Raw genomic sequence first — 978,193 nt, forward strand, 5'->3', positions numbered from 1 at the left:
ATTTACACACCACCTTCAATATGCTACTAATTGCACACCTCTGTATACAGTCTTGTCACCTCACTTGCCGCACTACATTCACTATAACTCACCACCCTACCATGCAGTCTTCTCTGAAATTATTTAATTTCAGATGTCATAAGTGTTGTTATCAATGCTATAATTTCAGATGCTATAAATCATGTAATATGGAAGTGTATAACGGATGAATGGGAATTTTTTATTTATTTATTTATTATGTTTTGGCTCTCGAGAGGGCCACATAAGCATATACAAACAAAACAACACAATCTACAACAATACAAAAATATAAGGCATGGTATTCATATCGTAATAGGTACACTGCAAACCCATAGTCCCACATAGCCAGGCCGGCACAATGTTCCAGAAAATTTAATAAATATCTAAAAATCCTTTAAAAAAGTTAAAAACATAGGCACAAAACATTTCATTTGGTGGGCAATAAAGTGCATGAAGAAAATCTTGTAAAGTGACAATGCTAAGGCGAAGACAAATTACTTTAAGCCATCTCTTGCGCAGGCTTCGTAACATAGGACAAATCAAAAGTACATGTATACAGTCCTGATTATTTAATTTACATAGGTTGCACAACGGTGAAGTGCCGTACCATTTAGACAACAACACATTAAGAGGGATTAAGTCATAACGTAATAAAAACCAAAACCTACGAATCCCATGTGGCAGATTCCACTGGGCATACGGTTGGGGCTGTTTCAACCTATAGGAGGAGACCAGCAGCTCCACATTCCTTTTATCTCCAACTGTTTTTTTATCGGATTGAAAACAATACTCCCACGAGGCCTCCCTAAGGACCTGTTTTAACTGCGTGGGAGAGTAGGAGAAAAGCACGCTTTCATCCAATCTAAGGATATTCACAGCCAGGATGAATGGGAAATTGGGGGAGAAAACTGAAAAGTAATTGATACAAATAGGATAAAAATGGCTATTTAAACTGTTTCACTACTCACCGGGCACTTCGACTTCTTTGTAGTCATACTGGACCCAAGGGTAAATGAAGAATATTTCTACAGAAAATGAGTATATAGATTTTTTGGGAGGACTCTTGAAAAATGCTCAATTGACAATTAACATTTCAAGCTGTCACTAGCCTTCAGTTTCAGTCTGTAATGGAGCGAGTCCAATTAGCATCAACGAAGACCCACAAACCAGAATCAGGCAATTACTTTAACTAGAAAGTTGACAACCCGCACTGAAAATAATAAAACCTCAATCTCAGTATTTGATGGAGTGGATGCTGTTTACGCCTTGTTCCTTGGCTTGGATCCTGGTAATTAATTGTGGATTTCTGACTATAGGTAATCTGGCACAGCAGCAAGAAAAGCATTACAGCAATCAACTTTGGGAATAAAGCAACATTAAGAAGTACTTTGCAATCATTTAGAAAGGGTTCAGTGTCACAGCCCCGTTCACATAAATACAATCTCATCTTATAAACAATGATTCAGAAACTCCAAACATGGCAGGAGTGTGCATTCCACCTAAGGTAAAACAAGGTACGTCCTTTTCACAGCTGGGTGAAGTGAAAAGAGTTAGATGGAAATAAAAGTAGAAGATGGAAACCAGATATGGCCTATGTAATTAATACATAGGAAATAGCATCCTGTGTTCCACAGATTCATACATGGGGTCTCACTGGAAAAAACGTAATCCAAATCAGCAGGATATTTAACGCTTGATATAGCACCTTCATCGAGGGCCAAAAGAAATTTAAAGAAAGACTTGACAAGGTAAGTTTAAAAGCCCTGGATCAATGTGCATTTGTTTGCTCTGCCAGGGCCCAGTCACGGCAGTCCCTGGTCCACTTGAAGCACTGCTTGAGTTCACAGAAGGTAACAGGGTAATAAGAGTTATGCCACAATTTCCAGCGGAATATGTTGGGCATTTCAGAATATCAAGGATCAGCAGAGGACAAAAAGCAGGCCTGATTTTATAAAAAGCAGTGTATTTACGTTTCCCTACTTAGTCAAGTTAATCGCTGAATATGCTTGCTAACTATCTATCATAGCCCATCATTGGGTCAGTATAAGGCTTATTGAAGGTAAGAAAACACCGTAAGTTTGAAGTACCACAGTTCTTCTCTCACACAGGAACTTTTGTTTAGGGCATTATACTTTAATATCAAAGTTTAACGGTCGTCCTCAATGTATATAGCCACTCCACAATATTGATTACTAAATATATTGTGAAGGCAAACAGATGTGGAGTCAAGAATAGTCAGTAAATACAGCCCTATGTGTACGTATGTTGATGATATCTTGCAGAGTCAAATATAACATAAAAGTTTTCAGTACAATAAAATAAAATACAATATAATTTTATATAAAATACAGACAGTTAAAAAAGAACAGAAAGCTCAGGTAGAAGCAGGACATATGTTACAAACATAAGTTATGTCATAATTACTCACATGTAAAGAAGAATTGGTTCAAATTCAGACAAATAGATAAAAAGCCATGTTCTAAATATTCATAGCAATAAAATCACAGTCATTTGAAGGCAGGACTTCTTTTCGCCCACATCCGACCCTATAATTTTGCGACCACACAGGCATACAATGTATAAGAGTCAGTTCTCTTGCAGCCAACACTGTGGGGTCGATACATATGCAGGTCAATATTCCTGACACAGATATTTTGAAAAACAACCAGTGTTCAGGGATTAAGAATGTTTTTGAGCAATGAACGTTGGTGTGTCATCCCAATTTCTATTTCTCTTGGATAAAAGTTCAGGTAGGAAATTGGTATTCATGGGTATTAGAGACGTATAGAGGTAAGAGTTAAAAAAAAAAAGAAAAATTAACTTCTTATATTGGTATAAGTGAAAACCCGTCGACACAAAGTCTACTTTTGAATAATAGTCAGAGAATGAACAGTATCCATCTGACAATCAATTACTATCGCTGCTTCTGTCACACTCACACAAGAGCCCCTTGCAAAATATATTGAACTAAAGGGGGCGAGTAGTGGACATCAGGTTTACCTTTGCGATTCGGTATGCAGAGTATCTATCAATGCTCTATGACCACAATTGTGTATGCACTATTAATCTGTTACCGACAGGCGAAGGGGATGGTGCAGCGTTCACAAAGTGGGATTGTCTCTAAGGAATAGCTTCCACCTTCTGAATGGTGATAGCCAGCAATAGGGGGACACTCCCTCAAGTGGACAGCTGCATTCTTCTCCATTGCATTTAATTGAAAGCCAATTTTTATTTTTTAATGCAAGACCCGGGTTCCTTTGAACAAATGTCAGTGTTCAGCTAAGGTCAATGTAGGGATGGAAGGCTACTGTCCCTTGCAGGCCTCCATCCTTACTTTTGTAGCCATTGGAAGGGAGCTGCAAAAGCATTCCAGTCCAAAAATATTAAAGAAGCATGGGACTTTTGTCATTCCCTGCAAATTGATGCAACGTTGGAAAGCAAGTTTACCTTTTTTACCCCACTGAACTTACCCCTCCACCTCCTCCCAGAAGACCACAGGGAGACGACATCCAATCTCTTGGAGCACTGCCCAGCTACATGAAGGTGGGGATGCAAAGCAGTCATGTGCAAACAATCACTGACTGCTTAGCTAATCTAATTTTTTACATCTGGGTTGGTGTCATGAACAGTTGCTTTGGCTCAAAGCAAGCCTGAGCGCCATTTTTATGTCGAGGTTAGCACAGCACGCATGCGCTGCTCTGCGAGGCTTCTTGAAACTACTCTGTGTGGATCTGACTTCCCCCACGCATTGGGTTGGCTTTTGCATGTGTCAATCGTAGCCTGCAAATGACTAAAGGTGAGTGCATGTCCCACCTCTTCTGAAAAGGTTCGCTCCCATGGCATTTTGCCTCGGGAGCGAGCAGCGGCGCGCAGGGTGGTAGCTGCAGTGCCTCCTTGTCTCCCCTGCACCACTCCCCTTTGTCTCCGTGTGCCCGCCCCACCACTCCTCATGAGCTGCTTGCTTGTTTAAATAAAGTCTGCATGCTCCCTCCCCTCCCTGCATCACAGCCGGCCGCGCTTCATGCTCCGTGTAGCAGGCGCCGTGTTGTTAAAAGAAATCTTCATTTTCTCTGCTCCTTCCTCCGAGGTGCCATTATCCCCCATCTCCCCAACCTATGCCTTCCGTGTTGCTTGTTTTTCGTTATTGGGAGGGAGCAGCATTTGTTAGCATGCATGTGTGAAAAGGCAGCACCGTAACATGCACCTAGACAGTGCTTGTTTTTATTGCGTGCGATTCATAGCACCTATTAAGAGTTTAGGGGCTCATGCATCAACCATTTTTGCGAGCGCAAACGGTGCGATTCGCAAAAATCGGACGTTTGCGCCCGCAAAAAGGGCATTTGCGATGCATGAAGGGTCAAGGCAGTCGCAATTTGAGAATTCGCAATTAATTGCGAGTTCTCAAATTGCGATTGCATTTAAGGAATCGCAAATTGAGATTCCTTAAATGCAATGCATTAAAGTAAAATAATTAGCAATTTTGCTGATAGGGGGCGCAAATTACCATGAAGTTGAACTTCATGGTAATTTACAAAAACTTTGAAAAATGCACTAAAGTGCATTTTTCAAAGTTCCATTTTAGGAATGAATGGGGAGGTATTCCTTAATTGCGAGTAGCAATTTGCGAGTCGCATTTAAGGAATGTTTAGAAATCGCTATTTTTTAAGCAATTTCTACATGCATAGCCTTTTGCTATTCCTTATTAGCGAATCAGTGATGTCATTTGAGATGTCATCAGTGATGTCATCAGTGATGTCACTGACCATGTCATGAGTGATGTAATATGTGACGTCATCAGCAGTGGATTGCGGGCACGCGAGTTATAGTTAGCTGAACTAACTATAACGGGGGGAATTTCATTGGTTTTTTACGAGTGAAATATCCAGCTAACTATAACATGTGTGAAACCTATGGTTTTTTCAGTGAATATATATATATATATACATATAAAAGCATATTATCTAGTTATAGTTAGAACCTTGTTTCCATAGGAAAATAATTTTTTTATTTGCTTATAACTTTGGCATCGGTTGACGAATCTTTTTAGGTCAGCTCTTATCCTGAAAGTTTGGGTGTGATTCGTGAAGGGGGGGCTGAGAAAAAAGGGGGGTCCCAAAACGTGTTTTCTCCATGCAATTTCCATAGGAAACTTTAGATAAGGCTACAGGTCAAACTGCTGAACGGAATAACGCCAAATTTGGCAGGGAGAAAGGTCTTGGTCCAGAAAGCGCGCTTTTGTTTAAATGGGGTAAGTCCGTTCAGTAGTTTCAGAGAAATATCAAAATTTACAGATAAGGATATTTGAGAATTCTGACCTCTGATTGGCTGTGGCATTACGAACATGAGCGTACGGCTCATTAGCTGCAGACTGTTAAAATTAGAAAGTGTTGGCAGCCATTTTGTGACTGAGTTGAAAGGTGTAGGGCGGAAAAAAAGAGAATAATTGTATACGAGGGTATAGTAGGAACACTGTGGTCTTAGTTTAAGCAGTCTGTACGGTGCAGAGGCAGGGAGTTTGAATATTGCGTAGGCTGTGGAAATTACGTCCGCAGAACAACAGTTCGCGGTATTGCGGCAAGGTTGCGTAGGCTCTGGAAATCCCATCGGGAAAACAATGCGCTGTATTGCGGCAAGCAATGCGAAGGGTTCACACACAGGTAGTGTGAATGTGCAGTATTGTGGCAATGTTCAGTAGGCTGTGTAAATCATATTGGGAAAAAACAATGCGCCGTATTGCAGCTTTCCTTTAATATAATGGCAGTAATGTTTATTTATAGTGCGGTGTTCACTTTCATCATGGACAGTGTCACTTTCTTAGACTAAATTTAATATTATGTGGGAGGGCGTGGACTGTTCCTGTGCCCAGAACAAAATTAACGTTTAATTGGCTAAGGTATTTCAACAACGCGCTCAATGTTCATTGGGTGCGAACCATTGAAAGTAGAAGTGTTGCCAGCCATTTCCTCCCCATTCGCGGAGTAGCAGGGACATCTGACTGGCTGACGTGTTCCAAGCCCAAGCTTAACCTTCATTGGCTGTGAACCATTGAAAGTAGAAGTGTTGCCAGCCATTTCCTCCCCTTCTGCAGATTAGCAGGGACATCCGATTGGCTGATGTGTTCTAAGCAGGACCTTCCCAAGCTTAATGTTCATTGGCTGCGAACCATTGAAAGTAGAAGTGTTGCCAGCCATTTCCTCACCATCGGCGGAGTAGCAGGGACATCTGATTGGCTGACGTGTTCCAAGCAGGACCTTCCCAAGCTTAATATTCATTGGCTGCGAACCATTGAAAGTAGAAGTGTTGCCAGCCATTTCCTCCCCCTCCGCGGAGCATCAGGGTCATCTGATTGGGTAACGTGTTCCAAGCAGGACCTTCCCAAGCTTAATGTTCATTGGCTTTAAACCATTGAAAGTAGAAGTGTTGGCAGCGATTCCCTTCCCCTCTATGGAACACCATGGACATTTTATTGGCTACAGTGTTCTGAGTACAAGTTTGTTCATTATTGGCTGGGAACGGTTCACTGTAGTGAACCATTTTCTGACGCACTTCAATGGAGTACGGGAAAACAAAGCAGTAGCGAGGATGGTAGGAACACTATTAACTCGATATATTTTAAGGGCCATTTATATAAGTGGCGTGGGGTGTACAAATCACAGCGGCAAAATAACAGAGTGTGTTGCGGTCTTCTTTTTATTGAGTTTGCAGGTGGGATACTTCCCAGGAGCACTATTTACATATAATGTGGTGTTTACTTTTCTGACGGGGAGCTGTGGTTGCGCAGCAAAAATTTCAGTCTAGGTTTTAAACAGTTTTTATTAAGCAATTACAAATATAATTTCTTCAGAAACTGAAGCTGTATATATCAAAGGGATGACAAATAAAAAAGGAGTTCATAAAATATCCCTTAAGCGTGGCCACACCCTCCCTTTTTTTCTGTTATAGTTTGTAAAAGTGTTGCCCCATATTCTTGATAATATAAGAGGGCATCAGTTACTTTTAGATAAAGTAGAAAAGAAGTGCTACAAGAAACACTCCCGCACTACATCATCTCAGGTCAGAAAAACAATAAAAAGTAAAAACAGTTAAACACAAATGACTTTATATTACATACAAATGTACGCTTTATCATTTTTAAAAATTTCTATTCAGTAGAATTCGGGAAAGTTCTGTCGTAGTGCTTAGAGGTCACAAACTGCTCCGCTAACAAATCATGTACTCCATTAAGAACATATAGGATAGTAGTATGATAATATACACTACTGGTCTTATATATTCTATAGGGAGAAGGTGAATAGCAACCGCAACAGAGAAAAATAGAAATACCAAATAAAATGTTGGGTTTATCAAAGATATTCACTAAGAAAGTATGCAAACTAACTTTTTTTAATCTGTTAATTCGAAAAATATTCACACTGTGAAAATATCTGATCAAGTAAGTTATAAAGGTTAGCAAGCTGTATTTCAGATGGGTTACTCCTGGCGGCAATAAATCTCCACTTCCTGTTGTGTGGAAATATGACACTCTATTACAATATACAGAGTGTCACTGATGTCACACAAAAAGGAAAAGGAGCATAAACTCCTGAATACAAAAGAAGATCAATGACTAAATACTTTTCAGCGATGAATATGTTCAGAGCTTCTTTTCTCTGGGACTTCGAAATCTTTCATCTTCGCGCCAACAGGTCATAAACTCCTCTGAGATCACAATGACTGTTAATATTATATTATACATATTCACAGTATATGATCCCAAGGGGGAAACAGAGTTTGAACCAGAAGGTGCTGACATTCCATATAAATATTTAGTCTTCGCACTGACAGGTCATAAACTCCTCTGAGATCATAATGTGTGGTTATTATAATATATAATACATACTCACACTATATGATGCCAAGGGGGAAACAGAATAAGACCAAGAGGCTGCTAACGTTATATATAAATCTTTAGTCTTCGCATCGACGGGTCATAAACTCCTCTAAGATCATAATGACTGTGAATATTATAATATACATATTCACAGTATATGATCCCAAGGGGGAAACAAAGGAAGAAACAGAAGCTGCTGACGTTACATATAAATCTTTAGTCTTTGCGCCGACGGGTCACCAACACCTCTGACATCAAGTTCAGTGTCAATATTATAATATACAAAGTCACACTATATGAGCTCAAAGGAGCTAAAAAAGGAACAATGCTTGCTGTATTCTGTCTGTTTCTGAAAACAAGCTGCTGACGTTACATATAAATGGCAAAAACAATCAATAACACTATTTTCTAAATACAAGTGTTTAAATATTGACAAATACCTACGTCTTATAAATATCTACTGTGCCATAATCAAACAACTTACAACTCTGGATTATGTTTTGTGGCCGCAAAAGAAGAATCCGACTCTAGAAAAGAGCACCTGCATCACTGAATGGACACGCATAAATAACTCGCAAAAACAAAACTAATCAATCAACGGGTGTGGTTTATATACTTTTTGGTTATGTAGTAGTCTATGGAAGGAAGATGCAGCTCCGCCTATTTAGATCTCACATTTTACAGTTGACACGTGCTCACGTTTTAACTGTTTAACTTGTGCACGTGTTGGGAAAAGTTACAAAATGTGAAGCGGAAAAGGTTTCAATTTCGATCCTAACACGTATAAGGTCCTTAATATGTACATACGTTGGAGAGCTTAAAAACCGATACCCGGCAAACCGTGTCATTTCCATTCTCATGACTAAATACATCTATTCATTGCCGTAATTCTAAATAGAAGACATAAAAAAATATATCTTTCAAAATAGAAGAAATAAAAAGTGCTACCATTTCTCATCATTATTTTTTTTAATTAAAAAAATGTGAGCGTTTGTAAAGCATACAGCTACCCCTGGAAATCTGTGCCGGCACTCGGGGTCATTGGAAAGATTAAGCAAGGTGTTGCCCACAGTGACATAGGTGGTGGGCTAATGTGCTGCTGGCCGGGAATCGAACTGTGAACGCTGTTGTTCGAAGTCATGTATCATAGCTGCTGCGTCACACTTTTTTCACACTTATATGTTAATTACTGCTAATTACGTTTCAAGCATTGTTAAATTATAACTTATAACAGACTACTGTTACAGTTAGTTTTTCACTACAAAAAGTATGCACGTCTTTTTAAAATTTACTTAAAAACAATATAGGTTTCAGGGACATTGTAGTTAGAAATTAGCATTTATAAAACCTTTGAAATTCACTGAAAAAAACATAGGTTTTACAGACGTTAAAGTTTGAAATTGGCATTAAAAAATCATTGAAATTCACTGAAAAAAATTAATTTTTCAGGGGCGTTATAGTTAGCTGGACATTTCACATGTACAAAACCATAGAAATTCCACCGTTATAGTTAGTTCAGCTAACTATAACACGCTCCCCCGCAATGCACTGCTCATGACGTCACATATTACATCATTCATGACATGGTCGGTGACATCACTGATGACATCACTGATGACATCCTAAATTACATCACTGATGACATCACTGATGACATCATCCGCATAAAAATCTGATGCACCTCCTTACAGTCTAATATAACCCTTGATACACCCACTGTAAAATACAGACTACCATTTTCGAAACCATCGAGACACCCATACCAGTTACTACATACGCACTCACTGATTCCTAGGTCTACACACACATCCACTCATTCAACCATACAATCACTTATACATGGAGTCACTCATCAATACAACACTATCATATGCAGTCTTATACATATTCAGACACTCACACACTGCCACTCATCCATAGAGTTACTCACACACCTAGTCAGTCATGCAAAGAATCAATCACACTCCCATTTACTCACCTATACAGTTATACACACACCACCTCACTAATTCAGACAGATACTAACGCATACTTACTCTCTTATATAATCACTGATACAAGTACACACTCATCCATGCAGCCCCTCTCACAATCACTCAATCTCACGTATAGTTTATATACACCATCACTCACATATACTGCCTTTTACATATGTAGTTACTCACATGTACCATTGAGACATCCATTCACTCACCAACACACCCATACACATACACACCCACCCATGCAGCTGCTTCCACATGCAATCTTGAACCCATACACCCAGTGAATGAACCACTCACACATCTATGCAGAGTCATACACCTCAAACCCACCCCCACACACACACTCAGTCTCCCATACAAATACTCAGGCAAACAATCAATAACCCATATATACACTCATGTAGCTAATGACCAACCCATGTAGCAGCTTACACAACAACAGACAGACTGATACAGAAATTTACACAAAATTTAGTCACTAACCTATGCATTCACAAAGACATGTGTAATCACTCACTTATACAATCAGTCACACACCTGCTAAATCCCCCATCCAGACACTTATACAACCACTCATTCTTTGATACAGTTTGGCATATATATAAAAAAACAAATTTAAACTTTACAGAAACACACAGTCACTGGATGATGTCATCAGTGATGTAATTTGAGATGTCATCAGTGATGTCATCAGTGATGTCACTGACCATAAATGAGGTAATATGTAACGTCATGAGCAGTGCATTGAGGGGGCGCGAGTTATAGTTAGCTGAACTAACTATAACGGTGGAATTTCTATGGTTTTGTACGCGTGAAATGTCTAGCTAACTATAACGCCCCTGAAACCTACGCTTTTCAGTGAACATATACATATAGGGATATAGATATATATATATATATATTCATGCGTGGTCCAAATTTCATAAACCAAAGCTGTGCCCAATTCCTTTTGGAGTGAATGCTTTTATATTAGGAAAACAGCGAAAAATGCCCTACGCGTTTTGGAGAAGTCACTCTTTGTTCACGGGTAAAAGTACATTTGTTATCACCATTTACATATAGTGCACAATAGTGAACATGAAGGTAGGACTACTATGAGCTCATCACTTCACAACAGAAATGGCATCCATTTTGTAATGGTTTTTACAATGTTAGAATACTCTGTGGTGCATTATTATCATGGGCTACATCAGTATTTTTATGAAAATTCATTACCATATTCCTAACCAGATTATGCATAGGAAAAACGTACTTTGGCCATAGTAATACTTGCGATCCAAATTCAAGCTATAATCAAATGTCCTTCAGTGCTGCCCCAGTGGGCTGTCTTGCAATTCCGCCCCTGTGGGCTGTTGCTTCATTGATGTCCATGCGTCAAATCAATTCTTTCCCAGTGGGCTTAAATACCAACTGCAAAGAGGCAGGAGACTCGCGAAAAATATTTGGTTTATTTTCTAAAAAGATTTCCTGCCCACCACAGCACAGCATGTGATTAAAGTTGGATTTGTGAAGGGACCAAGAAGATCCAACGAGTTCGAGCGATCGGCGGGATTGGGGGCTTAGCGCGTGAACCGGATCGGCAAGAATTCCCTTTTTTCCATTGATATCCTGACGTGCAAGTTTGGCTAGCAGAACCAGCGTAACTGAACAAGTTCAGCCACAGCCGAGAACGGAGTGACAGGCTCGCGGACGCGAGTGTAGAGAATTTTGAATCAAATTTGCTCTTCATAGCAGCAACATGACAGCGAATAGAGAAGCAAAGAGACGTCAAGCAGCGGAGCTGCTATTTATACCCATTTCAGAGGAAAATATTGAAAGTGACAAGGCAAGTGGTAATGCTGCAGATGAATTACAAACAAAGCAGCAGTTATGGGACAAACTATGGAAGGCAGCAAGGTCAGAACAAGCGAAATGGTGGGAGGCTACGGCGCTCCAGGAATATGTGAACCATGAGAGAGTCCCGAGGGGTTTAAGAATTTTTATTACCCCGACATTTAACGACCCGGATCCTGACTTAATTGATGAGTGGGCAGCTAACAACCACAGTTGTTCAACTATTATGTTGAAACTGTTCATTAAATATGCCATTAGGGACACACAAAATTAGAGATTGAGGCTTTGACAAACATGTTGAAAGAAAAATGCACAAATGAAGAATTTGCTTTGGAAATGAATAAACTGAACATAAGATTGGACAAGGCTGAGGAAGTAATTAAGTTAAAAAAACAATGCAAGTTCCGTAGAGATCAAATTGACTATGAAAAAGGACAGATTTTCACATTTGGATGAAAATTTGACCACCTAAGAGACACACACCAGGAAAGAACAGAGACACATCAACTAGTGGAGAGTAACAAGGAAACCACAAGTTGTTCTGAGACGTTGTGGAAGTAAACAAAGATTCAGATGAACAGTTGGAAGGTGGAGCAAGTGGAATGGACACCTCAGCACAACCAAGACAATCTGGAGTAAAAGCTAGAATTTTAAAATAATTCTGTCTGATGGTGAAGGGGAGAAAAGGATTAGGAAATGGAGGATCCCACCACAGAGGTCGAGGACGAGGCGCCAGAGGAGGCAACAAGTGAGGTGCAAAAAAGCAAGGAAATTTAGATGGATATATGGGCATGACAACAAGAGGCAAAGTAGTGACAAAATGAACAACGCAATTATTGTGGTAAATTTATCAGACACTAGACTTTCTGATTGTCAGATTGATGTTTTCTCTTTGGGTTTGTCATTTTGTCCCACTAACAGATTCAGTTATACTGACTTGACTTCACTTCACTTCACTAGGAAACTTAAGTTAAAGAAATGGTATGTAAGTAAAACAAAAGGAGTACCATTATCAAGTGATAAGGATTCTAATCTCACAATAGAGGATATAGACCTTTTACATACCATGAGATCATTGGAGGGGAGTGAAGGGTTGAGTGAAAATCCTATTTTAAATCTGATTGATGAAGATCTAGAAATTGATCAAGCGACTAGTAGTGGGTTTAGGCCTAAATCCATATTTGTACCTCAAATCCATAATGACGCCATTGAAGTATTTGAAAAAGGTGTCAAAAATGAATTTAAGAGACTAGGTAAAAATACTAGTTTGTCACACAATAATTTAACGCTTGAACAACAAAAGGCAATAAAGGAACTTCGAGAAAACAAATCACTAATGATTCAGAAATCAGATAAAGGAGGAAACGAGGTGGTGTGGCCCCTAGATATGTACTTAAAGGAAGGTGCAAGACAGCTAGATGATTTGAAAAGTTATGAGAAAACTGACAAAGCAACCTATGAGAAAAGCAATCAAGTGTATTGGGCTAAACTGACAGAATGGAAGAATAGAGGTCTAATATCTGATTAATATACGTTTTTGATGTGTGAATATCCAAAATTGGCAGCTAAGCATATGCTGCCTAAAATACAGAAGAAAAAAGAAATTCCACCAGGGAGGCCCATAGTTTCATCTATAGGCAGTATTTATGAAAACATGTCCAAATATATTGATTATTTTTTGAGACCCTTTGTGCAACAACTCCCGTCCTATGTCAAACATACAGGTGATTTTTTAAGACTCATAAAGGATGTTGTATGGGAAAATAATTTTATATTGATGGCATTGGATGTCAATAGTTTGCATACCACATGATTCAGGAATGGAAGCCTGTCGCCATTTCCTAAAAGCACGATCAATGTCATATCTGTTGCATACCAACATGTTATTGGACATGATGTATACATGTTTGACTAACAATTTTTTCCTTTTCAATCATACGATGTACCGGCAGACCCAAAGAACGGCAATGGGAACCTGCTTCGCCCCCAGTTATGCGGGGTTATACCTGGGCTGGTGGGAGGAGCTGGTGGCCAGTAAGATCGGGTCTTTTCAACAGCATGTCGTCCTCTGGGCACGGTGCATCGATGATGTGTTCTGTATTTGTAAAGGAACTGAAAGTGAGGCAAATGATTTTGTTGAGATGCTTAATAGGAATGATCTCAATTTGAGATTCACAAGTGTGGTCCATATAAATGAAATAGAGTTTCTGGACGTCAAAATAAAAGTTGTAAACAACAAACTGGAAAGCTCACTATTCCGCAAAACAAACTGCAGGTAATAGCTTATTGCATGCTGATAGTTGCCACCCTAAGAATCTTATCAACAGCATACGGTTTGGAGAATTACTGAGGGCCCGGAGAAATTGAAGCTCTGATGATACTTTTGAGGATGAAATAGTGGTAATGAGCGAGACATTCAGAGAAAGAAGTTATCCCCAAAGAACTATAAATCAAGCCATGAAGAAAGTTAAAACAGTGAAGAGAGAGGACTTACTCAGGATAAAGACTAAAGAAGAGGTAGGGGAGGAACCAATTCGATGTATCACTTCCTTTATTAATCAAGCATGGGAGGTAAAAAAGTTGATTAAATATTTCTGGTAGGTATTAGGAACAGATGATACACTGCGTAAATACATTGGTGAGAATCCTAAAATCACCTTTAGGAAATGTATATCTCTGAACGATATGCTAAGCCCAAGTACCATACAGATCTCTGAGAAAAAGAATCAAAGAAAGGGCTTTTATGTTTGTGGGGCATGAAAGGCATGCAAATATAGTAAAAACTGTAAACAAGTTGAACTTTCGAAACAGCAAAAACCATGGGTTATTGACAAACATCTTAACTGCAATTCTGACTTTTGTGTTCATGCTCTAATCTGCCCATGTTCCCTAGCATACATAGGAAGCACAATCCACGGGGTTAAGAAAAGAATAGTTGAGCATATGCGAGCCATTACAAAAGAGGACAAACAGTATCACGCTGCAAGGCATTTCAAGGAATATCAAAACAAAGATGCAAGACTGCTGAAATATTGTGCCATAGATAGGATCTTGACCTCAAAAAGGGGAGGCAATAGGGTTCGAGAATTACCACGCCTGGAATCTAAAATTACAATAAGATATGAAACTATACATTTGATTGGCCTTAATAAGGATGAGGAATTATCCTTTCATTTAGGCTGAGAAATTATGTTTAATCAGTGGTTTTTTTATCATATCGGTTTCTTTGCTTTGTAATGTACATTTAGTAATGATTTTAAATGGTAGTAGGGGACATATTTAATAATGCACATGTTTTTATCTTGTAGGAGACTGGGATATCATCACATATGAGAATAATGGAATGCAAAACAGTTGCAAATATCTGGATTGGGTGTGAAAATGAAAGAATGGGCGGTTAAGGTCGGAATGACATGTCGGTATTTAAGCACACCTGGGGCAGAACTGATTTGACACATGGACATTAATGAAGCAACAGCCCAGAGGGGCGGAATTGCAAGACAGCCCACTGGGGCAGAATAGAAGGACATTTTATTAAGTTCAAATTTGGATCGCAAGTATTACTGTGGCCAAATTATGTTTTTCCTACATATAATCTGGTTAGGAATATGGTAATGAATTGTAATTAAAATACTGATGTAGCCCATGATAATAATGTGCCACAGAGTATCCTAACATTGTAAAAACCATTACGAATTGGAAGCCATTTCGGTTGTGAAGACATGACCACATAGTAGTCCCACCTTCATATTCACTTTTGTGCACTATATGTAATTGTTGGTAAAAATATGTACTTTGACCCGTAAACAAGGAGCGGCTGCTCCAAAACGCGTCAGGCGTTTTTCGCTGTTTACTTAATAAAAAAAGCATTCACTCAGAAAGGAATCAGCTTTGGTTTATGAAATATGAACCACGTAGGAATACTTGGAGGTACGTGACCTCACTGTGAGCTTGCCGCTGCAAAGAGGCAGGAGACTCGTGAAAAATATTTTTTTAATATATATATATGTACCTCATGACCTCTTCATAATTTGGAACAGAGAGAAAAGTGATTTTATGGAACACTTCAATAGTCTAAATGCTAACTCTATAGGTCTCAAATTTACATGTACCACAAGTAGAACCAAGATTGACTTTTTGGACACTACAATATACATAGACCAAGGTGAGATACATTCAACCCTATACAGGAAAAGGACCTCCTCAAACAGCATCCTGCATGGCACCAGTTTCAATCCGAAACCATTACTACGGAGCATTCTGTATGGTGAATTCATACGAATGAGGCATAATTGCTCCAAGGACGCTGATGCACAAGATAAAATAACAGAAAGTGCGGCAAGATTAAAAAGCAGAGGATACAAAACCAGGGACCTAAGAGAAGGATTGCATAAGATTGAGAAAATAACAAGAAAAGAGACCTTGATAACACAAAAAGAGAAAGCGGAGAAGGACACAGAAACCAACAAACAAGAAATGCCAAGACTCATTCTAACATACAGTAAAGAAGTTATAAAATCACTAAAACAATACAACGGTTTTGGAATCTAATAGCACAAGATCCCAACATTGGAGATGTTCTAGGAAAACGACCTTTAGTAACATACAGGGAAACCAAATCACTTCAAGACCAATTAGTACAAAGCTACTTCACAGACAACACCAAAAAAAACTGGCTTGAAGACCAACAATTGGGTTATAAAAAATGCAACAAACGCAAACCTTGCAAAATAGCAACAAATTCCAAGGAAATCTTCGACACAGAAGCAAAGAAAATCAAGATCAACAACATCATGACGTGTACTACCCAATTTGTGGTATATGTGATCCGCTGTGTATGTGGCCTACAATACGTAGGAAGTACTATATATATGCTAAAAAAGCGCATCCTAGAACACATAAAGCAGTCAAATCAAATCAAATCAAATCAAACTTTATTCGGTTGAAGACAAACAACCATAAAAGTACAAAGCAATTCAATCTATAGATAAAAATGAAGAAAATAAAACAATATAGCAGAGCATATTGAATACAGCCATAGAATGAACATAGAGAAAGCTAGCCACAATTCAAAAGCAAAACTAATTGGCAATTCCTTTATCCAAAGAATTTTTATTTATTTTTTATTTTTTTTAAAAAAATTATTAATCATTAACAGGAATTCCAGTTGATGAGAAATAAAGGATAAGTGGAATCTACAAACTCTGTCTATGCCTCAGGACTAATTTCAAAAAAGTGACTACCAAATTGGCAGATAACTCAGTGTCCAAGAATTGGAGAGCCAAAAAGGCAGGACGACATCTGCGGAGGCCCCAGATCTTTAGAAGCGGGCCAAGCCAACGTTTCCGCAGGTCGTGATAAAATTTACAGAACAATACCGTATGAATCGTGGATTGAGAGGAAATCTCATCACAAGGGCAAGGTTGAAGTGAATTTTCCCAGATATTAGACTTTGGGAAAGTGACCAAGTGATGGAAAATGTTAAGTCTAAATTTTGTTAGAAGGAGTCTCTCAAAATCCGTGCAGTTGTAAGTTAAGTAGGGCTGGATGGACAGGGTTGTTTGGACCAACAACGAGTGTTGTACAGTTGGTTTGACGAACTCATTAGTCATTCTCAGGGATTCTAAGTGAGCCATACACATCTTTTTAAGTTGTTTCCTCGGTAATTCGGCCAGTGTCAGGGGAGAATGGAAAAAGCGTGCCATGCCCAAATCATCGAGGAATCTCTTTATGTAAGAGATCCAACCACATAAAGCAGTCAAAAACAGGGATCTAATCTGTGCGGTGGCAAGACACATGGCACAGTGTCAAAATAATGACTGGAAGAAAATTGAGTTCTTTGGACTGGATACTGTCCCACTGAATGAGAGAGGAGGCGATAGGAAACTCAAATTAAGACATCTTGAGTCACGTTACATCATTAGACTCCGTACCAAGACTCCAAAAGGCCTGAATAATGACGAGGAACTTTACATTCATCTATGAAACTACTGTTAGCAGCTGGACAATGGGTTCATGGCAACAGCCTGGGAATATGCCAGACACTATTCTAAGGGTACTAACCCAGAATGTATAAGACACATTGTGAGGCAAAGGCCACTGGTACAAGGGACACAAGAGTGCACAATACACATTTATTAGTCACTTAAGATACTGTTACCATAAGAATGCCAAGCGTAATTAATGACAATTAATAATGTGTGGCGTATCATGTACATAAAAATGAAATCAGGGTACCATCTACCACAATACTGTGAGAGATACATTCTGTGATTAGAACAAAGAAAATAGTGTACTAGTCACAAGATTGCAATACACAGAATGTATGTAATATGTGCTACATATGCTTAATATATAAGTAATACAAGATATGTAACAATGCCCTCAAACCCTGAAGTAGCAACTCACCAATAGTGACCATGAATGACAAAGATATCCCAAAATGTTACCTGAGTGGTAAGAAATTACCAAAAGCTGTTGTCATGAAATGTGTGTATTCCTGCATATGCTTTATGAAATATGTACATAATAAGGTTAACTGCCACCTTTTGAAAGCGACATAAATGCAATTTTATTTGTAACACTACAACTACCAGAAGGCCAATCTGATTGCAATGGTAGAGGTATATAAACTCTTCTTAGCCATGTTGTCAATTAACCTTGAGCACGGCTGAGAGGCTGAAACGCATTGGTGGAGGCAGACTGGCTCTGCATATGAAATAAAACAAACATCTAAGATTCCTGAGTGCGGTGTAATTTGTAAAAAAACAAGATAAGGCCAGGCCATTGGTTCAGCCCTACACGAGCACTCGCTGCTGAGTGCGCCGATTTGGGACCACATTGTTTGAGGATATATATATATATCCACACAATCCTCCCAGCTAGGAAGACAATTGCGTCACATTCCCGTAGTTATTTTGTAGTTTTTTTATTTATTTTCTTACTTCCTCAATTTCAGGGATAAAGGCAAAGACAGCGATCTTTATATATATAAAGATATATGTTTCGCCAAAATTCCCACGACTGCTGCTCGTCGACAAGCGGGACACGGACACCAGGTAAGTGAAAATTTTCCTCTTTATTGGCAAATGTTCAGCACGGCAGATCACGCGTTTCGCCCATCCAGTGGGTGTGTGTGTGTGTTTATATATATATATAGAGAGAGAGATTGACAAAGACTCCTGCGGAGTCGAAATGCGTCTCTCGTTATCCTGGGTAGAGGGTGACCTGATTCATTAAAAGAAGCCTTTTTACCTACTCTCTTGGGTGTGTGCCTACCTCGTTGGATTTTTGACTGATGAAGTTGGATTGTTGTTGTGTTCATATGTATATATATGTGTGTATATATATGAAACCAGAATCCCAGTGAACGACCGCAGCGGGCCAAACAAGGGTACAGACTCCAGTTGAAGATACAATGAATCCGTTTATTGCTTTAGCATGTCAGGATGAAGCATTTCGACCACAAGCCTGTGGTCTTGATCACATAGCGTGCTTTGAAAATGAAGATTGTTTTTATAGTATCTATTAGTGACTTTTCTATGTTTATTGTGACATGGTAAAAACGTGGCAATTTTGCAGCATGCAGTAAAAACATCTTGCCATCAGCGGATGACTAGGCGCAAAAATGACAAGCAAATTTCAATGACAGACATAGGCAAAAGACTAGTGCTATATATATCAATGCAGATGGCCCAGCATTCTGTAACTCCATTGTTGCGCGGTGTGTTAATAGGTAAGCAAGTGTGGGCAAAGATATAGGCATTATCAACGTGTGGAAAACGGTGTTATGATAGTCTCCCAAGACGTATCAGTGATAGAAACTAATTCTAGAATTGGATAACACAAGTATATGTTCCTGAAAAACCACTGTGGACCCATGTGGCACGGGTAAAATGCAGGGAACCAGGTATGACATCATCACTGACTGGGGAACATTCGATGAAGCGCATCTAATGCAGCCTTTACGTGTTAGTGCCCATGCTGTTAACTATTTTGTGCGAGCGCATTTGAAGTCATGTTGCTATGTACGCTAAGTGCGGGTACTCAAGTGGGCCTAAATGTTATAAGAGCCATATGTAGCATGTCGAAGTCTGTGTGTGATGTGTGTTGTTCACTAAATGGCCATAACATTTTAGTACGTTAATGTACTAAACAAAGGGGTCACCAATGAATAATATTGGAAATAAGTGAAGTAGGACAGGGGGAAAGTGTTGAGGTGCCGTGACGTGCGAGTACTAAACCCTAAAATTGCTCCCAGAACTGGCAAGCCTGATGCGGTGTGTTAAAACAATGTTCTTAATCGTGAGAACAAGAAATACAGTGGGTTAAAAACTGGACAACCAACTAAAAGTCAACCGACTTTTAGAAGTCAAATGGGTGAAAGCTTGTAAACGCAACTGAGGTAACTTCCTTTTACATGAAGTTGTAAAGGTCGTCACTGAGATTCAGTCCTGTCGGTGCCTTGGTGTTGAGTTCAATTATGTATTTGGACTCCAGTTGTCTTAACAATTTCTCTCTGATTCCCCCACGTCTGAGTGGGAGGATGCAGTCAACTACACAGTATTTAAGGTGGTCCAAGTTGTTGTGATGTGTTTCTTTAAAGTGCCTGGCAACAGGATATGCCGGGTCACTGTTGACAATTGCTCTAATGTGTTGCAAGATACGTAGGTGCACCTGGAGCTTAGTGCTCCCTACATACCTGAGCCCGCAGCTGCAGGTAAGAATGTAAACTGCGAATTCCGTTCTGCAAGTGAGTTTTTGTTGGATCACTATGGGTTTGTTCCTGAACTCCGCTGTGATGTGTATATATATATTTATATATATTCACTGAAAAAACCATAGGTTTCAGAGTAAGGGTGGGCGTAGTGGGCGTAGTGGGGCTACGTGAAGCAGCACGTAGTGTGCCCAAATCTACGCACACTACGCGCTTCGCGTAGCCCCACTACGTGCCACCCACCTCCCGCCCGCCCTTCTTTTAAATAATATCAGCAATATAAAATAAATTAAAGTAAAGCGACTTACCGTAAGCGCGGCGTCTCCGGGGCTCCCTCTTCTTCGTTTCTAATTTCTTCTGACAAATGCGCATGTGCGGACGCCCGCGCATGCGCATTTCTCGCGAGAAATGCGCATGCGCGGGTGTCCGCGCATGCGCATTTGCCAGAAGAAATTAGAAACAGAAAGAGGGAGCCCCGGAGACGCCGCGCTTACGGTAAGTCGACTTACTTTAATTTATTTTTCATTGCTTATATTATTAAAAGGAGGGCAGGCGGGAGGTGGGTGGCGGGTGGCAAGCAGCTACGCTTCGCCCTCGGCGTGTGCGTAGCGCTGCCCTGCTTCGCCTACTTCGGAAAGTGCGAAGCAGGCAGCGCTACGTACACTACGTGGGCGAAGCGTAGTGCTACGCCCGGGGTTATTTCAGAGACGCTATAGTTAGTTGGACATTTGACTCATATAAAACCAGAGAAATTTGCCTGTTATAGTTAGTTGAGCTAACTAAAACTTGCGCGCTCGCAATGCACTGCTGATGACGTCACATATTACATCACTCATGACATGGTCAGTGACATCACTCATAGAACTTGGCATAGATATATATTTACAGTTTATATAAGAACACATTCACTGGATGATGTCATCAGTGATGTCATTTGAGATGTCATCAGTGATGTCATGAGTGATGTAATATGTGACGTGATCAGCAGTGCATTGCTAACGTGCGAGTTATAGTTAGCTCAACTGACTATAACAGGCAAATTTCTCTGGTTTTATATGAGTCAAATGTCCAAGTAACTATAACGTCTCTGAAACCTATGGTTTTTCTAAGTGAATTTCTAAGGTTTTTTAAATGTTAATTTCCAACTATAACGTCCCTGAAACCTATGGTTTTTCCAGTGAATTTCTAAGGTTTTTTAAATGCAAATTTCTAACTATAACGTCTGTAAAACCTATGTTTTTTTAGTGAATTTCAAAGGTTTTTTAAATATTGAACTACTATTGTGCTATTTGTCATTACTATTGTTTTTTCTAACTTTTCAACTACATAAAATAAACTGCAAAACTACTATGTAATGTAAGAGCTTAGTTTCTCCTGAGGCGGAAGCCGGGAGAAGTGTTTTTTAATGTGTTGCACTACCGTTATCTTTCGCACTGCTGCACTTCCTTTTAGGAATTTAACTTGGTTTTAATTATCGTGCCATACTTGATTAGGCTGTTTACTTATATCCCCCTAACTCACCGTATCAAGCCAAGTGAGGCACGGTGCGGTGAAGGTGAAGGTGCACAACGGAGGCAGCCGAGGGAAGGAGCAGCCATCTTGCTGGTAAAAGAAGGGTGGCGGACTAGTTGAGGGGAATACTCCGGCATAAAGGAGCATGTTCAGTGCGCACGCGTCAGCTTAGTTTCTCCTTAGGCGGAAGCCGGGAGAAGTGTTTTTTAATGTGTTGCACTACCGTTATCTTTCACACTGCTGCACTTCCTTTTAGGAATTTCACTTGGTTTTAATTATCATGCCATACTTGATTAGGCTGTTTACTTATCTCCCCCTGACTCACCGTATCCAGCCAAGTGAGGCGCGGTGCGGTGAAGGTGCCGGTGCACATCGGAGGCAGCCGGGGGAAGGAGCAGCCATCTTGCTGGTAAAAGAAGGGTGGCAGGCTAGTTAAGGGGAATAATCCAGCATAAAGGAGCGTGTTCAGTGCGCACGCATCAGCTTAGTTTCTCCTGAGGTGGAAGCCGGGAGAAGTGTTTTTTAATGTGTTGCACTACCATTATTTTTCGCACTGCTGCACTTCCTTTTAGGAATTTAACTTGGTTTTAATTATCGTGCCATACTTGATTCGGCTATTTACTTATCGGGGAAGGAGCGCCCATCTTGCTGGTAAAAGAAGGGTGGCGTGCTAGTTGAGGGGAATACTCTGGCATAAATGAGCACGTCTAAGGCAAGCCCGTCTGTGCCCTAGTCTGCGCCTGGCCGAGCCCAGAGGCCACCCACCCTGCCCAAATTAAGGTAAAGTGTCCCCCTCCCTCTCGTATCTCCTATTCAGGTGATGATCTACGGAAACTCAGGGGATGGGAGTCAGCTAAGTTCCACAATTATCTCTGTTGCCAGCAGAAATTCCCAGGCTGTTTAGAGGGCCCTGTGGCTTGTAGGCACTGCCAATTTCAAGGGTCCCAGTTAATAAGGGACCCTGGGATTGGAAACAACTCTATGGAGCAAAAGACTAGTGGGCTAAAGTGTATACTATGCAACGTGAGATCACTCGCGAAGCACCCCTTCGAAATCTGGGATATCATTGCTTCACACTCCCCAGATATATGTTTTCTCACGGAAACATGGTTAAACCCCACTAATTATTCACTGATAGTAATGGCCATACCAGAGATGTATACCCTGTTGCATCTGGACAGAGAGGGAAAGATAGGTGGTGGGATTGCTATAGCATATAAAAAGCACCTCAAAATAAATTGGATATCTACACTTAGAAATGACAACATGGAAGAAGGAATTTTTAAAATTGTCACCTCCCCCACGGATAGTTGGAATGGAGCCCTATTATATCGTCCACCGGGCTCGAAGACTGGGTTTGCAGACAAATTGATCGAACTAATTGCTATGCATGTGCTCGCTGCAAACAAGTTCCTCCTATTGGGAGATTTTAACTTCCATGGGAAAGACCTTACGAGTCCGGAGGTGAACCACCTCATGTCTGCCCTTGATTTGCTTGGCCTGACCCAAAGAGTGACTGATCCGACTCACAATGCTGGTCACATGTTAGATCTTATTTTTGCTAACATAAACAACCTAGCCTGTAGCCCTCCAGAGCCGCTTACATGGTCAGACCATGCAATGGTTAGTTTTGCTGTCGAGTTGTGCTGCCCTAAGCATACTGCCCCTAGCCTGGCAAAGAAACAAATAATGCTTAGACCTTGGCATAATCTCACAGTTGAACGCTTTGAGGAGGCCTTTCACCTAGAGAAAGGAAAAATGGAGATGGGAACTGAGCTAACGTTAGAGGATTTCAACAAAGCGTTCTCTACTGCCTTGGATGCAGTCATTCCCAAAAAGAACATGACTCTGCAGTCAAACCGCCCGTCAGCCCCCTGGTACACCACTGAGCTCAGGACGGAAAAGTTTAAGTGTAAAAGATTAGAAAGAGTCTGGCGTGTTAGCAAAGAAATCCAAGATAGAAGGCTGTATAAACTTTCCTTGACCTCTTATCATCTCAACCTAAAACGGGCAAGACGCCAATTTATCTTCAATCAAATTGAAGGTGCGGGAAATACCCCTAAGGCGCTCTTTGGTATAGTTAAGGAATTTCTATCTCCTCAGGCCAGCAGTCAATCCCCTGTGGTAACACAGGATTTTTGTAACCAGTTAGCCAGTTATTTTCAAGACATGATTGCCAGAATCTATGCAAATTTTCCATCTAAAAACGTGCCACCCCCTGATGTTCTTGGTTGTAGGGAGCTGGAAAAAAGGACAGGCAGTACTTTGGAGTGTTTCACTCCAATTACTCTTGAGGAAGTCACCAAAGCACTCGCCTCAGCTAAATCTGGCTCACCAACTGATCTCTGCCCTCCCAAAACGATGGCTCTGTTAGCAGCCAGTTGTGTGCCAGTTATTCTCCAACTATATAACCTATCTTTTCAATCTGGGAATATTCCAAGAACATGGAAGGAGGCATATGTGCGTCCCATCCTGAAGAAACCTACGGCAGACCCGCAAGAACTTGGTAATTACCGCCCGATCTCTCTTTTACCTTTTTTGGGGAAAGCATTGGAAGACATGGTAAATAAACAAGTAAGCCAATATTTAGAACTAAACGAAATATTGGACCCATCACAATCTGGGTTCCGACCGGGCTACAGCACCGAGACTGCAATTTTGGCAGTCACGGATTTGCTTAGGCTACAAATGGATGTAGGGGCTCGGCAATATTGACTCTGCTGGACCTCTCCGCAGCCTTGGATACCATCTCCCATGAAGTGCTAGCGGAGAGATTGGAATCCTGTGGTATCCAGGGTAGAGCCTTAAATTGGCTACGTAACTTTATGACTGGAAGATCTCAGACAATCATGCTCGGGCCACACTTGTCAGATTCAATCCCTCTAGATAAAGGCGTAACCCAGGGCTCGTGCCTAAGTCCGACCCTATTTAATATCTAAAAGTCCCCGTTAGCCGGGATAGCGAAAAATAGGGCTTTAAAATCATCGCTTATGCTGATGATACTCAGCTCATCTTCCCGGTTGGCTTGGACCCAGTAGCAGAGAAAGCTCGATTTGCCGGAGGAATGCTTGAAATCTCAAATTGGAACTGCCTCCAGTTAAACCCCGGCAAAACCGAGCTAATGCTGATAGGTAAAGCAACTGTCAGCTGGTCAAATGACTGGTGGCCGGCCCAATTGGGAGTCGCCCCTACTCCGACTCTATGTGTTAAAAATCTGGGGCTAAAACTAGATCAGTCTCTATCTATGATGGACCATATAGCTGTGACAACGAGCTCTTGCTATTACAGCCTGCGTCTGTTGCGTAAAATTCTTCCCTTTCTGCCCACTATCCATCGTAAAACCTTGGTTCAGGCAATGGTCATCAGTCGCCTGGACTATGGCAATGCCCTACTGGACGGGGTAGGAGAGACCTTGTTGAGTAAACTCCAGGTCATCCAAAATACAGCAGCTAGGATGGTAATGTACCTCCCAGCAGGTTCCGCATCGGTCCCCTTGTTGCAAGAACTCCACTGGTTATCAGTGAGGAATAGATCGAGTTCTTAAGATCTGCTGTCTCACGTACTCGGCACTCAGCGGTAGAGGCCCCAGATATCTCCAAAAGAGACTTGTTAAGTATGCTCCTATCAGAAATCTGCGGTCCGGTGCGGGGGCTCTTCTAAAAAGTGCCACGTATCAGGCTATGCCGTTCTGGAGGAAAATCCTTTTCATATTTGGCACCCAGATACTGGAATGAGCTTCCAGACTCTCTTCGCAGAATTACAGTGTATAACACTTTTAGGAAACATCTAAAAGCCTTCTTTTTCTAGACAAAAAATGCCCTGTTCCTTCCAGTTTTGGGATAACTTTAGCAAAGCGCCGAGATGTCCCCGGGTGAGTCGTGCGCTATAGAAGTTCATCTAACATAACATAACAATATACAAATTACTGTGAGTTTTTAAAGAATACAAAATTATTTAACATTCAGAAAACAATTTTTCTCCCTTTTTTTGCTGTCATCAGCTACTACTTAACTTCACTATTCACAGTGATGTCAGAGTAGGTTCATCATAAACAGCAGGAAAAAAAACAATCGACTAGATTGTTAAAAAAAACCAAATCCCTAATTCTCAAAAATATAATACTAAATCAACACAAATAACACATCCAATACTATTTCCAATCTTCAAATCTTACCTTTACTTCGTAGTTTCTGTGAACATTTTCTCAATACACCAAATAATGTATCAAAAATTTTGCTTTGAAAGCATACAGTAGGAATTCCTTAACATATCTTTACACCTTCCCACAAAGCCGAATGGTGTACCTAAAATATTTGTTTCAGAAATATGAAGTATGAGTTGGGTAATTCATAAGGCAATCTCGGTTTCATTTCCAAGTGTGTATCGTTGCAGTGACTCCAACCATTATTACACTTTAAATAAACTGTATAATGTCCACTTGTGGTAGTACTTCCAGCATGAAAACAATAGCAACTGTTGCAAAAGTTCTTCCAGAAATAGATACTTGACTAGCAACAATAATGTAGATAGCATTGTTGATTTACAACGAGAACAGATCATCTCGTGATCTGCTTCTTTTAGTAATTTGGAAAATTGTACAGATTTGCAGTCAGGTATTGTCAAATATAGAAATCGTTCTCTGTCAACTAAAGTGCTCGAAGTTAACAAACACTGTTCACATTTATGTTCCCATTTGTAACTGAGTCCAAATAAACTCTCAATCTGAATTCCTTCATCTTCTAGTACTCCAAGCATAACCATCAGAAATTCTTGTGCATCTTGTTGTTATTAGCATTGAACGTTAAAGATCCAGTACATGTATCCAACAGTTGGCGAATACAGAAGCAGAATGGATCTTACTTCTATCATTTCTCAATTCTTGAAATAAAGAATAAAGTACCGAACATAATCTTTTTTCCTGACTTTCCATAATTTCACCATAAACATCTTCAAGATAAAATATAACGTTTAGAATAACATTACCATAGCAGTTGACAACAGAAGCATTTTCTAATTGGAATCTGACAACATCATCACTTGTTTGTATTTTCTGCTTCTTTACATCTTTTCTTTTCTCTTGATTTTGTTTCTTCTTTCCAACCATAGTTGATTCTTCACCATGTTTGCATTTTGATTTTTGAACACACAACACGTTTCTCATAAATGGGATATTCACCTAAACTTGGAGCATAAAGCCTTCTCAAACGATTATATTCTCTTACACAATTAACATCAGCACTAACCTTGTTCTCATCAAAATCAATTAAATACAAACCAGACAACATTCTAACTCGAGATAATGCACCATATACCATTCCCTCTTTAAACACAGTTCTTCCTACATTTATCAAAGCATTATCTACACTTAAACCTTGAGATTTATGAATAGTTATTGCATATGCTAAACAGAAGGGAAACTGTTTTCTACAAACATACAAGTCTTTTACTAGCAAAAAACATACAGCACAACGTGCAATCTGTTTTACCTCTATAATCTGATCAAATTTAACTTTCGAAAATTCAATTCCATTTCTATTTGGTTATTTCACAAAATCAACAACTTTCCCCATTGCTCCATTCACTTAACCTTCTTCTACATTCAGATTACGCCTCAAAATGACCCAACAGTTTAAACATACATCTAAAAAAATGAATAAGCCAGCAGTTTTTGATACAGACTTTTCCAAAGAATCTAATTTAGTCTGTAGTTTTTCTGAAGGAAGAATTGTTATTCCTTGATGCTCGGTTTTATCAATTGCTTCAATGTGAACTATTTCTTCATTTTCCAATTTCATAAGCTCTCTATTAAATGTATAACACTCTTCCACTGAAGGCATTAAGCAAACTATAGACTTTTTTTCTTTCCTTTTCTTGTAAATTACTTCTGCTGGTGTGTTTTAATTCGTAAACAAGTGAGTTCTTTATATTCAAAATGTAACCACAGATTCACATTTCCAACACTTCCCAGAGATTTCTTTGTGTCTTCATGAAGAAGAGTTTTAAACACTGGTTCTCCTTGTAGCAGATCTCCAACTACAATTAAATGTTTTCCTCCAAAGAGAATGTCATACTCTGTTTTTAATTCCTGCTGCAATCTTAAGTGTACAAAAGCAAGCATTAAGTTTGAGACCATGCTCACCTCATCAATAATTAATAGTTTCATTTTCTTCAGCACTCTTGACACTTCATGAGAAGCTTCTCCAGACAACTTCTGATATTGTAATTTACTATCATGCTCAACTGGTAACATCAGTAATCTATGAAAAGTAACTCCTTGAAGATTGTGTGCAGCTAATCCAGTTGGAGCTGTTACCACAGAACATAAATGTGAACCAATAGTTTTTTGAAGATAACTGGTCAAAACTTTAATTAAAAAACTTTTACCTGTCCCAGCGTGACCACTGATGTACATCTGAAGAGGTTTAAAAGATGAACACACGCTTTCTTTTTTTTCATGCAACAAACCATGTTCTATCTGTTCTCTCACTTGTACATATATTTCTTTCTGTTCAACATTTAGTAGTTCTTCTAACTTTGCCAATGTAATATTCTCCTTGTGTGCTTGTTGCATTGCAATTTCGACTTCATGCCTAGCAATCGCTGCTTCATCTTCCAGTATTTGTTGTCCAAGAGGATCTTGACTACATTGACCACTACTTTGACTATCTTGAGAACTTTCATTAGCTATTTCAGCTGTAATAGTTTTTCCTGTTCAACTTCATCGTTCAACATTTTTAAATATGTAGGGAAAATTGTACATACAATGCTATCTTTACATGCATTAAAAGAATCTTCATAGCAGTCAAAGTCTACAAGTAATTCACCTTCGCTATGCCATGGTTTAAAGAGTTGGAGAAGTGCTAAATAGTAAAATTCTCGCTTATCTGGAGTTTCACACTTGAGTTTCTTGTGGTTTATAAGATTAGCCTTTGCATGTTTTACTAAACAACCATGACATCCAACTACTGCATATTTTCCTTCTTTTAAATTCTGTTTAACATTTCTTTTTAAGCTGTAATGTTGAAGTACTTCATACAGACATAGCTGTTCCAGATGTTGACTCCTTTTCGGATAGTATGTGTCCAACATATTAGTTTTAAGAATGTCTGTACTGTCTGGTTCATTTGCTGCTAAGTATTCAATTTCTTCTAATGATTTCAACACTCTATTCCATGAGCAGGCAAGACCTAAACTTACCCAAATGATTCCTCAAGACTTTGAATATAAACTTGAAGAGCACCAGCGGTCTGAACATTCATAGGATCCAATTTCTCGGTGGGAAAGCATTTTCAAAGTAAAGCTGTACAATTTTTTGCTGACGCTTTTTTCTTGGGCACTTTCTTCCCACATGTGTTTCATCTCTGTTTTTTCTCATTTTGTTATGTACGATGTCACATAACACGCATCAGCAATTGAGTTATCTGCAACATACTAAAATGTCCATGTTCGCATTCCCCATTTTTAAAATGACTGGATTGTAGTCATTGATATACTTTGACATTTCTGTTCTTTTTAAGTTGTAGGTATTCTTTGGAGATTTCCGAGTTAATGTGTGCATTACAGAAGAAAAAAAAGAATTTACTCTTCCTTTACAAATGACTGGATGTGAAAAACCAAACCGACATTTGGTGTAAAAGTTTCCTTTAGACTTGTATTTTCTTCTGCAGTACTTTCCACAACGGTGACTTTGGAAACGTAGAACTTGCTGTCTCAAGCTTCTACTTCCTTCTTCTCTCGGAATCTCACATGTCACATAGTGTTCGATGAAAGTCAATACTGTTTCATCAGAATCAGTTCCAAATTTAGGTGCATCCTTGACCCATAGTAGCATATGTATATGAGGTGCACCTTTTGCTTGGTACTCCTTTCTCCAAAAGAAATCGGTAACTTCTCCAAGAGGTGGATTATTTTTATTGCAGATAAAAGACATCATAGCTTGAAACCTATGATTAAAATATCTGCACACATTTACAGGATCCAATGAACACAGTTCACCAGAAGTCTTTATTTCAACATTTTTAATATTGGAATTCACTTCTTTTAGAAACTCAAGCAAATCTTCCCATGCATACTCTGCACAGTTAAGTGTGACAAACCATGTTCGTGTACCTAAGCTCCGTAACATACACTTGAGTTCTCCATGACGACGATACCAATACTCATTTGTTCCACGTTGACATGCCATCAAATTGATTAACTGTGCTTCTAAATTTTCATCTGTTTTTTCAACTTTCTCCACAAATTCTTTCGCAGCAAGAAGTGATTGATGAACTCCAGTTTTAAGTATGTGGTTCACTGCATACGACAGAGGAGATATATCACTTTCAAACAAAAGGTGAAATATGTATGGAATGCACTGTCGAAATCTAGGATCTTCAGAATATAATCTTGTTGACTGATATTCTGAAGCTGGAATACGTACAGGTCGGTCATCATATCGTCCACCTTCTCCAGTAGGAAACAGCTGTGGAAAACAACGAGCTTCAAAGCTCTTCACCCATACACTCATTGGAGTTCCCTGTGCTTTTTTCATTTGAAATAACTCAATGCTGCTTCCTATTACTTCTTTTGAATGCAAAGGACATATTGTGTAATGTTCATAAATCTCTTCAGTCCTTGACTTGTCCACTTTCTCGATTTGACCACTTGAAATTTCACATTCACCTTCTAAACTAATTACCTGTTCATCCACATTTACAGTTTTGTAATAAATATTGTTCTCTATAAGATATAAGGTAGTCTTTTCAACTTTATTAACATTCACAAATTCTTGCCATATTTTCCGACTCTTTGTTGGTACACCATTTACTAGAATGAATACTGCCTCATTTTCCTCTTTCTCTCCAGCAATAGTTTCAATATTTTTCTTAAACTCCAAAGGTAAGTACACCACTCTTCCTTTCAGCCCTCTTTGCAAGTCTGTTGGTGGCAGTTTACCTGTTTTAGGCTCCATCCGAATTATAGTTTGAAAAGGATGAACAGATTGAATTAGAACCGACTCATATGTATTCAATTCTGCCAGTTCCTCCGGAATAGCTACTAATTCTAAGTTATTAAGTACTGCTCTAGCAGGCATTTTGTTCTCTTCTAATTTGTTGTAACAATATTTACATATACGTTGATCACTACCTAACTCAAATCGACCTTCCACCAACAAGTAAGTTGCAAATTCTTCCCACTTACTATTGTTCTCCTTTTCACTTTTCAAATACAAATCAACATTCCTAGTTTGACTTTTATAATGACTATGTCGACAACAAACACAAACATAGTTTGGTATTTCAGACCACACTACATTAAACCTTCCAATTTCTTCTTCAAACTGATCAGTGCTAATCACTTTCCCATCTCCTTCAACATCTGTAATTGTTAAATTTTCACTTCCTATTGACTGCTCTTCTGAACCAAAATATCGCATTTCAATATCATCACACTTTTTTTGAACATCTGATAAAGAACCATATAAAAGAGCTGTATTCAGTTCACTTAAACATAATGCAGGACTTTTTACATAGCACAGTTTCCTTACAAACTTCCGCATTTCTGAATGGTGTACTGCTAACATCCTCAAGTGATGAAAAACACTTTTACACACTTTTCTTGAAAGACAAGCCAGAGAATGCCCATGTTTCTCAGTATATTTTCTTACATTACATGGATCTAGTCCTTGCAACAACTTAATCTTCTGTTTAATACATTTCTGTGTATATTCTCGTAGCAAATTTTGCATTATATCAATAGGTTCCTGTCGAATACTACAAATACTGCTAAAACCTCACTTATACACAGGAGCTTGTGTACGTTTCCCTTGCACTTCTTCAACTATTAACTCTTCTGCACTTTTACCAACCAATCCCTCTTTTGGGAAGGGGACAACCATCCTGAACTTCGTAGCAATGACCTCCAGTATCAACTGCAAATGGTAAACTATTTTTCTCATTAAAAAAATGCTCACTATTAGAAGTATGTTTCCAATGTCCACTAAAGATTTTGCGAAAGTTAGTTCTGTTCACAAGCCTTTTTCTTCTACTTTTCTCTATGAACCCTTTGATTACGTTATCTAATACTTTGATCCTCTTCAAAATCACAATGAATAACTTCTGTTTTAAAGTAAAAGCAGTATCCACTATACTTTCGATATGCTACTTCTGTTTGAATTGCAGCACTTTCTTTTTATATTTGCTTCATGTTCTCATTCAATTCTGAATCACTCTAGTCCCAAAAAGTCTCTGACGAATCTCTTGAAATTGTTTTTGTCTCCGGGTAACAGATACTGTTTCTTTATCATGTTTTCTTTTCCTTGTATTTGAAATTGAAGTCTCCTTCTCCTTACTTGAAAAATTCTTCTTTTTCCTTTGTGTGATTTTATTTTCATTAAATGTTTATAATATTTTTATCAGAAATTGTCTAGTGTTTTTACCAGAAGAAACTGTTTGTGTAGTGCTCTCATTTTTTTGTAATTCCAAATCTTTTCTTTTCTGCAAATATAAATGCTTCTTTTCTTGTCTTTTTTTCTCAGTTCTTCTAGGTATTTTCAAATTTTTATCCAAACGAAATAATCTTCTGAAAAAAAAAATAGATTCAATAATTTTTTTCATCAGTTCAATATATTACAATAATAATATACAATTACATAAATTCTACTGACGGCTTCCAGAGGCAGTGCTGCAACGTGATGGAGCACAGCATGGGAGCAGTAGGATGACGGGTAGTGCCATAGAACATACAGCAAGTATTTATTTAATTATTTAAATCCACCTTTACAATTTACATGTAACTGCACTACCTCGTACTTTTCACCTCTCCACCGCACCCCACCACCCCACACACTCCCTCTGCAACCCACCGCAGACCACTTTATAGATAATATTTTTAAAAATTGTAATCTATATACTTAGGATGATATTACCAACGAAACGGCACACAGAAAAATTACCATTATTAGCCTAACAATTGTATCTACAACTTCGCAAACATGGCACTGCACCCAAAGCTTTAATTGGAGGGGAGGGAGTCTGAGCACCGGCAGTTTATTTTTGGGGCCTCGAAACGGATCTCTATGGGGCTCTATTTTCAGGCCTCGCAAAGGTAGTACGTTGTTTTTTTTTTATTGGACTGCAGTGAGACAGTGAGACCATGCACATTGCTCACTACTGAAAAGTGGAGACATCATGCCAGGTGAGTCACGTTGTAGGAGAAAAGAAATCCTTTAAAGAGAGCCATTTTCTCTCACGATTTCCCTTCTCTTTTTGCAGCGCAGGAGCAACATCATTGTGGCGTGATTAGCAGAGAGACCACCAGGCGCACAACGCCCATTGTCCCAGACTCCCTGAGACAGCTTTCCAATAGCAAACACAGAGCCGCACCCGAGTACTTCACAGGTCTTCAAAAGACCATTTGATTGTAAATGATGCTCTGTTTTTTTCCACCCCTTTTTAGATCCCCTATATCCCCACTCTGCCTAGTGCTGAAAGAACTAGCCTCCCCTGAAATTTTGCTCTGGTTGCACCTTTGGAGACGACCACACGCAGCCAACTCCAACACAACCCTGCTCTCACCTTTCACAGGGTGTTGTTGTAGAGCTACAAAAACACACGCTTTGCCTGGCTCACTTAGAGGCATATTATCAAGAACGGCGTTAAAATTATCGCCGCTTTAGCGGCAGACAACTACCGCTAAAGTGGCGATAATGAGCTTGATAATATGCCCTTGTGAATTCCCATAGAAGCCCAGCTTCACACCACAACCTGGCCGGCTATGGGAATTGAAAAGGGCATATTATCAAGCCCATTATCGCTGCTTTAGCGGCAGTTTACTGCCGCTAAAGCGGTAATAATTTTAACGCCGTTCTTGATAATATGCCCTGTTATCTTTCTAAATTAACGTCTTACATTGAATAGCTGCTTTTCATTTCTTTACCTACATCAACTTTTGTTTAAAACACCACCAGAGAAGGGTGGTGATCTCTGGTCCACAAAGAGCAACTCAAAGCTTTCTTGTTCTTTATCAGAAAATTCATCTGCCTCTCAATGATTATCACCAGCCTTTTTGGCCCCTTAAGAGGCTGGGTTGATGAGTATAATATGCAGTATTTAGGATTGGCGGCGGAGAGTGCACGAAAATAAGGACGGTTAGTTGAATAAAGGGCGACTGGATGGATGGCCAGATGGATGAATGGATAGCTAGATGGATTGATGGATGGATATATGGATGAATTGAAGGATAAATGGATGCATGGACCAGTATTTAGGATACACAGGTGGGCTGATAGATGCATAGGATTGGTTCTGGGACAGATGTATGTATGAATATATGGGCGTATAACTGGATGGATGGCACAGTGCTTACCATAGGCGAGTGGGCTGATAGATTCTTAGAATAACTGCAGGGGCAGATGTATGTATGTATGTAGGTAGGAATGTCTGAATGAATTGAAAGATGGTTCGATGGCGCAGTGCTTAGGATGACTGGATGCAGGGCTTTAAGTGGGCCGGCTCTGAGCACCGGCAGTTATTTTCAGAAAAACTCGAAACGGGTCTCTATCGGGCTCTATTTTCGGCCCTCGCAAAGGTAGTCAAGTTTTCTTTTTTTTTATTGCACTACAGTCAGAGCATGCACATCGATGTGCGCATGCTCATTTTGCTCACTACTGAGAAGTGGAGACATTATGCTACGTGAGCCACGTTGTAGGAGGAAGAAAAATCCTTTCAAGAGCGTGTTTCCCGAACGTAGGATAATCTGAGGGGATTTTCCTTAGCACACAATGCTAGTTATCTTCATGTAGACCACGCCCCTACTAGGATAGCCCACACCCCTTTAACAGGTTTGCCCCGCCCCTTTTAGAGCACCCCCAGTTCTTTTCCCACTTAAAGCCCTCACTGCACCATAGTAACAAAGAAATGATCCAAGTTTCCATTTAAATGTACAATGGCACCAAGTTTCATAATTTGCCATCAATGCTGGCAGCCTTCTACCACGGTGCAAGAGTGTCTATCAGCACGAAGATTTGTTAAACACAGAAATGTTGTGTGATTTGCATAGCTGTCTGCTGGAACATTCATCACCAAAAGGTATTAAAACATGCAAATTTGTGAGAAGAACGTACCATACCATAAACCGCTTCACAAATAGGCCCAGTGCTACTACACCACCCTCATCCCCATTCTTGCTTAACCTTACGAAATCAAAGAAAGACCCTAGAAAACCTGGTAGAGCCACTATAGCAATACAGGGACTTAATTTGAACAAGTCTCTGCCGGAACGCCCAGCAACAAAAGGTATTAAAACATACACATTTCCGGATAAAACATGTACCATGCCATAGAGCGCTTTATAAATTGACCCAGTGGCACTACATCACCTTTACTAACTACACATATGCACGTTACAAATGTCCGTGTTATAATCAGCAACATACCCACCTCTCCCACCCCCACCCCTTCCCTTCCTTAACCTTACGAAATCAAAACAACAAGCCCTAGCACTCCCGTTAGCGCCACTATAGCCATACATACCCTTAATTTAAACAGGTGTCTGCCGGAACGCTCATCAGCAAAAGGTATTGAAACCTGCAACTTTCCAAGTAAAACATACACCATACCATAAGGTGGTTTATAAGTAGTCCCAGTACCACTACACCACCTCCACACCCGCCCTTGCTTAACTTTACGCAATAAAACAAAGAGCCCCAGCAAACCTGGAAGCGCCACTAGAGCCATACAGAGGCTTAATTTCAACAGATATCCCCCAAAACACTCATCAGCAAAACTTATTAAAACATGCAAATTTGCGGTCGCCAGTAGGTAGTTATAGTTAGAACCTAGTTTCCATAGGAAAAGCATTTTTTGATTTGCTAATAACTTTGGCATCGTTTGACGAATCTTTGTGAAATTCTCCAAGAAAAAGTCTATCCAGGTCAGCTCCTATCCTGAAAGTTTGGGGGTGATTCGTGAAGCGTGGACTGAGAAAAAAGGGGGTCCCAAAATGCGTTTTCCCCATGTTAATTTCCATAGGAAATCTTGTGAGGAGCTACAGCCCGAACTGCTGAACGGAATTACCCCAAATTTGGCAGAAAGGTAGAGCTTGGTTCAGAAAGCAACCTTTTTTCAAATGGTGTAAATCCGTTCAGTAGTTTTTGAGAAATTCAAAAAATCATTTTCCCATAGGAAACTTTGTGCAAGGCTACAGCAGAAACTACTGAATGGAATTACCCCAAATTTGACACAAAGGTAGTGTGTGGGTCAGAAAGAGATTTTTTTTAAATGGTGTAAATCCATTCATTAGTTGCAGAGAAATTAGAAAAATAAAAGTTTTGATATCTGGGCGGAGCCTAAGTGCCGTGCACGAGCTTCACTGTGATTGGCTGCGAACACTCCACGCTACCTCTCCCCAAATCAGCATGTAACGCACCCTCTTCCCACATTACTAACATACCCCCAACAACCTTCTTGGGCCCGGAAGTGTCCCTGTGTGGTTGGACTAACAAGAATCTTAGTCATGTATAGATTTACATATAAACATTTTATTTAAACAAAACAACAACAAATAAAACTATGTACAGCCGTGGCGTGTCATCGTTGGTCGCTGGTGGAGAAAGAGTGAGAGAGAGAAAGAGTAAGATACAAGGAAGAGAGGAAGAGAAACAGTGTGAGAGAGAGGAACACGGAGAGAGAAAGAGTGAAAGAGAAGAAGAGAGAAAGAGTGAACTACAAGGAAGAGAGAAACAGTGTGAGAGAGGAAAATAGAGAAAGAGAGAAAGAATGAGATATGAGGAAGAGAGAATCAGTGTGAGAGAGAGGAAGAGAGAGAGAAAGAGAGAGAGGAAGAGAGTGAGAGAGGAAGCCAGCCAAAGAGAGAAAGAGTGAGACAGAGAGGAAGACAACGGGAGAATCAGTGTGAGAGAGAGGAAGAGAGAGAGATAAAGATTGAGAGAGAGGAGGAGAGAAAGAAAGAATGAGACAGAGAAAAAGAAAGTGTGAGAGAGAGAAAGGAACAGATGGAGAGGAAGTGTTGAGACTGGAAAAATCTTTGCAGCTCACCTTTGTGCCACCGGTGTGTCTCCAACCATGTGCTGGGAGATAGTGCAGCCCTCAAGTTTAGTGATCTGAAAGATAGTATAGAATTAGTAATTGCAGAGTACATACAACTGCACACGCGTAATTCTATTTTTCGGTAATGCGCAATAAGGGTGGTGCACCTCATCCACTCCCATTGCTTGGAGGTGTCTGTGCGCTCTTGTGCGCACAGACTGCTGCACACTATCCACTCCCACTTCCCAGAGGTGACTGCCCACTGCTGCGAAAAGAAGTCTCTCTGCTCACCTTCCGCCACCGGTGTGAGGGTCCACCATATGCCGAAGCAACCTCCTCAGCCGTTGCGTACACACGGTCCAGCTCAACTCACAATTCAGATTGGGTGTTGATTATCAGGATGGCCACGCATCATTGCAGATTTTTTGCGCGTTCAGCTCTGGTTGTGTTGGGGGGTGAACGTTGATTCGTGAACAGCCTGTTAGATAAAAAGCAAGATAAGATTGTGGGTCATGCATCCATGAAAGGAGAGAGGAAGAGAGAGAGAAAGAGAAAAATAGTGAGAGGAGGAGAGAGAGAAAAGAAAGAAAGTGAGAGGAACACAGAGAAAGAGTTAGAAAGACGAAGAGAGAGAGAGAAACAGTGAGAGAGAAATAGTGAGAGAGAGAGGAAGAGAGAGAGAGAAAGAGGGAAACAGTGTGAGAAAGAGGAACAGAGAAAGAGAGGAAGAGTGAGAGAGAGAAACAGAGAGAGAGGAAGAGAGAAAGAGACAAGGGGAGATCCAAAAAAAAGGAAACCCATTCCGTTCAGTAGTTTTGGCTGTAGCCTTGCAAAAAGTTTCCTATGGGAAAATGATTTTTTGACTCTTATTTTTTTAATTTCTCAAAAACTACTGAACGGATTTACACCATTTTTAAAAAAAAGGTCACTTTCTGAACCAAGCTCTACGTTTCTGCCTATGGAAATTAACATGGGGAAAATGCCTTTTTGGACCCCCCCCCCCTTTTTTCTCAGCCCCTGCATCACGAATCACTCCCAAACTTTCAGGATAGGAGCTGACCTCGATAGACTTTTTTGGGGAGAATTTTGCAAAGATTCGTCAAACGACGCCAAAGTTATTAGCAAATTAAAAAATGCTTTTCCCATGAAAACTAGGTTGTAACTATAACTATAGTCTCTTACACAATTTGCATCGGTACTAATCTTGAATTGTGAGCCCTGCTGACCGCAGTGTAGGCCGGAGGCAGTGGTCAGGAAGGGCCCATAGCCACGTGGTGTTGAGTTGAGGTGCACAGTTAGTGGCACCAGAAGCATTGAGGGTGTATGAGCCTGTGATGATGCGCGGTGCGGACGGGGCACACTTGAGCAATGTCTCTTGTCTACTGGACTGCGTCATCTGTAATCGCGACTCTATCTGAATTACGAGCCCTGCTGATCACAGTGTAGGCCAGAGGAAGCGGTGAGCAAATGCCCGCAACCACTTGCATAGGTTGGTGGCCCCACCGGCCTGTGTAGTTTAGGTTCAGTGGCACCACATGTCGCCGGCATTCCATATGTAAATACACATCACTAATCGAAGGGAGTCTGGTGCTGTGGTCGCTACCACAAAGTTGGGGTCACTGCCATTTAGGGCTCAGGACACAGTTCCACATGTGGGATCAGCTTGTGTTGAACAGGGTTAGTGGCACCACGTGTTGTGCCTTCTGTTGTACAGGGTTAGTGGCACCACGTGTCGCCGGCCTTGCATATGGGAATATGCCTAACTGATCAAAGGGAGTCTGGTGCTGTGGTCGCTGCCACGGACTTGGGGTCACTGCCATTCAGGACTCAGGACACAGTTCCACATGTGGGATCAGCTTGTGTTAAACAGGGTTAGTGGCACCACGTGTCGCCGGCTTGTGTTGAACAGGGTTAGTGGCACCATGTGTTGGGGCTTGCGTTGAATTCTGCCTCAATGAGGCCACGTGGCGATGACTTGTGGTGCAGAGAGTTAGAAGTACCTTTGGCGCTGAGCGTGTACGTACCCTGCGATGATGCGTGGTCCGGGGGGGCGCACTCGGACCAATGTCTTTTGTCTATTGAATTATGCCTCAATAAGGGCACGTGGCAATGACTTGTGCTGCACTGAGTTAGTGGCACCTGAAGCACTCAGCGTGTGTGCACCCTGCGATGATGCGTGGTCCGAGAGGGCCACACTGGGAGCAATGTATCTTGCGTACTGGACTGCGTCATCTGCAATCGCTACTCTTTGTGAATTGTGATGCCTGCTGTCCGCAGTGTAGATCGAAGGCAGTAGTCTGTACAGACATAAGTCTGCAGTGCTGTGCTGCTGGTTTCGCAGGGGGCCTGTGTCGAGGGGACCCGCAGTCATGGCGGCAGCATAGTGGCAGGGTGAGGGCCGCCGCTCTGGCACAGTCGTTGGTCTTCACAGTTCACAAGTGAACCACACCCAGAGCCCCGGCTTATTTATTCACACTCCTACGCTGAAGTGGCCTACGTTGGACGAGCCCACTCCGGTTACGCTTATGCTTACTGGGGGGACGATACAGCTACATGACTGAGATCTTCCCAAGTGTTTGATGTAACATGGTTGGGTCCACTGTCCACAACACTACAAGCACAAGTAGTATTTGTGCACATGGAGAGGTGTGTGTTCTGCATACTGAGATGTGTCCAGCACATCACTGCTACACTTTGCATTGTGTGCACTGTTTTTCATGGGTGAATTGCTTCCTTCACATATAGTTTGTTCACACCTGTCCCAATATTCAGCTATTGTTTGGCTGAGGGGCCAGGCCATTTTCGGAAAATTCGCTGTCTTGTTCTGCGCCGCTTGGGTGTTAGATGGGGGGTTCCTGGGGGTGGTGGTGGGTGTTGTGGTTCTTGGGTGTCAGAGCTGCTTGATCAGTAGGTCTATGACATGTGTTGGTATTCAGATGTGGCTCTAGGCTGGGCTCCCTTTCATACTGTATGTAGTTGTTTAGTATTTAAAAAACAAGAAGACATCATATAGTTTAAATAACAAAGAAAAAAAAAACTATTTTTAGAATATTAAAGTTACAAAATATCAATTTGTTTTCTCCAAATTTACTGAGAAAAACATAGGTTTTATGAACAATATAATTAGAAATTAGTATTTAAATAACCTTTGAAATTCACAAAAAAACATAGGTCTCAGGAACATTAAAGTTAGAAATTAGTATTTTAAAAAAACATTCAAATTTACTGAAAAAACGATTGCCACATTTCCCAACATTGAGCTATTATATGGCTGAGGGACCATGCCATTTTTGGAGGGCTCGCTGTCCTGTTCTGCACAGCCTTGGTGGTAGTAGGGAGAGGGGTGGTACGGGGGGGGGGAGGTCCTGAGGGTTGTGGCAGTGGGTGCTGTGTCCTTCTTGGGTGTCGGAAAAAACTATAGGTTAAATGAACATTATAATTAGAAGATAGCATTAAAATACATTGAAATTCACTGAAAAAAACATAGGTTTCAGGCACGTTATAGATAGAAATTAGCATTTAAAAAACCTTTGAAATTCACTGAAAAAACCATAGGTTTCAGGCACATTATAGTTAGAAATTAGCATTTAAAAAACCTTTGAAATTCACTGAAGAAACCATGGGTTTCAGGGATGTTTTAGTTAGAAATTAGCATTGAAAAAACCTTAGAAATTAATTGAAAAAAACATAGGTTTCAGACATTTTATAGTTAGTTGGACATTTCACTCGTACAAAACCATAGAAATTCCCCTGTTATAGTTAGTTCAGTTAACCATAACTTGCGCCCCTGCAATGCACTGCTGATGAAGTCACATATTACATCATTCATGACATGGTCAGTTACACCCTTAAGCATCCTGACACTTCTGTGATGTGTTTAAAATATTTTTCCAACATTCAGTTGGAAAGCTGCTGGTGCATTCCATACCCTAAAAGGCAGCACTAAATACTCAATGTGATCCTATCTGGCATTGAACCCCTTGTCAAGTACATAATAAATTGTATAACCATTAACTATTACTCTTTGAAAAGATTTTCCTTGACTTGAACTAATCCAAAGGAACAATATTAAGGGTTTGCTACTACAGTTCTCTGTAGCCTGTACAAATTTGAAATTCACACCCCATGCCCAGTTTGGGGATTCAAAGAATTGGAGCCCCAGCTCGTAAAATCGAATGGTAAGGGAATACCTTCTGTAGGTTTTTGGTTATGTACTCTTGGAAAATGTTATCTTCTTGCTTTGTTTGTGGATTATTCTCCCATGGGGAACTTGGCTCCGGGAATCAAGTCTGTGGGACAGCCATATGGACAATGAGGTGGAAATTGATCAGCTCCTTTTCTAATGAATATTTGTGTTTGTTCCATTTTCTTCTGCGCTGCACTGCATCTCAAAGATAAAATCCTTTCCAACCCCTTTCTTGGAAAGCAGTGCTGGTGGCAACTTTGTAATGAGAAGGTAATGGTCTAATTTTGCCAGTCAATAAAGGGATTTCGGGGCAGATTTACAAGCCCCGTGTGCCACATTTGCGCTGCCGTTGCGTCACTTCTGTGACGCAGCGGCGGCATAAACTATGCGCCACATTGCACCCTATTTACAACGTGACGCATCTAGGGAGTTGTGTCACGTTGTAAAGCCCTGCGCCACATGAAACCTGCATCAGGTTTCATGTGGGTGTTCCGGAGCAGGAGAGGGGTGTTCCGGAGCAGGAACGCCTCGGAAAACTGCCTGAGTGAAATCTACAAGATTTCACTCAGGCACTTTTCTGACGCCGCTGTGTCAAAACCTTGCACCTGCTTGAAGCAGGCGTAAGGCGTAACGCACCATGTTGATGATAGGCCAGGTTGGAATAGTGCTGGAGTTGCGTCGCGCCCGCGACACAACTCCAGCACTGCGCCAACCTTACGCCGGCAGATGCCACACGCATCTGTTTATCCTTGCGCCATGATGTACCACATTGTAAATGCGGCACATCTGTGGTGGCGCAAGGGTAAACTTGTGTCACGCATCTTTCCAGGCACGTCCCTGTTGATTTACAGGGATGCGCCAGGAAACGCAAATCTTCCCCTGTGTCTTTTTAACCAAGGCATATCCATTATAATATTGAAGGCGGGATTCGCGATGAGACCAAACTGAATGCTCTTAAAGTGGCTATTCCCAAGAAGGGAGTTACCCAACATACATCTCCAGAAATTAAGGGTTTCCAATCAGTCCTTATGATAGGTTCAGGAACTTCTTTGTTTTGTTCAGTTAAGCTGTGTTTTAATGCAATCATTGATACAATGAGCATGCAAAAAGTAATGGGAAGAATGCTTGCAATAAGTCTAACCCCCAGTAATCTCTTGGGGTAGCATTTTAACCCATCGTTTTTTTTGCCCACCATGCCACTTCACTTTGGACCCACCCATATGGAAATCAGTCTTGCCCCTGCTCAAATTGGCCCTATGGTGGAAGTGTGAGCCTAAACGTCTGCGGCAACCATGTAAAAACCATCAATAGATGTGTCTATTTTTGTCCGGATGATGACCATTTTGTAAATTATATATTTGTGGGTGTTGAAACGTCACCAGCTATAATAGCAGACTGTTTTTAATTGATCTTCGGATAATAATACTCTCATACAGAGTATCATCTAACACCAAATGTATCCATATCAGTCACTTGTATATATGCTTTCTGTATAGCACTTGCACACTACAAATTCACCCTTTTCTCTGTGCCTTATTATTTCTGGGAGCCACTTCTTTCAAATGTAATTGTTACATGCAAGAAAAGATATCTTTCTATTTAGATTTTTTTAACATGAATTAAATAAACTGGTCTCCTCCTGTTTTTGGAAAATACTCAGGGGGAACTGGTGGGAGCTAAGAGGCTGCTTAGTTGTATGGAGGGCTTGGCAGGCCTGAAGGTGAATTGGTCCAAATCGTGTCTTTTCCCACCTCCAAGATAGTGGAGGGCCCCCGGACTACGGAGGGGGTACGGTGGGAATATACCTGTATAACATATTTGGGGACTCGAATATATCATGATCGCAGAGATTTGGTGGAGGGCAATATCGGTAGGGCTGTGCGAGGTATTCGGGGCAGTATGGACTTCTGGCAATCATTGCTACTCTCTTTGATGGGGAGAGTGGCGCTTCTCAAGATGGTGGCCCTCCCCAGGTTGTTGTATTACTTTAGGACTCTTCCGGTCTGGATTCCTGCGTCGACGTTTAAGAGGCTTCAACAGATGCTGACGGGGTTTCTCTGGAATGCTGGTCGCCGTCGGGTGGCTTTGCATACACTGATTAGACTGCGGGGAGAGGGAGGGTTAGCAGTTCCAGATCTGGAGTCCTATTATTTAGCCGCTCAGCTGCAGTGGTTGACTCAGGCGGTGGCTCGAGAGTGTCGAGGAGTAGGAGTCGGCGTGGGTGGGCGAATCCCTGCCTGCCTACTGGCCAGGATTATTCTGCAACAACCGCTCCGCATAGGGGATCTCTCAGCCGAAGTGCAGACCTTCCGGTTGTGTTGGAATAGAAGTCACCAAAGGGCGCGGATCCCCTGTCCTTATGCGCCGGAGATCCCATTATTGATGTGTCAGCAGCTGCCGCATGGGGGCAACTGGTCGGCACTGGCGGGGTGGTGTGACGCTGGATTGATGGTAGTGGGGGATTTATACGAAGACAATGTTCTGCTCCCTTATGAATCCATCTCTGAGCGTTTCGGCCTTCCTCGCGGGGACTATTTGCTTCATGCGGCCTTGGTGTTGGCTGTTCAGCGGCGGTGGAAGGGAGGGCTGTAGGAGCCGCGGACATCCATGGTCTGCCAATATGTTGTGCTGGCGGCGGGCACCATTAAAGCGGTCACATGTTTGTATCGCCGACTGACCTGCGAAAGGCTGGCTCCTCTCGCCAGGCTGAAGCAGTGCTGGGAGGAGGATATAGAAAGGGACATCCCTGATAAAGTATGGGGGGAATTGCTTGAACGTCCCTGGAAATGCTCCAGAAATGCTCATTTTCAACAGATCCAATTTTTTATTTTGCACAGAGCCTATCTTACTCCAGTCAAAATCCAACGCTACTTTCATACGCTCACGGCATCCTGCCCCCGATGTCGAGTGGAGGGAGCTGACTTCCACCATATGCTGTGGAGCTGCCCTCGGATTAGGGACTACTGGTGGGAGGTGTGGTCATTGCTCTGCACTGTCACAGACAGGGAGATCGAATTTGGTGTGAGTCCCTGCTTGTTACACTGGTTCCCTCACACTTCAAAGACTAAAATAACCAGTAAATGTATAGATCTAGGGCTGGTACTGGCCAAGCGGGAAATTACTGCTAATTGGAAGGCGCAGCGTGGGCCGAGGTTACAGAAGTGGAGGGCGGAGTTTACCCGGTGGGCAGACTGTGAAATGGTTATTCGATTGCAGTCGGCCACCCGTGCTCATAGTGACAGGGCATTGGAGGCAGACCATGCCTGGGGGACACTAGCAGTACTATTGAAAACTGCAGACTCTAGTGGGGATGAGGACTTGGAGAATGGGGAGGTATAGAGTCAATCCCCTACTGTATAGGGTTAGAGGGGTGCCGGGGGGATTGGGCGCTGCCTCACTTGGGTTCTCCGTGGTCCTGTGCTAGGGTAGAATACGGGGTACACTACAAGGAACTGAGTGCCTTGCCATATATTCAGCCTAACGAGTCATGCCGGAAGAGTTGTGGGAAGGGGGTGGAGGGAGGGGGGAGGGGATGTATCAGAGTATAGCTGATTGATTTAGGATTAGTTATATTGATTATGCACTGGACCTGTTGAGTGAGGGCTCTACTATTCATATGCCTGTAATATGACCTCGCATGACGATTTGATGGTGGACTTACTAGAGACTATATTGCAAGGTTTATAGGGGGAGCGATAATTTAGAGAGTATGTCAATGGGTACCAGCGGGCATGGTTGTACTAGGACCGTTGTTCATTTGGGTTTTTAAGGCAGTGTTGATTGCTGACTGTACTGTGCTTGCATGATCTTAAATGTTAATAAACATACTTCACAAAAAAAAAAAAATGAATTAAATAAACTGGTTTTTGATCTCTAGTCTATTCATGTTTTTTACATGGTTGCCAGTTGAGGCTCACCCTTCCCCCATAGGAACCTTTGTTTTCTTTATATATTGTCTTGCCCTGGTCCCAGGGTTATTGGGCTCCCCCTGTTTTTTTCACCTGCTCAAATAGGAACAGCCCCACCTGAACTGCTAGGTCATGTCCTCCCTGAACCATAAAACAGGCATCCCAAGACCAATTTTACACTAACTGAGGCTCATCTATTAGATGCAGTTTGGTCCAGGGACACGGTGAGCACAGGACCCACGTCTGGGCATACTCTTTCACTTAGGGCAGTACATCAAATAAACAAAAGATGATAGGAAGAACACTTTCAATACATCTAACTACTGGCAATGGCTTGGGTAGTATTCTAACTCATCATTCTTTTGCCTACCATGCCTCTTCACTTTGGATCCAGCAATATGCAAATCAGTTGCGACCCTGCTCCAATAGAAACAGTTTAGCCCAAACTGCCAGGACCAGTCCTCCCTAAATTGGCAAACAAGCAACCCAAGACCAGGTTCACCTGACTGGGTCTTATTTGTTGGGCATAGTTTGGTTCCAGTGGCACATTGAGCACATAACTCTTGTCTGGGCATCCCTTCACCATCAAGCAGACAAAAGGTGATGGGAAGAATGTTTGCATTAAGTCTAAACTTTAGCAATTGCTCACGGTAGCATTTTAACTCGTCTTCATTTTACCTACCATGCCAGCTAAATTTGGACCCAGCCAGATTCAAATCAGTCATGACCCTACTCCAATAGCAACAGTCTGAGCCCACACTGCAGGCCAGGTTCTCACTGAACAGGAACACAAGCAACCCAAAACTAGTTTTACTTTCAATGGGGCTCATCAGTTTAGTGTAGCTTGGTTCCAGTGGCACAGTGAGCTGGGGGGCTCATATCTGGGCACATCAAACACACAAAAGGTGACAAGAATATTGCTTACAATAAGTCTGACCACTTGCAATCGTTCGGGGGAGCATTCTAAGCAATTGTTCTTTTGCCCACCATGTCCTTTCAGTTTGGATCCAGTCATGTGCAAATCAGTCTTGGCCCTGACTCAATAGAAAGACTCCAGTCCAAACTACCAGGCCCTCCTGAAACTGAACCATTCCCATGAGGAGCAGGGTCGGTAATGATTTGCATATGGTGGGTCCTTGTCTAGATTGGCATGGTGAGAGAAACTGATTGCCAGCGACTGAGATTAATTCAAGTATTTTGTTTATAACCTTGTTGTTATCTTTGATCCATGAAGCACTCCAAAGCACCACAATCAATGAGAGCTAAAGTAGTAAGGGGGTAATCCTTAGTGTCAATCTGAGAATCGGTACCGGGATGTCAAAATGTTCCCTGCCACACTCTCTTGTGGAGGTGAACCTCAGAATTGAACAAGTATGTGAGTTGGCTTCTTCCTTCACAGTCAGGTCCTTCAGTTTCCCACCAGGCTGGGGCATTCTTTTACAAAATGCCCCTGCTTTTAACAGTAACGACAAAAGCCTTCTTTCCTTCAGTGCTGCCTTTCCTAATAGTTAGTTTCTTAAGAGTTAGTTCTTAGTAGTTAGTGCCTTATGGAAATTTCAAGTTGCATGGCTTCCTCCATAAAACCGAGGCTTTCCTTGGGTGTCTCTGTAGAAATGGGAATGACCACCTTTGGGGGAATCCATTGTCTGTCTTTACCTTTTTGTGCTACCTGGGCATTCATCTGCAATGTGAGAATTTTAAGTGCTGTGGTGGTGATGAGTCAATTCACAACTCAAGAAAGGACCTATTTCAGTCATAGTCCTTGATAGAATGCTGCTGCCATTGATTTATCTGCCTAGCCAGCCTCCGTCATTCGCTTCTGAAACTGGATAATATATGATAGCAAGTCCTCCTTCCCTTGTCGGAGGAAAAGTACCTCTGAATGTGCAGTGGCTCAAGTTTGTCTTCTAATGGACATAGCTGTAAAGTGCTACAAAAATTTATTAATATTGCGCTTTTCTTTAGAACTAAAAGTCTCCATTCAAATGTCTTTTTAACAGCGTGGTTTATCAGATGGCTCCACCCCAAAGAGACAGAAGTGGTCTATAGAGGTGGCTAACAGTGACAGCCTTCCTACTGGGCAGAGGCTCTGGTAGCTAGCGGAGGAGAGAAAGCCTGATTGCCACAAGAGCCGACCAAAGAAAGGTCTATCTCAGAGGAGTGCTGGGTGAGCTCCGAGAGTAGTGAAAGCCACATTCCGCTAATGCTGGCAAGGGCAGATTGTGGACCAAATGACTGGGGAGTCATTTTGGGCTGTGCAACAAGCACGGCCTCTAGTAAATGCATTGAAGTTAGAAGAAATTTGTTTTTGGAGTCACACACATTAACAGGGGGACAACGGGACTGAGCGCAGGTCTGAAACCACAATGCAGAAGAGTAACTACACCCATGGAGGAAGGAGAATGATAGAGGGAAAGACAAACTTCCTCAGGGGTACCCGCTGAGACAAAACAGTGGAGAGCACCTCCTCCCTGACAAGATGACCATTTAGCAGTAAGGAGTATACTCTGACCTTTCCTTCAGCCCCCAGCACAAGGGCCCCCACAACGGATCCCCTCGAAGAAATAGCCGGGACACCTGCACGTGGGGACCTCAGAGTGCGGGGAGAAATCATGCGATCTGGAGACCCAATGGTCTAGGACAAAAGGGGAAAAGTGCCCAGCAGAGCAAGATGGGCAAATATTTGGTGGTGAATGCACCACCACCTACGGTGCGGGAAGGAACGAAGAGGTTGATACTAGTATATCAACAAATGCCTGACCTTTCACCAAGCTACTAGACACCATTGACCAGCTTCCCTCTCCCTCGCAGACACCTCACAGATCCATCAAGTCAACAGCGAAGGATGCACCTGGCAGGCAAGTCTTGGAACAACCCCCCCCGGCACCTCAGGACAGCACTGTTGCTCCAGCAATTCAGAAGAGAACTAAAGACCTGTATGTTTGAATGATCAAACCTTCACACAGCAGCAAACAGCTCCATCGCCTCAATGACATCACTGGTGACTTGTCACGCACAATAAATGTTTGATTGATTAATTGACGGTATTGATAGTGAACCCATGCTCAAGGAGATCATGGTAACTATATTGGGGGTCAAGAACTCATTGGAACTGAAAACTGATTCGGTGACAACAGAAGTAAACTTGCTCAGGGCTGACCTCCGGAAAACCAGCGAAAAGACCCAACAAGTGGACAGATACATAACTCACCTGAAGAATAACATTAAAGCCCCGAAGGACAAGATTGGATGTCTGGAAAAAGACAATGACTTGGTACAAGCAAAACTAGATACCTACAAAGGGCGCTCTCACAGAAACAATCTGAGATTAGTGAGACTACCAGAAATAGTGGAAGGGCCTAGTGTTGAGTTGTTCTTGGAAGATTTTATTCTCAATACTTTAAAACTGAATGGCCTCTTAAAGGTCTTCACCATAGAATGAGCCGCTAAAACCCCTGTCCCCTAGCCACAACCAGGAGCACCGCCACAAATGATCATTGCACGTATTTTGAATCACAGAGATAGAGATGCCATTCTACAGGCCATCAGACTCAGAGACCATCTACAATACCAAAATGCGACTATTAGACTATATCCTGACTTCACACTAAGGGCCTGATTACGATGTAAATCAAAAAACCTCCGATGACAGGTCGGAGTCTTTCCGACTTACATTGTTGGTTTCAAATCTGACAGCCTTATTATGATGAAGGCTGTTGGATTTGAAACTCGCCGGTCGGACCAACTGGCTTATGACGGGCTCTAGGAGTCCATTGGCAAGTCGGAGGCTGCTCATAATCCCCTATGTAAGGCGTTTAGGCTATGGGGATTATAATGTCAGTTTCCGACAGGATTTTCATGCTGGGCATTCCGACATGAAAAGCCTGTCGGAAAGCGACTTTGAGGGCCCCAAGCAGGGCCCCCTTGCCACAACGGCCTCCGGTTGGATGTCTGGGGGGGCACCTAAGGTGCCCCGGATTAATCCCTGCACCGAGTCGGTGCCTGCCACCCGGTGCAGGGATTAACAAAAACACCCATTTCTCAATTTTGCAACAGTGTCCGACATCATAATGAGGGCCTAAGGCATAGCTTTGAGGAGGTAAAGACATGCCTACGAGAAAGAGAACTTAAATATATGATTCTATTTCCAGCCAAACTGTGAGTAGTTGTGGAAGGGAAAACATGGCATTTAAACTTGTCAGATAAGGTGTGGGAGTAAATGAAGACTGGTTAGATCAAGACATAGTGAGAATAAGAGGAACTGGAGGCGTGGACATTGAGAGAATTGAACAGAGAGAAGTTCAACTCAAAGACAAAGTAGACAGAATTAAAGAAACCCAAAGAATTACCCCACCTGAGGGTGAGAAAGGTGATGGATCCCCATGAATGCCTGGGACACCAACCACAGATGGTGATATACTAGAAGCCCGAAAGGAACTGTCCCCTTAAACACCAAGATGTAAGCCGTAGACCCAAAAACGAAACTGACTATGACTTGGTGCTACCTGACTCGGCCCTTGGGGATTGGGTCATACATGAGTAAGGACACTTTAGATCCACATGGTGACTCTTGTCAAATGGTGAGATAACGATAAACTCAGTGATAAAGGGACTGATGAGCAGCAGAGGAGGGGACCACTTGGTGTACCTCTGAGTTTCACTGTTTACTGGGGTCAAGAGGCACTCTGCAAGCTGAAGATGGGTCAACGGGGAGAGGGAAGTAGTGATGGGGTGAAGTTCTTGTTTATGTTTATTGGGATCAAAGCCACTTGAAGGGACACTGGGGGCAGGCAGACAATTTGAGATGACAGGCACAGAGTATAGCGATGTGTACCATGTAATATGGGTGGGGGCTACACACTCCGACCATAATCAATAATTCATAACACACATATGAAGATACTCTCCTGGAAAGTGAATGGACTGAGGAGTGAAATAAAGAGGAGGATTGTTACCTAATATTTAAAAAGACAGGGATCAGATGTGGTCTTATTGCAAGAAACACACCTAAAATGCAACACTTGTACAGCATTCGAGAGAGAGGTATATTATATAGCCCTGGTTCATTCAGGGTACGCAACTGACTCCAGAGGGGTTGAGATCATGGTCTTCACAAGCAAAAGAAGGGCATAAACTGTTTCTTATTATTGGGTGCAGGAGCATGTGTGATAGCCTCCACTAAACCAGGCTTGGGAAAAATGTCTTTATCAGAGATTACATGTTCAGTGTTTTCAACATGATTCTTTCTAAATACACACATCCTTCATATAACTTAAACCTTTTTTCCCTCATTTTCCCTGATTGCCCTCCGGTGCTTTCAACAACACCTCATCAAGCTCTCTCTCATCATGAGCATACATCAAGATGTCATCCAGAATGCCTTTATCCATTTAACCTTGCCAAATAGATTTGCATAAGCCATTGGAATATGGACACCACTGAGGCCAGTCCAATCGACATCTGTTTGAAATGGATGGCCTCTTCAGGGGTTATGAAGACTGTTAGATAAAAAAACGTCCTTACTAACATAATCTAGTGATAGGCACTCTTTAGATCCAAGGTACTAAAAATCCTAGCACAGTGTAACGAGACCAGCTTACTGATTTTGGGAAGAGGGTAGCAGTCCACTACTAAAGTCCTGTTTGCAGCACAGAAATCATCACATCGTCTTGCTTATCCAATTGTCTTCCTTATCGCCACCACAGGCAAAAGCCACAAGGATGACTCAATTGGCTCTATAACCCCCTCCAAACACTACTTCTTTAAAATACTCACATAGCTTGTCCCTCAACAGGACAGTATTTGCCTTCAACTTTATGATGTGGTGAAAAACATTTTCTTTGCCCATGCCACCTTCCCACATGTCTTTGAATTTTTAAATTATTAGTTTTGAGGAGCTAGAGATCTCAACAACAGAAATTTGTGGTTTAAAAATGGGTCAAACTTCACACTCAATGCCCTCAACAGCTGTCTTCCATCAATGTTGTTCCTAACCTCTGCCACACATACTTTACCCTATGAGCTCCTTTTCTTTAAACATATTCTGACCCAGACAAATCCTTTCAAAATGGGTCAATTTTTCCGATAGGCACTTGATCTAATATCACTCAAATTCAGTTAAATTTCCTGCCATTCCTTCCAGGGCATATCTCAGTCAATGATAGTAATTGAGGATTCTGAGTCCACCATATATTTAACACAGCTATTCTCAGTGATAAGCTAACAAATTCCTTTATCATCTCCTCCTTGCTCGACCAAAGTACTAAATTGTCCAAATTCTCTTGCATATCCTCATCCTCATTCACAGAACATATTTTCTGCCCCGGTCTGTTTCTACATAGCCAACCAAAATGGGCTTTGTTACCACAGGCATTACTTTTTTCACCCCATGTTGAATTCTGCTTTGTTTGCAGCTTCTGTTGATCATATCCACATTTAGAGCACACATATTTAGCTTTACAATCCCAAATTTTCCTTTCACCAAACTTCACACTAGTTCCTTTATAATCAGTCATAATGTTTTTCTCCTTAGTAAGCATGTTACTAACTGCTGGTGCACGAGCTGCCTCATTTTGACTAAGCGTTCTTGATGATTGCATGGATTGTTCAATGCCCTGTGTAATAGAAATAATTTGTGCCAGAATTGGTTCTCTACATGCCAAAAGAGTCTCTATTGCACCTTATTTGTACATCAGTGACACACTTTCTGATTTCTGGACATTTGGCCAACTAGGATCTATACTTACAATTTGCTACCAGGATTCATATGACAGCAACATAGTGTTCAATTGTCGTGCGGGCTTGTTGAGACTGCATAATAAATTGCCTTTGCTCCACCTCCACACTTGGTTGTGTCAGAAAAAGGTTCTCCAATCACATACCTGCCTCCTCAGAAATATCAAGAACCACAGTCTAAACTGTAGGAGAGTAGGATCTGCTTCTTATAGTTACCCCCACTTTTTGCTGATGTTTCACTGTTTTCCGACTTTTAGTCTGGCTGGGGCCCTGCTAACCAGGACCCCAGCCTAACTGCTTCCTCTCTAAATTGATTACCAGTACTTCAGGTACACTCCAGATTGGATTCTGGGGTGCCCTTATAAGTTCCTAGTATATGGTATATCATGTACCAAGGGCATAGGTACCCCAGACGCCTACCAGGGGCGGCAGCATGTATTATGCCACCCCTGGGAAGCCTTCCAAAATTACACCACAGGTCTGCTACTGCAGCCTGGGTAAGGTGGTGCATGCACCCCTTACTGAGATATAGGTTCACTATATCTCTCCATATCATTGCACATGTAAACCTATCAGTCACCCCTATGGCAGGCCTTAACAATCCTGAAGGCAGGGAGCTGTGTTTCATGTGAGAGGGTGCCCATGCATGAGCAGAGCCCCTCTGCAGCTTTCGGAACCTTTATTCAGGGGCTGTTTGTGATGCAGCCAGACCATACGCTCTTAAGTGCATTGTAACCAAACGGTAAATGCTAACTGTGGAATGGCTGCATGGAAACATGTTGTGTTTGGTATCAAACACCTTTGAATCATACCTCCACACCAGTAACTGCTGTGGGAGTATGCTCTCACCCTTCTAGAGGGAGAGACATGACAGCACCGGTATACCTGGTACCAGCTACCAGAGGCCTGGCATCACAAAATGGATGCTGCCAGCCACAGACACAAGTCTGCCCTCCTGCTGCTGGACGAAACTCTGGTAGGGGGGCCTGGACAATAGGTTTCCTGTCACAGGGAGGTGTTGTAGGAAAGGGGTTCTATATATACTGTTCCCAAATAGGTACAGTGTGTATAGAGTCCACAGTCCCCAGAGGTTTGGCAAAGGCTAAAGTTAGATATAACCTTACTCTCTAAAGTGGTAGCTTGGTCGAGCAGGAAGGCAGTATCAGTGTAAAGCATTTGTTGTACACACTCAGTCAGCAAATGGTCTCACACACTCAAGAACTGAACTCTAGGCCAATGGTCTGTATAAAAAATATATGGTTGTTTTATTTTAGAACCAACAATAGATATCAAAAATATATTTTCTCAGAATGAGATGCTTTTGTTATAGACTTTGCAAAAGACAATTGACTTGGAATGCAATAGTTACAGTTTGTTGCAATAGGCAACACAATTTCAAACACAATAATACATTGAGCTCAATGGGAATTTTAAGTTATATGCAATTGATTACTCTCAGGATTACTTTTCTAACTCCAGGACTGGATCCTAGATTCAGTCCTGGGACAGTTCTAGGAAACAAGTGAATAAATACTTTTTAGTTACTGTTGTGATTTGTAAGCAACATTTTGCTATTTCAAAAGTTGACACAGAAACTTTTTCTAATCAAATTACCAATGTTATCCTATGGAAGGAAATTCACTTAGCAGTTAAGTGGGGTTATGGTTACTTTTTCTAGGTCAGTGTTGGATCCTAGATCCAGCACTAGTGTACCATCTGTAAGCAGTTGAGAAACTGTTTAAGTTACACAGGCGATTTTTAAGGAATATTTATAAGTTTGCAAAATCGACACTTAGAAGAAATTTCACAGAAAAACAGTCAATGGTTTCCTATGGGAGAAAATTCAAGTTACGGGTAAAGTATGTTCTCGTTAATTTTGTAATCCAGTGCTGGGCTCCTAGGCTCAGTACTGGGGTATCTATCTAAAACAGGTAAGTAATTCCGTACGTTTTCACAGTTGGTACGATTTGTAAAGAATATTTGTAGTTTGCAAAAGTCGAAACTTAGAAGAAATTTCACAGAAAAACAGTCAATGGTTTCCTATGGGAGAAAATTGAGTTAGTGTATCTTTTTACTGTATCTCTGTGCTAAACATCATTTACTTTTTATGTACATACAACGATTTAAATGATTGTTTTATGAGAGGTTTTAAGACTATTGGTTATATATGTTGATTCTTTTTAAATGTGATGTCTGCACTTTTATGGCAATTTTGCCGAAATAAAGTTTTCTGACTGACTGACTGACTGACTGAGTTAGTGGTAAGTACAGTCGTAAGTACTTTTCAGGGTCAGTGCTGGGCACCAAGATCCAGCACTGGGATCTCTCCTAATAGCAGGTGAGTATTTCCGTTTTCGTTACTCGGTTGATTTTAGGTGAATATTTAAAAGTTTAGAAAATCCACACTTAGAAGAAATTTCAAGAGAAACCAGTCAATGTTACCCTATGGGAGAAAAGAGAGTTATCGGCTTTTGGGTAAGTACTCGACTGGCAGAGTTAAGGTTCTGGGCATAGACTCAAGGGTCTCCCAGGGTCAGGTAAGTATAGTTGTTACACCCTCAGCGGCACTGGGGCAACCGGGTGCAGAGTGAGTTAGGCCCAATGTTATCCTGTGGGAGGCAGGGGGCCCTTGGTTGGCAGCTGCTGACTAGCAGGCCACGTGGCTGTGGGAGCTAGGCTCCTGGTCACTTGCTCAGGGCAAATGGGGAAGTAGGTAGGAGTAGAAGTTACACTGCAAGGGCGGCTCGGGCGGCTGGGCGCACGGTGCTTTTGAGCCTTCGGGCGCTCAATGGATTGCTATGGAAAAGCTCAAGGACAAACGAAGGCTGCAAGCTCGGGGACGAAGATTCTTCAGGTGCCTCCACCACTTCGAGAGATAAGTTGGGTAGTTGGAGGATAGGTAGGTACCCAGGAGTCGGGCACAGGGGCGGCAGGGAGCCGGGTGCAGGGGTGCCTTTTGGTGTCGGGAAATCTTACCCTCTGTTGATCGCGGTTTGGGGGGTCCCTGGTTCTGAGGCTGCTGGCGTTGTCAGGAGCGTCGAGGTGGGTCCTTGGGTGCTGGATTCGGGGTCACAGTCGCCGGGGATTGTCCTCAGGGTCTTTGTCCACTCCGGCACAGGCCAGGCTTGGCGGGTGCAGAGTGTGAAGGGTTTGCGGTTCTGGGCTGATGCCAGGGGTTAGATACTTGCTTTTGGCAGAGCCACTGCTCGTGGGAGTCCCAGGTGCTCAGAGTCACAAGGTAGCCAGGTCCTCAAGGGTTTGTGAGGTTGCTGGCCACAGGAGGTGCCGGGATTTAGAAGGAGCATATTCGAGGGTCGACAGGCTGGTAGGGCTGGGGCCAAAGCAGTTGGTGTCTTCCTCTTCTTAGCAGCTGCACGGCAGGTCTTCTTTCTTCTTGATCTTCTTTACTGTTTTAGGATCTGGAATCTGAGGAAGGAAGGTTCAGGGTGCCCCTAAATACTAAATTTAGGGGTGTTACAGGTAGGTAAAGGGCAGGGACCACTGGGTCCCTGTCCTGGGGTGGGTACACCCCCTATCCTGCCACTCTCCTGTGGGAGGGGAGCAGTGGCCTAGTACTGATTGACCTAGCACCTCGCCCAGGATGTGCATTGTTGTAGGCCCAGGAGAGCGGGGGCTCTCCACCCAGGGGTCCAGCAACATGTCTGCTGTGTGGCAGCCTAGGCAGTCTCTCAGACAAGATGTGCATTGTAGGTTAGGTTTTAGGGGGCATCTCTAAGATGCCCTCTGTAGTGCTTTGTACATTAAATCCCACACTGGCATCAGTGCGGGTTTAATGTGCTGAGATGTTTGATACCAAACTTCTCAGTCTTCAGTGTTGCCATTATGACGCTGTGGAGTTCGTGTTTGACGAGCTCCCAGCACCATATACTCTTAAATGGCAGCACAACACTTACAGTGCCCAGGAATTGACCTGGGTACTGTAGGGGCACAGGGCTCATGCTCCTGTGCCCACACCACTGGCATAGGGCACCCAGCTAGAGGGGTGGCTGATGTATGCCAGGGCACAATAGGTTGTGGGCATGGGACACAGGGAGGTGTGCCATGTCGACTCTTTGTTTTGTCTTGTACCCAGACACTCAGCCTGCAAGGGCAGTGTGTTTGTGTTGGGGTACATGGCCTCTAAGGGTGGCACAATAAGTGATGCAGCCCTTAGAGGCCTTCCCTGGTCACAAGGCCGTGGGTACCTAGGGTACCATTTACCAGGGGCTGACATGTGGCCAGGGTTTGCCAATTTGGGGTTTAGGTTTTAGGGAAGGAACATAGGCCCTGGGCACCTGATTGACAGGAGTCCAGGGCACACTCAGACAAAGTACATTCAGCAATTCAGCAAAAAGTGGGGGCATACCATGCAATGGCACTTTCTCATAGGTTTCACCATCTCTCAGACAGGCTTTAGTGTATTGGGGCTGGATGGGTGCACTCTAAGTTTGCTTTGAAGTCTGCACTGGGGGCACATTTGGTGTCCCTGTCCAATTTCCAGCTCAAACCAGTTGCAGGGGTTACCAGCCCCTGCTCTGGCACGAAACTGGGCGAAGGAAATGGGTGTAGGCACTCCTCTTTCCTGACCCTCCCATAGGTGGGTCCCTAGAGTTTGTCCCACCCCTTCCTTGGGTATAAGATAGGAACCCCTGGCTACAGGACTTTAGATTACACCTGGACAAAAATCTGATACAGAATCCTGGAACTTCGACAATCTACAAGGCGCTAGATGACTGAAGAATCTCCCTTGGAGTAAAGGAGTTACTCCAGTGCAAGGCAGGCACCTAAGACGCATCTGACCAGTTTGCATCTCCGAAGCTCCCGCCGGACTCCGTTAGAATTTGCAACACAGGAGGTGGGTTCCCAGACTTCCCAGAGGCTGACCCGAGCTTCCAGCAAAGCTGAGACCCGTAGCTCTCATGGGGACCGTGGAACCGGAACCCCTGGACACCATGCATATTTGCAAGTGCATATGCTTCTCATCAATCCTTGAGGCTGTGCTTTAGGCTACTTATAGTCCACACCCCGAGCAGTGTCTCCACCGTAGATTACTGGCCTACACTCACAGAGTGTCCCATGGGCTGGTCTTGTGTGATTCCTCTCGAGGTCCCTTTGAGATCCCTGGTCCGTCGACTGGTGGCACCCTATGAAGGCTACTCTAACTTTAATTGGACTTACCTGGTTGCTCCAGATGTACCCTGACTCTCCATTGCTTGGGGAGTCCCCAGGACCTTGCTGGTCCGCACCGAAGCAACTTTTCTCTTCCTGCGTGGGTTGCTGTTGCCAAGGCTTGTTGGGTTCAATCCGAGCACTGACACCCCAGCACTCGACATCTTTCGTGGGACAGCTCAAATCCAGCTCCTGGTTGTCGTCGACGCCTCCTGGTCCTCGTGGCTGCAGAGTCGAGCTTCACCTCTTCGCACCTGAAACACCCGACATCAGTGAGCATTCGTCTATCGTGCCCCTGGTCACTGGCAAGTGACCCAGACTCTGTCCCCTCTGCTTTCAGGTTCTTCTGATCTTTGATCCAGGCTTGGATCACACCGGACACTTTTCTTCTTCCCGGCAGCAGCACTTTGCAGCAGATCGCCATTGAAATCAACGACGATTCCCGACACCATTTGACATCTATGCACCCGGCTTCCCTGGGTGAGGTAACTCGAGTACTTTAGTGCTCCCATGGGTGCTGGCTCTAGAACCCCCTAAGTCTAAAGGGGTTTGCTCAAAGTCCTCTCCTAAGTGTCCTTAACTTCTAAAATTCCATCCATGACTTTCCCATAGAATAGTACGGGGCTCGCGCCTGTGTTCTCACACTTCACACGTCCACCTGTGGATCTCCTGTGTCACTACCTTGGGTGGTTCTTAGGGGTCCCAGCGATTCCACGTGCTCTAGGCACTGTGTCTAGTCAAGTCGTGGTTCTTATACCACTTTCTCAATATATGGTTTGGTCCGCCCCAGGGCCCATTGTATGTTGTGCTATTTACTGACGTTTTAGAACTGTATTATTGTGTATCCTGGACTCTAATCTCATAAATTGATTAATAGTGAGTGTTTAGAAATAAATACATATATTTTATATATACCTTGTGTGGTTCTCCTTTCATTTAGTGATTCAAGAGGTAATAATCTGGTAAACAAAGCTGCTTTGAACTCCTTCACGACTTAGCCTGAAGGCTGCTCTCCATAGCTACCACTAGGATAGCTTTCAATAAAGGTTGTCTTTAAACCTATTCATCAATAAAGGTTGTTTGGAGTGCTGCAAGGTGCCCACTATAACTAGTGGACAGCATATACCAGGCCAACTTCTCACATAATCCTCCCATGTAACAGGGAAATGGTAAATCAAATTTGGCCCTTCACTCCTCAAACAACGAAATAACATGGAAAATGTCGTCTTTGGAGAAAAGTTTCCCACCTATTGCGGTTATATAATTATCAAACACCCTAATCCACCTCTCCCAGTTATTCTTAGGTTCACCCAGCCATTCAAGAAAGTAATGGTGAACTGTTAAACCTTGTGCATTCTCCATATATAACTTGCAGTCTAAAGCCTTAGACAGAGGGAGATGACATCAGTGAGGAAAAATGTAAAAGGATAAGGAACAGCGTAACTATCCTAAGCAGCTAAGTACTCAGGGGCATATTATCAAGCACAGCGTTAAAATAATTGCCGCTTTAGCGGCAGAAAACTGACGCTACAGCGGCGATAATGGGCTTGATAATAGGCCCGTGAGAATTCCAATAGAAGCCCATGTTGACACCAGAACATGGGCTTCTATTGGAATTCTCTGCGGCATATTATCAAGCCCATTATCGCCGCTTTAGCGACAGTTTTCTGCCGCTAAAGCGGCGATAATTCTAACGCCGTTTCTTGATAATATGCCCCTCAATTTGATAGCAGATGCAAATACATCAAACCTGCCTCATCATTTTTCAAATGTGTAGAATTATACAGATATGCCTCAAAAGTCAAAATACATTTTTCTTAAAGACACTACAAACTAGATTACATCACAATTTGCATGTTTAAACAGGTATGCTCATCACATTTAGAAAACATATCAAAACAATAAATATGCTTGTGCATTGCCGATATGGTTGGAAAAGCGCAAGATTCCACTAATTCAGTACACTGACATTTGGGTAATGCCAGAATGTTCCAAACATCCACTTCTTCTCCATCAAGGGCATGCCATGGCCTCGGTATTAAATTGGTTCATTTGCTTGTATGGGAGGACCCTGCAGTACATTAGTCCTAGTATTTGTTACAGTTATCAAGAATCTTTACTATGTATTAAAGCAAGTGGAAATATTACTCAGATTTCACGAGTGCCGGTAACATTCGGTATGGAAATTTGGACAGAACGACCGGCAGACATTTTTATATTTCAGTGCGCATTTCACATTTGCACTCGCAGCACAGCAATCTATGGGGCATATCATCAAGGACCGGCGATAATTATCGCTAAGCGCACTTAGCGCTAGGATAATTATCGCCGGGTAACGTGGAATTTTATCGCTGAGATAGCGTGCTATTACCAACGCTTATCTCATAAGCGATAAAATTCCAAGCGCTAACTGCCAAATGTGAGATTATCGCTGGAAATCCAGCGATAATCTCACAAAGTTTGGCGATAGCTTGATGATAGGGCAAGGCATACTTAGCCATTGATATCCACCTTACATAGGATATCATGGCTAAGTCAGTCTTGAAGCAGGCGTAAGGAAAGAAGCGATAACAGAGGTTATCGCTACTTTGCTTGTCGCTCTGCAGGTTAGCGTGCCCACTGATAATTAGAGAAACTCCAGTTATGTCAGGGCAGGAAAGGCCACTTTGCATCTCATTAGAGATGCAAAGCTGGGCGTTCAGAATACAGGCGCTAATGCAAGGTTTCACGCGATAGCGTGACCTTGCTGATTAGGCGATATAATTATCACCACTTTTCGCCCGAAAACGGACGCAAAAGCGGTGATAAGTTTTTTATCGCCTTGTTGATGATATGCCCCGATGTTGTAAACTCTGAAATATTCATTCATGAAACTGCAGCATTGCAACCTACTTAATCAGACCGCTGATGTCGGGGCCCAATTATTGAGAAACCAAAGGCAGCCTTGGCAAAAAAGCTCAGATCGTCCTCCTACGTTCAGTCTCTCACTCATTCTCTCCTCTCTGTATTCCCCAGTTTGATCCCTTTCTCTCCACCTTTCTTTCTCCTTCACTCTCTTTATTTCTCTCCTGCAGCCCATATGTGCTTCCTTCAATTTACCTTGGGAAGTTGGGGAAAGTGACAGAGGCATCAGCAGCGGCTCTTTGCTTTTAAAACCGGTTCCAATGTCCCCATCCTCCGGGGAAATGCCCGTGGAGTGAAATGACAGTCCGGCCCAGCCTGTTGTGTTGTGAAACGTAATAGCCTCGCGGGGCGCATGCTATGTAGTAAGTCTCAACAACCTCTACACAAATATTTTAGATAACTGTGAGAACCGCTATACATGTTCAGTATGTCTAATGCGCCGCGTGCGAGACAGCAGCACGCTCTCCGTTTGTCTCACTGTGGTTCATTCAACTAATGTTATCCGAGGCGTAGAGCAATTATATTTTACCTTGCAGAGCTCAGTCTACCAACAAACGAATCAGATACGCCTGCAAAAAAAGCCAACCACCCGAAAGATATTTTTATTAACATGAACATTTAGGTACACTCTTTCATCTGATATGGTCATTATCTGCAATTACTAGTAGACATTTTCATTTGTACGGTAGCAAATTGAGACATTTCCTTTTGCGAAAAGCTTGGTTGTGTTAAACATTGCTCTTAGACTGCCACCTTCTGGAATTCCTGTTGTTTTCAAGCCGCAAGCAACGCGTTTGGTATAAGGTACTCACGTGTTTTTTCCCGAGGTTTACTCGGGGGCTTAGTTTGGGGTGGGGGGTGTTACAACGTCCTAAAAATGTGTTCTGTAGTAAATAGTTGGGTGCACATGCTTCAGTCGAGTACGGTGATGTGTATGTCGATTTCACCTGGGATTTTTACATACACACAAACAAAAATACACACACCTTTTCTTTCGTCTTTGAATTGGTTTGTTCGAAAAGTATTGTTTTAATACGTACTCGTAACAAAATATCCTCCGACCCTCAAGCCCTACTTTACATTTACTGTAAAGATATGCCAGTGTGAGCGATTGTTGGGAAATCCAAAGTTTACACATCCTCCCAACCCCTAGTCTTACGGACCTAGCTATGCCTCTAGGTTCACTAAAAGGATTTTCTGCAGATAAAAATTGCATGTATGTTTCAATATTTTCTTCATTAAAGTAAACAGTCCGCTGCAGAGCTGGCCTGTAAACAATGTCCCCGAGATACATATCGAAGTAATTTGGGGCAGATTTACAAGTCCCTTGCACCACTTTTGCGTCACTTTTCCCATGTTAAAAGTGACGCAAGAGTGGCACAAGGGGCTTGTAAATCTGCCCCTTTCTATCTACAATCTGCCGTAGAAAAAACAGTACCTGGCGGCGGGTAATTTTGTCATGTGCGTGACTCAGCTAATGTTGTATCGTACAGCCTAGATTGTACATGTCGGGAATCAGGAAGCTGAGGAAATTTCAATTGTACTAAACTTACTTGGTAATTGTGAGATATAAAATGAATTTGTTGCTTGAAACAAATGATGAATGTGCTACATTAATTCATATGGGAAGGAGCTTAATCACCGAGCAAGATAATCGCTTGCCTGTGAAGCTCTGAGGCACCTTCTGGCACAATCTCATTTTTATCACTGAACATAGGGTGGAGAAGCAGGTCAGTGAGGGACCTGTGGTGGACACTGCCCTCTGCACCCTAGGGTGTGCTGATGCTGAATAATGAGTGTGACCAACTGTCATGGGTGCAAATTCAGGACGGTAAGTGTAAAAATTCAGGACAAAGGGTCAAAATTCAGGACAGAAGGTCAAAATTCAGGCTAAACCTTCGGGACAAAAGGTACGTTTTACAGACACCTCAGAGGAAGTTGCGCAACAGTATAACAATAAGCAAATAGATAACCACTTAAGTACAAGTCAAAATAAGTTTATATTAGGTTGAGGCAATCGTGCACTTCACTTTTTTTCGGTATGCGTGCAGCTTTGAGCAAATGTGCAGGTCTTTTTGTGGTATTTTATACGGTAATAATCTATTTATATGGTTACTGCACTGGCTTGTCCTGTCTGATATTTTGTTTACAACTCATGGTCCTGAGCAGGCATGTTTGGTGAGAGAAGTGGTCAGGAAGATCTGCTCAGATAAACTTTACTACTTTCATCTTATATCTGAGTGCCATTGTGAGATGTAAAGCGGCACGCATAGGTGAACTAAAGGGAGGATTGCTGTGATGAACCCACTGTAGGGAATGCATTATGGTTGTTTCAGCAAGTGGAACTTAAAATATGGACTCTGACTTTGCTTATGGGTGCTTCGCAGAGAGTTGCAAAAGCTGACGGAAGTCACAAAGGTGCTTTTCCCTGCAGCTTTCTTAAAGAAGGCACTGTCGATACACTATTACATAGTTTATTTTTGACAACTTTCCTATTTGCTACAAACACAGTATACATCTCGAGCACATCTCATGGCACTATGAGGCTCTCCCTAAAACCTTACACCTAAAACAAAACATGCAAACATTTACAATTACTAGTGTAACATTCAAGTAGCAGTTGGGTGTCACTCACCATGTCATATGCATGATGTATAGATCCCACACATAAGCACACAGCCATTACAGAATAGTAACACAGAGGCAAGGGAGTAGCCAGAAACTTTAACTACCTCCCACTTTATACTAAAGCTCTTATGGCACCAAGAAAGCTAAGTAAGTCATCACACCCCTCCCCAGAAGAGTTTTCTTGTCCATGGATGTAGCCATTTATCCTTCCATCAAATCCCTGATATCTACCATTTCAAATTTACATTATGTCATCTAATAATTCTTTCATCCATCATTCAGTCTTTCACCATTCATCTGTGTGCCCATCCATATCCAAACCTATTCAACCATTTGCAAACCTATCCATCATCTATCCTTCCATCCATTGTTTCACTCATCCATCCCTCCTTCCATCCTTTCACTCATCCATCCATCATCCATCCATCCACCCTTTCACCCAATCCATCCTTTCACTCATCCATCCAATCTTCCACCCATCCGTCCATTTACTCATCCAACCATATACTCTTTCACCCACTAAGCCATCCTTTCAGTTAATCATCCATCCACCCAGTCACTCATCCGTCCACCCATTCACCCTTCCACTCATCCATCCAACCTTTCTTCCAGCTCTCCCCCTCCCTTTCACTCATGTATGCACTCTTTCACACATCCATCTTTACATTCTTTTTTTCACTCATCCATGCACCCATTCGCCCATCCATTCTGCCAATCATTCATCCATGTTTTCATCCATCCATCCTCCCTTTCTCCCTCCATTCATCTTTCACTTAGCCACCCAGCCTTCCATCTACCCTTCACTCATCCATCCACCCATCCATGTACTCATCCACTCATGAATCCATCCACTGGCCCTATCACTCATCTACCCTTTCACTCATCAATCCATCCATCCTTTCTCTCATCCATCTACCCTTTCACTCATCTATCCATCCTTTTTTCCATCTAGCCTCACTTTCACTCACTCATCCGTCCTTACATCCACTCTTTCACTCATCCATCCATCCATTCATTCACTCTTTCACTTATCAATTCATCAATCCATCCATCATTTCTCTCATTCATACACCCATTTATTCGCCAATCATCCACCCTTTCACTCATCCACCCATCCTTTCACTGATCCCTCCACCCGTTTACCCATCCATCTACCCTTCCGCTCATCCATCCATTTACCCTCATCCATCCTTCCAGTCACTCATCCATCCATCATTTCTCTCATTATCCATCCATGCACCCTTTCGCTCATCCGTTCATCCTTTCACTAATCCATCCATCCATTTACCCATTCCTTCACTTACTCACTCACCCACCTTTTCACATTAAATATGATCTGAGCCTTTGTCTACTGAGTTGCAGACAGAAGAGGCCCATCAAGAATTTCACCCTTGCTGTAGTTCCTAAAGCAAGGGGTGGGGTGGGGTGCCTGGGCGTGAGGTGACTGTGACATGGTGTTTTTGGGGCTTTAAGTGGGATGAAAAAACTGGGGGTCTCTCCAAGGGGCATTTCTGATGTAATTAAGGCCATGGCTTAAAACACCTAAGCAAAAATATGTGCTGAGCATAACGTGCAGCCCGACTGGTATTTTGCCGTTCTATCATTGCATCCAGTAACATTAGAACAACAAGCCATGACTATTGGCTTTGTCAATGGATGTTAGTTGCATAAAATAAATAAAAAAGCATCAGCTATGGCTTCATTGTATATAATATTAAAAATGCTTCAACTCTGAATTGATGAGACTGTAAAAACTATAAAATCTTCTTTGGAACTTCTTTCACAGGCTTTTTTTCATGAACTGGCACGTAGCATCATGGGCATTTTGTACATTTGTTTTGTACATTTCTTCCATATAACCCTTACAGAATGCCCTGCCCTAGACTGCTGCAGGAGGAGGCTCACCACATGCTGTAACAGCCCAAACTGACCCATTGTCATTCTGTATGTTGCAATCAGCTGGCAGACAGAATGACAATGGGCAGGGTGGGGCTGCTCTTGTGCTCCGAGGAGTGCGAGGTGGCCCCATCAGGGAGCTGAGGCCTCTTGCAGGGGAACAGCTCTTCTCCCTGCAACGCCCAATATTACAGACAAAAGGCGTAAGTGAAAGGGATCGTCATGGACAGCCGACGTGAGGTCCAAATTACGGACGATCCGTGAAATTTACGGACAGTTGGTCAGCCTGTGAACAATGATCTCCCGCGTTGATGGAGGACATCAACAGCCCCCCGCCAACCCCCTTCCCCCACACACACACTGCCTAAAGGTTATGACGTAACTGTTACGTGACCCAGTGGGCTGGAGAGGAGCTGTTGGGTGAGGATGAGAGGGAGCTTGCTAGCAGGCATGAACCAGAGACTGCTCACCTGCCACTAGAGCTAGGGGGAAGGTGGAGGAACGCATTAATGCCTGTAACGCTGTGGGGCTAGGCCCCATGCTAAGCATCAGACGAGGCAGACACATGCGTATGGTGGTTACCACTGGCCCAGGGCACGTGCGCCCGCTCCTTTTATTAGCAGGGTCACCTGACTGGTGAAGCATGAGTTGGATGAGTGAGCGGTGGGTGTTAGCACAGCCCCTAGCGAGGGACTGCATCATTACATGTCCAGCTGGTCTCTACAGTGCCTTTGTTCACTCCTGCCTGATTGCTGCCCAGAGCGGCAATGGAGGCCACACTGCCCATCCTATCTCAACCGCATTTACATCTCGAATGCTTCTCACTCAACCGGCGGACACTGAACATCAACAGGAAAGTGCCCGTCTGAGCTCAGTGTGTAGGGGAGGGGAGGAGTGATCCTCCACGGGGTGATTCTGTGATGCTGATCCCCATTCTATACCTTTCACCATTGAACACGGGTATTGTTCCTTGATCAGCTAGCGAAATGGATAGGGAGGCTGATAATCTAACCAGTATACTTTGTATCACACCCTACCAGGCTAGGGGACACACCCACGTATCTGATTTCTTCGCTACTATTGGGAAGGGGCTCAAAGTCTGGGGATGCTAGCAGTGGTGGCTCCGTTGCTAAGGTGAAGGAGCATCGCCACTGCTTTTTTGCAGTGAAACATAGAGAAAATAAAATGATTATAACTTGTGTTATTATCATTTTATTTTCTCCTACTTCTGCCCACAGCTTTGCATGAGGGGGCAGGGGCTGCTTGGACGGCCATCTCGGGCCGCCGAAAACAGTCTTGCGCACTTCGCATGTTCTCCATGCAGGCTGCATCACAGCCTAGGTGGATAACATGCCCAGGCCTCCAGTCAGTGCCTGAGGGACAAAGCACGGCACTCAGACCATTCACAATCCTGCTAAATCAGCATTGTGATTGGCTGACTGGGAGCCTGGGTGTGCTTCCTGTGGCAGAGCAAGGGAAGACTACAGAGGCGAGACGCAACGAGAAGGTAAGTTTAAAATTTGTCATTTCATTTTTTTAGAGCTGCTTCCCCCATGTCCTCCCCCCTCCTATGACCTACCCCCATTCCTCACGCGTCCTCCCCCCCTCCCGCCCCTCTACCTTTGATCCGTGCCTGTTGACACTAGATGCTTGTGGCCAGTGGAGTGAGGCAACTAACCTCCACTCACAGCAACAAGGTAATTTTGGGATGAGTGCAGAGTGGGTGGCACAGTGCTCTACAGACACAACCTGGTCCTTTAAACAGTGTAATCTGTGGTGTGGGATTTTCCCAACAAGCACTACCTGATGCACTTAACCCTTTAATGGTAGTCTTGGTACTGTCTCTTAGCCCTATATAACTTGGACAAAGATCACTGGCATATTATCTACTGGACACATGGCCCAATGTAGTGTATCACCAGAACTGTCAGGCAACAGGAAGAGGTAAGTGAAGGACCACAAAGGAGGAACAGGACACACCTAGATCAACACGCCTATCCTAACAGAGCCTGCAGCCCTGCAACCCAAACTGCCTCACAAACAACCCTGCCTACATCTCCTGATAATTTGCTAGATGCCATGATGAGGGAAATATCAGCTATAAGAGCAAGGCTATGCTCGCTTCGTCCCTGGTACTGCAGAATTTACAGCAAAAGTTAGATCTATTAGATCTTATATTGCATCCTTCCATGCCAGGTAGGATGGAAAGGAGCAACAGATGGCAAACCTGGAAGACAGCATGAACAAATACACAAACTGGGAGCCGGATACCTGGCCTCTTTGACAAAACGTGATGGAATTAGAAGACAGGGCTAGACGAGACAATGTCTGTTTTTACAGAGTCCCAAAGCAACAGGAGGGTAGATATGTGAAGGCGTTCCTAAGAAACACACTTCCCACCATGTAATATTATTTTCATGCCGACCCTGCAGCGTGAAAGGGCCCACCGGATCCACTTCCAGGACTCATCTAACCATGATCATTCCAGACCCAGGCCTAGCATAGCCTGTTTCCTCAGACACAAGAAAGCTAGACAAGTGATACAAGCAGCCATACAACACAGTCCGTTTACTTAGAAGGAAACAGAACCCAGATTTACCAGATTTTTCTAAGAAAAACAAAACATTATGTAAAGTATGCTAACTGCTATGGCCAAGGCTCCAAAAATAGGACATTAAGTACATCTTGTGGGAACCTGCCAAGATGTGAATTATCATTGACGGAACATCAATAGACTATACAGAACTGGAGGACCGCAAACATTTATGGACAGTCTGAAGTCCAACTCAATGAATGTAAAACAATGCCAAGATGTCTCAGCGGAGGTCACACAATCCTCATCAACTATGCCACCTGGATTATGCCTGGGAAGAGTGCAGGACTGCACCTTCCTCAAATAGATTGAAAACTGCAAACTGCATAAAGTTCCTGAAAATATGACAATGGAGAAAAATAAGAACAAATCCAGATCATCGTCGAAACTGACAGGAGAGACTTCATGAATGTGCCATGCCAATCTTCCCAGTCTGGGGTTGCTTTTGGATGATGAATGACTGATCATCTATATGAATCAATGAATATGAATAAGAGTATCCTTCTATGGGCAAATTTCGAACTCATTTTGCTGCAGATTAAGGCTTGTTGTTTCTAGTCAACCCAGAGGGAGATATTACAGAGAACAGGATTCCATGCAGGAGCGTTTGGCTATATCTCTCTCTTATGCGGTCTAATATGATCCCCAGATTAGGAAATAGGACTATTGCGATGGTCAATGCTTAGATGGCCCGAGCACAAGGTGGCACACAAAGTAGCTAGCACTCCAACATAAGCAGCTCAAAGGTAAAATAGAGATTTTGCCGGATACCTGTGATAGAAACTAACACATTTTCTTGTTCATTGTTTATATAGAGCTTAATTATCCTTCCCTGGCAGACCTAGGGAATTTTTTTATTATGCCGATACACCTTTGACCCTCATCCGCTACCCATACACACCTGGTAACAATAGCACTAGGACATATCCTCATCCAATCACTACCTTTTATAGGTATAACACACTGATACTGCAACCTGTGACTCGACCACAGTGACTCCCTAAAGAAGAGAGCGTTGCCTGGGATTGCTCTAGTAGAACTAGAGTCCTGTCCAATTGCCAAGAACAGAGAGTTCTTACTGGATGGAGATCAGGTACTCGCACTATGACAGCACTCCCTCTCTCAATCGCATCGTTGAAGGTCAATGGTGTGACCAACTATGTGAAACTGCAAAAAATCCTATACTATCCTTTCTAGTCTTCAAACGCTCATACATTGTGTTATTGTAGGAAACGTACCTGTCAAGTCCAGAATCTGAAAAACTAAAGAGAGGATGGGGAAGTTGGGGGAAGCAGTTGTGGCCAGCACAGATCGGGAGTAGTGGTGTGGGGGGTAAGGGGAGGTATGGGGATATTTAAAAAAAAGAGAAAAACTTACCTTACGGCCGCATCTTTCTGCTGTCTCTCCTTGCGTCGGGAATGGAACAGGAAGCAGCCAGGCTCCCCTGACCAATCACAACACTGCAGTGAAAAATATCTCCCTACATTTTGAGCTGCCTTTCCTGCACTTCATGATGAAGCTTTTTGAAATGTTAACTTTCAGGCCCAAATTTTCCATGAATGCGTCAGCACCCTTTGGAGCCCTGGTTGCGTAGGGCCATCAGAACTGCGTCATCAGCATATAAAAGGGTTGGTATAGATCTTTAGTTTCAATTCAATTCAAATAGCTTTATTTCGATATACAAATATCATAAAAGCAGGATTATCATAAAAACAGTAAAAATAAAACAATTATATACAATAGATCCAAGAAGAGTTTGAAAGGATGTAATTGTTTTGTTAGTAAAATAACAATTTTATGCTAATACCCAGAAAAATACCATCTGTATACTTAATAATTTTTAGCAGACTGTAATAAATAAATTTGTTTAAAAAGAGAATAAAAAAGACATACTTCGTATACAGCTATTTGATGTCGTTTAATAGAATAAGAATATGAGAAGAACCAACATAGGGGGCACAATCACATTTCCAATTTCATTTTACACCTCCCTGCGCAAGAGTTTGGATCTAATAAACCAAATACAACCAAGATACTTCGCCACGCCGCATACAAAAAGAGCTCTAGGGTCTGATTTGAAGATCCGCAGGGCAGTAGTGTGAGCTGTAGTGCCCAGTTGTCTACAAATTGGTTTGAGCCACTTTAATCTAGCCCTTGAGTATGCTGGACACACAAACATGAGGTGAGCCACACTCTCTTTTGGTGCCTCGCAGCGAGGGCAGTCCGCAATTGTCTGGCGCGGGGGGCTCCATTTTGCAGTAAGCTCACGTACCAGAAGAGAGCCCACTCTAAACTGTATGTAGAGTGCCCTATCTCTTGGGATTTGGATAAAATCAAGGTACGGCTCTGGAAAAATATGTTGTTTAAACTGGTAAAATTCATCTGCCATCCTCCCCAGATTTGGATTGCTAAGTTCTTGCCTATCAACCCAAAGCCAGTATGCTTTTTTAAGCTCATCCTTATTGGGCGGGTTCTGGCCTTCCCAACAACTTCTACGACACAAAGTGAGCACGAGTTTCTTGATGTTATTGAGCCAGCTAACCCTATGGTTACAATCCAGACCAATTACCTCCTTAAGTGCGGTGGTATAGCTAGCAAGTTCAGGGGTTCGTAACAAACGGGCCCAAAAAAGCAATGGCCTTAGTCTAGCGATGTCTTTAAAAGAACGTCTTTCCATGTTACTCATCAGAGGCTTGAGCGGGACGTTACAGGGGAGGCTCACAAGCTCTCTCAAGAACTTATGTTCCGAAGTGCTGATCTCTTGCATATTGTTAAACCCCCAAAGTTCTGCACCATACAGGGCGGAACTTACTGCTCTTGCTGCATAGATCGTGAGCGCTGGGGCAACAGGTCTGCTACATGAGCGACGATGTTCCCTGCCTATTGCCCCAGTCACACGCCTGTGATTCAAAAGCATCTTATTAATATGGGGTTTCCATTGCATTGTATCGGAAAGGCGAATACCCAAATAGTCAAAAGTGCTAACTCTTTCTAGAGATGTTCCACCCAAGGAAAAGATGTGCCTAAAGGGCTTATAGGGGTTGAATGTCATTAGTTTGGTCTTTGTGATGTTAATAGTCAACCCTCTTAATGAACAGAAAAGATGATACCTATCTAAGAGCTTCTGCAACCCGACCGGGGTCTTAGAGATCAACAAGGTATCGTCAGCGAAGAAGAGTATAGGTATCCTATCTCCTGCCAGGACCTGGGCATCAGATGGAATTTCCTGAAGAAAACTAACCACCCCATTCACATATAAAGAGAACAGGGTGGGGGCCATAACACAGCCCTGGCGTACTCCTCTATTCACTGAGATTCTTTCAGTTTTCTGTTCTTGTGACCCCCATCTCACTTGGGCATAATTGTCCTTGTGCAGTCGGACAAGCAGATTCAAAATAAACACAGGCATACCCATCTCAGCCAAAACTTCCCATAGTTGGTCCCGAGGGACCAAATCAAAGGCTGTCTTTAGATCGATGAAGGCAAGATGGAGACTGCCTCCACCTATCACGACTACCTTCCAGTAAATAAACAGGAGCCTGAACACCTGGTCCATTGTTCCAGTTTTGGACCTAAAACCCGCCTGATATTGGGAAAGAATGATCTCATCCTCGGCCCAAGAGTGAATCCTCTGGAGTAATACCCTGCCAACTACTTTTTGGATGGCATCTATCAGGCTAATTAGTCGATAGTTGGCGGGGTCCTCCCTAGCCCCCTTCTTAAAAATAGGCACCACTTCAGCTCCCTTCCATGACTCTGGTATGGGGCAGCCATTACCAATAGAGTTGATTAGGAGCATGATATACTTCGCCCAGTTACTGAGACTTGCGCGGAATAAGTCCCCTGGGAGACCATCCGGTCCCGGGGCTTTTGAAGGTGTTATTTTATTAATTGCTGCTGTCACTTCATTTAAATTAAAATAATCTGTGATACTAGGGGTTGGGCAAGTAATTGACTTGACACAGGCTCCTCCCTTGTGTGTTGTAACTGTCCCAGTGTATAAATTCCTAAAGTGATCAAACCGGACTTGGCTGGATATATGGTTGGGAATTACATCTGGATCATTCCTATTAGCCCCCCTAACAAGGTTCCAGAAAGAGTAGGCATTGTTTTCCAGACTCGCATCTTTTAGATTCTGCCAATGCGATTCGTCCCAATCTAATTTTGCACGTCGCAGAGTCGCCTTATACTCCTTCCTAGCACATTGGACGCGGGAGATATTTTTACTTTTAATAGCTATGACTAAAGCCTTTCTTTTCTGTCTGCAAATTTTTGAGAACCAGGCATGACTGCTTTGTGAGGAAGCTTTTACAGATCTGTGGTTAGCAGTAGTCATGAACAGGGATCCCAGCTGTTCTACCATTCTTGTGTAGACTTCTAGCAATTTCTGTGGGGCATCAAGGTTAAGAGATGCTTCTTGCAAGTCTATTAGGTTATCGACCAGTAGGCGATTAATTTCAGCCATCTTGACTTCATTAACGACTACTTTAGACCACTTGAGATGTCTCCTACTATTTGAGGGAACTATTTCCTTGGCCGTTAGGTTATTAAATTCCTCAGAGACTGGGCCAGGAGAGGACCAAAGGAGTTTAGTACTCAGACAAAGAGGATTGTGGTCGCTGTCGATAGATGGGACAACTGCCATATCAATTATATTTCTCCACAGTCGTATATCTATTAAAATATAGTCAATGCGTGATGGGCAACTAATTCTATTGTACGTGCAAGTCCCACCAGGATCTGATGTTGTTCTGCTGTTTGCAGCCCTTAGTCCATATTCCAAGACAAGTGCATTCAGCTGTATTGCAACCCATGACCATTTTTTGATGGGGGGAATACTTAGGGGGGAAAACCCCACCTAGTATCATCCTCCTCCAGCCCCATCATGTCTCCCGAACTAAGGGTTAGTTTATTTGAGGCAGGTCATGGCACCGCTCCACCAGGGCCTGACCAAGACCATTGGTGTAGAGAGTAAATAAGAGCGGCGCCAGGACACAGCCCTGTCAAACCCCCCTCTCCACGCTGAACGACGCAGTACATTCACCCTTGGCCCCATAGTGGACCCTGGCTTTTGGTTTACTGTAAAGTTGTCTCAAGAAATGTATTAGTGGGGTTTCCAAACCCAATTCAGCTAGTATGTTCCATAATTTGACATGGATTGCACTGTCAAAGGCTGCATTAAGATCTACAAAAGTTAGGAATAATTTTCCCTGTTTATCCCCTGTGTACTTCCCCATTAAAATATTAAGATTTAACCCTTTGCATGACCGTGCCGAGACAAAATCCAAACTGTAATTCTGAAAGTAAGTTATTTTCTTCAGCCCAGTCCTGGAGTGGGTTCAGCACTACACGCCCTGCTACCTTCACCTAGGAGTCTGCCAACGATATTGGTCAGTAACAGGCAGGATTGTTACGATCGCCTTTTTTAAATACAGGGACCAGTATAGATTCCGACCAAGTCCTTATAAACTCTGTGGAGCAGCAGGCTGCTAAAACCTGTGTTAATAAGGGTCCCCATAATGATTGATCTGATTTAAAGAGATCTATTGGGATGCCATCCGGACCGGGTGCTTTCCCCACCTTGCTTGCCTTTATTACACAATTGACCTCGTCTAATGTAAGACAGAGGTCAATAGGATATTTCAGGGGTGGGGTTGTCCCGTGTAGCAAGGAGAGGGTATTCGAGGGGCTCATTTCTGCTACCTGTTTGTACACTTTCAAAAAATAGCCCACCCATTGACTTTCGTCTATAGCTAGCTCAATTGCAGGTGTATCTTGGGCTTTAAGAAATGGAGCTTTTACAGCTTGCCAGAAAGCTGTATTATCTCTGGTCCGGGTTGCTTCATGTAGATTAGCCCATGCCTGCTCCTTCAATTCATCTTCACGGGCCTTCAGCACCTGATCTTAGGCTCTTCGACTGTTTTTTTTTTCCTGGCTATTTTTTGGAGTTTTATGTAAAGCATGTTTGAGATCTGTGTAAGCCTTTGTACACCTTGAGTTAAACCACCCTTGCTTGTTGTTCTGGGTCTTATTGTTCTCCACCCTTATTGCATTCTTTATTTTGCATGTGATTTGGGCAAATGGGAACTAAGATCACATTATGGCAAGATGTCTCATCTAAACAAGTTAAAAAACATTTCCTGACACAGATTCAAAACTTTCGTAATAAGCTCAATTGGTTCTATCTTTGACCAGCGCAGAGAATACCCCTTGGTTTTGTCGAACGCTATATGCTGTGCCATTGGTTGGGAATTACCCTTGGAATTTAGGGCACCTTTTTGTAGAGATAAAGTCACACGCAGCGGAAAATGATCGCTCAAGGCATTTTATTATCTCTAAGCCTCGAAGCATGTCTGGTAGATAAGATAATAAATCAATCATTGAGTGCATACCTCTCCCATTGAATGTCTGACCAAAAGCAACAGGTGGAGTGCAAAGACTATTAGCGAATCCCAAGTCATATGAAAATAGTATCTCATTTAAGCAATCCCCATAGTCAGTATGGGGAAAATGTGGATAGGTACCATCATCAGCCAGTATTAGTCTACAGTTTTTCCCTTCAATCAGTGGGCATAAGACGGTATTAAAATCCCCGCCCCATACCACCAATACATCTTTTGCAGTGCCATTTTGTAGTTTGTTAAGATCATTACTTAATCATTTCATTGTTATACATTATACTTGTCTTTCTTAAATGATCACCGGTTGAGACATTGTTGCCTTGCATAACGTATTTACCTAGTCTCAACTCGACTAATGGGTTTTCTCCTGTATATTTTTATTAAAGTATTTATGTAGCACACAAAAAGTAATAAAGTGAAAACACAACACAAGAAAAATACCACACCAATTTGGAAAAGCAGGGAATTTAATTAAATTGTTTGACACCAAAACAACAGAAATCCAATCAGTTTTAATTTTTTGGGTGAAAACTAGCACCTACAAGATTAAAGCATCAACCACGCACATCTAGTCGTGCATGACCGGGTCAAAGTAGAAAAATATAGCTGATCGCGATGGAGTGTGGTTCAGATGCATGTAGTGTACTGGGCCCGGTCAGCTATTACCTTCGGACTTAAAAGAATTTCTGGGAAAAATGCTCTGAGAAGATACACTTCAGTGGAAAAAGACTATAGCAGGTGTCTGAGGAGTGATTGTTGTCGTCGGATAGCCTTGGATCGAAGCAGCAATGAAGTTTTCTATGTTCGGACTTTGTCTCTGAAATCGAAGTCAAAAATCTCCAACAGAATAAGGCAGAGGGTTGTAGCCGAAGACAATTCCACAAGGCCAGATACTCCTTTGACGAAGGACCACTGAAAAGATAATGCTGCTGTAGAGAAAAACATAGCAGGAGAAGCTGCGACGTCAATCCAGCCAGCGATGCACCTTGGGTGGATAGTCAAGCAGGTTGGTCCTAGTCTTCTACAGGTTCTTAGAGCAGTTGTTGGCCAAAAATGTTTAAGTCCCCAGTTTTAGGATTTTGGCTATCTGGGCACCATTGGCACCACAACCAAGGGTCCAGGACTGTTGGAACCCCTCTTGGGGGTTTAAAAATCATTCAGGCTGGGTCCAGGCGTGGGTTTAAGATAGTGAGAGGCTTTTGTGCCCCTATGGCTCCGAACAGGAGGCCAGCAAGCTAGCCTTTGAAGAGACTCTGGTAGTCCTGAGGTTCAGGTGAAGATGCAGGACTCACCTGCAGGTCTGACCTCTGAGGGTGAGTTGAATGCAGGATCCAGACAACAAAGCAGTCCTTCTAGGTGCATCAGCAGTCTTTCAGAGTGTGCAGCAGGTCACAACAACAGGCAGTCCTCTGAGAATCCTTCCGCAGGTCCAGGAGTGAACTGAAAAGTGGGTCTGAAGGTCCTATATTTATACCCTGATGCCCTTCCTCTGGAAGGTGGGAGAAGTTTCTAGAAATGTTCTTTGAAGTGTATGGAGTTTCCTGACTTCCTTGCCCTGGCTCCAAGCTCGCTGTGACAATGTGGGGTTGTTAGGTCCTTTGTGTCAAGGCAGAGCACACCCTATTTAGTTGCAAGTGGGCCTGGGCTCAGCTCTACCCCACCTCCCCTCCCCATCCTGCCATCAGATAGCCCTTTAAGGCAAACCTAGAACCTATATGTGTGGCTGTCTGGGAGGAATGCATGTAGTCTAACTGTCAGCTATACCCAGTCATGCAACCCAAGATCGGATGCGGGCATGACGGGCAGGGAAATGCCAACTTTCCATATCTGGTATATTCAAGATTGCAATGAAACATCTGATTTTACTATTAAAGAGGTTTTCTTACCACACTTTCATAGATTTCAAACATGACATAACTACCTGTTCCCAATTGGAAATAACAACATAGTAAATGTAATAAGGAATCTCCAATGTTATTATATGAGACGGGCAGACCTCACAGTAGTGAAAAAAGATTTATTTGCATTTTTTTATCACCAAGACATGTAAAACGTAAAAGTACATGTCCAACCTTTTAATGAAAATGCACCCTGCCTTATGGACTACCTAGGGCCTACCTTAAGGGTGACATATATGTAATAAAAGGAAAGTTTATGGCTTGGCAACAGGGTTTTAATCCCACTCAACACAGCAGGGTGGCACAAAAAGTTCTGCAGTCCCACTGGTAACATTTAATTGACAGGCCCTGGGTATATGGTATACCACTCTACAAGGGACTTACTGGTTAATTAGATATGGCAATCAGGTGTAGGACAATTAAACCGATTTAGGGGAGTGAGTACAAGGCCCTTAGCACAGGTGAGCAGTAGTAAAGTGCACAGAGTCCAATGTGGGGCAGAGTTCACGGCATTAAAATGGTGGTGGCACCCCTTTTAACTAGATAATTGGAATGCTGCCATTAGTGATAATGACTAACCTCTTAAGAACAATAAACAAAAATATTCAAGCATTTATATAGAAAAACATGATACCAAGACTAATATCCCATACATTTGTGTCAAATAGACAGGTGGGGGGGATTGGCCGATTGAGCACAGAATGATATCACATGGCATTGCATTTAGTCCAATTGATTAGCACGCTTCTAACAGTTGAGGAAGTGTCATTAGAGTGACATTTCAATGTGAACACGAAAGGGCTCTCTGTTTTATACTCATCAATGGAACCCTCAACAGAGACTGATAGCCTGATAATACGAGCACAATGAGAATGTAGACGTTGTGACATAAACTATTAAATTTGTATGCTTGACATGCATCTCTTTGGCACAATACTTCTGTACAAATAGTAGGTAGGACTGTGCAATTGTCAACATGGGAGGCAGTAGGGCAACATTGCATAGACTACTTCATTTCAATCAACAGGTCAAAATATTTCAAACAGCTGAGGAAGACATCAGGCTCCCCATGCTCCAGAAATGAAAATATCAACATGGAGAGATGTCTACACAGCACACTGGGCCATCACCGTTGAACCTCCTAGACACGTCGATAGTGCAATATGTGAACTGAAAAAGTTGAACTTGACCAGAGATCTCAAATGCTGGTAACGCCAACAGCCTAACTGTAGCCTAATGCATGTATAATGGTCTTGCCCCAACATACAAGCTCATTGGTTATCAATTTGGAACACTCTGGGTACCTATATGGATTGTCCACTTGAACAATTCAATATGTTAGAACTGCTCCATGACATGATTGACTTCATGGGCATCTCCACACACACCAGACATTGGTTATCAACTGCGCTAGATAATGTAAAGGTCTGTATATTTCAACAATGTCACTCCCCTACAATAACGGCTTTGAAATAATGGATGATCAATATGCATAAGACAGCTTCTTATGAATAGATCATATACAAATTACAAGATAAGAATTCACTATTTCTAGTTGTATGGTCACCATTCCTCAGACTAGATGAGACCACTAACCTGTCATAGCCGGAATTCCTCAGTAGAAAGCTGTTCAGAGACTACTATTAGAGGTAGTCTGAACAAGTGCTGTATGAGCAGATATTCCCTATTTATACTCTTGTTAGTGGCTGAGGGATTGGTGGTATGATGTTATTTGCAACCCTGATGAACATGATCCTTGCTGCCAGATGGGTGATGTACAATACATACAGTAATAATATTATCTGCTATGGAGATAAGGTAACTCCTTAAACTGGCAACCTCAGGTACATTTCAGAGATCTAAGACCGCACCTCACTTATTATGAATAACCACTCAATATATTCATATCATTTCGATATACAATATTTGGGATTGATTTTAATGTTTGGTGTCTGCCAAACCAACCTTCTGGGAGCCGAAAAAAGAGAAGAGAAAAGGAGGGGAAGGGGTTGTGGGGGTAAGAGAGGAATAAAAATGTCTGGCGACTAGGCAATTTGCGACCTGGAATAAGTGTTTGGTTTAGAGGTACTGTGAGCTGTTCCCTCTCCAAATGTACTATTCCCACTCCAAAATATGCCATTTTAGACAGTTTTGTAAGGTGTTAGGTGTTTTGTAATGAAGGACCAGAGACAGGAGGGTCAAGACCACAGAGATCAGATCAAGGAGGACCAAGGGGCCAGAAGCTAATGGACCAGTTCCTGGATAACAACAACCAGAAATGACCAGACCTAGCAGGACCTGGAGACCCTAGATTAAAATGACCAAGGGGGATATAAAGCACCAGGAAGTCTAAGCCTGGGTCAGAGTCAGGGTTTTTGCGGAGCTCACAGAGTTCTACTCCTCACAATTCCACAGAATTTTCTAAAAACTCTGTTAAAATCTGCAAAGTTCAGTGTGCTGCAGAATGCCGCCTGATCCTACTTAAAAAACTAGACCTCCAACTGTAGTGGGTGGTACTTACTACTTACAGCAAATATGTTGATACTGCTGTATATGATATGTGACAGAATGTTCTATATTTGGCATCGGCAATAAGGCATACGCTCTGGGACCCATCTAGCTTACATCAGCCTGCTCTACTTACTCCCTCATTCATTACTCACCAGGAGAAGATTTCCCTTCCAGTTCCCATCCTCTGCAGTACAGTGAAAAATGTTCTTTTGGACGGGTCAATCTCATGCCGCAAAAGACCACTCCCTCGCTTTTGTGCTTCCCATTTCCAAGTTCAACATTGGCGTTAAAAAGAATCCTAGGGCAGAGGTGGGCACCTGGAGCTGTTGGAATTGGCTCATACAACCTGCCTCTTACAGCATTTCTCACAGTCCGATGATGGGCTTGCAGCAGCAGCACCCAGGTGCTCAGGTCTATGTGGTGGCGGTGAACACCCTAAATATCGAAACCAAAATATCGACTGCCCAGAATATCGAAGTTAAAATATAGAGCGGGCAGAATATCGAATTATCAAAATATAGATAGGTCAGAATATCGAAATTGGGGTACAAAATATCGATTTCCATAATATAGAATTAAAAAATATAGAATTCCATAATATCGATTTTTAAAATATAGATTACCATAATATCGATTTTAAAAATATAGATATCTATAATATCGATTTTTTTAAGTGTTATGTATGGTAGTATATGTGTTAAAATTATGTATTATTTTTGTAATGTATGTTTAATTTATTTAAACTAATGAATGTTATGTAATTTAATTTTTGCATAATTTAATTCCGTAGCGGGTTGTGGGTTTTTAGGGGAATAGGGTGGGAAGTAATTTAATTATGGTTAATTAAATATTAATTATATTTATATGTTTTGATAATTAATTGATTGATAATTAATGATTAATTGGTAATTAATATATATTAATTGGTAATTAATTTATATTAATTGATTAATTGATAATTATGTTAATTGTATTTTTATTATTAGGAGCGGGTTGTGGGTTTGTAGGGGAATTGGCTGGGAAGTAATTTAATTGTAATAAAGTAAATACATATTTTTTTATATATGTGTATTGATAATTAATTGATAATTAATTATTAATTGGTCATTAATTTGTATTAATGGGTAAATAATTTGTATGAATTGCTAATTAATTTTTATTAATTGCAAAATTATTTTATTAATTGATTAATTGATAATAATGTTAATTGTATTTTTTAATATTGGGAGTGGGTTGTGGGTTATAGGGGAATTGGGTGGGAAGTAAATTACTTGTAATAAAGTAAATATTATTATTTTTATTTATGTGTATTGATAATTGATAATTAATTATTAATTGGTAATTAATTTGTATTAATTGTGAATAGTATTTTTTACCCTCCGCTATCCAACTCTTTCCCTACTGTTGCACTCACTGGAGTGGGAATAGTAATTTTTACCCTCCTGCTATCCAACGCTTTCCCTACTGTTACCCTCTTTGGAGTGGGAATAGTAATTTGTACCCCTACACTATCCAGCGTTTTCCCTACTGTTGCATTCACTGGAGTGGGAATAGTAATTTGTACCCCTACGCTATCCAATGTTTTCCCTACTGTTGCACTCACTGGAGTGTGAATAGTAATTTTTCTCTTCCTGCTATCCAATGCTTTCTGTACTGTTGCACTCTCTGGAGTGGGAATAGTAATTTTTACCCCTACGCTATCCAACGTTTTCCCTACTGTTGCACTCACTGGAGTGGGAATAGTAATTTTTACCCCTACGCTATCCAACGCTTTCCCTACTGTTGCACTCATTGGAGTGTGAATAGTAATTTTTCTCTTCCTGCTATCCAATGCTTTCTGTACTGTTGCACTCTCTGGAGTGGGAATAGTAATTTTTACCCCTACGCTATCCAATGCTTTCCCTACTGTTGGAGTCACTGGAGTGGGAATAGTAATTTTTCCCTTCCCGCTATCCAACGATTTCCCTACTGTTGCACTCTCTGGAGTGGGAATAGTATTTTTAACTCTCCCGCTATCCAACGTTTTCCCTACTGTTGCACTCACTGGAGTGGGAATAGTAATTTTTACCCCTACGCTATCCAACGCTTTCCCTACTGTTGCACTCACTGGAGTGGGAATAGTAATTTTTTCATTCCCGCTATCCAACCCTTTCCCTACTGTTGCACTCTCTGGAGTGGGAATAGTAATTTTTACCCTCCCGCTATCCAACGCTTTCCCTAATGTTGCACTCTCTGGAGTGGGAATAGTAATTTTTACCCCTACGCTATCCAACGCTTTCCCTAATGTTGCACTCACTGGAGTGGGAATAGTAATTTTTACCCCTATGCTATCCAACGTTTTCCCTACTGTTGCACTCACTGGAGTGGGAATAGTAATTTTTACGCTCTCACTATCCAACAAAAGCTCTACTTTTTTCACATTACTTTTATTATGTTAACATTTTAAGCTTTTTTATATTATATTATGTATGTTTTATTTAATAGTTTTTAATATTTAATTACTTTTATATTATTTTTAATACATTTAAAAAATGCGATATTTTAGCTAACTATATTTTAACATTCTATATTTTGGAATCGATATTTTAGTACTTACCTGTTTGTAGATAGGGAGTCGATATTCTGTCCTTCTATATTTTGGCGTCGATATTTTGGGCATTCTATATTATGTCCCTCGATATTTAGTCACTGAACCGTGGTGGCATATGCTGCTAGGCATCTTAAAATATCACCCAGGGCAGAACTTCAGTCTTTACTGTGAATGCAGAAATACGGTCAATTTCACAACGATGCGCATCTTTCTTTTGTTTCTTTATTCAGACATACCTAAGAAGCCAGCAAACCTAACACATGCTCAGACCAAAGCTAATGATCCATAACTACAATACACCTGCGTGGATGTACACGCCTTCGACAAAGCTAGCAAAAATGTTCATCTGCCTTGATTATATAATCTATACTTGTTCTCTCAAAAGTGTAACATTTGAATACTGTATAAATAAAAAACACATAACTTCGACAAATTTCTAAAGGAGCACAATGCTGCTTTAGTACTCCATATATTCTAAATAAAAATATGCTAATTATGATATATCCTGTTTAAAATGAATACCAATTAGTTAAAAAAAAACACCTGTACCACTAAGCACTCGTCATCTCAATACCAGCATAGCAGCGATTTGCTACTTTGGTATGTCAGCCACTGTGGTTCAGAACATAGATGCCACGAAGCAAGGGTGTAGTGGCTAGCGAACCTGTGATATCTCACGGACAGTACAACACACATGATTGGAACATGGTTGTATCCAAAGGTAAGATGCTCACATAATGATATTTAAAAATTAACTGAAATAATGGAAAAAAAGAACAACTGTATTTATTTGATGTACTTTCTCTTGCAATAAGGACTCTGGAGATAACATTTGCGAGAAAATGTGTATATGTCATAGAAGCATAAGCCACAACTCTAACAAGTTAAATATTATGCTGGAGCCTCATGTCCGGAAATGCAACTGACAGTGGCCCAACCCTTTATGCACGCTCACATACTAGTGCACTAAGCTTCGCCCTGTATTGTTAATAGGTGAAAGGTGACAATAGGTTGGCCATCATGTTTAATGTACGCATATATGGTCCATTATGTTGCCCAATGCTTAGACAGGCTGTGTTTTTCTACTTATAAAATGCACATCTGTGCATTCAGCTTTACAGCAGAGCAGGTTTGCAGCCAGTATATGCACCCCAAGCCCTAAACCAGGGTGGCAAGGACTATATGAACCACTCTGACCTGCAACATGGGAACTAGGAGGACCAGTTTCAGGAGAATGAGGATAGCTAGACCTAGGATGACTATTTCTAGGAGGACCATGCTAGAGGGGACCATGGCAAGATGGTCAGGAACAAGGTTGAACAGACAAACCAAGAGGACTATTAGGACTAGGATGGGGCAGGAGGATTGGGGGACTAGGAAAACCAAGTCCAGTGGGACCAGCACCAGAAGACCCAGGAAGGAGGACCAGACAAGACAAAGGAGTATCAAAACTGAGACCAGGACTACATATGTTGTGTTGTGATTTAGATGCCCGTACATAGGTTTCCCTGAATCATGTCCTTATTTAGGCATAGAATTCCAGTCCTTATTTAGGCATTAGCCATGGTAACAAAATACAGGCATGGTCACCTACATCCGTCCATCCCACGTCACAACGAGTTCTTAGAAACCGGACACTTAAGCCATCGGGACTTTCCCTAGCTAGGATTATTGATTTCTCCAAGAACTCATCTATTATGCATGAACTGCTGTTCCTCGGGGGTTCCTTCATGATGTCTTCCTCTGCCCGACTTTACGTCAATGCTAGCATTCCTAAGTACCTTCCAGGTATAAATATACTTTCCCTTACCATGACAAACGATGGCACGGCTCGGCACGACTTGACTGCATGGTTCGCCACGGCAAGTCCGGAAGAGATCATATCCTGGCCTGACGCACTTACCAGATGCTGTTATCCCTGCTCGCAGAGAATTCAGCTTCCAGTGTTCTGACTCCCTTCGCGGGGTGTTAGAGTTTGAGACCCAGAAAGAGATTCCCACCTCTCTCATTCTAAGATATGGAGTTGACAAGAACCTAGAGGGACTCTTGGCATAAAAACTTAGTATATACCATACTATAGAAAACAGCACCTACTTCTTACCTCGTACTACACTTAGGTTAGGTACACTCGAGTAGAACTATTTAGAAGCATCAGACGAGTATTCACTTTTTAGCCTGTGTTATTTATGTATGTATATATGAATACATGTCATAGCTAAGAGATAATGCTATTGCAGTATTATTTCTTCTTACTGCTTACTCTGTGCGTATTATATCTTGCTTACTGTCTAATGATTGTAACAGCTCATATCTCTTACACGAGAAACAAGGCTGTTCAATAAATCCCTTTTATTGAAACGCCTGTCTATCTATTTCTGTGTAGCTCTGAAGAAACTAAGCATGCACGATTGACTGAGTGAAACTGTTATCTATTGTTTCCCCGATTCTGAGACGCGTTCTGATTCTAAGGGAAACAAAGTTGTTATGTTTATGCGGTTGTCAGAAACTAATCCCTTCTTGTTTATTCGAGATGTTTCTAGTGACCGCTGAGTTAGCTGGCACACGCAAGTAATTAAGTTTAATGTACTCGATAGGAGCATACTGACCTTAGTCCTATGCAAAACTATAGTGTATATTATTCCAATGCGCAGAGCCTATAAGGGAAATAGGAACTACACTACACATAGACCAGGAGGAACAGGAGCAGAAGGATCAAAAACAGGCAAAACAAAGGACTATATAAACAAGGGGAGCAGGACCAGGACCAGGAGGACTGATGGTTTAGAATTATGGTGAGAGGGGTTAATATGTCCAGGACCAGCAGCCTGTGAAACTGGAGATCCAGGATCCAAAAAACTAGGTGGAGGAGTACATGGGAATGATAAGCAGACAGACCGGGAAGAGCAGGAAAGAAATTTGTAAGGTTGTACTTGATTTGGAATGGTGCACCAGTAATCTTCTTATCCAAAATGAAGCAAACAATTGTAATGATGGGTATTCCTTTTTATTTTATCTCTGATCTATTAATTCCATACATAAAACATCCAGCCAACGCGTTTCGTTCAAATAGATAACTTGAACGTCATCAGGGCTTCTAATATTGAAATTCAAGTATGAAGTTCCAGTGTTCGATTCTTTCCGTTATCTCCGTCAAATCATTTAAAGTAACATTTATCAACTTATCTCGGCTGAAGTTAGAGGAAATAGATCATGGCAACAGCTGAGATAAGATAATAAATGTCACTTGAAATTATTTGGTGGAGATAACAGAAAGAATCGAACACTGGAACTTCATACTTGAATTTAAAAACAATAAATAAAAAGGAACACCTATCATTACGATTGTTTGCTCCGTTTTGGATAAGAAGATTACTGGTGCACCATTCCAAATCAAGTACAATTTTCCATTCTGCGAAGCAGTTGTACCGAACGACAACAGGTACAGGAATTGTTGTGCACAGACGAGTTGATCAAGAGGAAGCAGAGAGTGAAGTGCAGCATCTATAGTCCGCTGTTGTGGTTGCTTAGTTTTTGGTTTGAAGACAGTTGTAAGGCTAGCATGAACCAGAGACCAAGTGACATAAGAACTAGCAAAGGCTAGATGATCTGTGGTGGGCCAAGACAAGTTATTGCAGAATTATTAAGTTAAGGAGCAGGAGGACTGGGGCCAGGAGGATCATCAGGACCAGATTGAAGAGGACTACGAAGATAATGACCTGGAGGACAATAGCCAGTAGTGCTAGAGAACTAGGATAAGCAACAGATGGATTAGGAAGACCAAGTGGACCAGTTCCAGGGGTACCCAGAGGAACAGAGCAAGGAGGACTAGGTGAAATAAAAGGATCATACCAGGAGGACACATACCAAGGCTAATTGGGCCATGAAGGTCTGGATCTATGGAACCGTGCTCAGATTATCAAATGGGGCAGAGCAATCGTTGCAGCTAATTGGACTAAAATGAGGAGGATCAGACGTAAGAAGGCCAACCAGAATCTGTATGTCCAAGTGAACTGGATCCTGGTGGCCAGGAGAACCAGGAGCAAAATTTCCAGTTTTAGGAGAACCCAGAGCAAGAGGGCCAGGATCAACTCAACAGTACCAGTAGGACTAAGAAGACGTGGGACAGATCCAGGAGGACCAGGACAAACCAAAGCAGGAGGGAAAATACTAAGTGGGAAGGGACATGAGAGGCCAGATGGACCAGGACCTGTGGTACCATGGCTAGGAGATGTAGGGTAAGGAGAACTAAGACAAAGCGACCAGGACCAGTAGGCTCAGAAAGGAACAGAGTCAGGTGGGCCAAGACTTGGGGAATGAAGAAGGGCCAGTTAACCAAAAGGCAAGGTTCATGATAACAAGTACAATAGGACAAGAAGGACCAGGAAAACAAGGAACAAGGAGACCACGGCTATGATGGTTGGTGAACCAGGTAAATGAGAATTAGACCCAGGAGAAACCAAACTGTAAGGACCTGGGCCAAGAACCTCATGCCAAATGAGCACAATCTAGAGAAGGATAAGGACTATATAAAATAAGAATAGCATAACCAAAGCCAGGCGTGCTAGAGAGGTGAGACCTGGGAAACAGGCAAACAGAGCTAGAAATAAAAGATCTAAGAGGACCAGGAAATAAAGGACTACGGGCACCAGGGCAAAGATGGTCTGGACCTTGAGAAGCAGGACCATCAGGCAGGACCAGGGTGAGGAGGAAAAGAGGGATCGGGATGCAAGCATCTGGACTGGGAAGACTACACCCTGAGGTCCAGGCCACAGTGCTGGGAACAAGATGGCCAGGAAGGTGACTAACCAGAAGGCCAGGCCCAGGACAACCAGTGCAAGGTGGACCATGATTAGTTGGTGTACAAGCATGAGGACAAAGTGCAAGAGGATCAGGACCTGATACTGGACGAATGGGACGATTAGGAGCATGAGGATTGTTGCCAATGGGACCAGGGGACCAGAATTAGCAAAGTAGATGGGGGGCAGTACCAATGATACCAGGCGGACCAGAGTCAGGAAGACCAGAAGCAGAGTAAAAAGGATTAGAAGGATCAGCACTGAGAGAACCAGGAATAAGCATGGGGTAGAATGACCATGGGACCAAGGCCCAGAGTACCACATGGAACAGAAACACCAGGACTTACGAGTAGCAGGGCCATGGTGAGTAAGATCAGGAGGACCAAAACAGCCAGAGTTAGGAAGACTAAAGGGACTGGACCTTGATATCCAGAAGGACCAGGACCAACATGACAAGTCTCAGAAGAACTGAAGACAAAGAGAACCAGGACCAAAATGGCCCTTTCCACTGGGTGTAGTGCCAGAAAGAGCATGAAGATAAAGCACATGACCAGGAGGACCAGGATCATCTAATCAGGAAAACAAGGGCTAAGAAGGCAAGATGTAAAAGGACCAGCTAACAGGAAGCCAGGTTAACCGAGGGGACCAGCAGGACCAGGAGCTAATGTACTATGAATCGGATGAGCAGGGTGAGAAGGTTCAGAAAGCCCAGATCAAGGGGACAAGGGTCAGAAGGATCAGGAAGGAAGAGGTAGAAGAAGGTGGCCTGGAAAGAAGAGGATGGCCATGAGGACTAGAAATATTGGGATTAGGCATACTAAAACCCACACAAGGAGAACTAGAAACAAAAGGATCAAGTCTATTGGGCACAAAACCAGTAAGTGAACACAGACTGTGTGCACCAGGAATATGAAAAGTAGTGCTAGGCAAACCAGATGAGAATGAGAAAGATAGAAAAACAGGACCTAGAAAACTCAAAGGAGATGGCCATGAAACCACAACCAGCAAAACAAACATGGTAAGGACGAGGAAGAGTGGAGAGGACTAGGGCAAGAAGGGACAGTGGGGCCACAACCAAGGGGAAAAGGAAGATCAGGTTACAGAGGCCCAGGAGTATCATGACCTGGCATACCATGGCAAGGGGGACCAGGACAAGGGGGAGAAGGAAGGCCAGGACAAAGGGAGCAATGATGAATGGAGCCAGGATGACCAGGCCTGGAGCCTAAGAACAGGATGACCTGAACAAGTATGATCAGGACCAAATGGACGAGTTAGTGCAGACTTTGGATGACAAGGAGCAGGACTACTAAGGCCAAGAGTATAATGGCAATTTGAAGGCAGACCACAAGAACTAGTTAGGGCAGGTGCAGGTGGGCTAGTGGGCTAAGGACAGTAAGACCCTGTACCAGATTGAGGAGGATTAGGTGAACTAGAAGGATCAAAATAAGCAGGACCAAGAAAAGGGCTAGGAGGATCAAAACTGCAAATATGTATGACTAAACACCCGTAACAGCTACTAACAACGTAACTGTCCGAGTTAAAGGATCCACTAACAAGCCCAAAAACATGTATGCCTCATAGAGTACAATGCCTCATAGAGTACAATGCATACACTTCTGGAAAAAACAATGTTGGCAAGACTAAACAATATTTAATATGGTGCATGGGCACCGTTTAACAATACAGAATCCTGAAACCATAACTACAGTGGCCTCCTGTTTCTACAATGAGGCACCATTTCATAGATTTATCAATACTGATAATCCATGGCAATTTCCAAAGAATACTGGAATGACCTACCTGTGCGTTGAAAATAATTGCAACTTTAAACTCAAGAAATATTGACCTTCAATTGCACTGTTTTCTCATGCTCTGCTATGCCCACACATATATAGGGCAGGCAAATGTGGTTTCTCTTAGGGGTGGGCGGTACTCACTGAGTTTTACTATGCAGAGTTCCGCACAGTTACCCAAAAACTCAACAAGACTCTCCGGAGTTCTACGAGTGGCAGGTTTGTGACATGTCGTGATGCTCGTGCACCAGGAACATGTCCCTCGTTATACAATCAGTGTGGAAAGCAATGTGTGGAGCGTCAGAGGGTGCTGCTTCTTTCTGCCGCTCGAGTATATTTTCTACTCAAGAGGCAGCTTTCTCACCACCAGTGGCAGCTTTCTTAATGCGATCGGTTGCAACCTGATGCGATGGCTCATGCTGAGAAATCTCACTGGGAGGGTGGTCTAGCGCTTGATTTTCTCGCTCACACTCACCAACTTAAACATTGGCGCACTGCGCGCGAGAAAAAACTCTTCCACGCTGTGGAGTTTTTCCGAAACTCTGCACTCCAAACTGAGCACAGAGTGGGCAAAACTCAGCAAACTCCAATGGAGGAGCGGAGTTTACTGCCCAACCCTAGTTTCTATAAAATATCTAAAAAATTAGGCAACATTTAACACAATATCATTGTTGGTATCTCGCATGAAAATTTATTGCAAGAGCATACTGACAGGCAGACTTACAAACACTTTGCACGAGGTTTGTATCACAAATGTGATGCATATTGATGCAATATATGGAATTGGGATTTACTTTCCAGTCCTGGAAAATAGCAGTAAGGTGAAGCAAAGTAGCACTGTGCACTGCTTTTCATTGCTTAGTGTCAAGTTAGTGGCATATCATTGGTGGTACATGGGTGTTCCTATACCACCACCTATAGTTTCTGACCTGAAATCCTATTTTTACATCAATGAATAATGCCTCTTTGACGCAGTGTTAATTTGGAGAAATTATTTTATTTCATCAAACCTTTCAAACTGTGCATTTGTGCTGCACTGTACAGCACACATACAAAGTGGGAAAAGTATTGAAGCATAGTTTTTGTACTGGAATATATTTGCTTTATTTTCCTTGGTTCATCAATGATTGACCATCTCTTTATGTTCCCATACCCTCTTTTTATCTCCACCCTCATTGATTAAGCTCTGTTTGTTGGTAGAGGATGCATTAGCCACTTTTGACATGGGCAACACAGCCATTTAAAATGTTACCTACAATATGGCTTGCAAAAGCCACAGAGCTCTCCAAATGCCTCAAATTAATCTTATGAGCTCATTTAATTATTGTTTGGTCTGTAGATTCTGGTACCAGGTAGTTCTGGTATTTAAAGGTGTTGGCAAATGCAGGGAAATGAACAGGACAGGATCAACTTCTCAGATCTGAAATTGAGCTGACTGTATGGCTGAATGAAGCATTAGTACTCTATTTACTGTACATTCCTTATGTGTATGTTTGTGTGCTTGCCGAGAATCTTCCACCACTGATATCTGTACTGTAACTGTTTTGTGATTAAAACAACCAACCATGTTATGGTGCCTGCACTGCTGCCTGTGCTGTAACTGTGTGTTCCCCTTTTGTGGTTTTTATGTGGAAAGAATTAACTGATGTTGATAATTCAAATATTGGTCTCTTTCCTGCGATTGTTAAAAGTGATCAGTTTTGAACTACAAGGAGTACAGCAAGCCTCCTCGAATGCTTTGATACTGAAGAATTAAAGAATACCAGTCATGCTTGGAAGCTTAGGCACTGTATCCTGTATAGCATGTCATCTCTGCTAAGAAGTTCTAATACAGTGAGTTTAAAACCATAGAAGGAAACAGGCCCTGGCCCACAATTTTGTTTTTCTGGAGTTTTATATAGGGCAAATTTGACCTGAAGGTATCAGAGCACTTTACATGAGCACCAGTTGCATTACATAAGAACACAACCATTTTTGTTAGGCATGAGGAGATCAAGCGATTTGCCCAGAATCACAGGATGTCGTGCATCGTTGCCGAGACTCGAAGACGGTTCCCCAGATTTGAGGTCGACAGCCCTAGTCATTAGGCCACATCCTCTCCACATTTGTAGCCTATATCAGTAGGAACATGGCAGTACTGTCACAATTAACTTATAGAAGCAATTCTGTGGGGTGCTGGTAATTCCCCACTAAAATTACAGCAGTACAGCTTAGATTTCAGAAAATGTGCGATAAAATCTCAAAGATCCTGCTCTGAAAAGGTGGAAATGTTCCACTAAGGGCCATATTCACAAGGAGCTATCGCCAAATTAACGGCACTTTATCGCAGCCTAAGTCGTGATAAATTTACCTCCCCATTCACAAGCTGGTGCTAACAGCCCACAGCACCAGTTTACCCACGATAGCAGCCGCAAAAAACATCACCACAGAGGATCCCCGCACCTATCGCAACATTTTAAACGACCAGCCCGATAGGCGATAAGAACACAAAACCGGCGATAAGGCGTGTTAGCACCAGGAAATCTACACCTGCTCTGACCTGGTGTTAAGTCAGATGGCAGCCAGCACCACAAAAGGGAGACCAGCCCAGGGCCACATCGGAAGGGCAACAGATGCCATGGAGCCACACATCATGCAGCACGGACACCCAAGAGGCCCACAACACCCACCGACACCCTCCAACAAAGACATGCCACATCAGCTACACAAAATCATGTACAAAATATTCAGCATGATGTCACACAATCACAACAGTTGAAATGCATGTGTCGTCACAGAAATGAGCATCACACATTCCCTTTCGAAGCAACAAATAAAACTTTATTGAAAACAACACCGAAATTAAATGAAGACACATGGCGGCTCCCCACGGGACAGTCCGTAGGTTACAGCCTGCAAGACAAAAAACATGATGAGAAGGTGTGTCCTGCGCACATCAAAGGACAGAGAGAGAGCAAAGGAGAGAGAGAGAAGAAGAGAGAGAGCAAGAGAGAGAAGAAGAGAGGGAGCGAGAGAGAGAGAGAAGAAGAGAGGGAGAGAGAGAGAGAGAAAGAGAAGAGACGCCCCTGCACATCCAAGCTACACTGCCCACCTGCTGCCACCGGTGTGTCTCCAACAACGTGCCGTGTAGCAGTACACCAGAACACTCATCTGATTCAGAGCTGTCATCTGAAACAGAGTCCAGATACATGACTGACACAGAACATACACTTGCACAAGATAACATCGCCTACCCACCCATGCACACCCAGGAAGAGGCATCACAAAGGCACCCACCACCCACGGAGCATGCCCGCCCATGCACACCCAGGTCTCACTGCTCCCCTTCCGCCACTGGCGTGTAGACTGGATGTCCCACCATGTGCAGCTGCAAGCCACAAGCCCGGGGCCCGCGGACATGGCACCCTCCACACCATACAGCCACGCTCCGCAGGCCAACAGGTCTCACGTTTTGTGCTGGGTCTTGAATATGCCATGGCAGAGGACATACCAGTGCACCCAGCAACATCGCAGGCTGCACCCCCACTCAGTTTTGATTTGTTCAGCATTACGTACATCAATTGTGTGTCTTTTGCACACCCGATCAACCCAATGGGTGCCACTAAGTCTGTGACCCGAAGCGAGGCCACTTGGCAGTAGGCCCGCGCTGCCCACAGGCTCTGGCCTACACTGCGGTCCAGCAGGGCACAGGAAACCTGAGTTGCCCGGACCACCGGGACGGGGCATCATGGCAGGGTGCCCACATGCTCAGCAGCTTAAGGTGCCACTGACTCAGTGCACCCAAAGTCACCGTCCCGTGGCGGGGTGCTTGTGCGTGCCGAAATGCACTGGGTGCAACTAACCCTGTGCAACCCCAGTCAGTGCCACGTGGTGGTCGGTCCATGCCATATGCAGGCCTGGGTTCCCACTAAAGCTGTGCGCAACAAAACTCTTGTGCCCTTCATGATTGGGAACCGTGGCGTCCGTCATCCAGTCACCACGAGCAGAGGAGTATGTGACGTTGTCGGCCCCTTATGTTGGCAGAGTCACATGGCCTGTGACGCCTGTGCCGGATGGGTGTGGTGTGCGGGCAAACCTGCCCTCAGGGAGTGGCTGTGACATGCTGACAACTAAACCAGTGACCTGCACACCACCAGCGAGTTCACCTGCAACGGGAAGCAATGAGGGCCCCCCCCTCTGAGGGTAAGTGGAGTGGTTGGGCCTGCCGTACTCCAGACCAGCCCAGGGCTTGCCACAATGACACGTGGGCTCTGGGCGTGGTTCAGTCCATGCCCGGACAAGGAAGTGAGTGATGTGTGTGTCCCTGTTGTAGTGTCCAGGGGTCCCGGTACACAAAATGCAATGTAGCACCCTCTGACTGGCATCCCACAGGATGAGCATCATTGACGCAAGGGAAATCACTGCCCCTACATTCAGCCACACATGCATACATGACTGATGAAAGACATGATAGCAGTGTGTCAATGGATGTTTTTTGCTCATCCAGTGCAGTTATGCAGCTGGAGTGGTTCAGGGCAATGCACACTACACAATATGGGCCCGTGGAGGGCCAGCCAGAGTCTATCCGGGGATGACAAGTCCTCCTGAAGGGACGGGTACAATGGCATTGGTCATCAATCCAGAAGTAGCAGTCCATGTCGCTGTCCAAGGTGAGTGCATCGGAGTGTATCGTGGGTCAGTGGAAGGTCATGAGGCCATGTGCGGGACTAAGCAGAAACAGGCCTGGTGGCAGTAATGAATGCTAGTGCCTGGTCCTCATCCCCGGGTGTCTGCCCTGCCCCACCTGTGGGTGTTGCAGAACCGGCTGCCACACTGTGTGCCACTGACACATCAGGGGCCTGAGTAGAACCGGCTGCCACACTGTGTGCCACTGACACATCAGGGGCCTGAGTGGATCCGGCTGCCGCACTGGGTGGCACTGACACGCCAGGCAGCAGGTATGTGGATGGTGTGGGGGCAGCAGCATTCATCAGCGCCTTGTGGTGGCAATGCCATGGTGGAGGTCTGTAGGGCATGATAGATCCCAGCTACATTTCGATGATGTGCAGCGGTGGCTGCCATCCTTTCCACCTCCATCCACACCATGTCCTCCATGAGCCTCTGTATGTGTGCCAGATCATGGCTGGCATCGCCAGAGCCACTCTGAGCGGACAGCTGTTCTTGTCTCCGTGTCATAACTCCAGCGATGTCAGTCAGGGCTCATTGGAGACCATGGGGCGGACATAGACAACCAAGGATGGCGTCCAGTTTGGCAGCCATGATGCCGAAGCCCACCCACACCCGGTCAGCCGTCTCAATCTGGCACTCCAGCACATGGCGTTGGAAGGCCATGTGTAGTTCCTGGAGGTCTTGGGAGGGTGCCGAGGCTGTGGGTGCCTCCTGCTGGGTGGTTTGGGTGGTGGGTTGGGTCTCATCGATGTAGCTGGGCTGCCCTGAGCCTGGAGGTGAATGGTGGATGAGGTCAATGATGTCTTGGATGGTTTGGGTGTCAATGCTGGCGTTTTCCTCCTCGTCATCCGTGAAAAGTGACTGGGACTGCTCTGCAGGAGGTGTTGACGATGCCTCTGCGATGTGAAGGGGAGATGGTGTATTACAATGTGTCCACATGTTTGTAGACGCATTGTACAGGTTGACATTCAGACAGCATGGCATTGTACATTGTGACAGTCTGTAGATCTGGGCGATGACCCAGAGTCATTGTGGGTGTGCACTGTGCTCTGCTTGATTGTGCATGTGTGCCATTGTGCCCATCTTCACCCGTCCCCCCATTACCTGGTGGTCACTCACCCTGTTGCAGTTGTGTTGCGTCCTGTCGAGCAGTGTCCGGTCCCCCGACTCCTGGTCAAAGTCTCCACACTGATGACTGTCGACACCAGCTCCTCCATGTCATCAAGCTCCAGATGTGGCACTGAGCCCCCACCTCCAGTCTGCATTGCTGCCTTCTGGTTGTCAGAGAGTTTCTCCTTGGTCTTCCGCTTGATGTCATTCCAACGCCTCTTGACCTCATCCGTTGTCCGCTTGTGCTCTCCGATGACATTCACCTTCTCGACGATGTCCCGCCATATTGCAGTTATGGTGCCCAGTGACACGTTGGAGGTGACGAAGAGTTGTTGATGGTGTTCCATCACCTCCGTGACTATGATCCTGTTCGTCTGCGGACTGAACTTCGTCTTCCTCGTCTTATTGTCCTTGCCCTTCCCAGTCCCCGAGGTCCCAGGCTGGTCGTCCGGGGAGCTTGTGGGGTTGCGCTTGTCCTCTTCGCCTGCTCCGGCTGCCTACATGGTGCTTCGGTGTAGGTCAGTTTGGGTGTGGGTGTTTTTTCTGCTTTTATGGAGATTTTTCCCACATGCCAGGTGTGTGTTGCAGGCCTGGCACTGCTTATCGCTGATTTCCTCATCGCGCTTTGGCCCATCGCAGGTTTTTTGGTGTTGTGGTTTGTGTCTTTATCTCCATCGAGGTGGTTTTATCGCAGACATTGTCTGCGGTTTCGGCAGACTATCGCATGCTACCACCTTGTTGTGAATCCCACGTTGTCACAGGGTTATTTTCCCGCGATGGGCTGCGATATTGAAAGTTGCATTACACTACTCTTGCGGTGGTTATCACACGTTCTTGTGAATATACCCCTAAGAGTATAGCAGTGCTGCTGTGAGGTGAATGCACTGCCTTGTGGAATGCATTGCAGCCCTCCTACTCACACAGTGCTACTTAAAGTAGGTCAGGCGGCCAAACTCTCCAAATTATAGTGCCACAGATTTAATTAGCTTCTCAGATAAATCTCTGATAGCTCTGATGAGAAGTATTTGTTTTGTTCTAAAAATGGCAGCCCTGTGAATAAGTCTGCTTTCGCTGTTGAAATTACCAGTAAGTATTCTTTTTAGATAAGCAACCTTTTAAACGTAACAGAGGAAGCATCCTCCTGCTGATGGCATCAAAGATTTTCATTGTAAAATGCCAGGGCTTCAAGCTTTGCCAATGTTTATTATGGAATGGTAATGCTTACGCAAGTCATTTAATACACGTGTTGAAACTTTAATTAAGAAATTAAAGGGCCATTAAGCAGGAAGGGGACTATCTGGGTCTCTCATTGACTTAGTCCAAAACTGTTATTAAAACCTGTGCAAGACAAGATTCTAAAGTTAATAACCTCATGCGTTTGTTAAAAAAAGTATCAATAGAAAAAGCATAATGATGAATTAATAAATTAAACAAATTAGCATAAATATAAGAATCTAAATAAATCTGCAAAATAGACTGAAATAGAATCTGTCTTCCAAGAAACCTCAAAAGATCTCTACAAAACAACTGACTCTTCTATAATCTTTTAAGGGCAGAAGGCACACACTTTTCCTAACATGACAATACCTAGAAGGTTTTGATTAAACATGTTTCATTCGTGACAATCACTAAATCTGTTTTGTGGGACACCCCTATTAACTCCTACTTCATAAGCACCTTATTGGTTAAAGCTTTGCATATTTAATTAAGGAGATTAAATCAGACGTCATGAAACACAGAAAACAATAGCTTGTTCGACTACCAGCAGAGCTTGGCTAAGTGACCTGGAACCTGTTACAGAAACATCTTTCCCTCCAAAGAGAACAAATTATTATAATTTTGTATTAAGACAAACTATGTTTGTGGCCGTATATTTGTTCATTTTGTTAACTAAAGAAGACACATGCATGTAGAATGTTTGTACATCTAAAATTAACATTCCGTTTCTGCATTTTTTCATGAGTGAGCATCACTGTGGCCTGGTGTGGCCTAGTTATGCTAACTAAAGCTTGCCTAAATTAATCATTATTTTCTAATTAACTAAAACTCTCTTACAATTGTATTGGTTTAGATAAACCAGTGCATTTACAAAATATAGGAAACAGTGTGCACAAGGAGAAAACATAACCAGGACTATATTTTAAGAGAGTTGTATACTTTATAACCATCAGATTAATCTCAAACTGCCTTTTGGTTGCGTATAGACATATTTTCATGAGTTGTCAAGGAAAGGGTGGAGCTTAAGAGGAGTGGGGCTTAGTTCACAATGGTTGCAGTTGGACCTAAAGCCATTAGTTTGGAACTTTTATTTTTTAAACAAGAATATAAATTGTAATTATTTAAACTAACTCTCACTATCTATTTAGATATTTGCTTACAATATCTATATTGCCTTACTTAGCAAAGCCAGGCGGTCAAAAAATTTAGAATTTTATTTACGATGTAAAACTGGACAGTCGCAACCCATTTATGAAATGCAAACATTTCTGCTAAATTTGTGTTGGACAACATGATAGTAGCAAACATCTGGAATGAATTTAAAATAAACGAATTAACCCGCGATCTTATTACAGGCATATTCTTCTGTGCTTTGATAAGTTTAGTTTAATTAGAGTGGGGGGAAATAATAAATTCAGAGCATTCTTTTGAACGAAAAAGCAACGCTGATAAAGCTGTCTTGCCTAGTTCCCAAAAATGTGTGTAGTTTTAAGCGTGCCCGTTGCTGAAGGCATAACTGTTGCATTAAACTGTAAAACGTTTATGTCTTTGCCTCCTTGCTAAGTATCATTAACTTTTATTTGATTTTTAAAGCAAACTTCTAAAATATGCTCATTTTTGTTCAATTCAGGGACATTTGCATTTGACAGCAGACACAAGCTACAGATATGGTGGTAGGCAAGGAAAAAGAAATTATATTTCATCCTTATACTAAATATTGTAAATATATGTGGCTCTAGTTACACATAGAAGAAGACATCTCTGTGGGCAACAGTAGGACATAAACCAATACTCTTGCATCTGAAGAGGCATGCATTATAAGACATAGGTCTCTCGATTCGAACAAAAATAAATATAAACCTATTTTAGGAGTTTATGGGTATTCTTTGTGTATGCCCACAATTCGGAAAAGGTATAAAACAAGATTTTCATTATTTGCTTTGTGACTGATGCTGCGTCGCCAGAAGCAAATCAATTGAAATATGTCAGCTGCTTACAAACCTCAATGTCTTTTTGATAGCAATTTAAAGTGCAAACTGCTCTCTAGTAAAAATGTTGAATGGCAACCAAATGAAACAAGCATTGGCATAGCCAATAGGTCTCGCCTTTGGGACCTTATAAGTGTTTAGTTATCCATCACAATATCCTTGGTGCAACAACATCAACTGTTGCATGGCTAAACACTTATAAGGTCCCAAAGGCGAGAACTATTGGCTATGCCAATGCTTGTTTTTATGTTGGTGCCCAATAAACACTATAGCAGCACTTAGCAGCTGTGAGGTCATTGAAGAAAAAGAAATTGCATTTACAAGCAACTACGCTGGTAGTCCTCTGTTAAACCAAAACCTGTTTTGTCAATGCTGTAACATCAATTTCCCAGGTTTGCAGATCAGAAAAAAAAATTCCGTCCTTATATACAAATGTAAATGTCTGCAGATGCACAATTACAATTGTTTTCTTGATTTTATTTGCCTTAAGATCTATAAATTAGTGCAAACTCACCTGTAGTGAACATGAAACTACTGTTACACTCGAAAATAGCATCTATTTTTAAATCTGAATTAAGCGTGAAGGGGAAAATAGCTTTCAGAATCAGCCCCTTCCGCCACCATAGTTCATTAGTGAGAGAGAATTTTTAGGTACAAAATTGGCGTACATTCTTCTGCAAAACAGAACCATGCAGAACACCAGTTGAGAATAAGCCTGGGCAAAGCGCTACGCTCGCGTAGTTTGCGAAGTTTGCGCTACTTCGCACTACGCGAATTGCACGTAGCACAGTGCAAACATGCGCAGCGGTCATTTTTTGCTTGCTCGCGGTCCTCAATGGCCAAGTTGGTGACCGCGAGCAAGCAAAATGACATCCCGACGAGACTTTTTCCTCGTTCGCGATCAGCAACATCAAGTTACCGATCGCGAGCGTGGAAAATAAACCTCCCGGCGAGATTCTCAACGTGGGGAGCTCAGGTTTCTCATTGTGAGTGGTCGCATATGCTAGCGACCGCTCGCGGTGAGAAACTACCAGTCTGGGTTGAGAAAGCTGCCGCTCAAGTAAAAATCTACTAGAGCGGCAGAAAACTACAGCTCGCACTGTGCAAGATGCTGTTTTCAATTATTGCAGTGTCAGATGCTTGTCCACACTGTGCAATCATTGAAAACGGCATCTTGCACAGTGCGAACAGGGTACTACGCAGTTCGCGAAGTGCTACGCGTAGCTCGCGAAGTGCACTTTGCGTAGCTACGCGTAGCGCTACTTCACGAACTACGCCCAGGGTTAGTTGAGAACCACAGAGTGGTTTGCTGCAAAATAAGTTGGAAATGTAATTTTGAAATTCACTTGCACTGGAAAGGGATGTTTATGAACAACATAAAATAAATATATAGGAAAACCCCCCGCTTAAGTAATACACTAATCAGTCCCTTGGAGGGGATAATGCGGTGAAGATTTAGTCTGCCTGGTGTATATGCAGGGACTGCCGATTTGTTTTGAAAGTGAAAGTGAATGGAAATGGGGAGATAAAACTGGTTAGTCACTGCCATCCTGTGGCAGCAATTCAAACACGGTGAAAATTAAGTCAACCTTTGCCTATCTACTTTCAAAACAAGTATTTTCAAAGCCGAAATACCTAGATTTAATTGTGGTAATGTAAGCCAACAGTGCAAAGTCCACTATTGTGCCTCGCATGTCAGTGGCTATGTTTTTTTTCTCAGGCTCGTGGTGCTCCATGGTACCAATGATAAAGCCATTGGGAACAATGAAATAGTAGCACCGCACACGTGGGGAATAAAAAACAAAAAAAACATAAGAGACACTGAAAGAAACTGGTCGCACCGCACAGAGAGGCAGAATAATTAGTCTGACAGCAGTTTTGCATCCCTAAGGTCAGGCCTATTGCTTTTGCCCATGCTTGAGGTCTGTAGATTTTACCATTTGGCTCCGTTTTAGCATGAAGAAGGTTCAGTGTATAATAGACTGTTGTCTGATAGGAAGCCTTTGAAGAAACATAAACGGGTGTCTTATCTTTTCCGAAGTGGATGCTGAAATCTCAGAGGAAGATATAATCACAAGAGATAAATTGGCCAGTGCTAAAATTACAGAAATCGATTAAACTCTGTTAGCTGTCAACCGGGTGGCATGAGATGCTCCGCATCAGTAATTTAGGTGTCCCATTTGCAAACTTAACAGTGAGGTGAGAAGTTAAGTTAATCAGTTTATATATAAAGGGCTCTGTGTGGACAAAAGCAACCCCTGGCAGTTTTTTTTCCTGTTGCCTTATGATGAATCATAGTGCACATTCGGGATATGGTAAAAGCAAATAGGAACAAGCGTTTGCCGCGCACGAGCGGCCGTGAGACATGATATGTGATGGGGGACGGAGAGAAGCAGGATTTGGGATCGCGAGCGCAAAGAAAACAAGCATTCAAAGCGTGCGTCATCGCGATCGCTCTGAAAGCGAAAGTGATCGCGATGACGCACGAGTTTTCAAAGTGCTGCTGAAGGCTAGCGGTTCGTGCGTGCGCGTGAACGCAAGCGCTAGGCCAGTCAGCAGCACTTTGAAAACTCACATACAAAATGTCTCTCCGAGCCAGCGCATGCGCTGGGCTCAGCGAGACCTAAAAAAATAGGGAAAATTATATAAACAAAGGCACAAAATCAGTGGTGGAAACACATGAGCAATCTCACAAGACCCTGAAATGACCCAGTGGAGACTTAGACAATGGAATGTGCACGAAGCTCATCATTCCATAATACATAATGGGCAATAGCATGCCTACACATGCAGAAGTGCACTTCTGGAAATGGACATTTCTACTTCTGCGACCTATGTGAAGAAAGCTAACTGTCTGTGATCATAAAGATAAACAGAGAGCGGAAACGTATGAGTTTATTTCCAATGGGTGCCTCACAAAAAATGGAGAATCAGGCCCTACATATCATGGCAATAGGATATATCTAGGAGGCCTAGGCAGAGAGGCATCAATCACAGAGAGCAATTAACACAAGTAGTGGCAAATTGGATTACCACCTCGTCCATCTTCCTCGTCCAGTTCATGGATGTGAATGAGTAAGTTTTCTAGACTTACAGACATTGTTACCTAGCCCAACCAAAATTCCTACCTCCAAGATGGCCAAAAAACTCCAAGGAATACAATAAAAAACACAAATCCCCTCCAGTCCAGTTAAACTGATTAATGACAACTTCTCTATGATATGCATGGTTGAAAACTGATGTGTTTCAACATACAACATATACCTAGCACAGCATGCAATAATAATGTGATGCCAGCGTTACTGTTAGCCAGCAATGGACACATGATTCAGCTCCACAAACATACTATCACCCAATGGAGTTCAACAGGGGCATGTTGTGTCATCATTGTCTGTAGTTAGTGTAGGCATGTTTAGAAAGGTTCACACTATACATATTCACAGATGTGTCTGAGCTATTGCGTTCACATCCCAGCAGATGCCACTTTATGAGGACCAACAATCACAGCCACACTACTGTATAAACATTTTAAAGCCCCCCCCCAGGCAAAATGGTTAACAAAGCCCACAGGAACAATGGAATTCTGAAGATCATTGTCAATCTAGGTGCATTGCATAAAAGAACCATCTGAGGCTGTTCTTGCATTAGAAGTGTAAACAAGGAAAAGTTACCAGCAAACTATTCTACTTAACATAATGAGGGAGATCAAGGGCAGAGTCTGCAATGTTTCACCCTGATGCAATCCAGTACTTGCAATCTTCCAGGTGCTCTACTGTGAAACACCAGTGACAGCTGCAAGGGTGAGATAGGCCTTCTGTCCTTGCTTCCTCCTATATCTACAAGTCCAAAAGGTTTCCTGATGATGCAAAAGTCACTCCTGAGGGTCTCTCCTACAGCTCTCACATTGGCAGTGCATGCTTCCAGGTACCATGTCTCTCTCTAGCCAGGCTTCTACCAGGGGATGGTGCCAAGAGGCGAGCTGGGCCTTCAATGGAGCAAAGAACATGAATGCCTTTTGTGTCCCTGTTATAGCACCAGGAAGCCAATCACCTATGGAGAACCGTGGTCCAGGCTTTAGTAGTCTCAAGCCTGGATTATGGCAACTCCCTATATCTGGGTTCCCCAAAATATGTTTTAAACAGATTGCAGGTAGATCAAAATGCAGCAGCTAGGCTACTTCTAAAAATACCTAGATAGGATTCAGTGAAAGCTTCTCTGAAACAGCTTCACTAGCTGTCCATCCAATCCAGCATCAAATTTAAATCCCACTGTCTGGCTCACAAAGCCATGAATGACAGGGGCCCAGACTTGCTTATAACACTCATCTCCCCATATGTGCATGAGAATAAAAAGGCCAAGATGGGGAGGAAGATCATTCTCATACCTGGTTCCTAAGCTTTGGAATTTAATGTCCAAGGAACTGAGACTGCTGAAAGATGAACGCAGCTTCAGAAAAAAACTTAAGACATGGCTGTTCCCATGATGATTCTCTAAGTCTTCTCACTACAACCACTTCTCCCCAGCTCTGAGAAACCCTTGGGCAGCCACGCGCTCTATAAATCCGCCAAACATAAACATAAATATAAACAGTCCCTGGTTGACATAGGAGTCAGGAGTCCTTCAGTCTTCTTCTGCCAGAATTCTGGCAAAAACGTCTTTCCTTCCAGATGTTTCTTCCGAAGGTCCAGGAATTTTATATGGATGAGGAGGTGGTGGTAAGGCACAGGCTCATCCTTTACACTAGCTGGTGACCCGAAAATTCCAAACTACCAATACTGAGTATTTTCTCAACCTATTCCAACTTTCCTTTTTAGGATTTGCTTACTTGGGTACTGAAAATCATCCAAGAACTCTAAAACAGGATGACTTAAGCCATTCTCCACTTGGAGTCATTCCCTTAGTAATTTCCCTATGGAGATGAGGTATCACACCCTCTGCCATGACCAGAACAAGTTTTCCCTCCTCTGAGGATTGTGGCAGATTTCCTCTGAGGGCCCTTGGAACATATGGAAGCAGTTCCTGACAGTCAACCGCTCCTGCTCTTCCCCTAGACAGCTAACACTTGCTAAGTGTGTCATGGATTTAGTTAGTGCGGAATTTACATGTCCACTGGAAGCTGTTGTTTTCTCAGTCCTGTAGGTAGCCCCAGTATGACTGTAGCCAGGACCATCTATTGTGAACTATTGGACAAGCTGGAAGTTCAAAGGAGGAGATAGTGGCTAAACCAATACCAATGAGAAAGTATCCCCCCCAACTCAATAAAGGAAACATCCTGAGTGTGGCACAGAAGAATAGATAGTAGTTCTGGGAACCAGCATGGTCCAGGTGTCTGTGGAGGAGTAAAAGGAACAAAAGATGGCAGAGGAATCTTCCTCTGTCTGATTCACACTGCTGGAATGGGAAAGTATTATAATAGAATATGAAGGTACTACATTTTTCGGAGAGATAATTAACTTGAAAAGGGACCTGCATTGCCCATCAATCACTGCACTCATGCTCACCCATCTACCACATAAACATTAAAAAGGGCCAAATAAACTTAAAAAAAGGGAGAGCAAAATATAAACAGACTACTTACATAAATACCAAAATCCATAAAAACCAAAACTATGAAACATTCTCCTGTCAATCTCCATGTCTATGGAATACAATACCTGAAGATATCAGTCTCAAATCTTGACGTAGTTCCTTCTGGAAAGATCAGGATCACACTGTTACAACAGAAAGTTTATTGCATGGTTCTAGAGCACTCTGCCGCCCTGCCACTTATCATTTCTCTGTAGGTTATGTAATTTCCCCCTGGTGAACCAACTAATCATACATATTCACTGAGGGTTCTCCCTATTTACTGAGGTTGAGGGAGCATCCAAAGTACTCCACTCATTTGCAGAATTTGTACTGCACTCTCTGCCTGGCCTTTGTGAAACTAGTGGTAGTAGAGGTGTGATTTATAGGAAAAGGGCAGACTTTTTTTTTATCTGTGCGCTTCTAGGAGAGATGCCTACTGCAATTCTGCATGTAACATGTCTGCCCAGTTTCCCTTACTTAGGGACCTTTCCCTCCATATATTAATGGATCGGTGTGGAGGGTGGATGTGCATGCTTGTGTATGTTTGAGGCACAGCATGAGATCTCAGAATTGGACATCTTCATGTTCATGTTCCTTTACTTCCTACCCATAGAGCAGTTGTTCCTGTGCATTGTCAGGCAAGAAGCCCATTTGTAGTTACACTGTTATGTCTTATATAGATGCCCTAATATAGGCATGACTCTAGATGTCCTAATATATGCATGATTCTACGTGCCCTTATATAGGAATGATCTTTCACCTACATTAGTTCCAGTTATCTAGATTCAGTTCTGGGTGCAGAAGGAGGGTTTTTCCCTGAACAAAGGCCTCCTATAACATCTCTGATGGGCTTATACATTGTGTATGAGCATTCATGAGGGTTCTTGGAAACGGAGCAGAAACTACATCACCTGCATAATATCTATGTACAAGGTTCATCCCTTACGTCTTCCTCAGTCTGACAATGACCCATACAAAACATACTTTTGGGTATAAATACAACACATCTTGCCAAGATAAGGCAGAGGGAACAGAGACTTCCAGGCTGACACTCTGACCAGAGACACTGAGGCTCCTGCATGCAGACGCTCCAGCTGACAGTGGTCTGAACATCCCTTGCGAGGTGTCCAACTCGAGACCAAGAAGGGCTCAGACATTCTCACACTTCAGGTAATGGGGTTTGACTAAATCCTAGAGGTATTTTTGGATTTACACCTACTCACATGCTAGGTACACTTAGGTACATCTATATAGGCATTGTAGGAGTATGTGCACATTTATCATGCATTTTATATTCATGTATTTATTCATGCTTATTGCAAAATGGTAGAACTGTACTAGCCTTTTATATTCATAGTACTGCTAATCATATATCTCTGCTACTGTCTACTGGTTGTTGCAGCTCATACATTTTACACAAGAATGACAACTGTTCAATAAATCCTTATTGAAACGCCCAGACTGGTTATTCTGTGTACCTCTGAGATAAACTAAACGAGCATGAGTGACTGAGCGAAAAGTAGTACATTGTTTCCACGATCTTGAGGGATCAGGGTTGTCATGTTCTGAGGATGCCAGAAACGAATCTCTCCCTGATAAGAGGAGACAGTAGTGGCATGGTGAGCTGGCTAATGCAAAAACCGGCTAACATAAGCGCTGGGGATGCTCAGAGTTAGTCTGCCACCAATCCTACAGTTTATGTTATCCAAATACGCAGGTCCTGCATGGGTACTTTAGGAACTACACAACAACACCAGTGTATCAGTCAAATAGCTTCAAGCTCCTTCCCCTCTTGCTGCATTCATCTACACATCCATAGATGTGTCCTATTGTCTGGGGGCAATAGAATTATATTTGGAACAGTTATAAACTCATCAGGAGAAGCTACTGTTGTCTATTACCACTGCATGCACTGATGGTGGAGTGTCCATGCCCCCATGATCAGCAAGGGCCTCTACAGAAAGCAACAAAAGAGTTGATTGAGCAGATCTTACCATAATTACTGGCTGTTGTGACAAATACAGTGTTTCAGGATCTCTCCACATTTAAGGCTTAACTACACGCAAGTGTAACTAAGAAGACTGGGAGCCTTAGGTAGCACACTTTTTGAAGCTATCTTTCTTCTAGGATGGTGATAAACTTGGGCTGAATGGTCAAGGAAAGCACTGATGTACCCATTCAGTAAGAGAAGAGTCTGCTAACTTAGGAGAAGACGCTCGACTGTGCTTTTCAGAAAAAGTCACCACTTGACAGAGCCCAGATGAACCAAAGAGCCTTGTAGGATCCATGAAGGAACTGTGCCAACTCAGCCCATGAGTTCTTCTACAGCAGCTGCTAGAGTTCTATTATGCTTTGAATGCAAGGAACCAAGGAAGATAAAGACTGACCACCTGCCTCAATGTAGTCTTTGAAACACAGTTTTCCACATAAATAGAGAAAAGTAATGAACCAACCATAAAAAAACTGATGTTCTGACAAAATATTGTCAAGAAAATATAGTAAAGGACAAATATAATGAAGTACTAATTGTGATGTCAAACATAATGCTGTTCAGAATATCACAGATAAGATTATCGTTTCTTAAAATATTTTTATTATTGATTATTGACCCCACTGCTAGGCTAGCCTACATAAAATCCCAAAACAACTTCTACAAACTGAAGCGCAGCACCATGAGGGACTACTCTACCCACAAGATTAAATGACCCAATGTTTTCCTATTGGATAGCTAGTCTTGTCACAGTGAAACATTGCTTTGGATGTCTTTCACTGTCAGGACACCTTTTAATGCCATGCACCCTGCCCTATGAGCATTCGGGGGATACCTTGGGTGTCTTATAGAATTAAAAAGGATTTTTTATTTTGCCAGGTCAAAATGCTAGTTTAAAACCATGCACACAGGCTGCAGGGCAGGCCTTGAGACATGGTTTACTATGCTACTACAGTGGCTGGCACAGTAAGTGCTGCAGCCCACCTGTAGCATTTCATTTACAGGCCCTAGGCACATCTAATACTATACACTAGGGACCTATAGGTAAATTAATTATGCTAAATATGTGTTTGCCTATTTACCTTTGTTTAGAAGGGGGAGCAGAAGCACTTTACCTCTGTTTGGCAGGGGTGTAATGCACAAAGTCACTAGGAAGGGAAGGCAAATATCTGAGGGAAGACCACGCAAAAGATGGTCCTCTTCAACAACATTGCACTGTTTTTCGGTCACCCTTTGTCACAATGCAACAACTTTACTTGCTGTGCTGAGTTGCAACAAAACGTAGTAAATCTGCACTATGATATCAAGAGAGGTTGCTAAACCTTATGAAAAGTCTAGTACCAGTCACCAAAACTACATCACGGCTGTGCAAACAGAAAGGTTCCTTTGACCTTGGAAGTGTAGCAAGGTGAACCGTTTCCCTTTTGGAGAGGAGGTTTACAAGACTGAGATTTTGCAGATATTGTTTCCCCAATCCTTTCACAGACTGTGCTCCAAGACCAAGGACTGATCTTTGTGAACCCGTCTATTAAATAACAATGTCCATAAACTCCAACGTTAAAGATCTTTATAAGGCTTAGCGTATAAGAGCTGTAACAGTCTTTGGGGTCGCATCTCTGGCCAGGAAGGAACTACAGGCTTTAGTTAATAATCATTTCAAGTGCATAAGGTTGTCTTCCATGCATTATATTACTGTTAGTGTTCATAAGATAAAGTAGTGACTGAAATATCAGTTATTAAGAAGCATTAGTGGGTGTTATTGTATTCTGAGCGCCTGAGCCTCGTCATCTCCTTGGGTTGCTCTGCCTCATTACCACTGAGAGTTAAGCATATGGAGGGTTGCTCGGTCATTTCAGTTTGGGGCCCTATAGCACTATTGTCCCAGGACACTTTTGAGTAACCTCTGAATGCCCAGGAACCAAGTCTTAAACTCAGCTCTTCGGGACCAAGACAGATTCCTTACCTACCTTGTAATCTAACCTTTTCCTGTCCCCTACTGTTTAATTTCCTTTATCATTTTGTGGCTAGGGCTGTACCAAATCCATTCTTTTCAGAAATGTATAAAATATATATGCATTACACAACAGTATGACTTTTCCGTTACAACCAATGGGAAATAGTGGCTTCTCAACCTAATTAAGGGGTAATTCACACAGGCATCTACGCAATTAATGTACATTTACGAATGAAACCCCCCTTCATTTACGCCTGCTAGGAATTCACAAAAGTGATCTTGACAGGTGTAAGTAGGCTTAAACTGATTATTTCACCACCATGACTGCAGAGAAATATGCAGTAGTAAGTCCCTGGCACAGGAGAGAAGGTGGGTGGAACAAGGCTTGTTTAGCCTGTAGGTTTGTGATCAGCCACAAATTTGTGAGGATTTTTAGACTCCAACCCGAACCATTTCCACCCTGGAAACGATTGGAGATTTCTTCTAGCAAATAGCTTAAGTAACTGCACTATAGGAAGGGGACAGAGTACCTCCAAGCTTGGATAGGAGGTAGGTGAAGGGTTTTGCCGCAGGGAGTTTCCATGTGGATAAAAAACTGAAAAAAGTGCATTTAGGGACCATCTCCTAAGTGCCGAAGTCAAGGCGACCATTGGTAGAAGTACTGTTACAGCTACAGATGTACCTGTTTTTGTGTCTAGATGCCTCTGACTACAATAGGCATTGAGCAGAAAGCGAAAATGGTCCCTTCACATGAAAAATACACGCAAGGCCTCTTTGTTCTCTGGCCCCCTGTAGTTCATTCCATGCTTATGATACTGCACTGCCAATTCCACTACAGTTTTTTACTGAACTGTGTTTATGGCGCATTTAATTCCCCATTTTGTAGTCTGTCCGTCTAATCCCGGAAGGACCCTTATTTCGATGTTCATAGCCTCAGTCTGCAGCACTGAAGGTGACTTATGGGGTGCACTGGACCGTGTGAGTTTTTCATTGTCTGCATGACAGCTGAACATTCAGCAAGGCTCGCTCAGATTTAGGACAGAGATGTCACAGACTCGCCTGAATAATAAAAATGGATTGTTACATTTGTTATTCCACTTTTAATGGCCTTTTAAAAACACGCAGGTTATTAAACAGATTGATGAATGCTCATGCTGTATCTGTATCCCAGACTGGGAAATCTGGAACCACACGATGCCCAGCCCATGCAATCAGTTCATCATTTGTAAAAAAATGAAGTGCCAGGGCCCTCTTGGAAGCCACTGCAGCCTGCACCACGCATGCCCCTGCCAGTGCTGCCAAAGACAGTATCGCACTCCTACAAGTGTGACAATTCAGACTATTTCAGGCCACACAAAGCATGAAGATTGGCGTGAGAGGCCGCTAATATTCATTTTCAATGTGATTTACCTTAATAAACAAGGATGCTGCGCTCATCTCAAAATTAAACAGAAACCACCACCATGTTGTGGGCTGTCACTAGAGCCGAGCACCAGAAACCATCAGCTCAAATTAAGCACTGCATGCCATGGAGACACCTCAGTCTAACAAGCATTTGCAATGCAATCGGTCTCGCCTTTGTGACCTTATATGCATTTAGCTATGCAGCACATTAGCCTGGGTGCTGGGGGGGGAAAGTAAGCACCACACTGAGTGACACGCCAGGTATGGGAACACATGGAGAGAAATATTGCCTTTCAGCGGGAAATGGTATAGTCCAAAGCTCCGTTTTTAATATAAAATCAAGGCTTTCGGTGGTCATTTCACTGAAAATACAAGATTTGAAAAAAATGTTATTGTCTACGGGTGCTCGTGGAAGACAATTTCTATGGACTGGAATCTAGAGAATGCTGAAGTGATTCTGGTATTTTACTGACTTCTGCTGGTCGTTTTCTATCAAGAAAGTTAAATAGAGGCAGTTGCCAAAAAAATTTAAAAAAGAAAGTCCCTCAGCAGAAAGCAATTCTGGTAAATTACTGACCTCTGCTGGTCGTTGTCTATCAAGACAGCTAAATAAAGGCAGTTGAACAGAAAAAAAATTGCCCAAGCGGAAGCAGACAAGTCCCAGGGCTGATCTCCAGAGCCCACAAAGCACATACACATAAGTATTGAGGGCCTCATGTAGGTAGCGAAATACCGGTCGGTAACGGCCGATTTTCGGTAAATATGCCGTTACCGACCGGTATTCAGACAAGTGAGATGTAGGAGTCCAAAAATCACTTTTCGGTAAATATGAGGCGGTAAATACCGATTCATAGTTACCGAATTCTAAAATACCGATTCATATTTACCGAATACATAATTAACGAATCGGTAAATATGAAGTGGTAAATATGAAGTGGTAAAAATTTAAAATGACATGTAGGAGCAGTCGGTAATTAAGAAATCCAGGAAAATCGGTAAATAAGAGTCGGTAATTAACACGGATTGAAAGCAGGTGGTAACCATCAACAGTGCAGCTAAGCAATCCCAAAATGCAACAGCGTGGACACCCTGGCAGCTATGTACGTCATTGCAAGGCGCCTACGTCTACAGGCAGCAGGACTGAGGGTTTGGCGACGGAAGGAACGCATCCACAGACAGCGCATCACACTATTCCAGCTGACTGATGCAGAGATACATGAGAGGTACAGGCTACACCCCGAAACCATCATGGACTCAATCAGGGACCCGCACCCACTCCTGGACCAGCCAAGAAGAAGGGCGCACGCCATACCCCCACATGTGCAGGTGCTCTGCAGCCCACATCTGCTGGCAACCGGCATTTCTCAGGTGGTGACAGCTGCGGTGGGTGGTGTATCCCAGAGTTGCCTGTCCCGTTCCTTCAGGAATTTCTTCCACCATTATATTGGCTGCATTGATGGGACACACATCCCACTCTGTCCATCAGCTGACACAGAGCACATCTACAGGATCAGGAAGTCCACCCACTCCATCAATGTGCATACCGAATGGAATGATGTTGTGAATGGTCCCGTGGGTGGCAGAACCAAAAGGTGCGCGTATGCTATTTACAACGAGGTCTGCAAGTTGTCGCACAGTGAGGCGGCTTCCAGACTGAGAGCTATTGACCAAGCAAACATGGAGAAGGCCTAAGCCGTTATAGATATTAGCTCTAGCACTCTCACTTCTAGGATTCATACATGAGACAATAGGCACATGCAAGTACACGGCGCATGCAATGTACAAGCCCCGATTTTGGCGTGCGTCCTACGAGGTATCCCAGTGCCTGTGATTACACCTTCGTTCACTGTGCTTGCAAACGGTATTCATTTAATTATGATTAATGAAGTTTGCTGCGGGATGTGAGTGGTAATCCCGTACATAACTGTCTCGCATGAAGTTGTCTGCTGCAATACTGTTCTTTTTCCACCCCCGCATGGGCGGCGGGATGTTTCCATCTGGCCTTCGATTCCAACCTTGAAAGCAGAGTCCAACAAGTTGAGCAGAATAGAGCGCCATTGTCCCACAAAGAGGTGCCTTTGACTTCCTCTCGTGAAATATTTGTCCTTCACGTTGCTACTACGCGCACTGAGGAACAGGCGCCTCTGAATACTGACCTCCCCCTGCATTTCGGCTCTTTGATCCAAAGTATTATCAATGCCTCGTCCACGACCGGCCTGGCTCAATTTTTTTAACATGTGGGGCTCGGGTCTCGTGACCTCTTTCCAAACTATTTTTGGTGTAATTCCGGCATTTGTTCATTCACTGTTCTCGAGCATCTTTGGAGGTGTTCCGCTGCATCTGGCGCTGGTGGCAGGTATGCTGCTTTTACTTTTCATACTACGGAATGGCTGCTCCTTCTGTGCCACACGAGCACCTGTCCCGTCTGCATCTTCTTCGTGATAGGATGCTTGACTTCTATGGTACTTTGCCATTGGCGACTTTGAGCCTGGCTTATGGATTATCCTTCAGGTATTCCTACTTCACCTGCGTACAACCTGTATTACACTGCCTGGATTGTCCCTTTGAATGGCCTCTGGATTTGTGCTTGACCAACATGGTGTCTCCGGTGCCGGATTTCGATCGACTGATGCGGCCCTTAGTGTCTCACGAGTTGTCCTGTTCTGGTGTCCGGATCATGGCGTGTGGAGCGGCGCATGGTATCCTGGGTAATTGGGACATCTCAGCGACTTCTTGTCCATGAGCTATTTGGAGGAACATTCCGGGTGCCCTCTGATTGTGCTAGAGGCTCCGTTGGTTGGAGAACACGTATGTTCCTTTTCTTTACTCAATTGGATGGCTGAGACTTTTAGTGGCCCTGGAAACGATTGCTTGTTGGAAGCCGTGGCCACATATGCTGCCTATACATTCATGGATTAACTGGATTGTCGTCCATTGCGCCTGTGCTACTGGACAGCACCCTGGCGCAACATTTATTTCTTTTATTTCTCGTTTTTATCTTCCTGATGGTCTGCTTGAGTTATTTACTATACTTGCATTGTGTTTTTTGGAATTGTATGCTGCAATTAATTGGACTGTAGGACTTTGGCGCTGCATTGGTTACGCCCTGTTCTGCTCTGACGACACTGAACTCTGCGTTCTCTCTTTTCTTGCCTATTACATATTGCTTCGCTCAAGGGGGCGTATAGTGAGTTCTCCCTGAATACGTACATGCATTGTTCAGTTGGCATAACCACGTTGAATGTTATGTAGCCATATTTGTGTCTTTGCACACGACACTGCGTTTACATGTTCTTTCTTGAATAAACTGCTGACTCGAGACTTCCTTCAGACGAGTGCATTCTGTTGTTCCCATCCCAAGCTCTGCGCAGCGACCTTGGTCTGTACATGCTGTGACACACAGTCTGGAATTTTACACAATGCATGTTTTCCACTCTAGGTTGTTCGACCCACGATTTAGCCATGGCACACGCGCAGCTGCACATACCTGACAGTTGGTGCTTTTCATATCTCAGACATCATGTTTATTATTCAGACCGAAGACGAGCCTTCCTGCGAGGAGACTCCTGATGCTCCTGTGATGTGATTTCACTGAGCTGATCTTTGAGGTATGGGGTCCCCTATTCACGCCTGAGAGACCTTCTATAATGACATGATTATGATATTGGCTACTTAGTTAAGGGAAGGTGGTAGTATCCTCGGTATTTTCCGATTCGCTAAATGCCACCTCGGTATTTACCGATTCGGTGGATACCACCTCGGTATTTACCGATTCGGTGAATTCCGAATCGTATTTACCGAATGTTACCGAATCGGTAACTGTTACCGAATTTTTACCTACATATAACTTACCGGTTCTAATTTACCGATTCGGTACGGCTCGGTATTTATGAACCGGTAAAATGTATTTACCTACTTGAGGCCCATAATAAGTATGTACTAAAGTATATAAAAGAGGACTTGAATGGTCGACCTAAAAATGGCTCAACAGCGGTTCCAAATACTGACAGGGTTCTTTCCAATGTGTTTCAGCCCCTCACTGAGGCATGTAGAAGAACGGTATTGGTAAGCATCCCCAAGGCTCAAGAAAACTGTGTGGAAGAAAAAAGCTGAATTTGGGGCCAGATTTATAAAGGTGTCTGTGGTTGCAAACCGTCTGGTTCGGTAAAATAAAGCATTTGCACCTGCAAAAACCCTTTTACATATGTACTAACCCGATTTTATGATTTGATTTTTTTTTCAAATTTGCTAAATGGGATTTGAAACAATTCCTGAATTGCAGCTTGGCAGAGGCATTTTTAGGCGTGTTGTGATTTGGAGTAATTCCGGTCACAAACCATTGATCAATTATCAACTCTTAAATTGAGGATTTAGCTGATTAGCAACGGGGTAGAGATCATTTTTAGACCCTGTTCCTTTTGAGTATCAAAGTGGTGGCTTCAATGGGAGCAGGCTGTGGTCCAAGGAGACTTTTTACCCAAAACAAACCAGCCTGGTTCCTTTAAGGAATTCTGGCTGTCTTTAAAATATATATATATTTTATTTTAGAATACAATCACATGGTGGTCTGTTGTCCCTTACAGGTCACCAATCCTGTGTTTGTTTCCAATCACATAGGGTTGCAAATTATTGCCTGCCTAATTAATATTAATCAAGTAGATTGTCCTGCAATCCCCTCCGATTTGTTATTTTGTGAACTGATCTATTAGTACATAGGTCAAATCACAAATAAGATATTGTTTGCAAAAAGTAGGTACACAAAAATTATGTCTGCTTTCTGCAATCACTTTCTAGTATATGTGGTCCATAATTTGATTTAAAAAGTTGGTATTCAAAAAACGTCTACATTTATAAAGTACAAGCATCCACTAGTTCTTAGATTGATTCTACTCAAATTGAAATATAAATCAAAAATTTGCTTTCTTAAATGCACGTTTGGGAAATGTTTTGCTAAAGAAATTTGAGCATTAAACTGAAACCATCACAGCTCAATAAATATAAAGGCAGTAGGTGCAGGTCAATCAGACAATCTGTTGCTTCTTACTTTGCGGTATTGCATGCTTGTACATCTCTGGACCCAGGGTTTTATTGAAGGGAAATTGAATGTCAAGGTGGAAGGTTCACTGTGAAAGGCAGGAGAAGCTGCAAGGAAGATTGGAGTGTACCTAGTTAGGGGCCAAAAAAAACCCCTCTTAAATCAACACCTCTATGTGGGTGCCTCTCAACAGTGGCGAAGAATTTCAGGCCCACACCAGAATCACAATCCTTTTGCCCACCATGCAATCTCAGTTTGGACCCAGCCATAGGCAATTAAATCTTGACCCTGCCCTAGCAAGAACAGTCCAGGCCGAACTGCCAAGACAGGTCCTCCCTCACCTAGAACACAAGCAACCCAAGAAAGATTTGGCCCTGATTGGGGCACTTCATTTGGGTGCAACTTGACTACAGTGGCACAGTGAGAACAGGGCCCGCATCTGGGCATACACTTAGCTTCTTAGGGCTGAACATGAAACACACAAAAGGTGAAGGGAGGATGCTTGTAATAATTCTAACCAGTGGCAATTGCTCGGTGTAGCATTCCACCCCATTGTTCTTTTGGCCACCATGCCACTTCAGTTTGAACCCAGTCATATGCATATCAGTCCTGGCCCGGAACACGATCTTGGAATACTTGTGTTCCAGTTCAGAGGGGACCTGGCTTGCCAATTGTGGTAGAAAAGAATACATGATAGCCACAACGAAAAGCTACATGAGGCTGGATGAGCATACATGTATGATCCAACCCCACAGTCTGCCTGCAGACACTAAAGATACTGAAGGCCAATCAGAAAGACAGAGCAAACTGATGGCCATTTTTTCACGTGCTCATTTTCTACTCAGTTTATGGAGATATGTAGAGCTCGTGGGGTTCTGAAAAACTGCAATTGTGCCCAATGAAACACACACTAGGAATAATACCGAGAAAACCTTGGAAAATGCTATGCAATTATGATTTAAAAAATGTATGTATCTACCTATTCACAGGTATAAGCAAATGACCAAGACGCCGGTGCCTATTAGAATAAATGTTGCTGTATAAGAAAAAAAAGAAATACTGTCCATTACTCGTCGAATTTAAAACGATTTGAATACAGACAGAATATAAAATATTGCTTAGTCATGAAACGTAAATATGCAGTAATCACCTTCAAATGAACAAAACGAGATTTAATAATAAGAAGAGGATCTAAATAATCTGAATAAAAAGCGTCTTGCGTCTTTGGCTCTAAAGCATTGAACGCAGGGACCATACCATGCCAAACCTCAAGCGCCCATGAGTTCGGTGAAATACACAAATGCAGAAGCAAAGGGTTCCGTGAAACACACAACTATAGAAGCACACTAACAACTGCATGGACTTCTCCAAACATGCGATATTCACAAAAATCAGATTTACAAGAACATGCAGGGACAGAGGGTCTTGCCCCCTTGAAACTAAGCAGTGGCGGTGCGTCCATTGGGGGTGTTGGGGCGTTGCCCCCCCGCCCGCGCCCCGCGCCCGCAGCTTCCTCGGCGTCTCTGAAAGTAAGTAAGCTCTCAGTTTACTTAAGTTCAGAGACGCTGAGGGAGAACTGTCAGTCAGTATGACGTTGGACCGCCCACCCCCTTCAGAGTCTGAAGGGGGTGGGTGGTCTGGCGTCATGTTGACTGACAGGCATTGTCCGGGGCAACAGGCAGCAGCACACAAGTGCGCATGAGTGGGCACGGAGGGCGATTTTTGCACCGTGCCCAGTCATGCGCACTAGTGTTTCCAAAGGCTGGCGCATGCCCATTAGGAGAGCGAGGGTTGAGCCATGGCTCAAACCTCGGTCTCCTAATGGGTAGGCGGGCGGAGCGTAAGCCTGCTCTAAGCCAATCCTGGTGCTGCTCCAGCACCAGGATTGGCTGAGAGGGGTCTTGCCAGCTGTGATGGGCTGTTCCAGTGAGTGTTGGCGCCAGAACGGTCCCGAGGCGGCGCGGACCCGGACCTGCTCAGGTAGGATTTTATTTTAAAAACCCCACCCCCGCGCGACACCCCCCCACACAACACGAGTCGCGACTGAATACATCTGTGTATTAAATTGGTTAGTTTTAAAGTAAGATGGGGGTGCTCTGTGCTCACATTAGAATCATCCATTTGTGAGATGTAAAACCAAGCAGATTACACATGTAAGCCTGAGGTTTTGAGATGGCTCCAAAGTTATCCTTCTACAAGTCATTTTAACCTAAAACTTCAGTTCAATTTATTCAACTGACATGAACAAGCTCTGTAACTTCCAGAATGCAATATATATTTGTAAATCAGGATAATGTTGCGTAGGGAGGAGTTCCATTTGCTTGTAACAAGCTGGTCAACCAAATTTTCTCTGGGGAAATAGAAAGCGTTTGTCGAAGAAGAGAACTCTGTTTAATGTCTGTCTAAAATGCTCAGGCTGTGTATGAACACAGGTCGGGGCTTGGCAAGTGGCTCTTGGCTGAGAAGCACCGTTGCACAAGGGGCGTGTGTGGACCAGTGTGACTGTGTTTGCTCTAGGATTAGGCTACCGCAGACGTCATCAGGACGACCGACTCCCTCACCACTAGACCATAATTGTCTATTCCTGAGCAGATCACGTCTTTTGCATATGCCTCATTACAGGGCAGGGCACTACCTAATTCTGTCAGGTATTTGGCAAAACGTTCTTCTTAAATTTCACTTTTCACAGTAGATGCAGTGGCGGAAGGAAAACAGCCCGAGAGAGATGAAAATACAAGCTTTATTGGCAGTTACATTTACTGAGGGTTGTCTGTATTTACTTACCATCGTTATTAGTCCCATAGATTTACAGGGCACACAAAGCTGTCTGCAGCCCGTGCCTTAGCCCCATAAGATATTTAAAATACAGCCTTACAACGAATTAAAACCAAACAGATGTTCTGTCAAGTCCTTGTTGCCAATTTATTTCTGGCAGAGCTTTTAAAAAATAATTATATAATAGGACTATGGAGATGATTTTCATTACTCCGCCCCTTGTGACCCCACCCCCTTTTTGTTGTACAACTTTGACCCCCATTTGAATTTAGGGGCTTCCCCTGTCTCTCCGGGGTGGGCTTTAGCGTATCTTACACTAAGCTCTTTCTGCACCGGCATAGAGTACGGGAGCTCCATTATTCTCTTCGGGGTGGGTAAAAAGTTTGGCGACCATGATTCTAAGGCTATGGCCAGAACTGGTGTGACTTGCACGAAGCAATAGATTTCACATTCACCCGGCAGGCTTCCACTTTCTTCTCCTTTCTGGACAAAGGCATTAGAGTCATGGGAGCTAAGACGCAACACCATCAATTCTGACAGGAAAGAGGCTGCCAGTTAATTGGCGCCCATTTTCTTTCCTCCTCATTTTCTGATTATTATCTGATTTCCACACTGGGGAGGCTCTAGCATTTTTTAGGCCATTATACGACCCAAGCTAAATTCCATCTTTCTCTGAGACAAGAATATGGAGCGCATCTATATGTCATATAAACAACGCAACAAAATCATTTCTGAGGCTTGTGTCTGCCCGGATTTCCTAGAGTTTTGTGCATGAGTTAAGCCTTGGTGGCACATTTGGTCCGGAAATAATTACAGAGCCATAGCATGTACCAGCTGTGGCGCAGCGTTTTCAGTTTTTGCCTAATTGCCTGGCACACAAACGTGACAGGAAACTGTCGGTTGATCTATATTTGACTTCTGAAATTGAATTGCAATTGTTTATAGAGGCAAGAGAGTAGCACGGCCAGCTCCTGGATATTCAACAAGCACTTGTGCGTTTGGTTCGTTTTGGGGTACACAATGTTGACTGTGCTATTAATTAGGATGAGGGTGCACTTTGGAGCTGGGAACCCGGGTTCGAGCCCCGGCGTGGGCTCAGCATTCTGTGATTCTAGGCAAATCACTCAATCTCCCCGCGACTACCAAATAATGAATGTTTCCTTGTGTAACGTAACTGGAGCTCATGTAAAGCGCTCCAGTACCTTCGGGTCGAGTTCGTGCTATATAAATGGGTTTTACTCAGTGCTATTCTATAAAAAATGTTCTCAGCTAATATTGCCAATTGTGCGTGCTCCTCTGTTTTTTATGTATATTTTTGGTGCCTTTTTGGAGTCTAGTTTCGATTTACCATATCAAAATATAGCACATATAGGTTAATGGTGGTAGTTATTAAAGCTGCGCGGTCTCCAAAATAACATAGATCACATCATATTCCTTCCATCTCCATCTTGGTGAGCAGTTGCTATTGTGCACCATTTAATTTATGAATATATATGTGCATATGATTAGAATTAAGCACACATATGCTTGTATGCAGATAGTTCGCTTCGGAAGCTGTCCACTCAGGAATGATTAGTGACAATATGGAGGAATGTGTAAAACTTCGAAAACCGAGATGTCACACTTTTATTTTAAGATGGCTTCCTTGTTGACAGGCCGTGAACAGAGTTTAGTACTGTGTTATGTGTTTTCTTTTAATTCCTTTATGCCCCCTGCTCAATGCCTAAGATGTACATTGTTTTAGTTGATAACAACTGAAACGAGCATTTGCAATGCAATGAGATGCTAGTTATGCCCATGGCAGCTTCACCCAACCTGTGCCTACCAACAGCAAACACACGATAAACGCGCCGTGCACAGACCTGCAAACAAATGCACAAGCCAAACCCAATGCACACAGGATGCATAGAGCTAAGACTATATACATTGCCACTACACCCCAGCACACAAACACCTCACGCTCTCTGCATACCACCAGACACAATTCTACACGCATAACCTACAATCTAACCCCCCATATAGGTCTACAATCTGCTAAAAACTACCAACAGAAAGTCAAATGATGTCTGCTCACTGCCCATGAAATCCAAGCGGTTTACTTGCAGTTAAATGAAATAAGGCATTTGTTTATTGAAAGGCTGTTTGTGCATTGCTGATCGGATATAATGGATTGCTGCTTCCAAAGTGACAGAAAAGTCATATAACTTTTGGTGCCGGATTGAATGCATTGTAACAATGAGTGAAGACATTTTCACTCGGAACTGGGCAATTTGTCAACAGTGCTAATGGATCATGATTGTTAATGTCAAATTAAGAGAAGGTCGTCCCAGATAAACATCTTTGTTTTTTGCTGTGTGTAAGGATGAGCGCTCCACAGTACTGTGTTGTTGTTGCTTAGCTGGGTGGTCAGTTGTCCATTTCCGGCCCTTGCAGGTACCTTCCCGACGGCATCTCTTGCCGAGTCTCTCTAGCAGTGATACAGTATTGTGCCACAAAGTGGGTGACATCATGTTCGAGCTGCCTGTTTAAGTTGGTTTGGTCAAGGACACTTACTGTTTGTTGAGCTTGCAGTGCTTTGCCTGCTCTCTGGCTCTGGTGCCTTGTCTGTCATCAGACCTCAAAGTGGTTGACACCTTCCTGCTTTCTCAAATTTGCTTGAAAATGCACCATTTGCCCAATATTTTTTCAAAGTTTTCACGGGGGAATCCCCCTCCCCCCGACCCCTCCGTAAGTGGTTCAGGCTCGCTCGCTACTCTCGCTGGCCGCAATAAAGTACAACAATTGTTTTACGCCTCACCACTTTCAAATGTCACCAGCCACCACTGAAACTAAGTAATTCAGAGACAGTGTGCATCTTAAACTATAAGTGTAACACTACCTTAGTGGATTGTTTCTGTCACTGCGAGGAGGAACATTATGCCTCCCTGAGTATAAGTGTGAAAGGGGAGGAACAGTAAACCACTCACACCCATCTGCAAGCCCAGAAGCCAGGCGTCATCAATAATCTGAAACTCATAACTGCATCCAGTATCCAGGGCCCTATAAGTACCTCTCTTGTGCCATGCGTCGTCTTCGAGCCACAGTTCTGCGACAGCAAGCAGGACACGGGCCATTCCCCTCAAGAGGAAGAGGGACTGTTGTAAGAAGGAGGTTGAGGAGGTGTCTCCACACAACCTCAGGGGGACTGTGCTGGCTGTGGAACTACGCATGATGGGGACCTGATAACATATGTTCAAACGCGAGGAGCAATGGGAATGAAAGGTTTGCCAAGGTGCAGGTGGGAGGTTTGGAAGCCCAGATCCTCTCTCTCATTCCAAAGGAAAACACAATACCCGACACTGAACCAGCACAAGTGGCATGGATGTCTGTTCTGGAAAACAATGTCAGCAGAACGGGTGACATGTAGGCATGAGTACTGGCAGCATGAGATGTGCGTTTCAGTAAATCACCCCATTCCTGCAGACGACATACATGCTAGCCACGTACACAACGACATACATGCTAACCACGCACACAACGACATACATGCTGACCACGCACGTAACGACATAAATGCTAACCACACACACAACGACATACATGCTAACCACGCACACAGCAACATACATGCTAACCACACACACAACGACATACATGTTAACCACGCACACAGTGCCTAATCAAACATATAGAACAGAACAGACACCCACATAAAAAAGTTGTAAGACGCCGTACTGTTAGCCACTTTTTCACAAAGAAGTGTAGCAAATGCCAACGTTGACAACCGTTTCCTTTATTCTTCCCAAAATACTGTTGCAACGAGTAGCAGCACCAGCAACTACTGGTGGGGCAGGTGCCAATCAGAATTGGCTCAATAGCCCATCCTCAAACCACATGTCACAAATCCTCTACTTGCACCATATGAGAGCAACTGACATAAAGTGGTCTGTTTGCACACCAATTACTCATGGCACCAACAGGTAAGCCGTGCTACTGTTTAGAGACACTGAGTCCCTTATAAGCTCATAAAACCACAGCTCAGATGTAAGTTGGCATTTACCACTATCTCATGTGCACTACCCAAATAGCACCATGGCACATAAGGCAATATGACTTTGTTCCCTACATCCCACCGTCGAACTAAACCAGACAAACAAGTACTGATTCAGGGTCCAAGTTGTGAATCTCATTTTTGTGAGATGATACATCTCGAAAGCTACAGCTGCTCATATCTCTTTTGGCCACTATTGCCTATTTTCCTAGACAGCAGCTAGTCTGATGCCTAGAGACACACAGTATGTGCTATCATCATCATTATCATCACACATTTGTCAGATGTTCCTGGATGCCTGTCACAGTTGTATCTCCCCCATACAGTGTCACTTTATGGCCAATACCTTCCATGACTAGAGTCAAGCTGCCATAGCTTAGCTCTCTAGACATGTGATTTACGTTAGATAACATCCATAGGTTGGTTTGACATTCATCTGTAGCTTTTATGGCATCTTCCTAGAGCTATTATCACTGCCTGATTAAGGCAAAACTTAGTTTGCAGGGGAATCAGGAGGTGAAAGTGGGTGGGAAACGTGTGAGTGAACCCACATCTACCTAATACCCACATTGTACAGGTTTTTCAATAAAATAGCTATAAATCAGTGCGTATTGGCGACCAAGTGGTATATCTGTAATGGAGTAGTAGTGAGAAATAACAATGTCAATGTGGATGTTCTATTAATAAATGGCGAATTGAAAGAATGTTGCTCAATGCTATGGGGTGAGCAGGAAAATATTGTGACTGCTAATTTGGAGAAATAATTTGAATAGTGCTTTGGCGGAATTTAATGCTACTGTCAGGTTCTATCCAAAGCATTCATTTTGTACATTGTCAGGGCTTTCTGAAGACGCACCAGTGTCCTACTCAGGCCTCACATAAGTTAGGCCGGACAGAGTACAGCATCCCATTGTGGAGGGACTGTTGGTGAAGAAGGTTTATCTAAGAAAAAGAGGCGACGTGTACCTAGGGCCATTACCTGACTAGACTTAGCCCTTATTACGGTTGTTCATGAAGGGCTCTGATCAGGATTTTGTATAGGATGACCCTGTGTTTTTACCAATTGTGTTAGGATTGTTGTGGAGCTATTGGAGTGGTCTAGGTTATTGCTTCCTTGGAATCTAGGTTCAACCATTTTAATACAGTGTTAGAGGGAAAGGTGGAGATTGATTTTGAGAAGATGTTTGTTTTGATAGGTTACAAGCAATTGGTTTGGTGGTTATTTGTTTGTGAGCTGGGTACTCAATAAAATGGAGAAGTAGTTTCTTTTGAGGACAATCCTATCCTGGACTGTAATTGTGGCATTTCTTTAGAAGCCTTTGCTGAATTTGCTTTCAATGTCTCTCTCTGCATTGTTGATGAGATGTTGAAGGTCAAAGGGGAGGAAGTAGGAGACAGAAATCCTCTTGGACTTAGCCTATTCTTCAAATTATTCTGTGAGGGTAGCAATGTGTTCTGAAGATAGGCAGCATTAAGTGAGGAAAACGAAGGTCAGCTTTTTGTCATGGATGAGACCAAGGATTACGAGGAGGCATTGATTTTTAATCTAATTTTGAGGCCTGCTCTGTAGAGTATGAAGTGTAAGGTTTCCAGAGTATTCTCTAATATTATGCAATTTTCTATAGAATGGTGTGTCAGGTGATATATTGTAGTGAAGCTTGTAGGTTGTCGTCACATTGTTGTCGCTCTGCGTGGTGGAACTGGTAAGTTTGTTGGTGAACAACTAGGATGAACAGGGGAACAAGAGAAATGGATTTGTGGTATATAAATGCAAGAAGGAGATGACATTCTGAAAATCATATGGGTAATGTAATATGCTTGATCTGTGTAGAAGAATTTAATAAAAATTGGACTGGAGAAGTAAATAGAAATTCCTTCTAATTTCTAGGCAAAGGAGTCAGATGTGGTCAAAGTAATGCTAAACAGATCTGATGGCATCTCCTTTTGCTGAAAGATGCCTATATGATGTAAGTTACATTTACCAAGTCCTCACATTTAAGCTAATTGATGTTTTTTTCTTCTGAGACTTACTATTTACACTCTTCCATTTTAACTGAGGTCTTAAACATCTAAGCATGAAATGTACATTTGGCTAAAAAGCAAGTACTTCTCGAAGATATGAAAAAGGACCTGTGGGCACTTGGAAGTTATAAATAAGACTACATAGGCAAGAGAATTAAACCGGTAAATAACCATGCTGAACGATTCTGAATAGAAGCATATTATGCTGGGTGATATAACTAATGTAGGTCAATGCTGGTGCTCAGTATTAAATTTATGCTAGGTAAACTCTGTGTCTGGTAAAAGAAAACTAGCATTGTCAGTGGGGAGACACTCCCAACATACTGCTAGGTGAAAACATACAGCAACGTTATTTATACTTTTGCTAAATGTGTATTATGGATACATGAGTATACCATGCTTGAGTACAGTGAGGCCTGAGATATTTAACCTATTAGTCACTCATCTGGTAGGGCTGAGCTTACTGTGACTGATACTAGCCGAAGGGTGATGCAATGAGAGACACCTGGAGCTTTGATGTTTTGGTGCTGGATGGTCCAAGCGCTGGGAGATTGATAGTCATTTTATGTATCTGCACTTTATGGCTATTATATCATTTTTAGAGGTCTTTGTAAGCTGTGAGTTTAGGTCTTTACAAGTGAAGCTAAGCACATTGGGTTCGCTGGTTAGTGATAACTTGCTGGAGGTGAATACCATGAGGAATTCATTAGAATCAACTTTCTCCAGGACACACTCTCTGAAGAACATTTCCACCAGCAGTATTTACTGTTTTAGTGGAGGGGACACGTGACAAGTTTAGTACTTAAAATTACATAAGTAATGGCGTTTGTAAGGTAAGAGTAAGAGAAAATGAATGTGAAGTTAATTCATAAAACTGCAGGAAAAAAGCATGAATGATTTACTTTTAGGGAAAATGTCCAAATTTTAGATATTCTGAACACATTTTAAGAGTAATCCTGGACAGCTCCACAAGTCGAACATGTCCATGAGTGCTCAAATATGTAAGTATTTAAACATTTAGGAATATTTTAGCTATGTGTTTCTGTATGTGGAAAGTTAACGCCAATATGCATATGCACTAATTGTTTTTTGTAAATGTAAATGTCAAGGTACTTATAGAGCGCACTGTCACCAGACGGCCACCTTGCGGTGTCGCCTTTGCGGTTTCCTGGCACTGATACTCATACCGCTGTGGAACCCCTCCTGGCTTTCCCTGTGAAGTGTCCACTCCTGGGCACCCCCAGGGTGAAGCCAGGCATCCTTAGCACTGTTGGGGCCGGTGTGGAGGCTAAGCAAGGTATTGCCCAGAGTTGCAGCGTGGGGCCCGTGATTAGAATAGGCACCGAGGCGAGAATAGACAGGTCCGAGGAAATTGAGCCCGAGCCCCGCCGAGGCAGGAATCGAACCCTGGTCCCTGGCCAGAACTCTGCTTCAGGGTCTGCCGCTCTAACCATTGAGCCACACTCCTCCTCCTTTTTACCTGTGATATTCATTTTCCCCCTTAAATGCACTAATCCCCCACTACTATAAAGAATTAAGGGGGTTCTCTTGCCATGAGTAAGCAATCAAGCATTTCCAAAGATGGTGAGTACCTTTAGATCATTGGTGAATGCCTGCTTTCTTATGTGTTTTTTGGTGTTCACCAACATGAACCCATATAGGAATGAATAATCACAAACCTTCACCTGCTACTAGGTTGGCAAATAGTGAAATGTCATCTATCCTGCAGAATATCCATATGTGATAATTCCATTTGTTAAGGCTCACCATTTATGACTCTGGGGTCCTGCCACCTTCCCCTAGCCCAGACTAGAGATCCATTTTCCCGCGGCTTTACCTGGCATCCTGCCACAGGCAGATCTCCCTTTGATAATCACTAGTCCATTCCACTAATCTACAAGTTTCAAGAAAACTCAAGAATGCATTTTTGATATATCATGATATGAATTTCATGAATTTCATGAATATGTATGGCACGGTCTACTAACGTTCCAGTTATTGAGGGACTTCCCTTCTAAATCAGTGATTGATTTTGCGATTATCAGACTGACCACTTAACAAGAGATACATTTAGTCATCTGCCACGTATCCGTGACTAGTCTGGATATTACATGCAAAATGGTCACTTTTGATATGACGTGAGGTTTTCACTAAACAGAATGACAGTCCATAAAGAACTCAGAGGTCACCTTTGAATTTTACAGTGAACTATAGAGAAAACATGATGCCTATTTCGCTCATCTGGCTATATGGTATGCGGCACAGTCATCCAGCCATTTGAAGAATTACAACAGAGGACGTAGAACCTCAGCGATGTTACGTGTCATGCTTGTTATACCATTGACAGCCCTCTATAGGGGTCAAGATTCTTCTTTATTAACATGGACGCTCCTGAAGTCTTTTAATACAGCATTTTCTGGGCCCACTTGCTTACCATTGGTCCTCCGATGGACCTTGTTTTGTCTGGCTGAGAGGGAATGGTAATTAACAGAGACATCAATCACATTCAATTAGCAATGTAACCCATTTGGCTACCTAATGAGGCACTGGATTCGGAAGCTAGGGTTAAGAAGGTTTATCACAAACTCAAAATCAAGTTAATATACACAACCCTTAACATCATGGTATAAAGATACAAAATAACAACTGGGAAACCCAACCTCCTAAAGAAGTTTAGGCGTATTAGTATTAAACAAACAAGGAACTCAGTAGGAGTAATAGCAAAGATTAGTAGAAGTATCTGATGCTCAGAGAAGAGTCTCAGGTTTTGTTGTCTTTACATAGATAAATGTAGAGTCACTTAAATTAAGGTCAAGGCTAAGAGGATGGTTCTGTTAAGCTAAAAAATCGCAAAACTCTGGAAATTCCATAAAGGAAATTAGAACCAAGTCAGGGAAAAATAAGGTGGGAAAGTGTCAGCATTTCAGAAGCTCGGTCAAGAGTCTTCTATGGGACAGAGAATAAGTGTTAGCCTAAGCCACACTCAGTAAAGAATCAAGGAAAACATAGAGGTATAACCCTTAAAATCCAAAGGAAAACTGTGGTCAGCGATACAGAAGGGATCAGGAAACCATCTGCAAAGTCTAAAGAGCATCTGCCTAGATTGAAAGGGGCATCTGAAAGGAATCTGGAAACCATCTGAATCCGGTGTGAACACTAAATTATAACTCACAGTCTTCTAGGTAACACCCCTTTGTACACGTCATCAGGAGTCCATTGTTCTCATTCATTTCTCATGTTGTAGACCGTAACATCGGGGCAAAGTCTCACACTGGACAGTGGGAACGACATCTCTTTATCCAATATGTTATGTTGAAACTTTTGCTGAATAGGCACTTCAGTTAACGCTCTAGTTCCTCGTGTTCATCTTCTCAGGCTGTCTCCTCTATCACTAGTACTGTAATGTGCCTATTCTACAACTAACAATGCATGTAAATACCTGCAAGAAATTTCATGTTAGCAGAAATGGAAAATAGCATTTATGCAGCATTGTAAAATACAGGCCTACTGAAGACAACTTGAAGCATTAACTCATTGGTGCACATTTAACATGCATGGGCACATTTAAGCACAAATGAATATACATTTCTAGTGCGTTAGATTCACATTACATGTAACATTCAGTAAGTCTTTAAAATAATAATGTGTAAGTATGGCTAAGAACTACATTGAAATCAAATATGTGAAGTAATAAGGCACACTTTACATAAAATGTATCATTTTTGGAGAAATCACTTTCTGCATTTGTGAGGATGGTTTCTATTGAGTTATCCAAACAGTAAGTGTTATCTAATGTATTAACGTTACAACAAGGAAAGACATGGCTTGGCAGTTCGGGCTGGACTGTTCCCATGAGGCACAGGGTCAAGACTGATTTGCATATGGCCATGTCTGAACTGGGGTGGCGTAGTGGGCAAAAGAACGATGGATTTAACCCAGATCTCTTGACTGGGGGAGAATGTCTGCATTGTCAGCATTCCGTCCATCATTTGTTTGTTGTAACGCTTTTCGCCCTAAGTGGGATGGGTATGCCCAGACGTGGGTCCCGTGCTCACTACGCCACTGGAGTCAAGCTATCCTGGCTGATGACGGCTGATAGCCAGAAACCGGTCCTAGGATGCTTGATTCCGGTCCAGGGAAGACATGGCTTGGCAGTTCGGGCTGGACTGTTCCCATGAGGCACAGGGTCAAGACTGATTTGCATATGGCCATGTCTGAACTGGGGTGGCGTAGTGGGCAAAAGAACAATGGATTTAACCCAGATCTCTTGACTGGGGGAGAATGTCTGCATTGTCAGCATTCCGTCCATCATTTGTTTGTTGTAACGCTTTTCGCCCTAAGTGGGATGGGTATGCCCAGACGTGAGTCCCGTGCTCACTACGCCACTGGAGTCAAGCTATCCTGGCTGATGACGGCTGATAGCCAGAAACCGGTCCTAGGATGCTTGATTCCGGTCCAGGGAAGACATGGCTTGGCAGTTCGGGCTGGACTGTTCCCATGAGGCACAGGGTCAAGACTGATTTGCATATGGCCATGTCTGAACTGGGGTGGCGTAGTGGGCAAAAGAACGATGGATTTAACCCAGATCTCTTGACTGGGGGAGAATGTCTGCATTGTCAGCATTCCGTCCATCATTTGTTTGTTGTAACGTCTAATGTATTAAGGCACACATTATGAACGTCGAATTTCATCTTTCTAGTGAGTTCAACATCCACTAAACGAGGATTGTTTAATTCATTAAGATTTCAATTAATAAATCAATCAATTATGATGACGACATAATGTGAGTAACTTCTCTAGTCTTACAGTGAATGCACTCTTTAATAATAAGGTCAAGTCCAACACTTACAATAATTTGTTAAACCACACAAGAAATGTACAAAGTTAACGTTCATGTCATGTATCTGTTAAGTATCTGTGACATATTAGTGATGAATGTATGATGTTACAATGCATACATTTACAACGCATGCCTTTACAATGCAGTTTTTACATCGCAACATCCTTTGTAATGCATTCCATTACATCGCATTTAAGGTAAGAGTTGGATAGTATAGATGTAATAATTACTATTCTAACTCCAGTGAGTGCTACATTAGGTTAAGTGTTGGATAGTGTAGGGGTAAAAATTACTATTCTAACTCCAGTGAGTGCAACAGTAGGGTAAGTGTTGGATAGTGTATGGGTAAAAATAACTATTCTAACTCCAGTGAGTGCAACCGTAGGGTAAGTGTTGGATAGTGTAAGGGTACTATGCGTTGTAATGGTATGCATTTTAATGACTTGGGATGTAATGCCTGCGTTGCAGTGACATGCATTGTAATGACATGCGTTGTAGTGACATGCGATGTAATGGCTGCGTTGTAATGACATGCGATGTAAAGGATGTTGCGATGTAAGGACTGCATTGTAATGGTAGTGCTATGTAATGACTGTGTTGTAAATGTTGTTTCCCATTTATGAAGTGTAAAGGGTGAGCAATTTTTGCACCGCACTACTGTCTACCATCAGAGACGTGGGAAGCCAGGGACGAGGATGTGATAAGGAAGGTGATGCGTCCCAGCAGTTTTAGCTGCAAAATTTGGAACCGGGGACCCAGCTTTCAATCCTAGCCTTGGCTCTATACCCAACATTATATGAATATGCACTGGTGGCTCCTTGTAATGACATCCAGGATGTAAGCCCTCGCAGCTCCTTTTAGGCCTTGCATTCCCCAACTTGCCTCTCTGAGTCCCAGCAATGCACATCATTTAATTTATCAGTGTTCATTAAACCACTTTTGTGTTTTCATGAACACTTACAGTGTGCAAATCAGACCTCCCAGCTGCATCTCCATGGTCGAGATGACAGAAGGAGGAGGAGGGGTTGATAGGGCTGAGGCACGATCCAGCTACAGAGTGTTCTTATAACACAACACTCTGTATGTGGATGTCTGGATTGCACATATCTAAGAGGCATAGTTTACCTAAGGTCCCCACACACGGACATACTCCACTTTATTTAGAAGACATACTGAGCACACCTTAGACAGCACAGTATATCTGCTAATATATGGCTGTCAGGGAGCACATCAGTGTATTCCTGAGGCCAATGAGAAGCCACACAGGACGGCAGGGGCAGGGTCCCTGGTCCTTTCCAAGCTTCTTATGGGGCTGTGCTTCCAGTCCTAACAAGAAGCTGCGAAAAGGATTGAGGTGGGTCTTTCCCATTTCAAACCTTCTTTTGATGCTCTGTTTGACTGCTCATTGGAAATTATGGCTTGCTGGTTCTAATGTTCAGCACCAGATTCCGGCTGTGCTGCTGCCATAGGCCTCCAAGTTGCCAGCAAAGGAAGCAAAACCTAAGTGAGATTTATCAAGCCACACAAGGCTATCTTACTTGGCACTGCATGGCTTAATAAATCTAGAGTAATTCAAAGCAGTGCAAATTGCTGCCATGTGTTACTCTGAGGTAGGGAGGTGTTCCCACACATCCACTTGACTATTTTGGTGCATTCCAAGATTTACCATTAGTGGTAGACCTGGCAATGGATACAAATATGACGCCTCCTCAGGTGACGCGTAATGAGAAAAATATATTTATTTCTCCTCATTTTTTCCTCTCAGGATCGTTTTTGTGCAGGTAGGTGTACCTTCCTGCAGAAAAAAATCCTGCCTACAACCCAGGCACCCTTGCAACATAATTAACATGGGTGGCACTATGCAGTCAAAAGTGCGCTAAAAAAGATCAGGAATGTGCTGTATAATTTTAAATATAGTGCATTTCTCCCCTTTCTCTTTCACAAATGATAAATCTGCCCCTCAGTGTTTCTCTACTCATGTATGTGTTTGTGAGTGTGTTGTGAGAGAGTGGAAGTGAATGGGGTTTAGCGAAAGTGAAGGTGATTGAGAGAAAGTGTGTTTGTGTGTGTGTGTGTTTGAGAGTGTCAATGAGAGTGGAAGTGAGTTACAATGTGAGTTTGAGAGTGTGTATGAATATGTGAAAGTGAGTATGAGGGAGGGAGTGAAGGAGTGTGAATGCATTAGAAGGAGTATGTGTGATTGGAAATTGTGAAAGGGAGTGGAAGTGTCAGTGAGTTATGTGTGTGGCTATTGGCGCAGCAGATGCTGTTGAACTAGCAGCCAGAGTCAGTGAGTCTGAGGGGTGACTGTGAGTAAGGCAGTCGCTGCCAATACGACTTGCGGGTGGGGGGTCGAAGGTCACACGGGGAGGTGGGGTCACACAGGGAGGGGGTTAATTTAATTTTTAAAAATAAAGATAATTAAACTTACCTGGCCAGGTCCTGTGTCTTCTCTGCTCCCCTGCTGTCCAGGAACAGGAAGCAGAAGCAAGCAGCCAGGCTCCCTCCCTCCCAAAAGTTAATCACAAGGCTGTTCAAGCAGCGTTGTGATCGGTCTAGAGGACAACCAGCCAGGGGCTAATGGGGAGGTCATTTTCTCCATGTAGGCTGCATGCAGCCTACATGGAGAAAAGGCAGAGTGTGCATGACTGGTTAGTCTTTGCACACACAGGATTGGGAAGGCACACAGCTCCCCCTCCCCTGCTCTAAGAGCAGCCCCGCCCACCCACCTGCTGGCAACCAACAGAAAGTTATTACCATTTTATGTTTCCGCTTCTCGCAGTGGGGCTATGCTCCTTCGCCCCAGTGGAGGAGCCGCCCCTGGTGTAAGTGTGTTTATCAATGAGAATGAGAACCAGTGAGTATGACTACATATGTGTGTGAGTGGGAGTCAGTATGAGTGAGAATGAGTAAGTGGGAGTATATGAGTAAGAGTGGGCGAGGGGGAAGAGAGTGCATGTGAGAGGGAGTGCGTATCTGTGATCCAAATTTGGTAAAAATGGGGTGAACTACTGGCAGGTATTCAAAGATCACCAGTGGCCACTGTGTTTCAGGACAATTTTCTTAATCTCCCTGTGCCTAAATGTGTGTAAAATGTATTTGTGTAACCCCCTCTTGATCTACACAATCTACAGTCATTGCCCAGCCCTTCATGTAATGTACAGCCCTCTGCTGCTTCACAGCTAGGTTCACACTATGTAAGTACCAATACATTATTAGAGGGTAAACAGCAGTCCTAGGTGAAAGATGGATAACTGTAGCTTGATGGAGGAAGTAGAGAAATCAGTCTAGCTGAAAAAGATATGTCACCATAAATGTTGAAAATATACTCAGGAATATATTATGAGAATTCATCTTGACTTCAAGCTTACCTGTAACTCAGCCCAGGTCTGAAAAGCATAAATGTTCTTGGTGGGCTATTCTTTCAAAATAAGAGTATTCTACCTTGTTTGGATCGTAATGCGCATTACATCATGTTACTCGCCATTTTATTTATTGTAGGATGGCGTTCTGCAAAGCTCTAATCCTTCTCCCCGCCCCTCTCCCCCACCCTTACAGTTGTCATGTAATCCTGGCACAATCTCCACCGATCTTTGTGAGCATCCTCCCCACAACTTTCCTCAAACCTAACAATCATTACAGAGGGTCCTGCCACTCACCCCACCCACCCTTGCCAACATTCCCCTCACCCTTTCCCCAAAACTACAAAAACATCACGACCTGGCATTCACCTCCCCCTGCTTCCTTCTCCTGGCAGTGCCTCCACCTCCCACCTGAAGCCACACTTTCCGCTCTCACAAGGAGGGCCTGGAGCGTGCGCCACGCGGACACCAGCTCTATGATAGACTTATCAGCTCTATCTCCATTCTCTGCCACCAGGGTCTGCGCTGACCCACGGCTGACCAGAGAACGGGCAGTGGGTGCCACTAGAGTACCACTTGCCTTCCACCACCTGCAGTGGCGTAGCTAAGCCACCACAGCACCCGCGGAGCTCCAAGGGCCCGCTCAGCAAAAGTGGTAGGTGGTGGGCGGTGGGGGGAGGTGCTCCATGTACTTCGCAGGGGGCCCCCTCAAGTTTCGTTACTCCACTGACCATCCTCCTGTGTGCTCTGGAGCCAGACGATCATCGCTGGTCCGAGCTGGGGCTTCGGAGCTCAGTTTCTTTCTGCTCTGATGGCAGAGCAGTCAATAAACAGACTTTGTAACGCATGTTCACAATGATTGAAGTAAGGCACAACGCTACTGTACAGTCCGCCTTTTTGCTAACACTATGGCATCAAAGTCATTACTTCTATTTGTTTAAGAGAAGCAGGCAGCCGTAGACCTCCTGAATCCTCGGTTCTGCGAGCTGCTGGAGAAGAAAATACATTTTCCATCGCGATGCAATCCTCTATTTAGCTTCTGGATCAATATGAGGCTTGGTTTTTCTCCATTGCAAGAAAACCCATTATAGAGCGCTGTAAGTAAGAAAATGGATGGGGTTCACTATAATAGAGTGACAGGAGAACATTTTCGGTTTAAGACATCAATCCTGTAAATTACACTTGTGCACATTACCAAAATATATATGATGCTCTGTATCAATTGCCTCTGCAAGACAGAGTTGTTTAATTTTTCTCGGATTGTTCACAGACCATCAAAAAGGCTGCGTAGCATCCTAAGCATGTAATATCTGAGGGATATAGAAGATGGCACGAATATTACTACTGATATCGTTCAATTCCAAACATGCCCTGAGTCAGGAAAACTGAATGAAACTAGGAACAAGCATTGGCATAGCCAATAGGTCTCGCCTTTGGGACCTTATAAGTGTTTAGGCAGAGCTAATGGCTTTGCGAATGTTTTTAAGCTATGTTGTAGAGCAGTGTGGCTACTGTGCAGTATGTTGAAAATATATAATTTAAAAGTGTTTATATTCATTTTTGTTACCTTAAATATAACCAAGAAGTCATTATGTACAACTGAACGACCCTATTAAAGGAGGAATATAAAAATGTCCTCTAGTTTTTTGTCCTTGCAGTGCTTGCGGCTTCTTGCCTATTCCAATACTCGTTATAGTTTTTTTTAAATATGGGAGGGGGGTTGGAGGTTGGGAAATAGTACCTGCCCCAAACCTTCAACAGCGTTTGCTGAATCAAGTGGTGCTCAGGGCTCGCTGCTGCCCAGAGGCTATCGGAGACCTTGTCCTTACAAACAAACAAAACAAAGTGGGCTGCTGCAACTTCAACAAAAGGACATACCATTTTAGGTCTCGCCTGACCCAGCGCATGCGCTGGTCTGGCGAGACTCATTGAGAGGGCGCCAAAAAGTGCTACCAGGCCAGCCTAAAGCTACAGTGCATGTGCGCGCCGCGCTTTACCGCGTTTACTTCTCGGCCGCGCGGCCGTTTTGATGTTATTCGTGATCGAGATCACTTTCACGGCTGCACGGCCGCTTTGTATAGCCAATAGGTCTCGATTTTGGGACCTTATAAGTATTTAGTTATGCAACTGTTGCATGGCTTAACACTAATAAGGTCCCAAAGGCGAGACCTATTGGCTATGCCAATGCTTGTTTTTAATGGAACGAAGGTAGCAATGCACTGCCCTTGGACTCGGCGGTGCACAAATGGAATGGAGCCCATCAGGGCTTTAAGTGGGCCGGGTCTTACCAGCAGTTCTAAAAAGCCGGTGCTGAGAGGGGTAGCTATCGGACTCTCCATTTCTGGCCCCACCCTCAGGGTGAAAATAAAAATCTAAACTCTGGAGCAGTGCCACCATTCCCTGCCTTTGATGCAACTTCAAAGAAAATCTTTATAGTTCTTTCAAAGTCTCATCATTTCCAAACTGAAGCATTTTCAATATTATATACAACTAAGCCGTAGTTGTTCCTTAATCATTTTATGCAGCTAACAACACTGACAATGCCAATAGCCCTGGCTTGTAGGTATGATGTTGCTTGCTGTATTATATATCTGGATGCAATGACTAGAACAGCAAAATACCAGGTGGGTGGCACACACTGCCAAGCACAGTTTTTTTTAGCTTAGGTGTTTTTAAGCCAGACCCTAAATTATACAGGCCACACCCCTTTGAGAGACTCCCCACTTTTGTCATCTCACTTGGAGCTGATGCACCAGATAACAGTAATATGTCGTGAGAGAAAAAAAAATAAGTAACACAGCATCCTAGATAAGCAAACGCTTACAGCGTATGCAGGTTTAATTAAAGGATGTGATATGTAAGTAGGGCCGATATGGTATGCTTTAACGCTTTTTACCTCTATTTTTCAGAAATAGATCAGTGCCTTTTGCATGAAGAGTTAAGGACATGAATACAGGGCCCAAAAGAGACCCTTTTCAATGTCCATTTTAAAATACTACCGGGTCTAAGCCCGGAGCGACCCGGCCCACCTAAAGTCCTGTGGTGCATCATTCCAACGGAGTGGCCCCCATGTGTTTACAACAAGGATCTACTGAGTTCTGGCTGTTCTGGCAAAAAGATGCTCAGAACACGTGCTCATCCAATCCTTGGCCTCTTTAGAAAGCGCACAGAGCAATGGTCACGTATACCCGTTGCAGTTGCGATTTTATGCAAATGTGTGAGTACGGTGGCACTCTAAGCAAATTTTAGTGTATATGGTTAAGCCACGCCCTTAATTATATAGGCCCTGCCCATTTCAAAGACACCCACCCCCCTACTTTCTGCATCCCACTTAAACCCCAGGCGACCTGGATTGCCCATGATTGCAGTAGTGCAATGTGTTTGTGACCCAGTGGGGCTCTTTAAGAAGGACAGGGCAGGAAAAGCATGGACTCTGGGCAGGAGGCTCGAGTGCACAGAAGGGACACATATTTACTCTGCGGCACACTCACTTCACGGCTCGACGTGTTCTCCTGAGCAACGATATGATGGTGAGAGTGGGTCACACGGGGAGCAGCCGTTTACCGCCTCTAGCCCAGAACAGACCAGCCCCCCGAACTCTTCCCAAACACACACATACAGTGGGGAGGGGATTGCTTCATATGTAGGGGGAGCAGGGGCGTAGCTCCCATTAGTGCAGCAGGTTCAATGGCACCCGGGTCTACAGCCCAAATAATTTTGCAACACTAGTGAAAGGAACCACCTTCCTTGCATGCACCAGGGCTCTCAGCACATGGGAACACACACAAGCATGCACCAGGGCTCTCAGCACATTGGAACACACACACACACGCATGCACGCACCCCAACCCACCCAGCCCTCGTACACTTCCAGGGTACTGAGGAAAACCCAGTCCTGGCCGGTTACAAAGATGTATACAGAAAGAGCACTTAGGCAGTCCTCCCGCTGGGGTGCAAGGACATTAAAATGTGTACCTCACAACTGTTGATGGGCAGCAACACACCACCAGTTGTGTCATGGCCTGGTCATGGGTCTGAAGTTTCCTGTGATAAAAAGGCACCACCATCTTTATACTCCAATTTTCAACCCAGACTTAGAAAAATATTTCCAGTCACGTGGATATAATGCCTGTCAGGGGGTAATTCGCGCTACAAATGCACGCAGCTTGGATTGCCGGGGCGAGACTTGAAAGCTCTGCGCGGCACATGTTTCTCCTCTACCGGAACGGGGAGGAGGGGCATATTTTGTCTACAATAAAACCTCTAACCGGGCCTCCTGCAAGCTTGTCCAATCAATCGAGCTAGGAGCCTGACCCCCAGCCACCGCTTTCACTTTCAGAACTGTGACCTCTTTCCAAAGAAAAGGAGGGAGACTTTAAACAAGCATTAGCAATGCAATAGGACTCGCATTTACGCTAGACACATTGCAAATAGGCGGGTGGGAGCAGGGGTGCACGAAGGGCACAAACAACAGGAGTGCTGGGAGGGGCGAGAAGGCACATACTGCTGGGAGTGGAGGAGAAGGCATGGGGAGAAAATAGCATTCGAAGTAAAGGGGCCAGTAGCCATGTAAGGATACAAATGACGACATGGCCATTATAGGGAGGGACTAACAGGCCTATAAACCAATAGAAGGCAGCATTTAGTAAAGGACAAAGACACAAGCCAATGAAAAAGATGAGCGGGGGAGTGGGCGTGACTTCTCTCCCGTACTCAACTACCCCATATCAGCCCCAGAGCAGTGCTTGCGAGCTGGCTCAGGGCTCGACCTAAAAATGTGTCAGACAGCAGCATCGTTAAAAGAAGAATGATTTTCAGTGGTAGGCCTTCATGCACATCACTACTTTGAGAATTAGTATTCATTCCTTGCGATTTTTTGCACAACTGTTAGAACACCTGCCCTAGACAGAACTGTAATACCACAGGATACATGCATGGTAGAAGCACAATTCACATATTCTGACAACTGAACACTATTCCATACCGCAAAGTACAAACCACATGTGGGTTGCCAGCACCATACAGCACAGCGACACTGCCCCACGGCACATCACACAGACCAGTGGCATATACAAATACTATTCGAATTTAATGAAGGCTTGGTTTACCAATATTCAGTAAGAGGAATAAATACAATGTACTATGAACGGTGTTTAATAAACTATTTATTAGCCCATAACTGAAACCTTATATGTTCTGTGATCCAGTGACATCTGCTCCTACTGCGCCCATGCTCTATTAAGTATGCAGTGTAAAAGTGTTGGTGTTCTTTCCACATCCCCAACACAGACCCTTTCACATTCCCTGTCACTTTTCTGTCTTTATATTTTGCCTGCACTGGGGCACTGAAGCCCGAGGCTTTTCATCCAAAGTAATGGGATAGGGGAACCCTAATCCTAAACTAAACACCTTCTGGGCAGCCGGATGTCCTGATGTCCTCTAATGAAGATGTCTGCAAATTCAGTTGAAGTAATTCAGTGCAGAATGTAATATCTACTTAAGAGAAATTGGAACAACGTATATACTATTACAGTTTCTTTTTAAAAAAAAATGCAAGTGTTTAGATGATAACTACAAAAGCTTTGAAACAGCCCGGCACCCTCCAGTGGATTATTTCTCACGGGGTATCACCACAGCATCCGATCCTGTCCTACCAGCCTTGAATCTGTTCACTTCTAAGGAGAAGAAAGATGGGTTTAAAGATCTGCTGTCCACCAAGAGGACTTGATCTTTTTCGGTCTGTAGGCCATTGTTGAATAGACACTCTGATAACCGAAGCGACATACAATTGCAATTACCTGTACTGCCTTGTCTCTCCTCATCCTACTTGTTGTACCGTATACCCCTCTCTCTCCTATACTAAGGTCCAGGGGACAGGATGCAGGTGGGTGATGGGCGGAAACTGTAAGGTAAAGCAAAGAACATACTGAAAAATACAAGCAAATTAATTCTGTGTAAAGAGGTCAGAAGGTGTGTATTAACTTTTTAGATAAAAATGAATTAAAAAAAGGTTTGCAGCAAAAAAATAGAGGCGAGGAAAAATGTACTTTTTAAGACTTCATTGAAACTGGTGACATCATGGATTGTTCCTGTGACCTTTATGTATAAGTTAAATGCCACTGCCGCCTGTGCCATAAACAGTAATGCAAGCTGTAATTCTATCATGACCAAGACATACTGATAATGGGTGACAATCTCCCCCCATGGCACACTGTTCCTTTCTCGAGTGCTCCCTTGCAGCTATGGCCCATTATGTTAAGGGCACAGTCTCGATCTCTTGGTAGCAGCAGGCTGGACATCTAAATGTGGTCTCATCTTCTACCCGCACTCTTTCACATTTATGTTCCAGTCTGGGGACCCTCGAGCAACCTGGAGGGGGCACCTTGCGTGTTTGCAGTAGTAATGTCATTATTCACTGAGCTCTCACTGAAGGTGATGTGCCAACAAGGAGGTCGTTTGGTAAGATATAAACATAATTTTGGATCGTATGTCCCAGAAAGGTGACATACTATCCAGATTATTTTTTTTTGTATTTGAAAACGACCCCCTTGTTGGCACATTACCTTCCGTTAGGTCGATATCCCGCCTCCCAGGGGGTTAGTGGGTCGCCCTCCTTGTGACTTATTCACTGAGATCATCTGGTAACAGAAAATGTGTGCTCTGCTTTTCAACAGTGCTGCCGGTGGCTTGGCATTCACCTACACTTGGTTATATGCATGTTTTTGTCTTTGTGCATTTCAGCACATGGTCAGTGACTGGCTACCACCCTCCCCCTATGACCACACCACCCCCGGACACAGCACATAGACGTGGTATCTTTGGAAGGCGGGAGGTCGCGAGACCCCCCGGCCGTATTTATTAAGTACAAAAACAATAAATTTTATAATTTGCATGATAAACAGTTATACAAAAATCAGCAGGACATTAGATACATTATTGTCAACAGGTGTGAGTGACTATCCTTAACAAAGACTCTAATACAGATTGTTTCCTAACCGAGTCTAACATCCTCCTCTGCATTTTTGTATACTAACATTTCTGGGCCATATGGCAAGGTCGCTAACCGGTGTCAGGTCCTACTAGCTGCGCCTCCTCTACAGGTGTGCGCATGCGCAGCCGGGCCCGGTAATTACCCGGTCCACGCCGTGAACTTCATTTACCCACTAAAGGAGGGCCCTTACTCTGCGCCATCCGGTGACGTCATGAGTATGCGCGCGCGGGGTGGCTACCAGCCTAAGGAAAGCGTGACTCCCCAACCCGCGCCCCTTTGAAGCACCAGTTACCTTGCCCCTGAAGTTCTAGGAGGGGCCAATGGCCCCTCCCCCTGGGCGGGCACCTCCGTAGGATGATGCCCGCCCCCTCAGACCTTCAAATAGTTGCTCACCGGTCATGACCTTACCGCATGCCCCATACCTAATAAATACGACGACCTATGGGAGAAAATTCTAAAGGACAACTACACTGACTAAAATCACACGTCATGTATAACACCATAAAGCTACAAGGGAAAGAAAAGGCCTAAACACGACTGCACCAGTTACACATAATACAGAATCATTCACTACCTTGGGAGAAAAAGGCCTACGAGAAAGCATAGTCAAGAACATAACTGCACAATACAATATTGATCACTACAATGGGAGAAAAAGTCCTAAAAGAAAACCTCATCAGAAACTAACATTTCATAACAGTTTACCGCGCCCAATGTCCGCTAGTCGGACTAGCAACGCTCAACCACGTACTCCAGGGATGGTGGGTGGGGAAAATTTAACGCCCTGAATGCCGGGGCACGTCCGTTGTGGGGGAGCGTCCAGGCAACAAGGGGGTCACCTGGGCGCTCCCCGCCTCTTTATCCCCCCAGTGGCCCGCCCCCCTCCCCTCCGACCCGGACGTCGATTAACGACATCCGGGTCACGTAGGCAGCCAATCGGTGGTAGGGCGCGCCCCAGTGGACACGCCCCACCACCGAGAAGTCCGGGGGAGGTCGCCGCACTGCCATGCAGGCGGGGGGGCCAAGAGCCCCCCCTTTCCACATGGTCAGTGACTGGCTACCGCCCTCCCCCTATGACCACACCACCCCCGGACACAGCACATAGACGTGGTATCTTTGGAAGGCGGGAGGTCGCGAGACCCCGCGGCCGTATTTATTAAGTACAAAAACAATAAATTTTATAATTTGCATGATAAACAGTTATACAAAAATCAGCAGGACATTAGATACATTATTGTCAACAGGTGTGAGTGACTATCCTTAACAAAGACTCTAATACAGATTGTTTCCTAACCGAGTCTAACATCCTCCTCTGCATTTTTGTATACTAACATTTCTGGGCCATATGGCAAGGTCGCTAACCGGTGTCAGGTCCTACTAGCTGCGCCTCCCCTACAGGTGTGCGCATGCGCAGCCGGGCCCGGTAATTATCCGGTCCACGCCGTGAACTTCATTTACCCACTAAAGGAGGGCCCTTACTCTGCGCCATCCGGTGACGTCATGAGTATGCGCGCGCGGGGTGGCTACCAGCCTAAGGAAAGCGTGACTCCCCAACCCGCGCCCCTTTGAAGCACCAGTTACCTTGCCCCTGAAGTTCTAGGAGGGGCCAATGGCCCCTCCCCCTGGGCGGACACCTCCGTAGGATGATGCCCGCCCCCTCAGACCTTCAAATAGTTGCTCACCGGTCATGACCTTACCGCCACAGGCCAGCATTGTTAACCGACGATCTGGCCTCCCCCTTTACCTAGACCTAAACCAGGAGCGCGCTTATTTTGCAAATCCCTCCAACCAGGCCCAGACATTATTAGACCACAAGACGTTCGCTGCCTCCGTCAAGTGCACCCCGTCCCTCAAATAAAAATGCTCGCCCCAGATACACCCATGTGGAATCGTCTGCAACTGGGGGGGTCCGAAATAATTTGTCCAACTGTGTGTTGACCCTCCGTACCGAGTGATTCAACGCCCTGACCGAGACCCCCCCTCGCCACTGCCACCGAGGGATAAGTTGAGACCAAACTACTGTGGAACCCGGGCAAGCCCTGGCCACCCACCCCGCAGTGGAAATGATCTCCTCAATAAGCACGCGCCTCCCCAATTTTGCCAAATCATTCTCCCCCAGGTGAAGTATCACCACTGACGGGGGGGGCCGCTGCTGAGCTAAGAGTCCCTGGAAAAAATTCCAAAACTGGCTGAGGCATAAACCCCCCCTCCCGAAAAATGATATATCAAACCCCTTTTGCGCTGCACTCGTCCTACGGTCTCCTGAAAGAAAAACATGTTCCGCACGCCTAACATAAGAGTGGCCCACAATCCAAGTCAACAATTCCTTGTGTCCTCCGTGCTGTGCCGATGTCGGTCGTTGGCGCCCGGTGACGAGTTCCTCCCCTGCGTGACAGGTTTGAGAAACTGCAAAAAACCAGAAACATACCGGGCGTGAGCACCATCCTGTCACAACATGTCAATTCATACATAACTCTTGTAACGTTCAGACGACCATCTCCCCAGTGTCTTCACATTCTCCACTGAGAGACCCCTCGCCACTGCCTCAGTTGCTGCCCCAATCCTAAATGAGTGGGTGCCGAATTCCCTTGGATCGAACCCTGCCAGACTGACCGTTAGCTCCAAGACTCGCCTAAACTGGTACCTAGTCAATGGTGTACCATCGGCGTGACACAGCAGTGTGTCCCCCGCCGTGCACTCCCGCTGCCTGCAGAAAGCCTCCACGTGAGAAACCGGGCAGCAGGGGTTGGCCCGCGCCCGGTGGAGCACTATGGTGTGACCCCGAGAGTCCTGATCAGTTTTCGATCTCTGAATTGTTATTCTCATAACGTCCTCCCTGATGTCCACACCGGCCCACCGTAGTCCGCCCACTCTATCAGCTTTTGACCCAGCAACTAACTCCCCAACCCTCAAAGCCCCATAGAAGGCCAGGGAAAATGCCGCCTTGAACAAGATAACCTCCCACTGGGAGCTACAAACACTGTGCAGCGCCCCCAATAAGGCCGTCAGCCGTGCCAGTCCAATGGGCCTTCTCCTATCGCCCCGGTAACCCTGCAAACGGCGCCAACCCCTCAAGGCCTTGCGCACCAGAAAGGTGTTAGTGGGATCTCGCATACCCTTACCCTGCGCAAAGAAGGAGACCGCCGCCCTATGTCTGTTCGCAGTCGCCACTGAGCGCCCTTCCCTGTGCATCGATTTTAGGTAAGCTGCAAAGCTGTCCTCCTGGGCCCACCTAGCCTCCCATTCCTGCCCCAAAAACGCCCGGTAAGACAAAAACGCCCCTTCGTAAGCTGTCTTGGGGGCTAAGCTAGCAACCACGAGGTCCTGTAATCTGGGGCACCAATCTGCCAAAGTACTGCCGGGAATTGCGCCGGCTGGGGATCTGCTGCAGGAAGATGTTCCCTGAAAACCTGCATTTTAAAGCGAGAAAGGGAGTCAGCTGCATTATTGAGGACGCCAGGGACATGCTTGGCTCTGAAAACCACATTCCATTTTAAGCATTGCAACACAATCTCCTTCAGTAAACGGAGTATGAATGGACAGCGTGCCCCCTGCTGGTTTATGCATTCCACAACCGTCATGTTATCCGACCAGAACACCACGGATTGGTTGCATAAGTGTTCCGGCCAGACCATCAATGCTACCCATATCGGGAAGAGCTCCAGAAAGCCAATATTGGTGGTCAGTCCCTGTGTCCTCCATTCTGCTGGCCACCGCTGGGCGACCCACCTGGTACCCAGAATGGCGCCAAAGCCGGTACTCCCAGCAGCGTCCGTCCATAAGCCCAATTCCGCCGATGTGGAGGGAGGACCTGGCCACACTACTCTGCCATTAAAATCCTCCAGGAATGCCATCCAAATAAGCATATCCTGGCGAACCTCAGATGACAACCTCGTGTGGTGATGTTTCTCCCGTAGCCCTTTCATAGCTTGGGCAATAGAGCGTGAAAAAGGGCGTGCCATTGGGATGACCCGAAGCGCAAAATTCAATTGCCCCACCACCTCCTGTAGCTGTTGCAATGTAACCTTGTCTTTGCGTAGGCATTGACGTAGGGCTGCTCTAAAGCTAGATACCTTAGCCATGGGTAACCTGAAGCATCCTTCCACTGAATCAATTTCGATACCAAGGAATTCCAAACAGGTGGATGGGCCCACCGTCTTCCCCGGCGCTAGCGGGACCCCAAAAGCCCGCATGAGCACGCAAAATTCCTGCAACGCCCAAGCACACTCCTGAGATCCCTCCGCACCTAAGAAAAGGAAATCGTCCAGGATAATGCATAACCTGCCGGTGGCCCGTCACCTCTCTCATGACCCATTCCAAAAATGAGCTAAACGCCTCAAAGTAAGCACATGAGATAGAACAGCCCATGGGCATACATTTATCCATATAGAACTTGCCATCGAAAGTGAAACCTAAGAGATGGTGGTCCAGAGGATGGACTGGGAGGAGGCGAAAGGCAGATTCTATGTCTGATTTTGCCATCAATGCCCCTGGCCCCAGCGCCCGCAATAAATCAACTGCCTGGTCAAATGAGGCATACTTTACACTACAAATCCCCTCATCAATCGCATCATTCAGTGACGCACCTCTCGGTGCCGACAGGTTGTGGATCAATCTGAACTCCCCTTTCTCTTTTTTGGGTACTACCCCTAGTGGAGAACACACAAAATCGGGGACAGGCACCTTCTGGAAAGGGCCAGCTATCCTACCCAGGGACAGTTCCTTGCTAATCTTAGCAGCCACCACTGCGGGGTTATGTTGCACCGACAGTTGATTCCTGCAATGTGCGCTACCTGTGTAGCCCCCTGCCGGGATCCTAAAACCTTGAGAAAAACCTTCCTGCAGTAGAGTGGCCGCTGTGTGATTCGGGTACCTATTCAACCAAGGGATCATTGCCAAAACATCTATAGGGGTTGGGATACCCAGAATATCTGAACTACACTGGCTTCCCCCTCCCCCTCTGACTGTGGTTGCCCTGCTTGGACCTGCAAGATGACTCGGGGTGGGAGGGATGACCGCAGACTGAACATGCATGTCTGAATTTACAGGTGCCAGGGGCCCTCGTACAGGTGCGCTTATTAAAATCCCAACACACCCCTTTCCTCTCATACCCCCCCCCTACCCCTACCCGGGACCTCGCTCCCCTGAGCCGCCCGAAAGGGGTGTTGAGGTCTGGTGGAGTACCCCCTGACCGCACTGGTGGACTGCAGTGGGGCAGAGCTCCCTGAGAACTGCCTATGCCATGACACAGAGTCAACCTTGTCCCATGTCAATGATGCGTCAAATTCCTTAGCTTTCCTGAAATTGACATCATACTCCTTCCAGGCATCCCCCGGGTACTGCTCGCTCCACCCCACAATCCTACTCTGGTAGCAAGCCAATGGCGCCTGCACATTAGGAGGCCGTTCGGCCATGATGGTCGTGAATACTGCGAAAGCCCTAACCCAATTGAGCAAAGTTTCCTCTACCCTAAATCTAGCACACTGTGCCCTCCATTCACTTGGATACATCCACTCCTTTAGTGTCTTTGCCTGTTCCATCTCCCTGTGATCCAGTAGCAATGAAAAAATGTAAATATATTTTTCCGCCCAAATCAATTCTTTCGTTGCCTGGGACACATGTTGTGCCAAATTCTCACTCCTAGAGGGCAATGACCCATCACCCAAGAGAGGCAGGGCCACCTCCTTACCATTTTCCTGCGCCACGGCCGGTTGACCACCATCTGCCTTCGGTTGGGCGGGGCTGGAACCTGCAAGTGAAGAAGAGGGGGGAACCGCAGCTCTATCCGCTGCCGCTGCTGATTTAATCTTTTCTACCAACTGTGCTGCTTCTGCTGCATGATCTGACGATGCTGGTAATACGCCCCCCTTTTGTAGCCAAGGCAATAAAGCCGCTATTTGGGATACCAATTCAGGCGGGACCGAGTCAGGGTTATCTGCTGGGACTACGGGCGCCCCAGGGGGCATGGCCGGTGGCACTGGTGTGGCAGGCAACGGAGTGACCGGCGGCGCCAGGCCCGGTACTGGGATCGGTACCACGGGCGGGGAAGCAGGCCCCACAGGAGGTAGCGCCGGCGGCATGGCAGGAGCCGGTGTAACGGGCGCCGGGACTACCGGCACAGGTATAAGGGCTACCGGAACCGCGGGTGCGGGTGGAATCGAAACCGATACTACTGGGGCTGGGGCACTGCACCTGCGCTTCTTGGCCTTAGACGTCTTGGGCGGGCTAGCAAAATCCCCTCTTGGCAAGGGTGCCTTCCGCTGCCGCGCGGGCCTGCCTGAAGGGACTGGGGGATCATCAAACCTTTCTTTCATGCGGGCCTCCAATTCATCCACTTTCTGCAATCTCCTATTAATGCTGTTCATCTCCTGCATCATGGCCTGCATCATAGCCTCCATCCTGGACCCTCCTGTACTATCCTCCGACCCTGACATGACTGCGTACCCCTATACTCCTAATATTCCACACAGGCTCAAGTGCGCTTCTTACCGTCACCAGATGGAGGATGTACAGGGGGCTGTAAGCACCACGCAACCGCAACCGCAACGCCCCGGCTTATCCGGTTTGTCAGGGGTGAGTGAACTCTAACGTAGACCCACCCGGCGGCTACCAGAAGCAATGCAATGCGAGCCCCCTGCTCTCCTCTTACCGTTCAAATCCTGCGTACTCCCAGCCGGAAATAGACCTGCGTCCAACACCGCCGTCCACCACGCAGCTTACCTCAGGAAAAAACAGCAATGCAGTAATAACCCACCTAAAATAGAACATATATTAATTCCTGGGAGTGGTAAATCACCCAGATGTGAAAGCAGACTGTATAAAGGTAAACACGTATGTACAAGCGCTAACTTTCTGTGACTGCCCCGTCCACTGTCCTTGTACACACTCCTGTCGCGAGAATCACATAATCAATACTGCTCGCTAATTACAGCCTTTAATGCCCTTTGCGCACGCTAACTTTCTGTGACTGCCCCGTCCACTGCCCTTGTACACACTCTAATTACAGCCTAATCACACTCTAATTACAGCCTTTGATGCCCTTTGCGCGCGCTTCTTTCTCCCAGCACCCCCACTTACAATAAAAATAATAACCTCCTAACCGGCTCCAGTTGTTGTAACTGACGCTTCCCTCCACACGGAGCTCGTGCGAGAACCAGGGAGGGGGGGTGGGCGAAGGTCTTTGTCTGGCTGGCTGCGACTCGAAGGACCTCGGTCCGAAGGCAGCAGCTCTCAAGGTCACGCCACAGCCTCTGCCAGAAACTCACCCCAGCACCCCTGAGAATGGGCGGGAAACCGCTCTGCCGGCGTTTTTTGCCGCACCCCACCCGCTGCCTCGCAATACCTCTTTTGTGCACCGGACCTCTACAAAAACGCACAGCTTCCCCGCAACAGTCCCCGCTGGGCTCACGAAGGCTCCTGCACGCCACCAACACGAAAACCTCTTTCCGGTACCGGACCAGCTTCCCCGCAACGATCCTCCGCGCTATCCGCTGGGTAACGACGAAACCTGCAAAAGGGAAACAAAAATGTAACGCCCTGAACGCCGGGGCACGTCCGTTGTGGGGGAGTGTCCAGGCAACAAGGGGGTCACCTGGGCGCTCCCCGCCTCTTTATCCCCCCAGTGGCCCGCCCCCCCTCCCCTCCAACCCGGACGTCGATTAACGACATCCGGGTCACGTAGGCAGCCAATCGGTGGTAGGGCGCGCCCCAGTGGACACGCCCCACCACCGAGAAGTCCGGGGGAGGTCGCCGCACTGCCATGCAGGCGGGGGGGCCAAGAGCCCCCCCTTTCCATTTTATGTGCTCTAGTATCTGGTGTTTTTATGGCTGCGTACCAGTGCGTATCCACCTTCATGGATGTGTGCATGTGTGACCGCATACGTACGCCATATGTTTTCTCGGTTGGTCCGTTCTGTTGCCTTTGTTAATTCACTCATATTACAATTCTTTTTTTTAGTTAATGGGCTGTTGGAAACAAAGCATTTTCCACACTTAAATGACGCTGTATATTCAGTGCTGATCTCTTTCTTCTTCTCTTTGCCTCTGCAGCATTCCCAGGCTGTTAGTCAGTTGGGGATGATTTTCTCATTGCTGGCACAAGTCAGCTTTCTGTTCACTCTCCACCCACGATTGTTATTTTGGTTGCTTAATGCAATTTCTACTATTTCAAGAGATTTTTTTTTTCTTATTTCGGAGGCTCAGTTTCCTCATAGCAATTGCCACCTCTGCCCTCCGTTTCACCTTCTCCAGGGTAGATTTGTTATGGGAGGTTCTCTTCAGGTCGGGGGGTGGGGGGGCAAAAATAAAGTGTCAAGATGAGTGTCTACATTTTCGAATTATTCTGTCATATATAATGGTATGATTTGTAAGTGTCTCTTTGTCTTTTTGTTTCCTCTGCGACCCTTTTTTTGATGGAATATGGTCTCAGCCAGTTTGGCCATGTGTCATTGGCTGGCTCTCAGATCTCAAGTAGGACAGGCAGTTGCACCCTTTATGAGGGTGTCTTCTCTCCTGGTTCTGGATGCCTCTTGGAGCACCCTTGTGTCCCTACAGTTGTCAGTTCAAGCCTTTTTTTCTCTGGCAGCTTTTGGCCTATTAACAACGCTGCACTATGAGTGTGGACGGTTGCATGATCTCAGTGTGCCAAAACTCTAAACACATTGCCTCATTTCTTTATTGGAGAGTCACTTTCCTTGAAATGTGGCATTTTGGTCCCTGTTCCCTCTAGGGCTCTTGTGCTGTGCATAATCTCTGGCAGTGGTGACTGGTAAAGTTGGAGAGTGGTGAGGCTGGGCTTGGCTTTGGGGGAGAGGAGGCACGTTAGGGGTGCAGCACTCAAATAGAGTTACCATAGTCCAGGCGTGATACAGTAAGTGCTTAGACAACAGATCTCTAGCAGGTAGACAGAAGCAAATACAAAATTTTATTAAGACGGATATGAAAGAAGCAACTAGATTTCTCTCTTTGGATTTAAAAAGGAAAAAAGGGCCTTGTAAGTCAGGCAAAATGCTCTAGCTTGATAAAGAAGTGACGATGTACTTGTTCTTTTGTTCCAACGGTTGTCTTGGAATTAAATGCTCTTGTTCCATCCTTCTCAGTTCACCTGAAATAGAGTGATGGAGCGAGAGATGTGTGTTTATAGAGCAGCATGTAAAATGTAGAGGCCAGCCTTCTGCATTAGTGTCTGTTCCTTTGGGTCCCGAGATTTACAGCAGGAGTTCAGCCATCCATCCCTTCCTATAAACAGATCTCCATAAGTCTGACAGCCCTTCATAAATTGACACAGAAACCCCTTTGTTTAAACAGGAGCTCACCCGCAGGCTACCGAAATAAGGAATTTGTGCAAGAACATCATCACAGTGGATTAGACGCAGAGGTATGTTGTTGGACATGGAGGCAGTTATCAACACAACTGGAGCGTCAGCGGGAGATAAAAGTCAGGCAGCCCTCCACTCAACAACCTATAAAGAACAATAGGCCTGACTTGACTCAAACACCTACTTCTAAATGCTAGACACCAGAGGGGTTTCCAATATTTTTCTATACTCCCTCACAAGAGTGATCCTTATAACTAATCAAAGTGTCATAGTATTTTATTTATAACAAAAATGTCAGTACAACTTAGGACCATCCGACCCAAACGTGAAAAAAGTGTGAGGCATGGAGGCAGGCCTGTGGTTAGGGTTTGTGAAATGATCTCATTCATATCGATTTGAGCTGGTGCTACGAGCCCTGATGTGAGGCTTATCAGACCAGGGCAGGCCCTGATGTAAAGGGCAGAAGTTCCAGGGGATGGCGCTGGTGCATACAACCTTTCCTTGCTCTTTTTTTTCACATTGATCTCTGGGAGGCTGAAATCTACACACATTTCCTTTTTCCCACTCCCACACAATTGGTGATCTAAAATGTTTCTTTTTTAGGGACAGATGCAAGCGTAAACACGCTAGGCAGATTGGGCTTGACTAAGACTAAGACTGACTTGCATGTGCCCAACCTCCTTCCCCTGCTGTAATACCACGCGAGCTAAGATATACTGATGCTGTGAAATATGTCGTCTCCTGCTTTGTGCCCAGGCCCCTCTCTCACTGACCCTTCATCTCCTCCCTGTTTTCCCTCCCTTGAATACATTAATCACGCTCTCCCTCCCCTCCATCAGATTCAATTAAGAGGGCTGGTGTCTGATTTCTCTGATGGCTCAGCTCCCCAGTACGACTCTCTCACAGACGTCAATTATGTGCTCTAAGGGCCTACCATAATCCGAAGTAGGGAGGGGTCTCCTGTTCTACTGGTGATGGCCATACCATAAGGAGGCCTCAACTGATCTTTGGCTGTCTGGAATGGCTCTCTTCTTGGAGGAGCAGCCAGGGAAATCTGACCTTGTGGTCATTTAAAGCCCATGGAACCAGAAGATACTGGTCCAAATTACAGTTACCCCTTTGATCAAAACATACTGTCTGCCTCACATTATATCCCCTGCCCATACGAACATTTTCCAATATAATATACCTAGGGGCCGATTCCGATCCTGGAGAAACCGGGTACGAATCGTCGGACAGAGCGTTTTCTCCGTCCGACTCGTACCCGGTAAAAACACAATACAAACATGCAAGTACGATTCGTATGGAAACACCATTTCCGTCCGAATCGTACAAAACACCGACCGACACAAAAATACATCCGACTGTGATCCGGGACAGCGCATACGCGACATGCGGACGGAGTTAGGCAGCCTTTTACGTACCAGCAAGTACGATTCGTACCGACAGCACTCCGGACGGCAATATTATTACGGCACCCAAAAAGTGCTGGAAAAGCCAAGTACGCCGCGAAGCGTGAGGAAAAGGGGGCCCGGTACGCACCGAACACCACCTATGGCCCCCCGTATGTACACGCCGGACCCCCAGCCCCCTGCGGACGGACGCGCTGGACACCCAGCCCCCCGCGGATGTACGTGCCGGACCCCCAGCCCCCCTGCGGATGGACGCGCCAGACCCCCACCCCCGTATGTACGGTGCGGAGCCCCACCCCCGTATGTATGGCACGGACCCCCACCCCCGTATGTACGGCGCGGACCCCCACCCGCGTATGTACAGTGCGGACCCCCACCCCGTATGTACGGTGCGCACCCCCACCCCCGTATGTACGGTGCTACGCGCTGGGGGTCTACACCGTACATACGGGGGTGGGGGTCCGGCGCGTACATACGGGGGTGGGGGTCCGCGCCGTACATATGGGGGTGGGGGTCCACACCGTACATACGGGGGTGGGGGTCTGCACCGTACATACGGGGGTGGGGGTCCGGCGCTTCTGTCTGCGGGGGGGCTTGGGGTCCGGCACGTACATCCGCAGGGGGGCTGGGGGTCCGGCGCGTCCATCCGCGAGGGGGCTGGGGGGGTGTTCGGCGCGTATGCGGGCACATGTTTGGACGTCTACATGGTTGCTATAGAGGTTCGCTCCGTACGGTGTTTTTACCATACGGTTGTGCATTCGGACGGACGGGACTGATCGTACTTGCGCGTTCGGACTTCGGTTTCCCGATTCATAGGTAAAACTGTCCGGGGACGTGTCGGACACTTTTTCCGACCCGGGGACGTGTCGGGGAATTATCCCAATGCGATCCATATGGAATTTTTTACATACAAATCGTACTTGCCAGTTTGAACGGGACTTGTACGATTCGTACGTAAACAAATCTGGATACGATTCGTACGGGGAATATTTTACACGGATCGGAATCGGCCCCCTAGTGTCCATGACGAAATGTGAAAATTTGAGTTGCTTAACTCATGGTCTGCCAGTAGTGGCGTGTTCTATATGTTGAACAATTAAGTCACGCAGAAGTCAGGGTTTGTGTACCCGGAAACAGTGTTTAGCTGACTCTCCTAGGTCTGTGGATGACATTATTATTTACTGCATGTGAATAGTGTAGTGCAATGTTTCCACTCATGTAAAGTGGCCTGAGTGCAGCACAAGCTTAAGTTATCAACAAATCAGTGTGCTTTTCTGTCACTATTACCCAACAATTGTACCATCAGCCCTGCTCAAGATAAGCTATTTGTCCTCGTGCCCTGGAACTTGGCCTCTTTGCCTGGATGTACAAGAATACAGCCAGCCACTGCAGTGTATTCCAGTGATTCCATGTATGCTGCCGATAACCACATTACAGACGGACGACAAACCTAGCCAGTCGATGCATGGACATGGCTATCTTTGTAGCTTTTTTAAACATACTACTTTTAAGGGCGATTGAGCCACATAGCTGTGCAGGCTAGAGGGGTGTCAGTGAGGGGACAGAACTTTTAAACCAAATGAAACGTTTTACGCATTTGTTATGTAAAAACCTTTCACTTGGTGGTCCACAGGGTTGGGGGCTGCTGGGATCCACACCATCACAAAGTCCATGAGTCAACTCCTGGCAGCCAGACAATGAGTGAAGCATGCACACAAGATGCACCGGAGCTAATGGAGTCCATGACAAACTGAAGCGTGGGTAGCAGACACCTCGAGTCCATGCATTGTGTGTTCATAAGACCAGCTGACAAACTGAGCAGGCTCAATTTCTCACCTTCCCGCCTGCAGACTCTACCCCTCCCTTTCCCAACTCATCACAGGGTGGGGAGTTGCCCCATGAGAAAGGGTAGGGTAACAGTGCTCTCTACTCCCTGATTGACGAGAAGCCCCAACACTACAGGGCTTCAGTCTGAAGTGCCAGGGGCTAACTTTATCCCGTCATCAGGGGATGGAGACTGGTCCTCTTGGCTATGTCTTTGCCGCGCTGATGACCTCACAGGCCCAAGGGCTGTGAGATCATCATTCCGGCAAACAGCATGTACTCTGGGGCAGCAAGTTTTAAGTGTCACTCAGCATCTGAAATGTCATCACAGAGCATGGTGAATGGCAGAGTGCAGCAGCCCTGGCCTCATCAAGAAGAAATAATTCTTGTGTGTACTTGCTGCATTTATTTAAAAACATAACAAGCAATTTTATTTTATTTTCGGAATTTTGCTAATTGGGGCCCTTGACGAGAAACCGCTGCTGATTTCATTTTTCTACAGCTCCAGTAATTGTTTGTTGAATTTGGAGTCCTCTTGAAGTGTAGGCATTAAACAGACTATGGATTTCTGTTCGTCAATGAAATTGTACATTAGTGTTGCTGCTGTGCTGTCAGATGAAAATAGTTTCTTGGTAAGTGGATTATCCAAAGCAAGTTTTCCCTCCTAGTCTAATGCCCTTCAGGATATCACCATATTTCACATCAGATGCTTGTCGTGTATTCTTCACTAGTTCCTTGTATTCAAAGTTTAACCAATTATTTACATTGCCAATACTTCCCAAATAATTTCTAGTTTCGTTCTGGAGAAGTGTGTTGAGAACAGGCTGTTCTTTCACAGGGGTAAGTTGCAGAAGGTTTATCTGATTATCACGTGCACAATTCGCCATTGTTAAGATGTAATACTGTGTTTATAAAGGCATAATAAAATAAATAAATAAATAAAAATTGCAGAAGATCACCAAAGACAATTAAATGCTTTCCTCCAAACAGCACATCATACTCTGTATTTAAAATCTGTTGCATTCTTGAGTGTATGAAGGCAAGCATTACGTTTGAAATCATGCTCACTTCATCGAGGATTAAAAGCTTCAGTTTCTTCAATACTCTTGACACTTCCTGACAAACCTCAGCAGATAACTTCTGGTATTCCAGTTTATTGTCATGTTCAAGAGGTAGCATTAATAGTCGGTGCAAAGTGATTCCTTTAATGTTGTGTGCAGCTAATCCAGTTGGTGCTGTTACTACATATGATACATTTGATTCTGTAGTCCTCTGCAGTGAGAACTTTAATTAGAAAGCTTTTCCCAGTGCCAGAATTCATATTCTTTCTTCACGTGCAGAAATCCATCCTCTATTTTATCTTGACTTCAGTATACATTTCTTTCAGTTGACCATTCAGTTGTGCTACTAAGTGTTCGAAATTACACTTCCCTCTCTGACTTGCTGATTTGCAGTCTCCACCTAATTCATAGCTATAGCCACCTCATTTTGAATAACTAGTTATCTAAGGGGATCTTGACTCAGTGGTCAAGAACTTTGTCCACTTTGTAAGCTCTCCTTAGCTGTCTCAGCAGCAATCATTTCCTTCTGCTGAATCTCATCATTTAACATTTGCAAATAGTTTACGAAGACTGAACATTGAATGCTGCCTTTCACAGCGTTGACATTTTGTTTGTAGCAGTCATAGTCTCAAAGTAATTCTATAAGTACATGTATGGTTCTCTGAGTGGATTTGAGATTGTCTTGTAGTGGTTGGGATGAATGAGTTGATGCATGAGTGTTTGAGTAGGTCTGTGAGTGGGTGCATGAGTCTCTTAGTGGGTCTGTAAGTAGGTGTGTTAGTGTCTGAGTGGGTCTGTGAGTGGGTGCATGAGTGTCTGAATGGGTCTATGAGTAGGTACATGAGCTTCTGAGTAGGTGAGAGAGTAGGTGCATGATTGTCTGAGTGGGTGTGTTAGTGGGTGCATAAGTCTCCGAGTAGGTCTGTGAGTGGTTCTGTAAATCATGTAGCAGGTGAGTGAGTAGAGGCATGGGTGCCTGAGTGGGTCTATGAGTGGGTGGGTGCATGAGTCTCTGAGTGGGTTTGTGGGTGTCTGAGTGGGTCTGTGATTGGGTGTGTAAGCCTCTGAGTGGGTCTGTGAGTGGGTGCATGAGTTTCTGAGTGGGTCTATAAGTGGGTACATGAGCCTCTGAGTAGTTGAGAGAGTGGGAGCAGGGGTGTCTGAGTGGATCTGCGAGTGAGTTCATTAATCTCTCAGTGGGTCTGTGAGTGGGTGCTTGAGTGTCTTAGTGTGTCTGTGTATGGGTGCATGAGCCTCTGAGTGGGTGCATGAGTGGGACTGTGGGGGTTATGTAAGTGTCTGAGCGGGTCTCTGAATGGGTGCAAGAGTGTCTGAGTGGGTATTGGAGTGGGTGGATGAGTATTTGAGTTGTTCTGTGAATGGGTCTGTGAGTGTCTGAGTGGGTATATGAGTGGGTACATGAGCCTCTGAATGGGTCCCTGAGTGTCTGAGTGGAGTTTTGAGTGCATGCATTAGTGTGCGAATGAGTGTGTGAATGTGTATTTTTTTTTTTTCAGCAAGGCTTGCAACTACATCGCAACTCTACATGGGCAGCAGCCCTGAGCATCATGATGGGTCTGCAACTCTAACCACATGGGGAAAAAACAGTTTGGGGCATTTCAAAACTCATAACGGGTCCCTCAGAGACCCCGTCTACACTTTCTAACCATTTTGTCATCCAGGACCGTGTCCCACTTTATAGACTGGCAGTCCAACTGCTGAATGGAATTACACCAAATTTGACAGAAAACTAGATGGTGGTCCAGAAAGCGTGCTTTTTGTGATTTGGTGTAAATCCATTCAGTAGTATTAGAGACATTAAAGGTAAAAAAATATAGATATCTAGGGACGCGGATCCTCCACAGATCCAACAGACCCCTTCCTGACATCTGATTGTCTGCCAACAACTCACCCAGGAAGTGTAAGGAGCCATCTTATGATTCAGCTGGAAGCCGAGTCCCAAAAAAACATATAAATTCAAGAAAGGTGGGCACAGTAGGAATTCACTGACCTTCTATTTGTGGTCCCACACTGTCTCCACTGGGGGTTAAAAGCAATTTTTAGATTTCAATTTTGCCACAGATTCACAACTGTCCCCGTGTACCTGTGGCAAAATTGAAAAAAAAGCAGGCTCTTGTGCTTCTTTTAAAGGAAACCCTGGGTGGGCCAAGTCCCTGAGGCATATCAAAAATATATGAGGGGGCACATGGGCTCCCCTCCTAGGGTTTATGAAACCCCAGGGACCACCACCTCCCCAGAGAATTTGTTATAAATTATGCGGAAGTGCCCGCCCACACCTCCATGCCCCAGGGACGCCACCTGCGATGGGCTTTGTAAAAGCTGAATCGGCTAAGCAGACCCCTCAGCCCTGGGGACCACCAAATCCGCAAGAGGTGGAGACCAGCTGGGACTGTGGGGGCATTCAGGATCCCCCGCGGTCCCCAACGGAGAAGCTGGGCCCCAGGGAATGGGGTCCCTGGGGCCAAATTCAGCCCGGAGGGGGGCCATGCAGTCCCCCTGCCACTTCAAGAATTTTGTTTTTAAATGCTGCCCCCACTCCTAAATTAAAAAAAAAGCTAAATTCCCAGGCCCTGGGGGAATGGGGTGCCCGGGGCTGAAATATGCCCAGCCACACAGCCCCCCATTTCCTAATAAAACCAATAAATAAGAAAAAAAGTTGCAGGAGGCCCAGCCCCCTTTCACCATCACTCTGCAAACGTGCCTACTGGTGCTCTACTGTTTGTGGGATGAAGTCCCCTTGTTTCCTAAGTGTCCTTGTGGGCCAACAACCCCTCCTCCTACCTGCAGCAAGTCCCACACAGCAGGATTGCTAAGAGGTCATCAGAGGCCCGCCCCCTTTCTCCACCACTCTGCAAATCCACCTCCCGGTGCACTACTGGTTGGGGGATGAAGTCCCCTTGGATGTTGAGGGTCATTGGTGGCCAAGAATCCCTCCTATCACCGCCAGTAAGTCCCACACAGTGTGACTACTGAGACCTGGTTGGAAGCTATCCCCCTTTCTCCACCACTCTGCAAATGCACCTCCTGGCACACAACTGGTTGAGGGATGAAGTCCTCTTGGATTCTGAGGGTCCTTGGGGGCCAAGAAGCCATCCTGTTACCTCTAGTAAGTCTGACACAGCAGGATTCCTGAGAGTCTTCTTTATCCACCACTCTGCAAATGTGACTACTAGTTAAAAAAAACAATAGAAATTCACTGAGAAAAACAAAGGTTACAGGGATGTTATAGTTAGTGAAAATAATTTTTTTTTAAACTTAAAAAATTCACTTAAAAACAAAGTTTACAGGGACATTATAGTTAGGCTCAGATTTTACTCGTACAAAACAATATAAATTCAGCAGTTATAGTTCCCTGAGCTAACTATAACTTAGGCCCCCGCAATGCACTGCTCATGACCTCACATATTACATCACTCATGACATCATTGATGATATCACAAATGACACCACTGATGACATCATCCACAGAACCACTCCATCCCCATGCAACATCTCATACAACCAATCCCACAATCACAGAACCAGTCACATGCTCATTTACAGACTTATGCAAGTACTAATAGAAGCACTCACTCATATGGTCAGTGACAAAACCACTCACTCACCCAGTGTTCATACAATCAGTCACTCATCCATACAGTCACTCATACAACCACACACTCACCCATACTTCTACTCACACACCTACTTATTCACCTATACAGCCACCCACATACTCACACACCCACACAACCACTAACATATCCATTCCTACATCCATATAAGCACTCACACATCCGCTCAAGCACCCATACAGCCATCTACACAGACACTCACTCTCTAATACAAACATCCACTCCCTCGCCCATACAGCCATTTACACATCCAGTCACTCACTCATACAGCCAGTCACATACCCAGCACTCACCCATACAGTCACTCACCCACCCATACAGCCACTCAAACAGCCGCTCACATACCACATAGCTACTAACACACCCACTTATACACCCATACAGCCACTCACACAACCACTCACACATCCATACAGCCACTCACACATGGATACACAAAGTCACACAGCCACTCACAAAATATATGTTAGAAATAGTATCACTCATTAGTAGTACAGAAAGTATACTATTTTAACTTTGTAGTATCTTTGTATATATGCTTAACACTCAAACTTAAAAAAAACACTCACACTCATTGGATGATGTCATGAGTGATATCACTGACCATGTCATGAGTGATATCACTGACCATGTCATGAGTGATGTAATATGTGAAGTCATAAGCAGTGCATTGCAGAGACGTAAGTTATAGTTAGCTCAGGTAATTATAACTGCTGAATATCTATGGTTTTGTGTTTTGTATGAGTGGAATCTGAGCCTAACTATAAAGTCTCTATATTATCTGTGTTTTTTCAGTCAATTTCTAAGGCTTTTTAAAAAATTCTGTTTCCTAACTATAACGTCCCTGTAACCTCTGTTTATTTAGTATATATATATATATATATATATATATATATATATATATATATATATATATATATATATATATATATATATATATTCACTGAAAGAACCATAGGTTTTAGGGGCGTTATAGTTAGCTGGACATTTCCCTCGTACAAAACCATTGAAATTCCCCTGTTATAGTTAGTTCAGCTAACTATAACTCGCGCCCCCGCAATGCACTGCTGATGACGCCACATATTACATCACTCATGACATGGTCAGTGACAAGTATGATGAAGCACCTCAGGACTCTCCACCCCATCAACCTGGCAAGGGAAGAGTGCAGAAGAATGCATCACAACCCTCCGCCAGCAGTGGCAAGTACATCTGCGGCATCGCCATCTGTCGGTCACCCAGACATACGTCCCAAATTCGGAGAACTTAAAATTAGTTGCATTAAATGCAACAAACTGCTCTGCTATGGAGAGCAGTCCATAGACCTTATCTGCAGAGCGCAGAGAAACCACCAGTGTTAAACTTTTGTTTATTTTTTTTCCCTAAAGTTCACTATTTTGTTCATCATGTTCCCTTTTTTGTTTTAAAAAAAAATAATCACAAAATCGTTGAAAAAAGAACAAAAAAAATATAAAACAAAAATGAAGAAAAAAAAAGTTCTTGTCAGAACTAACTTCTCTGTTTAAAAAAGAGCTATATTTGTATGATAGTGTGTGAAAGCTTAGATGAATGTATGTGTAGTGCATAATTGACTGAACTAATGCATTAGTAGTGTATGGTGAATGAATAAGTGCAGAACTATGAGGAAGTGCTGCAGCATCACACAGTAAGCTCTTTAACTGCAGTATGCTGTGGTACTTCTGAAGCACAGGGATGCAACATATGTACATAAATAAGTTGCAAGTCTATGCTTCTCTCTGAACGGCTGCTGAAACTGCAGCCATGTGGTGACACAGGCACCCTTGCACCATGGTGCAAGGATATCTTTGTCATGTGGAGTTTGTTTTTGTGCAGGAAGACACACCTTCTTGCACAAGAACAATCAGTAAAGGCATTTTTCTCCTTCATTGTATGCTGGACATTGTAGCATATATTGAAAGATAAAAAATAAGGAGAAATGAAAACAATTCTCGTTGTTGTGTCTTGCTACACCAATTGGAGGATGGTGCAGCATTCACACACATGTCCAGATTTATGATTTTTGATAAATCTGGAGATGTGTCTTGTTCTATGAGTATTCTGTGCAGTCACGCACAGCAACACTTATAGAACGCCCTTTCAATACAAAGTGGTGTGTATGATGAGGTCGTATTTACATGGAGAAGAAAAGGTACACAGAGTGTCTTTTCCTCTCTTTGTAAATATGAAGAAGTGTCTTGCGCCATAACTATGTTACAAAAAGTGACATATTTCTGTTTGGAAAATTGCTTGCGAATGATAGGAGGTAAGCACAGAGTTTTGTCTGCAAAGATGCTCAAAGAAGAATGATTGAAATCACTGCGATCCTTCAATAGGTGCAATGGGAAATATTATGAACCACATAGGTATAAACAGGGTGTTTTGAAAAACGTATTCAAACTGTGTAGCTTCTTGCAGATCTGCCCATTGTGCATATTAATACTTAATTAAACTTACCTTCACAGTAATAGAAATAAAAAATGGTGCACATTTTTTTCAGATGTTTTTTGTTATGTAAATTGTGTTAAATTGCTTATTTTAGAATTGTGATCTGTGAAATAAAAGAAAAAATAGTTATAACATGTAATAATACATTTTTAACAACACAGCATGATTTAAACAAAGTAATTTGTTTGCCTCTTTTGCTGTTCTCAGAATATATTGAATTTCACTAGAAATAGTGATTTCAATCGTACTCATCACATAACAGCGGGCAAAAAAAAACAATCAAAAAGATTGTTTAAAAAAGAACAACATTCTATTCTCAGTAAAATGCCAGAAAATACAAATCACACATATATAAAATGTTTACTGCAAAATGTTATAACTTCAATTTATAAAAACTGTAAATGTTGTCACTTTAAAATATTCACAGAGTCAATGAGTAAGAAAAAGTCCATAATTCAAACATATACCTTTCCTTGAGGCCAAATGGTATTTTTGCACTGTTTTTTATGTAAATTGTCCAATGGTAATCCTAATAAATTATAATAATACATTTCTCAGAGACTGAATTATCTTCCTAAAACTTTGGCTTTAAAAATATTAGGTAGGAATTTGGTAATTCACTAGGCAAACGTTAGAAAACCAACTGGGCATCATTACAAAGTGTCCAGCCTTTGTCACATTTTAGATAGGCAGTGTAATGTCCAGATGTTGTGGAAGGACCATCATGGAAAATTATTGCAATTGCTACAAAAGTCCTTCTTGATATTGATAGTTGTGTTGCTACAAATTGCTTTATTAAAGGGTCCAATTTTCTCTTCGACAAACAAATTAAGAACGGAGATACCGTGGCTCGCTCTCTAGTCATTGTCAGACTGTCACTGACTCTCTAGTATTTATCTTGTGTATATTTAATTTAGAGCATCGTAACACTGCTGAGCCTGTTGTTACAGCTCAGTCTACTATCCTCTTCCTCAGGCTACGATGGACGGTGCCGTGGTGGTGGCCTGGCTGGGCTGCAGCAGTAGTGAGACAGCACTTCAGCACGGTGCTGTTGTCTCAGTACTCCTTTCTCTGTTTTCACAGTTGTGGCTCTAGGTGATGTGAAGCTGGAAGAGCTGTTTCCCTTGTGACAGCCCCTGGTTACTGTTATGTTGCCACCGATCCTGCATGCTCACCTAGGAGGATAGCCTGTATCAGCTGTGAGACCCTCTCCAGAGCTTCAGCAGCAGCCCAGGCAGACTCGTCAAGGCGAGCAGAGGCAGTAAGGACTGCAGTGCACTACAGGCAGCAACAGATGGTCTCCAAGAGCGCTGTCACCTCGTCAGGCACAACAATTCCACCTACATCCCGCCTGCGCTCATGCCCTGGTAAGCGAGAGGCCTCGACTTATAGCCGCCATATAGACTAGCCAGGGACAGTCAGCTCTCCAAAGGGTTGGACAATGCCTTGCAGAAATGTAAACACATGCCGACCCCTGATGTTATCAGGCTGTGACTATTGTAGTGGCTACAGCTCTGCTTATCTTCATGCTGTCTCTCGACTGACCAGATTCCCATGGCTGCTTAAGAGGCTGGAGTACTTCGGTACAAATCGAGCTCTGAGAATCGGATGACTGAATGATCGCTTACTGACTTGCTGGACCTGGCTGCAGCTGATAGTTCTAAGCCTGGAAAACTCACTACGCATCCAAGTGCATTTATCTCGACGAACGGAGGGAGCACAGGCACTTTTGGGCCGGTACTACCATGTCAGGCGTCACATTGATTTGTGTCTCGCACAAAGCCTTTAGTTTTCATTTTGCATGTTCAGTGGCACAGACCATTGTTTTCACCATGGCACTCCAACCTTCACAAATATTCAAATTAAGCTCCCTAATAAACGAACTTGGACGATGTTGAGGAAACAGTCCTGCGCATTCACACCCATCTAATACAGTTTTAGTGTTTTCTCTGAAGATCCGTTTTTTTTGATAGTCTGGGCAACGCTTGCTCTGCTCTGAGAGGCATGCCTTATTCGAGTATGGAGTTGAAGCTCCACCCATATCTTTAATTGGCTTGTTTCTTGTCCTCTTGAGGTGCCCTTTCGAAATTCACAGCCATTGAGAAAGCTCATTTCTGAAATTTACAACATTTGAGCAAACAGACAAGCGCTTCCTGTGATTACAGAAGATCAAACCAGACTCCAAGCTGCGTTTATGGCCTCCACACCCCGCTCGGGCAGGAAGGGCAGCCTGCCATAAAACTGCAGTCAGCCTTCATCTCTGGGGTGGGGGTGAAGGGAATGCGAAGCTATCAGCTGCTCCATGTGACTGTAACTAGAAACAAGGGCAGAAGTCAACATAAGAAGATGGCTTACTGATAGCACTCGGAATCCTGCCTGTCGCTTTTTCAAAATAACCGTCATGTAGCTTCTTCCAAGAGCTGGCCGCATAGATCATACTACCTATGTATTTAGATTGTACTAACTTCGAGGGATTTATGTTATGGCCCCCTCAAAGCGACCCCCTCTCAGGGCTGTGATTTATAACTGCGTTCCACTTAATGGTTTTCTACTTGTTAAAGCATTGCACGCCGAGCTTGTAATGCTTGAGCCTGAGCCCTCCATATGACGTGCAGATTTTCAATCCTCCGATGCGGCTGCCCACCGAATACAAGCATTTTCAATGCAGTAGGTCTAGCATTTGCGAGAGTTTGAGCTAATGGCATTGTTAATGACAATGCCTTTTATTTAACCGATAAATAAAAGGCATTGTCATTTGCAATACCAGTGACTTAAACTCTCGCAAATGCGAGACCTTTTGCATAGCAAATGCTTGTTCTTTTTGCTTGCAATCACAACATTATCTTGTCCTTTTCCCTTCTCTACACCTTCAGTACAGATATTCTCATACCTTCTTTTTCGACCAACCACACGCTTTTCAAATACAGGATATTGACCTAAATTGGGAGCATACGCCCTTCTTAACCTATTATAATCTTTTACACAGTTTGCATCTGCAGTAACATTTGTGTCATCAAAATCAATCAAAAACAAAACAGATAATTTTCTTACTCGCGACAAAGCAACATATGCCATACCATCTTTAAACATGGTAGATCCGATGCTCACCAATACACTGTCTACACTTAATCCTTGAGATTTATGAATAGTCACTGCATATGCCAGAGAAAATGGAAATTGTTTCCTACGGACATATAAATCTTTAACAAGCAAAAAACAAACTGAACAACAACCAGTTTCTTTAACTTCTTCAATCTGATTAAATTTAATTTTTAAAAATTCAATTCCATCTTTTTTCTGATAATTAACAAAATCCACCACTTTACCCATTGCTCCAATAAATAAACCTTTTTCTACATCCAAATTACGCCTTAAAATTACCCGACAGTTTATACATGCATATAGAGTCTTTTCTAAACCAGCCGTTTTAGATATCTTTTTTTCTAAAGAATCCAGTATTGTTTTCAATTTTCCCATATTTATAATTTCTTCATTTCCAGTTTCAATAGTTCTTCGTTGAATATAGAATACTCGCGCAGTGTTGGCATTAAGCAGATCACTGATTTATTTTCTGCAATTTTCATGTATATTTTCTCAGGAACTACATTTTCATTTGGAAACAAATTGGAAAGTAATAGACTCTGCAAAGCTTGTTTGCCATGTTCTGTCAGAAGTCCAATTCTTATATCTTGAAGAATACTTTCATATTCAGCATCATTTGCCTGTCGCATATTTTTCGTCAGTTCTTTGTATTCAAAATATGTCCAAATATTCACGTTTCCAACACTACCCAGAGACTTTCTGGTATCTTCATGCGCAAGTGTTTTAAATACTGGTTGTCCTTTTACAGGAGTCAGTTGCAGTAGATCTCCAAAAACTATGACGTGTTTTCCTCCAAATAAGTGAAGTGAAGTGAAGTGAAGTGAAGGTTCGGATAGGTTGAAATCATGTACATGAGCACTCTTTCTTTTCAGGAAGTAATCCATGGTCAATCTGTTCTTTCACTTGCTGATATATTTGTTTCTGTTCAACATTTAGTTGTTCTTCTAACTTTCCTAACTGCATTACATCTTCTTTAGCTTGATGCATTGCTGTTTCCACCTCATTCATGGCAATTGCGGGTTCATTTTCAACAATTGGTTGTCCTAGTGAATCTTGACACAGTGCAGCAGAACTTTGACTGTCTTGAGAACTGTCTCTAGCAATCTCAGCTGCAATTGTAGCTTCTTGATCAATTTCATCATTCAACATTTTCACATAATTTGCAAAAGCACTACATTGTATGCTATCTTTACAAGCATTAAATGAAGCTTCATAGCTCTGAAAATCTCCAAGTAATTCTAGTTCTGAACGCCATGGTTTGAACATTTACAAAAGGGCTAAATAGTAAAATTCCCTTTTATCAGCAGTGTCGCAACTCAGTTTCCTGTGATTAATTAACTTTCCTTTCCTTTGTTTCACCAAACATCCTTCGAAACCAATCACTGCATATTTTCCATCATTGATGTTCTCTGTAGTATTCCGTTTAAAAGTGTAGTTTTGCAGCACTTCATAGAGACACATGTTCTCAAGATGATGACTTCTGTTTGGGTAATATGTGTCCAACATATTCATTTTCAAAATAACTGTACTTTCTGGTTCTTTTTCTGCTAAATATTCAATTTCTTGAACATATTTCAGTACTCGATTTCGCATTGCTGCAAGACCTAGACTCACCCAAATGATTCTTCTATTTTTGGAGTATAGACTTGCAGATGATAACCGATCTGAGCATTCATATGCTCCAATTTCTCGATGCGATAACATCTTCAAACTGAAACTGTATAATTTCTTACTTAGAGTCTTCTCGTGAGAAATCTCTTCCCACATTTCTTTCAATTCCGTCTTTTCTGATTAAGTAATGTAGGATGTTACATATCGAGCAACAGCAATGGAATTGTCCGCAACATACTGAATATCCATGTTAGCGTTCCACATGGATAAAATAACTGGATTGTAGTCATTAATGTATTTTGACTCTTCGCTTCTTCTTAAGTTGTAGGTATTTTTCGGAGACTTTCTTGTACTGGTATGTCGCATAGCTGACATAAAACTGTTCACTCTTCCTTTGGATAATACAGGACGTGGAAATGCAAAACGACATTTGGTATAGAACTTATCCTTAGACTTGTACTTTCGTCGACAGTATTTTCCACATCTATGGCTTTGGAATCGTAAGACTTGTTGTTTTAAGTGTTTATCTTCTCTGCTATTGGGTACAGCACATGTGGCATATCCTTCAATGAAAGACAAAACAGTATCATCTGAATCTGTTCCAAATTTGGGGGCGTCCTTGAGCCATAACAACATATGTATATAAGGAGCACCTCTTGCTTGATACTCCTTTCTCCAAAAGAAATCCACAACTTCTCCAAGAGGAGGATTCTTTTTATTGCAGATGAAAGACATCATAGCTTCAAATCTATGATTGAAATATCTGCATACATTAACAGGATCCAAAGAGCACAATTCTCCAGGTGTCTTGTGTTCAATATTTTTAATATTTGAATTTGCCTCTCAAAAAAATTAAAGTAAATCATCCCAAGCATACTCAGCACAGCTTAGTGTAACGAACCATGTAGGAGTTCCTAAGTTCCGTAGCATACATTTCAGTTCTCCATGACGACTGTACCAATATACATTAGTCCCACGCTGACCATCAGATTAATCAACTGAGATTCTAAATGATCATCTCTCTGATGCACTTTATCCATAAAATCCTTTGCAGTTACATTTTGCAGAACCATTCCAGTTTTTAAAATGTGATTTACTGCATATGAAAGTCCAGACAAGTCACTTTCAAACAGAAGATGAAACATATAAGGGATACATTGTCGAAATCTTGGATCTTCTGCATATAATCTTGTGGTCCGATATTCAGATGCAGGAATCTGCACAGGATTTTCATCATATCGTGCACCTTTTCCTGTTGGAAACAACTGCGGGAAACAACGAGCTTCCAAGCTCTCTTACCATACACTCATGGGACTTCTTTTTGCTTTTTTCATTTGGAACAACTCAATCGTATTCCCCATCACTTCTTTGGAATGAAGTGGATGTACACTGTAATGTTCATAGATTTCTTCACATCTGGACATGTCCACTTTTTCAATTTGTCCACTTAATGTTTCAGTATCTTCTGTTCAATCTATTTCTTCTTCTCCTACAAACACATTTCTATAGTACTCATTATTTTTTATCAGATACAATGTTGCCTTTTGCACTTTTCTAACATCCACTAACTCTTGCCAGATTTTCTTATTCTTAGTAGGAACACCATTAACTAGAATAACTAGTGGTTCATTTTCTGCACGGTCTACACCAATAGTTTCAATGTTTTTCTTTAAATCTAACGGTAAATACACAACTCTTCCTTTCAATCCTCTTTGTAAGTCTGATGGAGGCAATTTACCTGTTTTAGCCTCCATACGAACAATAGCCTGAAACGGGTGCACACATTGAATGAGAATAGACTCATAGGTATTTAAATCTATCAGCTCTGGAGGAATAGCAACCAACTCTAGATTATTATGAACAGCTCTAGCAGGCATTTTATTCTCATCTAATTTGTTATAACAATATTTACAAATACGCTGCTTAGATCCCAAATCAAAACAATCCTCTACCAACAAATAAGTTGCAAATTCCTTCCACTTATCATTATCTTCTGTTTCACTTTTAAAATACAGATTGACACTTCTAGTCTGATTTTTATAGTGAGTTCGCCGACAACAAATACAAGAAACATTTGGTCTTTCACCTGAAATCACCTTAAACTTTGTGATTTTATCTTCGAAATCTTTTGTAATCATGGGTTCTGCATTGTCTTCATCATTTTTTTCTATTAATGTGTCAGTTTCTGCACTCTCTTGCTGAGGACCAAAGTAACAAAACTCAATATCATCACAAACCTTCTTCACATCTGATACTGACCCACACAAAAGAGCACTGTTCAAATCATTTAACTTTAGTGCTGGACTTTTTGCATAATACAATCTTCTCACTAACTTCCGCATTTGAGTATGATGTACTGCCAACATCCTGAAATGGTGAAAAACACTTTGACAAACTTTCCTAGAAAGACAAGCCAGAGAATGACCTTGCAAACCAGTATTTTTTCTCACTCTGCAAGGGTCTAGTCCTTGCAACACCTTAATCTTTTGTTTAACACTTTTTTACTATATGCTTGTAAGAAACTGCATAATTTATCAATAGATTCTTGTCGTACACTGCAATCCCAAGTGTACACAGGGTCTTTAGGACGTCTCCCTAGAACTTCATCAGCTATCACTTCTTCAGCATTTCTTTGAACCATTTTCTCTTTGTCAATTGGACAACCATTTCTAACCTCATAACCTCGACCACTGGTGTCAACTGCATGCAATACATTATTGCTCTGTAAATAACTCTCTTCATTAAAGAAAGGCTCAGGACTTGAACTGTGTTTCCATTCACCCCAAAAAAATTACAAAAATGTGTTCTGTTAATTACTCTTTCCCTCTTACTTTTGGCCTTCATTAAATGGATTGGTTTATCTAGTGATCGAATTCTTTTAATACTAAAATGAATAGTTTCCTTTTTACTTCAAAAGCCTTTTCAACAATGGTTTCAATATGCTTCTTCTTTTTATAAAATAAAGCTCTCTTTTTATATTTCTTCACATCCTTCAGCAAATGATGTACTACTCTCTTGTAAAATAATTTTTTGCGTATTTCTTTATACTGATTTTGTCTTCTTTTACCATAATTCGTCTCCTTTGACTGTCCATTTGCTTTTTTACTTTTCCTATTATTTTGAATATTTTTTCTAGTTGAAACATTCTCAGAGGTTTCAGCATTCTGTACATTCTGTCTGGTCCTAATAACATTTTTAATAAATTGCTTTGTGATCTTACCAGAAGATTTTTTCTTTTTAGCCACACTATGTTGTTCATGCAATACTTGTGGTTGATTTTTCTTCAAGTAACTGTCCTTTTTCTGTTCTTTTCTTTTTCTTACTTTATCCGGCATGATTTCTCTATTTTAATGGTAATAAACAGTATCTGTAAAAACAAATCACAAAAAAATGTATATTAATATCTTTATATGTTATTCTTTTCTATTACTATACAAACACATTTTATATAAATACTGACTAAGAAATTATAGGCCTGAAGCACAAGTGTGAAGGTGGTTACACCACTACATGCATAGTGCATACTACTTTGAAGCAGTTCATGCCCTAGAGCCTGCCTCACTGAAAGACTACATGCTTACTGACTGAATGATTACAGTACTATAAGGAGAGACACTGAGTGAATTCACAGTTGTTTGAGATTTACTTTACTGAATAGATTACTACATGGTACTGAAAGACTCACTATGGGTTTGCAACAGCAGCCACAGTATGCTTGCTGGAGTGTATGCATAGTGACTGTGGAAATGTAGGCCTGAAGCACAAGTGTGAAACTGGTTAGACCACTACATGCATAATGGATAGTTGTTTTAAGCAGTCCTTGTGAAAAGGCATGCTTCACTGCATGAGTACCTGGGTACTGACTGAAGCATTAGAGTAATGCAAGGAGAATACCTGAATGAATCTATTAAAGGTTCGGGTTTTTGCACAGTGAATAGATTAGTACATGGTGCCACATGAGTCACTAGAGGTGTGCAAGGGGAGTGACAGGGTGTTAATTGGAGTTTATAGATACTGACTGGTCAATTGAAGGTGTGAAAGACAATTTTGTAGCTGGTTAGAGGCCTACATGCATAGTGAATAGACATTTGAAGAACTCCATGTGCTAAGGCCGGGTTCACTGCATAAGTACCTGGGTACTGACTGAATCATTAGAGTATTACAAGGAGAGTGTCTCGCTGAATTTATAAGTGGTTGGCTTTTGGAGTAGTCAATGGATTAGTACATGATGTTGAATGGGTCACTGGAGGAGTGTAAGGGGACTGACAGGGTGTTTGGGGGAACTGTATGAATACTGACTGGGGTATTGAAGGTCTGAAAGACAAGTGTATAGGTGGTTAGAGGCCTGCATACATAGTGCATAGACGTTTGAATCAGTCCATGTGCTAAGGCCTGCCTCACTTCATTAGTACTTGGATAGTAACTGAATGTTTAGAGTATTGCAAGGAGAGTGCCTGGGTGAATTTATAAGTGTTTGGGTTTTGGCGCAGTAAATGGATTACCACATGGTGCTGAATGAGTCACTGAAGGAGTGTAAGGGAAGTGACAGGGTGTTTGAAGGAACTGTATGAATACTGACTGGGGTATTGAAGGTGTGAAAGACAAGTGTGTAGGTGGTTAGAAGCCTGCATGCATAGTGGATAGACGTTTGAAACAGTCCATGGGTTAAGGCCTGCCTCACTCCATTAGTAATTGGGTACTAACTGAATCATTAGAGTACTGTAAGGAGAGTGCCTGGGTGAATCTTTTTAAGTTTTTGAGTTTTGGCGCAGTGAATAGATTAGTACATGGTGCCACATGAGTCACTAGAGGTGTGCAAGGGGAGTGACAGGGTGTTAATTGGAGTTTATAGATACTGACTGGTCAATTGAAGGTGTGAAAGACAATTTTGTAGCTGGTTAGAGGCCTACATGCATAGTGAATAGATGTTTGAAGTACTCCATGTGCTAAGGCCAGGTTCACTACATAAGTACCTGTGTACTGACTGACTCATTAGAGTACTACAAGGAGAGTGTCTCGCTGAATTTATAAGTGGTTGGGTTTTGGTGCACTCAATGGATTAGTTCATGATGTTGAATGGGTCACTGGAGGAGTGTAAGGGGACTGACAGGGTGTTTGCGGGAACTGTATGAATACTGACTGGCATATTGAAGGTCTGAAAGACAAGTGTGTAGGTGGCTAGAGACCTGCATCCACAGTGCGTAGACGTTTGATGCAGTGCATGTACTAAAGCTGGGTTCAATACATAAGTACCTCAATACTGACTCAATCATTAGAGTACTTCAAGGAGAGTGCCTTGGTAAATTTAATACTGGTTGAGTTTTGGCGCAGTGAATGGATTAGTACATTGTGCTGAAGAGGTCACTTGAGAAGTGTAAGGGGAGTGACAAGGTGTTTGCGGGAACTGTATGAATACTGACTGGGGTATTGAAGGTGTGAAAGACAAGTGTGTAGGTGAGTAGAGGCCTTGATGCATAGTGGATAGACGTTTGAAACAGTCCATGGGCTAAGTCCTGGGTCACTGCATGATTACCTGGGTACTGACTGAATCATTAGAGTACTGCAAAGAGAGTACCTGGGTTAATCTTTTTAAGGTTTTGGCACAGTAAATAGATTAGTACATAGTGCCAGATGAGTCCCTAGAGGTGTGCAAGTGGAGTGAAAGAGTGTTTATTGGAGTTTATAGATACTGACTGGGAAATTGAAGGTCTGAAAGACAATTGTGTAGGTGGTTAGAGGCCTCCATGCATAGTGGATAGGCGTTTCAATCAATCCATGTGCTAAGGCCTGCCTCACTCCATTAGTACTTGGATATTAACTGAATGTTTACAGTATTGCAAGAAGAGTGCCTGGGTGAATTTATAAGTGTTTGGGTTTTGGCACAGTAAATGGATTACTACATGGTGCTGAATAAGTCACTGGAGGAGTGCAAGGGGAGTGACAGGGTGTTTGCTGGAAGTGTATGGATACTGACTGGGGAATTCAAGGTGTTAAAGACAAGTGTATAGTAGGTTATAGGCCTGCATGCATAGTGGATAGACATTTGAAGCAGTCCATGTGGTAATGCATGGTTCACTGCATGAGTACCTAGGTACTGACTGAATCATTAGACTACTGCTAGGAGAGTGCCTGGGTGAAACTTTTAAGTTTTTCGGTTTTGGCGCAGTGAATAGATTAGTACATGGTACTGGATGAGCTACTGGAGGTATGCAAGGTGAGTGACAGGGTGTTTTTTGAAGTATATAGATACTGACTGGGCAATTGAAGGTGTGAAAGACAATTGTGTAGGTGGTTAGAGGCCTGCATGCATAGTGGATAGGCGTTTGAATCAATCCATGTGCTAAGGCCTGGCTCACTGCATGAGTACTTGGGTACTGACTGAATGATTAGAGTTTTTTAACCAGTTATGTGTATGCAAAGACATGAAGTACCCAAAACCTTCTCTCAGAATGGTCGGTAAATGCATACAGACTCTCTTCGTCAGCTGTTGTGCAGCGAGTGCAGATCCTTCTTTTCCATTCCTCTGTTGCTGAGACCTACGCCTCGCGGCCCCCGCTCCGCGGGTGCCGCTCGCAGACCAGGTCAATTTGCAGTCTTGTGTAGCTGGACCAACACCATAGTGCCTGGAAGCACCAACGCGGCTAAGTCGAGCCAGCATCTCATCAGAGGACGTGAGGCGGGACTGCGAGGACCAGCAGGCAGCGCGGCGCTGATCGGCCGCAGCTGGTCCTCTTCCCGCCCCTCCACCGGTCAAATACACCTTGCCGAGTGAGCTGCCTGGGACTCTCTTCGTCAGCTGTTGTGCAGCGAGTGCAGATCCTTCTTTTCCATTCCTCTGTTGCTGAGACCTACGCCTCGCGGCCCCCGCTCCGCGGGTGCCGCTCGCAGACCAGGTCAATTTGCAGTCTTGTGTAGCTGGACCAACACCATAGTGCCTGGAAGCACCAACGCGGCTAAGTCGAGCCAGCATCTCATCAGAGGACGTGAGGCGGGACTGCGAGGACCAGCAGGCAGCGCGGCGCTGATCGGCCGCAGCTGGTCCTCTTCCCGCCCCTCCACCGGTCAAATACACCTTGCCGAGTGAGCTGCCTGGGACTCTCTTCGTCAGCTGTTGTGCAGCGAGTGCAGATCCTTCTTTTCCATTCCTCTGTTGCTGAGACCTACGCCTCACGACCCCCGCTCCGCGGGTGCCGCTCGCAGACCAGGTCAATTTGCAGTCTTGTGTAGCTGGACCAACACCATAGTGCCTGGAAGCACCAACGCGGCTAAGTCGAACCAGCATCTCATCAGAGGACGTGAGGCGGGACTGCGAGGACCAGCAGGCAGCGCGGCGCTGATCGGCCGCAGCTGGTCCTCTTCCCGCCCCTCCACCGGTCAAATACACCTTGCCGAGTGAGCTGCCTGGGACTCTCTTCGTCAGCTGTTGTGCAGCGAGTGCAGATCCTTCTTTTCCATTCCTCTGTTGCTGAGACCTACGCCTCGCGGCCCCCGCTCCGCGGGTGCCGCTCGCAGACCAGGTCAATTTGCAGTCTTGTGTAGCTGGACCAACACCATAGTGCCTGGAAGCACCAACGCGGCTAAGTCGAGCCAGCATCTCATCAGAGGACGTGAGGCGGGACTGCGAGGACCAGCAGGCAGCGCGGCGCTGATCGGCCGCAGCTGGTCCTCTTCCCGCCCCTCCACCGGTCAAATACACCTTGCCGAGTGAGCTGCCTGGGACTCTCTTCGTCAGCTGTTGTGCAGCGAGTGCAGATCCTTCTTTTCCATTCCTCTGTTGCTGAGACCTACGCCTCGCGGCTCCCGCTCCGCGGGTGCCGCTCGCAGACCAGGTCAATTTGCAGTCTTGTGTAGCTGGACCAACACCATAGTGCCTGGAAGCACCAACGCGGCTAAGTCGAGCCAGCATCTCATCAGAGGACGTGAGGCGGGACTGCGAGGACCAGCAGGCAGCGCGGCGCTGATCGGCCGCAGCTGGTCCTCTTCCCGCCCCTTCACTTGCCCTTCTATATATTTTTTGCTGTAACAACGCGCACGCGGGACGCGCGCGGGGCGACTACCGGGGCGAAGACCGGGCAAAGAGCGGGCCGTTTAAGGCCGTTCAAGGACGGCAGAGGACGGCCCTGGCCCAGAACTTTTGTGACTTCACCCCTGAAAACCAATACCCAAGATGTCGACCATACGCAACAGAACACGAAGTTGCGCGAAAAAAGCTACGGCGGTAGCTCAGGTGACTGGTCCTATTGATCTCTTTATTTCACGCGTACATGAGACTATTGACCAAAGTATTGTTTTATTGGAAAAAAGAGTCTCTATGGACCTTGATAACGCTAGGCGTTCATCCCTGGGCCCTTTGGCAAAGGCTAAATCTCCTGTTCCGCAGAATGTGAATAATTGTTCATTATCTATAACCCTGCCCACTAATCATGTCTCGACTGTACCGAATACTGTAGATCTATCGGTTGCCCCACCATACTCGGATCTGTCTTTTGAAGACCTGGAGGTCACACCAGATCTCGAAATCTGTCAGTCACCTGACAAAGTGGAGCCGAGTCTGAGTGGGCATAAGGATGCGGAAACAGTTTCTGTACCTATTGCTCCACGGGGAAGGGCTTCTAACCCCCATAAGGCCATATTGAAGGGCAAAAGTAAAGTAAAAGCCCCAGCTAGGAATCATAATTTGATCTCCCCTACCCCACAATTGACATCAGGTATCCCGTGCTGGGTGCAAAATATGGTAATAGACTTACAACAAGACCTAGAAGCCACTTTAGCAGCTCAAATTAAGCCTTTAATTTCTAAAGTGGATAGGCTTACTTCTCTAATACACTCCAAATGGCCACAAAAAAAGCAGGTACATGTGCCTGTCCAGTCACAAGGGACCATAGAATCAACCCCTGAATGTCCAACGAGCACTCAGGCCCCCAAAGGTGTATTAAATAAGGCTCAAGGTACTACAGTCCATGGGAACCCAGTTATACTCCCTAAGCCGCAAACAGGGAATATTCCCGCTCAACCAATATCTGCTCAGATTACAAAGGGGAATACTCCTGTCCAGGCGATTCAACATCCTGTTGTTGTTGCTAATATTGCTACCCCCACTATCCAAGCTAAAGAAGTAGCAGGGAAACCTAACTCAACTTCTGCACCTCCCATTATAAACAAACCTGATGGGCCCAAACTAAAGCAGACACGTTTTAGGTCCATAAACCTACCACCAGAGGTTTCCCCTTTTGTAGTCGTGCTGACGGCGGTTCCCCCATTGAAGGAGGGAGTAAAAGAATCGTTTACCGAGCTTAGGAACAAATGTGCTCAATGGCTCCATTTACATAAACCCCTACCTAACAACATGAACGGTGAAATTCTTACCGTGCGTAGAGGGGATTGGGTGGGCAGAAGTAAGAAATCAATAGCAGGGGACGTAATAACTGTTAATTTTAGGGATGTAGGGGCAGCAAGTTACGTGTGTAATGCACCCAACAGCGGTCCTGCGACCCAAATTAACTCACTTCCCCTGTCTTATTTTCTATCAAAGCCTGTACGACCTAACACTCCCTGCCCCACTTTTCAAAGCAACAGTGGACCTGGATATTTTCCACAGCAACCTGCTAAATCTTGGTTGCAACCACCTTATCCGCCCCCTTTTTTCCCACATCATGTTAATTTACAGCAGCAGCCCCCAAATGCCCCACCTTTTCCTATGCATCAAGCAAAAGCCCATTGGCAACACCCTTTTCATTTTCCGCCACCTTTACCCCAGCCAGTTTACCAATGGCCGCAATCTTTTCAGCCACCCCAATTGGATAAATATTCTTGGCAACAAATGTGGCAGGACCCGCCCCACTCTCAAGACCTCATGTCCTCGCAATTCGCCCACCCAAATAGATATGCCGTGCTAGATGAGGTAGATTGACTCAGCTCACTAGAAGCATTGGATCTAAACAACCCTAATTTTGAGATGGAGTATTCTTCTTTTTCCCTGGCCAAGCCCCCAGTTGTACCCCACGAATCTATTGCATTGTCATTATTAAGACCTTCCCAGCACATAGGCAATCAGGGTAGCCTGGATATCTGTACAACTACTGCAAGCCCTAGCCTAAGTTCGGTTACCATCCTTCGGGAAGAGGGTCCTGCTTTATTATCACCAGTAAACCAGCAGGAGTTATCTGTTGCTGGTAATGCTGGGAAACCAGCAGGAATCTCTCTTATTTCCTGGAATATTGCTGGTCTTACTAGTAAATTGGGTACACCCTTTTGGACCAGCTTTTTGGGCGAGGGTTTTGATTTAATTTTATTACAGGAAACTTGGTGTCCAGACCCTATTAATATTGAAGGGTATGTATCTTTTTGTCTCAGAGCAACCAAATCTAATTCGGGTAGGGCTAAGGGAGGCCTTTTATTGTTAGTGTCAACTAAGCTGCGTGACTGTACGGTCAAATATAGTACAACCGTGGGGACGCACAGCCAAGTTATAAGGGTGGAATGCAGAATGAACATTGATTTAGTTATTGTTAACTTCTATAACAACATTTTTGACGCAACCAGGGGGGATATTTTACTGCCTTTAGAAAAGGAAATCATTAAAGCTCTAGATATCTCGAAAAGAAAGGCTGAGGTGGTATGGGCTGGGGATTTTAATTTGCAGCCTTGCCATCTATCTAACGGGAATATCTGTGGCTTTGATGTAGCATTAAATAGCCATTGGAGAGATCAGGGGGGGAAGGAGGATTCCCCCCATTTCCAACACTGCAGTTACGGTTCTACCCTAAATAATATGCTAGCTATGCTAGATATGACCCTGTTAAACTGCAATGTTAACAACCGGGCAATAACATGCCCTACATTCACGGGCAGAGATGCAGGTTCATTTATTGATCATATCTTGTTGTCTAGCAGTGGAGACTACACTGATTTATATGTGAATGAAGAAAGTCTCAGTGACCATAATAGCCTACGTGTTACCCTCTTGGGGCATGGCACCTCAACAGTTTCAGGTGGTAAATGTACAACCGATATAGTGCCTACTAGACCAAAGGGCCTTAGGGTTAAATGGACCGGTGTAAATTCCAAAGTTAAGCAGAAGGAGGTTGTCACCCAATGCAAGAATCAAATTAGTTATTGTCTGGATGATGACAGTGATTCTGGCTGTTTAATAGAATGTTTTGTATCTTTGAACATTATTATTGAGGGTATCTTCACTAAGACCCCGGCAGCCAATAGTGGTCAAAAACAGGGGTGGTTTGATAAGACATGTATCGTCGCCCTCCGCAACCTAAAGAATGCGCTAGGCACCAAACCTCGTGTTAAGAATGTGATACAACACCTCAGGGCTAGTTATAAATTAGCCATTATTAAAAGGAAAAGGGTATTACAGTCTGAGGCGTGGGACAAGCTGAGGGAGGCTGCTGAAACTAAAAACAGTAAACTCTATTGGGAAACGATTAATAGTTCGTTTCTCAGTAGAGAAAATGTTCCAGAACTGACCTCATACGTGGCTTGTAGCGACTGGGTTAATCATTTTTCCAAAATATTTAACCCTGGAGGATCAACTTCTGAGTTACCTCCACCAGATATAAACCCATGGTTGCCCCTTTCGTTGGCTATAACATTGGAAGAATGTCAGGAAGCAATTTCTTTGAGTAAAGGAGGCAAGGCACCTGGCCCGATGGGGTCCCGCTGGATTTATATAAAGATGAAACAGCGTTATGGGCTCCCATTTTGACAAGGATTTTTAATTGTGCGGCTGAAAATGAATTCCCTTCTACCTGGGGTCAATCGATCATCATTCCTTTACATAAGAAGGGCGATAAGTCAGAGGCCTCTAATTATCGCCCAATTTCATTACTGGATGCTTCTGTAAAGGTGATGAGCAGGATTTTGCTGAAGAGGCTAGAAGACTGGGCAACTGATTTTAACATCTTAACTAAAGTCCAATACGGTTTCCGCAAAGGTCTGGGTACACTGGACCAATGCGTAAATCTAGACCTTTTAATCAGTAAATATACTGTGGCCAAAAGTGGCAACCTCTTTTTATGTTTTGCTGATTTGAGCAGCGCTTTTGATTTGGTTAACCATAGTATTCTTTGGGAGGTTCTGCTTGATGCAGGGGCACCAAGGGAAATAGTGTATTTTTTAGCCAGATTATACGAAAAACTTTCATGTAAAGTCCGCTATGGCACCCTTGGCGAATGTACCCCGTTCTTTAAAGTGTCTCGGGGCATTCGTCAGGGTTGTGTTTTAGCCCCGCTTTTATTTTCCCTTTTTATTAATGGTGTAGACCGATCCTTGACCAACATTTTAGCAGATGCCCCCCTGATTGGTGGTAAACCTGTTCCGCTGTTACTTTATGCGGATGACGCTGTTCTTTTATCTCGAACACAGTTGGGCCTACAGCGCCTTATTGATAATTTCACGCAGTTTATACAAGCTAGGCAGCTTCGTGTGAATAAAACTAAGACATACGTAATGTCATGTGGTCAGGCAGCCAAGCAGGTAAAACATACTTTCTTTCTAGATAAGGAAAAACTGACCTCTGTTAAATCTTTTTGTTATCTGGGAATAACATACAGTAATAGTGGGTCCTGGAATGCGGAATTTGATGCCGTAAAAATAAAAATGTTACGGTCCACTAGTAGTATTTTTCGTTTTGCCTCTAAACTTGGCTCACGAAGCATCTATGATATGATGAACATATATAACGTATGTTGTGCTTCCTCTGCTCTGTATGGGGCAGGGGTATGGGGTCACTGTGAGGGTATTTCCCTGCAGAAGGAGGAAAACAAGTTCTTAAGGAGGTTATTATGTGTTCCCCCTTCCGCCTCCATACAGTTGATCCATGACGAAGTTGGGATCGAGTACATCTCTGACTTAGCAGCAGTTCGGCCACTTTTATTGTGGCGATCTATTTGGGCTAAACCGGAGACCCGATTCACTCAGGATATTATCCTTGACTGTATAGGTTTGGATCATTCCTCACGGGTATTATGGTTAAGATACATCCATCATTGGTATCTACTTTTGTTCAACATTAATGTGTTCCGTGAGCCGGAAAAGGTTGTATCCATTTCAAAAAAAGAAATTAAGATAACGTTCCTTAATTTTCGTAAGGCTGAGCGAGACAAAGCTGTTGGAAATCTTGCTACTTTGAAATTTTACAAAGATTTAAATTTAGCTTCTGGACTACAATCCTATCTTGTATTTGTGACCCGCCCTTCCCACCAGTATGTATTAACACGGGTCAGATTGGGTATAGTACACCACTTGGTTGCTTTTCCAATCACAAAGACTAGTTCAAACACACCTTGTCCGTGTGACGGTACTTCTCGTCAGAGTAGTTGCCATTTTTTACTTTTTTGTAAATTTTATCAGTATTTTAGGCTTAAATACCTTAAACCAATTTTTATTAAATACAACATTTGTACCACACAAACAGCATTGATATTTTTATCTTTACTAGTGAACGAGGAGATTTGTTTCTTCTTGGCTACTTTTATTTTAAAATGTACAGCTGCCAGGAAAAGTATTGTACTGTAATGTTGTTTACTGACCAGTCTGTACTTGTGTTATACAGCTGCCAGGGTTTATTCATGATGAAATTAATGTTATTATCCCTGTCTGTATACATATGTTTTATTTCTCTTTGAATTTCATACCAATGTCTGTATTAAGGTATTTATGCAGTGCCCCACAGTATAGAATGATTATTTAATAATTTTAATATACAGTTCCCAGTAAAGGCCTAGTAAGTAATTTCTACTGACTCCCAGTTAGTCTATGTAAGAACGTCGTACATTTTATAAAAACATGTTGATCTATAGAGGCATGATTACTTTTCACTTGCTGCACTTTAGCTTTTTCCATTTTTTAGGAAAGATTATTTGGTGATTTTAATGTTTCAATTGTGTTTTTGCTTGTATGATTTGTATGTACAAATCGAATAAAAAGCTTTTGAACGAACGAGCATACAGACTCTCAGTGTGATTCTAGACAACAAACACTATCCCTTGCATATTACCAAAACACATTTTCTTGTCTGGAATGGGTAAACGAAGTACACACAATCCATATATTTTACTACTGCACAATATTGTAGAACCCTGACTCATTTTACAAATACATAAGCAATGACTGGTTTGGTTTCTTATTCTACCAAAGTATGAGAATAGGATAGGTTTTTAACCAGTTATATGTCTGCAAACACATGAAATACCCAAATCCTTCTCTTAGTACAGTTTCTAAATGCACACAGTCTCACAGTGTGATTCTAGACAAGCAACACTCTTCCTTGTACTTTACCAAGACACACTCACTAGTCTAGAAGGGGTAAGGTGACTGCACACATTCTACATATTTCAATACTGCACACTACTGTGAAAGCCTGACTCATTTTGCAATTGCATAAGCAATGACTGCCCTCTAATGCTACTCAAACTTGACAACAAAACAGATTTTAAAGCAGTTATCTGCCAGCAAATACATGATGTTACCAAATGCTTTTCACACAATTGTTGCCCAAATACACACAGACTCACAGTGTGATTGTACACAACCAACTATCCCTTGTACAAAATACATTTACTAGTCTACAAGATGTAAGTTGACTGCACACATTGCAGAAAATGTTCTACTACACATTAGTACCAAAATGTTTCTCTCAAAATGATTCCTAAATGCACACAGACTCACTGTGTGATTCTAGACAAACAAAACTATCCCTTGCATTGTACCAAAACACATTTCTTAATCTAGAAAGAGTACTACATTTTAGTGTAGAAACGTGACTCATTTTGCAAATACATAAACAATGACTGGTTTCTAATTCTACCAAAACATGAAAACAGCTCAGTTATCTGTCTGCAAACACATGAAAAACACAAATGCTTATCACAGAATGGTTTCTACATGCACACACACTGACAATAAGATTGTAGACAAAAAAAGTACTCCCTGCACTTTAGCAGGAGAAATACATTAGTCTGATTAAAATCAAAATAGACCACATACATCCCCTCACAATTAAATAACTCACCTTTGAAGTTGTTTTGTAGATTAAGAAGTATGTCAGTCACACACCATATTTTCTTATACAGAATCTCTGCACTGTGCACCTGTCAGCAAAACCAAAGAATGGCAAAGTTTCCCTCTCATTTTGCACACAAATACATGTAAACACCAAATCACATTCCTTACCACATTAATTCAAAAGCTAACACACATTCCTATTGGTTAAACAATTCAACCCTTTCCAAATGACATACATTTTAACCCTACCCCCAATCTGCCTTCTGCCTGTTACCATAGAAACAGTTCATAGAACACTTAACTGAGCACACAGGTCACATGTTCAGCACACAATGTTGCTAATCAAAACAGCAAGTGTGCTTGACTTTTCAACATATCAGCTTATCATATATAATGTTCCTTTCAATCAGTTTTCGTTAACCAATAAGAATCATGCGTTTAAAAAACAGAAACATGCACCCTAGTTTTCAGTGTAGAAGGTTATCAAACAACCAATCATTTCTTTTCTTTTTTCAAAACTGCATGTTATTCACCATTTTAGAAAAATCTTACTTTTCAAACTGCCATTTCATTTACAGAGACCATCTGAGTGCATCCAGACCTCCCTTCAAGATGCTTAGAGTGTGGATTGTGGGACACAGCTATATTTTCTGGAGCCAAAGGTATGCAGAAAACAAAGGCATTCACAAAGACCTAGGTTTGCCAAATGTAGACATTAAATGGATTGGACAGAGAGGGTTAAAGTTGCACCAATTGATGCCATTGGTAAAATCCTTTATGCATCTCCAACACCCTGACCTCATAATTGTGCACTGTGGTAGCAATGACCTAGGCACTTTGACTGGGGTAGGTCTGGAAATGCTTATCAAGGACACCTTTGCAGATTTGATTTCACTTTTTCCCCAAACTGCCTTTGTCTATTCTAACATATGCCAAAGTCAGAAATGGAACTGGTCCAATCATTTTTGTCCACAGATTGAGAAAGCTAGGAAACATGTGAATAAATCTGTTTCTGCTTTTCTCTGAGACTATAGAATGGGGCCCATTTACAATAACAATCTGCTTTTTCATATGCAAGAGATGTATAGGAGAGATGGTGTACACTTTACTGATAAAGGAAACAGAGTCTTCCTCAACAACTTTAGACTCTGAATAGGTGCTTACTTATAATTAGCAAAAACTCTCAATGAACGGCTCTTTTTAGAGCCACTCAAGAACGAAACACATAAACTGGACCAGTTCCACTTCTGCCTTTGGCATATGTTAGAATACACAAAGGCAGTTTTGGGAAAAAGTGAAAACAATTCTGCAAAGGTGTCCTTCATAAGCATTCCCAGGCCTACCCCAGCCAAAGTGCCTAGGTCATTGCCACCACAGTGCACTATTAAGAGGTCAGGGTGTTGGATATGCATAAAGGTTTTTACCAATGGCATCAATTGGTGCCACTTTAACCCTCTCTGTCCAATCCATTTAATGTCTACATTTGGCAAACCTAGGTCTTTGTGAATGCCTTTGTTTTCTGCATACCTTTGGCTCCAGAAAATATAGCTGTGTCCCACAATCCACACTCTAAGCATCTTGAAGGGAGGTCTGGATGCACTCAGATGGTTTCTGTAAATGAAATGGCAGTTTGAAAGGTAAGATTTTTCTAAAATGGTGGCTAAGATGCAGTTTTGAAAAAAGACAAGAAATCATTGGTTGTTTGACAACCTTCTACACTGAAAGGTAGAGTGCATGTTTCTGTTTTTTAAACGCATGATTCTTATTGGTTAACAAAAAGTGTGTGAAAGGAACATTACATATGATAAGCTGATATGTTGAAAAGTCAAGCACACTTGCTGTTTTGATTAGCAACATTGTGTGCTGAACTTGTGACCTGTGTGCCCAGTTCAGTGTTCCATGACCTGTTGCTATGGTAACAGGCAGAAGGCAGAATGGGGGTAGGGTTCAAATGTATGTCTTTTGGAAAGGGTTGAAATGTTTAACCAATAGAAATGTGTGTTTGCTTTTGAATTTATGTGGGAAGGAATGTGATTTGATGTTTACATGTATATGTGTGGAAAATGAGAGGGAAACTTTGCCATTCTTTGGTTTTGCTGACAGGTGCACAGTGCAGAGATTCTGTATAAGAAAATATGGTGTGGGACTGATATCTGGTGTGTGACTGATATACTTCTTAATCTACAAAACAACTTGAAAGGTGAGTTATTTAATTGTGAGGGGATGTATGTAGACTATTTTGATTTTAATCAGACTAATGTATTTCTCCTTCAAAAGTGTAGGGAGTACTTATTTTTGTCTACAATCTTATTGACAGTGTGTGTGCATGTAGAAACCATTCTGTGATAAGCATTTGTGTTTTTCATGTGTTGTTTTTATATTTTGGTACAATTAGAAATCAGTCATTGTTTATAAGTTTGCAAAATGAGTCATGTTTGAACACTAAAATGTAGTACTCGTAGATTAAGAAATGTGTTTCAGTAAACTCCTAGGGATAGTGTTGTTTGTCTAGAATCACACTGTGAGTCTGTGTGCATTTGGGATCCACTGTGAGAGAAGCATTTAGTAACATCATGTATTTTCTGACAGATAACTGTGTAATGTAGATTGTGTACAGTACTCTTACGCCTTCTACACTACTGAATGAGTTTTGGTAAACTCCTATGATAGTGTTGCTTGCCTAAAATCACACTGTGAGTCTGTGTGCATTTGGGTAAGGATTGTGAGACAAGGATTTGTTAATATTGTGTATTTGCTGACAGATAACTGTTTTAAAACCTGTCATGTTGTCAAGTTTTAGTAGCATTAGAAGCCAGTCTTTGCTTATGCTTTGATTAAATGAGTCAGGCATTGACACTAAAGTGGAGTCCTGAAATATGTAGATTTTGTGCAGTCCCCTTACCCCTTCCATAGTAGTGAATGAGTTTTGGTAAACTCCTAGGGATAGTGTTGCTTGTATAGAATCACACTGTGAGTCTGTGTGCATTTGGGAACTACTGTGAGAGAAGCATTTGGGAACATCATGTATTTGCTGACAGATAACTGTTTTAAAACCTGCCATGTTGTCAAGTTTTAGTAGCATTAGAAGCCAGTCTTTGCTTATGCTTTGATAAAATGAGTTAGGCTTTGACACTAAACTGGAGTCGTGAAATATGTAGATTGTGTGCAGTCCCTTTACTCTTTGCACAGTAGTGAATGAGTTTTGGTAAACTCCTAGGGATAGTGTTGCTTGTCTAGAATCACACTGTGAGTCTGTGTGCATTTGGGAACCACTGTGAGAGAAGCATTTGGGAACATCATGTATTTGCTGACAGATAACTGTTTTAAAACCTGTCATGTTGTCAAGTTTTAGTAGCATTAGAAGCCAGTCATTGCTTATGCATTGATTAAATGAGACAGGCATTGACAGTAAAGTGTAGTACTGAAATATGTAGGTTGTGTACAGTACCCTTACCCCTTACACAGTAGTGAATGAGTTTTGGTAAACTCCTAGAGATAGTGTTGCTCGTCTAGAATCACACTGTGAGTCTGTGTGCATTTGGGAACCACTGTGAGAGAGGCATTTGGGTACTTCATATGTTTGAATATGCATAACTGCTTTAAAACTTTCCTGTTCTCAAGTTTTGTTAGAATTAGAAGGCAGTTATTGCTTATGTAATCACCCAGGAAGTGTCCTTGCAATACTGTAAACATTCAGTTAATATTCAAGTAGTTACTAAGTGAGGCAGGCCTTAGCACATGCATTGATTCAAATGCTTATCCACTATGCATGCAGTCCTCTAACCATCTACACAGTTCTCTTTCACACCTTTAATTCCACAGTCAGTATTCATAAACTTCAAGCAAACACTCTGTTACTCCCCATGTACTCCTCTAGTGACCCATTCAGTAGCATATACTAAACCATTCACTTTGCCAAAACCCAAACACTTATAAATTCACTCAGGCACTCTCTTTTTAGTACTCTTATCATTCAGTCAGTATCGAAGTGCTCATGCAGCGAGCCAGGCCTTACAACATGGACTGCTTGAAACCCCTATGCAGTATGCATACAGGCCTCTAGTCACCTACACATTTGTCTTTCACTTCTTTAATTAACTAGTCAGTTTCTATATACTTCAATAAACATCTTGTCACTCATCTTGCACTCATCCAGTGACTGATCCAGTACCATGTACTAATCTTTTTACTGTGCCAAAACTGAAAAACTTAACAGTTTTAGCCAGGCACTCTTCTAGGAGTTGTCTAATGATTCAGTCAGTTTCCAGGTACTCATGTAGTGAACCATGCATTACCACATAGAGGGCTACAAATGTCTATGCAGTATGCATGCAGTCTTTTAACATACTATACACTTGTCCTTAACAGCTTCAATTCCCCAGTCAGTATCCATGTACTTTCAGCAAATATCCTGTCACTCCCCTTGCAGTGTTCCAGTGACTTATTCAGCACCATGTAGTAATGCATTCACTGCGCCAAAACTGAAACACTTGTAAATTCACCCAGGTACGCTTCTTGTCTAATCATTCAGTCTGTACCTAAGTACTAATGGAGTGAGGTAGGCCTTAGCACATGGATTGATTCAAATGTGTTTCCAGTATGCATGGAGGCCTGTAAGTACCAACACAATTGCCTTTGAGACGTTCAATTTCTCTGTCATTATCTATAAACTGCAATAAACCCTCTGTCACTTTAATTGCACACCTCCACTGACTCATTTGGCAGTAAGTACTAACCTATTCACTGCACTAGAATCCAAAATCTTAAAAAGATTCACCGAGTCACTTTTTTTTGTAGTACTCTAATGATTCAGTAAGTAGTCAGGTAGTTTTGCAGTGATCCAAGTGTTACTCTATGGACTGTTTCAAACGTCTATCCATTATGAATGTAGGTCTCTAGCCACCTACATACTTGTCTTTCACACCTTCAATATCCCAGACAGTATTCATACAGTTCCTGCAAATACTCTCTCACTCTCCTTATACTACTCCAGTGACCCATTCAGCACCATGTACTAATCCATTCACTTCACTGAAAGGCAACCACTTATAAATTCACCCAGGTAGTCTCCTTGCAGTCAGTATCCAAGTACTCATGCAGTGAGCCCGCCCTTAGCACATGAATTGCTTAAAACGTCTATCCAGTATGCATGCAGTCTTCTAAACACCTACACACTTGTCTTTCACATCTTTAATTCCCCACTCAGTATACATATAGTGCAGCAAACATCCAATCACTCCCCTTGTACTCCTCCAGTGACCCATTCAGCACCATGTACTAATCCATTCAGTGCGCCAAAACCCAAAGACTTATAAATTCACCCAGGCACTCTCTTTGCAGTACTATAATCATTCAGTCAGTACCCAAGTACTCATGCAGTGAGACAGGCCTTAGTACATGAATTGCTTCAAATGCCTATCCACTATGCATGCAGTCCTCTAACCGCCTACATACTTGTGTTTTACACCTTCAATTCCCTAGTCAGTATTCATACACTTCTAGCAATTACTCTGTCACTCCTCTTGGAGTCCTCTAGTGACCCATTCAGCACCATGGAGTAATCCATTCACTGTGCCAAAACCCGAACACTTATAAACTCACCCAGGCATTCTTCTTGCAGTACTCCAATCATTTAATCAGTATCCAAATAGTATTGGAGTGAGACAGGCCTTAACATAGGAATGGATTGAAACATGTGTCCAGTATGCATGTAGGTCTCTAATCACCTTCACACTTGTCTTTCACACCATCAATAATCATGTCATTATTCATATACTTCTAAGAAATACCCTGTCACACACCTAGTTTGTTTCCTAATAGTATTGTAATCATTCAGTCAGTTAGCATGTACTCTTTTAGTGAGGTAGGCTTTAGGGCATAAACTGTTTCAAAGTAGTTTGCACTATGCTGGTAGTGTTTTAACCATCGTCACACTTGTGCTTCATGGCTATAGTTTCTTAGTCAGTTTTTATATAAAATGTGTTTTTACAGTAATAGAATAGTATGAATTTGAAAGTTATTAATATACTTTTATTTGTGGTTCTTTTTTACAGATACTGTTTTTATGTTAAAATAGAGAAATCATGCCTGAAAAAAAAAGAAAAACAAAAGAACAGAGACGGGAGAATTACTTGAAGAAAAGTCAACCACAAGTATTGAATGTACAAGATAATGTGGCTAAAAAGAAAAAATCTTCTGGAAAGATCACAAAGCAATTTATTAAAAATGTTTGTAGGAGGAAACAGAATGTACAGAACGCTGAATCCACTGTGAATGTTTCAACTAGAAAAAAAAATCAAAATAAGAGGAAAAGCAAAAAAACTAATATTCAGTCAAAGGAGGCAAACTGTGCTAAAAGAAGGCAAAATCAGTATAAGGAATTACGAAAAAAATATTTTACGAGAGAGTAGTACATAATTTGCTGAAAGATGTGAAGAAATATAAAAAGAGAGCTCTGTTTTATAAGAAGAAGAGGCATACTGAAAACATTGTTGAAAAGGCTTTAGAAGTAAAAAGGAAACTATTCATTTTAGTATTAAACAAGAATTCGATCACTAGATAAACCAATCAATTTAATGAAGGCCAAAAGTAGGAGGAAAAGAGTAATTAATAGAAAAAAAGTTTGTGATATTTTTTTGGGAGAATGGAAGCACAGTTCCAGTTCAGAGCCTTTCTTTAATGAAGAGAGGTATTTACAGAGCAAAAAATTACTGTTTGCAGTTGACACCAGTGGTAGAGGTTACGAAATTAGAGATGGTTGTCCAATTGAGAAAGAGAAATTGGTTGAAAGAAATGCAGAAGAAGTGTTAGCTGATGAAGTTCTAGGGAGACGTCCTAAACACTCTGTGTATACATGGGATTGCAGTAGTATTTGTAGTGTACGACAGGAATCTATTGATAAATTATGTAGTTTTTTACGAGCTTATACTAAAAAAAGTGTTAAACAAAAGATTAAGGTGTTTCAAGGACTAGACGCTTGCAGAGTGAGAAAAAATACTGGTTTGCAAGGTCATTCTCTGGCTTGTCTTTCTAGGAAAGTTTGTGAAAGTGTTTTTCACCATTTCAGGATGCTGGCAGTACATCATACTCAAATGCGGAACTTAGTGAGAAGATTGTATTATGCGAAAAGTCCAGCACTAAAGTTAAATGAGTTGAACAGTGCTCTTTTACGTGGCTCAGTATCAGATGTGAAGACAGTTTGTGAGGATATTGAGTTTTGTTACTTTGGTCCTCAGCAAGAGAGTGGAGAAACTGTGACATTAGTAGAAGAAAATGTTGAAGACAATGTAGAACCTGTGATTACAAAAAGTTTTGAGGATGAAATCACAAAGTGTAAGGTAATTTTAGGTGAAAGACCAAATGTTTCTTGTATTTGTTGTCGGCGAACTCACTAAAAAAATCAGACTAGGGGTGTCAATCTGTATTTAAAAGGTGAAATAGAAGAAAATGATAAGTGGATGGAATTTGCAACTTATTTGCATTGTTTTGATTTGGGATCTGAGCAGCGTATTTGCAAATATTGTTATAACAGATTGTATAAGAATAAAATGCCTGCTAGAGCAGTTCATAATATTCTAGAGTTGGTTGCTATTCCTCCAGAGCTGATGGATTTAAATAAGTATGAGTCTATTCTCATTCAATGTGTTCACTTGTTTCAGGCTATTTTTCGTATGGAGCCTAAAACAGGTAAATTACCTCCATCATAGTTGCAAGGAGGATTGAAAGGAAGAGTTGTGTATTTACCGTTAGACTTAAGGAAAAATATTGAAACTATTGGTGTAGACCATGCAGAAAATTAGCCACTAGTCATTCTAGTTAATGGTGTTCCTACTAAGAATAAGAAAATCTGGCAAGAGTTAGTGGATGTTAGAAAAGTGCAAAAGGCATCATTGTATCTGTTAAAAAATAATGAGTACTATAGAAATGGGCTTGTGGGAGAAGAAGAAATAGATTTAGCAGAAGATACTGAAACATTAAGTGGACAAATTGAACAACTGGACATGTCCAGATGTGAAGAAATCTATGAACATTACAGTGTACATCCACTTCATTATAAAGAGGTGATTGGGAATACGATTGAGTTGTTCCAAATGAAAAAAGCAACAGGAAGTCCCATGAGTGTATGGGAAGAGAGTTTGGAAGCTCGTTGTTTCGCGCAGTTGTTTCCAACAGGAAAAGGTGGACGATATGATGAACGTCCTGTGCAGATTCCTGCATCTGAATATCGGACCACAAGATTATATGCAGAAGATCCAAAATTTCGACAATGTATCCCTTATATGTTTCATCTTCTGTTTGAAAGTGACTTGTCTGGACTTTCATATGCAGTAAATCACATTTTAAAAACTGGTATGCATCTGCAAAATGTAACTGCTAAAGATTTTATGAAAGTGCATCAGAGAGATGATCATTTAGAATCTCAGTTGATTAATCTGATGGCATGTCAGCGAGGGACTAATGAATATTGGTACCGTCGTCATGGAGAACTGAAATGTATGCTACGTAACTTGGGAACTCCTACATAGTTTGTTACACTAAGCTGTGCTGAGTATGCTTGGGATGATTTACTTGAATTTCGAGGCAAATTGCAATATAAAAAATATTGAATACAAGACACCTGGAGAATTGTGCTCATTGGATCCTGTTAATGTATGCAGATATTTCAATCATAGATTTGAAGCTATGATGTCTTTCATCTGCAATAAAAAGAATCCTCCTCTTGGAGAAGTTGTGGATTTCTTTTGGAGAAAGGAGTATCAAGCAAGAGGTGCTCCTCATATACATATGTTGTTATGGATCAAGGACGCCCACAAATTTGAAACAGATTCAGATGAAACTGTTTTGTCTTTCATTGAAGATTATGCCACATGTGCTGTACCCAATAGCAAAGAATATAAAAACTTAAAACAACAAGTCTTACGATTCCAAAGCCATCATTGTGGAATATACTGTCGACGAAAGTACAAGTCAAAGGATAAGTTCTATACCAAATGTCGCTTTGGATTTCCACGTCCTGTATTATCCAAAGGAAGAGTGAACAGTTTTATGTCAGCTGTGCGATATACTATCACAAGAAAGTCTCTGAAAAATACCTACAACTTAAAAAGAAGTGAAGAATCAAAATACATAAATGACTACAATCCAGTTATTTTATCCATGTGGAATGCTAACATGGATATTCAGTATGTTGCGGACAATTCCATTGCTGTCGCTCGGTATGTAACGTCCTACATTACTAAATCAGAAAAGACGGAATTGAAAGAAGTGTGGGAAGAGATTTCTCACGAAAAGACTCTAAGTAAGAAATTATACAGTTTCAGTTTGAAGATGTTATCGCATCGAGAAATTGGAGCATATGAATGCTCAGATCGGTTATCATCTGCAAGTCTATACTCCAAAAATAGAAGAATCATTTGGGTGAGTCTAGGTCTTGCGGGAATGCGAAATCGGGTACTGAAATCTGTTCAAGAAATTGAATATTTAGCAGAAAAAGAACCAGAAAGTACAGATATTTTGAAAACGAATATGTTGGACACATATTACCTGAACAGAAGTCATCATATTGAGAGAATGTGTCTCTATGAAGTGCTGCAAAACTACACTTTTAAACAGAATACTACAGAGAACATCAATGATGGAAAATATGCAGTTATTGGTTCTGAAGGATGTCTGGTGAAACAGAGGAAAGGACATTTAATTAATCACAGGAAACTGAGTTACGAGACTGCTGATAAAAGGGAATTTTACTATTTAGCCCTTTTGCAAATGTTCAAACTATGGCGTTCAGAACTGGAATCACTTGGAGAATTTCAGAGCTATGAAGCTTCATTTAATGCTTGTAAAGATAGCATACAATGCAGTGCTTTTGCAAATTATGTGAAAATGTTGAATGATGAAATTGATCAAGAAGCTACAATTGCTGCTGAGATTGCTAGAGACAGTTCTCAAGACAGTCAAAGTTCTGCTGCACTGAGTCAAGCTCAAGAAGATGTAGTACAGTTAGGAAACTTGGAAGAACAACTAAATGTTGAACAGAAACAAATATATCAACAAGTGAAAGAGCAGATTGACCATGGATTACTTCATGAAAAGAAATGGTGCTCATGTACATCATTTCAACCTATCCGAATGTATGTGAGTGGTCAAGCTGGAACAGGAAAAAGTTTCTTAATTAAAGTAATTACAAGTTATCTGCAAAAAACAACTGAGTCGCATTTGTCTTGTGTTGTCACTGCTCCAACTGGGTTGGCAGCACATAACATTAAAGGAATTACTTTACATCGTTTACTAATGCTACCAGTAGAGTATGAGAACAAATTGGAATACCACAAGCTATCTGGAGAAGCTTGTTGTGAAGTTTCAAGAGTTTCGAAGAAAATGAAACTTCTGATTATTGATGAGGGGAGCATGGTCTCTAACTTGGTGCTTACCTTTGTGCATTTAAGAATGTAACAAATTCTTAAAACAGAGTATGACGTGTTATTTGGAGGAAAACACGTCATAGTTTTTGGAGATCTATTGCAACTTACTCCGGTAAAAGGACAACCTGTATTTAAAACACTTCCACATGAACATATCAGAAAGTTTCTTGGTAGTGTTGGTAATGTGAAAATTTGGACTAATTTTGAATACAAAGAACTGACAACAAATATGCGACAGGCAAATGATGCTGAATATGGAAGTATTCTTCAAGATATAATAATTGGAATTCTTACAAAACATGGCAAACAAGCTTTGGAAAGTCGATTACTTTGCAATGTCTTTCCAAATGAAAATGTACTTCCTGCAAAAGTGTACATGAAAATTGCTGAAAATAAATCAGCGATCTGTTTAATGCCAACACTGCGAGAGTGTTCCATATTCAACAAAGAACTATTGAAACTGGAAAACTACGAAATTATAAAAATGGAAGCAATCGATAAAATAGAGCATGAAGGAATTACTATTATTTTGACGGGAAAGTTGATAATAAAACTGGATTCTTTAGAAAAAAAAATATCTAAAACAGCTGGTTTAGAAAAGATACTGTATGCGTGTGTAAACTGTCGGGTAGTTTTAAGGCGAAATTTGGATGTAGAAAAAGGGTTAGTTAATGGCGCAATGGGTAAAGTGGTAGATTTTGTTAATTATCAGAACAAAGAAGGAATTGAATTTTTAAAAATTAAATTTGATCAGATTGAAGAAGTTAAAGATATTGGTCGTTGTTCAGTTCGTTTTTTGCTTGTTAAAGATTTATATGTCCGTAGGAAACAATTTCCATTTTCTCTGGCATATGCAGTGACTATTCATAAATCTCAAGGATTAAGTGTAGACAGTGCATTGGTGAACATTGGATCTACTGTATTTAAAGAGGGTACGGCATATGTTGCTTTGTCGCGAGTCAGAACATTATCTGGTTTGTTTTTGATTGATTTTGATGAGACAAAGGTTACTGCAGATGCAAACTGTGTGAAAGAGTATAATAGGTTAAGAAGAGTATATGCTCCAAATTTAGGTCAATATCCTGTATTTGAAAAGCGTGTGGTTGGTCGAAAAAGAAGGTTTGACAGTATCTGTTCTGAAGGTGTTGAGAAGGGAATAGCACAAGATAATGTTGTGATTGCAATTAAAAAGAAATTGGACACTGTTGAAGAGGTTGTTGGTTATCAGTATGAAAATAGTTCAGGTGTCAACTGCTATGCTAATGTAGTGGTCAATGTTGTTTTTTATCTTGAAGGTTTGCAAGAACAAATTATGCAGAATCGGCAACAAAGATTTTGTTCTCTGTTGCATTCTGTTTTTGAAAAATTGACAAAAGACACAAGTAAAATACAATCTGTTTCAGATGTTCTTAATCTTTTGGATATGTGTTCTGGTTCTACACAATTTTCACAAAATATCCAACAAGATGCTCAGGAATTTTTAATGTATATGCTTACCATTTTTGAAAATGAAGGTGTAGAAATAGAAAATATTTTTGGCCTTTCTTACAAATGGGAACATTATTGTGAAAATTGCATGTATACATGTAGCTCCAATGTAGACACTGAGAGATTTCTCTATTTAACATTACCAGACTGTAAATCAGTGTCTTTCAATAAATTGGTTAAAGGTGCAAATCAAAACATGGAGTGTAGCCAATGTAAATCAGAAATGTTATCCACATTATTTTTAACAAAATATTGCAAATACATAATTTTAATGATGCAACGTTGTACAGCTGACGGAAGAAAATTGGATACTTTAATTAAGCAATTTGTAGCAGCACAATTATCAATATCAGGAAGGACTTTTGTAGCAATTGCTATAATTTTCCATGATGGTCCTTCCACCAAATCTGGACATTACACTGCCTATCTAAAATGTGACAAAGGCTGGACACTTTTTAATGATGCCCAGTTGGTTTTCAAACAACGTTTTCCTAGTGAATTACCAAATTACTACCTAATATTTTTAAAGCCAAAGTTTTAGGAAGATAATTCACTCTCTGAGAAATTTATTATGATAATTTAATAGGATTACCATTGGACAATTTAGATTAAAAAGGAGTGCAAAAATACCATTTGGCCTCAAGGAACGGTATAAGTTTGAATTATGGACTTTTTGGTGGTCATTGATTCGGTGAATATTTTAAAGCGGCAACATTTACAGTTTTTATAATTTAAACTTATATAATTTTGTTAGCCGTAAGCATTTCATATATGTGTGATTTGTATTTTCTGGCATTTTACTGAAAATAGCATGTTGGGTTTTTTTTAACAATCTTTCTGCTTGTTTTTTTTTTGCCCGCTGTTAAGTGATGAGTACGATTGAAATCACTATTTCAAGTGAAATTCAATATATTCTGAGAACAGCAAAAAAGGCAAACAAATGACTTTGTGGAAATTATACTGTGTTGTAAAAAATGCATTATTACATGTTATAACTATTTTTTTTTTCTTTCACAGAACCTAATTTTAAAATAAGTAATTTACATCAATTAGATTGCAAAGAAAATCTGAAAAAAATGTATACCATTTTTTATTTCTATTACTGTGAAGGTAAGTTTAACTAAGTATTAATATGCAGACTGGAGAGATCTGCAAGAAGCTACAAAGTTTAAACACGTTTTTAAAAACACTCTGTTTATACCTATGTAGTTTTGAAATCTGACCGTAATCAGATATCATGTGACCTGCAAAAAAAGAGATTTGAGGGGTTCATAATATTTCCCATTGTACCTATTGAAGGACCGCAATCATTTCAATCATTCTTCTTTGAACATCTTTGCAGACAAAACTCTGTGCTTACATTCTATCATTCGCAAGCAATTTTAAAAACAGAAATATGTCACTTTTTGTAACATAGTTATTGCGCAAGACACTCTTCCATATTTACAAAGAGAGGAAAAGGCACTCTGTGCACTTTTTATACTCCATGTAAATACAACCTCATCATACACACCACTTTGCGTTGAAAGGGTGTTCTATAAGTGTTGTTGTGCATGATTGCTCTGAATACTCATAGAACAAGACACATCTCTAGATTTATCAGAAATCATAAATCTCGATATGTGTGTGAATGCTGCACCATTCTAAAATTGGTATAGGAAAGCACAACAAGGAGAAATGTTTTCATTTCTCCACATTTTTATATCTTCAATGCATGCTAAAATGTTCAGCATACATTGAAGGAGAAAAATGTGTTTTCTCATTGTTTTTGTGCAGGAAGGTGTGTCTTCCTGCACAAAAACAAACAGCACATGACACAGATATCCTTGCACTATGGTGCAAGGGTGCCTGTGTCACCACATGGCTGCAGTTTAAGCAGCCGTGCAGAGAGAAGCATAGATTTGCAACATATTTATGTACATATGTTGCATCCCTGTGCTTCGGAAGTACTACAACACACTGCAGTTAAAGAGGTTACTGTGTGATGCTGCAGCACTTCCTCATAGTTCTGCACTTATACATTCACCATATGCTACTAATGCATTCATTCAGTCAATTACGTACTACACATACATTCATCTAAACTTTCACACACTAACAAAGAAATATAGCTCTTTTTTTAAACCAGGAAAGTTAGTTCTTACAAGAACTTTTTTTTTTCTTCTTTCTTCTTTTATATTTTTTTGGGGAGTTTTCTGAACAATTTTTAAATTGTTTTGGTTTTTCTGGAAAAAAAAGGAAAAAACAGAACAGGAGGAAAAAAACAATGAACTTCAGGGAAAAAAAAAAAAACTAGCAATGGTGACTTTCTTGCCTACGGCAGATCAGATCGATAGACTGCTCTCCGTAGCGTAATGTCGCATTGCATTTAGTGCAGAGCACTTTCAAAAATTGGAATTGTGGACGGATGTCCAAATATTGTGCTGAAGGATGCACTCTTGAAGTGCTCGGCTGCGATGAGTCGGAAGGAGCAGGAGCGACTCTCATCCTTCAGCATTCCTCCCGAGCAAGATTTACCAGATGAAGGGTCCTCAGGTGCATCATCATACTCGCCGTTCCGCAAGAATACTTCTTGATTGGATCCTCATGAGACAGCACTTTCTGGCAGATCTTGCAAGTGACCAAGGTGGCATTTGTCTTTGTTTGCCCCTCTGGATAAGTAAAAAATTTCCACACCACAGATGAAAAACGTGGTGTGCGTGCTGGCTCTTCCACAAAATCATCCTCAGATGTATGAGGAGATGCAGAGATGCCTGCTGCCCTGAAGCCATTGTATGTTCTGAAAAAAAGTTTGAGCTAAGTAAAAACTTATTCAAAAAAAGCTTCTTCTCTGTAGAGATGCTCTTCCAAAGAAGGTCAAAGAAGAATGATTGAAATGGGTGGGGTCTTTCAATAGTTAGAACAGGAAGTGTAATGAACCAATCAAATGGGATCCGCGCACCCTGCGCTTACGCAGCACGCACCCAGCGCGCATCCACGAAATTGAATTTAAAAGGAATATAGGATTAGATGTATAAATATATTACTTTTAACAGTAGTTTAGAGTTTCTCTTCAATTAATATTCACATGAAATATATATATATATGTTTTTTTAAATGTTCAATATTTCGCAGGATCCGCGCACCCACCGTGTCATACACGCATGTGATGCATCGCAGAAGCGTGGAAGCGTCGCGTTATGTAATCGTACGTGTCGCGTATAGGCTTGGAGTCGTGTACTGGTCGCATTGGAATCGCGCATCAAACATATACCCAACGCATACCGTGCGCGGATGCTATCGCGTAGGGATCGAGAACGGTGCGCATAGGGTGCGCGGATCCCAAAAAAGTGAAAAAATACAAATAAAGAATCAAGTTTTGAAAATATAGTTTAAAAAATATTTGTAAAAATATAAAAAAATATTTTTAAAAACCCAATAAAAACAAATAATATGTTTTAATTTTTAAAAGAATTCATTGAAAAAATAAGTTGAAAAAATGGTGATAAAAAGTATTTAAAAAAAAGATAACTAATGAAATTGCCACACTGAAATTGAAAAATATAGAAATCAAATGAAAATCATTAAACGTGATATCTTTAGAGATAAGTTATAGATAGGAATTAGCATTTACAAAACCTTTGAAATTCACTGAAAAAACTATAGGTTTCATGCACTTTATAGTTAGGAATTGGCATTTAAAAAACCTTTGAAATTCACTGAGAAAAACATAGGTTTCAGGGGCGTTATAGTTGGGAATTGGCATTTTAAAAACCTTAGAAATTCACTGAAAAAACCATAGGTTTCAGGGGCGTTATAGTTAGCTGGACATTTCCCTCATACAAAACCCTAGAAATTCCCCCGTTATAGTTAGTTCAGCTAACTATAACTCGCGCCCCCGCAATGCACTGCTGATGACGTCACATATTGCATCACTCATGACATGGTCAGTGACATCACTGATGACATCACTGATGACATCTCAAATGACATCACTGATGACGTTATCCAGTGACTGTGTGTTTTTGTAAAGTTTAAATATGTTTAATATATATAGGAAAAGGCCTATGGAAGAATGAGTGGGTGTATAAGTGTGTGAATGGTTGATTTAGTAGGTGCGTGACTGACTCTATAAGTGAGTCATTAAACGTATGTTACTGCAGACTAGTGACTAAACTGTGTGAATGTCTGTATCTGTCTGTCTGTTGCTGTGTAAGCGGCTGTATGGTCTTCTGAATAGTTACATGAGTGTCTATATGGGTAATTGATTGGTTGTCTGAGTATCTGTATGGGTGTCTGAGTGTTTGTGTGGGTGGTCTGTTTGTGACTCTGTGCATTGATGTGTGAGTGGGTGATTCTATGGGTGCATGGCTTTAAGAGTGCATCTGTGATAGACTGTATGGTTAGGTGAGTGTATGTGTGGGTGTGTTAGTGATTGACTGTATATCTCAGTGTTACACGTGTGAGTAACTACATCTGTGACAGCCAGTATATATGTGTGTAAGAGTATATAAGTGTGTATATGTGAGAGTGTGTGATTGTGAGAGTGGCTGTATGGATGAGTGTGTGCTTGTATCAGTGATTGTATAAGAGCGTAAGAATGTGGTAGTATTTTTATGAGTAAGTGAACTTGTGTGAGTATAACTGGATAGATGAGTAAATGGGAGTGTGATTAATTATTTGCATGACTGAATAGGTGTGTGAGTACCTCTATGGATGATTGGTGGTGTGTGAGTGTCTATATAGGTGTATAAATGCATATGATAGTCCTGTACTGAGTGACTGTAAGTATGAGTGACTGTACAGGTGAGTGACTGGATGCGTGTGTAGACCTAAGAGTCAATGAGTGGGTATGTAGTTATTGTTATTGGAGTATCTTTGGTTTTGAGAATGTACGTCTGAAATTTTCATTGGGTATATCAAAGGGTGTGAGAAGATGCACTAATTTATCACATGGATGACGTCATCAGTGATGTCATCAGTGATGTCATTTGAGATGTCATCAGTGATGTCATCAGTGATGTCACTGACCAAGTCATGAGTGATGTAATATGGGACGTCATCAGCAGTGCATTACGGGGGCGCGAGTTATAGTTAGCTGAACTAACTATAACGGGGGAATTTCTAGGGTTTTGTACGAGGGAAATGTCCAGCTAACTATAACGCCCCTGAAACCTATGTTTTTTTCAGTGAATATATATATATATATATATATTACCTATTGGCAGTCGCCAGTAGGAAGTTATAGTAAGGATCTAGTTTGCACAGAAGAGCGTTTATTCATTTGCCAACAACCTTGGTGTTGTTTGCCCAATCCTCACGAAAGTTTGAAAACTAAAACACAAGTCTCTTCAACTGCTGTCTTTAAAGTTTTGGGGTGATCGGTCAAGCGGGGCCGGAGAAATGGGGGTCCTAAAATGCTTTTTCTCCATGTTAATTTCCATAGGAATCTTTAGATACAGCTACAGCCCGAACTGCTGAACGGAATTACACCAAATTCGGCAAAAATGTAGCTCTTGGTCCAGAAAGCACTCTTTTTGTTAAATGTTCTAAATCTGTTCGGTAGTTGCTGAGAAATTTAAAGATTTCTGAGATATGCAACTGTGGCGTGGTGAATCGGCAACCTCTCTTGATCTCATGCCTGAGATCTGATTGGCTGCCAACATTTCAAACCAGGAAGTGTTGGCAGCCATCTTATGACTCGGTTTAGCCGAGTCACAAGAAAAGGGATTTAAAAAAAAGATAATGGGCAAAGTAGAAATACCCTGCCTCTTATGCCTCTTGGGGTGGGTCCTAAAGGGACCCCAGGGCCAAAAAAATATATATTTTTAAACTTTTCGGCGTGAGTAGCATTGGATTTGCAATTCTGGTCAAAAATGAAAAAAAAACTAAGCACGGGGTTTCTCGATTCATTTGATTTAGGCTCCTGGGTGGGACAGGCCCCAAAGGCACTTAAAAATATTGATGGGGGCCCAGAGCCCGGGTACCGCCACATCCCTGGGGCTAAAGACAAAGGAAATATGGGGTTTGCCATGCAATCCCCCTGCAGCCCCAGGGACCACCACCTCCCTGGGTCTATATTCAAAAATAATAAGTGAGGGGGCTCCAGCCCTATCAGGCAGCCCAGGGACTGCCACCTCCCTGGGGCTAACTCACCCAAATGCAGGGGGGGCTCGCAGCCCCCCTGCTGCCCCAGGGACTGCCACCTCCCCTGGGCTATATTAAAAAATAATGTGTGGGGGGCTCTGGTCCCCCCACGCAGCCCCGGGGACCACCACCTCCCCAAGGCAACCCTATGTTTTACATACAGGGGCTGCATGGCTCCCACAGCCACAGGGCCACCACCTCCTCAAGGTTTAATAATGTTGGATGGGGCCACACAGCCCCCTTCATGGAGCTGTAGATGGCCCTGGGGATCGCCACGCCCGAGGGCTGGCTCCAGCAATGTCTTGGGGAGCCCATCCCCGGGAAATAGCAGCATGATATGGCTTGGAGGGAGCAGTGCTCCCGCCAAGCCATAACAAAGACTGCTCTGCTTCATGGACGCAAGAGGATTAAAAAGGTTCTTGTTTCCATGAAGTGGAGCAGAATTGCAGAACTGTCAGCAGCTTCCTCTATCCAAAAGCAAAGCCGGCTCCCGCAGGAGGTGGGTAGCTGGCGGGGACCGCGGGGGACTTCAGGTTCCCCCGTGGTCCCCAACAATGTGTCCTTGCCCCAGGGGTTGGGGTCCTCGGGGCAATATCGAAAAAGATGAAGGCCTGGCCATGGAGGATGTATCCCCTGGTCTGAAATAGGCCTTAGGACTGGGCCGCTTGTTACCTCCAGTAGGTCCCAAAGAGCGGGAGTGTTGAGAGGACTTATAGGCCACGCCCCCTTTCTCCACCACTCTGCAAACACACCTCCTGGTGTGCTTCTGGTTGGGGAATGAATTCTACTATACTCCTGAGGGCCTCAGGACTAAAGTGGATTACTTCCCCCAACCAGTTGTGCATCAAGACAAGAGGCACATTTGCAGAGTGTTGGAGAAAGGGGGCATGGCCTCTGACAACCTCTCAGCAATCCAGCTGTATGGGTGTTGCTTGAGGTGGTAGGAGGGGGAGTTGGCCCCATGGACCCTCAAGAGCCAAGGGGACTTCATCCTCCAGCTAGTAGTGCGCCAGGAGGTGCGTTTGCAGAGTGGTGGAGAAAGGGGTCATGGCGTCCGACAACCTCTATGCAATCCTGCAGTGTGGGACTTACTGGAGGTAACAGGAGGGTGAGTTGGCTCCAAGGTAGTCTTTGAGGGCCAACTACCCCTCCTGTTACCTCCAGTAAGTTCCACACAGCAGGATTGCTAAAGGTCTTTGGAGGCCATGTGTTACAAATGAATGAAAGCTAGGTAGTCCAAGGATGTGGTTCAAGATCTCAGCTTTATTCTTTAAGCAGGATCCACAACAAGTTCATGCTATGCCTCAATCAATGTCTAGCAATGCCCCACCAGGAGCAGCCTCCCTGCTGCTCAGCCCATCTCACCAACTGATCTTTGCTTCCACTCAAACACACTCAACATTCCGATGACATCACACAGACTGAGCAGCAAGGCAAGGACAGCAACAGAGAGGATGCATCATTTACTTCCTAGATTATAACACATCCCCCCCCTCATCAAATTTGTGAAAATAGGAACATGCAAGAACAATGTACTTTCATGCAATTCGTGAAGATAGGAAAATGCAAGAACAATGTACTTTCATGCAATTCGTGAAGATAGGAAAATGCAAGAACATGTACTTACATGCAATTTGTGAAAATAGGAACATGCAAGAACAATGTACTTTCTTGCAACAAGACTAAATAAATAGATTGTGCGATGATAGAAAGACACACAAACCCAAAAACCAATGAGCTTCAAGTATAACACGAAGCTTCAGAATATAACCCTGGGAGGGGTAATCTTGCAACCCCTGACAGGAAAATCAAGATGATAAAAAGATAATAAGTTTCCACACGTGCGCATCCGTTACCCACAGACCGAACACTTAACACAAGGTAACCCATTCAAGGGTACCACCAGACATATAAGTCTGAGAAGCCTCCAAATAAGGATCTTCTTGCGTGCGCACCCATAACGCACAGACTGACACCTCACACAAGGTAACCACCAACTCATGGGTAAAACCAGACAGGTAAGTCTAAGAAGCCTCAAAACAAAGAGCCTTCTTGCGTGCGCACCCATAACGCACAGACCAACACCTCACACGAGGTAACCACCACTCAATGGTAAACCAGACAAGTAAGTCTGAGAAGCCTCAAAATAAAGAGCCTTCTAACGAGCGTACTCGTAACACACAGACCAACACCTCACACGAGGTAACCACTAACTCAATGGTAAACCAGACAAGTAAGTCTGAGAAGCCTCAAAATAAAGAGCCTTCTAACGTGCGTACTCGTGACACACAGACCAACACCTCACACGAGGTAACCACCAACACAATGATAACACCAGACAGGTAAGTCTGAGAAGCCTCAAATTAAAGAGCCTTCTAACGTGCGTGCACTTGACACACAGACCAACACCTCACACGAGGTAACCACCAACACGATGATAACACCAGACAGGTAAGTCTGAGAAGCCTCAAATTAAAGAGCCTTCTAACGTGCGTACACTTGACACACAGACCAACACCTCACACGAGGTAACCACCAACACAATGATAACACCAGATAGGTAAGTCTGAGAAGCCTCAAATTAAAGAGCCTTCTAACGTGCGTACACTTGACACACAGGCCAACACCTCACACGAGGTAAAGTTTAATTAAGCACACACTATACTCTCTTTCTCCCTCTTATCCATACAAACACACAAAACGGACAACCCTCATAACCACCAGCTCACAGGACCGGGAACACCAAAACACCTCCCCTACAACACCCATATACGCACTACAGTGCAGTAACACTTGGACTTAAAAGGTAACACAAACACCCTCCTCTTCTGCAAAAACCCAGGACTTAGAACATACGTAATCCTTAACTTGAACACACCTAACACCATATACTGGTGATGACATACACCAGAGAACCTTCACTCATCACACCAAATATTCTTAAAAGAACATAGTAAAATCTCATAAGCGTGGAAAACCAAAACGAAAGTATATGTATGGCGTAAAACATCAAGCAAGACATAGACTTTACATATGAGAAATTTAACCAAACAGTCAACGTGACCGGTGAGCGAACTCTCACCCGAGGCTCACAGGTGCAAAGGGAACCTTCCATCCGACTTTGCCTCTCTCTTGGTAACCGTGGAACAAACACCCGAGGCACACAGGTGCCTTCAGACAGCAAATCCAAAGGAACTCCTCCAAGTGACTTCTGCGTTCCCTTTGGAACTTGTGGAAAATCGCTGCAAGTCAAAACAAAAGGAAATCTTCCATGCCACTCCGCGTCTTGCACAATCGCCGCTCCTTGAAAGTGAATCTTGTATGCGACTCTGCGTTGCCCCTAGTAACCACAGAAAAATCTCCGCTCCTCCAATAGAGCCCTGAATGTAAAATGGTGGCACGTACATGACAGCGCGTCGGGTGGCTCCCGGCACGTTGTCGCATGCAGGCTATGGAACAGGCATCAACAGCGCTCGTCGAAGAGGATCCATGGCAACCCCAGCGCTCACTAAGAAACAGGTACTACTGCGCGCGCTGTTTAGGGCACGAGCGTCGTTTTCAAATTTAATGCCACAGCCAACAGACGCTTTAAATTAAGATTAAGATATTGTAGAAATACCTCCTCTCTTCAGTCACGATCCAAGTACACTAGTAAATCCAACCCTCCTTCGTTCAGACACACGCCGGTTCGTTGTATAAATACAACATTGCTCCGTTCAGTCACACGCCGAACACTAGTAATTCAAGATTCCTCCAATTCGACACACCCCAGTTGTCCTGGTACTCTGTAGGACAGCAACTTGAACAGCTCTCCAAACCTTGATGTGACATGAACACCGAGACTTGCATCCATTAGTTCCGAATGTGCTTCGAGGCATCTCATGTCAGCAAGTAGCAGAAAGCCGAGAATTCGTCATCCTCTGCATCATAATTTGGTATCACATTAGGTAGAAGAGTCCGTTTTGCACCTCACAGCAGACCAATTTAGACAGGCAAACAGAAACTGGCACAATCACGTCGTGGGCGACCGTTGACAGGGTCACTGGTGGGGCATTAGGGATGCCAGGTTTCTCCAAATCCAGATGATTCACTTACAGAAATTGATTTCTTCACTTTTAAAAGTCCAATGAGCACGCAGGTTCTTATAACTCGTCGCCAGTGTTACAAATGAATGAAAGCTAGGTAGTCCAAGGATGTGGTTCAAGATCTCAGCTTTATTCTTTAAACAGGATCCACAACAAGTTCATGCTAGGCCTCAATCAATGTCCAGCAATGCCCCACCAGGAGCAGCCTCCCTGCTGCTCAGCCCATCTCACCAACTGATCTTTGCTTCCACTCAAACACACTCAACATTCCGATGACATCACACAGACTGAGCAGCAAGGCAAGGACAGCAACAGAGAGGATGCATCATTTACTTCCTAGATTATAACACCATGCCTCCTTCCTCCACCTCTCTGCAAATGCCGCTCTGCTTGCGGTGGACTACTGGTTGGGGAATGAAGTCCACTTTACTCCTGAGGGACCTTAGGGGCCCAGAAGCCTTCCTGCTACCTCCTGTAAGTCCTACACAGTGGGATTCCTGATAGCTGGTCGGAGGCCCAGCCCCCTTTCTCCACCACTCTGCAAACATGATTACAAGTTAAAAAGCCATAGGAATTCACTGAAAATCAATAGGTTAGAGGGATGTTTTAGTTAGGAATTAGCTTTAAAAAACCTTAAAAATTCACTGAAAAAAACAATGTTACAGGGACGTTATAATTAGCAAATAGAATTAAACCTTAGAAATTTACTGAAAAAAACAAAGGTTACAGGGATGTTACAATTAGAGAATAGAATTTAAACAAAACCTTAGAAATTCATTGAAAAAAAACAAAGGTTACATTGACATTATAGTTAGTCTCATGTTTCACTTGTGCAAAACCAGAGAAATTCAGCAGGTATAGTTAGCTGAGCGAACTATAACTTGTGCCCCCGCAATGCACTGCTTATGAGCTCACAAATTAAATCACTCATGACATGGTCAGTGATATCACTGATGAGATCACTGATGACATCTCAAATGACATCACTGATGACATCACCCACAGAATCTCTGATGCACCCACTCACACCCCAATATAACCTTTCATACACCCTCTCCAATTTCTACACTTTCAGTCTCAAAACCATTACACACCAATACCAGTACTAACACTCACTCACTAATTCATAGGTCTACAAACACATCCACTCAGTTACCCATTTACCAGCTCACTTACTAATACAGCCACTGGTATATCCACTCATACAGCCATACAGCCACTCACACAGTCAGTCACTCATAGAGCTACTCACACACCTACTCACTCACCATAGCCATTTACTCACCTATACATTCTCACACACACCCACTCATTTATTCATACCGATAATAACATATGCTCACTCACTTATTCAGTTACTGACACAAGCACACACTCTCGCAATCACTCAGTCACAGATACACTCAATCATATACTCCAACACTCACCTATACTGTCTCGCACATATGCAATTACTCACCCATAATACCACTGCCACATCCATTCACTCACTGGCACAGCTATACACACACACACTCTCCTAAGCAGCCAATGACACACACACTCACTAACTCATCAAGCCACTGACTCACCCACGCACTCATCCATACAGGCAGTTACATACCCCCAACCCTACCCATACAGACATTGAGACAGCCATACATGTACTCAGGCCACCAATCACTCACACATACTGAAACTCACACACTTATACAACCACTTAGACACCAACTGACAGACAGATATAGACATTCACACACAAAGTCACTCACCCATACATTCACTGAGACATTTAATTAGTCACTTATACAGTTACTCATGCACCCCCTGAATAATCCATTCAGGTACTCCAACACCCACTGATTCACCAATACACCTTGGTATGTATAATTAGCACTCATAAACTTTTTTTTTAAACTCACAGTGACTGAATGATGTCATCAGTGATGTCATTTGAGATGTCATCAGTGATGTCACTGAAAAAGCAAAGGTTATAGGGACATTATACTTAGGCTCAGGTTTCACTTGTACAAAACCAGTGAAATTCAGCAGTTATAGTTAGCTGAACTAAATATAACTAGCACCCCGCAATGCACTACTTATGACCTCGCAAATTAATCACTCATGACATGGACAGTAACATTACTGATGACATCACTGAAGACGTCTCAAATGGCACTATTGAGGGTCCTTGGGAGCCAACTCCCCCTCCTCTTACCTCCAGCAAGTCCCACACATTGAGTTCGCTGAGAGGTTTTGGGTGGCCACGCCCCCTTTTTCCACCACTCTTCAAACGTGCCGTCTGGTGCACTACTTGTTGGGGGACGAAGTTCTCTTGGTTCTTGAGGGTCCGTGGGGTCAACTAGAAATCCTGTTACTTCCAGTAAGACCCACACAGCTGGATTGCTGAGAGGTTCTCAATGGCCATGCCACCTTTCTCCACCACTCTGGAAACGTGCCTGCTGGTGTACTGCTGCTTGAGAGAAAACATCCACTTTATTCCTGAGGCCCTTGGGATGCAACGGGACCTCATCCCCCCACCAGCAGTGCACCGAGAGGCATGTTTGCAGTGGGTTGGAGAAAGGGGGTGTGGTCTCTGACCACCTCTCGGCAATACTACTGCGTGGGGCTTACTGGAGATAACAAGAGATCTTTTTGGGCCTGTTAGACCTGTCAGCCCTAGGGTGGTCTTACCCTGCTTTTTCCCTTTGCGCCTCATTTTTTGCCACCATATTTTTGTTGGACCTAGGCCTCTGGGCGCCTTACCACTGCCAAACAGTGCTGAGGTGCAGGTGCTCTCTCCTAATAACATGGCTGCCACAGGCCCCTGCTACTGCGGAGTGGCCATTGAACACACACGCACCAGTAGTTAGGAGCAGGCTGGGACATACTGCTACTGTATCTTTGTCGTCCCGCCTTTTTGTCCCATAGACAGACATGTAGAAGCTCCTGGAACCTTCCAGCCCAGGGAGGAGTTATGCTTTGCCGCCCTTCAGGAGGGTCACCTGACCTAGGGGTATAAGAGGAAAGGAGGGAAACCTGACTAGTTAGTTGGGGCACCACTGAACCTGGGGGAACCTCTGCCGGAGTATAGGCGATTGGGCCTAGGGGGAAACCTACACTACTGAGACTGACTGAGCTTAGGCCCTGCTGTACCCAAGATAGCTGAGGGGCTCTGCCAGCCTGCTGACCTTGCCCAGTGAGGGGAAAACCCAGGAGACCAACTCCAGTGTGCTGCAGGGAACCATCCTGCTTTTTACGCCTGCCAACTCAACCCCCATCTTTCCCCCAAGAATCTGCAATGAAGACCTGCTAACAACTAGCACTGGGACTGAAGCGCTGGGGACCCTGTGAGCGCTGCTGCTGGGGGATCACCAGGTAAAGCGCTGTGCCAACCAAGCGCTATATTGACAGAACTGTGCCCCCCCTGCACGCTGTGACTCACTAAGCGCTGTGGTAGCGCGTTGTTAATGCCCCCGGTACCTGCCATCTCTCCTGAAGGAGTCTACACGTCCACCCTGAGTAAGCGCTGCTGCTGGGGGATCACCAGGTAAAACGCTGTGCCATCCAAGCGCTATATTGACAGAACTGTGCCCTCTCCTGCGCGCTGTGACTCTCTAAGCGCTGTGGTAGCGTGTTGTTAATGCCCCCGGTACCTGCCATCCCGCGCTGTGTTCAAAGGAATGCGCCTTGGGCCCAGAAATCACCGCTGCAGCCCAGGCACCGTGAAGAGCCCAAAGCGCTGCCTGCGCCTCGAGTCTGTGTGGGCCTGCAACTGGGGCGCTGCCGCCGAACGCGCTTCGGGCCCATAAATCACCGCCGCGGCCCCGGGCCGCCACAGGAGAAGAGCGGGCAGTCCTTCGCACCGCCGCGGTCCCCGAAGCAAAGGGAGGGCCGCCGCGGGTGCTGGTTAGGCCGTGCCAGGCCTTGGGAGCGGCCGAGGAGTGTTGCGGGGCAACCGGGGCGCCGGCAGCATTATAGGTCGCGCCCCGCTGCTATTGGTTGAGGCTGCCATGCCCCTAAAGCCCGCGCCCTGTTCTGTTCTCGGGCCGGGGGAGGCGCGGGAAGGCCTGAAGCCCGTCCAGGTTCCGCGCTGGGGCTCCGAGGAGAGCGGGAGCCCCCCCTACCTCCCCAGGCCGGGTCTGAAGTAATGTGAAGGCCCGGAAGGGGGGGGGGCGTGGGAGCAACCGGTGCCTGGCCGAGCCTGCGCGGGCCTAAGAGCGAATGAAGCCTCCAGGTAACACCCCGGGAGGGCGGCAATTCCAGTGTTAATAGTGGGGCTGCCGAGGAGCCCAATTAGTTCAGAATGGCAGCCCCGTGACCGCCCCTCACTCCGGGAGATTTAAAATGAGCAGCGAAGGCCCTGGTTAAACCCCCTCTTGGAGCTGATGTGAACTGGGCCTAGAGTAAGTGCAGAACTGCCCTGATTAATGCTGAACTGGGCCTAAAGGAGTCTACACGTCAGAGTAAGAGCCTGGTGTGTTGGAAGTGTTGCCCAGTTGTGTTCACATTGCCTCCGAAGTAGGCCCTGAATTACCCTGTGCATAGGGACTGTTATTCCTAGAAGACACCTGCATAGGACACGTTGACTTTTGTGAATATGAATCTAGGAAATGTTGTGCCTGTTGCCTATATGATCCCCATGCCTAAGAAATGTTACTTGGATGACCCACATGCATAGGAAATGTTATTGATGTTGCATTCCTACCCACGAAGTGTTGCATTCTATGACCATGCATTTAAGAAATGTTACCTGAATTGAATTTATGCCCAGGAAGTGTACTTGCATTTATTTATGGTTATGAGAACGGGTTACCCTGTTTTAGGTGAGAGCCCAGCGCTACCTACCTGAACCAAAAGTAGATAAAGAGTCTTGTTTTATAAAACAGCCTGGTGTGGAGTCTCTTCATTATGTGCGCATTACTGGGTCAGTGTAAGTGTGTGCTGCACAACTGCTTTACACATTGCCTTCGGGTGCCTTCCTGCCTCGCGCCAAGCTACTGTGTCGGAATCGGTGACCCCGGTTTTAACAGGGCACTATAGACCCTCAGCATCCAAGGGGACTTCATCCCCCAACCATTTGCATGTCAGAAGGTGCTTGTTCAGAGTAATGGAGAAAGGGGGCGGGCCTTCAGCTAATTGCTGGGCTTTTTTATGGGTTTTTGTTTTCAAAGGGAAGGGGTGCTACATGGCCCCCTGCCCCGGGCCAATTTTGGCCCCGAGGACCCCATCCCCCTTGGTTAGACATTTTTTTATTTTTTTTAAATAATGGTGCCACGTGAACCCCATTCCCTGAGCTAATTTTGGCCCCAGGGAACCCATCCCCTGGAGCCTGCCCTTTATTTTATTTATTTAATTATTTATTTATTTTTCATGGGCAGGAGGCTGTGCGGGCCAAGCCTTTTTCACATTTTTAAAAAGGGGAGGGGGGCCTGCACGACTTTCCTCCCCGGGCCACCCCTGAGACCCCATTCCCGGAACCTGGGCTTTATTCCAATGTATATAAAAATGAGGAGGGGTGGCCCCCCTTCCCAGGCCAATTTCAGCCCCAGGGATCCTATCCCCCAGGCAAGGTCTTTATATATTTTTTTTAACAGGGGAGGAGAACCTGCGCATCCCCTACATGGTCCGAAATCGGCCCCTGGGACACCAGCCCTCGGGGCCTAGCCTTTATTCCAATATATATATATATAAAAATGGGGAGGGGTGGTACATGGCCCCCATTCCCAGGTCAATTTCAGTCCCAGGAACCTATGACCCGGGCCAGGCCTGTGTGTCCCCCCTACATGGGCCGATACTAGCCCCAGGGACCCAATTCCCCGGCCTGGCCACTTTGTTAGGGACTGCGGGGGAGCCTGAAGGCCCCCGCGGTCCCTGCTGGCTCCCCACCTCCTGCAAGAGTCGGCATTTCTTTGAGACCCAGTGAGCTGCTAACATGCAGCTCCCTGGATCTCAAAGCAATGTGTCTGTTTTCCTGCTCATTTGACAGCGGGCAGGGAAACAGACATGCTTTGCTTTCAGCAAGCAAGAGCATTTTCTGCTCTCAATTGCTGAAAGCGGAGCACTGTTTGCTATGGCTTTACGGGAGCAGTGCATAGCAAACTGCAATGTCCCGGGGGGTTGGCACCTTGGTACATTACTGGAGTTTATAATTACGATTTACACCTCATAATATATATTTCAGACACATTACACCTACATCTGTTCAAACACTTTCATGCTACATTTATTTCAATTACCGCACTCCACTCTACCCCACTCCACTCTATGCCACTCCACTCTATGCCACTCCACTCTACACCACTACACTCTATGCTATTACACTCCACCCCACTGCACTCTACATTTCTCCACTATGTGTCACTCCACTCTGCTCTAATCCACTATTCACCACTCCACCCTATTCTAGTCCATTCTACACCACTTCACTATACACCACTCCACTGTATGCTATTACACTCTACACCACTCCGTTCTATGGCACTCCAGTCTGCACCACTCCACTGCACACACCCCTCCACTCGATGCTATTCCACAGTATGATATTTCACTGTATGCAACTGCAATCTACAACATTAAATTCTATGCCATTGCACTCTATGCCACTTCACTGTACTCCACTTAAGTGTACATCACTGTACTAACTTTTATGCCGTTGCACTCAATGCTATTCCATTGTACACCACTACACTGTACCTCACTCCACTCTATGCCACTCCACTCTATGCTAGAACACTGTTCACCAGTCTATTCTATCACGCTCCACTGTACACCACTGCAGTGTACACCACACCAGTGTACACTATTCCACTATATGCCGCACCACTGTACAACAATCCAGTCTATGGCACTGCACTGTATGCCAATCCACTGTACACTATTCCACTGTACCCAACTCAACTGTATGACACTCCACTCTATGCTACCCCACTCTATACCACTCCACTGTTTGCCTCTCCAGTCTACGCCACTCCACTGTACTCTATTCCACTCTCGCCACACCACACTACGCTGCTCCACTCTATGCCACTCCAATCTATGCCACTCCACTTTATGCCAGTCCACTGTATGCCACTTCACTATACGCTATTCAACTCCACTCTACTCTACAACACTCCGCTCTATGCTTTTCCACTCTACGCCACTCCACTATACACTACTCCACTCTTTGCTACTCCATTCTTCAACACTCTACCCTACTGTATGCCACCATAATGTACCACTTCCACTGTACAACTCTGCACTCTACACCACTACACTCTATGCTACTCCACTGTACACTATTACACTCTACCACACTCCATTCTATGCCACTCCAATCTACGCCACTCCACACTTTGCTATTCTACTGTACACCACTTCACTCTAGGCCACTACACTCTGCAAAAATCCACTATATGCTATTCCACTCTAAACCACTCCACTATACTGCACTCCAACTGCACTCCAATCAATGCCACTCCACTGCACCCAACTCCACTCTAATCCAATCCAGAATACACTATTCCACTGTTTGCAACTACAGTCTATGCCTCTAAACACTACACTATTTAACTCTATGACACTCCACTCTACCGCACTACACTATACACCACTCCACTGTATGCCATTCCACTGTGTGGTACTCCACCGTACCCCGCTCCACTGTGCACCACAACACTCTGTGCCAATACACTGTACGCTATTCTAATCTTTGCACTCTGGTGTACGCCACTACAGTGTAAGCTACTCTAGTGTATGCCACTCTACTCTACACTACTCCACTGTGTGCTATTTTACTGTGTTCTACTACTACTGTATGCTGTTGTATCATATGCTACTCCATGCTACTCCACCCCACTGTACTCCACTCCGCTATACGCTATTCCACTCTGCACCAATCCACTCTATGCTATTCTACTAAATGCCACTACACTGTACTTTCCACTGTATGACGCTCCACTCTATGCCACTGCATTCTGAGCTACTCCACTGTGTGCTATTATGCTCTACCACACCCCATTCTGCGCCACTCGACTCTTCGCTACACCACTGTACACTATTCTACTGTACGCTACTCCACTGTATGCCACTCCACTTACAAAACTCCACTGTACGCTATTCCACTCTATGCCACTCCACTCTACCCCACTATATAGTATTCCACTGTATGAATCTACATTCTATGCCACTCAGCTCTATGCAATTTGACTCTATGCCTCTCGACTCTTCCTCACTCTACTGTATGCCACTCCACTGTGTGCTACTCCACTATATCTCACTTCACTCTACATCACTCCACTGTACAGCACTGCACTGTATGCCACTCTATTCAAATCTATGCCACTCTAGTGCACACCACTCCAGTGTACACACTCCACTTTATGTCACTAATTGTACGCTACTCCACCTAATGCTATTTCAGTGCATGGCAGTGTACTGTATGCTATTCTGCTGCATGCCACTCCACTCTATGCCACTCCCCTGTATGCGACTCCGATGTATGCTATTCCACTATATGCATCTCCACTCTGCACACTCTAGTGTACACCACTCCACTCTATACTACTACACTCTATGCCGGTTTTTATATCTTTTAATTCACTATTGTGTGTTTGTTCTTGCTAATACCTGGGAGTCACTTTATTCAGAAGTTTACCTAAAAACCTACAAACTTGCTGCATCAGTCATTGCTGATGCTCAAGTGCGCATTCTGATTGGCCAGGAGACTCCAATTAGTTGAAAAAAGGAGTTACTTTATTGTTGTATTGTGGATTATAGCAAGGCTTTTGACCATGTCAATCGTCAGCTGCTCTGGTCCAAACTCAAACCCTGGTATATCCCAGAAGCACCACTACATGGTATTCAATTATTTTACTCCAACACTTTGCCAGAGTAAACTGCTAAACAACACAACAGTCTCTGAAAAGATAAGAATTGTGCAAGGCGCTAAACAATGGTGTGTCTTAGCTCCGGCCCTTTTTAATCTGTTTTTGTGCGATCTGGTACCCATGCTGGATTCAATAATCAGCGTTGCACCAAAATTGCCTAACCCCCCAATAACGTCACTGCTATATGCAGAATTACGTAGTCCTTTCAAATCGACCGGCTATGAGAATACAAAGGCTAATGTATGTGTTATACACGCGTAGCAGCTTAACCAGAATGACGGTACATATTTAAAAAAAAAAAAACACTGTGATATTCGGCGGAAAAAGGAAAAGAAATGGGTGCCTGGTTCCTGAACAACAGCCACCTGATTACATCGAATAAGAATGAATACCTGGGATCAGTGCTTTAAATGGGCCGGTACTCACAGGTACTGAGTACCGGCACTTCTATTTTTTATCACTCTGAGTACCGGCACTTCTCTACTGCCGTGGAGAGTACCGGTACTCATGAAGGGTAGGCGCATTGGCCGCTAGTGGTGGTTGCCTGTCTCTTTGACAGCCAATGCACTTGGGTAGCCCTGAGCTGAGCCCCCGCTGAACTACTCAGTGTGGGCACATTTGCATGAAATCCGGGTGTTCGCCGTCATGCTGTGTAAGGAATCGAGGCAGCCCAGTGACAGCACAATGAGGAAATCCATGGGGGTAAGGAGGTTAAAGGGGCTTTAATCCCACCTGATTCTTTTGTGTGCGAGCCTGCCTATGTTTGTCTGTTTGCCTGCTTGCGTGTGCGTGTTTTTGTGTGAGAGAAAAAGGAGAAAAATATTACTACACAAGGAAATGTTAAATTATCACTGTGTTTAACTTTCGTTTTGTATAACAAATTCACCTGTTTTGTTTATAGAAACACATTTCTCGTGTTTTGGTATGTGCTGCAACTAGTATATAAGTCAGTAAGCTTCCCATGTCTTGCCTTTAGCCCCGCCCCTAGCCCCGCCCACTCACCACATTTAAATGAGTACCTGCACTATTTATTTTATTCCCATTTAAAGCACTGCCTGGGATGTTGACTGGATGACAAAGGAGCCATTCAATTCATCTAAACTCATTAAAACTAAAATCTGCTTTGTTACAACTTGCTTTTCAAGCCATCCTCAAGTGCACAAAACAGCCTACTTTCGAACCTCTGCTGAAGATAGTAAAGGTCAAACTCATCCCCACACTGGGGTACGGGACAGAAGCCTTCCCAGGGAAACTTGACACCTTTTTGAATAACGCTTAGAGCGCCACCTTCAGATCATTGTTTAAGATTCCCCACTAAACCTCTTCGCCCGGTTCGGGCTAGAGTTCATGCTGAGCGATCAACTCCCCGGACAGAGAGACAAACTTTTGAAATATAAGCACTCAGCATGTGATTCAAAAGAAGGCACACTGAAGAACTTAAGTTGACTGGAAGTGCTTTCCGCAAATTGTCCGGCTCCCCAAGACCCTTGGTATAAAAGCTTCCTTAAAGCCTTGGAACTTAAAGGTGCAGTAGCTCTCTGTAATTTGAACTTGTCTCACTAGCAATTCAAAACAGCTTTAAACAATGAGGTTCATAAAACATCTGTTACAATCTCTGTCTTGGTTTCTCCCTCTGGCATTCCCCGCCCCCTCTCCCACTCTTCCTCTTGGTCTCTCCCTTAGAATTTTGAGTGGGAGGCAATTTAGAATGTTAGAACTGTTCCCTCAGTGAGGCGCTTGTACACTGACTTGAGGAGGCGTTATTATGAACAACTTAATAAAGATTTGGACTTACCTCCATGCGTCCGTCTTTACTACAGTATTTTGCGATGATTCATGGGATGCTGTGACAGGGACTGCGAGACGCCTCCACCCTGTTGATATTCATCTTCACAGTTAGTGGGTGCAAGATTTTACTGGATGTCTCTTCTGTCATCCTTCATGTTTCCGGGAGGAGTTGGCTACTGTTTTGTAGTCCTGCGATGGCTTGCTCTACTCCCCATGTGTTTTCTTGCACCAAGTCCAGGAGTCATTATTGCCAGCGCCACAGCGTGTCACTTACCTGAACTGTGTGCTCTTCCTCTACCTTAGCCTCGCTAGCTAACGTTTGGGGCATTTCTCATAGTCTGTGAGGTCTGACTCTTGCCAGATAATGAATTGTTGAGGCAACATTGTTGCTGTATTTGTGCCTACTGTGTTTCAGAATTGGGGTCTGGAAGGCGCATGGGACTTTAAGCAATCACGGTCCCATCTCAGCGACGCATCACTTTCCTTCAGACTCCCTCCGAACCACGCTGCCTGCCCCCTCCTTTCACTTTCCCTGCGCGTCTGGAGTTACCCCTGGTGGAGTCGATTGTGGGGTAGTGCTCCGTGTTTCTTCCGTAGTGGGGTGGAGGCCTTCTGGTATCACGATTCAATTGACACTCCAGCTCCCGTTTTAGCATCAGCTTAGGGAGGCTTTGATCTTCGGTCTCCTCAGCAGGAAGCGGCTCTGCAACTGTGTTTCCTCTGCAGACTATCCTTTTCCCAGCCCTCATTTCTGCAAGTGTTTTCCCGCATACACTTAGTGATTTCACCTCGTATATCTCACTAAGGGGCATATTATCAAGACAGGCGATAACATTATTGCCGCTTTAGCGGCAGAAAACTGCCGCTAAAACAGCGATAATGGGCTTGATAATATGCTCTATGGAATTCCAATTGAAGCCCATGTTAGATGTGAAGGACATTTAACCTGAGCTTCAATTGGAATTCCACAGAGCATATTATCAAGCCCATTATCGCCGTTTTAGCGGCAGTTTTCTAACGCTAAAGCGGCGATAACTTGATAATATGCCCCATAGGGGCATATCAACAAGGGCTTTATCTCTGCTTTTTTGGCTTTAAAAGCCAAAAAAGCAGAGATAAAACTAGCACCCTATCAACAACAGGGTGCTAACACGTAAATTTGCATGTTAGCACCCTTTTACTCTTCCCATCTCTAATGAGATGCAAAGGGGGCGTTCCAGAGTAAAATAATAGGAGAAATGTCGCTAAGCGACATTTCTCCTATTATCAAGAATGTCGCTAACCCTGTTAGAGACAAAAAAAGCAGCGCTAACCGCGGTTAACGCTGCTTTTTTACGTCTGCTAATTTTCAGACTTGGCCATGATATCCTATGGAAGGCGGATATCATGGCTAAGTTTGCCTGTCCCTATCAACAAGGTAACGTGTGATTATCGCTGGGTTTCCAGCGATAATCTCACGTTAGCCTGTTAGCGTGTAGATTTTTATCGCTATTGAGATAAGCGTTGCTAATAGCACGCTATCTCAGCGATAAAAATTCACGCTAGCCAGCGATAATTATCCTCACGCTAAGAGCGCTGAGCGATAATTATCGCCGGTTGTTGTTGATATGCCCCAGTGTTGGTTAATCTAGAGCTGAACACAGAACCTAATCTGCTGACAGGTGGGAGTTTCCTGTGATCCTTCCTGTCCCATCGGACTCCACCTCCACATGTTTTCATTTGCATCGGCTTCATTTTTATCGGCGTCTTTTCCCTCAGCGCATCAAAGGCCACGTTATCGCCTCAGCGCGTCAAGCAGGCATTCTGAGGATTCCCTTTTGGATTTAGTTCTTCTCTTCACAGCTCGGGTGCCACTTTTCCTTCTGTGCACATTCAAATAACTGCCCTTGCTCGGTTCCTCTGGATCAACGTTATAGGAAATTCTCTTTGGGGGAGTGACTGACGTCCCATTACAGTGTTATAGAAAGAGGACTTCGCATAGCTGTTCATATTGGTTAATATTACAGGTTTTCTGTGATTGCCTTCTAATGGCAGGACTTCGTGTTTAGTTCATTTTGGCTTACAACCATAAGCTTTCTCTTCAAGCGTTGTATCTCCTGTATTATGTTATAGTACCAGAGTGCAATTTTCAAACGAATCTGTTTTTCTTTCAGGTGCAGTGCTTGTTGTATTGTTTTTCATTGCTCTTGGTCTGTTTGCAGTAACTTTGGGAACCTTTGGTTACATCCTCATTAGGCTTTTGCTCCCTCACTATGGCTGCAGCAAGCATGAGTTAACCACCGGCTTTTCTGAACAACTTAGGTGAGCCAGACATACCATGGCTTAGGTGGCTTGGGATTTTTAAATCATTTCTGATAGCTATAGAGGGTGTGAATTTTCCATCGCTTAGGAAGCAGCATATTCTGCTTCACAACTTGGGTATTCAAGGGTGGAAGGTGTATGAAGACATTACAGGAAGAGATGTGAATGAAGAGTTGGAGGGGGAAGAAGCAGGTGTAGATGTGTATGATTACACTTTAAGAAAACTAGAGGCACACTTTAAAGAGAAAATTAATGTAGTTTTGGAGAGGCACAAATTCTTTAAAAGGGAACAAAGGTAGGATGAGAGAGTATCAGCATATGTGGCTGTTTTAAGAGGAATGTCAGCTGCTTGCGAATTTGGTACACTTACGATTCCCTAATTAGGGACCAAATTGTCAGGTGCACTAATGATCAGAAAATACAGGAGGAGCTCCTCACTAGAAACCATGATTTGACTGAAGATATCAGTATTGCCAAGGGAATAGAACACTCTGCATTATGCATCAGGGAAATGAAAAAGGTGTCCGGAGTTATCAAGGAGCGAGAAGAAGTTAAAACTCTAGTAAGTGAAGATGCAGTTTGTAAGATTAGTGAGAAAAATAAAGATACTCCCCGTAATAAGTTGGGAAATGTTTGTTGCTATAGGTGTGGTAACTACAACCATTTAGCGAACAATTTGAAATACCCAGCGATAAATGTGGTTTGCAGAAAATGTAACAAAATGGGCCTTTTTGTCAAAGTGTGTAATGGGAGAAGTGAAAAAGTACACCTTACAAATGAGCCTGAGCATAAATGTGATGAGAGCAAAGATTACATTTTTCAGATTAAACAAAATGAAGTAGAGGAATCTGTACAATATCCAACATGCAACATAACTCTTGATGGTGTCAGTATTTCTGTGTTCGCTGATTCATGCTCTCCGTACACATTAGTAGAGAAGAAATTGTATGAGGAGAAGTTTAGTACTCATAATCTAGTTGTAGAAACTGCTGACATCCAATCGGGAGGGTACAACAAGGAACCCATCCTGTTAGTAGGCATGGCAAGAATATGTATATCCTTCAAGGGAAGACACACAGTAGGAAAAGTGCACACTAAGAAAGGCTCCAGCAGGAACTGGGCATCACACTCGATCCAAACAAAATAGATCAAGTGTTGCTAGTAGAACCTACAGAGGTAAGCTGTGATGTCAGCAAGGAATTCCCAAAGGTGTTTTCGGATCAGTTGGGCAGATAAAAAAAATACATGCACAAAGAAGGTGCCAACCCTGTAGTGCACAAGACCAGGTCGATACCACTCCTCATGAGGGAACCGTTAAAGGAGGAGTTGCAAAAGCTGGTAAGGCAAGGTGTAATAGAAAGAAATTGAAAGCTCAGAGTGGTTGGCGCCCATTGTTCTTACCACCATGGACAATGGGAAGAACATTCGGTTATGTGTGGACTTGAGGGACCTCAACGACAACATCTGGGTGGACAGGCACCCTCTACCCAGGATATATGAGATGCTGAGCACTGTTCTCGACGCCAAGTACTTCAGTGTTCTAGACTTATCTTCGGCATATCATCAAGTCACCCTACATCCAGACTCACAAATGTTGATTTCTTTCACCATGCCGTTTGGCAATTATACATTTCTGAGAATGCCTTTCGGACTCGCATCTGCAGCTGCAGCATTCCAGAGAATTATGCAGCACATATTTAGAGAATGTGTTAAGATCTTGTGCTTTCAAGACGACATACTAATTTATGGGTCCAGTGAAAGTGAACACAATCTCAATCTTAGAAAGGTTCCATGCAAGTTGAAGGAAGCAGGGTTCACCACCAAGAGAAGCAAGTGAAAGCTGGGAGTCACTTCAGTGGACTATTTGGGGCACACCATTTCAGTGGAAGGAATAAAGCCCAAAACAGACTTTGTAGAATCATTAGTCAAAGCCCCCAGACCCACATCCAAAGAATAAATAAAGTCATTTCTAGGTTTGGCAGAGTACATGGCCAAATATGTAAAAAAAAAAAACTTCTCAGTTCTTACCCAACCCATCAGGAACTTACTAAAGAAGGATATAACATTCAGTTGGAATGGTGAACATGATGCTGCATTTGAGGAAATAAAAAGATCTATTGTGTGTGCACCCCACATTGGAATTTTCAATGCGCAGAGGGAGACCATCCTTACCACCAATGCCAGCAATAAGGGCATAGGAGCTACGCTCTCCCAGATCATAAACAACCAAGAAAAAATTGTTGCATATGCCTCCAGGACTCTTACTGGGGCTGAGGTAAATTACTTCACATTAGAGAAGGAGGCCCTTGCTTGTTACTGGACCATCACCCACTTTAAATTGTATTTGTGGGGCCTACCATTTGAGCTGCGAACTGATCACAAACCCCTACTTTCACTTTTTGCAAAAAAGGAAATGGAGAACACCACTCCTTGTATAGCTAAGTGAGTTTTGGGACTCCAAACTTTCAATTACGGAATAACATATGTGCCTGGTGCTAAGAACAGTGCTGCAGATTACTTGTCTAGAGCACCTGTGGCTAAGGAGGAGGAGGGTTGTGAGCTCATTGAGGATGCCATTTTGGAGATCAGAGTACCCGCAGTTTTACAAGATCAGTGGGAGTCCAGTACAGAGCAAGATCAAGAGCTCAAGGCAGTCAGGGACTGGCCCAACCGATGTAGGGACCTATCAGAGGAACTACAGTGCTTCTGGAATGTAAGGGAGGAACTATCCTTGGAGGGAGATATCATATTGAAATCAGGAAAGATTGTACCACCTGAAGGCTTACGGGAGCAAATATTAAATTTAGCTCATGAAGGGCATTTGGGGAGGAGTCTGAGTAAGGCCAAGCTAAGACCCGATTACTGGTTTCCCTATATGGATCACATTATGGAAGAGAAGGTCAGGGATTGTCAGCCCTGCAGCCTGAGTGACAAAACTAAAAGCCTTAGACGTTCCCCCCCTATTTCCTGTTGAGGTGCCCACTATTCCTTGGAACAAATTGGGTCTTGACATAGCAGGACCTATACAGGCCATAGGTCCACAGGGAAGGTACTTAATAGTTCTCATTGACTATTTCCCACATTGGATCTCCCATACATTTGTCAGCACGGTCAACACAAAGTCCCTTAGGTGTTTCTTAACGGAGGTATTCTCCTGGGAGGATATTCCTGAAACCCTCATTACGGACAATGAGGTGTAATTCACGTCTGAAGAAATGAGAGAATTTCTTAAGGATCTGTCTATCTCTCATGCTTGCACGCCTCTATATTGCCCCAAGGCCAATGGCAAAGTAGAAAGAGCAAACAGAATGTTGAAAGAGTCCATTCAATTAGCTGTGGCTTCAGGGAAACCTATAGAGAGTACGGTGAGGGACATGTTATGGTCTTACCACACTACTCGTAATTCCACAACAGGACTGTCCCCGTTCGAGATGCTGAGAGCGAGAAAAGCGGGATCTAAACTTTCTCCCAGTTGACTGTTCAAGAACAAGGATGTCACTATTAACCCAGAGGAGGTAGGAAGCAGAGGGGTTAGGCAACAAAAGATGTACAAAGACAGATTTGACAGGAGGTGGGACACAAGAAGCAAGGACTGGAAAATTGGACAGTGGGTCCTTGTAAAGAAGCCCCAGGGGGCGAGCAACCAAGGTGACAAATTCTACAATCCAGAAACAATAAAGCAAGTCAAAAACAATGTGGTGGTGCTAGAAAATGGTAAAATGTGGAGCATGGATAGAATTGCCAGGTGTCCCTCAAATTTGATTCCCTCTGAGGTAGAGGTGGAGGAACACGAAGTACCTCAGGGCTGCACAGAATAAGAAGATAGAATGAGCAGATCTGTTCGCCCACCTACATGGAAAAAAGATTTTGTAATGTCGTAGTTTTCTGTGTCACTGCTGCATTATGGTTTCCAGTTTTGGGAATTGTATTTTCTATAAACCACTCTGGTCATCTTTCACTCTCCTCTCCTTTTCTCACTCTTTCCTCTCTTTTTCTTCTTCATCTTCTTTCTCTTCTTCTTCTTCTTCCCTTTGGGAAGGAGATGTGTTATAATCTCTGTCTTGGTTTCTCCCTCTGGCTTTTCTCCCACTCTTCCTCTTGCTCTCCCCCTTAGAATCTTGAGTGGGAGGCAATTTAGAATGTTAGAACTGTTCCCTCGGTAAGGTGCTTGTACACTGACTTGAGGAGGCATTATTCTGAACAACATAATTAAGATTTGGACTTCCCTCCATGCGTCCGTCTTTACTACAATAAGATCCATTGCATCTGATCGCCAGACCCTTATGAGAACAAAAAAAAAAGCACGTAGACTTGGTCATCAGGATCTACGTCCAAAGAGGGGTTCAAAAATACATCTGAATCATTCTCATTTCTTCAAAGCTTCTGGATTAAACAAGGGACACAGACAATACAGGCTGCTGTCAACTTCCTCCTGCTGCCTATCCACAAGTAATTGCCAGCATGATAAAATATATGGACAGAGCGGACAAATTACTAAGGAATCCAGCCACACCCCAACCCCCTTAGGCCCCTAGGGACATAACCCTGGAGTGCGCCCAAAGTCACGATAATGTTTAACACTGCACTTTATGATGTAGCACTTTCGATAGTTTTCTTGGTTCCTGAACATTTCTTCTTTTCAGAATGTACGAACAGCAATGAAATATTACTATGTTTAGCTCTATGAAATGTTAAATCAGTAACCTTTGCCCCACAAACATTGATGGCTACATGGGTCCGTTAACATCTTTTGTTTACCTTCTGTTGAATTTTGTCCAGACTGCCATCCCAGAAATTTACTGCCAGTTTCTGATGTTGGAAAAATGTTTAGGACAGCTGCTTGCTAACTCTTTGCACTCCTAACCCTTTTCCCTTTGAAGTCTTTGTTTCAAAAGGCTCTCTGCTTAGTGAAAACCAGTCCAACTTCACTACAGGAGGTGGAAATAGCATTGTGAAAGGCAGCCACAGTCCATTCAGGTGATACTGGGAACTCCTCCCACCACTCTAGTTGCAGAAAGATCTATTCAAATTAGATCACAGTCACCGAGGAAAGGGAGAACACACCTCCACAACCTCCACCACCTTTGTGTGATTGTCTAGAGTGGATGCACACCCCCAGCCCCTGTCAGTCTAAAACCAGACGGTGACTTCACAAAGAGGCAGAGGCACACAGGATAGTTAAACAATAAAACACCCACTTTCTAAAAGTGGCATTTTCAAACACACAATTTGAAAACCACCTTTACTAAATGTTGTGTTATTCAATTCTGAGTTCAGAGAGCCTAAACGCCAAACCTTTAGCTGTTCCCAATTGAAGGTTACACTTGCAAAATGTTACAAGGCAGCTCCAATGATAGCCTAAGGGAGAACAATAGTGAAAAACGAAATTGCCAGTATTTCAGTATCAGGGCATGGAAAACACACCAGTGCATGTCCTACCTTTCATATACACTACAAACTACCTATGGTGGTACCTTGGGCCTACCTTAGGGGTGGCTTACATGCAAGAAAAGGGAAGGTTAGGCCTGGCAACTTGCTACGTTGACATGGCAGTTTAACCCTAGATGTGCAGACACTGCAGTGGCAGGTCTGAGATACATTTGAAAGGCTACTTGTGTGGGTGGTACAATCAGTGCTGCAGGCCAACTAGTAGCATTTTATTTACCGGCCCTAGACACACACACAGTGTACTTTACTAGGCACTTGCCAAAAAATAAAATATGCCAATTATGGATAACCAATCAGAATCAGAATTTACACACAGAGCATATGCACTTTAGCACTGATCAGCAGTGATAAAATGCACAGAGTACTAAAGCCAACAAAAACCGATAAACAAATAGAAGAAAGGCTACCCCTGCAAAAAGGGCCAGGTCCAACAAACCCAAGGTCAGAAATACGTGGTCAGGCAGGTCCTGAGACCCACACTTACGCCTATCGAATACCAGGTCACAGATGGGGTCTCTCTTAACCCAAAATCAAACACGGGCCCGGGAAAAACCCTGATCGATCCCACAGATAGATAGTTGCACCACAAACAGGTCTGAGGCAAATGGCCCCAATAAAACAAGTTTGACCAAAAGCTCTCACTCCCCAAAAATACCGCAAATCTAGATACCACATTTAAATCGAAACACACAGAACACGACATACACACCACACGTAATGATCATGCGCTACTCATGCCGCATATCTGGACACATACACACTGGTCCACACTAGCTTTTCCCGAGGTCAAGAGCCATCTGTGTCCTTACCTGATGGCCAAGCTTGTTCATTTAAGACTGAGATGCTTTTCAGGAATGCAGAAATTGTTTTATTGTAGCTCACAAAATGTATATAATTCCACTCAAAAATTGTACACTTAGATACTTTCATCAGACACATTCGGTTGAGACTCTCCCGGTTGCTGTGTTTAATTAAAACAACTTGTTCCTGTTTTGCCAAACGCCTCTTGTTTTTTTATTTCTTTAAGGTAAATTAAAATCCGAACAACACCAGTGTGGATATTGGTGCGAGAAGAATGTGTACAGAGGTGAGTGACATATAGTCAATAGATGAAGAGAAGTGCGGTACCTGTGTGGAACTGCTAGGGCACAAAAAGGTGTCATGAAGGGCGTAGCTTCCATTGGTTCAGCAGGTGCGGTGGTACCAGGGCCTAGAGGCCCGAGGGTCCCACTGAACCAGGATAATTGTTTTATTTTATCATTTAAACAGCATGCAGAGAGTCCACTTCCTTCCCTGCACTAGGGCCCATAACACACTGGCTATGCTGTTTGGTGTCACCTTTCTTGGGACATGTTAGGGCCTGGAAAGGACCAAGGGCCAGAATCCCAGCACCTCACAGACCAAACTTAAAAGCAGCGCTTAAACTTTAGCACACGTGGCCGATCTCATCACCACACATGACTTGAATATCATTTCATTACAAAAACTTGATTCTAACCAACAACTACCCAGAATCAGAGTCATACAGGCCTTTAGGGAAATCAGGCAGTGCCCAATGGGCTGGTTTGATAGGTCAGTGTTTGAGTCTATTGTTTTTTACCGTTTGTGAGCCTCTTTTATGGTCTGCTATGCTGGTTTTTAATGTTTATTTCCCTGACATTAACACAAACATTGTCTGCAGCAATCTCAAATCCATGCAGTCCTCTATACCTTGCAAAATACATACAGAGTGTCTTTACAAGCTCAAAACTGTCCTAATTTGAAAACCTGTGCCAATTTGTTTTCCTTACTAATTCAATAATGGGCGCCACTTTAGAGGCAAAGCTAAACATAAAAGGGATTCAAGTGTGCCACCTGATTTGAACTCGAGGATAACCCCGTCTCTGCGCTCATACTTTAAAGTCGTACCACAGGTGCTTCGTTTGACGGATGCTCAGGGCATGTCTTCCTTCTCGACGGCAATGGATAGTGGCGCTAAAGGTATGCCCGCCTCGAGTACCCTAGGTGTTATGGGAGTTCCAGCTATCAACTGTCTTTCTGCCTCTGGTGCCCCTTCTGGCGGAGACTCTGGCCCTAAGCTCACTTCTGAATGTGTTTTGTCTGAGGTGGACTTGATTCAGCCAGATTTAGAGACCAGTGACTCAGTTGAGACTCTCAAACCTCAGTTTCCGGAGGGGGGATGCCAGGGTAACGCAAGTGAAGTAGGGGGGGCAGGAGATTCTGCTAGTCCCGACCCGATATCCCCAGTGGATTCAGATACAGGGGGTGTAATCTCTGCGGCTTCTATTCTGGCAATGTTCTCAACCCTGTCCCGTGATATTAAGAAGGGGTTTGAAGAGTCTTCTGCTAATCAGGCGGACATTCGGAGCTACTGTGAGTCCTTAGACAAAAAGATCGATGGGTTAACATCTAGGACAGGGGAGCTAGAAGATAAGGTTGCTGCAATGTCTATCTATTTGGACAAAGCTAAGGAAGACATCGTCAATCTGCGAAAAGAGGATCAGGCTCTACTTGATAGGATGGAATTATTGGAAAACAATGCCAGGAGAGCCAATATACGCATACTTAATGTGCCTGAAGGCTCCGAGGGTTCCGATGTTAAAAACTTTGTGGCGCAACTTTTAAAGGAGTCATTATGTCTCGATAATTCTCTAGAGGAACTGACCATCGACATTCAGAGGGTCCATAGAGATCCGTTCAGGAGAAACCCACAAAGACCTAAACCTCGTAAAATCTTGGTTAATTTCCATACCTATGCACTCAAAGAACAGATCCTCAACTTAGCCCTAAAACAAAAATCCCTCCTTGGAAAAGGATTTACTTTTCTCATTAGATCTGACCTTTCTAGGGTCACGTTAGAGAAGCAGTGGGAGTTTGGAAGGCGGCTTGAGGCTTTTCGAAAATTGGGGGCAACGGCTCAGCTAGTGTTCCCTGCAGCCCTGAAGGTGATGTTCAACAATAAGATGTTTAACATTAGGTCAGTGCAAGCCGCTGACGAGCTCCTTTTGGAGTTGGGCAATAAAGCAGCTGGTTGATATGTACCTTGTGTAAAAATACAGATCAAATGATAAATGGGCCCCTGAGTGTTAAAACATATTAGTAGTTTGTAGATATTGAATTTAGTTTTTTTTTTTTTCCACATTTTTTCATATTTGTTGAGGTAGTATATGCTACAACACAACTACCACGGGGGAGAGAGAGGGGGAATGGGGGAGATTGGGAATGGAAAAAAAAGAGGAATGGTGGAAGGAAAAAAAAAAAAAAAAAATTATATATATATCTTTGGTGAAGGACAGGAAATTTTATTCGGTTTTCTCTTCTCCTCTCCTTTCTCCTGTTCTTGCTCTATCCTTGCTGTATTTACAAACTCCCAGGTACATATACCGCATTCACACATTTCACACATTTTGTTAGAACATGTGAGTAATTAGATTACTTTTTGAAGGGGGATTGGTTTTTAGCGTCTAGGGTGGGTCACGGGAGCCTGAGATGGGGGTGCTATCTACTGGATCTGTTCCGGTTGGATACACCAAGGGTTCTCCATGGGTGGGAGGGGGGGTGGGGGGGGATAGGGGTCACGGGGTAAAATGTCTTATAAAATTCCTCATGTGCCAACCTTGTGCATTTTTGTATTCCACTGGGTGTAGGATAATTTCAGATATGCATCTATGCATCTATCAGACAGTAGCTTAGGTCATACAGGTGATGTCCCAAGTCTCTGGGGGGAGTTGAGAGGCATTGAAGGCAAATGGCTAATTTAAAAATAATATCCTGGAACGTAAATGGCCTCCGTGGGGAACAACCTTTACAACGCAACTTTTACAACGCACTACCATTACAACGCATGTTTTTACAACGCATAATCCATTACAACGCATGACATTACAACGCATGACACTACAACGCATTTTTAAAAACTACCTTTACAACGCATTCCATTACAACGCATACTACCATTACAACGCATACCATTACAACGCATAATATTACACTATACTATCCAACACTTACCCTACTGATGCACCCCCTGGAGTTAGAATAGTAATTTTTACCCCTACACTATCCAACACTTACCCTACTGTTGCACCCCCTGGAGTTAGAATAGTAATTTTTACCCCTACACTATCCAACACTTACCCTACTGTTGCACCCCCTGGAGTTAGAATAGTAATTTTTACCCCTACACTATCCAACACTTACCCTACTGATGCACCCCCTGGAGTTAGAATAGTAATTTTTACCCCTATACTATCCAACACTTACCCTACTGATGCACCCCCTGGAGTTAGAATAGTAATTTTTACCCCTATACTATCCAACACTTACCCTACTGATGCACCCCCTGGAGTTAGAATAGTAATTTTTACCCCTACACTATCCAACACTTACCCTACTGTTGCACCCCCTGGAGTTAGAATAGTAATTTTTACCCCTACACTATCCAACACTTACCCTACTGTTGCACCCCCTGGAGTTAGAATAGTAATTTTTACCCCTACACTATCCAACACTTACCCTACTGTTGCACCCCCTGGAGTTAGAATAGTAATTTTTACCCCTATACTATCTAATACTTACCTTAAATGTAATTTAATATTATGCGTTGTAATGGTATGCGTTGTAAAGGTAGTATGCGTTGTAATGGTAATGCGTTGTAAAAGTATTTTTTAAAAATGCGTTGTAGTGTCCTGCGTTGTAATGTCATGCGTTGTAATGGATTATGCGTTGTAAAAAATGCGTTGTAAGTGCATGCGTTGTAAAAGTGTGCGTTGTAACGTCATACATCCGCCTCCGTACTAAATCTAGGGCAAGGAAGATACTTCAATATCTTCGGGATTCTGAGGCACAGCTGATCATCCTGCAAGAGACGCATCTGGTCCAAGACGAAATGGATGCGTTAGTTAAGGAGAATAAGTGGATCGACTTTTCACCCCCTGGAGTTAGAATAGTAATTTTTACCCCTACACTATCCAACACTTACCCTACTGTTGCACCCCCTGGAGTTAGAATAGTAATTTTTACCCCTATACTATCCAACACTTACCCTACTGATGCACCCCCTGGAGTTAGAATAGTAATTTTTACCCCTATACTATCCAACACTTACCCTACTGATGCACCCCCTGGAGTTAGAATAGTAATTTTTACCCCTATACTATCCAACACTTACCCTACTGATGCACCCCCTGGAGTTAGAATAGTAATTTTTACCCCTATACTATCCAACACTTACCCTACTGATGCACCCCCTGGAGTTAGAATAGTAATTTGTACCCCTATACTATCCAACACTTACCCTACTGATGCACCCCCTGGAGTTAGAATAGTAATTTTTACCCCTATACTATCCAACACTTACCCTACTGATGCACCCCCTGGAGTTAGAATAGTAATTTTTACCCCTACACTATCCAACACTTACCCTACTGTTGCACCCCCTGGAGTTAGAATAGTAATTTTTACCCCTACACTATCCAACACTTACCCTATTGTTGCACCCCCTGGAGTTAGAATAGTAATTTTTACCCCTACACTATCCAACACTTACCCTACTGTTGCACCCCCTGGAGTTAGAATAGTAATTTTTACCCCTATACTATCTAATACTTACCTTAAATGTAATTTAATATTATGCGTTGTAATGGTATGCGTTGTAAAGGTAGTATGCGTTGTAATGGTAATGCGTTGTAAAGGTATTTTTTAAAAATGCGTTGTAGTGTCCTGCGTTGTAATGTCATGCGTTGTAATGGATTATGCGTTGTAAAAAATGCGTTGTAAGTGCATGCGTTGTAAAAGTGTGCGTTGTAACGTCATACATCCGCCTCCGTACTAAATCTAGGGCAAGGAAGATACTTCAATATCTTCGGGATTCTGAGGCACAGCTGATCATCCTGCAAGAGACGCATCTGGTCCAAGACGAAATGGATGCGTTAGTTAAGGAGAATAAGTGGATCGACTTTTCAATTTCTACTTCTCAGTCCTTGACTTGTAGAGGAGTATCAATTATCTTCAAAAAACAACTCAGGGCTAAAGTGTTAGATTTTAAGGTTGACCCAGCGGGTAGATGGGTGATTGCCTACATGGCTATTTTGGGTAATCAGTTTACTATTGTGGGGTATTATGGTCCTAATCAGGACGATCCGTCATCTTTGGAGGCAATTTTTTCTCACCTTATGTCCCTCCCAGAGCCTGTAATTTTTGCAGGCGATTTTAATATCGTCTTAGACCCCACTCTTGATAAATCACGTAATAGTCGATCTCGAATCCCATCAAAATCCAGATCCTTTTTGCTTAGTGAAATGAAGCAGTACGGTTATGTGGATATTTGGAGGTTGAGGGCAGGTGAACAGTTGGGTTTCTCTTTTAGAAACCAAAAATACCGCCACCAATCCAGAATAGACTTTGTATTAGTGAGCCATACCTTAGTAGATTCTGTTAAAGATGTTAAATACCTCCCGTCACATTTATCAGACCACTCGGCAGTAACTATGGAGCTTATTTCGATGCAAAATTTGCCAGCTAGAAGTTGGTCCTTTGATCGCTCCTTACTTTCTCACCCGGATGATGTTCTTTTTTTTAAGTCTGAGGTGAGTCACTTTTTAACAACAAATGTAGGATCGACAAGCATCGGAGTGGTGTGGGATTCTCTTAAAGCTTTTGTTAGAGGTCTTATCACAAACAAAATGGTTTATAGGAGGAGGCAATACAAAGAAGCAGTGACATCGGTGGAAGCAGACATAGCTAAGACTCAGTTAGAACTAGACGCTGATTCCACTACAGCAGAAGATCGCTCTCTTTTGTCTGGAAGGTTAATTTCTTTAAAAGGCCACCTCGCTTCCGTCTTAAATCAGCGAATACAAGAGAGATGGGAGGCCAGTAAGCTTGCTCATTTTCAGTATGGAGAGGGAGCAGGGAAGCTATTGGCATGGAAATCCAAAACAGACCAAGTTTGTAACAACATCGAGGTGATTAATGTCAATGGCTTCCCTTTCTCCCGGGATGAAGATATTAGATCCGCCTTCAGAGATTTTTTTCAAAATATCTACTGTGAGGATAAGAACATCAGCTCGGTCAGAATTAAAGACTGGCTTAGTAAGATCACACTTCCAGCGCTCTCTGAGGAGCAAAGTGAGAGGTTGGATAGTGTAATCTCGGAGGAGGAAGTCATCAAGGCCATACATAATGCCAAAAAAGGGAAGGCGTCAGGTACTGACGGCCTACCGGCTGAAATCTATAAAGCCCTGGAGCAGGAACTTGTCTCCTTCTTGGTACTACTGTTTAATGACATTCTACTGGATGGGGGTCGGCCCCCGACATCTTGGGACAGTGCGTCTATCACTGTAATCTTAAAACCAGGGAAATTGCCTACTGCATGTGGTTCCTATAGGCCAATCTCCATACTGAATGTTGATTATAAAATTTTTGCCTCAATTCTGGCCAATAGACTAGCTTCGGTTGCCCCCAATATCTTACACCCGGATCAGAAAGGGTTTGTTAGGGGGAGACAGCTACATGAACTAACTTTTGATTTAATAGGCGCTATCGACTTGGCAGTTTTGGAGTCCCTCCCCCTGGCGGTTCTTACCTTGGATGCCACCAAGGCCTTCGACAGAGTTAATTGGTCGTATCTGTCGGAGGCCCTGGCAAAGTTCAATGTGGGAGCCGGGTTTCGCCGGGCAATTAGTTTATTGTATCAGAATCCAAGTGCCTGTGTACTGATTAATGGCAATTTTTTCTGACCCCTTCAACATCTCGAGGGGTACGCGACAGGGCTGCCCACTTTCCCCACTTCTTTTCGATCTTTACGTGGAACCATTCGCTCAAAACTTAAGAAACAATGTTGACATCAAGGCGTTCACGTACAGGGGTTGGGAAAGGAAAGTGGCCCTGTACGTTGATGATATCCTTATTTTCACCTCTGATGCCCGTACGGCTCTCCCGAAAATAGTTAAGCTAGCCTCCGAATTTGGTGTCGTGTCCGGGTATGAGATCAACGCCTCTAAAACCGAGATGATGACATGGGGTATGGACAAGAACTTCTGTATCTCGGGTATTCAGCCGGGGAATAAATTGAGATACCTGGGCCTCGATATTGTGGAAAATGTAGATCAAATTGCAGATATCAATTTTTCCAAAGTAGCTAAGGACTGCCGTAAGTTGCTTCAGTCCTGGTTCCATCTTCCTCTGTCTTTATTAGGAAGGGCTAATTTGGTTAAGATGGCTATTTTGCCAAAGATTTCCTTTCTTTTCAATACTATCCCCCTTTACTTCGATCCAAACCACATTAAAACTTTTCAGGCCGAGATTAATACCTTTATCTGGAATAAACATCTTCCAAGAATTTCGTGGAAAAAGTTAAGGAGGCGCAGGGAAAAGGGGGGGCTGGCCGCACCCGATATCCAGGTCTATGCCTGGGCGTTCCAGTTGTCTCATGCTAGGGTGCTGCTAAAAAAACCATTGGAATGTGGCGTGGGATCCCTATACACTACTCTGCTTAGGGGAGAGGGGGTCAGTCAGTCTGGGTTCCTATTGAAATTCGGTGATCCCAAGTTCTTTAAAAAAATTAAATTGAAAATTCTATTGGGAATGGCAAAGACTTGGGCCCAGGTTTCCAAATCTATCAAAATAGGGTACTATAGTAGTAGAACTCCCCTATGGGATCTCCCTGATAATCCATCTTGGTTGGGAGACTCACTTGCAACACCCATTAGAGAGGCAGGTGTGGAGGTCTGGGGTGATCTATTTGTTGAAGGGGAATTGCTCTCCTGGGAGTGTTTGAGTAGAAAGATTGGCCCTGGCCTTGCTAAGCTAAAATATCTGCAGATGGCTAGCTGGTTTCGTTCCTATTCTGCACAGCCCTCTCGTAAAAATAAATTCCCAGTGGGGGGTTATAGTACTCTTATTACTCTGCTAATTGATAGACCCCCTGCTAAGAAGGAGATCTCGTCCTGGTACAATCTGATTTTGGATGAGATGGACGGATTATTTAATCTTCCACAGGAACTCTGGGGGGCTGACATATTAAGTAATACGGATTTGCATGAGGTCTGGAGAACATCTTGTAGACTGCTGTGGGATGTGGTGAAACCGGCGTGGTTGCGTAGGAACCACATCTTTACTATCCACAGAGCATATTATTCCCCCCTTCGACTTTCTAAATTTACTCAGGGGAATATGGTGGGGTGCGCTAGATGTGGTCTCCTAGCAGCCTCTGACATCCACATGTTTTATGATTGCCCCCTTCTGTCTCAGTTTTGGGAAGCCATCTGTAAGATCCTGTCGTCCTCAATAGACTCCAGAATAACTGTACATCCTCAGTTGGTGATCTTCGGAGTCTTAGAGGGGGTCTCCAGCTCAGCAAAGAAGCTAGTATTTTACGCTATACTACTGGCTAGAAGGGAGATATGCAGAAAGTGGAAGGATCCTTTACCTCCCTCTATCAATGATTGGTACGCCTCTACCCTGCAGGTTTCTAAGTTGGATTTGGCTAGAGCTGGGAATCCAGCCAAAAGATCATTTTGGCATCTTCTTAAATGGGATCAGTGAGACTCTGGGGTTTTTTTTTTTTTTTTTTTTTTTTTTTTCCCCCAGGTCCAATGATTAAGCCATATTTACAACTGCTTGGCATAAGCGGTACTTTGATTCCCTTCTTTCAGCACTTGGGTGGCACCCCAGCTGAACTTCTGAGGTTATGGTATGGCGGTCCCTGGTATGTCAAGCTTTTCTGCTGTGGGATGAGGTCCCGGCTCCATGACTATCCCTCCCAGTTGGTTCGAACTGTGTCAGCATATTGCTTGTAATCCGATTGATTGCGCATCTATAACCTCGGTGGCATATGAGGACAAAAAAAAAAAAATAATGGGCGCCACTTTTATTTTGGTGCCCGGGCATATTTTCTGTCCTAGTCCGACCCTGCCCATCACTGCAACACCCTATTATCTAGAGACTACAGCATCCAACACTAGAACATCCAATTAAGTGAGGAGAAGGCATTACTGACCCACAAACTCTCATGGCTATGGGGGTAACCCCATTAGAATTATCCAACTCAGATGTCAAAGTGGGCGGATCTGAGAAGTATAACATGCCCATACATTTTTAATTTAAGAAAACAGTTCCTCTACTTTTTGTGAAAAGAGAACTGTCCAGGGATGGTTAAATCCAAGAGTTGAAATGCTTAAGCTGAAATGTAATGCAGGTATCTCCTGTGCTGTGAAACCGAGGGAGGGGCAGACAGCTAAACAAGCCCTTTTGCCAGTGTGCCTCCTTATCTGAAAGAAATGTAAATCTGTGCAACTGGTTAACCTGCAAATGTAAATTGAGCCTGGATGCAGATTTTGGCTTTTATTGATGGAATCACTTGAAGAATCCTGATGACACAGATTTATTCTTTTTGAGTGGTATTTCCAGGAAATTACCAGCTGAGTGAGCTGTGAAGTCTGTGATTTTAATGTACAGTTATAAATAAATTGCACCATGTACAGCCTGTGGATTACTAAATCTATATTTTGGAAGCACTTTATCTTAAACCTTTTTGAGCATTTTGTAGCAGCCTATCTTATACTGTGCATAGTGCAAGTTTACAAAGATGACTTGCATATTCACCGTACTTTCTGTCATAAACTGGGACATTGTAGCACCATGCAAACACAGGTCACTATTATCCACTGCATAAACCAGGATTCAAATATGTGGCTCTCTTGTTTTAGACAAAGACCTCTGCAGTGCAGGGATATCTTAAGGATTTTGGGGACCACCTGAAAGACTGTGGCCCTAAGCCATAGCCACGATTTGCATTACTTCCAGGCCTCGCGCATGCAATGTCGTGATTGAGACAATCAACACCAACATCCTGCAGGCTGTGTAAACTTGACGAAGAGAACATCATTTATTTAATTTGCATATGCCCGGATTGGATCTAAGGCACAGGTTGCTAAGGATACAGTTTAACCAGCGGACCATTCGTTCATGCAGACAAGCGGTGATAGCCCTAGCAATGAATGTTTTCTTATTTAATATTATATAGAAATATAAAAGGAAATCATCTTTTCTTGGATCCTTATAAATGTAAAAATGTAATAATTCTTTTTAACAATGTTAGTGATTTTATAATTATGGTTAAATTGATTTCTCTCATCCTGTTTTATTTTTCTAACATTGCAAGATTTTAATTAATCAATATTTTATTCTATTTTATATTCTAAAAATTCTATTCCAGAGCCCACTTTGCCATGCCTTAAAACATTTCCACTGCAGTGCACTAACTAATAAAGGTTTTATAACCTACAATAGTGCATTTCCGCCTGATTAACTTAACTTGGATTTTATTTTTCGTTTGAATTGTGCATTCATTTAAATGTAGTCACCTGAAGGTGAAAGACTGGAAAAAGTTAGGCAATAATTTGTTTTTTTAGCTACGCCTTTGAGCCCTCCCTCCCGCTCACTCACCCCTCCCCTTTGCACACAGCGTCACAGTTCTGTTCCTTAGTTTTTAGGTCGAGCCTGAGCCAGCGCGCAAGCGCTGCTCTGCGAAGATCTGTAGTAGTTCAGTACGGAGAGAAGCTTCGCCCACTCCCCTGCTCCTATTTTTCATTGGCTTGTGTGTTTGTCCTTTTTAAATGCTGTCTTCTGATACATTATGAGGCTTGTTAGTCCCTCCTTAGTACAGCCATGTCGTCATTTGTATCCTCTCATGGCTACTGGCCCCTTTACTTGGTTGTTACATGGGGCGTGTACTATTTCCTTTATTAAGTTTCTGCATTAGGCGGGACGACGTGCTTCGCTTCCATTGAGACAGCTGGGATAAAGGCGGCCATTTGCTTGATTGACGGGTGGCTGCTGTTCTCTACCCTTCAGCGGAGCCTGTGCCCGGCTGCAGCAGGGGCAGCCTGTGTGCGGAATGCCAGTGGTGGACCGCTTCCTCTCCTCGGCCGAGCTGGGATGGAGTTGGGGGGCTGCTGAAGAGGAGCCACCACTTTATCCAGTGGGCAGCCTGGCCGCCTGGTCCTGGGAGCTGCCGGAGATCGTCCGGGTGGTGTGGCTCCTCTGGAAGTACAAGGGTGTGCTGCAGGGCCCAAGGCCCAGGTAGCAGGTAGCAGCTGGAGCCGGAGCCCGCCACAGGAGATGGACCAGGTAAATGTGGAGTGTGTAGAGGGGCACACGTAGCGTCACGCAGCTTGTCCAACAGCATGGGGGATGTGGGGTCTAGAAACACGCAACACAACATGTTTTTTATTTTGTTAAAGCGCTAACTGTTCCCAGGGTACCGATGCGCTGTACAAACAGGTTGACCAGATCGTTGCTTGCACCGAACCCTCTCGCTTAACAAACCATGATCTCCAGGCGCTTTCGTTCAAGTGGCGGAATTGATGCATTGTAAAGCTATTGCATTGCAAATGCTTTTTCTTTTGGCTGTTAGTGACTTTGGCGTCAGGTAGAAGACAATGTGTCTGTGTGCCCCTTACAGCAGGAAGAAATCATCTTCAAAGAAGCCAAGGTAAGAGTGCTTAACCTGTCAGGGTCTGCTTTTGACAAGCATTCCCCTGCAGTAGCACACAAAAACATTGGCTTATTGATCGCATTAGCATATCTATAGGTAGTGGGAAGACGCCCCATCCCCCATCGCCCTACCCTTTTTTTCCAGCTTTTGTTCGAGAGAAAGGCATTACGCACTGAAAGGGCCTCCGCCCTCGGTGTTCACCATTCTCACCTGGCCCCAGCACGGAGAGTCCTGGCATTTGTGAATTCAGCATGAAATATCAGACAGTGAGCCACCAACACGAGGTGATGCTGTTTGAAACAAGCATTTCCAATGCAATAGGTCTCGCATTTGCGAGAGTTTAAGCTATTAGTATTGTAATTGACAATGCGTTTTATTTAGGTTTTAAAACCCAAAACATAAATAAAAGGGATTTAATTTACAGTGCTAATTGCTTAAACTCGCGTGAATGCGACACCTATTGTATTGCAAATGCTTGTTTATTATACTTTGACAACTGATGTAACTCCTTTTCTGCCGCTTAGAAGTTGAATGTTAACCATGATCAAAGTATTTTTATAATGTATCTAAAACTGTGGTGCAGCATGTATCGAAGAGACAGAGTGATACATCTAAAAGTTGTTTCGTGCGACCAGTTAATTTCATAAATGTAACTTTATATGCTTTTACTTTTTGCAAAGCACGTTTTTTCTAAGTCCTAGCTCCGTTGCAATTGTTGTGTGAGCTCGCCATCTGGTGTGCATCGAAGTGCATTACATCAAAATTCACATTCTATCATGAAAACCGAATTTGCTGTAATGCATGCCTCCTCAGTTTGAATGTGCGTATGTTATTAGAGCGGCACCAACGAGTCTGGTGCTCTCGACGAGGCCTTTTCATCAGATCGTTTTACTTTTGCTGGAAAGAATGTTTGACAGTGATGGGGATGGATCTCTCCTGGCTACATTAAGAGACAATCTGAAAACAGTCAATACAATGAATCTTTCATCTGACCGATGCTGCATGTCCCTTGTTGTGAAACAGCCCAGAGCACTTAAAATATGTAACATGAGAAATGCTTGCAACGATCACCAGTTAGTGTCGGACTATATTTAAATGACAAATAATCTCTAATAAAATCTTTAGCCAGGCATAAATTCAAACAATGTATTCAGACCATGCCCTAGCAGCCACCCTTTTTTCTAGTACCAAAAGTATCTGCTACACCATCTTTAACACCCAAAAGATAAAAAAAGAACATTCTTTCCTTCTGAATCCCTATTACATTATCAATAAATGAGTCCAGCTGGGAAGATATGGCAAAACTTCTTATGAAACATTTAGTGATATCCCTGCAAAGTCTATGGAATGTAACTATTCATATACGTACTCCTCAGCATGATTCAGAACACTTCCTCAGGACTGAGCTCCTAAGAGAGTGACTCCTGTATTAATAGAAACAATTATGAGTAAAGGGTTTGAATACATACTGAAGTAGAATGTAGGTCACGAAACAATTGCATATTTAAAATTAAAATTAGATTTATAACTTGGATTAGTTGTAACATACTGTTTTTCATAATAATTCGACTTGCCTGTGCAGTGTTTATACATGCCACAAAGAGAAATGAATTTATGTGATTGCACCCGCCCCCCGTATGTTCACTTGTCTCAGATGTCAGTCAGTGAGGCACCGTCGTATGCTCACCTTACATACCTTTAATTAAAAACAAATTCATTGCATTGGTTCTGAAATACATGTGGAAACAAATCGTCTGTCAGTTGGTGCAACAAAGTATTGTTTGGTTACAAGTAAAAATCACATTTCAAAAGCATAAGGAAGTATAAGGCCCTTCATTGCACTAAAGAGCGCTGATTCGTTTTTGAGCCAGCAACACGCTGGGACATCTTTATGAGAGCTTTGCATCGTCCTTGCATCATGCAACATGGTACATGCATGACACAAAGCTCTAAGTCATATTTATGAAGCCATGTAAAACACTTTGCGTGGCTTTGAGTGGCATCAAAAATAATATATGGAGTAATGCAACGCAGCGCAAATCGCTGTGTTGCAATATACTGCGCAAGGGATGCCTTCCATGGGCGTTGTGTGCTCCCACACAAATCCCATGGTTTTTGATGCATTGCCAGATTTACCAAACCTGGAACATTTGGGAATGCGTTAAAAAGGTACACCTCTCCAGGTGGGTTGTAACGAGGAGAAATATCTTTATTTCTCCTCGTTTTTTCCTCTGTCTATCAGTGATCCATTCTGCAGCACACACAGAAAGAGGGAAACACCTCTATGGATTGTTTTTGTGCAGGAAGGTGCCCCTTCCTGCACAAAAAAATCCTGCCTACAACACATGAACCCTTGCGCCAAGGTGCAAGGATGCCTGCGTTGTAGCTAGGCTGCCGAAATGACACTAGCGCAGGGGAAAAGTGCAGGAATATGCCGTATTGGATTAATACAGCACATTCGTGCCCTTTCCCTGTGATGCAGGGCAGTGCAGCAAGGTAACTTTCTGCACTGCCCCTCGCCACAATTATTGTCAATATGCCCCAAAGTTTTTTGGGTATTTTTGATTTCTTCATTTGTGGAACTTTGATTCCTGCGGTGGTCCTGAATAGTTACACGCTCACTTCTGAAGAAGCCAGAGCGCCATTGCTGATATGGCAGCGAAGACATTGCAGTGGCGTAACACAAAATGATGTGCCTCCCCTGCAGAATGTGAAGAGGGATCTCCTAGTTCTCCATATCTGACAGAAATCCATGAATGGGGCCCCCATAAAGGTTTGCACATCTCTTGATAACTCAGTGGTGTAACACAAAATGATGAGTCTGCCTTGCAGAATGTGATAAGGGGCTCTCAAGTCTTCAATATCTCACAGATAATTATAGGCAGCAAACTCAATGGGGCCCCTGGAACAGTTGGGTGTGCCCTGAATGGTTGGGGCCCCCTGCACCACAGGGTCTTCAGGGGCCTGCGTTACTCCCCTGTTTATTAGTGTGGCATGGACAATGGCTTCTGTGCTCAAATGCTGAGGCCATTTTTCCCTTTGAGTTCTTGGGGCAGATTAACTAACATTTGAGACAACGCAGATCAACAAGGCAACTTGCTGCACTGCATTGTGTGAAATGAAGACATCAGAAATGTGCCATGTTTACATAGATATGGTGCATTTCACATGCTGCCTTGCACCGGCACACGGTATGCTGCCTAGCACCAATGCAGGCACCCTTGAATGATGGTGCAAGATTGCCTACGTTATGAGTAATATTGTTTTTATGCAGGATGAGACACCTTCCTGCACAGAAACAATCCTTAAAGGCATTTTCTTTTTTATATGTGTGATGAAGAATGCACCACACATAGAAAAAGCATTTGCAATGCAATTGATCTCGCCTTTGGGGCCTTAAATGTATTTAGCTATGCAGCACATTACCCTGGGTGCTGAAACATCTACTGTTCTTTAACATGGAGGGAAAGTAAGCACCAAACTGCGTGACATGCCAGGTATGGGAGCACATGGAGAGAAAAATTGCCTTTCAGCTGGAAATGGTATGGTCCAAAGCTCTGTTTTTAAAATAAAAGCAGGGCCTTCAGTGGTCATATCACTGAAATAACAAGATTTGAAAAAAATATTATTGTCTACGGGTGCTCGTGGAGGACAATGTCTATGGACTGGAATCTAGAGAATGCTAAAGTGATTCTGGTATTGTGCTGACCTCTGCTGGTCGTTTTCTATTAAGACAGTTAAATAGAGGCAGTTGAACAGAAAAAAGTCCTTAACTGGAACCAGACAAGTCCTAGGGCTGATCTCCAGAGCCCACAAAGTACATACACATATAGGTATATACTAAAGTATATATACTAAAGTATATATTAAAGTGTATACAAGAGGTCTCGAATTCTGGATCTAAAAAGAAGTAGCAAGGAGAAATAAAGATGTTTCCCCTCATTATGCCTGGGCCTGGAGGTGTGCTATGTTTACAACTCGTTATAAATCTGGGAATGCACCAAAATCCATGGGTGGATGTGCAGGAATACCTGCACCCCACCCATGGAACGCCTCCCTGTCACATCTTAGCTCAAGGCAGCAAAATGCACCGCCTAACATTACCTTGGATTTACTAACCCATGCAGATCCATGCAAGGTGGCTTTGTGTGACTTAGTAAATCCCAGTTAATGGGCTTGTGTTGCCTTGCTTGGCCTTGGGTGATGCATGGGCAACGCAAGCCCCTTCTAAATCTGGATAGCAAAGTACGGATATATTTTGTGACGCCACACTCCAAGTGGTTCCCAGGTACATTTGCTCTAATCCTTGGGTCAACCGTTTAACAATTTAGGAAAACCCAGCATCATACACTTGATATATACAAATATAGGAGAAGCACTCTGTAAACAGTGAGAGTATTCTGTATTTATCAAGGGCCCTCTTTTGACACACGACCATGACACCGTAAAGTGTCTGCAGATGGAAATCTCAAGGGACTGCTGAGATTATTTGACTCTTTTAGACATTATTTATAAAAATGAATGAGAATTGTATACAAACATCGTTTTTGAATTATAACAATTAGCCCTGAAGTCTGTGTTCATCACTACCTCTACAAGGAGAAATAAAGAATAACATTTTGACTACATACAAATATCTGCGCATATTATTGAATGCCCAACTGCTTGGAATACATATCAATGTTAATTTTCTCTTGATAAATGTTGTATACTCTCACTGTTTAGAGAGTGTAACTCCTATATGTGAATATGCCCTACTAAATATGGCGCTTGGTTTGTTGTTTTATGAGTTAGAGGGGATGCTGCTTGACTGTGGGGCACAGCTGGGCCACTTTTGGGAGCACGAACCATCGCCGCATCACACCCTGGTGGGATCTTAATCCCAGGGTGCTACAGCTTTCCTCTTCTTCCTCCCTCGCAGGCCCGCTCCACACCCTGGTGGGACTGCAAGTCCCAGGGTGCAACGAGCGCTTCTCTGACCGCCACAGCTGAGGGGGAGGTGCTTCCATCGTGCTACAAAGTGCTGCCTCTCCCCCCACGGCACGGGACGCTGCTCGACTGTGGAGCACTGCTGGGCCACTTTTGGGGGCTAGAACCATCGCCGCATCACACCCTGGTGGGATCTTAATCCCAGGGTGCTACAGCTTTCCTCTTCTTCCTCCCTCGCAGGCCCGCTCCACACCCTGGTGGGACTGCAAGTCCCAGGGTGCAATGCGCGCTTCTCCAACTGCCGCAGCCGAGGGGGATGTGCTTCCATCGCACTACTAAGCGCTGCCTCTCCCCCCGAGGCGCGGGATGCACGCGAGCCACGCCCGGGCAAAGCCCGGACCAAGGGCGGGCCCGTCCTTGCCCGTCAGAGCCCGGAGGAGGCTGGGCGGGGCTACCCCTCTGAAATCTCCTATTTAGAAAGCGTAATGACCACGGACGGATTTCTTCTGCGGTACTGTGACTATTCTCTTTTCCTCCAAAAGCAAAGTTTGGTTCCCTGGTTCCCTTAGTAGTAACTAGTCCTTCTGTTTTGTTCCCTCCAGCTGCATCTAGTTCAAATATGGGAAAACGGAAAGTAATTGAGGGAGGTTCGGGAGGAGCTCTGAGGAAAAAGACCAAAAAACGACCACAGAATCTCTGCCCGGGGTATGAGAGGGAAGGGGAGCGTGGGGAGAATGTGATAGATTGAATCGAGACTCTACCTTCTGATTGTGAGGGATTGCTCATGCCACCTGCACCACCAAACATCACACTTGCTCCCTCACATAAGGCCCCCCAACCATTCCCCTCCCCTTTTACTGTAGCCGCCAATAACGGCCCAGGTACTATACCAAGCCTATTTAAAAAAGCAGCGAGTAAGAAATGGATCACAAAAGCCCCTGATGAAATGGAAGAGCCCTCTGCCTGGGAAACCCAGGGTAGGATTCTATCTGATCTACTTTTGAGCAATGGATTTGCACCCCTTGCAGATGTCACAGTTATGCCTGACATACACTTACACAAGGAGGGCATGGGCCCCTGTACCACAGAAGCTTGTGGGAGCAATATAATTATTGACCAAGGGAGCAGCGGGACTCAGGTTACTGATATAATACCAACCAATGCTGACCTAGAGAGGGAAATCCTGGCACTTAAAGAAACAATAGGGACCTTATCCACACTTATTTCAAAATTAAACTCATCATAGAAGATCATAATACATCCAAGATATCATCTTCCATTAGCTCCTCGAGCACACCTATGATAGCTAAATCGCATCACCCTATCACCCATAACACAAAAGTAATACCTAACACTCTAATCACCACTCCTGTACTCCCAGTTGATAACCGAGGTGGCTGTAAGGTGGGCCACCATTGCAATACACCTAATCACAACATATCTCGAGGAGGCCACAAAGAACATCGTATGGTTCTGACCGGGCCCTACACTGCTAAGGCGAATAAGCCACTCCCTCGACCCGAAGGTTGTAGTGAGCCCCCCCCTATTTCTAAGGCCACGCTCAATCCCCAAAATCGTTCCTCAGTTTAACATCTACATGATTAATGTACCAAAGCTCGACTGTAACAACAAATCTGAATATGGCGAAGCCCTAAAAAACAAAGTTATTCATTGGATTAGGCAGGTAAGGGGCTGTCGATCCATGATACGGGATGACATCTTGAGGGCTAGGAGATGTGTCTTGAAAAATTGTCCAGTTGATGCAGTAGAACTAACTTTGACAAATTAAAATCTAGTGCATGATTTAGTTGCCCTGGAAGCAAGATCCTGCCCTCCACTTAGCACCAATATCCAATTGAAGCTCAATATCCCCTCACCGGAAGCCAATTGCAAGAATGTAGCGGTCCCCCAAAGGGATTCACCCTCTTCCACCTTGTCACAGATTGATTGACTATTTTCAGATCCCCTTCAGAATCATGCAGTAATAACAGTATTGCTTCTGATTTCATTCTCACATCGACGGACAAAGGTCCAGAGGGTGGTTCCCTGGAGCACGAGGCAGTGGTTTTAAGGTCCCACCCCATTTCACCCACTGTACCTCCTCTCCAACTAGGAGTTAATGACCAGGATGGGGATGACACCACACATACCTACTTGAACTCCGATATGGTTGATTCAGCTCCAGTATTGCCGCCCTCCAGCCCAATGCACCTGGTAGAGACAACAGAACTTAAAATAGCTTCATGGAATTTGGAAGGAATAAGGGGGAAACTTGGTCTCCCCCTTTGGCATGGAATAATAAACCAGCACAATATCTGTATCCTGCAAGATACCTCTGACACCTGTTTTCATTCAGGGGTTTGCCACGTTCTATAAACCGGCAATTCCTTCTAAAAACGCTCGTCCTTCCGGAGTGTTACTCATTCTGATCCAAATTGCATTAAATTATGAAACAGAAGAGCTTCACACCAACAATAGTGATCTTCTCTGGGTCAGACTTAAAGTCACCCAAGTAAAGTCTTTAGATATAGTAAATGTCCATGCAAGGAGTTCTAGACTAGGCAGGTCACCCACTCTGCAGTTACTGGATGCAAGACAAATTGAACTTCCCCTAGTTGTGGCAAGCGATTTCAACGTAACATTTGAGCCCCTCAACCAGGAAGATATTCTTGAGATCAACAAGAAGGATAATTTTTGGTAAGTTCCCTCATTGGACTTGCCTCCAATAAATAAATGGTCCCAAGCAGCATTCCAGTTAAATTCCCTTACCCTTAAACATAGGTTACGAGCTGCCAATGGAAGGGCCTCGTCAGACAAAGAAGGGAGAATGACTTTTGTAGGGCCTAAAGGGTCGAGCCGAATTGATTATATTCTTGTTGACCTCTGGCTATGGCTACTTGTGGTCGACATGTCTATCATTCAGACATGCGAAAGCGACCACAATCCTCTGAGCCTTTTAATTGAGCAGCAGTGGGCCGAGAAGGCCAGGGCAGCCCAGGACCTCCTCTCCACAAGGGAGGTGACCGCCGCCAATGATAATCGCTGCAAAAATGGTCCACAATTTTGGCGGACAAATCCATGCTTGACACCCTAAAACGCAATCTCAAGAACCATCTGGAATTCCTGTCACCCCTGCAAAGAGACTTTCCCACACGAGCTAGCTGCAGCGATTCACACTCTAAATTTTTTGACCAGCTGGCCAAAAACTTTATTGTCCACCAACACAAACTTAGGCTGAGCAAAGTAAAAACCAAGAAAATGTCCTCCTGGTTCTCTAAAGAGTGCAGATACCTAAAAAGACAGCTGTCCCGTGCCCTACGGCAAGGGGATATTTTGAAAATTCAGGAACTGAGGAGGCAGTATAAATTGGCCCAAGTGAAGGCCAAAAGGGACTGGGACGAAAGGAGGTGGGCAGAACTTGGCGAGTCCATTTCAAGCCCAGATGCCCGACTGTTCTGGTCACTCGTGGGCAAGGGCAATGACGAAAGGTCCCCACCTCTAGCTAACAACATCCCGGCCCACCTGTGGCAGGAACACTTTGGCTCTCTTTATTCATCCCTCACAAGTTATGCCATGGAAGCTGCAGTGCCTGATCTAATGCAATTATCACATGATCTAATATTTACTCGAGAGGAAATATTGGCCTCACTGATTGCAATTACACCTGCTAAGGCATCTGGCCCTGACGGCATCCCAGGGGATCTCTTCAGATCTGACAGGGAAAACTGGGCTACATACATACTAACCCTTACCAATGATATTGCGGGAGGAGGGAGCATCCCAGAATTTTGGAAAGGGGCTGAAGTGATCCCCATTTTCAAAAAGGGAAACAGGTCTATACCTGCAAACTACTGACCGATTAGCCTGATCGACTGTGTCCAGAAAGTTGTCTGTCGCACACTATTAGGTAAAATCACGGAATGGATGGAAGAAAATGACATTCTTTCTTCCCTCCAAGCGGGCTTCCAGCGAAAAACTGGCACAGTCAATCAGGTCTTTCAACTGTTTATGTTGTACTGGAAGGTGGTTTTGCTGGGCAAAGGGAGCCTGTATATTGCACTTATTGATTCAAAAACTGCATTTGATCTCGTTCCCAGTGATAATATGTGGCTGGTCCTCAGGGAGATGGGCATGCCACTGGGCATCCTTGCATTTCTAATTAGGCTCCATGATGAGAATTTCGCCAGGGACAGGTGGGGTAGCCAAGGACAGGTCACCAATCCTATCAAGGTCCAGCGGGGAGTCCACCAAGGATGTGTCCTGGCCCCAACTCCATTCTCATTGTACATCAACCACATTGCCGAGGTATTATCTGCCATCCCAGCGGATACCCCATCCTTAGCAAAGCTAAGAATACCTACCATCCTATTCGTAGACGACACTCTTCTTGTCTCGAAGACCCCGGAGGGCTTGCAAAACTTGTTAGATCATTTCAAGCTCTTTTGCAATAGGAGGGGGCTTGAAATTAATACATCAAAAACCAAGCTTATGCTTTTAAATCCCCACAAGTCCTTCAAGGGCAAATTGCTCCTAGACAATGTTCCATTAGAGAGAGTCAGTTCCTTCGATTACCTGGGAATACAACAGGACATGGCCTGGAAGCACCACCTAACAAGGCCTTCCTCAAGTTCTCCCAGATAACCGGGGCCCTACGCAAAGAACATTGTCTCTCCCACACTAAGCCTGTTGCACCGGCATTGAAACTGTATAGTTGCAAGGCCGTGAGCAGTGCACTCTATGGAGCTGAGTTGAGGCATGGCAAGAACAAATGACCTAACATCTCTGGAGAACAGGTTCCTCAAAAATTTGGTCTCCTTGCCACAGAGTACCCCCACTCGCCCAATACTGCTCGATACGGGCATCAAACCCATAAGCGACCTAGCTAAGCTCCGTCACTTACTGTTTTGGCAGCGGATGGTTTCCACCCTGGAACTGTAGCTTTATGCTGCTGCTTTCCAGGAGATTTGTGCCCTAGATACCATGCATAAAATTGGTTGGACCAAGCATGTCAAAAGTCTTTTATCACACATAGGTCTTTCAGGACACAACATTGGTTGCCCAATACCCTTTGCTAGAAAACAGATCAAATCTCTCTATTGGGAAGGAGATGAGGTCATTGCCTATTTAGCTGGCAACCAGGGGAGACTGAATGAGAAATTCAGTGATTTTAAGCATAGCTGTACCCTCAAAAGTTACCTCGACATCATTAAAGTGACGGCCAATAGGATGCTATACATCCAGTTCAGGCTTGGCAGCCTGCCCATCAATGCATTCACAAATTCTTGGCTGCCCTTGTTGACCCTGCCCACAAGAATCTACTGCCCACTTCTTCTTTACTTTTACAGCATACACCAAACCTAGGAGCAGATGGCTTTCGCCAGTCTGCAATGAACTGGGTACCCAAGACTTTAGAGCGGCTCTGCGCATATAAAAATTGGATGCAAGACCCCTGTTTGTGTGTGCAACTGCAAAATATTTGGTACATGCATGGGCAATTAGAAGGAGGGCATTGACTTCCTCTCGGCCCAGACCTGTGAGCAGCGTACATGTTCAAATTCCTTAGTATATATAATTTCTACACAGAACAGCAAACTTAAAAATTGGGAGTAATATTTTTTTTTGTCTTTTTATGTGTTAGTATGAAATGTGTTTTTAATGTTTTTATTATATTGACATGTGACTGAATCCTCCAGCACTTGCCTCTTTAATGTGGGCTCTTTGCCAGTTTTTGCACACTTATGTTCCATGTGGACACGAACCTGCGATGGAAAGTGACTTGCACATTTTTGCTGCTGGCCTTAGGATTCTGCGTAGCTTACCACTGCTAACCAGTGCTAAAGTGCTTGTGCTCTTTCCCTAAGACATGGTAAAATTGGCTTATCTTCAATTGGTATATTAATTTACTTAAAAGTCCCTAGTAATGTGCACTACCAGTGCCCAGGGCCTGCAAACAAATTGCTACTAGTGGGCCTGCAGCACTGAGTGCACCCCCCACTAAAGTATCCCTTTAAACATGTTTCAGGCCTGTCACTGCAGAGCCTGTTTGAGCAGCTTTAAACTGCCATGGCGACCTGGAAAGTAAAACCTCTTGCCAGGCCCAAACCTTGCTTTTTTATGCATGTAGGTCACCCCTAGGCTAGGTCATAAACAGCCCAGAGGGCAGGCTGCAATGTATTTAAAAAGCAGGGCATGCATTTTTATGTTTTACATGTCCTGGTAGTAAAAAGTATTTACATTTGTTTTTCACTACTGTAAGGCCTGTCTCTTCCATAGGATAACATTGAAGTTGCCTTACTACATGTTATAAGAGTACTTTCCAAATGGGAAGAGATGACCGCCTTTAAGTTTGGTGTCTCTGGGATCACAACTGAAAATTCTAGCTTATGGTGAAGTCGGACTTTACATTGCAATTCTGAAAATGGCACTTTTGGAAAGTTGGCTTTGTCTTGCCCTACCCATTTGATGCCTGGTGCCTGTCGCTGATCACATGTCTGAAGTGGTTGACAGTTGGCCTTTGTGCATTCCCACTAGACAGCCACACACAATGGGAGCTAAGGTGTGACTTGATGGGCCATTCTTGCAGGATGGGAGGGAGGAGCCATACCTAGCCTCACTTACGCCTGAATAGGCTGTGTCCTGTCCACACACAAAAGGCTGCATCCCCCCTCTGTAGTGAGCCTGGAGCCAGGGCAGTTAGGACAGGACATCTGTGCACTTCAAATGTATCTCTTTGAAGTTTCCCCACTTCAAAGGCACCCCTGGGTAAAATAACTGGACCCTAGACACCACGATTTCAGTACACTTCTGGACCTGTGGATACTTTGCCAGGAAAAAGGAATGCTGTGCTGCTGAAAGTACTAGCACTCCGGTGGACTGCTACTCTGCTGGACTCCTGCTTTGCTGTGCTGATCTGTTGCCTGCTGCTCTCTCGCCTAAGGTGAGAAGGATTGGGCCTGCATCACTTGAACCCAGAACCCAGAGTGACTCCAAGGACTAGTTGGCTGGCCTCCTGATCTGAAGTCTCAGGGACATTAAAGACTATCTCCCAGCCTGTTTCTTTATCTGGATCCTGCTATCTGTGAGTCTGTCCTGCCAAGTGGTGCTACCTCAGTCCTGGAAGTGAGTCTAAGGTGTTTGTTCCAGAAGAACCAACACATCCTCTGTCGATCCGACACATCACTGCTGCTGCACAGACCAGATCGACGCATTGTCTATGGTGCAAGGATCAGAACATGTGTATCACCTCTGCTGCATGGAATAGCACCGATGCATCACAGCTGCTGCATGGATCGAACCCAATGCACCACCACTGTGCAACCTCCTGGTACTAGGTCCTTGCATCCCTGTTGATGACAGCCTTGACAACGGCTACAAACCTACGCATAGCAGCTCCCTGTACATCAGAGCCGATGCATCACCGTTGCTGCACGGATCAGGACCCGCACATAGCCGCCACTACATGGACCGGCCGACGCAGCACCTCAACTACACCATGCATCCTCGAAGTCGAAGCATCCAGGATTAAGGTACTTTTGTTAAGCGGGCCATCTCTGGGTTCACTGTATCCGGTCCATGCACCATTGTGGTCGGTCTAAACTTTTGACTTTGTTACAGTCCAGCACGGCCAGATATCCCAATTAGCACTTTTTTGCTTCTAGGCGCTATTGTCACTTAAAAACCTGAAATTCAATATCTCAAGTTCTGCTTATTTGATTTTTGTCTTTTTGGTCGTCTTATTCAATAAAATATACTATAGTTTTCTAAACTGGTGTGGGATCTTTTTGTGTGTTGTTTTCACAGTTTTTAATGTTTGAAGGACTGCGCAAGTTCTTTACACATTGCCTTCCTGTGTGCCAAGAGGGTGAGCACAGGTTAATTTAGGGTTTACTTGTGCCTTGCCTTGACTAAGATTAAGTTTGCTGCTTGACCAGGGCTCACACCCAGTCCACAAACAACCCAATTTCTAACAGATGGCAATATAGAAAGTTAGAATGACAAACTCAGACCTTAGTGAGGCAACATCTTAGGTAGCAGTTTGTCCTGAAGGCCAGCAGGTGACCGACAGATGGCCTCCCATATTATCAGTGGCCCTTTTCTAGATCAGTCTCCCCCTTGTTGGTCATTTGATGGGAGAGGCTTACCACTCATCCGGTCAGTGCTTCTAACAGAGGCACATAGGCCTTGGAAGTTGGTCTTGAGGAGGGTGTATAATTTGGAGATATTGAAGAGGGGGTAAGAACAAAAACTCCTCTTCTGCAAGAAGCTGGGAAGCAAAGTAGGAAGGATTTTGATGTACACAGATTTAAAGAATAGAGCTTGATCTTTATGGAAAGAAAACGTGTGGCAGTAATAACAAAGATAGATTCATTAACCATAGGCAGAGTCAGCCCAAGCATCTGTTTAAAGAGGCCAGTAGGCTGTAGATGCAGCCATATTCATTTCATGTTCACATTTCTTAAGAGTTAGTGGGTTTAGAAGGCCAAGCTGACCACATTAAAGTACAGCTGGAGTTATCCAGTGAGTAATGGAAAGGCATCATACATCTAGTACTTGTTCCAATACCGGCCCTCGGATCGCACCACTGTGTGGAATCTTATTTTAAAAAGTCTATTTATTGCATAATCTGTGGACAGTAAAGATAGCTGAGGTCAAGTTGCATTTCTAAGGCAACAGCCTATCTGATATGAAATAATGGACATGTTAAGCAAAGTGGGCAGCATAATTATTCCTTTGTCTACAAAGAACCCCCAACACCTTTGCTTTTGGTGCATCTAGATTTGTACACTATGGGCTCAATTCACAAAAGTAATCTGAGACAAAATCCTAACTATACGACTTTCGGTATTCACATAAGGCATTTTGGAGTACTAAAGTTAGGATTTTGTCTCAGTTAATCTTAAATTTTGGTCTTAAATTAAGCTTAAGACAAACTTGAGTTTAACTGAGACAAAATCCTAACTTTACGACTAGGATTTTGTCTCAGTTAAACTTAAGTTTGTCTTAAGTTTAAATTAAGACCAAAACTTAAGTTTAACTGAGACAGAATCCTAACTTTAGTACTCCTAAAGGCCTTCTGTGAATACCGAAAGTCGTAAAGTTAAGATTTTGTCTCAGATTACTTTTGTGAATCGGGCCGTGGGAGAGCAGAGACAAGGCAAACCACAAAACACAACATTCTATCAATTATTTGAAAAAAAGGCACAGCATCTCAAAATACACCATTTGGTCCCTTCCTCTCATTCAAATCCTGCAGCCGGTGGGGGTAAACACAAATCCCAATAGCAGCAGCAGAAGCTGGAGAAAAACACCTGCTCCCATCGTGAAAAACTTCGTACTTGTGGAAGCTCAACTACCCAAGTTGTTAAAACAAGGACCACACATGAAGCTAGCTGACAGGGAAAAAAAGAGAAGACTCGGATACTCAGACACATATTCTAGCTCATGGGTACTCGCAAACATTTTCCTAGGGCCCAAAAAGTATGGCCTGTGGTGTTCACAAGGGCCGCATTGATGCCACCAGGATGGGAGTGAGGCTTTGGGCGGGGGATTGTAAAGTGGGTATACAGGAAGCACAGCATGTACATGGTGTGGACAGTGAGTCATGAAGTCATTCTGAAGGTTACATCCATACCACACTCTATATTAAGCCCCTTATCACTAAAAGAGTCATAGATTTGACAATGCTGTTTTATGCTGTATCTGAATTGTCATCCCTCTATGGCACCTTGAAGTAAGCCTGCTTGCTAACGCTACCTTGGGGTTGTCAAGTGTAAAAATAAAGTAACTTGTTTTTTAAATTAGAATGAAGTTGATGTGCACTGTTATCCTTGAAAACCTGTGATCAATCCTCACTTCTCCACTTGATCAAATTGTGTGATCCTAGGCAATTGTTTTATTTTACTTTGCCTCCTCTTTCTTCATTAGCAAATATAAGAGCACCTTGAAATACATTAGTGCAGGATGTGCGCTGTTCATAACCTTCACTTGTGTTTGGTTTCATAAATCAAAATGTTGTCCATGTATAACAACCCAGGCCACCCAGAGAGGTCCAAGTGACAACTGACTCTTGCCTCTTAGTTCACTATTGGCAATGTTGACAGTGTGGGAGGAGGCATGAGCGTTTATACTTTCATTTTTTTTAAACTATCACTTTTATAAAATACTTATCAATGCAATGTTATTATTTGATGTACTAAGGAGAAAAGCTTCTGTGTGTTAATGAAATTCATAGTTTTAATTTTGAAGAAATGTTAACACACTTTTTACTTGTTTGTTGTAAGAAGCCTTTAAAAAGGGATGTGTTCCTAAAGTTAAGTGGTACAGGACACCATATCTTTTACTTCAGTTAGTGTGTAAAAAATTGCTTGCCCATTTATTCAACAGATTTATAAATGTTAAGGCTTTCTCAAGTAAACAGCAGGTTGGAATACTTGAATTAATCTCAGCCACTGGCAATCGTTCGGGCTGCATCCCAATCCATGGTCTTTTTCGCCCACCATATCACCTCAGTTCGGATCCAGCCATACACAAATCAGCACAAGCCTCCAGGCTAGGTCTTCCCTGAACCAGAACATAATAAGCAACCCAGGACAGGTTTTGCCCTTGATATGGGCTCTTCAGCAGGGTATGGCTTGGTTCAAGTGGTACAGTGAGCCCATGACCCACGCCTGGGCATCCACAGTGCACATAGGGCATCAAATGCAAAAAAACTAAGGTGATGGTTGGAATACTTGAATTTATCTCAGCCACTGGCAGTCACTCGGGCCACATCCCAGTCCATCATTTTTCACCCACCATGACTCCTCAGTTTGGGCCCAGCCACATGCAAATCAATCTTGACCCTGCTCCTCATGGGAACAGTCCACCCCTAGCTGCCAGGCCAGTTCCTCTCTGAAGTGGAACACAAGCAACCCAGGATCAGTTTCAACCGTGTTATGGGTTCTTAAGCCAGGTATAGCTTGGTTCCAGTGGCACAGTGAGCCTGGTACCCATGTCTGGGCATACCCAGCTCATTTAGGGCATCAAATGCAAAAACACAAGGTAATAGATGGAATGCTTGAATTAATCTCAGCCACTGGCATTCACTGCGGGCTGCAACCCAAGTCATCTTTTTCATCCACCTTGCCACTTCAGTTTGGACCCAGCCACATCCAAATTAGTCTTGTCCCTGCTCCTCATGCTCGCGTTCGCTAAATGTGCTCTTGGGGTAAGACTTTTTCCCAACTCACTCCCGGCATTTAGCTCTATTTTCATAGAGTGAAAAGCACCCTGGTGTTCAAAATAGATTTGAGGATTACATACTGCCCAAGAAACAGTGCAAAATGCAGCAGAACATGATTAGCAAGCGCTAGCGGCTGCTCGCACTCTCTAAGTGTGCTCTCGAGTTTTTCCCCAAAATTACACAAGCAAAAGTATTCACTAAATTATTGATAATTCTGCTTCAAAGAGTAATGCAGAATGACTGGAATTACTCCCGTTACTGTGGCATAGTTGAAATTCCACCCAGGCCTAATTGAATAATTTTTAGGTCTCGCCTGACCCAGCGCATGCGCTGGTCTGGCGAGACCTTTTGAGAGGGCTCCAAAAAGTGCTACCAGGCCAGCCTATGCTACAGTGCATGTGCGCGGGCGCGCGCGCCGCGCTTGACCGCGATTACTTTCACGGCAGCTTTGATGTTTGATCGCGATTCCGATCACTTTCACTTTCGTGGCCGCACGGCCGCTTGGCATAGCCAATAGGTCTCGCTTTTGGGACCTTATAAGTATTTAGTTATACAACTGTTGCATGGCTAAACACGTATAAGGTCCCAGAGGCGAGACCTATTAGCTATGCCAATGCTTGTTTAGTTTGTCCCAAATCCAAGATAGCATAATTAATATTTTAACCTGTACTCTAGGAGTTAGCGCTACCGCAGCCTCATTTTTGTGAAGCAGCAGCAGCGCAATCAATGCTCCACACTGTTCCATATTTACAAACTGACACATTGGGCCAAATGCTTCAGTTTGTAGAGGCCTGCATCACATTATACTTGTGCCAGATGTAATGTATGCAGGGTAGGCTATCTCATGTTAAAAGCAACGTAGAACTGATGCAGTGAAATTTACTACATTTCACTGCATCACTCTACGACTTGACTGTGTCAAAATTCCTAAGCATTCTCAAACCAGACGTAAGGATTGACCCGGCGTTTTTAACATGGGACTCGCCTCTGTGTTCTGACGCATTAGTGGCGTTGCGTCAGTCTTAAGAACAACTCCAGCAATGGGTAACTTTAGCTCCAAAAGATGCATCAGAATTTCGGACTCATCAATGAATCCTTGCACCATGGAGCACTGTATTGTAAATACAGCATATCCATGGTGTCATTAGGGCATTTGGGGTAGGTGCAAGAAATCTGACACATCAATGCCAATGAGTCAGCTCTTGTAAATTTGCCTCTAGATTTCTCAAAGGACAGCCAGAGCCTTTCTGAGTGAAAACATTGCTTTTTGGGCCTTGTCACTGTAGAGACATGGTAACATTACATTTCCATATGTTTCACTTTCTAAATACCAAGCACCCTACCTTGCGGGCTACACCTCCTACACTGGGGGCGGTGGGGGGGGGGGGGTTCCTTAATAATATTTAGAAGCAAGGTTTTCCCTGTCAAAAATGTGTATTTTGAAAGGTCCAACTGCATGTCTAAACTGTAGCAGCCAGGCGATAATTGCAGACCTGAAGTCATGGTTTCCTTGCCACACTAGTGGATAGTGCAATAAGTCCTGTAGTCCACGTGTGACATTTAGCTTTTGCTGCCATGGGTGCATTTCTGCACTTGTGGCCTTAAAAGAATGTTAAGAATATAGGCCAAAGGGACTAGCCAATTTTTACATGCTTTAGGGTCAGAGCGCAAACACTGGTTACCACACTGTGCAGAGTAAATCAACTACTGTAATAATATTCTGCAAAAAAATAGGGTGACCAAGCAACAACTTTGGTAGAATTAGGCAACTTTTGCAGCATGTTAATAGTTTTGCTTGAAGATGTGGTTGTGATATTTTTGACTGGTTCAGAACATAGTTTCCTGGGTAGAGTCGTAGGCTCCCGACCAGCCCAGTATCGGGAATAAGCAAAGCATCAAGACTTTTACTGTCACTAGGGTATTGCTAGAGTAGTTCACATGCCTATTAAATAGTTCTGAAAGTTACCTGTGTCTAGGGGCCTCTCATTTTTATAATTGCTTACTGTTGTTGTAAGCTGAAAATATCCTGGTCGGACGATCTGTGTGAAATGTCAACTGCAAAATACATTCTTCGAGTTCACCTTTTTGTAGAAGGGCAGTGTTTTATCCACAATGATAGAGATTACATGCTTTACTATTATTTATACTTTATTATTTATTTGATGTTGCATTATTGATAACCTAATGAAATTGCAAAGTGTTGGCAGCTGAATAGCTGCACTGCAGCAGTACAGGCTGTCACTTCTGGAGTAGCATAATTTTGCTCCACTCTTTTATCTTGATGAGGCCACATATATGTGTGTACTTTTGGCTTCATGTATTCGCATAATGTAATTCTAATCAGTATACGTAGTGCACCAGTATAGAAAGTGCAGTAATGGAGTGTGCTAAATGAGTATGTGCATTAACTATTTTTCTTTCAGGAACAGGCTAAGATTGTACTGGGTTTGCACTAAAATGCATTTGATGCAGTGCACTCTCCATAGGTTAGAAAACAATGAATCATGAGAGTGTTGGTGTTGTGCCTATAATGTGAAAAGAACAATTGATGGACAGAATGCAGAACAATGTCATACATTCACCCCAGTACAGTGATCTGGGACTAAATCCATCATTTTTTATCTCACAATGCTATCCAGTTTGGACCCAGCCATATGCAAATCAGTCTTGACCCTGCGCCCACTGGTAACAGTCCAGCCCCAACTACCAGGCCAGGTCCTCCCTGGACTGGAAACAAGCATTCTAGGACCGGTTTCAGGCTTTCAGCCCTCATAAGCCAGGATAGCTTGACTCCAGTGGCATGGCACTCCCACAAGGAACAGGGCCATGACTGATTTGCTTATGGCTGGGTCCAAACTGGGGTGGTGTGGTGAGCAAAAGAATGATGGATTAAACCCAGATCCTTGTGACTAGGTGTGAATGTTTAGATTGTCCAGCATTTCGTCCATCAATTGTTTTGTTTGCATATATCGCCCTAAGTGGGAAGGGTATGCCCAGATGTGGGTCCAGTGCTCACACCACTGGATTCAAGCTAGCCTGGCTGATGAAGGGTGATGCCCTGAAAAAGGTCCCAGGATGTTTTTTACGGTCCAGGGAGAACCTGGCTTGGGATTTCGGGCTGGACTGTTCCCACAAGGAACAGGATCAAGACTGATTTGCATATAACTGGGTCCAAACTGGGGTGGTGTGATGAGCAAAAGAATGATGGATTAAACTCAGATTCTTGTGACTGGGGGTGAATGTTTGCATTGTCCAGCATTCCGAGCATCAATTGTTTCTTTTGCATGTGCCTATAATGTGGTCATTTGTTGTTCTAAAAAATAAAACGGTATTCATGAGCAAAAGTGCGATATAGATGATTAACCTTATATGTATTAATGTATTTACAGGATTGTATGTGGGTTGCACAATTATATGCTTTTGAAAGGAACTTGCTAAGTTAGAGTGACTGTGGGCCTTAAGCTTACAGTTGGGACATTTAACACTGAACATGAAAGTTGTTTGTGAAATATAATTCCCTTCTGCAGGTGCCGACCAAAGCATTCTTAGTTAGTGAGAGAACATTGTATTTTACGATAGTGAGGCAAGGATGAACTAGCAAGGTCAATTAAATTAAATGAGAAGAACAAGAGAGTGCTACCAGTTGGTGATATCTGTCAAAGGGAGGAATTCCAGGATGCCTCAGAAGGGAAGACTGGGAAATGGTAGTATTACACCAGGAGCTGGATCTCTTCCTGGGAAATGGAAATAAGGAGGTTGAATAATGTGAAGAGGTGTCGCAAACTTTCTGTGTGTTTTTTATTAGTGAACTGACCTTGTAGTCAGAGAGATATATTTTAGACTTCGAGAGGTACAGATCTCTTCTGACTTCTGTTTGCGTGGCTTTATGCTATACATGATATTTTGCTTGCAGAGCTTCTACAGAAGTTCTTATGCTGAATCCTTTTCTTTCTTCTGGATTAATAGGGTTTCCTTAACTCTTAGGGGCAAATGTACAATGAAAAGTTGGGAGCCTGGAATTGTGCCAAATTTGGCTGCACCACACTCTGACATTTCCAAAATGCAGGGATGCACCATTTTATGTGTCAGAAAGGGACAGCTTCCTGCACATGAACAATCATTAATGACATTTTGCTCTTTCTACGAGTACTGCATTCTGCAGCGCACATATAAAAATCAAAACAAGGAGAATTAAAAGTATTTCTCCTTGTTGTGCCATTCTAGCCCTGCTATTGCATGGCATTCGTTTTTGGCGCTGCCTCAGATTTACAGATGCTTGTAAATCTGGGGCAGTGTCAAAAAGCAATGGGTGTTGCGGTGGAACGCCCATAGCAACATCCACTGCACGACCCTTTCATGCAGATACCTGCGTGAAAGGGTACCATATTTACAAAGCAGCATAAAGCCACAAAAAGTGGCTAAACTCTACTTTGTAAATATAGTGCAGGACATTGTGCCACCGGAACGTCGGTACAAGTGATGTTCAGGTGGTGCAGTCCCCTTGTAAATATGCCCTTTGTTCTTAATCTTTTGTGTTGCAATTACCAAAATCTTGCATTGTACTTTGCTGTTGAGGACCAATATGGAACATCGATTTGGTCATCTTTTAATAATTCTGTATATTTACAGTATGTTTTGAGTCTAATTTATATTTCCCTGGCTTTGAGTTTATAATAAATCTTTTTTCAACTTTAAGAGGGGGACTCTGACTCCTAATGTGTGGTCACATTTGGGCACACAGTTTATGAATCTAAACTTGTCAGTAATTCTTTCTCTTCTCAGGCTACAACAAAGGTCAATTGACTTAAGAAAATTGAAAGATTGGCCCAGAGCTTCATCACGTCTGAAAACAGAGTGTCTGCTCTGGCACAAGTCCACGGTGGTTACACTCTGCTGTCAATGCATTTCTCTAGGTGAGGGACGAAAGTGGGGTTGGTCACTGAATTTTATATATATATATATATATATGGCATCTAATATGTAGAGCATCTGAGGGGTGTCTTTTCTATAGGTGCTAAGACTGGGCCACTTCAGCAGAAACCTCAGACATATTCACAGCATGTCCCTGAGGCTCGCTCAATAAGGTATTTGTCAAGGAGCTCCCGTTTCATTTGCCATCTACTGTTTCTGTGATTTCTAGTTGTGTTTACTCCTTGCACCACAAATAACAGGCACACCTTGGGGCAGATTTACAAGCCCCTTGCATCACTTTTGAGTGGTTGTTGCGTCACTTTTGTGACACAGCTGTGGCGTAACAGTTGCGGCCCATTTACAACGTGACGCATCTAGGGAGATGCGTCACGTTGTAAGGCCCTACGTGACATTATACCTGCATCAGGTATAAAGTATGTAGGGTAGGCGTTCCCACGCAGGAAAGCCTCGTAAAAGTGATGCAGTGAAATCTACAAGATTTCACTGCGTGACTTTTAGGACGCCACTGCTACAGGCGTAAGGAGTGACACTGTGTATTGGGAATAGGCTGCAACACGCATTGCTGGAGTTTCATTGTGCTTGTGACAGGACTCCAGCAATGCATGACTTTTCCGTCAACAGATGCGTCAGAATTTCTGACGCATCTGTCAATCTTTGCGCCATGGTGCGCTGTATTGTAAATACCGCACATCCATGGTGACGCAAGGGTTTTGCATGGTGACGCAGGGAAAGTGACGCATCTCTAGAGATGTGTTACTTTCTTGTAAATCTGCCCCCAGAGGGTTATTTATTAGCATTTTGTGTGAGTGTTCACAACTCACAAAGTATTGTTTGTCATAAATACTGCTTCCTTAATAACGTCAACAAAAATGTCGTGCCATTGTTGTTAATACTGGAAAATCTACATGAAATGGAACGATATTTTTGCAAAAGATTTTTTAAAAACCTATATTTCATGTCAGACGATATATCTGTATATGATATCCTGACATACAAATTAATTCACTTATCATTAAAAAGGTAAGCAGGCACATCACTAATTTACGAAAGGCCACTTATGCGCACCCACAACCCGAAGTAAAACTTGTGTGAATGAAAACAACAAATTGCAACAAATTGAAATTGCAGGAGCTTGTGTCCTTCAAAATACCTGCCCATATTCAAACTGGGGAAATGATATGTTAGAAATTAAATCGAAAACATGAAAATTCCTCTTTAGCGGCACTTATTTTGTTTGCCAGAGTACACAACTAATGAACGCTTCTAAGCAGAAGAACAGATACGAATGGAAGACACGATATCAACTTTGCATTACAGTGACTCGGAGGGCTTGACTGCCATGCACCTAGCATCTAAACAGTGCAATTCTTCCACGTGAGACATACACGGAAACCTCTTGCCAAAAATGTAAGGCGAGAGTATCCTTGGAAGCCTTCAGTTGCTGACAGGGTGGGATCAGTCATATTTTCATTCCTATTTAACACATAGTCACGTGTACAATTTAAAAAAAATTGAGTTTTTTTCTTGAAAAATGTCCTAAAACTTTGAGAGTGATTAAAGGAGAAGGACAGTGTCCTCCCTTTCTTTGCCAGTTTGCAAAGATCTCATCAATAAGCGTACAGCTGTTGGTAACGAGGATGCAGTACGCTGTATTGTCACTAGATGTCACTCTCCTTCAGGAAAGACAAGCAGACGATGTTGTGTAACACTATTCTATCTATAACCTCATGCCGAAATTGGAAAAAAAATGTCCAATTCCTTATAGAAGTGCAAGGTGCGTGCTACTGGAGTGGCCCTTGTAAATGCTACCCCACCCTATGAAAAAAGAAGTGAGGTGAAGTCAGCCATGGACGTAAAGGCAACAATCTAAGCAGGACCTGAGCAAAAAAACATATCCATAGCCACATCCGTTTACACAATCATAAGCACTAAGATGTTCATTCAAACTTGTTGTTAGATATTATTATGTTACTTTGCATTCTTTATATAAATATAGGGTTTGTTATTACTGCGGTGTTGGAAATACGTCTGTCTTAAGTGTTTTATTGTACGTGTGCACTGGATCAGGGGTGCAACCAGACCCGAACTTCTGAGGTGGTGGGGGGAGGGGGGGAGGGGGAATGGAATTGATTTAAAGTAGCTTAAACTGAAGTTATTCTCTAATCATATAACCACTGATAAACGAATATGCAGTACCGACTCCTTTCATGCCGCACATCTCACCCACAGATGATCCGAATGTGCTTGTAAAATACATACAAATGTTGGGGATTCCGCTGTGTTTATGATACTGTGTGTGCCAGGGCCTTCCAGATATGAGCCCTGGCAAAGCAAAAAACAGAATGGACCTCAAACCATGGACCTGTGGAGCCCTCTAGTTCTATTTCACGGTCTGAAGAAAAGAAACTGACCTAGCTTGCCCATCACACTCCCAAACTACATTACCCATGAATCCATTTATGACATGGAGAAACTTGTTTACCTTTGTATTCCCAGGTCCTATGATACCCTTGAAGCGTTACATCACTTGTGGCCCAGGATTATGTGGTTATATCTTGCTCACTCGTGATTTTAGTTATTCTTTGTCGAGTAAGTCTCCATTTATTAATTTCTCAAGCACTGATATATATGGCTCTATTTCACATGTATAGGTCACACCCTTTGTTACTTACTTAAGGATACTTGTGGAAGTTTCTTAAAAATACTTCCTGGCCAACACCCCTTTTAGACTCTTTGCACTGAGTTTGCACCAGGATTTGTTTTGGAAAGTATCCCAAACTACTGCAAAGTTGTGCTACTCTCCACTTTGTGATACTGTGCATAACGTAGGCATTTTATAGGAGGCACATGGATATTCCCATGCAACCACCCGTGGCTTGTTTTGGTGCAAATCCCTATGTCCCAACATTCGTAGACAGGGATTTGCAATAAACTTTACACCTGTTCAAGGCAGGCATAACGAGGAGAAATGTTTTAATTTCTCCTTATTCTTTCAACTTTGCTATGTGTGCTGTATTGTGCTACACACCTACAAAGTGGAAAAGCAATAAAAAAAAGTGTTTCTGTACTAGAAGAGTCCCCTTCCAGTACGAAACCTACGCTTCAGGGAAAGCACACATCCTTGCATTTTAGCGCAATGATTTGTGTGTTGGAGCATGGAAGCCAAAAGCAAGCCAATGCTGGGGGAGAGAAAAAAGGTGCCATTAAACGTAGACATTTTGCATTTTTTCTCACTCCTTTCACACAAGGCAGTACAGCAACTGTGGTTGCAGCGCTGCTTTGCGTCAAATATTAGTACATTTGAGCTATGAGCACTAATGCATGCAAGCAATCCCACGCCAAGGTCATAAAGACAAATTATACCCCCTCTGCAGAATGCGACAAGGGGCCACAGTGAGTCCCATATCCACAGATGTCTATGAACTTTAGACTGAATGGAGGGCCCCCGAAGGGTGTTGGCCCCCTGGATTGCAGATACTGGTGGGTTCTGTGTTACATCTCTGCCCGCACCTTCATTCCCCCCAGGTTTGATAGTACATGACAGCAGTTGCGGCCGGCATGACCCGTGGGTGGGGGATGGGCAGGGGTCAAGCGGGGAGGGTCTTGCACAGGGAGGGCGGGGGTGTAATTAAAAAAAAAAAGTAAAACCTACCTTCACCTCCTGTCCCACGTCGCGTCTCCTTCTCTCTTTGCTCCGAGTCCCGGGAAGCAGGCAGCCTCCCTCTCCTCCCCTAAGCCAATCACTACGCTGCAATGACAGCATTGTGATTGGCTGGGACACCGACCACACAGGCGACTATGGGGAGGCTGTTTTCTCCATGCAGGCTGCATGCAGCCTACGTGGAGAAAACAGGAGAGTGCGTATGGCTGGTTTGGTCGGCCCTGGGGCCGGTCAAACAGTCAGCATCCACAACAGTGGACTAGCCACTCCTCCCCTGCCCTGCAGCAGGACCGCCCACCCGCCGGCCCCCAACCAAACCCTTCTGCTTTCTTGCAGTGCGAGAAGCAGAAACATAAAATGATATTCATAATACCATTTAATGTTTCTGCTTCTCGCACTGCAAGAAAGCAGTGGGGCGACGCACACCCGTCCACATGGAGGAGCCGCCCCTCCATGACAGGCATAATTGAAATGCAATAAGTTCCATATCTCCTAAGACTCAATCCCAATATACCTAATGAAAACTCATAATGAGATCTATTGGCAGTTCTTTCTTTTCAGACTCAATAAATAGCATAACACTGACATACACATCGGAGGTCACAGTCCTATTAGTCTAAGTGCCATATGTAAAAAGAAGAGGAATTGCGATTTCCAAATAGCTATTTCATCCTAATCGCTATTTGTAAACCACTATTCCTTATGTTTAAAACTTTTTGTTTCATACTTGTGATTCCTAGTGGGTCGCAAAGCAACCTTCCTCATGAATATTAATGAGGTAGGTCGCTTTGCGAGCCACCAGGAATCGCAGCCTTGACAGGGATGGTGGCCAGCTGAGGTAAGCAGACCACCATGTCTGTGATTGCCTTTGGACAAAGATTTTTATTTTTGTTGAAATGCACACCATCTTCCTTAAATAAAAACGGGATGCATTTCAATAATAAAAAAAATAATGTTTTGTTTTTATTTTTGTAAGAGCAGGCAGCGGTCCGTGGAACCACTGCCTGCTCTTAAAAAATGTTTTCCCAACATTCACAAAGGTGAAGGGGTCCAATGAGGACCCATTCCAATTTGCGAATACATTACCACCAATTTTTTGTTGGTAGTAAAGTGTGAATGTTTTGCGGCCTCATTTTGATCACAAAACATTTGTACATACTAATGCGATTCAGTGTTTGGAAGGGATGCCCTAAACATGCCCCTTCCAAATACCGTATTCCAAAACCAAAGTGTGATTCGGTAGCAAGTTATCGAATCACAATTTCGGCTTTGTACATTCCAAAAAGCATTTTTCCAGTCGCAAATGGGCCTATTCTGTGAATCAGCCTGTTTGCGACTGGAAAAATGCTTTGTACATGTGGCCCTAAGAACCGTCTCATCAATTTTGAAGGCATTGTCAGACTTCCCCAAAACTTGTGGCCAGGTTGCCAAGGACCCAGGAAGAAAGCTAGAATTGTGACTTTGGAAATTCAAGCATGAACACTGATTTACGATGCACTTGCTAGGAGTCTAGGATAGAAGTGACACAAAAATTCTGATATACATACACAGCGTTATTTACAGGGCGAACACTGGACACACCAATAAATCACATTTGAAAATTCTCCTACAAATCCAGAGGTATAATGACATAAGTATGCAAAGAAGGTTCGTTTTCACAGCTGGGACTTCAGAATGGAGAATAACCTCCTAGAACTCAGACTTGAACAAGCACCTATGTGTTCCAGAAGACCGTGAAAGCACATATGTTCAAGCTACTTCAATACGTTTTTTGCTCTGCATATAGTTAATGGGATTCTACAATATGTAGGACCAGAATGCTACTAATTTACACTACTACCAGTGCTTAATTTGTTTGAAAAATAAGTCCAGATCCCAACGTTTTTTATGCACCTTATGCCAGTACTATGGATGGCAAGGATTACAGAGTAACAGAGCTGCCTAGTCTTGATTCAACCTAATGCCTCTTTCTTACACCACCCTACACTTCCTGCATCTTTATCCCACTATTGCAGGCTCTTTTTTCATTACTGCTTTCTTCCTTTGTCATGGTTTTCCTTTTTGCTCTTCCTCCTTGCTGGTCCATATTCTATCTTTCTCTCTCTTGTGCTTAGTCAAAAGATGATGATGAAAAGTTTGTCTTGGTCCTCAAAAATATATGCTGTTTCCCCCAAATGAGTGCTTATGCCAACTGTTAGACTTGGGGGTCTCTAGTTGGCACAGGTATGCACTTGTGACAAATAGGGACCCTTTCCTCTAGTCAGGGTAAGGGGGTACGCTCCTAAAATAACCCCTGCTCACCCCCTTGGTAGCTTGGCACGAGCAGACAGGCTTATCTCAGAGGCAGTGTGTAAAGCATTTGTGAACACATACAGTAATCAAGTGACAACACTACAGATGGACACCACATAGGTTTTATATAAAAAATAAGTATTCTTTATATAGATTTAACACAAGACCATTAAACGACAAAAACACACAACACTGTTACTTTAGATGGTAGAATTTTGCTTAGTTCTCTTAAGTTCTTAAATGTGACACTTTAAGTCAATGTACTTTTTAGATGCGACACGCAGGGCAACGAAAGTGTTGCAACGATGTTGATGCGATGAAGTTTTTGGTGCAAAGAAATAAAGCTGTGAAGATCTTCCAGATGCGGCACGCTTCTCCGATGTTGCGAGAAGACTCGACTCGATGCTTCAGCTGCAGCGGCGACACACTTTACGCGATGCGACGACAGCGGCCTTAGCAGCGACACTCTTCTCCGACGTTTGCGAGATGCTTCCGCTCGATGCGATGTTGCAGCGGCGACATACCTTTACGCGATGCGACGACAGAAGCTCCGACGGTGGCATGCTTCTCCGTGGATGCGTGGTGCTTTTGCTTGATGCGGTGCAATGCAACAACTACGATGGCTGCGATGGCGACACGCTTCTTCCTCGATGCGAGACTCTTCTCTTGATGCGGTGCAATGCGTGAGCTACGATGGCTGCGATGGCGACACGCTTCTTCGGCATTGTGAGACACTTCCTGGATGATGCGAGACGCTTCCGCTCGATGCGATGCTGCAGCGGCGACATACTTTACGCGATGTGACGACAACAGCTCTGACGGCGGCACGCTTCTCCTTCTTGAGTCGCACTTCCAGCTCCTGCGACACGCAGTCCCTCAGAAGGCCCATCAACAGCAGCAGGCACTTCCAAAGAACTCTGGGGAGCTGGGGGGTGAAGTCTGTTGTTCCTGAGACTTCAGCAGGAGGCAAGCTCTTTTCCAAGCCCTTGGAGATCCTTCACAGGTTGAGCAAAAGTACACACAAAGTTCATTTCTCCTCTCTTTGGCAGTAGACAACCCCTGCAGGCCAATCCCCCAGTTTCAGGGATAGTCTCTCCTCAGCTTCTTCTTGGTTCCTGTCCTCAGCAGAGTTTCTTCTTGTTTCCCAAAGTGATCTAAATTCTTGGGATCAGGGTCCCAATACTTATACCCCAAAATCCGTTGTCCTCTGAGGGCAGAGGGGCCTTTGCCTTGTTCAAACCATTTCTTGTCAGTCCTGGAGCACTTTGTTTACCTGACTCCTTCTTTCCTTTCAGAGTGCAGGGCAGAAACATCAGACGCACCACAGGAGGTGGAGCCAGCATTGTGGAGGGAAGGCACAGCCCTGTTCAGGTCCCAGGTGCAACTCCTCCCACCCATCTTGATGCAGATCTCTCTATTCACCACTGGGACACCTCACCCTGTCTCCTGGAATTCCCCAGCCCTGTCACTCAAAACTCCAGACAGGGAATACACAGCCTAGCAGAGGCAGGTTTGAATGGTTAGACAAGAAAATACCTACTTTCTAAAAGTGGCATTTTCAAACACAGAATGTTAAAACCAACTTCACTAAAAGATGTATTTTATCATTCTGAGTTCAGGCATACTAAATTCGAATTTCTACCATGTTCCCTGACTGCCCATTCTGGCCTATGGAGAACAGGTAGCCTTGCAATAGTGAAACACGAAAATGGCATTAATTCACTATGAAAACATGCCACACACACCAGGGCATGTCCTACCTTATCCTTACAATGCACCCTGCCCTTGGACCTACCATATGGGTGTCTGCTATGAAGAAAAGGGAATGTTTAGGGACTGGCAAGTGGGTGCATGACAGTACCAGACTCCACACAGGCTCTGCAAGGGCAGACCGTAGACACATTTTACAAGCTGCTTCTGTGGGTGGCACAACCAATGCTGCAAGCCCACCAGCAGCATTTGGATTTACAAGCCCTGGGCACTCCTGGTGCACTGTACTAGGGTCTGACAGGTAAACCAAATCAACCAATCATGGAATCACAAATCATACATTAATTTACCATAGGGAGAGCATATGCACTTTAGCACTGATCAGCAGTGGTAAAGTGCCCAGAGTCATAAAACAGCCAACAACAGGTCAGAAAAAATATAGGAGGAAGGCAAAAAGTTCAGGAATGACCCTGCAAAAAGGGACAAGTCCAACACCAACCTTGCAATAGATTTTTTTTGTTTGCTAATAACTTGGCGTTGTTTGACAAATCGTCATGAAACTTTCCAAAAAAAAGTTAATCCACCTCAGCTCCTTCCTAAAATGGTTTGGGCTGATCTAGGCAAAAAAAAGGTGGTCCCAGAATGTAAGTTCCCCATGCATTTTTACATAGCGATACCACAAAAATGGCTGAATGGAATTACACCAAATTTGGCAGAAAACTAGATCTTAGTCCAAAAAGAGTGTTTTTGTGATTTTATGTAAATCTGTTGAGTATTTTTCAGAAATTGAGGTTTAAAAACTTCTTTCACTGATAGCCAATTCAGCCAGGCCACAACATGAAAATAAATATTGTAGCAGCCATTACAGGATGTGACCTATAAGAAAACAATTATAAAACGGGCCAGGGTAGGGATACCCTGTCCCTCTAGCCCTTGTCCGGAAGTCCCAGAGGTCCCTCTCCAGGGCTAAAAATAAAATAAATGTTTTTTTGCTGCAATCCCATGATTCTCCTGCAGGATTGTGGTCAAAGAAAACAAAATAATGGCTGCAATTTCTTTTGTTATAAAATGCTCCCCCAGGGAGGGCCTGGACTCAGGCGTCAAACAATATTCATTTATTTTAACTACAGGGAAGGGGCATGTGGGGTGCTCTTCTCCACAAGCTGATTTTGGCCCCAGCGATACCATCCCCCAAGGGCTCGGCAATGATGCCCGCGGTCAAAGACTGTGCATGGCATGGCATTGACAATAAAATATTACTTTACGTTTGAAAAAATACCTAGAAATTCACTGAAAAAAAACAAAGGTTAAAGTAATGTTATAGTTAGGTATGGCAATTATATCTTACTTTATATTTAAAAATCTTTTAAGTTGATTGAAAAAAATGAAAGTTAAAGGGAGGTTCTAGTTAAGTGAAAATGTCAGTTCAAATATACGGTTTTAAACAAAAAAAACCATTGGAATTTACAAGTTATAGTTATCTCAAGTAACTATAATTTGTGGCCTAACCTTGCACTGCTTTTGACCTCACATATTACATCATTCATGACATGTTCCATGCCATCATTGAAAAAATCACTGTAATATCTGAAATGGCATAATTGAAGACAACATGCATGGTGAGGGGAGAGTTAAAGTTACTTTAGGGCACGAGTTATAGTTATTTGAGATAGGTAGTGGTTGTGTTCCTTTAAAATGGAATGTTTTAACTGACATTTTCAGATAACAATAACATCCCTTTAACCTTCTTTTTTTTCAGTAAATATAAATATATATATATTACCCAATATATGTTATCCAGTAGTGGCCGCCACTGGGTAGTTATAGTTAGGTTTGCTTTTCCAAAGACAAGGCATTATTTGGTTTTCTTATAACACCGCTATTTGATGAATCTTATTATTATCATCATTAAAAAGTCTTATATAGCACGTAGCTACCCACATAGGGTTTCCCAGCTCTATAGCAACAGGTAGGGCAGTGTAGACGGGGACAGGTTAAAACAACTAAGTTTTTAAGATCTTACAAAAGACGGTTAGTGACTCTGGGAGGGTATTCCATAGCTTGGGACCCAGAAAGGAGAAGGGGGACCCCCCATCCAAACACTTTTGACTCTCGGGTCTGTGTAGAGAGATCGATTACTTGAGCGCAGCGCGTGGGAGGGCTGGTAAGGAGCCACCAGCTCTTGCAGGTACTGTGCATCAGTGCATGAGTTGGCTTTATGCATGAAGCATTGTGCTTTAAACTTGATGCGCGTGTTTATTGCAAGCCAATGAAGGTTGCGAAGGAGACCAGACACAGAGGCATGTTTTGGAAGCCGGAACATAAGCCTGGCGGCAGAGTTCTGGACCACTTGAAGGCATCTTATGGTGGCCTTCTCTGCCCCCAGATACGGAATGTTGCCATAGTTCAGCCTTGGCAGGTTCAAGGTCTGAATAACTGTCCTTTGGGCCCAAAAAAGGAGTATCCACATGATCTGTTTTAGCCATTTCATGATGACAAAGCATGTTGAGGATACTTTGGCCACCTGTAGTTTCATTGACAGATTGAAGTCCAGCCAGAGACCTAGGTTCTTTTCCTTGTGGACTGGTCGCAGGACTGTGCTGAGGTCCCGCAGAGCAGGAGACTCTTGCCCAACACCAATACCTCGATCTTATCACCATTTAGTTTTAGTGAGTTGGTTTTCATTCAGGTGGAGACAAAACCAAGAGTTCGGATCCCCAGAGTTGCAATTCTGGTTATACAACAGGGAAAGGATAATTTGAGTTTTTTCTGCGTAGGAGAACAGGGTGAGGCCGCAACTTTCCAACAGGTCCACTACATGGTGGACATAAATGTTAAATAACATAGGACTGAGAGCAAATCCTCGTGGGACAAAGCATGTGGGCTGGATACCGCATTACCTGAGAAGTACTGAGAGGTGTTTCCTGCCAGAAAGGAGGCCAACCTCGCAAGAACCATCACTTGGAACTAGCTGAGGCAGTCTTTCTAAGAGGATGGCATATGACACAGTATCAAATGCTGCGCTGAGGTCTAGTAAAATCAGCGCAGTCATAACGCCCATTTCCAGGAGCCGCATCAGATGTTCCATGACTCCTAGAAAGGTGGATTCAATACTATCTCCTGCTCTGAAGCCTGACTGTGAGGGATGTAGTGCATCTTGTAAAGCTTCTTGGAATCTTCACAAAAGCAAATTCACTTCAGCTCCTTCCTCGAAAGTTTCAGGGTGATCCGTCAAACAGGCGCCAAGAAAAAAGGTTGTCCCAAACCGCAAAATCCTCATGCATTTTCCTTAGACTTCTTTAGGAAGCGCTACAGCAAAAACTGCTCAACAGAATCCCACCGAATTTGTCAGGAGGCTAGAACTTGGTCTCTTAGATTGTGCTTTTTGTGATTTGGTGTAAATCCATTTAGTAGGTTTTGAAAAATTAAGGTGCAAACATTTCTTTACCTGGATGGTTTGGTCCTTAAGAGGCTCACACGAGTCTTGTAGAAGTGCCAATTTAAAAACAGAGCATTCTCATTGGCCCAGGGAGCTATTCTTTCCCTTGGGACATCTCGCTCCTGCAAGAGTCTGACTCTGGCAGGAGCGAGTTATCTAATTGGCTGCCAGCAACATGAGAAAAATGTTGGTGGCCGTTACAGGACCCCGAGACTTAGTACCCTTTCCTGAAGTTAAAAAGAAAATGATATAAGTGGGTAGGGTAGGGATACCATGCTCCTCTAGTCCCAATGGGGGGGGGACCCAGAGGGACCACTGGGACCAAATACAAAACAAATTGGTGGTTTTTGCCATGATCCTGCCACCATTTTAAAATATACATATATATTTGGGGAGGGGGTTAATAGGGCCCCTCTCCCAAGCCCCCTTCGGGCCCCATGGACCGCCCAGTTTACAGCCGTAATGCTTGCTCCCATAGTGAAATATAGGAATGCGACTGAACAGTGTTCGGTTGCATCCTAATGGGGCAGTCGGAAGCTTCAACCAGGTGTAGGTCAGTCCCATGACCGGGTCGGTGTTTGGCAGAAGTGATTCCGCCCGCCATCATAATGATCCCCTTAGTATCTTTCACTTGTTTTTCAAATTTGCCTTCAGTACATCATTTTTATTTTAATCTCTGGAATTGCCCATAAGGGTTACTCCATTTTACATTTCTCTGGTGGAAACTATCCTCATGCAAAATACTATTCATAGCTATGGGTTTGAATTAAAAGTGAGAATGTTTCTCCTCAAGCCAGCGGGTGACAACTGGAACGGGCTGCAAGGTGACAGTTAAGGATATTACTTCACTGACCTCTGAGGAGGTGAGGACTGGTGGGAATCAGAAATAAAGCGTATCATTTTATCTTTCTCACTTCATATTGTGGTTACGCTAGATTTCCATATGCAAAACCTGGTGATGAATTCAAAACTATATATGCATCAGTACTCAATGTGGTCAATTGTTCCAAAACTCCTCGGATCAATTCCAGCTGCCTACAGCTTCCCTCAGAACCTCAAAACATGGTTACATCTGATCCCTGGAGCAGTGGGAACCAAGAGCCAGCACACACTGAACAGCTGAAAGGAAGAAAGAACTCTCCCGCGGCAGCATGATATCAGCCTTACCCAGTGCCAAGAAAGATTGCCAGAAAACAACTCCATCAGGTGGTACTGCCAGCCTGAGTAAAGTGACACTGGTGGGCTCATCAGGAAGGCCCAACTCCCTGCAGTGTGTTGATTGCAGAGACCCTGCCATGCAGCACCCATCTGCCCCACTTGCACCAACAGCGAAGACCTCTCTGGCTAACAAAACTTGGATCACCATGCCACATTCCCAACAATGGACAAGAACAGGCTGAAGACGGATTTCATTTGAAAACAAAGCTGTAATCATCATCGCTGTGAGTGACAGCAAAGGCAGAACTTTGAGGTAATTTTCAGAGAATGTGAAGTTCAGAAACCAGTGGAAAATGAATAGTAGGTTTTACAGGATGTTCCCTATAAGTACGATGGATAAGGAGTTCCATTGCTAATCAGAGTTGGTAGTGTGGGGTGGATAAGACAAAATGTGTAGAAGCATCCACATGAGGTTATTGCCTGTGGGGGTGCTAGAGGGCGCGCGGAGATGATGGCTGCTTAACCGTAGGGCTCCCTCAGCCCCGTGCCATCATCCTCCAACTTCTCCTACCCGCGCTGTGAGACGGCGGCTCCGAGGAGAGTTTCGGGGCCCGGGAGGGCCCGCTGCCGGAGATTTCAGCCCTGACACCTGGCCGGGAGTGAAGCGCGATCCGCGCTGGATGAGGCGGCCGGCCGGGCGAGCTACGCGAGGCTGCGGCTCACCAGGAGGCAGCAGGGCCGCGTGGCCACCATGCTGCGGCGTGGGGGGCAGCAAGCTGCTGGTGACCTGTGACAGTGTCGTCGCCCCCCCCGCAGGACCAGTGACGAGGGAGCTGTGGCCGCGCTCGTGACCTGCCTGTCCGCGGCGCCCTGCTGATTTGCTCGGACTGACGAGCGGAACGCGCTGGAGGAGGCGGTCGGCTCAGTGAGGTGCCTGGGGCCAACGACCGGGCCGCACAGACATCGCGCTGCAACGCGAGGGGACAGCAAGCTGCCAGCAGCCTGAGACGGCATTGTCGCACCCTCCCCGCAGGAGCACAGAGCAGGGACACGCGACCACTTTCACGGCCTGATGGGCAGCGGCGCCCCGATCATGGCCCGGATTGAAGTGTGGAGCGCGCAGGAGGAGGTGACCGGCTAGGTGAGGCGCCTGGGGGCCGCGGCTCGCCGTGCGGCGGCAAGGTCGTGCAGAGCACGCGCTGTGACACCGGGAGACGGCGGATTGCTGTTGGACCGCGACGGCAGTGGGTGATGAAGTGCGGAGACAGCGGGGCCTGCAGGTGTGGTCGCCGTCCATGTCGGAAACGGTGTTGGTGCGGGAGAGCAGGCCTGCGGCGATCGCGGTGAGGAGCGGTGGGATGCCCTGATTGGACCTGCCTCTGCCTGGTGAGGCCTCGCTGATTGCCAGACACTGCAGCCCAGGTACGAAGTTCGGAGTTGGCGCCCAGAGTGACTGCATCTTGCAGGGCTGTGGAGGGGAGGCCCTGAACTAGCGGAGAGCCCTCTGTGTGTGGTGCTGGGGGGCCGAGCCTGGTGGGCCTTGCGGGGCAAGCTTGGTCGGCGGTGGGGCGTCCTGGCCCCATGGACACTGAGACTGGCCCCTAGCTGCTGGATGCGGGGCCCAACGGCTGGACGCTGCCCTTGTGTCTGGAGGCTTTGAGTGAGTGGGGAGCTCCTGGCATTCTCTGGTGGAGGAAAGACGATGATCGCCTATGCTGAGGCCATGGTCCCTCCCTGACTGGCGTCGATAGGCAGCGCCTAATAGCCTGAGAGTCGGCGGTTCGGGAGCTGGCAACTGCAACGCATGGGGAACTCTGTACTGAGCAGCGGCCCTGACCGAGGCTGAGAGACAGGCAGCTCGTGGAAGGGGGGCGACCAAAGGGCTGCAGGGCACAATCTGACAGCGTCACTGCGTGCATGAAGCGGTGTGAATAGGAGGGTCCAGGGCGACTTCTTTGCGATGCGTCCGGCGCGGGGAGATCTTGGAGGCCCTGAGCAACAGAGACCGCTAGCTCGAGGACATCGGCCGGGTGAGGACACCGGCCGCGGTTGGGGGCGCGCCGCGACCCCTCTCCCCTGTGCGGTGCTGGTTGCGATCAGGGGAGGTTGACCTTCTGGTTCCCCGGCGCGGGGTGCCTGGACCGGACTCTCCTTGCCGCACGACCCGGGAAACGTCAATGCCGTCAGCGCAGCAGTTGGCTATGGGACGATTGCGGAACAAGCAGCATGAAGGCGGGCCGAGAAATGGAGGCCCTGGTCCGCCGCTGGGGCGCTCGGACGGAGGTGTGGAGCAGCTGACCTCGACCCTGGAAGCCAAGATGGATGCCGTGCTGGCGGCGGTGAACCAACTGAGTAACACCCTGGAGCAGACTAGAACCTCCCTGGAATCCGGCATCGACAAAGTAACGTCGGATTTCACTTTACTCTATGCTGACCATCGTAAATTGGCAGACACTGTTGCTCACCAGGGTCAGACACTTCAAGAAGTTCAGCCGGTGATGCGCAGCCACACTGCAACTCTGCAGGATCTGCTTGACCGGGTTAACACGCTGGAGGATCGCGCTGAGGATGCGGAGGGCCGCTCCCGGCGCCAGAATGTCCTTGTGGTGGGTCTGCCAGAGGGAGCGGAGGGGCGGCATCCCGAACAGTTTGTTGAGGGGTGACTGCGGGACGTTCTTCCTCCGGGGGTGCTCTCCCCTCAGTTTGTCGTGGAGTGGGCACACAGAGTCCCGGCGCGCCGGCCTGTCCCCGGGGCCAGGCCGCGTCCCTTTCTACTCAGGCTCCTCAACTACCGCGACCGGGAGGTGATACTCCGAGAAACTAGGAAGCTGGACACCCTTGAGGTGGGAGGCAGCTGGGTGATGCTGTTCCCCGATTACACGGCGGCGGTCCAGAAGCGGAGGAGCAACTATCTAATGGTGAAGCGTCGGCTGCGTGATCTGCAGCTCCCATACTCCCTGTTGTTCCCATCACACCTCCGAGTGGTCACAAGCGGAGGGACTCGGTTCTTTGATACGCCGTCAGATGCCTGGGACTGGCTGGAGGAGGCGGGGTTGCATAGTGGTCAGAGGCCCGCTGATTCGAGCAATGACAGGCAACGGGAGGGACGACCACGGCGTCGGCGACGGGGGGAGCCCAGGAGGGAGCAGAAGCCGGGCCCTGTTGGGGCGCCTAGCCTGGAGAAGATGCGGTCGGAACGCCAGGAGGCCCTTGAAGCGGTGGCAACCTTGGGATCAGTGAGCAATCAAGGGAACGCAGCAGCTCGTGACCATAGCGACCCAGAGACTAGCAGATCTTCCTCCCCGGTCGCTGTGTTTTCGGATGACCAAGAGCTACCGGTGGTGACACCTCAGACAGCTGACACTATTGTATGAACTTTGCCATGCTGGGACAGCGCAACACACAGGTGCAGGGGAATGGAGTGAGTGCAGCTGGATCTGGGGGGCGGGGGGCAGTGACTCCTGCTGTCGCTCGGTTGATGCGCTGTGGCTCTAGGTGCTGGTCTGTGCGGACAGGCTGGGGTACTCCTGACGGATGGGGTGGGGGTTATCGGGGATTTCCCTACCCGGGGAGGGGAATGGGGGGGCGATGCATGCCATGACCTGTGGGTGGCGGGTGGCGGTGGCAGGCGAATAGCACTGCATGCGCATGTTTGACACCATCAGCGGTTCAGACGGCACAGGAGGCATGGGCAGGGGTGGCGCAGGGCCTCAGTACCTCGCGGTCTACACATTCACCTTTAGCGCCCATCAGCTACCACCTGGCGTAGTCTACATAGTCACTTGAGTTGTGAGTTCGGACGAATGCCCATGTTGGGGTTTGCCCTGGCGGTTACGCAGTTTTTGACTTTACTTGGGTGTGTCCAGCGACACACTATTGTTTTTATATTTGTTATGTTGTTGCAGCAGGTCAGCGTGGTATCCACAACTGTAGTCTCTCTTCCCTGCTCGGCCCACCAGACCCTGGCCTCGGTTCCTACACAGTCCCCATCTATATTTGATGGCTGACACCGCGGTGATTACTTGGAATATACGAGGGATGCATACGCCGGCCCGTCGTTATTCTGTGTTCGCATACTTGCAGCGGCACCGGGCGGCCATTGCCCTTCTCCAGGAGACCCATATGACGCAATTGGAGCTGGACAGGCTGCGGTTCCGCTGGAGGGGACAACTCGTTGGGACCACGTACTCTGCACACGCTCGTGGTACATTGTTCTGGGTACGGGTGGGCACGCCGTTCACATGTATAGAAACGGTGGTTGACCCTGTCGTGCGGTACACCTTGGTCAGTGGGAAGCTGAACGGACAGCGTCTGTTATTGGGTTCCGTTTACGCTCCGAATGTCGACCAACTGTCATTCTTGGATCAGCTGTCTGGGGCGCTGGCGCCATATGCGGGCCTTCCCTGGCTGATCGGGCGGGATTTTAACGCAGTTCTTGACACACATTTGGATAGGTCCTATCCACCCCTCCGTAGCACGCAGGCCATTTCGAACGCGAAGAACCTCGCTGATTGGTTGTCGCGTTGGGCCTTACGAGACGTATGGCGTGGTCTGCATCCCGGCGATCGCATTTACTCGTATTATTCCGCGGTGCACGGACTTCATGTCCAGCTTGATCGGGTGGTGGGATCTCCCTCCCTGATTCCCCTGATTGATCAGGCAGACTACTTGGGCCGGACCCATTCGGACCATAATCCTCTCCGGCTGGTCTTGCGCTGGGGTCCCGCAAGGCTTTCCGTTCCAACATGGCGATTGCAGCCGGCAGCCCTGGGAGATGTTGAATTCCGGGCCTCTCTCGGCACGGCGGTGGAGCAGTACTTTGACTTGAACGAGGGTACGACGGGCAGCGAACTGACGGAGTGGGATGCCCACAAATCCACAATCCGGGGACACTGCCTGTGGATGACGTGGAACATCCGCCGGCGGCTGTCGTTGTCGCTCGCTGCGCTGGAGTCCCGCCTTCTGTCGTACGAGCGTCTCGGCGAGGGGGGTGGGCTGGACTCGACCCGGCTGGCGCGTCTTCGGGCGCGTCATGCGGAACTGCTTGAGCGCTTGCGGTGCCACAATTATGCGGCTCACTTGGCTCGGGTCCACGCTGGAGCTGACAGGACGGGGAGGCTGCTGGCCTGGTTGCTCCGACAGGAGACGGCGCATGCCCCAATAGAATCACTCTGTGGGCCGGATGGGACGTTGGTGTATACACAGTGGGAGATACACCAGACCCTGACCGCGCATTATGCGACCCTTTACACCTCCGCAGGACGTCGGCGAGCACAGGATGTGGATCAGTTTTTGGACGCTGCCCAACTGTCCTCCGTCCCGGATGAGCATCAGGACTCCTTAGAGGGCCCCCTCACGGTAGAAGAGATAGGGGACGCGGTGGCCTCGTTGGCCACTGGAAAGGCACCTGGACCGGACGGGCTTCCGGCTGAATATTGCAAGGCCTACCGGGAATCTCTGGTGCCCAAGCTGCATTCGCTGTATCTGGCGGCCCTTGAGAAGGCCATGTTACCGCCATCCATGAGGGAGGCCTACTTGATCTCTTTGCCCAAGCCTGGGCGCGACCCTACCAACCTGGGGTCATATCGCCCCCTTGCCCTCTTCAATACGGACTACAAAATTTTAGCCAAGGTGTTGGCGGAGTGACTGGCCCCAACGGTTTCGGCATTGGTTCATCGGGACCAAAACGGTTTTGTGCCGAAGCGCAGCACCTCGCTTAACTTGCGGCGGATCTTCCGGCTGGCGGTGGAGGGCACGCAGCATTGGCCCAGAGCGGGCTGCTTGGTCTTAGACCTTGAAAAGGCCTTTGATTGCCTTGAGTGGGGGTACCTGGTGGCGACGTTGTCACACTACGGTTTGGGCTTGGGGTTCCTCCAGATGGCGGGGCTTCTCTACAAAAACCCTGTGGTTCGGGTGTGAACTGGTCCCTACATCTCTGACGCGATCCCGATTGGCCATGGCACGAGGCAGGGATGCCCTCTTTTGCCCCTCCTTTTTGCGCTTGCAATAGAGCCTCTAGCTGCTATGCTGCGCAGAGTACTGGCAGACGGCATCCCCCTGGGAGACACGACCCATCAGGTCTCCCTATATGCGGACGACCTCATGGTGTTCATCAGGGATGTGGCATGCATTCCGGAGGAGCTGGAGCGAGTTTTGTCCGATTTTGCCGCTATATCCGGGCTGCGGGTGAACGCCGCTAAGTCGTGTCTTTATGCGTTCCGCGCTGAGACCGGGGACCCGCAATACAATCTTGGAGGTGTGCGGGTCAAATGGCAGCCGGACACCTTCCGTTATTTGGGTATCCAAATATATCGGCAACCGGCTGATTTGGTGGAAGGCAACCTGGGTAAAGCGGTGGCGGCGATCAGAGCCCAGATGCGGTTTTGGGGCACCCTTCCTCTCTCGGTCACGGGGCGGATTGCCCTGACCAAAATGGTGATCCTGCCCAGGCTCCTCTATTATTTTGCTAATTTGCCTATCTACATACCGGCGGCTTACTTCGCAAACTTGGAGCGATCGCTTCGCGACTTTGTGTGGGGTAGCTCACGCCATAGAGTCTCGCTACCCAAACTGTACCTCCCCTCGGGGCAGGGGGGCCTTGCGATGCCATGCTTCGCACATTATTATTTAGCGGCGCAGCTGCAGTGGGTGGCCAGATGGCTGGCAGACAGAGAGCGAGACGACACGGCGACCGTAGAGGCCCTCATCTCCCTGGCGGATCTCACCGCACGGTTCCACCCGAACGCCAAGGCGTTCAGGCCAGGGCCCCTTCTCGTTAAGGTGGCTTACAAATGTTATCGCCGCGCTCTTTATTTAACCCGGAGTAGCACACCATACGCTCCAGCCATACCGATAGAAGGCTCTCCTAGTGGGAGGGGCGTGCTGCATTTAATTGAACTCGGGGACTGGCACGCGGCGGATAGCCACACGCTGAGAGACCTCTACCGAGACAGTGTTCTCCTTTCCTTCGCCGTATTGACAGAGGAGACAGGGTTGCCGCCCGGTCAATTTCTTCGTCACCGCTCGCTGATAGCGTCACTGACGAGTCGGTGGGGCGACGTCAGAGAGGAGCCTGGGCAGCACCTCACTATGCAATACCTCCATGTTCTGGGGCGAGGGCAGTATTTGATCCGGTGGTTCGCGGCTTCATTGCGCACGCACACGGCGGTCGACTTGACTCCGCTGCGTCAGAAATGGGAAGCGGACTTGGCCCGTCCCATGATTGACAGGGAATGGGGCAGGGCGTTGCAGGACCCAACGAGGATCCCAAGGAACGCGCGGTTCCGCCAAATCCAATATTTTATTCTGCAGAGGGCATATCTCACACCTGCCTCTATCAACCGGTATTTCCATCGCGCGGACGTGGGTTGTCCCCGTTGCGGGGAGCTGGACGCTCGGCTGGTCCACATGTTGTGGAGCTGCGCCGCGCTGACTTCATACTGGCGGGCAATTCATGGAGCGCTGAGTACATGTACAAGTCGCCAGGTCCCATTTGAATGGTCAGCCTGCTTATTGCACCTTTTTCGTAGAACTCCAGCTACGAAGGTCACGTCGCGGTTTATCGACTTGGGATTTGTGGTGGCGAAGCGATTACTTACTAAACGCTGGAAGGCGGCGGATCCTCCTCATACACGAGCGTGGCGGAGTTCGCTGCTGGTGTGGGCGAGGGCAGAGAGCACGGCCCTCCTGAGGGAGGAAACATTAGGCCTCAGGCAAACGCCAATAGCGGCCGAATGGGACGCAATTTTACAGGCTCTGACGCGCCTGGATGAGGACACTCTGGGACGTGATGGGGGTCGCGGCGGAGATGCCCTTGCAGAGGGGAGGGGAGATGGCTAGCTGGCGGACTGGGCTCGGCGGGTGGCGTTTAGGGATTAGCCGACTAGGAGAGGTTCAGGGTGTCAGAGATGATGTTGTATGAGCGACCTGAATGGAGGGGTACCGGGATGGCGGGGGACAGGGAGGGGGGATGGCACAGAGGACAATGTGAGGGGATGCTGACGTACGTCCAGAATTTGCTGCTGTTGTTTTGGTTTAATTGGGGCGCTTGTTGTTTTGCCTCATTTTCTTATGGCTAATGAAATAGCAGTGATCGTTAGGCGGGGATAATTGGGTGCAACACTAACAGTCCCCGTGGGGGAAGCACCTGAACACAAGACGGTGAAGGGAACATTTTCAAGATGGTACTGACGCAGGGGGCCGTAATCTTATTCCCTTCTGGTCGATGGGCGTTAAACCAGATTCCATTTGTTACTGTGTACAAGACAAGTGATGTGTTACTGATTTTATTGCAATTATTAGCCATTTGGACTCTACATTGTACTATGTAATTTGTTCACAACTAAAATGCCAATAAACAGATTTCATAATAATGAGGTTATTGCCTGTGGATATATTATGTGTGACCATCTGCTGATTACATCATCAGCTGAGGTTCAGACTTTTGACTTTGTTCATGGTCTGATTTTTTTTCAACACGCTTTTTATCAATTTTAATCATAGTATCATGGTTAATCACATCAAGGTCTCAATGAATCCCTGCTTTGTTTCCTCTTCACTCTATTTCTCAAAATGGCCCTGTGGTGGAAATGTTCTCCACTCTACCATTAAATCATTGATCCAGAGTGTCCAGAGGAAGCTGTTGGGATCTTGTGGGAGAAATGTTGATATGTGACATGTGGTCGACTCCTATTTGTATCAGTTGAAGACTTTGCACTGAACAAAATGTCTTTATGCTGTAGGGATTGTGATGAGGAAGAGAGATACAGGTTCAAATGTACTATCATTCATGCAGCAGTGTAGTGCGAAAAATAACTGAGCCACTTTGCTTGAACAATAGAAAACAGAGCAGCCTCGTAGTTACAGAGTTCTCATGCTGCTGATGTCCTCAGCAGCGCTCACGCTATCAATGAGTACACAACATGTGGCCTAGCATCATGGTGCAAAAAGTGAGTCTGCACTGTCTAGCACAGGCTTGAACCAGAGATATACCCCCACTATGAATTTCCGCGCTTAGACAACTGTCAAAGTGTCAAACATGTAGGAAGCGCTCTTTGCTTCAGGAACACATGCAACGTGTTTCTGGCACAAATGACCTATTTAACCAACATCTAATGCTTTTTTGTTCAGTTTTCACACAAAGTCTTGTCATGCTATCTTATTTGATCGGACTTTCAATTGAAGCCTGTAGGTTTTTACAATTATCTGCCTGAAAAATGTCTAATTTGCAAATATATTGTCATATTCTACCAGGAGGTTAGCACTTCACGGCGGCAAATCGGTTTCACTCGAAGGTCATTGTTTTCTCACTAAAATCCTTTAGTGCTAGAAAGTTGCTCAAGGCTGCTGTCTGTGCTGCTGTGTGTCCTGGATCCCTTTCCTCCTTTCTTCTATGTGGGCAGTGCGCCACCCTGAATGTTGATTCAACCATATCAATGAGGCAGAATATTGAAAATAAAATATATATATTTTTTTTAAACTTTATTTATCTTTTATAATCAAATCAACAATAAAATCACATCAGTAGTTACATTAGTCTTTGGTGTGCAATATACATTCCGACGACAACACATCTGCCTCTATCTTCAATATACACTCCTAGCTCTGCGCTAATAGCACCCTTGTCCTTGCAGCCTTCTTCGGACCTGTCGCACCTTTCCAATGTCACTAGGGTAGCCCAGTCTCCTAACAGGTTTTTCCCGAGAGCCATCTCTACATACATACTCTTATGCTATTGGATTACGACATTACCCGCCATCTGTACCTGTCCAGGGGAGAGCCTGATGATACCTCCCCTAACACATTGCCCGCCCGGCTAAACAGTGTTCCTGCCTCCTGAGCTAACCAACCCCTGTGGGCACAATCCCGGAGCCGGAATGAGAGGAAGTGGAAGTGGGCAGAGTTGCTATATACGTTCTGTAGGGACCCCAGATATCGTTAGGGCGCGCTACGCTGGGCAGTAGGCTAGAATAAATCTCGCTGTTTATACTGCAGAAGGCCAAATCAGTGAGCCATGCCTGGGTCAGGTGAGTGTAGATTTTCTTTATCTATTTCCACATATATGTACCTACCCAGTACATATATCTTCAAGGCATGTGGATGTGGAATTAAGAATATTAATTCTATACTATAGCCTTATAGCCCGCCGTAGCGGGCTATACCGGCTGTTAAAGGCCCGCTGCAGCGTTAAAGGCCCGAGCCGAAGGCGAGGGACTTTAACAACAGCAGCGGGACTTTAAAAGCCGGTATAGCCCTGCTACGAAGGGCTATAAGGCTATTAGAACATTCTACCACTAGAGGGCAGAATGTTCTAACAAATAAAACGAAGCCTTCAGGGAGCGCGAGGGGATTCAAATCCCCTCTGGCTCCCTGAAGTCTTTGTTCACAGCCAGAGCTGTGAACAAAGACACATTGGAATGTTGGCGCTCCGGGCTTATACCAGCCATTATAAGCCCGGAGCACTCCATTGTTTTCAATCGAGCTCCCAACATTCCAATGTTCTAATTCCCTATATATACACTTACCTTTCGATAATTTGTCCCTCGATATTCCATCCTCTATATTAGTAGACCACAAGATTGTTGGTGTCATATTCAGTAGTAAAATTTCTTTGGGCTATGTCTTTATCTGACATAGCACCCTTCGGGTATCAAAAGCAGGCATTTCTTTGTGAGTGGTCAGAGATAATGTAAGGGGGAGGAGCTAAAGTGTTACATTAAATGTAAAGGGATGTAGCTCTTCTTCATGGAGCATTTACTGTGACATCAAAAAAATATAAATAGGCGTTATCAAACATTCCCAAACACTACTTTTCCCATGTAAAACTGCAGTCACTTCAACCTAGCCGAAAGGCAGCAAAGCTTAGTAGAGGGTCAAATGCAAAGGTAGAATCAACCAAGGGATAGTGTTCCACCTGCTAAACCAGCTTAAGCAGGAGGGCTCCTGGAGCCAATTGAAGGGTTTCTTAATTTTCATTTCTGACTCGCAGGTCATCGCAAATAAGAAGGGAAACATAATAAATTCCACAAAATTAAACTACAATACCACAGCTGTAGGGCAAGGGCCAAATATAACCTAAAATGGCCGTGAACGTCGACAAAAAGAAAGAAAAAGTGTTAAAAAAACAAAGATAAAATAAATTTGGGGCAAATGAAGTGAGACAACGCAAATGAAAGAACCTAAAATGCAAAAAATGAAACAAGAAAGGACAAAGGAAGCATGAAGAGATGGGTACAAAATAACACAGAAAATAAGAAAAATGTAAAAGAAGGAATGGTGAGGAAGACAAGAAAGAATGATTGATGTAAAGAAGAAAAGGGAGGAACAAATAAATATAAAAGAAAAATTGAAAGAGAGAAACAAGGAAAGCAGAAAAATATATTGAAATAACAAAGAACAAATGTGAGATAAAAAGATGGGTGAGTAAAGGGAAACTGATGAGAAAGAAAGAATTAACAGAAGGAATTAAAATAGAATATATGCAAAGAAGGTTTGAAGCAATGACAGGAGCATGATACGAATAGAGGAATATAACAAGCATTTGCAATGCAATAGGTCTCGTATTGGCGAGAGTTTGAGCTATTAGCATTGTAAATGACAGTGCCTTTTATTTATGTTTTTAAAAAACCAAACTTAAAGAAAAAGCATTGTCATTTACAATGCCAATAGCTCAAACTCGTATAAATGCGCGACCTATTGCATTGCAAATGCTTGTTCACTTGTGCATCGTGTGTTCAATATGGAGCACAAACAGGTTTTGTACGGATTTGTCTTGATGTTATCATTGCTGAGACTGTAGATGTCATTATATGTACTATGTATATCATTTAATGTTGTTAGGCTTCAGGGAAGGCGAACCTGCTGAAAATCCTCTACGATTCCTTAACCTATAAGCAGCATTATGGCCAATACAACAATGCCAACGGAAAGAGCGAGGGACAACAGGGAAAAGAGAACAGGAATAAGGGTGACAGAAAATGAGTACTGACTTCTTCAGGGTAGAAGTGTCTCGGTAACATAAGCAAGATCTCTTTTTCAGCATTCCTCGTGTGGCAAGAGTAATAGGAAACCAACTAAAGGGAAGAGGAAAGCAGCAAACAGGAAGGAGTAACAACTGTGAAACACGTTGTATACAGCTGTGAGTAGTGGCAGAAATGGTAAACAATTTAGTGTAATTGCAAGCCTTTTACCGACCAGGTTCCAGGGAAAGATTATTGGACTCCAGAATAAACTATGGTAACAGCTGAGCAAAAAGCACAATTAGAGGCACGATAAAAAGAGGGCAAGGAACATAAGAACCATGGGCCGAAATGACAAGAGGCCTAAATCAAGGGAGCCGGGAAGAAAAGAAAACACAGAATGGAGAAAGAATATGGGTGCAAACTCAGTCAAAAGCAGAAGACCCACACAACAAAGTAAAATGTGGCTAGATACTTGCTTTCTGTAGAAATGGATTCAAATATTAGTACTACCGCCCGTAACCCAGAGGTTCTCACCATAAGCAGGTAGTGGGGCACCATGAAGTATGTAGTTTCCACGTCCCCATCCTCTATACTTTCTACCCTCTTCCCAACCTACAGTTCACTTGCTGTCTGTAGATCTTACTAATCCTGACAGTACCCCCTTAAAAAAAAGAACTCCCTGGATATATATGGAAAGCATTTGTGGAGCTGTTTTACCAGTCTAGGTACATGGACGTGGTCTGAGGCTCCCCAAGTTCTATAAGATGAAATTAAATTAAATGTAATGAAATGAACGCATGTAATATAGCGCACAGCTACTCGAACTAGAGTGTCCTGGCGCAAGCAAGCAGAAAAGTGTCGGAACGCTGCGGAAGGGCTAGATTTGAAAAAACAACAGGTATGGTGGAACGGAGAGCCCCTCCAAGCTGGCTGGAGAACGTATCCGATGACAAAAAATGTTCTTAGCTGCTTTAGCTCAATAGCAATCAGTTCATACACTTTTGGTGCTGTTGTTCGAAATTATTTTTAAGGACATGGTGTTACATCAGTGGTTCATTAGTAACCAAATCATGCTCAGTTGAAAACCACATTCATATATCCCAATGCATTTCGGGTCTGAACATGACCCTTCATCAGGGGTCACTTCAAAAGATTCTGAAAAATGAAATGAAATAGATGACTTTTGAAGAACAGTCCACTAGTTACTACTAACTAACCAGCATTAATACCGTCATCCTAACTAGTGACAATCGTTGAAACTCAGCAAAAAGTTGCAGCACCAAATACCTGGCTGAAAACGAGAAAAGCATGCTCGCCAAGATTAAATAAATGTGCTACAAAACATGCAGAGCCAACCAAAACAGTGTTCAAAATCCATGAAGACGTCTTTAACGGAAGACAGAGTGTGTGCAAACAAAATATACTATGCGTACTAGTGCTCATATGTGAAAGAAGGTCTAAATCTGCCAGGGTGATCAAATGATACCGCTGCTTTAAATTGTGACAGCATAATGCGCGCGATTACACATCACTCATTTCGTGATCTCGTTCAACAGGCGAAACACTCGAAATCAAAAATTGCAAAGCTTAAAACGTGACCGCGTTATATGCATATCGCGCAATAAGACAGACCACACCAAATTTTGACTTAGCAAAAAAGGTCACTTTATTAGGACAGGTAACTAAGAACCACTTATTGATACAATGTAAATATTATCAAATTGCTTCCCAAACATTTTTGCCACAAACAATTCCAAAAATACCCCAACCAAAATTTACCATAAATTACCCCATGTACTGCCCCAATGGCATCATTTCCTTTTTGACCATTTTGGTTTACCTGTCCAGCTTTTCCTCCACCCTCCCCCCGCCCCAGAGGGAAGGATAAGCCCGCTCCAGACTATCCAAACCCTCAAAAAACCGCATGAAAGAAAAACACATGAACAGAAACAAAATGTCACCTGTCCTAAACGTGACTTAAGATCAAAAAATTCATCAATATATATTATATATATATATATATTTTTTTTTTTTTTTTGATTATTTTTTTTTTTTTCTTATATACATATTTTTTTTTTTTTTTTTTTTTTTTTATTTATACAGAAAAAAGAGGGTGGGAGGGAGGGTCACAAAAAACGACCGTCTCCCTGCCTCAGCGATCGTTTCCCGCCTAAAACCTTCCCAACGGTGAAAAACCTAAGCCCCACCCCCTACCTAACACGTGATTCGCTGCGTGGTCTGTACCATCGCGCGAACCTTCCCAGGGGGACACCCGGCTCGCGCCGCGGTCCCCCCGGGTCCCATCGCGCAATAAGACAGACCACACCAAATTTTGACTTAGCAAAAAAGGTCACTTTATTAGGACAGGTAACTAAGAACCACTTATTGATACAATGTAAATATTATCAAATTGCTTCCCAAACATTTTTGCCACAAACAATTCCAAAAATACCCCAACCAAAATTTACCATAAATTACCCCATGTACTGCCCCAATGGCATCATTTCCTTTTTGACCATTTTGGTTTACCTGTCCAGCTTTTCCTCCACCCTCCCCCCGCCCCAGAGGGAAGGATAAGCCCGCTCCAGACTATCCAAACCCTCAAAAAACCGCCACCCAGGAAAACCCAAAGAGTTTTCCTGGCCCACCCCCAAAACAAATATGCTCAAAAAAAAAAACAACATACTCTACTTTAAAAGATGATCACACCAAAGATTCTCATTCCAAAAACCCGCCAGCAAGTCCCGTAATTCCATCATATAGTAGGCTTGACCTAACTGGGATAAATGAACCCCATCCTCCTGAAAAAGATGATACTCGACACTGGTAATGTTATCATGAGACAAAACCTGAATACCCATTGCATTGCAAAAAATCTTCATCGCACGGTTTAATTTTTTGCGAGCCTTTTCCATGGCTGAATGATTGCGGGCCCCCCTCCACTGTTGTCTATAAATAAATTCGGTCCACACCAGAGACGTACCCACCCAATTGTTCTTGATGACTGCTAGATCCAATTGCATTTGTTTCAAGAGCGATAACCCAGATAAAGGTACAAGATCATTCTCACCTAAATGTATGATTAACAAGTCTGGAAAACCTCTATCAGTTGATAATTCAGATAGCGTAGAAAACAACTTGCTCCACCTCATCCCACCGTTACCCTTCCATAGAACTTCGTGGCCTTTGCTAGGAAGTCCGAGCGACCTGCCGTAGATCTGACGTTCTGCAAAAACAGCAGACCACTTGATGAAGGAATGACCTATGATCCAAGTACGCATTTTTGAGGAAAAAGAATTGATGGCACGACCTAGGTAGAAAAGTAAAAATTAGCCTGTATCAAAGCAAACGGATAAGCCATCATAGTCTGACATAACGAGAACAACATGCAGACTTCCACCTACCAATCCTCTTAATGTCCTCCCAGTCCCAGCCCAATTTAGCCGCTTCCGTAGCTGCCCCGATCCTAAATGAGTGAGTCCCAAAAAGTAAGGGGTCCCTCCCAATCTTCTTCAAGGATTTGCGTAAAACAGCCAATAAATGAGCATCAGTAATTTTTGACCCATCTTGATGCAAAAATATGGGCCCATGTATGAACTCAGGGGAACCTGCAAATGAATCCCATTCCCCAATCGGACAACATCCTTGAACCCCACTCCCACTCAACTTAACCCAAACACCTTTACCCAACTGGTCAGTTTTAGACTTTTTCAAAAATAACTTGATTGACACCCCACGTTGAAAATCAATTTCACTGGACCGAATCCCCATTTGTCCTCGCAGCCCCAATAATTCTGAAACCCGAAAGGCACCAAAAAACAACCAAATCATACATAGACGAAAGCGCGACACTTCCCAATGGTCATAACAACAAAAAGGCAATTGAACTAGTAACTGCTGTAACAATCCAAAAGTAATAGGTTCTCGTAAAGGCCCGGACTGTGTCCGCTCCCTGCTCAAACCTTTGAGCATCCTCCGCAACAAAACATCCCCAACTAAATCTTGACCCCACCATAGCTGACCATAAAAAGAAATCCCAGCCAATTTGCCAGAAATGGTTGTGTGTGATAAACCTTTATTGACTAAAGATAAAACAAACTGTAACATACAAAACTTGGAATCCAATAAAGGACCTTCAAAACAGTGTGATCTCATAAAAGTTAAAAATTCAGACCAAGCCTGCAGATAAGTGCGTCTAGTAGCAGGGGCTATCGATTTCTCGACCAAATCGATGATTCTCATTCCCCCAGCACCCAGATGTCTTGCGGGATTGGAGTTTTGTAGGTGTCTGCACCAGGCGCCAAGTTGCGGAATTTCTGCCAATTAGAACGAGACAAGGCGTCTGCAATTGAATTATTGACACCTGGAATGTGCTTTGCACGAAAAACAATATTGCATTTTAAGCTGAGCAACATGAAAAAACGCAAAAGCCGCAACACCCTTAGATCTTTGGCCTTCTGATTATTTATGAGCTGAACCACAGCCATGTTATCAATGTGGAACATTACACATCTGTTACTGAATTCCACACCCCAAACCATCAGGGCCACAATTAATGGAAACAACTCAAGGAAAGCAATACTGCGCCCTTGCGATAACCAATGGCGTGGCCATGCCTCCGCACACCAACGACCCTCCCAAAAAAGACCAAAACCGTGTGCTCCAGAGGCATCCGAAAAAATCTGTATCTGCCAAATAGTATTGTCACCAAGAAAATATAAAGAAACTCCATTGAAATCTGACAAAAAGGTTAACCACACCCGAAGATCTTCCTTGATGGCTTTGGTAAGACGAATTCTGTGGTGAGGAAGGTAGGCTCCGGACATCGCAAAACCCAACCTTCTGCAAAAAGTCCTGCCTGCCCTAACAACTCGACAAGCAAAATTCAGATAGCCCAACAGCCGTTGGACTTGCCGAAGCTCAATCTTATCCTTACCCAGCACCTCCAAAAGAAAAGACCTGATCTCTTCTACCTTTGCAGTTGGCAAACTAGCCATCATAGCTACTGTGTCTATCTCTATGCCCAAAAATACGAGCTTAGTGCAAGGACCTTCCGTTTTTTCAGGAGCCAGCGGAACACCAAACTCCTCAGCCAAGTCCTGAAAGAATTCGAGACCTTTAAGACATTGTTTTAGTTGTGCATCGCCAATGAACATAAAATCGTCCAAGTAATGACAGACATGTGTGTGGCCACTCCTCACCGAAAAACACCATTGTAGGAACGTGCTAAACGTTTCAAACAAGGCACAAGACACTGAGCACCCCATAGGAAGTACCTTGTCAACGTAAAAAGCTCCATTAAAAAACATACCTAGCAATTCAAAATCCGATGGATGGATAGGAAGTAAACGGAAAGCCGATTGAATATCACATTTTGCTAATTCTGCACCAACCCCTACCTCCCGTACCAATCTCAAAGCGTCATCCACGGACGCATAAGAGACATTGGAATCCTCAGGGGAAATGAAATCGTTAATAGATTGGCCTTCCGGCCATGACAGGTGTAAAATCATTCTGAACTCCCCAACCCGTTTTTTAGGGACTACCCCCAACGGAGATATTATCAAATTCTCCAAGGGGCATTGAATAAAAGGCCCAGCTACACGACCAGCTTGAATTTCAGCCTCCAATTTCCGTTGCACCACTTGAGGCAGTTCCTTAGCAGATTTTAGATTGTCAGCCCAACGGTGATCACGAGGCCCTTGGTAGCCAATGCGAAAACCTTCTTTAAAACCCCAAAACAGTTTGGACGCAGCTTCATAATCAGGATAAGCTTCCAACCAAGGCAGCAAACGCATCAGATTAATTGGGGTATGAGCCCTTTGACATAAGTTGAGGGAATCCCCCTCCACCCCTTGGAAAACTCCCTGAACCCCCTTGAGGCTGTTTAGCGAAGCATTGGGTGATGGCATGTCTACCGCCACATTGGGAGCACTCGTGTTTGAACCTACAGAATTGCCTAGTGCATGAGCCCCGGTTAAAATTCCAGCAGGCCCCTGGCAACGGCAAGTGACCCCTTCCTGTAACCCCCGCCCCGACTGGAGCGGGGCGAGGCAGAAAGGGCCGATATATAATCGGCAGACCACTTGCAGTGTGCGTTGACGCAACCGGCTGAGCAGAGGACATCCACTGCAGCCAAAGCTCTTGATCTACTTCACCCCACGGTTTATCTTTAAACATACTGATCCTCGCTCTAAATTCTTCATCATAATTAAGCCATGCATAGCCCCCAAACTGCAAATGTGCCTTACGAATGGTGTCCATGTATTTAAACAATGAAATAGCCCTGTCCGGATACCTCTCACAATACACGCTAGCATATATCAAAAAAGCTGCAGTCCAATTTTCTATAGACTTTGGGACCCTGGGCCGCCTAGAAAGTTCCCACTCCTCCTCCTTGGACCCCTCTCTGGCTTGAATATCCCTATGAAGGAGTTTAAAAATATCGACAAATTCATGAAGCCAAATCTTATTCTTGGTGTTAACTGACAGATGTATGCCTAATGGCATGGCAAGACCCATATAAGGAAGCTTCTGCCGAGTCCCAGCAGTAGCCTTCACCTGACTTGAACCAGCAGGACCAACCTCAGCAACCCCACTACCCAACGAAGACCTTTTGCTGGATCTATCCGCATTACCTGAAATAGATGTTCGAAAAGCCTTGTCCCTTGTATCCCCACCAAAACCAACCCCCAACACCTTAGATGTATTTGACTCGTCCACCCCCACTGAGCCCGGCAAAATTTTGCCTACCCAAGGTTGAGACCAAGCAGCCCACCAATGAGGCTTACCTGACGTTAGTTGTGCAGCACGCTTCTGAAATTCCCGAGGATCATCACGACGCTGATAATCGCGATGCCGCTCTTGGTCCGCCGTGAAATCCGCACTTGACTTCTGTAAGACACTAGCAGAATTGGTTGCCCCCGCACCCGTTGAAGGCACGAAAGGAACATGTTCGGAACAACAATCATTACCCCCACGATCCTTTTCTGAAAAAACATCTTCAGTACCATCAAAATAACCCAGACCTTGAATACCCTGCACCTCTGAAGCTTCACAAACATCCTTGCTTGTACTTGGCATTTCGCCATCTCCCACCCCACCATCGTAAAACTCCCAATTGGTCACAGGCCTCCGAATAGAGAGCCCGGCCGCTATATTAAGATCCGCTTGACGAAAATGGCACGTTACCAAAAGGCGAAACCTGTTTCTGAATTGCTTTTCGAGGAAAAACTTGAGCTGTCTGCTGGACTGAATAACCTACCGCCTCCTCGCCGCTCGTGCCAGAATGCGATAACTTACCATGACCAGAGACATGATTATAAGCATCCGCCTCCGAAGAGTCAGGAACAGCATGCTCAACCCAAATCCATTGACCACGTTGAGGACCAAAAGGAGAATCAAAATCCACCTGCGGGTGACAAGGAGGGGGGCGAGAAGCCGGGAAAATGGAGACAATGTCTGAAGAATTAATAACAGTATCTTCCTGTAAAGGCCCAGCATCTTCCGATGACCTCTGTATCCCCGTAGCCACATTCTCTGACACATCTTCACCCAAAGGGAGACAAGAAGGAGTAACTTGCTCCAAGCCAACTGCTGATGTGAGAGCATACACACCTTTGGACCCAGGGGGGCTCCTAGGTAAAGGGGACACCCCAGAAACTGAAAAACGCTTACCGCAATAAGTTCCCTTCTCTAGGCGTCCCCCACAAGCCTCAGAAGGGATAGAAAAAGATGACCTGTCTAGACAAACCTCCTCCTCCCCACCACTATCGCTAGGATAGTCCACCAAAGCTGCAGAGCGTCCCAATGACAAAACAGGAGGAGCAATGTCCATATTATGCCCAGAAAAGTAACCGGGTCTGTTCAAAAAATACTCTGCGCCCCTCAAAGACGCCCGTTTTGCAGGAGAAGGGGACTCAATAAACATAATGTCAGCACCCTCACTAGACATTCCCCTCCCCTTCCCACCTGTACCTCTACGTGATGATGCAGGCAGGCTTCTAGAAACCGCGCCTCCCCTGGCGCTGACTCGACGACGGGCTCGTCCCACCCGAGTCACAGAGACCTCCCCAGACTCCCTCACCGTGACTGCTGGTGCAGAGGCGCAGCGCGCTGTCAGGAGCCGGGAATGGGAGCTCAAACGAGCAGGCCTGCCGCGTGGATCCTTAGCTGAAAAAGGGGCGAGTTCACCTCTGGTGGCCATCTCCTGCACACGTCCTTTGGCAGGAAGACAAGCTGCCACTGCGTCGCTCACACCTTTCGCCGCCAATCTCTTCGGGCGCCTCGCCGCTGAAGACATTAAGTCAGGAACACCAGGGGCCAGTAAGTCCACCCGGCCTGCCTCATACAGAACACGGAGCGCATTCTGAACAGCTGGGTCGTCAGCCATGACCAGCTATTTTAGTTAAATACCAATTAAATAAATAATGAGGCAAAAAACGGCACAAAAAACGACCGTCTCCCTGCCTCAGCGATCGTTTCCCGCCTAAAACCTTCCCAACGGTGAAAAACCTAAGCCCCGCCCCCTACCTAACACGTGATTCGCTGCGTGGTCTGTACCATCGCGCGAACCTTCCCAGGGGGACACCCGGCTCGCGCCGCGGTCCCCCCGGGTCCCATTTAGGCATTCACTCCTTTCGTAATCTCGTTCAACAAGTAAATACAGGATGTGACTAAAAGCCTTAAAACTCGAAATCAAAAGGTGCAGAGCATACCGGGACAGTGGAAGAATCCTGAATACATCGCCAGGGATGTTGGTGACTCGACGTGAGTCGGGTTAAAGGCTAAATAGACGTCACGCTCAAAAGCGACTTAAAGAAAAAGTGCTTACTATTAGACAGGATGCCATGAGTAATAAAGTTAATTGAAAAGCGAACACAGTATGATGGTGCAAGCTATAGTGAATGAAGATTAGTGCTACTTAAACCCAAACATAAACACATGATTTTCAGGCTGAATCAATGACAATCCCAACAAGGATACAGCCATTAAACATCCTTAAAAACTTACTGGCTGTTGGTCCGCTCCGGTCATTGGCTTCTGTAAAAACTGTGTCCGCTCCGGTCATTGGCTTCTGTAAAAACTGTAAACACCAGTGATTTTGAAACCAGGAAGGAATCCCAGACCTCAACGATCAGCAGCTAGAGCGGTTTTTCTGCTAACCACACTACATAAATGTATTCATTCAAGTCACCAGTTTGTGTAATTTGATGGCACTCATTTACAAAACGCCAGGCATTGCACAGGTAAACGAGCGTTCTTTCCGCTACGGTGGAACTGTATTTTAATTCTACAGAACCACTGTGGATGATACAAAACGATACTAAAGGAAAAATACATAAAGGCCACCAACAAAGCATAAACACACAGATAGATTACCTGCAGTTTACATGTATGCCAGATCTATGAACAGGATTAACAAGCCTTCGGCCGCGAGGCCGTAAAAGTAACGGCCGCGCGGCCGTGAAAATGAAAGTAATAGCGATCGCGATCACAGCGAAAGTGATCGCGATCGCTTGGAGGGGAGCGCTGCGTGTGGCAACTGCAAGCACGTGAGTGGTGCGCGCGCAGCAGTGATTGGCGGCTGCGCGCGTGCACGCTCACGTGCACTCAAGCTTTAGGCCACAGGCAGCACGTAAAAAATTCCAAATACAAAATGCTCTCCGAGCCAGCGCATGCGCTGGCCTCAGCAAGACCTAAAAAAGGACAGAAAGCTAAAAAAAAAAGGATTGATGTGATGAACGAAGATCTGACAGAAGTGTAGAAAGATGGGAGAAAGAATGTGCCCATAAAAAAAAAAATAAAGATTATGGAAAGAAGGAAGCCAAGTAGCAAAAAAAGGAAAGAAAGTAGACGGAGAGGAGGAATGAGAGAAATAAATCAATACTGGTCAATGTGTAATTTTCAGGCAAATTATTTTAAAATCAAGCTATAATAGTCATCATTGTGCACCGTTTTCTGCCAATTGTCACTAGGGGTATAATTCTCGTGGCTCTTCATAGGAAGGGTTGGTATTAATCAGTTTACTCGCATATTTATTGCTATATATGGGTCAAAGTGGGGGAGGGGCATTTTATTTTTCCGGCTACTCCCTTGCAATCAACAGTTAAATAGAGGAGTGGCTGGGTCTGAGATCTAATGTGGACTGTTAGTGTGCCCTGCTATAAAGTTCTTCAAAAAGGTAGGACCTCAGTTCGATCCTGAATTAGATCCATTTTATTTATCTTGTACTGATTCAGGTACATTTTGGTGAGGGTTTAATTTCGACAAAATCTACATCCACTCCCGAGGGTATCAATGAATGATCTACAAAGATGCATTCCTTCAATATGATATTCATGTGATACGTAGCTGAGGATTCTTTGATCAAATGGTAAAAAAGCTGAAAGTAAATTACATGGCTAAGAGAAGATGCACATATTAGCAATATTTGGGGGCAGATTTACAAGCCCTTTGCGCCACGTTTGCGTCATGTTTAACATGGGAAAAGTGACGCAAAAGTGGCGCAAGGGGCTTGTAAATAAGCCCCTTGGTATTTAGATGTTGCGGTGTGTTGTGCCACTATTATGTGCCTTTGATTTCCATGTATGTTGCTCCCACAGTAAACATAATTTTATTCTCAAACAGACTAATGAGCTAATGGATTCGAAAATCGTTAATGTTTCACTCCCAGCAATGCCTCTTCATTGGTGGATGTTTGTTTATCTGGCGTCCCATCCACTAATGCTGAGGAAATAGAGGTTTAATAGCTTCGGCCTAAAATGTCATTCGGCTTTCAGCTGGCCTCTGCCGGGAAATGGGTCAATGCATTTCACAAACAATCCTGACACTTCCCTACAAATGATGAGAAATGGATGTATGTGTTCGCCCTGAAGGAAAACGCATCTTCTTGCTCTAAGAAACGAGCATGCAGATGTGCTGTGAATGTGCATTTGTTCTTAGAAAACCAGACGAGAGTGGACTGACCCCATTCTGCGCACACGCCACGAGGAAGGGAGAGGAGTTTTTTCTCCAAAATGGACCCCGCATACCGTTTGTTTTTCAAATTAAACAATAAAGGAAATTCAAATGGAAACCCGTATTAGGTCCTAAGTGTCAGGGTGCTCAAAGGCTGTAGATGCAGATCTCGGTTAGCAGCTGCTGTGATTGCACTACAATAGAGCATAGACAAAGCCCTGTGACTTTTGCGCCCCTCCCCCACCGCCATAATGGAACAGGCCCAACATATGGATTTACGAGATTAGTCCGTGTAACCCAAAGAGGCCCATTTCGCAGTTTGAAAAGAGCCTTTATTTGATGGCGTGTATCACTGCTGAGGCACTATAACAAGGTATGACATAAATTCTTTCATGGCAATTTGTTGCATATAATAAGGGGCACTGGAATTACAAGAGAATGGAGTACCACATTATGAAGAGGGGTGGACTAAAATGTGAAGCAGGAAAAGGTAACTTGATGCGGTGTATGCGACATTCTGTGGCAGAATCATTTCACAATTTTTATATTTTAACATGCATTAATAGTGTTTGAGCGAAACTTTCAACTCATTAATATCAGTTTAATAACTGAGTGCAGTAACCAGAAATTAAAAGGTGACCTGTTAACTTTTGCAAATGGTGTGCCGCTTCGCAGCTCTACGTGTGGCACTTTTGCTAGTAATTGTTGATCCATTTGAGCTAGAAACTATTTTAATTGTGCACCAGATGGTGGAGTATGTGGTAAGTGTGGTAACTCCATAATTATGTGGAAAACGCCAAATACACAGATTCACAGAGGATAAGAAGAAGGTCCAGAGGTCCTGGGTCTGGATATTGAATCCTGTTGTAGTAGAGAAACTATGCTCAAGGCTCTGGACCTTTCCAGCCTCAAAATGATCAGTGAAAATGAAAGAATGAGCATGTGTTTCTTCTTCCCTCGCAGTCAAGTTCAATAAAAAATTATTAATTCCAATTTGACAACACAAAGAGTGATCATTGACGATTTGGATTGAAGAGGGAGTATTTTATTGGCAACAGTCACTTTATCATTTCATATATGCAAAAGAATCCCTTTTTATGGGAGAGATAGAGCAGCCGACACGTGTTTCGCCCTCCGTGGTGACATATGCCAGGGCTTTCTCAAGGCTAATTATCGTATTCTGTAATCAAACAGTCAGCGATTTCATGTACACATTAACATCAGCAGGTATTAAAATCCAAATCTTAAAAGAAGTCCAGAGATAATCCCTTGTAATGACGATCCAGCGACACTGCAGTTAACATAAGGGAAGGGATTAGGGCTGACTGGCTCTGTGAATTGGGAACGGTTGATTGGTGTGGTATTCACTTGTCATGCCTCCGTAAGGGTGATAAGCCTTCACATTCAAAAGCGATGCCCATTGCTTTTATTGGTCTCAAGCAAGCAAGGATCGAAACAAAAGGCAGTTCATACCGAAAGCATTTTGAGCCAGATATCTGTTATGACAGCAAAATATCAGTGCCAGCTAATGACATCCACTTTTCAAGCAGGTGTTTATCTGTTACAGCCGTCGCCCCACAATGATTTATTGCATCAAGGAATTGTCATCAAGGAAAAAGAATCAGCAAATACTGTTACCTGAGGCATTATAGGGATCACATTTCATTGAATGGCAGCAGGAATGCAACTATAAGACATTACTGACACCAAATGTATGCTTAGCATATTAGAATAATTCAAAAGACTGGCTACAGCATTGCAAGGGCTGTCTTTTTTCATCCTCCTGCCAAACGCCAGGACACATTTACTCCATCAGAATTTAAAGGCAAGGACATGAAAATAAGCAAACATGCTGCTAACGTGCTTCTCGGGTGCCAGGCGCCGTGCCCTTGGTACCCTTCTTAGAATTAACAAATCGGTGCATTTTAGAATTGTGGTCTTCCTTTGCTCCAACTGAGCCAATGCACCTGATCACAATAGTTCTAAGGCGAGTTTTAAGTCCTGGATACAGTGTTAATGGGGCATATGGAATTATGATCACAAATAGTGTGTCATATCATATGCTAATGAAATTAAGAGAATATGTTGCACTGCTGCCTTAATGTGATCATACCAAAGAGGCCACAAATGGAATGGGCAAGTAGAGATCCCTGCATTGGTATTTATAGGTGAATATCTTAAAGAGAGAAAGGTTTGAATGGGCATGGAGTCTAAACTACTCAAGCAACAAGTAAAAGTGATTCTCCACAAAACGGCCATGGATTAAAAAGGTGTGCACCCTGCCGGTTCCTCCTCTTCACATTTGATTTTGTCTGCACAAGGTTTCACGATTCAGTGGACATGAAGCCCTGCATCAATTTGTCAAGCCTTCAGCTTTTTATTTGACCATCCCTTTCTCCATTTATTTTGCGTGCCCCTCTACATGTAGCTGTTTGTGTGTTGGCTGTCTGTATCTGTGTTGATCTAAGTATGCCTATATGTTTGTTGTTTCAGCTTTGTGTGTTAGTGTGAAATATGCTTTGTATGCAGCTCTATATCTACCCTGCCATCTCTCCGACAGTCTACCATGATTTCTGACGATTTTCTAATGATTTTTAGAAAATGGTTAAGTTTACAGTGGTCTTTTCTCATTACCTCTTGTTCCCCTCCTTTGTCTTTCTCAAGTGAACCTCTACTGCACTGTGGGCCATTAGCAGCAGCACAAAGCAATATGTAGGAAACAGCATAGTATAGCACTCCTGTTAGTCTGCGTGCATAGGTGAGTGCATGTCGGGGTGTCTTTTGCAAGGGTGGCATTAGTCTGTGTATGTAAGTGAATGCATGGCGCGGTGCTAGTTTGCATGGGTACCTGTAGGTGTTCCGTGTGTGTTTGTATGTGTGTTGACCACTGCATGCTTGGATATCTGCAATTGTGTTGCATAATGCATGATCTGTTTCAATGTGTGTGTGAATGCTGTGTGTATGCATGTACAAGTGTGCATGCACAGTACACACAAGAATAATCGGTTGAGTGCTTATTATATCTCCCCGTAGGAAACTCACACAGAGGAAATGTATTTCCAAGAAAGACTGCAGCTTCGAGGAGCCTGTTTGGCTTTTTATTAGTTTTCTTCATCGCATCTTTCCGAGTGGTAGGTAGTGTGTTGCATCATTGTATGCATCCGTGAACTGAACTCCATATCTAGTGCGCCAGCCTTGCTGGAGTCAAGCATGTAGGCTGATCGCAGTGTGGCGGCCATTTTGTGAGTGTTTTATGTGTGTAATCTGAGCAGGGCTAGCACCGGAGGGAATTGATACCAACCCCCACCAATACATGGCTACTGCTAGTATAACACCAAGATCTCTCTGCTCTACCCTGGTAGTATCCTTTAATCAGGGCGGGATGAGGTTGCCTTGGACGAAGCATGACACACAAATGTGGGTGAGGCTTTCTCATCCACTATATATACTGTATTTTTTAGGTGATCAGGCTGGCTGTAAATTGTTGAGTAACCCTATGCACCATCACATCTTTCTGTGTTTTCAAACTTAATCAGAAGCTGCACAACTGTTTCCATTGTTGCCTTTCTTAACCTTAAATATCATAGGGTGGGGATTCTCTCTGTTAGGCAACCTTTAGCTATCCAGTGGCGTAACAAGGTCAGGTGGTACCCGATGCAGAACATTTCTTGTCACCCCCAACAAAAATATGTACTTAAAACAAATATTTTTGCATTTTGTCACTCCCCCTCAGTGATGACACTTGTCACCCACGGCTTGACAAAATGGCAAAAATATGTGTTTAAAACACATTTTTTGCCATTTTGTAACCCCGCTCAGTGATGACACTCGGGGCGGCCCGCACCCACCGCACCCCCCTTCCTACGCCACTGTAGCTATCTCTGTTTTAGTTGATGATATCCAGAAAGAAGGGGGCAAAACATTGTGCCATGTGAAGAAAGGCTGTGCTGGATATGCCCATACAGCAGTTTTTCAGTCCTAAAGCTCTAAAATAGGGCTGCCGAGCTACTCCCAGCCTCATCAGCCTCATAGAACAAACCATTTTAATTTTGCTTGAAAAATCATTTTACGTAGTCCTGCCCAAGCCCTCTTACAGTCTTTCCACTGCTTCGTTAGGGGTCTTTAAAAGGAAGCACGATAAGAATGCTGACAGACCCCCTCGTATTACTCACCTTTTTGCTCTCCCTCTCTTCCAGACTTCTTTATCATCCCTCTGCTAGGATATTCTTTGTCCTCCAACTCTCTTCTTGCTCTCTGTTTCCTACATTTTCCTCTTTTTTTACTGGCATGACCAGAAATCTAGCTACAAGGTTAAGTTGGAAAATTCAGCATTTTTGTGGTCCGCTCCCAGGGCATGATAACATTTGGAAAAAAAACTCAAAATCCACTATAGAGGCTGGCAAGAACAAAGGCCATATTCCATGCCTGTACAGAAGACACCACGTGTGTTTTAGCTATGCGCGCTTCCCTTGCGCAAAAAGCACGGTCCAGACAGGCACAGCAATTCTGGTACATAGTATGACCAATCAGATTGCCACCTTTTCAACGAATCAGAATAGGGCTCAGGTTGGACCACAAGTGTGCTCCGACGTTTCCTGGATTCCCTTTGGTTGCATAATCGGGAGCGTGTTGATTGCGGTTGTTCTATTTAGTAAATAGATGTTATGACTGATGTCAGTGACAGACTAGCAGTACTGCAGAAGATGATACACAACACACAAGCGTGGGTGTTGTGGAAAACGGTGCAACCGCAAATGCTAGTTCGTCACATGTATGTGTAGGTGTTGTCGATATGGTTTTCTGTAGCGAAACTTAGAGATATACAATAGCTCTTCTGATTGGTACACGCAGAGATGTAGGCCAGGGATATCCCCAGTGGACTCTGGTATTTCCTGTAGCAACATGCTTGGAGCCCCTGTGCCATTTTACCACTCATCTTGAGCTTTGTAGAACCATTTGGCGTGAAACAGTCTTATATGTCTTAAGTCATGGTTTAGGGAACAGTCATGTTTTTATGGTTTTCCTTAACTGCGGGTGGTCGCTGATCGTCTTTATTTTCTTGGGTAGTGTGTTCCACAGTTTGCAGATTTGTACTGAGAAAGATCTTAAAACTATATTTTTTGTTCTAATGAGGGATGATTAGTAACTGTGCTGTTCTCGATCTAAAGTCCATCATTTGGATGTATAGAGTGAATTTTGATAGGAAAAAGATCAGTCCAGAGCAGTGGGCTGCCTTGTGGGTGATGCAGAGGGCTTTGAGGGATATTCGTCCTGCAAAAGGTAAACTGTGCATGAACTTCAGTGCAAGTGTGATGTTATTGCTTCTGTTCAGGCTAAGTACTTGTCCAGTGGAAGTATTCTGGATTGACTGAAGTTTACCAAGTAGCTATTTTGTGAATTCGATGGAGTGTGTTGGAGTAGCCTAAGCATGATAAAATTAAGCAGCTTATTTGGCCACGGTGATGGCAGCTCCTCTGAGGGCACAGAGATCTCTGCCGGCAGGTAGAGAACTCTAAAGAGGAGCATATGCCTCCTCTGCCCTGGCAGAATGGACTACATGCTGCCCCACCCTAAATGAGAGCCTAAGGCTATTGAAGCTTGGACCCTATGAATGCTACCTGTTAGACCTGGCGCCTTTTGCAGGTTTATCCCTAAACTTTTTGCCTTTTGCCTCCTATTTTTCTGAACCTGTTTTTGTTGGCTGTAGGATTCTGGCCACTTTACCGCTGCTGATCAGTGCTAAAGTTCATATGCCCCCTGTGTAAATTGTGATTCTGATTGGTTATCCATGATTGGCATATTTGATTTACTGGTAAGTCCCTAGTAAAGTGCACGGTGTGTGCCAGGGCCTGTAAATCAAATGCTACTAATGGGTTTGCAAAAGACACACAGATGATGGACGGAATGCAGAGCAAATCAAACACTAACCCCCAGTCAAGAGATCTGGGCTGAATCCATAATTCTTTTGCTCATCAAGCCACCCCAATTTAGACTCAGCCATATGCAAATCAGTCTTGACCATGTGCCTCATGGCAACAGTCCAGCCCGAACTGCCAAGCCAGGTCCTCCCTGGACTGGAAACAAGCATCCTGGGACCGGTTTCGGGCATCACCCCTCATCAGCCAGGCTACTTTGAATCCAGTGGCGCAGTGAGCCCGGGACCTACGTCTGGACATACCCGGCGCACTTAGGGGGAGAAAGCAAAAGATACACAGATGATGGATGGAATGCAGAGTAAATCAAACATTCATCCCCAGTCAAGAGATCTGGGTTAAATCCATTGTTCTTTTGCTCACCATGCCACCACAGTTTAGACCCAGCCATATCCAAATCAGTCTTGACCCTGTGCCTCATGGGAACAGTCCAGCCCTAACTGCCAATCCAGCTCCTCCTTGGACTGGAAACAAGTATCCTGGGACCGGTTTCGGGGGATCACCCCTCATCAGCCAGGCTAGCTTGAATTCAGTGGCACAGTGACCCAAGGACCCACATCTGGGCATACCCGGCGCACTTAGGGTGAGAAAGCAAAATACACACAGATGATGGACGGAATGCAGAGCAAATCAAACATTCACCCCAAATCAAGAGATCTGGGTCAAATCTATCATTCTTTTGCTCACCATGCCACCCCAGTTTAGATCCAGCCATATGCAAATCAGTCTTGACCCTGTGCCTCATGGGAACAGTCCAGCCCGAACTGCCAAGCCAGGTCCTCCCTGGACTGGAAACAAACATCCTGTTACCGGTTTCAGGGTATCACCCCTCATCAGCCAGGCTAGCATGAATCTGGTGGCACAGTGACCCTAAGGCTATTGAATCTTGGACCCTATGGATACTATTCGTTAGACCTGGCACTTTTTGCAGGTTTATCCCCAAACCTTTTGCCTCCTATTTTTTTTATTTACCCTGTTTTTATTGGTTGAAGGATTCTGGGTTGTTTACCACTGCTGATCAGTGCTAACATGCTTATGATTGCTGTGTAAATTAGGATTCTGATTGGTTCTCCACGATTGGCATGTTTGATTTACTGGTAAGTCCCTAGTAAAGTGCACAGTGTGTGCCAGGGCCTGCAAATCAAATGCTACTAGTGGGTTTGCAGCACTATTTTCACCACCCACATGAGTAACCCTGTAAATGTGTCTCAGACCTACCACTGTATTGTCTGTGCACGCAGTTTTAAACTGCAATGTTGACCTGGTAAGTGCACAAACTTGTCAAGCCCAAACCTTTCCTTTCCTTACATGTAAGGCACCCCGTAAAGAGGTCCAAGGTGCTCCCATGGGCAGAGTGCAGTGTATGTAAATTGTGGGACATTTGATGGTGTGTTTTGCATGTCCTGATAGTGAAATACTATGTATCAGGTTTTTTTCACTATTGAAAGGCTATCTGTTCCATAGTTTAACTTTGGAGCTGTACTGTAATATTTTACATGTGTAACTTTCAATTGGGACAAGATGGAGAAATAGAGTTTAGGCTCTCTAAACTCAGAATTTAATAACACACCTTTTAGTAAAGGTGGTTTTTAAATTGGGTGCTTGAAAATGCCACTTTTAGAGATTGGGCATTTTATTGCTTTACCATCCTGTGTGCCTCTGCCTGTTGCGTATTTACATTCTAGTTTTGGAGTGACAGGAGCTGGGGATGTGAATTCACTCTAGACCACGGGTACTCATAGTACGGCCCGCGGGCCGCCAGCGGCCCGGCAACCCTTCCTTGGCGGCCAGCGGACCTTACCGACATCGTACCTGTTTCTTAGAAAATGTTTGAAAGGGTGTCAGCAAACACCGCCGGTTGCAGCAGTGCGACTCCAAGAGCCTCTGCTCCATGGACAGCGATATTCAGAGTAGAGAAGCAGGGGCGTGAAGAGGAGGTGAAATACAACAAAGCCTCATTAGCATATAAATGGTCTTTTAAAGACCTTTGAAGTACTCGGGTGCGGCTGTGTACTCGCCCGGAAGCTGTCTCAGCCGCGCTGACACACTCGAGAGGGGAGGTGGGGAGGGTGCGAAGCCCTTTGAACTTAATGGGCGATGCGTTCCTGTATGTGGCACACATATTTCCCGCAGGGCTTTGGCCTGGCACGCAGGTTTATGGTGGTCACATACATAAACTTGCTTGTCCCTGGCTGACGGCAGGGCTGTCCTTCACAACCTACTCTTAAGGGTCCAAAGCTTCACTTTACACCCAGCGCATGGCTGGAGCCGGGCCTTGGGAAGCATCTGACCAGGAGCCCCTTTGGCTCTGTGACTCAGGGGCCACCCCTGCGGTTGGGGGGAGCAGTCCTCCCACTTCGCTTCTTTCTCTGCACTCTTGTAATCCGGGAATTGTTGCACAATTACAGTGACCAGGACTCGAAGACAAACCCTGTGACTGATTGAACTGAGGTGAACTCTGAGATCGCTCTGCGCAGCTCGTGCTCCCCTGAGTGGCATTTGTTTTATCGACACTGAAGGGATGAAAGTCTGACTCGGCCCAGCCTTTCTTGGAATCTCTGCCCTCTGGATTACACCTGCCGCGGCGGTCCAGCCAGCTCTCATGCACCCTCTACATTAGGGTGTCCTTAATAACGTGCTGCAGATTTTGGAAAGGCTGGGGAAGGTGGTTCAATGTGTGCAGCAAAGAGCTCTTGCTTTTCGAGGCATTTCTAATACAATTATTACACCTCGCCTAGACAGAGAGAGGGAGACGGAGAGAGAAGGAGGGAGAGGGAGGGCGACGGAGGGAGGGAGGGAGAGGGACGGAGGGAGGGAGAGGGATGGAGGGAGAGAGAGCGAGAGAGAGAGACAGGGAGGGAAAGAGATGGAGGGAAAGACAGGGGGGGGGAGAGAGAGAGAGACAGAGACAGAGGGAGGGAGAGAGAGAGAGAGGGGGAGGGAGAGAGAGAGACAGAGAGAGGGAGAGAGAGAGAGAGACAGAGGGAGGGAGGGAGGGAGGGAGAGAGACAGACGGAGGGAGGGAGAGAGACAGACGGAGGGAGGGAGAGAGACAGACGGAGGGAGGGAGAGAGACGGAGGGAGAGAGAGACAGAGGGAGAGAGAGAGACAGAAGGAGCGAGCGAGAGAGACAGAGAGAGAGAGACAGAGGGAGAGAGAGAGACAGACAGAGGGAGAGAGAGAGACAGACAGAGGGAGAGAGAGAGAGACAGAGGGAGAGAGAGACAGACAGAGGGAGGGAGAGAGAGAGAGAGACAGACGGAGGGAGGGAGTGAGACAGACAGACGGACGGAGGGAGGGAGAGAGAGAGACCGAGGGAGGGATGGAGAGAGAGACAGAGGGAGGGAGAGAGAGAGAGAGAGACAGAGGGAGAGAGAGAGACAGAGACAGAGGGAGAGAGCGAGAGAGAGAGAGAGAGAGAGACAGAGGGAGGGAGAGAGACAGACAGGGAGGGATGGAGAGAGAGAGACAGAGGGAGGTATGGAGAGAGAGAGACAGACAGAGGGAGGGATGGAGAGAGAGACAGACAGAGGGAGAGAGAGAGACAGACAGACAAAGGGAGGGATGGAGAGAGAGACAGACAGAGGGAGGGATGGAGAGAGGGAGGGAGAGAGAGAGGGAGGGAGACAGAGAGAGTGAGAGAGAGATGTGTGTATGCCCGGTCTGGTGGCTCAGTGGACGAAGGCGTCCACTGCAGAGGCCTGTGTTCAACCTCATGGTCAGTTTTTTTCTTGCTCTAGCCCCGCCCCCTCTCTCACTGACCCCGCCCCCACCAGTGCGGCCCTCGGCCACAAACCACACTGTAAATTTGGCCCCTGAGAGAAAGTTTGCGAGTACCCATGCTCTAGACAGTCAAAGGGGGGGGTTGAGGTGTGCCCTGCCTTACCTAGGTGACTCATCGCTAAGCTGAATAGTCCTGGTCTGCATTTAGAGTGGTGGGAGGAGCTTCGCTAGCACCTGAATAGGCTGTGTCTCCTTTGCACAATGCAGTCTCCAACCCCTGTTGTCATGCTGGACCAGGAAGACGGAACTGGGTTGGACTGAGCTCAGAGACTCTGAAGCAAAGAGAACAATAAGAAAATGGGGTATAACTATTGGACCTTAAACCCAAGGACTTTAGATTTACTTCGGGAAACTAGAGGACCCTGCTAAGAAGAGCAGAAGAACTGCGTGAGGAGCATTGCCTTTTCTGTTTGAGGGGTGGGATGGCCTGCATTTGCTGTTTCTGCCTGTGGTGGAGGAAAATGACTGACTCTTTTTGCCCTGCTGTGGTATCCTGCTTGTTACGAATCTCCAAGGGCTTGAGGGTACTTACCTCCTGTTGGAAGTCTCATGGCGATAAATTACTTCAGAGAAAAATCCTTGCTGGATTTAAAGAGAACCTGTCTGGGAGGAGAGCTGGATAAGCTGTGTGAGGAGCACTGCATTTGTTGTCTGTGGGGTAGGACGGCCTGTAGTGGCTGCTCCTGCCTGGAGCAGGAGAAGGACTGGACTGCTCATCAACTTTTTAAAATGAAAACCTGCAAGAACGATTTTTTGTTTCCTTCCTCTCAAAGTGCGTGTGGAGTGCTTTAGTTTGCTTCCCACGTCATCTATTGTGCCAAAAAGGAAGCTTGTGGTGAGCGCTTTAAATTCTGTTGCCCGACCCGTGGGCTCATTCTGCAATAAAGGAGAAAGGAGCTCGGGATGCTGGTCTCAGCACAGCACCTCAAAATCCCCCTTCATCACAGCCTCCTACCTTTAGAAAGGGAACCGCGATGTGTTCAGCCTGAGATATGAGGAGAGAACGAAGCACGAGCTGCTCGCTCCCATGCCGCGCCATGCCACGAAATCCCCCTTCACCTCCACCCCCTCCCCTTTGGAAAGGAAACCACGATGTACGCCGCCTAAGGGATAAGGAAGCTTGAATCCAGGTGCAGTTGCAGGTACACATCAGTAGCCCAGCGGGTGAGCCGGGTCTTGGGGGAAATTGACAGGTGACTTGCAGCTGCACCAAATGAACGGGGGCAGCTGCCTTGTAACACACGTCTTGGAGTGCTTGCCATTGCAGCTGCACCATGCGAATGCAGGCATCTGTTTCTTCCTCAGAGGAGTGGGTGGGACCCAGTGAGGTCTTCCCACTGCCTGTAGTGGTGTGGGTGTGAGCACCCCCACACCCAGTGTTAACCTACCTTTGGGGACCTTTTTCCTCAGTACCTGTCAGCCACATGGGGAGAGCCCAGGATGGGAACAACCCCATTCAGGAACTGGCCTAGAATTAGCAGGCAAACTTTAATAAGAGCCTAGGTGCTCCGCGGCCCTAATGTTGGGGGGCTACTAGGGGTGGGCGGAGTTCGCAGAGTCAACTAAACAGAATTCCAGAGTTGCATAAAAAAAACAGTGGAATTCCACGGAGATCCGCTCTGCCCTACATAATTTGCTCTCCCCTGCCGCATAATTCCAGCTGCTCTGGTTATAAGGCCCTTACAAAGTCAGCCCCCATCAACCCAGCCCATTCTTTATTGTTCTATAAAGGTGACCACCCATCGCTATGCCTCACATGGTATCCCCTCACCTGATTATATGAAACTGCTCCTCCCCCTCCATTACGACGTTGCAGTGTTCCTTCTCCAGCTGTTTGAATCACCCGCTCCGAAGGCGCAAAGTTGTCTGAGAGAACTTGTATGACCGTTCGAATACACAAGTGTTTTAAAGGGGATGGGTGTGAATTCTTTATCTTCCAGCTGCAAAGCCTGTACCAATGCATTGCTGAGGACTGGTGTAGGTAGTCCTGGTCCTGTGTGAACGTGCCTCCAGAGGTGGTGCCTAAAAAGACAGCCAAGGGGGAGCCGGATTATGTGTTCCACCTCCCTTAGGGGTGGAGTTCATTTGTCATTCTTAGGGGTGAGGACTCCAAGAAAGGCCACAGTATGTGCAAAAAACTGTGAAATTATAACTTTTGAGGCTAGGGGGTGGGTCGAAGGTGGTTGAATACAAAACATACACAAAGACACGCACAAGCCAGTGACACTGAGTGTCCCAGACCCTGCACCTTAGGCAGCCCTTGTCCTCCTCAGCATTCATACTTTGCAGTGTTTCGCTCATGGCCAGTGGTCACCAATATGTGAGTTTCTAACATTTAGTAAACTTTTGAACCTAGACATTTGGCTAACCCAAGTCCCCTGCCGGCAATTGCAGTTGTAGTTTTTAAGCTGTGAGTGAAAGATTCTAAGGTGCAAATGCTAGCAGTTCAGATGCCCCAGGGGTTAAATATAGTCGCGTATAATTAGTAGAAAGTGAGATACCTTCACCTTTATGAAGTTATATTGACTTTTACTTCTTCTTTAATCCTACTTTGATACAATTATTTAGACTTACGTTTATTTTCCAAAACAGTCCATTAGGTAGTCAAGAAAAACCTTATTAACGAAACAACCAGGATTTAGGTGCTATGTGAAAAGCAAGATTATTATCTACGCTTCTCATTATTGCGGAAAGTTCGTTCCAGAGTTTTGCCACTACATAGGACAAGAAATGTTCTCACACTCGTGCTTTTTAACTCTTAGAATAAAACAAGATTGAAAATGTAATATCTAAGAATGCAACTAGCAATGAAGTGCTGACCTGAGTACTTGAGGATTCACTGACAAAATATCGATTACCAAAATATCTACATACAAAAATATCGAGTCAAAAATATCTATTTAAAAAATATTGACTTCCTATACTTATAATTGAAATTAGACAAAATCAGTAAGTTAATTGTGAATCCCCTAATATCTTCCCCTTTGATATTTTCCGGGATTCCCAGCAGTCTCAGTTTATTCCGACGTTGACGCTTTTCTGCTTCCTCCAGCTTCCACATTACGTCTTTTAGCATACTGTCTTGTGAGGACGCCTGCTTTTTTAATGTGTCCACCGTGTTTTCTAGATCTTCTGTACGTTTCTCCACCATGCCCAACCTCTCTGCGATCTCTGTGCAAGTTTTCCTAACCTTGCGCATAGTGCCTTGCAGTTTCTTTGAGGCAAGCCGTGCTTGGCGATTTTCGGTTTTTATCTCATCCTGAAAGGACCTCAATGACTGCAAGATCATTGACAAGGAGCGTTCTGGGGCTTCATTCCGGGTCGTCTGCACCCCCTGGTCAGGCTGTTGTTCTTTTGGGCTATTGGGGAGTAGCATTTGAGCTGCTGAATAATCCCATCCAAGCTCTCCTTCTTCGTCGAGGTTTTTCTTGTGTCTATGCCTCTTCCCTTCGGATCCCCGTTTGGTTCTTCTCTGTACCCTTTTTTCCTCTAGTTGACTGAGGTTGCTTGCGGAGGTATCCTTACCTTCCATCCCATCACTGCTGCCGGAGAGCCCAGATTCTGAATCTACTGACTCTGCTGATTCTTCGTTCAGGGAATAAAAAATTTCCATGGAGTCTGGGGAGAGATAGCCTGCCTCATAGGTCTTTTTTTTAGGATAGCCCCTTCTTCATTGGCTATCCGTTGAGGCTGCTCAAGTTCTGTTTTCCTTGGCTTACTGATTGCTTGATCCCTATCAGTATTTTCTCTCTGGGGGTCTCTAAAGGGCTCCGCAGGTGACCCCAGGACTGTGTTTTCATCACATGACCCCCAAGATGGCCTCCCCTCCTCCCCATGTTCTTATGAGATGGCTAGGGGGTGGTTCTGGGGGGTTTCTGTTGAAATTACTTCCTGAGTAGCCAAATCTCTGTCCTTCTGTGGCACACCTGGTGCCCTCACCCCTTTGTCACTGTCAATAGGGGAAAACATGGAAGTAATTGCAGCTTGTTTTTTCTTTCCCGACCCCCCCGGCAGCGTACCTTTCAAATCGGTAATTTTTTAACCTTTAATAGCCTCCGCCTTGTCTTTGCCCTTTTCTTGTTTGGCCCCTTTACTGGCACTAGTGTCTGTCTTCTTTACCTCCATATCAGTCTTAGGATCATTCTCCATGCGGGATATGCATATCGTATTCAACCGCGTCCTACCCCGACCTCCTCTCGCTGCCATGAGCTCTATGGAGTAGCTATCACAATCTCTTTCTGTTTCTCTGTTGCTAAGCAACCCCAGCCAGCAGCAGGAGCAGATGCTTCCTCTAGCCCGTGATAGCAGAAGCCGAGCGATGGATTCCCAGCACGCGGAGCAAGCTGTCACGTACCGGCGGCTCTGGGCTCCGTTGAGTCTTCGGAACCACAGTGTACAGGAAGGGTTTGGCAGTCCTCGCATTTCTTGCCACGACTCAATTTCCCACACTTTCGGTATTTTCTGTTCACGCTCTGCCCGGGTCACTCTGTCTCAGCATGATTCTTGCCTGTCGCCGAACCACTCTACATCCAGGTCGGAGATCGGCAATCGGCGATCAGTAGACGGTGATTTCCCCCAAGCTTTGGTATTTTCTTTTCATGCTTTGCCCGGGTCACTCTGTCTCTGTCTCTGCATCATTCTGCATCATTCTTGCCGTCACCGAAACCGCTCTTCATCCAGATCGGCAATCGGCGATCAGTAGTCGGTAATGAGCCCGGTAAGCAAGCGGAGTGGAGGTGAGTGACTGTGATTCTCAGTCAGACGCCATCTTGACCTCCACCAATAAAATCCAGCGGGTACAAAGGTTTCCCCTGTCAGCCCCCAAGCGTCCTGCAAATCCACAAGGATATCCACGCGTGATCCTAATATACTTTGGGAACTTTTTACTCCGGCAGGCCGTTTACGATTTGGCCAGACCTAACATGAAGAGGAAGGGGGAAAATTTCTCCTATTTCGCCAAACCGGAATTTGCACACGCCACCGTGGAAAGGAGATGGAGACTCAGGCAGCTCATAACCCCTTTCCAAAAAATCGGTGCATCCGCTTTCTTACAAAATCCGGCTAAACTAAAAATCATTCATCAAGGACGGAATTTTTTTTTTACATCCGAAATACAAGCACAGAAATTGTTAGATGAGATTATAACAGGAGGGAAGAAACCTATTGAGACTAAATGAGAGAATGGAAGAGTAATATGTATTCCTCTGACCCTCTAGGGGTGAAGGGGTGGGGAATATTTCCTGGGTCCCTCTTTTTGGATTAAGTAAAAATAGAAGAGGAATACATATACGTATCGCAAATCGATTTCCCTCCCTTACATATAAACTGGATTGAGCATAAGGTAAAGTAGCAGGAGGATGGAGGGAGTGTGGGTGGGGACAACTCAGATGCTATCACACAGGCTCAGGATTGAGCCTGATTGCCTCAAGAGGGGTGGGGAAGAGGGGTGGGAGGGAGGAGTGAGCATACAGCTTGGTAGCGGGGTGGGGTATCGGGGGAATAAGCATTCAACAGGTATAAAACATGCAATCAGGATAGACAAACCGGGGGGCATTAAACAGAATAGAGGTCAAGCCAGGTATGAATGGCACGAAGGGAAGATAAGATTGAGGAAGGGGGAGCTAGAACCCTAAATGGCTAAATAAAAAATTCTGTCTATCAATATCTGTGGCCTCAATGACTGGAAAAAAAGACAAAGAGTGGCAGTTGGACTAAGAGCAACAGGGGCTGATATCATATGTCTCCAAGAGACACATATGGACGGGTCACAACGACATCTTCTTAAAACTCTAGGATATAGGCTGGTTATAGCCACTACGCAAGCGACAAAAACACGGGGGGTAGCCATCCTTGCTATAGGGAGGGGAATGCAATTTGTTAGATCTGCAGCCGATAAATATGGTCGCTGGGCAATCACGGAATGCCAGCTTAATAATGGGAAAAAATTAACTATATGTTCTATATATGGCAATGTCACTGATGACCCAGCTGTATTTGAATTTATCACTAATGAACTGGCTCACTGGCCACTCCCACTGATTGTTTGTGGAGATTTTAATCTGAATTTGCCATGTGATTGGTCATTAGAGTCTGGATTTATATATAAAGGGAGAAAACCCAAGGTATATCATCCTCTTAAAGAATTATGCAACACACACGGTCTGAGGGATTGTTGGCAGGCAAAATACCCCAAAGATCCGGGTTATACTTTCTTCTCCAATCCACATACCAAATTTGCTAGATTAGATTATGTGTTTGTAACTAATGCCATAATTTCAAGCTGCATAATAGACAAATTACCGCGAGTTTTATCCGATCATAATCCCCTAATCATGAGCTTTGACAGTGGAAAAAGGAATGACAACCAGAATATTTGGACATTCGAAAGGGCCTTGCTTTTAAATAAAGAGTACTGTCAACATATAAACAAATGGATACCTGAATTTATAGAGGATAACCTGGGTAGTACCTCAATAGAGATAGTCTGGGACACTCTCAAGGCAGGAATTAGAGGAGAAACCCTACGGTTTTCGTTAAAACTTAACAATGAGGCTAAACTAAAAATGGGGATGCTGCAAAAAAAGCTGCCTGAAGTAGAGGAGGGATTGATAAGGGTGGTACAAGAAGGTCAGAATATCGAGGGGGCATTGAGCAGGATAGCGGTGGCTAAAAATAACATCATCGATATCTTTATAGAAAAGGCGATATGTAAGGCTACAATGAATTGGGAGAATACGTACGAGTTGAGCGAACAAGTGGGGCATCAACTCGCAGTGCGTACTAGACAACAAAATACGGCCAATATGATTACGGAGATTAGAGACTCAAAATATGTCCTTAGAAATGACCCCAAAGAGATAAGAGCCGCATTCCAGAGTTATTACCAAGAACTATATGAGGAAAGCGATATTCAACAAAATGAGATTGAGGAATATCTTGATCAGACATTACACCCAAAGTTGCCACAGGAGGATCGAGTCAGCTTGGATGTACTACCACAGTGGGAGGAAATATTACTGTCAATAAATAGCTTAGCTAAAGGGAAGGCAGCCGGGTTGGATGGCATACTAGCAGAGTTTTATGTTAAATTCCATAAATCACTAAAAGGGATTTTAAGTGACTTATTCAAACACATTTTTCAGGGAGGACAGCCTCTGAGATCTTGGGCTCGAGCAAAAATCGTAGTCTTTTTGAAGAAAAATAAAGACGCAGAGAACTTGGATCCTATCACCCTATCACTTTAATAAATTGCGACTCTAAAATATATGCAAAATTACTAGCCAGCAGATTAGCGCCAATCATCCACAAAATCGTATCGAACCGACAACATGGATTTATCCCGGGAAAATCTACCACCGACCATGTACAGAGAGTGATCACACTGTTTGACATTACCGAGATTGCAGGAGACCCTATGGCACTTATATTATTAGACGCAGAGAAAGCCTTTGATAGGGTCTCCTGGCGATATCTATGGTCAGCAATGTCAAAGAGCGGTATAGGGGAACCGTTTATCCAAGCTATTTGAATGTTATATATAAATTCTGAAGCAGTAGTAATGGTGAATGGGACAGTATCAGGAAAAATAGATTTAACCAGAGAGACAAGGCAGGGATGCCCATGCTCCCCCCTACTGCTCGCAATTTTTATTGATTCCTTTACCCGTAGACTCAAAAATAATCCGGCAATCCCACCAATAAAGTCCCCAAAAGGCGACACAAAGACCTTAGCCTACGCAGATGATATTGCGCTGGTTACAAGTGACCCAGGCACAGCAATAAAAGTGATGGAAGAGGAGGCAAAAAACTTTGGGAAGGTATCCGGGTATAAGCTGAATCAGGATAAAACCCAGATAGTTCTTAATGATAAGTCTGTGAGCAAGGACGATCGGGTGGTAGAGAGTGCCATCTATCTGGGGGTAACTATAACGGCTAATCTGGAAAACTTGGTGAAGATCAATCTAGATCCGCTTATAAAACAAACTGAAAAAGACCTCAACAGATTAAACAACTTGCACCTAACGATTGGAGGTAGATGTAATGTGATAAAGATGCTCTTCTTCCCCAAATTTCTGTATTTTTTCAGGACAATATGCTTGGAGTTCAGACCACAAATATTTAAAGCCATAGATAACATGTTTTCCCGCTTCATATGGGGATATAGAAGACCTCGCAGGGCGCTTTGATACATTTCACTTCCGAAAGAAAGAGGCGGCTTCGCCTTGCCTAACTTCAAAGTATATTGGTGGGCTACGGTCCTGAAATACTGTAAAGTGTTATTAACTCCAAATAGGGACAACAGACCAAACAGGGATATACCAACACCACAAGAGCTAATCCTGGGCTAGCGGGTACCTATGGCGACATATACACAACTGCTACTTCAAAAGAGTACGCTTCAAAACCCTGGCAGGCATACATATAGCCTGGAATAATGTGCGTAAACTGCTCGGAATCGGAAGGTTTTCCTATTACACTCCTTTATCTGAAAACAGTAATCTCCCAGAGATCTTCAATGATACATATATGAATAACTGGCTAAATGCTGGGATCACTCAAATTGGCTGCTTCTACTCTTCGTCGGGGCTTAAATCATTTGAAGACCTAAGAAATGAGTATATGCTAGATCATAGAGATTTTTTAAAATTTCTTCAGGTCAGAGATTTTTTAATAAAGAAAGGGGGCGGATGCTCAAAATTTCACAGAACTCAGACCGTTGAAATAATAAAGGGGAATAAAGCAATAAAGATCGGTGAAATTTACGATAGCTTGATCACCACACTCCCCGATGACATGAATACATTTTTCGTAAAATGGCAGGAAAAACTGGGGACAACGATAGAGTCATGTGTGAGATCTTACGAACTATCTCAATCTACACTAATTTCTGCTAGGCTGCAAGCCCGATATTATAAAACGTTTTTTCAACTATACTATACACCAAATAAGATAGCCAAATGGGGGTCAGGTAAAGGCACAGAATGCCCACGATGCTCATTGTATGAGGCCGACATTGTACATATATTTGCAACCTGTGACACATTACAAGGCCTGATCAGGGATATCTCTGGCTTTTTATCCAAAATTTTCAACGTAAGAATCGAAATTACAACGGGAGAAATAATGTTAGGTATAGATGGAAATATTCGACCAGATAACATGCAAGGGTTGATATTCATATCTATGGCAATCCTTAGAATATGTTTGGCTTCGGTATGGCTGGACTCAAACCCACCCGTTTTCCAACAGTGGCGGGCGCAATTATTGGCGTCTTATATCCTCGAGATAGCTATCTACAGAAGGAAGGGGCGGAATAAAAGGAAACAAGGGCTGGGAATCTGGGATCCCCTGTTGCAGTAGATGCAAAACCTTGAGCCACGAGATTAGATCTTAACTGTCCAAACTATGAAATGTAACAGGAAAGGCTCTGACAATACACGGCCGAAAAGTCTCCTGCAAGGCGAACCCTTGGCATACTATAATATACTTGCTTGATGTTCGTAGTATAATGTAATGCTTACGTTATTATAAATATACCTGATTCATGTGTATATCAAGGAAAACAATATTCAGGAGAGGGAGGGGGAGTGGATAAGGAGGGGATGTATGTATATGGAAAAATGCAACAATAAAGATTATTTTAAAAAAACAAATGAAATTAGACAAAATATTGTAAAAAATATGTCGCAGTCACTAATATAGTTGTTAAAAATATTGATTTTAAAATATATATACATTTAAATAGTAAACATTAATTAAATTAAATAATACTAATATAATGAAAAGAAAATGCATTTAATAATGTTTTTGAAAAATATAACAATTATTATTTTCAAAAATGTAAAACAAACATATATATTATTTTATCTATCAAAGTCCAGATTCCAATTGGAAAGGAGGCGGCACACCAATTCAAACCACAGGTAGTTTATTTGAGCAAGAACAACGCGTTTCAGCCGGAACGGGTTGTTCTTGCTCAAATAAACTACCTGTGGTTTGAATTGGTGTGCAGCCTCCTTTCCGATTGGAATCTGGACTTCGATAGATACAATGTGGCTTCTGCCACCACGGCTAACATGACGATTCATTGGCAGGCATGCGGCGTACCAGGCAGACATTTGGAGTTGCATATATTAACATATATTTACACATCTCTAATTTAAAATATTATTAAATTAATATTTTAATTTAAAACTTTCTTAAATGTAATTATTAAAAAAAATTATATACATATATACAATAAGATAATTCAAAAACAACAAAAAACTTTTTTTAATACAATTAAATAATTAAACAAAATACAAAAATTAAATGTACTAAAACTAAATGAAATATTAAAACCATTAATAATTATAAATATTATATTTTTTTATAGCCAAAAACATATTAATAGAAATGTAAATAATATAAAGTAAACTACAAAATGTTAAATTAATACATATACTATTGCCACTAAAATTTATACAAGATTAGAGAAACGGCCTAAATACGATGAGACTCGGAAAGCCTCCGGCCACAGGTCAGAGGCTTTCGGGGTCTCATCGCGGGTTTCAGTTTTGACCACCACATTACAATGCAGGTGCTCGAAAGTGAAATCGAGCCCGTCAGAAGCCAGCCGGAATGACCATTTGGATTCCTTTCCGCCCGTCTCCATTGTAATGAGGCAGTCGGAAAGGAATTCGGCCGGTATATTACGATGCGGCTAGAAAGGCTCCGGCCGACGGTCGTAGCCTTTTCCGACAGCACCGCAATCGGCCCCTGTGTGCGGTCGCATTGTAATGCAGCAGTCGGGACCGCCGACTGGAGGTCGGTCGGTCCTGATTCTGCAACAGTCACATCTGCCCGACAACGTAATTAGGCCCAAAGTGTCATACTCAGGAGGTGTAAAATGTACAATTCCTACTACACTCAATACAACAGTAGAGAGAGTGTTGAACTGTAGAGAGATACAATTCACTATTCCCACCCCACTCAGTTTAACAGTAGTGGAAATTTTGGATTGCGGTGGGTTAAAATGTACTATTCCCACTCCAGTCAGTGCAACAGTAGGGACAGTCTTGGATTGCAAAGGGGTAAAATTCACTATACCCACTCCAGTCAGTGCAATAGTAGGCAAAGTGTTGGATTGCAGAGGGGTAAAATTTACTATTCCTACTCCAGTCAGTGCAACAGTAAGGAAAGTGTTAGATTGCAGAAGGGTACTTGTACCCATTCCAACATGGAAATTGCAACCTATACTACTGGAAGACCCAGTGTTTTGGGATACCATATCAACAGCGATTGCTAATTACTGTATAGAGAATGCAAACACAGCCAGCACTTAACAAACAGAATGGGATGCTTTTAAAACAGTGATGCGCGGGGTTGCTATCAGCACACAGATGGGGGCTCGCTCTGCAGTGCTTAAACGCCTTAACCTCTTCAGTGCCCATGACGAGATAGTCTCGTCATGGAGCACGGTCGCGCTGTGCCCATGACGAGACTATCTCGTCATGAACCCCACCCACTAATGTAACGCCCGGCACAGGAGGGGGAAAGGGCGTGGCACAGAAGGGGTTAAAACAGTTGAGGACAAATTAGGTGAGCAGGAGCAGCAGGCTGCATCGTGTGATGCACAGAAAGATGTATTGCAGGAAGCTCATATCAGACATGCAGAACTATTAGAAGACCTAAGATTGTTAGATTATAATTTACACACTCAAAAACAACATGGGGAGGCAGCGGGTCCACTGCTGGCTAGAATCATAGGCAACTCCCCCAGACGTCTCCAATCCTTGAAATCAACAACCATGATGGCATAACCGTCAATACACAACTAGACATTAATACAGCATTTAAAACATATTACGCAACACTATATGCAGCCCCACTAGAACCTGATCAGATTGTGTTTGAGTCCTTTTTTGAGGGACTATGTTTCCCACAGTTAATAGCAGCACATCAGAAGGAATTAGAAAATCCAGTAACGGAAACAGAGATCAAAGCAGCCATGAAGGCTTTGCCTAGAAACAAAACCCCGGGGTCAGATGGGCTACCGGTTGAGTTTTATACGACATATATGACATTATTGGTCCCGCATTTACAAAAGATGTATCAGGCGTCACTGGAAACTGGCTCTCTACCCCAAACTACACTTCAAGTGTTAGTGGTATCCTTGCCCAAACCAGGCAGCGATAGTAAAGATATATCAGATCACAGACCCCTATCTTTACTGAATACTGGCTACAAGATTTTTAGTAAATTATTAGCGAACAGTATTCAACACTACATACCGCGTTTGATACACACAGACCAGTGTGGGTTTTTACCAGGCAGGAGTACGGCTCACAACATTCGTAGATTACACCACCTTATGTCACGGTCAAATTCGCACACTAACACTCAGGGCTGCATCTCACTGGACTTATGCCAAGCTTTCGATTCTTTACAATGGAACTACATGTTCCGAACTATACAGAAATTTGGAATTTCGGATGCTTTTACAAAATGGATTGTTCGCCTGTACACTAACCCTACTGCAAGAGCTCGCAGAGGACAATACATCTCACAACAATCACCCCTAATATTTATACTAGCTCTTGAGCCATTACTTGCAAAAATCCATACACTCGCAGAACAACAAGGCATTAGGGTTGGAAATGACACACATATTATCTCAGCTTATGCAGATGACATAATACTATATTTCCAAAACCTTAGAAGTAACCACATTCCACTTCCTGCAATATTTAATACTTTTCAATCATCATCAGGGCTTTCCATAAATGAAGCGGCGCTCAGTTTCTTTAATGCGTTCATCGTGTCCATCCAACTTGTGAACGATGGCATCCATACGATTAGTCATAGCATCCATTTTTTCAGCAATAGTGGTGAGACTCTGGTGCACCTCTAACAGCAAAGACTTCATATCAGACTCCTGTAGGGGGGTCGCTTTCTGTGTGGTGCCCTCCCCGGTCCCCCCACATCTTCCTGCAGGGTACGAACAACCTTCTTAGAGTCAAAAGTCAGCCGGGGCTGCCTGGTGTCTGCCTTCCCCATAATTGATATGCAGGATCGTCTATTTCAATGTGGTGGGTTGCCAGCCTAGGGGCGCACCCAAAATGGGGTGTATGGATTGTGCGTGCCGGACCAGTTCACCTCCACCGGTGTTGCGCTGCCCCTCACCGATGCCCCCGCACCAGGCCCCCCACTGCCAACAAATACTAGTAGTAGCGGCCCACTCGTTTGCCAGGAGGCACAGGACCTCTGGGATAATGCCACCATGCAAGACAGCCTGTTATGGTACCTAGGGGATCAGCAGGTGGGCCGTCCAGCTCGCAGTTTGTGCACCTATAGCACCACGAGGGCCATCTTCGTTCCCCAGGAGAGTCCAGCGCAGTGCACTCTGACAATGAAATCGCGGGCTACAGCGCCAACTGCACCCTCAGCCCAGCATCCCAACAGTGGGCAGAATCACAACTGGACAGAGTGCATAAGGCCACCAGGGCTCCACAATACTGGCAACAAAAAGGTAAACCCAGGCTGCGTTCGCCAACAATCTGGGAAGGGGGGAGCGCAGGAGAGCCAGCGAATGCGGTTTTCCAGCTTTAATTCGGCGGCGTGGGCCAATATGAACTATAGTAATCCATGCTAGCGTTGGTCAATTGAGGGTACTATCCCACAGCAGATTAGCCCTCTCCGCACCACAAACCCCTCCTCGGGAGCCTCATTCAAGCGCCAGCGCTGCAGCGGTTTGACGATTCCTTGCAGCGCCAGGTTCACCCACCAGGAAAGAGGATGGCGGGATCAGATAGCGCCGCATATGCCTCAGAACAGTCAGGAGTAGGGTGACCAACCGTCCGTAAATTTCACGGACAGTCCGTAATTTCGGCCGTCTGTCCGTTGTCCGTGAAGGATTCTTTAACGGACGCTATTTGTCCGTAATTTTAACCGGGCACGGTCGCACCACCCTAAAGCCGGCACAGCTTCCACCCACCTCCCTGCTTGACTCCGATGCTGTTGAGGTCGGGTGTAACAAACTCCGATGCAGTACCAAAGCTCAGATACCCAGCAGCATTGGAGAGGCACAGCGGGATGGCAACCCTCACACCTTCAGACCTTGATGAGCTGTTAAGAGGTGCTTGAAGGTGACTGAAAGGGAGGGGCTGCAGCTTCAGGCGCAGGGGCATCTATTCTTATGCAAACAGCCCTGGATGCGTCATGTCTCTGCAATTTAAAGGGGCCTCACACATTCCCTTTCTGCCCAGGGCCCCAAACACCCTAGAACCGGCCCTGATTACACCAGGCAGCACGTGGTTCTCTTCACAGAGCTTAATTACTGTCACTAAATTGTAAGCAAACCTCAGTCTATAAAGTAATAAAATTAAGAAATGGCACAATCGCACCCACACTGATTAACAAAGTATGGAGGACAATCAGTTAAATCAGTTCTATTGGAGTATCTCCTTTAAGTACTGTACATCACAGTGAGGGATGGCAAAACGAACATTTTGGAAAGAGAGCCTGTCTTCTGGTTGTCTTGTCCAGGAGGGGGTGAGGAGCCCTACCCCTCCCTGGAAGAGACCAAGATGATACTAGAATACTGCATGCCCACCCCTGTGCCCACCCTGGTGGATCCTGTCCCCCCTCCTGTGATGGCTCCTGCCCCCCCCCTCAGCGATGGCTCCTGTCCCCCCATGTGGTGGCTCCTGCCCCCCCCCCACCTGTGATAGCTTCTGCCCCCCCTTGTGGTAGATCCTGTCTCCATCCTGGGTGGCTTCTGTCCCAGCCCTGAAATAGCTCCTGCAGCGAGGGTGAAGTTCTTGATGGGCCTCTTCTCAAAAAAGGCTCAGCTCAAAATGAATATGAAAAGGTGGGCGAGTGAGTAAGTGAAGGGATGGGTGGATGGCTGGATGAATTAGTGAAAGGGTGAATGGATGAATGAACAATTGAATAGATGGATAATGAGAGAGGATGGATGGATTGATGAGTGAGTGGAAGGATGGATGAGAGAAAAGGTAAATAGCTGGATGTATGGGTGGAAAGGTAGCTGGATGGGTAAAAGGGTGGATGGATGAGTGAAAAGGTGGATGATGAGTGAGTGAGTGGGTGGATGGATGAGTGAAATGATGGATGGATTGATGAATTGATAAGTGCAAGGGTGAATGGATGGGCAGATGAGTAAAAGGGCGGATGTAAGGATGGATGAGTGAGTGAAAGGGGGGTAGATGGACAAAAGGATGAATAGATGAGTGAAGGAGTGAAAGGATAGATGGATGAGAGAAAGGATGGATGAGTGATGGGGTCAATGGATGGATTCATGAGTGGATGAGTAGATGGATGGGTGGGTGGATGGATGGAAGGAAGGATGGCTAAGGGAAAGGGTCAATGGAGAAAGAAAGGAAGGATGGATGGATGACTGAAAGGGTGGATGGGTGGAAGGAGGAGTGACTGGGTGGATGGATGAGTAAGTGAAAGGATGGCTAGATGGGTGAAAGGGTAAATGGCTGGATGGATGAGTGAATGGATGGATGGGTGGAAGAGTGAATGGATGAGTGTACAGATGGATAGGGTGGAAGGGTGGATGGATGAGTGAAAGGATGGATGAAGGGATGGATGAGTGAAATGATAGATGGAAGGATACATGATGGATAGGTTTGCAAATGGTTGAATATGTTTGGATATGGCTGCAGTGCTTAATTTGTGCCGCTGCTTTCCGGTGCTCAGCACCGTCACTTCATTGTCAGGGCCGGGGCTATAAATTATTTTCAGGAGGCAGTGGTGGTGAACGTAATTAAAAAAAAAGAAACATGAACAAAGGGGATACCCTGCTGCGCTCTTGTGGAGGTTTTTGTAAGGATGGATGTGATTCTGCTGTGCTCTTGTGGCGGTTGAGACGTCCGGTCAGTGGTACCTGATAGCGTTATGTTGTAGGGGGGGGTGTGGTTGAGTAAGGAGCACATGTGATGTGTGGTCATGCCTATTTACGGTACATCATGTGGAGTTTAACAAGGCCTTGCGGTTGCCTCCTGATAGGATGCCGCCTTACTATGCTAGCACATTCTAAGGGGGTGGATGTTGCGTGTTCTTGAAGGGTGCCGAGTTGCACCTTGAGGCATGGGTGATTACACAGTTTAGTGGTGTTCTGTGGGCCGACTATACTACAGCTGGAAAATAATTCCTTTATCGGAAATAGTATTTCACAGCTTTTTGGGGCTTCTGTTTTCTGTGAGCGAACTGGGAATTTAGTTTCAATGGGTGTTTTTCCTTCTAGTGTTGTGAAATGGCTATTTTGGTCATTGGCTGCATAATGTGTTTTCTTTTTCTTGAGTTGTAGAACTGGTCTATTTGTCTTGTGTATAATTTGTGTTTTCGTATGGCATCCTCCTGTTAAGAGGAATGGGGTTGTGGGCTATTGTTTAAGTCACAAATTTGAATCCCGGCAGGGCCACTCAGCCTTTCATCCTCCATGGTGAGTAATTGAGACCCTTTGACCTGGTAAATATTAACACCGGTTGTGTACAGATCGTAGAAAGGGGCAGAAGGGTGGTATGGAGCTGTAAACATAACTTTATTAATAATAAAACAGCATGACTTGCAATATATGCATTGACCCACGAAGAGTACTGTGCCCTCTAACTTCTTATCATATGAAGTAAATATGCTCCTTAAAGAACGTCTCATGCTTCTAAGCGCTGTAACTAACAAGTATTATTACAGTATTATCAATGGTACTTGGTGGCATCTTTGCTGAGAGTGGATAAGGACATCAGGAGTCACTTGAGGCTTTGCCCTTCTTTATTGATGGCCCCTCTCCACATTTCACAGTGGAAATAAATAGCATAATACACTCGGCGCATCTGCATCAATGCTACATATATACTGCTGCAGTTTGGCCACATTGTTAATATAGGTTCGGACTAGAGACTGTCGTGCATGTGACTGTCACTCAGTGCCTCAGGGAAGGGACTGCCATGAGTGATCATCACTCGATGCCTCAGGGACTACCATGAATGACCATCACTTGATGTCTCAGGTGAGGAACTGCCATGAGTGACCATCACTTGATGCCTCAGGTGAGGAACTGCCATGAATAACCATCACTTGATGTCTCAGGTGAGGGACTGCCATGAGTGACCATCACTTGATGCCTCAGGCGAGGGACTGCCATGAATGACCATCACTTGATGTCTCAAGTGAGGGACTGCCATGAGTGCCCATCACTTGATGCCTCAGGCGAGGGACTTCCATGAATGACCATCACTTGATGTCTCAGGTGAGGGACCGCCATGAATGACCATCACTTGATGTCTCAGGGAATGCCATAGGTGACCATTACTTGGTGCCTCGGGGGAGAGACTGCCATGAGTGACCATCACATGAATGACCATCACTTGATGCTTGAAGTGAGGGACTGCCATGAGTGACCAGCACATGAGTAACCATCACTTGATGGATCAGGTGAGAGACTGCCACATGTGACCAACACTGGAAGGCTCGGATGAGGGACTGCCATGAGTGACCATCTCTTGATGCCTTAGGCAAGGGACTGGCATGTATGACCATCACTGAATATATAGGTGAGGGACTGTATGTGCATGACCAGCACTGGATGGTCCGGGTGAGGGACTCTATGTGCGTGAACATCAGTGGATGGTTCGGTCTAGGGACTGTATGTGCGTGACCAGCACTGGATGGTTTGGGCTAGGAACTGTATGTGCGTGACCATCAGTGGACAGTTCGGGCGAGGGACTGTGTGCGTGACCATCAGTAGCTGGTTCGGGCAAGGGACTGTATGTGTGTGACCATCAGTGGATGGTTCGGGCAAGGGACTGTATGTGCGTGACCAGTGGATGGTTTGGGCTAGGGACTTATGTGCATGACCAGCACTAGAGGGCTGAATTGAGGGCACTTTCATAAATGTAAACACTTGGTGGCCCATTGGATTCATGTACTGGTTTCATGCCACCCTCGTCCAGGTCATTGGATCACAGCTCGGCGAGGTAAGCCAGTTGGTTTCTGTGGCTAACTTACTGCCCGGCTGGCAGGTGGCCATCCAGCAGCAAGGACCACTGCAGAGTTGATAATGCTCCTAGAGTAAGTGGGTGGAGTCAGTGAAGGAAGTGAGTGGAGCCAGGGAAAGTGGATGTGGCCTCCTACAAACATTTGAGCACCTGGACTTCATATTTTACAAATTAAGCACTGTATGGCTGGGCTTACTTATATACTATTGCGCGACCTCCTCTGATGTGTCTGTAAAACTTACCTATTGTCCTGAAGTTTTGTCCTGAATTTTGACTTCCTGTCCTGAATTTGTGTCCTGAATTTTGACCCTTTGTCCTGAATTTTTACACTCACCGTCCTGAATTTGCACCAATGCCAGTTGGTCACCCTAGTCAGGAGCTGATTTCGCCCGCCATCCAGCAACCTCTTGTCACTCAGACTTCCACTTCTTCCAACCAGCGGCAGGGCAAGCAATGCATAGTCTCTGCACTCACACGTCAAAAGCGCGTGAGGGGTCAGGAGCCGAGGGAGGGGGCCCTCTCCGGTTATGCTGGCATTACGATCGCCGTGGCCCCTCTCAGGAGCAGGACAGGGCTTGCAGCGCGCCGCAGACAGCTCGCAATTCACTCCCCCCCCCGGTGTGTTTCAGCATGGGGCTCTGCCGCGGTCAGGATGTGGCCCAGACGCCACGTGGGCGCAGCGGGACGCGAGTGACAGGTCAAGCCCGGCAGGGGCACCAGGCCGTGCAGGTCTCTTCAGCGGCGCCACCAACTGTCTCACAGCAGCGCGGGATGACAGTGCGCTACCAGCTCCAGAATCGCCAAGTCAGGGCTCCAGATTTCAAACACCACTTCCCCGCAGCATGGAGCATTTTAAAGTTCAAGGAGCAAGATAACTTTCAGGATAATGGTGCCGAGCTGCAAGAGCCTCACATCAGTACGGCCATTTTGCTCATGCGCCACCTAGCACCCAATTTACTAGAATTTTGTGTCATCTAGTGGAAGTTGACAAATATATGCTTTTGTTATACATACATATCGTCATAAGTGGCAGTGTGGGGGCCCTGAAAAGAGTGGAGTCTGATGCAGATGTTTCAACTGTGTCACGTCTATCATACTATCTCAGCTCCCTTCACACAGTCTTCCAATGAAGAGTCGATATCACCTGGTAGAACACATTGATTAATACAGGCCCCAGCTAGGCCCGCAGGACACAAGGGTTCGCTCTCCTGCAATGGAATCTATAAGGAAGTTGGCACGGAAACTGCAAAGTACAAAGACAAGGTTTATTAACCCTTAAGGGTGGTCCTACAATCCATACAATACCCTTCAGTATTGCATAGAGTAGCACAAAGAACTTGCATACACAGTCCCCTTTTATACACAACAGAGGGACTCATAAGTGGGAGGATACAACATGAGGCAAGGAATGTTACCTTTTATGGACATTTTCAATACAAGATCAATATGTGGGCGGAGCTAACATACTCCTTGAGCCCGCGAAAACATGGTCAAGCAAGGGCTAACTGATAACATATGTGGTCAAGCCTGGGCATGCGCCAGGCGGACATAGGAACTATTTATAGACTGTTACTAGGCAGATTACAAGAGCAACTAACACGAAGATAGGACTCTTCTCGTGTTGAGCACGTGGAGACATGACAATACAAAATGGAGTCCAAACTTCAGTCAACATAACGAAAGAGACATGTGTAAGGCAGGAGAATTCATGTCTTTAGTAAATGCTTAATCACATCGTGGTTCCAATTTACAACAGACGACCCTTTCAGCATTTACTGAAGACATCCGGTTTGTTAGGATAATCATCGTATATGTCGATTGTCATCATTTCTTCTACTTCTTTAGCTAAACGTTTCTGATAAGTGACATTGGAAATAGCTTTCTTATCGGGGATACAGAATGATACACATAAGGAACAGAGCAAAGGACCACATTGGACACAGATGCAGCAAGAAAACAGAACTGCTATAATTATACAGAGACCAGTTAAAACCTTCCAACCCCAAGCAGTGATCAATGCCCAAAACCATCCAGAAAAGGACCAAGTGCCGTTTTCTGTATGGATTTCAGCTGCAATTTTATGCAACCTGTTGATTGCATTATAGACTGACGGTGTGTGATCAGGGATAAACACACAGCAACTACTCCCGATAATTTTACAAGCTCCACCTCGATCAGCTAACATAACATCTAACACCATACGATTCTGCAATGCAACAATTCTGGTAATCTGCAATTCTTCCGTAAGATTCCCAAGAGCAGCAGTGGTTTGGTTTGTCACAGCCTCTACCACTCTTGTTAATCTTCGAACTTTCCTACTATTTAGGGCAGCTCCAACGAAGAAAAACAATCCTAAATTAAAATCAACGTACTGCTGCAGGCTGGTGTCAGTCTGATCCACGTCATCAATTGATAGAGTACGCTTATACCTATTTACAGTTACATTATTTAACAACTTCAAATCCTTATGATAGGATGCAGGTGCCAAAAATACAGGAGGCAATAGAAATGCTACATAACATACTCCGGACCAACCGGCTGGCAAACGGTAATAACCTTTATTTCCGCATACGAAGTATGTATTATGAGATGCTAAGAAAGTACTGTTATTCAACCCGTCGATGTTTAATATGGTAATACAATCACTAACACCAACAGGAAGATAACCCACACTCTGGACACACAGGTCCGCTTGAGTTTGTGCCACTTGAATCACAAATCTGTCTTTTCCCACAGTGTCTCTGGTGTTCGTGAAAACATAAGGAATCGATTCATTGTCTGGTCGATACTCTTCCCATTCCCAAATTGTCCCATTCGCTTGCGGATATCCATCTTTATCCTGATGACATTCTTTATTGAGTCTGAAGAGTAATCGTCCCAGTGTGGGTTTCCGAGTGGCAAAAAGCAAAGTGTACCATGCTCTACAAGAACCATTATGAGAGAAAGGAAGAGGTATGAATGGCGTTCCTCCTTTCTTCTGATGAGCTGGCATCATACCACATATCCAACAGTTCGTAGCATTCGTGGCAACGTGGGTATGATGCAACATCTGGATGAAAGTGTTATTCAAATAAGACTGACGATGCTTCAATTCTTGATACGGAAGGGTATAGAAGTAGTGCTCCTCAGGCACTGGAGTGGTCAACACAAGTAACTCTCGAGCAGGAGTCACATCCTCCACAAACCATGTGGTTATCCCAACAATAGCTACTGTGAGCATAAAGCCTGTTGCACAAAGAATTTTCTTTTTCTCCATGTCAGAATAAAGAATCAATATCTTCCTGAAACTAAAGGCTTGTCAGAACTCTTCCCCTTGGGCAGCGGTCGATTTCTTCACCAACGGGCCAAGACGGGTGTCGCTACACTAATGCAGGGCTGATCCCCCCCCCTTGCCTCATTGGCTCTCCGTTTCACTAACCCAAGGGCCGTTCCGACATCATGTCCCGATACTGAAGAATTCACTTTCTTGGCCTCAGATGATATCGCTTTCCTCCAGGAGTCGCGTGATCCGGAAAGAGCTCCTCAGCGTCGTTCGGTTCCACAGCACGGCCTTTCTCTGTGGTCAGAATCTCTCGTTGATCGGTCAATACAGCAGGCTCCACCAATCCGGGCGGTACTTTGCGGCAGTGCAGGGAATGGATCCAATTCTTTCTGTTGGAAACTCGCACAGCCGTCCTCGTTGCAAGTAAGACTTGCTCAGGACCAACCCATCTCGGCTCCAGGCTGTTCGTCCTGTCAAAGATTTTTATCATGACATGGTCGCCAGGCCGGAGACCATGTCCTTCACCAGTGGACCGATCAGGGAGCGCCTCCCGGACCTGTTGATGAATAGAAACCAAGTTATCCGTTAACTGTGCCAGATAATCCTTCATCATTACACAAGGTACATCATACACAGTCTTAGGTTTTGGTGGACCCCAAATATTCATTGGACGTCCAAAGACAATCTCGTACGGTGTAAGACCAGTTCGAGAGTGCGGTACCGACCTAATTGACAACAACGCCAGCGGTAAAGCATCTGGCCAAGTCAAAGACGTTGAAGCTTGGATTTTAGCAATCTTGAGCTTCAGTGTACCATTATACTTCTCGACTAGTCCTGCAGATTGAGGGTGGAATACTGCGTGGAACTTCTGGGTGATGCCCAGACCCTTCAAAACATACTTTATAACATCCACTATAAAATGGGGTCCGTTATCACTCCACAGAAGTCTACAAACGCCATATCGAGGGAAGAACTCCTTCAACAGCATCTTGGCGGTAGTCATTGCAGTATTGTCTTTCGTAGGGTATGCCTCAACCCATTTGCTAAAGGCACAAACCACTACTAGAACATACTTCAAATTGTTACAGCGCTCAAGCTGGATGTAATCCATCTGCAGAACCTCAAAGGGTGCAGTAGGTGTTACAAATCCTCCTGCTGGGGTTCGAGTACCCTTTCCTGGGTTGTACCTCAGGCAGATCATACAGGTCTGCACCACCCTCTTTGCCGTGCTAGCAATCTCTGGATGCTCCCAGACTTGGGTAAGCAATTTTACAATTGCGGAAGCTCCAACATGTGCTAGCCCATGTGCCATCTGAACCATAGGTTGTACAAAAGCCGTGGGTAGTTTCCGTCTATCCATCTGCTTATTTCTCCAGCAACCCTCATCATCCAATTCTCCCTCACTGGACCATTGCTCCCGTTCTTTATCAGAAGCGGTCCTCTGTATTTCTCGCACTTCTTCCTTCGCATCATGCCATCTTTCTACTTGCGACTTCACTACATACATGGCAGTAGCACCAGGCTGCATCGCAGTCTCCCGTGCCACCCGGTCTGCTAACGCATTCCCTTCTCCAACCTTATCGACTACCTTCCTATGGGCGCTACATTTAATGATGGCAATTTTCTTCGGGTATGTCAATGCAGTTAAAAGATTATGAACTAACTCCCCATGCATTATTTGTACTCCATGTGACGTTAAAAACCCTCTCTCCTTCCAGAGCAGGCCGAAATCGTGCGCTACTCCGAAGGCATACCGGCTATCTGTATAAACATTCACACACAATCCTGTACTGAGCTCACATGCTCGTGTTAATGCTATCAGTTCCGCTGCTTGAGCTGATTTCTGTGGTATGCGTGCTGTCTCCACTATTGTTTGCAATGTGGTAATTGCATACGCTGCTGAAGTCGTACCATCTGGTAGCTTCAGGCATGACCCGTCCACCCACAGTTCTCCATCTACATCTGAAAAGGGCGTATCCTGGAGATCAATACGACCCTTTGTTTGTTCCTCAGTCACAAGGATACAATCATGTGCTTTCCGTGCTTCAGACTGAGTCTCGGGGTATGGCAACAATGTGGCCGGATTTAACGTCACGCACCTCTTTAACGTAATATGAGGAGCCAAAAGCGTCAGCTCATATCCCGTTAAACGGGCACTGGTCAAATGCTGCGTCTTTGTCTGATTAAGCAAGGCGTCAACAGCATGGGGGACTAATACCAACAGCTTATGAGATAACACAATTCCCTCGCTTTGGCGTATTGACACAGCTGTTGCCGCAACCGAGCGAAAACAACCAGGCAATGCTCGGGCAACAGGATCAAGTACAGCCAAAAAATATGCACAAGGGCGCTGCTTGTCGCCGTGCATCTGCACTAAAACTGATAATGCACATCCATCTTTCTCATGCACATACAGCGAAAAAGGTTTGGTATAATCAGGAGTCCCTAACACTGGTGCTGAACAGAGGGCCTGTCGCAATTTCTGAAAGGCAGTGTCACACTCATTCGTCCAAGGAAGCGGGATAGGTGTGTCTTTTGTCAAAAGGGCTAACAATGGCTTAGCTATGTGTGAAAACCCTAGTATCCATTGCCTACAAAACGACACGAGACCCAAAAATGCACGCACGTCCTTCTGCGTGGACGGCGTCGGCGTGTCCAGAATTACTTGGACACGATCTGGTGTGAGTGCACGCCCCTCCTTAGACAAAAGGTGACCCAGATAAGTCACCTTTGGTCTACAGAATTGCAACTTTTTCCGAGATACTTTGTGATTGTGGGATGCCAAAAAGGAAAGCAAAGACAACGTACTCGTTTCACACAACTCCGAAGTGTCGGCCGCCAGCAAGATGTCATCGACATATTGAATGAGGGCGACACCCTCGGGCAGAACAAAGGAATCCAATTGTCTTTTCAAGGCTTGACTGTAAATGCTAGGGCTTTCTGTGTAGCCCTGAGGGATTCTACAAAATCGATAAGACCTATTATTGAGAGTGAAACCAAAGAGGTATCGACTATCGGGATGAATAGGAATTGAAAAGAAGGCATTTTTCAAATCAATAACTGAAAACGTGGTCGCCGTAGGCGGGACCAAAGTAAGCAACGTCGTGATATCAGAAACCACTGGGTACTGAGGTATCACGATCTTGTTTACTTCTCTCAAATCAATGATAAACCGATAGACTTTGGCATCCGTATCCTTTTTCAAAATGGGTAGAATCGGGCTATTACAAACGTTATAGGGAACTTCTTCCACTACTCCCACCTTAATCAAATCCTGCACAATCTGTATAAGAGCCTCTTCCCCCTCCTGCGAAATACGATACTGTGGAAGGCGTGGTAACACCGCCCCCTCCTGGACACTAATGTGAACAGGCGGAATCACCATCTGTCCCACATCAGTATCCGAGGTGGCCCACAGAGCACAAGGGAGGGTAGCTAACACAGCATCTTCTTTAACCACACACATCCGTTCAGACAGGGGGTAATTGTCATTTAATATCACCCGCACTCCAGCAGGGGAGCAGCGGATCGTAGCTCTGAAGTGCTTCAACATATCAAGGCCCATAATATGTTCCGGCGTGTTCGGGGCAAGCAGAAACGGACAGGGTGCAGAAAAGGAATCAACCTGAAATGTGAGGGGCCGCGAAAGAGGGCTTCGGGAGAGTGTACCATCAAACCCTACCGATGTAACCATTAAGCCAGATGGGGGAGCCCTCGGAACCAATTGTTTAGACAGCGCACTACGAGTCGCTCCTGTATCCACTAGGAACTGATCAGTAGAACCCAAAACCTCAGCTGATACGTAAGGACCCTTCTGATCAACCGGCACCTCAACTGATTCTAACCCCCATCCAAGAGCATTCCTATGCATGCTGAGAATCATGGTACCCAGAACGATCAATCCCCGACACTTGATACTGGTTTTGTCGATCGAAAACATTAGGCCTATCTCGTTGCTGCCCGGCAGGGTCAAAACGAGCGTGATCATTAGAATTCCCTCTAAAATTCGAGAGACCCCCTCTACCTCTCGGGCCGCCCTGATTGTGTCCCTGGCGCGAAGCATGCAACGCCGGGCAATCTCTGGCCCAGTGTCCCGATTGCTTACAATACGCACATTGATTCCTGTTCAAATCAGATCGGCTCGAGGGAGGACCATAAAATCCTCCCCTACCTCTATTTACACCCCGTCGGGGCGGACCATATACTTGTGCTCACATCACCTTCGTTTTTAAATCCTTCGATTTCTTCTCCTCCTGCCCCTTCGCTTCTTGCTCCTGGAGCTCATAGTACTGAGCTATAGTCAGGAGGGCTGTCGGGGTCGCAGTGGACCAAGAACTTTCACTCGCTTTTAGGCGGGCTGCGATCGTCGGTAATAAATTCGCCACATATTTATCAGCAAAGAGGTGTCGACCCGTATCGTCCGTAAGTGACTGACCACTAAAATCATGAAACGTCTCCTCAAAGCGCGTAAAGAAATCTGCAACTGATTCATCGACTTTCTGCTTGCACGAGGCTAGCATATTCCAGTCAATCTTTTTAGGGGGAATGATTGTCTTCAACTTAGCCAGAATAGCAGCAGGGAGATCTAAGGTAATCTGAGGTGGTTTCTGCGCGGGCTTTCTCTCCCTGTCCTCATCCTCAAGCTCAGACCACCGAGCCTTAAAAGCGGCAACATCATCCACCTTCCGCACAGATCGCCACATATCTGGTGGTAAAATAACAAATCTATATCTGCTAAGGTCATAGTACAAGAATTCAAGGCCCCCTCGACTTCTTCGTAAAAGGCCGCTGGATTCTTGCGGGGATCAGGCAACGCATTCTTTAACGCCATGACGTCAGCCCTGTGCCAGGGAGTATAAACCCAATTATACACAAAATATCCCTTAGCATCGGCGGAGGTAATATCCGAGCTAGTCCCCGCTCCTTTAGGAGGAACATACAAAGGCGCCGCCTCTCGCATTGGTTTAGCATGCACTAGGTCGCTCTTATCTGACTGAGAGGTGGATGAGTGGCCATCTCCGGTACGCGAATCCGACCGCTTCTCCTCCTCGACTTGTTGGCGTGCTTTCTCTTTAAGGTCCCTCGCCGCATCCCGCAATGCAAACAGTCGCCGAACCGCATCAGGCGCCTTAGAGGGAGAGAAAACACCATTACGCAATGCTTTAGCATCTAATACCACATCGTCAGGTTCAAAGACACTGGAATATTTCCGGAAAGCAGCAATCACTTCCTCAGAAAAGTGGCCCAAAAAATACAACCTTTCTCTATCCTGCCACAACTCCCAGGAATTCAACAACTCAGCAAGGGATAACTTGCCCTTGAGTTCACGATAGGAAACTTGCCGAAGCTCACCCATTCGGTCAGCCGATAACATGGACCGCGTGTCTACCTTACCCGAACTCGATCCAGAATCTTGTGGCCTCGGGGCAGACGCACCGACATAAGGAGGCGGAGAACGATCTAATAAATAAAAATCATCGTCATGATTATCAAGGACAGGATAAAGTGACTGACGAACAGCATATTGACCCGAGACTTGTAACCTACGCTCTTTCTCTTGCCTCTCCGTCTGTTCTCTCTCCTCCCGACGCTTTGCTTCCTGTGCTCTCACATGATCATTCTTCCGTTGCTCTTTATCAAACAGCACTTTCTCACGTTTCTCACGCTCACGCACTTCCTTCACCCATAATCGCACACATTCAAACATGTCTTGACGAGCACGCCGTTTACACATACACTGTTCCACATACTCAATCTTACGCATATCAAACGACCCATACAACGGCCACCGTAACTCAGGATCCTTTCTGGTATATTTCCTCCATACTGTGCTGTACATTATGGAAGAAAGACCATGCTTCACATACATATCCCTATTAGGAGTCCCCTCTGGGGGAGCTGGAGCAGATTCCTCGAGGTTTAACCGGTTTCCAAAACAGCAGCACCACTTACGGAGTGCGCTAAAAGCAGGCATGCTCAAAAATAATGCAGAATATGCAGTATTATCAAAAAAATGGCACTTAAGCGTTGTGCCGTTCAAAGTTACACAGTTCCGGAGAAATATCTCCACATTACCTGCCTATATGTGTTGCAACGCATATATTCTCACAATAATCAATACAAGATATGACCGGTCATCACAAATCAAAGTCAAATAGCCAAACCAGGCTTCAAAAACTCGGAGCAAGTACCGTACAACGGTTCTTACCAATCAAGAGTCCAGATTCCAACTGCCAAGCTCCAAAATTCGCCCAAACGGCTGTCACGGCAGGACCGACAGAAGAGGTCTCAGTCGAGGACCGGCGCCACCCAGATGGTCAGGTCGGAAGGGAAGGAAGAAAAACCTCGGGATGCCAGGTCTAAAGTGCCTCTGGCAGTGATCACATCCCCGGCCAAATTCCTCACCTTCGTCGCGACCAATCCTTCGAGCATCCGAGTCGCCGATGAGCCCCACGTGACGGGCGCCAATTGATGAATACAGGCCCCAGCTAGGCCCGCAGGACACAAGGGTTCGCTCTCCTGCAATGGAATCTATAAGGAAGTTGGCACGGAAACTGCAAAGTACAAAGACAAGGTTTATTAACCCTTAAGGGTGGTCCTACAATCCATACAATACCCTTCAGTATTGCATAGAGTAGCACAAAGAACTTGCGTACACAGTCCCCTTTTATACACAACAGAGGGACTCATAAGTGGGAGGATACAACATGAGGACATTTTCAATACAAGATCAATATGTGGGCGGAGCTAACATACTCCTTGAGCCCGCGAAAACATGGTCAAGCAAGGGCTAACTGATAACATATGTGGTCAAGCCTGGGCATGCGCCAGGCGGACAAAGGAACTATTTATAGACTGTTACTAGGCAGATTACAAGAGCAACTAACACGAAGATAGGACTCTTCTCGTGTTGAGCACGTGGAGACATGACAATACAAAATGGAGTCCAAACTTCAGTCAACATAACGAAAGAGACATGTGTAAGGCAGGAGAATTCATGTCTTTAGTAAATGCTTAATCACATCGTGGTTCCAATTTACAACAACATGTGAGCCTGATACCGATGGAGACGGGGTTTCCAGCTGGCGTTTGTAGGCTCTGCCCTGCCAATGTTAATTAAATACTTTTTAAACCTCCCTAGGCTGGCAGTCTCTGAAGCTTTTTGGTCTGGGGTGGGTTGAAGTGCCTCAGGCTATGACTGGCACAGAGCCCTGCTCCTCCAAATGTCCCACCCCTTCTCTCACACCGTAGAAAGCTTTTTACAAACTGGCGGGCCTGGGGATGGATGTTGACGAATTGTTTTCTAACAATTTCTTTAAAAACTTCTTTTTCACGAGAATTACATGCATTTGGTAAGGGAAATACTTTACACTCTCCTAAACATTGTACGCCTTAACAGTGTGGCTTATCCATCTCTTGAAACAATGCCAGGCTTTAAGTGCCTGTGATGGGCAGCCAGACCAGCAGATAAAGAGTAAAAAGAAGGTATCCTATCGGCTACATGACATTCTTCATCCCATCTGGTCTCACTTCTGGACATGTTGTGTATAAGGTACGCTGTCAGCCTTATTGTAACAGTTTCTGCCATATTAGAAAAAATATATAACACCATTATTTAAACAAAATGTAAACCAATTGCTTAATTCGTGTAGCAAAGATACTTTTCTTTGCTGACTCTCAATGTGTAAATTTGCCACTGTTTAAATTCTTTATTGCTTGATTAATAAAAACCATTGCAATCTAATGCTCTCACTAGTGCAACGTATAGGAAAAGACAATCGTTGCAATATTCTTTGCAATGGGCTTTGAAGTAGTTTGAATTATGCATTTTCCGAACGACAGCCTATTAAGAATTCAGTGGATATTGTTCAAACTGATGGAAGAATGCAAATGTAAACAAATAGGCCGGGTTCTGCTCAACCAATGTCATTTCAAATCGTTTCAAAGATGAATTGTATTGCATTGGACCATTGCCTAATAAGGAACTTTAAAGTCAGTGATCGTAGTTAGTGTCAAATAAGATTAAGATGTGAAAACACAATTTTAATTTTTTACCCTTTCCTTGCAGGATCAGCTGGAACAGTTTAGTTGTAGTTTACAGAGTCCACAAGAAATTCATGCATTTGTCACAAATCCGTTGAGATTAACATTTACAGAATGATCACCGTGAATAACTTGAGAAAACACAATGGGCTCTATTTAGATTTGGGCAGACAGGGTACTCCGTCACAAATGTGGCTAGGAACCTTGTCCACCAAAACCTTTGTCCACCTCCTGTATTTAGAATCAGTCTGACTGTCAGCTTTCCAACGGTGGCGCCCCGCCATCCAAAATCTTACTCCGCTGGGGTGACATATGATGGGTTTTTGGGATAAAAACCTTAGGATGCTCACCCTTGTTAGAGCAGATGGTATGATGTACTTCCACTTGTATCTGTCACTGCCAGGATGGAACAGGACAGAAAATAAGGAAATTGACCCCCATACTCTTGGAGATTATTCTGAGGGTGTGGAGGTCATTAGACTTTTTTCGTTTTTTCAAAAACAATCTCCAACAGTGCACATAAGAACACCTTTTTGAGGGAGGCTGCATCTCGCCTGACTAGATCTAATTACGGGTTTGCACGTCATTGTCGATAAATCAGTTTAGCTCATCCCATTTAACTAGACCGTAAAACATTAGATTAACAGCCCATTCCCATTACAGAAACTTGGTTGAGTCCACAACACATTCGAACTAGATTTTTTTTCTAGCATTTCATGCCCTAGCACTTGAAGTGGATTAAGCCTTCCCCTTCCCTCATAATCCAGCACTGCATCCAGCACAGGTTGCAGTGGGTCGAGAACCAAGAGGGTGTTCTTCTTGCAACCCAGCAGTTTCTGGGCCCCTAGACTTACAGCAGGGTGAGGGTGAATAAAGCGATGTAATGAAGTCATCATTTAACTTGTCAGAAACTATAAGGTTCAGATTTTCCATACAAAGTGAGTTAAAGGCCCCACCCCAGCTATGCAGCGTTGTGTTCAATAATGCCATTTCAGATGTTGCAGTGATATTGTCAATAATGTCATAGAACATGTCATGAGTAATATAATATGTGAGGTAATTAGCAGTGCATGATGAAGGTGTGAGTTATAGTTACTTTACGGAACAAGTTATATTTACTTGACATAACTATAGATCGTGAATTTCAGGGGTTTTGTTCATTTAAATCAGTATGTTTTAACTAACATTTTCACCTAACCATACGTCCCTTTAATCGTAGTTTTTTCAGTGAATTTCTAAGGTTTTTTCCTAAATTTAAAGTAAGATATCTACAACTTCACTTTAGCCTTTGTTTTTTTTCAGGGAATTTCCATGTTTTCTTTCATCATAAAGTAAAATGTCCATTGCCGTGTGCAGCATGGGGTTCAGGGCAGAGCCTAGCTACAGGTCAGGCCCTGCACCCAACATGCAGCTGATTCCCAACCCCCTGCTGCAAACAGGCTTTGCGCAGTGTGGGATTAGCCGCAGGGCCTGCGCCCAATCCCTGCAAGCGTGCACAGCTGACTATGTGATGTGGCAGTATATAGGTAGACTTAATGACTTTGTCAAAGGGTGAGGACACCAAAACATAAAAAGTGGGCCTACTGTCTTTATCAAAGGGTCGGCACATCAACATATATAAAGCATATCTGTTGTTTTTGGCAAAAAGTCACCAATAATTGTAATCAACTGTACATTTAATAAATTCACACATTGTAATCTTTAACAAAAGGCTTTGTCCAAAATTCAGTTTTTTAAATAAAACCTTATTAACAAAACATCAATATGCATTTGAATTATCTTAAACCATTCTTCAGGCTACAAAGTGCAGCTATATAACTCATCTCAAGGAGACCCTGCTCTCCAGCTGAAGAGCAGTCAGCTCCAGCTCAGAGTGCTTTATAAAAATATGGTAAGCTCTCCTGGGGTCATGGATATAATGACCCAGAAGACTTAAAGCTTTTTTTAATGTTGATGGGGGCTGTTGCACTGTAAGCAGCCCCCCACAACATAAAAAAAATAGTTGGTGGTGGCCCTGCCCTTCTAGGTGCACCACCAGGAGGATCCTAAACAAAAAGGGAAAAGCTATCCATTTTGGAAGCAAGAGAACAGTTTGTGCTAAGAAAGTAGTGCTAAATGCTGGTAGTAAGTTGGGATAAAATCATTGCATTTTTGTGTCCATTTTGGATGCATGTTGGCATTTTTGTGCTAAGAATTAGTGCAAAGGTAGGTGCGGCCAGCAGCCAACCAAGATGGCCGCAGCTTAGGGGAACTCCAGCCCTCCGCCGTACTCCACCTCAAATATCCGCATAATATCCTGAGCAGAGTCAGCTGCATAGACAGGGGAAACTTGCCCTGACCCTCCGAGGCCGTGCTGGTCTCCAGACAGGGTGATATGGAGGTAGACTGCGACCGTAGCCGAGTGCAGCCTGTGGCAGCTGTGGCGGCCCAGTCCCCAGGACGTGCAACATTTCCTGAGCGGATCGGCCGAAAGGCAGAATGACCAGTGGGTGCTGCGGAGAGGAGCTGTACAGTGGCGATTGTGCTCTGAGACGCTGAGGGGCTCTGTGTCATGGCAAACTGCAGCCACTGGAATTGGAGCAAGAACGTCTGGCTGTGGGTCTTGACGGAGGATGCGACTGTGCCCCACACTGCGAGCATCCCAGCAGGTTCCCGGGCTCATGAGGGGAGGCGGAGATGATCCAGATCGGCGTGGGTGGTGATACAGGCTTTCCCGAGTTGGAGCCCGGGAAGGCCGCCAAACCCTGTCTTGGCCCGTCGGCAGGGCCTGAGACAGAGGAGCAGTGATATGGAGCTTAAGCCTGAGTGACGAGCAGATCGAGGCCCGACGGATTGAGGACGTGCCCGGCGGAGTGAAGGTGGGTCGAAGCGGAGTGGGTGGGGGTGAGTGAGGTGGCCTCCCCCTCCTTTTTGCCGTGCGGTGTAGCATGGTGAAGCTGAGTTAGAAAAGGGGAGAAATCCAGGTCCCCAGACAATCATCTGTGGTCAAGGCTGAAAAAAATGTGGATTGTGCTGAGAAATAAGCCAGATCACCGGCTGCCTACCTGCATTTCTCGCTTGGTAAATGGTGTGGGGAGAGCCCAGAAGGGAAGGCGAATGTAAGGTGGTGAATACCTCCCCTCCTTGAGTCCAAAGAACAGCGGCAAAGCCACAGAGAGGCAGAAAGGGCATGGAGTAAGTGCCCACAGAGACTTGTGCACTGAAGGAGGACTGTAGGGCGCAGAGGCGGTGATCTGCAAAGGCAAGCAAATGGACCAGCTACTCTCTGGTGCCAATAGTAGTACAGATTAACAGGTGAACTGTGGCTGGGAGGTGAGGCAGCAGCGGCTGGGCTGAGGGTGGTGACGGGGAGGGAAGCCCTTGCTCTTCCCTCCCTTTGTTGTCTATCGAGACCTTAATCTCAGTTAATCTCCCCATACAGCAAGACCTGGCACGATGTCTGCGCCCAAAGGCTCTTGTGCAACTTGTGCAACTTCGCAAACAAGGATGGAGGAACATGCACATCCCAGAGTGGAACCCCTGGTGCCCCAGGTGGAGTACCAACAAACCTTAGGAACTGCTCAGGGCCCTTCGGCTGTTGAGCCCCAACCTTACACGACATCATTGTGGCAATGCAGGATATAAAAACTACGTTGGAGGGCAAAATCAGCTCAGTAACCATGGAGGTAACACTGGTGTGTGCAGCCCTCTGTAACATTGGAACCTGTGTCAAAGAAGCGGAGAGCTCCATATCCTCCCTCCAGGCCAAAGCAAAAGCACTGCAGTGCCAAGTAGGAGTCCTACAAGAGACAGTAAAACTGCTGGAGGCCAAGATGGAGGAAGCCGAAGGCTGGCCATGCTGAAATAATGTGAGAATAATTGGGATGCCGGAGTAAATTGAGCCCCCTGCAGTAAATATCTTTGTGGAGGATCTCATCTTAAAACACTTGATGCCCCAAGGTCTCTCTAATTTTTTCTCAGTGGAGAGGGCGCATCGGGTCCCAGGGGCTCCACCGAGACTGGGAGCCCCACCGAGACCCATTATCACCCGCATTTTTAACTATAGAGACCGAGATGTAATATTACAAGCTTCACGTATGTCACTTCCAGTACATTGGGAAAATAGCATAATCTTTTTTCCGGACTTCACAGCGCAAGTACAGAAACAGAGGCGCTCATTTCTAGAAGTCAAAAAAGTCCTCGAAGAAAAGGAATTGAATTATGCAATGTGGTTCCCAGCCAAACTCAGAGTGATCTCAGAAGGGAAAACTTGTTTTTTCAAAATGCCAGAGAAGGTGTGGAACTGATTGGACAGATGGAGGCCTCCTAAAGTCTGAAGATTTAAAGGCAAAAGAAATAAAGTAATGTCTGGCTGTGAAACCTCTGGCACCAGCGACAATGAGATGACGGAACCCGCGAAGGACTCACAATAACAGTAGCCACTGGACATTCAGATCTGGACACAGACAAGACCTCTGGTAATCCTTTCACTTATGCACTGAGATTTCTAAGACACACCGCCTTGACGTTGGCTGTAGTCTCTTAATTAAGGAAGTTAAATGGCACAACATATTCATCGAGTATAGACTCCGCACTGGAGCTGTGCATTAACGTTGTGTAGAAGGTGGCGAGGAAATCTACAACGTTTGAATTGTGGTCCCCCCTTACATAGAATAATGTTTAGAACTGAGTACAAAGGCACTCTGCTTATTTTGGGGGGCGGGCAGCTCATAGTCCGTCATGCAGGAAGGTGGGGAAGGGGGGAACGGGTTGTGTTCTCTTCAGGTTTGTTTCAGGTTGTTTTTTAGACGATCAACAACAAGAAATACGTTGAGGAAGGTTGCGTGCACTGGTGGGAGGGGATTCCCTCCCCTCTCCCCAAGCTTTGATTGTGAAGGGGGTGGATGATAAGATCTCTACGGCTGAATGTTCCAAGGGGGGAGGGAATGCTCCTTCTATTCTGAAGGGAAATGGTGTGGAGGCCCTGACCTAAAGGATCATCTTCCCGGAAGGAAGTTAGAGTAGTAAGACGGCGTCAGCCAAAGGATTCAAAATTCTCTCCTGGAACGTTAATGGCCTGGCGGACAAGGTTAAAATGGGGGTGGTCCTGCAGTATCTAAAACAATACTTTACCGAGGTGGTCCTGTTGCAGGAGACCCGCATCCAGGGAACAAAGTATGTAGCGTTAAATAGATGGGGATACAAACTGGTTGCGCATTCTGGATATACAAGGGGCTCCAGAGGGGTGGGTATCTAGATCTGCTTCTCCTTCACAATATTCAAGACAATACACAATGATAGAGGCCGTTATGTAGCTATCACAGGCAGCTGGGACGGTCAACTATTTAACATAATCTCACTCTATGCGCCATCTCGACTGCAGACACAACTATATCCAGACTTGGGGGCTCTATGGAGGAGAAAAGGGCCAAACTAGAAAGTTTAGAACACAAAATTAGAGATTTAGAAACTAAATTGATTCACGATGATGCTGATTCAATTTAACACCGTCTCAGGCTCAAGCAGCGGGAATTCCAAGAAGTGGCCGAAGAGGCTGCTTAGGGCAGGCACCGCGCGATAAAACATAACCTCTCCAAAATCAGAGATAGGGCAGGGAAATATTTAGCGTGGTTGGATAAAACAGAGGTGGCAACAAGGTGGGTTTACAAGATTAAGCGGAGGGATAGCACTATGATTTGACAGGGACAAGAAATTGCAGACGAGTTTGTGACATACTATAGCCACGTATATAAGGCATCAAATACTGCTACGTTAGAGGAAGCTCGAGAATTATTGACCACCCTCTGAGTGAAGGGGCTTGTAGAGGAAGATAGGGACTTCTTTTACCAGGAAATGACAGAAAGTGAAATAACCCAGGCAATCAGGGCATTGATTTCAGGTAAGGTGGGAGGCCCAAATGGTATTCCGATAGAGTTATTGCATTGTTGTGTGAGTCATTGTATTTGCTCATCCATTCTCTTAGTGGCGGCTTGTAATTCACTTATATTAGTTTCTGCTGTTGCTACTTTTTCGGAGTTCTTATTCATATCGGCCCTCAGTAGGTTGACTTCAATTGTGACTTTGCCTATTTTAGACTCTAGGTTCATGCCCAGTGTCTGAATGGCCGCCATGATCGCTCCCAGTGAGAGTTCTATCGTTTCCGGGTTCCCCTGTGACACCGCGCCCTCTGCCATAGTTGCCCTAGGCACCGCATATTTATCCAACTTGTTGGACTGGGGTGGTGGAGCCCCCTTGGGTCACATTATATGGTTCTTCTCTGTGGATTATGGGAGGGCAGTCAACCATGTCTCAGTGCAGTGTCCAGATAGCACGCCTCCCATCTGTAGATTCAATGGGGGATGATCAGGGATCCCCTCTGCTTGGCCGTAGAGATACTGGATCTAGGGTGCCACGTTTGTCACCTCTCAGAAGTCATCCCCGGCGAGCCCAGTATTAGCCATGGCTTCGGGGGGCCCGACAGGTCTCCGCGTGCCTCGAGTTCTGGCCCCAATGTCTGCTCTATTGGCCTCATGACCTCTGTTTCTGTTTCCTGGCTCTTGACCGACTGCCTCGGGCCCACCCGTCTAGGCCCAGCCTACCATGGTGTGCCCAGCACTGTTGGTGAGGCACTACCACTGGGCTAATTCCGGACTCTGGTGTCTCTGACTTTGACGCAGGCAGCTCAGGGGGGGGGGATCAGGCAATCAAGAGGGATGATCCCACCGGAGAGAGTGCACCATCCACTCAGGGGCCCCCGGCCTGTGGCACTCATCGCCTACATCGCAGTCCTCACGTCTCTCAGGTCGGGCCAACTGCAGCCCAGTCAAACATCGACCCTAAGGGCCCAGCCCTACACTCTTGGTCTTCATTGCGCCTGCCACCTCGAAAGCAGCTGCAGAGCTGCCACCACACAGGCCCGTTGTGCTACGCTGCTGTGCAGGCGAGGGATTCTCCGCCTCCAGGGCTCGAGCTGGGTGTCTCCCTCCGCTCCGATCTTCCTGCAGTCCGATCCCAGAGGTCCAGTGCGCCACCTGCAGTCTCCGATTTGCTTGTCCCTGCGATGGACGTCACCCACCGGCCGCCAGACGGGTCCGTCATTCTTCTAATCCCTTAAAGGCGGGGGTGACTCTCTGCCGCCGGGGCTCGAATCGGGTGGTGCACCGGCCCAGAATATCGTGGCTCCGTTCGGCACCCCGGGGTGCGATGGAGGCCGCGTTTCCATCTCAGAGGTTGCACACTACGCTCTTGGACACCCTGATGCCCCCAGATTGCCTGGATTGGGGGGATGGCAGCCGGAACACGTCCGGACCGAGAAGGCCGCTGCGGAGATTCTCTACTGAGCGGCCATCTTGGCTGGCGATCCGCCCGGAATTCAAGATTTTAACGTAATCCAGTTTAAAAAGTCTTGGATTCCACTCCCCATAAAGAAACCTTTCTATGCCATAGCACCTCCAACTGAATGTGCTCCAAACACCACCACATTCACTCCAGCTTTTTTCATTACAAATTTGATCCATTTTGCAATAGTAGCCACTTTTACCAGTCTAAATGGTTTAACATAAGAGATCAAGTATTGGTCTTTGTCACACGGTCTCACATCTCCTGTTGTGCAATCATATTTCGTAACCCAACTCATTACTCCCAATCTTGGTTGTTCTCTAAAAATGATATTCTATCACCTTATACCCGGTCTTCGTTCTACTGGTTATTTTGAACACCAGTCTCTCACAAGCAAACCATATATTCATCAAATCCAAAGCTCTAACAGCTGAAGTCCTCCTGAAGGAAACTAAAGATAGCAAAATGGTCAATTTCCATGTTAGTTAGGATTTTCAACTATAGCTAACCATTATCTGGACAATTTCTAAAAACACGTAACACCAATCCAGCATTCCAAGAAACCGAATACTTTAGAAGGACTCTTGAATCAAATACTTTTCAAAATTTTACAAACTAAATCATTCCTACCAAAAGACATCCCATTGTCCAAAGAGTGAGCAGCTGCAGTTGATGTCGTATGTATTTATTGCCTGGTAGCTTCAACCTTTACTAAAACTTTCTGCGAGAAAGTTAACTGATTGAACTATTGGTGCTTCAATTGGATCCAAACTACTTTTGACACACCAATTACTCCAATCCTCCAAGCTGAACAAAGTCTCTTTGACCAAATCTGAAGCCTCTCTAGAAAGTCCTCTGACTCTCCAGGGACACTTGAAAATGCCCAATACACCATCTTTAGGCAACCTTTTTGAATCAAATTCTGACAGTCATCCTACATGTTTCTCAGCAGTGATGGAAACACTGAAAGAACTAAGGGGATTTCCACTATCTTCGGCATTACCAAACCTACAGTGGCCACCACAGATTAATCAAAACCAGATGCACCTTGTCTCTCACCATCTGTATTAATACTCTAAGAATCACTGAAAAAAGAGGAAATGATTAGGCACCCTTGACTGGCTGTTGCCGTACAAACACATCTACTGTTACCAATAGCCCCCTCCTGTCCCTCAGCGTTTGAAACACATGCTTGCCTAACATGCACCCGCTCGAGTGTAACCAAATAACCTGTCTGTGAAATCTTTTTGAAGACAACGTTGTGATATTCTTCCTTTTGCCTGAAAACAAAATATCAGTATTAACATTTAAACAATCCCAGTCAAATAAACCATACAATTAGGGTCATAACAAACTCTGATATCACCACATCTCCCATTCCAAAGGTTCTCTGTCACTCAAATATTGTAATCCTGGATACGGAAAATGAGGAGGAGCTATTCTGATTCTCTGTGTCTTTAATAAAAGTTAGATTTTCATTTGGCATTCATTTTTAAAAATCACAATGTTTTGTCAAGACCATAGACAATTATGTGCAAGTTCAAAGCCCTTGCACGACACACTCGGACACATGTGCAATCAGTCTTAGATAACATTTTGTGAACGTAGCTCCTATTTTACCAAGTCGAAGAATGCAAACTGTCCTCCAATGGTCCACCTATCATGCATACACATTAGCAGCAATAGCACCTCTTTATAAATGTTCACCAGCCATCTGCACATTTACACCATCTTCTTGCATCACATTTCTAACCCATGTTGCAACATTGCTGCCAGTCTGAAAAGCTTTACATAGTAACTTAGAAGCTGATCTGTACCACATGGTCACATATCATGTGTTTGTACTTCATATTTGTTAAAACATCTCATCACATCATTTTAGTTGCTCTCCAAAGATTGGGTACTCCACAACTCTAGAAGATGTGTTTGTTCTTATAGTTATATTAAAAATGACCTTAACAGTTGTGTAGAATATAGTAGATATGTCCAAGGTTCTCACATCACAAACTTGCCTTAAAGAGATTAAACAAAGCAACATTGTCAGTTGGTAAGACAACATTTTTTCTGTCAAATACGTGTTATCTGGCCATACTTGCCAACAAACATTGAACCACATTCACTCCCACAACACAGAATACTTTGCACTAGGGAGTGCCCTCAAAAGAATACTCATGAGCAGTTTACATGCCAACTCAATTTTCCCTAAAGAAATTCCATCTACTAATGAATGGCTTTCAGAAATCGCTGATCTATAAGTATTGAAAGTCTGATAACCAAAACCTCTGTCAAACAGCCTGCTACGTGAACCACATGGGCCTCAATAAAATTGAAACCTTGTTCAATACACCAACTACTCCATGACTTCCAAGCTGAGCAATATCTGTTCCTAGTGCTTGGTGCCCAGACTTCTTTGGCCAAATTCTGAAACTTCTCTTGAACAGTCACTGATTCCCCAGGGACCCCATGAAATCATCCACACCATTTCCTACCACATCCTGTCAGAACTAGCTTGCCAAAATCACTTTAAGCAGTTCCCAGAAGCTCTGGAAATGCCAGAAATACCAGAGGAATCTGTACAGACAATGTCATTACAATGGGGAACCATGCCTGAGCAGACCACCATTGAGTAATCAACACCAGACGTACTTGATTTCTCTTCTCCTGTAATAAAACTCTCTGGATCATTGAAAAAGGGGTAAACGCTGATCAATGTACTCTTTAGATCACAAGCAGACAAACAGAGACAGCAAAGTCTATTTTTCATTATAGTATGGAGCCGGATCACAAAATATTTTTGACTGACACTATTTCATGTCTTTGGTGGCAAGTTGAGGCAATCATTGCTCCAAACATGTGTTATTAAGGGACAAGAATTTTTGTGTATAATTGATTTGCTCCCTTGTGTTGCGGTGTTGATGTGGTCTGTTGAGTTTTGTGCAACTATATTTTTGTGCCGCTTCATTGCAATGTGAAATTGTTTAGCCTTGTGGCTGTTGAGTTGCATTCTATTTTGGGTGTTTTGTTGTGTTGTGCCCTGCTATGTGTTGGATTATGTTGCTTTGTGTATGTTGCAATGTTATTTATTGTTGTTTACTTGATATGTGTTAACAACAATTCAAGTCAAAACCAACACTAGCCTTTAAAGTTCTCATCGTAAGCAACCATTTACCTCTGTCTGAGGTTGTAAAACAGCGCTGCTCCCATACTTCAAATATTTAAGACACCAGTCAAGACACAATTGTGGCAGAGACCATCTCTTCAAATAGAATTTGCAGTTCTCACGTTTTGTAATAAGACCCCATATAGTCTCTATCTTGTAGTCTTGCTTTCATATCAGATTTATTGTATTAACAGCATTACCTTGAGGGTGCAGAATAGACATAAAATTGCATGAAGTTAAAGAGCAGGAAGAGTGACCTTCAAAAAAGCAAAGATAAATTACCACTGTAGTCTAATAATCGTGAACACATTTTAATGATACTGCCAAACTATGAATTTCCTGCAGTTTCCATGGTTACATCTGTTGCAACATTAAACAATCACAGACAAAATAAACGGTCATCAAAACAGGCCATAATGACAAAAATGAAATATTTGTCATTTGGCATTTACCAAATAACAACCACTGTGTACAAGAAGCATGTGAGAGAAACATTACATTTAGCAATTTTCCATATTAAAACTCACTAGTCCTTCCAAGACATCATAAATTTTTTGTAGCATTCTGATATTTTCTGGGCCCTGTACTCCCTTCCGCTAGCATTTATATTAGCTATTTTTAATGTAGCTTAGCTTTCCCATCTCGCCTATCCAATCCTCAATTTTAAACATCCAGTGTCTTACCCCTATGCAGTTTACAGTGGTGATGCTTCACATAATTCAATGTTCTGTAGGTGAGAAACAGCAAGGCTGTATTGATGAACCAGCTTTATTTTTTGTACAGTTCTTCACCTTCAAGACAGTTTACCAACATATGCCTTACCCTTTTCTTTATTGCACACAATACCATTTTCTGAACTGGCTAGCTTCTGTTTACATATTTTATCTGTTGTATAGTGCAGGCTAAGACATGCCTACTGATGGCACGGAAATCTTTGTATCTCAGTTTTTGGGCATAAACATTTAATAACCCCAACCACTGGTTGTATGGACCTTTGTTCATTGACAAGAAGAATTGGAAAGGAGCAATCTTTTAAATCAAACCTTCATTAAGAACAAAATTCATTTAGGGCTTTATAATAGTCAATAAAGAGAATCTATGTGAGTTAAAAGGTATTATTATCAACCCAATAAGAAGTGATTGTTTTATTCAGTAAATATTAATCTTTTAGTTATCATTATTACAAATTTAAATAATCCATTAGTCAGAATTTCAAAACAAGGTAAAATACCTAGTTAGTGAATATTAAAAATAGAATAGAGATAATACAACAAGCATATTCCATAAAGGAATTTCCCTAACCTAAATGAAGCATAACAATGGCAATTTCTTAATTAATGAAGTAAATAAATTAAAAGGTGTCAGTTCAGAAACCAAATAAAGAATTCTGATGAGAGAATAAAAGGCATAGGCATGAAGCATTTGCACTTAAGAAATAAAGAATTTCTCAAGCTGAAAAGTGTTCTCAACTACAAATCAGCAGGCATCTTTTGAAAAGAAAAAGGGCTTGAAAGGGCATCTCTCCAGAAGGTACCTTATGGATCTCAGTAAGAGAGTCCAGAGTGCTCTAACCCACTCTAGGAACACATGCTAACATAAATTTGATAAACATAAGTTGAAACAATCAACGCATTCCCCGTGCTCAGCATCCAATCTGATTTCAGCAAACCCATGGGAGCAGAAAAACTCCAACAAAACCAAAACCTTGAAAAGATACTTCATCCACATCTTGCGGTTCAGACAACTCTTCCTGTGAGTCATGCTTCCTGCCATCTCCTCTCCTCCCACTGAGAACCTCACTATCAGTTGTCTAACATATAACAAATGCCTTTTTTCACTAACTAACAGAAGGTTTCTGAAAATGTACAGCAGCTGCAGTGGAAGAGAAATATATCTCACACAAAATAACAGTTCAAAGTGAAAAACATGCCTTTCAATGCTAATGTATACATCAATGTTAATATGGGATCAGTATTTATGCTAACTTAAGTCAGTACATTAGTATTTCTTTTTGTATGTTTTCAATACCTAAGTGTGTTATTCAGTAACAAATCTGATTACATTTACCCTTTTCTTTATTTCACAGCTACCATTTATCTGAACTGGCTAGATTCAGTTTTCATATTTTATCCGTAGAATAGTGCACACTAAGACTTACCTATTGTTGCTCTAGTCTATGCGGGTGTTGATTGTAATGTTGGCAGGGCAGCATTTTCTTTTAAACTTGAATTAATTCTATTACACAAAACTCTACTCTTCTGCACAATTCCAGCATCTGATGTTAAATTTGGATACAACAAAACAAAACAAAAATTGGAGACAGAGGGCCCAATTCACATAGGTAAGCTTTCACTTTTATTTATTTTCTTTTTGGTATTCAAAAACTATAAGTTAATTGTAAGTTTATGACTGCGGCTACTCCGCATTCCGGCGGAGAACTATGTACATAAAAAGATTTCCTGTGTATACAAAAAAACGTAAACTTACACAAAAGTGTAAGTTTCCCTCTGTAAATCAGGAGCAGACTGTGTCCAAGTTAAGATTTTCTCTTGAGGGTGCGGCTCATTAAAGTCACCTTTGAAACTGCAGGGAGGTGGAACAGCTGTATCTTACCAGCACTTCTTCGACCCCCTGCAAATGACGATTGTTCTCCTCACTGAGTAGGCGCTGCAATTAGGTTTTGGGGATGCTGCAGCACCCCCAAAATAACCATGCTAGAGTTCAGAAATGGAATGCCAATAAAGATGCCTTTAAATTGTGATTTTGTCCTGTCATATTTGCTATGCCTTCAAAGACAGATGTCAAATGTCTAGCGGCTTCTTCTGAAAAATTGCTGCTTGCTGTTTTAACAGAGAGACTAGAGTTTACTTTTTGATTGCAAAGTGAGAGGATTTTGTAAAGTGAACTATGTGAAAGGATAGGCTGTAAGACATACTTTTCTTAATACGCAATAATGTGTAAATACCTGTAAATATTCTGTACAAATATTTCAAAATATTTAAGGAGTTAGGAAGCACACATGAAGCACATTTTTCTTGTAATTTTAAAGTGTGATAGAAAGAAAGATGTTAATAGTATCATAACAATGTAAGACACTTAACTTGGTGATTCGCACATAATAAATGCTGTGACAGAAAAGTCCTCTGCATGGTAATGGATGTGCACCCCTGACCTGAGTGCCCAACTGTACTGATGTCTGGATCCCTAATTCTGATGCTTGTTGTCATAGACAAAATCGGATCATGTGTGTGTGCCACAACATAGGCCCGTCTCACGGATTGTGGTCTTGCTGGGCTGAAAGGGGCACCCAAATCGTTACCCTCATCGTGGTGAGAGACTTCTTCCTTGTACAGAAGTTAAGCTGCACAAGCGTGGTGGTGGCAGCATACAGTGTAGTGGTCAGTAGGAGTCAATAGGTCCTTTTTAACCTGTGTGACTGGAATAAGACCTACTGGCTCACTCTGTTAAAGTTCCACTGCTGTGTGCTTAACTCATCTTTGTCCTAAATTGGTGTGTAGTGCTGCTCGCCACATGAGTGGTGTATCTGCGCTGAGTGTATGTGTGACTGAAAAGGGTACAACACTGGAATAATGTAGTACTGAGCAGTGCTTTGCATGGTAAATGCATGTGCTGGATATATGTGTGCTGATGAGTGGTACAATGCATGGAGGATGTAGTGCTGTACAGTGCATGCATGTTAAATGTATGTGCTGGGTGTACGTGTGCCTATGAGTGGTACAGTACACGAAGGACACAGTGCTGTGCAGTGTGTGTAGGATCTATAGATGCACTTGGTGTATGTGTGCCTGTCAATAGTACATACATGGAGGGCCCTGGATAACATTTTTGAAGATCCAAGTCTGCCTGGTGAAACATGGAAGGGAGGTAGCAGAATCCCTCAGACAGATTTGTGTATTGCTGCATTCCTATAAAGTGGGTGGGACACACACTTGAGAGACGAGAAACAGGCTTCCCCTGTATACTTCAAAGGGTGCTCTTTGATTCAGTAAAAGGTCACAGGAAAAGGGCCTGGGCATATCTCAGAAAGGAGATAGAGCTGATAGGAGAATCATCAAGAGTAGGGTTGGGGCACTGGGCAAACTTCTTGATACACATATCAGTATGACTGACATCCATGTGTGAACTCTAGTCATTCCCATGGACTGTGTTGTGGCAATATCAGGTTTGGAATCCCTCCTATTATGTTTCAAGAGGAAGAAGAGAGCACAGGAGTAGGCACTTGAAAAAGAGCAGACCCTCAATATAAACTTCAAAGACTCAAACTCTAAGTCAAATTTCTTTTTTTTCAAACTTCTTTTTATTAAACAGACTTCAGTGATATTGTACAGCATTACCTCATTCATTTTTTGATTATACAGGTGCATGCCCCCTTACATTACAATTTACAATGTTTTGTTACAGCAATATTGACGGATCAGCAAACAACCCTAAGAGGACCCCAATCCTATGTACCCCCAGCTCACTACCCCCTCCCGCCTTAGTAGTCTGACTTCCCGCAAGGATTCCTGTATGTGTCCCAATGGTTCCACACTTTTCTCTAAGTCACATTTAGTGTCGGGAAATTGACTATAGAAAGGGGAGCTTGAGACCCCAAAAATGGTAATCTGCCAAGCAGCCATAAGGGCTGTGTGAGGAGGGGAAGTTCTGCAAGACTTTTGCCTATGACCAGGACTGGGGGCCAAGGCCTTCTAGTCCCTCTGCTGGGTGAGGGGACATCACCCGGGGAATCCAAGACCATCTGCCATGGAGCTTGGAGCACCCCTGCCTATTTGCTTACCATGATCAGTGTGCCCTGTGAGAAAGTGGAGCACTTTGGAGGCAGTGAGGTCCAGTGGGGTCCCTGTCGAGTGCACTCCCTTTGCAAGGTGTGAGGAGATGGATGCTGCACCAATTATGTCAGGATGAAGTTTGCAATCCTCGTATGTCAGAGGGGGGCCTCCGCGAATTGAGCCATGTGTATCGCTGCTCTGATCAGACCAGATCCCGTGCGTAGTGAGGAGCCGGCAACCTCGTATGCCAGGAGTGGCAGACGCAAGTAGATTGCTGAGCTGTGAGGGCTGTAGCCCTTGCGCCATGGTGAGACAAAACCCTTTATGCTAGCAGAGGTAGCTGCAGTGGTCTGAACAGGCCAGAGCCCGTGTACAAAGAGAACTGTGACCCCATATACCAGAGGGGGTTACCCCGAGCAACAAAATGTGTGACCTGATCTACACACCCCATCTGGGAAGTGAGGCTGCTGTAGAAGCACCCGCGCACTGTCATTAGGTGAGGGACCTGCTTCAGTATCATTGCATCTACCCCCCATGGGTGAGTCAATCAGACACTTATCCTGCAAAAAGGAGCCGCAGAAAACTATCAGTGACTTCAGTAGTGCGACCGTGTGTAAGGAACTCTGCTATATATAGCCTAACTGGGGTTCATGCAGCAAACCTCACCTGATTCAGATGCTGCCGCTCTAAACATCCACTACAGGGCGTGCTCAGTAACTCCAGATGCTCCAAGCCTGCAGGTGCGGGTAAGTCTGATTTCGGGTCAGTCAGTCCCTGGGGGGAACTTGCGTGCTAGTCAGCGTTGATCTGCTGGAACACTGTCACCTTTAACATACAGTCTGAGTGGACTCTTGAGACTTGGACTACTAGTGGGGCTTTCCCGGGATGTTGTCTATATTGAATGGGGAATAATCACTATAGCAAGGCGGGAGCAAGACTCGGGGGACCCCCTAAAGAAACACTAGAGCCCTGGTCTCAGGGGTACTGTGTAGTTGTTTGTGAATGTCAAACTTTTCCTTTATGAAAGTAGCAGTACAAATAACATACTTCTCTTTTTTCATAAAAATGAGTATTTGGCTGAACAATGATTTATTTCTGCGGGCATTCTTAGGTGTGAGCCTGTATTCACTCCCCTGTATCCACCTCACCCTGGAGGGAACCTTGGACTGCTGGACCATATTTACCGTGAGAGTCAAGTGCTGAAAGGGTACTTCACCCATTTGCTCAAAATCCATAGAAGGATGGCCCCCAGGACATCAGGAGTAAATGGCCTCAACCATCATGGTTGGGCTCAGTAACTGCTGCTTGCCCTGTGGCCCTCTGAAAGGGTTCCTGACAATAAATATTTGCTGAAACCCGATTACCACAAATGATTGTTTGTGCGCTATATAGTTTTATCTGTGCAACTCTAGTGGCCATTTTAATGGAAGCTGTTCTGTCTGTAAATGACAATGCACTACTGCACCATGTTTTAGTAATATATTTATGTTGTGTTCCAAAATGCACCATAGGCCACATATCCTTCCCCCTCTCATGGTCAATGTGCAGGGCTCACTTTCTAAACTTGTTCTTTCTATGACTCTTGGATTTTTCACAATCACAATGACGTCAGTGACATTACATTGATGGCAGCACACGCACTAAAAGGTGTTCCACCATCACTGCTCACCCCTGAACATGCTGACACCCGAGGGGAGCTCTGATAATGCACTGAAGCTCTGATGGCACTCTGGAGTGTCAGTGACTCATCGATGAGCAAAGAGGTACAGCAGAACAACAAGTAGAAAGACCAGTGCCCTTGAATCCTAAATGTCTAAGCAAGACAAGACATGGGACAAGGCTTGCATTCCACTGACAGAAGCACAGGCTGGGCAGAGTCAGCTTGTCGAAGGGCCCACTCACTGCTAGGGGCTAAGCTATGGTGCAGCTTGCTACTGGAGTGGCTTTGCTAGTAGAGGGAGACCAAGAGGCAGCAGCATAGTGGGAGCAGTGGAGATGCAGGACCAACACAGCAGTAGGGAAACTTGAAGATGGCACTCAGGAGCTTAGAGTGGTAAGAGTGTGATTTGATTGCTGGAAGGCCGCCAAGTGGTGAAAGAAGTTGGGTCATACCTCCCATTATAAAAGTAAAGCACCCAATGGCACAAAGAGCACAATTTTGGAATGTGCAGAAAGGTAGCAGTGCCAGAGAGGACTCTGTATTAAATGGGTATATGAAGAAGCTCTTCCTCTACTCCACTCCCCCTGGCGTCTGATAGCAAAATTATTTATTAAGTGGGAAACCCCCCTCACACACCCAGCAATGGACCTGGTCCTGTAAGCTTACTGGGGAGAACACAACCGGTGCATGCCTGAAAACATCTGGGGTGTGCCGACTTTGGAATCGTTGACAAGTTTACTCCCTCTCGGGGACTTCAGCAAACGCATTATAATTGGCATTGAAGGAATTTAATAAATAAGCGAGCCATACCGAAAGGAGTGCATAGAAACCATCTGTGTCAAGATACCCAGCTAGGCCACAGAGCTGGGGCATGTGGGCTGCATAAGCACTGGGGGAGCCCCAAAGTCCTGAACCCTGAGGAGGAGGCCAGGTACTGAAGTAATGACCTCAGGCAGTACTCCTCAGACATGAATTTAATAGCATCCCTTCAACAGAGCTAAGTCAGGCTGCTGGTTAGGACTTGAACACAGATTGCTCCAGGCAAAGCCATGAATAGAGACATAGCCGTCCCCATGGCCACTGGTAAGGAAGCACATAACTCAATAACTGACTGAAAAAGAAGTCAGCATGATCGTATCAATGCATCTCTCCTCAGAGAAAGCAACATGAGCAGAATCTGAAATGGTGGGCATCTCCCCTGAATTTATACAACTGTTTCATTAAAGAAATGAAAAGTGAAGTGAGTGCTATCAAAGCAATTTTTAAATCCTGCTTCAGACATCTAAGGGGTGGACTCCAAGGTGTATGACCTTGAGAGGACTGTGGGTGACCCATCAGAGGAGTAAAAGCACATGTGGAGATTTTCAACACTTTCAAGTGCAAGCTCTTGACCTACCACCGAATCAGAAAAATCTAGAACACGGGAACACAGACAAATACCATTACAATAATAATTGGGGGCCTATGTAGACAAGTCTGCAGGTATCCTGACAAGAGTGCACTTCTTCAAAGACAAGGAGGATTGATTAACCTAGCTTGTGAAAATGGAGAAGTATTCTTCCAAGGTCCTAGACTCTACCTGTACCAACACTTAGAGGCCTCAACACGGTGACAGAGGAGAGACTTCATGTAAATCATTGAACAGATGTGGAAAAGCCACCTAATAACAGGGTCATCCCTTCTGCTATTAACAGGGTCATCACTTCTGTTTGATTTCTCAATGACAGGAAGAAAAAATAATAGTGGGGACCAATAATGAGGCCAGGAAGATTCTTGGCCTTACTGGGGAACAACAACATAATGCAGAAGCAGAAAAACAGTGGACTTCCAGACGAACGGTCCACAATGGCCAAAATAAAAAAGATAAATGAGAAAGAATAAGAAAGGTCTCAAGAGGTCACATCACAACTGCAAAGGATGAACTACTGCAACACTTTTGAGTAGTTAGCAATGCACACATTGACCCTTTCAATTCAGACGGCTATCAATAACAAAGCTGACTCACTTGAAGATGATGATAGCTGAAAGACTGGTTAATGAGTTACATAGATCTCACTAGAGGACTCAGAGGACTCAGATGGCACAGTAAATGGGCAGGTGGAGAGGATCACACAACTTCATTGATGATAAATGTGGCCATTTCACAGGGGGTGAGACCAGCCACAGGGACTGGTTGGAAAGGTAAGTTTCTGCCTAACAATTTTATCTTCAATTTAGTGTGGTTACGGTGGGTTTAGTTGTCATAGGTGAATAGAGTATGGGTCCCTTGTAAGCTAGGGATGTCCTAACATAACATTTTTTGAGATTTTGACATTCAAGATGGATACAACCATAGTGAACATGTATGCAACAATGTCTCTAAAATTACTTAGCTTCAACGTTGAATGCATTAATGGCCCCATTAAGAAACTGGCAGTCTTGAATATGCTACTTGAGGTCCAATGATATTGGTTGTTTTTTTTTTTTATTGAGATCCATCAAAAATTTACAAATTTATCCAAATAACATAATACAAATATCCCAAAACAAAACCTCTCACCATAGCCATATAGAGCATAAAAAGTCAGTTGAAAAAAGATTACATAGTCAGAAGAAAAAAGGATAACCTTGGATTAGACAAAACATTAGAGATCAGATACAGTATTCTTTCATCATTGACTAGATAATAACTCTAGTGCCCATAAAGCAGTAAAATGTAAGTCCGGGTAAAGCTGAAAGTATTGCAATATTAAGGCTCCTAATGGTGTTTTGGCGCACTAAAGATCAAATGCGATGTTGCCTGCCAAATCTAAATCGAGCGAAGGTGTCTGTAGTGCAATAGGTCCAATAAATTATGCAAAAATATCAACATATTGGTCATAATTAATGTTTTATCCTGTTGACTTTGACCATTTTTAAAAAGGAAGCTAAAGTGTCTATAGTGCAATACAGTGCTGAAAAATAGGTCTCTATAGTGCAATAAAGTGCAAAAGTGTATACAAATATGTCAACACATACAACATTAGTTAAAAGTTCTGCATATTAGGACAACCTTTAAAATGTATTCTTGGTCTGCTTTGGAAATCTGGCGAAATTGCAGTTTAATGACTCGACCTTTGTTCTTATATATTTGTCTATGTTATATATGTATGTGCTTTTAAGATATGTTTTATATCGAAATAAAGCTTATTTCATTCAAAATGTAAGCTCTTATTTAAAATTCAGTCAAAATGGACCACCCAGACTTTTTCAAACTTTTTAATCCCCCCACTTCGCAATGCACACAAGCGCTCACTAGTCCTAATCTGCTTCATTTTCCGAACCAATTCACATTTTGTTGGTATCAGGTCTGATCGCCATCTCTGAAGCAAGAGTGACCTGGCAACCGCCATTGCAATATATAGTAATTTAACCAAGTTATCAGACAGATAAGGAAGGGTCATAGCCAAGGTCTTTCAGCCTCCAAATGACGTAAAATATAATTCCAGAACCCCTGAATTGAAGGGCACTGTGATATAATATGTGTCCAATTGGCTATCGGATGATTTAAGCAGCGAAAACACTGACTGGATTGGCTTGGTTAAACCTTGGATAAAAAATGTTGGGTTCTACATAGCAGCCATTTGCTGAAGAATAGCATCCAATGCCAATTAGCTCCCCTTAATGTTGTAAAGTTAAAATGTTTTAATTAGGACCACCTACTCGCTGTAACCTCCAAACCTTTGTGTTTTTCCCATTTTATTATTGCTTTCTCAGAGAGATCCGAGCCCCTGATAGGGGCTAAAAAGAATCCACTCCCCTGGTTTCCTGACTGTGATTTCTTCAAAAAGAGCATATGCCAGATTTTTACATTCATTAATCTATATGAGATCTAGATTGTTAAGGAACCTGATAAGAATATTAAATGACCCGAGAAGAAGGAAATCAGTCGGAATTAAATCATACATTTTGAAAATCTTTAGCTACCTATCGATGACTATAAAATCTGAGATCTTCCGGAAGCCGGCCTTAGCCCATTTTTGAATAATTTCGGTCGATTCTCTAGCCCCAAATACTGAAGTGAGTTTGGATAACGGGGTTGAACTGTTAATTACTGGAATTGTGTATCTTCTATAAAAGTCCTGACGTTTATAAAAGAACCACTGCATGCACTTATAACGCACTAATTTAGGGGATTTTTAACTTTTTAATTGACAACATACCTGATGCTATTTATAGATTAAATTCATAAAACAATTTCCGATTAATCCCGTATTCAAGTCCGACTTAAACCTAGACATATATTGTGTAAAATATGAAAAATAATAAACCCTGACATTAGGGAGAGCTAACCCACCATTCTCCACCTCCTCAAATAAAGTGCTTAGTGCGATTCGGGGAGTTTTCTTTCCCCAAAGAAAGGATGTAAACATGGACTCTAATTTGGCAAAAAGGTGCTGTTAAAATTGCCAAAAATAAAAAATTAAATAGCGGGAGAACAGACATCTTAATCAGGGGGACCCTCCCCATAATAGTTAACGGGAGCGAGTTCCACCGAAGCAGTGAATTCTGTTCTTTCAGCAAAAGCGGGACAAAATTTAAATCATATAGGTCAGCGATTCGAGACGAGAAATAAACCCCCAAATATCTTTTTGGTTTCGAATTTAGACAGGACAAAATATCAGAATGTAACTCATTGGGCTTGCATCCGCACTGGATTATTTCCATTTTCTTTTTGTTGATTTTATACCCGCCGAGCAGTTAAAACTGCTTAAAAACCTCAAAAAGCTTTGCTTGAACCCCCTTATCACCTTTGATTATAAGCATGATGTCTGCATATAATTATAGTTTCCCCATAGTAGGTAAAGGGGGGCAAATATCTGCATTGTTTCGAATAGCGATAGACAAAGGTTCAATAAAAAAAGCTAATAAAACGGGGGACAATGGACAGCCTTGTCTGGTCCCTTGTTTTACACTGATTTGCCCTGCATTGAAGGCGTTAACAATAATATTGGCTTCTGTGTTAAGATATATTCTCTGAATCAACTCCATGATCTTAGGAGGTATACCAAAACTGGAAAGGATATGAAATAAAGTCTCCCAGATCATGAGGTCAAACTCCTTCTTGGCATCTAACAGAAGGACCAAGGCTGGTATTTTCTTGGTCTCAAAATAATCCAATGCTTCTGCTAAATAGTGCATGTTAGTTCCAAGCTGTCTCCCTGCAATAAACCCACTTTGGTCAGAATGGATCAGATTTGGGGCTATTACATTGAATCTCTTGGCTAAAAGTTTGGTCATGATCTTATAGTCAGACTGTAAAAGTGTGATTGGGTGATATGAATTGGGGTCTTCACAGTGTTTTCCCTTTTTTTAAAAACTAACTACATTACCTTTTTGGAATGAAGGAGGAATCAGGCCTCCCTCTTAGATTGAATTGGCAACCAGCAAAAAATATTCTAAAACAGCATCTGAAAATATTTTTAAAATCTCGGCCTGGAGACCATCCGGTCCACAGGCTATACCATTCAGGAGGCTTTTTATGATATCCACCAGCTCTTTTCTGGAGAAAGGGCGCATCATTCTACTTTTATCGGTCTCAGAAAGTACCGGAATTTCCTGTTCCAGAAGAAACTTGTCCAAGGATGCCATATCAATGGATTGTTATTGACCATAAATTTGCTTATAATGTTGAAGCATTATGTCCCCTATAACCGCTAGATCTTCACTTTGGGTACCAGTTACAGGACATCTCAAAGTACTAATATGGTCACTTGAGGCCTGCTCCCAGGCTTGCCATGCAGGGAACCTCCCAGTAAAATTACTCTCTTCATATACCTTTTGCCTATGGTTGCTCTTAAATGTTTCACATCTACATAATAAGCTTCGATAAGATCCCGTTTGGCCTGGTCAAGTTTTCATTGGTTGGAGGCCGAGGGGCTACTGATAAAAATATCATAGCACCTCTGTACCTCCTGTTCTAGATTTCCCTTTTTTTCCTTCTTTTTTCTAGAACATTCGGCATCCTTCCCGATAGCTAGGCCCCAAATATAAGCCTTTAAGAGATCCCAGACAAAGTGGGGAGGAGCCGACCCATGAGTTCTTTCAAGAAACTCCTTCATCTCTGTTTTACAGAGTAGTACCCAACTTTCTGCCGTAAGATATTGCCTATTTAAAGTCCATCTTTTAGAATTAGCCGAGCTTTTACCTTGAGTTAGGTAGCTCTAAAATTAGCATTGCGTGATCTCAAAACCCATTCGGAATGATTTCCTACTGACCGAAAATCAAGGACTTGGATATAAGAAAGTAATCGATGCGTGAGGAGGTGCGAAATCTGCCCGAAAAACAGGTATCTGCAATCTTAGTCGGGAATACTGCCCTCCAGGGGTTGATTATATCCAGTTTCCTATAATTTTGAATAATTCTACAGGTTTTAGGTTTTAATTGTTTTTCAGAAATGGCTAGGAATCAATTTTTGGATTTGCAAAAAAATTAAAATCTTCCCCTATAATCACTTCCGCGGGAGTTTGTATTAGGGATTGAAAAAACTCTTCATATGGTACTGGATTATCCTCTACTGGGGCATAAATGCTAGCAAAGGTTAAACATCTATTCCCCATATTACAGGTCACCCAACACCACCTTCCTCTCTGATCACTTATAAAATTAACCACCTTGGCTTGAAGTTTTTTGCCCAAGAAAAACACTGTGCCGTGAAGTGATGCGGAGGAGGAGGAGAAGCCCCGGCATGCTACCCAGGACCTAAACATAGACAATCTGCTAGCTTCCACTCTGCTACATGGGTCTCTTGAATTTAAATAACAGCCAGATTTTCTGTCTTAATCCATGATTCAATGGCCCGCATTTTCTTTTTATTATTGAGTCAGTTTACATTAAAAGAGACCACCTTTAGGGTTCCCTTTTTATTTATTAACACACTGCACGGTATGATCCTAAAGGGGACACAAGATGGACTTACATTTTCTGGAGGGACACAAGATCTGTCTTTACTCCCCCACTCGCCCTAACAGGGTAAAGAATTATAGGTAAAATTTGGTAACATTTGGATGAATCTAGAATTTACAAAGGGATCTCTTTTTTCCCTCTCACGTCCCATTATACCCCGTGACCCCCCTCCCCAAAAAGCTGCGGTGAGCAGTGCACCATCCCTGCTCACGCATGACAGGGTTACCCAACTCCCCAAAACTGGCACCATGACCTTTTGCCAGGTGCTACCGGCCTACATGCCCTTCTCCCCTCATCCAGGACGTGAAGAAAAGAAAGAGTAAGACTCAGAAAAAGAAAAAGAGGATAAGCCCCACAATACTCTATAAGAAAAATAAAAAATAGAAAACCAGACTAAAAAAAAAAAAAAACCAGACAAAAAAGCGAATGCACAACTGAATATAACAGCAACTATAAAGGCCCTGAGCTAAGAAATCGTGCTTGAAGAAATTTGTTGCAGTAGTTCCTGTGCTTTGGGAATATTGCAGCATACATGGAATCTACCTTTAACGAGCACTTTTAGTTTGCTTTGTTGTGCAATCATTGTCTGTGCCCCCTGTTCTTTAAATAAGTGCTACATTTCAAAAAACTCTTTCCTTCTTTTGGCTACGGAGACAGACATGTCAGAGCAAATGCAACATAATGGGACATCCGAAGAGGTGTACTGTCGCTGCTTTATGGCCTTAGGTAGAATTTGTTCCTTGTTCCTGTAATCCCCAAAATTAACATGGATTGTCCGTGGGAATTTAGCATTAGGGGGAGGATGCACAGGCACTCGGTGGGCCCTCATAAGAGTCAGATCCACATTAAATTCCGGGAGGACTTTTTTGGGATGAATGAGTCATCCCATTGTAGTGTCTGCTGCCCCTCGAGGCCTTCTGGGATACCAAGAATATGAAGATTAGAGCACCTAGAGTGATTCTCTAATGCCTCCAATTTGAACTCCATTGCAAATTTTTGACTCTGATAAGCAGCAACTTTATCATTCATAATAGAGACCTGATCATCCAACTGTGAGATTCTAGTCTCCGCCTCCTGAAGTCACTGGAACCCGAGCCATGTTATCTTCGATTTTAGAGAGGTGGGCATGGATGGCAGCGATTTCCGTGGATTGAGAGGTTTTGAGCTCTCTAATCGCTCCCAGAATTAAGTTGAGCAGGCTCTGAGAATAAATCAATCAATAGGACATTTAATCAGCACACGGCTACCTCCAATGGAGGTGTCCCGGCGCTGGCAGTGGATTCGACAGTAAGAGACAGGGGAAACTTGAAGGTCGACTAAAAAGCCAAGTCTTCAGTGCTTTCCTAAATGCTTGTTCAGTCTCAGACTTACGAAGGTGGTCAGGCATAGAGTTCCAGAGTAACGCCGTTCTCACTGAGAAAGCTTGGCCGCTAATCATGGCTTTAGAGAAACGAGGAATCCTGAGTAGTTCCTGATGATTAGATCTTAGGGCCCTAGTCTGGCGATATTTCTGGAGTCTCTGTCTCAGGTAATCCGGGCAGCTGTTCCTGGTGGCTCTATAGGCAATGGACAGTGCCTTGAACTCAATGCTTCTTTGGACAGGCAGCCAATGGAGGCTCTGCGAGTGGGGAGAGATGTGGTGACAAAATGACAGATTCCTAATGAGTCTGGCCGCAGCGTTTTGAATGATTTGCAGTCTTTGAATCAGGTAGGCTGAACGGCCCATATATAGACTATTAGCATAGTCTAGCTGCGATGTGACCATAGCATGGTCCACAGTCTTCCTACAGTCCATAGGCAGGAGATAAGAAAATCTCCACAAGGCTTTTAGTTTCCAGAAACAGGATGAAGAGACTTGCTGATTTGGGCCTTACAAGAAAGACGAGTGTCAACCTTAAACCCGAGAATCCTAGCTGAATCAACTGGGATCAGTAGAGGGTTTAGCTCCGGCAGCCACCAAAGATCGGATAGCAGAAGAGAGGATTGATTGAAAAACAATACCTCTGTTTTATCCGTATTCAATTTCAAGCAGCTATCCGTCATCCAAGTCGAGATGTTGATCAGACATTGCTTAAAGTTGTCGAAAGCTGCCTTAGAGTGTTCTCTAAAAGAGAACACCAGCTGAGTATCGTCAGCATAGGATACAACTTTCACTTAGCATCCCATTGCAAAGAAAAAGATCTTTCATCCTGAGTAGAACTTAACTGAATTGATTCAGTCTCAGCTTTATATTGCGCTGCAGATATAACAGAGGATGCTACAGAAGATATGGTATTATCGGGTACTGTCTGCCCACCGTCTTCAGAAGCGGTTGGTCCCGATAAGGCCCATCCAGGAGATGGGGAGGATTGTACTTGAGATTGTAAAAGAACACCACTGCCACCGCAGAGAGACGTCCCCTTCATGGAGTCAGCAGGCTGTTCAGCTGTTGGTGGAACACTCTCCGCCCCCTCTATGCCAGATGTTAACCCAGATTTTGCTTTGGAGAATAGAGGGTATTTTTTAAGTTCCAGCCACAGCGTCACCCCTAGGAGTCATCTCGTCTGGATCCTCCAAACTTATCGCAGTTAAGGGCCCGGCCCCACAACAGGGACGGGACTGATTCTCATCTCCAGATCAGCGGAGGACCCCCCGGATAGTGTTTCTTGGAGAGCTCTGCGGTGGCCATCTCAGAATTTTCTGTGGACAGTCCCAGATCTTTCCTCAAAATTGCTGCGTGATTAGTCCGGGCTGCTGCTTGTCCAGTGCGCTTTTTGACCCTTTGAACCAAAACTGGGTACTCAAGAGGGGTTGCCGTGGTATCTCTGGAAAAATTTCATATATTGAGAGTCCAGGACGTTTCTACTACTTTCTCGTGATGGATTACTGGAAAGTACCAGGAAAGGAGAAAGAAGGCTTTAGCGCATAGAACTTCCCCTGCGACTCTCTACCAAATAGTACAAAAGCCCCTTGCACAGACAGGCAGTAGAGCACATGCACTTACCCCTTGGTGAGAAACCTGGTGGTCCCGATGGCAAAAAACGAGTCTCCGAAGTAGCAAGCCTGCATGAATACTGGGGGGGCAATGTTGCCCGACCCAAAGAAATTTATTTAAATACCTCCTGAGGCTTGAGCCGGGAGTAGAGCAAAATTGTTGTTTTTTAAACCCAAGTGACAGAATTGTTTTCTGCTTTTAAAACTTGCACTTACCTCCCCTGAGGACCTCGCGCCTGCACGAGTCCTCTGATAGCTGAGTTACAAGCTACCTCTGGCGAGGGTTTGTTTTGGCTTCCCTACCGCCATTGCCCAGGACATAGGTCACGCCCACCTGGTCAGGCCACGCCCATATCTCATCCTTCCTGCCAGCTATAAATCATGTGTCCATACAGGAAGCGCAGCGGACGAGCGCAGCGGGCGCGACGAATGCGCGCCGAAGGTGCGCATAAGGCAAGCTCGAATGCGCTCGTCCGCGCCGAGTCCGGGCCAGGGGCCACCCCCCCTACACCTTATGCCAAACATCCCATAGCTTACAGTGCGGAGGCCCTCTATGGCATGAGGTCCTCAGGTCCGGTCTGTGAGCTGCATTGCTACGAGGTAACGTCCCTTCCAACCATCTGTCCACATTGCAACGCCCCTTTAATCCGGTGGCAGGCCAAAGCACCGAAGCAGGAATACCGTATGTTTTCACTAAACTGCAGATCTCTGCCAAAACATAAGGTGGAAATCTCGCTTCTACTCGAAGATCGTTCGCCGGACGCAGTATTTCTATCTGAAACATGGCTGACACCCGACTCTGACACGGCTGTTGTAACCTCTCTCCCCTCGGGCTTTCAAATCATCCGACAAGATCGTTTGGAGGGTAGAGGTGGAGGGCTGGCAATTATATTTAAAGAACAATATCATTGCAGACTCATCCCTGAAACTATTCCAGATTGTGAGAGCCTTGCCTTCTCGCTGGAGTTTTTCCCTAACCATTGCTTTTCGGACACTTTGATATACCGCCCACCTGGTCCCCCTAAACAATTTCACAATCTCTTATCAGTAGTTATGGCGCCACACGTTAGCACCTCCGCCAACTATACTGTGCTAGGTGACCTCAATTTTCATTTTGAGTCACCGCTGGACTCTCTGGCTATTACGTTAACCGATGATCTGGCTGCGTTGCAACTTAGCCAACGAGTAAAAGCATCGACCCATGTGAAGGGTCACCTGTTAGACCCAGTGTTCAGTAACTGCGAGGACCTTGTGGTTGGGTTTCCGCTCCCCCTCCCGTGGACTGACCACTTTTTGGTGCCCTTTACTTGGTCTACTCTTAAATCCAGCCCGGTAAAACCATCGATAAGACTTGCCAGATCCTGGGCACGGATACCTATAGAGGAATGGAAAAACTTACTTATGAAAGAATGTCCCCCTAACAACGAGGATCCGTGTTTGGCTAACCAGGCCTATGAAAACTGGATCCTGCACTCTCTCGAATCCATCCTCCCCCTCAAGAAATCAAAGTTAAAACGCATCCATAAAACAGCACCGTGGTTTTCAGAGGCACTTAGGAACAAAAAGCGCCAATGCCGGCAAATTGAAAGAAAATGGCGCTTGGACTATTCCATGGAGGCAAAGACTCGATATCGAGAGGAGATAAAAGCTTATAAAAGGGAATTAAAAGCCGCCCAAGCAGTGTACTTCTCTGATAAGATCTTAGCCGCAAAATCCAAACCTAGAGAAATTTTCCAAACCTTGCAAAAACTTACAAAGCTCCCTTCTCCAACTGCTTTGAAGGATAACTCTGTTTCCCAGTGCAATGATTTGGCTGAATTTTTTTCTGCAAAAGTAAATAAAATATATGCCTCCTTTCCCTGCACTCTCACTCCCACCCCTCCGCTAATTCAGGATAAAATTAAGACCTTAGACTCTGCCCCTGTCCCTCCACCTCTGCTCAGTCACTTTCCCTGCATGGACCTCGAAGTATTGGAATCCATGGCTCAGAAAGTAAAATCCGGATCTCCTTCTGATCCGGCACCCCCTGAAGCCATGATGCTGGTCCTTCAGACTGTCCTACCGATCATTAGGAACCTGATAAATGCCTCCATCGCCTCGGGCATTGTTCCTTCTGCTTGGAAACAGGCGATGGTCCGAGCACTGTTAAAAAAGCCCAATCTAGAACCATCGGACCTTGGGAACTATCGTCCGATATCCCTGCTTCCCTTGGTGAGTAAGATCGTGGAGAGGTTTGTCAATCTCCAGCTGGTCAACTTCCTTGAGGATAACCAGCTGCTAGACACCACCCAGACAGGGTTCAGGCCTAAGCATGGTACAGAATCTGCCCTCCTAATGGTCATCGAGGAGTCCAGGAAAATTCTCGATCGGGGAGGATCAGTGGCAGTGATCCTCCTTGATCTCAGTGCGGCATTCGACACGGTCAGTCATGCCACCTTACTGAACCGTCTTTCGGATGTCGGCATTGTGGACAAGGCGTGGCTCTGGTTAAAATCTTTTCTGAGCAACAGGTCATTCCAAGTGTTTGATGGACAGACAGTGTCTTCTAGCATTCCCCTGAAGTGCGGAGTCCCGCAGGGCTCCTCATTAAGCCCCGCGCTTTTTAACGTCTATATGAGGCCACTGGCTGAGGTAGTTCGTCCGTATGGAGTCAAGATCATATCCTATGCGGACGATACCCAGCTGGTGGTCTCATTGGCGCATGAGGCTTCTCAATCACGATCAGGGGGACTTACCGAATGTCTGGAGGAGGTGAAGACCTGGATGACTCAGTCATCACTAAAACTTAATGGTGACAAAACGGAGCTTATGCTCCTGGGCCCTGCCGACCCTACGTTTTTTAACTCACTGTGGCCCCCCTGTCTAGGTCTCCCCCCGCCCCCGAAGGATAACATCAAAAGCCTAGGAGTATGGCTGGACAGGAATCTCTCACTCAACACCCAGGCCACTAAGCTCTCAGCCACTTGCTTTGGAATACTCAGGACACTGAAGAAAGTTCTTCCTTTGCTCCCAATGGAGGCAAAGCAGATAGCCATACAGGGCCTGATACAATCACGGTTGGACTCCAACAACGTCCTATATCTGGGCGCACCAGAGTACACCTTAAAGAGACTACAGCTGGTACAAAACTGCGCCGCGCGTACTCTGCTGCAGATTCCTCGTAGATTGTCAGTAAAGGCGGCTCTGATCAATCTTCACTGGCTCCCAGTGCGTAAGAGAGTCTCTTTTAAAGCGATGTGTATCGCCCATCAGGCTTTTTGGGATTCGGGTCCTCTAATCACCCGTGATCTAGTAAGCCAGTATCACCCAGGTAGAAATCTGCGTTCTAGTCAAGCCTTCATGGCAGCAGTCCCCAGAGTCACAAGGTCTAGATCTGGCGGAAGGACTTATGCCTTCAATGCCGCCAAGATCTGGAACTCCCTCCCGCTTCACTTGAGATCCAATCCTGATCTCGCTTCCTTTCGTAAACATTTAAAAACACACCTATTCAACACCGTTTAATTTATCTCAGTTTGCTTTTCTTTTGGCTCTCAACCTCTCTACCCTTCATTGGTTCCTTTTCTAGCGCTTGGACGCCTCAGGGCAGCAATCGCGCTGTTATAAATTCACTTTACTTACTTACTTACTTACTAATGTCATTTATGTCCTTAGTGTCATTAATGTCCTCTGTATTTATTCCAGAGCAGCCCAGCACTGATCAAAAAACCAGGAGCTTAGTTGGTGTTAAGGCTCCCACCAGCTGGTCTTTAATTACCGCTTTTAAATTTGAAGAGGCTACCCAACTGTCAGAATGTTATTGGTCTTGTTTAGGACACACACCAGATAAGCAAAGGCTAGAACCAGTTATGGCAATTAATTTCCTCTGGGTCTACAAGATCAGGCGGAATCGCTAATTCACTATCAGAAAGATGCCTCTAAGAGGTTCGAAATTTTGTACAGTATAGGCTTGCGTAAGGCTCTGATGGTGGTCCTAACAATAGAAGGAGCAATCTTCACTACAACTAATGTGTGTAACCCAATCCGGAATAGGAGAAATGTATCTAGTCTGTGAATGCAGGAGTTCTGAGTGTCTAAAAGGACCATATCATTACAGGGGGATATATAAGCTTGATGCTGAATAGGGTCAAATAAAGGTCAAGTATACAAGAAATGGTTGCAGAAATGAAGTCAAGTAAATGCCAGAACTGTCTGGTGTCACACCATGTCCTGTATGTCCTTACCTGCCTTCATTGAGGTGATCCTGTCTACATTCTGCAAGAAAGTGTGAAAGAATTGCTAACATCGTTTGGGACATAAGGTTAGTGTACTAAACAAGGGAAAAGATATTATGATTGCAAATTAATCTCAAGAAAGAAAAATTTGTTGGGACATTTTGAGAAAACTTGAGACACCTTTGGAGGATTTATGTAAGCTAATGTTTTAATTAGGTAATTTTCCAGCTGGTGCTCTTTGAAGAAATAGGGCAATTAATTGAGTGGTTTTCCCAGGAATACCCTCTTTTTCCCTCGAAGTCACAAGGAGTTTAGTTGTTTTAGTAAGCAGTTGTAATTCAAAACAGAAAAGAGTAAGTTATTTCATACTTGGGATTCTCAGTCATAAGAGTACATTGATGATTGTCATTTCTCAGATCTGAGGTTTGCCTTTATGAAAAAAAGACTCATTCAAAAATAAGTCTATGGTGAAGCTCAAACCCGGGTCCTGATAGGTCTCAAACCCCTTTCCACCTTGTGGGCTATTGACAATATTCTGACTTTGAGAGCAACGTAACAGGGGTAAAGGTGGATTCACATCAAACCAAAAGAGATCTTGGTGATCAGGTGAGTAGAACGTCACATCTGAGCTCAATGGGTCTGGTGACGCTTGGTGCATGCAGCACACCGTTGATATAGATTACTCTTATTTCTCTGCTGTGCAAAGATCCTGTGCAAGACTAGTAAATTCCTTGCTGCACCCATATATACAAAACACAAACATAAGTCATAATGCCCTTTCTGGCCACACTCCAATCTCTGTAGACCTGCAAAAAGAAAGATGCAGGAGACTTGAATGAAAATCTCCTCTATGATGAAAAGGTTAGAGGGAAATAGAAAGAGTAATTAGAAATTGCCTGTTAGATAACCATAAAGAAGATGCAATCTAAAAGGTGCTATGGGATGGCCTCAAAACTATCGTAAGTGAAAACCTAATATTGGAGTTTTCAAGATGAAGGTACACTAGCTAAGGCTGTCCAATGTCACACCTGTAATTCACCCTCACCATGGAACCATTTGCAGAAGGTGTCACAAGAACCATGCAAAATACAGGACACAGATCAGTAGCGACAATAACAAACTGTCCATGTATCCAGAGGTTATCCTTTTTGATAGTAACCAAACCAGCTGCTTATCAACCCTCATTAATGGAGTACTTAGAACCAATTGGTAAGGCATCATGACTTAACACAAACCTGCAGAAATAAATCAAAGTTGTTAAATATTTCATAGTATAAATATTTCATTTAATGTAAAACTTGCAGGCACAGTCCCATTTTGATAGGCAACGTAAACAATAACTTCATTTAGAACACAGATCACCCACTATTTAGACGGCATACTGATGACTACCTACAGGTTACTGCTACAGGAGATCAAGAGATACAATCCAGGAATATGGGGGAGCTTGTCTAGGTTTGTGTAGCAGTGATCAAGAGGACAATAACTCCACAGAATACTGTTTCAAACAGTACCTCAATCCTTCACCCATAGATAATGAAAAATTTCAAAGGACAATAGAGAAATTTATTTGGGCAGGAGAGAATACAGGGTTAGGAAAACAGCTCCTAACCATAGCCCTATGGAAGCTATACCTGGGCATTTCTAATGTCGTAAAATACAATCAAGCAGTTCAGATTTGATATACGTTTGAATAAAAGAAAACTGAAAGGGACGGAGAAATGGTGCCTCATAGACGAGGTTATAGCTATGAAAAGGCCCATGGTTGAAAAATAAGCATCAGAGCCAGGCCTTTATTAATTCCCAGTCACTACAGCTGCTTTAAGAGGGTGAGGTGGAAAATGGTTGCACTGAAAAAGGGGCTGATATTTTTCGTATCATCAATTTTCCCCTACGTGAATAAGCTCAACTACAAGCCAGCTATGAATAGAAATAACTTTTCTGAATATACAAAAAGGTGCTGAAAAAGATTCAGGAAGCTTTATGGTGTGAGAGTGATCAAAATCTTCAGGAGTCTGAAAAAACACTTAAGTGATCCAAAGTACGAGCAGTACCTGATTTGTGCAAATAGTTGCAGGTGAGCCCACAGTAATTTATTTTTTAGGACTGGCAATTATATTTCCTCATTTGACTTGGTTCTAGAGCAAGAGAGAAAAAAACTAACAGGGAAAGAAGGAGGAAGAGAAAGACAGGAAAATAGTCAAATCAAAGAAAATAGGGATGTAAACGAACCTGAAAGAGTGAGATAAAGAATCAAGGGCCTCATGTAGGTAGCATACCAGTTACCACTTCTAAAATACCGAACGATACCGAATCGGTATTTTAGAAGTGGTAACTCGTATGTAGGTAATGAGTCGGTATTTTTTACCGATTCGTTACAATTCGGTAATTACCGAATCGGTATTTACCGATTCGGTAATGAGGCATACCTTCCCATTGAGGGGAAGGTATGCCTCATTACCGAATCGGTAAATACCGATTCGGTAATGGTGGAGAAAATGCAAGGGTGGCAGGGTGTCACATTGACACCCTGTTGCACCCCTGATTCGGCCATGTGTGCACATGTGGCACACATACATGCCCTATGTATGCCACATTGCACACTGCTACGCGCTTCCAAATGCATACACACATACATTAATTATTTACCACCAACTAAAAGTTGGTGGTAAATACCGACTCATAAACACACACACACACTCCCCCTACATATCATTTCTGAAATCGGAATTTACCGATTCGGTAAAATTACCGAATCGGTAACATTACCACATCGGTAACGTTACCGATTCGGTAATTTTACCGATTCGGTAGTTTTACCGATTCGGTAAATTCCGATTTCAGAAATTGACCCCCTACATACCAATAGCCAATATACCGGTCGGTAACGGTATAATTACCGAAAATCGGCCGTTACCGACCGGTATATGGCTACCTACATGAGGCCCCAAATGTCTGGTGGTGGATAAAAGAGGATAAAAGAGGCATAAAGTTAAATCAAGAATGTTTAGGCTTTAGTCATGTCTAAAATCCCTATGGGAAATCGCACCAGGATAACACGTTTTGGGACCCCAAATTTTCTCATCTCCGGTTGATAAATCAAACCAAACTTTCAAGACAGCAGCTGAAGTGAGTTTTGTAAATTTTGTGCAGATTCATGAAATAGCACCAAAGATCTTGGCAAAAAAAAATGCTTCATCTATGGAAACTACGTCTTAGTGTGTCATCAGTGATGCTACTGACCATGTCATGAGTGATGTAATAAATGAGGTCATAAGCAGTGCATTGTGGGAGCATAAGTTATAGTTAGCTCAGGTAACTATAACTACTGAATTTCACTGGTTCTGTATGAGTGAAATCTGAGCCTACCTATATCGTCCTTGTAACCTTTGGTTTTTTCAGTGAATATATATATATATATTACCTACTGTTAGTAGTTTGTTATAGTTAGGACCTAGCTTCCATAGGAAGAGCGCTTTTTCATTTGCCAATAACTTTGGCGTTGTTTGACGAACCCTTGCAATTTTTTCAAAACTAGTATCACTCTTACTTCAGTTGCTGTCTTGAAAGTTTTGTGGTGATCCGTATCGGGTGGTGGGGCAAGAAAAAGGGGGGTCCCAAAACACGTTTATCGCATGTTAATTCCCATTGGAACTTTAGACATGGCTACAGCCCGAACTGCTGAACGAAATTACACCGAATTTGGCAGAAAGGTAGATATTGGTCCAAGACAGGACATTTTTGTGATTTGGTGTAAATCCATTCAATAATTTTAGAGATATTAACCGAAATCCTATTGGTACGCAGATCCTCCGAGGATCAGACAGACCTCATGCTCAAATCTGATTCGCTGCCGACCCTCCTCCCCTAATAATTCTTTTTTTTTTTAAAGGTCGACCCTTGAAGAAGTTGTTGGAGGCCACGCTCCCTTTCTCCACCACTCCGCAAAGGGGCCTCCTGGGGAACAACTTGTTGGGGGATGAAGTCCCCTTGGCTGGTCAGGGTCCTTGGGGGACAACAACCCCTCCTGTAACCTCCAGTAAGTCCCACACAGTGGGATTGCTGAGAGTTCATCCGAGGCCCCGTCCCCTTTCTCCACCACTCTTCAAACGCGCCTCCTGGTGTACTACTGGTTGGGGGATGAAGGCCCCTTGAATGCTGAGGGTCCATGGGGGCCAACAACCCCTTTTATTAAGTCCTGCAAATCCCACACAGCGGGATTGCTGAGAGATTGTCAGAGATCCTTTCTCTACCACTCTGCAAATGCATTTCCTGGTGCACTACTTGTTGATGAATGAAGTCCATTTTTGATGCTGAGGGTCCTTGGGGGCCAAGAAGCCCTCCATTTACCAGCACTAAGTCCCTGTGAGAAGATGGCCTGGTATATGCTGTCCACTAATTAAAGTGGGCGCCTTGCACCAGTCCAAACAACCCTTATGGTGATTTAAGAGGTCAAAGATAACCTTAGAAAGCTATACAAGTGGTAGCTGTGGAGAGCAGCCTTCAGTCTTAGTCTTGAAGGAATGTTAAGCAGCTTGTTTTACCAGAATGCAACCTTTTAGTACTGGTTAAATGAAAGGAGAACCACACAGTAGTTATAAAAATATGCATTTATTAATATAACACTCTCTAGCATGACACAGTATCGTCCACACGAAGATACTCACAAAGCACACAATACTGTAGCAGAGAAACAATAGTAAATAGCACTAATACACAGTTGGTTCCAGGCGGAGACCAGATTATATACTAAAATAGTGGTATAAGAATCATGACTCGAGTCAAGACAGTTTCTAGAGGTTGTAGAATCACTGGGACCCCAAGGGACCACCCAAGGTGAGTAAGTAGGCACCCCACAGAGGACGGGTACAGTGTGGGAAAACGACTACGTGCTCCATACAATTCTATGGGGAAGTTGCGGTTGAAGTTTTGAAGTTTAAGGACCCTTCCCAGTGGATTTCGAAGGGACCCCGTGGAAGTTAGGAGGTTTGAGAGCCACCTCACCTGTGGATACCATAGTACCAGAGTTACCTATCCCAGGGAAGCCGAGTGCATAGGTCTGAAGTGGCGTCGGAAACCGCCGTCAAACCCAATTGAGGACTTCGAAGAAGAGCCACTGCTGGAAGGAAGAAAAGTGTCCGTTGCCATCCAAAGGTGGATTCTCGTCCAAGGGTACCACAAATCAGAGGGGACAGAGTCTGGGTCACTCAGGAGTGACCAGGGGCTCGGTAGACGATTGCCCACCGATGTCGGGTGCTTCAGATGCGTTGAGAGGGTTCTTGACTCTCCAGCCGCGGGGACCAGGAGATGTCAAGGACAACCAGGAGCTGGATATGAGCTGTCAAACAAAGGATGTCGAGTGCTGAGGGGTCGGTGTCTGGGGGGAGCACCAACAAGCCACACAACCCACACAGAAGGTTAAGAAAGGTTACTCCAACAAGCATATGCCACTGCAAATGAGCACGATGCACAGGGGTACGGGTATTGCGGCCCCCACGAGGGATTCTTACCTCAAACTCAGTGAAAGTGCAGCTCGGACCTCGAGGGATGTAGAAACCCACCTCCTGTGTTGCTGAAGCCTTTGCAGTCCGTAGGAGCTCAGGAGCAGCAGACCGGTCAATCGAGATGTGGTGCCTGCGGTTGCAGGGAAGTGACTCCTTCACTCCAAGGGAGATGTCTTTAGTTGTCCTTGATGCTCCACAGGTCCTGCATGGAGCCTGTATGGTGCACGAGCACAGACCATGCTTTGGACGGGTTAGGAGACGAAGTTGGGCCCAAACGAACTCCAGAGAGTACAGACAGTCGAAGTTCAGTGGTTTCTGGCTCAGAATCTTGTCCACATCAAAACTAGGGTCTTACCGCCAGGTAAGCCCTTTTGTACCCACGGGAGAGGGTTGGACAAATTCAGGGGACCCTCCCAGTGGAGAATAAGAATAAGAATAAATTTATTGTTTAGTTAATAAAAACCATAACAATATAACATTTGTTAACAGTGCATAATACCAATAAAATCAGTTAAAAAAGTATTATAAAACAGGTACTTTTTTCATTAAGTTTTGAGCCGTTTCCTTGTACAAATAGCCAATATGTCAATACATTTAGGCTATTACCTGAAATTTGTTCTGAAGTGCCGTCGTGCTAGCAACTTAATGTTAAAACATACACGTTTGCAATTTGATTATAGATAATATAAATTATGTGCAAAAATTTAAGTTTAAAAGAGCAATTGTGTACCACAACAGCGGGGTGAGCAGGCAAGTTCATTGTTCGTTCAAAGGGGCTTTCTTGTGACTGAGGATAAGTCCTTAAGGTCTGACTGAGACGGATCCGTATCTCATTCGGAGTTTGGAGAAACGTTGATGATTTTTTGGTCAGTTACCAAGTTTTTTAGCCGTTTTTGTTCAGCAAGCGTTAAAAATTTTGCTAGGCGGCAATTTAACTGAGTGTTTTCTGGATTAAAACATGCTAGTACTGCTTGTCTCCTTGTTCGGATACCCATTATGTTAAATAGGTTTTTTAGGAGTTTCTGCCGGTCTTGAGCCATATTTTTGCATAGGCAGATTAAATGTAAAATGTCACCTTGCTTAGCTTTGCACAGGCTACAGGAGTCTTGACCTATCCGCCGTTGCCATGGCGTAAGATGTTGGGCACAAGGCAGAACTCCCAGTCTGAACCTCATAAAGCTCATTTTTGCTGCTTTAGAGTACCCCTGATTGAAGTATGTTTGTGGGGTCAGAGACTTATATGTATTCAGAGTCATCCAGGCATGAGCCCTATTAGAAAAGGTTGCCTTGTCTTCAATCAGTGACGCTTGTTTAATGACCTTCCAGGCTTGTTTTTTAAAAGCGTAGTATCCAATTTGGGCGTCCCAGAGTTCCTGTAGTTTAGTGTATTCCAAGGCTGACTGGAGGTAAGCTCTGGCTTGGGACGTATCTCTGTGTTGCAGTTCTTGCCACAGCAAACTGTTAAGCATGTGGGATCGAGAGCTTTTGATCTTACACCAACAGATGATATATGCACCTTGTCTGGCAAGATCTTGTCGCAGGAGCCCGAACTCCAACCTAACCTGGGCTGGAGAGATGTAGTTCGGAAGACAAAACATTTGTTTATAGGCTTTGACCTGAAGGTTGTCTAATTGCTTAGCGTCTCTGCCCCGCATTGCTTCACTACCGTATGCAATTGTGGGAAGAAGTTTTGCCTGGGCTACCCTTAGTAAGGGGGTCAGGAGCGGCCCCGTGAGTTTGTGCGCAAGATTTTTCAGAGTTATGGCCATTAACAAGCCCTTTCTTCTTTCCTCCTTCATCTGAGATTTAAACAAGCCTCCTTTGTCTATTATTACTCCTAAGTATCTATACTCATCGGCCGCGTCAATTTTTCTATTACCGATAAACCAATTTCTCTGGCGTATCATTTTGTTTTTTTGGATTGTCATCGTCCGAGTTTTTTGCAGGTTTATCCTTAGATTGTTCTCTTCGGCGTAGTTCTGCATTGGAGGGACTGGACAGTGGTGAGGTTACTCCCATGTCCTTTGTCTGGTTTTGCAGCAGAGCAGGAGCCAACGGCTCCCAGGACTGGTTTGTACTGGACTTTGCACAGGGACACCAAATTTGCACCTCATGCACCTCATGCAGACTTTCAGTCACTGGCAAACGCACCCACCCAACCCACCTAACCCTAATACACTAAATCCTGTCTCGGAGGTAGTCACACCTCCCTGTGACAGGATGCCTATTGTTCCACCTTCCTCTGTTCGAGATTGGCTCAGCAGCAGGAGGGCAGGAATGTGTCTCTGGTCGGCAGCAACCATTTTGTGCTGCCCGGGACTAGACAGCTGGTACCAGGAACACCAGGGACCCAACAAAGCTCACTTCTGAGGGCTGGAATCATACCTCCCACACTGGTTACCGGTGTCGGGTATGATTCCACAATCTTTGACACCGAACACAATAGGATTACCAAGTTGCATCATTGTTCATATTGTTAATAGATACTTTTCTAATTAAAGTGATCTTTGAGTCTAGTTAATAGCAAATATCCTGGGGCTGGAACGTTTGAGTTAATGAATATGAATGTTCGACTAGCTGACTCTTAAGAGTGATGAACTGTTTTTTTTTACTGCATATATAAGTTTTTTACTTTTTCTATGGAGATCTGATTTTAAATATGTCTATTTTCATATTTTATCCATGAACATTCTCGAAACTTGCGTTAAAGTCCCTTTCAATTGTTATCAAACATCTAATTCAATTGTGAATTTAGATTTTGTATAGCTACATTTGAAAGGTAACTTTTAGAAAGCATATTTTGTGCTGCCTAAAATGTCTGGCATTAATTAATTAGGTTTCACAGGGCTTCCATCCTGACAGTGATTTAGCCTTGATGAGGTGTGAGAATCTACTTTGCCAGTAGGTCCATAGGGCTGCTTCTGGGTGCAATAATATTTGAGGAAGAATGATTGCAAATCACCAACCCCTTCTGTGCCACGCCCTTTCCCCCTCCTGTGCCGGGCGTTTAATTAGTGGGTGGGGTTCATGACGAGATAGTCTCGTCATGGGCACAGCGCGACCGTGCTCCATGACGAGACTATCTCGTCATGGGCACAGAAGAGGTTAATATGGGATGTGCCACTTGTGAGTGGACAGCAACAGGTGGTCAAACAAAGTGCAGGCTAAGGCATCACTTTTAACATGATGATCCCAAACAGAGGCATAGGTGACAGATGTCTTGCATCAGGGGAGCCCTCTCCGACATTTGTATCTGATACCAGTAGGTGAGAAGCCTTTTTCTGCATCAGAAAGAGGGACTTGTTTCCCAGTTCGACAGGTTGGTCCTAGAATCCAAAGAAAGAGTGGACTCACTTCTAATATTTTGAACCAAGACTTATGGGATAGTTTGGTAGCACACAAGACAGGAAGTGTTGCAAAAGATGCCTGGTGATGGTAAGTCTACAGGAATGTGACCAATCACTGGTGGCTGGTGCATTGGAAAAGAATGGCCCCACTCTACCAGCTCATCAGTACACTCCTGGACCTGAAAGAACCACCAGATAAAGGAAGAATCCTACCTGACCTGAAGGTAAAAAAGCCTACGGCATCTCACTTGAAGTATTCTCAAAGAATCAGTTGGGTTGGCCACTGCACATTTTCAGGACAAAAAAGTCTGAAGCCGGGCTCCATCATATGTGAAAGGACCAGCTGCCTGAAGAGACTAGCAGACCATGGGTGCCTGGGTTGGAGAGAGAACTGGATCCTAGGGGTATTCCATGGAAGCTTTAGAGCTGTAGGTGGGACCAGAAGAGACATTGCCAGCATCTTTAACAAAGTAGGTTTTTGTGAGTTTAGTTAGTGTGTTTTTCAACCTCTGGGGGACCAGGACAATGCTCCAAAGATGCCCAAGAATATGTAACTCTCTAGCCAAGGATTGCTAATTTCTGTGACACAGAGATTGTTACTATACAGTTCAAAGCTATTGCATAACTGCCTCAAAAACGTATCGGACTCCATTCAGCTCTCATTGGCTGCAACTTCTTGTTTCGCCCTTCTGGAGAGTGCCCAGAAACAAAAACAAATATGGCACTGATTACGAGCAGAAGACTTTTCCCCAGAGTGATAAAGCCGCATGGAATTCTACCACCCACTATACCCAAAGTCTCCTCCACAGAATTACCAAATCTGCAACTTTGATCCTGATAATTCTAGGGCCGAAGACACAAGATTCTGTTTGAAGTTGCCGGGGATGTGGAAAGGACCTTCGACCTCCGACCCAGCCTGAGCAGCAGCACAGGGAATCAGGCAATGTTACCCTCATACCTACGGAAACCTGCCTGAGCTCTCACACTCCCATATCCCACAAGCCATTATGCGGGTATGATGGTTGCAGTCAAAACTTCAAACTGCAGCCCATTTCCCACACACTTCTGGCTTCCACAGATGTGGCGGTACGTTCAGGAGGTTATGAGGCTGGGATGATTTTTCTCGGGGGCCGTGTATACAGATGAATAACATTTCCAGTCGAAGGCTGACTAGGCAGCAGTGATCTCAGATGCCAACTGACAAAGAAGGTAGGGGCTGTATTATAAAGGGGGCATGTTTTCCACTTCAGGGATGAGACTATTAAACTATATGAACACACACTCACCAAGGTGGTGAGGATAATCAGTACAAATTCCACCTCAATGGACAGGGATTGGAAAGAAGTGGATACTTTTTCCTTGGGATGGCATATAAGGACAACAGAAGATGTCAGGAGGGGGAAAATGCTGCCTGTCCGGTTGATTCTTTCATGAACACCCTTTATTCTTTGCAATGAATTAGGGTATGATGATCCAATGGATGGAAGGGATCCCTGGGTCTGTAGAAGATACAGACAGGCCAGGTAGCTCTTTCATTAACTCTTTGTTTCTCTCAGGACTGGTTCAAATTTCTCATTGGTGGAGTCAATTAAGTTGTAATGAGGCCCAAAGCACATCTAGTCTGGTCTGCATCAGATGCAGTTTACTTAACAGGCCTAAAGGGAAACAATAGCCTAGAGATATGGGAAAGAGTGGGAGAGAGTAAAAGATGTAAAGTAGTGAGGTTTAGAGGATGGAGAGACACAAGGGGATTAAAGAAAATAGGGGAGAGTGAAAAAAATGGAAAGAAGGAAGAGGGATGAAAGGTATTATGTTATGTTAATGAGGCTTGTAAAGCGCACTGTTACCATTAGGTGTCCTGGCGCTGAAATGCATTGCCTACTGGTTAAGAGGTTGAGATGGTGAGTGAAGGGAGCTGTTAGCAGAAAAGCCAGGTTTTAAGGCCCCTCCTAAACTCCAGGAGGTCAGGAGCCTTTCTCAGCTGTAAGTGGAGATTATTCCAGAGTTTAGCAGCACAATAAAATAAACTTCTGCCTCCCCAACTGGCTGTTTTAACACGTTGAACTTGTACCTGCCTAGCTGAGGTTGAACGGAGTGCCCTGGAAGGGGTATACCAGAGTAGATGTTTCCTCATAAACTCTGGCCCGCATCCCACCAGGGTTTTGAAAACAATGCAAAGTGCCTTGAACTCAATCCGCTGTCGCATAGGTAGTGAATGAAGGTCCCTAAGTCCCTTTCTTATAGATACAAACTTAGGGATACCCTGAAGGAGTCTGGCAGCAGCATTCTGAACTGTCTGTAATCGACTAAGCTGACTTTTATGGCTATGTATGTACAAAGCATTGCAATAGTCTAGACGGGACATAACCAAAGCTGTGACTACTGTTCTGAGGCAGTCGTCAGGGAGAAAAGGTTTGATTTTCCTCATAATCCTGAGTATAAAAAAGCAGGATGAGACCACCTTACTTATTTGATCAACACAGGACAGTCTGGAGTCTATCACAACTCCCAGATTTTTTGCTTTTTCCGTGGGAGTTGGAAGTGAACTCAGGGATTGAGGCCACCAACTAGGTAACCAAAGATTTGAGGGTTTACCAAGAATGACCACCTCAGTTTTTCCAGCATTAAGCTTCAGACAGTTGGCTGTCATACAACCGGCAATGGATTGCATAAATTGTAACAATCCCGGCCGGCCTCATCCTCTTTGCCTTTTTGAATGGACATCACTATTTGGGTGTCGTCGGCATAAGAGGTAGGTTGGAGGCCAAAAGAACGGATGATAGCTGCCAGAGGAGACACGTACACATTAAAAAGTGTGGGACTAAGCGCCGAGCCCTGGTGAACCCCACAGGGCAAGGAAAAAGGTTTAGAGCAGTCTGTGCCAATATCTACAGTTTGATGTCTGTCAGAAAGAACGGATTTTAAAAGAGCGAGAGCCTTGCCAGTGACCCCTTTCCTGTTTAGTCGGTCGATCAGCACCTCATGGTGTACCGTGTCGAAGGCCGCCGACAGATCCAGCATGATCAAGATAGCCGAACCACCTTGGTCCAATGTTTCTCTGATTTCTTCCGTAGACTTGATTAGCGCGAGCTCCATACTGTGTTCGGTGCGGAAATCAAACTGAGTGGAATCAAGAAGTTCATTATTTTTAATAAACTCACTCAGCTGGCTGTTCATCTCTCTTTCAATTAACTTAGCTGGTAATGGGAGTCGAGAGATGGGCCTGTAATTATTTGGTACTTTGGGGTCCAAGTTCGCTTTTTTAAGAAGGGGAAGGATAGAGGCTTTTTCCCAAATTTTAGGGAACAATGCGCACTTAAATATGTTATTGAAAACAGAGGTAAGGGCAGCTCCAATGGTGTTCGATGCCAGTTTGGCTATATGTGCACGGCAGGGGTCTAGGGGAGAGCCGGATTTGATTACCTGCAAGTGCTTTATAGTGTCATTGACACTCATATTCTCAAAATGGTTCATCAAAGGTAGTGTCTCTTTACTAGCAGGATAGTCACCGGTATCTTTTATTGACTCTTCTGCCTGTGAGATACTAAAGGAGGAAAAGATAGAGTCCACTTTATCCTGAAAGGTAGAGGCCAGGAGTTCACAAAATTCCAGGTCGCCATTAGGTTTGGCCAAAACTGGGGTAGTTAGTTTTAGAACTGTACTAAATAATTCTTTTGTGGAGGATTTTGCTTTATTAATCTGTTCCCCATAGAACAGTTTTTTAGCTTCCATGAGCAGTTTTTGTAGCTGAAAAGGCAGTCTCTGTAAATGTTTTTAGAGAGTGGCAAGTAGTCTTTTCTCCATATACGTTCAAGATGTTTACATTCTATTCTTTTGAGTTTAAGACTCTCATTGTGCCAAGGAGCAGAAGGTGTTGATCTCCTAGATGTACAGACTTTGATAGGGACCGCCTTATTACAGGCCGAGTCTAGCCACTTTGTATACAGCACAGCAGCTTTATCAGTGGAGGGAGGCCAGACATTCAGAGTAGACTCCAAGTCGTTTTCGAAGTTCTCGATGTTAATATTTTTCCAGGCCCTGATATTGACTTTGGGTAGAGATACACTAGCTGGCTTAGGAGGCTCCGTAATTGGAATCTCAAACATTATGGCTGCATGGTTCGACCGAGAGATAGGAAGTACCATGCAGATCTTGATGTGAGGATTATTGGAGAAGATACCATCCAGAGAGTGGCCGGCCTTGTGTGTGGGGACTGAGACTAATTGAATGAGGTCCCCCCCACCAAAAATCTCCTGAAGCTTGATATTATCTGCATCCTGCTCATCCTCCAAGTGAAAGTTAAAATCTCCTAAAATGGTAAAGGAATTTACACATAGTCCTTCTTCAAGGAACCGTCCCGCTGACTCTAAAAACGCACCCCTTGTACCGGGCAGACGATATAAAAGAGTAGCATGAAAAGTATCATGGGGAGAGATATTAACATCCACTGCCAATGCTTCACATGCCATGTTTAGTACTGGACAGAAGGAGGGTTTTAGGGAATTGTGATAGATTATTGCCAATCCTACCCCCTTCCTGCCCAGTCTATCTAGTGTGTAGCATAGGTAGCCTGGAGGCAGCACTTTAACCAGGTCAGGGCCAGACGTTTTGTCTGACCAAGATTCCGTAATAAAGGCCATTTTCATACAATGCTGCTCGATTAGTAATGCACATTCATCACTATGTTTGATGAGTGACCTGGCATTAAGAAGCAGAGCTTTAATGGGTGGCGTAACTTTCTTTCCACTAAACCTGGGTTTAATTCTATTCGCTTCTTCAACGGAAAGAAGAGGGAAATTATCAGCACACCTTGCACAAGGAGCCAGAGCTCCTTTTAAGAGTGTTTCAGGGTGTATTCTCGGAACAACACATGGTGCCTTTCTTAGGATTTAACCGAAGGAGAGCCTCTCTAGAGAGCCTTATTGAACCTGTAGTGGTAGAACCAGGGGGACATGCCCTAAGCCCGGACCGAGCGCGGACGGGCGCAGACGGGCTTGCCTTAGGCGCGCCCGCTGCGAGGTCGCGTCAGCGCGAAAGATATAGGCCACAGTACTGAACAACTAGACTGCTTTTACCGCGGAGCGAAAGGCAAGTCACGAGGTTGGAGCTCAAAAGGGTCAGCTGTCAATTGCAATGTGGGCGCGACTAAAGGCAAGTAATATATGGCAGCTAAGAATTCAGTATTTAATAAAACGATGTGCAAATCAGCAAATTAAAATTCATAGAAGAACAATGTGCAAATCAGCAGTTTCCCCACTCATAGGTTGTCCTACCTGTCAGGCATTCAAACACAGCTCTGACCAGGAAGGCAAGCCCTGGTCAAGCCAAATTGATTAGAGAGATACAAGAGAAAAGAGAGAGGTGAAAGGCTAGATACAGTGCATATTGGAAACATTAGTGGAGAATGGAGAGGGGGAAGGGGATTGTGGAGGGATACAGATGGGAATGTGCAGAGTGGAAGGTGGAAAATAGCGAGATACAGAGAAAGAAAAAGGGAGACAGAGTGAAAATGTAAAGCGAAGGATATTGCAATTTGAAAAGAATAAGAAAGAGCAGGGAAAAGTGAAGCGATACAGCAAACAGAGTGAAAAGAGACAATAGAGATACACAAAAAAGGAGAGATTGAACTGTGGGGAATGTAATCCTCAGTGGAGAATGGCGCACAACGGTGTAAGGAAAGCACAGATATGCAAGGTGGGGAGAAGAGAGAAAAGTGAAAGATAGCATATATATAGAAATAGGAAGAGATAAAGGGGCTGAAGACATTCAGAAAATAATTCAGGGGTAGGGGTGTACAGAGATGCAGGGGGGCAGGAGCAACCTCATCATTAGTGCAGTGGCACCAGAGACCAGAGAAGCATGAGGCCCATTGAACCCACATTCTGCAGTTATTTTTACTATCTCACCACTGGCATAGGGGGACTAATTTCTCGTCATGCTTATGGCCCATTCCATACTTGCTAGACCACACCCTGTTGCATCATGGCATCTCAGCGGCTTGGGCATCCGAGAACAGGTTCTCAGGATATGCCCCATAATTCCCACAACTGCAGGCTCTGAATTTCCCACTCCTGAGGCTGCCTTCCTTCATACTGTTGGGCTACTAGCTGCTGCTGCTTGATTCTACAGATCCAAAATGCTAATCACCTAACTGAGGGTTTACTTTTCAAAGCTGATCGACAGCTAGTTTGGTTCAGGTTTTCATTCCTGTTTCTTTCCCTTTTCCAACATGGATGTTCTTGCTTGATTCCTTTCTAGCTTTCCCAGTCCTTTGTGTTTCCTGTCGTTTGATGTTTGATGTAATTTCCGTTTCCAGTTCTTTTACTATATAAAGGCTTAAGTCAGATTGGAGGGTGTGTTTCAAAAAAGCTGTGTTCCTTCGCTTGTTTCCCCGCGCCCTCTATTTGATGATCCTGACTCCTCGCTCCTGAAGAATTCCACTATCTGATTCCAGCCTCCTGGTTTTCTTCAAACCTTTGAAGCTGCAGCAAGGAGGTGTTTTACACCATTAACATTTTCCTTCTGAGAGGATGCCAGCTCCTCGAGGGCACTTGCCTACCACATATTTAAATGTGTGGTGTCATTGTTGCTTTCTTGAATGGTCACCTGTTCATTGGAGAGCAGAAGACCAGTACAGAATTACAGGTACGTTCCAGACCTGAACAGGATGGCCTGGTGGTTTTTTTTGCCTTTCCACCTGGATAATTTTCTTCTAACAGATTGAGAGTGGAACATCGGATTGGTTTTTTGACCAGGGCATATTTGGCTTGGGCAACTTCCCTAGTTGTAATTCCTTCCTTTGTAAAGAAGAAAGGGGAATAAGATTTTACTCTCCCTCCCTAACGTTTTCAGCTTCTCTGGTGGGTTCATACCACGCTCGTTTGTATTGGATTTATTATTTTAAGTACATCTCAAGCAGTCTATCTCGGTGGCAGCCTTGTTAGTTTTGGTGCCTCTGGAATGTATATAGACTTGACTTGTGCCCAGAGACCCCGAATTACGGACAGGAAGAAGTCATGTCTGGATCATGTACAAACTACTGACAGATCTCCATTGACGTCAGACCTAGTGATCTCTACCAGGGTTTCTCTCTTAGGGGTAGATTTTCAAACATGTTGCATGGGTTAACATAAAAAAGTGACGCTAACCAGAACAAAATGTTTTTCTACCAATTTGCTTTTCAGCGCAAAACTTGTTTTATGTTGGAAAGTACCCTACAAGTAATGCAAAGCAGCTCGTAGCATCGCTTTGTGTTACTTTGCACCAAATGGGTGTTACATGGGTGTTCCCATGCAACCACCCATGCTTTCGATGCAAAACCCTATCTACAAATAATTGTAGACAGGGGTTAGCACCTAAAGTTAACACCATCTGAAAGGAGGCGTTAAGAGGAAAATGTTTTCATTTCTTTTCATTTCCTACTTTACATACGTGCTGCACTGTGCAGCACACATACAAAATGGGGAAAGTGATTGAACTTGTCTAGGCATAATATTTTGTCTAGGAAGGGTACCCTGCTTGTCCAAAACGTATGCTAGACTCAGGCATGCACCTTAGCGCTATCGTGCTAAGGTGTGTGCCTGAAGCCTGGCAGTTGAAATCAGTGCTGGCGCTAGGGAGAGGGGAGAAGACATCCTTATATCTGTAGATATGGGACTCTCCTGCTTCCTCCCTGGCACGCAACGCAGCACAGCATTTTTAGCAGCTGCGCAGCATTGCGTGACTTTTTTGAAAATATTCCCATAGTTTATTCGGGCAATCATAGAAAGAGGGTTGCTTTTGACCTAATCACATCTTCAAACTATGCCACTGTGTAAGGGAAGCCCAATAGGGTGGCAGTGGTGAATTGCTTGGACACCCTGTTGGGAGAAGTGTCTTGAAATTGTGTGTACACTGTTCTGAGATTGTGGACTGATTCTCGAGGCCAGAGGCTTCAGTCTTACAGATTTATACCCCTTCCACCTAATATGACCTACTGTTAAATACCTGAGTTCAATGATTTGCACTGATTGCAATGTAACGTCAATACTGACACTGTGCTCTACTGCGAGTTATGTTTTTGCCTATTGTTGTTACATAAGTACAAAATTATAAAGTAAAAAAAAAAGAAAAGAAAGCTCTGCCATTGTGCTTGGGACACACTCGCTGGAACTGTACAATTCTTATGTCAATTGGGAGATCAGGGTCATCTTTCTTTCCTCCCAATTTTGTAGAGACTATCGTTATTCGGACAGGAGTTATTGGGCCCCACTAGTACAAGAAGTTTCTGAAGACCAGCCTCATTCCGCTATAGCCCAGACTTTGTCCATTCATATAGCTTATCATGAGTTTATTGATGTCTTTCAGACGCCTACTTCTGTGTCACTAGCTCCACACAGGGAATCAGATTGTGCCATCCCAACAGTACCTGATGCCAAATTTCCATGTGACTGAATGTGGTCTCTTTTCCAGCACCAGAAGCAGATTCTGAGCGAATATTCAGATGTAAACCTTCAGAATGGGTTTATTGTCAGGGCAAGATCCTCACTGGAGCTCCTCTGTTCTTCATTCCAAATAAATCCAAAAAGTTAAGACATCGCATCAACTATCGCAGATTGAGTAAGGTCACCGGTAAGGAGCTTTACCCCCTTCCACTCATCAAGGACATCCTTGAGTGAATTCAGGGTGCTAATTATTTCACAAAGTCAGACCTCCATGGATAAAGAAAGGTGATGAGTGGACAACAGTCTTTCGGACTCACTTTAGCACTATGGATATTGGATCATGTCCTTTGGCCTTACCAATGTTCCAGCAGTTTTACAGAGATTTATTAATAATATATTATCTGACCTGGTGAACCAGTGTTTTGTGGTGTACCTGGGCAACATCCTGATCTTTACTGCTTTCCTTCCTGAATATTAAATTCATTTTCATTCCATTCTTCTATGCCTCAGGAAAAACCAACTATCCTGTAAAGAGGTGAAGTGTGAGATCAAAAGAACTGAAGTTAAGTATTTGGGGTATTGCCACTCTGAGAGTGGATTATGTATGGAAATTCTTACCATCTCTGCCATCTTAAACTGACCAACTCCTAGGTCAATCAAGTCTCTTAAAACTGACTTACATTTATAGACAGATCATAAAGAACTTTTCTGACATGAATAGCAATAAATCCACCAGTTTAAAGAAGGAGAACCCAACTAAAGGTTTTTCTTGGACTCTTAAGCCCCTGGAGACCTTTGACAATCTGAAGCAGGCTTTCACCCAAGTTCTTATTTGCAGACACCTCAAACAATCCAGGAAGTATATTGTTTTAGGGGCAGCACTATTTCAGCTGCAGATGGAGGGCGACCTGAAGCATCCCCTTTTCTATCTCTCTCATGTTCTGAATTCATGTGAGCAACGGTATTCTCAGTATAACAAAAGCTCTTGGTCTTCAAGCATGCTTGTATGGAGTGGCAACATATTTTAATGGGAGCAAAATAAACTTTAGAGGCTTGGAACAACCATTGAACTCTCCAGTTTCTACAGAGAATCCAATGTAGAAATAGAAGAAAAGCTTGCCAGGCCTATTTCTTTTCCCAGCATGATTTCTCTGTAACTCTCATCCCTCCTGGCACAGAGAACATTTTTGCCAATGCCTTGTCTAAAGAGGACAAAATGGTTGAGGGTTTTGCGACTCCTATTTTTTTGCTTCCTGACAAATTTGTCTGTCTGTCATGATCCCTTTTATAGTGTGTTTGGGAAATCTCTCCAGAAGACCTTGATGCTCTGTAGAGTCAAGAATAGTTGACCTACAAGCAGAATGTATACTTTTCCAGCAGGCCTTGGTTCTGGAAATGTTTCACAACACTGCAGTAGAGGGTCATTGCAGGGTTAAGTCAACCTTACAGCTAGTCTCATAATACGTTTGGTGGCCTACTGTTTGCAAGGATGTAGACCTTTATGTTAAATCCTGTTTTGTTTGTGTACAATCAAAGGCAGTCCATAGACTTTCTCCAGCATTTGCCTTTCCCTCCTCATCTAAGGCATACAACTTCCAGCAACTTTATTGTGGACTTACCCCTGTTGACGGGAAACTGAGTGATTGTGGTCACAGTAGAGCTATTTTCTAAAATGGCTTACTTTTCTTGGTTCCGTAGGCTTTTATCTGCTAGCATGATGGCAAGGAAATATCTGGCTGATATATCTGCCTACATGGGACCCCTGACACTATAATCTCAGACTGGGGCTCTCGGTACATTTCTAGGTTATGGCCCTCAATTTGCTCTGCCCTGGGTATCTATCAATCTCTGTCTTCAGGCTACTATTCACAATCTAATGGACAGACTGAGAGGATCAACCAGTGTCTTGAACAGTACCTAAGGTGTTGCTGCATTGCCTCTCAAAACAACTGGCCAGAATTCTTATCCTTAGCCAAGTTCTAGTATAACAATTCTGTTTACTCTGTTACCAAAGTTTCTTCATTGTATTGTATACAGGAATTCCAACCTCATTTCTTTCTATCTTTTCCATTGTCCACCCCTTTTGTACATGCTGCTGATTTCCTATAAAGAAAGGTTGTTGTCCAGGATTTAAAAGATTCTAAAACTGTTTTGCAGGCTAGAATCAATTGATTAAGAAGACCAGTCCCAAACTTTAAGGTGGGAGAGAAGGTTTGGCTGTCTTCCTGGTTCTGGCACACTCAAAAATTGCATGTCCGGTTACGTCCTTGATTTTGTGGGTGCCTATATTATAACCAAATAAATGAATCCTGTTGCCTTTAAGTTCCATCTTCCTAAACTTTTGGACGATTCACCCTACTTTTCATGTCTCCCAGATGAAACCTTATGTGCCTGATCATTTCCATCAGACTTCTCCTCCTGGTAGTATTATGGAAGAATTCAAAGCAGAGTTAGTAAGCCATGAATTTTCAGAGGCCTCTTACAGTTTTTTGTTCGCTGGAAGAGCTATCCTGGTAGTGAGCTATCTTGGCTTCCTGCTTCTTCAGTCCATATCCCTAGATTGGTTAGTCAATGTATTCCAGCTTTTCCTGACAAGCCAGGGGCCTTGGGAGGGGGGTATACTGTTGCAACTGAGGTATCTTGGCCGCCTTGGCACCTGGGTGTCCAAGATCCTCTGTACCTCGCGTGGTACTGCAGTTCCTGGGTCTCAAGAAATGACACAGCTGCACTTGCCTGGCCTGCCATCCCTCATGCTCCTGGGCTCCTAGCTGCTGCTACTTGCTCTTCCTGCTTTAAAATGCAAATCACCTGCCTGATGGTTTGCAGCTGCCTTTTAAAGCTGCTCCCCAGCTAATTTGGTTCAGGCTTTTATTTCTGTTCCTTTCCCTTCCCCATCCTGGCGGTTTGTCCTTGGTTCCTTTCTGGTTTTCCCAATCTTTTGTGTTTCCTGTTGTATGATGTTTGATGTAATTTCCTTTTCCTGCTTTTTTACTATATAAAGGCATCAATCGAGTCGGAGGGCACTTTGCAAACAAAGCTGTGTTCTTTGGTTTGTTTCTTCATTGCCTCCACGTGTCAATCCTGACTCCACACTCCTGAAAAATTCCAACGGATCCCGGACAGCTAGTTTTTTTAACCCTCTGAAGTCTTTTTCCAGCAAGGAGGCTTTTGCACCATTGGGTTGTCTTCTGAGAAGGAGTCTGCTTGTCGACGACACTTGCCTGCCACATATTTCAGTGTGTTGTGCCATTATGGCTTTGGGAAACAGTCACATGTACATTGGGCCGCGGAAGACCCTGACCTGATTATGGGTAAGCATCCAGACCTTCACGATATCTAAAATACCATGGCTATAATTGGGAAGCCAAGGGATTTCTTTTAAGAGAAAAATTGTTCCTTGAGCCATTACATATCCTCAGTACGAGCAAAAGTCCTTGGGGAAAAAAAGGACTATGAGAATTCAGTCTGAGCATGAGATAATGCCCCAGACTGACTCCATTAGATTAAAAAAAGGTTGTAACCTGAACCTAAAAGAAGTAAACCAATTGTTATTCCACATTCATATGTGTCTATGGATTGCTTGGGCTATCTACATTCCCAGTCCGTAGTGAACATTTACACTGATTGGTACTTTGTGTTTCTAGCCCCTTTTTGCCTTCATAGCTCTGGTTTCCGGAATCCTATTTTAATCAGTTAGTTTCATTCGTCTTTTTACATATTTCTTGAGTTTTCAGATTTGTTTGGGCTTATTATGTTCTTTTCTAGGCTTTACTGTCTTCTAGTACTGCTTGAACATATCACACCTTTGATTGGGGAAAAGCCTAAGGACTGTGCATCCTTAGGATGTTGAGCTGTTTTCTTCCTGAATTATATTGTAACTTAGCAAGATAATTCTGTATTAATTTAGTGGGATCCCCCCTCAAGAACTAATAACTCACGTTCTCACACACAACTATACCTATGTCCAAAGAGGCTACAGATATCTAACTAGGTGTGCTCCCACAAAAGGAAGGGTACAGAGAAATAGTTGAGAGAGCCCTCTGCTCATTCAGTTGTCATCCACGTTATTAGGAAATCCAAACTCATTCATGATTAACATTTCTTGCAAGGGTTCTATGCAAATATTTAATAGATGGGCAGCTAAGCCTACATACCAATTAGTTAGGCTGAAATTAAACCCAGACTTTGTCTTATCAGAGACCACCACTACTGTTTTTAACCTTTACAATAAGAATGTGTGGTTGATAGGATTAAAGGCAGTCATCTGGTGGAGCATCACCTATGTTAGGCTGTAAGATAATATGTTCTCTACAATCTACCAACGCTTTATCTGGTCATCAATCTCACCTACGTCACAACTTGAAATCACCTATATAATGCTAATTTTTCTAAATGGATTCCCAAAATACATGCAACAACTGTTCCATAGCCTAAGCTCCAAATGGATCTTTGATAGTTAGTGTGCAGTGGTCCATATGAAGAGGGTGGTGATAGATTTTTCAAAAGGTTTCAGTGATAGGAGGCATATTTTATACCTAATAAAGCATTCTCAATACCTTGTAATTAATGGTGCAAATACAATGCAATTGTTAATGATTATTTTGGACAATTTTATAACTGTATGCATGATGGTTGCCAGTTTATGTGAATGGGCTGGTGTTGGGTTAAGTGTATTTCTCCTTGTTTTTCCTCTTTCTATGTGTGCATTCTACAGCACAGATAGAAAGAGGAAAATGCCTCTCAGGATTGTTTTTGTGCCGAAAGTTGTCCCTTCCTGCTAAAAAACAATCCTGCCTACAACGTAGGCACCCTTGGAACATGAAGCAAGGGTGCCTGCATTGGCGCTAGGCAGCCAAAAGTGCACCAGCACTAGGAAAGGACATGAATGCACCATAAACCATTTAATATGGTGTAATCCTGTCCTTTCCCTTTCACGCAGCACAGCGAGGTGGCTTGCTGGGTTGCGTGAAAGATTGATGAATCTACCCCATATGTCTGAATGTTTATTTTGGAAATCTACTATAAAGGCAGTAGATATTGCATATTGATAGTAAAAAGAATATGTTGAAGTCAATAGGAATTTAATGGTGTATTGTTATTGCTCTGAATTAAAGCCTAAAGATAGATTTTTGCAAAATGGACTCTCATAGACTACCTTAGTAGGAACGGATGTTGGTGTTGGTAACTCCCTCTTACAACTATGAATACAGAAGATCTGCAGTGTGTGAATTCTTGTTAAGCTGTCTTAGGAGAGATACTATTTTGCTTTTCTAATTGTAATTTTGCATACATTTGCAATTTTATGACTGTATGCCTGATGGTTTCCTTGTAGGAAAGCTTACGCTCAGGACAGTAGGCCTGAGCTGGTTATGGTGATAAACCAATTATAACAGATATGGGCTTGATTAGTATACAGGGAAATGTTATGCCTGATGCCTTAGGTCTGGCCTATTTATTATGAAAAGTTATTACAAAACCACATGGTAAAGCCAGTACGCACAAACAGTGGATTGTTGTCACATTATGTTATGTTACAGGCGATAAGGTATTTAGCTACATGTAACCTCACAGATTACCATCGTAGAAAGGGCTATGGTGTTGGACACCTACTCTGACAAAGCCTGGGAGTAGAATTTCACTATGATGATTCTTGTTTGGCCCTCTTGAGAGGGAGTCTTGATTGGGAGGGTATTCTCTGCATCATGTGAAACCCAAAATGTGGCATTCTCTGCCTCTTGCACTAAGTCTTCAGGATAACCAGTAATTCTTTAAAATGTCTTGAGGTCTCTCAAGACCTCTGTTCTATCCTTCTCTGCCTTGTTCCCCACTTTGGACAATTTTACCTGCAAGTTTCTGTATTTAGCATCAGATACTCCTCCCCATGGAGGAATACTATATTAGTGCAGTTGGCGCTGTGAGCAGCATCCCGGGAAATGGTGTTTGCGAGGCTCAGGCTAACAATCACTGCTCGCCCAAGCTTGCATTCTCCTTCCACCGCTTCAAAGGGGCTATCCAGTTCTGTCAATCCACCCAAGAGCAGTCACAGATCAGGCCTGATGAGGGCCTGAAGTCTGCATGTTGGTGAAGCTTCTTTCCCTGAACAGCAGGGTGATACTAGGCTATTCATGAGGTGAACCAGTGGCTGTGGTTTTAGGGTGGCCCATCTTATTCTTTATTTCTGCTAAATTAATTCCATTATCATTCTCTTTATATAACAAGTTCATTGACCCTCATATTACAGTTTACACAAAATGTTGTATGAACACTTTAAGATTTCATCCCAGCTAGGACTTTTACCCCATAGCAAAGGGTTGTAATCATCTTCAATCAACATGTGTTGATTGGGCCTAGATGGTTTTCTACATGGCTCAATGGTGCCTTCAGGAGGAATATGTGAAACTAAGTATACTGTCAATGACTGTTTCAATAAATCTATAGATGATTATGTGCACCAAACAGCCATGTTTCTGGTGATGATCCAGATTTGAGACCCTTTAGAAAGAACAATTGGACCATTCTGTGGATTGGGAAAAATCCTTTTTCAATACAGATTAGGGTGATCTGATGGCAACTCTTCTGAAAATTAAGATATGGAACACAAAAATTGGCAGACTGACAAACATTTATGTATGACAGTGCTGGGCGTAAATAGGATGTTTGTCTTATGGGCGATGACAACTCCACAATTTTTATGGAAATATGCCAATCCATCCCAATCGGGTTGGACCGCAAATTTAAGGGGTTAAAATTATTTGAGTTGGGTGGCTCTTTGGACAGTTATTAGAGCATACTTTCAAAACATTAGAAAAAAAAAATCTACATGTGGCATGTATGCTCTCCTGATATTTGAGGGGGAACGTACGAAATGGGATGCATGTCTGTCCAAGGTCACAGTCAAAGCTTCCAGCTGTTTCAAAGTGCAAGGATAGGAGGACAGTGTCAGTATCAGCAAAGATTCGTTACCTTCTTGTCATCAAGATTTAAAAGGTAGGAGGATTTAACAAGCCCTTCACCACTGACGATGAATACCCTCAGATGCAGTTTCAGGATATAATTCTATGGGACACTTGAACAGCTACGGGCTTAAAAGAATGAGCCCAATAGAATTATCCCTAGAGGAACAAGCACTGGAAGTCACCTAGTTGGCAGACAAAGGCACGATCCAGAGATCTCTTCAGCATCTCTCAAGTCTCCTTACCAAAACCTTTTTGGACAGAACAAGAAAAAGGAAGTAAGACCAATAAATATTGCACAAGACTTCAATATGTGAATGACATGAAGGCATTTTAAAATGAAAGGAGTTTGCCTTTTAAGGTTAATATTGCAAAACTGCGACTGGGTGGCAAGAGTTGGATCAAAGTGATGCCTACATGATATTGCCCATCTTCAAACCCTTTGAATATTTATTCAAATTCTCTGGAAGGAATGGATTTGGCAGTTCGAGGTCCTCCCATTCAGCCTCAAGTATACACCCTGGTGCTTCACTGGTAGTGACATTCCTATGAATTAAGGACCTAAGTTTACATACTTAGGTGCATGACATGCTTTTCATGGGCTAAGAATAAAATCTCTTATGCTACAAGGTCAAGTTGACAGTAGAGCTTTAACAGAGTCTGGGGTCATGATCAGAAAAGCAAAGCATTACTGTCTTCCATTGGAACAATGGAATTTTGGGAGTCTTCCGTAGATTCAATAGCAGTAATCCTTCAGTAACCAACCTTCTCAGAGCTGTGGAGAATGTTGCTAGCAAGGATTATTACTTAGATTTGAGTGAGTCAAGGCTGAACCCAGGAGTATTTGCAGTGATGATGGACAGGCAGGCCAAGACTGCCTGTATCGGACACCCGTCGTTTTTCCTTGGGCTAGTTTGATAGTGGCCAATTATACTGTGGGTGGAGGCTGGTTATGTTGCTGGTGGTGGGGCCGTATTTCTTGCCTTACATTAGGACACATTCATTTTTGCAGAGACTCAATCTAAGTTCCCCAGATTCGAGGTCGACCGCCCTAGCCGTTAGACCAACTCATCTCCACTCCTCTCGGTAAGCATACCGTTTAGACCACGCTCATTTCAAAATAATTAGTTTCTGCATTTGGTTGGTTCCTTCCTCCTGCAGGGACGCCTTGAGCAGTGCTGACCTTCAGGAAGTGCTTTCCTCAGAGAGTCCAGTACGTATATAATAAAAACTCTTCAAGATTCAAAACTGTGTATTTCTTTATTATGTAAATGTTTTAATGCATTTCGGATTATTATGTTAAATTATACCATTGCATTGAGTGACAATAGTTAGGAGTGAACTAAAAAAACATTCACGCCCTTTCACCAATGTCCCCTGAAGATACTATTAGTGAACCTAGAGAAAACTCAGTTGTGTTTTGTCTTCTTTACGAGGCCTAGGGTATAAATTAAGTAGCAATATAGTTTTTTGCTTTTGTGCACCACACACCCTGTATTTCAAGGTGATTTTATTTGATAATGAAGGAAAAGGAAGGACTGGGTAAAATGTATTTGCCTAGGATCACACAATGTGATTAAGAAGAAGCCGAGATTGATGCAAGGTTTCCTGGTGAACATTGTGAAATTTTGACACTACATTGTAATCTATTTCTTTTACCTGTTTTAGACCAAATAATAATGCTATATGTTTAATTATTTGTGGCACTAAACCAGCACTCTGTGTTAAATACATCCAGACTATGCATGTTTCACAAGTATTGTTAGTGATAGTGTTTGGGGAGGGTAGTGTTTTAATGCAGAAGCTAAAATGAAAACCAGAGAATCTCACCCTTGGTCAGTGCAGTGAGACCTTTTGCTCAAAGTGGCTAAAAGTCTTTATTTATTGTCATCCATGATTACATTAATTCATCCTCCAACTCCTCAGCCATCCAGGTATTTATGTTTTTATTCTTTGAGCCATATCTCTAATCCATCTATCCATCCACATACAAGGTTCTATAATGAAAAATGTGTTGTAAACACCATATTTGAAATTTCTTTCAAAACCGTACTGGGGGGAGACTCCTCCTCTGACCCTCCAAGTCACCATTGCAATGGTCAAGCTCACTCGCTACGTAAAATATGAGGTCTGGCCTGATAATATTTGCCAGGCTGTTTTTGGATTCCAGTTTGAGACTGTGGACAAGAGGGACCTTTGTGTGCAAAATATGGTTGCATCAAGGCTGAATACACAGCTTCCAGTCTCCATGAGCATGAGGCTGGATCCTGAGGTAAAGGCTATGGATGCCTTTCTATAGAATTAGAGTGCACAACTCCTCTATGCCTTTCCCACTTCCTTAGGATTTCAAGAGTGAAATCTGAGGCCAGGTGCCAGAGGACATACCTAATCTTGGCAACACCAGATTTAGTGTGCAATTGCGGATTCCAGTTCTTCTGGAACTTTCTTGGGATTTTTCAATCCCTCATACTCACTTTCAGCAACTACTGACTAGTCAAACGTTGTCCAGTTTATGAAGACTCCTAGAAAGGAATAGAGATAATTGCTAGCCAAGCCATATTGATGTGTCTTAAAATGTGTGAGACTGTTTCTGATGTGTTGTTACTGGATATAAATGAAACAGTGTTTACTCTGGAGAGAGCAATGTTAACACATTGGATCTAGTTAGCACCGATTTGGTGTCGTACATGTGTTGTCCGGTGCCTAGGCTCCAGGACCAACTAACTTTGAACTGGTCCTCCGACCAGTCTATGACTTTCACAGTCTCAACTGTCTTGCCTTGAGGTGCTGCCACACTGCGCTTTCTGTACTCGTTGTTGTGTGTGCCCTCTTTGTTGCTCTGTCCAGTCCTTTTGTCTTGACTTTTGTGCCTGTTTTTTGTGCATTGGTCTTTTGTTCTCGTTTTTCCTCTGTACCTGTTTTGTCTTTTGTGCTTTGGTCTTTTGTTCTCGTTTGTTTTCTGGTCCAGTTTTTGCGATTTTGTGCCTGTTTGGCTCTGCCCAGTCTATTGTGCCTGTAATTGTGCCCCCCCACCTCTCCCCTCGCTTCTGGGACTCGGCCCTCCTTCCCAGTCCCACGCTCTTCCTGCCTCCCTCCTCTCCCTCTCCTTACTTGCTTCTCCCACGTATATTCTCCTGCTGCTTTTCTGTCTCTCCCTAGCCCTACACTCTTCCCATCCTAGGACAAACTTAACTGTGGCTGCTCCACTAAAGGCAAGTCTGTCTGCGTCTGAATCGTGCCCAGCACTATAGACCCTGGTCTAACGGACATCCACCACTACTCTTCAGCTAGCCTGCTGGCGTTTAACACCAAACATCGGCACGACCACTGCATCCATGCCGTATTGCATAGGGCAATAGAACCTTTCTCATGTGCTCACTGCAGCATCTCCTGCAGCATTCCTCATGCTAATCTCTGCACACACCTCACTCCACATCGCCTGCATGCTCCTTTAGATCGGATCCCTTTCCAAGCACACCACCGAGTTCTGGGACCTCATCCACATTCACTCTCCAGACATCCTCTTCCTTACTGAGACCTGGCTCAGACCATCTTCCACCCCTGAAATCGCAATGGCTATACCCCTGGCTACAAGATAATTTGCAGCAACAGGCCCCACAAACCTGTAGGAGGCCTCACAATCATCCACAAGGACACCACCACCTGCATCACCTCTTTAGATGAACCAATCATGCTAATGGAACACCTGCACTTCCAACTGCAGCTTAGACACTGCCTAACAATCTCAGGCAACCTCACATTCTGACCACCAGGCCCAAGCACTACCTTCAGCAAGCTCCTAACTCACTTCTTCACCCCCATCGCCATCAGATCCAACAACTTCCTTCTACTCAGCGACCTCAACATCCATCCCAATGATCCTACAGACCACAAGGCCACCGGCCTCCTTGAAAGCCGTTGCAACGTTAGACACATGCAGCTTGTACTAGGCCCAACTCACATCACCGGAAACATGCTCGAACCAATCTTTACAGCCAGCAACAAGATCACCTTCAGCATGGACAGACCACTCCATCATACACTTCTACATCAGCGGACCCCGCCCCAACAAACTTAAACCAACGATCAACCTCCATTCTAAATGGAACAACACAACCGAAGCAGACTGGACCCATTGCCTCAGATCCAACCAAACGACCCTCACAGGCAACCTACAGAACGATCTATCTACCTTCAACAGTTGGATCTCACACTGTGCCAACTACTTGGCCCGTATGAAGATGACCAGACACATAAGAACTCACGCTCAAGTAAGCTGGTACACGGGGGAGTTAAGAGACTCCAAACGCTACTGTAAGCAGCTGGAAAAAGATGGAAGACCAGCCAAGGCAGCACCTCCAGAGACAACTTCAAATCTGCACTCAGAAGGTACCACGTATAGAACAAAGAAGCCTTGGAAGAGGCCCTTGTGATCAGACTTACATCCTTCACCAATTCCAGTAAAGAACTCTTCAACATCATCAAAGAATTCACCAATTCAACAGCTGCCACCAACGCCATCATCCCCTCAAAGTCCTACTGCAACAACCTTTCAGACTTTATCCACACCAAAATTCTCAAGATCCAACCCAACTTTGCACCTCAACCCACCATTCTGGACATCATCAACAACCCCCCCACCAACATACGGAGCACCCACCTCCTAAGGAGCTGGCGCCCCCTTACCACAGATAACACCACCAGAATCATGTACATTCTGGGAAGCACACTGATTAGCGCCTACCTCACCACCATCTTCAACTCATCCATCCTTAGAGAAAACTTCAAGGACAGCTGGAAGCACATGGAGGTCACTGCCCTGCTGAAAAACTCTTACCAAACCCGAATGACCTCAGCAACTACAGTTCCATCTCGCTCATATTCTTCCTGGCCAAAGTACTGGAGAAAGAGATCAACTACCAGCTCTCATCCAATCTTGAACAGCACCACCTACTAGACTCCATGAGTTAGGGTTTTGCAGCAACCACAGGATGGCAACTGACCCCCTGGCAGCAACAGTCCACATCTGATCAATCATGGACAGAGAAAAACTCCTGCACTTATCCTGCTTAACCCCTTGGGGAATTCAACACCATCTCCCATGGCACCGTCATTGCCAGACTTCAGGAATCCGAGGATCCACTCTAAGTGTGATCACCTCCTATCTCTTCAACAGGACATGAGACAGACTGTTTACTTTCCTCTCCTAACAAAAGAAGCTTGTCTGCAGTGTCCCCCATGGCTCCTCCCTCAGTCCAACCCTGTTCAATGTTTACATTGCACCTCTTGCCTGCATCATACAAACCCACGTCATCAACATTGTCTCCTACGCCGATGATATGCAGCCCATTCTATCTCTCCCCGAAACAACACCAACAGAAAAAATTCACTGCCTGAGTGTCTGACATGGCCAACTGGATGTGAAAGAACTGCCTCAAACTCAACATGGACAAAATGGAGATCTTGATCTTTGGAAATAAGAACTCCCCCTGGGACTCCTCCTGGTGGCCACCAGACCTGGGTCCCACATCCCCAATCACTCAAAACCTTGATGACAAGCTCTCGATGAACAAACAGGTCAAAGCCGTTATCACATTCTGCTACCACATCGACAGAATGCTTCACAAAATCTTCAAATGGCTCCCCATGCACACAAGATGCACAGTCACCCAGGCCCTCGTCACCAGCAGACTTGACTACGGCAATACACTCTACATTGGCACCCCAACCAACTAATGCAAAGACTCCAAACAATCCGGAAAACCTCCACCAGACACATACTAAAAGTCTCCAGAAGGGCTCACATCACTCCCTACTTCACGAAGGAATACAAGCTACCCCTCTAGAAAAGCTGCAAATTCAAGCTGTCATCCATGTCTGCAAAGCTCTCCATAACACAGGACAAGCCTACCTTAATGACCAACTCCGAATCCACCTATCGCACAGACAGCTATACTCCACCTCTCTCTCTCTCGCACTGATCTCCTGCATCGGAATAAGCAAGACAGGAGGACGCGCTTTCTCGTTCATCGCAACAAAAATCTGTAACGATCTCCTGCAACACATCAGGATCGTCGCTCCACTCCTCAACTTCTGTAAGAAGATGAAGGCTCGGCTGTTGAACTAGGAGCACAGCCGGACCAACACTCCTGCTCTAGAGCCTGGATATACTCACGGGTGATAAGCTGCACCATAAACATCTACACAACATAACATAACATGCAAAACTTTACACAGTACTAAATATCAATGCTTGAGAGGAAAAAACGAGAAAGTTGTGGCGATAGGGGGCACATCAGAGGCTGATTTCTTTTAGGAAGCGTTTTTGTCCAGAGTCCTACCTATGTTGGCCCTGTAAGTCCATTCGCCCATGCAGCAGGCAGTTCTGGATACTTATTGCTTTGCAGCTCATTCTTTTATGACGGCAATGGCTTCCAAAGTGTTAATTTTGGGCAGCATACTAGAGAATTTTATGAAAGCCACTGATAGTGTGGTGAAGACCATATTTCAAAACGGTTTATTCAAACTGGCTATGAACATCAGCTTATTTGTGGTTAGCAATATTTAAAGAAGCATATTCCTGTCCTAATGGAAAGTTGCAATTCTATAAAGGACATAGTGGCAAGGGTTATCGCCCAGAATATATTTTTAGTGGCTTACACCAAGCAGTGGGCTTTCATTTCGCATGTTGTTCCAGCTGATTAATTGATCATGTGCTAAGATAGGGAGCAGGTGTGTAGAGGAAAGGTAGCAGGAATGTATTTAAAAAAAAAACATGTCTATTAAAAAGTCCTCTGTTCTCAGGTTTGACATTGGTTATATCAGGCTTTTAATCTAGTTTTATCATCAAAACAATCCATTAATTGGCTGCTTTGTTGTCACCTACAGTTAGAAATGCTGATCAACTTCATAATACTGCAGGACTGGCTGCATACCTGGAAGTTAAATGTCCCTTGTGGTGGGGGACATCAACATCTCGTTGGACTGTACCTCTGCCCCACAAGCTACTACCCTTTCCACTGCTATGATAGGAATGGGCTTTGTACCGAGACAAAATCTCTCTGGGTTCAAATGATAGCAAGCTTAACATAAAGGGTTGTGTAGGGAAATTCTTCAATTATGTAGATCATCTACCAAAGCTTTACTGGAGATTTTAATTACTAAACAGAAATACAGAATTCAGACACATGTTCCCCTTCGAGACCTACATACAGCACTGAATATATTGCACACTCAAAGCCTGTAAAAACACAATCATCTTATTGGGCTCCACATATGTCCAACACCATTGTATGAATTATATTGTTTCTAACTATACAAACAACTGTCTGTGGCTGAGAGAAATTTCATCTATATGCACAGTTTCTTTTTAGGTGGACTGAAAACCAAATTGGTGTGATTAAGTAATAAAATAGGATCAAGAAGAAAAGATGTAAGACATTGAGCAAAGCATTCTTATGTAGTTTCATCAAATTATGTTAGATATAAAATAGCACTGCATTGCTTCGTTTTCCACTCAACTGCATGAAAATAATTTTTTTTAAAACATCGGGAAGAGATGCAGATTCATTTGCAATGATAAAAATGCACGAAAAGTGCACCACCAGTGCTTATTGTGTGGATAAATAAGGGATTCTTATAGACCCTGCAAACTACAAATAATAAGCAAAGAGGGAGGAAACACATATAGTAACATTTTTGGGAAAACGTGCCACTAGTGGTGACTTAAAAAGAGAAGGGTGGATAGGAAGACACATGAAGGGATATAGAGCAGCCATTTAAAATGTTTTCCAGTTTATGTAGGCAAATTAAATGCCCCATTTGTTCACTAAATCTTTCTGTCTTTCTGTTCCTAATTGTAGCAAAGTTATGTATATGCAATTTCAGTAAAGTTGTGGACACCTGGGTAATGCTTGCAATACAATTCGAGTCTATGCACACAGACCAAAATTTGCACAGATCAATACTGTATTTTGTTACTCTTTGATAGTAGCTTTTGCAATGATGTATGGCGTATATTTTAACTCATTCTCCTTGTGTAGGCTTTTTGACAATAGCCCATCCATAAAAGACTGGTGAACGTACTAATACCTCATTTATCAAAGATTTTGTAATATGTGACTAACTGTGCCATCATTAACTGCTGGACATTATATTATTGCCACCTTTCTTAGAGAAAAATACCAGCCATTTATATATGTTTGGCGATTCTAAAAAAGCAAGGACATTGTTTTTATGTGTTAAATTATTTTTATTGATGGAATACAAAAGGAAAGATAAAACACAACGATTGTCAACAGTCAAATACATTGTCAATATTAGATCATACAGATTAAAATCAACCAATGAGAATATTTTTCAAATTGAGAAAATAGCAGTATATGACAATAAATATAGAGCAAGAAAGATAAAGGAAGAAAAGAAAGAAAGAAATGATGGTTAAGATATAGGTGAGTAAGAAGAGAGATGTGTAGTAAAAGGGAGCCAGAGTAGATGAAATTTGATTTTCTGAGATAACGAGATAGTAGAAATAGCAGCTATTCTATGTTCATCACAAATAAAGTTCCACCAAGTTAAAATAGACAATAAAGTATCACCATAAATGCAATAAAAAGATCCAACAACAAAGGTTTGGGAGAGAAACAGTCAAAATCTGATGAAGTAGTTCCAAGAAAAACATTTTGAGTTGATAATTGAATATTAAATTTTTTTGAAAGTTTAGACACTTTGACAAAAACTGTTTCCCAAAAGGTAAACACATTGGGACAATAGTATAGCAAAGGAATTAAAGTTCCTGCGGAAGAAAAACAAGACCAACATAGCAAGGAGGAGTTGGAGGAAAATTTAGAAATACATTCAGGAGTAACAAGGGCTCTGTTATAAATAAAAAATAAGGATTCCGTAATATGAGCAGCTTTAGATGTTTTAAAAAGTTTAGGCCATAATTTATCCCAAGTAGGAGAAGGGCATGATAGAGATAAATCAGCATCCCCCGACAATTCAACAGGAGTTTTAGGTCTAATAGGAGTATACAATAACGACTAAGGGCCTGAATACGATGTCGGTCAGAAATTCTCCGACTTCCAGTCGAATACCCCGAGACCGTGTCGGAACCCATCCGCCCAACTCGGTCGGAAACAATTCTGACCGACCGATTACAATGCTTGCTGTTGGAAGGGGAATTCTGAATCGGTTCTGACCAGAATTCGGGGAATCCGAGTCGGTCGTAGCCGATTCAGACGGCTTAATGGACAGCGTTTCCGACCAACCGGTTACGATGTCGGATTCCAACAGCCTTTCTTACTCGGTCTGACAGACACGAAAAGGCTGTTAGAAACTGACTTTGGACGCTAGCAGGCCCCCCTTCATCCTGAGTCCTCCGGTTTGGGATCGAGGAGCTACCCAAGGGACCCCTCCCTGTAAAACCATGCACTGTGTGGCAGGCACCATGGGTTGCCTGCGACAGGGTGCAAGGTTTTCTGCAGACACCCTTTTTTCCCATAGGAGCCTGTGTTGTCCGTCGGAACACAGGCTCCCATTGTAGTCAATCGGAGTCCTTCGGGACGGTGTTCAGAAGCATCATAATCGGTTGGGCGGTACCGTCGACCGCGAGTCGGTCAGAACCGCGAGTCGGTCAGAACCGAATCTGACAAATACATCGTAATGAGGCCCTTAGTATATAAATAGGCAGCATTAGGTATAGAGTCATGAGAAATAGTATGTAGTGGTGTTTGAGGGGTACATAATACAACATCTGGAGGAAAATGAGTGGCTGTTAAAAAGGATTGAAGGGACGATGATATTAAATTATAGTCCTGTAAAAAGGAACTTGGTAACTTATACGCTGCTTGCAATTGGGAAAAGGGCACTGAAATGTGATACATTTGTTATACCAAATAGAGGAGGCAAGAAAACAGTGGTGCGAATCAAAACCTGAAGAAAATATTGTGTGTAGCAACTTTTGTGAGTATTTTAGTATAGGATTAGTTGATATGAAAGTACAGTTAGACATATAAACAACATCATCAAATGAAAAATCTTTCAAAACAGAACGCTCAAACATGATCCATGAAGTATGGGGACACACAAAAATCATGAGTTAAGGCAAAAAATTATCAAATGACAAATGCAGAGTGATAGAGCCTAAAGTCTGGGAATTGTACACTACCTTCATTCTTAGGATATTTGAGTTTAGCTAAAGCAATATGGGAATGTTTACTGTTCCAAAGAAATTTGGTTTGAAGTGAATTAGTTTGAGCGAAATAGGAAAGAGGTATCTTAAAAGGTAGCATAGACAATGTGTAAAGGACATGCGGTACAATCATCATCTCATTGGCATCCAGTCTACCCCACCATGACAGACGGAGAGGAGGCCATGATGAAAGTAATTTCTGCAATTTGAGTTTCAAAACATTAAAGGTATAACTGATTGTGTTAGTAATAGTAGAAGAGAACCGGATACCAAGACATTTTATTTTGTTGGGGCACCAAGTAAAATCAGTATTAGCAAACATATATTGATAACATGAAGTCTTTAATGGATGGTGATATTTCAGTTTTAGAAAAATGCAATTTATAACCAGAAACATTAGAGTACAAGTGAAGTTCATGCAAAAAAAGAGTTATGGAGGAAAGGAGATTGGACATATAAACCAAAATATCATCCACATAAGCTTACAGTTTGATTTCTGTGGAATTATATTAAAAACCTGATATAAGGTTATTACAACGAATGCGTTTAAAGAACGGTTCTAAGCAGAGAATAAATAGTACAGGCGATAGAGGACAGCCTTGATGCGTAGCTCTACGTAACTGAAAAAAAGGGTAGAAGTAACCATCAACAAAAACACTGGCAAAAGGAGCAGAGTAGAACAATATTATAAAGAAAATGAAGTTAGGTCCAAAACAATACGATCGAAGAGTGGTAAACATAAATTGCCAATTAATATGATCAAAAGCCTTTTCAGCGTCAAAATCATATTTTTTACCATAAGTATAATATATAATATCATTTTAACAAAACTAGACTGATCAGTTTTCACCAATAAGGGAACAATAGGGAGATGAGGAGGACTAAGGAGGGCATGAAAAAAAAGTATACATATCTTGGTCTAAGGGTTGGTGTTATCTGAGTAAAGACATTGATAATATTCTTAAAAAGTGGTAGAGATATCTGTATCAGAGGATGTACGTTTGGTGGTAAACTCATTTCGAATTGGACCAATGTTTTTACATTCAGAATTAATTTTCAAAGAATTTGCCATCATTTTACCTGCTTTGTTTTGGCCATCATGATATTTAGATTTAATTTTAAGGAGGATGTTACAAGCATCAACAGTAGCAAGTTTATTAAAAGCAGACTTGACTTTAATCAACTCATGTAAGGTAGAGGCTGGTTTAGAAGAAAATAAGGCTGCTCTAGTGTTTTGAGTTGGTGTAATAGTGCAACATATTTGGCATGAACAAGTTTTTTCTGTTTAGCTGAATAGGCTTTGGTGAAGGCACGGAAAGATGCCTTAAAAGCAGCCCATGTGTTAGGAACAGAAGTATCTACAGGGTTGTTAAAATTAAATAATTCACTAATAAAGGCAGTATCCACTGAAATGAAATGTATCATCAGATAGAAGGAAATTATTAAATTTCCAACGACCAGCTTTGGAGATATTTAGAGATAAATTAAAGGAAGAGAAAACAGGGGCAAGGTCGAAGGTGAAACTAGAACCATTCTCTGAGGATTAGTTGGAAGGTAGAAGGAATTTAATAAGCAAATGTGTGATGTACATTGAAGAAAAATTGAATTTCAGAGGTATCAGGGTTACATGTTTTCCAAACATCCAACAATGGATGAGTGGCAATAGCATATTAAAATGCTGTATGGAATTTGCCAGGATTAAATTTGCATTTGGACTTCCTATCATTGAAGGGATCTAGCCATTGATTGAAATCTCCTGCAACAATGATGTTAGGAGTATCAATAGATGTGAGAGTTATCTTAATATTGTTCGGGAAATCTAGATCTGGCTTGAAGGGACCATAAATATTAAATAAAGAAATTTGTCTATTGTGAATGGCAACCGTAACCAATACCCATCGTCCATCATTATCACATTGGGTTGATATAATTTGTGCATGTAATGATGTATGAAAAAGGATAGCAATACCTCATTTACAATTAATAGCAGGGGAATATACAATTTGGCCTACCCATTGCCGTTTTAATTTAGGCAATTCAACATCATTACAATGAGTTTCCTGCAAAAAAGTAACATGTGAAGCAAATGTAGACAATTGTGAAAGTACCTTGTCTTTTAACAGGATGACCAAGACCACCAACATTCAACGAGATAATGTTAAACATATGGTGGGGTGGATATAAGGACATAGGAACAAAGGTGACAAGCCACAAATGCACTGAGGGAAACAAAAAAATGCCAGTGATTAATAAATATTTAACGTGTACACAATTTAAATATAAACATAGGAGACACAAAGAAGCTCACCAAATAAAAGGAATAAAGAGAAGAAAGAAAAATAAAAGAGAAGGAATAAGAGAGTCATATTAGGAGAAAAAAACAGATCTACAAGGAAAAGCAGAGTAAATGAGCATGGGATGTACCAGCACCTTGAGCAAGATGAGCAGCACTGAGATAAACATGAAAAAAAGAAGAGAGAACAGCCATGTATGAAAGATATAGAGTGAGAAAGAGGGAAACAAAGAATATGCAAAAGTACAAAGAATTAGTTAGGAGCACTGCGCAGACGTTACCATGCTGTGAGGTGGAATGCTTTGGAGAAAGGATTTGAGCTTGACAGGGTCATCAAAAGATCGTGTAGAACCTTCATAAGTAATTTTACATATACAGGGATGTAAAATGCCATAACAAATGTTTAATTGTCTCTTTTGTGAGCGCAAAGCAAGAAATTCTTTCCTTCTGGCATTAGTTGCGTTGGAGAGATCTTGAGCTATAAAAATATTATGAACAGACCACATAAGACAACGCTTTTCTTTTGCTGCCTTCAACACACAAAGCAAATCTGTAAATTCCAAGAAGAACATTATAATTCCTCTAGGTCTCATAGAGTAAGGTTGGAAGCAACCAAGGCAATGTGCGCATTGAATTTTCATGGTTGGTTCTTGTTGAAGGTCCAAAAGCTCAGGGAGGAACGTTTTCAAGAAATGAAGGAAGTCGGGCCCTCAAACTTTTCTGGAAGACCGTATAAAAGTAGGTTATTACATCTATCTCTATTTTCAAGGTCCTCTCTATGGAGTTTGAGTTTTTGGATTTCCTATTCCAGAATAGGAATCCTGTTAGTAGTGTCATGCAGATCACTAACGTGTTGTTCCATGTCAAACATCCTAGCTTTAATGGCCATCCATCTATCCTCAATTTACTAGGCGTAGTACTTTGTTGGAGCTTTTCATTAGTGGCAGTCATGAAGGGCTCATCAAGTATAAGCATCAAGCACATGATTGTGAGATGATAAAATGGGTGAGGGCAGATCATTTATCACCCATTTAGGTTTACTGCCAGATGAAGAGGGCTTTGCAGTGGTTAGAATATCAATGGCCATTTTAGCATAATGAAGAGAATGGTGCGTTGACTTTGGTAGAGACTTAAGTCTGCCCATATAATGCAATTACAGCATACAAAAGGATGCATGTAGATTTTATTTTTAAAACAATAATAATAAGAATTGCCAAGGAAAATCAAAGATATCGCAACTAGTCAAAAATATGTTGCTGGGAAGCTAAAAAGCACAATAGTTCACTAAAAAATGCAGTGAAAGTCAAACAACATGAATTCGTCTCAGACCATATTTGTTGAAGGAGAGTAGTTGTGGAGAAAAAAGAATGCCAGAAGAACTATATAAACATATAGTCACATGTCCATGTAGAAAGAACATTTAGCTCTTGAGGAGATCTCACCTCATCAAGTATAGCGTCAAGCACACGATTGTGAGATAATAAAATTAGTATGGGCGGATCATTTTTGCCCATTTAGGGTTAGTGCCAGATGAAGAGGGCTTGGCAGTAGTTAGAATATCACTGGCCATTTTAGCGTAATGAAGAGGACGGTGCGTTGACTTTGGTAGAGACTTAAGTCTGCCCATGACATGCAATTACAGCACGCAAACATATGCAGGTAGCTTAAAATAATAATAATAATAATTGCCAAGGAAAAGCAACAATATCATAACTAGACAAAAATATGTTGTTGGGAAGCTAAAAGGTGCAATTGTTCACTGAAATATGCAGTGAAAGTCAAACAACATGAATACACGTCAGACAATATTTGTTGAAGAAGAGTAGTTGCGGAGAAAAAAGAATGCCAGAAGAACTAAATAAATATATATTCAAGTGTCATTCGACGAAGAGTATTTAGCCATTGAGGAGTAAATATAGAAAACAAAAAAAAAGCATGAAGAAACATTGCCGAGCGTTTTGTTGCATAAAACGCTGGTTACCTCAGGAGGGAGTCATTTGCTAAATGAGAGCAGCAGGCACCTGAAATGGCATCGTTCGTAGCTGAAGAGGGAGTCACCACCGCATCTCAGGGCAAGCAAGAGCCCATCAGCAGCTACCAACCTGGTCAGTAAATAATGCCAGTGAGAAGAGGCATCCCGGAGCAAAAGCTAGTGCTCCAAATATGCAGAAAATGGCTTAAAGAAGACAAATGGCTCCTTGCTCTAAGCGGAGCTCAGGGATGCTCCGCCATCTTGCCTGGCGAGCGAACTCAGCCCCGAAGCAAGGAAATTGTGACTGAATACAATTTTGTGTAAATTCCTTGATCATCTCATACCTCGCTATTGTACACCTGCCTGCATTAATTGTAGCTTATGAATAGTTTAGACCAGTTCTGTAACAGTGAGAAGCCCAGCACAGAAAAGCTAGTGTTTATATTTGTCCCTGGTCCCTTTAAAATAATTGGCTTCAGATTTGCACTATTTTTATTTAAGCCTTCACAATATACTGTTGCACCTCTTTGAGCTGGATAAGGGTCGTAAATATGATCTAGTGTGCGCATCGTAAATGTAAAGTAATGCACATTAAACTTATGCATATGAAATGCATTGTTCAGGTAAGAATACTATGATGCTGAGGGCTAGATGCACGAACACTAATAATAACGATTACCAAATAGCTTTTTTGTGTGAGTCGCTATTTGGTAATCGCTAATACTAATGTACTAAAGTGAAATCTGGCTCTGATTTCTAAATTGCGATTCCTAGTGACTTGCAAATAGACCTACCTCAAGAATATTAAAGAGGTAGGTTGCAATTTGTGACCCACTAGGATTCCCTGCCATCACAAGGATAGTGGCCTGCAGGGGTCAGTCTGTGATTACTTCTCAACAAAAAAATCTTTTTTTTTTTTCAAACGTAGCCTCATTTCCTTAAAGGAACATGGGATGAGTCTTAAAGAAAAATGAAAATTTTTATTTTTAAAGAGTGGGCAGTAATCCATTCAAACATTCTCAAGGGGACCCCTTCCCATTTGCTAATGGGTTGTCAACTACTTTTAAATGGTGGTAAAAAGTGAATATTTTGCGACAAAATATTAGTACATACTACTCAGATTCCCTATTTGGAAGGGATGCCCTGAACATGCCCCTTCCAAAGAACGATTCAGTTTTGTTCACAAATCCAAACTGCGATTCGGTAACAAGTTACTGAGTCGCAATTTGGTATTTGTACATTACAGGAAGCATTTTTGCAGTTGCAAATGGCCTATTTCAATTTGGTAAAAGTTACTGAATCACAATTTGGTGCTTGTACATTACAAGAGGCATTTCTGCAGTCACAAATGGCCTGATTCTGTGAATCGGCCGATTGCGACTGCAAAAATGCTTTGTACATCTAGCCCTTATTTTGATCACTTCATATGTCTGTGTGTCAAACTATGTGATCACTAATCTGAACCTTGGCTGGTGCACAGAAGAATAGTGACAGCCACAATGCTATGACTATACCTGGGACTAATTTTAATTATGCTAGAGTGATCAGAGTGATTTCAGTAATTCTGTGTTACTCTTTCATGTGGAATTATCAATAATAAAGTGGTTAAGCCCACTCGTATAATTAAGAATAATTTGAGGAAATAATCCTACCATAAATGCACATTTAGTAGACATGAGAGATTGGTCCTGCTGCTGCTTTTGTTGCATTTGGCACTATTTTCTTAGCGCAAAATGTATCTTCTGGTCCATGGTGGACACAAGGGCACATTTTGCACTATGAAACTGGTGCTACATGCTGGGAGTAAATTGGGTGGAAATTCTGCCCCAGGTCCACATTTATTGGGTGTGAGTGGCTGCTCATTCTGTTATTCATGTTCTGTTACATTTACCGCTATTTCTTAGCTCAAAATACATCCTCTCTTCCATTTTGGATGCGAAGGGGCATTTTTGCACTAATAAAATAGCACTAAATTCAGAATTCTTCTTCTTGTGTAATTTCATGTTATCTCACAGAATTTTTACATCAATCTGCATTATTACACTACAGGAAATTATGTGAGTTACATCCCTCCCAGCTTTGAGGTCCCTGCCTCTTACAGAGCACCATGTATACGTAAGTCAATAGTTTAAAATGTATTACACCCAATAGGCTGTGTATAGTATAAGATAGGCTGGAGAAAATTGTGCAACAAGATTCAGGGCCAAAAGTTTTCACACAAGGCAGCAATTATAGATGTTCCACTGCATTGCATGAAAGTAAGATAGAACGGTGACATTTCTGATAAAGTATGCTTCTGTTTCTCTCTCCCCCGGCGCTAGGGCGCTTAAGGCTGACTTGTGCTAACACAAACCCTTACACTATGGTGCAAAGATGTGTGTGTGTGATGTTAACCATATATTTTGTATGTGAAGGATACCCTTTCTGTACAAAATATTATGCTTTGGCATAGCGCTTTTCTATCTTTGTGCACAGTACGGAGCAGCACACATGCAAAGTTTTAAAAGTTGTGAGAAAATAAAATATTTCTCAAAATGTATGCCTGCTGCGAGGAGGTGCAAATTATTTGCACAAATCCCTGTCTAACAAAGAGGAATATATTAAGGCTATTAAGTGGGGCAAGAGGACTTACAGGACCCAAATGCTTGAATTGTATTGTATTGGCATTTGTATAGTGCATGGCTACCCAAAGGCATCCCAGCGCCGTGATAAGTTGTTGTGAGGCGTCGATCTTTAAGGTACAAGCCAGGTCTTAAGTAGTTTCTGGAATTTTAGATGGCACGGTTCCCTCTGTAGGTGTAACAGGAGGTCACTACAGAGTTTGGCGGCATTTAGCGAGAAAAGTCTTCCACCACTTCTCGCCTTCTTGATCCTAGGCACCAGTGCAAGATGGAGCTTGATAGAGCAAAGTTTCCTGTTAGCCCTATAAGGGAGGATCATGGTGTTTGTAATTATGGGCTTTCCTTCATTCAGTGCCTTATGGGCTATACAGAGAGGTTTAAAATGTATTCTCTCCTGAACTGGGAGCCAGTGGAGAGCATGTAAAGATGGTCTAGCTGAACATCGATTGGGGGTGTCAGTAAGCATCCTTGCCGCACAATTCTGCACTACCTGCAGTTTTGAGATTACCTCCTGTGGGGCAGCTAAATACAGAGCATTTCCGTAATCAAGTCTGGACAAAATTAGAGCCTGGATCACTAATCTTTTTGCAATCGGAGGTAGAAGTGGAAGGATTTTGCGGATTATTCTCAGTAGACCATAGCAAAGGGCGGCCGTTTTCCTTGTCTGTGCTTTAAAGTTAAGATTCTGGTCAAGCCAGATTCCAAGGCTTTTGATCTCAGTTTCGGGGATCGGTGCTGGGCCCATGGTGGATGGCCAAAGATATTTTGGAAATGCGTTTGCAGAGCTACCGAGAATCATAAGCTCTGTTTACTCTGCGTTATGTTTCAGATGGAGTAGACTCATCCATTTTACCACTTCTTGCAAACAGCAAGGGAGAAAGGTCTGGTGGCTAGACTGGTTCAAAGCTACGACCAACTGGGTATCATCGGCATAGGTCACCATATGGATCCCAAAAGGAGCCACCACCTCAGCCAGCAGGCCATATAGGCATTAAAGAGAGTTGGACTCAGTGAGGAGCCTTGTGGAACTCCGCACTGTAGGGGCAAAGGCTGTGAGTTGGTACTGCCCTCAAAAACCTGAAAGGATCGCCCTTCAAGAAAGGACTGTAGCCAAAGTAGGCTTGTTCCCATCACTCCAGCTTTCCTGAGGCGGTGAATCAAGACATGGTGATTAACCGTGTCGAAGGCCACACTCAGGTCTAGGAGGATGATTGCTGCCACTCCTCCTGCGTCCAATATTTTCCTGGTTTCTTCCACCACTGAGAGTATTGCGGTCTTCATTCCTTGGCTGGGGCGGAAGCCTGTCTGAGAGGGGTGGAGAACACCATTGGACTCCAGAAAGGCAGAGAGAAAATGATTTACATGTTTCTCCGCTATCTTACTGATTCCTGGCAAGAGCGTGATAGGGCGATAGTTGCCCAGCTCAGCAGGGTCCAGGTTGTTTTTTTTTAGGAGAGCATGCACCATTGCCCTTTTCCAGTCTGATTGAGCCACACCCTTATACAATGAGGAATTAATCAAGCAGGTAGCAGTGGAGGCAATGGTGGGTCCAGCCAGTGACAGAATATTGGGAGGGGCCAGGTCTAAATGGGATCCACTTTTTACCGATGCTAAGATTGCTAGGAAACGTTCCTGGGTTAGCGTGGGGAAGAGCGTTAATTCCTGACTTTGTAACTGCCCACAACCCTTCATGTCCAAGCCAGTCATATGGGGGATCGTTAATTCCTGAAGTCTTATCTGCCCACTATCGCTCGCATCTATGCTAGAACCATTCCTAACCTCTTGAAGAATAATCTTGAGGATATCCTGAACTTTGGTGGAAAAGAAATTGGCCAATTCAGTACATCGCTGGCTAGATGACTCCGGTGGAGCCACCGGGCTAGGTGATTTCATTAGCTTCGAGGCGATATTAAAGATTTCTCTAGGGGAGTTGCGAGCTGATAGACTCTTTCCCTCATAATAAGAGGCTTGAGCCATTTTTATTTCTGCTTTATACCTACGAATGACTGACCTATATTCCCTTTTTTTATCAGAAGAGAAATCTTTCCTCCACGCTCTTTCTGCTTTTTTACTTTGTTGGCACAGGATACGTAGTTCGGGAGTATACCACTGGGCCTTGTTTGGGACGGTTTTCTTCTGTGTTAAGACTTTGGGGAGCACCAGGTCAAGAGACCCCTCGATCCAATTATCAAAATTTTTATTGGCTATTCTGGGATCGTTATATGGGGTAGGTATAGTTTTTTCCAGCTCTGATGTCCACCTCTTCAAGGGGAGTTTAGACCAGGGGTGAATTTGAGTACGTGGCGTAACAACGCTCGGTGTTGTATTATAATGTGCCCAATGGAAGGGAATCGGAGAATGATCTGACCATGGGAGAGAGATAGGTTTTTTCCCTTCTTAATTCTCTAAATTAGAGAAGATGGGATCGAGAAGGTGTCTGGTTTCATGTGTCGGTGACGGGACCTTCTGGACCTGGTGATAGGTCAAAAGATCCTAAGTAACCATCACAAACTTTACTTCATACCAGCATATCCATACTTATTTCTACTCTACGCCTAGTAAATAAACAAGCGGCAGACTTTAGAAACAGTTGTGAAAAGATATCTATCTGTGTAGATGAGAAATTTAATGCGGATAGCAGAAGCACCACTAATTATACTACACCAAACACATCTTTAGCTAGTTCTATGACCCAAGCTCTTGAAAGAGCCACCAAAAAGGAAACATCCAAATGGTTGGTAGCTGCGTCTCTGACAAAATATCTAGAGGCTGACAAGATTACAAGGTATATGCATACATTGATTTTTCACCGAATAGAGAGTACAAATCCCACAAAAAATACAAAAAAGGATAATAATCGGAGAGAATCATCCAATGACATGATCAGTTGATTACCAATTAGGAAGGGCATATACGATTGTGTTACCAAATGTAATCTAGACCCACCTCAAACATGATTCCAGTCAGACCATGCAACAACATCTGACATTGACTAACCCCACATCGAAGTTGAGGCCTCAACAATGTGACTGTGAGTTAAATTTTTAGAGGAGGCAAGAAGCTACCAATTAGAAAATCAAATTCTACCACATACAACCACCAATGCTGAATGACGATCCATCAATATCTGGAGGAATAACAAAACTGAAATGGAAGGAGGAGGGAAAGGATCAGACGTCCAAGATCAACTATCATTTATGCTCTCATTTGCAAACCTGACAGACAAAAAATTGTACCTAAAGAAGGACCTTTATTCTGTCCTAGGGTATTTTGGGGCATAGTACACACCAAAATTGGCCTCTATAAATTGGTAAGAAGACTAAAGCTCAAAAGTTCTTTCACTAAAAATCATTCAAACCGTTGTTGGTACTCTATCAACTTATAACATTTTATTTTACTGTGAAAGAACCAGAGAAGATCAACGTGTTATCCATATTAGAAGATACACATCCTGGAACCAAAATTATAATGGTGAAGACAGAAATAGACAGTTGTAGCTCCACAACAGGCTTGGAAAATTATATCTCATCTGCTATGATGTGTCAATTACGAATTAAATCCACCTTTATTCTACTATTAACCCCCTTCCCCATCCCAGGCATGTGACCACATCTTTTTTATATGGCTGTAATCCCAGATCTAGAGTCTGCATGTCAAAAATTTACTAAAGGAAAACATTTCTTTCTGGTAAACATCAAAGCTCATCAGGGAGAGGAGATTGAGGTTCTAAAGAGACACCCAGATATTACAATCAAGCAAACATATGAAGGACAAAGTGTAGTAGTCCTACAGCATCTGATAAAAAAGCATAAATCCCGTATAAGGAATAATAAAGACATCATACTAAACTTTTTTACTTTTCCCTATACTTTACCATAGGGCAGAGATCTCCCTTAAGTGAGGGAGGGGGGAGAGTAAAAACGTTTATTAATCTTGAAAATAAAATGTTTAAAACAAGTTTATGTTAAATACTAATGTAAACTAAATGTATGTAAATAGAACCATTTTTTGTAAAAATTCTACAGCACTATTAACTTAATATTAATATAAAATGCAATTAATTTAAATATATTGAACATAATTAAAATTACTTTTCTAATGATTACATTAATAAATTCCCACCTAAAGTAAAAAAATATTTTTACTATGTATAAAAATTATTAAAAGTGATGTCAAGAATTAAGTAAAAGTAATTTACTTATGTTATACACATATAATGCATTTCCTTTCTAAATTCGAAACATTTTATTTAAATATTTTAAAATGAAACAATGCATGTTTTATTTTTTAGATAATCTTTAAACATTAAAATATATTAATTTATATTTTTATCTAGTTTAAATGATTCAATATAAATTAGCATTATTTCAAATGGAGTTTTATTTTTGGTCCGTACCGCCATTTCTTTCTTTAGGTCAGTACTGCAGAACTAGTGGTTGCCCATGCATGGCACTGGGCTCATCCAGCTCAGATCTGGAGAGCATTTACAACTGTTTTGGATCTTTTTTGGCTGCAGCATTTTTTAAGTTCAGTTTGTGAATAGCCATGGGCTTACTCGTTGGTGGGTGGGTGCATGACCCTCCCTAAATGCAGACTACCTCGGTAGTGGCCTAGCAGCTTCAGAATTGTCTCTCCAAAGTACCAGCACCTAACCACGAGGTGCTTCTATGCACGTGTTACCCAGCTACACATCTTCACTGCAGCCAGCCTGCCCATCCGAGGCATCTTCAATCCAGCTGTGCCCCTACACTCCATTGAGAGCCCTCAGACTTGCCTTCTAGTCCTCCTTTGCTTTGCATTTACAGGTGGATCTCTCCTTTGTAGCACCCCAGCTACAAAGTCCCTTTGTTCCTTGTTTCCCAAAGAGTCCAGGAAGCTCCTGAGAATTTGGCCTTGGCACTTTGGATCTTGGCCTCAAACCTTCTGATTCCCAAAAGGGCAACCACAGCAATAACGGTACTGCATTGCTTTTTCCAATTGTCTTTTCCTTCCATAGGAAATGCATTGTGCGTAATTGCACACAACTGTAGATATTGCATTACTATGATTTTATCATATTTTTCTAATTTTGTCTTGACTTACTTCATTGAATGTGTGTAACGATTTATTGCCTTGGCATGTACAACAAATGCTTAGCACTATCCTCTGATAAGCCTAACAGCTCGCCCACACTACAACACAATAGAGCATTAGTATTGTCTACTTTTGCCTCCGTAAACCAATAAGGGATTCCCTGATATCTCTGCACAGTGTACTAAGGGTGGGGAACTCCGCTCCGACAGCAGAGTTTGTGGAGTTTATGGAGTAAGCCCAACTCAGCGCTCTGCTGGGAGTGCAAAGTTCGGCAAAAAAACTGGTGGAATTTGCTGCTGCCGCCCACCCCTAACCCAAGCAACCAAGCCCTACTCCTGCCCAAGTTCTCCTCACCTGGATCTCGGTGTGGCGTTCTCCATGCCCGGGCTGTCTCCTCATCCATCTGCGGTGCAGGATTCTTCTTCTCCTCCAGTCCTGGGCTGTAATAATGAAACCGCTTCGCAGCAGGACTCGCAAGGAGTGGAGATCGGGTTAAGGCCTCCACTCTCCAGTCCTCGAGAGTCCTGCAGCAAAGGGGTTTCATTCATTACGGCCCAGCCAGGAGTCAGGAAGCACTGGAGAAGAAATGCCATGGGTGATGGCAGTGGTAAGCCAGTAAAGCAGATGGCAGTCTGGGGGTCAGGAACCCTCAGGGTCTGCGTGCATAGGGCAGATATGGAATCCACTGAGTTTTTAGGCAACTCCACGGAATTTCAAGTAGTGCCACTCCGCCCACCCTTACAGTGTACCCCATTGTGGTGCACTATATAGAGAGGTGGGTTTCCCACAATATGAGTATATGACTAATGAATTTTATAAATGTTCAGGTTTTTTATTTTAGTATATATATGTCTCTGAAGACAGATTTTCTGTGATGTGTCTAATTCAAATAACTTGGGTCAGACATGGAGTTGAGGACCATAGAAGATGTCAACCTTCCCCATCATGATATATAATCAGTATATGACATATGTGTTCAGTTTTTCTATTAATGCACCAATTAATGAAGCAGCTAGTGTTCTCTACAAGTCATAATAAAAGCTGGTTTATAGTGCAGTGCAGGTGTAAAATACGAAAGGCAACCAACCAATGTCATAATCCTTTTTGAACTTGTCACTTATTGATCTCAGTTAGTTGTGGATGACTGTGTCCACAGAGAGCACCACTACATCCAAGGGACATCTGCACTTTAAGCTCTAAATCTCGGAAAACTTCACCCTGAATGAAACCCTCACCTACTGACCTTAAGCTACCTTCAACAGCCTCATCACTGACTTTATCACCTCTCTCACCATTGACTCTAAAGCTTTTATACCCTTCTGCAACCTCAATGTCCACTTAGAAGACTGGTCCGACCCCTGTTCCACAGAACTCCTTGAAAGCCTGAACAATTTTGGAGTAACCCAGCAGATCACAGAACCAACACAAAACGCAGGACACAGACTGAGACCCATGTTTGTCATTAGCGACAGCATCAAGTACAACTCCACCTCACTGCTCACATGGGCAAACCACTCCATCATTCACTTTGAAATCAACACACCACAAGTCAACGCACCCATCAGGTCAGCCTCCCACCCACAACAGGGGAAAAATCTCTGAAGCAGACTAGCCAAAGCCCTCAGCATGACTCAACCTAACCACACAGGCAACCTAAATGAGGACAACAGCAACTTCAACAACTTGATCAAGACCAGCACCACCAGCAGCACTGGAGCAGCCATTTGCAGAGTTTGCCAAGCCCTAGGTTAATCCGGGGAGACTGGGAGCACCCGAAGAGGTGTGGGTTGCAGTATCTACGCCGTGGCGGTCAATACTGGCAATAATGTTTGCTCTCACAGTCAATAGAGAGCAGTAGAGGTGAATGAGATTCAGAAGACCGCCAACACCGGTACCTGCGTGGTCAGCATCAGCAGGTCACTGTAGATCGAAGGGAGGCACCACCAGCCCAGCAGTTGCGGTCCTGGGGATGGAGATGTGCAGGGAATGGAGGAGTTCTGCTGATGTTGGTCCATCACAGAGAGGCTGCGGTCTAGCAGGCAGGACAGGAGGAGGCCAACAGGGCCACTTGAAGTAGGGTGCAGGCTCTCAGGAACAGAGCTGTGGACCGCTTGAGTCGTTAGGCTGAGAGGATTCTTCTGGGTTTTGGTGGTCGTCCAGCTGTGACTTTTACTTCTGGCATGACAGAGTCACGTCGACACAAGTGTCGATCCTCTGCCACTGTGGGCTTGGGGTTCTTTTGCAGTAGTGAGTCGCATTGACACAAGTGATAGTCCACAACTACTGCGGTTCTTGTATTGGTGGGTGCCGGGGACTAGGGAGATTCGACAGACTAAAGAAGAAGATGGAAGAAGGCTATTGCCGGACCCGAAATTAAACCAAAGACAGATTCAACAAGAACCCCCTATCGGTAGCCGGTTTGACAACGGGACCTGCTGTCCTTCCAGAAATCCTGCAGGGCGTCCGAGAAACACTGGAGACCTTCCAGCCATCAATCAATCTTCAACACAGCTTGGTACAAATGTTTGCCACATAGACCTATAGATAGTGTTAAGGCTTATCAAAACAATTTAACCTGTGTAATGTGACCAACAGAGAAAGTTTTCATTATGACTCTAGAGGAAAGAATTACTAACAAGACACGTAGTAAAGAGGAACACAGTGATATTTTAAAAAATGTTTGGAAGAAAGAAGATGAATTTAGAAAGAAAACGGTTTACCACAAATTGAATTAGACAGCCAATCTAAAGGAAAAACTTGCCTTTACAGAAGAAGGACATCCAAGCAAACCAAACATGTAGGGATTACTGGTTGTGAACACACATTTTAATTAATGGCAGGGACATGGAAAATTTTACAGGGAGAAGAATCTGCAATTCCAGGAGTTTATTTGGTTAGTGAACAGAATGCTTATTGTCTGTTGCCTGCTAACTAGGAGGGTATCTGCCATTTAGCTGTGTTATTTCCTAAAATGTATTATGTGAATAGTATTAACAATGACACCAACACACAGACAAGTTTAAAGAAAACAAGAGAATGACACTAACGAATTCCTAGGTTTTTTATTTTACAGAATATTTACCTAGGCCCGAGTATGAGGTAGAGCAGTAGGGATAACATTACTAGAAGAACATGGAATAGGGTTTAGGATTGTATATAAGAAGACTGCTTTGCTGAAACTCATCACTGAAAGAAGTTATCTATAAAATTCTGCTTTGAGTTCTGAACTTGACTACACCTAATCTGCTTTTAGAGAAACATATGTGGCTTTCGTTCAGTTCAGTTCAGTTCATAAACTTTATTTGGGTAGCTTAGTACCCATAAAAGCACAGCATCATATCAAATTAAATAACAGGCGGAGAGTAAGAGAATACATGATGATAAGTGAATTGCAATGGTATAAAAAATAACATTATGACGAATTAAATAACAAATTAAAGAGAAATTCATTGATAATAAATAGATTACTGTTGTATAAAATATCAGATCATCCAGCAATTATACAAAGGTGTTCAAGCATAATTTTAAAACTCAAGGATTGGACATGGTCTTACGTGCTCGAGTGGCGATTCTGAGAAATGTGCTTATGCGAAAGACCAACTCTTCACCGGCAAGAGTGAGTATACACAAATAGGCAGTATCCAAACTAATAGGCCTCTTCTTTTTAAAAAATGGATATAAAAAGCCACTTTATATATTTCATGCAATATTTGCAGAAAAATAGAAAATGTAAGATTGATTGGCCACTCACCCCGTCACATGGACATGGTACGTGATCAAGATTGGGATGGTAGCCAAGAGGGAAACACAATGCAAATTTAACAATTCCTGCTCTTAGACGGAATAAGAGGCTCCTTTCCCAATGACTCATAGGTAGGGTGAGATATATAGGTAGAGGTTGGTGATACTGTTCTATAGACATATAACTAAGAACAGAAGATTTCTTAGATTCCATACTAATCCTTTCTGTATTATATAGTGAATAAAGAGCATCTCTAAGCTCTTTTTGTGCACGGTTTCATCTATGCTAGGGTTTAAAAAGATGCATTCTTTGTTAACACTGTGCAGGCTTAGGTGCACTCCAGTCAACCAAGGGATATCCATCCCTTTCTTACACTTAACACAGTCAGTAATAATCTCTCTAGTGAGGGAGGCGGCCTGATTCTTCCAAACTGATAACCAAAAAAGAGCTGGTCAGGCACGTATAAAATCTGATATATAATTAAGATTGAGTTCTCTGTGACAGATATATTGTGAAGTGGAAATTGTGATGCCCAACAGTTTCCTGCAAAACCTGTTTTCTTCCTGTTGAATACAGGAACTGTTCGCAATACCCCAAATCTCCGCCCCGTACGTGGCTACTGGGACACATTGTAATTTAACAAAAATTTGAATAGCTAAAATAGCGCCAGTGGTCTTTGGGCGGGAAGGCTAAGTATTGAGTTAATGACCTTTGAGAACTTGCTCCTGGAGCGAGCGAGGTGCTCAGTCCAGGAGCCGTTCGCAGCAAAGACTAACCCAAGATAGGGGAATGTGCGGGTGCTTGTCAATTTCTGGCTACCCACAACAATAGTGCTTAGCTGACGTTTCCCAGGGCCACAGGACATTAAAAATGATTTTTTTTAATTAACGCATAGGTCCAAACTATCCATATGTTTGACAAATGTCTGTACTAAGATACGCAGAGAATTCGGGGTGCGGCCTATAAGGACCGCATCATCTGCGTATAATAACACAGGAAGAGTTTTCCCATTGATTGTGGAGACTTCTTGGGTCGAGGTTTTTAATGATTTATTCAGCCCATTAATGTAAATAATAAAAAGGAGGGGGGCCAAGACACAGCCCTGTCTGACCCCCCTTCCTACCTTAATGGCTCCCGAGACCTCTCCACCCATGCCAATCCTCACCTGTGCCTGGAGATCTTTATGAAGGTATGCTAACAAATGTACCAAAGTCTCATCCAGCTCATAGGCCAGAAGGATAGTCCAGAGCTTTGACCTATTAACAAGGTCAAATGCTGAGGACAGATCCATAAAGGCCAGATAGACTGGGGACTTCCGCGCAATGGTATATTTCCCAGTTACCAAATTGAGGTTTAAACATTGTTCATTTGTACCAACCTTGCTACGGAAGCCTAACTGGCAGGGTTCTAAAATGCCATTTTCCTCTGACCAACCTAAAATCTTGTTGTATAAAACTCTTCCCAATATTTTTAGAGTATTATCGATCAATGAGATTGGCCTATAGTTACTAGGCAGAGACCGATCCCCCTTTTTTAAAATTGGAACTATGATACTCTTGGCCCATGTATCGGGTAGCAAGGCGTGTGTTAAGTTATTAAAAACATACCGAAGAAGAGGGGCCCAAAATTCTGGTTTCCATTTCATTAAGTCTATTGGTAGCCCGTCAGGGCCGGGGGCTTTGTTCCCAATGCTCTGGTGGATAGCCTCTTCTACTTCGAATACAGTTATCTGTATGTTGATCAGTAGACCGAATTCATACTGATCTGTCTCTAGTGAGGGGGTGGCATAGATTTTTGAGAAGCGGTTTTCCCAAGACTCACCAGAAATAGTACAGCTAATAGGCGTTAGTAGCTGACCCATGGATCAAAGGTCCCTTACAGCGGTGTGGCTTTAGAAATAAATGTAAATATGTTATGTGCTCAATTTTCATAATAATACTAATGATGATAACCATAGTGTTAGTAGCATTTTAGATGACACCAAGAAAGGTTTTTAAAAATGAAAACACAACAAAAACAAATACATACCTGAATGATAAAGAACAATTGAAAGCTTCATTTGTCACAAACAGTAAAGAGGATTATTCAACAAATGTTTATTCTAGATTACTATAGGAATACACACATCCCATGTAAGCAGAGGACTGTTATGTCTGTGCTCATTTACTGCCCTCTGTTTCAGAAGAAGACAAATATCATATGCCATTACCTTATGGAGTTACATTTAGGATACTGCTTACACTTGCATATAGACATGAACATTTTGAATATTTCTATTCTACCTATTACTTAATACTTTCAAGAGTGCCTTTAGTAGAAAGCATGAATTTACACTAACAAAGAAAAGAAATGGCAACAGCTTGGTAGTATTTTATGCCACATAGATTAACAGATAGCGCTAAGGCTTATCAAAACAATTTAACCTGTCTAATGCCACCGCTAGAGAAAGTTTTCATTATGACTCTAGAGGAACGAAATACTAACAAGACACGTAGTATAGAGGAACACAATCATGTTTTTAAAAATGTTTGGAAGAAAGAAGAAGACGACTTTAGATAGAAAATTGTTTACCCAAAATTGAGATTAGACAGTCAACATAAAGGAAACATTTATGTTTACAGAGGAAGGACAGCCAAACAAGCCAGACATGTAGGGATTAGCAGTTGTGAACACACATTTTAATTAATGAAAGGGACATGTCAAATTATACAGGGTAAAAATTCTGGACTGTAAGTAAAAACTTTATTATGATACGGAACTCCAACAGAGATCCACATAATCAACAACAGGAGATAATACATTTGTACATTACTCATATATACAATCATGATTTAAAAGCTACACATTCTTAATCCATTCCATCCATTATGTAAGTACATAACAAACTTTGCCTTATAGAGAGCAGCCTGCCTAATACCAGCTACAAGAAGCAAATGTTAAATAGAAAATGAAATACACACTGTGCAAAATACTCAGTGAGATTAATACAGTCCTATAGCTTGCAAGGTGCATAATTCAATATACAGAAGACAAATGAAGTTAAAAAAATCGTCAAACATTAACAGTACATCTGTGTCAATGTAAAAATACCTAAAAAGAGTAAATAGTAATAGAATTCCTAATAAATACATAAAATGGTTTATTAAAAAGTTGATACATCCTATTGCAGGCCATTTCTTTTCGGGAGGACAGAGTAAATGAACAGGCCTCCATAGTGGAGTAAATATTAAATTTAATAAACATAGGGATTAAAAAAATAGCATCTAGCATTTTGCAGCACGGGACACATAAGCAGATAATAAATAACTTGAATATGTTGATGACACAAATCCCAAATTTTATCCTGAATGTGTCTCAAATGTCAGTTATTTCTCATAAGATCAACAGGTGCAATCTCAGCAGCAGGATCAACCTTCTGATCCCATGAGGTGAATTTCAAATTAAATAAGGCTGCCGTTTGTTCCCCAAAGTACTCTTGCAAATCACCTCATTATGTGGTTTGGACTGACTTGAGGCAATATCTCTGGCCGAGCTAATAGTGAACACAGAGCAGTTAATGCACATCTTCAAAGCAGTCTTTGATATATAGGAGTCAATATTCAAACTGCACCCAAACACTTCATTATCTTGCCCAAAGGACCTAAAGAAAGCCGACTGATATTTCAGCATAATGAAAATTTCAGCTCTTAAAGCTGCCCTAAGAGTTCCCTCGTCACCAACGAGGAGTGTTGCCCCACCTCAATACCACAACAAGGAGGAAATATATGAGGAAATTAAATCAAATTCCAGGCGCATAACGTAGGGAGCAGCCAAAGAATTTAAATTACAAATTTATCACAATATTCAACCTTCAGTCCCTTCAAAGGAAAGCCAATCACTCATGTCCAGCACCTCTGTGGCATCAGGGAAGGAAAGAGGGATTTTAACCCTAAAAACAGACAAAACATGCCCAAAATTACGTCTCCCGCAGAATCTATAAAATCTATGCAATGTACTGGCCTGAGAATGGGCACTGCTCACACAGAACTTCATATCTTCTGCGTCCTGCCCATTTGTGGAAAAAACCTTTCTGAGATATAGGTAGGAGAAAATCCTCTTTAATCTCAACACTTTCATACGAAAAATCAGAACCTTGCTTTTGGAAATGTTGAACTTCAGGAAGTGAGCCTCCAAGTGATGTTGCTGACTAATTGTCATTAAGTCAGAAATGGCAACATCATTGGCATAAAAAAAAAGAGCCAATAGGCATTGTTCCAATTCTAGGGCATCCCCTCTCACTCTGTTTAAAATACCCAGAAGATCAAAAATATATAAAGAGAATATTAGGGGGGCCAGCAAGCAGCCCTGCTTGAACTCATTATGGGTTTTAACCCTTCAGGATAATCCCTGTGATTCTCCCATCTGCAATTCCAGTCGTTTAATTTGTTTGTGGACAGAATGCTTATTTTCTGCTGCCTGTTGTCTGGGTGAGGGGTATCTGCTATTCAGCTGTGCTATTTCCTAAAATGTTTCATGTGAATAGTATAGATGCATTAACAATGGCACCAGCATACATACACTTAGAGCAGAAAATGGAAGTGGAAGACAAATGTGGTGCAATCATTCCACCTGTAGGAGTCATATTAAATTATCAAAAGATTAGAAGATTGTCAACTGTTGTCGACAAGCTGGCAACTTCTACTTCTAGCGCTTTATCAGTAGTAAACACTGAGCTTGTAGCCATAAGATCCATGACATTGCAGGATCGCTTAGCATTAGACATTTTCCGTGCAGAAAAAGGCGTAATGCAAGATGCTTAAATTAACCCATTGCTGCTCCTTCATATCTGTAGAGAGCAATAAAATAGAAGAATTTACAAGGAATATTTCAGACTTAAACCCTGAAATAGAAGAGTGTGAAAACCTAGTATTTTTGAAAATTTTGGTAAAGGGATTCATGCCATTAGAAATTGGATTACAATAGCAGGGAGATGTATTTTGGAAGCTATACTTATGTCAATATTAATCATAGGGCTTTGTTTGTGTTGATGGTTTGTTTTATCCAAGGGCTGTAGATATTACTTAAACAAGAGAAAGGACAGGGAAAGAATAGAAAGATTGATAAAGAAATAACGTTAAACAATATCATGAATGACGATTACAGGAAATCATTGAAATTTCAAAGTCGAAAATGAATGAGACATGATTCAACTGATGATGAAAGTGTCCTTTAAGCGGAGTACACATGTGAAGTCAAAATAGTGAAATGGTTAAGATTACCATCAGAAGGGGGACTGATAAGGTATAATTATAAAACACAAATTATCTAATTTAGCAGCTAAATGTGTAATAGTTAATGGAAAATTTGAAGCTGAAATGACGCACATTTAGGATGTGCCAAACTGTAATAGACAGTCATTGCTATTCATATAGGTTATAGAAAACGCTGAGAAGAAAATTTCTTCTAACTAAAAGTGAACCTAATATTGCTGAAATGTGCAAAATGCAAAAATTAAAGCTTGACCTTAACGTGACATGCTTAGGAATGCTTAACATGACTGCAGAATATTCCAGCTTAACAAATGTATTACTTTTCCTAAGCAAAATGTTATTTGTAAATATCAAGGACTGCCTATTTTCTCATGTCTCACATAATGTTTGAATAGAATAGGTTTACATTTAAAACAGTAATTCTTGTTTGTGTTAAATGAAATGCATTACCTAGCAGTGAATTTGCAAACTGATGTCTCTTCTAGTTAGTATAGTTTATAGCTCTCGCAGTGAAACATTTTAAATCTAGAAGGCCGATCTGTGTTCAAATTCCTATGGGAACTGAGGCTTATGTTTCCCAAACTTAACTATGCAAGAATATCTGGCTAACTTATGATAAAAATGTGTATGCTTCAAGTTATTTTATAGGAAAGGAAGAGTTGAACCTGCTCCTCGACGAGTGCAGACAGTTGATAGGTCCAGAAAGGAAGCCTGCTACAATGTTTGCAATATGTATTCATGACATTTATATTAGTGTGTGTTCCCAGTTAGTAACTAATCGCTAGGCTTTTTCTCCTATTCTCTTGCCCTCAGCTCACAGTTCTGACTACTGCTGCTCCTGTTCATCCTTACTAATTTTGATGCTTTATTTTACAGAATGCTACTGCAACTGTATGGCCATTTGCTCATATTACTGAGACTCAGCTGAGTTTCATGAGCTATTCTTCATGGGAAGTTCTGCTGCTTGATTTGACTTGTGCTTTATGCTCCTTGACCTATTATGTAATGATAGAAAGTATTTGTAGAGCGCAACTGTCACTCCAAGGAGTATCATGGCACTATAGCAGATTGGTTTGCGGGCAGAAGGAAATTGAGAACTGGAAAGGAAGGAGTTTAGATGAGTGCTCTGCATAGTACATCTGGGGCTGTGAAAATCCAGGTTTTCAGGGTCTTCCTAAAGAGGGTTTCTGATTGAAAACGGAGGCTACTAGGGAGTTGGTACCAGGCATTTGTGCTTAACACTACGATAGATTTCCTCCCTTTTGAGATACATCTGCAAGCTGGAGGTTTTAATAGATTTGTAGAAACTAAGAGTGCGGCAAGGTACATAGCGAACAAGCCTAGACTGAAGATACTGGGGCCCTGAGGAAGGGAAGCTTCTGAAGGTAATTATCAGGATTTTAAACAGGATTCTTTTATCGACCGGTAACCAGTGCAGCGCTTCCAGAGCGGCTGATGCAGATGATTTCCTAGGCCATTTTATTACTAGTCGTGCTGCAGCGTGTTGAACCATCTGTAGTTTGTGTAGGACTGATTTATTAGCTCCTGCATAGAGGCTGGTGCAGTAGTCGATTCTACATGTGATTAAGGCTGTTGCAACTGTAGATCAAAGAACGTTTTTAGTGATTTGATCAGTTGAAAGCAGGTGCCCACCACAGACAGCGCTTGCTGGTGGAAGGACAAGGCCGAATCAAATCCAAATCCTAGGTTTCTGCTGTCATTACTATGTTCGGGGGGAGCGGGGGTATCAGCCGTCCACCATAGACTTGGGCAGAAATCATTCTCGTTCTCCAATGGTATGATTTCAGTTTTGCATCTCAGGTAGTTGGTTTTCATCCAGTGAAAAATCGCTGTGAGACATTTACAGAGGTTTTCCTCAGCCAATGTGGTATTTTTGTCTAAGACCAGGACCAGTTGTGTATTGTCTGCACATGAGATGGTCTCAATGTTGAAGGATGATATCAAGCTGATCAGTGGGGCCATATGGGAATTAAAAAGCACTGGATTTAGGATAGACCCTTGTGGGACCCTGGAGAGCAGAGGATTTTCTGCTAACTGGTATTGTCTACGGGTAGCAACTTGCCTTCAGTTTTGAAGGAATGATTTTAACCAAGCCAGGGCAAGGTGGGAAATACCATAGGATTTGAGGCGGTCAAAGGAGAATGTTAAGCAAGACCGCATCGAAAGCGGCTGATAGGTCCAGTAGGACCAACACTGCACTCTTTCCCTGGTCAAGGGCGGCTTTAAGGGATTCATCTGTGACAGGAGGGCTGATTCCGTAGAATGCTGTGGCCTAAAACCAAATTGATTTGGGTGTAGGATACTTGTTTCTTCCAGGTAGGTCATAAATTGTGAATTGGCCAATTTTTCCGTGATCTTACTTTTGCAGGGTAGAAGAGAGATGGGACGGAGGTTAGTGAGGGTGGTGGGATCGGTGAGCTGTTTCTTTTGCAGAGGTTTGACTGCCCCGACTTTTCACTCATTGGGAACCTCCGCTGCAGATAGAGAAGCATTTATTATGCTATTGATGATTGGATTGACAGTGTCTATCAGGGCATGTCCTGTCTGTGAATAAGGTAGTCAGGGGGGAGGGCACAAACGATATCTGGATTGCACCAGGATGTAAGCCAAGTTTCTGTTATGAAAAGGCAATCTAAATTGTCACTTAGAATAAGATCATTGATGTGTTGGGCATGTTTACATAGTGATCGGGCGTTGATAACACCTCCTCGTAAGTAGGTCGATTTGTGACTGTTTCTGGTCGGAGTAACTTTTATAGGTTCAAGAAGTGTTTTACAGTTTCTACAACAGATTGGACCCATCCATTTAGCCACAGCGATGGAGTTTGTACGGTTATGAGGGCTGTTTTTAAGCGACAAAAGAGATTCTCTAGAAAAACATGTACCTTGTATGAATTGGGCAACATTTCTGGCCCTGGACGGAATTCGGACGCGGAAGGGCACAGATGGGCTTGACTGCGCGTCGGAGCCATCCCTTGATTAAATACCGGAAGGGAGCGGCTCAGGTAAGAGACTAGACCATCTACTTCCCAATATGGCGACTGCTAATGGCCTCATGGAAATGAGGAAATGTTGGGGATTGCGTCTTCCCTCCACTCAAACAGCATGAAAATGCTGCGGTGAACCGGGGAAGATATTGTGAGAGGAGACAGCACAAGAGACTCGATACGTAAAAGGAATAAGATTAATGTGGTAAAATTTAAGAACAAACAGCAATTTGGTGCAGGAATTAATTAAAAGAAAATAGACCGGTTCCCAAAAGGTACCTGTCCGTGGCTTATCTCACTCTTTTCTTTTGAATTTGAACTCTTTATTTGTCTCAGTACTTTAAAATCCTGATTCTGTTCTTTAGAATAGAGGTTTATTCCTTTATGAAATTAGCTTAATGTCCAATTTGATTATTGGTTCTAGCCAAACCTTTTTAAGAGATTTCTGTAAACAAACTTGAATATTTGACTAATTTGAATAAAGAAAGGAGAAGAAATCTTACTAATCTCCTAATGAGAATAAAGGTTTTGAAACTATTCTGAACTCTAATTATTGACTGAACTTTAAACTGTTAATGTTATTCTGATTTGCGATGATGAAATAGCATCGGATCTAAAATACGTATCAAAGGTCCATCACCTGGTGAGAAGAAATCATCGCAGAAACTTGGCTTGACCCTGTAAGTGATGGCAAATTGAAAAACGGAATCATATTATTTAATTTTGGTCCCAATTCTGTGCTATCGGTACCAACACTGTGTCCTGCTGTTTTTGTAACGTTCTATTTTGTAACATTTCTCTAATGTAACATAACTGGTTCTGTTGTACAGCGCTCTGACACCTTCGGGCAAAGTCCGCGCTTTATAAAAATGCATTAAATAAAATAAATAAATAAATAAAAACATCTACTAAGTTTTCCCATCGGTTTTATCGGCCCAGATATAAAACATACTGGTCGAGCAAGTGAAACACTGGCTGTGTGGAAAAAGCATCTGAACGATTTACCTCGCTTGGTAAAATTTTAAAACATTTTTTAGTCCTAGAATTTCTTCGTGTACATGTTCCACGAATTCAGTCAGATTCGCGTTCCTGTTCCGTACAGCACCAGCGTGGGTGAACAGTTCCTGTCCGGCCTTGCAGGCTCTCTCCATCCTAGGCGAGGCAGCCGCTGTCCATGGCGTTGGTGCTGGAGCCAGGGTACCGCCTTTGGGGGCCGGGAGTGACGCACAGCATCGTAATGCAAGTAGGCTACGTCACAGCGGGTTCCCTCTTCTCAGTCGCTCCAGAAACTTCCCCGCCACCTCCCGCCGACGCCCTGCACCTGCTCCCGGAGAGGAGCGCGCCTAGTGCGGACAGACGCCTTAGATGTCTAGTGAGGTGGCACCCCGTAGCGGAGCCGGATGGCCATGTTATTAAGCGGATATTTTGCATCCATTCCCTTCCCTGGTATGGGGCGCCCCTATTGTTTCCACTCAATGTCAGGCATGGAGATGAAATGCTTCTAATAAAAAAATGAGGGAGTAAGGCGCACAGTCACAACTGATGTACACGTCACGGGCTTCAGCCATGTTGGACTTTTATCATTTTAGTGTTTACAAATTGCCTACCGTAAAAGAACACGTGCATTAAAGTTTGATTGCTAGATATGGTTTCATTTTGGTAGACAATTGACTGCGTTCATAATGTATTCTAAGCAGGTTGGAAGCATATTTCAGTGTTTACACAATAATGTAAAAAAGGAATGTTGAAAATATCTGCGACCAATTTTAATTCTCATGCCAATGGATGTTTCTATTCGTTTTCATTGATAGCAATGGTCCTTAAATCGTGAAGCTGAAGCGAAATGCCACTTCCCAGTATGGCGGTTAGGCTAAGCCCGGGGAGCGGGTGGGGGGGCTTTAGCAGTTTCCCGTTCTCATTGCCCGTCTTCTATGTCTCCGGGTATCTTTTTTTTTTTTGTAGTACCTGCAGAGGCAAGGGAGGTGTCGGGAACGCGCGCGCGCCCCCGCTGTGTCCAATCTCTGCTCGCAGCTGACTGTCAACATCTGGGGGTGGAGTAGCTGGAGACGGGAGGGAGGCTGGCGCCAGAGGAGAGGGAGAGACGCGGCGGCGAGAGAGCAGCCCGGAGACCAAGCCGCAAGGAGGAGCGCCAAGGGATAATACCAGCACCTCCGCCGCGCACTCAGGGAATACCAGGGAGCCGAGAAGATCGCCGAGACGACAAGAGACTGGCTAATGGTGTAAGTGCTGCCTGGATACCGCGCTCTCCCTCTGTCTCCAAGCGCGCGGGTGTTCCCCATCACTGGGATGGCGGTGCGCATCCTTCCTCCATTCCTAGGGTGGGTGGCAGGTTGGTATAGCATAACAAGATAACGGTAAATGCCCTACATCTGTGGGTGTAAATCGGCATCGTGAAGCTGGATGCGGTGGTGACTATAAGTGGGTGCAGCTCTACTAGACTCGTTGATCCACAGCTGGGGAGGGAGGTAGACACATCACCACACAGAAAGAATAGTTGTCAAGCTATGGTACACCCAAGGGATCGCAATGTTGGCGGTGCATTCTCTTACCGTGCGTGCATTTTCTCATTTAAAGAATTTGATGGAGCCTGCCAGCATCCTTCATATCTCTGCATTGTGAGATGCATTTAGGGCGCGTTGCATAATGAATTTAGGTTACAGGTTACAGCGCATCACCCTATAGTCTTCGCACCCTTTCCCGGCTCTAGCACCTCAGATGGTACCGCCTTGTATTATACAGGCGAGGCCATGGCTTGTAGGAGCTGCAGTGATATGTGACCGATCCCACACCGCCTTGGAAAGGGCTCCGTCGCGAGGATTGCATGCTCATTTTCTGGTGGTTATAGCTGATGAATCTCGCCTGAGGACACCCGAGACCTACAGCGCTGACTTTGTGCAGGGGTGTTGGCCTCCTGTTTCATATTGCGTTTGTCCTCCGTTCCCGTTCATCACATCTCATTCAGCCGGCCCTCAGATTTACCATGTACCCGGCGCAGCTATGGAGGATTCAAATGTACACAGGTTGCTCTACCTCATGTGCTTGTTTTTGGAATTGAAGGTCAGTCAGTCATATGTTTACCTACAGTCAATCCAAAACACACACACATTTTTGGGACAGCCTGTGTGTGCTAAGTAATTTGTTCCATCATCTGAAAATAGAGCCCTAGGCCTTGGATATGGGTATCCGTAGTTCCCTTTTCGTACATTCATCCAAGCACCAATGCGATTCTTGCACAATAGCAACTATTTGTGAATTAGCATAAACACGGAATGTTTCTGTAGTTTTGTGTAATTATGGCCCCATCTTCTTGAAGAACCTCACGATTCCTACAACCCCAGTGCAATAGGCCCAGGATGACGCTGATCAGCAGGGGATGACGGTCAGAAACCATACACATTCACATACCATCTATTTAACTGTTATTGCGTAATTCAGATTTCTAGGCATGTTATGTTATATAATGATCAAATTTAAGCCATACTAAAACAGCATTTTAGATTGTAGCCTCCAAAGCAAAAACAAGCCTGGTTTCATCAAATAATAATCTCCTAATTGAATATATAATATAAAACATCATATATTGATCGCATTTGACCTTCCCTGTTTGTTGAATATATTTTATACTTGAAGACACTTTATTTTGTCATTGTTACCCTAATACTCCAGTGTCTGGATGGGAAATACTGAATATTCTCAATCAGATCAGGCGTTCAGATCTCAGTCTCATATTGTATGATCCACAAGTGAATTGTGAAACTATGCACGGTATCAAAGAATGTCTGTACTGGGACATCAAGTCGGACTTGTTGTAAGTCCGACTTGATGTTTGGCTTCTTCAAAATGATGCTTTTGAATCGAGAAGTTGTAATTATTCAACATGCGGTCACATACTTGAATAATATTCATTTAATGAACAGACCTGTGGTCTCTTTATATAGGTAGTAGAGTGGTGAAAACGTGCACATTTTTCATTTAATATATAGCTACCAACCCAAAGTGCAGCTCTTTATTTAACATATGGTGTAGACCTTTGTGTTTCCAAATGGGAGGGTGAACGTATTGCTTTGCTGTATTCTGATTTCTTCCGGATAAGCTATTAAGTGCGCACGCATTAAACAAGACATGGCTACATTTTGTTATTTTTGCCTCCAAGTTGGTTTAAGTCCAGACGATTTCAAAATAATATAGTTGGTTTCTAAATGTGATTAAACATCTTTTATGAGGTTGAACTAATTCTATTGGACTCCTTTTGATACCAGTGTCCTACAAATGAGTAAGAATATCTCCTGTACTTTTTATCCTTTGTTTTTGAAGTTCTGCTTTTTCAAGGTGTTTCCCAGCCCACGTAATTACGATTAATGGAGATATATTGCTAAGCATGTGCTTCAGTCTTTTAATTCAGTTATGGTTCATTACATATCTTTGTCATCTTTGTCAAGGGAGCCTGTTAACTTGGGAGAATAGCCTCACACCACGAAAACAAGGAAAGCTCGACGATTTCCTGCCCATCCCTCCTCATTTTAACCTTAGTTTTCAGCATCACATCTCAGTCCATTAGAAGTAGAGCCTCTGGTTATTGACTAGAAACGAATGCAAGGAGTAAAGGCTAGCCTCTCCCAACAGACCTCATAGCTTAGATGTTGCTACCACAGATCTTCATCTACAAACCTCAACAACGAACAAAAGTAACTTTTTTTCCGAACCAGGGACCACTCTCCGAACTATAAAAATTTCACCTGATTTTGTTCCCTTTGCTATTCTTTATTAACATTTGTGCACTCTCATCCTGTGGTGATTGTACTTTTTGATAGCCAGCAGGGGTTTACCAATTTCTTGACATTCACAGGACATGTTGTGAGTGCATACAAATAATATATCTTGGGACAAAAATAATATTTTATTTTGAATTCTTATTATGGATGCCTTAGTTCTGTTCTCGAGGCTTTTAATGAGTTGATAGGTGGGTGTATGAAAATGCCCCTTTTTGCGTGGTCACCCTCATTTTGTACTCAGATTTCGCTGATTTTAATTTTTTACTCTGTGCACTGGGATCTACTAATTAGGCCCCAGTGACTGCCCTCTGACCCCCTAAAGTATTTTGAATTTGTCTAGACTCCCAATTGGGCAATGTAACTTACCTATTAGCCCTTAGTATGTGATACAAAGTATGCCCAGGGCCTGTAAGTTAAATGCCACTATTGGACTGCAGCACATCTTATGCCACCACTAAAGTCACAATGTGAAGCATGTCTCCAGACCTGCCCCTGTAGAATGGTGTGCAGTTTTAAAACTCCCCATCCGACCTGGCAAAATAAACCTTTTGCCAGACCTGAACCTTCCTCTTTAATGCATAAAATTCACCTCTTAAGTAGGCCCTAAATGTCCATAGGGCAGGGTGCATCGTATTTAAAATGTAGGACCATTATGAAAACCCCCTAAAGTCAATTTTAATGTGCAAGTCTGGCTCTTCCCTAGGGATGTACTGGGTTACATTATAACCCTTTGTACATCCTAACCTGCATTTGGGAATAGCTAGAAAAATGATCCAATGACTTATTTTAATAGTAACTTAAGTAATTTAAAATACAACTTAATGGCCAAATCGGATTTTATACTACTATTTTGAAAAGGACACTTAGAAAGTTGTCATTTTCCTGTCTGAGCAGAATGTGCTTTTCTGCCAGTGTTAGTTCCACCAGACTGTTGATGGCTTCCCTTTGGTAAGATGTGGATTGCTCCCTGGGTGTGGGGAGATGTTTTTCCTCCCTTAACAGGGTGGCCTTGGGGCTGTGACCAGCCACTTACTGAGCTTCAAAGGATTCCTACCCTCTCACTGGCAGATGTAGCTCACACCTAGTCCTGCATTCCTCATGCCTTCATAGCCAACTTGTCTCCAAACCCAATAGGAAGGTGAGTTATTCCAGAACTGGTTTAGAGTGATCGCAAGGGAAGGTGTGCACATTATCATTGCCACACCTCTGGGTAAGCACAAGGAGCTCTGCACAGGGAATAAAAAGTCTAGCCATCTTGGTTTTAGGTAGAAAAGGGCATTCTGATTTTTTGTAGTAGGGATCACTTGCAAAGCTATAAAAGTGAGTATGATTATTCCTGGGAACATTTTACCTATTGGTCAGGGAGAGTCTAGGAGTCACTCCCACATACAGGCTTGTGCAAAGCATAAATGTGGCACCCCTGGGCACCTTCTTCTGAACACTGCTGGACCTGTTGAACACAGAAGAAGGACAGCACTGTGTTGTGACCCATGAGGAGAGTCATAAGGGCTGGATCTACTTCCACTTGTACCCTGGACAATGAAGGGGACTCCAAGGGTCAGTTGGCTGACCTCCTGGTAAACTACAAGAACGGAAAAGCTGCAAGAAGTGCATGTTCCAGAAGAGCTCAGCTGACCAATTCCAATTGGACCTGCCCTAAACCCTGCTGGTGACTTTTGTCTGAGTGAGTCCTGACCTCCAAGTGCAATTCCTGAGATCATGAAACTCTGGCTGGTGTTAGAGTGTACTCTTCTTGCCCAAACTGCAAAAGTTGGGACTTAGAAACTTTTTGCCAACGTTTCCTCTGAAGAACTAACGGGAGACCTGAGCCACCATCGACGGTAGGTTTTAACATGCTGATCTGCCCCACTGAAGGTGGTCTGACTTCCCAAAAAGTTTCTAAGTTCAAATGTAGATGGCTTCACAGAGAGCAATGCAGATTGATGTTGAAACCTTCTTGGACACAGGCACTGGACTTCTCCCGCTCTTGACTTTCCCACCTTTGTCAGCGACTGCACCAGAACCCTGCTCTCCAGCTACCTATGGTCATTGAACCCCCAACTAGGATACAGCTTGCAGCTTGACCTGCTGGCAACTCGTCGACAACCACCTTTTCGGCAGAAAAATTTCTGAGTTTGCAGGTAACTCTTTGACCAAGGTCTACCTCGGCCTAGTGTCTGACCCATGCTCTGTTGCAGTTGGCCTTAACTTTTGACTTTGAGTCAGTCTAGCGCCATTAGTTGCCCACTGGCGCTTTTCACCTTTTGGTGCTATTTTTAATTTTAAAACTATTTAAAATCATATCTCCGGTTCCCCTTTTTTAATTTTTGTTGTCTTGGTGTCATTTTGTGCATTAAAATATTCTCTATTTGTTAAATAGGAGTGAGATTATTATTATTTTGTGTTTTTAACCATTTAACTCCTTTGGTACTTCTAAATGCTTTACACATTTTCTCAAATTAACCTGTCTGCTCTGTACCAAAGATACAAGGGGGTGAGTTCAAGTTTAAATTACTGAAATCTTTACTGGACCTAACAAGAATAGTGCCATTATTACCTGTGGTGGGCTAACATCAACCCCATCCAATAATCTACGTTCTCACTTTCTCACAGTGGGAGAAGCAGCACAGTCATGGAGTCTCATAAACACGACTAGAGCCTCCAAGTTACTGTAGCTCCATTCTTTTGTAAGAATTAATTTCACACCTCCATTCTGGCTATCAAGAGAAGAGTCTTAATTTCCCAACACCACATCACCTTGATGCTGACGTACCTGGGGCCAATACCGATCTGTGCTGCTTATCACCCCCGGAGGGGTAGAGACCAGGGACTGCTGTGGCTGACATCGCTGTGTGCTCGGGAATAACATCGCACGGGACTCCATTGTCCAGGAGTCCGTGCGTGAGCACACCTGCGCGGAGGTCCGCCTTCCTGCCCACACCCTTGATTATTGGTTCCCGATCACTTAAAAACAACCGCCCCTCGCAGAGCGGGACGCGCCGCGGGACGCCCAGGACGAAGCCCGGACAAAGGGCGGACAGTCTGAGACAGTCCGGGACAGGAGCGGGTAGGAGGGGGCCATTACCCTTGACTGTATACCGGTTGCTGTTATTCTGCCCAATTGGTTGTGTGACCTGCCGTGTCGTAACTGCTATGAGTGAGGGGCAGTGAATGACATAGTGGTATTGGTCGACGTGACCCTCTGTGCTGGGTAGCTTTATTTTGCCGTGGGTAATAGGTTGTTGATTATTGTCGTGTCATCCTGTTTTTGCAGTATTGGTACTGGCACAGCTCGATTTCTCAATGCCTAAAGCCAAACCAGCGGCTGCGTTGTCCACTATGGATAACTATCTGGTAAAGATGGTGGATAAAATCAATCAAGAAAGGAGGAAGTCCTTAGGACGATCAGGGCCACAAAGTATAGGCCCATCTTCCCCTATCGAACCAGTATCTCAGTCAACCTCCATTCTTGATGCTAGTGTCCACATAAACTCAATGGCCAGTCCCGTATTGGTTGCTACCAATGACACCATAAGAGAGCCAATTGTCACTACCATGCCCATCAATGAAGTAGAATCGGATGTAGAAATTTCTCCAGACCCAATAGCCCCAAATGTGCAGGCCCCAAGGCCACAAAGATCAATACGTTCTTGCAGGATTATTAGCAAAACTAATCTACCCAAACGAGGGGGGAATCGCCCTGTTAAAAGAATTGACCCCTTGTTGCCCAATACTCAGCAGGACCAAATTAAGTTACTGGATGGTCCCACGATCAGTTTGAACAATGAGCAACTAGATATTTTGCTTAATGCTATCGAGGCAAAGCTTGATCTACTTGTTACACCCCTACTGACCAAACTTGCTACAATCTCTGACGAAGTAGTCAGACTGGGTGGTTTAGTGGATACCCTCCTAAATACCGCAAAGGTAGTAACTACTGTTGAAAAAGATTTTGTATCTGCTGTTGCGTCTTCTAATCCCCACATATCTGACTCGACGACGGTTGAGAGCAGTAACTCTAACTCAGGGAATGATCGTGTTGCAACTCCTGCTGTACCTAACTCCCTCCTGCAGTTGCCGGCCCAAGCTAAACCTTCCTTTAGCTCAGTACTAAGGAAGCAGATGGGTCCCAATGTGAATAACAACAGTCTTAGTAGCCCCCAGCCGGATCTACCACCGTCCTGTGCACCATTTGTAGCAGTGTTAACAAATGTCCCCCCTTTAAGCATGTCTGGAAGCAACCACGGCTTTGTTGAATCACACTCTTCTCTAAAGAATAAAACCGTGGATTGGCTTCACAGGCAGTGCGGTTTTCCAATTGCACTCTCAGGGGATATTTTAAGCACTAGAAGAACCAATTGGGTGGGGAAATCACATAAGACCTGTGGAGGGGATTGCATAGTTATCAACTTTCGAAATCCGCAATTAACCTCCACGGCGCTGATTAAAGCTGCTTCTCTTCCCATACGAGATGAAGGAATATCCCTACGTCCCCTGGGGTTCTTCTATAGAGACTTTGATATCCAACCGGATGCTGAGCGTTATCAAGGGAGGTCTAGAGGTTTGAATATGTATGATGGCCCTACCATTCCCACGTTCAATAGATTTCAGCCCCTGAGTGGCCTTGATTGCAATGATTGACTGGGGCTACCTTCGGTGGTCCCTGGGACTGCGACTGTTTCTATGGGAAAGGGAAGTTGTAGCATGACCAGGGGGGCTCATGAATTAGTAGAGACCATTGGTCTAAAAGACCCCAATGTTAATCCTATTGATGTTACAATGGACAGCGGACCAGTAAGTCCGATCACTGGCGTTGGGGACAGGATTGATCCAACTACACCCACCATAGTAGACAATAGAGGCCGGTGCTCTATTGCATGTTGGAATGTTGCTGGCCTCTTACATAAGGATACTTGTCTAGGATGGTTTGATTTTATCAATAATTTTAACATTATTTGTTTTCAGGAAACCTGGAGTCTGGTACCCATTAACTATTTGGGTTTTGTTTCTTATTATTTGCCGGCTGTGGCTTCCACTTCAGGCAGAGCTAAGGGTGGGCTTCTGACTCTGATCTCTGTGGACGTGCCACTTATTGTTAAGAAACATGTAACAATTGGGGCCCATTCCCAGATTTTATGGCTTTCTCAGGAGCTGGGTAGAAATACCCTTTTAATCAACTTTTATAATAACGTATTTGACAATTCTAGGCACGAGGTAGTTTTTGCTTTGGAGTCCGCTTTGGCAGATATAGTTACGGGCAACAATGTTATGTTTGATTTCATTTGGCTAGGGGATTTTAACACTGTTGTATGTTCATCCCCTGTCCATAGGGCCTGTGGTTTTGTTAATTGTTGGGGGGAAGGCGTCTGCCACTTTCCCCACAATTCCTACGGAGAGTCACTAAATAAAATCCTGATGACTTATGATTTGGAATTGTTGGAGAACTTGAAGGGTGCCTCTGGTGAAATCATCCCTACATTCACGGGCCGGAATGCAAATACTGTGATTGACTATATTTGCATCTCATCTAGCCTCAACCAGTGGTGTACAGCCCCTCTGATAATAGATAACCTAATCAGCGACCATAACTGTCTAACTATGGAGGCCGTACTATGGAAGGCGAAAAGGGGCCCCAAACCTAACATAATAGTTAATATCGAACCCCATCGTCCCAACGGTACTAGAATTAGGTGGAAAGGGGATAAAGCAGATATCTTGTCCAACTCCATTATTAATATTTGTCTTAACGATATTTCCGTTATTTTAGAGAGTAGAGAACTGACGGATGTAACTATCCCTAAGTTTATTAATATTAATACTACTATTGAGGCAAAATTTACAGTGTTCCTTAAGGGCAAATCGTGCAGGCAAAAGGGATGGTTTGACCATGCTAGCACCATTGCACTTAAGGGTCTCAAAGAGGCACTTGCTGCTAAACCTAGAGACATAAATTTGGTTAGGGGGCTCAGAGCCACCTATCAGGCAGCAATTGTCAACAGGAAGGCCGAATTAAGGCAAGACGCCTGGGACAAGTTAGACCAGGCAGCTGAAACCTCAGACTCCTCTCTTTTCTGGGCCACAGTTAACTGTCCATTTCTTAAAAATGAGGAGATGCCTGAGCTGACTGCTAATGTTAGTGCAGAAAGTTGGGTTTCCCACTTTTCCATGATTTTTGAGTCGAATAAATCCCTGGATGTAGACCGAGGTGACTGGCCTGTCATTCCTTTAGATATAACCATTTTTGAAGTTCAGGATAGTATTTCTGCCAGTAAGGGAGGTAAGGCCCAGGGGCCAGATGGGGTGCCCATTGATGTCTATAAAAAAGAACCTGAGATTTGGGGCCCGTTGCTAACAAATGTGTTTAACGCAGCAGTCTGCTTCGGTGTCCCACCCTCATGGGAGGAATCCATTATAGTACCTATCTACAAGAAGGGAGAGAGAAGGGATGCCAAGAACTACCGACCAATCTCCCTTCTAGATTCCTCCGTAAAAATCATGAGTAGGGTGCTCCTGGTCAGACTCGAAGAATGGGCCGATTCTAATAACATACTGGCAAACTCTCAATATGGTTTCAGGAAGGGACGGGGGACAGTAGAACAGTGCCTTAACCGTGAACTTCTAATAGGGAAATATACGAAGGCCAAGAAAGGTTCTCTTTTTCTCTGCTTTGCAGATTTGAGTAGTGCCTTCGACATGGTGAACCACAAGATTTTATGGGAGAAACTTCTGGAAATGGGAGCTCCGGAGGGCATTGTCCACTTCTTGGCCCGGCTATACGCCAATCTCAGATCTAGTGTCCGTTATGGTCCGGGAGGAGAATGCACTCCTAAGTTCCCTATTAGACGTGGTATCAGGCAGGGGTGTGTACTCGCCCCCTTACTTTTTACACTCTTTATTAATGAGGTTGACTCGGTCTTAAAAACTGTAGCGGCTGATACCCCTAAAACCCTTGATTTTCATATTCCCGTTCTACTTTACGCTGACGACGCCGTTATTTTATCTAGGACCCCTAGCGGCCTTCAACGTCTAATGGACAGATTTTCTCTGTTCATCAAGGACAGGAAGTTGAAGATCAATAAATCAAAAACTTTTGTCATGGAGTGTGGTAATAGTTGTAAAAAACCACATTCCTTTTTCATCGAAGGGCAAAAGGTCCAAACGGTGGACTCTTTCAACTACCTAGGTATCACCTTTTCCAAATCAGGTAGTTGGTCCAGCGAGATTAACTATGTAAGGGGTAGAATGGCGAAAAGTGCCCATGGGGTGTTTCAGTTTGCTTCTAAACTTGGGGATAAATGGCTCATGGACATGCTGAAAATTTACCAAATGAGGTGTCTTTCTATTACTCTCTATGGTGCTGGTATTTGGGGGCACGCCCCGAGTGGAAGTCTACAAGTGGAGGAAAATACCTTCCTTAAAAGACTTTTAAGTCTACCCACTTCGGCTTCTACCGACTTGGTGCATAGGGAGTTTGGAATTCAACATCTCTCAGACTCCGTAGCCCTTAGACCACTTATGCTTTGGCGTGCAATTTGGGTAAAGGAAGAGACCTCTTTAAATAGAGTTATTATTGAAGACTGTCTCTCTACCGATAATCATTTAAAGATTCCATGGGTTAAATTTGTTTCTGATAGTTTTTTGGAAATCTATGATCTTAATGTAATAGAGAATCACTATGCCGCCTCTTGCTTGACCAAAAACGAGTTGAAATCTGCTTTTATGAACTATAGGAACGAGAAGCGAGGGAGGATTAGTGGTAATTTAACAACCTGTCGGTTTTATGGAAGTTTCAGTGAAACGACAGGGTTTCAATCGTACCTGAGTTTTGTTTCCAGACCCTCCCACAGATTCGTTCTGACAAGACTCCGTTTTGGTATTGTTCATCATTTGGTGGCATTTCCAAGCATTAGAAAACACCCAATTGGCCCTTGCCCATGTGACAATATTACTGTACAAAGTACCATGCACTTCTTACTGTTTTGTTCATTTTATGGGAATATTCGTTCAGCTTTTTTAAAACCTGTTTTTAAGAAGTATGGAGTTAGGACTGTAAATGATACTATGAAATTGTTATTCAACCCATCACCTGATGTCTGTTTTTTTACTGCCACTTTTCTTCTACGGGCCATTAAAGCAAGGCCAAGTTTGTCATTTTAAAACTGTTTTAAAGTATTTTTAAATGTTAGATTGATTTGTTAAAATGATGATGCTGTTTTATATGTATGTATGTGCTTTTATGGACTTTGTCTTTAAGCTCCGAATAAAGCCTTATGAACTGAACTGACTATTTACCACATCAATACCAAACAGTCTAAATTAATTACAAAAAACACAGCTCACCCTCTCTTAAAACTTGATTGAAAAACTCAAGAAGAAACTACATACATTTGGAGCAATAAAAACTGATATTAGAAGTTAACACACTGTTTCCTCTGTGTGTCTTGTTAGCGAGCTGAAAAGAGTATCTTACGATGTCCGCTACTTATAATAGTTTGAGGGTGGTGGACAAATTATAAATGAAAGTTATAACTATAACTATATAATTTTTAAAGTGTGTATATTTTAAACTTGGTTTGTATAGGGAAAGTAAGTTTTTCTAACTATAGCTAAGCTTTAACCTATTATTTTTTCAGTGAATTTCAATGTTTCTATTTAAAAAAAAAAATGTCTTTCAAATTGTTGAGCCATGTGCCACAAGTGGAGAGTTTTTATGAGGAGTGTCATACAGTACAGTACAGTGGAGTAGAGTGTTGTAAAGTCTATGGTCATAGAGTGGATTATGGTAGATTGGAATAGAGTGGAGTAGAGAAGAGTGTAGTAGTGTATTGTACAGTGTAGTAAAGTATTGTGTAATGGCATGTTGTCTCATATAGTGGAGTCAAGTATTCTAGACTGTAGCAGCAAGTTGTACAGTGAAATGGTGTATCAGACAGGAGAGTAGGGTGTCATAGACTGTCATATAGTGGAGTGGAGTGTTTTAGAGTGGAGTAGGGTGAAGTAGAGTGTAATAGAGTGGGGTATTGTCAAGTGGACTGTGAGAGAGTACTGTGGAGGAGAGTGTCGTAGAGTGGATGTCATATATTGGAGTGGCGTATCATAGAGAGAAGTTCAGTGGCATTTCCTCAAGTTTCAGACAGTGTAGTACAGTGGCGTAGGCCATAGAGTGCCGTGAAGTGTAATACAGTGTTGTACAATGGAGTTGCATACAGTGGAGTAGAGTCTGGGACAGTGGAGCTGTTTAGAGTGGAGTATAGTACAGAGGCATAGAGTGGATAAAGTGTAGCAGAGCAGAGTATAGTGGGGGGAGTAAACTTGAGTGGGGTAGTGTAGAATGGAATAAAGTTTCATAAAGTGAAGTGGCGTGTCTAAGACTATAGTGGCATGGAGTGCTGTAGAGTGGAGTGGCGTAGCATACAGTCGAGTAAAGTGCCATAAATTGGAGTACTGTGTTGTACAGTAGAGTGTCTTGGGGTGTTGTACAGTATTGGAAAGTGGAGTAGACTACAGTAGAGTAGAGTGGCATACAGTCTAGTTTTTTTGCAGAGTGGAGTGGTGTACAGCACAGTACAGTGTTGTAGAGTTTTGTAGAGTGGAATGGCATGCAGTGTTATAGGGCACAATGGCATATAATTGCATAGAGTGGAGTGGCGTACAGTGGAGAAGTGGAATAGATCTGAGTAAAGTGTCAGAGTAGAGCAAAGTAAAGTAGGGGTGCAGTGACATACAAAGAGTTGTGTAGTGTCGTACAGTGGACTAGAGTATCGTAGAGTGGAGTAGAGGGTTGTAAGTGGCATACAGTATAGTACAGTGTTGCACGGTAAAGTGAAGTGGTATAGACAGGACTAACATGTCAGAGAGTGGCATGCAATGAAGTAGAATGTTGTAGAGTTGAATTGCATAGAGTACAGTAGCATGTGAAACAGTGGTGTTACTTAGAGCGGATTGTTGTATAGTAGCATAGAGTGAGGTAAAGTCTCTTACCGCGGAGTAGATGTGTGGAAAGGTGTAACGTAATGTGGAGTAAGATACTATAGAGTGAATTGGTGTGTCGTAGAGTAGAGTGGCATGGAGTATACTGGAGTAGCATAGGGAGCAAACTTATAAATTGGAGGGGGGTCACCCACAGTAGAATGGAGTGCTGTGTCGTATAGAAAAGTGTTGTATAGTAGAATAGAGTATTGCTCATTGCAGTGTATGGGCATGAAGTGGAGTATAGAGTTGGACAGTGGAGTGTATGGGGATAGAGTGAAGTAGAATATCATAGAGTTCCATGAAGTGTGGTTGACTTTTATGGAGGAGAGTTATATAGATTGGAGGCGAGTGTCATACAATAGAGCGGCGTAGAGTGGATTGGCATAAACTCTAGTGCTGTAGAGTGGATTACTGTAAAATGGAGTGGCATACAGTAAAATACCATACAGTGGAATACTGTACTATGGAGTGTAGAAGAGAGGGGTGTCATAGAGTGGAATAGCGTAGAGTGGAGAGGTGTACAGTGGAGTGGTGTTGAGTGGAGTAAGGTACATGGATTACCTTAGAGTGGGGTGGCATATATTGAAGTGGTGCAGCATAGAGTTGGGGAAACTTATAAATTGGAGTGGCTTCATATACAGTGGAGTGGATCTCTATGTCGTACAGTTTTGGAAACTGTTGTAGAGTGGAGTAGAGTGTTCTACAATAGAATGTATGGGCATAGAGTTGAGTGCAAATTTGAAAAGTGGTGTGTATGAAGAAACTGGAGTAGAGTCTAGTAGAGTAGCATAGAGTTTTGTAGAGTAGAATTATAAGAGTACACTGGAGTGTCATACAGTGGAGTAGCGTACAGTGGAGTGGCATGAAGTGGAATAGTGTAGAGTCTAGTAGCATAGACTGGAGTGGCGTACAGTGGAGTGGCTTAAAGTGTAATAGCAGATAGTGTAATAGTGCACAGTGGAGTGGCGTACAGTGAAGTGGTGTAGACTGGAGTGGTGTATTGTGGGGTGGGATAGAGTGTAATAGCATACAGTTGAGGGGCAAAGATTGATGTTGCGTACAATGTAATATTGTAGAGTGGAGCGGCGTAGAGTCGAATATCATAGAGTGGAGTACAGTGGAGTGAATTTGAGTTGAGTGGAGTGGCAGAGAGTGCAATTTTGTAGACTGGAGTGGGGTATAGTGAAATAGCATATAATGGAGTGGCGTCCATTGGACTAGTGTAGAATGGATGGAGTGGTGTACAGTAGAGTGGTGTAGCCTGGAATAGCGTATAGTGGAGTAGCGTTCAGTGCAGTGGCGTACAGTAAAGTGGTGTAGACTAGTGGCTTGCACTAGAATGGGGTAGAGTGTAATAGCATACAGTGGAGTGGCGTCCAATGGAATAGAATAGAATGGAGTGGGGTAGAGTGGAGTGGCATACACTGGTTTGGAGTAGCATATAGTGGGATAGCATAGAGTGCAGTGGCATACAGTGGAATAGCATACAGTGGAGTGGCATACAGTGGAATAGCATATATTGGAGTGGCGTATAGCGGAGTGGCATACAGTGGAGTGGTGCCCACTGAAGAGGCTTAGAGTGGAGTTGCATACAGTGTAATAGCATAGAGTGAACTAGCATAGAGTGGAGCTGTGTACAGTGTAGTAGAGTAGAGTGGAGTGGCATAGAGCGAAGTGTTGTACAGTGGAGCGGCATAGAGTGTAATAGTGTATAGTGGAGTATCATACAGTGGAGGGGCGTATAATGAAGTGGCTTACAGTGGCATGGAGTAGAGTGCAATAGCATACATTGGAGTGGCATACATTTGGTTGTGTCCAATATAATAGCATAGAATGTTGTGTGGTAGAGTAGAGTGCCATATAGTGGAGTGGCATAGAGTGGAGTAGATTACTGTGGAGTAGCATACAGTGGAATAGCATACAGTGGAGGGTTGTGGAGTATCATGCAGTGGAATACGCTATTACAGTAGAGTGAAATAGCGTGTAGTGGAGTAGTGTGCAGTGGAGTGGCGTTCAGTGGAGGGACGTAGACTGGAGCGGCGTAGAGCGGAGGTGTGTACAGTTTAAGCATCGATTGTAGTGGTGAACAGTGTGATAGCATAGAGTGGAGTCTCATACAGGCATAGAATGGGGTGACGTAGAGTGGAATAGTGTATAGTGGAGTGGCTACAGTGACGTGGCATATGGATGTTTGTTAAATGTAGCAGCAATGTAGATTATTGTGTGCAGCGTAATGCAAAACTGCAAATTGTGCTGCATTTCTCCAGATTCACCAATCAACTCAGGGCCATGCATCGCGGACTTGGATCGCTTTGTAAATCTGGCGTAAATATTGTGTTATTCATGCAACACCATGCGTGACACAAGGGTACCACAATCCAATAATACAGCTAGGCCTTAGTTATATTTTGGGCCATGGTATACGGTGATAACTTTATATTGTATGATACCGACAGGGCCCAAACCAGCTAAGTGCCGCTTTCTCCTGACCAGCCCCAACTGGTACTCCTCCCTTGTTGATTTTGCCTAGTGACAGTTGGACCTCAAAAACTGGTAGAAACCCTAGCAATTAAACCCCACATCACCCCTTATTTCTTAAATTGCACTACAAAGGGTTCCCACATAATAACCTGTTTTTCTGAACCATTGAAACAATCCACCCTACCAATTCGCTGTGCTGCTCTGCCCATTCAGTGCATGTCAGTGAAATATTGGACACTCATTTTAAGCAAATCTTTCTCCATGCGCATAAGATTAGTATGAATAGTGGTTGTGACTGTAGCTTCTCATATCTCTCTTTAGGCACCTCACCTTCAGGAATCCCAAAAATTACCAGTGTGAGTCTTACCTTGATCTCTTTCTTCATTATGTCTGTTTTTGTCTTACCCACTTCCTGCCAGAAGAGTTGGATGTTCGAATAAAGCCAAAATAGATGAACATTGTTTGGGAAGAACCTCACCTTCTGCCCTCCCAACTTCAACAGCTTCTTTGGATACCAATACGTCGTCTCTATTGTGAATAAATAGTTATTCCTAAAAGCTGCAGATGTTACAGGGGCCCAAAGTATAGATATTGACATTTGCCATGAGTGTGTTAACTCTAGCGATGGCAGGCCTCCTCACCAAATTTCCTCTGGCAGTGTAGGAGGCCCAACTTCACCTTGTACTAACATCCAATACTATTTAGACACCGCTTTCTTCTGGGGTCGAGGGCTTTGCAATTTATCCTCCCATTCCATGCTGCGTTTCCCTTCATTGCCCTGTTTGCTTGCCCAGCTCATCAGCTGATAGAATTAACATTTTGAAAGCCTGTTGTCCGTGAGCCGAGATAGTGTTTCCAATGACCTCAAGTTGCCCCATCCATCAGTTGTCCCCATCTTGTTATCCAAGCATCCATAAAGGTCTAGCCAGTGTGTCCTGCAGATAGTCCAGCGTTCCCGGTGAGTTTCAAATCGGGCCATGTAACTCTCATATGGGATTCCTAGAATCCGCCTGATCTGGATCCAGACCTTACACAGAGCACACAGAGTCCTTAGTCTAATCTTTTGAAAATATTTTGGGTGTCTGAATTTGAAGAGAAAGTGATCGCCATCTCCCGTAAGATTTTTGGTGAGCGATTGATAGAGAGGGGATATCTGCTGTAATCCACTTGTTAATAGTATTCTTCCATTTTTCATTTGAAAAGCCCAGAAGGATAACTGGAAATCTGGGAAAGCTATGCCACTGTCTAATTTACATTTACGCAGTTTCCTCCAGGCAATTCTCAACCCCTTATGAGCCCCAAAAAAACTGCACAGTTACCCCTGTAGTCTTCGAACCATATACCCTAAAACACGTTCAAAATAAAAGTAAACTTCAGGGAAATCACAATTTTAATTACATTAGTTCTGCCGAGTATTCAGAGGGGAAGATAGGCCCATGAACGCAAGAGTTTCTTAGTTTCTGTCACAAGCTTATAACATTTTATTTGGACCATCATATGCAAATCCTTCACAACCTGAATTCCTAAATACCTAATTTCCTTCTTTTCCAACAAACTTTCTAATGAGGCATTCCATGACATCAGTTCCATTTTCTGTTGGTTTGCTAGATAACCAGAAACCCTCCCAAAATCTTTAGTATATTTAAAATGATGGAGTAAGAACTCGAAAAATCTCACGTTTCTATCAAGTCATCCGCATAGAGTGCCATATTTTTTCACCCAATCATGGTATAGAAATGGAATGATCTCTTGCTTTCCCCTGATCCTTCTTGCTAATAGTTCTATGTGTTAAATTTCTATTTACTATGATCCTTGCTGTTGGTATTCTGTAAATAGCCCAATTGCCCTTGGGCATATTTTTAATAACTCCATATAAAAATGGCCAGGTTACCCTATCGAAAGCCTCAGCGCCATCTAAAGTCATAATAGTGAGAGGGGAGTGTAAATCCATCGTCACGTCTATAACGCTTACTAAATCATGGGTCAATTCATGTAGTTGTCTGCCTTTCATTCATCCCTTTTGGTCTGCATCCACGAGGCCCCCGATCACCTTCTCCAGTCTTTTTGCCAATATTTGTGTATAGATCTTACAACTGTTATTCAATAATGATATTGGTCTATATGACACATTTTGGAGTCTTTGTTTACTTTTAGAATTATAGTAATTATCGCCTCATCCCAAGAGCGAAGCTGGGCATGTCCTTCTACATATATTTTTTAGTAAATAATCAGGTTAGGACCGGAGTGACTCTTCTTTTAGGACTCTATACAACTCATTTAGTAAGCAATCAGGGCCCAGGGTTTCTGTTTTTTTAACCCTCTAAGTGCTCTTTTTAGTACTTATTTTTTGGTCGATGCTATGTTTCAAGGCTATTTTTAATACTGGAAGGGCATCATCTTTAAACCAATTATCAATCTGCTCCTTTGTTACATTTAAATCATTAGTGTACAGATCTTGAAAGGAATTAACAAAGGCCAATTCTATGTCTGGATCATCTAGGGAACACTCCACAGTCTCTTTAATTATTATTTCTGGGCCAATAGTTTACTACAACTCTCATCATATTCATATTGCTCCAATTTACTAGCGTCCCACTTTTTCTGCACCACTTCTAAATGGCCGGTGCCCCTCGTCTCTCCGGTCCTGCAGGTGGTAATCTTTCACAATGAACTGCCTCGCTTACCTTGGGAGGCCTTTGTGGATCTCAGTTGGCATCTTTTTCTTCTGCGTGGCTGTCTTTTCTTTCCCCCTCGCCGGACAGGTGGCCAGATGCACAGGATTTCCTCTAAAGAACATGGCACTGATGAACAGCAGGTAGCGCTCAGGGGTCAGCGGCTACTGGCAGCATGGGGATTCCGTAGAGACTAACATGTCTCAGCCTTGACCGACTTCTGGGGACTCGTCAGCAGTCAGCATATCTTGGTGGCTGCATGCTGGACACAGAGACATGAGACGAGGGGATACAATGACCTATGAGCCCCTCTAGAAGTGGTGTGTCAGGTACCAACCAAAGCCCCAGGAAGCAGCTATTTCTCCCATTCTAATTTCCCGAGGAAAATTATAGTTCTCCTGGGCACCACATTGATCAGTGAAAACAGACTCTGCAGAGATTTAAGGTAACAAGAACAGCTGCACATTAATGAATAAACAGGTTGACCTAGAATTGCTTCAGAACAAAGGGAATGATCGTGGTAATAAGGTAGCAGTTACCTCTCTCGTTTTTGCTAATCATTCTCGATAGAATGTGGATAGCTTGCCATAGACTCCACTATTTCCCTCAGTGCCATAGCATAGCACTAAGCATAAGTTGAAGGCTATCCGAGGGATCCCAGTAAAGCCAGGGGGAAAGTGAAAGCTATGCTGCCCTTGAGATCTTTCTTCATGGTACAGGCCAAACAAGATGTTGGGTAACACCCTCAATTCAACCCAACCGAACTTTCTTTGCCAGTGGATAGATGCAATATGGAAGTGGCAACATAATCTGGGCGAGGATGCATGAGTGGTGCTTCCAAATAGGTTCCAACCTCTTTCCCAGGACCCTTCAGGTAAAGATAAAAAAGGGGAATTACAACTAGGTGTGGGTGGTACACTCTGCTATGCTGGTGGAGGGTGCAAAGATTGTATTACTCCACATTCCTCTTGGAATGCGGAGTTTGGGGGAAAAAAGAAAACTCCGCCTCCTGCGGAACAGAGTTTACTAGCACCGGGCACTGGCCCAAGATGATGAGTGCTGCCTGATCAAGGCCCCGCCCAGGCCCTGTTGCAGCTTTACCTTTGTCAGCCGTTCTCAATTGATTCTCTGTATCTGTAGTCTTTCGGTTTGAGACTGTCTCTCCTCTCACCTGAGACCATGGACTATGGCCTCTCTGCAGCAGGTCTGCTGCCAGGCAGCCGCAACTCCTACCCTTCTGGATGGAGCTGGGTTCGGAGGGGTGGGCACGCTGCTTACTGAGCTACCCGGAGGAGCTGTTAGAAGCAAGCACTGCCAGGGGCCATCCGAGGCCGTGGCCCGTGGGGACGGAGGCGACCAGGGGCCATGGAAAATGGAACCCCTGCCTCCCAAACTCTTGCGCAGTGTCGGCTGCAGTGACTCTGAGTCTATGGCGAACTGGGAGCAGGAAGGTGAGGGCAGTGCTTCCTAGAGAGGTGCACGTATTTAAACGAAAGTGAATTTGTGTTTATTATTGGCATTCCAACCTCTATGTGCTCAAATAAATACCAGAGACATCTCATAAAGCGCTCCTAAACGGCTGGGAGACAGCATTTCCAATCCATTTTTGAACTAGTGCAGAATGGTGGCTTTTTGCTGGGGCAGAGCGGAACTCCGCGGAATTCAATGGAGTTTTTATTTAATTCCTTGGAATTCCGCATAGTGAACTCCGCAAGCTCCGCCCATCCTTAATTACAACTGCTGCCAGGAGGTTGGAGACAAAATGCAGGGCAATACAGTGCAACCTGATGGAGAATCTCTGCTAGTAGCACTGATGGAGGAGATTAATTACAAATTTGCAATCTCGAAGCAGAATCAAGCTAAAATACAAGGGGGCAGATTTATTTTTCCTGGCGCATCCCTGCAAATCAGCATGGATGCGCCAGGGAAGATGCGTCACGCAAGTTTGCCCTTGCGCCACCGCAGATGCGCCACATTTACAATGCGGCGCATCGTGGCGCAAGGACAAGCAGATACGTGACGCATCTGCCGGCGTAAGGTTGGCGCAGTGCTGAAGTTGCGTCGCAAGCGCGACACAACTCCAGCACTGTTCCAATCTTTCCTATCCCTAACATGGTGCGTCAAGCCTTACGCCTGCTTCAAGCAGGCGCAGGGTTTTGACGCATCAGCGTTGGGAAAGTGACTCAGTGAAATCTTATAGATTTCACTGAGTCACTTTTCAGGGGCGTTCCTGCGACGGAACGCCCCCCCGGAGTTGAAACGCCCACATGAAACCTGACGCAGGTTTCATGTGGCGCAGGGCTTTACACCGTGACGCATCTCCATAGATGCGTCACGATGTAAATGGGGCGCAACATGGCGCAGGGTTTACGCCGCCGCTGCATCACAAAAGTGACGCAACGGCGGCGTAAAAGTGGCGCAAGTCCGATATAAATCTGCCCAAGGTGCCTGCAATAGTTTGGAGCTTAAGATGATTGACATCATGGAGAGACAATCTTTCATGAAATCCTCGGAGGCATTAACAAAGAGGTAGAGGTTAATCATACAGAAATCCAGACCCTGAAGATGGGGAAAAGGAACTCTGAGAAAAGTTGGAATCTCTAGAAAACAACCTAAAAAGGAACAATATAAGAGTGCTAAATATCCCAGAATGGGCAAACCTGAAGGAGTTTGTGATTAACCTTATCAAGGAATTTGTCTCTTCAGGAGATCTAAAGGATCTTGAGCCCGATGTACAGAGGATTCATTGAGACCCATTTAAAAGAAATCCAAACAAGGAGAAAACCAGGAAGATACTAGTCAACTTTAAATCCTACTCGCTAAAGTAGCAGATTCTATCTGAGGCTCTGAAGGCTAGCAGCTTTATAAAAGGCGAGTTGTCCTTCCGCATCAAGTAAGATGTCTTCAGGGTGACCCAGGACCAACAATGGAAGTTGGGGAAATATGTTCAGGAACTTAGATCTCTAGGTGCCAATGCCCAACTGAATTTCTCAGCGATCTTGAGGACAATATTGAATAATAAAATGTACAATATGAAAGATCTCACTGAGGTCGAGAGTTTGATACAATACATAAAACCGAAACATAAGTAGATATTGGAGAGATAAGGCTCAAAGGTACAATGAACTACCCAATATTAATTATTTGGAGATTTCCCCTGTGAGCGTTGGGGTTGAGGGAGAGGTTTTGGTGGGGGCACAAAAGGTGGTTGAACAATAGGCATATTAGACTCTGAGTGGTAAGCATGTGGAAGAGCAATATAAAAAAGAGGTCTTAATTTGCGGTAATAGATGTTGGAGAGGTCAGGAAACCCACTAAGACAGAGATTCTGGAGCCATAACGACAGACTCGACTAAAAATTCAGTTCAAAGTTCCTGACTTGGAATGTAAACGGGCTCAAAGTACCTAGTAGGAGGAGAAGAATCCAAAAATTCCTAAAGCAATCAGATTGTGATGTTTTAATCCTACGATAAACGCATTTGCTCCAGTGCGCTAAAATACTAAAGGGGAAAAAGTGGATTAGCCAGTTTGCATGTACTAATCAACGGTGCAATGTTAGGGGGCTGGCCAGCCTATTGAAAGACTCAGCACAAGCGCGTATGGAAAATTATACTGTGGACACCGGGAGCAGGTGGGTGATAGTAGTCGTTAAGATCCATAAAGTAAGAAACACCTTTATAGGGTAATATGGCCTAAACATTGATGACCTGACATCTCTTCTGGAACTCTACACTCAACTAGTAGAGGTTGGGAACAATATAGTGATTGGGAGGATTTCAGCGTTTTGCTAGATCCCATCCTAGACAGGTCTACCACCAGATCAGTGGTTATCTTCCCTAAGATGAGGGACCGCGTATATCATATGATGAATGATCTAGGCCTACTGGATGTTTGAAGGCAGAGAGCAAGCCAGAAAAAAGGGTTACACTTATTTGAACAAAAAATATGGTCATGCCTCCCAGATAGACTTTTTTCTTGATAGATATAAGGTTGGGGCAAAAAAGTAAGAGAGCACGTATCAGACCACTCTGCTGCGAAGCTAGAGCTTGTGCTTGAAAGGAGTTTAAGCTCATGTAGATGGACTCTGGATAGGACATTACTAAGGGACCCAGTAATTATCAGACAACTAAAAAGGGATACAGGAGAGTTTGTTTTAAAAAACAGAAAGACTTTTGCCCCCTACAAATTATATGGACTGCTTATAAAGCCTTTACCTGGGGGGATGATTGTTAGTTACGCATCACAGAAGAGAAAGGAAGATAAGTATGGAGTGAGAGAGCTGGAATACAAAAATCGAGCAGATTCAAAAAGACTTGAATAACTGTAATGATGCCCGGGAACAGATGGCCCTAGCTAATATCAAAGGTACAAGTGGTGATCTGGCAAATACTGCGATAATTTTGCATTACACCGTGGTACATGGTGAAATGACAAGCCAGTATATACTTGGAAAATTGCTGTGCTTAGAGAATAAAAAGGCAGCCATAGTGTTTTTACTATACTTTCCCTGTGTTCAGTGTTAGCGACTTAGATATGGGTGAGTAGTAGGTTCCTAACTATCACCACTTTATTAAAGTGTCAATCGGTAGGGAAATGTATTTATATATTTTAATATAATTTTAAATAGGTTTACGACCACGCAATGCGGTAGTTCACAAAATGTTGTGAAATTCCGTGAAAGTACCACAGTGACAAATATCACTAAGTTTAAATGCCTTATAACTAAAAAAAATACTTAACCTACTTAACTGCCGTACCCAAAAGAGCATAATCTCTGCCAAATTTCATGTAAATCCATTCAGCAGTATTCACAATTCATGGAAAATGCATTTGTTGAAAAACGCATTTTGGGAACTCCTTTTATATTTGCACCCCCATAACAATTCACCACAACAATTGACATCATCTCAAAATATAGAAATGCTATGGGTCTGTTAAGGATTGTGGTGATTCGTCAAATGGGTGGATAGTTATTAGGGAGCTAATATCTGAGGGAGTCCTACCCTTGGGAATACTAACTATAATTACAGAGTAGCAATGAGATTTATTTTGATATCTTTATTTTTATCTATTGTATTTGTTAAGTATTTGTTTCTTTCTTTACGTAATCATGTGACCATAAATGTGTATTTTAGTTGTTCATGTTGTAATTTTGAAGCTTTACACCTGCAGTCTAGTTTATTTTTTGTACTTCATTGCTACTTTTAGTAGAATTGGGCTACCGATGAAGCCCAAAAAGAATGAAAGTCAATCATTGTTGTTATAAAACTTAAGATAATGTTTTCTTTCCTAATGGCTGTAGGAAACTGCCCTTTTTGTATGGTTACCTCCCCCTTCCATACACACTCCAATGCTGATGGTTATTACTCTGAAAGTGCCCTGGAATGTGTTAACCAGGCCCCAGTGCCAGTGCTTTCACCTTAAAACAGACACGTGAATTGGTAACCCCAATTGGCAAGGGCTTTAATCCCCTTATAAGTCTCTGGTAAATGGTACCAGCTGTACCCAGAGCATGGGAGTTAAGGGGTCACCAGGGTCTAAAGCACTGCTTGTGCCACTCTGAGTGACCCAACTAAACAGATGGTGGCAGTCCTGCTATTGCAGACTGCAGGAGTAGTGCAAACTGCTCAAATTTGAGTTTGCCCTCACCATGTGTCGCAAGGTCAAAGCACTATTTTTAATATATGTCAGTCACCCCTAAGGAGGGCCTTCTGAGTCCACAAGGTAGGGTGCATATATTATGGGTGAGGACATATACGTGCAAGCTTAAATGTCCCTATAGTAGCCTTTTCCATTGAGGGCTACTATAAGTGGTCAGCAGTCCATAGAATAATATGTGCTGGCACCCCGGCAACCTCGAGATTGCCAGCTCCATTATGGAACTGCAGAAATATGTCATGCTTGTGATCAAACAACTTGCGTCATCACCCCTGACATGATTCTCGTGCTAGAGTAGATGTGGTATGCATCCAGGTGGCTAAAATAAAGGTTTCCCTTCTGGCTGCCCCATCCTTTCCTGTGCTCTGGCTGGCAGCCAGCAGCTGCTGCCCCCAAGACAGGAATCTGACACCCTGACAAGAGGTGTGAACTCTCCTAGAAGTTAGAAACAATGGCTGGGATATAAAGGGGGTGACACCTCCTTCCCTGACAGGATGGCTAGTGAAGTGTCACCTGAAGATGGGGAGCTTCAAAGCTTACACTGCCTCTGATATGCATCCAGGCTACCTCCCAAAAGAGGAAACAGCTGTCCCCCTGCCCCAGGCACATTCTCACCCGGGCAGGTGAGAAAAATATGTAGTCAGAAGGTGTACATTCCCAGAAGGCTAACTACACTCCTAGGGTGGGCTACCTGATTTGTACAGCTAAGGAAGGTTTCTGCCATTTAAAATATGGCAGAATAGAGGGCTCTGGGTAAAAAAGGTGAGGCACACCCGGATTTGGTCACCTCGGGGGTGGTTTAGCTGCTGGGACTAGTAGCTCATTGGTCACTTGTACCCACACCACTAACTCCTCTAAATCTAGGATTTAAGGGGCACCCCTTGCACAAGAACTTCAGTTCTGATTCCAATTGCAACAGTAGACAGAAATGTCGAGAGTCTGTGACAATAGGACCTGCACAGAAGTGAAACTTTGCACATGTGGCAACCATTCTGATACTGCACGTCTGCGACTTGTCCTGGACTAAAGGCAAGTTCCCCTAGTCAGAGGGACCCCTTTGAGTACCAAAGACAACTCCAGACCCCCTTGGACTAGTAGCAACCACCACCTTTACTTGACGTTGCAAAATGAGGAAACTCTGTAGCACCTTCAACTGACTACAGTGGTGGCCCCATTGTTGACTTTTTGCACCTGTTTCCCCAGCAGCACGTCTAAGCGGTGAAACCAACTCCCCCGTGGCTCCTCCTTTAACACCAAGGACAGCCGGTACAGCTCTGCACCCGAGCCTCTCACACCAGGTAAAATCAAACTGATTGTTGTGGCTTGGTCCTGGGACCCGCATCTCCTTAACCCCTTCGGTGCTCATGACGGAACGGTTCCGTCATGAGCCACGGTTGAGCTGTGCTCATGACGGAACCGTTCCGTCATGACCACGCCCGCGCAAGAAACCGTCAGCACAGCGGCGGAATTTGCGCAGCATGGAAGGGGTTAACCCACAGTGGGTTCCAAGCAACTAGACCTACAAAAAAACATGTTTTTCTTTGGCTTGTTGGGCCAGTTTTATTTTGTGAGCCAGAGAGCATGCAAAGAATCCTATGTAGATTAAGATGCATTTTATGTGTTATGTATTTTTTTACAGGTTTCCATTAGCATGTGACCATAAATGGGTCTTTCAGTTGTTCATGTAGGATATCTGAAACTTTACATATGCAATCTAGTTTATTCTTTGGACTTTTTTGCTTCTTTTAGTAGAGTTGTGCTACATATGAAGGTCAAAGTGAATGAAAGGCAACTATTGTTATAAAAATTGAGATGATTATTTTTTTTCCTAGTGGCCAATTATCATGTCCTCCAAATAGTAGTTTGTGTGCCTCACTGCTACGACAATCTTTCATTTTGTTGCACATAGGTGCATAAGCAAGATGGTTTTTGTTTGGCTTATCGGGACAGTTTCAGTTTGTGAGCTGGAGAGCATGCAAAGAAAACTTTTATAGATTAAGATGTATTATCTTTGTTATGTATTTGTTTATAGGTTTCCATTAGCACGTGATTATAATTGGGTCTTTCGGTTGTTCATGTAGTACATCTGAAACTTTACATATGCACTCTAGTTTATATTTTGGGCTACCTTGCTACTTTTAGTAGGATTGTGGTACATATGAAGGCCAATGTGAATGAAAGGCAATGATTGATATTCTTAATAATATTTTGGTGACTACATTTTTTTCCTTGTGGCCAATTATCATGTCTTCCAAATAGTAGTTTGTGTGGCTCACTGCTAGGACAATTTTTCATTTGTTGCACAAGGGTGCATAAGAAAGATGGTTTTTATTTGGCTTGCTGTGCAAGTTTTATTTTGTGAGCCAGACAGCATCAAAAGAAAAATTATGTATTTGTTTATAGGTTTCCATTAGCATGTGACCATAAATGGGTCTTTCAGTTGTTCATGTACTAAAAAAATCTCAAACTTAACATATACAGTCTAGTTTAGTTTTTGGGATTCGTCGCTACTTTTAGTAGTATTGTGCTACAAGGTATAACTAAAAAGCTACAAGATGCCAGCAGAATATAATCTGTAATACTATGCTCCTACAGAACTAGCTGAAAAAAAGGACCATAATACAATCAATCCAAAATCTGCTCTTATTGGCCAGCAAGACTTCTAAAATAAAGTAAGATAGTATGATGTGTGCTATCTAAGATTAAAAAGTTAAGATTCTGAGGCCAAAGGTTTGCTTCTTGTGCGCATTGCTTTGTAATGACCCTCCGAATATAATACATTTCAGACTGTAATACCTTCACATTGAATTTAAAGATGGGCGACTTACACAAACGCAGCTTTTAATCCTTAGTGCTCTCCTCCTTTCTTTGAGACCTGTGCTTCTCACCCACGAGACTCTTCTTACCCTTCTTTTCCACACTTTCCCCAGTCTTGACGTTCTCCATTGACCTCTTTCCTACACTTCATGGTACTTGAAACCAGCATATTTGTAGCATTTTTTGCTCGTCACATAATTAAAATTAGATTTACAAGAAAATGAATATTATTTACTTGCTTGACGCCCAAGTTCCAGCACACACCTCTGCCTTGTTAATAATGTCCAGTGGGTAGTTTTGGTTCTGGTCTCTAGTGCCAGAGATTCTGATACTATTCCTGGGACTAAGACCAAAGGCAAAATCAGTGAATTCAACTGCACACTAGCAGGAAACTATTAATATGTTTGTGGTAGAGGCAAAACCTGTTCATGTGTCAGATATTTGAGAGCTGTTGGACTATTTACTCGATTTTTCAAACCAATTTCCTAGTCTGTTTTGGAATTCAGCGTTCATCAGATTATAACCCCAAGCCACAATAAAATTGAAAAATATTCTTCCTCAAATGTAGTTGAGCTGTTGTAAATTCTAGACTGAGATAACCAAATGGTTGATACCTATGACTTCACGAAAGCTCCTATGGAAATTACTAAAGTATAAATATGCTGGTGTATGACTGAGATTAGGGTTCGGGAACCTTGACCCCCTTTCCCGGGGACAGCTGTACTTGTGTACTGTAGGATCAAGTGTGAGGCCTAAGACTGCAGAGCTGACAGGAACAGCTAGCTATGCTGGCTCTGTCTAATGTGTTTCTAAAATAAAGGCCAAGTACATGCACGCCCACATTCAAGCAGGCAGCAGCTGTTGATTAATTACTGAAGGAGTGGTAGGATTCTCGTTCTCAGTGTCAACATTTGGGAATTATATTCCTATAATTATTACTAAATAAAGAAAATTCGAGAAATGTAGAAAAAATCGAAATAACCTTTGTTTAGCACCAATGGTAGTCACCTTTCAGGCAAGCTTTGTCAGGATGAGGAACCCTAAGGGAGTAAAGATCATGAAAGCAATGCTACCTCTTGTCTGAAATATTAACAACCATTAACTACTGTAGTAAGTATTAATAACCATAGCACAAACAACATATGGTAACCCCCTTAGACCTCTATGAATGTCAGACGAGTTATTAGGCAGGCCTTTGGTACAGTTTTATCGGTTTTACCAGACGACTGTTTCCCCAAAATACTCATACGTAACATACATACATACATACATAAAAGGGTTTTGGTTTATTCTCTTCATCCATGGTCTATTCAACTGACATTCAGATTTTGCTTCGGTCCACCACTGCATACTGCGTGGAACAACAGGACAACAGGTCCGCCCACTTCAGTCATTGGCTGGCCTCACTTCGAGTGACTGCATTCGCCTTTTGCACGATGTGCACATCCGCCTTAAAAGTAGTCCCCTTTCCTTGTGAAATTTGAGTCACGCAATATGAATAGTGCGCAGGTGATGCCAGTGCTTAAAGCCATTTCCTACAACTAAATGGATTTCTTCGGTGAGCTGATATTGTTTTAACGCTTATTGTACAGAAAGAAACACCTCCTTTAGCCTATTTCATTTTCTCCAGGTACTGCTCCTTTTCAACATGCGCTGCCCTGCCAGTCAGAGTATACACATTGTTTTAATTTACTATGGTTTTTATTGCCGATTGAAATGCTAATTAGAAAGTTGTTTTCAAGCTTCGGTGTTATAGAGATTGGATAGCCTTGTCTCATGCTTCCTAACAGGCATTGTTTCTGCACTTTATATAAAAATGCACTTAACGAAGTGCCGTGGTACTGTGAAGTGCACACCCTACACTCCCTTTTAGGTAGCGTCCAGAAACAAATCACACCGCTGTGGGCTGTATTCTGTTTAGTCACCAGCTAGGAAAAATAAACACTCGACAGAACCATGGAGATTTGCTTGCTTCGTGATGGTCTCTGGAAGCGGGATACTATTGACGTTTATTTGCAGCATCTCGGTGTTTGTGGGCAGTAGCCCAGGGCCTGACTTCTAAGGATGGTTCATACTGCTAAATATTTGAGCATTGTATAGAGCCTGCCTAGAAGTTCCCGAAATCTATTCTGAGCATAGCGTGTTTCTTTTTTGTCTCAACCATGCACAGCCGTGCGCGCTCTCTTCTGTTTCTTGGAAAGCTGTGAAAATTAGGCAGAACAACGGAATGTGAAACTAATCAGAAACATGCTGGGTCTCTGGGCTTTAGTGGGAAGAGGAATTTTCCAGATGCTAAAGAAATAGATGCAATTTCTATAAGTGGCCCACACTAATCAAAAGCACCGATACTTTACTGCAGCCCTGCACGTCAATTCACCAGAATGCCAGGGGTAGCTGAAATGACATCACAGGAAGTGAACTTACATTATCTTAGACCTCAACAACATCAAAGGAAAGTGAAATCATCTAACCTTTAACCACGATGACCTTACAGAAAATGACTAAAGACACATAATTGATGGACGGAATGCAGAACAAATCAAAACATTCACCCCCAGTCAAGAGATCTGGGTTAAATCCATCATTCTATTGCTCACCATGCCACCCCAGTTTAGACCTGGCCATATGCAAATCAGTCTTGACCCTGTGCCTCATGGGAACAGTCCAGCCCGAACTGCTAAGCCATGTCCTTCCTGGACCGGAAACAAGCATCCTAGGACCAGTTTCGTGGTTTCACCCCTCTTCAGCCAGGATAGCTTGAATCCAGTGGTACAGTGAGCCCGGGACCCATGTCTGGGCATACCCATCCAACAAGGTTTATATAGAGACCTCTTAAATCTTATAATCCTGATGAGATCTGAGTCAGGGGTCACAAGAATAGTGCCAGGAATCTCAAAGTAGAAGACGGGAGTCGCAGCTGCCATCCTTGGCGACTCCTAAATGACACACATGACTGCAGTATTCTTTAACCTTTAAAGCAGTTTTCCCCAACGCTATCACCAGAGCAGTGATAACTCTAGGGAAAGATGTACTCTCCTAACTTTTGAAATACAAAGCATTAACTCTAATGTTGAGTTCCACACATAGTCAACTTGTGATACTGGACATCGGTACATTATTTTTTAAAACATTTTTCTGTTAGCCCACACTAAGGGCCTGATTTAGAGCTCGGCGGACGGTTTATTCCATCACAATGTTGACGTATATGCCATCCATCCGAAATATAATTCCCATTATATCCAATGGGATTTATATTTCGGTGGACGGGTTATCCATCACCATTCTGATGGAGTAACCCGTCTGCCGAGATCTAAATCAGGCCCTTAGTCATCGTAAGATCCTTGCCTAGAGCTCTCTGGAATTGGTGTGCTACATAATTACAAAATGCAAATACTGTTATTTATATTTTTACGCCATTTTTTAATATCAGTAGCACTCTAGTCACAAGGACAAAGGAATCTCAATCCAAGAGTTGCATGTCGGTATGCATGTATGTGAATAAACATGTCTGTGTGCATGAGTGTGTGTGAGTGAGTATGTGCATGTGTGGGACATTGTCAATGTGCGGGCACCACATTCCCCCCCAAGCATGTCTGGGTGATTTTGGTGTTACGTTTTTGTCCTAGAGTGTGTATTAGTCAAGTGGGACGCATAATCCATGTCCAGCCTGCTGGCCGTAGAACAGCTCCTAAAGAGGTAATCTTGGCATGGATTACCCTATGATACAGAGTTGTTTTAAGCTGTGGGCAAAGTGCTCCACCTTCTAAGGGCTTCACCTTCCAAGGAATCCCTTGGGAAAGTCATTTTGGCACTCTCTCTCCCACTCATAATACCTACCTCTATATCTGTACCCCTTCCTGAACCTCCTCTCTCGCTACCCCAAGACTATCTGTATCACACGCCTCTCTCTGCATCTCAGTGCTGTTTTCCTCTTAGTTCAAAGTATTTTACCTTCATCTGCTTCACCTTTTTCTCATCCTCATCTCTCTCTTTACCTCAGATCTCTCACCTCTCCTTACCACATCTCTTTCAATCTCTCTCTCATTCCTCTTTCTATTCTCTGCACCCTTCTCTTTAGCTCTCCACTCTTTACTTCACCTCTTTCCCTACAGCTCAATTCTCTCTGCTTTCATCTCTTTCACTACCTCATCTTTACCAATTGTCTTTCTCCCTCTTGCTGCCAAACCTGCCAGTTTTCTTCATCATTTATATACCTCTCAGACTGTCCCTGTCTTTCTACCTCTTTACTTTCTAACTTTCTGTTGGATGTATTCCTCTCTACAGGGTCATTCCCAAACGTTTTGCCTCTACCCTCCTGTTTTCTGAACCCATTTGTGCTGGCTTTTAGTACTAAGTGCACTTTAGCACTGCTAACCAGTGCTAAAGCGCTTGCTCGCTTTCTTGTAAACATGGTAAAATTGGCTTAGACCCAATTAGCACATTTAATCTACTTGTAAGTCCCGAGTGCAATGGTATTAGATGTACACAGGGCTTGTAAATTAAATGCTACTAGTGGGCCTGCAACACTTATTGTGCCATCCACTTAAGTAGCCTTGTAAACATGTCTCAGGCCTGCCATTGTAGCCTGTGTGTGCAGTTTTGAACTGCCATTTCGATCTGGCAAAATACATATTTTGCCAGGCCTAAACCTTCCTTTTAATGCACATAAGTCACCCCTAGAGCAAGCCCTAAACAGCCCTGAGGGCAGGGTGCAGTGTATTTAAAAAGCTGAACATGTACATTCAAGTTTTACATGTCCTGTTAATTGTTTTTTCACTACTGAATGGCCTACCTTTCCCATAGGATAGCATTGTATTACCTTATTTTATCTCATAAGTAACAACATCCACTTGGGAGCATGTAGGAATGTCGAGTTTGGTGTCTAAAGACGTTGTAATTTGAAACCTTTTTTAATGGTAAAGTCGGAATCTTAAATCACAATTCTGAAAATACACGTTTAGAAAGTTGGTATTTTCTTGTCCTAACCATTTGTTGTCTGCAGCTTGTATCCTGGGTCACATAACTAGGTGTAGCTGTAGTTGGTCTTTGTGTATTGCTCCCAGACAGTGAGACAAAGAGGGAATAGGTGTTGGCAGGATGGGCCATCTCTGACTTGATGAGGGGGAGGAGCTGCCATCTCACACTTGCACATCACAAAGCCTTTTCCTGAGAACACTCACAAAGTGTTTTGCCACTAGTCTTTTGTGACCCCAGGCAAGCTGTAGCCAGGGCAGGGAGGCAGAAAATTCCAGACTCCTCTGGTGGTGGAAACCTCCAGAACCTTCCACCACTTATAAGCTGGCACCAGGTATAAATATTGGACCCTCAGGCCCAACTCTTCAGTACACCTCTGGGCCTGTGGCAGACTCAGAAGGACGACTGTGCTGCTTTGCAAGCCTGCTCTCTGCTGCCCTGCTGCCTGATTGAGAAGGACTGGACTTGCATGTTGAACCCAGGACCCACAGAGTTACTTCAAAGGCTAGTAGGCCGGCCACCTGATCCGAGCCTCAGGGACAGAAAAGACCTCAACTATCTTGAACTCAGCACTTGTACTCTGCCTGCTGTGGGTATTTCCCCCCAAATGATGTCACACCAGTCCTGGACCCTTGAGAGTGAGCCTGAAAGTGCTCTGCAAGCCAAGCTGTGCTCCTAGGAGACCCGATGCAGCACGACGCATCGCCCCACAGCCCATCTGAACTGCCGTTGCTTGTTATAGGGCCCTGCATCACAGTCCCACTGCTCCTTGGACCCATTGTGCAGCGATGCATCGTAATGCCGGACCTCGTTTTGCATTCCTGCAGCTACTCGGATCTGCCGCTGTGTGACACATCTTCCTTGCGGGATCTCGCAATGCTCCACACTCGGATTTAAGGTACTTTGTTCAGCGGGCCTACCTTGGTCCCTGTAGCAGGCCCGCGCTTCATCGCGGCGGGCCTGAACTTGTGATTTTGTTCCAGTCTGGCGGGATCAGATAACAACAGTTGGCACTTTGCACTTTCAGGCACTATTTTCAATTAAGTCTTTGAAATTGCACATCTCCCATTCAACTGATTGGATTTTTTTATTTTTGTTGTCAAATAATTTATTAAAATTGATGCTATTTTTCTAAATTGGTGTGGGGGTTTTGTCTAGTTTTTTGCTTTTACGTTGGTACTGTTTGAAGTGCTGCATACATGCTTTACATTGCCTCTAATTCAAGCCTGACTGCTTTTGTGCCAAGCTCCCCGAGGGTTAAGCACAGGTTAATTTGGGGTTATTTTGGTTTCACCCTGACAAAAATTATGGCTGCTGCTTGAGTAGGGTTTCACCTCCCTCAACCAGTAGCCCAATTTCCTACACTTTCTCATTACTTTTGTTACTCATCCTCAACCTCTTTTTCTCTGTCATTATCTTCTCCCTCTGTATATATTTCTCTCATCACTTTCTGACTTTTCTCTATTTCAGCCACCCTCTTGACCTCTCTTTCTCCCTCCCTGTATACCTCTTGCTACATTATCCATCTCCCTCCACCTTTTTCTCTACATCACCCTCGTTCTTCCTCCATATCAGTCTTACTTGTCTCTACCTCAGCCTTCTCTTTATTTAACTTTTCTTCTCCACCTCACCCTTCTTTCTACTTTTTCACTATCACACCTGTCTACTTCTGCCTCCCTCTTTCTCTATACCTAACTTTCCTCCCTTTTTACCTTCTCTCTAACTCTCTCTACATCACTGCACTGTCTTGGGGATTGGGAGTTGGCAATGTTTGCCTCAGGTGTCCCGGGACAAAATCTGAAGCACTGTGCTTGTCATTTGCTGGGTGGCATAGCTGATGTACTGGGGGGTGGTTTGAGAGGGCAGTGGGTATGGTTTTTTATATATCACATAGTCACAAGACACACCTTACACTCTCCTTAGTTGGAATGTGTAGGGTATTGTTTTTGCTGCAAAGCAGTACAAAATCCTCTTGTACTTGCATCACAGAAAGGTGGATGTGGCTCTCCTTTTGTAGACACAACTTTAGAGTGGGTGATGTTGATGCTCTGCGGCGGAGATGGTGGGGCTGAATGTACGCCACAACCTTCTTGTCTTATGCCCGTGGTGCATTGGAGTTGATTCGGTCGGAACACCCTTGGATGTCATGTCTGACCATATCGATATGTCTTCGTTAGAGGATGTCTGAACTGACTTGAGCCCGAACATTAACCAAACACAGTTCTATGACTCTCTGGTCCCACTGCTCGCACTGGCTTGATGTACTGATTCTCCTGAGGGGAGATAACACCATAGCAGTATGCAGATGCACAAGCCTGTGTGAGGGTGGGGGCGGAATCTCTGAGTCCTTTGGGGTGCTCTGGGGAACGCGGCAGGGTTGCCCCTTATTCCCAATGCTCTTTGTGTTGGCAGTGGAACCTTTCGCCAGTATCCTGAGGATTGAGGGAATCCACTAGGGGATACCATTGCAAACTGAAGTACATGTAGTGTCCTTACATGCGGACAAAATGTTGTTCTATCTGCAACATCCTGACTTGAGTATACAGTGATGCATGTCCATGTTTGAGGATCTGGGCAAAGCCTCTGGTCTTACAACTAACTAGGAGAAAACATATGCCATCCCCTTTTTCCCAGGCTGGATTGACCTGCCCTGCTCCGTAACGGACCAACAAATTTTCAATGGGCGCCAACTCATCCGAAGTATTTGGGGGTGCTTGTGCTTCATGATAAGGAGGATACGAGGGAAGCTAACCTAGGAGCTGTGCTGCGGGGGCTTAGGGCGATGTTACATTTGGGCGATCTTTTGAGCTTCCCATTATGGCGAGAGTTGCTCTTACCAAGATGGTAGTCCTTCCATGAGTCCTGTATTTCTTTACTAATCTTCCAATCTGGATCCCCCTGTGTTGGTGTAAGCCCCTTGATGCCGTACTCTGTGAATTTGTTTTTTGACGGCGGATGGAATCTTGTGTCCCTTGCCACCTTGCACAGGCCTACCAGAAGCGGGGTCTTAGGGTCCCTGACATGAAATTGTACTTCCTTTTGGTGCAGTTGTAGTGGTTGGTCAGGTGGCTAGCAGGTAGAGACACTCAGGACCTTGGGGGGGTTCACTGAGCCCCAGTGCGGGGTGCCCTTGTAGTGTGGATGTTAGGATGGGCCACGTGGAATCCCCATCATTGCAACTTTTGACCTTTGTGATGAGGTGTTGCAGGGCTTTTGTGACAAGATTGCACCATCCTATGCTTTATGCCACGGCACTCCCGCTGGTGGGACTTCCCACCTGCAGGGTGGGATACTCCATAGAGCGCAGATTGGAGAACTGGCTTGGGATGGGCATAGAAACTGTGGGGGATTGCTACGGGGAGGGCAGTCTGCGAACACTGGGTTCCCTGATGGAGGGGAATGGCCTCCTGGGCGCTCAGTTCCTCACATTTGGGGTGGTGGGTGTGGCCATGTGGAGTCTGTGGGTTAGTGACCAGACAGAACCCCGGACTCATGAGTTCCTACAGCTACTGTTGACTTTTGTCTATGGGCGCAAGCTGATCTTGTGGCTCTATAAATCAGCGCTAGAAATGGTCACAGATGACCTCCCACTTAGGCGTGAGTGGTGGGAGACGGCCTTGGGCAGGACGCTCCAAGACAGGGAGTGGAAGCTGGCTATTGAGCAAGCCCACAAAATCTCTTGTAACACCTTCTTTAAATGTACGCAATTTAATTACATACATACCACCTATCTGACCCCCTCCACAGAATAAATATTATGCAACAGACAGACCGCATGCAGTGCCCTAAATGTGCCATAAGAGATGCTTGGTTTCTACACATGGTATTGGAATGCCCTGATATTATGCGATTCTGGAGAGCAGTGATAATTGATGCGTAGAGCGCGCTGGGTAGGAAGAATGTTGGCACCATGGGCCGTTGCTGGCTGCGCATTTACCTGCAGAAAAGAAGGCATAGAGTGGGTGACAGATTTCATGACCTGGCCATGACAAAACAAAAAATCGCCCTACATTGGAGGTCGCGGGAAGGTCTCCCACACACTCTGTGGTGCTTTTCTCTGGAGTTATGGGCCAGGGCAGAGACTGCAGCTCTGAGGAGTGGAGAGAGACGGGGGTGCGGAGACAGCCTATAGCTGGACTTCGGGTGGAAGTTTTGGAGGCCTTTCTGGCTCGTGACGCAGAGGAGATCATAGCCCGTGAACATGATGGCATATGAGGGCCTCATCAGGACACGTTTTAGAGTAAAGTACAGCGATCTTTGACAGCGCTATCAGGACAATCTCACTGTATGTGCAACCATTATATGACACAAATCTTTTCTTTTTCATGTACACCCTTCCTGCCGAATCTTGTGCACCAATGGTTATATGTAGTTGCTTACGCCTGCCACATATTGAGCCATGGTTGTGTGTTCTTCTCTCTTTTTCTTTTTTGTTCTTATGAGTGTTTCTTCCTATGTGGGACAGGGCTGCAGCAGTGATTCCCAACTGGGGTGGGACAGGAGTAATGCTGACTGTTTGGGATGTGTTGAGCGACTGCCCTCACTGTTCAGTCATGTGTACATTTTGATGGTAGAGGACAATGCCATATGACTACTTTACAGCTGTTGATTTTTGCGTACCTATGATGGGGCGTGCCTGCCCGGACTTGACTTTGTGTTTGAAGAAATAGCAATAAAAAAATATTGATATATATATATATTTTACTCAATACCTCCAAATGTGGTATTACATTACTATGACTCTGTCTGCAAAGTCACTCTTACCAGTACTCATCGCGTGAAGCCATACTCACTATTTGCATGATCCCTCTGATGTAATAATTTACGCACTACTGCACTCATTCACTTATGTATACTCATTTTTCATTCATATATTCCTTTACTCACTATCCATTTGCTGCAGTCATTCGCTTTATTTACATTCGCGCCTCCAGTCTTACATTAATTTCCTAAGTCATTCACTCTTCCATGTATTCACTCCTGGAAACCCATGCTTCATTTGTCTTATTTACTTGTTCACTGTTACACTCATTCAGTTCTGTACATTCAAAGTGTTCCTCCTGGTACCCACTCATTCACTGCTGCGGTCTTTCACTTCTGGACACTGAAGCATTCATTCCTCAACCCAGTCCCGTATTCACTAACTGCTTCACACATTCATGCACATAACTTCACATGTTCCTGACTGTGTTAACTTATGCACTGCAGTATTCATGCGCCCATACACTAATTTATGTATATACTTGACCATTAATTCATATACAATCACAAATGCATTCCTCTACTTAGATTACTCCAGTGTCTGTCTGAATGAATGAGGATTGCTAATGAGTCAGCACATTATTCCCTATATGCCCTTACTTACCCATCCATTCATACACTCACTAACTCATTTTCACTTACACCAATACACACACTAAAAAGGTCAATCAATGCAGAAGAATAGAAAATAAGGTATGGTGCTTATTGTGCGATAGGCATCATTTCAAATAGAAAGGGACCGAGACACAAAGATTACATTAGATGTGAGTCAATCTACACTACATTTAATCTTGCAATTTATAAAAAATATACTTCAATTGGTTATTCATCATTTCGAAGTGTAAATTTACTACAAAGGGCCCGATTCCGATGCGGTTAGGAAAGTATTCCCACCTAGGGCCCGATTACGATGCGGTTAGGAAGGCCTGCTAATGGCATTTGCTCCTTCCGCATCGGATCGGGAACAAGTCTTCCCGACTCAGGGCCAGATTACGATGCGGTTAGGAACATAGGCTCCCACAGAAGTCAATGGGAGTCCAACCAAATCGTATCTGGAAGCATCCGGATGCATCATACTCGGTCGGTCGGACTCTCCCAATCCGAGTGGGTCGGAAACCATTTCCAAACCAATTTCGATCGGGAAGATTTCCTAACTGCATCAGAATCAGGCCCTAAGTGTTGACTTACAAGTCTCACCCCCACTCAAACAGGGGGTGGAGAAAAATGTAAGAGTGTTAAGTTACTGCTAGTCCATTTGCATACATAGGCCTGGGTCTCCACCACTAGAGCATAGATCTCTTTATTGTTAAACAGTGGGACAATTTTAAAAATGTATTAAACGTAGAAAAAAATATTTTTGTTGTTGTTGAAATATTAACATAAATTATTTTTATATATTTATACTAAATGTAGAGCAAAATAAAAAAAAGTTTCAGCACTAATAACTTAATTTTGACTTCGAAATATATTTAATTGAAATAATAGTTTTTTAAGATTTATTAAAATTAATCTCCCCTGAAGTAAAATGGTTACATAGAGTTGTTATGTATTGAAAAATATGTATGTGTAGAATGAATTTAAATTGATGTAATTATTTCTTCAAATGAAAGGTACATTTATTTTAATATATTAAGATGTTCGAAAAATATTTTATAATAAAATGTTGTTCATTTGTATTTATATATTATTTTTTAACATTAAATTAAGTGTATGAAATGTTTGAAAAAGTCCAAATAAATTATGTTATTTTTACATTATTTCCTGTGGGATTATATTTTAAGCAAAACCAAAGGGGATGATGGACGGAGTGTTGAACATTGCAAGCACTCACCCCCAGTCAACTGAACTGGGTTTAATCCATCATCATTCTTTAGCTCACTCTGTCATCCCAGTTCAGACTTAGCCATATGCAAATCAGTCTGACCCTGTGCCTCATGGGAACAGTCCAGCCCGAACGCCAAGCCATGACTTCCCTGGACCGGAAACAAGCATCCTGGGACCGGTTTCTGGCTAATCAGCTGTAATGCCAGGCTAACTTGAATCCAGTGGTAAAGTGAGCAAGGGACCCACGTCTGGGCATACCCTGCCAACTTAGGGCGAACAAAGCAAAACCAAAGGGGATGATGGACGGAGTGTTGAACATTGCAAACATTCACCCCCAGACAACTGATCTGGGTTTAATCCATCATCATTCTTTAGCTCACTCTGCCACCCCAGTTGAGACATAGCCATATGCAAATCAGTCTGACCCTGTGCCTCATGGGAACAGTCCAGCCCGAACTGCCAAGCCATGTCTTTCCTGGACCGGAAACAAGCATCCTGGGACCGGTTTCTGACTAATCAGCTGTCATCAGCCAGGCTAGCTTGAATCCAGTGGCAAAGTGAGGAAGGGACCCACGTCTGGGCATACCCTGCCAACTTAGAAACCGGTCCTAGGATGCTTGTTTCCAGTCCAGGGAGGACCTGGCTTGGCTTGGCTTGGTTCTGCATTCTGTCCATCAACTGTTGTTTTTGCATTTGTCACCCCGAGTGGGAAGGGTATGTCCAGACGTGGGTCCCGTGCTCTCCATGCCACTGGAATCAAGCTATCCTGGCTGAAGAGGGGTGAAACCCCGAAACCGGTCCTAGGATGCTTGTTTCCAGTCCAGGGAGGGCCTGGCTTGGCAGTTCGGGCTGGACTGTTCCCATGAGGCACAGGGTCAAGACTGATTTGCATATAGCTGGGTTCAAACTGGAACGGCATGGTGAGCAAAAAAACGATGGATTTAGGCTCAGATCTCTGTACTGGGGTGAATGTATGACATTGTTCTGCATTCTGTCCATCAACTGTTGTTTTTGCATTATATTTTAAGCCCCTGCCTCCATTACTTTCTTTGGGGGGTGTTGCAGTACCAGTGGTTGGCCATATGGGGTGCTGGATTTACTCCAGGTGTTCGGCTGTAGTAGAAGTACAGTTTGTGACTAGCAATGGGATTACTGTTGTGGGTGGATGTATGTACCCAACCCCCTCCATACTCCGCTCTAAATCCAACAATTTTGTCATAAATATTCCCCATTTTCCAGTCCCTCCCACATTTAGTACCAACCATATACATATGTATGCAGAGATCTCCGCAGCTGGAGCAGAGATACCTGCACAGAAAAGATTGGAGAGTGGAGTAGGAGATACCTGCTTGTAGGTTTGTGAATAGCATTTTGTAGTCAATGGCTAGCGCTATTGTGGTACTAATAAATGTACTACAAAATGCAGTGAATAGGTGCCATTATTTATTTTACTTTGAAGCTGCGTTTACTTTAAGATAGCAGACAGTTCTTCTCTCATTTATCATATTTTTGATGGATACCCAGATTCCTACATATCGTGTTTATGGCCATTTGTTTTGAGTACCCACAGTATTTCTTGCCAGTAACAGAAACTGTTAAATTGTCTGATACATAACCTCACGACTGATAATAACTTTTTCATATAAAATACAGTGCTTCATGTTGCATGTCTTTAGTTTCTAAGATCTATGAACAGCACTCAATACTATTACTCAGTTTACCCTGTTTTCTGAGCTCAGAAGATGGAAGATTTAGCCATGCTTGCTGGGATTCAAACTTTTGACCTGTAAATTAATGAAAGGTTCAATAGCAAGCAATAAACTGACTGAGCTTTCCTGCTGCATCAGTGGTCTGACATGGTTAAAATTCCACAGAAGAAAAAAAAGTGATTAATGTTGTCTGGAAGAACAGATCCCCTTAGAAATTTCTGGATGGCGGGAATCCCCCATCTACTTTGATAAAATACACTTCCTTAAAAACAGGAATAGGAATTGCAAAAAAAAAATATTTTGAAATTTCCATTGAATGCATTAGATTTTCTGTGAGCAGGAACAATGTTTAACTGATTTGTATGGGGTGGTGATCTAGAAGGTAGCAGTCCCACCAATAGGTACTCCCTCCAATAGGAGTTATGTTGCACTTCCCAGAAATCACCCGATTTAACATTATGCTCACCATTAAGTTTGGCACTAAATTCTCTTGCTAATCTTTGATGCTGGTCAATGCTTTTCTCTTATCATCAGTCCTATGGTTGCATCTTGCATAATTCAATTATTACAGAAATCATAATACCATAGCTGCTAGTATATCATGGTAGGACTTCTGATGTGCATGTACTAGACTACTAGAATTCAGTATTTCTGGCCCATACTAAAATGCTGTTCAGTAGAATCCACTTTATTCTAAATGCATTGACTCTGGTAAAAAGAAGCAGAAACACGCATCCTAAAATTCCACTGGCTCTCTATTACTTATTGCATTGGTTGTAAATTGCTTAGTCTAGTGCGCAAAAGAAGAACTAGTAGAGCCATGTTTTATACAGATATGCTTCTAAAACTCAAATTACATGGATGTTACATTCTTACGGGTAACAAGGGTGTTATTGATTCGTATAAAACAGCTTTGTCTATTTTCCAGTGCCATGTTCTAGGGACAACCAAGTTGGCTACTGTGGAGTTTTAGAAGGACATGCCACGGGTGTTTTGATTCAGGCCAGATACTCGGTGTGGCCAACCAACTGAGCCCAAAGCAAGGGGAGAAAAAGTGAGTGGATGGCAGCTGGCAACCGCAGCAGATTGTGGGCAATTAGTGCATAGCTCCATTCTAAAATAAGTAATGAGACCTGTTGCATCAACAATGTACAACTCTTGGCCCAGAGGCAACACATTGAAAGACAGGATGCTGGCAGGAGAAACAATACATATCGATTTGCTTTGGGTCTCCATAAGCAAGCGGTCAAGGGACTTTCTAACTAACATTTTTGAAGTGCAGTGTGGCTAGATTTTTCCAGCATAATCAGGTGTAGTCCAACCAAAGCGTGAGAAGAATAGACAAGTATCAAGAAACAGGGACTTCAATAGGAGAACATGAGAAGAGCTGCATTTTTTGGCAAATTATTAGCTAATCATGGCGGCAAGCGTGCTCAGATTCTGCTCTTTATATGGTGATCTCTGAACTGTGGTAAATAAAATTCCTTTACCGGGACTTAATTTGATACGGAAACATAATAAAATAGCTCAGTAAATAAGAGGCAGAATCCGTGGCATTAGAGGTTCGGAATGGGCTTTATTCCAATAATCGATTATAATCGGTTGCTCCAAGTTCCATCACCACGGAGGTTCAGGAAGTGAAGTACATACATTATTGACATGAAATGACTTTTATAGATCATACATTACAATGAAGCGAATGCAGTAGGCGTAACAATTGATAAGGAAAATGACGATTCACCTGCGTAACCAAAAATGGGCATAATGAGGAGTAAAACAGAAACATAATTGGTTATGATGTCATATATAGGTGGATCTATAAGATTATACTTGGCATAGTTGCGCGCGCAGCAGTATGACGTGTGATTGACGTGCAACTAGGGGGTGAAGGGGACTTGACATTTAGCTCTACATGTGGAGACAAGAAGTCTGGGGGGTCAAGTCAACCTAATCCCAAATCATATCTAACATCCTATGTTTAAAGAACTATGTTATCCAAAAGAGAGGTCTCTTCGAGTAGAATCTTATTCTATACTGACTATACTGATTGTTAGTACGTGTACAAGCGTCTAAGTGTCTACACTAGATGCGAGGGCGGAAATCTTCCTTAGCAATAGGGCTATGAATTACTTGCATAAGGGCAGAGAAGCCGGGCCTTTGCTCGGTAGCTGGAAGAATGTTTACTTAAACTGCTAGACAGGAATGCATCGGGCAGGGAACGAAGCAGATAACTCGAAGGTGAAATACAGTTTTTGGCAGGCAGCGGGCTGATGTCAGGCTTCGTGAGCCGCGCAGAGAATGAGACAAAGTTCATGGTTACAGATGCAGGCTCAAACTGGAGCTTTCAGAGGCAGAAGGCAAGAAGAGTTCGATGACAGAATCAGGGCCTACTTGCCTGGACTGCAAAATGGAGTAACTGAGCCATATAAATTCGGTGGCCTTTCATACTTAGGAATAGAATATCCGGCCTATTCATGGCGGATCTGACAGAGGACATGTTGACGGTGGACGCACATGTGTTTGCGTCTTCATAACTGGAACTGGAGGGGACATACATGTACTTGTGATTCATACATGGAACCGTTGGGGTCCAAGATAGGGGACATAACTGATCGGAAAAATCCATATTTCCACATTCCCTCCTTGTCCCCTACTTGCCCGTTAAGAGATATCAATCTTCATCAATTCATTGATTTGTTCATATAGCATCATTTGTTCTTCTTTCTTCTTCCGTGATGAATGAAATCTTGGTGGTGGAATACACGATGTGGCACACAGACCACAGATCGCTGGTCCACATTGTAGACATAGACAGCAACTGAATAGTATGAGAAGGCCAATACCTAGGAAAGATAGGACCTTCCATCCAAAGGTAGATAATACACTCCAAAACCAACCGGACCAAGTCCAAGTGCCTGGGTTCTGGTGTATCTGGCTTACAATCTTATGAAGGCGGGTTATGGCTTTATATACAGATGGCGAATTTTCTGGTATGAAAATGCAACAGCTTGATCCGATGACCCTACAAGCTCCGCCCCTATCAGCCAGGATGACGTCAAGGACAAGACGATTTTGAAGCACAACAATCCGCATAGCAGACTGCTCTTCTGTTAAATTGCCTAAAGCGGAAATAGTTTCATTTACTACTGCTTCAAGGGTTCTAGTTAATCTACGTATCAGTTTACTATTAGTAACAGTACCTATATAAGGAAAGAGACCTTTATTGAAATCTGTGTATTTTTCCCATGCTGTTTCAGTGTAATCGACAATTGGGAGATCTCTCCGCTCTCTGTTGTGTACTAAATGAATATTTCTGTAATAATCAGGAGGAGCTAGGAAAACAGGTGGCAAAAGAAATGCAATGTAGCAGGTACCATCCCAGTCTAGAGGTAGACGCATATATGCGGTCTGACCACATATAAAGTAGGAGTGGCGAGAAGCTCTAAATGAAGATTTGCCTTGATCACTGAATTCTACTATAGTAGTGCATTTACTATGGCCCATATATGTGGAACCACTTTTTCTTACACATAATTCACCCTTTACTGGGAATACTGACATGGTGGGCAAAATTAGTTCAACTTCGGATTCGACATTCAGAATCATGAGATTAGGTGTAAAATTACCTAATCCATATACTTCATTTTCTAGATCAGTTCCTGTTCTTTTGGGGCGACCCTCCTTGTCAGGGTAGCAGACCTTGAGTAAAACTAGGTTCAGGTTTCCCCATACCCAATGATCTTGGTAAACTGCTGTGTCTGAGTCTATGGAATTGATTAAACTAAACCATGCTCCACAGGATCCATTATGTGTAAACGGATGTGGGAAGAAAGGCAGGACTCCTTCATAATTCTGATAGGGGGGGAGTCGGCCACACACCCAGCAATTAGTTGCATTACTAGTCTGATGGGAATGATGTAACATACTAATAAACGTGTTATTGCGCAGCGCAAGTCTATAAGACAATTCATGCGGGGGTAAGTCACTGAAAGAATGTTCAGCAGTAACATTGTAAACATGTCTAGAAATAGGATAATATATGTGCAACAATAAACTTGCAGTAATTATTAAAAGACTCAAGAAAAACAAGATTAATAACGTCACTATGCAGTGGCTACGCAGTGATTTACAATACGCCTGTCGTTTCAACATTTTTCGCGGCTGTCCATGATTCAGGTCTAGAGGATACATGTCAGAGACAAATTCAACCGCTTCACCTTGGAGAGGACTTAAACAATCAAATTGTCTGACGTTCTAGGCCTCAATTTTACTTTATAGAGTTCGGTTTTAGTCTTTTCAACCAAAGGAAGTTTTGAATCAGTCTGTGAGGGAGTGCAGGGCACAATGTCTATATCCGAGGATAGTCCATGAAATTTCTTGATATGACTTGAATGAATCCAGCCCTTGCGGCCCTCGATCTTCACGGCTGTCCTTGTAGTGAGCAGAACCAACTTGGGTGTCTTCCACCTGGGCTCCAGCTGAGTCTTTCGGTCGAAATTTCTCACAAATACGAGATCACCCGGAACTACGTCATGGGGTTTCACCTCAGTGTTGTCGGGAAAGGCTGCAGCTACCTGTGAACGACAAGATTGTAGTGCAGACATCAAGGAAGCCAAGTAATCTGTCAGCATATTACAGTCAACATCAGTTATTTTGCGTGGTATGGGCGTCCCCCACATATTTGGTGGTCTGCCGAAGATCACCTCATACGGGGATAGCCCTGTTCGAGAGTGTGCTACCATTCTCATGTAAAAGAGTGCAACTGGTAATGCTACTACCCAGTCGACGCCTTTTTCTCGGCATATTTTGGACAATCTGATTTTCAGTATCTGATTATGTCTTTCTACGAGACCTGCTGCCTCGGGGTGTCGGACACAGTGGAATTTCCACTGATATCCTAACAGGAGTGAAACGTGTTTCATTAATTCGGATGAGAACGGCTGGCCGTTATCTGAGTAGACAACACGTGGTAAACCGTATCGTGGGAAGAATTCTCGAACCAACTGTTTGGCAGTAGTCGGGGCAGTGTAATCTGAAACCGGGTATGCCTCTGTCCAACGGGACAGAGCGCAGACAACTACGAGAACATATTTGAATCCTCGACATCGTTCCATCTGGATATAGTCCATCTGGAGGACTTCAAAAGGGTGATCAGGAGGCTGAAATCCACCTTGTTCTACGGGAACGCTTTTTCCTGGGTTGAACTGGCAACAGATCATACAGGTACGGACTTTTTGTTTGGCTGCTGCTCGTAAATGTTTATTGAACCAAATGTGTTGAATGCTGTCTAGCATAGCTTTTTCTCCTAGATGCGCTGGACTATGTATACTGTTAATTATAACTTGGACCATTGAATCAGGAAGGAACCACACAGATTTTTCCTTCATCATCCATCCTTGATCCGTTTGAATCCCTCCTAATTCAGTCCATTTCTTTATTTCGTCTGGTGTAGCATGTGTCTGTATATCAATTACGTCAAGAGTAGGATCTTTAACTGTCATACAATGTGTCGGCGTCGGGACTATTGTCTTTGTCATGTCGGATGTTTGAGTTTGAGCAGTCTGTTTAGCTGTTCTGTCGGCTAGATCATTGCCTTGGGAAATGATATCAGTAACCTTCGTATGAGCTTTACATTTCATAATTGATATTGCCGTGGGTAAATGTATCGCATCTAATAAGGCATGAATGAGGGGTCCGTGCTGAATGTGGGCACCGTGGGAAGTTAAATAACCTCTCTCTCGCCACAGCACGCCGAAGTCATGTACAACTCCGAATGCATAACGTGAATCAGTGTATATGTTGACTTTTTTATTTGTGGCTTGAATACAGGCTTGTGTCAGAGCGATGAGCTCTGCGGCTTGAGCTGACAAGGTATTTATGCGATTTGTTTCAATGATTTCAGTATCTGTTGTGACTGCATAAGCGGCCACTAATTCTCCTGTACTTGTTCTCATACATGAACCATCTACATACAACGTCAGGTCTGGATCTGACAATGGAACATCTGTCAAGTCTTTTCTGGGTTTCGTCGTGATTGTAATAACTTCAATACAGTCATGAGCTAGTGGGTCTGTTCCGATTACTGGCAAAAGTGTGGCAGGATTCAATGTGTTACAGCGTCTGATTTCTATATGTGGCTGGAACAATGTAAGTTCGTACCCTGTAAGTCGTGCTATAGTCAAGTGTTGCGTTTGCGTTCTATTTACAAGAACCTCTACTGCGTGTGGCACTTGAACTGTCAAAGGATGTCCTAACACTATGGCATCGCTTTGTCTGATTGCTAAAGCTGTCGCTGCTACTGATTTTAGGCATGCAGGCAAAGCCTGAGCTACGGGATCTAATGTACTAGAAAAATAAGCACATGGTTTGTGTGCCCCTGCTTGTTCCTGTATGAGTACTGACAAGGCAGTACCTTCGCGTTCTGTAACAAAGAGTGTAAACTGTTTTCTGTAACATGGCGTTGCTAAAACAGGTGCTTGACATAAAGCTTTCTTTAGGCTTTCAAAAGCTTGTGTATGTTCCTGAGTCCAAGGGAGAACAGTCGATGTGGCTGCCTCCTGTGTTGTCAACTGAATGAGTGATTTTGCTAGAAATGCATACTGAGGGATCCACTGCCTACAGTATGAAGTGAGACCTATGAAAGCTCGTACTTCCTTTTGTGTCTTGGGTATTGGCATGTTAGCTATTAACTGAATGCGGTCGGGTGTAAGCTGCCTTCCCTCCTTGGACAGCGAGTGTCCAAGATAAATAACTCGCTGGACACAGAATTGCAGCTTAGAAGGGGACACCTTGTGCCCCTTTTCGGCTAAAAAATGTAAAACTGTCAGTGATGCTTTTTCACATTCCGGTTCGCTTCTCGCGGTGATCAGCAGATCATCGACGTATTGAAGCAGAGCAGTGTTAACTGGCATGTGGATACTATCGAGTTCTCGTTTCAGTGCTTGGCTATAGATGCTGGGGCTTTCTGTAAATCCTTGAGGTGCGCGTGAGAATTTAAAGCTACGTCCATTTAAACTAAATCCGAACAAATATTGGCTTTCCGGATCTATTGGGACGCTGAAAAAAGCATTCTTGAGATCAATTACAGTAAAGAATGTTGCTTCGGAATCAATGGCTGTCAGTAATGACGAGATATCTGGGACCACAGGGAATTGTGGCACAATGCACTTGTTTAATTCGCGCAGATCAATAACCAATCGATATACTGGCGGGGCCTTTGGATCTGTTCGTTTAAGAATCGGAATTATCGGTGAATTACATACATTGGAGTCTGTTTCCACAACTACTCCTTGGGCAATGAGCTCGTCAATGATTTGCAGCAAAGCCACTACAGCATCTGGTGGTAACTTGTATTGTCGCATTCGTGGTAGCACCACTCCTGCCTTTAATGTGACTCGATATGGTGTAATATTCATGCATCCAACATCAGTAGGGCCTTGTGCCCATAGATGTGTAGGTAAAGTCTGCAGTCGGGGATCCATGTCTCTAGATACATAGTGACCTTTAAAATCACGTAAAAACAACCTTACTCCTTCCGGAGAACAACATATTATAGCTCCTAGAGCTTTCAGTGTTTTTATTCCTAACAAGTTTTCTGGACATGATTTAGTAAGCAATAAATCTGTAGTTCGGGTCAAAGGTCCTATCGTAAGTGGCAGAGGTTGTGACACTTCATTAACAATAGGTTTTCCTGAAAAACCAAGGGAAATATTCTGTGAGCCTGAGAGGGGTGCCCCTGGAACTTCACTACGTTTTATAGTTGTTCGACTTGCCCCTGTATCGAGTAAAAATTTTCTGTCTTGACCTAATAATTCACTATGTACATAAGGTCCTTCTTGATCTACTGGGATTTCAATAAGGGGTAAGTCAACTTCCCTCTCTAGGCTAGTTCATGCGTATCTCTGATACTCAGGATATTCATACTGTGCGGTCTGATACATTTGTCGTGTTGTTGTCTGTGTGGCAGCAACAGGCAACGGTGGTGCAGCTGGCACAAACTGTATTGGCTGTTGTGCGGCTGGCATGGCCTGTGCATGCTGCGGAGCTCCTTGTTCATTCTGATCTTGTCTGAGTGGCCGTGGTCTTTCTTGTGTTTTACCTATGGCGATATTATGTTTTAAAACTGGACAATCGTGTACGTAATGACCTGGCTTTTTACAATAATTGCATGTCCCTTTTACAGGTCCTGCTGTATCGGAATGTGTCATACCCTTTTTATGTCCTTCAGCTGGAACTGTCTGGGAAACTAGCATTTTCATTTTCGTGTCTTTCATGCGTCTGTGTTCATGTTCTTGTTCCTCTCTAATTCTATTGTGATGGTACTGTAACATTTGTAACATTTGTGATGGAGTGTTACCTTGCCAGGTACTCTCGAATTTTAATACTCTATTCTTTACTTGGGGCAGGGCATTTTCTACTAATTTTGTTACAAACAGATGTGGGTATGATTCGCTACTTGCTTTTATGCCACTATTTATACCAAAACATTTTTCAAATCGGGCATAGTAATCGCTAGTGTCTTCATCTTGCTTCTGTTTACAGGCTGAAATAGTACCCCAATCTTCCTTTTTCGTAGTTAATAAACGTGGCAGTACCTGTACTAGTAGACCTGGTAGTGCTTTAGTTTTATCCCCAAGTCCTGCTCCTGCAGTTCGGGCCCTTTCTTCTGCTTCTAATGCTGACCATTCTATCTTTTGGTCTCCTACCTCCCACTCTTTTTCCCTGAGTTTTTCGTAAATGCCAGCAGGCATCAATACCTTCAGTATTGTCATAATGTCGGGATAGGTATACTCTCCCATGAGTAACATGTCTTTAATTTCTCGGTGAAAACCCGCTGGGTCTTTGTCATGACTGGGTACCACTTTCTTCATTTCTAACAATTCTATTTTCGATATGGGCGTATATACAAATACGCGCTTAAACTCGTTGTCCTCGCCCTTTATTGGGTGCACTTCTCGTAAGGGATTCTGTCTATCCATGTAATACGTGGTTCTTTCCTTGATGGGTAGTGAGACGTGTTCTGGACATACAGAAGGAATATACTGCTTTCTTGATTCTAGTATCTCTTTAATTAATTTAGTACCTGAACCTCTCCATCTATTCATTAGTAATTCAGTCAATATATCAGGTAAGGGACCAGGGTCCGAATGTTGACTCTGATATAGTATAAGGAGTTGTTGAATCATATAAATCCCAGCTAAACGCTGTTCATCTGGGGTGAGATTCAAAAACGTGTGTGCTACTGTATCATCACCATACTTTCCGGGACTGTCAACCCAATGAACGGCTGACCTGGCTAATTCTTGTTCATCCATAGAATCGAGGAAATGATAACCCCTTCGTTCTCGGAGTAATTTGTCAGCGGCTTGGAATGAATGCTCGTTAGACCTTATATGAACTATGGGTGTTGGGAAATTCCTGTTATTATCTGGACATATCGGACGTATCGGGTCAATAAGACATCTATTACTATTACAAGATCTTCCTCTTCCTACATAGGCTATGGTGTCTGACTGTCCTGTGGGCAGTCCTGATCCTTCTTCTTCGTTTAGTTCGAACTGGTCTACCGTTAATCTTTCTTCGTGCAGGCGTTCTATTTCTTTACGGATCTTTCGGCACATGGCTATTATACAATTTTGCTTATCATGTCTTCCTTCTGATATATTCTGACTCCATCTGGTAAGAATTTGCATTGCTTCCGGGTCTACCCCTGGTCGGTCTTGATTTCTGATCACGCAATTTACGAGGAAACGTAACAGTTCCCCCTGTATCTCCACTTTCTGGTATTCCATAGCTCTGTTAATACATTCAGAATCTCGCCCTGTTTGAACAAAATGATATATATTGTCTAGATGCGTAGTCATTCCTGGTAACTTCCCTAAATACACCGCGGCTCTTCTGATACGTAATGATGCCATGATCATTTCGTCCTCTTTGCCGGGCACAGGGTCATATCTACAATCTACAAGAAGTTCCTTAAGCGTTCGGGCGTTTATGAGTTTGGGGGTACGTGAATGTGCTGACTCCTGAAAAGTAAGTTTATTTATTCTGGGTGGCGTAGAAAAAATATTGGTAGCACCTCCCGTAGCCCCATCTGGGGTGTCGGGTGTGAAAGGATTCGTTGAACGTGACACAGCAACTATAGGTGTGGACACAGCTATAGAAGTAGCTGTAGGAACAGATGTAGAAACAGATGTGCTTGCCGGAACTTGTGTCAGGACTTGTTGCTGTAGAGATACGGGTACTGGATCTTGGCGTTGAACCTCCCTGGTATGCGATCTATGTGGGGCGGAATTTGCATATTCGGGAGCTGCGTCATCTAAATATGAGGAAAGAAAAACATCTTCTGCAGTTCTAGGATGCCCCTTAGGATGTACCTTTATTGGGAATAATGGGGGTGGCAAGTCTTTCGGTATCTCTGGAGTAGCCTTAGGTAATCCTTCGGCTAGAAGGGGATACATACCATTCATAAGGGCATTTCTTTGTCGGTCCACTTGTTCTGATTTCACTCGGATACCTTCCTCAATTAATAGATTTTCTCGAACTTTATTTGAACTCTCTTTATTCTTTTCTTCCTGTCTACGTGCTTTTTCTGTACGTCTATGAGATTCTTTACGCCATAACTCAACGGCGTCTTTCTGTGACTGTCTGACTTTCCTTTTCCATAACTCTTCCTCTACTTTCATGATGCACTCTGCATCCCAGGTTCCCGCTGTGGGCCACCTCTGACTTTCTGGTAATTCCTTGGTGTAGTCTACCCATAAATCAAGAAATAATATAGCGTCTAAGCCATGTTTATGATACATGAAGTACCCTGGAGTGTCCCTAGGAGGAATAGGAACGGCTTCTTCGAGTACCCCTTTTCTTGTTGTGATCTGTCTTAGTTTCGAAAAGAGCGGCATATTGAGAACTGACCTTATACTTGATTATGACCAACTGACCTGATACTTGATTTTGAACAGACTTAATACAGTAAACACGATAATGAACAGTCATTCATACCACAATATGCAGAACGTACTTAAAACATTTAACATTTAACATTAAACCTTTAACTGAAACAACAATGATGATCGTCTGCATAACTAATCACCAAGCATAATTCTTGACAATAACTAGATACTTCGGAATACTTGATATACTGCTAAACAGTACAGATACACTGCTAAAACAGTGCAGACCGGATTTGTGTACCCAAACCCGTCTTGACCGGCACAACCTATGTGCACGTCAGAAATGCCTCCCCAGTAATGGTACTCACCGGGTAGCTTCGGAAACGGAAGGCCTCGGAAACTGAACTTGGACCTTGAACCGGACTGGACTCGACTCGAACACTGCGGAAACTGGACTCGACTCGAACACTGCGGAAACTGGACTCGACTCGGGACTTCGGGAACTGGTGGGCCTCTGTATACCTCGGATCTTGCTCTCTCAGCTAGGCTCTGGTCGGGATACTTCGCACTTCTCACCGCCTCGTCTGGGTGTTGATCGCAGCCTCAGTCGCCCCCGCTTGACCGGAGGGAGATACAGGAAATCCTGCTGGTACGCGTTATTGTCCGTCCAGCTGTGGCAGGAGACCGGGCCTGCAACTCACCGCCGGCGCGTGAGATGAGAAAGTGTCCCTATTCGGGCGCCATTCATGTGGTAAATAAAATTCCTTTACCGGGACTTAATTTGATACGGAAACATAATAAAATAGCTCAGTAAATAAGAGGCAGAATCCGTGGCATTAGAGGTTCGGAATGGGCTTTATTCCAATAATCGATTATAATCGGTTGCTCCAAGTTCCATCACCACGGAGGTTCAGGAAGTGAAGTACATACATTATTGACATGAAATGACTTTTATAGATCATACATTACAATGAAGCGAATGCAGTAGGCGTAACAATTGATAAGGAAAATGACGATTCACCTGCGTAACCAAAAATGGGCATAATGAGGAGTAAAACAGAAACATAATTGGTTATGATGTCATATATAGGTGGATCTATAAGATTATACTTGGCATAGTTGCGCGCGCAGCAGTATGACGTGTGATTGACGTGCAACTAGGGGGTGAAGGGGACTTGACATTTAGCTCTACATGTGGAGACAAGAAGTCTGGGGGGTCAAGTCAACCTAATCCCAAATCATATCTAACATCCTATGTTTAAAGAACTATGTTATCCAAAAGAGAGGTCTCTTCGAGTAGAATCTTATTCTATACTGACTATACTGATTGTTAGTACGTGTACAAGCGTCTAAGTGTCTACACTAGATGCGAGGGCGGAAATCTTCCTTAGCAATAGGGCTATGAATTACTTGCATAAGGGCAGAGAAGCCGGGCCTTTGCTCGGTAGCTGGAAGAATGTTTACTTAAACTGCTAGACAGGAATGCATCGGGCAGGGAACGAAGCAGATAACTCGAAGGTGAAATACAGTTTTTGGCAGGCAGCGGGCTGATGTCAGGCTTCGTGAGCCGCGCAGAGAATGAGACAAAGTTCATGGTTACAGATGCAGGCTCAAACTGGAGCTTTCAGAGGCAGAAGGCAAGAAGAGTTCGATGACAGAATCAGGGCCTACTTGCCTGGACTGCAAAATGGAGTAACTGAGCCATATAAATTCGGTGGCCTTTCATACTTAGGAATAGAATATCCGGCCTATTCATGGCGGATCTGACAGAGGACATGTTGACGGTGGACGCACATGTGTTTGCGTCTTCATAACTGGAACTGGAGGGGACATACATGTACTTGTGATTCATACATGGAACCGTTGGGGTCCAAGATAGGGGACATAACTGATCGGAAAAATCCATATTTCCACAGAACAGATGGCATGGTGTACTGTGTTTTTTATGGTGTAGGTGCTAGGGTGTCAGGTTCCTATGCCTAATCAAGGTAGTTTCGCTCAGATGCTTGTGAGGATTATTGAGCAAGTATTAGGAGTCCTTGAAATAAGCCCTGCACATAAGAGTCCTGGCAAGGATGGAGTACCAATTGATCACTTTAATTTCTTGCTGTTCCAAGGAGAACATTTCTTAAGCCATTATTTATTTTCATCACAGAATAAGCAGGCTAGTTTTTATGTAAATATTTAGTTTCAAAATTTCCTCTCCGCTTTTTTTGTTGTTGCTATGAGTAAATTTATATATGCTGCTGTGACGTCATGGTATGATACGGGGAATTGTGAATAGTATGAAACTAGGAATTGTGAATCATGTTCATGTTTTCCTGTTAGCCGCCTGTGAGGTATAGTATATATCTAATCATTTGCTTTGAGGAATTCTGCTTCATACTTTTGAAGATGTTATATCGTATTAGTGTTTTTTGGACAGAATTTGTCAAAAGTTATGTATGCCTAGTTCAGATTTGCATGCAATTGCATTCCTGGTGCTCCCGGTTTTTTTGTTAGAGAAGAAGACAGGGAACTTCGTCACATGGATTACAGGTCAGTCACATCTCACCAATATCTATCCAATGGCTGCCTTCCTGTCAGTTTTCTTGAACTCAAGCAAGCTTCCCTGTGCTTGAACCGGTCTTGCAGAGGGTTAAACCCGTTTCTGCTTCAAATGTGTGAAGAAATCTTGCAGAAGTGAAGTATTTAGGGGTTTCTGACAGGGCTGTGGCTCGATCCCTGACGCTTTGATGATTCAGAATGGTGGCCAACATTTAACATTGTATATTAAGCATTGTTGATTCATGGTGCAAGATTGATGGGGAGGTGTGAAGCTAAAGACTCATTTCAGTGCACAGGATCTAGGATTAGATTACTCGGTTTCTAGAGGATTCTCAATTCTGTCCATCCCAATGTAGTATGGATAGCCCAGGATGCAGGCTTCTTGGGGCACTGGGAAAATGCTGAAAGGCAGAGAGCAGTGGTTCCTACCTACTCTTAGAGGCTTTCCGTTATGAGGAATTGGAGCTACCAGTCCACCTCAGAAAAGTAAAGCAGACATTTCACCTATCTTCTAGTGGCAAGAAGGGTGTTCCATGCTCAAATAAGCATTACACAAGAAGTTTATCTTTAGTTGGAGAGCAAAAAAGGGTGAGGTGCTTCATAAGAGAAAGAAAGTGCTTTTCTTCCCAGATGTTGGTTCAGCCACAGTCATCAGGAAGAGTTTGCTACAGAGATTCAGTAAAGGATTTTTAGGCCTGGGAGCCCAAGGTAATGTGCTATGCCTGGCGTGTCTGATGGTGGTGATGTGAGAAGCATCTGTCTCCCTATTTGAGGACCCTCGGAGGCATGAATTTAAGTTAGGTGTTTGTTGTCAGTCTTCACAGATTTCCTGAGTGGCATTTTGTACATACCCTAGTGGCATGGCAGGACACGAGGTGACATGATACTTGTACGTCTTTCGACAAAACCGGTCAGGGCAAACGGAATCAAACACACAGAAGAACAAGCATTTGCAATGTAATAGGTCTTGCATTGCTGAAAGTTTGAGCTATTGGCGTTGCTAATAATAATGCAAGCTCACACTTGCAGCAATGCGAAAGCTATTGCATTGCACATGCTTTTTTTTTAAGGCGAGCGTGCGCAGTGGAAGCACACGGGGAAGGATGGGGGGCAAACAGCGAATCAACAGAGGAGGTGTGAAAACAACAAGGGCTGGATGGGACGCAAAAGCAACAGGAGGGAGGCAGAGCGAAGTGAGCCTGGTGGGAATGGTAGCTGCCATGTGCCCCCACAGCCCTCAACAGATTTCTTCGAACCGACGTTCTGTAGTGGCATATGCTTATTAAGAAAGCACAAGCACACCACACTAGCTCCACTGCCTGGATTTAAGTGCCCTGAAACGAAAGTGGAGCCATGAGGCAACTGCATGCCTGGCAATTTTTTTACGGGAATCAACAGGAGAGGAAGGGAACAAAATAGGAACACTCCTACTCCCCTCAAAATAAGTCAAACAATCAACAGAGGAGTGTATTAAAATAGTAGCAAGAGAGAAGAGCAAGCATGCAGATAGTCGCAGTAAGTTATCACTGTTGAAAAAACCCACTCAGTTTTTTTAAAAAGCCCTCACTCACCAACCTGGTTGGTGACATGCTTCATCATTGGGCCCCACCAGGAGTGGCCGAGTGCCACCCTAGTGTGCTGCGACGCCAGTTTACTGCGGAGCTGGTAAAAAAGGTGTTAAGTGAAAGGTGAATTTAGTGAATTTACAAATTGTGTCAAAAAAACACTTTATTAATTTTGCCAATCAGACATAGGTAAAAAACTGTGTGGGATAAAGAACTGGAATTAGAAGTTCATTTTTTATCCCTGAAGGTGCGGTCAAAATGTTTCTGCCTACATGAGTGTTAATCAGGCTTTCATCAGGACCAAAGGTGTAAGAGTGAAGACCCGGCGGTATGGGCGCGCTAAGTACCACCCTGACCAAGGGTTTGCAAGTGTTAAAAATATCAGAAAATACTCAGAGTAGATTCCATCATGTGTAGAGAGGAACCGAGTTTATTCTAGCAAAAAGGAGTTGGTTGTGACAAACAGAAACATACAACATAGAGAAATACAAAAGACAAACAAATTTGCGTCAGTATGCGTCTAAAAAATGTCACAATTGAGAGACATGCAAACGTGCTCTTCAAGGTGCACTAATGATAGCAGTAACAGGATCTCAGGTGTTGCTATCCGTGAATTCGTGCAACTAAAAAGGACTGCCAATGGAGTCCTTGTGAGAGAATAAGGAGAAAACGTTCCCTCTCTAATTCATGGGGGATCAAGGTGCCCAAGTAATGTTATTTCCTAGCAAGTGAACTAGGCCAACACATAAGCGACCAAGCATCAAAGTGCTGCTGGGCAAAACATATGTACAATCGGAAACATAATATTCTTACAAAAGGTGCAAAGGTTCAATGCACCATGGGTCACGTGAGGGGGTGGTGGCAAAATGGCACACCCTAGAAAAGAGAAGGAAACAGAAAAATAACGAGAAAAGAGAAAGTAAATACCAAGGCTCATTGTGGCAAAGATAAATACTTAGCTGCTGATCGGAGAATGACTCACGCCTGCAGCGCCAGGCACCCGTTATGGACCTATGCACAACCTCGTCAAAGCAGATAGTGAATCGGCGGTCCGATGATAGAATATAAGGCCAAGTGAAGACGGAGACTCGGTCACGTGGGACGTCACATAGCGTCCTGGTAGCGTAGGCCAATACTCATGCTGGGCCAATCAACAAGTGGTGTCTGGAGATGCGTCAGAATGACGCTGGAGGGCTGAGCCAATAGCGGGTTTCTACTATGGCTGAGATCCGCCTAGCTGGTTGCTAAGGGGAAGTAACCAAACAAAAAGGAACGGGTTTAAATCCCGAGTGATAAGGAAACACGGAGACTGTACGTGCATACCAGAAAACACAAACTCGTACCCTGGAATCGCATCTCATTTAAATTAGAGTGACAAAGTTGAGTTGAGTGAGGAACTCAACTCCTTGGTTAAATATTGCAAATATACCCCCTTGTGTCCCTGATATTTCAGAGGATTTGATTTATTCCAAATATAAGGGTGTTAGTTGTCTAATTCATCAATTTGTATGACAACTTTGTATTTCGGATTGTGTATATAATGATTGTTCTTTGTGACATTTCATTTGGTTGCTTCAATGTTTGATTATTATGAGTTTATTTGTAATTGTATGTCAGAACACATTTTTCACGTTGTTCATTTTCATTGTGTAAGTACTAATGTGGTATTTCGTGTAGTTCATTATGTGTTCTTTTTGTGATCAAAGATATTAATTAAAAAAATAAAAAATAAATAAAAGGCAGAAATTACTGCTTAGGTAAACGTATTAATTTTCGTTTATCTTACTTCATATGAATAAGTGTTGAAGTCACTAGAGGTATAGGTAATTTTTTTCTTATGTAGTATAACTGGCCCTACCTACCCTCTAATCCTTTGGGCCAAACCCCTCCTTTTTTGATAAAAAAAATGACAGCATGATCAAAAAACCAAACTGGAACAGGCAATAGACATAAAAGTAAAACTACACACGACAGCACACAGAAAGCCGATTCTACCCTACGGATTAATCAAGATCGGCATTTAAGGATATATAATATCCAAGTGCTCGAAGTGCCGTGCAAGCGAAACCATGTGGAAGCTGTGTTCACAACAGGGAGTAATGGATGTTTGTAAAGAAGTTTCTAGCCAGCCACACATAAGAAAAAAAGCGCCTGACCACAGTTTTAAATATTATGTGCGGTCTGCACCCGGCCCTATAACAAAAGCGAAAGCGCACATGGCGCTTAATGTTACAGAAAAGCATGTCATGCCTGTAGTAGGAGAAACTCATTAAAATAAACAGTGCCTATTAAGAAAGCACGAGCACGCCACACTAGCTCCTCTGCCTGGATTTAAGTGCCCTGAAACGAAAGTAGAGCCAAGAGGCAACTGCATGCCTGGCAAGTGTTTTAGACATAATTTTTTGTACAGTTCCATATTGTGCAAACTCTACCCTGAAGGTATTGGAACGCTTTACAGGGGTACCAGTTACATGAAAGACATCGTTCATATTATTTTTGGACAGTATGGGGATTAGGGACTTGCCCAGAATCACAGAACGGTGAGCCGACTCCGAGACTGATGCCTGCTTCACCCCAGCTCTAAAGTCAGCAGCTTGCGGCCAGTGTGCTAGTAATAATCTTCATGAGACGCCGTGCAGGGTCCCCGGGAGCTTCCGAGATGATCTGGAGAAAGTGAGAATAAGGCGGAAGAGACGCAAGACGACATGCACGTGCACAATCTCCTGTCCATGCCGGGACGGCAAACAGAAGACAGGGAGGGAACAAAAATGCCTCCCTTGCAATCAAAAGCGAGCATTTTTGATGCACGTCAATGGAAAGCATGGGTGGAGTTTCCACCCTGCTTCCGAAGCAAAACCGACAACAATAGATCTCGCAAGTGAGCAGGGCATTCACTGTGTCGCTAAGCGACACCTAAAAACTTTCTATCTGAAACAGGAAAATGGATTTTGGAGAACGACAGTTATGATGGTAATTATCTGAACCTCATAATCATCCCAGCAGATTCATGTTTGAAATAGACTGTAATAGTTTTGGGTCCTTCTTAAAAAAGCCAGTAAATTCCTGCTTCCACACTTTATGACATTACTTCCTAATCTTGATTTAACACTTCAGTAATGTTCATTTACTCTAATAAAGGAGGAGCTGCAAAGATCTTCTACACCACTTTGTTAGGGTAGACGAAACATACTTCCTCTGTCATGCTTATGAAAGTCAGAGATGGGAACGAGATCCATGAATGTAACAGCTAAAAATATTTTATTGACCTGCATAGCAATGGAGCTACATCTAACCTTAGGGTCCACCTTTGGGTATAAATCTTGTTCTCCAGCTGTATATTTCCACAGCTAATCCAAGAATTACGCTAACCAGAGGGAATGAGAGTAGGGAACTATTGAGCTACTCCAGTAAATCCTAGCACCAGTATACAAATGTACTGGGTACCTAATCCTCCTAACATGCTTTAGAACCTGAACCCCGACGTATGTATGACCCACAACCCTTTTTAGTCATTACAAAGGCAAGCTCAATGGAGCATCCAGGACATACTCTGCTGTTATATTAGGTGCATTGGTGATCACTAAATTATAAGTATAAATCATCAGAGACAAAATCTTTCTATCCTTTATCTGAGGCATAGATGACTTTGGTCTCACCAGGTCGTTGTTGGGCAATGAGTCTATTTCCTTTGAGGTAGCGGCAGAGACAGGTACAGGATTTGGTTTCATTGCAATCAAGGAAACTTTTAAAGTCTAAAACCAAAAGCGAAACAGAGTGACGGACTAGTTGGATAACACCTCCCTTTATTGCTGCAAATAAGTCTTTGAGAATCGTACACAGCTCATCCAGCACCTGTCACCCTTTAGTGCCACTAAATACAGATTACGATTTTTGTTGAACAAAAGGAGGTGCACCGAAAAAGTAAATTTAGTCCATAGTGATTTCTTCAAAAAGGTTCTTTCTTCAAAAGTTCATGGTCAATTACAGAAAACCAGCCAACGCATTTTGTTCCCAAATTGAAATTGTGGAACTTCATCAGGGCTTAATAAAGTAAAGTTCTGATGGGCCATAAAGATACATCTTAAAATTGATTTTTGGTTTATAATAGAGGTAAGCTTCAAGTTGCACAGCTTGACACCTTGCTAAGTGTAAGGACTCTCCTTCCGTGGATCTGTATGGTTTTTTCAAAGTCTAATGTGTTGTGTTGTTCATTGGTTATTCCTCTTTACCCGATTTCTTTGTCTGGATAGTTTTGCAACATGGCTGTATCATGGAGGAAAACTTAAGGTTCTGCAAGAATGTCTGATGGCTTCAGGGAACTGGACGTTTCCCTCACAGACCTTTCAGTGGCTCCTGTGATGCCCTTAGACTGATGAAGAGGGCAGCGTTAGTTAGATATTGATGGGTAAGGTTTGTCTTAAAGGACATAGACTTTTTTGTCATTGTCACTAGGCCTGGGCTAAAAATCCGTTCCGCTCATGGAAATTGCGATAATTTGACATTTTCGCGTTCCGCGGAGAGCGCGAAAATGTCAAAATTTCTGCAATCCGCATTTTACCAGAAATGTTTTGCTTGCTCGCGCTGTAAAATAATACATTCTTGCGTGCGTGCGATTGCCTTACCTGAATCCCCGCGTTCGCCGACAAGTTTTCCCGATCCGGTCGCGTTCTCCACAAGATGTTGGATTGATGGTAGCCATTTGCGCTGTCTCGCGACTGTTCGCGGCCGCAGTAACATCATTCGTCGCGCGATCACGTCTTTCTTCTCACGATCATGCACCGCGAGACAAGTGAAAACAAGATGGCCGCGCCCGCGAGCAACCGCATGGGTAAGTTGGCGAGCCGCGACCACGCAGAACATACCGTGAACGGGCGGGAAAAAAACTTCCGCATCTTCGCGATATTTCCGCGTGTTTGCAGAGATTTTTAACATTTTTGCGATAATTTGCGAAAGTGAATTTCGCAAATTCCGCCCACCCCTAATTGTCACTGATATCTGAGGTCCAGTGGTTTTTATGTTTCTTATTTTAGCTATCATCCTTGCACATGATAAAACAATGGAGTCGAAGTGAATTTTCTTGGGCTACTGAAAATATTTTTGAATGTGTAACTGGGAGCCACTTCATACCATAGAAGGACCATTTCTGTGTCTTATCGAAAGGCTCCGTACCTTCTCCTCTTGCCTGAATCACCACTAGATGTTGTTCTTATTAATTTGGTCTTTAGTGGCAACAAGGCAGGATTGCCCACTGTCTTCACTTTTCTTTGCCTTGACAATTGAATGTTTGGGTGCCACCCTGTGGGAAGCGGTAGAGAGCCAGGCCCATAGTCCGTGGACGCCACGCTGAAGGGCCACACAAGCCAAATCCTAGCAGTGGTCCTGGAAACCAAGATAACACTGGAGGCTAAGGTAGATCCGGTGGCCCTTGATCTAAATGTACTGCGTGTGCACCATAGGAAACCGGCAGACAAGGTAACAGAGGTGGAGACCTCTCTGGTGAAGATCGGACCGACAGTGACGGAGACCCAGGCCTGTCCGGCCACCTCACAAAAGGAGGTGAGCTTCCACAGAGATAAACTGGATGATGCAGAAGGGAGTGCAAGTCACAACAATGCCAGAGGGCCCCTGTATAAATCTGTTTGTGGAGGAATGGCTCCTATCGACCGTCCCTGAGGGTAAGGCATCCAAGCTCTACTGGGTGGAGCAGGTGCACAGGACCACAACCGTTAGTGGTGTGGTTGCTCAATTTTCGATATAGGGACAATATTCTCATGTTGCGAGGGAACATCTACCCTGACTATACCACTGCCGTCCAGAGGCAATGTGATACGTTTTGCACTGTGAAGAAATACCTGATACAATTGGACTTGAAATAAGCACTGCTTTTTCCAGCTAAACTGTGCATCATCGACCAGGGGTAATTGTTCTTCTTCACCATAGCAGCAGAGGTTTAGAACTGGCTGGAGTCTTGCGGGTGCCCAAAATCTCTTCCTGGGCTAGAGGAGGAAGGGGAATGCCGCCGGCCCCACAGACACATGACAGCTCCTCCCTCTTGGGACCAGGCTGAGATGGAGACGGCCAGAGAGGTGGCAGACATTCACTACAGTCTCTTGCGCTGCCAACCGGTGGGAGGCACTGAACTTAAACTATATAAAATCTGATGAGGAGTCCATTATCTGAATTTCCCCTGATGCTGGCATGTGATGCACCTAGGGTGAAGTGGATGGAGCCGTGGGAGGGACTGTGTACAAGTGGGAGAAGTGGGTACAATATATCCTAAGCCTGCTGGGGGCTGCCCCGCTGAAATAATGAATACATTCATGTTTGCCATTGAGGCAGCTTCACTAGTTATGTAGGCAGGTGACAGATGGCTCTAGGGTTGCGGGTAGTTTTAGGCCCGTGACAGGAAGTAGTGGGGTTGGTGGGTTTGGTCGGGACATGGGAGATTTGGGCTGCAGGCAAGTGCGCTAGGATGAGTGATGATGAGGGGGGAGTACGGGCTCACACTTGGACAGATCCACATTAAAGGCTGCGGCGCATAGCTCTGATTTGAGTTGCCAGGCTAGTAGGATACTCTCCTGTAACGTTTATGGCCTGGGGAACAAGGTGAAATGAGGGGTCGTAATGTGGTACCTCCCCCTGCACAACCCAGATGGGATTCTCCTTGAGGAGGCCCACCTGGCAGGATATAAATGCAAGTTTTGGGATTGGGGCAGATACAAAATGTTTGTGCACTCTAGCTTTTTGACAAGCTCCAGGAGAGTCCGCGTCATGGACAGACAATCTCTCCCATTTCAAGTCACTAACACCTGGGTTGACCGAGGGCTGCCAGGCAGCAGTAAGTGGGAACTGGAATGGGGAGACCCTGGTGCTGGCTTCCTGGTACTTCCCTACGTGCCTTCAGATAAGAGGGTTGGAACAGCTAGGGGCTTGGCTGACACAGGTTCTGAGTGTCCTCCTACTGGTCAGGAGGAACCTGAACCTCACCGTGCACAGTGCACTGGACAGGGTTGCCAGCTCCGGAACCGCCCCAGGAATGACGACTGCCTTACCACTTTCAGCTGGGCTTTTGGCCTTGTCAACCTTTGGTGAGTAGTACACCCTTCCCAGCAGCAATATTCATATTTTTCAAACCAGATGCAGTCAATGTCATGCCTCGACTCTATACAGGTGGCCTCCTGGCAACAGGGCAGACATGACAGTACGGAGCACCTACCGAGGATCTTCTCCGATCACTCAATTTCAATTCAATTCAGCTTTATTCGGTACAAATTAATGTCCATAAAAGCATACACAATCACAAATACAAAATATGAACGACTTTTAGCAGACTTAATCACACATCACTAAACACTATGATTAGTTAAAACAATAATTTATACCTTTAAAATTACATAACTACATCTAAAAACACATACTTTTCCTCAAATTGATGCATTTGTTTAAAAAAGTAGCAGTATAAAAACAGATGTCCGCAGATTGTAAGTTAAAAATCAATTTCATTGCGTGCTCAACCGTACGTGTACCATATTTAACAAACATGGGTTTAAGCAAGACAATACGGAAATTAGAGTACAGCTTGCAGAATAATATAAAGTGCATTGTGCTCTGCTTGGAAATCCCGTCACATCTACAAGGACCTACGGGGTATTTTCTCATTACAGGATGGGCCACCAGATGATGCACTGTTCCAAATCTCAATCTGGTCAGCACAAATTTAGGTGTCGGCCTGGTGACAAGGGTTAAATAGACAGGAAATCCATCCATGGACAAATATCTGTTATAAAACATAACAGTGGACAAAGTACCAGCAATAACTGTTCTCTTCCTCTCAACAAAAGCTAGGAAGACCCTTTTTAACTCGACCTTGGGGATCAATAAAACAGCGTTCGGATCAGTTACAATATTCAGGTTAAAAATATCCGAAAAACACACAATAATGTATTTAATCCAGGGTATTGCTATAGCTTTATCTAAACACATACAATCCTGGATAATAGACCTAGTAAAGGACTTTTCCTCATTCAGCCAAATAGACCGCCAAACCATCAGAGGTCTAAATGACAAAAGGTCGGATAGATAGTTCACAGTTAATTCTTGGTGACATAACGCATTAGAAGCCGAAGTGGGTAAACATAAAACTTTTTTAAGGAAAGAATTCTGTTCCAGTTGCAATTCATGTACGCAACTGTAACCCCAAATTCCAGCCCCATATAATGCAATTGATACACATCTAGCCTGATATATTTTTGTCATATCTCTGGTCCTACGGTCCCCAATTTTCTGGGCAAATCTAAAAATTCCATGTGCATTTCTAGCCATTTTATTGCGTATATTATTAAATTCATGTGTCCACTTTTTGTCATTAGAAAAAGTTATACCTAAATAACAGAATTTGTCCACCTGCTGTACTTTTAACTTGTCAATAAAAAACCCTTTCGCTACATGTTTAAATTTCTTTGGGCCACAGATCATAGTGTACGTTTTGCTTTTGTTAATAACTAATTTTTTGTCGTCGATAAAGGAAGCAAAACTATCCATTAATCGTTGTAACCCTATCGGAGTTCTTGACAACAATACAGCATCGTCGGCGTATAGTAACACCGGTACTGGAACACCATTGATCATGGGAGCATCTGCGGGTACTTCCTTTAAAATTGCATCAATACTGTTTATAAATAAAATAAATAAAAGAGGAGCTAAAACACAACCCTGCCTTATACCTCGTTTTACACTAAAGTTCCAGGTACATTCTCCCTTCCTACCAAAACGTACACATGTTTTTAATCTCTCATACATCCTGGCAAGAAAATAAATTATGCCCTTTGGCGCTCCTATTTTCAACAGGGTCGGCCACAAAATAGAGTGGTCGACCATGTCGAAAGCGCTGCTTAGATCAGCAAAGCACATATATATATATGGCCAAATTTGGCTTCGCTATATTTCCCGATCAATAATTCTAAATTAATGCATTGATCGAGCGTACCCCTACCTTTCCTAAAACCATAGTGGCTATCTGCCAAAATACAATCTTGTTCTACCCATTCTTCCAATCTAACCAGCATAATCCTACTCATAACTTTTACGGACGCATCCAGTAATGAAACTGGTCGGTAATTTTTTGCCTCAGACCTGGATCCTTTCTTATATATTGGTACAATTATAGACTCCTCCCACGTTGACGGAGGGTCTGTACAAACCGCGGCGTTAAAAACAACAGCCAACAAAGGTCCCCACACTTCTGGCGCATCCTTATATACATCACTTGGAACCCCGTCCGGGCCTTGGGCCTTTCCTCCCTTACTTGCCCTAATCCCCCTTTCCACTTCTTCCACAGTAATATCGAGTGGTAAAATAGGCCAGCTATCTGACCCAACATTACTATTTTTATCTGAATCGAAAATGGTTGAGAAATGGGTAATCCAGCCTTGGCAGGAGACATTTGCTGTTAACTCAGGTATATTTGTCTCCTTAAGGAAGGGGGGGTTGACTGTTGCCCAAAATAATACAGAATTAGAGAGTTCTGCCGCTTGGTTAAGAGAGTCCCACGCCTGAAGCTGTAGAACCGTCTTCCTTGCTTTAATAGCATTTTTATATTCTAGCCTCAGAGTAGTTACTAATTTTTTATCCCTAGGTCTTGTTGCTAGGGCCTGCTTAAGATCGGTCAGGGCAGCAGAACAGGTTTTGTCAAACCAGACACAGCCAGGTTTTATACCACCCCTGCTACCACTTGTGAACTTTGCGTTAATGGCATTGTTGATTCCTGTAAAACTAGATAAGACCCGCTCATGATCTAATCTATTTTCTAAAATAAAAACAATGTCTGCTAAATTCTTCATAATAATGGATTCAGTCAGTTCGGATGCTTTTGCACCTATCCACCTCAACCTTACCCCATTAGCCCGGTGGGCTTCAATATTTCTAACCGTGGACCCTATCTCTCTATCATTCTCCTCCCACAAAGTCATGGACACAATAATACAGTTGTGATCACTAGTGTCCATTATTTCCATTTCCAGTGGGGCAAAACAATCGGCAATACTAGAGGATACCAACACATGATCAATTACAGACTTGGAGCGCCAATTCCTAAATGTGGGGATAGGTGAACCATTACTATCCCTGCAGCAATCCAAAATTTCCAGGTCAAGGCACCCCATTAAAGTATTCACATTCTCCCCATACATATCATGACCAAAGTGTGGGACCTCCCATCCGGCATTATTTGTAACCCCACAGGCCTTTGTAGATAGTAATTCACATAATGAGGCATTGAAATCCCCACACCAGATAATATCAAATACTACATTGGAGTCCAAACTTAGGTTATCAATAGCATTGGCCAATTCGGTTATTATTCTGCCCCTGGTGCTATCAAAAATGTTGTTATAGTAATTGATCAGAAGGATGTTACGACTTTTGCCTTCACGGATCCAGATCATCTGTATTAGATCACCCACCGGCACATACTTTACCACCAGCATCTGACGGTGGACCGATACAAGGGTGAGTAAGCCCCCCTTAGCTCTTCCCGGACCCTCTCCATATGCTGGTAGGTTATATGAAACAAACCCCTCAAAATCAATGTTATCTTTGCACCAGGTTTCCTGAAAACATAAGATATCGTACCTATTAATAAAGGATTGCCAACCAGGGTCTCTGCTTTTAGATTTCAGACCAGCTACGTTCCAGCACACCATCCTGGAACATATACCTATTCTGGTGGCAATCCCACTAGTGGAACCTCGGGCATTTCCCTCCGTATTGTCAGCCTCATTGGTTTGGCCCATTTCACATGCATTCATACCACCCTCTTGAATGTTCTCAGCCTCATTCTGGTTAGGCGCAAATCCAGGGACCAAGGTTGTTATTACAGGTATGCAATCGTCCCTACAAACATCCCTATCGGGACCGTCTTCCCTTACTGAACATATCTCCGTCTCTTTTATGCGTCAATCGTTAGAGTCCAGAGTACTAAGTGCAAGAAATCTATTCTGTGTAGGGATATCAAAATAAGGTTTAAAAGTGAGCGGATAAGTAGAAATTCTAGTATTGTCCCTCCGGTTAACATTAAGGTGATTATAAAAGTAGCCTAGTGCTCGGGCACATACATTGCCATCTGAGATTGGGAGAGATGCCGCTCTTAGGAGAACGGTAGTAACATGCTGTGGGTGTTTAAAATTAATAATTACACAGTCCCCCTTTGAGCTTTTCCTATCGCTCCCGATCCAGTTGACTCTCCTGGTAGTCAAAATATTATCAGAGAAATTCAATGGGAAGCCACGTTGTCTATTTAGCCACGACACACATTTGTTTTTTAAGGAATCATGGGTTTCTTGGTGACCCGTGCTATCAAGCGGCGGCACATTGGTAAGTACCACCACATAAGGAGCACACTCAGGTGGGAGATTAACAGCGCCCTTATTATAAGTTTCCTCCCACCTATTTATATTATCTATAGCAGGCAAAGCCTTGCTAATTAAGTGCGTGCTCAATTGGGGTGTTACAGAGTTAACACTATCATTCCCTTTATTCCCTGTGGCTTTCTTAGAAGGGTCTCCCTGTGCATGACTCTTATGTTGGTTGCTAGTAGTGTCAGTTACAGCAATTGTGACAGTAGTAGCAGCAGACACCTCTCCTGGTTTGTCTAAAGCCTTACTAAGCAAACCACCCAATCTAACAACTTCTTTTGTTAATTCCTCTATTTTTAAAACCAGTGGATCTATAATGCCTCTAATCTTGATACCAATAATCTCCTCTAGGTCAGTTACAATATTATCCTCAACTCCCACCTTATTAAATTTACTCGGTACATTAGTTTCCGCGACTTTATCTGGTGAGACTGCTCGTTTCCGCCCATTACGCAGTGTCCCCTTTTTGATAGGAAATTTCCTACATGTTCTAACTGCCCGTACTTTTGGAGTCGGTAGACATTGTTCCACCATATCAGGGCAGTCATCTGTTCTTAACTCATTGGGGGTAGTTTGTTCGGGCTCGAGATGTCCCATCTCTATTAACTCCACCACTTCCGGGATAATAGTATCAGAGTGATTGTTCGCATCCTCCATGCTAGGGGTTGATAAACCTCTTACAGGGCTCTCTAAATGCGGAGTACTACTTTTCCCAAGCGACTGGCGCCTCTCAGAGTTTATCTTGCTAACCTTCTGGACCAAATAATTATCCATAGTGCGTGGCCCCAAAGAGGGTTTAGATCTAGACATATTATCAATCGTCACACCCCCGTTAAAAAGCTTACTGAATTGATATAACGTTAATTACTCATATATTTAAAAACTTTAAAACAATAGCTACGTCTTGGCAACCAACTCAATATCACCCCCAGTACTTTGTGTACCACATATAAACAGAACCAGCGTCTCTGGCCCAGCCCAGTCTCTTCTGGCCTCTGAGGGCCACAGAGGGCCCGCCCTTTGCCCGGGCTTAGCCCGGCGCCGCCCGCGCGCGTCCCGCGACGCGGAGGGAGCCTCACAGTTTTAAGCGCCTCCGGGCGCGCAGGGAAGCGGAAGCGGGAAATGCCGCTAGGGACTCTGGGGGCTGTAGTCCCCAACACGGCGTCCAGCACGGTCAATGGCGGCCCAGATGAAGATCTCAGCGTTTTCCGGGCCCCGGGTGATGCAGAGTGCGCAGCGGAGCGTCCTTCAGCCAGGTAAGCTACTTCGTAATGCCTTCAGATAAGAGGGTTGGAACAGCTAGGGGCTTGGCTGACACAGGTTCTGAGTGTCCTCCTACTGGTCAGGAGGAACCTGAACCTCACCGTGCACAGTGCACTGGACAGGGTTGCCAGCTCCGGAACCGCCCCAGGAATGACGACTGCCTTACCACTTTCAGCTGGGCTTTTGGCCTTGTCAACCTTTGGTGAGTAGTACACCCTTCCCAGCAGCAATATTCATATTTTTCAAACCAGATGCAGTCAATGTCATGCCTCGACTCTATACAGGTGGCCTCCTGGCAACAGGGCAGACATGACAGTACGGAGCACCTACCGAGGATCTTCTCCGATCACTCTTCCTTAATGAAAAGCCTCCTGTAGCAGACATAGTAGTCCCACCCTAAGTAGCGTCTGGACCCCTGAGTAGAGTCAGGAAGTTGGTCCTAGAAGTAACATATCACTACTGTTAGGAAAACAAAGGTATGGTGGACTCGGGCAATTGTGAGGAAGGCATTCAAATCAGGTGACAATTGATAGCCCATGTAGCCGGGAAGAGGAGGAAATGGGACGAAAAGAGTCAGGAGATGGTAGTCAGCTGGTTGACTGGGAGGCTGAATACATACGGACCCCGACCGCTGACTTGGCAATTTGTGTAGAAATGGCAAGGGGGGATTATAGGTCTCATGTGATGCAGGAGGCTAGAATATACCCAACAGAGTAGACTGTAAGAGAGAGGCAATAAGGCAGGGATACCCATGACCTTGCTTTCCCACAGTGAGGAGGGACAAAGATGAGTGGAGGCTGTGACCATGGATGAAGCCAGGGAGGCCCAGTCGGCAGGGACATTGTGCAGATGTTCGCGGATTATCTGGGTGACCCATGCTACACAGGGGGAGGGGGTTCAATGGTTGGTGACTTAATCATTGTTATGAGGGACGTTCTGACTCCCACACTAGGAGAAGGCACCAGGACACAGAAATATTAGAGATGTGCAAAAAGCGGCTCAGTGCGCCCTTTAACAAAGATTTTATTTCTCTGCTAGGACAAAAAGGATCCTTCCCGGGGACCTCAGACAGGCTGCCATAGTACTTATACACAAGAAAGGGTAACCACCTAGAGACCATGCCTCGTACAGGTCGAACTCTCTCCTTAATCTGGAGACTAACGTCCTGGCTAATTGCCTGGGTCAGATAGTGGATACCTTGATAGCACCAGACCAAATGGGCTTTATGCCCTACAGGGTGAGTGGGCACAATGACTGATGGATCTTTGGTTGTTTGGCCCGTAAAGACCTCCTTGGGGAGCCGGCACTGCTGGTGGCCCTTGATGCTGAAAAGGCATTCGATTCCATTGAGTGGCCCTACCTGAGGGCATTGCTGCAAAAGATGGGCTTTGGCTGCTCCTTCTTAAAATGGGGGAAACTGGTGTATAATCAACCAATGGCCAGGGACAGGGTTAATGGACACTCTCTGCAGTGTTTCAGCTGAAGAGAGGGACGACACAGGGGGGCCCTCTGTTCCCCATGCTTTTTGTAGTAGCACTAGAGCCTCTGGGGACTTGGGTGAGATGAGACTCCCTGCTCCGCGCTCTGAAGTGGGACCCTGACTGGGTGGACATTATATCTTAATATGCAGATGCAGTGGCGGCTGCTCCATTGGGGCGTGGGGGCGTCACCCTATTTTTTCTTGCAGTGCGAGAAGCAGAAACATAAAATGGTAAAACTAACATTTTATGTTTCTGCTTCTCGCACTGTGAGAAAGCAGAAGTGGCTGGTTGGGGGCGGGCGGTCCTGCTTGAGGGCAGGGGGGGAGTGGCTGGCCCACTGTTGTGGGTACTGACTGTTTGGTCAGCCCCAGGGCTGACCAAACCAGTCATGCGCACTCTACATTTTCTCTATGTAGTCTGCATGCAGCCTAAATAGAGAAAATGGCCTCCCAACAGGCCCCCGGCTGGGGCGCTGTCCATTGCCCGGCACCCATCACAACGCTGCCATTGCAGCATTGTGATTGGCTTAGGGGAGGGGAGGGAGGCTGCCTAGGTAAACGCGGCCAGGAGCAGCAGGAGCTAAGGCGGCGGCGCGTGATCCAGAGGAATGTACGTTTTTTTATTTTAATACTGTCCCCCCCTCGCGCGACCGCACCCCCCTCCTGCTCATCCCAACCCCCCACCCTTCCGCCAGTGTTGCAGGCCGTGCCTGGGTGAGGGTTAAAGATTTGGTAGCATTTGCTCTGTTTTTTCGGAGGCACACCTCCCGGGTCAGACAAACCTCTACCTTCTTCTCACTTTAGCTCAGAGAATAATGACCGCGCACTTCACAGCACATTCCCTCAAGGACTCTTGGTCGGTAATTTAAGCTCACCCCATTCCTGCACCGTCAGCTGTGGAGAATGGACAGTAAGAGGAGGCACTAGTGTTGTTACATTAAACCAAAACTAATGTTGTATGTTTTCTTTTATTTTGGGGTTCGGCTGTGTACGTACAAGGCACGCCCGTTTTGCGTGAACACAAGAATTAATTGGAGTCATAGACCCAAGGGAAGGAAAGAGAAAGTGACAGTAAAGGCCAAGAAGAGGGGCCACCAATCCCACATGAAATGATCACAGCCCGCTCCGTATTTTCTGTTTCTTGCAGGGTGTAAGACTTTAACATAATGGTGTGCCCAATAAAATGCTTCTAATGAGATGTAGTGATAAGAGCTCGTTGTTTACACTCTGAAATTAGCAGAATGTCCTTAATGGAGAAGCTGTTTCACTTTTATCTCTCCTCTGAGCTTGCCCATCCCATGTATAGCACACTGATGCAGTTACTGCACCATACAGCGCTTGATGCAGCAATGGCTGAGACCTGTCTCAGCCTCTTGCCGAGACACTGAGGAATTGCATCCGGAGCTCAAGGAATATGGAGACATTACCTCCCTGCTCGCTGTACGGTATGATTTCTGGAATTGGTAGCGTTTACACACACACATGTGTAATATCTGACCATGGCTATTCTTGTACACATGCCTGTGTGATACTGATAGAGCGCCATGAGATTCTGAAATTTGTAGGGGTGCATTATATTCACCGTTAGTCAGCACCCGCATATTAATCGATGTATGTTTAGAAGTGCCATAGAAATGTATTTGCTGTAATCGTTTAACATAGGGTTGATTAAATTGTAATAATGCTTTCGTAAAGGATAATGTTGCAGATCATTGTGAATGTATTCAGTAAAATGCATAATGATTAGTTTCGTGCAATATAATGCATTAGGTTAAACGTGTGCCATGTTAAAGTTATACGTGTAGATTGCTTGTTTACACATATGAGAGTAATGAACTAATGCTTAGAGTGTGATTAAATGGTGTGTTTAATTTTGCAGAGGCTTGATCGCATATGCGTTAGAAGAGAAGGCCTGTTCATTTTCTTATGTTAGCTAATATTGTAGGCCGAAAGATGATTCCCTTGGTAAAGGCTTTGGGTTGCAGGGAGATGTGAAATCTTAAAGAGACGAAATGGTTTTTCGTTCCCATGTTTCTGTTGCAGGTGCAAGGACATTTAGCTCGTTAGTGAGAATAAGCCTTTGTTTTAGGAGTTAGGATACTGTGAGAAGCCAATAGGGGAGTGCATTGGAATGTGAAGAAGTTACTCCTAGCGAGGAAGGTTCCTGGGACCCAAGGTCAAGCTAACGGACGTTGGACGACAGACAATTTTGATGGAAAAGTACAGAGAGGAGACCTGGCCGCAGAGGTGTGTTGAAGGGCGTGTTCTACGAATTTGGGGTTTTGTATTAGGGACAGTGCCCCGTGGGTAGAGCAGATGAGGCTTAGATGGGAAGCTAGAAGGAGCATCTTATATCGAGCTCTAACTAAATGAGTGTACTTCTTAGGAAGTCTTCAGTTCTGACACCTTTTCCTTGATTCTCTTGCCTGGGATGGGAATGCTAAGTAGGGATGTCACCTTAGAGGTAGAGTAGGGATAGAGTCATGTTTTCTCTTTTGACTAATGATTCCTAACTTAGACATCGGATTAACTATAGCCTATTTGATGATTTTGGAATCTGTAATTCTTTTCGTTCTGAGTCGGATGAGAATCCTGCGTAGATTTGCATTTGTATTAGTGCCCATTTACCTTTTGCACCTGGTACTAAGGTGTTTGTATGTCCAGTTGTTTTTGATTGTAATAAAATCTTACAAATTTTAGATTCGGAATCAGTGGTCCTTTCCAAATGAAGACTAATTGTGGTAGATATATTTTGATAATTGTGTTCATCCCCTCCACGTTATCTGGCAAATAAAAGATCCTGGTGACCTGTGAGGATTCTTGGAGATAACCAGGTAGGCACGAATCCGACCTTATCAATACTTGCACACATGACCAGGTAATGGCTGCACACTAGAGGATAATTTTGCAATGCACACTCTCTGCACAGCACAAAGTCTGAGATTTTCTGAAATCACAGCATTTCTTTAGACTTAGAAGTCCTGCAGTACAAAGGGACCACCATCTCCGAGTGTCACCCCCAACCCATTTACAGTTACACCCCACGCTGTTGGTAGTCATCACCTCATCTGGCGGCTTTTTTCGCCATCCTACCCCTATTCCTACACTTAGTATCCTTTATCCTGGGTTTTCACTCTAAATGCCTCCCGAACTCCCCTGAGTCCTCACCGCGTTTTTAATAAAGCACACATTCTCTGCTGTTCTGTTTATAATGCTTGCTTTAAACAGGACACTGCCCTTTGACCCCATGGTAATCGCTGCCAGGCTCAGAGACACCGATGGACTACCCCCTCGGCTCTGACTCCAGATCCTGTGTGCCCTGGCTTCAGGGCCACACCTCTGCCCAGATTAATTATTAAAAGGTGCACTTTCTGGCTTCCCCTTGCCCTCGCCCGTCTCTGGCAGCTCATTCATTAACAGTCAATTGCGACCTGAAGCTGCAGCGACTGCTTATTGCATACTGTGGAATTGTGCATGAAACCAGGGGCATAGCTCTCAATGGTGCAGCAGGTGCAGTGGCACAGGGGCCGAGGACTCTGAGGGGCCCTCTGCACTCTAATTATGACTGGATTTTACCACCCAACGGGAGGAGAGCAATATGTGTGTTTTTAAGAGCAACCGATACACAATTGCTTTATTAACCTTCCTGCTTTCTCAAATTTGCTTGAAAATAAACCATTTGCTCACACCTTTTTCCAAATTTTCTCGGTGGTAGAACCCCCCCAAATCCCCTGTAGGTGGTTCTGGCTTGCTTGCTACTCTCGCTCACCGCAGTGCAGCACGACAATTGTTTTTCTCCCCAACCCTTTCAAATTTCACCAGCCACCACTGTGATGATGATATGTTCTTGTGTCTGGCCGATCTGGAGCACTCTGTCCCACGGGCCCTTGAGATCCTGGGGATCTTTGCGGAATACGCCACGGTGAATATTAACTGGCGCAAATCGATTTTGTATCCATTTACAGACTGGAGCTTGGTTGTGGATTGGTCATACCCCTTTGTGTGAAAGCAGGCAAGGTTCATTTACTTAGGGATATACGTGACAACAGACACAGACCCAGTGTTGTTCTACAACCATAACCTAGATAGGATACTGGAGGACTATCGGTAGGATATGGGCCACTGGCAATGCTTGCCCCTGTCCTTAATAGTCAGAGTGGCCCTTTACAAATTCTGGAAAACCCCCTTAACCAAACATGCCATTTCCCAGATCTACAGCACCTTGCTGTTGCATGGTCTCCTTTGGCTGACTACTTTGAGGGACTGATGTGAGCGGGACCAAGGAATACTTGAGGACGATGTATGGTAGAGGCATGCCGCCACCCTAGGGTGGTGACTGTAGTAGCAGGCTTCTGCCTGGTCCGCCTGAAGATCCTCCACAGGTCCTATTATACACGCTCCAGGCTATATCGTATGGGTGGTACCGGTAGCAATCGTTTTGCCTTTTACTTAATTATTGAATTAATGAGGCACTCGTTTTGACTATATGGTTATACTTTTAGGTTGTCTCCCCCTTCCCTGTCCTGAGGAAGGCCTGTGAGCTGAGGACGCAAACTACCCTCGATACACTAGGGTCAAAACGTTGACATTCTATTTTTCCCCCAGTGGGCCTGCATCCAGTACCACCCCCACCCTGCCCAACCCGCAGATGATATTTCTCTGTGCATCGTTTTCGAAAAATCATAATCAACAAGCAGAACAATTTGCAAGGGCAGGCATTGATGAAAAACTGGTCTCACTGCAAATTTATAGCCAGTCTTTTTATTATATACAAAGGTTGTAATTGATTCTCTTTTGAATGTTGATCCTCTCCCTTTTTTGATCCTATCTACCCCACACATGAGCACACTCCCACCCCCTCTTTTTCTCTCCTTCTGTGGAGCAACATTCTCATCCAGTTACTGAATATAGAGATCTATTTAAGTTATGAGTGTTTGAAAAATAGGAATAAAACAGTATTTTGTGCTGCAAATTTACTGGGTGCCTTTGCGTTTTTTGAGAGAGCGCATATGTATGTATTTTTGAAAAGATTGTAGAGACATTCATGATTTTATGCTAATTCAATTGTTATCTCTAATGTGTTTTTCAAATTATAAATATATGACAACTTGACTGCCTAATAAATTAGTCTAGGACCATTTGTCTTCTGTACCTCTCGTCTAATGTAGCACTGCGGTCGCAAGGCGTGATGTCATCCACCTTTGGGGGAGTACGGTGGTCGCTTCCTTGGCCCTCTGGGAGATCAACATATAGTAGCATATGAGGGCAGAGGAGAAGGTGTATAAGGCCAGGGCATATCCTGAGAAATGTGCTAAAATATGGGGTCCCTGGGGCTCTCAGAAGGGCTCCCCTGGCTCTGGAGGGGGCTTTGCCTGAGGATGCTGTCTGGGGATGGGCACGGAAGGGACATCTGTTCAGTGCCAGTGTGGGAGGACCACGAGACTAGAGCGGAGCCTCCATTTGCAAATGATGTTGCTTTCTCGTTTCCTACTGTGCATTGATGATGTTCGTAATCCTTTAAGGGCGTCTTGCTCTGCATGCCTGCTGTTGGCTCTTGGTTTATTATAAGCTTTGTATAGCACGAACATTTTATACAATTTCACAAAATCAATTTAACCTCTGGCAGCAAAGATGATGATTGCCATCTCCCTGTGTATCTGCCTAAATGCAGATGACGCCCTTCTCTCTTCTTTACCCACCCACCCCCAAATTCATGCATTTATTGCAGATGATTCACCATTTGCATGCGGAGAAGGATTTCACTTGGTTCGATAGAGCCTTGATGTTCCTAGATATTCCTGTCAGAATAGAATAAAATGCATTAGGCTGGATGTTTTAAATTCTAGGGGAATTGTAGCGGAGACAGAGAGGTTTTGGCTATTGCAGACTTAAGGGCTTTTGACAGAATCACGATCAAACATTGCATTTTGATCCCTTTCAACCAATCTTCCATTCCTTCCTTCTTCCATGAAGGCATTGCAGGGGCGGTAGATCCCCTCATTTAATCCTGTATCTCCCCACAGGCTATCAAGTCTACCGTACTGATCATCATCCCTATTGTCACCCTTAGTATAGTTAAACTCTGATGCAGTCAGTCTGCATGATTCGCTCTGAAAATGCACAATGAATGGCTTCCATACATAGGAACAAATGTAATAATACTTTCAGTATTATAGAAAGGACCCGTGTTTATGCTGTCAGATATGACAGGGACTAAGTTGACTACTATAGCCCTAACGGTCATACCAAAGTAGTGACTGACTTCTAGTCGACTCTCATAGTGAAGAAGCGAATTTAATTCATTCAAAATGTAACATAATAGCCTCCATACAGATACATACAATATATTTCTAGGAGTTCACATTCAACTAAAGTAGAAAAGTAAGTTTCGTTTGAGCAAGTTTAAGATTGTGGGATTTTTTTTTTGATGCATAAACTGTCTCTGTTCATTGTAGAACATTTAGACAATAAATGTTTTTTGAAATGTGCCTAATTCATATTTATGTTCTAAAAGCAGGGCTTTCTTTTGTTCAGTATCGTCAATTTAAATGAAAACTTTACAATATTAAAATATTCACTGTTGGTGACGTTTATAAATGAGGACTATCAGTAGATTTTAAGAGCCATAACACGTATGTATGTTTTTTGTTACAGAGTTTTATATAGCACGAACTTGACTGAATCTGGTATCAGAGCGCTTTATATGGCACCAGTTGCATTACATGAGGATACATTCATGTTTGTCAGGCAGGGTGAGATTAAGTGATTTGCCCAGAATCACAGGATGTTCAGCGTCATTGCCGAGACTGGAACCCAGTCACCAGATTCGAGGTCGACCACCCTAGCCGTTAGGCCAACTCTTCCTGCTCTTCAGGTTGTCTGTGATGAATGCTACTCATTGCATTCAGTCATGACAGAAGCATTTGGGAGATATGAGAAACATGAACGATGTGCTAAAAGTTCATCTTCTGGCTTTTCGATTGGTTGAGGGAGAGTGGTAGTGGGAGCCAAGAGCTGATCTTGTGCCCCGGCATCTACTGTTTTCAATAGTGATGCTGAGAGGTGAGGTGCTATTTTGACAGAAATCTATCACACTATACAATTACTTTAAGAGCCTCTGTGTTCATTTTATTAACAATAACACTTTCTTAACAATAACACTGCTTTGCCCGCCCCAAGCATTTGGAACAGAGTTCAACAAAACTTTCTTTTCTGGCTGAATGGCCTAGAAGAATGTGTTACACGGGCCCCTCATGTCTCTAGTGAAATGTAAACACACTCACTGCTAGGGGACTCTGTCCAGGTGTTAGAAATGTGCTTCAAAGTATTATTCTCAATTTTAAATCAGTTCGATGATGTATGAGTATCACATCACCTGATGGAAATGTGACGATGCATGTCAGAAAGTTGTTGTAGTTTGAAAGGATTTAAATTAATCAACGATGTAAAAAAAAGTGTGGTATATGTACCTGTTCAGTGAGATGTAGAATTTGTGGTTCACTAATGATTTCTTTCACGTTCATTGTTATCTGAAATAGTGGATCACCACATTGTGCAGACGTGTTTGGCTTTTGGGCTCAAATTGCAGCATCTCAACAACAGCAGTATGTTAAGATTCAATAACTCCATGGCAATGAAGTTTCTAGTAGGATATAATATGGAAAGACGAGACACAACGGCACCAACGTTACGGCCAAGCTCCCAGCCCACGAATGAATCCTCAACCCCCTTACATTCTAAAATGACCGCATCCCATTCTAAATGTGACATAAGCACTTCTAATACACAAGATATTACAACACATCCCCCTCCCACAAAAGAACCAAGAAGTAAACACCAACATGCCCAAATAAACAGCAAGAGAAATTGGAAACTAGATCCCACAAAAAGATAAAAAGAAAAAGGAAAAAAAAAACCACCCACCAACAGTATCATGAAGAACAATAATTATGAGACAAATCACAACTGAAAATCACCACATAAAGATAAAACATAGTCTTTGAACTTGACAGGCATATGCTTATTCCTGGCACTTCTACAATTGACATTAAACTCAGAAAACTGAGACTTGGGACTAGAAGATGATGAAGAATCTAATGACTTCCCCGTAAATCTCACACGTCTGGACATACTCCAGGTGGAACCAGAATCAACTTTCACCACATTCTTCCTTATGGCAACTATGGTAAAAGGACCCATGAAAGCAGACCTGCCTTTCAGAGTATAATTAGGATTCTTGTCCAAAACTTTATCACCAAGATGCCATTTCTTTTGTTTCACACACATTCTCGAATCAAAACTTGATTTATATTTCTGTTGATAGTTAGAGATCCTGGCACGCCTGGTCTCAACAGAAACACCACCATTCATGCAAATTGGTAACCAAGCAGGGTTTAATTTGGAGATAGCCTTTCTACCCTTCAGAGCTTCAAATAGTGAGATCTGAGTAACAACATTGGGGGTGGTACGATGTGCCCACCAAGTATCTCTCATGACACACAATTCTTGACAACATCTTCAGTCATATGATCTATACTGGGCCACCAATATCTTTCCCTCACCCTGGCCTTGGTAAGACTTCTGCCCAAGTGTCCCTCATGGGCAATGTTAATTATTCTACTCCTGATTTCAAGGGGAGGAACAACCCTGTCACCTCTCATGACATTCCCATTATAAAATGATAACTCCTCCCTTACAGACCAAAACGATTTCATTTCATGGTCCAATGTTTTATAGTCAGGCCAACCTTGACTCATCCACGTCTTGAGGGAAGAAAGAATCTTATCTTTCCTTACCCTGTCTAACCATTCTTCACCAGACAAAGTTGGCTCAGACAACCAGCAAACACTCTCAATTTCAATCTCACCTTGTCCCATCCTCGTCGCCAGTGTTAAGATTCAATAACCCCATGGCAATGAAGTTTGTAGTAGGATTTAATATGGAAAGACGAGACACAACGGCACCAACGTTACGGCCAAGCTCCCAGCCCACGAATGAATCCTCAACCCCCTTACATTCTAAAATGACCGCATCCCATTCTAAATGTGACATAAGCACTTCTAATACACACGAGATTACAACACAGTACTTTTCCCTAACAGTAATAGTTGATATATAGTGTGTTGTAAATGTCACGTACACAATACAGCTTAGTCTTGGCAGTGAAAATCCTTTATGGCTGAATAGTTTGGTTAGTCAACATTCTAAAACTATATTGATTAGTTGGTGCATAGCCTTCACGGAAAGCTGGGTGAACCTTTATCCATCCTGGCTTTTTATCCGACAGTTCTTCACCTGCTGAGATGTTTAAGCTAACACTTAGAGGGGCTGATTTACTATGTTTCGGTGCGGCTTAACAAAGCAACAAAAGTTTCAAGTGTAATGGAAAAACAACCTCATGTGTTTCTAATAAGAATGCAACACAGCAGGGGGGGGGTGTGGTCTGTCAAGCATTGGTTTTGTACTGGAAGGAGACCCTTCAGTTATAATACGCTTTAATACTTTTCCCACTTTGTATGTGTGCCACGTAGTGCTGCACAGATGCAATGTTGATAAAGTGTGTAGTCTTTTTAAACTTGCTCCACTGTCCCTCCTGCCTCGAGGAGAAGTAATGTGTTGGTGCTAATCCCTGTTTACAAAAGTTAGCGGATAGAGTTCTGCATCAAAACTCATGGTTTGCTGCTTTAGAACACCCATGCACCACCCATTGTATGCCCCCTTGATGTTAAGTAGCACAGAGCAGCACATGGCTCTACTTTGTGTTACTTTACGCAACTTTACATGTTGGAAAGTAAATCCCACCACAACACTTTGCATTTATTATGGAACATGGCGCAAGTGTTAGTAAATGTAGGCCATGCGAACAAGATAGAGCAACCTTAAGGTCTCACACATGAAACTCACCTAATTAAGCCACTTTTATATTTATATGCAAACATCAGACATTTTATAAGGAAATGTTTTTAAAGTCTCAGTAACACATAGAACCAGTACAATTCTGGCAGCAGCTATGCTGACAGGTTAATGTGCCAGACAGTGAGAAGGAACATGAAGCAAGAGGAGGCAGAAGGTGTGTGTGGAGAAAGCTTATCTGTGTCACATTAGTGAAAGAGCACTTAAGTCTTTTATCCCAGCAGGGTGGGTAATGTAACAATAATGCTTCTGGAAGAGTTACAGATGTGGTGTATGGAAGAGGGTAAACTTGTTTACAAATTTGTACTCTCCCATTTATCACTTAACAACCACACCACTGGGAATACATAAACACGTCTGACTTTGACAACACATTTATAGCCGAACCTGATACTGACCATGTAGCCACATTTGTATTATGGGAGTACATGCTAATTGCCTCCTAGAGTGAGCAGTCTTCAAATCTGGCCTGTATGTTGGTACCATTGATATGTCTCTCTGGTCTATGGCAAGCTGCCTGAAGGTTTTCTGTTGTTGGTGATCATTTCCATCAGGAGCCTTATCTGCAATGCATGTATGGGCTTGGGAATGAGCTCAGGGAGTATATGTACCCAGCCTTTATGCTGGTTCTGGATATATTGAAAGGTATGGAATGCAGTCAGATAACAGTGCAATTCCTGGGAGAGAGCTGGCAATGGAGCAGGAAGAGACATCAGTCTGCCTTAGTCCTGGTTCACACTTTAGGCCAGCAACCTAGTGAATGAGGGGCCCCTGTGCTCTGAAAGAAGGCTTTGGTGTTCAGGGAATCTGATCCAATCAGGTATGTTCCAGATACGTCTAGTGTGATGGGGTAATCTGAGACTAATCACATAGTAGCATTTGCTATCTTCGGATGTAGCTGGTGGGAGTGTCATTGTAGGTACAGCACAGTCTGAGAAAGGTGGCTTAGGGAGTATGTGCAGGGGGTGGAACAGCAACATAGCACTTCCAGTCAAAGAAGAGTCTCTATATGTGTGCTTGGACAATCAGACTCAGTAGTAACAGCATTCTTCCAAGTTACTTGTGATGTACGCAGCCTTCCTGCAGATCCCACTGGTCAGAGAAGGTGTTCGGATTCAGGATATGGCGGCCATTCGAAAACTGATGGCGTTTGTAGATATGAATTGTGCATAGGTGATGTTCTTTTTTGAATTCTGAAAAAAGTGCAGCACCACTGGATACAACTTTATACGTCCAGCACTTGTTAGCAGGGCTTCTCTACTAGTGAGCCACTGTCCCCTCACTATTTTTAATAGCTCGCATATTAGTGTTGGACTGCATTAACTATTTTCAGCACGGCTCCCATACTTAAACTTGATAGTATCACAGATTTCAGTAGGGCTATTATTCTACTAATGGACGGTATCAGCACTTCTCTGTAGAGCTGCTGTACTTTAATGGGCCAGTTACGAGTTGAGGAGAGTGGTATTCCCATTCAAGTATAATTGACCTAGTACTCCAGCATACAGATTTTTAAGGAGCAGGAACACCAGATCCAATTTACCGGCCAGAAAATCCAGCCGGTAAAAACATCTAAGGCTTATACAACTGGAGCAGTCCAGCCTTCGACCCCGCCCAGTCCCTTCTGACAGCACAGTGTGAGGGGTGGGGCCTGCAGTGCTTTCTCCTGCCAGCCTAGTTCTTACCCTGTGTGCTGACTGCATTGGTGATAAAGATAACAAGTTAAAACAATACACAAGGGCAAACTATGTGTAGCAGGCTTCATCTAAGTGTTCTACAGTAGTATACAATAGTCATTCTCCAAGACTGCTTGTATTCTGTAGTTAGGGACTCAATCCTGTGTAACATAGACATAGATCTGGCATATAAAACCTGTTTTGCAGCATTATTTCTTCTTTATTCCCATACTACACATGTTCTTACTCAATGCCAGCATTATTTCAGCCCCAAAAGAAATTAATACAAATGGGATAGTCGTGAAAACCAGAAGAGTGGACGGGGGGCGGGAGGGGGGACATGAGGCATAATGCTTATGACCCATCCACAGACCGGATGGGCTTTTGATTTTGTATGATGGTGCAGGAGCTGCTGCTGGGCTGAGTCAGAGTCAAGCCTAACTTGATCCTGCGTCCGGGACACTTTAACTTGCAAGCATTAATCCCACTGCTTAATTTGTAAAATAAAAAGTGCAGTGGGCCAAAGTTTCTTCAGAAGCTCACTGACGGTGCAGCCAACTGTTGGCAAGGCTGGCTAGTCTTAATTCCACTTCACACCTCTTTCATCCAGCACCCTGCACTTCCTGTTTCTTTATCTCACTCTGCTGGTTCATGTTCATCCAGGGTGTCTGCTTTCGTTTTTGTTTTCGTCTCTTATTCTTCCTCCTTCTGTCTCCCTTGGCGTCATTGTCTGATGATGAAAAATAAGCCCAGCCCCTAAAAATTGCGCTGGTGGGCCCTACCTGAAAGCGCCGGCTCAAATTCAGCTCTGACTAATGCAATACAGAGGAACAACCAGTGTCTCCTCTGGTCTCAGACCTGGGTGCTGGTTCGCACTGGAATACAATGGAAAAGGGAAAATAGTGGCTTAACACTTTTTTCAATATATCTGCATACTTCCTTCATTGAAGCCTGCATTGTCTTAAATGATGCATCCAATGTACATAGAGAAGTGGGTAATTCAGATCACTTCTTAATACAAGAATAAGTTATGCAACTACTTCCTGCTCTACAGTTTATAATTTGTAATACCACTCCACTGGTGTCAATAAAGTTCTACTACACCAACATTTACCAGGCATTGGCAAAGCCAAATCTTCTGGCTTTGATCTGCCAGCACGTGTGAAGACACTTGTAAAGATAGTCATTCACCAGTTCGTTTACATGCATTGCCTATGTGTATGCTGTCATATTAAAGCCTTCTTGGCTATGTCAGTGCTGGAAAAAAGTAGTGAAGAGGTCTGTTTTCTGTAAAGAATGCATATAGGAGATAAATAATTGAATAGGATAAACATTTCAGTAGTTAAGAATACCTTTCAGATGTATAATAGTCCCTCATGAATTTCAGTGGAAAGCACAATTTTAGGTTTAAAGAATTGGTACAGTACATCCTGCAGACAGCAGTGCCATGGACGTCATTTAGGGGTGCGGGGGTCTTAGCTGCGACCCCTTGCTTGCTCCTTCTGAACCCTTGCACTGCATTTATGGCCCTGGGCCTCGCTCATAGATGGTAAAATCAGTGCCTGGAACACAGCGGCACTCATCCTTATGGACATTGGTTGGGGATCCACACTGTTTGTTTTCTGTCCATTTTTTTTATTACACTAATAGTGAATAGTATCATGTTATTTACCATTAGTGTAGTGTGCAATAAATAATGGAGTCCAATTAGCTGGAATATGGCCATCCATGGCAAGGTAAATACAAACTGCTTTTAAATGTAATTTGTGTGCGTGCTTGTGGGTGAGAATGTGTTTATGTGAGTGAGTGTGTTTGTAAGTGTGAATGTGCGTGTATGTGGAAGCATGTGAGTGAAATTCAACGTCAAAGGTCATGTGGTGTAACTTCTGGTTTCCCTGGCATTTTGGTGAATTGACGTCCATCAGCTGCGCTGTCAAGCCAGTCCAAACAATGATGAATTGGTGCACTTTTACATGTCCCACAGTTGCAACCCATTTGTGTTCTCCAGACAATTCCAGCACGTTTATTCACGGTTATATAGGTTCATGTTGACTGCTAGTAACTTATTCAGACCAGTTTTGAAAATGGGGTCTGGTACTTGGAGTTTGGTTTTTCGCATTAGAAATACACGGGGATAAACCAAGCACTGGGTTGGAAGCGTGATTGTCCCTTGCCAAAGTACACCATCAAATCTCTGCTCTTTCCTGAGCATATATTTCATCGGAAGAGTATATGAGTGTCTGCCATTGAACTTTCTATTTCCACATAAATTGATTCTGCTGAAATATTGTAATATTCCTTAGATTGATTTTTATTCATATTTCATTAATATTTTAGTAAACATGCATCTTTTTTTTATTTTTATTTTTTTATTGAGCTGAAAAATCGAAACATAGAAAGAAATGTATTATATCTCGGCAAATACTCAATATATAGTCGGTAAATGATAAAGAAGCGATCACTCAAAGTATAATCTATAAGCAATACATTTCAATCATAATAAAACATTAGCAAAAAGTAAAAGTCTCCTTTGACATAGAATGATATTATAGTTCATTGCCTCGTAAATAAGAATTATTTGGGTGGATAAAACAGTATATATCGTACAAGACCAATACAAGGATAAACAACATAGATCATTCCCCATTTGTTCCATATTTTTCCAAACCCTCCTAAACTTTTGATCGCGTCAACCCTTATTGCGTAAGCCTCTTTGAATTTACTTGTGCAGGTCATTTTTATATCCCATTCTATATATGTGGGAACTCTACTTGTCCTCCAATTCTGCAGAATTAAGGATAGCATCACCAGTGAAGTAATTGAAATAAAGGCTTGCTTGGCTTTAATATTAGTTGCTGTTAGCTTATGTTTTGACCAACCGGAAAGTGCCACAGCAGGCTCCAGGATTTGTTGGCTTTGTAAGCCTTTACTTAGAGCGCCAAATATTTTTTCCCAGAATTTAGCCAGGAATGGGCAAGTAAAGAAAGTATGAAGCCAATCTCCACCATCTGGTTACTGGTACCTAAAACATCTATCTTCCAATTCTGGGTACATTCTATGTAAAATGTTTGGGGTGTAGTATGCTATCCATCATGAGAGTAAAGACATACACTCAAAATGTGCAGTCCTTAAGGCTTTACTACTGAGTTGCAAGATTGTCTGCAACTCAACCTCGGACAAAAACATTGCTTTGTCGCGGAAATGTTTGCCAAGAAATTCTTTATTAGATGGTTTTCCTCTTTACTCTACAAATGTCTATACCAGTTACCCACCCTGTTCAACCTGGATTTAAAAAGAGCAGTCAATAACGGTGAAGGAACGACACAAACAGGAAATCAATTTTCTTTCCCCAAGGTGGATAATTTGGATAGGTTAGAAACAGGGTCTCTAGTTGGCAGGGGTATGTACCCTAGTCCAAGCAGGGACCACCGGTTCCATAAGGGGGGACCTCAAAGTACCCTAGACCACCCTCCTGGTAGCTTGGCGCAGAGCAGGTAGGCTTAGCTCAAGAGGCAATGTGCAAAGTACTTGCGTAGCACTGTTTGACCATGACACAGTGAAACACCACAAACAGACACTACACCAGTTGTTGATAAAAATATAAGATCTTTATTTATACTTCAGGCAAGATCAATAATCAGGTAAATCCAGTTTTCAGGCAAGATCAAATCACAGGAAGTTCATATATGCCAAGAGCTCTTATTTGCAGTGTCTTTCTAACAGTGTTCTTTGTGAGGGAAATAATCCTTCAAGTTCTGTCAGTTTCATTAGGCAAACGATCTTGCAACGATCAGTTCAGTCTCAGGTCTGGAGAAATGACCCCTGTCCCAGATGTGGGGAAAGTCAGTGGAAACAAGTTACGGGCTTTGAATTTTGGGGGTCTTTTAGGGCTTGTGCTATCCCTAGTGCGCAGGGCCCTCTGGCTGTATGGTTGGGTTCAGGCAGAGATGGGCGCTTCACAAGCAAAATGCTACCACCAACGTAGGGCTCTCAATGCTACTATGCCCCCACTACACCTATATCCAAGAATGCGGCCGATGTCAAACGTCAATATACCCCGGAAGGCAGGAGGCTGCCAGTGCTTCCCCCGATCCCTCCTCACCCACCCCTCAGCCAGAGATTCACATGGCAGCTCGGGTCTTCACTCTGAGCGTTACCTGGGGAGGTCCCGGCTTCACTCCTTGAGGCAGGCAGTCCCTCCATTGGCAGCTTGTTGACGAGAGGCTCCCGGTTGCTGGGCAACCCTTCGGCTCAGCTCTCAGGATGGCACTCCTGTTGCTGGGGCAGCCCTCGCGCCGGCACCCAATCACAGCGCGGCGGGTCCCTGATGTCACAAGGGAAATCCTCGCTGGGCTTCCCCCGGCTCCCGGGCGGTGGGGGATTCCGGGCACTCAACACATCACTGCCTCAGCGCTTTATAGCGCATTCAGGTCCCGGGTGACGGCGGTGATCTCGGGGGCAGTTTGGAGTCCGTTTGCCAGTAATGAGCAGGCACCCGCGCACAGCGCTGTGGGACTGCATTCAGTGACACGCTCCGCTCGGGCCAGTGACCGTGATTTCAGGTTCTCAGTGCCTCCTCCTTCCAGCGCTTTTATCGATCAGTTAGGGTCCCGGGCGGCGGCGGTGATTTCGCATAAACAGTGCTACTTCTCCACAGCGCTTTCAGGTCCCAGGCAGTGGCGGTGATTTTCAGGAGTACAGCACTGCAGGGGAAATTTATAAACAGACTGTTGCTGTCCTTTTCGTTCCTTTTTGCAGCAAGGCAGTTCCACGACGCTGCAGGGACAGTCCTTGGTGTCTTTGCCGTCCTGGTGATCCCAGTAACCAGGGGATCAGTCCTTCTTCTTGTGGAGACACTCTGGAGATGTTCTATAGGTCCTCTCTTAGCAGGGCAAGATCAGCAGGCAGGAGGGCAGCGCAGCAAGCTGGGGCAGCAGTTCCTTGGAGCAGTCAGTCTCAGCAAAGGTGGCAATCCTCCAGCAGAGTTTCCTCATGGTCCAGCAGTGTAACAAAGATGGGTGTCCAGGACCCTCCCATTTATACCCTGCAGTCTAGTTACTAGAAGGGGGAAGAAGTCTCTGGAAAGGTCTAGGGGGCAGGGGTTTCTGGAAGAGTTCAGGGAGTTCTGGGATGTTCCCTGCCTTTCCTGACCTGGCTGTCACAGTGACAAAAGGCAGGGCCGTTAAGGCTACAGTGGGCAACCAGTCACAGCCCATTCAAGGGGAGAAGGTGTGAATCACCACTCCCACCTCACAGCCCAGGCAGGCTATCAGTATGCAGATGGGAGGGGGTAGTCTGCAGAGCCCAGACTAAGTGAAGACTTTCTAAAAGGGAGAATTCTAGAGTAGTAGTTCCCAAACCCCATACATCATTGGAAAGGGTTTCCCGCCCCGATTCTAACAAGACCAAACATGACAGACTTATTAGGTCCCAGTCAGAAATTATCCCAGAAGGGGGGTTCCCAATGTTAGCCTATGGAGGGTTAGGCCTCACTGCAGTAGCAGGGGCTTGTGGCAGATATGCCACTGTCACAATGTTTTAGGGGAGAGCACCTGCACCTCAGCACTGTTTAGCAGTGGTGAGGTGCCCAGAGGCCTAAGTCCCACAAAAAGGTATGGTAAAAATGGGAGGCACAAGTGCGAGAAATGTAGGGGGAGACCACCCTAAGGCTGACAGGTCCAACAGGATAAATAAAAAAAAAAAGGGCTTACTACGATCTCCACATCTTGCTAACATTTTGTGCTAAGTGATACACTTCCCTCCCAAAAGAAAATGGCCCAACTCTCTGATGCCATTAGAATTCCAAAACCTTAATTGGGTGGACTGGATTTGTAGACCTAAAACTTTATATTCCTCTAACTGGAGATAGCCATACCCAGCCTCTGGCGCGTGGGTAGTATAGAGAGACTGGAGTCTAACACGGAGGCCTTGTAATGAATTATACCTCGTTCTTTTTGGCAGTTTGGCTGTTTTAATGAAAACCAGAAGCTGTGATCCTGCTTCCTTTATCATACTAATTATAAAAAAATCCCCTAACAACTCCCTTGAAACCAACATACGAACCAAAAAATCGAGGAGGGAAGCTTCATAGTATAGATGTATCTGGGGCAAGGCCAACCTGCCCTGATTTACTCCCAATTGTAGAACTGGATATTTGACTCGAGGTGCTTTTTTATTCCAAGCAAACTGACGAAAAGAAGCATCCAGCTCTTTAAAATAAGCCAAATTAATTTTTATTGAATCATTCATAAATAAAAATAACTAATAAAGGCATAATTGAAATATTTTGATGAGGGCAACCCAGCCGATAAGAGTAAGAGTGAGAAGAGACCATTTATCAAGTAGATCTTTAATTTTTTTTAAAGTTGCCTCGTAGTTCCGCCTGTAAAGTTCCGCATAGGAATTAGCTACTTAAACTCCTAGATATCTAATCAGATTGGACGAAACCACTGGATAGTGAAAACTACGTGGGAAATGATCAGCTTAAGTGTTAAAAATCAGGCTTTCTGTTTTACCATGATTGATTTTGTCCCTGCCATTAGATTGAAACTGCTGAAACCCAAATTATGTTGACATTGAACTCATCTGGCCTGAGATAGAGAATTCTATCATCGGCAAATAATTTGTACTTGGCTATCCCTTTCATTGGAGCTTTAATTGCCCGATTGGCCCCGTCTCCTGGCGGGTCAATGGTTCGATAAAGAAGGTAAAGAGTACAGGCGATAAAGGACAGTACTGCTGAGTCCCCTGATTTATATCTATAGTTCCAATCATGTTAGATTTCAAAATTTCTTTTGCCTGTGCACCCTTGTAAATATTAAATAGCATATTGATGATTATACTGGGAAATCCAACTCTTTCAAGTGCAAAAAAAAGAATATCACAGTTAACAAGGTTGAATGTTTTTTCAGCATCAACCATCATTATATATGCAGGTATCAAATTGGCATTAAAGAAATCAATGGCATGGACATTTGCCGCCCAGGTAAAAAGTAAACATACATCGTTAACAATTTTATGATAGTACAATAATATGTATTGGATATCAGATTTTGGAACGCTGACCGACAAGTAGTACTGTGCTCATCCCATGGTATAAACCCACCAGTTCTTTGAGTACTAAATTATGTTTAGTCAATGCCTTTCAGCTAGTGGTGGTGGGATTCCATATTGGTTTACATTCCCACAGAGATGTTACATTGTCTGAACGGTTATGATAGTTCACTTTTTTTTTGATACATTGTACTCTTCAGTTCAGAAACTCCCTTTCAGTTACATGGCTTTTCACTAAATGCATACAATAGCCTCAGTTATCATAGATCTGCTCTTCATTTCATACACCTTGCAGTCCAACAGTACATCAAGATAAAATTATTGCTATACGAACAGGAAAGGATCATTATATGTTGATGTGTGTGTTTCCTTATTCGAAAACCTAACAAACCTGCAGCAACGTGCTACCATGACTCAAATACTCTGACATTCCTTCTCAAAATGTAACATCCAGTATTGCAAAAACCACGCTGGGTGGAAACTGAAATTTGCTAATATTTTGCACGAAAGAGAGAGGTGAATTAAACTACAAACAAGTGTGACACATTGCTGAAGTTGCTAATTTATGTAATGCGGCCCCTAATGCATGTTTAATGTAGAGAATTACATTTGGTTGAGTTAACCTATGCTGGCAGTGTTCAGCTAGAATGATATGACAAACATTAATGTGACACATGCACTTCTTTGGAAATTACAGCTACTGAAGTAGAGGGAAGCATTTGTATGAGTATACTAAACAGCCAGGTCATGTAGTTCCCACTAATCCGTCGGACCTGAGTGTTTGTTTGACAACATAAACTTTGGGCCAGGTGGCTAGACTGATTCCGGGCACCCCACAGGATATGTTGGCCTAGGGACCAGCAAGCTCTTAGTGCCACAGTAAGTCTCCCTTACTTTACCAGGGAGCGAATCGTTTCTGGCAACCACTGAACATGCCAACCGTGACCCCTCAGGAATCGTGGAAACAGATCCGAACCTTTCGCTCAATCACTCATCCTTACTTGTACTCAGAGAAATATACAGAGAATAAACACTAGGAGGTTTTCAATATATTTATTGCACCAACGTTCTTCTTGTGTAAAATACATGTGCTGCGATATGCAGTCCACAGAAGCAGATGAAAGTGATTACAAGCACCAATAGCTTAAATACTAGATAAAGTTCTACCCTGGTGCTAAAACAGTGTATATATGCAGGCATATAAACAAGGCAGTAATCAGACGTACTCCTACTATGCAAACCCTACTCTGAGTGTACCTAGAATGTGTGTAGGTGTAAAGCCAAGAATCCCCCCACGGGACGATCCAACCCCATTACCTGGTGGGAGAGAATATAGGAGCCCGTCTTGGTCATGAACTGGACACCCCTCACGGAGATGTCAGACCGCTGCATGGTGAAGTCTCAGTATGCAGGGACCCTCGGTGTTAGCTGAAGGGCCTTCTCTACTAATGTTATGGGATGCTCTTTATTTATAATAGAAAGCAGCCTTGCGATCTGCGTAAAGATTAGTGATGTTATGGACATGTAGATAGCCCTATCTCCCGTGGATGAAGATATAACGACATTTGTACATAGTGTGTAGAAGGGCCTTGTACATGATGTTAGAGGCATCATGATAATGTTGTGAGAATCTAGATGTGTAAACAAAGTAGTTTCAGAGAAACTAATCCAACATTGTCGTGCACGCAAATATGCACAGAAGGTCATGGCCGAAATGTTATTGTGAAAAATAGGAAAATGTAAGAAATGACCCGCTTGGCTGCATGGGCCTAACCTGGGCACATAGCCTAAGGAAGAAAAGGTCATGCATATTGAACTTTTGTTGTAACTTATAGGTGATCATCCCTAAGAGGATTAATGCCCCACTTTCCCCATCATGAGCCCAAATGTAATTTTCTCCTCTGACCGGCCTATTAGGCAATCAGTTCGTGCCTGATGGGCTAATCTGATAAGTCATTGTGGGGTCTATTGTTTGGAGGTTTGTGGGTCTGTTTTAATGTCTGGTGGCCTGTGTTTCCTGGTGATTTCCCTGATATTACCACAAATTGCCTGTAGCAAGCATAAATCAATGCACTCTCCCCTACTTTACAAAACACCTATACAAGTTCAAAACTGCCTCAATTGCAAACATTTTTAGCTATCTGATTCACTAAGAAGGGCCACTTTTATTTTGGTGCCCGACTCTATTTTCCTTTCCCAGTCCGACCCTGGTGAGAACCTATGACTAAATGTTAAGTTGACTTGAAACATGCATAAATAATTTTCTAGCTGCAGTAGCACCCTCCCCAGTCCTGGAGCATACAAATAAATACACCACACACGGAGTAATCACACACTGTTCTCTGATTACATCATGACAGTTAATCACACACCTTAGCACCTCCCAGCCAGTTACATACTTCCTCTGTTGAGTCCACCCAGAATCGCAAGGGTCCTAAGTCAGCCAGATCGAGTGGCCTGAAGTGGTTGAGCTGCACTTCTGGATTTTTAAACTCATAACATTTACTTTGGGAATGTGGAGATTTGATCATAGTTTTCAAGGTTAGGATGTGCGACAAGAAAGTGCATGTGTCATGGCTCCTCTACTATGCACCCCCGCATTTGCGTAAATTGTCTCCTTCAGTAGCCGAGGTGTGCTTTAGATTTGGCCACAGCATGGGAGATTGGCTTCATATAGGCTTTACTTGCCAAGCGTTAGCAGGCTTCTGTAGGCAAGTTTTTAAGTGGCTCAGCATTTAACTCCAGGTAACCCTAGAACCAGACCTCTTGGGAGCCCCATTTGGATGAAATACCATAGCAAATCTCACTGTTCGCCAGAAGCAGCTATTTATTTATAGCTTCTCTAGTAGCCAAATCTTTGATCTTACAAAACTGGAGGTCAGTTGTCATCCCTTCATATGATGCTTAGGCACATAAGATGAGGCACGTAAAACCAAGGGAAAATCTCTATTCCCAAAGTGTGGGGGCTGTAGCGAAGTTTCAGAAAATGTAGGAGATGGATTCACCGTAGCAGAACCCATTCAATGAAATTGGGGGGTAGTGGTTGATTTAGAATTATTATTGTAAATGTTTACTTTGTACTGATGTATTCCTACATTGATAATGCCATTATTTATTGTTGATCTGTGATGCCTTATGCTATTTCCACCTTGTCCAATAAATAATTAAAAAAAAAAAAAATAGAACATCCATGTGTCAGAATATCATCCAATAATATTGCATTGAAGGCATAAAAGGGTTTGAAGTATGGTGTTGACTTCAGGAGCGAAGAAGCAGAAGCCTGTAAGCGAATCGACGTAGCTAGACCTTTAAGGGGAAATATGCAAACATGTTTGAAAAGAATTTTGGAAAATGTAAGCTCTAGGTACATGAGATCAAGTTGAGGAAGTTTGCAATATCAATGATGAATAAGTTGAGGAGGGTGCCTGCAGCTGTGAGAGTAAAGTGTCTCCAGTGTAAATGAAATGGTTGAAAAAGAAATTATAGAGTATGGATAATACTCATTTGACTTCCCCTGTGGTGATTACACACAAGGGAGTGGCAACTTAAATTGTGTATACACTTAAGAAATTAAATAAAACCATTATTCTTTTCAGTGAACTGATAATGGTTGTCTGGGACTAAATATTTTACCAAACTTGATCTCAGACCTGCTTATTGCCAGATTAGTTTGCATGAAATATCTAAACTGTTCTAACACTTTAGAAGGTTACCATTTGGTTTGGCATAGGCAGCCTTAGTTAACAATGACATCTTTATTTAAGTGGTATAGCAATGTGAGATAGTTGTAAGATGCTAGGACGTGTCAATTTCAGGGCATAGATAATGTAAGTTCATTGTTCAGGATTGAATATTTGGAGTTCAGGATTACTACAGAAGAAGTATGTGATAACTCAATTTAATAAATATAATAATATCTGAAGCAAGGCTTATTGACAAATATCAGGTGAGATCGTTCAGCAAACGTTTTTAATGAATATTTCTGAGGGAGTCTGAACTCTTTCCTCCCAGCTCAGGATGTTGTGTGGCCAACTATCATATTTGCAGGGATCCTGATCTGTCTCTCTCTTGCATGTTTTAATTATTTTTACTTTAATCAAATACTTAACAGAGCCTCAAGGACTCATCACTTAGTCATCATTTATCCATTCCCCAATTAATAAAGACTGTGTCCTGGTGTTCCTATTTAGAGGACACATGGTCTGGTACTTTGGGATAGACTGCTCTAACATGTGCAGGACCAAGCTGATTTGCATAGGGCTAGTCTGTGTCTAGAATGCTACAGGTGGAGAAAAATGATGGACAAGAATGCGGCCTCAGTGACCACTAGGGGCTGACTTTAGACCAAGCATTCCTTCCATCATTATGCTTAGATATGGGTCCTGTACTCATTTTGCCATCGAACTCACTCATTCTGCAGCTCACTGATGAGTCCCACGTAGGTTGAAATTGTTCTGGGGTTGCTTGTGTAGCCATCTGGACAGGACCTGACCTGGCGGTTCATGCTGCATTGCTCGTAATGGAGCAGGGCCGTGGCTGACTTGCATATGACTGCTCGCTCTCTCAAGAGTGTCACAATGAGCAAAAAATTATAGACTGGAATGTATCCCAAATGATTGCCAGTGGCTCACATTTATTTAAGCTTTGTTTCAACTGCTTTATTGGAGTGTCTCAACATGTGACTGGTATGCCCAGATGTGGGTCTCCTGCTCCCTGTGCTATTGGACTTAAGCTGTACCTTCACTTATAAAGTCCAAATAGGTTGAATCCAGTTGGGGGTTGTTTGTTTTGCCAGCTGGTAGTTTGGACTGGTCATTGTTTAATGTGTCTTTTGTGTTTGTCTTTTTTATTTGTTTTAGTATATGCCCTAATATTCTGGTGTAAAGTTGCATTTTATAAATATAAACATAAGTGGAAATGAGAAACATTTCAGGCTAAGTTTAGGTGTCAGCGAGTCTCATTTTTTCTGTTTTTTGTGTGTTTAAACTAGGGGTGGGTGGCACTTTCGGAATTTCACTCTGCAGAATTCCTCAGAGCTACATAAAAATGCTCTGAGATTCCGCAGAGGTCCGCCAATGGGCTGACATATGTATGTCACACTGCTCACGCTGCAATTTATTGCCATCAGTGTGAATGGCACCGTAGGGTCCACAAGTGCGTGCGGCCATTTGAGTTGAGTTTGCTGCCACTCAAGAAGAAAATGTACTCAAGGGTCAGCAGATCTGCTCAAGAAGTGGCCTTCTGACCACGACTGCCTGTATTAGAAAATGGTGCCAGAAGATGCCAAATCTCACTTGAGCTCGCATTTCTGCACACTTGCGGAAAGAAATTCCACCACTAGCGATTGGAGGAACTGGACCGGGACACGGTGTTACAAGAGTAACGCAGAGCCACCAAATCCTGCCAATTCCGCGGGTGGAATAAAACATCCCGCCCACCCCTAGTTCAAACTGAAATGTGGGTCGTGAAGTCTAATTACAGGTTGGTGATCCAAAAAAGTTGCCTAACTGCTCTTCAGTTACATCATGGTCCATTCTTTTACCCTCTCTCCAATTGGTCAGACTCTCAGTTACCATCAATGTATTGCTTGATAAAATACCAAATGTTCACAGAGGCCTCTTTTCTGTCCACATGTATCCACTTCCCCCACCCCCCAAAAAAATGGCAAACTTTTTTGTAGTTACATCCATTTTGTTTTATGGAAGACCACTGGTATGGACTGGAAAAGGTATTGGGGCTTTGAAAAAGCATTAATTTCAACTTCTGCGATTCTCCTCTGCACAAAAAGTGCAGAAATGTCTCTAGTTGGCAAGATTTTTCATAGGCTCTGATTTGAATCATTTAGCCTTCAACAATATGGTTATGACATTTAAAGGTGTATTCCCAAGTTTGTAATAAACTTCCAAACCCATTTGAAGGGGGGAGGTTCTTGTGTGTCTTCACCATTTCTGGCTTCTAAGGTTGATTTTAGATTCTTTGACTGCCCATGATTTTTCTTGAGGGCAAAGCTATTTCAAAAACTTCTAATTTACCCAGTTGGTCTAGAAGTGACGTCTCCAGTCATCTAATGACATTAACGCATCAGCAGCAAATGGACTAATATTGGTTATCCCCCTACACTTTGACACTTTCCTATCACCTAATAGTAGTAGGTTCTATAGAGAGGGCAAACAGCCAGGAAAAGCAAGGCACCTGTATATGGTTCCAGGAAATGCAAGGCACCTGTATATGGTTCCAGGAAAAGCAAGGCACCTGTATATGGTTCCAGGAAAAGCAAGGCACCTATATATAGTTCCAGGAAAAGCAAGGCACCTGTATATGTTCCGGGAAAAGCAAGGCACCTGTATATGTTCCGGGAAAAGCAAGGCACCTGTATATGGTTCCAGGAAATGCAAGGCACCTGTATATGGTTCCAGGAAAAGCAAGGCACCTGGATATGGTTCCAGGAAAAGCAAGGCACCTGTATATGGTTCCAGGAAAAGCAAGGCACCTGTATATGTTCCAGGAAAAGCAAGGCACCTGTATATGGTTCCAGGAAAAGCAAGGCACCTGTATATGTTCCGGGAAAAGCAAGGCACCTGGATATGGTTCCAGGAAAAGCAAGGCACCTGTATATGGTTCCAGGAAAAGCAAGGCACCTGTATATGTTCCAGGAAAAGCAAGGCACCTGTATATGGTTCCAGGAAAAGCAAGGCACCTGTATATGTTCCGGGAAAAGCAAGGCACCTGTATATGGTTCCAGGAAAAGCAAGGCCCCTGTATATGTTCCGGGAAAAGCAAGGCACCTGTATATGTTTCCTATTTTTTTCCCCAGGAAGTGCCTTAAAAAAAACTGATTGTCCCCATTGACCGTATATATTTCAGTTATTTAAATCTTGCTCAATTATTGTGCATGCATATTACACAAGAAAAACCACAAAAGTGATTACAGTAAGTGATTATAGTTCACTTTTTTGCAGCCGTTTAATTCTGAATTAAAGCAACAGTGACTTAGCCTTAGCAGAGAAAAGCATCACCTTGTATGTTTAGCCATAACTTCGCTTATTGTGTGTTTTATGCTCAGAATATTCCCAGTTCTTTCATGTACTAATATAACCGTTACTTACCTACAGGTATTCGAGTGAAATGATTTCCTGGATGAGACTCTGTTGACCTATCTGCGATAATGGCTTCAGTCCCAGGAAGCACAGCGCCACTTTTGGAGAAAAAACAGAGGCAGTCTCTAAAACACATATGATCAAGTTACCAGTTTTGAATGAGGTACGACACTTATTAACTATTTAAAAAGAGGTTTGCACATCAGAACCAGATTGTTTCTGTGTAGTGCCTCTCTCGTGCTAGTTTAACCCTCTGTCTGAATAAATCATTGTCATCCGTGTCTTTTATTAGGTGATGTTGGGCGATGTTCCATCCTCGTCCATCTTTTTTGTCTATTATTTGTTATTGTGTACGGTCAGTAGTCTGTTAATTGTACTAGGTAATGTCCGTGATTTCAACATAGATCACCTATAGCCGTTCATATTTGGTACTATTTTATGATCAGAAAGAACTTTGTAAGGCGAAACACATATAAGTTTATTCACATAACACCAGGCATTTAATGGTTGTGTTAATGGATGTTAAAACGTGGACTCAGAAGGGAAGTAGAAAGGGCCAGACGTTTGAGTGTTCATCAGCACAATATTTTGTAATATGTTCTAAAAAACATGGCATCTAAGCTCGTGTATGCACTTTTAATTTAGCTACATCTTAAAGATGCCTGCCAGACCTCAATAGGGCACCACCGCATAGGTACTTAGCTGTTTACATGAAGGAGTTGAGACCACAATCCCACTCATTCCGTGGACTGCTTCTGAGGTTTTGCGTTCATTACAAACCTGTGCTGAATGAGTCTGAGATAAGAAATAGAAGTGGATAGGCGAAGCCGTATAAGGGGGAGCTTTTCCACAAAGGGTTCTGAGTCACGTTGAATAGACAAAGAGGGCGAAGCTCGAGTGGTCTAGGATGTCACTCAGGCCTGAGGTGAACAACATCCCAGTGATTCACTTTTCATCCATCTTATATACTATGGTATGCATACCCCCAAATCACCTGCCCCTGGTTAAAACTGGTACACTCAGGGAGAGGAGCAGTGGGGGAGCCACTGTCATCCATCTGTAATTCTATATTTCAATGCTTTATTGAAGCGTAACTGTAATGTTGCTCAGTACAGATGCAACTGCATAACAATAATAAATAAAACAGTTTTGGCATGATTTAGCTTGGTTATAAACTGAGCTGACTTTCCACATGGACCGCCACGGTTGTGCTAGCCGTCGGAATTTAGGTCTCAATTATGAATGCCCCAGTATTGGTGCAATATTTAGTTTCCCTGATAGAATTGGGACCAATATGCAGATGTTGGTGTTTTCAACAACAAAATCTACCGTCCCAGTATTTTCCGGGTCATTCCCCCCCCTCCCCCCCTGTATTTATCAATAGGGATAACCTATTGATAGCTACCTATGGAAAATTCCAACTGTAGGATTTTAGGCACAGACCCATAATACAAGCCCCCGTGCAAACGTGTTCACTCAGGTGTGAGACTTTACAGAGACACTTGTAATTGAGGCCTCAAATTCATTCAGAAAGGACAATATTGAGCTTATTATGAGACTACTGGCTTTTGAATGAAACATTATCCCGTATATAACCTTAAAAACCTTAAATTGAAATTTTTAGGGAAGGTACATATTTGAGGAATATAATGTACTATTTATTTCCATTGTCAAACGTGGGGGTCCATATCACATGAGAGGCAAAGGCTCGATTGAGTCATGATGCCCCTTTCCTCTCTCAAAAACCCAGTAAATGTTATATTACTCGATGCACAGCTGCATGCAAACAGATATTTATCTAAAACCATCTTACAAAAGGTTAGATTCGTACAGTCAGTTGAAATTATGTTGAAATACAATGAAGTGTCTTTTTGACTATCACCCATTATTTTTCTGTGTACAGTCAATCTACCATGCAACCTGTGAAGCAGTAAGCCGTGTTGTAACTTCAGTTTCACAGTGTAATGGTGATAACCTTGAAATCGATCAATTGAACTGTGTATATTTATTAGTATACCTGATACTTGCTCTAATAACGTTATTGGGCCATATTTATTTTCACAGGCATGGACTAAAGATACTTTTTCCATGGCATTAAAAATAAATGTGGCATAATAATACTGTACTAATAAATGCATGTTGACACATTTATTACTGCAGTGGAAAGGTCAAATTTGAGCTTATTACCACAGTGCAGTAAAATGGATATTAGAAAAACACTGCTTACTGCCTCATTGACCGATTGTAACAGTCACTTAGGGAATAAAACTCCCCTAATTGTTAGGAGGTCTCTTCTACATGATTTTACTATACTGCACACATTTAGGGCCACATGTACGACCATTTCATTTTGCGAGTCGCAAATTGTGATTTTTTTAGACTAGCAATTAACGAGTCACAAAATTAAATATACAGCAGTGTCTCAGACACTGTTTGCAATTTCCAATTGTGTCGCAAGGGACCTGCCTCACTAATATTTGCTCCGGCCCATTTTAGTATCTGGCAATTATCTACTAGAACCCACTCTGGTCGGATGGAACTTTTTACTTGCCCAATAGCGTAGAGGGAATAAACACAATTATCAGAAAATGCTGTCCGCAATTTGTCATAATCAAGGACTCGAGACTTAATCTCTTGGCTCTCTGGCTTTTATTATCAGCATAAAGATTTGAAGATACAAACTCCTCAATACGAGGCACAATAAGTACATAGGCACTAACACAAATGCTACTCTACGAAGAATCCGCATACGACTAAAAATAACTAAAAGCACAATTTCTAAAAGCATGAGGTAGAAAACTACCAAGCCAATGTCGATATTAGGGACACTGGACCATACCATCTCTGTCCCTACTCCGTACTAGATGACATCCCTACTTAGCAATCCCTTGAGACCCTCACTCGAAAAGGTGTCAGAGTGAAACTTCCTAAGAAGTCTTCACTTAGAGAGCTTGATCTAAGTTGCCCCCTCTAGCTCTTCGCCTAACCTCTCTCTGCTCTGGGCTGCTCTGATCTGCCTCCACCCTCGGGGCACTTTCCCTAATACAGAACCCCAAATCTCAGAACACGCCCGCCCTTTGCGCCTCCTCTTCAGCTGGATCGTCTTTCAGTAAATTTCCACAGAGCGCTGTCCAGTTCCATCGTCCATCAGCTTGGCCTTGAGTCCCAGACCCCGTCCGCACTAGGAGTTACGATTGGCACATTCCAATGCACTCCCATGTCTGGCTTTAACTACATAAGTCAATTCATGAACAAAGAGCTTCTCTACTAACGAGCAACTGTCCTTGCACCTGGGGTGAGATCATGCAAGGCAGACATACTTCGCATCTTTTAACTTTGCAATTTACTACAGCCTAAAACCTCTACTGGAATAAATCCTTTTTGGCCTATTGCCCTTGGTCAACATAAGAAAATACCAGGCCTTTCGCCTCAACGATATATGTGAATTCTGGCCACTACTTCGGTTACACAAGCATGTCTAAATCACCTTATTGACATTTACGTCTTTCTTTCATGTATGTTTAAACTAAACAGGCTACAGACACGTATTCTAAACTACACATTTTAACATCACATTGTGTTCAAGTAAGCTAAACTCTATGCATTTCTCCAATACGTTCACAATATGCTTGTACATAGCTAACACTTCTATTTAAATCGATATAGGTTATACAATTCTTAATACATTGCACACAAAATACCTGAGTACACATTTGATTATATGCGGGTGCCGACTAACAGTGAATATAACGCACCCCTACAATTTTCAACCTTTTAAGCGCTACATCATATTCATGATGCACATCGCATTTCTTGACCCATTGGGAATGGCTAGCACTCCCAGGGATGGTGGCCTGCTGGGGTCAGCAGACCACCATGTCTGTGACTGCTTTTTCAATAAAGCATTTTTTTAAAAAAAATGCAGCCCCTTTTACGGAAAGAAAAACGGGATGCATTTAAAAAAGAAAATTAAATGTTTCTGTTTCATTTTCTAAGAGTAGGTAGTGATTTGTGAGATCACTGCCTGCTCGTAAAAAAATGTTATTGCTGTCAATCACAAAGGGGAAGGGGGTCCCGTGAGGATCCCTTTCCGTTTGCGCCTGACTTTCACCTACTTGAGGAAGATGGTAAACTGCGATTGCTTAGCGACCGATTTCCAGCCGCAAAATAATTGTACATCCCCCTGCGACTCGCTATTGGGAAGGCACACCCTTGGCATGCCCCTTCCTAAAACTGATTCGCAAACCCTATTTTGCCAGTCGGTAACAGGTTGTCGACTGGCAAAATAGGGTTGATAAATGCTACAGGTCATTTTAGCGGTTGCAAACGGTCCGATTCACTGTATGCGACCGCTAAAAACAGTTGTACATGTGGCCCCTAACCCCTTGAATCCAAGTATTGGTTAACACAATTTGGTAAAACAATTGTGTAATAAAAAATACCATGTAGTAGGCCAGCGTCAGTCAGTATAACACAAACCATATATTCAGATGAGCGGAGTCTAATATGCTGTTTGCTGCTGTTGTTGAGGGATGGGAGGCTTTGTCTTTCATGAGGCAGGGCCCTTCCTCACACCCAGCACTGGTTATAAATAGCGTCTTGCACTCTGCACATTCATATGTATACCATATAGATATATGAACTGCAGTTGAGGTACAAAGTGTAGGTCTGTGGAGCCATATGGAGGACCCACTCCTCTGCACTTGATAGGAAAGATTCATTCAAAGCTATTTTATGTAGAGTTCTTTGCAGTGCTTGTGGCATGGTAGAAAGAAAGCCAAGACTTGAGGTTGCATTTGAAATTTTGCTGGACATATTGTGTTCTGAGTGAGAGGGCATTCATGCTCTTGCACATTTCAAAATGCTGCCCTGTGCCATCTTTGGTCTTTATTTATAATTATTCCAATATGAGTGTTTAAAACCTGGTTCCTGTGTGTTTTTACACTGTACTAAGAGTGATTTAGCCTTCTTTGCACTCATCGGAGAGCAGAGCCAGTTATATAGCCTTTAACAGCAGATCTGCTTTAGTCAATTCTTTTCAATATCAGTCAAAATATGTTTAGTAAACATTTGAAGATGTTCTTGTTCTGTTGAATTTGTGGTCCCGAGTACGGGTTAGCTGCTTTTCCCAATTTTGCTTCTTAGTTGTTGCCTCCTCTTCATCACTGTGTCTACCACTATTATTCCTCTTTTTAACAGTGCAATCTGTGCAGACAAATACAATAAATAATGCACTCTTTCAGTAAGGCTTAGCAGCGAAGTCTGCTTATTTGACAAATGTGGAAGGATGTATGTCACAATATCTTGTAGTAACATATCTTTTGCATAATATTCTACCAAATAAAAATATATATGTTGTCTAGGTATACAGATGTGGAATTAATAGTAGTAAGTAAGTTTACAATGTTATGTTCTAGTTGCAATACTTTAGCAGGATGCTACTTAAAACTCGATATTGTTGTCAATGCTTCAGGTAATCTAGTTCTCATTCGTGCTGTTAAGAACACAAGCTATGAGTTTTCATAAAGGATTTGGGGTCATGGAAGTGGAAGTGGAGGGAAGTCATTTCAAATGTGTGAATCCATGAAATGTATTGCTAATGCCCCCACATAACGTTTATGTTAAAATACTGTTTTGTTAGCAAATACTTAACCCTTTCCAACTAACTACAAATGTAATCTAAACCTCTTAATATGTTCTTTGTTAGGACTATTATATTGTCAATGTTGCTGGTCAAAGTACCAAAAAAAACACATGCAACATGGAATGCCGATTGTGTACATCACTTATTTTTGCTTTATTTGCCCTCTCTACATTTTTACAAAATGACGATGCTTGCAAGATCGAAGTGACATAAAAATGGTCTACTGTATGTGTTTTCTGATATTAGGCTTCCTCACATGATTGTTTGTCGTAAATCCTTCAGCTGTGATTGCTTTTTGGTTTTGTAATATTGTACTTAAAGAAAGATTATACTGAGTTTTAATCTGATTTGCATAGTTAAATATATGATTTAATATTTAATACCATAGTGAGGAAGAACTCTCATAAAACATAATTGATGCTTTTTTATTATGGCTGGAACAGTGATTCCTTGATTCCTTCACGGTCAAGAGTGTTCATGTCCATTTTAAAGTAATATCTGTGTTGTTAGTAGGTCTCTCAATGGCTTTTTAAGATGAGCTAGAGAGGAGTCCTTTCAGTCAGCATAAGCTTCATTAAGTATCTAAATTGAATGCACGCACAAATTGTCCTTGACTTTGTCGGGCTTACACTTTATCTTTTTCATTTTTTCAGTTTATTTGAGAACATAAGTTCATTTCATCAGCAAGTATTTTTCATCCGTTAATGACACTGTATTGGAATGCTCAGATGTAGAAGAAAGATAAAGATATTCTTATGGTCACATTACTTCGAGACCTTAGGCTCTTTGCTATTACCAACGGGAAGCAACTTTTACAATGCAGTCATTACATCGCACTACATTTACAACGCAGTCATTACATCGCAACATCCTTTACAATGCATGTCACTACAATGCATCCATTACACTGCATGTCACTACAACGCATGACACTACATCGCATGTCACTACAACGTAGGCATTACATCGCATGTCATTACAATGCATACCATTAAAACGCATAGTACCCCTACACTATCCAACACTTACCCTACTGTTGCACCCCCTGGAGTTAGAATAGTAATTTTTACCCCTACACTATCAAACACTGACCCTACTGTGTCACCCCCTGGAGTTAGAATAGTAATTTTTACCCCTACACTATCCAACACTTACCTTAAATGCAATGTAATGGTATGCGTTGTAATGGTATGCGTTGTAAAGGTATTATGCGATGTAATGGAATGTGTTGTAAATGTAGTTAAAAAAATGTGTTGTAGTGGTATGCGATGTAAATGCATGCGTTGTAAAGGATTTTGCGATGTAAAAACTGCGTTGTAAAGGCATGCTTTGTAAATGTATGCATTGTAACGTCATACATTCATTACCAACACCCTCCTGCCTTCCCCTCTGCTTTTTGGCATCTCCGCAACACTGATAGGTTACTTTTCAAAGAAAGATTGGGTAACGAAGGGGCCACATACACATTCTCAAGCTTTCCTAACCAGCACTGTACGACAAGTTGGGAAACTGGAAATCTACAGATTAGGAGTCACTGTAAAGGTGGATTCTTAACTTGGTGAGCGTAAGGCATTTTCCCCTCTCGGCTTAATTATAAGCACTGTTTCATGACAGTTGGATGGTCTTATGAGCCTATCCATTCTCTCTTCTGAAACCAATTTTAGTCTTAAACATCAGTCACGAGATATGACTTAACTCTTTTCTCCATCTCCTCATTTGAGACAGAAAAGACACTCCATACCCTGGATGTTCGGGCACCCTTTGTTTTTACCTTGAGCAGGCAAAGAATATGGACTTCTCACACAGACCCCCTCCAACTTATGGATGTGTAAAGTTTGGTAAGCAGTCCTTAAAAACATCCAAAGACCGCTTGGTGGTTTCATGTATACTTAAAGCTACTCTCAGAAGGTTCTTTCAGCCCTGGATTTGTGGTCAGAGCCATGCCACCCTTTCACGATTAAGGGCTAGATTTACAAAGGAAAACGTACACACTTGACCAAGTTTACACTTTTTCATTATTCACAAAACTGCGTTTTAATAGTAAGTTTACGAGTGCAGAGACTCTGCCGTTGGGGTGGAGACCTCTTCACATAAAAAGATATGGCAGGCCTTTATGTCACTTTAAAAATAAGGGAAGGCACCATCAAGTTGATCACCATTGTGAGTATAAAAGAAGCTGTGACATCTGATCGTGTTCTCTTCATATTGATCACTGATGTGAGTGGAATGTTGGTGGTGGTGTGTGATTTTCCCCATCAACCTTTTCTTTTTGTGTGTTATTACACTTTGTACATTGACTATGGAATCGGAAACTGCAAATGAAAAATATTTATATATTTTTCTAACCTCCTAGTTTGCCTATTTACTTGGAGTGAAGACTACATCACTAATGTTTATTAGTGCTTTCATGATTCTCTACATATACAGTAACTGTAAATATGAATGCAAAGGGAGCAATATTCATTTAAATGCCCTCATAAGTGCCTCCAGGGTAAAGCACTTTGGAAATCACACATGCTGCTCCTCTCTTCTAGAGTCTTTTTCCAGGAACACATGAATATAAATATACCAACATAAGTCAACAAGCTTCTCAATCTGCTCACAGTCCCAAAAGAGATAGAGCCTAGCAGAAGTGGAATTAATAACAAAAGATGCATTCTTATGCAGATATACTTATATTGAGGATTTTCGGTAGTGTTTTTTTTTGTAGATGAGAAAAAACTCTATGGGCATGATTCATAACAAATAAGGGAAAATATGGGGGAAGATCTTCATCTGAAGATATTTTTCCTAAGTTTTACTACTCACCAACAGTCCCAGGAGTGTGATGCCAGGTGTAGCTTTCCGGGCATATTCCTGGGAAAGTCAGGTGACTTTTCCAGCAGTCTCCTATTCTTAATGTGCTTATTTCTCCATAAAGGAGAATTCCACAAAGCGGAATAAGATTCTGTGTGCAAATGCATATTTTTTCCTCCATGGGGAAATATTTTACCCCCCATTAAACATGGGGTGATCAGGCATCTTTCCCACCCTGAAAATGGAGTTACTCCAGTCCTGTGGTGGGTTAAATATCTGATCATTTTCAGGTTTGGAAAGGATAAAAGTGTGGGAAAGCCCATAAACATATTTGTTGGTGGGTGTTTTCAAGCATCAAAAGCAAACACCCTCTTCCCAACCCCCTTGAGTTGGATTTATGACAGCAGAGATATCTGCTGTAGTGGCATGGATCTCAACATGCTTAAATAGGGTTACTCCTACCAGGGATCCCTTCATAAATTCATGGAAGGAGTAAAAAAGGTGAGTTTGACACTAAACAGATTCAAATTCATTGTAAACATATGCTTATGAACAAATGTACTTTTGTGACTAGGTCCCTATGTTATGGTAATACAATACAGATGACTTCCTTACCAGGACACAGAAGTGCTTACTTAAAAAGTGCTATTTGAACTGTTATTTCATATAAACCTCTTAAAGTAAAATGGCATGTGTCTACATAGCTCTCAAAGCATTCACACCACAGGTAGGATCAGAAAATCAGTTCTCATCAAAACAGACATCACAACCAAAATCATTTGTATCTGGATTAGGAGGAATAGATTCCCAGTCATGTTTAGGCAGATCCAAAAACTGTGGATCTAAACTGTCAAACACAACATCTTGCGTACAGCCAAACATCTTCCATGTGCAAACAACAACTTGGCAGATTGCCTCTGCAAAACTGTAAAAGAAGTCAGTGATGGTTGTAGGCAGAAGATGATATTCTGAAATATTGTGTCACATAATATGTCCTGTTTTAAATATTGCTCATAAAGATTTCAGCCAATTGGGTTAAAAGTTTCTATTATTCACTCCAAAAGGGTGATATTTTTGTAGACGATTTCTAAGACAATATTTATGTCAGAGAATATTTTAGCAACAATATACTGGTCCCACACTGTCTCTGAGTGCGTCTCCATAAAACCTATTCCATAAACAATAGATATCCACAAAAGGGATACATGGGTGTGCATTCTTAATTAGTGTAGATGGGAAGTTTCTCCTTCTTTGTCATGCACCATTATTCCGATAGCTTCTATGAGGGGTAGGCCGATATGTTATTTGTAATTACTGGAAACGTCATCACTGTACATATGCCCCTCAGATAGCCGCCCATGCTAATCTTCAAATCAAGAGCTGAATCCTGTACATCAGCCAAATCTCTGATCCTTTCTAAATGACTCTGAGGTACTAGAGACTGGACACATTCATTTGTCCCATGAGCTTCTGTAGATTTCATTATATCGGGAGCTAGTTTATGTACAACAGGAAATGGAATAGATATTGTTTTTATAAAGTGAAAACAAGATCTTGATTTACTCAAGCACCTGAGTCATTTCTTTGTTTACTACACCTGGTAAAGTAGTTCCTAAACAGTTTCTTAGTAATGATTACATCAATTCAAATGGTTTAGCTAAATACAGGTGCTATCAACTGATGAGGATTGTATAATATTTCTTATTGATATGGTCTTCCTTAGGAGTTTTAGCCCTTGAGGTTGTATCATAAATCCATCTAACCCAGATGGTATCACTTCCAGTGTTCTTTAAGAGCCCATCAAATACCTCTTAGAAGTTACTTCACACCTTGGATGGACATAGGACCCTCCACTGTCACATGGCCAAATCAATTAAGAAATGTGCACAGCTCCACAACTGTTCTTTGTCTATGGTCCAAGCAGTAATTAGGGTTGCATCCGAAGATAAATTGTGGACTGTGGCAGATCTGCCAATGATAAGAATAATCAGCTGTTTTTGTGCCTATTGATAACTCATGTGACAGAAGGAAAAGCCACATCAGCAGCATTGTAATTTAATACTTTAACATCATTATTATGCAAAGTCAACTTATGGAAGTGTACAACTTCCGTACAGTCTTGATACAAGGACATGTAGGCATGTGATACAAGGATTGCTGGCGAGCCTGTTCAAGTGAGGTCAACCTCTGACGGCTTCGCAGGTATTTACTCCTTGATACTTTATGTAAAAAACATGTGAAGCTGAAGAAGGTGCAGTGAGTAGAAAATGAATGAACTTGCCATTAAACATAGTTCATCAAGACTCACACCCACTTTAAATTCTGGTGTGCCCTACCAGCCTCACATAAGCTGGTAGATGAAATGTATTGCACAAGCTCCAACTTTGATCAAAATGGAGTCAATTGGTTGAATTATAGGATACAACACCAACAGCTAGGAGAATTACGTAATTTATTTACCATAATGCAATAATTTTTTTCATGAAAAACAACCAAGAAGAAGAAAGTTTAAAGTAAAGGATGATGTGCAAGTTTAAGAATTTGCACATTTGCATCTCTATGTAAATCACTAAAGTATAATAGTTGTACCATATTAGTCGATGTGTACTTCTTTAAAAAAATAAGTAATCACAATGCTTTGAGAATATCAAAGTAAAACATTTGTGATCACTAAAGTTTAATAATTGTACCATATTTGTCAATATGTACTTCTTTTAAAAATATAAGTAATCACAATGTTTTGAGAATATCAAAGTAAAACATTTGTGATCACTAAAGTTTAATAATTGTACCATATTTGTCAATATGTACTTCTTTTAAAAATATAAGTAATCACAATGTTTTGAGAATATCAAAGTAAAACATTTGTGATCAATAGCCAATGACATTACCAAACACACTTTGTGTTGCTTTTTGGAACAGTAATGAACAGGGATGCAAACACGTTTTGCCATGAGATATTAATCATGCACAGCATTTATACTACCAGTGAAAGATACACTACATTGCCGTCCTACCACAAATAGAGCAGGGAGACCTAAAGAAATCGCCAGCAGTGAGGAAAAGCTATTTTTTTTAATTCATTGATCTTTTTTATATTGAGTTTATAAAAAACATTTTAACATGGTAATAGTTTATCTTTGTAAAACAATGATGAAAATAAACCTGGTCAAACAATTGAATCCACTTGTGCCCATAGAAATAGGTTGGGATATTTAATTAATTAATTAATAGAATTTAAGAAAATCCTTGCATGAGGAGTGCGGAATTCTTTATTGAGGAGGTCGCTTAGCTCGAGGGTCTGGTATTTGGAATCAGTATCATAAAAATTATCTCATTAGAGGAAATTATCTAAAAATTGGGTCATTCAAAAGTTCAAAAGCTGGGTTCAGTAATTCTGCCACTGCCCAGTACTGCTATGGTTAATAGAGATAACACTGTCACACAGACAAAGAACAGAAGCACGCGTTGCCAATGGTGCACCTGTTTAGTTAAGTAACTAGACCCGTGTACATCATAAGCCCTGCGCAATGCCCTGACTTGTTCTTGTTTAATAAGGTAACAAAGAGGAGACAAAAACAACACCGTTCAAAAAACATGCAATTGTAATATTCCCTCAAAACATGCACTTTAACAGTAGACTTATCGCTTTTTTCATAAGCTGAATCACTGCAGCTCCAGAGAACGTGGAGAAAGCAAACAGATGGTGTAACAGTGAATTTAACTATGCCAGTTCTGAATTCTGCAAGCTAAGAATGAACACCAATCAAAATTCCTGAACAAATCTCTTTTCAATCCATTAACATATTGTCCTATTGAATATGCAGTACAGGGACAGAAACACCTGAAGCTCTCTAGTCAACATAAAATGGACTGTGTATTCTTGAAAATTGAAGATGTAGTGTGGGGACGGATGGTGGGGGCCCCTGTGTGGACTGGTGGTGTCCTGGGGGGTGAGCTGATTTCATGCAGTCAGTCGGTTGTCTACAATGTATGCTGGACAGATGTGTTGGTTGAAGAAGTCGGCAGGCTTGAGCTGGGGTTTGAGTTCCTCTAGATTTTGGCGATGTTGTTGTGTAAGTAGTTTGTGAGGTTGTTGCAGAGTTCCTGTGAGGGGGTGATGTTTGTTGCAGCTGAGGGGTATGAGAATTCCCTAACTATGTTGAAGAGTTCTTTGCTGTTGTTGGAGTTTGATTCGATGCGTAAAGCTAGATATCTTTTCTTAGACTCTCAAAGCTGGCTGTGGTCGAGGTTGAGGGCTGCCTTGAAGGAGGTCCTGTCGGTGGTTCCTTGTCCATGACCATTTCCTTTCAAGTTGTTTACAATGGCATTTAGCAGTTCTGAGGTCTTTGGTGTACCAGCTTGTCTGCTTGGTGGACCTTTTGTGCATGTTGTTGCCGGTGGGGGTGATGCTGTCAGCGCATTATGTGATCCAGGTGTTGAAATTTCAAACATATTAGTCCAGGTTGCTAGAGGAGTTGAAGTGGATCGTGTTGAGAGTGTCGATCCATTTGGCCTCTGAGATTATGCTCAAGCTGTGATGGGGGTTCTGAGCAAAGTGGGGGAGGAGGTTCATGGGCTGGTGACGGTGAAGTGGTCGATCCAGATGAGTTCAGTGACATGTCTGTACTTGATGTGGTCCCTGGAGATGGAGTTGGGTCTAGCTTGTCGCCTGCAGTGTGTGTGGTATCACGGATGGGTTGGGTGCGGCAGTTGGGTGTCCAGGAGTCTAGTGGTGATGGTGTTGTGATCGTCCAGGTGAAAATTGAGGTAGTGGAGGAATATGCAGTTGGAGTCTATGGCGATGGGGGCTATGAAGTCAGTGATGAAGTTGCAGAAGCTTGGACATGGTCCCATGGGTCGGTAGGCGACGGTGCCCCAGAAGGTAGTCTTGCTGTCCGTTTGGAGACTTAAGTTTAGGTGTTAAGATTTTCTTTAATTTTGCTGTCGTCGAGTACCCCAGACCAATAAAACTGCATTACAGAAGACTGATTACATGAATGGGACCTGCGATTCACACCTCCACACAGAGTTTGTATCTTTTGAATGTACTGGTCGAAATAATTTAAAAAAGAAATCACAGAATAAAACGTGAATTTAAACTGGACATTTGCATCACCAGTTGTGAAAAAATATATATTGTGACATATTTCGTCTAATGTTCTGAACACTTTCAAGACAATTTTTAGATGCTTGCAGCTTGCTTGGCTCAGGTGGCTTTTTCGCAATTTCTATTCTAACTTATTTCATACATGAAACCAACACCGTTTAACGTTTTTTTCACCAAAGGATTTAACATTCAAGGCCACATTAATATTATTATAGAGATTTGTAAAGGGCAAACTGCTGTCATGGTACCTGTACTACAGTAAATAATAAAGGGATTGTGAGGCAGTTTCCTCCAGTCTACACCTGCGACTGGACTTTATGAGTGCAACTGAGATTTTCTGTTGATCTGGCTTTACTGAATTTTTCAAGAGTCTTTCATCTTTGCTGAACCAGCTGTCCCCACTGACTCATCAGTGTGGGAGAAAGAATTTCCTATTAGTCATTAAAAATGGAGAACACCGTCACTGTAACTTGCAGCAAATGTAAGAGTTGCATGCGTTATGGTTTTCTGTGAAGCTTTAGGGATCCAGACAGTGGAAGACGGACTAGCAACTCTTTTCGCTTAAGAAATAAAAACAAAGGCATTGGCTTAATATGAATGCATGAGTGCAACCACTGAAGAATATCAAAATCGACAGTCTGCTGCCAGAGGAATACACATTTACAGCCTGGAATATACATGAGTGAAAGTGGCGTTCATAATCCTACGCCAGGATGCACAAGTGCATCAAAAAAGTCTGGGTAATTTATGATTTTAAATATAGAATCCTTGGTTAAATCACCGGCCTTTTAACCCAGGCTTCTTGGTAGTAGGAGTTACTCTCATTGTTGGACCTAAATCATGCCATAGACAGGGTAAAAGACATGGATTTTTGAGGTTGAACATATTAAAAGGTTTAGCCTTTGAGACAGATTTTGTTTGTCGAACTATTATTTTTCCAGAGAAATCATACTTACTGTACCTACTTGGCAGGGCTTTTGGTCAAAGGGATTCGTCCATGGGTCTGTTAAATTCTCAATCACATTTTGCTTCTGCCCACCATAACTTACTGCATGGGACAATGGGTCAGCTCTCTTTATCCATTGGCTCCATTCTCTTTCAGTAACTGCACAAAGCCCGTTGCACATTGTTCACTTCCACTTAAAAACAGTTCCCATCTCATTAGTTACAAAGCTGGTTTAAGGTGTACATTTTGTTTTATTTATTTTGTATTGTAACTATAAATACAAACTATGGGCCACATGTTTCAAGCTATTTTGCGTTCGCAAACAGGGCTATTCGCAGAAACAGCCCGTTTGCGAACACAAAAATGGCTTTTCCAATGTACCAACCTCGATTTTGCGATTTGGTAACCTGTTGCCAAATCGCCAAATGGGTTTGCGATTCGTTATTTGAAAGGGGCATCTCTTCCTTATACCGAATCACACCGGTATGTATGAATGTTTTGTGACGAAATATAGGTCGCAAACATTCGCAGTTTACCACCTTCTTCAAGTAGTTGGTAACCCATTCACTTTAGTGATGGCTTCCCCTTTGAGAATGTTAGTACAAACATTTTTTCAGAGCAGGCAGTAGTCCCTCAGACCACTGCCAGCTCTGAAAAAATTTAAAGAAAACTTTTAATTTTTCTTTTTGAAACGCAACCCACTTTCCTTCAAGGAAAACAAACTGTATTTTTTTTAAATGATTGCTTTATTTAAAAGTAATCAAGGACATGGTGGTCTGCTGACCTCTGCAAGCCACCATCACTGTGATTTTAGTGATTCCTAATGGGTCACAAATAGCGACCTACCTCATTAATATTCATGAGATAGGTAGATTTGCGACCTCCTAGGAATTGCTGTATGAAACTCATTGAGTTTCATACCCTCAAACAGCGATTACCTAATTGCGATTCATAGAGAATCGCAATTAGGTAATTGCTATTTAAAATAATGATACATGTGGCCCTATATTTTGCCTGCACTTTGAGTGCCTAGTTCGATGGTTAATTATTTTCAATCTCCATTTATAAAGTGTTTAGGTAACTCTATAGCAGTATGCTTTTTGAGTGCTCGGTTATGTACTGATTTATTGTTGTCTCTCAAAATTAGCAATGCTAATAAAATGCATTACACTACAGAATGGCATGCTATTGAAAAAACATCACTTGTAAAATGCCGCATCAGCGATGGTTTTTTAAATTTAAAATGGTTAATGAGTTTAAACTTTCCATCTTTTTCTGTATTTCATTTTCACATCCGTGCTGTTTTTTGAGCTTGATAATGTGAATGAAAAACGAATCTAACACAGAATACGTTTCTCTTGTACACGCGTCAGTGATTATGGCACATTGATTTCTGATTGTAGGCATTTCTTAAATACCAAATGCAGATTAATTTATCGATTAAAGGAATATCATTAAGAAACAGTAACAAATCCAGTGTGTCTGGTATTATGTTAGGGAAATAATAGCTGGGCAACTGTGAAGGTTTATGTTCTCAGCTGTCCTTGAAAGACAATCCTATACATCTTTTGTTAGAAACTAATCCTTTTGCCCTGTATACCTCCATTTTTTGCTGAATGATACTGGTGTTAACTGACTTTGACTGTACCTTAGACTCTGCTAATCAGGCCCAGGGCCAGTGCTATGTGTAATAAGGGACATGTAATAGGGTACACTTACAAGTCCCCAGTATATAATAGGGCTATGGGCTTCAAACTACCTATAAGTGCCTGATATGTAATAGGGCATGGAAGTATAGAGGCCAGCAGATTTCCTGCACTTGCATGTGTGCACTGGTGAGTGTCTGCTGTCATTTTACAGGCAGCCTGGCCTTGCAGACTGCATTTAAAAGTAAAATTGTGTGCAAACTCAACTTTGATGGTATGGGCACTGTCAGTCAACCTTGTTTTCTAAATATTAGGTACCCCCAGGGTCTCCCTTAGGTGTCCCGGAGGGGGTGGGGGGGGGGGTCATGTAACTACAAGCAGAGGCCTTATAAAAGATGTTTTATATGCCCTGGTGAGGGAAAAACTGCCTATTTCAATGTTTCCCCATGGAGATACCTAGCTCCATAGGCTAACATTGTAATATTTTATTTCGTTATTAATATTGCTAGGAAAGGAGTAAGGCTCATTCAAGGATTTAAAAGATTGAGATTTATAAAACCAACAACCTGTCCCTGTTGAATTTATCATAACTAGTACAGAAGAGAAGTTATGAAATGTTCTCTACTGTAAGCCAATATCCAGCTTTCTAGTGGCCTCTGCAGATTGGTCAGCCTTAACAGGCTTAGCCAGGCTGCTTTGATTAGGCAACAAGTGGTCTGGTAGTAGCAGAGGTTATCTAATGCAGAGAGCTTTGCAGCTGGGGAGGTTAGGTCCTGCAGATGCGGCTAGGTAAATCAAACTGATCTCAAATAGAGAGCAGATCAGTAAGGAATGCCAGGCGTACCTACTCCTACATCCTGGGCCCCATCTGGATGGCAGGTTTAGATTAGGAATTTACAGAGGTCAAGGGGAGGAGAGTCAATGTAAATGAGCCACACTGTTGGTTGGTTTAGCTAGCTAGCTCTTACTCCTCTGGAGAGAAATCATCAATGTTGGATTTTGGAAGTGTGGTACTTTGTGGGACAAGAAAATGCCACACTTTGGAGAAAGTTGCCATGCTTTTGGGTGAAACCCAGCATTTAATTCGACAGATGTGCCTCTGCTTGTCACCACAGAAAACTGAATATATTTCTGAGAGCTGCATAGATCTGCTGCATGTAACTAAAAGGAAAAGACGGACTGCCCTGCTTGAATCTGGGTTTGCACCCAAAGGCCTGCACTCCGAATGACTGCATTTGCTGCACAATCTGGTACTTCAGCCCTGGGACTGTGCCTTGCTTCAAGAAGGATTAAGGAGTAGACTCACTGCACGCTACAGGTTAATAGAGTCCACCTGCATCATCTCCACCAAGAGTTGCCATCCTGGAGTGCATCCAGTGGACTTTTAAGGATTTGGCCTGATGCATTATGGGAATTGTGGCTCTGACATCCCAGAGACCATCTAGGAGTTTCTAGACCTTTTGATTGGTGATTTGGACACTTTGGACCTACAAGGAGACCCTCAGGAAGCACCTCCTGAAGTTTGGAGAACTTTTAGGTAAAAGCTCCATAAGGTGACCGACCCGACCGCGAAAGTCAAGTTGACCACCTTCAACCGCGACCCGGCCAGGATTTCAGGTTTGTTCCGCTGAAAGAACAGGAGCTCCAGACTCCCAGGATTCGACCAGAGATTCGCAGAAAGTCAACCCGGTGAACCCACTCTGAATCCAGCCTGCTGTGGGGGGTTGAGCGACGTCAGAAGAAAAAGCTCCAGAAAAGTTTCTAAGTGTGAAGGTAGAATGTTGACCAGGGTCTCCCGCTTAGTGTATCTGACCAGGGCTCCATCGCGGTTGGTCTCAAACTCTGACTTTGTCCTGGTCAAGTGCGACCAGATGTCCCAGAGAGGCACTATAGGCTTTTAAGCAGTATAAAGTGGTTAATCTTTAAAAATTCATATCTACGGTTTCCTACATTGGATTTTTGTTGTTTAGTGTGTTTCTTCATAAAAATATTTCCTATTTTTATAAATTGGTGTGGGATTTTTATTGTGTGTTGTGCCTTACTTATTTGATGTATTGCTTTACACTCCTGTCTCCTAAGTTAGGCAGACTGCTCATTGTTAGCTACCAAGGGTTGAGCAAGGGGCTAATTTACTGAGTCCTTTACTGGACCCTATACCATGTTGGTGGCATTATTAGCAGAAGTGGTAGGTGCATACTTGCCCCTACAATAACCTACTTTCCAACATGTTTACTTTGTCTAATGGCAAAAGCAGCAAACTTTTAGGGCCAGATGTATGATCATTCTGTTTTGCAATTGATACTTGCAATTTGATACTCGCAAAACGGAATGTAGTAATGTGTCTGAGACACATTTAGTGATTCCCAATGGGGTCGCAAATGACCTGCTTCATCAATATTCATGAGGCCGGTCGCAATTTGCAACCCTTTGGGAGTGGGGTACAATCACTCGGATTGTGGCTTGCTGGGAACAGCAGACCACCATGCCTGAGTTTGTTTCTTAAATATAGCAACTTTGTTTTTTTCAAACGAGATGCTTTTACAAGAAAATAATGAAATGTTTTCTTTTCATTTTTTAAGGGCAGGCAGTGGCCCGTGGGACCACTGCCTTCTCCTAAAAATATTTTAACTGCCAAACACAAAAGGGATAGGGTCACCTGGGGACCCTTTCCCGTTTGCAACTGGCTTGCCACCAATTTCAAATTGATGGTGACTGCAAATTTTTTGCAAAATTATTTACAGTCGCAAAACAATCCTGCGACTCGCTATTAGGAAGGGATGCCCTTGGCATGCTCCTTCCTAATAGTGACTTATAAACCCCTATTTTGCAAGTTGGTAATAGGTTACTGACTCGCCAAATAGGGGTTGCACATGCTGCAACCCTTTTTAGCAGATGCAAACACCCAATTTTCCATTTGTGACCTCTAGCCTGCCCTTGCCAGTTAAGGCGGGTTGCACCAAAGTTTACCTCTCGAGGTATTAGCACGGGGTGGAGTGGATAAATGACCGATATCGCACAGTTTATTCGGAGTCCAGCCACGGAATAATATTGCATACAATATAGTAGTAGTATCTTTATTTACAGCTGTGCTTCCATTTGTTTTGAACTCAGTGACTCTGATTCAATAAAAATCACCCCTGAGCTTTGAATTATCTTGCAAAATAAAGATACTACTACTATACCATACACAATATTATCCATCACTAATTTGGATTTAAAAAAACTTCATGACTGTACTCATCTGTCCTGGTTCACTCACATATCAAGGGAATTAATGGGTCAGGGGTTCCCCATTTACCAAGGACAAGTGGCAATATACACACCCTCGTTAACACAGGACAGGCACAAAGTTTAGGCTTTGTTACATGGATGCTGATGGATGATATGTTGTTAGTGAATGCCCCGGATTGCTGTGCTATTCATTGAGAAGTTTGGTAACACTGCTTTCAATATCATAAACCTCAAGATCAAAAGAGTCCTCTAAGTTGAACGGGCTTTCAATATCAAATATGTTGTTGCCAAGGTATTCAGTGTCAAAAATCTCAACGTTGAATGTCATGCACTGATATCAATGATACTGAAGTTCTTTTGCGGGACCACATAAGTCCTGAAGTGGAGGAATGTGTTTCCATGACCTTTTGCTGGATTGTGATTCTGACAGAGATGGTTAGTTTTTTTCTTCCTAGGTGCCAACATCTAGCCATCGACCAAATGATTTCCATGTCTTTACACCCTCTTACCCTGCATCTCCTGAAGGATATCACGATCCTTAATATCTATGTTTCTAAATAATTCCTAGCATTTTATTATCACAACAACAAAATATATATCAAAGAGTACTCAATCTGCTCCTGGAAGATTTTCATATATTGTATAATGTGTATAATTAGTGGCAAAACGTGGCTAAGTCAGTGGTTGAGACCTCATTTGGTACAGAAATATAATGCAGAGGGGGAAGAGAGAAATGTTGTCAGCGATCTGAATATGATTCTACACACACATTCTTTAATTGTTCAAAGATATACCTTCATCCATTCATGGGTATTTGTTGATATGTAGTTCCCCAAGGAGAATAATACATTTGACAACCAGAGGCATTATTACCAGTTTTGGTAACTATAATGGTTAAAATGTCATTGAAGTGATACATTGAACACTACATGACAGTACCACAATATTATAAGTGTGGAGAAGGTTATAGTCAGACAGGAGAAACAGATACGGGAAGCACTAGGGTGTGGTGGAACCCCTGTTAGATGCTAGTCATGTTTGAGTGTAATGAGAAGGGTAGTGACTGTTCCCAGGGAAAAGATTAGTTCATTCCAGAATGGAGGGGCAAAGTACTTTAATGAATGGAATCAAGAAGACACAGACTGATTTGTTGTTGTAAGATGGTATTTACTGAGCAGAGAGGGTGATTGCTCACACTTAAACAGCTCAGTGACTGCTTCTGAGAAAAAAAGATTCCTACCTTACTGTAACAAATAGCAGTAATCATAAGTCATTCAGCGAAGTAACAAATGTGCTTCAAAAATGCATTTCTGAAAATAAGCCCAAAAGAGTTGTGTTTGATGATCTTTGCTTCTCAGAGTGGAAAAAATGTAATGCCCTAGTTAGCTCCTTTTGAGAGTAATGCTTATCTGCACCAATTCTTGCCTTGTTAGATTTGGCTTGACAGCACAGCTCTCTGCAAGATGTATTGTTACCAATAATTAAACATATATATAGAGGGGGGGTTGGTTCTTCACCAGAAGAATATTACTGTCTCAATTCATGCTATTGGCTATTCAGCATAACATTCCCCCTCTTACAATGTTTTCGCATTTCAATGCATGAAGAGCTAGTTTGCTTCTAAAACGTACACTCAGTCATCACACGTTCATTTCTTTATCTCTTGAATTGCATACACACAGCAATCATTTGCTTCAATGTAGCAGGCATTTTTCATGTTTTCGTCATGACTCCAGTGTGAAACTGATGTATGATGGTTGTCCTATTGTGTGGTTCCTTTGTTGACTGGGGTAGTCTAGTCCCAAGGTGACCATGATCTTGTGTAACTTTTATGAGTGCCCAATTCCCTATGCTTTATGTGGTCAAGAGCATCATTATGTAAAGGTACACCTCAATTCCGCATTGGAACTGGAGATATTTTTAATGTTGAGAGTGGGACTGCTTCTGGAAGCATAAATGAATGCCTGGATTGCAGTCCGGTAATCTGCAGTACTAGTCGTGGCTCACGATACTCGTGGGTGGGAGGCAGGAGGGCGGTCACACGGGGGTTTGAGCGGGGGGTTAAAAGATTTTTTTTTAACTTACCTGACCGGGTGCAGCGTTTGGTGTTTTCCTGCTCCTGAACAGGAAGAGGCATGCTCCCTCCCCTCCCGTAAACCAATCGCAATGCTGCAATGGCGTCGTTTTGTTTGGTGTGGACAGCACCCAGCCGGGCGCCTGTAGAGAGGCCATTTTCTCTATGTAGGCTGCATGCAGCCTCCAGAGAGAAAATGTAGAGTGTGCATGACTGGAGGGCCGACCAAACAGTCAGGGTACTCAGAGTGGTGCCAGCCATTCCTCCCCAAGCCGCCCGCCCCCAACCAGGCATACCCTGCCTTCTGGTTTCTTGCAGTGCGAAAACAAGAAACATAAAATAGTTTTTAAAGAACTATTTTATATTTCTGCTTCTCGCACTGCAAGAAAGCAGTGAGGTGACGCACCTCTGCCCTAATTGAGGAGCCGCCCCTGTGCACTACTCTGATTCCTTATTCCTCATCCCATTACTTATGCCATGCATTTATGAGCAGAGTTCTCAATCTAGTCACCCCACTGAAGCCCTTCTAATGAAACAAAAAGATTACAGCACCATTAAATGGGAACGATCCGTTCAGTACTCCTGGTAATACCAAGCCTCCACACACACACACACACACTCACTCACATACACTCCAATATAGAAGAGAGGGGGAATGTATGTCATGGGATGAGGAACAAGGAATTGGAGTATTGAAGGTTACTGTTAAGCAAGCCACGCATTTCCTCCTCATCCATTCCTCGTCACATTACTTACCTCATGCAGGAATACCATAGCATAATGAACCAAATAAAAACCTTGGCAGAATTCATACCATAAATATTTATTTATTATATATAAAAAGAAGCATGACTCTGCCAAAAAAAAATATAGTTCTACACAATCAGAACTAAGAACTGCTCTAACGAAATCTAGCTCAGAACCCTGTGCTAAATGAAACCTTTAATGATCAATGAAGATAGGTCAGGAAGTCCAGATTGCTGCAGACCAGATGTCTGTAATAGAGATGCCTCTCCCTTCTGCCCATGAAGCAGCTGTATATCCTGTTGACCAAGACCAGAAACTGGGGGCACAAGACCAGCGTTGGTGTTCGATATAGAACTTACCTCCTTTATCCAGCAGGTCAAGATATAAATGGACGATTTATTTCCCTTTATTAGTTAGACCAAAATTGCTAAAGCGTGTGTTAAATCTTCTGAAATCAGCAGATCGAGCCTAATAGATCTTGACCGCTCTGACCACATCCAAACGAGATTCAAGTCAGAGGGAGAGGCAGGAAGAAAAATAATGATTTTCCGAGACCTATGAAAAACAAGAATTAACTTTAGGGGCAAACTGAAGGCCATCTTTTAAAACAATACGGTCCTCAAACAAACGAAGGTAGGGAAGATTACAACTCAAAGGTGAGACTTTATCAAGTCTTCTGGCAGCAACTAAGGTCACCAAGAAAGCCACTGTCAAATATAGAGATTTCCTCATAAAATGGTTCAAAGGGAGGATCGTGTAAAGCTCTTAAAACCAGAAGGAGGTGCGAGGCGGGAAATGTGTTCCTTACTCTGCATCTCAACAAATCAAAACCCTTAAAAGGTCCAGAAACCCATCTTTTGACCTCAGAAACTGCACCCCAAGGAGAATGAAAAGCCTTAATCTCTGCCCACTGAACCCTTAAAGTAAACAAGGACCTTTACGTGTCAAATCCATCCTGTAGATTTCCTCCTGGTTGCTTGTTTGGAATGTGAGTCAGCAAGAGAAATACCTAGCTTCCTAAGCCCTTCCCTCTCAACCTGCAAACTGCTAATTTCAACCACTGAAATCAAGAATGAAACCCTGGATCATGTCTTTTCAGAAACACCTGAAAGCATATTTTTTTGAGACTGCACCTGTCTCATTACAATGTATTGTCATTTTGATATTCAGCTCCTAAGTCGATCTTGCATCCCGCTTTCCTTTCCCACTTGGCTCCTCCTTCTTTCCATATCTTTTTCTCAGCCATTCTATAGCCTCTTCCTTTTCCCACTCAAACTCATTCCCCCTTGTCTCCCCCCACTCCTGTTCCATCCTTACCACCGGTCCCTTTCACATTTATTACTTTACATTCACTCCCTTCCTACCTTCTCCCCTCTTCTTTTATTTTACCTCTACCACACCTTCCTCATCCTTTCCCTCTACTCCCGTGCTCTTTCCGTCTGTGTTCTCTCTCCAGCTCTTTGTTATTGCTGGAAAAGGACCCTTTCTCACTTCCACCTCTGCTCTCACTACCCTCTGAGCCAGTACTTCCCAAAATTAATAGACCCACTTTTTAGCATGACAAACTTTCATGATACCCCCCTAGCTTTAATGGACAAAAGGCGGGTGATTTTTTTCATGCAACTTAAACGTTATAAGGCAGCACACTGTTATTTGCAGATAGCTCATTTTCAGTTGAAATCACCACCTAATTTACAGACATACAGTGGTATTGATAAAACTATATTGCACACAAATAGTAATGTATGGAAATCGAGTTTCAATGAATACTTATCATTTGCGCAATCACCAAAAATAGTGCCTTGGTTTATTTGATCCTAAAATTTGTTTTCATCACACTTCAGAATTACAAAAAGAATGTGCTTCATCTTTTCTTTCCAAATGGCTGAATCTGTACAGCTCATTACAGGTATTTACATTGTGTTGTGTGTTACTAAAAACAATATCCTACAACCTTTCCTTTCACACACTCTGTACCCCAGCAAGACTGTCACAGAATTCACTTTACTTTTCATTCTCTGACGACAAAGTGTGAGGAGTTTGTTAACACCAGTCCAAATATTTAAAAAACTGTAAAACAAGCAATGAAGGCTTAGAAGAGTGCACACTGGTGTGTCATCCTGGTTATCAGTTACTTTTTGTTAAAGCGCACTCTACTCTCAGTAGTCCCACCGCTACTGGGCCATTTGTTTTAAAAAATATAACCTCAATCCAAGAGGAGCGCCGGTATCAATAATCTTCCCAAGCTTATTCCTTCATAGTAACCACATTCAAAGGAAGTCCATAGGCAGTCTTCATGTATATCCAATTAGTATGTTTTATTTCAAAACTTCCATTTCTTAAATCCAGATCACATCACAAAAGTCAATCCAGCCTACACGTTTCGTCCACACTGGATATCGTCAGGGCTGTAAATTGAAAAAACATGTATATCAGTGATCATTCCAATGTTCATTTTCTCCACTTTTCATAATCAAAAAAACATTTTGCTTTCCATCACTTAAATCCAAAATACCAATCCCTGCCTATATCCAACTTATATCAAATAACATGCATGTGACTACCTCGTGAGAACAAATCCTTGTTTATCACAGTGCACATTATGCACAATAAAGCCTATAGTAAGCACGTATCAATATTCCAAATGACAATGTCAAGCCTCTAGTGTCCGGCCCTTATAGTACAACTCCATCTATGGCCTCAATGCGATCAGGACCTATTCGACCTTTCCCAACCCAGCACACCCCTTAAATCAGCTTAGTCATTAATTTCACTCATGCATTAATTAATAATTCAGAATCACGTGTACCAATCGATCCCCCCTATACCGGTGCTCCATTCCTTCAATATATAATCTCTAGGACCCATATTGTCCATATGTTACCTTCAAAAGTTGCTGCTGTGTGATTATTCCAGGATCCCCGTCTGGGCTTCATTCATCAGTCCCTGTTAATAAGGTGTTTTATCTATGGAAAAACGTAAATAATGTCAGCTGTCATTCCAATGCCAGCAGGCGTTCGCTTAAGCCCCTTCTTTTATTCTCCTTTCAAAACCGTCCCCATCCATCTCTTGCATTGCTCTTAAGGCGTTGAGTATACAAACTTCAACCACCGGCACTATTCTCCATAATACAGCGAGAACCCGCCCTGCCTGAGTTCCGGTGAGCCCCCCCAAGAGATTCCTCCTCCTGTTACTCTCTCTGACCTGTAAAGCCATCCGTTCCCATCCAACGCTTCTGTTCGTCCGGCCAGTGCGATAATTCTCGGCATAATCTCTACCGCAAATCCTGCCTGCTATTTGTAGAACCTCACTCTCCAATCAACGAGCGGAATTTTCAATCCTTGGTTGAGCCTACTCAAAAATGGTTTCCTCTCTGGTCCTCACCCATACAGCGACCTTATTGGCTGTCTGATCTTCCAGCGCCGGCCAATAAAAAGTCAGTTGGCCAACACGCGGTGAACGGTCTCTTCGGCCCACCGATTACGAGTCACTGTCCCCCTTCGGTACAACAAGTCCGCAGTGGCTATATTCTACAGGACCTCATGCCCCTATTACAAAATGCTGCAATCACCATTACCAATTCCCTTCATGCCCGTTTGCCCAGCTAACCAAATACTGTACACAACGACAATGTGCAGATCGTTCTATAAGGGGCATCTGTTTCAGCAATATTTGCTAATTTCCATAGATTATCTCCCTCTGCAAACCACGTCTACAACGTTCCTCCTTTCGATTTACGAGCTCATGTGAAAATGCTACATTAAAAAAACTCAACTCCATTATTTGACCACCCTAGATGTAGTACTTCCTGTAGACTGTTTTGTCTATTGTAGTCCCTCTCCACTCCACTTGTGGCTCATATAATCATAACTGTCAATTAGTGTATACCATACACAACCTGTAATGCTCACTATTATTACCCATTGCGTCTCACATTCCACCTGATCTACTCGTCCACATCCACTAAAAACAATCCATAACATCTGAGCCCGAAAATATAATCAAATACACCCTAGTTCTGGATCTCATTGATACCTTTGTCTCTCATGGATTCTTCTACAACTACTAGGGAGACACATCAACTCTATGGCCTGTCTACTCACACTGTGGCAGTACCTGCCCTCCCCCTGTTTATAGAAAGTAATGGAACTTGTTGTCACTGTTCAAACCCTGTTCTACGGACCTCAGCCTGCTGATCCACCTGGCCTCTTCCTGCCTGAGTTTCAGTTCCCAATCCCCCCCTCACATTGGGAGTGATTCTTTGTATAGCATGGAACTTCACATTCGTTAGGGCAGGGTGATTATCCTTGATGTGTTGATAGATCGGGGACCTAAGATCTTCATACAGTATAGCACGCCAGTGCTCTTGAATCCTGATTTTGAGTGCTCTCTTAGTGCCTCCTACATATACTTTACAACATTCACAGATGATCACATAAATAACTCTACAGCTATTGCAGTTTATAAACTCATTGATGTAGTACAATCTCTTAGTATTAAATTTGAAATGTTTGGTGCGACTCATGCCACAATCACAGATGCTACACGAACCACAAGTAAAAAAATCTTTAGGTTGGCTGGGTAGCCAATTACCCCCTGCCTCCGGTGTAGGTTCCAGGTAGTTTCTGGTGACCAAATTCCCAATGGTCGGACTTTTTCTATAAGTGACTGCTGGTTTGTCTGGAATGCAATTAGTTAAACCCTGAACCCCTTTTAACAGATTCCAGTTTTTATTTAGAATCTTATACACTTTATTGTGTTGTGTGCTAATGGTGGAGACAAATGCCAATCTCCCTCTAGATTCTTTCCTCTGTATCTGAATGAGTGTCTCCTCTCTCTTGATTCCCCGGACCCAGTTCTTGGCCATCACTAGACTCGGTTTTGTGTAACCCCTTGCTAGCAGTCTTCTTTGCAATTCAGTCAAACCTGTCTCAAAATCTTCCTCTGTGCTACAGTTCCTGCGAGTGCGTACCATTTGTCCAAAGGGAATCCCGATAGTTACAGCAGGAGGATGTGCACTATCCCCTCTCAAGATCTAATTGGTGGCAGTTTTCTTTCTGTACAGCCTGCTTTGTATTCTATTTCCCTTATAAACAACTGCACATCTAGGAATTCGATTTTGATTCGTGTGGTGACACATGGTGAACCTGATGTTGCGATCGTTCGCTCTCAAAAATTCAAAATATTCAGACAATTCATGGCCAGCTCCTCTCCAAATTAACAAAATATCATTGATGAATCTGCCCCAGAACAGGATCTTGCTCCAGGCATGCTCCCTCTCAAACCACCCCATGAACAGGTTGGCTTAAGAGGGAGCAAACCTGGAGCCCATGACCGTGCCCCGGATCTGGTAGAACCAATTCCCCTCAAACAAGAAAAAGCTACTCTTCAATATCAGGTCACTCATTTCTAAGATCATATTTGTGTGTTCATGTAGGCTAGCACTACGGCTACCCATAAAGTGACTGAGTGCCTGTTGTCCCTTTTCATTTTCAATGCATGTATACAGTCGAACCACATCAAGTAAATTTACCCTCATACATTCGAGATAGTATGGATGTACTGAATAAACTACAAGATATTGTCTGGGATGATGAAATGAGTTTCGTGAGACTTGATGATATTTTATTAGGGGAGCCAGTAGGCAGCTCACCTCCCCTTTGGGGTGTAGGGAAAAATACCTGTACCCCATGACTGTAGATCAGCTGCCATAATTTATTTGTGGTGTTATGGCCTAATCATGAGGACAAGTGTAGCCCATGATTCATTTGGGTAGACCCATGTGATCCAATAGATTCTAGTCTATATTGGAAAGCAGTTTATACATCATGTAGAGTACATGCCTTGAGATGCAAGACGCATGTCCTATACACATAGGAAAATATTCCAGGCGCTGATGCTAGTGACTTGTCACCCTACAGCTGGAATGCACATTTGTATAACTGTTAGAGATGTGTAACTGCTTGCATATGTTAATAAAGGCATGTTTTGTTGAGTTTTTAGAATATGGTTGACGCCCAGACCTGCTAGTGTAGTTTGCTCTGCAATATCAAAAATTGTATGCATCTTTAAACAGCTATCACTCAAACAACTCAAAACCAATACTAAAGAGTGCCAAGGTTTACAAGAGGATTTGATTCAGTATAATAGTTTATGACCTAAATGCTAGGCGGATATGCAGGAATTGGAGAGAGTTCTTGGTTCCTGAAGGGAAATCACAGCATATTCCATTCTGACCTTTGTTTTCCTTTCTTACCTGCTTGAGGATCAGTATTCCCAATAACTTGTGACTGGGAAGAAAATCATTGGCAATGCCATTTATTCTTGTGTTTGTACAGTGAAAATAAGACACATAGTCATATGTTAGACCTGGCACCGTTGGCGTGGGTCTCCCCTGCATTTTTTGCCTTTGCCTCCTGTGTTTTTGCTGTGTGTTGGACTTCGTTTTGCTGGTCTAGATGCTTTGGGCACTTTGCCACTGCTGTTCTGTTCCAAAGTGAAAGTGCCCCCGTTGTAAATTGTTGTTATGGATTAGTGATTCCATGATTGGAATATTTGATTTACTTGTCAGACCCTAGTATAGTGCACTGTGTGTGCCTAGGGCCTGTAAATCATATGCTGCTAGTGGGATGCAGACCTGATTGTGCCACCCACAGAAGCAGCCTGTGATAGGTAACTCTGGCCTCCCATTGCAGAGCCTGTGTGCGGTCAGGGACTGTCATGTCGACTTGGTAAGTGCACACACTTGCCAGTCCCTAGCCTTCCCTTTTCTTACATGTTAGGCGCCCCTAAGTGCCTAACATTTGTGGGCAGGGTGCATTGCATGTGAAAGGTAGGACATGCCCTGATGTGTGTGGCATGTCCTGATAGTGAAATACTGCCAATTTAGTTTTTCACAAATGCTAGGCTGCCTGTTCCCATAAGACAGAATGGGGACTTTGTTCATAACATCTTATAAACATAACTGGCCCTAGGAATAAGGTGGAAAAATAAAGTTTAATATGCCTGAACTCAGAATGTTTAAATGCATCTTTTAGTGAGGGTGATTTTTACATTCTGAGTTTGAAAATACCACTTTTAGAAAGTAGGTATTTTCTTGCCTAACCATCCAGTGTGCCTCTGCTAAGTTTGTGTATTGCATGTCTTGCTTTTGGATGACAGGGGCTGGAGAGGGGCAGTTGCTCTGGATGTTTGATGAGTCAGGGCTGGGCTGAATAGACCTGGGCTGCATTTAGAGTAGGGGGAGGAGATTTCCTTTTCACCTGAATGGGGCTGGTCTGCCTTCAACAATGCTGTCTGCACCTTCTGTCAGGAAGCTGCACCAGTCAGGACAGAACTGGCTTTGGCTGGGTACAGACACTCTCTGCCTTCAGAGAACAAAGGATTTTGGTGTATAAAAAGAGGGGTCCAGACCCCAGACTTTTAGATCACTTCTGGGAAATCAAGAGGAACCTTTACCAAGGAGAAGAGCCGGAGAAGCTGAGGAGGAATTCTGTCCCTATGCTGTTTGCTGTCTGGGGTTGGCTTGCAGTGGTTACTTGCTGCCAAGGAAAGGAGAAAATACTTTGCTGCTTGCGTTGTCCCCCTGCATGAAGAGAAGGTCTCCAAGGGCTTGAACTGAGCTTGTCCCCTGTTCTAGAGGTTTCAGGAACAGTAAAGACCTCAACGTGTCCGTGTGCACCGTCTCTGATCGTCGCCGCAGAAGAAAAGGGTAACTGACTCTGTCATCGAGTTTGCCGCAGGATTCCGTGTCCTAAAAACACCGCCGAGAGTAACGCCTCGCTTCACAACGCAACCCTGGTCTCACCGACTCCGTCAACAAGCCGCTGCTTGCACCACGTCCCATGGGCACCGCACTCCGCAACGCTTCACTACACGCTGCAAGGACGTCACCGACTCTGCCGCTGCCCGAACGGAACATCGTCTGGATCCGGCGCTGCACCGTGACCTGCCAGCACTGCAGCGAGCACTATCTCACCCTTCAACGCAAGCCCTGGTCTCACAGACTCCGTCAACGAGCCACTGCCTGCACTGAATCGTGAGGACATCACCCGCCGCAACGCTCTGCATCACAGCACGAGCGCGATGTTTGCACCGACCGACTCACACCGACGTGTTGATCTCAACAAGAAAGGTACTGTTTACAAGTTTGTTGACGCTTTAGCTGGCCCGTATCCACGCGGTCAGCTGGAATTGTTAGACTCTGTTGTATTCAGTATCGCTGTAGCCGCAGGAGGAGCTACCGAGTTGGAAGAACTGTGTTTTATTGATTTCCCTGCAATTTAAAGGTTATTTTGCACAAGTGCTATTTTTCAAGAGTATATAATGTTGGTCTTGTTGGTTTAGATAAAGCTATACTATTTTTCCAAACTGGTGTGGTGTCCATTTGTAGTGTTTTCACTGTATTACTGTATGTGTTCAGAAATGCTTCAGATAGTGCCTCTGAGATAAGCCTGTCTGCTTGTGCCAAGCTAACAAGGGGGTGAGCAGGAGTTATTTTAGGAGTGTATCCCCCTTAGCCTAACTAGAAGCAAGGGTGCCTATTTGGACAAAGGTACCTACCTCTGCCAACTATAGACCACCATTTCTAACAGTTTGTAAAACACATAGGGGCTGATTGCAATGCAGCCCAGAAAGGCTCCAACCGCCGGAGCCTTTCCAGCCTGCATCTGGGTTTACTTTCCGACTATCGCATTACAATGCTGGCGGTCAGAAACTAAACCGGCTGGTCATTCTGGCTGGCTTCCGACAGCCTCAAAGAGCCCGTCGCCCAGTTGGAGGCCGGCCAATAATCCCAAAGGGCAGTCTTTCCGCCCTTGGGATTACGATGCACGGTTTCTGGCAGGGTTTCCATGCCAGCCTTTCCGACATGGAAACCCTGTCAGAAAGAATGTTTGTGTGCGCGGCCTCAGTTTGGGGTCCAAGGGGGCACATATGGTGCCCCCTTGTTAATCCCTGCACACCGTGGCAGGCACATTGGTGCCTGCCATGGTGTTCAGGGATTAACACCACCTTCCATTTCCCTATTGGAGCAGGTACTACGGCCGGTTTACACCTACATACATACCGCCCCTGGGACACCACAGATACATGTATAAGCAGTAGTAAAGAGAGAGCCTATTTCATATAACATTATCACCAACTTCCTAGGCCTCTAACTGTTATTGAAGGCCCTGGATCTAAGTTATAACTCCGGGCCACAGGCAAGGGCCTATAACGAGTGTGAGGGCCTTCAACAACTGGTATAGCCTGAGGCAGAATGGCTGGAATTCTATTAGGACTTTCCACCCACTGAGAGTCAAAGGATCTCAATTAAAAAGGGAGACACAGAAAATAAAACATTGGAATGTTGAAGCAGAAGTATTCAGTGTGTCTCTCAATATTCCAGTGTTCTACTATAGTGTTATAGCCTGCTGTGGAGAGCTATTTCGTTTGTTAAAGGCTCTGAACTAGAGTTACAGACCCAAGATGCAGGCGAGGGACTATAATGAGGGAGAGGGCCTTTAACACCCGGTATAGCCCAAATCAGAAAGCTACTAGAACATTCCACCCATTGAGAGTAGAATGTTCTAAATTAAAAAGGGTAATGCTAAGTACAAATATTGGAATGTGGGAGCAGAAGGTTACTGGCCCTGAACTAATTCATTTTCTTTAACGGAACTCTCAACATTTCAATGTTTGAATAAATGATATTGAGGAGCATAATTTTATATATTAAACAACAAATTCCCTTAGAGTTGCCTTGTCCTTCTGTGTTTGCAAGGAGATGTGTGAGTGGGCAGGAATTCAATACAGTGCACATAATAAATTAACACTTTTGAGGTGCTTAGTCAGGGAGTAAGGAGGATCTGAATTCCGCTGAAAAGAATATTAATTTTGCAGTGTGTACCTCAAATTATTTTGTTCTATGTAGTTACTTGTGCCTGGAAAAGCATGGGCAACTGAACTTTATCTTAAGGGTGAGCACAGTCTACCATATGCTCATTTTGACATCCTACATGCCTAAAAGCTAAATACTTGGAATAAACTTTAAAGTGGGGGTACTGGCCCATAAGATCCATCAGAATACCATGCAATGAGTCAGTCACCTCAGATTATCGGGCCATGCCATGTTCGGGGATTTCTGAGCGGTACAACTTGGCCTCTGAATTTCTTATGGCTATATAGTAAAATACTTTCCTCATCAGAGCTATTTGTTAAAACAACATAATTGTAAAGCATTTCCTGCTCCCTGAAAGCATTTACAGTACCATTGAAAGTTGGAATATATTGTGAAGGTTCTGCCTGTTTGTTGTACTCATGTCGAGCCTTCACCAAGCAAAGCTCTTGATAGACTTCCCTTAAGCCAGGGATGGTAGCTGAGAATGCCATTGGGAGCCTACATACCAATGGTGAGTCACCAGTCGTGGAAAAAACAACTAAACCTTGTCTGTCCATTACCAACTCAGTGGGAACTCTAGTCTCCCACACTCATCGTTCTCTAGTAAATGTAAGTGTGTTATAATAAATGTCATTTTGCATCAGCTACTTACTATGAAGCCAGATATTACTGTTTTGCAATATAATTGTCAACTCCTGGACACACAATACCCATTTAATAAATCAGTTGATCAAATATGCATATTTTTGTAGCTCACAAAAGTGAGTGTGGTGAGCATTATATTTATCAAATTCTCTTATACCACTCAGGACACAGAGGAGATATTTTTTGGCAGCGAATGCTACATGACTATACCCAGTCAGGTAGTAAAGCTAAGAGGATACAAAGTCGACTCCTGAACAGCAGCCAAGTGTATATTATTATATTTGTAGCTCAGTGGGTTTATGTTTCGTCTGCATAGACAGAATAGACAAATCAAAAGGAACTCACATCACAATTGAAAGTGTACACAACTGTGTATCAGACCACAATGTAAAATATGGGATACAATTTGGTGTACAAACTAGGAGCCTCATTGAGGCTTACATGGTCGGCCCGCCAGGGGATAGACTTCACTCCTCTGCTGGTTTACCACCCAACATACTTCGAGATACCCAACAGACAGACTGCTGAAGGCATTCAGGCTTTCCAGAAAGGGTGTTGTGTTGGATTCAACATCGCTTAGAGAGAGCTAAAGGTTAAAAACAACTGCATCATCAAGTCTAACACCATATCCTCAAGTCTAACACCATAACATAAGACACACAAAAATACAGTGCTGCTTAAAGTTATTGTGCAGTCATGCAGCGCCCTGATCAACTGAACAATACAGCACAGACTGGACTAGGTAGCCTCACCTTCACTTGTGTGGCATGGTTCATCATAGACACCCTCATCCCTCCCTGATAAGATGGTACTACGCTACCAGGGTGGTCTCAACCTCGGTAAGAGTGAGTTCCTAATAAGAAATACTGAATAGTCTGGGTATCCACGTGGTTATAAAAAAACCTAAACACAGCGGGTTTCATTCTTATAGTGGTGGGTAGTAAGGTTATGATTTTAAACAAACGGATGAGTATGGTTATTCTTAGCCATTCATCCTTAATAATGCCAACAGTTTTCAGCCCACTGTGTGCCCAAAAGTGGGTGAAGGGCTTTCAACAGGGCGAACGGGATCCATACTATTAGCTATATCTTATATATTCATTTGTGTGTAAGAAAGTTTACTACCTTCAAAGTAGCACTGTTATACCCTAACTACCTTCGTTTTAGGTCGAGCATTCGAGACCTCTTGTATATACTTTAGTATATACTTATATGTGTATGTACTTTGTGGGCTCTGGAGATCAGCCCTAGGACTTGTCTGCTTATGCTTAGGGACTTTTTTTTCTGTTCAACTGCCTCTATTTAACTGTCTTCATAGAAAATGACCAGCAGAGGTCAGTAAAATACCAGAATTGCTTTCTGCTGAGGGACTTTCTTTTTTTAATTTTTACTGGCAACTGCCTCTTTTTAACATTCTTGATCAAAAACGACCAGCAGAGGTCAGTAAAATTGCAGAATCACTTTAGCATTCTCTAGATTCCAGTCCATAGAAACTGTCTCCCACAAGCACCTGTAGACAATAATATTTTTTTTCAAATCTTGTGTTTTCAGTGATATGACCACCGATGGCCCTGCTTTTATATTAAAAACAGAGCTTTGAACTATACCGTTTCCTGCTGAAGGCAATATTTCTCTCCAAGTGTTCCCATACCTGGTGCGTCACGCAGTTTGGTGCTTACTTCCCCTCCATGTTAAAGAACAGTAGATGTTTCAGCACCCAGGCTAATGTGCTGCATAGCTAAATACATATAAGGTCCCGAAGGCAAGACCGATTGTATTGCAAATGCTTGTTGTCGGTATCATCTTGCCAAAGGGGACGCCCTGTGTATCCACACATTCATCAAGACATGTGTACTGTGAGAATACCTATGAGCCCTCCGATAGCCGAACGAATGATGAGTTCAGGGCCGGACTGGGCACCGAAACCGGCCCTGGCAAACTGTTTGTCCGGGCCCCCTGGGGGTGGAGAGGGGGTGCGGCTGAGCTGTTTGCTCGAGCCGGTTTCACCGATTTTGTTACAGGGAGCCGATATTGCAGGCCCCCTATAACAAATACGGCCACCCAGAGGGCCAAAACCGGCCCCCACTCTAGGGGCCCACCGGGGAAACGCCCGGCGCCCTCTACGGCCAGTCCGGCCCTGGATGTGTTGGATGCTCAGGCACCTTATCTAACTCTCTCTGGAGTGGGGCGACCAGAGGTTTATTCCCTATGTCCACTAAACTGTAAATAATGTCCTTTGTTGCTTACTATCCGTGCAGGAGAACTAAGATTCCATACCGGATTTAGCCCTCAGCCAAACATTGTATGACCTACCCACATCACTTTACTACTCCATGTACCTCAAATTGTTTACATGTGCAGAGTAAATAATATGTGTGATGTAAAATTAGCTGCAGAACCTGGATGTTCCAAGATTAAAAAGTTAAAAGAACATCCAGCTTGCTGACATTGTACCTTAGACATACTTATGGTGCTGAAAAATACATTCATTTTCTGGTGAACTTCAACACAAAAAGACAATATTGGAAAAGAAATGATAAACTGCAGGGCTTTTAGCCTTTCGTGTATTAGATAGAGAATATCCTATGTGTCTTGACTTGACTTTAGATCCTATAGGGTTTCCACGACCTTGCAGCTTAAAAAAGCTATAACATCATTTGTATTTCTATTAGTGATGATATATTTTGAAATATTAGTAAACTGTAGAGAGAGAGCTAGCAAATGTTTCTAAACTTTGGTGTTTACCCTTATTTTACACCGCTTCTTTCTGTCACCCTCCTTGAAATCATCTTTTCTTGGTGTCTCTAAAGTTCAAGTCATTAAATCATTCTCGGCTGTTGTATTTGATGATAAAAATGTATTTAGCCTTCAAATTGATGTATGCTGTGTGTTGCCGAATATCGCAAAAATGTTGAAGCAAAATGTGTTTGGCACGAAAGGCAGACAACGATCTGTACGATGATAGAATTAACGGCAGATAGCAAAAAGCGTTACGTCTAACATTAATTACATTCAGCCTTTGACGGTCTCCCAAATGCTGCAAGACAAGTTAACATAAAAGGGCCTCTCAAACGTCCGTTCTTCAGCTGAAGATATCGGAGGCTTTCTGGGGATGCCGCGGCACTTGCCCTCCCTCCGGACAACCCCCCCCCCCCCCCCACCCCTCCCACCCCTCCAGCTTCAGCGTAGTCCCCGTGGCCCTGCGGTGACGTAAAGATGTCCAGTCACATCAGCTGGGGGCAGGGCGCAGATGACCTTAAATAGTTCTTGAGCATATTATTTTAAATACCGGTTTTCCTTAATTTATTTTTAATGTGGGTGAAGTGTGAGAGTCTTTTAGGAACATTTTGCAGATAAGTGTTTTGTTTTGATTCATGCGACATCCATAACAAGCATTTGCAATGCAATAGGTCTCGCATTTGCCAGAGTTTGAGCTATTGGCATTGTAAATGACAATGCCTTTTATTTATGTGCTTTGAAAACCTGCAAGCGGTGCGTAACCACACACTTTGTACTCATAGTCCTTGCTTACGAGAAGCAAGGCTGGTAGTAAAAGAGATTCAGTTACTGCCAGCCTTGCTTCTCATAGGCAGCGACTATAAGTACAAAGTGCGTGTTTACGCACCGCTTGCAGGTTGTTAAAAACACATAAATAAAAGCCATTGTCATTTACAATGCCAATGGTTTGTGTAACGTGCTATGTGACAAGCTCGATGTGTGTGTCCAATACATATATCTGAAAGCATTCTTTGACATGCACTGAGCAGCACTCCCGCTGTGCTCCAAGCAGGGCCCATTTGGTGCATGTGAGAGCTGCAACGCTGTTGTGCAAATTGCAACCTCGCCTCTTAGAAGTGTGGCACTGACTCTAAATCTGGTTGAGAGCACACATATAGGCTTAGAGATGCGGCTGCTTCATTACAACACATGCTCATCGTCAAACAAAAAATGCAACCAAAAAGCTGGGAACAGCAGTTATGTTGGGTGTCTCATGTGCGCAAAAGGGTAAGAATGGAAACAAAACAAACATTAGAATCACGTTACGTGATAAGAGGGCTAACTGATACCCCACTACCTCGTGAGCATACGCGCTTGGACTTGAAATTGACCAGAAAAGGGTCAAAATCAATGGAGCACACGCCGTTCACAACAACTCACGAGCCACGAGTTGAAAGTAGAAAATGATTTTCTTGCAAAGTGAGAAGCTATCACAAGTTTTTTTCTAAATCTCGCTTTTACTGGCCGTGCCATATTGCTTTTAGAACGCTTGAGAAAGTCTGGTGGGGGCTGAATCTTTTAAGCCATAATAAAGAGTGGAACTGGAGGGGCACTTAGAAAGGGTGAAACAACAGCAAGGCCTCATTAACTTGCAAATGGTCTTTTAAAGACCTGTGAAGTGCTCGGGAGCGGCTGTGTGTGGCCCGGGAAGCTGTCTCATCCGGTGCTGCCACACCCGAGGAGGAGAGCGGGGGGGGGACGGGCGCTGAAGCCCTTTGAGTCCAATGAGTGTTGCGCGCCTGGCAGTTGCCGTGTGTTTACAGGCAGAAGTTACCCCTTGAAACGATTGGATTTAAGCAAGCAAAGTCGGACGCCGCCCCCGCAATCCCAGAATCCTGCATTAATTTCTTCCAGACCCGTGTGGAGCAGCCATGGGTATCCTGTATTCAGAGGTACGTTCTCATTCTACGTTTGGTGTTTGACTGAAACCTAAAAGCCACCTCGTGAGTGAACCCACACGTTAAGTTAATGAATGCATAAACATGTATAATGAATGCATAAACATGTCCATTTTAAATGCGAGCAGTTACCTCTATGGTTCCTTAAAAAATAATATTTTGAGCCAAGCTGTTTTATTTTATCTCCCACATGTATATTTTGCAAAGGCACGCTGAGGGTGATAACGAGTCTTTCTTGAACCAACGGAAAAACAGTCATTGTCTCTAATGCTCAGAAATGTTGCTGACTTTTTTTCCCCTGAGGTACTGAATTCTAAGCATGAAACTTTTGAGAGTTAGTCGGTCCGTGTTGCATAGTACATTTACCCGGCGTTGTGCAAAGCCGGGGAATAAGCCGATATGCAAACATGCCGGCCCCTGGAGCAGTTTTGAAAAATAAGTTGCCTCTTTCGAGCGATCAAAGCGTGCCTCACTCGCTCAACCTATAACGTAGAGACTAAAGTGAACGCAATACTAGCGGGCCTCAAGTTTGCCTACGATGGGTGGGAGCGTGTGGTTTTCACAGTGAAAGCACTATTTATACTGTCTTGTACTCGTTTTGCAGGTGAAAGCTTGTTAGTGTCTACAAAATGCTGTTTTCACATAGTCCGATAGATACTGTGAGAATGTGTGTGCGGCATTGGTATGTGAAAGGAGTGTGAGCAGTGGCCTGTTTGTTCCTTCTTTTAAGATATGTGAGGGTGTAAGGAACTGGGAAAGGCGAGGTTCATTCCACTCTGCAAAGATGGGGAGTAGGGGCAGATTACAGAATGAAGAAAAGCGGATGTCAGGTGAAGAGGAGTGCGTAAAACTCACTATATGCCTGAATGTGTAATGTAAATGGGGTGCTATGTAAAGCGCTCCAATACCTTCGGGTCGAGTTCGCGCTATATAAATATGCACAAAAAAAAAACAAGACAAGCCCGGTGGAGCGTGGCACGCGCGCTTGGCGGGGGCGGGGGAGCGGTCATTATCACAGCATGCCTCTGCAGACCTATAATTAACTCAGCAGGTCTTCCGGAGAGGAGCACTCAACGCGCAGATGCTGTTCATGTGAAGCGCAGACACATGGCGCTGCGCGCGTGCACGTTCACGTGCACTGTAGCTTTAGGCCACGGCAGCACTTTGAAAAAGCCCAGATATAAAATGTCTCTTCGAGCCTTGCTCGCGAGACCTAAAAAAACAGTTCTTTTAGATCAAAACAGGACCCCTCATATGAGAAATGGGAGGGTGTCACAGAGATTATTTGCAGTAATATTAGTGAGCCACTGCTGTATTGACAATATTGAAAACACACGTGGTCTCTGAATAATAGATGTAAACACATTTAGAATTTGGACAAGTGTGCCTGTGCACTGTCAGTGACCTGGCATAAGAAGGCTAGAAAGACCTGAAACTGGATCATAAATTGAATGCTGGTCTAAAAGGAGACCCCCAAAATTCGTTTGTCTAGCGACCCCAAAATCCTTAGGACGTCCCTGCATCCAGCAGTCTCACCTGCGAGGACCAGGGCCGGACTGGCCGTAGCGGGCACTGGGCAATCCTCCGGTGCGCCGCAAGGGTGGGGGCCGGTTTGGGGCCCCTGGGGGCCGTTTTTGTTACAGGGCCGTTTTTGCAGCATAGCTGCAAACTCGGCCCTGTAGCAAAATCGGCCGAAAACCGGCCCTTGCAAAGAGCTCGGCGGCACCTCCAACCCCCGTGCGGGTCGGCCGAGCACTTTGCCAGGGCCGGTTTAGGTTCACAGTCCGGCCCTGGCGAGGACCACTGCTGAATGAATGAGATCTAGGCCTCATTTATGAGGGTGGCTGCAGCAGAGAGGAGCTACAACCCTGGAGAACATGAGGGGGCTGTGGACGGGCTGTTCCCCTGGGTGGATGACCCTTGAACCTCACGGACAGGAAACACACAATCTTCCAGCCATTCCCAGGTCTAGCAGACAGACACTCCAAGCTCTGCAGCAACCTTTGGTATTTTAGACCCCTCAGCCATTCAGCATCCTAGCTGACATAAAGCACTCCAGCCCTGCAACAGTCCAGGGGAGGGTGGCCAAACATGCTGCAGTTCCCAGGTTTGTCCTGTAATCGTGACTCCTGCCTTGCTGCCCTTGTACAGAGACACTGCAGGACGCCCTTGTCCTGCGTTTTTGTTCTCTTTCCCTTTTAACCCTCTCAGGCGAGCAGCTTTCACCTTTCAGCAGTTCATGGTAGATAATGGCTAGGAAGGAGGAGCCGCAGCACAGGAGAGGTCATGCACAATACAGCTCAGGAGCCCTTTCCACTTTCTGCTAAAGAGATGCAAATACAGCCGCCTGCCGATAAAGAGCTCTCAATGTGTGAATGAAAACCATGCTGGAGACCAGTCATGGGAGTGTGTGCGCGATGTTTATTTCTACCACTAAGTCTGTCTCGGACTGCTCACATATTGTCGAATCAGTGGGCACAGGCACAGGGAGAGTAGGATTTGAGCAGGTGCACTTTTCCAGTAGGAGTCCCAAGACTGCAGCACACTGCTGCTTCCTCAAAACCTATACAGTAACTTCCATATAGTACTTTGGTGCAGTGGCGTAACAGAACATGAGGGGCCCCCTGCAAGATATTCAGAATGGGCCCCTCACACTCACATGAGTAGGGGCTGAGGAGGAGGCCTCCTCCAGTATTGGTAAGCCTGCCCCCCAATCCCCGAACCGCGGGGTTGCGGGAGCCTTTGTTACGCCCCTGCTTTGGTGAATATACCATGATACTGAATTCAGGGGTTGCAAAGGAAGTGTCAGGAGTAGCAGAGAGCATGCTAGAGGTCACACCTGCGACTCTTGACCACATCGAAATGACAGGAGGTGGTAACTGGGCAGAATGCATCTTCTTAGATACTGAGATTTACCATTGGTATTTCAATATTAAAGACTATGTCATTTCACTTGGATACCAGAGTTTTTGATTTTCTAAACTTAAAAGGTGCAATAGCAAACCCTCAAAGCTTACTCCAGTAAGGGATTAGACGTCACGTACAGTATGAATAACCACAATGATACAGTACGAACAATCACACTAAGCTCAATGTATGGCCAATTTATATCTTTTAAGATGATCTGATTTAGAGGAGATGGATTTATAATGAAACCCCCAAAATATGCTACGTGACTCAATGTCCCCCCACACTTTAATAAACGTCTTCTGATGTCTACACAGTGCCTCCCCATGTGTAATGAATGAGTCAACACATGTGCAAAGTGCCCTGCTAATTGATAACAGGAAGTTAGCCACCTTATCTGGTCGAAATGTCCTCTCTGCAGAATTCGCCATTGACATCAGCGCCATCCATTACCGGCCTATGACGTAGGTAAGGTGACTCTGGCCCCAATGTAGCTCCACATCTGTCAGACTTAAACTCCCCACCTCAAACATCTCTGCAGTAAAAAGCAGAAGTACGTTTTCATTAATGATCTTTTTCACACCATTCCTGCAACGTTTATCGATTATTTCAATGTAATGCTCTTGCCTTGTAAAAGCAGGAATAGCCGTTCACGTGCTCAGGAAGAAAGCACTCTCGCTTCTTTGTTTCATGTACTTCTGGGTATTAGCTGTGAAGGTCTTTTAGGTCCAGCATCGAACAAAATAACTCGTTTATTGCCACGCTGCGTAATTCGAATCCCTTAAAAGACGATGTTTCCTGGAACTGGTTTTATAAACATGTAATAAGATATTTATAATTTAAAATTAAATGTGCTTTTTCAGTAGCTGATGCTGAATGTACATAAAGGGTCCTTATCTTGCACTTGAACTAAATGAATTACCACAACCTCCAGCCTTTCAGTGCTGTAAGGCGATATCCCCATCTGCAAATGTCTACAAAGTTGTGTCTAACAGTATTGTATACTCTGTGGGCCATATTCGCAAGGAGCTATCGCCGAGTTAACGGCACTTTATCGCACCCAAAGTTGCGATAAACATATCGCCCCATTCAGAAGCAGGTGTCAACAGCCCATGACACCAGTTTACCCGTGATAGCAGCCGCAAAAAACATCGCTACGGATGACCCCGCAACTATCGGTAATGAGATGCAGAGTAGGTGTTCCCATGCCAAAAGCCGCGAAAACACCACTCCACACCATTCTTAACGACCAGACAGATTGGCAATAAGATCACAAAACATGGCTAAGGCGCGTTAGGAGCAGGAAATTAACACCTGATCTGACCTGGTGCAAAGTCAGATGGCAGCCTGCACCACAAAAGTGAGCACAGCCCAGACCCACACCTTAAGAACAACAGATGCCATGGAGCCACTGAACATATGTGCCGTACACCCAAGAGGGCCAAAACACCCACCGCCACCACCCCCAGGACCACCCCACCTCCCCGGACACCCACCGCCCCCCCAGACCAACACTGAGGCAGCGCAGACAAAGACAGTGACCCTCCCAAAATGCACCAGCCACACAGATCCAACACCAGAGAATGTCATTGCCCACTACATGCCCAAAGGGACCACCATTGCCCACAGGCTGATGGTACCAACACAGCGGACAACCAACATCCCACCTCAGACAAAGCTGATGGCCGTGCTGCATGTGTTGGCCTCTGATACCCTCCAACCAAAATCCACCTGAGACGGAGGAGTCACACAGACAGGCCAATCCAAGTCCCTCACAATGGTCATGGATGACACCATCAGCTTGGTACCCCACTATCTATACTTCCCACACACTGTGCAGGAACAGCTGGAGACCAAGCAAGGTGTGTACGCCACAGCTGGCTTCCCACATGTGTCAGGGGGCAATTGACTGCACACATGTCCTACTAGTGTCCCCTGGCAACAATGCACACAAGAAGCGCAACAGAAAGCGCACATATCCCACCAATGTGCAGGCAACAGTGGACCACCGGAGAATCTCCGCCAACGCCGCCACAAACAACCCAGACTGTGTGCATGATTCCTACACCTTCCTACAGTCCATCATCAGCCTGCGCCACCAGGATGCCAGCCACGGAAATGCACTGCCCATTGGCGAATACCAAATGCACACACCACACACCTCAACTCCACAATCATGCAACATGCAACTCACAACACTGGGAATGCACACGTCACAAGCTCGCATACAACATGCACACCCACCAGACACAACAGCACAACTCACTGTGGGAACCTGGGCCAGGCATGTACATTAGCCATCAACGGCATGGCACCTCGGCCCACAATAGCAGAATGACGGAAGAGGTTGGGACAAGGCATGTGCGAAGGAGGAAACAGACCCATGAATGAGACTGTACACAATGCCAAGTGTGGCGTGGATGTGATGGCCAGACTGCAGTATGCAGACCACACACATATCCATGTCAACACATACTGCTGGTGTTTAGAGTGTAGTGGACAGTGGACGCAACCATGTCACCGCAGGCAGTGGGTAAGAACTTGGACATGTAGCTTTGTCGTCAGCCACTCAGTGCGTATGAGGAGTGGACTGTGCCATCATACGGAAGTCCAGCGTCGGTGTGTGAATGATGATTCTGTGGTTCTGGGCGTGGTTCATTGCAGAACATGTGCACATGCATGTGTGGGTCTCCTTTGTGGGGTGTAGGTGGTCCCTTATGGGACTTGAATACCCACGTATGTGATCTACTTCAGCTTCCATGAGCTCTGAGCTCACCAGCAACTGTTCGGCCACCTCCTTTTGGCATTCTGACACCTGGCATTTTAATGCTATATGTGCCTCGGTGAAGTGTTGGGAGCCAGCCGTGGTGGCGGGTGCATCCTGATGTGTAGTCTGTGCAGGGGCTGGGGTCTTCTCTATGTAGCTTGGCTGCCCTGCTCCTTGGGGTGGGTTGCCTGAGAAGTCCATGAGCTGTTGTAGGGTGTCGGTGTTGGAGGTGTGGTGGTCGTCTCCAGCTTCACTGATGGGTTGTCTGGTCTGACCTGCTGGAGGTGTTTTTTGTCCCTCTGCAATGTGAAAGGGAGATGCATGTTGACATTGTGTTGACAATTATGTTTGTGCATTGTTCTTGTTTACATGCAGACTGTGTGACAATGTACATTTTGACTGTTTGGACGGTGCTGGCAATTTGGGGGGGAGAGTGGACATTGGGACTATGTGACGGATGTGAGGTTGTACCCGTGCATATGCATCTCACAGTTCCCTGCTCTGTCCAATGTGATTTGCCTGTTTCTGCACATGAGCGGACCCAGTTGTGTCCCCTGTTCTGCAGTGTTGTTGTTGCACTTGGTGCCACATTGTCACGGGATGTGCTGTGATTGCTATGTGTGTGTGCTGCAGTGTGCCACAGGGATGAGGGACATGATCCTGGGTCATTGTGGGTGTGCAGTGTGCTATACTTGATTGTGCATGTGTGACATTGTGCCCATCTCCTCCCATCCCCCCAGTCCCTGGTTGTTACTCACACTGTTGTTGTTGTGTCAGGTCCTCTCGAGCTGTGTCCGTACTCCCACCTCCTTGCACTGTCTCCACACTGATGACTGGCCTCCATTTCCTCCTGCTCTTCCTGTGGCACAGGACTCCCACCTCCTGTCACCGTTGCTGCCTTCCGGTTGGTGGCGTCTTTGTGCCTGGTTTAGGTTTTCAGGTCATGCCAGCGCCTCTTGGCCTCATCCATTGGCCTCCTCGACACTCCGGCTGCATTTCAGGTAGTCGGATTGTGGGACAGTTGCTGGTAGTGTTCTGTCACCTCCGTGACGCTGGTCTTATGTTGCTGCGGACTGCACCCCGTCTTCCTCTCCCTCTTCTCCCTGGCCTTCACTGACCCTGTTTTACCTTGCTGGTGGTCTGTGGGGCTTGTGTGGTTCGCGTTGGCCTCTGCGCTCGGTCAGGGTGCATCCATGGTGCTGCGCACCTTTGATTGGTTCTGGTGTGTTTTTCTTGTTCTGCTCTTATAGTGCATTTTTCCACCAGACGCCTGGGATTTGCAGGCCTGTGGTTGGTTTTCGCAGCTTTTTGTATCGCACTTGGCCTCATCGCAGCTTTTTTTGCGTTCATGTTTCGCATTTTTGCGGTGTGGCGTTGATTTTAACGCGGCCATACGACCCCTTATCTGGTGACTATCGCATGCTAACGCCGTGTTGTGAATACTTGGTTAACACGGCGTAAGTTTCCAGCGATAGACTGCGATGTTGTAGGTTGCTCTAAGTTACTTTTGCGATGATTATCACACGTTCTTGAGAATATGCCCCTGTGCAGGCAGAGCCATGCTTCTGCCCTTGGTTTTAGTCACGTAGTGGAGTCATGGCCTACAGGGAGAGGTCACAGGTTCATTCCAGCCGCTCGACAAACATATCTAAGAAATCCAGTCTTTTGTTTCCTCAATGTTCCAAGAATTTCTAATTTTTCCAACCATATTTTTGGAGCTTTGCTCAGGGCCACTTATTGTCTCGCAATGTGTTCTATCATTTCAATAGGGCGTGAAGGTGAACTCAATAATTTCACTTTTATCTTTTAGGTAAATATACTTGAGTGAGTTAATGGTAACATTGAAATCCTATGATTTTCTTATGAAATGAGAGGGAAATTCTTCACGGACATCAAGTTTATCACCATTCTTCAATAAGTTTTAGCACTGCTTGCTAGGGAACTTCTAATGCATACAGTGTGAAAACAGACATCTCTGGTATGTAAATAACAATCGATCTGTTTGTAGCAGCCACAAGGTAATCAGTTTAGTTGAAAGCCAATAGCCTTTAAATTGATTAGTTTCTTAGCACTAAGGGATATGCTATTCTTGAAGGTCACTGCAGTCTTTTTTTCTGTTGTCTACAGCTTAATTTACTTTCTCTTTTCACAAACCAAACAGATCCCTGTACTTCGAAAATCTATTTAACAATCTGGCCTTTTTTATGGGAAAATGTATATTTACCCATATATTTACCAACGTGTATAGTCACTACTACACCTACACTTTTTTGCTGTACAACATTTCTAAGTGTACAGTTACATCTAGGTGTAGACGTACTCTCTCCGTCCTCTCAAATCAGGAGGTGGAGCCTCCAACAAGAGGATTTACGAGTAAAAGGTTACTACTGATAACTTTTCACATGTAGGTGGAGATCCCACTCTCTTTTAGTATTAACTATTCACCATTTTCAAGTTACACTCCCATGACCCACCCCACATTTACTACAAAAACATGTACCTACACATGAAGAGATCTTTGGCAGCATAGCAGAGATCTCTGCACAGAAAAGATAGGAGAGGCAGAGGATTCCACCCATAGATTTGTGAATACTGTTTTGTAGTATGTGAGACACACTACTGTAGTACTACTTTACATACTACAAAATGCAGTTTGTGAATAGGCCCAATATTTCTGAAGCTTGAAGCTAACATCTAGAGGCAGCAGAATGTTGGTCTCTGGCCTGCACTGTACTTCCTATAAAATGGACACATTTTCAAAGGCTCCTCTATGGAAGAAATGGGAATATGAACACACCAGATCATTTAGGAAAACATCCTGTGCCCATTTACAGAAGAAAGATCCCAGGAGTTCCATAAAGCTTTCTATCTCCCTGTGCCTTAGTCAGCTTCTACTAATTAATGTCAACAAACATAACACTCTTAGTTTGAGATTACTACTAACTGAAACACTCCGCAAAAAAATGGGTTGGGCTGAGAATAGATGCATGTTTGTTTCTTTGTAATAGGATCATCATTGTTATGTATGGCTTCCATTGGAAACCACTGGCGTGAATAAATGGATTAAATCCAAGTATTCACTGCTATGACAGAACTACAATGGCCAAACAAAAGTTGTTTCCCACTTAAGTCATCAGGAGAAGCACCCGTTTCCCCTGTTTTCGGTGACTTCGCCCAGGTCTGTGTTGACACAAGCAGGGTCATGGAATGGTGGCTGGCTCTCTCAAGTCTCCACAGACTAGAGGGATCCAGGAGAACGTGGAGTGTGCGTGCTGTCTATACCAACGCCACAATTCCCTGTCATCGTGGGGCCCTGCAGCCTGCATTGACTAGGCAAACAAGCCAGCTGACCAGCAACTTTTACTGAGCATCTGTCAGCATGGTGCTGTCTCTGCATTCATGTGAGAGCAGAGTGCAGCTTTGAATAGGGAGACAGGAAGTTACAGTATATGTTGCAGCAGATGGCAGGAAGCCAGGTAATATTTTATATGTAGCCACAGAGAGAAATGGTTAATGTAAGTGGTGGGTAGTAGCAGAAGGTTGTTTTGTCAGTTGGGGAGTGGAGCGTAAATGGAGAGAGTGGGGTGGTGAAAGGTAGGATGCCCGGTTATTTTTATTTTCAATTTGGGTAGGGGAGGGTAAATATTGACATTGGTGGAATTGGGTGGCAGGAGGCCAATTCTTTTTTTCCTTTGTGATAGTGTGCAGGCCACGTTTTGTGTGGCTACTACATTAATTTCTGCCCCTACATAGATGTTGAAAGCATGAACAGGTGATTGAGAGGGGCACACATACCATAAAATTATAGATGTGAAAAGAGTGACTAACGGGCGTGTTTTTCACCTCAGAGTACTGAGTTACATCTTAGACACCTTGAGCTTTGCTCTTGTTGTCTATTTGATGTCAATCAATCAGTCAAGCAAACAATCAATTAATCAAACAGGATTTTCAAAGCACTGCTTATCACATGTGAGGTTATCCAGGCATTGGGGTGGGTGTATTCTGCTGCATGGCATAGTCAGTCAAAAAGCCAGGACTTAAGGCCGTTTTTTTAAACACTTGCAGTCTGGGGAAGGTCCTGAGGTTGAGAAGGAGGCTTTTCCAGGTTTTGGTGGCCAGGTAGGAAGTGGAGCAGCCACCTATTTGGTTGTGGCGGGACCAAGGAGTGTGGGCAATGGCGGCGAATTGCAGCTGTCTGGCGGATTGGTGGAAGTTCAGCCTTGGGTCAAGGTAGGCTGGCCCCATGTTGTGAAGGGCTTTGTAGGCAAGGGTCAGCATTTTGAACTGACATCTCTTGTGTATGGGGAACCAGTGGAGGGATCTGAGGTGAGGGGTCATATGGGCTCACCTGGCTGCTGCGTTCTGGATGATTTGTAGTCTGTTTTGAAGCTGGATGGCGATCCCTACATAGAGGGTGTTGCTGTAGTTCAGGTGGCTGGTGATGAGGGCGTCGGTGATGGTGTGTCTGGTGCTGATGGTATCCACTTGAAGATTTTCCGGAGCAATGGCAAGGTGCGAAAGCAAGCTGAGGATACTGAGTTTATGTGGCTTTTCATGGTGAGCCTGCTGTCAAGAATGTGCAATTCTAGAGAGTTTTTTTTGTTAAAACAGAACAAAAATACTATATACTTTAAAAATCCAAATTAGAATTTAAAACTACCTCTAAAATCAATTACCCTGATTTGGTGTCTCGTTTTTTAGCATACTTCAAAACGAAAAAGTAATGTAATGTAATCAGGCAAAATTCTATGAGTGAAATACGTGGACCCTACCAATACAACGTTCCCTTAAGCTCTATAGTAAGACCCGCCCCCGTTATCTTTTTACTCTGTGTAACAATAATCCATGGAAAGTGGGCTTCTTGCTCTTTGTCTCTCTTTCTTTAGAAAATGTATGCACAAGAAGACTTGGTTTGCTTTATTTTTGTGGATCTAAGAACTGATTTTTATAGTCCTTTTTCCAGAAGTAATTTTCTCCTCTGCTGGTCAATCGGTTACTATGCTTACAGTTTTTGAGTAGTGTCCATCTTGGCGGAAAAAGTGCAAAACATATGACACTACTTTATGTACTGAACGCCCTTCTGACAGTTAACCATATATGCGTATCCTGTTTATCAAAAACATAATAAAGCAAGCCAAGTGACAGACAGAGAAAAAGCTTGGACGTCAAGCTGTCTGGTAAAGGAAATGTTTCAGGTTTTAGGAGGTTCGCCCAAACTCCCAACATGCTAATACAGAATAAGTGCAAAAGGAGTTTCACTGCTAACTCAAATCATGCTCGATCCCTCCCTGATCTCCCATGCATTATCAGAGAGCGCATGAAAGCGCGCCTGTCTATCCTCGTTAGCATCAATGGCTTCCATCTTCCATTACAGCCTAACCATCGAGAGGCTCCAAGGAACGTGCTTTCAGTTCAAGCAGTGTTTGCTATAGAGGTTCCTGGATGTCGAGGCACATAACTCTGAGCACTGCAATCAAGTACGAGACTAAAAGGCACCTGTGGCGGTCCTTAATCTCCTGGGAGCACAGTGGAATGGAGCAGGATCCAGAGGAATAGCCAGTGGTTGAGATTAGTTCAATCTTTCTACTGATCACTTTTTTGTTTTTTTCATTGAGCAGAACTAAGTATGATGTGTATTCCTTGACATCCATCCCATACTCACTGCCATATCACTCAGGCTGCACCTTGCTGGTGGGGCGATATAATGCCGAAACCCAACTGAGGTTGCTGTTTTTCCCGTTCAGAGGACCGGTGGCCTGGAAGTTTGGGCTGAAATATTCCTATTGAAGTAGAGCTGATTTTCCTGATGTTGGTCCCTGCCAGGGGTGGCACAGCCAGCAAAAAACAATATGTGGGCTCTATTGTGTCTCAAAGTAATGACAAGTAGTTGATTTAGTTGAAACATTTAACCCATCACGGTTCTTACTTCATGGAATGAACACCTCAGGGATTCACGTAATTCTCTATTCATCATTTGAGTGTGTGGTCACACAATGCATAATATTTACAAACATCATTTTTGCCAGCATTGATAAATAGTCCTTTGGGCAACAACTCCTCTTTTTAACTGCCTTTATTCTTTCTAATAATTACCTTGAAAGGTTCTGCATTAGGAGTAGGGGTGGGCGGAATTTGCGAAATCCACTTTCGCAAATGATCGCGAAAATGTTAAAAATTATCGCAAACACGCGGAAATATCGCGAAGATGCAGAAGTTTTTTTCCCGCATGTTTGCGAGATTTTCTGCATGGTTGCGGCTCGCCAATTTACCCATGTGGTTGCTCGCGGGCGCGGCCATCTTGTTTTCAGTTGTCTCGCGGTGCATGATCGCGAGAAGAAAGACGTGATCGCGCGACGCATGACGTCACTGCGGGCGCGAACTGTCGCGAGACAGCGCAAATGGCTAAAAACAATACAACATCTCATGGAGAACGCGACCGGATCAAGAAAACTTGTCGGCGAACGCAGGGATTCAGGTAAGGCGATCGCGCGCGCGCAAGAAAGTATTATTTTACAGCGCGAGCAAGAAACAAATTATCGCCAAGCTGCGGAATGCGGAAATTTTGACATTTTCGCGCTTTCCGCGGAACGCGAAAATGTCAAATTATCGCAATTTCCGCGAACGGAACAAAATTTTAGCCAAGGCCTAATTAGGAGCCCATACATGGGCATATCTGAAAAATTGCCAGCAAGAGAGCTTACAGGGCTTACGAATGCCCTCTGACTCAAAGGTGTTGGCTTCAATACTGTATTTCACAAGAGCCTATTCTCATTCCTCTATGATTCAGGCATCCATTGCACAGCTTCTTCATGGTTACCCCGCATCTATGAGCCCATTCTCTCTCTACCAAACAATCCTCGTTTCAGTCTGCTCTTAAATTCATTAAGGTTTGTGTCAGGGTTTATGCCTTAACCCGACATTGTTAGAGGGAAAAGAAAAAAACGCACGAAGATAACATCTTTTGACTATGGACAATACTGGCAAAGAAAAACATAGCCATACATTGAGTGAGTCCCGGTGCACCTACTGACCATGCCTGGAAAAGAGACTTGCTAGAATGGGTGGCCATGAAACTGGTACTCCGAGTTGACAACTTGATATATGACTTGATGGTGTGGGTGGAAATGATACAGGACATCCCGGCACCACCAAGAACCAGGCCACCATGAATGATGAAGGGAACCCAGAAAATTAGGGACAACAGTGAGAAAAGAAACTCGAACACCTGCATAACCCAATAGGTTACATATGGGTTGGGGATGCTGGGATGAGACAAAATAATCCACAACTGAGACAGGAGATAAGAATCATCAAAGTGATGTACACTGACAAGACAAGATAGAATGGGTGGAACCGGGGCTGGTCGGTACCTGTACTGAATGCTAAAATAAACTACAGGAAATTGACTGATTTGATCCGTTAATATAGCGTGGGATTGCATTTATGCAGTGTAAATGAGTGGTAGTCCAGGAATAATCTGATACTGCTGTTAAGAGAATCAATGTATATGTAACCAGGCTGCGACATGAATAACTGCATGTTCAAATTTTCTGGGGGTTTTCTTTTTCTTCCTCTTTATTAAAACTCAATAGGAGTAAAAGTTATTTTTTTTAAAAAGCCTATTTTATTTAACATATATGTGACTCCTTCATCTCACCTTATTCTTTATTTTGACTTGATATTTATGCCTTTTTGCTGATGACACACAAATGATCATTAATTTGGACTACTCCTTCAGCCGTATTAAAAAAAAAAAACTAAAAGCTATCTTTTTCCCCAAATGCAATATTGGATTAAAGTGAGTTTCCTTAAACGTAACATAGATAAGACATAATTCTTGTCCCTTATGTGCCAAATTTGGACTTTATTTTTGGCCAGACTGTATATTTTGCACAGTAGATCAACAAAGTTCTCTCACCCAGCTTATTCTACCTGAAGGCACTGCACAAATCTGTCTACTTTTCTTTCTTGCTTGTAGTAAATCTGTTATGCAAATCAACAAACTTTAACAAACAGGCTACGAGTAGTCCAGGGCCTTGTGTCTCGTCTGCTGGTGATAGCTCTACACTGGGCCCTGATATGTCCAAGAATCTTCTTTGAGTCTCTGCCTCACTCACCTTGCATTTTTGCTTTCTAGACAGTCTACTTTCAGACTAAGTTTAGGCCCTTCGGTCAATGATTGTCGTTTCACTTTTTAGCAGCAACATAGTGGAACTCACTAACTTTGCATCTTGCCCACCAGGAGAATCATTCTTTTTGCTGAAAGCTCTATAACTTGGTTATTTGAGGTCTTGATCAGTTGATTTCAGCAACTGCCCTATTTTTTCCTACGACTAATGCATACATAGTGCCTGGACATCCTTGGGGTAATAGTGTGCTCTAACTATCTATTTACATTACATAACATTAATGAGGCACCGAATCAAACGTAGGGATTTACACAAATTTCCAAAATTGTCTGTACTGTGAGCAACTCCTGGAGTTCCCTGAGTCCAATATTTATAAAAACCAAAATCTAATAAGAAACCTGTATACATCATCACCTCTGCTTAACATTCCTGCTCCCTCAGAGTTGTCATTTATTACCTTCACACCTATGGTACAGGAGGAATTGACAAGTCAAAATTTAAGATTTATATGTGGTGTCATGTCAACAATATGTATGAAGGTGTTTTTAGCTAGCACTCTTAAGAAACACTACAAAAGGAGAAATGTATCTCTTTCAAGTTAATCTATTGACTTTTCTTTGAAACAGGCGATTATCACACTCCCATGAACAAATTATTAACAGATACTTAGGTCCAGTTGAACCGCAGACTGAACTCTAACCAACTGCACCCCATCAAATTCATAGAGAAAGTGGTCACTACAAAAAAATGTGGAAACAATTGCATATTGGATGAATAACTCTCCTTTAGTCCATTAGGAGTCACAGAAACTGCATTGGAGAACATCAGAGGGGACCGTCCCATCAACATCTTCATACGTCAACAAGCTGCAACAGCGAGCTACATTGACTGAAAAATACTTGCTGCAGTTTATCTATGCAGAGCTTCATAAATCTAAATCCGCTTCCTGTAACTTATTGATTTGTAGGCCAAGATTAAAATTACTAACTGTGTTTCCATGTGTAGTGGCAAATAATGGATCTGAGCCAGTTGTGGGTAAATATAGATTGATCTGATTAATCCATGCATAGAGCATATTTGTAATACATCCTTAACATCTCTGATTAGTTACCTCTTAATATGGTGACATAGAAGTTACAAGTATTGAAGTCATGGTAGACTTACTTTCGGAATGAAACCCTGTGGTAAAACTGGGACCCTAATTCTCTTAATATTTAACAATAAGGTTGTGGGGGGATACATGTGGAGAGACTGTTTAGCTCACTTATCAGTTACCTACTTAAACAGAGACATTAACATTGCTGTGTTCGCATTTTTACATTGACACAATTGCTGTTAAGCTAAATCATACCATTAAGGGGCCGATTACGATCCGGGTCGGAAAGCACTCCGACCGAGTCGGATCCGGAGTGTTTTCCGACCGGGCCGTACCCCTACAGTCCAACCGAGCGAGTACGATGCGCACGTACGCTGTCGGACTCGGTTCGGTCGGACTCCCATAGAAGTCAATGGGAGCCGGTCGTACAACGCGTACATGGGCTCCCATTGACTGAATGGGTACGTCTCGAACAAGTACGCCCCCTACAGTGGGTACTCATCGGTGCCACCCGCACCGTACATGCCTGTGTTGGGGAGACCCATAGGTCTCCCCCTGTGTCCGAGTTGTGGGGCTGCAGGTGTCAGGGGGTCCCCAAAGTCCGACTCTGGGAGCTTTTGTGAGCCGGACACTCCAGCTCGCACAGGCTGTCTGACGCATGCATCGTACTGACTCGGTTGTAAATCGCATCCATTGCACGCCACGGTTAGCTTCCGACCGGGACGTACGGAGCGGTTCGGACCCGGAAACGACTCGGTCGGTGAATTTCATGCAGCTCGCATCGTACTTGCTCGCTCGTACAGCTGTACGAGTCGTCCGGAAAACACGCGTACGGCTCGTAGTTTTTCCGTCCGAACCCGATTCTGTGCCCTTCTGGCCGAGATCGGAATCGGCCCCTTAGTGTAAGTGTACAAAGAAAAAAACACAATGTATTAGTTAGCCATCCTTGTTCCTTTGGCTGTCATCCTCCGAAAGAGGTATATCACAGATGCCTGAACTGCGTAAAGTTTGGGGCATCACTATGGTGGCGCCTCCCAATCTGTTCTCCCTTTTGACAAATGTCTTGAACGGATGCCATGTCTTGTCGAATTTATTAATTTGATTGTGAATTATAGCAGAGAGTTTCTCCACTCAAGTGCATATATAGTCCATACCTCCCCCTTACACATTTTGAGCATAGGAGAGCTCAGCCATTTCCACATGTGGGCTATGCTTAGGCAAGCAGCCAATGGAGGTGGGTAGAGATGTCTGTTGCCAATGGGGTGGGCTTGGGGTATGGGCTCTGATCACCAGAATATCTTAGTAGTATCACTAATGGCTCTTGTGGAAGAGTGATTTTTGTTATGGCACGTATAAGCACTAGTATGTCTTGCCAGAAAGCTTGGATGCAGGGGCATAGCCGCCACACTCCCTGCAGTCTTTCCAACTTAAGTCCAAACTTCTGAACATCTTATGTAGTCTTGTAGGGGTGAGGTACCATCATGTTAGCAGTTCGTAATCATTCTGTTTATGGTGCACGCACATGGAGGACTTTGCAGACCTCAGCCAAACGGTGTTCCACATTCTTTCTGGGATATCAAGTTTCTAGATTCCACTCCCATTTGGTCGTATGGAAGTGCTTGTGTAAGCCTAAAGTGATCTCTTCTGCCCAAACTTGCAGACCATAACATCCCGTATTTTAATGTCTAATGTCATGAAGCACACGCTATTCAAATAAATCAACAGTTTTCAACCAAAAAAATATAATAAACAGAAGAGATTTATTTTATTTTCTTCTATTGCTGGGTTTTCTTTTCTTCAAACGACCTTTCTTTAGCCAACACATGTTTCGTCATCTTTAGGAGGTATCCCTACAGCAAAATTGATGCCATGACGACTAGACTAAAGAAGCTTATAGAGCGATTGGATAGACACACTGAGCACCTAGATGGTGCTGAACACTGGATCTCTAACCTCAAGGATGATAGTATGAATCCTGCATCCAAGCTACAGATGGCTAAAACACTGGTGGCGATTACCGATAAGAAGGCGCTCTTGCATCAAAATGATTAGGGTCTTAGGTTTAGCTGAGACGACCCACATGACAAAACTGGAGATCTTTGTGGAAACCATGCTACTCTAACTATTCGGGTACAATAACTTCACTTCATATTTTTTTTTTTTTTTTTTTTTTGTTTTTAAAAGTTTTTATTGAACAATAATTCGATTACAAGCACGGGCCTACAACCACCAGGGCCGGCCGCTAAGTACAGAATAAAATATACATTTATCAAAGCTGCAGTCGGTTCCCGGGGCTCGGCCCCGTATTGACTCCGGATAGTTCTAAAGGAACAGGAGACTTAAGTCCAACAAACACAAAAAACTAAAAGAAAAACAAAAGGCGAGGCATAAAGACAAACAGTGCAGGTCAAGCTTCCTCCGGGGAACTCCAGTTCAGACCATTAAGCAGCACGCGAAAGGAAGGAGTACCGGGAGGCTGGGGACGGGGGGGGGGGGCCAAGGGAAATGAACGTCCATATGTAGTCATTCCAAAAGGTGCCCGGAACCGTCAAGGGTCAGGGGGACATGGCGATATCGGTGTCCACCAGGGGGGGCGTACAGATACCCCCGCGATATGCATTCCATTGCCCCCAGATTCTGCACTTCATATTTGTTGATGAGCATGCACATCTTCCACTTACACCTCAGTCTATACCTGGAGCATGGCCATGGCCTCTAACTGCCTGACTACTTAACTATCGCAATAGAGACACAACACTGAGACTGGCCAGGAAACAAGGCCCACAAAACTTCACATTAAAGAAGGTGGCAAGCTAAAATGCTTTACTGACCACAAGACAGCCATGAATTTCACTAAACATCCGAATCTGAAAGATCTATGGGGGACTCCCCAACGCAATCACAGGGCTATAGACTGGCTGGAGAGGCTAGTGATGTCAAATAGCTACTTTTTGCCTATTTGTATAAGACCTATTGACTTTGTAGCGTGCACTGTGTGTGCTCAGGCCTGTTAGCTCACTGGTCTCACTACAGGGTTAACTTGATGATGCTGCATTGAAAGTAATGCCCCCCATCCCCACACTGTTGCATAGCAAAAGGCTAGCCCCTTGTGCAATACTCTAGTTGGGTTTGTTTTTCTCATGGCTTTTAAATTGTGGGGACTTTCTCTGAGTGGTTGAGGGGTATGTGTGGGAGAGGCACTGTGGCAATTTTAGCACGGTGTTGTAATGATGGTTGGTGGGAAGGATAGCGAGTCTGGTTATTGCATGTTTCCTGTAATGACTTTCAGACTCCTCACAGTACTATATTCAGACATCATAAGTTTGTAGCAAACGTCCTTAATAGCTGTAAGTACCATGCTACCATGTCTCCCTTGGGATTAGCTCCACATTCCGCCCACTACCTGGAATATATATGACAACTACAGTGACTCATAACATGGAATATTAGAGGGCCGAATAACCCTCAGAAGCTTAGACTGATTCAGGCGTACTTGAACAGACATGATGTGTCCATAGCTCTGTTGCAAAAAACACACTTACATGACACTAATCCCGGCAGATTTATGAGGAAATAGGGTGACTATTGCTTTTTGACATATTATAGTTCTTTTTTATGTGGGGTGGCAATCGTGATCAACAAATGATTATAAACATACATTTGAGTATAGTGACCTGGAGGGGAGATATATTATAGTACCTTGGGCACTGCCCCATTCTGTATTGTCCTAACACTGACGACCTGGATATTTTTTAGAACTACTGCACTCTGCAGACAACACGCAGGGAGCCTACTTATATGGGGAGAAACTTAAATTTTGTTCCAGACGAGCTACTATTCAGATCTAGACACGTAAAGTTCCCTTCCAAGCCTATGCCTGAGGCTTTAGGATACAAAGTGGAGCTCCTGGACTTGCATGACACATGGAGAGCTAAATAAGAACATGAGCTTGAGTATTCTTATGATTCCACTGACCATGACTCGTACTCCAGAATAGTCTTCTGGTGGTGCTCCTCTGGAGTCCCGTAGTGGATAACCAGGCAGAGCAGAACTACCCCCCAAGGACCCATCAGACCACTTCCCAGTGCTGTTACCCTTTGCTTTGAATGAAGGCATTTCATGAACGTGACTGTGGAGGCTACCGTCTAGTGCATTACGAGACAGCTTTTGAAGCGGAACTGTCCAGCGCAATCCAGGAGTATTTCTGATTAAACACTGGGTTGGCGAGCTTGCATGCTACAGTGTGGGAAGCTTCTAAACCAGTGATACAGGATGTATGTATTTCTAAGCAGGCAGGTGTCCTAGAAGCGATTCACACAGAACTCCACATGCTGTAAGACAAACTCAAAAACCTGGGTGTTAGGGTGGTATTGAACCCTGATGTGGACCTACATAGAGACCTACATTCCACGTTACTGACGAATAGGGAAATAGTGGACAGAGAGGCAAATATCATACGGGGCAGGCCCTGACTCACCAATAAGGCCCAGTAGAACTTTGGCATAGCTATTGAGAACGAGCAGGGTAAACAATAATATTCCCAGTATCAGAGATGGAAGTGGGGTGCGCAGATTGGCAATGGCTGAAATTGCCTCAATTTTTACTCAATACTTCTCTTACCTATATACCTCTTAGATGCACTGTACAGAAATAGGGTCACCGAACAATAGCATGGCTAGAACCTTAAGACAGGCTGCCGCTCAATGAACCTATATCCTTGGAGGATGTGTTTGCAGCTATTAAAGGTTTAGCTAATGGTAGAGCACCTGGCTCCTATGGCTTCATGGCGAATTCTACAAGACATCGGTGAGACCCTCTCTCCGTGCCTACTTAAGGTATATGATGAGGCTATACCAAATTATTACTTTTCGCCTTTACTGAAAAAAGCTATAATTATTACTCTACTAAAACCTAATAAACACCCACAGTCTAGCAAGTCTTATTGCCCTCTTTTCCTCTTAATTTTTTTATTTAGATAGTATAATATTCGCCAAAATTATCACCAGGCGCCTAACAAGAGTAGTTAAGTGCCTGGTTCTTCTGATCAGAGGGGTTTATGCCAGCTAAATCCATTGCACATAATCTCCGTTTAATAACGGCCCTAATGCATCAGGTTAGACCTTTCTGCCGCAGGAGTATTTTTGGGTGCCACAAAGGCTTTTGACTTGGTTGAGTGGCCCTTTTTACATATTGTCCGGAGAAGACTGGGCTTAGGTAGGATTCTATTGAGCATGATCTCCCTACTATATACATACCTTGCAACTAGAATTCTGATTAATGGCACACTTTGAGCAACATTATCACTTACAAGAGGAACGCAACAGGGCTCACACTGTCACCACTACTATTTGCTATTGCTATGTAGCCTTTTGCATGTAAGTTGAAGCTACACCAAGCGCACAGAGGGGATACCTTTCACACACAGATGGTTATTAATATCGATGTATGGAGACGACATCCTGCTATTCACAAAGTGTCCAGGGGAAAACCTCACACCTGTGCTTTGCGAGGTTACTAAGTGCGATGGGTACTCTGGCATAATGATCAACTGGGGTAAATCAGAGATATATCCATAGCACCCTGTCGCTATGGAATTTCCGCTTGTCTGGAGGGAGGAATTTATACTATACTTGGACAGTCGAGTAATATGGGCCATAGGTCAACCTAGATTGTAGTGGGAGAGAATGATACTACCCCTAGCTAACAGATTTTCAGTCCCAGACCTGGAACTATAGAACCATCTGCCTAGGTCTTTTATCCATTATACTGGCACCTCCCTTAATTACGTATGTCACATATTGAATTTGAAACAGAAGCTATTGCTCCAGATGTGCTTAGTACCTGTCTTTTTACAAAACACCTGAACCTGAGGGTTACAGTGAATGCGGTGGTCACCATTAACACTGCTGTATAAACTGCGACTGGCTAATCGTGTATCAGAAAAGCTAATGTTTTTGCATAAAAATAAATAAAAACACTTTGAAATAAAAAAAACAATCCTTGGCATGGGCTATGCAGGATAGCGGGTTACCAGGTACTATAGTCCTCCAGAATTTCCTAACTGAATACTCCTGCCATGCCTAGAATGGCCTATAAAGGCGGAGGCAGTGATGAAATCCCTACCTACTAAACATACTATATCTGAGATGGGACACCTATTTCTGGAGAAACTGTTCACAATGACACACCAGTTTAGGGACAAAGGCCCAATAAATACTCTAGATAGAATTTTATATGACAGGTTACAGCAAGCTATGAGAAATTACAATTTACAGTTTCCACAAGAACTTGCGGAATGTGTACCTCTTACCGAGTTGTTTATGGTGACATACGACAGAGCCTAGTTTTCACACACATATCACCTAACACTGAATGAACGCCCGATGAACATCATTTCAGCTATGGATTTATTGGAGAACGACCTGGGTAATTTATGGGACATTCCAAAGTGGCATATTGTTGTGCACAGCTGGAGATAATCCCTGTGATTTAAAAATATAAACTAATACATTTTACATTTTTACATAGACTGTACCCCTGCTAAACTGCACAAACTTGACAACACCAGATCACACATGTCTTTTTGGAGAGCAGTGCTAGCTGAGCTATCACACATCGTTGATTATGAGATCCCAAACACACTAGATATATTAGTCATCATGGGCTATCAAGAAAAACTGCAGAAATCAAAGGAGCATCTTACAGCGTTATTATTATTGCTGGCCAAGAGGGAGATAGCCTTAAGGTGGATGAAGATACCACGGCCTACGCAAAATGGCCTGCTTAGAAGTGCCACTACTTGCAACGCTAGATATGAATTTTTCATGCATCCACTTCACTCTAGACCCAAAGACATCTGGGGCCCATTAAGGGCGTATTTAGCTCAAGCACAAAATAATTACTTGAGTACTTATGACACCCTTTCTCCTGAGCAGGAATGAAGTTTCTGGTATGCCAACCAGAACTGTTAGGTGTAGATATATATATAAACAACAGTTGGTGGACAGAATGCAGAACAATGTCATACATTCACCCCAGTACAGAGATCTGGGCCTAAATCCATCGTTTTTTTGCTCACCATGCCATTCCAGTTTGAACCGAACCATATGCAAATCAGTCTTGACCCTGTGCCTCATGGGAACAGTCCAGCCCGAATTGCCAAGCCAGGTCCTCCCTGGACTGGAAACAAGCATCCTAGGACCGGATTCGGGGTTTCACCCTGCTTCAGCCAAGATAGCTTGATTCAAGTGGCATGGAGAGCACAGGAACCAGATCTGGGCATACCCGTCCCACTCGGGGTGACAAATGCAAAATCAACAGTTGATGGACAGAATGCAGAACAATGTCATACATTCACCCCAGTAAAGAGATCTGTGCCTAAATCCATCGTTTTTTTGCTCACCTTGCCATTCCAGTTTGAACCCATCCATATGCAAATCAGTCTCGACCCTGTGCCTCATGGGAACAGTCCAGCCCGAACTGCCAAGCCAGGTCCTCCCTGGACTGGAAACAAGAATCCTAGGACCGGTTTCGGGGTTTCACGCCTCTTCAGCCAGGATAGCTTGATTCCAGTGGCATGGAGAGCACGGGACCCACGTCTGGGCATACACGTCCCACTCGAGGTGACAAATGCAAAAACAACAGTTGATGGACAGAATGCAGAACAATGTCATACATTCACCCCAGTACAGAGATCTGGGCCTAAATCCATCGTTTCTTTGCTCATCATGCCATTCCAGTTTGAACCCATCCATATGCAAATCAGTCTTGACCCTGTGCCTCATGGGAACAGTCCAGCCCAAACTGTCACGCCACGTCCTCCCTGGACTGGAAACAAGCATGCTAGGACCGGTTTCACCCCTCTTCGGCCAGGATAGCCTGATTCCAGTGGCATGGAGAGCACGAAACCCACGTTTGGGCATACTCGTCCCACTCAGGGTGACAAATGCAAAAACAACAGTTGATGGACAGAATGCAGAACAATGTCATACATTCACCCCAGTACAGCGATCTGGGCCTAAATCCATCGTTTTTTTGCTCATCATGGCTTTTCAGTTTGAACCCAGCCATATGCAAATCAGTCTTGACCCTGTGCCTCATGGGAACAGTCCAGCCCGAACTGATAAGCCAGGTCCTCCCTGGACTGGAAACAAGCATCCTAGGACCGTATATACAGGATGTTCATTACGGTTCACCCAATACAATGGTTACCATGGATGTGATGACCGGTAAGGATATATTGTGACATGCTCTAATGATGTTTTTTATATAGTGATTGAGTCAAATTTGTGTATCGTATGTTTGTTTTTTCTTACAAGATAATGAACAAATAAAAAAGAGGATATCTGGAATTCTGGATCAAGGACATTAATCCACTAGAAAAGTAGCCAGGATCGCTGAGTTCCATACCATGATCTATGTCTTGGCCACTTTCAAGAAAATCATACTCTCCCTTATCGAAGTGTTGGAGACGGCTGAGCCCTGTGGTACACATGCTTAGATGAACATGGTTGATGCTTGCTGTCCCCATCTGTTTCTTTCATTCTGAAAGGGACAGTTTCAAATACTTTCCTGTCCCAGCTGTCCCTGTTGCACCTTTAGCTGTGATGGTCTACCATGTTGAAGGTGGGACCAACACCGGCTGCACATTATAACTAGTCGGCTGCTCCTAATTTTGTGGACTGTGGTATCTTTATCATGATTATAATAACAGATACAACTAGAATCTCTACTAACATGCATTAACTAAGTCAAAATGCCAGGCAATGTGACAATGAATGCGAAAAGAGGCATGCAGGAGTTATGTTTCCATTTAATAGTACGTTAAAGGCACACCTATTAGCATTTCTAATGCTTTGTAATGGTGGTGGTGATAGCAGGAAAGTGGCATTAGCAGTGGTGGTGTTGGTGGTATTGTTGGTGTGATATTGATTGTGATGTGATATTAGTGGTGTCACTGGAACTGGTTTTGGGACTGTTCGATGGCATTGGTGATATGGTCTTAGTGGTGTGATAATAGTGGTTGTAGTATCAGTGGTGGAGGTATTGTTGCCATCATTGGTGATGTGGTATTTGTGGTAGGGGCATTGGTGGAGGTGATGGTAGTGCTGGTGCATGGGCGATCCTTTTCCTCACCTCATATAGAGATTTACAGCAGACAACTGTATCTTTCACCTTTATCATACATTGCCTGCCTTGGGCTCAGAAGCTCTTGCTTACCACTGGACGTGAATACAGGTGTCCCATATTTGGTAGGTGAGAAATGGAACATTTCACTTGCATAATAATTGCTCATTAAAACACTACTGCAATCATAAGCTAAAGGTATACAAATCGAAAACTTAGACAATGACAGATTCAACATAAATTCAAAAAAAGGCGACGTGTTCAGACATTAAATTCCTTTCCTTCAATAATACATTTCTTTTCTCATCACCATAGCAACTATGTTTTGTCCAATCAGATTGAAAAAGCAACTATCACTGTTGCAAATACGGGTGCATGTCAGATCTATGTCTTTTCTGGATTTAACGATGGATAACTAGGAGAATAATACGATCCAAAGATGCAAATGAATTACGCTTTACTTGCTGATCAACTGTTCAATCAGAGATGCTTGGCCCTTATTTGAGGGTATTATGCATGTACTGTAGATGCCAATGTGATGCTGAATGTGTTCACATATTTTATTAAAGCAGTAATTATTTTGCCATCTATAAAAACACAAAGCTGGAAAACTAGAGTGACTTGATAGAAAAAAAACTCTGGACAAAGCAAGAGAATCATGTGCATAATATAGTAATAATGTCTTGGTAAGCAATCATATGCATAATATGAAGGTAAAGAATTATGATCAGCAATACGTTAAATAAAAGAGAATTAGATATGCTTTAACATCACATTGCGTTTTCTTGCATTGTTTTACAGTTGTCTTTACTAATTTAGTATATATTCTGACACAATTCAACAGTGTTGCTCAGTTATTCCTCCATCACTGCAACCAAAAATCCAAAATGTGATTAGTGGCATCTACATCATGAGTGATGTTTTGTGGAGTACGCCTAGGTCTTCTTTCTGTTTTTTTATATTATGTAGTGAAGGTCACCTCAGTGTTATGATTCGACCACTCTTTCCATTGTAAATATTTTTTTTTGATTTGCCTATAATTTTTGGCCTTGTGGACAGATTTGACCCAAATTTGGCAGTCGCTTGTCGTAATTATCTAAGTTCTGACACGACGATTTGCGTGCAAATTGCTGCAGGGGAAAGGAAGTTATGCCGTTTCTATTTTATCACCCACATGAAAATTTGCTCCAGCTACAACCCGCAGCATTTAACAGGTTTGCACCAAACTTGGCACAAACCTAAAATTTTACTCAGAAAGTGTGCTTTTATTGGCATGGATTAAATCCATTCAGTAGTCTTTGAGATATTAGAATTTATTTTAAAAAGTGCTGGACGGAATCTAAAGGGGTTAATACTGTCATATATCTCAGTAGTTTGTGATCTCCAAATCCTCCACAGTGCCAAGGATTCATAAAATAAAGGAGTTCCATTAGATGAGGGAGCCTTTTTGCCTGTTGCCCATTTCCATTCTGTGGTCCCAGGACAGCTCTTATTGGCTCCCCCAAGAGAAAGTCTGCCCTTGAGACAACCCCCACTGTGCACAGCCAAAAGCTGTGCGCAGCAGGGGCTGGTTATCCACATCAGGTTTGGTGCAGGACCTGGCTGGAGGACTTTCTCTGCGGTCATGCTCTGATGTGTATGTCATAGGTGGGGGCAATGCCCGTGGCTGGTGCATGGCTGAGTTGGCTACCTGTAGCTGAGGTTGGCTACCTTTGGCAGGTTGGTTGCAGGGCCTGGACAGAAGCCAGTTCTTGCGAGCAACACCTGTGGCACACGGCCGAAAGTGAGGGATTGCTGCACACAACATATTTGGCTGCATTACTTACTGAAAAAAAAACCAGAAAGTGAGTAATGATTCTGGATCAAAAACGACAAACCAAAGTAATTTACCAGTTATTGCCCATGGTGCAATCCATAACTCACACCACCTCTTGCACTTAATATGACCTCATTGATCACATCACAACTGACATCAGTACACCTAACAAAGAACGTTATAGAGCATACAAACTAAAAAATAGAAACTGATTGGGTTGGGGGTGGAGCCTGGCTGCAGCTCAGGCCATGATGGTAACTTCTGCAGTGCACAGATGAAGGTTTCACACCAGGGTTGGGCCCAGGTGTCTGACCGCAGTGGACTGGGCAGAGGGCTTAAACACAGGCAATGTCCTGTGCCCAAAACTCGCTGTGTGATGGTTGGCCTCTGCACCGGCTTGGGCGGAGGGCCTGGCTGTGCACAGCAGGCATTTGAGATTATCTTTTTTAAAAACATGAAATTCACAGAAAAACAAAACAGTTAAAAACTGAGGTTTGAACGTGGGTCAAACATGCAACCCCCTAAAATCAGCTGGTTATGCTTATTAATGCACATAAATCACGCCATAACACGCACCGCCTTTCTTTACCAAAACACAATTTGCCAACAGCAAAAGCAAATAAAAGGACTATCAAAGATCTACATAGCAGACGACGCGAGTTATGGCCTATAGTGCTGTGTCAGTTGCCAACTATGAATTGATAAAAATAAAAATAAATAAGAAATAAGAAAATGATAAGTGTAATAGGAATGTTCCAGGCTCTTTATTTAATCGAGAATTCTTTTAGATTCAATGTGAGAGGATTGCCTTTTCTTGGAGACAAAAGTGTTTATGAAATCTCTGGCCGAAGCCTTCAACGCATCCATACAGTATGAAAAGGGTTACCCTCTGTCTGATTTAAAAGAAAAAATTCCTGGGAATAAGGTAGTGAAAAGGAAGTGAAAGTATCATCCAATATGAGGGAATTGTTAAGTCTCCATCTGTGATGTGAGGTAGGCTTGGGCAAAATGTCCAAACACATGGAAACTGGTGCATGGGTAGAGGTTAGGATAGAATCAATTTCAAAAGAACGTAAAGATTAAGTAAAATGATGTGAAATAAAAAAATAATCAATGTAGGATTGTGTATGATGTACTGGTGAGAAATATGTCTAGTAAAAATGTAAAGTTGGATTACACAATCGCCACGCGTCCGTTAGGCAATGATTATGTACTGCATGTGTAAATGCTTTTTGAGGTTTATTCGGAATATACGAAGACAATGAGCGCCTGTCAAGGAATGGGTCAAATTATAATCCCCTGCAAGAACCAAATTATCATCAGGATATTGCATGAGCTTCTGGGAAATCAAAGACCAACATTGACTATCTGGAGCATTAGGGCCATAAACATAAAAAAACAAATAGGAATTTTATCAACTATAATTGAAGCAACAACCATCTTCCATCATCATCCTTTTCTTGAGATATCAACTGAACATTTAGAGATTTATTACATAAAATGAGATCTCCTTGCTTTCTCCTTGTACCTGGAGAGAAACCCACCGCTTACGTAACTTCAGGGATTCAGTTCCAGAAAGGTTAGATTCTTGCAAAAAAGTTACCTGAGCATTAAGCTTAGACAAATGTGTTAAGATCCGCTGTCTTTTGATTGGAGAATTCAAGCCTCTGACATTCCATGAAATCATTGTCAAAACCATTGAAGTTCAATGAAAAGAAAAATATAGTCAGACATGAAACCAGACCAAAGAAAAGGTAACCATATGTAAGAAAGAGAATGTCTGAACATGAGAAAGAAAAAGAGAAATGAGAAAACTAAGGCAAGAGGAAAAAAACACAAAGGTAGAAAAAAAGAAAATAAGAAAAGAGACAAAGAAAAGGAGAGACAAGGAATAAAGCTGGTACAGAAACATAGAAAAGGAACCAAATAACAATGAAAAAGAAAACATACCTAACAATAATTTGATGGAGGAGGAGGGGGGAGACCACATGACAAGACAGCACGCCTAAACTGGAGGGGGGAGAGAATGCGCAGGAGCAGCAGTAGGCTATGTAGCAGGACACGAGAAATCGACCACAACAGGGAAACAATACCTGCAAAAAATCATAAACACAACTAATAGTGCGATTCAATAAAAGAATATTACTTGGAGACTACATTAGCACATCAACCAAATACAGGGAAAAGAAAAAATATTAAGAACACGAAGAAGAGGTGTGAACTCATTAATATTTAAAACAGAACATACAAATTCATTGTAAACATATTAACTAAATGAACTGGTTGACGTAGTAACTTCCATAGTCTCTGCTTTGCAGGTGTCAAGAAAGGTCCTCAAACAAGATGGATCCTAAAATGCTGTTGTCTTATTCTTATATGTGATCTTGAAGAGACAGGGATGGTACAGTCCAAACCGTGCTCTAATAGAACGGAGTTCAGGTCTCATGCTCAGAAAATCTTTTCGATGATCAGCTGTTCCTTTAGCGTAGTCTTGGGAGAAATAGATGTTGTGACCAGACCAAGAAATGCATTTAAGTTGTTTCACAGCCGAGATAACCTGCCTTAATTCTGTGAATTCTACAAAGTAAAGGATGGCACCTCAAGATTCTTTAGAAGCCATAGAGACTGTGGAAAGATGACCTAATCTACATGCTCACTGAATATTAAGTGCAGGCCCCTCAGGTGAATTCAGATGCTGAGGCAAAAAAGTTTTGAAAAAGGAGATAGGATTCAACCCTTCCACTCCTTCAGGGAGACCATAAATTCTTAGATTATTCCGCCTGTTTTGATTTTGGAGATCTTTAACCAGTTTATGGAAGGAAATTACCTCAGTTTGAAAGTTAGACACTGTAGTGAAGGTTGCATTCAAATTGGTTATTTGCTATTCAGCATTAGAAAAGCGCTCTTCCATGAGTGACCATCAGTCACTAAGAGTCTGTAACCTAGTGTTAGTCTCTTCCATAAACGGGCGTAAAGCCCTAATTTCATCTAACAAAACGTCCAGAGAGACAAAAGGCATCGCATTTGAAGGGGATGAAGGATCTTTTTTCAGTCTTTTGGAAGTCACTTTACCAGCAGTTGGATGCCCAGACATGCTTGCCATGTTAAAAGAAGAGGCACAAACTTTCTGTGAGAAATTCTCATCCATTGCACCATGAGATAAAAGTGCAGGTAAATGCGTAAAGGATTTGCCTGAAGAGAGCTCGAGACATCTTTTAATTTGACACAATTTGCCCATAACGCTGCTGAAAAAAACCCAGAACAATACAATAGCGCAGAAAAGATAGCACAAGCAAGCCTCAGTATTGTGTTGCACCTAAAAATGATTAGCACAGGAGCAGAAATTGTCCAGGCCCCAAGAACGTTACTCCTCAGCACTGACGAAGACTAGCAAAATTAAAAACTGAACACATTGATTCATACTGGGCAAGCCCAAAGCATTTTAAAGCTAGCCCTTCCTAACTGAGACATTACTGCTCACTGCACAATTCATAGCCTTTTTATGGCAACATTTTTGCTATTATATAACTTGAAAGTAAAAATTCCACATTTTAGTTTTTTTCTTAACATGCTGGGCACAATGCATTGCCAGACCTGCAATCCTCCAACAAAATATCACTGTGTAATGGGATGGGACTCAGAGGGGACAGAGCCTGGGGAAGGGGCGGGACCTTGAGCTCATTGCCTCCACAGCCATGAAAGTGCTTTGCAGGAGGGATAGCCAATTAGAGGGGCAGTGCTTTGTGTAGGCCATTGACCGTGACCTCTATAACCTCCCCCCCAAAAAAGCATCAAACAAAGCTTCTAAAAATGCCGCAGATGTACCAGGGAGATTGCAAAACCCCTGTGGACATCAATTGCATTCAACCTCCAGACCATATCAGTTGGAAATGCTCTTTGCAGGGGTTGCCAACTCATATTGTCTGCCACCATGTGATATCAGCTCCTCACAGGCTGACCGTGTGAAAGGAGCTGATATCACTATGGTGCCTTGTGATTTGACAGGTCTGCATAGCATTTCCATAGTCATCCGTTCATTGGTGATACATCGCTTTCCCAGCAGAATTTCAAACAAAGCCATTTAAATTTTTTTTTTTTTAAAAGGACCAATTCAAACCCTCCTTTATATTGTACGCATTTACAAAAGCTATAGGTCTTATTTAAAGTTTCGTAGACAGGGTACTCCATGAAAATGTGGTGGCTGTCCCATCTGCCATATTTAGAGTGTCAAGAGTATAATGTACCTGTAATTGATGTATGTGACTTGATGGAAAAAAATTAACTGAGAAAACCACATTGGACGGAACTAAATTATGGAAAAAACCAATTTTAGGAAAAGAACATTTTAAGGAAATGAAAATAAATTGAATATGAAAGGAAACATTTTAAAATAAAGGAAAAATCCAAAATGACATTTGGGTGGAGTTTAGGACTAGTGAGGGTTTTTTGGGTTCAGGGATGGGTAATGTTTAGGGGTGATGAGGGACTTTTGGGAGCCAGGAATTGGTAGAGTTCAGGCACAGAAAGGGTATTTTAGGGTTCAGAGATGGGTGGACTTTAAAGGGTGGTGTGGTGTTTATAGGGTTCACGGATTTGTGTAGGGTTAGTGACGGTTTTTTAGGGTTCATGGATAGGTGGAGTTTAGGGCTAGTGAGTATTTTAAGGTTCAGTGATGGGTAGAGGTTAGGGGTGGGAAGAAGTTTTTAGAGTTCAGAACTTTGTGTAGTTGAGGATGGTGACTTTGTTTTTAGGGTTCAGGAGTGGGTGGAGTTTGGGGGTGGTAAGAGGTTTTAAGGAGTCAGCGAACAGTGAGGTTCAGGCTTAGAAAGGGTTTTTATGATTAAGTAATGGGTGGAGTTTAGAGGTAGTGAGGGATTTTAGTGTTCAGGGATAGATGGAGTGTAGGGGAAGAACGTGATTTTAGGGATCAGGGATGGGTGTAGTTAAGGAGTCAAAGATGGGATTACTTTAGGTGTAGTGAAGGTTTTTTAGGTTTCTGTGATGGGTGTAGTTTAGGGGTAGAGAGAGCTTTCAGGGTTCTGGTATGAGTGTAGTATTGGTCTGGTGGGAGTGTTTAAAGAGCAGGGATGGATGATGTTTTTGTCGTGATGAGGTATCATTGAATTAAAAACATCCAAAACAATTATTTGTAAAAGATATAGGGCCATATCTATGAAGCAGTTTCGCGATCGCAAACACTGCGAATAAAAAAAACGGTGTTTTCGATCGCAAAACACAGCTTCCCTATGTAAGAGACACATTTTGCAAGCAAAATTGCTACTCGCTAAATCTGCGATTAGCAATTTTGCGATTCCCACACATTAGCGCTTTTTTTGCGAATTCACAAAATGTGACTCAACATTTGCGAAAATCGCAATTGTTGACCTCGCATTTAGTGAATTCACAAAACGTAATGTAAGAAAATATCACTATTAGCGATTTGATGAAATTCGCAATTTAGAGATTCGCAATTACCACCAAGTATGAGCAGGTGGTAACCAGGTGCAAACTATTTAAGGCCGCCCACAATGCAACAGATGTCTTCCACAATGGCTGGGCTGTACGTGATAGCCAGGAGGCTGCGACTCAGAGCTGCTGCACAGAGAAGGAGACGCCAGGAAAGGATCTTTAGAGCGCACATAATCCTGTTCCAGCGGACTGAGGAGGAGATCGATACAAACTACAGGCTGGATGAGGAGAGCATCCTGGATTTAATTGATGAGCTCAAACCTTTTCTTGAACACCCCACACGCAGAACACATACCATCCCCACCCACATCCAGGTCCTGTGCTCACTGCACCTCTTGGCATCAGGTAGCTTCCAGGGGGTGATAGCCTCAGCAGGAGGGGTCTCCCAGAGTGTATTGTCGCGCTTTATCCACGCGTTCCTTGATGCCATGGTACAGAGGCTGCCCCACCACATATACTTCCCCAGCACACCACAGGCACTAGACCAGACGAAGCAGGACTTCTACCAAATTGCCCAGTTTCCCCACGTCATGGGATGCATAGATGGGACACATGTCGCCATATCCCCCCCTCCCAGGACGAGTATGTGTTCAGGAATTGGAAATCATACCATTCCCTGAACATACAGGTGATGTGTAATGCCAAACATATTATCACCGACATTGTTGCTAAATACCCAGGCAGCACGCATGACGCATTCATCTTCCGCCACAGTGGGATACACCACCGACTCACAAATGGGGAGTTTGGTGAGGGATACCTACTAGGTAATTGCATGTGTACAAAGTACAGACTAGTAAAGGACAGCATTGCCAGTACAGTGTTTAACCATATTTCTCCCACCCCACAGGTGACAGTGCGTATGCGGTCCGGGAATTCATACTGACTACGTACCTGAATCCTGCCAACGCTGCTGAGCGGAGGTACAACAGTGCCCACATAGCAACCAGAGGTACCATCGAACGGTCCTTCGGGATTCTCAAGAGCAGATTCAGATGCCTACATAAGAGTGGAGGGGCACTCCAATACAGCCCCCAGACCTGCTGCAAGATAGTGGTAGCATGTGACATGCTGCATAACATCGCCACCAGGAAAGGCACACCAGTGGAGCTCAGTGAATCTGATTCATCAGATGAGGAGGGCCCAGCGCAAGGACGCATGCCAGCTGGTGCAATTGGTGCAGCTGCTGGGCGCCAGAGGCGTGAAGAGGTCACACAGAACTATTTCTAGGTAAGAAAATATGACACAATGCAATATATCAATTAGGAGACTATGTTTTATTTCCTTAAATGCAGGATTAATATCGTCACACAGCCTGTGTAACACACAGTGTTATGTCCATCTGTCAGCACATGTTCAGATCACAGTGCGAAATAACAATCTGGCCCAAGTGTCCGTGTGCACTGGGTTGATTCACCCATCTCCTTGTTCAAGTCTGTGCACCTCAACTGTGGAGCTGTCGGCCCGTGGCCCCTGGCTGTGGGTGCACAGTGCCCTCCTCACCCGTCCCAGAAGCCCCTCTGTGACGCACACTACGACGCCTATCCGGGGGTGGTGGGGATGTAATGCTGCTCCTTGTAGATTGTGCGTCCTCGTCTGTTGGAGTGAGGACTCCTGGGCCAGTCGTGCGAGCTGCCCGCAGCTCATCCACAGCACATGTCACCTGTACGAGGACCCTTGCCACGTCCTGGCTGTTGTGTGCCACCTCACGCTGCATACTGATGCTGCGCCATGACAACACATTGGTTGCTGAGGTGAGGCGGTTGACCGCCCTGGTGTAGAGGTATAGGCGCTGCATCTCCCTGCGCCTAGCAGCACGATCCGCCCTTAGTTCAGCGCAGAGTGCCTCCAGGGCACCCATCATGCCCATGAAGCCAGCCCTGATTTGTCTCTGAACTGCCCTGATATTTCTCGCCAGGACCTCCAACATTTGCCCCTCCAGCCCTCTGAAGATTGTGTCCTCTCCTGTGTCTGCTGAACTGGTGGATGCACGTGCCCCTGCGCCTGGATGGAATTGGCGGGATTGCATCTGCACGTGCTCGAGCACGGTGTCGTGGCTCTGACGGTCCAGGGACTGGTTGGACATCACCATCAGTGTCCTGGGCTTCATCCTCCAGTGGGGGCAATGGTGGCACTGCATGCCTCCTGCTGTGTGTCTGATGGATTACTGGGCTGCCCTCCTCCTCCATTCCCTCCTCCTCCTCTAGCCCTGCCTCGCCTCCACTGGCAGTTCCCTGTGTTTCAGATGGTGCTGTGGACGTAAATGCACACAGTAATTTTCTGTCCTGATTTGCATCTGACATGCGTTAAAATTCACTGTTTGTAGTTGCATGGGTCCTGTCTATCTGTATTTTACCTTTCATGTTGCGCACATACTGTTTGGGACTGGTGGGTGTCAATGCTCCACTGTTATGTGCATGTGACTACATCTCCCATAATGCATTGATGTGTGTGCTTGTGTACCTGCACTGTACTTTTTGTTCTGTTGTGCCCCTGGGTCCCTCCTGGGGGTGTGGGGGTAGTAGGGGGTATCAGGGGTGTGATGGCATGCTTCTTACCTTGTCTTGGGTCTGGGGGGTCGGAGCTGTCCAGGTCGGCGACGCCCATTACGCTCTCCGGATGAGGAGTCCCCTCCACCATTTCCTCCAGTGGTGTTGAGGCGGTGGCAGTAGAGGTCCCACCACCAGTCTTCTTGGCTTGCTCCAACCTTTTTTCAACCCTCTCCTTGGAGCGCTGGCGCAGGTCGTACCAGCGCTTCCTGAGGTCTTCAACGCTTCTGTGGGTGAAGCCTATTGCATTAACTTTGCGCTGGTTATCTGCCCAAATCCTCCACTTGCGTGTCTCAGGCACTCGTAGGGACTTTTTCCTGAATAGGAGCTCATGGCTAACAACCCTTTCCTGGATCAGTTTCTCCCCCTGCTGCTGGTTGTCCTTGCTGGCCATGTCTCCAGTCTCTGCCATTCTTTCTAGCACTGCAGTGATCCCTCACCTCCACTCCTGCTCTCTCACTGTGCTTCAGAAACTCAGGTGCAGCATGGGTAGTCCCACTTCCTGGTTGTGATGTCATCATGCAGCACCTGAGTTTCCGATTCCGTATTTTGCAAATTTCGCAAAATTGCGAATTTCGCAAATATGCGATTTTCTGTAATATGGAATCGCAATTTCGGTTATCGCAATGACAATAGCAATTTTTATGGAATCGCTATTTATTTGCGATTGTTTAAGTACATACCGTTTTGCGAATCTCAATTTGCGATTCGGAAAATATCGCAAATTGAGAATCGCAAAACGGGAGTTTGATACATATGGCCCATAAATCTTAAATTAGGTCCCCTAAAACAAAGCACTGAAATAAATGCGTCCAACAAAACTGTTTCTGAAAGTAGGACCTGCAAACATTGCATTTACACATCAAAATGTAAGAACGCCAAAGCCAATTGTGTGCAAAAAGCAATTCTATTATTTGGTTTCTATGAAATGGTAAATGCCATTCATTCTGAAAATGATCATTTAACATTTTAGGTGAATTGATTTTTCAGTAATGGCATTCCATAAAATCGTTTTTCTATGAAATCACATACGATCACCTGTAGTATGGGAGTTTTATTTTCTGTTTTCAGACAGTTGACGTCTCATGTAAAGTCATTGAATAAAAGCTACCAGAAGTTATTATGAAAAGAGTTATGGAATTGTTTTGATTTCTATCTGTACTTTATGTAGTCTCTTAAATGTGGTACAAATACCTGCATATTTTTTTCACAGTTGTAATATATAGTAGCTAAAATGGTTGTAGCAGCATGTAAACTTATTTGGCTTCTTATAATGCTGTCTTCAATAAAAACAATCTTACTAAAATATAGACATAGTGGATGTTAATACCTTACATTAACAGAGGTTATTGTTTCCTCACCGGGATTCCTTTGATTAGGCTTATTTGTTATCGGAATCCCACAGTGGAAATGTGCCCTATTCTGGATGTCTGGCATGCTGTGATTCTTCATTTACTGTTTTGAATATTTGACTAGTGCTGGAATAATTAGATATTTTCTAAGAGAGAATTTTACATTGAATGACGAGCAGCATGGACGCTATTAGTCTCCTTTATTCTTTCAGCATTAATCAGTATACCTTCAATCTATACCTCTTAAAGGTTACAGTGACGTTATAGTTAGGCTCAGATTTCACTCGTACAAAACCATTAAAATTCAGCGGTTATATTTACCTGAGCTAACTATAACTTACGCCCCCACAATGCACTGCTTATGACCTCACATATTTCATCACAAATGACATGATTAGTGACATCACTGATGAAAAGCAATAGCAAGAGGACAGGGCCATGCACATGAAAAACAGAGAGAAGAGGGTAAAGAGGCAAGGGCAGCAAACTGACCATATCGGACAGACAGGAGGGACAGTTCAGCATAACTCATGAGATCACTGATGACATCTTAAATGACATCACTGAAGACAACATACACAAGACAGTCCTACTCAAACACTCAGACAACCACTCACATACCCATTCACATACTCATAGAAGTACTCACACAACTTCCTCCTCCTCCATAGAGCTACTCACATCCTCACTCACACACTGATACAGACAGTCACACAGCCACTCAGATCACATATGTTAGAAATAGTATTACTCATTAGTAGTGCAACTGGCATACTAATCTAACTTTTGTACTAAGTTAGTATATATGTTTGACACCCATATATTCCTAGAAAACAAACCCACTTGAAGATGTCATCAGTGACGTCATTTGAAATGTCTTCAGTAATGTCACAGACCATGTCATCAGTGATTTAATATGAGAGTGTATTGCGGGGGCGTAAGTTATAGTGATATATATTAATATCAATCAAAATCTTTATTCGGATATGATATATCCATAAAACCACAAATCAAATCAAAATGGCAACATGAAAATGCATTAATCGATAAAAAGAAGTACAGTGTCAAAAATAAAATAGATTATATCAATAGGCAGAGATCCAAATATTAAGACAATGATATTAATATATGTGTATTATATATACACACATGCTGTGAAGTTCCTAAGGCTACTTCATTCAAAATCTAAACAAATTTATATAAATGAAAGTAGTGACACTAGGGATAGAAAAATACAAAATTATTTATTACAATATATATTTTTTATAGACTTTTTTTTAACATATAGCTCAAAGAACCAAGGCTGTAATGCATTCTAACTATAATCATTCATCCATACACTCATACTTCGTACTCTGATTATTATTGTTATATGTATGATAGAATGTCAGCATCCTGAATTCATTAGATGTCTGACGCACATAAAATGAATGATTAGGACACTAAATCTCATGGATTTCTAAAATTGAAGGGTGGTTTCCAAGATGTCTCAACGCTCGTTTCAGCAGTGAACTGCCTTCCTCAGGTGACCCACCTCCACTATACTTCTTTGAAGTCAAAGATGACCAAAGATCTAACCAGGTTAGGCACTAGAATCACTGGTTGGCATGTCTTGAATATACTGTCCCCTACAGTGTGCACAATGCGATGATAAATACTCGAGGCAGGTCCCAAACGTGTGTTAACTTTCAGGGATATGGGTACTGCTCGGGGGCTTCTTGTTTCTCTTCTGGGCTGTTTCTCACCTGCCTCGTTCTCCGGGGGGTTGCTGGGTTGGGCCCTTTAACTTTTTGGCATGTTGTGCTGTCCTTGACTGGGTCACTTTTGTTCCGGTTTCGGTTTGCGTCCCCGGTGGTGGCCTTCTTGACCGGTCTGCCCCGGTTACTTACCGGTAATCTTCATTACTCCGAGTATAGTCTTCCTTGCCACATGAGTTCCCATCCCTCCCTCCCTCTCTGACTATCGGCTTCATGTTTAGGCTTGGTAGTTTCAGGCTGAAGGGTTGGGCCGGCCTGCCTCTTATAGAGGTCAAGGGTGAAATGGGTCAGCCATATTGGGGAGGCATGGGAGGCTAACTTTTTTGCTTTCGAGGGTTCTGGTGTGGAGTTGAAGCTCACTTCGTTAATCATGTGGCGAGGAAGACTTACGAGGAGGTAATGGGCGATGTGGTAATGTGGTTCAAAGAATTATAGCTATACAAACACAAAATGTGGGCAAGTATAGGAATAGCAGTGGAGGTGAACAGGAACTAATGGGAACTGCTAAGTTCTGGTTCTTTTAGTTTTGCTGTTAAATAGTTCACTACATTTTTTATTCATTTTCAGAATGTCACTACTTCTTATTTTCCAGTTAAAGCATACCTCTTTTATCTTACAACTATACCTTATACAGTCCTTCACTTATGCTTCTGATATGCTGGGAAGCTGATGAACTGTAATCTTTTTCAGCCAACCCCTGCGCCTCACTAGAATCAACCCTACATCACCACTCAATATAATACTACCATTTTTTAGCAAATCGACCTCTGACAGGACCCAGTTTTGCGGGTCAGTCCAAACGATGGTTACAATCTCTGGACCCATTTTTCAAAGCCATTTGTGTATCTAAGTTAAGCTATGCTGCACCTTTTGCTTGTTTCATGAGAGATATGCAATGTTTTTTTTTATTTCCAAATTGTACATTTATATTCTTAAAGTGAATAATGTACCCATGAAATTATCGCCTGTGAAAATGTATTCTGATAGAATACCTTAGAAAGGAGTTATAATGATTATGATGATGATAATACTGATAGCACCAATACTGCTACTAATAATAAAAAAAATGACTAGTTTTTTTACAGTAGTACATACCACACGACTATCATTTCTAAGTGCTATAAGACACCGATGTTAAAATACACACTTTATACTATTAATTTTTGTAACCTACAGAAAGGGACAAGGCTGAGACCTCCTGGCTAGGATTCAAAGGCATGACTTCTGACAATCCACACTTTGAGTACATGTAAATGGGTCCCCACACAATTTTCTTGAGAACAATCCCCTGTCAAGAGCAGGAGTGAATCATATCCTTATTAGCAATGGAGAAACATAACTCCCAAAGATGTAGGGTGTTGGTGAGGGCATTCCTTCAAAGAAAAAATATTGGCGTTCTGTAGCTCAAGAAAAGGCAAAAATATGTCGCAAATGAACTTTTGCAAAGTATTTATGTTTACATAAATGTACTCATGTTACTTTTATTTCTGAGAAAATGCTGTTGCCTCCGAATTCATGAAACAATGTCATATGTAATATGTCCAGCTTCGCAGGAGTACTCCGGAAAACATATGTGAGTTCCCCCAAAATTGAAATTTACTTCAAAAAGAGACATGTGCCGACATGAAAAGCCAGGATGGGTTCCACAGCGGTATTCGTACAAGCGCCGAGAGGCCTCCGGGTAGTCGTGCGCTATACAAGTATCCATACATTTACATTTACATTTACATGAATAAATTACTGACTCGTTTAAATGGATGTCCGTATCGGTGTACCATATCACCTACTAAGAAGGGACTCGCTAACCTGTAGGGTAAACCAGAATTTCCCAACATATCAGTGACCTTCAAAGCCTAACATATGCTAATTACCCTGTGGGCTTCTTCTTGCGCGACTGTTTAGCCCCCTGTCTTGATTTAACCTCTTCTGGGTATGTTATTTGCTTCCTTTCTGTAATCTACTTGTAGTTTTTAAATGATACACAGACTGTTCACACTAGTACAACATGAAGGGCGTTTTATATTCATTCATCTAATGTATTCTTTAGTGGGGCACACCAATCAACTTTGGCTCTAACGAGAAGCAGCTCTTGTTCTAGGAGCTGTCATTTGTTTATTCTTATACGTACACACTGCCATTTAGCCAATTATACGTGACCCTAACTGTGATAGTAAGGGGATTTATGTGCTGGGAGGTAAACTGGTTTGGCAAAGATATGAGTAGGTGGCAGGGACATGGATAGAATCTAGGAGAGACCACAGTCATCAACATACAGGGAACGTGATCACATCAGTTATTAAGCAGATGTTAGTTGTCCTATTAAAAAAACAAGAGATTACCATTTGGAGCAATAACGAAGTCTGTTGCTGGGACATTTTCAAAGAAGCCCTGGCTCCGTGGATAGGAAGCTTCCAAAGACTGATGACGTCCGGGCGACTGTTGACCAATATTCCTCAGATGCCGCAGTGCTTCCAGCTGCCCGACAGTGAAGCGACCTCTGGCTTTCCTTTCTCACCAGTATTCCCCTTTCCTACCAGGATTCCCCTCTCACTGGAGTCCCCCGAGGTCCTCTTCACCTGGCTTCCATGGGACAGTGTGGACTGAGCAGTATCTCTCTGATGCCATACTATAGGCCCATGGAGGAATCGCCACTTGTCCTACCTTCAAGTCACTCGCCCCGCCTCAAGGGTTAAGTTGTTTCAAGGTCTGTGTACTCCTGCAATCTTGACTCTGGTACATCGTCATCTGTTGGCTAGTCCTTGGGGAGCCAGACTCTACCCAGACCTTTGTGCTTCCTGGCACCTGCTGGGGAGCTGCTGCAGAGGCATCTCTTGTGATTACTCTTTCACCGGCAATCCCCGAGGCCCTGGCATCTGGAATGACACAGGCCGGTGTGGATTGCTCGTATCCTCTTTTAGGGCTCTTGTCCGAGGTCACTCAGGATGAACAAGCAGGACCACAACCATGCCTCATGTGTAACCCAAAGGTGTATGGTACAAATTGTCCAGTATGCTCTCTTTAGCAGGCTTTAGGCTTACTTGGTCTTACCGAAGATTTCTGGTGGTCAGCCTCTCATGGCGCCAAAGATGCCTCATTGACCTTCCGGTGTTTCACAGGCACAGGGCTGCACCCTAGACGTCCAAGACTCATTAGATGTTCTTAGGGATGCACCACTTGATTGCATTAACACTCACAGTTCTTATTCTGTAATTTGCGGTGTGCCAGGTGTCTATTACACACCATTCTCTTCTTTTTCTTCGCGATCTAGTGCTGTGGCCTCGTGTCACTCTTTTCTTTCATCTTCTTCCTCTTCACAACGTGGTCTGGTGCCATTGTGCCTTGCTCTCCTTTCTTTTGACCAGGCCTCTCCATGTAACATGCACTTCACATGGGCCTCCCTGGCCATGTCCTACCCCTAGGACTGAACCTTCTCCTCATCTACTGATCAGGACCTCTCATCGTGACTTTATTCTCTTTCACTACCCTTCACAGGTCTTTTTGGGCCTATCACAGGCCTTCTCCTTACAGACCTCTTACAGGTCCTGTCTCTGTGGACCTTTCACAGGCCTTCTCCTTGTGGACCTCTCACAGGTCTTCTCTCTGAGGACCTCTCTCAGGTATTTTTTTTGCAGACCTCTCACAGGTCTTCTCTCGATAGACCTCTCTCGGGACTTCTTCTTCGTGGACCTCTCACAAGTCACCTCTTTGTGGACCTCTCACAGCCCACCTATTCACTTGAGGATGCACTCCTTGTGCCTCAAGGAGGAGCTTCTGCCACCACTCACGCAGGCTTCACAGGTTCTGCCACACCCTGTGACAGCATCGGTCCCCTTCCTTGCAACGCTCCCACTCCTGGGCTCCTGCCCGTACCATCTAATCTCCAGATGCAGCACTCGACGCCTCTCTGACCTCCTATCCTTACTTTTTCTTCTATGTTGTTGTCTCCTGGTCCTTTCTCTTTGGGAACAACTTCTCTCCTCATTCCTTTCCTAGCCACTTGCCACTGTACAGCAGTGACTTGTACTGACACCTAACCCCGGGATAATATCTGTTCTTGTCTGGGGCAGCCTTACACGACTTGGCGTTCTCTGCAGCGGGGGCATATAGTCTCTCACCCCTTAACAGTTAATGTCCCTGGGTGCTGCCACTCGTTTGACTGGGGTCCAGGCAGCTTAATCTGCGATGTGAATCCTTCCTCTGTCGCTGATGAGCTATACAGTGGGTGCAGTAGCCCCCTATGGTCACTAGGTTGCACTGCAACAAAATGAAGAGTCCACCAGCAGCGTTTCTCCCTGGTTCTTGGGCACACCCTCGCTGAGGGCGAAACAGCTAATCTCTTGATCTACAAGCAGCTCAAGATGGGCCCTGTGGGCTCCCCCCTAAACCAGGCAGCTTTCCCAGTCACCTCTATAACTTTATTTCCTCGTTTTTAAACAGCTGATTGTGGTACTTCATACATCCACTTGGTGGGACACTGCTGCGCTATTCCCAGTACGGGCCCGTGGCGCTACAGGCTTTGTGATGTAACTGAGGATACCAGGCACTCTCACTCCAAGTCTAGGCGGCTGCCCTGATGCCCCGGGTGTTCTCACCCACAGGGTCGATGCAGGGCAAGCGAATGCACAGCTGGCGCAGCCTCCCTCATTCTTACTTGCCGGAATTGTGATGCATTGCTTCCTTTACTGCAGGTGTGACACTTTTCCCAGTGTCGGCACGGCGCTTCCTCTCCCCTCGGGCACTACAGCTGTCTCAATGTCAGCACATATTTTTTTCACCCATACAGGCTCTTCAGGGGCTGGGGCTTCTCTCGTCATACAGTGAGGGTCACCAGCTTAGGGGCACCTGGTGCATGGCACTGACTGTGACCCCTCGTTCCCTTTTCCTTCGCCTTGCTCGCAGCCGCACACTGCCATCACTGGGGCTCACCTCATGACTGATAACTCATTGGGCACTTCACCTTGTCGGCAACAGCATCATGCCCGACAGGTCGACAGGTACTTTGCCTGATCCTCAACGGCCTCGCGGGGTCATGACAGGCTGAACACTTGGCCAACACGTCCCTCCTTATCTCCGGGGACACCACGCCCATCTGCAGGCTCAGGCTCATGGCAGGCAAATGCTGTAGTGTCACACATGTCAGCGCCACTATTGCACACGTGTGTCCAAACCGCTTGTCACCAATGTAAGGGTCAGAGGCCTAGGTACCCATACACCTACAGTACTGACATAGACATGGTGGCTTACATTCTGGAACTGGATTAGGGCACGTGTGCCAGGCCCCTTTTATTGGCAGGGCCACATGACCTGTGACACCTGTGATGGATGGGTGTGAGGTCAGTGTGGAAGCCAGCCGGTCACTACAGTAATCAAGAATTGGCTTGTAGGAGGACACCAGGAAGCTGATCGCGCACACATTTTTTCTTACGGGGATAAATTACTGTTGTTGTAGATTAATAACTATCTTAAAGACTTTAAATATCGAGGCTGCCTCAAACTGTATTTTTTTTGGAACTAGCAATGTGGGATCTATGTTGCCCAGTGGGATACTGTATGTAATTTGCGCTGTCTTCAATACCACTCATCATCACGTAGCCAAGCTGTGATTCAAATGTGACAGCTGCTGACACATGATGAATTTTTTTGCAAAAGATCTTTATTACCAAAAAGGTGCACTTCCCTGAAAAGTATTTGCATAAACATTGCCACTAGTACACAATATACCAATTAAGCTAACCAATCTCTTTTCTCAGAGCAGGGATATTCTACTCACTAAACAAGGTGTGGTAGTCTGTTGGCATGGAGGCACATCCGTATCATAGTATATAAACGATTATCTCAGGTAGGCAAAACACTACAGAGTGAAGTGGGGAGGATTGAGGCATGAGTTAAATCAGTCCAAGACGGACTTTTGTGTCCTTTCCAGTAGGAAGAATTATGTGTGCTAACCATAGAGGAAAAGAGATGGTTGATATGTAGAGTGCTAGGTCAACCCCTATAGGTCACAGATAGTACGACTAGTGCAAATCATGTAGTTGTATAGAGAGTATGGATATGCTGTGGCAGGCGCGCAACCATTTGGCATCAAAAGGGAACATCCTCCCTCTACAATTAGGTTTAAATATACCTATAGGAATGTTTGCTGTGCAATTGAGTGTCATGGGTTTAGGCAAAGGTCATGGGAGCTCAGCCAGGCATGCTTATCAGAATTTCTGGAAGTGGGTAAAACCTCTGTGCCAGCCTGTGTTCCTTTTGGTTGGTTGTTATGGTACAGCAGTGCAGGAATGGAGGTACAATGCCAGGGCAGTGTGCTCATCTCCCTCTTTTAATCTAGCTCAGGCTTATTCCGGAGGGACCCCCAGATGTGGCCAAAGGTTTACAGATTGATGAGATTGTGTATAAGATATGTTCACAATGAACAGGCTTCACTAAATCAGTCCACCATTCATCATGGGGGTGGACAACAACTGCCACCTGTGTTGGAGGATTTCGTTCATGACTGCTGCAAGGTATGTTGATTTTCCTCAATGTTTGAGGAAGGATAGGTCAAAAGTATCATTTTCATTGTGAAGAAGAGTTGAGTGAGCCAAGATGAGTATATGGAGGGTCCGTACACAGGATTTTTCAGACCAGACAGCTTTACAAAACTCTGACTATTCAGTATAGCTCCATTAGATGTGCATCAAGTCACACCTCTATTGATTACACCTCGCACATCTGAAGTGATGTAGGAGGTTTCCTTTGTATGATCTGGAAGGGGACCTACACGTGTCAGGCAAGATTTTAAAGTATACAAATTTTAACCTGGCCTCCCTCACAACCCAACCATGTGTGAGCAATACAGTTGACCAATAATCTTCAATGTAATCGTTATGTAGAAAGTCTGCCACTCCAATCTGGCCATCTTTTCAATAGGTTTGGAGTAGAACTCATTAATAAGGACCCTGTATAACCCAGATTGCATCTGCTTATGGTGTCCTGTAGTTTGAGATATTGAAGGATAGAAGAGCATTGTAATAAAGGTATGGGCACTGGCCAGGACTTAGAGTGAAAAGCCAGGTCTTCAATGCTTTCTGAAAACTGTTAGGTTCCTGAAGATCCCTAATATCATGTGTAGGAGAATTTTAAAGTTTTGATGGAGCCATGGAAAAAGTCCTACTACCCCTCCTGGTCTTCCTAAATGTAGGCACAACTACAAGGTTGTAGTTAGCGGAGTAAAGATGTCTAGTGGGGGTGTATTTCTGGAACATTTTAGTCAGTCCTGTGGGACCAATATTTTGCACCGACATGTGGACAATGCATAAGGCCTTAAAGGAAATGCACTTGTTAACAGATAGCCTATGCAATTTGGAGATCCTCGCAGAGACTGATTGGTATTTAGGAATTTCAAGTATCAGTCTCGCAGCTGCATTTTGTACTAACTGAAGCCTAGCAGTTGCTGATTTGTTGATCTCCTAATAGAGTGCATTGCATTAGGATAGCCTAGAGGAGATCAAGGCCAGAACTGCCTGCTTGTGTGCACCCAGAGAGAAGAAAGGGAACACCTCCCTCACAATCTTGATAATCCAAAAACAAGTTGATACCGTCCTGTTAACCAGAAGGTCAAACGATAACATGGTATCCACTAGTACTCCAAGATTTTTGGCTGGGGTTGGCAAAATCCTCAGTATGTCTGGCCACCAGGAATTATTTCTGATGGAGGGTTGGTTACCAAAAATCAAGACCTCAGTCTTGCCCCCATTCGGTCTGAGGTAGTTGTTACCCATCCAAGTTGCTACTGCTTGTATACATTTCCTCAAAAATGGCAGCCGTGGCCTCCATGTCCTTGGTGATGGACACGATAATTTGCATTTATTCAGCTGTATCAATTTAGTCAGTGAGGAGACATAAAGATTAAAGTGAGTCAGGTTCAAGGAAGAACCCTGAGAATGGGATAGGGACTAAATTGGTTCATAACAAAGCAGTAGAAATAGTATCAAAGGCTGTGGTGAGATCCAAAATAATCAGTGCGGCAGCCTGCACTGTATAAGCCACCCAGGGAATATTGTTGACAGCCAAGACCAAAGCAGTTTCTATCCCATGATTGTTTCTGAAACCAAATTGAGAGGGATCAAGCAGTTCATACTCCTTCAAATAAGTCACCAGTTGAGAATTGAGGTGCTTCTGCAAGATTTTAGACAGAGCAGGCAGAAGAGAGATGGGCCTATAATTTCTCACATCAGTGGGATCCAGATTCGTTTTTGTAGAAGCTGAGGGTAGATTCCAGAGCTTGCAGATTTATTGATGGCAATTGCCAAATGAGAAGCAACCGTCTTGGCAACCAGCTGCAGGACTTTAGGAGAACATGGTTAAAAGAGAGATCCCGCCTTCAGACCGAGGAAATAAACCTCGACTCGCTCAGCAGTCAAGCAAGAAAAACTCGAAAGTCCAACTGTCTGATTGACATCTGATTCTCCAGCCTCTAAAGAGGTATCATCCCCGTGCAAATCCTTGCATCTTGAAATACAAGAGTCTGCATTAAGTGAAACCACTTCTCTCTAGACATTTAGAATTTCGAGTAAATTTTAAGCTGTGTATGAGCCGCCTTTCTCTCAGACATCATACTTCAGATAACTAGATTATCTATGGCTGAGGTGGGAGGTTTTATCAGGTAAAGTAGAAAAGTATCTTCCAGACAATTCAAAAGATAGTATTCCAAATAAACAGCCTTTTGGGTCCTACATTGCCTGGGGGAGGAAATAGGCTAGGTTGGACAAATAGTGGGCTTTTTAATATGACTTCATGTGGGCCAGCCACAATCCACCAATTGTAGCGCATGCCCAAAGTTTGAGAGGTTTCATCCTAGGTTGCGCCTTTTCTTAATTATTCCATTTGATGTCCAAATCAATACTTTTCAGTATGTCCTTATGAACAGGTATTGGTAGCATTCCTAAGACATAATTATATTTGGGCACAACTTTCATCTTGACAATTTGTACCCTACCCTATGTTGACATGTTGAGATGTGTCCAGCGAGTGAAATGTTTTTTGTCTATGTCATAAAAGGGCTCAGATTTTCATCTGACATACTTTCTAGTCCCTGTTAATTAAAATCCCTTGATGCTTGAGGCCCCTGGTAGTCCCTTTCATCTCATAACCATGGATGTTGGCTTTGGCCATTATACGAAACAACAAGTTAGTATTGAGGTATTTTGTCAGTGATTGTGAGCAGTATGTCATCACTGTCTAAGAAAACTATGATAGGCCAGGCCACAGTAGAAAGTTTGTGCATTTCTTGATTCTACCGAATTGCGGCAGGCAGGATTCCCAGTGCCAGGAGGAAGAGAAGTGGATGCTGTGACGACTCTTCGTTGAGCGGTAGAGAAAGCCTCCACAGGTAACACCTGTAGTCAGTGAGTCATGTAGCCAGCGTTCCTTTGAAATGATGTCCTGACTGAGCGTGGTACCCTTGGGGGTATGGAAACAGAATCCCCTCACAACACTATCAAAGGGTTCTCAGCATCGATCAAGAGGAACTAATCATCCCCTTGAATCTGCCATAGTAGATGTCAAAAAATTCTCAGTTGATTTGTGTAGGAGATTCCAGGTAAAAAGCTTACCTGAGACAACTTTCAAAGGGAGGGAAACCCCTTAAGCAAAATAACGACTAGGACTTTGGCCAAGACTTTGATCTTTAAATTAGTAGGAGAGATGAGATAGTAACAAGAAAACTGGTGAAAGATGCAAAAGCGGCCTCCCTTCCTTCAGGATAAGAGAACATATATATATATTTTTAAAGAGATTGACCCTAGCGTGCCTGATATATCGTCTTCTTTGAAAGCTGCAAATAGAAATGAACTGGGAGCAGTTTCATTTTTTAAATTCCCTGGGAAAGCGGTCATTGAATTATTATTTCTAGCTAAAACGACTTCCAGAATTAGAACACCAAGAGATCAATAGCTTACAGGTGTCAGCTTAAAGACTGTACAACGCTCTTTTGATTCATACATTTTTTAATCCGAGGATATGACTGTAAATGATTTCTGAAGCTGTGACAGAGTGCAAAAAGCATAGTCCACTTAAGCTATTTTATGTTTTCTTGCTTCAACCAATATAGCCAGGTTACTGGGCACTCAAGCAATCTCAGCTATTTTGAAACATATTTTTATAAGAATTTGACCTTTGAATTTAGTGATAGAACACTGCAAATTACTAATACCAATACACAAGTCAGGATGTGAAGTTTGCACACTGGTTAGTTTGCAAATTGGGATGCAATTCGCAGTTCACAAGTATAAAAATGGATCCAAGGCAGACTGTCCATTCCCATATTCAAAATGAATGTGGCAACTCATAATTTGCGGCCCACTGAAATTGGCTGTGAATGTAGGGATGGAGACCTTCTAGGGACAACCGACTCCCCTGATCTGCATTTGCGTTTGCAAAAGGGAAACATTTGTTTTAGGCAGTCGGTGTCCATTAAAACAACAAGTGCAGCGTGAAAAAAATATTTCCTGGATAGGAAAACATCAGGGAGCAGGAGGCACCCGTCCTGTGTACCACTGGTTGCCAAAGTATTTTTCGGCTTGTCAAAGGTTTTGGGACTTTCTAAAAATGCATTTGGCGGTCACAGACCTTGTCGTTTCGCAGTCATAAGCTTTGCGTCCACAAATTACATTTTGTACATTATACCTTTTATATTACTTCAAACAATATTCCCACTACTGGGATAGCTGCCCTTTTTGGTTTTTTTTAGCTACACTAGCTGCCTAAGCTGTGACACTCCTGCCTTTGAAGTGTTCACAAAACAATGTTCTGTTTCTCATAAAATTACCGAGGTTCTTAAGATTTAACTGTTTTTTTTCGGAGAAAAGTTGAGACTTACAGGAGGCTATGAAATTCCTTACTTAATTTCTGTTAAGGCTAATGCGAATTTTAGATTATGCACTTTATAAAAACCGAAGTTGAAAGTGTTAATTTTCAAGGCCTATCAGGAATAATAGTCTCTCGTTTTATAAATGTTTATCAAGTCATGACATTTTCTCAGATTGGTCTTCTCAACCATCACAGTCCCAAGGGCAAATTTACCAGGGAATCCTGTTTGGGCACTACTACATGTACGTTTCTCCTTAAAAGCATCTATGCATATTTCTGTTCGTGTCTTGAGCAAACAGTTCCTCTCTTAAACACGAATAACCTTATGTGTGTTATATAAGTGGCATGCGTCTATGTTCCCCCATTGAACCATCTTAGAGAAATATAATTTTGCTGATGCATTTTATTTTATTTGATCCCGTGTACCCTATAGCGTGCATACGATACACAGGATAATTTTGTAGTGAAAGCGGATATAGCTCCCAACGTACAATTGAAGCTCAGGTATGGTGGTTGTTTCCTTCGTGCTAAACCTCTTTACTGCTATTTTGAAAGGTGTCTACGAAAAAGTTGATAAATGTACTAGAAAATGACGTTGTTATGGGAAATACGTATGCAACACGTTTCCCTGTTTTTCTTGTGTACTTTGCTTTGGTACCACTAGACTCCTCACCATCTGTTCTTGACATTTAAGCAATATCTATCTATCTATCTATCTATCTATCTATCTATCTATCTATCTATCTATCTATCTATCTATCTATCTATCTATCTATCTATCTATCTATCTGTCTGTCTGTCTGTCTGTCTGTCTGTCTGTCTGTCTGTCTGTCTGTCTGTCTGTCTGTCTGTCTGTCTGTCTGGATAGATAGATAGATAGATAGATAGATAGATAGATAGATAGATAGATAGATAGATAGATAGATAGATAGATAGATAGATAGATAGATAGATAGATAGATAGATAGATAGATAGATAGATAGATAGATAGATAGATAGATAGATAGATAGATAGATAGATAGATAGATATTGCTTAAATGTCAAGAACATTATTGTTAAAATATAGAGGTGGATCCCTTTTATACAAACATTGCACTTAATGGCACAGTAAATATATTTCAAAGCATAACCTCAATTATTTTTGTTTTCCAGCAGTCCAGGAATTGGCACATTGATGTGGACCTCCACAACCATAGATTCTAACATGAATTTCGTGACTCCTGTGTGTCCATGGTATGTGTTTCAATGTATCATCTATTTGTATCCGCTGATTCCAAGTCGTTCTTACCAAGCTCGGAAAGATTGATTGCTTTTTTTGAGTTATTTTGGTGATTTGCAAGGTAGCAAAGCAATTTTAGTGTGCAGTAAGAGCCTAAGATGAAAGAGAAATACAATATATTGATATATATATATCATAGAATGATTAAAGAAAAGACTTGTTTTCAAGAATTTGTAAAAGTGGAAATTATGTTATTCTCATTTTGTGGAGCCTTCCGGCAACTTCTCCATTTCAATTATTTCTCTAAGTTGTTTTTCTGTGTTGCAGTATATGGATATTATTTGAAGTCCTATTAGTAGAATATTCCTGACCTACTTCAGTAAATCTATAAACCTGAAGGTAAAGTACAGCTGTAACATTGTCAGCGCTGTACATTATGGCCTTCCCTTCCAAAGGTATCGCACAACGCAGATTTAAAAGGAGGTCTGAAGTTTTCATTGATAGCCGAATTAAATCAAGACACTTGTAGAGCTGAAAGACTTACATAGCACAGACTCCCACCTGGCTTCAGAACCGTGCAACATGCATTTCAAAGTAAAGTGCAGCTATGAACTAACCATTAGCAGTGCGCATGTATGAGTTGTGATGTGCTGTTAATGTTTTTTACATTGGGCGCAGATGAGCAGAGCTCTTTTGCTGGGTTCACAGCCTGACCAACTTGACCAAAAGTTGTGTGTGATTCTACCCTAATCATTTTATGTGACTTAAGTTCCCATTATCTGGAAGCAATAGAGGTGCCTAGGGTATTCAGCACTTAATAAACAAACAGCAGCATTTTGTTCAGCCTGGAAGCAGGTAGAGGGTGTATGGTGGGTTTTTGCATTGTTTATCATGCATGTTTCCCAGGTCACAAGCATAGTAAGAGCTTTCAAGAGAAGACAGGCATACAACGTCATTATTTAACGTTTTTTGAATCAAGTGCATACAAAGATCAGGATGGTGCAGAGTAGCACCAGAAGCAGAGAGGAGAGTGGAAAAGGGGGATATCAAAATGAAGGTAGAGGAGCCAAAAAGGGGATGAGGAAAGAGAGAAGGTTGTGAAAAGTCGATTGATCCAAGAGGAGGAACTATATGCAACAACCACCGCCCTCACTATGCATATGCAGAAGAAGTGAAGACTACCAGGTGTAGAATACTGAACAGATTTTACAGGGAGAGGATAAGTAAACTTCTTTCCTGGGAGTATTGGTAAAGTGAAACATGTCTCAATAGAATTAAAGTTGCCATCAACGTCTGTGTCCTCATGATCTGATGACAGTAGCCACCTTCCGCCATGGGTGGGCAGTATACATGAGGTGCACTGCCCACCGTAACATGGCTATGTGCTATGCTTGAAAAGCAACTTGAAAGCACATGGCATTCAAAGTGCCGTTTCCACAGGGGGAAGAATGGAGTGCCAGCTACAATATCCCACACATGGCATGATGGCACAGGTCCCGCGCAGCGTGCCGCCATTGGTCCCTGCAGCAGGAAGTAAATTAAGGCATGAGATGGTGATGTCCATCGTGTTGCTGTTTATGGCAGTGGGTTCATTTTCATGAGGGATGAGGTTTTGAGATGACAGAAACTTCAGTAAGGCAACCTTATTTGCTTATGTGGCAGTATCAGCTGAGTCGTTTAAGTCATTGATGAGGACATTGTCAGGCAAAAAGTAGATATACATAAAAAAACAGAAAATGTAGTTCTATATGTGTTCTTTAACGCACACAATCTTTAGATGAGGCTAAAGTTTATAGATTAGGTGAGATATGTCCCAGCTTTGGGAGATCAAAAGGGAAAACTATGTGCTCACTGCATCTGAGTTCATGTCCCAGTCCTCCAAGTTGGAGAATGCTTTGTGAACCAGACAACATATATTCTAGTCTCTGAACCCTCAGCCTAGTCTTGGATTCCTAGAACGGTAGGTTGTGCCTTTCTTGGAGGTCCACCCTGCTTTCCAGTTTTAACAGCATGTCTGTAACCTTTGTATCCTGAGCTCCTATAAGAGCAGATACTTTGATAATTCAACATATCTTTACAACTTTGTGAGGTCACCCCACGTTTTCCTTTGGTCATCTCCTGTACACACAACTGGGGCCACCACTTTTACCCTTCCAAGGGTCCTCTGCCAGAGTATGTCTGGTTTGTGGGAGGATGGTGTTGTGATGGCGAAACATCTTTTCATGCTCCTTAAACGTGCTCTTGGTTAAGATCAAGCTTTTCATCACTGAAATCTTGGGCATTTGTATAAATCAGTGGGGTTCTTCTGGGAGACATAGAGGATTCTTTCTTTTGCATTTTTAAGGCTAGTTTAAAAAGCTATGGAACATGCTAGATTACTATCTAGCTTCAATAGTTCATCATTTTACTTGATTTTGTCGGTCCCTGCTGTTTCCGCTTTATACTTTATGGTTTTCTAATAAAGTATGGTTACTTTTGCCTCCGGTAATACTGAACCCAGCAATACTGGATGCAAAAAAAACAACATTTTGCAGACTTGCTGGGAAAATGTTCATGAGGCAGAGTTTTCTCCCAGTGAGTTAGGCAAAACAATATTACAAAATACCTTTATCTTGCTGGACATTACTGTGATCTCAATAATCAAACCCAATGAAATCAGTTATGTAATGGAGAGTGTTGATGATTTCTCCATTGTTCGACTCTAATCTGATGCCTATCTTAGCCAAAAGAATTGAGAGCCTACTAGTGTATACCTGAAAACAACAATAAAAAAGATTGTAAGAAACGTTTAACTGATTGACAAAGAATACTTGAATATTAATTAAGCTTTTGACTGACTTTGGCAATACCTATATTAGATTAATAGGCTTTGCTGAAATACTTTCTGTAAAATACGTTTTCAAACAGTTTCTTCATAAATGAAAAGCTTTTCCTGATTCCATTTGTCCTCTTGAAAGATTTCACCAATTTTAACCCCTTAGCTGCTGAGATGTTTGGGGCACTTACGCTTCTGCCTTCATGACTTTTTTTCCACAAAATGTATGTATGCTGAATTTTAGTCTTTTTTCCCAATTCTTGGGGATTCTAAAGGTATACAGCATTTGTGGATTCCCCTAGAGGAAACCAATAAAATAGCCAAAATGTAGCAAATTGTTAGATTTTTTTGGAGAGAAGGGAAAAAACTGCTGTGCAAGAAAACTTTTTTTTTCTTCTAAAAATGATACAACGAAAGCTTAGCCATGCTAAGACCACCCTCTTCCCAGCTTCTAGGAACAGCCAGAGTTGTAAAAAATCAAAAATTATTTTACCAGTGTTATTGCATTTTTCTTAGTGGTAGTCCATTTTTCCTCATTTTTGAGGTTTGAACCTACTTTCAATTTTTTTTTTTAAATTAGACAAAATTGTGAATTGAGTAAGGGTCATTTGTGCATACCACTTTTGGTTTTCCCTAGGAAACTAATCGTTGAATAAAAAAATATTTTAATAAAAATAGGAAAAAATACAAATAGCTGACAGTTTTTTCATCTATATTTTTAATCCCGATGGTGATTTAGAAAAACAATATACCCTTATTTCCATCAGACCAGTGAGTTTGCAAGGATATATAGTGTTTGTGAGTTGTCCAAAAATACGTGATATTCAGAAACAGTAACCGAGCTGCAGCTTTTAATGTTTATTCATTGTGTACAGAGCATACAGTAGTTCATTGGTAACCTGTATTGAATAAAAAATAGGAATGAAGGAAACCTATGAATGTTTTAAACCAGCTCACGATACAGAATTTAGGAATAATGGTTATGTGTACAACAATTTGGGGTTATGCATATTATAACGTAATTCAGACGTTATTTTGCAAAATGTGTTTCCACTTGCACACCGGCTTATGTTTGGAAGCCAACAATGGACTGAAATGTAACTTCTTGGCTGTATTCTGTGATGGGCAGAAGCTAAATGTGATTTGCACAATAACTGGGCAACTGTTGGAGTGGCTGACACACTGCCCTATGCAATGGTGGGCGGAAGCAAAATATATATGGCACAATAGCAGGGCTACGAGTGAATTGGGCTCATCCCTTGATGTATACTGTGATGGCAGAAGCAAAATGTGACTGGCACAATAACTGATCTATTGCTATCACGCGGCTCTATGCAGTGGGGGGGGGATTTTTTTTTTAATTGGAGCTCCCAAAAACGATTACTGCCACGTAGCACACAAGCCTAAAAACAAAATGGCTGCCTAATATTCATTTCATGGGGTTGGGTGATCGTGCCATTAAAGGGGACCCAATGCCCCCCATTCCAGGGAAATGAAAATGCTAAAAACCAATAAGGCCCCTCGGGGCCTCACCCATACCGTAGGCGGTGCTGATGAACCCCGCTAAATATACCCCTGGCACATAGCAGGGATTCCTGCTCAGGGATCATGGACACGATCTCTTCGAAGGAATTCTTTAGGGAGCGTTATTGCTTTTTAGGAAAGGCTCCCCCCTATCCAATGATGCCTCTCTGATTGCTGTTGACCCCCTCTAGGATAGTAATGAAGCAAGAAGAGTGGAGCAGCTCTCATTTGGTGAACTCCAGGTGCCGTACAGCGCACTGGCATTAATGATTGGGGTGGGAGGTGGTGCTCAGGAGAAAGTGATTGGGCCTTGGCCCCCTCCATTTTTTAACTGAGGGAAGCCTCCAGTGCAAGCAAGAGAGGCTGCCCATACACCCACCCTTCCCGTTCTTAATGGACGCACTGGATGAAATGTACTATAAATACATATATAAAATGTAACACACTAAACAAAGTATTCATGGGGAATATTCAATCATTTGTTTCTTCATTTGTTAGGGCCCGATTCACAGAGGCGATTTTGGTCATAAATGTATTTTTACAACCAAACGTCCGGATCAATGCATGTTTGCTATGGAAGCTTATGAACGCCCACAAACGTTTCTGTATCTGAGCTTTCACACAGTTCAGTTCTCTCCAAACCTGCCCTGCCCTGCTCTGCAAATGATCAAAGTTTTACACCAGATAGTTGCTGAAATAAATCTCTCTCCAAGATGAGTGTATGTGAAAACGTGTTTTTCCACTGAGAAAAGAACTATTTAATAAATCTGCTTTTACACATCTGCACTTTCTTTAACTAAGCACAGTTGTGCCAGTCTCGTATTTTCCAAGTGGGATGAAGGCTAGCGGTTTTACTTTCAGTATTTTGTGGGACGCCATTACCCAACCATGAATGCTTCCGTTGCTTCATTTTAGTAATGGTCTCCTGAAGTGTGGGGCTAATTTTAACATTTTTCCCAAGCTCATTTTGGTTTTCTGTCCTGGTAATATGAGAAGAAATCACACGACTTCACCCAAGAAAATGCCTGAAAGTCTGTGACCGGTGCGCTTTTCCAGACGACCCACTTGGAAATTTTATGAATTCCAAAAAAACATAAAAGTCTGCTCAAAATAATTAGTAAATTCCCAAACTCCTGTAAGCATTTGTTTCCATGAATCAGGCTCTTAAAATGATAGCGCTTGGTAATTGCACCAGTTTTGTATTGTGGATTTGGGACGTTTGTCAGGTTTTGACAGCATAAACCATTTTATATATATATATAAATATATATATCTATACCTGTCTTTCTGCCACATAAAACACTTTACCTGTGATCTGATGATCACAGGTAAAGTGTTTTATGTGGCAGAAAGACACGTTTCGGCCATAGCTGTGGTCTATCAGCACACATTCCTTACACAAAAAGGCAACGACTCCTGTGTGAAGAGAATTTCAAGCACTTTATTCCAACCTTGGAAACAAGCTGGCAGTTCTTGCCATAAATCACTCGCCATAGTCCTTACGCATTTCGGCTTTATCTTCCAGCCTTGATCACAGGTAGGCATCCATCTAACAGTTTTAGGGGTCATGTGTTTTTTTTTATCCAGGTTGGACTATCTGATTGGTCCATAGTCCACCAATTGCAGTGCCAACGTTTGACAAGTGCAATTGTATACATTTAAGTGGTCCCTTTAAAACTGCAGAGTTCATATATTATTTTTTGACTTTCCCATAACTTTGGCGTAGTTTGACGAATCTTCATGAAATTTTCCACAAAAAAATGTGTCAAAGTAGATTCTGGTTGTTATGTAAAGTTTGGGGGTGACCCGTGCAGTGAGGACTGAGAAATAGGGGTGCAAAAAAAGATTGCGTTTGTAATGTTAATTCCCATAGGAACATGTTGTCGAGCCCTACATCCCGATCCGCTGGACGGAATGACACCTAATTTGACAGAAAGATAGATGTTATTACGCAGATTGTGCTTTTTGTTATTTGATGTAAATCCGTCCAGTAGTTTTTGAGAAATTTATGCTGAAAATTATAGATATGTCTCTGCCCGCGGATATTTCGCAAAGGTTTCCGGATTAATCGTGGATGTACACGCCAACAGGAAAGCTCTGATTGGCTGGGCACAACCTGCACAGAAAGTTGCGGCTGCAATTTTATCATCTGGGAAGGGTTCCCGGGACTGAAAATTTGTGTGAAAGCACACATCATGGGTCAGGGTGGAGATACTCTGACCCCATGTTTGAGAAATGGATGTGTTAGTGACACAAGTTGTGTCTAAAATTCATATTTTTGATTGCACCCGATATTTGTGACGATGCCACATCAGTGATCAGTGATGTCACTGACCATGTCATGAGTGATGTAATATGTGAGGTCATACGCATGGTATTGCGGGGGCACAAGTTATAGTTAGCTCAGCTAACTATAACTGCTGAAATTCTCTAGTTTTGTACAAGTGAAACTTGAGCCTAACTATAACGTCTTTTTAACCATTGTTTTGTTCAGTGAATTTGATATATATATCCTTCTCTACTTGCAGCATTTGGCGTCTGCTACTAAATAGCTGGCGGTGCCTAAAAAGGCGTCTTCTGCCCAACTCCTGTAATTTCACCTCAAAACACCTTGAAGTAAATGGAGAAACGCCACTCAAAGCATGCTTCATGTGATTTATTCTGGAAGCATTAGTGGCATGACAAACTTTGGCTGGAAACCATTGTTTGACATAATACAGATCATCATCTTGCAAACGTTTTGGATAAACATACTCCACCTGTATTATGTGGTGTGGTCCAGTACACATACTCTTATTTGAGATCGAGTTTACTGTATCAATCGCTAGAACTGGCACGAGAGAAGAGGGCGACCCCCTATAGTCACACAGTCATCAAGGGTGGTGCGCCACCACTACTATGGTCCCTCCTGTTGCCGTGCAGGGGCATATCAGCAGAACGGGAACCTAGCACAGGGATCTGACAGTCCTGATGAAAGCCGGTAGTGGAGCATTTGCAGTGGCTTGGCCGGAGAAGTAAAGTTCCTGCCAATCCACAGCAAACAGCTATGCTCTGGGGCACCCCGGGATATAGCAGGAGCCGGCCCTCGGGCCAAAGCCATCTTTGGCTCAAAGAGGGGGGACGTGCGCCCCCCCGCATTGCACGACTTAGCCCGGGGACCACCTGGGGCCGCAGGGGGGCTGCACCGCCCACCCGTTTTCAGGTTATGTTTTGCCCCCAGGCATAAATACCTTTTAATGCCCTGGGAAGGTGGAGATCCCTGGGACTGTGGAGATGTATTTTTTTACATTTTCAGTGGGAGCCGCGGATCCAGCGCAACTCCTGCTGAAAATGTTTTTAAAAAAATGCTTTTCTTAGCCCCCCCCCCCCCCCCCCCAAGTGCCTAGGGGGTCAGGGTATTTTCTACCCTGCTCCTTTTACTTTTTTTTACTTTTTTTTCTGGGACTCCGCTTGAAGGCTGCCAGCACTATCTTTCTGCCAAATTTTGTTCAGCAGTTTGGACCGTAGCCGTGTCTAAAGTTCCTATGGAAATAAACATGGGAAACAGGTTTTTGGAATCACCTTTTTCTTGGCCCCCTCCAGACAGATCACCCCAAAACTTTCAAGACAGCAGCTGTAGTAAGTAGCAAACTAGTTTTGAAGGTTTCGCGAGGATTCACCAAACAACTCCAAAGTTATTGACAAATGGAAAAACGCTTTTCCTATGGAAACTAGGTCCTAACAATTAGATACCTACATGCGGTCGCCAGTAGCTACTTAATAGTTCTTGCAATATTGAAAAGTAATATATTATTTCAAGTGCAAACAATGCCTTTTCCGTTTTTTCTTTAAAAAAACTGTAGAGGTGGGCTTTAGTGTCAGTTCTGCGTGTTTGAGATATACAGCCTGCTTTTCTAGTTCCTGAGGCCTCTCTTCCAGTTATAGATTAGACTAAACATTTACATGTGTTCAGAGGTAAACGTCTGTGAAACTAAATGAAAAAAATATTTCCTTCTACTATTGAGCATTATTTTAAATATGGGTCATATGTTTTCTTTATTCTGTAGTGTTTCGTGATGTGCATGGTTGAAAGTAATTAAATAATCCAGGATGAAAAGATGGCGCAGCCACGTCTTGTACCACCAGGACCTGACAGCTTCCACTACTTCACCAGAGAATCTCTTGAAGATATCGAAAGGCGTATTAAGGAGGAAAAAGCAAAGAAACCCAAGCAAGATCATAGAGATGACGATGATGAAAATGGCCCAAAGCCAAGTAGTGACTTGGAAGCAGGCAGATCACTGCCATTTATTTATGGGGACATACCTCCAGGAATGGTTTCCACGCCCTTGGAGGACCTGGACCCATATTATTACAACGAAAAAGTGAGTGTTATTTGTGACGTTTCTCCATAATTTAGCAGTCTGCACTTTGTCAAGAATCTCTGGAAGAACATTTTTCACCAATAAGTTAGCAATATTTTTGAAAATATGTTATATCGCCTGTTTCTCAGAATATTTTACGAGTAACTGACCAGTAGAATGACCAGTAGAATGTTAACGAATGTGCCATTGTGTGTGAAACAGTGTAGTGGGATTCCAACTAAATATAAAATCACAACACTAAATAGATATGAAATATATTTTTATTGTAAGTGCAATGTGCTTTTCTCCACATCCTCTTCTTCCTCCACCCCAACTGATTTGAGAGTACAGCTGTATAGCTGGCTGCATGGAAAGTGATGTCACTGCTACCTGTTGAGTCACTTCTATTCACCACCTGAGGAAACTCTCTTATTTAGTGGTGGGACAGGACACTGCTCCTCGTAAAGGTTTTAATTAAGTCCTTTGCACATCTGGCATGTATTCAGCTATGCTCAGTTCTCCTATGCAGGTGTCCACCCACTCTGCTCAGTTATATTTTTTCCATCCATTTGCATGAAATGAAACTAGTTTTACTCAGCTCAGCATTATGCTTCCTTTTCATAGGTGCTTTTCTTGTTCTCCTTTTATTAAGTTTGAACATTCAATGCTGCAAAAGTGATTTCAATAAGAGGTTTGCAAAGTTAGAGAACAAGCGACTTCACTTTTTTAATTTTGTTTAAACGATACCAGATATACTAGCTGCAACAATTTAAAATTGGGTGAAAATAATTGGGCTTGCCATGCAACAAGAATGCTCCCGCTGCTGTAAGTGGCTTTGAGCATGCAACCTACCAGTCACATGCTGTGGTTGTCAATTGTACCATGAACCTCTCATTTGCCTCTGCTGTACGTCACATTGCAAGTATTTTGTCAATAGTGATAGGAGATAAAGACACTGAACCTCAATAAAACTATAACATCAATCCCATCACCCACATTCATCCCTAATCAAGAACAGCAGTCAGAAATAAAGTGTCAAAATATTCCACATGCACAAGTATATCACAGTAGTACCCATTATCACCCAATTAAGCAGTGTTAAACTGGATTTCCCTTCCTTACCCACAAAACTCAGGGCACTATTCAATGAATCTGTGTCTGCTTCGGAGTCTAACAAATTATCCACCCGGGGTTCCCATGCTTTAACCCTTTCAATTTTCCCTCGTCCTCTTATAATCTCATGAAACAACATAGCACTCTCCAAACTTGCCCATTTAATCATTTCTTTACGCCATCTAGTAATTGGAGGACCATGTGCTGATTTCCAGTGCATAGTCAATTCTCGTTTTGCCATAATCAAACCTAAGTCAGTAAATCTAGTGGTAGTTTTCTTATTTTTAGGATAAGGGTATCCCCCTAGGAGGCAGACCAAGGGTGCACAGCGATATCCCGCAAGGTTAATCCATTAATATATTCTATTACTTCCTCCCAGAAGCCCATAAATGAAGGGCAGGACCATACTATGTGGAACATTTCTGCCCCCAACTCCTCACATCTAGGGCATTTTTAAGCAGCAGTCGCATAGACCTTGTTAATCCTGCCAGGTGTAAGATAAACTCTATGCAGGATATAGAAATTAATTCATTTGAACCTAGCATTTCTAGAAACAGCTGGTATATACACTACAATCCTATCACAGTCCAAATCATTAATTTCCTGTCCATGTTAGGCAGTTCATCGAGGTCCAGCAAAGACAAACTATGTTTTTGGAAAGGTCGTTTAACTTAGTACCACTTTACAAAGTGTCAAATTCCCTAACTTTGCCTCAATTCTAAAGCTTAGAATTAGTATTTTAGAGCAAGAGAAACTCCAACCACCAATCTCAGCCCCAGCTCCAGACTAACTGCTCAATTCAAGACATAACATTCTACATTCAAGGTGGAATGCAGCTAACTCACAGAGTAAAGAGAGACAACAAATTATAATATTACATCGGATGTATGATGTTACAACGCGAGTGAGTACAACGCGTACCGTTACATCGCGGTCGTTACAACAACTGCGATGTTACCACGCCATGCCATTACAATGCAAGTCTTTACATCGACTTGCACTAGATGGCGTGCTAACATTAGTAAAGTGTAATTTACTATTCCAACTCTAGTCCACTTAACAGTAGGGAAGGTGTTGGGATAGTAAACTACACTATTTGTAATGTTAGCACACCATCTAGCGCAAGTCAATGTAAAGACTTGCGTTGTAATGGTATAGCGTGGTTACATCGCGTTCGTTGTAACGATTGCGATGTAACTGCATCGCGGTGTACTAACTGCGATGTTAAGGATGTTCCCCCATTACATCATCCCAGGTACATATATCACACCAGTGAGGCATACCCATGGCACTGGTATTGAGTGTCATGGGTGAGTGGATGGCCTGTGGATGGCGAGTGACTCATCTGGTACGGTACGCTGACAGCTGTCACTTGTTTCTGCTCCTTAGTTGCCATGCGGAAATAACTGATGTATGGGGACAGAGATCTGACATTGGGAAAATGAGCCACATAACCTGGTTTGTTTGCCATGTTGGCCTAAGAAGCATCTATGAGTAGACTAGGGTCGCCAGGTGAGGTCTGCAAATGCGAAGGGTTCACTATGGGCAGGTTTGGTGCTGGGGCAGAACTTAACAGGTGGGAAGAAGTAGATTTAGAGGAGCCCAGAACAGACAATTGCATTGCAGAGGTGGTAAATAGTCCTTGTTTTATTGACAGAGCAAGAAAGCTAATAAAGGGATTGATTCATCTTCCCTGCCTTTTCTGCATGGTCACCCCTGACTTTTCTCCGTATTCACACCATATGGACTCTATGGACTCTAGGCCCTGACGCTGCTATTGTGGCAGAGTCTGTGGCAGTAAAATTGCACTGGTATAATTGGTTCCACCCAATTGGTCTTTTTGACTTTCCTGTAAGGCTACAATATACAGTGCAGAAAAAGTGCCTTTGTCATGTAAGAAAACCTATTTGTACACATTAATGGGTCACGTTTAACTGATCTGTAAGCCACAAGGCAGTGTGCTAAATATAAGATAAAATGGACACTCTCCATTTGAAGTAAGGCCTAAAAGTTGTTTTCATTGTGTAGGTTCAGCTGCATTTTCTATGTGACAGGCCTAGTGTTATTAAAATATTTATTTCTCTAAATATTATAAAGGTTTTTCTAAATGTATCTAAATATTATATCGCTGCTTGGAAAAATGTTAGAAAGGTACATTTTCCACTTTTTGTCAAAATTGGATTTAATTGTGAAATCTGAATTTTGATAAAAATAGTGGAAAACAAATTTGCAATTATTAAACTGAAGCACTCATCTAAATACAGTCTGAATAGTATATATACAGTCCAATGATTCTTAGTAACATGAAGTACTCAAAAGTCTTTTTATTGTTGAAGTCTTGCAAACATTCATTAAATCCTGATAACATAGGTTAAAAGGTACATGCATGTATGCATAAATAGTATTGGTACATAATAGTCAAAAAAATTGCAGCAATACAAATTCTAAAATCCACAGGAAATTTGGGTGAAATGGGTGCCTTTATGGACCGATTTAACAATCAAATACAATGTTCATACAGTTCTAATAAGGTAGATCCAGGCCAAAACGTATCTAGTAAAACACATAACTGTCAGGACACAACAGCGAAAGACTAAGATAAAACCCTATATCATGGGCATAACTTGTGGTCAGCAAAGGTTTTGACTTAAGGGCATGGGTGCTTTCCCTAAACGGAGAACAAACTGTAATAAGAGAAGCACCACGATGACAGCCAAACAGGCAGTCTTCTAGTGAGCGTTCTAGCCTCTCTTCCCTTCTCGGGCTTGGAATGTGAAGTGTACGCTGTCAGAGCATTTCACACTTCACAGAGGACATTTCTTGAGAAGTAACGTTTTGTTGAGGCTTCATCAAGTTATTCAGGTAGGGTAGTGTCGTCAGTGGGTGAATGTCATTTTAGTTTCGACTGGTTCACTTCCTTAGTTCCGCCTTTAAGTGGAGTTATTCCGAAGGCAATGTCACGTCTTGGAGACTGTCTTCTCTGGTGAAGAGAAGAATCTCATCTTGTAGCAATAGCGGCGGAATCAGTTGTGAAATTGGAGGTGTGCCTCTCTCCCCTCAACTGATCTTGAGTGAGAGAGTAGTTTCTCAATTCCCTTCCCTCTTGTGTGTTAATTCCTTTGGTATGCACAGCAATTGAAGAAGTTAAGAAATTGGCGGAGGCAAGTTACAGAGAGAGAGAAGGAGGGTTAATCACCTGACACAAGGTCTATTCCAGCATCTCTTGTTTTCTGCTTCCCAGGAAGACTTGGGGCCACTCAAGTATCAAAATAAAAATAAAAAGAGAATTGAATTTACTAAAGCTGAAATTCCAATTGAACTGTGTGATTCCAAATAGAAAAGTACATTGAATTAACAACTACAAACCTGAATATGTTCAAGAAAAATGTAAAAAGACTGATTTTCAAGAAGCAGTAACAATTTCACAAGGAATAAATACTCAAACAATTATAATATAAAATTCGAGGCATATGAGCTGCAGATTACACACTTTGCATAGATCGCCATCTGGTGTTGGGCTCGGATGTTTGCAGTTTGTTTTTCCTCTTGGAAAGTCTTTGGAAGTCACGAGGTCGGTGACTCCTCCCTGGGTCCGTATTGCGCATGGGCTTCGGCTCCATCCTCAGATTGTTTTTTTCCGCCATCGGGCTCGGATGTAATACTTTGCGCTCCGGTTCCGAACATTTCCAGTTCGACGATTGAAGCGGAATCCTCGCTCATCACGGTATTGTTCAGATCCTGATCTCCTCAATCACCTTCTCTTCGACACACCTTCGATTCCAATCGTCGACGGCGGCCTTCGGGCCTATCCAAGCTCCGGTCCCAGCTGATGGAAAGAACTCCATTCAAGAAGTGCCCTCGATGTGGGTCCAAATTCCTCCACACCGATCTTCATGAGGTATGCAACCTCTGCCTCTCCCCTGAACACGAGGCTCGAGACTGTCCCGCCTGCAAGTCTTTCAGATCAATAAAGACTATTCGAGATCGAAGGGCCAGACGAAACATGGCGCACTCCTCGACCTCCGTTCCAGTCGACATCTTCGGGGATGACGTTGAAGCTCCGGGACAGCAGCACACTGAAGAGAACCTCTTCAGTGCTTCCGAAGCCGACGACTCGGATGAGGAGGACATCACCCCGGCGCAGAGGGTCGTGAGTAATATACCCCCTCCCACACCCGCGCCGACACCCAAAAAGGCTTCGGTCACGCCTTTGCCTCCGGGCCTAGGCAAGACCAAAGACACTGCTTCGAACATCCCACCTTCGGGCCCGGTGAAGAAGCCTAATAAGCCTTCCAGCGACTCGGGCTCGAGCCAGCCTGCCAGCGGTGCCGATAAACACACTTCGGCACTGAAAAAGAGACCGGCCTCTACCTCGACACCGAGCTCCGCACCAAAGCCCTCGGTGTCGAAACCCAGCCTTTCGGTACCGACCAAACATCATAAGGCCCTCGGCACCGACACTCCCGCGCCGAAGCCTGCCTCGGCGCCAACCAAAAAATCGGAGGTTCCAAAAAAGCACGGCACGGACAAGCCTAAAAAGCCATCGGCCCCGAAACCTTTGGCGCCGACGGAACAAACATTGTCTCAAGAACTGTTTACACCGGATCCTTTGCAAAAGACACTTACCAAGGATCCAAAAACTGGACATTTGGCACTTTCTTCTAAAAAGAGACATTTGGACAAACCGGCTCCGCCTCCACCTCCAAAGAGGAAAGACTGTGCTACCTCCCCTCTCAGAGTGCCTTCCCCACCTCCTCCACCTCCTCCACCCTCTCCACCTCCGCCCCCTCCGCCTTCTCCACCCCTGCCTCATCGTTCTCCGACCCCCTCTCCAGACCATGATGATCAGGAGGACCCATACTACGATCCAGGGGATGTGCCACAAGACCCCACCCCTACAGGATCCCCAGACCCATGGGACAGTTATAATAATCCAGACATTCCAGATGTCCCACAAGATGACCTTTATCCATCCAGACCATCTCCACCAGAAGACTCACTAGGTTTTCACCACCTACTTCAGAGGGTGGCACATTATCACGGAGTAGAGCCACACACTGACCTGGTAGAGGAAGATTTCCTCCTCGACACCTTTGATACCGCACATAGGTCTACTTCTATACTACCTATGCTCAAGGGGGTAATAAAACATGCGCCAGAGGTTTTTAAAGACCCAGTCAGGGCTAGGGTCATTAACCCACGCATGGAGAAAAAGTATAAAGCTGCCCCCACAGATCCTGCCTATATCAAAGGGCCATCGCCACTAGATTCCCTAGTGGTCTCCACTGCACGAAAGAGGTCAAACTCCCAGGCGTCAGGCGAAGCACCACCACCTGACAAAGAGTCAAAGCTACTGGACGCGTCAGGAAAGCGCACTGTGTCACAGGCAGCCAATCTATGGCGTATTGCCAACACTCAAGCGCTATTGGCCAGATACGACAGAGCACATTATGATGAACTAGAATCCATCATGCACCATCTCCCAGAAAAATACAAAAATAGGGCCAATGAATTAATTCAAGAGGGTAAGACCATAACTAACACCCCTATACGCTGTGCCTTAGACGCAGCAGACACAGCCTCCAGGGCCATTAACACTAGCGTCCTCCTCCGTCGCCATGCTTGGCTGAGAGTTTCAGGCTTTAAACCTGAGGTACAAGCCTCCATATTAAATCATCCATTTGATCAAGAACATCTATTCGGCCCAAAGGTAGATGAGGCCCTTGAGAAGATGAAGAAGGACACAGATACGGCGAAATCTATGGGAGCCCTGCAGTCACACCCTCCTAGGCGCTCCTTTCGCCGCTCTTCCTTTCGGGGCACGGCCAGAGGCTACTCCTCAGATAGCGCGTCCACTTCCTACAAATCCCCTGCTCAATCCACCTTCACAAGGGGTTATCAAAGAGGCGGCTATAGAGGCAATAACAATAAAGGCAGAGGCAAAACAAATACCGCCCGCTCTGCCACACCGCCTACCCAATGACTTCCCCCTGCTCCCTCCAGACCATCCCACTCTGGTCGGGGGCAGACTACAAAATTTCCTTCACGTCTGGGAGACCATCACATCAGACAGATGGGTGACCCAAATTATTCGTTCAGGGTACTGCCTAGAATTGACATCTACCCCCCCAACATACCACCCAGGCAACGCCCAATGTCACAAGAACATTCCACGTTACTAAAACAGGAGGTAATCTCCCTCCTACAACAAGAGGCGATAGAACAAGTCCCCGCCAATCCGCAAAATTTAGGGGTCTCCTCCCTATATTTTCTAATACCGAAAAGAGACGAGACTCTACGACCTATCTTAGATCTCCGGCCTCTAAACACATACATAAATTCGGACCATATTCACATGGTAACACTTCAGCAGGTACTTCCGCTCCTCTACCAGAACGACTTGCTCACCACACTGGACTTGAAAGACGCATACTTTCACATCCCGGTACACCATGCTCACAGAAAGTACCTCATATTTGTAGTGGACGGGCAACACTACCAGTTCAAGGTGCTCCCATTCGGGGTCACAAGAGCACCAAGGGTATTCACCAAGTGCCTAGCGGTAGTGGCTGCACACCTCAGATGACAGCACATTCACGTCTTTCCATATTTGGACGACTGGCTAATAAAAGCCACCTCCTACAACCAATGTGTACATCACACCGCCACTACAATCCAACTACTTCACCAGCTAGGTTTCACGGTGAACCACCAAAAGTCCCAGCTAATACCATCCCACACAAAGCAATACCTCGGTGCCACCATAGACACCTCAAAAGCCATAGCCTACCCCAATCCTGCCAGGATTACAAGCATTCAGGCTTTGCGTCAAAGATTCATACCTCAATACTCTCTCCCAGCAAGAGTGTTTATGCAACTGATAGGGATGATGGCCTCTTGCATTTTCATAGTGCCTCATGCAAGACTCCAGATGCGTCCACTCCAAGGGTGCTTAGCGTGCCAATGGAACCAGGCCCAGGAGCAACTGACAGATCTGGTGTTGGTAGACAGTCGCACCCATCACTCTCTGCAGTGGTGGAATACCACGAGTCTTTCCAGGGGTCGACCGTTCCTGGACCCGGTTCCACAAATAATCCTAACAACAGACGCATCGCTCTCCGGCTGGGGAGCTCATCTATTACACCTCACTGTGCAGGGCACATGGACGCCGCAACAAAAGTTACTCCATCTGGAGTTACTAGCAATCTTTCTAGCCCTAAAATCCTTTCACACACACATTTTAGGCAAGGCAGTCCTCATTCGCACAGACAACATGACGGCCATGTACTACATTAAAAAACAAGGCGGCACACACTCTCCACAGCTCTCTCAACTAGCACAGAGCATATGGAGATGGGCAATTCCACACAAAATCTTTCTCCTAGCCCAACATGTCCCAGGAGTCCAAAACACCATGGCAGATCTGCTCAGCAGACAAACGCAGCAGATCCACGAGTGGGAACTTCACCCGCAGGTTCTTCACCCGTTCTTTCAGATGTGGGGGCATCCACACATAGACCTCTTCGCCACCCACGAAAACAAAAAATGCCCAAGCTTCGCCGCCAGATACCCACACCCATTGTCCAAAGGCAATGCGATATGGATGAACTGGTCAGGCAAATTTGCGTATGCCTTTCCACCTCTCCCACTAATTCCATTAGTGGTGCGAAAGCTACAACAGCACTCCCTCACACTGATTCTAGTAGCTCCAACATGGGCCAGACAACTGTGGTACACCACGCTGCTGGAACTCTCTGTAGTGCCACACCAAAAGTTACACCTCTCACCATGCCTCCTAACCTAGAACCATGGAGAGATCAGACACCCGGACCCAGCTCAGCTCAACCTTGCGACCTGGCTCCTGAGATCCTAGAATTCGGATACCTTAACCTTCCCCCTGACTGTATGAACGTCATCAGAGAAGCTAGATGCCCTACTACTAGAGCCTGCTACGCTGCAAAGTGGAAAAGATTTGTTGTTTATTGCCATAACAACACCATCAACCCTCTAGACGTATCTATACAGCACATCATATGCTACTTACTCCATCTACAAAGGTGTAACCTAGCAAATACATCCATCCGGCTACACCTCGCAGCAATTGCCGCCTACCTACAAAACAGACAGCACCTATCACTTTTCAGAGTGCCTGTCATTAAAGCCTTCATGGAAGGCCTCAAACGAATAATTCCCCCCAGAGTACCACCCTCACCTGTGTGGAACTTAAAGGCTAATGGGACCGCCTTTCGAACCTTTGCATAAATGTGAACTGCAATTTCTCACATGGAAAACAGCTTTCCTTGTAGCCATCACTTCCCTTAGAAGGGTCAGTGAGATACAAGCACTTACTATACAAGAACCTTTTCTCCAAATGCACCCGAACAAGGTTGTCCTCCGTACCAACCCAAAATTCCTACCCAAAGTCATTTCTTCCTTTCATCTAAACCAATCGGTAGAATTACTGTTTTTTTTCTGGCAACCTCAGACTGTTGCGGAAAGGGCTCTACACACACTGGATGTTAAAAGGGCCGTACTTTACTATATCCAGAGAACACAACCTTTCAGAAAGACAAAACAACTGTTTGTCTCTTTCTCTCCACCACATAAAGGCAACCCCATCTCTAAATCAGGGATAGCTAGGTGGATTGTAAAATGCATACAGATTTGCTATCACAAGGCAAAACACATGCTATCTGTTCCCCCAAAGCCCACTCTACACGAAAGATAGGGGCTTCTATGGCTTTTCTAGGGAACATCCCTTTAGATGATATCTGCAAAGCAGCTACATGGTCAACACCGCACACTTTCACTAAACATTACTGTGTAGATGTGCAAACCAAGCAACAAGCTAGTGTGGGCCAGGCTGCACTAAAAACACTTTTTCAAACCACTGCAACAGATACCGGTGGTCGCCGCTAGGGTTGGGAACTGCTATATAGTCTATGCAAAGTGTGTAATCTGCAGCTCATATGCCTCGAACGGAATATGCTACTTACCAGTATGCATCTGTTCTTGGCATGTAGAGCTGCAGATCTACACATGCCCACCCGCCTCCCCGGCTACCTGTATCTGTTCCAGTCTATCTTATTTAGATACAACACACATGGGTTTCTTCACTATTACTACTACGCTCCATCTTTCCCTGTTGACGAAAAACAATCTGAGGATGGAGCCGAAGCCCATACGCAATACGGACCAAGGGAGGAGGCACCGACCTCGTGACTTCCAAAGACTTTCCAAGAGGAAAAGCAAACTGAAAACATCCGGGCCCAACACCAGATGGCGATCTATGCAAAGTGTGTAGATCTGCAGCTGTACATGCCAAGAACAGATGCACACTGGTAAGTAGCATATTCCTTATAAAGAAGCGCAGCTAAAGCCTAGATCTAACAGGGTATGTAAAAGAATAGATTTGATCAAATAGAAAATAAGAGTACATATCACCATAGAAAGAATTGTTTGCAATAAGTGTATCTTGTTTTACAGTTTCTCAAAACTCCAATGAAAGACACCTCATGTTATTATACAGGCAGTAAGTAAAAGAGAAACCAGAATAGAAGAATAGGAAAGGTGAGGAACCGAGGACGGATCAGGTAGTCTCTTCTTATCCCCTTCACCTTTCCCCCCTTGGGGTTCTACTGATTACCAGTCACCTTGGAGTCAGTGGTTGTCCTAAGATGGGCATTGGAAATTAGCTAAATTCTACTCCTGTTCAAGCCTAGGTAAGAACTCTGCCAATAACATATTGTGGTTACCCTGTAACATCATACAATTGGGCATACTGCCAGGATACCTGTGAGGTTAACGTTGTGCTTTATAAATGTCTATTATTATTATTATTATTATACCTCAATTGCACAGCATATATAAATCTCCTGATATGTTGGCATAAACTCCAAGTTAGTCCATCAAAAAAATATTCAATTCTCTATTAGTATTTAAACCCCTGTCAACTGCTCTTAATTGAACGATCCATCTGGTTTCTAGCCTCCTAAGGACACATTTCTATTGCCACCTCTAGGGTTGGTTTCCAATTATGCAATTTCATGAAATTTCATGTTGATCATTTCAGATTTATTGTGAAAGTTTTTTGTTGTGTATTGCAAAGGGATAGTTGGTATTGTTATTCCTTATTTCCCTAATGTGCTCTTGGACCTGTCTTTGAGTGGTTTAATAGTGCTCCCCATATAACTACGTTTGCACTCACAGGTTTTTCCAATACACAATGTATTTGGTGTTACAGTTAATGAATTGTGTAACCTCATGTCGTCTGTTCGTGTTGTATTGAAATACTGATACTTTGTCTTGAGCAAAAGCCAGACATACACTGTATACGTTTGTGGAAACCGTTCGGCTATTCCGGTAACCATGTACTATTACTGTCTTTTGTCTCAGGTTTCAAAACAGTCTGGTACAGTAGATTCCTCAATGTCCTGCCTCTGCTGTATATCAGAGATGGTTTAGAAGACATTGAGTCACTAAGTGTAGTGTCTAGTTGTAAAATATGCAGGTGTCTATAAAAGATTGTATAAACTTCTGAACTTGAGGTATTGTATGAAGTGATAAATGAAAATTTGTTGCGTTTGGTATGAGTGTGCTTTTGTTTTGCAAAAGACTATCACGTTGACCCCTCATAATTTTCTGCTTAGCCTTGCTAAGGATCTTTTCTGAGTAGCCTCTGGCAGTAAATCTCCTCTCTAGCTGTTGGAGTTCTGAGAGAAAATGTTGCTTATCACTACAGTTGTGTCTGAGTCTTATAGTAAACTCAATCATAACCCACTTAAGGACATTACTCGCGCTATTGAACAAAAATTGACACATTGGAGGGAACACATCCTGATTTCTGATCTGGAATATAGATATTTATACAGCCCAACACCTAATGCACCATGCATATCTATTCTGCCAAAAAACCACAAGCAAGGGGATTTCCAAACCAATAATATCTGGCATAGGTTCCCTCACTGAACAGATATCAGAGTACAGTGATCTGTGTATGCTTTGGACTGGTTCTATTTTGTCAGAACTGTATGACCGTCGTATTTGATTGCTAACTCCATACTGGCACTCATTCCACTTAACCTGCCTCTGTTGCAATTTTATTGACCATTAAGTACCAATACTAATTATATAAACACTTTGTATATTTATGCACAAGTTCCATTTCCATATAGCTTAGTTTCACAATAGGAACCAATAATATAAAATTATATGGAGGGTCATTTTGGATTGCATACAAATTGTGGCTGTTGAGATAATTTAGCATTGTACTTTCTCAGACTAATACCTTTTTCGCTCTACATGTTTCTATTTACTTCTTTATCTTTCTAACAAGGTGATCGTCTCCTATCTCTTAACTATATAGGTCAATCACTTTTTTGCACCAATATCACTTCCATATTTATACATGTAGTTAGTACATAGTTATTGTATATGTTTTGTGCTCTACATGCCATCCGGTCCATTTTGACCATGAACATTTTGATCTAATAGTTTACCTGTTATATTTTGTTTTACCCCTTACTACAGTTTTGGCCATGTGGCGTGTACTTTTCCTTGCATTACATTCAGCCCACAAGTCCTAACTAGGTACGGCTTCACATGTAATCCATTGGAATTTACCTAGTTCCATCAAGCGAGACCTCTTCCAACATGGCGGTTTACATACTTGATATCCGAGGACCTTGCCCTCATTCTATGTCCACACCCGCGCCACTATGCTATTGTTGCATTCACAAACACTTTGAGGTCTTTTTAGCATTTTGAGACCATAACACACCTTTGCACTATGTGAGATTAAACTCATCGTTTTTCGTTGTTGCAATCTATGTGTTGTATTTATGGACCATTCTAAGGAGATTTGTCACTTACATACAGGCTTATCATGGTTTTAATTGGATATGGGTTCAACATGCAATGCATTAGAATTGACATAATTTGCATCAACCAAGACCTCGTCCAACCTGGCGGCTCGCTGACTAGATTCCTGAGTACTCTTTTAATGTATATGCCCGCGTCAGCACACTATTTTAGCATCCACAAACACATTAGGTCTCTTTGAGCACTTTGAGACAGGCTCGCACCCATGCACCAGGTAAGGATACATGCATTGGTTTCTAATATTACAATCTAGTATTTTTTATTTACAAACCATTGTTTACAAATCTGTTACTCACTTACAGGTTTATCACGGGCCTCTTTAACCTTCACATCTTGAGACTTCTAGTGCGCTCTATCAAGTACTATATTTAGTTTACAACATTAAATACCACATAGACAGATTTTCGAGATCTTTCATATTACTTACATTTTATTACCGATATGGAGTTACTGTGGGTTCTTCATAACAGTTGCTAAATATCTATTTTAGGTCGTCCACTAGCAGGGACTTACCACATTTATTTTTTGATTTTTACTTTGTCTTGGATTCTATACAACAGCTTAGGTATATATAAACAACACGTTTTTCTCTTGGCACATATATTTTCTCACTCTGTTCATATCCACTCCTTAATACTTGGTGATATAATTGTTCAGGACAGTTATTCTCAGAAGATTCACTTCAATGGTTTTCATATACTGGTTACTCTTCTTCTTTCTACTTAGTTGGGTCACTCTGCAAGTCTATTGGGTGTATTTCTTTCTGTAGATTATTTCTTCATCTAGTATTTCTCAGGTATTGCTATTGGGCTCTCCACCACCACAGGATTTCTGTATCATTTGTATTGATCTTCAATTTACCAAAGTCATCATGTCTTTGAATGCTAGAACTTATTCATATCCACTATTTGCCGCCTTGAAAAATTAGAGTAGATGAAACACGTGTCGGCTGCCTATGACAGATGCATGTACCTTTTACCCTACGTTATAGGGATTTGATGATTGTTTGGAAGACTTCAAAAATAAGAAGACTTTGGATTGCTTCAAGTTACTGAGAATCGTTGGATTGTATATATACTCTCCGGACTGTATTTAGATGTGTTTTACTGTATAATAATTGCACATTTTCTGTTCTAGAGCTATTGTTCTGAAACAATCACTTCACCCTTGGATGGCGGGGTGTGTGTGTGAGAACCAGCTAGTTACAAATTGTATTGATACATCACTTTACCCCTTCATGTTTGTTTCTATACAGATGTGCAATAATATCTCATAGCCACCATTGCATTTTGCTCATGGTGGAAAACAAACTTTATAAAAATGTACTTTGGGCTACCTGAGCCAAAACTGGCTTAAGGCCAGTCCTGAAGGAGCATGCGTTTGTGAAGCAGTGGCATAGACTGCTGGAACACTTTGCTTCAGACACTGGGGGTATTGCAGATCTTCCCAAGCAGAGTAGACTAGAATGAAGACTTTTCAAACATTTGGGTATCCTGTACTGTTGCTGGTTTTGGTCCCTTTTGTTGTATGAAACATAACCAGCTGAACCTGCTTACTCATCCTAACATAAAGCTAAGCAGAATCGCAGTGGGGCAAGGGGGAGAGGTTAGGAGAGACCTGAGGAAGTTAATGAGCCTATGTTATGTATTTAATTCTTGTAGCCAAGAGTAGGGCAAGAAAAATACAATATTCAAGCACTGGCTAATACACAGGATACGACTGGCAACTCACCACCTCTTCCTCAGCACATTCCTCGACATGGGAAGGCTGCACCTTAAGAAGAAGGTCCAGTTGGAAGATGGAAGATTTGAGGTGGTGTACTCGAGGCTCTACTGGTACGCTAGGGCTGTAACAGCTCTTCTAGGGTAAAATGGTTGGTCTTTTGTTTGACTTTTCCAGGGCTGTAAAAAGCGGAAGCACTCCTGACTGACCCAAAATAACGTTGCCAGTAGATGGAGAAAATAGGGGCCTAGTCATTTTTTTCACCTCTGAAGGACCAAGACACAGTGCTAAGGCTTGCCCAGGGAGGTTGAATCCAAGTTAGGCAAAAAAAGATCTATCCTACTCTGAGATTTTTCAACACTAAAAGCGTGTTCAATGTGGCCGTGAGATAAAGATATCCAGCTTCTTGGAGCCCTGCCCAGCTACATCTTCCTGTCTTGCTCTGCTGGAGGATTTTGAGAGCCAGAACAGTGACTAGGTCTGAAGGCACAATCTGGGTCAAGGGTGAGCCTGCAAATCCATTCCAGTGACAAAGTAATCTCAACAGCTATGAAGTCCAGGTGTGTCCTATTCTGAGATTTTAGCACCAAAATCAGTGAATTTAGTTGGTGCTTGATTAAGACCTACACATCTTTGAAGGACCCTCTCCAGCTTCAGTCTTTGACCTTGCCATGTTGAAGGATATAGATTTTCATTCCAGAGACTAAGGCCCTCAATATGAGTGGCCTACTGATTCTGACGGGCTGGTAACCTCAGTTGCCAGCCTTCTTGGAAATATGAGATCTGTGGAAACACCACAGATTTCTTAACTTTGACCTAAATGCACCCAAAATTCCAGGGTGAAAGCTGGGCCTAAATTAGTAATTATTGGTGGAATTGGACCAGAGGTTGCTGATTCTCCTGGTAATTCTTCATTTCTAAGTGGGCCCTCAAGGTTCAACTCGTAATGGGCCAGAGTCTCCCCACCCTCGGAGTTACTAGTACCACCAAAGTCAGTAAATTCAGGGGTGGGGAAAATCAGACCCATTTACCAGGTCGCTCACAATGACGGCCTAATTCTGAAGGTAAAATCAGCTGCTTGGTGCATCTGAACCCAGTTTAATCACGTTTGGTACAAAACCGTGCCTATGTTCCGGTCAACTGCGAACTCTTATTTTTCAATGGTGCTGTACTTTTCTAGGTGCTTTTTACCTTAAAAGTTTAAAATTAATTTCTCTGGTTCCTGTTTTTAAATGTTAACGATTTTGGCGTCCTTTTGATCATTAAGTATGTCTCAATTTTTCTTAATTATTTTGGGAATTTCAATGTATTCATTTCTTGATTTAAAATTGATGGTGCCACTTGAATTTAAAATGCTCTTCTCTGGGGATCGTGTACTTCTTGTGCCATAGCTTCCATGGATTGAGCACAAACTCTCCATTAACTATGTTTCAGCCTAACCATATTGTGTGTCCTGAGTTGGCAGGAGTCACACCCTCCTAAATTGATAACTCAATTTCAGATACTGTTTTATTCAACTCCTTTTCTGTGATGAGAGGACCTGTATGAACTTGGGGGGAGTAGTATACTCTTCCTTCTGCTACAACAGCTCTTACCATATGTACCACAATTCAGGTTGGTGATGACTCCATCTCTGTCCCACCTCCACTCCGTCCTCTCCATCACCACTAAACAGGTGGTGCAACTCAGCTCCTAATTTAAGGGTGGCTTGTGATTCCTAGTGGGTGCTCATAGGTCAGGTAGTGCTACCGCCACCTATATGTAATGCAGCCATCCTACCTTGAATAGGAATTCCCTGCTCAGCCACACATGCACTACTATGTGACCAAAAAACACCCATCCAGCGGTGCTAGAAGATCTCTTTGGCTGAATTACTTTTACTAGGTTGTACACCACTTACCTGACTCTAAATAAGGCAGTTGCTGTGCCTCCTGGAGGGGGGTCTGGAGGCAAGGCAGAGATATGGCAGATGCCTCCTCCTTCCAGCATCTCAAAATGATAACCCTTTTTTTGCTTCTATGTGAACATCTCTTCAGCTAGCTTCCCCAAAAAGAAACATAAAGGTTTTCATTTGAGAAACCATGCAAAAGGTAAATATGTGCACGCTATGAATCTTGCAAGGTTTTTGGGAAGCCAGTAAAAATGTAACAGTTTTTTTTATTGAATGCCTGGCGATAAAGGACTTGCCCTTGCAGGGCAGTGCAATCTTTCATTCTTATTTTTAAAACCATGTTTGCAGGCATATCCTCACAGGGCAACATTGCAAACTCTCTCCTCTTTAATACTTCAAAAGTAACTAACGTATTATCATACTGTTACATGAGGCCTGCCTAAACGAATCACTGGCCTGAATCTCTAGAACTTTTGTCAAACTGAAAACCTTGAAAATTGGCCATTTGGTGCAGGGGCAGTGCTATGTGATTTTGCAGAGTTCACAATTAGTGCGGCTGCACTTTGGCTTGAGTTGTATTTATGGAATATACCCTCTGACAAGGTATTTTTTATTTCAAAAAATCATATTTTTAAGAGCACGATTAACTGGACCACAAACATGTTCAGTTGCGTGTTACGCATTAATGAGTTAGGATTTTTTAAAATGGATTGGAAGACACTGATTATCTGAGTCTTATTGCACTTCAGCCAGATAACTAAATTAGATATTTCATTAGAATGTAATTCAAATAAATGTGTTATCAGACTGTTGTGCTGGCACAGGACGATGAAGAGGTGCATAGGAGGGTGCAAGAAGAGAAAGAGAAGGTGGAACAGAGGAAGAAGCTCAAGAATTCTGTTGTCTGGGAGTTATTCTCATTCCCAGCTGGAGTGAAGGTCATTGCCAAACTGCTAACCTGCAACCTTACAAGACGGTAATATCCAGTGGGAACATCAAACAGTACTCATTTGGTGTGACGGGAATGAGGAAACTGTCATCTGTCGGATTTCTCCTGTCGAATCCTCGGGAGCGATTCGTGGCTCAAGTGGGTCCACCCCTTGATAGCCTCAGTTCTGAATGCTATAATAGCTCAGAAGATTAAGGTGATCAAGTGAGGGAAGGAAAGGATGTGGACAGCAGGGAGGGAGACCTGAAACGAGAAACAACACTTTGAACACTGGATAATGATCACCAACATAAAGTATACAGAAATTCTCTCTCTCTTATTACCTGTAACAGAAAACAACACAGTCCTGTACAAGAGCACACAAGGAATTGTTCTATCCCTGTCTAGCCATGGTGATGAAAAGGTTGCTGAAATAAAGAACTAGCCAGTGAACACTAGATCATGTTTGTTATAGACACATGCACCTGAGCCTGTAACACCATCAAAGACACACACACACAATACCCACCATCATATTAATGATGCCAAGCGTCACAGGGGAAGAATCTTAGTAAGACCTCACGACCCCCTGTTAGGATACAGCAATAAACAATTATAAACCAGGAGCTGTGATTGTTTAGGAATCTTTAGATTGCGCTGTTGTGTGTTTAATGACCAATAATAATTCTTATCCTGTCAAACAATTCCAAATAGTAGCAAAGAATACTCCAAAGTCAATTACCAATGATGAAACAAAAAAGTTTGTTCAAAAGGCACTCTGTGAATTATTGTGAGTAAAGGCAGTAAGAACTTCCATAGAATAAATGCCCAAATCAAGTTCTGGTACTCAGAATGAAGTTCTGCCCAAGGTAACTTTGCAGACTGAATCAAGATATCCCATCAGCATTTACTTCCCGCCACCTTACCGCACCAGAAGACGCTGTTCCTTCACAGTGTGTCTCTACGATCCTGAAGCAAAATAATCTGCTTTGATTTCAACCCGTCATCATGCACGTTCCTCCTGCTGGAATGTGGAAGCGCGCCGTAGCAGTTCTCCTCCCTGAGCACAGCGCCACAACCCACAGAGCCTTTTGCCAAACTGCAGGTAAGAGCGTAGGGTAGCCCGAGTCACGCATATGGAAGCGTGACTCTCGGCACCCCCTGCGGCACCATCAGGAGCCGTAACAGAAACTCCTGCAGGCAATCTATTCAACCAAGTTGGCGCAGGCCGAGAGAAGCCATCAGATGGAGTTGGAAGTGGCCAAAGCAGGAACATCTGCAGCGCCCACTTCATCGCCTACTACAATCCCTTCAATTCTTTCTGCGCCCTCAGGACCTCCACCAGGACCCACTACATCTATCCCTCCAGCACCACCCTTGACTTCTTAAGCTTCATGACCACTTCAACCACTATTTTTTGTTGGTTGGTCATGTCGACCTTTAAAAAACAAAAATCCAGAAAAAATCATAAAAAGAAAGTTATTTTCAGAATTAATCAAATATTAAAAAGAATAAAGAGCTTGTACCAATATTAACCATATTTTTCAGATAGCAGAAATGCAAGATTGTAATCAATTTAGAGATAAAAGGTAAGTGTGAGGTACTTTAAATATGTGCCTAATAGTAACTTCATATTAAATGGGAAGTTTATAATTAACTACTACAGTGATATTTGATTGTATTTAGAGTGGAGTACACTGCCGGAGAGTGGAGTGGCATAGAGTGAAGTGGAGTGGAGTTTTATAGAGTGGAGTGTTGTAGAGTCAAGTGTTGTGGAGTCGAGTGTCTTCGAGTAGAGGGTCGTAGAGAGGAGTAGCCTAGAGTGTCATAGAGTGAAGTAAACTGTCATAAAGTGGCTTGGAGTGGGGTGTCATAGAGTACAGTGGAGTGGCGTGGTGTGTCGTACATTAGAGTGGAGGGGTGTAGAGTGACTTGTCATAGGGTAGAGTGGTGTGTGTATAGAATAGAGTGGCATGTCGTAGAGTGGACTGGAGTGGAGTGGTGTGACATGGGAAACAACCTTTACAACCCAGTCCTTACAATGCAACATCCTTTACATCGCATGCCATTACAATGCAGCCATTATATCGCATGTCACTACAATGCATGTCATTACAACGCATGTCACTACAACACATGCCATTACAACGCAATATAAGGTACGTAATGGGGAATAGTAATTTTTACCCCTACACTATCCAACACTTACCCTACTGTTGCAGTCACTGGAGTGGGAATAGTAATTTTCACCCCTACACTATCCAACACTTACCCTACTATTGCCCTCACTGGAGTGGGAATAGTAATTTTTACACCTACACTATCCAACACTTATCCTACTGTTCCTCTAAAAGTAATGTGTTATAATGGTATGCGTTGTACTGGTATGCATTGTATTGGAATGTGTTGTAAATGTAGTTTCTTAAAATGAGTTGTGATGGCATGCGATGTAAAATCATGCGTTGTAATGGATGTTGCAATGTAAAAACTGCGTTGTAAAGGCATGCGTTGTAAATGTTTGCGTTGTAACGTCATACATTCTGGGGTGTCATACAGTTTGTTTGACTGGAGGGCGTGGAGTGGGATATCATAGGGTAGAGTGGCATGTCGTAGAGTAGAGTGGCTCGTGGTAGAGTGCACTTTGTAGAGTGTCGTAGAGTGGATTAGAGGGGCAGAGAGTGTAGGGGCATACACAGAAGTAGAATTTTGTATAGTGGAATGCCATAGAGTGGAGTGGCGTGGCATGCAGTACAGTGGAGTGATTTGTCCTACAGTATCATGTCGTAGAGTGTCTTAGAGTAAAGTGGGGTAGAGTGGAATTGTGTGGAGTGTTGTGTAGTAGAGTGGAGTGGCATGTAGTAGAGTGGAGTGGTGTGTGTAGAGATGGAGGTGATGAGGTATCATTTTCAATCACTGTCTTTGAAGAAGAAATACAGCTGAGTTGCTTTCACACTCCACTCCACTCTAGGACATGCTACTTCACTCTAGAACATGGTATTCCACTTTATGACACGCCACTGCACTGTACCACATGCCACTCTACCATATCCCACTCCACTTTACGTCAATCCATTCTATGCCCCTCCATTGTAACACATTATACGATACCCCAATCTATGACACACCACTCCACTGTTCGCCACTCCACTCTACAACGCTCTACTCTTCTCAATGTCCCTCCACTCTATGCCACTCTACTCCACTCAACGACACTCTATGACACTCTATCATACGCCACTTCATTCAACTGCATGACACACCATTCCACACTACAACACGCCATTCCACTCTATGACACACCACTCCAGTCTACAACACGCAAATCCACTCCACTCTACCACACGCAACTCCTCGACACGCTACTCCACTCTACTAAACATCACTCCACTGTATGACATGCCACTCCACTCTATATCCCTCCACTCTAAGACACGCCACTCTATGGCACGCCACTCCACTCTACTAAATGGCACTCTAACTCCACTCTAAACACACTCCACTCTACAACACTCTACTCCACTCTGTGCCCCTCCATACTGGACCACTCTACTCGACTATACAACACTCCACACCCCAAAACTCCACATCACTCTATTCCACTCCAATCTACGACAGACTGCGCCTCTCAAAATACAACCAGATATCACTGTAGTAGTTATAAACTTACCATCTAGTATGAAGTCACCATAAGGCACTTGGTTAACTTATCTAACACTTACTTTTCATCTCTTTATTAATTACAATCTTGTATTTCTGATAGCTGAAAAAATATGGTTACTATTGGTACAAACTCTTTATTTTTTTAGATATTTGATTAGTTCTGAAAATAACTTTTTTTCTTCCATAGCTGATATTTTTTCATCAACAATTCGTTTTTTTGGGAACGGTCAACATGACCAACCAACCAAAAAAGTATTAACAGAAAGCAAGAGGACAACCAAAGGGGGAAAAATTAGAGCTGTTGGAGATGACACTGGTGAGCTATGACAAGCTCCTGGCGTATGGTGAGATCTCTCTCTCCCACAACAATCACGGTATGGCACAGGAGACAGTATGTGGTAATATTGCGTTACTGCTCTTCAATTCATCTTTTCTGTCTCAAGTGATCCACTGGCACTGCGGTACCAGAAGCAGGTATTGATGGAGGGACAGATGCACCAGATGGTGGTGGAGGGGGTGATGGAGTGAAAGAAATTGATTGTGGTGCTTGAGGGACAGATGCAGAGGGTGGTGGTGGAAGTCCTGACGATCAGAAGAAGTTGAAGGTGTTGCAGTAGGCAAAGAAGTTGCTGCTGCAGATGTTCTGCTTCAGCCTCTTCCGACTCCTTCTGATGCCTTCTTTCAGCCCGGGCCAACCTGGTTGAATTGATGGTCTGCAGGTGTTTTCTCATTCCCGTCGTACCAAAGGAGTACTGTTTGATGTTCACACAGGAAATGACCTTCTTGCAAAGGTTGCAAGTTACCAGTTTGGCACTTGCCTTCTTCCCTCCAGCTAGCAATGTGAAAAACTCCCAGACAGTAGAATCTTTGAGCTGCTTCCTCCACTTTTCCTCCTGTTCCTACTTTTGCATCCTCCGCTCCACCTCTTCTTTGTCCTCTTCCAGCACACTGCAGTACTGCAACAACTCAAAGCTGCCTTCTGAAAAGAAGATTCTCCATGTTGGTGAGAACACAAACTTCAACTTTGAAGATCTCAATTGAAATGAGGAAAAAGGGTGTGCACTTCCTGTTTCCTACAATGGGGAGAGTCCTAAACCAATTAAATTCAGTTTAACAAAAGCATAAGCACTGCAGTAGTATCTCAATATTATTGTGGTACAAGTACAGTCTACAAACACAACCTATAGTTTCAAGATTAACACATATACCATTTAAAATATATGGCTAGCCATGAAATCCTACATCCATAATTCCTATAAAATGTAAATATCTGGTGTAAATAGCATTTAAAAATTTTACGAAGGTATCTAAAAAAATAATAATAATACCATATATTGTTAAAAATAACTTTCTTTAAAAAATATACATACAAATTCAATGTAACAACCACAGGTTATAGCCTAGTTATAGTTTAAAAAACCTGAATATATTATTTTGATACAAAACCAACTTAATCTTCACAAACTTTAGAAATTCTAAAGTCATAGTTATAACTTACAGTTATAAACTGTGTCACAGTTGGCACGTTCTAAAGGTGACGCACTTCCATATAGAGTGTTATCAAATTGCTACCCACACTACATTAGCTATAACTTTGCCCTCTACCATGTACGGTATTCTCATAAATGATGTCATTACAGATCTAAAGAGTGTTGTTATGAATGCTGTATTTAACATGCTATGAGTGATCTAATTTCAAAGGTTATAAGCGGTGCTTGAGGAAGGCATGAGTTAAAGTTAATTTAGGGTACTAGCGAGTTGCCAACACCGTACGGAGGTGTGCCACTTATGTGACGTTATGGCCGTGGCACAAATTATGACTGTAAGTTATAACTATAAATTTAGAATCTCATAGATTTGCGTCATTTAGTTGGTTTTATATAGAAATAATTAATTATGCTTTCCTAGCTATAACTAAGCTTTAACCTTTGTTTTTTAATTAAATGTATGTAGCTGTAGATACACACTCACATATATACAAAGTCAGATTTAAACATTTTAATCAAACATGTAGGCTCGTGCATTGCCTCAAGCAATCACTCAAATCAGTGACATGTTTTTGGACAAATTAATGTATGTGGCAAGATGCAGTGTCTGGATTTTGCTTTGTCACTTTCCAGTACAATGAACAGCAATGGTAGTGGGGCCATTTGGCTTGACAAATGGAGCTGGGATAGGGGCCTCAATTGGCCCCCCTCTAGATACATCAATGACTTCTGACTACTGCATACTTTCTACTAAAACAGAGAGTCTCTATTGTATTCTGTGTTCATGAATCCAGCTAAAAACTGGCTAGTCCGAGTGCTGGTCTAGCAAACATCAGCATCTTGTACAGACACCATTATGCAAAGCCAATGGAACATCAGACCATTCTAAATTGTGTATCTAGTAATACATTTGGTGGATATTGAAGAACTTTGTGGTTTAATATTTGGCTTCTCAGTCAGTTGTTAACCTTTAAATGATCATTTTCACTCTGTTTGTGTTTCTTTGCAGACTTTTATAGTATTGAACAGAGGGAAGGCAATCTTCCGATTCAGTGCCACGTCTGCCTTGTACATTTTAACTCCTTTCAATCCTCTCAGAAGGGTAGCTATTAAAGTTTTGGTCCATTCATATCCTTTACAAGTAGTGCTTGTATGATTCATGTTGTGTCAACATCATTTGCCAATTACGGAATCTTGGGTTTTCTGTTATGTTCCTTGAAATTTGCATACTTACCCTGTTCTTTTATCTCAAAGTTATTTTATCTTTCAGAAACTGAAATGTGGTGTTAGTCTTGATATGTTACGACAACCCGGCATCGGTAATGAGGGAACATTGTATTAATAGATATTTTCCAGCAAAAATCGTGTATTGTAGTGCAGGTCACACTGTGCCTTGTCTAAATATCTGTCTAGAAATCTTCAATAGTCCTTGAGTCTGAAGGCTTGCCTTGTTGTGGCTTCATAATAGAAACTTTGCTTCAATGGTTCTCCATGATAGAATGGAATCAACACTTTATTAACCGCACTGGGCAGTCTGCTCTGCACAGCAGTTTAAACATTGTGGCAATCAGTGCAGATTATTAAAAGATGAAGCGTGGATCATTGCATTTAATTCACCAGATGTATTTTTAAGTTCACATTTATTTAAAATACTCGCTGTCCTTTGATACACACATTTACATTTGGATTTTTGTGTTTACAACTAGGCTGACATCCAGTTCTTATCCTACTGAGTCAGTCTCATAGGGAAATACATAGACTTTTTCTATCTTTAAAGGGAGCCCTCTAGTTCCCTCATCTGTTTTTCTTGCCTTCACTCGGTTTCTTACGCCCCCTCATAGGGATTTCCTAAATGTCTGTTATGGTCTTATGAGGGAAGATCCTAGAGCACAGCCTTCTTTTACTGCATGGTTTGCTTTCCACTCCAAACCCCTCCTATTGCTCCACTTTCCTTTTTTGTGTCTATTAGTTTTATGTGTACCAAATCATTGAGGGAATCACTTTTACACATTTCCACGTTGGTTGTACACAGTGAGTTGTTAGTTACTGTGTCAGTACTCAGAGAGAGAATGGAAATACAATGCATCTTATGTTTCTTTCCATTTAGTGCACCCTTAATAACTCAATTGTTGCTAGACTTCAGACTTTTTCTATACGTTGTTTTGAAGAATAGGCAAGCAGGACAAGGAGTATTGCATAAAACAGGTATCCATAGGGCATAGCATGTCTTCCAGAGTATTTTATGTAGGAGACCTACATGAAAACAAAGGGGGCATTGATAGCAGAGAAGGCAAAATCAGGGCTTATAATCACATTACAAGGATGGATAGCCTCACTCCTTTAGGACTAACAGATCATTATCTGATACAATTCAGGATCTTCAGATCCCTGCCCTTCACTTTTTACCCCTAGGCCACTTCCTACTCTTTCTTGGTTTTGGTGAAGGCCAATTTAGACGTCCTTAGGTGGTCTGAACTTACAAAATAGCTCAAATCTATTAAAAACCTTGATGACCCCAATAGTACATTTGATTATTTCATATTCACTGCTGAGGCCACTCTTAATAGAAATTTCCAATACATAAAAGATTATTGGCATGATTAAACTGCACAGTGTATGGTTCTGTGACTCATTAAAGCTGTGAGATTAGCCACCACTCAATCAAAGCTCTATAAAAATGTGCTTATTTCCATTATACATAACTTCCTGCCACACAACATTCTTGCAGCCAAAAACATACTTTCTTAGACATCTGTTTGCCACCATGGAGTCTTTCATCAATCCGTCCTAGCTTTCTAGCAACATTCGTGCTAGCCAGGACTTCTGTGACAACTTTGCTAAATACATTATAATAAAACTATTTATGGTAGAATTTCAACAGGTCCCTCAGCAAATGTACAACCAGTGAAAACTCCACACTTTTGTGCCAAAACATGTTCTGGAACTCTTTCTGCCAGCTTTCCAGAAAGCCTGTGCCTTGCTCAGTTACTGGAACCTCCTGCCCTTTCCTTCCTGAAAGCAAAGGTAACCCATAGCGGAAGAAGATTCTTACTCATTCTTGCCCCTTATCTTTGGAATGATCATCCATTGTCTCTACAAACAATTGAAAAGGGTATGACCTACATGAAGGCTCTAAAAATACAAATAGCTATGTTTTATTAGCTTGTTTATGGGAGTTAGCAGGCATCTTTCTTTCTCTGTTTACTATTTTTGAGTATTTTAGTGCCATGATACTCGTCAGTGTAGGAGTGATATATAGTAACAAATAAGCAAAACAAATAAACCTATTATGGATTGATGGTTTTGTGTACATTGGAGCAGAAGTGCTTGCTTACACTGATTTACATTCTCCACTTAATTCTGGGCAGACATGACCCAACATCAGCATCAGCTTTCTGCAAATATCCGGATATTTACTCACTTGGATGTTGTGTGGAAATGTGCCTTTTCAGGGGAACACCGGTGCAGGGTTCACCCTTAAGTTTGTCCACGGGTCCTTAGACTAACAAATAAGAGATTGGCACTGAAGCTGGAATTCAAAATAACAAGTTTATTAATCACTCATGACTGGGACTACATCAATACAACACCCTCGGGCGCTGTAGGAGGTAGTACATGGAATACAGAAACCATGGGCATTTTATACACAGTTTGTTGCAGAGTAAGTTACAAATAGAAGGTACAGGCCTACACAGGAATAGCTACTGAAAAACATGGGCAGATGAATATCACTTAGTCAACAAAGTGGGAGGGGAAACAGAACTAGACATCAGTAGGATATGATAGACAGTTACATTCTCAAACAGGTGCATTCAAGCAGCTACAGGCCTTTCTGAGCTCAAACATTGCTCTGGCTCAGTACAGAATGAGTTAACTAAAGTTGATGACTCAAGCAGAATAGAAAAGCAGGCAATAGTGAAGATGGCAGAATCACAAGGCTAACAAAATGGATGCTGCAAACAAGATGGCTTCAGTTCATGCTAACAGCAATTATTTTTGATTTCCACAGTTGTAAATACTGCTGTTTGATCTTCTCCCAATTCTGGACAAACACTTAACTCTTGTCATGAGCCCGATACTAGACAAACATAATTTATCCAGGACCCACTCATTTATGGTGCACAAAGCAATGAGAAGACTGGTAAAATACCTTGGGCCTGAGTCACAAATGTATTTTCAGCTTAAGCGTAAGTTTAGGCTGTTAATGTATGCTTATGGCTTAAAATACCTCCATTCACACCTACCGGGAATTCACAAAAGGATTCCAGCCATGCATAAATGGCTGTAAAACTGCAGATTTATTTGCCATGCATGCAAAAAAATTATCAGTAACAAATCTCATTCAAGGGACAGGAAGTAGGTGAAATAGGGCATGGTTAGTCTTGCAGGTTTGGTTATGCCCATAAACTCATATGTTTGTGAGTAGGGAAGACTAGTTCAGAGAGAGCATTGTCTGCTCCCCCGTGCTGTGCTCACGGGAATATGGGTGGCATTCAGCCCAGGATTGGTTATTAGCCCGAGGTTGCCCTTCTCTGAGAGGACAAGTATTGTGGGGAAGGAGCTTGATAAGGTATCAGGGTAGGCCTGTGCAATGGAGTTTGAGGCCGGGGGGCAACGTTGTCTGCTGTCACATGTTTAGCTTAGGGTATGGGAGGAGGGTGGCTTCCACCCTAGGCTATCTCCTTATATGTAGCTATCTCTCCTCGGGTGCATCTTATAATTTTATTAGATCAGTACAGGTGTCTCCTGGCAGCCAGGTATACTTCATACATGTCAAGCTACTGTTTTTAGATTTATTAAACATCGAAATAAAATATGATTCTGATTGGTACAAAAACAAAATAGTATTTGAAATACTTTGGCCTAAAGGCATAGTGTAAACACACATGGGTGACTAAAATGTGAAAAGGATAACAAATTAAAAGAAAAAAAAACATTGTCTAAGAAAAGTATTGGCCCACCCGCCTGGGAACTTTTAGGTGGATGTGTGCATGTGTCAAAGAAAGTGCTATCACTCTTAGTGCAAGAGAGCCAGTGGCTGAAGTGGGTTAGCTCACTGCCTCATGCTGCATGGTACGGTGGCCAGACGCAAAATGTGACTGACTGCAAAACAAGTCAGAGCATAAATATGGCTAATTCAAGTCCCCTATATTTGTTACATATGTATATATTTACTGAAAAAAGATAGGTTAAAGGGATATTATGGTTAGGTGAAAATGTCAAAACATGCCGTTTCAAACTAACAAAACCACTGAGAATCGCCAGTTATAGTTATTGCAAGTAACTATAACTCGCATTCCCACCATGCGCAGTGTTGTCATCAATCAGATGTTGCAGTGATTTTTATCAATGACGTCGTACAACATGTCATGAGTGGTATAATATGGGATGAGGTCCCCAGGGACTTATAGAGGCACTGAGAGGGGGCCTCGCTCCTCTTTTTAAACAAAGTTGAGGTCGGCCAGTGGTTAAATTGTAAAAAAAACAAGCATTTGCAATGCAATAGGTCTCGCATTTACGCGATTTTAAGCTATTGGCATTGTAAATGACAATGCCTTTTATGTATGCTGTAAAAATGAAAACAAAAATAAAAGGCATTGTCATTTGCAATGCCAATAGCTCAAACTCGCGTAAATGCGAGACCTATTACATTGAAAATGCTTTTTTTAAGTTGTAACACTTTTTTTTTTACATTTAAAGCACTAATAGCCATATTATACTAAATTAACACGCATACACAATTATTAAAAGACACAGTAAAAGAAACCCTAGATTTAGCACACACAGTAAATCTTTGACCACAACATTAGTAACACAGCACCAGATGCTGCTAACCTCTGCAAAAGGTTTGTAGGCAAACGGACAGAAGAGTGCTAAAACCCACGCCCCCACTTCACTTCTAAAGTGAACACAAGGAATGTTTACGGTGGAACAAAAGGATCTTATGAAACTTGTGCTTATCTCGAGCAAGCGCCTTCCTCAAAGGCTCTGTGAAAACTAGCTGAAACGCGAGAATAAGCCCCCAGTAACAACACAGGTTGTTTATGGGCTGTTACTAGAGCTATTATAAATATTAAACCAGGAGAAATTAGAAGTTGACCCCCAACGACTGTTTAAACCTATGCACAAAAATAAAAAAATATGAGACACACACTGATTTGCAACAGGCACAATAAGCTACAAAGTAAAAAGAAACAATGCGATTAAGGTGGTGCAACCTTTTTAGCCCCTGGCACAGAGTAATGTTGGAGAATAAAATGTGAACTAGGTCAAGTTTCCCTGAGCAGCAGACAATCACAGCTGCACTGATACTGATTTCACACCTATATGTGAAGTAATGGTGATTTCACACCTATATTTGCAGTGATAGTTACCTCACACGTATATGTGTAGTGATAGTGTTTTTATACCAATATCTGCAGTGATGGTTATTTCACATCTGTATGTGCAGTGATAGTGATGTCACACGTATAGCTGAAGTAATGGTGACCTCACACTTATTTCGCAGTGATACTGATCTCACATCTATATCTGCAGCGATGGTGATCTTACACATATATCTACAGTAATAGTGATTTCTCAACTTTAGCGTACAGTTATGTAAGTGAGAGAATGGAAAACTGAAAATATTGTGGCCCAATTTACTAGACCACTGATAATAAGGGCCATAGTAGTAATAACAAATCCTTTTTAATGGTGAAAATATTGAAATTATTTGAAACTCGACTGGTTAAATGTCCTTTATAAAAGCTAATAAATAGTGTTAAAAAAGCTATCCAGTGTCTCAGGTTCTAATTTAGTGTTCCCTCCATAATACAGTGGATTGTATATAACAGTAGAACTGTGATTATTTGCTGCGCAAACCCATAGTTCACCCTACTCCTGTGTGTTTAGGGCCCAAAAGAGAATATGCATTCTACTGATCAAAATAGCTTTAAATCCTACTGAGAGATAAAACATAAAGCCCCACAGTACAGCGGACATCAGGAAGCATGTGTAAGATAGCTCAGTGAATTGAGCAGATACTGCAGAAAACGGTGTGCAATGTTAACGTTTCAACTTTATCTCCACAATAAGCGGTGTGTCGGACTTAATACTGTGAAGGTTGATTAATTCTCAGAAGACTGATTATTTGACATGCCATTTTCATGGTAGTGTAAAACGCTGGGCCCCAAAAGCAGGCAGATTGCCCAGAGGTTATATGAATTTGTAAACGTGTCGCTTTTATAAAAAATGTTGGAGAGAACACGGAACCTACATACCATGTAGAACAAAATAGGGGCCTGATTACATTTTTTTTTTTTTGTTTTAATAATAAAACGTAAAAGTCCATTTAAAAAAAACAAAGTATTAACATTCATTTGCCAAATAATATTTACGGGTTACCACTGTCCTGGTACCGGAAGCCTTCACTTTAAGTAAATTGCACTTCACCCGTGACTAGGCTTGAAGCATGTTAAGGCCGTTCCCTTCACATGAGATTAGTTGGTGAGTAAGCAAAGTCAACTGCATAGATACCCGATCAATAGTTACGGGATAGTAACGTTTTGGTACTGAAATCCTTCCATTATTGTTGAAAATTGCCATAGCCGAAATAAGCCATAAAAACGAAAGTAAAGCATAAGCATTTTAAACCCGCATGGTTCGCGTGCGATGTGTTGTTTAGTAACAAAACTAACAGCAAAGCTAATAAATAGTGTTACAAAAGCTATCCAGTGTCTCAGGTTCTAATTTAGTGTTCCCTCCATAATACAGTGGATTGTATATAACAGTAGAACTGTGATTATTTGCTGCGCAAACCCATAGTTCACCCTACTCCTGTGTGTTTAGGGCCCAAAAGAGAATATGCATTCTACTGATCAAAATAGCTTTAAATCCTACTGAGAGATAAAACATAAAGCCCCACAGTACAGCGGACATCAGGAAGCATATGTAAGATAGCTCAGTGAATTGAGCAGATACTGCAGAAAACGGTGTGCAATGTTAACGTTTCAACTTTATCTCCACAATAAGCGGTGTGTCGGACTTAATACTGTGAAGGTTGATTAATTCTCAGAAGACTGATTATTTGACATGCCATTTTCATGGTAGTGTAAAACGCTGGGCCCCAAAAGCAGGCAGATTGCCCAGAGGTTATATGAATTTGTAAACGTGTCGCTTTTATAAAAAATGTTGGAGAGAACACGGAACCTACATACCATGTAGAACAAAATAGGGGCCTGATTACATTTTTTTTTTTTTTTTTTAATAATAAAACGTAAAAGTGCATTTAAAAAAAACAAAGTATTAACATTCATTTGCCAACTAATATTTACGGGTTACCACTGTCCTGGTACCGGAAGCCTTCACTTTAAGTAAATTGCACTTCACCCGTGATTAGGCTTGAAGCATGTTAAGGCCGTTCCCTTCACATGAGATTAGTTGGTGAGTAAGCAAAGTGAACTGCATAGATACCCGATCAATAGTTACGGGATAGTAAAGTTTTGGTACTGAAATCCTTCCATTATTGTTGAAAATTGCCATAGCCGAAATAAGCCATAAAAACGAAAGTAAAGCATAAGCATTTTAACGTGAAGAGTCCTAAAAAGAAGGTGATGGCATGGACGAGTAGCTGATCGCCCTGATCCAGCGGTTCCAGGTCCAGCAGCACCGTAGCCCACTCCAGACCTGTGAGATGGTGGCCTCGCTCACCCTCACCTGCAAACAGGTGTAGACGGGAGTCCGAGGGAGGGAAGGGGTAAGGGAGGGTGACGAGGTGGGCTTGGGGCAGAAATGACGGCTGGGGGCTTGATGCAATCTATGCTCCGGTGGTTGTAGGCTGGGCCTCTGTCCACCTCCAGAATGGTACGGCTTGACGTCCTTCAGCTGCCATGGTTGCCATCTTAGCTGCCAGGCCCTAGTCGCCTATAGTGTCTGACAGGGCAGTATCACGCGGACTGAAGTCCTAAAACAGGTCTGGAAGCTGCCTGCAGGTATAGGGGCCGACTCAGCATTTCGTACTTGAATTTTAGATAAAATGAGCATGGCTAATGGTGCCACCTATTATTCAATTACACTTCTGTTTGTGCTGTGCGCTACTTAAGGAGTTCATATATTGTACCCATGCTGTATTCTGCACAGATCTGAGTTTAGCCATTAAAACCTCCTTCAAATTTTTTTGCCGAGCTCCATAGCTGGTGGCCGCCTCAAAACAATGATGCAGGTTTAAACCACGAGAAGTTCCTTCGTTACCGCAGTAAGTAATGTGTTCTCACATTTCTGCCTGTGTTAACCTGTGAGCATCTTGGGGCATATCAACAAGGGCTTTATCTCTGCTTTTTTGGCTTTAAAAGCCAAAAAAGCAGAGATAAAACTAGCACCCTATCAACAACAGGGTGCTAACACGCAAATTTGCATGTTAGCACCCTTTTACTTTACGCTTCCACTTGCAACTCTAATGAGATGCAAAGGGGGCGTTCCAGAGTAAAATAATAGGAGAAATGTCGCTAAGCGACATTTCTCCTATTATCAAGAATGTCGCTAACCCTGTTAGAGACAAAAAAAGCAGCGCTAACCGCGGTTAACGCTGCTTTTTTACGTCTGCTAATTTTCAGACTTAGCCATGATATCCTATGGAAGGAGGATATCATGGCTAAGTTTGCCTATCCCTATCAACAAGGTAACGTGTGATTATCGCTGGGTTTCCAGCGATAATCTCACGTTAGCCTGTTAGCGAGTAGATTTTTATCGCTATTGAGATAAGCGTTGCTAATAGCACGCTATCTCAGCGATAAAAATTCACGCTAGCCGGCGATAATTATCCTCACGCTAAGAGCGCTGAGCGATAATTATCGCCGGTTGTTGTTGATATGCCCCCTTGTTTGTCTCTGAGTAGTGCTAGGAAGTCCAGAGCAGGTATGCAATTGGCGCTACGACGTAAGAAACATGGGGCCATATTATCAAGAACAGCGATAACATTATCGCCGCTTTAGTAGCAGGAATCTGCCGCTGAAACGGCGATAAGGGGCTTGATAATATGCCCTTGAGAATTCCAATAGAAGCCCAGGTTTGATGTCCTTGACACCAGAACATGGGCTTCTCTTGGAATTCTCTAGGGCATATTATCAAGCCCCTTATCGCTGCTTTAGCGGCAGTTTCCTGCTGCTAAAACGGCGATAATAATGTTATCGCCGTTCTTTATAATATGGCCCATAAATTTATTACAGTTACCTGCCTCGGTACTTCGGAGGACGCAGAGGGAATCTGTTCGTGCCTGCTTGGGGGCAGGTTGGCAAGGCGTGTGTCCGAGTTGCTCTCTGGTGTGTGCCTGCTCCAGTGCCCACTAGCGGAGCTGCGTTACCGCTGTGCACCAAAAGGCAGCCTCGTGTGAATAAATAACAAACATTGACATGTTAATGATGTTGAAATGGCGTATGCTGTTGTGGAGACAGGCTCTTTGTCAAATGCTCAATAAGTGCATTCCATGGCATGTTGTCGAGGAGAGCGCTACATCTAATACGTATTCGAGTTTAGGAATGGCGGTGGTGTGTTTGGGGAAATCTGTCTGAGCGACACTTACAAAATCCCGGGGGCATCTAATGAGTGGTGTTTATTGGCAATTAGGGTGTATGCGGTACATGTGGTAAACTTGCTGAAAATGAGGGATGTTTTAGGGATGAGTAACGTGGTGTGTTGCAGAGAGGGGGTGCAGTGCCTTCTTGTGCACTAAGCATGCCACCCTTCCCCTTTAAGAAACCCCAACAGAGGAGTCCACCGTCATCAAAAGACGGATTTGCCATTTAAGCAGTAAACTGAAAGTTAAAGTCGACCCCTTTGCCATGGGCTTCTAGAGTATAAATTGCTCCCATTTTTCAAATGCTCCTCCAAGTGATTCTGAAGTGTAAAAAAGCACCATGAATGTCGTTTGCCACATGCCAGGGCGAGCGCTTACTACGGATATCAAAGGTGACTGTCCAACCATTCTGTAACTGAGATATTTCGTTACACTTACAGGACAGAGTAGTCCGGTATTTTGAAAACCTCCGCATGGTTAAACTGTTTGTATCTAATTGTTTTATTGTACACAGAGCGAGTCGATGATATTCGATTGTTTTGTTGAACTTTGATCAAACCTGTGCTCACTTTCACTTAAATAGAAGTCATTATTCAAAATGAACCGTATTGGAATAGGAGCCTAACGCTTGCTAAGTGACCGGGGTTCTACAAGGATCCCGCCTCGCTTCTTCTCTGAAGGGCATTCATTCATAAGACACACTGTAATGTGTAATGTTTTCCGCATAATTATGGATTTGCTGTATCTGCCACAAAATCTACCATTTCCTGCATAATCGCCAGATTTTAACAGAAATATTTTATTTTTTGCTCAAACAGATCAAAAGTTAATTAAAACGTAGCAATACATGTTGCCGGACCCACAATAATGTGCTGCATAGGTAAATACGGATAATGTAAACGAAAGTAAAGCATTAGCATTTTAAACCCGCATGGTTCGCGTGCGATGTGTTGTTTAGTAACAAAACTAACAGCATTTATAGCCGATAAATATCAGCGGGGTACCAAAGTGAACAAGCACACATCCATGCTTTTAAGGCACGGAGAGACTGATCAATTTGCCTAGAATCGCAGAATGTTGAGCCGATGGCGAGACTCGAACCTATTTCCTTAGTTCCTAACTCGGCTCAGTGTTACGTAATTAACACATGGCACGCTGCGTGTTCCAAAAGTTATTATCCTACTATTCTTTTTGTTCTGTCTCTTTTAGGTTGACAATGAGCAAAAAAAAAAAGCAAAGGAATTACCTGATAAAGTTTTCTTTCCTTGGCCTTAATGTTGCCAGTTGTGGGTGTGCTGGCAGAGGAGGCTGGGTCTGCGCAGCAAAGCGGCCGGGCGGCCGCGAAATTGAAAGTGATCGTGATCAAAGCGGCCGTGCGGCCGCGAAAGTGAAAGTAAGTGCGGCGCGCGCGCCCGCGCACATGCACTGTAGCTTTAGGCCACGGCAGCACTTTGTAAAGCCCAGATATAAAATGTCTCTTCGAGCCTTTGGCTCGCGAGACCTAAAAACATAAGTGCTGAGGCTCTCGTCAGGAGGCAGCTTGCACCAGCCCATTGCTCCTATTAGGGCCACCTGTAACAGAACGTACTACTAACCGTGGAATCATACAAGTGGGGAGAGGATGTGACGTAACGGCCAGAGCTGCCGACTTTGGAGCTGGGGAACCAGGTTTGAGTCTTAGCGTAGGCTCAACATCCTGTGATTCTGAGACAATCCCTTTATCTCTATGTGGCTACCAAAAATGAATGTGTCCTTAACTGGTGCTCATGAAAAGCGCTCCAATACCTTTGCGTCACGTTCCTGCTATGAACGCCGGTATTGACGATTAAGTGCAGGTTCGAGCACAGGAAACCACGGACTCTAATTAAGCACTGCACTCATCACTCTGTCGTTATAGGTAGGACCGAGTTACCATTGGAAGATCGTTTTTTGATATTTAATACCAAATAGTACATATTCATATATATTTGTGTATGTGCGTTTGTGAATTACTATTTTTTTCTAGGCCTCTTTTCATCACATTCTAGTTTATGGTTGAAATTTAATTCCCTTTGTTGTTGCTTGTGTTTGCAGCATTGTACAGTGAAAACACTTTAATTCGAAATTCTGCTGAAAAAAATAAGGAAGAGATTTTGAAGGTTGCTTTCCTTTAAGATCTAGATGCTAAATGGGCGTGTGTGAAAAAAAGAGATAGTGGGCATCAGATACAGAGGCAAAGCGAACTGATGAAGACAAAACGGCGGGACGGAAAGGTTGGAACAGGAGATCTTGTTTATGGCGAGGACCAGCAAAGAAAATAGAGCTGCAAAGATAATGTGTGGAAATTTGAATATAATCGGTGTCATGATACATAGTGTGAATGTATGGATAGAACGGATTAGTTGTGGTGATGCCAGGTGCAAAAGTGGAAATAGAACAGTAGAACTAATGCAGGGTGGTTATGTGGCAATAGAATGGGAGAGACGATTCGGTGTCTGAAGGTGGGAGTTTAGCAGTGAATGAATGCAGAGCACTGGAGTTGGAAATAGAACACAAGGCCAGATGAAGTGTTCGAAAGTAGGACGTAGGACGGGAGATGAAATGCATGGTGCATAGCTATAAATAGACGGGAGAGCTGATGCCGAGGAGGAACTACAGCAGGAGAGCTGGTGCAGGATTCGAGATGGAAATAAAGCAGGAGATGCAGGCTGGTTAATTAGAAATACAGCAGACAACTCCTGAGGGGTTTGGAAATGGTACAGTCCAATGAACGCTCAGTCCAGAGGTTGAAAATAGAAGACGGGAGCTGATGCATGGTGCAGAAGTCGATATAGAACCTGATGCCATGTGAGTGTAAATAGAACAAGAAACAGGATGCACGGTACAAAAGTGTAAAAGAGAGGTGATGCAAGATGTGGAAATAGAAGTAGGACAGGGGAGCTGATGCACGAGACCAGAGTGGAAATAGAATACGAGACAAGATGCATGCATTGTAGTATAAACGGGAAGAAAGCTGGTGCTGCGACTAGAATTGAAGAGCTAGTCTGGAAATAGACGCAACTCTAGCAATGGGCACTCTTATGCCTGCTTCAAGCATTCGTAAGGTTTTGATGCAGTAACGCCGTAGTAGTGACGCAGCAAAATCGCATAGATTTCACAGCGCCACTTCTACAAGGCTTTTCTGCGTCAGAACGCCTACCCTGCATACATTATACCTGTTGCAGGTATAATGTAGCGCAGGGGTTTACAAAGTGACGCATCTGCCCAGATGCGACACTTTATAAATATGGCGCAGTGTGCCACATTTTTTACGCCGCCGCAGAGTCACAAAAAGTGAAGCAACAGCAGCATAAGGGCCTCATAAATGAGGCCCTCAGTTTGCAAAGTGTTACTCTTACTTGAACCGGCGTAGTAGGAGCTTCGGTTTGGTAAAGCAAAAAGGTTTCCCGTTTGCCTGTGATTATAATAAAGGGTCTTGTTTGTCTTGTTACATGCAGTACATGATTTATTTTCCTCTGGAAGTAGTTGTGGAGTGCAGGATAAATAGATATATGGCTTGCCATGTAAATGTATATACATTATAAATGTTGATTTGCCAAATGGATGTAAACTGTTCACTAATGCATGCTAGAGCTATCTGAATTCGAATGTTACTGTTATATCCTTAACTACAACTTACATTATTCAGCATGCTCATCATGTGCACTATTTTGACCAACTGTGTATTTATGACCCTGAGTAACCCACCGGAGTGGACCAAGAATGTAGAGTAAGTACAATTCGGTTTTTCGAACATTTTAATGCTTTTCTTACATTTTTAGCGAATTACGTCTGTATATTGTTGGCAGCTACTTAAAAGGAACACGTAATTGTCTCTAAGCTGAAGTGTTTTGATTTATTGCTTGGATTTAAACTGTGATCATTATTACAGAGCTTCCGTTACCTCTGGGCGTGGATGTGCATGAGACTGATGTGTGCACTTTACAGTGACTTGTGCATTCATGCACTGTTGAACTTGGAAGGGCCTCATTTATCAGGCCCTTACGCGGCCATTGCGTCACTTTTTGTAACGCTGTGGTGGCGTAAAAATTGAACCACACTGCGCCATATTTAAAAAGTGACACATCTAGGCAGATGTGTCACTTTTTAAACCCCTGTGCTGCATTATACCTGCAACAGATATTATGTATGCAAGGTGGGTTTTCGGTGCAGAAAAGGCTCATAGAAGTGTTGCAGTGAAATTTATGAGATTTCACAGCGACACTTCTACGGCCTCACTGCATCTAATCCTTACGCCTGCTTTAAGCAAGCATAAGGGATGACGCAGGCCTTTTCACGTGTTGCTTGCCCCATGTGAAATGACACATTGCTGGAGTTGCGTCTGTTTCCAGACACACTCCAGCAATGCGCCATTTTTTCACCACTGATACGTCAGAATTCCTGACGTATCTGTTAATCCTTGCAACATGGAGTGCCGTACAGTAAATGCAGCGCATCCATGGTGTCGCAAGGAGGGCAAACTGAAAAGTGTGGCATCGCTGTCTTACAGCAGCGATGCAACACTTTTCATACATGAGGCACAGACGAGAGAAATCATCCATTTCACTGTTATTTTTTTCCATACTTTTGTCTACTTCCATACATGAGGCCTAACTCTAGAGAGAGTGAATTTGTTGATTTCCCTGATTGACCATGCACAGTTTATTTTGGTTAAGGGTGTACAAAGTTGCAAAGTGTCCGGATTTATTTTTCTTTTTTATTGCAACCTTTGCAAAGGTTTGTGGAAAACTTTGGAACTTTGGTAAGGTTGTAGTGTTTCTTCACTATGCCTCTTCTGTTTGAAAATCACAACTTTTCACACTGAGGTGGCATTCACCCACACTTAACAGTAACAGGATGATTCTGTATAAGATAATATTATACCTGGGCAGTGAACTTCGCTCCTTTCGTGGAGTTTGCAGAGTTTTCTGCACTCTATGCACAGCGGAGCGAGCGTAGTTCTGAAAAACTCCTCTCCGCAAAGCGGAGCAGAGTTTTTTCCTCGCTCACCAACATTAAGTTGGTGAGCGCAAGTGAGGAAAATCCACTGCTAGACCACTTCACAGTTAAACTTCTCAACGTGGGTGGTCATGGGTGGTCGCGACTGCTCGCATTGAAAAACCATCCGTTCGCGTTGAGGAAGCTGCCACCCAAGTAGAAAAACTACTCAAGCAGCAAAAAGAAGCAGAGCCCTCTTGTTACGCTGTGTATGGTGCCGTTTGCTCAGATTTTCCAGCTCCAGCGCTAAACATCAGCGCGAACGGCACAACCTGACGCATAACCCCGCAAACAATGCCCAGGCCTAGATATTATTTGCAGAAAACCTGTAGGGTAATTTAGAGTTTGGCAGATGGGTAGTTTATCACAAACCTGATACCTATCCCTCCTGCCTTATTACAAATGTCATAGAATATAAGGCACTTGTAATTAGCTAACACTAGGAGAAGATGGACGGAGTGCTGAAACTTTTCAGACACTCACCCCCAGTCACAGGTCTTGGTTGAATCCATCATCATTCTTTAGTTCACTTTGCCACCCCAGTTCAGACACAGCTATATGCAAATCAGTCTTGACCCTGTGCCTCATGGGAACAGTCCAACCTGAACTGCCAAGCCATGTCTTCACTGGACCGGAAACAAGCATCCTGGGACTGGTTTTCGGGTAACATCCTTTATCAGCCAGGCTACCTTGAATCCAGTGGCAAAGTGAGCAACGGACCCACGTCTGGGCATACCCTGCCAACTTAGGGCAAACAAAGCAAACACTAGGGGATGATGGCCGGAGTGCTGAAACTTTTCAGACACTTGTCCCCAGTCACAGATCTCGGTTGAATCCATCATCATTCTTTAGCTCACTATGCCACCCCAGCTTAGACACAGCTATATGCAAATCAGTCTTGACCCAGTGCCTCATGGGAACAGTCCAGCCCGAACTGCCAAGCCATGTCTTCACTGGACTGGAAACAAGCATTCTGGGACCGGTTTCTGGGTAACACCCTTCATCTGCCAGGCTCGCTTAAATCCAGTGGCAAAGTGAGCAAGGGACCTATGTCTGGGCATACCCTGCCAACTTAGAGCAAACAAAGCACATACTAGGAGATGATGGACAGAGTGCTGAAACTTTTCAGACACTCACCCCCAGTCACAGATCTGGGTTGAATCCATCATCATTCTTTAGCTCACTTTGCCACCCCAGTTCAGACATAGCTATATGCAAATCAGTCTTGACCCTGTGCCTCAAGGGAACAGTCCAGCCCGAACTGCCAAGCCATGTCTTCACTTGACCGGAAATAAGCATCCTGGGACCGGTTTCTGGGTAACACCCTTTATCAGCCAGGCTAGCTTGAATCCAGTGGCAAAGTGAGCAAGGGACCCACGTCTGGGCATACCCCGAGAACTTAGGGTCAACGAAGCAAACACCAGGAGATGATGGGCGGAGTGCTGAAACTTTTCAAAACTCACCCCCAGTCACAGATCTGGGTTCAGTCCATCATCATTCTTTAGCTCACTTTGCCACCCCAGTTCAGACACAGCTATATGCAAATCAGTCTTGACCCTGTGCCTCATGGGAACGGTCCAGCCCAAACTGCCAAGCCATGTCTTCACTGGACCGGAAACAAGCATCCTGGGACCGGTTTCTGGGTAACATCCTTCATCAGCCAGGCTAGCTTGAATCCAGTGGCAAGTGAGCAAGCGAACCACGTCTGGGCATAGCCTGCCAACCTAGGGTGAACAAAGCATACACTAGGAGATGATGGACGGAGTGCTGAAACATTTCAGACACTCACCCCCAGTCACAGATCTGCATTGAATCCATCATCATTCTTTAGCTCACTTTGCCACCCCAGTTCAGACACAGCTAAGCAAATCAATCTTGACCCTGTGCCTCTAGGGAACAGTCCAGCCCGAACTGCCAAGCCATGTCTTAACTGGACCGGAAACAAGCATCCTGGGACCGGTTTCTGGGTAACATCCTTCATCAGCCAGGCTAGCTTGAATTCAGTGGCAAAGTGAGCAAGGGACCCACGTCTGGGCATAGCCTGTCAACTTAGGGCGAACAAAGCAAACACTAGGAGATGATGGACGGAGTGATGAAACTTTTCAGACACTCCCCCCATCACAGATCTGGGTTAAATCCAGCCTCATTCTTTAGCTCACTTTGCCACCCCAGTTCAGGCACAGCTATATGCAAATCAATCTTGACCCTGTGCCACATGGGAACAATCCAACCCGAACTGCCAAGCCATGTCTGGGACCGGTTTCTGGGTAATATCCTTCATCAGCCAAGCTAGCTTGAATCCAGTGGCAAAGTGAGCAAGGGACCCACGTCTGGGCATAGCCTGCCAACTTAGGGCGAACAAAGCAAACACTAGGAGATGATGGACAGAGTGCTGAAACTTTTCAGACACTCACCCCCAGTCACAGATCTGGGTTGAATCCATCATCATTCTTTAGCTCACTTTGCCACCCCAGTTCAGACACAGCTATATGCAACTCAGTCTTGACCCAGTGCCTCATGGGAACAGTCCAGCCCGAACTGCCAAGCCATGTCTTCACTGGACTGGAAACAAGCATTCTGGGACCGGTTTCTGGGTAACACCCTTCATCAGCCAGGCTAGCCTAAATCCAGTGGCAAAGTGAGCAAGGGACCTATGTCTGGGCATACCCTGCCAACTTAGAGCAAACAAAGCACATACTAGGAGATGATGGACAGAGTGCTGAAACTTTTCAGACACTCACCCCCAGTCACAGATCTGGGTTGAATCCATCATCATTCTTTAGCTCACATTGCCACCCCAGTTCAGACATAGCTATATGCAAATCAGTCTTGACCCTGTGCCTCATGGGAACAGTCCAGCCCGAACTGCCAAGCCATGTCTTCACTTGACCGGAAATAAGCATGCTGGGACCGGTTTATGGGTAACACCCTTCATCAGCCAGGCTAGCTTGAATCTAGTGGCAAAGTGAGCAAGGGACCCATGTCTGGGCATACCCCGAGAACTTAGGGCCAACAAAGCAAACACTAGGAGATGATGGGCGGAGTGCTGAAACTTTTCAAAACTCACCCCAAGTCACAGATCTGGGTTGAATCCATCATCATTCTTTAGCTCACTTTGCCACCCCAGTTCAGACACAGCTATATGCAAATCAGTCTTGACCCTGTGCCTCATGGGAACGGTCCAGCCCAAACTGCCAAGCCATGTCTTCACTGGACCGGAAACAAGCATCCTGGGACCGGTTTCTGGGTAACATCCTTCATCAGCTAGGCTAGCTTGAATCCAGTGGCAAGTGAGCAAGGGACCCACGTCTGGGCATAGCCTGCCAACCTAGGGTGAACAAAGCATACACTAGGAGATGATGGACGGAGTGCTGAAACATTTCAGACACTCACCCCCAGTCACAGATCTGCATTGAATCCATCATCATTCTTTAGCTCACTTTGCCACCCCAGTTCAGACACAGCTAAGCAAATCAATCTTGACCCTGTGCCTCTAGGGAACAGTCCAGCCCGAACTGCCAAGCCATGTCTTAACTGGACCGGAAACAAGCATCCTGGGACCGGTTTCTGGGTAACATCCTTCATCAGCCAGGCTAGCTTGAATTCAGTGGCAAAGTGAGCAAGGGACCCACGTCTGGGCATAGCCTGTCAACTTAGGGCGAACAAAGCAAACACTAGGAGATGATGGACGGAGTGATGAAACTTTTCAGACACTCCCCCCATCACAGATCTGGGTTAAATCCAGCCTCATTCTTTAGCTCACTTTGCCACCCCAGTTCAGGCACAGCTATATGCAAATCAATCTTGACCCTGTGCCACATGGGAACAATCCAACCCGAACTGCCAAGCCATGTCTGGGACCGGTTTCTGGGTAATATCCTTCATCAGCCAAGCTAGCTTGAATCCAGTGGCAAAGTGAGCAAGGGACCCACGTCTGGGCATAGCCTGCCAACTTAGGGCGAACAAAGCAAACACTAGGAGATGATGGACAGAGTGCTGAAACTTTTCAGACACTCACCCCCAGTCACAGATCTGGGTTGAATCCATCATCATTCTTTAGCTCACTTTGCCACCCCAGTTCAGACACAGCTATATGCAACTCAGTCTTGACCCAGTGCCTCATGGGAACAGTCCAGCCCGAACTGCCAAGCCATGTCTTCACTGGACTGGAAACAAGCATTCTGGGACCGGTTTCTGGGTAACACCCTTCATCAGCCAGGCTAGCCTAAATCCAGTGGCAAAGTGAGCAAGGGACCTATGTCTGGGCATACCCTGCCAACTTAGAGCAAACAAAGCACATACTAGGAGATGATGGACAGAGTGCTGAAACTTTTCAGACACTCACCCCCAGTCACAGATCTGGGTTGAATCCATCATCATTCTTTAGCTCACATTGCCACCCCAGTTCAGACATAGCTATATGCAAATCAGTCTTGACCCTGTGCCTCATGGGAACAGTCCAGCCCGAACTGCCAAGCCATGTCTTCACTTGACCGGAAATAAGCATGCTGGGACCGGTTTATGGGTAACACCCTTCATCAGCCAGGCTAGCTTGAATCTAGTGGCAAAGTGAGCAAGGGACCCATGTCTGGGCATACCCCGAGAACTTAGGGCCAACAAAGCAAACACTAGGAGATGATGGGCGGAGTGCTGAAACTTTTCAAAACTCACCCCAAGTCACAGATCTGGGTTGAATCCATCATCATTCTTTAGCTCACTTTGCCACCCCAGTTCAGACACAGCTATATGCAAATCAGTCTTGACCCTGTGCCTCATGGGAACGGTCCAGCCCAAACTGCCAAGCCATGTCTTCACTGGACCGGAAACAAGCATCCTGGGACCGGTTTCTGGGTAACATCCTTCATCAGCTAGGCTAGCTTGAATCCAGTGGCAAGTGAGCAAGGGACCCACGTCTGGGCATAGCCTGCCAACCTAGGGTGAACAAAGTAAACACTAGGAGATGATGGACGGAGTGATGAAACTTTTCAGACACTCCCCCCCCATCACAGATCTGGGTTGAATCCAGCCTCATTCTTTAGCTCACTTTGCCACCCCAGTTCAGGCACAGCTATATGCAAATCAATCTTGACCCTGTGCCACATGGGAACAGTGCAGCCCGAACTGCCAAGCCATGTCTGGGACCGGTTTCTGGGTAATATCCTTCATCAGCCAAGCTAGCTTGAATCCAGTGGCAAAGTGAGCAAGGGACCCACTTCTGGGCATAGCCTGCCAACTTAGGGCGAACAAAGCAAACACTAGGAGATGATGGACGGAGTGATGAAACTTTTCAGACACTCACCACCGTCACAGATCTGGGTTGAATCCATCATCATTCTTTAGCTCACTTTGCCACCCCAGTTCAGACACAGCTATGCAAATCAATCTTTTCCCTGTGCCTCCAGGGAACAGTCCAGCCCGAACTGCCAAGCCATATCTTAACTGGACCGGAAACAAGCATCCTGGGACCGTTTTCTGGGTAACAACCTTTATCAGCCAGGCTACCTTGAATCCAGTGGCAAAGTGAGCAAGGGACCCACGTCTGGGCATACCCTGCCAACTTAGGGCAAACAAAGCAAACACTAGGAGATGATGGCCGGATTGCTGAAACTTTTCAGACACTCGTCCCCAGTCACAGATCTGGGTTGAATCCATCATCATTCTTTAGCTCACTTTGCCACCCCAGCTTAGACAAAGCTATATACAAATCAGTCTTGACTCGGTGCCTCATGGGAACAGTCCAGCCGGAACTGCCAAGCCATATCTTCACTGGACTGGAAACAAGCATTCTGGGACTGGTTTCTGGGTAACACCCTTCATCAGCCAGGCTAGCTTAAATCCAGTGGCAAAGTGAGCAAGGGACCTATGTCTGGGCATACCCTGCTAACTTAGAGCAAACAAAACACATACTAGGAGATGATGGACAGAGTGCTGAAACTTTTCAGACACTCACCCCCAGTCACAGATCTGGGTTAAATCCATCATCATTCTTTAGCTCACTTTGCCACCCCAGTTCAGACATAGCTATATGCAAATCAGTCTTGACCCTGTGCCTCATGGGAACAGTCCAGCCCGAACTGCCAAGCCATGTCTTCACTTGACCGGAAATAAGCATCCTGGGACCGGTTTCTGGGTAACACCCTTCATCAGCCAGGCTAGCTTGAATCCAGTGGCAAAGTGAGCAAGGGACCCACGTCTGGGCATACCCCAAGAACTTAGGGCCAACAAAGCAAACACTAGGAGATGATGGGCGGAGTGCTGAAACTTTTCAAAACTGACCCCCAGTCACAGATCTGGGTTGAATCCATCATCATTCTTTAGCTCACTTTGCCACCCCAGTTCAGACACAGCTATATGCAAATCAGTCTTGACCCTTTGCCCCATGGGAACGGTCCAGCCCAAACTGCCAAGCCATGTCTTCACTGGACCAGAAACAAGCATCCTGGGACCGGTTTCTGGGTAACATCCTTCATCAGCCAGGCTAGCTTGAATCCAGTGGCAAGTGAGCAAGGGACCCACGTCTGGGCATAGCCTGCCAACCTAGGGTGAACAAAGCAAACACTAGGAGATGATGGACGGAGTGCTGAAACATTTCAGACACTCACCCCCAGTCACAGATCTGGATTGAATCCATCATCATTCTTTAGCTCACTTTGCCACCCCAGTTCAGACACAGCTATGCAAATCAATCTTGACCCTGTGTCTCCAGGGAATAGTCCAGCCCAAACTGCCAAGCCATGTCTTAACTGGACCGGAAACAAGCATCCTGGGACCGGTTTCTGGGTAACATCCTTCATCAGCCAGGCTAGCTTGAATCCAGTGGCAAAGTGAGCAAGGGACGCACGTCTGGGCATAGCCTGTCAACTTAGGGCGAACAAAGCAAACACTAGCAGATGATGGACGGAGTGATGAAAATTTTCAGACACTCCCCCCCATCACAGATCTGGGTTGAATCCATCATCATTCTTTAGCTCACTTTGCCACCCCAGTTCAGACACAGCTATATGCAAATCAGTCTTGACCCTTTGCCTCATGGGAACGGTCCAGCCCAAACTGCCAAGCCATGTCTGGGACCGGTTTCTGGGTAATATCCTTCATCAGCCAAGCTAGCTTGAATCCAGTGGCAAAGTGAGCAAGGGACCCACGTCTGGGCATAGCCTGCCAACCTAGGGTGAACAAAGCAAACACTAGGAGATGATGGACGGAGTGCTGAAACATTTCAGACACTCACCCCCAGTCACAGATCTGGATTGAATCCATCATCATTCTTTAGCTCACTTTGCCACCCCAGTTCAGACACAGCTATGCAAATCAATCTTGACCCTGTGTCTCCATGGAATAGTCCAGCCCAAACTGCCAAGCCATGTCTTAACTGGACCGGAAACAAGCATCCTGGGACCGGTTTCTGGGTAACATCCTTCATCAGCCAGGCTAGCTTGAATCCAGTGGCAAAGTGAGCAAGGGACGCACGTCTGGGCATAGCCTGTCAACTTAGGGCGAACAAAGCAAACACTAGCAGATGATGGACGGAGTGATGAAAATTTTCAGATACTCCCCCCCATCACAGATCTGGGTTGAATCCAGCCTCATTCTTTAGCTCACTTTGCCACCCCAGTTCAGACACAGCTGTATGCAAATCAATCTTGACCCTGTGCCACATGGGAACAGTCCAGCCGGAACTGCAAAGCCATGTCTGGGACCGGTTTCTGGGTAATATTCTTCATCAGCCAGTCTAGCTTGAATCCAGTGGCAAAGTGAGCAAGGGACCCACGTCTGGGCATAGCCTGCCAACTTAGGGCGAACAAAGCAAACACTAGGAGATGATGGACGGAGTGATGAAACTTTTCAGACACTCTCCACCGTCACAGATCTGGGTTGAATCCATCATCATTCTTTAGCTCACTTTGCCACCCCAGTTCAGACACAGCTATGCAAATCAATCTTGACCCTGTGCCTCCAGGGAACAGTCCAGCCCGAACTGCCAAGCCATATCTTAACTGGACCGGAAACAAGCATCCTGGGACCGGTTTCTGGGTAACATCCTTCATCAGCCAGGCTAGCTTGAATCCAGTGGCAAAGTGAGCAAGGGACCCACGTCTGGGCATAGCCTGTCAACTTAGGGCGAACAAAGCAAACACTAGGAGATGATGGACGGAGTGATGAAACTTTTCAGACACTCACCCCGTCACAGATCTGGGTTGAATCCATCCTCATTCTTTAGCTCACTTTGCCACCCCAGTTCAAACACAGCTATTTGCAAATCAATCTTGACCCTGTGCCTCATGGGAACAGTCCAGCCCCAACTGCCAAGCCATAACTCAACATCAGGCCCTTGCTATTCTTCCATTGTAATGCCATTGTCGATAGAAAAGCTTTGCATAAGGTAAACTTGAAGTGGAAAAAAATCTATAGAAACTTTGCAGCTTTGCTGGATTCGATTGTAGTGGCATTTTTTTGCTATACCATGATCTTTGTCACAGTGCGATACAACGTGTTTGCGAGCTAAAGGAGATCCAGGACACCTTGCAAGCTTTGTCAGGGTTAAAAATAGTGAACTTAGCATAACTTTGAATGCCCTTAATGTTGGTATGATGTGAACTTGTATCAGCCTTACCTAACGCTTACCTGAATATTTTCCCAAGGTACACGTTCACTGGAATATATACATTTGAATCTCTAATTAAAATCCTTGCAAGAGGCTTCTGCTTAGAAAAATTTACATTTCTAAGAGACCCATGGAACTGGCTTGATTTCAGTGTCATCGTGATGGCGTAAGTATTCCAGCTTTTGCTTGTCGCAACCATGTTTGGGCATGAAATTAGCATCAGCAAATAATATAATTTTGTGTGCCTGAGTTTATACATTCCATTTGCCTACAAATTAATGTTGATGCTTAACCCTAGTGCACGTTTAATGCTTTCTCTTTTTCGCACTTTTAAGAGGAAATATTCCGTAACTCCAGCATGGTTTGCCCGTCCGTTATTACGATTAATACCGAAGGAGCTAATTTCATGCCCTGATATCTTTTTTCTTTTTAAATAAAATCCCTTTCTTTTTAATTGATGCACCAGGTTCCTAATTAGACAGGGCTAATCGGGCACTACAAAAAGATAAAGTATACGATGTGCTAATTTATTTGAATTACAATTACAGTTTTAAGCATTTCAGTAATGTAAGAAAGACTGCAGTGAAAGGTGTGTCCCTGGTTAGAGGTGTGCGAAAACGTCTGCTTCCATTGGGCAATGTTCTCACTAATCAGATTGACCATCCTGCTATATCGCATAATGGAGAAAGAGGAGAGAAGGGCAGAAACGTCATTCCATTCACTTGCACTTTGCCCATTTGCAATTAGGTCCATTCCATGTTTTGCAGCGATTCACTTTGCTTCCCTTAAATAGCGTCAAGGGATTCAAGTCTGAATATTGTCAGTTGCGGCCAGTGCAGGTAATCGCGGTGAGGCGGTGGAGCAGAGCGGGGCATGGGGGGAGTCGACAGAAAACGTAATAGGTTTTATTTATTTATTTAATTTGATCTATTCTGTCGTCTGTCAACTTCCCCCCTCACAAGCAGTCCCGCCCTGCCCCACCCCACTCCACCACGCTTACTTGTACCGGCCCCCACTGAATATTGCAGGCACGCCTTCAACAAATTAAGCAACATTTATGTGGGATTCGGGAACACTGGAATATGGTATTACTTACTCGATGATCTATATTTCTACTTTTAATTACTTTCTGGAGTTGGTTTGTTAGCCACCATGGGTGTGCATCTAGGTTGCCCTATACTATGCTAGTATGCAAAGTGCTCTGGCTGATGAGAGTTGTGAATATTCTGTAGCAGCAAAGCTGTAGCCATGGTTAGGTGTCTCTGCAGTAATGTGTATGGGATGCCTTTATCCTTCTCATTCAGTTGAAGTAGACAGATCTGTTGTTTTCACTGTATATCTTTCTAGGTGTTTCACACAGAATGGTGCCCCATCCAGTGTCGGAATATGCTTGGCTGCTGCTCTACTTTACTACTGAAATTAAATCCAAAGTCCCTAAATAGTAAATTTTTCATATCAACACATACCTACTATTATGGGGCTTACATGTGTTGCTATAAAGGGCGACGTAAGTTTGTGATACACTTGCTGTATAAGAAAAATTGGGCCAGAAAAGCTGGCATTGTTGGATCACATCCTCAGTGATTTCCAATTAAAAAAACCTTCGTACCAAAAGTAATAGGAGCAGATCCATTACATTAATCAGTTGTAAATAAATTACGCTCTGTAACCATGCGAAATAACCAGCATTATTTTTCTTTTGAGTGTAGAAAATGTAATCCAACATAACTTCTGATTGACAGTAGACTTATAGTGTTTAGAAAATGTAGTTAGTATTAAATATCACGATACAAAGATAATTGCATTTTATGTTCCTCTGGATCTGCAAGTATCAAGCTCCTCTGCGGAGTATGCAATGCATTGACATACCCACAAAGCACCGGGTAGCAGTGACACAAATGAAACAATGTGCACGTACACAACTGCATTCACTGGTGCAGACATTTTCACATTACTTCAAAAACTTTTATCAGAGATGTGTGTGGCCATGGTATATGAAGTGCTGGAACCCCCCAAAAGAATTAGATAGAATTCTGGGGAGAATAGTTTATAGCTCCAAATCATGTCCGAAATATAAAAGTGTAGCATAGGATAATGGGGGTGTGAGATATTGGGTTATTGGTTGAGTGGGGTGAAACCCTACTCAAGCAACAACCACAATCCTTGTCATATTGAACCATAAATCACTAAATTAGCCGTGCTTAACCTCCAGCAGCTTGGTGCAAAAGCATTCAGGCTTAACTTATAGGCAATAAAGTGAAAAAACAACACAAGAAAAATCTCACACCCATTTAGAAAAATTGAGTCAAAGTTACTAAATATACTGAGACCAAAGCAAGAAAAATTAAATCAGTAGAAACAGAGTTATTTGGTTTCAAAGATTTTAGAGAAAACAGCGCTGGACCAATACAAAGTCACAAGTTCAATATAACCATGATGGAGCGCAGGCTGGGCACAGGACCAAGTTTGACCCACTGAGATAGCACCATGTGTCCTTGGAATTAAGATACTGAAATTTCATTAGCCTGTGCCATGCTGCTTCGAGGAGCCATCAAGAAGGAGCTGCAATGCGTGGTCCTGCTTCGAGATGCGTCACGCTGGGACAGTGCTATCAAAGTAGCTGAAAAGAAGCTGCGTTCCTGGGGTCGAGATGTGTTGCCCTGGGTCGGGTCAACGAAGCCACTGTTTGGGCTGCGTGGCAACGATTTGCTTTGAGATGTGTCGCACAGGGTCAGTGCTGGTGAGGCTGCCGATCAGGAGATGCGATGAGAGGTCCACAGCAAGGCGCAGCACGCTGCATGGGTTTCGATGTAGACAGCAGCCTCAAGATGATGATGCAAGGATTTCCAATGAGATGAGTCGCTATGCATTGGTTCGGAAGAAGTCACCTGTCAGGGGCCTCTTGTGTCCCTCAAGCTCAGAACATGAGACCAGTCGAATGACCATTGGAGGCAGTCTGGTAGTCCTTGTTTAAAGCAGCAAGGGAAGCCTCCAGCAGCAGGCCAGTTCTTGGGCAGCTGAGCAGTCCGTCTTCTTGTAGAAGCCTCAGGCACAACAGTGTTTTGGAGAGTGGGCCTCAAGGTCCAATATATATACCTCGGTCCAGCTTTGAAGTGGGAGACAATTCTAGACTTCCCCTCACATCTGGTTCTGTAATTACCTGCCTTCCCCTGCCCAGGCACAAGATGTCTGGGGTGACAAAAGGCTAGTGTGAAGTTCTTTGTGAGTAGAGGAGGAACCCCTATTGAAGTGCAAATGTGATAGGTGACTGCGCCGCCCCCACCCATCTTCTCTATATGGCGCATTCTGCCAACACCTAGTCCCCCTTTGTCTGGTAGGAGAACACAAAGGCCAACTGCTAACTACACTTAAGTCATGTGATCCAGGACATAGACTGCAGGCGCCAAATGCTTGGGACAAGTAAATGAAAAACTTCTTAACCCCTTCGATGCGCATGACTGAGCGGTTCCGTCATGCGCATCGGCTGCGCTGTGCGGATGACGGAACCGCTCCGTCATGGCCCCGCCCGCGCACAAACGCTTCAGCACAGCGCGGTAATCCACGCCGCACTGAAGGGGTTAAAAGGAAAAGATACAAAAAATTGATGGAATGCTTGAATTATTCTAATCCACTGGTAATCACTTGGGCCGCATCCCAGTCCATCTTAATTTGCACATCATGCCACCTGAGGTGAGGCCCGGTTATATGGAAATCAGTCTTGACCCTATTCCAGTGGGAACAGTCCAGTCCTGCCAAGCCAGGTGCTCCCTGAACCGGCACGCAAGCATCCCAGGACCAGTTTCACCCTTGATATGGGCACATCAGCCAAGTACAGCTTTGTTCCATTGACACAGCTTGCAGGTGACCCACATCTGGGCATACCCGTCCCACTTAGGGCAACACACTAAAGTATACAAAAAAGTGTTGGATGGAATGCTTGAATTAATCTCAGTCTCTGGTAATTACTCGGGCTGCATCCCAGTCCATCATTATTTTTGCCCCATCCCAACTCAGTTTGGACCCGGCTATATGCAAATCAGTCTTGACCCTGCTCCAAGGGAAACAGTCCAGCCCAAACTGCCAAACTAGGTCTTCCCTGAACCCAAACGCAGGCAACCCAGGTCCAGTTTCGCCCTCATTATTGGCTCACCAGTTGGATACAGTTGGTTCCATACCACAATGTGCATGGAACTTACATGTAGGCATACCCGTCCCACTTAGGGTGACAAATTAAATTATACAAAAAAGTGATGACCCGAATGCTTGGATTAGCCCCCGAGTCGGCAATGCAGCGAGCACAAGGAAAATGGTTTCATTTTTTTAAAATTTAATTTTACTTCTCCCGTTGTATGTCAATTTACCCAACCCCCATCCCACACGGCCCACTGCTCACCGCTCTTACCTGTGCAGGCCGCTACTGCTGAGAAGCCATACGATTGTATGAGTTCAATTAGAGGGGTAATATATACATTGAAAAGGGTAAGACTTAGCGAAGATCCCAGAGGGACCCAGAAGTGAAGTGTAAAGTGGTCTGTGGTAAAGTTCTCCAGAGCGACAACTTTCCATCGATTGGATAAAAAGAAGCTGAGCAGTTCTTATGCCAGACCCTTAATGCTGATACATTCAAGCGAGTTGATCAGAAGAGACTGATTGGCTGTATAAAACGCGGCAGAAAAATCGAGCAGGATCAAGACCGCCTTACCACCATTGCCTGCAGGGGCTCTAATTTCTTCTGTAGCTACCAGAGGGCCGACTCAATACAATGATCAGGTCTGAACCGGTGCTGCAATGATTCCAGGAAGTTGGTAGTTTCAAGAAAGGCCATCATTTCTTGGTTCAAGGTTTTTTCCAGAATCTTAGCCGGAAGTGGAAGGAAATAGATCGGTTTGTAGTTTTTTACCTCATGAGGGTCTAGTAAGGAGTGGCAGAATGGATGCTTTCTTCCAAGCTGATTGGAAGCATCCAGAGGTTAATATTTTGTTCAGAAGTGCAGTGAGGTGAACTGAAATCGCCTTTGATACCGGATGGGGAACCTGCAGAGAGCAGGGATCTGATAAGGGGACCTGATTTGGAAGATTCAACTAATTTAGCCACCTTCTTTTCTGTAAGAAGGGTAAGGGTAGTAAGAGTGTGTTGGCCTTGCTCAGGACTGAAAGCGATGACTTCCACAAGCGTTTCCTTCCTGGGCGGAATCTCAGAGTTCCTAGCAAAGCGGCAAACCCCAGGAAAATGCTTTTAAATTTGGTTAGAAAGTGAGATAATTTACTACACCATGATTGGTCAGGGGTAACGATGTGTTTATTATTAAAGATGGAACTTGTTTTAGGTGCGTTAAAAAAGTTCTTTATTTGAAATTTTGGCAGTGTTTATTTTTTCTGTAAAAAATGTGGTCTTGGCAAAACGTATTTGTCTTTTATATTTCTTATATATACTTCATTTTTTTCGTCAGGGCTATAGTTTAGTCTCCAAAGAGGCTCCTGGTGCCTACTCTTCTGTTTAAACACTCTAAGTTCCTGTGAGTACCAAGGAGCGGAGGGCACAGATATATGGTTTGACCTCATCTTTAGGGAAGTGTAGACAGTGGTATTTAATTGTTATATGGTGTGTACCTTAGCTTTCAGCTTTTAATAACATTACTTGAAGTGTCAGCCTCATCTTTCCTTGGAAGGACTTTCTACAGGAAGCTAACTGGGTGACTGTCATGTCAATCCAGTTGCCAAAGTTGGCTGGTGCTTGATAAATGTCACTTTCAGTAGTGGGATGGGACTCCCTCAGAAGGTTCTTTAGTTCCATATTATCAGTCTTTTACCAGGGACGATATTTTTGCACTTTAGAAGCCTTAGAAATGTTAGGAATTCTTTATTGAGATTTAAATTAAAAAATAATTACCCTGTGGTCAGTCCAGGCTAGAAGCACAGCCTTCTCGACTATTAGGTTGGCGTTATTGGTGAAAACACCATCAAGCGTGTGGTTCATCTGGTGGGTTCCACAAATTGCATTGGATCAAACCTTTGCAACGTATTGATTAAATATTCCATGTCCTTGTCCTCTGATTGCTCTGAATTGAAATTGAAATTCCCCAAAATTGGGGAAATCTATGCATGATTTCATGAACTCCAATTGATATTGTGTGAAATGTTTCCTTGGTCCTAGTGGGCGTAAAGTAAAGGTCCAATTTATATTTAGATTAAACATAAGGGCTTACAAACTCACATATGATATGAGAGAGGCTTAAATGAAGCCCTAAAATGATTGTGATATATAATTGCAGTCCTTCCTCCTCGCTCATTTTGTCTATCGGCTCTAATTACATTGTACCCTTCAAGGATGGCTGGTTTAAAATCTGGGTCAAATGCAGCATGGTCCCATGTCACTGTGAGGAAAAAAATGTCGGGACTTTCAAGTTCCACAGGGTCAGCAAATTCATAACTGTGTTTTATAGGTGACCTTGTGTTAAGGAGCAAACAGGACAATGTATTATCTAAGTGCACCACCTTAAAAGGAGGATGTGCTGGGCGCTTTGCAGCGTCGTTCTTATATGAAAGTTCTAAGACAAGCTTAAATGTAAATTTGGGCATGAATACTGATGGGCAGTTAGCTGGGAATTATGCAGCGTACATGACAGCCGCTTACTCATATTTCCAACAGCCAATAATTCAGACCTGGAGTAGGTTTGAATGATTAAAGGCTAGGGGACCTGGCGCATGGTGCAGTCCAGCCGCGGATGGGTGCAGTCGGGCTTGCCTTTGGCGCATCCATACAGTCATATGGTTTGCATGGGTGTTTCCTTTACAACACTAGCAAGAAACAGGAAGCAAGTCAAAGAGGTAGCCTTGCCTCAACTCAATCGGCTAATCAAGAGCCTCGGTGGACCAGGGAAGGAGCCAGTCTGAAGAAAAGAGGTAGAACCTCTAAGTCAAGGTGAATCTATAACGGCGCAATTCAAAGTTGAAAAGGTATAAGCAAATCAGGCCTTTTATAAGTATTAGCACATTAAAATGCATTGAAACACGGAATGGGGCAGCCTACCATCAGGCTAGCCGCTGCGCATCAATAGAGGCATATGGTTTTATAGATTTCTGTTTTAGAATACAGCCCTATTCCTTATGATACACAAATGGAACAGACTCAAGCTTTACATAGCTTAAAATGCCACATGCTTCAGGCATTAAAAAGCAAAAATACTACTCTTTCTATCTAGATATTTCTGAGTCCTCCTTTAGGCACTGGCTTACACAGAACTGACCCACAATTTACAAACATGGTGTGGCTCTATAGTTTGCCCATGACAAAGGCTAAGACTTTATAATGAAAATGTATCCCTCAGATTAGACAGGTGGCAGTTTTTTATACTGAATGTGGTACCTGAAGAAGAATGATCAACGTGAATTCTTGAACATTTTGTGCTGCACAATTGTTGCATTTTAGTAAACTTTCCTTATTGTCCACCATGTTCGGTGTGGCTGAAAACCAGGTTGCAATGGAAGAGTGGTGGTAACATGTAAATTGGGAATTATTATACAGCACACTGTAGAGTAAAATGTTTAATCTTTAATGATGCAGGCCCACAGAGTTGAACAAATTCACTTACAATTGTACAGTTGTTTAGTCTATTACTGAACCTAGCAACATAGTCCAAGGGTTGTATTCACCAAATGGATTCTGCAATACATGAAGTAGATTCCTAAGAGCTGGTTCGAGGTCCAGCCCCCTTTCTTTACCACTCTGCAAACACGGTAACTATGTAGAAATTCGCTGATAAAATCAAAAGTACCAGTAAGTAATAGTTAGGAATTAGCATTTCAAAACCTTAAAAATTCACTGAAAAAACAAAGGTTACAGGGATGTTAGAGTTAGGAAATAGAAATTAAAAAACCTGAGAAATTCACTGAAAAAAACAAAGGTTACAGGGACGTTATAGTTAAAGTGATATTTCACTTGTACGAAACCAGAGAAATTCAGCAGTTATAGCTAGCTGAGCTAAATATAACTCGCGCCCCCACAATGCACTGCTTATGATCTCACAGATTACATCACTCATAGCATGATCAGTAAAACTCACGCTATCTCTGCAAGGTGCAACTACGCTTCACTCACAATAGAGCTCCGCTCTGCCTGCTTCCATCTACCTAATTTCCTGTTTACAAATGTACCCCGAGCTTCTCCCCGATGTTAAGGCCCATCGGGGACCTCGTCATCATGTCCAGAATATAGCACGATTCCAATCTATTCAATTGCTTCTCCCTGTCTCCACCTCTTATGTCACGTAATACATGTTCGATGCAAAAGTACTTCACCAACTGCCTGTTGCTATTGTGGTGTGTGTTTGGAAATACCTTGCAACAGGGTAATGGCTTTGATGTTTCTCTGCACATTGAGTGGTGGAAGGTAGTTTTCTACCAGGTGGTCTCTAAAGGACCGTGTTCTTCTAAACGTCATTGAAGGGTGAGGTGGCCGAAACGTGTCCTGTCTGGAGGTACCTGATGCAATAAACGGTTGACCTCATCCAGTCTTTTAGTGTCGTTTTTCTTTCTGATTGGGGGAAGCTGGAGCAATATATTATATATACATATATATAAATAAAACCTATTTGTGATAGCCAGTAGGTAGTTATAGTTAGAACCAACTTTTCCCTTAGTCTAATCGATTTTTGTTTTGCTAATATCTTTGCAGCTATTTGATGAATCTTGATGACATTTTCAAAACTAGTACACCAGTTAGTTCAGGTGCTGTCTGGAAAGTTTTGAAGCGATTCATCAAGCGGCAGCCCAAAAAAAGGGGGGCCCCAAACGAGACCGGACTGCCTGTTGTCGGCATAGGCGATTCCCCGGAAGGCTGGAAGGGTAGTGACCAATTTTGCCGCAGTAGGGGCCGTTTTCATTACTGGGGACTGGTTTTGCAGCAGTGCTGCTATATTGGCTTCCAGTAACAAAGGCAGCAGGGGGGGGTGGTCCGTCAAAATTTCCAGGGCCACTTTGGTTTGCCAGTCCCACCATGGTCCCAAAACACTTTTTCTTCATTCAATGTCTATGGGGATTTAGCATTTTTTAAACACGACTACAACTGAAACCGCTGTACAGATGTAAATTGTCTTTCTTGAGTTTTGGATTGAGAACAAAAGAAAATGCATTCAACATTGCATAATAATAGTTGGGCATGCCATCCAAATACTAATAGTATTATTCTCACACAGCATTGACTACATACCAAGTAGTCACACTGTACTAGAACACAGTAGGTGTGAATTCTATACATGCAGAAGACAATGTGAAGCAGAGGCGGATATACCCCAGGTGGGAAAAAGCAAATGGGGAGAGTGGGAGTTAGGTGTCCGCACTTTGCTCCAGTGTACAAAGATACGTATGCAAGAGCAACCAAATATCTTTGGGTGATATGCGAGTAGTTGTAGGTTGGCGTTGTCATCTACGCCCTCACACCTACTCATGCTTTCTAGCCATTCCCTTTAGGTAGGTGACCTGGCACTTCCCCATCTCCGGGCTAACTTCCTCTTTCCCAGTAACAGTGCCATGGAGACAAGGCGGCGGAATGCACTGGGTTCATTTTGCGTATACTCCAGTAGGGCAACCACGGGTTCTGGGGTCATCACATTGTCAATTATAGCAGAGATGTGTGTGTATATGCTTTCCTAGTACTTGGCTACCATGGGACATGAAAAGGATAGATGTTCGAAGTCTGCCTTGGGGGCATGGCATTTTAAACATTTATCAGATCTAGTGTGGTCGAATTTGGCGATGTCGGATGGGGAAAGGTAATATCTATGAAGGTATTTAAAATGTGTCAGTTTATGTCTTTGGTTAATAGAAATGCGCTTAGTCTGTGCGACAGTAACTCCACATCTGATCCGTTAGTGGAATCCCCAACTCCGTCTCCCAGACCTCCTGCACCCGTGAAGTTGTGTCTGGTTTCAGAGCCATGCAAAAGTGATAAAGTCTAGATGTCATGTGCCTGCCACAACAGACGTGATGACAAGTATGCCTTGTATTCGTGCATTGTCTGCCAGTTGGAGGATATGACAGTCTGAGAATAAGTCACCCATGGTGAGTAATGAATGCCTGTTAAGTGTGCGTTTGAATTGTGCTTCTCGTGTAAGTGGGAGCCATAGGTTATCGTGCAGAGGAATAGCGGCGAAGTAGAGGGGTCTACTGCCTAACATATGCTGCAACCTCCGCCACGCCCAGCTGGTTGTGGAAACCGATTGAATATCCTGCGTTTCCGGCTGAATGCCCTGCGGCAGGTCCTGTGAATGTAGTAGTCCAACCATCTGGGCCCACTCCGGGCAGATATATGGAATACAGGCATCTGGATGATACCAGGTATAGTGGGATTGTGTGACCAGGTAGTAGAGGCAAAAGTTTGGGACCCCCAAACCTCCCATTCACAGGGAAGGAGTAAGTGTCCTACCGTACCTAAGGGCGTCTCCCAGACCATATTAGGTGCCGAAGGATACCACGCAGATTGCGGAAAAAGATCTGAGGGAGTGGAATGGGACTGTTAGTGAATAGGTAGAGGAAATGTGGGAGCACCACCATTTTGGTGATGGCCACTTGCCCTGCCAAAGAGAGGGGTAGCTTTATCCATCTGTTCCCCTGTGCCTCAAGTGCTGCCACTGCTGGGCCTTAATAATGCTGTATTATCTGGTCTTTATTGCTATGCATGTGTTTTCCTAGATATTTAGTGCCATTGTTAGCGCATCGGAGGGGGTGGCTCCATTGATGGCCGGTCGGGCAGAATCTGTAAGCGGGAAGAGCTCAGATTTAGCCCAATTAATATGGAGCCCTGACAGGTTCCTGTACCGAGCAACCTCCTGCATAAGAGGGGGTAAGTTGTCTTGTGGATGTCTTATGAATAGCAGGATATCATCCGCATACAGAGATAGCAGCAGAGGACCGTGGCTGAGCTGCAGTCCATGATGAGTGTGTTTGACTTGTAGTGCTCTGACCAACGTGTCCATCGCGATTATAAACAGGATAGGAGACAGCGGGCACCCTTGCTTGGTGCCTAATAGCACAGGGAACTCATCTGTAAGTGCGCTGTTCACTCGGAGGCTGGCTATAACTGCTGAACTTCTAAGGTTTTGTGAGGGTAAAACATGAACCTAACTATAAGAGTGAATTTATATTTATAGATAGCTGTGAGTTCTGTGGGGAAGCCTAAAGGGCTGGTTGCATGGTCATGCTGATGCCCACAGCCACCACATTTTTCCCTAACCACGGTCACCTCTCTAATTGTATGGTAATGCCATCAGAAGCGGTCATGGGAGCCAATGATTAGGTCTTGTCGAGAGAAGTGAAGAGGATATTGATTGCGTAACTAGATCCACAGTCCATGTTCATGTTGGTGCACTCAGTCATTGAGTGTGCCGAGGTCTGAACCAACCATGGGGCCAATTATATGAAAAATGCCCGCTCTTCAGCAGATGTGCTGATTATAAGACGAGGAGCTAAGTCTACTTACAGAGGTGGTCAAGGAACCTCCCAGAGGAGTGCGAAAGCTCTGAGCAAACATTTCACCAGTCCACCTTTCAAGGCTGAATTCTTTGTAGAAATCTATTGTAAGTCTACTTAAATTAGGGGCTTTGTCCTTTGTTTTTTTGCATTTCTACTTTTCAGTCATTTGTGAGGTTTATGTCTAGTAGTATATGCATATTAATAGAGGTCTGTTTTAATGATTATTGATAAATGTAGGGTCTTAACATATGATACCCATACCCCCATTGTTTTTGCTGTCTCCCGCTTTTTACTTGGTATGTGGCGAAGAAGGAAAAGTTTTGAGTAAATATGCTCGCCTTTTATTGACTCCGTCTTTTTTGATAACTACATAGTTTAATTTGTTTTTAAACATTGTATTAACTTGCTTCTATTTATTGTTTTAATGAAGTGTGCATTTTTGTATGTATCTTTTAATCTTTGCACTTTTATGGTCTTCGACCGAAATAAAGTTATCAAATGGTAAAATAATTGTGGTAAGACCCTGACTGATTTTGTCTCGGCCAGATATTGATCGTAGCACTGACACCGACATTGTTTGAAGTACCACGTTCTAATGTGCCCTAATTTATCATACAGTTTAATTATACGATGCGATGCAAATAAGTGGGGAAGACACTCACCCGCTGATACGAGCCCTTGAACAGATACATTTCTTATGGAAATGCAGACTTCACACATGCCCCCTGCTGCATTCACGGGAGGCTTTCCTCCTACTCAGAGCAAAGGAAAAAACTGCAGCAAAGCGAATACGAGGAACCTTAATACTACCGGAACTGAAACAAAAACACACCCACTGTAACGTTCCACGTAAAATTAACATTTCTCGTGGTAATCGGTACATCACAGTCTCTTCCTCGAGGGATTCCCCTATAGAATAGGGCATTGGGGGAGGGCGGCCGACCAGCGGGAGGCCTGCCCCCCCAGGGGGTTTTGGGCCGGGGGGCAGCCGGACCCCAGTGGGCTGGTTGGGCTTCCCTGGGCAATTTTGTGCTGGATTGGTCTGGGGTTGGGCTACTTTTGAGCTGGGTTACTATATAGCTGGCCATCTTAGGTCACGGGCCACCATTTGGTGGACTGTGACACGACAGCTGGCTGTGTGGGTTGTAGGGGAGTTCGTTTTTGCCCCTCCCTCCCTCCCCATAGGAAGCGGGTGTTAGTTCTCCGGAATCCAGGAAGGTATTTTGGGGTCATTTGTTTTTTGGAGCTATTCCCTCCTTAATATAGGTAGTTTTCTTGGAGACAGGTGCATCGGGGAGGGAAGTTTGTACTGGGGTTGTCGCTGGAAGCAGGTACTGGTGTGGCTCGCAATGGTTATAGGGGGCGTTTTTTCCTGGGTCATTGTGGTACCGGAGAGTACAGTTACAGTTTATTGGTTGGGAAGGTCACTCTGGGAGCTTGCAGGAGGGGGAAGACCATAGGAAGTTTACGTAGTTAGATAGGTGATGAAAGGTTAGGAAATTTCAGGTTTTGAGATTAGAATTGTTGCAGGGGGGAACCATTTTAGGGGAGGGGGTGGGAGGAAAAGTAGAAGGACAATATTTAGTCAGGATTAGTTTTGTACAGCACAGACCAAGGGATTTTGGATGTAAGGTGCACCTGTTTCAAATAAAGCGGCCTTTTTCACACCAACAAGCTAGTCTGTGGTCTGTGCTGCACCCCCTGTTGGCCCAATATAAGGCGCATGCGCATCCTATTCATTTGCATTCATTTATGTCATACATTGAGGAATCAACAAGCGCAGATTTTAAAGACTGGAAGTTGAGCATGATAGTTTATTTTTAATAAGCTGTAGTTTACACATGCTGGAGTACTTTATAACTATATTTCTCTTCTTATTCCTGTTGTCCCTGTATTATAAATAAAGACCAGCTGTCTGTTGTTGATAGCTATTTCCTTTGGTCATTGGTCAAGGCAATGCAGTCTTTTTTCTTTTCTCATATTTGATTGTATGAATAAGTGCATGTTTTCCTCTCTTTCTATGAGCGACGTAGGCCGGTTCACTCTCAGTCTTTTGTAAACCCTCGGTTGTTATTTGCTTTTGGTTTAAATGATTCTGATCCTTTCGCTTCCTCTCAAAGTGGCCACTCTCCTGTTGGAGTGGCCTGCATTCACCCAGTTATATATCGCTATATATTTATTGCCGTCAAAAATATTAAAACGTACCTTGTCCCCCTGCTGCGTGTGTATGCCACCTAATGAATTCCACATAGCATACAATGAATATTTCAGAATTAATGTTTTAATAACTGCACCTTATATATTCTATACAAGGCAACGGGGAACTTAGAAAATGCAACCAAATTGTCATTAAACTAATTGTGCTTATGTACTCGAGGCAATTGATAGAATAGTTTATTCAGTGAACAAACAGTTTTTTTTAAAGTCCTTAAAAGCATAATACAAACAATCCAAAACTGGGACAATGCTTGAAAACGCACATCCCTAATAATATCTTTTTAAATGGTAAATGTTCTAGAATCAGGATCACTCACCAAAGAATCAGTCACCAAAGAGAAGCTCTAGGTGTTCAGTGGATGCTAACAAGGGGATGGACAACTGATAACAAGTACAGAAAAAGCTATACGCTCTGTCATAGGTCCATTGTTTGTATTTGAGAAAGCAGGTTATTTATTTTTACCTCCTGAGCTGCGAAATGTGGATTTTCTGTTGCAGCTAAATATCTTCCTCTGCAGAATCAGTTTTCTACAAGTAATTGATAAATTATACATAAGAGACCCAGTTCACAAAAGCTTTTTGTGGCTGTAAAATGATGTTCACAGCCGAAAATGCCTTTATTTATGCCTGTCAGGACTACACAAAGCCCAGGGCTAGGTTAACTCCCCTTCAGGATGGGATGGGGAATGGTTCATATTTGGTTGAGATGTTCTCCAAAAGAAAAAATGTTTTCCCCATGAAGTTAAAAAAAAGTAAACAAAATAAGTGTGCATTTGCACATACAGCTGGCTTTTCCACTGCCGGGAATCGTACACTGTTTACAATTAACTGTGTGGAAAATAAGCAGTCCGCAAAATTTCACATGCCGGATGCAATAGTACTCCAGAAAATCTGTCCTGATGTTGCTTTGGAAGTGTTCTATTGCATCTGTTCTGGGAATATCAAAGAAGTACATTCAGTCAAGGTCATTAGAACTGTCCTTGCAGTAGTGAAGTGTTTTCCACCAAAGGTCTTTCTTTGCAGTTGGAAGGTGAAGAGTGTAGTATCTTTCTAGGAACAGTGGTTTGGTTTGAGTTTGGATGCTATGAATAAGTGTGAGGCACTTGGGGCCTTTTTGATTTGTAGATATTCATTTGCTACAGAGATTGCATTGTATGGTTTGTTGTTTTATAGGAACCTAATTTAATTTAGATTAGTAGTTTGAAATGTGTTGGGGTTTTTTTCAAATGGAAGGTAAGCCTGATAGTTCTCTTTTGAACTTTTTGGTGTTGAGAGGCTGTCTTGAATGGTCCATTGAGAAGGATAGTGGAACAGTAGATATTACAATTGGCTGAACAAGGTGGATCTGATGCAGAGTGCTGAATGAGAAGGAGACTTTAAATATGCAGTAAAGGCGGTAGTTGGCATTTTTAGTAATTGCTGGAGCAGGCGGTGCGAAAGAGAGGCTAGAACTGAAGCGGCTTAAAAAATGTAAAGCTATTTGGACTGGTGCAGAAAGTGACTCAAGGTCTGCTGGCCATTTGAAAGTGATCACTGTTGAAGGTGTTGTTCTAAAAGTAAGGTTTTATGCTTCATTGGTTTTGATACAGAAGACATTTTTGTCCAGCCCTTTTTTGTGACCGTCTACCATGTGCCAATGGACGATGCATTCCAGTGTCTTAATGATGGTTGATTAGGATTTGAGTGTCAAATGTGTATATTTGGCAGTTTAGACTAAAAGTGAAGATTGCATCTGAAATGCCTGAGCAGTCTGGGCAACGACAGCGACCAGCCTACGTGCTGAAATCTGTGTCTCGCAACACGCAGCCTGACTTTGCTATGAGCACCCCTGTTCTATGAAGGCCTGCCTCTGGCAAGCTTGTGCTGGAGTTTTAACACATAGATATGCATAGTTTTCGGCCACTAGGGCAGAATCAACAACATTATATCCAGATGGGCATGCTTAGGCAATGCAAGGCTACCCTGCAGCTGGTTTTGAGTAGCTCAGACCATGCCTGCAAGTTACAAGGAAAAGTAAAGACTAGTCTGCTACACAGACAAAATGGTGGTGTAAATGGCACAATCGTTAGAACATCCAAAATGGCAGTCAAAGCTGAATTAGGCAAAGTCGTAAACTAACAAGTTGAGAAAACTCATAAAATACCAAGATTGCTTGATACAAGTGGAGTGAGGAGAGTTATAAAGTCCCCAAAGCTGCTATTCAAAAGTCTCCCCAACTCCTACCGAAATGGCAGAGTTGAAAGGATATCTTAGCTATGCATATGGAATTAAAACAGTATAAATAAAGTTAATGCAATTGGAACCCAAAAGCAGGAACAGCGACTCATTTCATTTCATTTGTACTTTATTGTATGATTAATTAAAATCTTACAATGTATAAACAATAGTTCCTATTATAAAATCCAGTTATAAAAAGGTGAGAAAAAAGGTAATTAAAACATGATCGAACGTAATACTCTTTCATATTATAAAATATGTTGGACTTAGAGTTCATGATACTATTTACATGTTATATTCATCCTACATTACATTCTATTTGTTTTTGGTAGTCTAACTTTGCTCTCAATCGCATTCAAAACTTTACAAAAGCTGAGGTTAATATATCATCAGTATGAAGACATCTTTTCAATGCTTGTTTGCAACTCCGTATTCCTTGAGCATTAAAATGTCTCCTAAGGATAGATATTCTTTCAAATTTCAATTTCGGACATACACAAAGGAGGTGCATAATGTTCTCTTCTCCGAGTTTACATAAGCGGCAGGCCATCAGTTCCTCTGTTCTCAGCCATGGCATTAGGTGACATGAACCTGGAAATACTCCAAAATGGGCTTTTATAAATATTTGTTTGTGCTTCAAGGACCATGGGATTTTAAGATATGGTTGAATTTTCACCTTGGTATAAACATTCATTAGAGGCCATGCATGTTTTCTTTTTGCAAAAGAATCTTTGTCCAAAAGAAGTGATAAGTGTTTTGTTGTATTATCGATGGCTTTTTAAAATAAATTTATGGGTATTGTCATTTCCCAGATCGAGTTCGCTGAGTATTCATCTAATGAAGCATGTAGATATTTCCACGCCTGGGCTTTCCAGTTTGTGTTTATTTCCTGCCACAGTAGTTTAGACATTTGATTTACAATGAATCAAGTTGAGTTCACAAGAGAAAGTGCAAGTGTAACTGCTTAAGAGTGAGGCTTTATTTGTTTTCAGCTTTCTTTTTCTATTTCAGTTGTCTTTTGGCTCAGAGTCAGAAATTAAGAAAAGAATATTATATGTATTCCTTTATTTAAATATTTCTCACAGAAACAACGAGAATGCTTCAAAGAAGGATTCAGTAGCATGAATTCAGCAATTAGACAGTGTTGCTGTAGCATGATGTAGCATACATGTAGCATACAAAACAGTAACATACATTAAGCACCGATTGGCAAGAGTTGCTTGGTGCACAGTTTGATTACCCTTATTGACGGCAGACCTTTCTGCCTAAAAGAAGTTATTATAGAAAGCGGATTTGACAATGGTGGTAGCTTACACTTTGACAGGTGAAGAGGTTTTCAGTTAAGAGGTACAAGAAGTTGGAATGTTCAGGTCAGGAACAAAGCATATGCATACTTGGGAAACACTGTTGTGCTTGAGAGGAAAAGGGCGGTAAGGAGGCAGATGGTTTGTGGTGGGTAGAAGTGTTAGTTCATGGATAGATTTATTTGTAAAGGTTGAGTATTTCCACAGTGGGGCCAGCAAGTCTGATGTTTGACAGTTGAAGTATGATGGATCATGGGCAAATGAAAAATGAAGGATTTTATCCAGGGGTTGGAAGGGGCATTGTAGATCACCTGTCGTAGACAGAATTAGAAATCAAGCATGCTGATAACTAAGTCACTGCTCTGGGCTTTGTTTTAATGAAAAGTAGGCTCTCATTTTTCATGGCACTAGAAAAAGTTAGAAAGGTTGTAATACGATCATCTGTCCTGGAATAGGCTTACACTTTAGAGAAAGTGTTTCCTTGATCTTAGAAGTTAATATAAAACTAACAACTTATGGCACTTATCCATTAACTTTTCTTACCATACAGAACTTTTCGCATATCTCTAACCACTATAAATATGTTATTTAATTGAATCGTGCTGATCACAGAAGAGGCCTTTATTAACTACCATAGATAAATAAAACTTTCTAGAATTCTGAATAATTGTGATTTAATTCTACAGGTATGTAACAGAATTTGTAAACCTAGGCAATGTTTCAGCTCTTCGAACTTTCAGAGTATTGAGAGCTTTGAAAACTATTTCTGTAATTCCAGGTAAGATATAGTTATTGGTGTAAGGTGTTAGGTCCTTGTGTACATCCAACTGTTTTTTTGTGTCCTGTCATTGTGTTTGTGTGTGAACTCCCCTATTACAGATATGTGACAGAGTTTGTGGACTTGGGCAATGTCTCAGCGTTGAGAACATTCAGGGTTCTCCGAGCTTTGAAAACAATATCAGTCATTCCAGGTGAGAGCTAGGTTCAACACTCAGGCTGACATTAGTTCCATGGAAGTCAAGATTGCTTCTTTCCAGCATTAGACATACTGCTTCCCACCCATATTGCAAAAAAGCAGGAATCAAGAGAAACCAGAGTTCAATTGCAGTATGATTCCGTGCTTTTTCAAATTTGCTTTTTTTTCATCAGCCTTGGAATTTTAAAAAAATTCTTGCATGAGACATTGCAAAATCCAGCCTGTGACGTTTGCATTATATAGATACCAAATATATTTTCAAATTTAATGAAATATGATATTTCCATTTTCTAGTTGGGCTACATTTTATTAACATTCTCTATAAATTGGTTTAATGTAGTAGACGACATTTAGATAAAATTATAGGTTACTTTTGAACACAAATGAAAATTTAAATTTGCAAATATAACAGTTGGTAAAAGCATGTGTGTTGCATGGATAAATAAATACGTTGACGTGTTTTTCTTCTCCAAACTATGCGTTTAGCTGTAAAGCTAAGATTGTTTGTAATTCCATTATGTTGCCCTTTACATATTTTCAAATTCTACATTTCCGTATCTCTTATTGAGTGTAATGAATGTGAAAAAAATAAGCATATGAGATGAAAAATGATTAGCTATTGCTGTGATTAGTTTTAAAGTAAATAAACATGTTTAATAAATAAGTGATGTTTGTGAAAGTAGGTGGCTTAGTGAGTGTGTAAGTCATTGTCTCACAGTGAATGAACTATTGAGTTTTGGTGGGAGTGTGTCTTTGAGCATTCAAGTCAACTAGTGGTTAAAAGCAAGCCTTTTTTGAGTGAATTGAGTTGCTGTTTGTTTTGAACCACTCTGACATAATACCATGCAATAACCTGGTTCTTGTTTCTGTAAAAGATAAAGTTTGGAGAAGAGCAAAAAGTAAAACAGTTGACTTTTTACTTTTTCATACATGAATTATAAAAGTTATGCATTACAAAATGGCTTTTTTAACAAAAGCAATTATTTTGTAATATGCAGCTTCCATTCTCAATTGCAAACACTGTAAACCACTATTTCAGCTCTTCCTTTCATTCATTGCCATAAGCTAACTGGCTGCCCATTCACATCACTTTCAAAATGCCACCTTTTACAATCTTGCATGATATGTCAACTTTGCAGTAAAAATGTTTGCTGAAGCATTGTTCTATCGTAAACAAGTAAACAAAACTGCTTTTAAAATATACTCAATTTACAGGCTTGAAGACTATCGTGGGAGCCTTGATTCAGTCGGTGAAGAAGCTCTCCGATGTCATGATTCTGACTGTGTTTTGTCTCAGTGTATTTGCCCTAATAGGACTGCAGCTGTTTATGGGCAACTTGAGAAATAAATGTCTGCAGTGGCCGCCAGACGATGACGCTTATGAAACAAACGTGACTTCCTACTTTAATAGTACAATGGAGGCAAATGGAACCGCTTATAACATAACAGTGAGAACATTTGACTGGAAGGAATACATCAGTAACCCAAGTAAGAATTCTTATTAGGAAATTAAATGTTCTATTTTTATTATCTATGTATTTATTGTTATTTAAAATAAGCATCAATGATAATTTCCATCAGAAATGTTGTACATAGGCCACTTTTAGGCTGGCATTGGGGTGTATAAAGCAAAAGATGTATTGCATGTACTAACATAAGTCAATGAGGTTATTACTGACCGCTGTTGTCTGTAAAGCAAGAGCAGTAAAAAGGCATCCAAATTCTATACAGCAAAACCTATCTAGAAAATATTAGGGTACAGGGAAGCAGCTTCGTAGCGTGAGGTATATCTGCAAAATTGATGAGCGTACACATTGTGGTGTAGCATTTTTTAAACAGGAGAACACTATTTAACATTTTAAGGTTTTAATAATGACTGAGTCAAGCAGGTTTATTGATTTATTTGGCTCATTCTGAGTCCTGTAGGAGAATTAGCAGGAAATCTGCCGGTGAAACAAATACTGACAACACACGATTGTGGTATTACACTTGGCAGTATTATTGACTGATTCAAAGGTTTTTCCTGTCAGAATGGGGGACAATATGTGCTATTTCCGTCATTTCAACTGGTAACTGGCTCTCTTCACTGACTTTCATGTTCACAAACCTCACAGTAACACTTGGAGGAACTTGCGCAGGAAAAAACCCTAGAACCAGTCACAGTGCAAACTTGAAACCTGTGGTCATTTACAAATGGATTTACCACTGGACGCGGACAATGAGCATGTGCATGTGAAGTTAAGATATAATGTGGCCTAGTCGATGGAATGACCTGTTGTAGTGCCAATATGATCAGTTTGATATCCTGTGAAAATATTTGCCCTATTTTTGAATGCTCCCTTCTTCAAGTTTTTATTTGATTTTTTTATATTCCTATTTGTAAATCGAGACATCCTAATACAATGTCAAATGCTTAAGGGTAATCCTGGAATCTTTGATGTTGTGTCCATTTACAAACATAATTCACAGTAACATATACGGACAGTCAGTGCTTAATATGTAAAAGAATAGATTCAGGGGCCCAATGTTCTGCTCAGACAACAAAAAGTAGGTGCTACTGAATGTCGGGTATGTTCGATGGCAAGGCTGTCTAGTCTTGATTCTACCAAACGTTCCCTGTCCCTTTATCTCAATCCTTACGGTTCTTTTTCATCCCTCTTTTCTTCCTTTGTCACTGTTTTCCCATTTTCTTTCTTCTTTCCCCCTTGTCTACCCTTCTCTTTCTTATTCATGGTCAAAATCTGGTGATGAAAAAGAAGTCCTGATTCCCATGAATGAGTGTCCATGGACCCCCACCTGCAACCATCAGCTCAAATTAAGCACTATGGCCATTCAAGAATGAGGACCTATTTCTTAGAAAGGTTGCACTGATGTAAAACATAGGGGAAACTAATTTAAACCTTTGTCATCGCATGCTTACTTAATAACAAAACCAGCAGATTTTGCTCAAGCACTTATCCCACAAGGATTGTAGCGCAAGGCTAAATCTACAAAATACATGTATTTTTCACAAATAGATTTTAGTTCATTGTAGACATTTTAACAATAAAATTCCAATCTAGGAATTATCTTTTTTGTTCCAGAAAATACAAAACAAACTGAATTTTCAATATTTTTCTTTTTCATTAATAAATAATAAAAAAACTCCACAAGATAGCTATTTTGCTTATCACTCATATATCAATTTACATGTGAATAGTAAGGCACAGATTTTTCCAATTCATATTATGTTCAAACCAATAGTAGTATTAAGTAAGTGTTCACCATATTTTGCTCTTTTGGGAATTCCGTTGGCTCTATTTCATACTATAAAAGCAACACCATTGTACACATGGACTTCAGTTTTTTGCACTAGTACAAAGTGTCTAAAAGTTTTCCCAATGTGTATTGGTCTGGAAGTTCACACATCTTCTTAGAACTTCTCCCCTCCATCTTTACCCGCTGAACAACAACCTCTGTTTCAGGAAACTCCTGAAAAATGTATTTCTGTCATGCTAGCCTTTATGTTTAAATTGCATTAAGGGTTAATTGTCAGATAAAACCAAGATGTTCCCATGCATGCACGTATTTTATAAAACAAGTATTAAAAAAGTCAGACGGTCTGCTTTAATTCCCTAAAGCATGCATACACAGGCATGTTCAAATGCTATTTGCTTCTATAATCACATTAGAGCCAGACCTATTGGTTATGCCAATGCTGGGTGCACAGAAAGTGAGCAGAACATGGCAGATGTATCGCAAGCTAAATGTCTTTGAAAGTAGCCTGTACAATCTGGAAATACCGCAGAAAGTTACTTGATGTCATAAATGGAGCGACACAAACATGCGCACACATACACACACACACAAATAATTAATTTCACCACTGCATCGCCCTCATCCATCTTCACTTCACTCCTATCTCTGCCTAGAGCTATTCCTTCTTCCTGTGACTGAGATTCTGCCACCCTCTTGTGTTTTCACACTATCTCTAGAAAATAACAAGCATTAGAAAATCCATTGGGTCCATTAGGTCTTGCCTTTGGGCTTTGCCGATAGTTCTAGCCATGCTGTACATCATTCCCAATGTTGTGCAGCATGGCTTTCAAAAACAGGGAAAACAAAGTCATATGCAGCTGGTCGCATCATTTTGCACTTGCACACACCAAATAGAGCAGACGAGTCCACCAGTCCACCGCCCATCAGTCGACCCACTGTGGCACCAAGGGCACACTCTCCACTACTTTCACCTCCTGCAGACAAACACTGTTTGCCACAAGAATCCATTCATTCTCTTGGGGATGATGGGGACTGTGGGGACGATGGAGAACAATTCTCCATTCCACCGTAAGATGACTTGTGGGACTTGTACGACAAAGACTCACATACATACTGACTCTTAAATGGTAGCAACAGCAAGGAAGAAGACAAACTCACAAACTTCTGGCGAGACACCCCCACCAGACAAGGGAGCTTGAAAAATAGATGATGCGGCGAAGTGAGTGGCAGCCCAATCGGCTAACCACTGAAGAAGTGCTAACTCCTTTGGTCTCTTTTCACGTTATGAGAGGGCACAATAGGATGGAATGGAGGGGCTCCTCCAGCTTCTCCCAGAGATGTATACAAAATGGGCTTTTGAGATTGCCTCTGAGAGCAAATTGTTTGCCAATACTTCTACTCACTGTGCTCTAAATGCAGTTGAAACAGATGCACAAGACATTTACACCAGTGTCCTCATCCGCCGGCATGCCTGGCTTAAAGTTTCATGCTACAAACCTGAAGTGCAACAAAATATTCTTGCACTTCCTTTTGATGGGGAACACCTCTTTGGCCCTCAAGTAGACGCTCTTCTTAAATTTTTTTTAAAATACAATGAGACAAAACCTTGATTTCCCTACCATTCCCCCTATCACAGAGCACCTGTCGTGGGAAGACTCCAACAGTGCTTTCCCGCATGACCAACCAACAGTGGGTATTAGATTTTATCCATCATAGTTATTGCCTGGAGCTCACCTCCACATCTCCAAACATTTCACCACAGACCGTCAACAGACCATCAGCAGCTACTCAAACAGGAAACACATGCCCTTCTACAAAAGGGAGTGATAGAACTTGTGACATTACACCTACAAGGCAAGGAGTTCTGCTCAATTTACTTCCTAATACCCAAAAAGGACAGGTCTCTAAAACCAATTCTGGATCTCAGACCCCGAAATAGGTACATTCTCTCAGAGCATTTCCACATGGTCACTCCTCTAGATGTTATCCTGCTACTACAGCAAGGCTACTTCATGGCTGCCTTGGACTTGAAGGACACATACTTTCACATTCTAATTCACCTGGCACACCGTCAATACTTCAGGTTTTTGTTCAATGAACAACACTTTCAGTTCAACGTGCTTCCATTCAGGGTCACCACAGCACCAAGGTTGTTTACCAAATGCCTATCACTGGTAGCAGCTCACTTATGAAGGCAAAACATACACATTTGTACTTACCTGAATGACTGGCTTAACAAAAGCACAACACATCCCAGATGTTTTCAACACACTCAAACTACCATAAACCTACTTCACCAACTAGGTTTTACAATCAATGCAGTCAAATCTTGCCTACAACCCCTTCAAATACTGCCTTACCTGGGAGCCATCCTTAATTCACACATGGGGGTAGCATACCCAAACTCAGCAGAGCATCCTGCATAGCCATAGTACCTCATGCCAGACTCAAAATTCCCCCTTATCTAGAATGCTTAGTGCATTAGCGGTCTCAAGAGGAGAGTCAGCAGGAAGATTAGTGTTGATCAGCCGTCAATCTTGCCATGCTGTGCAGTGGTGAAATTCCTACAATCTTCTAAAAGGACAACCTTTCCTAGACCCAGTTCCGCAGAGGACATAGCAACTGATGCATCACTCACAGGTTGGGGAGCACACTCACAGGAGCTGAATGTTCAGGGCCACTGGACACCCAGTCAGACTCATCTCTGTATCAGTCACCTAGAGCTGCTAGCTGTTCATTTAGTTCTGAAAACATTCCTTCCACACCTCACAGGGAAAGTGTCTTCTCATCAAACCAGACAACATGACTACCATGCATTATCTGCAAAAACAAGCGGGCACAAGGTCAACTCAGCTATCTCACTTAGCACAGACCATCTGGAGGTATGTTCTCCAACACAACATTCACCAATTAGCGAAGTACATACTGAGATTGGACAATGACTTTGCAGATCTCTTCAGCAGGAGACAACAAGTCCACGAGCGGTAGCTCAACTTACAAGTCCTCTATCCATTCTTCCAACAATCAGGTCACCCAGACATACACCTATTCATCATGTCAGAAAACCCCAAATGCCAGACTTCGACTCCAGGTTCTAATACCCACAGCCCAAGGACAGTGAACTATGGATGAATTTGTCAGGGACATTGGCTTATGCTTTTTCCACCTCTGCTGCTGCTTACTTTTGTGATTTGGAAAATGCGGCAGACGTCTCTGACCCTCATCCTAGTGGCTCCCACATGGGCCAGACAACCATGGTTCACCACACTACTGGAACTGTCAGTAGTTCCACACCAGGTACTTCCCAACTGTCAGGAACTTCTAACCCAAAACCAGGGACAGTAAGGAATCCAAACCCCAGTTCTCTCAATCTTACAATCTGGCTACTGAGGGCTTAGAATTTGGATATTTAAAGTTACCTCAGCAGTACATGGACATTCTTAGAGAGACGAGAAGACCCATCACTAGAGCCTGCTTTGCGGCAATGTGGAAACGCTTTGGACACTATTGCCATTCAATACATGTTAACCCATTAACATCAAAGGCAAGATACACTGTTTGTTACCTTCAGTGTTTACAAATGTCGGGGGTTAGCTTTCACCTCCATAAGTCTACAACTAGCTGCAGTAGCAGCATAGGTCCAAAACAGAAAACAGACCTCAATATTCAGAATTCCTATATATTTCTAGAGGGCCTCTAAAAGCTAAAAGGCCACTCCCTATCCCTCCCACAGCTCACGCTACACATAAAAAGTAAATTGCCATGGCCTTCTTGGGAAATATACCCATAGCTGACATATGTAAAGCAGCTTCATGGATGACACCACACACATTTACCAAACATTACTGTGTAGATGTTATAGCACGGCAACAAGCCAATGTTGGTCAAGCGGTTTTGAGCACATTATATCAAGTAAATGCAATCCACACAGGCTAGACTCTGCTTACAGAGGTCAAATGCTTTACAGTCTATGCCAAGCATGTGTATCAACAGCCACACATGCCATCAAACGGAAAATGTTACTTACCCAGTTAGCATCTGTTTGTGGCATGTAGTGCTGTAGAGTCACATGCAGCCACACGCCTCCCTGGACACCTGTGTTGGTTGCACTTATCTACATTGAACATTAAAACACTACATCACTTCCGCATGGTCATCTCACTAGCATACGTCATCCTTTACACTCCATCCTCACTTATGCTAAGCAGCTGAATCTACAGCACCACATACCGCAGTTGAGGGAAGCAACATGGAGGAGGGTGAAGCAATGAGTGGAGAAGCAAAACAGAATGAGCACAAGCAACAGAAGGAGGTGCGCAAAGTAACACAGGTGGTACTTCAAAAGAGTGGGATGCAATGAGGGGGGCAGCACGAGTGGGTGGAAGCAACACCGCTGGGGAAAGCAACAGAAGGAAGGGTGCAAAGGAACACAGGGTTGCAGATGGGAGAGCCAACCTGAAGGGCTCAGGAAGAAAGACAGGGAGAAGAGCATATGGGGAGTAAATGAATGAGCAAACATATGAGAGAGAATGCAAAGCGGAAGTGGGGAGAAAAGCACACATGAGGGAAAGGGGAAGCACATGGGCAATTAGTGTGGCCCACAAGCACTAACAGATTAGAAATAAACTAGCAAAATGTCCCACGAAAAAGAAACTGTATGCATTATATTAGGCGAGACCTAAAATTGGGTTTACAAACAAATTAAGTATCATTGCTGAATACACAATTCATTTTCTCCCAATAAAAGACAAAAACAGCATTTTCAAAGCCAATTGGTCTGGCTTACAACTGAAAATGAATGTTTATTGCATTCAATTATCCATCCATGTATGCACTTAGTCACTCATCATCCATGCATTCAGTTATTCATCATGCTTGCAGTCAATTACTCATTCTTGCACTCATACTATTCATGCACTGACTCATTCTTGTGTTCATTTACTCGTGCATCCACAGTGCCTCACACACACACATACCATACAATAAAGAGACACAGTTTTATGCCAGTCCTATTAGTTTCATTCTAAGAATCTGTCTAAAAACATCACAATCCTTGAGCATTGAAAAAATGGACAGTAACTACCAGAGGGACAATGGCACAGGCATTGTGACCATCTGGACCATGGGGGAAAGAAAGTGAGACTGTGCAAGAACAGAGAGGGCATGCATATGAACAAGTCTACTTGAAAATAATGTGAGTAAAATCAGTTTGCCTACAAGGCTGTTGTGTGTGTATGTGTGTCTGAAAGAAATTAAAGGAGTGTGCACATGGAGGGAATGTGAGCATAAAGGGTGTACATGAAAGGAGTAACTATATGTATGAAGTGTACATGGCAAGAATAAAGCTATGAGCACTCAGGTGTTTTTGGGGTGTTCATGTATCAAATGTATACATGAAAACAATGAAAGGTATGTGCATGTTAAAGTATTGAATGGTGTGCAGTGTTTGTGCCCTTTCCTCTCACATTGTCATGTGCTTTTACAGTTAGATGAGTCCAGCATAGAAGGCTATTACTTCGGACAAGTGGAAAAGGACCACACCCTTCCCTTCCTTCAGGTTCCGCCCCAATTTCCACCTTCTCCCTGGCCATTTTTCAGCAGGAGGTGGCAGCTCCCCTCCTCAAAGGAGTGGTGGAGTTAGTGACAGAGAAGGAAAATTGGCAGGGTTGTTACACACATTATTTCCTGGTGCTCAAGAAGGATGGTGGTTTGCGCGACTTTCTGGATCTCAGGAGCCTGAACTTCTTCCTTAAAGAAGAAAGTTCAAAGTGCTGACCCTAGCTCAATTTCTACTGGTGTTGGATCTTGGAGAGTGGATGGTGTCACTCGAATTGCAGAATTAGCTCTTCCACATCCCAATCCTACGTCCAGTTTGAAGTACTTGGGACTTGTGGTGGATTCTATGCACTAGCAATTTGCAGTACTACCCTTTGGTTTGACATAGGTGCCTTGAGTCTTCGCAAGGGTGATGGCGGCAGTTGCTACCCTCTCAGATGGTTAGGAATACCCATTTTCCTGTACTTGGATAACTGGCTACTCAAAGCCAGTTTGCCGAAGTTGGTGTTGCACCATCTGCAGGCGACTGCATCTCTGTTGTTCGACATGGGCTTTTCAATCAACAATCAAAATCTTACCTGATGACCTCCCAATGACTTCAGTTCTTAGGGTTGGTACTGGAGACCACCCTTCTCTATGCCTTTCCTCCAATACTGAGAATAAAAGACATCCAGGAGATGCTTCCATCTTTCCATCAAGGAGCAAGATCCCAGTCCTGAGAGTTCAGCGATTCCAAGGTCTGCTGGCTTATGGCATTCTCCTAGTTACACACACACTGGCACATGTGGGCCCTGCAGTGGTGCCTCTGCAAGCAGTGGTTCCAGTACGGCGGAGACGTGTCAAACCCTATCCTGACCTCCCCCAGCACTGTGGTGGAAGTGGCTTGGTTGTGGAATGAGGCAAACCTGTCTCACAGCATGAACTTCACTTCCCCTCTGGCTGTAACTATGGTAGTGACAGGTGCCTCCACCCTATGGTGGGGAGCTCATCTGGAGGATCTGGAGATTAGGGTCCTCTGGTCCCCAGAGGAGCAGGTACTCCATGTCAACCTGCTAGAATTGCAGGCAATTTGGCTGGGGCTCAAGGCCTTCCTTCCCTCCATCATAGGTGGGTGCGTCCAGTTCTTGATGGACAACTCAACTTTGATGTGGTATGTGAACAAGCAAGGGTCAGTAGGGTCTCACCTCGTATACCTGGAAGTGTTGAGTCTGTGGTCTTGGTGTAAGGAAATGGCTCTTTCTGAATGATCACGCCAAAAGTTTTGAAATTATGCTTCTGGCTTTTCAATGCTGGGAGCACACTGAAGCCTGCTAACCAGACCTTAGTGCCAGAGTACTAACCTATTACAAAGTGTATTTTGAATTGTCTATCCTCAATTGCCATAAGCTGACTTACTTATAAGCCCCTAGTATATGGTACAAAGGATACACAGGGCAGTACATAGGGCAGGTAAGTTGTAGTGTCCTCCCAGGATTGCAGCACAGATTGTGCCACCCTTTGAGTGGCAAAGTAGGCTGACCGGTGAACGCTAGGAGAGCTTTGCCACCACTTCCCTGCATCTCGCCCCGCTGAATACGAGCGGAGGCGCTACTACGTTGCGTACTGTATTTTTAAACTGTCACTAACCTTTTTAAAGTTTGTGCAGGTTCTGACTTGATTTCTGTTTCCAGGGGTGGGCTGCCGGCTGGGGCTGGTCGTGTTTGCGGGCTCCCAGCGGCAGCGGGCGCCATCTTCGGTTGGGCTGACTTCCTATCCCAGCCCTGCCACTCCCCCACCACTCCGCCCCTATTTAAACGGGCAGTATGTGTCAGCGCAGCGGACGGGCGCAGCGGGCGCGACGAAGGCGCGCCGGAGTTGCGCCTGAGTTAAGCCCGTCTGCGCCCGTCTGCGCCCGTCCGCGGCTGGCCAGGGCTAGGGGCACGAGATGCTGCCCGTCCAACTATGTATTCGCCATCTCAACTTTGCTCATATTGGGCCCCAGGTGCCATCGACCCCTCAGTAACTACTCACTTGATGCAGCTTGGTTTGTTCACCCCCCCTCCTTACCCCCCCCCGGGATCGCATCACATCTAGCTTCGCTACCTACTACGCCTCTCTTCACTCCCCCACCACCATCTGTCCCTCTGGTTCCGGTATTTAACACTTCGGCCACACTCCTAAACACTAGTTCTGCGGTCAACCATCAGTACGAGCTATTCGACTACATCGATACCCATGAACCAGATCTCTTATTCCTAACAGAGACCTGGTTCAAGGCTGACTCCCTGCCCAATGTGTTAGCCGCATTGCCCCCTTCATATTCCGCCATTCGAGCGGACCGCTTAGAGGGCAAGCGGGGCGGTGGAGTGGCCTTAATAGCTCGGACTGATTTCAGTTTTCGGATTCTCCCCTCCCCTTCTATTCCTGACGTAGACTACCTTGTAGCCCGTTCGACCTTCCATCAGGTACCCCTCACTTTTGTTCTAATTTACCACCCTCCCCAACCAACTCCCTCTTTTCTCTCAAGCATTCAGGCCCTCTTGGCTACTCTGGTGATCAACAATTCATCAGTACTAGTCCTAGGGGACCTTAATTTTTGGCCTAATGACCCTGCTGAGAGTCCTCAATCTAAAGAGTTCACCGACCTCATGATCAGTTTGAATTTCTCATTGCTCATCCACAGTTCCACTCACATACACGGCCACACGCTCGATCAAATCTGGGCATTGAATGTCCCGTCCACATCCCCTACAATATCCCCGTGCTCCTGGTCAGATCATTCCATTATCACCTTTTCCCTTGCTTTGGCCCCGATGGCAAAACCCCAGCTCCCCAAGAACACCTGGGTCAGGAAATGGGGCAAAACTGACATGCCTTCTCTCTGCTCGACCTTGGCCAAAACTAGTCCTGATCTTTCAGGCCTTGCAGCTACTTCCCAGCTGGCCGCTATTAACAACTGGCTGACCGTGGCGAGTGATGAATTCGCCCCCCTGAGGCGGCTCACAGTCAAGCGGGCCCATGCAGCCAAACGGTGGTTTACCCCAGATCTAAAAGAAAAGAAATTAGCCGCAAGGAGAGCCGAGCGAGCTTGGAGAAGAACCTATAGCCCCGCGCAAAAGACAATTTATTTGTCTGTTTTACAAATTTATAAAAAGGGCATTCTTGAGGCCAAAACAGAGTTCTATACGAGCAGGATAATGGCAGCAGAGTCCTGCTCGAAGGAAATCTTCTCTACTGTCCATGAACTGGCATCATCCAGTAGAGCTACGGCCACTATCCCCCCTTCCCAGTCCCTCTGCAACTCGCTCAACGAGTTCTTCATTGACAAAGTTGCCAAAATTAAACTCAACATCCCCCCGCCCTCCCCCACATTTGTCAATCCCTCCCCACCCCCTACGGCCCTTAAATTGAACACTATTCCTCTGTTAACCAATGACACACTTCCCCCGCTGCTTCATCGGGTTAAATCGGGTTCCCCCCTGGATTTTGCCCCAGCCCATATCCTCAGGGAAATCTATCTAGCTTGCCCCAGCCCACCCCTGACTCTTCTTAATGACTCGCTTAGAAATGGCATTGTCCCCAGTCCACACAAATCAGCGGTTGTCATTCCTATCATAAAAAAACCTGACGCCGACTCATCCTCCCCCTCCAACTACCGCCCTATCTCCCTTCTGCCCTACCTAGCAAAAGTTCTTGAAACCCATGTCACGACCACCCTGAGTACCTATGTAGAGGCTAACCATTGCCTCTCCCCTTGTCAAGCTGGCTTTCGCCCCCTGTACTCTACGGAGAAGGTGGTGATCTCAGTAATGGACGAGCTGCGTGAAGGTATTGACATCAACCTTCCGCAAGCCCTGATCCTCCCGGACCTGTCCGCCGCTTTTGACACGGTGGACCACTCCATCCTCCTCAGCCGTGTCAGGGCGGCGGGCATAGAGGGCTTGGCCTTCTCATGGCTTGAGTCCTTCCTAGCCGGGAGAGCTCAAGCGGTCCATCTGGCTGGCTTCACCGCGGCCTCCCTAAGGTGGAGTACGGGGTCCCTCAGGGCTCATCACTCTCCCCTCTCCTATTTAATTTATACATCTACCCCCTTATTTTTATGTTACAACAGCTGGAGGTCACGGTGTTTAATTACGCCGATGACCTCCAGCTAATCTTCAACCTCTCCCACTCATCTTCTTCCGCCCAAAATGTCCAGACAGTCATGACGTTTATTCAGGATTGGATGAACTGCAACCACCTCAAACTCAACCCGGACAAGACCGAGTTGGTCTTGACCGGAGGTGGTTGCAGCCCGTGGTCCCCCTCCTTCTGGACCCCGTCACTTGGTGTCCCTCCACTCCCCGTACCCAAAGTTAAAACTCTTGGGATCTTTCTGAACTCACAACTCTCTGTTCATTCTCAGGTTGGTTCAGTGGTCTCTTCCTGTTTTTTTTCCCTCAGAATAATTAGGAAAGTCTCCCGCTTCTTTTCTCCCTCTGCTTTAAAAATTATCGTGCTGGCCATGGTATTATCGCGCATCGATTATGGCAACATAATCTATAATGGGGCTCCTGCCTATGCGATCCACCCCCTACAGTTGGTACAGAACCAGGCTGCCCGCCTGATTCATGGCCTACCTAAATACCATCGGGCCACTCCACTGCTCAAAGCACTACATTGGCTTCCGGTGAGAGAGCGCGCCCTTTTCAAACTTGGCTGCCTCACTTTCCAGGCTAGGTCGGGTACTGCCCCCGAGTTCATATGCTCAGCTATTAAGCCCTACCTTCCGGGCAGAGAACTTCGCTCCACTCATATGGCTCTTTTAGCTATCCTCCGTTTTAAAAAACAGAAGTCTGGTGGAGCGAAGTTCGCTGTTCTTGCTCAAGTCTTCTGGAATTCCCTTCCTGTTGCCCTCCGCACATCGCCTTCTTATCTACAGTTCCGGAAGGATCTCAAAACCTTCCTATTTGTGCGAGCTTACACTGCCTAGCCCTTCCAGCTGCTGCCGTCCACTGCATCACACATAGCGCCATGAAACCGCCTGGTAAAAGAGCGCTGAATAAAAGTTTTTAAATTCAAATTCAAATTCAAAGTGCAAAATGGCACCCAGCCTGCCACTGCAGCCTGGAAGAGCAGATTTAAACCAATGGCAAAGCATCTACTTCAATTAACATTATATGTAAGTCTCACCTAAGAAAAGCCTGTAGAGTCCTAAGGCAGAGAGCTGTAAATGATTAAGTAGGACATATACTTTCAATATGTCCTAACAGCAAAACTTCCAATTTGTCGTTTCTGCTGTGGAAAAATTAGCATCCCCATTAGCTAACACAGACCTACCAGCTGACCAATCAGTCTGGCTAACTTCTGAATGAGAATGTGAAAATGGGTAGTTCAAGGTATCAAATTTACAGTGGCATTAAACCTGACTTGATGCCCAGCTCGAATTTAATGTCACTTTTAATGAAAAAGGCAACTTTTTGAAGGTTGCCACTCTGTTGTCAAGCTTACTTGCACAGTTGTTTGCCACCAGACAGACTTCTCCCCTCCTGAGGAGTCGTGTGAATGACTCCCAGGCTCGAAATAATGGACGCCTGCTACAGAGGGAGATGTTACCTCCCCCTTACAGGAAGCCACATGGGGAGTTGTCCCAAAATTTGTGTTTCAAAGGAGGAACACGCTTTGGTGGACAAATGGCAATCATACTCATGTAGGGCTGCGCCTTTGTTTGGGTAGGCAGGTAAAAGCCATGGAGGAGTCAAGAAACGTGGTATATACTGTGGAACCTCGGACGGTCACGTATTTTTCATTAATGAGTTGCAGACCTGCAATATTATCCAGCGTCCCGTGTTTTTTCCTAAAGCCAATCTGCTATAACGGAATAATCTTTTTATCTTCTGCCCATGTGTTCACCTGGGCCAGTAAACATCTATTGAAGACCTTGCCTACCGTGTCTAACAGGGCAATGTGACAGTAATTTACTGGCAAACTTTGATCACCCTTTTTGAATAGGGGGACAATAATGCTTCTGGTCCACGGTGGAGGCACTGTCTCATTAGACTAGCAAAATGCTAAGACTGGGAATAAAAACCTAGCCCAAAGTTTAGATTCTTTTTTATTACTGAGATCGGCACTTCATCCAGGCCCATTGCAGCAGAAGTTGTTATTGCAAGATTTGAGGACTCGATCCCCCGCATGGAAGGGACATCATAACTAGATGTAACAGAGTCAGGGGCGGTAGTCAGCTCTTCCATACAAAATCTCCTTCCTACATTCTCTGCATGTGGTACTGAAATAAAACTGCCCCAACTTTCCATTCCTATAGGGGAGGGGTAGGACTTTATCTAGTTCCACAGCAATCTGTGACTATCTCCCAGAATCTTCTCATATTTTTTCTATATGGAGCTTCTCTTAGATCTACCCACCTATGATTTAAGCTCTGCTTTTTAAACTTGCCTTAAAGTGATTTCTTCTCCTTTTCATAAGAGATAGAAGTCTATCTCCTTCCTTGTAGAAGGCGATAAACTGCTTTCTAATCAGCCTCTTTATTTCTGTGTTCAGCACAAGAATAGGAAGGGATGTTACTGTCCCTGCAATGGAGAGGATAACAACAACAGACTATGATCTAATCCTATCTCTGAAGGAGCAGTAGGTGACTCTTATTTAGATAAAGAAGCATCTTACACCATATTCTCTTTGCATAAAAAGGAGAAGATCTGATTCGGACCCTTCATTCGATTTATATGCGCCGACTCGTTACTTAGGGGGTTAGATTTGTTTTTTTTACAGGCTCCTAGAGGAATCAGATAGCCTGAACTGAGCTTCTGTGCAGTCACATTCAAGCCTTCCTCAGTCAAATTGAATTTAATGCCCTTAAACTCAATATAGTTGAAAAAAGGAAAAGAAAATAAGAAAGTTAAAAGACAGTAAGCAATTGCAGGGCACCGCAGTAACAATGGCCGCCTCTGCTCACCACTGTAGGAAAAATCTGGTACCTCTGCGCTCCTTAATCGTGCTTACTTATAGCAAACGTTTAGCAGATGATGAATCCAGGCTGACAAATTCAGGCGGGTGCTCAGTTTGGTTCAGACACAGGCTGACACCTGTTTTGATCTCTGAAATTTGGACGGCTCTGGGCATCAGAGTCAGAAATTATCCAGCACCACCAGTAGCAACCAATGTGACAGCGGCGAACTTGGGGCTAAGACTCGTTCCCCTTCACACTCAATCTTGCCTCTCGTATCCCACACCGCGTTACTCTCAGCGTGTGTGACTCTGTGCCACTGCTGAACCTGTCCTGCTCCAACTCCCGAGTCGGGCTAGCGGGACCAATGAAGGTGAACAGGGGTTGAGGGTGTGTGGGCGTGTAAGCTTCTCTTTCAGGTGCAAGCCACATCGGCCTACCGACGGCTGACTCCGCACTGCACAGAGAGCCTGTGGCATATTGCGTGCCATGCACTGCCTTCGTGATCCCCCGCTCAGTAATATGCAGCTATAAGCTGCTGGCTCCAAATGACAATCAGCTGTTGGCTGACCGGAGAGGCTAAGCGGATCGGGTCTGGTGGGTCAGGAGGCGGGTCGGGCAGAGCAAGTGCTGAAAAGGGCGCCGGCCAAGGCTGGAAGAGATTGCGAGCTATCTTCAGCACCCTACCCGGTAAGCTACCAGCAAACCAACAAGCCTCCAGTGAGCTCTCACTGCTTTGTTTCCTGACACTCCCCTATTGAATGTATCTTATTTTGTCATGGACGTACGTTCCACCTTGTTAATGTTCCCAATCACCCAAAATTATTCAGTGTCTATGTTACGTTCAAAGTTCTGCCCTTCATCCTGAAATCATTAACTTTCATCTTTACAAAATACATTTCTCCACTGGTTACATCTCTTTGATGATCAGTGAGTCATAGTTATTCATAACTAAAACACCAGGTGGATGAGGGAACCATCTTTCCCAGAAGCCAACAAAGCTAATTTTACAATGGGTGATGCAGAGTCTGGGTATAACCCTAAATGTGAATAAGTCAGCCCTCACTCTGACCAAGACAATGACCTTTTTAGGGGCTGAAATAACGACAGATAACACCAGAGTCTATGCACCTAGAGAACTGGTGTCAGAATCATGCAGCTGATGTAGACTGGGCATCACAGATGCGCTGCTCAATTAATAAATCCACGGTGTTGCTAAGTTGCATGTTATTGTGCAGTTTCATATTCCTCAAGTGGTGTTTGTGCATGTGCATCATACAAGAAAAGAGGAGCCTGACTGACATTATTTTAATTCCACATTGACCTTGAAAGTTACTACAGTACTGACGATTCAAAAAGTATGTTTTTAAGGGACAGTTCTTCATAACAACAGGCACAATCCTAAAGAGGTTGGCAATATACCTTCAAGATTTTCAAGCATAGGACCACTGATAACAGAAGGAAAGAAATGTACACAAACATTTGTGGCAGTCAAGGATGTGTGCCTAGTTCTGAAAGTTTTCTTCGCTCTTGAAGGGATTGCAAAAATCAGAATATATACACTTATCACGTAAGCATAAACTCTCCCTATCTGTCAAAAAGTGATCAACCTCTGTGGCTCTGACCTCAAACGCACTTAATTTTCAGTTAGCCATATACCAGATCTCGACTATAATGTGGTGTATGTCCTCTGGAATAACAAGACAACCTTCCACAATGATAGCTGGAGAACAACCAACAAATGCTAGCTCTCCATCAGTGGGGTGTGAAGTGGTCACTCTTTCCAAGCAGGTGGTTGTATCCAGTACTTGTGTTAACTCTAAACTTAGATATGCTTTTCTTTCCATTCACCGGGTTCCTTATCTAAAACAGAAGTTAAATACAGAGTAAAGCTCCATAATCGTAGTGACGCTGGCATATGCCAGTCAAATCTAGATGACTTATGTATGTACATTTTTGGTGAACATGTACACATTTTTTTCTCACTACAGTCCACATAGTCTGGCAAGCACAGATTCAGAGCACCATACTGAATTGAGCCTGGAAGACAGACAGACTGTACCCACACATTTCCGACGATTTAGCTTGAGATATTGTGTATTGGACAACCCATTAGTGAATTCCGGAGCCCTTTCATCCATAAATGAAAACACACAAGGATACACACTGAATATTTTAGAATATTTTATAAAATAATTCAGCTCAGTTCTAGTGCATTTTATATGATGCAGCATTATTTCTGAAATAAAAATAATAGTGAATAGAAAAAATGCAAAAGAGGAATAGATTATAAAAATTGGCATCATATCAAATAATTCACATTAGCTGAAATCACTGATTAAATCAAGCCTTTGATAGTGTCAAGGAATCCTTTCTTCTTTAGCCACTAGATTATATATGCATCAGCACCAAAAGTGCTTTAAAACAAGTTTCCTAGATGGTCTTTTAACACACATATCTCTCTCTTATTTCTTAATCAATATTTTTCAATTTACATCCTAGAAAGCAAGTACAGTGTTTGTCTCTAAGATATTGAGCGTGGTCCTGGGAATCAGACAGGGAACAACCAGCAGCATCGGTTCATGACCTTCAGCAAAGTGTCTATCGCCTCAATGCTCGCTCTGGAATTTAAAGATGCTCTCCCCCGTAAAACAGCTTATTTACTGTTCTTGATATCATTATGAAAAGGATAGACCTTTAGGTGGGTGATGTCAAATTTAAATCTTCACCATACATTTGCCTAAACCTATTGTACTCTAAATCATAATGCATAAATACATATGAGCTGTTTATGCACTATCATCCTATATCAAAGCATTGCATGCATATTTATAAATAAATGCAATGAGGAGATCCAAAAAACAAGAATATACACTTAGGTGATACCTATATCATTCAAAATGTACCCTAATTTGTTTGCGAGAGAGCAAAGGTAGATCTTGTGCCAAGATCCTACATGGCTTCAGCTGACAACAATACTGTTGAGAAGTTAGGGTTTAGGACTCAACAGATACCTGAGGATAGGATAGGATAGGATATAAGTTTATAAAGTGCTCGATTGCCATGGCGTCTTGGCGCTGGTGAGCGTGGAAGTGGTGCAATCTGCATTGCGAGGACTGCTGAGGGCGGTAAGCAGATGATTTTCCAAGCAGCCATTGCACATGTTACTTCAAAGATGTATGCACAAGAGAGATTCTGTATGTGCATAACACACCATCCTTAGTCTGCACAAAATTCTTCCCTATCCATTACATTTAGCAGAAGGTGGATTCAAATACTGCTCATTGTAGCTCATGTAGCAATTACTCTGGTTACTTGAGACACCCAAATCAATCGATCTTCTAAAAATAATTTTTAAATATAGTATTAAGAGTTCTGTTAAGAATAGTTCTTCACGTAATTAAACTTGCTCTTCCCTGAAGGTTTAATTAGATCCTCAGAGAATTGATGAGTCCTTCATAGAACCCTAGTCATAGGGCTTCTCTCCGATCTATTTCCTGGAAGATTCCCCCCCTTCTACAGTAACCTCAACAAGACATTTTGGGGTTGTTCAGGTGTTTACTAATAGAGAACTGTACTTCATAGTTTTCAAGGGCAAGAATATCCTCAAAGCAAATGTGTTCTTAATGCCAACAATACCTACATCATTTGATCTAAACCAATATTGTTTTGCCTACATTTTTGCCACAGCTTACCACTGCCCAAAAATAATTCTTCAAACTATGAATAAGATAATCGGAAGACTAATTATTTGCCGAATATTCGCATCTATTCATGTTTCTCATTATAAAGCTTGAAGACCTCTTCATAAGAGGTCAGATTCTCATTCTACTAGATGCTAGGACACTACTGCAAATGTTTTTGTCACAGATGTTTGCAAGGTTTCAAAGTGGAAAACTACTCACACCTTAACAAAATTGCCAGGAATTGCAGTTGACACTAGTCAGTGCTGCAAGTGTTTTCACAAAAGTTAAGCCTCATCCCAGCCTACTAGTACATTACTTAACTGCATTTCAGCCATAATTCATACATGTGAATCTGGACTACCTGTAACTACTGTTGTCCAGCGTTAGTATAATTTATAGACCCATATCTGACCTTTCTCTTTTAATGCGGCTCCTTTTTTCATTTCATTTCTTCAAAGTTTTGAGCTTTGAACACTTCATCTAATTGGTTAATGTTTTGGTCATACAAGATTTGAACTTCAGCTTTGTGTCAGTGCATCCTGTGTCTGGTTGCCTGGGAGATTAGCCCCACTCACCAAGCCCACTCGCAGTGCCTCCCACTACCTAGGACTTTATGAGGATCTGATTTCAAGGCAGTGGATGCACACACCCGGCTCACTGCTAATGTGCCTTATGTGCGCCTCAGGGAAGCCCTTTGTGTCCACCCATTCCTCATCAGCACCAAGCACCAGTTTGCATCCGTTACTCCAGACAATCTTTTCTCACCCTTTGTACATCTGATAAGGTTAGTTCTGATGTCTCTGTTCCCTATCAATACAGGTGGCTGGGGATGCTGCTCCTGACTCTGCCATGCAAACACATTTTTCCCAGTAGCATGCAGGTGTGACAGCCATTTTATTTAGGTCTCCTATCTCCATTTGTATGTAGTTAATGCTTGACTGTTTGCTTATTAATACATGTTCACCAGCACAGCATAATCTGGATGTCCACAAGCTTGTCAACTGATAAACTGCATTTTTTGTGATAAAGTTACCTCTCACAGAACCCTTTCGGTCTGTCATAACAGTCTAGCACCCCATTTGGCTCTATAATTCTACCCCAAAATTAGAAACATAAGCCAGGAGGAAGATGCACAATTATTTTTCAGGCAACTCTAGCAATAGGTTCTTTCCATAGTGTAAATTGCTCATCAATGAATCACTTTTGACAAACGTCTATCCTTTCATATCGATGCCTTTCATTTGGTGTCCTTTGCAGCAATCTTGATTTACCATCCCCAGCCCTTGTTCCAGCTTTGGTGCTGACTTTCCCTCTTTGAGCTACCTTTGTTTTTGTGGTACACTAGCACCTTGATGCTCATGGTGTCAGGTCTTTTTGACATTGGGCATTCAGAAGTCAACCTCCGACTGCAAATTTCCCGTGAAGCCCAAGTTTTTACAGTCCTGGTCTGCCCGAGTAGGGGCAACCCCTTCTGGTAGCCACAATGCTGCTGACACTGGAAAGCATCTAAGTAGATTGTGCCTTCCAGAAGGAGCCCCAGATGAGGAAAAGGCCCTGAGGCAAAAACTTCCTTATGGCAGCAACTACAGGTAGTATGGAACCAAGGAATAACACAACTAAGAGGAGACCAGATGGAGACGCAGAAAGAAGGACAGAATCCACCTTGCAAGAACGCAGGAAGAAACAGGAGTGAGGAAACACCCTCCCTGGATCGAAGAAGTGTTGCATCACAAGGTCAAAAGAATAAGAGACCCTATATGCTACAGGGGCAGGAAGAACCTCCCAGGAAGTTGCAAGTCACCATGATGGATTGGGAAACGGAGCTATAAGCATGAGGGCTTGCCATCTTTGATTGGGTTTCCCAAATATCCCGAATTATTTCCCAGAGAATTCTGGGAAGAAGGACCAGGAAGAACATGGAGACGCTGACACCGTACTCCCAGCTGACTCCCCATGGAGAAGAATGCGGGCACGGGAGATGATATTGGGGGCGCACCGCCATAAGAAAGGTGTTTTAGAGAGCAAATGTGGCGGCTCGCCTGAATCTTCCAGTGTGTTCTCATGCCTCGTGTACCACCTGTTCAGTACAAGAGCGAGGGCTGCTGCGGGCTGGACAACACTGCAACCCAGGGACTTCAACGCATGAGACCTGTCAGCTGATTTACTGAATTGTCCGGACCTGCTAGATCTTAAACATCTTCCTATGATGTCTATCTATATTACAGGCCATATGTTTGATTTGGTGTTTTTATTTTATAAATTCACCACATTTCTAAACCTGTTCCACCCACATGGACTGATCACTTCTGCATTTACATCTCCCTGTCTTGCAAATCTATAGACAGAAATGTAGTGAATTATTCTCTGATCTAACTTATCCCTTGGGCAAAGGTTCACTCCTGAAAAACCTCAGAATGTCCTTATTGAAAAATTATCTATCTTCTATTTTCATTGTATATTGATATTGATAATAGAGTTTACTGTCAGTGGGTCAAGGTCTCTTCTGATGAGATAAGTAATGAAACTCACCCTTCCTCGTCCTGGTTCTCTCATGATATTGTAGTGCATACATGTAGATGTAAAGCACTGCAGAGGGCACAGAGATGTGAATACAGTCCTAATGCTATAGCTTTCTAAAAGTCAGCTCTCCAAAATCATCAGAGCAAAACTCTCTCCTTGTATTATGCAGTTAGATTTGAGTCTGAAGGCAATTTCACTAAGTAATTCTTTAACATTGTTCAAGTAATACGCAGCCCAAAGGCCATGGTGACGAAGTTTAAATCTTCTCAGAACTTGTGTGACTCCCTCTCTGATTTGTTTTTTTTTTTTTAGGACATGATAAAAATCATCAGCTTATATTTTAATTTGACTCCTGTCCTGGGACTGAGATTGGAGTCATGTCTATAACACCCACCAGTGTGCTATTCAAATGCAGCCTTTTCACTTCTGCTAGGGTACAAGGGCCTCCCTCCTCTATTAAAACTTTGATTCCATTTTCATAAAAGCTTGCAAAAAAGGAGAATAACAATTATTACATAGTTAATTCTTGTTTCCATCTTTTTGAGACTGAAACTGCTTTGCCGACTGCTACTGAAGAACTTTGGTACTCTGGATCATGGAGGTAGAGAATCCTTGATGGTGCACTAACCTAGTTCATATCTTTCTTGTCAAACATGTCACAGACTGTTAATATCCCTCGTTTCATTCTAGTTTCAAGCCATTGCCCTCCGGAGTAACTCATTGTTCTTCCCTAAGTCCCACCTTGTTTAATCTGTAAACTACCCATTTGATCTCTCTTAGACATTCCTTCTTCTTCTCTCTTCTCACACAGATGAAACTCAGATTGTCACATCTTTCAGCAGCGTTCTGGGAAATACATCATTTAGATTTATAGTCTGTATATCATCAGTTTTCTCATGGATGAGGCATTACTCTCTGACGCTGAACGGTAACAAAACTGAGGTACTGATCTTTTATGGGCCACCTCCCATGGTCACCCATATTGTGGCTGAGCAAGTCTACTTACCTGCAGTCCCTGTATCCTCTGCTCCATGCTGTCATTCTGGGCTCAGATTCCCATGGTGCTTTCTACTTGATTTTTTTCTTCTGCTGATCCTGAAAGATTTGTTCCTTCGCTTCAAGCAGAGAGCCGTAAAATGGTGGTCCAGGCATTATCACCCAGGTTGGATTATTGTAACCCCCTTTAGCCTGGACTTCCAGTCTATGTGCCACGGATTGTGTAACCTGTTCAAATCATAGCAGCTCATCTCGTTCTAGGCATGCCATCCTTTGCATCTGTTTCAGGTTTCTTTTTTCTACATAGGTCACCAGCGGCTAAACGGTCCATTTCAAGGCTTTTTCCATATGTTACAGAGCTCTTCACGTACCTGGCCCTATTTACCTCCAGCATCTTTTTTATACTCCTGCTTACACTTAGCTACAGCTAACCGTCTTCAGATACAATGATAAAGACAAAATAGTCTTTTGCTCTTTGTTGAACACATACAAACTCACTTGTTTGTGAATATTAATAATCAGTTTGAATCAATGGCTTCGTTATAGTTGTAAATTAAATGGCGCATCCAGTATGGGGGTATAGGAAACGGGAATTCTGTAGATAGACACATATTTTCCCCATAGTATAGGATGAGATAAAAGTGTGTGTTTGTTGCACACACTCCAGTTGATTGTTCTCCATTCAGACAGCCTCCTGAAGTGTCTGTAGTGAACATGGCATATATTGTCTATTCTATCCATTTGCGTAGGTTTGCATGCATGCTCCAATTGCAATTTGCAGAGCATGAAAAAATGCACAAAACTCTGCAAATGTTAACGGGAAGTCTACCATCAGAAGATTTGTAAGTGTGAAGCGTTCTCATGGTGCTTTTCTTTCCTGCTCAATATGGAAGCACTTTTTATAGAGGTGTTAGGGGAAAGGCGGCGCGTCACTGCAGAAAACCATTGAGATTTTTTGCCACCATTTCGAAGTCTAAATACCATGAAGAAATTTGGAAAGATGAGCAGACAATTTGACTTTTTACAATACCTGCATTTAATTGCAAAGGAATCCATCGTTTAACATTGTATCTATTTGATACATACACAATGTTATTATTGTGCAGACATTAGCTTTGCAGAGGATGGGTTACGTTGTCAGTCACATAAATCCCCTATTTATGGATTGAATCCTATACTAAGTGATTTTATAAGGCATTGTTTGTCTCCTTTTAGTCAGTTCAAAGCAGGATATGCTACATAGTTGCGTGAATCCGTTGCCCCTAAACATGCCCACATTCAATCAAAAACGTCTCACTGTATCAAGTGATGTCAAATCTACATAAACATATTTAGCAATTCATCCTATGGTCCAAAATGTCTCTGTCTCTGAAATGATCTGTTTCCATGATTCACGTGTTTTGTGTGTGAGTAAAATGAACCTACTACCAGGAAAGACCAATCTGCAGATTGAAATTGCTTGATTCGCATAATCAGTATTCATTGGACAATTGCACCTGTAGGTCAGTTCTGCTACTCAGACAACCCCCCAGTATGGCAGGTTTTCATCCTCGTAAGTGTAGAGGCAAGAATGAGGAGTTATCTGGGAAAAGATTCTGCTAAGGATGGTGATCACCCACAAATGTATACGTAATTGGCAGTGTATTCATAAACACTTTGCAGCTAGTTGCCAATCCTGGAAATACCTGCATATTTACTAAAAAAACTGTAGTAAAATTAGTAGTGGGGAGGAAAGAGTACACAAAATTTCTTGTGGAAAATATCATTATAAGAAAGAATGTGCTTTTGCACATTTCCACCATGCATGTTCTTGGGATTATTATTGATGCGGAGAACCACTGGATTGGGCATGGAGGATTTTGCAGTATCTCTGTAAATCTGTGAATAGCAAAAGTTAATAAATTACAAATTATGCATAAATCTGATGTATGAATGTATTGTAAATTCTGGTCTATGGCCTTAATTTAACTCCTTATCAAAAGAGCACTTCAGACCTAAATCAAAAAAATGTTTGCCCCAAGAAACACCTCAGTTTTCCTACAAAACAAACACGCTCTGAGGAAATCGATTTCTTTGTGTATAATCCTTTGCGTTGTTTGCTTGAATCACGGTAAATCATTGTGGTTTTCAGAAGCCTCGCATTGCGAATTATTGAGCATGTGTATTAAAGTCATAAAAGAACATCCAATTTCAGGGGTGTGAACAATTGCTATTTTCATCTCTTTGATCCACATGAATAGATTCATTGAAATTGACAGTGTAGCAGAAAAGGGCACAGAGCTCATCTAGCTGATCCATCGCTTTCATTTTGCAAAAACAAGAAATATCTTTCATTTTGCAAAAACAAAAAATCTTAGAGAGGGTCTGATTTATTTGGCTGCGAAAAGAAATTCCTTGGATTGCTGGAGGCAGTGTTAAATCCAGAGGAGATTTCAAGAGTTGTATTTAGTTCACTATAGAATTAGAGTGGTGGAGGAAATTCTGCTGGCTGATTTCATTTACAGTATGGGCTTCTTCCAAATCCTGTATTTAACCTTTTCTCATTTGTGAAAGTATCAGTCGCATTAGTGCTAGGCACATGCTGGATCAAACCTAATTTGAATAGTCTTCAAAAGTACATTATTCACAAAATGTACTTTGTGTCCTTTGCTCCTCACATATTGTAAACATTAATTGGCTAAGCTTTAATGTGCTCATGCATGCAAACACCAGCCTGCATAAATGCTGTTCTCATGCTTTGTCACTTTAAAGCAAAGCATGTTGGATCCACAGCGTAGCTTTTAAGTGAAAAGTGTTAGTTTATAAGGGTTTTACACTTGCAGACAGGGTTTTGGACATTGAATTCCATTGTCAAGCTGGATTAACAAGCTGTGTTCAACTGGTTAAGTAAAGTCAGTAATTGCAAGCGAAACATATCAATAAACATCAGCATTCAAGTTTACCAGTTCCAATTTGCAACTGGAACTGTGTCAATAGCAGTTTGTTAATGATTCACTACTCGATGAGATCGGCTGTATCAAGTGGATGTCACAGGTGTACTCCACTGGATACAGGCGGACTTGCTGGCTCACCGATGTATTCTTAACATGAACACTCTAGACTAGTCCCCAGTACAAAGCAATGTCCTGGGCTCCAGAGAGCCCTCTGGCAGTAGTAGAAGCCCACTGCTTCCTGCCAATGCCTCTCACTGTCATGTGTGAAACTAAGCATGGCTCAATGGGGCTGCACCCAGAATCAAAACACTGTGGACAATACAGACTGGTACCCGGGGCAGACAGGCAAACATCATTGGTTGTGTTTTCTCATACTTCGAAAAGTGCTGACCATGCCAGCACCCGGTGACACAATCATCAAGAACGGACATGGCCAGGGGCCTACAGTACTTCAGAAGTAGTACATTCGGTTTTTTAATGTGACATACATGCATAAATCACACTGACTCCCGTTTGTATGGCTGTCTTGGCCACTCATTGAGTTCTCATCCCACCTGCAACCGAGCAAACTGCATCTGGCCTACACAACACGCACAGAGGCTCATTCAAGCTTAACTTTTGAAAGTCATCCAAATGAGTTTTATCGTGAACAAATGGAAAAAATGCCACCTACTTGTGCAAATAAAAGTCCAATTTGGCAACAGAACTATCATGTAATGTTGTGATTGACAGGGGCGCTGAAGGGTTATTTCTTTAATGGAGACTAAAGGCTGCTGGTAGAGAATGATCCCTTGCCATCCCCAGCAACTGCATCATGTAGCTGCCGCCTGGTGCTCTACATACAAATGAGCGCCAGGCAGCAGCAACGTGTAGGGAGATACAGAGGTCTGTGGGGTGAGGAAGAGGGAAGCTACAGAAAGGCAGCATGAAGAGAGGAAGGTGAGACAAGCACCAAATCCATTAATGGAGTACTTTTACCACATCACTAATTTTAGCTGCAAATGCGCCAACAAATGCACAGATCTGCAAAATGGCTTAGGTTGATCTAAAATATGACTGGCAGCCCATCAAGCTAGTGCCTGAAGGGATCTCATCCTAACAAACCAATGGCTGAAGACGGCCAACTCAAACTTACTCTGACTGTGTTATGTGTTGTGTGGGTTGTCCTGAGCTGGCATGAGGTCTTGCCAGTTAGCTAAGTCTATCTATAGATGTATTTAAATATATGTGCAATAAACACCAGACAGTATGTTCATTTTCTGAAGTAACTACATAGTTTGTTTATTATACAAAAGTAACTTGGCGAAGTGATTGCTGAATATGTTTCTGTTTTATAATTGACTGAACTATGTTTTTGTTTTTCAGGTCGGTTTTATAAGTTGGAAGGCGCCAAGGATCCTATTCTTTGTGGTAACAGTTCAGATGCGGGGTAAGAATAAACTCCATTAAGTATGTATATATAAACCCACTTCTCTGCATTAGATGAAAAATGAAAGCACTTGTACCTTAACAAGAATGTACTGAAGAGCCTTAAGTAAATCTTGCAAGGCTTGCTCACCAGTTCATATATATTTTCCTCATGTGACAAGGAACAATGCATATGGAATTGAAAATTCATCTTTCACCAATAACTTTAGGATTTGTTTTTCAACGAAATCCACAATTTAGGGCAATGAAACTTGTCACGTCGAGCTCCTCAGAGGTTGATTATCTGCGAAGGAGAAATATCCTGGTTAGTCTAATATGATATCTTCTTCACAAGGGCTGTCTGATTACATTGAATCCAGCATATATATATGAGAGCAGTGAATCTGTGGACTTAGCATTCTCCTGATGATAAGCTACCAGAGACCCTACAGACCCCATTCCAGAAAATCCTCCCAGTTATCTCAAAGCATGAAGTAGCTGCTCTTTTTTCAGTATTAAGGTCTGGGTCCCCAGACCTGCAATACTCTTGTCAGAACCTAAAGCCCTTGTTCCTTCTGTTGGTCCAGACATTACCACCTTATTTTTGATAGCAGGAAGAAGTTGTTGGTTAAGCCCTTGCACAAAAAGCCCACTTTGGAGGTGAGTGTAGAGGCTACCTATTGGAATACCTTACTGTTCCTTGCCAAACCTAAGATAGGTGGAAAGTACATGGCCTGCTGGTTATTGAACCACGTTTATGGGGCCAATTTACTGGACTTTTCTCAGCTTTGGCTTGCACCCAGGTATGTGGCTGAAACCTCCTTGATCACAATTCTCCGCGTAAGCTTGATTGCTGCTTACCCAGCGGTTCTCATTCTCCTACATCTTACTTCTACCTCTGACATTGTGTGGGATTCCAACCCGATTCACTGGCTGGCAGCAGTGGGTATGTGTAGAGTGGCTCTGTTTTAGTTTCCCTCCATCCTTTCTGGTCTGAGTCTGTTTTTGATGCTTTTCAATCCAGGCAATCTTGTCTTTTTGGTGGTGTCCCACAGAACTTCACTTTCTGGCTCATCTTAGTCAACATTTACAAGCATCTATTTGGGGTCATCACTAGATGGATTGGCATTCATTTTTTTATTACAACAATAACATCCGCTCTTCCTATGCTCTCAACCTCTCTCAGAGCTTTAGCCTGACCTGTGTTCTTGCCTTTTGGTCATACAGTCCTAGATGAGTATAAGCAAGTTGAAGCACAATATGAATGATGTGCACATCCCTTCTGCCGTAGTGATATCGACTGTCCCCCCTCGAATCCCATGGCCAATAAATCATGAATTCTGTTTTCATTAATTGATGACCTTAGTGGAGAAAGAGAGCCCTGTGACCTCCTTGTATTTTTTCAAATGAGGCTATTGTGGTGGACCCTTTTTTGTATTCTACAGCATCTGCAAGTCCCTGGAGTTGGAGCTACCATTCTGTTGAGATCAACTTAATCCAGTGGGTGCAATGGGAGTCATATGTCTGGGACAGAGAGAGGCTCCAGTTAATCCAGGTCATGGCTCTTAGGCTGGTTTTCAATCTCTGTAAATTTGAATATGTCTCTGATGCCTCCCAGTCCCTCCACTGGTTACCTTTGGTGCTGCAGGCTACTCTCAAAGCTACACGACCAAAAAGCTGCACAACCAGCTAGTTTGCCCTTCTATGATCAGGGATCTACATTTATCCAATCTATGTGTTATGTGCAGTTACCCTCCTTTACCTCACTTTCTTTGATTTGGCTCCCTTTTTCCCTACACAGTCCCCCACTTTAGGTGGCCCCTTACAGTTGGTTGGTCTTTTTCTGTTCTGACCATTCAGATTTGGAAAAGTCTTTTGTTATTCCTCCATCAAATCGTTAATCATGGAAGGCGCTGCAAGTCACTTAAACCTTATTTGTTCTGTGAGCTTTATAGATGTCAGTTTCCTGTTTGCCTCTGACTTCAGTCACTCACTTGTAATCCGTTACATTTCAAATGCACTTCTGAATTTCAAATGCTTGTGTTTGTGAAGTATGGTGAACACATGTCAAGGATTTTACATATTAAAGCACAATTTTCAGGGTTATAGTATTAACACTGTAAAATATGTCATCTATAGAACACACCAAAAGTGAAATAATTAATTACCTTTTGAAACCATTTTTACCCAATATTCCACTGGGACAGAAAGTGCAGTTCAAATGATATAGTTGTGTGTCCTCATGTAACGTAACTGGTGCTATGTAAAGCGCTCTGATACCCGATTTGGGTCAAGTTTGCGCTATATAAAACTCTGTAAAAAAACAATATGGTAAATAATCATCCAATCATATTCAATTATAGGGAGCTTAAATTGCGTATTTATTTCTGTATAATTTCGTGTGTATGCAGAATGTCCCACTAGGGTCATATCCAAGGGACAGGACATACACAGTGTTGTCCAAAGTCAAACACAAACATATTTTGTAAATATATTGATAATTGAATATGTGTCGAACAGCAAAAACAAATGCACATCCATTCAAGATCTGAATATACCACCAAATCCAACACTGGTTCCACATGGAAGAAAGAACCAAATATATAACCTATTCCCTATCTCTAAACCCTCGCCCTACACCCATATATGTAGCAACAGATGCATCACATGATCCACTCTTCCATAACAGCTGTGCAAACATCACACAATGTTTTCAAAAAAATAAGTAAATGCACATCTCCTTATTTATCAGTTTGCCAAATCGAATGTCATCACATTTGGACACCTGCTCATTAATTACGGATTCAAACACTCTTTGAACAAAAAAACACATCTGTACAAACCACATGAGCAGCCCAGCTATGTAAACATAGTTAGTGATTATTGTGTGCATCCATGTGTTCCCTTTTCCATATTCCACGCACACTGAAGGGATATATATTTCCATATTATATAGCCTCTACAATACAGAATTTTCTTAGGTTTTTTATTTTATATTTTTATTTATATCCACTTTATTAACTTGTGACTGTTATTAATTTTGCTAAGCCTCCTGCTGCAATAAATGATTTGATGTATAAATAACAACATTTACATAAAATGCCACATTAGCTATACAAACATAGATGCCACCAAAATCACCTATGCTTTTGTATATTTCAACAACATTAAAAAAATCTGGGGTTGAGAGGAGTAAACATTAAGTTATTCTTTTTTTTTTTTTAAATATGTTTATTAACATTTTCTTAATTACATTACAAAAACATCGTTGAGCAGCGAAACGCGGTAACATATTCTTAGTTTTTAAACTCGGGACACATGCCTATCTCTATAATATTTGTAGAGCCATGCATGTGCAGCACTCACAGAATTCAACTAACTCCCTAACAATCCACACAGACCATATACATATCAATACTACATTTAAAGACTTGCTCTAGTCCCCATTGAATCCAGCACAGACCACTCTCTTTCATAATGATTGCACATACATCTGTATAACATTTAGATAATCCCCCAAATGCCCCAAAAATGGGAAGAGATTATATACGTATAGTAGAATAACTCCTACTTAATTACTGTTACTGACTACAGCAAAAATAGAAATCAATAGAATATATCTATCTATCTATCTATCTATCTATCTATCTATCTATCTATCTATCTATCTATCTATCTATCTATCTATCTATCTATCTATCTATCTATCTATCTATCTATCTATCTATATATCTATATATATTATCTATATATTACCTACTGGCGGTCGCCAGTAGGTAGTTATAGTTAGGACCTATTTTCCATAGGAAATCCGCAACATTCTATTCCCAATAAGTCTGGCGCCGGTTGACGAATCTTTGTGAAATTTTCCAAACTTTTGGCCAGCTCCCTTCTGCTCCTGTCCTGAAAGTTTCGTGGTGATTCGTCAAGCTGGGGCTGAGAAAAAAGGGGGGTCCCAAAACATGTTTTCCCCATGCAATTTCCCATAGGACCTGTTGACGCAGCTACATCCCAAACTGCTGAACGGAATTACACCAAATTTGGCAAAGAGGTAGTCCTTAGTTCAGACTTATGCCTTTTGCATAAATGGTGTAAATCCGTTCAGTAGTTCCTGAGAAAATTAGAGTAAAAAAGATAGATATATCTATGGCCTCGGAGGATCCGCGCACCCTATGCGCACCCTGAGCGCACCCTCTGTGAACCGAGCGCGCACCCTCCCGATCACGCACTGAATGCTAATTGGCTGTCAAGTGTCTGTCTAAATTCGAAACCAGGAACTGTTGGCAGCCATTTTGTGCCTCGGTAGAAGCGAGGCTGATTAAGTAAGGGAAATAAGTGTGGGAAAGATGTAAAGGGGGCAGGGTAGAAATACTCTGACCCTCTAGTGTTGCTTAGGGGGTCCCAGAAAGATCCCCTGGGGACCCCTTTTTAAAAAAATAAAAAAACGTTGAAATGCACGGATCCGGCTGGAAAAAAAAACCCGAAGTGCGGGCTTCCGCACTTCGTTAATAATTAGCCCCCGGGGGGGGCCAAATCCCAGGGGCAAAATCTTTCAAAATGAATGGGGGAGGGGGGCTGCATGGCCCCCCTCCTGGAGCCCTTGAGGGCCCTGGGGACCGCCACCCCCCAGGGCCGGCTCCTACAGTGTCCTGGGGTGCCCACCCCCAGGACACTGTTTTTTGCTATGAGAGGGCGGGAGTTTCCCACCCTCCCATAGCAAACTTTGTTTGGATTTTGAAAGAGAGAGCAGGGAAACCTGTTCTCTCTTTCAAAATCCAAACGATATTGCTTTTCCACACGGGGAGCTGCATGTCAGCAGCTCCCCATGTGGAAAAGCAATGCCGGCTCCCGAAGGATGCTGGGAGCTGGCTGGGACCGTGGGGGCGTTGGGGCTCCCCACACGGTCCCCAACGTTTTTTAATAAACCCCGGGGGATGGGGTCCCCGGGGATAATAAAAATTAGTGATAGGGGCTATATTTTTTTTTACGGTAAAATTAGGAGTCGCGCATCCTAACGCGTTAGGTGCACGGTTTCTCTCGTGTTGGGTGCGCAGTTCCTAACGCGTTGGGTGCGCGGATCCAAGGAAAAAAAACTGAAATTTTTGGGAGATAAACATCAAGCTTAAGTGTTTCGTTCTTGAGTGGCTCTAAAAAGAGCCGTTGTGTTCATTGAGAGTTTTTGGTACTTATACGTAAGTACCTATACAGAGTCTAAAGTTGTTGAGGAAGACTCTGTTTCCTTCATCAGTAAAGTGTACTCCATCTCTCCTATACATCTCTTGCCTATGAAAGCGCAGATTGTTATTGTAAATGGACCCCATTCTATAGTCTCGGAGAAAAGCAGAAACAGATTTATTCACATGTTTCCTAGCTTTCTCAATCTGTGGACAAAAATGATTGGACCAGTTCCATTTCTGCCTTTGGCGTATGTTAGAATACACAAAGGCAGTTTTGGGAAAAAGTGAAATCAATTCTGCAAAGGTGTCCTTGATAAGCATTTCCAGACCTACCCCAGTCAAAGTGCCTAGGTCATTGCCACCACAGTGCACTATTATGAGGTCAGGGTGTTGGATATGCATAAAGGATTTTACCAATGGCATCAATTGGTGCCACTTTAACATTCTCTGTCCAATCCATTTAATGTCTACATTTGGCAAACCTAGGTCTTTGTGAATGCCTTTGTTTTCTGCATACCTTTGGCTCCAGAAAATATAGCTGTGTCCCACAATCCACACTCTAAGCATCTTGAAGGGAGGTCTGGATGCACTCAGATGGTGTCTGTAAATGAAATGGCAGTTTGAAAAGTAAGATTTTTCTAAAATGGTGGCTAAGATGCAGTTTTGAAAAAAGACAAGAAATCATTGGTTGTTTGACAACCTTCTACACTGAAAGGTAGGGTGCATGTTTCTGTTTTTTAAACGCATGATTCTTATTGGTTAACAAAAACTGATTGAAAGGAACATTATATATGATAAGCTGATATGTTGAAAAGTAAAGCACACTTGCTGTTTTGATTAGCAACATTGTGTGCTGAACTTGTGACCTGTGTGCTCAGTTTAGTGTTCCATGACCTGTTTCTATGGTAACAGGCAGAAGGCAGATTGGGGGTAGGGTTCAAATGTATGTCATTTGGAAAGGGTTGAAATGCTTAACCAATAGAAATGTGTGTTAGCTTTTGAATTTAGTTGGGAAAGAATGTGATTTGATGTTTACATGTATATGTGTGGAAAATGAGAGGGAAACTTTGCAATTCTTTGGTTTTGCTGACAGGTGCACAGTACAGAGATTCTGTATAAGAAAATCTGGTGTGTGACTGATATACTTCTTAATCTACAAAACAACTTGAAAGGTGAGTTATTTAATTGTGAGGGGATGTATGTGGTCTATTTTGATTTTATTCAAACTAATGTGTTTCTCCTGCTAAAGTGCAGGGAGTACTTTTTTGTCTACAATCTTATTGACAGTGTGTGTACATGTAGAATCCATTATGTGATAAGCATTTGTGTTTTTCATGTGTTTGCAGACTGTGCTGTTTTAATATTTTGGTACAATTAGAAACCAGTCATTGTTTATGAATTTGCAAAATGAGTCATGTTTCTACACTAAAATGTAGTACTCGTAGATTAAAAAATGTGTTTTGGTATAGTGCAAGGGATAGTGTTGTTGGTCTAGAATCACACAGTGAGTCTGTGTGCATTTAGGAATCATTTTGAGAGAAACATTTTGGTACTAATGTCTAGTAGAACATTTTCTGTATTGTGTGCAATCACCTTAGATATTGTAGACTAGTAAATGTATTTTGTTCAAGGGATAGTTGGCTGTCTACAATCACACTGTGAGTCTGTGTGTATTTGGGTAAGCATTGTGAGAGAAGCATTTGGTAATATCATGTATTTGCTTGCAGATAATTGTTTTAAAACCTGTCATGTTGTCAAGTTATAGTAGCATTAGAAGCCAGTCTTTGCTTATCCATTGATAAAATGAGTCAGGCTTTGACACTAAAGTGCAGTACTGAAATATGTAGATTGTGTGCAGTACCCTTACCCCTTCCAGAATAGTGAATGAGTTTTGGTAAACTCCTAGGGATAGTGTTGCTTGTCTAGAATCACACTGTGAGTTTGTGTGCATTTGGGTAACCATTGTGAGAGAAGCATTTGGTAACATCATGTATTTGCTGACAGATAACTGTTTTAAAACCTGTCATGTTGTCAAGTTTTAGTAGCATTAAAAGCTAGTCTTTGCTTATGCACTGATAAAATGAGTCAGGCTTTGACACTAAAGTGCAGTACTTAAATATGTAGATTGTGTGCAGTCCCCTTACCCCTTCCACAATAGTGAATGAGTTTTGGTAAACTCATAGTGATAGTGTTGCTTGTCTAGAATCACACTGTGAGTCTGTGTGCATTTGGGAACCACTGTGAGAGAAGCATTTGGTAGCATCATGTATTTGCTGACAGATAACTGTTTTAAAACCTGTCATGTTGTCAAGTTTTAGTAGCATTAGAAGCCAGTCATTGCTTATGTATTGATAAAATGAGTCAGGCTTTGACACTAAAGTGCAGGACTGAAATATGTAGATTGTGTGCAGTATCCTTACCCCTTCCAGAGTAATGAATGAGTTTTGGTAAACTCCTAGGATAGTGTTGCTTGTCTAAAATCACAATGTGAGTCTGTGTGCATTTGGGTAAGGATTGTGAGAGAAGCATTTGGTAACATTGTGTATTTGCTGACAGATAACTGTTTTAAAACCGGTCATGTTGTCAAGTTTTAGTAGCATTAGAAGCCAGATTTAGCTTATGCATTGATAAAATGAGTCAGGCTTTGACACTTAATTGCAGTACTGAAATATGTAGATTGTGTGCAGTCCCCTTACCCCTTCCACAGTAGTGAATGAGTTCTGGTAAACTCCTAGGGATAGTGTTGCTTGTCTAGAATCACACTGTGAGTCTGTGTGCATTTGGGAACCACTGTGAGAGAAGCATTTGGGTACTTCATATCTTTGCATACACATAACTGCTTAAAAACCTTTCCTGTTCTCAAGTTTTGGTAGAATTAGAAGGTAGTCATTGCTTATGTATTCACCCAGGAACTGTCCTTGCAATACTGTAAACATTCAGTTAATATCCAAGTAGTAACGGAGTGAGGCAGGCCTTAGCACATGCATTGATTCAAATGTTTATCCACTATGCATGCAGTCCTCTAACCATCTACACAGTTCTCTTTCACACCTTTAATTCCACAGTCAGTATCCATACACTTGCAGCTAACACCCTGTCACTTCCCTTGTACTCCTCTTGTGACCCATTCAGCACCATGTACTAATCCATTCACTGCGCCAAAACCCAAACACTTATAAATTCACCCAGACACTCTCCTTGCAGTACTCTAATCATTCAGTCAGTACCCAAGTACTCATACAGTGAGCCAGGCCTTAGCACATGGACTGCTTCAAACGCCTATCCACTATTCATGTAGGGCCATATGTAGGTAGACTGTGTTTTGCGATTCTCTAATTGCAATTTTTAAGGAATCGCAATTAGAGAATAGCAAAATGCAATGTAGGTAGGATTAGCAATTTTTTTTGCGAATCCCACCCATTCCTTATTTGCGATTCTCTAATTGAGAATCGCAAATAAGGAATACCTTGCCATGCATTCCTATGGGCTAAAAGGCCCATAGGAATGAATAGGAAGACATTCTCAATTTGCGATTCTCAATTAGAGAATCGCAAATTGAGAATGCAATTTCAAGGTTGCAAGGGTGTCAATAGGACACCCTGTTGCACCCCTGAAATTAGCATGGGTGCACATGTGGTGCACATACATGCCCTAAGGGCATGTGTGTGCACCACATTCCACTTTGAAAAATGCAAAAAACTGCATTATTACAAGAAATCGCAAATTACCACCAACCTGTAGTTGGTGGTAATTTGCGATTCCTTAAGGCCAAATAGCACTTTTTTGGAGGTTCCTACATTGCATTTAAGGAATCGCAAAATTTGCGATTCCTTAAATGCAATTGCAAAATAAGGATTCGCAAATTTAGCGATTCCTTATTTTGCATGCAGATTTGCCTTCCTACATTCCACTTAGCAAATTTGCGATCGCAAACGCCGAAATTCGGCGAATTTCAGCGTTTGCGATCGCAAATTTGCTTTCTACATATGGCCCGTAGTCCTCTAACAACCTACACACTTGTCTTTCACACCTTCAATCCCCCAGTCAATATCCATACACTTCCAGGAAACACCCTGACACTGCCTTTGTACTACTCTACTGATCCATTCAGCACCATGTGCTAATCCTTTCAGTGCGCCAAAACCCAAACAATTATAAATTCACCTAGGCAGTGTCTTTGCAGTACTCTAATCATTCAGTCAGTTCCCAAGTGCTCATTCAGTGACCAGGCCTTAGCACATGGACCGCTTCAAACCCCTATCCACTATGCACGTAGTCCTCTAACCATTTACACACTTGTCTTTCATACCTGCGATTCACCAGTCATTATCCATACACTTCCAGCAAACATCCTGCCACTCTCCTTGCACTCCTCTAGTGACTCAATCACCACCATGTACTAATCCATTGACTGCACCAAAACCCAACCATTTATAAATTCACCGAGGCACTCTCCTTGTAGTACTCTAATGATTCAGTTAGTACCCAGGTACTTATGTAGTGAACCCGGACTTAGCACATGGACTACTTCAAACGTCTATCCACTATGCATGCTTGCCTCAAATCACCAATAGAATTGTCTTTCACACCTTCAATTGCCCAGTCAGTAACTATATACTCTCATAAACATCCTGTCACTCCCCTTGCACACCTCCAGTGATTCATCCAGCACCATGTACTAATCTATTCACTGCGCCAAAACCCAAAAACTTAAAAGATTCATGCAGGCACTCTCCTTGCAGTACTGATTCAGTCAGTACTCAGGTACTCATGCAGTGACCCAGGCCTTAGATAATGGACTGCTTCAAATGTCTGTCTAGTATGCATGCAGGTCTCTAACCACCTACACACTTGTCTTTCACACCTTCAATATCCCAGTCAGTATTTATACAGTTTCCGCAAACACCCTGTCACTCCCCTTACACTTCTCCAGTGACCCATTCAGCACCATGTACTAATCCATTTACTGCGCCAAAAGCCAAACACTTATAAATTCACTGAGGCACTCTCCTTGTACTTCTCTAATGATTCAGTCAGTACCCAGGTACTTATGTAGTGAACCCGGTTTTACCACGTGGACTACTTCAAATGCATGCAGGCCTCTAACCACCTACAGAATTGTCTTTCACACCTTCATTTGGCCAGTCAGTATCTATATACTCCAATAAACACCCTGTCATTCCCCTTGCACACCTCTAGTGACTCGTTCAGCAGCATGTACTAATCTATTCACTGCGCCAAAACCCAAAAACTTAAAAAGATTTATCCAGGCCCTCTCCTTGCAGTACTCTAATGATTCAGTCAGTACCCATGTACTCATACAGTGACCAACACCTTAGCACATGGAGTGCTTCAAACGTCTGTCCAGTATGCATGCAGGCCTCTAGTCACCTACACATTTGTCTTTCACTTTTTCAATTAACTAGTCAGTATCTATAAACTCCAGTAAATACTCTTTCAGTCCACTTCCACACCTCTAGTGACTCATCTGGCACTATGTAGTAATCTATTCACTGCACCAAAACACAAAATCTTAAAAAGATTAACCCAGGCACTCTCCTTGCAGTAGTGTAATGATTCAGTCAGTACCCAGGTAATCATGCAGTGTCTGAGGTCTTAGCTCATGGACTGTTTAAACATCTATTCACTTTGCATGCCGGCCTCTAGTCACCTACACACTTGTCTTTGACTTCTTTAATTAACTAGTCAGTATCTATATACTTCAATAAACACCCTGTCACTCATCTTGCACTCCTCCAGTGACTGATCCAGTACCATGTACTAATCTATTCACTGACCCAAAACCGAAAAACTTAAAAGTTTAATCCTGGCAGTCTCCTAGCAGTAGTTTAATGATTCAGTCAGTACGCAGGTACTCACGCAGTGAACTGTGCATTACCACATGGACTGCTTCAAAGGTCTATCCAGTATGCATGCAGAATTCTAACCTACTATACACTTGTCTTTAACAGCTTGAATTCTCCAGTCAGTATGCATGTACTTCCAGCAAACACCCTGTCACTCTTCTAGCACTCTTCCAGTGACTTATTCAGCACCATGTAGTAATGCATTCACTGCGCCAAAACTGAAACACTTATAAATTCTCCCAGGCACTCTTCTTGCAATAGTCTAATCATTCAGTCAGTACCTAAGTGCTAATGGAGTGAGGCAGGCCTTAGCACATGGATTGATTCAAACGTCTGTCCAGTATGCATGCAGGCGTCTATTCACCAACACACTTGTCTTTCACTTCTTTAATTAACTAGTCAGTATCTATATACTTCAATAAACACCCGGTCACTCATCTTGCACTCCTCCAGTGACTGATCCAGTACCATGTACTAATCTATTCACTGCGCCAAAACCGAAAAACTTAAAAGTTTTACCCAGGCACTCTCCTGGCAGTAGTCTAATGATTCAGTCAGTTCCCAGGTACTCATGTAGTGAACCATGCATTACCACATGGACTGCTTCAAATGTCTATGCAGTATGCATGCAGTCTTCTAACCTACTATACACTTGCCTTTAACAGCTTGAATTCCCCAGTCAGTATCCATGTACTTCTGGCAAACACCCTGTCACTCCCCTTGCACTCTTCCAGTGACTTATTCAGCACCATGTAGTAATGCATTCACTGCGCCACAACTGAAACACTTATGAATTTACCCAGGCACGCTTCTTGCAATAGTCTAATCATTCAGTCAGTATCTAAGTACTAATGGAGTGAGGCAGGCCTTAGCACATGGATTGATTCAAATGTCTGTCCAGTATGCATGCAGGCCTCTAAGTACCAACACAATTGTCTTTCAGGCCTTCAATTTCCCAGTCAGTATCTATAAACTCCAATAAACACTCTGTCACTTCAATTGCACACCTCCACCGACTCATTTGCAACTACGTACTAATCTATTTACTGCACTAGAACCCAAAAACTTAAAAAGATTGACCCAGTCACTCTGTTTGTAGTACTCTAATGATTCAGTCAGTACTCAGGTAGTTTTGCAGTGATCCAAGTGTTACTCTATGGACTGTTTCAAACGTCTATCCACTATGCATGTAGGACTGTAGCCAGCTACACACTTTTCTTTCACACCTTCAATATCCCAGACAGTATTCATACAGTTTCCGCAAACACCCTGTCACCCCCCTTATACTTCTCCTGTGACTTATTCAGCACCATGTACTAATTTATTTACTGCATCAAAATACAAATACTTATAAATTCATCCTGGCACTCTCCTTGCAATACTCAAAATATTCAGTCAGTATCCAAGTACTATTGGACTGAGACAGGCCTGAACATATGGATGGATTCAAACACGTATCCACTATGCATGTAGGTCTCTAATCACCTACACACTTGGCTTTCACACCATCAATATCCAAGTCAGTATCCATACACTTATAGCAAATACCCTGTCACTCACCCAGTGTCTCTCCTTATAGTACTGTAATCATTCAGTCAGTTAGCATGTAGTCTTTTAGTGAGGCAGGCTTTAGGGCATGAACTGCTTCAAAGTAGTATGCACTATGCATGTAGTGTTTTAACCATCGTCACACTTGTGCTTCAGGACTATAGTTTCTTAGTCAGTATTTATATAAATTGTGTTTGTACAGTAATAGAATAGTATAAATTTGAAAGTAATTAATATACATTTATTTGTGATTCTTTTTTATAGATACTGTTTTCCACCGTTAAAATAGAGAATTCATGCCAGAAAAAAAAAGAAAAAGAAAAGAACAGAGACAGGAGAATTACTTGAAGAAACATCAACCACAAGTATTGAATGAACAAGATAATGTGGCTAAAAAGAAAAAATCTTCTGGTAAGATCACAAAGCAATTTATTAAAAATGTTTGTAGGACCAAACAGAATGTACAGAATGCTGAAACCTCTGAGAATGCTTTAACTAGAAAAAAAAATCAAAATAAGAGGAAAAGCAAAAAAGCAAATGGACAGTCAAAGGAGACAAAGTATGGTAAAAGAAGGCAAAATAAGGAATTACGCAAAAAAATATTTTACAAGAGAGTAGTACATAATTTGCTGAAAGATGTTAAGAAATATAAAAAGAGAGCTCTATTTTATAAAAAGAAGAAGCATATTGAAACCATTGTTGAAAAGGCTTTTGAAGTAAAAAGGATACTATTCATTTTAGTATTAAACAGAATTTGATCACTAGATAAACCAATCCGTTTAATGAAGGCCAAAAGTAGGAGGAAAAGAGTAATTAATAGGAAAAAAAATTGTGATTTTTTTTTTGGGAGAATGGAAACACAGTTCCAGTTCAGAGCCTTTCTTTAATGAAGAGAGTTATTTACAGAGCAAAAAATTATTGTATGCAGTGGACACCAGTGGTCGAGGTTATGAGGTTAGAGATGGTTGTCCAATTGACTAAGAGAAAATGGTTGAAAGAAATGCAGAAGAAGTGATAGCGAATGAAGTTCTAGGGAGACGTCCTAAACATCCTGTGTACACTTGGGATTGCAGTAGTATTTGTAGTGTACGACAAGAATCTATTGATAAATTATGTAGTTTTTTACGAGCATATAGTAAAAAAAGTGTTAAACAAAAGATTAAGGTGTTGCAAGTACTAGACCCCTGCAGAGTGAGAAAAAATACTGGTTTGCAAGGTCATTCTCTGTCTTGTCTTTCTAGGAAAGTTTGTCAAAGTGTTTTTTACCATTTCAGGATGTTGGCAGTACATCATACTCAAATGCGGAAGTTAGTGAGAAGATTGTATTATGCAAAAAGTCCAGCACTAAAGTTAAATGAGTTGAACAGTGCTCTTTTGCGTGGGTCAGTATCAGATGTGAAGAAGGTTTGTGATGATATTGAGTTTTGTTACTTTGGTCCTCAGCAAGAGAGTGCAGAAACTGACACATTAGAACAAAATGTTGAAGACAATGTAGAACCCGTGATTACGAAAAATTTTGAGGATGAAATCACAAAGTTTAAGGTAATTTCAGGTGAAAGACCAAATGTTTCTTGTATTTGTTGTAGGCGAAGTCACTATAAAAATCAGACTAGGGGTGTCAATCTGTATTTAAAAAGTGAAATAGAAGATAATGATAAGTGGAAATAATTTGCAACTTATTTGTTGGTAGAGGATTGTTTTGATTTGAGATCTGAGCAGCGTATTTGCAAATATTGTTATAACAAATTAGATGAGGATAAAATGCCTTCTAGAGCTGTTCATAATAATCTAGAGTTGGTTGCTATTCCTCCAGAGCTGATATATTTAAATACGTATGAGTCTATTCTCATTCAGGCTATTGTTCGTATGGAGCCTAAAACAGGTAAATTACCTCCATCGGGGTTACAAAGATGATTGAAAGGAAGAGTTGTGTATTTACCGTTAGATTTAAATAAAAATATTGAAACTATTGGTGTAGACCATGCAGAAAATGAACCACTAGTCATTCTAGTTAATGGTGTTCCTACTAAGAATAAGAAAATCTGGCAAGAGTTAGTGGATGTTAGAAAAGTGCAAAAGGCATCATTGTATCTGATAAAAATAATGAGTACTATAGAAATGTGTTTGTAGGAGAAGAAGAAATAGATTTAGCAGAAGATACTGAAACATTAAGTGGACAAATTGAAAAAGTGGCCATGTCCAGATGTGAAGAAATCTATGAACATTACAGTATACATACACTTCATTCCAAAGAGGTGATGGGGAATACGATTGAGTTGTTCCAAATGAAAAAAGCAAGAGGAAGTCCCATGAGTGTATGGGAAGAGAGCTTGGAAGCTCGTTGTTTCCCTCAGTTGTTTCCAACAGGAAAAGGTGGACGATATGATGAACGTCCTGTGCAGATTCCTGCATCTGAATATCGGACAACAAGATTATAGGCAGAAGATCCAAGATTTCGACAATGTATCCCTTATATGTTTCATCTTCTGTTTGAAAGTGACTTGTCTGGACTTTCATATGCAGTAAATCACATTTTAAAAACTGGAATGCATCTGCAAAATGTAACTGCAAAGGATTTTATGGATAAAGTGCATCAGAGAGATGATCATTTAGAATCTCAGTTGATTAATCTGAGGGCATGTCAGCGTGGGACGAATGAATATTGATACCGTCGTAATGGAGAACTGAAATGTATGCTACGGAACTTGGGAACTCCTACATGGTTTGTTACACTAAGCTGTGCTGAGTATGCTTGGGATGATTTACTTGAATTTCTTCGGTAGGCAAATTCCAATATAAAAAATATTGAATACAAGACACCTGGAGAATTGTGCTCTTTGGATCCTGTTGATGTATGCAGCTATTTCAATCATAGATTTGAAGCTATGATGTCTTTCATCTGCAATAAAAAGAATCCTCCTCTTGGAGAAGTTGTGGATTTCTTTTCCAGAAAGAAGTATCAAGCAAGAGGTGCTCCTCATATACATATGTTGTAATGGATCAAGGACGCCCCCAAATTTGGAACAGATTCAGATGAAACTGTTTTGTCTTTCATTGAAGATTATGCCGCATGTGCTGTACACAATAGCAGAGAAGATAAAAACTTAAAACAACAAGTCTTACGATTCCAAAGCTATAGGTGTGGAAAACACTGTAGAAGAAAGTACAAGTCAAAGGATAAGTTCTATACCAAATGTCGTTTTGGATTTCCACGTCCTGTATTATCCAAAGGAAGAGTGAACAGTTTTATGTCAGCTATGCGACATACCATCACAAGAAAGTCTCCAAAAAATACCTACAACTTAAGAAGAAGCGAAGAATCAAAATACATAAATAACTACAATCCAGTTATTTTATCCATGTGGAACGCTAACATGGATATTCAGTATGTTGCGGACAATTCCGTTGCTGTTGCTCGATATGTAACATCCTACATTACTAAATCAGAAAAGACGGAATTGGAAGAAATGTGGGAAGAGATTTCTCACGAGAAGACTATAAGTAAGAAATTATACAGTTTCAGTTTGAAGATGTTATCGCATCGTGAAATTGGAGCATATCAATGTTCAGATCGGTTATCATCTGCAAGTCTATATTCCAAAAGTAGAAGAATCATTTGGGTGAGTCTAGGTCTTGCAGGAATGCAAAATCGGGTACTGAAATCTGTTCAAGAAATTGAATATTTACAGAAAAAGAACTAGAAAGTACAGATATTTTGAAAACGAATATGTTGGACACATATTACCCAAACAGAAGTCATCATCTTGAGAACATGTGTCTCTATGAAGTGCTGCAAAACTACACTTTTAAACAGAATACTACAGAGAACATCAATGATGGAAAATATGCAGTGATTGGTTCCGAAGGATGTCTGGTGAAACAAAGGAAAGGAAATTTAATTAATCACAGGAAACTGAGTTGCGACACTGCTGACAAAAGGGAATTTTACTATTTAGCCCTTTTGCAAATGTTCAAACTGTGGCGTTCAGAACTGGAATTACTTGGAGATTTTCAGAGCTATGATGCTTGTAAAGATGCCATTCAATGCAGTGCTTTTGCAAGTTATGTGAAAATGTTGAATGATGAAATTGATCAAGAAGCTACAATTGCAGCTGAGATTGCTAGAGACAGTTCTCAAGACAGTCAAAGTTCTGCTGCACTGAGTCAAGATCCACTAGGACAACCAATTGTTGAAAATGAAGCAGCGACTGCCTTGAATGAGGTGGAAACAGCAATGTATCAAGCTCAAGAAGATGTAATACAGTTAGGAAACTTGGAAGAACAACTAAATGTTGAACAGAAACAAATATATCAACAAGTGAAAGAGCAGATTGACCATGGATTACTTCATGAAACGAAAGGGTGCTCATGTACATCATTTCAACCTATCCAAATGTATGTGAGTGGTCAAGCTGGAACAGGAAAAAGTTTCTTAATTAAAGTAATTACAAGTTATCTGCAGAAAACAACTGAGTCGCATTTGCCTTGTGTTGTCACTGCTCCAACTGGATTGTCAGCACATAACATTAAAGGAATTACTTTACATCGTTTACTAATGCTACCAGTAGAGCATGAGAACAAATTGGAATACCACAAGCTATCTGTAGAAGCTTGTTGTGAAGTTTCAAGAGTCCTGAAGCAAATGAAACTTCTCATTATTGATGAGGTAAGCATGGTCTCAAACTTAATGCTTGCGTTTGTGCATTTAAGAATACAGCAAATTCCTAAAACAGAGTATGACGTGTTATTTGGAGGAAAACACGTCATAGTTTTTGGAGATCTACTGCAACTGACTCCGGTTAAAGGACAACCGGTATTTAAAACACTTGCACATGAAGATACCAGAAAGTCTCTTGGTAGTGTTGGTAACGTGAACATTTGGACCTATTTTGAATACAAAGAACTGACAACAAATATGCAACAGGCAAATGATGCTGAATATGGAAGTATTCTTCAAGATATAAGAATTGGAATTCTGACAGAACATGGCAAACAAGCTTTGGAGAGTCGATTACTTTGCAATTTGTTTCCAAATGAAAATGTAGTTCCTGAGAAAGTGTACATGAAAATTGCAGAAAATAAATCAGTGATCTGCTTAATGCCAACATTCCGCGAGTGTTCCATATTCAACGAAGAACTATTGAAACTGGAAAATGAAGAAATTATAAAAATGGAAGCCATCGATAAAATAGAGCATGAAGGAATCACTATTATTTTGACGGGAAAGTTGAAAACAAAACTGGATTCTTTAGAAAAAAATAAATCTAAACAGCGTGTTTAGAAAAGATACTAAACTGTCGGGTAATTTTAAGGCGTAATTTGAATGTAGAAAAAGGTTTAGTTAATGGAGCAATGGGAAAAGTGGTGGATTTTGTTAATTATCAGAAAAAAGAAGGAATTGAATTTTTAAAAATTAAATTTGATCAGATTGAAGAAGTTAAAGAAATTGGTCGTTGTTCAGTTCGTTTTTTGCTTGTTAAAGATTTATATGTCCGTAGGAAACAATTTCCATTTTCTCTGGCATATGCAGTGACTATTCATAAATCTCAAGGATTAAGTGTAGACAGTGCATTGGTGAACATTGGATCTACTGTATTTAAAGAGGGTATGGCATATGTTGCTTTGTCGCGAGTTAGAACATTATCTGGTTTGTTTTTGATTGATTTTGATGAGACAAAGGTTACTGCAGATGCAAACTGTGTAAAAGAGTATAACAGGTTAAGAAGGGTGTATGCTCCAAATTTAGGTCAATATCCTGTATTTGAAAAGCGTGTGGTTGGCCGAAAACGAAGGTTTGAGAATATCTGTACTGAAGGTGTAGAGAAGGGAAAAGAACAAGATAATGTTGTGATTGCAAGTAAAAAGAAAAAGGACACTATTGAAGAGATTGTTGGTTATCAGTTTGAAAATAGTTCAGGTGTCAACTGCTATGCTAATGTAGTGGTCAATGTTGTTTTTTATCTTGAAGGTTTGCAAGACCAAATTATGCAGAATCGGCAAAAAAGATTTTGTTCTCTGTTGCATTCTGTTTATGAAAAATTGACAACAGATACAAGTAAAATACAATCTGTTTCAGATGTTCGTAATCTTTTGGATGTGTGATCTGGTTCTACACAATTTACACAAAATATCCAACAAGATGCTCAGGAATTTTTAATGTATATGCTTTCCATTTTTGAAAATGAAGGTGTAGAAATAGAAAATATTTTTGGCCTTTCTTACAAATGGGATCATCATTGTGAAAATTGCATGTATACATGTACCATTAATGTAGACACTGAAAGATTTCTGTATTTAACATTACCAGACTGTAAATCAGTGTCTTTCAATAAATTAGTTAAAGGTGCAAATCAAAACATGGAGTGTAGCCAATGTAAATCAGAAATGTTATCCACATTATTTTTAACAAAATATGGACAATAAATCATTTTAATGATGCAACGTTGTACAGCTGATGGAAGAAAATTGGATACTTTAATAAAGCAATTTGTAGCAACACAACTATCAATATCAGGAAGGACTTTTGTAGCAATTGCAATAATTTTCCATGATGGTCCTTCCACAACATCTGGACATTACAATGCCTATCTAAAATGTGACAAAGGCTGGACACTTTGTAATGATTCCCAGTTGGTTTTCAAACAACGTTTGCCTAGGGAATTACCAAATTCCTACCTAATATTTTTAAAATCAAAGTTTTAGGAAGATAATTCACTCTCTGAGGAATTTATTATTATAATTTAATAGGATTACAATTGGACAATTTACATAAAAAGGAGTGCAAAAATACCGTTTGGCCTCAAGGAAAGGTATATGTTTGAATTATGGACTTTTTCGTGCTCATTGACTCGGTGAATATTTTAAAGCGACAACATTTACAGTTTTTATAAGTTAAAGTTATAAAATGTTGTTAGCCATAAGCATTTCATATATGTGTGATTTGTATTTTCTGGTATTTTACCGAGAATAGCATGTTGGGTTTTTTTAAACAATCTTTTTGATTGTTTTTTTGCCCGCTGTTAAGTGATGAGTACGATTGAAATCACTATTTCTAGTGAAATTCAATATATTCTGAGAATAGCAAAAAAGGCAAACAAATTACTTTGTTGAAATTATGCTATGTTGTAAAAAATGTATTATTACATGTTATAACTATTTTTTCTTTTCTTTCACAGATCCTAATTCTAAAATAAGCAATTTACCTCAATTTACATTACAAAAAAAATCTGAAAAAAATGTGTACCATTTTTAATTTCTATTACTGTGAAGGTAAGTTTAACTAAGTATTAATATGCAGAATGGGCAGATCTGCAAGAAGCTACAACGTTTGAACATGTTTTTAAAAACACTCTGTTTATACCTATGTAGTTTTTAAATCTCTCTGTTATCGGATATCATGTGACCACCAAAAAAATAGATTTGAGTGGTTCATAATATTTCCCATTGTTCCTATTGAAGGACCGCAATCATTTCAATCATTCTTCTTTGAGCATCTTTGCAGACAAAACTCTGTGCTTACCTTCTATCATTCACAAGCAATTTTAAAAACAGAAATATGTCACTTTTTGTAACATAGTTATTGCGCAAGACACTCTTTCATATTTACAAAGAGAGGAAAAGGCACTCTGTGTACTTTTTCTACTCCATGTAAATACAACCTCATCATACACACCACTTTGCGTTGAAAGGGTGTTCTATAAGTGTTGTTGTGCGTGATTGCACTGAATATTCATAGAACAAGACACATCTCCAGATTTATCAGAAATCATAAATCTCGATATGTGTGTGAATGCTGCACCAACAAGGAGAATTGTTTTCATTTCTCCTCATTTTTAAATCTTCAATGCATGCTAAAATGTTCAGCATACATTGAAGGAGAAAAATGCGTTTTCTGATTGTTTTTGTGCAGGAAAGTGTGTCTTCCTGCACAAAAAGAAACAGCACATGACACAGATATCGCAAGGGTGCCTGTGTCACCACATGGCTGCAATTTAAGCAGCCGTGCAGAGAGAAGCATAGATTTGCAACATATTTATGTACATATGTTGCATCCCTGTGCTTCGGAAGTACTACAGCACACTGCAGTTAAAGAGGTTACTGTGGGATGCTGCAGCACTTCCTCATAGTTCTGCACTTACACAGTCACCATACGCTACTAATGCATTCATTCAGTCAATTTCATACTACACATACATTCATCTAAACTTTCACACACTAACAAACAAATATAGCTCTTTTTTTAAACCAGGAAAGTTAGTTCTTAGAAGAACTTTTTTTTTTCTTCTTTTTTCTTTTATTTTTTTTTTGTGGTTTTTTGAACAATTTTTAGATTTTTTTGTTTTTTCTTGAAAAAAAAGGAAAAAACAGAACTGGAGGAACAAAACAATGAACTTCAGGGAAAAACAAAAAAAACTAGCAATGATGACTCTCTTGCTTTCGGCAGATAAGATCGATTGACTGCTCTCCATAGCATAAAACAGCATTGCATTTTATGCAGAGCACTTTCAGATATTGAAACTGTGGACAGATGTCCAAATTTTGCACAGAAGGATCCACCCTTGAAGTGCTTGGCTGGGATGGATCTGATGGAGCAGGAACAACTCTCATTCTGCGGCATTCCTCCCGAGCAAGGTACACCGGATGCTTCATCACACTTGCTGTTCCGCATTTATATTTTTTGTTCGGATCCACACGGGACAGCACTCTCTGGCAGATCTTGCAGGTTACTAAGGTGGCATTGGTTTTAGTTTGTCCCTCAGGAAAGGTGAAAAATTTCCACACCACAGATGAATATCGTGGTGGGCGTGGTGGTTCTTCCAAAAAATCATCCTCAGATGAATGAGGAGATCCTGGAGATGCCTGCTGCCCTGAAACCATTGTTTGTAAAAAAAAAGTTTGAGCTAAGTGTACACTTAGTCCAAAAAAGCTTCTTCTCTGCAAAGAGATGCTCCTCCAAAGAAGGTCAAAGAAGAATGATTGAAATGGGTGGGGTCTTTCAATAGTTAGAACAGGAAGTGTAATGAACCAATCAAATCTCTTTTTTTCAGGTCACATGGGATCCGCGCACCGTGCGCATAGGCAGCACGCACCCAGCACGCATCCGCAAAATTGAATTAAAAAGGAATATAGGATTAGAAATAAAAATATATTACTTCTATGAGTAGTTTAGAGTTTGTCTTCAATAATATTCACATGAAATACATATATATATGTTTTTTTAAATGTAAAATATTTCGCGGGATTCGCGCACCCACTGCATCATACATGCACATGACGTATCGCGGAAGTGCGGCAGCGTCGCGTAACGTGCATCGTACGTGTCACGTATAGGCTTGGAGTTGCGTACCGTTTGCATTGCAATTGTCATGTTCACGGCGCCTGCCGTTTTCCCCGCTCCCCCGCTTCCCCGCTACCACACACAGAAACGGCCGAGAGACTCACTTCCGGCTGGGAGATGAGTCACGGTCTAGTCTTTAGACAAGCATAGCAGTTCACGGAAGCACTTCCGGGGGAAACGCTTAAACACCGCGTTTCCCGCCGGCTCTGTGCTTCGGATTTCGCTAGATGTGCTGAACGACACGAGACGCTGTTTCTGCTGCACGGAAGACCTTGGAAGCGGGCTGTGCCTTCCGGACTGGAGCCCCGCTGTGGTCTTCGTAATCCCTCTGGGAAACAACAAGGTACTTTCGTTCAATTCTGGTGGAGTCACCGTAACGCGGCTGCGTTATGGGTGATCAGAAGTAGATCCGCGCAGGAGCGCTTAGAGGTTATTGATTTTGACCGCGCAGGAGCGCCTTTTTGATGATTTTGTTAGATCCGCGCAGGAGCGCTTAGAGGTATTGATTTTGACCGCGCAAGAGCGCCTTTTGATGATTTTGTTAGATCCGCGCAGGAGCGCTTAGGGTTGGTTGATCTTGAAAGCGCAGGAGCGTTTTATGGTTCATTTGCATCTTGTCCGCGCTGACGCGCTTGAAGATGATTTTGGTAAATCCGCGCAGGAGCGCTTAGGGTTATTTTGTTCTTGTTCGTTCTCCTTGGGTTTCCACTATTTGCTTTCCAGGGATGCCAGTATTTTGTTAAGCCCAGACACGTGGAACTGACGCGCAGGAGCGCTATTCCTTTAGTTCTTGAGAGCCTAACGCTGCCATCTCGTCACAACTGAACCTTCCTTGAAGCTGTATTCAGGGTTCAATAGTTGCAGCCACTGGTGAGTTCTAGGTTGGGAACAGGGCTTTTCTGTGTGTGTTTGGCGTATCTTGCAACGCGGGAGTTGGGTCCTTCACTGATCTGGGTCTCTTTGTCTTTCAGTTGGCTCCGAGACACCCTTCACCTCAACCCCCTGCTTTCATTCTGGCTCCCTTCCCTGCGTCCATCTCATCCTTGCTGGGTTCTACTGTCCACACGGGTCAGGTGGGTACAGGGGTGGGCGCTCCTGTCGTCTCTGCGGACTTGCTCCACAGGCAGAGGTAAGCATTGTGGGGCACCTGACAGAATCCGAAGCCCACGTTTATCAGTCCACCTAGACGACATGGGCGACCCGGAGGTTACCTTACAAGACATCGCAGTCATGCTGGCTGCCATGCAGGCAGAGAACCACAGTCTGCGCCATGACATAACCGCCCTACAGGGCCAGATGTCAGCTGGAGTCACCAGTCCTTGGGGAACCAACCCGAGCCCCAGGGTCAGTCAGGAGGGTCTTTTGAGACAACCTATTTTTACCTTTGGGGGGTCCTCCGCTGCCACCACTCCGAATACAGCCATCCAAGTCATCGCCCCTCATTCAGTCCAGTTGGCACCACCTGAACGCTTCTATGGGGACAGTACCAAGTATGGTATTTTCATGCACCAATGCCACCTGCATTTCATGGCCAGACACACGGCTTTTCCCGACGACGCAGCCAAGGTGGCTTACATCCTGTCCTACATGGGCGGAGACGCCGCCCAGTGGTCTATTGCATTGGTAGAAAACGACGATCCCATGCTACACCACTTGCCCACCTTTCAGGAGTCCATGCGGCGTATGTTCGCTCGTCACACCTTTGTGCAAGCAGCGTACAACGAGCTGCTCGACCTCAAACAAGGCAGCCAGGACCTCCTTCATTATATCACCACGTTCAGCAGGCTTGTTATCGAATCCCATTGGCCTGAAGACAAAAAGGTGTCTGTGTTCTATCGAGGATTGCGCGATGATCTGAAGGATCTCATAGCGCAATTACCCAACCCACCGGAGGAGATAGGTCCTTTCATCGATCTAGTGGTGAAAATGAATTTCCGATTACAGGAACGAAGGACCGAGAAAGGGAAAGGCAGTGAAAACCGTTTCTTATCCTTCGGGGACAAAAGTGTAGAAAAAGCCAGAGAGGACCCTGCTTCCGCTTCCCAAGGCGAGACAACCGAACCAATGCAGATCGGGGGCATCAGAGGGCCCTTAACAAGTCAAGAAAGGGAAAGGCGAAGGAGGCAGAATCAATGCCTGTACTGCGGGAAAAGCGGCCACTTCGTCAGAGAATGTCCGGTGAAGCCAACGAAACCCCGGGGCAGAAGACCTTTCGCATTGCCCATCACCAAGACGGACAAGACGGGAAACGAAAACACCCAGTAGACAAGGGGATCCGTCCTCTGGGTTCTTCGACTTGCACCTTGGCGATCCCTGCGGTTTTTGACGGCAGTCACCACGTAGGAATGGAAGTGTCCTTACGGAACCAGGCGGGCAGGACCTGGCAGGTGACAGCTATGTTAGACTCCGGTGCTACAGGCAGTTTTATCGATACTGCTTTTTCCTGTGCCCTGGGCATGGCTACAGTGCCAAAAGACCAACCTGAAACCGTCAAGGCTGTTGATGGTACGGATCTCACCTCCGGTCCTATCCGGCATCAAACAGAGAGCCTGATCATGTCTTTTGTTAATCACCACGCCGAATCAATCAGCTTTGATGTTATCGATGCCCCTCAATTCAAGGTGATATTGGGATTACCATGGTTGGTGAAACACAATCCCCATATCGACTGGGTGTCGAGAATAGTACACCTGAATTCGGAATACTGCAGTGAAACCTGTTATGCGAAGGACGATCTCCTGGGGAGTCATGCTATACAAGCACAATCGCTTCCTCTCCGAGGAATGGGGATAGTCTCCCAGGTAACTACCCCAGCCATACCAGAGGAATACCAGGACCTAGCCGAGGTGTTCGACAAGAAGGGGGCTAACACCTTGCCACCGCATCGGTCGTTCGACTGCCGTATAGACCTCGTTCCAGGCTCCACCTTGCCTTGTAGCAGAATTTATTCGCTCACGGAAAAGGAGAACATCCACCTTCGCTCCTATTTGGATGAGTATCTGGACAACGGCTTTATACGTCATTCCAGGTCTCCGGTTTCCTCTCCTCTTTTCTTCGTATCTAAGAAGGAAGGTGATATGAGGACCTGCATAGACTTTCGAGCTATGAACGCCATCACCGTAAAAAACCGTTACCCCCTGCCGTTAATCACCAACCTTCTGGATCAGGTAAAGAACGCCTCCGTATACACCAAGCTCGACCTCCGTGGGGCTTACCATCTCGTCAGAGTCCGAAAGGGTGACGAATGGAAGACCGCCTTTCGGACGAAATTCGGTCTGTTCGAATACCAGGTCATGCCTTTCGGACTCTGTAACGCCCCCGCGGCGTTTCAGTTCTTTATAGACGAGGTGTTACGGGACTACCTAGACGTCTTCTGTATCGTCTACATAGACGACATCTTGATATATTCGCAATCCATCACCGAACACGTGCAGCATGTGCGTTCCATCCTACGACAGCTGAGTAAACATCGCTTGTACGTGAAACTGGAAAAGAGCGTTTTTCACGTTACCTCGGTGGAGTTTCTGGGTCACATCATCACTCCGGCAGGCATACAAATGGACAGCAAGAAGGTGGACGCCATTCTGTCCTGGCCTCCTCCGGAGTCCGTAAAAGGGGTTCAACGGTTCCTGGGGTTTGCCAACTACTACCGGAGATTCATCACCGGATTCTCCGGGATGGTAGCTCCTATCACCCGCTTGTTGCGGAAAGGAGTACGGTTTGAGTGGAATCAGACAGCAGACGACGCTTTTCAGGAACTAAAGAGGCGTTTTACCATAGCCCCGGTCCTGGTGCACCCGGACACAGAACAGCCCTTCATTGTAGAGGCAGACGCATCTGAACACGCCATTGGAGGGGTGTTATCTCAAAGGAGTACTAGCACAGGACAGCTGCATCCGGTGGCTTTCTACTCCAAGAAACTGCAACCAGCCGAACGCAACTACACCGTGTCTGACAGAGAACTTCTCGCTATCAAGACCGCATTCGAGGAATGGCGCCACTTCCTGAAAGACGCTAAGCACACGGTTACCATCTACACGGACCACAGGAATCTCCAATTCCTGAGGTCAGCCCGTGCCCTTACCGCCCGACAGCTTCGATGGACTCTATTCTTTAATGAATACAATTTCGTGATCACATTTCGACCTGGGAAGGACAACGCCAAGGCCGATGCCCTATCACGGCTAGGAGAATCCGACGAGGAGGCAGAAAACACCGAGCCTGTCCCCATCATCGCTGAGACACGCTTCCAGGGCGTTGTAGCATCCTCAGACTTCATGCTTCAGGTACAAAAAGACACGAAGCAGTCCGACCTGGAGGTTCTGGCGGACGGACAAGGAGGGGTAACGTGCGTAGATGGGTTGCTGTTCCATGGACAACAATTGTATTTACCGGGGTTGACCAGTCAGCAAAAGGCAGTCTGCCTGTGCCATGACCATGTTCTATCCGGCCATCCGGGGTACCACAAGACGCTTGAGCTCGTACAACGACAGTTTTGGTGGCCATCGCTGGTGACGGATACCAAGAACTATGTGGCGAGCTGCACCATCTGTCTCTTAGGGAAGAACAAATCCGAGCCTCCTAGGGGTCTTCTACGTCCCATCCCGGTGCCACCGTATCCGTGGCACACCATTTCCATGGACTTCGTGGTGGAACTCCCTCTCACCAAGACGGGGCACACCACCATTCTCACCATAGTGGATCATCTCTCCAAGATGGCTCATTTCGTGCCTTTGGTGAAACTACCCACGGCTGCGGAACTGGCTTTGATCTTTGTACACGAGGTGGTTCGCCTCCATGGAGTTCCATCGGTGGTGATCACGGACCGGGGATCGCAATTCATCTCCCGCTTCTGGAAGGAAGTATGCAGGATCCTCGAACTGGACGTGCGCCTGTCCTCGGCGTACCACCCTCAGACCGACGGTCAGGCCGAAAGAACCAACCACACCATGGAGCAGTACCTCCGTTGTTTACTGCTTATGGTTGAAAAGGAATGGTCCGAGGTGTTATGGATGGCGGAGTACGCCTATAACAACAGTAAACATTCGGCCATTGGAATGTCTCCTTTCTTTTGTCTTCATGGCCGTCATCCCCGCACCTCCGCATGGGAGGGTCCCCCCGACAGCAGGTTACCCACAGTCCGGTCATATCACGAATCCTTGCGCCGCATCTGGCAACAAGCCCGTTTTGAATTGGCCAAGGCTAAGGACACCTACAAAGCACAGGCCGATGCACACAGACAGAAGGAGCCCAAGTACGGTGTGGGTGATCGGGTGTGGCTGTCCATTCGGCACCTCAATGTGCACGGTCCCAAGAAACTGTTGCCCCGTTTTGTGGGTCCGTTTGAGGTCGAGCGGGTGGTTAATCCCGTGGCTGTGAGACTCTCACTCCCTCCACACATGAAGATTCACCCGGTCTTCCATGTCTCGCTGCTGCAACCGGTCCGTTCTGGTGACTCTCTTCCCTCTCCTCCTTCTCCGGTGGTGGTGGAGGACCATGTCGAGTATGAGGTCAAGGCCATTCTGGGTTCTCGTCGTACTAAGGGTAAGCTCTTCTACCTGGTTGACTGGAAGGGGTACGGGCCGGACGAGCGTTCTTGGGAGCCCTTGTCCCATGTTCGCCATGCTCCCATGCTGGTTCGTGCCTTTCATCTGAGCCATCCGCTCAGTCCTCGTCCTGTATCCCCCATTTAAGGTTCTGGCGGGGTTGAGGGGGGACCTGTTTTGGGGGGGGGTACTGTCATGTTCACGGCGCCTGCCGTTTTCCCCGCTCCCCCGCTTCCCCGCTACCACACACAGAAACGGCCGAGAGACTCACTTCCGGCTGGGAGATGAGTCACGGTCTAGTCTTTAGACAAGCATAGCAGTTCACGGAAGCACTTCCGGGGGAAACGCTTAAACACCGCGTTTCCCGACGGCTCTGTGCTTCGGATTTCGCTAGATGTGCTGAACGACACGAGACGCTGTTTCTGCTGCACGGAAGACCTTGGAAGCGGGCTGTGCCTTCCGGACTGGAGCCCCGCTGTGGTCTTCGTAATCCCTCTGGGAAACAACAAGGTACTTTCGTTCAATTCTGGTGGAGTCACCGTAACGCGGCTGCGTTATGGGTGATCAGAAGTAGATCCGCGCAGGAGCGCTTAGAGGTTATTGATTTTGACCGCGCAGGAGCGCCTTTTTGATGATTTTGTTAGATCCGCGCAGGAGCGCTTAGAGGTATTGATTTTGACCGCGCAAGAGCGCCTTTTGATGATTTTGTTAGATCCGCGCAGGAGCGCTTAGGGTTGGTTGATCTTGAAAGCGCAGGAGCGTTTTATGGTTCATTTGCATCTTGTCCGCGCTGACGCGCTTGAAGATGATTTTGGTAAATCCGCGCAGGAGCGCTTAGGGTTATTTTGTTCTTGTTCGTTCTCCTTGGGTTTCCACTATTTGCTTTCCAGGGATGCCAGTATTTTGTTAAGCCCAGACACGTGGAACTGACGCGCAGGAGCGCTATTCCTTTAGTTCTTGAGAGCCTAACACTGCCATCTCGTCACAACTGAACCTTCCTTGAAGCTGTATTCAGGGTTCAATAGTTGCAGCCACTGGTGAGTTCTAGGTTGGGAACAGGGCTTTTCTGTGTGTGTTTGGCGTATCTTGCAACGCGGGAGTTGGGTCCTTCACTGATCTGGGTCTCTTTGTCTTTCAGTTGGCTCCGAGACACCCTTCACCTCAACCCCCTGCTTTCATTCTGGCTCCCTTCCCTGCGTCCATCTCATCCTTGCTGGGTTCTACTGTCCACACGGGTCAGGTGGGTACAGGGGTGGGCGCTCCTGTCGTCTCTGCGGACTTGCTCCACAGGCAGAGGTAAGCATTGTGGGGCACCTGACAGCAATCGCGCACAAAACACGCACCCAATGCATACCATACATGGATGCTTTCGCGCAGGGATCGAGAACGGTGCGCATAGGGTGCGTGAATCCCAAAAAAATAAGAATAAAGTATTGAAAATATAGTTTAAAAAATATTTTAAAAAATCTAAAAAAAAATTACAAAATGTACAATTTAAAAAAAATAACATTAAAAACAAATATTATTTTGTAATTTTTAAAAGAATTAATTGAAAAAATAAATTAAAAAAGTATTTTAAAAAAACATAATTAAATGAATTGACACACTGAAATAGAAACATTTAGAAATCCAATGAAAATCATTAAACATCATAGCTTTAGAGATAAGTTATGGATAGGAATTAGCATTTAAAAAACCTTTGAAATTCACTGAAAAAACCATAGGTTTCATGCACGTTATAGTTAGGAATTGGCATTTAAATAAACCTTAGAAATTGTGATGTCATTTGAGATGTCATCAGTGATGTCATCAGTGATGTCACTTACCATGTCATGAGTGATGTAATATGTGACGTCATCAGTAGTGCATTGCGGGGGCGTGAGTTATAGTTAGCTGAACTAACTATAATGGGGGAATTTCTAGGGTTTTGTACGAGGGAAATGTCCAGCTAACTATAACGCCCCTGAAACCTATGTTTTTATCAGTGAATATATAGATATATATAGATATATATATATATATCAAAAAGTTTCTTCAAATGACGATGAACACTCAGGAGTCCATTGCATCCACAGGTATTTATTTCAAACAATCGCTACGCGTTTCGACACACAGAGTGTCTTGATCATCGTGTGATCAAGACACTCTGTGTGAAGAAACTTTTTGATACTTATTTACCGGCTTGGGTTTCTGCCGGTCGACGCATCACCTGGCGAAGGGACTGATCTCGGAAGGACCCGGATTTCTCTTGGTATATATATATATATATATATATACACACACATACAAACACATATATATTAACTGAAAAATTCAAACATTAAAGTGGCTTTATAGTTAAGTATTGTAATATTAGCTTACTTCACATAAAAAAATTCCTTAGCATTTCACTGGAAAAAAACTAAGTTTAAAGTTACATTATAGTTAGGTGAAAATGTCAGTTTCAAAGTCATTTTACAAACTAAAATGAACACTGACATTCACCAGTTATGGTTAACTAAAGTAACCATAACTCTCGCTCCTGTCTTGCACTGTATTGTCATCAATGATGTAATTTTAGATGTCATCAGTGATGTTATCAATGATTTCATGGCACATGTCACGAGTGATGTAATATGTGAGATCATAAGCAGTAAATAGCAAAGTTGCTGTCAATTCCCTGCTGGCGGTCACCCCCACCTCTCGCAGCCTTCGGACCACAAAATTGTATCCCTGCCTCCTTTTTTCTGCCCACGAGCCTTTGCTGACCTGACTATTGTGGATCAAGACAACGGTGGAGTCATATCTCACATTTGAAACTTTGGTTGAACTTTCTTTAATTACTATTTTGACTTGCTTGTCTTTTGACAAACTATCCTGTAAGCAGAGTGGTGCTATATAGGCCCTGATAAATGCCTCCTATTTAAGGGTAATAGAAGGGCAGACATGTGTTGACCACACTCCCACACTAGGGTGGAGGTTCTTTCCTACCTTTTGTTTTAATCCTAGCCCTTGGGATAGAAAAAAGCAGTGGTGATCCACCAAGTGGTAGTTTTAATTGACACTCCTCCTTTTCTTGCCCTCTGTGCCTCCACCCACACCTCTAGTTCACAGAGGCAGTGCCAATCCGAAGAGCCCCTCCTCTTTGAAGAATTTATAGCCCACACCAAACCATATTGGTGTGATGGGAGGTGGAACCCTATGATGAAGCATGCCACCTAAAGGTGGGTGAGGGTTGTCGTCCTAAACAGATATCTGCTTTATGTAGGAAATGGGAGACTTTGTTGGCAGCATTCTTTGACACTGGAGTATAGACCTGAGTACAATTTAGCAAACAAATTCTAAATATTCTAATTTTAATCAATTCCCATAGTTGGTTGTATGCCAAACATGGGTCCCTTGCTCACTATACCTCTGGAATAAAGCTACGCCTGGCTGAAGAGGCCCAATGAGGGCGAATCTGGTCTTGGTGTGCTTGTGATCCGGTTCAGCGAGGACCTGGCTTGGCAATTTTGAGCTGGACTGTTCCCATTGGAGCAGGACCAAGACTGATTTGCCTATGGATTGCTCTAATCTGAGCTGGCACGATGGGTGGGATTGCTATTCCGAGTGATTGCCAGTGGTTAGACTTATTGCAGGCATCCTCTCAACAGCTCTTCTGTCTTTGATGTTCTGCTGGAAGTGGCCAAGAGTATGCTCAGACGTGGATCCCTTGCTCTCTGTGCCACTGGAGCCAAGCTACACCTGTCTGAAGACACCCAATCAGGCTGTAACCAGTTTTGGGTTGCTTGTGTTCTGATTCAGAGAGTACCTGGCTTGGCAATTCTGCTGGACTGTTCCCATTTAAAAGGCAAAGACATGGCATGGTGGACAAAAGAACAATGGGTTGATAGATACATATACCATTTATAACATTTTGAGAATTGTAGTCTAAAATATAGGAACATTCATAAGTGAACATTTTAAGGCAAACTTAAAATCAAAAAGCATTTATTAACAAATTACATTCACACTTCTATCCTCGACACCAAACCTCAAAGACACGTGAAAAAAAGAAAGAAAGAAAACCACCACTGAACATTGCCAAGCAAGATATACTAGCTGGTAGAAAAGCAGCTGCTAGTCCCTATTGCAGAGGTAAATTACCAATTTGGTCAATAACTCTTCATTACTCTTGTCTCTTATCTTTCATAACTTAAGCAAACAATTGTTTTAGCTTTTTGATTAAAATATTAAAGGTAACCTGTATAATGAATATTTATTGGCCTACTTATTTTTTATGTTGGTGTAGGAGGATCTTTCATTTTGCTACTAGCTAATAAGTATTTATTCCAATACTTATGGGTGAATCGTTAACCATCTTGCTAAGATAGTAACCAATGGAATTTGAAGAAACCTAAATAGGCATTTTGAAATCGACCGTGGGCTAATTAGTGATAATCAGTTACCAAAACATAATCCTGTACAACCAACAACTATTACTACATGCAACTATGGTTGAGCCACTGGCTACTGAAATCCAGTCTGGTTTGCAGAATTTCCAACATTAGTATGTGTGATAAATAGTAATATGTAATAATATTTAAAAGATCTGAGTATTTTGATAATTCTGAAACCCAACTGGATGTAACTATTCCTTAGGTTGCTGAGCTTGGAGCGAAAAATAAATAACACATAAACCTTGAACCAGAACATTTAAAATGTAGCAGAGACAAGCACAGTTAAGAAAAAGCACATTGCAGACACAAAGATCCATACACAACCACAGATAGATTTTACGTTATAATGTGTTTACTCTAAGATATATCATGAAAGAACAAAAAATGATAAGCATGTGATGCTATTTTACAATGCCATAAAACAAAACACAGAAAACCTGAACCATAACTCACCCTAACTATTATATTGTGTCATGTCTTGTGCTATGGTGCATTGTGAGTAATCAGGCAATTTAAGGTTGATGTATAACACTATTATTATTATTTTTATACTCATGTAGTTCTTTATTTATGAAAGTTTATCTTTTGTGTCACCTCCATAGCAATCTTAACTCAGATTGAAAATGTCTTCAATTAATTTCCTTATCTTTAAAGTGTCAATGACTAAGTCAATCTGGGGTGTCCATCCTGCATCCAGGAGCCCTAGATCCATATTTTCTGATATGACTTTTAGCTTCAGATTCCTTACCTTAGATTATACCCTAGGCATCACACTGGAACCGGCATTGTTTGCAGCGTCTGTGCCAGAAGTGATGTGTGCAGTGCGTGAAGAGACATCACCCCAGGGCACTGACTTCCCGATCAAGCTCCCGTCCGTTACTTTTTGTCAATGACTAGTGTGCCTTTTTTCTAATTTTTTCAAGATGTCCCGAAGAAACCCACCAAGTTCAATACTTGTTGAGCCGGGCATTGACAGATGATGGTGACAGACCTCTACTTAGTGTGTCTGTGGTGCCTGGAGAGGGACCACGACTCTGCATTGTGTGTGCGATGTGCAGGACCATGAACCTCGAGGCAATCTACAAGCAGGACATGAAGCTCATGGCTGCTCGTCATGCGACTTCCCACTGCTCCAAGTTCCAGTCTCACGGGAGTTCTCAGGACTGCTCCCAGAGCCACTTGCGTCAGTCCTCGTGACACTCCCAGACTTCTTCAGGTAAGCCCCATAATATATCCAAGATGTCACATCGCTCTTTGACATCTGTCTTGCTCCCTTTCCTTGAACTATGCCAGGGAACAACACCACAAATCCCAATTTCGTTCTCAGGTGGTTCATGTGCAGTCAGCGTCGGAAACTGAGTCCGCTCCGTGCTTCTCTGAAATTCCTGGAGCTGAGCAACCCCCACCCAACTCAGGGAGTTTTATGAGGCCATGAGCCTCATTTTTGGGCTGCCAAACCCCTCTGGGCTCCCTTCGGGTCCCATGGATCCAGAAGGGTCTTTGACTGGGACTCCGCTGGCTGGTTAGCCCTCAGTGTCAGTCGACCTTTCAGGATCCGCTGGTGGATCTGGATCGGCCTTGGCCACAGCTTCAGAACCTCCTCCGGGGACTGCTTTAGTGGCGCCGAACCCATCGTGATTCCCGATTCCGATACAGAGTCGGACCACCTTAGCACGATGTTGGTTCTGGAGCTTAGCAGGAGCACACAGCCTGAATTAGAGATGGAGCCCTATTTCCTTGACGGGCCCAATGAGGATCTTAAATGGAGGGGATCTGAGGATCCCTATACCTACACTGACCCCATAGTAGAGTCCGTAGCTATTGTCAATTGCTCACTACCATTGCCCTGCTCCAGGGGACCCAGCCTTCTTCTCCCAGCACTCCACCCCTGAGAGCCTGGTGGTCCAGGCCTCAACTTCCCTGAACAATCACAGCACGTTCCCTACCACACCCCCGGATAGGGAATCCAAAAGGCAGCTTCGGCAAGAGCATTTTCTCTTCTGCCAGCCTAGCATTCTTCATGAACACCACATGCTTATTGGGCTGTTATGTGATGAGACCCGGACCATACTCTCCCAAACTATAGCTGACGGGCAAGACGCAGCAAAGTTCACAATCAGATGTGGTTTGGATACGACCGATTGACCGGGCAGAGCTATTGCTTCTTCAATGGCTTCCAACCTAGTTGAGGAATACTGTTTTTTCATGGGATGTCCAAGCCTCATTTTTGTACATGTCCTTTGATGGGGCTAGATGGATTCGGCCCTGGAGAGATTTAAGGACAGTGAGGGCTCTGCTAGGTTGCTGGGGCTCTCTGTGACCCCACGACAGCCACATTCCACCTTATGCCCCTTCCATGGCTACGGTAGGAGTATGTATCAGCCACTTCCATTTCTCCCAAGCCAACACAGCCAGGAGGCCCAGTCCTTATGTGGCCATGGATGCAGTGCCCACATACCTAGTCTGGCACAAAGCCAGAGGTCTGCCCAATCCACTCCCCCCTGGCAACCGCACAGTCAAAGCCTCTTTATTATGCACTTGGTCCAGCTTGGGCATCCAGTTAGCAGCAGACTCCAACACAGTATTCCCCAATGGCAGGAGATAAAAAGAGACAAATGGGTGCTCCAGATTGTCCAACAGGCTTATGCTCTCCCCTTCCAACAAACTTCGCTGCCACTTCTTCCGTCCCCAGATCCACTGGCAGAGGACCACCTTGTGCTCTTAGGACAGGGAGTACTGGCCCTTCTGGCCAAAGGAGCCATTTAGAGAGTGCCAGCATCAGAAGTAGATCATGGTTGTTATTCCCTCTACTTTCGGATGCCAAAGAAGGATGGAGACCTCCATCCTATCTTAGATCTGCGCCCTCTCAACTACTTGTTGGAAAATGAAAAAGTCAAGATACTCACCCTGGCTCAGGTTTTATCTGCCCTCTACCTGGAGACTGGATAGCAGCATTGGACTTGCAGGGCTGCTATTTCCACATTCCCATCTTGCCTGCCCACAGACACTACTTACAGTTCATGGACCAAGAGCATTATCAGTTCCCCTTTAGTTTTACTGGTGGCACTTGGGTGTTCACCAAGTTAATGGCAGTGGTTGCAGCACAACTGCGGCGGTCAGGGGATGCAGTCTTCCCCTACCTCAACGATTGGCTGTTGAAAGCAGGCTTGCCCCAGGCATTCATCTCCCACACCGAGACTATGGCATTCCTCCTGCACTCACAGTGGTTCCTCACCAACGTGCCACGGTCACACCTGACACCCTCTCAGATGCACTCTTTCATCTGATTTGTTCTGGATACAGTGAAGATTTGGACTTATTACCCAGAACAGTACAGTGAAAAGATGGTCCCAGTGCACCAATTCTTAGGAACACACATGATTCAAAACATATTATACAAAATAACACTAATACATTAAAAGATTACTTCTTCAATGTTATTTAATCACATTGAACGTTTTGAGTGCTTGTCAATCAGCATATAATTCAGAAAGCTTTACACAGCAAATGCCCCACAACAGTGGGAGAAAGGAAGGGGAAGGTTATGTGCATCAAGTGAGGGTTGTAAAGGTGCAAGGGAAAGATAGTGACATTGTATTCATCACAAAAGTAATTACAGTGGAAATGGCTCCTTTCAGCCGCAAACTATGATGATAATTGGTAACATTGCCATGATCAGAAATACAGTATCACAGTTGCAAATCACTGTTGATAGAAACTGGCATAGGACAGTAACACAGTCGACTTTTCGACCCCCAATAGAAAGTTGGCTACTAGGATCCTTATGACGGGGTCTTCCTCAGGGCTAAAACAAAGGGGCACCTGGGGGATAAATGGAAGAAGTGCTTAGTATTACGTATGTGGATCTAGATTCAAAAATTGTGAAAGGGGTAGAAGTGAAACAAAAAATTATCATAAACCACCCTTGACTGGGAGTGGTAACGTTGAAAGGACCGTAGGCTCCAAAGGACAGAGAGCGGATGGTTGGCGCCTACAAAACAAGTTGAGGGCATCAGAATGTATCACATAGTGTTGAGTACAGTCAGGACTTAGAATGCGTAATGAATCCAACTTACTATATACTGCTGTAATCGGTATACTCCTTGGAAACAAAGACTGCGGTGGAATATTCTATTAAGATCAACATGGACTCCGAGGTTCCCATACTGTTGTGAATTAGTCTAAGAAAAAAGAAATGAAGGACCCAATGACAAAACATTGACAGAATTCTAACAGGAAGGCCTGTATTACCAAAATTGGGTAATGCATACCGAGAATATTTGTGTCAAGTCACCTCTTCAATTAGCCCACTTGTGCTCACAGTCTGAAAATATAAAAAGAGAGGAAGCTGGTTTTAGCTGCCATAACTAAAAAACATGGTCAAAAAGACATAACTATATCAGAGAGAGAAACACGTTCTCCAAACGCAAAGCGTTCTACCTCTTACCTACGCTCTGCCGAGTCTGCCCGTCTCCATGATGGGAGCTCAGAAACTGGCTAGCTACAGTTAAATGCCTTGGAACACATCGCTGTCGTGCACGCGCTTACCTCGTTGCAGCAGAAGCTCGATGCTTGTCAAAAAGGGCAAGACATTGCGTCGTAGTCGTGGAGGAAAGACTCCATGTCAAAACATTAAGTGAATTCTGTGTATTTTAAAACACTCAATAGTTTTACAAAATGTAGTGTACTAATTGTCATTAGTAGATTCAGCCGATCTACACGGGGAGGGGGTTGCAATTGTTGTTACAAGCGTGTGCTAATGGAGCATTGCGGGGAGACTGCTATTAGGTATAGGAGATTGAGAGGTTTAGTGTGAACACTGCGTTCACATTTAGAGCAAGGAATAACCTGCATCCATAGTCATAAGTGATCACAAAATAAAAACATACTTAAAGAGACACCTAAGTTTCAGGAAAAATGAGAAATCACTACAGTTCTTCTGTCACATAATCTTAGGTCATGTGTACATTCGAAGAGAATACAGTGTTGTGTGTACAAAGTTACATGCATGTTAAATCAACCTAAAGACGGTATGCTTGTTACATAAGAAGCATATATACACAGCAGACATCTTGTCCAGCCTGCAACGACACTTAGCCTTCAATTAAAACACAGATTCATGTACTTTCAGAGGAAAAACGTAGGGTGGACTAGGCTGATGAACATCAAGTATAAATACTATCACTCTGATGTTAAGCACGACAGTTGTGCATGGTTAGTGTCCATTTCATTGAGGCCACCAATTTACATTCTCTGACATTGAGAATCTTCTCAATATTGCCCCCTCTAATAAGAATTTCAGCCGTCTCCAAAACCACCCATGTGAGGTCTTCAGGTCCGTGCTCCGAATCTTTGAAGTGCCCAACCAGGGGAGCACCTTGGACTTCACACCGTATCCTGCTGCAATGTTGCAGTAAGCGTGCTTTTACCTTTTGCTGTGTTTGGCCAATATATATTTTGTCACAAGGACAAATGTTCCCATAGGTGACATTGGAGGTGTTGCAATTCGTGAAAGACTTTAGATCCATCTTGTGTTCCTTATAGACAATTTTTTTAGTCTGAATCATGATTTTACAGGCCTTACAATGTCCGAACTTGTCGTGGCCTCGAGTGGGGGGTAGAGTCCATAGCGACTGAAGAGATGGTCCCTCTGGTGGATCTAGGAGTAAACGTACCACATGGTCTTTCATGTTTTTGGCCTTTTTAAAGGAGTGTATGGGTAGAACCGGTTGTTGCATGTCATCTGCTATCAAACTCCAATGTTTGTTGACCACCTTCTTGATAGCATTACTTTGAGTTGAGAAAGTGGTGACACAAATCAACCTCTGTGTGGAGTTACGTTCCCGTTCACTGGGTCTCAACACTGTTTCTCTAGGGGAGAGCCATGCCCTTTCTCGTGCTCTCTTGACCAGTCTTTTAGGATATCCTCTTTGCAGAAACCGTGCTCAAAGTTCTTCTGATTCCACCATGAAATCTTCCTTCCTTGAGCAGTTCCGACGGATCCGCAAGAACTGCCCTAAGGGTAAATTATCCCTTAGGCTCCTTGGGTGATGGCTAGTGTACCGGAGCAAGGAGTTCCGTTCAGATGGCTTACGGTACAGTGTGGTAAACAATATTTTGTTCTCATTTCTGATAGTGATGTCAAGGAAATTGATTTCTCCAGAGTCAGAGTGTATGTTGAACTGTATGTCCTCATTTCTCTGAATCAGCCATTCATGAAAAAGGGTTAGTTCTGCTGCATCCCCAGTCCAGATCATCAAGACGTCGTCTATATCCATAGTGTAACCTTGTTGTTGAAGGGGTTATCGGTACTGAAGATAAATGAGTTATCAAAATGATTCATAAAGATGATTGCCAGATCAGGGCCAAAGACTGCCCCCATTGCTACGCCCTTGACTTGTAGGTAGTAGTTGCCCTGGAAGTAGAAGAAGTTTTTCATCATGGCAATTTGGAGTAATTTGATGATAAATTCAGTTGGTACAGCCATTGGTGCTTGTCTCCGATCAAGTGCTAGTCTCATCACTTCAAGGGCTGATCCTTGCAGTATACTTGTGAAGAGTGACCCAATATCAAAGGTTACTAACAGTTGTTTCATTAGGTCAAAGAGTTGTTGGTCCACCAGTTTAATCGTCTCCATCGTATCCCTCAGGTATGCCCTTGTGGTTTCTGCTATAGGTTTCAAAAATAAATCTATGTATCTGCTTAGGGGTTCAAGTAGGGATCCGCATCCTGAGACAATGGGCCGTCCGGGGGAATTCTGCATATCCTTGTGGATTTTCGGCAGCGTGTAAATGGTTGGAAGGCGAGGCTGCTTTTGGTTAAGGTAAAGAAATTCCAAGTTTGATAGGAAACCTTGTTCCAGCCCATCCTCCATGATTTTCAAGATCTCTTTTTCTAGTTCCTTCGTTGGGTCTGCTCGTAGTCTCCTATACCTGATCCCATCTTGTAGTTGGTTGAGGATCTCATTCTTGTATTTTGTCATATCCTGAACTACAATGGCCCCACCCTTAGCCCCTCCCTTGTCCACAGGTTTAATGACAATTTCCTTGTTCTGTTTCAGTGATATAAGGGCTTCACTTTCCAAGCTGGTAACATTGTAGTTAACGTATTTTTTGGCTTTAAGAACATTAGAGACGTTCCTCAGGACCACACTCTAATAGGCAAGGATCTTATTCGTCATGGCATGGGCTGGTGGAACAATGGTGGATGGGACCCTGAATCCTGTCAGAGAGGCTGTGTGCAGTGTCGGGGATTGCCTAAAGAAGCAATGTAGGCAGACCCTCCTGAAGAACCCATGGAGCTCTGTCTTGAAATTGAAATGATTGGGATAAGCAGTGGGTACAAAGGATAGACCCCTGCTGAGCACCTTACTCTCTTTGTCACGTTTCTCTACTACCTGTAAGTCTTGCGATGGGTTTGGATCTCTCCATGGTTCTCTGGCTGGAAACGCACCTGTTTCTGTGCTCGTCCACGCTCCCAGTTCCCGTTGAACTGAGTCTGTCCCTGTTGCGGTCGCTGTTGCCAATTGCCGCTCCGTCCTCTGGGTGGTCGCCATTGTCCGTCGCCTAAAAAAGGAGGAGGTCCTCGAGGTGGATACCAATTGTCGTGGTATCTGTAATCTGAGCTTGTGCCTGGTTGTTCGTTATCGCTGACTGTACTATTTGAGCCAGATGATTCGGAGAACGTAGTGTAATTCCTGCGTCCCCGGTAGCCCCCTCTTCCTCTACAGTAAGTCTTGGAAATTCGGGCTATGATGCTGATGTTTCAGCCTCTATGCTGGATTTCAGTTAGACTGACTCTGAGGCTGATGGGTCTCATCGCCTCCAGCATCCTGTTGTTAAAACATGCCAGATGGCATGTGTAGACTCTGCAGTGGGACCCAGTGGGTACAGCATCAGGGAAATATCTCAAATCTTCTTCATATAACAGAGGAAACTGCAAAAGACCTGCAGTGGTAGTTAACGGATGCAATTGGCTCAGCGGCAGATCTCTCTCTCTTCCCCACTCAGGGCTCACAGTGATAACAGATGTGTCACTTCTGGTTTGGGGCGGCCACCTGGGAGAGGTGGAGATCAGAGGCCTCTGGTTTCCTTAGGAGTCTCAGCTTCACAACAATCTGTTGAAACTGAGAGCGGTCCGACTAGCATTGAAAGCCTTTCTTCCTCCCATCAATTGAAGGCCAGTTCAGGACTTCACAGACAACACCGGTGCCGTATGGTATTGCAACAAGTAGAGTGGGATGGGGTGATGGACTCAATGTTAAGAGACTTTGCGTCTATGTACCTGTCTGCAACATCAGGACATGTTCCTGCATCTGGTGGGCTCTCTGAATGCCAGAGCAGACAAACTCAGCCATCGATGCCTACCCGATCATGAACATTGTCTCTATCCTGAGGTGATGTAAGGTCTCGGAGAACGTTGGTTAGATCTATTCACCACCGCCGAGAACACACAATGTCAGCACTTCTGCGTGCTAGAGTTTCCAATGCAGCTCTCTCTCGGGGACACATATCATCTTGAGTGGAGCTCAGGGCTCCCATACTCCTTTCTGCCAATATCACTTCTGTGCAAAGTTCTCAGTAAGATCAAGAACGACTGGAGCCAAGTCATTGTAGTGGCTCTGAACTGGACACGGAGAGTTTAGTACCCCAAACTCTTGAACATTAACGTCTGTCCTCAGTCAGGCTGCCCATTCTGGAAGATATTCTGTCTCAGCAACAGGGCAGGGTTCTGCACCCGAATCTATCCACTCTCCACTTTCATGCGTGGAGATTGAGCGGCAACAGTTTAGGGTGCTTGATGTCCCTCCTGAAGTATGTGATGTAATTCTGGCAGATAGGCATTTTTCCATTAAAACTATTTGTTTTATCCCTGAGTGTTCTACACTAAAGGGTAACTGTCCCTAAAGGAAATTCCGGTCCGTTGGGCTGTGGATTTGGTGAAGATCAGGGTAGCAGAAAAAAGGGGGTGGGAATAGAAATTTTGTTTGTCTCAGGATGGAAGTATAGGTTAGGGGAATTTCCTTATTTGAAAGAGTTGCCCCACACACTGCTGAGGGTGTCATGCTTCATCATTGGGCATATTTGCTCCTCGTGGGGTTGGCACTGCAATACCCCACGGTCCCTGCGAGAGAGCTCTTTAGAGAAGTTATTTTTTTATGTAAAAAATGCCATAGTGGTGAGTGCGGGTGTGAGGAGCTAGGGAAATAGTGAGTTACAAATACCTCAGTAGTGCCCAAAAAGGCTTTTATTCCTGGGTCCACCGGGTAGATTAAAAACAAAAAACAAACTGTTATTTTCCACAGATGAAGAAGTATAGTTTGGTTCAGATAGTACGTCCTTGCGTTCCGCTAAGGCTGCTCGAGCCTCGGCCCCTTGGTTTACCGAAGCCCTAAGAAAAAGCAAGAGTGCCTGCAAACATCTGGAGAGGGCTTGGCGGAAGAATTTTGATCTTAATGATAAAATAATTTATAAACAGGCACTGAAGGCTCATTATAATAAAATTCATGAGGAGAAAAAACTTTTTGTCTCCTTTAAAATTGAATTGTCAGCAATCAAAAGTAAAGACATTTTTTAAATAGTAAGAGAGTTCTCATCTTCAAGTGCGGCTGTCAGGCCATTCACCTCCACTGAAGTATGGACAAGCCACTTGGCCTCTTACTTCCATGAAAAAATTTCAAATATACAAGATACTTTCTCTGAGCAGCCCCCAGTTCGGGTGAACGTTTGGAGTTTCTGTCCCCTTCCACTCAGGTAAAGGGACTGTCTCTCACGCAGTTCCCCCCTATCCCCATGGATAAATGCTTGGAAATTAGGAGAGCCCTTAAATCAGGCTCACCTTCTGACCCTTGCCCAGCCAAAGTATTGGCGTCTATTGCGGAGGCATTCAATCCTGCGTTGAATCTCATTCTTAATTCTTCACTGCAGAATGGGCAGGACCCTGACAGGTGGAAGAAGGCAACAATTCTCCCCCCTATTAAAAAAACCTTTATCTGATCCCCAGATAGCCTCAAATTACAGGCCAATATCCTTGCTCCCCTTCTTTTCTAAAGCTCCGTAAAAATATATGAATCTCGTCATCACCACATATGTTGAAGCCAATCAAATGCTTCACCAGAGCCAGTCTGGCTTCAGGGCAAACTTTAGCACTGAAACAGCGCTTCTGGAAGTCTCTGAGGTTATTAAGGGGACTTTAGACAAGGGAGGCAAGGCCGTGCTGATATTATTGGACTTATCTGCGGCCTTTAATTCCGTGCCCCATGACCGGCTTCTGCAGAGACTCCAGGAGTGCAGTTTTGGGGGCACGGTACTCCAGTGGTTTTCCTCCATTTTGAAGGACAGTCAGCAAATGGTTTGGTTCCGTTCTTTGCTGCTTTCATTCCCCCATGAAGGTAGGGGTCCCGCAGGGCTCGATCTTGAGGCCGACACTTTTTAACATTTATATGACCCCCCTTGCTCATTTGGCCGAGGCCCATGGAGCAAAAAAAGTATCATATGCGAAAGATACGCAGTTGCTCTTCACTTGTGAAAAGGACGTTGATTTTAGAAGGGATGTGATCAACAACTGCCTATCAGAGGTGTTCCCCTGGCTTCAATTGAATCAACTCAATCATAACTCGGAGAAATCGGAGATCATTTTCTTTGGTCTCCCCCCTAGCGATGTGTGGCACAAATGATGGCCCTTGGACATGTCCCCCTTACAGCTTTGGTAAAGACAGTCAAGAATCTAGAGGTTAAGCTGGAGGATAATATATCCATGAATGCCCAGATTCAAGCTGTAGCATGGTCCTGCTTCGGCATGCTCAAAATGCTGAAACAGTTTTTGCCCCTTCTTCCGGTTGCACACAGGAAAGCAGTGGTCCAGGCTTTAATTGTATCTAGGCTGGACTACGTAAACGTTCTTTACCTGGGTCTACCTGAATATTTATTGACACGTCTGCAATTGGTCAAGAACGCAGCGGCTAGGGTGATACTTATGCTTGGCCCCAGAACACAGATGTCCTCCCATTTGAAAACCCTTCACTGGATACCGATCCGCAAGAGTATCAGTTTCAAAGCTTTGGTTTAAAGCTCTCCATGGTACAGGTGCTTCTTATATCAAGAAAAGAGTCCAGTATTACATTCCGCAACAAACTTTGAGGTCCTCATCACTGCAGCAGGCGCTCACCACCAAGTTCTTCCACGGTCGTATAGACGGACGCTCCTTTCAGGTGCAAGCCGCTCGACTTTGGAACAGCCTGCCTTTGGCACTTAGGTGCAGGACCTTCTCACTTTTAGAAAGTCACTGAAAATATGGTTATTCCAATAGTACATGAGTCGAGCGTATGACAGCACACTGTCAGCCCTGTCTTGAGGTCTTACAGCGCCGGGACACTCTATTGAGTAGCTGTGCGCTTTATAAGTACCCAGTTAACATATCATAACATAACATATGTGCAGTGAGTGGAGCGACATATTTCACGCCCTATTGGTCTATCCCTGAGTGACTAGCTGTTCCTGTTTGGGTCACCTGTTGTGGCTGATTCCTTAAAGGTTTGCAGCATATGTTTCCTCCCACTCCCTTCATTATGCCCCAAAAGGACTTGAATTTAGTTCTCACCTTCTTCATTTTCCTTTTGAGCCGATGCACAGCTGCTCTGTAGGGCTCCTAACTTTCAAAACTGTCTTACTTGTGGCAATAACATCTGCCAGGAGGGTTAGCAAATTGCAGGCACTTTAAGTTAACCCTCCCTACACTTCATTCTTCCGAGACAAGCTGTTTCTTAGAGCTCGAGCATCCTTTTTGCCAAAGGTGGTCACTACATTTCATGTTGGGCACAGCATCAACTTTTTCCCCCTCCTCATCCTTCTAAAGAAGAGGGGAGACTCCAGCACCTAGACACAAAAAGAACGTTATCGTTTTATATTGTTCATACCAAAACATTCATAGTGGATGACCTCTTTGCTGGAATTGCAGAGGCAAAGAAAGGGAAGGCAATTCAGAAGAGAACCATCTCTTGAGGAATCGTCCTCTGCATAAAGATCTGCTACGCAATAGCCAACAAACAGTCCCTGAAGGCTTGAGAGCTCATTCCACCAAGACTACAGCTGCGACTACTGTATTGACTGGAGGAGTCTCAGCCCTGGATATCTGTCAGGCAGTTATGTGGGCATCAATGCACACATTCTCTGAACACTACTGCATCAACAGTCAGGTCCAGCGAAATGGGAATTTTGCCCGTTTGGTCCTCCAGGACTTCTTAGTTTAAAACAGTCGGCAGACCCACCTCCTGCAAGAGATTGCGTTGGTATCTATTCTAAGGTAAGGAATCTGCTCCTAGAAGTCTCTATCAGATGAAAAATTAACTTACCTTAAGGTAGAGGCTCTAGCTGCAGATTCCTCACTGAGCCCCCCATCCTCTCTGTTTTGCAAACCGTCTTCTCAAATAAAGAGATCCTTTAGGACTTCACTTTGGCACACTAGTCATTCTTCCTCTGCTTGGCTCTGTGCTCTAGTGCGGAAAAACAGTCAATAACTGAGGTTAGCGTGCTGGGATGGCGCCTACATAGGCACTGTGCACATCACTTCTGGAGCTGATGACGTCTTGTAGAGCCGAACTATGCCACGTAAAGGCACGCAAGGGGACTGTGCAAAAATTCCAGATCCAGTCTGATGCCTGGGGAGATTTCTACAGTAAGGAATCCGTGGCAAGATACAGCCTCTACCAGATAAGGTAAGTTTGTTTCGGGATAACCGCAATCTATGTTAATGATTTCACTGAGTTTTATTGCATGTGAATTTATCCTTAATGAATATCTTTATAATTAGATAGGAATCTGGCTGAAAAGACATTCATTGGGCATGCTTAAAGTAAAGGTATGCAATGTGGAGTTGCCCATTTCAAATTCCTATTGCTTTCACATTTATTTAGCTGTGCACATGTGGTTGTGGGAAGGTAAAGAAGAAGAGTAAATATTCATGAAAGAAGCACATTCATTTTTGTTATTGAATCTATTTCCTCTAATGCTGATAAAATAATCAATTGTAACTAATGTGCGTTTCTGATGTGAGGATGTCTGAAATATGAAGAAACACATTTCTTTTCTTTTTTTTCAGTCAATGTCCGGAAGGCTATGTGTGTGTAAAAGCTGGTAGAAATCCCAACTATGGTTACACAAGCTTTGACACATTCAGCTGGGCTTTTTTGTCATTGTTTCGTTTAATGACTCAGGACTATTGGGAAAATCTTTATCAACTGGTGAGAAGAACTGTGAACTGTGTTTGTGGTGTTGAGTTTTGTGTAGTAGCAATTTTCACCTTACTTCTACAACGATTTAAACTTAAAAGGACTGTAATAATGCAAATGTGATTTAGGATGGCTAATTCATCAGGAGAGCACCTGACTCATTGTCTCTTGCAATTGCATGTATTTTATTGATCACTGAATGCATCCTGCTTATGAGCACCTTCAGAGGAACGAGAAAAAGACCCTACGCCCCCACTCCACCTTCACAGCACTTGATACAAATTATTGCACTTGATACTGTTGGAAAGTGGGATATTGATAGGGGTAAGTACGCACCTACTACTAGTAATAGGGCCATCAACACCATATAGGGTCCAATACAGGTCTCAGTAAATTAGCCCCTTGCTCAACCCTTGGTAGCTGACATTGAGCAGTCAGACCTAACTTAGAAGACCGGAGTGTAAAGCATTTAAAACACCAATACATCAAACAAGTAAGACACAACACACAATAAAAATCACACACAGATTTATGAAAATAATATATCATTTTATGAATAATAGACACCAAAATGACAAACATTCAATATAGGGAACTGGGGATATGAATCTGTAAAGACTAACCACTTTATAGTACTTAGAACCTAAAGCGCCTCTCTGGGACATCTTGTTGCGCTTGACTGGGACAAAGTCAAAGTTTGAGGCCAACCGGGATGGAGCCCTGGTCGAATACACTGAGAGGGAGGCTCCGGTAAAAATTTTACCTTTACACTTAGAAACTTTTCTGGAGCTTTTTCTTCCGACGTCTCATGACCTTCTACAGCCACTTGACTTTCTGTAAGGCCCCGGTCAAACTATGGAAGTCTGAAGCTCTGGAGCTTTCAGCTGGACAAACCCGAAATCCAGGACAGGTAGTGGTTGAAGGTAGTCTACTTGACTCTTGCGATTTGTCGGTCACCCCATGGAGCTTCTTCACAAAAGTTCTCTAAAGTTCTCCAAACTTCAGGAGATGCTTCCTGAAAGTCTCCTTGTAGGTTCAAAGTGTTGAATTCACCAATGCAAAGGGCTGGAATCTCCCAGATGGCTCTGGGGTGTCTGGACTACAATCTCCAGAATGTACCTGGCCAAATCCTTAAAAGTCCACTGGACACACTTTAGGATGGGGACGTTTGGTAGAGATGATGCAGGTGGGCTCTGTTGACATGTAGCTTGCAAGAAGTTCACTCCTTAATCCTTCTTCAAGCAACGCACAGTCCCCAGGCCTGTAGTACCAGATTGTGCCATAGGCGCATTCAGTCAGAGTGCAGGCATTTGAATGCAAATCAAGATTCCAGCAGGGCAGTTCTTATTCTCCTTGTAGTTTCAGGCAGCAGATCTGAGAGACTATGCAGCTCTAATATATTTAGTCAGTGTTCTGGGGCAACAAGCAAGGGAGCAACTCTGTCCAGTGAGATGCTGGGTGCCACCCAAAAGCATGACAATTCCTTCAAAGTGTGGCATCTTCATGTCCCACAAAGCACTGCACTTCCAAAATCCAACATGGATGATTTCACTCCAGAGGAGTAACATCTGGCTAAACTAACCCACAGTGTGGCTTATTTTCCTTAGCCCCCCTGACCTCAGCAAATTCCTGAGCTAATCCTGCTATCTGGCTGAGGCACAGGATGTGGGGGTAGGTACGACTGGAATTCATTACTGATCAGCTCTCTCTTTGAGCTCAGTTTGATTTACGCAGCCCCCTCTTTATGACCTATCCTCCTCAGCTTCAGAGCTCTCTCCATCAGATAACCTCTGCTCCGGCCAGGCCAATTATCACCTAATCAAAGCAATGTTGCTAAGCTGGTTAAGGCTGACCAATCAGCAGAAACCACGAGAAGGCTGCAGTTTGGCTTACAGAAGAGAAAGGTTTTATAACTTATTTTCTGTACTAGTTATGATAACTTCAACAGTGGCAAGTTGTTGACTTTATCAATACCAATCGTTTAAGTCCTTGAATTATATTTTCTAGCAATAGTTATACCTAAATAAAATATTGTAATGTTAGCCAATGGAGCTAAATATCTATGGTGGGGAAAAATGAAATGGGCAGTTTTTTCCTCAAAGGGCATCTAAACATCTTTTATAAGGTCCCTGCTTATAGTTGCGTGCCCCCTTTGACCCCTGGGACACCTGGGGAGACCCTGGGGTTGCCTAACACGTAAACATTTAATTATATGCTCGGGACTTATAGGTAGTATGAACCCCCTAGCCATATTATATACTAGGGACTTATAGGGTCTGTCAATACCAATTGTGAGAATTTACTTTTAAAGACAAGGAAGGACTGCCTTTGAAAGCACAGCAGGCATATAGCAGCGCACACATGCAAGTGTAGGAAATCTGTTGGGCATCTAAACCTCTGTGCCCTTTTATATACTAAGGACCTATCGGTAGATTCCAACCCCTGGCCTTGTTATCTACTAGGGACTTACAGGGTTTGTCTTTGCCATATGTAAGTGTACCCTAGTACATGTACCGTTTTAAACATAGCACTGTCCCGGGACCTGGTTAGCAGAGCCCAGGGTACAGTCAGAGTCAGTTACCACCACTACCATTCAGCAAAGAAATGGGGGTGAAAAGAACAAAATGATGACTTTCTAAAAGATACACATTATTTACCTTATATATGCCCCCCAAAAAATCACTTTGAAAATACCCACTAGCCTATCTAAAATCCAAGTTTAATTTATTCTGAACTCGTCTTTATAAACAGAGCCTAGTGGGGGATGAGATGGGGTCGGTGGGAGTTCCTTAACTTTTAGATTCAATTTCTTTAGGATTTAATTTCTTTGGAGGGTTTATACAACAGTCAAGGACTTTGTCAACCTGAGCTCACATTCAAATTTAGATTGTTTAAGGCGCTGTAAGTATAACCAAGAGTACAAGGCAAAAAACACTGGAATCAAGGGCATTCCATGTAGTAGATTTTTTTTTAATGCAAATATGTTAATATTTATTTTATCTTCCCCAGACATTACGAGCTGCTGGCAAAACCTACATGATCTTTTTTGTTCTGGTGATTTTTCTGGGCTCATTTTACCTGGTGAACTTGATTCTGGCTGTGGTTGCCATGGCCTACGACGAGCAGAATCAAGCTACATTAGAAGAAGCAAAACAGAAAGAGGCCGAATTTCAGCAGATGCTAGAACAATTGAAAAAACAACAAGAAGAGTCGCAGGTAATCTCCCAAGCAAAATAAAATGTGTGTGTTTTTATACTGCCTGGCTAGTAACGTATAGGGAACGCCACCATCGGAAGAACCAAAATTTGTGAATGAATGTCAATACATATAAAGTATGTATATTTTTAGGTCGTTTTAATGGGGCAATCATTTGATTTTTGTAACAATATGTCTTGAAACCAAAGCAGATGTCATCAAACAAAGCAACATTTAAGAATGCCTATTGTTGCTGATTGTTAGTGATACAGAACTGGCTAAAGAGAACTGCTTTTTATTTTCGCTGGATGACCACTTTACCTTTGCACCTTTCAACTATGGTATATTGACAGCTGAGAATGGCATTCTGGTGTGTTTCCTTTCCCATAGCTTGCTAAAGCTAAAGATTTGGCCAGAGATTGCACCTAAACATTTATATTTTGTGTTGCTTAGTGTGCACTATTCATTATCAATGTAATCACTAACAAGAAGACAGAGTGAATGGTAGACGGAGATGGGTAGGAGGAACAGATAGAGAAACAGTAAAGGTGAGAAGAGAGAATGGGGCATATTTACAAGGAAATGACGGAGTGCAGATCTGCGGCAAATTTTGCAGCACCACTCTCCACCATATCCAAAACGCAGGGATGTGCCGTATTTAAAACAATACGGCACACCCCTGTGTTTACCCTAGTGCTGACGCTAAAAATAGCTACCAAGTGCAAACGCAGACAGCCTTGCGCCATAGTGCAAGGGTGCCTGCGTTGCAGGGAGTGATTTTTTATGTGCAGGTAGGTGTCCCTTCCTGCACATAAACAATCAATAATGGCGGCTTGTTACTTCTACGTATGCTGCATTATGAGGCACTGTTAGATCTGGAGGTCTCTAGTTGGCAGAGATAAGTACCTTTGTCCAAATAGGGACCCTTGCTTCTAGTCAGGGTAAGGGGGATACACACTGTTGATAACCCCTGCTCACCCCCTTGGTAGCTTGGCACAAGCAGACAGGCTTATCCCCAAGGCAATGTGTAAAGTATTTGTACTGACACTCACAGTAATATAAGGAATCACCACAAAAGGACACCACACAAGTTATTTATAAAAATATAAATCACTTTATATAGATTAGGCATAGTTACCCTGATATAAAACACACATTCCAACAAGACAAAAAGATAGAGTCTCTTTCAATAATGGGTTTTTGGAAAAATGGTTCACTGATAATGTTTCTTAGTAGCCAAAGTTCACTTTGTAAAACCGTACTTGTCAGGATACGGGGATTAATTGAGCCCTTATGCCTGGAGCACTCTAACTCCTAGCGTGGGGAAGTCACTCTAAAAATGTATATACGGTGCTTGCTTAACAGGACCTTTAACGAGGAACTGCCCCTGTTGTAGAACGGGATATGCTCCACAAGAGGGCTTGGCTTTGGCTTAGGAAATCACTCCCCGCTTACATGCGTGAACGCGCTCCGGGCACAGGAGGCTAAATTGCTACTTTGAGGCAGCCTGCAACCACGCATCAGCACTCACAATTCCCCCATTGCCGGCATTGGTCCCAGATTGGAGCCGGTTACCTTTTTATCACAAAGGGGAACTTGACAGTCCATGCAGAGCCCTCCAGCAAAGCAGCTTGCTTTTCGTCGGCACTCTTCTGCCCCGGGCGCACTCAGATCTTCGTTCGCGGAGTGCGGGGAAGCCCTGGTTGTTAGGAGGCACTGGCGCTTCCTCGTCTCTTGGCATGGCTCTGTCTGGATGAGCCTTCTTGTTGCCGGGCAACCCGCGATGCTGGGGCCAATTCCAGCGCGGCTTTTCTGTTATGTAGGCGGGGACCGCAGGATCAATGCAGACGAAGTGCCAGCGGCGGTGATTTTTCTGGTCCCAGTACTTTGCTTCTTTTCTGTACTGGGCCGGCAGTGGAGAAATCAAAGCACATACAGCAATCTGGGGCAAAGAAGACGCCCCGTAGATACTCAGTGATGCGCTAGTCTGCACAGAGCACGAGGGGCAAGATCCTGGGGCAGATCACGCTTGAGGCAGAGCAGACCTCACAGGCCCCAGCTGTGTGCCGATGAGCACACCGAGTCAAATTCCACACAGGCAGCTTCACAAAGGCACAGGCTGTGTGACACGCACACAACAGCTGGAAGGGTGTGTTCTTGAGAACTTTTGTATCCCTGAGTTCCCAGCAGGAGGCCAGCTCTTCTCAGCCCCTTGGAGATAGGCAGGCTTCAGAGGGGAAAAGCACACAGCACAGCTCCTCTTCAAGTAAGGGGGACACAGCACACAGCTGACAGTCCCCTAGTCCTCTTCCTCAGCAATTACAGCGACTGCAGGTCAGCTCCCAGACACTCAGCAATGGCAGCACTTTTCCTCAGTCTTTCTGGCTGTTCTTCTTTGGCAGGGATTCCTTCTTGATCACGAAATTTCCTAATCTTATTTTACAGGGGTCTCAGTTCTACTTTTAATCCCCAAAAGTCTTTGTTCTTTCTATGTGAGGGATCCTGGAACCAGTCCAAACCAGTTCTGGGTGCACTCTGCCAGGGCACATCTTCTTCCTTTGTGAGTGTGGGCCAGGGCCATCAGACGCACCGCAGGAGGCGGAGCCAGCATTGTGGCAGGCAGGCATAGCCCTATTCAGACCCAGGTGCTACTCCTCCCCACCACTCTACATGAAGATGGGGCTATTCAGCCTAGTGCTGACTCACCCAGTCTCCTAGAGCCACCCCCAGCCCCTGTCACTCACAAACCAGACAGTCAATCCACAAACAGGCAGATGCACACAGAAAGGCTGAACAAGAAAATAGCCACTTTCTAAAAGTGCTATTTCCAAACTTAAAATTTAAAAACCATCTTCACTAAAAGATGTGTTATTAAATTATGAGTTCAGGGATACCAGATTCCATATGTCTATCTTGTCGTTATTGGAAGATATGCAGGTAAACATGTTACACAGCATTCCCCATGTTATCCTATGGGCAAGATAGCCTTTCAATAGTGAAAAACGAAATTGGCAGTATTTCACTATCAGGACATGTTACCCACACTAGTACATGTCCTACTTTTCACATACACTGGACCCTGCCAGGGGGGTACCTGGGACCTACCATAGGGGTGTCCAATGTGTAAGAAAAGGGAAGGGTCGGGCCAGGCAAGTGTGAACACTGGCCAGGACAACATGGCAGTCCACAGACTGCGCACAGGCACTGCAGTGGCAGGCCTGAGACACCATTTTAGGGCTACTCATGTGGGTGGCACAATCAGTGCTGCAGGCCCACTAGTAGCATTTGAATCACCTGCCCTGGCACACTCAGTGCACTTTATTATGGACCTACTGGTAAAACAAATATGCCAATCATGGATAACCAATCACAGTAATAATTTAACCAGGGAGAACTTGCACTTTGTCACTGATCAGTAGTGGCAAAGTGCCCAAAGCATCTAAACCAGCAAAACAAAATCCATCACAGTGTCAAACAAGCATTGGCATAGCCAATAGGTCTCGCTTTTGGGACCTTTTAAGTATTTAGTTATGCAGCACAATATCCTTGGTGCAACAACATCAACTGTTGCATGGCTAAACACTTATGAGGTCCCAAAGGCGAGAACTATTGGCTATGCCAATGCTTGTTTCTCTTGATACAATGCTCAGTTTTGGCAAAAACAATGTACAACACTGCCCGTAGAGCCTACTACGTTAATTTCAACAGGGCGAAATGGACAACGGAATTTCAAAGGTTTCATATGTTAAAGTTCCTTCCATACATTTAAATGACAGAATCATGGGTACTGTATAATCAAAGGCACCTTTTTATAGGTGCAACCGCTTCCAGTCACAAGGGGATCTGTTTTGGGCATGTAATTAAGTGATGCAACGCAGCAGGGTGTAACAAAAGTGCACGCTCTACAGGGATGCATCAACAAGCACATTTTAGGGTGCGTGACAATGCACTTGTTTCACACACTTCATTACCGAAACATCATATTCGATCTAAAAGTCGAGGTTGGACGTGTACAGGGAAGGAGGTTATCTCCCTGCGTAAATCAGTCAATCTGGCCAAGTGATGGTTTCGGTGAAGTGCTATAACACGCACAGCTGGGATGTTGTTGACGTCAACGCGGCGGTGAAAATACACTTGGCATGATGGGCCATGCAGTCCCTGCAACTCGAGCTGCTGGTGCGTCTAGCGCGTTTAAAAGAAAGGAAGAACTTCATGTCCCAGGGTTCAGTGGAACGGTGTTTGAATTCCATGACCCCGTGAACAGAAAAAAAGTTGGGTGAGTCCTGGCCTTTGGGGCTGATGTGCTTGTGGCTAGAGTAGATTGTGTCACATGGCACTTTCTAATACATCGTACACTATAAACTCAGGATACACCAAGCAATTTGGAGCACATTTTCTTGATATTTTAACCTGAAGCGTAACCGCCTCGGATTCAGGCAACAGCATGCTAAGGCTCTTGAGTTCACGAACTTTCGGTTTAAAAGCTATGCATTAAAAAATATTTGTTGTGCACAAATTGTATTTTCCATTTGGGTAACTGAACGAGATGGGGATGAGCCAGGGGGAGATCACTCCAGAGCGAGTTTTTAGAATGGTGATTCTATTTTTTGACAAACCTGTTGCTGTTTCGAATCGTTTTTATATTTTTTCCTTTCTAAACTATCAGTTACTCTTGTGCAAGCACGCGGCTAATACAATGCCCATCATTCTGTCCAACAATTCTCATTTAGGGATTTTGGAATGTTGTTTGTGAGAATTACACAGAGCTGGACCTTATTGTGTTCAACAATGCTCCTTTCCACACAATCTGTGCCCCTGCCAGGCTGGAGTTCTCACTGATAACAACACAAGCAGAGGAGCCCCAAGGAAGCTGAAGAAAAGGGAGGGGGTAGTGCAATCTGAGATGAAGCGGGGAGAAAAGGGAGGGGGAAGTGCAGTCAGAGGAGCCTCAAGGAAGCTAACTAGAAGGGAGAGGGTAGTGCAAAAAGAGCGGGGAGAGAAGGGAGGGGGTAATACAAACAAAGGAGCCTCAACCTATAAAGCTAATGAGAGGGGAGGGGGGAGTGCGAGCTGAGGAGCCATTAGATTCCAGCTGTGCATGTGATCGTGCACTCAAGCTTTAGGCCAGCAAAACAGTGTGGGTAGCACTTTGAAAATCCCACATACAAAATGTCTCTCCGAGCCAGCGCATGCACTGGGCTCAGCGAGACCTAAAAATGTAGGAGGTAGAGGCAAAACGTCAGGGGAAACCACGCCAAGGATGCCAGGTCTAACAGGCACACATAGAAGTAGCAAACCACAAATACTTAATTAATGTTTATGTGCAGGAAGGGACACTTTCCTGCACATAAACAATCTTTAATGGGGGTTTTGTTCTTACTATGTGTGCTGCAGAATGCAGCAAACATAGAAAAAGTAAACACGAAGAGAAATAAATGTATTTCTCCTCATTGCGCCATTCTAACGCCTGCTATTGCATGGTGCTAGTTTTCAGTGCTGCCTCCTTGTAAATCTGGGGCAGCGTAAAAAAGCAATGGGTGTTGCTGTGGAACGCCCACAGCAACACCTATTGCACACCCCATTCACGCAGATACCTGCATGAAAGGGTACCATATTTACTTGGGGCCAGATGCATGAAGCATTATTCTCCTCGCAAACGGGCCAATTCGCAGAATCCGACCGTTTGCGATCGCAAAAAATGCTTTGGCGATGCAGCAAACCCTATTTAGCGATTCGGTAACCTGTAACCTGAGCTCAGCAGTCCACCATCCCTGTGATTTTTCCGATTCCTAGGGGTCGCAAATTGTGACCTACCTCATTAATATTCATGAGGTAGGTCATTTGCGACCCCTTAGGAATCGCAGAAAGTGTACTGCACACTTTCATGCATGCCGTTTTGCAATTCCCTGCTTGTTAATCGCAAAGATTCGCAATTAGGGAATCGCAAAACATTTTTGGGATGCATATGGCCCAAAGTGCCCTTAGACCACGAACAGTGGCTTAGTGACACTTTGTAAATATGGTGCAGGGCATTGCGCCACCGGAACCTCAAAAAAAGTGACGTTCTGGTGGCGCAATCCCCTTGTAAATATGCCACAAAGTGCATAAGAGAGTGGTAGGGGAAAGATATTGAGACAAAGTAAGATAAAGCAATGGAGGAGCAGCGGAAAGCTAAAAGAGATATACAAAGATAACCTTGTACTGTTGTTATATATTGCCACTATAGTCAATAGTCGCTATGTAAGAAAGCATGAGATATCATGTTTTTTAAATGTCACCAGGAATTGGATCAAAAGTATCCTAGTGCGTATTTCAGAACAAAAATGGCTTCAGTTAATTACAATCCTTTGTTCAATGGACCTGCATGATTCCTGTTAACTACATAATGTATTTTAAACACATAATTGCATTACCTTGATTACAGGTTACCATTAATGATTGTGCAACAGCAGTAGCCAAAATGTTAGTCTCTTAATTTGATGACAAATGCAGCACAGGTTGGATTGGCAAATTGGAAAATCGTGAAGTTGCCATTATCACTTGGACATTTGTACTTCATGAACTGTATTTGTCAGTGGGTGTATTGAGAAAAACTTTGCTTAATTGCCTCCAGATGAAAAGCTAGAGTCCTGCCAAGCCGTAACAGCCTTCCAGCTCGGTCCAGAAGCAATTAGCAAAATTGAAAAGGAGGGTAGAGCGCAGCAAATTGTAAAATCCACCCACACAATAAGATAAATATGAAAGTGTAAGCAGATTGCAAACAAAAACAGTAGATGCATGTTGCGCGTAAAGCATGTTAAGAGATATCTGAATTATGACTAGATTCTGACTACTTATAGACGTAAATGATAGGAAATAACACACACAGTAATTTTGCAGGAATATGAAGTATAAACAGTTTGCTGGCATTCCCACCCTACATATACGTGTGAAAGTCTATAATCTTTACTGTTTGTTGCAATTGTGTTAATAACATTCTACGTTCATTAAGGCCATCAACAGTACACAGGCTACCGTTAGGGACCTCTCTATGCTTGTTGCAGCATTAGATATTTCGTACATCATGAACACAATGCAAAATTTGGGACACGGAATACATAGATACGGAGATAATAAAAACCTGCAACTTGACTTTAAAACGCACCCAAACCTATTCATGTATTGAAAGTAAATATATCTAAATATGCGGGAAGGCTTTTCTTTACAGTTCTTTTATCATTGATCTCTACCAAGATGGAACCCACCTCGAGCCACACAAAGTTGTTGGTTGGCTGTGTGGCCTGAGCTTGTGTCTTTGTGGGATTCTCACCTATACCTCTGCTCACTTTGCATACCAGTTCAGCGTGGCTCTTTCACTATCCTTGAGTACCTCAATCTGGATATTGTCACATTGCGTTTCCCATCTTGGAGGTCATATTTATGCCTACTGGATGGCTTTTTAAGGTGGTGTAGCTAGATGACTTATCAGATCACAACAGCACCACAGATTGGGCAAATAGTCAGTTCTTTCACTAACTAGCATCTCTCAGTGCTTCCATGAACCAGTTCAACTGTATTTCACATTTATATATCTATGGCATACTACATGATGCTTTCCTGACTGAGCTTGCCTTTCTCCTTCCTTTACGGACAATCTGGCCGAAAGTCATCACGGTAGTGGAAACATGGTCAGTTTATGTCTGTGTTTGGTTAGACTGAACAAAAGGACACTTGGTAGAAAATCAGATCAATGCAGTTCATCTTATGGAGCTTTTCTGGTAAACTTTCTTTCCTGCAACTCCAATTCAGTCATCACCAAAAATTCTCTTTGCAACTAAATGTTAAAGGGAGGTGGTAGGGTAGGACTGGGGGGGGAGGGGGGGGTGCAGTTGCAAGTGTGCTTTCCCCGTCCCTAAATCAACTGGACCTCAAACATTCCATCCTCCTTAGATGTTGCCCATATCCTGCTGCAGTAGCCTCTAAGTGTGTGGCAGCTCTAAAACAATCCATAAAAAAGCCCTTGTTCTCCTGTATTTGGATTTAAAACCACCAGTATCTTGCCAATAGACATGTCATCATTGGCTTCTCACACAGGCCCAGCAGCTTGGTGTGTTGGACTTATACCACCTTTGCAATATCAAAGAAACTCCTGTATTTGAAAAAGTTACTTGGTATATGCTGACCAGTTTGGGCTGTACAGTGAAAGAATACCACTGTTAAGCCTTTGTGTTTGATATTGACTCATAAGATTTTAAGTAGTTATGAAATGGCTACATGTAATTCTTCGGTGCACAAAAGAGGTAGCATCACTGTCCAATCTAAGGTGAAAGCACGCTCAGTGAGGGACAATTGAGTCCATAGCGGATGTTCTACAATTTCAGTCCCCTACTGTCCCAAAGCATATTTTACAAAGCAAATTTAAACGTTTCACTTTTCAGGAGTTTCCTCAAGTACATGTGATTAGGTTCTGATCTCTGACAGGTGCTGATGGTGTTTCATAGTCTGGGTGTTTGAGTTTGAAAACCCATTGCTGGATTAAGTTAGTAGGGCTTTAGGATGGCTCTGAGTATCCTGAATTTGACCCTAATATCTATAGCTAGCCAGTCAACAGCTTTCATAGTATGATTGATGTGGTCCCAATTATATAGGTTAAAGCAAATGCAGCTTCTTGCTTTTGTAATCTATGAAGCCTGTCCATGATTATTTTGGGTAGGCTGGTGTAAATAATGGTAATAGTCCTGATGGTGCGAGGCAAGAGATTTGGGAAGTTTCCTCTATCGTCTTTTTGGAGAAGAGTAATTTACAGATTATGGAACTGTGAAGATTGAGCCTGTTCAACACTTCTATAATATATGGAGCAAACATTAATTCACAGTCAAAAATGTTTACCAAATGTCTGTCTTGAAGAGTAGTGGAGGGCCTCAAAACCTGGAAACCAGCCAATGGGTAGGTAGTGAGATTGGCTAATTTTCTCTCATTATAGTGGCTGCGTTGCTGGCGCCCTTCATGTTCGGCTAACTGTACATTCAGCATAGGTCATTGTTGAAGTGCAAAATGATAATGTTTGTTTTGTTTGGGGAAGTGAATTTTAGTGTCATTTGCATACTTTTGAAAATGTCCATGATACTGGTTGAAAAGCTCCAGTAAGGGTGATGGGGGACACTGCAGTTGACTGGGTGAGTGGAGGATTCTTGCTATGTTATATGTTGTTATAACTAATTTGTATAGCGCACATACACCAGGGTGGTTTCTTGGCGCTGCTTGGGAAGGTGACAGATGGAAATTGATTCTCGTGATTACTCAAATGTCTGTCTGAAGAGCCATGTTTTTTGTCGTTTGCGGAAGGTCATGAGGTCTGTGCAAGATCTGATCTCTAGGGGCATGGAATTCCAGTATCTTGGGCCCAATATGGAGAACCTGGATCCTCTGAATAATTTCTGTCTGAAGGAAGGTATTGTAAACAGGTGTAGGTGGGCGGGTTGGATTATATCTATTGATCATACTGTTAATGAATTTGGGGTTTCTGCTATTCAGGGATTTCAAGATGATACATCCCATCTTGAAGGTGCATCTCTGTGATATGGGGAGCCAGTGTAGTTTTTTCAAAAGGGGAGATACATGTTGGCGATTGTTTTCCTACAGAATCAATCTGGCCGCCTGGTTCTGTATCAGTTGGAGACGGTGGGTAAGGTATGCCGGAATGCCGTAGTATAGGGAGTTGGCAAAGTCAATATGTGAGATCACCATGGTGAGGACTGCCTGTGGTTTTGCTTCCTGAGTAAGGAGCCTGCTGATTTTCTTTATTCTACTTAGTTGAAAGAAGCAGGTGGAAATTACAGATCCAATCTGGGATTTCATGGTGAGGTCACTATTGACCACAACTCCCAGGGTTTTGGCGTGATTGGATGGGGTCGGGGGTTGTCCCAGTTCTTTGGGCCAGAACTGGGAGCTCCAGGGGTTAAGTGAACCTCCCGTAAGTATCAATTCTGTTTTATCCGGGTTCAATTTTAGTTGGTTACTGTTCATCCAGTCACGGATGAACAGCATTGTCGACTGGCATTCGTGAGGGGAGGCCAGGGAGTTATTGATGGTGAATACTAATTGGAAATCATCCACATAGTTAAAAGTTTGAATATTCCTTTCTTTTAATGCGTGGATCAGGGGGAGAAGGTAAAAGTTAAATAAGTGAGGTGAAAGTGAAGATCCCCGAGGGACTCCACAGGTAGTTTTGATCATGGGGGTCGTGAAACCGCCAAACTGGACTGACTGAGATCGGTTTGTAAGGAATGATCTAGTCCATTCAAGGGCTGATCCCTCAATGCCCGCATCTCTTACACGGTCGATCAGGATGTTATGGTCGACCGTGTCAAAGGCGGCGGAGAGATCCAATAGCACGAAGGCTTGAGGGAGGCCTTTGTCTGCCTTTTCTCTCAGAGTATCCAATACTGATAGAGTCACAGATTCTGTGGAGTGAGCTGGGCAGAAACCTGCTTGGTATGCATCCAGGTATTCCGATTGCTCCAGAAAGGCGGATAGGCTTTTAGCTACATGGGCTTCGAGCATTTTAGCTAGGTAGGGGAGCAGTGAGATTGGTAGATAATTAATTAAGATTTTTGGGTCAGCTCCTGGCTTTTTTAGCAGCGGGATGATTATGGCCTCTTTAAAAGACTCCGGTGCCTGACCCTGGAGCAATGACTAATTTAAGAGGGTCACGGCTGGACTTGGGCAGGCAGTAAATGCTTCCTTTAAGATCCAAGGGGGACAGCAGTCCCTTGGAGATCCAGATTTGACTTTAGCTAATAGTTCTGTGAATGTTTCTTGGCTTATTAATGGGAATTGTTCCAGCCTTTGTAGGTTCTTAGGTTTCGTTGAACATGCCGGGCTCGGACAGCTGGGGATACTATTTTTAATGATATTAATTTTTTCAATGAAAAAATTATTTAAGGAATCCCATAGGGATTGAGATGGGATGAGTTTCACTGTTACTCTATCCGGGTTGGAAAGTTCGTTAATGATTGAGAAAATGTCTTTGGAGCAGTTTGTGGAGTTGATGATTTTGGACGAGAAGTATTTGGCCTTGGTAGCCATTATAGCCTTTAAATAAGTACCACGTACTTCTAGGTAAGTACTTTTGTCGTCAGGTGAATATTTATTTCTCCACTTCCTCTCTTATTGGCATAAGTCAAGTTTCAATTTCTTTAACTCAGGGGAAAACCATCTTTGGGCTTCCTGGAGACGAGTGTGGTGTAATTTCTTGAGGGGGGCATGTTTATTGCTGGCTGTCGTCAGCCAGTCCGAAAAGTCTTTCTCGCTTTGATCAATAGATGGCTGGCCAGTGGGAATAGTGTTGGTCAGCGACTCTAGAAATGGCTCTTTATTGATAGTATTCCAGCTCCTGCGTGATCCAGGATCGTGATGTCTTGTTTTAGAGTGGATAGGGATGTTTATAGTAAATTTAATAAAATGGTGGTCGGACCATATGCACGGAGTGACTTCTAGATTAGTAACAGACAGATTGCTGGACCATACCTGATCTAATATGTGCCCTTTGATGTGTGTCAAGGTGGAGATAAGCGGACTTAGGTTAAGCCCTGCGAGTAGGTCTGTTAATTCGATTGAATGAGTTTCCCCTGCTGGGTCGTTGGCCCAGTAGTTGAAGTCACCGACCATCAGTATTTTAGCATGATTAGTTACAAGTTGTGACATTTGTTCGCTCAGGGATTTTGGAAACTGTGGCATGTTCTGTGGTGGTCTGTAGAGTAGTACGCAGACCAGGGGAGTGAGGTCAGATTCAAATTTAAGTACTAGGTTGTCTGTTTGAGGTATGTTTAGGGGGGTGAGTGCCGTAAATGTAAGGTTTTGATGCACTATGGCTGCTACTCCCCCTCCCTTTTTCCCCTGTGGGCAGTTTGCTTGAATGATATAAAACTCGTCAGGTAGTGCTGCTATAATGTCGGGGGCGGAGTCCTGTGTTAGCCAGGTCTCAGTTAATAATAGAATGTCTGGTTTCACTGACATCACCAGGTTAAGTATATCAAGTTGGTGTTTGGGCAGGGAGCGGGTGTTTAAATAAATGATTGAGAGAGCCTTTTCCTCATTAATAGCCAGGGGGTCAGTATGTTCCAGATTGACCGAGTGATGGTTAAGTTCTGGGAAGGAAGATCAAAGATTCCAGATCCCATTTCTGCTTAATCTGGCGTGTGTGAGGTTGTTGACTACTAGCTCATGGGAGTGAAGTTTTTTTAACTCAGCCGCGGAGTAAGTTGTGATTTGGGCATAATGACTTGCGCCTTGCCCCTGCCGGCCGCGGACGGGTGCAGATGGGCTTGCCTTTGGCGCGCCCACTGTGCGCGTCAGCTGCGCTCCTGCGCTGCGCTCCTGCGCTGCTACCGGCATTATTAGCCGTAGTCAGCTTTGGCTCCTCCCCCCTCTTCCCTGATTGGCGCTCTGCGGTGGCGTGTCTACCAGGAAGTGAGTCGGGCCAACAATGTGGAAGTTTGAGTGTGGCAATTCAATTTAATTGTGTCAGTTTTTAAAAGAACAGAAGTTCAAATGGTGCTCAAAACAAACAATATTTCAATTTTAAAAAGCAAGCAACAGCGTGCGCGGCAATTTTCAAGCAGCGGCACCTTTTTCCAAGTGATCGAAAAGAACGGCTTGTTGCATTCATCGCAGACTGGCTTTAGGGCGCAACAGGGTACTGAGACCGCGCTCCTGTCGGTGGTGGAGGAATCCAGGAAGATCTTAGATAACGGAGGCTGTGCCGCAATTATCCTATTAGACCTTAGCGCAGCCTTCGACACGGTGAACCCCTCACTCCTGATTAACCGTCTCCAAGACATTGGGGTTAGGGGTGCTGTATTGAAATGGCTCTGTTCTTTTTTAGAAGGCAGAGTCTTCTCCGTTTTTGCGGATGACTGCATCTCTGACCCAGTACTGCTTCCTTGTGTTGTCTCTCAGGGCTCAGCATTAAGCCCCACCCTGTTCAACGTCTACCTGAGTTCATTGGCAAGTATTGTTACCCCATTTGGGGTGCAAATTGTCACCTATGCGGATGACACTCAGCTAGTCGTCTCTTTGAACAATGATGACAACTCAGGAGGGGCTCTCACGGCATGTCTGGAGAGAGTGGCTTGCTGGATGGAGGCCTCCTACTTGAAGCTTAATGGAGCAAAAACTGAGGTTATGCTTCTCGGTAAAGCAACGTCTATGACCATTGATTCCTGGTGGCCGGTCAGCCATGGACCCCCACCCACCTCAAAAAAATCTATAAAAAGTCTAGGAATCGTGTTAGACACCAACCTTGACTTTAAGGAACAGGCGCGAAAAATTGCAGGTACCTGTTACGGTCTTCTTCGGATGATTAGGAGGATTCTTCCCTGCTCCCTTTTTTGGCTAGAAGACTGCTGGTACAGGCGCTTATCCTGTCTAGGTTGGACTACGCAAATGCCATATATCTTGGAGCCCCGATGTCTACCACTAAAGTTTTGCAGACTGTACAAAACTGCGCAGCTCGACTCCTGCTGAATATTCCGAAATGCTTATCAGCCAGATTGGCATTATCCTCACTACATTGGCTCCCCATTCAGGAGAGGATCCAATTTAAATCGATGTGTATTATACAAAAATCTCTGACTGGGAAAGGATCCATGCTGATTCAGGCTATGATGCACCTTTATCAACCACAAAGAACTTTAAGATCTGAGGGTAAATACTTGTTAACAGTTCCTAAAGTTAAACGCACCAGATGTGGAGGCCACATGTGCTCCTACTGTGGTGCGAAACTCTGGAATATGGCCCCCTTGCATATCCGGTCCCAAACTAACCACGGCCACTTCCGTAAACAGCTTAAAACTTTACTTTTCCCATGAACTATTACGAGTGAATAGAGTGTCGGTTAGCGCGGGGATGCCTTTGGGTAACCAGGCGCTTTATAAATGCTTCTTCATTCATTCATTCATCACTCCAGCGCTGCTACCGGCTTTAGTAGCCGTAGTCAGCCTTGGCTCCTCCCCCCTCTTCCCTGATTGGTGCTGTGCGGTGGCGTGTCTACCAGGAAGTGAGTCGGGCCAACAATGTGGAAGTTTGAGCGTGGCGATTCAATTCAATGGTGACAGTTTTTAAAAGAACAGAAGTTCAAATGGTGCTCAAAACAAACAATCTTTAAATTTTATAAAGCAAGCAACAGCGTGCGTGGCAATTTTCAGGCAGCGGCATTCTTCTCGTCTTATCTTGACTTTTTGACTACAGTTGGCTAGAGAGGCTTCGACTAAGGGTAAGACAAAGTCCACTAATCCAGCCTATTTTCATAGCCTGAGCTTAATGTTTGTGTGCTGAGTGGTTTTATATGCCACAGACAAGTCTGGGAATATGAGGGCTGCGGAAGATTACCTCAGCACAGAAACAGCTTTAACAATTATTTTGATGCCTCTCCCATGGTTGAATTAGACATCGAGGACGTCCTATGGTTATGCCTTCTCTTGGAGCTGTCTTATTGCCTCCTTTTCCAAGATCTTGCTGAAGAAAGGAATTTGAATATGTGCCTATAGTTAGCCAATATATTGAGATATACCTTTGTTTTCCTAACCAGACAGAATCTGTTGTCCACATTCCCCTAGCAGAGTAGGATAATTTGGTCTGTCTGGATTCTTAAAAACATTTGATCATTATCCTTAAAACAGTTTATCATTTGGGCCTCTCTTGCAATGTAGGCATCCTTCTTCCATCCATCCATCCATCCATCCATCCATCCATCCATCCATCCATCCATCCATCCATCCATACATACATCCATCCATCTATCCATCCATCCATCTACCTAACCATTGCTTTATATACATATATAAATACATACATATATATATATATATTTTAGTCTGGTCCCTCCGTCCAACTTCTCAACAGAATGCACAGTACTCGAGAAGCTTGAAATTTGTATTTTATTGCGCAGTGCAGAGAAATACAAAGTTGGATGGAAGGTGTATACGAAATAAAGGCAATAAGGCAGTAGCACCATCAGCCTTGCATCATTGATGCTCGGGTAAACCACGGCAGTCATCGCAAAACCAAGAAAATATATATATATATTATTTTTTTTTTTACTCCCAATCCAGTCACCTCACGAAGAACCGGACACCAGCACACCAAGGCTTTCATTGCAAGTCGCACATAGCACATTTCGGCCTGTGACGGCTTTGCTCACATTAGAGGGCCTGCCATCTTAGTTATGATATTTACGTACTAAGCGTGCCACACAGCACTAAAGACATAGTGAAAATACTTTGCCTATATATTGCCCGTTCTACATTTGTGTTGTTACATGTTAAGAAAGCTTTCAATTATGAATTATTAAATTCGATGAAGTGCAGAAATAGCTAGATGGAAATTTACATTTGAATCACACAACATAAAAATAAGGTGCAAGAGTGCCCATTCGTTCTCTGCAAAGCAGAAAAATAACAAGTTTGACATGTTGATGTTATTCCAACATACTGTAGGCATTCACACAACTTGTAGGTAAAGTCCATTACTGCCAAGTAACTTGTAATCTAGCCCAAGAGGGCACTTGTATTGTGGCATAAAGCTGAAATATGTTGTGTGCATCGGGCTTGCTGAAAGCCGCTCTACATAGATACATGTGGCCATGTGAAAGCTTATTCGCATGACATAATACTGATAAACTCAAAACTTCAGCATACTGAGCACATGAAGCCCTAGTGGGCATAAAGGAAGGTTTACATGATAATTAAATCATTACATGTCCCATCATTGCTCTCTGCCCCACATGGCAGGCATCTGACGTTTCAGTGGCACATCAGCCAGAACCCTTGTGGTGATCTACCAGAAGCATGGGTGCTTTCTAGTGGGGCAGAGGTCGGAAATTTACATATATATAGAAACAAAGGTTAAAGTGATGTTATAGTTAGATAAAAATGTCTGTTTAAACTGAACATTTTACTCTAAATAAAGTACACTGAAATTCACCAGTTATAGTTAATTCAAGGAGCTGTAACTTGTGCCCCGTCATGCACAGTGTTGTAATCAATTTTGTGATTTAGGTTGTCATCAGTGATGTCATCAGTGTTTTCATAGAATTTGTCATGGGTGTTGTTATATATGAGGTCGTAGCAGTGCATGGCGAGGGTATGAGTTATAGTTTCTCGAGTTATCTCCTTCATGCCCACTTGAGCAACATTTTAATGGTTAATTTAAAGAACACAGCTGAACAGATTTACACCAAATAACATAAAGCATCCTTTTTTGAGTAAAGCTCTAAATGTTTGCTAAATTTGTTATAATTACCTTTAGCAGTTTCTTTCTATGGGGATTAAAATGGGAAATTTCAATTTTGTCCCCGCCCTCCCCACCTGCTTATTCTGAGCCCTGACTGATGGATCAGCATGTAACTTTCCATAAAGGAGCAAAAATGGCTGAACTTTTTTCAAAAGTTTTGTCAAGATTCATCAGTTGACACCAAAGTCACTAAACATCAAAAAATGTATTTAATATGGAAATTCTGTTTTAGCTATCACTGTACTGGCCCTAGCACTGCCAGTGTAACATAAAGACTGGGACTGTAATATTATATTTATGACCATTGTAGAGTATGCTGGGGAGGGGCTGTGACTCACGAGAGGCATAATGCACTTACCCTCTCTGAGCAATGGTAATAAATAGCTTATTATGCTCTACGTATATGGTTTATGCCATGGCATTTGTTCATTTTTTTAACAAAAGATATACAAAACAAGAATGCAGGTGGATAGATTTGTTCGATAATATAACCCCCATTAGAGGCCTCATGATTATAGGGAGAGTTGTTTGTGTGTTTAAAGTAATTGCAACATGCAACATGCAACATGCAACCTCTGCAACCTCTGCAGTAGTAAATAGAATACACAGAAGTGCAGTGTGTAACGTACTCTCTATTTTTGACATTGTTGAGTGTAAGGACGGGTGATGACTCCAGGGAGGCCCCTCTATCAGCATTACTAATACATTGCATATTGCACTCTTTGCTTCTGCGTATAAGGTTTAGGCATGTCTAGGCATGTCATTTTTTATGTAAATTTGATAAAACCTGGATTTAAGGGATTACATGTGTGCTGTTAAGTAAACTTACGCTGAAGAGCCCTTGTAATTATTGGGAGAGTTGTTTCCATGTGTAAACTAATTGTAATAGGCGGCCTGTAAGTCCATTTTGGGCCAACATCTAATGTTAGCAAGCCGTGATTCAGGGTCTGCAAACCCACAAATAGTGGTCTGGCCTTCCAAGAAGCTCTTTGAAAAAAGTACCTTAGTAGTTCTCAGTAGAAAATATGTAATTTCTTCATCGCATGAGCTTCATTTTACTCCCCTTTAAGTATGTTAAAGAAGTTGTTCCATTCTTTTGGCTTTGCATCATGAGCCTCCCGCATTTTGATTTTATTTGGGGTGTTACTATTACATGTATATTTGGGGGAAAGATGTAAGCAATATCTACCAAGTACCTTTGAAAGTAAGAACTAAGGTGCAATGACCTCTCCTGCCAACATACTTTGGAGTTGCACAGCAGGTGTCTGGGCTGTAAAGGTGGTGCATCTGATATGCTGCCTAGCTTTTCAATAAAGGTGAGTGGTGGTGTACGAGTATTGATTTGAGTATAGAAAATTTAAAGCAGCGACCAGTCCTACTGCTTCAGGAACCAATTGAGTTGATAATATGGAAGACCCTTGGATTATGGGCAATGGAATCATCATAAAGGGAACATTATGTTTTTATGATAAAAATTAATTCACTAATAAGCAAACGTTTACAAGCGTGTGCACTTGGCTAAATAATATAACGATGCCATGGTACCTTTGTCCATTTAATGTCAAGTTCCCTTTTGCTGTCTTTTCACAAATCCTTTCGTGTTCTGATTTTTATAATTTTTTTCAACACTAAAACGAAGTATTATTTTAACTGGAAACATCAGTTTAACTTGCAGTTGCATCGTGTGTCTTTATTTGTCAGAGGAAACCTCATTGATGCATGTGCTGAGTTTCTGCCCTTCTCACTCACATTTCAGGTATCTTGCAATTGTTCTGCACACACTGGCTTTTTAACTGAAATCAAGTGTCTTCCTTAGCTGAGCTCTTTTTATAGTCTGGCTTGAAAGCGTAGCTGTCGCCAGACAATTATGTGAGTATCACGAGAGAGGGGCTTTGGCTCAACCCACGTTCGGAGCCAGAAGTACATAATTTGATTGAGTGGATGTTGTGTGCTTCCACAAAAAAGTGCTTGTCCTCCACATAGTTGCGATCGTTTTGTTGATTTATTCAGCTGCCTTTGCTTGAACTTTCAGTGGCACACATGATATTATAATGCTGTTGAAAGTGTCTTAGATGACTGTATAATTTATGGTGTTTTCCCTGGCAGCAGCACAGATGGAAGGAAGGCAGTCATTATTCTACATGAATGTTTAGGTCTGGCTTCATAGTGCAATTGTCACCTGTAGGACTTGGCCTTTATGGCTAAAGTTCCCTCAAACGTTTTGCTTTTCCCCTAGACCATTTTCCTGACCTAGACTTGTTATTAGATGCTTTGGGTACTTTGCCACCGCTGATCAGTGTCAAAGTACAAGTGTTCCCTATGTAAAGTGTAATGGTAATTAGTTGGCCATGATTGGTATGTTTGCCTTACTTGTAAAAGTCCCTAGTGATGTGCACTGTGTGTGCAAGGGCTAGTAATGCAAGGGCGCACAGAGAAGGGAACTCAGGCCTTCAGTGTAGGACCTGCGCGCAGTGTGCTAAGTTAGCATGTTGTTGTGACGAGTGTAACCACTTGTCAGGCCATACTTTCCATTTTTCATACACACTTGGCACCCCTGTGGTAGGTCCCAGGTAACCCCTGGGCAGGGTGCAGTGTAAGTAAAATGCAGGACATATACTGAAGGTGTGTTATGTCCTAACAGTGAAAAACACTCCATTTCGGTTTTCACTGGTGAAAGGCCATTCTGCCCATAGGACAGAATGGGGGAGACTGGGTGTTGTGTTTGTTAGCCTAGTTTCTTATAAGTTTAAAATGGAGAGGTGACGTTTGGTATGTATGAACTCACAGTGTCATAACACATCTTTCTATAAAAGTGGTTTTGTCACTATGTGTTCTGAAGGCACTCTTTTAGAAAGTGGCTGAGGTTTGTTCTTTAAGCATTTCTGTGTGTCTCTGCTGAATGTAAATTGACTGTCTGGATCTGAGTGGTGCGAGGAGCTGGGAGAGGTCTTGACCCAGGGAGGGGTTGAGATGGCACCATGCTGCCCTGCATCTGGATAGTTGGGGGAGAAGAAGCCTGGGAGTTGAAAAGGCCTGGGCTGGTGCTATAAACCAATTGACCCATCTCCTGCTGAGTGATTAAGGATCCAGACCCCCCAGTATCAAAGGGAGAAAGGTGACACTGGGAGGGAGACACCCAGAACTGATTTAGGCAGGGGTCAGGGGCCCCTGAGCACATACGAACTTCAAAGACATTTAGGGGTATAACAATGAGAGCTGAGGCCCCTGAACGTTGGAATGAAACCGAAATGGATTGAGACTGAAAAGAGAAGTGAGACTCAGACGTGCGTGGTGCGTGTCGTGGTGCACAGGAGGCGCTAGGAAGAGCACCTGGTCAACGTGTGCACCGAAGCTGGAGTGAGACTCGGACGCGCTTGGTGCGTGTCGTGGTTCACCGCAGGCGTTAGTGAAGAGTGCCTGGTCAGCGTGTGCACCGAAGCTGGAGTGAGACTCGGATGCCCTTGGTGTGTGTCATGGTGGACCGCAGGCGCTGGTGAGGGGCATCTGGTTGGCATGTGCATCGAAGCTGAAGTGAGTCTCGGACGCGCAGGGTGCGTGTCGTGGTGCACAGGAGACATTGGTGAGGCGCGCCTGACCAATGTGTGCATCGGAAGTGGAGTGAGCCTCAGACGCGCAGGGTGCGAGTCGGGGTGCATCAAAGGCGTTTGAGAGGAGCACCTGGTGATCGAGTGCACTGGAGAGAAGTGACGCTCGGACACGGTGAGCGTGTCGAGGTGCGGCCGAAGGCGTTGGTGAAGAGCGCCTGTATACCGTGGCACTGGAGTTGGAGTAAGTGTCAGTGAAGCAGCGTGCGTACTTTGGTGCAACATGGGACTGTGGAGGTGATCGGCTGATCATTGTGTGCACTGGAAGAAAGTGAGTCTCTGCAGCGTGGTGAGCGTGTCTTGGTGCCAACTGAGACCGCAAGGAGGAGTGTCTGGTGAGCGTGCACTCAGAGTCGATGTGAAGTCCCATCAGTGTTGTGTGTGTGGCTTTGTGCCAGAGGAGACCCGGAGGGTGCGGTGGTGAACGTGCACCCGGAGTAAAAGTAATCTCAGGGGCATGGGGTATGTGTGCCCTGCGGCTGCCTGAGACTTTCCTAACAGTCGCGGCCTGGACCGGCAGACCCGGAAGAGCTGAGCTGCCAGGCCGAGCCGCTGAGGCCCATTGAGAGAGTTCTGCACGGCAGGCGTAGTTCAAGGAAGGAGGAGAGGAGAGTGGGGACGTGCCCCCAGGTAACGTGGATTACTACCTGGGCGGGGTGCGGGCTCGGAGGGACACTCTCTCGGCCTCTCCATCCTTCTGACGACGTGAACCTTTTGCTTCGGCTCAGTGAGGCCCGTGCTGACGAAAGGAGTGGCAGTACAGGGGCCAGAGTAATAAGCTGTACTCTGTGTCATCGTTGAACCATGTGGAGGGCAACTGTTATCGAAGAGGCTGATTGTCGCAAAGCACATTGTCAATATTGCTGCTAACAAACTGCCAGACTGTCTTAGGATGCCTGACATTATTATTGCCTAACGAAGTACACGATTGTAGTGCTACGCATTGCATTAATTCTCCCTTGCCAAGTACATGGTTGTAGCGGCCCGCATTGCATTATTTTTTCATTGCAAAGTACATGATTGTTGTTGCGCATTGCATTATTCCTTAATTGCAAAGTACATAATTGCGCAGCCCGCATTGCATTGTTCCTTCAATGCAACCTACGTGATTGAGGTGTGACGCATTCTATTATTCCTTCATTGCGTAGTACATATAGGTAGCGGTACGCATTGCATTAATTCTCCCTTGCCAAGTACATGGTTGTAGCGGCCCGCATTGCATTATTTTTTCATTGCAAAGTACATGATTGTTGTTGCGCATTGCATTATTCCTTAATTGCAAAGTACATGATTGCAGCAGCCCGCATTGCATTGTTCCTTCAATGCAACCTACGTGATTGAGGTGTGACGCATTCTATTATTCCTTCATTGCGTAGTACATATAGGTAGCGGTACACATTGCATTATTTCTCCCATTGCAGGTACCGGGGTGTATCGTTACGAATTGTATTATATCTCCTTTGCCCAGCACAGGATTATATCATTACGCAGTGCACTTTTGTTTATCTATTGCAACGTGTGTGATTCTAGCATTGTGACCAGCATAGCATTTTGAAAGCGGTGGTTGGAATTTGAACCAGCCGGAACGAATATTACCCTTTATTCTATGTTGGCTTATTTATCGTGTGGTCTGATCGTATATATTTTTGTATAAAGTTTATACTCGTTTCTATCAAACTTGTGTGGAGTCCATTTGTGGTGTCACCAGGGGGTTGCTGTGTGTGTGGTTGCACATACTGAACATACTCGTGCCTTGGAGATAGGCCTGGCTGCTCATGCCAAGTTACTAAGGGAGTGAGCAGGGCTATCTCAAACGGTGTTCTTACTTAGCCTAACGTTGAGTGGGGAGCCCCGGGTCGCGCACTTGGTGACAGTAATGCGGGACTGGGACTCCGGCTTCCACCATCACCTCACTTTTTAATTTACACCAATATTATTCTACAGTTCTATGCTTCCATGCAAATACACATCCATTCCAATGCTATTTATTTGTAAAGCTTCATATTATCATTCCTTCAAAACCAAACCTATTGGAATTGCAAATGCTTGCCTAAATCTGAACCTTTTTTGTGTAGGAAATATTAACTCTAATTGGGGTTTGCACCGCAGCCAACCTTCCTGGTGAAAAATGTCAACATCACGTCCTGGTCTTTCGCCTACTCTTGGAGGATTTTTCCCTAGATCACAGTTGATCTTATTCAAATGAGAAATAATTCCAAACGCAACCCACACTTGATATTTTATTCTAATTATTTATTCTAATTGCATTTGGAAACACTAACTTGTTTACGGCAGATGTTGTATTCTGGAAAGCGAAGTTGATTTTCGATAAATGTACAAAAATTGATTGTCTCTCTCCTGTGGACTGACAGGCCGTAGCAGCAGCTGTAGCAGAGGCAATGGCCGAGTCAAGGGAATTCAGTGAAGAAGGCGGGCTCTCGGAGAGTTCTTCGGAAGCGTCGAAGCTGAGCTCAAAGAGTGCAAAAGAGAGGAGGAACAGGAGGAAGAAAATGAGGCAGAAAGAGCAGTTCGAGGGTGATGAAAAGGGAGACAACGAAAAATTCCACAAGTCAGAATCTGAAAGCAGCTTCAAAAGAAAAAGTTTCCGCTTCTCCATCGAAGCCAACCGACTGGCTTACGAAAAGAAATATTGCTCGCCACACCAGGTACGAAACTAGCCAACTGGCAAGTACAGTTTCTTTTCAAATATATTTTTCAAACAAAATACACGTGCAGAGAAGTCAACTTTTTAAACTGAGCTAAAATAGTTATAACAGAACGTATGCTTACATAAACCTTCACTTCAATGCTGGAGCCCTACAATGTAGTGTATTTGCAATAGCTACCCCTACTTTGCTGAGTAGTTACCGGTTTGTAGTTAGTATCTACATCAGGCATCCATACCACTCACCTACCACACGTGCTACACAGTGATTTAAGTTAGTTTTTATGTGCTCAGCTTTCAGTTCCACTGTCTCATATAAAAGCGGAGGAGACACTGCATCTGGTGGCAGAGGTATTGCCAGTTGCACCATCAGAAACCCCCTATAGGCTGCACGTCCACCTAACGGTGATGGACGACAGTGTCAAAGGCCGCTGGGAGATCTAATAATATTACTGCTCCAATGCTAAACCATTGGCCATGCACATCCAACCTCCGAGCTTCCAAGACCGGGTGAACAACATTTTCAGTACGCATACGTGGTGTGGTAAATAAAATAAATATTACCGGACTGAATTTCATGCGGAATCTTAAATTAAAGTAAATAGCTCAAAATAACAAGAGGCAGAATCCGTGGTATAAGAGGTTTTCTAATGGGCTTTATTCCATTCAAAATGGCCGACTCGAGTCGCGGCCTTCAGGTTCCGTCACCACGAGGGTTCAGGAAGTGAAGTACAATAATTCATTAACAGACATGTATTTTTATAATAAGTGCATTACAATGAAACGAATGTAGAAGGCGTAACATTTGATAAGAAAAGTGACAAAACAGTGACATAATCGAAACTAGGCGTAATAAGGAATAAAAGAAACATGATTGGTTAGAATTATCAGACATAGGTGGATCTATAAGATAATACTTGGCATAGATGCGCGCGCGGCAGCATGACGTGTAATTGACGTGCAACTAGGGGGTGAAGGGGACTTGACATTTAGCTCTACATGTGGAGACGAGAAGTCTGGGGTCAAGTCAACCTAATCCCAAATCATATCTAACATCCTATGTTTAAAGAACTATGTTATCCACAAGGAAGAACTCTCGGACAGAATCTATTCTATACTGACTGTGTGCGTGTACAAGCGTCTAAGTGTCTATATGAGATGCGAGGGGCAGAAAACTTTCCATGGCAACAGGGCTATGAATCACTTGCAGGAGGACGGAAAGGCTGAGTCCTTTGCTTGTGAGCTAAAGGAAATGTTTACCTAAATCACTGGACAGGAATGCATCGGCTGAAGAGTAAAATAGATAATTCGAAGGTGAAATACAACTTCTTGGCAGACAGGCGAAAACTGGCCGAGGCAGTCACCGTTAGCTGCACAGGGAGTAGGACAAAGTTCATGGATACAGATGCGAGCTCAAGCTGAAGCTGTCAAAGACAGAGAGCAGGGAAAGGCTTTGAGGACAGAATCGGGCCTACTTGCCTGAACTGTAAAAATGGAGTAACTTAGCCATCTAAAGTCGGTGGCCTTTCATACTTAGGAATCGAATATCCAGCCCATTGATGGCGGATCTGACAGAGAACATGTCGACGGTAGACACACATATGTTTGCGTCTTAGAAACTGGAACTGGAGGGAACATACATGTACTTGTAACATGCATATAGAACCGTTGGGGTCCAAGATAGGGGACATAACTGATCAGGAAAATCCACATTTCCACATTCCCTCCTTGTCCCCTTCTTGCCCTTCACGAGACATCAATCTTCATCATTCCATTGATTTGCTCATGGAGCATCATTTCTTCTTCCTTCCGGTATTCTGAACGGGACCTGTGATGTGGAATGCATGATGTGGCACACAGACCACAAATCGCTGGACCACATTGTAGGCATAAACAACAACTGAAGAGCATAAGAAGGCCAATACCTAGGAAGGATAGAACTCTCCATCCCCAGGCTGATATCACACTCCAAAACCACCCGGACCACGTCCAAGTGCCTGGATTCTCGTGTATCTGGCTTACAATCTTATGAAGGCGTGTTATAGCTTTATATACAGATGGCGAATTTTCTGGTATGAATATGCAGCAGCTGGATCCGATGACCCTGCAAGCTCCGCCCCTATCGGCCAGGATGACGTCAAGGACAAGACGATTCTGGAGAACAACAATTCTCATCACTGATTGTTCCTCTGTCAGATTGCCTAGGGCGGCCATAGTCTCGTTTACTACAGCTTCAAGAGTCTTGGTGAGTCTGCGTATCAGCTTACTATTTGATATTGTACCTATATAGGGAAAGATACCTTTATTGAAATCTACATACTTGTCCCATGCTGTTTCAGTATAATCGACAACTGGGAGATCTCTTTGCTCTCTATTGTGTACTAAATGAACATTTCGATAATAATCAGGGGGAGCTAGGAAAACAGGTGGCAAAAGGAATGCTATGTAACAGGTACCATCCCAATCTAGAGGCAGACGCATATATGCCGTCTGACCACATATAAAGTAAGAATGGCGAGAAGCTCTAAATGAAGATTTACCTTGATCACTATATTCTATTGTAGTAACGCATTGGCTATGGCCCATGTGTATGGAACCAACTTTTCTTACACATAATTCACCCTTAACTGGAAATACTGACATAGTGGGCAGAATTAGTTCAACTTCGGATTTGACATTCAAAATCATAAGATTAGGCGTAAAATTACCTAGTTTATACACTTCATTTTCTAAATCAGTTCCTGTTCTACTGGGGTGACCCTCCTTATTAGGGTGACAGACTTTGAATAAAACTAGATTCAGATTTCCCCATATCCAATGTTGTTGATAAACTGCTGTGTCTGGGTCTATGGAATTTAATAAACTAAACCATGCTCCACAGGAGCCATTGTGTGTGAACGGATGTGGAAAGAAAGGCAGAACTCCTTTGTTATTCTGATAGGGAGGGAGTCGGCCACACACCCAACAATTGGTGGCATTACTAGTCTGATGGGAATGATGTAACATACTAATGAATGTGTTATTACGCAGCGCAAGTCTATAGGACAACTCATGTGGCGGTAGGTCACTAAAAGAGTGTTCATCAGTTATATTGAAAACACGTTTAGAATCAGGATAATACATATGCAACAATATACTTGCAGTAACTATTAAAAAACTCAAGAAAAACAAAATTAATAAAGTCACAATACAGTGGCTACGCAGTGATTTACAATACGCCTGTCGTTTCAACATTTCTCGGGTATTTTCTCTACTCAGGTCCAAGGGATACATGTCGGAGACAATTCAACCGCTTCACCTTGGAGAGGACTTAAACAATCAAATTGCTCGACTGTTTGGGCCTAAGCTTTAATTTATAGCACTGAGAGTCATTCTTTTCAACAAAAGGAAGTTTTGAATCAGTCTGTGAGGGAGTGCAGGGCACAGTGTCTATATCTGAAGGTAGTCCATGGAATTTTTTGACGTGACTTGAATGAATCCACCCTTTACGTCCCTCGATCTTCACGGCTGTTCTTGTGGTCAACAGGACCAACTTCGGTGCTTTCCACCTGGGCTCCAATTGACTTTTCCTGTCGAAATTTCTCACAAAGACAAGATTACCCGGAACAATGTCATGGGGTTTCGCCTCAGTGTTGTCGGGAAAGGCTGCAGCTACCGAGTAGCTCCTTGAAACGGAAGGCCTCAGAGAATGGACAGGACTCGATAACTGCGGACATCGGACCCTCTGGACGTCGGGATTTCGGAAAACCTGGTGGGCCTCTGTATACCTCGGATCTTGCTCTCTCAGCTAGGCTCTGGTCGGGATACTTCGCACTTCTCACCGCCTCGTCTGGGTTGATCGCAGCCTCAGTCGCCCCCGCTTGACCGGAGGGAGCTTACAGGAAATCCTGCTGGTACGCGTTTTATGGTCCGTCCAGCTGTGGCAGGAGACCGGGCCTGCAACGCACCGCCGGCGCGTGAGATGAGAAAGTGTCCCTGTTCGGGCGCCATTATGTGGTAAATAAAATAAATATTACCGGACTGAATTTCATGCGGAATCTTAAATTAAAGTAAATAGCTCAAAATAACAAGAGGCAGAATCCGTGGTATAAGAGGTTTTCTAATGGGCTTTATTCCATTCAAAATGGCCGACTCGAGTCGCGGCCTTCAGGTTCCGTCACCACGAGGGTTCAGGAAGTGAAGTACAATAATTCATTAACAGACATGTATTTTTATAATAAGTGCATTACAATGAAACGAATGTAGAAGGCGTAACATTTGATAAGAAAAGTGACAAAACAGTGACATAATCGAAACTAGGCGTAATAAGGAATAAAAGAAACATGATTGGTTAGAATTATCAGACATAGGTGGATCTATAAGATAATACTTGGCATAGATGCGCGCGCGGCAGCATGACGTGTAATTGACGTGCAACTAGGGGGTGAAGGGGACTTGACATTTAGCTCTACATGTGGAGACGAGAAGTCTGGGGTCAAGTCAACCTAATCCCAAATCATATCTAACATCCTATGTTTAAAGAACTATGTTATCCACAAGGAAGAACTCTCGGACAGAATCTATTCTATACTGACTGTGTGCGTGTACAAGCGTCTAAGTGTCTATATGAGATGCGAGGGGCAGAAAACTTTCCATGGCAACAGGGCTATGAATCACTTGCAGGAGGACGGAAAGGCTGAGTCCTTTGCTTGTGAGCTAAAGGAAATGTTTACCTAAATCACTGGACAGGAATGCATCGGCTGAAGAGTAAAATAGATAATTCGAAGGTGAAATACAACTTCTTGGCAGACAGGCGAAAACTGGCCGAGGCAGTCACCGTTAGCTGCACAGGGAGTAGGACAAAGTTCATGGATACAGATGCGAGCTCAAGCTGAAGCTGTCAAAGACAGAGAGCAGGGAAAGGCTTTGAGGACAGAATCGGGCCTACTTGCCTGAACTGTAAAAATGGAGTAACTTAGCCATCTAAAGTCGGTGGCCTTTCATACTTAGGAATCGAATATCCAGCCCATTGATGGCGGATCTGACAGAGAACATGTCGACGGTAGACACACATATGTTTGCGTCTTAGAAACTGGAACTGGAGGGAACATACATGTACTTGTAACATGCATATAGAACCGTTGGGGTCCAAGATAGGGGACATAACTGATCAGGAAAATCCACATTTCCACAGTGGCCAAAAACAAGCTTGTAAAAGGTTAGCTAGGTATTACCTCATGAATATTTATTGTATACATTAAAAACAAATTAATAATTACCAATAATTAATAATATCACGCATCATAGAAAGACGCTATGCGGCACTACAAAATTTGAAAACACTCCAGAGAACATATTTTGAGAAAAGTATGTTGGTGTACATACTGTTTGGACATACAGGATTGGAGCTCAGTTTGAGATACACATGACGGGCATCACTTGGCGGGGAAATAAAATAAGGTGCCATGGAGTGTTACACATAGGAAATATTCCAAAAGGTTGGGACAATTAAGGGTGTGTGGGTCACTTGTGAAAATGCACCTGCGTCCACCGCTAGAGCTGCTCAAGGTTTGCTTGAAATATGAAGGACTGTGGGATGAGGCACCACAACCCCAGTGCAGTAAAGATTATGGGGGAAGATGGAGAAGGGGAGATGCTAGATTCAGAAGATGATATGAGCCATTTCCCGTGCTCCAGAGTGGCTCACATTACTGACAAGAGGTTGGTACGGAGGTGTCATGGGGAGAAGGAAGGTAGGCAAACGGCAGGGATAGAGGAAACTATGCAAGCAGAAATTGGGGGATTTCATGTGATGAGAATGGGCGGGAAAAGTGACTATTAGATCGTCTTGTGAGAGTCAAGTGAGTGAGAGCATGTAAGAAAAAAGAAAGGAAGTATCATAAAAGAACTACACCTGATGTACACACAGAATTCACCAAGGCTGTTGGCTCCCACAATCTCTTTTTTTTTACCGGTGGGTTTACCAGTGAGTATTTATTACAGCAAGCACCCATTTGGCGAAGAAGTACCTGTATGGTTTGAGTCAGGAACGTGTGACTACTGTTACTTTCTTCCTTAAAGGGCGATTTGAACACATGCTTCCTATTGAATAGGGGCACGTTATGAAGGTTCTCTGTTAAAGGTGATATGCTTGATATGCCAGACCCAGATCCGATGCAACCTGACAATGCTTAGGAGTTCTAATGCTCCTTCTAAGGTCAGTGTGCACATTCCACACATTGTTTATTTTCAAACCATCCCTGGATGTAGTTAAGCAGCATCTTGCCCAGATGATGCATGCCACATCCAGGAAGGATATGGATCCTTAATTACCCGGATGTCTTCTGCTGTCATGCTTTTGTACAGGAAAGATGTTCAGAATTTCTACTTGTCAGTACAGCATTAATAATCTATATCTTCCCTGGGGTCCTTAAGTAGTTTTTTTTTGGGTCCAATTTGCACTATCCCCTGGTGGTGTCAAGAGCAAACACTTACTTGAGAGAGGTGATCGCACCTCTTTGGACACCCAGTCCCTCTACTCTTCAGGGTTAGAAGGTTTTGTCTTCCACATTTCAGGTTCCTGCTGGAAAAAAAAATCAATCTGCAAGACTATCAAAACCCTGACCTATGACCTTTAATTACTTACCAAGTAAACGAAAAGGGTGTCCAGTTGTCACCAGCCATTTCAGTTTTACCAAAAAGTCTTTACTCTGGCAAGCAGGCAAAGTCATTCCCTGAGCTCCAGCGTTGTTGTCACTGGGGTAGGTGAAGAAGTGATCTGCTCTCTGGATTTTGAAGAGCCAGAAGCAACGAATTGCAGACGAATATGTTGTTTGTCCAATGCAAATCGCTGGCACTTAGACATTCTGAAGGAAAACTTTCTTCAAAACCAAGGACAAGCTTTCCCACTGAATTGCCAGCCAAGTACCTCTAAGGAGATAATGTCTATATTGAAAACCCCTTGTGCAATAACTCCTCCAACAACTTTTGGCATTTGCACAAGAATATGTTTCTGAACCAGCTGATACATGCCATTATGCTCACACTCTATATGGTCAAAGGGCACATAAGTCATTATGGAGCTAAGCCAAAATAGTGGCCAGCATAATGACGTTATATATGATCTGCATTCAAGTTGTTTAATAATTTGATGGTCTTGTGTTCAAATATGTCTCTCATGTTTAAAGAGTGAGTTATCCTATGTGTGTGTCTGATACTGGAAGCGCTTAATCACAGCACTGAATTTGGTACTGGCTACTTGGAATCCACCACTGACAACACTTTGCTGGAACTATTGAGGCATACTAAGACCACGGTTGAGGAGATAGGAAACTATATGTGTACCAGCATGTCTACCTTCACATACCAGCTTTTCTATCTTTTCTAGGCATTTCCATTACAATTTTGTACGCTATGTTTGTGTGTGTGTGGGTGTGTGTGTGTGTGCGCGTGTGAATGCATGCGTGTGAAAGAATCCTTTTATTGAAATTGCGTCCAATATTTATGATTCTTCTCTTTTCTGCGTTTCCTCCTAACCTTCTGCTTTTTTCCTGTTTTCCAGTCTTTGCTGAGCATCCGTGGTTCCCTCTTTTCACCTCGTCGCAATAGTAGAGCCAGCCTGTTCAGTTTCAGAGGCCGAGCAAGGGACTTTGGTTCTGAAAACGACTTTGCTGATGACGAGCACAGCACTTTTGAAGATAATGAAAGCAGAAGGGGTTCTCTTTTTGTACCACACAGATATAAAGAACGACGTAACAGTACCATGAGCCAGGCCAGTAAGTCATCCAGGATCCTGCCAGTGCTTCCAGTGAACGGGAAGATGCACAGCACGGTGGACTGCAACGGAGTGGTGTCCTTGCTTGGTGGTCCTTCTGGTCCCACATCTCCTGTTGGACTGCTTCTGCCAGAGGTGATCATTGCTAGATTTATTACTTGGTACAAAGTGAGGTGGTTCAATATAGTGCCGGCATGACACTTGCATCAAAATGGCTCCAGCTGAAAGCTCCAAAGATCTCAATGTTTTAATATTTTTTACTTCTTCTAAGCAAATGAAAAACGTTTCACGTGAAGGTTAGCAAATTCTTCAAACGAGTATTAAAAAAGCAACCATCTTCCTTGTCGTCCCATTTGATGCTGACTTTTTTAGTCCAGATGCTGAGTGCTCAGCTTTGCATTTTCCCACTCATTCCATATTCAGCCCACCTCCCATGCCTTCCTAAAAGAAGGTCTGAAGCTGCAACGATTATCACCCTTTTCTATGTCTTCCACACGTCATGACCTACGAGTCCTGAATAGTCAGAAAAAAGCCTTCAAGCGCTCATTAATAAGGCCTGATGTCATATTCATTTTCATCCCTAATGCAATTTTGCAACACTCATATCAACATATCCCAGATATATATGTACCCCAACGAGCCACCTGTCGTTCTTGTCCTCACTCCTTTCCAGCTGGTTGGAGAATTACCCTGCCGGCAGAATCCTCGTGGTAACTGTGCAGGTACTCCCTACTAACCATGGAGGAGGGAGTGCGAGATGTAAAAGGAGCAGAATCATCTCTGATAATGTATAAACAGTTGAACATATCTTCCCATTTGCTTGATTCCAGAAAACATTTTTAAATGTATACAATTCCAGTTTGGAATGAATTTCAAATGTAAAATCTACCTTTAAAAGTGGTAGCATTTTATACCTAAATATTTAAAAATATATATATTTTAAATAACCTTTTGAACCAAGTCAATCAAAAAGGTATTTTAGACTTGACCAGAAAAACTGAGAATTCTCAATAAAATAAGGCAGGAATGGGAGCTCCGTGCAGAGGCTGCAATTAAAACTTTCTCTGCGCCTTTGAGACTTGCAAGAACCTGCCCCTCAATGCAGAATAGAGTCGGAGGGCAACTAGATTTTCCATATCATATTGAGGAAGGATCTGTATAGCCCAGACATTGCCCAAGATAATGATCTCCCGGAGGGCTCTTATGATGTAGTCCTGATATCCAGGGAGGCTGGTGGGACGTAATGCTAATAAAATCAAATCTATCAATAAACGTTATTGGACTGAAATTGTCACAAACGCACAGAACGGAATAAGGAAGTGCCACCGATGTGGCAAACACTTTGCATTGGAGTCGTGCTGTGCATGTGATAGAGTGCAGGCTTTGTGTCCAATGGGTACTGTTGATGTAACTAGAGGTTTGAGTATGGCTTGATACGAATGTGCTTTTGAGGGTGCAACCCCTGAACCCGTTATGTGGCTTGCGGATGTCTTGTGTGCTTCAGGGTGCAAGGAGTTGTGTACAAGGAACACCTACTGACCAAGGTCAAGGTGGATTGGTGTAATTGTAACATTTTATGTGTCTCTGTTGGGTGTTAGTTTGCCCTGTAGAAGCTAAAATGCCTAGAGAAAAGCACAGAGAGGCAGCCATGTCTTACAATTAAAGAGCACCGACCCCAGTGTAGTCATTCAAATATGATTAGGTTAGTAATATTTAAATAATTAGGAGGTACCCTATCCGCCCCATCAAATGAGGAAAGAGCAAAGGGTTAAATCAGCTTGGGGTCCCTTGGTTAGCTTTATTTTGCCTGCAGTGCCAGAGCCGGTTCTCCTCCTTTATGTATGAAGGTTCCTGGCCACGCTACACAGTCAGAGGCAGCTTCGCAGCGAGTGATGGGCCTGGTGTCCTTCCTTCTTTTCTCAGCCAATGTTGCCTCCTATAGGCTGGCTTATTGTTATACATTAATTTCAGAGTGAAATTGTATACATTTAAAAATGTACTGCACATGTATGCAAATATTCTATCTTTTTCTGAATTCAGAGAGATTGCCCATGATGCAGACCTAAAATAAATGTAAATATTTCCGTACTCTATCGTTTGCGATTTGTCTTTTTCCAGACTGATTGGGAATGCCTACTTTGTTGGCTGGACCATGCTTCCGGTGATACCGGCATTCCCAACCAGGAGTGAGAGAAAGAACTGAAAGTACCAGAATCCCCTACCTACACCCAGTCCACTATTTTGCGTTGTGTGACTTCTGCATTGGTTACTCTAAGTCCTGGGGCTAGTTACTTGTTATCACCATAGTGCACCATTGTGCATTCGATTCTTCCACGGACTGGGCACCACAGGCTAATGTAAAGGATGTTCATCCCAGTCCCAGGTCCATTCATGTAGCGCATCCTCTCCTCGGTGTACAAACAGAGTTAAATATACCCCAGCTGCTTAGTGTAAGATAAATGGGGGATGGGAGCACACTGCCTCACCTCCCAGCACAGTTCGCCCCTTAGCATTGTGGTAAATGCAGTTCACAGTGATTTCTTACTTGAATTTTAGCTGTAGTGGTTCACCAAAGTTGGTGCAGGTTAGTGCTGTGAATCTCTAGACACATGTGTTTCTGGATATTATCCGTCTTCAGTAGAGATAAAAAACGAAAATTCATTCTGGGGTTGCTGGAAAGGCTGCCATAGTCTCTCAGGTCTCAGTACCTCTCTCTGGCGCACAGGTGCATCGCCAAGAGCTCGTCAGCTCAGTGGCTCAAGCGAGCCTTTTCAAACAAATGGGGGATGGGAACACACTGCCTCACCTCCCAGCACAGTTCGCCCCTTAGCATTGTGGTAAATGCAGTTCACAGTGATTTCTTACTTGAATTTTAGCTGTAGTGGTTCGCCAAAGTTGGTGCAGGTTAGTGCTGTGAATCTCTAGACACATGTGTTTCTGGATATTATCCGTCTTCAGTAGAGATAAAAAACGAAAATTCACTCTGGGGTTGCTGGAAAGGCTGCCATAGTCTCTCAGGTCTCAGTACCTCTCTCTGCCGCACAAATGGGGGATGGGAGCACACTGCCTCACCTCCCAGCACAGTTCGCCCCTTAGCATTGTGGTAAATGCAGTTCACAGTGATTTCTTACTTGAATTTTAGCTGGAGTGGTGCAGGCGAACTGTGCTGGGAGGTGAGGCAGTGTGCTCCCATCCCCCATTTGTTTGAAAAGGCTCCCTTGAGGCACTGAGCTGACAAGCTCTTGGTGATGCACCTGTGCGCCAGAGAGAGGTACTGAGACCTGAGAGACTATGGCAGCCTTTCCAGCAACCCCTGAACGAATTTCCGTTTTTTATCTCTACTGAAGACGAATAATATCCAGAAACACATGTGTCTAGAGATTCACAGCACTAACCTGCACCAACTTTGGTGAACCACTACAGCTAAAATTCGAGTAAGAAATCACTGTGAACTGCATTTACCACAATGCTAAGGGGCGAACTGTGCTGGGAGGTGAGGCAGTGTGCTCCCATCCCCCATTTGCTTAGTGTAAGATCATATGCTTTATATACCAATGCTCGAATGGTAATATGAACGAACACTTCACGGTATGCATAGCTAGACTTAATCAACAAATATGGATTTCTATATAACGTGGTACTGATGTAAAGAAAAGGACCATTGTGGCCATTGACTGTGGAGTGGGCCTTCTTCTGACTCCTACCAGCAGTGCAATTACTGTACTTCAGTGTATTGATAGCTTCCTGGCTTAAAAAAGATTAATGAGGGGGTTTTCGTGTTACTATTCGCGGTGGCTTTGCCTTTTTATAACACTGGTGACTAATTCCTCCACTTTGTATAAGCGAAGAAGACTTCCCTAAAGGTGATGAATACTTCATTCTCCAGCCTGCCACTTAAAATGTTTTGAAGTAAGGAAAAACCTTCGCAGCAGCGGATTTCTTTGTTGCTGCCTGTCTCCAAGAAGCTAACCTTCTTTCAGAGACGTTGCACAATGTTAAAGAGTCGACAAGGTTATGCATAGTGTCTCTTTAATCCTTTATACCTCATTCTATTGCAAACACACCCCAGGCTTATGAAGGCATCTGCATGACTTGACGTTTGCTAGTAATGACGTTGTTCTGAAATCATCTTATTAGGGCCCTCTAATATGGCGTAGGGCTCTCTAATAGTCCATACATGCTTCGAAGAAAAGCAAATCTCAGAGCTGCTATATCTTAAATGTATTTAATGAGCAGAATGAAATAAAATAGAACACAGGTTAAATTGTTATCAGTCTTATTCATTCAAAACTCATTTGCTCTGTCTTATTAGTAGTCGCTTTGTTTACAGGTCCCACAAAATACGCGAGGTGTCAAGCCAAATATTTGAGACTAATGACGGTTTTGCAACCCTAAATTTTAACTCCGTTTTTTCTTGAGATACTGTTAATTTTTTCAAGAAACATTCTCCCTTGTATTTATGAATGTACATTTACAGGTAAAATCTATGTTCAAAACATTATTCTTAAAGGTGACATATTGGGAAATACCTAATGCTCCCTTGTGCATCCCACATTCGACAACAGCAAAGGGATCAGGAGACACTGGCACCTTGTAGTAGAAGGATTTTTACCAACAGATGAGTGGTCAGAGCAGGCTCCATACCTCTAAGGACTTCCCCAGCGTATTCCCATTAATTAGTTCATTAGGAAGTGGAGTTTGATCAGTCTTACATGTGTGTATTTATGAAACCCAAAATACAATAATGTGATGTATATTGCATGATTAAGACGGGATATGTCCTAGGGTTTGCAGGACCACCCACTAGTACAAGACACATCTACATTCCCGAATCTTTATTATGTATCTCTCAGATTGCAGTGTAGGCGAGCTGTTGATATGTTATTTCATAACATTTTGGTATATTTGAATTTTGTGGGCATGTGATCCAGCCTCCGCAAGCTATCGGGGGCTCGCCTCACAATGAGGAGCACATGTCTTTGTAATCATAAATTGACTGGTTGAAAATGGGAACCTGTAATGCAAAGCAATGAAGAAGGGGCATGGGACAATACAGGTGGCAAATATATATATATGTCACTTTGATGTGCATTCATTTTGTTTTTTTCTTTTTTACTTTATCTCGCTATTTTGCTTCCTATCGTTCTCTCTTTCACTCCTCTTCTTCATCTTCCTCAAACAATTCAATATCTCTGTACGAGTAACATCGCTGACTGGATGCAGAAGAATTGTTTAAAACTAAACTCGAATGTTACTCTTTGGCAATGACACCTCTTACTGGAACACCACTTGGTGGCCCTCTAATCTTGGGCCCCTCCCACTGCCTGTCCAGAAAGCAAGAAACCATCTTTGACTCTAAATTAGCGCTCAACGACCACACCAATAAGCAACAGCTTCCTGTTTTCTCACTCTGAGAATATTGAAAAAAATTCTTCCCTTTCTCCCAATGGATGTAAGAAAAACAGTTATAGTTGCCATTGTTGTGTCCAAATTAGATTGCTGCAACGCCTTATTTGTAGGCTTCCAAATTCGTGTACAACATAAATTGCAGACTCTTCAAAATGCAGCAGCCTGGGTACTGATGAACATCCCTATATTTTGTTCAGTCTTGCAAACCCTTAGGGAATTGCACTGTTTACCAATTAGGGCACAAATCAAGTTAAAGGTCTAATGTCGGGCCCATAAAGCCCTGCACCAGGATGGTCCTCTCTTTAAAAAAAAATCTTTAAATGGTATGTGCGGTCCAGCCCAGCAAGACAGGTAAACATTCGGAGAATCAAAAAAGCACATTTGGGAGGAAGAAGTTTCTCCCATTCCACCTGTAAATGGTGGGACCTAATGCCTGACCAACTCAAGAGCTCAGCCAGGTTTTCTAAGGTTTAAGAAACCTGAAAACTTGGCTTTTTTAGTTCTCTTATAAGAAATTCCTTTGTTCTGTGCCATCATGTTTGACATTAGCGCCAAGACGGCGATTGGTATTCGCACGCTTTATAAAATTATTAACATTAACATCGTTCTCCATTTTCTTTAACCCCTCTCTCATTCTTTTTTCTGTCCCTCTTGTTTTCTCTCATGTGCATTCTCTCCCTCTCTTATTCAAATTTTACACAAAAAGTTCCAGCATTGTTTGTTTGAATCATATATGTGTAAAAACACAAGAATGTGTTTAAGACATTAAACCATATACATCCATGCTTTAGTTTTTATTTCATTTGCCGATTCTTTCATTAAACAAGGTTTTTACCTCTATACATTTTGCATTTGAAGGGCACCACTACAGAAACAGAGATGAGAAAGAGAAGATCAAGCTCATACCAAATTTCCATGGATTTGCTGGAAGATCCTACTCTGAGGCAAAGAGCTCTGAGCAATGCCAGCATGCTGACTAACACAATGGAAGGTACCTAGAAAATGTATTTTTTATTTTTTTATTTCTTTATTGCGGTTTTAAGGTTCACGGCACATGGTGAAACAGTACTATTTTACAGACAATTCTGAATAAGAAGCCTCACAGTCTCTGTCCAACATCAGATAGTCCAATTAAGGTTGCCTTTGAAGTGTGTACCGAACCGGCAATGAACATGAACATTGTCATTAACAATCATATGAACTTGTAACTGAACACCCCACCCTCCCACCCTCACCCCACCCCCCCACCCTCACCCCACCCCCCTCGCCGGGCCCACCCACCTGGAGGTTTGTCTAACAACATCTCAATCAGGGGTATCCTCCTGTCTCTCCCCCTGCCTGGGGTATTCAATCCCCATATGACTAACATCTGCAACACTGTTTGTGTAGAATTCGGGGAGCTCCTCCCTATCTCCTGGACCATTAACCCCCACGCCTGCAATACTTCCGGGAGTTTGGCATCCCTCCTAGTGCTGCGCATGTGCCCCTCCTCCGCTATTGCCCATTCCTTCAGGTCCGTCTTCCAGTTCGCAAACAGCGGCCCACTCTGTGTCAACCAGTGGATTGCTATTTGCTGCCTAGCTATCACAAGTCCCAACACCAGGAACTTCCTGCTGGTTTTACGTTTAGGGTCCCGGGGAATCAGTCCAAGGAGACAAGTACGCAGCTCCAGGGCAACTCTCCATCCTGTTATTCCTAGCAGGTCCTCTAGGATAGCTGTCCAGTATATCTGGATCATCGGACACGACCAAACCATGTGTGGGAAATCTGCCTGTGCATAGTGGCATCTGGGGCACCTTGGATCCCTCAAGCTATCAATAGTGTGTAGGTGCTTGGGTGAGAGGTATGTCATGTCATGTGGGCCATATTGTATTGTATCTGCTTAAATCTATTCGACACCACCACCTTACGTACACCCTCGTGAATTTTTTCCCACTCTCGTGGTGTGATCTCCTGTGGGCTCACTTCCTGCCATCTACCTTCTATTTTGAGAGGTGCGCATTTTCTGTCTTCCCGTAATGCCCTGTACAGGTGAGTGACAAGTTTCCGCCCTCCCGTCATGGCTATCATCTTGACAAGAGTATGCGTGTGTTCCAGGGTTTCCGGGAATGTAGGCAATAGATGTTGTGCTGTCGCCGCTATTTTGGCGTATTGCAAGAATTGCCCCGGTCTCAGCTCAAAAGAGTCCACTGCATCTTGGTATGTTATGAACCGCTGGTCAGGGTAGAGGTCTGACAACATAAGACACCCTCCCGCCTTCCATTTGTCAGTAGACATGACCCGGTCAATGTGCGCGAAAGGCGGCATCAGCCAAAAGTCTGCCTCCGGGGCAAACGGTCGCACCTGTACAAGTCGTCGAACCACCCTGGCCCAGATGGCAACCAACAATCTGCCCAGTGGAGGACATTGGTCCTGACACCCTTTTGTGTGCCAGAGAAGTGCACCCAACTGTCGATCCCCATATGTGTTCGGCAGGAGCGATCGTTCCCATGAAGGGTCTGTATCGAGCCAGGCCACTGCGTGCTTTAATTGGGACGCAAAATAATAAAGTTCAAGGTCCAGGATTTCTAAACCGCCCCTACCCCAAGTACGTTTCATGACTTCTAGGCTCACCCGACAACGTTTTCCATTCCACAGTAGTTGTATAAGCATTGCGTCAAGATCCTTGAAGACCTGGTGTGGGAGTTCAAAGAAGGAGCACTGCATTGTGAAGAGACATCGAGGCAACACCACCATTTTAATCAAGGCAATCTTCCCCATCAGCGAGAGCCTGAATGTGTTCCAGAAGGCAAAGCTGCCTCGGAGACCTCTAAGAATCCTCCCCATATTATGTTGGTAAAAAACTTCTCTGTCTCTACTGATCCAGATCCCGAGATAGCGCAACTTATCTGACACCCATGGAAGCCCCAGCTCTGGGAGTTGAACCCCGCTCCTCACAGCCTCCGACCCAACCGGATATAGTTGTGATTTAGTGTTATTGACAGAGAGTCCAGAGGCCTCGGCAAACTGACCCAGAGTCGCCAGCAATATCAGAAGCGAGTGTGTTGGCTCCCGTAGATACACCAGTGCATCATCTGCATACAGTGATACGATATGTTCCATGGCCCCAATTTGGATACCCTGTCCCTGGAGGACCCTACGGAGATGGCACACTAATGGCTCCATTGCCAGGGCGAACAGCAAGGGGGAGAGCGGATACCCCTGTCGCGTCCCCCTGGCTAGTGATATCGCATCTGAGACATAGCGTCCCGTACGGACCCTCGCCACCGGCTGAGTATAGAGAAGTCTCACCCAATTCACAAACCCCTCACCGATCCCCATTTTTAGGAGCACCTGCCATAGATAGTCCCACTTGAGCAAGTCGAACGCCTGTTCGATATCTAGGAATACCAGGGTGTTCCGTTCGGCCCTGCCCTCTAGTGATTGCATCACATGGGCGAGACGGTGGATATTCCGCAACGCGTTCCTTCCTGGAATAAAACCGGACTGGTCGTCGTGTACCAATCGCCTGACATGCGGAAGTAATCTGTTGGCCAATACCTGACTAACGATCTTAAGGTCTACATTGAGCATTGAGATTGGCCTGTAAAAGGTGGGGAGTAAGGGGTCCTTCCCTGGCTTGGGGATCATCACAATCAGCGCCTCACGCATAGAGGCAGGCAATACGCCAGTCTCACCGGCCTCCAAAACAATGTCCAGGAGCCCAGGGACCAGGACTCCCCCAAACTCTTTATATAGCTCCGTGGCCATGCCATCCATTCCGGGGGATTTAGCTGTTTTCAAATGGGCGATCGCTGCTTTCACCTCCTCCCCTCTGAAGGGTGCCCCCAGGGATTCCTGACTGTCTGGGTCAAGGCCAGGTAGATCCATCTCAGCAAGGTAGGCTTCCAAAGCCAGTGGGGCGACCTTGGACTTGGGCTCGGAATATATTTTTTGGAGGTGTGAGGTGAATACTGCGTTAATCTCATACTGGGTATAAACCATTCGGCCCTGACCGGTTTTAAGGGGCAGTATCGGGAGAGGCTGAGTCTCCACCCTAATCAAACGCGCCAATAGGCGCCCGGCTTTATCACCCTCAGTGTACCATCGGCGCCTACTTGTGGTCCTATTGTACTCCCATAGATCCCCTATCATTTGTCGCTGCTCTATCCATTTGGCCGGCCCCTCTGGGTCTGTGTGAAGTTCTACAGCTAGGGTCTTTAAGCGTTCCTCCTGTTGTTTTAGGTCCCGCGCTAACACTCTCCTCACCCCCACCTCCATGGACATACATATTCCCCTCAACACCACTTTCATCGCATCCCATTTGAACGCCCTTGAGCTAGCCGTGTTCCAATTCACCTTGATATAGCCTTCCAACCCTGTCGCGATCGCCTCCTTGTAAATCGGGTCCGTCAAGGCCTCGGTATTCAATCTCCACAACGGTATTTTGGTAGAAAATGTATTTATATTTTTATAGTACTATGGCTCCTTTTATGATGATTTTTTTTATTGTATGCCTATAGCGTCATACAACATTAAAAGCTTAGGTTAGGGCAATAAAATTCTACGGTTCTCGTGAAGGCAGGAGAATAATATCCCTGTTTTGAAGTCTGAGATCTGTCCCTTTAGTTAGAGAATAATAGTAAAAGATTGTTACTAAATCGAGTATATAGTTGCAGTTTTTTTTTTTTTTTAAAGATTCTTTTAATCTTTCAATGTTTATACAACCCCTGCTCATTTTCTCTTTTTGTCACGTTTTTATTGAGACATTTTCCCTGGTGACTCAATTTTTCTAAAATGTCTTCCATACCCAGGTTGCTTTTACTGGATGAATTATTGAGTGAAGAGGCAACTGTAAGGCAGCACTGCAAACTGAATTGTCAAAAAATATTTGTGACTGAAGAAATAAGACATATACTTTGATACTGAACTCTGCTTCAAGCCCAAGTTAACGGTGTTGTCAAGATAGCTCTGGTCTCTCAAAGGCATTTTGCAAGGCTTGCACAATTTCAAATTCATGTGGCTAGAATATGTACCTGAACCTCAGCAAACCTGCCCTCTTCAAATTAGCGCAGAAATACCCCACTGGATCCTGGTAGACACAAAGATCAGGTTTAAACCCCTAGGGAAGGTTCCCCAAGCCTGCTGGAACACACAGTGGACATTAATTTTGCCTCTCTCTAGGTTTCTAGCAGGAATCTATGTTCATCAACCTCCCACCTAATCAACCAACTTTCAATCAGAGGCTACACTACAAGAGCAGATCCTTAGTCTGAGGATCTGAGTGTATTATATGATATGGCTAGGTAGCCTTATCATGGAATACACTCGCAAACTCTTTATTAAGTCCAATGAAGCTTGTCTGAACAACCTTAAGCTCAACCCTGGGTAGCTATGACTTTCAAGTAGCAAGGTTTGAACAAAGGAACTTAGTGTAAACCATTTAACAGTATCAGACAATGAAATAAGAAATCCACACAACATGAAAGAAACACAACACTAATTTATAAACATAGAGTATATATTTATACATTTTTAGAGTCCTTGATGAGCATAATCGACCAGAGAGTTCTAGAGATATGATTTTTCAAAGATGTTATCAGTTTTAGTTTCAACCGTAAACAAGCATTGGTCAACAATAAGTTTGTAAACTTTTCAAAAGTTTGTGAAAGTTAGTTTGACTACTCCAGTCTGGCTTGGGTGACCGAATCTGACAGGATAAAGGTCTGGGGGGCCAATGAGGTAGATTTGGACAGTTACCTGAGCACTAGCGCATTTTCCAGTCCAATTCCAGCCTCAACAGCACGACCAGCTTACACTTGGAGTGGTCCTGATGCTGGGTGAAAAGATGCTCAAAGATGATCCGGTTGCAGTGCAGTCAGCGGGGTGCCTTTGTGCTGGTTCCTCGGTCCATGGGTGATCTTTGGCGACTTGTTACACAGAGGTCAGGGTCACATGAAGTCCTCTTTTTGGGGATAGAAGGACAGCAGAAGCTGGGCTTCGAATCTCAGGATACAGTGGTTGGAAACAAATCTTCTAGTGGGGGCTAGTGTCCCTCTTGGGTGACCAATCTAGACTCTCACGGCACTCCAGGGTCCGGCAGACTCGAGCGCAACTTTTGGCCAGCGAAGATTTATGTCTAGAGGCGCCCAGCGGAAGCTAGCAGTAAATTTTTTCTGGTGGCTAGCAACTTGCCGGTTTGGGTTTCTTCAGCTCTTTTGTCCTTAGAGCTGGCACCAGGAGATCAACAGAGTGATCCTTTGAGACATTTCTTGGGTCTGGGGCTGGGGATCAACTTTTGCCTTAGCTAGAAGCCACAGACACAGTCCAAACTTCACTAGCTGAAAGTGCAACAGATGCAGTCCAGAAGACAGTGCAGCCTCTCTGTGCAGTTTCATGGGCAGCAGAGCAAATGTTTTTTTGTCCTCTTTCCAAACCCAGCGTGATTTAAGAGTTCAGTGTGTAAGGGGTGCCCTATTTATCCCGTTTAAGTGCCCAGAGGGGACCATACGGCCACTAGCCAATGGACTACTAGGTCCCCTCCCACTTGGTGATGACATTCCGGCTTTGTTTGACATATGGCAATCCTAGAGTGCATCATTCTGGCCATTCTTAAGATGTCAAGGCCCTTTCTTGGATGTTAGGCACTCGGTAGTCCAACCTAGAGGTTTGGCTACCTGGTGGCTGCAAGCTCACGGGAAAACCAGTTTGGGAACAGGTTTTCCTTCTCTTGCCCTGTCTCCAGCTTGTCTATGGGAACAAAAGTCAGCCCTCCATCAAAGGCGGCTTTCCATTTGAAGCTCCCCTTTTGTGCTAATACCCCAAGTGGCTTCCTGCGAAGGGGAGGCAACACCTCAGCCTGCGGCAGGCTGTGTTTGATCATAAGCCAGGGAGTCATTCACACTACTCCCCAGGTGGGCAAAAAGCTGTCTGTGGGTGCAGCCCATGTGAGGTTACAGTACCACTGGGTTACAGAGTGCAACTTTCTAAAAGTTGCCTTATTTTAAAAATTACATTAAATTTTACCTGGGCATCAGGTCTGGTTTAATGCCATGATTAATTTGATACCCTACAGTACCTAGTTAGGTAGTCCCACTCAGACGTTATCCAGGCTGGGGTGCCAGCCGGTAACCCTGTGTTAGCCAATGCTTAGCCAATGTGGTTACTACCTTTTCCACAACAAAATGACAATTTGAGGGGCTTTGTTGCAGGACATATATAATCGTACATGTCCCACTTAACATTATTCAGCTTCCTGCCTTAGGGCTCTCTAGGCCTTCCTAGGCATACTTACACATATCGTATGGGGAAGTGGTGGCAGTGTAAAAACTGCCCTTCCAGTTCTATTTTGTACCTTGTCACACTCAGGGTGGCACAGTCAGTGCTGCAGGTCTGAGTGGACTCTCTGCCTTACATGCCCTTGGTACCCTGGGTACCATATACTAGGGACTTATAAGTAAGTCAATACTTGCCAATTTGGGGATAGCCAATTCGACATACACTTTGTAAAGGGTTGAACATTGGCACTGAGGTCTGGTTAGCAGGCCTCAGTGCACTCTCAGAGTTGAAAAAACCAGCAGCATCAGTCCTAAAATGTGGGGGTGAATGTGCACAATGAGGCATTTCCATACACTTAGGCTTCTAGGACTTCAGGCATTGTAATTCCCTGAATCCAGAACTAAGAGCTGAATGAAACCACAACCTGTTCAGGAAACATTTCAAAAACAAATTCTTCAAACTCGATTCCTCTTTAAGTCCTGACAAAAAATGGGTTGTGATGAAGAACACTGACCCAAGCTAGCTCTTCACCCATTACATTCAAACATCCTATATGGTCAGGTCACTTAGAGCTGTTTCTTCCCAGATTTTTAGCACCTGTGGGAACTGAAAGGTGACATGTAGAACTATACACAACGGAAATAAATATATGAAGTCAATGCGCATAGAATTAAAAGAGTAAATAACTCCTCTTTCTAATTCTCTGGAGAAATGTTCTGTCTGTTTTGGTATATTTACACATAGTATGTTATGTAGCTAGCTTTGTTAAGCAGTAAAGCATCGGATTCCTTTGATGATGCGGAGAATAACAAAAAGAGAGTGAGAGAAGTAAAGGCTTGCTTTACTCCCCTATCGAATATAACAGACAAATGAAAGGGAGCCTGCTACCTAAGTAAGAAATCTTGTGATGCCCCTCACTCCAATGAGTCGGGAAACCCTTTAGGCTTTTAAAAGAACCCTGTAACCCTAGTTAGTGGCATGCTTCATCATTAGGTTCCCAACCAAGACGCCTAGCGCAGCTGGGTGTGGTACGACGCCTGAGCTACAGCAGACCAGGTTTTTTGGGGGGTTTCAGTTGGATCAAAAGGATAAAATTACATCAAGATTACCCACCACTTATGGTAATATTTAATAATGGGTACCTTAGGTAAGGACAAAAGCATAGAATAATGTGATAAGCGATAGTAATGATCTCCCACATCCTAGGTCAGCATGTTTCAGCCATTTGCAATGGTGCCCACAGAGTCAGAATGGCTTTCTTCAGGACCAAGATGTTCCTGTTAGTAATGAGTCACTTGGATGCTATATTAGACAATGATGGTATAAAAGAGGTCCCGTTTTGAAGAGATTGTAAGTTTCTGCCTCTCCCCTCTCTTGGCAGTTAAAGACTCTTCAAAGGTATTCCTCTGTTTAAGTAAATTGTATGGTAATCATATGACAAACTTAATTCTGCTGAGTATTAAACAGGTTATTTGTTGGACTAGACTTAAAGAAAGTATGTCATGATTTAAGATGTGCAGGAAACTAGGAACTTTGATGGTGCATAACTGATGCATTGGTTTTGCCTGTATATATGATTGCTATCCACCTGGAGTGAAGGTAAACTGGTCATGCAGATGCATTTGCCCTGTCACCAGCTAGTTTGCTCACCAAATATGTGTACAATTGTTGAACAATAATAAAGGATCAGTCTACCGGTGATAAGATTTTCTCTTTTCAAGGACTGCTATTTGCAAAGTATTATGTCCCGTGAGCAGGAGCAGAATTTCATGTACTGTCCAGTTTAGTGTCAGAAATATGCTAGAGTCCAATTTTTCTAAGATTTGTCCTTTGATAAAGACATTCCTGTAGCCATGTGGTGTCCCTGACTCCCTCTTTCATAATTTTTTCTAACACACCTTGATGAAGTATTAACCCACCAGTTGTGTTTTATGGTCTAAAGCAGTTTTCCTGCTGGCCCATTACTGATGTATCTGGAACTCCAACTCAATTACAACCAGGGGCCAGATTACACATGCGGTGCATCTTCTTTCATTGCGCTGGACGCACCTTTAACAAATTCCCCATCATACCTCATTATGGGGAATGAGCTTCCCCCAGGGCAGCCGCAAACTAGTGCTGCTCTGGGGGCAGCACATTTATGTGGAATACAAAGCACCTACTTTAAAGTCACTCCATGTTTCACTGTGCAGGCAGCAACCCACCTTCACTTTTAAAGCGGAATAGAGATCCCTTTGCAGGCAGGGGAAGTCAGCGACTGCACCCGCCTGTAAGGGGATGTCCGGGGGGGATCCATAGGACTCTTTTTACCCCCTGCAAAGGGCTGCTCTCAGGAATCGCACTGACAGTACGCCACCTTTTAGGTGGTGCATTGTCAGTGAGCCTTCTGAGGGCTTCTTTGCCTCTGCACCCACTTCAGTAATACGGCATGGGCACAGGGGCAAAGGGATCCCCTCATTTGCATGGGACACCCCCCATGCAAATGAAGGAATGCCCCTTGAAGATAGCTCTGGTGCTTTATGTGCACCAGCACTACTAGTATTACAGAAGGGGTGACACAAGCGTTTGCGGCCCCTTCTGTAATACACAGTGCCCCGGGGGCACGTAAAGCTGGCGCAAATGCCCTTTGCTCCCCTGGGGCACTTTATGTAATACGGCCCACACAGTTAAACCACAGACTTCATCCAAGCATACCAAGAAGCCTATTTGGATCACTAGTTCTAGCATGCCTGGTCCCGTATCACGATAAGGGTGCACTTTTCCTGTTTGTGAGATGGCTCACCTTAAAACTGGTGTGCAGTGTGCAAGCAGTTAAAGTGTGCCCTATTATGGTGAAGGTACTGCCCTTAGGGTAGCTGCATAGTCGCGCTGCCCTGGGGGCAGCGCATTCAAGTTAAATACGGAGCTGCTGCTTCAAAGTCGCTCCATTTTCCCAGTGCAGGAGGCCCCCTTCTACACTTTCAAGAAGGGAGAGAGATCTCCTTGCAGGCAGGTGCTGTCAATGACTGCACCTGCATGCAAGGGAATATCTAGGGGGTCCATAGGGCCCCCTTTCTCCCCTCCAGTGGGTTGCCTTTAGGAGGCGCACGGAAAGCAAATCCGAGCTGGACCGGCTCATCACATCTACTAACTGGGCCTTACTGGGTCCCTGTAGCCTGCTCGCATTCCATCACGATCAGCCTGAACTTGTGACTATGTCCCCTTATGGCGTAACCAAATATCCACAGTTGTGCTTTTTGGTGCTATTTTCACTAAAATCTTTAAAAATGAATATCAGTTGTTGTTTTGGTCTTATTTTTATTTAACGCCAGTTGTATTTTCCTAACTTGGTGTGGCATCCTTGGTGTTTTCTCTTTAATACTTGCACAAATACTTTACACACTACCTCCATATTAAGCCTGACTGCGCTGTGCCAAGCTGCCAGAGGGTTGAGCACTGGTTAATTTAGGGTTGGCTTGTGCTTCACCCTAACAAGGATTGTGGTTGCTGCTTGGCCAGGGCTCACATCCTAGTCAACCCACTACCTAATTTCTCGCATCCTTCTTGTAAAAAAGGAAGTTATTAGTGAGTTATAAGCAACAGGGTTCAAAGCAAAAAGGTTAGCTACAAAGGGCCCTATCTTGCAAACAATTACTTCATATATGCTGTACATAACCACAAACAAGTAGTCTTTATCGTGTTGACAACAGATCTTTACAACTAACACATTCAACATGCTGCAGAACCTGTTTGAAACTTAATATTATCCTTTGTCTCTTTCTTTTAGAACTTGAAGAATCCAGACAGAAATGCCCTCCATGCTGGTATAGATTTGCCAATACTTTCTTGATTTGGGACTGTTCAGAGCAATGGTTGAACATCAAACAGGTTGTGAAACTGGTTGTAATGGATCCTTTTGTGGACCTTGCGATTACCATCTGCATTGTTCTAAATACTTTATTCATGGCTATGGAGCATTATCCAATGACTGAACAATTCAGCCATGTGCTTACAGTCGGCAACCTGGTAAGTGCAACACTACAATATATATACCTTGCAAAATGCTCAACCGTCTAAAAAATTAGATATGATAATTTGTTTCATTTTGTCTTTCCCATACTGCCATTGTCACACCAATGTAAATTGGTATTTACACACGGATATGCCTCTGTGGAGAATGGTGTTCGGACCCATTTAGCCACCCCTAGATTTAGCTTTTGCGCACCCAGTGTTTGTCTTGGCTGTGGGTTTCACTGTCTGAGTGTCTGAGCCTATCTGAGACTCACTCACTGTAAGCTCTGGTAAAATAGTTTTGAAAGATAATCGCCAGTGCAAAGTCCCCATTGCAAATGTAATATGAATTTGGATGTATTTTCACTGCTTCATATACTTTGACTAAGACTGTTCCTGTGAGAGGATGAGGAAAGGGCAGAATCTGATTAGCGTGATTGCATTTACATTCCCTAACTGCTTGTCCATGCTCTTCCCAGAAAACATTAGGGAAGCAGCCAGACCTCTGTCTCCATTCTGTGCAAGAGGCCTCTTTGAAGCTTTAGTGTGAAGGAACACATTTCCCAGTAGCAGTTGAGGTGGGGTTAAAGCTTTCAGAGAGCTGTGATCAGTGACCACCTGAAATGGTCATTTTTTAATAGTCCCAAAATGCTGTGCAGAAGGGATGGAACAGGTGTGGAGTAATGATCTGTGGTCTTTGGATTGGACAGAGAGGCCCACTTTATGGATCCTCCCACTACCCACTTAAAAGTCCATGCACAAGGAATAAACTTTTGAGAACATGCTTCAATCTGGGGTGAACTATATCTGAAGAAGTCCCAGCTGGAAGAGATAAGACTTAACTTCTGCTGGAGAAAAGTACTCAAGGATCCATCACTTCTAATGAGGTAAGGGAATGAAAGACTTTTCGCTCTTGATGGTAAAGACGGCTCAAGTACTTCTGGCTCCAGCTTGCAGCCCAGAACTTAGATTTGTCTCCAAGGACAGTGGCACTGGCCTCCCCATTGACTCCAAGAGACAGCAGAGGGGTGGACTTGCTGGGGACCCACGAGATGACTGTAACCCTGGAATGTCTGTCTACCTTTCCTGTGTGCAGTTACCCCTATAGGGGATTCCCTGACTCCTGCTGGGCACATAGTTTCAGTGGAACCCATCAAGAGGCCATTGAGCCTGGGAAAGGTAATCTGCCTAGAGCGCAGCTAGGTGCTGCTGAGCAAGACCCTTTGCCAGGGAAAAGTACAATAAGCCTAGTCAGAGAAGCAGATACCGGGTACTACCAAGAAGTCTTACCAGCTGAGGTCTGCGCTCTTTTGCATTGAATTCAGAGCAATTGCAAAAACCAGGCTCTTAAAGATAATGACAATTCAAAGGCCACAAGGCCTACCAAGAGCACACCTAGTGGCTAAATACCATCAGGGGCAAAACAAGACAAACCCATGAAAATGGTCACCTGGAGCCTGAGGAAGCAGAAGTTGTTTGGGACCCTTGTTTTAGGCCTGCCCAATGGGTCCTCAAGGCCATTGGGCTGAGAAGGCATACTGCATAGAGCAGTCTTTGCTGTTCCCACAAGGAGCCCATGAATACATGGGTCTCCCTGGAGGGATCATCTAGAAGTGCCTCAAATAGTGCTTCCTGCCTCGGTTACGTTATACTCCCCACAAAGGCTTAGGGTCCCAGAAAGATAATTTCCTGGGGGATGCATGTGGTGTGCCCCTTTTTCAGCTAATACACCCCCAAGTAGAGCCATGGTCTAGGGGGAAAAATGCCAGAAGTAGAGCAACCACCCTGTTCACCATATTCAGCATCTCTGGCAAGAGCAGCGCAGTGTGCTATCCCTGTCCCCAGAGCCATGTCTGGGTTGATGGCGGATCACACCACAGTCAGTTTCTTGTCACGCTGTTGTGAGGCTTCCTGTTTGCCGACAGTCGATTAGCCAAGAGGGAAGTAGCTAGCCTGGCCACGTGTGCTTGAAATCACGTGCAGCCCCAAATAGATTCAGTGCGGGCAGCCTCATTCAGTTGTTACCGTAAAACTTTGGTTGTCACTCTGTCTCCCAGGTCATTGTAAGAGTGATCTGGGTACGCGTGCTATTTGTTCAAGCATCCCTGGAACTGGGACTTTTAATTTTATGGCTCTGGTTTCAATGGTTCTTTGTTGCTATGCCATGTGGCTGCTTTGCAGTAAGTGTAAATATACAAGACAGATGTATACAGTGCACAGTAGGGAAAATTGAAGTCTTTGTTGATAGTAATAGTAAATCAGTATATGCTTTGTTGATTGTTAATGAAATATGGTACCATTCTAAAAAGAATTAACATTTATTTGAATTCTGCTTCTGCATCAGTTATTATAATCATACCTTGACAAAAGCAGAAGGCCTGACTTTTATTTACTGTACCCACTATGTTGTGTTAGGCACCAGTGAGCTAGGGCTTTTGGGATCTTAGGGTTCAATGCTGCCTAGTGCACAGACCATTGGACGGATCTCCAGCGCACAGGGTAACGTGCATTTAGGGGTTACTTGATTTGTGGTACCTGTCTTTTGTGTGCGCTCCACCGGGTGGGTCTAAGTCCCTTGGTTGTGAGGCCTTTAGAGAATGTCGCAGTAGGTATGTCCCTAAGGGAATATATGTATTTTTATATTTATTTGTTAATTTGTGTTTAGTGTTTAATAGTGGGTTTAATAAAGTGCTCTTCCTTTTTATAAGAAAAAGCACTGATTGTACAGCGTTTTATTAGTGTTGCTGAGTGCGGAGTCTCTAATACGGAGCACTTCTCCTGAGTAACTCTTGGACTGTTCTTCATCGCTATCCTGAGAGTCACGTGCTGAAAAGGGGTTCTTCTTACTTCCCAGCCCCGCGCTCCGCAGTAGTCCACCCTATCCTATTCATAGGGTTTTATAAAGCGCGTAGCTGCCCAGGTGTGGCCACCCAGCGCTGAGTTAGCAGCAGATGAAGGCTGAGTAGAAAGTATTAGTTGGAGAGATGATTTAAGCAGTTTCCTGAATATGAGTTCAGACTCAGGGGGCACCAGTGGCAAAAGACCCCTGTTATAACATTTCGGACCCACTGGTGCTGTCTGGCTGGGACCCTCCATCCCAGATTCCTGACAACCTGTCATACAAGGATGAATTGTCATACGTTCTTTTTTAAAAACACGTGCGTCTATTGAATTAACTGGAATCTGTATCCTGTATGATCCACAGTATGACAAGACTACTCATTTGAAATAAATGCAAGTGTTCCGTGTTGATCCGAGGAACTGGTTGCCTTTCTCAGAAAAGTTCAATAATGGAGCGTCCAGGGCATTTACAAATGCTTTTAGCATGTCCTGCTCTGCGTAGTTGTGCAGTTCCAGAAGTCTCCGGAGCATCAAGCTTCGAGGTGAATATGAAAGTAAATCAGCCAGGCGGCGAGGAGAGCGGGGGATGGGCTCGGCAGCAGTTCGTATTGATTTAGCAAGACACTGTGAATTTATAAATAAGTGGCACGTTCTGCCTACACATGCCAGGAAAAAACGCGGATGGACAATTTACCGGTGGGTGTTTGCTCGTGGCTATCTAGCTGGTTCGGTTCGCTTTTGGATGTTATCTGGGCTAGTGCTAACAATAATATTATGAAAAGGCACTGGGATGTAAAGGATTATTTGTGACTAACAATGCCATAATTAAATGCCTTTCTCTATGCTTATATTGTACACAAAATTTGCACTAAAATACGTATGTATTTATGTAGTTGGCGCTTGTGTTATCATTCACATGCTGCACAGGATGTGCTGGTTTGATCTTTCACTGTTGCTTCAGGGAAGAATAGCTTGTGTCTGTGGACAGAACACAAACCCAGGTTTGTAATTCATAGTGCTATTACTTATAGCTGTCACTTCTCTACAAGTCAGTCTTACTCGTTTTATCAGCCTATGACTGTAGGAATGTTGATTCAGCCCTACCGGAATTAGATCTTGTGACGTCAAACTTTAAACATAGAAATAAGCAGCAAGCACATGGCTTGCTGAGTTGAAAGAAGATTCCTGATTTACAATAACACCATTTTCTGCTTTTCGTTGTTCTGATTTCTGTGGCAAAAAGTGAATGTGTGAATTTTAAAATGTTGTCATTCTCACTAAACTGACGCAAAATCTTCCCTTTTCAGGTTTTTACAGGAATCTTTACAGCAGAAATGTTGTTCAAACTCATTGCCCTTGATCCTTATTACTATTTTCAAGTGGGATGGAATATTTTTGATGGCATCATAGTCAGCCTTAGTTTGATGGAACTGGGACTTGCAGATGTGGAAGGGTTATCGGTTCTGCGATCTTTCCGCCTGGTAAGACTCACTAATGACTCGTATTGCACCTCATATTTAAGTCAAAGTGACTGTCAGTAACAGCAGGAAGCCTTCAACCTCTGCGTAGAGTCTAGGTGTAGGACTGCAACATATTGGCATGCTGGGTAAGTGCTGGAAAGCCCTACGTCCACTGCAGTTGAAGATATCTTGAGGGCCAGGTTAATTTCTCAAAATATTGTATTGCTAGATTATAGGCTCCATTTAGGGAAGGGTAGCAGTGTGACATCTGACAAAAATCGGCTAATCCATCTGTACTGGAGAAAACTGTTGAATTCTGGCTGCCTGTGTCACAAATGGGCAAACGTGCACTAGCTAAATTATTGTACTGCCTAGCTGTTTGTATATATTTCAGTGTTGCATGTATTGACGCCCTAAGTGCACTGTTGAGAAGATTTATGTGTGTGGGGTGAGGACAGCATAGGGTAGACACATACAAATTATTGACTTGGAAAGATACGGTTAATCTACATTTTGTGGCAGGCTGGTTGATAAGCGATTTTGCTATGGATTGGAAGGTTTTGAGGGGGGGGGAATAGCCATAATGCCCTAGGAAATTTGCTTCTTAGCAGAAACTAAATTGCCATATTTGTGATACTGGCCCAACAACAATTGAGCAATACACCAAAATATTAGGAGGAATACACCTTAGAGGTGTTGCCACTTTGGGGGCTAATCAACTTCAATAAAGCAAGTGGAGTCCGGACTTTTGTAAAATGGCATTTGGAAATTCCTAGTAACGTGAAAGCTTTGTTCTCCACACGAAGTGACTGTTGTGCACTTTACAAATCTCAGAAATCAATCAATCAAAATTATCAATTGAAAAAACTAAATTGATATCTTAGGGATATTCCTGTTTAGGATCAAGACTAAGGTGTATAAGAAATCTTTGTTATTGGCAATGGTGATGGCTAAATAAGAAATAGCTGAACGTATGATTAGTATGAAGCTAACTACATGGGGCCTGATTATGAGTTAGTGGCTTACAGATGTTGCTGAATGGTTTGAAGCAGAGAGGTTGCTCATAATTAATTTGTACCTTTGTGACCTGTATGTTGTTGCATCGCCTTCATGGACAATTTACCCTATTCATACCTGTTTGTTATAATTAGATGTGCATGTGGGATGTGATCTGCCCGAGCAAAAAGCAATTCTTGATTTTATCAGAGAGCACCGCATTTTGCCCATGTTGATGTCTCTGCATAAACCACACTGCATGTCTTTGTGTCTTTGTGTCTGCTATCTTGGGCAGGAGTCAAGTGAGAGTGACTAGTTTGAGACAGTAGGGAGAACTGGCAGATGAGGATAACTGTGGGGAGTGGAGTGGGTTCATGGGGGCGGAAAATGTCAAATAATTCTGCTAAGCAGCATTTCCGATCTTTCATCAGCTGTTGCTAAATGGCAGGTGGTGCTTGGTGTTGTTAGGGCTACTTTCCCCTGCCAGACAAGCAGATGTTTTAAAAGAAGCAATGAAGAGCTCCATTTTTCCAGTCCTTGCTATACCACCTAGAATGGATTTGTACAGATGAAAATAAGAAAACTTCCCATTTGCATTGGTCTGGTACCTCTTCTAAGTAGGACAATGATCCCCCTGTAAAACACAAAGTAAATAATTAGAAGGTTTTCCAGTGACTCCATGTCAGTTGGCTGTTTGTTTCTAACATGCCAACTATTTGTCCACAGTGTGAAAAAAACATAACATAAGGAATCATTATCAATCTGTTAATAAGCATTTTCCCTCATTTCTGAAACAGAATTGTGGTTAAGTTGCAGTCCTTAGGCAGAAAAAACTCAACCATCAACAATGTTATATGTGATCAGTGGCTCAAAGGGATACAGACACTGATATGGCATAGGTTAATTTACAATAATGCTAAATTCTGGCATAGCATTGCAAATTAGCTCTCAAGTAACATTGCTAACTAGTTGCTACGTGTGAAACAATATATTCTTCGAATCTGCCAAAATTATAACATTACCTACAGTTTAATATAGTTGGACATTTGCCAAAAAACCAAATGTATCAAAGAACTTGACTGAAAGCGGACATATACTGAAGGATTATTCACTGTAATTAATTGATTATGGGATCGAGCTGTAGTTCCTAAAGTTAGGAGATCCAGAGACAAGGAGGCCAAGTCTTTTTCTTATTGGGCCTCAAGTTGTGGATCTCTCTTCCCCTTGACTTGAGACCCTTCGACTCGCTTGCAGTCTTCCGTAGGAAGCATAAAACCTGGTTGTTTTAAACTTTGATATCAGGAGTTGCCTCTGTGGTGACTCTGTTACCTTTTCTGTTCCATAGCACTGGGAAACCCTTGGTTGGGTAACCATGCACTGTATACATCTGAATAATAATAATAATAGGTGCTTTCTTTTTCAAGGAAAAATTGTGATCTTTTACTTTAGATCAACATTGTAACCACTCATTCATTCACTTTCTAATCTTGCCAGCAGTTCACGATCCTGCCCAGGATCAGTTCATTCTCCATTACCGTTTTACACAGTTTGTTGTATGGAGAAAACTTCAAAATCCTTTTGTAGGTTAAAGCCTGCAGTGCTCATGCTGGGTATCCATCTGTACTACTCTGTCGAAATTACTCCATGCTCACATTTGACCCCGTAATCTTCTCATGTTTCTTTTAGAAACTGTAACTAATATCCCCATTCTCTAACATTTATAATATCTTTTTCAGAGGGTGTGGGCTAGCTGTTCTTAAGGTATTCTACAATTTCAATCACTCCTAAAAGCAAGCAGTTTGGAGAGTTAGTGTTTAAAAGTGATTCAGCCCTACACTGCTGTATCTGAAATTAGTTTGGTGATCGCAGACTACATCCTATCCTGGTGGATGTGGTATTTTGTGTTAAGCTTTACAGTTCTCAGAACTGATAATATACTATATTAGCTGATAGAGATAGGTAATTAACTTCTGCTTCAATTTAGAGCATAAGAAATATTGGGGCTAGTACATCTTTTTACAAAACTATTCTCCTTCCCTAGCAAAGCAGTGCTTCAGTTCTTGAGTTTTTGTAGTGGTGAAGGGAAATACATGCAAGGACACTTGCCATTGCATACCTTAGTGTGGAAAATGTGCTAAGGAGGTAGTACAGGTGCAAACCGTCCCAGTCTTAAGTATCTGTCTTTAGTGTACACTGCAACAAATCCCAGTCGAACATTTAAGAATAACAATAGGTCCAGCACTGTAAGAGAGTGATTACCATACCGCACGCCTTTCATGACTGAAGTAGTTGTGGACAAATAAGGGAATATGTCCAAGTCAGCATTCAGAAAATTGTGATTCATAGATAATATTCTTTTGACCAGAAATGATAGTAATTCATAGTTCATTTAATGTATGTTTTGTGAAGCCTGCTTATGAGTCCTCTGTAATTCAAGGATTTTATTATAATTCAATTTCAATTTTTTGTAATACCACTTTGTTCTTGTGTTTCAGCTCCGAGTTTTTAAGCTGGCAAAATCTTGGCCAACCCTCAATATGTTGATCAAAATTATTGGTAACTCCGTAGGAGCTTTGGGAAATCTAACCTTGGTGCTGGCCATCATTGTCTTCATTTTTGCTGTGGTTGGCATGCAGCTGTTTGGTAAAAGCTACAAGGAATGTGTCTGTAAGATTGCTGAAGATTGTGAACTTCCACGCTGGCACATGAATGACTTCTTCCACTCCTTCTTGATTGTGTTTCGAGTACTCTGCGGAGAATGGATTGAGACCATGTGGGACTGCATGGAGGTTGCAGGGCAATCTTTGTGCCTCATTGTTTTCATGCTGGTCATGGTGATTGGAAATCTTGTGGTATGTATGCACAATTATCCTATAGTCAGACTTCACCTAGAAGATGTGCTGAATTTTGTAATTTGATGGTTACTAAATTGAATTGCAGGGTTTCCAAAGAAAGCACATTTTTGTTTCACTAATAACGTTGGTGTAATTTGATGAATATTCATGAAAGTTTCCATAAAACTGTTCATCTACCTGCGCTCCTTCTTGGACAGTTTGGGGGTGATCCGTCAAAGGGGGGCTGATAAACAAGGGGGGGTTCAAAACTGTTCGTCCCGCTGGAGTCCTGTAGAATGGCAAATAAAAAAAATGGAACTTGCTGATTGGCTGAGAGGGCATTTTCAGACCTGCAGTATCGAGCAATCTGATAGATTGGTTGCAACACTGAGAGAAATGTTGCACCCACCAATACAGGACTACCCCCTGTCTGGAAAACAAATATAAAATAAGCTATAGAGGGCATGGTAAGGGTAGCTTGCCCTCCCTTCCTTGTGGGAACCCCCACCCTGGGTCAAAGTAAAAATAAAATCAGCTAGGTCACCCGCTGTATTCTTGTAGGGCTCACATGGCCCCCTCTTACTCCCGTAGGAGTACAGCGAGCATATTTTGGGAGTACTGCAAGACTGGGGAAAAAAGCATGCCCTGTGCCCAAACCCCACACAATGTGTGGTGAGAGGATAGCTACCCCTGGGTTAGTGGCCCTGCGACCTCCTCAGCACTGCACCTGGCCTTTAGTGTGGTTTGGCGGCTTGTGGGGGTTAGGCAGGGCCTTGCATCCAGGGCTTTGTACAACTCCCTACTGAGCACGGCCAAAAGGTATGCTCAGTGAGGAAGTTGTGTAAATATGATCAAAAACCCCAGAAAATCACAAAAAACAAAGGTCAACATGATCATATAGTTAGATATGGTAATACAACACTCTTTGCGTTTACAAATAATGGAGAAATGTTCTGGAAAAAACAGAGGTTAAAGTAACATTTTAGTTAGGTCCAGTACTAAGAATTTAGGTTACATTTAAAAAAAGAAATACTAGAAATTCACTGAAAAATCCAGAGGCTTAAGTGAGGTTATAGTTAGGCATTCTAGTAATATGAACACTAGCATTTTAAAACAAAAAACTGCTGAAATTCACCAGTTGTAGTTTACTGAGTTAACTATCACTGGCGTCCCAACCATGCACTGCTCATGTCGTCACTTATTACATCACTCATGACATGTTCAATGACCTCATAGATGACATCATCCAATCTAGTGCTCTTTAAATTACTCTATAAACCAGTACAGCACTACAGATATATTTTTTTGTTTAATTTGTTTTGGAGGATACACAAATATCACAGTAAAAACCTCACTAGTTTTGTATTTACCCCCGAGTGGGCCAGGTCCAGAGGGGTGAATTGATCATGATAATGGAGCAGGGGGTGTGCTTGGCCACCCATCCCAGGCCAATTTTAGCCCTGGGACCCTATCCCCCGGGGTCCAGCCATTAACTAAAAGGGGGGTGTGCAGCCACTCTCAATAAGCCATTTTTAGCTCTGAGGACCTCAAACCCCAGGGCCTGGCCTTGCCATCATAAGTGGGAGCCACTCATGCCCCCTGCCGGAGCCAAATATTTACCTGGGGACCCCATCCCTTAGGGCCAGGTTCCTGCTACGTCCCAGAGTGCTCATCTTTAGGACATAGTGGTACTATAGGCGGGGAAACCTCTGTTTGCTGTCACTTGGTGTGAGCAATTTAAAGCCCTCACCAAGGAAGAGCAAACAGTAAGTCTGCTCTCAGCGGGCAGGAGCATGAAAAATGCCCCTGCCCACTGGGTGAGTACTTTTTATCTGTTTCCCTGTCCACTGTGACGCATACCCCAACCATAAAAATAAGGCCAGGCCTGGGGAAGGTGGCAGCGTACCCTCCTCCCCCTTTTAAATATGAAGTGGGTGCCCTGGGTGTGCTCCAGGACACCCAACACTTACTGAGCGGACCCCGGAGATGGGGTCCCCGGTACTGAAATTAGCCCCATGAGGGATCTGCATGTCTCCTTCCCCGTAGGAGTAAAGCTGTGCCCCGAGAGATTGTGTCCATGGGGCAAAATTGGCCTGGGGAGGGGGGCAACGCAGCCACCTCCCCTCTTGACTTGTGGTTGGGCCCGAGAAATGGGGTCCCTGTGGTCAAAATTGACCCAGAGAGGCAGGTCACATCCCTCCCTCCCCCACTGTATTCTGGCCGGGCACGGGATGGGGTCCCCAGGGCTGAAATTGGCCCAGGGATGGGGCCACATCCCAGCCCTCCCCCACTGTATTGTGGCCGGGCCTCTAGGATGGGATCTCTGGGGCCAAAATCGGCCTGGAGATGGAGGCAATGTCCCTGCCCTCCCCCACAGTATTGTGGCCATTCCCCGGGGGATGGGGTCCCAGGGGCTGAAATTGGCCTGGGTAGGGGGCAGCGTGGCCCTCCTCCCCCATTGACTTGTGGCCGGGCCCGGGTTATAGGGTCCCCAGGGCTGAAATCTGCCCGGGGATGGGGGCTACATCCCGGCCCTCCACCACTATATTGTGGTTGAGTCTCGGGTATGGGTTCTCTGGGACCAACATCGACCTGGAGATGGAGGCCACGTCCCCACCTTCCCCCCACAGTATTGTGGCCAGGCTCTGGGAATGGTGTCCCGGGGGCCAAAACGGCCTGGGTTGGGGGCAGTGTGGCACTCCTCCCCCATTGACTTGTGGCTGGGCCCGGGGGATGAGGTCCTGGGCCGAAATCGGCCTAGAGAGAGTTGCCACATCCCCGCCCTCCCCCACTGTATTGTGACCAGGCCACGGAAGATAGGGTCCCTGGGGCTACTGAGCATGGCCCGCGATCCTCCGATCTGACTGCCCCTTCAGAACATCTTCTGTCGCAGCTGCAGCAGAGGGTTCTTCACCCAAACCTGTCCACTCTCCACCTTCTTGCGTGGAGATTGAGCAGCAACAGTTGACAGCTTTCGACCTCACTCCCGAAGTCTATAATGCCATCTTGGCAGCTATGCGTCCCTCCACCATGGTATATGCCTGCATTTGGGAAAAAATGGTGGCATTGTATGCAGAAAAAGCCATTGATCCCCTTTCTATTCCCCTTTCTGAAGTCTTACTCTTCATTCTTTCCCTTGCCCAGCAGGGCTCTGCTTTGGGAACTCTTCAGGGCTATCTCTGTGCTCTTTCTGCCTTTTTGCAGCTGCCTGACCAACCCTCTTTGTTTAAGCACCCTGTTGTACAAAGGTTCTTAAAAGGTCTTGTACATTTCTTCCCTCATTCACAATTTATTATGCCTCAGTGAGACCGTAATCTAGTTTTAACTTTTTTAATGTATGCTCCTTTTGAGTCTCTCCATAATTTTCCCCTGAGGTTGCAGGCTTAATCATCTAAGCCGCCTTACCTCTCAGTCTATCCTGACGAATGGTGCTTTGCAAAAGGGCCTCCTTTCTACCGAAAGTGGTCACCCCATTTCATGCAGGCCAATCTATCGCCTTGCCTCCTTTTGTGCTCCTGCACATCCCTCTAAACAAGAGGAGTGACTTCACCGTCTGGACCCAAAAAGAGCTCTGTCATTCTCTCTTGACCGCACATGAGATTTCTGGGTGGATGACCAATTCTTCGAGGGGTATGTTGGTGCAAAGAAAGGTTGAGCAACGCAGAAGTGGACTATCTCCAGATGGTTCATGCTCTGCATCAAAATCTGCTACGCACTGGCCAAGAAGCAACCTCCTGATGGCTTGCGAGCTCATTCCTTAGAGCTTAAGCTGCAACCACTGTGTTAGCACGTGGATTCTGGTCCTGAACATCTGCCAGGAAGCAACATGGGTTTCCCTGCACCAGTTGATTAAACACTACTGTCTGGACAGTCAGGTCTGTAGGGATGAGCACTTCTCCCTTTTGGTCCTGCAGGACTTCTTGTGTGAAATTAGTCCGCAGACCCACCTCTGGGGATATTATTGCTTGGTTATCTATTTAAAGGTAAGGGCTCTATCAGATGAACAAGTTACTTATCTTCAGCAATGCCTTATCTGGTAGAGACTGTATCTAGGTGCAGATTGTTTATTTTATTTTTGCATATTTATATAGCGCGAACTCGACCCGAAGGTATTGGAGCACTTTACATGAGTACCGTATTTACATTACACATTCAGGCACGGGGAGATTAAGTGATTTGCCCAGAATCACAGGATGTAGACATGACCTCGAGGCTCGAACCCTGGTTTCCTGCACCAAAGTCGGCAGTTTAAGCCGACGGACCACATCCTCTCCCCAATATTCCTTACCAATTCACCCATCCTCCCCGCTCTGCGAACTGATTTCTAGGAATGGGCTGAACCCTTTCAGGGCCCTAGTTTTTCAATCCAGTAGTCAGTGTTCTTCATGGCTCCATGCTTCTGATGTGGAAAGTTGTGAAAATGCAACTGACGTCAGCGCACTTAGGTGGCACCTTTATAGGTGCAGCGGACATCACTTCCGGCATGGACAACGCGCGCTAGGTCGAGCGATGCCACTTACCAACACGCATAGGTACTGCTCCCAAAAAACATCCGGATCACGTCCTACCCCTGGATATTCAATGGTAAGGATTCTACGGCTAGATGTAGTCTCTATCAGATAAGATGTTAACGAAGGTGAGTAACTTGTTCTTTAATACTCAGAGGTGAGTTTCTCATGAAAGTTTAACTGTTTGCAACTTGTGTGGTATACAGTAAACTCTCTCCATAGAGTAAGCACTGTTTACAGTACCCAGTTCTCTACTGATATAAACTTCATTTCTCGATGTAGGTTCAGTGAGTTTCAGGCGTTTGATACAGATAAACGCTGTCCATCGTAGGCCATTTGTTTTGGAACTGACATTCACTATTTTTAGGAACTTGACTTTCTGTGAACAGTTGTCTACAGATTGAACCCAGTACTCAATGAGGGTTTCCTCTATATCTGTGGTTGATTGTTAATGTGAACCTTTGCTAGTTGTAAAGTATGGTATAGGGTCAATGTTGCACATAATGCATGCTTTCTACACCCAAGGGAGTTGTATCTGTGATGGCAGTAATGATGGCTGATGTTCTGCTGAGGTATTTTATACTTACTGTTAGGCTTAGTTCTAATGCCATAGTAATTTATAATCCAATCAATATGCTGGAAAACAAAGCTTGGATGATGTCATCAGTGATGTCATCAATGATACCGTTTGAGATCTCATCAATGATTTTATAAATGATGTCATAGAACATGTAATGGGTGATGTCATAAGCAGTGCATGGCATTGGGCACAAGTTATGGTTAGTGCTGCTAACTATAACGGGTGAATTTCTGTGTTTTTTCTCTCAAAATGTTAATGTTGTCATTGACAAATTCACCTTACTATAATGTTACTTTAACCTGAATATCGACTTTAACAAAAATAATAATAATTATCATAGGTAAATGAAACCTCCTGCTGTGCACATACAGCAAACATGAAGGCCATGCTCAGTGGGGGGTTGGCCATATGTCCTGGCCCTGGAGACCCCATTGTTTATTTAAAGGAGAGTAGGGCCACACGTCTCCCCTCAAGCCTTGTTAGGCACTGGGGACCTAATCCCCCTGGGTCGTTTCTAAAAATAAAGGGGAAGGGGCCACACTCCTTCCCAAGCCTCTTTAGACCATGTGGACCCAACCTCCCTGGGGGCCATGTATTTTTTTAAGGAGAAGGGGGTTGTTATTGCTGCAGGGACACCTTCCTCCAGGGCATCTTATTTAAATAAAGGGAAGGGGGTGTCCATACCCCGGGGCCGAGTTCTTTTGAGAGGGAAGGGGGTGCATGTGGCCCCCCTCCTAGGGCCGATTTCAGCCCTGGGGGCTCCATCTCCTGGACATTCTTTTGAGAGGGATGGGGGCATACGTGGCTCCCCCTCCCCGGTCTGATTTCGGCCCCGTGGCGCAGTGTTCTTATGAGAGGGAGGGAGGCAGGCGTGGTCCAACTCACCTGACAAATTTGGGCCCAAGGGACTCCCTCTCTTGGGACCTGGCATCATTTTTAGGGGAATGGGGGCACATTGGCCCCTTCCCTGGGCTGATTCTAGTCCTGTGGACCACATCCCACGGGGCCGTGCGTAATTTTCATTGGGAGACCCATGATAATCTGATAATCTTGTACAATAGCAATAAGGTAATATTTCTTTAAAAATATGTAGAACAATGTGAACTTTAGCATCACATTCACTTAGTTTGAAAAAAACAAGAGTCCATCAATTGACTTGAAGGCACACTGAACTGCATTCCTCCAGATGCCAACATACCCCAGATGTGCTAAAACACAACTGTAAAAGTAGTAAATGTAGAAAGACTCTGAATGAGCAGGAGTTAATATGGGAAAGATACCAATGCTGGACAACTGTAGTTACAAGTCTGTAACTTTTTTTGTGTCTGGCATATCAAGCATATACATGCCAGAGACAGACAGCTTTGTGGGCTGCGCCTCACCTGCGAGACACTGTTGTTTTTCTGTACCATTTGTTGGCTTCACGTCACTCTTCTTTAAAGCCATCTTAATTGGGTAGTGCACCCGAAACGTCACTTCCAATGCTTGCTTTGGAGCAGGGACAAAGCACAGATTGATTCAACTTAATCAGTGCTCGTCCGCTGCTTCCAATGTGATTTAGGTACTATTTCTTCCCAGTCTACCCCCCCGTTCCATCTCACCCCAGTACGTGCTCTCAAAGCTCCAGATGTGTGCATGCATGTGTTTTCAGGCCGTGTCTCCTCCTCCTCCCACTTTGTTACTTAGACCTGGCACCCACCCCTGTTTTGTGTTGAGAACTCCATAGGAATGCATATTTCTTCTAGCAGACTCCCTCCAGTACTTCTGTCCCCTTGGGCTGCTCTCTGTCACCCGCCCACCTCCCTTCTTCACTCACCCATGTGTGTGTCCTCATTGCCTCCCATATGTGACTCTCTCTCCTCTCCCCTGTGTTATCTTGATAGTACAAGCAATATTACTGAAGTGTGACACTGGGCTAATAATGAAGGTTCTTTGTTTTAATCACCAAGATGAGTAAACGTAATTTGTTTATGATTTTCAGCCTTCTCTTGGTTCTTAGTTTTAGATTAATGTTCTTTTGAAGATGAATTGTATGATGGCCATCTCTTGTTACATTTTTGTGAACTAAGGGGCATATGTAGCAAATACCGTAGTTGCGATTCTCAAATAGCGATTTTTAGGGAATCGCTATTTGAGAATCGCAGACGGGATGTAACAAATAATTAGCAAATGCTTTGCGATTCCTTGACATTCCTTAATTGCGATTAGCAAATTGCTAATGACAATTAAGGAATACCTTCCAATTCATTCCTATGGGCTAGAAGACCCGTAGGAATGAATGGGAAGACATTCTCAATTTGTGATTCGCAATTTGAGAATCGCAAAATGAGAATGCAATTTCAAGGGTGCCAGGGTGTCAAAAGGACACCCTGTTGCACCCCTGAAATATGTATGTGTGCACATGTGGCGCACATACATGCCCTTTGAAAAATGCCAAAAAGTGAATTTTTCAAAGAAATCGCAAATTACCACCAACTTCAAGTTGGTGGTAATTTGCCAATCCTTACGGCCAAATTGTACTTTTGCTGTGCTTCATACATTGCATTTAAGGAATCGCAATTTGCGATTCCTTAAATGCAATTGCAAAATAGAGAATCACAAATTTTGCGGTTCTCTAATTTGCAATGCTTTTTGGGATGATACATCCCAAAAGGCCTTTTCCCGTTGGCAAACGGGCCGATTCTCAGAATCGCCCCGTTTGCGAACGGGAAAAGGGCTTGATACATATGCCCCCTAGCAGCTGCAAGGCCCAGTAAGATATGTTGTCCAAAATGTAAGAGTTAAACTCCTATATGTTTTACCTTTATAGGTTTTGAATCTCTTCCTGGCCTTGCTCCTTAGCTCTTTTAGTTCGGACAATCTTACTGCTACAGATGAAGACAATGAAATGAATAACCTTCAAATCGCCATTGGAAGGATACATCGAGGAATAGATTTTGTTAAAAAGTCCATACGCGATTGTCTGCGTAAAGCTTTTGTAAGAAGACAAAAAGCACTGGATGAAATGAAAGCTCTTGAGGACATGCACTGCAAGAAAGACAGCTGCCTGTTCAATCACACCGCAGTTGAAATCGGCAAAGACCTTGAGTACCATAGAGATGGAAATGGAACAACCAGCGGCATAGGTAGCAGTGTAGAGAAGTACATAATTGACGAGAATGACTTTTCATCATTCATACATAACCCAACTCTCACTGTAACGGTGCCAATCGCTGTCGGAGAATCAGATTTTGAAAATCTAAATACAGAAGACTTTAGTAGCGAGTCTGACATAGAGGAAAGCAAAGAGGTAAGCATGTTTTCTAATCTTGTGCATTTTTATGCATTTACTTGTGCCATGGTTATCCATAACTGATAAAAGCGGCACACTAATGGTTTTCTGTGTTTTTTCAAATATGTTCTTCAGTCAATTGTATAGTATGCACCAAATAGCCCAGATAACCTGTCTGTGAACCTGGCCATTAATATTTCAATGGTTATTGCTCCATGGTTTGTCAGACGTGAAAAACAGAATACATGACTGCAAGGAATGATTCTGTATGCAATCGACTGGATATGTTAGAGAAACAGTACTAAGTTCTGTTGGCACTTTTATACCATTGTACTTAAAACTTGCTATAGCATAACAGGCCTAAAGTGTGGAACAATTCAAAGAAAGTATACCTTATGGAATCTATGCGCAATAGAAGAGGAACTTATTATTTCTTATCATATTTGGCAATCAGGCTATACTGCACGATAACACTTGAAAAACCTAAATCTAATATAATTGTTAATACCACTGAATGTGTATTGGTCATGGAACAGGCTGCTCTATGAACTTAGGTTCATGAACAAGCCAGTGAGGGCAGTTCTGGCCCAGTTCGGGAGACATGATGATTACCACAGGAAAATAGCTCACAAAACATAGCATATTCGTTAGCACATTCAGCTTCCTAGATATGTATCTAAACAGCTCTGTAATAAATGTTTTTGACACCTCTTCTTTTGGCTGCATATTGATGTAAATAATAATGGTGTGTAATAATTGTGTACATTTATTGATACAGTCAGATCGCCCTATTACTATTTCGTTACTAGATCTCATTTTCTGCCCTACTTTGTTCCTTCATGTTTTGCTTCTCTATGCTACAACTCATCACAGGGGCCCACCAGATTGCAGTGACAGACCTGACACTTAAAATAATTAAGTCAGGTGGTTGTAGAATACAGTGCTTCAGTGGGTCATGTAGGTAGTAAATCCAGAGCATTACAAGCTAGATTTCCTGCCTTCTCTTTCATGCAACCTGAGGACTCTAAAAGGATGTCCATTCCTATATGCATGAGATTTGAAATTGGTTCTCATGTAGTGTCCAGTCAGCTATTATTTTCTCTGTATCAATATATGTTTGTTCCATTTCTATACATGATGCCACAGTGCCTTGGATGTTACATTTTTGTCATTAGAAACACTACTGTAGTGCAAAGTGACATTATCAAACTTTAAAAAACACAAGTGCTGTTTCAAACAGTTGCAAATTGCTATCCCAGTATCTGTTTCTCAGTTTTTTCAAAGCAAGCACCAATACAAATACCAGTTTGTCATCGTAAGCTCCTCACTGATAGGTGTAAAGGCACATCATGCAAGAATGCAAAGAGCCCGGACCTCTTCTTATTACCTAGGAAAAAGAAACATTGTTAATGTCTTAAACTGGAGTTAGACAATGCAGTATCCAAAGATCATGTCCCACCTCCATAGTATAAACTGGCAATTTCTTTCAGATTCTTTTCTATCTGATACAAAGTAAACACTGCAGGAGTTAACTGAAACTTCTAAAGTTTTAGGAACAACCTCTAAACCCCCACATGACAGCAAGGACAATGATGGAAAAGGGGCCTGAAGGGTAAAAGTGCACAAGGTTGAAAAAATATGCACTGCTGTTATAAGAAGCATGGAGGTTCCACTGTCCAGGCAGTTTGACTGACAGCTTCAGTTCTCTTTGAAGTCAGTGTATAAAGTACTAGACGTGTAATTTGCTTCTTCAATAATTGAAAACCAGGAAGCATATTTCTTTTAAAGTGGCTTTTCATTTCCAGGCAGCAGTAGCCGCCTCCCCACATGTAGAATGAGCTTTAGGTTTGCCAGGATTGTCAGGCAGGAGCATGATGGCTAGCTGATCCCAACACAAAACATGAGACTATCCGACCTTGAAGATCACAATGTCAGTATGGAGAGGACCATAACTGGAAAAGAGTCAGTTGGCTTTATGTAAGTCTCTTGTCCTTTCTAAATAAAATCTAAAAACTATTCTGACATCAAGTAAGCGAAGAATGTTTTTTGTCAAAGAAGATGGATTGCTGAAGAACATCAACAGATGTGAAAAACGAAACTTTTGGAAAGAAAGGATTTGCCCTTATAATTACTCTGTTATGTCGGAAAACTGTGTTTGGTTCTACTTCTGAAAGAGCTTGAAGCTTACCAACTATCCTGGAAGTTGTCATTTCTACTACAAATGCAAGCTACCTTGCAAATAAGGTGCTGCAATACGGCATTATGTATGGGTTCAAAAGAGGAGTCGTCAATTTATAAAGAACCAAAGTAAGTTTCCCTGAAGACGAAGGCTGTCGCCTTGGAGGAAATTTTCACTCCTCCAAAACGTCCTTCATTACAGGAATTATAAGGAAGGATCTTTGTGTAGGTCTTTTACTGTACACCTTGAAGGCAGCCAGTTGACCTTTGATAGATGAAAACTGAAGGTTTGACCTTGCTATAGGAAGGATGTAAGGAATGACTGCACCATTTGACAGGAAGTCAGGTTATAATTATTTTGAAGTTGCCAAATAAATCTATTTTATTTAAACATGTATGAATGTCTGGTAAATTAATGTTTAGCTTCCTTGAGAATGTTCATACAGTTCTGGGCTAAGTTCAGTTAGCTGTTTTACACCACCTCAGGAACCATATTTCTATTGCAATGTCTATCTCGAATGCAAGATATAGGCAATGTTTTTTGCTTCATAAAGAGATTGGGGCTCTGTGTGCTGGCAGGAATATCCTATATTTATGGCTTCTTTAAGAATATCTGCAATGCAGAATTAGGATAACAAGAAAGTAACAATTCTTCCGCATTTTCCAAAGTGTCGTTTATAAAACATACCAATATTACTAAGTAAAGGGAAATAGGAAACTACCATGGCAATGTTGGTATATAGGGGAACATATTGAAACATGTGTTTTAGGCATGGTGGTCATTCTTTTATCCTTACTCCCCAGAGTTTGCAAAGCAACTTTACCATGCCTGTTCCATAGTTCTCTGCAGTATATGAAAAATTAAGGTCTATTGTAATTTTAGTCATATATTGCACCATAATTGTAAAGTTTCGTTTGCCAATATGATCCCCCCACCTTTCCCTCCCTATCTGTGTCTGTCAGTTTTCTACTTTCTCAGTGCCACGTCTGGGGCTGCTACTGTGGTGGGACTACACAAAGTGGCATGTGCTTCTCTCGAGCAGGAGTTGCAAGAAACTGTCTAACTAACAATAAAGCTGAGGCGTCAAGCAGCAGGGTAGTCCTCTTGGTGATGTGACAGTCCTTCCGAAGTCTACCATAGGTACAGGAGTGTACTGAAGAGTTGTTCTGAGGGTCCAATATTAATAGAGGGTGCAATCTTCTAGGCTACCCTCACATCTAGTTCCAGAAAGTTCTTTCCTTCCCTGCCAAGCCTCCAAGAAGTCTGGGGTGACAAGACTAGTGTCATATTCCTGTGTGAGTCTGCTGGAGGCAGCCCTTTTGATGTGCTAATTGGGCAGCGATCAGCTCCGCCCCAATCATCTGGGAAGGATGGCCCATTCTGCCAACACCTAGTCCCCCTTTGACTCACTGTCTGGGAGGAACACACAAAGGGTAACTGCTAAGCTATTCACAGTCATGTGACCTAGGACAAGGGAAGCAGGTACCAAATAGTTCAGACAAGAAAGTGCCAACTCTCTAAAAGTGACAGTTTCAGAATTATGAATTAAAATTTGACTTCACCATTAAAGAGGAGTTTAAATTACAATTCATTTGAGTGCACCCTTGGCATCCCTGTCTGTTCCCAATCAAATGTTAGCATTTATTAAATATAATAAGGTAACACAGTGTTATCCATAGGGAGTTTTTCCCTACCAGGACATGTAAAACTTAAAAACATGTGTTCTTATTGTTTTATACAATGCACCCTGCCCAATGGGCTTTTCAGGGCTTACCTTTCAGGTGACCTATAGGTATTAAAAATGAAGGTTTAGGCTTGCCAAAAGGTTAATTTTGCCAGGTCGAATTGGCAATTTTAAAACTGCACTACAGGCTGCAACAACTACCTAAAGACAGAAAGATGTTCATACATTGCATTGTGTGCTAAAGTTCTAGATGGCTGAGGGCACCTTTGTTTTTAAGCAGTACATTCACACCTCCCACCATAACCCACTAAATATACCCTGTTTACTTCAACTGGGTTTCCAGCATGCTGTTTATACTATCCCAGAAAGTCATGCTCGGCAGTAGATACATTAAGTCACCTGAGAATGTCTCCTGAACAAAATCGCTTGGAATTTTATCTATTCACTAACAAATATTCTTGCAGTACACTCTGGTCAGCCACTTTCCCCTTTCCTGCCTTTGTTTGTTTTCTTTAAAGCTTGTGGACGGGTGACCTTTACAAAGACTGTTGACTCATTAATTCTTCCTACTCTGTAGAAGGCAACTGCATTGTGAGATATCCATTAAGCACACAATGTTCCATGTGCCAAAAGTCAAAAGACTAAAATAGAAAGTTCAAATTTGATTACTTTTCAGTTTTGAGGCTGAGCTCTAATTAAAAGTAAAGTAGCAGTTTAATAAGATAGGATTGAGAAATCATTGTCTTTACAAAAGGCAATGAAGACAGGACTCATTTCATGATCTGAGGCATTTTCTTTAATCTTTTTCGGCATCATCCCAGCTGATGAACATTTTCAGTGTCACAAGCGGAAGACACACGTTTCTATACTGTTTGGAGGGGTCCTCCGCTTTCAAGGCCAAACTCACAGTAGCTATTAATTGTCTTCCCCTGGAGCAGCTATAATTGAAAGTCATACTCTATGTCTGCAATTTGGGATATCAAGATCACTCCTAAACAATATAGAGTACAGGTCATCAAACTTTCTTCTTTCAATGCCCCCATTGAACCAAATGTTTTCACGTGGGGCACACCTCCAAAACATTACGGTAAAAAGGTAGTGGGAAGGAAGTGAAGTTTACTATATTAAATGAAGGCTTGTGAAAAAAGGGAGACAGTCTGCAAAAACAATGTTTTTCTTTTTGTATTTTCAGTATTGTGAAGCCTATCTCTAAATACCTAATAAAGCAAACAGATGCAATACTGACATCAAAGAATATAGCTTTTAAAAGTTAAAGCAGGACGCTTACCTCTCAATCTTTTGAGTTTCCGAGGAGAGAGAGATTCAGATATTCTGGACAGTGATGTCATTGCAATTAATAGAATTGCACCTTATTGGGGGTGGGTGAGGAAGGTTTTTGACGCAAATGGGCCAACAAACATCAACAAGAGGAATGTCCTTTGTTTAGAGGCTAGTGAGTCCAAGGAAGGTGACGGCCACCAGAAGTTGGTGAAATAATAGCTATGTATAATGCTCATAGTCCCATTGTAGCAGAAGCAACTTCCACTGGCAGACAGAGAAAACAGATCTCAGAGCAGCTTTTCGATACCTTTCTAATTTGTAGCATTTCTAGTGCGTTTACAGTATTTAATTGAACAAAGTATGCGGCCCTTGGTAAAGAAACACAGCTAAAATCTGCTGCTTCTGTCCATTCATGCTACAGCACCTTTGAGATGAGCTTCTTTTGTGTGTTTCCCAAATTAACAAATCTGATATCTGTAAATTCAGTTTCTTTATTGGAAGCGTTGCCTCAGTAGGGTCTCTCTCTCTCTCTCTGCTGCAACAAGGTGAGCTAGAATGCTGCAGCAGGCAGGAGTTATTCCCTTTGCTCTCCTTCCTTGTGCCACAGGTCTGAGGCCCCACCAGAAGGTGTTCTCTTCTTATTTGCAAAGACATCATAGTTAGTCCACATATTGGGGCACCATCCTTCGTACTTTGCACCTCTGCCATCGGCACATCGGCAAACTGCCCTACAGAAGTCCAGCAATGAGCTTTGCTGCTCTGGAAAGGGTGGCAGCGCTAACCTGATGGGACAATAGGTTCCTCCACTCCCATCACTGTGAAGGAGGTGCTAAAAGCAGCCGGGAAACACACCAGATGACAAAATCGAGCTTTGGGGCTACCTTTACAAACTTGTAAATTGCCCTACAATTGACTCCTCTCCATACCTTGAGGCCCCACTAACTCTGCTGAGGGACGTGCACCCCTTAAAATTGCATATGGACACTCAGGGGGGCACACCTCCTAGTATGAAGCCCGTTGACATTAACTGATCATGGCAAGTTACATCCACTTGCACATTTGTCATAATATTTAAATAGCTACGTCCTTTTATTCATTTTTATGACTACTGTATGTTACAAACCGACCAAGGAATACATGAGTAAGGAATACATGACCATTGGACAATTGCACAGCAGTGCAATTCATTCCTATGTCCTAACATATCTGCCAAAAAAGGAACATTGTTTTTTTGGTTGTGGCAGTGCTACTTATGCATTAGTGTGTAGTCAAGTCTTTTCTTTGTTTGAGCTGTTTTGACATTGCAGTACCCAGTTTCATTACTGAGTGAAAAGGGTTATGGGGTCACAGGCTGCAGTTCTGATAATTCAGAGATGAATGTTTGGCAGGAGAAGCACATATTGGATTTGTATTGTACAATATTCTGAAGCATACTACCTCCCTTCAGCTTATCCCATTCAATATTTCCGAAAACGTTATTGTAACATACAATCCAAGTAGACAGTTCTTCCAAAGAGAATATGCTTTAGCATTTATTTGAAAAAGAGGCACATACCATTGATTCAGACCCCAGAATGTTAATACTGTATGAGTGATCTAGATGTTGGCAGATTTCCATTGGCATGTTTCCTATTCATATCACTCAGACATATTTGGATCTTTGAAGAATAGGCAAACACTTTTTAAAATATACTTACGACTAAAAAGGCAATACTGCAGACACAAAGAAAACAACTATTTAATAAATGTGCCAGTACATGAATGTAAATTGGGAAACAGGAGAAAAAATCATCACTTTTCTGATATGATTTGAACCTAAACCTAGGTAAAATGGCACTACCAAAATATATATTGATCAACATGACATCCTTGTTTGCAAAGAAAAGCATTCAGCCTGATCATGGCTGATCCGTAAATGGGTTCTTGTTGAGCGTTACACCAGTACAACAAAAAAGAGAATAGTGTTGAGAGACTGGGTGAAAAAAGCACATTGCGCAGTATCAGAGATCATGATACAAACATATATTCTTGGGACAGCAAACGTGAAGTTTTTGCTGCTACCTTTACAATATTTGTTTATGATTTATGCTCACACTTTCCTGTGATTGGAAATGCTTGTGATACTTGTGTAGTATTTATGCAAAAAACAATTATCTTCAATCCAATTACATTTTTGGCTAAGCACACTATTATGTTTCATAGACCTACTTTAGCTTTGTCAACATTTGTGTAGTTCATTGTCCTTCCAAGGCTTACAGTCATGTTTGTATGTATCCCTTACACCTAAACTCTTTCTTTGTTGTCTAAGCTGCCATGTTACTTAACGTGTACTCGGAACAGTCTAAATTTCTTGTTTGTGTCTTTGTTTTTTTTGTCTCCAATATCCCCAATCACAATCTAATGCTAAGATGACTTATATGGATTTTTTCTTCAAATGATTCCCAGGACTCATGTTGGAAGTATGGTATTTTCACCTTCATTGCCTACCCTTCTTACTTCTCACAGGAGTAAACCCACACGGGAGTAATCAAGAATGAAATGCTTGTTTTTTAACAAGACAGAGCAGCGCACCAGCACTTTTACAAAGGTTAACCAAACAAATCCTGTATCACTACAAAACATTTTGACTGGCCTGCATGAAACTCGGCTATGTTCCTTGCCTGTCCATTGCAATATAATAAGACATGCACAGCTGTTACCTAAAGTTGAGTGGTTGGAATCACACCACAGCATGGTCAGGAATAGTTGGAAACCCTGGCATTTACTGTGATCCAGCCAGTGTCATCCCTAATTTCCATTTAAAGTGTTCTTTTAACAACATAATGTGCATGCCAATCAGAGGGTTCAATTTCAATTCTGCATTTGCAGAAATATCAATATTTGATTTAATCTAAGGGAGCAAGCATACTCTTTCAAAGATTTACAACGGAGTTCAACGTTTTAATTTGTCATTGCTCTTGAGTACAAACACATTTTAATAAATGTTGAAGATCTTACAATTGACATTACATCACAATTAATTGTACAATGAAAACTATGTCTGTGTTCCATTAAGAAGAATATATATGCAGTTTTGAGTTACACTTATCTTCAGTTATTCGAACTTACTGTTTCCCTAATTAAAAAACTAAAATCTTTTTGGAGGATTGTGACTGCTCCCTTAGTTGCTTGTAAGCCTTTACAATACTAATGGCAGCATTTATAAAAGTTTACTGATTAATATAGGTGACTGGAATCCAATACAGCTTAGAGGCATAGGGCTGGATTTATCCATGCACATTAAAATACTGTAAATAAATGTGTCACTGCCAAACCATTTGCTGAACATGACTATGCGAGGACAGTATCATGACTTGTGTTAGCTATTAATTAAATAACCTTAATACTCAATTGGTAATCGGCCCTATTTTGATCAGATTGTTGATAGTTGACTGTTGATTGGTTGAAATTCTTTCAGAGGTGGGTGCCTCAAATTTCCAGAGCTGTGTGCAAGCAAATGGCGTATGTTCTTATAAACACTTCCTATTTTCATTTTCCAATTGAATTGTCATCAGACTTGACATTACAAATTCATCACAGCCAGCCATTTATTTATATTATAGATAATGGTTGATACCACAATCTTGTTCTTTAGCAGCATTGTAAAAACAGGTATGGGCAAAAAGAATTGCTGTGCGTGTTTATTTGATTCCCAGTGCTCCTTGCAAACACCAAAATTAACCTCAAATGTACAAAAGAAGATTTTCCTACTCCTACACCTAAATTAGATTGCGTTTGCATTTTTTATGCAAAGAACGTATCAAAGAAACAGACTTAATAGCAAGCTCTATGAATCTGGTCCTGTGTCTTGTTGAGAATTGTGATCAATTTTTACTTCTACACAGTTATCCTTGATTGCCACTGTTTATAATCTTAATTTAGAGACATGCCCATTTTGTTAAAAATTGTAAAGAGTGAATTCTAAATGAATGAGAATAGATGGCTGGCGCCATATCAGAAAAACAATTTGGAATACTGAAGCATACCAGAAAATTACTTTTTATCACAAACCATTCAACTTTTTTAATGTCCCCTGTGACCCAGTACCCCAAATAGAATTGTTTTGGGAAAGAGCATTTTTGTGAAGTAATTGTGGTTTTGATCATTAACTAGTCAGTTGCACAACAACATATTGTTAACAAAAAAAATTATGTTTCTTCTTTTGAGTTTGTTAGAAGATATTATGTAGAAATGTATGTTTCCTACCAAATCCATTTGTGTAAAAATAGCCTCTTGGTGTATATGTTGAAATTCAGTGTCACAAAGAGAAACCCTAAAATGTTTCACAGAAGTGCAGATAGTTTTACAAGAGATTGAGATTCATAATATATCATTTTTATAATTGATGAGAACACTCATAATTTCTACTAAATAAATGGGTAGACTGGTCTTGCTTTTATCCTTTATTTCTACACTCATTTCAAAATTTTAATTGTACTTTGGAGGCATTTTATTGCAGAGTTTTGTAAGATTTAGCCTTGCAGATATTAGGTTTCGCTCACTATAGAACCCGATGTCCCATTATACTCCTTTTGTTCATGCATTAAGTATGTTACTCCACAGACTGCTGAGTGAACTCTGCATTCTAGGTTCCCTTTAATTTTGGGAGAATATATTTTGAAACCAAAATCTTTATTTTATGCATCCAGAAAAAGATTTCTGTTTTAAGGGGACATGGTGCAAATATTTTCGAAACTGGATATTAAATGTAATATTTGAATGAGTTCTATAAGAAGTTTATGAGCAGGAAGTGTACATTTCCTTTGTTTTACTCTTCAAATTGCATAAATATATATTATTGGTGAAAGGCTCTGTCATCTTATAGCTCTATCTGAACCTACAAAAAGCTCTTACATTGATATATAGGGACAATTATATTTCATATATACGTAAACGTTCAAAGATCAAACAGTTATATTACTTCAATTTTTCTTGCTACCCTTACTGTTTTTCCCAGCATGTGATCGTGTGAGGACAATTTTGTCAGTAAATATTCCAATATGGCATATCACCTTTAGTGCATGATTATGGCAACATGCTTCAAATTGTTCATCCTTTATTTTCACTGACTGTGAAATACAACCATTCAGTGTTAACTTTTTATATCACATGAATGAGCCCCTGCGAAAATTAGTTATTTTCAAGTTTGTCTGAAATTTCCTTTGGTAGCATTAATTCTAAATTATGGGTTCTTCGCTATGTGACCACTATCAGCCTTGAAACTCTGTTCTGCTAGAATCCTAGTACACTTAAAAAAATACTTTGTAGAAACCCAATTATGTGTTAAAAATGAAGAATAAGCAAAGGCCACATTCCAGTCCATAGTCGTATTTTCAATCATCACCACTCGTGGATTTGCATTAGAAGCCTTCTGATATCCCTTGGGGTCACTACAGGTGTGCTATGAGTTTTGACTTCTTCTGTCATCCCCATTCAGCATTGAGTTACTTGTTCACAGAGAGGCCTCTCAACACCAACCCAACATAAAGACTGAGAATGCTGTTAATGAACCAGTTTTGGCACCTACACCATAACTAAGTGCTCATTAAAATATTGGCCACTTCATACTGGCCTAAATTTTAATTCTGATAAAGATGATGGATCAGTTAAACAATCTCCTCCCAATGGTGTGTTACCCTTTACATACATTTCTTAAGATTGTAGTAAAGTGCTTGAACATCCCAGTGTCTTCAAACCCTGCCTGCGCCCTTCTCATTTTTGGTCCCAGTACCTAAATGCACTCTGTGTTTGGTTCCAGGGTTTTTCTAGCTAAATTTGCAAACTTTCCTCATGCCAGCCTTCATCTCGGCATGTCCTCATAGGCAGGAGTAAAGATATAATTATCCACCGAAGTATCCACTGTTCCTAAATCGTGTTCTTCCAGACTCTCTTGTGGGACCATTTGCCAAGGGAGGAGCCCACTACTCCTCTGTATCACTTTTTGATTGTTCAACGAAGAAAAGCAGCAAGAAAATGGAGTGAACTGTTTACACCACCAGTGCTTTATCGTTGTGCATAGCAGGCTCTAATGCCTTGCTGGTTAATATGTTTGATTCTTTAGAGATAAAATTGTCAGCTTTAGCCCACTTCTCTAAACTCACTTTAGTCACAAAGCACGCTTTTGAGTTTCTATGCTGAGGAAAAGTTTGTCTCCAGCCATTTTATATTGGATCTTCAAATCCCAAGGCTGTGCCATTCTCATTTAATTAAATCCCGGTTGAATGGTTTTCAGCATTTAGATTGTTTTGCATCAGATAAGTTGCTTTCTTGTGAGTAATTAATAAATGACAGTTATTAAATTTCATAGCTATATTATACTTTCTGTGGTTGTTAAGGAATAACTGGCTCATAAAACATTGGTACTCCTTTGCTTTTGGAATCAGGTTAACTGGCATGGGATTGTGAGATTACTCTTTTTTTACATAGATGTCTCTGCCACGGTGTACATATATATGTCTTAACCCTTGCCTTGACATGCCCTTATTACAAAGCCGGAACATTTACCCCACATTGTAGTAAAACGTAGACTTCTAGGTTTCTGCAGTATGTAGCTACAAAGATTGCCCTTCTATTTGTAGTAGCACAGTTGAAGGTTTACTTATAGTGGAATTATGGCAACCAGCGCTGCAATACAGTTGTTGGGCACTTCCTCCAGCTTGCTCCAAAACGCTCAGCTTGCACAAATTGATGTCTATATATTGAAAGATAGCAGCATGTTGTTTCTTTCTATGTTTAGAGAATCTGTTTCCAGAGTTGAAGAAACATTGGTAATGACTTAACTTTTTAGTTGCGTTTTGAAGTTATAAGGCCATCTATGCTTATTTTCCTACACTTAAGCACAGCTCAAAAGCCCTACATTTGCAGTAGTAAAGAGAAGACCTCTCAGCTGTTGTTTTTCAACACGCTCACCTCGTTAGGTCGAGTCTGAGCAGCACATGCGCTGCAAGCCATGCTGTATTGGAATATGTACTTGAAGCCCCGCCCACTCTCCGCCCATATTTGTCATTGGTTTGTGTCATTGTCCTTTGTCTTGGTAGAAAGCAGAGCATTTCTCTCCATTGAAACCCCATATTTGCTTGTTTCTTTCTCTTCTGTCATATAACTGTCTCCCAGTATTTTAGTGTCATTGAAAAGTGTAGAGCATAGCCATTTAGCTACATCTGTTGTTAACATGGCGTCATAATGGAGACCCAGAACAACCCACAAACGTTTGGAAGATGGGGCAGTGTAAATGCAGAGAGACACATTAAGTTATTTCACACCAAGATGTGACAAAACCGTCTCATGCTGCCTACCCACGATGACCACTGGAAATGGATGTATGTGCCTTTCTTGCGGCTCAAGAACACTCAAGATTTGGCTTCTCTTGGCCAGAGTTTACATAAGTGAAAACTATTTTTACCCCTTTATCTTCGTTTCCCAACAATATGACAATCTATAAAATTGCAAGCTACTTGTCATTGCTTTAAGAATACTGTACTACTGTCTAAACATATAATGTTGATAAGCTTTTTAGGAGAAATGCCTGCAACCTATTCAATAAATTTAAACAACGTACAGAAAGCATTTTAGCAGAATGCAATTACAAAGCATCAATCCATGCTTAACTCTTCATAACCTAGTGCATTTTGAATTTGCTGGCGTCCTTATTATTTGTGCGTTCGCTCTTTATGAATGCAGCCATTGCTGATGTTATTATGCATTACCTGGTGATAACATTGTTATGAAATCGGAGAATGCTGATTAAGAATGCAATGATCAAAACTACCTTGATATCAAGTGGTACCCCTACTTGTCCATTGTTCAACATAAGAGTGCTATCAAAATCTAGATGCCAATTCAATTTTTCCAAATTTATGGTAATCTTGAAAAGCGAATGTGACTTGCACTGTATTGTAGATGACTAAGCCAAATATTTGTAGACAGTGTATAGCAAATAATTGATCACTCTGCAAAATCTGGACAGGTATGTGTATTACAGTAGCAAGTAGTTTACAAATGCACAATTACAAAAAAAGAGCATTGATTAAAAAAAAGAATGCAACTTGTGTCCTACTCGGAGAGGTATGTTTAATTTATTTTCTGATATTTTTAAAATAGGCAGGTGTTTTCTTAAAAACCGATGCTGTCTATTCTAATTTCAACAGCAATGGAATTTGAAGAACGATATGTTTACACATTCCAAACAGTATAGAAAAATAAAATAAAGTTTTGCATAGGCATGTATTTACGGTGCTTGCTATTGGTTTGGTCATAATATTGGAAAGATTTGTCGCTTTTCGTTTGAAAAAAACAGCTTCAGAGCAATAGTAGTGTACATGCATTACATTCAATTTTAAATTCTCATACACTCTTTCAAACATTATGTAAGAGAGTATTTTTATCATTTTAAATTATACATATAGAACATGGATTCCTCTGCTCTTCGGTTTTACCGGGACACATTTGCTCTTATTGGTGCAGTATTTCTAATTTTGTGACCTTATAAATAGTAAACATCCTGGGCATATAATTTTTTGAAAAGCGTAAGACTTGGTAAATGTGCACAGCAGGAAACCCAGTGAGTGGGGAACATTTCCAGCTAGCTGCATTCACTAACACGCGAATAAGCATCCGAAAGAAACGTGGTGGTAATGGCCTGTGCTGTGGTGCTAATGTCCTGTGCTGTCGCGGATTTATTTACAGAAGTTGAACTCCTCAAGTGCATCCGAAGGTAGCACGGCGGACATGAGACCCCCCGGACTACTCAACGTTATACCACTAGAAGTGGAGAAAGAGCCAGATATAGAAGCGGAGGATGCTCTGGAACCAGAGGCATGCTTTACAGAAGGTAAGAACAATCAAATCTATGCTAACTGCTGTCATTGTGCAGTCAACTTGCCCTTTTGTGTTCCTACCCTTCTTAGCATATCTTTGTTGTTTACAACTGATGCTACTGGTGATGGATTCCTGTTGACCTTTTTTCCAAGTTAATCCCCATTGAACTAAGGGAATCTTGGAACTGGGAACAAAACAGACCCAATAAGGCGTAAAAACTATATTTCCCCAGCTATTTTGAACAGGACTTGAATGCAGCAATGAGAATGAGACCACATGTATTGTTTTCTTTTATGTATCATCCGCATGGTAATCTCATAAATTTGTAGGCCTGGACATATATGCCAAACTTGTAATGCACTTAAAAATGCAAATCTTGAATGCACTTATTGTAGCATTATTGTAGGTATGGTGACAACTCACAACTAACGGGCTGATTAGGATGTTGGGCGGAATCACTCCTGCCCGACACCGCATCGGTCATGAGACGGGCCGAAACCTGGTCGGCGTTCCCGACCAGCCCATTAGGATGCAATCAAACACTGTTAGGTCGCATTCCTATATTTGGCCGTAAACCATCCAGAATGCATGCTCCCATTGTAAAATGGGAGGTGTAGTTAATCCCTGCACCCCGTGGCAGGCACCTCATGGTGCTTGCCACGGTGTGCAGGGATCAACAGGGGGGCACTGGCCTCCAAACGGAGGCCGTGCACCTAAGGGGGCCCAGCTGGGGGCCCCAAAAGATGCTTTCTGCCATGGTTTCTATGTCAGACAGACCGGCAAGGAAACCATGTTGGAAACCATCATTGTAATCTCAAGGGTGGAAAGGCCCGCCCTTGAGATTACTACACAGCTTCTGACTGGTAGACGGGCTCTCTTAGCCCGTCAGATGCCTGCCGGAATGACAGGTTGGATTAGTTTAATCCGCCTCCATAATAATGAGGCTGTCGTAAAAATGAATCCGAGCAGCCTAAAAGGCTCTGACCGAGTGTTGGTTCCTTTTATGGGCACATCATAATCAGCCTCAATATTGGTTTGTTTCTGAATGTTTCCTGTGTCATCCTATGAAGTAGACTTGTGAGGCCTTTTCTTAGGCAGTAAGACATGATTGGGCCATATCATTTTTGGGTACGTTTGTTTAAAACTGTACTCCAGATTGGGTGTCCATCAGACTCTTGTTAGGCACTTCACTCTCTCAGAGTAGTGAGGCCAAGCAGTCAACAGTTACTCCATGAGGTGGAGGGAATTTCAGACTCTGAATCTGTAAACCAAAGCTGGTAACAATTCCATGTGTTTCTTTCTGAAAAAAAATATGTGTAACAACAGGTGAGTAAAATATTACTAACCAGTGTTGAAGTGCCTGTGCTCCTCCTTTTAACATGATGACATTGGCAAACCTCTGACTAGCATAGTTAACTTACCTATAAGTCTCAAGTACATGGTACACAAGTGTATTCAGGACCTGTATGTTGCAGCACCCATTGTGCCACCCACTACCACTGTGCGCCGAGCATGGCTAATCTCTACATGCATGGTTTCGAGACTAAGCACATCTACCCATCAGATAATCCTTTTCATGACCAATTTAAACTATGGAAGCGCTATATAGATGATATCCTGGTCATTTGGGAAGGTGACCAGGGATCTCTTGATACTTTTTCAGAATGGCTGAATACCCCTGATGGTAACCTAAGGTTTACTGGTGAATCTAACAAGGCCTTTTTAGACCTTAGACTTTACCCATATAATGGTAAGATGGGGAACAACCTTTACAACGCAACTTTTACAACGCACTACCTTTACAACGCATTTTTTACAACGCATAATCCATTACAACGCATGACATTACAACGCATGACACTACAACGCATTTTTAAAAACTACCTTTACAACGCATTCCATTACAACGCATACTACCATTACAACGCATACCTTTACAACGCATAATATTACACTACACTATCCAACACTTACCCTACTGTTGCACCCCCTGGAGTTAGAATAGTAATTTTTACCCCTATACTATCCAACACTTACCCTACTGTTGCACTCCCTGGAGTTAGAATAGTAATTTTTACCCCTATACTATCCAACACTTACCCTACTGTTGCACCCCCTGGAGTTAGAATAGTAATTGTTACCCCTATACTATCCAACACTTACCCTACTGTTGCACCCCCTGGAGATAGAATAGTAATTTTAACCCCTATACTATCCAACACTTACCCTACTGTTGCACCCCCTGGAGTTAGAATAGTAATTTTTACCCCTATACTATCCAACACTTACCCTACTGTTGCACCCCCTGGAGTTAGAATAGTAATTTTTACCCCTATACTATCCAACACTTACCCTACTGTTGCACCCCCTGGAGTTAGAATAGTAATTTTTACCCCTATACTATCCAACACTTACCCTACTGTTGCACCCCCTGAAGTTAGAATAGTAATTTTTACCCCTATACTATCCAACACTTACCCTACTGTTGCACCCCCTGGAGTTAGAATAGTAATTTTTACCCCTATACTATCCAACACTTACCCTACTGTTGCACCCCCTGGAGTTAGAATAGTAATTTTTACCCCTATACTATCCAACACTTACCCTACTGTTGCACCCCCTGGAGTTAGAATAGTAATTTTAACCCCTATACTATCCAACACTTACCCTACTGTTGCACCCCCTGGAGTTAGAATAGTAATTTTTCCCCCTATACTATCCAACACTTACCCTACTGTTGCACCCCCTGGAGTTAGAAAAGTAACTTTTACCCCTATACTATCTAATACTTACCTTAAATGCAATTTAATATTATGCGTTGTAATAATATGCGTTGTAAAGGTAGTATGCGTTGTAATGGAAATGCGTTGTAAAGGTAGTTTTTAAAAATGCGTTGTAGTGTCATTCGTTGTAATGTCATGCGTTGTAAAAGTGTGCGTTGTAACGACATACATCCGGTAAGATACACACGGAATTATATCAAAAGCCTATGGCCAGGAATTCTCTGTTAAGTTATCACAGTTTCCATCCACGGGCACTTCTTACGAATCTGCCTGTTGGCCAGTTCCTTACATTGAGACGTAATTGCACCGATCTGGCTAACTATAAAAAACATGCCACCAAACTGAGTGAAGAATTGACCGTACGACATAACCCAGTACCGTAGATTAAAAGAGCCTCCAAAAGAGCCCGTAATAATGATAGAGGGGCCCTTCTAGAAACCTATATGAAACCACAAATGGAAAGAATGGTCTGTGTTACGACGTTTAGCAATTTGACAGTGAATATCAAAAAAGCTATAAATGCAAATTGGCACATTCTCAATACTGGCAATTTGACACTTGATCGCCCACTCTTTGCATTAAAACGCAGTAGCAATCTGCAGGATTTGATGGTGCATATTAGACCCAGAACTGAGACCTGTCAGATTAGACAAATGACATTGTGGAATTCGGAGCCAGTGATTGGACATTTCCCATGTGGATCTTGTTCGGTGTGTCCATTCACTAAACATGTTACAGAGGTAGATATTCTGTCAGATAAACCCTGGAAACTGAATAAACATACCAATTGTAACTCAAGTGGAGTGATCTATATGATCAAGTGTCCTTGTTCATTGATCTACATTGGTATGACCACACGGAAAGTCCGTCAGCGGATTACAGAACATCGTAGTTCTTTTCGATGTAAAAAAACCAATACACGCATGACCAAACACTATCTAGAGAAGGGACACACCGAGAACGATCTACAATGGGTGATCATCGACAAACCCCATTATGATATCCACATGGGTCCTCTAGAATCTGTACTATTTCGCCGCGAACAGCGGTGGGTGTTCCGTACCAAAAGCCACATCAGAGGCCTAAATGAGGACATCCCTTGGGGGTCTTTATAATCTATCCCAGAGAGGCCTGTCTGGATATTGTGGATATTTAAAGACAGGGTTCGTATTTACTACACTGTTCGCTTAATACACTGTTCGTCACGATATACCTTGGGACCATGTCCGAAATGCCTGTCTTCTATGTAGAGACCAATATATTATTGTATTTCCCCTCATCTATACAATATTTAACATCCTAATGAATAGTGCACCCACTACATGTAAAGACAAGGCCATGTGATCGTGTTATGGATACATAGACTGCCGCCTCCCTCTGTGCGCGTGTGTATATATATATATATATATATTATATATACATAACTATACATGATTGCCCTCTCTTTCCTCTTTTTTGATGAAACCATACATTTGAGTGATCGTGTCTGAGGTGAGCTGTATGCGTGTGACCACCTTTTGTAATGTATTTTTACGTATTTTTATGTAACGTACGTTATTACTATTATTATTTGTCTGACAGACTTCGCCCTTTATATGGGGTGCTTGTGCGGTTGTTGGCCGGCACCGCAGATCTTTTTTCGTCTTGGTGTAGTCCGATTGATCATCTGGAACTACATCTCCCATGGGTCCCTTGACCCGGAAGTGAATGTTTACACTTCCGGGCCGTCTTAACACCACGTAGGTTCAGTGGTGCGATAAAAAGACTTCGTAAACAATCGGGATTCCCCTTGGGCTGTTGCCACGACAGGACATGACACAGTTTATCTACAGGTAACGGTGGGACGATGTGCATGTTTCGGGCTTTCTCAGATTTTAAATTAGTTAAGTCCTGCAACACACGTTAAGGACGAATTCTGATAGCTACTAACGCTACCATTTGGGGCATGGGAGTTCTGTGTAGTGCCTTCCTTGAACCGGTCATCTTTCAGCAATTTTGTTGGTATTGAGACCGTATGATATGAATTTTTAAGGGATATTATGTTCTCAGGTACTTTGCTTTGGGTCTTTATATGAGGATTCTGTATAGATACTTAGCTTATGAGACAGACTGTGTAAAAGTATTATGTGGTGTGATCCTAATTTGGGTGAAATGACATTATTTTTGTCTGGTAATGAGATGATCATCCATATATTGGACTATACAATTTAATCTAATTAGTGTTTCATTCAGTCTTTGGAAGGAGTCTGACCTGTCTTTTCTAATGCTTTCTCGATTATTTATTTTGTGCTTATGTGTGTTTGTTTCACCCTCATAAAACTGTGATCTGAGGCAATACTCCCTTAAAGGTGGAGGTAAATTAATATTACCCCCGAGGTGAGTGATGTTACGTACCTGTTCACTTTTTTATGAAGATATCACGTGTGAAGTTTTGCTCTCACGTGTGTGGTGTTTGTGCAGGGAGTACACTATGGTTGAAATTCACAATAATTATGTTGTTTATATATGTTTTTGTAGACACTGGACCGGACTGCAGCTGGTGCCATTGTCCTAGAATTACCATAACAAACTAAGTATGGTCTTTTTATTTTTCCATATATTTCACAGATTTTTTAGCGGAGTGACAACGTTGGAGGTCCAGATGAATGCCGTGAATTTATTATCAATTGGCAGAAACATGTCGACCATTAACTAACAGGACATTATTTCAGTCCTGTATCACCTGCTTTTAATCTTAGCCCATGGGGATAATCATTAAACTTTTTATGTCACCCAGGAGCTATTTTTAATGCACTTTTTTTGTTTTGTATTGTGCACTCTGCCCCTCACTCCCATTGCCTATATTGGCAACCCTTGAAAACACCTCACGTTCCTCTCTTACTTCCTTTTAGAGAGTTGTAGCCCACACTTCATACCTTGCGGTTGCAGTGTGTAAGAGGGGACACAATGATGAAGCATGTCACCTTTGGGTGAGTGAGGGTTCTCGTCTTTATAAATAAATACTTTTTTCCTTCTTGTTTTTCTCTTTGGTGCTCTCTGCTAAGTGACACAGTAGTGGCCCATTTCTGGTTACTAGCATCTCTTTACTCTTTGTGAGATAGCCACCCACTACAGTGACAGTGTGAACATGATTGCAGGCCTACCATGTTGGCTGAGCTTTTTTAAACTACAATTCAACTAGTAAAAAAAACCTTTTGAAAAGGCTTAAACCTTCCTTTTAAATATACAATATATAATAAGTCAATTCTAAGTAGCTCTTACTCACAAAAGTCAGGGTGCATTATATTTAAAAATAGGATATGCAAAAATGTATTTTCTCTGTAGCAGGGTTGGCTGCTTTATGGGTAAGCATTGAGATGCTATATTACATTTAATAATGTTATCTCCAACTAAGAAAGCGATACCAAAGGGGATGATGGCCAGAGCGTTTGAGCAAATCAAACACTCACCCCCAGTCAACTGATCTGGGTTTAATCCATCATCATTCTTTAGCTCACTCCACCACCCCAGTTCAGACATGGCCATATGCAAGTCAGTCTGACCCTGTGCCTCATGGGAATAGTCCAGACCGAACAGCCAAGCCAAGTCTTCCCTGGACCGGAAACAAGCATCCTGGGACCGGTTTCTGGTTCATAACCCTCATCAGCCAGGCTATCTTGAATCCAGTGGCAAAGTGAGCACGGGACCCATATCTGGGCATACACCCTGCCAACTTAGGGCGAACAAAGCGATACCAAAGGAGATGATGGACGGAGCGGTTAATCAAATCAAACACTCACCCCCAGTCAACTGATCTGGGTTTAATCCATCATCATTCTTTAGCTCACTCCACCACCCCAGTTCAGACATGGCCATATGCAAATCAGTCGAACCCTGTGCCTCATGGGAACAGTCCAGCCCGAACTACCAAGCCATGTCTTCCCTGGACTGGAAACAAGCATCCTGGGACCGGTTTCAGATTCATAACCCTCATCAGCCAGGCTATCTTGAATCCAGTGGCAAAGTGAGCAAGGGACCCACATCGGGGCATACCCTGCCAACTTAGGGTGAACAAAGCGATACCAAAGGGGATGATGGACGGAGCGTTTGAGCAAATCAAACACTCACCCCCAGTCAACTGATCTGGTTTAATCCATCATCATTCTTTAGCTCACTCCACCACCCCAGTTCAGACATGGCCATATGCAAATCAGTCGAACCCTGTGCCTCATGGGAACAGTCCAGCCCGAACTACCAAGCCATGTCTTCCCTGGACTGGAAACAAGCATCCTGGGACCGGTTTCAGATTCATAACCCTCATCAGCCAGGCTATCTTGAATCCAGTGGCAAAGTGAGCAAGGGACCCACATCGGGGCATACCCTGCCAACTTAGGGTGAACAAAGCGATACCAAAGGGGATGATGGACGGAGCGTTTGAGCAAATCAAACACTCACCCCCAGTCAACTGATCTGGTTTAATCCATCATCATTCTTTAGCTCACTCCACCACCCCAGTTCAGACATGGCCATATGCAAATCAGTCTGACCCTGTGCCTCATGGAAACAGTCCAGCCCGAATTGCCAAGCCATGTCCATCAATTGTGTGTCTTTTGCTTTCTCGCCCTAAGTTCACCGGGTATGCCTAGACATCGGTCCCGGGCTCACTGTGCCACTGGATTCAAGCTATTCTGTCTGAAGAGGGGTGAAACCCCGAAACCGGTCCTAGGATGCTTGTTTCCAAGCCAGGGAGGACCTGGCTTGGCAGTTCGGGTGGACTGTTCCTATGAGGCACAGGGTCAAGACTGATTTGCATATGGCCAGGTCTACACTGGGGTGGCATGGTGAGCAAAAGAATGATGGATTTAACCCAGATCTTTTGACTGGGGGAGAATGTTTTGATTTGTTCTGCATTCCAGCCATCAATTGTGTGTCTTTTGCTTTCTCGCCCTAAGTGTGCCGGGTATGCCTAGACATAGGTCCCGGGCACACTGTGCCACTGGATTCAAACTATTGTGGCTGAAGAGGGGTGAAACTCCGAAATCGGTCCTAGGATGATTGTTTCCGGTCCAGGGAGGATCTGGCTTGGCAGTTCGGGCTGGACTGTTCCCATGAGGCACAGGGTCAAGACTGATTTGCACATGGCCAGGTCTAAACTGGGGTGGCATGGTGAGCAAAAGAATGATGGATTTAACCCAGATCTTTTGACTGGGGGAGAATGTTTTGATTTGTTCTGCATTCCGTCCATCAATTGTGTGTCTTTTGCTTTCTCGCCCTAAGTGCGCCGTGTATGCCTAGACATAGGTCCCGCGCTCACTGTGCCACTGGATTCAAGCTATTCTGGCTGAAGAGGGGTGAAACCCCGAAACCGGTCCTAGAATGCTTGTTTCCGGTCCAGGGAGGATCTGGCTTGGCAGTTCGGGCTGGACTGTTCCCATGAGGCACAGGGTCAAGACTGATTTTCATATGGCCAGGTCTAAACTGGGGTGGCATGGTGAGCAAAAGAATGATGGATTTAACCCAGATCTTTTGACTGGGGGAGAATGTTTTGATTTGTTCTGCATTCCATCCATCAATTGTGTGTCTTTTTCTATCTCCAACTAAGAAGCAGCTACAAATTTCATTTTGGGACTTTTTGAAACATTTATTACAAGTCAAATTCACTGGTGAAATTGGATTTTTTAAAAATATTTTGGAAAAGGTACTTGTAGAATATTACCCTTATCCTCTGGAGGCACATTTGCATAAGCTCTAACTGTCACCCAGGAGCTGAATAGCCCCCTAGATGAGGTGTGAGCTTTGTCCCAGACATGAAACAAAGGCCTTGAATGGTGGGATATGTTCTGTTGGTTTGGCAGGATGATCACCTGAGCTGTGTCCAGGAACTTGATTAACTTCAAAGAGACCTACCATCTCACTGGAAAATGTTAGTTGACACCTGGGCATGGCCCTTCTTTGTTCCGCACCCAGCCAGGCAGGCATGAATCCCAGTGGGAGAGGAACTGCACCAAGAACTCATTTAGAGTGACCACGGAGGAGAAGTTACTCATTTTCCCTAACCACCCCTCAGGAGTGAGCACATAGACTCTGCACAAGAGGAGAAGGGTTTCACCATCTTGGATATAGGCAGAAAGTGGCACTGTGGGATTTTTTGCGGTAGCGCACACAGTAAGTACTGCAAAAGTGGGTAGGATTGGCCCTAGGAACCTTTACCGAATTGGTTAGTGAGGAGCCGGGAGTCACCCTCGCCCACAGGCTGATGCCAGGCATAAATGTGACACCTGCGGTGCTCTACTCAGATCAGTTTCTGGACCTGTGGAAGAACAAAAGAGGACTGGACCTGTTGCCTCTGACTTGAGATGAGCCTACACGACTAGACCTGTATCCCCTCCTGGACCCAAGACGAAGACGTTCAAGCTACAGGAACACAAGCTACAAGAGGTATTTTTTGCAACTTCCAAGCTGACCAATTCCAACTGGACTTGCCCTGGGCCCCTAAGCTGGCCTGTTTTGGAGTGAGTCTTGACTTCTAAGTTCTGTCCCCAAGGTCCTGGGCACGTGACTGGTGTGTAAGTTTACTCCTATCTTTCCCTGAAATCTGGAATTTAGAAATATTTTACCTCCAACGACCTCTGGAGGACAGAGACTGACCTGCCAAGCTGATCCAACAAAGGTGCAGTGCAGTGAGCCAAAAATTTGGTTTGCTCCCACCAGAGCTTTTCTGTAGATGCCAATCCGATTCAGCAGCACCTTGTGGAGAAGGTATCTGGCCTCCTGGAGCTCTCTTCAAAGGTGCCAAAAGTATCTGTGTGTGAAATTTAAATTTCTCCCTCTCTGAGTTTTTATGCCCAAAATCAACAACTTCACCGACCTCTCACCCAGTGGCTATTTGGCGATGTGGAGCCATAACCAGCCACAGCCTTGCTAAGACTAAGTCCAAAGGTAAAACTTCCAACTGGGCCGAACCTGGTTTCTGTATACAATCAGCGCTCCATCGTCGTGGGCTTAACTTACACCTTTGTACTGGTTCAGAGCAATCACATGACCGCAGTTGGTGCGGCATGCTTCTTGATGAAATTTTAAATCTTAAACTTCGAAAATTAAAAACCCCAGTTTCCTATGGATTTTACGCATCATTTTATATTTTAATATGTACTATATTTTTCTAAATTGGTTTTGGATTTCTCTTGTGTTATGTTTTGACTTTATTACTGTTTTAGTACTGCGTAAATACTTTACACATGGCCTCTACGTTAAGCCTGTCTGCTCTGTGCCATACCTACCAGCTGGGTGAGCTCAGGTTAATTGGGTCTTTGAGGGTCTCAACCTGGCAAGGGTTGTGGTTATTACTTGACATGGCTACTCACCGCCCTGATCTAACGCCCCATTTTCTTATAGTACACTTAAAATTTGATACACAATGAAAATGACGAGGTCTTAGTACCTTCTATACACAAGGCACACTCCCAAATTATTTTGTAGCTCCCTTATGCTAATCTACAAAATTGAACCTATGACCATTGTTAGCAATTGGTCAATGTCTTGGGTTGTTGTGGTAATGTTTCTCTTGAGCATTGTTAGCGGAAGATACATTTTGAAGGAGGAGATACAAGCAGTGACCAAGGTGTCCGGGCTTTCCTTTGATCCAGCCTTTTGTGGTACCTACGAATGCTCTTAAGTAAATTCATTAAAAGAACAAAGGTCCCTAAAACAAGTTAAAATCACAGTTAATAAAGAAATAAATCAAATCGGGTGGAAATACAAAATACAAAGGAAACACAATTAAATAAACAAAAGGAACTGGAATAATGTGTGACATAAAAAATGGTTAGTAACAAATAAATCTACAGCATAACTTTTGCCCCATGTTCATTACTTTATGCATTTTAATAGGATCAGTTCACAAGAGTCGACGATGTTACACAACAACAGTATTATCATCAGGACATTTACAACTCATGCCTGAGTATGTCATACTCAATGGTAAGAGAGAAGAACTGAAAGAAAAGATAAGGAAGGAAAAGGAAGGAGAATTAGTTGTCATCAAGATGATATCTATATGAATACTACGGTCATACACACATCCAGGGGTGAGATGCATGAGGTGTCTAGGACCAAGCATACATGGGGCCCTTTCAAGTCAATAAGGGAGTGCTCGCCATGCAAAGAACCTAAGGCGGGAACTAGGCTATCTTAATTACCTGGAATATAAACAATGCTACAGTGGATGCGAAAATACTAGCACTGGCAGTCAGGTAAGGATAACTTCCCAGGGTAAAACCTGGAAATGGAAGTTTAAAGACTTGGGGCCAATACTGTCCCAGTAAAACATTAGATACTAGGCATAAAGAATTACCAGAGAATAAGCTCATGTGTTCATAAAACACCCGAATTGCGGTGGGCACCAGAGTTTCAGAATGAACCATGCGTGCATTAGAATAATGCAGGTATGCAGAGAATCGTGTAGAAAAACATCTGTCTCAGGGGCTGTCAATCAGAAATAGGAGGAAATTACCAGGAGGAATCCATTATGTTGCCAAAAATATTTTAAGGGAATGTTGTAAACAATTGCCTAGTGTAAGGAAAATGCAATGGCAGGCCACTGAACGAGTTAACCATTGACTATCTTCAGGACCTGCCTCCTCATCATTACCACTCTTATATGCATATTCTCAGCAAACCTTATCATGTTATAGTTTCCTTGAGATTCGTAGGTAGAAATTCGAACCGGAAGTTGGTCATTGAATCAACTGATTTTGGCTTATTCTATGATCTATTTTCTCTAATGGTTTTCTAAAGCATTCCTTAGCCAACAGGCTTTAGTGCACTTTACACTAAACAGAATTATATAACATGCACCAGAAACAAAACTGAAAATCAGTTTACAAGGAAAAAGAAAGGAATGAGAGTTAAAACACATATATCTTTTTAGGGGTAATTCTTGATATGAATGACTATGTTCGTTTAGAAATAACATGAAGAGGCAAAACATTTCCTGAAGGCGCGTAACATGAGCAAGTTAAATCCAGTTGAAGGGAGTTTCAGATTAAGTTTGCTGGCCCTGAAAAGGTCTGACGTCAGGGAATCTCAATTTAGGGTTTAAAATGTACAGTGAGTTTCGTCTCTTTCAATTCAATTCGATTCAAGGCACTGCTACAGCACACAGCTGCTTCCGAAGAAGCACCCCGGTGCAAGCGGTAAGCTCAGGGAAAAGAAGACGGCATAAAAAAGGGTCAAACCTATTAACCTACTAGGTAGGAGCCAAAAAGCAGGGTTTTAGACTATGGGCCTGATTTAGATCTTGGCAGATGGTTTACTCCATCACAACGGTGATGGATATCTCGTCTGCCGAAATATGAATCCCATTATATCCTATGGGATTTACATTTCGGTGGGCAGGATATCTGTCACAGTTGTGTCGGAGTAACCTGTTTGCCGCCAAGATGTAAATCAGGCCCTATGTCTGAAGCAGGATTCAGAGGCACCAAAGACTGAGTGGCAGTGCATCGATAGTTCAAAGCCAGGTGAGTGAAAGAACTACCACCTCTTCTTACTTTGTGAATGTGAGGAACTTGGAGCAGTTTCATATTATTAGATGTTTAATTTGAGAAAAGGGCTTCAGTCTTCTACTGAGGTGCAAAGGATCATTGTGAATAAAGGCTTAAACTGGATCCACTTGAAGACGGCGAGTCAATGAAAATGGCGGAGATGATGAGAAACGGAGGAATCTTCAAGATTAGTCATACAACGGAGTTCTGGATAGTTTGAAACCGTTGATTTAGGAAAGGAGGCAGAACTAAATTAAGGATATTGGCATATTCCAGTCTGGGCATAACCAAGGCATGGACAATTGTTTTCTGACAATCCTCCAAAACCATGTGGAGCATCCTCAGGAGAGCCCTCTGGGTGGCAAAGGAAGTGGCGGATGAAGACTAGATTTGAGGCTCAAAAGTAAGATTGGAATCAAATGTTATCCCAAGGTACCTCACAACCAGAGCTGGGGGGGACGAAGGTGCACCTAATTCTGAAGGCCACCAACTACTAGCATCCGCTGAAGACTTGATGCCAAAGAAAAGTATCTTTGTTTCTTTGGAATTAAGTTTCAAGCAGTTTCCATTTATCCATTCCACAATTGCCTTCAAGCAGGGCTTCAAAGAACTCAAGATTGCTGGTGCGTTTTCATGAAAGGCCAGGAAGAGCTGGGTGTCATCCGAGTAGGAGGCTGTCCGCACCCCCCAGGACTCAACAAGTTTAGGCAGAGTCTCCAGGTAGATACTAAAATGGGTCGGGCTGAGTGCCGAACCCTGAGGCACCTCGCACTCTAGAGGCTTGGATGAAGAGGTGAAAGAAGTCAGGAAGACTGCTTGAGAGCTGTCTTTCAAACAGGAATTGAGCCAGAGCAGAGCTTGGTCTCTAATCTTCTTGAGTCTGACCAACTCAATAGAATAGGAACCAGTATCGAATGGCAAGAACAAATCTAAAAGCATGACCATTACTGGGGTGCTCCAGTCAAGATTTTACGTAATGAATTCTGAAACCTCGAGTAGGGCTGACTCAGTACTGTAACCTTCACGAAAACCAGATTGTGAGTTATGCAGAAGGAGGTTAGGCTCGAGAAAGTAAGATAACTGCCTGACTTTTGAGTCAGCAGGCAGATTTTTTAACAAAGAGCTTGTTTCCAATTTTTAGGAACCATTGCTGATTCAAGAGAAGTATTCATCAGTTTGTGAATGACGGGGTTGACCACAGTGGTGGCATGATTTAGAATCGCAGGAGGACATGGGTATAAAGGGAAACCAGATTTGCATAATGTGAGATCTGCCACTGAGTCTTCCAGTGAAATTAGCTCAAACCTTGTGAGAATAGTGTCTGGTTGAGTAGGAACTGAATCCCCTGCCCCTAAGGGACCTGTGTAGTGAATTGCTTGTAAATGTTCTGGATTTTCTTTAAAAAGAACTCCAACAGCTCTTGACATAGCTCTCATGAAGGGGAAGGAACATTTTCTTTAGCAATGGGAGAGAGGAAGGAATTTACAATTTTGAAAAGCACACAAAGTTTGTTAGCTGCATCAGAAATGGAGAAGGCAATAAATGATTTTTGAGCTTTCATATGGCGATACGGTAACTTTTCAAACACGGTCTAGTTAACTGCTTTAGCCTGTATAACATAAACCAACCTCCATCTCCGCGCTATAGGGTTTTACAGCCTTAAGTGTATCAGAAAACCATTGTGCAGAAGCTTTAGATCTGTTAGGATTCAGGGTTTATTGGGGAGCGATATTATCCAGTGCACAGATTAGCCAGCTATTGAGACTGGTAACATCTGATTCCAAAATTTTGACTAAATTCAAAAGGGATGACTGTAACATCTCCACAAGTAGTGCTTCAGAGATTTTATGCCATGTTCCATTAAGTCGTCTTAAGCAGATCCTGTGCCAGGCAAGGAGCAGGGAAATAAACACTGAAATGATCCAGAAAAATGGTCAGACCAAGGGAGTTTCAGTGCAGGATCAACCCTAACTGTAGAAGGGTTAAGAGAGAATAAGATGAAGAGTGTGAACTGCTTTATGAGTGGGCTCCATTACAGATTGTTCCAAATTAAAACCTCCGGAAGAGGCCAGGAATTGCTGCGCAGGTCTGTTATTCTGGTCGTTGACATGCAGATTAAATTCCCCAAGTACCTTAAAATTAACATGCAGAGAAGACAGTTGAATCAGTGAGTCGGAAAGTAATTTTAAGGAGTCAGCCGAAGTGGAAAGGATGAAATAGAAAAGAGCTCCAGACAGGACTTCCCATATGCGTGAAGGGTGAAACCACAGACAGGACAATCAGAATCCTCCCTGCTCATCTGCCTCTGCCAGATCACAGACATGATTACAGGTGGTAGCGTGGAGGATAAGCAACTCATCTCTAGGATAAGATAGCAAGGGGGCATTGTGGCATAGCTTACCGGCACCGTGGCTGGCGCTGGCCAGGATCTGGAAGCGGATGGGTGAAGCCAGGCTTGCCTTTGGCTCCCCACCAGTGTGCTCGCTGCACGTCCGTGGCATGGAGGACTTTCATAAGAAGGAACAGAGTGATTCTGAAAAACTGGAGCACACCCCTGACAAAATGGTGGCTCGCAGTGGGAGCGCTAATGGGAATGCGGAAAGGAGAGCCATAGCAACGTCGCACAGGACAGGATTAAATCTGTCTAACATAACACTAAGGACTGCCAAAAAGTAATTCCAAAACTGTATTATGCGTAGATTCAAAGCGCAACTAACCCCAGGTTAGTGCAAATACAAATTCAAAGTCAGCCACCCCACTTAAAAATCAGTGCAAAACACAACAGAATAACAAGATAAAAATGAACTAAAAAATGAATTTAGCGGAGCTGGCCGGTGCATGTCCACGGCATTGAGGGCTTATATAAGAAGTGACAGAGCGATTCTGAAACACTGGAGCACAGCAAAAACAAAATTGCCGTTAAATATAATTCGTTATGTTCTCTGAACAGCGGTTAAAAAGAGAAATATGAAAGATGATATACATATTTTGATACATGAAAAATAATATATTTAAAACAAGTTAATGGTTCTGTTGTGTCACTGGTTTTTGTAAATCATTTTTCTTCAAAGATCTGTGTTTTTTTAGTAGGAGAAGTTTCACACACGCTTGAGGGATCATTTATAGGCCCTTTAATGTTTAATGAAAAACATTATTTTACAATTCCCCTTGAGGAGATTTCGTTCAACTGACATAACTGTTTGTAGCTCATAAACAAAATTGCAACTCGCAGTGGGATCGCTAATTGGAGAGTGGAGTGAGCGGGAACAATGTGGCACGGGAAAGGATTAAATCAGTCTAATACAAAGGACTAAAAACACAGCAGGGGGTCTGAGGAGGTTTTGAGGACCAGTGAGGGCAAACCCCCCAATACACAACTATGAAACACACACACAAAAAACTCTGGTTCAGGGTCGCACAAGGCGAGTGTTTGTGTGGAGCTGACTATGCTAGGAAAGAGGGTGCAGTCCCTTTTCAGGATAGTTTCCCTCACACACCAGAGGTGTCAGGCTTCATCATCGGGATACGTTCTCGCGTCACAAGCCTAGTCATGACGCAGGCTACAGCCCCCTCACTGCGAGGGAGGAACTCAGGGATGTACGCTCACATTGGGTTTCATGACCGCCCCTCATATCAAAAAAACATCCCTGAGCTCCTCCCTAACACTAAGGACTGCCAAAACTTAATTTTAAAACTGTATAAAGTATAGATTTAAAGTGCAACAATCCCCTGGTTAGGGCAAATATCTTCTGGAGCCTTTGCCTTCTAAAGGTGGAAGTCAAACTGGATCAATTTGATCTTCCCAGCTTTGTCGCACGGGAGTTCAAATAGCTAATTGTATTTTGGCATATGTTTTTTAACAAGTATGTGATCCATTAAGTTATTGAGAGAAGCATTTTGGACATGTGCTTTTGCTACTAAATAGGATAATGTCTGTTGTGAAGGATTGTTTTTCCTCTGCAGATTCTTTATTCCTTTTCATTAATTCTTTCTCCTAAATTTCCCAGGCATGACCTAAATTCCTGTACAATATTTCAGACTGTCACTGTGCTGTGAGTTGCTTCTTATGTCCCAACGTGTTGCACTAGCATTGCTAAACTGTGACTGAATGTCATAACACCCTAGTGCTCCTTCAGTTCTTTCCTCTCCCATGTGTCAGGCCCATTTGAATATAGTTACCTTTATGTTATTGTTTTCCTTCCATTGGTGAACAAAAAGGCTTTTTTAAATTAACATTGCAGCAAATTTGAAAAGGTAAAGTCCAAGACTGACCTCCATGACTACTGCAATTTTTGTTTGGGAATTCATTATGGCAGCTTAAATCATGGTGCTTACCTCACTTTGATGTCAAAGGTCTAGAGAAAATGATGGCTTTGGAAAATGTGCCTCTTGAGACTCCCAGGGCTTCCATAAGTATGGAATAACCGTTTCTTCCACCTCACTGCACCAGGATTGTCATTGAAGTGCCTAGCTGGGGTCTGTGAAAAGAAACATAAAGAAAATGTTGAAATCTCAAAGTCAATCCCTATCAATCACACATTGACATTACTTTGAGTGGAAGAAGATACATTGGACTCCTTCCACAAAGTACAAGAGTAATCTGAAACCTTTTGGATTCATTTATTAAGTGACAGAAAGAGGCAACTTTGAGTCTCGGCTTAAGGGTATCTTCAACACCAGCATTGTCATTTTCAGCATAGTTGAAATATTTTAAAGGAGAAATCTTTTTGATTGCGAGTCAGTTCTCCAATTCATCCCTCCCTCGTGCTTGTTTAAGTTCAAGTAAAGGTTTATTGAGAAATTAAAGTAGTTACAAAAAACAATACTTCGAACAGACAATCATTTACCGTTGCATAGTAAACAGAAAAGGATATTTAAGAATACTATTGATATACAAAAATCTTCAAGGTAGTAATAATATAACTTAGGAAACGATATGAATACATTCAAAGGTTCATAGATATTGCAAATAGTAGTACATGTCAAAAAATATACAATTGAAAGGGTGTAATTGGAAGTGACAAATTGAGCACAATTACAGTAAGAAGTCAGGGAGGCTTGGTAACTTCTTGCATTGAAGAAGCTGGTGAAGAAGTGTTCTTTTCTGTTGTGTTTAGAAAGTGTGTGAGAGGGGACCAGAGGTGTAATCTTTTCGTAGCTAAAGAGATAGGGTGGACAAGGGCTGTATCTAAACGATGGTTAGGGCATACCGCATACCACCATGCTAAATAGGATAATTTAGAAGAGTCTTTCCAATTTTTTTAAATCTGTTGAAATGCTACAGCCAGTAGCAAGTCAACGAGTCTTAGTTGGGGTTGATGTTCCCCCATTCCGGTGCTAAACTACCTAGGGAAATGTTGGTAAGGGAGAGGGGTGTTCTGGTATGAAAAATAACGTTGATTTGGTGCCAAACTTGTTTCCAAAATTTTAAAACATTCGTGCATGTAAATATCATGTGTTTGAAGTCAGCGTCACCTTGGAAGCATGTCCAATATGTGTTAGGATATGTGTTGTGTATCTTGTTTAGGTAAACTGGGGTGAAAAACAAACAATTGTAAATAAAGAAAAGTGTTTGTGTTTTGCTGGCCGCTCTAGAGGATTTCCTGAGTTTCATCCAAATTCTATTCCATAGAGTAATGGGCCAATTCGTTTCCAGATCAGATTCCCATGAGAGTTCTACTTTAGTTTTGTGTCTATTATCGGGAAGTGTCATTAGACGAGAATAAATATTGGAGGCCTTGGGGTTCATGAGCAAGAGATTGTGCCATGGGAATATGGGATGGGATTGTGAAGGGGGTGGAGTGGTGAGTTTCGCACGTGCCTCAATTATTGCATTCTGCAAAGTCATACATTTAGGTTTAAAGTAAGGAGGTAAATGATAAAGAGATTGCATTTGTGTAAATTGAATGGGTGAGCCTTGGTCAAGAAATTGGTGAACCCTAAGTAGACCTTTATTCCTCCATACCTTCGAGTATATGGGTTTCCCTTTAACAAGGATCAATTTATTATGCCAAATTGTGGAGTTGAGAAAAGTTTCTGAGTTGTGTGTAGCTAAGTGAGGTGCAATAGATAATAGTTTACTTGATTGCTTAATTATGGGAGTAGAGAGTTTTTGTGGCTTCCGGGTAAAGGAAAGGTATTCCTGGAATGAGAAAGGGGTTAAAAATGAGAGTTCGAGATCCACCCAAAGAGGTCTAGTTTCAGATTGAGTAGTAATCCAATTTGATAGTTGTCTTAATTGGAAGGGGAAAATTAACCCCTCCTTCGGATTTTGATCTAGTTAATTTTTGTTGCGCCATTCGTGATTTTTTAGCATTCCATAAAAAGGAAGTTAGATTGGAATACATTTTTGAAAAGAAGTTTGATGGACAGGATGTTGGTATGTTAGAAAGGATGTATAGGACTATAGGTGTGAGCATCATTTTAATAGTGTCTAAACGACCCCACCAAGATAAATGGAGGTGGTGCCATCTTGCATTTAGTGATTTAAGTTTGGCAGAGCACTTATCAATGTTTAGAGAAATGGATGTTTTAATGGAGGAAGTGAACCAGATGACGAGATATTTTATATGTTTAGAGTTCCAGGCGAAATTAAAAATCTTAAAATCCTCCTTGAAGGTGTATTTAGTAAGGGTAAAATTTCGCATTTCCCTTTGTTCAATTTATAACCTGACACCAGACCATAATTTTCCACTTCTCCTAGAAAAGGATTGTGGTTGGGAAAGAAAAACTAGAATATCGTCAGCGGATGCTGCTAATTTAATTTGTTGAGGGTTCGAGACAAAGCCTGTGATGGAATGATTTTGGCAAATTTTTGACAGGAAGGGATCTAAAGCTAAATTAAAAAGAAAAGGTGATAAGGGGCAACCCTGACGAACACTTTGTTTGAGACTGAAATAAGGAGAGGTAAGACCATTAGTTGATATTGCAGCTTTGGGATCCGAGTAAAGTAGGGAAATTAAGGATATGATTTTTGGTCCAAAACCGAACCATTTGAGAGCGTGGAAGATAAATGGCCAATAAACCCGGTCAAAGGATTTTTCTGCGTCTAACACAATTGCTGCCAGAGAATCCAAATAATGTGATGATTTGAATATAATGTAAAAAAATAGACGCGTGTTATCTATGATACTGCAAGCTTTGAAAAAACCTGATTGTTCCTTATCAAGTAACAGTGGAAGATGCGGTTCTAGTCTTAGAGCTAAAGCTTTGGATTTTTTTTTATAATCTACGTTTACTAAGGAAATGGGTATATAATTTTTGCAAAAGCGTAAGTCCTTATCATCTTTTGGTATTAGACAGATCAAGGCTTCAGAAAAAGAGCCAATGGATTTACGTTAAGTGATATAGGAAGAAATAAGAGAATATAAGTGTGAGAGTAATAAATGAGCAAAGTGTAGGTACAATTCCACTGTAAAGCCATCAGGGCCAGGTGGCTTTGTCTTTTTTAAGGGTTCTTTAAGCGTTGAAAAGTTCTGTTTGTGTAAGATCTGAGTCCAGAATTGTTAAATCCATCTGGGGATTGATGCGTTTTTGAATTGTGGAAAAGTAATGGGAAAGGTCTGTATCTGAAGGTGTACTTTCTGGTGTGTAAAGGGACTTATAGAAGTGTACAAATTCTTGGAGAATTTCAGGGTCTTTAAGTTTTGGTATTTGATTGTCATCTATAATGGAATCAATGTGAAGTTTTGTTGTTTGATTTTCAAATATACGTCCAGAAGTTTGCCGGACTTATTTTGGCCCCCATAGTACTTAGCTGAGGATTTAAGTAAATATAAGGAGGCCTGTTTAGTGGTTGATACATTAAAGGGGATCTTTGCATTAATGAGATCCTTGAGAGATTCCTTTGATTTGGAGGTATGAAAAGAGTGTTCGAGTTTTTTAATCTTATCCAGAAGTGTATTGTGTGTTATGCGGAAAGCTTTGCGTTTGTTTGATACGAATCTAATAATAAAGTCTCTAGCAGCAGCTTTGAAGGCATCCCATACTGTGTGAAAGGAAACATCTGTTGTTAGATTAATAGAGAAAAACTCTTGAGAGAAGGATACAAAAGACGAGTTAAATTTAGGATCCAGGAGTAAAGAGTTATTGAAACACCATTTTTGGGGGGATGTGGAGTGGCTTAGAAGGTCCAATTGAATCGAAACAGGAGCATGATCTTAAATAAGTGTAGGGCCTATATCAGCAGAGCTTAGGGATTGAGAATTGTTTAGTGAAATAAAAATATGGTTGATTCGGGATTGTGTTTGGTGTGGATGAGAGAAAAAAGAGCATTCTCTTGTAGATGGGTTACAAAGGCGCCATGAGTCTAATACATTTCTTTGTTCAATGGTTTGTATGAAAGCTTAGTGCGCTGCATTTGAGGTAAAATGGGAGTTAGAGTTTCTGTCTACGAATGGATCCATCACTTGATTACAATCGCCTGCAAGGATGAAGTTATCTGACGGATATTTGAGTAACAATTGGGAGGTGCGTGACCAGAAAACAACGTCGCCATTGGCAGGGGCATAAACATTGAGCAATGATAATGAGGTCTGTCCTAACAAGAGATTTATGAAAACCCATCTTCCCTCTATGTCAGATTCTTGAGAGACAAGCTGGGCCTTCAGTGCTTTGTGACAGAGAGTTATAACCCCATTCCTTTTACCATGTCCTGGCTAGAAGAAAACTTCACCAACCCAATTTCTTTTGAGTTTTATTGATTCACTTTCAGTGAGATGAGTTTCAATATTAGCATCTAACTTTGATAAGTGGGATAAGACCCTCTGTCTTTTAATGGGGGAATTCAAGCCACTGACATTTCATGAGATCATTTTTAAGAAAATGTATGAGTTAGGAGTGATGTAGACATAAGTGAATAAAGAAAACTTTGTACATTGTGAACAATATTTTTGCCAATAAATTCAGCAACAATAAGAAAATAAAGCATGGGTAGAAAACTTATATTAAGTACGAAGATATTGAATGTGGAAACCAATTGAAGAAAAAAGAAAGAATAGAATATGTAAAGAAAAAGAAAAAGAAAGCAAAGTACAGAAAAGATTATTGTATATGGGAAGTATAAACATATGTGAAATGGAAGTGATAAAAACATAAGTGAACCCGTAAAATCCAGTATACTGTAAGCAGCAATACTTATGCAAAATTCAACAATGAGAAGCAAAAAGAAACCTTGAAGTAAACCTTATATTCGGTACGAATATATTAAAAATTAAAACCAATTGAGAAAAGCTGAAAAGGTATGAGAAGTAAAGAAGGGAAAAAAGCAAGATTGAAAAAAGAGACATATGATAGAAACATGTTTGATAAAAGGAAAGAAGAGGGAATAAAGGAGAAGGAGTGAAGGCTGTAAAGTAGAAGATAAGAAAAAGGAACATACCTACATAAAAGTCAAAAAAATGGAAGGGTGGCGGGGGGAGACCACATGGAACGATGACGCACCCGAACTCCATGAGGTGAGGCAGGGAAGACTTTGGGATGTAAACAATATGCAAAACAAGTAGGTCAGGCACATGGGGTTAGGACCTGTGTGAAAGGGGACAAAGGAGACAAAGGAAAAACATTATTAATACAAACAGGATGGAATATGGCATCACATATTGTAATATTAGACATTATATGGTGATAACCTGAAATGGAAAAAATTCATGAGAACAAACAAACCACTACAGCATGGTAGCATCTATTCTAATATTCGTAAGTAAAACAACATAATAAGAATCTAAACCCTATGCAGGTGTATAACAGAAAAAGATTTATTTAAAACGAGTACTGGAAATGTCCATCTTTTCTGGGCATTGTGTATGAAGGAAACTCTTCAATTTTATTGGATCTTCGTATGGCACGGTGTTGTTAAAAGTGACTTTAAACAAGCAGGGATAAAATAATCCAAATCGTGCCCCAATTAAACGTAGCGCTGGATGCATAGCAAGAAAATCTTTATGTCTATCCGCTGTGGATTTGACATAGTCCTATGAAAAGAACAGTTGGTGCTCTGAAAATGAAATACGCTTCAGAAGTCTGACTGCTGACAATACTTTGAGGAGATCTGTATACTCAAGAAAATACAATATGACTCCTCTCGATACCGAGAGGAGTCATATTGTATATTGTATTGTATATTGTATTGTATTGTCATATTGTACTTGAGGATGATGAATGTAGTGGGCCCAGTCTATGAGCGCACTGTATGTTGAGAATAGTGTCCTCCGGTAGATTTAGTATTGACGGTAGACATTTTTGAAAGAAGGAGATGGGATCTGACCCCTTCACGCCTTCCGATAATCCATAAATGCGTAAGTTATTACACCTATTCCTGTTTTCAAGGTTTTCAACCTGTTCAACCTGTTTATGCAATGATGTAATTTGGGACTGAAGAATTTCTACTTTGGTAGAAGATGCACTGAGAGATTCAACTGTGTGTTCAACCTTGGTGACTGTTTCTTCCAGTTTTTCCCATCCGTCAGTAAGGATTTGTATTTTAGAGTTTGTCTCCTCCACAAATGGTCGTAAAGCCCGGATTTCCTCCAGAAGAAGATCCATGGAGACAGATGAAGATTGCTTTGGTGGAGAAGATGGATCTTTTTCAAGGCGCTTGGTTGTTATTTTATTCAGGGAAGAAGAACCATTAGCCATAGCCAAAGAAGCAGCTGTTTTGGGTGTTGGTACTTGGGAGTCTTCCATTTGAATAAAATTTGCATGTGGCTTTGAGCAAATAATGAATCTGCACTGTGAGGATATTTGCACTGAAGATACTCTTTTTAACCTACCCATACAATGGGAAGAATTAAAACCTATACAGAAGAGGTTGTGTAAACCTGCAAAACAAAACTTAAGTGCATAATTCCATCTAATAATAATATAAACTGTAGTGAAAATTACGAACGTTAGGCACGTGATAGGTTATCAGAACATACAGTGACCAATAAACGTGAAACAAGATCTAAAAGTGGCAATTGCATGCTTAATGAGAAGAAAGTGTGTGTGTGAAAAGTAAATTACCACAATTCTTCACAAAAACATGACCTGAACAGAGCAAGCAATATAACATGCTAAACTTAATGCTTCATTCAGGAGAGCCATATTAAATAAGTAGCTGTGTGGCACATTCATATAACATTACAAGCTCTGAAGAAAAAATCAACTAAAAAATGCATATGGTTTCACATACACCGACTGAAAGTAAAGAAAAGAGTTTACTGAAATGCCTATTTAAAGTGCATTAATACAGATGACAAGCACGTTTAGAAAAATACCTTATTTCACTGTTCTGCACAACTTTTAGTGTCGAACATTAATATTCAGCAAGTGAATTATTGCCTTCCTTGAAGAGACACAGCGCGCAATGGAAAACGATCTCCTCAGCATGCAGGCAGCCTTGGTGTGTTTAGTCAGGGCAATACAGAGGTCAAAGAGAGGGCAATGCTTGACGAAATGAGGTGAGAAAACATTGCAGAACTTATCTGTTCAATTCCAATTCACGCTGATGCATTCCGCTTCCAACCATAGATTTGTGCAGTCAGTCAGAATGCCACATGCTGTAAAAATGGCTCCCTCAGCGCGCGTGTAACAGTGAGGTAGCTGTTGCCAATAATTCAGCCATGAGCAAAATGCTTGGTGGAAGGTCAAGGCTTATCTTAAAGAAGACGAAAAGACTTCCGTCTGGAAGCGCTCACATTCCGACCTTCATTTTTATAACTTGCTGGCTGTCAGGGCTCAGGTGGTGCCGAAGAATCCCTCGAACAATGCCGCCGCCTCAGGCGTGTCACGGGAGTGCCGCCATCTTCCTCGGGTGCTAGCCGCACCCCCCTCATGCTTGTTTAAAAGGATAGAATTGAGAATATCACTAGGCTGGTGTCGAAGACTTCAAAGACACCACAACGGTCATCTCAATCTTTGTACTCACTGGGAGTGGGCAGTAGCAAAGTACAGGGTTCTGATTTTTCTCTTTTTGACCTACACAGCTCCCTTCAGACCCTGTTTCTTTTCTATGTAGATCTCTCGTCATACTCAGCCCAATTTGTATATCTAGTACCCCTCCAGTCCCCCTTTCCCCTGGTACCACACTTGATTCACTCTCCATGTACAGGCATGTTCTCCCTCTCTATCCCATTGAAGACATATTTTCTGACTGTGTGGCATGTGTTGCTGACGTTATATAGTGAGACTGGGTGAGTACAGGTTGCACCAGAATCGTATATCATGGCTAACTTGTACAGAACATAGCCTATAATCTACTAAGCATTACTAGAGATGCAGAGAGTGTGTCAGGTTGGTAGAGAGAGTAAGGAAGAGAATACAATAGTGGACGTGGAAGTGCAAAATCCAGTGACTTATTTAACCTGCTGAAATAGCCTTTCAAAGATTTTAGCTTTGAAGAAGACCATTAGAAAGGAATCACAGAGCTAGGAATCTAATAAGGTGTTAAGGTATCCTTAGAGCATCACCATTACTTCCAGTAGTGTTTAGTTCAAATGTGAGGGTGTAATTTAAAATTAATTTAAAATTAATGGCATCCTAAGGCCTATGTTTTTAATGGCATAATATTATGTGTCCACATTATGTGCCTGTTAATGTAAATGTGGAAACCTAAAAGTAGCAGTGTAAGGAGTCTGGTGTTCTCGTCACAAAAGGGTCTTCATTTCTATAATTTTGAAAGCAGTATATGTGATCTCCTTCTAATGTTTGCTGTAATTCCAATGCAAAATTATAATCAATCTAATCTCAGGTTGGTACCCAGAAATATACATGAATCAACCCAGAACTTCCAGCTTTAACAAAAAGTTAAAATGTTGACAACAAATGTTTGTGCTGTCAGCACCTCTCTTGCACCATCAGCTTCTTCTCTCCAGCCCCCATCACCTTCTGGGATAGTGGCCCATTCATCTTCTTCTATCATCTCTTAACTACTTGCCTGAAATAGAGAAACGAAGATATGTCATTCTTCTCTTGCTCCATTAGCTCCTTCTTCTACACAGGGAAGGGAAGTGTTATTATACAGAGAGACTCTGCTGTCTATGTCTACTCAATGTCCTGTTTTCTGAGGAACTGGGAAACCTACCAATTTTGGTTACTCCTTTGGCCTTTTTGGTTAGATAGGACTGGGCATCCTGCAAGACCACATATGCTTTAAAGGCCAGCACGCCTCTGGTCATCCTCCTTCTGCTTGCCCTTTATTTTTCTGGTCTAGCAGGTGTCCATGCAGCCCTTGTAGTTCACACCCTTCAAGTAAGTTGAACACTCAAGTTGGTAGGTGTGCCCGCTCTCTTTAGTATCCTTTACCACTGCACCCATATCTGCAAGAGCAGGCAAAGTTGGAAACAAACCCTGTCCTGGTAACGGGTGATCCTGCTAAATGTTCCTATGTGCAGTGATATGTGCCTACGCTGTGTGCTCTGTGACAGCAGTTTTTGTTTCCTGTACCTTATTCATTGGTGCACTGTTATTTCACTCTTTTAAGTGTCTGCAATCTTCCTGCACCCGTTGTGTAGTAGCTTGCTGACTGTTAGATTTCTATTGCAGTGTTAGTCCATAACTTCAACTTGTAATCATATTTTCAGGCTGGTTGTTGATCATTAATCAAAGACCAAAAGAAATCAATAGGACCAATGTAAATGTATATGTTACTAGCTTGAGTCTAGTGAGTTTTAAACCTATTCTCCTAGACAGTTCTTGACACAGCTCAATTTTCAAGTTTGCAAAAGAAATTTTTTCTAAATGTTTGCATCTGTCAATGTTGTGCAAAGCAATGAAGTTTAACAAGGCAGTCTCTAATGCAGCTTGCTCATTCATTGACTTCCAATCCTTTTGTTTACCCTGGTCTATTTTTTGATGTGATCTTCCTCGATAGTCCTTTTCTAAAAATGGCTCAGAAATACAGTGTGGTCAAACTTAAAACCATAAAGGGAGTGTACAAACTGTCACACTGGGTAAGCAGCAGTGTTAATGTGCTCCTACTTTAAAAAATGAATTGTCAATAAGATCTTTCCACATAAGGTTTTGCGCTGGTGAAATATCAAAGAAAATCTATTAGGCAACAATAGTAACTTCTGTAATGAGAAAGGCTGCAACTGTTCTTGCTCAAACCTAGACAATGCATACAACAGTTGGCACCTGTTAGAAATGGCCCTTTCTAGGATGCTTTCCATCCACAGTTTGCTTTGCTCCTTCCCAGTTTTTCACTACTCTGGATTTTAGGCTTAGGATTTTGAGCACAGTTGACACTGCCATTCAGTGCCAAAGTGCTGTGCTCATCATATACATGATTGGCTTATTCAAATTAGCTGTATGTCCCTTTTCAAGGGGCAAGGCGTATGCCCAGGACATGTATCTTGAATGCTCCACCGTGGACCTGCAGCGCTGGTTATGCAGCCTGGAGGTAACTCATTGATTGCGCCACAGGTTTGCCCTGGTGGGCCCTGTGTACTGTTATTCAGCTTGGCATCTAAAAAGTTGTGTGCCAAGGTTCTGCATGTTTCTTGCTATATCAGAGCTCTCCCAGGTGACAGGGTGTGGTGCTGGGAATAGGTAGCGCATGTGCCTGTGTGCATCATAGTATGTGAAAGAGTTATGAATGGCACATGGTGGTGTGTTTGGTATGACAGGGCTTGCTTCTAGCAATCTGTTAGCATGAAAGGGTGTAGGGAAAGGCTATCAAGCAGTATTTCGTACAGGCAGAATAGTAGCAGTACCAGATGAGTTTGTAATGGCGAATTCTCTCCGGTTTGACATTACAGTGATAGAAATGTCACTTTGGGAAAGTGCGCCGGCCTCCTAATTTACAACTGGGTATTAGGGGGACAGCCACATCTGTGCATTCCTGATAGAAGGCCATAAACTAAGGGCTCAAGGGAAATTGCAAACCTCTGACTCAGAGGGGCCTTTTTGGGACAGTTACGTGGGGGTGAAATTGCCACCTGCGTTCCAAGGGGCACGGTCTTGGCCCCACTAAAGATTGTGATCGAACCTCCCAGGGTAGGATTGCAGACAGGATACAAATTTAGAGAGGGCCTTTGCATTTCAAAGGTGGCCTTTTGAACTGATAGTATCTTCATAGGCCATTGAGGGTATAACTACTGGGGCTGTGGCCTCTGAAAGTAGAAACACTTTTGGATTTGGAACCATACTACGCTGGTTTGACACTGGGACATCGAAACAAGGAATCATATGGGCAGGAGGGGCTGCACCTGGACTATCTGCAGACTTATGGTGGCCTGGAACTTGTCATGCTCCAGGATGGGGACTATCACATGGTGGATTTTGCCTGTACGTTGCTGGCCTGCAGTTAAGTGCTAACTGTTGTGGCCTGGGTCCCAAAGGGCTCTCCAAGGGCCAGTGAGCTGGCCTCCTGTCCATGAGCTCCCAGGGACATAAAGGATCTCCCTGTCTCCATTAGATTGTGAGAACGGAGACAGGTCTACCTGATTGTGGTTTGGACTAGGATCGTTCTGACATACACCATCATCACACTATGCAGAGAAGTGTGCACATAAAGATCAGAAGCCACCTGTGGTGCCGGGACTTGAAGAGTTGAGCAGTTCGAGGAGTACGGGGGAAGCTTGACAAGTCTGCAGGACCCATGCTTGCAACCAGGAGACCTGTGTTCGCTTGCGTTCCATGGTGTGTGGTGTCTGAGGGGTGTTGGCGGAACCTGAGCTGGGTGCTGAGACTGTCTTCGGCCCCCAGATCGTAAGGACGACATTGACTGACATCACATCTTCTGTCTGAAGTCATTGGCTCCCTCTCCCTGGACCCATGCCACAAGGTCCTAATGGGTTTCATGTGCCTTGTTGGCACCTACAGCTTACTGTCTGGGGCTATGGCAGGTCACACCTCTGCCCGAGGGGAAGCATTTCTCCACACTTGAAAGCACGCTACCTTCCTGATTCACAACCTTTTGTCTCTGGGGGGGGGGAATCACAATGCCATCAGATGTCTGGAGGTTTAATCTGGAGGACCAAAACAAAGTAACTGCTTTTTTCCATGCTAGGTGGTTCCGACTGTCTAGTCAGCAGGGCGCCAGCCGGGGCAACATGTATGGTTGGCTGGTGGAGTTAAGGGAGTAGGCGTAGTCAAAAAACTGTGACTGTTTGACCTTTCTGTAATGGGAAAGTCCGACAATTGGACATAACTGTACAGTGTATATACAATGTGTTGTTCGTTTTGATTTCAATGGAGAAGTTTGACAGTTGCGTATAACTGACGAGTGTATATACAATATGTATCTCATTTTGCTTTCAGGGTGTGTGTGTGTGTGTGTGTGTGTGTAATACAAAGACAAGTGTTTTATACATACTGTGTGGAATCTTTTTGTGGCGTACACATTGTGTTGCGAGGTTGGTGTTGTGCCAATACTTTAAACTCGTTTCCTGAGGATAAGCCTTACTGCTCAGTGCCAAGCTACCAGAGGGTGACCGCAGGTTATCAGGCAAGTGTATTGTACTCATCCTATTTGGAACAGTGGATTCTGACTGGCTTCAGTGCGTCCCAGCCAGCATGAAACCGCTGGGTCTAGCAGTACTCATTAAGCAAACTGATTGACTACAACTGTTGCCACTTGCCTTTATTTATTGCAAATGAAGAAAACAAAATTTGCATCACGTTCGTCTGACGTCACACAAGGGACGTACCTGGCACCAAATGGTGGTCGACAATGACCAAAACATGAAAAGAAAAAAAAACAAAGACAATTCCGGACCCACACTCTAGATAGCAGAATAAGCACAGCATGTGAATCCAGCAAACTCATCAAGCTGCAAACCTACTCCTACTGATAAGTAACCATTTCGTTTTGCATCAAGTCCAAATAAGCCCTCACAGAAGGAGGTGGGTAGGAGAACTAAACAAGAACTCTATATAAAATATGATCAATTATGAGGCAAAATCATTGTGCTCTTAATGACCCATGCAAATATCAAAAAAACTATTTTTCTTAGTTTTTTCTTGGCACAAAATCATTATATGAGATTGTTGGTAAACTTGACTTTCTTCATTGTTTTATGCTCTAAAATGGTTTGCTTTATAGTTGCACTAGTGCAAACTTTAGATCATTTGGAACCTTACTTAATTTGATGCATGTATACCAAGTTCTTCTTCCTTGCTTTTACCTGAAAATCTTGATGCATCTTCAAATTTGTTAATTGTAGGCAAGAAATGTGGCTGTAAATATGCATAGTCTTTTCAGAATATGTCTTCACCACCTAAATTTATGTTTGATAGGATGTGTTAAGAAATTTGCCTGGTGTCAAGTCAGCATTGAAGATGGAAATGGAAAATTGTGGTGGAACTTTAGGAAAACTTGCTTCATAATAGTGGAACACAATTGGTTTGAGACCTTCATTATCTTTATGATTCTTCTCAGCAGTGGTGCACTGGTAAGATACAGAAAAGTTGTCCGGCAGACATGTAATAAAGTATATTTGTATTGCTATTTCTGTGAATATTCCTGAAAAAAACATTACATCATATATTCCTCCAAAAGTTGCCTAAGCAAACATTAAAATAGTATGTTCTTAAGGCAGTATATGTGTATATTACTGTTCTGTTTTCAATCAACATACATGCACAAGAAAAATCTGATTTCCCTCAAAAACAACTTGACCATGTTTACTTTTTAATTGGTAAATTGGCATTAGGAAATTCCTGGGCAATACATTTTTCCTCACAAATTAAACCTATCCCAAAGAGAATGAGCACAAACTCCTAACTCTCAACTTTCCTTTAGGCTACTGAAAATTGTATTATGAACTTCAAGAGCTAATCCCTGAGAGGCTAAATGCACATTAGCTTGGATATTATGTCCTGATTTAAGGTTAATAGTCCAGGTTCTATGTTGTAAGATGACATAGGCAGGAATGACATACCTGCTTGACTATGGAATACATTATTACATTACTTCATTGGCGACACAGCACGCCTGAGTAATTAAATGTACTCCAGACTCATCAAATACTAATGGTAGAATTAGGATATGTTGATTACTGCTTATTTTGGGTTTGAATTTGAAGCAGAAGTTCCTGTGAGGGACAAAGTAGACTGTGCTTCTTAAAATACAGTGATAATTGATCATGCTCATTATTTTGCCTCCGTTCATGCAGTAACTTTTCTAGTTAAATGCATAGTTGTAGTATGTATGAAGCCTGGATTATGAGGTGCTTGCGATACCTTTAGGAATGACCCTTACGTTTGTGAAACACGTTGTGTAGCATTTGATTGTTGTTATTTGAAAATTACTATTATGACTGTCTTACATATCTGTTGTTGTTATAGGGAAATTGACCGAGAAAAAAGATGAAAAAATGTATTTAGTTGCCAAGAAAAACATGCCTTACTTTTTTAAATATGAGTTTCTGTCTCTGGACATGAGAGATTGTTGAAGGTGTTGCATGCAAGGTTTATCTAACCATGGGCCCTGCTTGGAGTTATCTATTTAGCAGTTCCTTCTTTATTATGGCTTTGTGATCAGTAAGGTCACTTCAGGTTTCTATAACCAAGCAGCCTAATTCCTGTGTAGCCCTCCTCTTTAATAAGTGCTAGGTGCAGTTAGGGAAACAACAGGAACATGAGCTTTCAGTATTTTAGCTAGTTTAAGAATTACAAGACCGTATCTCTTTTTACTCTGGGAAAACTAAACTAGGGGTAAGTATTTATGAATATACCTAAGTGCCTGTAAGCAACAGCTTGATTTAAATTCTGAAAAGCGCATATTTGTCTCCATTTACAGCTTGTATAAAGATTATAGGTAATAAAACAAGCAGTGTGGTAAAGCTTGCTCTTGCATTCACCAGAAAATTACTTATAATTTTAATATAGAAAGGAATAACATCAAATATTTTATAAATTGAAAGCAGCATAAGAAATTAAAAATAATAATAACCAATGTAATAAGCATTGATGTACTTATTTCAGTTTAGCAATCAAATCAATTCAATTCTTCTTTATTTTGGTTTTGATTTAAACCATAAAAGATGCGCAATAATGAATCACATTTCATATTAAAAGAGTACATTTATATGTATTTGAGCCAAAAATATCCACTTTTCCTGAAGTTGCAATCAGGAATAGACAGAAGGGCAGGCCCTGCCTAGGAATTTCCCCACCTTTACCATCAGAATCTGCTGACTCAGCCACTCTACTGACTGTCTACGAACAGCAGTGCTGAAGCAAATTTAATCAGCAAACCCTTACTTTTAATCCTCATAGACTTTCCAGGGGTAGCCCTATTTCCATCTTCCCTCAGACCAGTTTCTGGATATCCACCCTCTGGCTTCAAGAATGCAAGCTATGCACTTCCAATGTCTGGGGGGAGCTATAACTATGCTCTATTTCATGTATCTTGTGTCAGTTTAAATCAAAGGCCATCCAAAATGTACATTTGTCTCGTTGGTTGCAGGAAACATACCCACTTTGCACACAGTCTAACTGTCCTGTATGTACACACATGCACTCAACAAACACACACTGGGATATTAGTGCAAGGGTCTAGACACAACACTTAAGTAGAACTTTTGTATTGAATGGGGACAGTAGGCATCACTCCTTTCTAACACAGAAATAAGGTCTAGGCTGGAATATGAATTCACTATAACATTCTGCTACCACCACTGCTTCACCCATGTCAAATACACTGGGACATGGATAGTAGTTCTTTTCATTAAAAAATGACAATTTATGCTTGGTGCGCCACTTTAGATCATACAACTATTTTTGGACCTTGGCATTATTTTGCCATGCCAGGCCTCAGAACACCCATTAAGTTAATGTGAATACTGGGTTGGTCAAAATCAGAATATCAGATTCACTTGCAGTCTGTTCACTCCTATATACCATGATGGGGACATTCTCATCCCAAAACCAAGTATCAAGTATTAAGTAAAACTTCCAAATTCTACATCATCTTTCTCAAACATTTGAAGTTTGCCCTCCTCTGGCTGGTGAGTGATAACCATATTATAATACCCCCTTCAACATATGGTTTAGCCCATCTAGCTTTCTAACAAAAAACCCAGGAAGACCATTAACCCTCTACGTAAGATATCAAAGGAGATGTGAGAGTCAAACTTCCCACTTTCCCAGTTTTAGTTTAATGACCACAAATGAACATATTTTATTTGTCTTCATCTAAAAGATCAGGGCACAGAATGCAAATTACAAACTCACTACCCTACAACCTGAACTACCCATATAGAAGTACGTTGTGGAGAAAGTAATTTATTCCGCTTTTATGCTAGATACATTTTTGTGTGCTTGTCACAAAGCCTTGAGCTTGCTCAAAAACAGTCCAAACCTTTATTTTTTGCCTTATTTTACAAGGCCACTGTAGTGCTATGGTGTTACCTCAATCATCATCCTAATTAATTATTTATATTAATTACTGGAGCTTTATCTTACTTTTTCCCCTCTGTTCTCCTTCTGTCTGTGGTACTTTCACTTTCTCACACATTGCTCTGCCCTTCAAACTAACCTTTCATCACATGCATGACAGAACGCTCAAAATAATACGCCGCTGGAGAGGCCATAGTTTCCTTCATTAACATGCTGGTGAACAGTGTGGATCAGTCCCACTTGGCTAGGGGGCCAGGATTGGGGAGATCTAGTCAAAAATGTAAAAAGACAGCAACAGCATGGCCATAACAAAAGCATTAAGATCATCTGGTCCATTAGTCCCTCATCTACAGTTTGTCTTCAGAATGTTGGTCCAATATGTCAGGTTATTTGAAATCTCACCAACTTCAGAGAGAAAATGTGTGTGGAATTAACTTTACAGAACATGTTGATAGGGATTTCAGAGGTTGTTGACACACGTTTGAAACTGACCATCTAGCTAGGAATAAGAAACAGAAGAAAGAATCATTCCTTAATTTAATACAACAGTTCAGGGTTTATTTTCATGCCAAAAGCATCTGAAAAGCTTTATAAATGCCCAATGGGTTCACTCACCAGGTATTACTTATAATTGGAACAGTGTGTACTCTTTATATTTTGGTTCCCAATTTGAATCCTTCAATCCCAAATGGAAGTAGAATATTAAAAAACTGTTTAGTATGAATTTTTGTAGATCCTGATTATTGCTTTCTTTCATCTTTCCATTTCCATTTCATATTCTTCAATGCTAAGGTACAATGTACATACTTGAATTCACCACCAAGGGGTATATAATCTCCCTCATTTTAAACACTTTGTGCTACTACATCTCCTCTGGACTGGCTGCCATCGGATTCGCTACTACCAGCAAAAGTCTTTATTTTCATAATTGCTGGTCGAGTACTCAAGTTCTGAGTGACACTAGTGGACCCACCCCAAGGCAGTTCCAATCCGGCTAAAACAAACATGTGGCCGGTTTCAGTTGCTTCATGTTGGTTTTAGCTGTCCTGCTTTGCTTGTCCTTGCTCCTCACACTGATGTGTGTAAGTACAGATGTTCAATGATGCTTTAGGGGATTGGTAAAGCCCTTTATGGTGCAATCAAGACAGCCTTTAGCGATTGTTCACATCCACCATCTGCTGAACCCTCTGGCAAAGTTATTAGTAGCCTGTCCAGAGCTGTCCGTTCTTACATTTTCAATTAAGCAGACCCAATATTCTCCTTCTCAAAGGATGTCTGTCTCTGAGACTATTAGCAATAAATGTAACTTCTTCTTCAGTTGCACCTTCAACCTCCATGTTGGATTAATGCGCAGAAACAATGAGGCTGTCATGCTGCAGTCAAAGCAAAAGTCGGGATCCTCAGCCTCTATCTCATTGCACTCTTCCACTCCATCAGTAGGCAGTGAATTGACCTTTCAACATAACTTCCAAACTGACCAAGGCACAACCATAATTGATGGCCACCACTGTGCTTAGTGGTAAAACTGGGACAGTAGTATCAGAGCCTGTCTATCAGTGCACTCTCCAGGTAACCCACTCAAGTGGGGAGAGGAGTTGGCCTGATGGCTAGGGCGGTCGACCTCGAATCTGAGATTCCGGCTTCGAGTCTCAGCAATGACGCTGAACAACCTGTGATTCTGGGCAAAATGAATTTGTCCACATGTAACGCAACTGGTGCTATGTAATGCGCTCTGATACCCGATACCGACGGGTCAAGTTCGCACTATATAAAAACTCAGTAAAAAAAGAAAAAGTCAGAGCCGAGTGCTGCAGACTCATCTATCATCCTGTGCATAGATGACTACAAGGACAGTCAAGGCATCTGAGGGGTGGAGGAATCTACCTGATGAATCATTAGGTCTTTTAATAGAGGGTGGAGGTTAAAAGGACCATTTCAGGAAAGAGGGATGCCAAATCCCACTGCAGTCATCCTCTCTGCCTTTAACCACAAATATTCTTGATGTTGCAGCCATGGATCTTGGGGTATTAATAGTTTTCCGTATGTTTGCCCTACTCTGATCCCTCCAACTCTCTTGTCAATGGTGATCCTGGTTCCTGGCTCAGCTGCACATTTTTCGACTTTGGTGACACTGTGATCTATTCCACTAGATGAAGACATCACTCAGTCCACAACTCATTACCATAAAACTGTGTCTCTGCAATTTGTTTCTGAACATCAGCTCTCCTCTGCCATTCACTAAATCATACTGAGGGAACAACTGAGCCTGATGAGGATGCATGTGAGCTATTGTCATTGCCAGGTCTGGCAACATTTTCCCTAGATTCAACTAGTAATCCAGTCCTACCAATTTAAATGGAGCCTGAAACTCACCTCTCCCTACAGTAGATGTGCTGTGTCTGCGACCTTTGTTAACGACCAGCCATTGAAAGTTATTACAATCTAAATGTGTTTCTTACAGCTAACAAAAAGATGAGAATAAAGGTTTTGCACCGCACCGCATTGATTTACATTTCATGCTTTTGAGCTGTTTTACAGATACTACTCAGAGAATCTATGTTTGCATTCGAACATTTGGCATGGAGATTAATGACTGGACAAATGGTGGTGGATATTTTTTGACCTCATGTGAGACTTTAATTGTATTTCTGGTGTCTGTGATGTGTTAGTACATCAGGGCAAGCCTGCAGGAGAAAGTGGCAATCAATTTTCAGTTATCACTCTTTGATAAATACTCTAAGCTCTTAATCACATCAGGTTGGGTTACAAAACCAAAATCAATTGCTTTTGTTACACTTTTACATAAGACAGATGAGCGCAACCTAAAATGACTCATGCATCACTGGTATTTGTTTCTGAATGACCTTATCATGTGGTTTGGGCTATTTGTATCATTGAAAGACATTATGCCTAACAAAGACAGAATCTATGTACATATCAATGTTTATCTAGTACGTCAAGATGCTGTCTTGTGAGAAATGCTAAATCAGAAATGTGTGTGTCTTTCCTAAACAGGCATTTGAAGACATATACATTGAACAGCGAAAGACCATTAAGACTATGTTAGAATATGCTGATAAGGTGTTCACATACATCTTCATACTGGAAATGCTTCTGAAATGGGTGGCTTATGGATTCGCAAAGTATTTCACCAATGCCTGGTGCTGGCTGGATTTCCTGATAGTCGATGTAAGTATTCTTGATGATTATTGCTGGAATACTACAGTGTGCTGCCCAACTCTATTTGGCATTCTAGACAAAGCTGAGTTGTGTGTTCTAAACGGTGATCTTGTCCCATATAGCCTTTTGCTTCTTTTTGTTTTTTAAAGTTTTATTTTCAAAATATATATTATTTCCATTGCACATAGTTAGCATGTGGATTATTTGCAAATGAAAGCCATGTCAGAAGAATCTTCTGTCAAACATTTGTACCTTTGTACATTAAAGTCATGAAATTAGACAGTCATTTAAAGCAAATAGAGTGCAAAATGCTAATAATGATAAAGCAGATCTTCATATTTGTATTGATCTTTTTTGTTTTAAAACTGATAACAAAATACAAAAATGTGCATATAATACTCAAAACACCCCTTGCTTACATATAAAATGGCAACGTATGGACATACACTTAATGAATCATAAAAGTTTGATTTTAAAGTGAGCAGTGAGAAAAAGATGTAACTTATAGATTGGTAAGAAACATATGTTATTGTTCCTGCTGGGGTGAATTATACGTCTTCTAAATGCAACTTCATTTTATACACACGTAGGAGCTACAGCTTTTGGAAAGACAGTTGTTCCTAGTCTAAACTTGTTTCTTGCTTTTTTCTGATGTTTACCTCATAGAGTTCTATGGGTACATGCCTATGCATTAACGGCATATGTTTTATATTTCATGATTGTTTAATTGTGTATGTTTTTCATTCTAGGTTTGGTGGTTTTGTTTATTCCTTTTTTTTATTATATCATACAATACTAAAGTTGGACTACTTCTTTAGTTCTTATCATCAGTCTTTCAAAATTATCTTACTTTATTACACATACCTGGCGGTTGGCTGTATTATATTTTACTTTCTTGATATCCAAGTCATTTCTCTGACATAGCTAAATTAACACAAGTTGGAACAATCAAATGTAGAATTAGTGTGATTAAGGCTCTGTCAGAATCATTTGAAGCTAAGGTGCTAGCCATTTTTCATTAAACATATTGGCTTATCAATCATCTTTAAATTTGGCAAATGCTTATTAATACAAAAATAAAATGCTAAAACACAAGCAGATTAAAGGCATATAAAATGATAAACATCAGCTTCGAACTTGAAATGTAAACCATTTGTATTTTAATGGCTTGGAACTTTGGCTGAAATGAAGCAAGCATTTTGGAACTTGACACAGGCTAGACTTGAAAACATTCTATAGCAGCACTTGAGCATGTCAAGGATACTTACAACGCAATGTGGTTTGTGCGACGAGTCCCATGAGTGACAAGACAGCCGAGTACATGTGGTGCCTCCTATGTCACTGCCAGTGTGCTTTATTAAATCTGGTTAGTTTGACCACTTTTGCAACTATTTGCTAATTTAGATGTTTTTCCTCTCTGGCACAATCTAAAGATGAAGAAAATGCTGTTTTATATCACATCTCTGATGTGATTCTATAGCCATTGCTTTTGGTTTTTGAAAGACTTTCATAATAGGACAAACTGCACCTGTTACATTACTACTTCAGCAGAGACTTGATGACCAGATGAGAGAAAGGGCTTCCTGGTTCATAATATAAATACTTTTATCTGGCAGTGACCTCCTCCCCATCCATGCCACTTCTCTGCTCTAGATATTCTGGAGCCATGGACTGCCGAGTAACCCATCGAGGTGAGCTGTACTGTAAAAACACAATAAAAAGAGATCTTGCTCTCATAGGTGTTCCCCAAATAGCACTAATCATTGGACAAAAGGAAAAAGACAAATGATTGTAATTCACCAGTCCTTGTAGAGAAGCCACGTTTGTGAATCTGGTGCTGGAAATATTTTCAAATGGGTGGCCACCTCATACGAAGAGCTATATTACTTTGCCCTCAGATTGTCTTCTCATTCCAAAAGCACAAATAGCAATGTCTACTAGAATTGCTAATAAAATATTGCCAGTCAGACTATTGCTCATTTAAGTTGATGTTAAGTTGTAATGTTGTAGTTTCTTTCTTCTGGTTTATACATAGTTTGATTGCTACGCCTTATTAGTCCTTCACAAAATCAGAGAGGTAACATTTTTCAATTGCTCATTGTGACTCCTTGTTTCTTACATCAGAAATATGTGCACTTATCTTCATATTGGGTGGGTACAAATAGTGCTACAGAGTGTGGGTCTCAGTGGAGACAAATGTGATCAGCTAGCTACCCATAGAGTCCGAAGGCTCTGCAGCATATTAGAAACCATATATTACTTTAAAGCTGTCCGGAAGTTGGAGGGAGCACTGGAGAAGCTTGGACTAATCCTGTTAAGCAGCCAATGTGACTATACTGGTGCCTCCTCCCCTGTGTGTACCTAATCTGGTCCCATGCAAATGCGTCAATGAGAGGGAGCAGCATATAGTCCTCTGGGACTAATCTGGCGTGGCTGGTTGTCTTGCCCTGCTCTCTGCCTCCGGTGCGGCCCTGTGGAGGTAATTGAACTGTAGCCCTGTGACCTGCATTTGTGGCGGAAGGGTGATATCTGTCTGAGGCTCTGCTTGTGTTGAACTATTGTTGCAGCTGTTTGTGTGGCAATCTGAGGAGGAATTCTTGAATTCGCGGCCGCCCTAGTCCAGATCTGGGGATATTAGAGCTTGCGAGCTTTTTCACTCAAATCCCCAGGTGGAATCGCACACTAGAAAATGGGGAAGACAGACACTAAACAGACCAAGCTGCCGTTTGAAAATAAAAGGACAACTAGGCACGCGGAGTCAGCGACGGATCCCAAAACTGAGCACAGAGATGGAGCCACGGTCGGAGGGGACCATCTGCAAGCCATCCTTCTGGATGTTCAATCAAGCCTTAAAGCAATTGACACCAAGATAGATAAACTTACGGACAGACTAGACCAGGTCAAGAAACAAGTTGACATCCATAAAGTACACATTGACAGATTAGAAAACCGAGTTTAGACAATGCACAGGAGCGCCAAACAGAGTCAAGAGAGCAATTCCTAAACATGTAAAAGGTATTGGAAGTTATCAAGGCCAAAAACGAGGACTTGGAAACCAGGTCCCGCTGTAATAACATTCGGAATACCGGAGTGCCGGAAACCATGGCCATGGGTAGAGTGGAAGACTTCATTGAAACTCTATTGAGGGACGTTTTTGCCTCATCGCTTTCTACCATGTATATTATTGAGAGGGCTCACAGGTCCCTAGACCCACGGCCTCCCGTAGTTGCACTCCGAGACCTATCCTGGCCCGTTTATTGAACTATCGGGATAGGGACAGCGTTCTTCGAGCTGCAAGAGAAATGGGCCAGATAACACATCAGGGCAACCAAATCTCCTTCTTCCCTGACTTCACCCCGGCAGTTCAATCTGCAAGAAGAGAATTCGTCCCGGTCAAGCTTATCCTTCGACAGGTGGATATCTCATACGCACTTCTATATCCGCCGAAGCTTAAAGTCACCCATGATGGCAGCCACCACTTCTTTACGGACGCCATATCTGCCTTAAAGTATGCCAAACACGCTGCTGGAAACAAACGCCTGGCAAAAGATTCTGGTCAAACTGAAGGGGCACTCAGTGATAATGACTGATCTGGCAGCCTACTGATACTATTTGAGCTTTCAAGCCTGGTGGTGTTTCCACACCACCAGATCTTTCATGGCAGTTGATCCGCCATGAAAAGTGTGGTGGTGAGGAAACTCGTAACATGCTTGGTGGGGCCACACCGGGCCCGCCAAGCATATTGCAGCCTCAATACTGCCGTGCCACGTTGCTGTGGTCCCAGGACAACTTATCGCCCTGGTCAAAACGATGCGGTCAGAAGTCCGCCACCACTGCGCCCCGCATGTCATGCGGACCGTGGACTGCCAGACTTGTACTAAAACCCACAGTCTATTGTTATAAGTGACAATATTTCCGAATTTTTCGTTTGCGATATCTGTTAAATTAGATATTTTTTTCATTATTAGAGTCTTTTTTAAATTAAGTGCAGGATCTCGATATTTTTGTAAAAGATGTGAATGTGCTGATAATTTTGTAGGTCAATATTTGTGGCATCAATATTATGTCAGTTAACCGCAACAGACATCAGAATTTCCCTCAACACCTTGTTTCCGATGCTGTGGTCAGTTTATTGTTATGGCTCATGCTTATCTCTGCTTAATTGACTTGAACTGAAGTAATGTACTGAAAACTTCACTAACATCCTGTATTTCATCAGAAATAAAATCGGGTGATCAACAAATCCACAATGTTATGTTCAAAATATCTTCGAAGTGTTTGGGTTTATAATCGAAAGTTGAATGCATTTGTTGCAGCATTTCTTTATACTGCTACACAATGCAATAGAAACATTTATCTACTTTTGTGGTGGTGAGTTTTAAATATGTTGCGTAATTGCCCAAGGAGTGATGGCTACAAGAGTTTGAGTATAGATTAAGAGGCTTATTAAGAGTTTGTCGGTCCAAGGACCGCCAGACTCGAGGGGTACGGCAGTGGCGGTCTTCTGAACACCCTGGGACCACTGCAACCACCAGGGATCAGAGATCCCTGGTGGTGGCACAGTGGTCTTGAGGCTGCAAAATGCTTTGAGGGGCCGCTACGAGCCCCGCCAAGCATCTTACGAGTTCCCTCACATCCTTGAAATGTATAGTTGTGAGGAAACAAAGGGGGCCCTGCACGGCCCCCTGGTGCCTCACGTCATGTGGATGAAGACCGGGAAAACAACATGTGCCCCCCTGTGTGCATGTACATCAGCACCTGCATGGCGTGGACTGCAGCAGTCCATGCCGTGCAGGTACTGCCTTTGATGTTCCCATTGCGGTGCCTATTTCATAGGCACCGCCCTGGAAACACCAAAGACCTGCCCACCAGACAGCAGATCTGCCGGGTGGTTCCTTCATGGCTTTGGCGATGTGGGAGCCAAACTCATAATAAGGTCCTAACTCATATGTTTTGCTTTTACCTATTGAATTCATATGTAGATGAAAACTAAGCTGTAGCTTTAAGTCTGGTAATCATTTGCAGTGTTTGCGTACCTTTAAATACACAAGGGAATCTATTTTCAACTAGAAATATCAAGCTTTATACCTGAGTTTAGTTGATGACCCAGGTAGCATAGATAGGTATTACTTATAAAGGAGGTGTAGTTCATCACAGACCTCTCCATTCGTGGGTCCCTTTTATTTATTATTTTAAAGATTGATCCGCTTTACCAATTAACATTATCTCCAAATTTGATTTAACAATGCTGTTAAATCTGAACAGATTTCTATCATTTCCCTTTTGGCTGTGGCCCTCGGGTACAACCAACTAGCTGCTATTAAGTCTCTAAGGACCTTGAGAGCACTGAGGCCTCTGCGAGCATTATCAAGATTTGAAGGCATAAGGGTAAGACTAGTACAAGGGTGCTCTGGAATGCGAGACTATTGTCTTTCACAAGTGTGCCTTTGACAATGCAAGCTGGCTTTCCACAAAAATGCTGTATTTTTGCCTCTGTACCAATAGGTTTTCTACTACAGCAACTGTAACTTCTAACTGTTTCTTTTTGATAACCAAGGTTCTTTTCCAGGTTTTGGCTGGATTCCTGGACAAGTTGATGGTGCTTCATTTCTCCTATGTGTATGTTGAAATACTTGGAAGAACAATGCTTTTTGCTTTTCTGTTTTTGTGTAGGTCTCCTTGGTTAGCTTAATAGCTAATGCCTTGGGCTATTCAGAACTAGGTGCTATTAAATCTCTTAGGACACTAAGAGCACTGAGACCCCTAAGAGCCCTTTCTCGATTTGAAGGGATGAGGGTAAGACAAAATTAAAGAATCTAAAATAACAATAATGCATGCATAAAACAATGTGCATGCCGAGTAGGTATAAGGAATGCTTTGTCCATATAAAGAAAAGTTCACACTTGCCAACATTTTAAATGTAAGAAAATGCTTTGTTTTGTTCATCTCCAACCCATTTCTAGCAAACGCATTTATTATAATTTTTTTCAAGAGTACATCTACGTAAATCACTTAAGTCATTAGATCCTGTAAAACTAATGCTGGTCACCGGAAACGTCTGGGCAGTTTTTTTCAAGTTGTGCATTTGACACAAAGCCCTTACTGTGTGAACCAAATGGTCAAAAAAGTTTTTGTAGTTTGCCTGAAATCTAACAAACAGGAATCACTTAATAATGAATGACAGTTACATAGCTACCACTTCTGACCTTCACCAACTAGAAACACTAAGTTTAATGGCATTTGTATGTCAACATATTCACATATAGCCTATTTCACATATAGTATAATTCCGTGTGCTCATGATGGTGAATGCATGTAACTATTTGTTTACCTGCTGTATGTCTTTCAGAATAAAAGCCACATAAAATATTATGACTTTCAATCCTAGTTGGACGGCCATGCACTTTATAAATCCCCAAAATATAAACATAAACATAGTTAATAAATGTCAAAAATATTTTTAAAAGTGCAGCACAAACCTCTCTACCATTTATATAAAATCTTAATTGTGTACATTATTTTTGATTTTTTTTTAACATTGCCTCATAAGTCTGTTATGTCATGTCACGTTATGTGAATTTCTAGAGCACAGCTATCACCCATGGTGGTCTCTAAGGTGATGAGCAGTACATGCTTGAGGGTTAAGGAGTAAATAATACCTGTTTTGTGTGGAAGAACCTTGTCATGAGGTTTCTTCAGAAGTCCGTGAGAGAGCAGGAGGTTCTGAAGTGTTTCGGCAGGTCGTTCCAGGTGTTGGCTGTGAGGTATGAGAAGGAGCGTCCTCTGCTTCTGGTCTTCTTGATACGAGGGAGGTGTGCTCTTGCATGGGACACAAATCGAAGGTATCTTGTGGGTTGGTTGAAGTTGAGGCAGTGGTTTCAAATTCCAAGCAGACTTGTGTTGGTGAGTCATTCTGCGGTGGACCAAAAACTCGTTTATAGATGTTTGTAATTTATCCAGAGTCAATGGGTCTTTACCATGCATAACGGCACTTGCGTATTCCACCATTGGTAGTAGGTTAGCCGCAATAACTGCCAGTAGATGCTTAAAAGGGACATTCCAGCTTCTTGGTGGGAGCACAAAAAGCATAAATCAGTGCATTTCCTTTCTTTAAGAGGTATTGCTTTTGTGTTTGGAAGTTTAGTTTCTTGTCTATGTACAGGCCCAGCTATTTATAAATGAACCTTCCTCTAGGATCCTGTCTCCCAACTTGATCTTAAGTGGAGGACCAGGTCGGTTCCAGATAGACATTATGTTTGTTTTAGTCGTGTTTATTTCTAATTTGTTGGCCTTTTCGTGTTTTGCTAATTCTGTGAGTGATCACTGAAGACCCATTTTTGTTTGACTAAGTAAGACAATATCATCTGCATATGAATTGTGAGTCAGTAATAAAGGTCCCGGGCGGGTGGGAGTTTATCTGATCCAGCCTTGGGTAGAGGCCAGCCATAAACAAGTTGAGCAAGTATGGGGCTAAAACACACCCTTGTTTAAGGCCTACTTCTGTTGGAATTCTCCTTGATAGTTATCTACCATCCCCTAGTTTACCTTGAATCCAAGTGCGTGTGTATAACTGCTCGATTGCAAGCAGTATTCTACCGGGGAGCCCTCACAGCCTGAGTTTTCCCCACAGAAGACTTCAGCCCACACAATCAAACACTGCTTTAAAATCTATAAAGCTTAGATGGAGCTTTTTCTTCAAGCGCTTGCATTTGTCTGATATTGATGTTACATATCTGATATACGTAGTGGTTCCAAATCCTCTCCGGAATCCTGTATGGTTAATAGGGACAAGATTGTTGATGTTTGACCATTTTACTAGTTCCTCCAAGATTAACAATGCATAGTATTTGGCTTCTGAATCAATAAGTGGAATTGACCTGTAGTTGGCAGGGTTGGACCAGTCTCCATCCTTGAAGACCAGATTTAATATTGACCCTCTCCAGCTGCTGGGGATTGTGCCTGTTTCTTTCACTTCATTATATAATGCTGATAGCGGATTTGCCTAGTTTTGGGGGTTGAGCTTGTAGATTGCCTGCGGGATACCATTTTGGCCTGGTGCTCTGTCTGTTTGTCCTGCCGTTATCACTTTTGCCACCTTCGCTGCTGTGTAATATTTATTAACCGAAAGAGGTGAACTGTCTGGGATGTTGCGTGACTTGAATGTATCCAACTATCCAACTATTCAATACTTTGTCCTTGCTCAGGGTTTGCAGTTTTGGGCTCTTGGTGAATGTCTTGGTCAGATGGACTACCCAGACTTTCTTCAGCACGCTTGAGCAATTTATTACTCTGCCATCTCTGTTGATGCCATTCTGGTTTCCCAGAAAGCTCTGGTGTTGGTTTGTTTGGTGTTGAAAAGTTATTTTGTGCAAAGTTCATCGGAATGTGCTTTCCTTTCTTCCCAGGGTTGTTTTTTGGACTGCTTCCTCAAGAGCACACACTTTCCATATTGTACTTAGTTTTTATGTATCATTTGGCATGGTGCCATCATTATTATCTCTGTGTTTTAAGCAAAGATAGCAAACAGAGCTTTCCCTCTAGAAAGAAATGGTTTTGTAAATAGTGCCTGTACCATCAGGGCTTGAAAATGACTCAGATATTTGCTGCAACTGAAATTCATTTGTAGTTATAGCCACCTAGTTACTAGGAATGAAAGTCATAATCTGTATTTGTCAAAAATAAATTTACTGAAAGTCATTCAGAATGTGCAAAGAAAAGTGCATTGTGAATTAAGAGTCCAGTCCATTTCACAGTAGGTTCTGGCGGGAGAAATTATGCCCAAATTATACTCATCTGATCTATACTCATCCGATCATTGTTTTTTTAGATTAAATCATAGTTTTATTTTTTTAGAACAACTGTCATTCCACATTTTCAGGCATACATAACCATTTCCACTTATTGATTGGGCATATTACTTCTATGGACAATGTTTTCCCTAATTATTGTGACAAGTGTGTTTTTAAACTTGCAAAATGAAAGAGAAACCTTATAAATATTATATTTATCTGTGAAACAATATTCAAGCACTGCTTACAACAACTAGTGGTTGTGTGCTACTCATTGTGGATGTGTATAGTCATATGCATCACACATTAAACAATGTATTTATCTAGGCGATTTTTTGTTAGAGAATCTCTAGGCCCTGCCATTATTAACTTTCACACACACCTTGATACACTAACTTTAGAGAGTAACCACCTAATGGTCTATGCGGCCTCTGCAACTGAGTCTTACTCAAATGTACCAAGACGTAGCACAGATGGTAGGGATCCGACTTGTCCTGATGAAGGCCCTTGACCCCCTTGTATCATGTAGTGTGTGTTTGAAATGAAGCTTGGAATAGATATGGCAGTGGATATCCTCTGCCTCTCTTTCTGTTGTACACCACTAGTAACATTACATGTAAGCAGTCCCTTACATTTACAAGAAGACAAGCAAACGTGATTTTAAAGCATTCAGAGTCAGACCTGCCTACATAATAATCACAAAGAGCAAACATATAATCTGTGAGAAGTGACTTTATCAGTGGTTATTGTAGCCTCCCATAATAATGTAAATTGCAACATATGAATTCACTATATAAACCAGGGATGCTGCTTATCAATCTCAGCCTAACAGCATTCTCTCTTAATAACCACAAAGGAATTGCAAGTACTTCACATTGACGTGAAGTATGAAATATTGTGTCTTCATTGTGCAATATTTGCAGAACATTGATATATTGGGTTACTACTCATGTCATTGTTTGGTATCGCTAAACAGACACCAGGCTTCTTACAGTTACAAAATAGCTGTGGTGATCAGGCAGTATGCATCAATAAATGTTGTTGTACACTTTCTGTTCACTGCTAATACTCAGTTAGAACAAAAACAAGACTGAAGGTGAACACTGTGCTATGTTGAGGTAACAAAATGTCTGGATTGCATTCGCCACTCTGAAAAGCCACATCCATTCGCATTATAAAAATGATTTCCTTGTCCCTGCTGCTCAGTAGTACTCACAGCATGTTTTTCAAGCCTGCATGCATTGACGCTTCAAAGCCAGCGATTCTGAGCGTGTGTGATTTTATTAAAATTGTGTTTTAGCTTTGCATGGTGTTTGAGGATTTCAAACTTTTTGAATTGGATGAGTTTTAGAATATTTTATACTATATCAAGACACCTAATTGCCGCTGCCTTTATTTTCAATTTCAAGTTTTCAGTTTACAATGTGACATCATTGAACATACACAACGATCATTAACTTGATCAATGATAAACATACCGTGCAGTGCATGCATCATAGGAAAGGATTGTCAGTTTTTTATTCCCTTTAGTGAAAAATTATAGTAGTAAAATGTAACTAAGTAAACATTTGGTAGCATAAAGTCCAACCTTGGAGCGAGTTGATTGTCAGTGAACATATAATTCATCTCTTGACTCACTCACAAACTATGTACTCACCACTTGTTGGTTGTTGAGGCCAATGTCCTTTTATAGCCTGACTTGTTATGGGCTAAAATGCATTTTTCATAAACTTTTATTCCATATTCGTTTAAAAAGAGTGACAAAACCAATAATATTCTTGATTATTAATTCGCCTTGCACTGCTAAGCCCGTGCTTAATATAATTTATTCAATAATGTTTAATTTCCAGTTAACCTCGCTCAATACAGTTGCAATCATTTGAAAAGTTAAGTACCTGAGTTTTTCACGCAATAGTTTTTTTCTAGCTATATAAATAACTATGAAAGTCTCAGTGTAGACATTGATGCTCTCAAATAGCTTTGTGAATTATGCTACCAACATGTTTTTCATGTCTCCAGTCACATACTGCTAACGTTGTATAATAATATTGCATGTAATAATGAGACATAAGCATCTCTATAGTATTCGTTTTAAGAATGTTTAGTTCAGAGTATGTGTTGATGTGTCCTACAGGTACATATCTGCTTCCTTTTCTGTTTGCGAAGTTCATGAGATCAACCCACTCTTTCTTTGTTCATCTTTGTTTACATTTTTTATTTATTGCTTTTATTTGGAGTATGTATTTTTAACCTGTACATGTATCTTTTTTTCCAGTGCACACAAATTCTTTGACTCCACATTTCCACAATCAGGTCTTAATTTTATTTTTACTTTCCACCTCTTTTAGTTTATGCTCATCTAGATATTTTAGTTCCTTTTCCATTTCTGTTGTTCCATTTCCATGAAATGTCCTGATTTTAAAATGGCATAATCCTTTACATCACACACATTTGGAAACCATTTCAAGTTATATTTTCAGAATGTTGCCTCATGTATTCTTACTTTATTTATTTGTGCGATTTTATGCTAGGTGGTCGTTAATGCTCTCATAGGAGCAATCCCATCCATCATGAATGTGCTTCTGGTATGCCTCATATTCTGGCTAATTTTCAGCATCATGGGCGTAAATCTGTTTGCTGGTAAATACTATCACTGTGTGAACACCACAACAGGCGAGATGTTTCTAGTCACCGAAGTCAACAATGAAACAGAATGTGAGGCATTAATAAGCCAGAATGAGACAGCTCGATGGAAGAATGTGAAAGTGAACTTTGACAATGTGGGAGCTGGATATCTTGCCCTACTTCAAGTAGTAAGTCCTTTATATTTCACAATATTTCATGGGATCTTCTAAGGAATTATTATATCTTTCTGTGATATTTTTATGTCTTTCTTCTTTAGCACTGAGGAATGCTAATCCATTTTATGTGTAAGCTCTATATGTTTAAGAAGAGTATTAATTTTAAAGTTACAATCTAGACTGGAAACCTGAACTGTTATTATAATGTTAAAATGCTTACGCACCTATAGTGGTACATGCATTTACTTGTAATGCAGTCCATCCACCTTTACGCAAATTAGTTCCCAGCCAATCAGCCTGAGTTCCAACCTAGAGACTATTTTAGATTATTGTTTCACTATTTGCAGTTGGGACCAGCAGAAGTTTCTCTACTTTCAAAATGTTATACTGTTTTTCAGTAAAACCTAGATAGACAGCCCTGTATCAACACCCATAGCGTGTGCAGGGGTAGGTCTTACAAGACTGTCAATGCTACTTTCTCACTCTGAAGATCATAGTGAATTAGCCTTTCTCCTTTGAGCCTCCCACATTTGTTTTTCTGAAAAATCCCACGTTTGTTTTTCAGAAAAATCTTCAGCTCAAAGTTTTGGAAAATGCATGTCATCCAAACAGAAAAATATATTCAAGGATGATCCCTGTGGCAGTGTATCTGTTGTTTGCACATTCTGTATATTTCAACAAAGAGTTTCTCTTTCAAAAAGCAGAAATCTATAGATTGGGTTTCAGCCTCCAAGCAGAGCTGCAAGTGTGAATTTACAAACTCAGAGAGGCATAGGGACATTCACTGTATACAAAATAGGGAGGACGTGGGGGCCTTTTTCCACTCGAGAAAGAGTGGGAGGTCCAGCATATAAGGGAGGCCCCAATCAATCTACAACACAAGTAGAGATATGCTGTTCCTCTGGAGTCAGGATATTCAGAGTCAGGAAAGAAAGGGGCAAACAGTAAGCCCTACATGGGTCAGCGTTGGCAATTCATATGTTGGATTTTAATGCCCTCACACACCCTTGCAGGTGTCATGCTTCTTCATCTGGGCTGCTCCTCGTTGGGTCGGCGGTGCAATACCTTGTGTAATAACTTGTGTTATAGGGACATTCACCTCATAGCTATAATACTGTAAAATAATTCTATAATTTGCATCAAGAATTTTTAATTCTATTAAGGACAGAGAGACGAGGATTATGCTTCTCTTTCCTTTGCTGCAAAAAACAGCAGCCAATATTATTCAAAGAACAAACCAACACTACATTTCCCATGATCCAAGACCACCATCTCTATGACCCACAAATCAGGTACTATCTGTAATTATAAAAGCCTTATGATCCATAGTCCTTCCTCTTTCTTTGTGAAGTAGACCTAAGAGTAATTTTAGAACCAGATTATTGAACAGAAAACTAAGACCATAGATCAAGTCCAAACAAGAAGAACCTTCAACTTCTTTCTGAATTAAACTGCAGCCTCATCCAACCCAACATGGTTAGCTGCTTCAGACTCAGACATTAGACTGTCACGCCTGGGCGGTCTCTCGCATATTCCTTAACGCCAAGCAAACAACCTCCAACTTCTATGTTGTTTTGGTATAAGTACCTGAAAAAGAAAATTCATGGTAATATCCCACATATTGGGTTGTACATATAATAATATTGGATAGGCAACAGAAAATTCATATTTATCAATGTAAACTTATATATACATATATAGTAAAATGATCCTGGGTGTGATAATCCTTGCCTCCATGTCGTTAATAGAATTGAATATTCTTGACGTGAATGCTAGAAGATTTTTTGTTTTATGTCAGGAAAGGAGGCTTTGGATTATGCGTGTTCAAAACTGTGCCACCACACCAGAAGCCACATCCAAAATAGGTTTATGAAAGAACAATTTAAATGTGGATTCTGAGGACCAATCGGCGGCCACAATGATGTCCTCTAAGCTAGAATCTGAAGAAAAAGTTGTGCAAGCCATTGCTCCCCTTACTGAATGTGGTCCGAATATAGAAGGCTCGATACCTGCATCTACCAAAAGCCACTTGGCCCAGCTGGCTAGTGTCACTGAATAAACTGGACCAAATGGTTTCTGTAGAGATACCAATAATTGACAATTGCGTGTCACATCTTCATAAACTTTAATACATTTAACAGCACACAACTTTGGGTTATTTGGAACACCTGGATAACTAATACATTTAGAGTTGGTTTTTATGTGTTTAGAAATAAGAAAATATACTCCTGCAAGAGTAAATACTCTACTTGCTATGTAAAGATATCAGAAGCTTTTCAATAAGAAATTCAACATAGTAAAAAGCCAATTGGGCAGAGAGCTGCTTCCTAGAAAGATCCTCATTGGTGGGCCAATTTCATATAAATTTTAAAACCACATCAACATCCAACAGAATAGAATATTTGGGAGTGAGGGCGCACCACCCGGACTCCACTAAGTAATTTGCAAATCAAAGGATGTTCTTCGATCGTTTACCATTTATTTGAGGTTGAACTGCAGAATTATGGGAAATGTAGAATTGTTTTTTCTTTGAATACTATTGGTTGCTGTTTTTTGCTGTAAAGGAAAGAGAAGCATAATCCGAAGCCTCTGTTTCTGACATAGAATTCAAAAGCTTTAACTCACAGCAGTTTTGACCAATAACACTCTGTTCTAGTCATCCCAGGGGCCAACATTGCTGATGCTCCAATCTTCGACACAACAAGGTGCTACTATATTGCCAGATTACTCTTCATAATCAGGTTTCCAAAAACCTCATGTCACTTGTCGAACTGTTGTTGTTATGCAAGTCCCATCTTTAAACCTTTTGTCTGTGGAAATCTCATCATCGCCATCCAGGAGGTCACCGGCAGCAGGAAACTCCAAGCACTTTTGAAAGGAACAGGCTAGGCAAGAGAAGAAAATGACTGTTCTTCCCATTCTTATTGAATAAATCATGGATGGAGTGCACCCATATGTGAAGAAAGCACTCTAGTATCCTGCACATGTTCTCAACCAGTAGGAAGACAAATTTGGTGATGAATGTGAAGAATGTGCACAAGAGAGTGTTTATAGTGCTTAAAGAACCTCGTATTTCCTTCAACTTCCTCTTCCAGCTTCACCTCAAGCTTCATATAATTATTTAGTTATTCACAAAGTAACATGATCTGTAAGGCCGCCCTGACCATATTTACTTTCAATGTAGTTGTGAAAGCAGGGAAACACATATACAAAGTGCCACTCTCCACACTAACAGCTAAGAATAATCCACACTAGCAGCCGAGAACAATACAGATATGGACAAAAAGGTCTCACACACTACAGAATGGTCCTTCGGTATCCAAAAGAGACCGTAATTCAGTGTGACAAATACAGAAAGAAAAACATACATAAACCTAGCCTTTTCTTCTACTTCTAGAAAAACAAAGTTGAAAATTCAACCCAATGGGAAAGAAGTTTCTCTCTGCTCCCTTGCAGTCAGAGTATTATACCATCATGAGCTTATGGAGTCCCACAAATATCCTCTCATTAACTGATCATATTTAATTTTACATTAAACAATGCTTGAACACTGCAGAAGTTCTGACTTCAGTGTGCAATCCTGTGCAAATAACATGATTGTCTCTCCTGTTGGAGGGCAGCCTCCAAATCACTGTGGTTAAGACAAGTTATACTGTTCAGCTTTAAGTAAACTCTAAACTCTCCCACAGTTGGTGGATAATAGGATTCCTGTAGAGAAAGTTAAAACTTAGAGCTCTTCTTAGACACCGATATAACTTTAAATGACAGGTGTCTTTGGTAATAAAATTAAAGATATATTCTTGGCATGTGTAGCTATAGATAAACATGTTGTGGATACTGCTACCATCTAGTGTTGGGCTCAGACATGTACAACTTGTTTTTCTTTGAAGGAAGTCTTTTCCTGTTACGGGGTCTTGTGTCTCCACCTATTAGTTGTATTGCGTATGGGCATAGACTCCATTCTTAGATTATTTTTACCCCACTTAGGGCAAAGTCGAAGATGGATCATAGAAAATAGAATAAAGATGATCATGCAAATGAAATTAAATAAGAGCAACAGGAAAGGAATAGAGTCTGCAACAACCAACGGCGACCGGGGAGGAGGGTAAGCGCATGTGAATCTACAGCACTACATGCCATGAACAGATGCTTAGAGGGTAATTAACATTTTCCATTCTTGGCATGTGCCGCTGTAGATACACATGCTGTGCAGCAACTGTAAAACAGTCCTCCTAAAAGCAGTGGCTTTGCCAGACAAGGTTGCAGAAGACTGGAAAAGTGTTTGTAGGAGAACCTGGTCAACTTTAGGTTGCTGTCTGGCTAGAATGTCCACAGAGTAATATTTAGTTAAGGTATGTGGGGTAGACCAGGTAACTGCTATGCAAATGTCAGCTAATGGTACATTACCCACGGAAGCCATAGAGACCCCTTTTTTGCGAGTGGAATGAGGTCTAGTAGGGGCCGGAAGGGTTCCCTTGGCTTTGGCATAACACATTTATATGCATTTGACTAACCAATGTGCTATGCATGCTTTGAAAAGAGCTTGTCCCTTATGAGTCTTGGAGTATGACACAAATAGATGTTGGGTCTTACGAAATGGTTATGTTCTATTAATATAGTACATGAGTGCTCATTTAACGTCAGAAATATGCTGAGCATTACCTACTAGAGACTCTGGTTATAGAAAGAAGACTGGCAAGTCAATTGTCTGATTAAGACTGAAACTGGAACCCTCCTTAGGAAGGCATTTTGGATTGGTTCTGTGGACCACTCTATATTGATGTACCTGGAAAAAGGGCTCTTCTAAAGTAAAAGTGTGTATCTCACTGACATTGTCAGAAGAAAGTGATGGCTACAAGGAAGGCCACCTTCCAAGACAGGAATTGCAGGGGGCAACAGTAGATGGCGGAAGTATACACAGCATGTGAATCTACAGCACTACATGCCACAAACAGATGCTTACAGGGTAAGTAACCTTTTCCTTTCACTGTCACCGGTGGCAAGGGATCTTTTCTTTCACCCTAAAACAAACATGAGTGTGGTAGAGAGAGTTATGTAAGTGCACATATTAACAAGTTGCCCAAAGTGTAGTAGTTATGGGGGTGCTAGAGAGCCCGGCAGCTAGATGGCTGCCAAATAACAAGGCTCTTGCCTCCCTTCGTGGCAAGATTTGCGGGGCACAAAGTCCCCATGCTCCCATACCCCCGGATACCTGTGAGGACTGCCCTGAGGTCTTGGAGAGTCTCTGCCTTGGGGAAAAGGAACCCTTGCTGTCCTCTTCAGTAAAGTATAGTGCCGGCTGTGTAAGATGGGGCCTGCTCGCGCCCTGACCTGACTCGGGAGCCTGCCTGCACCTGTATGGCAGAAGCCTGTGCTATATGTGAGATTCATCTGAGAGGGCTGCGGTCCTCAACTGCCATGGCCCTTGGCATGGGCAGGCACACTGAACCCCAGACTTGCTGGACACTGGGGGTGAGTGCAGAGGGGCCGGAAGGTGGCACGTCAGCCCTAGCCAGGGGCACGAGCTGTTGATACCAGCAACACTGAGGTGAGCGGCAGTGGAGGGGGGCTGCTCATGGTGTTTTGGAGACCCTTCTGGGCCCCTTTGAGTGCTGTGGCCCCTGCCCACCATGTGCACATGAGGACAGACTGGACCCTCTCCCACTGGTGCCAATCCTGCTCTTGCCCCCCAGCCCATCTCTGCAGGGCTTGGTGTGAGGCAGGGTGCAGAGGGCATTCAACAACTGCAGGGCTTCCCTGCCCCCTCTGACAAGTCCAACTCAGGAATGACAACCTTCTGCAGGAGCTCTACACTATACCCTAAGGGTTTCCCCATCACCAAATATGAAATACCCTTTGTGCAGACCCCTGTGGCTGCTCGTGTCCCCAGGTCCCAGGAGTGTGGTACAAGGATTGTGGCAGGACCCAGGATGCTCTTACCTCCTCCACTCACACTACATAGGGAAGTTTAATGCTTAACAGAGCAAAATGGCATTTGAGGAGAAACTACAAACAAGCCACATGGATCACAACCCATGGAGCACCCCCCTGAGTCAACCCAAAGTGCCAACATACAGGACTTGGACATAAAGGAGATGCTGGTGGACGTCAAAAACAGCCGCCGCACTATTGACGCCAAAATTGATCTCCTAACTAGAGCGTATAAAGGAAAGAGTAGACAAACATGATGACCGCTTACGCCACCTGGAGAGTCACATGTCCGATGTGGAGGACACGCAAACTGCTGCAGGAGAATTACTTCTTCACATGGGCAAAATCCTGGAAGTCATCAAGCTGAAAAACAAAAACGTAGAAGCGTGATCCAGATGCAATAGCCTCCAAATCCTTTAGGTACCCTAATCCACCATCATCAAAAAAATTGATGCCTATGTTGGGCACAAGTTGCGGTCGCTATTTTAGGATGCCCTCTTGGCAGTCTTCATTGTGGTGCATACCCATGGCACACTTGGCTTGTGCCCTCCCACAGGTGCACCAGCATGACCCAGAATCACTAGAATTCTCAATTATGGCACCACCAACATGGTACTATGACTTGTACAAGCACGCCGCATCATCAGTATGAAGGCAATGACATCTCCTTCTTCCCAGACTTTAAACTTGTGGTACAGGCTGCCCATCATGAATTTCTCCCTGTCAAGCAGCTGTTCCAAAAATCTCACCTACTCCTTATTGTACCCTGTCCAGTTGTGGATTCAACACAATGGAAGACCACACTACTTCACCGACTCAAAAACAGGGATGAAATTCACCCGTCAGCTGTCGAATTCCAAGGACACGCCAACCCCCTAGCGGTATGCTCACCAAACAACATTTGCTGCCTCAGCGATAATGAATAGGGCCCCTACCTTGGGCCACCTAAAGGGAAACAACTGCCTAGTGGGGATCTCAACCTTGACCATTATGCCTTCAGTTTTGGTAACACAAGGTAAATGATTTAAATTGGTTGTTACATTGACTGAGCCCCTGAACTCCTCTTTGATGCACCCTCAGCAACCTCTAATGGGGTCCCTTCTACTGCTCGTTGACCATCCGGTTGGTCTATGACTGGGCAGTTGGTCCGGCTATCTGCCACCTCACAGGATGATTTCCACTGCATTCTGCCATTGTTTGGGTACATTTTGGGGAATAAGGTGGGCTAGGGACTCTCAACTGATTGGGGAGGTTGTAGTGGAAATGGGTGGATATGTTGGACTGTTTGATTTTCCTTCGTTGCTCTTTACATGCCACACACCTGGCGAAACACTATGTTACCTTAAGGCCCCCTTGGGCATGTGCACGGAGCCCTGATCACCCAACTATGTTACATACCCCTCCCTTAGAAACAGAATAACCACCATACGCTGCTTAACCTGGAACGTCTGCTCAAAGACGGATAGAAAACCCAATAGACACCATGTAGACGTATGCTTCCTGGAGGAACTCCACTTAACCACGGCAACTGCTCCCCAACTTTGGGCTAGATGGATCACAGAGACCCTTGCATCCCTATACTCCAGCCATGCTTAGGTTACTGACATACTCATCCATAAAGGGTTGCCTTGGCACACATGACAGGCGCTATGCAATAGAGATGGGTGATATGTAATTGTCGCTGCCACCCTGTATACACATCCAGTCATTTTGGTCTCTGTATACGGCCCAAACATGGATAGCCCGAAATTCTTTGTAGGAGTTTGGTGCTTAATCGCTGCCATGGGCCCTGGGACCGTTATTTGTGGAGATGACTTTAAGGTTATCCTTGATCACACTGCACCAATGCCGCAGCGCAGCTCCAGATGCTTATGCATGATAATAAACTATCTGATGTCTGGCGATTGAAACATGCTGAGAGCGTAGAAGGCACTTGCATTACAGCTACCCATGGTACATGGCTCAGAATCGAATATTTGCTACTCACACGCAATGTAATTACCTAGGCCACGGACGTGATTCACTTGCCTCGCACGCCATCTGACCATGCCCACATCCTTCTGGAAATACTCCCCCCGCTGGTCACCCCACAAGCTTTCACTTGGCAACAAGCCACCAATGCCTTTCGTGATTCTGTCTTCAGGGCCAAAATCAGAACGGCTATCATTGACTACTACGCCCACAACAAGAGCTCGGTGGCCTCCCTGCCTACGCTGTGGGAAACCTTTAAAGTAGTAATTTATGGTGTATGTATACCAAAATATTTGGGAATACTCAAGGTGATCCGCCTCCAACTGGCCACACTGGAGGGGGAGATCCACGCCATTGAACTTGAATTCTTCATGGAGCACAATATAAACTCTTGCTGCTATCAGAGAGAAACTATCGGCATATGACAAAGAAGCTCAGTGAGAAACTCGCTACCTATACATGGAGGCAGCTACGAGACACTATGGCGATGGTGAAAGGTCCAGAAAGACACTGGCCAGGATGCTTCGTAAGCAAAGGGCTGCTGCATATGTCATGGAGCTTGTCAATGACCAACAGATAAGCCATACGCAACCTGACAACCTGCTTCAGGCAGTGAAATTGTTCCACTCTTAGCTGTACCATGCCACTGTCATACCTGACGCACCGCCCACCTTGACACAATTTAGCTGCTATGGCTCGACCATGCCACTACCTCTACTTTCATGCCCCCTTCATGGTGGAAAAGGTAACTCATGTAATCCAGAGTCTCCCTGGAGACAAAGCACTGGGGTTGGATGGACTCACTGCATCCTTTTTTAAGGAATATGCTACAAATCTAGCCCCCCACCTCCTAGCTTTGTACAAAGACTCCCTAGCATCCAGGTTGTTGCCGCCATCCCTACAGGAAGCGGTCATTGTTGCGATATAGAAAGCCGAAAAACCCGTCAACCACAATGGCTCGTACCAACCACTTTCAATGATGAATGACAACAAGATATTTGCTAAACTCCTTGCCAATCTGCTCCTCCTTCATTTCCAGACATTGTCCAGCCAGATCAATTGGGATTTGTACCAGACTGTTCAACTGCCCATATCCTCAAAACAATGTTCACCCTCTTGCATGCCATAGATTCCCAACTGGCAGCCGACACTACACTGTAGGACGCCACTAAGGCATTTGATTCCCTGGAGTAGCCATATTTAATTAATCTCCTCCTGTGGCTTGGGCTCAGTCCTCAGTTGCTGTGCCTGATTGGCCTCCTGTACGCTTCCCCAACAGCACACCTTCGCCTCAACTGCATGATTTATGCCCCATCTTCAGTTACTTGCGGGACCAGGCAGGGGTGCCCTCTATCCCAGTCTTATTTGCCATAGCAATGGAGCCACTAGCTGCTCATCAGTGACAGTATCATGGGACTGAACATCACCACCAGAGGGATACTGGTGTCCATGTTAACGGATGACATCATGCTTTATGTACGGGAACCACAAACAAACATGTCCCCATATCATTCAAGAGGTAGTTAGATTTGTTGGGTATTCTGGTATCAACATCAACTGAGCTACATCCACCCTATTACCTCTCACCTCAGATACACAGCCTTTTGAATCCAAAAACCCCCTATAGTGGGCTACCGACCCAGTCTGCTACCTGGGAATATGGCTCAGCCAAGATACAGACAAACTGTGGAGGGTGAATTATGGCAGGGTCATGACCTGGCTGGAGGATTGAATTCTAGCCTGGAGCTGGCAGTCCCTTTCCAGGGCGGGGAGGATAGCCATTGCCAAAATGGTTCCCCTGCCTAAATTGCTCTTCCTCTTCATCAACTTCTTGATCCCACTCACCGCACAATTTCTAAAAAACGTTGGCTCATATCTGATTTCCCTAGTCTAGGCAGGCAAACAGCCAAGGCTCACACTATCTTTCAAACAGGTAGGTCTGAACACGCCCTACATGCACCTATACGCATTCTGTGCACAATACATACACTTTGGGCTTTAACCCACACGGTTTCAGCCTCACGCTGTGGTGGAGGCAGGCCAGGCGGCTCCATGCCCTCTTGCTGTAGAACTATATCAGCCTTACAAGCCCCCACACATGCAGATCGACACAGTGGTTTGCATCGGGCGTGGGACAGACTGCAATGATGCACCCAGCTGTTAGGTTTCTATGCACCCACAGTGCATAGAACACTGTCCCGCTTGCGCGCAACCCCATGCTCCCCCTTCTGCAGGACGAGGGTGCTGGGATGCGGTCCCGCCAGCGGGATCTCCTCATGTTTTGGGACCACTATTCAGATGGTCAGTTTTTGCCCCTTCTTGAGGCAGATGAGCACCACCACCCCACCATGGTCGATCCCCTCCTTTATCACTAGTTTTACGCTGCATGCCGCACGCTACATGACATGTTCCTGTGCCACCTCCCACATTGCAAGCGCTGGAACACCTGTTAACGAATTCCTCCTCCCGCAAGTTAGTCACTCATCTGTATGCCAGGATGCAAGACAAAGTGCGGGGTGTCCCCCCCTAGTTTGTGCGGCATTGGGAACTTGACACTGGCACTCCCATCTCTGAAACAAAATGGACTGACTGCTGCAGGAAGATCATGGCCCTGTTGCCCAATTACAGACTCCGGCCTATCTATCCTACATCGACAATACCGCACACCTGTTCAACTGCATCATATGGACCTAGTCAAGGAGGCGCACTGCCTAAGGTGCGCCGCCCCACAGGCCACATTCCTCAATCTATCATGGGAGTGCCCACATGTAGCAAGCTACTGGATGTCCGTTTACAGAGACCTTACCCAGAATACTGGTCACTCGTCACCACAGACCCCATTGATTGGCCTCCTGGGATACGTCATAGATGTTCCCTCTCAAGTCCGACACCTCCCTGCTATTCTATTACTTTGGCAAAACTACTGGTGGCCATTCACTGAGGCAGACAACCCACGCCTAAAGTGGCAGACTGGCTGCTTGATTCTGTGTACGGCCAAGAGTACCTCTCCAATTACTGGGAGCTCATGTAATTACTGGGAGCTTAGATGTGCAGTGAACATATTCCTCTACCTGCCCAACAAAATTATCTCTTCTCCCTTTGACACACCAAATGGATTTTTATGTTAAACAGCAAAAGGTGATCCATTGTGTTACGCTTATAATGACCTATATCAAACCATTCACATTAAATGGTAATAGATATGCATCTCTCCATGCCTTATTGAATAGAATCTTTTTTCTTTTATTTGTGTTGGATTCCCCCAGTATGTGATCTATACTTGGACTTATACATTCAGCTGTTATGCTCATTTTTATGGCTAGCTCATGCCATTGTCTCCATGACTGATATAAACAATGTACTCTAGCAACGTTTCAGTGTCTGGCAATCTCTTTATATTAGCTGTTGAGATTGGAGATTCATTTTCTATTAAGTTCTTTAATATATAACTGTAACTGTCATCTCCCTCACCCAAAATAATCTTTTATGAAGTTTAGGGCCTTTTTAAAGGTTTGGCAGTCCTCCTGTCGGCCCACCACCGCTGCACCGACAGGAGGACTGCCAAGCCCATGCTGCCCCCGCTTGCCGGATTACAACTATAATTAATGGCGTGCAGCCAGTTCTGCGGCGGTCTCATGGCGGCGACAGTATAAGGCTCATGGGTGAGACTTAACTTTAAATGCTGCTGTGCCAGCACCTGCAGCATGTTCCTGCATGGTGTGGCATGCATGCGCACACCGTGAAGCAACTGGGGTACAATACTAGGGGGGAACAACATGTGCCTCCCGCATGCATCCCCTGGCCCAGGAGCGTCAGTTATGTTATGTCCCCTAGTTGCCGCTCAACCACCCTATTCATGGCGGGTTCACTGCCATGAAAGAGGCAGTTGACAGGCAACTCGTAATATGCATGGTGGTGCCACAGCGACACCACCAGAATATTGCTGCCCCTTTGCACTGTACGAATGCCACCGGAGCCTGGATGGCGCTACTGTGGCGGTACAACTGCCACACACTGAAGACTGTGGGCAGACCCACAAGTGATGGCAGTGGCCAAACCTCCTCCTCAATGAAGGCGGTCCTATGGACCGCCGTACTCGCAATAAGGCCTACAGTCTTTTCTGCTCTTGCCTCTGTACAACACTCTGTTTTTTGTAGCTAAGTTTTTGTCTCGCAATTATCCCCCATACACATGTATTGTTAAGTGCCCAGTTCAAGTGCATTATTGTTTATGTTAACAAAAAAAACTAAAAACATTAAAGGCACTCAAGTAACTACTGTTCATAAAATGTAAGTGAAAAACTACTTGAATGTCATTTTGAATTGCTTACCATGCCATGTTACAATATTTTTAATTCTTTCATGTTTCGATTATTGTGCTTTATTTTACAAAATAATATTATTTTGGTTCTTATTTGCAGGCCACATTTAAAGGCTGGACGGATATAATGTATGCGGCAGTTGATTCACGGCAGGTTAGTTTATCCTGAAAAGAAATTATGTTTCTATATCTGCCCTTCAGTCTCAGGAATCCATTTACCAGTTTAACCACAAATTTGTGTAGGGTCACAAGGAAATAATGCATGACTAAAATGTACTTTTTTTGTGGTGACTTGTGATGGCGCGCACATTGTACTGACCCACAACGATAGTTCTGGTTATGGTTTATTTTTAAAACTTTCCAGTCATGGGAAAAATTTTAAAATACCGTTAACCTTGAACATACTGTCACATCACCACTAATGTCACCTGGTGCCTTTATTAAGTCTCACAATGATGGCCAATATTAATCACACTCTATTCGCTTCAATTCCAATTTCCGTGTCTAGGTTTCAGTATCTATTTAAAAATCAAGTTAACGATTACAACATTCCTGAACTTATTTTTAGAAATTTTTAGTAATCTGATTTTTGTTTCCTTTGTTGAGATGAGCACCAAGCCTTCAGGATTTAAAGGCTGCACTGAGCACAAAAGTGCTGCTCCTAAGACTGATTCCAACAACCACCTTATGTGTTTTTTAACAGTCACTTAGGATATCTGGAAATGTGATGCAGACTTCACCGTAACCTCCTAGGAAGCGTTTGGATAATAGGCATATTTACCTGGAACCTCTTTAGAATGTTCACGATCCTGTTCCTATCGTTTGAGTTTTCAGGATTACCATGAAAGTAATTACAACGGGCCTGGACAAAAAAAACCATGAGAAGTAGATATCCAGGTTGGCACCAACCCGGATCCGTGATTCCACTCCATGTGTAGCTGTTCTTACTAGGAATTTGATGGCTCGTACTGTATTCTGAAGGTGGCTGTTACTGTACAGTTTGCCTGTGGGCAAGGTGCTGCATTAAAGAGAAGATATGAATCCACCTTATCTGACCAATGTCTTCTTTACACCAAGTCCTGCTGTAAAGCTCAGTTTGCAGTACCCTCTCTGGATACTATCTTGGAATGTCTGTGTTAGATAAAAGTTCAATCTAACAAATGTAGGGGAAAATAAATTCAAGAGTCTGACCTCAGTGGCCAGCAAGAGGAAGGTGCTGATTATGGAACCTATTCTGGCACGCTATGATCTTTAAAGGAAGAGAGATGGTTTATAAACTCACAACCAAAGCAGCTGTTTATATCTCGCTGCACCAATTATTCTGCATGGACCTTGGACTAAAGTGCACGGCCATCAAAGAGTCCAGAGTCTATGAATATGGTAACTTTTAAAGAGCTCACTGAGGCTTTGCCTGAGCCACCAATGTCAGACTAGGGTCTTGCATTAACCATCACATCAGCGATGGTGGGTGTAACTGGTGCTACTGGTAAACCTGGCCGTCACCCAGCACCATTGTTGTTTCATTTAGTACTGTTGCTAGTATCCATAGTGTCGGTCATGCTGTTGCAATTGGCGTTGAGTTAAGGCACTGAATAGGAATAAGATGGTGATTAAATATCACATGAAACTCGTTTTCACCACTTAGAGGGAACTAGTTGCTTGAAAACCTCACTTAACAGTGTCATGAATGAGATGTTGCAAATCACTCTATCCTGTGGTTATAGATTTTATTAGAGTTTGATCAGAAGGGCTTCTATAAATGTGGTCATCAAGCTGCTTGTGTCTGAGGAGATGAACATACCTGGCATGGTCCCATACATATGGCCATGAGTTTCCTTTTACTCCCTTTTGCCGAAACTATTTAGGAATCGTATTGCTCTTCTGTGGGACAATTAACTTCAGTCCTAACTGTTTCCAGAGCTAGGTTGCTGAAATATACGATGTTTTAACAAACAAAGCATGCAGTAGTTTATAGAACACTCTGGTGTAAATGAGTGAAACTATGTGTTGTAGCTATTTAAAAGAGGGTATGCTTGTTAGAAGAGTTGTTATGAAAGGTATATATTTACTTCAATTATGATGTTTGTGATTTGTGTTGATTCACCTGGCAAAGTATGAAAATATACATTTTAACATATTCTAATAGAATACGTTTCTGTGACATTTATTTAAAGCTGGTATAGTGAAATATGGAAGACAGATAGAATAAAAAATAAAAAACGAATAAATCATCTGGTGCAGTATGGTGGATGTGTTTCCTCAATGATCATGCACTGAGTGTTGATCACTTAGGGGCCGATTCCGATCCTGGTCGGAAGGTCACAGAACACGATCCGGTTGGAAAAACTATGAGCCGTACGCGTGTCATCCGAACAACTCGTACAGCTGTTCGAGCGAGCAAGTGCGATGCGAGCTATGTGAAATTCACCTACCGATTCGTTTCCGGGTCCAAACCGCTCCATACGTCTCGGTCGGAAGCTAACCGTGTCGTGCAATGGATGCGAATTACGACCGAGCCAGTACGATGCACGCGTCGGACAGCCTGTGCGAGCCGGAGTGTCCGGCTTGCAAAACGTCCGGATGGTGGCCTTTGGGGGTCCGCGTCGGACCCCTGACACCCGCAGCCCTATGACTCGGACACAGGGGGAGACCCATGGGTCTCCCCAACACAGGCATGTACGGTGCGGATGGCACCGATGCGTACCCACTGTCGGGGGCGCACTTGCCCGCAAAATACCCATTCAGTCAATGGGAGCCCATGTACGCGTCGTATGACTGGCTCCCATTGACTTCTATGGGAGTCCGACCGAACCGAGTCCGACAGCATACGCCCACATCGTACTCGCTCGGACGGACTGCAGGCCTCCGGCTCTGTCGGAAAACACTCCAGATCCGGCTCGGTCGGAGTGCTTTCCGACCCGGATCGGAATCGGCACCTTAGTATGAGTAAATGTATACCCTGTGCATTTTAAAGACAGGTAGTGTAAGGTAAAGGATTATTAAGGTGCCTGAATGCAGATAAAGTGACTTCAGTTGTGACAGCTCTCTAGACCTGGACAGGCTTACAGTAATATTGTGAGTGAGTGCAAGGGTCGATGTTTGTGATATCGTTGATTAATATTAATTAACAACTAATTAATAATTAATAAAAAATTAATTATTTCCCACCCGTTACCCCTATAAATCCCACAAACCGCACCTAAAATCAATTACACAATTTCCATATTAAATTTTCAATTAGTTAAATAATATTAATTAACAACAGATTAATAATTATTTAAAAATAAATTACTTTCCACAATTAGCACTATAAAATCTCAATTAAATATTATTAAATTAAAAAATATCATTAATTTATTATAATTAAATATCTTCCCACACAATAAATATTCCCCTATAAACCCACAACCTGCTACAGAACTAAAAAACGCAAAATTTAATTAAAATAAAATTGATAGCTAATAAAAAATGTACCCATATATTAAAAAACATAAACAATATTTATATAAAAAAATACATCAAAACATTTAAAATCTAAACTAAAATACATAACACTAATTAAAAAATCGATATTTTAAAAAACTATGGGGGTGATTACAATGTCGTAGCGGTGTTTGGGACCAGCCGCCAGACATGTGCCGGTCCCACCACTGTGATTAGGATGCGCCCGCCATACTGGCGGGCACATCCTGGGCTTTTAACATTGCGGGTGGTGCTGCTGGCTGCAGCACCATCCGCAATGTTAAAAGTGCTTGCACTGCATTTCCCTGCACCACGTGGCAGGCACCACGCGGTGCCTGCCACTTGGTGCATGGAAATGCAGGGGGGTACCCCCCAGTGAAGCGACATCCCCCCAAAAAAGGGGGGCCCGCAACAGGCCCCCAAGCCCAATCCCTGCCAGCCTTTCCATGGCGGCATCGCCACTATGGAAAGGCCTTTTGAAACCCACATCCTAATTTGGTGGACGCCATCATATTAGTGGCCCTGCTCCATTCGCCAGGCAATCAGTGCAATTGCCTTTGGCGGTGAAGCGGCGGACGGACTTTGCATCCGCCGCGGTACCCATCGCCATCCTAATTTGGCGAAGACGGAAGGACCGCCGGGCCGGTGGTGGCTCTCCTTCCGCCATCATAATGAGCCCCTATATTTTTGCGAACGATATTATTGACTTCTATACTTTTAAAAACTATATTTCTTACCTTCAAATCAATATTCTTGACCACGATATTCTTGCTGTCGATATTTCCCACTGACAATATTTAGGACTCGATATTTCTGTAGTTCGGCCACTCCCCTCCGTCCTGCAGGTCCACACTATCTGCATTTCAATGTGGACAGAAGCATTTTGAGTTGTCTGTGCTCCCCTTTGTCCTCACCAGTGCCCCTGGGATGTCTACAAAAGTGATGGCAATGTTCGCAGCTCATCTTCCGAGGAAAGAAATTCCAGTCTTCCCCTACCTCGATTATGGGCTGCTGAAGGAGGTCTTGGCCCAGGCATTCGTCCCCCACCTCTAGACTACGGCAAACTTTTTGACATTGTTGGAGTTCACTATAAGCATTCTGAAGTCACACCTGACTCTTTCACAGATACTCCCTTTCATTAGAGCCGTTCAGGGTTTGGTGCAGTTTTGTGCCTATCCCCCAGAGTGGAGAGTTCAGGATATTTGGATTTTAATTGTGATATTTCAGCCTTTGGGGGATCTTTCCAATCTAGTCCAGATTTTGGAGAATACTGCAAAAGATCTGCAACGGTGGCTACTGGACCCTCCACCCACCCCACACAGACCTGACATTGGTGACCAATGCATCAATTCTGGCTTTGGGTGGCAATTTGGGGTAGATCAATGGCTTCTGGCCTCTGGCAGAGGCCTGTATCCAGATCAACCTGTTGGAGCTGCAAGCTATCCACTTGAGCATCTGTCCTCCAATCAGGCTGCTGCTTCAGGAGGATCCCCTGTCGCAGCAACAGGGCAAGGTCTCGTATCCAAACCTGCACTCCCTTTACCTCAATGCTTGGAGATTGAGCGGTGGCAGCTGAGTGCTTTTGACCTTCCTACCGAAGTAGCAGGTGTCATAATATTAATAATAATGATAATCTTTATTCGGCATATAAAAATATGACCATATAAGAGACACTTCATGGCAAACTGTCAGAGGTCCTTTTGTTTGTGGGGAACCTAGTCCAGCAAGGCTTTGCTTTTGGCACTGTTAAATGGTGCCTGTTGATTATTTCAACCTTTTTACATTTGCCGGATCAGCCTTCCTTATTTCAATCACTTGTTGTGATGTTTTTCTGAAATGGGTTACATTTGTTTCCTCCTTCTCCTTTTACCATGTCTTGGGGGACTTGCATTTAGTCCTGACTTTTCTTGTGTGATCTCCATTCGAGCCTGAGCAGAGTTGTCCTCTCCAGTTGCTACCCTCAAGATAATATTTCTGGTGTCCACAACATTGGCTCAGAGGTTGAGTGAGCTTCAGGCACTATCTATTCACCCACCTTATACCATTTGTAATCCAAATTAGCTGGGTTTTAGTACTTGTCCTCCTTTTTACTGAAAGTGGTGAGTCCTTTTCATGTTGATCAAAAACATAACCCTCCTGACGTTCTTTGTTCCACCTCACCTCTCTAAGGAGGCTAAATCCAAGAACGGTCCTCAGCTTTTGAATCGATCGTACCTGAGAAAATTGGGTGGACAATCAGCTCTTTATTGGGATCACGGGAGCAAAGAAAGATAAGGCAGTTCAGAAGAGAGCCATCTTTTGCTGGATCATGCACTGTATTTAGATCTTCTTTGCAATGGCTAACAAGCAGCCTCCAGAAGGCTCAAGGGCTCATTCCATCAGACCAAGGCTACTACCACTATATTGGCATGTGGAGTGCTTGTCCTGGACATCTGCCATGCGTCTCTGTGGACAGCACTCCATACATTCATGCAGCACTACTGTCTGGACGGCTAGGTCCATCATGAAGGGCACTTTGCCCACTTGGTGCTGCAGGACTTTTTGGTTTGAGCCAGTTCACATACGCACCTCCTGGGGGGTACTGCTTTGGTATCTATTCAAAGATGAGGAATCTGCAGTTAGAAGTTTTTATCAGAAGAACGTTTTGCTTACCTTCAGTAATGCCTTTCTGGTAGAGACTCTTTCTGATTCCTCCCTGACATCCTCCCTTTTATGTGAACTGGACTCTTTTCACCTAAAAAGATCCTATTTTAGGAATCTGCACACTGGTCACAACAAATCTGATTTTGGTTCTGTGTCTGCAGATGAGGACGAAACACGAAAGCAAATGATTTCGGTTTGCATCAATCAATCAATCAACGACCATTTCTATAGAGCACAGTTACCTCAGAAGTAGACTAGAGAAACTGAGAAGCTCCAGATACTACTTCCCCTGCCTAAAGAGCCCGTTGTTAAAGCATTTTTTAATTCCTGTTCTGTATCCAACACGCGCAGGTGGCTAGACAAGGTGTTCCACAGTTTGACTGTTCTTACTGTGAAGGACCTGCCTCCTTGTTGCATTTTTGCGAAATGGGGGACTTTGAGAAGACGCTGCTGATTAGATCTCAATGTCCTCTCCTGACGATATGGGATGAGCCTTGACCTAAGATATCCTGGGCTTTTGCCATGATAGGCTCGAAAAGCCAGGGTGAGGGCCTTAAACTCAATCCTTCTGGCCACTGGGAGCTGTCTCAGATGTGGAGAAATGTACTGGCGAACAGAGACCCTACGGATTAGCCTTGCAGCCGTGTTCTGCACCATCTGTAGCCTGTGGGTCAAATCGCCTGGCAACCCCAGGTAGACACAATTGGCATAGTCTAGCTGGGAGGTAACCAATGCATGGACCATAATCCTACGGCTCTCTTCAGACAGGAAACCCAAGAATTTCCTGATAGTTCTCATTTTTCCAAAGCCGGCAGCGGAAATATGTCTGACTTGTGCCGTAAGGTTGAGCGTCAAATAATTTTTGTTCATTCTGCTAGCAATGTCCTTCAGGCAGTCCTTAAATTTAGCAAAGGCTGCCGCGGAATGTTCTTTAAAAGAAAACACCAGCTGAGTGTCGTCTACATAAAGAGACTACTTACCCCCCCATGTGGAAATAAGGGCCGCCAGCGAGGAAAGTTAGATATTAAAAAGCAGTGGGCTTAAAGTTGAGCCCTGGGGCACTCCGCAGGTAAGTTGTTTGACTGGAGAAGAGAAAGGGCGCAGAAAAACTTGTTGTCCACGGTCTTCAAGATAGAACCAGATCCATTCATGTTCCACTCCCTGTACGCCCATATGTTCCAATCTTTCCAGCAGGATAGAGTGGGACACCCTGTCGAAAGCCACTGAAAAGTCCAGCAGCACAAGCTTAGCAGCAGAGCCACCTTCCACAGACATTCTCACCAAATCGGCTACTTCTACCAGCACTGTCTCTGTACTATAACCTGATCGGAAGCCGGACTGGGGCCCTGTAGGAGTCCATTGGCTTCTACGAAGTCAGTTAGTTGTTGCTGGGCCAATTTCTCAAGAATGTTGTCCAGAGCAGCTAGGAGAGAGATTGGTCTAAAGTTGCTAAGAACTTCCGGAATCAGCATTGGGTTTCTCAAACTGTCGGAAGTACAGGATTAAGCTGTGAGGCCAGAGACCTGAACCATCTAGCTGGACAGGGAACCCGATTTACATTTCATGAGTTTGACCAGTGTCTTCTCTGCTGTTAAATTGAGAATTTCCAAGAAATTGTATGGTGCGTTATAAGGGACTAGGTGGTCCCTGCATCTTAGGGACTCTACCACCGGCGTAAATGACGAATACAGTTTTAGTATGTTATCCTCAAAGAATTCTGACAAGTTAAAGCACAGGGCCTGGAAGGGGTGAAAATTAAAATCCAACGCTGTAGGGTGAGTGAAGTATTTAACGATCCTAAAAATGTATTTAGAAGAGTTTTCTGCACGCTCGATACATCCGATAATATTTTTCCCTCCTCTTACATCTTAAAAGCTTATGGAACTTCTTCAGGGCCTCTTTGTAGGCACTTTTAGCTGCAGGCAGATAGGACTTTTTCCACTCACGTTCCATCCTTTTGCAGCTGCTTTTTCCTGTCTGAGTTGAGCCGAGAACCAAGGGGCCGAAGGGGTGATTTTGGCAGAAATAAATGACCGCAGTGGAGCCACTATGTCAAGAGCTGATGTGAACCAGGTGTTAAAGCGTGTGTAATCGCTGTTGGGGTAGACTAATAATTGTTTCTTCAAGGACTGGGCCCAAAGAATCAGTGGTGCCCCTGCTCCAGTTCCTCTTTACTTCTGTGATTTGCAGGTTTGCTAAACTTTTAGTCTTAAAATTAACCTGAACGGGACCAAAAAATGGTCCATCCAAACCATACGCAGTGGCTCCTCAACCCTCAGGTACTGTAAATTAGAGCAGATGAGATCTAACACGTGGCCTGCTTTGTGGGTCGGTGCTGAGACCAACTCTATTAAGTTACAGCCACTAAGTGCTGATATAAAGTGAGCAGCCTATAGGCAGCTAAAATCATCAACATGTAGATTAAGGTCTCCCTCCACTGTAAAATTAGCATAGTGCAAGGACATCTGGGTGATAATATCAGCCAGCTCCAGAGTGTGGCTGTGTGGACAATCTGGTGGCCTTTAAAGAAGCAGTCCCACAAAGGAGAAGGATGGGGATATTTTGATGCAGAAAATTAGGCCTTCGATGTTACCTACTAGACCCAATTTAAAGGTAGAAATCTCCAAGGTGACCTTAAAAATGATGGTCACCCCACCTAACCTGTTCCCCCCCCCATTGACGCACACAATTCGAAAGCCTGGGGGAATCATGAGGGCCACATCGGGGTTAGTTCCTTCCCTAAGCCGGGTCTTAGTTAGGAACATAATATCCCACACATTGTCTATGAGGGATTGGCAGATATCATCTGCATGCTTCGGTAAAGACCTGCAGTTGATAAGGCAAGCTTTAATGTAAAAAAACCTTGCAGTATGGTGCGTGGAGTAAGCTTCAGTTTCTACATTTATCTCTGGTTGCACCTTAAGTGTAAAATTGCAGGCCGAGCAGCAGTACTCCACGTATCCCGCCCAAAGATCAAAGCAAGGCATACCTGAGCACGTTTCTCCTTTCAGAGTCATGAGACTATTTTGCGCCCATGTAATAACCTTGCCTCTATCCATTTGGGCAGCGTGGCTAGTGCTGGCCGTGATCTGGATATGGACGGGTGCAGACAGGCTTGACACCTTATCGTGCACTCTGCAACATGCAGAGGTGCACACTAACACTTCCCCCCTGAGAAATCACAAAGTACACAAAAAGCAGGGCAGCAGCAGTATGAGCTTGCTAAATCTACGAGTCTACTGCCTGTTCGCAATGCAGTGTAGATTAAATAGCCCCCGGGAGGGAAGCAGGCACCGAGACTGCTAACCCACCTAAAATGGCGTCCAAATAGTACCCCAGCAGAGTGAAGAAAAAATGGTGCTCCTCCGACGCTACAACGGGATAAGCTCCGAGGTTGCATCTTCTCAAAAGGTAAGATACACTCAGAGGAGCAGATTTACAAGCATGAACATACGGCGGATAAAGTATAGGACAAAATAAATCGGTACTAAAACACCTTACCGTGCACCCTGCAACATGCAGAGGTGTACACTAACACTTCCCCCTGAGAAACCATAAATTTCACAAAAAGCGGGGCAGCAGCAGTACAGGCGTACTAAATCTACGAGTCCGCAGCATGTCCGCGATGCACTGCATTATATAGCCACCGGGAGTGTAGCAAGCACCTAATCTGCTAGCCCACCCACAATGGCCTCCAAATTGTGCCTCAGCAGAGTGAAGGAAAAATGTCGCCCCTCTAACGCTACAACGAGGAGAAGCCCCGAGGTTCCGTCTTCTTAAAGGGTAAGAAGCACTCAGGGAGCAGATTTACAAGCATAAACATGCGGCGGATAAAATATAAAACAGAATAAATCGCATGGTGCCAGTATAGGCCTGTACACGTCACTACCGGCATAGAAGTACGTTGACATTGGGCCGCCACCTGCAGGTGGGCAGGGGTTACTTCTAACTTTCTATAGGGATATCTCTGCTCCAGTGGAGGGATCTCCACAAAATGCCAGAAAGTTACTAATAGTAATATTTCTGCTTCAGATGTGAATGTAGGAATCTGCTTCCCTCATTTGAGGAGTGGAGACTAGAAAGTCTAAATGGACGTTGAGAACTACACACAGAAACTGTGAATTCCATCCATAAACAGATCAACACCTAGAAGTTGGCAGAGATCTACTTGTGGGTGAACTTACCTTTGTAAATAGGGCCCAAAGATTAACATAAAATGTGGATATCTACTCAATATTAGGCAGATAGATGGATTCACCCTTCCATCAGAGACCAACAACATAGAAAAAAGGCTGCAAATAATCAACACAAAATCAGAAATGATATGATCCTGACTTGCAGGTGCAAATCTAATCAGTTAAAAATTAATTTCAAAATGTTAGGCAAATGCAAAACAAGGTAAATTAATTAGATTGAACTCAAATACATGTGTTAAAATGGCATGATAGTTCCTTTTAAAAAACATCTTTCTACGAGCATGGAGGGTCTAGATGCATAACCAGTACTCTTACAGGCTATTAGTGGGCACTACAGGAACAACAATGTAAAGTAGTTCTACCATCAAACGTTTTCATATCTCCAAATGTTTGTCCTATATCTGTTTTTGTCTAATTCACTTACATTTCTGTATACGTTGTTTTAGTGTTAATAATAACAATAACACTTCTAACATGTGTATGTTTTGTATTTTTATAGCACTGACAAGAACAGGTTGTTTTACATGTTTTACTGTTGTGAACATGAAGTCATGAACATGCAATTATTTCCTCTTATTCATAAAGATCAAAGGCTGAAGTCCTACTAGCATTCAACCCTGTTGGTTATACACAGTTCTCTATAGCTCAGGCTTTTTTATCACTGCCATTTTTATATTTTCCACTATTGGTTATGAATTTCTTATCCTTGTTTCCTAGCAACATGCTGCTGTCTCTTCGTGGAATGGCACCCAGGCCACCCGCTGCATCACATTGTTTTCCACTTGATGGTGGTCTTTGATTTATTAATAAACATGGTTTATGGAACACCACATTTGTATTTCAATTTGTGATTACACACAGTTACTGGAGCCAGATTTCATCTTGTTTTAATGTATTTAAACAAGTGTTGTGTTTTTAAAGCGAACATGATTGCTAATATCATGACTTATAAAATATTTCTATAGGTACACGAACAACCCAAATATGAGGACAACCTATACATGTATCTATATTTTGTCATCTTCATCATCTTTGGGTCCTTCTTCACCCTGAATCTCTTCATTGGTGTCATCATTGATAACTTCAACCAGCAAAAAAAGAAGATAAGTATTATATGGTGCTAGTAATATCATATTTGATTACTGCTTCTAGGCAACCATTTTATAATGATTAAAAAATATCACTACTAGCTGGCTAGCTGTATTCAACAATGCTCACTTTTCATTTTCACCTGCGCCTTTTGCTGTTAATATAACAATTTCTAAGAAGAAACTTGCTGTCAGCCTTCAGGTGCGGCCTTTATTTCCTTACGTGCTGCTTATATACAACACAGAAACTGACTGTCGAGGGGACCATTACTCCTGGGTAGGCTTTTTTGAGTAATTAACTTCTACAGAGCATATGCAGCTCATGACAATTACACGCAGGTCCCGCAAGAGCACAGAGTTCTTCAACCAGGCCAAAAAAGGTAGTATGTTGTGGGACAGCACACATGTGCAACTTCTGTGTCATTTCAGGTCTGAGCATCAGTTCTCCCAGCACGCTGCTCAACACAGTGACGGTTAATGGGATTTGCGACTGTAGATTCGTGTTACAGCAATGACGCCAGCTGCCCCAGAGCTCAGATATATTGAATCTATGAAGCAACATGGGCCCAGAGAAGCCTTGCTGTATCATTAATCTCTGCATAATCATTACCTAAGTTCATAAAATATGCGTAGAGGGTGAATATGGGCTTTACATTAGCTAGAGGCCTGAACATATATCTTCTTTAAGTTGATTTTTATGACACTGTGCAAAGTAAAACCTTGAAATTTGGCATGCACATAGTTGTCTATGTGGAGAAGTCTAGGAGAAGGGTAGCATCACAGACATTACTATGCTTCACACAAAGATTATTATTATGGTCTGCAAAAAGATGCTATGGAGGATTTGTAAATACATGATTCCTATTGTGATGATAACACTTATGTTAATATAGCTCTTCATCCACAAGCAGCACGGCGAAGGAGCTTTTGGGGATTTCCTTGTGATCATACATGCTTAGTCATGAATGACTCTGTGCTACAAGCACTGGACCCTACAGGACTTACAGAAACCTAGATATAATAATGCCATCTCACCATGTGGTCTGTAAATACATTATTGTAGTGAATGCTCTCTGATTTAATGTTCTCACTAATAGAAACATGTGCATGTTAGGCAACTATTTTCCAAAATCAGATCTTTCACAGATTCCATGCTTGAGTTGGACTCCAAAGCAGGTGATCTTGGTGTACTGGGTGATGCTCCTTCACCCAGCAGGCAGACTAGCAGGGCTATGCCCCCAGCCCTGGTCACAGGCAGAAGTCTTGAAGAGCTTCCCCTTCTCACACAGCATGTTTGACTGCTTGGCAGATGACAAATGTTTGGGGCCTCAACCTCCCCTTACAGTCCTTTTCCAGCCATTAAATGCAATTTAGGGTCTGAGTCTTTGAAATTTTATGTTGGGGTTCTGCTTGTTTTGTGAAGTGGACATTTTTCCCTTTCATCTTCCTGCATGAAAGAGGTCTGTCACAGCAGGCACGACTCCTAAGCTGATTGTCCACAACATAATTAATGGGAGTGACAAGGTTAATCCGAGATCCCCAGCCGTACACTTTATGTTCATTACTACTGATAACTACACAATATACTGCGTCCACCCCAAGCATGCTGCAAAACTCCTGGTGAAGGTGGTAACCTTCCACCAGTATGAGGGTAGCACTTTGGGTGCCCCTCCCGGTCCAACAAGACTGCAATCCATGAGACAGGGTTATGTCATGGTATACACACATGATCCGTGTTCGCCTATGACAGAAAAATCAGCCTAAGGGATCCAGACAACTGAACAGTTGGCACTCATGGCAGGGTTACACATCTCGTACCATGCACAGGATTTTTTTCCATCCTAACAGCTCCCTGTCAATAACCACTTCGCCAGTGCCTAAGAAGATCACATTGACCATGTGCCTCGTCAATGATGATCCTGTAAACAAATCCAGCACCATCACCCTCATCGACAGCTGCATTGACAACGACCAGGTTCATGACGATCCCATCCTCTTCAGCTGTAATTTTTCATTCAGCCCAATCAATGGTGCTGTCAATGACAATGGATTGACCCTTTTTATCATCTATGGAGGAAACACCAGCCTATTTGCACTCATGACTGAAAGTTTTTGCTTATTTGCCATTATAGATCCTGGAGTCTTGAGTTAGAGGCTTATGTGAGTGACCATGAACAGACCTACGATGCAGCCTATAGCTCTGCACAGTTAATGATTCCTGTATTCTTGAGTATGAAGAACAGAATTATGAGGAGGAAGGTAGAAATTCCGTTTCCATTGCAGTGTTACAAGGAGTATGATCCCTAAGATTTCTATTTCAAGACTGCTGAAGAGGGTACAGACTTCTATAAAAGCCAAGCTGTCCTTATTATGAACACTTTCTGATTCATGTGCCTGTTTCATTGATGGTCATGCTACAACACATGGTGGAAGTCTTTTAAATAGTTGTTGCCCAGCTGCAACATAATTACCCTTTAATTGGTCCTTGAACATGATCACAACAGCAACATGTTACACCTACATTACAACCACTCATTCCTTTGTCAAAGATGACATCTCCACACTCACCCACTAATGTTCCCTTTGACACCTCGGCCAGTACCTCCAATGCTAAAACACATAGAGGATGAAGACTGCCCTCGTAATGGCCAAGAGAAACCCTGACAAGGGGATAAGGAAGGTCATGGTTCAAGGGTAGGAAGATGATGCCCACCAGGACAAAAAAGAATATAGGGATTTCATCCTAAAGAAAGAGACAAGAAACTCATATCCCCCCCCTCCCCATATCCCACACTGGACTTTTCACTGGGCAATATAGCCCAGTTCCATGCTTTGTTAGCAAGAATATCGAAGAAATGAAATCTTCCACTGTCTTTTTTAGATCAGTGGTGGTTTTGAATAACTTAAAAGAACCCAGGAAGACAACAAACATCCTCACCAATATGGGAAGGAAGTGGTAAAGCTCATGTAAGCACCACTCCTGCTACAAGCAGTCGTGCCACGCTGGGAAACGAAGTACAGGGCACCAAATACTCCATACTGCAGTAGCATGTATAACCTGCCACCTGAAGCTAGACTCTATCACTGCAGCAGCGGCTCAGAGGTGTTGCAGAATCCAATTGCACCTAGTTACACCCACTCTCACCCCAAGATAGAGATGAGAGTCATACTGATATCTTGGACCACAGAATCAGTTTGATGGAATGACATTCATAAAGGCAGTGAATGCACTTGCCATCCCAGGCCAAGGAAACCCCCAAATGTGACACAATAGTTTAAGTTTGATAGACTAAATCTGTGAATACGGAAAAGAGGAGGCTAAGGCCATTGTGAAGCAAGGAGCTAACCCCTCAGCTGCCATCATTGATGTTGCAATGGACATCTCTAATGGTGGTTGTGACAGCTTGCAGGAGCAACAGTATTCAGGAGACGGCTGGCTCATTTCTACATTGTTCTATCTAGAGGTGCAAGAGAAAATACTTCACATGCCATTTGATGGACACACCTTGTTTGGGAAGAATGTGGGTAATGGTTGCACACTATAACTATTTAAACAGATACTGATATGCCACATTTGATAGGAGCTCTGTAGTACAAATGTGCTTCTTCCACATGCATTTGTAGATCCAGACATTCGCAGGCCTACAGGGGGGCTACAGCCAGGATGGGGGGCTTGTCCAATAACACTTCCCTTCCACACAGTCCAGCTGTGTCTAGGGCCACTCTTAAGGCAGATGCCATGGTCATCAAAGTTACCAAAATCAGCAGAGAGGAAGGGAGAGCCTCTCAGTCCTACTCCCAAGGTACCTCAAAATGATATTTTCAGTGCTGCCCTCCTCTAATCTCTGAACAACCCACAGAGGAGAGAATTTCCTGTTTTGCTTCCTCTTGCCCACATATTAGCACTGACTGAAGGGTGCTCCAAATAATGCAATCCAGGCCCACTCTGGAAATCCTGGAAAACATATTCAGATCATCAAAGGAGTGATGGAGAAGGCGACAAAGTCCCGAACATATCAGGGATTCTTTTCAAATTTGTTCCTGGTTAGAAAGAAAATGGGAAAAGGAGACATATCCTGGATGACAGAGATTTCAACAAGTTTCTGAAGAAACAATGCTTTTTGGTAGTAATATTACAGAAAATCATGTTGCTTAAGCAAAGATGTCCTTGCCACACTGGAACGTACAGGGTACCTACTTCCATGTCCCTAAACACCAGAAACACAGGCAATACATATGATTCTCTAAGGTGGGGCAGCACTACCAGTTCAAAGTACTCACTTTTGGCATGAAGTCTGATCCCAAGATACTCACAAAGTGCATAGCTCTTGTGGCAGCCTTTCTATGCAGACTGGGTCACTTGGTGTGCACGTACTTGGACGAGTGGCTCATCAAGTCCCCTTCGGAGGAAATTGCTCACACTTCCATGGCTCCTTGCATGTACCTTTTGCATGAGTTGGGTTTGACCCGAAGTGTACAGTGTATCTGTCAACAGGACTCTAGTTTCTAGGAGCTATTCTTGACACACTGCTCAAGCATGAAGTGTTTACAGCCATCTTGGGACTCGGCTTGAAAATCATTTTTCGCAGGGAAAAGGGAGTGCCCAGATGCTACATTATATCTCAGAAAAGTCTGCTCATGGTACACGCAATGCACAATTTGCCTTCCCCTTAATGTTGACTGTAGTGTCACAGACAAGATCAATGACATATCTGTATTGGAGCAGCTGCACCCCCTCCCCGCCCCCCCCCAATCATGGATCTATTAAACTGACAGCTTCCCAATTCTAATCACTACCGTAAAGGTGCCATACGAGCCTCCTTTCATCTGTTCTATGTCCCCCTTCTTAATCAGCACTACACTTTCAACAAAAGCTCTGAAATTCTGTTGAGAATGATCTTTGGTGGTATACCAGTACCAGATTCGGGCCGGTTTGGCCCTGATCTAACATTTGTGGAGTTTGAAAATAATCGGAATATTTAAGGGCTTTTCCTTTTTGGACAATTCTTGTTGTGCTATCACTCTGAAATAGTTTACCTCACCAATGTACCAATGGGGTGCAAAGTCTGCATCCTTAATTATCAGTTCCATGTAAAAAGATTCCACCACTATCATGGAACGGGTAACAACTGCAGAACCCGTTTTACTGGACGTATAACTGCACTTACATCCCAGTTCGGTGAGCATTAACTCTCCCATTTGCCACCTTGTATGTGCAGCTGGAAAATAGGAACAGGGATGTCTGTGCAGGGCGGGCAGAGAGGGGAGGAGCGGGAAGGGGAAAAGGTGTCTTGGTAGGGGCCCTTGCTAGAAAAGGAGATCAGACAGGGCTGACGGGCGAGGCCCAGCTGCTTTTGCAACCTGTGCCTAAAGTGATTGTACATGCTGCTTTTTCCAGCCAGTAAAACCAGGAATGATGTTCCCACACTAGTGAAACTAGTGAAAAAAGGGTGCGGAATCACAGGGCCATTCGTTATCAGGTAGAGCAGAATTCCAAATAGGAATTCCACTCCTTTTTTCTCCTAACAAGAGCATAATGCATAAGATCTGGCTCTGTTTCTTCTTCTTCCATCTATTCCTAGTCATTGACTTAATTTGCTTCTGTGGAGGTGAACCTACATGCTGAAAGAGCATTACTTGGTTCCATTTTATTTACATCAGGAGCATTGCAGCCCCCATTAGAAGTTGAAGGTTTGATTGCCTGTGAGTGGGATATAAACTATAAACCGATTTTGTTAATTAGTGCTGTGCTTGTGCTATCATTTCCAAGAAGATCTCTTTCTGATAGAGACTTTCTCAGCCTGACATTTGCTCAGCCCGACAGACACTGTCAGGCTGGTCAGACTGACAGACACTCTTCTTCTCCAAAAACATGAGGGGGGGATGTGGCCCCTTCAATTGAATAGGCGGGCTTCAGCTGCTATGTGCACCATGCCATTTTAACTGCAACCGAAGCAGATTGTAGGGTGTTGGCCTTGTTGCATAGCAGAATGTCTACTACAGTACTGTTAAATGGCATTGGAGAAGCTCAACATGCTTCAGAGGGGTCTTATAAAAAATTACCAAATTTTAAGTTAGTTTCTACTCGGTTTCCACCTTGGGAAATTTGGAAATATTTGCAAGTTTAGCAATGAAACTGTAAGCGTTTAATAGTCGGGTACATTGATGAATTTTTTTATAAATTCAGAGGTAGTAAATATGTGTTTTTTTTAAATATTTCATGTTATATTGATAGCCCAGCCATAACAGCTATTTTATTTACGTGTATAATTGTTTTTAAATGTATGTTTTAGGTTGTTTAGGAAAATCCATCTTTGTAACTTGCCAATAGCTTACTTATGCAGGTTTAAACTGCTTGTTATGCATGACATGGTTATAATCAGTTTTGAATTTCTTTCTTTACTTTGGAGGTCAAGACATCTTTATGACAGAAGAACAAAAAAAGTATTATAATGCAATGAAAAAACTGGGGTCCAAGAAGCCACAAAAACCAATTCCTAGGCCTCCGGTAAGCATAGACTTTATCCAAATAGTTGAAATTGCTATACACATGTGCCCTTATAATGTGTTCTGATTGTAATTATGAAATGTTTATTTAGAAATAAGTATGCATATTGATCTGTAAGGTGAGTGTTACTTCATTCAAAGTACTGACAGAAACGGACAGTTAAAGTTTTAATTAAGATGCAGATGGAGCTCTAAAAAAACTCCCCTTGGCCCTAGCACCATTCTGCACCCCCAGACATTTCATATCAACTTAGAAAGTATTACATTTTCCGCATCTGTTACATATATGCAGCTGCTGACAGTTTCGTAGCATGCTATCATAACATTATTAAACATTGCAAACTTTACAAACTAGATTTCAAACTTGTTTTCAGTCGTCAAGTGCCATGTGGGTTTGTTGAACGTTCCAGTGGGGCAGGTTACGACTGCGTATTCAGCATGTTGTGATTTATCGGGAAGTGGGCTCTATGTCCAAGTCATTTATATTTATGGATGGGAGGGATTAGTCGATGGCATAGTCGTTTCAGTGCACAGGTATATCAAGACTGTGCTTTTCGCCCTGTTTTGGAGTGGGGGGGGAGGAGGTGTGTGGGTGAAGTGGGGAAAAGATGTAGAGCGCCAAACCGGGCCAGCCCCGGCTGGGGGCCGCTTGAGAAGGAAAATAGCGGCAGATTTGAGGAGTTGAATTAATCTTGTATGGAGTTGGCGCTGTGATTGTCTTGGTGACGTTTTGATTCTATTTATTTTAAATACTTTTCCCAGTCTGAAGGGTGAGTACTTGTGGTGTTTTTTGGATGTTGTCTTATAGTTGCTTGTGTTCTGCGATCAGCACCCTATTGAGGTCTGCGAGCTATATATGCTTGCGTGACAGTAGATTCAATTTCCATGGCATGGCCGTGCTGCGTTTGGCCAGGCCGAGTGCCAAGTTCAAGAATTTATTGATGTTTTTCCGTCCAGTGTTGCGCTTGGTTATGCCCAACAGGAAGTGTAGTCCTTGTACTACGACTAATGTCTCTGTGGTCTCCGAAAAGGTAGTTGCCACCTCATTCAAATATGATGTTATTTGTGGGCAATCCCAGACCATATGAAGAGACGTGGCTTCAGGGCTGTGGCAACAGGGGCATATGTTAAGGGAACCCTCGTACATTTGTGCTAGTCTTTGTGGGGTTAGATATGTATGATGTAAGTAATTGAATTGTGTAAATTTAATTCTAGCATTTGCAGATATTTTTGTGTAGGTTATGCTTTGTGCCCATTGTTTATCTATTAGAGTAGTTGCGAGTGCCAAGTCACAGTATTCTCTAAGTGGTGCAATGAGGGTTGTGGTGTACGGTCTCAGGGAGTTGTATAGCATAGTAATTGCCCTCCTGCCCGTGCCATGTGTTAGTAGCGTTTGGAGTGTGTGGAGGTTTTAGGTTCGTCCTGCTTGGCACCCCATGTCCTAAATAACTGTTTTGTGATTGATGCATATAGTAGGAATGATCTGGGGAGATACCATAGTCATCCACAAGTGCTGTAAATTCACAGTGTGTGGAGTTGACGAATAAGTTGCCCCAGGTCGGATAGGCCAGCAGAGAACCACTCCGCCATCGCCAGACGTCACTTGCCCACTTTATAAGCAGGAATTACCTCTAGAGGCAGATCTGGGGCATATGGTGGAGGTGAATGTCTAGTCTGTGCATACCGGATCCAGCAGCTACGCGACGTGGATATTAATATGTTTTGCGGGTTCTTCAGGATCACCACATCTGAGCCATTCAGCCATTCCTAAACCTGATGCCCAATGCCCCAATTGAGAGATATTGCGGCTTGCTAGCCATCTCGTCGGCCATTGCAATTGTGCGGATGCATAATAATTCTCAAAATTAGGAGCTCCTAGTCCCTCCTCTGAGACTTTCATGAGGGCCACCTGAGCTCTGGACTTGTCCCATATTAGGGCTATTAGGAGTGATTTCAGGTTCCAAAACATTTTGTCCAGCAATGGGAATGGGAGAGCCGCAAAATAATACATTAGCCTCGGAGTAGTAGCATTTTAGATATGGCTATACGACCCATTGGAAAGAGTGGTAGTTCGGTCCAGAATGTCATGGAGGAGCGAGCCCTAGAGATCGCTCTTCCCAAGTTGCCCTCTATTATTACCCTTGCGAGTGGTATATTTAGATTCCTAGGTATTTATAGGAGTCGTATGTCCAAGTGAGGGGAGCCTGTGGTAGGGCTTCCCTTTGTTCTGGTGATTGAGGGGTCATTTGGGAGTAGGAGGGATTTTCCCCAGTTTACTTTGAGACTGGAGTCATGGCCAAAGCATTCCAGCAGTTTTGATCCCAATACAGCTTAAGCAGCCAAGAAGGAGCATTGGAGGGGGTGGTGCTTTGTGACAAGTGCTGCAGAGTGCCACTTCTCCCCCCCCCAAAAAAACTAAAGCTTTTACGTGTTGCGGCCATGTCCTGTAGACCACTGATTGGCACCAGCAGTATAGAGTCTCCTTGCAGGAGCTGGAAACAACTCTGTACAGTTGTTTCTAGCTCATCTGGTATTCTCTATGTGATATTGAGCTCACCTTGTGCTCAGATTGTGATATTGGCTCTTCACCTGGAGATCGTGTGTATGTACAGAGACGATATTGTGTGACACAAGATGGCTGTGTGTGAGTCAGCAGGCATAGTTATTTTCCAGTCTCAACATGCTTGAAGCCAATCTAACCAGCTCATAAGCCTTGGATTTCATAAGTTCATTACACAGCTTGAAATACAAAGGAAATAAGTATAGTCATGAGGTGAACTCAGAGATGCAGAGGTTGATGAAATTGTAGGTGTTTTGCTGCTAGAGTAGTTGCAAACAGTAATGTCAGACACGAAGATTGTTGCAAATACCGGTGAAGTATTGAGCTTTGATTAACCAGCCCAGACCCGGCACAGCTAGCCAGAACGACCGGCCGGTTTACTTTCCGTCCGCCAGCATTGGAATGCGGCGGTCTGAAAGTAAACCGAGCGGCCAATTACGATGCAGCCTGGAGCTTTTACGGGCGGCATCGTAATCGGCCCCTTAATGCGTACAATTGAATAAATATCTTACCTTTTATTAACGATTATTAATCATTAATAAATAATATTTAATAATAAATACATTGTGAAATATATTAATAAATATTTTTGTAACAAATATCTAATGAACATTTTGTTATAAAAATTCAAAAACAATTAATCAAATATATACTAATATAATCCCCTAAATATTTACAGAAAGTAATCTCATTAGAAATTATAAACTTCACACCTGTTTTATATTAAATAATTACCTGAAAATACTGTATTATTTTCAAAATTATTGTCATTCAATAAATAAAATAACAGTTTATATTTATAATATTAGTAAGCAAATATAAAAGATTATTTTTAAATATTTGTTACATAAACTGTTATACTCTCAGATTGCTAATGAAAACCCACAACCTGAATAAATACCATACTAGAAAATCTACATAAAAAATTATATTATATTATAAAATATATTTAGCATATATTTATGTACAATGTTCTAACAAATAGTCATAACAAAATTCTTTAAAGCTTTATTATATACCACAACATCAAGGGGTACTATATTTTTAGATTTAAATACACTTTAATTACAAGTTTGTAAATTATTCTGAAAAACATCCACTTAGAAACACAGCACGCCCATGCTGCCCCATGAGCAAAACCACGTCCTCCAGTAATCATTTACCTACCCATTGTTGCCCATCCTCATCCCTGTTTTCCTATCCGTCTTCCTGGTCACCACTGGTCTCCTGTGGGATTGCACCATAAGGACGTGAGTTGTCCATGAGCTGCATGGTGGCCTTGTAGTACTCATCCAGTTTGGAGACCTCAAATATTCTTAATGATTGTAGCCTCTTGGGATCTGAACGTTTGTTTTCTTAGCATCCAACATTAGATGTGAGATAAGAAGCCAGTTCCTCCCCAAAAGGATTAATGTTGTCTTTTGGGTGTCTCAATAGTATAACCTCTAGACATTCAGCTAGTTCATCCCCTGTGATTTGTTTTATTACTGGCATCACTGAGTTCAAAGACGACTTAATTTTATGGTGGGACGATAAAATGTAAGTCCGTTTCCCCTCCTACCCACATCCCCTACAGCTGTGTGAACTGTTCCCCTGACTCATTTGAGTATTACACTGTGCCATGATGAAATGCATCTTTACAATATTTTGGGCATTGTTTCTTTTCTTGCAGAGTGTGTGACAAAGTTGTTTGCTCCATTAACAATTTCCTCCCCACTGATCTGTATCTAGGGTGTTTTGTAGTACCTTCTCCCTAGCTTGTTCGAACACAACTTTGTCATCCTTGTACAACTAGTGGAGCATACTATGTCTTTTGGAGATGGCAAGACTATCACCAGAACATATTAGGAGTTATTTCTCAAAAGGTGTTAGGCCTCTAGTCACCCCTTGTTTCACTTCCAGGTTAAGGAGCCAGTTACACAATTGCAAATATCTAAAGCACTCAGTCTCAGGGAGAACAAACTCCTCTATAAGTTGCTCAAAGGTCTTGAAATGATTTCCTTTGAACATTTCTCTCACAGCCTCCTTCCAGCAGGTGAATATATGCCTCTCTGTTTAGGAGTGGGGTATAATCCGTGCTCGCCCAGAGTGGGGTGAAGGATGATGGAAAAGAGGCGAGCCCCTTTTTCGTTGATAGCCTATCCAATATAGCTCGCAGTCGAGAACTGTGGCTGTTGGTGAACGCAGAGGAGATACCAAGGAGGAGTGGTTGGAATCCCTTTTAATGGATTTTTAAGTGGACTTTTTAAGATTGGAAGAAGAGTTCCCCTAGCGCTATATACCTTGGAACTGATATATCCGTCCCGGGACTGCGAGGCCCAGGCTGCCCTGCAACGTTATTTCGCAGCGCACCTGGTGCCTCTTCCCGGCCCCTCCCCCTCATGATATATATCTAACACTCACTTCCGCGTACGCGGGACGCGAGCGGGCCGCAGACCGGGGCTAAGCCCGGGCAAAGGGCGAGCTGTCTGTGGCCGTCCGAGGACGTTTGAGGACGGGACGGGCCGCCCCCCTAATTTCTATATTTGCCAATTGTGTCCTTCTTACTTTGTTGTTATAACCATATTTTACGGCTATTGTTGATATTTCATTTAGGGTTTCCTTCTACCAAGATCTGTGAAAATGTCCTTAGATCCTGGGAAATCTCGCACCCTGTTGGTTAATACCTCTAAAGGTCCGGTAACTGGCACTATTGATCAATTTTTTAAACGCGTAACTACAGTTTTGGAAAAGGAGATTGCGGACACAGAGAAGCGTCTCTCATTAGATTTGCTAACTGGCAAACGATCTTCTTTGGGCAGAATTGGGAATGTATTTTCCCCTGGGGTGGCAGCGAAGGAGACAAGTGATTCTGGTTCTTACTTTACTTCTGAACGGGAAGAAATGAACACTGAGACTAACTGTTGTTCCGTGGTTCCTAACCCTGTACATACATCGAGTTTAACCATTTCTGGGCTATCAGACTCGCCGAACTTGGACACATCGTCCCCATTGAGTATAGGGCCTTCTGACCCTAGGTCTAACATAAGAAAGATACGAGGCTCCCCCACTACATCATCTAGGACAAAAAAGGAGAAAGCAAAATCACAACTCCAAAAGTCGACATCCTTAGGGTCTTCGGAAACAATTAACCCATCTGTAATCACTACTAATACAGGGTTTATACCTGGTCAGGATTTTGTGGGTGAATTACTGAACAAAATGGAGATCATGGTAAAGTCTCTACTACTTCCTCTTTTAGAGAGGACTAGACTAATGACCCTGCACCTAGATGATTTGGGTAAACAGCAGCAAGAGAATAATGTAGTCTTAACTGAACTAGCTAGGGCTCGGATAAAAAGCATCCCGCTCGACTCAGGTGCTCCTCCCACCCGGCCCCTAGAACAACCATCAACCAGTGGCACCGTAACGAATAGCCACATCGTGTTGGGTAAGAAATCCCTGGTAAAGTCATCCAAAGAAATTACAGGCAAAGGCGCTATTAACTCCTTTGGCAAAGAATCAGGAAGACAAATAAAGATGGTCGATAACACTAAAATTGATGAGATTGGAAACGCTGAAAAAGTAGTAGGGAAAAAATCCCCTATGGTTACTAATAATATCTCTGTGAAAAATAGACAGGAGAATGGAAATGGTGAGAATCCTAATCAGCCTCTCTCCACTCTCCCGACCAGAAGAGTGGATTTACCCCCAGAATCAGCACCATACACTATCATTATGACGGGAGTACCAGAACTGCCAGAAGGAACAAGGGAGGACTACTATGCCCTAAGAAATAAAACTATTTATTGGTTGAAACAAAATAGACCCCTTCCAGCGCATATAAATGGAGACATTTTAATGGTAAGACGCACGTCTTGGGTGGGATCAAGACCAAAAGACAGGAAGGGGGATGTTATAATTATAAATTTTAGGGATCACAGAGCAGTCAGATATATTGGTGACTGGTACGAAGCCAGAGGGGGGACGGTATTCTTACCCACTATGTAAACTATTTCTATCCACGTGAATTGATCTCCCAATTAAAACCGTTTCCTGTAAAAGACCATCTTTTAGGTTGGAAGGAACTCAACTATCAACCCTTCCTTCCTCACCCTTGCAAATACATATCCAATCCCCCTTTCTTCAGGGGACCACAGAATAACGACCACTTTTATCATCAAAGGCCTATTGCACCACCTCAGAAAGTGAATTCCTATCCTTATCAGGATTATAGCGTGCCCACCTTTAATCACTTCCTTCCACTTTTTGATCTGGAAAGTGTAGACTGACTCATTGAAGTTGAGGCCCCGCTCCAAAAATCCATCTTTACAGAAGCTAACACGCCTAAAGAGGTAGCCAACTCGAGCGTAGGCATAGAAAGGCAAGAAATTGAAAACAGTAACTACTTACAACTGTCTAATTCGCCTTTCATTGGAGGAGTAGATATTATTGCTCATGGGAATAGTTCCCGTAGTGGATCTTTCGATTCGGGAAATTGTCCCTTGGGAGTTCGGGAGACCTCACCCGTAGAAGAAACAGTCAGTGCAAATAAAGTATGCGACCCTAGAAAGGACGCTATAACACTTCAAATCATGTCCTGGAATATAGCGGGTTTACGCATAAAAATACTGGATGGAAGTGCAATGGACTTTCTGCAGGACTACCATGTGATAGCCCTGCAGGAGACATGGACTACTAAAGAAATGCATTTGACAGGATATAAAACATACTTCTCTCCAGCAGTTGCAGGCTCATATGGCAGGGCTAAGGGTGGTCTAACGATATACATAAAAAATACTATACCAGGATTAGAAGTCAAGGAACTTAGCCTACAGCCTAACTATCAGATCCTGAGATTATCGTTTCCAAAGAAAAAGACTATCTTCTTGGTTAATACCTATGATAATCTGCCCGATACTGAGAGAGTAAATATCTTTGGGGTCCTTCGGAATAAGCTTTTCTCTCTCCAAAAGAAAATGCAAGGGTCAGAGGCCCCAAGTATTGTTTGGGGGGGCGATTTTAACCATCATCCTTGTGCCGTGGAAAATAGTAAGATCTGCGGCATAGCGGAGGAAACAGAAATCCATACCACCCATTTCAGCCATTCTAGGGTAGGTGATTTCTTAAATGAACTCCTGTCAGAATTAGGATTAGTGATATTAAATAAAATTGATATTAGTAGCGGACAACTACAGCCAACCTATGTGGGCAGGGGATGGGAGTCAACGATTGATTATATACTGGTCTCAGCTGCCCTTGTTGGCAAGGCGCAGAAATTCAGCTTAATCGCTAATACTTTAAGCGATCACGTTGCCCTGGTTTTTGATTTAGTGGTGGATCTGGAGAATTTAACCCCACATCTGCTGATGACTGCACTTGCACAGAATAACTTAACCCTAACAAAAATCAATGGCTATGCCATAGGTTGGGGCAAGATAGAGCCAGCAGATCTGACAAAAGAAGGTGGTATTTGCGGTACTCCCCGCTGTAATGAAGTGCCTAGATGATGATATAGGCAAGGAGGAAGTTTTGAAAAACTTCAGTCAAATCTTGGAGAAAGTAAATGATTGTCTAAAACACAAGAAGAAAGGGAGTAAGGGTGGGAAAAAAGGATGGTTTAATCGAGACTGCACCTTGGCTCATAAAGCTTTAAAAAAATCCCTGACGAATTCCGTTAGAGACAAAGAGGAGATTCGCACCCTAAGAAGGTCCTATAGATTAGCCTGTAAAATAAGAAAACAGGAATAAAAAAAAGCACTCTGGGACCAATTATATGGTGGTAAAGACACCCTTTCTGGTAGAGGTAAATGACCAGCCAACAATAGAAGTAACAATAGAGGGCCCAACATGGGTAAATCATTTTTCCAAAGTCTTCGGTAAAATACCAGGAGCTGAAATATTAATCAGAACTCACAAGATAATTTATTCCCCATACCTATAAATTTTGGAATTACCGAAGCCACAAATGCTGTAAAAATTAGTAAATGCGGAAAAGCTCCGGGCCCTGACAGCGTGCCAGTCGATTTTTTTAAATTTAACTTAGACCTCTGGGCTCCAATTTTAAAAAGGGTGTTTGATGCTGCAATGAAGTGTGGACTAATGGAAACCTGGACCCATTCGATCATGGTCCCTATTTTTAAGAAGGGAAACAGGGAGGAGGTGACCTGCTATCGGCCAATTTCATTACTGGACTCGCTTGGAAAAGTATTGGGTAGAGTCCTTCTTCAACGTTTACAGGAATGGGCTGATGATCAAAAAATACTATCCGATATCCAATATGGCTTCAGAGAGGGTTTTGGAACCACGGAACACCCAAAATGCATTGGGAATAATCTTGTTTTGACAAATCAAGCATTTGAAATCTTCAATTTGAAATTCCTTCACCTTTTGATGAACTCTCCTCTGAATAAAGAAGGATTGGACAACATTGGTTACTATTGTTTTCATCATCACTGGCTTTTTTTAAATATAGGATTCCACATTGTTTTAAATGTAACTAGGATCGCTACTGTTCAGACTAAAATATGATCAAATTGTAAATACTCATGTTTGAGTTTTTATGGTAGTGCTTACTTTGTCCAGAACTACTGGGTCCTGGTTTATTTGCTTCTTTCGAATTGGTGGTTAGGTGGAACCACCTCAAAGCGAGCACACCGACTTTAGTATTGTCATATATATGATGTTTAAATTGATACTTGGAACACATACAGCCTCATGCATCAACCCAAAATCCAGTCGGTAAAATACCGATTCGGTAATAGCTCCCGGTATTAAGTAAAAAATACCCAATCCCAATGCATCAACCCAAAAGCAGAAATCGCTATTTAAGGAATCCTTAAATAGCGATTCTTTAAATAGGGATTCCTTAAATACCGATTCCTTAAATAGCGATTGCATTTAAGGAATCCCAAAGTGAGATTCCTTAAATGCAATGCATCAAAGTAAAAAAATTAGCGATTTCGCTAATAGGGGGAGCAAATTACCATGAAGATGAACTGCATGGTAATTTGCAAAAACTTTGAAAAATGCACTTTTGTGCATTTTTCAAAGTTTCATGTTGCGCACACACATGCCCTTAGAGCATGTGTGTGTGCAACATATGTGCACATATCATTTTCAGGGGTGCAACAGGGTGTCCTTTTGACACCCTGGCACCCTTGAAAGTGCTCCCGCTATTAGCGATTCGGTAATACCGAATCGCTAATACAGACTGGCTTTACATTCATTCCTATGGGCCTCCAAGCCCATAGGAATGAATGGGTAGGTATTCCTTATTACCGATTTGGTATTACCGATTCGGTAATAAGGAATATTAAGGAATCGCTATTTGAATAGTGATTCCTACATGCATAGCCTTTTGCTATTCCTTATTAGCGATTCCTTATTTTTCGCTAATAAGGAATCGCAAATGGCATTGTTGATGCATAGGCCCCATAGAGTGCACTACAGCTGTCCTCACTGGTTTTGATTTACTTTCTAAAAGTGGCATTTTCAAACACAGAATGTTAAAACCAACTTCACTAAAAGTTGTATTTTATCATCCTGAGTTCAGGCATACTAAATTCGAATTTCCACCATGTTCTCTGAGTCAGTTAGGATTATAAGATGTAGTAACCAAACTGCCCATTCTGGCCTATGGAGAACAGGTAGCCTTGCAATAGTGAAAAACGAAAATGGCTGTAATTCACTATTAGAACATGCCACACACACCAGGGCATGTCCTACCTTATCCTTACAATGCACCCTGCCCTTGGGCCTACCATAGGGGTGTCTGATAGGAAGAAAAGGGAAGGTTTAGGGACTGGCAAGTGGGTGCACTCGCCCAGTCAGCATGACAGTGCCATACTGCATGCAGGCTCTGCAATGGCAGACCTTAGACACATTTTTACAGGCTGCTTCTGTGGGTGGCACAACCAGTGCTGCAGGCCCACCAGCAGCATTTGGATTACACTCCCTGGGCACTCCTGGTGCACTGTACTAGGGTCTGACAGGTAAACCAAACCAACCAATCATGGAATCACTAATCAATATGTCAATTTACAATAGGGAGAGCATATGCACTTTAGCACTGGACAGCAGTGGTAAAGTGCCCAGAGTCATAAAATAGCCAACAACAGGTCAGAAGAAAGATAGGAGGAAGGCAAAAAGTTCAGGGATGACCCTGCAAAAAGGGCCAAGTCCAACAGGGATTTATATAGTGTGGGAGTTCTTTACTTTTTACGCCTCCATGGCATTTCCCAGAGAGGGCCCACAGTCACAGTATGATCTATCATGCACCATCCTTTCTCTGTCTCACTCCTACTTCAATGTATCAGGAATCGGAACTGCACAGCTGTGTGATAGTACGTGAGGTATGGAATCTCCAGTCCTCCGCTTCGGGGTCTAAGGGAACTCTAACGTCTTGCTATTCTCTCAACCTTGCCTTGCCATATGTAGGCAGAGCAGCGTGATTGCTGGTCCACAACATATTTCTTTGCTATACCTTAAATTTGGAAAAGGTATTGAATTCTGGGCAGAATAGTCATTTTGTATGCCGCTATTCTTCATAGCAAGGATAAAGGCTTATGTTTTCTGGTTAATGAGTTCCATTTTCACTGCCCTTTTCAGCTGTCGACAGTTTATATCTTTGGTTTTAGCGAAAGTGGGGGTAGAGGCTATTCCCATGAAGCCGATAAGGGCTGTAGCCCACTGTACAGGAAACAGATGTTGCAGTTGGTTCACTATAGTCCCACGGGTGGAAATATTAAGAATATCAGATTTGGTGATGTTGATTTTAAAACTAGATAAGCTTTTGGCTCATCCAAGAGGTGGGGCAAGGAATGAAGTGGGCCTGTGAGAGACATTAGTATGTTATCCACAAACATGGTAAGTTTTCTATTCTATGGCCCAAATTTGATCCCAATAATTTGGGGTAGGCACATATTTGTTGAGCGAGCTGTTCCGGTGTCATCGCAAACAAGAGGGGTGACAAACGGCACTCCTAGCTAGTACTCCTGGAAATATTGCAACCATTTGGAGAACACTCCATATATCTGACTTCAAGCTTTCGGGGTACGATTACCCGCCAGCAGACAGTTACTAGAATGGTCCCCAAATCCTATTAACTATAGGACTTTGGCATACTATATTTTTAACATCAATGTTATTGTCAAACCTAAAAAAGATATATTCACCTCTGATATTGTTGCTCACTTTATTTTGGGAATCATGATATTTTTACCATGGTGTTAAAGATCCAACCATTTTTGGAGTCCATATTCAAGTATGCAACTGTGAGCACGCAGACCCCTTTAATTAACAGGTTCAGGAAACAAGTTCTAGCAGGGGTTGTGGTAAGTAGGATACTGTTGACATTGGTGCTTGCACTGAAATGGGGCTTGGCATAAAGGGGTAATTTGGTTTCTTGCATTACAATTTCACAGTTCATATTTGTGTGATGTGTATGCCTGCATCCCCGTGGTGCCAAAGGTCAAACTAAGGGGGTCATTACGATGGCGGGCCGACCTGAGTTCGCCCACTATCATGGTGGAAATCAGGGCCGCCCGCCATGCATGCGGCGGTCCTGCACACCCAATTAGGATGCGACCGCCACCATGGTGGTCGCATTTTACACTTTAACAGTGCGGCGAGTGCTGCTGACTGCAGCACCCACCTCAATGTTAAAAATGCATGCTGTGCATTTCACTGCACTACGTGACGTGGTAGGCACCACACAGTGCCTGCCACTTGATGCAGTGAAATGTAGGGGGGTACCATGGAGCCCCCCCAGTGCACAAACACCACCACCACAATGGGCCCCCAAAAGCAATCCCTGCCAGCCTTTCAATGGCGGTTTACCTACCACGGAAAGGCTGGCTGCGTACAGCATTCTAATTTGGCGGACGGGGCCTGCTAGGCACCACCACCATTTTATGGATGCAGACCGCTCCACCGGGCAATCGTACGGATTGCCTGTGGTGGCTCCGTGGCGGATGGTCTTTGTGTCCACCATGGTCGCAGTCTGGATCCCCCGCCATCGTAATGTGGAGGGGGGAAAATCACAGTCCGATGGCAGAAGGACCGTCACTGCATGGCTGGCGGTGGCGGGCCTTCCACCATCATAATGACCCCCATAGACACTATGTCATCACTTTATTTACATCATCCACACATAGTCTCCAGGATTTGACTCGGTGCTGGATTAGGATAAAGACCGTACCTCTGGCTCTTGCCTGCTTCATCTCTCTTTCCAGTTAGTGGGGGATCAAGTTTGCAGGCCCACTGTAGGCGTCTGAGTGCTGAGGAACCACTGCCAGAGTGGGCCCATTGGTCACCGATGTGCCCCCTGGACTGCAAGGGCGGCCACAGGCACCACCTCCCCGGAGCCCGGATGTTACCACCTCTCTGGCCAGCATATTGTCTGTTTCTTCCTGACCATCACTCTGCTATTCGGGAGGGCCATTATTTGTTTGAACCAGGAAATATTCCGGGCTACTGTGGTGTGGTCCCGCTGCATGCTGACCATGGTCCCTTGAATGTCCACAATGTCCCAAGCTCTGTTCTCAAAAGGTTTACTGAACTTCCACCCAGGTTGGTAGTCCCGCAGGATGACCTGATTGCCCACTGACTGCTCGGGGGCAACAGTTCGCCGGACTTGGCTAAGCAGTTGTTTGTGTTCCATCGTTTCTCCTGAGCCACCTATACATCTAAGGTCGCGGGCTGCAATAGGCCATGCTGGGAAGGTGTCCCTAGTAGGCCTTCGGAGTAACAGACTCATAGGTGCACAGTTCGTGGTGCTGTGGTGCTATGCAGTGTTTGCTGATATGCCCCTGAGGAATATGTGGAGGCAGCACTCAGCATTTTCACTTTGCTTCACCCCTATGCAAGGGGCTCGGTTCAACATGCGCATAAAGTGTTCCACCTCCCCATTGGCTTGCGGCCACTGTGGCATCAATTTCAGGTGCTTAGCAGCAGCTGTTCAACTGCCGGTGCTCAGCTCATCCCTGACCCTCCAGAGCTGGGTCATTGTCACTTGTTCTACTGGATTCAATGACATGGCATCATTTAGCAAATTCCACCACTGCTTATAAGAGGAGTGCTTCTTTGACCTTGGAAAGGCTTCATGCACCACTATGCTTATAAACTCTGTGGCCCCTTCATCTTCTTCTCCCTCCCCGCTGCCGGGTTCCACTTGTGGGTGATGAGGCAGATAATCAGCCGGTTAGTTCACTCCAGGGCGATACGCTACCTAGAACAAATAAGGATGCAGTTGCACTGCCCACCGATCGATGCAGGGGGCATATTGAGCCATTCCCACAAAGAGTGGGACTAGTGGCTTGTGATCCGTGATGGCCCAGTATTGCGGACCACACAGGTATAGATGGAGGTGGTGGCAAGCCCATCTAATTGCCAGCTCTTCTTGTTCTATTGAAGCGTACCGAGTCTCAATGTAAGACAGTGCTCTGCTGCCATAAGCGATCGGAGCCCATGACCCTTTGCTCTTCTCCTGCAGAAGAAGTGCCCCCAGCCCTACTGGGCTAGCTTTCACTACCAGGTCCATTGTGCATATTCGGTTGTCCTTTACTTGGTGAAAAACTAGGTCCATGCGTGCATTCCACTCCCACATGGCGTCGGATCTTGTCAGGGCCGTCAGGAGTTTGGACAGGGTAACTAGGTTCAGTATGAAGCGGCCGCAGTATGTCACCATTCTGAGAAAGCCCCTCACTTGTGGCAGTCCGAGGAACTGTTGCTTTCCGTATTGCCTCCACCTTCTTCAGGTGCACTCGCAGCCCTTCTCTCGAGAACACGTACCCAAAGAATTTGATCGAGTCTTCATAGACCGAATATTTCCGTCTGTGTTGCATCACTCCGCAGTCTGCCCTCTGCCTCACATGATGTTCCTCCAGGGTTGCTGAGAAAGCCAGGATGTCATCACTGATGTTTAGCAGTCCTGCCAGGCCAGAGAGAGTTTTACAGATGGTGTTTTGAAACTCCTCCACTGCTGGGGAGATGCCAGAGTTCAACCTCTGGTACCTCCGGAGGCCTATATGTGTCCAGAATGTGTCGTTATGTAGCAATTTACCAGTTCCAACTCCAGCTTGTGGTATACGGCATTGAGGTCAAGTTTTGAGAACCACTGTGCACCGTTCAAGTCCGCCACAATGTCATCCATGATCACAGTGATGTGGCGTTCACAGCGAATGGCCGTGTTTAAAATGTGCATGTCCACACAGAGCCAAATGACTCCAGGCTGCTTGGGCTTGGGCGCAGTTACCAGGGGTGAGACCCAGGGAGTAGGGTCAGTGACAGTCTCAATCACCCCTTGTTGTTCCAGCTCAGACAGCTCCTTCTCCACCAACGGCTGCAGGTGTAAGGGTACTCTCTGGTGACAGAGCACAGTGGGCCTCACTGTTTCATAAATAGGCAGCCGTATCTTGATTTTGTCCAATTGTCCGAGCCCTTTGAAGAGCTGGAGGAACTCCAGCATGATGGCGTGCAACTCTTGGATTTGGCTCGCAAAAAAGACAAGCTTCAGGTCCTCCGTCATGTGGCAGTCCAGGTGGGTATCGCCTTCCGTGACATGGAAGTGGGCCCGTGTTGATCTTCCTTCGCTCACCACCACCACTTCCGCCATTCCTACAAACACCAGTGGGTCCGTGCCCCCGTAAGTGTAAATCCTTGCCCTTGTTGGAGTCAACTTGGGGCGCGGGTATATCTTGTCCAGTTGAGTGGTGTGCAAGACATTGACTGAGACTCCAGTACTAGGGCCCTTACAAGTGTGCCGCCAATCTACACCATACATATGTGTAGCAGGCGTTTCCGGTTGCCTTCTTTGCCCCCAAAGCAAATGGTGAACACTGCGCTATCATCGTCGTTGTGCACAGGATAGAACTTTGGCTTTCCCCCTGAGGACTGACCCTCGTGTTCCTCCTCATCAATCGATAGCTGTGACGCGGCCCTTCTCAGCTTGCATGAGCACCTTCTAGCAGGGCAGACATGCAGCATTTGGTGCTCAAGGCCACAGTTACCACACTTTCCCTCCTGGGGCTTTGAGGTGTTCTGGGTGCAAGCTGGCCATCTCTGAATGGCGTCCACATGCTCTTCCTTCACTTTCACAGTGCGGGCCACACCATGCAGGATCGCCCCTCTCACCAGAGCCATCTCCATGTCATCGGCTCAGCTGTGTGACTGTTCCAGAACCAGGATGGCATCTAGGGTGATTCCTGGCTGGTGTAGAATGAGCCCTTGCAGGACCGCTGACCTGCAGCCCTGTATCAGCTGCACTGTGATCTTGTTGGGCTGGGGAATGTTAACACACATGCTCACCAATTTCCTGAAGCATGCGTAAAATACATCCAATGACTCATCCTCCGTTTGCCGAGCCTGTCACTGCTCGAACTGCACGTAGTCAGGGTTAAGCTGGGGGGTCAAAGTGCTTGTTCAAAGCCACAACAGCGGCAACAAAGTCTGTCTCATCCCCAGTGTTAGGGCAGGTTTTCAAACAGGTCCTACAGCTCCAGGCCTCCAAAGTGAAGCAACAGCAATCTCTTCAGTGCCACATCTGTTTTACATGCGGCGCAGAAGTAGTGTTGCAGTCTTCTGACCCATGAGCGCCACCAGGGCGCAGCAGTTGCCGGGTCCATCAGTTCACTGAACAGCGGCAATGCCGTGACTGACAACCTGTTGGGCTAACAACAGAACAAACAACAAAAGGGTTCAGAAAGTGGGTAAATGTGTTTGTCGCTGCACCAAGCCACAGACATGTTGTAAATGTAGGTGTATACAGTTTTTGTTGATGGACGCCTGATTGCCAAGATGACTTCACAGACTTTGGGAGGGATTTCAACCCTCAACTGTTGCTGCTGAATCTCCATGCATGAAGTTGTAGTGTGCACAGGTTCGGATTGAGGACCCTGGTTTGTTGCTGCTACAGAACACCCTCCCGAAGGCATAGCCTGACCGGAGGACAGATTCTCATGCCCAGGAGTTCTGGATACCATACTCTCTGTGCCCATTATGGAGCTAGTAGGGGGATTTGGGCCCAGTCGGTCCCAGTCGGTCCTGATCATCTTGAGAGCTCAGGCAGAAGTGGTATCTGCAGAAAAGCATACAGGAGTCCTGAGATCCAGACTAATCGGAATCAGAAAGCGTCTCCGAGTGAGAGCTGCTTTGGAAACTGCAATGCTGACATTGCGTGTTTTCAGTGATGGCAAATAGATCAAGCCAAGATTCTCCACATTCTCAGTAGAAAACATGTACCCTATCCGGATGCAGATGCCATTTGTAATGCGTGAAGCATTGACCGATGAGTTTGTCTGCACTGGCGTTCAGAGATCCAGGCAGGTGTTGTTTAATCAGGAAGATGTCTTGACTTTTCAGCCATGTCCATAGGCTCAGCGCCTCCTGGCGCAGGGCCCATAGCCCCACCTGTCCTGTTTGTTGCAGTTTCACATGGTGTTGTCCATCAACGGCTGAACCATCCTTCCCTTGATAGATGGGAGGAAGGCTTTCAATGCCAAGCAAATCGCTCTCCGCTCCAACAATTTTATGTGGAGCCGAGACTTTGCCCGAGACCAGGGTCCTCTGATTGCCACCTCAGATGGCTAATCCAGTCCATAAGTGACGCATCTGTCACTATTGTAAGCTCTCGGGGGGAAGCGAGAGGCGACGACTGCTGACCCAACTATAGTTCGTCAACCACACCTGCAGATCTTTTTCAGTTCCCTTTGATATCTGGACCAGGTCAGAAAGATTCCCCTGATGCTGTGCCAACAGGGACTTCAGGTCCCACTGCAGAGCCCGCATATGCCATCGAGCGTGCTTCACCAGGAGGATGCAGGAGGTAATCAGACCCAACAATCTCAGAGTCAGTCTCTTCCGAATCCAGGACTGAGGCCAAAATACCATGATCATAGCTTGAATGTCCTGGACTCCCCTCTGCAGAATATAGGCACAGAACTGCACTGTGCCCGTAATAGCTCTGATGAAAGGGCGTGTCTGCGATGGAGTCAGGTGTGACTTTGGCACGTTGATAATGAACTTCAGGAACAGCATGTGCTCCGCCATAGTCTGGAGGTGGGAGACGACTCTCCGGGGTGAACCTGCCTTCAACAGCCAGTTGTCGAAGTAGGGGAGAACTGGAACCTGTGACCTCTACCGAGGTGCTGCAACCACCGCCATCACTTTTATGAATAATCAAGGGACATTGATAAGTCCAAAGGGGGCAAAACAAACTGGAAATGTATTTATTTTATTTATTTATTTATTTATTTGAAAGGTTTTATATAGCTCTGGCTAGACCCAGGGGTATCAGACCGTTTACAGGAGTGTGAGGAGGAACGTTACAAAAAACACTTGATCAAAGACATTGCAATAAGAACCATTAGACCAAAGAAAGCAGATAAATACGAGTGCTATTTACTAAAGTACTATATTAAGCTAAAGAGGGCAGTGAGTAATTAGGCTAGGGTGGGTGGGTGAAAAGTAGAAAAGAAAAAAGGAAAAAGAAAAGATAAAGGGAGGGGAAAAAGAGAATAGGAGTTAGGAGAAAAAGTGGGAGGTCGTGCGTAAGGCTAGATATCGGATGTGAAGATAGAGGCAGGGAGGGGGGTTAGGAGGGAGGGGAGAGAGTAGTGTGAGGAAAGGGAGTTAAGAGGGATAATGAGGAAGAGGGAGAATTGGAGGGCAATAGAGGGGAGCCTGATGGGGGAGCAGAGTGGGAGTCAATGTCAGAGGTAGGTATTATGGACCCCAATATTCGTTGAGGAGGTACAGTTTAAGGTCTTTTTTGAAGTTGAAGTAGGAGGGGTTACAGCACAGATCTTTAGGCAGGGAATTCCAGATGGAAGGAGTGTTTCCAGAGAAGGAGAGAGTTTGTGTGCACTTCTTCTTTAACGGAGGGGGAACAAGAACAAAAGCGTTGGTGCTCCTCGTTGGTCGGGCGCAGCTCGCTTTGTGGAGTTTATCTGAGAGGTAACATGGGGTGTTTTGATGAAGGGCTCTTATCCCACCATGAGTCGTAGGTCAGGTCGATGGACCTGCAGGACAGGAATATGAAAATAGGCATACTGCAGGTCCAAAGCTACCATCCAGTCTCCAGGGTTGAGCGCAAACAGGAGCTGAGCAAGTGTTAGCATCTTGAATGTTTGCCTTCTCAGGAAGGCGTTGAAAGGACGCAGATCTACGATATAGCAGAGGCCTCCATTTTTCTTTGCCACCAGAAAGTAGCAGGAATAACCACCACATCATTCTTCTGATGCCAGGACCCTGTTAATGGCTCCTTTGGCTAAAAGAGCCTGCTCTTCCTGTCACAGCATGTAGAGATGGTCCTTCATCAGCTGATCTGGGGACTGTGGCAAGTGTTGTGGGGTTTCCAGAGTGAAGGGGCGTAACCCGCTTGCCAATCTGGAGCACCCACTTGTCCAATGGTATGACTTGCCATTGGGGCAGGTGGGACCTGATCCTTCCTCCAACAAGGTGGCCATGTGGTTGTTGTAAGGGCATACTGAAGAGGTTAAAGGCTGAAGTTGCTGGGGGGGGGGGGGTATGCAGGGCAGATCTCTGTCTTTGTTCCCACAGGGCTTGTGAGAGCAGTGGTAGTGGCCATGAAAGCCTAATGACTGCAGTGATTTTACTGTAAAGGACGCAGATGGTAGCCCCTACTGTAGCCATAGAAGGAGCTAAAATAAGTGTGTAGCTGATGTGGGGTCATGGTGACAGACCCCCATGTCCAAGCGGTGACGATACTTTCCTTGACACGCTCAAGCTCTGAATCAGCTTTGTCACCGAACAGGTGAGTATAGTCGAAGAGCATGTCAATGAGAGATGCCTGAGCATGCTCCGAAAAGCCAGTCATTCTCAACAAAAGCCAGCCATTCTCAACAAGGCTTGTCACCCACCTCCCCTATCCAAGCCTCAGCTTGTCTACCATATTTAGGCCCATATTTACTGGGATTTGGCATAGGGCAGCACAGCAAGTCATCTTGCTGCGCTGCCCTACACCAAAGTGAAAGGACAGGAATGCACCTTATATAGGCAATACAGGCATTTCTGTCCTTTCCCCCTGCACTGGCGCTGTTTAGGCAGCCTAGCGCCAATGCAGGCACACTTGCACCCTGCTGCAAGGGTGCCTGTGTTGTCAGCAGGATTATTTTTGTGCATGAAGGGGCTTGTTCCTGCACAAAAACAATCCTAAGAGGCATTTTTCTATGTGTGCTACAGAATGCAGCAAACAGAGAAAAAGGAAAAAAGAAAAAGAAATAAACATATTTCTCCTTGTTACGCCTCACCTCAGGAGGCGTATGGATTTGGCGCTTACATGATGGTGTAAATCTGGGGCAGCGTCAAAATAAATGGTTATTGCGTGGGAAAACCCACTGCAACACCCATGGAACGCCTCCTGAGCACAAAGTACGGCAACGCAACGATTTGCACTGCCTTGCCTTACTCCTATGTGGCCATCGAAAGCCATGCATAGTGATGCTCCGGCAGCACAGGGGGCTCGTAAATAAACCCCTTAGTGTTTACTGCTGGTGTTGCTGTGATTTTTCTCTGGCAGTGCTTCTGCCAGCAAGACAGGAATACTTTTGAGCAAATCTGCATCGTACTGACCCACATTCTCATTGCAGCATGACAAACAGGACAGCATGTTTTTCTTGTCAAAAGACCATCCTCCCCCTTCACCCCGCCCCTAGAGGAACTAACAACTTAATGCTCTATTGTGAACTGTGAAACATACTTTGCAGGTTACTGTGGAACTGTGTATAATGTATCACTAACTACCATGCCTTACAATTTCTGTTTCAATATAAACTGTGACAGTGTTTTGATTTAACAATACAAAGAATAAAAATAAATAAAAACAACCCCCCAAAGCGGATGACAAGAGTATTGTCCCTTATGTGCTGGGAGATTATTCCCATATTATAAATATGGAATGTGGTAGTGCTCTCCCATCTTGTGGGAGAAATTGATATTTTTTCCTGCCTAGTGGCAGCAAGCAGAAAAAAAAACACAGCAGACATGAAGTTAGAAACCCTCCCCTAAACAGTGCGGGTGTTCTGATGTTATTTCTGCTGCTGAATGCTGGCGGTGTGCCCACCGTAAGGGTGTTTCCAATCGGGGATCCAGCAGGGGTGTTCACTCTTAGAAACTTAACGATTCTCCCATCTGTAAATGAATCGACAGAACTGAGAAGTTAGCAGACAATGCATCCAATAACATTTGGTTGTTGCCACCAACCTCTAAATGTTGCAGTTGTTTTTTATGATCTTCTAATATTTCCATGAAATTAAATAAATAAATGCAGGTTTTGTATCTCATAAAAAGTTGCCTTTTGAATGTATGCATTAGAGAAAATCTCATTGACAACTAGTGTCTCCTTTGTTTCTTTTTTTGCAGAATAAATTCCAAGGTCTAGTTTTCGATTTTGTGACAAAACAAGCCTTTGACATCACCATAATGATTCTGATTTGCCTTAACATGGTGACCATGATGATAGAAACTGACGACCAGGGAAAAGACATGGAGAACAATTTATACAACATCAACATGGTCTTCATTATTCTTTTTACAAGTGAATGTGTTCTGAAGTTGATTTCACTGCGTTATTATTACTTCACCATAGGATGGAACATTTTCGATTTTGTCGTTGTCATTCTCTCCATTGTCGGTAAGAACATTAATTCTTATGTTTATATTTATTGAGCAGTTAATTCTAAAATGTCTGTTTTACTCGTCCGTGATGACCTCTTTACTGGATCCTGATCTTTCCACAAGCAGGAGGTACGGATCCATTTTGATTAAAGTACAAAATCTCACTAATGCTGCCTGAAAATGTCCATATGCAATAGGACGACTCAAAAATGAGAAAGGTGTTGACACAGCCAATATCAGGGCCGGACTGGCAGTAGCAGGCCTCGTGTGTTTCCCCGGGTGGCTGGAAGGGTGGTGGCGGTTTTGCAGATGAGCTGCAATATCGGCCCCCAGTACAAAAGCAGCAGTGCTTCACACTTGGATGGGGGTGTTACAGGCTGGTCCGACCCAATTGCCAGGGCTACTTTGGGTTTCCAGTCTGGCCCTGCTCAATATACACCATGCCCTTCGTTATTTGTATTTACCAGGTGTAGTATTACATCCAAGAAAGAGGATAATTTGTAATGAGCCCCTAATTGTCTTCTTTTTCTACCACTAAAGAAAGTTCCCTTATTACTCCACAAAGCTTGTGAATCAGAATACAGTAATATTCTATTTCAGTGCCCTGGTAGTTTTCCCTTCCGTTGGTTAATTACTTAGCTCAGTAGCACTCCCTGTAAGCTACGTATGTGGCAGACTCATCAAAAGCACCGGTTACTTTTCCTTTGTATTTCACATGCCTAGTAACCCCAGCCAGTTTGTGATCCCTGACCAAATTGGATTGTATGCAGAAAATAGCGCTCACTGGAGAGACTGCTAGAAACCAAGAATGAAGCATTCCCAGTAGGGAAGAAACCTGCTATTAACTTAGAGAGACTCTTAATAATAGTACTAAAGAGCGTTTTTAATAAAAACATTTCCTATTGTACAATCTCCAAAAGATAGATATAACTCTCCATACAGCCAAATGGCAGAAGACCCTAAAATGCGCACTGTCAGTGCACAAAGCCTTTGGGCTACCGCCCTTGAATAAGATACACTCCACTATTTCCTCTCTATATTCAAGTGAATCCAGTTTTTGCACTGAGAGCCACAACGGCCAGTTTTGGACTCTGCATTGTCTTTACTCATTAAAAGATAGGACTGTCCTATCTTATTATGTGCGGAGACTCCTCAGTCATGAAGATACCCCTAGTAAAATACCTTTGTGAATAGCAAACAATATTAAACTTACACAAAATGTTACATTTCCCTTTGTGAATCAGGCCCAACGTATTGCAGTTACTTAAACTACCTTTACCATATGTTTAATATAGTGGGTTCTTTCACAGGCTATGTTATATACTCTTTAATGACTATAGGCGAAACAAGTGAGAGTTGCTTCCACTGTCTTCTCTAGAATGAACGAGATCTCGGTCTGAGAATGATGCTCATGGCATCTTCCTAGACTAACCTGTTCAAGAACTTAGGGTCAGATTTAGAATTTCAATGGTGTATTTCCACTGGGAGCATAATCTGTTATAGATGTCAGCAGAGTGGCAGGTGGCTCAGTATTATCCAGTGCTGACATTGGCACTGAGGCTCAAATGTGTATTCTGATTGTGTGTTTTATATATTGCAAAGACTTTTTGAGAATATTGTTCCACCTTCCAGGATAAACTAAACACTTCTAATGCATCAATCAGCCGCAGACTGAACATACCAAACGATTCTTTTTTAGAATATATAGATACATAAAATACATTGAAATATGTTCTTACCTATCCAAGCAAAATTACAATATATTTAATGACTCGCTTTTGAAAAAATAATAAAGATCTAACAATAAATGTTTTCATATTTCAGCATAGCAAACTCCTCAGAGAGTTAAAGTGCACTTTAAAGATGTCTCCGAAGTGCATTGAATCTACTGAATGCTTTGCTTCTCATGCAGTAGCAACATTCTGAGCTCTGAATTGCAGACATTTTACCAGTCATTCTGAAAGCCTCTGGGGATGTGTATTTGACGTTTTAATGGTTGTTATCAGTGAGCGAACCACGGTCATTAGACATTGACCAGTACTTTGGCTCTAGCATGCTTCCTTGACCTACTGGCATCCCCAAAGAAGTTTTCTTGAAATGTAGCTGGAAAATGGTTAATATGACTGCCTTAGAAAACAACCGAGTGTCACTCATAGCCTCATTACGAGTCCTGGTGGTTCCAGTGCTGCAGATCGGCGCATATAAATTCTCCCTACTTCCACGGACAGAGTAAACCTACAGTCGCACGCACAGACACTCATCATACGCTAGGGCCCATCACACACTAAAATTCACACTATTACTCTATCCACACTGAATATAGGAGAGAAACCTAAACCAATCTGCATCTAAAACGAGGTCAATGCGACCATAAAGTTATTGTCCTGAATCATGATTTAAAACATAGGAAAAACATTAGAAACTCAATAAATGACAAAGAAATAACCACCCGACACTGGAATTCAAACAAATGGTTGTTTATCTAAATTAGTTCAAAATGAAAGTCAATCAATAGCAAAATCATTATTCTCATAGTTACCTATTCTAGCTGAAAGGGTCAGGACAGGTCTCTCAGTAAAGTCTCTCGAGCTGCCGTCCTCAGCATAGGTTCAGGAAGAAGTCCAAAACGCAATGACCGCAAAGAACACGATGAATGCAATGAACACAGACCCTCCCTAGTCTAGCATATTTATAACACAAATGACAAAATAAAAGTTACAAACAAACTTTGAATATCCGTTGAGCCGCTGAGCAGAGCGAGCAGGAAAGGATGTCACTTGGTAACATCTAGAAAACCTCCGTCAGGAAAAATCACAAAAATAAAAAACACGGAAGAAGGAAACTCGAGTTTGCAAGTGTTACTTTTATGAATGCTCTTCCTTGGTACCATAGCAGAGCCACCGCAGATTTGTCATTGTTCATTGTGGCTTAATTCTTCTCCAAGGACAATTGGATTCATGCCCAGAGCTGCTGTCCTCACGGAAACTTTTAATTCAGGCAGAGGCTGTGGTCAGGTGACTTTCAACCATCTTTCAACCATGTTCAGCAAGGCCTCTCGTCAAAATTCAATCACTCGAGTGCAGGCTGTAAATAGCAGCCATCTTTGTTTAGGCCAAAACGGACCATCTTAATTAAAAGAAACACAAAACAACGTTACCACATCATAATGACTATACAGTGTTAATCCCCACTAATACCCTTATGTGTATGTAATTACCTAGCCGTCTGCAACACAAAGAAGCATTAGTACACGTTATTTAAAAGCGCAAACACGAAACAAATAGCACTTTTGCGACACTTATTTAATTAAACTGCTCATTATTATTAAGCAACATATATGCATTCCCACGTGTAGTTTCTCTCATTAGTAATGTTGGTTAATATAGACCTTCAACAAAACATATAATTAATGATTATAAATTAGTAATTTTAATCATAACAAATATACAAAACCGGAGCTTAAAACTCGATAAATTTTCAACAGAAAACTCTGCTCCAGCAATCCCCCCTTTGGTGATATATTATCACCACAAAAACCAACCCAAAAAAAAAAAAATGTAGTCCCAATTTTTAGGAGAAATTGAAAATGTCTTTTATGACACAACATTAAACACCAGACTCCCTCACATCATCCCTCTTCGACTCCAAGTAAACACTCTCCCTCAATTCTTCTAATTCTATTTCTTGTGGATCTCTCTTTGACCTCTTTTGTTTCTTTTCAGTATTTCCTCTAATTATTCTCTTTTTCCCTCCCCTGTTTTTACAACACAAACACCCCAATCTTAGTATCAATAAAGCAATAATTACACATGTCAATGGAAATAATACTCTACCAATAATGGTACTACCTATCTTAGCAATAAAACTCTTAACAGCAACTATCTTATTAGCTATTTTAGTCCAGATACTCCCAGCTTCCAGTGGTACTAATTCTTCATGCAAATCAGTAATATTTTTGATATAGACCTTTAGATCTTTGCTTTCGTCAGGAATGCAAGTGCAACAATGTTGAACTTTCAGCATTCCACAGACTCCACCCTCCTTGGCCAATAGAATATCAAGGGCAAGTCGATTTTGCATAGACATGGCACGTACGGCAATCATCTCCGTATTTACCAAAAGAAACCCTCCAGCGGTACTTGTCGATAAGCGATCCACCACTGTTGACAGTTTCCGAATCCCATATGCATTTAAAGAAATTCCCACTGCTGGAATTAAAGCTCCAAAAAATATCACCTACGATTTCTGACCAAGTTTCTCTCTTAAAACGTTTTAGTAAATTAATATGCTCTACATCTTCTATCCTATCTATATGAAAAATCTTTGGAAAGACCAGGCCCACATAACACGTGCCATACCAATGGTCAGGCAACTTGTAATAAGCCTTGTTCCCACAAACGTAATACACTCATGGGAAAACTGGATCTTCTCCACCTTTAAAACCCCATCCTGTTGCAATGAAGTATGTATCATGACACTCACTAGTCCCAACAAAGTACCTATCATATTGGGATTTCTTTCTGGTAATGCATAATTTACCCTTCTGTGGTGCATCTAAAGCTAAAGTTGGACTAGCCCCATTCTTCAATTCCTTTCCCATCTCAATATCACAAATTGTCTCACTCACTTTATATTTCCCTGCCTTTTCATGCATGTTCATTCTCCTTTCCTCTACCATGTCTAGGAAAGCCTTCTCCTCTTCTTTCAAACTGCAAGTTAAATTGTTTCTAAAAATGTAATCTAATGTTAATTCTTCTTTCTCAATAAAAATCTCACCAAAAATGTTAGCTTCTTTAGCTGGATTCAGCTTTTTATTCATAGGCAATTGCCCAAAAATATTATCTTTGTTAGACATCTCATAATCTATTTTCCCTAACAAATAAAAAACACTACTTAGCACACTACATGAAATTCCATACGTAGCTGGTAAATGGTGATAAGTAACACCCTCTGAAACGGATGCAGGTAATTGCATGCAGACGTAGCAATCCCTAACTGCTATTGTCTTTACGTATTCATACAACAATTTTGAAAAAACATTGCTAGAAAAATCATTAATTGACCTATCTTTATGTATGTAAATGTTACTAATTCTAGTTGGAACTACTTTCTGTGAACTCTTCTCTACATTGGTCACATTCTCAGTATATATTCCAAAAGTATCTATTGTAACTCTAAAAGTAACTAGTAACGCTAATACACCCCATAATAGCATTAATAATCCAGTACAGCAGCAGCACATTCTACACCATCTTTTTAAGAAGGTACATCTACTTTGATTATTTTCTGTGTTAGCCATTTTACTACTCTAGCAGTGTCTTTTGACTTAGCCTCTTCTACTCCACTACTGAAATTTAGAACTCTAGATTATTTTAAACAGCTAATTTCAGATTTTCTTCTTTTCACTTTTCTCCAAGTGACTCCTTTAGTTCACTCAATTTGGATTTTCATCACTTTTCACTTCTTCTTCAGCAACATCAAATTGTATCAGATCTTCAACAACATCCTGAGCATCCGACTCTTCTCCAATGTCAGTCAAGATAACTTTCAGGATTCCAACAGTTTTCTCCTCAACCACTTCTCGTACAGTCCCCTCTGGATTTCCTTGACTTTCTGCCTCTTCACCTTCAGACAGTGCCACGTACGTCCATTCCGGTGACCTATACTTCTGGTTAGGTTTTCTTATTCTGTTGATCTCCTCTGGTTCTTTTGTGATCTTTTGTTTTTCACCTTTTGCTTGATTCTGACTCGACACCTCGTTCACCTGTTCAGCTTTCGATGAATTTGCTCGTGTCAGTCTGTACCTCAGTCTCTTTATCCTGTTAGGCCAAAGATCTCCTCTTACAACCCTCTTTGGTCTCACCTCTTTATTATTTCTTTCTCCGATCCAAGTTCTCTTTCTCAGAACTCGACCCTCTGATTTTTCATTCTCACTCTCATCTGATTCTGTTTCATTTGCCTCTTGTTCAACAACAGTTTTCTTTTGCTCCACAGTCTTTTCCACCACTGATTGAGATTTACCTATTTATGTCCCTCCTCGGGTCTCCGACACGCAATCTTCTTGCTGTCTACTTGTCCCTTCACCTAACTTATCAGGAATGTTCCCTACACCTCCTCGGGGGTCTTCCGCAATCTGTCCCTCTCTATCTTCTACTGACCCTGCTTCTTCAGGTGTAACCTCAAGTGGATTTTCAACCTCTTCATCTGATTCAGGTGTAATCCCTGTGGAATTGCTCTTTCCTCTTATTTCTTCTCCACTGCTTGTTGGAACTTCAGGCACTCTTACAGAATCTGATCTCTCCTCTGAGACTCTCAATGTTTCTCTTGAAGCCTCTCTTGGAAAGAAAAAAGAATCACCTGACTCTCTTTCTCCTTCAGCCCTTTCAGGATTCTTTCTCCTTCTCACTGGCTCAGTTTCTTCATCATCACTGGAATCTGACTCTTCAAAATACTCCTTACCAGTCCCATCCTTTGGATTTGGAACTCTCAGAGTATGACTCGCATGCACCCAGTTTTTCACACCAGCACACTTTACTGCAGTAGTCGTAGTCAAAATAACTTGTCTTGGCCTTCCCCACCTTGGAACCAAGCAATTTCTTCTTCTGTGCACCTTAATCCTCACCCAGTCCCATGGACTCAGATCATGGGCTTGCTTCTTCTCAAGTGTAGTAGCGTCTTCTCCAACCTGGTGAAACACAGAATGAACTGCGTCAGCCAGGCCTTTACAGTTATCCAAAATCATGTCATCAGTTATTGTCATCAACTTGTTGACAGGCACGAAAGCATGTCTCATCGCACGTCCCATTAATATCTCGTGCGGACTCAAACCTGTGGTTCTATCTGGAGTAGACCTAATAGTCATCAGCACTAGAGGCAAGACATCAGGCCATTTCATTCCAGTGGCTAAACACATCTTACCAATTCGGTTTTTTATTGTGCCGTTCATCTGTTCAACGACTCCAGAAGCCTCTGGTCTGTATGCACAATGTAGCTTCTGCTGTATGCTCAATGCCTCACAAATTAAACCCATGAGCTCATTGTAGAAGTGTCCACCTCTGTCAGACTCAATTGTCACTGGGAACCCGTACCTAGGAATCAACTCTCTTAACAGTAACTTTGCAACTGTTATTCCATCATTTCTCCTAGTCGGATAGGCCTCCACCCATCTTGAGAACAAACAGACCACCACTAGAACATACCTCAATCTGTTCACTTGGGGCATCTCAATGAAATCAATTTGCATTCTGGTAAAAGGACCTCCTTCTCTGCCTATTGTTCCCAGACTCACCACTGTCTTTTTCCCAGTATTGAACTGCTGACAAATCAAACATCTCTGACAGATGCTCTCTGCAATTAACCTGAACTTTGCATTGTACCAGGTTTGCTTGAATGACCTAATCATTGCATCCCTCCCCAGATGTCCCTGGCCATGATACATTCTTGCCATTGTCGACAACATGGAATTGGGCATGACTGGTCTACCATCTCTATAGATCCAAACATGATCTGTCTCTCTTGGGGCACAACCTGCCTTAATCCAATCTCTCATTTCCTCATCTCCTGCCTCATCCTGCAACTGTTTCACTTCATCCCACGTTTCTAGGACATTAGTAAACATCACAGAACAAAAAGACATCTCCCTTTCTCGTGCCCTATTAATCGAATGATTGTTCTTTGCACAATACTGTGCTATGTCATTGGCAAAACGATTACCAAGAGTAACAAAATCATCTCCTTGTCCATGAGCAGCACACTTCACAACTGCTAACTCTTTAGGCAGCTGTATCGCCTCAAGCAACTTCCCAATCACTTCAGCATTCTTTATTGGAGTCCCACTCGACGTCAAGAAACCTCTCTGTAGCCAAAGCTGGCCAAAATCATGAACGACTCCAAATCCGTACTGACTATCAGTCATCACAGTCACTCTCAGATTCTTTCCAATTTTGCAAGCTTTTGTCAATGCCACCAATTCAGCCACTTGAGCAGATCTTACTCCTTTCAAAGGCGAACCTTCCATAACTTCTGAAACCTTGCACACTGCATATGCTGCACTCAGCACACCATCATCAGTTCTCAAACATGATCCATCCACAAACAGCACATGATCACTCTCAGGCAATGGCAAATCTCTTATGTCTGGTCTGGGTTTTGTGCAGTAATCAAGCACATCCAAACAATCATGATCAACATCATCTCCCACATTCACATTTTCAGCATCTGGTAACAACGTTGCTGGATTCACATTCACACATCTCTCAAGGGTCACATTTGATGCTCCCAGAATGATTTTCTCATATTTAGTCAGTCGACTATGTGACATGTACTGAGTTCTGCTTCTTGTCAAAAGAATTGCCACATCATGAGGTACGAATACCCGTACAGGATATCCCATTATTATACCCTCACTCTGTTCCAAGCTTCTGCATGTAGCAGCTACTGCTTTCAGGCAACCTGGCAAACCCACAGCTACGGGGTCAAGTGTCGATGAGAAGTACGCAATCGGCCTCCTCAGTTGTCCATGTTTCTGAATTAACACTGAACGTGCACATCCATTTCTCTCACTGCAGTACAACTCAAACTCTTTCTCATAGTCTGGCATTCCCAAAGCAGGGGCTTCACACATTCTGCTCTTCAACTCCTCAAATGCTGCCATTTGTTCTCCATCCAGTTCCAATGGGTCTCTCACCTCACTTTTTGTCAACTTAATCAGTGGCTTTGCTATCAGGGAGAAATTACTTATCCACTGACGACAATAACCCACCATCCCCAGAAACATCCTCACCTCTCTCTGGGTCATCGGGGCTCTCATTCCTCTGATAATCTTGATCCTGTCATCGGTCACTTTTCTCAGACCCTTTTCAATATTGTGTCCAAGATAATGCACCTCTTTCTTGCAAAATTGCAATTTGGCTGGAGATACCTTTAACCCTCCATCTGCCAGATGATTCAGTAAAGCTATGGTATCTACTTCACAGGCTTCACGTGTCTTCGATGCCACAAGTAGGTCATCGATGCACTGCACTAGTACTGAGCTTTCAGGCATGATCAAACTCTCCAATGATTTCTTCAATAACTGATTGAATATCGAAGGACTCTCTGTATACCCCTGTGGGATACGACACCATGCTAAAATACGCTGTCCAAACCGAAATGCAAAAATCGGCTGGCTGTCATGATGCAATGGAATTGAAAAGAAAGCATGACACAAATCATTTACCGTGTACCACTCAGCATCATGAGGAATCTGATACAAAATCACTGAAGGATTTGGCACAATGGGACAACATGCCACCACAATTTTGTTAACTTTTCTCAAATCTTGTACAATCCTGAACTTTCCATTAGGTTTCTTTAGCCCCATTATCGGTGAATTACACGGGCTACTCAGTATCTCTCTCAAAACACCCTGTTGAATCATCTTGTCGATTATAGGAGTTATTCCCTCAATTATCTCTGGTGTCAATCTATACTGAGGAATATTAGGATAAACAATCCCCTCTTTCACTGAAATCTTCACTGGATCTACATTATTCATCAATCCCACATCTTCTCCAGTAAAATCCCAAACTGCTGTTTTTACTGTGTGTCTCAACTCCTGAGGCAAATCATCTGGGTTAAACACTGCATATGTACCAACAATCTCACTCTCTCTATTATCTAGAGTCATCCGGTACAAAACATCCTCATCTGGTGTCTCAAAAGCTATTCCATCCGGAGTACAAAAAATTGTACAATTCATCTTGCACAATAGGTCCCTACCTAACAAGTTCACTGGACTAGTATCACAGACTACAAATCTGTGCATGTCCGAAAATTTCCCTATTCTTACCCTTACTGGTTCGGTAAGACGAGTCTTAATCTGTGTATTGGCTACACCAACCACTTGGATTGCTTCGTCCGAGAGAGGAAGATTTCTAATATCTGCTGACCTGACAGTTGATCTCGTCGCTCCTGTGTCTACCAAAAAAGTAACACTTTCCCCATTTATTTTCCCATCTACAAATGGTCCTGCCTGGTCTATTTCTAGAGTTGCACCAAGCATGCACTCTTCCTCCTCTCTTCGGCACCGTCAATAGTCCCCTTCAGACTCACTCCCCTCATTCTTTAACCAGTACTGTTGTACCGGGTTTTAACGTCTCGGTTTGTTTACCTGCTCATCATTGTAGAATCCTGAGTCCTGGTTATACTTTTGGGACCCTCTATTCTGCGGCAAGGGCGGTTTTGGCTCTTGACTCTGCTGTCTGACAACCTTCTGCTGTTGCTGCTGATGATTACACCCCTCGTTCTACACCTGTTGATTTAAGGTTTTATTCTCATTACTCACTAATGGTGGATTGGTACACTCAGATCTCCAATGCCCCAATTGTCCACAGTTGTGACAAGGGAACTTCTTCTTTGCCTCCTCTAAATTCCCCTTTCCTTTCCCCGCATATCTGGGTCTGTTTCCTGGATTATTCGCCTGTTCCACCAACTGTGCTTCTTGTCTCTCAGCAACTTTCACCTGTGCCCACATTGCTTTTTCTTTCAGCTTTCTCTGTTTTGCCTCAATCTCATCACTGAAGTATTTTGCATGTCTCAAGATTTCATCAATCTTTTTACTCTGCCAATCAACTGTATGCTCACGAATTCTTTCACTTATTTCAGGTCTCAGGCCATATACAAATCTGTATACAAAATGACTCAAATCCTTGTCACCCAGGTGTTCATCTCCACTGAACTGTTTAAAAGCCAGTATCAGCCTTTCGTAAAAAGCATGAACTGATTCTTTCGCTTCCTGATGTGTTCGATCTATCTTAACCCAGTCTGTCTCTTTCGGGGGTACCTTATTTTTCAGGAACACAATTACCTGATCGTATTTCTTCATTACCTCTGGATCTGGTGCTCCTGTTTTCAGGTCTCTTGGATACTCCTTAGCAGGCCAATCTACAACTATTTACACTCTGCCCACAAGTCTGCTGGAACAATTATATCAAACAGACTATTCAGGTCAATCCACAGCACTTTTGACAATTTCACAAACCTGTCTACCTGCCTATACCACTCGACGGGCTTTTCTCTCAGTCGAGGGAAATCATTCGTAAATGACAAAATATCCTGTCTAGTCCATGGGACATGTACATATCCTCCTCCAGGAATCTCTCTCATAGGATAAGCATCCACTGTTTTTTCTTTTTCTCTCATAGGGAAAGTTGAATAAGTCCTGTCCACTGAATCTTCCCTTTTCTTGTACCATCTATCCTTCCACTTTTCCACATCACCCCATTTTCGCAATAAGGCAATCATTTCCTTAATCTGTCCTGTTCTGCCAACACCATTTAGATTTTCAATGTCTTTGTCGGTAAAATCCACCCTGTAAGGCTTCTGCAAAGCTTTCACCTTATCCATGTCAACTCCTTGTTCACTCGCTATTGCTCTCAACCTGTCATGTGTACTCTTAGCCCTCCAGGTGATACTTTTGCACATAAATAACAACTCTCCATCATGATGATTTTTCAGTATATCTGTAGGAATTGTTCCTGCAATAAGCTCCTCCAATTCTATGCGCAACCTGGCTACATCAATTGCCTGTGAATCTTTATCCTTCTTTTGAAGAACTTTCAACCAATCATTCAAATCTTCAGCTGTTATTTCAGTAGACTTTTTCACTGCACCCACTTGTTCTGTCATCCTCTGTGGTTCCAAAATCGTTCCTCCCAAACAACCAGTATTCAATCCTGAATTAGGCTGTACATCTAATCCTCCACTACATGTGTCATGTCTCGACTGTCTCAAATTATTTCCTCCTGTTCTCATTCCTGATTCCTCCAAAGTGCAAGTACCAACCAAACCATTTCCAACATAAGGAACTGTCAAACCATTTTCACCCATTCTCTGTTTATCAAAAATAGGCACAACCGGACCTATTGTTACGGGTACTGTAACAGCTTCAAGATTTTTCGTCAGCTCTCTAACTTTCTCAGTCAGCTCAGATGTGGTTCTGGCTAATTCTCTTGTTTTCTCGTCACTGACTCGATTCTCTCTCTCCCGCTCTCTCTCTCTCTCCCTTTCTGTGAAAGAGCTACCACTTTTCAGATCTGGTGTCACAACCTCAGTTTTCACAATTCGCAAAGTATCTCTTATTGGAGTAGCAACTGGCGTGCTCTCTTCTGGTTCTGGTCTATATGGAGGTGGTCTCTTTTAAATCATGTCATCCAAGACCTCATCCTTGTAATCATTAGCCCCATACCTTCTCACTTCTGCATCAGGCACCTTTTCTGTACCCTTCCTCTCTTCCCTCTCGTCAACTGTCCTCATAGGATATAATCCCTCTGACATACTAGCATCTCGCCATCTCCTCATTCGATCATGATGAGTTTCACGATCATATTTCCTCCCGAACATGTACCTATAGTTGCCTCCACTCCTCTGCTTTTCTCGCTCATGCACCTCATCTTTCCATTCCACCAACGCCTCAAACTGTGTCGGCCTTGGTCTAGGCTCTAGACACATCATCTTTTCTCGTAAATTTCTCAACACGGCCAGATTAAATGAACCATGTTCCGGGAACGCTAATACACCGTCCTCCGTAGTGTACTTAGCCCAGTTATCTAACCAAATACAGGTATGATACCCATATTTCGCAACCATGAAGGATGCAGGAGTTCACGTTGGAGGTAGCAATTCACCCTCTCTAGTTATTATGTTTTTATCCTTGTCGAACCACCTTTTAATTTTACCGAACAAGGATTTCTTCTTCTTTTCCTCAGGTTGGTAATACATTTTAACGTTTACCAATATTCTCTAATCCCTTCCGCAACTGTACGATCTTTTTGTCCAATAACAGCGCGACTCACACCAACGCACCAATCCTGGAGCGTCTACGTCACCCTGTACTCCTTCCAATCCCTGCGCGGCTCACACTAACGCACCAATCCTAGCGCGAGCACTGTTCTGATCCACTTCCCAATCAGAGCGCGGTCTGTATGACGTCAGCAGTCGCTGCAGTCGCTTCTACTCCGTCTTCTGCCACTCGTCTACCCCTCCTTTACAAAGCCTTCTCAGTAGACTTCGTTCAGATTCCACAAAATCTATTAGTTACAACATATAAACATCACCATTGTCTGCTTCGCTAACCACAGAATAGTAAAGAAAATTCTTTCTCACAAGAATCCCGCTTTCTCTCTAGAACAGCGCTTACCTCTGCTCCACTACGGCATTAATTACTTTCGTTGACACAGTAGCACATCCCTCTACTCTGCCCTTCTAACATGCATCTATTAACTGTTTCCTCTAGGACTGCTCCAAAGAGTCTTACAATCAACTAAATGCTCATACATTCACGCACTTTCACACCAGAAAAATGTAGCACACCCACACAGAATCCTGCCTTTCCCGAGAACAGTGAACAGTCTGTCCCACTACAGAATTATGACACTCGTTAACCAAGCAGCGCTTACCTCTGCCCAGTCCTTCAGACAACCTCAGAGAATACCCATTACTTCTCCAGCGATAAGCTTTAACGGCAAACCTTACGGATCCCTGGGACTTAAGACCAGAGTTTCACAGATAACCTTCGCTACCATACGCACTCCTTTTATACCGAAAATATGTCCCTAATAGTAACCCACGACGATGTCACTGATTCCGAACCCAGACAATGTGAACGCGCAACTTCAATTGTCACACGTTTTTCCTGCATACGTACAGGTAATTCCAACAATCCCGTCTGTCCCGAGAGCAGCACTCACTTCCCTCTGCCCTACTACGGAACCGTCACCAGCTCCCAAGTTCCAGAAGCCGTACACACTACATAGAACTCAATACGACGACTTCAACAGATAGTATTAGTACATATACCAACATCAATCAATAAATCAATGAATCAAAAGCCTATGTACAAGCAATCTATCAGATCAAGACAATAATCTAACCATCATACTGCTACCAGGAAACTGCTGCAGATCGGCGCATATAAATTCTCCCTACTTCCACGGACAGAGTAAACCTACAGTCGCACGCACATACACTCATCATACGCTAGGGCCCATCACACACTAAAATTCACACTATTACTCTATCCACACTGAATATAGGAGAGAAACCTAAACCAATCTGCATCTAAAACGAGGTCAATGCGACCATAAAGTTATTGTCCTGAGTCATGATTTAAAACATAGGAAAAACATTGGAAACTCAATAAATGACAAAGAAATAACCACCCGACACTGGAATTCAAACAAATGGTTGTTTATCTAAATTAGTTCAAAATGAAATCAATCAATAGCAAAATCATTATTCTCATAGTTACCTATTCTAGCTAAAAGGGTCAGGACAGGTCTCTCAGTAAAGTCTCTCGAGCTGCCGTCCTCAGCATAGGTTCAGGAAGAAGTCCAAAACGCAATGACCGCAAAGAACACGATGAATGCAATGAACACAGACCCTCCCTAGTCTAGCATATTTATAACAAAAATGACAAAATAAAAGTTACAAACAAACTTTGAATATCCGTTGAGCCGCTGAGCAGAGCGAGCAGGAAAGGATGTCACTTGGTAACATCTAGAAAACCTCCGCTCAGGAAAAATCACAAAAATAAAAAACACGGAAGAAGGAAACTCGAGTTTGCAAGTGTTACTTTTATGAATGCTCTTCCTTGGTACCATAGCAGAGCCACCGCAGATTTGTCATTGTTCATTGTGGCTTAATTCTTCTCCAAGGACAATTGGATTCATGCCCAGAGCTGCTGTCCTCACGGAAACTTTTAATTCAGGCAGAGGCTGTGGTCAGGTGACTTTCAACCATCTTTCAACCATGTTCAGCAAGGCCTCTCGTCAAAATTCAATCACTCGAGTGCAGGCTGTAAATAGCAGCCATCTTTGTTTAGGCCAAAACCGACCATCTTAATTAAAAGAAACACAAAACAACGTTACCACATCATAATGACTATACAGTGTTAATCCCCACTAATACCCTTATGTGTATGTAATTACCTAGCCGTCTGCAACACAAAGAAGCATTAGTACACGTTATTTAAAAGCGCAAACACGAAACAAATAGCACTTTTGCGACACTAATTTAATTAAACTGCTCATTATTATTAAGCAACATATATGCATTCCCACGTGTAGTTTCTCTCATTAGTAATGTTGGTTAATTTAGACCTTCAACAAAACATATAATTAATGATTATAAATTAGTAATTTTAATCATAACAAATATACAAAACCGGAGCTTAAAACTCGATAAATTTTCAACAGAAAACTCTGCTCCAGCACCAGGACTGGAAAAATAAAGAGGGTGACATGTTTTTGAAGAATATAATGCAGGAATTAGTGTTCCTATGCAGTGTTTTCTGCTTTCAGCATTATGTGTAAATCCAGGCTTAATGTTTACAGGGAGGTTTTTACAGAGAGTGTCTGATGCTCCTCCTCAAGCAGAAGTGAAATAGAATGCCGCCTCCAACTTACATATAAACTTCATCTCTTCCTGAATTAGGGTCATAGATGAATGCAGATGCAAGAATAGGACATGTTACAAAGCATATGTTTAAAACGCATGCCTTTACAACGCGGTCATTACATCGACAGCATTGTTACTACGCATACCATTACAACGCAAGTCATTACACCGACTTGCTGTAGGGGGGGCGCAGGAGTTTGGAATGGTACAATTTACTATTCCGACTCCAGTCTGTGCAACAGTAGGCAAGGTGTTGGATTTAAAATCCAACACCTTCTGTCCCCTACAGCAAGTCCTTGTAACAACTTGCTTTGTATTGGTATGTGATGTAACAACGCGGTCGTTGTAATGACCGCATTGTAATGGCATGCGTTGTTTCGCATGCGTTGAAAACGATGTTTACCCAGATGCAACCCTTTACAGAATTGCAATTGTGACACTTGTTCGTTCTATCCACATTGAGGCCTATAACCTTAAGGCTGCACAACCTTATAACATCTGACAGCCAACACTGTCTAATACACCCCTCTCTTTAAGCCTTATCGTGGCATTATGCATCTATTATGTTTGTGCTTTGGTTTCTAACATGTGACCCCGTCTCTCTTTCAGCCCAACACCAAGCATCAGCATGCAGGTGCTATCTATCTCATATCCTCCTCATAAATCCTGCAGCAAGAAAAGCAAACAAGCATTGTACCTCCCCTGGCTTTCATGTTTGTAATACCAACAGTGAACACATAGTGGCAGTAGCATGTCAAGCATTTGAAATTATAGCGCTGAAACTACTGAGCCGTATTGCTGGCATAATGGCAAGTGAATGGCAGTGTATCCTTCCTCGATATGCCGGGTCCTACACTATATTGATCTCTTTATCTCATAAGCTTGTGGACAGCTAAGGCTGTCTGTCTGTAGCCAGACTCTAAAAAAAAAAAAGAACATTGGAAACTAAAACAAGCATTTGCAATGCAATAGGTCTCGCATTTGCAAAAGTTTGAGCTATTGGCATTGTAAATGGCAAACCTTTTATCTATGTGATGGTTTTGAAAATTTACACTACTTTGAGCTATTGATATTGCAAATAAAAATGCCTTTTATTTTTGTTTTCGTTTTTAAAACATAAATAAAAGGCTTTGTCATTTACAATGGCAATAGCTTAAACTCGCGTAATTGCGAGACCCATTGCATTGTAAATGCTTGTTGATATCCTATCAGTACCAACTCTGCTACATTAAAAATAAAAAAGCTAAAGACACACATCTTCAAAGAGCACCTCTGCTGACCTGACAGTGCACACATTTGACCTCCTCCTAATTATTGCATTCCCAGGGGGGGCATGCCCTCGTTCACTGTTCTGTTGCTCTTGAGCTAAGTTTGCGCTATGCAACTACCAGCACATAAACACATACATCCAAGGAAGCGAAAAGAACAGTTCTTTTTGTCCCGTTTCGCATCACAAGCAATCTGTAGCAAAAAGTATTGTAAAATGTTCCTTTGTTTGATGATATCTGCTTGGATTTTTAGACCCATTATGAGATCATTCAACGGATGGCCATTGTAATATGGAATCATGCCCCTGGTTGAGTCAGCAAAACGAAAGAGGGCATTTCCCTTCTGACTTAATTATCTCTTCTTGAGAAGACGTTTTGTGGCTACTCTTTCTCCATTCCAATGATTACACATAGTGGGCGAAAAAGGGCAATAAATATATCCTTAAAACACTGCCATTAACAAGTAGGAAATTATGACTGCAGCGGTGTAAAGAAAGGCAGACATGAAACCCGAATCTGTAGGCCCTGTTGCAGGAGTCTTGCTCAGCTCTAGCACTAAGAACTTATAGCCAAGGTATCGTTTTAGAGTAAAAGCTGGTTCAAGCACAAATAAGGACTTATTATTAAAAGCACGTTCTATTTCGTGATTTCAAGTATACTTCACACTTATTGAATTAGTACGGCAAGGGTCTCAAAAATCATGTTTTAGCACACCTGGATTCTGCAACATTCTTAACATAAAGGACTGACTATTACACTTAACGCATTGGTTGCACTTTGTTAGAACCAGTAGCACTAAGCAACAGCAAGGTGACCAGTCCAGCTTTGCAAATGGTCTTCCAATACAATGCAACACGTGTCACTGCAATTTTAGTAACTTCTGGACCGTTTGGGCTAGAAACTATTTTTTTGCTAAAATATGCAGATTTTGCAGCAGATTGACGGATTATGAGGAAAATCTTTATGTGAAAATCGCTGCAGTCGCACAATCGAATAATTCCAGTTGGCCTGGGTACAGGCAGAACCCCTACTCAGGGAAGAGGTGGGAGAGCTGGAGAATATTTCTTAAAACAGCAAAAATAAGCTCATTGCACAGCAGTCTCCCTGATGCCCTGCACGCCTCTACTCAACATGGAGGGCCATGCTCAGCATTGTAGGTGTCCACCTCAATTGCAGGTCTCCAGACCATGAAAACGCGTGGCAAAAAATACATACTGTGTGACGTTATAGGAGAATATTTGTACTGCAACAGAATTATCGAACATACTTTAACCAGAAGTAATTTCAGCACACATCTGCCCATTCACATTTATTTAAGGCCTGACTGGCATTCACTTTATCAACCAAAGTCTGTAAAAAACAACACACCCTAGGAAAAGAGTCACGCTACGGTAGATTCTCCTACCAGAGCACAAACATCTGTAAATGATTGCTGTTCCTTGAAAGACGCATCCTTGCGCTAAATTACTCAGAATTAAACTCGCCTACTAACATTCCACCAACCTTGTTATGTAATCGCACACTGTAACAAGCATTTGCAATCCAATAGGACTTGCATTTACGTGAGACCCATTGCATTGCAAACGCGGGGGAGCAGGGGGGTTAGAGAAGGCACCAACAGCGGGGGTGCAGGGGGAGAGAGGGGCAAGAGAGAGCAAGGACAGTGGGAGGGGGAAAGCGAGAAGAGATTTACGCTTAAAATAGTGTCCACTGACACGCACAGAGGTAAGTTTCAGGCCTCCTTCTACTCCTCCGTAGTGCACCCACATGGCGATCCTCCAGCTGCTGCGGGTGGGGGTGAACGCGGATCATGTGACACACCCGCTGGATCCATCCAGGGAGGGTGGGAATGGAAAACCGGAACCAGGCAAGGATGGATGTCCAGGAAAACTACAGTGCCACACCGACACAGAAGCAGAACTAGCCGCACAGAGGAGGACTCACAGCATCGCAGAGGAAAGGTTACAAGAGAAAGTTAACTTTATACAAATTGTGCAGCCCAATGAGTGAGCATAACTTTGTGAGTAGCGGACGGTCTTGTAGGATGGCTCGGATGTGGTGGGGCTGCAGGCGGGGCAGCAGATGTCCACGCGGCTCTCGGTGATCTCTATGCACAGGTACTGCCGCAGGCAGGCCAGCCACGAGCGGTGCGGACAGGGCAGTAACGGAGGGCCCGGGGGTTGTGGCTCGGATGTGGTGGGGGCTGCAGGCGCTCAGCGCACTCGGGGCAGCAGATGTCCACGCGACTCTCGGTGATCTCAATGCGCAGGTACTGCCGCAGGCAGGCCAGACACGAGCGGTCCGGACAGGGCAGTAACGGAGGGCCCAGGGGTTGCGGTTCAAGGCACAGAGGACATTCAGTTGGGCGCGCATGCACTGCCTATGCGAGACCTAAAAAACAACAAAGTAGTCCTGACATTAAAAGATACCGCCCTGCACTGTAAGTTTACTGTAGTTGGTCAATGCTGCTTCCTGCAGAAACGGAAGAAAACGAAAGTGTAGGATGGGACCACTAGCCAACAATGAGCGAGATAAGAAAAAGAATGCCAGATTTCACCAATGGCAAGCGACAAAACAAAGAGAAACACAATGGGTGAGTTTCAGTAGTAATACTGATTACTTGATGCCTCGGAGAGGCAGCGCATGCGCTGCCTGTGTGAGACCTAAAAAGATTAGCTCTAAACTAACACCAATCCTTCACCCCATGAACCAGCGTGCAATTAGCCCAAATGTATGCTTCCGGCTGACTGCTTGTAGAGTCGCCTGTGCATTATTCCATATAATAATACTGTTCCCAGTCCCCACAAGAAGGGATACATTTGTGCTTCATTTTAAGTTTACAGTTTGAATAACCATAGCTTTCTTAGATCCTAAACCTTTTTTTTTTATTTTTTAGAAAAGCCTAAGCAAAGGAAGTATGCTGCAAACTGTGTTATTTACTGTCTCATAATACTACGGGCTTTGCTTATTGAACCAGCATTGCTTGCTCTTAGCTTTTCTGAATTGAAAGATAAATCATTTCAGTTTCCAAACCACTTCCTGTGCCAAACCTCACATATGAGAACACATAACATTCAAATTCATTACCAGCCTTAAATGATTTGAGTTTTCTTGCTTTAGACAACAATTTCTTTGTAAAACTGAAAACTATGGAGTTCACCACCACTGGAAAAAACCTAACTTCCTCCTTAGAGAGATACAATGTTACATGGCACATGATTTACACGACAAATAGATACATTGCACTGGGTATCCGGGAATACTTTTTTTTAATCAATTTATTTATTGAGGTTATCATTCTGCTTTTATTGTTCTAAAATAACTAGAAAGGGCAGATTTGAATGGCTTGAGCAATACTTGAAGGCATCTGGCTTGGTCTTTATAGATGCAAGCTCATTGGTTAGAACGGTCACCTGTCAATGATTTCTGAGGTATAAATCCACAGTGTCTGCTCTACTCAAACAGGAGGTTTAAGGCTCCAGCTGGACCTCCATATTCACCATTGTTTTGATTCATTAATGTGGCCTTTGTGGTTTGTGAGTTTTTAATGTTTTGTATTTCGCTAAATAAATGCAGATACAATTTTGTTATTGGGTCTCAGGTTGCACCCTCTGCCCTTGACTGGAGCAGGGGCCAGTGCCTGATGGTAAAGATTGTTATTATGGATGGATTGAGACAGGTACGGTGTTTGAGAATGTTAAGTATAGTTAGCCCTCAAAATTACTTTGAAAATGTCTTGCTTGATCAGAACTGCTTGGTCAGTGCTCTCGCTCGTTGTAGGTGGATACTTCTCCAGACCATTCCATAATATTAAGGGTTCTCTATTTTTTTATGTCTACCAAGAATTCAGCATTGGACCTTAAGGGACATAGGCTTGTACCGGGAACAGTGCAGCTGAATATTTTATTTTTTCTTGATCATTTAGATTACTATGAATGTTACTACATTTGAGGGTGCTCAAATACCCTTATCCACAATCCAATGCCTCAATTCGTGTATGGCACTTTAGAGATCTTAGAGATGCACCCTAATGTTTAACTTATTCTTGAGACTGCCAGACAAGTGATATTGACCCATTCTGATGGAGTCTATCCCTTTTGGTTTAAACAGTAGCTCTTGCTTCCCCTTGCTTATGCCTTTGTGTGCATTTGTGGCTCATACTACTAGGGCATTTGAGGTGGCTTCTAGCTTCCAGTAGGTGTAGGAGCCAGGGACTTAAGAGGTAGCAGATGCATTACCGCAGCCCCTTGGAGGATATGTACAGCAGATAAAGGAGAGAATCTCCACTTCTGGTACATAGGAAATTGTCACTGAAGGAACAGGAACTGGCAAAATGAGGGACAGGATGCCAGGTTTGTTCCTTTGATACCTTAACTACAACCATATCCTCTCAATCCCTCTTTTAGATGGAGGGACTGAGCTGTAGAGCTTCCGTGGATATACTTCAGGGCATTCTTTTCTAACTAGTTAGATAGTGCGCCCCCTGCCCCACCATCGACCTTCAAATGCTCTTCTATCCTTCAGACCTAAGTAACTCAAGGCCTGATTTACAGTTCAGCTGACAGCTTATTCCATCACAAACATTATAGATGTCCCGGCCACCTTATTACTAGCCACATTTTTTTTAAATGTATTTATTTAGAGTGTTTTTTACAGCGTGAACATGACACAAGGGTATCAGAGTGCTGTACTTATGGTTGATAAACAAAAACAGATGTATCAAAAGAAACAAACTCAAGTAAGATATGGTATGTTGTCACAGAGATAATATAAGATGTCCTTCATTCACTTATTAGGCCATGGGATAGAATCTTCAGGGTGGTTTCATGAGTCTGTTCAGAATCCGTTCAGATCCAGGTACCCAGGGAGCACAGATTGAGTGAGGTTTTTCTATAAAGGGTGTGCTTCGGTCCTGTACAGATGATACTGTCATTGTGGTGCCCTTAGAGCTCAAGGGATAGGCAAATGTGGAGATTATGAGAGGAATATATTCATTATGAGAGAATCTATTCATTAGTATATTTTTCACCTCTTTTTTGAACAAGCGGGTCAATAGGTCTGATCGCACCTTGGGTGGTAAGGAGGTCTAAGTCCTTGGAGCAGCTCCAGAAAAGGAGTGTGTGAAGGTCTTTTGTTTTCTGAATCTTGGATGTTCAACCCTGGGAGAGTTTGTGCTTCTAAGTGAGCTGCTGCTTCCTGACATGCGGATCTTTTCTGCCAGGTACCTTGATTGGCTAAAATTTGAGGCTTTGTGTGTGAGGCAAGCAATTGTGCAATTTTGACATTGGCTATAATGCACTTGTAATATGGGATATGGATACCCAGCACTCTTGTGACAATGGGAGTTCATACAGCCACATCTAAACAGGAAATAATAAACATTCCAAATCTAACAAGTTCAGGCAGCTTGGGTCTTCCTCTGATCTGCTTTACTCTGCAGTCTCACACAAAGTTTCCAACAGTTGAATGCTCTTGGAGCTTTCACCTTAGACTTTAGCTCCCAGGATCTTGGGGTCTCAGCACAAAACAGCCGCCTTATAGCAGTGCTGTGCAGCCGCTTACTGTCTCCTGCCACTTCCCAGCTGGGCATGCTGATGAGGAGAACCAGCAGTCCAGGCAGGCAGGGCCAGACAAAATAAAATATTATCTCCTCAACCTCCTCCATCCAGCTTATATCTATCACATTAGCCATGCTGGCTGGAAGAGTTGAGAACCAAATTTGGCTAGAGGTAGGAAGCCATAGAAGATATAAGTAGAATTTTCTGCACAACAGTCAGGTAAGAGCTGCTGTGATCAGGCGCACAGCCTGACAAGATCACTGACCAGGTAGTATTGCTTCCCAGGACACAAAACAGAAACCTTAGAGAGACAAGTTTGAGTGGTCCTCCGAAAGTTAGTATCAGATTTTGAGACACTGAATGGTCATTTTTAAGGTAAGAGTAAAACGTTACAGGGTCTACGCTTCTGGTGGATTTGCTGAACCACGGGTCATCCGTTGTGACGGAATGGAAGTAAGGATGTAGATTGGCCCCTGTAGTCTCTGACTAAGTAATCCAGAAGGCTAAGCAACAGAGTTGCCTATTTAAAATATGTGGCCCAGTGTATTTTATAATTAATTCTTTCATTACTCTGACCCATAGTGAGTTCCAGAATTCTTTTAACAGATTTAACAGCAATAATATAGCATAAGGAAATAGCTAGAAGGTGTATGGTGACCCATCCAAAAAGAGAAGATTTCAAAAAATATCAGAAGTTATTTGGTCAACAGAATTAGATTACTTAAATAAATATTTGACTAGGCATTTTTTTTTTATTTAGTTCCAGCTTGGCTGACAATATCTTAAGTCATGTTTGAAAGAGTGGCTCGTAGATTGTGCTTCAGGCCTATCAGGTTTAACCTCCAAGAATTTGTGTGGTCTGTTTTATTTCATGTTTATCTGCCTGCTTACAGAATATATTAGGCACACATTTACTAAGCTACTTGCCAATAGAGCCACTCTCAATTCAATCTGATCACGACATCTTCCCAGAATATTGAATTCTTTCAGGCACTGTCCATTGTAAAACAGCAGTGCAACTGTTGGACTTGGCCCTTTTTGCAGGGTCATCCCTAAACTTTTTGCCTTTCTCCTATCCTTTTTTCTGACATGGTGTTGGTGGTTTTAGGCCTCTGGGCACTTAAGCGCTGCTGTCCAGTGTAAAGTGCGTGCGCTCTCTGTGTTAAATGTGGTAAGATTGGTCTACACCTGTTTGGCCTATTTAATTTACCTGTCAGTCCTTTGTAAAGTGGTATTCCATATACCCAGGGCTGGTAAATGAAATGCTACTGGTGGGCTTGCAGTGCTGATTGCGCCACCCACCGAAGTAGCCTTTCAAGCCTATCTCAGGCCTCTGCTATTGCAGGGCCTGTGCGCGCAGTGTCACTGCCACTGTGACATGGCACCTAAAGTGTGTGCCATGTCCGTGACCCCCCTTTTACTACATGTCAGTCACCCCTAAGGGATTTCTAACAGCAACTAACAAGTATATTTCTAGATAAATGAGTAGTCAACCAAACGTTTTATACAACTTTTGTATGACCTCGTTGTTGCAGTCAGGGGAAGAAATACACATTTCAAGTTCCTTAAATGTAGTCTGACTTAGATAAAAACATATTGATGTGAAGACATATAATATGGGCAAACTCTCTTTGCACCAGTCGGAATCTTCCAAAGTATGAAGGAATTAAAAATGGGAAAACAATCCGTTCTTTGGATTCAAATAGAGATAAGTTGAGCTGTTTTTTGGAAACAGACCTATTGTATTCAATATACATTTTGAGTGAGTCTGTGGTCCACCCCTTTTTCAGGACTTGATAGCTTTTCTGCCTGTTTCAGTTGCCTACTCCTCATCCAGTGGCTTTCCTCCCCATTCGTGTGGTTGTGCCACCCAAGGACCATTTTGGTCTCACTGTATTTTGAATGGATGATTTGTATCTTTCCACTGCTGGAGTCTGGATCTTACGTTGCAGTGCATGAGGGACTATTTTCTGTCCCTACCTCTTTTTCATGTTTTTCCTGTTCTCTCCTTTTCCTGCACCCGTCTTTTAATAAAACTATTTGTTCTCCTACCGCGGCTGCATCCCCACTGTCCCCACCCATCTCGGATTTGAAAGGTTGTTAAACCGGGTCAAGATGGCCACCCATGTGTGCTCATGTTCACACCCAAGGACGCTAGCTCACAACACTTATTAATATGCCTTATGAAAACCATTCCAAATTGGCCTCCTGTGTGCACACGCATGGCTAGAAATCTTACCGAGGTTTTTGCCATAAATGGTACCAAAACCAAGGAAAATGCATTGGTCAAGACATTATGTCTATGCCCTGGTGTCACAGTCAAAACCTTTTAGGTCTTTGCGAAGACTAAAAGCGATGCCTTTATTCACACAAGAAGTGCACACCTAAGAGTAAAAACAGAATTGCTAAAAAAAAAGGGAAAGCATACCTCTTCAAAGAGTAGAAGAAAGATTCAGCCGATCTTGAAATAACAATTTCTACTTTATACCCACATGGAATACTGCTGCAAACAGTGGTCAAACTAAGATAGGTTTTAAAAATATAGAACATCCTTTAGTGGCGCATGATTGTTACCTCAGTTAATCTTTCATTCTAGGTTTCTCTTTTTCCCTGTCATTAAAGCCTATATTCTGACTTGTGAGGTAATTGCGATCCCTGCAGGATTCACAATAGTGTGGTAATTATTGCATCATCAACAGATCCGACCCAGAAAAATGTTGTAAAGTCTATTGACGAAAGCAGCAGAGAAAAAGGCAAAACATGCATACTTTGCTGCAGTAAAGAACAATACTGTATGTTATTTCTCATTGCCACTAGTATATTTCTGATTAAGAGGTATTTTAAAACACCCCAGGGTAACTGTATTTACCGGGTGCATGAAATGTTACTCCATTGCACACTTCTCGGAATTGGGGCCTTAAAGGAGGCACGGAAAACTGTTTCTTTTATAGCTGTTTGAGTCAGAACTTAAAGAGCCACTACTGTTGTGGGTTTCTCTTTTACGACCAGTGGTCACATTGCTGAGGTTTCAAGCCATGAGTATATCACCCCAAATCATTTGCAGCAGCTGAGCTGATCCCCATACATATTATCCTGTCTGAGTCACACCCATTCAGTTGCTGTGAACTATAGGGTCAGGAGTTCTTGAGAACCAATAGGTATATATACAGATCAAATGTGATTTCGTTTTTACTAACAGGCTTTCTGTGCTAAGTTATGTTACTAGGAAACTGGAGATGATACCAAGTTCCTCCTCTCACAGTAAGATACCCTACCCAAAGGTTCTTCTTCTCCATCCATGTCGTTGTCATCCTCTCTGGCCAGCTGCAATGTGTGCCTAATGTCCTGGGAAGATAAAAACACCACATTAAGCAACTGTTTTCTCTGATCCTTGTCAAGTTCTAGGGAGTTAAATGTATGTCATCCCAGGAACCCCTCGGGAGAGGACCGCACCTTCTACTCCTTCCATCTTTGTGTCGAGTCCACCATCTACTCATCTGGGATGGAGTCCTTAGTCAGCTGTTTCTTTATGAGTTGAAGTCCTATTCCCACCCTGGGTATATCTTTGAGGTCTTAATTTTCAGCCACCCTGATCACTTGCAGCTGTTTATAAGAGCACATCTAGCCCCTCCGTAGAATACCTGTTTGTTGAGTCCCAGTCTTTTGAAAATGGTGGGTTGCAATGTGGAGTAAATTCAGTTTACTCTTCTCTGCACCCAGTAATTGTACCCCCAACCTCTCATGGACTCTTCTGTACCTAACGTCTCACCCATGTTTAAGTCTTACTCCTAGTCTTACTTGTTGGTGCATGGTGTTTGAGTCAGAAAAGGTTATCAATTCAGTGAGTTAAGGCTCACATCACAAATGATCTAGACATGGGCACTTTTTTCTCTTGCACCTCACCTCAGTCCACTGATTCATGGAAGGCACAAGAAGAAACTTAGGGGCTGATTAGGATGGCGGGTGGAGGCACGACCGCGGTTCTGGCGGGCGCGGAAAATGTCTTTTTCTGCACTTCAGTAGCGGTCTTTGCAACCGCCGTATTAGGATGGGCATTGATAGCCCATTTCCCGTCTGCTGCGGTGTTTGTGGTTCTCGCCAGAAATCTCCATCCGCACCGGAAGCGGATGGAACCAATAGAGAGCTTCCGTCGTGCAGAATGCGGTGAAGACTGCCGGTCACATCACGAAGCCTCAAACAGCCCATTACACCGCTGCCCAGAATCCGGCAATTGGGGATGGTGGAGGCAATACTGCAGATAGCTCTATGTGTTTGGACCGCTGGATAAACGGCGGTCTTTGGCCTTTCTGCAGCGAATCCGCCCACCGCGGACAGATTTTCAGCTTTTCCGCCGGTGAAACCTGAAATCCGACCGCCGCGGCAGGGTGTTTCAAGCAGGGCATCCTAATCTGACCGCCGGTTTGGCCGCGGTACCTGCGGGCGGTTAATTGCTGCTTCCACGGCGGTCGGGGTGGTTTTCTGTCCGCCATCCTAATCAGGTCCTAAGTGTATAGAGGATTCAGTACCTGCCAAGATCACCCCACCAGCCAACCTCCAACAGCAGTTTATGTGACTCATCATACTGGCCTCTGCTTAACTGTCCAGTACTCAGGAATACATAACCCTACCATATTCTGACCTTTCTCCCTCAGCAAATCCTGTAGTAGTAAAATGGCACTTTAAAGTTCCCTTCTACTTTTATTGGACAGTAGTTTTCGATATTCCTTTGATTCAGGCACTTTGCCCTTACTGTACCTTATCAAGACAAGGGACTCCTTTAACTATCCCTCTGTGAGAACGAGTTGACTCAATAGAAGGCTTCTTGACTTGGGTTGATATTCCAAGTGCTATCCAGAAAAATGGGCTGATTTAGATGAGCAAGACTTGGTTGAACCAGGCAACAACTATGTCAACATACTGACATTCCCTGGTCTTGTTTTCCTTCTTGAACCCCTTAAGGATCAAACTGCAAAAAATGAAATTTGGTCTTGGTACTCTTCGGTACCAGTTCACTCATGTCCAGTTACAGTGGCACCACCTCTACTGACACCTACAGTACTCCCACATGTCCCTCTAATCCCAGTTCACAGCAACCATCTCCCTTGAAGCTGTGATTGCCACGCCCAGATACAGGTGCAAAAACTGATGAGGTGGGGAGCAAAAACATTTCTGCTACTAGAGGGCATTTTTCAGTCCCAGCAAACATACTGCAAACTCTTTGAATCCCATCAGGACACCAGAACTATTGCCAGAAATGTATGTCATTAATGCTTTAATGGCTGTTTCAGTTCTTATTATTTCCAGTACTTTTGTTGGATTGCTTTAGTGATGATTTATAACATGTACATTTTCAACAGCAAGCTCTGCTTACTCAGAAATGTTTGATTTGCAATTCAGTTGCATCTTGAAACATTCCCCAAATTACTGACAGTAGAATGCCTGATTAGAACAGCTAGAGAACTTCCAGAATGAGTGCGTGTTGGAAACAGCCTTGTCGGCAGAGTCACCCCCAAACCTTTTGCTTTCTTTCTCCCCTTTTTGCTGACCTAATTTCTGTTGGCTTCAGGACTTTGGGCACTTTACCACTGCTAACCAGAGCTAAAGTGCATGTGCTCTCTCCCTAAAATGGCACATTTAATTTACTTATAAGGCCCTAGTAAAGTGCACCCCATGTGCCCAATTAAATGCTACTAGTGAGCCTGCAGCACTGATTGGGCCACCCACTTCAGGACCCCTGTAAATATGGCTCAAGTCTGCCACTGCAGAGACTTTGTGTGCAATTTTAAACTGCTGTGTCGACCTGGTAAGTTAACCCTTTTACCAGACCCTAACCTTCTTTTTTGATACTTATAAGTAACCCCTAAGGTAGGCCCTGAACTGCCCATGGGTATTCAAAAACTATGACATGTACTTTTAAGTTATACATGTCCTAGTAGTGCAAAACTCTAACATTTGTTTTTCACTACTGTAAGTCCTATCTCTTCCGTGGGTTGACATTGGGATTACTTTATTACATTTTATAAGTGTAATTTCCAATTGGGAAATAATAGACTTTTCGAGTTTGGTATCTCTGGACTCAGAATTTAAAATAACAACTTTTGATAAAGTTGAATTTTAAGTTGCAAGTCTGACAATGTCATACTGTGCCTTATGCCTATCTCTGAATACATGTGCTGGGTGGGTGGCAGCTGGGCTTTGTGCATTCCTTCCAGACAGCCACTCACAAAGGGAGCTTATTTGTGACTGATGGCCATCAACATCCTGATGGACCATCCTGGACAAGATGAGAGGGAGGACCTGAAACTTGAATAGGCTGTGCCTGTCCCCACACAAAGCACTGCATACCTCCTTTAGTGAGTCTAGAACCATGGCAGGAAGGTCAGGGAATTTGTACATTCAAAGGTCTCTCTTTGAAGTCTCCACTACTTCAAAGCACCACTAGGTATGAGGACTGGACCTCAGAAATGACCACTTCAGTACACTACTGGACCTGAGGACATTCTGCCAGGAAGAAGGACTGCTGTGCTGCTGAAAAGACTGTCACTCTGATGGACTCTGCTCGACTTTGCTGGACTCCTGCTCTGCTGTGCCTGCCCTGCTGCCTACTGCCCTCCTTGCCTGTGAGTGAGAAGGACTAGACCTGCATCTCTACATCCCCAGAACCAAAGTAACTCCAAGGGCTTGCTGGCTTGCCTCCTGTTCTGAAGTCTTAGGGGCATCAAAAACTTCCAACAAGCCTGCGACAGTACCTGAACTTTGCCAACTGTGAGTCTTACCCTGCCAAGACCACACTAGGTTGCCGTTGATTCTAAGTGAGCGCCGTTCCACCTTCACAAGGACGATCCCACTTATTACTAACCCCGGGTGGAGACCTCCTTTCCTCCCACGGAGTGTGCGGAGATTTGCCTACTCCGCGTTTCACGGAGAACGTGGAGAAGGCAAATCTCCGCACACTCTGCAGTGAAGTGGAGTTGGCCAACCCCCGCCTCCACCCCCCCAATTAACAAGTAATTAACATTAATTAAAAATAAATTTAAAACCACACACCTCTGTACTTTGGCATCCCCGGACTACCCTCCTCCTCTTCCTCCCATCTCGGTAATCCTTGAGAAAACTGCACATGCGCGTGCGCCTACAAATGCTCATTTCTGGCAAGAAATGTGCATGCGCGCGCACACGTATAGTTTTCTCAAGGATTACCGAGACGGTGAGGAAAAGGAGGAGGACAGCATGGGGACGCCGCAGTGCAGAGGTAAGGGGTTTTAAATTTATTTTTAATTAATGTTGAATTACTTGCTATGGGGTGGTGGAGGCGGGTTCCATGGAATTTGTTTGCAACTCCGTGGACCTCCGCATAGCCCCGCTATGCCCACTACGCTCAGGGTTACATATTACATGCCTTTGGCCAATGATTATGACGCAGGTGATGCAGGTGAATAGATTGGTCGACCCTACTGGGAAGATAACTGGTATGATGAGTTTTTAAAGATTAAATGCAAAAATAGAGCTTAGAAGTCACAAGCACTCAAAAGGTTACTTGAGGTTGTGAGAGACCGGAGCAAATCCAAAGTTCAAGCCGACCATGATGGAGGGCAGAGCGGCTACAGGACAGACGTAGGGCCCGCTGAGAAAGTACCTTGAATGCATCAAAACATCGATGCTGAGGGCTCGATGCGTCTATCTTTTCTATGTAGTCGGTTCCCTACTTCATCATCAAGCTTCGCTGAGGTGAAGGAAATGCGTCATTGTTGAGCTACGCAGAGTGTCGTCATCAGGCCATGCAGGCTGTATAACCACTGTCATCGAACAGCCTCTGCGTTAGCGTCAAAGGGTGATGCATCGGTTCTGATCAGCGCAAATAAGACGATGTGTAGGTTTTGTAGCAAAACTGCTGCAGAACCCATTTTTGAGTCCCAGAACTTAAGGCACCTCAGGCAAGGGTAGGCCACACAGAAGGCAGAGTTCAGTAGCACCAGCAGAATTGCATGAAGTCGTTTGTATCCCTGAGACTTCAGAAAACAGGAGGCAAGCCAGCAAGCCCTTGGAGGTTACTTAAAGGGAAAGCAGAGTCCAGCTCTCATTCAGCAGAGTCATGGAGCAGCAGGCAGCAAGCAGAAAAGCAGTCCTTCAAAAAAGCAGTCCAGTTGAATCCTTTAAGCAGAACAGCAGACCTTCTGACAGAGGTTCAGTTCAAGATCCAGAAATGTCTGATTTTAGGGGGCCAGAGACACGGCCAGTATTTATTCCCAAAAGTGCCTTTTATGTAGGGTTACTTCAAAGCAGCTCTCTGAAGTGCACAAGGATCCCTTTCAACCCAGTCCTGTCCACGAGGCTACCTTTGGGAAGGGAGGGGTAAATCAGTGCTTTGTGTGTGAACAGGATCCTACCAATTGAAGTGTAAGCGTCAGCCTCTCCCATTCCTCCTTGCCCAGAAAGACCTATCAGAATACAGATGAGTGCTCAGAATGCAGATGAGCCTCACCTTCCTGTGTTTGTGGCTGTCACAAGAAAATGCGCAAAGTGTAGCTGTCACCCAGCCCAGACTTGTATTGGAGACAGGCTGTAAGGCAAAAAAGTGCAATAAGTACAGAGAAAAGTCTACTTTCTAAAATCAGCATTTCTAAGACAGTAATGTTAAATCCAGCTTCACCAGTCCTGGGAAGTTAGCATTACCATTCTAAAGATATGAAACATGAAAAAGCTACTCCTTTCTGATCAGGAATTACAGCTTAAAAGTGTATTAAGGTATTTCCAATGCTGGCCCATTAGAGGGGTAGGCCTCGAAATAGTGAAAAACGAAATAGGCTGTTTGTCACTAGTAGGACATGCAGAACATTAAGATATATATCCTACCTTTTACTTACATAGCACCCTGCCCTTAGTATTACTTAGGGCCTACATTATGGGTGACTTATGTGTAATAAAAGGGGAGTTTAAATCTGGTGTGTAGTTTTAAATGTCAAGTCGAAGTGGCAGTAGACTGCACACAAAGGCACTGCAGTGGCAGGCTGGAAAGCCAACTTCTGTGGGTGGGTAGCCAGTCAGTGCTGCATCCCACAAGTCGCATTTGAAGTACAGGCCCTGGGTATATGTAACTTACCAGTACAACAAACATGCCAATCAGGTATACATCAATGTCGTCATGTTGAGGGGAGAAGCACATCCTCTTAAAATCTGGTTAGCAGTGATACAGTGTTCAGAGTCCTGAGGTCAACAAAAAGAATAAACAGAACCTGGAGGCAAAAGGTCCAGGGGAAGATCACCCTAAGGATGCCAGGCCTAACAACATCTCTCCGATTTCTTGCCCCCTGTACCCCCAGCGAAAGCCACTGAAGAGGGTGTTTCTTATGCTGGGGAAAAGCAGAAGGCGGCTGAAGTTCTTGGTCTCCAGCACCCCACCTTTGAGGTCTTTATTGAATGTACCCAGCCGGGGCAAACTAATACCGAGCCCCTATTGCCTTTTAATGAGGCCTTACAGATACCCTTGCTCTCCCCACGGTCAGCTGCCAAATTGCACGACCCCACCAACGAGTCCTTGGAAGCACTGCAGTTTTGTCGCAGCACCCCTCTCCTGAGAGCTTAGTGGTGGAGCATCTCATAACCAAGCTACTGCGAGCACTTTCCTGACTTTTCCCTCCGATGAGAAATCCCAAAGAGTACAAACCTTTGGGAAGTGGGTATTTTCTTCCATCATCCCATGGAGGTGCTGTTTGATGGAATCGGCCTGTTTGGGGACACTGCGATTCAGGTCTGTTGTGGTTCAAAGACAACAGGGCCAAAATATGCTTTCTGGGCTCGTTTGCCTCAGTAGACACATCAGCCCTACTGTATCTGTCACAGTTTTGTCAGAGGTACCACATACCAGCATCCGATTCAGCCTCAGCAAAGTGCCCAGCAGTTTTGCGGCTGGGATCAGGCAACCTCACAGTCTAGGGCACTGAGCTCCTGAGCCTGCTTCCCTCCCCCACACCCCACCTGCCAAACCCCGTTAGCGGGCCCTCAGTGAAGCACATCCACCCAGTTGAAGACAGGATCCAATGATTCTTGATGGATTGGCATGCTATAAGATCAGACAAGTTGGTCATGCAGATAGTTCAGATGGGATACTCCTTGCCCTTCATTGCCACTCTGCTACACCTTCCATTGTCCACCGAACGACTAACGGAGGGCCATCTATCTGTCTTATGAAAGGAAGTGCAAACCCTTTTGACAAAAGGGGCTATCCAGAAGGTGCCTCGCCAGAAGTAGATCATGGTTGTCATTTCCACTACTTTCTGGTGCCAGAGGCCTTTGTCCTATATTAAACCTGCACCCTCTCAACGCCTTTCTCTGAAAGGACAAATTCAGAATGCTCACATCAAACCTACTAGGGGCCTATCTTCATATACACGTCCTGTCCCTACCCCACCCAGAGCTGACAGTGGTGACTGATGCTTTGCCTCTGGGCTTAGGCAGCCACAAGGTAGAGGTGGAGATCAAAGGACTCTGGTGTCCTCCTTGACCTCTGGCCCATCCACTTGACATTGAAAGCCTTCCTTTCATCCATCAAAGAGAGTCTCGCACAGGTGCTTCTAAACAACACCACCGCCATATGGTACTGCAAGTGGCGGAGTCCTAGACCCAGTGCCAGTAGGCACTACACCTCTGGAAATTGCTGGACCACCATTTAGTTTTCCTGTTGGTAAACCACCTGACGGTATCTTTGAATGCCAAGGCCAATGAACTCTGCTGTAGTCGCCTAGCGGATTATAAGTGGCAACCTCAACCGGAGGTGGCGCAAGGTCTCTTCCGCAGAAAGGGAAAACCTTAGCTCGATCTATTCGCCTAAACCAACAATACGCAATGTCAGATGATTTGCTCATTAGAGTTTCCAAGGTGTCTCCCATAACATCATCATAGTAAGTAAATGAGCTGGAGGCTCGCTGCCTCCATCTGCTGTATACCATATTCTTCTCAGATAAATTGGTGATGCGGGCGCCTGCATCCTTCTTGCTGATGGCTGTGACATCATCCCACGTCAGTCAAACCATCGCCCTGCCGGCATTCTATGCTCCACCTCTCCCCTCTAAGGAGGAGTAGAGACTCCATGGCTTGGACCCAAAAAAGCAATGAGCTTTTTACATCGATCATACTAAAGAACACCAGGTGGATGATGAGGACTTTGAGGGGTTCACTGCAGCAAAAGGCAAGGCAGTGCAGAAAAGAACCATCTTCCGCTGGATCATGCTCTGTGTCAAGATCTACTATGCAGTGGTCAAACAACAGCTTCTGGAAGGACTGTGACCTCATTTCACCAGGGCTAAGGCTGCTACCACTGCGTTGGAATGTGGTGTTCCTGTCTTGCACATCTGCCAGGCGGCTACATGGACATCACTCTATACATTCATGAAGTACTACTATCTGGGTAGCCAGTTAAGCCAAGAGGGTCATTTTGCCTGTATTGTCCTACAGGAGTTTTTGGTTTGAGCAAATTCACAGATCCCCTCCTAATAGGTATTGCTCTGGTATCTATTGAAAAGTTAAGGAATCTGCAGTTAGAAGTCTCATTCGGAAGAACAAGTTATTTACCTTCGGTAACACTCTTTCTGGAAGAGACTAACCTCGGATTCATTATAGACCCTCCCATCCTACCTGTTCTGTGAGCAGGGCTTTTTGCATTAATAAGATACCAAGTCTAGGAATCTGCACACTGGTCAAAGCCAATATGCTATTGGGTCTCTGCGTCTGTGGTGTTGTGTGTCACTTTAGATACCCGTATATAGGTCTATTGAATCATGTCCTTATATAGGCACAATTCGACTTGTCATTATTTAGGCATAATATTCCAGTCCTTATTTAGGCACTGGCCATGCAGATTCAAATACAGGCATGGTCATCTACGTCTGTCCATCCCACGTTACAACAAGTTCTTAGAAACCAGACCCTTAAGCCATTGGGATTTTCCCTGCTGGGATTATTGATATCTCCAAGAGCTCATCTATTATGCATGAACTACTATTCCTTAGTGGTTCATTCATGACGTCTTCCTCTGCCTGACTTTATGTCAATGCTAACATTTCTAGACACCTTTCAGGTGTAAATATACCTTCACTTGCCCTAGCAATTCAAGGTACGGAGCTGACTAGAACCTAAGGAAATTCTTGGCATCTGATATAAAATACTAACTTAAGCTCAGACCAACTATAGCTTAAATCAGCACCTACTTCCTATGTCGCACTACATTCAAGTTAGGTACACTGGGGTAGAATTATTTAGAAGCACCAGATAAGAATCCACTTTTAGCCTGTGTATTTATGTGTATCTATATAAATATAGGTCATAGCTAAAATACAATGCTGTTACAGTTTTACTTCTTCTTACTGCTGACGCTGTGCATATTATATCTTGCTTACTGTCTAATGATCGTGACAGCTCATATCTCTTACACGAGAACTAAGACTGTTTAATAAATCCTATTTTCTGTGTAACTCTGAAGAAACTAAGCATGCACGATTGACTGAGTGAAACTGATATCTATTGTTTCCACGATTCTGAGACACGTTCCGATTCTGAAAGGAAACAAAGTTGTCATGTTTATATGGTTGTCAGAAACGAATCCCTTCTTGTTCATTCGAGAAGTTTCTAGTGACCTCTGAGTTAGCTGGCACACAGTAATTAAGTTTAATATACTCGATAGGAGCATACTGACCTCAGTCCTATGAACAGAACTATAGTGTATATTATTTCAATGCGCAGAGCCTATAAGGGAAATAGGAACTACACTATAGTGGGCTTGGACAGCCCCAAAAGCAAATGACATTAGCGCTAGGAAGTGCCTCCCATATGAGCCCTGCACATCATTTCTGGTGCAAAATAGCATCAGTGCGGAACCACACAGCACCGATAGGCACTGATCAGAAACTTGGAGATCCAGTTGGATGCCTGGGGAAAATTCAAAAGGTAAGGAATTGGCGTTTATATTGAGTCTCTACCAGAAAGAGCAATACCGATGGTAAGTAACTTGTTCTTTAGCTCTTAGTAAGCCTTTCCTTTGTGCTTATCATTAGAGACTGGGCAGATTATACTGTGAATGCATCAATAGCATTTGTGATTTTTTAATATTTTGTTACCTTCTATGAAAATATTTTCAATATGCAATGTTTTTGTTCCTTATAGGTATGTTTCTCGCTGACATAATTGAAAAATACTTCGTTTCTCCAACCTTATTCCGAGTAATAAGACTTGCCAGGATTGGTCGCATTCTGCGTCTCATTAAAGGTGCTAAGGGGATCCGCACGCTACTATTCGCTTTGATGATGTCACTTCCTGCCTTGTTCAACATTGGCCTTTTGCTTTTCCTGGTGATGTTTATCTATGCCATATTTGGAATGTCCAACTTTGCCTATGTCAAAAGGGAATCAGGAATTGACGACATGTTCAATTTTGAAACATTTGGCAACAGTATGATCTGCCTTTTTCAAATCACTACATCTGCTGGCTGGGATGGATTACTTGCCCCTATTCTTAACAGTGGTAAGCCAGACTGCGACCCTTACATACTTCACCCAGGAAGCAGCACTGCTAGAGGAGACTGTGGTAATCCATCTGTTGGAATTTTCTTTTTTGTCAGTTATATTATTATATCTTTTTTAGTTGTTGTAAACATGTACATAGCTGTTATTTTGGAGAACTTTAGTGTTGCCACTGAAGAAAGTGCTGAGCCTCTAAGTGAAGATGATTTTGAAATGTTCTATGAGGTCTGGGAGAAATTTGATCCAGATGCAACCCAGTTCATAGAATACAGCAAACTGTCTGAATTTGCAGATGTTCTGGATCCTCCTCTACGAGTTGCTAAACCAAACAAAGTGCAGCTTATAGCAATGGACTTGCCCATGGTAAGTGGTGACAGAATTCACTGCCTTGACATCTTATTTGCTTTTACAAAGCGTGTTTTGGGTGAAGGTGATGAAATGGATGCTCTTCGTCTACCAATGGAAGAACGATTTATGGCGTCAAATCCTTCAAAAGTTTCCTATGAGCCAATTACATCTACTTTACGACGCAAACAGGAGGAGCTTTCTGCTATTGTTATTCAGCGCAGCTACAGATGCTACCTTTTGAGAAAAACATTGAAACAAGCCTCATACATGTACAGGAAAGACAAAATGAGAGCTGGCAATAGCCTTCCTATCAAAGAAGAATTGGTTATTGATAAGCTGAATGGAAACTCAACCTCAGACAAAACAGACATGACCCCTTCCACAACCTCTCCTCCTTCCTATGACAGTGTAACTAAGCCAGACAAAGAAAAAAATGAAAAATACAAAATAGAAAAAGAAGACAGAGGCAAAGATGTTAGGGAGACTAAAAAATAAAATGCAAACACTAATTTCCATTTGTTTGAAAAATTGTTTACAGCCTGTGATGATGACCCATTTGTGTCAACAGGACTCCTTCTGGAGATCTATGCCAAACTGACAGTTCTCATAAAATGTACTTAAGGTCAGTGCCTATAACAAGACAGTGACCCCTTGTCAAGAAATACAGTACATATACTTGACTGGAGGTTACTGTTTTCACTACCAGCTGACACTGCTGAAGAAGAGTCAAAATGGCTACTCAGTCTGTTGGGACCAATTAAGGAGATACAAACCTACACTGTTGTGTCACACAAATGTGTGTATAATACAGTAATTGGATCCACTGTTTGAATTTCAGCTGATCATCTTGCCATATGTTTACAAAATTATGTTTGTGTATTCAACTTAATGTGTTAACACTTAATTTGTGTAATTTGTTTTTACATGTGACACATTTTGTAATTGGGATTTTTAGATGAGTAAGAAAATGAAAGAAATAACAGCTATGTGTGCTGCTAGGATCCTTCATAATGTAAGCAAATTGATCTGCATGATAGTATGTGGTTCTAATACACTTGCATAGTAATCCAGAGAATCAGCTCAAATCAACAGGGTTGTAAGTACTACAGTATTTCCTGAACTGGCTGTAAGTGATGATGTGCTTAACTTCACGTTTGAAGCTGTTTTACTTTGAGACATATCAGTATGTCTGTAAAGTTTCACCCAATCCACAAGCACAAGCCAAGTGATTTTGTTTCTGTACACATTTCATTTTCCGAAAGTATGGACTCTGTTTTTGTCAAGTGCTCTTCTGTATAAAACAAAATAATGAATGACTCTGTCTTAGATTTCTGAATTGACCAAAAATGTCACACAGTAAGAAGTTCTGTTTTATTAAGCAGTACTGTTTAGCCATTTTCAGCTCAACAACTTTGGCATATGATATGTCATTGACAGCTCTTCTATTATGTAAATATTTATTTTACCCTGTGGTGGATCTTTGAGCAAGCAAATCATGATCAAGCACAGTATTTATTGCATCAAATATGTACCACAACATGTGTAGTTTGCAAGCTTTTGACAGGTACTATGAAATATGCTGTAACAATATAAATAGCTTGGACATTATCACAGATGCATGTCAATATTGCCAATGCTGCTGTATTCTGTTCTTTTCACCGTCCAAACGTTTTATATGAAAAGCCACGTCAATGGTAGAGTGAAAGCAATGTTGAACAAATGCTTATGCTCTCATGTCATAATGCAATAGTTTGCATATATTAAACGGTTATATTTTTTTCAGTGGATACTGTTTTGTGTATAGACAGACTTCCGTGGACATGTTGCAAACAGCTTAACCCGTTGAAGATATGTGGTTAGAATTTTCTAAGAAAATATAAATAGTGTAAAAAATTCATTTTATTTTTTGTTTTTAGCATTTTGTACATAAAAAAGAAATCAATTTACTTCAGGCTGATGCAAGTCACTTTTGTTACTTTCTATCCATGCCAATGTTTTTCTGAGGACCGTCATAGAAAAGAGCTGGAGAGAAAAGGATAGTCAGAGGGTTCTTCTTTTTTAATACAATATTTGCACATGTTCAATGTGAATCAATTTGTGTAAAATTGATAACAGAATTCACTTTCTTCCGAAGTTATATATTGTGTAGGAAGAAGACAGGAGTGTTTTGTTTGATTTCCAAACAAGTTTTAAGCAAATCATGTTTTTGTCTTTTTCCGTGTTCGTATACATAGATTATTTTTATTCTTGTTGATTCATGCTGCACTAGAACTGTTCTAAAGGAATATGGGGAGCCACAATCTCCTTTTTTCACACCAACAAAGAAACAAATTTGTTTAATTAAACACGGTGGGTCATTTTGTGTAATACACAAACTAAAGTTAAATGTAGAACTAATTTTATGAAATTTGACTTATAGTGTATTAGTGAAATGCATGCGGGGAAAATGTTTCTTTTACCTGAAACAATGGTAACTACATTACAAATGAGCCAAAAGAATAAAGATTTTTTTGTATGTTAACTTGGTCTGTCTATCTACATCTTTAAATTAAATAAGAAATGAGTGCACAAAAGAAAGTGAATTGTTATTAACAATTTTGTACAATCAACTACACAAATTGAAAAAATACAAATAAAAGACATACTTCATCAATTTACAAGCCTATTCTTGGACTACTTTAATTTGGAAAAACTATGAAAGAGTAAATAATCTTGTGCAAGTGGTAGATGCATCATATATTTTGAAAAAGGTTGCTAAATAACATTTTCAGAGTTTATGAAGTACAACCATATTTTAGACAAATGTTAGACAAAGTATATGATAGCCTTCCTCCTTCAATCGCAGTACTTCTGTTTAGATATGTACTTTTCATAGGCATTTTTCACTGAGCCTGCCCCCTCCTTCATTATTCAAGTCTCTTTCAACAAACACTAGTTAAAGATATTAGCGATCTTTCAAGTGATCTTTGAAACCAGTGACATAGACAGCATGCTCTGTATTTTGAAGAGACCAAGTGAAGAGAATAAAGCGTTTTCTGAAAGAACAGATGTCTCCAGTAAAACCTTTATACAGTTCTGCTGATCTTGGTAGGTTGTAATACAGTTATTGACACTTCCCAGCCAAATTCATAGTATACTTATGTTGATTCTTGGTATGAGCTTCTCAAAAGAAAGGCTGAAATGTCTGTGTCCTATCTCATTTTGACAGTCGCAATGCACATGATCCTAACCAGGTTGTTCCCCACCAGGAAATAATAAAGTTTGCCAGACCTGCCATTGTTATTAAGCAGAGAGTTCATCCTTAATCTCCTCTGTGTTAGTGCACAGGCCTAGTATCACTTGTAATATATCTTGAAAGTTTTCATGTATTCCTTTGAAAGGTCCAGCAATTAAGAATCTCATTAGGCCATATTCTTATTTATCTCTTCAACATAAGTAACATAACATTGAAAAAAAAAGAACGAGTACTATACAATTCTTCCAATGTACTGTAAGATGGCATCCACTTACTGTTTACTACAGCAATTCCTTGTGATAGAGAACTAAGGTCCAGGTATATTAAATGCTGTTTGCAAAATACTGTTTGCAATTTGCGACCAGTATTTTTTTGACCAGTGTGGAATTTTACGAACTGACCTGTGTGCTAATAGGTGTGTTCACAAAATTTCAGATTGAAGTGTGTCACAATCCAACCTACCTCATTTTTATTAATGAAGTAGATTTCAAATTGTTACTCTTAGACCTGACATCCTTGGTATGGTATTCCCCTAAACCTTTTGCCTTCACCCCTTCAGATTTCTAAATTTGTTTTTATTGGCATTAGGACTCTTGTGTAATATGCCACTGCTAACCAGTGCTAGAGTGCTTTCTACCCAACACATGGTATAAACAGCCTACACATAATTGGCACATTTAGTTTACTTATAAATCCCTAGTATATGATACTACATGTGCCAATTGCCTTTAAATGTAATGCTATTTTTTGGCCTTGCAGAACAGAGTTAGCACTTTAAAACATGTCTCAAGCCTGCAATTGCAGCCTGTAATTGAGTTTTAAACTGCTATTTCTACCTGGCAAAAAAAAAAAAAACATTTGCGAGGCCCAAACCTTCTTTTTTACTACATATAAGATCCCCCTCAGGTAGGCCCTACAGGTCCACAAGGCAGAGTGCATTGTATTTAAAAAGTAGAACATGTGGGTTTAAGTTTTACATGTTGTGGTAGTGAAAACCTCTTAAATTCGTTTCTCATTATTGTAAGGCCTACCTCTCCCAGAGGCTTACAGTATTAAGACAGAATATCGAAAAAAATATCCCCATGCCAAAAAATTGAGTCTAAAATATCGTAATATGGAATTAACATCAGCAAGAATTTCGATGTCAATAATATTGATTTTAGAGCAAGTGATATTGATTTTTAAAATATAGAAGTGATGCAGCGGAAGCATTGCGTGTTTATATCACTTTACATCTCACACCAATCACTATAAAACTAAGAAAAGCATAATTCTAATGACGGGCCCATAAGTCATTATTATTCAGTAAGCAATATCAATGGCCCTCAGATGGACCTTTTGTAGAGCTAAAAGGGACTAGCAATGAAAACCGTAGAGCTATTCCCTCATGAGGACCTAAATTGAAGAAATAGCCTAAACTTCAATAAACATTTTTTTCATGTCAAAATAACTCATAATTCATGAATAAAGACAGGCACTATTCTTTTCTAATATATTTTCTCTTTGTACTCAAAATTCGAATGGTCAATCATAAATACAAAATAGAATGTCATCACTTGGTTCACAAATTGTTACAAATTGGATCCACCAATGTCAGACACCAGCACGGCTCTGTATCTGAGAACACATTTTTTGAATTTTACTAGCAACTGTATCAGTCAAGCCTCACACTCACATATGGTAGCTGATTCCTACATCTCATACACTTACCAAGGGACACTGTGCTGGAACTGGTGAAAGAAATTGTGTGTGAAACTGATAAGAAATCTGCCACCCCATGATGCTCTGAGTCTGGACGACCTGACCAGTGTTTTCTAGAAGCGATTTGTCTTTCTATTGGCCCTTTAGACTCTTAATACCTTCTGGGAAATGGAGGAGGGAGGTGTAACGAAGTCCATGAGAAAAGCAGTAATAACCTTAATAGTAAACCAGGCAAAGCTAAGAAATAATGTTCTGAGTATTGACCAATGTCACTCTGATTTTAAAATCTTTACGACGGTGCTGGTGAATAGACTAGATGGATCCCCACCCTTTCATATAGACCTATACCAGTCAGGATTTATAAAGAATTGCCATACCTTTAACAGTATTGGCAGAGTCCTGCACCTGATCGAGAAAGCTAATAAGCGTTCGACACCAATGTTAATTTTGAATTGTAAAATTTGTATGATTTGTTAAATACCAATTGATATTGAAAGTCAGGTTTGTATAGATTTTCTTTACCTAACTCCCCAAATTGATACCTTGGCTTGGTGATATATATATATATCTATATTTACCTACTGGCGGTCGTTAGGACCTATTTTCCATAGAAAATCTGCAACATTCTATTCCCAATAACTGTGGCGCCGATTGATGAATCTTCGCGAAATTTTCAAAACTTTTGGCCAGCTCTAGTCCGCTCCTATCCTGAAAGTCTCGGGATGATTCGTGTAGCGGGGGCCAAGAAAAAAGGGGGGTCCCAAAACATGTTTTCCCCATGCAATTTCCCATAGGACCTTTAGCCGCAGCTACAGCCCGAACTGCTGAACAGAATGACACCAAATTTGACAAAGAGGTCGTCCTCAGTTCAGACTCGTGCCTTTTGCTTAAATGGTGTCAATCTGTTCAGTAGTTCCTGAGAAAATCAAAATCACATATATCTGGGCGGAGCCTAACCACACATCTCATCGTGAGATCTGATCGGCTGTCAGCACTTCATCCAAGAAGTGTTGGCAGCCATCTTTGGACCAATATACATGATAGCACCTCATTAAAAAGCATTGCAGTTAATAGAAGGTTTTAAGACTTTAGTTACATTATAAATCATTTGTTGATGTTATCATACTCATTTTAGGAATTCTGGTGTGTTCTAAGGTGATTTTACCATTTGAAAAAGCCTTCTGCTGGGATATCATGAATCATGTTTGAGAGAAAAATATTTTCTCATGCTTTTTCCACAGAGTTTGGAAGGTGGTCTATAAACTAACCTGAGAACATATTTTCGGTAAATTCACATTATCTTTCTCAGTCATGTGAGAATGAAGTCTGACATTCTCAGTAAAACATGTACATCCAACAAGGGCAGAGACTGTCAGTTGATTCCTTTGTGTTCTACTGCAGCTTCCCAGAGTGTTCTAAAGAACAACTAGAGCGCTAACAGTCCTACTTATGACAAACGTATTGCACACCTGAAGCCATCTTGATTGGAATAAAGTGGTAACTCTTAAAACATTTAATTTAAAAAGGAACAAAATGAGTGGGTTCTTTTTGCCATAGAAATTATGATTAATGCTGCAGAAAGAAAAACTAGGGCACATTTTGACTTCTCAAATCCTCTTCTATTTCATTAAAAAAGTCTGACATGCAGACTGAAACATGCACTTTGAATACCAGCAGCAGACTTCCCTGGTGAGCAGTAGCTTTACTACAGTGATCAGGGATGTGGAATTTAATAAAATATCTACTTGTCCATAGGGCAGGCTGCTTCATAAATCTACTTGTCCTGTAACAAAATCCACTTGTCTCCTGTGTGCCATGTAATGCAGCAACACATTATGGCAGCACTCTCCTTATACAAGAGCTCTGAAACAGCCTCTCTGATTAGGCCAGGGCTCCTCCCAAAGTAGGGTTTTAATACTAGCAATTCCTTGATGTTGCCAGGTTTCCGCAGTTCTACATACTGGTGCTGAAGGTAATGGTAAGTAACAGTTTGAGGGTTGGAATGCCCTTTTGAGTCGGTGCAAACCTAATAACTTGCATATTTTAAGGGTTTTCACCAACTCTTCTCTAATCTTTTCCCATACAGAGAATGGTTGGAAATTTACTCCTGACAATGGCAAATATGAAATTTCTTCCAGGGTTGGGGAAAAAAGTGGTTGGAGGGAAAGTAAACTTGCAAACACTCAGCTTTTCGCATGAGCAAATCTACACCTGCATATTTGCTAACACTAAAATGCAGTTAAAAATATTTTATAGGAGTACTATGTCTTGGCCTACCTCTGTAAAAGTCATGTGAATTCACGAAAGCCGTATATCTGCACTTAATGCAAGGACATGGGTGCACTTTTGAGACTTTATTAAATAATTGGGCCCCTAATTAGGTCTGGTGTTAACGATGACCTTTTGTGTCAATTAAAATTCTCTCTCTTTCTCTCTCTCTCTCTCTCTTTATCTCTTTATCTCTTTATCTCATTTTATTTTGAAAGCAAAGAATTATCAATCTTGCTTTTAAGCTTCTGCAAATATTTGCAGCAAATCAGAGAGCATTCTGGGAGCATTACATATAGCCTCATTTTGCAAACTTTGAAAACGTGTGTACACATTTTTATACTGGAACCACTGTCAGTAGTGCAGTCAGAGCTTACAACATTTACTTAGAGCGCTCGCCCTAATACTAAAGGCTTTGCATTATTGAACCATAAATACAAGTTTGAACAGCATTACCATATGAAAATAAACTAATACCTTAGCTGCAGACAGTGCACTTCCCTGATCCATAATGTGGTCCTGCAAACTGGCAGCCAAAGGGTTTTTGCTGCACGGGGTTGGGCCTACTTGTCCCAAGGACAAAATACACATGAAAACTTGTTGCCCTTGACCCCAAACAATTTGCCACGAGCATCGGACTATAGGAATTCCACATCCCTGAGTGATCTAATGAGCAACTAGAGTGCTACCATTCAGAATGTATGGCAAATGTGTGATACATCTGAATGCCTTCTTGATGGAACCAAGTAAACAAGCATTGAAAATGCAAGAGGTCTAGCCCTCGTTTAAGTTAGAGCCATTTTGTTTGTAATTAGGTGGCTTTTTAGCTTTGCTTGTATTAGTGTTTTTCAAACTTTCATGTACATAAAATGCATATGTATGCATATATGTATATGTATATCTATATGTACGCATGCATTTATATTTGTATTTATATAGATATGCAGATTATATATATGTTTATACATGTATGTGTATATATATATATATACACACATACATATATATAAATGCATATGCATATATATATATATATATATATATATGTGCATATGTGTGCGTGTAGAGAGAGGTAGAGAGAAGTAGAGAGGTAGAGGTTTAGAGGTAGAGGTTTAGAGGTAGAGGTGTAGAGGTAGAGAGGTAGAGAGTAGAAGAGAGAGAGGTAGAGTGAGGTACAGAGGTAGAGAGTGGAGAGTGAGTAATAGAGAGTAGAGAGTGAGTAGTAGAGAGAGTAGCAGATAGTGAGTAGTAGAGAGTAGTAGAGTGAGTAGTAGAGAGTGAGTAGTAGAGAGTGAGTAGTAGAGAGTAGTAGAGCGTGAGTAGTAGAGAGAGAGTAGTAGAGAGTAGTAGAGTAGTAGAGAGTGATTAGTAGAGAGTGAGTAGTAGAGAGTAGTGGAGTAGTAGAGAGTGAGTAGTAGAGAATAGCAGAGAGTGAGTAGTAGAGTGAGTATTAGAGAGTAGTAGAGAGCGAGTAGTAGAGAGCAAGTAGTAGAGAGTGTGTAGTAGATAGTGACTAGTAGAGAGTAGTAGAGAGTGAGTAGTAGAGAGAGTAGTAGAGAGTGAAAAGTAGAGAGAGTAGTAGAGAGTGAGTAATAGAGCGAGTAGTAGAGAGTAGTTGAGAGTGAGTAGTAGAGAGTGAGTAGTGGAAAGTAGTAGAGAGTGAGTAGTAGAGAGAGAGTAGTAGAGAGTGAATAGTAGTGAGTAGTAGAGTGAGTAGTAGAGAGTGAGTAGTAGAGAGAGAGTAGTAGAGAGAGAGTAGTAGAGTAGTAGAGAGTAAGTGGTAAATAGTAATAGAGAGTAGTAGAGTGAGTAGTAGAGAGTTGTAGAATGAGTAGTAGAGAGTGTGGTAGAGAGTAGTAGAGTAGTAGAGAGTGAGTAGTAGAGAGTGAGTAGTAGAGAGTAGTAGAGAGTGAGTAGTAGAGATTGAGTAGTAGAGAGTAGTAGAGAGCTAGTGGTAGAGAGTGAGTAGTAGAGAGAGAGTAGGAGAGCGAGTAGTAGAGAGCGAGTAGTAGAGAGCGAGTAGTAGAGAGTGAGTAGTAGAGAGTGAGTAGTAGAGAGTGAGTAGTAGAGAGTGAGTAGTAGAGAGTAGTAGAGTGAGTAGTAGAGAGTGAGTAGGAGAAAGTGAGTAGTAGAGAGTGTAGTAGAGAGTGAGTAGTAGAGTACTAGTGATTGAGTGGTAGAGAGTAGTAGAGAGTAGTAGAGTGAGTAGTAGAGAGTATTAGAGAGTGAGTATTAGAGAGTAATAGTAGAGAGTATTAGAGAGTAATAGTAGAGAGTAGTAGAGAGTGAGTAGTAGAGAGTGAGTAGTAGAGAGTGAGTAGTAGAGAGAGAGTAGTAGAGAGAGAGTAGTAGAGTAGTAGAGAATAGTCAGTCAGTGTCAGTCAGTGTCAGTCAGTGTCAGTCAGTCAGTCAGCCAGTGTCAGTCAGTGTCAGTCAGTGTCAGTCAGTCAGTGTCAGTCAGTCAGTCGGTGTCAGTCAATCAGTGTCAGTCAGTGTCAATCAGTCAGTGTCAGTCAGTCAGTGTCAGCTAGAGCAGCTCTGCTGACCTGGTTCTCTGGCTCTAAAGCAGCTCTACTGACCTTGTTCTCTTCCTCTAAAGCAGCTCTGCTGACCTGGTTTCTCTGGCTCTACAGCAGGTCTGCTGACCTGGTTCTCTGGCTCTAGAGCAGCTCTGCTGACCTAGTTCGTAGGCTACAGAGCAGCTCTGCTGATCTGGTTCTCTGGCTCTACAACAGCTCTGCTGACCTGGTTCTATGGCTCTAAAGCAGGTCTGCTGACATGGTTCTCTGGCTCTAGAGCAGCTCTGCTGATCTGGTTCTCTCCCTCTGGAGCACCTCTGCTGACCTGGTTCTCTCCCTCCAAAGCAAGCAGCTCTGCTGACCTGGTTTCTCTGGCTCTACAGCGGCTCTGCTGACCTAGTTCTCTGGCTCTAAAGCAGCTCTGCTGACCTGGTTTCTCTGGCTCTACAGCGGCTCTGCTGACCTAGTTCTCTGGCTCTAAAGCAGCTCTGCTGACCTGGTTCTTAGGCTCTAGAGCAGCTCTGCTGGCCTGGTTCTCTGGCTCTAAAGCAGCTCTACTGACCTGGTTCTATGGCTCTAAAGCAGCTCTGCTGACCTTGTTCTCTTCCTCTAAAGCAGCTCTGCTGACCTGGTTCTCTGGCTCTAAAGCATCTCTGCTGACCTGGTTCTCTGGCTCTAGAGCAGCTCTGCTGACCTAGTTCTTAGGCTACAGAGCAGCTCTGCTGATCTGGTTCTCTGGCTCTACAACAGCTCTGCTGACCTGGTTCTATGGCTCTAAAGCAGTTCTGCTGACCTGGTTCTCTCCCTCTGGAGCAGCTCTGCTGGCCTAGTTCTCCCCTCCAAAACAAGCAGCTCTACTGACCTGGTTTCTCTGGCTCTACAGCAGCTCTGCTGACCTAGTTCTCTGGCTCTAAAGCAGCTCTGCTGACCTGGTTCTTAGGCTCTAGAGCAGCTCTGCTGACCTGGTTCTCTGGCTCTACAGCATCTCTACTGACCTGGTTCTATGACTCTAAAGCAGCTCTGCTGACTTGGTTCTCTGGCTCTAGAGCAGCTCTGCTGACCTGGTTCTCTGGCTCTAAAGCAGCTCTGCTGACCTGGTTCTCTGGCTCTAAAGCAGCTCTGCTGGCCTAGTTCTCTGGCTCTGAAGCAGCTCTGCTGACCTGGTTCTCTCCCTCTAAAGCAGCTCTGCTGACCTGGTTTCTCTGGCTCTACAGCAGCTCTGCTGACCTGGTTCTCTGGCTTTAGAGCAGCTCTGCTGACCTAGTTCTTAGGCTCTAGAGCAGCTCTGCTGACCTGGTTCTCTGGCTCTACAACAGCTCTGCTGACCTGGTTCTCTGCCTCTAAAGCAGCTCTGCTGACCCGGTTCTATGGCTCTAAAGCAGTTCTGCTGACCTGGTTCTCTGGCTCTAGAGCAGCTCTGCTGACCTGGTCCCTTGACTCTAAAGCAGACTTGCTGACCTGGTTCTCTCCCTCTAAAGCAGCTCTGCTGACCTGGTTCTCTCGCTCTAGAGCAGCTCTACTGACCTGGTTTCTCTGGCTCTACAGCAGCTCTGCTGACCTGGTTCTCTGGCTCTAGAGCAGCTCTGCTGACCTGGTTTCTCTGGCTCTACAGCATCTCTGCTGACCTGGTTCTCAGCCTTTAGAGCAGCTCTGCTGACCTGGGTCTCTGGCTCTAAAGCAGCTCTGCTGGCCTGGTTCTCTGGCTCTAGAGCAGCTCTGCTGACCTGGTTCTCTGGCTCTAAAGCAGCTCTGCTGACCTGGCTCTCTCCCTCTAAATCAGCTCTGCTGACCTGGATCTCTGGCTCTAGAGCTGCTCTGTTGACCTGGTTCTCTGCCTCTAGAACAGCTCTGCTGATCTGGTTCTCTGGCTCTAGAGCAGCTCTGCTGACCTGGTTCTCTGGCTCTAAAGCAGCTCTGCTGACCTGGTTCTCTCCCTCTAAAGAGCTCTGCTGACCTGGTTCTCTGGCTCTACAGCAGCTCTGCTGACCCGGTTCTTGGCCTCTAGAGCAGCTCTGCTGACCTGGGTCTCTGGATCTAGAGCAGCTTTGCTGACCTGGGTCTCTGGTTCTAAAGCAGCTCTGCTGACCTGCTTCTTAGGCTCTAGAGAAGCTCTGCTGACCTGGTTTCTCTGGCTCTACAGCACCTCTGCTGACCTGGTTCTCTGCACTCACGATGCACGCACCCGACTTCGCAAAAATATAATTAAAAATAATATAAGTTTATTATAAGTACAAATATGTTATTTTTATGACTATTTTAGATAATCTCTTGCCCTAATATGTATAATAAAGACACATACATATCATTTTGGAACATAATTTTTTTTTGTGGGAGTTGCGCACCCAGCACGTCCCAGCACGTATATGACATCACGCGGGACCCGCCACCGCGCAAGCATCTCGTACCGTAATGCGCATGTGTCGTGAATGCGCGGAGCAGGAGTCACGGTCTGGTCGCATACCAATCGCGCACATCACGTAATATTAAATGTATATGATGTAACTGAAAAACACGCAGCCGTCTCACACCGTACGCGGGTCCTTCACGATTTTTCTAAAATAAGGGCTAGAATCCACGCACCCACCGTGATGTGTACGCTTGAGTGCAAGACTCCGAAATTTTTTGGGAAAAAACATTTTTTTTAAAGAAAAGAATATAAATATATTAAAATATTTTTGCAATTTTCAGAAAAATATATAATGTTATTTAATTAATAAAATATTTATAAATTAGCATTTAAAAAACCTTTGAAATTCACTGAAAAAACCAAAGGTTTCAGAGACGTTATAGTTAGAAATTAGCATTTAAAAAACCTTAGAAATTCACAGAAAAAACATGTTATGCCTATGCTCTCACGTTGGGGACCGCTGGGGTGCCCCAAAGCCCCCGCGGTCCCTGCGAGCTCCCTGCCTCCTGCGGGCGCTGGCATTGCTTTTGAACAAGGGGAGCTGCAAATATCTATCTATCTATCTATCTAGATATAGATACAGATAACTATATATATATATATATATATATATATATATATATATATATATATATATATATATTCACAGAAAAAACCATAGTTTTCAGGGGTGTTATAGTTAGCTGGCCATTTCACTCGTACAAAACCATAGAAATTCCTCCGTTATAGTTAGTTCTGCTAACTATAACTCGCGCGCCCGCAATGCACTGCTGATGATGTCACATATTGCATCATTCATGACATGGTCAGTGACATCACTGATGACATCTCAAATGACATCACTGATGACATCATCCACGTGACAATCTGATACACCTCATCATACACTAGTATAACCTTTCATCACTCACTGTAAAATACAGAGTACCATATTTGAAACCATTGACACACCAATACCAGTTACTACATACCCACTCACTGATTCCTACACACACAACTACCCATTCAACAACAGTATCATTTATACATGCAGTCACTAATTAATAGAACACTATCAAATGCACTTATACACATATATAGACATTGACACATCAGCAGTCATCTTAGACGGTTATGCAGTCATCCTACTCACTCATGAAAAAAATTAATCACACTTACATTTACTCACTTACACAATTATCCAACAACACCTCATTTATTCAAACACATAGTAACTCATAGTTAATATGTTAAAAAATCACCATTTCAATTCATTCATATAGTTACTCTCACAATCACTGGCTCTTACACATACTTATTTATATACACCAGCTCTCACATACAATGCCTTTTATTTGTTTAGTTTGTTGAAGATGTACAACTAAAACATATATTCGCTCACCAACACACAAATAAATACACTCAGTGACCTAAACAACTGCTTCCACATGCACTCTTAAACCTATACACCTAGTCAATCAACCATTCACACATCTATGCATAGAGTTACACACACCCCATCCAACCACACACATACTCAGTGTCCCATACAAATTCTCACCCAACTAATCAATAACTAATATACACTCATGTAGTTAGTGACCAACTGATACAGCATGTTATACAACAACAGAGACAGTGATGCACACATTCACATAGTTTAGTTACTAATCCATGTATTAAGTGAGACACTTTTAATTACTCACTTAAACAGACAGTCAGACAGCTACTAAATCCTCCATCCAGACAGTTATATATCCACTCAATCTTCAATACAGATTGGTATATATATATATATATAATACATATTTACATTTCAAACTAAACTACATTCACTGGATGATGTCATCAGTGATGTCATCAGGGATGTCATTTGAGATGTCATCAGTGATGTCATCAGTGATGTCACTGACCATGTCATGAATGATGCAATATGTGACATAATCAGCAGTGCATTGCGGGCGCACGAGTTATAGTTAGCAGAACTAACTGTAACAGAGGAATTTCTATGGTTTTGTATGAGTGAAATGGCCACCTCTGAAACTTATGTTTTTTTCTGTGAATATATATATATATATATAGAGAGAGAGAGAGGGAGAGAGATATCTAGATAAATAGATAGATAGATAGATAGATAGATAGATAGATAGATAGATAGATAGATAGATAGATAGATAGATAGATAGATAGATAGATATTTGCAGCTCCCTTTGTTCAAAAGCAATGCCAGCGCCCACAGGAGGCAGGGAGCTCGCATTGGGGCACACCCGCAGTCACCAACGTGAGAGCATAGGCATAACAGAATGGTCAAACACCCAAACTCGTCACAACAAAAAGAAAAGAGGGAGAGTGAAAGAAAACACATCAGCGTAAATTCAGTTCACTTACGAAACAGAAATACTATTGCACAGCGTGCAATTAGTTAGAAAAGCTAACCCCATGGAGTCAGAAAAGCTAACCCCACAGCTGTTAGGGTATAGTACGAGCAGCATCACCAGCCGATGATATGCAAAGTTTCAGGAAAGTCTTTAGGATTTGCAGGATACGCCAGCCAGAGTAATCAGCAATCAGCACGGCATACAGCAAACCACGAACGCAGGGACAGGTCACCAATCTTATGAACCAGCCGACAAACACTTACCCACAGTTCATTTTATAATACAGTTCCTCTTTATCTCTGATAAAATGTTTCTATTACAACTCTCTACAAGCTTCTCCATTGGACAGTGACTATAGGAAGATGATCTCCTGACAATGACTTTACAGATATTTTCTAAGCATGCTTTGTCTAAGAATTGTATAACTTCCTAGAGAGGAAAAGGAAGAACTATAGCTACATTTGTACATAAATATTGATACAGTTTCATCTGAGTCTACTAGATCCTTCGCCTAGGCAGGAAAAACCCTATAATGTTCTATTCAGAAATAAACTAATATCTACATTCTTTAGGAAGCGTTTGAAACAATACAAGGACAGGAGCACGGAAGCACATCCCCTAGCATTTCAAAGGCCTACAAAATTTTAACTAAAGAGAAAAAATATTTGTAAAGCCTACATTAACTTTCATGAAGAATAAAACCTTTTTCTCGTGTTTTAAAGCCGATTACTGTAGATCAGGAAACATAAAAACATTCAATTAGACAGATAGGATAATTTCTCATTCAATCATCCATTTTCGGTTATGCTTTCTAATTTACCTCAATCATGTTATTATTCTTCAGCTAAATGAGCCATTCTATCAAGTTTAACTATACATTTTTGTGCCGATTCTGATCCTGTAAAACCCGGGTACAAATGGTCGTACGGAGCATATTCTCTGTACGACTCGTACCCGGGAATTCCACCGTACAAACCAGCAAGTACGATTCGTACAGAAATACCATTTCCGTACGAATCGTAAAAAACACTGTGCGGCTAAAAAATACATACAATTCCAATCCTGGACAGCGCGTACGCAACGTCTGCACGGAGTCAGGCAGCGTTTTGCGGACCAGCAAGTACGATTCGTACCCACAGCACTCCGCACGGCTATATTTTTATGGGAGCCAAAAAGTGCCGGAAAAGCCAAGTACGCTGCGATGCACGAGGAAAATGGGGCCCGGTACGCGCTGTACCCCCAGCCCCCTGTATGTACGCGCTGTACCCCCAGCCCCCTGTATGTACGCGCTGTACCCCCAGCCCCCCGTATGTACGTGCCATACCCCCTGCCCCCCGTATGTACGCACCGTACCTCCAGCCCCCCGTATGTATGCGCCGTACCCCCAGCCCCCCGTATGTACGCGCCGTACCCCCAGCCCCCCGTATGTACGCACCGTACCCCCAGCATGTATGTGCCGTACCCCCAGCCCCCATATGTACGTGCTGTACCCCCAGCCCCCCGTATGTACGTGCTGTACCCCCAGCCCCCCGTATGTACATGCCGTACCACCAGCCCCCCCGTATGTACACGCCATACCCCCAGCCCCCTGTATGTACGCGCCGTACCCCCAGCCCCCCCCGTATGTACGCGCCGTACCCCCACCCCCGTATGTACGTGCCATCATTTATAATTAGTTGTTAAGTGCTATTAGCTATGTAACTGAAAATTAATTGTAATTGTCTAATTTATTAGTTCAATTTTATTTACAGGTTGTGGGGATTATAGGGATAAAGGGTGGGATGTTAATTAAGTTTAATGACTTATACTTTTGTTTTTAATTAATAATATTTCTTTTATTGATAATTAATTATGTTAAATGTGCAATTTCTTTTAAAGATTTTAGATGTGGGTTTTGTAGGGGTATGGGATGGGAAGTAAATTAATTATTTTATTATTAACAATAATTATGTATTTAATACTTATTTATGTTAATTGGGTACATTTTTTTTGTTAAATATTATGAGCGTATTGTGTGTTTTGTGGGGGTATATTGTGGAAAGTACATTAATTATAATTAATTACTATTTAATTATTGAAAATGAGTTTGTTAATGAATATTTATATTAATAGTGCAAAATATTTTTTAGGTGCAGGTTGTGTTTTGTGGTGTTATAGGGTGGGAACTAACTAAACTAAATGTATGTAATAATTCATGTTTTTGTTAATAATTAATTTCCAAATCAAAATATTTATTTATATGAAAATTATTTTGTATTTTATTTATAATAATATTTGTAGGTATTTGTGATATGTATTTATTTTTTTATTTGTTTCATATTAAATATATTTATATTTTATTTTTTAACATAGGGGGCTGGGGGGGGTGTTCGGCGCGTTTGTGGCCACATGTCTCCATGGTTGCTATGGGAGTTCGGTGCGGACGGTGTTTTTTCCATACAGTTGTGACATCGGACGCACGGGATGGATCGTACTTGCGCGGTCGGACTTCACTTTTCACGTTTGTACGGTAAATCGTCCGGGGACGTGTCGGACACATTTTCCGACCCGAGGATGTGTGGGGAATTATTCCCAATGCGATTCGTATGGAGTTTTTCCCATGCAAATCGTACTTGGCAGTTTGTACGGCACTTGTACGATTCGTACGGTAAAAAGACCGGATACGAGTCGTACGGGGAACATTTTTCCAGGATCCTAATCGGCACCAGAATCTCCAATATGTCTACAGATACGAGTGCTATGACTAGCGCAACCACCAGTGAGGTGGATTCTGATAACACAAGCCTAGGCAATGAAGCGGTGGATTTAGGGCTTTTAACTTTGGCAGAAGAATTGGATTATGTTCGCATGCAACGCAAACAAACACTACGCCCACGACAACAACAATCACAATCCGCCAAAAGCGGAATGCCAGAAGGCGGCAAAGAAGGAAGTGCAAGAGGTCGAAATCAACAGCGACAACAATGGAGGCAACACAGAAAGTAAATGACAATACCATTGTTAACCTTACGGATGTTGAATTGAATGCGGCTGAAAAACAATTGCTATCATTGGGCCTTTCTTTCTGCCCAGAGAGTAACTTTAATTATGTGCACACAAGAGTTGACGTTTTTAAATTTATCAGGAAGATCAAACTGAAAAAGTACTTCACTATTAAAAACAAACTTAGTGATGAGGCCAACAAGGAGGATGAATTAGATATGAGTACAAGGAGCATACCGATGGCCGACAGGAATACCAAGGGACTGGTGGTATCTGATATGCAAGCGATCAACATCTTAAATGCACTTGGTAGGAGTCAGGAAACTGAAGTTGCTACGCAAGAGGTGGCCGACATTGAAGGGATCAATATTTCTAAAGCTTGCAAAAGTCCCTTCAAACCAGTATCTACCTTTATGCCAACCATGCCACGTGATGCGATAGATGTATATCATGAACGCATCACGGATGAATTAAAAAAGCTACAGCATCAGACCCAAGTCAACAAGAGAAAACCTGCGCAAAAATGTAAAGAATATTTCAAATTGATGTCCAAATTAAGGGAGAATAACAATGTCATTATTAACAAATCGGACAAAGGTGGCAATGTGGTTCTGTGGGGCAAAAAGGAATATAAAGAGGAAGCCTATCGCCACTTAGAGAATACTGAGTGTTATCGTAGGATTCCTAGAACGTTGATTGCCAACACACACAAGCAATATAAAGATGAGCTACATGTATGGCACAAAGAGGGTCTGCTAACGAAAGAGGAATTGAAATTTCTGTATAAAGAATATCCTGTGTTACCGAGCATCTATTTTATGCCTAAAGTGCACAAGGGAGTCATGCCTATTCCAGGACGGCCCATAGTGTCAGCAATCAACGGCATGTTTGAAAATACCTCCAAATATATTGACTTTTTCCTTCAAGGTTTGGTAGTGGAGTTGCCAAGTTACATAAGAGATACCATGGACTTCCTACACAAACTCAACAACACCACCCTACCTCCTGATGTTATTTTAATGACTATGGACATCACAGCGCTGTATACTAGTATAGCACATAATGATGGTTTGAGGGCTGTAGAGCATTTTTTGGGAGAAAGAAATATCGAATTTTACAAGCACAATGCCATGCTGTTGAATATGATCCGTATCTGTTTAAGTAACAACATGTTCCAATTCAATAATGAGACATTCCAACAACTGAGAGGCGTGGCTATGGGGGCATGCTTCTCTCCCAGCTATGCATGTTTGCATGTTGGCTGGTGGGAGAAGCATGTCCTCAGGACCCGTCATGCGGAACAGTGGTCCATTAATATTATATCATGGTGGCGATATATAGACGACATTTTCGTCATTTGGAAAGGAACTAAACAAGAGGCACTTGGTTTTGTCAATGATATTAATGACAATGATTTGAATCTGGAGTTTTCAGCTGAGGTGAGCACTTGCAGTGTTAACTTCCTAGATGTAGCAGTGAATTTGAAAGACGGGAATTTGGAGACTAGTCTATTTCGTAAGAGCACATCAGGGAATACAGTGTTGCATGCAGAGAGTTTCCACCCGCAACACACAACAAGTAGTATACCATATGGGGAATTTCTGCGCATCCATAGAGCATGCAGCACAACAGCAGCGCGCGATAAACATCAGCTGGATGCCAAAAATAGGCTACTGGCGCGAGGATTTGAGGAAAAAAGACTGACTAGCGCAATGATAAAAGCAAACCTCAGGAATAGAGATGAACTATTGGTATCTAAGATTATAACAAATCAGGAAACTTTAGCGTCCACTGATAATATCCCTGACAAAGACACCATGGAAAACGAAATGAGACTTATTACTACCTACAGTAGACAGGCTAAAAAGATTAAGAGTATTATCTGTAATGAGTGGCCCATTGTGTTAACAGATCCTACTCTTAAAGCAGTGCTTCCCAACAATCCTACTATCACATTCAGGCGAGCATTTTCAATGAGGGATGAACTAGTATCCAGCAGTCCGGAAATATCTGTCAGTGGTACCTGGTTAACCCCCTTGAAAGGATTTTTTAAATGCTCCTCCTGTAGAGCATGTACATTTGGAATAAATACTAGCCAATATACACCACACCTTTCAGCGATAATCCTAGAAGCTTGAAAGGACACTATACATGTCGTACTGACTATGTGGTTTATGTATTGCAATGTACATGCGAACTTAAGTATGTTGGGAGCACAAAACTGCAAGCATACAACAAAATCTTACAGCACATAAGAGCTATAGTAAATTCGGATCCAACCTACCCGGTAGCGAGGCATTTTAAAGCTTGTCATAATAACAATCTGAGCTGCTTGCGCTATTACATTATAGACTCTGTACCCAAACTAAAGAAAGGAGGTAACCGGGAAAAAGCTCTGAGGCAACTGGAATGCAAGTACATACTAGAGTTGGATACACGCATACCAGGTGGTTTGAACAATGGGGAAGATCTACACCATTTTTTATGAACAGATATGTTATTCTGAACACAAAGAAACGATAGTATGAGATATAGCCAAACAATCTAGGTAGTTTGTATTTCCGCCGTATACAAGCTCAGATTTGCATGTATATTTTTTATGTCCTCTTTTCCATGGATTTTATGAATGTATGACCTTTATACATTGAAAAACTCTTTTCTATTACAATATATATATTTTTTAATAAGGTTATGGGTGATTAAGTAACACAGCTGCCTCTAGGCTAACATTTATGTTAATTTGTTTTTTGGAGTATGACCTTGTATTTCTATGCTGCTTATATGTGTTACCCAGTACGTTTTCCTTAGCATGACATAATGTGGCTCAGTATTTTTTACATCTATCCAGACATTTTCATATGCAATTCCAGTCCCTTTTTCTATGATGTTTATAAATTTCAATTTGATGTTTTGCAATTTTTGCACATTATATTGCAGATTTGCACATTTTGCTGTATTTACACAGACATTGAAAATTTGCCAGATTTGCACATGATTTGCGTTTTTTGCACATTTTGCACTTTTACGCAGTGCAGGCACTTCATTTGTATCTTAGCTTTATGATATATATAGCAAGATGCGAACAGCATTAGGCATTTA

The 978,193-nt window shown here is 43.2% G+C and overlaps 1 protein-coding gene across 3 annotated transcripts; it reads left to right on the plus strand.

Annotated features, from left to right (window-relative positions):
• Window positions 1–415,174: 415,174 nt before the first annotated feature.
• LOC146861238 (sodium channel protein type 2 subunit alpha-like) lies at window positions 415,175–960,146 on the plus strand. Of its 3 annotated transcripts, XM_085645392.1 has the most exons (30): window positions 415,175–415,314; window positions 509,647–509,794; window positions 579,187–579,566; window positions 596,000–596,080; window positions 604,452–604,769; window positions 628,439–628,557; window positions 641,640–641,729; window positions 651,637–651,765; window positions 669,492–669,583; window positions 670,997–671,269; window positions 697,018–697,081; window positions 742,048–742,189; window positions 745,187–745,393; window positions 767,622–767,915; window positions 775,455–775,802; window positions 781,935–782,067; window positions 792,100–792,338; window positions 796,472–796,645; window positions 800,116–800,472; window positions 808,352–808,831; window positions 822,682–822,826; window positions 852,338–852,492; window positions 858,458–858,631; window positions 864,296–864,418; window positions 869,943–870,224; window positions 882,535–882,588; window positions 893,701–893,838; window positions 900,227–900,331; window positions 921,251–921,521; window positions 956,922–960,146. In XM_085645392.1, the coding sequence occupies exons 5-30, from the start codon at window positions 604,503–604,505 to the stop codon at window positions 958,118–958,120; spliced, it is 6,054 nt and encodes a 2,017-aa protein (XP_085501518.1). In that variant the 5' UTR covers window positions 415,175–415,314; window positions 509,647–509,794; window positions 579,187–579,566; window positions 596,000–596,080; window positions 604,452–604,502; the 3' UTR covers window positions 958,121–960,146. The 3 variants fall into 3 exon arrangements, with proteins under 3 accessions (XP_085501518.1, XP_085501515.1, XP_085501516.1); XM_085645389.1 differs by lacking the exons at window positions 415,175–415,314; window positions 509,647–509,794; window positions 579,187–579,566; ... (1 more) ...; window positions 604,452–604,769; window positions 628,439–628,557 and having other exon boundaries at window positions 641,645–641,729; XM_085645390.1 differs by lacking the exons at window positions 415,175–415,314; window positions 509,647–509,794; window positions 579,187–579,566; ... (2 more) ...; window positions 628,439–628,557; window positions 767,622–767,915 and having other exon boundaries at window positions 641,645–641,729.
• Window positions 960,147–978,193: the final 18,047 nt, after the last annotated feature.

This window comes from Triturus cristatus, chromosome 3_1 (assembly GCF_964204655.1).
Source record: "Triturus cristatus chromosome 3_1, aTriCri1.1, whole genome shotgun sequence".
Classification (NCBI taxonomy): domain Eukaryota; kingdom Metazoa; phylum Chordata; class Amphibia; order Caudata; family Salamandridae; genus Triturus; species Triturus cristatus.

Coding starts and splice junctions, on each gene's coding strand:
- LOC146861238 (XM_085645392.1), top strand. CDS start 604,503: ATGGCGCAGCCACGTCTTGTACCACCAGGACCTGACAGCTTCCACTAC. Junction 641,730..651,636: donor GAGTGGACCAAGAATGTAGA/GTAAGTACAATT, acceptor TATTTTCCCAAG/GTACACGTTCACTGGAATAT. Junction 893,839..900,226: donor TCAACCAGCAAAAAAAGAAG/ATAAGTATTATA, acceptor TTCTTTCTTTAC/TTTGGAGGTCAAGACATCTT.